The 1,077,317-nt window shown below is 39.6% G+C and overlaps 8 protein-coding genes and 1 long non-coding RNA gene across 38 annotated transcripts; 5 read left to right on the forward strand and 4 right to left on the reverse strand.

Annotated features, from left to right (window-relative positions):
- Nucleotides 1-744: 744 nt before the first annotated feature.
- On the reverse strand, nt 745-37,555 carry CUNH10orf67 (chromosome unknown C10orf67 homolog). Its single transcript, XM_042802173.1, is given in 18 exon segments — nt 745-784; nt 1,071-1,129; nt 2,046-2,133; nt 6,908-6,967; nt 7,067-7,159; nt 8,109-8,129; nt 20,052-20,104; nt 23,709-23,767; nt 24,907-25,009; nt 25,012-25,044; nt 31,160-31,183; nt 31,186-31,229; nt 31,232-31,310; nt 34,430-34,504; nt 34,951-34,987; nt 34,989-35,092; nt 37,387-37,501; nt 37,545-37,555. Coding segments are annotated over 18 exon segments (1,098 nt in total).
- Nucleotides 37,556-51,013: 13,458 nt separating this feature from the next.
- Nucleotides 51,014-56,387, forward strand: OTUD1 (OTU deubiquitinase 1). The gene has a single exon (XM_042802188.1). It carries the CDS (start codon nt 51,260-51,262, stop codon nt 52,592-52,594), a length of 1,335 nt encoding a protein of 444 aa, XP_042658122.1. The 5' UTR covers nt 51,014-51,259; the 3' UTR covers nt 52,595-56,387.
- A 77,625-nt stretch (nt 56,388-134,012) lies between these two features.
- Nucleotides 134,013-506,138, forward strand: KIAA1217 (KIAA1217 ortholog). 12 transcript variants are annotated; one of them, XM_042801978.1, is made up of 20 exons: nt 134,013-134,153; nt 327,773-328,059; nt 408,451-408,646; nt 424,568-424,766; nt 430,198-430,291; nt 454,316-455,148; nt 463,193-463,297; nt 463,729-463,781; nt 471,176-471,336; nt 477,859-478,034; nt 485,984-486,114; nt 486,360-486,507; nt 488,189-488,690; nt 489,409-489,589; nt 493,573-493,724; nt 494,344-494,490; nt 497,837-497,956; nt 501,461-503,176; nt 503,637-503,759; nt 504,522-506,138. In XM_042801978.1, the coding sequence occupies exons 2-20, from the start codon at nt 327,946-327,948 to the stop codon at nt 505,014-505,016; spliced, it is 5,646 nt and encodes a 1,881-aa protein (XP_042657912.1). In that variant the 5' UTR covers nt 134,013-134,153; nt 327,773-327,945; the 3' UTR covers nt 505,017-506,138. The 12 variants fall into 12 exon arrangements, with proteins under 12 accessions (XP_042657912.1, XP_032847033.2, XP_032847026.2 ...); XM_032991142.2 differs by lacking the exon at nt 134,013-134,153 and adding an exon at nt 265,570-265,775; XM_032991135.2 differs by lacking the exon at nt 134,013-134,153 and adding an exon at nt 322,502-322,702 and having other exon boundaries at nt 504,831-506,138.
- A 3,768-nt stretch (nt 506,139-509,906) lies between these two features.
- ARHGAP21 (Rho GTPase activating protein 21) lies at nt 509,907-625,365 on the reverse strand. Of its 5 annotated transcripts, XM_042801865.1 has the most exons (26): nt 624,938-625,365; nt 623,393-623,704; nt 574,711-574,893; nt 570,000-570,024; nt 558,263-558,355; nt 554,290-554,368; nt 549,088-549,142; nt 541,805-541,834; nt 538,346-540,296; nt 526,225-526,383; nt 525,968-526,070; nt 525,835-525,874; nt 525,165-525,290; nt 524,123-524,407; nt 522,990-523,054; nt 522,762-522,910; nt 521,092-521,234; nt 520,840-520,995; nt 520,654-520,732; nt 520,220-520,293; nt 520,045-520,134; nt 518,010-518,135; nt 517,768-517,809; nt 517,330-517,435; nt 515,523-515,554; nt 509,907-512,469 (listed from the first exon to the last, which is right to left on the reverse strand). In XM_042801865.1, exons 2-26 carry the CDS (start codon nt 623,477-623,479, stop codon nt 510,736-510,738), a joined length of 6,012 nt encoding a protein of 2,003 aa, XP_042657799.1. In that variant the 5' UTR covers nt 623,480-623,704; nt 624,938-625,365; the 3' UTR covers nt 509,907-510,735. The 5 variants fall into 5 exon arrangements, with proteins under 5 accessions (XP_042657799.1, XP_032846901.1, XP_032846910.1 ...); XM_032991010.2 differs by lacking the exon at nt 624,938-625,365 and having other exon boundaries at nt 525,835-525,871; nt 623,393-624,293; XM_032991019.2 differs by lacking the exons at nt 623,393-623,704; nt 624,938-625,365 and adding an exon at nt 590,736-590,996.
- Nucleotides 625,366-653,598: 28,233 nt separating this feature from the next.
- Nucleotides 653,599-702,241, reverse strand: PRTFDC1 (phosphoribosyl transferase domain containing 1). 9 transcript variants are annotated; one of them, XM_042802065.1, is made up of 11 exons: nt 702,177-702,241; nt 697,973-698,079; nt 694,833-695,016; nt 674,484-674,549; nt 673,125-673,280; nt 659,580-659,597; nt 658,080-658,162; nt 657,616-657,662; nt 655,545-655,621; nt 655,210-655,330; nt 654,917-655,118 (listed from the first exon to the last, which is right to left on the reverse strand). In XM_042802065.1, exons 1-10 carry the CDS (start codon nt 702,234-702,236, stop codon nt 655,232-655,234), a joined length of 897 nt encoding a protein of 298 aa, XP_042657999.1. In that variant the 5' UTR covers nt 702,237-702,241; the 3' UTR covers nt 654,917-655,118; nt 655,210-655,231. The 9 variants fall into 9 exon arrangements, 7 of the variants coding, with proteins under 7 accessions (XP_042658000.1, XP_042658002.1, XP_042657999.1 ...); XM_042802066.1 differs by lacking the exons at nt 654,917-655,118; nt 655,210-655,330 and adding an exon at nt 653,599-654,910; XM_042802064.1 differs by having other exon boundaries at nt 654,917-655,330.
- Nucleotides 702,242-702,384: 143 nt separating this feature from the next.
- Nucleotides 702,385-704,597, forward strand: LOC116961137. 2 transcript variants are annotated; one of them, XR_004406818.2, is made up of 2 exons: nt 702,385-702,569; nt 702,833-704,597. It is a non-coding gene; the product is annotated as an uncharacterized LOC116961137 (long non-coding RNA). The 2 variants fall into 2 exon arrangements; XR_004406819.2 differs by having other exon boundaries at nt 702,385-702,550.
- A 7,059-nt stretch (nt 704,598-711,656) lies between these two features.
- On the reverse strand, nt 711,657-726,155 carry ENKUR (enkurin, TRPC channel interacting protein). 2 transcript variants are annotated; one of them, XM_042801936.1, is made up of 5 exons: nt 726,068-726,155; nt 722,022-722,167; nt 718,645-718,871; nt 716,637-716,783; nt 711,657-712,499 (listed from the first exon to the last, which is right to left on the reverse strand). In XM_042801936.1, exons 2-5 carry the CDS (start codon nt 722,098-722,100, stop codon nt 712,326-712,328), a joined length of 627 nt encoding a protein of 208 aa, XP_042657870.1. In that variant the 5' UTR covers nt 722,101-722,167; nt 726,068-726,155; the 3' UTR covers nt 711,657-712,325. The 2 variants fall into 2 exon arrangements, with proteins under 2 accessions (XP_042657870.1, XP_009968619.2); XM_009970317.3 differs by lacking the exon at nt 726,068-726,155 and adding an exon at nt 725,558-725,756.
- Nucleotides 725,905-733,447, forward strand: THNSL1 (threonine synthase like 1). 4 transcript variants are annotated; one of them, XM_032991069.2, is made up of 3 exons: nt 725,905-725,978; nt 728,895-728,982; nt 729,499-733,447. In XM_032991069.2, the coding sequence occupies exon 3, from the start codon at nt 729,577-729,579 to the stop codon at nt 731,797-731,799; it is 2,223 nt and encodes a 740-aa protein (XP_032846960.2). In that variant the 5' UTR covers nt 725,905-725,978; nt 728,895-728,982; nt 729,499-729,576; the 3' UTR covers nt 731,800-733,447. The 4 variants fall into 4 exon arrangements, with proteins under 4 accessions (XP_032846960.2, XP_032846951.2, XP_032846944.2 ...); XM_032991060.2 differs by having other exon boundaries at nt 729,502-733,447; XM_032991053.2 differs by lacking the exon at nt 725,905-725,978 and adding an exon at nt 726,182-726,292.
- A 58,699-nt stretch (nt 733,448-792,146) lies between these two features.
- Nucleotides 792,147-989,093, forward strand: GPR158 (G protein-coupled receptor 158). Of its 2 annotated transcripts, XM_032991221.2 has the most exons (12): nt 792,148-793,839; nt 808,737-808,842; nt 874,908-875,010; nt 881,651-881,868; nt 903,609-903,677; nt 934,033-934,142; nt 963,997-964,235; nt 976,054-976,192; nt 980,408-980,513; nt 982,483-982,629; nt 983,401-984,223; nt 984,350-989,093. In XM_032991221.2, exons 1-12 carry the CDS (start codon nt 792,968-792,970, stop codon nt 984,853-984,855), a joined length of 3,438 nt encoding a protein of 1,145 aa, XP_032847112.1. In that variant the 5' UTR covers nt 792,148-792,967; the 3' UTR covers nt 984,856-989,093. The 2 variants fall into 2 exon arrangements, with proteins under 2 accessions (XP_032847104.1, XP_032847112.1); XM_032991213.2 differs by having other exon boundaries at nt 792,147-793,839; nt 983,401-989,093.
- The last annotated feature ends 88,224 nt before the right edge of the window (nt 989,094-1,077,317 follow it).

A 1,077,317-nucleotide genomic window follows, 5' to 3' on the forward strand; every position in this document is an offset into this window, starting at 1 on the left:
ATGGAAATTGCTGTAGTAATGGTGGTAGAAAGAAGGTAGCAACCAGCCAAGAAACTCTCCAGATCAGTTTCAAAAGACTAGCAGAGACTGAAGAAAGCAGAAAAGGATGAACTGCTTGTGTTTTTTTTTTTTTTTTTTTTTTTAGAAAAAAATAATACAACATTTGGCTCAAATTCCCAGAAACATTGGCAGTTACCAAGAAATGTTAATAACAGTGCCTAGTTGGACAAATTCCTGCTTGGTAGGTATTCTCAAGGCCTATGTATTTGTGAGACAGTCTTTGTAAAGGAAACTAGTGTGAAACCTCCAGTCCCTGAAACAATCAGACATTTATCTGCATATCAAGAACGGAAACGACTGCATTTGCAATGAGTCATAAACACTTAAGCATCCCAAACATCCCTACTTACCTAGTCAAAATAAAATGCTCTCTTAGAAGCTGCCTCCACGCCTTCTGATCCCATGTACTGAACAGCAGAACTGCATCTCTGAGACAACCATACTTTAGCTTCAATTCTGGAAACTAAAAACTCTTTTCCCTGCTCCCCAAAGACTCCTTTCCTTGAATTCTGGGCCAGATAAAATAGTGACTGACAGCACAAATGCCACCAAATGTAATAGATTCAAGTCCTTTTGAATGTATCCATCACTGTTCTCTTTAATTTAATTTATTTCTTGGCCTTCTGCATGGGGAAAAATTTTACAGAGACTGCCACTGAAATCATGCTCCCAAACCATTCAGAGCTAACTTAGCTCTTTGTTCATAGCCTCAGCAAACCCCTGACTACAAGAAGGAAAAAGAAGATGGTTAATCAGAAACGTAAAGTACTGTGACATACAATATATTATCCCTAGTCGTGGTTGCCCTTATCACTATTATTTATCAATCACAGCACTGCCAGTGCTAGCTGAAAACCAGCAAAGATGACTAAACGTTTCTGGGATCATGACTGTCCCAGGGACTGAGCCTGTCAGAACACCACCATACCCATGCTCTCTCTACCTCATTCCAATATAAAAGTAGATTTTACATACATGTCAGAACAACACCATACCCATGTTCTCTCTACCTCATTCCAATATAAAAGTAGATTTTACATACAGAATCAGAAAAAGGACTGGAGAAGAGCTACAGAAACAGAACACAAGGAGTAGAGCAATGCCCAAGGTAAAGGCTTATACTGGTTAAAGTATATAACAAAACCAAAATAAAATGTTTAAATTATATTAGCATATTTAGAGCTACAAATGCAGAAAAGATAGCAATTATCTTCATTTTTAAAGTCACTGAGAAATACATGTATGAAGAATTACTTTTACCAAAACATTTAAGAGTGTATACTTGGCTTTAGCCATAAGAATAGACACTGGACTAGAGGTCTGCTACCAGCATTTAAATCAAATCTAATATGGCCTTAATTCTTGAGAGACTATCTGAGGGCCTGACTAAATTTTAATTAAAATAACCATACATATTTCCACTAAGTTTTGAGAACTGGAATTGTTTCATACATGACCTTTTTGCAGGATGGAACACGAGGAATTTAATATTTGTATGCATATTTACAGAAATGCATATTTATACATTTTAGACAAGTAGATGGGTTTTGAGAGGCAGCTAGGACATAGATGTGAGTAGCCCACAGGGCGAGTAGTACATCAAACCTCATAGTTCCTGATCTCTCTACCTTCTATCAGGTGGCTGCAAGGGGCAACCTACAGTCTGGTTGTGAATTCACAAACTGGCTGAAAAAGTTATCATTATGGTTCATTCATATACTGCAGATGGATGTTATATTTACCTAGTGATGTGTGCCAGCGAAGGCACAGTTTATGTGCTATTTGCACGGACAAATTATGTACACAAGACCACATTGCATATGGCTGAGCACATCCAACTTTGACAATCTGCTTCTGTTGGACTTACCATTTCATAATTTTCACTGTCATATGGTATGAGCTGGCTTCTTGTTGCATTAGAAAGGTTTCTTTTGATAGAAATGAGTAATTAAACAAAATAGACCAGCTGCCTTGTCTTTACTTACTGTCTCACTGAGAGATGTACATTTAAGGGCTAGTAACTGGCATTGCAGGTTTTTTCTAATAAACCTCTCATCCTTAATCACATGCAGACTGAAAAGATTTTCACATTAAATTAACCTACATTAGCCTGTTGTCATTCTTAAGCATTCTAATACATAATTAAAAACATACTGAAATTGAATTTCCATAATATCAGAATAACTATAATGAAGCAGACATTTGATAGCTACTCACTTAGGAGTTATAAATATAAGAGACCCTTAAATATAGATGGAGTGTATTAGTTCTGGGTAGACTCAACCTATCTTGCATGATCGTTAATCAGTAGAATTCAAGTTCAGAGCACTTTCACCATCAGTGACTAATCTTAGGAGATGCTTCCATCTAAAATAACATTGAAGGCTGGTCATAAACCACTGCAGCTGAATTCCTCTTATTTAAAGAAATCAATCAATCTATGAATTATTACCCGTTACCCTGCCCAGTTAATATTTGCATTCATCCTAACTTTGAAAATGAGGAATTTACCTGATTTCACCAGTAATGAATGTGAGGTTTGGCTTTTCTCTTCTCACTGAATTCACTGATCTTTGCCTCTTCTCTCACATATTTTCTACAAACTCCTGTATGTTTCCTCTGCATATAATTCCTATAGGGTATTAGGTACTACAGGTCTTAAATTTGGTTTGTTCTACAGTGGCTCTTTGCAAATTGCTCCTGAAGAGTTTATATTAAAGATGCAATGATAAAATGCATTTTAACAATGAACATCAAGCATGTTTGTGAATATGGCATCTCTTTGATGTATGAATGTATGTTACATTTTTTAGGAAAAAAATAGATATGGTGTAACAGAGCAAGAATGAACAAATACACTCCAGTTTTAATCTGCTCCCATACTAATGAAAAGATTGTGATAAACACAAATAAAAATAGCAGAAAACAAAAATAAAAGACCAGATTAAATCAGAAAAATATAGATATGTTAATAGTTTGCATTTCTTTAACAAATATATATATAAAGCTGTGTCATAAATAATTTTACAGAAGAACCATGAACACTGTGATACAGAAAAAGGTTAAGATATTGAAACCAATGCTCTCCAGCATATCTTTAAAATAGCCAGTTGGAAAAAAAATGTATTTTTTGGTATATTTTTCAGGCCTCAGGAGAAATAATAAAGCAAACACTATCAATCAGCAAAATTAGAACAAATAGCCAGTAAGTGTTCAGCAGTCCATGGGACATACATACATTAAAACACCATTACTATATTACATTAAATGTGTAAGTAAAGTAACAGACCTTATGCAGTGGAAAAATCTGTGAGGAGTAGAATACACACTTTGAATTTAAAATACCATTCTTTTCCTGTCTGTAAATTTACTATAACTTTAACCACAGACTGCTGATATTTTATCTAATCAATGAAAATTGCTACCTAATTTCTCAAGGTCCAGCTCATGAGGTAATTTGAACAGCTGTAAATTTTTTTCTCTTTCTTTACAAAGAATGGTATTACACTGCAGAAACAGACCTTTTTAATGAAGAGAAGCAAAAAACCTCAAAACCCATGAAAATTATTATATCAGGTGACAAGATTTTTTCTTTAGTAAGAATATGTAGTTTGGACTGTTTGGATTATTTTCCCTTGAATTTATGAGGAAAGAGTGATAAGTGGCAATGAAATATAGACTCTTCTGCCTCAAAATTGCCAGAGTTCAGATCCAGTTCAGCAATAACTAAAAGATAACTCTGACTGATAATCATGTTTGGTCCTATATGACTCAAATCATTGATATATATGAAGATATTAAAGTAAAAAGCCCTGTATCATAAAAAAGATCCTCACAAACCCCATTTTACATTAAATAGCACCTTTAATGGCAATTGTAGCCAAATGGACAAAGTTATTAGAAATCTTGGAGTTCTTTGTCCTGTTTGTATCTGGTTACAAAACCAGAACATCATGGGCATTTTATCTACATACAGTAAATTACAAAAAATGTAAAAGAAAACTTAAATGGATTTAATTGTTATGAAAAAATGAAAGAAAGCTGACATTAGAAGTACTAGCTAAACAAATTTACATTCAATATTCTCTAGATATTTTTCAGGCACTTCATTCAGCAGGACACACAGTCTTTGATGATTTCATATGACACATGGAAGATACTTCGGCCACAAGAGGGCTCACATATTTTATTGTTATTTTTTTAAAAATATGAGTATAATAAAAATATAAAAATATACAGGCTAAATTCAAGGCAAATATCTGCTGCCCAGATAATCACATTGTCATGAAAAAATAATTTGTGTGGCTCTTTAATAAACTATCAGAAAAAAATGAAGCAAAACCAAGGATGTTTCTATAGTCTATATATATATCAGTGTTAATCAGGTTTTAATGGAAATTAATCTGTTTCTATGATGTTACAACGATTAGCTATCTCTGAAATGACAAATTAATCTCTTATTTAAGCAGGTAATTCTAATGGTCTCTGTTAAAAAAGTCCTCTAGTACCTACCTATTCAGGTAACACAGTGTATACTCATTAAAGTAGGCCTGGTAAAAATAATAGAGCTTTATTTTTCTACAGAGACTTGCATTATTACTAAAGCACTGATAACACTGTCATTATATTATTGACAGAGTATATTCTCACCATTTTCAGATGAGAAGATAACTTGGGGCTTATTTCAATGAATACTGAACTTAATGAGAAACTATCCATTGACCTTAGAGATACTGTATCGAACTAAGCAAGCAAAGTACAATACAGAGAGTTTGCTGTGCCATGGATGTACCTTCATTGCAGTTCACCATTTGCAGGACAGGAGTTACTACGTTTCCACACCTTTGATTGGTGTTGTGGAGATAAAAAAAGACAGGAAAAAAACCTGTCTGAAATACAGTAGAATGTGCAGTTGGTTGGAAATTTTGTTCTTTAAAATTTGGTATCAGTCCAGATGGATTTGTAATAAACTTGAAATTCTGAAAAAAAAAATCTTGGGAAGGATGAAATATGATGTTTACATGGTTAAATAGATTCCTTCAGGACTCCATAAATTTGAAGTTAAAGTTTGTCTGATTCATCTCTACAGCAGTAGCAAGGATATCACCAAGAATGTATTAAAGCCATTTGGTATCTGCTATGGCCCTCCTATTCTGCAATTCCAGGCAACACTCACATGCAAACTACCTCTGGCTGTAAATCACAGAGTTTCCACATCCTGTTTCAGAGCTTTCAGACTCCAGTTTCTACGTTCATAGTAGAGACTCTGGAAGCTCTGACAACCCTTGTTATAATGGAGGCTACTCAGGTTTTCCACCCTATTGGTGTGCTGTAGTGTTCAGTCTTGGTAAATCCCGTGTGTTTCTTCGGACAATAAAGGTGCTGAGTGCACTGCATAAGATACACAGTACTAAAATATTTTGCTGCAGAGCAGAGAGAAAATTGTAGACCTAAGACATGCTGCACAACCTGTCCACACTGATCAGTACCAGTGACCTCCAGAGTGGACTGGTTGCATTCATACTGGGCCAGGTTGTGTCCCATGGAGTACATGTGCATTTTAGATATTCTTAGTCTGTAGTTTTCTACCTAAAATAGCACTGGGCTGCATCGTGGCCTGTGAGAGAGGTGTTTTTATAGCATGGTGCCAAACACATATGTTACATGGTCTGAGATGTGGCCTGATTTTATGTGGGTGTGCCATCTCATCTATACTGCCTATAGGGAATAAACCAGCACCAGAACTGCTCTAGGGTTTTGTCTTGAGGAATAGGTTTTTCTATTCCCCCCAAAATATGAGTGAAGCAATAGAGACACACTGAGGCTAATGGAGAACCAAGACCCAAGGACAAATGTGAGTATCTACACCATTAAAAATGATTTGTCAGTATAGATGTAGTCCTAGCACACCTGGCTCTCCAAGTACTACTTGCCTAAGAAACAGCATAAGGCTTTTCCAACAGGCAAGATTTATACTCGGACCAGCTTTAGACCAAAGGGATTCATTGCTTTACAAGGTGCTCACTCTCAGTCACGGCTTCATGGCAAATCAGAAAGCTCTGTCCCTAGTAGCTGTGCTGGAGCTGTGATCAAGAAGCACCACAATTCTCAGCCAGTCTCTAGGACTCTGAGCAGAGCTCTGCGGGAGCCTCCCTGATCTCTTGCTAGATGTTCATTACATCTGATGATTCGAGGGAATTTGTGGGTTTCAACAATCAGCATTTTTCAGCCAAAATACTTCACAATGTAGGGAAGGAAGATGAAGATTTTATAGAGGATAGATGGACCAGAGGAGAAAACTGTCTGAGTAAAAAATGTATGCATAAAGGACAATTGTCATCACATGAAAAACAGAAGAAAGTGCTGTGACTCTGGGATAGAGAAAGTGTAGTGGCTGAAAATGGTGAAGTATGAAACAAGAGAGGTGAAAAATTATTCTGGGAAAGAGGGGCATTAGGAAAGAAGACAAAGAGAAACAAATAGGCTAAAAATAGAGTATTAACACCTTAAAATCTTATCAAAAAATGTAATGAGAACACAGTAAAGAAAATGTAGTCTAACAGCATGCAAAACAAGTTTTGCTTTTAAGAACTCTGAGTACTATTAACAAAATTGTACAAATTTACCTGTCTGAGGTGTTTATCATTATTACAAGCAAGTTAACAGTATAATATTTAGTCCACTAATATTTAATTCTAATCTTTTAAACCTAGATATTACATCCTCAGATGCTAATAACTAAATAACTGAATAATGTATGGAACTACCTTAATTTTCACAAATGGAATTTGCAAAATCTGTAGGCCTGAATTATCTTACCAATGCAACCAATGCAATAAAATTTAACCTGTTCTGTAGAACCTGGAATTTCTTTTTCCATATTGCATCACTTTGCTCAGCTTCCTTTCTAAGACAGAAAAAAAAAATGGGTAAAGAGAAGAAGTTAAATCAACACAGAGGTTTCTTAAATGTCTTCAAAGCACATCTTTAAAACTTTGGCCACTACCTTTCTGTGGTTTGCATTTCCTGACCTTCATGTTTCTTCAGTTTCTCAGTTTCAGCAGTCAGGCTTCTTTCAGCAGCTTGCTGCTCAGGTACTCTATATGTTATATGAAAGTAAGTAAAACACTGCTTATTTTCTTTGCCAACTATGCAAAAACAAATACAAAGTTTTGCTCATACACAGTGCTGTTATTGGGACAAGTTTTTCATGTTTGGGGCTGTTAGATATTTCCAGTATCCTGTTAAAAATTTAAAGGTTTTGGAACCTAAGCCAGTAGATCAAAGTTGGCTCATTTTTTTTCTTTGTTTGTAAGGATTGCAGCAGGCAACGTTTTGGCAACTCTAGCAAAAACAGCACTGTGGATAATTAAATACGACCTTGTTCTATGTATACATGTCTGGCCCTCATCTTAACTGCTATCAGTGGTAAAATTGCCATTGCCTTAAATGGATGAGGACTCAAGATCTATTATTACAAATTCCCCATGGCAAAAGCAGTAGTTTGTGGAAAGTATACGGTCAAGCAATTAGTACAAAGAATTGAACTGCTGATTCAGATTTAACTCCGATTTTCATGATTATGTCTATGCTTGGGGTCCAGGAATTCTTCCTAATCTACGCTTTTGTGTGGATGCCCTGACTCAAATCAGTCCCACGTCAAGAGTAAGAGCTAGGAAAACCCAGATACACAGACTAGAAGGGGGCTGTGGCACATTTTCAGTCTGAGTGATTGGATGGAAGTACCTACATAGGTGCCCATGGAGCATCCATACCATACAACTTAGACACAGCCTGTGTGACTTCATATCTTCACTTTCCTTTATGGGAAACCAATTCATATTTATCTCAGAGAAATGTAATGAGAAATTCTGTAAGGTTCTGGGATAAAGCTGATACATAAATGTCTACTACTACCCTTAGTTTAGCAACTAAAATGTTCAAGACGCAGTTGTTCTGTGAGATCCATAGGGTCTAAAAAGGTCTGTATATAAATATATATAAAATATGTACCTAAGTGTATTAGCTTGTAATGATTAAAAGATCACCTTGTCAGTAAATTCTTTCTTCTGTTTTGTAAGATATCACTGTTTCAAAAGATGTTTCTTTTTGAACTCTCATTTCTCCTTGGGCATTATCATTTCCATTTCACTTTGCATTGGCAGACTGGTCATTATAGCTTCTTCTACTTGCAATGCTGAAAACTGACAATTAAAATCTAATGAGCACACAAACCTGTTTTAGTTTCTTGTAATACTATTATTATTCAGGAAAAGAGAGCACCATTGACCAGGCATGTCATATTAGAAATCTGAAAGAAACTAAGCAACCTCAAGTCTTCCATTCTCTCTCAGCAGGGTGTCATATATCTTACTTTCCCAACTGTAAATTACATTTTCCACAGGACAGAGTGAATCTGAAAAACACAAAGATGAGACACTTGTTCAGTCCTCTCCCCAGCCATCTCCTTCCATGCCTTCACACCTCACACAAATACTTATTCCCTCCTGCAAGAGATATTTAATCCCTGTTATATTTCCACAGATCTCCAAACAAGCACACTGGACACGAACCAGGTAAATAAAATACATTATCCACCCATCTGTTTGAACAGAATTTCCAAGATTTTGGTAGTGTTATGTATCCTGTCCAGATCAAGTACTCATTTTGTTTTTTCAGCTGCAGATACATTACACTTTCTTTCACAATGCACATGCTGGTAGCTATGTGGTTAGTTCAGAGGGGTAAACACCAGAGTTAAAGAACAGATAGCATTGCAGATACATTGCAGTATCTTGCTTTTTTAAATAAAAAAAAAGTAACTTTATCTACTTAACTATGAAAGCTGCAAATGAAATTCACTGTAAATATCATTACTAAATGAATGCAAAACCAATTGCATGGCAAATTCTCCTTACACACATGGATTTTATACTAGCGTAACACCCTAGATTTCAGTGGCAATATAGCTGGGTAAATGTATCGTTTGTAAAAGCAGAATCAGGCCCATTGCAGCTATACACAAAATGGGCTAGATCTCAAGCCATAGAATAATGGTCCAAAACAGCTCTAAAGGCACAGGATTTGATTGCCACATGCTTGAAATATCAGCATAATAGAGCTTCTGTAACCCTTACTGATACCCTCACTGTCTGCTGGGGCATGGCAGGGTAGAGAAGACCATGTCTAAAGACTTTCCACAATCTGTAGATCCCCGGCTCTTGGGATGGTCCTGTGAAGAATCAGTGGCACTTCCCAACTCCAGTTCAGTATGACAGTCAAAAAGAAATGAATGACAGTTGCACTTGTGCCTCCTGTAACTTTTATTGTGAAAAGATAGTAAAAAAACCCCCACTTTAAAATGAATGTTAAGGGCAGTTACTTTCTAGGCTTCAAACTGTTCAATTTTAAACATATATTCCCTCCATTATATTTTCCAGCTCACTCCTTTTCCTCATTGCAAACCAATATTATGTTTTTATTAGGTCACTTTAGTCCCTTCTGTGTTTTGATATTCTTTCTACTGTGTTTTTATTTACTCCTCTGAAATCTCTGTCATCACATATATCTCTCAAAACTATACTCTTCCTGGATGAAAAGAGCAAATCTCTTTGCAAATGTGGAAAGCAACCATAAACTGGATTAAAATTCAACTTTTGAAGATGAGATTCCTGTTCCTTATCAAGAGCAATTCCAGCTGATTGAAGCACATTCTTAATACAGAAGGAGTCTTGATTAAGATTTTATTAATATATATAGATAAAAGTTATAAGAAACACTAATATAACAACCATTAGTGTATTTAAATTTTTGCTTTAAAAAATTGGAAATGTATCATTTTAAGTATTTGTTACTGTCACTCATTCAACTCACTGCAGAATGATGGACTAAATTTTATAGTCTCTTTAGTCTGACTGAAGCTATTGAAACAAGTTTCTGTACCTTATTGACCTATCCAGTGATAACTGGGTGAAGGGCTAAGAAACTATTGCTTTCTTCCTTCAATTCAATTTAAGTTCTCATGTGCCCTTGCTTTTTTACATTAATGTTGTTCAGACTAGGACACCAGGACACCCGATAGCCATGAGCCTCCTGAATATTCTCCACTGTGAGCTTCAGACCTCAACATCCACCCTCGGTACATATGCACGGTCTTTGGGCTGCCTCAACACATGACCATCTGTCGCGATTGCATGGTGCCTCTCCACAACTGGGTCGGATCCTTGCCTGAGGGCATTAGGTTCCAGACAATGCTGGTTTAGATGAACAGTTTGGTTAACACTACAAGGGCCATCTGTTCTACAGGAAATCCTTTCTCTGTGTCATTAATGAAGTGTTCCCAGCACATAACTATATATTTGTCTACTTATGTAAGCTTTTATGTAATAGGAACTATAAGGGCATGTTATTTGTAAATGAATAGTTTGCAAAAATACCAAATTTCATTACATAAGTTTGTACATGTTAGCAAAGATGAAAACTAACCATATATTTGGCAGAGAAAGGAATTGCTTAGCTAGTGTGTCAGCATGGTTACAACACCTCAGTATCTCAGGCAAAGTAAAAGAACTGAATCTCAGTCTAAACATTGCAAATAAAGTCTATTGCCTGGAAATCAAAATATGAATCCTATTGAACAGGATTCCAAAATTTAATTTTGCTAAGTTGAGATCTTTGGTAGCATGTTAGGATGTTGCATATTAGCATGGTGATTATAAGAATTATATTTCAGGGAAGACCTTTTATATATTTCCCATACGTAATCAAATACATAATTAATTTTTAGCAAATTAAACATGGCCAGAATCAAATAACTAAAGTTTTTCAGGTTCGCTAAGCGTTTCATCCACTGTTCAAATAGACTTAGCTTTCAGACACTGGATCTGTAACTTAATAAGTAGGAAAGAGCATTCTGCAACTTGTCTTCTGGTAACATCTCCCCCTCCCAATCTCATTTTCATCTTAAAAGGTGAAAGTTTGAAATACAACATAACCTACTTATCTCAGTACAAGAAGGTACTTATAGCTATATTACTAAAAAAAGTATTACTATTGCATTTCAAAACGTGATTAGATTTCACTCTCAACAAGACCCCTAATTGCCTAAAAGGTTCTAAAATTAAATGCTGTTGGCTGAACAGCCATGTAGGCCTGGAGAGGGATGAAGATACAATGGGTTTATAGACTTGCCCAGAGGGCTTGATAGGTTTTTGCTTTATGCCCAATGTAGAAGGGTGTCTTAAATATCAAACACAGTGACCTGACATTCCATTTTGGGGAATTTCAGGAATACTCTTTCCTCTTTCCTAAGTGTGGAAATTACAGTTACTTAAGCCATTTGGAAAAAAAAAAAATCTAGAACCTTAAGATTTATATGTTAGTCAAAGGTTCCTGTCCTTGTTTTTGGATATAGTTATATCTTCTACTGCTTGCAATACAAGTGGCATCAAAATGTTTTTATAAATGTCTGCTAAGATCACATAGCAAATTCACTCCTTTTAGTCTATTTAAGTTCAGAAAGATTTGTTAAACTTGAATGAGCCTCCACATTATCAATAGGACAGATTCCAACCCTAACAAATATTTTTTCCCATTAATTATGACATTATTATAAGGTTTTAGGATAACGAGGAGTAAACCTTGAAGAATATAGATACTAAGGAATGAAAACCAAACAGAATGGAACCAAGGAATTGAACTATAAATAAGAGGCATGAGGCTATGAAACATATTTCAGGGGAACTGTGGCAATCCTATTACCCATGACACTCTTTCTGCTCTACCCTTACCATTATGATATTACTTGGATATGAATTATTTGCCATAAATGAAGAAAAGAATGAAAAACATTGAATAAGAAAAACCTCCCCGTTGACAGGACTAGCTAGAATGATCTAATATATTTTTCCATCTCTAGTCTCCTGTTTCTGTAATAAACACTAATTCCTATTGTGTGTATCTCCTATTTTATCAACAGTGCAGTATGCAGTCATCAGCTACCCCTGAAATGGAGTATAAACAGATTTATTTTCAAAATCTTAATCGATAACAAAATGCATTTTCCAGTGTAAATATAATCCCTATCTAGATACATAAAAATTTTTAGAGGTGAATGCAGGTGTCTCCTGCTCTATCTACAAAACAAAATTACACAACCAAATCTGCTACAGTACAAACACCGAGCAAAATATCAGCTAACACCGTATGTGTACTTAATAGTAATTGAATAGTATTTGAAAAATAATTGAACTTTATTGAATGTGCTATTGTGTGTTCCTTCAAACCCACATTCAAAAATTAAAAAGCTATACAGCAGAACCTTACCAATATCATTTAATATCTTACTCATTAACAGCAGATTATATCTGGAAAGCACTTCAGGCTGTGCCAAAGTCTACTCGGTTTCTGAGAGGCCCCATCCTCCCAGGGCTGTAGAGCTACGGGCACGATGTCAGGTGTGGCCTGGGCAGCCCCACATCCCCCATGTGATGGCCAGTGAGGAGTGGCCAGGTCTGGGCATTTATTCACTTGTTTAAGAGACTGAAGGGAATAAATGTGCTTTGGTCCTTTTAGAAAGGTGCGTGGAGGAGGAGGATTCATGTAGTCTCTTGCAGGATCAATACAGTATTGATCAATATCAATTCAAAACCATACAGCTCTGATAAATGAATTTTGAATTTGCCAGGTTAAAATCCAATTATCTCTGACGTGTTTTAAAGCATAATGGTAATTATGAAAGTGGTAGGTCCTAGAAAGAACAAAAGTATGAGCTACGGTTATGGGATATTCTTAGAAATTCAGCTAACAGGAAAAAAGATTGTGAATAGCAGCACTAAACTGGTCAAAACATATTACACAGCCAAGAATAATGACAGATAGAACAGAAGAATCAGGTATTAAAGGAACACAGAAAAATGTTAGCAGTATTTCAAACTCCACAAAACATTTCTACCAAGAGAACTAGGCGAGGTCATTTTAAAGGTGAAATTATAATCAAGTGCTCCTTCATTTCCTCAGGTATATTCAAACAGGTACAGACTTGGTCCATGGATAGTGGATTTCTGACACATTTATAACAGGAAAATTCACAAAATACTAAAAGATGTAAGAAGAGAAAAACATCTGCAACCACAAAAGTTATACCTGATAGACTATTGGAAAAACTGAAATTCTTATTTGATCAAATTGTACTAGAATAAAAGATGAGATCTAAAGAAGGATTAACGCACAAATATTAATTGCTGTTTTTTTAAATATGAGATGGAATTTTCTTTTAACTTTTCAGCTTCATATCTTTCCTTCCCAGGAGCCGGCCGCATTACCCTTAGCCTAAAGCTCCACTTTTTTCAAACAGACCAGCCCAACAGGGCTGGGAAAGGTCTGCTGGAAAACAGCTTTCAGTAAGAGTCTAGGCATGCAGAAACACTTGAGTGTAGGCTGAATTAGAATGACATAACTGTTGCCTACAGCTTTTATCCCCTATGCCCCTCGACATTATAGCTATATGAGCCAAGTTTCTGGTGCAGACCTAGTTTTGAACCCCAACATAGTCTTTAGGGGGGGAGGATGCGCACCTGTGCAAGACCAGGGAGAATTATGTAGCAAGAGAGTTCTCATAGTATCTAAGCATTTTTTTTTTGTCTTTGAACAAAAATCTCCTCCTACTCAAGGAAGATATTCTCCTTAAAAGGACAGAAAAAGATCTTGCAGGTGGTGTGGAGGCTGATTTTATGTCAAAATTTTACATTGTTGTTACTGAGATTGAAATTTTATGTTATTGCTGCTGAGATTTTATGATATGATTAAAGCAACAGTGCAAGTAGACATCTGGGTAAGTATCAAAGTAGTACTTAAATGATACTGAATACATTAAACATGAATATAATTTAAATTATTCAATAAAGGATATTCCTCTATGCCTATGACATCCATAAATCTAAGTAACAAATAGATAATTACCAACAGCATACCAATTTTTTTGTTTTAATATAATCAAATACCACTTTCAAACATAACACATATTTCAACTAACCTAGATGTGCTCCAGTTCAGTTTATCTCAGCATATGGCTTGTTCTCACCACATGCCATAGATTTCCAAATCTAACTATGATTAATAGGATATGGCAAATAACTGTTGAAGGAAATCCAGCTTCAAAAAGTGAGGCTGATTAATACATTGATTTAGATATTAACTTCCAAGCATTGACTTGGTTCTGTTTTTTTTTTTTTTTTGTTTGTTTGTTTGTTTGTTTGTTTGTTTGTTTTTCCTGTATTATTTGAAGTTTCAGGAAGATCAGTGATATCAACAACTCTTTACACAAATAAAGGTATTATGAAACCCAAATTAAATCTAACTTTAAGGATAATAAAACAATTAAAAAATCCTTTGTTCTTATAATGGTTCACTACATTTATTCTGATATTATAAAAATATTCTGCAAAAGTTAAAGAATATCCACAAATATATATATGTATATACATATTTTGCAGGCAAATATTTTCTAAAATGGTTAAAATATAATTCATAACAAATGAAAAATCCAAACAGTTTGACTGCCCCTCATACCTTTGGTAAATGACAGGATGCAGTAGTAGGTACAGATGACAAATTACATTTTTATTTGATAATGGCCACATTCAGAAGCCTCAGAGTATAGAAAGTTTTTAAATAGTTCAAATACCTAATGGAAATTGGTTATAGGTTCCTAAGTGCTAAACATTCATACACAGGAAGAAAGAACAATTTTTAAAGGAAAACCTTCAAATGTTATTAAACTGTTATTTTTTTTTTTTTTTTATTACTCTCACATGTTCTTCACTTAAAGGATTCCAAAGTTGACAAGTGTACAGAAGGACTTACAAGAGTAAGTCTTTGGAAAGGGAAGATGACTTATGTAAAGTAGACCACACTTTCTCCACGTTTTTGATCATTCAGGATGAAAAAAAGGAAAGCATAAATGGAGAGTTGCTTCCTAAACATCAAGATAACACAAAGATACATAATTTTCTTATAAAAATCAGTTAGGCCACTGTCACTGGAATCCCCTCCCATGCCATTTTAAATGAAACCAGAGTTTCATGAAGAACAAATGAATTCCATGAGTGAACTGCTTTGTGGACTTACAACGTTTACTTGACCATGGGCATATTTTAAAGTGTTTGGGTGACAGATTACTAGAGGCTTTTGACAATTACACTAAGCATTAAAACCACTTTAAAATTTAGCTATGTAGTCATGCATACTTTATTTGCAGACTCTTCTATATTCCAATAACATTTCTTGTTCTGCAATAATATTTACTTTCAAGACAATTCAGTGATTCCTTAATATCCTGAGTACTGACAGATACAATTCAGTAAGATCACTTTATATATTTATCTGTTTGTCAGATCTCCTTCAGCTTATTTATAATGCATATATTATTGTTCCTTGAAGGATGGGACAAATTAAGTACATACATTTGCAAGAATAAGCAACCATACCTCATATCAGGTATAAAAACACAGAGAACCTCCACGACAGGTATCAAGAGCCTCCAAGCACGACTTTGGACCCACACAGGATTTTTCTGCTAGTTACTAAGTCAGCTGCCAGCTTTACCCAAATGCCCTAGCAGCATTTTAAATTCTCCTTCTATTTCCACAGTCCCTTCAGGATCACATCCTACTTAGCTAATATTGAAGTACTTTTCATATGTGGATAGACATGATTCTCAGCTTAAGCTTCAGAAATAAAAGTTTATTCAATACCCGGACAGCCTTTTTTAAGCTTGCTGTTTGAAGATACTGTTGTAGCACAGTAAGATGTTGGTCTTCTGCAATACTATGGCATGTACTTAAGGCAGAATTTGTGCTGCTTTTGGTCTTGAAATATGCAGGTATTATGTCAAACAGCAAGCAGCCCAGTTTCCTGTCCCTCTGCTTCATGGCATTGTCAGTTTTGGCACAGCATTGTTGCCTGTGGATAAAGCTAGGATTTGGGCTCTAGTTTTTAAATGTTTTTCAGTATTTTTTGCTATCTATAAGGTACAATGCTAATGAAGGGATTTCTTGTGCCGAACTCCTACCTTGTCAGTTGAGCTGATTTCAGCTGGACAAACCCTGAGCTGTGCTTACCCACTAATTATAGCTGTCAAACATCATGCCCTGTGATCTGCCATGATCAATCTCTCTAGATTAAAGGGCAAGGAACAGCGAGTACATGTTTCAATTTAAAGCGGTAGTGAGTAGAAGATAAGGACCTAGTCTAGTAGTGATGTTACATAACTCCATTTAGATTAAATGGAAAAAAAGACTATTTTTTTAAAAGAGTATAGTTGTAATGAAAGTTGGCTCTTACTAGTGCAGAGTAAGGAAAGTATTTCATTATTTAGTTAAAACACAAATGTATGCTTAAGAGAAACCAGTGGAAAAAGGAAAACTAGACAAAGACAAATAAAATAGAGATATAGCACAAGCTGAGGAGTTTGCAATATTAGCTAATAAAATACATATTTTACTTAGGAAATAAAATTAATTGCATACTTTTTTCTGTGCCACACCAGGATACTTTGCACTTTTGTGTCTTCTCTCTTCTCCTTCTGCTGCTCAAAGGAATCACCAAGAAATATGAACAAAACTATAGAGTAAACTTTTGGAAAGAGTCTAATACTAACCAGCATTTTATATTATTGAAAAATTATCTTAAAATGAGAAACAAAGAAGTCATCTATAAATAGTATATTGAAAAGGCATATGACTTTTTGCAGATTTAAAGCTAATTGTATTAGCACCTTTATCTATGAGAGTGAAAAACTCTCATTTCACCATCTGGGGACATAATAACTATAGAGAAAAAGACACTTTTTAGTTGAACACTGTTGAATATAAGCTGGGACTGTCAACATTAGAAAGTGACAGCAACTCATTGGCTTGTACTGAGTTGTCACAAAGCCAGTCCTTTCTGTGTTATTGCTCAGCATTGCTCATAAATTTGTACTTCTCAAATGATAGGAAAGCAACAATATTGTTTATAGACAATGAAATTAATATAAATATTAATTAAAGATGAAGATAAATATTCATTAAAGATGAAGATAATAATCATTAAAGATGGCAAAGGGGGCATGTTTAATCAATTTGCATTTTTCTCCCTAAGATTTATTCCAGGATTTTACTACTGATTCAATTCTGAGTACTTTGCTACTGATTCTGTCTTGTAATTTATTATTTTCATCTAACATTGTTGCATTTTCCAGGATTTAAACCATTAGGAAATGTGATTTTTTATCACTAACATTTTTATTTATTGTAAGAAGTCAAAATATGCAGAATTGTATGGCAATACATAAAATATTATATTTATGTAATAATCTTCATGAAATTGTTTTAAAAATTTGATAAAACTTAGACATCTTTTGAGAGCGTAAATGCTTTATACCAATCATATGTCATAGGATTTATATTTTCAGATTCAACCTTACTTACAGATCACTTTTTACATCCAGCATTCATCCTCTTTCTCTTTCTCTTTTTCTCTTTCTCTTTCTCTTTCTTTTTCTCTTTCTCTTTTTCTCTTTCTCTTTTTCTCTTTCTCTTTCTCTTTTCTCTTCTCTTTCTCTCTTCTCTTTCTCTTTTCTCTTTCTCTTCTCTTTCTCTTTTCTCTTTCTCTTTCTCTTCTTTCTCTTTCTTCTTTCTCTTTCTCTTCTTTCTCTTTCTCTTTCTCTTTCTCTTTCTCTTCTCTTTCTCTTTCTCTTTCTCTTTCTCTTTCTCTTTCTCTTTCTCTTCTCTTTCTCTTTCTCTTTCTCTTTCTCTTTCCTCTTTCTTTTTCTTTTTTTTTTCTCTTTTTTTTTTTCTTTCTTTTTTTTTTTTCTTTTTTCTTTTTTTCCACATTTGTATGCACTCGGAATACCAACAAGAAGTCTCAATGAGCAAACCATGTAATTTCTCACTGAGTCTACTCCTTGCGGTTTCCCAGAGGATAAGTGTTCCACTTTCAGTGTTATTTCCCATTCACTGTGAACATTACTGTTCTGACTTACCTGACTTAACCACATTACTGCTGTGTTTCTTCTGTGTTTAATACTGATTTGTTTGTTAATTTGTTTGCAGTGAAAAGATAAGGCCACAAAAAGTTGCATGGTAAATAGTATTAGGTATTGCAGATTAGTCAAGGCATCCTCATCACATTTCATAATTAGTTGTGATGCATACTCACTGTGTTTTGGGACACTTATTAGAACCAGCCTCCCAAACATGTTCTAGATATTTGACAACTGTGTGTTTGATTTTAGAATTAGGAGGAGAGGGAAGAGTGAGGCCAATTCTCACTCAACATCCTTTGCCAAGGTTGGACTCATGTACTCGTTTGTTTTGAACTCAGACTACTACATCTGCACAAAGAAAAGTTTGTCTAACTCATCCAAGAAGATCCCCTTAGATGAAGCATTTCTAGGTAAGAATTGGAACTAAATCTGGAATAATAATAATGAAGTAAACACATCTAATAATATTTATTTTTTAAAAAAAAATTATCTTGAAAACTTATTTTTCTCCTGAACTAATAAAAGCTTTCTAACGTCTAGATTTTAAAATATTCATTAAGGATATATTGAACATGACTACTTAGGCTTTGATGTTAAAGGTCCCATTGGGATTCCTAGAATTATCACAACTCAATTTGTGACTCAAAATTATTTTTCTAGGTGCCTCAGCTATGATCCAGACACCTGTCTGAGCTGTCTTCATGTTATATATTTGTTCACAGACTATGAAGCTGAATCAACCCTCAGTTATATCATCTTACAATAATGCCTTCAAATGCTTTTGGTAAATATACAAATCAGACTGTAGTTTTTAGCATTATCTAGCATTCCTACCCCAAAAGATTCTCCTTGAAAGAGAAAAGTCAATATCCTGGCCTAAATTTAGACAACCGAATTTTTAAATATTTCATTTGTAATTTCCTAATTGCAATACAGTCCAGCTTACATTTTCAGTTTAAAGAAATTTTCTTAAAATGTGATGAGAAATATAAACTATTTTCATTATGAAGCTGCTTATTAAAATTTATTTAATAGGCAACTTATTTTGTAGGTTTTTTTAAACCTTCACAAACTGATTTAAAGACCTACTCTATATATATTATATATATATATATTTTTTTTTTTACCCTCTAATTTTCAAAAAATGCAGTCTTACAGTACTTACCCAGACTCACTGAAACTGAAAACTGAGTAAGTACTGCAGGATTGGCCCCCTATTAAAAAAGCCCAAGACACATGGTGCTGAGATTAACAAAACAAAGTAAAGCAGCTATGACTTGGCACAAAGTTTGACAAGCTGCAGAAAAGCAAATGTTTAAATAACTGAAGTGGTACTGATTTTCTATTCACAACCTTTTCTCTTCTAAACAGTATCATATTCTTTTCCAGCACATTTAGATTGCAAGTCAAGCTGTGTTTTATTTTTTATTATAATAAACCCAGTCAGTTTACTGTAACAAAGACATACTAGTGGTGATCAGTGTGAAAGCCAGTACGAAATCAGGCTAGGAAAAAAAAAAAGTCAAATGGTAAAATAAAGGACCAGCCGTCTGGAAAGTTCCTGGATCATGTAAAAAGAAAATAAAAGGCAGTGTTCTTATGAGACTAATGCAGAATACAAAAATATTTTAAGACAAAACTCTGTATCATTGCCTATGACATTTGTAAACAACAGCAGTAAATCCTTTCAAATAATGTTGCATTTATTAGATATTTTCCAAGTTCTCCTAAAAAAAAATAATAGAATTTTTAAAAAAATATTCTTAGTAGCATTGTTTATATCTTTTCCTCTCAAAATACAGTAGGAGCAAAATAAAACTGTAAAGTATTTTTGCTACCTTTTTTCACAACTAAACCAACTTTCCTACTTAAAAAATAAGTTCATTCAATCTATGGGATATTAAAAGTTTTTTGCATATTTTATTAGATTTGCAGTTAATGAAGGTTTACAAAAAATAATGTATACAATGGCATTTCGTTTTCAAGTTCTGCTTTCATTTCCTCTTGAATTTCAATCAACTAAAATATAAACATGTGAGAATCAGTGTTGAATTTCATACTACAAACAGGCATAATTTTCTAAAAATCCTTTCTAAGTACAGCGTCCCTGAGCAAGATACTACATGTGGACATACACATATTTTTGTGCTATGAGTGGTAACAGATAGACATATTCACTTAGAGCTAGATACTTTTATGTGAGGTTTAATAATGTCACAGGAGTCACACATATAAAGTTCTTTTGACGTAAGTAGAGTGTGATGTCACGGGAGGTAGGAAGGTAATGAAAACACTAGAAACAGACTTCAAGGACTTAAACTCTCAGGAAAGTGGATATTTGTGGAAACCTGTTACAGATGAACAACAGTTGCAGTTTGGAACTGCAGGGGCAATTCCACTGTTCTGTTATAAGTTCGTAGAAAGATCAGCAGACGTTTATATCATCTGCAGCGAGTTCTAATGTATTCTCGTGAGACAAAAATTGTCAGGCAAATTACACATCTAGTCTCACCGAGGACAAAGGATTGTGCCTAAAGAGTAATTTAAGCAGAATTCTTTAAGAATTTTTCAGAAGTTCCAGAATCAAACTGCCTTAAACAGTTACACTGTATGGCAAACTTCCCTGGTTCTGCTGGGTTTGAGCTCTCTGGGACTTCTGTCACAGCTATTGTCACTTGGAACTTCTAAGTTAAACATCTATATTTCTCAGTGTCACCAGAAGCAGAGTTTGTTTCTTACTGAATTTGCATTTTGAACATATTTAAAGCCATGTTGAGTACAACACTGACATTAATTTTCTTTTATAAAAATGGTGAAATGCTCTCCTTCAGCATAATAACCTAGAAGCTAGAATGCTCAGCCACAAATCAGGGCAGACGACATTGTATGCCGCTGGGAGTTTTATGGGGCTTGATTACAATATCCCAAGTCATGGAAAAGTAGCCTAACTACCCCTCTATGATGAGAATAAGCCACCAGTTCTGTTCAAGCTGTGCCATTGGACACAAAGAATATGAAATTCATGAGACTAGATACAGAATACTCATGCAGAATACTCATGCACGAGCTTGACGACATACCAAAGCCGTGACTGCATGAGAAAGGGACAACCTTGTGTTTTGACTTGCTATGTCATTTATGCATTTTACATTAGACTATGAATTACAAAAAACCAATATACAAAACACCCCTTCCCCCCAAGCCCAAGCAAAAATACTCAGGAAAAATCTGAAGAAAGCAGGAACAAACCTATAGAAAATTCCTTTCCTCTATGCTGAGTATCCTAACATGCAGCCTATAGATTATGGCTCTTCCATGCTTGCTCTCTCAATATCCAGCTTTAAGGAGAATGTTTTCCCACCAGAACACAGTGTAAACTAGCAGTTAAGTCATTGGTATATGGAGCTATGGGTTCAGAGGCCCACAAGTTCAATGATCAGAACCCTGTGCAAGTGCTCCAGTCATGAAAAACTCAGTACTGACCATCTCTTACAATGCTTTGAGAGAAATTAGAGTAAATTGCCCACAGCCAGTGCACAGCTTGGCTGCCTGGGCACAGGAGGAAGATCCAGACTCCAAGTCCCATCCACAGAAATCAATCAATAATTTATAGTTAGCCCAGGTAAGAGACAGCGCTTTCTCCATGTTTCATTGTCACATGAATCTCATTTTTAAGTATTAACTCTTCCTTGTAAAGTGTATATTGGATACTAGTGTCTGTATCAACTTTGTGAACTTCATTTCTGGACTGAAATGTCCAACTACAGCAGTGTGTGCCTTCATGCCCAGCTCCTGTTTTTCAAGATCAAAGCTTTTTAACCGAAGAAGAGTTTATACACATTTTGGCTATTGAGAGAACATCTTTCAGTGGTATATGCAAAGGAGGGGGGAAAAAACGTCAGAAACTTCAGTCAATGTAGTTAATCTTTTAGAATTGTAGTTTTTCTTTTGGTTATGGGAATAATATTAGATTCATTATCAGAATTATAATGAGAAGTGAAGGACTGCTCCAAAGATTTCTCACAGCACTTCCGTCCCACAATTTATCTCCCTTGACAGGCTGCACAGTGGCTGTGAAGGGCTACCTGTATAGATGGCTATACCGGAGGCGGCTTGGGAGGAAGGCATGTGATCCAAATTTACACAAATGTAGCACTTCCAAATCATGTGAGAGGCATACAGAAAAGAGTTCCTATACTGCTGCCCAAATCCACAGACTGAGGTCATGTATATGGGAAGATACTAGATGTAAGACAATGTCCTCTATCATATGGAGATGAAGGAAAGGAAAATATAGAGTAAGTTACAGGAAAGATTTTCTGTGAGTGAAAGGATGAAAAAAGTGTACTATTAAAAATATTCTTTGGACTTTGCAAATGAACTAAGAAGAAACATTCAGTATAGGAACAGATGACTGGCCATTTCTCTCCAGCATAATGAGACTTCAAACGTAAGCGGGATTCCTGAGCATTGTCAGACCTAAATAGGAAAAAACCTAACAGAGGACACATCCCTTCTTTGATAGACTAGTGTATTAGACAAACTGATTAATACTCCACTTGAGATTTTGGATTTCATGTACAGAATCCTAATGAACTTACCCTTTCAATGTTCCTGTAAAGGTAAGTAGGTATTACTATTTCCAGAGCGGGAAACTTGGACATAGAAGAGAGATACATTTAAGGACACAAGGAAAGGAAATGAAAGGGATGATTTTAGAAATCCAGTGCCTCAGTCCCCACAAAAATATATATATTTTTCTAAAAAATATGAATTTGCATGAGAATTCAGTAATCATGGAATTAGCATATAGAAGTATCTTACATTTCACCAGAAAGAAGTGAGTTATCTACAAAACATTTTGGAAATGTTTCACAGAATAAATGTTTGTTATAGGAAGAAGATCTGTGTCTATTTCTTAATTTTCAGAATGAGAACTATACACTATAGAAAAAAGTAATTTGAGAACTATCACAAGATAGGAAGCCCACTGGAAAGATATCTAGCTGTTATACTGGGAAAACATGGAGAACTGTCAACTGTTTATTGAGATCACTTATTAATTAATAAACATTGGCACTGGAGAATTTTTTAAAAAGTTGACTTTTATACTGTGTTCAGCTATTGTTTTATTCAGACAGCATATACATAGTAATTCACATATACCAACAGTTCTATCCAGGAATAGTGGAATATTTAACAAATCACAGGTTACAAAAAATAACCATTTTCTTTTTTGAAGTTACTAGCCTTTCATCTACACAAATCTTCTTTCCCTGCCCTCAAAAGCTTACTGAATGTGTTACTCTTTTTATTAAAGTATCCAGTAATTTCACTAGTTTATTGAGGTTCAGAATTTTCACTGTGCTTTATCAACACTATGAAATATGACAGGATGAGAAAATCAAAATCACAATATTCATTAATGGAATACCAATTTACCATTACTCTAAAGTGAGTTATACTACCATAACCCCAAATGTAACATAATTTAAGTTAAAGTCAGCTTTCTAACATTATTTGGACTATACACTGCCAACAGTCCAAGCTTGTTACTGCAGTAACAAACAAGAGTGCAATTCTTGCCAAGGAGTGTAGCTTAGAAAAGTAAAAATTACAGTACCTTTTGAACAGTTTGCTTATCAGCTTCCATTTTTGACCGCATTCTTTGAACCTGCTTATCTGAAAACAAGAGCGGAAAGAGAAAAGCGATGAAATTACATGCCTACATTAATGTATTCAAAATGTTTGCTTCAGGTCAGTCTCTAAATGCAGTGGAATGCACCGGGGATGAGAGTCCTGGCAGAACTGTGACCTTCACCACCGCCCTTGACATTCACAGCCTCTTCCTGCTGTTCAGCCGGCTGGTCAGATAGAGATGAAGAAGTAAGTTCAAGAGCCAAGTGTGACTGAGAGCCCATGGCTTTTCATTAATACTAATTCTGGACATCTTTGCTGTTAGTCACAGCCAATACAAAGTGTTTTAGCAGGTGGTTCTTTATTGCTCATACAAAACTACCTAAAGATAAGAAGAACCAATGAATCACATGATAAACAGAAATCAGGAATACTGTCTGTATCACATTCATCTTGTCACTATTAAAGGTGATACTGGTTGTAATCTATACAGACAAAACAAAGCTAAACAGCCAGATTCTACTCCATTGCTGTAGTTTCTAGTCCTCCAGTAAATATTTCACTCTGGCAATGTATGAGAAGTAACCTGCAGGTAAAGACTGAACATATCAGGGAAAAAAAACTTCCTAAGAGGGGAACTGTAATAAAGCTCAGGTATCAAAAGTAGTGATGGCTTATTTGAGATAAACTGATTCTGTTAGAAACTTCCACAGGAACACAAAATTAATTATATGAAGAAATGCACATTCAGATATTTTGCAGAAGCTCAAAAACTACTCTGGAGAGAGAGTAGGTTTTAATACAGTTCCCATAAGACAAAATAGTTGACCATCATTAAAAAATATAACTATCTACATAACAACACTTTTCTTTACAGCATGTATCTGTCACAAAATATGAGCTCTAACCACATTGCTAGGCAATATTAGAAGTCTCAAAAGCCACAGCAAATATTCCTTTGTCATAATTTAAAATTATGTAAATATATGCATTAAAATTAGAATAAATATGTATGAATTTCTGTACAAATACATACAAAATTAGCGTTCAAAACCGGAAAAAGACAACAGTCCAGAAATAAGTCGCCATCCTTCTGAAGTGTGTTATTAATTAATGCCAACTTTAGTGACATTTCTTACACACTGTGTTTAAACTAATCATCTAAAATCAGTTTAAAGTTTCACCTAATAAATATTTTTTCTTTTTCAGAGCATTTTTGAGATGAGAAACCTCATTGTGCAGCTTAAAAACCTCTTCTTTGAAATCCTCACTCTGTTTTTCGAGCAATATTTTTTTTCATGGTCATCATCTTCAAAGACAACCTGAAAGATTATGATGCCTTGAATTTATAAGTAAGGAATTGGGCATTTAAGTATGCTGCGCTGGTGTAATACTATACAACACAGTATCATATAATTTCTGAATTCTATTACAGTGTCATAATATGAATAGAAAAAAGTCGAGCCTCTAAATAGGTCTCCGCTAGAAGAAAGGCTGCAGTACATTATATACAAAGACCATAACACATGGGGACATTTTATTGACAGGAATAATGCATATCATACTGTTTGTGTGCCCTCATCATTCAGGTCAATTTATTATGGAGGCTGTGTCCAGGAAGGCAGCTGGGGCCTATCCACCCACACTTCCCCCCGTGTTTATGAAGTGCTGTCCGTAACTAGGCAGGCAGGAGAGACTGTGGACAGGCAACACCAGGGGGTTGCAAAGTGCATGGCTAAGGAGGGGGGCTTGTTGCCTTTGTGCCATTTCTCAGTGACAGTGCTGCCAGTGTCATGAGGAGCACATCACATGTCAAAGCGGTGAAGTTTTCAGGCTGGGAGCCGCATGGAGTCCATCAGGCCTTCTGATATCAACACAGTTGGTTTTCTACTTGGTGTCGGAGCCACCCAGAGGCAATTCATATTCTGAACATTAACATGGCTTTGCATGCCTGTCACACATAGACCGTGCAGGGGTTTAATGCTATTGAAGACTACGGTTTAAATCTCTATGCAAACAGTGATTACCTTGTAAGAAGGTTCCAGGATAACATGCAACAAAAGACTTTAAAGTTATAGTTTTAGTAAAGCAAACTCATTTACATTTTTATTATGCGTGTCCTTTGTTTAAATCTTGCCACGTCCATTATGGAAAAGACTTCTTATGCAACTGAAGCTTATTGGGACAGCTACTCTTTTTTTCTTGTTGGTTTCAAAGCTATTGAAAACATTTGAATATATTGTCTTATGGCTGTCTAGATTTTACTGCCACATATTTCTTTTAAAATTATAGAAAAGCTTTCAGAGCTGGCACAGATCTTTATAGTAATAGCAGAATATTAACTAACTCCTGAAGCCATTTAAAATATTAACACAAAAGAGAAGACTCAGACAGCAGTTTCTTTGCTTAATAAAGATAATTTAGGATATTATTTACTTTGCTTGGTAAAAATATGAACTATTTTAAAAAAAATATTTAAAAATAAAAATGTTAAAGACCTTAAAAAATAAATTTCCAAGGTTTTCAAATGGCGTATAAACTTAAACTATAGTGTAATGATGTGCAAAATTTAGTCCATAACTATTTGGTTTTCCTCAAAAAAGACATTTTTGATCTCAAATTTATGAGAACAAATTATCAATGTATGTCAAGTTTTGGCACAGAATTTTCACTGATTTTATAAGAAATCATGTAAAAAAAATGCCAAGTGCCATGGAAAGTAATTCATATTAGTTTGTGGTTCCCTTTCTTTTACTGAAGAAACAGTAGCAGTTTACATAAAGACCAAGTATGATTAACAAAAATGTTACATTTAATAATGTAATTTTTTAATAAATTCTAATGAAATTCTTCAACAGTATTTAATTTTAAACAGTCTTTATGCAGTAATAGATTTAAAATTAAGCCTCTGAGGTAATTATTAGAGTGACTGTTTTGACTGAAAACTTTTACCAAATCCTGTAGACAGATGAGCACACTCTAGAGAAAGCAGTAACGTTAAGAAAATGGCACATACAGTATTTAAGCAGCTACCACTCTGCTCTGGCAGTGGTCAACTCTAAACCACTGCAACACAAACTCAGAATTTCAAAAGATCTTTAAGTAACTGTTACAGTTCTTAATAGACTTAAGCATTTGCTCCCTTGCTCTGGTTGTATTTGAGCATCAACAGCTGATGCTCAAAGAACCTTTCTATAAAACAAACAAAAAGATTTTCATTAATCCTGTGACTGAGTTTTAAATAGTATCTCAAATGATAGTGTAATCATTATCTTTTATTGTTTTAATATAAAATCCACAAAAGACATTTTCTGCACAAACTTGTACTTTGCACATTACTCAGACACCCTTTAGCTCTAGCTCCACCATCTGATAAAACCAAGAATTGTAAGTAATTAACTATTCAGTCTCCTGCTGCAATGAGGACACTCATTAGCAAAATGAACAAAGGGACAATTTTCTGTAGCTACAGTCATCTGTTACACTTTGAGTGGCAGGTTTTGTAGCAATGTTCTCTCTACCATCTGCCCACAGCGGTAGCGTTTGGCTTGCTTAAACTAGGGAACTTTTAAGTTCTAAGAAAAAAGGGCTAGAGGTTGGAAGGCAGTTATAACACAGCTTATATAGGAGGCTTCAATATTTCTCACCTTTTTTGTTTTATTGCCTTAACTCTTAAAGTTTTATTATTTTAAGTAAAAATTATGCATATTTTAGTCTTAATAAATTCTACTATATATTTACTAAGGTTAGGTATTGTAGACTCTTACAATTGCTTTTCTAATAATACTAGCCAGATATGCATACCTAATTTTCGAATATAACAAACTTCAACTGGATTAATCCACTTATAGTATTCTAGCCAAATAGGTAAAGGTGAGAGAATATAGCTATATATTGTGCCGTTGAGAAATATGCATTTCTATTTGGTACCCTGCAGTATTTAAGATACACTCGAAATAATCAATTGGCCTAGTGAATAACAGCTATGATTTTTGCACTCTTATTGCAAAGAAATACGATGCAAATTACTGATGCTTTCCTACAACAGTAAAGAAGAAAATATTTGGGCATATTCTAATTAAAATTATAAACTGAAGTTGTTAATGTTGTTGATTTATTGTGAATTTGACTAGAAAACAAATCCATTCTCGAAAATTTGTCATCCAAGTTATTACATACCTTTCCATTTCTCAGCTCTCCATTAGGTGCTTTTAGTCCGCATTACAGACACCACAAGAGGGTGCAATTGTACAAGCTGTCATGAAAAACACTCATTTACAAATATAACAGTTTGGTTACAAGAGAAAGGATAATTTCTGTATATATTTATTTATTATTATCCCTAGTATGTAACCTTCATATGTTTAGAATTTTGATTATTTCACAGTTTATATCTGTACATTTCAAACAAATGCAGTTTACGGTTGAACAGGGGACCTCAGTACGGCCACTGGTTGAACACAAGCCTTTACTTTTCAGCCAGTCACCCTGTTATTACACTCGTATTTTCAATTCAGCTAATGCATATATCCTATAAAAGCTTTCAGTCTTGAAGATTTTGGGACATCAAGATGCCATCATTCCTTTAACAATATGCTCTTATCATCATTCATTCTCACAGCAATTTCATCTTGTAGCTGCTGTATTTGTCATCTACGGAGGTCTTTTCAATGTAACAAAATGCAGACACTATCCAGGAAGGGACTAACAAGTTTCTACTGGCCCAAATAGCTCCATTTACCTTTTCAAGGCATGTCAGAACTGGAAAAAGGATTAAAGACAGCATAGCTTCAGAGGGAAAATAGGCATTTCATTGCAAACTCTTTGACACAACAAAACAGCAAATGTTTTTTTGTTTCTGCTTTGTATAAATGCAGAACTCTTGGAGAAGAAGCTGCTCATGACAAAGTTTTGCTGTATGGATCAGTTAAAGACTGCTGAGGTACTGAAGTAGTCCTTGAAGTGCAGCCTAAGGATTTAGCCAGCCAATTTGACACTAATTGTTTATGCCAAGCAGACTTCTCTACTTTCCCTTTTTTCATCCATTCAGATACATGCCTGGGACAAAGATCAACTAGAGAATTTTTGTGAACTGTTGTTAGAATACTTCTTGTGACCTGGAGATAGAATAAAGTTTTCATGTACAGTACTTCTTAAGAGAATGCTGTATAGATCCCAAACCCTAGGCAAATATCCCTCAGTCATCTCCTTGGCAAGGTATTCAGATTCTGTAATCAAGTAAACTATTTAATAATTCTTTAAGTAAATCTATTTAATAAGCAGTCTCTGGGGGACCCTGGATCTAAGTTATCTGGGTTTCCTCATCTAGAAATATGTACTCCGTGTAAATGTAAAATCCTTTCTGCAGGTTAATAAAGCAGAAAGTACTTGTTAACCTGGGATACAAGCACCTTGTTCTGCCTCCTCCTATATATAGGACATCTTTTTTTAAATTGCCTCCAGGATTTTCACGTTATTAATAATTCCACAATTTTAACCTAGTAGTAGGCTCCTACAATTGCAGCCACGTCCTTTGCTCCCAATACATAATTTTGTCTTTAATGGTGCCATTAATAGTTCTTTTCTTGATACACTGTCCATTTTATACCCTTCAAAAACTTCTAATTATATTAATTGCTATATTTTATCCCTATTCCCACATTTGTTATATGTTGTTTTAATTTCTATCTTTCCAGGGAACTAAAACAGGCCTTTAGTAAAAGCTGTTAGCTTCCTTGATTATGAGACTATCACTTTTTGGTCAAATAATACATTTTTTCTGAGAGATTTCAGCTTTTTTGTTCATATTATTGTGTTCAGATTTTAAGCCTCAGTCAGTTTCTCTCACCAATGCAAATCAAGCTTTTGAAATATTGCGTGTATATGCATAGAAACCCACTTGCATACATAGATGTGTTCATATCCTTATGACCCTTGTTCACAACCAGGGTCCTCCTGTTTCGGAGAAGAAAACTGAACGATAAAGAATGCAATGACAGCTTCTTAGTATATTCACATGGGAGCCTGGAATGCAGCCCCTGTCACAGGGAACATTTAAATACACATATTTTCATAAAGTAAAACAGCCTCACTGAGACTTACTCAGATGAAGCAAAAGGGAAATAAATTGTTGACTGTTGTAGTTTAGAGTCTGTTGCAAGAAGGAATTACTATCACTTCCTTCTGTACACAGGAATGACTGACCTGGCTTAACAACCCAGTTCTAGAAGAGGTTGGGTTACAACCTATGAATTCCAACTAGGGAGAGATACCTAGTTTCCTCAGGGGGTACATTGTGGATCCCATATTTCTCCTTTAAAGGCTATACTGTCTGCCTTAGGTGGCTGCCCGCACAGTCAGATGGCATTTTCAGGTCTTACTAGTACTACACATCTCAATGATACATAGAGAGCAGAGATGAAAAAGCAATTCAGTGTCAGGCTTAGCTAGAACATCTTTAGCACCTGAGACTGGTTTTTATCAGCCTAAAGCTTACGTAAGGTTTTGAAAAAGTGTTACAGATTTCTCACAGTTCAGTGAACTGCAGAGGACTATCGTTAACTTGGGTAGGAGAAGGACAGGTTTATGTTACAGAAAGGGTACAAAGATTATGTATGGATATATGAGACTGAATTATGTTTCCTATTTGAAGGCGATGTATTGAATAAGTAGGACAGTTCTTAGTCATTATAATGAGCTCCTTATGTCTGCAATTGGGTGGGGAAAATGAGTCACAATTGAAAAGGGCTTCTCATACCTATTAATGGTTGTACCCAAGTAGCTGTCACACTCCATGAACTTCTATTGCAGGAGTTAAGAAAAATCAAACCTGAGGGATTTTGTATTTTATTTTTATATTTTAAATGAATATTTATCTTCAGTGAATATTCAAAATACTGATTTAAATGATTAACAACACAATTCTAAAGAAAAAAAATATTTATTTTAGAAGTTATTTAGAGACAGTAGGAACAAAGAGAAACATGACAAGATGTAATGTAAGTACTTCTGTAAGTAACAGTAGGACAGAGGTGGATTCTTCTGTAACTAAGATATTCATGCATAGAGCAAAAACAGAAATACGAGCAATATTTTATAAAAGTTTTATAAAACTTTTTGAGTTGATTTTTCAGGATATTTTTCGTTAAGTTTTTACAAAAACATTTTATAAAATATTAAAAAACAGATCAAAAAAGGTAGATCAACTACCAACTCTTGATCAGACTACCACTGATATAAATTTGTGTGACATTAATAAAGTGCTATAAATTAGTCAAAATACTTACAATAGCACAGGCTAATATCAAATAGCATTCTAGTATCTTCCCAACCTAATGTTTCCTATAAAAATAATGGCGCTAGAAATACAATTTGCTGAATATGTTTAAAGATTTCCACATTTGGATAATGAGTTTATGATCTTTTACAAAAACATACCACTTCAGTCCTTTCTTTTTTTTTTTGTATTCCTGCAGTTTTCTCTTCAGATCTTCAGTTATGGACTCTCCTTGTGTAGCTTGTTACATAAAAGCTTCACAAGTTTTCCTGCTGAACACGCTGTGTCTTCTCCATTTATGTTGTAATACTTCTATCACAAGAAAATATTCTGTGAGAGTCTTCCATAAACCCCATAACCCTCTTCAAAAGCTACAGAATATCTTTTGTGATTTGAACACAGCATAATGCATATTTTACATTCAAGAGTTCTAATAATGAAAATAAAATTTTACTGTATCTGACATTTCAAATGCTTAAACAAAAAGTGTTATATCTAATAAATAATCTGTAATATTAGAGGATTCAAATTCACAGCAAGGAAAAAGGAAATTTGGAAACAATTGCATATCCTATATTTTAAAACTTTCAAAGAATATAGTTAAAACATGTAAGACATAAAATAAGGACAAAAGACAGTATAAATACAGAATAAACAAAATAAACTATTAAAATGTTAACTTTGCATTACTGGCATTTATTAGTGCATCTTCTTGACTGCACAAGCAAAGTGTTTAAATTGCCTTAAAGGACCTCTTAAAAGAGCACCTACAGTGGATGATTTACTTCTTATGTAGTAAAAAATAAAAATAAGACTTTCTCAAAAAAACCCATGTACAGCCTCCCATTATACAGAAATGTCTCTCTAACGTGGCGTACTGCCAACAGCTGGCCATTAGGAAACATTATGGTCAAAAGTGTGTTTGAGCTCTTCTTTCAGGAGTACCTAGGTACCTAGTTTAAGTTTTTTTCCAAGGTTAGGTGATTAAATATTCGTCAAATTATTTAAAATATTAATATTAGCACAAATTACTATCTCTTGTGTAATACATTAACATTTGTAGCACTTGCTGAGGAAGTGAAAAAAGGAGGGTTCAATTATTTCCAAAGCCACATTTTCCTCAGTTTAACTGAGTTACACTCAGTTCTCCTTTCTCAGAGCACCCTACAAAGCTATACACATGCTATACCTACATATATACAAACTATACCTACACAGCTATACACATGCTTGGGGCAAGGCAAATCTCTACCTGGTTGCTGAAGCTGGACCAGAAGAATCTAAGAGTAATGCAAGTGCTTCCAAAGAGAAAGCAAACCAAAGTGAACACGACCCTGCAATTCCCTGAGAACACTGCTACCATATACTCCATGGAATTAATATGTGTTTTTTACCATGGAATGATTACTTGAGCTGGATTTGGCCAAGAAAACTTTTCACACAGAAAATGAAGTTTGCATTATTCTAGATGGTCTGTGCAGCAGTACTTGATCACATGTAGACACTCACATTTTAGCTAGTCACACTTTGCTTTTTCAGTAATCTGTGGAGATTTAGTTCAATGTCAGATGAGTACAGAGGACAACTCAATTCACCCTTAAGTAGGTATTTAAAATTGATGAGATGAACTGTGTCCTAAAAAATACCTATTTCTCTGCCTTGACTATCAAGAAAGCAAAGTCAGCACAGCTCCATCATAAATATGTCTACATTACTGATAAAGTGCTAAAGGAGACAAATGCCACTCTTTTAGTTTTTCTCAGAAGTGACTGCAGTGTTTTACTATCTAATTTTAAAAGGGAATATAGTTTTTCTTCAAATAATCTATATAGTCTACAGTGCTCTTTCAAACCAACTCTGCTTAAAATGTTAAAGTCATTGCCAGGAAGGTTCCACAAATTCTCACAAAACCCCCCTATTTTACACTTGGTTTTGGAGCAGAATTTCTTTCTCCAAGTGATGGTGCTACATATCATTATTCACAAATGAAGATGAACAAAAGTAAAAAATGAACATCTTTCTGCTCTGTGAAGTCTTAATAAATCTTGTAATTTCTTTCTTGAGAGAAGCTACCCTTTCCTTCACTGTTAAAGCCTAGCTTTTGCCTTCTAATCACCCACTTTAAGCTATGCAACATCCCTGAAATGCATATCATCTTCTGTCACTTGCTCAGTGTTTTCAGCACTCTGATTTCCTCTTGCATCTTTTTCAAATTCCTCAGCCTCACAGTTCCTTACATCTTTTCTGTGAACTTCTCTCCTTTGCTTTACGTTTCTCTATCCTGTTGTCTGAAACATCCACATGACTAATGCTGGCTTTAACTCATTCACAAGTGCATCTGTTCTCCTGTCCCTTCACATGTCTAGGAGATTATTCATTCTGTAGAAATACATTATTTTCTCCTTCCATGATTCTCTATGATTTCCTATATACTGTATTATATAACAGATGCTGCTAATATACTGTGCACGCTTCCCACTATAATGTTTACTTGATAGTGCTATGTATAAACAACAGTAGGATAATTATAGCTAAATATTTTTACCCACTACCTTTCTCAACTATCCACGTAGGTGGGTGATTTATTTTTTTTTCTTTTTTTTTTTTTTTAATACCTACTTTGTTTTGTTAAGAAGTACAAACTTGCATGCTTCATTTGCATTTTGGGGAAGAAACATGAAATTTAAATTCCATACTTTCTAATTTGGATTATTTTTACTGTTCTGATTACATCCTGAAACTTGTTAATAAGAACGTTTATGGCACAGTCTCTAGAGGGCAGCAGAAAGCCACCTGGAGTGCCCATGAGTGGTCCTCACTATTCAGTTGCTGAGTTCAACTCCCAAATTTATCAAGACATTTTCATTTTTATTGAGCCAAAGAGCATTTTATGTGATTACTATGTTTCTGCCTCCTAACAGACCCAATCACAGACTGTCAATTAAAGCAAGTTCCCTTCATTTGCTGCGAATTAAAGCATGCTCATCCCCTCATTTGATTTCACCACCCTCAGTAACATGGAAAAGCAAGCAATGACTGCATACTGGGGTCTAATCCTAAACTGCTTGACTGTTTTATGGTCAATTGTTTTTCACTAGGCAAGAAATTAAAAACTGCAATTTTTGCTTTCTTTCACTGCTATCTTCTAACATACCTCATTCATGTTGTAGTTACTATGATGTTATTCTAAACTGTACTTGAGTATGCTAAGCTGCATAAGGGGGGGAAATGCAAAACTTGCAAAACCAATTATATTTTTGTGTTAATTATTTTGTTTCTATTCAATATAGTTTAAATGCTCACTCTTTACAAAAAAATTCAAATACACCCTTCTCCACGTTTTGAAGTACAAAGCTATTCTCTGTAATTAGTTTCTGACATATTAATACTCAGACCAGCAGTCTACTACCACATTAGTGATTAAAACCCACCTCAGTATTTGCTCTGAGAACAGACAGTGCATCACATAACTGTTGTTGGTAGCTGTGTCAAATTTGGACATCTTTCTGCATTTCAATTTGTAACAAATTACTAAGAACTTTGATGTACAATAAAAGGGCACAAGCAATTACATAACTGAACCAACCAACTTTTATATGTTGTTCTTTTTTATTTAAGAAAACTAAACGCTATCCAAGCTCTTAAACCTAAAAAAAAACAAAACAAAACAAAAAACCAGTAAGCTCATGTTCCTTATCTATCCCTTTTTTGTTGCTGCATCGATCTTTTTAATATTTGCTTTTTTAATGTTCATATCAGAAGCTTGAAACTGAGGCTTAGGCAGTCACTTCTAAATTTCTATTAGCACTTTATTTCCTTATTTTCAATACTTCTGTGAGTTACTTTCCATTAAGTAAAATATTGTATCAATCTGCACAAAGGGTATATGAACGAGAACTGGCATCTAGTGAAGAAGATTAACATGTAAGTGAACAAGAATATTTCTCTTGACCTGTTTAGGTAAAAATTCAATGTCTGACAGTTGATCTTATGTATTTACAAAGATTTGAAGCCTGCTCTTTGATTTTTAATTCATGCTGTGCTTGAATGATGCTTTTGTAGATGAACAAATGTTGCTGAAGGGAGTGAATGAGCTAAAAATCAGTCTTAGTCTTCCTTATTTTTATACACAAAGTGAGCTAGACAAAAGAAAAGCATGACCATTCCATTACTCTATTCAACATGCTCATGGCTAGATTAATTCACCTAAACACAAACATCTAATGCATTTCTATGGCCTACAGTATCTTCTTTGATCTACAACAGTCACTTGGGCATGGGTCTCTACCTGTCAGAGCTCACAGCTTCATACCCATGCTTTGGACATCTTAGCCTGGCAGCAGGAGTTTCCATCTGCAGAGTAAAACACCTAAATTTAGGTGCCTATGTAAGAACCAGGTAAGTTTCTGTTACAGGCAATGAAGTCAAGGGAACTTGATTCAGTTGCTCATGCACACATGGTTTAATGTTAGAAGAAATAAGGTATGAAAGACATCTTATGCAGGGCTCACAGACATGACACAGGGCTAGAGGAAACCCATCCCTTTCTGAAACCAGAGACAGAGGCCAAGCGGCGTATCTTTACACATCTCCACTGACTACAAAGACAGATCTGCACTGACTACATGGGAAGTTTAGATGCCTGGCTCAGACAAAGATACCTGCCATGAGACACTTAAATGTAGGTTTCTTAATCTGTGAGCTGATTCTCACCCCAAATAGCTAATTTGACTGTTAAATAAAGTCTTGGGGAGCCTTCTATAATGAGAATAAGAAATATTGCACCATAATGTTCTCTAATGAAATTAAAAATTATATGAAGAAAACTGTAATTACTTTTGAAGAACAAAACATAAATTATAAAAATGTGCCCAAATTGAACATATATTGCTGTGTCAGAAGTATCAATGACATATTTGTAATGCTTACTGTAAGCACCACTCCACTGTGTCACTCCTGTGGTTGATAAAAATTTAAACCTGACATTAAGAAGACTGTAATTTATGAAATGGAAGATCTGAATATACAATATTAAGCATATATTTCAGTAGTCCCAGGCAAGGAAAGCATAATGAGAACTGACCCACAATATAAATATACTTTGTATCTGTATGTACCAAGTGCTCTCTATTAAACTAAAAACTCCCCTTCCAAACCTTCAGTACTGCATATTTAAAGATATTTGGATTCAATATTTGACAGGCGGAGAATATTTATGCAGGAAAGATACTTAGCTTTCTCAAAAAATAACTAATTTAGGAACACTCAAGTATCTGCTAGATGGTAACTAGCCAGCTTCTGCAAAGACTCACACATATGTATCATATAGATATCAAAATATAAGCCAAAATATAATCCTAATTCGACACTCTGAAAAAGTGATTATGGTATAAAGAATAAAAATATCTGCATTTTATCATGAAGTAACAGAGAAAGTGTTAAAGGAAATGCATTCTGCTTGCCACTGACTCAGATGAGCAAAATACTCTAAGTCTTTCAAGGATGTGAGGTAGAATGAGACACTGCCTCTAAAAATAATACCAGAAGCATTTAATTTTAGTTCATATCTCTATATATACCATCTAAGAACTAAAAAAGAAAAGATTTTTTTTCTAGGAAATTGACCTTTTGTGCACATAATTATTTTATGTCCTGAAGCATCTTCCTTTGCAATTTCTTACCCAGTAAAGGGACAGATAGAAACTTCATTTTGATGGAACAGATCTCCCTCTTCACGTCTCTAGAAGCACCCGTCTTCCACCACAAATTGCTAAGGCAGTTATGTTAAGCAGACTGCACTGTGCCTCTTTATGGACTGCACCCTCCCTCCCAAGTCTAAGCATTACATTTCAGCCACTGATTAAGATACACTTGTAATTGTGCAAGATTAGACAAGAGTAGATTTGGATCTTCATGCTAATTTGCTTTTGTATGTAATTTGCAGAAGCACTGCACTATCATATTTAATCTCTTTAATAAGATCTGTGAGGTCTCTTTAGTCATATCCAGAACTGATATCAGGCAAGTATCAATGGAACTGACAGGCCCACGTTGATTTCCAGACTCTTAGCAAATATTAGATAGGTTTAAACCTTCAGAAATTTCACTTACATTTATCTTTTTTTGTAGATTAAACAATGTTAATCCCTCCATAATTTTCTCTGATTCAGATAGCCAAGTAATACAGTCTCTAATCCATCTATCCATACTTGCATATTATTCTATTTTGAAAATAGAAATCTATAAAACTTAGCTGAAATAGGTATACAAAGATAGAAAACCAGCCAAAACAGATTCCTGAAGAATTACACAAAACAGAGATGACAGTGACAAAAGTACACGTTCTATAGCATGAGGAGGACTCAGTTATGATACTTTCTTAATCTACCTTGCTTAAATCTTGTGTAGCAATAGCTAGCTCCTTTAATTCTGGTATTTCTTTGATATCTGTTTATATAGCATGATCTGTGCTGTAATATTCTAAGTCATGTGAAATACAAGGCCTGCAAAACCAGACAGAATTGAAAAAAACACTCACAATATTACAGTACTTGCATTAATCAAGTCAAGCAATCATCTATTAATAATGGAAATTCAGAGGCAAAATGCCTACTTTTTTTTAATCGTTTCACTTGTATGGCTGTTAAGATAGTGGGGAATTTAAAAGAGTGTAATAAGCACATTAGCAGTTTGTTTCTATGTTTGTTTCATGAAGACAAATCTTTTTACTAAAATATCAAATAACAAAAAGTTAAACAACACTAAATATTATGCTAAAGAACATAAAAGAAAATGCTAAAGAAGAGCCTGTGTTCTATCAGTAAATAGACCGTTTTCAGTGTTCTGAAGAGAAATGTATCAGTCCAGAAATCCTGGACTGTAGATTTGGTTAGGAGCTGGATTTCCTGTCTCACTGATAAATTTGATAATATTAAGATAGTCTAAAAGACACTTAACATTGTTACATTTTTAATAAAATTAGAACACTGGATTGTTAAAAACATAATATTTTGACTCTGTCAAAATTCCTTTATTAGAAATGGATGGTGTCAGAAAATTCTTGCCCAGGTCCACCTAGTTAATAAGTCATTCCAGCTGGGCAAATAAATTTAAAAATTTAAAGCATTCAATAGGAGGTGTTCTGCAGACCTCTTTATTTGGTGAACATTCAGATATATTTCAAGTACTTGCAGCCCAGAAAGCCAACTGTATCCTGGGCTGCATCGAGTGTGGCCAGCAGGTCGAGGGAGGTGATTCTCTCCCTCTACTCCACTCTTGTGAGATCTCACCTGGAGTCCTGTGTCCAGCTCTGGGGCCCCCAGCATAAGGACATGGACCTGCTTGATCAGGTCCCGAGGAGGCCACAAAGATGATCAGGGGGCTGGAGCACCTCCCCTGTGAGGACAGGCTGAGAGAGTTGGGGTTGTTCAGCCTGGAGAAGAGAAGGCCCCAGGTTGATCTTGTAGTGGCCTGCCAGTACTTAAACGGGGCTACAGGAAACATGGGGAGGGACTCTTTGTCAGGGTGTGTTATGATAGGATGAGGGACAATGATTTTAAACTGAAAGAGGGTAGGTTTAGATTAGATGTAAGGATGAAGTTATTCCCTGTGAGGGTGCTGAGGCGCTGGCACAGGTTGCCCAGAGAAGCTGTGGCTGCCCCCTCCCTGGAAGGGTTCAAGGCCAGGTTGGACGGGGCTTTGGGCAACCTGATTGATTCCAGTGGAAGGTGTCCCTGGCCGTGGCAGGGGGGAGGCTGGAACTAGGTGATCTTTAAGGTCCCTTCCAACCCAAACCATTCTATGATTCTGTGTGAAACTCCTCACTGAAGCAGTTGGGATCTCAGCTGTGACGCTGCCCTGTAAGATGCACAGTGCAGCCAAAAAGTCTGAATTACCATGGGCTACATTAACTTTAATTTAGTGCACAAATAGATCACTTTCAAACAAAGTACAAGTAGATTCTTCCAAAACAGAAGAGAGAAGTGTATACAAGACAAGAGTCTTATCCCTGCCAGTTCCTGGAACAGCAACAAAATACACGCAATGCTGTTAAACAAGTAAGGCAGGCATTTAGGTTAAAGTTCAGCGTATAAGCGCGCCACAAGCATTACCAAGAGCAAAATTTAGGACGCGTCCGGTTTCATGGTCGAAAGCACCGCGAATCGGAGTCCCGTTAACAACGCCTGGTGCCACTCGAGAACGATCGGGAACCGCCCTCGGCCCCTGCGGCTGTGGATCAGGCGGGATCTCCACGGGGAGTGACTCTACCCATACAGGCCGGGGCTCAGGCAGCGACCCGCCATCGCCGAGGGGTGAGCCCGGGCCCCGCCGCGCCTCAGCGCCCCGCCGCCGCCCCTCACCGGCGCTCCCGGTCCGGTCCGGGTCCGCGTCCGCGTCCGGGTCCAGTTCCGGGTCCAGTTCCGGGTCCGGTCATGGCCCCCCGGGCCCGCCCCCCCGCACCATGGCAACCAGGCCCCGCCCGCAAGCCTTGCAGGCGGTGCCGGCCGGAGCGGCGAGGAGACGTCACTTCCGCCCGCCGGCGGCAGGAAGTGATGCATGCTGGTAGGAAGTGGCGTCTGGTGCTGGGGAGGCGGGGCAGAGGGGGGGTCCGCTCCTGCCTGTGCTTGTCCCGCAGGGGCAGCGCCTCACTCACCGGCATCCCGTCCGGGAGCGACCAACCACGTCTGGTTCACCCTCGAAAACCTCCCGAGGGCGACGAATTTGTCCTGCGCGAGCGTCCTAGCTCCCGAGAGGCAGAACGCTTTTCGGCTGTTTCTCCTGTTTGCTCCCATCCGACTGTTGTTCCACAAATAATATCGCGCTCCTCTAGATGTCTTTCTCATCCAAAACACATTCAGTAACCTTTACCCAGCCTTCAGCCAACCTCCTCACCGGTACGAGCATCTGGCTAACCCAATACTTCCTATCTAATTGAAAGTGCTGGTAAATTAAAAAAATAAATAGATCCTCACTGGAGAGTAGTTACCCGAGGAGAGTTCATGTGCTCCAGGTAAATTATTGTCAGGACAAGAAACGTTTTCCCCAAATGATGTTATCTTTTAGAGAATATTGCATATAATGTGGCATGCGAATGCAGCGATTCCCAACGTGCATTGAGCATCCTGAACTTCATCCACCTCTCCCTCCACCAGTCTGTTTGAAAACAGGTGAGAAGTTCAGATGGGCTTTTTAAGCTACATAAGAATGAGAAGAAAATGTGGAGGAAATACAGAACAGCAGGAAGAAGACGAAGACGAATAAGAGGAAGAAGAAAGAAAAAAGGCAGTTTATGACTGCAGGCTAGAAGAAGGTGCTAACAAAGATGAGTAGAAGACATAATGAGCAGCCTGTTTGCTTTCATAGTAATAACAAACTCACACTTTGGCATTTTAGTTTTCACATGGTTAGGAGACAACTGAGTGATGACCAAAAGCTGTGCATATTTTTCTCATAACTCTCCCTTGATAGAAGTCCATCAGAAAAATATGGACTAGCTGGAAAAACTATAGTTACTAATTGATGTTTGAATACACTATTTGTTCTGTACTGCTCTTTGTCCTCAATAGTCATCAGCAGTTACACTAAAAATCATTTCAACTTTGCTTGAACTCAAGTTATATCTAGAGAGATGGCAACCAGGTAATATTAAACATCACATGGATATGGCACAACTCTATAAGCAAAATAATGACTTAACTAATAGAAACTGTACGGATTTTTAGACAGTGTGATTACTTCTAGTGGCACTGGATTTTGCTAGGATTAACACTGATGTCTGTTCAATGTCATGCATAATGTTCATGAACCAGGTTACAGACTCGGTTTCCTTTATCCAGAAGAACAGATCACCATTTGCAATATTTGAAGTGATTAGCATGGATAAAACCATTTTAACCTCTGAATCCACACAAGTGTCAGGGATTCATATGGTTTATAGAAAAAATTGCCTTTATTTTAAATAATTAAATATTATTTATTAAATGTTAATAAAATATTATTTATTACAAATTTTATTTAAAAATAAAATTTTATTAATTGCACCTTTTCTGAAAGCTCTGGGTGCTATCTCATTTCATCCACAGAAGAAATATGAAAAGCAATACAAACTGCCAAACTAAAATTACATGCTAGATTTATTCTCTTCCTTGAGCTCAAGCTGAAAATGGGATAAAACAGGGATCTCTTTATATTAGTGAAACTTAATTGGTAAGAAATTTAAGAAGTTAGATATATTACAGGAGATAAGTCATCAATACATTCACAAAAGTTACTTAATATAAAAAGGGAGGTTTCATTATTAAGTCATATGTGCTGACTAAGTTTAAACTGATACTTGTAACTCAGCTATTCTTCTCAGATGTTTTTTTCAGTTAGAAAAATGTTAAGCATAATTGAGTGAAAGGCAAAATTATTATTTGGCTTAAAAAGATCATTTGTAAAACCTGTCTTAGGTCATTTTACAACAATAATAATGTAGAGAAGAGTGCATTTTGGGTTGGGAAAAAAGTCTAATTTTCCATTGGAAACAGTGAAAAGGTTTATTAACATAGGCTTTAGCATGAAATGGCAAAAACTTCCAAAAAAATATATCAAAGTTTTTATGACATGTAGGAATCATATTACAGGTTAAGAAAACTAATTTTCTTAATTGCATATATTTCTTCCACACATATGGAAGAAGCAGATTGTGTCCCTTATGGGATCTGATCAGAAGATTCACTTTTATGAACACTGAGAAACACTGAAAAACCCACGTTGTTTATGATATATTTCATCCTGTGTTGGTTGTTTTCTTATTTTTGATTACAGTCTGGTCTTAACTATTCTAACTACTACCTTTATGTTAAGTAGCTGGATGCTTCACACCCTATTTATCACTGCAGTCATAATAATCTTGTTTATTTAGAAATGTCTTTGCTGTCTAGCCTGGGCAAGACCAGCTATTGATTCTTTTGAGATAATAATCAGAAGTTATTTGTTTATGGTCTTCATTCACCAAATTGCCTGAAATTGATTTTTTATTTTAACCCAGTTAGGAGCTGTTGAAAATCGATTTGGAATGTTACTGGTGTCAAATCTTACAGAGTAGTATTTATGGCATAATAAAATACTGGTTTTAACTCTGCCAAATGAGTTTAGTTGTAGTATTTGAAAACAAGACCCTACGTGCCTCTGATTTGTGTCCCATGTCTCCAGGAGTGTTGCTGTTTCGCTGTCTGGGGCTTCTGCTTTCTGTGCAGAGGACACTCTGGCACCACAAGCGGGAGACTGCGCTTCTGCATCAGCATTGCTCCTTCTCACCATGGCTTCCCACTCAGCTTAGGTGAACTTGACCCTAAGAAACTGATGTTTTCAGTTGCACATAACATATTTTTAAAACAAAATACTCTTTTCTTGCTTAACTAAACCACAATAGTTAGGGTGTGTTATGTTAGAATGGTACAACAAAGCTTCTGTGTCTGTGATGTGTCTGTTCATCTCTTTAGCCTGGGAATGTTTAGTTTCAGTGACAGGGTGGAACTGGCAATGCACAATAAAGCTGCCTTCCCCTTCCAGCTAACTCGGGTTTTTGCTTCAGATTCTAATTATGTTCATTTTACACATTCAATCTCCTTTGACTGAAGTCATCGAGACTTAATGCCGGCTCATTAATTTCTGACCAAGTCTCCAAGGTAACCAGGTTCATGTCCTAACGGCTCTTGATTTTTTTCTGACAACCCAAAATATCTTAGTCCTGTATTTCAGAGAAGCAATTTTCTAAGTTAGAGTGGCTCACAATACAAGTATGACAATTAAAACCATACACATTTCCTATTTTTCCTCATTATCTGAGCCATGTTTGTTGACCTAAGAGAAATACGATATATCTATTTTATTCTCACTGGTGTTGTTGGAAAAAGTGAGCAGATCTTCAGACATATAGATCGTTCTGCAAGTCTGATAAAGCAGCAGCAAACTTCATGTGAGAAAGTTGCTCTTCGTTTAATTACACTAATTGTTAGGTCAATTTGGAAAAAAAAAAGTGTAGCAGCATTTTCAGGAGAGAGCTGTATTTGCAGGGAGAATGAATGACAGATCATAAACCCCCAGGAAACAGAGATAAATGGAAGAAAGAAGTGGAATGAGATTTGATTGCATATTAATATCAAAGTCTTTACCAAGCTATTTCCCTATTGTTATCATTAAACCATAATGGTCCTCAAATTCATAGGCCATCCTGATTTCACCATGCTGCTGCTAGTATTTTGTTACAAGGATCCTTTCATAAAATTATTTGCGATTATGTCATATTGGAAAGCCAAGGCCGTGAGTCAAGACTAAATTTATTCATTGGCAGTTTGTATCCATTTCTTTTTGGCCAACACTCTCCTTTAACTTAATGAGTTCTTCTCACTCCCTAGTATTTCATCTGTGATGTATTTATAGAAATCCCTTCTCAACCTTCATTAGACAACGCAAGCCAAGAACAGTTAGTCTCTTCTTGTTAGACAGTCACCAGTGCACTGATCATTTTTATTCCCCTTTGCTCATGTTCCAGTCAAAATTCAACATCCCTAAGCAATGTTGGCCAAAAATGCACATGGTATTCCAGATGAAGTCTCACAAGTCCTACTTACTTCTTTTGGATACATTCTCACCTGATGTATTCTAGGATCCTATTTGTCTCACAGTAATGCTGCAGTTGAATAGCATCTGTGGGTCTTTCTCCTGTCCTGATGTTTTCTCACAGATGAGATTCTGCTAATAACAAATACTGACCTGGCACCAGGTGGATGATCTTTTATTTTGCATGTTGAATTTCATCTAGTTACATAAGCAATTCCATCCTAGTCTTCAAATGTTTCCCATATGATGTTTCAAAAACTTTTTTTTTATTGTAAAAATGCTGCTTAGCTCTGAGTCATTAGTGAAAGTCAGTAGCACACTAAGTGCCAGCGTAATTAATGAAAATATGAAAGTCAGTTCCAAGATGGATCTTTGAAGAACTTCAATAGCAAGTTTCTTTCAGTGTAACAATTCCTTTAAATTATCTTCAGCTGTCTCTCCCCTAGCCAGGTCCATCGCCACCTTTTATTTCTTGTTCTAATCCCTATCTTCATCGGCTTGGTAATGACTCATACTATGCAGTATCAGAAACTTTATTTAGCTACAATGAGATTAGATATACTAAATTTCCTGTAGTAACTTTATATCAAATTCAGATAGACATGCACAAAAACTTCTGTTCAGTTGAAGGGCTCAGGACTGATACAGTAACCTGATAATATTTGGGAATTTTACTCTAAATTACTAACTGATTAATGCATAATTTTCATAAAATTGTGCTTGCATATATACCACTACTTGAAGAATGTTTATATTTTCATGTATGGATAACGTAACTCTTACAACTAATGCTTCTTTATAACAATTTTAATGTTTCAATTACACTTGAATAAGTACTAAAACTCTCAAATTGCTAAAATATTATTAAAAATTTTCTATAGATACTCACTCAAAGCAGCAAGAACACTACTCTGTATTCCAAACTACCTAAACTGAGTTAAGATTCTGTTCTGATTGGAGTTATCAATATAAATCCACTAACTGGAATGTAGCTATTCCTGACTTCTTCCAGTGAAAATTGCCTCAGATTTGGGTTCATTGTTACAAATGCTCTTTTAAATTATCTTTTGCCATATTAGAACTTTGAAAATGTCAAATCAGAAAAATAATTCAATATCGTACATTTAGGTATGGTAAACTAGGTTAGGAAAGGTTTAATTATTTACAAGGAGTAGGATGTCAGTCAGGATGAACTGATATCATCCCTTCTTTTTAATGGCTCTACATGCGTTCTTTTTTCTCATTAGACAGTGGAGTTAAATAGCTGTGATCTGACCTTTCCGTAACAGTTAGCTCTGTGCTACACAGATGGAAACAGAGCAGGTTTTTAATTGCGATGAGGTAAATTCCCTCCCTACATTTCATCAGGGCTAGGACATGACTTGCTGAGCTGGTTGTGTAGGACGTAACCACAGCCTTTTCCCACAGGAAGGACTCGGCAGTGGAACAACAAAGCTGGATTAAGTAATTATGTGCTATTCCATGACTCTCAAAACATGAACGATGAAATGTGGTTTTCTGCGACACTCACCTGTGTGAAGTGATGAGTCCTCCTTTTGCTGCTTACTGCTGGCAGAAAGGTGGGGAAAGGTGTGCATTGCGAGGTTGTGGAGGGTAGAGGGGACGCCACTTCCCACTGAATCAGTCTGTTTCCAAAGCCTTTCCGTTGCGAGGCCACACATGGAAGTGCTGGCTACCTGCTACCTCACTGGAATATTTTTTCAATTCAAGAGTAGGCAGTATTGCACCTTCTTTTCTACCACAGTTATTTTATGCGTACAGTTTTTATCAAGATTAATCTAGTAATAATATTTCCTGTAATTGTGAATGACGATTTCCTGCTTTTGGTATTTCTGTATTGCCGACTTCCCCTATCTTCTTCACAGTCTGTCCTTGTCAGAACTCTATTCTGCTCCTGGTATTAGCCAAAATACCTCCTTTCCTGAACCCTAAATTTGCCATTAACCAACATGAAAGGGAGAGAAGGTGACTATTTAATTTCCTATAACTGATAAGAAAATATATAGACATTGCAATCACATTTATATCTTCTGAAGTTTATTAAAATAGAAAAGATAACCCTTTCTAAATGTCATACACTTTATAAAGCTGGTTTACATCACTTTATTACCACTAGTTTTTTTTTTTTTTAAATGGAAACAGCATTGTAGGTCCCTTTTTTTCTGGTAGCATCTTAAGGCTTTAAGCACAATGACACCACAAATGCTGTCTACACTTCTGAGTAGAAATGAGAGACTTGATCTGCGTCATCACTCACATTTAGAGCCTCACTTATCAAGTGGGATACCACCGAGACCTTGAGATATGAGCAAATGTCTATATTTACCACCAACAGCCCTTTTTCCACAAACCGTTGCCACATGATGTCATAGCGTGGGTTACATCTCTAATGACTAGTGTGCCCATACAGTTAGTAAGATTTTAATATGATTTTAACACGACAGTATAGCAGAATCTGAACAACAAATTGTGAGGCAAAGCTCTCTGAGACACAGCCGTTGTTTTATGCAGCATATTCACGCCCCAGAAGTAAGTGGATACACTTTCTCTCCTTTTTGTTAGTGGCACTTTTAGGACTGATCGAAGTAGGTGGTCTAGTTAATACCAACACTTAAGCTATCACAAAGCAGCTGACATCAGGAGAAGAAAAAAGTGACTGGGAGTGGGAAAGAGCAGAGTTTGTTCTTTTGGCAGTGCTGTTGGCTCATGAGATCTTTACAGGTTCATTAACTATACCCTGAATAAATTACCTGTAACTTGATAATTTTATAAAAGGAATGATATGATACAATATTATACAATATGATAGGATCACCTGCAGGCAACAGAGTATAAAACTGATGATTCAGGACGTTCCTTCTAGTTCCAGCTTATGTGTATTTCTTGCCTGTATTGGAAGAATCTTGATATATATTTCTATTTTCTATTATTTTTTAAATTTTGTCCTTGATATACCACTTCAAATTACTAACAGGAATTGGAACATTTCATTTTCCAGTTATGTACAAAGAGCTATTATTTCATTAAATACTTCAGCCAGAAATACCTTTGGCTGAAGGGCTGTTATGTTAGCATAAAAAAAAAAAAAAAAGCAGTGGAAATGCTTACTCAAGTGTCATTCAATACATCATTTAAGTTAACTTCTCCCTTCTTCACTAACAAATGTTCCTGGTGATGTAATTAATTTGTTCCTTCTATGTCAATCATGTATCTAATACACATTAAAGTTAAAAGTAGTTCCACTCTCGGGCATCTAGCTTTACGTCAGCGAATACCACTGTTGTTCCACAGCTGTTTTTGTGATCGTGGTTTGCCTTCTAAACAATCTAAACAATTCATGGAATCTGCAGTGTAACCAGTGATAATAGTCACGTCAGGAGAAACTTTAACCAAGGAGATGTTTACGCGTTATTACTACAGCAATTGTTTCGAGATCTATTCTGTATTAGCAAGGGACTGCACATTACCCTATAATGAGTGAACCAGAAACCCAGGAACATTAATCTATGGAAGACAGTGAAAGGCATCTCCATACTGTGTTTTCACTTTCCAAACCCCTCTAGTGCCTGTGAGGCTACAACATGCAGGCAGAAGTGACAGAAGTGGCAAGTGCAGGAATATTCTGGAAGCAATCAATCTGTGTGTTGCACCTTATCCAGGCCACACTAAAGGAAAGTTTAGTTTTTCCCTGGAATCAAGAGCAGCTCTATATGTAGATCAGAGAAACAGCAAAAGCCCATCTTCTGGTAGTGAAAGGTACTAAAGGCACAACCATGTGCTCCTGGCTTTTACAGATACCCTTACACTGAGGACATTCAAATTCTTCCTTGAAATTTTTCACAAGAACTGTATTCATAGCACTTGAACATTCCTCTCAGGAGCAAACCACGGTTTAGAATATTATTGTTAAAACCAGATGTCAGACATTAAGAAACTGGCTTTTTAGGTAAGTGCTGATTCCTGGTAACTGCTAGTATAAAAGCTGAAAACCAGCCATGAGATGCTTGTGCTGCAGCGGTTCAATGGGGTTTTTGTCACTGATCATCCAGAGAGACTAGATTCCACCCAGGCCAAGCACCTGTGACTAACTGGGTGCTCAGTTATGGAAAATGTTGGTTACATTACATTGTCAGCATTTAACAACAGCACAGGTAAAATACACCAAGGTGAGCTTCTCTTTCCTCTTACTTCACATGGGAGGTAATAAGTATGTTAGAGTAGCATACTATTAACACTAAGACAGTGGCATAAATGTTTGTTATGTTTGTTGTGTCTCTCAGTTACCTAGTAACAGATGATTGTATTTTAACCTTATTAGGAAGGTTACTATGTGCATTTTAACAGAAAATATAGGAATAACATTGTATCTGTTTATGAATGAAAAGAGAATAAAATAACAATCTACCTGCTACTGTTACCAAAAACTGCTGGCATATTTAGTATGTATTTCAGGATGCTCCTTGTATTTTTGTTCAGAGACAAACAAGCTTTTTGTCCAGATTATGCTATGGTAGAGCATCAGAATACTAACATGATGGTAATCTGGGCATACATAATAAATCTGTTTTTTTTTCCTCAAATGAAGCACCACAAGCATTGTACCTCATTGTAACTAACAATCAGAATTAGACAGCTGCCCATGCCTTAATGTACCGGTGTTCCAAATAACCTATGGTTTTGGAGAGGCAGAACAGTCATTAGCAGGAGTTTCTGTAATATCCTAGAAGAAAGAAAATTGCCGTACTGAGTATTCAAAATGCAGCACTCACTTATGACAGAAGTGCTCTTACTCTGCTGGATCCAATTATTATTCTCTAACAGAAGGAGCTGCCTCTCTCTCTCTCTCCCTACCAGACTATTTAAGACTTTCAATCCACCATCCTGTAGTCAGCTCTGGCTGAACAATTCACTAAGCAAAGCCACAGAGATGCCATTTTTAAACTAAAGAAAGTAGGCAGAAGGGCTGGTGAGCATGAAGTAAAGTACATCTTTATTATATTAACAATGAACAAACCCACAATAAACAGCTACTGGCACATTTAAAAACCCCTAGGAAGAGGCAACTTCCGGTGATTTTATATTAAATCACATTTTCACTTGGAAATATACCTAAGTATAAGGTATAGGACTAAGAAGTAACACTACACAGGAATCTTTCCTTTGTTCCAAGCCTTCAAAGAGGGAAGATTTCAATTTACCACTATTTGATCAATATATATATTCCTCTCTCAGCAATGATTAGTCCATAAATAGAGACTCGCTGACTGATCTCACAAGCTATATTTAAAACAAAGTTCTGAACATTCTGAAATACAAAAGTCACTCTGTAATTTCAGAGCAGCTGTAATATCTTATCCGCCTGTAACAGGCTGCCAGAAATGCTCCTGGCTAATGCACATCACCATTTGTTCTAAAGATATCAACTTTCTGACTGTAGCAGGTAAGTCAGGACATTTGGGCTTTGATTCATATCTGGTACACCTCTTACATTTCAACTTTGGAGGCAAAAATTTTTGATACATACTGCCTCTGTAAATTTTTATTGAGGTTCCCAATAATGCATGGAATTAGCTGCCCTATTTTATCCAGAATAAAAAAGTAAGGTGGATGTGAAAACTGTTCCCATAAATATCCGCAGTTTTTAGCATGAAGAATTTCAGCGTTTTTCCTTCAACATGCAACTTAGCTGAGGAAATCAGAACGTTTTCCGTGTAAAGAGAATGAAATTCCATATTGTGTTGCTGGTAGCCCTGGAATCAGCTGCAGAGACTGAAGATAGGAATTAGATCCCCAGACATGGATTCAAAAGACAACCAAGGCTCCAAAGAAACAATTATATTTGACACTGCAGCCTGCTGCAAGTGATCCTCTTAGTTATGTCTTTTTAAATTAGCGTAAATAGAACAAGAAATTTTTCAGAATATCCAAATGGAGTTGTTTTTTTTTTTTTTTTTTTTTTTTTAAATTCTGCAATCTGCTTAGATTACTAAAGCTTTCCTGAAGATACTTGGGACTGTGGGATAGAATTCAGAAAATTTTCTAAATGTCACTTTGAAATTACATATATCAATATATATATATTTTTTTTCCATTTTGGTAGGAATAAATGTCTGTGTTAACATTTGATCATAGTGCAAACTGGTGTTTTGTGGTCAGCATGCCTGTCACAACATAATCAAATCCAACGTGTACAGATAACGTCATCAGTCCTGCTCAAAGGCTTAGATATGACTTTATTTATACCACAGCTAACACTAAAAGACATGGCTTAATTTTAAGATGCTACAGGCATTAATAAACTAATTATCAATGATCTTTATGAGACCTATATTTTAAATCTGGTCTCTCCTGTTATAATGTGATGATTTATATCCTACTTTTTATATATGCATGCACTACATTTTCCAAAGTAGGACTGCAGGTGGACAAATAGCAGCTTGTGCCAGTGACTGTCAGAAAACTAATGAATGAATATTATTCCTGCCCCAGCTGCAAATTATGAATCATGACACCAATTATACATGGGCAGAAGCATCATTCCTTTTCAACAATAACACGGATACAACATAGCATCAGTCAACTGTAAACAGAACATTTCCACTACTTTATACACGATGGTCAAGTCTAAAAATCAAACTACTTGGCTGACAGATTGTCCCACGAGGAATTGCTTTCGCTGCCTGCAGTGGCATTCCCCGAGAACCCCCAATGCGGGGGGTGCTCCCCTCTCCGAAGCTCCCTCAACGCCCCCCGTTATCAAACGATGCCACAGCCAGCACCCTGCCCAGCGCAGCAGAAGCTCCGTGCCGCCAGCCCGACATGGGAGGGCAGGCGTTTCTCCCGAGACACTCCCTCACACAGGGGCTCCCTTTCCCACCGGCCTCCCCGCGGCAGCGGCCGCCACGCACGACCCCGCCACAGCCTCGGACAACGCGGCGCGGCTTCCCCGGCACCGGCTGGCAGGCGGCGGGGCTGAAGCAGACCGGGGAAGCCGGCCCCACACGCGAGAGCCCAGGCCCACCCCACAGCCCACAGCCCACAGCCCCTCCACGGAACCCGCCGAGGACACGGTACCGAGGACACGGTACCGAGGACACGGTACCGAGGACACGGTACCGAGGACACGGTACCGAGGACACGGTACCGAACGCGCAGCTCCGCGCAGGCTCCGCGGCCCCTTCCGCCAGGGGGCGGAGCGGTGCTCGGTGAGGCAACGCGCCCTGACCCCGCCCCCCCACATTCCAACGTGCCACGGCCCTGAGGTAAACACGGGCGCTGCCCCGCCCCCCCGCCTCGACCCCGCCCCCCTACGCCGGACCGGCCCCGCCCTCCCCGGTCCGGCCTCCAGCAGCTTCCAGAAGGGCCCGAGCGCCGCAGCCGCGCGCGCCCGCGGAGGGGCGGGGCCGGGCCGCGCCGCGCGGCGCTGGTGGCGCAGTCGGAATTGGCGCCGCCGCGGGGCCCAGCCGGCAGCGGGCGCGCAGGGGCGGGGCAGCGGCGGCGGGTGTGTGTGGGGGGTGATGCCCTTGTTTATTTTTACCCGGGCGGCTCATCCTCTCCGGCAGCCCCAGCGCGGCCCCCGCCGCCGCTCCCCGCCCCGGCGCCGCCTATAAAGCGCCGCCCGCGGGGTGCCGAGGATGCAGCTCTACAGCTCCGTGATCACCCACTACCCGGCGGGCGGGACAGCCGCAGCAGCCGCCGCGGCGGCCTCGCCCAGCGCCGCCGGTGTCTTCAAGGTCTCCTTGTCTCCGGGACCCCCCTCCGCGGAGGCACCGAGCGCCGCCGACGCCGCGGGACCGAACCCGGCCGCCGAGAGCCCCGCCAAGGACGGCTTCGTTCCCGGGGGGGGAAACAGTAGCAGCAGCGCCGCCGCCATGCCCGCCTTCTCCTCCTGCCTGGAGGTGATGCCGAGCGGCCCCGCGGCGGGCCCCGGCAGCCGGCCGGCGGGCGGCCCGCAGTACAGCTCCTGCGCGCAGGTCACCGTCAGCCGTCGGCGGCCGCTGGAGCGGGTCGTGCCCATCCGCATCGTGCAGCGAGCCGAGGCCCCCGGCGAGCTGGTACCGGCCTCGCCGCGCAGCCGCGCCTGGCTGGAGGGCATCCTGGAGAGCATGCGGCAGGCCGGGGGGGACGGCGAGGCCGCCGCCCTGCCGCCGCCCGCCGAGGAGCCCAGCAACCGCAGCCTGCGCCTCAGCGAGCACTGCCAGGCGCTGCAGGCGGCGGCCGCCGGCGCCCAGCCCGGGCCGGTCCCAGGCTGTCGCCCCGCGGAGCGGAGCGGCAGCCAGGCGCTGCCCGCCGCCGGCCCCTCGCCCGGGGAGGAGGCGGACGAGGAGGAGCGGGGCGGGGGGCCCGGTGTGCGCGGGGGGCCGGGCGGCAGGCCGGAGCGCAGCGAGAAGCTGGCGCTGTACCTGGCCGAGGTGGAGAAGCAGGACAAGTACCTGCGGCAGAAGGGCAGGTTCCGCTTCCACATCATCCCCGACGGGAACTGCCTCTACCGCGCCGTCTGCAAGGCGGTGTATGGGGACCAGCGCCTGCACAGCGAGCTCCGCGAGCAGACTGTGCACTACATCGCCGACCACCTGGACCACTTCAACCCTATCATCGAGGGCGACGTGGGAGAGTTCCTCATCGGCGCTGCCCAGGACGGGGCCTGGGCCGGCTACCCGGAGCTGCTGGCCATGGGGCAAATGCTGAATGTGAACATCCACCTCACCACGGGCGGCCGGCCCGAGAGCCCCACCGTTTCCACTATGGTTCACTACCTGGGGCCTGAGGACCCGACACGGCCCAGTATCTGGCTGAGCTGGCTTAGCAATGGGCACTACGATGCTGTGCTGGACCGCGTGTGCCCCAACCCAGAGTATGAGGCGTGGTGCAGACAGACTCAGGTACAGCGCAGGCGGGATGAGGAGCTGGCCAAGTCCATGGCAGTGTCCTTGTCCAAGATGTACATCGAGCAGAATGCCTGCTCTTGAGACTGCCAGGGCTGCAGGCTGGGAGCTTTGCTGCGGGGACTGAGACAGACAGAAGGTGTGCTGGCTGTGATAGTGATGCCTTAATCCTTAATGAAGCAGCAGCACCCCAGACTGAGAAGGACTGTAGATTGTGGGGGATAAATACAGATGTGTTTGTAATATTATGTTGTAAAAACTTAGCCTCGGATTATTTGCAAGCAGATTCTTTGCCTATCTTTGTGTCTCCCCTTCCCACTGTCTATTTTCTATAAGAATGTATTTTTTGCACAATATTTTTAAAATGTTACCTCCATCTTCTACATCTTACATTAGTATCTGGCTTTCAGCTGTACAGCCAAAAATGTTTGTAAACAGTTTTTGTAAATAAGGCTTACGATGTAACAGCTATTTTTTTGCTGTGTTTTTTACCCATAAACCTTATATTTTTACCAAATGAAGTTGATGTCAAACTGACCCTTCCTAATTGGTGAAATCATTGTGGGTATTTTTCTTGCAAAACTAAAACAATGGTTTTTGTAAAAATGCAGCAAAGTATGAACAGACGGCTTTTCAGAACAGTTGCTTTCTCTGCCTGGAGCACAGAACAGGTCCTTTGAGCCAGTTGGAATGCAGCTACACATGAACAGTACAGGGAGCAATTGACTCTTCTGTATTTAATTACTGTTTTGAGTAAACTGGCCTCTTGTTGCCTGGTTGGCTTGCCCTCTGCTCCATTTATATTATTTATCTGTAATAACAGAACATTAACTTGCAATAGAATGTTGTGACTAGATAATAGTCTCCCGCTTTGGCAATAATTGCCTTGGCTGCACCTCGGTGTTTGTGTTCTTGTTTCTGGGGTTATGGTGTCTTTTGTACAAGCCCTGCTTCTTGGCACTAGTGTTGCACCAACAAATCATTATCTGATCACAACATTTTATTCACTTGATGTTGTTTTCTAATCAAGAAATTGGGAATGGCGTTCTACATTATGGTTTAAAAGAAGAGTATTTAAATGGAAGTTTGTATGGTTTGCTGGGTCAAACATTTGAATGTTTCCAATCTGAATTCTGTCTCTACTTTCTGATTAACTTGTTAGATATATTTATTAAGTAATGCAGTTTGTACTTTTTTATTTTGTAATATATTGTGATTTTGGAATTTATACTGTATTTGTATAATAGGAATATTCACAGTTAAAATGGAATGAATAAAGAATATAATTTTACTTGGGTTCTTTTTTTCCAACTTTTGCATTCCTGTTGTGGTGAAGAACTGCAAGGGGGTTCTCAAGGCCCTCTGTTTAGCTCCTCTACCTTAGTTTCCCCCAATTAAGGGGTGGGAAGAAGGGGCATGATACTTTATAAATGCGAACCACTCGTAATTCTGGTGTCTGTGGATATGTGAAAGAAAAGCATTTAAAGACAATTGAAGAATTATTTTGTAACTGTAAGAGGTCTTTGTATATCTCTTTGCCAGTGAGAAATATTTTGTATCTTAATATGCCTTAGAAGAGTTCTCAAGCGTAGAATGTGGGCTGGTTGTGATGAACCAGGTCTCTGCTGGGCTGTGCACACTTGGGCTTGGACTCCGATAGTTGGGAATGTCCATTCTGCAGCCAGTCCCAAATGTTTTAGTTTTGCCTTGTCACCAGTGATACCTCGGCAACCCTCCTCCTCCTCTTACTTGAATAGAAGTAATGTTACAAGGAACTACAGTTTTTTGCACTCCTTGCAAGAGGGGACTGTCTTGCAAGTTGTTAAACAGTACTGTGTGTACATGCGTTTACAAACCTACCCCTGATCTCTAAAAATACTAGAAGTCCATCCTTAAATGACAGAAGGGTACTGGGTTAAAATTGGGATTAAAAATTAACAATAACTGAAATGCAGAAATCTTAATTGAGCACACTTGTAATAAAGAGCTGCAGGATTGATTGTGTATATATTTAGTACTGTTTTATGTGATGCAAGGAATATATATAAATGAATTTATTGTTATTTCCAAAATAATGGTAAATGCAGACTCGGGTTTTCTCCTTTTTTTCTACTAGGAATCATGTTTTTTCTTTAAAGGTAAAATAATGGGTGGAAAAAACCAGTCTTGCTAGTCATCCACTATTGCTTAACTTTACTGAATCTCTGGAAAGCTGAGTTCTGAGGCGAGAGCAAGGAAAAGATGCAAATATGGATGTGTTGATGAGGAACAGAGATAGTTGGTGATGAAAATAGCTACTCGGGTGGCTGTAAGCACAAAAATACTAATACAGCATCACTAAACACCAGTGATATGCTTGACTGATTAAAAACTTTGTATCCAGACTGTTTAGGTTTTGGGTTGGATATGATGAATTCACTCAAAGTGGTCAATATCCCAAACTTGTAAAAAAGCCATTTGTTTCAGATCTTTTAAAATTACCATTTTCAGCTATAACAATAATTGTGATTACAATTTTTTTTGTTGTTTTGTTTGTTCATTTTTTTTTTTGACACAAACCTTAGAAACATGCATAGAATAAGCCAAGAAAAGAAGGATTGATATTCACTCTGTGAGATATAATTTATATTAAAGTGTCAACAAAAAAATAGTGTTAAACAGCACAGAACCCTGGGATAAGTTCCCACAGGGTTCCTGAGAAATTTTGATGCTGCTGCATGAATCACGGGGGCATGCAGATAACTTTAAGGGATTTGAAAAAACTAGGTTACTTGTTGAACTAGTTTGCAAAGACATGAAAGATGTATTGCTGAAGCATGTAACAAGGCACTTGTTTTTGCAGCTTGCATTACATTCTGTGTCTATTGACAGCTTGCATTACATTCTCTGTCTGACAAAAATGGCATGTCAGACGCTCCAGGCACATGGAAGGTGAAAACGTTTTTATTGCTTGGTGCTTAAAGTGCAACGGAGACACGGAGTTCGGATGCAAGCTGATGGTGTTTTGCCTGTGTAGTGGTAGCAGCAGTTTTATGGAGTACTTTTATAGTGGTAGTGACCCTTAGTGTGGACAAACCTTTACAAAACAGCTTGCAACGTTGTCACTTGCTCCCAGCAAAAGCACAAGTAGATGCAAGTTTTCCCTTACTGTTCCTTGTTCAACAATTCAGTAACAAGGGAAGGACAAATGTTGTCCTTGCTCATAATTTCAGTACTCGATTATTTTAACCTTGGCTAATCACTTACATAACCCAGCTAATCCTTAGACCTGTCTGGGGACATTGGTCAACAGACTATTATTGACGATAAGCGAGGAGGAGAGCTTGATTTTCAATATTTGGCTCTAAGGTCAGGTAGAAAATGCTTTAATTCTGAACTGGGAAAATGTGAACTGGAGTCTGTGGGAGCTGAAAATTTATGATGCCATCTTTGGTTGTATTTAATAATACAATTGTGAATTAGTTGACATGTTGGATGCTTCATTTCAGTTTCTCAGGTTGCCAAAGACTATGGCATTCTGTCACTAAATGTGCAATGGATATGTTAGAATTTTCCTGTGTCTTGAACAGACTCTGTTATACAAAGCAAGTTTTGCAAGAACTGAATTGGTTTGGATGTACAGTGAATGCATCCCAAAGTAGGAGTGGTGGGCAAGTGGGAAAAGGAAGATTTGTGTGTTATTATTTTTCATTTTAGTCAATGGTTTTCAGAAATTTCAGTGGATGACTGTGCTTAGTAACTTATTTAGGATGCATAAAACTTGCCTAATACCAGCTACTGGGTTTATCTGTCCTGTTGTACATGGCTGGTACCTTACATGTGTACAAGATAAATCTGTTACATTAATGCCGCTTGTAAATAAAGGCATATTTTGGTTCTCCTTGTGCATGTACTAAACCATGTGCATCCAAATATTTCTTCTGTCTGCATTTGCTTTTATTGTGTCAGAATGAGTTGATAGGATTTTTGAAGATAAAATTCTAATTTCGGTTTAGTGGTTTGTCAGTGTGCACATACATGGCTTCTGAATCCAAGCAGATGGTGATGACAGGTATCTCACAACAGGGACAAGTAGCTGGCATTAATAGTTTTTTGCTTATCTTTTGCTTATACTCTTTCATACATATTTAACAGTTTATTGACATGCATTGTTAAGTGTTCCAAGGATGTTGATGCAAAGTGGTGCAAAATGAAAAAGCCTCAGCTTTGATGTTAAAAAGAATGTCCCATTTCTGAATGGTTATATGAAAGTAAGCAGCGCGCAGAAAAGTTGTGAGTAACTGTTTGGAAGGACATCAGCTCTGCCAAATGCAATTCTCTAGTCATCAGGATTTTTTTAAAGAAGCAGAAAAGGTTAAACTGAACTTTCTAGTAATATATAGGCTGATTTATAACATGTATGTGTACATTTTAGTTGAAAAAAGTGACTTTCGTATTTCCTGTTCAGTTTTAATTTATAATCTGTCTTATTTTTAAAAAACAAGTTTATAGTATTAATGGATAGAAAGATACTGCAATTCAGTAATATATTGTACTTCGGTAATTTTTTTCTGGAGTTAGTATTTAAAATCTTTTTTATACAAGAAAACCCATTCATGGTATTCAGATTGCAAATTGATAGAAATAAAACACTGGCAAGGTCCAGGTTTATGTTGCATGAGTGGTTATTATTCCATCTCCTCATACATTTGTCCTAATTACTGAATAAGATCAGGCTACTCTGGATAAAATGTGAGCATGCAGTTGTGGTAGCATGATGCATGTACACACACAGAACTAATCTTTCCTGTGTGATCTATAATTTGGAATTTCCTGCTGTTTTAGTGTGTGCTTTAAACCATGATGCTTTTAATGCATGTTTTATTTCCTGCAGTTTTTACTGGAAGTTATAGAAAATAAACTGTTGTGTCCTTCCTAGGAGGCATGGTTAAGTGTTTGAACCTTCAGCACTGTAGCACAGTTAAGCTGTGCAAAGAGTGGCATTTGCGGTGAAGAGGACTACTGTAGGAGGGAAAGCTGGAGCTGGGAGATAGTTGTGAAGGAGTCCACGTTGTCTTCTGTCCTTTTGTCTCCCACATCCACCCATGTCCCAAGCTTGGGGAGATCCTGATCCGCTGTGAGGGTCAGGGGGCTGGGGCAGGGGGCCTGTGCCGCTGCTCTGGTGACAGCATGCACCTGGCTTGCTGCTGTTGCTCGTTGGTGCTTCACTATAATGTTCTTATCCTGCCAAGCTTTTGGGGGGCTGCAACTGAAAGAAGGGTTGCAACACTCCATCTCAGAAAAAACTGAACCGAATTTCACAGACAAAGACGCAGCCTTTTTCTTGCCCATGAACTTTTGTTGCTAAATGTCAATGAGGTAATGCTGGTTGAATATCAAAATGATTTGCAAGGACCAACATAATTTTAAAAATCACATAAAGCATGTTAGCTTCTTACTGAGAATCCAATAATGCTTGAAATCCTTTTTTTTTTTTTTTTTTTTAAATTAATCCATAATTTGATTATCTAGACCATAATACTTTTACACGTACAAGGATCTAGTATTTTTTCTGCACAAAACTTCTATTTTTGGCTGAGTGTAAAACTTCATTTTTCAGCTATTCAACTAACCAACGTTTCTGGGCAAGAAAACCCATGGTTTCAGATCTTTGGGTGGGATTTGGAATTTAGTAAGCTCTGTCAATTTAACCTAGTATGGCTAAGAGCAATACTTCTTCCCGTCGCTGATGCTGTACTCTGGTTTAGATGGTTGGAACTTCAACTGAGCTTCTTTTGATATTTTTTTAGAGAGAACCTGTGGTCAAGATATACTCCTTTTGCAAATAAATAATACAGTACATTTTATATCTAAATTGCCTGTCTTCCATATGACTTAAAGACTGAGCTTTGACTAAGCAATTAAGCAATTAAACAATTAACTAACATGTTTATATGACTTGTTTGCTTTCCTACCAAACTTCAGCTCCACTGATTTAGGTTATTCACCTTGCCTTTTGTGGCTTAAGGTAGGAGTGATGGCAAAATTATTGTCTTGTTAATTACTGGCACAATTCCTATTACTCCTACAATCTTTTAATTAATTTTAATTTTTGTTGATTGTTGATTGTTTGCCTGCTCAGGTTTAGCCTTGGAAACTAGTTATGCTGTAAACCAAAATCTAATTAAATAAGACATTTGAGTGAGTTTAGGAGTTGACAGCTGTTTTGCTGCTTATGTATAATTGAGGGAAAGGTGGTGCCCAAAATGAAGCAGTTGTGAAAGGACTTGTTTTGCTCTGAAAGATGATTATGTCAGCTTGTAGATCAACATTGTGACTGCTGGTTAAAAGCTTTAATGCACTTGTGTTTTTTATTTCTTAATAAAGAAATAATGTTATATCATAACTTTTTATGCTTTCACTAAACTGAGAATGGAGACACAAGAGACTAATACTGGTAAATTAGAAAAGAAAATAATGTTCTGCTACTAGGAGCCAGGAGGTAATAGCTTCTTAATTTTTTTTCCTAGCATGTCTAGTATCCAGTGAAAGAAATCTTTGGCTTTAGGTGTAAGGAATGTTTGTTCATGTGGTCTGCATCCTTCCTGAACTGTTAAATTGAATACATGTAGAATAAGATCTTTTACTTCATATTTATACCCATAAAAGTGATGAATAAGAAGTTTCCTTGGTTAAATGACTATCTCTTATGCTGTAGAACATTTAGCACAACAAAGCTGCAATCCCACTGGGACTGTGATGAGAAACAGTGTTACTAACAGCACATGCTTTGCAGGTATCTGTAAACTTAATCTTTTTTTTTTTTTTTTTTTTTTTTCCCTTTTGTTGGCATGCAGTTTATCTTCCTTATCAGGAAGTAAATATTTATGAATGTTTTCTCAGTTAGGTAACTGTCCTTTTGTCTATACTCACAATAATTAATGTAAAACATTCACGTGAATGTGACTCCTAGTAGATTTCCATTTTTCAGCTAGTATTTTATAGCAATTGCCCTGAAGAGACTCTGCAACGTGGAATTTCTAGAAATTATATCAAACAGTAAAAAATTCAGGTATTTGATTATGTATTTGATAGCATTTGTATAGTCAGTTTCCTCTCTTTGTAGAAGAGTTTTATATAGCTCTGGCCAGAGACAAACATGTTGCAAAATGGACAAATAGGACAAATCTGAGTTCTGTTAGGTAAATTAAAGAAGCTTTTAATGAGAAATAGTTATTGTGGAAAGCTTCACCAAATAAGATATTGCAAAGGGGGCTGTTGGAATACCTAACTATATGTGTTTTTCAAAACACTTTATTGTTACACTGGAATTGTTTCAACAAAAACCCCAAAGAAAGTAATCTTTTACAAAATGTTGCCTAAAATGACTGGACAGGATTGCAGTGTTTCTCTAACTGTTCTATTCTGTATGGAATTGCCACAACAAATTTCCTGCTATATTTGCTTCCAGGAGTCCTTCAAATTATCAGTTAAGTGACGGTTAACACATAGGATAACATTTTTCTTTAAACTTGTCAGGCTCGGTGTGTGGAAGTGAGGGGGGCAATATGATCCCTGAACTGACTAGTGCTTGTTTGCCCATACGTTATCCTCTGGCTAACACCACCAACACATTCTGCACTTACCAGTGTCCAAAGCTCAGTGACAAGTAGGTTTATATCTCTACCACAAAAGTCTCTGTAATTTCAATTAAGAAACTTGACAGAGATGTGCGATGAGACCAGAACACCACATAACTGATGCAGGTTATATACTACACTGGTTATTGCATGCTCACACTTGAAGTTCCAATATGTACCTGAAATACACTTTGATTGCATGTAAGAATCACGGGGCATTTATCAGTGCATTTATCTGTGCAGCTGTGTGTCCTGGGTGACCTCAGATTTCTTTGGGCTCGTTTGACCCGGGTTCTCTCTGGCCAAGCTGTCCGTCCCTGGGAGCAGTCAGGCACGAGCCCCCCAAGAGCTGGTGTCCCAGCCTGGCATCTGCTGGCTCAGCGGCGGGGATGGGACAGCTCAGAGAAGCAGCTGGGTCAGCGAGCCCTGGGCTCGGTGGGTCAACACCTCTCCTTGAATTCCCCTTTGAAACTACTAATTACTTGGTGAAGTAAATAGCAATAGAGTAAATAGGAGAGGAAATCTGACCTTTTTGTGTTGTTATCTGGGACCACACGTGGTGTATTGCACTAAAACCATCCTCAGATGACAGAAGACAAATTGCTCTGGTATTGTATTTGAAAGGAACCATGACTTCTATCATCCCAGAGACAGATTATACAACATGAACATTGGCAGTGGCCTCAGCCTTAACATCTCCAGGAAATCATTCTGCCAACTAGGCTTCTAGCCTGTGAGACCAAGTAGGTAATAGTAGATGCTCTACTTCAGTCAAGGGATTGAGTTAATCTCTGCTAGGACTTTTGGTGTTTCCTCAAGCCTTTGAGCTTTATCTCAGTGCTCTCTGGATTGAGCTCTAGCCAGCCAGCAGCTATATCAAATCTCATTTGGTCATTTGATATTGATAGAGGAGGTAGACAAGAAGCAGGTACTATCACTGTGTAGGGAAACTTGTGCTCTAGCATATCTCATTGGTTCTCCTAACAGTGTCTTATATCACTCCTGTCTAGTATGAAGTGCGAGGAAAAGGAATTATACACCACTGGAACACAGAATCAGTTCTCTCTCGCTTAAAATCTGTCAGATAAAAATCTTCAGATCTGTGCCAAGCCAGATACACTTAACTTTTTTTTTTCTCTTCGAACTATAAATAATCACTAGGGGTTTATAGCTAGCCATGGAGGCATTCTGCAGCTCTGAAAATGCTACAGACATTTGGTCACATGGAGATCTTCACTGGGATGCAGTCAGGTTTTCTTCCAAATTCAACCCTGAATCCAGATTTATCTGCTGCTCAGATACTTGTTTCAGTCCATTTACTACCACCATTATATATTTAATCCCATCATACGCTTTGAATGTTTATTCCCATAGCACTGGCAGGAAATGTTGGGGATTGTTTCCAATGACAGTGAATACTATCAAAGGTAGAAAGGAGGGGAGAGTAGCACCTTATGGTAGGGAATGTTCAATGCTTAAAATCAAGAAACAACACTGCCCTTCCCCCCCCCCCCCCCCCCATTAATTATCGACATGGACATTTTGGACATTTTAACTTCCAGCTGTTTTTTTTTTTTTAAGTGAAGTTGTAATATGAGGCCAGATCTTATTTATAGATCCTTTTTCCACGCAGAGTTCTGTAGTGATTGTGGATGAGAAAGGAAAAATGCAATAAAATAAAAAGACAAAAATGTTTGTATACACACAAAAAAGATTAAGAATGAATTTCTATCCTATCACTACTAAGACAACACACTTGGAAAGAATAATTTCAGACTGAAAGCCTTCTTTAGAGATCCTTATTATTTCTAAATATTCCTTATATTGAATGCATGCTTCTACATTCGCTAAACGCTCTGAAGAGAGGATCAGGACTGTGTCAACAAAAATGAAAGTGATGTGTCTGTCTCTGAGATTAAAGCACAACATGTAAGGAAGCCTTGCTTTTCAGTGGCCTTGACCTGTGGGTTTCAGATCTCCCTTATAACTTTGCCTTAATTTCCTTGGCATAAAAAATGCTTTTCACATTTTTTGCAAAACATTACCTTTTCTCACCCAGAGATTAAATATGAATAGAGATCTTGGCTCTTGGGGGTCAAGTCCAAAATATATTTTAGAAATTTTACACCTGATAAGATTTGATTTGATTTATGTGTTGTTTTCACAAACTTTATGGTGTAATTCAAGCACACATCTGTGAAAAGTAAGTTTGTAAAGAAATATTAATTCCACCTTTATAGAGTTTTTAAATAAGTGCTTACAGCTGTGTTAATTTTGATAAATAGTAAGGGAATTCTGAATGGGAAATAGTAAGTGAATAGGATGTTATAAAAATCTGACACTTACTGTTCTTACGTACTTTATTGTAAATTTCCAGATTTAATTTCTTAGGGGAAAAAAAGAATTGAGAATGGAGCTTATTTGGTCTCTTTGCTGTTGTGCTGATGGGCCAGTTCATCCCAACAAAACCCTGAACGTTGTCGCCTTCCTGAAAGAACAGCCTTTTCCTCTAGTTATTGCAGATGGGGAATTAAATGCAGAGTCTGTTTACACAGAGTCTTGAAAGAAAATCGTTGAAGGGGAGAATACAATAGCCATGGCTGTACGGAAGGTCAGCATCATCACCTGTACAGTATTTGAAATGCCATTTCTTGACTTTTCTTCCTTCTATGCTGCCCAGTGGGATGAAGGAAGAAAATTACTCTGCTAGTCTTTTGCAGTATATCTGTGCTGCAAAACATGGTGCTGGGCAGAGACAGCCTGTCGAGCTCAGCAGGGGCAGCACCATCTCAATGGCAGCACAGTGCTCCTTAGGTAGAGGGAAAAAGCAGGCTTCTGAAGGAGGTCAGGAGGATCCTGACCCACAGGATTGTTTTGCTGTCTCTCCCAGTGCGCACGCCGGGTCCGGGGCACTGTGGTGAGGTTCAGTGTCAACACTTGGGAGCACAGGTCAGCCTTCAGGGATTTAACTGTGGACTAGATTTCAAGGTATTGTTTTATGCAGAGCAACTGTGCAACAATCTTCCAGTACCAGGCTGCAATAATTGTATGAGGACTATGTAGTCCTAGGAGAGAGCTGAAGGTACTATAACACAAACATATAAGTCTTCCATATATAACCAAATTGACATTTAATAGGAAGCTGTGGTGACTACAATTGGGAAAATGATATAGCATTTATAGATAACATAAACCACTTTTCAACAATTCTGGTGGAGAGGAGAGGGAATTACATGACAACACCTCATTTCCAACCCCAAGCTATTATGACTTAGCTGCTTTGCCAGTCCTTGGGACTCAAAGGTCTGAATTGCTGCCTCCCACCCCTTCTTGGATGCCACTTACAATGGGCTACACTACAGCTGCAGAGCTCAGAAGGGTGGCTTAGATAACAAGATGTTCTACAGTCATATTTCTGTGAAGCATTTAAACTTAGTGCTGTTTTTTTTTCTGAAGGTTTAGAAGTAAGTTACCTGTTCTTAAATCATATGCAATCTTTAAAGGTCAAAACCCAGGCCCTTGATGCACATGCAAAGAAAAGTTTCTTTGCTCTGGCTACTTGAAAAATATGGCTTTCACTCTCCATCATCCCAGGCAGGGCTGTCACTGTCCCACCAGCTTGTATTCCCCTCTCTGTCTCCTGCATTACCTCCACCTTTGCCCTTACTCTCTCAGCCCCTTCTCCCTATACTTCTGCTAACCTCTAGCTGTCCTCTGGTCCCCAGTGACTCTTCCCTCTCCCTTGCAGCATGCATCACTTGAAGTGGTGATGACCACTTTTCACAGCATCTATCCTAGTAATGTTGGATCTAACTCCTGCAACCCCCAGAATGGCAGCTATTTTCCAAGGGGGCATACTAACAGCAAGCCTTTTTTTTACTGGTAATATCCTGGTAGGTACTAGATCCCTTATTAATTATGGGATCTAGTGGCCATTTGGAACAAGGCAGTCTTCCTCTTGTTCTCATGAGCAAGTTAAGCAAATTACAAGTTTGAATGCAACCACAAGCCTTCACAGCACTGCAAATCCTGGAGCTGTCGGGAGAGACGCTGCTGTGGAGGGCAGGAGCGGGGCAGAGCAAAGGATCCACTGGGGCCAGGGCCGGTCCTGCACAGGCCCTGGCAAATCTCAGCTCTGTCCTGATCCAGGGATGAGGAGGCTTAGGGAGCAGAAGGAAGATCTGAAGACCTTGTTATTATTTTAAGACCCGCTTTTTCTAAAACTCCTTAGTTCTAAGTAACTTCAGTTCACAGCATAGTCACTGATAGCTGCCAAGAGCTGTAAGAAAGGCTATTTTACCATAGCGCTCTGCTTCGCTTGCATTACCAGAGAGATCAGAGCTGTAGGCACTGCAGACAAATAGGTGTGTGGAGAGGGCCACCAGCCTGCACATTGGTCTGAAAGCAGGCAGGGGAGGCACCCGAGTAAGCAGAACAGTTAGTTAGCCTGCCAGTGTCTTGCAAACACGAGGTCTGACAGGTCATACCTCTCCACCCTTTGAAAACATGGCGTTTGGTGAGTTCTGTATTATTTTATGGTTTTGAAAAGCTGTGTTAGACTGCAAATTCTTCTGTGTTTGGGACATCCTGTATTCTGCATGACACCCTATAAAACTGTCATCCTGACTGGGAATTGTAAGTTGGAATCTGTGCAACAGCACAGCTTTACCTACAGCTTCATCGGTGGCCTGTGGCTGTGACAGTCATGCAATGGCTCTTGCTCAATTTCTGCTTATCAGTTACAAGAAGAAACTTTCCCACAGCATTAGTGTGCCATGAGCTACAACTAACAGGCTTTATAAACAGCAGAAAGTATAATAGAACTGTTATGAATCATGATAGATTTGATACCTGCACTTTATTTTACTTTATTTTTCTGTGCTTATAAATTGCTAATTCATGATAGATGCAATTGAAATATTTGACATTTCTAGTTTTCCATTCTGTTAGGCTCCTTTCACTGTTTCGCTTTAGGCTGTAACCCATTTCTTGCAAATTTGCTTTGTGTTTGTTTTTGAATAGGTACATGTGCACATGTCTATTTATATACTAAAATATAGCATTTATTCTCAACATTTTAGTAGGAGAGAAATATAACATTTACTCATGCATCTGTAAGTATTTGCAGATTAAACAGAAAACTCATACAGTAGATCCAGTTATTAACTGTTCTGCTAAAAACAGTCTTCATAAAAGCCAAAAGAAGTATGTTATGTTTAAATACCTAACAGTTAAAATCCCTTAATGAGCATGACATTGTAACACTAGTCTTGCATTCGAACAGAATGATATATCCGACGCAATTTCCATTAAAAAAATATGTCATATAGTTAGACATACATTTGTTTCAGTGAAGTTCACAACTTTAAAAAAGACAGAGACTTGCTATCTGTTTCTTTGTATGTACAGCCCTAGTAGGACCAGTGATGCTGTTTGTTCTTTGGCCAAGGCGGAACATTGTGCCAGCTCTTTGATTAATAATAGTTTACAAAATAAGTTCCCTCATCTCAGTCTATTTCATATCACTAATTTGTTTTAATTTGCTCTATGAAAGATTTTATCTCTATCCAAAACATGATTAGGGATAGAAAAACATTCACAAAGCTTTTTGTCCCTAAACTTCTGTGTTGTTTATTGTAGCATTTCTTCAATGCCTTTAAAACACATAAGAAGATTGAAAACCTTGGTATATTATATTCCACTGAGAGATGAAATTGGTTCTTTTTTGTCTTATATAATGGGATAAAAAGTTTCGTAGAAAAGCATCATTACCATCATATGTTCTTCTCTCAAGCAGGAGGTGCATACATAATCCTCAATATAAATGCCTTTAAAAATAGAAAGGGAAAAGTGAGTTATACTGTGTACCTTTGGCTTTCAGCTCTACCAGTACAAATATATATTGAAATATTGTGATACTGTGCTATTTCAACCCTGCAGAAAAATTGGTCCTCTGTAAATAAGTGTTATGCTTATGGCTGTGTATCATTTTAATAATAATTTGTGCTTACTTCTTCAATGTTCAGAATTGTTGTTCCTTGCAGTGCTGAACCTTTAAGTAAGTGAATCAGACACCTAAATAGTGGGAATGGGTATAACAGTCATGTTTGTTCTGTGTCTTGTGTTTCATTACTCTTTGCAATTTCTCACAGAGTTTAGTCAAGCAGAAATCTAGTTCAATTGTAAAAGCCAGTGTGAGCTGAACGTGCTTTTGGCCAAACTTCATTATCTTCCTTTTTCATTGCTTTCAGTTAGTATGCCAGAAAAGTTAATCAATCTTGAAAAGAGACACCATCTTAATTTGTTACATATACCACTACAAACAGATGTTTATGATGGAGGAATTCAGTAGCTTCTTAAAGAGATTAACAGATTACATTACAGTTTGAAGAGAGCATTATTAGAGGATTATAGACCTCTCTTAATGACTAAGGTTAAAAGCACTAACAATCTAAGGTGTTACATTGCTTGATTTGAAAAGATATAGATATGTGGGCGTGCACTTTCTAACCTTAGGAGTAGCTGTGGTTTTGGCTGATGTGGGAAGCTTCATCGGTGCCAGAATTCCTAAACACACCCAGAACACCTATTATAAACACGCTGAGAGCACCTACTGTTGCTGTTAGAGAAGGTGAGAATCAAAGTTTAGCTTTACAACACACTGAAAAAAAGTCACTGATGTGGTGAATTATTTTTAAGTACAGTGTTTGTTTCAACAAAAATTGGAATCTACATGGAAAACTTTTTTGAAGTTATTTTCAATTGTATGTTAATTAAATAATGCAATAGACTTACTGAACAGTGTGCTTTTAATGTCATATATATGATGTGGTTCTTAAACATCATGAATTTGTTAAAAGCTATTTGAAAGTGTGCTTCTTGTAATGTTTGTAATATAAAAATTACTTTGTAATATAAAACCTGTAATGTTTTTAAACTTTTCATTTATATAGTTAAGACCAAGCAACTCCATTCCTCTCATGATGGATAAATGTGTATGGATCATGGCAGTCACTGTGGCATTGCATGCAAAATAGTTATTGCAAAAGTAATCACTTTGAAGAAACCTAATTGGTTTGCAGTACACAGCTGGGCTATTGGACCCAAGTGAGTGGTATCTGAGCTCAACATATTCAATATTCAGTTCTACAATGTAAAGAAGTTTTTACCCTGTAACAACACTCCTCTGAAATGGTTGCATTTTTCAGAGCTATGGTTTCAATACAAAAATATACCCCTCACAATTGTATACTCTTGGTAGCTTGGAACCCATTCAGAAAATAATTTAAGGTTTATAACCTCTAGTTCTAAACCAGAGTTGTATCTCCAGTCTTTCCAAGAATTGCTCCTTCAGCTTTGAACACCACTGTGTCACTTGCCATTAGGAAAAATAAATATCTGCAGTGGATGAATCCAGACTGTGACTCAGCAAAAAAAAAAAAAAAAAAAAAAAAAAAAGTAGCTTATCTCCACAGCTGTGACAGTCGGGATCCTACATGAGGGATCAGCAGCACCTGGTATTCTCTCTCCTGTAGTAGCTATAGGCAGACACCTGGAGGAAGAACTAAGAACAGCCTAAGCATAAGTGATATTTCCCCCCCAAATTTTCCCCACACCTGACTACTCACACCTAAGGGTATTGTCTGTTGGGGTTGGTCTACTTGGTAACCCCTTTTCTTGCAAGCATGCCCCAATAAATGGGTGGTCTCCCTTGATTTCTCTTGCACCTTTAACTTCCTTTGGCCATGCATGGCATCCTTTGAATGTCTTTCGTCTCACCCCAGGAACCACATGTCCTCAGGGAAAGTGCCTGGGTGAAGCTGAGCAACTCCCGCCCTCAGGACGGGCAGTGCTGGCAGGGGCTGCCCCTTACCAGCATTTCACACCATCAGTCACTGCTGTCTTGGATCTCTCAGGCCTATGCAAGAAAACCTGATAAAAAGATAAAGCTGAACCTTCAGAAGATGAATGACAACTGTCAAGGTAAATAGAGAAAAAGGCTTTCCTTCAAGTTCCACAGGCAATAAATGACCTGTCACTCCTGTTTTCCTGCAAGAGATAAACACTCTGTCCTGGAGACTCTAGATACCTTTTCTCTCAGATGATTAGCATACCTAACTAAATTTGGAGAACTTTCTTCAACTTGTATTTGGCTTTGAGTATCACTGTCCTGTTTGAAGAAAGGCCTGCACATCCACAAGCTTTTTTTCCCTCTGCATCAGCTGGTATATGGAAGATTTTCCTCTTCCCATAAACTTCCTTTCTCATGCCCTTGGACATTCATGGTGGTAACAACTACTGCCAAGGAAATGGCTATCAAAGGAATGGTATTTGAATTACTGCTCACTCTTTGTGCCATTTTTAGGTTGTATTTAGTGTCAGTAACAAAGACTTAAGCTTTACTAGGACTAAATCCTGAGCAGAGCGGAAGTCAAGGCTGTGAGGTTAGGATAACTGGCTAAGTAGGCCAATAAGTAATTATGATAAGAAGGTTAGGATAATTAGTAGCAGCAATAAATGGCCAAAGTTATCCTACTTGAGTTCTCTGTTTTGCGTTTCGTCCGTGATTGTTTTCTTAGGACTAGTTATGAGAAGTAACAATAACTTGATAAATGCTGTTGCAGTCATAAAAGTCAAAATTAAATGACCACATCAGGGAGGGATAACTTGTTTGATGTAAGAAGGATAATGTAACTGTAGTTAGTAAAGTGGAATATTTTACATTGACTGTTACAGTAGATGGGCATTAACGATCACTGAAAGTCCAAACCTGAAGGTAATGCAAATGGAAAGATAAGAAAGGTTTAACCAGCACCACATTCAAAGTGAAACAACCTGCAGCTGACATGACTAAAAAGGGATATTAAAGAAAACTACATGGTACACAGTTTGGTATATCTATGATTAATATTTGCACACAGACTGTGCTCAGCACTGGAGATATGGAATTCCAGGTGAAATGCAGTTCTTGGCTTTCTTTCAATGTCTTCTACTATTTTTAGGGTTTATGTCTATTGTGCCTCAACTTTTCACTCCTGCTTCTCTTCATATTGAAGTCTGGGCGACTTTGGGTCTAGGCCAGCATATGTGGAACAGACTGTATGCTTCCAGATAGGATGAAAGTCAAATTTTTCATGGGCTAATAATTCTCCTGGATCTTTTCTGTAGTTTATCTCAAAGTGAAAGGTATCCTTCCATAAGTGTCACTGTTGCCTGGTGGAGCATGTAAGTGCAAAAAACCACAGGCAGACATGGGTTGAAAGAGAAATGGCAATTACACAAAGGATGCAGTTTTGCTATGAAGTTGCCCAGTTGAAATTGGGAGGACATATCACAGCTGCATGTCCTGCTTTCTTGCTGTTGCTGATGTTTTCTTTTTCTGTCCACATTATGCTAGAAATTAAAGTCAGAAGTAAATGCTATATCCTATATGTTGAATAACAGTCTTGTAGTCTGGTGAACACACACTGGCTTTTGTTTCCACCTACGTTAGTAGAAGTCACTAGGAAAGAATTATACTGTAACATTTTCTGAGAAGATAAGGAAAACAGTGATCACTGAGTGTGTTACTACATACATGTCTTTCTGAATATGCTCTAACAACAGTTCACTTGCAGCAGGGAGGAGAGGACCAGAGGACAGAATATTATTGTAACATGTCCCACAGCATCTCTTGAGTTTGCAGAAGTGTACAGTATTTTTTTTTTTTTTCCAAAACAAAACAAAACAATCAGCAAGGTCTAAATTTAAAGTTTGCTCTTTGTCTGCAGTCTGGAGGAGGAACTGAGAAATTCCCCTTGTTAAAAGGGAAAGCATCGGTGACAAAATGGTGACACGGTGCTTGAATTCTTCATGCTTCACTCTTTGGTCGTGTGTAATACAGTCATTGTCGAGACTTGGAAAGTCCAATTTCTTCCTAGCATACTCTTAATCCCATTCATTTAAAAGACTTCCTTCTTTCTGTTCCTTATTGCACAGGAATATATCACTTTATAGATGCACAGGGTGTGTTGAAGCTTTCAGGAATCAAACAGTGCAATTTCTGCAGTTCTTTGTAGATCTCCTGACGGGACAGAGTAACCCCCCAATCTTCCTGCTGCATTACTTGGATTGTGGGGGGCCCCTCTGATTTTTAACTTCCCCTCTCCAAAACCACCTAGTTATGGAAATCTTAATTTCTACATCTGCTCTCATTAACACACACTGGAGTTTCCTTGAACTGTAAAAGTTGTTGGGCTTCAACCTGAAAATCAAAACTGCATATGCTAGTTTGATTTCAGTGAAAGTTTTTTTTTCCTTTTCATAAAACAGAAACTGCAGGATTCATCGAGTTCTCAGAGGGTTAATATTTCTGAGAAAAAATTATTCAAATCACCGGTCTTCCTGAATATATTTTATTTTGCAAGTGTATCTTTCTCTTTGAGAAGACAAATGCAAACTCCTCAGGGATTTTGGACCTACCAGAGTAGGTGTAAGCCTGATCTGAATGGCGGATGGCTACATGGGAACAGTTTTCCATAATTTCAGTTTAGCCATGGTCAGAATTCATCAAGACCTACGGGGAAGTGTAGATGTATGCCTAATGATGACCTCAAATAAATTGGTGGTTTACATGCCTATACATACCATATACAGTAATAACACATAGGAGCTCCTGACAAAGATTGTGTTAAGCACTGTATACACAGATAACAAAGCCAGTCTATGCCTCAGAGAGCTTGCACAAATGCAAAATATGTTGCTGCAGATGAATGAAGTAAGCCAGATGATTTTTCTGTGTTCTGAGAAGATCAGAAAAATGAAATTAATAGTTTAGTCAAAGTACTGGCTTGCTGCTTGTAAGATACGCTTTGTAGCTGATGTTGTGGCATCCACCCTTTTGAAAACAAACCCTGTAAGTAATATGTATCACAAGACATTTATCCAGGCTAATACTACAAATGTATCCATGCATGCACACACACACACATACATATATATGCATGCACAAACACTCAGGGGCTTATCATAGGTCAAAGTATGTTGCTGATAGTAATTACAGGTTCAGAAATAACACTACATTTCTTTAACTTAATAGAGCCATAAACAAAATGAAATACAAGGCTTATATGATCTTTCCTTTTGATAGATCTGACATTTTTCTAAAGTTTCATCTTAAAAATTCTCATGTCTGCTGCTTTGTCATGAATCAAAAATTATCCTGCATGACTAGTAAGGAGTGATTTACCTGAATGTTTCATACCCTATGGAGTACAAAGAGTTCAGCAGTGAAACGCATTTTACCCAGCTAACCGTTGCCTCAGGTTCAGCAAGAGTCTGTGGGGTTTCCAGCAAGGCTTGTAAGTTTGCAGCATGAACTTGAATTGTGCATCCATAAGGTGTCTTGGGGCTTCAGTCTCCTTTGTGCTGTCCTTGCTTCAAAAATTGGGGTTAGGGCCTTTGGCTTCTCTGCTGAAAGCTTCTCTTATGCTCCCATTTAAAAATTCTGGAGAAACCCCCATTTTTTTAAGGAAAGTGTTGAGAAAAAAACCTACATTTTTTTTTTAAAGGAAGGTAAAGAATATTTAATGAAATTACATGTGTTAAATGCTGCAACTCCTTTATGTAAAAAATAAGCATGGTGGTCATCCTGAACAGGCTAGATGAGGATTCCAAAATGATTTAAGGCTGCTAGGGAAGTAGGGTAATTAATAAACCTAATACTGCTATTGCTTGGACAGATTGGTTGTTACTAGGTGGCTCTGCATATCACTATAGAAATAAACTGTTATAGTGGGAGTCTTGTTTACTCTTCAGATGACTCTTCTCCCAAAGACTTGTAATCTCTAAGTAATGGGAGACTAACTAGCACAGGAAAGGGCAAAACAGTCAGTGATGGAAGACAGACTCATTTAGTTTGTCATACTTCTGTCTTACAAAAGGCATTTTTAAAAACTTCGACTCTCTGAATGGAGAAATGACACCCAGCAGCTGTAATTCTTCCCTAATGTAGTGTCAGCTTCACATTTTACATGATGTCTTCCTTTAAACTTGAGCATGCCCATGCCCACTCTCCCAGTGCAGTTGAGACTTTGTACCATGTACACACTACACGTTTTTGGGGTTCAAAGTCATTCTTGTGTGACTTTGAAAACTTCAGACAGTGGCTGTACATATTTTAAGCTGCCCTTCCGTGGCTGATTCTTCCTGCATATGCAGAAGAAGTTCCTGTATTTCACTGAAGGAAGATATATTTGAGTATTTGATGGGTAGTTGTTAGAGAATTAAATAGCAGGCTGCACTGAAAATAAAAATTCCTCAGAGAAAGAGAGTAAAATGGCTGTTACATAAAGCGTGAAACCCTGTCACCTAGAGAAATCCAGAGCAAGCGACCAAGTGGAGGCAGTTAAATGGTGGCTGGAGATCAGGGTGTATATGCATCTGCAGAAGGCCGTGCTGGCTCCTACTCCATGCAGATTGCAAGTGTTTAGTTGGGACCATTTGCTGAACAGAAGCAAGATACTGGCATCAAGTATAGCTGGGGATCCATGCATATGATAAATCTGATTCTTTTTTTTTTTTTTTTTTCCTTTGGATCTTAGAAACTCTTCTCTAAAACAAAGATCATGGCATTTTGCATTCAGTAGAAGTGAACTGGTGCAGCACAGCCATGCCTATCTTCCACTAACTCAGATGAACAGCAGAGCAGTATTGTTGTCTAGCTATCTGCTTTTCTGTCCATCTATTCATTGCTTCTAGATAGCAGCCCACCATTGTGCCTGTATAACCTATTTAACTACTCTACTTTCCTCATGGGTTCCCCTCATCCCCGTGTGCACTGCCCTGTACACTCTTGCTGCCACTCCATTTAAACCTTCATGGCCTTCTCCATCCCTTTTTAGCAAGCCTGAGATGCTGCCTGTAGGGCTTGGTCTGGAAAGCGCTGGTACATGGCTGGTTGTTTTCAGTGTGATAGCTGAGAATTCACAAGATGATATGGTTGTGTTGTGTAAAACATCTTATAAGAATGACTGAAAAATAATTATTTTAATCTTTGGTCAAGATAACAAAACAGGATAAAATTGGATAGATTCTGTAGGTCTTTCATCCTACAGCTACACTAGTAATCTAATTAATAACAGAATCTAAACCCAGGCTAATATCCAGACTGTTAGTTTGGTTCCTGGTACAGTTTTGGCCTGTGCACACTAGCACTTTCCCCCAAAATTCTTGGATCCAGTCCAGAGCTCAGCCTCTGCTGTCAGCTATTCCTGAAAAGCAGGACCACTCTCCTTTCCTGGAAGCGTGAGTAATTTTACCTGCAGAGATGCAAGCTGGGCCATGTCCCTTTATCTCAAAGTCAGGGGATAAGCCTTGACCTCTTATATTTACTAGTGTAGTAGTGATCTAATAGTCCTAGTGTGGTTTCCAATGGAAAATGCCAATGTCTGTCTGACAAAAGAGAATAGCTCAGGATTGCCAACATAGACTACATCAATGTGGTGAGATCCATCTTTGTGAGGGGCAGTCTGAGGATACTTTCCATACAGTTATAAAAAATAACTTGCGTCAAGATCTCTCTTCATGCAACTAAAGCTTAATGCGGAATTATGTGAAGAATTAATGACGGAGAAAATAGTCAGTGTAAAGGAAGTCTCATACAAGAGTTGGCAGAGAAGAGAAAGAAGGGAAGGAAACATTCCTGAAGGTAAAGTGGTACCGTGGTGGCAGCGGTACCATGGCAGTGGTGGGACAGCAGGAGTGGTGGTACAATAGATTGAACAGAAGGGTAATGTAGGCTGAAACACAAACGGTAGGAAAAGATATAGACAAACCTGCATCCAGACAAATCTTCTGTGTACAGTACTCTGTTACAAGCAGTGCTCATTTCTGTGAAGGCTTTTTCTCCTCTTCTTTGCTATTTTCTTTTCTGTGTCCAGGTTTGCCTTTCATGCTGCATCCCAGCCCAGCATGGCCCATCCCATTGCTGGCCAGACTGCCCGTGCCCATGGTGAGGCCGCTTGGAGAGCGGCTCCGTCTGCTGCGCTGGAGGTGACGCTCCCTGTGTGGCAGCTCCCGGCTGTACCATAGCTGGATGCTGCTCGGGGCAGTGAGGCTCCCGGGATCCATGGGGCAAACGGTGACCTGGAAGCAAAACCTGGGGATGGATGAGCTGTCAGGGCCCTTTGGGACCTGCCCTGTGACAACCCAGATGCCCAGCTTGGGGAGGTGGCTTGTATTGGGGCTGGCAAAAAGCTGAGGGCTGCAAACACTGCATGTGTGGTGCCTGGAATGGCTGCAGAAGCACAACCACGGTGGGTACAGGACAGGCAGTGGGAACGAGAAACAGGATTCTCCAGGTCCAGTGCCCAGTGTAGTCATCCGAATCCGGTCATACATTGACCTGGTGGTGGCTGTGGAAAGTGTGGAGCTGTTGAGAGCTGTAGCTGGGGGTGGTATTCCCCTTCCTGGCTGCCCCTTGTCACAGCAGACAGTCAATCTGAGCACTGTAACTGAGGTGAATGAGAGAAAAGAAAGAAGAGTAGCAGCAAAACCAGGGGAAATGACACAGCCTCTTCTCTCCTTTTGCTGCTCACCGCTGACTCTGTGGTTGATGTCACTGCTGGGAAACCCATGACTGACCGAAGCCATGTGTTGGACTGAGCAGATCAACTGCATTCAGCAACCGGACACTGGGCAATGAAAGTGTAGTAGTAACTACTTTGTGAATTAAACCTGCTTCTTAGCAAGTTTTTTCTTAATGTTGCCAGGAGTGGTCTAATTAATCATATTTACCACCAAAAAAACAGTTGGACCTAAGCTAACCATAAAAAAATAGTAATTTCTTTATTTTCTTTATTGTGTTTACATATCAAGGGAGGCTAATTCTGATCAAATAAGTGAGTTTTTGACATGTCTGTTCAATTTAGAGGACTCTGAATTGAAGCCTGTGCATATCTGCAGATTGAATGAGGAGGAAATACTAATCTGATAGTAAAGCCTCTTATTCTAATGTGTACACAAGCGTCTTAATAAAGGTCTGATTACAGAAATAAGTGTTAAGGTAACATATAATTTAAAATAAAGAAATAGGTTGTTGTATTTACTGAATTTTGAACAGGAAACAGAAAATACACAAAGCATGTTTTGTACGAATCTTAATTTGATGGAAAATGGTTTGGGGCTGTTCTCTTCAATGTGGCCAAGTGTATTTCAACATTTGTGGCATTGTTAACTGCAAAGGTTATGATTTAGGGTTTAAAGTTGAGAAGTATATGAAGGAATTTAAAAAGTGTATCATAAAAGATTGCATCCATGTGAAGTATTTTAATAATCATAAATACTGTGAGAGGAAAATAATGTGCATGACAATTTAATGTAGTTTTTGATAACCCAATTACATTTTCAAAGTTTGCTTAATGCAGTGAGAGCTCTGCAGCCTGCCTCTGCTCAAAAGGTTGCTCAACTCATTATCATCACCATTTTTTGAGTAATAGCAATAAAACATTTGTCTTCTATGTACAAAGTGCTAGTGAAAATTATTGTTGCTACCAAGTGTACATGGAAATGGGATTCATTTGTTTTTATGTGGTTATGTGCAAATATAAACAAAAATTTTGAACTATAAATGTCAGCATTAACCTTTAGCTTGAAGGTCTCTCTCAGCCTGGAGGAAATGTTGGATAAAAGAGAAACAAAATAGAAATAGAAAGAAATTCTTCATAAAATGTCATTTTAAATGTAGTGGTATTATAATTTAAGACACTACTAAACCCATACAAATAAATTCATATTAACTTTAAAGGTCTCTCTAACTAAGCTGTTTAAACAAAAGGCCACCACAGACACATGGAAGTGCTGCATAATGAATTAATGTGAAGAAAACTAAGGTTAGTCTCTGAAAGTCAGCCAGTCACTTCCCCCTTAAAAACATACAACAAGAACAGCAAGAATCAAAATAAATCAGTAAACAGAGAACTCAAATTAAGGAAGATATAAGAGGAAACATTTTTTTTTCCACAAAACATTCTATCTGAAAAAGAAGGTAAATTGTTACATTGCCAGCCTTATTAGCTGCTTATCATTGTATTATCATCATGCTTAAGAATCCTGCTCCTAGGATCACTCAGATACCACAAAGGCTTTATTTCTGGACATTCTTAAACTTAATAAATCATTAAACATAGTATATAAAATCCACAGAGTAAAAAAATTACTATTTGAGTTAATTTTTTAATGGAATAACTTAGAAGTTATGATCTTTTAGGGTAATGTAAAATGCTCTTTAATAAGTTATAGCACACTGTGACTCCCTGTTTCATCTGTGTTACTTAATGGTCTTAGAGCTTGCTACCATTAGGCAAGATTGAACAAATGATTGGAATCTTTGTTAATTGGGAAGAAAGAGAAAAATGTCAATCATTAGTCATTAATCATTTTACTTTTCATACCTGCCTTTACAAAAGCACTAGCAGAACATAGTGGACACTAAGTATGCTTTAATTAGAACACAGAGATAAAGCCATGGCATCATGTTGAAAAAGAGGTGTTTTACCTGGACTTTTGTGAACTTAAGAGTAACAGGGCGTTAGGGCAATTTGTGTTAGGAGGACCATTCTAAATCTAATATTCTTAAGGCTTTCAGCTGATCAGCAGTTATAATGTGTGAACTACTTGTGCAACATTTAATGGCAGCTTGCTTGAAACAAAGAAGTTAGCATTAAAAGCAAAAATACAGCAATGTTTGTCAAAATTAATCATAGAATGGTTTGGGTTGGAAGGGATCTTAAAGATCACCTAGTTCCAACCCCCCTGCCATGGGCAGGGACACCTTCCCCTAGACCAGGTTGCTCCAAGCCCCATCCAACCTGGCCTTGAACCCTTCCAGGGAGGGGGCAGCCACAGCTTCTCTGGGCACCCTGTGCCAGTGCCTCAGCACCCTCACAGTGAAGAACTTCATCCTTACATCTAATCTAAATCTACCCTCTTTCAGTTTAAAACCATTACTCTTTGTCCTATCATTACACTCCTGGATAAAGAGTCCCTCCCCATCTTTCCTGTAGCCCCCTTTAAGTACTGGCAGGCCACTATAAGGTCTCCCCAGAACCTTCTCTTCTCCACGCTGAACAACCCCAACTCTCTCAGCCTGTCCTCACAGGGGAGGTGCTCCAGCCCCCTGATCATCTTCGTGGCCTCCTCTGGACCTGTGTGAGCAGGTCTGTGTCCTTCTTACGCTGGAGGCCCCAGAGCTGGATGCAGTACTCCTGGTGAGGTGTCACCAGAGCAGAGTAGAAGGGGACAACCCCCCCCCACCTCGACCTGCTGGCCACACTTCTCTTGATGCAGCCCAGGATACAGTTGGCTTTCTGGGCTGCGAGTGTGCATTGCTGGCTCATAGTGTTTTCCATCCACTACTACCACCAAGTTCTTCTCTGCAGGGCTGCTTTCAGTTACTCTCTCTTAATCAGTTTACCCTCCTTGCAAATAAAGCAGCTTCATTGTGTTTCCTCAAGTTCTGTAATATTTGAGGCTTCCCAGGCTCCTGTGGTGTCTTTAGCTCATTGCAGATTGTATTAAAAATGTAGGTTGTAACACAGGCAGGCTCAAGAAGATGAGATTTTTTTCAACACAACTCCTGATACTGCAAGCACCACTGTGCATAGTGCTGAATGCACAATGAAGTATTATCAGGATCTGGTTACAGTGATAAAAACCCCACCCCCAGTTAACGTCCTGTCTTTCGTTGCCTCTCCAAGCAGTGGAGTTGTGCTCTGCCAATCTGTTTGCCGAGAATGACTAATGTAGAAAGCAGAGCAAAGTGTTAGGTAGCAAATGAATAATGGAAAATAAATCTCTTATTGTTCTTAATAATTATTTGTTCTCTAGAATGACTTAACTTGGCAGCCTGCCTACTTTCTGGTAATCCCTGAGAATGCCTGCCCTGGTGTGCTGTGCTCTGTGGAATGGGATAGGGCAGGACGGGATGAGGTGGGATGGGATATGATGGGGCCAGTGTTGGAGTGGCCTTTCTCATCCAGGAGTGCTGGATGCTGTTTGTCTTTTTCCCTCTATTGGCAGCTGCTTTCTACTGCCTACCACTCTGAGAGGGTGACTTGGTACGTCCAACTAGATGTCCTGTGGTAGGCTGTCATGTTACTTATTAGAGCGGTCATTTATTTTGGCTTATTTCATGTTTCAGTAATAAGACAATACTTGAAAAATTGTACAATAATTACCACCTGAGTATTTAGGCATTAAGACTGTGTTTTGAACACCTTTCTGCTCCAGAAGCTGGATCCTCAAATGACAAATGTTAAAATACATGTTTTTATTCATGGACACTTCCCTGAGAAATGTGCAGTTTGCATTTTTTTCTCAAGCAGTACTGAGCCTGAGAATCAAGTTTAATGTTGTTTTTAATAGAAAGGTCAGTGATGGCTGGCTGTATTTCAGAAATTCCTATGTGAAAGGACTCAGCTCGACAGAGCTGCAGATGAGCAGTGATGCAAGCACAAGAGAGGTTAGTTCAGCTGCCCAGGGGATCAAGAGAGCTCAGATTGTAACAGGGATTTCTGAAAAAATGAGCTGTGGCTTTCTACAGATCAGTCAGCCAGGCCTGCTGTCTGTAGGGAAAAAAGAGCACTATTTGGAGTCTGAGATTCAGCACTGGATCTTCTCTGATGCTCGTTATTCTTAAGCTATTCTTGAGCACCAGCCACTGCACTGTCTATTCCCCCACACCTCTAACTTGATGCAAGCACTGTTTCAGTTCAGCTCTGCTTCACCTGTTGGCCACCAACAAACCAAGTGCCCTCGGATTTGATTTGGCTATAATTCACTGAATTCACTGTGATGGTGTTTATAAATTTTCTCTTCCGAACAAACACGCTCAGCTTGATCCATCTTTCAACTTTTGGGGACTTTGTTTCATTGGAACCTGGAAATCTCTATGCAGTGATCTTTAACACTGAAGCTCATGGTACCAGTCATAAAGACTGCTGCAACTCTTTGCAGCAATCCCTGCTGACACTGACTTTTTTCACCAACTGAAATCACAATCTCACTCAAGAGATGTCTCCTGTTGAGGAGTACTTTTATTGCATTTTTTGACTGCCTTCACTTAGTAGAGGTCTTTTCCCAGCATTTACTAGTATTTCATCTAGGGAGCAGGTATTGTATTGTCTCACCCCAGAGGGTATGTATCAGACAGGTGGGAATTTCCGCCTGGGAGAAGATCTTTGATATATTATGTTTAGATTAATTCTGCCAACCTCCCACCTTCCCTGCTGTTGCAATATTCTGTTTTGGATTCTAGGCAATAAAGGGACAACATCAGTTTCAAATGTTTTATTCCCAGGAAGGTTTAGATGAATACAAGGGCATGCAAGGTTATGAACTTGCATGTGGTCCTGACAGAAACTGCTAGCTAAAGATGTCAAACTTGCATGAGGACAGCAGAAATCCAGTGAGTGTTTAGAGAAAAATCTTTCCAGGGGAAAACTGGTTCTTGGAGGGTAATAAAGTGTTGAATAAACTCATCTTTTTGTGGATTATTTTCTTTTTCCCCTTTACATTTCCCCACTTTTGAAGAGATATTCTTTCTCTGATTCAGTGGTCATGGAAAGCTATAGGGCAGTGGAAGATAAATATATTGTGCATTGAAAAGTAGCTAATACTGTATGCCAGAGATGTTTTGTAGCATTGGTTTGTCCTATTTGATTTGACCCAGAGACTCTTCAGTCAATCAAGCAGTGCATTATCATTTCAAGCTCAGGGAGAGATACACTATTAATCTGAGCTGCAGTCAGACTTGACAGGCAGGGGACAAATCCCTAATCAATCTTTTAATCACCCACCTGGGATGATCTGAATGAAGTCAATTAAGGATCTTTCATCATCAGAAAAAGCTGTACTCAGCTAGTTGAGGAAACATATGTAAGATCTCCTTTGTGAAGATGTCTTTAGAATAAAACTGTGGGTATTTTTGTCTTCTCTCATTCACTTAGTGGGGAGTAAGCTAGACAAGAAAGGAAAGATGAGCGTAGGATAAATGTGTGAAGTTTCAAAATAATATAATCGCAAATATGTATTTGGAATAAACTTCCTCATTCTGCAGAAGTGCTGCAAAAATTCCAGAAAATGCCAAACTGTAAAGAAACAAAAATACTGAATATTTATTTTCATAGACAAACTCTACACAACATCATGATCCAATAATCAGATGAGGTGTTAAAGGAGTACTTTTGTTATCTTAGATAGTGAAGAAATACATTGTATAGAGACTGGTTTTTATAATTTCCTTTTTCTCTGTTGGCTTTTCTGATATAATTACTAACATTTTGTATTCAAAACTCCTGTCAGAGCTAGTGAAGCACAGGCTGTCCATGGAAGGCAAAACTTGGTTGTAATTTCTAAACAGAGATATTATATTTGAACTCATTGGGATATGCCTTTAAGTTTTGAGCACAAAGTGATTCTTTTTCATTGAATCTTGAATTGTGTGATTTGCTTACTGAGACTTAATATTTACAGATCTTTGAACATGTGACCTGTTGTGCAATTGATTTGCTTCTGGAAAAGGTAGGGCCACAGTGTTGTAATATGTAGTGTTTGTCATTCCTGTAGTCACATAGATTTGAAGTTCAAAAGCAGCTTAATCTTAAAACCACCTGGCAGTCTACCTGCAGCATGACCATGGAAAAGTGATTAAAACTAAAAAATATCTTCTTATGGCATCCCTAATGGAGCCCCTGTTAGTGGGGGAATAAAATCACTGCAGAAATTTTCAGGATAAACATGTTAAAACAAGTCATCTATTGTGGTTGTTAGATTTCTTACTCAGCCTTATTTTAAGAGCTTTGTTGGGCAATTTGTGCTCTTCATTCTTGTTTGAAATACATCCAGGATTAAACTTCTGTCACTTGTACATCAGGAGAAATCAAACCTCTTCAGTTCTGTGATAGTGTTTTTTTTCCTTACCCAGTAAAGTAATTTTAGCGCTGCATTAGGGACTTAGCATTAAAGGTTGAGCTGACACTTAAATCATAAAGTTTAATTTTCCTATCTACTTAGATCTTAAACTGAACAAAGTCACCAGCTCCTGGTAATATTGTCTTCCATTCTTATCTCTGCAGAAGTCTGAGATAAATTTCAAAAGAAACAAACAAAACCTACTTGAGAGGGACCTGAGGGAGGTGCAGGATTGCAGTGACATTTTGTGTAATCCACTTTGGCATGCTTTTGATGCTGCCTTGTGTGAGCAGCTAAAACCACTTCCTTTTTGAATTGCAGGTGTCATTGCAAACTGAAGCCCAGAGTCATGGGGACACTTGGGATCCTGACTCGGACACCTGAAAATCAATCACATTATAGCTGGTGGTAGTCATGCACATGGTTAATGTGAGCCACCTTTATGCATCTGGGAAAAAAAAAGCAGACTTATTCTATACAGTTGGACCTACATCCTTGCTTTTGTAGTAGTTCTGGTTTGGATGTGCTAATTTTTAAATAAGAGGTGGAATTTGCTGGCTGCTGCACATGGTCAGTGGGGCATTAGCTGCTACTTCAGATTTTGTTTTCCAAAGGAAGGCAGGAGCCAGCATACAGGATTTGACCGCTTCTGTTGAAACTGTAGAAGTTGGACCATAAGGTGCATAAGGACATAAAGAACAGGTCACAAAAACCTCACAACCAGCAACAGATCATAAAGCCCATGGGAGCCATTAGCTGCATGGAGGAAAGGTCGATTAAGGCTTATAAAGGCAAGTCACTTTTCAGTTCTTCTGACTTATCTATTTCTGCTTTCACTGCTTTTGGACAAATTATTTCATAGTTACCGCAAAGTAAGAAGGAAACCAGAAGTTTGCACAGGGGATCGTATATGCAGGATGTATGGACCTGGAGGAGCCATGAATCCAGTGTGTCTTCTCACTCAGGACCAGTTTCAACACAAAGGTTCCCTGGGTGTCCTCAAGCTGCTGGTGTGGCCTCTGCTCTCCCTGCAGGGACATGTACCCCGTACCTGGGGGCAGGGTGGTGGACCAAAGGGTTGGGCTCCTTTTGCTGTGCACTGGGTGGGTGATGTTCCCGGGCTGTGCTGCAGCAGCATGACACGAAGCAGAGCAACCCCAACCTACCTTTGATTTGGGGCTCGGGTTAGGTCAAAAACGCAGTACCTGAGAGTGTCTTGCAGCACCTGGGTCTACCTATATGCCCCAGCACATCCCAGCATCCCGCTGAACGGAGATCCAAGTGTGCGCTGTCCCTCTGCAAGGTCTGGATTTCCACGGGAAGGCAGTGGAGCCCATGGACCACAGGGGACCTGAGCCACATCTCAGCCCGTTCCCACTACAGTCACCTGGGACACCCGGGCATTGGAGTACTGATATAGCCTCAGCTTCTCACTCCCTCTGGACTCAGGAGATAAGAATTGTACTTTACTTTTCACAGGCATGGGTCTTATAGTCAGAACCCCAACAGGCAAAACCAAACACCTCTACGATTCGTATTCTTCTGTAGGATGTTGCTACCCTCTATTTGTGCAACAGCTCAGATGGCAGCTGCCTTCATACAGGTTAGGAAGAGAGTCACAGGAGTGAAAGTGGCCTGATTAAACCTTTCTTCTCTTCCAGCCCACAGCAAGTTTTTGAATCCTGAGGAGATGATAATTAATGCAGCTCTTTAAACAGCTATTTGAGAGAAGCAATTCAAGATGCATGTAGTAGACACAACTTTCGTAAGTATACAGAAAACAGATTTACTCTTTAGAAGGAGGTTAAATTTAATTCTTAATTACAAATGCCTGTATTTTATATAACAACTTTTAAATTACAATTTTTTGAAGAATGAATATTCCATAAGGTTGGATAACAAGGCTCTGTCTAATTTATTCCATTTAGATGCAAATGATTATTCCAGTGTGTAAATACCCCAAATTAAGCAGAAGGTAGGCAGACAATGAGGGCACAAAAGAGCATTATGAAAAAAATCTCATTTTTTGATTAGGGTAAAGGTTTACAGGGTTCTGCTCCTCAAAGCCCTTTCTCATGCTAGCCCATTGACTTCAGTAGGATCCTCTTATAAGAGCCCATGTTGCTGGGGTCATTCCCATGAGAAGATGGTGTTTCAAATTAGTGAAGCTTTTCTATTCTTAAACAACAAATAACTGAGATGATATGTGCAGCTGACTTCTGGGAATTTTGGAAAGTAGAACTGCAATAAATCAGTGAGATAGTATATAGGAAACCAGAAGATTAAATAAACCAGGGAAATGTGTACTGGCAGCATGGAGACTGCTTCAGAACACTGTTTTAGAAGCGCGAAGTAAATGTATACCACCTACCAGAGAAGATCTTTTAAAGGACTGAAAGGAAAACAGAATGTTGTCATGGTCAAACATCAAGACAGTGGAAACTACTAAATGACATCAAAGACATATTTTATAAAGTGGAAGTCTTATCTGAACAAGGAAAATAGAAAAGATCATGAACTGTAACAATTTGAGTGTCATATGGCAATAAAGTAGGCCAGTGAGGATTTAGAGGGGCAACCTAGTAAAGGTGTAAAAGCTGCTATAAAACCTTTTTCAAAAACATCAAAGGAGGAAGCTGACCAGAAAGTCAACCTGGCCAATACATGATGAAAGTGTAGAAAAGGCACTCTGTGAAGGCAGGACCTTGCAGTGGAGCTAAATGGTATGTTTCTATTAGTGCTGGTTACAGGAGAGGTCAGTGAGGCTCCCACTGGAGTCATTCTTTGCAGGAGATGAGTGTAAGAAACTGATTGGAATAAACCAGTAAACTGAACTTAACCAGTTCGCAAGACCAGAACAAAATCATGTAGGAGTTTTAGGTGTATTCTGGTGCGAAAGTATGGAACCACAACTGTCCTATTTGAGTTACTGCTTAAAGCACTTAATGACAAAAAAATGAAAGGCTGCAAATGGGACATCAGTCTTTAAAAAAGGGATCGAGGAATAATCTGAAAAACTATGGACTAAGTCTGACATCCATACCAAGGGCATCAGCAGAAGTTATTGAAAAGATAGTGGGAGATCAAAGGAGTAACTTTCCCGCTCATAGGGAGGCTCTTTCCATGGATCCTTGTCTTCATCAATGGCCAAAGACAACAAAACAAGGACCTGATACCCAAGATATCCCTATGCACAGAGACAGAGGGACAGCCAAATTTGGTTTTACATTTACATCTATTGGCTCTTGTATCAAATACTGGATATGTGGCTGATTTCTAATGTTGTTAAAATTTGTGGAACTGATATGTCTGAGGCTCTGTCCCAGGAGAAATACTGTATGCAGAGTCCTGTGGCCAGTTTAACTGTAGGTGCTGTTATAGGAGGGAATACAGAGATAGTTCCTCCTTCTACATTCACAGCTCAGTTTACATACTCAAATGGTCGTCAAGCCTTTTACATGCAATTGCTGCTGAGACTCGAGAAAGTGGCTTTTTGGGGAAACCTCTCCTCAGTAAGTGTCTTCTGACCTCATCATGGGATAAGACTTTTTTTTGACGTTTCTCTTACCTTGGAGGGAGAGAGAGAGATGGAGGACAGTGCAATCTTTCCAGAATGTACCAATTTCCTTCTCCGATCAGGGTTAGAGTCCTGAGCCATTTGACCTCTGTCAAGAGGGATGAGCTGGGCTACCAAATCCAAGTTAGCAAAGACATTCAAGTGTTTCTCTCACAGACCTCCTGCAGCAAAAACGTATGTTCATTTTATTCTGCTGCTCAGTACATATATCTCTCTATATTTCTCTTTATATAAATATGATGGGTTTTGCAGGGAACATTCCTCTAGTTGCTATTGCACAGAATACAGACAAATTTAAGTAAGTCTGTGCTGTATGGTCAATATAATGTAAGAGTTTTTAAGTTTTATTTTGGCTAGATGATTTTCCTTAATCTAGAGAGTTGAGTGAGTGTAATTAATTTTTATATTAGTGTCATTGGAAACCTCTTGCAAAGGAATGATAAATAGAGAAATATTAGCTTGCTAATAGTTCAAATGTGTTAGCTAAGTATATGTAATGTAAAATTGCAGTAATAAGGTAAATCTCTGTGGTATCTTATGCTGTGCTGTTTTACCATTAGTGGTCTGTTGTCTGATGCTGTGATTTGTATAAAAATAGAATGTTAAGATATGTTCTGCTGGACAAACTTGTACATTTTAAAAATGAAAACCAAAAAATCTATTGCAAGTAAAGGTATGGCCTATTTTTATAACCAGTAGTAGATGTTTCATCACTAAGTTTGTTCTTTGTCAGAACTTTAAAGTAGTTGCTCATGTTATGTTGCAGCAGGTTCAAATTTTGCAAGCCAAGGACTTTTGTTGAGGTCTTCATCTTCAATAAGTGTCCTTGAACTGAGCTTTCAGCTAATCTCTGTTGAAATCCGTCTTCAATTACATTTTGAGACATTAGGAACTGTTTGTGATGTCTTTGGGAATGACAACATCAGGCTGTAGCAAGGGTCTAAGTGTGCTATTCTTGAGCTTGCTCCTGTCTCTCCTCACTGAGGTAGTTGTGTTCTGTGGGCTTTGAATTTGTATAAAAGCTGAAGGGACACAGACCTTTGCTATCCCACCAAAGTGAGCAGACCTGCTCACAGGAGTAAGGACTGCACAGAGTGACTTAGCAGCCTTGCACAAACGAGATTTAGTGATGAGACACTTTCATCCATTAGATCTTTATTTACCAATATCACCTTGCTGCTAAATTATAGGCAAGAACGTATTTATTCTGCATAAAAATGCTAATAAATTCCTCTTGCACTCATTTAAGCACCAGCCAGATAACTTTATGTTACACTGTGGCACTTAGCATACCAAGGTGATTGTTTTACTGTGGTGTGTTTGCTACAGTTTGAGCAATCTGTTTTGCCCTGTACTTGTCACTTGCCCAGCATTTTGCTACGCTGAATGAACAGCATGTCACTGAGAAACTTGGGAACATTTAGAGTGTTTTAAAGACTAGGTGGAGGAGCTTAAACTCACCTTTGTATCTTCTGGTATCTGCTTGTTCTTGTTTTTTGCCCTGAAGCATCAGCATTCATACTTTATTTACAGATCTCAACAGGCTTTGCCATGTCAAATATTTTGAATTCCATAATGAGGTGTGTAATGTCTCTTATACAAGCTCTGGTTCTTGTTCTTCTAGGATGCTTTGCTGTTTTATGCTTAAATGGTTTTGCCTGTGTTCGCTTTACTAATTTTGCTTTTTACTAAGGAATTAAGAAAATAACATTTGTCTTCTCTTCTCCCACCATGTTATAACTCCCCCCTTATCAAAATAAAAAATAATCCCAAGCAATCGCCCTGCTTTAGGTCATCAGTTTTGTTGTTTGGAACTAATAACAGAGATTCCTTTTTTTGATAGCAAATATTGTAATGGAGACTGGAACTGTACATCCAAAAATGAACTGTGAGCAGATCACTTCATCGAAGTTGTCAGTCAGGCACTATATAATAATAGCTCTGTTACTCTGTTCAGAATAGTTTGAGGTCAGAAAGGACCTTTTTAAACAGCAGGTCTGAACTGCTGTAGGGTTGTGCCAGAAGCCACAGAATTTTTCCCAGTAGCAGCAGGCCTGTAACCTCCTCACTGACTCAGAGCCTTTCCCGAAGGCTTCCAACATGAATGGAAGATCTCTGAGTGGTGGCAGATGCCCTTGCAGGCAGCTGCCATGTGCGAGGTGTCCTAGCCCTGTAGCTGTATCTACACCTACATGTGCATGGGCCGGGGCTGCCTGTTGGCAGCGTGTGTGTGGAGCAGGGGAACAGGCACGTACGAGGTTCATGGCGTGTGTCCGGGCCATCTGTGCAGCACGTGTGCTGCAGCTGGCAGATCGTGTCTACTGCATGAGTCTGATATCTTTTTGAACCCACAGATAGGGCACTTCATTTTTTCCAAAGTACTTTAGGTAGATTTTCCCTTCTAGCCTAGTCAACATGAGATGGTATTGAAATATATAATCTCAGAAGATGTTAAAATCACAGAAAATGTGCAAACCTGTAAGGTATTACTAAGAGAAAGAGTCACAGTTCCAAGATGGAAGAGGGCTGAGTTGAAGGTGGATGAATGTCTCCAGCAGCAAATAGGAGCAGTCATTTGTCCTGGATGAAATCTTCATTAATACTGTGATGGACTAGATAAACAATCTGAGCAATTTCTCTTTATGGACTGGCTCTCCAGTTCATATTTTATGAGTTTCCTCCTGGGCAAAGCTGCTCTGATTGGTTCATTAGCATCTTGTCAGAAAAACAATAGGGAGGATATTAATCTGAAGCTCAAATACCATGTCATTTAGCAGGCAGGGGTTTTGTACTGCAGAGTTCAGAATGTACTTGGCAGAAGAAATGCAAAGAAACCTTTTATCAATGAGAGAGCCTTAAAGCAGTAGATACAGACACTTCAGGCCCTCTTCTAAATATGGTCTTAAAATAGTTTGCACCAGATGCCATCTATGAATTACACTTTGTTAATCTCATGTTTTAGATAAAAATATTAGAACACAACTTCACTTTCATAGCAAATATGTGGATATTTTGATGTCATACTTTGGAGATAGAAACAAACAAAAAGTCTGTTCTACTTTATGATATAGAGACACAAACAAAGAGAAAGGTCACTCCTCTGGAAGCTCAAGATAGATGCAGTTTTTAGGAGCCCCACCCTGTGTGTGGAACATATTGGTAGCAGTATACTGCGGGAGAGTCTTGTTTTACTGTCAGGCAAAAAATCATAACTTTTTCATGTGGTCATTAGTAGAATCTGCATGAAGTCATTTCCTTTCAGCACAATGGGATAAAACAGTGCACTTTGGAAACCGTGATGAGGATTGAAATCCAGGGATTACGGATGTGCCTGTCGGCTCTCTCACCTGGTGCCTTGGCTCTGGCTGCTGGGAGGAAACGACTGAGCCTTGGCAGCTCTTCTGGCAATATGTGCTGCATCTGGGGGAAGTGCTTCCACTTCTAGGCTCAGTTTCTAAATGTTTCAAATTAAAAGAAATCCTTCAGTGTTTCAGTCCTTTAGAAGAAGCTGGTTTTGATGCTGTTGCATCAAGGTCTGAACTAGCAGCGCCAGAAACCTTTTTCAACCACTTATGCTGGGTATTGTAGGCATAAAATGCTAGTAAATAGAAATTGCAGTGTGTCACATTCATTTTGTACATGCACATAGCTATGCTAGCATCAAGGCAGGAGGCAACTAAGACATTAATTTATTAGCTAGAAAAAACCCACCTGTATGAAGTTTGAAATCCTGGTCTCACTGGCCGTGTGTGTACTGTTATCAGATTACTCCCAGGGACCAATCCAGGAAAGCATGCTACACTGGAGTTCACATGCACATTTCAGGCCCTTACCATCCTTCCCAAATCCTCCAGATGTGTCCACACAAAGCAGCACGGAGTGTCTTTGGGATCTCATATCCTACAGTGCTTTCGGCACTCTCAGCAAGAGAAATGCTTTCTATGTGACCTACCATATAGCTCTACCTAAGTGGCCCTGCTTGCCTCCGTTCATGATTGCCAGGAGAAAAAGCAAGGAAAGAACCTTTCTTTCACTTGCCTGAATCTTTGTATTCCCAGCTGATCCCACTGCTTCCTCAGAGCTTGCCTAAGTTGAAGACAGCAAAGCCCCACTGGCTGAGCCTCCACTGTGTTCCTTGGGGCCAGGACTGGTGCCTTTCCCTCTTGCTGTGCTCATCTCAGGCTCAGTCTCTCCCTGAACCTTAGCTGTAGCAGAGGTCCCCAGCACCCACACTTGGCAGCACAGATCCCTTAGGAGACAGCAAAGGTGACAGTCTTTTCATGTATGTGCTGCAACTGGATTTTTACAGCTTCCTCATGGAATTGAGTCATGAGAGAGAACGTGCGTTGCCAAGTGATAAACACTTTGGGCAGGACTCAGCCCGGAACACTGGAATTAGTCATCTAATATATGTGTAGATGAGATTTCTAAGATCCCATTATAGATGGTGAAGATCCAGCACAGAAATCTGATGAGGAGGTGTTCTCAAGGGAGGTGGGGTCTGGAGACAGTCTGGCCACAAGTGAGGAAGACACTGAGAGGGTCCATTCAGTTGCCTTCTTACTAATAATGATAGCTGGTAACTCTGAGATATCTGAATCTATGCTAGGCATCCATAAGGGGCTTGCAGATGTGACACAGGATCTACAGGAGACCTTATGTCCTCTGGAGGACCAGCCAGCTGGAGGCCAGCCAGAAAATACCAGAGCATTTTAATGGCACCGGACACCAATGCTTTGTCAGCTCAATAAAGGCTTGGATCTCTACTGACTGCAGTAGTGATTGAGATGTCCAACTCACAAAAAAAGTTTTGCAATTAGGTGCTTAAATTTAGATACCTCAATCTCAGGCTGAATCCCACCCGTGTTTCTGGCAAGAGTCAAAAACTATTTTTACACTCTGTATAAATTTACATCCTCAACCCCCACAAAACATAGACCAAAGACAGTTCCTCACAGCCACCTCCCAAACCACCATCCCCTTGGTTTCTCTCACCCCGGGCCTTACGACTGCCCAAGGCATGGGGATGCAGCCCTCTTCCTTCCCAACCTCCTTGGAAACTTCTGCAACTGCAGTCTGAAGCAAAGACTGAATGAGAGATGGGCAGCCTCAAGAGAAATCACTCTAGATGTGGCCCTTCACAAAGCATTTGGAAATAGCTTTGCCCCCACAAAGCAGCATTTGGGCATTGGGCAGCAAATCAAGAAAAGGCACCCCACACCACCCTTCCTTCAAAGCAAGGCAGGTGAGAGCCTGGCCGAGGTCAGTGCTTATTCAGTTGACTCACATGGAGCAAGTAACCACTGCCACATCCTTTCCTCACAGATGGGTGAGCAACAGATCCTTTCCACCCTTGCCCTTGGTGTTTGGGTGGGGGCATCTGACAGCCCTGGCCTCAGCCCCCCATGTCAGCACAGGGCTGTGTGAGGGCATTTGCACTGCCTCTGAGGGCTTAGGGTGTTGAAGAGGCAGCTCCTCTCATCACTCCAGGGAAGACACAAGCTCCAACAATGGTCAGCACCAGGTACAAAACCTCCCAGTGAGGTGCTGCCATGAGATTTACATGCTAGGCAGAAACTTCTGCTTCCCATATGTTGTGGCCTTTTGAAGGCCACATGGTCACTGTCAGCCATGGTCTTTGATGTTGTCAGTGGTTGTACCAGTGACCACGCACCATCACCTTCAATGCCTGGGGACAAGACCCTTGAGCACAGCACAGGCACTGATGTGAATGTGTCTGTGGTACTTAATGAACTTCAAAAAACTGTCTTCTAGAGAAGATACTGCAGATACTCTTGGCAGCAAGTGATGTGGAGAAAAGTGTGACACCAGTTTTATTACTTGGAAAAGTTAATGTGGTACTTCTTTGACCTCAAAATAGCTATCAATTAGCTATATCCCCCTATAAAAAATATCTCTGATTATAGAAATGAATAACAATGTGTTTCATATTCTTGTAGATTCAATTTACGCATTTGTTAACAAAATAATTACTATAGTTGCACTGAATTATTTGGGTATAAAATTTATTAGTACAGAGAATAAGCTCATTCAGTGAACTGTCAAGCTGCTCATGACCTTGCCACTGTAACCAACTTAATTTTGTGTTTGTCATCATTGTCTGATAACTCCATTGTTTGATCCTCTGACAGAAGATTGTGTATTTTTTAAGCTTATGTTCATTCTTATTATCACAATAGACACTGATATACATATCTTATATACAGCATACATTGTACCTACCAGGTTTGTTTGGGAAAAACCCCACCTTCTTAGCAATATAACAGCTCAATATACCCCTCCCTACTCCTACTACTTACCCATTACCTTCTCAGCAAACAACTGATTGCTTTGTCAGTCCAGAATGTGTTCAGATGCAAGAGAGATGATTAACACTGTTGAGAAATGTTCAAGTATTACCTGCTGGATCTGAAGAGCATTGTGTTTTAGCAATACAAGTTACTATCAAAGAGAAATGCACAGAAATGCTTTTGTTCGGGCCTTCACTAACAGAAATAGTTCTGAAAATAGAACAGATTAGGTAAAATTGAGAGAAGCAAGAAAGAACTGAAGGTGGCACTGTAGGAACAGACATTTCCCTTTTTAGAAAATAAAGATGGTAAATGCCTGCTTGCTCTTTGAAACAAGGAAGAAAAAAGAAGATTGTCAGACATGAACGGTATTTTCCCATAACTTTTTCTCACTTTTTGCTGCTGAATATATATTCAAGCCCCTTCTCCAGAGTGGGAGGGCTTTGAGGAGAGTGTCAGGGTGCTGGATGTCCTTTCCCGCAGAACAGATGCATGTCTGTACACCCCGGAGTGGCACTGCAGGCACGGGGGCCAGCTGGAGGTGGGAAACTGCAACCAGTTTGATGCCAGGCTGAGGACCCATCAGCCACAGCACTTTTCTTTCCCAGATGAGTCAGGCCTATGGCAGGATACTTTCTACAGATCTACCCCTAACGCTGACTAGAAGGGCACAAAGAGAGACTTACCAGAAGCACATCTAAACCAACCAGTCTTTACACAAAATGTTGAGGGTTATGACTCACCCTTACAACTCTTAATTCCAGTAAAGCCTTCAAACTATCTTTGCTTAAACTAATCCTCCATCCTGTTCTTTGCCCCTTTGTTCCCACTGTGCTGGGCTGCAGGCAGGAGGGCTTTCCAAGAGCAAACTCTTTGTCCTGTGAGAAATCGTGACTGTGTTGCAGAGAGGTTATGGCTTCAGAAACTACGGTCTAGAGCTCCAGAAGTGTCCAGGACCCACTCTGGAGACACGCGGCAAAGACAAAGTTCTGAATGGCTTCACAACCTATATAACTGACTTGACTACAGTAAATGCTTAATTTTGGAAATATTACAAACCAGATGCACACATCTCAGAAGAGAACTTGTGGATCATAGCCAGCTTCTACATCTACCATAGTGACGTTTCATAGTACTCAAAAGCTTTTCAAAGAGATCTGCCTTCCTGCTCAGCCACAAGAATCATACTCCTGTGTTAGGAAGAGGCAGTGAGTGTGACCTGGTCCAGGTGTCTGAAGGTTCAGCCTTTTCTGGTCACAACTTTGCTCCTATTGATCAACAAAATAATGTTTTTTTTTTTTTTTTTTTTTTTTTTTTTTTTTTTTGTTGTTGTTTGTTTGTTTGTTTGTTTTTGTTTTTCACAAGGACAAATAATTTGTCACTGTAGGCAGCAGTAGACATGGAGAGCTTTGAAAATCAAGAAAGAGAGCAGAAGCAGGGTGCAGAGTAGTGCACTAGTGCGCAGTGCGTCGAAACGAGACAGACCTTCAAGCAATGGCAGCTCCAACACCGGTTAGCCAGTGGACAACTAAAAAGTGTAGTAAACCTCTGTGTGTGCACACATGCATATAACACAATGCACAATGGAAGCTCAAGACAACAATATCATACAAAACAAGAGCAGCATACATTATTTATTATCAAGATACTACTGAAGAGATGAGACTTTTCAGATATATATGCTGGAAACCAAAAAATATAGCCATTGTGTGGAGGACATATGATTCTCCTGCATGCTCCTTTTGTGTTCAGCCCAAGATGCCCCATGCCTCTCTCTGTGGACCTGGGGACAGCCCCTGATATCCCCACTCTTGCAAAGGTTTCACAACTGCATGACCAGTGAAAGACATTTAAACACTAGTAAATACAAATATCTAGGGAAACTTGTTACTTGTTGTAGCAAGTTGCTACATTTTGGAGCTTATACCTGTTGTAACAGGTTTGCATATGGTCTGCACTTGCCTTCTGTCAGGTTGCTGCAAGGTTTGTACCACTGAGGTTAACCTCTGTTGCATTTTGCCAGTGCTAAATTTTGCTCTTAAGGAAAAAATGCCAATGGCAGATTTTGGTGATGTTAATAAAGCTCTGGGGACAGCCCAGTGTCCCCAAAGTAAGAGTCATTCCTACTTTCTTGCTTGTAACCTCTGCTGCTGAGCAAGGTGGTGTATTCAGAGACATTTGGAGTGTCTTCGGGCAGGAGCTTTGTCCCAGGACCCAGAGTATGTGAGTGTGCTGTGCCACTGAGCCTGGAGGGGGGAAGCTGGTGTCCACTGTGGTAACAACTCAGGTAGAAAGTGGGATATTGTTCCCAAAGGGCAACTTGCAAGGCACTTGTGAAGATTTTGAAGATTTAACAGACTGATGCCTCCAACTAAGGGGCTTGTTGTAAGGGAGGGGTGCTTCTGGGTGTTTCGTTCATGTTGGCATCACTGCTTTTTGAAGGTCTTTCTCTGTAGGAGGGAAAAGGCAAAGCTCTTTCCATCACTTTGGTAGGAGAACCAGCAGCTTTCTCCTTCCAAGGCCCAAGGTGCGATGGTGTGTGCTCCAGGGAGCTATCCTTGTCCAAGGAAGTGTCCTGCTGAGGTCCTGCAGCCTGACACAGACTTTACAGCTCTTGGCTTCATTTCTGCTTCTGACACCACAACGGCCTAGGTCTGAGCATGCCTGGTCAAACAGGAAAAACAAGCAAAGCAAGCACATGCTGTATTTTTCTAGAGATGCCAAGGAAGACTATATAGGTGGGAATCTGGTATCAGCCTGGATATTGTCTCCTGGGAGACTTTTCTCTATCAGTAATTCTCAGTTATGGCCGTGATGAGCACATGCGGATATCAAAATCTTCATCAGTGAGCCACCACATGAAACCTTGCTTATTGTCCAGGTGTATTTTAACTGCTCAGATTACAGTTCCTGTGAAAGTGCCTTATTCACATGGGAAATGCAAGGACCACTGTGAGGAAGTACTCATTGTGGCTCATACCCCATCTCGCTTCATGTAAGAAATGGGAAATTTGCACTCAACACTTATGGGATTTGAATTATGAGAAAACAGAAATCCTTTCTATGTCTCTCTCTTGCTCTCTCTGACACCCTCCTGTTTAACAAGTCCCATCATCCTCAATAGGAGACAATTCATATGACAGTGGTAGGACAATGGCTGGCTGTAAGAGAGCAGATAACATAACCTGCCTCTTGAAGTTCTACAGAAACTGTCCTTTCTATTTATGTTACTTGACCTGTAAAGAGCAAAGTGCTGTTAAGCCAGCAGGTTTGATTGATTGCAGATATATATCTATACCCAGGAGTCTTGCCTATCAGTAAGTTACTTTCAAGTAAGGATGGGTTTGATTTGCAAGCTTTCTCCTTAATCTAAAGCAATGTGTAATAGAAAGTTAGTCCTCAAGTCATAAGCTGCTAACAGTTATAAATAAAGGTAATCACTATGAAACAAAACAAGTTACTTGTTCAGATGATTTGTTAAAATAAATTAAAATATAATGTGGTGCTAAGGCTGCTCTTTAGATGCTTTTGAACATCCTCCATTACTCTCTGTCAGCTGGTAATTTCACTCAGTAACAGTTGATTTTAAGAAGGAGAAAAATGCAAATTATTCATTTGGATGTTGCTCTCCCAAACATTTGCAAGCAATGTCTGTCTTTAAGAGCTATAATGTGTCTAAGGCTATGACAGCTCTGCTTTCTTAAGGGAGCATTTACCACTAACCTGGTGAGCCTGACGATTTATAGAAAAATTTGAAATATGACAATTATGAGACAGCATGTAATAGACTTTAAATCGTGGTGTTTATTCTGATCATAGATTGAGTGATGGTGTATTTTGCTCTTTGATTTTGAGCCACCTAGCGGTAATATAAATGACATAAGATTTCTGTGCTTAAGAGTTGTAAATCTTTCTCAGCAACTATGTGCAATTTAATAGGATTAAGCTCAGCAAAATGTTTTGAGACCTCAACATTTTGTCTCTTTTACTAAAGAACACCATTTTTGTTAGAAATACAGTAAAAATGTCAATGTTACCTAATAACAAGGAGTTAAATAATTACCTCAGATTGATCCTGTCAATGGGCTACTCCAGGACTCTGCTGAGGCTGTCTCAAGCCACTTTTCCCTCTGGGAGCCTTTCTGGGGGCTGTGTTTGGCAGATGTGGCAGCAGAATGCACCTAGTTCCTCCCTTACCTCAGCCCATGGCCCCTTTTCCACTGGTGATGCAAGTCAGTGCAGAGAGTCAGGCAACTTTGGGCCATATCACTTTGTGGCCCTTAGTCAGAGATCGTTTGAGAAGATTCCCCAAAATACTCTTGTTTTGGCGTCAGGAGTGTGAATGGAAACCCCTGGCTCTGATCCTGGGCTTTGCCATGTGTCTTCAGTGCTTGCTGCTAGCTTTCGTTCCCTGAAACATTTTTATCCAATGTATTCTAATACCAACATCTGATCTTAAAAATAGTATTTTCCAAAATTGAGCAATATATCCAAATATTACACCACATAACTGAACTAGAAATAGCAAGGAGCATTATATACCCATATATCCATAACAAAGCTGCATTTTCCAGGCCTGTTGTCTGGATGATAATCAATCACATGTCCTTTTGCACTCAAAGAATGAAAGTTAATTACAGACCTGCTCAGTGGTCTATGAGATACGCTCAGTACCTCAGACATACTGTAGCTAATTTTAGGGTTTTCTAAATGGGAACTGTAGATCAAAGTATCTTTCATTTTGTCCGTGTTCTCATATAATGGTCTCAAGAGCATCCAGACCACTAAATCCTTATTGCTAATCTTGCAGGTTAGAAACCACAGTCACCTTTCTTTGCTGTGCTGAATTCTCAGAGCCTTTCTAGTCACTGGTCATTCCCTGATGCCATGTTGCATACATTTTCTTTTATGCTCATATATCTCTCAGTTCCCTAAATATAATGTCCAGATGCTAAGACTATGCAGCATTCCCCAAACCCCCTGAATTTTACATCCTATATTCTCACCTGGATTACCAAAATATGCTTTCAGAGCAATCTTAAATAATAAAGAAAATAGTCGATCCTCTGTTTTTAACATACAGTCTAGAAAAGCAGGGCTCTTCTTTAGAGAGGAGAAAAAAAATAATTAATATTATCTCTTCAGTGCTTCCTGAAGGTTAAGATTTTAAAATAATCCCCAGAGAGTTAGCAAAGAGAAAATGCCTTGCCTTCAGTTACAGACTTCACTACCCATTTAGTATTTGTAATTTCTGTGTGATACCTCAAGCTTCTGGTATGTCATGTTTCTATGTCATTGTTTCCTAAATTGGGTAGTTGAAGCGCTGGGCCTATTAAGCTGAAAGATAGTTACAGGCAGAGTATGGAGCCAGGTGCTCGTTAATTCTTGTTAATTCCGAAAAACATGTAGAAAGGATTATAAGAGTTCCTTGTAAAGTAGGAGAGGAAGGAAATGTCAGCTGGGATAGGGAAACCACAGGAATGGCCCAGATGGGAAGAGAAATTTGGCCAGATGTTTGTTATCATGTCGAGTGCAATAAAGCCAAACACCAGGTTGAGGATGAGCCTGGCCGAGCAGAGGGATTTTCTCTTTTCTGCTGAAGGGCGGGATCCAGAAAAAGATGTGTCATTTCCAGAGTACTGCTTGTGTGGTCCGAAATGAAGCTGGGCGCTTACTGTGCCGCCTGTTTTCAAGGTGGGAGCGGGACAGCTGGGCTCCAGCTGCCCCACAGCCTGCAGGCAGTGACGGGGGGAGTGCTGGAGACCACCCCCAGGATAGGTCTGGGGGTGCCACCCTCTCTGCTGTGGTGTGCCCTCCAAGGACACTGCTCCGGACATCAGAGGGGGAGAAGCTGGGAAGCTGCCATGGCTCTCAGCCGAGCAGCTTGGTGCCTGGGGGCTGCGGGCCCGCAGCGTACTCCTCCAGGCCGGAGTGTTTCTCCTGACCTCCGCTGTGCCCGGGAGCTTTCTGATTTTGCAAGGAGGATGAGGGAAAGGGGGAGAGGTGGGCATGGGAATTGACATCCTGGCTGCTTCCCTGAAGGGATGGTGGAGACCAGCCCCTCCTCCAGTCCATGTGGAAGTACTGAGTGTGAAATAGCAAACCCCAAATTACCAGCAGTTAGATCCAGAGATGGATTTAGGAGTATCATTCAGACAAACATCCCAAGAATAAGCAGGCTATCTAAGTGACTGAGGAGGAGAAAGTCCATTGACTTTTCTGTGCTTGTAAGACAAGGCAGCAGTTCTTTAAAACTTGACTTTATCTCTTGCCAGGGTTTGTTTGCTCAGAGGAGATGGGAATTCCTTAATATGTCTCAGGGGCAGGCAGTGGGATGGAAACACCATTGCCTCCCTGGCAGGGAGGTTTTGGAGCTGCAGCAATCCCAGGCCTCACAGCAGAGCAATGGCAGTGGTTGTTCTACTTGGCACAACTTCGGGGTAAACTCTGCTTTTTTCTGACCAGAGAACATGAGAGTGTCTGTGCAGATGCATGCAGTGACCTTGGGCAGGTGGTTATTGATGCAGAGGGGGAAAATAGATTTGGGAGTTTGCCACCTGGTCCCTTTACACACCATGGAGGTCCATGTAGGAGACCCTGAACAAGGACATTTACTGGGGACCTCCTGTTTTCTCTTTTAGGGCATTTCACCAGAGAAGGACTGGCAGTGGTTTTAGGTAAGCCCTGCCCGACGCAGGTGTACCAAAACCACTGAGGCTTTACACCCCTCCTCCAGCCACTTCCTCCCTGCTGTCCAGGTGTCCCCCGCTGTTCTGCACTGGAGGCAGCAGTGCAGCCTGGTGCACAGACTGGCATGGGTGCTGGGTGAGGCCTGGGGTGACAGTGGGGAGAGGAGATCCATGTGGGACCCACGCTGCTACTGCCACCAGGTCCTGAGAAAACTGCCCAAGCTGCTCTCCCTGCCTCTCCACGGCCACAGGGAGAGCTGTATCCACAGTTTTGTGTGGCACCTTGCTGCAAGAAATGTCTTTGGCTCACATTAGGCACTGGAGTGGCACCAAAATTAACAGGCAAAGCTAGAAAGGAGCAATAGCTGGAATATCAGAGAAGAAAGTGCCAGACTGGATCTGCCTGCTCAAGAAAACTGTATGCTGATATGAAACAGTGTAGCAGAAGATGGACTGTTTGAGGCAAAGCCATTGAATTGCCCTATTCACAGGTCCACGCAGATCTGGATGTACTTTAGCCGTGTTAGTCCATGACCAAGCCCGATTTAGGCAGAGGTGTTACTGCTGTGCCAGCCTGGTGCAGGTGAGTGGTTCCTGGACTCGTGCTGGTAGCTGTGCAGGGCACTACCCCCGCCTTTGTCAACTTTGCCATTTCAGGTGTCCTTCAGCCTCATATGCATTTTCAGGACACAGGAAGGTCATTTCCAACTTGGTGGCTCATGAAGTTTGTCACGCAGGATGTATGCTCAAACCTTTTAGATGCAGCACAACTGCTGGACCGTAGCCACCAAGTAACTTCTATCTGGTCATGTGTATAAACAAGGAATAAGGTTTATATTCCTATCAGAGACTTACACAGCCTTATAGTTATGTATGTATGTATGTATTTATCAGTCCAAAAATCACAGTGACACTTCAGATGACAGTATATCACTAGGAGCTCATGTTCAATCAGTTATACACAATGTCCCCTGCAGGGCAATTATTTTCCAGAGAATATTAATGCATAATGTAAGACAACTTTTTTATTTCTGGATGAATAATTTTACTTCAGTCATTTTCAGAATGTGTGTTGCCTGACACCACTTGTTTTATAAATTGATCCACCTCACTCACTCTGCATTACCGACCTGTCCCCATTCTTTATTGCTCACCGATTTCTCTCAGTTGCAGGATAAACTACATTTTCTTCCCAGTCACTGATGATAGTGTACAGAAGCTTCTCAAGCAGAGAGAAGGAGCAGTCATGCCAGCCTGTCAGACCCCTGTTTATTAACTGCAGCAGCCAAAAGCCCACGTAGCTGTAGAGAGTCTGCCTGGCCTCCCCAGCACTATTTCAGCAGCAACACCCACTTTACTTTCCCTGCAAAACATTGATAACGATGCTCTGATTCACAGTCACATTCCTAGCAAAATGATTAAGCTTAAAAAAAAAAAAAAGAATACCAATTGTTTAAAGGGAGATTGATTTCATAAAGGGAGTCCACACTTTTTTGAACTTCATTTGAAGAACAAAAAGAAAGAAATATAATAATGTGCAGCTAGTTAAGAAATAGCTTTCAGACTTTATTTGCTTGGGAAATGTTTTAATGTTGGTAGTCATCGTTAGACAATAGGGGCATGACCTGAACACCCTAGGAAAATACCAGCTGCTCTGAAAGAAAAAAATTACAACCATATGGTGGTACCAGTAACACTGAGGCCTTTAACTTGACAGATTTCACATAAGTTAATTCTAGTGGTAATGCAGTTTCTTCCTGGAACATTTATTTATTTGCACACTCTTTTTCTAAGTGAGTTACATCCAGGCTTTTTCACTGAGGCTCATTGTCTCTGGGGAATGTCATTCAATTTAATGTTGCTGAGTGGTCTCCAAACATACTGCTCCAACTGTCTCAAACAGCACAGTTGTGTCTCTCTTCAACCAAGCCATCCCTCTGTTCTGCACTGCCTCACTTTCCAGCCTACACCCAAACCTTACTCAATTTCTGAAGGATCTTTCTCCTACCTTAAACATTTTTTTTCACTGTTTATTTCTCAATGATATGCTTATTTCCTTTAAATCAGACTTCTACTTCATTCTCCAGTTAGTTATCTTGAGTCAGCTTTGACACTGTCTGCCTTTCTCTCAGCTCTGTTTGACAGGTTGTGAGTTGCTCTACCCAGACCTGCACTCGCTGCTACTCTAGTGAAATATTTATTCACATCCAAATCACCATGTGACTTGACTACTGCAATTTTTATTTCTGGTTCTCCTAAATCTTTGGTGTCTAAGGTCTGAGGTTTCTGGGATGATGCATTCAGGCTCCTCTTGGTCCTCGAACAATGATACTTCCAGCATTGTCAGTGCACTATTTTGCTTAATATATAATATTAGGTAACTCTGTGTGGCCTTCATATTTTCTACCATAGATTAGTAGCTCTGTCTGTTGTTGTAGACAGGCCCTGCTACAGAGCACTGTGGTGCAGCCTGTGCAAAGTTACCCACCAAGTGTTTATTGTATGGGGAAATAAAAGCTGGATTTATGCTGCACTGTTAGAGGTAATACTGTTCCTTCCTGGTTTGGAGGACTTTATATTGCTCTGCTTCTTGTAATCTGTCCTAGCTGAAGTTGCGCTCAGCCAAGCTGCTCCATGAGCACAGGTAATTCCTTTCTTCTGGGAACAAAACCTGCTTCACAAACCTCTTTGCTACCATCCCTGACTGTAAATTACATGCGGTCACCTGCATAAGAAACTGCATATCTTTATAAGTTTGTTACACAGTTGTCTACATATCTGCCCAGCATACGAATGCATTTGTCCTCCTCTGTATAAGGACGTGTTGACTGCCTTTTGATTTTCTGAAGTCAATCATTGAGATACTGAGTCCATATATAATTACTATTTTGTTTGACTTGTTTCCTTTCAAAATTTCACAGATAATCTATATTCTTTTACTGCCAAACACATTATTAAGTCACAGAAAAATGAGATGGAAATTAGAGGTCTCTGGGTAAGAAAAATGGCATAGGTCCATATTTGTGTGTAATATATATAAAAAAGATACTGGTATGAGGGGAAGAGCAGAAGTATCAGAGCAGAAGTTTCTTTATTACAGGTTTTTTATATTAAATAGTCCAAAACTGAGGCCAGCAGAGAAAGTAATACAAGAAACATATGACAAGGGTGGGAAAGCAGACAGAAGAGGAAAAGACGTGAGAAGCAGTGGTCCAGATCTTCATCTCTTTTGGCCTGCACAACCCCTGAGATCTGCATGTGATGGAGAAAAGAGATGGCAGCCAGCCCCAGAAGCTGGGGTGTGACGCTAACACCGGGCTGTTACAGGCCTCTGGGGTTTCTGAATGAAAACAAGAAGTTTAGCAACCGTCTACCATAAACCTCCCTTAATCTCAAAATATTTCTTTCAGCATATGGAGTGCATTAAAAGAGTATAAAACCATTCTCAATGGAGGTTTACTGTGTATTATACAAAAATTGAATTGTTGCAATAGCAACTGCAGCTGACTACCACCTCTAAAGATGTGGCATAAATCTGAGTTTTAGTGCCCCGGATAGTAAACACTTAGTGGGTAACATTGCACAGCCTGCACAAACAATGCTATGGAGCTGAGCTGCTCTGCTAAAACAAACACATTGTCACTAATCTACATCAGAAAATAGGAAGGCCACACAAAATTACCAAAAATATATATTAAACAAAACAGACCATTATTAGGTATATAAATCTGAGTTGTGAGATGTTGTCTCAGCTATAGTAGCATCGTAAAATGATTCTAATAGCCTATACAGCCATTTGGCTTGATATAAAAATACACATTCTTTTGACATATATAGGAGTAGTGGACTGCTACAGTAATTACCCTGATCTGGCAATTGCCATAAATAATTCTCCTTTTCAAGGATTTGAAGATGCTCTGAGTAGTTACTCTACTTTGTTCTTACTCTAGCATTTTGGTAGTTGTACAATGCAATTATTTAGAATTTAACTGTGCCTAATGAATCTGCTATATAAATGTATTTAATAGTATATAAATTATTAACTGTGGATAGAAAGAGGAGAAATAGAAAAAATAAGGACCCAACATACAATTGTGGCCATGTTTTACATAATATCTAAGCATAGATTTTTCTGATTTTCCAAATTTTATGTCATTTTCCCACATTAAAAGAAGCAAAAAATAACCTGAATCTTCTTGTATTTGGCAGTATGTTTTTAACTTGTAATTTCTGATGCAAATATATGTAAAATCAAACATTCAGGCTTCTTTAATTTGACAAGTAAAGATAAATAGCAAAAAAGGTTTTTCTTAAAAGTCTGATGATTGAAAAGAGAAAATATCACTGAATGGTAACAAAAAATGTTGACATACATACTCAATCTTTTTAATCCAGCAACAACTAAAAATTTAATGAATAGAATAGTGAAATAAAATAAATAAAAAATGTCACAGGGAGGAAATGTTTTAATATCAGGAAGAATCTTGCCATTCCATATCTGCAATACTAGAAACTCTCCACTGTGTATATGTGTGATGATTCTGCAGACTATGAAAACAGTGTCTCCTCTGGCATTTATAATCCATAAACTGTAAAACGAAGTCTTTCTCTTTTCCCAGGTGAGAAGCAATATTTAATATTTCAGTATTTCAATACCTGAAGTTGTGGCCATTGAAAAAATGTGGAGGAACACTACAAGGGCTGAGCTTATGAGGAGGTGCCTGAATGAATGACTGAATTTAGAGTTCTCACAAACAAATGAATGAGGATCTTTTGACTCTGGACCTGAGTCATGGGTAGGAGGATCCAACCTACAAAGATAAAAAGTGAGTGTCACAATTATTTACAATTATTACAATGATTTGAACCAATATTAGAAATAATAGAAGACATTATACTGAATAATCCACTTACTCCTCTGAGGATGACACCATTGTGGAGCTGTATGATACACCACTAACATAGTACATTCTTGCATGTTAGTATCTGTAAGAAGTTTCTGAGGATGCTCAATCTGAACTAGCTTCTAGGAGCTTAAGTAGAGCTGGGCAAATCTGAGAAAAATTAACCAGTGGAATTGTTCTTCTTCTAAACCTTACAATACTTTAAAAATAAACCATAATAATAAAATCCTCACTAAACATGAGGAATGGGAAATAGGAAGTTGACTGTAGTGTCATATAAAATCTATGTCTGAACTCATTAAACAAATGTGCCCAGGGCTGTTCTTGGGCACAGAGTGCAGCTACCATGAAATGGCCCATGTCCCTGCTAAATTCCCTCAAGCCTTGGGGTAAGGTGTCACATCTGGACTGTCTTATGGGAAGGAACCCAGGCTGTGCTAATGCCCAAAATGTGTCTAGGGATTGCTTGAGAGAACAGGAGCTGGCACAGGCCAGCCTTGAGCTGAAGGCACCTCTGACAGCTCCAGTGCCTGGAAATGCTCCCTTGAACTGTTTAATTTACTAGTACTCACATAATGAGAGAGAAACAGTCCTAAAATAATAGCTGAGTATGTGTGTGATTGAGAATTGTAACTAAGTCTTGAAGTCTAACAATTTTATTGTCTAAGTATGTATGTTTAAATCCTTCAGTCATTCTCTTGAACCACAGTCACCAAGAACCTGGTCCTCCAGATGGGGAGAGTGAGTCTCTCAAAGCAATTAAGAGAGCAGGTATTTGTGGTGAACAAATAAACAGGTGTCAGCAGGATTAATATCCAGGCACCTCTGCTCACCATGCCAGCACACTGGCATTGATTAAAGTCCACTCTTAATCATACTAGTACCTATTGTCCCAGGGGACAGGACTCCAATAGTGAATCCATGAAACATAGACAGCTCGGAGCTGCCGTGTGTCTCTCCTGCTGAAGCTGACTGGGGTCCCAGTGCTGTCTGTAGCTTGCCTGCCCAGCCCTGCTCCCGCCTGCCTGCCCCTTGGCTTACCCCACTGTTACTGCTGCCACCTTCCCCATGCTCCCAGGGCCCCTCTGAACAGTGAGTTGCATTTCCCATCACCCAAGTTCTGCCTCTCCAGCTGGCTCCTGCTGTCCTAAACTCGCAGTTACCCCCTCCCTCACCAATTAGTCACATCCTTCCTCCACAGTGCTTTTTGCCACAGACCAGTTTTCCCTCTGACTCAGTCCCAATCCATTTGGGCAGCCAGTATCATTTTCCTCTCCAGCGTTGAGCTTCAGCCTTCCCAGGATCCTTGTTCCTCTCTTCCTCCTTCCTCTGGCCTTTGAGTCATCTCTGCTCCAACAACGAGAAGCAGCTGAGCTCAGAACACCCATGAAAGACAGATCTGACTTGGCTGGCTGTCCTGGAGGCCGTGAGTCATGCCGAGGGGACAGTGCCCTCCCAGTTGCCAGAGCAGCTTGAGCAAGATGAGAGAAAAAGAAATTATTGGAAACTATGCTGAAAAAATAGAAGTCTCCACCCAACTGGAACAAACTGCATTTTTTTTTTTTTACCCAGAAGTTTAATGACTGGCAAAATCTGGGCAGATTTATCACAGGACAGAAAAAGTGCAACTCAGAAGCAGGAATCAGCTGTTGTGTCAAAACACGGTAGTGCCAGGTTTGTTTTTTCTGCCATCAGAATTTTTAACACTGGTAAAACAACAGATTTCTCCAAGTCTTGATCCCTGAAATGATAGAAACATTTAGGCAGCAACACTCAAAACAGACAGCCCCAGTAACAAATACAGCCCGAAGTAAAAACCCAGCATAGAAATGTCTCTTAACTGTATGGACACACTTCTAGAAGACACTGAAAAATAGGATCTATCTGACTGCCAACCCAACCTTCCATATAAAGGAGAATTTCATGCTCATAATATAGGTACTATGGATTACCAGACCCAATCCAGTTTGATATCGAGTGTGTTAGCTGGCCCAATACATTTGAAATGTTTATACCAATGTTGGATACTCACATAATAAAGTTCTGGGGTTTTTTTAGCCGATTCTTCCATACCAGTGCTGTAACAAGGGATTGAAATGATTGACTAGCAAAATGTGCTAATAACTTTGATTAGGTTCATTTATTTGCATATAATTATTTGCTAATTTCTCTGCAGTAATTAGGACTGTGGAACATTGCTGACATGACTTTTTAAAACAAGAATGCTTTTAGTAATACTCAAACCTGTTTTGTAATTTCCAACTGATGTTTTCCATAAACACAAATCACCTTCAGAAAATATATTTCTGAAACAAATACGTACTTCTAGATTTTAAGCAGTCATTGGAGAGAGGTTTTACTATGAAAGTAGATGTTCAAAATCCAGAACACATTTCTCTTGAGGTTACAGCTCAGTCAAGATAGATAACTGTTGCCAGTCAGGTAGGAGTTTTTGCCCAGGAACTATGGAAATGTCCCAAAGTTCTGCACTCAAAACCTCAGATAGGTTGGAATACTGGCAGAAAGTAACACAATCATGTAGTACCCCAATAAATGTTCCTCAATTTCCCACTCCACCTGTGGCATTTAAGTAAATTTACTGAAGTTAGTAAATTACTTACTAAATATGCATATAACATTTTGGTCAGCAATTCCCCCTACCAAATCTTTGGTCTTTTTGGGGGGCTACTTATGATCATGCTACTTTTGCAGAAGTACTTAAATACTTTTTTTTTTTTTTTCTTTCACCATTTAAAATTGCGTCTATACTGTGCATTACTGGGTACTAGACACTGAAAACTTTTTTATAGAGCTAGCCTGGGTACTAGGGTCTTACCTCTCATTAACATCAGGTTAGCATACAATTAAGAACCTACTTTTGTGCCTATGTCACAGCAAGACAGAAGAATAAAAGCCAAGGACAAAAAACTGTGTTCTGGAAATCATGATTTGACAAATGTAAACTTTCCTGAGTGCTTTGCCAGCCACTTGACAATTTTAAATAGAAGACAGTGAGCAGGTGAAGAAAGCAATCCAAGTCAGCATTAATGCTGCTGCCTAAACAGTTTATCTGTCTTTTCTCCATTTCTTCCATAGCTATTGCTGACTGGAACTACAGATAAGTTGAACAAGGATGGAGGTCACCAAAACAAGAAATGCTTTAATAATTAAGGGCTCAATATGTTTCACAAATGCACCTTCTTCTGTGTCTGCTGCCAAACAGCTGTGGATCTGTGATATCTTGTAAAAATAAATTAAGAAACCTGAAAGGCTCTGCTCATAATCTAAATGTGGAACTGGAGATGCAGAATGAGGATGAAACTACTAATTACTCTCCCCAACCTCATACTTGCCACATAATCAAATCTGTCTACCGGGGCGATTTACACTTAATCAATTGAAGTGTGATATAACCTTGCATTTCATGATAACATGAAGCTAGAACTAAAAAAAGCCCTGTCATTGTTATGAGCATATTTTCAAGGCACAGAATTAGCAGGCTTTGCTCTCCAAAATGAGCCCTCAACATTTAATTGCCCATACTATGCTGCAAACATTTGTTAAGGTCTGTGCATAGCTAACAGCTGAACCTGCTGATGCCAGCAAGTCCTTCCTCTGCTGTCCTCAGAATGGTTTGCTATTGGGATACCTTGTTCCAGCAGCTTCTCTGTTGGTAAAATGTTAACTACTCTGCCTGTTTTAGTGCAAATGATGACTTGTTAAGTAGGAAAGTGAAGCATTTTACATTCTCCACATTGACATATCTAAAAGCCTGAAGACAAGGCTAATCCTGGGAGAGAAAATTTTTTTTTTCCTTTTGTAACTGAGACTATTCTGATAGCTGAAAACCTATGTGTAATATCAACAGCCACTTAAATGCTGTGTTTGGACAGATAGCAAAATGTTGTTGGATATGTATTTAAATCTCAGGGGAGCTTCTCTGCCTGACACATCAGTAGCTGGCAGTTTGAGAGGCAGGCTTTTCCTCAAAGATTCACTTGTCCTTTAATTGTGGAGAAGTGAAATGGCATCTGTCTGGGGGTTTTTATGACTTCTACTTCCAGAAGAAACAGGGAAATACAAGGACCTGAAAAAGAGAGAAGGATCTCAGCTTTCTGAATCTGTAACACTTTGGTTAGGAAATTGAGTGAAGACTCTGTGTCAGCTCTTGTTTATTCAGATGTGTTAATGCTGCCCTCACAACTGGTATTCCTACTGCATGCCCATTTCCATGTTCCTTTACAATGAGCATTTGAAATAGTCAAAATATTGGCAGAAAACACTTTGCTATTGTTTGCCATTTAATTTTTAAAATTGTTTAACTCCCAAACTTTGATTTGGAAATGCTAAAACAACATTTTTTTTTCATAACAGTGCTCTATATTGAAATTTCCAAAATGAAGTTTAAGGATCATTCTTTCCCTAAAGAGACTGTTAACATCACTGTTTGTTCAAAGACTGAAAGAGGAATCAGACTGGGGCTGCAGGAAGTTACTGGTGTACAAAGGTCTCCTTTCCTGATGCTCACAAGCCCCCATCACTCAAGACAGCTGTGGTGTCACCAACTTTCTTCCCTCTGCTGGTTGCCTGATTTTTCTCCATTTTGGCTCTGGAGGCCATCTGCTGTAGACATGGATGTTGTCTTGATAAACCCTGGAGAATAACTTACTTGCAGGTTTTGCATTTCATCACTCTTGGGGATTCCTTTATACATATTTGTGTTTATTTGTAATATTGTATCTTTGATTATATACCTTGGGGTCCAGAGAGAGGAGTTAATCATGGTGGAGAAGTGAGGGGTCTGGCACGAGGAGCAGCTCAGATCGAACCAGCTATGATGCGTGGAAGGTAACGTGTGCTGGATGAGTCCTCATCCACTGTTTGTGGTGGGTAATCACTTGCACCAGGGCACAACCCCCTTTCTCCTGCTGTACCATGTCCTGCTCCACACGAATGTGCATGACTGCATAAAATGCAAGAGGGAGCATTTGGCCTAATGACTGTGTTTCTGCTGAAAACAAAATCTGTCAAGTGATAAAGACAAAACACTGTACTGAAGAACCTGCACATTCTCTGCGTCTGTTTATTGTGAAGTCTGTCTCATAAAGAAAGGAAGGCCAACTTTATGCCACTGCAGAAATGAGCAAACTACATGTTTCTGCTTTCTAAGTCCAACACAGCCTGTGCTGTCAGAAAAATATTCTACCAGTAAGCAAAATGTGAACACAAAAACGTGATAACTTTTCTCACTCCTATTTTGTCCTACCACCTTCTGTCAGTCTCCAGACAAGTGAAACCAGCAGCACACAGTGGATACCACAGAAGGAGGCAATGTGTGCTCATAGTGGGTGACCGTTGAGGGGCACTGAGGTGCCCATCTGCTGGTCTGACAGGGAGTCATGAGAGGTATGCTCCTTTCTGGGAGCTAAGGTCTGAGATGTTGCCGAGAGGGTGCCACAACTTGTCAAGAGCACAGACTACTGACCATTGCTACCCTTTCATGTGGGCATGAATGACACCACAAGCTGGAACCTGGGCAGAATCAAGGAGGACTACAAAGCCACGGGGATGCAAGTGAAAAGTATTGGTGCACAAGTTAGATTTTCTTCCATTTTGCCAGTCAGAGGAAAGGGTGCAGCCAGAAGTAGATGTATAATGCAAATAAACTTCTGGCTTCATGGCTGGTGCTGTAGTGAGGGTTTTGACTTTTATGACAATAGGACATTTTTTGATGACAATAGGACAATGCCTGTTAGGGAGGGATGGGATACACCTGCCTAGAAGAGGCAAGGGAATCTTTGGCAGCAGGCTGCACAACTTGGGTGGGCAGGATCCAAAATGGCAACGCTCATGCCATTGCAAGCAACTGGGGAATAAGCCAGGGCAGCCAGAGAAGCGACAAATGTTCCTTAGCTGCCTCCCAAGATGAGAACTAGAAGATCAGCCACCTCAAATATATGTATACCAGTGGACACAGCCTGGGGAACAAACAGGAGGAACTGAGTTCCACACCCAGTCAGAAAGTTATGATATTATACGAATCATTGAGGATTGTGATGGATAGCTATAGGCTATTTCAGAAACACAGGCAGGGATGAAGAGGTGGAGGAGTTGTGCTCTATGTTAAATCGAATCTTGAATGTATAGAAGTCAACTACAACAATTGTAGAAGCCCTGTTGAATGCCTATGTGTCAAGATCAGGGGGGGTCATCTCCAAGGGGGTTATTACAGTAGGCATTTTCTACCAACCTCCAAACCAAGATGAAAAGGCCAACAAAGCAATATTTGGGTCACAACAAAGCAAGCTTCAGGTCAACAGAACCTTGTTCTCATAGGTGACTTCAACTACTCAGACATCTGTTGGAAGAGCAATACAGCAGCTCACACGTCATCCATCAAGTTCCTGGAATGTGTAGAGGACTGCTTCCTCGTACAAATGCTAGATGTGCCAACCAGGAATGAGACACTGCTGTACTTGCTACTCACAAACCAAGAGCACCTGCTTTGTAATCTCTCAGTAAGTGACAGCCTTGGCTGTAGTGATCACAGTATTGTGGAATTTGGGATCCTGTTGAGCATGCTGAAGGTTAGTACCAAGACACAGATTTTAGATTTTAGAATAGCAAACTTCAGTTCACTCAGAGCTCGGCTTGGAGGGATACCATAGAGGATAAAGGAGCTAGTGAGTGCTGGAAGTTTTTCAAGAATGCTCTCCTGGAAGCACAAAAACAGTTCATCCCTTTTAAAGGTAAGGGAAACAGGCAGCTCAAGAGACTCCCCCCCCCCGGCTTAACTGTGAGCTTCTGAGTCTGAAGCTGTCAGGATCTACCTGGCTGGGGAGCAGCTCTGTGGAAAGGGACCTGGTGGTCCTGGTGGACAACAAGCTCAATATGAGTGAACAATGTGCTGCTGTGGCAAAGCAAGCCAACAGGATGCTGGGTTGCATCAACAAGTGCATCACTAGCAGAGATAAAGAAGTTGTTATCCCACTCTGATGAGTGCTTGTCAGGCCACACCTGGAATACTGTGTTCAGTTTTGGTCCCCACTATACAAAAAAGATGTGGACAGTCTGGAGCAGATCCAGAGAAGGGCCACAAATATGATCAAGGGACTGGGAAGCCTGTTGTACGAGGAAAGGCTGAGAGAACTGGGTTGGTTCAGCACTGAGAAGAGGAAGCTTAGGGAAGACCTTATCACCGTGTTCCAGTTTCTGAAGGGTGACCACAAAGAGGATGGAGACTTCCTTTTTACAAAGAGTCACATGGAAACAAAAAGGGGTAATAGATACAAGTTATTCCTGGGGAGATTCTGATTGGACACAAGAGGAAAAATTTTCACAAGAACAATCAGCCACTGAAATAATCTCCCCAGGGAAGTGGTAGATTCCCCAACATTGGACACTTTCAAGATTCAGCTGGACAGGGTGCTGGGCCAACTTGTATAGACCATGATTTTGCCAAGAAAGGTTGGACCAGGTGATTCTGTAGTCCCTTCCAACCTGGTATTCTATGATTCTATGTAACAATTTCTAATTTTAAGGAAAGTGTACAATTCCTTGTGTGCTTCTTTCCATTGAACAGGAGGATATAAGAGGAGGTCATCTGTCTCCTTGACTTTTTGTCAGCAAAGTAAGAACATCAGAATTATGAAAATGTCCAAACTCAATCAAGTGTTCATTAGCATTCTGGGGAGTCACTTCAATTAAAGAAAACTCTTATTTTGTCTGCCTCACTAGAGAAATGCAGACTAAAATTGGAATGTAAATGTGGCTATATTTTATAATGATTTAATGTGACAATCTTTCTATTTGCAAATGGCCCATCAAAGGGTCACAGTTTAACATCAATTCATAGAGTAAAATGCAAATTCAAAAACATGTCAGAACAATTTGCAGGATGTTTTTCAATTATCTGGCAAAGGACACATGGAGATTTCTTATATTATTTCATTTTTCTGTAAGACTTTATATGCTGGCAGTTCTGAACCACAAGTTGTTTGAATCCTTAAATTCCTGTTTGGGAAGCTTGGTAAAATGCTAGCAAGAAGCTCTAGCAAAGTTTCCCTTCATTTCCAAACCACTCTAGTGTCTTTTCCCAGTGATGGGATAAATGGGCTGAGCGTTTTCAGCTGCATCTCAGATAAAACTGTCTAAAAACCAAGCCCTTAAGGTTCTGATTTTCAGAGTGCTTAACACTGATAGCTGTAGCTGAAGGTAATTGGAGCTGCTGGGGCACTGTATCCCTGAAAACTTGAAACAATGCTGACTTGGTGATGAGGATGGTCCTTGGGTTGTCAAACCTGCCCAGAGAAGTGGGGTAGGATGACTTAGCACATATTGCTTTGAGCAGGTCTATGTTTTAAATTCTGCCTGGAATCTGGGTGATCACAATTTAATGGGCTGTACTCCTCCCCTGTGCAGTTAGGGTTAAGAAGGTGCTCTAGATACAGAGGTTCTGTCCACCTTGAGGAGTTCCCCAGTAGTGATGTCAGGGAGTGGGGATGTGCCATCTGCCCCTGTAGGAACAAACGGGGTAGCAGTGGGGCTGCTGGTTCCCTCCTTGGTCGAGGATGGGGGTGTGTGCACACATGTGCGTGTGCCAGGCTCCTGTCTGTGCAGCGGTCCTGATGTTGTGACACTGGCCACCTCCCAGCCAGTCCCCACATGCCCACTTGCACAGAGAACAGTGCCTGTTCCATCACACACCATGCAGGAAGAAACAGAAGCAAAGCAAAGTCAGGGACATTTTGTAACTCTTAATTTCCAATGTGGGAAGACATTGAGAAATAAGTGGTAGTAGTATTCCTGAGGTCTTTGTGTTCTTTTTTTTTTTCTTTTTTTTTTTTTTTTTAAAAAAACCCTTCTAGATTACCCTGTCTTTATCAACCTCCAGGATGATATGTATGGAATTTTTTGCCAAGTTCCAGTGTAGCCTGGTCTATTTAACAGCAAGATCTTGAAACTCTATTTTTCAAAGGTCTGAGAACTTCTTTCTGCAGCTGAATATGACAGAGACTGGCAGCCAAATGTGCCTCTCAGTGATGCCTGTTATGAGAACACTACAGAATCTGAGGCTTGTCCTCAGGCTTCCTCTACCTCTGCCATTGATATGCACATTCACAAACACCTAAATTGTTTCTCCCAGATGGGGCTCCAGAAAAGGACCAGGACTCACTGGCATCAATACCACCAAATAGTGCCACCCAATATTACTAAAGTCAGTGGAAGCAAAGCATTGTTCAAACTCTGAGCTCTATATTGGCTGTCTGTGGTTACTGCAAAGTGACAAAGCAAGATTTAAACTACCATCTAGGTATTTGATGTAGTTAAAACTGAGGAGTATTGTGACTGAGATGAACTTCATTTGCACCTAAATCAGTATGACAGGGTCAACACAACTAGCCATCTTCAGCTGCCATAAAAACTTGAAGATATGCTATTGTTAGACCTCCTGCTGAAGCACTGCTCTTGTGTCAATTTGTTCACTTATTTATTTCACAGCAGCTTTCAAGTGTGAAACTTTGAACTGCCACTGAAAAAATATAATAATTTTCATAGTCCAGTGGGGCTCAGTACTCATTGTCTGACAGTGTGTCCCATACCAAGTAAGTTTACTTTATTGGAACAAAAAATTAAAAGTATTTTATTAGATGTCAATCTTAGAAGTTGGAGTGTATTGATTAAGCATATGAGAAAGTCTATGCCTGTGCAGCCAAAGTATTCATTCAATCCATTATCTTCTCTGATAACAACCAAATGTTGATGCAGTGGGATGAGTACAAAACCAGGGAAGCCATAAAACCCTTTCCCAGCATAATGTCTCAGCTTCTGGTGACCTGGGTTACACGTTTTGTCTTCATATTTAATAGAGCTGGATGGATTTTTTTTCTTACTCTGATTTGACTAATCACTTTCTGAAGCCAGGGAAACTCTGGTGAAAACCTATGGAAAGACTTTTCACAACTGACTGTATTTTATTTCTTTTGTTTGTTTTGAATTTACCATCTTCCAGATTCCTTTATGGTTCTTGCATTAGAAAACACAACAAACACAAGGTCCCTGTTTATGTTCCTTATACACTTGTGGTTTTGTAGACCTTTCTTATAGCCTTGTTCAGTCATCTATTTTCAGACTGAAAAAGCCTAATCTATTTAATCACTTCTGATGCAGAAGCCATTTGATTCCTTTGTCATCCTGATACTCCAACTCTGAACCCTTTTTTCAGCCCTGCTGTATGCTTTGGAGATGAGTGGACCAGAACTGCCCACAGTATTCAAGGTGTGGGTGCCCCACATCTATGCAGTGTGGGATGATGTTCTCTCTTGTCTTCTCTTTTACTTTCCTAATAATTCATGATATTCAGCTCACTGTTTTTTTCACTCCTAAGCATTGAGTGACACTTTCATAGACTGTCTATTATATTTCCAAGATCTTATTCTTGAATGATAATGCTAATTCAAATACTGTCACTGTGTATGTAAAGTTAGGATAGTTTTTTTCATGCAAGCTACTTTACATTTATCTACTTTGAATTTCATCTGCCACTTAATCACCCAGTCAGTCTGCTTCCTGCAGTTCTCTCTCTCTTTTTCTTCTTTTTTTTTTTTTTAATGATTACACTGAATAAATTCTTATCAACAGAAAACATTGCCATCTTACTATTCACCTTCTTTTCCAGGTAATTTAGAAGTGTATTGAACAGGGCAGACCTACCACATAGCCCAGGAAGACTCTACTGGCACCTTCCACATATTGAGAAAATTGGTTGTTTATTCCTATTCTTCATTTCTTAAACATTAACTCTTTATTTATCCTTGAAAGGAGTTCTTTTCTTATCCTTGGTGGCACGTGTTTTTGAAGAGTTTTTAGTGAAGGATGTTGTTAAATGATTTTCAGGACTCCTAGGAGATTAAATCCCAGTTATGCGCAGGATGGGGTGGGAATTGCTGGTTCACAGTCTCTTCTTGTACATCAACTAGGGGGAATTAAAGGATGCTACTAGAAGGCATATATAGAACAAAAAAAGCAAGATGATTCTTCATGAAATGTGTAGTTAAGTTTCAGAATTCATTGCCAGATATAACATGGATAGTATTTGTGGATTCAAGGGACAGACTGGACTAGTTCATAGATAACAAATCCATTGAAGGTTACTAAATGCATAGAAATAAAGGCTGACTAAGGGGTTTGTAGAAGTCAAAATGATTGGAAGCCCTAGGAGTACTCATCAGGAGCATCATGTACATCTGCCCTATTCGTCTCCTCTTTCCCAGGCATCCACTTTTGGAGACAGAATTCTTAGCAAACCCAGCACAGCCATTCTTTCAATTTTGTGTGCCCATGCTCTTAACTGGGTGTTTTCCTGGATGCTTTCAAAGAACTCTGCCTGGTTTGCAAGGCATGACTCTCCTTTTTGAACACTGCTTCTCCAGGGTTCTATGCTTTCCCAATATCTGCTGATTTAGTTTCTACCAGTTCTCTTAATAGGTGCTACAGCTCCTAGACCGTAGCTCTCCAGATACACCTTGCAACTGTCAAAAATTTGTCATCACATTTGCTATCCTCCATTCCTGCAGTGCAATGGCAGGTCTAAATGCCTTGCAGTTTCCTTTAGTAGGTCAAGTTTTAAATCCTATGGGCCTGTCAATTTGTTACCTTAATTTTGACAATTTCTTCTATAGATTCTTCTAATGAATTCACTCTGAAATAGTTCCTCTGACATATCCCCTCTGATGTATGAAGAAGGGTTTCAGCCCAGAAATTTCCCTAAACTCCTTCAAGGCTGCAAAAAATAATTTAATTTTTCTCCTCTGTTTTATCTTCTCCAAGAGCTCCTTTTGTACTTTGATCAATTAATGGGCCTACAAACTCCATAGCTTCCTGCTCCTGATGTGTTTGAAGAAATGACTAATTATGAGGTTTTTACACCTTCTGAAAACTGTTCTTCAAACTCTTTTTTACTGGCCTGGAACCAGGAACAAGGGAACTTTGCTGAAGGCATTTATTTTGATCTTTTTTTGCATTTGTACTTCAGTGAAGAAATGAAAATTCTTATTGATTTTCATAATCATGCACATATATGGATTTGCAACTGAATATACTTTTATGACAAATTTTTTACTCTTTTGGCCCTACATACATATTTATTACAGCAGTTACATACTATAACCTGCTTTTTCTGTAACAATATTTCTATATTTTCTCTAACACATTAGAATATGCTAAATAACTAGATACCTTTCTCCCTGTGATTGTGCCAAGCTGCTGCTGGATGCAAAGTGGATTTCAATTTAAAATGCACAAAAGTAGTATTTTAGTGTTCTCTTTCTTTAGCTAAATAAAACTATTTGGATGCCTTTCTGTTCATCTGCTTATACCCGACTGATTTGCATCTCACTTTATCCTTACACTAGTTGGTTGCCCTGTTATTCTTCCACCAACCCTTTTTCAACCCTGTATTACCTTCTGGCTGATATTTGCTGTTGAACCTTACGTGCTTCTGGGTTGGTACTTGCCCAGTCCCTGGTCAATATGATTATTTCTGGTCATTAGTATCTCCTTTGTTTGTGTATTTCTGTGTTTGCAACTTTACCACTCTGCTCAAATTTTGATAGAGGACATTGTGCATGCAAATAATTTCCTGGATTTTGTTCTGCTTTAGGACCATATTGTGATTTGGTACACTTCTGTTCTGCCTGCTAATGACAATAATCCTTTGTTATTGTATAGCTTTGTCTTTGTACATGTTCACAGAAGTTTTCTATGTTGCTTTCTACCTCACCTGAAATGTTCATATTCCCAGAAACTTTTCTTGTTCATACCTTTATTTCTGCTTCTTTCTTCTTGTTCACAATGTAAGCAAATTTCCCAGAATTTCCTATTTGCTTTTGGTTATTCACAACCATTCAAATTTTGCCAAAGTTGGCCTTCTTGTTGAAACATTGTCTTCCCTGTTACTCCTGGCATTGGAGGTTTATCCATACGTGTACAGAAGATGGGATGAGGGTTAAGTCACTGACAAAATACAGGTCTTCATGTTTCAGTGAAGGAACTTCACATTTCAGTCCCAGGAACTTCACAGTGTCCTTTGCCCAGTGCTGTTTCATGGGCCTGTCCATGTCCAGCCCCAAAAGCTGTGACAGTAACACATAAACTTGTTACTTTTCACTCATGTTACGCTCCTTTTTCACTCCTGATTTTTTTCTAGCTGACAGCATCTGCCTCCTCATTAGAGGATTATTATTCCTGTCTAATTAGAACTATCTTCTGAGGTCACTATATTACATGAAGTGTCTCTTATGTAACTATTATTAGAGATATTATGCACTTCTAGGATTCTTATTGACATATTTTTTTCTCAATAAACGATTATCCTTTTCTGTAACCTGCTTGCTCTTAGATTCTTGCCTGTGTCTGATTTCATTCGCCATAATATCACCTGCATTAACATTTTCTGGTACTGACACTAATAATACTCTATTTCTTATCTTTCAGATGACCATTCTTTTGGCAGTTTGACAGTAAACCCATCTTTGACATTAGCAGAGTTAAGGTATCTAGCCTATTGGGCACTTCTGAAAATTTCACTAATTCTTCAGTTTTAGTAGCCTAAATGTATCTAAGACTTTGGCCCCTACATTTCTATGATTAGTAAAATCCATCTCCTCCCATCTGGTTTTATTTACTTCATTAGAAGAAGAAAACAAGAAACCTTTTTTTTTAAAAAAAACCCCAAATACATCTAATGTAAATAATGAAGCACAATTTAAATACTTACCCATATTTGCAGTTAAACAATTGTCTATTTACAATTAAGAAACCCAAAAGAACTGTGTTAGAAACTAAGCATGGATCTGAGTGTCAGAATGAAATTTCTAATTTTTTCATAGCCACTGGCCATTGGGATTCTGCTGAAATTCAAGGTTCTTCAGTCAAGATGTTTCTAAAAATAAATTTGGAAAAGTTTAAGAGTGTGCTTTGAAATGTGGCACAACAGAACATACTGAAGAAGGATTAAATACTTTACTCCTTTCCTTCTACTGCCCTCAGATGTGCTAAGCAGAGCTCAGGAGACCTGTGCTTCTATAAAATGATGTGGGGGGAGATACAGCCCGTACAACATTTCAAACATTGTTCTGCATGTTCTGTGAATCTCTGCTAATTGATTCTTAAGGGTGAGCATGTTTGCTCCTTTGCCTTTGTAACTCTGGCTATGAGGAGTATTTTTACCTTGCTCAATTGGTAAACCTAACAATGCCTATGCCTAACAGTAAAAAAATAAACCCACGACAAACAAAATCTGTTTGAAGGTACTAGCTTTAATGCTTACTCCTTGGATGTTGATTCAAAAGCAAACCAAACTGGTATAAAACACAATCACCACCTCTGCAAAGCAGATAGAGTTTCAAGGTCAGCTGCTTATATGGAGCATGAGAAGCACTGCTGATCTCTGTCTCTCAGAAGAGATGCAGCCTACTTTCATCTTGGCTTGTTTTCCAGCCCCTCTCTTAGTGCCCCTCTCCCCTTTGGAAATCTTCGACTGGCTCCTAGAGCCTGACTGTTGGAGTGGCTCAGTCTCAGCTGGGAGACATCTCCTCCTGCTGAACCCCTGCTTATTGTAATGTTTTCTGACAGTGGGAAGCTGGTTGCTGCTCCCTCCAGGCTTAGCTGTGCCCCTCTGCTTGTACGCAAAGAGCATCCCATGCGGTCATTTTCAAATGATTAAAGTTAGCTAATTCCTACAGAATGATCGTTCTTGCACTGCAGATGAGCTTTCTTTTACTGCTTTGCTCTGATCCAGAAGGAGCAGGGTCCTGTTAACCTGGGATCTGTACAAATCTTTAATGAGACGCAGTTCCCTGCCACAGAGTTTACAATCTACAAATGTCTTATGACATACAATGAAAACCAAGCTACAGTATATAAGCAAAGGGATTTAATTGAATGTCATGTCTGCAAAAGCCAAAGGGCAAAATCCTGGCCTCACGGAGGTCACTGGCCAAGCTCCCATTGGCTTCAGCAGTATCAGGCTTTCATCAAGAGTCTTTGCGACACAAGCATTTGTATTCTGTTCATATTGACCTATTTCAGGTTGAAATTCCCTTTAGTAGTGCTCACTAAGCCACAAGGCTTGCTGGTAAACCTTAACATGTTTAGCCAATGCAAGCTGACAAGGGCATGACATCATTATCCAAGTTTCACATCCCGCTGACCTCGCCATCATGACTTAATCCGCTGGGGTCTGTCATCCCTAATGGTTTGGTTTGACAGTGCCTTACTGCACTCATGTATTCACCTGCTACAGTCTGTTGAGAAAATGTGGATATGCAGAAGCTGCTGTATGTCTCCTACGACACGTGAATTATAAAAAAGTTTAGTGATATTTTAGGTAGTTTGCTGGACTAACATATTGGCAGCCCTGCTTTGTGTTGTTTTCTGATATCTGAGTTATGGATTTTTAAAACCTGATATGTGGATTGTGGCACACTGAAATGACCAGGTTTTGAGAAAACTTGGTATTTCTACTGTGAGGGTGATTTATTATATTTTCACATCTATCATGTTTGTCTTTTAAAATTTCACACCATCTTATAGGCATCGTTCCCCTGATACTTCATTTAGAGAGAGAGAATCAACATTTCACACTGACTGGTCTGACCAGAAACCATCATCTTCACCATTTCAGCCCTTCTATTCCAGGAGAAGGAAGAGTGAGTGCCACATCTCCAGCACAGAGCTGAAGTATTGCAGGAGTGTTCTGCAGACAGAGCACCCAAGCAGCTCACCTTCCACTAGAAAAACAGGAGCAAGTACCATAAATTCCAGAGCATTATGTGTACTCTTGTTTACATCTCATGAAAAAAAATCTTAAAAACCAACCAACCAACCAACCAACCAAAAAAACAAGAAAAAAGTAGTATCAACACCATTTAAGCTAAATAATTTGGGCATCTGGGAGAAAAGAGGGAGCATGTGGACCTGTCCTTCAGGTACTCCTATTTGAAACAGCTTTCTATGTTCTAAGGTATCTCCTCTAGTCCTACCCAACAAGCTGCATCATGGGAAGAAGAGCGAGCATTTTACTGCATAAAAGAACTAAGCTTTACAGCTATTTTGCTGAACTCCTTTAATTGCTTTCATTAAGAATTTGTCTATGTGGAGGGAGTTATTGCAGGATAAATTTAGGGGATGAATTTAAAGTGCAACGTCCAGTCTGTACTCATTCCCAGTGTGGACTAAATTAAATACACAGAGACACTTTCACTGTGGATTAAGAATGTTCACCTGAAGAGTTAGTATGCAATAACTATTCCAGGCTATTTCCCCAGGTAGACAAGCCTAAACATCTGATAAATAAGCCTATTACTTTTTCTCTTAACCAATTAAGTACTTATTTTAGAAGGATAAAATGAATTATCATGTAACTATTTCACAGCAATATGTCTTACTTAGTACATTAATATCAGAAAAGGCAAAGTACTGTCCACAGATTGGAAAGAAAGGTATTAGTGTTTTGCATATACAAGCTTAGAGATGTCTCTTGACCTTATTATATTTTGGGTGAAGATTATGATGTATTGTTGTTTTTGCAACACTTCACATTTATTTCACAAAATAAATCACATAATGGATTGTCATAATAGCCCCAGTAGCATGACAGGAAAAAAGAATTGGTAGAGCTACACTTCAGTGCACAGTGAAATAGCTAACAATTTGTTAAATATCCCATGAGTAGATTAAATAGGCATATGATCAGTTGTGTGGCTGCCAAGCCACAGCAGGAACCAATTAGAATTCACCAAAAATAATTTAGATTAAATCTGATGAATCTATCAAAACCTAATTAAATTTATGGAAAAAAGCAAACATCTTGATAGATTATATAACCAACAAGTTTCTCTGAAAACAGTCTACATGGGATGGCCATTGAAAGTAGAGCTACATTACTTGATCTTGTTTGGAGAGCATTGTGTTTTTTAACATTTAATATACTTCGTCTATTGGTTTCAGGTAAGTCAGTCCACAGAAGGGAGTTAGTTTTACATGAAATAGCATGAAGTCATCCAGCAAATTGTAACTATGGTTAATTATTTCATGGCTTGTCTTACATGAAACATATAAGAGTCTGAAAAGGGGTGATTTGAATGGAAAAGAAAGATGCTGCAGACCGGGAGCTCTTTTAGGGATCTGATTTTATATCATGAACTAGAAAAGCTGGCAAATATGATTGTTAGAGCTAGAGCTCTTTAATCTTGAAGCATATTCTATGGTATAATTTTGTGTCAGGGAATCATTTTATTGAAATGCTGGGTATTAAGCCAGCAAATGGTGAAGCAATCCTATGTGAGAATCAGCACTGAGATATCAGTAGCAAAACCCAGGAGGCAGAAAGGCAAGATGCCTCTAAGTCAGAGTTTTCAGCTGCAGTAAATATATATGCTGTCTTCAGAACAAGAAGACATGGACTTGCATGGTTATTCTCATTGAAACTCTGCAAAGAATTTAAGAATTTGCCAGGAACAGGGCTGCTGATCATCTTACTCCAACAATGTCAGGACAGATATTTATAAAATGTACCTTACACTCTGGTTGTTTCCCAGATTCCTGCACTATTCATTCTCCCATGAAACTGTTGTACATCATGTACTATAACCCTATTTTTCTTTTAACAGAAATTCAGTCTTCCCAGCACACCAATGTTTTTGTGTTGTATGTGTTTTGTATGACTAATCAATACAACAAAGATACAGCTGAGTATTTCTTAAGACATGGATTTTACCCCACCATGCTATTCAGAAATGAAGCCTCCAGCTGCCAACAGAAGAAAGATCATATGTGTTTCTCCTCTATGCCTATGCTTCTTTGTGGTGACCACCTGGGAAAGTGCTAGGAAAATGTCTGACTCATCTTCCTTGAAACTGGGAAGGTAGCAATGACTTTCCTTTTCTCTTTTCCCCAAATTAAGACAAGTGAAAGAAAAAATCCTTTAAATACCAGTAATAACATTCTTCCAACCTGAAGAGCCTGAATATTTACAAACTAGGTGTCTGAAAATATCAAAATACAGAAGAGTACATGTTCTATCATCACTGCATGAATGTTAACATTAACCAGATACTTGCATTACATAAAGATGCCTGAATTACCTTGTATAAAATATTCTTACAGTCTAAGGAGACATTTTAAAATCAGCATGTCTTAATGCATAGATCCATAATAAGAAGATATGTTTACATTCTCTGTGAAAAGGAGACACATGCCTCATTTTCTGATTTTTCTCTCTCCTAAAATTAAAGTTATTCTTTGAAATGAGGCAAAACTAGAATTGAACTGTAAGATCTGAAGTAATGTAAATTCTTGAATCAACCTTAATTAAACTAAAGATAACCTAAAACAATTAAAAAAAAAGGAAGTGGTGAAAACAAAAAACAACAAAACAAACAAATGCAAACGAGAATGAGGATGGCTTATTCAATCAACTGTTCTGTCTTCTCTAAAGGATACCTTCCCCATAAGATCACTGGGCTCTAAGATGAAGTCTCAGCATTAACCAGAGGAGTTTCCTTGAGACCAGTGGCTGTAGATGAGGGTGAGAGGGTGCATTTACTGCTACTGCATATATCTGTTTTGTGCTTTTGGGATTTTTCTGAGGGGAGGTATTTCAAAAAATGAGGCTTCATTATCTACAAATTCAGTCAAATTAATAATCCACATTGGAAATAATGGGCTAAGATAACAGAATCTGTAAATAAATTGGAAACTCTGAATTAGTACGTCTCCTGATGGTTGTGGAGAGTTGCCTTATCTAACCAGTCCGATCCATTTTTTCACCCTCTCTGACGACAGGCTGCCAGGCGTAGGCTGCTCTGCACAGCAGCAGCCTTCTGCTAAGGCACTTTATGTCACCCAGAAATATATTCAGTGCTTGAAACTAGCCTATTATTAATAAACACTGGCGCATCTCGGGGGTGGTATTAATTTTAGCACTATGGTCATATAAATATTTTTACTTTTTGTGTGATACAGTCTCAAGATATTAGCATTTTTATGTGGCTGGAAAGAGAAGAAAATCCCTGAATTTCACTCTGTGAACTCAAATCCAAAAGTGGCCAGTGCAGAAACTGTATAAAATTGGATAATCTGATTACAGAAAGAGCTGGATGGGTAACGGAGTTGGCAAAGACATTCAGCTTTTACATAATTGGCTCAAATACATTCCAAGTCAGTAGGGTCAGTGAGGCTTTACTGTCTGAAAGTTGTTTTGCAAAACCTGTGAAATAAACTGTTTATCTGTCATGTTAGGGATGTCGCCTACCACAGGAAAAATACCAACACGCGTAATGTTGGCTGGTATTATGGAAAAAATATCACAATTTAAACCAGAGGCAGTCAAATAACAAATGGGGTTTCAGGTACTTACAGGAGCCTAGAAGATCTGGTGTCAAATGATGATTAGCCTCACTACCCTAAATGAACAACCAATACTCGGACACCTGTGTAGACAGCAACAATTATATGTTTTTGTTGATTTATACCAAAATAAAATTATATTTCAACAAAGACATGCATTTTTAATAAAATCTAGGTTGGAATAATATTCCTTATTTTTAATATCAGAGACTCAAGTTCAATTTTCAACATCTCCAAATATTGCTGAATATTCTCCTAAAATGAACTCGGGCTAAACAATTTCTATAAGAGTTTGAAATTATGTATTTTAAAATGTGTATGAATCTATTGCTATAACAAATGGAGAAACTAGATGGAGGCTTAATAAGGAAAGCTGAAAAGACATGAAGTGTAGAGTAAAACCATATTTATTTTCCTTGATTGTTCTGGTATATTAAGCCACAGAACAGAAAAAAACTAAGCCCATGCTATATTGATAAAAGTTAAATGGGGATAAGTTACCAGGTAAGGATGGAGAATAAGTGAATAAAAGGGACAGAAATTGGGAAAATATAGCAACTTGTGTCCTCAAGTTAAAATGGAGGCAAAGCTTTCATATGTGTATAATTTCCCCAAATATTCCATAAGTGTAAAGAATTGGTTGTTTTCCGTGCTTAATGTTGGAACAAAGGTGACTTAAAAATAGGAGTTGATTTTCAGAGGTGAGTGCAGTAGAGATGTACAATTTCTCAATTTCTTATTGTTCTTTTGATCCTATTGTGCAGAGAAAGGAAGCAAAATCCTTTGAATATTGAATATTCAGTTATAGGTCCTCCTGCAGGCATTTGGCACCCTTGCAGCTGCCCTGGAATCGCACGCCAGACCCAGGTAAGCCTGGCTGAAACAGGCTGCTCTGTAGAGAGGGCTCAGGCATGGGGACTTCTCCTCCATTGGAGCACTTGGAAGCTACATGATCTTTTTTGCTCTTGCTTGTGCTGTTTCTGTCCCATACATGGGGATGGAGAAAGTTCAGACTGGATTTCTCTTTGTTGTGTGTCCCATAGAGTATGTAATAATTTTCCTGGACCTGCTGCTCCCCAACGGTACAAGGATGGCCAGGGCTTTAGTTTCCACCAAAATCTGTGATGATGATGATGAAAAACTGAAGGTATCCTATCAGCTGTATCAATTACAGCTTTGTCATTGAAGCTTTTACACCAGTGACATCTACTAGGTGCAGATTGTTTTAATAGCAGTTATCAACTATATGTACCCACTGCTTTCCTATATCTTATCTGCCTTATACGTTTAACAAAAGCTGTCTGTGTTTATAAAAGTTCCTGCTGAGAAAGTCTTGCTTAGCCATGACATGAGTAATGATCTAGGGACCTGAGTCTGGAGGGACCAGATCTGTGCTTGGAACAAAAGTTTTCCCCACTGGCACTTCTCCTCAGACTAGGTAGCAGCTAAGCAATGGGATTTGGACAGATTGTTTTTTTGGATTTTCTGTAAGAACAGCACCCCCTGTTGTGTTATGTTTTTTCTTCCTTTTGAGGGTAGAATAAAGAGTTTCAGGGGAAAAGTCACTGTGATAGCATCCAAGCAATTTAACAAGTTCCAAAATTCTGAAGAAATACAGTATTTGTATGATTTTTAGTTGTCTCATTGAATGTTTGACTGAATTTGCAATGCATGGTATAGCAATGAATATCAGTCTGTGTCTGGAGAGGATTTTAAGTAGCAGAGTGCCACCATAGACAACAACAAGGTGAGTTTGTAATCAAAACAGTGGGACAGAGCAGTGAATTTTATCCTTTGCAAGACACTCCATAAGCCAACAGAACATAAACAAGTAGACAAATAGTTATGTCTCTCTCCTTTGTATTAAGCTATGTAGTACCCCTCAGAAGGCCCTGCAGCAAAGGATGATTGATGCACGTAACAGTGAATTTCATCCTGCACCCGGAGGACACGAGCAATTGCTGTGCCTTTGCTCTTCATTTATGCAGCACACCATACTCTTTGCTTCATGCTTTTCAAGTCCTTGAGCGTAATCAAAATAGTGCAGGCTGTCTGTAATCTTGAAGTAAAGCAGACAGTTTAGGAAACATGTTCGCATATCCTTTCTTCCCTGATTTTTTATTTGATTATTTTGTTTTCTTCTTTAGGCAGCCAACATGTTGACATCTAAACCCAAAGATTACAGAGCTAAAGTCAGCCCCCTCAACAGCTATATGAAAGACAACAGCACATTCTCAGGCTGAGAAGGGTGCTTGACTGGATGGCAAATGTCTCATTTGCCTGCAATAAAATATTAATTCAATATTTTGCATTAGCTGTTCATATTTTGTTGTGTGCAGCACTCTTTCACACAATTCTGGTATATTCTAATAACTCTACAGGCCTAAGAGGAAAAACATGCCTCTAAAAACTTCTTGCTAATGGAATATTGAAATTACAAGTCAGTTATCTTAAAACCACTGAGTTACAGCACTTTCCTGTTTACTAACAACACTGTTTACTTTTTTCAAATGGCTCTATCTTCCTCTTAGATTTTCCATCTTAGCCTGCTCTCCTGAAAAAGTAAACAAATAAATAAATACAATGATGCGGTGTGGCCAAAAACTGGGTCTGCATTAGCTACCTTGGGGAAGACTGCACAGCAGTTCGATATTATCAGCATTTAGGTACACCATCATGACTTCAGTAGGGTTGAGATTATTGGTGCTTAAAGGATACCTGTCTAGGTCACAGTATTACTTCTTTATCCATTGCAATTGCTGTATGGCAAAACAAACAAGCTGAGGCTTAAAAGATGGAAAAAAGCAGCTTGTGTGTCAACAAAGTTTGCCTTGAGAAACCTCATAACTTCTACAGTTTAAACAGAGCACAACACATATGTGTTTATACAAAACCATGTGTGCACAGGGGGTTATCCCAGATGACAAAAACTTTTCCAGTCAGCAAAATGATTTGGTTTGCCAGGTGATGTGGGAGCCGTGGCAAGGTATCCAGGCATATGAAACTGCTGGAGTTTCTGGTAGCAGGAAAGGTTTCTTTCTGTTCCCTCTGTCACAGTGTGCTACTGCAGATTTCAGGTGGAGAAAGTGTTTTATCTGGGTCCTGATAAAATTTTTACCAGTTTTAGTGTGAATATTCTAAATGATGGAAAACATGGCCTTTGTTGGAAGCTTACAACTGATTTGTTGGCTGCCTTCTGATTTCAAATGGTGGGTTGTTGTGCAGGGATGGTAACCAAATATGTCTGTGCAGTTCTCCAGGCATCACTAAGTGATGCATTTACTGATTTCTGTGCATCAAAGAATCTAAGAACCAGTATAAACTGCATAACCAATACAAAATACAGTATAGTTATTAGAGTACAAGCCCTGTCTATGCAGTGTTTTCCTTTAGCTCCAAGTGTGAATACAATTTAAGAAACATTTTCTGCTCAGAAGCTTCTGAGCTACTTCAACATGTTACTATTTGTTATGGATGTCTAATCTACATTTTTTTAGCTTGAATCATGTCATCACTGTCACCATCCAAAAGACAGCATGTCATCTTGGCTTTGTGCATGAATTATGTAGAGACATAGTTTTAGTACTCTATTTCCTATAGTAATCACAAATGCAGTCTTGACATACTTCATGTTCTCTTTAGCCTTTTGGAAATAACGATCCCTATAAACCAAGCAGGTATTGCCAGTATTCATAAACTACTCTGAATGATGATCAGTAGTTCATCATTGAATATATACAATGAAGTTCATACCATTAGCCAGTTTTACAGGAGTTTATTTTTTGGAGGCTCCAAGTGTTAATTTCATGTTTTCATGATGGTTCTCCATCTTCAGATGTTTGCTGCACAGAGCGCTAGCTCGGTTACTTGAAATATAAAAGAGAATACTCTATAAATCTATAAATGAATGTATAAGCTCATCATTTTATGCCTGATGTGTCTGCCATAGTTTTCCACAAGTCAAAAAGGACAACACCAGTTTTATCGTTTTATCACAGGTGCTTCTATTTTAATGGGAACTGTATAACGTAAGAGCAATCACACTGGATGAGAGCAAAGGCCCACCTTAATATACTATCTCTAATGGTTACCAGTGGCAGATCACTATGAAGAAAGTGCATAAGAGAAAATGCAACCAGTTTCTGTCAGTTTAGGTACTTCTGTGCCAAACATTGCATCTACAGCACTGTATTCAACAGATCTCCTTGGATGTTGATTGCAAATAACTAATTGATTTTTGAAAACGTTTGTATTTCAGGCTGTCAGACATTGTTTTACTGAGTGCTCCCATTTCTGTATTGTAAACTTGAAGTTGGATAATTTCAGCTAGTGAACTATAGACCCTGAATTATGAGGGAGAGCAAATAATGATATCTTATTTTCCATCTCCATATTATACACAATTTTAATACCTTGGTTATATCCTCCCAGTTATCTCTTTTCCAAACTGGAGACTTCTGGTCATCTTAGTCTCTCTTTGCAAGGAAATTGTTCTATCTGCAGTCAGTCAGAAGTTTCCCTACCAGAGGCATAGTTCCCTGTAATATCCCTGTGGGGTCCCTATAGGGTCATTATTACAACTCAGGCTCTAATAGGTTTCAAAATGTGTTAAGAACTATCTACAGCTTTACTCAGCACTTCTAAAATCAAACCATTAAAAATAAAATAGTTAAAAGTGATTTTAGCTTCTTACCAAAAGTCACCCATGGTTGAAAATCCATGGCTAAAAGTCATGGCTCTTCTTCCAGGAGGGAATCTGACAGCATACATATTGATTCACATGCTAGGTAGTTCTGGAACTTTTCTTAATCCTTATTGTAGAGGTGAGGAGAGAGTGAGCTTCCTTTTTTGAATTGTTCTTCACAACCCTGTTTTATATTGAGTGTTTAGCTGCCCTTCCTACCTCGGCAACAAGCATATAAACGACACACATGTAAGCCAAACATACCATCACTTTCCTCTCACTTTGGCATCTTGCCTACACTGCAGAACAGTTCCTGGTCCATTGTTGCTGCAAAGCCATGGCTGGCAATGCTTCAGCAGCATCTAACAAGTCTATGTGCCAACAGTTGCTAGTGAAGACAAGGATACAGCATTTGTCTCTGTCCTGGGTTGAGTGAATGGTGGAGTTTTTTGGTGGCAGGGGAGGGGGCTATAGGGGCGGCCCCCTGTGAGAAGCTTCTCGAAGCTCCCCCAGCTCCAAGTCAGCTCCACCTCTGCTCAAAAACTGAGCCAATCAGCTGCGCCTCTGCAATAACGTATTTAAGAAGGGACGTGGTGACGGGCAGTGGGACTTGTGAGGAGGAGTTGCTGCAGCTGCATGAGCACCAAGGTTAGTGAAGGAACAGAGTAAGAAAGGAGGGGGGGGAGGTGTGCTGGAGCAGAGACCCCCCTGTATTCTGTGGTGAGACAGCAGGGCGGCCCCCCCCCTGCCACCCATGGAGATCCATGGTGGAGCAGACATTGATTTATGGCCTGTGTTTTTCCACCCGGATGATCAAGGTGCTGTGCCCGAAGAAGGCTGGGGTCTTGTTGGAAAAGGTAGAGGATTGCAGCATGCGGGGGAGTCCCACGCTGGAGCAGCTCGGGAAGGGCTGCAGCTGTGGGAGGGAATCCAGTCAGGAAAAGTTAGTGACCCATGACGGAGCAGTGTGGGGAACACTGTGGCCTGTAGGAGGGACTCATGTCGGAGAAAGTTTGTGGAAGACTGTCTCCTGTGAGAGGGGGACCACGATGGAGCAGGGGGAAGAAGTTCCAGAAGCTTCCCCGACCGAAGATGGAAAAAGTGGCAGCAATGACCACACCCCCCATTCCCTGCCCCTGCGCCACTGGTGGGAGGAGGTAGAGATATTGGGAGCAGAACTGAGCCTGGGAAGAAGGGAGGGGTGGGGGTAAGGTGTTCTCAAGATGTGGCAATGCTTCTCACTGTCCTACTCTGTTACGTGTTGTTAGTGTCTGTAATAAATGTACGTTCTTTTTTTCTTCCCCTAACGAGTCTGCCTTTTGCTCGTGACCATAAAGGGTGATTTTTCCCCATCCCAGTCCTATCTTGAACCCCAAGCCTGGCTCTCTGTCCCTTCTCATTGCTGGAAGAGAAGGGAGAGAGAGGCTACGTGGTGGTTGGCTGCCGATAAGGCTCAAACCACGACAGTGTCCATCCTCTGAATTTTCCCAGGAAGACTGACAACTGAGATCTTTCAATGTCCTACAAAAAATTTTGGTTGATTGTCCAACATATTTCTCTTATTACTCTTTTCCTCTCAGTTACACACGAACTTCTGTTGAAGCCAGCAGCAAAATGCCTGACCTAGCTGGGAAGAGAATTGAGGATATTTGGATTGCCTTCCCATTAATGGTGATGTGTCATTGTTCATTTCCATTTTATTGTAATATTATGACTTTCGGCATTTTAATGTAGTTCCAGTGAGCATAGTCCAGTACAGAGCTCAAACATAAAACTTCTTTTTTTATGTTAGCTTTTATTTTCTAATATATTCTTCAATATATTTTGTTCAGAACTAGATGATTCTGAGGTCAGGTAGCATCACAAACCTAGTCTTCTTCAGCAATGCATAGAAAATATGCAAGCAAATTAAACTGTAAAGTGAGTGAAACTGAATTGCTAGGAAGGGCAGAATATTATCTTGCCCCACTGCAGTGCCGAAATGGGCAGAGGAGTCAGTCAGTTTTCTTTTGGCTCAAATAAAACCAAGGGAATACTTGGGGTGGGGAAAAGCAAAAAGAAGTTTCAGTTCTTTGAGGGATCCAAAAAGTCCATTTGGTATTGAAACGAAGTATTTAGTTAGAGTGTTTTTTCCAGTAGAAGCAGAGAAAAATGCAGCTTTAGAATTAGGTTCACAGGAGAGAACCAGGAGTCTGTGGCAAACACTCACATCAGAGATACTGATGATAAAGGCACTAGAGCTGGAGCTGGAGATGCTTCCTTGACCCCCCAGCCTGGACTCTACCTGTGCCCACTCAGCTGACATATAGGACCCTTCATTTACAAACCCAGATCTGGGCACTTGCCACAGACTTGACAATGCATTTTCCAGTAATTCACAGAGCTGCCCTGGAAAATGCTCGTGCTCTGGAATACCTTGTAGCTCAGGGAAAAGCTACCATGGGAAAAGATGCTGCACTGGAGATGAATTAGCTGGATCCACTCTGGGTGTGGACATTCAAGCAGTTGGTTTTCATAGGAATTGAATTATTTTTGAGACCTCTCTCTTGTTTTAAAACATTGTTGAAATTGGCTGAGTGCTCTGCTACATACTATTACAAAACCCTGTGATACTCTTTGATAAACATAAATGTTTTGTGTATATTTTCTTAATTTTTCTAAAAAACTCTTCCCCCCCTGCTGCTTGTAGTTTCAAGGGGGATTGTGTGTTCCAAAACAGGGGAGAATGTTACCAGAATGAGACTCTGTCTTGCAGTATTCTTTTTTTTTTTTTTTTAAATGCAGAAACTTCTGAAGGACAGGTTTTCTGCAGAGCTTCCTGCTTGGAGATCTGAATTAAAACAAGGAAAATAAAAATAAAGTCTGAAGATCATTCCAAAAGAAATTAAAAAAAAATGCATGCTATAACCACAGAAAATGTAAAAGACTAAATTAATTCCTCACTGATGTGGATGCCAGGTTGTGTTGCAAGGGGGATGAATTTGGCTCAGAAGCTGAACTGCAAGTTTGCAGCTTCCCCAGGGGTTTGGTTCTGTTGCAGTGGCTCTGTGTTGCTGTGAACGGTGATTTCTGGGAACTGTGCCTTCCCTAAGTAATTATGCAGCGGCGCAATCCTATATTTAATCCATTCAGATATCTTGAAATACTTCATTGCCCAGTGCGAACATCACTGCACAGACCCAGAGATCAAGCAAATGTGCTTGGTTCCCATTCACAGAAGTTGGATATTCCTTTGTAGAGAACAGAGGGTGGGGCACAGATGAAAGAAAGAATGAAAATACTGTGTCAGACTTTTCTTCCTTTTTGTAAGGTGATAAAACTTTAGGAAGGATTATTATTATTATTTTTTAATACTCCCCATCTCTACTTGACTCTTGGAAAACAAAAGGGATATTTAAGCATGTTTTAGGTGTAATGGTAACTTAATCAACCTCATATTTGTCTCAGGAAGACAGTAGAGGAATAAAGTCAGTGAATGCAGAAATTTTATGGATATCACATCCAGAAAAATTCCCTTAATTTCTCATGGTAAGATTGGGAATGAGAACTTTCTTGTAAATCGGATACTTAGTGAAGCACAACACACCCTCACAAGAACTCTATCACAATACCAAATATTTTTTAAAAAGTAAATCTTCATCTTAGAATGGAATATCTCCATGTGACTCAACATTTTGCTTACTGCTTTCCACTTGTAAATAGCTGCATATCAGTACCTTGTTTGTAACTGTTATGGAAGCTGTATATAACATCTAACAGATATAAAATAATTAACTTTACATGAATACGATGTTGAAAAGGGATTCCTTTTGAAAAATCTCACTGAATGGGGAAGATGGTACTTTTAGCATCTGTAAGATCTTTATTCTGCCAGCAGGAAAAATTATTGTTTACTTCAACAGGAGTACATGAAAAATTAGTACTTGTCTGCACATGGAAACGGAGTATTTTAATGTAAGGTATTAATTCACAAGAATTAAGTGAAGACTGGGCATATATTTTCTTAAGGTCACCTTAGATTGATTAACAATGAGTTTGAATTAGACCCAGACAAGAATTTCTTCAGTGTGGTTTCCACTGGTGTAAATAAGTTGTTGCCATGTACATGTTTACACAGCTTTGGTAACCTGTTTGTTAGGCCAACAGACAGGGGATTTTGGTTCTGTACTAAATCTGATGGACATCACTGAGATTTTTGTATAAGATGAAGTAATCTTCCCTGTACAGGTCCCTGCGTAGTACTGGGACCTTCAGTCCCCCCGTTTGGCCACGCTAGAGGAGCGTCCTGTGACACAGCAGGAGATTTTGACTCTTCTGGTGTCGGTGAGAGCAGAAATCATCCAGAAACTCTGCGGGTGCTGCAAAGCTCAGCACAGCAGGACCTCTTCGTGCAGCACATGGCAGGGCATAGATGGATGCTTGCAGGGCAGCATCTTCCTTTCAGTCCTTCACAGCTTCTTTCTTCCCTTTCTGGAATGAAATGATACAGATTTCATCTCAGCTGGACTAAATAGCTTCCTTTGAAAACGCTGAGGTAGATAATTTCAGCTGGTTTTGAATGAAACCATATGAAACATTGCTAAATGCAAAGGCTTTTTTTCTTCTTTTTTTTTTTTTTTTTTTTTTCAGTTTATTATAATGATACCCTTAATATTATGGTTGTATCTATTACAGAAGTTTCCTTTAAGGCTTGGAGTAATCACCATCTCGTTAGCTCTATAAAAGCACACTCTACTGTAGGAACTTATGGCCCAAAAGGCATTACAAGTAAAGATCATAGAATCACAGAATGGTTTGGGTTGGAATGGACCTTAAAGATCATCTATTCCCAACCCCACTGCCATGGGCAGGGACACCTTCTACTAGACCAGGTTGCTCCAAGCCCCGTCCAACCTGGCCTTGAACCCTTCCAGGGAGGGGGCAGACACAGCTTCTCTGGGCAACCTGTGCCAGTGCCTCAGCACCCTCATAATAATGTTAATAAACAAATTTTTAGGATTAATTTAAGTGAAAAGTTCAAATATGAAAAAATGTAGTTAACATTATGATCCTGAACTAAGCTACCATTATTGTAGGTATTGTAATTTATATAAGAGCATATAAAGGTACTTACTTTTATTTCTGGTGTGTAAAGTCAAATGTAATTAAAAAGTTATTCTTTTCACAACTATCTTTAGTGGAGGGGCAATAATTTGCACTAATGTTTGGGAAATCCAAACTGAATTCACTAATTTTGCAATTTAGCAAGAAATGGGCAGATATAGCAAGAAAGAGCAAAACGCCATTGAAATAGCCTGGCTTCAGGACACCAGCATGAATTCGTATTGAACACGTTTTGCTGCTAGTGCTTAGTGCTTTTGAGAAGAACAAAACCTCAGTAAACTAATGCACCATAACAACAAACAGTCTTATTAAAAACATAGTTTGTACATTTGATTTTCAGGACTGTGCTCAGTACATCATACAAGGCAACGCGTGGCATCGCTGGAGCTGTTGTATGGGCTGCTGAATCAGAGACACCAGCTCTGCAGCCAGTGCTGCTACAGACCTGCAGGGTCTTGGGTAAGTTATTCCACCTTTCTGTGATTCTGTTTCCCCTGCCATCTCTTGCCTGTCTTATCTGCTTAGTCTGGACTGTAAATCTATGTGTGTGTGTATGGTCAGTGGAAAGCCCAACTGAGTCTCAGTTTAGCTGCAGCCCCTGTGAATTGCTATAATACAAAAACAAACACTATCTCTTATCATAGGCATAAATGCAGTGTAATGTACTTAGCAAAACCAAAGTCCTCGTAATAGGATCTTCCTTTAAAGCATCTACTCTAAAATCTCAGAGAGATGGGCAAACTGCCAATTAGTTATTTACTTATATTAGCAAGCATGAAGTTTGGAAGAATATACATTAATGTTGTGTTGCAGCTCTAGCTCATGTTTAATTGGGATCGTTCAACTTCATAGCTGCTGCTTTTTCCTCAGCATGATATGCAGACAAAGCTACATGCTTCATGATAGAAAGGTCAAACTTAGACTGCCCACTTTCCAGGCAGAAGTGTCAGCTGGTTGGGAACAGGAGGTGCAGAAAAACAGAAACCAAAATTCTATTACTAGCTGATTCCATTGTAAAGATCCCCTGCAAAATAAAACCACTGCCCTCCATCAAAATAAACCAAGGCAAGCTTGTGCCTTTGTAATCAGGGTTTTTAAATGCTGCCTGTCTTGATCTTTCTTGCTCTTACCACTACAGTTTCTCAGACAAGCAAAATTTACTAAGATGTCAAGTGTTGCAGGAGGTCTTGAAAGCTTGGGGAGCTCCTATCAGTGTGGTTGTATGCCACCCAGCATGAAGAGTCATTTTTGTAAGGGGGAAAAACAAATACATGAATTTAGGATATTTCATTCATACACGTCTTGAAAGACCCTGTTTGGTTTTTGTCTTTTTTTTTTTTTTTTTTTTTTTTAAACCATGTATGCCGTTGTAGAAAGTTTCTATTATTTCTTACCCTCATTTTCTAGAGGGATTACAAAATTAACTGCATCAAAGATTAGTTGCTTATTTCAGGACTCCCTGTGCATTCAGCTTCTTGCTTAAGATATTTTTTCACAACTCGATTAGAACATAAAAGCCCAGTTTGTCCAAATCGGTCTACTAATGCTCCCACAGAAGACGTTCCCCTCCGTTAGTGTATATATTCTGATGGAAACCACTCAAGCCAGCAAACATCTGGCTGCCCTTAAAAAGGAGGAAGGAGGGTTTCTGGTGCTGGGGCACACGCTGATGTGCTGCTTAGCAAACTTCCCCACCTGGCTGGAGCAGGAGACCCCTTCCCTGGTGCGGAGGCAGCCGGGGCAGTGGATGAGTGAGTTAAAATTAAGCACGTGTAGGACTGGTTTCGGAGGTCTGAGTCACAGGAGAGACACGAATGAAGTGCTCCGCTTAGCTTGATGCAGCTATTTGGTTGCCTAATAAATATTTATAGCCCCTCACCGGGGAGGTGACTGACAGCACGGGGGCAATCCTTTCCCATCAGCAAGCAGCCGCCTCGGGGAAAGGACCCGGGTGTGTGTGTGGGGGGAGTGGGGGGGGGCGTGCGCGCAGCGGGGCCGCGCCGACTCTGCACCTGCGGAGGGGCTTGGCACCCCAGAGGTCCTTCTTTCTCCGCCCGCGGGGCTGCAGGTACCCCCCAGGGCAGGGCCCGCCCCGCTCCGCGGCGGGACGAGCCGCCGGTGGGCTGCGCGGAGCTGCGCGGCTCGGCTCCCCCTCGTGGGGCGGGGAGGGCGCTGCCGCAGTGACTGCAGTCCCGCGGAGAGCTGCGGAGCCGCCCGCCCCGCCGCAGCCGGGCTGCCTGCAGGTGAAGTGAAAGTCGTCGGGAAGCGGGAGGAGGCGGAGAAGGAGGAGGAAGAAGCGCGCAGCCCGTCCTGCGCGCTGCAGCCGGCAGAGGCTCCGCGCCGCCCCCCGCCTCTCCGCGGCGGCTGCAGCCCGACGCTCCGCTCTGCTCCGCCGAAGTGAGCGGTACCCAAAGTTTGCTTTCCCGGGGAAGAGGGTGACCTTGGGGCGGCTGCGCCGGGGGCAGGGGGGGCCGAGCGGGGCGGGGGGGTGGGCGCTGTGGGGCTGCGCCCCGCTCCCGACGGCTCTGCCCTCGCTGCCGCCCCCCGGGACCGGCAGCGAACTTGGGGTGTGGGGGTGAAGGGCAAGGCGGGGAGCCCCGGCCCCGCGGGGAGCGGTGCGGGTGTCCGGGCGGCGGGGGAGGCTCCGGCAGCCTCCGTGGGGAGCGGGGCGAGCAGCTTAGCGCTGGCCGCACACGGGTGGGCTCTGGCGGGCGGCCCCTGAGGGCTGGGGGGCGCAGCATCCTTCGGTGGGTCCGGCTGCCCCTGGGCGTGCGTACCTCTGCGCTTCTTCGGCTCGTGAGTAAACTTACGAATATGTCAAACTTAGAAGTTACTTACTGGTAAGCGTGGAGTACCACAAAAATTATTTTCCCCAAAAAATATGAAAGAGAGGGGGGGGGGGCGCCGGGGAAGTGTGTGTATTGCATGTGTTGACTGTAGTCAGAACATTTCCATAACAGAATTACTGTATTCTTTGGAGGAAAAAAAACCCAGTCTTTTAAGAATGTGCAGTTTGAGGGGGAAGCTTTTCCTATTGAGCCCTAAGGACAAAAGCATGGCTCTCCGGACACCTGAAGTGTGGGGTCCCCAAGCCTCGACTTGCTACCCCGCTCGCAGGGACTGCGTAAGGGTGGGAGATGCTCAGTGGGGTGTTTGCGGCCCATGTGTGTGCCCTGAGGTATGATCTGCTGTCAGTTGAGGGCTGACTTCGCTGCTGCTTCTGGAGTTAAAGCAAAACTATTGTTAACTTAAAGAATAGCAGAATTTAGCTTGTCCGTGTTTGGCAAAGTTCAGCCCCTGCATGCAGTATTGGTGAGGATGGTGATGTAAGTTTCTCAGAATATTTACATGTCACTTCTAGTGCTTTGTTTTTGTGCTGCTGTTTAAAATCAGTAATTCTTAATTTGCTTTCATTTCTTGTTCTATCTCTGTCCTGATATCTTCAAAATATTCGTTTGGAGCTCTGCAGATGAGCATTGCATATTGCCCAGGGAAATCACCAACTGATCGTTTGTCTGCCTTGGATTCCTCAGAAAGGCTGCGTGGACAGGAGCTTTTTCTTATCGTGAAAGCATAGTTAGACTATTAGACAAAGTGTTGCATAATAGCAAACAGTAAGATGTAATGTTGTAGACTTTTACTGAACTGACTTTCTGGAAGTTAGAGATGAAAATAAAACCCATATTTATTTATTTTTTTTTTCCTTCTGACCTCATGAACTGTGTGAAGCAAAGTGCAGTGAGTATGCAGTGTGTAGAAGTCTGTGTCATCTCACTCTCTAAGAATGAAGTTTTTATACAATAACCAGGCTAGAAGATCTCTGAGTAAATATAACAACTTTTTTTTTTTTTTTTCCTTACCTGTATGTTTACCAAGAAATATAAACTAATCTCAGATTCCTTTGATAACACCCAAACTAATGCACGCAGGATGTTCTGTGCACATGGCTGGTTGTCTTGAATGTACAGTGTCCAGGGTGCAGTGTTAATAGTGCACAACCCTTTCTGCAGGCAGATACTCTCTCTGACTTCATCCTGTGTGTACCTGGAGCTCTGACTGATGTGCACAGGCCCAGAGATTTTATATAATGTCATAGTTTAGGCTTCTGGGTTTTAGAGAACCTTTATCCACAGATCACTGCAAAATTAGAGGAGGAGGTTTAGTACTGAGTATTTTTAATGTTTCTGTGCCTTGAACTATATAGTGTTTTTTTCCCATACGGCAGATGAATTATTCTAAAACTGTTTTGACAATTTGATATAGTTTAAACCACCTATATTTTCTAAAGCATTCAATGTACAACAATAAAACTGCCATTGAAGAAAACTACTGCATTTAGTTACTTTTTTCTTCTGCAATATGCTCCTTCTTCCTCCATAAAGGCATTGCCTTTGTATTCCTGTTCATCATGGGTTTTGTGGTTTTTTTTTTTTTTTTTTTGTTGGTTGGTTGGTTTTGTTGTTTGTTGGTTTCTTGTTGTGTGGTTTTGTTTTGTTTTTGGCTTTTTTTTTTTTTAAGATAGATGTTCTGAATAGCTAACTTGCTGTCTACCTACTTTCGCTGTTTGAAATAGCAATATTCAATAAACTCTTGTTTATTGCATTGTGATAAATTACTGTGCTGTTATTCCTTATGTGTAGATTTTCGGTTTAGGCTACAGGAAGAGGTGGGAAAAGTTAGCTTGCATTTTTTTTCTCTGACATATTCTTAAGGAAGTCAATGCTCTGGTATGGCAGAATTGTTTCTTGAGAGAATAAATTCATTTCCCTTCATTGAAGGTTAAAGCTTGGCAGCTCTCTAGTGAGGAGGCTTGTGTAATAGCTGCTGTCTGGGTAGTGGTTTTGTTGGGGCGAGGATGACGTCTAGGCTGCTGTTAGTAATACTTTGAATTTTGTAAGGTTATCCTTAATTGAACGGCTCTCTTGTGTTTGACATTTGCTGTGACCTCTTGCTGTAAGCAAAGGGAGACAGTTAATGATTTTGAAGCTTGTCTTTCACTCAGTGTTGAAAATGAAGATGCTTAGTTCTAGTTCCTGTTCTAACTCTCACCCATGGTTGACTTTTCACTTTTTTTGATGTTCCATTGCATCCCTATTACTCTTGGGATTTTTACATGTATAAGGAAAAATTTATGCATGTACTGAGAACCTAGGTATTTAAAGGTTGTTTTATAGATACAGAAGTCTTAAGATTTGCTTACTTTTGTAATTGTCATCATCTTGATTAATCACTTTTTGCAGAGGACTATTAGAAGTTAAGTTAGAAGCAGTGAAGAAGGCAATGAGGAGAAGGTAGACTACAGGTGGCAAATATGGGACTAAGAAAAAGGACAGTGCACTGAAGCTAGAAGCAGGGGTACACAAAGCAAGCTGAGGTGGAGGGGACTGATGAAATAACTGGGAAAGTGGGGTGGAACTGATGTTGACTGGCAGGGAAAGAGGGAAAACGTGGACTTGCTTTTTCTGTTTGACCCATCACTTACATCAAACTGTAATGTGTTAACAATCTTATGGAGGACAAAAGGTTATTTTTACTTGCCATTCTTTATGCTGATTCTGTATTTGTCACTGTTGTGGTGGGCAGGAGCTCAAGCCTGTAGAGAGAAATTGTGTTGCAGACCCATCTTAGTTATCTTAGCCCACTTCTGGTAACTGAGTAATTAAATTTGTGCACTAGCTCAGTCCTGGGCTCTCCTGCTGAAGTTGTCCATGTGACTGGTTTGTCATTGTATGTGTATGTGTTTGTGCCCCGGCAATGGTACCAAAACTGGCAACTTGAGCATTCAAAGGGAGGTTGGTGGTAACTACTTTCCCTCATAAATAGCCTGGCTGGAATGTAAATTGCTGGCCTGGGGGTGAAGGCCTTTACAGTCCATTGCAATTACTTGGGCCTTTGGGCTTCTTCCAAAACAGTGTTTCCTAGCTAGGCATCATTGATTCTTTAATTCTGAAATAATAATTAAAAAAAATTACTTTTCCTTGAATGTGTTGTGCTGTGGTGCAAAGGGATATTATTCTGTCATATCAAAAATCTAAATCCTTTTGACTGAAGAAGATGAGGTCCTTGGTTTTGATCCAGTGAAGACTTGCAGAATGTTTGACATTAAGTTTATCTGTAAGTCTCTCTAGATGTGTATTTGTAGACTTGGATTCACTAAAGATGCCTGGGAACATGTATACATGGTTTGTATATGCAAGACTGATTCTATTTTTCTTTTTTTTTATCTTGACACAGTTGAATAATAAGTTTCTTCCATTTTTTCATCTAATATAAGCTGGAATTGGCTACATTCTTGAATGCCTCAGAATTCATTAAATAATGGAACAGTAGTTTTCCAAGCCAGTGTGAAATGAAATAACTCTAAATATGTCTCCAAAATCAAGGAAAACACCAAGATATTTGTTGCTAACACTGAGGTATACTGCCAGATCTTGGGGTAGTAACATTATTTATGCCAGTGGTGGGTCATACCAGGAGAGAAACAGGTTCTGTGGCAGGGACAGAATCGATTGGGACAATTTGGTGGTCCCTTGAGAAATATCCCTTGATGGTAAAGGTTATCTTTTTTTGATTAAGGGCATATTAAAATGATTAGTTGTTATACCTTTTGCTCCAGTCTTATTTGTTGGGGGAATGGGAACAAATCCTGCTTCAGCTCCCCATTGAAAACCCCTCAGGAAACCCTTCAGTGGCTCATTGGAGTATCTCCAAATCACTTGATACAGTGTTTGAGTTTGTGCAATTTAATGGTAAGCCTACAAAATCTTGTGGAACATGGGTGTTTGTTGTTTTTAAATACAGTGTAGCTTTTGTATTTGTTACGATATAGTTCCTTTCCTTGTGTCTCTTCCTCCTGTATTATTCTGCATCTTTTAACTGTAGATCCTAAAACAGCCCCTTTCTAAAGTACAATTTATATGTATGTATTTCTCTCTCTCTTTTTTTTTTTTTTTTTTTTTTTTTAATGCAGTATAGACTAAAATAAGTTTGTAGATCTTGCGCGATGGAGAGGAAGCTGTTACTTCTCTATGTCCCTTCTTTGAACATGGTGACATGTGAAATGGTGCCTCTGTGGAAATCAGTAGGAGTTTGAGAAGATCATAGGATGGTTGAGGCAGGAAGGGATCTCTGGAGGTTGTCTTCTTCAAGCAGGCTCACCATGAGCTGGTTCCAGGTGGCTTTTGAGCATCGCAAAGGATGAATACTCAAGAGCATCTCTGAGCACCCTGTGCCAGGGCTCAGTCAGTATTGCTAAAAATAAATGTGGGTTTCTTTGTGGTGTAATTTTAGAGGAGTCATTACAAGCTCTGTGATTGGGGATGAGTATTTAATGAAGGATGCAACTTAAAAAAAAACAAACAAAAAAACACCACAACAAAAAATGCCTGGGGTCTGCTTATTGCTAAGATGCTATATACATCTCTGTGCTGCTCAAATTCACAATAGTTGGCGTTTTACTCTTCAGCTTGCCTGCCTGGTTCTTCTCTTTCATTCAGTTTTCTTGTGATCTGTATCCCAAAAGAGGGTTTCAATGTTTCTTGTGCTCATGCTCATTTCCTTTACAAGTATGGAGCAGGAAGCCCTGCTTGCACTGCTGGCTAAAGGACCTCTTAACTCTGGAAGAATACAATTTAGTCTTGTCAAATTTAGGAGTTCTGGACTACATGCATCCCTGCTGCTCCTTTTCTCTCCAGGGGTGATGTTAGGGCTGACACAGCTGATGCTGGTGTGTGCTCCCACATGTGGAGATGCAGCACAGGCAGGCTTCTCTCTAGCTGGAGTCACAAGTCACAGGGGCGATTTTCTGGGGAACAAATAAAATATGCATGTATTTATTATTTTGCAGATTGTGATGTGTTCTTAGACTTTAAAAAATGTTACAGGCTGTGAAATGTGTTACTGCATGACTGATGTTGCTACCTTGTTCTGTACTTTCCTTAGAATTCATTGAAACTATATTGCATAAAGCCAATCTTGCTGCATAACTTGGGTATAATGTACAGCATAATACGCAAGACTACTTATAATTAGGCATTTACTAATTGTGTATAGCTCTTTGACTCTTTGACCTAGGAGGGTTCTTAAAAGTGAAATGTAGCAGTATTAACTTTTTCTCATCATTGGCTTACTATTCCTGTTTAAACCAACTTTTTCATGCACTATTGCCTAAAATAGAATAATAGAAGACCCTCTGCAAGCATGTCAGAGCTCAACATGATGTTGTTGTTGGATATTGGGATGACCATGGGGAAAAGCCACAGGGTTCTCTTGGGGTCACATAAAACAGAACACGGACTGTCAAGATAGATAAGACTAAGTATTTCTTTAGTAATGATGAGTCCTACCTTGGAAACTGCATTCTGTCTGGCAAGAGTCTAAGTTCTGTGATTAGGAAACATTTTCTATCCTCTATTGCTAAGACTTTCTTTGGAGGTTACTTGGAAATGGTGGTTGGAAAAAAATTTGTAAAATTATTTATCTTAATTTTGAAATCCATAAGGATGGATTATACGTATTTGTTAGTTAGTCATGGAGTACGCAATTCATACCTTGGCTGAACATATATTATGCATTTAGTGAAGAAATGCTTTCTGTTGTAACATTTATTCTAGTAAACCCTATTTCAGTATGGGTAATCCTCTTTCAACATAATTAGAACATGGAGCTAATACTTAAACATCCTCAGTTTAAAGACTGATGGGATAGTTGTAGTATGCTACTGCAATATCACAAACAAAATTGAAGAGAAGTGCGAAGGGGTCCTGTATTATAAGCATGACTATAAGATTTCTGTACTTTGAGTCCCATTTCTAGCAGTCTCATATGTGGTGGTATAGTCGTTATAAAGACTTTAATTGGCTAAGAGCTTGCCAGCTTGCATTTGCCAACTATGCTGAAATCCTGGCCAAACTTTTCAATAGTGTGCAGTAATCTGCAGTTGGCTGAGAACAGCGGATATAAATAGATGATATGGTGCTGAATTACAATTGATTGTTGAAATTCAGCTAGTATGTAATAGATAGCCATAAAAGAGCAACATTGTTTCCCTAATATGGGACTTTAAATGAATGCAGTCTTTTTTTTTAGCAAAGTTAATGTTTATCACAAAATCATAAAATCCAACTCATAGTTTCATGAGTCTTTGCAAACAAAAATCTTTTTCTGTTCGTAAAAGAAAAGAGTTGTGGTCTACTATCTGGTTGGTTTCCAGTAGGAACAGTTCATTATTTTATTTTGGGGTTAGGCAAGTTGGATGAAGACATTGTATTTTATACATAAATTACTTTTCAAGCATCTTGTTTCAGAAATCATGTTGGAGAACAGCAATATCTAGCTGGTAGTCTTTTCAAAATTATTTTAATTACCTCCTCCCAGTAATAAAGAATATTTTGGCCCATGTTGGGTCTTTAAAAATGGTAAAATACAGATTCTTATTCATGGAATCAGGTTTTACTAATCTGTTTTTAACTCCATAATAGTACCTTCCAGAGGCTAGAATAACATCAAGGTCCAATTGCATGACCTGTTGTGTCATGTATTGTAAGGACTCATGGAACACATCAGTCTGGAAGGGACCTCGGAAGATCTCCAGAGCAGTCTCCTGCTCACAGCAGGGTCAGCTGTGGTATCAGACCAGGTTGCTCAGGGCTTGATCCAGTCATGTCCTGAAAAACTCCAAGGATGGAGTCTGCACAACCTCTCAGGGCAACCTGTGCTTCTGCTTGACTCTTCTCACACTGAAAATAACATTACGGGTTTCTCCAATGTGTATGGTTGGTATGTGCTTCTGTATTAGATCTTGCCTTCATTATTTGTGTTGCCTAACAGGAGGTTTGCAATTTGATTTTAGAAGAGGGTCAGTTCCTTGACTTAGGTATTTCAATTGTGTGCTTGGGCTGTTTCTTTTGCATGCAGAGAAGTTGGGTGCCTCAGAATCCGAGCTAAAACCCACTTCCTGGGGCAGGAGGTGCAGAGAGTGAGGAAATGCTGCACATGGGTTGTTTGATATCCTGTCTCCATGGAGCTTAGGCATCTGAGGCAATGCCAAGTATTGGGTGTGCAAGAAGTCCAAAGTCTAGCATTTGCAAATCAGTATATGAGGCTGAGACCAGGACCTAGTTGCTGAAGCTTTGTTGCTTTGTGTGGTGTAGCTAGAAAAGCCAATGTTCAGTTGTTGAGTTATCTCTGCTCCTCTGAAACTTGGGACCTGATTATGAATAGTTTGGGTCATTTTAGGTCAAAGTCAAGCAGGTTAGTTGGAAACACTTTCAGTAGTGTTTCAAGTTACTTTGTGCATGGTTGCCTTCAAACTAGCAGCTATTCTGTTGTAGGTGTCATGTGAGTGATGATTTAAGGAATTACTACTCTTCAGCCCCTAGTTAGCACTTCCAGCATCACTTGGCATGAAAATGGGAAAGACATTCAGCAATTCCTGAGCCTAGGTAGGTTTAAACCCACATCTCCTGTACTCTAGTATCTTAAGTTGCTGAGGGCTGTTTTTGCGTCTTCTGTTGAAATTCTGCAGCCAGATGAACAAACTTAAACATTCACGGGGGCAGGAAAGCATATAGCTATTTCCTTTTTTTTTAGTGTGATGGCAATGATGAGAAAATGGACCAATGAGTGCTAATGCCACTGAACTAGAGTTCATGGTCTGCAGATGCAGTCTCTCAGGCTTTATCTGTGTTACTGTGAAGTTTCTAACTGCTGCTGCATTCACTAATGGTATTAAAGATGGATACATCAGCTGTCAGCATGCTAATAAGCATCATTAACTATCTGCAAAGCAGCTAAATGACACAGCTGTTGAAAAGGAAGGGGCAGCCTTGTGTCTAAGCTTCTCTGGGCTCTAATGGATGGAGCTCAATGAGGGAAAACTTGAGGGCAAAAACTTGGAGGCAGATGAGTCTAAGTGTGCAAGATTCTTCCTTTTGATGTTAGCTTTAGTGTTAACAGAGCTCCAGTGTACACTGGAATTGTTTGACTGGAGTTGCATTGTTTTGGTGTCTAACAACCCATGACTGTTTATTAGTTTCTGAAGTTATTATCAAAATTGCAATATGACATCTAAAAGTTTCCAAATGATACAGTGAGCATGTTAATTCTGTTTTAACTTTGTTTTAACTTAAAAAACATATCCCTAACATATGAGAAATATTTATTCTGTGTCTACCTGACAAAGGTCACTGTGCTTTCCTTAGTTACTTGTAGGTACAGATTTACTGGTAAGTTAACTTTTTCATTTTTTACTGGTTTCAAGGTGCTGTCTTGTTTATGCTAAATGTTACGAATTTTATTTTTAAACCAAGTGTCTCCATGGGTAGATATTAAGATCCTATTACTGTACTTTTGTAGTTTCATAATGCAAGTTTTCTAACCAATTCTTTTATGGGATTCTCTTTATGGTCTCTGGCGCAGAGCTTGGTCTCTGGATCGCTCAATAAAGACCAGACCTCTGAATGCTTTTTATCATTCACAATAAATTAGACCATTTGCTTGTATCTGGCACAGCAATTAACTGTTTTAAACTCTTTTTGCCTATGAAAGTTGCAAATCCTGCACGTGTTTGAGAAGAGAAACTGCATGCTTCTGCTGGGAGGGTGAGGTTAAATGGAAGTTGGGGCTTGAGATCTGTGGCACAGGGAGTTCAGCATCGCTGCCTCTACTTAAATTTGGGATTTATGTGCTAAGGTGAAGGAGGGATGGGAGCGGGCAGGGCTGAGTCTGAAGACTTCCCCAGCCACGGGAGGGAGTGCGGCAGCTCGGTGCTGGGTCGCGGCGTCTGATCTGCCCGGGGGCACCTCCTGGGCCTGGCTGCACCCCTCGCCCGCTGCCTTCGGCTGAGTGCACAAGGCAGGATTTGTCCTTGAGAGGACATCTGTGGCTTAGCTCTCTTATTTGCTGGGCCTTGTTTCTCGGGGCTCTGGGATCAATGCTATTTTATGTATCCACCAGAGTTTTAAAGGTTATGTGGAGCGTTGTGTGCAGGGCAAGAACAAGAGTCTCTTTCTTACACAGGCTGCCGGCATGTAGCAGACTTCTAGAGTTGCTGGCAACTTTTAAAGAATGATAAAATTTTACTTTTTCTTGCTAGCTTTATTTTTGTGGCTGACATTTAAAAAATTCTGAGCAAATACCTCTAAAGGGCACCAAGTAAGCTGAAAATTATTAAGATTCAAAGATATGAAGTACAGTGATGTAAATATTTAAAACACAAATCTCATTTATCCTTTCCCTCCTGGTGGATTATGATAGTCAGAGACAATCCTGAATGGGGTTCTGTTGCCCCGCCTCTGCCACCCTCAATAAAGGGAACCCCCATTTTTGCACATGCTTAACTTCTAGTCTTGCTCTTTTATGTAAGAGGAACTCAGTAAAGGTATTCTTTATCCTGAAAAATTTTAAAGAATAGCAGAGACCTAAACCATATGAATTTATAATAGCTTTATAGCTTATCTGTTTTCAGCAAACAGTTCTCTTGACGAGATTTCTGATGTCAAGGCACCATAGCTAAATGCAGGTGATCTTGTGCACAGCAGCTAATGTACCACTTCTGGGTGTGTGTATGTGACTTGTCCATCTTCCTGGGGTGTTAGACCCCTCGGCTTACACCTGAAATGATGTCAAGGGCACAGAGGTGTGTAAGGAACAGCATTTAGATGCTTTCGTATCCAAAACTTAAGCTGTTCTGCTTTATTCTTCCATTTAGAGGAATTAATTTCAAGCAGAAAATATGTTATGAGCTACATTTGTTTACAAAAGCACCTATCATTGCTGAAGAGACGTGGAAGGATTTCAGATCTGCTTACGCTTTTGCATTAAATGGATGATTTCTGGTGTTTTTATTCCTCTGCCTTTGCTCCATTGCTACTGTGTCTGTTTCTGCCTTTCCCCACCATATTGCCCCTGTTTTTCCCAGGAAGAGTCACTGAGCTGTTGCCTTCCTGCACAGGGAGCTTAAGGCATGCTCTGCAGTTTGTTCTGTGGCTGCAGGCACTGTCTCTGCTTTGCCCATGGAGGGAAGGGGAAACGGGCTCTTCCAACTTATATTGTGCTATGTAGTTCAATTACATTTTATATAGCTTAATGCGGCATAATTCTCCGCTCAGCAGAGTCCCCTACTCTCAGGGCAGCTCTTGGAATTGCCTCTTGCATGTGCAGTGGCAGATTTTTCATTGTTTGCCCCTTGCGTGATTTCTTGCGCTTCAGTGAAGGGGAAGCAAAGAGGGGAAAATATACTTTTTTGAAATATTTTTTTAATTTCTCCTGCTTGTTGTGGTGATGGTGAGGAATCTTTTCTAGGTCCCAAATGTTAAAACAAAAGCCTGCAGCAGGCCCAGACCAAAATCCTGTTCCAGTGCTGGGAAGAGCAGGGTGGGAGTTGATGTGTGGGACATGTGGGGGCTTGGAGAGCACCCTGACCTTGCACCTTCGTGGGGACCTGCCGGCCTCTCTGCCTGGCCACCACAGTCAAACCCTTGTGCCTTCCAGGGCGTTGTGTGGAGGATGTCGTGTTCCCTTCTGGGAGCCTTAATCAGAGTCATAGAAATGCATGTGAACTAAGGGGGCAAGAGTGAAAAGCAAAATGTATGAAAGCATTGCTGAGCCATGAAGGAATGGGGTGGCTCATGTTTTCTGAGGTGCACAAAGAAGCTTTAATATTTATAATTTGATTTAATTTGATAATCTATTCACTGTTAAATTAGTCTTCATTATTCTAACTTGTGTTGTTCATCTCCTTTCTTTGCTTTCTACATTATGTCATTTAGGAAGACACACTGGTCACAGGGAAAGAAGTATCTTTAAAAGAAGCTGGTTTCTGCCTTTTCTTAAAAACAAAATTCTAAAATATGTTAGTGTTTTTAATGCAAAACTCCATAATAATTTTAAAATAGCTGGATTTTTATTTTTCTTTTGCCTTTTTTTTTTTTGATATACTAAAATCCCAACATCTTAAGCACATGTTAGTTTCCCAATTGTCTTATTTGAAATGAATTTTCTGTTTTCTGTCCATCTATTTGTTGCCTATATCAGGAAGTTCTATGATCTAAACAACTACTAAGTTAAGATCTCTGTCTTCTATGAAAAGACTGGTGTGTCAGGTGGGAAAGATGTAGTGTTGAAAAAAACAACTTGATAAATTTTTGAGGGGAAAAAGCTGCTAGACCTTTTTGAAGGTGAGTGTCTTAGAGGGGAATTGGGTATGGTTTGAGAGAGTGATAGAAATTATATATTATAAATTGAAAAATGTGGCCACATTCTTTTTTCTAAATGAAGAGTTTAATTATAAAAATTACACTGGGCATTCAGAATACAGAATTTAACTCAGTTTCAATATGAAATATATAATTTGTAGTCTTGAAGCTCCAGCACAAGGATCCATGCCATATGAAAGTTTAAATTGTTAAGAAATATTTTTGTCCAGTGGAGAAATCTTCAAAATATGAATCATGTATTCAGTGAATGTCACAAACCGTTAGAACACGAAAAGGTTCTAAGATGATATTTTAAAAAAAAGTAGTCTTCCAGATCAAACTTCTTTTTCTGTAGGTAAAGAGATAATTTATGACTTTTTAATACTTGGGATTTGTGGTAATCAGTGTTCCTCACATAAAAGGATGTACGAGAAGCATCAACTAATAATGCAGGTCTTTGATTGTCACCTGTAGTTTTACTTTAAATGTTATGAGCATTACCATTTAGCTAATCTGGGATTAAATTAAATCTATGAGCTAATTTAAAAAACAAACAAACAAAACCCAACAAACGAACAGAAAAACCCCACAAAACTGAAAGAATTGCAGACTGAAGAGAAGTTTGGCAATGTGACATTTTCTTCTGATGGGGTATTCAGGAAAGCTGAGCTTTCCCAAAGTTGAAACTTTGCATAGTATTGAGTTTCTCTGAAAATTTTTTAGGGATGTAAATGAAGTGCATTGCTCAGAGTTTTGCACAAGGGGTTCACCAGAAGAGTAATTCTCAAACATAACAGTTAGTCTGAACTATTGGGGAGGGGTGGTGGGGTGGTGGTGGTGCTTTGTTGGTGTACATGTAGGTGGCTTTTTTTTTTTTCCTTTTATTATTTAGGATCCCGTATTTAAACTCACTCCTCAAATCAGCCCATAAGTGTTGGTGGCCAGGCTTGTGATCCTTCACTCCAATATTTCATTATTACACTTATCTTTTTTTTTTTCCTTTAATCTCAAAAGCACTATCTCTGCAAAGAAAGGAGTCCATGATAGTTTATAAACAGAATATATATATGTATGTTTGTAAATGTGTGTTTACATATAAAAAAATAATTGAAATATGTACCTATATAGCTCATTTTGTGTTGTAATACAACTATATTGACACTTTATCTACAAATTTCAATAAACAGTATTATTCATTCAGGCAGTGTAGCTATCAAACATAATGAATAAATATTTTGAAGGTGCAGAAGCTTTTTTTTTATTATTTTAGGAACTAGTTAAGTTTAGTGAGGCTCTAAGAAAGACTTAAACAGCACCCCCTTCTTGGTTTGATCTACATTACTTCCCTCCGATAACCTTCCTTAAGAGCCTGCTGCCTGCAACACCTTCCCAGCCCCAAATTAACTATTTCTTCCTTGTTATGGGTAAAGAGAGATCTTGGTGAGGTCATTTGGGGAGCAAGTTAAGATCCTTAAAGTCAGTCTGAGGAAGGCTGCTTGAGCTCCTGCCATTAGAGACTGAAGGGTACCACGTCAATCCCACTTCCTGAGAGTAAATAGGTGGTTCAGTTCATGTAATGCATCACTTCTCTGCTTTAAAGTTGAAACTGAGTTCATGTTTATTCCTTTGAATGTTTCATATTTAAAAATGAAGAGTAATTATCTGTAGTGACACACTAAAACTGCTTTTTTCCTCTTCAGAAACACTTTTCCCATGGAGTATTCAGCAGCAGCAGCAGAAGGCAGTTGCTGTGTTCAGAGAATATGATTTCTTTCCTGGCCCTGCTTTTTCACTGAACTTTTATCTTTGTAAAACGAATATTTTATGATTAAGAACACTTGGTCACATCTGGTACTTCTCGAAAATGGTTGCTTTTCCAAGAATAGCATGCAAACACAAAATCAGAATCGCAAGCAGATGTTTGCTAATATGGCCATAGATAACCTTTCAGCTTCATGCTTAATTTTCATAAATAACCATCTGTAAAGAATGCACATTAATAGAGAACAGAGATAATGTCTGTCAGTGTTAATATGTTAACATTACTGTGTTTCTGATGTTGTTCTTGTTACTATAAGATAGCATTATTTATTGTACAAAATTGTCAGCCGCTGTTTCAGAAAACTGACATTTTGTCATTGCTTTTTTTACAACCTGGAAATGCTCACTTTTTTTTTAAAGAACACAAGATGACTACCTGTGTCAACAAGATTGCTAATTATGGCTTAATTTTTATACCATCTATATATTATTTGTCAGAGTGCTGGAGAATGGAGGGAATTTCTGGCTCTTTCTCCTTGCTTGCCTTTGCATTTTCAGTGAGCTTGGCGTGGCTCGTGCAGCAGGGCTGGTAAAAGTGGGGTGTTGGCTCACTTGACTGCTGGCTTTGAAGAAGCTCATTTAAAATATAAATAAATCCATTTATAAGGCAGATTCTTATATTATTCCCCCTTTAAATTATATTTAGTTTTGGATAGTCCAGCTTATAGATGCAGCTGATAATAGTTTTCCTTCACTGAAAGGTCTGATGTTGCTGCCGGGGCGGGACACAAAGGAGGATGCTATGCTGTGCACTGACTATGCCCTTCTGGTGAGGTCCTTGCCACAGGGGGACCTTAACTGGTGGCAAAACGTAGTCAGATGCCATCATAGGGAAGGCATGACATGGGACAATGTCAGAAGTGTCCCTTAAGTAGTAAGAGCTGTGGTGTCTGGATGCTTTAAGCATGAGGTGACTGCCATCTGCTTCCTGCTGAGATATCCAGTACGTCGTGTCTCTAGTGCAGCTCTGGGTGTTTTGGGAGTTCAGGATGAGGGTAACTGCATGTGAATCTGAAAAATAAGAGTTAGCAGAGGAAAGTTTGGAGAGGAATGTGAATTTCCACATCTGTCTGCTGAAAGGATGAGCCTTGTAAAGGAGAGGTGTGAAGTAGATTGGTGTTGAGTGGGCTGTGCCACTGGCTGGACCCTGCAAATACTCTCCTCTGGCTCTAGAGAGCTGTGCTCACTGGTAGAGCTGCATGGCTTAACAGGACTGGTCAGGATCCAGGCAGGTGGAGATGGGAGAGATGGAGTAAGTGCTAAAATGGGCTCATGTGAGAAAAAAACCAAACCTGTAGAAGGTGTATGTTTCAGTATTTATTTATTTATTTTTATTTAAGTTTAGAAACTTTTAAACATCTCACAAGGAGAATATCGATATTCCTCAGAAAGAGTGTTGTGGTTTCAGCTCGGAGGGCAACTGAGCACCATGCAGCTGCTCACTCACTCCTTCCCCTTCAGGGATGGGGAGGAGAAAATAAAACAAAAGGCTTGGAGATTGACACAAGGACAGGGAAGGGTGACTCAGCATTTATGGTCACAGGCAAAAGACAGATTTGACTGGGGACGAAAAAGAACATCAATTTAATTTGAACACCACCATCACCACCATTAATTTACCAATCAGAGTAGGATAGTGAAAAATACAACCACATCTTAAAAACACCTTCCCCACACCCCTCCTTTCTTCCTGGGCTCAGCTTTCCTCCCGATTTCTCTACCTCCTTCACCCCCCAGCAGCACAGCGGGGCAGGGGATGGGGGTTGTGGTCAGTTCATCACACGTTGTCTCTGCTGCTCCTTCCTCCTCAGGGGCAGGACTCCTCACACCCCTCCCCTGCTCCAGTGTGGGGTCCCTCTCACAGGAGAGAGTCCTCCACGAACTTCTCTGACGTGGGTGCTTCCCACGGGCTGCAGCTCTTTACAAACTGCTCCAGTGTGGGCCCCTTCTGCGAGCTGCAGTCCTTCAGTAACAGGCTGCTCCAGCACGGGCTTCCCTCAGAGTCACGGTCTTCTTCAGGCTCAGTCACCTGCTCTGACGTGGGGTCCTCTGTGGGCTTCGGGTGGTCATCTCCTTCACCGTGGCCCTGCAGGGGTCGGCCCTGCCCTCTCACCACAGGATACAGGGGATCTCTGCTCTGGCACATCTCCCCCCCCTCCTCTTCCTTCCTTCTACTGACCTCGGTGTTCACATAGGTATCCTCCTCACAACTCCAACTCTTGTCGGGTTCCCCTTCTTAAATACATTATTGCAGAGGCACAGCCACTGTCCCTAATTGTCTTGGCCCTGGCCAGAGGTGGGTCTGACTTGGAGCCAGGGGAGCTTCAAGAAGCGATTCACAGGGTGGCACTGCTGTAGCCCCCTCCCTCTCTATCAAAACTCTGTCAGACACAAACCCAACACACAGAGATGTACGCGAGCATAGAAACTACATCTCAGCGTCCAAATCTGTAGATGGGGTAAAAGAACTGTTTGGTGAAAGAGCACAGAACTGAGAATTCAATAGAGCATTGCTTGCATTATGGCTGAAATACCTTCAAAGGGAAGCTAACAAAATAAGTTCAAAAGCAGGAGAGCCTTGCAGGTATTAGGGAAGGGGTGGGTAGAGGCTTATGTGTTAACAAAATATCTCCAGCTAGAATATTATTTTACATCCCCTGTTCTCTAGTTAGCTCCCTTGGTAATTTACAAATGGAAAATAAAATTTACAATTATAGCTGATTAGATATTATGAGTTCTCCACAAAGCATGTTTGTGTTCTGTATGCAATTATTACAGAGTTGCTGGGCACAACTTGGTAGTTGAATTTGAGTTATCTTTTGTGTTCAAGCAATTTAGCTTATTCTGTTTTGTATGAGGAATGAACTATGTTCTCTTCAAACTGTAGCAATCTTTGGATAAAGGATACTTTATATGATATTTTAACAGTAATTATTTTCCAATTTTATAGTGAAAATTAACCTAATTTAATCAAGTATATTCTATACAAAATATTTTGATTATACGAGTTGTGATTGTGTAGGCTGTATTCAGGTTTAAATAAACCATTTTGCTGTTCTCAATTTGGAAGCCATAAACCCAGCAGCCCTCTCTGTCTCCTCTGCCTTCCCCTGGCTCACTTACCTGTACGTGCTCAAGTATGTCAGCCCTTTTCATCCTAAATGTGAATTTGTTCTTGTTAATGGATTGTCTGGTCTTGTTCTGAAAAATGCCACTTGTGCATCTTGATGTGGATATTGGAGGGAATACAGAAGCATCATCCCAGTGCTGTGCTCTTTTGCTGGGAAACTGAAGCAAGGGGAGGCAGAGGCACTTGGATTCCGCCTTTTGCTTTGTCTTTGCATTGTTTGAGACTCACTAATGCAGCCAGTGGTTTTCAGATGTGACCGATGATTCCCTACTGTTAAGCAGCATTCTTAAAAGTACTTTTGTTTTGAAGTTTTGAGAGAGCATAGGCAGTGATTATCAACCTACAAGACTGTGAATATGGACTATTGGCCTTAAGTTTGGGAAATGTCACTTAAACCACTATCAGATGCAAGTTAAAGGACAAATTTTATAATTATATCTCAGCCTTCCATTAAATTCACATTAATTGTTTGGTGTACTTGTGGTAGTGCTCATTATTTCAAGGTACTATCACCTTGAACGTAAATTACATTAATTGCATAGTTAATCTTTAAACACATACTGTTATTCTTCAATGATTGGAAATAACATTCTTTTTAACTTTCTTGCTTCTAGATATAATGTTTTATTTGAAATGACTAAAAGTAACTTACAAATGGATGAAGCTTGGAAATTGGGTAGTGATGAAATAAAGCTGAAAGATAGTGTTACAAATGCTGGGAGCTCACAGTTTCTTCAGGCATATGTCAACTCTGCCTTGTGATGGAACACCGAAGGGCAGCTGATGCTTTAAAAGTCGAATCGTCTGTTTGCTAACAACTGCTGCAGGATGTCCTTACTGGGTTAAAAATGTTTGGTTTTGAGATCATTGCAATATTTTCTGGTGTCTATATCTGCTAAATTTCTCATACTTCCAGCTCTAATTGCATTTTTAGAACAATGTTTTGGTTAGTCAACCTTGATGTGTTGTTTGCAAGGTTTTCAGCTGTGGCAATGCCGCAGCTGTCTGTGGGAGGCTGTTAGTGCCAGTTTCAAAAGGGGCTTTGGCACATTCACTCTTGACTCACTTCTTTCCTGTTTTAGGTTTCCTGAAGCCACAGCTCGCTGGCAGCTGCCGTGCTGTGATGCCCTGGCATGCCTCATGGCAGAGCTACCCGGCCGCCCCGCTGGAGCGTGGCGCTCCCTTGTAGGGAGCTGGGTAAGTGTGAAACCTTGGCCCTGGTGTGGAAAACGCTGCCTGCCCATATCTCTGTTGTGTTCGGACACAGTGGTAGCTGTGACAAACCTGGTGACGTGGGCTGCTTTCATTGGCCCCTTCTTGCATGTCTTATGCTTTTGGAAGAAAGTCTACTGGGTAGTGATGGATGCATGTGTGTTTTCTTCTATTTCTGATGTGCTGGGAGAGAGTTTCCTCTGGAGAGTTCGTTATGTGTTGGATGAATGGGGAGGGTATAGAGGCAGAGTTAATAAGTGTTGGAGATGTTCACTAAGATGTGAGTTGTCCCTACATCATCACCATTTTTTTTTATATACAAAAGGTAAGCATTGGGGTGGGGAAGGTAGATTAGAGGAGGTGTGTCTGAAACATCCTCTTGTTACCCTCTTTTAAAAAGAACAAGTTTCTGGAAAACTGATGTTTTTTTTTTCTGCCATGAACAGTGTTGATTTCCTTCACACACTGTGAGCCCCACTACATCTTCCATATGTCACTAAAATTTGTTAGGTGATGCTACCTGTTATGGAATAATTACTCTTTATACAGTATTCCAGTTGAATCATTTCTCTTTTCCAAAACAAAGGTGTGGTAGGTAGCTGGGACCTCCTATATGGCCCTCTAAGAAAGGCATTTGGTTGTTTTCAGTGTGTGAACTGGAATTGAGCCATTACGATTTTATCAGTGTATAGATCAGTATGTCTGCTAAGGAGTCTTGCTGAGCCACAGCAAACTCTGCTTATGGTTCTTGTTTTGTGGAATAAATTTAGATATTTGTGTCAGTCGTTGTAGGTTTATGGATAGTTATCAGCTGTTAAACAGAATTGTGGACTTCTGGACCTGGATCCTTATCCTAATAGCCCTGGCAAGAAGTCCCATGGGTCTAAGGGGAATCTCTAGGAATTAATCCATCTGGGCTGTATGTCCAAGCAGGAGGACAATTAAATTACTGACTGATAGTTTATTTTAACTGTATGTATGGGCAGGAAGGAAAGATGTATCTGAAACAAAGAAATATTTTCTCTTGATTTTGTACAACAAAAAACAGTCCAGCTGAATCCTCTTGGACATTCTGGAGCCTGAATACGCCAGGCCGAGCTAAGAAGAAATTATCTTGTTTTATATAGATAATGCAGGCTGATGCTGGGATGGTTCCTCAGACCTGACCTTTGTTTTAGGAAAGTTGTAGATTACTGATGGACTGATGACCTTCAGATTTAATTTAAACTCTTGACAAGAATGCATTTTGATTCTCTGAATTCCCTGTGGCCAAATACTTGTATTTTTGGTCTATTACTGTAGTTTAGCAAGTGCCAGCTCATTTGTGCAGTGGTTGACATCCATTTTCAGTGTCTGAATTAGTGGGGGAAGATGCTGCTGATTTTGAAAAAGAATTTGGTTCTCAGGAAATGATTCTATGAAAGTCATGCTGTTAACCAGTTATTTCTCATCTTGTCCCAACATGTTGTTCAGGAGAAGATGATTGAGAGGGAAAGGCTTTTCTGTGCAGAGGCCCATGATTTCAGAGGACAGTCTGTTGTCCTGTCTTTCCCTGGAACGGAGACTACCTGGACGAGGGGTCTGTCTGCACGATAAGGGCTAATAAGTTTTTTTTTGTTAAACTGGATCACTTTGGTAGATCTTGATAGCACCGACCGTGGCCTGTTGTTCTGGTGCCTGCGGGGTGGTGTGTTGGGGCAGCTCCTTTATATTATTAGTTGCCTATACATAGACTGAGTTTAAATTCACCTTTCTGCTGTGTTTGTAGTTCTGAGGGCCAGGCTCTGAGTCAGTGCAAGACACCTTCTTTGAATCTGAAGTACTAGTTTTTTGTTTTGTTTTGTTTTGCCTTTTTAAAGTAGATTTACTACTTGCAAGTGACCGCTCACTTTGGGATTTTGCTACTAACTCAGGCTGGGAGACAGCAAAGCTTTGAAGCTGGGTCCAGGAAGGTGGTGTCTCAATCTTTCCCTGTAAATCAGTTGTTTTTTGTTTTTTTTTTTTTTTTAAACTCTTTCCACAGTTGATTGTTCACTTAATTTTTTTTTTTTTTTTTATTTAGAATGAGGTGGCTTTAATTCAGGGGAAATTTGCTTTATGGTTGTTTTTAATGGTGTTTTATGCGTGAGCACTTCCTAGCAGTAGATTTTTAGATCAATTTCAGTTGATTCACATCCAGCCATGACTGGCATTCACTGTGGGTTGATTCTTGTTTATGCAAATAACTGTTTTTAACCAGTTTGGCTATACCAAATGAAAAAGGTCCATTTTAGGCAAACTAATCTCAAAATGGAAATGGTTATGTGGTGCGGTGGAGTTGCAGCTCAGCTGCTCCCTGGTCACAGCCAGACCTGTGTGGATTCCTAGCACTGAGCTGGAGTTTTGCCCCAGCTCAGTACTGTGATTTTTAGGAGCTGAAAAGAAGCCACTGCAGTAGGTGGGTAGCTAAGGGTGAAGGCTGTTGAGCAGCTCGAGCTTCATCAACCTGGCACTATTACACCTCTCCCTCAACTGCACTGCTCCCAGGCTTGTACTTGGAGAATCCTGTAAAAATGAGGGGCTAAAGGGAATCTTGTGCTTGTTTACTGCTATTTGTTGCTGTTACCCTTGCTGCTATGGATATTCACTACGTGTATTTGGCTAGTTGCATTAAATGCTCATCACTTACTAAACTTGCATGTTCAGAAGGGGTTTTGTGTTCATTGCTGTTTTTCGCATCTGTTGTTTTTCCTGGGGGTGGTGGGGGAGTGTGTGTGCGTGTGTTCCTGGGTCGCATGGTATTTTTCACTTCAGGTTTTCCTTCAGAGTATCTGCATATGTATTCACTTTGTGTGTGTGTGTCGCAAGTGCCCAACTTGGAAATGTACTTTCCTTGACAGTGTGCATAAGGCACTTGCACCCTTCCTTTCCTGTACCTGTGTGAATAAGAAAAACAGATGTAGCTGATATATGATTTTCACTTTCAGTCATTTGAATGAGTCAGAATTCTTTCACCTTACAGGTTTTGCCTTTGCCAGTGTGTTGCTCTCAGTACAGTTTTCTCTCCCTGTTCTTTTGTGCGTGTCTGAGTGATGTGTGGTTTCTGCATCTCTTTTCTGCTTTCACCTTTTCTTTGGATGTTAAGCAAGAGGGAACATCCTAGTTGTATGGCACTTCTCTTATCAGCCCTTCTCTACTTTTTATTAATTTCTTTCCTTCCTTCCTGGGATGTCTGTAAACTTCACCCATTCTGTGATCGGATAACCGTATTGCAGATATTCTCATGAGGTGGTTGTATTATATGGGAGGAAATTGTGTCCTGAGAAAATGCTTGATTTGCTGATCTTTTAAACTCTACTTTTATTTATTTATTTATTTATTTATTTATTTTTAATTAATAAGTATGTTTGCATATATATACTTTTTAACTTGGTCAGTCTGGATTCTTTCTCAGATCTGTCACGTCAAGAGACTTGGCACTGAGAATATTTCCATATCTCTGCAGCCATTAAAAAATATTTATTTATTTTTAATATAAAATCTGAAAAGTTATTCTTCTGAAGACTGCAAGGTCCTGAGAGAGGCAGATGGTCTGTAAAAACAAGTACTGCAAGACCCTTTTTATTTCTTATGTGCTCCAAGATGTAGTTCTTAGGGGCTCCTGGATCCTGACATGCTGAACACAGCTGTGACGAAGAGGCCCCATGTTCCTCCTTATCTTTTCCATGGTGGAGCAGATTCATTTACCACTTATTGTAGCCTCAGTTCTGTAGCCCTCAGCACTGCCCTAGTACGTTTTGGTGAGAACATAAAGATGTCTCTTTTAATTGGAGACTTAAATTTATCTGCTTTCTGAGATGGTAGTTCCACCCCCTCCTCCCCAAGCTGTGGAAATGCTGTGTATTCCACTGAAATCCCAATAAGGAAGCTATCTACCATCATGTTGTCCTGAAAGGCTGGGCTCAGAACTTGTCATGGGCATGACTTGGGCAACATTAGCACAGTAAGTGCATGATGCCTTATGGTGAGGCTCAGAGCATTATGCTACTCCACAGGCAATGAGCTTATACCCATTTTCAAGGCAGGTGGATCTTAAGACAAAAACTGCCCACAGCACATAGCCTGAGAAGCAGGGGTCTCACCCAGCTGAGTGTTGATTCTTATCACCTTGCCAAGAGGTAGCACCAAGAGGTGTTATCTTCTTTTTCTCCTTGTTTTATTCAGGAGGACTTACAGGACCCTCTATGAAAGAGAGCAATGTTGTCTTTTAACACTTCCAGTTGTCCGCTGGGGCAGTATCTTGAGGAACTGCTTGATTTCTTCATCTTTATTCCTCATTAGTTGCAAAGCTATCTTGGACTCTGACTATCTGGTTGCTCTTTCCAACAGGGATGCCTGCTATCTTCAGGAACGGGAGAGGGTGAATTTTGGCCCCTCATGAACTTGAGGAGAATGAATAATTCTTCCAGTGAGAACTGCAGAACACATTTATTAGCAGTGGGGAGCATGATGAGGGAAACATATGGGACTTTTCCAAAATCTGAAGCTTAAGTCCATCCCATTAACGTAAGGACATGGGAGGCTGAACCCTGTATTAGGATAGAGAGATTTCTTATTTCTTCTGTGGGGAAGTTTTATTTGTTCAACATCTGCCAGTTGATGATCAGCTGGTGTTTGCTATCCCTGCAGGGTTGAAATTTGTGAGTCTGTTGTCATGTATGGGTCCTCCTGCCCAAATCAGACTGAGGTCTGGTATTTGGCGACGTTGTGTGTCAGTTGCTTGAACCTGGGGCCAATTTTTCACTTCTGCATTTTTCAGCTGAGGTGTTTTGTTCCCCTTTATCTATCACCATTTTCAGGGATATGGGAAACATTCTGTCCTTCATGGCTGACCCTCCTCTTCAGAGTGTTTATTCCTAGTGAAGTCTTGCAAAGCTCCTTACCAGTTTTGTGTCAGTAGTGTCTCTCTGGGATTTCTGTGGTGTTTTTTTTTGTTTTGTTTTGTTTGTTTTGTTTTTTTTTTTTAAAAAAAACAAAACACCTGAGCTTTTCACTTGCCTCTGGGGCTAAAATACTCCTACAGATTCTTGATTTTCAGGAGGGCCCAGGTGAAGCTGCTAATGGGTTTCCCGTTGATGGCCACAGCTTGGGAGAGGTCAGTAGCATCACTTAACCTCTGCTGATGATCACTGTGAGTCTTAGCTTCAGCTCCCTTCCAGTTTCTGCCATGAACTGGGCTGTTGTTGAGGTATCTAGAGGTTATTTGGCCTTTAAAGTGTTGGGGGGGAAATTATTTATCAACTTTTTCCTTTAAAATGCCTGGTGAGGTACAATGACTGGAATGCAGGCCTGTTGGTGCTGCTCAGGTACAGGAGAGCGTGTGGTGGAGCAGAGTGATGCACAGGCAGATAATGTTGTAAAGTGGAGCATGTATCAGTCAGTAACCTCTGTGGGTGTCCTCTTTTAAAATTAACCTTTGGTACATCCTAGCATTCAAACATTAAAAAATATTCAGTTCTGGAATTTTGATGATGAGATTTATAACATGGGGAAAATATTACAGCAGTGAAGTTTGTCAGTGTTGTTCAAATATTTTTCTCTATACCACTTTTATTTCTATCTTAATTTTAAATGCATTGCTTCTGTGATATATAATCATGGCTACTTTGAATCTCATATGAGTTTAGGAGAAATGTCTTCAATACAGAGATTCCTTCTGCCCTTCTCTTCCTGTTAAATTAATCAAGGTTTAAAAAGAATGTGTGAAATTTGGTCCTAGCCCCAGAGTTCAATGAAATGGATGTGAATGTTGAACAAACATCATGACTGTGCTTTTTTGACTTTGGGTTTTTTTTAAAGTCTTATTAAAGAAAAAATGACAACCCAAACAAGGTAGTTTTAGAAGGCTTTGCAGCATCTAGACTCTACTGATTTTGAGGAGTAGATTATTATATTTACTCTGAGGAGAACATGGTTAGAAAGAACTTTGTCTTGAAAATTACTTTTAACACGATGAAAAATGCCTTGACTGTCTGCCACTTCTCCTTGTCTATATTATTTGTGATCTTTCATTCCTTTTCTTAGTAAATGAGAGGGAAAATCAGAATAACATCAGGAAATAGATGAAGACACATTAAACACTACTATGGGAACAGTAAATTAAAGCATCTGCTTCTCTTTTTTCTGTGAAATTAAGAAGCATTTGGAGCAAAAAAACATTAGATATTTTTTTCTTGAATTACACTTCTATATCTGCTCTCAGGCTTCACCCTATTCCTTAGAGTTTCTTCTTTCCTCTGTCCCTTTTTCTCCTTTTCTTGAAACAGATGCTTCATTGAGACCAAGACTGAAACCTACAAAGGCTCCATAGTGAACGAATAATAAAGGACAGAGATTCCAAATGTTGTTGATCTGGGTTTGGTTTTTCTGTAGCGTTTGTGCCTGGTTTGAGAGACAGCCGTGACCCTTCCCAGCAGCGCATTTGCGAGGCTGGCACGGCGGCTGCAGGGCCACAGGAGGCGTGTGGGGAGGCTGGTGCCTGCAGCTGTACAGGCAGCACTTATTTACTGTTAAGAAATTAATATAAACATGACATGCAGTTCACTGTGAAATATTTTTGCAGATGGAATGAGTCTGTAGTATAACCGAGGGATGTAGAGAATTGTTTAGCATTTAGCTCAGTTATTTGTTCTTTGGCTTCCCTTCTCTCCATTCCCCATTTTCCCAGACCTTAGGCTTCCTGACACAGTGGAGTAGGCGATGTGGGGCTCTTCAGCTGCCCGAAGCTTTCCCTAATCCCAGCACGCGTCCTGTTTTTGGGGCTACGTACATGACTGACAGGGGAGCTGTGGTGGGGCAGGGGCTGGGGGTTAATCCCAGTCCCTGACAATGAGGCAATAAGTAAAGTGGCGCTGAGGCTGAGGGCAATATAGTGATGTTGGTTTGGAGCCAGGGTGTGAACCTGATGTAGTTGTGGTCAGCCATGGGGCCCTCAAATCCTGCTATTCTCAGTGACGCACTTCCCAATGCCTCCCTCCCCCTAAGGTATGTAGTGAGGCACTTGTGGCTAGTGGATGTATAATTTATGGCTTGCAGATCGAGGCTTGGCAGCACGGTTATTAGTGGGGACTCTTTTACTATATTTTAGGGGTATCATGGAGGTTTATTTGCTGTTCCAAGCTTGTCACTCCAAAAAAGGTATTAAATATGAAATAAAAAGGTTAGGTTTTTAAAATATGAAAGAATTTAAGAAAAAAACATAAATCTGTCTACCAACTTTTACAGTTTTTATTCCTTAAATATTAGGGGCTAGGAGTCTCTTGTTTTTCTGTGAGCTTTTTAAAAGTAAGTGTGGCTCTTCTGCAAACACCAGACTTAAAGAACTAAGACTTTGAAAGAGTCAGATGATATTGTGAGACTCTTGAGGGAAGAACATGACGCTTATAACACTATAGATAGCCCCTTAAAGTACTCCCTCTGATTCCACATCCTTTTATTCTGGGACATGAAAGAGAAACCTGAGCCAACACAGGATTACACAACTAGGTTACAAACCTGGAGCTAGACTATTTGTAGTTAAAGCACCAGAAATTTATTTTATATGCTTATTTTGGTTTAAAAATGTTATGCATTTGGAAAACTCCTTCCCCCGTGAGAGTTCTTCCTTTCAAGTAATTAAAGCAAGACAGTAAGCAGCAGAGACAATGAGTTGTAAAAATTCATTGCTGGTTACAACAAGAATTTGAACCTCATCCATCTGTCATCCAAGAAAAAAAAAAAAGCCTTTCAAAAAGCAGATGGTCTTGTAACTAAAACAAATCTGGATTCTGGCAGACAGGGTGAGAAATGTGCATTGTGAGAACAGGGGAAACACTGCGCTGGGAACTGTTCGTCTTAGTGGAGTGCTCTATCTGTGAATACCTCTGCTAATGGTATCATGCATGACAGTGATCATCAGAGGTCAAAACCAGTAACTTTGATTCCACCTGCAGACTCACAAGAAATTAGTATTATCTCTGGAGCACAGCTTTTATGTGCTTTTTCTGAAAGGTGCCATCTCCTAATAGGTATTTATGGGCGTCTTAGGTGCAGTTTGTGAGTGTTAATAACAAGGGGTCCTGCAGAGGAAGGATTTAATTTTAGAGTGGAAATCACAGATTAACATTGTAAGAACCTCATTCAAAATATAACTATATTTACAGTGCTATGTTTATGCACATATGTTTGCTCTTACCTGTGCAGTCTAGCAAGAATCTTAAATTAACAACCCAATTAATAAATAATGGCAGCTCTCCATTATTTAATGGTACTTTAGATAGCAGAAAAAACCACCAAAACCTGCTAGAAGCTTATTTCTGCCTATTACTCTTCTGTGTGTTCTACCTAGGTGAAGTTGTAGCTGTATGACTTTATTCAGGACTCGTTCTCTCTAGGTATCCTGGAGTCATTGAATCAGCTTCATCAGATTCATTGGCTGCAATGAATAAGTAAAACTTGGCACTGCTTGCATGCTTGCCACAGATATGGTAATCCCTGGTTGATAATTGAAATTCCTAAGGGCTGTGTGTGCCTCTTGCATGTGGTTTGGACCTGAGTGGCCCAGCACACTTTTAAAAACATTTTTTAAGTGACTGACAGTTCACTCAAGATCGCTTTGAGCCTTCTCTCAGACAGCAGAAATGCTCTCTGGAGTTATTCTAGACTCTTCATCTAGAGCTAGCCCCCTTTTCAATAGTACATAGTGGGAAACTCTCTCAAATAGAGTTGAAAAATATAGTAGCTAGCTCAGACACATCCTCATTTATAGTAGGAAAATCATTAAGTAATTCAGGCCCAGTTTTAGGTCAGTCCTATGTTTAAAACCAGATTAGAAACCTGAAGACAAACATTTTGATAACTACACAGTTGCTACCTCCTTATGTCCAAAAAGCAGGAAGAGGATCATGAACAGGAAAGTCATTAGCATCATGTGGAGTCTCCTGGATGGGAGCATCCTTTCTGCTGTGCAGTTCTGGTTTGTGCTGCTGGCTGAGGCAGAAAGCTTGGGGATGTTGTGTATAGTCCCCTGGGATGAGTTTTATGCCCAAAGAGGCAGCACTTGCCATGCAAATCCAAGAAAAGCTGAACAGTTTTTTGCATAATTGGTGAATATGTAGTTTGGTTTAAGTGAGCCATCCTCCTTCTCCATCACTGTTATGTTAGTACATTTTTTAGTGTTGTTCTGTCTCCTGCAACCTGAATTAAAAGACTAAAAATACTTTAATAGTCACAGCAAACACCTTTAAAACTGTCCTCAAGGAGAGGAATACAACTGTTCAACCTGGTAACACGCTCTTCTGTCTCTTTAGCCAGATAATCTAGACCAGAAGATTTGAAAAACCTTGAAATAGTGCTGCATGCATAGGGATGCTTCTTCCAGAGCCCATCAATCTTTTTCATGATATCCAGGAACCTGAGAACAGTAAGAACTCTTGCAGTCTTTATCCTCATGCATATCCAATATTTTATCTTATGTGAATCTTAAAGTATGAGAGCTTTCAGTCTCACTAAAATATATGAATAAAAGATGTGAATATTGGTGTGGGCTTTTCTGAAGCATTGGTGATACCATTCCACGGCTATTGTATTGACATGCTTTAAAAATAATTTCTTTTAATGCATGTCATTATATTTCACTGACCCACAGACTGGAAGTCAGAGAATGTCCTTAGCTTGATAAGTAAAATATTAGAGGGAAGAGATCCAATTTCAAAGCCATTTTCTGCCCTGCTCACAGCAGAATTTGAACCGCAGTTTTTCACCTTGGGAAAGTTTGTGTAGAGCTGGGCTAGAGGATTTCCCTTGATGCTGTACTGAAGGTACATCCTTCAGCGTCAGTAACTGCTCTGTTCCAGGAGCTGGGTTGTGACCACTGGGGCACTGCCCGGGACAAAAGGCCTCCCTGTCCCATCCCTTGTCCTAGTGGGATATGTACATCCTAATGCAGAGCCCCAAATGCAAGGGGGAAAGGGGAGTCCCTGTCCCAGCACACTTGGTACCCTATAACACACTCCATGAGGATGGGTGATACAAGCTCAGGATCCTCTAATGATGGGAGGGAATTGCATGCATGCAAATCCTTCACACTCTGCACAGCTTTTACATTTGGCGGCTAAAAGTTGATGCCTCCTGTTCTTCCTGCTCTGGTTATCTATGGGCTTGCACACGAGTGAAATGTCATGGCATGTTCGGTGGTCCGCAGCTCAGCCCTCCTGTGCTGGCTGGAGCGGGGCTCAGCTGCTTGCTCCCCTCCACCTATGTTGGGACCTGGGTACATAGACTTGAATCTCAGTACCTTCATGTTCCAGCTGAACTCTGTGCCATTTTCTGCTGTGGCCTGTCCCAGAGCAACACACCTTGTTTTGTGTCAAAGGGAACACTTTAGGCTTAATGTTTTCTTTTTATTTAGATGAAATGCCACCTTGGAGGGTTCCTGAGTTTGTGTGTGTTGCTTTCTATGTGACATAGCTACCAAATAAAACCAGTAAAAATTGAAGAGCTCTGCGTGCAGTGTTGAGGCATAGTGTGGCATGACTTTATGCATGTATATGTTAGCATATATTCAGTTTTGCTTATTGTATGTTTTATTGTTTCAATATTACATTTGTTTAAATATTTAGTCTTATTTAAAATTAATCTTGCTCCTCTGGGATGCTTGTACAATAGTGAGCTGCTGTGATGTTTCTCATAGCAGTTCTTTGGTTCTTTATAGTAAGCAGAAGAGTTACAGCTATACAGGTTGGTCACCACTGCTGCAGCGCTGTCCTCAGTCAGTTGTGTAACAAATGCATGTTGGGTTTTGTTGAGGACAAGATAATTGGAAAAGCTTGGCTTCTGCTGGGATAGAACAGCTTCCTCCATCTCCTTTGGCTTCACTACTAACAAATCAAAGCAAACCACTGTCGGCTGTGGGAGGACTATGGGGTGTGAGGGTAGCTGAACGCCCTAACGCTGCTGCGGGATGCAAAGATCAGCCCTGGACAGGAGCTGTAATAGTAGCACAGCCCCACTTCCCAGACATGGACTCTCATCCTTCAGTCATGTCCCTGGCACGCTGTGACAGTGCTTATGCTGAGCAGGGAAGCTACTGAATTCAGAGTGTGTGGGTGCCGTGGTTTGAAAATTTAGTTCTAGCTTTCTGTCAAATCAGTGTGCCGGTGTAAACATTGCTTTGGGAGTGCCTTTAAATCACATTTCAGTGTTCTATTTTTTGTGGTCAGTGAGAATGTGCTGTGTTTGTTAAAACTAATTTATTCAGATCTGCTAATGGATTCAAGAAGAAAATGAATTTTTGCAATTCTGTGCATCTCTTAGAGTCTTTTTGCTCAGACTGATTTATCAAAGAATTTGAACCCAGCTCCCTGTCTGTAGTCATTCACACCTCTCAAGGGTGCCTTTGTCAGGTTGTTGATGCAGTAATTTCTTGAAAATATTAGGGGAAAAATGGGGTTTGAAGGGAAGATCAGGCTCATAGCCCTGAGATGGGAGTAGTGAAGGAAGGAAAAATGTAGAAATTCACAGGTATTTTTGCTACCATATATTTCTGTGAAGTTCTTGAAGGAAAACAAGTTTTAGGTCATGTTTAGAGGTGTTTGCTTTTTTTTTTTTTTTTTTGCCCATTTTTTATAAGGAGCAAATTGAAACATTTGAAAGTCTGTAAAAAGGCATCGGTAAAAGCAGCATGCCTGAAGACCACAGCCCCTGAAGGACAGCCTCTCTTATTTTAATTTCTCTATAACACACATTATATTTAAGATCTTTCTGTGCTAAGGGGTCTTTGATGCATCCAAGAGCAATTATTACCTAGGTAAATAGTATGGTGAATATTTTTCAGAGCATGGTAGTGCTTATAAATTTTACATCTCTAGTATGTTTTATAAGGACACCCTTGTAGTAAGTATTCAGTGTAAGTTAAGTTATGGATTGGGGAATCAGATCCTGCATTAACAAGACAATATTCTGCAAGCTCATTCTTGGCTAAGCCCCAGCCTTTCATGCAAAAAGCAACTGAAATGGGAGAAAAGAAAAACTGTGGTTGTTTTACAGCAATGGATTAAAATTATCCCACACTGGTCTGGGGAACAGTGTGGCCATGAGGGAAAGGGTGATAACTGTAGCTGACTTTAATTTGCCAGAATCATCCTGCCGTCTCCTTAAATATTAGCTTTTGGAGAGCTGTGATTAAGTGTCTTCATCCCGTTAACAGCTCACCGAAAAGTGGTTGACGGGTAGAAACAGCAGCCAAACTGCTGTATGTTTTAGAATGTGTTTGCTGATGCACCGGCATCCCTTGTCAGCACTGCTGATAAGCTCTAATGCAAACTGCCACCCAGAATTTCTTTGGCAGCCCAGCAAATGACCGGATGAATTGTGCTATGCACAATGTGCTAATTGCCACAAATTGGCTACACTTGGTTGGGAATGACAAGGTGACTGTGTATGGTGTTTTTTTTTTTTTTTTTTTTTTTTTTAATAATCTAGTTCTTACATACTTAGCTTGTACCCTTTATGTTCTGAGAATAGACATTTAGACTTTTTTGTACATTGGCAGCAAAGGGAATTTTTGTTAACCTCAGAAATAGTGTTGATTAACTATAATACAAAATTCAAAGTGATTTTATTTAAAACTAATTGAAAAGTGCAAGAAATAGTTTTGGATTACAATATGAAAACCCTTTATATTGTTGAAGTGTTTTAAAAAAGTTATAGCAAATATTTAATTTTCCTTTCAAAGACCTTGTAAAGTCAGAAGTACCTTCTACCCAAAAAAGTGCTGGCCTCCAAAAGCTCACAATAGAGTGTTCCTGTGCATCCCTTCAGAGATGGGTAGGATATCTTCTGTTCCGTCTTCTCAACAGGCATGTGTGTTGGTTGTTCTTTCATTTTCTTATCCTTTCCCATCTGCATTAACATATTTCTTTAACTGTTAGAGCAGTTCAAGCCCACAAGATGGGGGTATAAGGTATTTGTATATAGAAATGGTGAGGAGAGTGAGTGTGTGTGTCCCCTATGTGAAGGTATTTAGGAGAATGAAGCACTTCTGTTTAAGGCAGGAGCTGGTTGAGCTATCTTCGGTGGTGGATGGAGATGCTGGGGTTTCCCTGACGTGGAGGTTACTCCTGTGGCACCTGCTGCACGGTGGTGGCATCAGCATTGTGCCATCCAGCAGCTGCTACCAGGAGTGGTGGTAGTGACCCATCAGACTTCAACAACACTCAGCTTTAGGCTGGAGGGTAGACATGGCAGATGATTCTGAACCTCTTGTCTTTTCATGGTCAGGAGCCACAAGACACTTGTAACCGTCCAGAGAGGCAGGAATGGAAAAGGGAGACTTGCTCATGGCTCCTGTCACAGCATATAAGCATCCTGGCACAAAAGAGCCTGCTTCTGCCTGCCCACAATTAAGGACAGGTAAGAAATGCAGGTTCATGCTAGTATCTGCCTGTGCTTTCCCAGCCAATTTATGATGTTGATCCTAGGAGCGTTCTGGGTACCGTCATTTCTCTTTGAAATACAAAGCTGTTACCTTTCTGCCTTCCTCCAGCTGCAATTTGGAAAGAAGAATGAGGGAGGTGCACAGGCACGGGAGTTGTGAATATGGTTGTGATGGCAAGAATGTTCCACGGTATTATTCTTTGCTATAACGTAGCAAATAATAAAGTGTTCTGCAGACATAACACCACATGTTCACTAAACTGGGAGAATTGGCAAAGACTGAGAAGGAACAGTATTAAGAGAAAACAGTATGTTGACATGTTTGGTTTCTGTCCAAGAGCCCCAGTAAATGAGGGGAGTGAACAAATAGAGTTGTTTTGCTGAGGGCTTGACTTTGAGGACTGATTTAATGCCATGCCCCACAGAAGGATATGGCACACTTTGGAGGCATTTTCCAGGCTAACCAGAAAGATGGAATAATTACCAGTTGCACAGATCATTAGAGGCCTTCTGTGGTATTCAGAGAATGCTAAAATAGATGGAATAAAATGGGCCTTGTCCTTTTGTAGCTGCTGAAAGATTGCCAGGAGGCTTCCTGAAACAAAACGTAATCCTCCCATCTGTCTCTTCTGCAGTTTTAACTTGTAGATTTATGTTGTCAGAGCTGTCAATCACTTTTCATTTTTTGATGAGATTATTTGCTTCTGTTACTATATATTTTAAAAGATTTTGGAGGGTTCCAAGTTGTTGTACTCTGATCGGATGCCAGGAGTTATTAACAATAGCTTGCTGCTATTTTACTGTAAAACTAACAAATGCAGGAAGTAATAAATTTTATGTCTGAAATTTCACATTAGCTGACTAAATTTCACATTAGCAATGAAGTGCACATTCATTGCCATGTCCTTCAAAGTGCAGTACAGAGTAACTTGCTTCAAAGCAAAACCAGTATGAAGTGAGGCTGAATGTAAGGGGGGATCGGACCCTTCTCCCCTCCTTCTAATGCACTGGGTGATGCTGTATTCTGTGTCCTGGGTGCCTGGTGGGAACTCCAAACTCTTCTCCTAATAGTTCCCACGTGAAACCAGCACTGCTTCCTCAGTTGAAGAGCAGGTACAAAAATTCATGTTTATGTTATGTTGCTTACTGTCACACAGTACTTAAGTTTGGTAATTAACAGTGGTTTAGAACACTTTCTCTCAATGATGTTTCAGACAGACACAATTCTGCAATGTCATTCCCATTTTTTGCTGGTTTTCTTTCAAAAGATTATGTTTGTGTTTTTTTAATAAAACCTTCTGAATGGAGCCCTCTGTGCAATAAATGTTACATCTTAAACTGTACAAAATTTCCTACTTCCACATTAAAGAAAAAAAAAAAGAAGAAAGTGCAGATCACTAGAGAGAAGCACTGAATCTTCTAGGCTCACTTTATCCTGACAAATGTCTGCTGAAATTGAACAGCTGCATCAGCCAAAACCAGTTTTTAGTAGAATTCAAGACTCAGACTCAGTCTGCAGGAGTTTTTTGTTTGTTTGTTTGTTTTTTGTTTTTGTTTTTGTTTTTTTTTTTACCTCCTAATGCTCTGCATCTTGCATTGTTCAAATGAAGTCAACAACAAATTTTGCAGGCCTACTCTTCCTGGCTTTGTTCTTTCTGCTTTTTTTCACTTTTCCTCCTGATCTCCTCTGCTGTTTCCAGATGCAACAGAAAGGACACGTGTCTTCCTGCTTTTCTGCTGGTTACTGTAAGCTTGAAACACGAGCTGGCCCACTGCATGGGACCCATGGAGGGAGAAGTGGCAGTGAACCCACTTGCTGCTGTGTGAAACGCAAAGCAGTGCGGTTATCACCTGCAGGTGGCTGCTGGGAATGGCTGTGACTGGGATCTTGAAATGATTTGATTGATTTTTGGTAGCTCTTGAGATTTTATCCAATTGCCTTGCATTGCTGTCTACAGATTTGTCTCCAAGTCTTGAGATTGTGGGAGATGCAGCCTTAGTTATCCAAATGCCAGTAATCTCTTGCCTTTGTCGTTATTGCAGAAAAACATGAAGATGTGAAATGTGAAGGGTGAAATCTCTAAGATAAAACAAAAAACCCTCTGAATTTCCTTCTCTAATAACCATGAATCTTATTCTTCTTGGGTCATGATTTTTTCCCTATGCTTATGGTTGGGAGCACTGTTTGAAATCAGTGAACAGCATAAACATGCTGTTGTGTGTGCTTATTTTGCAACTTGGCAATCTGATGCACTTAATTTTCAATGAATAAAGAGCTTTATATAATGAAACTGCATAACAGGAGCTGGTTTACCCACTGGATTGGAAATTATTTTTGTTCCATCTCATTGTAGTCATGAGTCTAGGAGAAGCTTTGTCAGAAAGCAGTTGAGATGTGCAAGGAAAATGTCCATTTTGTATGAGATTCATAACTCTGCTTTTAAATGATCTAGTTCAGGTACTATAATGTAAATAGAAAATAGAACTTATATCAAGTGTATTATTATGCAAAGGATAACATAATCTTCTGTGCCATATGTCAGTTTTGTACTCTTGCACACTACATGTGCCAAATCTCAAAGTAAATATTTTAAGGTCTGGTCATAATTTTTCTCACATTACCAGAATCTATCTACGGTTTTAACTTTAAGTATGTATTCTGAAATTATGTTTTCCCAAAGACAGTTTCACTTACAAGCTTTCTCATGTGACAAAGAAAGACTTAGTGTGAGTTTGGAGAGAAACAAGGTGAACCGATTTGCTGAAAATTACTCTGGAAATTACTGTAAATGTTATGCAATTATTAGAACTTTCAGTGATCCTGGTCAGCAGATTATCTGTTTATCAAAAGAATCTACTACACTAAAACTGTTTAAAAAAAAAGAAAAAGAAAGTGTACTTTATGTGAAACTGTATCAGTGTTATAATTACTTCTTGATGACTAATCTCTTCTTAATTTAGGTACTATGAAACCCAAGTATTAAGAAGCATGGCTGTATGTCACAGTGTAAAGGACTCTGTTGGTGTGTGTACCCAAGTGAAATGGGAGAGCATTTACCAGTGTTATCCCTTTCCTCCCTCTTTTAAAATGCATTGGTGGGAAGCACACGTAACACATGCTCTGTCTTGCTGGAGCACGGACAACTTCTGGTTAGCCAAATTCCACACTGACGTGCAGTGACAGGAGTTCACTGTTAGATCTATTGGTCTTCTTACCCAGAGCTGATCTTGACCTGGTTTCTCTGTACAATCAATCCATACAAAACCAGATGCCAACAATCTGTATTAACTGTGAATTAAATTCTTATCAAAATGAATTGGCCCAGTTTGTGGTGAAACAAGCAGCCCATGTCTCTTGTTCCAAAAAATGTACCATCTGGCTGATAAAGCTGATTATCCAGAAGTGTTACTAAAAATGTCTGCATGTCTACAGAGGAGCAAATAATTGGCCTTAGGAAGAAAAAAACCTCCTGCTGTTACTTCTGAAAGTTATGCTGATTGATATGGTGATTTGTTGTCCCAGAATGCCTCAAGATGTGGTGGGGGGGAGGAGGTTGTTTATGGGGTGGAATTCCTTCTCCTGCGGGTATGAGAAGGGTTGCCTTATGAACCTTGTGTGTGCACTGTACTTTTAGTCCTCTTACATTCCAGCAATGCTAACTTTTAGAACCATAAAACATAATTATCCCTAAGACATGCCTGATACTGCTGTGGGAGCAAATCTGAAACAATATGACTATAATATAGCTGGATGAAGAACTCAGATGGTTTCTCTTAAAATTTCAGGGCAGGTCATGTTCAAAAAAAGAACTAAATATTAAATGAGGGGGGGAAATACATTGGAGCAGAGCCCAGATTCTAAAAGTAAATTGTTGAAGACTATAACCTGGTTTCCTCAATGAGTATTAATCCAAATTGTGTATAGCAGACATGGTGGTGAGTAATAGTAGTTAAGCTAAGGATCAAAAGTCCAATTTCCTTCACATCTTTCTAGGAAATAAAAGACCTAGTGTTGCATAGCAACAGTTGAAGGTATAGCAATATTTGCACTTGAAAATGTTTAGTGCTTTGGGAAGCATTAGATAGCTGATGAGATAGGTAGTGAGGAAATGATACTATTCTCTCTTAGGGTACTGGTTTCAATTCAGTCTTGACTGTAGTGGCTGAAGACCATTAACATCTGAATAACCAGCTAGAGGTCTGCAATATGAGTTATTGCTCTCAGTCTAGTTTTCAGAGCATCCATACTCACATTTCAAAAACTATTCCTGTAATTGGCAATGTTGTTGGTGTGCTCTGAAGGCAAAGCATATACAAATAACTGTGGAGGAGGCCACAGAGCTCCCTGCTTCAGAGTGCTCCTGCCCCATCACAGAGGGCTCCCTGTTCTGGTCCTAGTGCCAAATAGAGGAGTTTCTACTCTTTCTAGCTTATGAATTTTCTCTACAGCTGTATGGTAAGCTTGAAAGTACATTATTTAAATTTCATAGGATCCTGTTATTTTCTTTGAATTTTGCATTAACTGTGTTTTGAATTAAAGATGCTGCCTAGAACTTTTTTAATCTTCTGCGATCCTCCTGAATTATTTTACATTTAAATTTTTCAGAATCAAATGTGAGTTCCAGTTGATGGTAAGAATTTTCCAGAAATCTGCAGTCTCTGATGCAAGGTTTCAGAAGGTCTGTGTTGTTCCCACATGGCACACCTGGAAATAGTTGGTCTGAAAACCAGGAGAGCATGAGAAGAAGCAGAGGCGTAAAGCTGCTGGAACCACATGACAAGAATTTGGAGTGCCTTAAGTGCAATTTGGTGGTGCTGTTCCTACATTAGCTGTTTATTGCTCAAAATTTAGCAACCTCTTGTCAGAACAACTTATCAGATGCTCAGTATTACCTGAGTGCATGCTGTAGCTGGATGAAGGATATCCATATCCGTGGTAGAGTAACTATGAGCAAAAGGCATAAAAACTGCCAGCTAACAGCATATGACAGTCAGGACTAGTTGCTAGATTTTTTGTAAACATATAGTTTTACCTTATTTTACTAGTATTTATTATGCTTTAAAGGAAGTGTGTGTAGTAGATCTCTAGGGTAAATCCTATACAGTTGAGAGTGTGGAAGGGCTCAAGGATGGTCCTTTACCACATGCAACTTTCACTCTGCCACTGTTGACTCTTTGTTTTCTTGACTGCCTAAAGTAAACTTGGTAATGAGTTCCATAAGAACTTTTACAATGAGAGGGAAGTCCAGATTTAAGATTTACTGATCTTTAAATAATCATCTAAGAAAGTATTCTGTGACCAATTCCAGTTCATTGCTTTAATATAGGAGACTTCAGGACATACCTAAATAAAATGAATGACAGGACATCTTAAACTATTTTTTTTTCTGTAAAAATGCATCTTTGAATCTTAAGTAATTTTTAAAAGTTGTAGCCATTTCTGGATAAGAAAGATCTATAACTATTCTACTTCTGTTGCTTTTCCTAAAAGTGAGAAATTATGCCTAGATCACTTGACTGTTAAGATAAGGGTGAGGAAAGTTGTTTATTAGTGAGCTCACTCACATTAGAAAAGTAGAGGAAAAGAAAACCCACTGGACACAAGTAATGAGGCTATTTCTTGTTTACTTTGGAGTTTTGAAGGTCTTTGGTAGAAAACTATTCACCATTCTTGAGCTTACCTTTATTATCTGAACACTATGCCAGCACATTTAGAAATTCACAGGTTTCTGCCTGCTTATATGCTAAGGTGAAGAGTAACATTCCTTACTCAAATCTGGGAACATAGCAGATCCAAAATAGTTTAGAGACTGTGTCACCTTGAACATTGTCTCATAATTTTTCTTATTTCCTCTAGGTACTGCACAAACAATGGGCTTCTGCATATGTGTTATCTGTTAATTTTAAAATTGGTGGATTTTAAATTACATCTAGCAGAAAAATTATTTTTTTGATCAATAAACTACTGTTATTTTAAAAGATAGTTCCTTTATTTTTTCATCTCAGAGTCCAATGACACTTTTTAAAATCTTTTCTCCTCAGAATATTTTATTTTTTCTCACATTTTAAAATCATACAGGCAAACATGAAATGTTTTTATTTCTGGCAGTGCATGAGAGATAATGGGGCTAGGGGGAGATGGACTGTGCATGGAAGCAGGTGGTGTCCTTAGTTTTTCTTCTTTCCTAAGGAATTCTGCATCAGTCTGTTTTAAAATACATGAATGGCTGTGAACTTACTCATATTTTATGGTCCTTGGAACCTAAACAACTTACCATGTATTCTTAAATAGCTTATTTTCCCAGAGCTTCTAATGTGTTTGGTTTTTTTTGGTGTTTTTTTTTTTTTCTTTTTTTACTGGAAAACTTTTTATAGTGCATGGTTTTAAGTACACTTTTGTCTGTCTATTGAATGTGAGATAAGGCAGATTTCAGCTGTGATTTTTGCTTAAGAGGGTAGTGATGCCTAAGAGGGAATTTCATAAAATGTTGGAAATTATTTCCCATCCAAAGCACATGTGCTTTTTCTTGTGGGGGAAATCTGAGTTTAACCCAAGAGATTGTAGAATTTCTATTACCTTAGTGACAGTTGTAACCACCACAAAACAGTTAATTGTAATCTGCTTTTACATCTTAGGACCTGGTTCAGTTTTTCTTTTTATTTCAGGACCGTTCATATGAAAATTGCAAATGGAAAGGAGTATACCTCATACATAAGTTAGGGCCAGCACCAGCAAGTAAATACTGAAAGGAGTACCCCTTATTATAAGTCTGTGTTTTTTGTTTAAAACTTTTTAAGCTCTGCAACTTCTTTGGCTTTAGTGGGGATTCTACATGCCCCATATATCTGGAAAACTAGTCACATTCACCTAAATTCCTAAATACAGTTTTGATTTAAGTACTTATTTTAGGCACCTTTGGGCCTGGCTTCTAAGTGAACTAGATCCAAAAAGAAATTGAATATTCTGTATGCAAATACAGTATCTTTTATACAAAGAAGGTAAGTCAGTGCACAAATTACTTTTTTTTGTTTTTAACCTTGGCTGAAGAGATTTGCTAGTGATTCTTGACATTTACAATAAAAATTGTTAGAAATGTATGCAAAAACTTGGAGAGATCCATAAAATACTTTGTTTCTTGTCTGCTACTCTCCCTTGGTTGTGTTTTCATAAAGTGCCCTAAAGTTGAATTAATTTTTGAATGAACCTATTTTAAGGTAACATTTTTAGGTTTCATGTATTTCCACTTTTTTCAGTCAATTTTGTGACAGCACAAAATTTTGTTTGCCCAGTGTATACCAAGTCTGATCTTTGCCTTTATATATATATTTATAAAAACTTAACTCAACTTACCTTTTATATATAACTCAACTTTATATATATAAAACTTAATTCATTCTATTATTTGCAAGGAGAATTTGGTTTTGCATCAATATATCTATCTGTAGGTGGCTTTCTCATATGGGACTTGTACTTAAGTATGTAACCCTACGTCTTCTGGCTTTAGAGTGAAAGGAAGATGATATTTTCACTGGAATGAGCTACTTCTAAAAAACAAGCAAACCACCCCTTCCACTCCGCCCCCTTTTTAGTGCATTAAGCCTATTTGTGAGCTTTAGCATAGAAAAAATGTTTTTCTTTAATTCATAAATTCTAAAAAAATAGGTAAAAAGTGACGATAAACTCTCCTTTTTAAATTTTGATATTATTTGATCACAGAAAAGAAAAAAAGGCTATTTCTTTTGCTTTGAAATATGTGCTCTTGTTGTTTTTGAAAGATTCTACATTAAATACACATATATTAGATGAAAAATACATTTAATATGTTTATGTAGAAGATTCATTTATATGAAGCCTGACTTTCAGAAAGCTCACAAGATAAAATATGATTTTCTTGGTGTACCATTTCTGTTAGTAATCAGCTTAAGGAAACCCCCAGTCCCCCCCATTGAAAAAAACCAAACACAAACAGCAGAAAACACCAGGAATTTGTATGTAATTTTGTTGATCTTCAGCTCATTATACAGATTATCTTTCATTAAGGTCTTATTAACAAGAGACATAAAGACCTTGCTAAACTATGGCCAATTTTTTAGGGCCCAGCATTGCAAAAGCAGAAGGATGCTTTGGTATACCGTATTTCCATTGTGAATAAAGAGTATGTGGGACAGAGGGAAGTGTTTTTGATTACATGTATATGAAGTAGTCTGTACAAAACACACTAATGAAGGCATTGCAACATATTCTGAAATATTCTTGACTTGGTACATCTCTTGATGCTCCATATCATTAGATATTGTCTTGAACTATTGAAATGAGTGATGTGCAGAGTATGGAAAGACTTTGCACGAGAGAGATTTAGGACCCAAAATACACACTCATGAGCTCACAGTTGTGTTTCTCAGCATAGGTCTACCTGCCTTCTTGAGGAATTGCCTGTGACCAATTTGGCAACTGCAGCTGTGGGATTTGTGTGTACATTCATATGTACACATGAGGCTGTTACTTTGAAGGTTTATCTAGGACTGTGCTTCTAAGAACATCTTAGAAGCTCAAAATGAGCTGGATGTTTTCAGCACTATGATGTCTTCATCACAATGCTGTGTGTAGTTTTTGGTCTTCCCATTATTTAGAGGACTACGGAAATAGGGAAGACTGAGAAAAGAAACATCACTGAAGTCTACAGGATTTTACAGTTTGTTCTGCCAGTTCCCTGGGGGTGCAAAAGCAGGTAAAGTAGCACATGAGGCTACTACATAGTGATCTGGATCTACACTGCCCTCCGACAGCTGGGTCGTGCTCTTTCTCCAGTGCTGTGGAGATCAGAGATCTCATTTTGAATCCGCATGAGAGAAAAATTTCTCTGTGAACCAAACCCATTTCCAAAGTTATGCTCGGATCTGTGCTCATCAAAGCACAGTGCCACCTGCAGTCTGTGCTTCTGTGTCCAATTCTGCTTTCATGATAGGTTTCTACGAATGCAGATGGGAGGATGTTGTTGATATTTTGGGGTCTTTGAGCATTATAGGGAGCTTACAGAAACATGCAAAGTCTGAGGACCTTCCAGGTCCCAGTCGTGTTGTGAAATCCAAGGGAAGATCTCCATGTGAACTGGTGGGACAATATACTGGCAGCAGCATTATTACCAGGGCCTGATGCTATGTGAGACTTGGCAGATAACTGACAATGCACACCAGAGAGCTGAAAAATCCTCAGCATAAAATCCTGAGGCAAATGGTAGGCAGGGTGTCTGACTGACTGATGAAAGGAAGTGAGTAGGTGCCTGTTTCCAAACAGCAGTGCTGTATAAATGGCAGCACAGAGGGGAGTCAGTCAGTGGGAAGATAAATGGCTGTGAGTGGAAAAATTGGTGGATAGAGAGAAATAGATATGTATTAAAAATATGTAGAGGAAGGAGCTTCCTGCTTTTGGGGAGATCCTGGGAAGGGTTGACACCAACAGAAGATGGAGGTGAGGATGGGCACTCAAGGATCCAGGTGTGCTGTAGTTCTTTGGTCTGAATATGCTGACATTTACAGGCTACACACCTGATCTTGTAATGTTTATAGTTTCTCTAATCCTGCCCTTCATCATGATGTTCTTCATCCCTTGGCTCTGGGTTGTGCCTTTATGGCTTCTTGCTATAGCTTTCTTTCTGGTTGCAGTTGGCTACAAAGCAGTGCTTCAGCTGGATTGCCCTGGCTGGCATGCTCTGCTTAACTTGATCTAACTTCCTCTACTTGGCTGTTTTCTGCTTGGCATAGTGCTTGCTCTCCTCCCGAGTGTGACTGCACAGATGCTGATTTTGGAAAGATATTCTGCCTCACCGTCTGGGTTTTCAAACCAGAAAAGAAAACCAAATAAATTAAAAATGGGGAAAAAAAATTGTTGGTAAGATGATGTCACGGTTTTAAATCACAGAATCATAGAGTGGTTTGGGTTGGAAGGGACCTTGAAGATCGTCTACTTCCAACCCCCCTGCCATGGGCAGGGACACCTTCCCCTAGACCAGGTTGCTCCAAGCCCCGTCCAACCTGGCCTTGAACACTTCCAGGGAGGGGGCAGCCACAACATCTCTGGGCAACCTGCTGTTCCGCTGTCTCACTACCCTCACAGGGAAGAATTTATTTTTTAAATCTAATCTAAATCTACCCTCTTTCAGTTTAAAGCCATTATCCCTTGTCCTATCACTACATACCTCTGTAAAAAGTCCCTCTTCATCTTTCCTGTAGACACCCTTAAAGTACTGGAAGGCTGCTTATCAGGTCTCCCTGGAGCCTTATCTTCTCCAGGATGAAAAATACCAACTCTCTCATCTTATCTTCACAGGACAGGTGCTCCAACTCCCTGATCATCTTTGTGGCCCTCCTCTGGACATCGTCCAACAAATTCATGTCCTTCTTACATTGGGGGAACCAGAGCTGAACACAGTACTCCAGCTGGGGTCTCACAAGAGCAGAGTAGAGGGGAAGAATAACCTCCCTTTCTCTACTGGTCACGCTTCTTTTGATGCAGTTTAGGATACAGTTGGCTTTCTGGGCTGCAAGTGCACACTGATGGCTCATTGTCAGTTTTCTATCTACTAATAGCCCCAAGTCCTTCTCTGCAGGGCTGCTCTCAATCTACTTATTTCCCAGCCTGTATTTGTGCTTGGGATTGCCCTGATGCATGTGCAGGACCTTGCACTTGGCCTTGTTGAACTCCATGAGGTTTGCACGGGTCCATGTCCGCCTCTGAAGCCTGTCAAGGTCCCTCTGGATGGCATCCCTTCCCTCCAGCATGTTGACTGTACCACACACCTTGGTGTCATCAGCAAACTTGCTGAGGGTGCGCTCGATCCCACTGTCCATGTTGCTGACAAAGATGTTAAACAACATTGGTCCCAATACCAACCCCCGAGGAATGCCACTCATCACTGCTCTCTACGTGGACATGGAGCCATTGACCGCAACTCTTTGAGTGTGAATAAACAGCCAATTCCCTATTCACCAAGTGGTCCATCCCTCAAATCCATGTCTCTCCGATTTAGAGACAAGGATGTCATGCGGGACAGTGTCAAATGCTTTGCTCAAGTCCAGGTAGATGATGTCTTCCCATATCCACCAGTGCTGTAACCCTGTCATAGAAGTCCACCAAATTTGTCAGGCATGATTTGCCCTTAGTGAAGCAATGTTGGCTGTCTCTAATCACCTCCTAATTTTCCATGTGTCTTAGTATAGTCTCGAGGAGGATCCACTCCATGATTTTGCTGGACACAGAGATGAGATTGGTTGACCTGTAGTTCCCCAGTAAATTCTTGTCTCTGTAGGCAACATCAGAAAAAAGCTGTTGTGTGAGCACAGGCAGGAGTCGTCTGACCCACTTAAGAAGCAGGGCTGAAGCAGCTTACATGGTGCAGAGGCCAATGACTTTGTCATTGCTCTCACCTCCATTGTCAGTGTCTGACTTCAAATGAGTATTGTGTTACCAGATGTTGCAAATAATTAACTGTATATAACAAACTTCTTGTGGGATTCATAGAAGCATCTGTTTTATTTAAGAGCGCTGCAAGTGCAAGAGGGGGTATGGGAATGGCAGAGGGAGACAGCATGATCCAGGATGCTGTTAATGAGTCGAACAAAACTGCTCACTGCTTCCTTACATTGATCAAAAACTTCCATCATTGCATACCTCTGGAGTGCTCTGTGAGGCTGCTTTTTTTACACTACAATTTGCATTTTGGTGACTAAGAAAACATATCACAAATGGTGAGAAAATTATAAACTTTTAGCACCCGCTTCAAATGCTGTAAGAAGAAGTCAGTAAAGCTCATGAAGATGGATCTTGTGGAAACATAGTTAGGCCAAGTGTGAGGTGGCCAAGGGTGGAGAAACTTTTCTATCCTGAACAAAGAATTTAATTTTCCAGGGATAAAAAGAACAAGCTTGAATTTGGAAAGACACTGATCAGTTGGCATTGTTATGCTTAGTTTTCTGATATGAATACTCTAATTCAAAGCCAGTGGAATGGTGTATATTGATACGTGTCTGCAATGTTTGGTTCCATTTAAAGATGGGTTGAAAAGACTCTGGGCTAAGAAACAACTTGTATTCTCTAAAATAGAGGTGCTTGAACAGCTTGTGGGGGAAAGGAGATTCTGTGTGTAGATTTTTTAATTTTTGTTTTGCTTTTACAATGGGAGATCTATGCTAGAGGTGGAGGTTAGGGCTGTGTTTGGAGGCACCACTGACAGTCATGGATACAGGAGGCAGAATACCAGAGTGGTCTCTGCTGGCAGCTCTGGAGCTACTGTTCATGTTGGCTGTGCCAGGTAAATGGAGCTGGTTATATACACACCCAGCAATGTCCTGAGAAACATTGAACTGTGCCTTAAATTGGATAGTATTTCCATGGAGAAAGGCAAAGGATGAACCATTTCAAACAAGATTTGGCATTAAGTATTGTCTGTCAGATGTGGCAGCACAATACCGCTTAATTTACAGGATGAAGGTCTAGCTACTCTTTCCTGTCTGAAAGTGAGTTTCTGCTGACACTGACTGCAGTTGTGATCACAAACAATTTGCTTAATTTACTAACTCAGAAATGCCTGCCTGATGCTGGGGTTTTGTTTTTTCCTGATTCTTTAATACTTTGAGTAGCTGAGTCGTCTGCTGTGAACAAGAGTGGAGCACATCCTACGCCTTCCAGCACCTACATCCTACAGCTGGAAGGCCAAGGCACCACCGATAATTGTTTCCATCACTTCACATGCAGAACAATTGCTTTCCTTCAGGATGTTTTTTGCCTGTGACTTGAAAATCATGAAAACTCTCATTTAGAAACTTATGTGTTTTCAGTTCATCCTAATATACATGCTGTCTTTTTTAATGGACTGCATTATATACACCGAGTGGTTTTTATTTTTTATTTTTTCCCTGAGTTTTTGAGTACTGTTTCCCGCTTACTTCAGAGCTATTGGTATGCAGATGCACTTGATCTTTTCCTGACATTCAATAATTTCTACTGTGGTTGTAGTTTTACTGAGTACTAAGTACTCAGTTATTGTGTTTTCTTATTTCAGTCAAACTAGGAGCACTTCCATCACTGTTGCAAATATGTGTGTGTGCGCTCGCCTTTTTTTTTTTTTTAAGGTGAATACATTATTTTCATTAACTTTGCTTTCCTTAGTAGTAGCTTAATAGATAAAATGTGTTTTAACTCATTCAGGGTCATATTTTATCTTACTTGAAACTTATAATAGCCATAGAATTGTATGAATAGTTACTGAAAACTTTAATATCTATTTGTGTTTATGCTGCTGAAAAGGCTTTTTACCTAATGTTTAACTTCGGTTTCTTTCTGTAAATGGGGAAACACATTTGTGACACTGGTTTTCCATGCTGCTGTTGAAAATAGATATAAAACTGATTACTGATCTGTCTTTCCATAGATCTAAACCATGATTTCATTTTAGTTGTTATTCTAGGAGGGAATATCATAAATTTCAAATTACTTGGAACATTTCTATGAAGTTTTTTGTTCCCTTTCCCTTTTGTAAGGTTTCTGGAGAACTTTAAAATGTTGTGGCAAACACCCTGTCACAGTATTTTTCCAGTAAAATGTCTGGACTTTATTGAAAAAAAAAAAAAAAAAAAAGGAATTGTGACAGTTTGGTTAACGAGAGACAATAAATAACTTTTTCTTTTTAAAAATCATAGGAGAGTTGATTGGTTCATTCTTTTTTTAATAGATACTTGTCATTGTCTGCTCTGTACTATAGGCTCGTATTTATGAAGTTACATCACCAGGAAACAGCAGACATTTGTACACACTGATGATAATGTCTGAAGAAGTGTAAATTGGAAACCACTGAACTGTTACCAGCATAAGTCTGTCTGGCATGTCCCTCGTGGAGTTTCAGAAATACAAGCACTAGGAGGGTACAGATTAGTTTGGATCTTAATTTGAAAATAAATATTTTGTGTCAACTGAAGTGTTTGCCTTTTAGCCCAATGTAAAAGGGAGAATTTGATTACAGGGAATTATTGATATTGGCACTTGAATATGTTCACTATTTAAATTAAGAATTTCTGGGGCAGTATTGTTTGTTCAGTATCCTTGCACAGATCCCTTGCAAGAGCTAAGTAAAAGCAATGTTGACTAGGATTCACTTCTGCATATAATACCCTTCTGTATTTACTAATGGAAATCCAGTGGGGACAGCCAGTCTGTTTTTATGATAAAATTTAATTTGCATATTAATTTTTGTAAATTTATTCACATACTCATTTTTGTAAATCACAGATTTTTAAAAGTGTCTTTACAGGGAAATTGCTGTCCATTAAATGGTGATTTTATTTTTTTTCCATACCATTTCCCATGCATTATATGCTTTTCTGTGTAGACTGAAAACACCCTTGTTGCAGATGGCATGTTTCACTCTAGATTACAGCAAAATAACTTCTTTCAAGCACAGGTTGTAACCTTGTGCCTGCTCCCCTCCATAGCTGGATCTCCCCAAGGAAAGTTATTTTAGAAGTGCAGCTCTGTGACTGGTGCATGTTGTTGGGACAGCGAGGGAAATGTAGGCTGCTAGTACTATGAAAAAAGCTTCTAAAAGGTACTCCAGGATGCATAGGTGAGTGGAGTATCATCTGTGATACTCCTTTCTCTATTAGGAAAACAATAATCAAACTGAGTAATGTCCTGCCATGGAGTAATCCAGTCTGACTCTTCACAAAAATTACTGACGTACTTACTAGCAGTTCAGGTTTGGGTCTAAGTATGTGTTGGTGAGTCAGTGTAGGCCTATTAACAACAATTAATTACTTACAGTATTTTCTGCAACTTTACAAGATCTGTGTACTGCTGTGTAATTTAGTTGTCATAACTGTGTTAAATTTCTTGACATTATCTGTCATAAGACTTTTTAACGAGCAGAGTTAAGTAGCATTTTGCTAATGAACTTTTGAATCTTTTCTAAGACAAGATGTGTGAAAAATACCAAAAAGGTAGAGACAAACTTATGAGTTGGTAGACAGCATCAGTGTAATATAGGAGCATGGTAGGAAAATACCTCACAAGTAAGAGCAGTAAATTCAAAGTTTGAATTCTAGTCAAATGTCCGAAGGCACCCTGAGAATGAAAAGTGTAAATATTGCTAACTTTTTAAAAAAATGTTAACATTACTTGGAACGTGAATAGCTGCTAAATATGTAAGAGACCCATGGCATAGTTGGTGAGATGCCTGTGTAATGAGTCATAAAAACTGAGCTGGAAACTGCTGGGAACTTGAGAATATTGTTGGGGTATTATCTTTAGCTGTTGATCTCTGTTAAGAAGGATGAATTTGATTTTATCTGTAATAAAGACTGGACTAGTAAATCCTGGGCAGCCTTTCTCTGTTTGGTAAGGAGGGAGAGGTGGGGTGGGGGGAGCCACCTGCAACACGTACCAGTGGAAAAGAGACCTCTGGTAGAATTGCAGCTCTTCAGATAGTTGTCTCTGCACAGAGATTTCATTTCTCCTCTCTTTCCTTAATGCTTTAAACTCTGTTTGTATTTACTTTCATAGCATGTCTGGTTGCATGCACATGAGTGCCTGAACTCCAGAGGTGCTGCTTCTGCTCTCAGCTGGCTCTGCGTGATCTGGATGTGTCGTAGTGATCCAGTGATTTCCATGCTTTTGAGAAGTAACTGTGAAGAGACCTCTTTCACTTGTAGCCAGCAGCAAGACTTCCAGGATGACTTGCTGGTGTGTAATAGGAAATCATGAAGGAAATAGTGTATTTTTCATTTCACTTGGGCTTGTCCCTGCTGGGAGCCCGTTGCTGGTGCCTGGGCTGGTGGTGGAGAGCTGGGGCTCCCCTCAATGTGCAGTCACTGCTGTGCAGAGCCGTGTTTCTTTGTTATGGTGAGTACAACTTGGAGTAAGGGAAACTCTAAATCATATCATGCATGAGAGATTTTGTAGAGCATTTAATTGTTTTAGTGTTTAACAGAATCTCTTTCTTGGTCTATTGGACATAAGCAACTCACAGCATAGTAGTGTTGTAGAAGATAGGATGTCAGAAATGTCATTTTTCTTGGGCTACAGGAAAAGCTTGAAGTGTCAAGCAGTTTAAAAAATGTCATCTGAAATACTACTCAGAGGTGAAGGAGAAATTCAGTTGTAGAACTCCTCTCAGGGGAATCATTAGCCTGTGTGTCTTGGATGTGTTTTGTAATAGTTACGTGCACTTTTGCAGTAGCAGCAGTTCTGCACAGGAGAGTTTTTTATTCTCCTGATCTTTCAGCTACCCCCTACCTTATGCATGGCTTTTTCAATGACTCTGGTTGTTCTCTCCCATCCCACATTGTGTTTTGCTTATTACTACTGCAGTGCTTTGTTAACTAACACAACAGAAGTGATTGAAATGCAATGAAAGGTCCAGCAAACAGAAGGTTGCAGGGGGGCATGCAGTGCAGATCGTGCTTTCTTTTAGACAAGGCCCAGAATAAAGCTTTTAGGCCAAACTTATACATTGGACTCTTTTTTAGTACAATTAAGTGGAGATTAATATATTCGAAAAGCAGAACTGGAGCAAATTGATACTGTCAAACAACTCAAACTTCCTTAATCTAATATGTAATTTTCCTTCTATCTCCTACAATGTTAATTTTAGGCCTTGAATAAATAGTTAAGACAAAGGGCAATCATTCTGTCTCAGTGGAAGGCCAGGGTGGGGTTCATTATTTGCTGAAATACAGTAGCAGTCACTGCAAAACAACTGGCTGCATGAAAGTAGGAACCAATGAAGTTATTCTACCACAGAAGCAGACCAACTTGGGGTTTCCTGGAGAACTTAGGCTGTTGCCATTTGTCTGCTGAAAATCCCGAGTTTTTGCAGTCTTCTCTGGAAGTAAACCAGTTTCCTTCAGATGTCAGGAAAATGAGCTTGAACTCTGAGGGAGCTCAGTTTGGAGGTCTCTGTGGTCTTTATTGCCACTCTTCTGTTCTGTGATGAGCTGGACTGAGTGTCTCCACTTAGCTGCAGTGGTGGCAAGCCACCAGTGTCCAAACTCATTTCAAAGTTCATAGGCTGGAGCTTTTTTTTCAGGAAGGTAACAGGCAGCAAGTCCTCTGATGTTTGAACATACTCCAGGGGTTTTGCTTGATTTACTGTGAATTCCAGGGTTTGAACCTGGAGGTGACAGAGTACATATTGTAGCAGTAATGCCTGCATGTCCAAGCAGTCACAATGTTCTTGTTAACAATGGGTGGAAAGCAGAAATTTGCTGCTGTTCTTTAATCATCCACAACTGGAGAATCCAACCAGACCTTCATATCAATGAGTTAGATAATAAAATGATAGTTACCATTTGTCAGGGGGCTTTGTAAGACATTCAGCCAAATCCTTTGGCAGCTTTCCCAAGCTTATTGAGATGTGGGTTTGGGTAAGTAATGAGGCCATTAAAACAGCTGGCTCTAGTAAATAGCCTTGGATTGAGTTCTTTCAAGTTAAAATAAATGGAAAGATAAGTACAAACATGCATGTAAGTAAGGTTTTGGGTTTGGAAAGGACAGACTACATTAATCTGATTCCTTAGTTTATCTAAGTCTGCTAGGCTGTGCTGCTCAATTATTGAAGTGGCTCGAATATAGAAATCTTCCCTCTCCCCTTCCCCCCCCCAAATTAGAAAGAGTACATATCTGGAATGCATATCTGAAGCCAAGGGAGACATTTTGGAGAGAAAAGCATTATATTTGAATGACATTTTAAGATAAGAATGAAAAAGAACATCTATAAAAAAATATTGGGGGGTAGCTTTGTAATGAGAGTGTCAAGGGCAAAAAAATATAAGTGCTTGTAATATGGAACTCGGCAAATAATTTAAAAGGAGCTAAATATGGTGCTGGAAATAAACAGGGTCCTGGGCTTGCTTAGTGAGTTGTTCTTTATCCAGTTGCCATAATTGCCTTGGTGCTGTGGCTTGCCCAGGCATCAGCAAAGCAAATCACATAGTGAGATACAGCTTTGTGTTAGCTGAAACTGGAAACTGGTCCCATAGTCTAAGCTTGGAGTAGTAAGCAGGACCAGGGCATAGGTATGAATAACAGCATCTGGTTAGGGCTCAACAGCCCCGAACAACCAACACTGGTCCCCAGGGCTGACCAGTTGTTCCCAGTCACTCTCAGTCAGCAAGAGGCCAACCTGTTTGGGAGATAAAAGGGCCAGATCTGTGGGTGCAAGGCTCCACCAGCTTCAGAGATAGCAAATGGGCCCTGCCCCAAACTGCTGCTGGGAGAAGGGGCTTAGTGTGGAGCTGTTGCCTGGTCCACAGGCTGGGACAGGTCCTCTGGCATGATGCACTTACATACTCCAGGCTGGTGCTGCACAAGTCTGGTGATATTTCCTTTCTGTGTCAGCCGTATTCGTGTGGGTATGGTTTTCTCCTGATGTATACAGGAATTAATTGAGTCAATGATTTTATTAGCATGAATTGATTTTAAGTGTCTAGATCTTCTCATAACGTATTGTGAGTAGTCTGATGGTATATGAAGAAGGAAATGTTGTAGCATAATATTTTGAAGTAATTAAATACTTTATAGAGTAACATACATAATATTTTTAAAACTTCAGATTTTTAATAATTCTGTCTACAGCTCTATTTAGTTTGCTCCCTGCATAATAGTCCTTTATGCTTCTTCTCCCCATGTTGCACCAAGCTGTCTTACATCTTTCTTGGCTTTCTCTTCCCTCCCAGTCACCAAATCTCTTATGTATCATGCAATAATTGTAATAACCTCTTCTTCTCAGAGTGTCTTTTAACTCTTATCTGAAAATTTATTCACCCAGGAGTCCCATGCTCTCTAATGCTGCTCACATGACAGTTCAGTGTTTGTTCTTGGTGGGAGGTTGTCCTTTGCTTTTGCTCCAGCCCTGGTGCCAGGGTCTGGCCCTAGAAGATGCAGTTCTCACTGTATTGGATGTTTAAAAGCAGATTGATCATAGGTTACCCTATGAGGTCAAATTACTGCTCCTTTTTTTTTTTTTTTTTTTTTGAATACATGATTTTTTTAAAAATAGAAATGTATCTGCTGTTTTTCACAGGCAAATCACTGTCTATTCTTTTACGGATAATTGTGATTAACTGAAGCTAAAGGACCAGTGGTCACACAGGCAGAGTTCATTCTGGAAACATTTGTGGAGGTAGAATAGTAAGAAGTTTGCTGCAGTTGATGTCCCTTTGAAGGACAGCAAGAGTCATGGACACAGGGACAGAGGCGAAGCCCTTTAGAGGGCTGTATATTGGCTTTGATAGAAGCAAAGGACAAGCTATACTTGATGTATGGTGTAGAGTAGCACAGTGGAGGGTAAAAATAGTGGTTGCTGTTCCTGAATATCCCTGTTAGCACACTTTATAGCTGGAGTTGCAGCTCCCTTTCTGCTGTAACTGACTTGTGGGTGGCCTTTTAGGATGCTCCTCTCGTAGCCTGTGCCACAACCCAACACAGCAGGAGAGAGGTGGAAAGTTACTTGTAATAATGATTTATGAGAGTACAGAGCAAACTCTTCCCACAGAGCTTCTTTTGAAGTGCAATAAGCAAGTAACTTGTGTTTTCCTCTCAGCTACCTGTTTTACAATAGTTAATTCTAAAAATGTATAAAATCACAAGCTCCAGACAGTTGTTGATAAGAACTCCTGAGAAAGTAATTCTGTGCATCTGTTGCCAGATAGCCTGGCTCCATAAATATCAATGCCCTGTACGCAGACTTTTAAAAAACAGAGCTGAATTACCTCCTAATTTGAGTATCCAACAGACTTGCTTGGCATTGATTTATAAAGTAATAATGAAATACCCTCAAATGTAGATCCCAAGTAATTTCAACATATAAAGCCATTATCAGATTCCCAAGGAACTGCTTGCTAAGGCTGGGCACTTCACTGGGGAAGGTGCAAGGGAAGGCATAACCATCTGAACACGGAAAAAGCAGAACTCAAAGGCACTCAAGAAGGCCGGCAAGAGAGTCAGGAAACTATGGGAAATAAGAAAGGGAAAAGGAAGAGCTACAGCCAAAAAGCCCCCAACAAAGAACAGGAGCAGTAACAGGAGAGGGATACTGTGTAAATGACTTCCTTAACCAGTCTTCCATAGAAAGAAGATGTGAATTAGTTTAATTGTGGGGAATTATTTCCTAATGATCATAAAAAATTTGGAAAGGCCATTCGATCAGCGTCATAAATATACAGTAATGATATTTTCTTGTGTTTTTATAATAAAAATTATATAAACGGTTATGTAATTCACTCTTACACTGAATTCAGTATTATCTCTGCACTTTCAAGTTTGGAAGGAATAACTGTTGTTTGTTATTGTTCAGAGGTAATATAATGCATTATCAGTCTGATGTAATAGTCTATCAATCACCCTAATTTTGTTTCACATTTTTAATGTGGTGAAACAGGAATATTCAGTCTTTGATTTTTAAAATTTTATTTTCTTTTGTCACCTTTAAGCTTTATTTAATCAAACTTGAGACTTTTTTACCTTACATTACTATAATTTTTATTTGTGGTATGGGGAAGACAATAAGTTTTTTAATAAGTGTACTTGTTTCAACATTAATTTTGTATTGTTACTTGTATTACACAAGTCACATGGATCTACCAGTTTTTGTTTAAACTTTGATGCAGTCTTTATGAGATTTTTTTTTTTTCTGTCTTAAATAGTAATTAATATCCCAGTTGTCAAGGATTAGAAAGAAGTTTAAAAATATGTGTGTCCTTCTCACAGCACACTCTGTCCTATTTTTCTGTTTGCTTTCAGTGATTTTTCTTGTTGGGTACAGTTCTCTTCCCTTTCATTTTCTTCCCTTCTTTCCTGATCCTCTTATGTGGTGATTGCTGTCTACCTTCTGAGCAATGCTATCTTCATCCCCAGGTGGTTACTTCTTCCTTTTCAGTTTCCTCATGAATTTAATTTTATTTCTGGAATGTAGGAGAGATTAAATTATTTTCTTTTGGTAGAACTGAGAAATTGGGGGGTTTTGAATGGTGAGATGTTCGTGAGGCTGTGGGCTATTCTTTTATGAGAGAATGGAAGCTTGATATCTCCATACACTTTATTGGAAAAAACATTGTTTGTCAGCCATCTATGGGCAGGAGGGGAATCTGGTGGCAGCAAGTCAGTCTAGCTGAACGGGAGCTTCCTGCAGCAACATCTTTCAGTCGTGTTGAGGTTTGAGCCTGGTCAGCAGCCAAACACCATGCAGCTGCTCACCCCCCCTCCCTGAGAATGGGGAAGGGAATTGGAGTGGTAAAGGGAGACTTGCAGGTTGAGATAGAAACAGTTTAATAATGGTAACAAAATGAAAACAATGACAGTAATAGAAAATATAAACGGACAATGCACAATGCAATTGCTCACCACCTGCTGACCAATACCCAGCCCGTTCCTGGCTAGCGATCCCGAAATACCAAGATCCCGCAATCGCAATCCTGGAAGTGAGAGAGAGTCCCTTCCCGATCACCCCTCCTCTATACAGTGAGCATGATGTTACATGATATGGAATATTTCATTGACCAATTTGGGTCTGGTGCTCTGGCCGTGCTCCCTCCCTGCTCCCTGTGCCCTTGTGCATGGGCAGGACATGGGGAGTTGGAGAGTCCTTGAAATCTCAGCAGCAGCCGAAAGCATCAGTGTGCTATCAGCATTCTTCTCATACCAAACCCAATGCTGAAACCAAAACACAGCACTATTCTAGTTACCAAAAAGAAACATTAACTCTATTCCAGCCAAACCAGGACAAGTGGACTATCCTTGTTAATACCCGTAGTTCAGAAATTGGCTGTAAAAGGTGAAGCTAAATTAAAAAAAAAAAAAAATAAAAATCTTCCTCTGCTCATTCAAAGCTCTAACTGTTTTACTTTGTTTGCCTGGTTGTGGGGGGAGCATCAAAATCTCTTGGAAAGAAATATAACTGCTCCATGTGTGGGGCTCTCGCCAGTGAAAGAGCCTGGCTTGGATTTGTTGGGCTTTCCCTGCCTCCTGGGAATGCTTTCTGCTGGTCACCCCCAGAAGGTCTCCAAGCTCTCTCTGCTTCACTGGTCCTGACCATTCCCTTCCCTCTTGCATCAGATTTTGTGTTTCGGTTGGCCCATGTGGACTTTTCAGTTTCTCTCTGTGCTGTAGAACATGCTCAGTAGTATTCTGTGGTGTAGTATTTTGTGCCACTTTTAATTTATTCATTTGTTTCTGATTATTAGTCACTGGGGAATGGGTCTGTTTCTGCTTTAGATCATGTGTACTTGCTTCAAATTTTTTCAACAGCGTATAGTCTTAGCATGCTATTCAGCATGAAAATTGCCTAAAAATGTCAGTAGGATTTAATGGTTGTTGTGTCTTAATGGTTTCTATTTTAATATGTGCCTAGGTTAAAAATAAGTGTGTATTATGATTTTTCTCTTTTTAATTATTATTATTTATTCCACACTCCGCAAATTTATTCAATGATCCAAGAGTCAAGCTGAGTTCATTCCTTCTCACTCAATAATGCAAACTTTTCTGAAGAAATTATGTCTTAATTAACAATTGTATCATACCTGAGTCTTATCAAGTCCTCAGTGACAATTGTGTAGATCATCTGTAACTAATTCTTACAAAAGAATAAGTATTGAAATTTAAATAGCAGTTCTGATAATTAATTTCCTCCCCCTTTCCCCAGCTCATGCCATCATGGCTCTGGGGAGAGGGATGGAGCGCTGTGCCATGCTGTGCCAACATGACCGAGGGCCAAAGAAAGTTGAATTTGTCACGATGGGTCCCTGGTAGAAGACTCCTGAGTAAGAAACTGTCTTTTCATAGTCATAGCCTCAAAACAGAATAGAACTTCAGGTGTGGGCTGAAACAGGGTTGAGCAAACCCCAGGGGATTTTGCATTCTCTTGGACTTACTAGTTGCTTGAGTTTGGAGGTTTTGTTTGTTTGTTTGTTTTCAAGGGAGTTAAAAAAAAGAAAATAAAAGCAAGACTTCTCACTTTTTTTTTTTTTTTCCCCCTGGGATGACTTTGATTTTTTTCTAGTTGAAGTAATAAACTGGCATGCTTAATTTTTAAGGCAATTCATCGGATAATAGGATTTCAGGATTACTGCTTTTGTCCTCCTGGAGAACCACTGTCCACACACCCTGGGTTGAATTAATGCTTTGTAAGTTATGCGATATGGTTTTCCTATAAACTAATTCTCTCTGTTGGAAAGGAAGAGAATTGCAACTAAAACTCAGGGAAATACTATTTACTGAATATATATTTACTAAGAACTTAGACAGTTACATGTCCTACATATCCCGCACCATCTAGTGGAAATTTTTTGCATCGGCAGTGTGAGGCCAAGGATCTGAAGGAATCCAGAAATTTGAGAGTTTGAGAGATTGTGGAGACTGTGAATCTGCTTTCCCTTAGCTACTATATAAAAAGTGCCATATGGATTAATGATGGATTTTTACTCCACCTCCTTGAAAAACAGTTATGATGGCTCATAGCTCCAGAAGAGGGAACCTGCTGACGAATATTTACTGTTAACACTAAACAGATCCTTGTTGAAGCCCTCATGGAGAAATGTAAACTGGAAAAGATGGGGGTTAGGAGAGAGGCCAGGCAAAAGGTTAGAGCCTGTGGTCTTTAAAATCGTGTGAATTTTAGGTGGGGACTGGCCACGCTGTATCTTCTGATATCCCATGATAATTCTTATGAAATATTCAAACAGTTTTTATTGCACAAGAGGGATGCTGGCATGTGTATGCTGCAGTAATCATGTAGATTGGCTTGCTGCTCCATGCAATCTGTGGCTAGTGCTGGGTGTCCTAGCTCAGGACAGCTGGCAGCATGTGGTATGTTGCTTTCTCACAGAAATACTTAGGTGAATATTATTTCATCAGGAATAATAAACCAGGTGTATTTTATGAAACTATCGCTGGGTTTCTGGCTCAAAGCAATAGCTAAGTACTCTTCAGTATGTAGGCTTCTTAATTAAAAGTGGATTTTACTCAAGCAGTCATATCATTTACTCTGCAGGCAGTGCAGAGAGCACAAGTTGAAGGTTGTTTCATTACATCAGATTTAGTAGAGTATCCTACCATAGGGATGGCTATAGTGATATATGTTAGAAAGGAATTCACATTTTCTTATATAATAATGGATATATATTTTTTTAAATTCTTAAAAAATGTAAAAGAATTAGCATTCTGAATTTTGTGATGCATTTCTGATATGCTTTCCACCTGTAAAGGTGTTTTTTTCAGTCTGCAGTGGGCTGTTTACTGTAAAGCCTGCAAGAACTTTACTCCTTCCCATCCTCCTAAAATTTGGGGCAAAAGTGAAAGTATTGTTTGACTTCAAATGATATGCTGAAATTTTTGTTTTTCTATAAGCAGTATATGGAGGCAAATATATGATGTACCCAATTTGTGAAAAAAAGGGGAGTGACTGGATCTGGACTGTCTTACTTGTGTAATACAGGAGATGCAGGATAGGCACTTGATGGTTGTAGATCAGTGATAACTTGATTCATGCTGTTGTCATAGCATTATAGTTTCTCTTCATGTATCTTCAGCTTTTCCACTCGTGTACAATTTCTTCCTCCAAAGCTATGAAAATAAGTGTTCAGAGTTGCTAGTGGTCTGAAAAGTACCGTATGTATCTGTAGTTGCTTTGACAAACATCTTTATTTCTTTTGATGACAGTATATGTGAATTTTACTAGCTAAGAGTTAGGCAAGAGTGTTTTGGAACCGCAAGTGGATTTTGGCCAAATAAGGAGGATATAGATCACTATTGCCACTCCTTGGCAGCTGCCAGAAATAGGAAAAGAGCTGACAGCTGAAATGAAGGAATTGTCTTGCCTGTGTGCACCACACAGCTGCAGCATTTTCTCTCTTGCTCCACGTCAAAGCAGGACCCCACTGGAAATGTGCAATGCAATGACCTCAGTCTTCTGGCTTGAGAAGACACGTAGCCCCTTGAGGCATTTGGGGGGTTACTGTGTCAAATCACTCTCCTGTCCTGTCATCAGACATATGCCCCCTATCACAACAGGTGTGTTAAGTCCTACCATCGGATCCATCATTCATGTGCAATCCTGTCTTCTGGCTGGATGTGCAAGTGCAAAGGAATACCTGTGTGTTTGTGCATATATGATGGAAATGATCGATTGCATGGGGGCGATGTGTTTTTTGGATAGGATTTTTGGGCTGGGTCAATTGTTGTAGGGACTGTATCATGCCTGGGTACTGTAATGGTGCAGGAGGGATGTAGTGATCAATTCTGACCTGCACTTCTTCCCAGGACAGGAGACAGAAATGCTTTTGCTTTGCTGTGTGTAGCCAACTGGTGTGGCATTGGTTATGAAAGGGCAGCTCCTGAGAAAGCTTTTTGGCTAGTCTCTGATTCAAGCATAGATCCTAGGTCAAGCAGCAATGGTGACCCTTCATATCTGACTTTAGGAGGTCACTTCTCTCTTGAATAATCACTTTGTCATCTTCTTGGATGTAATGGTTGCAAACTTATACAGACAGTGGGACTTAGTTGCAATTGCAAAGATAGTAATGATAACTCATAGTGGGCTTTATGTGAGGAAAAAAGGAGTAACAGTGAAACAGACTGAGTTTAAGACTGAATGTTATAATCTAGGAATTACTTGCTCATTTTTTCAAGTTTACTTTTACTTCATTGTGCTTTGGAACATGAATTATGGTTTATCATTTAACATCACCTGAGCATTTTAACTTAAACAATTCCCATTACTGGTAACGTTCTTTATTACTGGTACCTTTGGTTCTTCTTCCGGACTATTGTAGCTCAGACTTGTAGCATTTTGTATTGTAGGTTCTGGGTTTGGCATAGAGTGTTTGGAGTTGTATATGTGCTTTGAGTTAGGTGTGGGAGCAGATGGTTAGGGATCTCCTCTTGGCTGGATGCGTGAGCTGCCTGCAATAGACGCAGTAGCTCAAACTGTCTCTTCTGATGCTAGGATATGGTCATATTGGACCCCATGCCACAGAGTGGCTTTTTTGTTAAGTCTGAACTTTATCTACCTTGTGTGTGTAGCTCAGTGAAAGATGAACCTACCTTTATATAGCTCTATATATGAAAGCCTGTTTTCTTACGTGGCTAGCATGAAGGTGAATCATGTGGAGAAAAACAAGAAAAGAAAACTATTAATTCAACAGTAAAACAGATAGCTATTTCCAAACTATGAAATATAATCTATTGAGCATGGTTTTTATACCAACTTTGGGTTAAACAGGCTCAGTTTTAATAAACTCTAAGCCAAGAATGAGTCTGATGGCAGGTACTGACTTTTGGGGTCTGCAGGTTGGTGTCTGCCAGCACTTATTTGAAGGTGCAACTTTCTGATGTTGAGGGAGAAAACACTGGCTTGCAGGAAAGGCAGTCACTGGAAAGTAATTGCTAAAATGGAGACCTAGGTGAAGTGGTGGAGGCTGCAATAAGTACAATCTACTGGATGGACCCAGATACGTCTTTCCACATGCTGTGTACTACTGGTAGAGAACTAATCGTGAAGACTCCCACACATGTAGACATTACAGTAATTTGCATTCATTCTCAAATTTGTTTTGAAGAAGAGTCCTTTCTGCTCTGAACTGCTTGAGTTGAGAATGGAAGGAGAAATTAAAAGAATAAAGTGATAGTTGCAACTTGGTCGTTATCCAGACAACTCTTGTCTCTTCCCTTAGCAATAGCAGAATTCATTTGTAGAAAACAAGCCCAGCTGCAACCCAGAGTCTGTGTATAGAGAATAGCTTGAAGAAAAGGAAGAGTTTTAGGTTAGGATGGAATCTCGCGCAGACTGACTGCAGCAGAAAATTTCCGGGACACTGCCATGAAAACAGTCATGTTAAGACTGAGGGATGTGAGGGATGTAGGGACAAGGGGAATAGAAACTTGCACTTATACTATGACATCTTTTTGGTTTCTGAGATGGAAAAATCATTTTACTCTTTTTTTTTTTTTTTTTTTTTTTTTTTTTTCTCTCTAAAGGATTTTGAGTCCTGTAAGGAGGAGAAAGAAAAACCCTGAATGTAGGTGTCAAATATATTAGCTTTAAAATGTATATATATGCAAACAAAATTAAAAAAAAATATATAAATTTACCTGTCAGTATGTCTGTGGACTACATTTTCTTTCTTCAAATAAGAAGTGTACTTCCAAGAGAATTTTTTGTTTTACTATGTATTTTCTGCACAGAAGTTTCTGAAAAAAATCAGTGTTGGGAAAAAATGTGCTAACCACAGACCTCAAAATGCAACAGCTTGGTAGAAATGAAGCTGCCTGTACTTTGATTTCCATACCTGAACTTGTGCTCTGATGTGGAATTCTCACCTTCTGGAGAGGGAGGGATTTAGTGGGGTGAGAACATGGGGGAGGGGGTTTCCTTTTGGTGTTTCTTCCTTTTGAAGACATAGACCCTCGAGGCTACATGTGTTAATAATCTCATTCCTTACAAAAAAAGAATAGATTTTATCCCATGGATTTTCTAAGCATGGCTTATTTTTAACTCTGATAACATTGGCAACAGACCTGCAATTTAATATTTGTAATTGTGAGCTAATCTGTGTTTTGCTGTGCTTTATCTATTTCTTCTATTGTAAAACAGAGATGAAGATCTGTTTCTTTTTTGAAGAAGTTGACAGTATCACTATATGGAGCTTTTTCTTTCTGACTTGCATCAAAATCTCAGCAAACTGTTTTTCAGGAGATATTGTTTTGTTTGTTCCCGTCTCTCTCAAATCAGTCACATGAACCCAAGTGTAAACATTTTTACATTCACAAACATTTTGTAGCATTCATAAAACCAGGGCTTTTTCTGCCTCATGCAACCACCTGCCATTCCCCATTGAAAGCAAAATTAATCGCTGCTTTGTATACTGTGATGTCTTGGAGTCTATCGTGAGCATCTGCAGGATGGAAAAGGTCTGTCAAAACAAAGAGCAAATTGGTCTCAAAAGGCTCAGAGCTTCTCACCTCCAACACGTTCTCCTGGAAATGTGTTCGTCAAAGGTGACCATGGCTGTGTGTCCCAGACCGCAGGCAGCGAGCTGGGCTGTGCTCTGGGTTTTTTAATCCGGTGTTAGAAAGTTCCTGTTTAAAACAGTCACATTCTTCAGCATTTATTAGTCCCTTCTGAACATGTAAGAATAAACTCATGCTTATTTTTTATTGGACACCTCTTGATATAAATTTTAAATTACTTAATTTCTAAAATTGCCCCTTGAATTTGGAACTGAGAGTGGTGCTTTCATGTGGTGATCCTAATTTCTAGCAGAGGTCTGGCTGCTCTAGCCTGTGACACTGCTGGCTGCAGTGTCTGTTCATGTAATTCTGAAACATCCAAGTGGGGGTTTCCCAGTGCCTCAGGGGCCGCTACTGGACTAGGGAACTTTGAAACGTTCAGTTTGACTGTCTCCAAACTGGCAAAGCCTTCTAAGACCTGCATGTTTTAACAGTCCCAATTAGTGGGATTTGTTAAAATGGACATTCATGGAAGAGTTGTTTCGTTCAATAGCTGCTTTTGTTTCATAATGAATCGCAGTTAAAAAGTCAGTGTTTAATGATGAAAGAGGGGAGAGTTGGAGGAAGAAATTCAGACTATGAAGTCCTTCTGAAGGTGAATGTCTGGATGTCCCTGTTAAGAGCCACAATTTAGACTGATTTCCAAATTCAGTATCTATTACCTCAAAACATATCATGCCTTTCTGCAACTTCAGGGAATACACAAACTGTGAATCTGTAGATACTGATTTATAGGTAATGAATGCTGTGCATTTGTTATACAACCTTGGTGTCTCTCACATTCATCTACCATGAGAAAAGCAATTGACTTCTCATTTCCTGTGTTTCACATTCTTTTATGAAGCAGAAAGAAGCCTGTGATGAACTGTTATAATGTCTTATTTAGTGCATATATGAAATCATTATGCTGAAATTTTAGCCCAGTAAATGTTTCAAGGATGGTTAGCTACAAGTTGTGTCGGCATCAGTCAGTAGTTCTGTGACACACAGAAATATTTTTGACCTCAATGATGGGCATAAGAAACTTTACCATTAATTTAACTTCCTGGGCTTTTTTACCAGGTTCAGCAGTTGTTTGGGAGCTGATCGGTCTGCACAGGACTACTAATGAGCAAAAGTAAAAGTTAGATTGCTTTTCTGGAGAGAGCTGTTTATACATGCAGGTATGGCTATTCCTTGGCTTGCTCAGATTAGATTACTTGCTGGATAACTCTGGCTTTGCAAAACAAATTTGTGCGAGGTCAAGATGGGTGAGAGTGATTTACTGTAAGTAGGGAGTGAAGGTGATTTATGCTGTCTGTTCTCTCCACGTGGCAGCTTGGGTCATGCCTGGTGACTCCACTGCCTGTAATAGCTGGGGCTGTATTTGTATTCTTTGCAGGATCATTTCTCATAGTTTTATTATCACATGCTTTCTCTGAAGGAGAGGCACAGAAGAAAAGGTTCCTAAGTGAGTTAATATATTGCATGGATAGATGAAATTAAATCCTTTGCTGCAAAGCCTATTTTACCGTGCTCTTCCTCTCACCCTGCCTTTGATATATCTAACACATCTCCACCTTGTTTATTTCTGAGCAAATATATATTTAATTTATGTTGTGGATCTAGCTATGTTCACATATCTTTTTGGTGCCAGTAAGGCCAGGTGTACTACCTCCTTGGTATGAATTGAACCACTCAGCTGCAGGACCTCCCATAGTGAACTCAGTGAGGAACATATATTTTATACGAGAAGCTGTCTGTTGAATATTTTAAATAATTAATGTGCAAGAAGAGAGCTGAGGAAGGCTGTGTATGCTGGTGATTAGGACAGGCATAGGAGACCCAGGGATCCTCGCTCATTGGGTTCAGGAAGGGAAATGAGTTGGAGTGTCCTGCAGAGCCTAAGAGTGCTGTAGCCACTGACCAGCCATCTGCAGGGGATGGAGATGGGGCAGGAGTCATGAGTGCTGCTGCTTTGGGACCAGGAGTCCCACAGATGAGCTTGATAATGCCTCCTGCACTGGACTCTGCAGGAAAGGTTATGGAGTAAGTCTTCATTTAGGAATTTCTCCAGTACTTAGGAGAGAGGGCTCTGAGCAGCTCTGCAGCCAGGAGGCTGTCCTGGTGGTTGAGATAAATGCCAAGGGGGCTTCGCTTATTTCTCTGCTTGTCTGTGATTATTGACTTATGGCTTTCATTGCTGGCCAGCGTTAATTGTTTTTGTGCTGGAGCTCCATGTCAGTGGTTGTCAATGCTTTCCTCACTGGGTACTTTCCAGCAACTTCTTTAACAGTTATAGTTTGTTTTCTTCTTCTTCTTTCCATTCATTTAGGAGTTCAAGCTAAAATATAAATAAATACATATATCTAATTAATTAACTGCTAGATCGTTATTAACATTTAAGAATATTTACATGGAAGATAGAAATATATATCCCTCTACCAACAGGGCAGAAATTGATTGAGCTCCTGCTGTGAAACAAATAAATAACTGGGGAGAAAAATGTTAAAGCTTACTAGTCGTAGTTAGGTCAAAGAATCTTCCTGTTGTGCATTAAGCTATCGGTTACCTTCTAAGTAGAATTTAATATGAAAAAGCTCAAGAATGGGAAACATTAAAATTTTCTGCCAAAATCCCATTCAAATGGTTATGAAAGCCAATCGAATATAAAAAAAAAATAGTTTGGACAAATTTAATTTAGTCTGTAATCTTATGAAAAGAAACAACACTATCCTTGTAGTTATAATGCAAATGGTTGTGGATTTCTGTCTCAAGAGAATATTTTACTCTCTTTAAAATATTTTGTGAGCATTAATGTTTTGTTTCTAGGTTTGTGATCTTTTAATTGCATTACACAACCACATTAATATTTAATCAATGTCCACTTTGAATCAACTATGTGTTTTAATGGAGAAATTATTCTACTATGTAAATGAAAATAAAACTAAATATCATAATTTAATTTTCAGAATTAAACAGTTAACTTTTGAATGATGTTAGCAATAGCTAGTTTTGATGTATAGTCAAGAACAGTAGCCTGACTTAAGGAAAATAAAAAGTCAAAGTATGAAGTGTAGGAATACCTGATTTGTCTTATTACCAAGTGCCTCCATGACTAAACCTATCTTCTACTAAATATGATACATTATCACTTAATTCATAAGAATAGTATTTCTTTTATTCCTACACTTTACCTCTGTTTTATTAACTTGAATCTGCTAAAAGTAATCTTACATGAGATAAAAATGTGGCTGTCTAGGGCTAGAATCCATATTTCATTTTCCATTTTAATCACTGTTTTGTTATTTATGTTTCCTAATATCAGAAAAGGGAATTTAAAGTGTGATTCTGTGCTGTACCCAAAGAAGTAATGTTCATTCTCACTTAGTGATTTTACTGACCTCAATAGGTTTAAAAATATGGTGAAGAATGTGTTTTGTCTTTGCAAATCAAAGATAGCTATGGAATTCTATTCATTACTATAGTATAAATCTGGAATTTATAGATTGAAATTACACTGATGCTCTTTGGAGCTAGATGGGATCTTGGATGTTAATTTGGTTTGTGACTGACAGGAATCCATCCCAGTCTTCTGTTTTGACATGTTACAAATTTATAGAAACATCTTCTTCATCAACGTTAGTGGATAAACACAAGAAACCAATTTCTTGATTGGGAGGTTGTCATGTGCTTGCTGCAAGGTTTCGGAGAAGAACAGATATTATTACTCAGGCAGGATTTCTGTGTTTGTGGACTTCACAGCAGCACTACATAGAAACCCCTTGGGTCTTCTGCTCAACTCCAACTCTGAGCAGTTTTTCCAGGACATCACCAGCCCCTGCTTGCTGCGAAGGGGACCTCGGTGGCAGTCCCACCAAGGCATGCTGGGAGTTGGCTTCACACGAAGTTAGAACTCCTCAGCAAAATCAGTGCTAACCCTTGCCTGAAGAGACTGCTCTTGTGGCAGCTAGAGCAAGTCTTTCAAATCCGGCACCACACAAGATGCAATATGCCCTTGAATGTATTTCTTCTGTTACCTTGAGTGATCTCCCTCGGCATGGTCATCTTATGACATCTTCAGGCTTTACATCAATAGGGAAAGTTGAAGGATTCGGTGGTCATGCACAGCCTTAAAAGCATAAAGAGCCAAAAGCAGGGCCCTGGGTGAGAGTGGGTGCTGCATAATCCCAGTGATGTAGCCAACAGAGACAAGAGCACCTGTAATTGTAGATGTCTTTCAAAGCAGTATTTTAGTTTCTGCCAGAATTCTAACACCAAATTATCCCTTAATTGTAATTTTCAATAATTTTACAGATCTTAACATTAAATGGCCAGACTGTCTCCCAGATACAGTGAGCAGTGAGTCTGGCCAACAGTTCCGGTTCATACTGTTATTTTCAAATAAATATGCAAATTCAGTCAAAAGCAGAAGCTGGAGCCAGCTTTCTTTTTTTTTTTTTTTTTTAGTATTCATGTTCTATATATTAAAGAAGTAATTCCATTTTTATCAGTTTGTAAAGAAGATAAAAATGAAGGCAAAATAACCTTGCTGAACTACTTGCACTACATAAAAACATCCAGTTCCCTTTGACGCCCAGATGTTGAGAGTAATTCTGCAGTGCATTTTCAGGGAGGGAAAGAAAAAAAAGTGTATTTTTTTTTTGTGATTGCAGATTTCTTCCTCTTACTGAAACAGTGAGGCATGTAATGGCTGTAATTTTTAATAACATGATGCTGAATAAGAGTAAAATAAATTGAAAAAAATTATTCCTGTAAAACTTGATATAATTTTATAATTAATGCAACAAAATGTCATTTAAAAAAAATTCTGAAATGTTTTACAATAATCTTGTAAAATTCAGTGGAAGTAGAGTTTTAGAAAGGTTAAACATATAATGGAGAAGAACCTTCCTGATAGCAATTTAGGAAGAGCTTAGGGAGAAAATGTTCAGTGGAAGAAGGTGTTACAAAATTAATGATAGAACATCTTGAGAAGATACAAAAGAGCCAATTAAAAAAATACTGATTTTCTAAAAAAGAAAACTGGCCATGATTTTGTTAGTTGTGGAAAATATATAGTAGAAAGATAATTCCAAATAAAAAAAAATACAAAAGCACTTTCTTCCATTGATATTAAGCACCAAAAAAAATAGGAAAACTCCTTTTAAGAGCCCCGAAGGACCACTGTAGATAACATTTTAAACCTTGTTTAGCCGTATCCCCTGAAGACTTGTCGGGATAATGACACAGTTTAGGAAACTGCCAGAGGACATCTTAGGAAATTACAGGCATTCAGTTGCAAACTAAGCTGTTAAAAACGATTTTAACATGTCAAGTGGGAGAACACTTAGGCACCCACAGCTTTGTTAAGTGTGGGTAGTGTAGGTTAGGGAAAAGAAATGGTGTTTTAACCAGAGGCAGGGAGGTGGAAGAGGAGGTGCTAATTGATTAGGGCTTGAGTTTAAAAAAAAAAGATCTGTAGGAAATATGAATGGCAGCCTCAGAATTATTGGGAAGTTTTCAAAATAGCAGAACAGCCCTATGATTTCTTTTAAGATATTCCAGTTGACTTTTGTTTTTCGTAGGAAATTATGCCTGCCAAAATTGTCAGGTAGCTGAACTGGTTACAGTATATTTCTGGGCAGAGGAAAACTGTTCACTTCCCTGAAGCAGAAACCTGGAGTAGGTGTATACAAAAAGTCCATTTTTATGTGCTTGTCAACCAGTACAGCTTTTACTGCTCTGAAAAAAAAGAGTTGTTTTCTTTATAATTGACAAAAATCACTCACAAATGGATGAATGAGAGTTTAATAAATATTTAATGTAGGGATATTTGTTAACAGGAATATAATTATAAATTAGAATCCAAATCAAAAGATCCTGAGTGCGTTTTTCACTCTCATAGTTCATGGCCAACTGCTAGATGAAGAGGGGGGAAGCACCACTGATAGCTGTTTTTGAGGATAGAGAAATTATATTTAAAGAATGGCAGTGAAGTTGAAATTATTTTTATGAAAGCAGCTAAAAGTAAAGATTAACCTTCTTCCTGTATCTGAGTCTTGTTATCTATTTTGAGTTTGTAATGATGTTTTATTGATTATATATATATATGTATGTGTGTGTATATTTTTTTCTGTGTCAAAATATCTCATCATTAGTAAAGGCGAGTATGCATAAAGTCCAGTTTACAGCGTAAAAGAGCCAAACCCATTAAAAAAAAAAAAAACAAAGCAACAAAAAAAGAGAAAAACTACATCAATTCCAGTGATCCCTGAAGTCTAACTTTTGAATATTCAAGCAGATTTGGGTATTATGAAGAGCTGTCAGTACCTCATAGCTATGGATGCCAAAGCAATTATGTTTGCAGACCCTGAGATGCATCAGCCTGGTTTTCTACCCTCTCACTTGGGAGCAGGGAAGCAATTTGGCTGAATATTTAGGCAATTAATGTTGAAATTAGCTCCAACTTTTGATTTTTAAGGAGTTTATGAAACTATAACTAGATATAAATGAACTTTCTGGCACTTTTGAAAGAATCCCATTTTCTGAATCAGGCATTAGCTTCCAATCAGCAAAAGTTGGACATTAAAATGTGGGTGGAGGTAAGAGCAGGGCTCTGACAGTCTTGTCCCTGCTGAAGCTGGGAGCAGTTGTGAGGCATGAAGTGCTGGAACTTCAGCCTGAGCATCTTGCTGGCAGCACCTGGGACCATTCAGCTTAGGGACAAAGTGAACGGTGGGTCCAAGGAAGATGACTTGGGGGATGGAAATTTTCAGACCTATATTCTCTCTGCTTCTTACTCTGCCCTCCCTTTGGAAAGAAGCTGCTCTCTCCTATGTGGCTTCTTCAATGTTGACATGGACTGTTTGAGGTAGTTTTGTAGGAGCATCCCATCTTTTGGCCTCCTTTATCCTCCAGAAAGTGGGATCAACTGCCCGTGTGGATTTGGACTGGCAGCTCTCACTGGAGAGAGGAGGTGGCAAGGCATGACTGTGGGAAAGGGCTTGTGTTCAGTTATGTCAAATTGCCTCTAGTATTTTATTTTGAGAAGGCAAGTGAATGTTTGTAAAGGTTTACGTCTCCCAGAACCAAGAAGGAAATGTCACAACGTAACAGATGGCGTACATCTAATGTCAAGGCTTTGTTATTGCTGAATTTTGAAGCCCAACTGCAGGCAGGAGGGAGGCAAGGCCTTAGGGAAAGGTTAAAATATTTGTGTAGGCAGAATTTTAGGGACACAAACAATATGTGAGTTGCTACTCATTCTGGCTTTACTGATAAGTGATGTGAATGGTGAGGTGTCTTCATCAATTCTCTAGTTATAAATGGCATTCTGAGTTTTTTCAGTATGATGGTGAATTGATGTCCAGGAACAATGAAAAAATAAGTACTGTGACATTAAAAATTGAATTCATTTGATGGCTAACTTCCAGCTGGTTACAGCAAGGAGCTATTGCATCATTACAGAAGATAAAGATATTGTCTGAATGGTTATTACTCTCTTTATAGATTTTTTTAAGATTATGTGTTATTAAAAAGATGCTCCCCATCCATGCAGGTTTTTAAGCTGGAAACACTTGAAGGCTCCACTCAACACCTGTTCACCTACCATTTGTCTTACGAATGATTGTATGGCAAGAGAAACCTTTACTAAGCCTGGTCAGGAGTTTGTTGTCAATACAGGCTGCCTTAGATGCTACATAACAGATTGGGTGTGAGTAGGTTAATTAGAGGTTGATGGAAAGCAGTTTAAGTCAAGTGTTGTCTCTGATTTCCACTGAAATGGGAAGGCTGTGATTGGGAGAAATTTGCACATATAGGAGTTGGGGATAGTAGAAGGGAGAACATTTACTGAGCTCAGATGAATCCTCACACTCACATTTTCCTCCTCTTTGAGTATCCCATGACATAACTAGCACCAGCTGAGGTGAAGTGTTTAAGATAGTCACACACAGCAATTCATGTCTGCCTTGAGACATGTAGCCAAGATGGTGAGCATGTGCCAGGAGGAACTGTGGGGCAGGTCATGCTCCTGCAGCAGCACCCGGCAGTGCTGGCAGGCAAAGCCTGTGATCTGCCTTAGGGCACCCTCTGGGGTGCTCTAAGCCACCCAAGGTTTGGGAATGTGCTAGCTCAAAACTAGAAAGGGGTGTTTGTCTTGAGTAGCATTCCTAGAGTATAATCTTGATATGTAGGTTAAAGTTATAACATTCTGTAAATAGGAATTCGCATTTCCTTTTTCAGCTTGTGAGATTGTAAATTAGATTTTAATGTATTAGTGCTAAAGGCTTGGTATGTGGGTAAGTAGGTCTATGTCTAAGGAATTAAGGGTCATTTGATTGCAGAGTTTACTACTATTAAATACATGCGTTATTGTTTAGCTATTGTGGAGTTTAAATATAGATGTTCTTAGCAATCATTTCAAGTCCTTTTATTTCTAATAATAATTTCTCTTTTTATTGTTTAAACAGATCTGAGTGACTGTAACATTTCCACAGCAAAGACTAATCACATTGCTTTTAGGTATATGTAGTCCTTGGGACAAGTGTGGTGTTTTTTGTTTTGTTTCATGGTTGTTTGTTTGTTTGTTTGTTTTAATAGAACTAAACCACTGCAGCACAAGTCTTATTTGCCTGCTGGTTCTTTCAGTTCAGGAGCTCATGAAATATGGCATGAATTTTTTGCAGTTATATGGAGGTCTTTTGACATTGATCATCAAGGAAGGGACTAATATCATGACATTTATTATCATCGGTGACACCAAGAAAGATCTCAATCTGATCATTTGGGCTCAGATAGGCCTTGCAGGAACCACTGTCCATTCTGGTCCTCTCTCATAGCTGGTTCCTAAAGTAACTCAGAAAGGTGATGATCTTCACATGAGAAACAGAGAAGTTATTTCTGCTTTTCTACTCAACTTTGCAAATCACTTAGCAGGAATTGGTGAAACATTCCAACACAGAGAAGCCATTCATAATTTTTGAAGGATGAAGGTTTACACAGTTCAGGCGTACATTGTTTTAACATACTATACAGCACTGGTGAAAGTGGAGACAAATGACCATTTATTTATTGTTCTGCATTTTTCATTATCTCATGGCTAAAGTAAACCACAGGCTCTTGTGGCCAATATGTTACTTCCTCAGTATTAGAGCTGTAAGTCCCAGACAAACTTTTTACATGGACATGAAATGATCTTCTAAGATGCCCAAGTGAGTTGTTCTATTTAGTTGATTTCTTTAGTTCTTTTAATCGCATTAGAGACTTTTTGTTTGAAAGAAGAGCACACAGAGCTAAAATAAACCAGGCATTGATACTAGATTTGGACTTTATAGAGCTAGAGGCTGGTATGTTTGAATTTTTGAAGGGATAGAGAGAATTTCAGACAAATTTTTATTACAGGTTTTGAAAGAAGTAGTTTAAAAAATGTAAAAGAATTTGGACCAGTTTTAGAGAAGGGTGTTAATATATGACAACTCTGAACAAAATTATTATGTACAATGATTAAAATACAGAACAAGCTGTTAATATTAGTAAAATAGACATATGGCTGCAAGAAAATTAGGCATTATTTATGCAGTATACAATTATACTTCTCTGGTGGATTGTGACAGCAGTTTGATTTAAATTTTTCTTTCCAAGTTCAGGAGAGTTTGACTTTTGTGCTAAAGTGGGCTCTGGTGATTTAAGGTTTGATTCCCATTTCTGCCATGCACTTCCTGCATAACCTTGGTAAAGTCATTTCATCATTGTGTGATTTTAGTTCTTCACTGAATTTTTAAGGATACTCATGTAAAACCTGTAGGTGATACCATATTCTATTCTGATTAGATACAGGTTTTGCCTGTAAACATCTATATCTAAACATAAATTAATTATGTAAGCTTATGTTAATTGTCAAACAATACTTGGTGAAGAACAACAGTCTGTATGTGTCTCATAGTTTTATATGGTGATATATAATGTTATAAGTAACCTGACCGCATTTATGAGAAATACTGTGAATGGTGTCTGAGCTTTTTTTATTTGATTAGAAGATTTTTGATTAATCTTTACCACTGATGATAGAAATTGTATGTAGAATTTGCCAGTGCTGCATGCAAAATGTAGCCTATAATGATTTTTTTAAACATTTCAGTTTATTCCAAAATACCTGTGATTCACCAGACTGTAAGCTTATAAAATCATAATTAATTTCAGTCAAGGAATGAGCAGATTTTCCTTTTGTGATATTTGGCTTTCTCAGTGAGTGGGCAAATATTTCTCTGAAATCTAAGAGACTGTGATTGATGTGAAGCAACAAAGAGTAACATGTTGAATACTATTACATTGAGAGGTATTAATAATGCATGTAAATCACTTGCTGTTTTCCAAAGGCTTAGTTCTTTTCCTATCTAGAAGGAGGGAAGGAACAGAGACATACAGTGTTGGCAGGAATAAGTGGTGGATGATGCTTTCAGGATCCTGCTCCAAGTGGAATTGCATAGATCATGGATTTTACCAGTTCTGGATTTTGAGCTGATTCTGTTGCATGCTAGGAACCAGTCTTAAAGAAGGAAAGGAGGCTGATCTCTGAGTAGAGCTGTAAGGAGCTTCAGGAGCACAGACACATATAGAAGCACAGATTGGTGCATGTGGCTCTATCACTTGGAACCTTTCCTGCTACCCTTCAGAAGTTCCCTTTGAACATCAGAAGTGAGGTGATGTATTATATGGCAGAGACACAGTAAGAAGTCACAGACCAGGGGAGGGAGGGCTTTTAGGGCTGTCTGGGGGTGCCAATATAATCTGCATAGGTTTTGAGTATTATCTGAATACTGTTAGTCTCCCTACACACAGCAGCACACTTGGAAATTGCTGCTGATGATTTCCAAGGGATCTGTGACTTGTCTCTGACCACAGCAAACTTCTGTCATCTCCATCACTCACTGTAGCCTGGTCCTGCAAAGTGCAGTATCACAGGGATCCCTGCAGACATCCTTCCTGGGGGGTGGCATTTTCAATTTCTCTATGTTTTCAGTCCATTTTGTGTGGAGAAAAGAGCAAGGATGAGGATTTTGGTCAGTGCAGCTGTGGTGCAGGAGATCAGGGTGGCACCCTGGCCTGGCAGAGGTCAGGAGAAGAGTTCCCATACCTCCCTGTATGCAGTAAGGTAGGAACTAAGTTTATCTCCTTAGTTTCTGGAACTGAATTAGTGATCCAAAAAGCTGTCTTCACAGTTGTCTTATACTGACTTATACTAATTAAAATCTGTATATTAACCAAACCTAGGTATAAACAATTTGTGAAGAGCAAGAGATGGGATTACTTTTTTTTTTTTTGGAGTTGTGTGTATGGATTCCTTGCAAATAATTTTCTATTACTCCATCTAAACTGCTTTTTTATTTTTCTACCCCTAATTTAAGCTTAAATTTTCTTTTTGTGAGTGATTTGAATATGTATAATTCTAATGATTGTTTCAGGAAAAAACATTGTTGTGGAACAGCCATGACATAACAGTGCATATTTACAGCCTACAGAAGGTTGAGTGCCTGGATTGAAAGGTTTCTCACTTCTGTATTCATGATGTTTTATTTACATCTGTGTAACAAACCCCCATGCAGTGTATATTTTCTGATCATATGTATTATTTAAAAATATATGTAAGCATGCTGCTGCAACAGAAGCGTATGATGTGTCTTTTATTTCATGACAAACTCTTCAAGGCACAAACCAGTTTGGTAAAGGGCCTGGGCTGCAATCACTGGAAGTTGCTACATCCTGGTGAGGCACAAAGGCACGTCTCCACTTCTTCCTCCCCTGATGTGCCTGTGCACGCTTCATCCTGTTGTTCTCTCTCTCCCTTGAATTCTAGCTGATAAGAGCTGTGGAGTTTCTCCTGGGGTTTCTCCTAGGATATCTCTGAGGGTAACATTTGAAAAACTATGGTAAGTGCGTGGCACATTTGAGCATATTTATAGTTAAGGTTAGTTTTATCTTCTGAAATGCCAGTGGTGGTTGGTGGCATTCTGGGACAGATGGGTACTCTTCTTGATAAACGTAGGCAAAGGTGGTGGAGTGAAGTTGTTTACTACATGCTTTAAATTATTGATAGTCAACAAAACTACCCAGAACTCTTCTTATTTCCTATAAGTCTCTGTGTAATAGCATTGTACAGGGTGGGAGGCTTATATTGCCAGTGGAAGTGCAGCTTTGTACCAGCCTCCCACCAGTCTGGGAACAGATTTCTCCTGGCTTACTTAAAATACAGAAGGAGCTGTATGGAGAAATCCATTTGACTGTAATTTTTAAATCAGAAAAGATATAGAGATTTATCTGCACTAGATAAGCTGCTGCTGCTACAGTAAAAAAAAAACGAATAATAATGGCTTCGAGGTTGAGAACAAACTGTAGTATTGGGATTATTTCTTCTGCAGTAGCTGGTAATTTCTGACGTTTCAAGCCATCTCAGGGTTTTGAGCTAGCAGAGCTCAGGGTTTTGAGCAACAGAAGTTGGGTTACCCCTGGGCCTGTCGCAGCGGTTTTGGATGGCAATACCCAAGGCTAACTTGGGATGGACCCTGCACCAGTCCTGGTGGGTGGTAAATGTTTTTCAGTCTGTGGATGTTACTTTTGGCAGGTCTTCTGTTTGGAGTGGTTCTGACTTTGTCTTAATGTAGTCTAAAAAACCATTTGGAATCCTTGAACAGAGAAACAATAATGGTTCATATACTATTTTGAAGGAGTTAGTTGGAAAGAACAACCAGACTTCCCTCTGCAAATCGATAATCATAAGGTTTCCAGATGGCTTAGGTAATTTTGTCCCACTTGGAAGCAGAAAGCTGGGAATGAACTAAACAAAATGTAGGCAGCATGTCTTTTTTTGCTCTAACAGGGGATTTGTTGCACAGGAGACAGGGAGAGGAAGGTTCTAATAGAGCTGTCTGACAAACAACATGGCATATTTCTTGGCATTGCCACTAGGAATAACTGTGGAGAAAGTGATGTTAGGTGTTTTTTGTGCTGCTATTTTTCTCTGGGAAAATGCCATTTGGTCAAAATTATGTTTCACTGCTGGTAAAAATCAGATTTCAGTGATGCTTTGGATTTTTTTGGTGGGTGGGGGAGCAGTGAGAAGGGCGATGGCAGCAGTGTCCTGTTACACTGGAAACAGCAGTTACAAGGTGGTATGTGTCTATACTTCTATTGGGGTTTTTTTGAGTGTTTGCACCTTGAAGCTAAAATCACCTGAAATAAAAGCTTCAGTTTTACCACACACAATATTTTAATTTACCTGAAATCCCTTTTAATTTTTCTATTTTTTTTTTTTTGCCTCAGAAAATCCCACTTTTGTTAATTCTGATTTAGAATGTTGTTTCTTTTTTTCTTAAAAAAAAAAAAAGTGGCATTTTCCACTGAGATGAACCTCAGTTCTAGGATATCTTTTACCTTCTCTGTATTGTTCAAGTGTTGAAATAATTAAGTGGATGGTTCTTTTGTGTCTTTAGTATTATCAGGCTAAGTGTCGACTACAATATCATAACACTATATTCTAATAAGTTAGTTATTATCCTCTTGTTTTTGTTCTGATCCCCACCTGGGATGGGCATGTCAAAATGTTCCATATGACTATAATGTCATATCTAAGCCACACCCTTCTTGATTTTTGTCTTTTGTACATGTGCTAATTGAATAAACTAATTAATTTAAAATTTCTTAACCTCTAATGAAGACCTTGGAATTGTGCATCACCCCAGTATCAGCTGTACATCACCAGTTATTGTAAGGATTTTCACTCGGTAGGCTTATTTTGTAGGTATTGCCCCTGTCACAGTGGCAGTATTTGGTGGATACCTTTAATGGGTCCATATTAGTAATGCTGAGAGAGGTGCACTGTATTTGTGACAGCAAGCCCAAACAGTAGTTACTTTGGATAACTTAACTCTTTTGGAGTTAATTGTCTTGTATACAGAATTCTTGCAGTTTGATTTTTTTGGTCTTTGGGAGGTTTCTGTGTACTGCCTTAGACCCCAGCACAACAGTGGGCCTTCTGTCTGAATACTGCCATGTTAACTGTGGGGCGATGATTATGGATGGGAGCTTGCTGAAACAGAGTTGTAGTCTGGAATTGAGAAAAACAGATCCCTGGACTCTTAGCCATCCCTTTCATGCTGCTGCATGTAGTTTTCTGCTGAAGAACAGCATGAGGCCGATCGCCACAAGGCACAGATCAGATGTAGAAACACAAAGGACTGGAAAAAAGCTGTGGAAACAAATGGTTGGTATTACAAAAGAGGCCAGAAATACCCTTGTTTTTTGGTGGTGTTTTTTTTTTTTTTTTTTTCCTAACTGGGGGCTAACAATTGCAAATTCTGCTTAGAATGCATCTTGCTCCTGAAGTGTGGAATTTGTCCAATGTGGAATTAAGAAATGCATTGTTGCCTTGAGAACAGCACTTTAAAAACTGAAGCACTTTGCCAGTGGATCATATGGGAATTCTGAAACTTAGACAACTAAGGTCAAAGCTTTTGCATTGCTAAGCACCTATGACAAAAATACCATTCCTTGAAACCAAGGGTCTTCAACATCTTGTGGAAAGAGATCTGAAATTAGCCTCCCCTCTTCAGAGTCAGAGTAACTCTCTCTATGGCTTTATTTTAAAAAAACAGAGTTCTTAAATTCATGCTAGTAACTCAGTAGACCTAAGGCGAACCATTATGCTTTCAAATCAGTGGTCAAGTATAATAGATTAATGATAGTCTTGCCAAATAAAACTGGGGCAAAACCCATCAGATTACTACTGAAGTGGTAATCTCATTGATGGGTGGGCAGGAGTTACGTTCATAAATTGTGTTGCTGTCCATGTTGGAATTTTTGCCAAAGAAATTTTCTAAATAAGTTTGGCTCTGAAAACTGGTCATAGGCTGTATTTGCATCTGGATGAATCTGGATAAAGGAGTTGTTTGTAGCATATCCTTGGTGCATTTGAAATGTTAAACCTTGAAAATTACTGGGTCTAGCTAGACTTCAAGCTTTATTCTTGTTGACTTGTGCAACCAGTAGTTTTTGTGCACCTCCAGATTCTTCCCTCTCTCTACCAATTTCCATTCTCTATTGGTTTTCTCTTCTTTCTTGCTTCTTCTTTTTCTCCATCACTGCTGCTTGCACACTCATTTTCTTTTTACTCTTTGCTTCCTTTTCCATTAGCTCCAAGTTATGTGGACACCTAAACCAACAAAAATCTAATGTTGATGCCCTGCTCATTTCAGTTCAGTGATAACCTTGTCTGTCTCCTGCTGGTTGCCTTTCTTCTTTCAAACCTTAGTAGCAATTTAGACCAATCCTAAGTCTGGGATGGTTGAAATGCCATACCTGTGAACCACAGCTGCTGCATGGGGCAGCACCTGGCTGTAGAGCCGCCGCTGCTTGTGCTGCTGAAGCATCCTCCTCCGTGGCAGGTTTCAGTCAGCTGGTTTTGCTGTCTTTCCCCTAGGATTTGGCCTAACAGTTTCATGCTCTTAACTACTTGCTCTAATTATATTACAATGCTCATAGGTAACATATTAGTGAACATTAGTAGACTTTGCCCTCCTCTGATTGTTTCCCATTTTCATTTGAAGGTGATGATTCACAAATACCTGAGGGGGAGACGGTAATGCATCCTGAATTAGTGTGATACGCAGTGCTGGTGTTCTTGACTTCCACTTGACTGTTGATGAATCCCATTTGCAGTCTGACCTGTGTGTATTTTTATTTGTCATTATGTTTTTCTGTCTGTTATCCTGTTGTGACACTGTTGATTCTGAGCAGTAATTTTCTGATCTTAAATAACCCAAGTTTTGAACTTTCTGACCGGTATTATTAAATGGTGACAGGATTAGTCAAGGAGAAAAAAACCTGTTCTTGACAAACTGCCCTAATGCTATTGAATAGACTAAAATTAGCCCGGTCATTCTTCTTCTTGCTTTTAGTCATCTCAGGGTAATTATAATTGGCAAATCCAGCCAAGCCATACCTCAAATAAGCTGAAGATTTAATGCATTTGCCTTTCTTTCTTAAGTAAAACAAAGATAATAAAAATTAAGTTAACAGTTACTTTTTCTTACAGAGTGCGTCTCAGGTAAATGATGAAGCTGTGGTAAATTAAAGGCAAATACTCAAGCAGAATAAAATAATAGTAATCAAAAAGTGGACTAAACAGCAAAGGCAGCTGATGCTAAGGAGGGTTGGGTCTAGTCCCACTTCTGATGTTTTGGTTAGTTAAAGCTGTGATTATGTTCCACATGAACTGCAACTTCGTATATGCACTTTGCATTTATTAACTATGTTATGAAGATGATACAGACGGAGACGAAACTGTTATGGAGGATTTGGGATGGAACAAGCATGCTAATGAGCCTGTGCAAAAATGCATCTATTAGCCAGATGGTGAGTTACACTGGCATTAACTTCTGTTTACCATCTGTTTAATCTTGAGAAAGAGTCAGGAAAGGAGCAAGAAGTGGTGTAGAGGAACAGCAAACAGTAATAGTGTAGTAACCTTCACATTATGTCCTGAATGTTGCTTTTCTTAAGTAGTTAGAGTGAAATACCCATTTCTTGTATCTGGCAATGGATACCAAAATACTGCAAATTCTGTAAGTTTCTCCAGTGCTCAGTTCTCATCCCAGCGTTCCCTGTAAAAGGAAGACAAGTAGTCCCTTGTTGTGAGCAAAACACTTACTATGGTTCAAAGGAAGGTACAATTAAAAAAAAAAAAAAGCTTTAAACCTCTAAACAATGTGTATCACTGGGAGGAAAAAGAAAAAGTTTCTGAATTTGGAGAGAGTAAGACCTTGTGCTCAACTAGTCTAATAACCCCTTCAATAAAAATGTTTTTTTAAATGCAGTTTGCAATCATAAACTTCTCAGATTATGGACTGACAAGTTCAGGAAAAATAGTTGCCAAAAGTAGTTTTGACAGAGGTCTGTATTTTCGGCTGAAACTGGAAAACTGAATTGATTAACATTGTCCTTATGCAAAGGCACTTGAATTTTGCATTTTATTTCTGCTTGTTCACTAGAGGGTAGCAGAGAGAGCAAGCGAGAGAATTTCATCACAGCTTGTGCTCAGTAGAAACGAGTTCACTTGGTAGCTTCTATATTCTTAGACAAATCTGGTGCCCTTCAGGCTCCTTGGCAGAGCAGAAAGGGCACATTTCATGCTGTAAGTGTAAACCAACAGTATAAAGCTTAAGCGTATTCTTAATGTGATTTGATACAATTTTAAATAATTCCTGGTTTTAACATTGTTAATAATTGTTTGTTTTGTAGTTTTTGGTTGTTGTTTGTTTTCATTTGTTTGTTTGTTTGCTTTTTTTAGCTTAGAAATACAAGCATTTTCAAGATGCACTTTTTCCAGGAAGCACATTTTCAGGAGGACTCTATTGTGCATAGGGGACACAGTCAAATTTACATGGGCAGATAAATTTAAAATAATATCTTGACCTTAGAAGGTTACTGCTCTTCTAGGCTGTATTTGTATACATTCCACTGAAATAAACACCTGCAGTCCAAAATTTCCTTCTGCTACCACATTAAATACCTGACAAAACAACCTGTTATGTTCTATACCAATAATAGAGACCTTGTGGCATGTCTACTATTACTGCCTGAAAATTCAACAGATTTCAGTGTGAGTTACAGGCACCCTTTCCAAGGTACAGATCTCCAAAGAAGTATCATGAAAAGAGTTTCAGAAAGCTGGGTTGAAGTGTGACCATATACTCTTATGGTATTAATAGACAAGGCAAAAATGCTGCCCTATAGGAACACACCCCTGCCATCAATATTTATTGCAGTGTCTGCTCCCTGGCATTTAAGAAAGATTTTAAAGTTATGCAGTTTTATGAGGTGTTGTTAAAGGTAATACTTAACTGGTGAAGCTGATGTCATTACTATGTTAAAAATAATTCTTTATTTTTTTCCAAAATATTTCATACTGTGGTTTGTCTCTGCCTGTGATGTAGAAAATTGGATCAGAAAAAACCTGTTTAATTTTTTTTGCCCATCTTTGTGGTATGTAATCTGTTGGGCATACGGTAATAAAAATGGATATTTCATTAAGTGTTGGGACTATTTGCCAACAACAGAAACTATGTGAAGTATTGCTCATTTCCCAACTAGCACTTAAGGTCCAAAGAAAACACCTTTTTGTGATCTGTTTACATTGTGTTTGTAAAAGAAGAGCATGGACTGAAAAACTGTGTTGCCATTCTCCCTTCACCCTTCCTGTCCCCATACACATGCAAAGATGAGATGTCTCCTAATGTGCCCACTGCCCCTTGCAACCTTTGAAGCTTTTGTATGTGCCTTTGTGCCAGCCCTGCATTGCAGATGGAGAGGCAGGGGGGTCTTAGGTGTTCCCCAGCTTGATGTTCCGCTCATCCAGTGGTTTCTATAGGGAAAAAAATATTTGGGAATCCTTTGTCTGGTTCATCCCTTTGCATTAAAACCTTCCTCAATTTCTACTTCACTTCTGGTCTGAATTCCCCAGAGACTGAAATCCACAGAGAGGATTCATAAATGTGCTCCTTATTAAATATTATGGGAATCAAAACAGAAAATGTTGATGTAGAGAACCATCCTCCTTGTTTTGCTGATTCAGATGTTTCATGATTAAACATTTAGAAACCAAACCTGAAATATAAACTCACTTTGTACACTGTCTAAGAAATTAAATATGGTCCTTTTCATCAAATTTAATTACCACATCAGTCTTCAAAGACTTTGGAGGCTGTGGAAGCTTCATGTTGCAGCACAGCAGACAGATGTCCTGCCTAGGCTTGGAGTTTTATTGTGTTTCACTCGTCTGATGGATCGTGTCTGTGCTCTGTTTTTTTATCTCTGTTATAGAAGACATTTTGGACTTTGATTCATACTGGGGAGTGTAAATAATGCAATTGGTTCTGATGTGCTCCAGTGAGAGGGAGCCATCAGACAAGCAAAGGCCAGATAATATTTCATCTACCTGAAATCTAAATTGGAATTAGCTGCCAAACCAGTTATATTGCCCATTTTCAGTGAGTTTCTTATGCATTTTTAATGAATTCTTTTAAAAACAAATTTCTACAAAATTGTGACATTCATTTTTGTAGATATACCACTAGATATTTATCTTTACAGTAAAGATGCTCAGGGAACTGAAATTTGAATAGCAGTTCTGAGACTGCTACTTCACCACAGCAGTAATTAGTGCAGTTTCAAGCAACTTCTTACCACTCTTTTCTTCATCACAAGAGGCTCACATCTGCTTTTTTCCCCATTGCTTTAAGTCTGTGGTTTTCAGCTCCTCCTCCTTCCCCCCTTCAGTCTGCAGATTCCTGTAAACCAAATGTACAGGAGCCTGCTGACAATGTGGTTGCTTGTCTTCACTGACGGTGAGATGAGCCTAATCCTTTCTATTACTCTACTTGTTCAAAGATGTATGGCAGGAAGTGTGGGGAATATATGCAGCTGTGATGTATCGGTAACACGCACTCACCTAGTGGTTACTCACCTTGAATTGGGTAGGTCTGAGACTTTCTTAGTCCCTATCTCTGCAGTTATGCATAGTATTCCAGTTAAAAATAAATGGTTTGAAGTTCATATTTGTCCAGGATCCTGTTAGTGGTTGTACAATGTGTATATGTATAAAACCCCTCTACCCCATGCCCCAAAACAACATGAGTACCAGTCTCTCCCAGTCACAGAACATTGATATCTCAACCACTTTGGTGTTTGGGGCTATAGTAATTTGGTGAATCTGTGTTTGAAATATTACCTCCTGTCTCTGTTTTTGTTTTATGGCTTTTCCTTCCACCCCTTCGCCCTGCGTGTTTCACCCAGAATTTACTAAAAGTTAAGCAACAAGCTGCTGTGTTTTGAGTCCTGTCATCTGGGTTCTTAAACCCTTGAAGTAAGCTGAAGCAATCTCAATTTCTCAAGCAGAAGTATGTATCTATTGTTTAAGGACAACTTTTCACCAAAAAAGGCTGAAGAATACTTTGCCAGTGCCATGCATGCCATGATAATATCACATAGATGACGTTAGTACCATTGGATGCTGATGCTTTAAACCACACTGCTCCTGTGGTTTGGGATTGCATTTTCCATAGTGTTAGTCCTGTGGTGAGTCTGACAGTTTTTCTCCAGATGTTTCCAACAGATGTTGTATCATTATGGGGGGAAAAGGGACCTCACCTTCATAATCAAATGGCAGCTAATGTAGATACATGGACTAGAATACTGTATGTATTAAATGGTATTTATGCAATAGCAAAATATCTAATAGTGATGAAGTAGAAATGTAATGATTTCTCATCATACCTGCTTATTTCTCATATGCTTTCTCCTTCTGCTGTTTCCTTTTTATTGGTCAATGTGCATATGCTTTTTATGAGGGTGAGCTTGTCTGTTTGTGTTTAGAAAATGCCAATCATTGATACTATCAAATCATAAGTAATAGTAGTGTGATTCGATGTGCATAGCATATGCCTACCAATATTTAAGAATTTTATGAATTTTCTTGCACTGTATTTATGAGTCCCTAGAGTGTTTTACATGCATTCAGGCCACTTCAGTTCCTGTACTTGATGTAATTAAACTGGACTGTTGATTATTTTTTTTTTAACTAATCAGCCTTGATGACCTCTCATTAATAAGCAACTTGTTAAATTATAAATTTCTGCAAGCATGGACTTATTATTCAAGAACCTAGTGAAAATAATAGTTTGGAAGGCACAAAGCCATCTGCAAATTTACAGTTTATGTAAGGATAGCCTAGAACATTGAAAAGTTTCAGTAAAGACTGAAATGTTTTGAAAGTAGGATGATCATGCCAAACCATGCAGGGATACAATGACAAGTGTGTACGTATGTACGTTATTTCCATGAGCCATGCAACTAATTTTTGCTCAGTGCCAGACCTTCTACATGATAACCACTGTTATTTCCACCTTCCAGTTTGTGATGCTGCACATGTAAGTTAACCAGTTGTTGCTGGCTTGTTCTTTAGAAGTATCTTTGCCTTCCCCTCTCCCCAATGCATTGGTGACATGTGAATGTCATGTTTTCTCCCTGTGTATCAGTTCATCTGAGATGCAAGAAGGGTGACAAACTTGCATGGTGGATTTCAGCCTCCTCTGTGATAGTGATAGAATTGATGCCATTTGTTAAATATTTTCATGTCGACTCCCATGTTTATCCTCTGTGCATGGCCATGCACTTCAGATGGAGGAGTACAGCCATGATTAATTCTGTTATGAGGGTGCCCAGCTCCTGCTGCTGAATTCATGCCAGTGTGAGGCACTAGCTGGATAATGGTGCCCCTTCTCTCACTCCGTCTTCTTGTTCCCCTTTGAAATTGTCTTCTGTAAACTTCCTCCAAGTTACGCTGGTTTGTAAGGAAGAGGAAAAGAGAGCCTTACGTGAACAAACCTCTACCTTTCTCAGCCTTAACTGCTGGAAACTACAGCAGGGTATTTTAAAATGATTTTTTATGTTTATTTTGCATGAGTAGGATCTTGTGTAAATTAGGTTTCATACAAAAACACATGTCTGTGGCCTCCTGCCTGAAGTGCACACCCTAGCTCCAGCTTGACTTAAGTTCCCTTTATTTTGATTCCTTGTTACAGTGTGACTGAGTAATCTTATTAAAAACTGTCCAAAACCTTGCACTTTAAAATAGTCCCATTGCATTGCTTTAGGTGAATATAGATATCATCTGAATATAGGCATCCTAGGGAAACTAGAATAGTGTACTCAGTGTGTGTTTGCTTCCATGTAGCATCTAGAAACTGAATTTGGACACTTAACTGATGTTGACAGTGTAACAGGTTATTTCAATTCTTAATCTTTGAGCATTTTAATAACAAAAACTGCATATATTGTGATCTATGAGTGCCTATATAATTTTCTATTAAGACCTTTTTCTGTCTCTCCACCACTTATGGTTTTGGTTAAGAAGAAATGTGGGTTTTAAATCTAGTAAGCAGTGATTTCATATAGTCCACATAAATGAGAGTTATGAAAGCACAAGTGTGTTTAGGGAGGGAAGGCCTGTGCTGACCTTGCCTCCCTGAGGACAAGGAGTATTCTGGATGCCATTCCACAATCTTTCATTTTTATTGGATATTTGGAATATCTTCATTGAGAAGTTACTGGCCTTTGTTATGGATTTTAAGGGTATGACCTATGAGGTATGGAGGCAGCATGGATTGTCTGCAGGGTGCCTAGAGGTTTTAATAATTTAAAATGTTTAATATATCCTAGCTGTCGGGAATGTCCAGGGAAGGGAGTGCAGAGGAAGTCATCTTCACCAGCAGTGCTTTCTGTGCAGCAGTGGAAGCCCCTATCCAATGGGGATGAGAGAATATTTTGACCATTTCAGTTTTTTTTTTAATCTCCTTTGTACTTATGCATGGGGGAAGTGTATTTGGCACATTGTAAGCACTGATTTTCTCAGTAGGAAAAACAAGACAGTGTCAAATGAAGCTGCACAACGGACTCCAATCCCTGGGGTTAGATCAGGAAAGTCCCCTTTATATCTAAAGGGAAAGGGGGTATTTAGGTGCAGCCTTGCCTGCTTTGTCTCAGTCGGGCATGCAAAACCATGGGATTATCAGATGCAGTTTAAGTGGCCTCATGCTGGAAATGGCACAATAGTTTGTTGGTGCATAACTTGTGTCTATTGACCTGGTCACTGGTGCCTCAGTGCTAATGCCCAGACAGAGGAGTCAGCAGTCACTTTCACTGTGTCTGCTTTGTAAGAACAGTCAGGGAATAAAGCAAATGCCCAGTGGAGATTAAATCTATACACACTGAGTCTTCATTTGCAAAGTCCTAACAGTGGTGGTAGAAACAGGAGGGGGAACGACAGGTTTTTACAGTTATTCATCCTCTTTTGCTGAGGAAAAAGATAAAATGCAGCCTCAGGAACTTTGCCTCTCGCTGGATGGTTTCTCATTCTCATACGAATCTGGTTGATTAATAGGTGATGTGGGCAGTGACAGCTTTCTGGTGCACCTTCTGCCTGCCAAAGCCCTGACATGTGAGTACACTCTGTGCAGAGCTTCCACATCAGCTCTGAATTTCAACAGTAATTTGGTTTGAGTATCTCAAGATAGAGCTAAATATGTTAATGATTTTATTTGTTCATGAGTACTTCTGAATCCGGCCCTCATTTATCTTAATGATTTGTCTAACCTTCAGTAAGTTTTTGAATAACTGTGTAGTTTAGAGAAGCCTCAAGAGAAGTAAGGCAGTTAACTTCATTGAAACTTTGTGGAGTTTGGACACGAGTTATTTATGGTCTTTTGAAAGTCTAACTGGTAGCACTACTTGTTATTTTTCTGTTTTCAAAATAAGCACAAAGTAGCACTGGTAAGTTTTATGTGTTTGGTTTTTGTGCAAGATACTGTATTGGATGCATCTCCCGGGGTCTGTTTGTGTTGATGCTCTGACTGCTCGTCTGCAACAAAGACACTGCTTAATAATGTTAATTCAGTGTTTTGATCAGAAATTTTTTTGTTGTTGTTGTTGTTTCCAAACAAGAATGAACTCCTTCCCGTGTTTCCTTGTCATCCTCTTGTAGCATTACAGGCTCCTTTGTTCTTTTCTGTTCTCTCTAGGGAACTACCCCAGTTTCAGCAGCAAGGCAGACTGCTTGCCAAGCCACCTCCTTTTGAGCTGAGCTTCAGTACCATAGACCAGTTTTGTGTGTGAGATTAGGGAGCTGCTGTACAACAGCAGGCAAAGGCACAGCAAGCAGCTGGAGCAAAAATGAACTTTCAAAGGCTATGTTTAAAAATCTGCTATTTGAATGTACCAACAGATAGGATGCATCCAGAGAAGTAAAAAAAACTTTAAAAAAAATTATTATTTACACCGTCTTTGGCTTTAGCAGAAGATCATGCTCTATAGACCATTTTCAGGGATTACCTGGCGACAGTATTGTTGACTTTTATGAATAAGTACAATGAGGTTAAGGGAAAAACAGTAGTGGTATCTAAAACATGCATTATTTTTCAGCATTTTTTTATAATAGTGGGTCCTCTCTTCTCTCCTCAACTTCCCTGCTGCCTTCTCAGTGCTACAGTCATCCCTAGACATTGCTGGCAGCAGCAGCAGAGAGGAGCAATGACTCCTGCCTACAAAGGGGATACAGCGGGGCCTTTGATCACAGTCTGGAGGGCATAAGGAAAACATTGAGGAGAAGTATCCAAACAAGGACTTGAAAGAGGTTGCTGGCAATAAAAAGAAGGTGGGGAGAGGATTTGGAAGAGAATTTCCTCAGAAAAAGAAACTCAGCCAAGTCTGAGCCCCTCTGCTTAACCTGGCTGCAGTGAGCTTCCCATCTGCAGGTTTTCCTTCTGGTTATGAGGAGAAGATTAGAAAGTAATCAGTGAGCTGAGTATGCACGTGCTTTTTGGGAGAGAGAGAATTAGAGAGGGATTCAACCTGTTGTGCTCTTCCTTGCATGAGATTTTCTTTGCTCAGACATTTAGGGAACCAATAAAATACTATAGACGCTGTTTAGTGTCATTAGTGCTCTGTGCCTTCAGTAAACACTTGGGTCATTCAGCAGGTCGAATCCACCCTTTTTAGGCTTTAGGCATTCTCACATTTTTGTTCTTAGGACCTGACCATTCACATTGAACAAATATTGTTTATCATTATTTACATGCATATTGGTTTATTTCTAATGCAAAGAATTAAAACTTGGATGTAAATAAATTAGTAACTCTTTCTTTTAAGTGCAGTTCAGTATTTCCTATAATTTGTGCTAGGCTTATAGGAAGCAAATATTTGTATCTGTTACATATGTGAGTACGAGAAGAAGTTTAAAAAGTTCAGACAGTGGTGGACAGCAGCTATTTTAATTTTTGAAGAGGAAAGCCTCTGATTAGTTGATATTTCAGAATAAGTCTTTCAAGAAAGCATGACATTTAAGTTAAAGCAGACTGCTTTGTACTTCTTTGGATTTGGTGATCTCAGGTGATGACTGCTAAGAAGGCTGGGGCTATATATCTATGTTTATGCCTATATCTATATCTGGGGCTATATTATTTATATATATTTTTAGAAATATGATTAATTTATTTAAAATATACCTAATATCACTACAGCAGCAGAATTCAGTACAAATTCCTGATGCAGCTGTTAAAGATAAGTATATAGAGACATACCCCACAAAGATTAATGGTCTTTCTCTCATCTACTCTTAAAGTGCTCTTAAGTTTCAGAAAGTTCTTCATGACTTGGTTGATATCTAGTTCATATTATTAATGACCTAATTGGAATATAGATACCAGCTATTCATGCTTGCATCTTGCTGATTTGGTGTTTCAAACAGTTTCAGAAATATGTTCCTTAAAAAAAAGGGGGGGGGAAAATATCAGTATCGGTTCAATTGTGCATTAATTGTATCAGCCTCTTGTGGTCTATGCCAACAGCCGCTCCCACACAGGCTCTGCTTATCTCATCTCCAGGAAAGGGAAAAATGGCTTCAGATAATGGATGAAGAAAGATGTCATGAGGTTTCATGATTCCCATAAATCTTCATGTAAAAAGTTTCCCTAGCAGTGGCACAGCTTTTTTAGATGCACTTCTGAAATATTCTAAATGACTCATCAGTTGTCTAGATTTTGTCACAGTTAATTGAAGGCAATACTTTGAGATCTCAGTTGTGCTTTTACTGATGACAGTAACAGTTCTTATAGTAAAGATAGTAAATTTTATCAGATAAGCCCGATTTAGCAAATGTTTAACAATATAAATTTTAGTTCCTCCACCACTTTTCTTTAAAGCTAAGAAAAGAATTTTAAACAACTCACTGAATCAGGATTTTGGATATGTTTTACTTTCAAAGTTAGGCATCTAGTGTTTAGTGCTCATCTCATATACCAAATGTTATCTATTTCTATGAACCACAAGGACTAGCAATTATTCTGTTATTTTCTGAGAAAAATAAAGTAGTGTGAAAATATTTTAAACAATGCAATATTAATAATTAAAAAATCATTTACATTTTATTGTGTCTTATATGATGCTAGCCTGCCAGCATGCTAAATTCATGTAGCAGAAATTGAGGTTGCATGAAGTGTTCACCTATGTGAAATAAAAACATACATAAATTAAAAACATTAAATAATTTTGTGCTTGAGAGACTGAATGGTTGAAACATCTCCAAATTTCAGTTCTTAAGACTTCTCTGAATTAAGTTCTCATCATGAAAGCCTGGGGCTGGTGAGAGTTTTATCAGTGATTTTTAGGGATTTTTGGTACCCTTGGTGTCTTGTGTTGAAGCTGCTTGATGCTGAGCATTTTGGGAGAGCAGAGTAGCAACAACATGGGTGGTTCCTTGGAAGAGACGCCAACATCATCTGTGTTAATAAACAGGAGACACTCTGCTGTCACAAGAAAGGAGAATTTTTTACCCTCTTAACTTTGTATTGTAGCAAAAAAATGCATGATTTGATTGAGAACAGTAGGAGGTGTATGCTATGTACTGGATAAAATTATACCTTGCATCTGCCTGTTCAAGTATTATACAAATTTTAATTTCCTGAGTCAAATTGCCTGGGCCAGACTCTTGAGTCTGACAGGTGACATAAATGGAGCTGAGCCATCCAGTATCTTTTGAGGATTAGTCCTGTATATTTATCTGTCTTTTAACATAGAAAACAGAGCTGTGGCTCACTGAAGTGCGTAAATTGTATTTTCCATTGTTGCTAAAGGTGTACTTTAATTACTGTAACTGATTGTGTCTGCATTTTCCAGTGCTAGGGTTCTTGTTTGTTGTGTTTAAGTATGTATTTAATATAAGTATACAAATATTTGTAATTTATTAAGCTTTAGATTTGAAAAACATTTGTAAATTAATGTAAGTAGACATAAAAGTTTGCAGTATAAAATAAATAAAAAAGGAATAAAATATATTAACATCTTGCAATGAGTTTATGCCTCATCAGTGCAGTTCCTGAGGCTCAGTGGACCTGCAGTGTTCAGTGCAGTCCACACCTTCATTAGGGATATAGAAAGTCTACCAGCAGAGTAGAGAAGATTAAAAAGGAGATGAGACTAGAACTAATTTTACTTTGTAACAACATTTTTTAGCAAAAGCCTGGCTTTATCTGTACTTTGGACAAAACTTCTTTATCTCTCCTCTATGAGTTGCTCCCAATAAACTGCAGATAGAGTTGTGGCAAATAATACATACCATTATAAGGGAGAAATGCTTCCGCTAGGTACTTTTTATTTTGTCCTTCAGCCATCCATCACATTCCCAATTTATGCAAATTTAGCAGGTTTATTCACTTATAATTTTGTGAGATGAGGGTTTTTAAAGGTGTTTTATAAAACAGAAATTATTAGCAGAAATTGAAGGCAAGGCCTATTTCTTTGTGGGTAGGTGTTGGAAACCGCTAGGTTTGCAGCATCACTTCTCTCTCCCTCTCTCAAGAAATATTTAATTATTTGGTGCAGACTGTAATTAGTACACCAAGCAACTTTGTGTCAGCATTTCCCACATTATGTTGAGGTAACCTTGGTCTGGTTGATTTGGGATGTGGGTTCAGGCTGAACCTGGCAGAGGAGGATATTTGAACCTGCCTCTCCTGCCTCGTGCACCGCTCATGGTCTCTGGCTGTGCGGTAGCAGAAGGGCATCATCGCAGGTGAAATAGCTGGTGTACATGGAGAAAAGGCAGGTGTAAGCTCCTCCTCTCTCCTCTTGTTTCCCATTTGCTGGTTAGACTCATTGCCACTGAACATGCTGGTGTCTGTGGGTTCTGAGCTTCACGCATTGAGTTTCCTCACTTGCTGTAAAGTGACTTTAGGTGTCTTCACTAGGTGCTGAGTGGCCAGGTGCAATAATGCCCAGCAGTAGGATCTCATCCTTCTTTGAAGTTAAATGTAGGCCTAATAGGCACGATGTGGTTGTGGTTTTCCCAGAAAAAGAAGGAACAGATCTGGGCTTTACCTAAAGTCTTGTATGTATTGAGTTGAATGGTGAGATTTAAAAAAAGAACAACCAACTAGCCTACTATTTACTGTTAATAGACTAGCTTTTATAATAGCTAATACTTTTGTAAGTTGTTTTGGTGTGTTGGAGTTTCATGTTAGTTCCTTATTTTAAAAAGCTATTATTCAGCAGCTGAGTTGCATATGATGAAGGGTTTGTGGTTGGCTGCCACGAGGAAGGGGTTGTTAATAAGCCATTTTCTCTACCACGTGTAAATTAGGTATGTGAACTAGTTTGGGTAGTGATTACAACTGAGTTACTTACCTAGGCATGTGAACACAAGGTGAAAAAATGAGAATATTGGAAAGTCTTTTCTTGCTTTTTTTCTTCTTATTTAGTTGGGGTTTTTTGTTTGTTTGATTTTTAGATCAATGCCTATAAATTATATATTCAACACAAAATTGAAATTCCGATATGAAGGCAAAAGTTGTTATTTTGATGTGACTGTATTGTTTCACTAGTCCTCTTACAGATTATATCCACTAGTAAAACCAAGAGTTGTTTTTTCGGGGGGTGGGGAGGGGGGGAGGGGAACAAAAAGCTAAACAATTTTACTTTCTTCTTTTCACAGAATTTTGTCATTATATATATAATTTTCAGTAGAAATTAAAAAATCTTGGTTCAAATAACTAACTGTATGTTTTTGCTCTGAAAACAGTCCAAAATCTGCAGTAAAAAAAAAATCAATGTTTTATGTTTATAGTATTTTTAATTAATATTCTTAGTGACTTAGAAAAGAATGCAAGCGGTCCTTTTCTGTGGCTAAAGTAGTTCACAGGTCCTCAGCTTTATTCTACTCTATGTTTAATTATATATATTTAAAAAACAATTATTTCCCCACAAGAGTTATGATATAGCACATTAATTTTGTGTGAGCAGAGATAAATAACACTAACATCTGTTCCAGATGTTAAAATAGCTAAAGCTTAGCATATGAGTGAGGCACAGCTGTTGTGACTTGGGTCTCCTGGGGCTGCATGGGCATCCTGCAGGATGATGGGATCTAGTCTCTTATTTAGGTGTCTCATCTTGTCACTGCCTCACCAGAATTTTAGATGCCTTTCCCAGGGGAGTGATCCGTTCCCAGCTAGCCCAGCATAAATACCTGCATTGCCTGGGCAGTTGTTGGAGACCTGCATCTCTGGAGACATGCAACAGGCAATCCTGCTTGCTTGCCTTAGGTGTTTGCCTTGATATGTCAACTGTATGAGGAGCATAAATACCTCAGGGGAGCAATCCATACATTTTAACTTACATGAATGCCTGCCTGCCACATCTTGTGTGAGCATCTCAGCTGAGGGAGAGTAAAGTTGTAAGCACTGTCCACTCTTTTGAGTGGGCCGCCTCTGCAGTGAAGAACTCAACAGTCATGGATCAAAAGAAGGTGGAGCCAGGCTCCAAGGTAGGGATTAGAGTATTTACCTGTCTGGTCCCTGTTTCCAAGACAGTTTTTGCTTTTAAAATGCTTATCCAGTGACTGAAAGTATAAAGTGCTTACATGTGCTTCCATCATTGCTACCACTACTGCAGTATTGGCCACATCTCATTTTTCAGCATTTTTAAATTACTTAAGCTGTTTGCTGGAGCCTGTGTGTCTTGGAGCACAGCTGATCAGCAGATGCCTATCTATCATAAGCATATGTGTGGGTAATTAAGGTTAATGCACAGGGAACTTTTTCTAGAAACATAAGTAAGAAGTTACCTATTGAGTTTTAGTGCCTAGAAGATTAGGTAGTTCTGGATAATGAGTGAATTATGTTGGTCCTACAACTTAAGTAGGTTTTAAGTTTTACCTTCATATTTTATTTCCCTGTCCCTTTGTCTTTCTGCTACCTCCCAACTCCTGGGGAACCTCTTAGCATGTGTTGACTTTGTGGCTTCCTGTTGCTCATCAGCAAGTTATTGGTCATCACTCACTCACTCATACCTCTTCTCATTGAAAGCTGAAATAACTGTATACTTCAACTAGTGCTCTCTTGAGTTTTCTTAAATAGGATCTTTCCCTTTTTTTTTTTTTTTTTTAATGCAGGGGCTAGTCAAGTGAAGCACATCTTGGAGACATTTCTGAGCTGATATTCCTGGCTTCTCTGATGTCTATCAAGGAAGGGGCTGTTTATGTCTTTTATCCTGGCGTTGGGGGTGTTATCATACGTATGTGTGGGAAGGAAGGGAAGGGGGAAAATGGCAGGATGGGAAAAAGAGACTTCATCCAGTGAATACCAGCACTGGCAAGTGGACATAGCTTGAATTGCACACTGTGTTTTGTCTCGTCTTCTGTTCTCATCAATGTACACTGAGAGTGTCCAGTAAAATTGATTACATTTTCTCATTTTTAACTACTTTGTTGTCATATGAAAGCAGTCCTACTATGTCTTCATTGCCCAGGTCATGACAAAAAAAGTAGTGAGTGGAGCTGGCACATTTCTTTTAAATTGGAAGAAGTCAAGAAGAGAAGCAGCAGCAGAGAGTGGGTATTCCTGCTCTGCAGATGCTTCTCATTTTCCTGCACTGGTGCCCACAGACTAAAACCAGTATCAAAGAGAGAAACAAATGAAGTGTGTGTGCCTCCATTCTTGTTCAACAGCCAAGGGTGAGTGTAGTACAGTCATGGAAAGTTACTTATTTTGTGATTCACAGAAATAAGAACTAATTTGTTAGTTGAGGGTAACATTACTTGCTGAAAAATTACTGTTTCAATTGTGAAACTTTTATAATGTACTGAAATATATATATATATTAGCAAAAGTAAGATTCCGAGGCATCAGATTTTAAAATGATACTTAGATATTGTGCCCAAAGAGTCACCTAAATCAATAATGTATTAATTGAAATAGTGGACCCTGATGTGTGGATCACTCTTAGGATGTGTATTTTTGCATTAGAGTCTGTGAACAATATGATGTTTTCACTTATTTCCTGAAGTCTCAGCAATAAAATTTTATCATCGTTAACCAAGAATTGTAAAAATTACTTCCACATTAAGGTTTATGTTTTATCAGTTGTATGCACTTACTTTTTATAAATATTATTAACTTTAAAAAAGTACAATGTAAATATAGTTTATTTGGAAATGATGTATCATCAAAACTAGAATCTGGTTATCAAATAGTTTTTTAGCTACATAATATGACAGAATATTGTTCTGACAAAAAACTAAGTAAAAGAAATGAGTTTTTGTTTGTAGAGATGTGGTTTGCAAGATTTTGTCCGTCTCCAAACAGAGATCAGATCAGACATCAGGTCTGTGGTGATACAGTTTTGTTCAATTCATTTGCAATTGTTTTCCCTTTATAGTAGCCTGGGACTAAAAGTCTTAGGAGAGGAAAGTATTTTGAAAGAAAAATTTAATTTCAGCCAAAGCGAGAAACTAGCACATAGGAATTGTGATAGACAGGGAGGGAAGGAATCAAAGTGGCAGAGGAAGAAAAGGAGAGTGATTTAAAATAATAATAAAAAAAATAATTGAGGCCCACAAAAGTAATGTCATTTAAAGCACAATACTAACTAAATTATTATAGAGGGAGATTGGGAAGAAAGAGTAAATTTGCCACAGGTTTTTTATGCCTTAGTTAAGGAAAATAAAAACTGGAAATATCCCCAGTAGCATTATTGCCTCTTTAAAACCCACTTCATATGTGCAGTAAAAAACCAATGCATAGATGGATTTCCCCGCATTAGCCCTCCAGGTGAAATTTATGGTGTAAACACAATTGTGTGTTACAGAAAACTAGTTTTGTCTTATGAGCGAGTGTACAGAGATTGCAGTGATGTTAAAGTCATAATTTCTTTGGTGTTACCCTATCTTCCTTTGGACATTGTTGGACTAGTGGTCGGAAATTTATGTCATAAGAACCTTTCAAGGATTATGTAGGTAGGACTGATTACTGGTAGAACAACATACAAATGAATTGTGTTTAACAAATATTCCTAGTATTTCAAAATATAAAAAATTAGTAAATCAGAGCATAAAAAAATCTGTTTCACAAACCCTACACCAGAGTTCAGTAAACGAGGTTATTTAGCTAATATTCTGAATTTCTGTCTTGATGCTTTCAAGAATAGCATCTAGTGAGTTACTCTCTTGGTATGGAAGATTGCTTGTTAAGATCAAACCTCCTGCTTCTGCATTTTAATAAACCAAAGAATTAAGTAATTTGTTTCAGTACAGGGATATTTTTAACCTCACAGGCCAGGAACTGCTAGCTTTGTTGACAGGCTACAAAAGATGTCCTGGCAGTATTGGAGCACTGTATCTGCAAGATGGTTCCCGTCTGAGCAGCGCAGCAGTGGCTCGGGCGGCTTCCCACGTCTGCTTTAGCTCCATTCCCTTGGCTGTTTACTAACATCCTGCTTTGCTGGTCCTGCAGCAGACTTTTTTCTTTAGGTGTCTTAAATGATATCCACCATTATTTATTCTTCAGATCTATTAGAGTATTTGAATTCAAATTATGAAGGGAGTTCCTCAGCAAAATACGGCCTCCACTTCTGAACTAAATTGAAAATAATAAAATGCCCGTGTAAAAACAACCTTGGAAAAAACTGCCAGCTGTATTGGAATAGAGAATCAGTTGAATTAATTTCGCCAAACACAGTAAACTTTGTGGATATTTGCTCCAACCCCAACCAACTTGAAAGGAAGAGAAACTTTATTCATGGGAATGTAGGTCAGTCAGCAGTACAAAACCCTTTTTTATCCACAAAGGCACAATATTTGGCAGTCTATATATAATAAATAAATAATGATTGCATGTGGACAAAACAAGCTAAACAAGTTACAAAACTTGGAGGAAAACCAGTTAGTCTAGATCCAGTCAATGGCTCTGATTCACTTTGAGGTGGTCTTCAGATCCTCTGCTGCAAAAGAAGAGCTATTGTTGGGCACGCCTGCAGCATCTTCCCTTGCCTCCCAGGCCTGTAGCTGGCCATCTCACATGTCCCAGCTGTGTTTGGTCTCCGCACAGGGCAGGAACATTCCGCCACCAAGCCAGCAGCTGAGGTGAGAGCCCAGAGACAACCAGCTCATGGGGCTGGGAGATGGGGAGATGGGACGGGGGAGTGAGTGGCTGTGTGGTGCTCAGTTGCCCTCTGAGCTCAAACCACAACAAAGGATTACAGAGTCCTGGGAGTGGCAGTAAGTGACTCTGGGACACAGGTGTTTTTTTCATAAATTCTTCTGGTCAAAGGGAAGGGGATTGAAAGGGCCAGTCAAATCTGGCAAATCAATAAATGGTTATGGGACTGGTGCCACAGCCAGGGGTTTGGCTACTTAGACCATGGGACTTGGTTTGAGAAACCTGGCCTACTGGGGGCTGGTGGGGTCCATCTGTCAGAGAAAGAGAAAAGCATCTTTGGTCATAGACTTGCCAAGCTGGTGAAGAGGGCTTTAAACTAAAATTGCCAGGAGAGAGGAACCTCAATCCATCCCACTCCTACCAGCTTGATGCCAGTGCCAGCAATAGATGCCCAGAGCCTGGACAGGGATCAGCAGGAGAGCACCTGAAGGGCAGCACAAAGGAATGCCAGCCAGTAAGTCAGCTTCATTGGGGGCCCAAGTTAAATGCCTCTATGGAAACACACGCAGCATGGGGAATAAACAAGAGGAGCTAGAGACATGTGCACGCCTGCAGGGCTATGATCTTATTGGCATCATGGGGATGTGGTGGGATGGCTCCTATGACTGGAGTGTTGGAATGGAAGGATACAGACTCTTTAGGAAACGGGCAGGAGGAGAAGAGGAGGGGGTGTCATCCTCTATATCAATGACTATCTGGAGTTCATAGAGCTCTGCCTGGGGATGGATGAGGAGCCAACTGAGAGCTTATGGGTTAGTATTAAAGGGGCAGCAGGGACAGATGACATAGTGGAGGTCTGCTACAGGCCACCCAACCAAGAAGACCAAGCGGATGAGGCCCTCTATAGGCAGATAGGAGCAGCCTCACATTAACAAGCCCTGGTCCTGATGGGGGACTTCAACCACCTCAATATCTGTTGGAGGGACAACACAGCAGGGCGTAAGCAATCCAGGAGGTTTCTGGAGTGCATTGGTGATAACTTCCTTCTCCAAATGGTAAAGGATCCAACAAGGAGACGTGCTATGCTGGCCCTTGTTCTCACCAAGGAGGGGCTGGTAGGGAATGTGAAGCTCAAGGGCATTCTTGGCTGCAGTGACCATGAAATGGTGGAGTTCATGATCCTTATGGCCGAGAGGAGAGTGCACATCAAGGTCACTACGCTGGACTTCAGGAGAGCAGACTTTGGTCTCTTCTGGGTTATGCTTGGCAGAGTATCATGGGATAAAGCCCTGGAGGGAAGAGGGGCCCAAGAAAGCTGGTTAATATTCAAGGATCTCCTCCTCCAAGCTCAGGAGCAATGCATCCCAGCAAAGAGGAAATCAGGTAAGAACGCCAGGACGCCTGCATGGATGAACAAGGAGCTCCTGGACAAGCTCAAACAGAAAAAAAAAATCCTACAGAGGGTGGAAGCAAGGACAGACAGGCTGGGAGGAATACAGAGAAACTGTCCAAGCAGCCAGGGATTGGGTTAGGAAGGCCAATGCCCTGGTAGAATTAAATCTGGCCAGGGGCGTCAAGAGCAACAAGAAAAGTTTCTATAGGTATGTCAGTGATAAAAGAAAGACTAGGGAAAATGTGGGTCCTCTCTGGAAGGAAATGGGAGACTTGGTTTTGTGGGACATGGAGAAGGCTGAGGTACTCAATGACTTTTCTGTCTCAGTCTTCACCAGCAAGTACTCCAGCCACACCACCTGTCACAGAAGGCAAAGACAGGGACTGGGAGAGTGAAGAACTGCTCACTGTAGGAGAAGATCAGGTTTGAGTCCATCTAAGGAACCTGAAGGTGCACAAGTCCTCTGGACCTGATGAGATGCATCCATAGATCCTGAGGGAACTGGTAGGTGAAGTGGCTAAGCCACTATCCATCGTATTTGAGAAGTCATGACAGTCCAGTGAAGTTCCCACTGACTGGAAAAAGGTAAACATAACCCCCATTTTTGAAAAGGGAAGAAAGAAAGACCTGGGGAACTACAGGCCAGTCAGTCTCACCTCTGTGTCCAGCAAGATCATGTAGAAGATCCTCCTGGAATCTGTGCTAGGGCACATGGAAAATAAGGTGATTAGTGATAGTCAACATGGCTTCACTAAGGACAAATCATGCCTGACAAATTTGGTGGCCTTCTGTGATAGAGTTACAGCGTTGATGGATATGGGAAGAGCAACTGATGTCATCTACCTGGTCTTGGGCAAAGCATTTGACACTGTCCTGCACAACATCCTTGTCTCTAAACTGAAGAGACATGGATTTGAGGGATGGACCACCTGGTGGATAGGGAATTGGCTGGATGGTCACACTAAAAGAGTTGAGGTCAATGGCTTGATGTCCAAGTGGAGAGCAGTGACAAGTGTCATTCCTCAGGGGCTAGTACTGGGACCGGTGTTGTTTAACATCTTTGTCAGCAACATGGACAGTGGGATCGAGCGTACCCTCAGCAAGTTTGCCGATGACACCAAGGTGTGTGGTGCAGTTGACGTGCTGAGGGAAGGGATGCCATCCAGAGGGACCTTGATAAGCTTGAGAGGTGGACCCATGTGTACTTCATGAAGTTCAACAAGGGCAAGTGCAAGGTCCTGCACATGGATTGGGACAATCCCAAGCACAAATAGAGACTGGGAAATGAGTGGACTGAGAGCAGCCCTACGGAGAAGGACTTGGGGTTGTTGGTTTATGAGAAGCTCAGCATGACCTAGCAATGTGTGCTTGCAGCTCAGAAAGCCAACTGTATCCTGGGCTGCATCAAAAGAAGTGTGACCAGCTGGTTGAGGGAGGTGATTCTCACCCTCTGTCCTCATGAGTACCTGGAGTACTGCCCCTAACATTAGAAGGACATGGACCTGTTGGACAGAGTCCAGAGGAGGGCCACAAAGATGATCAGAGCACTGGAGAACCTCTCCTATGAAGACAGGCTGAGAGAGTTGGGGGTGTTCAGCCTGGAGAAGAGACGGCTCTGGTGAGACCTTATAGTTGCCTTCCAGTACTTAAAGGGAGCTTACAGGAAAGATGGGGAGGGATTATTTACAAGGGCATGTAGTGACAGGACAAGGGGTAATGGCTTTAAACTGAAAGAGGGTAGATTTAGATTAGATATAAGGAAGAAGTTCTTTACTGTGAGGGTGGTGAGACAGTGGAACAGGTTGCCCAGAGAAGCTGTGGCTGCCCCCTCCCTGGGCAGTGTTCAAGGCCAGGTTGGACGGGGCTTTGAGCAACCTGGTGTAGTGGAAGGTGTCCCTGCCCATGGCAGGGGGGTTGGAAGTAGGTGATCTTTAACGTCCCTTCCAACCCAAATTGTTCAATGATTCTAAGATATGCATATATACACACACACACACAAACATACACATACTGTACAGTAAACTTGAACTCACTCTGGAGTAACTGCTGGACTTAATCTAACTAGACAAGAGCTACTGTTAATGGTTTTGCAGAGCATGCTGTGCCTTTTGTGACAGAATATGTATGTAATGAACTGAGATACACCTCTAGGTCTGCTGTGCTTTTCCTTAGCAGGCCATGGCAATATCCTGTGAGCTGATGGACAGAAAACAGATGAGAAAATGTATGAAACTCCTATGGATCTGTGAAGTGACAACTCTATCCTTGGTACCCTATCTCATTCATAATTCCATACTACTCTTGATGAATCATGCCAATTTAAACAGCAGTTTTATGGTACTAGGAGGATGTCAGCATAATGATATATTCCACCAAAAGCTTTGGTGACAAAATTCTGACATATCTTTACCCAGTACTCTCCCAATCCCAGGTGTGTTACGGATGGGTTATTCCTTGCTCTTTCATTCTTTCTTTTTTTCCCCCTCAAACTGTGTATAAACATTAAAAAAAAACCCTCATAAACATCATGTGTTATAGCCCCTGTCTGCAGTCGTGTATTTCAGTGGGTTTGTTCTACTCAAGATGAGAAATGTAAGTTTCAAAAAGGTGAGAAAAATGAGATGATGAAGAGAAAGAAAACTTTTATTTATTTACCCTTCGGTTAAGCTTCATCTTCTGAAAAACCTTTAAGTACATTTGTAAATTCAAGTTTGTGATGACCTTGTGTTATTGTTGGTGATATGTAACATGTTAAGAAACAACCATTAGAAATTCAGTTTTTTATCATGTGCAACTATAATCATAGATTATAATATATGATCATAAGTATGATACAACCCTTCTAAATTTATGACATTAATTATAGCAACTCTAGTGTTAGCACAACATTTTAAATGCTTGATGCAAATTGTAGATAACAACTAAAGAAGTGAAAGAAATGAGTTCTCTTTTCCTCCTTGAACTTATGGGAAAAAATTGCTATGTTCTCTTGCATACCAGGCTAGGCTTTACAGGTTCTTGTAGATCATAAGTAAATGGATATGTGGCTGCGATACTGCCCTGGGGCTAAATGCTCATATAATGATAAATCTGAACAAGGAACAAAGCAACCTGTTGAAAACAGCACTCATTGTTAGATGTTGATGCTTGAAGGCTGGGAGGGATAGGTTGCCTGAGGAATGATAAAAATGATTATGTTTACAAGAAGGCATGTTAAATTGTGTAAAATGACTACGTATTTCAATGCAGGAAATTGCACTAATGCAACTTCAAGGTTACACAGTTAAAAATCATAACAATTCAAGGAATAATGAGGTGTCCCACAGCAAAATTGGTTCAGATACCATGTGTGCCTTTTTTCTGGCCTTGTATGTGTCCAGTAGTACAAATGCTAGCCTAACATACCCTACATCAGGTTACGGGTAAGAGACAAAGCAGGAGTGTAAAATTATACAAGAGCACAGCAGAGATAACGTTGCTTTAGGAACCTTCTTTAATGTTTTTGGGGTTAGCAATTAAGCAATAAATGTTCTGTTACTACATTAACATAGTTTCAGCTTTTCTAACATTCTGGTTCTTCTAAAGCAAAAGAAAGCAATTGCAGATTTCCAGGAGGAAGATAATTATTTTTTGTAAATAACAACTAGTTATCTCTGGGCAGTGTTAAGCCATTATTGCTCCACAGTTACTGATGGTGCTGCAGCCTGCTCCATCTGAGAGGTTATGCTCTAAATTAATGAAATGATAGATTCCCTCAACATGTGCATTCTGAGGGGCTTTTCATCCTTTTAGGGGTCTAGACTTGTATCCTTTGTGATTGCCTCCCTTTTTGTGATGACAAAAGTGGAAGCAGGACCTGTTTCTGCCTCTGGCTTTGCTTTCCAGGCTGGGAAGAGCAGTGCAGGCTGAGCCCTTGGCTTCCCTCACAGCTTGCTGGCCCTGCGGCATGGCAAGGTTCAGCCTCTGTTGCTGAAGTCTTTAATGGAGCAGGAGCCAGGCTTTTACTGGATCATGCATTCAAGAGCTTCCAAACTGGAGGACAATCTGTTCTGGTCTTTGAAATGTCTGGAAAAAATCTCTCTCCTACTGACTCTGCGTAGACTTCTCTGCCATAGCTTGTACTTGGATCTGCCTCCATCTCTTGTGTACACCTGCCAGCTGTTTGCCTTCATTTATTTTGTGTGCCGAGGCCAACTTTTCCCCCCCTGAAATGTTTCTGTCTATTCATTATTTATTTGAAAGTATTTGACTGTTTAAAGCAGGTATTTCATGTCCTGCAAGGACTTCTGGAGAACTTCATTTTTGGTTTTGCATTTTGAATGATGGAGTAAAGAGCCTCTGTGAGTGCTCCATGGATGAAGTGCAGGCTGCAGGTGATATGCAAGTAATTTTCTCTCTACTTTCTAGGTCAACAAACACTTCCAGCTTCTATGAAGCTTCCCTCAAAATTCTTTGTATTACTAAGATGTGTATCTCCCTTGAGTTGTATAAACTGTATGAACTATGTATATAAAAAAAGTTTGGTTCTAATTCTTGGAGCAGGTTTTGGTGGTTGTTTACTGTGCTGAGAGGTAAGGGTTTTTTTGCTTCCATCTGAAGTTTTTAAGAAGTAATCTATAAATGTTTCTTTTTCTACTCGGGTGTTGCACCTCCAGTGTAAATCATGTGTGTCTAAATGTAATTGTTTGGGGGGGATTGCTTTTGGTGAGACTAGGAATGAGAGGCTCAAAGTTATATGTCAGAAAGATGTCTACTGAGATAAAACATTGGGTACTTAGGTACGTTAAAACTGGTTATGCATCTTTGATAAAGAAACTGTTGTGCTGTTTTGGACTAGAGAGCTCTCAGCAAACACTTTTGGATGTGGAAAGAGGCAATCCTGCTCCAATCCTTTTCTTAGTACTTTCAAGGTTACTTTGAACCTGGACACTAATCACGTGTGTGTCCCCCTCAGCCACACAGGGGAGAACAACAACATGGGGGCATGTGGCTGGCAGCTGGGGAAGATTGGGTGGCTTCTCTCTTGGGACAAACATGTTGTGTCCTTATTTCTTTTAGATGATCACTTTTACCTGCATGGTGCAAAATCATAGATACACAAACTCAGATACCTGGGTAAAATTGCAAGTTTAATTTTCATTTAGTGGAGAAATAGGGAGGTAAAGTTTAACTTCTCTAGAGACTCAATTTTTAGAATATTGCATACAATATTACTCAGCGAAAAGCAACTTCTACAGTATGCTCATTTTCTGATAATGTGAAGAGGTTTATAGCATAGCTTGAAATTAAGTGCTAATTTAAACATTCATTCTTTGTGGCCTATAGCTGAAATGTAGTTTAATTTCAATGACAAACTTCAAAATTCTATTTTATCCAACGCATCTTCAATTAAAGTAGAGCATTCAGTGAACAGGAAGAAAAGAAGTACGGGTGCTTGTGTTCATCTTGTTGGTTAATAGATTATTCTGGAAGGTTGACAGAAGCAGACTTTTCCCTGGGTTCTGTTTGGAAAGTGACAGTGCTGCGGTTGGTGATAGAAGCTTCTACACATTGTCATATCTCTCATGTCTTTATGCAGGTTTTTATGCCTGATTGCTTAGGAGATAAACCCTATGTCTCCCATGAATAGATACATTTTACCACTTATGTCAGTTCTGGCCTTTAATGTCCCTTCCTTTTCCCTGGTCTTTGTGTTGTGAATCTGGGTTCTGCTTAATCATGTACCTAACAGAGTGTTACGAAAAATAGCTGGGTAACATTTGGAATTTTCTTTGAGTCCTTATCCTTAGACATAATGCACAGATTTCATTTTTGCTCACCAAAATGCAGCAAGCCCAAACATAATACTTTGCCAGAATCAGTGGGTATTTTTGACCTACTGCTTGGGATTGCTGCGGAAAAACCCTTCCCTGGAGTTTTTCACTCTGTTACCAAGTGATACAAAGTTGTGATTCCAAGCCAAACACGGAGTTTTCCTCCTGAGGAGCAGTGGGTGATGAGGGCTCCCAGGTTTACTTGAAGACTGAAGTTTTCCTCCCTTTGGTGGTGCTGGTGATGCCACGAGGACGGCAGGAAAGCTGCTGCCTTCACTGCATAGCACATTACCCTTCATCTGATGAATTCACTGCTCCCTGGTGCTGGATCCTCTTGGAAGAAGTGTTAAGTGGCTCTAATTATAGCAGCAGCCACTGGTAACTGCTTTCTTGTTATGCTTGACTTCATGAAGCTCTGGAGCATGCTGATGTTTAGTGCCACACAATGACCACAGACCCTCGGCAGGTCTGGCAAGAAGTAGCTGGTAGTGGTGGGGCTGTCCTTCTTAATGAGAGGCTGCTTCTCAGCCTTGGAGGATCTCCTGCATTCAAAATTAGACCTCATGAGTTGAAGAGATGCAGGGGAAGCTCATTAATATAGTTGCTGAGTTACAAGGTGAGGGCCAGGTTTCTGGAAGCCCTCAATCAGTGTGGTTGTCTTCCTAGTTGACACCCCCACACACCCCCCTCCCCTCCCAAAATATCCAGAAAGATGAATTGTCACAGCAGCAGGAGCCACCACAAATTGGTATCCTGATGTTCTGGGTGCAGAGGGGTGCTGCAGCTGTTGAAATGTGGGGAAGACTGTTGGGGGAGCCAGAAATTAGTTTAGCTGATGGTGAGATGATCCTCTGGCATTTACAGGTTTTACTATCTAATAGGGGGAATGCAGAGGTGGGTGGTTTATCTTAAATGTCACTTCATGAATGCAGCGATTAAAGTGCTTATGCTGGAAGTGAGAATTTGGTGAAACGCTTTTCCTGAGAGAATTTCAACCCACCTCCTCTAAATGAAGTGCTTTAGGAATTAAGTGATTAGGGTACTTAGAAATCAGCGGAAGAGTCCTTCCATGCCATTCTCTGCTGCCAGGGCTGCTTCTGTATTTTACATTTAATAATTATCAGAGTACAAGTCCATTCCTTTATCTTACTTCAGGTTCATGAAACTTAGAATCCAGACAAGCCACAACGTGAGAGGTTTTTAAAATAAGCTAGAAATGTTCATGTATACTATCCATCTAGACATTAGTGCTATTCATATTCCTATTGTATTGGAAGTTCTGACATATATGACCGTTTCTCACAGCTGTGCTTCTCCATTTCATTTTGGCTGAGAAATAATGAAGGTAAGCATGAAAGCAATGCTGTCCTTAGTGGGCAGGTTTGAAGCCCTTAGTAATGATGAGTTGTCCTTGGGGCTGGTGCAAGCACTTTTGATTGCTGTTGCGGTTTAATCCCAGCTGGCAGCTAGGCCCCACACAGATGCTCACTCATTCCCCCCTGGTGGGATGGGGGAGAGAAGTGGAAGAGTAGAAGTGAGAAAACTCATGGGTTGAGATAAAACCAGTTTAATAGGTAAAGCAAAAGCTGTACGCGCAAGCAAAGCAAAACAATGAATTAATTCACTGCTTCCCATGTGCAGGCAGGTGCTCAGCCACCACCAGGACAGCTGGGCTCTATCATGCATAACAGTGACTTGGGAAGACAAACGTCATCACTCTGAATGTCCTCCACTTCCTTCTTCTTCCCCCAGCTTTATACGCTGAGCATGACGTCATATAGTCTGGGATATCCCTTTGGGCAGCTGAGGTCAGTTGTCCCAGCCGTGTCCTCTCCCAGCTTCTTGTGCACCCCCAGCCTCCTCGCTGGCAGGCTGGCATGAGAAGCAGAAAAGACCTTGACTGCTCAGCAATAACAAAAATATCTCTGTATTATCAACCCTGTTTTCAGGACAAATTCAAAACAGCCCCATACTAGTTACTATGAAGGAAATTAACTCTGTTCCTGCCCAAACCAGCACAATTGCTTGTGTGGGTAGGGCCTCCCCGGCCTGGGCAGCAGTTCCAGGATTTACCCCTGAAAGGCAGATGAGCTCGACTAGGAGAAGCAGTAGGTTCAGAGGAACGTTACAGAGAAGTATAAAACGATTTTGATATTTTATGTGCCTAGGTTAACAGATGGCAGATGCAATGCAGTACACATTAATGTAGAATAAATAATGAATCTTAGAGAAAAGAATAAGAGGAAACATCTGCTGAATTCAAACATGATGTACCATATTGACCGAGAGGAGAAGAGCAAGTTACCATGGAGAAATTCTCAAAACATGCAATACGAAGAGCAAAAAAACCCTGTCACTGCTTTTTTTTTTTTTTAAAAAAAAAAACAACAAACTTTTTTCTTGTTGTTTTTATAACACAAGGTGATCATCCAGGGCTGTAGCATTGTTGGGTGGGAACATATATATTAGTTTATTGGTTTAAAGAGCTTCCCCCCACTTGGACACTGAGTTGCAGAGCACATACATCCATACCCCCATTGACCCATCAAGTGTGCATTTCTGAGAAATGTGCCAGTGGTTCAACAGAGAGTGAAGCAACTCTTCCCGTCTGAATTAACATAGCAAAAGTGGGATGGTGCAAGGGCTTAAGATCTTCAGCTTCATTCTTTGGGGCAGGATCTAGTAGCTCATTCTGTTGAATCCTTTTGCACAAACCCATAAATGAGCCAGTTTCTGGCAATGCTGCTTCACTGTAACCAGGGAGGGACTGATTTTGTTATAAGCAAGCAAATTTTTTGAGTCTATGGTTTGGTGAAAATGTTACTTCCTAGGGAAACAATCTTCTAGTTCCTTTCAGCAATGATTATTGTTGTATACATGTTGGTGAATTTTAATTATTTCTTAGTGTTTCTATTTTTATATTGTGAAATGAAAGGTGGCATTGATATTGTTGACAGGTTCAATCCCTCTTTCCTTCCTAGTACTGTATTTAAATACTAGTGCTCTAACTGGCTTTATGTAAGGTAGATGAAAAAGGGTCAATTTCCATCTTGCGAACACTATGAACTATTAACAGAAATGCTAGTAAAAAGCTTTCTTATTTTGGAGCCTTAATTTGTTTTGGTTTTGTTTTATGAGTGTTAAACAAATTTAATACAATTCCAGTTAACATTAAACTTGCATGTTATTCTGGAGAAGATACATATAAACTCATAAATGCTGTACTGCTGTATATTACTATACAAATTTAAATGGTGATGTTAATATTTAAGGAATGTTGTTGTGGTTTTTCAGTTTTAATATTTATCAGAAAAACACAGTCAATACTTTTAACCTTTTTATCCAGAAACTGTGCTTATTCATATTTGCAGAAGAAATGATCCAGAAATCAGTGAGACTGTGATATACTTATTGTGTATATTTTACAAAGATACACTGACGGGGATTCTGAGATTCCTATTTCAGTTTTTCCATTTAAAAAATAAATTGAATAATGTGACATTTGCATTAGTATAGCACTAGTTATTGCAGTTCCAATTCTTGGGTGCTGTTGGACAAGTACCATAGGATGGAAGGGAGATTACCTGGATTATTAGGTTCAGTGTGTTGCAGTGCAGGACAGCAGCACAGTGGAAGGACCCACATAATGTTCACTTTGTGATATGCCTTCCCTTGATGACAGGATAAAGTACCTACAAAACTGAATGGTGTTAAGACGACCTCAGTAAGTCAAATGAAAATGTGAAGTTGTCTGAAGAGCTAAAGGTGCCAAATTCTTCTAGGACAGAGCTGCTGTTGACAGCAGCATCTAAAAGTGCTTGTTTTAGTGGTTCTTTCCTGCCTGCGCCTTAAAATAAAAACAGGATTTTTTTTAAAGAAATAAAAAAATATCACGACACTACTACAATAGTGAGAGAAATTTGTGTCTCGCTGCGTAAGTCCTCTCTGGTCTGCCCCCATGGACCAGATCAGTGAGGAAATACAATCGTTCAACGAGTATATTCTTTCATGTCCTTTGCACCTGTTGTGTTTTTTTTTTTTCTCACCTACTATCAGGTTTCTTTCTGACTGGTTCCCTTGTGTTGAGGCAGAATCTGGATGTTGTAATACCTATCTCTCTTCTTTCTTGAAAGCTTAATGTGAATTAATTTCTTTATGTGGTCTTCTAATGAAAGTACCACTAGCTGCAAAGTTATTCACTGTTATTTCTGTAATTTTATGGGCCACTTGCAACTGTGGTATCTAATTCAACACATTTCAAAAAACAAGAACCTGGTAAAAAAAAAAAAAAGGAGGAATATGATAAAAAAAAAAGAGTGAAAATGACTGGAAAACTTGCTGAATCAGTATGTCATGTTTACTTATCTGCAAAGTGACCACTTAAAAAAAGACCAGCAAGCAGGCAAACAAATGTATGTGATGTCATTCATAATAAACATACATGAGCATTGGATTTAACATTTAAGGAAAGCAGGCATGTTATGGTGTTGGGACAAGAAAAAATCAAATAAAACTAGAGAAACAGAATCATTAGAGAAAGCCAAACTAAATGCAGTGGAATACTGAAAGTTAAAAATAGTAGGCTTCTGTGCAGTATGAGTGTTATCTTGGTTAATAAATATTCTGACAGAAATACTAGAAGGCAATATATGTTCTGCTGGGAGTTGTGAAGTTTTCCTTGGAAAGAAGGATTTGAAACTCTTTGCATATGGTAAAAGTAAGAATATTCATGGGTCACTATAGACCCCATAAAATGGGTTTCCACCAAATGTTATTCTATTTTGAACTGTTAATGTCTGTGAATTATTGGCAGCTGTGACCTAACAATTATGCCATATTTCCTTATTTATATTTCCTGCCTGATGTAAAATCTCAGCAGTTATTGTATATCATTTGGCCTTTTTCAGTGCTTTATATTTTTCATCCAAATCAACAAGAAAAATACTTAAATTGGTATTACAGAATGTTCCTGTAACACATAAAAATGTTTGTTGATTGAATGTAGAGAAGAGGGACTAAGACAAAGCAGTTGTTTTAAAATATCTCTCCTAATGTGAAAGACATGCATTTACATTTTTTAAACATCATGTTACTTGGGTAATTCAGTTTGACGTGTGACTGTATATAAGTTAGTTGAAAACTGAGTTGCTTTTGACATGGTCTCTGTGTGTGTGTGTGTGTGTATAAAGTGTATTTCATATATGTATATGTGCATGGCAGCAAATGTGATAAATAGCAGAAGGTATATATGTACTTGTATGGTTTTGGCAACTTCAGTTGCAGTGTTTAGGCCATCAGGCTTATTTTTCACATTCCAGATCTCAGAAAAGCTTCAAAGAGCTGCTAATTATAAACCAAGCCAAACCCCTGCTTGCTTTGATAGGTATTTGAGAAATGGCTAAGTATTCCTTTTCCAGAGGAGGAACCCTATAATTTAAAGTGCCTGAGCTGACGCGGTGGGTTAGCAGCAGACCCAGGAATGGGGGTTTGGGCTGCCCCAGTCTCCGGTGCCCAAGGCTGGTCTCCCACGCTGAACACGGGCTGCCAGAGCAGCCCCCAGCTCCCAGTGTAGCCCTCTGCCCTGGCCTCTGTGGGCATGAAACACACTGCAGCCAGGGTCATTTATTCTGGCAGCAGCCATCCATTCCTGGTCACCATCTTGTTCCAGGGATTCTCCTTTGCCCCATCATCTGCAGTAAATTTGAAAATTTCATTCACGCAATGGGAAGCAGGCTGTGGCTACCTGAATAAGCTGTGTTGCCTGTGTAACAGAAAAGAGAAACAGGTTTGAATTCAATAAAACATCACAAAATTTCCATGTAGACATTTTTATCTGCTTTATTTAGAGGCTCAAAACCATTTCCTAAAATGCAGGTGGTCTAATTATATCTGAAGGAGCTGGAGAGTTGTTATCAAATGAAGTGCCTCAGTCATAAGGTAGCTACTTTATTTTATTGGTACTTTGCTTAAGTCTACTCAATTATGGTTTGCTTAAAATTAGTAAAGCTGAATATTTGGCTATAAGTGAAAAAGGTGTGGGGATCCTTAGTTCCCCTAGTGCCTCCATTTCCATGATCAACTTAAACAAGGGTTACACTGGTGGGTTTTATTTTATACTGTGAAGCTCAGTGTCTCACAAGATCAGGTTTGTTATTACACAAATTTATACTTGTTTTGCTCCCTGGATTTTGAAAGGGAGAAAAATTGTAGGAACATTAGTTAGAGCCAGGGAAGAATATTTTTATAGCAGCTGAAAAACCTTACACATAAATAATTTTATTATTCTTATGCCCACTGTGACATCTTACCTACTCAATCATTGAAAGGCATACTAAATGAAAACTCTCTGTGTGCAAAAATATTTGCAGATATAAGGTACTCATAATATTCGCATATTTAAATAGTTGGTGTTTTAAATGGGTCAAGCTTTGGTCAGGGGTTAAAGATACAAGATCTGCTTTTGGTACCACTACTGACCTTCTGTAAGATCTTGACAGTCCCTTGCTCCTGTTCCTTTCCCCATAATTTTCGGTTTAATACAAAGGATAACGTCTCCAGGGTAAATGGTTGACCTTCAATATTCAAAGCTTGTCCAATATAAAACCATCCCAGTCTTGACTGGAACTACACTGCCATGTGAAAACACACATTGTTATTAACCTAGAGTACTTCCTGAAGCTGATTTCAGGTTTAAGAGAGGAAATGCCTGCATAAAGCTTGCTCTTGGGAGTTACAGGATTGTTGTAGGTAAGCTTTAAAGCCTGCAGTGTTTGGCAGCACAATCCCTCATGTTTCAAATAATTAATTAACATTCCTCTTTACTGCATTCTGTGCCCATATACAGAAGCAGCCCATACCACAGCCCAGGGGGTTTAATGACGTTACAGTAAACATGTCCTTGACTTGATTTGGTGGCCTTACTCGGGCGTCCCTTCTAGGAGCTTGCCAGGGCTGGCAGCCTCCTGCCACCCTCTTTGCAGGAGCTCTTCCCAATGCTCTTCAGTGCAAGGCCACATGCAGCTCCAAAAAGGCCACAAGAGCCCCTTGGGAAATGGGGTGCAGCTGACTTGAGAACCTCCCTTCTTCCTGTGCTTGTCCCCCACCTTCATTTTTCTAGCACTGAGCATAAGCCAAACCTTACCGCACAAGTCTATGTTGTGCTGGAGCCTTGTGTGATGGCATTAACCTGGGAGCTGGGCACTCCCTGTGCAGACATGCAGTGAGTGACAGTCCCACCTTCCAGATCTCGTGATCTAAAAATATTTGGTGCCTATTTAGGATTTTGCTATCTTTGGTCTGGTGACAAAAATTCCCCAGCATAAGGCAAAATTAAACGGAATAGTATTAAACACTGCATTGATATGCTGCTGTTGGTGCAGCAGTCTGTGTGCTGTTGAATATGATAGCACCTGGACAGGCATTACATAGTTGTGTGGATGAAACCTGTATCTCAGATTTTAATGGGGTTGCAGTAAAGGAAGTCCATAATTTAAAAGCTGCTGCTTAAAGTATGTTTGAAAGGGATAAACTGTGGTTTGTGCACATTTTTGATGAGGTGTTTTGGCTGCCAGAACCTGCTTCTAGTTGGCCTTAGTTGCTTCAGGCTTTGCCCTGCGGACAGCTGTCAGTGCTTCAGAAAAGTGCATGCTGTGTAGTGAGTCAAATAAGAAAGAGCCCTTGAATTAGCTAGGTCACATGTTTTTTTTTGCAGCGTGGATAATCAAAATGTTGGATATTCATCCTACCAACAAGCTAGTAGTACAATGTGTTTCCATCCACCACTCCTGTACTATAGTGGCGTTCTGGGGGGATCATCTCCTGTGTTTTGTTGTGCATCCTCTGCAGGGCAGCAGCTCCTGTATCTGTAGGCACCCAGCTCAGTGGAGTCAGTTCCCGTCCTCTTCTGCTGAAACCATGGAATTGAATCCCTGTGATTGTGTTTTCCCAGAAAAAAACCCCAAACAACACAGTAGATAACTTTAAACCATCACTTCATCATCATCTATGCAGGAAAATTGCAAGACTGTTTTCTGTTAGAGTAGCAGTAATTTTCAATGGCTTCGAAGGATTGTTTATTTTTGTAGCACCAAATATTTACTGCTTATTTCAGTATCCATTTTGAAGGTGTTAATCTTCATTTTTGATTGCAGAAGATGGTGAGAAGTAGTTATTTCCCTGTATTACCTATCTAATTTCAGAATCTCCAGTGGTTTTCTGTCCCACAGGATGTCAGGCTATTTCTTCCTTCAGTTGCCCTCTAAACTTCCTCTCTGATGTTGCTGGAACGGCTTTGGGTTCGTATCCATCAGGAGTTTAGGTAACACACATTCAGTGGCTGTTCCTTTCAAGTGCTGCTGTCAGAAACCTTCACCTGGTAGAGGTTAGAAACTTATTTTCAGAGACGCAGTCCTGACCTAAAGGCAAAATATAGAAATCAGTAGAGCTCAAAATTGGCTTTGCTGCTTTTGTGAGCTGTCTGCCTGTGCCACAATCCCCTTGTTACGCTGGTCTGTGGGGGCTCGGGGCGGACTCATTGTTACCCTGCGAGAGGCTGCTTGCGAGGACAGAACGGTGTCACTGGGGAGAGGCACAGAAGGGGACAGCATGAGGTACGAGCAAAGAGCTTGCACCTTGAATTTGTGGGTTGCCTGCTTGCCTAGCTGATAACTTAGGCCAAGATGACCTAACCTTTGGAGGTATGTGGACTGCATTCACGTTTTGGGGGTACCTGCTTTGCTTTGCCAGCTGACACCTCCCCAGCACCGGCAGCTGCTCCCATTTGCTAGGTGACCCTGGAGATTGATCCTGGGACAGACTGACATGTGCTCCATGCTGCCCATTGCCTGATGCTGATGTAAGCTTTTAGCAGCTCTGTGGCTTGAAGGTGATTGCATTTTTGGCAGAAACAGGGTATTTAAGATTGATTTGGAACCTAAACCATTATTAGCAATGTTGCAGTGAGATAGTGTTTGTGGAGAAAGCAGTACCTTTCAAAGTTATCACAGCACTAAATGGAGGGGAGATCTCTGACTTTACTGAGCAGGTCCTAGACTTAAGGCATTTTTTTTTTTTTTTTAATTGGTTGGGTACATCCTGTTCAGTGCATATTTCAAACATTTCACAAAATACTAGAGCTCTTAAAGCCTGATTAGTAGAGGTTACTAAATGCTTGCTTTTAATGTTTCCTCCTTCGTTCAATGCATCATTTTTTAGGTCGTGTTTTTGTATCTTAATATTGCTTTGTTGCTTGTGGAACAGACTGCAAATTATATTTGTTAATGTTTTCTAAAAATCTACTTAGCTTGGGATTTTTCTGTTTGCTTTTTTTTTTTTTTATGCAATGGCTTTTAAAACTCGGCATCATTTTATTACAGAATGAAGGTATCTATTGTTTCCTCATTTCTGTTTCATAATACTTTACGTCTTTTAAAAATGTCCATTAAATATAATGACTTTGCTTTACTTACTCCCTATATTGGACTGTTGAGACTCATATAATCTTTTCCTTTCCTGATTATGCATTCTGATTTCCTTTTTGGACATCATCTGTCTTTAGAAGAATATTTTTCATGTCTGATAGCCTTCTTTGCTCTCTTCCTCATGTTGTTGTTTGGAGATGGAGGACCAGGGAGACCTTTTAGACTTCTTGTTTAAGTTTCTTTTTTTTTTTTTTTACTCTCATGCTGTGCTTTTAACCATGCCTTTCTTATATGGTATCTTCATAGAGCATCCTGGCACATGCAATTATTTTAGTCATTTAATCACTCTCAGGTTTTCTTTTAGCTAACTTGTTTTTATGTATTTCCTCTCATTAACAAGTAAAACAGGGACAAGCTCTGCACATGGGGACAAGTATTTTCTTCATTGCCATGTTGAATAGCAACTACTGTGGTGGAGAGGAAGACCTGGGCTTGTCGAGGGAAGTGGGAATGTGCTGTGCAAAGGGGAGTGGAATTGGAGAGAGGAGCAAGTGGCAGGAAAGGGACAGTAGAAAATCCTGGGTTCAAATTATTTAGAAAAATACAGGGTATATCAGTCCTTGTGGGAAAGGAGAGAAAGATGGAAAGGAAAGAAATCAAAAAGGGATTTGGAGAAGCGAAAAGTTGATAAAGACAGTGTTTATTACAGTGTGGATGGACACCATATGGGAGCAATAGGAATATGTTCAGTCATCCCTGATGATACAGAACTGATAAGACTTTGATGCAAACCATAGGGCTCCCCCACAGTGGTTTTCCCAAATCTAAGCTTTACACAGTATATCTGCACATAACCTTATTTATATTTGTCATGAAGGGAGGAGTAAGAAGTATTTGCATGGCCCAGGTTAGTAAAGGAATCCTTAAACTTGAATTCTCATTCCTGCATAATATGCTGTTGGTCTGACTCTAGAGTTGTAGAAACTCAGAATCTGGTGGTCTGAAAGTCTATGTGAGAAAAAATAAATGTGTATGAGTAACATATATACTCTCATAATATTTATACAGCTGTAAGAGTTTTACTTTACTTAAAAATTTCAGTAACTGCATGTAATCCAGAAATATTTCCATCAGCCTTTTGAACAACAAACTTAAGGTGTTGTAAGTGGAAGTTCAACGATCTTACCCCAAAGCCCATGCACGTAACACATGTTGTATTGTGAGTTGATAAATCTGAACACCTGTTCCTTATTACTACCTTTATTTTTCCTTTTTGAAGAGTATTTACTTTGCTGCCTTAAAACCGGTATGATAAGAAGCTCAATAGCATCAATCTGTATTCCTGAAAGAAAGGATAGACATATATTGTAGCTGCAGATGTTATGAAAGTTTGACAAAAAATATCTGATAACTTCTGTAGTGTTCAAGGTCATAGAGCAAAAATTTCTCACATGCTGTACGATCTTGGTTTTAACCCGTGAGTCATAAAATAGAAGCTGTAAAACAGGTCTATGAAATATAGTAGAAGAATATTAGTTGTTTTCAACTGACAATTCATTTTGTAGGTACTGAAGTAGACTTAGCTGTGGACCAGTTCATTCCTGGGGAGAGAGAAAGTGTATGGTCAGCATAGACTAATGTCTTTTTATAAGAAAAGGTTTTTATTCTATTAGTACAGTAGGTCGTTGAAATAATAAAATATGTACTCTTCACCTCTTATTTTCATTTGCTGATGTATGATAGCTTGAACTGCTGTTGAGTAAAATTTGCAGCAAATGTTCTTCCTTGTGCTCATTTGATATAGTTCACACTCCATTAACGTCCTGATAGAGAAAAGGACATTACTGCGTAACTTTATTTGCCTGTGCCTCTGAGATGACTGTGGGACACCATACTGTGACTGCAGATGACTGCAGAACATCACAGGTGTTTTAGGTAGTGTCAGTGCAGGGGGATGGATTCTGCACTGCTACTCACACACTCTTAATAAATTTAATCCTCATATTCTGAATTAATTGTTTTGTTTAATTTTTTAATCATTAGTTTATAGCTGAATTTATCCCAATGTGTACACACTTATTGGTGCACTCACACTGTGCACACTGGCAATTACTTTAGCTAAGCATATCTGCAGCCCCCCCATTTAAAGCAAATTATTTCACTTTGCTAAAAAGACACCAACAAAATTCACCTGTCCATAACATTGCAATTGAAAGTTGTTTTCTGTAAAACCAGATTTTGTCTATTTCAGGTCATTTCATGCAGTTAAATATTCTTTATTTTTCAGCTTAAGCAGTTGGTTTTGGTTTGTTTTGTTTTCATGTTTGTCTTTAGACATTTCTTCAGCAGCAGGTTATATAAAGGCAGTGTTTGTATTTGAATAATTGTCTCTTGTACAGGTAGGACAAAACTAGACTCAGTGAATCACCTGATGGAGAGGAGATACTGAATACAAAATTAGTTTGAATACAAACAATTGTTAAAGAGGTAAAGATCTAAAGACAGATACTAAAGGAGCTGTCTGGGTGGAAAAGATAAGGTGACATAGATCACTTTAATGAGTGTTTCAGTTGAAATTTAAAATTAAAGCACCTAAACTTGGCACCAAGAAATGCTGACTGCTTTTCATTCTTTTTAACTGAAATGAAAATAGAAACTCCTTTTTTCATCTGACAGAGTTGTGTTTATCAATCCAAATACATGGTCTGTCAGAAACAATAAGTATTTGCAGATTCCTTTGAGGTCACTGGGAGTTGAGTGTTAAGCAACCTTTTAAACCTACCCTGAGTGTCTGTGACAGAGTGCATGAGCCTTGGGGCTGGTGGCATAAGGAAAGGGTTAATTAACCAAATCTCTATGGAGAGGCCCCAGCAGCTTATTCTTATCGGAGGATCTGTGGGTGTCTGTGACTCTCTCCAGTCTCTGTCAAGTGAAACAGAGGAAAAGGGAGTAAAATGAGGCTGGAAAGAGACTGGCTGTTACTTGGCAGAATGAGATCCAGCAAACTCAGGAACAGGGGTGCCCACATTTGGAAGATCTCATTATTTAACTTAGCCTTTAAATGGGCATCACTCTGTTACAATAAGAAGGGGCCTAATATCTGCTGCATCTGTTCCACCACATCACATTGACCGTCAGGCTATATTTTATTCCTTTGATTCTTTTGTGATTTGGGTGCTGTAAGATCATCTACATGTGCTCAGATGAGACTTGAACCAATGCTATGACTCTCTGCTGTTTTGCCCTGGGTTTTTTAACTGGCTTTAAGTCACAGAGGATGCAGACCAGTGCCAAACTGGGCTCCTCATTATCTCTTTAATCCCCAAACTATATGTAGAAAGTGTTTATCTGTAAAACAAACCATAGAAGCAGGCAAACCCCTTTGTGAGGTACCTGTGTTATTGTAATGTTTGAGTGCGGGTAATATAAGCAGATTTCATCGCCAAGGTGTGACTTCTGGCAATAACTCAACAGTAACATTTTTGGTAAGAGCTGCTGGTTTCCAAGAAGAATAAGGAGAGAGAAAACAAAAACAAGGAGGCTGTAAGTTATTCTTTGTTTTGACAATGAATGTTTTAATTTCAACTGTTCTTAAAATTATTTTCTAGAATTTGTATTTTGGATTCCTAATGACATTTTACAACAAGGTACTCTTAATCAGATTTGATTCCTGAAAATCAGACACCAGTCTTTGCAGTAGACAAAACATGAGGTGTTTTTTGCTTATGATTTAAATTGGATTTCAAATTGATTGTATTTGAAGACTGATCTGAGTCAACCCCAGTGGGGATAAGTCAGAAGATTCTGATGTGGGCGTTGGATCAGTTTGTGCTCAAGATCTTCTAATTGTGCAAATCAGGGGCCTGTGAAGCCTCAGTTCATGCTAGCAGCCATCTGAAGAAGAGCCGAGACTGTCTCAACACCTCACAGAGCACTGTAACTTTTGACTAACTTTTTTCTTGGCATCTTTGTAAATCTGCTCAGTGTGAAGCACTGTGCAGGGGGAGAACATTTCCATCTGTTTTCCTGATTGTGTTTCAGCTCCTGTTCAGTTAGTTCAGCAAATGTCAAGATTTTACAAACTCGTGGTATCTTGACTTGTATGAGTTTTTTATCCATATTCCTTAAAAACTAGTCAACCAAACTGAGGAGGTATCCCAGTCTCTTACTCATGTTATATGAAAGCAAAGATGTCTCAATGTACAATGCATGCCTGAACCACTGTTGAGGAGGGTGTCCTAAGCAGTGTGTCATGAGCATACTTATGAGACCCAGGATAACAATTTAGAATGTACTCAGAAGAAGTCATTTTAAAGGTTGTGGGGGATGGGAAGAAAGCCTTTATTCGACTTCAGGGTTGTGACTGAGCTCTTAGATAAGAATTTAGTTTCATCTTGGACTAAAGGTGAGCTGCAATTTTTGTTAATAACCAGAACATTGTGTGAAAATTCTGAAGATAATGGACCATGCAGACACCTTTAACTGATTTATGGCTTCTTTGTCATTATCTTAGATTTCTGTGCACTTCATAGGGATAGGTAAGAAATAGCAGATGATGTCCTGATTTTTTGAAAGAAACTTCCTGAGCGATCAGGATTTGTGGCAGACCACCAATTTGAGCTGATTGCATCAAGTAAAAACTTGGAACTTCTTATGGTCAATTTCATTCTATATATACAATGATACATTTTATTTTTTTGTTATTTACCCATGAGGAAAATTAACTGAATTGGTGCTCCTTGACAGCCTCCTGGAGTTCTAACACTTGCATCTAACTTGCAGTTCATGCTTTTTTCATGATTTGAAATGTTTCACATTGCTTCTGTTTCCTTGCTCTCCTTTTTGCTCTGCCTGTCTGCTGTAGGAAAAATTCTTCCAGTTTTATCTGATGTGCTCTTTTAGGAAGCTTCAGACTGTCGCCTTTTAAAAAATTGTTTAGTAAACAAAAAACATTGAATTGTATTTGGATGAAAATTCCTTTTCCTCTTATTTTTCTATAATACATTAATTGCATTTTGACTCCTGGAATTTATGAAATATAACAAATATGGTACCATCTAGGAATTACAGGTATCTAGCAAGCAGCCTCAAAGTAAACAGTGCATTTGCTGAGACTGCAGGTTTTGAGTCCATGCTAACAAAATAAGTGCTGTCCTCGGGAGGCTTTCCTCTCCTTTCCATGACAGTCTTTACTTCTCCTTTCTTTTGGAACAGATCAAAAAATTTAGCTCTTTCTTCTTGCTGTACCAGCTCAAGAAACTTTCACTTGCTTGGAAATTCTTGCCTATTCTGGCAGTTGACAGGCCCTTACTTGGATGTATCTGGCTACATATTTTTAGTAGTGGTGCTGTGTTGTGACTCATCCATCCTCCACTGCAGTACCACAGACCAGACCCCTTGTGTGAGCAAGGTAGTCGGTGGGAATGACAAGCTGGTAGCATGCGTTCAGTCCCATTTTCATGGAGTCAAAGTAGCACTACTTTGGCTCAGACAGAACATCGCCTGTTTCTCCAACCTTCCCATATGGTATTTATTGTGAAAAAGTGTTTAAATGACCATCTATGTAAGATGTTGCTGAGCAGCCACGTGGAATACGTCAAACCACTAGGAAAATGACCGTTTTTCATAAGATTAATAATGCCGGCAAAGGAAGTGCAGACTTTGTGATTGAAGACAGCTGTTTAGAGGGGAAACCTAATCCTGGGGACAGCTCGCAGGAGCTGATTTTTGCTCCAGCTTGTTAGCGTGGCTTCTACAGCGGTTCATTATGGAGCAGTGGTGATGTTCTTGACAAAAGTCATGATGCTAAACTTGAAGAGTGTTTTTATTGTCGATGTTATTCCTAGTGACCTGGTAAAAAAAGGAAATGGTGCACATGAAGTAACAAGAAATGGTTGAACACATCAGTTGTTGCTCGTCTGCTGCTGCCCTGATGGCACAGAAAGCAGCCTACAAACTTGTGGCAGGAGCCTCCTGCCCTTCTGTCTGTCGCGGACTTGTGAGGAGCCTTTTTTGCAGGGGAAATAAAAAATGTGAAGAATTTTGAAGGTGCTTGATGTCAGAGGAAAACATGTACTTCAGCTTCATACCCCAAAGTACTTGATCTGATTCATAGTTTTACTTGCAGTTACAGCACTGTAAATTTTATTGATCTGACTGGTAAATATGCATTTCAGGCAAAGATCCAGCAGTTCACTTCTGTCTGTCTATTTGCTGACATCTGAAGAACAGAATAAAAATCCCACAGGCGTGTAGGTTTTGTGCAAAGTTCTGGGTATAATGCCAGAAACTATACCCAGATTGTGTGGCACTGTATACTTGTGCAAATGTACATGTTATGTAGGAATAAATGGGACAAAGAATTAATACAGTGTTCATAATATTTTTATGTTACCTTTATTGTATGTCTTTCTTAGAGTCTTGGATGATCTTCAACTTGCTGCAAAGCTTAACAGTCTGGAGAAAGACTGGTGTCTGTGTGGAATGGAATGGAATAGAATAGGATAGGATAGGATAGGAGTAGAATAGAATACTTACAGTTGTAAGGGTCCTACAATGATCATCTAGTCCAACTGCCTGACTACTTCAGGGCTGACCAAAAGTTAAAGCATGTTGCTAAGGTCATTGTCCAAATGCCTCTTAAACACTGACAGGTTTGGGGCATCAGCCACCTCTCTAGGAAGCCTGTTCCAGTGTTTGACCATCCTCTCAGTAGAGAAATGTTCCCTAACGTCCAGCCTAAAGCTCCTCTGGTGCAGCTTTGAACCATTTCCACTCATCCTGTCACTGGATACCAGGAAGAAGAGCTCATCACCTCCCTCTCCACTTCCTCTCCTCAAGAAGCTGTAGGGAGCAATGAGGTCACCCCTCAGGCTTCTTTTCTCCAAACTAGACAGACCCAAAGTCCTTAGCCATTCCTCACAGGTCATTCCTATGTAGAGAAAACATGTATGGTTTCACTGAGAAGTTTAAAATCATGGTGTAAAGGACTTAATGATTGTTTAAGGTTAACTTACCAAAGTTATATCTAATGTGATGAAACTACAGGCTATGGAGAAAACAGGGTTCCTATTGCACTTAGCTGAGTAATCCTTCAGCTTCCCTTGTGCTGGATCTAGTTCTCATGTGGATTCAGGGTAAATCATTTAAACCAGCCAGGCTGGCGGGAACGTGGCCACCAAGAGAGGGATCTAATGTTTTGTGGCTTGCTCTGAAGGACAAATGCAAGGTCTGGGTCTGGCTTGGAGGAAGGAGAAAAACAGATCTTGCCGCATCTTGTGGTTGTGCTTGTTTCTAAGGTAGTGAATTTGACAATATATGTCATGCTTGTAGTTTAATTTGAGGAATAAGTAAATAAGCTCCATTTCATCTTGATTATTTTTCTTCTTTTTTTGATAAAGTTTTAATGGTAATCGTATCTTGCCACATTTTTACTAGTGTCATATATATACTTATATAGATATGTATGCTTTGAAACCTTCTCATGCTACATAGTTCAACAAGGTATTTGTAAAACTTGTACAGTCTAACCACTGAACATACAAAGGTTCAAAGCACTTGTGCTTCTATGTTGCTGTCAAAATAAGAATAGCACTTGAATAAATTCTATAGAGAATTACTGTTTTAAAAGGGATTCTTGTGGCTCTGTGGAAAAAATATTCTGCATAGTACAGAAACTGTAGCTAATTTACAATGCTTGAGTTCCATTTTAAGCAAAATATTAACATTTTTAAAAAATCTACACACTTTATGAGTTCTGGATGATAGCTGTTTCCTTCTCAATAGCAATTTTTTTCTCACACTCATGCATAAAACAAGGAAGTTGGAACAGTCCAGATCACACCATCAGCTTAAAAACCTAGTTCATCCACTGATAATGTCAAAGCCACAAATACCCAAAGCTGCTTGTCATCTGGTATCTGATTCTGGTGTAGAAGTTTTGTAATAGGAGTCTTCCCTCTAATAGTAAAGGTCTCATTCTTAAATCTGTTTAAAATTACTTTAATATGAAGTGAATTTCAGAAAAAATACTCTGATTTCAGAAAAATAAAAATACTCTCATGTAAGATTAAGTACAGCCTTATTTTATATATGGTTTATATTTTTGTGTGTGTGTGTGTTTTTAAGCTGTGATTCACTCAGTTGAAGTATGCACAACTCATTTAACACAGACAGGAGTTATATCAGGTGCTGGACCAAAGAAGGAAAAAAACAATCTCAAATTAATATAGTTAAAATGGATACCAAATAGTTTGTTCTCTTAATAAGAGCGTTTATGTTTTTTTTTTTCTTAATGCTTAAAATTCACTTCCTCTTTGTCTGCTGACATGTTTAAGTTTATACTCTAGCCTTGAAATGTCTCTGAAAATACATAACACTGTGTAAAAAACTGCTTCTGGGCAGTGATCACTCATTCATCCTCTCTCTCCATCTCTCCTACAGCTCTCTGCTTATTTTTGTGATAGCTCCATTAAAGACTGATTTTTTGTGTCACCTTTAGTTAAAAAGAAAAAGTTTCATAACCATAACTGAGTCAGGTGTCCAAATGAAAAAGTAGTTTGTCTGTACGCTTCTGTTTGCCCATCTCAGAATTTTTCGTTCAGGTGAAATTTTTGTCCTACCAAAATCAATAGTAAAAATGTGCACATGCTTTTTGGGGGAAAAAAAAAAGAAAAAAAATCTTTGCCTGGACTGCCTTTTCATTGTTTCCCCCATTTTTCTTGTCTGTCTGTCATTACCGTAGGAGATGGGTTTTTGCTTTTTTTGTTGATGTTTGTAGCCAGTACAAAGGCAGGTGTTTATGCCTGACTGACCTGACTGTCTTCTGTGGCGGAATGACTGGATTTGGGGATGAGGGCATATCTGTGAATGCCATTTATCTTGACATTATCCAGACTTTCTTACACTGTCTCCCACAGTATTTTTGTGTTCAAGCTGGGCTACAGTCTGGGTGGGCAAAACAATGGTGGGTGGTTGTTAGCGATATGCTCTGCCTGGAGGCTGGTGGCAGGGTGGTCCTGCTGGGGCCCGTGTGGGACCTGTTGTGTTTAACCTGTCCATCAGGTACCTAGATGAGGTGACAGACAGCACCCTTATTGACACCCAGCTGGGGGAACCTCAGGGACAGGGCTGCCATCCAGACGGACCGAAACAGGACAGAGGGATGGGCCCAAGAGGAACCCCATGAGTTTCAGTGACATCAAACACCAAGTCCTGCCCCTGGGAGGGATGAGCCCCTTGCAGAGCCCCAGGTCCTGGTGGAAGTAAGGGACAGCAGCACTGTAAGCCCCATGGACAGGGACATGGCCAGGAGATTGGGAGGAGTCAGTTCCCTCTAATTAGCACTCATTAAACCTCATCTAGACCTCATGTGGACAGTTTTGGGCCTTCCAGCACAGGAAACACCCATAAACCAGAGGCCAACCGAGGTGGCGGGGGCCAGAGCAGTTGCCCCATGTGGAGGGGCTGCAGGAATGGGGCTGGCTCAGCCAAGATCAGAGGCAACCTGGGGGAACCCTGCATCAGCCTTTCAGGTCACAGTGAGGGGATGACTGCTGCTTGCAACTGTACATGGTGAGTGGCCAAGAGACGACAGACAGAAATTGAAACGAGGGAGGTTCAGAGTGGGTATAAGGAAAACCTTTTTCACCCTGAGGAGGGTGACGCAGCATCACAGGTTGCTCTGGGATTTTGTGCATGCTCCATCTGTGGAAGTTTTCAAGGCCTGAGCAACCTGGTCTGACCTGCTACCAGCAGAAGGTTTTTCTAGGTGAAGGATTTCCCATAATTCTAGTCTTGGTGCTCTGCTCCTTGGTGTGGGTTCAACTTCATCTCTTGTCCTCTGTGCCTTTAGCACCCCAGGTTCTTGCAAGGTCCCCTTCACCACTGACACTTGGGCCCCAAATCCTTTTGCAGCTGAGATGGGAAGAGGTTGGCTGCACATTTGCAGTGCCGGCATTCCTGCATAATCTCTGCATATCTTTCACAGTTCACTGTCCCTCTTTTAAGAATCTGAGTGGTGTTAAGTGTTATCTTAAATGTTACTTCAAAGCTTTAATTGTATGTAGAGGCAATTTAAATGAAGAGACATGGGGTATTTTCTTATCATTGATTGATGTGTTGCTGTGATATAGCAATGGCTAAACACAACTTCCGCAAAACAAAGAATGTATCTATCATCTAATATGGGATGCTGCCAACCCTGGTACCATCAAAGACTTGCTGTTGCTTTTTACTAACCTTGAAGTTAATAAAAAGTTTATTAGTTGTAATTAAGGACTGAAGGAATTGAAGATTCTTTATCAAAGTTCCGATTTCTTCTTGGTGAATTAACTATAATTGATAAATGAAAATGTATTGATTTATCCTTTATCCTAGTTGCTATTTTGTGAATGCAATGGGTATTTCCTCCCTAAATTAATAGCAGATCTCTTCTGAGGATTTAATTAACTGTTCTCTGAATTCTTCATTTGTCTAAAATTAAACTTCTGTGATAATTATGCAACTTAAAAAAAAGTCCTTCTATGTAACATAAACTATAGGGGAATATACTGACTTGGCAACCTACTATTAACTTGAAAATGGAAAGACTTATGGCTGGAAAAAGCCAGCTACACCTGTTGTTTTTGCTGAACGAATCACTCTGAAGTAAACCATTGCTCCAGCTTGACACACTGTCATTTGTGTTGCTAGGAAAGTTTTTTCTCATCAGTAGCGTACATTTATTAGAAGTGAGTAAAACCACACAGTTCCCTGAAGTGTAACTAGTATATTTATGATTTTAATAGGGTTTTAGGGACTATTGGTAAAATATCACACTTCAATTCATGAATAATATTAGCTATAAAGTGTCTTAAATAAGGTTTCAGGGTGTTTTTTCTTTTTTTTACCTCTCACAGAGCCAAGCTGAGATTTGTGCTTTGCAGATTGCATGTGTCCATTAGCACCATGTTAAAATTTGACCTTGTTTTTTCATAGAATAGTTTGGGTTGGAAGGGATCTTTAAAGGTCTAGTCCAATCCTCTTTCAGTGAGCAGGGACATCTTCAACTAGATCAGGTTCCTCAGAGCCTTGTCCAACCTAGCTTTGAATATTTCCAGGGATGGGGCATCTACTACCTCTCTGGGCAACCTGTTCTATTGTTTCACCACCCTCACTGTAAAAAATTTCTTCCTTATATTTAGTTTAAATTTACTGCTCTAGTTCAGAAGCATTACCCCTTGTTCTATCGCAACAGGATCTGCTAAAAAGTTTGTCCCCATCTTTCTTATAAGCCCCCTTTAAGTATTGAAAACTCCAATCCAGGCTTCTCTTCTCCAGGCTGAACAATCCCAGCTCTCTCAGCCTGTCCTCATAGGAGAGATGTTTCATCCCTCTGATCACTTTTGTGGCTTCCTCTAAACCCGCTCCAAAAGGTCTACATCTTTCCTGTGCTGGGGGTCCCAGGGCTGGATACAATACTGCAGGTGGGCTCTCACCATAGCAGAGTAGAGGGGGAGAATAGCTTCCCTTGACCTGCTGGCCACAACCTTGCTGAGGGTACACTTGATCCTCTTGTCTATGTCATTGGTGAAGGTATTTTTCATAGTAACCAAAATAAAAATATTATCCAATTATAAACCTTCTGGATGTAATGGATGTTAATCACAACTGTGTTCAAGGATGCTTCAGAGGATCACATTTGTATGTCACCTGAGCATAGTTTTAAGAGAATTTTGTGCTAACCTGGACTGGTCCTGAGGATTGTTCAGGGCTGTGCTCCACTGGGGATGGAGGGGTGAAGGGGGCCTCTTCCCTAACACTCTGTCAGGCATTTGGAAAGGGGAGAGGGTTGAAGCCAGCTCCTTGCATTCATGTGAGTGGGCTGAGAGACATCTCTCTTGCATATATCCTCTCCTACTTGAAAATATGCCTAATGTAGTATAGCCATAATTGGCAGAATTTTCCCCTCTTTTTTTTTTTTTTTTTTTTTTTTTTTATATCCTAATTTCTGACCCCTGATTGCTGAATCTTTGCTTATTTCGCCTCATCTCGACCTCAAACTGCCTCTTTGTCACCAGCAGCTTGCCCAGGCTGTCCCAGAGGACTGCTCTGCATGGGTGCCTGCCAGGCTTCCTCACCATCACATCTCAAGTGCACTTGGTGGGTGATATCACCCTGCAAATGGCAAGCTTTCCTTTTTGACAGCCTTTGTAGCGCATTTAGTGCAGTAAAACTTGATGCACAGTCAAATAAATAGAAAGAATAACCAAAGGAGAAATTCTAATTGCAGAGTCTGGTGGCTGAGAGAGAGATGGGACCAAGGCTGATGTACAGTATAACAGCTACTGTAAGGTAATTTAAATATGCCACAGTGCACTTGGAAAGTATGGGATTAAATTCTGAATCTAGAGAAGGTTCTTGTTATGTTGTTAGGTTTTTCCAAATTAAATTTACCTGTGCAATTATGTTTTAGTGTAGAATCCTAAATGGGTGGATTTAATCACTAGAACGAATTTGGTGTTACTAAGGAGTAAGTGGCTGTGATCTTATTAGCTGCAAAATAGAGCAGCAGAGGTAGTCGCTGCTAGTGGAAGATGGCTAATTTTTTTGTGCTGTAGAAAATTTTGTGGAAGCTTGGGAGGAAAAGTTTAGGCAGAAAATGTTCTAAACCACTGTTAATTAAAGAAATATTTTTATTTTTTTCTGTTGTTGTATAACATTACCATTCAAAAGTATTAAGATGTATGTCGTACTACTTGTCAAGTGGCTAAGAATGGGATTATTTTATTCAGTTGAAGACACTGGCATATGTGAAAGATACATTAATTAAGGTCTCATCTTTAGACCTGGAGGGTTTACTTGCTTGAAGTTAGCTTTGTGGTCACTGCCTCCATTTTTACTATGTTTTATGGCTGTTAGCACTGCAGAGTTGTTATATGTAAAGGAGAAGGCAGTAGTTTTCTTTAGGTTCATGCATTGTCTGGGAGCTATTTGAATTCCCAGTTGCAAAACTTAACGTTGACATGGGAGTAAATGATTTGCAAACTGGTCTTTAAAGGCCAGCAGAGAAGGAAAATATCCATTTATTTCTAATGTTAAATATGGAAGTTACTCAGATCCTATTCTTCTCCCTGGAAGGAGTCTTTATTGAGGTGAGAAGCCAGATTTTCATGACCCAAGTTATTCCAAACTTCCACACACATCGACCTTTACACTGAGAGGTGTTTTAAGGACTATTAAAATGAGGGACATCATGAAGGGTTGCTCTCACAATTTATAACATTAATTTTTAATAGCTTCTGAATTAAGTTTCTGAATTATTCTGTTTCTTTTATTGTTCATATAACAACATGGTAGATTTGGTGGTTGTATTTCAGTGCAGTGAATTCAGGTCAAACTTGCTGAAACCTCCCTGGTAACAGACTGGTGCCTGTTAGTAGCACAGGAGGGCTTACTGGAGGGGAGTTATTGTCCTCCTTCCTGTTCTTCTTTTCACCTATTTTCTTTTTGTCTCTCTTGGTTTGTATGTGTTTTTAAGTGCACATGTCTGTCTGCTCTTTATTTAGCAGTCCTTATAGCATCATTTTTATTTTAACCCTTTAAGATCAATCAAGAATGTGTTGAAGTTAGATTTTTATTTTATTTAATGCATCAGTACAAATTAAACATACTTGAACTAAGACTGTATATTTTTAGCTCCTTTAGCCATTACAGCCAACCAATATAGCATCAAGAACAGCCAGATCACAGAACACTGGTAGAGTGTAGTTTGGGAAATAGCGTATGCATTCAAAACATCATTTTACTGATTTCCTTCATGGTTATAGGTGGAAATGCTAGTCATGCAGTGTCCTCTTTATTTTAACTTGTGTTAACCTGGCTTCACAAATGGTCATTGAGCTTTTTTTTCAAAGGAGATTTTATGTTTATATATTGCATTTGGCATGGTCATCAGTTTAGTTTTCCATGAAGAAAATAGTTTGGGGTTGTTAATAACGTACTCCATAGGCCCTCATGTTTTAATAAATAGGATTATTGATTCTTTTCAAGGTTTTTCTTGGCTGGAAAGACTACTATTTCAGCTTTCTTTGCTTCATTGCCACCTACTATTTTTTGCTGTTTGATCACTGTACTGGATTTTCCCTTTATGCTCCTGACAAGCAATACCTAATGATGGAGCCTGGAAGAGCCATGAGGGTAACCTGGACAGCACCCCAAATATATGCCAGAAATAAAGAAAGCAGCAGTTGCTGCATTACTAAAGCATGCTCTGTGCTGCAGCCTTTTCAGGCTTAAATGCTAGTAATTTGGACCATTTGTTGTCATTTATGTAAATAAGGTTATGAATCATCAAATATGCAAAGCAGGATATTAAGTCATCTGCATAAAATCTCCAGATTTCAGAACATTTAGTTTCTACAAGTATGGGTAGATTGAAACCAAGAAATATCTTTCCAGATGGCTTGAGAATGTGAGGATGCACTGCCTGGGCTTTTTAGTGGCATAGCGGTGAACTCAGATTACCTGAACTATTGTATATAGCTATATAAACACAAATAAATTGAGTTGCAGATTTCCGTACTGTTATTTCAACAAACATGTTCATCTCTCCAGAGTTGCTCAGACAGCCAGGGAATGAGCAGGTGACTGTAGACAATTTACTCAAACCCATGCAGTTAGCATCACGGGGCACTTGTTATGGTGTTGTAAGGACAGTAACAGAAGGGATCAAATTTAACACCAGTCACTTGCAATTTTGACACACAAGAGAACCTTGTGCATCATATATGTATTGAGTTAAGTAACACTGCAAAAAGTAAAGCTTGATGTAATATGATGATGCACATCTTAAATGGGATTTACAGGAAATAAACTTTTTTTCTTTTCTGTGGTAGTCAAAAACACACACTCAAAAATGTAACTCTCACATTTTCTTCCCTTATCCCTCCCCAAACACTGAAAAAGTACAAAATTCACAGAAAACTGATCCAATTAGTTTCTTGAAATATTCATTAATGGGTCTCTCAGAAAAATTACATCACACAAATAGACAAATACATTTTTGCTCTGCTGTTGGCTAAGTCATCACTCCCAGGGATGTTCCCAAGAAAAGGACACTGGATTGGTATAACTCTTTCTGTGCCTGTTTGCAGTTCAGATAGTGACTCTGGCTAATTATTTTTGGTTTTAAAAAAAGCCCCAAAATGAATTCTGGTCTGAGTTGTTATTGTAATAACAGATTATAAAGAATTCTGTATCTGCTTATTTGGCTTCGCATTTCCATAGACTTATGGAGATTTTTCTTTGCATCCAAGGTCTGTTGGCAGAAAAATACTGTGATAGTCCAGCCAAGAGTGCCAAAGGTATGGCTGCCCCAGTCAGCTATTCCTTCTCACCATCATCTTCAGAGGACAACCATTATCTTCCCATTGTTCTCTTTTCTTTATAGTTTGGCTCCTCATGAGAGCATCCACTGCAGCACCCATTCGGGGGTGTTATTGATGTGACTTCACTGGATGAGGAATAGTTAAAATTCTTCATATGGGATATGAGTGGATTACCATCACACCTGAAGTTTGTCCTCCTTTCAGTCCCTTCTTTTACTTACTTTTCCTATGTTTTTTTTTTTTTTTGCCCATGTGAATGATGTAGAACTTCAGGATAAAAGAGAAATATTGAAACAATGAAATGGTTTATCTGTACATTGCCTATTTGGGATGGATTCTGTCAGTCAAGGGTTGCCTTTCCTAAGATATCCAGTTGGTTCCTGCTTCATAACCATTTCCTCTTCAAACCATCACATGTGCTGATTTTCCGTAAGGCATACTTTATATTCCATAAAACTTTAAGCTCTCCGTGTTGTATTTTTGATGTGTTAGATCTCTTTAAAAGGTTCTTTTATTAAGAGGTGATCACTTGAAAATGATGGTGCAAAAAGCTAGAGAAGGCTGCAGGTATGCTAAAATGAATTAATAGCAACTAACATTTGAAACTAACATTTTCTCCAGAGTAAAATGTCAGTGTAGTGTTTCATGTTGTTCCTCTCCCTCCCCTTTTTATAGTGACTAAAGACTAAGCCAGCCATAGTTTCACTTATATAATTTCAGAAGAGATTTTGAAACTTGGACACTTTTCTCTTTTATTAAAAAACTACTAATGCTTTAAATCTGAGATATTTTTGTGCACATCTCTAAAATGAATCTTCTAAAAGAATCTAATGTGAAATAACTGCAGATGTAGTTGCAGTATTCATATGTTATTTAATGATGTAATATTTGTAATGATCTGCTGTGATGTATAGCTAAGGGGTATTTCTTTAAGAATGTATTGAGCCTAAGTTCTTATTTGATTTGATTAAAACATCAGAACAAGTGAAACAACTTTGAACCAAGACTGTATAAATTTTAGCTCTTTTAGTCATTAAAACCAACCAGTATCGCAAGAAGAACAGTCAAATCATAGAACACTGGTAGAGTTTAGTAATAATTTACATACGGAATAAATATTTGAATTTAGTATTCTTCTGTAAGTGGTTGATATATAGAAAAAGGTGACATACTGCAAAAAAAAAAAAAGCATTTGTTTTGAGTTTCACGGGCAGCCACTCGCAGCTGATTGCTCCTTCTGGAATTGCTTGGTGATTAACATCATCTCATCTGGATAATGCACCCAAGCCTGCCATCACAGTTGGCACCAATTGAATATCTTAGCAACAATCTTGTCAAACAGTTCTATCATTACTGGCTGTGTTTGTATGCAAATATCCCATTGCTTTGTTCTTCTGCACCATCCATCCATGGGTGGATGCTGTTATGCGTGCGCAAATGTGCTTAGGCTTGTATAACGCTTCAGATGGGGAAGGGAACCAAGTGCAATCATGAAGAGGCACCCTGAGGACAGAACACCACCAGATAAGGGACAGTAGTGATGTCTGTACTATGCTGGTTTAGAAAAATTGTAACCATGATATAGTTCAATATCTGTAAACACTTTATTAGTAGTCCATAGACCTGTGTACTCAGGCAAACCCAGGACTTCAAAGGTCTTGAACTAAAGCCAAATGTAAGATGCAGAAGTGATAGAATAATAAAGCAAATTCATTCTGCCCTTACTGATGGTATTTCTGGTTTTGGGGCAGAATTGTTCAGATTCCACAGTTGTAAAGTCTTCTGTCTTGAAGAAAGATTTTGCTATCATTTGATTTTCTAAAACTTGAGGAAAAGGAATTAAACTAGACCTGAAGGATTTTTTTTTTTTTTTTGAAGTCTTAGAGCTGAGATTAAATTTTTATGGCTGAGTAGTAAATCTCTGGAACAGGGTTTCCTGATAGAGATGACAACTCTGCTTTAATTATAGCATCTTCTAGGTAGCTATTATATTACAACAGGACCCTTAACAGACTTTTCTTTTTTAAGACCATATTAAAGAGTAACAGGATTTGCCATAATTACATCTTGTTTTCTGTTGGAGGTTCACCTGTCATTGAATGACTGACTAGCTTCATTTTGCATGGTTTATTTTTCCAGGAAGAATGTTTTTAGATTTGTGTGAAATGTTTTAAAATGGGTCTCAATATATTGAACATGAAGCACTTTCTGTATTATGCAACTATTTTAGAAATCATATATGGAAAAATAAAGCTGTGGCACATAGTTCCAAGAAAGCTTTAACATCTGCAAGATTAACTTGTCACTAATTTTGCATGCTTCAGTTACTAGAAAATGTACCTCTCTAAAACAGTAAACTTTTTTTATCACATTACATACCTATCTGTGACTTGCATCTGAAATTGTTTTCATCACTGATCTTGTTCTTTTGGTGCCTATACATTTATTTCTCATTTTGCATGGAATATCTTATGCCATCTGGTTACTTGCTCAATTTTGTGAAGAGAAGACTTCATTAATTTACAGTTTTAACTTCTGCACCTGCAACTTCCATTTATTTGTGTAGCAGTTGTTGCCTCTCAATTGTTTAGAAACAGTCTGCTGAATTTGAAATATTTGTATATGCATGCTTCTCTTTTCTTTAGATTGTCAGAGGCCAAAATACAGGAGAGGATTTGGTGAGGATGAGAAAACGCCACATCCTAAACCATATGGCATCAGATACCAATTTTTCCTGGTTCACATGCAAGGGATCCTCTCCCCTCTCCACGTCTTTATGTGCAAATGTAAACTAGAACTTCATGGGTGCCCAAAAAAGGAAATTTCAAGCTTTGGAAATGCTTTGTTTGGATTAATAACATCTCTAGTCGTGCTTCTTTTATCCCAGGGGGCACAAATATTACTTAAGTTAATAGCAGTATAATAACCTATTTAATATGCTCTGGTAAAAATGCCTTCTGTTAGCTAACTCTTAACAAATTCTTTTTGTTATATTTCAGCAGTTACTTATTTCCTTGGCAAAAAAAGAGGAGAATTGTATTTAGAAACTAACAGGACATTGTTTTAGACAGGGTATGGAAAGTGTATGGTATTCTAAAAATATGACTTGTTTACATAGATGTGATTATTCAAAAGCATGGACTGCATTGTTGGTCCCTTAATATTAATTTCCTCTGTGTGAGGCAGTGACAGAGTTTATTTGTTGACCCAAAGCACTAGGAAAGTTCCCACAGCACTTTACGAAAACCTGACAAACTGAACTGCTTTTTGCTTAATGATATGTTACATCAATATGATGTCTCTACCTAACTGAAGTTGGCTACCTGAAATCTAAGGGGAAAGGGGCTGGGTTTGTTTTGGTCTTTTTTAGTTCATTGGTTTTTGGTTTGGGGTAGGGTTTTTTTAAGTAGTTCAAAAGAATACCTTGGGGCTTCAGAAAGCCTGAGAGCTGATGAAAGGCTTGCTGCCTGGGAAGCTTCATTAGGAACCTGTGGAGGAGGGGTGGGATGGCAGGGAGGGCCTGGGAGGGTCCTGCCTTCTCCCTGCCCTGCTGCCGCAGGGACCCCAGGGCTTCAGGGGAGCTGGGGCGGGGAGAGGACCTGTGCAGACTGGATGCAGGTGATGGAGAGCTGGCAGCAACCCTGGGCTGCATGCTCTCGTGCTGTTTCATCCCATGAGTGAAGTGATTTACTGTGTTTACATCCAGCCTGAAACATCAGAAGATAAGCAATCTGGGCTTATGTTTTGGGGTGGTTTATTTGTTTTTTTTTTTTGAAAGATTTGATGCTCATGGCTGGAATCACCAGCTTCACATCTCAGAGCCCTTAAAATAAACAAACGAGATGTGTTTTGGGAACACGGTGCCAGAGACTGCAAGAGGCCAAAAAGGAATAATGACCGAAAAGGAAGCAAATCCTCCCAGAAATGGCAATAAGGCATGGGGCAGTTTAATTGCTGGGACTTCAGAGAAAGAACCATCCACTGTTGGGCAGATTTAAAGACATTTATACTTCCAGATTATAAATAGGCTCTGAATAGATTTGATAATACTGAATCACACAACTGTTGAGGTGGGAAGGCACTTCTGGAGATCACCTAGTCCAACCGTCAGCTCAGGCAGGCTCAGCTACAGTGGGCTAGTCAGGGCCATGCCTGGTTAGCTGTTGATTATCTCCAAAGATGGAGACTTCATGACCTCTCTGGTCAACCTGTGCCAGTGTCTGACCACCTTCACTGTATAAAAAGCTTTCCCTGATGTTCTTTGTGCTCCCCATATTTCAGTTTGTGCTCATTGCCTCTTGTCCTGTCACTGGGCACCACTGAGGAGAACCTGGCTCCATCACCTTTCATCACCACATCAGATATTTATGCACATGGATAAGATGCCCCTGAGTCTGTTCTCCTCCAGGCTGAGCATTCCCAGTTCTCTCAGCCTCTCTTCACATGACATAATGCCATTAGGCACTTCATTGTTATTCAGGCACTGAGTTATTACTGAAAATGGTTTTCTTTGACTGGAGTATTCTGGGAATTGCTCGTGTTTGAGCAACATGTTTGACTCACTCCATATCTGCATGGTTATGTCTCTGCTGTGAGACAGAGAGCTTCTTCCTTATCAAAAATGAATGTCCATCAGGGTGTTGCCTCTGTCTCACAGTGTGAAGAAGTGTCACCTTGATATCCAAATGGACAAGACTTAGGGCCTGCACTTTTCTTGTCAGAAGCAGATGGATAATGTCTCCCTTTTCCCATTTCTTGTTGCTAAGTTGCTACAGAGAGAGCCTGAGGAAAAACTTGAATTCATGATGTCCTTGCTTTGCTTAGAAATTAAATTATTTTGAATTTATGGGTAACATGACCGTCTGGTTAGACTCCTGCTTCACAGATGAGGCTGCTTTTTCCTGTGCTAAGGGTGCTCAGTTTGAGTGATTGTGCAATGTGCAGTAATCTCAGTAGGATTTTGCTTTAGCTGTATTGATTCGAAAACTGAAACACCATTCGTTATGTTGTCAGTCATAGCTGGATTTTATATGACAACTGACCCGTGTTTGGGAGAATTAAAATATGGCTATGTAGTATCAGAGGCATTATTGTCACTTCTTAAAAACTCTTAAGTACAGAGTATTTGCATTTGTTATAGTGGAAGATCTTAAAAATAACTACAAAACAGTCCGAGATCTTTAGAGGGAAAGACAGTACCTCTTAGGCTCAGTACATCAGAGCTCTCACGTACTGACTGGCTTTTGCTTTTTCTCTTCCTCACTCCAGTTACGTGATTAACTCTCCATTCATCTTCTTGTTTCACTTCTGTGTCTGTTCTCCACCTTCTTCTGCACGACCTGCTGTGCCTGAGCACTGTTAATCAGCCCAGAGTTACTCTCCTGTCCATCAAGTCCCTCCTTAAGAGTTGAAGTCTTCCCACTCACTTAGAGCTCATACTCTGTTGATAATATAATATGAAGAATATTATCAATATCATGGCAAGGCTTGCTGTATTGCACTTAATCTGTCCCATTCTTGATGGGGCAACTAAGCAATAGACAATATGTTCTACAGAGGAAGCATAAACAATTACCTTTTTAATGTGAGACTCTTGGAAAATATGGAAATAGCATGCAAAAATATTTTACTGCATTGCACAATTGCCATCTCAGAAAATGAAGAATGTCTGTAATAATTTAGTCATGTTTACCTGTCTTGTTGCTTGTTAAGCATTTCTCCTAAATACCTATTAGTGCTTTAGCTCTGGTAGTATTGATTTGCTTATGTTCTAGCATTGAAATAAAATGGTCCCTCATACTCTGTTATTCATATAGCATTCTAGTTGCCTGGGATATTGAGGAATACATTTTAAAATTCAGCATGAAGATTTTACTGTAACTGTAGCTGTGATGGTTTCTCTGGTGGTGTTTTTTTTTTTTTTTTTTTTTTCTTTAGAAGTTGTGTGCAAAATTATGGTGAAAGGAATTTTCTTTTCATGTGACCAAATACTCTGCATCTTGGCAGCATTCACAAGCACAGGGCTGGCAGAGAGTTAGGCAGGCTTTGCCTAGGCATTTTCAAAGAAAAGCACCCAGGAACTGACGTTTGAAATAATGTAGCCTGAGGTCAGGAATTTTTTATTTGGAGAGTCGGTAAAGAACATGGTTATCTGTAGTGTGCAAGAAGCCAGGGGGTTTTTTTGGTGTACATGTACCAGTGAAAGAGGAAACTATAGTGGGCAATACTCTGCGCAGTGTTATTTCCTAAGCAATGCTGTCAGTGATAAGGGATTTGGGCCATTTTTCAAAAAGATACGATAATCACTGTCAATCCCTCATTTATTTTGGTGGGTTAGAAAATACAACGGTAGGAGAATATGCATCGTTTAATCCAATTTAAGCTTGTACCATGCTTAACTCAGACAAACGGATTCTTGACATCAGGCATTTACCATGTAGCACTGACACGGTGTGGTTTTGGCACACAGTGAAGAAATCTGCTAAAACAAGAAAGCATTTGTTTGAGAGAGAGGGTTGGGAGAGGAATGCAAGACAGTCCCACAGGCAGAGGTAACCCAGTGCCTGGGTGGTTTTTCACATACCTGCGTAGGTGGGGCATTCCCCTTCTGCTCCAGTGTTGCCCGGTGCCTCGTTGGTGCACGCCGGGAGCTTGAGACAGTTCTTGGAGAGCATCTGCTCCCCACGGCACAGCTGGGACTTAGCGCCGGAACAGAGTCATCTGTTTTACCCCAGTACACATTTACATTCCACAGGTCCGGAAAACTGTCTGTGTGACCACCCAATGCCTGGTGTTTAAAACTGATCGGACTGGCAGCACGGCACTTCACATCCAGCTGCGCTGCACACACGAACTCCCCAGCCTCGGTGCTGGAAAGTGAGCTGGGAAGGATTTTTTTAGAAATTGCTTTCGGAGCAGGTACTGCACAGGCAGAATGTCCAAACCCTCTCGTTTGGCTCGACCTTTGTCAGCTAATACAGCTTCTAAATCGCCTTTGTCTAGGAAAGAAGATTTTAACAGCCGATCACGAAAAATTAGGCTAGGTGAAAAGATTTTGAGAGCTGGCAGCGAAGGAAACCTGGTTAAACAGCATCAGCAAGAGCAGGTGGAAATCACAGAAGGGCTTGTGCCACGGAGGGCTCCTTTCCTGAAAGGTAACCGGTTATTTCATGCTGCAAAAGAAATAATCAAATGCATTTGCAATTCTTGCCTTTTTAATAAACCCCAAACATCAATTACTGTAGAGTAGGGGGTGTGTATGTATGTATATATGTGCGTGTGTGTGTAGCGTATCTAAATGACAGATTCTGGTACATAAAACATTTGTTTTGAAAATAAAAGGACTCAGAACATTTTGTTGTTCATTTGTGGCTGGGTGCTGTATACAAGCTAAAAATGTTGGGCTGTCAAAGTGATAAATCACAATCTTTTACAGTCTAAATATGACCCTGTATCATGAAGCTTTATTTGAAATGGTAATTTGAAATTATTAGCAAGCATGAAAAAGATTAAATAATGTGAGAAAATAGACATCAGTGCAGGCACAGAATCTCATTCAACCTTGCAAGTAAAACTCCTGTTCGTGGGTCCTAACAAGGCAGCTGTGAGTTGATTTCTTGTCGAAAACTAAACAGATCAAGTGTATTTGGAAAGGCTTATATACTTTCAGAATGCAAACAAATGTGGAGGATAATATAAGATTATGATCTACTTTCACTGATCTGTTGAGCAATGGGCTACAGGAACATTACCACTGCCTCTTTTTAACTTAGTTTTTGTGACAGTACGCCTTAGAACTGCATTTAAATGTAGCCATTTAATCTGCATGGTGAAAAATGAGGGTAAATTGCCATTCTATTAGGAAATAAAGGTAGTAGTATTCTAATTGGATTTTTAATAGGTTTTATATTTAAATATGAATAAAAAGCAGAATCCTTTCAATACCAAATACAAATTGCTGCCCCTGCATCCTAAATCCATAGGAAAAAGATGTGTAAATCATAGATGTTTGTAACCTGAAATTGTGTATTTTCATTTCACATACATGGCATCCAAAGTTGCAGTTTTTATTCATGGCTGAATAAGGTTTAAAAGAATACTTTTTTTCCTGCAATATGACTTTTATTACTTCACAAAGAAGGGAGAAGTGATGACACCTAATGTTACTCAGGTAGATGGATGATCTGTTTCTACAAAGAAAACTGGTTCTGAAGCACTTCATTAAAGGCAGAAGGGAGCAAATAGAAAAACAGGAGGTGGGAGGGCTTAAACTTCTGGTCTCACAGAACTTCTTGCTTATTTAGCAGTGTAATATGGAAACTCATTTTTGATCTTGAAAGAAATTAAAAACTTTATTTAGAAAAAAAGCAGATACACAATTTTTTAAGTCCTGGTAACCAAATATTTATTGATGCCATAGTAAATGATGTTTCCCAGTCAAGTTTTTAAAATTTAGAAACTTTCATAGAAAACCTTGTAGTAGTATATTTTTCACCACATTAAAGGTTTTTAAAGAGTAGTTTTCCTCCTTTGTGTTTTCTCATTTATTTGGTGCCTTGAGAAAAGGAAGTTACATGTGAATAGCAAGTGTATCCTTTTAAGGGACATGATTTCTATGGAGCTCTTGATACCTGCTTTTACTTATTTTATTCAAATGTTTTGGGGCTATATAATGCTTTGCAACTAAAAGCGAGGATTGCACTTAGTGTTTTAGGTGAGATTTTTGTAAAAGAAAAGCCTAGTGGCTATTATTAGTGCTGCAACCCGGCACATGATTTTAGTATTTATAGCATTACACTTATTGTTTTCTGGAGCATGAATTAATCCCTGCTATGTACTGGCTTTCTGCATTGGCATGATTTGTGTACAGTAGGCAAGATGTTACTGTGAGCTGGTTTTGCAAGAGATGCTGAATAACAAATACAGGTATTTCTGAATGGAGCGTATTATAAGCATGATGGAAATGCAGTGTATGGCTTCTCTCTGAAAATGGGACTGGATGAATGGCCTCCAATGGAGTTCAAAGTGATTTGGCAGATATTTTGTGAGCAGCAGTTGCAGAGTTGGATCATGGAGGGTGGCAGATATGGGAGAAGCCAAAAGAAACAGTGAAGGGTATAGGAGTTGCAGGGCAGTGCCCTGGGGATGAGGCTAAGTAACACAAGAGTGTGAGCAGCAGCGGAAGGGTGTTCATGTGGTCTTGAAGAGGAAAAGAGGAAAGTGTCAGAGGTACCAGGGAGCAGGTACAGGCTGAATGTGATGGCTGAAATAGGGAGCATGGTGAGGGGAGAATGAGAGCTCCCATGGGAAGAGGATTGGGGCTTGAAGAAGAAAAAATGGCAAAGGAGGATTGGATTTTAGGAACAGATGGGTTGGAGGGGCTGGGATGGGGATGTGGGAGCAGGAAGCTCTCACTGGTGGGGAGCAGGGTCCTGAACAACCTGACATGGAAGAGGGGGATTGCGGAGCCGCGGACGAACGACACGCTGAGACGGGTTCAGTGTGGATGATAGAGCATCAATCAATGTGTGTTTATTGGTCCAGGGTACATATATTTATACAGACAATGATAATTATTATGCCTACTAGTCACTAGCTGATTGGCTTAAGCTCTAAAGGTCGTATTCGCACGGTCCACCTACTTGCAGTTAGCTTACAGCACAAGCTTCTCATAACACTAAGTTTCTCATGCTACTATTTCTGATTCCTATTGACTTGTTTTCGATACACGACAGTACCATAACACAATGTTTCTCAGACCACCGTTACCATAACAGTAGGTTTCTCAGACCACTATTCCTAATTCCCCTTAACCTGTTTTCGACACACCACGGTACACAGGGCTGAAGCGTCCTTGACATTCTTCATGTATCAGCAGCTGCGAGCAGCTGCAGGCAAACCCTAGTGAGGCCCAGCATCAGCAGCTAGAGCAGGCTCTGATCATACAATTGCTCAGTGGGCTCAGGACCCTTGTCTCTGAGCCATTCTCCAACAATTCGCCCTTTTTCTTTTTGTATGAGCAGAGCCTGCGCTAACGTTCTTTCAAAGATTTTCTTAATACATGACAAGGCACAACTTAGGCACGCAGGCTTACAATCTACTGGCTAAAGGCACAGGATCCTTGTCTCTGAGCCATTCTCCAACAGGGGATCTGTTTGACCAACCTTCATCTGTTGTCATGTAATGTCAGTAAAACCCCATGGCCCTGTGTGTGTGTTAACCCCTAAAATCCTGCTCCGTGTAGAAGAGATCAACCTGCGACCACTGGACTAGTTCCTGTTAGTGAGTTTTGCATGTCTTCATGAACAACATGACATCATTTCTGGTTTCTTTGAAATTCTTTTAAATTAAAACCAAAGAGATAACATGCATGAATAGTGTCAACAGGCAGCAACCCAGCAAAGCTCAGTGCTTAACAGATTGGAAATCCAAAATTATGGTTACAATTTTAATGGGACTGTAAAACATGATGACTCATTTTAATTACAATTTTTTTTTCTACAGGATTCCTGCCCTGTGTTATGCATGGGATGAGTTGTGCTTAACTGATAAGTTGGATTGTATAGGCAGGGGGGCAGCTTGTGGCAGAGAGAAAGGTAGTCCTTATAGGTAAACCCACTAAAGCCTGGAGTGGATCTCTCTCTGCCTCTGCCACAGAGGTCTGTGTGGTATCAGACATACTGCCTCAACTTTCACAGGGGAATGCTGGAAGTGTAGATATGCTTTTCATTTCAGTTTTCAGATGTGAAAGTCTGAGACCATGATTTCTGATTTGCAGTGCTGAACACATAACAGTAACTGAAGTCAGTGTCAGCTGTGATTTTATTGCATGAAGTACTGTCTAATACAGAGGACTCAAGAAGGTCATCTTGCACTTATCTGTTACTCTTCACCTGAATTTAATGAACGTCTTTGACCATAATTTCTCTGGATGCCGGCTTCTCATCTTGCTAAAAAAGGGAGGAAGGGGTAGAATAAGATTCTTGCTTCATAGGGACACTTGTGAGAATAGCATTTCACAAATATTCACCTACCTTAATACAATAAGGAGGAATACTGAAGCCCCGGCTACAAAATTCGTTGCTTGGTCTTCAGACCAAGGTCTGACAAGCATGGGGTGCCTGAAGCCCAAGTCCCCATCCATAACAGTTAAGGTGAAACCTTTGACTCTGTGCATGTGAAAGGAGCCCTGTTCATTTTGTGCGGAGAACAAGGCAATGGCCCATATCAAGGGCAGGGGTGGTGTGGGTAAGGAAAGACTGTACCACAGCACGTGCACGTGGGTAGCAAACAGGGTGCCAAAGACAGTCTGAGTTTTGGCATTTTCCACCTGGCAAGAGACTATCTTTGTAACCTCAACTTCATTTTAGGATTTGCTGGTTGGAAGGAAAAATAGAGATAGCTAAACCTTTCATTTTTCATTCTCTCTTTCAAGACTGAATCAATTAAAATATGATTTTTTTCACCTCTGGGATGTGTTACTGATAGGAGAGATTTATGAATTTCTGCCACCCATACTTTCCTCCAAGAAAAGCAGAAAATATACTAATGACTGTTGTTTCAATTTCCTTTCTCTATCCCTTTTTATTGAGTTTTGGTATTTGCTTTATTATTTGTCTTCACATCATTTCACTTTCCTTTATTTTTCACTCTGTTTTTTTCCATTATATTTTCCTCCCTGGTTTCTCCTCTGCACTTTACTTTGCAGATTGTGGTAATTGGCATGCAAGGCCAATACTTTTAGACTAAAATTCCTGGTATCTCATATTCAGTTGAATTCGAAACTAGGCAAAACCTGTTTGTCCCATCTCTAGTTATTAGATAGGGGCCAAAGGACTTTAGGGATATAGTGGGATTCATATCTATGGGCTCTTCATGCAAAACAAGCAATAACAGCACCATAAAAAGTAGAATTAATTATATTTTCCCTGGTTTATTTTTGTGACAAACTCCAACATAACAATGACTGTATAATCCATATGTGTATTACTAATTATCTCTGAGCTTTTTATGGTTTTTAATTAAAGAGATATTGAATCATGGGAAAAGTTTGAAAGTTGTTTTCTGACATTCAAGTAATATCTATGGAATGTATAAGGTGGAGAACTTTATCTGTCAGGAATTTCCATTTCACAGCATTTCCTGACAGAGATGTACCTACAAATAGAGAACACATGTAAGATTAGGGGTTAGCCTTCCAAGGTAGATCATTATTAAAAGAACTACAGAGCAAAGAATGTTTGTATTTAGCCTACAGTATTTTGTTTCCTGTGCAACCGTTTAATATTAATCAAGACAGAGAGAACAGATCTTATAAATACTTGTGTATACAAATGTTCATTATCTCACAAATTTAATGCTAGCTGTTGTCTTTACTGCCAGTACATATTTTTTTGCTTTTAAAATGCAGATTTTTTTACTGCGATCTTAAAATAGATAAAAAATAATAAATTTTACTGTCTTGTATGGTAACCTGAAAAACTATAATGAAACTAATGTTGGTATCAGATGTGTGCATCCTAATATGATTAATTGTTCAAAATTTTGAGCTTGAGACACATAGATTTGCAGATAGGTAAGGAATGTATTATTTAATTTTCGTATATTAGTATCAGAAACAAAGAAATAACATGGACCATTGGATATCAAAATACAGAAGAAATCTAGATAAAAACTGTACGAGCTGTAAAAGAACATTATTAAAATAACTCTTGTAATTTATAGTTGTATTGTAGAAACAGGGATCAGTTGTGAGACAGTAGACATTCTTTCATCACCTGTGAAAATTTATTTCTACAGCTGTTGATGTATGACTTCACCTGGAGGATGAATAGGGCAACCAAACATGCTTCCTTCCAATTAAGATTATGCAGTATATAAACTGGAGTTATGGTTATTGAAATCTGAATGTCTGGACATTTGTTTATGTAAGGAATGATAGGCCAACCTCTGTTCTTATTTACTATGAGATCATGACTCAGACCCAAGTATAAAGTATACTTCAGCTTTTTTTTAAGCATGTTTTCCTGTAAAAATTGGTCATGTCAAAACACCCTGGCAGGTTTTCCTTCATCAGTAACCTTTTTACCCATTATCTGAATTTGTGCAATTATGATGGAGAGGTAAGTGTCTCAAAAATACCGCTTTTCTATGATATACTGTATACACTGTATGCTGTATAGGATACTCTGTTCTGTACCTATCAAATAGTACATGTCAATATTCCTATAATTTTGTGGGAAATTGCTGGCTGGGTAGAGAAGGAAGACCTGATTAATATCATGTTCAGGGAAAAGCTGCAGTGCATGCTCAACTCTTCTTACATATCAGAGAGTTCATGTGTGGGTAAGACTTTATGAAAGACATACCCCAGGGACAAGCTTGGGTTGTAGCTCACAGATCAGACAATTCACCAGAGACGCAAATTCAGACTGTGGTGGAGGTTTCATGAATTCCGATGGAAACTTTTTGGAGCTGAATGCATGCTGTGACCTAAGTATAATTCAGTTTACAAGTCAGTAGTCAATCACAGAAAAAAAAAAAGATTAATTGAAAACCAAGTTACAGTAGTTTCACTGCTTACAGAACTATTTTTCAATTGCAAAAGTATATCCATTTTGAAATCTCCTCCTTTGGGACTTGTCACGATTGGAAGGGAAGCACTATACAACCTCTTGGGAAGTTCAGAATCTTCCATTTCCTATACTATAAGGGCTAATAATATGGAATGGGAAAAAACTCCACCAATTTCCCCTCATCACCACTCAAGAAAAGCTTAAACTATCTAGATGGGGTAATTTTGGAGAGGCTACAGTTGTGGGGGAAATTAGATATAATGTTTTTGAAGACTGATTTTTCTTTAACTTGTGTCTCTGAAATCATTCAAAGGTTTTGAAGTTTAGAATAAATTAAGGAAATGAATAGGTGGCACAGATTGTAGGTACTTAATGAATTTTGCAAAATTTGGATGAGAAGGCTCAGAAATATTGGTCCCACTATCAAAATCCCCTTAATTCTGGTTGTTTCTGCGAAACAGGTTTTTCTTCTGTCCAGAATTGACCCTATAAATATAATGTATATAATTTTTTAGTGTGTCCTGTTATCAAAACAAGAGATAGAGTTTTGAATTGAAACCATGATTTTCCAATTTATGCCTTTATTTGACAGTGTGGATATTCTAGTAGATTAAAATGTTACTTGTGAGTTCAGTTTTAGTAAGTTTATTAGCATAATATCGAGACAAGAATTGTTCTACGGTTGAGAGGGTCTTGTTTGAAAGTGGAAAGAACATCATACAAATGTGCTAAAAAGAAATAGCAACGTCCATGTATTTAATATCCCTTGTACTTGATATATTTGTGTATCTTTTCTATTTTTGGTGGTTGGACTGTAGTATTCTTCTAGCCTGAAAGTCAGCTCCTATCTTTTGTTTCAATTCTTGCCTGCTAATCAAGCGATGAGATTGATAGAGCTTTCTGTAATCCAAATTACTGGCATTGTTTGAAGCCCTATTGCATGGGTTTGAAAACCAATGTGAAAACTGTAGAAGAGATTTCTGATATGGTGGGAATACCCAAGCAGCACCACAGCTGTGGATGGCCATTAGAAATTGGTATCAGGCTGGGTCAGAACTTTCCAAATCAGTTTGTCTGGGAGATTCCCTTTCAGTCAAAGCATTAAATTTGATTTTTCTTTGTATGATCTTTCCCAGAATTTGGATTCTGAGGAATCTCAGAGGACTTGGAAGTCTCTTGGTGAAAACAAGCCTTGGTATCCATACACAAACAGTGATGCTGATGGAAACATTAGTATCACTGAGTTCCTGGAGAGTCCCATTGCTACTCTCAGGAGTCTCTCAAGTTACCTCACGTCTCCTCTGAAGCAGGATTTTCAAAGCTAGACGTGGTACTCCATCACTGAGTGCAGTGGAATGATTATGCTACATTTCTTGCAGACAAATATTTGTAAATCCTAGTGCAAGTAAAGTTTTTGCACAGTGGCCTGGTAATGTTTTAAGCTTCTGATTAACTCCTACAGCCATTTTTGCTATTAATCTTCTAGGCATTTAGGGGCTTTCTCGCTGCCCCAGAAAGATGATCATCCTATTTGATCTTAATTTCTAAATACTTCCTTGTATTTTAAGGGTAGACACAAGATTGGCCTTTTTAAAATCTTCTGGTATTTCATCCACCCTGAGTGAATTCAGATAAATATTAAGGGCACAGAAATTTTCATCAGTTAGTTCTTGAAATGCTCTAGGATAAGATTCATGAGACCCAGCACACTGTCTGGTTTAATTCCTTCTCTATTTAGATTTTGTCTCTGATATTAATTACAAGGGATGTATGGTCACAGCTGACCCTCTTAGTGAAGTGTAATATGAGAAAGGCATTCGAAATTCTGTTTACCCATGCCATTTGTTAAAAACTGTCTTTTCCCATTGAGTAATGGATCCCTCTTTTATTTGCTCTTCCTCTGACTACTAAGGCATTTATGCAGTACACAGTCACCCAGGCCTGCAGCTCATTTTATGTAAAGGGAGAAGACTCAGGGCCCAGTCATGAATTCACCTTATTTTCCCTCTGTGAAAAAAATGCAGCAGGAATTTTTAGAAAATGACAAAGCTGCAAACACATGAAAAATCAAAACATCTGGAATGCACAGCTAGCTGGCTGGACATATCCAGGGTATTAACATCTGGATATTTAAGAACAGACAAAGTTGTACTATTCCTGAGGAATGTGTGTTTTATGATAGCCATCTCCTGCTGACATAGGCTGCGGTTGTGTCCTGGTTTAGATAACATTTATCTTGAGCCTGATACTTTGAGTTTGTGAACAGGCTAATGTCTTTGCTGCCACTTAGACATACAGAAAACTTCCTGGGCAGTGAAAACTTTGGAGAGAAACCTCCTCAACCTTCTGCCTTTGAAAACTCAGATCCATCTGTGGCATCTAAATGTGAGATAGATAGACTTAATTCAATTGACTGAAATAAAACTTTGTAAGTAGTCCTTGTTGGAAGACACTGTAAAGGAGGTTTAGCCAGAAAATGTGAAACTGCTGTGTGAGGTGCAGGCACTGCCAGGCTAACACGCAAGCTTCAGAGAGAACTGTTTTGCCTGGCTGCATCTTGGCCTTAACATTGCAGAGCCTGAGCTGGTAGTTAGGACCTGGAACATGCATTGCCTCCTTTTGAGGCTGCAGATTTATTTTTTGGTGATGATGTTCTGCCTGGCTTGAGATGCTCCCTCTGCTCCATTACATGTAGTTGCCAATGCCTGGTGATTAGGACCTGTTAAGCCTTGCACAAAAACTGTAATTTTTCAAGAAGTCAAAATGGACTTTTTTTTTTTTTTTTTTAGTCAGCTAATCACTGAAAATGCAGAAAATCGTCTTTTGTAAAAAGCAGGAAGTTTCCACCAGTGTAGAGCCAAAAGCTTTAGGGAAGAAAATGTGGGAAGCTCCGAGCTGCTTCCCTGATGCGTGGTACAGAACATTGCTCCATCACAGCTGGCCCACAAAGATCTACAGAGGTGAAGTACAGTAGTCGTTTAATAATGATTTCTGTATTTTCCTCTCAGTAACAACACAGGAGTTAAATTTCAAATGGTCAGTTACAACTAAAAGCATCAATTTGAATTTCTTTAGTCTCCTCTCTTTTCTGTCCATAAGCACAAGTTTTATTGCAGATGACAGGGTAGAGATTTTTCCAAGCCCTCTGTGAAATATTGGTAGTATGTAGCAGGTACAGCCTTAATTTTCACTTTTGATCGCTACATGTTTAAGCATGCAGACCTAACACCAGTTGGTCTTTTATCTTCCTCAGAAAGATGTGCAATGCTTATCAGTACATTGATGTAAGCCATATCCATGACAGTTGGAGCCGTTCTGTGCAGCTCTGTGGCACGTAACAGCTCATATCTTTATATCCTACATAATCTATATATTTATTACATATAATCATTCTGATAAAGTGTCATCTCTCAAGAAGAAACCTTGTCACACTACATATTTGAAAGCCAAACCCAACATTTACTGATCATTTTTAAATGGTGTTGATAGGATGTGTGGCCAATGAACTTAAGCATTCAGTAGTTTCTCAGAGAGTGTTCTGGAGAGATACGAGAGGAAGTTTGCCCAAGTGTCCTTATCTCTTCAGGAGGCACATCATATCTCATAGCAGTAAGGAAATGCAACCAGCTGATGGGACCAGATATTCTTGCATCATTAAAGAAGCTAATATATGAGATGAAAGATCCCATAGATTGTGACAGGACTATTTAAAGTGAGTTTCTTAACCCTTGAAAAAGGTTTTGGGTAAATTTGTTTCTGGTTTTCATCTATATGCTTGCTTAGAGGACATTAAAAGCAGGTACATATCCACTTACAGTTTGAATCATCTTCCATGCATATGTTTGCTGTAGCTGCCATGAAGATATGTGGTGAAGGTAGAAGGAGCTGACCTGCAGGCAGTCAATATGGAATTGCAATTTCCTTATTGCCACGTCTGAGGATCCCTGGTCAAAAGATGTGTTTGAAATATGTGTGCTTCGGTATGTGAAAATAGACACAAACTATGTGGGCAGAACACTGAGGACTCCTCACCTTAGCCATGCACCGGGGTGCCTTTGGCAGGGAACAGGACTCCAGCAGGAGCAAGGGTTGGGTGGTAAGTGAAAGGCGCTGTAAAGGAAGGGGATGAGGTATGTGTTAGGAAACTCTTTAGAAGCTGAATTCTGACTGAATCAGAATTGGTGTCAAAATCTGTGTCGTCTTTTCACCATGCTGATATAAGGTTAAAAATACTTGAAGCCTTTGAAAAGGATTCTGAATTTTTTAAATGAAAGCTGATATACATGCAGGCACCATTACTGTTACTTCCACTGGAAAAACTGAATAAATGTCTGTCCTGGGTTGAGTGAATGGTGGAGTTTTTTGGTGTCAGGGGAGGGGGGCTATCGGGGCGGCCCCTTGTGAGAAGCTTCTCGAAGCTCCCCCAGCTCCAAGTCAGCTCCACTTCTGTTTGGAAAATTGAGCCAATCGGCTGCGCCTCTGCGATAACATATTTAAGAAGGGACGTGGTGACGTGCAGTCGGACTTGTGAGGAGGAGTCGCTGCAGCTGCATGAACACCAAGGTCAGTGGAGGAACGGAGGAAGAAAGGAGGGGGGAGGTGTGCCGGAGCAGAGACCCCCCTGTATCCTGTGGTGAGACGGCAGGGCGGCCCCCCCTGCCATCCATGAAGATCTACGGTAGAGCAGACATTGATTTATGGCCTGTGGCTCCATGATCAAGGTTCTGTGCCTGAAGAAGGCCGGGATCTCATGGGAAAAGGTAGCCCTGCTGCTGTAATTCAGTGCTGGGAGGATTGCAGCATGCGGGGGAGTCCCACGCCGGAGCAGCTCGGGAAGGGCTGCAGCCGTGGGAGAGAATCCAGTCGGAGGAAGTTAGTGACCCATGACGGAGCAGTGTGGGGAATGCTGCGGCCCATGGGAGGACCTCATGTCGGAGGAAGTTTGTGGAGGACTGTCTCCTGTGAGAGGGGGACCACGATGGAGCAGGAGGAACAAGTTTTGGACACTCCCCTCACCGAAGATGAAGGAAGTGGCAGCGCTGACTGCACCCCCCATTCCCTGCCCCTGCACCACTGGGGGAGGAGGTAGAGATATCGGGAGCAGAGCTGAGCCCAGGAAGAAGGGAGGGGTGGGGGGAAGGTGTTCTCAAGATGTGGCAATGCTTCTCACTGTCCTACTCTGTTATATGTTGTTAGTGTCTGTAATAAATATATGTTCTTTTTTTCTTCCCCTAACAAGTCTGCCTTCTGCTCGTGACCATAAAGGGGAATTTTCTCCCCATCCCAGTCCTATCTCAAACCCCAAGCCTGGCTCTCTGTCCCTTCTCATTGCCGGAGGAGAAGGGAGAGAGAGCTGCCGCATTGTGGTTGGCTGCCAACCAGGCCCAAACCACGACAATGTCTGATAACATTCGTGTTGAAGATAGTAAAAATACTGTATAAGATTGCTTTTACATTACCACAAATTTACAGAAATTGACACAAACTCCTTCTTAGTCTTTGGTGATCTTCTAAATAACACATTCAATAACATCAAAGCTGGTTCTAACTACTTCAGATCTAATTTTCTGAATTATGATAAAAATTAAATCTTAGCTTTTTCCAAGGATTAAAAGAAGTATGTCTGAGCCCTGGGCTTTTCTCTTTTACTTTCTCAGCTCACTGCAACTGAACTTAAAATATACCTGAAGTAAACAAAGCAAGCACACTCACCAATTATTATATCAGGTGATCTTAGCACAGGCAAGCCTTGTAAAATCAGCAGTGTGTTTAAGCCCTTTAGGAGCCTGGTATCTAGGGGAAGGTAAGGAAGATATTTATACTTTTTTTTTTTTTTTTTTTTTTTTTTCCAGAAGGGGAGTGCTATGAAACTGTCAGATCTCTTCTCAGTTTCAAAAAGAGCAAAAAACCCCAAAGAACTGAAGAAAATATTGGTTTTGAATGATGCAATATGAATTGCATCCTGACTGCATTGGTACTAAACATTCTCATAAACATTGTTAATTATCAGAGAATTTTACTAAACTAAAATGATGTGTATTCAGCAGTACTGTTAAGTGATCATAGTCTATATTCATAGATAACTGGATATCAGTTTTTTGGATTTGTCTTGATGTGTGGGACAACCAGTTGTAAGGAGGGGAAGAAGAGTGACTTGCCCTAGCTAATTTAAATGGTTACTCAGCTATTCACTAGCCAGGAAAATTTTTGGACTTGGTATACAGGCAACATGAGGTCCTTGGTCTTTGCTTGATAGCAAACAAGAATTATGGTTTCTCCTAGACTTAAAAAAAAATCTTCTACAGCAGGAATAATGGAATTCCTTGTTCATTGGTCTGTTTTTGCTCTCACCTTCATCTGTCCATAAGAGTTGGGGTACCCTTCATTTGTCATTAGCAGACAGCCTGGGTGCCCAGTTGTTGTGCATAACTAGCACCGTTTCAGCCCTCCTGAGAGGTTAGGAGCTGGGGGGCATGTCTCCTCAGCCAGGTACCTTCTGATGGCTGCACATACCCATTTCACCAGCCGAGGGATGCAAGGGCTCATTTCTGCGTTGTGTCCTGCAGGCAGCAGTGAGTTATGTTTGCAGACTGTCCACCTTGCCACAGTCTCATCTGGGCAATTGATGAGCTGCAAGGTTGAGCTACGATGAGGACACCGATACTTTATTGAATGTGGCTGTCTAGCAGGTGTGTACATAATGATAGTAAATAACATTGACCAGCAGCATATCAGCATGCTCAAAGTGTCACAATAATATAACACACTCTGGCTGAGGGTGTATTTACTGTCTCTAACATTAGTTTTTTAAATTGCAGCTCAGTTAATCTAATGGTATGGCTGTATATTATGAAAGATTTCCTCTTAATATAGTAATGTGAGTATTACCTTTAAAAGGTTCTGTTATTTCTTTCACCCTCTTTCCAATACGTTTGACTGCAAAGAAAACATTTTTAACTGTTTCTGCAGTTTATAAAGAAATGTGTCTACTTATTAAAGCCAGACATGCCATTTGTTAAAGGAATTGCATCCTGTGAGGCATCCTGGAGAATGTTCCTTTCATCTTTTAAAAATTCCTTCAGCTAAATAACATAGGTATTCAGTCTCCCTGACTTCACTTAACGAATGTTGTAATGCTGACTTTAAAATAGATACTTGGAAGGAAGCATGTTCTTCCCTGCTATGCTGAAGTTCTGGTATTTTCAGTGTGGTGCAAGATGCCTTATAAATGTTGTATCCAGACAATTCAGAATAATTCCTCTAAAGACAAGTCTTCTGGTTTCTTGAAAGTTTTCTCATTGTAAATCTCTACTCCCTGAGATGTCATTATGAAGGGCACGTCCCTGCCCCCCTCTAGTCTGATAATAGCAAGGTAGCAAAGCAAAAGTTGTAACTCATTACATTAAATTCAACTTCTGTTTAATGCCTGTCACTGTAAATATAGCACTTTATGATGAGCAACTTGAGAATAGAGTTTTGCCTTGGAAGGTGATGGGCAGCTTTAATTATAAGCAAAAATACAGTTTCACTTCAGTGAGAAAGTAATGTAGGCCACATTGAACACATTGACTGTGTGTTGTATATCTTGTGGGCTCTCTGTGTCACTTTCATTAGAAGATAAAATGGTGTTCCCGGGGAAGGCAAGGAAAGCAATATGTTTCCTTTCAGAGCTGTTCCTTGGATTGGAGCAGAGCGCTAGAGAAACATGTGCTCTGAAGACTGCTTCCTTGTTGGATGTGTTGGTTTTATCCTGTCTCCCTCAAAGCTCAAATGAAAATGAGGAGCGAGAGCTATGGGGATTTGCTGAAGGAATATCTGTGGTTGGTCTTAGTATGTATATGGAGCAGGCTGCCATGAAGCTGGGATGTGAGGTGTCAGGGTGTTCAGAAGAGGAGCTGATGAGCTGGACTGTTTTCATGAAAGTGGTGAATGCTCTGAAACTATACGAGTACCTGTGGTACTGCTGCAGACACTCATGGCACTTCAGTGGTTTTTAGATCCAGATGCAGCATTAAACCTCCCAAGAATCAAACCAATATTAAACATTGTCTGTGGGCTTGTGTTTAGAAGAATACAGAAAAAAAGATGTTTAAAGGAATAGGGAAACATTTTTAAAAGGTCAGTTGAGTTGTGGCCCTCATTGTGCATCCCAGGTGAGCAGTTTGTGATACATCCAAACTTAATTCCTCATCTGTGTGATTGTAGCTGTTTTTCTTCTCACTCTTGCAGTAATCTAAAGGTCTGCCCCAAGCCTGGCATTCAGTGCAGAATGAATCATCTTTAGTAAGGTATAAATGCCTGGGAATTGAATCAAGGCGGGGTTAAGTTCAGCTTAAACTCACATTAGCAAAATGTATGAAACAGTGAACTGTTAAGACATATTTCACAGGAAAATTCAATGGTTCTAGCAGTACAGCAGTGAAAGCTTCCAACATAAAATGTTCAAAAGCTATTCATTAGAGACACCAAAATTATTAAACTGCTTAAGAATTATAATATTTTTAAAATGTGTACACATGGGATTCTTCATCATTTTGCTCTCTGATTGTCAACATATTTAAATAGAGAACATATCTGAGCATAGTTGAGTTTATGCTGATGGCATTGATCTTAGGACATACCAGCCCAGATAGATACAAGATTTAGTATTTTTAGTTCAGTTGATCAAAATGTCTTCGAAATCTGAAAGGAGTTTTACTTTGGATATTAAACAGTAGAAACTGTGGCTGTTTCAGAAAAGGAAAAATGATGCCTAGAATCAGGCAGTATGTATTTTATTTCTTAGCCTCAGTTTGAGGAACCTGGAGGGCAAGGTACTAGCATACATTTGCAAGTGCAACTTGGGCTGGATGGTTGTTTTGGGTGATGGCTGGATACTTGTTTTGGGTGATGGAGTAATAGATAATTTTGCTGGTAAATTTTACAGGAATATTGAAGAGAGTTGTTAAGTAGCTAAGGAGGGAGAATCTAGGACTCCTAAGAGAATAACCATGGAAAGAAGCCAAAGAATTCTAAAGATTTTGGGGAAAAAAAGAGATGAGAGAAAGCTTTGGGATCATACAGTTAATTACATCTAATAAAGTCTAGACTATATTGAAGGGATGGTTTGAGATCTTGGTTACTTTATGACAGTACTGGTAAATGACAGTAATTGGACTTGGAGACACTATGATGAACAAGAGAAGTAAAGAGGATAGGAATTCTTGACTGGGCTGTGAATCTGTTGTGATGGTATTGTTGGTGCATTAAAATGTTAATACTTACTGTATATTAATAGACAAATTGTTTTAAAATTATTCAGTATTGTTCTCTCCTGTTGCCAGCATTTTAGGTGCATTAAATTACATAAGGAAATAAAATAAAAATGTAAGCACAGGCATCCAGCTGAGTTCTTGCATGTCAGATGGATGTCTAATACAAATGAAAGCATGTTTGGTTTAGGTCGCAATCGTTATAGATTACCTGCAAAGTACAGATGGGAACACCAAAGGGGATCTGGAGAGCAAAAAGCTTGCTGCTTGCAAGGGTATGACATACCTGAATCTGAAAAGAAAGCAGAGAGGAATGGAAAGAGTTCTTATGAATGCTATTTTGAGTGATGAAAGACTGACTTTGTGAGACTCTTGTTGGAACAGATCAAGAATGACAGTAAAAAGACAGGGAGTGGCAGAGGTGAGAGCTGAGATGATCTCCAGTAGATATGTTGGTCTCTACAGAGGGATCATGAAGACATGAGAAGGTTGTGAAATGAACTGTACAATATAGAAAGTTTGGGGCTGTTTCATTATTACATGTCAATAACAAAGTAAGGTTATTGTCAGTGGGTAGACAGTGTGCAGCTTCCTCATTTTGTGGGATTGATGAAAATAGTTTTAAACTGATGAAATGGGCTACATGAGAAAGTGCATGAGAGACCCATGTGATGCCTGCACAAGCCTTGAGGGCACAGTGAAATTAAAATTGGATAAATGAGACTACAGAAGTGGATAAAGGAATGATATTATTAGGTGATAGCTGACAAGAACAAACAAGTCTCACTGTTGGTAAAAACTGTGATGTGAAGATATAGTTAGTGAAAGGATCTCATCTCATCTTTCTGGGGTTTGGGTGAGGTCAGTGTGAATCGTGGAGACGTTGGTTCATCAATGTAACAATCAATGCAGGTGGATGGAAGCCTGAAGGCTATCTGTGCCAAAGGGAAAAGAGGTGTTATCCAGAAAATGGCAATGTGTCCAGGAAGGCTTGTATTAGCAAATGGATTCGGTTGGGTGTTTGTTCACGTTAAAGGCATAAAGTTTTGAGAAAGGGAAGATGGGATAAAATAGAACCTCCTGGAATACAGAACATTTGGAAGAAAAACTAAGATAAAAGCTCTGCTAAAGTAGTGTTACAGTAAGGCAAAAGTAGATGGGAATAAGGACAGGGAGAGAACCACTCAGAAACTGCCATAAATTTCCAAAGGACAAATATTTGAGAAGTTGCGGACAGCAGTTAATTAGTCTGGAATAAAAAGAGCAGGGACTACTATGTAAAGCAGCCATGAATGTCATCTTTAGTCAAAGGTTCAAAAAACTGCTGGAATTAATATAGATATATGATTGATACACACTGTATGAAAGTTCCCTATATTTCACTGGATAAATAATCATCCCAAAAATAGTATTAAGCATAAGCAAGGAGTTTGCAAGGAATGGAAAGAGGATTGACCAATACAGAGAACTGTACCTTAAAAATATGAAAACATGGGAATGAATTGTAAATTTCCAAGGATCCGCATAACTATTTTTTAAAAAATAAAACCTATAAAAATTAAAGAAGAATGGAAGTGCAGTCAGTGTAAAAAGATTAAAGTTTTGACATTAGCAGTGATAGAGACGGATATTTTAATGATGCTATCAAATCTGGGACAAATACAGGGCAGCTAATAGGAATGATGATGCAGAAATGGAAATTCTCACCTCCAGGGGGAAGCAAAACTTAAATTATGTAATTGTTTAAATCAGAAGAGACCATATAATCCAAATCCAAGAACTTGCATAATATAATTGCAATTCCAAGAGCAAGAACTTTTAATAAGTATATCACATCAGGATTACCTAGGGGAATAAGTTAAAAATAGTACGTAAATTGGAAAAAAATGACTCATGTAAAGAGCCTTAGTATGATCTCAAGAGTATGCAAAATCTTTTACAAAAAAGTTTTGATGAGAGAATAAGCAAATGACACAAAACATGATAAATGAGTTAAAGTACAATGTAGGATCTCCACAAGAAAGACATGCTTGTCTAAGCTGATACCTTTAATTGAAAAGATAGCTAAACTAATTCTCTAAACAAATAAACAAACAAAAGTAATCATATAGAAAATCTATATGGACTTCAACAAAATACTGTATTTGTCATCTGCTGTGTAGAGATTTGTTAACACAGAAATTAAGAATGAGGTGTAGGAGAGGAAAGGGGATGAAAAAATTAACTAAAGGCAAAATTGGAGCTGGAGGGCAGGTAGGAGGTCACCAAATGAGTTCCCAAGGATTGACTATGGGATCAGTCTAGCATGAAGTTTCTATTACTGACTGTATCACAAAAGCAACAATATTGGAAAGAAAAAAAATCTTGATGACACAAGTTATCAGAAGGATTATGCTGAATACTGGAATTTCATGTAGAAGGAATGGGATGAACGCATGAATCGGAAAAATAGTACAAGTGGGACGAGAGGCTGCAGTCGCAAGGAGAGGGTCATGCACTTGGGGGTTTGCATCAGGGTTGTGGAGGGAGACTGGTCAGACACTGGAGTGCTAATCACAAGATAATTGAGGTATCAAAGTGATATGTCTGTGGAAAATGGACAGATTTGATTGTAGTGTGGATCATCTAACATCTGGCAGTGTTAGGAAGTATGTTTCCAATGCAAAGAAGACTTAATGCTGTTTTGTATAAGGTATGTGTAAAGTGTAATGCAGAAAAATCTGTGCCCATGTGATCATATGTACTTAAGAAAAATAAATACAAACTGGATTAGGTGCCAAGACAGGTTTTTGAAATGCCTCAGGGAATGGAGAGACTGTTTTATGAGGGGAGATTAAAATCCTTGCTTTGTTTATCTCTCTAAAAAAGAAAATGGAGAGGAAATAAAATTGCTCTCACACATAGGAGGATTTTTACATAGAAAATAATATTAGCACAAAACCAAATAATTATACACTGATCTTGAGAACTCATGGGGTGGAAATTTAGGCAGCTTCCAAATATGAAGCACGGTGGGACAAGGCACCTGACTAATTTTCAGATGAAGCTGTGTTGATTCCTGAAAAAATTGTATATGGTGTCGTGCCTACAGGGAATGGATTTGGTAATAAAAAGAATTTCTCTTCTCAATAAAAAGAGACACTGTGAAGATGGGGAGGGAAGACTGTTTAATACTGATAAAGGTAACAGGGTGATATTCTTGTAAATTAAGAATTCATGTGTTTTGGATTCAGAAGGGAGGAAACCCCCATATATTTATGATGTCTCAAAAAAATACATATCAAAATTGCTTTTTAAACAGAATTTTGCTTGTCTGGGGAGGCTTGTCATAACTCAGCCCTTTTTTACTATGTGGATAGTTTTGTTAAAAGCAAACCTATTTGTATTTCTAAACTTTTTTTATTTTGAACATTTTTTTCAACTTTATTTTGGTAAAAGTGATTTTTACACTGTACATCTGAAAAAAGCAAAACTATACTGCAGCTGGCATTGTGCTAAATTTTTCACATAAAACCTTGGTACGTGCCAAGTGTGACTGTATTTTGTTGTATGTTTATAACAGTAATTATTTTTGATGTTAGCTTTCTGCAGTAAAACACAGTTTCTTGCAACTTATGGGAAGCATAAACTTTATGGCTCTCATATTTAGCATAGAGAAGAAAATCTCACAGCAAAAGAGTAGTTAGTGTTTTGTATTAATATTTCTATGACTAGTATGAGTAGTTGAGCTGATTATTTTTATAGCCTGATTAAAAAAAATAGAATGGAATAAATGGGCTTAGTGCAGTGCTGTGTAATGTAATCCTCCTCATGGCAGCAAAGAAGGAAAGGTTCCTGCTGGAAATGGCGTTTGGTCTAGCTCAGTAATGCAGCCTTTCCTTCAATGCACAGAAAAATATTGGCAGCCTTAGGCTATGTTTCGTATAATGTCACTTTAGTTATTCAGGTTTTTTTGGGCTTCCTTTTTCAGCTTGAAGGAATTAAGTCCCATTGAGATGGAAAAGATCCATATCTGAAATAGCGTAAATTGTTTGTTGATTTTGTGAAATGTGTAAGTCATAACTATGTGAGCAAAAACAAATCTTCAACTTTGATGGCATGCTGTGTGCTTTCTCCTTCTGCCAAAATGTTTGTCCTTGGAGGTAATACATAGGGGAAGCCTTCTGAGGGTAAAGATAATGACACAGCAATATGTTCTTAGGACTAGAGTATTGGGTTAAGTGTTTTTCTTGTTTGTTTTTTTCCAATTCATTTAAAGTAAATTATGATAATTTACACAGACTTTGGTGAATAAATGAATCCCGGGAAAATGCTAGGCTTTTGCCCATAGTCTTGTTTAGAAAAGTGAGCATTTTCAGAAAAGCAGGATGATTCCTGCTGGGGGGTGGCATTTGTGATGGGGCAGGAGCCAGGCGGGAGCTCCTCACCCCGCTCTGCTACTTTTAGCCTGGCATTTTCTCTGCAAACGTGTAGTCCTGCTTCACACATAGTTGCCTTTGGGATTTTGGCTACATCAATGCAACTGCATTGCTTTCAGCTCAGTTATGATGGCGTAGCTGAGACTGGAATCTGGTGGAGATCCCAGCGGGGGAAGGATGTTTCTGCGCATGCCAGTTTGGCCCCGCTACCCGTCAGCAGCTGCACCTCTGCCCTGTCAGGCAGGGGAGCAGCGAACAGCGTGCAGGGCAAGTGCTCGACCCCTGGGGAGATGCAGAACTTGATCCCTCGTTGTCCTTCATTCTCGCTGTTCTCAGTCTTTCTACAAGGTCACCAGTGGATGTGGGCATGGGGAGGATTTTCTCTGGTAGGCAATGATGAGTCACCAGTGGAAACCGCTGCAGGTGGGAGAGACTGCCTATTTCAGGAGTTACAAATGATGAACAAGTTAAGAAATGTAGGTGGAATAAAAATGGGCCCAATATGAAGCTAGACTATTTGCAAGTTTGTGATTTCTCAGTGAATCTTTTCCCTCAATATTTTTGTTTTGAATGTTCAGATGTCTCTGCATTTCATAAATATGTTGGTGGTTTTGTGTTATTTCCTGCTTAGACATAAGTAGGGCATGTGGAGGATCTTGGAGGAGATCTAAGATAGCTATCATCTGAGATTTCTATCCTCAATTTGCAGACCATGCTGCAGAAAAAGATCTGAATATTCATTTTGAACTTTTGGGGGCTGCTTATCCAAACTATTTGAAATTCGCCAGTCATTATCAAAGCTTAAATCATCTCTCTACTTCAATTAGAGAGAGATTGCCAATTCTTACTTGGGAGAGTAGTCAGTATGGGGAGATGTACTACATAGCTCCAACTTTGAAAGTGGGACAGTTCAAGTTGCATGTTCTATTTTTTGTTTAAAAAAACCCCTAAAGCAATGGAGAAAGGACATCTAAAGATTTACATTTCCTTTTTGGAATTTATAAATAGAGGCAATCCTGCCTTAGCAAACTGTAATAGCCGGCTTCGTTATTTGCTTTTTTATTTTAGCAATGATGAAGTTACATAACTTTTCTTTAAGTAATACACTTATCGACGTAAGCAAAGTCAGTTCCTGTCTTTTATATCTGGATTTATAGCTTTCCTTTTTTGCCTGCTACCTACATATGAATTACATAGGCTTCCTATATATGAATTACATAGTCTGAGCCCATGAACAATCGAGCCTCCAAAGTAGAATACGGTATCAGTGGAGTATCCAGTTCAGCATCACCCTGTGAAAATAGGTTTGTATAATAAAATTTGTGATTGCACATGTCACAGACTGTCAAAGTTTTTCTTGTATTCAAGATTAAAAAGCCTTATTTCTATTCACTGTTGTCTGGTTTTTCTTTCCCTCAGCTTTATTTCATCCTATTCTTTCATCTTGCCTCGGCCCTCCCTCAGCTTTCTCAGCTCTTATTCTCCCCATTGTAAAAGGTTTTTATTTCCCCTGGCTGCAGTACTGCATCTGGCTTCAGTTTTTGCTGTTTCTCCTGTCCTCTATGTATTTTTTTCTTTCTACAATTAATGTCTTCCTTGTATTTATTTGCGGTATGGACCACTCTCGTGTTTGGATGCACTAAGAATGAGTGAACAAGGCACTGGGAGTGAAAAGTTAAAGCTTCCTTGATGAAGAAGTCTGTAGCTATAATAATAATGCAGTCAGGTTGAGTGTTGTGGAGTCCAGAAGACCACATCTTTCTTAAAATAAGGGGTGGGGAGGTTTGCCCAGTTTTCCCCTGCCATCACATGATATAAAGTTGGTTGCTTCTGAGAGCAATCAAAATGGTTGGATGCATTTTGTCTGGGGCCCTGGTCTGGACAATCAAGACGCAGAGAAGCACATGCATAACACAGGAGGCTGGTGGTAGGGAAGAAGCCTTTGAAAAAATTAGAGGGGAGAGGATTTATCTGATTCCTCAAGAGGAAAATTACTGATTCTTGCACACATAGGATGCTGGTACAGGCTAACAGAATGAGCCCCTTCAGGGCAGAAGTGTGGAGCTCTCTTTGGAAGGGTTTCCATTGCACTGCACCATGAATTGAAAGGCAGGCAAGGAGAGGTTTTCCCCCTGCTTTGTATAACTACATTTGAAGGACAGGCCTTTGCATGTAATTTTAACTCTTTGCAAAAACGTAAGGGAAAAGCATTTAAAAATGAGTCAAATGAGTGGTAGAAATTTCCTTTATTTTCAAATGGTCAGGCTGATATTGCAAAGATTCGAGAATAGAAAAAAAAACCTCTCTAGAAGTATGACAATGCCTGCAGAAGGCTTTGGTTTTTTCCTTTTTATTTATTTTTTTCTCTTAAGAGGAATTTTTTTGTTTACTTTTCGAGATTTCAGCTGCATTGATATGACAGACCATGTTACTTTGGCAATTAGAATTATTCCTGTGCTGGGATGTGTGCAGCTTTCCTTTTGTGTGGAAGAGAAATGCTCCCTTATGCCAGAGCAGGCAGTGCCCCTTCTGTTTGCAAAGTGAAACATGTCATCTCCATAAGCAGAAACATATTTGTGATGGGAGGGGAAAAAAATATTAATCCTTTCAAGAATTAATTTTCCAGACCATGGTTTTGCAAGGTACCGCATATGTAAAGTGAAGCTGCTTATCTTAGATAAGGACAGAGAGGAAGGGCAGATGTCCGTGGACAGGAAAGAAGAGAAACAAACAGCTGAACACAGACTCTAGGTACAATACAAATTTATTTATGTGTTTCTATAAACTGAAATGTGATTTGAAAAATGACAAAGTTCCAAATGTGAAAAATGTTAGAAGGTAGAAAATGCCCCTTTGGCCTTAGGGATGAGCGTCGCATAAGACTGGGGGACGGCGTGGCAAGGCAGCAGGCATGTCCCTCCGTTGCTGGACTCATGCTCTGGATGCCTGTGAATGGACGTCCTGAGCAAGTCAGCTCCTCACCCCTCTGGTCTGTGCCTCGGTGGGGAGCCCGCAGCAGGAAATCCTTTCGCACACCCAACTTCAGAGTTCGTTTCATTTTCCTTCAGATGTCCTCACGCTGCTGTAGCATAATGTGAGCTAGGTGTTGATAAATGTCACTTAGAGTACAACGGACCTGCTCAAAGGCTTGGTGATTCTGTTAGGTTACATTTTTATCCATTAGAAAGATATATGTTTTTAATAAAAGCTTTTTTAAATTTTTTTTTTAAAGCTATAATGGGTTATGATGAGAAATGTAATGTGGAGAAGTTCAGAAGATTTCACTACTCCCTAAGGAAAAAAACCCACAAAATAACTCTCAGGTGCTTTATATTTGTTTACTAACTGGAAACTCTGGATTATTTTACCAAGAAAATTGCAAGTAAGTACTTTTTCTTTGGAATTCTGCTACAGTAAATAAAATGTAAAATACTATCCCTGTACAGGAAATAGGTGTTTTACTGATTCATTAGTTTACTTGTGTTTTGTGTACTGAAACTTATTTTCACCTTTCTGATGATGAAAATGGGTAAGTTACTTCAACCTGTCTATATACATGTATTCTTATTTTTTTATTAGCACTTTTTTTTTTTTTTGTATGGGCTGTAAGCAGGTATCTGAACCAAAATATTTTATCATGAAGTTCTGTTCCACTCATTTGTGAGTAATTATTTTCCACTTTTTTATTAAGTAGGTGATTAGAGGGATAGGCACATACTGGTAGTTTTTGAATTACTTTGGCTTACACTAAAATCAAATTTCATTTAAAATGAAAATATGTTTAAAGTGTCATTGAATGACACTATAGCTATCTCAAGATAATGGTCTAACTTTTACTTGCAGCTGTATCCATCGAACAAGTAGAAAGGCAGCATGAAAAATTAGAGTAATAAAAGAGCAGATATTTTGCTTTAGTGAGAGACTGTGTGACCTGCCCTGGTGAACATTAAGAGAAAATTGCCTTCCTGCAACTACTTAACATTTGTGTGGTGTGTTAGCAGCCATCATCCTGATCCAAAATAACAGATGTTTGAGCAAGGAAATTTTTTTATTACTTTCTTATTAATCTATTTTAGTATGACTGTGAACCCATAAATATATTGTTTTAAGTAAGCCATCTCTGATGTTGATAGAAAAAAAAATCTCATGTCTTTTTCCAGCTTTTGATTTTCTTGGAGTTCCAGCTCCTGGAAGCATAAAAGTGGATTTAAACCTCTGATTTCAGAAAAAGAAAAAAGAATCTTGACATTAGAGTTACTAAATAAAAATTATGGGAATATTATCTTCCTGTAACTTAAATGCTCAAAATCCAAGAAGCAAATGGAGTCCAAGATTTATTTTGGATTTCATGGGGATGGGGTTGGGGACAGGGGTGTGCTAAACTTGAGAACTTCTTAGCTCTTCAGGTAAAAAATACCACAGAGTATTTTCAAGAGCTTCAATTCTCTCTCCTGCTCACACCTCCCAAAGAGGATATGGATTTGTAATAAAAGCTCTGTGAAAACGGCCAGAAAAAATACGGGTTTGAGCAGCTTTAAACCTGTTCTTTGCATTCATACAAAGCAGCTAGCTATTTGTCATTTAATTTTTCCTGTTGTATTTCTACCTTCACTAAATAAACCATTGAGTAGCTTCACATCAGACGTCGATGTGAGGAAAATCACAGCCTTACTTAGAGGAAGTGTCACCTGTGGCTGGGAGGGGCTGGGGGTGATGAAGGACCCATTCTGTTAACTTACTTTACCTTGCTTAGCTTCCCTTTGAATTGTCATCTGCCGTTCCTCTGACAGCTGGGGAGGAAGGAGATGCCATCCTCTTCACAAGTTGTCATGAGATCCTCCCTGGTGCCAGTCATGTGTAACACAGCAAAGTCACGCAGAGCCTGCGGTGCGGTGGGGCTGGGGTCTGCACTGATGGACGTGGTTTCAGCCCGGCCCCGAGCCCAGCAGAGCCCGATCCTTCAGCGAGGCACCGCAGTGCCACTGCTCCTGACACTGGAGATTCATAAACTACGGGGAGTTTTTGCCCAAGTGGACATTTTCTTCCTACAATACAAGCAACTTATTTAGCTTAAGTGCTCCCAAATTCAGCCACAATTACTTGTAGGTACAAAGAAAGGAGACTGAGTTCAGATTTCTGTAAGAGGGAGCTTTTAAGAGAAAAGTTTGGCTTCTTCCTATGCTTGGTAGGACTAACACCCATAGCCAACAATTTTCGGTGATGTTCAGTTTAGGAAGCACAAGACCACTTCTTCCCTCCTTCCCCCCAGCTGCCTCCTGGCACTGTGCTGGGGTGAGATGGGGCAGGGACTGTCCCTGTCCCTCACCAGGGCCCAGCTCGCTGGGCAGAGCAGGGGCTGCAGAGGTGCTGGGGACACGGCCACCACGTCAGCTCACAGCCCCATTATGTGGGATGCTGCCACTGAGGGTAAAGGATGTAGGGGTGTGCTGGTGAGAACAAGGTCAGGAAGAGTGACACTTCCACTGTGTTGGAGGAGAAATAAACTTTACTCAGTTTTCGGCCAGACCCTATGTAGGGAAGAGAGTTGTGGTCCTCACCGGGGCATGGGAATTGCCATAGCTGTGTGTGCAGATGGGATCCCAGTGCAGACGTGTTGCTGTTGGAGCTGGTTACACGGGGACTGTTACCATGCAGCCTGTGACTTGGCGTTAGTAAGGTCCAGCTGTGAGCTAGTCACCCAAGGATTTATTTCTGTTTTTTATTAGTAGGTCAGTTTTTCACTGGATGGGTTCCTTAAGTCAGTTGCCTGAGCAACCACAGAGGTGGGTGGGAGTGGGGAGGTGCCAGACAGGGGCAGGCGGTGGGCTCAGTGACTGCATGGGCTTCACTGGGACATGAGGGGATGCAGGGATGGTGGAGGTAAAAAGGTCTGCTGTCCTCAACAAGGACTTTGCTCCAGCATGTCCCAAATCCCTTCCCAAAGGTCCTTTCAAGTGGCTATAAGATCCTCTTATCCTTCAAAAATGTCTTCTCTATGATGCATCGCTCACTCTGCAGTTTTCATAATGTGATCATCCCTGCCACAGCTGGAATATTTTACAAAGTGTTCTGTCTATAATATAAGAAATATGCTAAACATCAGCATTATGCTGCATCTGAAATGTAGAAATGAAAATTTAAGTTGAAAGGTAGAGCTATTGCTTCTGCTGGGTTTATAGCATGCTGTCAATGGGAGTTGTTAACCCTAAAACTCCCTGGAAGCAGCTCATTCACTGTGGGGAAAATGCTGTAATAGAATTAAGGGTTAATAAAATGTAACAAATTGAATGTTTTACAGCTATAACTGGTCATTATTTTTCAAGTTCTGTAACAAATGTTTTAACATAGAATAGCAACACAAACTGTTGCAAATATAAATGTGCACATTAAATCCCACTTTTGTTTTGATTGAGGTGGAGTCAGTTATTAACTGCATGATCAGAGCGCAGACGCCAAGTCCTGTTCTCTCCTTAATTGAGAATTGCTGTTACAGATACTTGACAGTGGTTCATAGTGGCAATAAGCCCTTTTGAAAATGGTTGTTACTCTAGTTCATAAGTAGCTTGCCAGGACAGTAACTCCAGCTTCACCTCCGATGGTTAGGAAAAGAATCTGGTTGGTAGGTGGTGATGTTTAGTGATTTCCTAGTTGACGATTACCAAAGTAACAGTGCAAGAAAACATAACTTTTACAATTTTTTACGTTAGCTTTGGTTAGAAGGAAGATGTAGGCTGTGAAAAATACTGTAACTCTCATTGTTCAAAATGAAAATCCGTTGCTTACTGAGAGTGCTGACTTAAAAATTCTTGCACGTCTTTTGTTGATCTTGCATGCTGATGCACACGACCTGCTAATGCGATGCTTGGTTTTCCATACAGAGCCATTCATCCATGTTATATGTGAATGAAGCTTCCTGGTTTGTACATGTGCTGTGCCACATTCCTCTGGTTTTCTAACAAAGCTTTTAATTGGTATGCTGTGACTAATGAGCATGAAGTCCCAGAGGAAATGGAGCAGAATTTTCTATTATCCACCAAGATGAGCTTCAAGCACATAGATTATCAGGGCTTGAACTCCAGGATAAATCAGGGTCAAAGGCTCCAAGTATAATGGAACCTCATAGCTGAATATTTTGCTTCTGTAACATTAAATTAATAGTTTCTCAGCAAAACTGCATTGTCTGTCCGATGGCATCACACAAAATATACCTGGCATTTTGCTTGGACATCAGATCAAATCCCTGACTCTTCACTGTTAAAGTTCCCATAACACTGGAGTGCTGATGTCCTGCCTTTGGTCTGGGTAATGATGTGTTGCATACTTTTGTGGGATAAATCTCTCTTCGGTTTCAAGTGGAGAACTTGCTCTTCATTCTTCTTCTGAAAAACTATTGTACAGTGTTGCTGACACAGGATTGCTGCCATATGGTGCACCAGAAGTGGTTGCATTTTTGTGGGGAGTAAGAGCTCCGATTCAGACTTGAGAGTGTTCAAGACCACTTTGCTTTTGAAATTAGATGAGATTGGATGTAGTAAGACCAGCATACCTATAGGCTACATCTGCCAAGTAGAGCAAAGTAATTATCTTCTGTGCCTTACATTCAGCACAGCTCCTAAGTGTCCCCAAAAGGCACAATATAAAAGAAAATTGTAATTCACTTAAAAGCATAAAAAGATACTCATATTGCTACTGGAATTGGTAGGAAAAATGGCGGTTAGCTTTCCAATAAAGTATATAGAATAATATTTTTACAATTCATTATATTAGTATTTAGCGCAATGTACAATTAGTTGTTTCCTCCTTTCTAATAGAGTCTTAGTGTGAGTTATGTTTTGCAGTGAAACCACCAACCTAGAAAAAGAAAAAAGATACTGTTGTTTGTTTGTTTGTTTTAAAAAAATGTTAGTTTCAGCAGGGTCAGTTCCCTGACCTGTCACAGTTCAGTGTGCAGCTGTGCAGAAATTTGTGGGGATAGGGACTGGAAATGAGCAGCTGAGGGAAGAAGGGATGTCTTCTTGCAGTGACGTTACCACCTCATGCTAAGTTAAAGTTCATGAAACTATGCCTTATGTCTTGGGCGCCCAGAATTAAAAAAAAAAAAAAAAAAAACCAAAAACCAAAATCTAATTTCTCTTCCTTGTTGAAGCTCCTCCATTGCAGAAAGCCACCATGGCACTGGGTGGGGACAAGCTGTGTGGTGTAGGTTGGTCCTTCTCACATAGGTGGCTCCTCACCTCCCTGGCAGCTGCAGCTGCGCAAAAGCAGCCTTTGATTTGCTCCTTGCCTACATGTCTGGTTTGCTTCATCTCCTACCTCTGAAAAGGTGGTTGCCTTTTGGTGGGCTCTTTGTAGACCCTCTCCATTCTGATTCTGTGAGGGAGCTACCAGGGGTGCCATCAGCATGTGCTGTCACCTCCCGTGTCTGGTGCACGAGCGCCCAGTTTCTCTGGGCAGTGGAGGTGTGCGCTGCACAGCGTGAAATGCAGTGAGACAGTATGCAAGGAGTTCTGTGCACCTTCTCGAGAAACAATAAGGGATTTGATGCTCCAGCAGTATCTTGGCCAGTTGTTTCACAATACAGAATTGTTTTACTTTCTTTATATATTAAAGAAAAAGAAAGGAAATTCTATATAAGCACTGTATTAATAGAATATTAATGTTGTATTATTAGATTCAAAGGACAGCAAATGCAAATACCAAGAACAATAAGTACATTGTGTATTCAGATTGTGATATATTGCCTTTTTATCCTGTGAGGATGGGTTTTATGCTTCCTCTGTAATCGGGAGTTCTGTGTGCACTATTAACTGTGGATAGCTGTAAATAATTGCCTGTCCTTTTCTTACTGTCGCATTTACCAAGGGGACAACCTGACTGTGCACCAAAGCATGGTACCTATTATTGCTTTAAAGCCTAATGAGAAGGGAAGGGGGAGGGGAGTTTAAAGATTTTGGGTACATTTGCAGTGCAGGTCAGAGAGCAGAGCTCATGTACTCGGGTGTGGAATGGAGTCCATCCATTTCCTCATCCAGGTCACTGTACTTAAAGTACGTAAAACCAAGGAGTTGCTGTGAAGGTTAGTCCTGCCTTTCATTTTCATTTGACAGATTCTGTGAAACTCAGAGCATGGATGTCTGCTAACAGCTATTACACTGTAGGTTGTGTTCAGTGACCCTAGTGGTATTGCAAAACATGCCATAGCTTTCACCTGCAGAACACCCTCTGACTTGCAGCAGTGCAGAATGCCTTGCAGCCCTGGGGCTGGTCGTGCAGCTGGAGCCCTTCTGGGCTGGGAGGGAGGGATGGTGCCAGGGGCTGCTGGAGCTCCCCAGCCCGTGTATCTGGCCTTAGGGCTGCTCTGAAGTTCTGGCATCTTGCTTTTGTTTAGGAGTCCACAGCTGGAGGGAGGACTCCTGTGTCCACTTCAACCCCCTTGTCCCAGACAGCAGCAGTGTGGAATCACACTTACTGATTTGCCTGTTTCCAACTGAAAAACCAGCTCAGTTTTCATACTTACGGTGCATACTGGAAAACCGTTTGGTCCACCACTCGTTTCCTTAGCCAGAATTGTAGCATTCTTGCTGTGCAAAGAGTGTTTACCTTTACCACTTGAAGCATCTCCTGTACTGCAAGGGTTGAAACGGTTATGGTCAGCCTGTTTCTCTGCACAGGGAAACACTTGGGAATATCGTCCCCATTCCCCTCTGGATTTTGACCCCATGTGCTGTCATGACAATCTGAAAAAGTCACTTGTGTGTTTTTATTCTCATGAGGGTGAGAGGGAAGTGACTGAAAGTGTGTTTTGGGACCCATCCTTTGATGTCCCACATGAAAAGTATTACCCAGCAAAAGCTTGTGCTTTTAAAAAACAAACAGGTTTTCCCACCAACTTCAACAGGTACCCAAACACACAAAAGCCTTAAAGAATTGTCAGGCAACGGCAAATATCTCAAAAATTGCTCTTCACACATCCCACAGCTGTATTTCCCATAAAATTTAAAACAAGTCTTACACTTTTTTTGCAAATGGGACTTTGACAGCTGTACAGAAATGACCTTTTCCCAGTCAGTCGTTCAGATGTTCACAGAGGTGTGTATGGAGTAATATTGGTTCTTAAAGAAAATAAATGCTAATATATGCTAGATTTCTAACATTTTCACATTTGTATTGCTGGCTTTATTCTTTTCATTAAAAGCCTTAAAACATTCTTCTGGATTTTAAACTTACATTTCAGGGAACCATAAAGCCATAACCTTTAAGATTCTTACCTGCTTTGCAAAATGAGAGTAACAGTGTTTGCTTTTTTAGTACTTTGAGAGATATTGCTATCCTAGTAAAACATACCACACTAGTTAATCTGGAGCTTCACTAAGCAAATGTAAAAGTCAAACTTTATAAAAGAGTGAGAAATACTTGAATTTTTAACATCTCCCTGAAATGAGATGCCATCTACTACTTTTTAGTGCTTGGTTTGTCGGAAAGACCAGAACTACGACCCTTATTGACTTAGTCCTGTGCTGAGTGTAAATTCACACAAAGAAGAGCAATTTAACATGTGACTGACCTTTTACAGTGTGAAATGAAGAAACTCACCATTAAGGTTACCGGAGTGTGGCAGGATGTTTAATCAGCTTCTTTGCTTTAAAGAACAGTAGGAAGGAGATGATGTATTAAAGATGATAGCTTCTTGTAGATTTTAACTCATAATGCCAGGATCTGAGTACAATAGCAGATTAAATCTCTGTAGGGGAACTTCCTACTGGACTTTCTATTTTTAGATGTTTGTGGCTGCTTCTTCCTTCACTTCTTACTCATTGGCTTTTTCTCTCTTGAGGACTTGAGTTCGTTTCTCTGAGATCTGCTTCCAAACTCTGATAATGTATTTCTGTTTAGAGCAATATTTTTTTTTCCCTCAGTTTTGTAGTAAAAGGCAAAAGAAGGCAGCATAAATGGAGCCATGCATTTTCTGATTGTATTTTAGTGCACACATGAGGTAAATTCATTGCTTTGAGCACTACTATTTGCAACACTTAGCATGTGTATAACAGCACTGCAAACTTCCATGTAATAACGATAATAATAAATCAACCCAGATTTGCTTTTGCAACTGGGTAGCTAGAATATTCTGGGGTCCTGTGCATTCAGTTTGTCCCTCACATTTGAAACTCCCCGTAGCTGTGAGTGCCTCCTCCAAGGCATGCACACATCCATAAATCAGATGGCTTCCCCAGCTGTCTTTCCTGAGCAACACTGACTGGTTCCAGAAAAGCTCTGTATTTGGAGGAACTGCATCCTTTTCTCTACCATGCTCTGTGCCATCTCTTTAGAGATGAATTTACAATAGGAATTCTGATTCAAATCCATCTCAGACCTGGTGCATCTGGAGTTATGATATTAGTTTTAATTACAATTAGACATTCTTCCTCTTCTCTACTCTTCATCCTTCGGATGTTGCAGTTCTATGCATGAAGTTCCTCCCCTCTTCCCCTTCTATTATGTTTTCAGAGATCACATCTCTTGCATTTCACTGTCTTTCAGAGGTCCATTTTTGTGTTCCTTCTGCCTTTCTATTCTAATTCAGTTAATGTGTATGCATTTTTCAGAAGTTTCAGTAACCACTTCTTTGTCTGTAATTTGTATTTTTGGATCATACATTTACTACTGAGCTTCATCCTTATGCCAGCCAATGTTCTTTATTTTTAATAAGATATATTAACACAGTAGCACAATTAGGTTACAGAAATATCGTCCTAATAGTCTTGTACCTTTAGAAGGATGCTCTGCTTTTTCACTGTAATTATTTTATTGTTTTTTAATGAATCAGCTTCCCAGTCTCCTATCTCTCCGATGGTTTGGTCTACTTTAGCTGTCACCAGTCTAAAGCAGTGTTTGGCTTTTGCTTGCTTTTGAACCCACTGGTGGAGTTCTCTTCATTCTATTCTGTTCTACTGGGCTCTTAAGATACAAGTTTACTTCCTTCCTTTCTCAAAAGTACTCCAAGTACTGTGCAGCTCCTGTGTCGTTTAAAAGCGGCTGTATTTTGTCCTTGTCTGTTGTGGGGATGCAGCCAGATCAGAGCAAGAATTTAAGTCAAATGACTCTAAGAAGCTTGTAATCTTAGAAACCTCCTTTTGAGGACACAGGAGTGAATGTTGTCACTGACATTCAGCAGTCTTTGTTACGCTGAGTCTCTAGGTCCGAGTAATGCCCCTGTCTTCAGTATCAGATCTGTTATCTGCTTCTTGCAAAGCCAAACAGTCCAGTGCAGGCAATGAGACAGTGATAGCTGATAGCACCCACCCATGGTGCGTTTTAAATCCTTTAAATCCAAGAGAACAACATGAGCACCTGCTTCTTGTCCTGTGGTCCAGATAACATGCTGTCACCACAGAACTAACATAAGCACACGTGGTTTTGTCACCAGGCTTTCCTTTTGAGCGTGTTGTTTTGTCCATGGCTTCCCCTTACTGGGGTGGTGCCCCGGCTGCTGGGTTGCAGGCTAATAGAGGGGGGATAACTCCTGCTGCTCCTGCTGACATTGGGCCACTGCAGCTGGCAGCACAGGGGACAGTGGTCCAAGAAGCGAGGAAGAGTGAGGAAGAGAGGTGGGATCGTTGCATGCTGGATATGGGAAACCTTCTTCCCTCTAGATTCTAGGCATCTCTTGGGTCCCTCTTAGATCTGGCTCAGGTTGTCTGGAAGATGGAATTGAATGTGCATAAAAATTTGCTCTCCATGTCATAAGGATTGTCAAAACCAGAAATATAAGCATTAATTACTTTTAAGAATGGTGTAACTGAAGTAAAAGCATTAGCTGCATCACTGAAACAAGCCTCCCCAATGATACCAGCATGTTACCTCTGCAGAGGACCCTTATAAAATGCATTACAGTGGGCTATTTAAGGGACTATTCTTGAGAAGTGCAAGGTTACATCTGCTAAGGATATTTCTGTAGCAGCTGTGGCAAAACATGCGTGTGCAGCCATACCAGGTTGTAGAGGTAGAGGCACAGAGGTTACACCAATACTTTCAGAAAGGGAATTAAGGTAAAACAGGGACACACCAAGTTTTTTTAAGAACTGGGATGAAACTTCGGAGTCTCCATTTCAGCTGGGATGTATGAGCCTTGCAGCAGCTGCTTCTCCCCACCTACATCCAGGGTGACTCTGCTGGGTGAGGTTATAGTCAGTAATGGTTTTCATTAAAGAAAATAACATATTAGCAGCAGCAAACAGACCTTCTTTAACTTCATAATCAAAGATAACATGATGAGTAAAATGAGGGTATGGTAAAAAGCATTATGGAAAGTTCATTCACTGCTAAATAGCAATTTCATGCAAACTGGATGCCGCCCATTATTGGGTCCTGCCACTACCCTCCTTCCATCTCTTTTCCAAGTGGGGGCAAAGTCTGTGGGTGTAGGAAGGGTAACTGCACTCTCTTTACTCCCCAAGGATGTTTTCTGGTCATTGTAAAATGAGATTTCAATTTTGCAGAACCCTGAGTAACCTGCAACCCTATGGAGCTTGCGACCCTACTTTGGGAAATGCTGTCTTGGATTTTAAATGTGAAATTAAGATAGCATCTGTTAGCATTTAGTCTGGTATTTAGATGAACCTGGATTTTGGTATGGAAACCTAATTAGTCTGACACGGCACTCCTTTTTCTCATACGAAATAAAAATCATCATCAACTGAACAGATCTGTAACAAATTTTATTGACGTTTTGGGAGGTGCAAGCATTGCCAGTCTTAATTAAAGTATTGTCACATGCTTTCCCAGGACAGGATTTCAGTATATTGGTGTGTTTTCATACCTTCTGCCTATATGGCAGGAGCACTCACTGCTAATCAGATGGCCGGTAGCCATGAGCCATTGAACGCCTCTCTCTGCATTTCTCCCAGAAGCACTCTCAGTTTTATTTCCCTGCTTCCTAATGGAGGATTTCTTTGCCAGCTAACTTGTGGAAATACTTTTCCTGTATTTCTTCATACTTTTCCCAATAGAGAGTATCTTTCAGTTTCAGCTCTTTTCCTTTGTCACATTGACCCCAACACTGCTCTTTCTGGATTTCCTGCACGCTTTGTTTTTCCAAGTTTCTGTTTTCAGTTTGTGATAGGTTTTTTTTTGCACTGGTGGAGAATCTGCCCATAATTTGCATTTCTCTATTGTGAAGAGCCATTTTGTTATATTGAGGCTTTGAGTCAGGGATGAATTCCAGTTTAGTCTGTTATTCTCAAAGATAACTTTTGGTCATCTAACTTCAGTGCTTGAATGAGCAGTCTGAACTCCTGATACAGCAAATAAAACCTCCACAGAGAAGTCCAGAGCACTTTGGTCTTCCTCATCATGGATCAGATTGTCCTAAATTGATCGGGGGCAGGGGAAAGTATGTCCTCAGGAATGACTTTTTTTGTCTATTGCTTTCTGTGGAAGGTGATGAATCTGTAGTGCTGTTCCAATTTTATGTCTCACCTACAAATATTAAAAGGCTAAATCATGGTTTCTCTGTTTCTGGAGTCTATGGCAAGGTTGGAAAAAGGTAAGAGTAAGGGACTGGTAAATCTAGGAGTGGCATGATGTAGTGGGGATGCTTGTGATTACCCATCCAGTGCTACTGAAAATATTGTGGAGAACTTTTTTTTGTCAACATAGTCTTTACAGAAGAGTTCTGGGAAGGTTGTGACAAGTCTTAAGTGCTCACAGCTCAGGGGATCATTCAGGCTTCATTATCAGGTCCCAGGGCAAAAGCATGGGCTACACAGGGATGATTCTGGCCTTCCACCCTTCTTAAGATTATAAGTGATGATGGGCCTGCTTTAGTTGGGGCTGCGGCACCAGTCTCTCTTTGCCAAAATCCCTTAATGATACAAAGGGATCTCTAAGAGGGAGTTTCATGAGCTGTTGTAGAAAGCCCCCTTCCTCAGCCTCTAAAGGAGGAGGGGATCTGGTCCAGGCTGTGGAAATGAAGAAGAGACAGAGAACATTGTGTCTTTAAAAAACAAACAAACAAACAAATCAAAACCCAAACCAGCCCCAAAACAAAGGACACCTCTATTTTCTCAGTTACTGAACTCAGCAGTCTGACAAGTGGGCTAATACCCACCTTTCATCATTACTGTAGACAATGCTGATCTCAGGGTCTAGCATATGGTTTACCTATTGGTTTGGCTTCCATTTAATTGAGATCTTCCAAACTGGATTGTTCCATGCTGTGCAGTGCACATTTATGCAGCCACTTGGTAAATATGTTGTCTTTTCCTTGCCTATTAATGATAGTTGTTTGGAGTAAAGTTGTCAGGTGGCCGTTACCACCTGATCCTTCTTTTTGGTTGGTTTCTGACTGTTGGCCCTATAATATGGGGTGAATTCCCAGATCCTGCAGTCTCTGTGGGGCTGATGTAGAAGTTTTCATTTAATGTTCATGGCAAAGGCAATCTTTCCACTATTGCATTCCATAAAGTGTCACTGGTTTATTTACAAGATCGGCTTATAGAAATACACATACAGAGTAAGTGAAAACTTGTTTTCTTACTATAAGTGATCTTAACAAAGGGCTTTCCAGAATTGAAAGGCAAGGCAAGTAAGCATTATACTATGATTTAGGTTTCTGCAGTGGAAAGTCTTTTAAAACAGTTCATAGAGATCTTCTTTTTCACACGGCCGTGTTGACCTTTAATAGAGTGGTAGCCAGAATTTGGGGAGGGGGGTTGGTTGTTTGCTCTTTTTTAATTTGGGAGGTTGTTCCTGCCTGTAGATTGAGAGTTGCTTCCTTTTACTGTTGAAAGCTGAGGTGGCAAAGGAAGACTTACTGCAATCTATTTCAAGAATAGACTGAGGAGGAGGAAATTCCCTTCTTGTTGCTAATAGCTGGTACAGAACGCTCTGCTGGAGGAGGAGAATAGTTCAGTAAGTTAAAAATTTATATGAAGTTTTAATTACATGCATCTTGTTATTATCTAGAAATTTCATTGTCTGTATTGCAAAAATAGTATGTTTTCTCTTCTTTGTTAAGGGGTGGGGGAACTGTGGGTATTGTGTATAGCTGTGAACAATAATTGTAATTTTGTGATATAGCAAGGGTGAAATGTTCAGTTAGAAAAGAAAACAATATCAGATCAGCTACTGCTTGTATGACAAAGCATCAACCTAAACTGTTGAGGTACCACTGAGAGACATCAGCTGTGCGTTTTATTATCCAGGAGCTTGGATTAAGAGAGGGAGATAATTTTCCCCATCCATTCATCTGTAATGTTCTTATCTGTTCAGATGTTTCAGGTTGCTTTCAGATACTTCCATCAACAATTTAGAATTAAGGGCTCTGTTTAAATATCAATAGGAGGCCAATCCAAACCTCCCTCAAGGCAGAGCTAGATGTCCTAGGTGAGCATATTGGAATGAGAGTGTTTGTCTAGATGCATTTCTCTTTCACTTTAATAAAAAGTAGAGAGGTGTTCAAGGAATGCCCAGTTCTGTACATTATCCAGAAGTGTGTGCTGTCACGCTGGAAGCAGATGGCACTGCAGTCTGTGGGCAGCGGACCCGGGCATGGAGGCGAGACAAAAGCCCTTGTGCTCCTCCGTTACAGGATGAAGGTTCTCCTGGTGCTGCAGGGGTGTGTACTGAAGCAGAGTGGGACCCCCTGAAGCCCCTTGCTCCGTGCTCATCCCCCACAGGTCTGGCTCAGAAAGGAGGCAGCTTGGGTGAAGTGAGGCAAAGGCCAGGATCTCAGCCAGGTCTGGCACCATCTGTGCCTCCCTGCCTGCTCCTCGGCTCTCGGTAGGAAAACTGTCTTCATCCCAGTGGCTGGGAATCCTCTGCTGCTTATGGCCCCATCATAGGAGCTGTTACACAAATACCAAAGAGGTTCTGTACCCCAGAAGTCTTAAACTGTTGAAAATTCACATTTGTTCTCCTTTTGCTGCCCCTGGGAACTGAGGTTTGGCAAGCAAATGAGGGAGTTTCTTAAAATTTCACACAGCAGAACTAAAAAAGAAAATAAATAATTTAAAAAACGAAGCAGCAGCTGAAGGTGGAAGAAACATAATCCACTAGATAATTTATCAAGGTAGTCTCTGCAACTCCTTTCAAGCCAAAAGGTATTGCTGCAGGTGTGAAGTTAGTTTGCTCGTGAAGCTGCTTGTATACGCTGCTTGTATACCCAGGTGTGCCACCATCACACACTGTCCCTGTCACGTATGTACTAGCCTTTGAGAAGAGACACATTCCGGCATTGAGCGTCTCATCCCATCCCATGTTCTGCTCTGGGACTTGGCCAGGTGGGACTTGTTTTCACTTTTATCTTCCACAGACGGTATCACCTGCTTTAGATTTCTTAAAGATTTTTGTCAGAAGTGCGTGCCAAAATGTGAAACTATCAATGTTCGTTTCATTCATGCATCTGTTTAAGAACATTACTACTACTTTTAAATGAAAATTAAATATTTAACTGAAAGGGGATTTCTACAATCCAGTTTAAAATACCATTTATTATATTATGAGTAGTAGCCTAAAACTCATACCAGAATTCAGTGGACCATTATACTACATACTGTACAGAATATTCTTGCACCTCTTGATACAATTTATGATTTAATTGCTGATGAGCATTATAGAGAGGGACAGATATGCTGTGGAACATATAAGCGTAGCCTTATGTGTTTGTGCATACAGGTATATATATGAGATTAGTTCAAAGTTTAATAATGAATAAATTGAGAATGTCAGATTGTCTTCCAGCCTATCTATATGAATTTATAAAATTTTTTAGAAGTATCAAATAACTAAAGGTTGCAGCAATTTCTTTATTTCACTTTTCTCACACTACTTTACTTTCCTGTAACTTTGGGCCTTTGTAGTTCTCGCAAGTGAAAGCCCAGATTTCAACTTTTAAACTATATCTTTGAGATATTTCAGGATCTCACATTCCTTACTTTCATTTTTATCCTGCCATTGGAAATCCTGAAAGAAAATTTGTATTTTGTCTGTAAAACACATTGGGTGCTTTTAGTGTGTTTCAGGTATTCAGAAATTTTACAATTATCTCTTCCTTTAAATAAAACGGCATCCGTCGTCATTCCAAGTGCTGAGAAGTGACATTGTAAGAGAATTCTTTCTGTACTTGTAAACAAGCTTCCATATGACAGTACTTTGAAAGGGTTTTTTAAATTGTGGTACATCTGTGTCTGATGTTAAAAGCATTACAAAACAGCCAGAAGACAAGCCCTTCTAATGGCCTCAAAATGCAGAGTATGTATACACCATATATATTCAAAACTGCCTATCTTTAATTTAAATAGCAAACATAAAACATAAATGCCCCCCTAAGCTTCCTCTACAAGCTTTACTGCTTTATAGACTTTCTCTGCCAAACTTCTTTAGTTCTTGCTTACAGTTTCCACATCCGGACAGACACAGTTGTTCCCTTCAACACTCTGACTGGAGCTAGTTGGATGTCACCTTGTCTGCAGGGTTACCTGGCAAAATACCTGTGCTACTTGCTGCAAAGTCCTGAGCACCCAGTGCCCCACACTTTTGCACCTTCTTTAACCAACCCTTGCCACCCTGCGCCGGGGCTGGCACAGACAGGGCTGCAGAGGTACTGTGGCACTGCAAAAAGACCCACAGCAGCGAAAACCCACCCGTCTGTGGGTGCGAAAACGTTGGGTTATTTTAGTGTTGGAGAAGCAGCGCAAATGGGGGTGAACTGCTGCAGCAGTCTGTAAGCAGGGTGGGCAAAACACCTTTGGAGAGCAGGCTGGTCACATCGCTGCGTGGCGGCGAAGCAGCAGAAATCATGACCTGGCACCGAGGTTGAGTGGTGGTGGGTTTGTGTGAGGCATGTGATATTGTGGATGGACTTGTACTGAATTTGTGTAAGGGTAGCAGAAGCTGTTAAGGCCCAGCAGCTGAGTATTAGTAAATTAAGCCAGCAGCAGGCTGAGCGACTAGGTCAGCAGAGCAATACTGCTTTAAAACTTAAATAAGTGCATGAGGTTCATTAAGAAATAAGCTTTAGTTACATTTTAATTTTTTATTTGTGTTTAGAAGTATTATATTGTAATTGTTATATTGCTGTCTTTTTAGGAGACAGTAAGGCCTCGTGTATAAAACAGACTTTAAAACACATTAGTGAAGTTATGTATCTGTGGGAACCACCTTGTGCAGGTATTACCAAGCTACATTAAATTTTGCCTTGATAGTTTAGCTTTGCCCAAAAAAACTAAAGTATTGGGTTTTCAGGGGCTTTAAGTCAAAGTCAACAGAATTTTTAGGTTGTAGTTTTGCAGCAAATTGTGGTTTTTATACAGACTGCCGAGGTTCAGGATGGTAAGAGGAAATTGATCCATCATTGAAAACTGTGTGAAAATTATCTTTACTTATTATTTGTATTTAAATAGATTTTCCTTTTATTTCTGTGCTTATTGATTTTGATTAATTTAAAGTATTGGAATAAAAATTACTAGGTTGTATTAAAATGTCTAAATCTTGACAATAGTTCTGTAGGAAACAAACCATGTAAATGCAAAATCAGAATGGTGTGTTTTCCTAAAGTGGTACCATATGTTAGTTGATTAACAAGTTGTAGGGATATTAGAAGATCTTGGCTGCTGGTAAGAAGGAGCATCTGTTTTCCAAGTCTTTTATCTAATATGTGTAAAGTCTTTGCCAAGTCAAGTTTAAGCTTTTTTTTTTTTTTTTTTTTTTTTTTTTTTTGATATATCAGCTATAAATTCCTTGGGTATTTTTCTTTCCATGGGCAACATTAATGCTCTAACCCCATCCCTGTGAATAAAATGCAGTAATGTTAAGAAGTAATGCAGAATGTCCCATGTGTGGGTATTTTATATGAGCAGTTCAAAATTCTTCCAGAATCACAGCTTGTATTTGGTGTGAGGCTTTATGTTTTGTTTTGTTTTTATCTTCAACCAGACATCAACTCCAGTAACTAAAGAGCAATTATAACAGTTGAATTTTCCTTCAGAACATAGCAGTTCCCATTGATGGTGTTGCAGTGAGCGTGCAAAGTGCTAAGTGTGCATGTCTGCATGCATCATCAGTGTAACTACAAAAAAAAAAAAGTGTCATGAGTTTTTACAGAATAAAATGTACCTATTTTGAGATCTTAAGTAGAGTTTAAGTGGTTAATCAGTCTTATTATACTGGCTCACAGCAGATTCTCTTGTGGTCTAGCCAGCTTTGGGGCTGTGGTGAGAGCCAACAGTCTGAGGCTTTACCTTGAAAACAAACAAGGTCTTAGAGAAAGACTGGAGATTTTGTTTCATGCATGCCTTATAGAGAACATCTACTCCTCTGTGTTCAAGAAGATCACAGTTTTGGGGTTTCCCAAACACAGCATCTAAGAATAACTTTCTTATCCAGCCCTGATAAAATTTTGGAGTTTTGTCTCCAACAGGGACTTTACCTTCGCAATCTGCTTTGATGTGACTTCAGGCTTCGGTTTGTGCACAGCACTTTGCTCAGAGTTACCTGGGAGAAGAAAGCCAAAGCAGGAGCCGGGTGGCCATTAGATGCTGTGACCAGCAAGGACAGTTCCTATCAGCTCTCGAGCTGCGCTGGCTCCCTGTTTGCTGAGTCCTGCAGCATCTCTGATTTATGCAGCGCTGCAGGTCATCCTGTGTGGCTGGGTTTGTTCCACTGGACGAAAGAAGTAGTTGAGGTTAGATGAGGTTTCACAAGCCTTGGATTTAACTATCGAGACTTTTTTCCTGGTCTGAGGGAACCTGAGCACATTGGCCCTTCAGCGTGGCTGCGAGCCTTTGGTACAAGGAGTAATTACATCAAAGAAATAATTTCTCTCAACACGTTTTCAGTGGGATATTCAGGTTTATGAAGAATAATTTTGTTTTGGATCCAGATGTAAACTGGCTGGGAACGTTTCTGGTTTGTTTGTCTGTTTCTAATCGGATTGCGTATGCTCTGCCATGGGAGATATGTCTTACAAACGCAGCCAGAGAGACCTCTCCAGCAGCCGCCTGTCTGTACGGAGCACCCCGCCCCCTCCCCCGGCCCTCCCGCAGCGGGCCGGGCACCGCACCTCCGGGAAACCCGACAGGTCCCCGCGTGGCGCTCACCCCGCCGGGCGCTGCCCAGGAGAGGGCAGCACCGCACCGGCTGCCGGCCCCGCCCGCTGCCCCCCGCCCGCTGCCCCCCCCGGCCCCGCTCCCGCCGGTGGCCCCCGCCCGCTGTCCGCTGACGCCCACCTGCTGCCCGCTGACGCCCACCTGCTGCCCGCTGCCCCCCGCCCGCTGCCCCCCCGGCCCCGCTCCCGCCGGTGGCCCCCGCCCGCTGCCCGCTGACGCCCACCCGCTGCCCGCTGCCCCCCGCCCGCTGACCCCCCGGCCCCGCTCCCGCCGCCGCCCGCCGCCCCCCGGCCCCGCTCCCGCCCCCGCGCTGCCCGGGCCGCGGCTCCCGCCGTTACCAGCCCCAGGAAGCACGGAGGTCGCGCTTCTGCATGCTCGTCTCTTTGGGGCTCATTTCGTTTCGTGGAGGACGAGAGGCAAATGAAAATTTAAAAAGATGGTCTTTAAAAAAAAAAAAAAAAGTTTGTATGTTGTTAATATCTATGTGAGCAAAGTCTGATTTCTCTGTTCATCGGATTTCCCCTTACTTTCATTGGAAGGCTGTAATTCGAGGCTGTGAAGGAAGTTTCGAAACAGACAATGGGTGGAGATCACCCTATTTTCCCAGTGCTTTGGGACTTTCCATGGTAGGAAACTGTTTAGTTTTGCAAAATTTGCATGTATTTCATTGGCAGGACATCGAGCATAGCCGTCTGATGACCACAAAGTGAAAAGCTAGGACAAGTCTTAAGTTGCAAGACAGGAAGTGATTTCCCTCTCCTTCTGTCGGGCTGTGAGCTTTAAGGGACAGCAGCTTCAATGCCTGCAGGAGGTGGGTGCTCACTTTCCTTGTAGGTAGTCGCGCTGATGCCGAACAGCCTTCAGCTGTTGTAAACCCCTGGCCCAGCTCTCTGCCTCTCACCAGTCCAGCTATCCAGTCTGTCCACCTACCAGCAGCTTTGAAATCTCAACCTTTTAACTATGCCTTCATCGCTACATACTTCCATAGCTTTGCGGCATGTGTTTTCCAGGGGGTGGAGGGTTTCTATGGGGCAAAGTAAGATACGTTGTCAGCAAACTATGTTGAAGATGGTGAGCCAAGAGATGAGAGAAGAAGCAGCTAAGCAGGCAGTCGCAGCGTGCGTGTGTGTGTTTGCGTGAGAGGAAGAAGTGTTACCTTCTCTGCGTGGTGCCATATGCTGCACAGAGCTGAGATCCCGGCACTGCTTGGCAGAGCCCGGTGCGGATGCTGCGATGTGTCTACATGGATCGGGGTCAAAGTGTAGAAGGAAGGGCTGTTTGCAGCTCTTCTGGCACAGCCACAGCAACCACTCATGAAGTGTTACGGACAGAAGTTTAAGAGCAGGCTTCATGCTTTGGTTTTCAAAGCCTGGCCAGGGATCATGCAACAGCTCCATCTGGTATGGGATTGCAAACAGAAATGTAGTGCAAGGGAAAGACAGACAGTCCTCAGCCTTATAAAACGGCATTTTATGATGGTGAGAGTCTCCTCATAGTGTGCTCTGGGTTGGATTGTTTTGATTCAAGAGAGAAGTGCTTCAGAAACTGATTGTCTACTCTGCTGGCAGCAAAACAGTATGACAGAAAGTGTTGGGCAAAAATAGAAATAGGAAAGTCTTCATACAGAGAATCTGGAACATGAGTCTGAAATTTAGTATTAAATATATGTTTGGCTCTTGAGGAAAACAGTCTACATGGGAATCACCCACTGTCTAAAACATTGTGGAAATGTTAAAAAGAGTACTAGAAGATATTTCCATGTGTAGACAGTACGTGTTTTTCCAAATAAAAAATTAATTTTATTTTATTTTCAGAACTATTAAAGGAAGTGTGAAACCATCCAAAGAACCATATGTGCAGATGTTTTTAAAAGACCACCACTACCTCCAGTGGAGAGCTGCCCACTGAACCATCAATGCTTTGCTTTGCCTGTGTGTGTGAGTCACCTCCTGTAACATTGGCCCTATGTGCATTGGGCATTTAATCTAATGTGTATGCTGCTGTACAGTCATGGAGAGACGACTCGAGAGGCTAATTTGCCCCATCCTAAAATAGGTGTCTGGAATGAGCAGGATGAGCAACCTTCTGCAGGTTCCTGTTTCACCCCTGTGGTTTACTAGGTGAATAACTTACACTAGTTGCTTGTATTTTTGATGGCTGAGACTAGGTGAGGTGCAGCATGTTGTCTTCCCTTCAGAAGAAGGAAGCTCTGTGATTCTTTGGTGGCATCTAAGGAGAAGTCCTGTCAGTTAGAAAATAGCACTCTGTTTTTCTTTTATTTGCAGCGTCAGTATTGCAGGTGAGTGTAAAACAGCCTTAGAACAACCAGCGCTTCTGCCAGCCTGCAGCCACCTTTGCAGGTCCATATGCAGGGGTCCTGGTTGCCAAGGGAGGACAGATTTGACTGCTCCATCCAAACAGCAGTATGGAAAGGTTGCTTATGCAAGGTGTTGTGGACTGTGTGTGCTCCACACCCATGACACTTTCGAGTTTGTTTTTTTTTCTAAACCTCTTCAGATTTTCTGGGTCAAGAGTTGATGAGATACATCACTGTATATTGTGTCATATATGCATCACTTTGAAAAACAGTATTTAATCATGCAAATAGAATGTTTATGAAGAGTCTTCTCCAACACATCCGTGCAGCTCCCTGTTAATGCAGTAGCTCCATGGGCATGACACTCCTTACTAGTCTGATGTTTCTGCAGTTAACACAGAAGTCCATAATCTCAGGTATGAAACTGCCATTGCTTTCCTGCAAGTTTGATAATTCAGTAAGAATTGCTTTCTAAAGTACTTGAAAATCTAATGAGATTCTGGATAGGCCTCTTTCAAGTCAGCCAGTCATAACATTCCTTGAGAAATTGCTAGTAAAAAGTTTCTTAGTGTGCATAGCTGCTTAATAAAAGGTGTATTATTCTTTGCCCTTGAAAAAGCTCCTGACTAACAAAAAAAAAAAAAAAAAAAAAAAAAAAAAGAAAATAGCTCTCCCGTTTTCTTGGAACAGGAAAGCAGGGAGTTGGTTACACATCCCAATAAGGTAAGGAAATAGTAAAAGCAAATTTCCAAAGAACTACAGGGACAAAACATCTGATGCCTTCATGGAGAGGTTGCATGTGGTAGGGTGGGCAGATATTCAGATTTCATGCTTCTAAATGAGGAAATTGCCAACGATCCTGCTGCTACCAGATCCCAGTACTATGCCATGGAGTACTGTCTGCTGATCTGCACAGCCTTGCCTGCCCTTACCCTTGGTCCCATATCCTAGAAAGATGGGGGTGGGCAGGGCAGGCTTGGTGCCACCCTGTGCGCCAGCCTGAGTCATGGCACCTAAAGTCCTCCGGAGTGGCCTCTCTGTACCAGGGAGTTAATGAGGGAGAAAAAAGTGATCTCAGCCCCCCAAAGCTGTACAGATCCCTTGTTCAAAAGGGTTTAATAACTTTATAACACTTGGTGGTAGCCAGACCTTTGGATGCTGATGCCATGTAAGATTTGCCCTGCATTGTTCACCACCTCTGTGGAATAGCTGAAGCACTGCAAATTCATTCTCTAGCTTCCACTACACTAACTTTCCTGTGTAGACAAATGTTGAAGGCCATTTTTACAAAAGATGAGGTGATATGACTTAACGTATTGTATGCCATTCATTCTCTCCTATATCCTCGCTCCAGGAGGAGATTTCCATACAATTCTCACTACACAGCAGTGTTTTGATTAGGTCTGGGGTTGTTATTTTTATGTTGCAATGTAAATGCTTCTATTTCTTTATGTTTAGCACATATGACAAAGTGTTACTATCAGCATTATGGCTTCTTGTCAAGTATAAGAGCAGTTGTAGGAGGTCAGACCAAAGGTCCAGCCTGACAACCTGTCTTGAATGGTGATGATTACCTGGGGAAGAATACAGGATCAGGGAGAGTACAGAGTGATACTTCTGGATAATATGCTCCCAGCTCCCAGCAATATATGATGAAGAGATTACTTGAAAGAAACCAAGGATTATGTCCTTTTTTCGAACAGTGCTTAATGGTATTTTCTTCCATTAACTTGCTTTTTATTTTTTTAAACTCTTGTAAACTCAGCAAATTCAGTGTCCTACAGCAAAATGTTCCCTAGCTTACCAGCACTTCCACAGTGCTTTGTGAAATTAATATTCACATCTAGGTAGTTTTGAATAATTCACCTGCTTGTTTCATGTGATGACCCTACAGCTTGTATTGAGAGAGACAATGAGCAGTCTTCCCCTATTCAGCTTCTGTCACTCATGTTTATAGACCTCAAGCAGATGTTTGAGTCATCTGTTTTCAGAATCGAGAGTCCTACATAATTTAGTTGTTCCTTGTATAGAAACTGTTCCATAACTTTGATCATCCATGCTGCCTTTTTCTTAACATTTCAATTTCTGCTCTATCTTTTTTGGCCCGGAGTGAATTAAAACTGCATGCAATATTCAAAATGTGGGTAGGCTGTGGATTTGTACAGTAGCATAATGATACTATCTGTCTTGTTCGCTATTCTTTTCCTAGCATTTTCTAACATCTATTTGGCTTTTTAATCGCTAATGAGCACTGAGCTGAAATTTTCATAAAATGGTTATAACCTCAAACTCTCTTTTTGAGTGGTAATAGTCTGTTCAAAGTCAATGTGCATCACTTTACATTTATCTACATGGGATTCATCTGTCAGTTTACTGCCTAGTCAGTGAATCTTGTGAAGGCTCTTCTTTGTAATCAACCCCTTGTATTTATTTCACTGAAAATTGTAATGTTCTCAGCAAGCTCTGCCACCTCACTTATACACTCTTTTCCAGCTCACTAATGTTGAGAGCTGCCTGGACCAGTGTATTCTCTGTAATGCCACTGATAATCTCCATCCTCTGGAAAATTTGTCCTTTGTTCCTACAGGGTCTTTCCTATATTTATTCAGTTTTTTATCGATGGGAGGATCTCCTCTGTTTCTTTACCATGTAGCAACATGACCTTTGGAAATCCAAGGGAACCATATCTACTGACTGTCATGTGTCTGTTCTCTTACTGAGTTGGGAAATGGAAATGTAGTTCTTGCTTCTGCTTTCCTTGACCCATATGACCTTGAGTTTAAGGTTCTCTCTGCAATATTAAATTATTAATTTCATAGTACCACATTTGGGTTTTGCTACTTGATTAACACGTTGTCCACATGGAATGTGTCAAGATTCTTATTGGGGAGTGACATATGCCGCTTTATGAAGTCGGGGGGAAGTGTTTATGGTTCTTATTTTAGCTCCATCAGCAAAAGAAAATTATGAGCGATAGTGCCTCTGTGGCTGAATTTGTGGTTTATTGAAAACTGTGGCAGAGCCCACAAGATGAGGAGAGAAAATAATGTCTGATTTTAAATTTCAGCTGTTGGCTGCAGCTGCAGCTTTCAGAGAGCTTTTCAGCCTGGTTCCTGCCCCATTTTCTCCTAGCTTTCTTTTACTGCAAAAGGAAGCTGAATTGCAACACTGAACACTCCATGACTTAGGTTTTCTAGTATGCAAACAACTTAGACTTTAAATGGCATGGCTTTGAGCATAGGTATTATCAGATGTACACTATTTAAGAAGGGGCTGAAGATGCAAAAATCTTTAATTCACTTTTAAAAGTCTGAATGTGTAGCAATGTATTCAATGTTTTTTAAAAAATAGAAAGTGAATTATTTAAGCTGTCTGCAAGGGGCTGAGTTTTTATGTTTATGTTTTATTGAGATGTCACTTCCTCAATGAACTAATAGCCTCAGAATTCAGTTACTTATCATGTATTGAATAAAGCTGCTATATTCTTACAACTGGTGACAACTGCAAGATGAAGGGGAATTAGTCTTTAACCAAATAAAGAATCCCAGCAGTCCCATGCTGATGAGGACAGCTGAGGAACTAAAAACATGCTACCTTTCAACAACCAAGGCTTTATTCGTGTCTTGGAAACACTCCTGAGATTTGCATGGAGCTGTGAAGAAAAGGTATTTAGTGATGATTTGCAAAGCACCGCCACAGTCTTAATGTCTGTGACTAAAATCAAGTACAGTGTAAGACAGTGTTGAAAAAGGACCTCATGCTGCCCAGGAGGCCCAGTGTGGCCTTGTCCTCGAGAGTAATATTTCTCAGACTCTTGAAGTCATAAGACCACCCCGTCTTTTCCTTTCAGGGTGAGGAAAACAAACAAATTACCTTCACTGATTGTTGGGAAAAGGAAGTGATTGATAATTACTGCCTGTGGCATTCTACCCCTAATTGTGGTATTAAGCCTGTATTTTCTGGCCACATTTAGGCAATTCTTCAGAAGACTATTCAGATTTTATTTAGGTGTTTAAAGTGATGTCAGACCTGTAAAACCCTCTGCCCTATCTTCTGCACTTAGTTTTACTCCCATAATCCTGGACAGAGGATAACTCTGGATACAGCTTCTCTACTGGGATCCAGCTATTCTTGATTTGAGCTCTTACAGCAAGACTCCTTGCAAAAAAGCAGGCTAAAAGCATTGAATGAATACTACTCATGGGTTACAAACTCATTCTTCACTTACCCAATGCCCTCTTCCAAGGGCATTCCTGCATTACTCTCTGCTGTGAGAGAGGATTTATAGGAGCTTATAAAACTGAAATGGGGGCATGTAAGTAATGTTGTCATCTTGTCTCAAAGAGATTTTGATACTTCTTTCCTTCCAGCGCTTTGCCCAGAATTTCTTCCAACTGGTAAAAGGATTTAGTTATCCTGCTGCAGTCTTGAAGTACTATCTTTTAATCGCAGTTGTAGAGCAAAAAAGCAAAAAAGTGAATTTATCACTAGACCTTGTTATGTTAATTATGAAAGATTAAGGCAATAGTATGAAAATCATAAATAAAATTGAATAAATCACAAAGCTATACTTTTGCAGATGAGTCTTGGAAACAGAGTATTGGAGTATATGCGTATGCGGTAAAAGCTGTGTTACCAATTAGTATTTAATAACCTTTTGCTTTGGAGTGAAGAAAACCTGTCACTTGTCACCACTTACTGCCTGTTTCCTATCCTCAGCTCTGCCGTATGTAAAGGCATGTGCTATATTATGAGAGATATTTCTATATCCCAGTGCAGACTTGCAGTTTGTTAAGGGAGATAACTAATACAATGTAATTTTCTGTTGTCAGTGGAGAGCTCACCTGTGAGTCATCACATTGTTTGAAAAGTCTTTGTAAGAAATACAAAACAGTTGGAATTAAATTGTCTTGGGTCATGTATTTATTCAAGAGAGGGACAGAGGCTCTCTGAATAAGCTTAAACCTTGTATGACACCTTTCTATGCTGACGTTGCTTATTCTTGCCTTCACCCCAAGCAACTCTGTGTGCTTCTTGGAGCCTGATAAGACAGATTGTTGTTACTTTTTCTCCCTTTTTATCTTCTGCAAAAGTGTAGCAAAGAATGAGCAGATTTCCCCTTGTAGGAGGAATAGGATATGACACTAGAGTCATGTCACTGTGGCTCGCTCGGTGCTTGGACATTTTGCCTTTGCCAAACCCGAAGCATGCTCTCACTTTTTGGAAGGAGGTAGCCGTGGCTGCAGGGTCCCTGTCCCAGCTGGGGAGAGTGCTCCAGCCTCACCCCCCTTTCCCTGGGGGCTCTGTGCTGTCGTGCAGCATCCAGCTGCACCAGTGTTTTCAGAGGTCAACTTAGGTCATGTACCCCTTTATTACTGTTAGTATATTAAGTTCAGAAGAATGGGCACTAATAATCATGCTATCTGTACTGCAAGGAGAAGATGGGAATACAAGAAAGAAAGTGAAGCGAGGCAAAGACTTGTTTTCCAAAATGAAAACCGAGACTGAGGTACAATGCAAGTCTCCAGGAGCTCAGCTGATGCGAGTGATTGAGGAGGCAGCTGTGAGGTGGCTTTCTTGCTGAGAGCAGGTCCTATAGCACTGTTGGGTCTGGCTGACAAAGGGGGGATAAATCAGATTGTTGAAAACTGAAGTTAAGTCAACTTTACTCTGAAGAACTAGGAAGCAATTTCATAGCAGAGGGTAACTAACATCAGTCAATTAACTATAACATAGCCCGTGAAATGAGAATGGGTATATTTGCAAAGCCATGTTAGCTCAGGTGTAGCAAGAAAGCCTGGATTTACAGGGGTGGTTGCTGCAGGGTGGAGGGTCATGGCAGTCCTACTGCTGCTGGATGTGGTGTGCCTGAGCCATCAGCTCCATCAGCCGCCTTCGCAGGCCTGCGTGCTGATATGCACCCAAGTAACGTACTTGTAGCACTGGCAGCTCTGTATTAAAGGCAGTGATTATAATCAACTGTCATGCTTCAGCCTTGCAGCTGGTAATGCACAACATTCAGGAGGATTTGCCCCCCTCCACGTACATTGGGCCAGGTATGTTATGAGGTGCTTTTCTTTTTCCCTTCAGTTTTTTTTTATGCATAAGAGACTGATTGTGCTCAAGACAGTGATCAGATGTGTGCATCATAGCTTTGAGGTTAGGATAGTTTTGGGGATTTTATAAGGTGGATCTAGGAAATTAAAGGCAGAGGATAGAACTTTTCTCAGGGCTAAGTCAGTTGGGAGCTTGATGACCTTCACTTTCTTATGCTGATCGTCTGGGCAGATCTCATCGCATGTGTGGTGGGGTTTGAAACAAACACTAGTGCAGATGCAGCACTGGTGTCCTGACAACAGGGATGTTTTCTTAATCTCATTTAAATGTTTGGCCTTCATGTGAGGACCCCACGTCAAATTTAATGGCTTGAGATAGATGGGAAGTCAGACAAGATAATCAAATGGTCCCTGTTGTCCTAAAGCTATGAAATCCTAAATACTGAAGAGTGCATTAATAAGTGTGCATCCTGGCAGAACAGATTGGGCAGGCCTGAGAAAGACGAGGAGTGCCACTGCCGTCAGCTCTGATTGCTTACTTACTACTAATCAGCTGACTTAATGATAGCATCAGCATGGTCTGGGAAGGTCAGAGAAGCCCTTCTGAAGGAAGGGGATATATGTATTGTTGGAGAGATCATTGATATTTTTACAAGTTGGAACTAGCCCTCTGCTCTTACATCTGCCATCAGGAGCTGGTGCTCTACAAGGAATAGAAACTAAAGCTTTAAAAACTGCAACCTGTGACCATCCACACTGTGTTAGAAATCAGCTCTGCATGAAAACAAAGCTATAAGAATTTATTCTGCTTGTCTTTATGTCCTTTTAGAAATTCAGATTGTCATTTTCTGTGTAGTACTGCCTTTGTGATAGGAGACAGGGAGAAACTCTAGTAAGAACAACTAAAAATGCCCAACTCATTAAGTCATAGTGCTGCTGACCTCTCCCATGATTTTAGCCTGAGTCTCACAAAAAAATCTAGTTCGTGCCAGTGACATTGGAGAAAAGTCAAATACATGATTTGGTACGGCCCAGAGATGAACAAAATGAATAGTGTTCCCAAAAAAGTGACTTTTCAAGAAAGACCATAATCATGAATTATGTGAATGCTGTGGGTTGGCAATACTGGTTCTGTTGTGTTAATTTATTATCATTATTTACTAATTATTTTATTTAATCCATTCTTTTGTGGCAGAATATTTATCAAAATTTCCTGTTGATAAGTAAGCAGTTATGGTAATCACAACGTAACTTGAACTATTATATTATTTCTAGACCCAGGCTCCATCAAAGTACACTTTGTATTTCCTATCAATTCAAGCAGTCACCTGACAATCCTATAAACTCCATGTATACTTGATAAGAGCTGAACTAAAGGATCTCTCATGATTCTTTTAAAGTATAATTGTACTTTTCAGAGAGTAGCTCTCAATACCTGTGATCACTAAAGCATGCCGCCTCGTACATTTACAACTAGATCCTGCAGACTTCCATGAAACCAGCAATAGTCAGTGTTTCAGGTATTAAGTCTGTTCTTCTGGCACTGCTAAGAAGTTGGACGAATCTGAATCCAAACTCTTACCAGAGCTCTGTTTGAATTAATTCATCCAAAAGGGAACTTACCAAAACCAAAATGCTTTACACTGGGGAGAAATAGAATTTGAATGTAGAGCAGATGAACTTAAAAGTGACCTTCTCCTCTCCCCTTCTTCCATCTCCCTCAGAAACAATTTGCTACACTGTTCCTTCCCACCCACATATTGCTTTTTATTTGATTAAACTCTAGTGATTGAAATTTCCACGATGTAAGGCACATTTTCCTTTCACAGAGTTATTTGTTTGGTACCTTACAAAAACAGATGTTCAGATTTTCTATTTCTGTGTTTGCAGGCTGATCTCATTCCTTACCATAGGTGATCTGGTATGGGAAGCATGATGTGTGAAGGGCTGCCCAGGCTGGTGGGTGCGAGGAGGAGCTGTAGCCTGCCAGGGTCCTCAGTTCAAAGTTGGATGTGCTGGTGACAGTGTACTAATACTGATGTTAGCCTGGTACAGTGGGATGACAACAACAGGGGGTAAAAGGTCTGAAAGAAATTTTCTCATTATAGGAGTCAGAAACATGCATCCTGTAACTATGCTCATGTAGCTCTGTTCCATCTTACCTTGGGCAGAGGGAAGTCATGCTAAAGTGTATCTAGAGTTAGCTTTGTTGGGATTGTCACAAATTAGAGAGGGAGATAAAGTTATGAATGAAAGAGAAGAACCAAATTTTTTTTTTTTTCTCCTCACTTGACTGTTAGAGCTTCTCTGTGATGACCACAGTACTTTCAGTTTGATTTAGCACATACACATGTTTACTGCTTTCAGACCTTTTCATTTATTTGAAAAAAAAAAAAAAAATGGAGGTGGAAGAAGGAAACAGGAATAAAACTTGGAAAATAAAACCTGACCCATTTAATATGATGTACGTGTCCAAGTGTGAGAGTTGTAAGCTTGAGCAAAATATCTTTTGGAGTGAATGAAGGAAGTGCTCTGTTACTTGGAGATGCATAAGGCACTTACCACCACAGTGCTTGTCGGAGGGAGGTGGGCTGCGACACTACATCCTTCTTCCTACCTGAGAGCTCAGCAATGCCAAGAGGAAGGTGATTATAGCTGCTCCCTAGAGCTCCATTTGAAATGGAATTGGGAAGATGAATGTATCTTCTGTCTGAATGTCTCATGTCCAACCTCTTAGTGACTCTTTTTAATGATTGTTTTAGTGATTAAGGCTGGTGGTGGCTCTTGGCACCACTGTCAGTCTGAACTTCTCTGAAGAGCTGAAACCTGTAGGTCTGACAAGACACGATGAAATTCTGTTGTTGAGATGTGTAGAGAAGCTCATACTTAGTTTGCTTTTTTGCTTCAGGTGGAGTGTTACCATTTCACTCCTTAGGCTAATTTTTTTTCACAAGTATGAGAGTTCTTAACTGAAACAGAATGTACAGGATATAAATATTGAAACTCTGCACAGATTTTTTAACATCAAAGGTAATTTAATGATAAATAATCCCAGAGGTTGTACTAGATTGTTTGTCATTGTAAATTTAAAATCAAGTTCAGATGTTTTCCTTTAATTTAACCACTGAATAGTTTAACCACTATCCTTGTGTTAGAAATAGGACCTGGTTCACTTGAAATCCCTTACTAAGCAGATGAGACCAAATGATCATAAAGACCCTCTCTACATCTTAAAAATCTGTGATTCCTTGTTGTACAATACCAGATCAGTAGGTAATTAATTTTAAAATAGTGTAAACCTCTTTCCCCCCAGATCTACTTGCATGGATTTGTATTGATAGACCTCAGAGATTTTTTCATTTTACTTGTACAAGCTAGTGGCTAGTATTATATCATCTGTGATAATATACTGTCTGAACAAAGTCCTTTTCTTTTAGGAGTGAGCCTATTTTAGTTTTAAGCATTGAGAGACCACACTGAAGACCACAGTGAACTTGCTGAGCACAAATGAGAATAGAGATGCGCTCAGATGAGTTGCATCACTGAAGCTGCTCTCTGCTGGCCCAGGTGGAAATCAAAAGTTTCACCACCCTCAGTGCTCCTTTTCCACAATTACTTGAAGCTACTTTCTCCATTTGAAATCTGACTGTTTGGTAGCGAACGACCACCTGCAACTTCCTGGTGTGAGGGGATGTTTCCTGACCTGCTGGTGCATCTTCTTGCTGCTCCCCTCCTCCGGGGCAGGCCCAAGTGATCCCTGGCTGCATAATGGCTTGGAAAGGTGCTGCAGTGTGACTTGCTTGAGTGCTCCTAATTCCTCCCAGACTTCTGCCTCACCACTCCAGGTCTAATATTTATTTTGTTTCTGGACTTTAGTAGGCTAGACAGTGTCAGGCTGTTTCCTGTGGAGAGCATTCATGTTGTTTTCCTCAGTGGCTATGTGATTTCACATGGACATTGAGACAGGTCTTTAATTATGGGATACTTCTTCTGATTTAGCTATTAATAATTAACTTCCCAGGTTTTCAGTTGAGAATAATTTCTAGAGCCATGGAGTCATTGTTGTATATTATAAGTTTGACTAATTGAGCGAAGCCAGTATTTGTTAATTGTTCCTTTTATGCACATGCTAAACCCAGAAGTGTTTAAGTCGCTCTGGGACATTAATTTTAAACACAATTAAAACAGCATAACCTGTTAGCTATTATTCTCCATGCATTGTTTTGATATTGAGGGGTCCAGATCTGAGCACAGTAATTAAAAGGAACCACTGTTATTGTTGATCCTGCAGATAAACAAATGCTGATGGCATGCTGTGAACTGGTTAATCAAGTTTATTTAACTTGTCGTTAGTGATTCATCCCAGTGACTGTGCTGGGGAGCTCTTTATTTGAGCCTAACACTGTAATGGTTCTGGCTGTCTCCTGTTTCTCATCTGCTAAAGGAGTTTCACTAATTCTTTTAAACAGACTTAGGTAATATCTTAAAGAATGGCATTGTTACATATATTAATTAAATCCAGTTTGGGACCAAGGACTTTTCCCTTAAAGTGAGGACACGCTTTGAGACCTTGCTGTCCCAACTGTTCCTTGGCTTGAGCAGCAGCAGAAGTGATTATGTTTCCTCTGAAGCTGGGCCAGTTCTTTTGTTTGATTTCAACAAAGGTGCCATGTTTAGTCTCACCTTTTGCCAAAGCTCTTTAATCCTGTTCGAGAGACTACTTCTGCAGCTGCAGAAGTTCTTCCAAGGTGACACCCAGTTTTCAAGTCCCATGTCCACAACTAAATAAGTGATCTCTCTTAGATCATCTCTGCATTTTGGGGGTCCATGTTGCTCAGACCGTTTAGCAACATCAGCAATACCATTTACTGTCAGTCTCAGAGTGGGAGCATCTTGCTGTGGCCACGAAAGCAACGGTTTCAGACCTGGTTGGCACTGTCCCAGAGGGCACCTGCCTGCTCACAAGGACGTGGCAGTGCGGGAGTCAAGAGAAGAACTCTCTGCCTTGTACTGTTGGCTGTGGGAATTAATGATGCTGGCTGAAAGTAGATATTTTAATGACTTTTTTTTTGTCTTAAACTAACTTTCTAGGGTTTTTTTCCCCACCATAGTTGGAGGTAACACTTTCTAAGGGGCTAGAGTGCATTGATTTTGATCTTATTAAGACTCTTGGTACAAGCTGTACTGATCTCCAGAGCTAACCCTGTTTTTGTACAAGGCTGCAAAAGCACCTTCCTTTTAGGCATTTGTAGGTAAGTATGCTTTGTGCTTTCTATTGTGCTATTTCAGGATAAGGTCTTTTTAAATGCCCCTAGTTTCCTAACTCTCAGTTTCTGAGCTCTGTGTACAGGTGATGTCTTGGTATAGCTTTCGTTTTGCTGCTCCAGGCAACTGCGCTGGCTTTCTCTTCCCATCAGGGGTTTTTAAGTTATTTTATATTTCTTGAAGTTGATTGTGTTCAGTGATCACTATTCCTGTAAGAGCCCTCTTCTCCTTCCAGCTGGCTGTGAATTTAAGTTGCAAGAGGCTCATCACGCTTGTCCAGACTCTGGAAAACCTCAGTGTTAAAGGCACATTCCTCCATGTCACAAAAGGCAACATCAGCTAAGTGGGATGGCTGGCCATCACTTCTCCTCCTAAAATAGTCCACAGTCAGAATGAGCAAGAATAACCCAAGGCCAGCAAAAACACTACTCTAAATACAATATGTATCACACTGTTTTCTTTCTATTGCAGGGCAACTATAGGAGTATTCTGCTGGGAGCACTGTACTGCAGACCTTAAATAGCAGTGCTAATGTTTAGATTGTATTTTCATCTTTTCTGTGTTTTCTGTGCCAGATTTCTGGGACCTTTGCCAGGTTCCAAGACCATATAGAATTAATTGTTAAAAGGAAAATAGATATTTCTTAAGTGCTAGAGAATATGTATGTCTGATCTAATGAACAATAGTTTTGTTCATTTATCAGTTGTTAATTGTAATTTACTCAAATGGTTTTTCTGTCTGGAAGGGGGAGAATTGGGGCGTGAGGAGAGTGATTCTTCTTGAGCTTCTGTATTGAATTTATATATATACAAAACATTTCTGCATTCAATAAACTAAGTAGACAGGATGACATTTCTGCCAGATAGAGATGTAGAAGAAAACGCAGGGGAATTTTCCCAGCCTGTCTGGACTGGGTGGTTGAGAGGTCACCGCAAGCAATTTAGTTGATGTTATATTGAAGTCAGAGTTGAAGAAAGCTTGGAAGACCAGATTATGCTAGGTCTGTTTAAAAAGACACCCACAATACTGTTGTCTGTTGTTGCAGTATGGGGTTGATTTAAATGAGAAATCGCATGTTTTTATTAATATCTCAGTTATGCTTTGTTCTTAACTTAATTCAGAAGTTGTCTGTGGATAAACTTACTGGTCTTGATGCTGTAACTCAACACTCAGTTTGTTCCACCATCTCTGGCTCTGCGTTATGATTTTGGTAGACTAATTCGGTCTGATATTCTCCACTAAATCAACACACGTGGCATCTGCTGGAATCTGTGGGATTTGATCTCATCCTTCTCAGCCATATTATTTTTTGCCTCACAGCCCAGTGGATCTATTGATTCTCACGCAGGCTTCTGGCCTCTGATCCGCCAAAAGAGAATTAGTTATATGTTTCTATGTGCTCTGCTACTGAGGCTTCAAAATCCCTCTTAGCCGAAGTCCCTGCATACATATTGCTACCATTCATTTTTATTGGCTTCACTAAAGTTGAATTCCTGTATCTTGATTTTTCCCTAATTCATTCTCTGAGCGGCTTGAAAGAATTCAACAGAAAACAAAACCTCAAAGCGCTTATATAATGAATTACTTTTAAACTAGACGCTAAAAAAGACAGAGGAGCATTTATCAGGAATGTTTGTGGGCTTGGTGGTTACGAGCTTAAAAAAATATTCTGTGGAAAGGCTTTTGTCCCATGACAGAGATTTAAAAGGCTACGGATTCGGATTCCAGCAGCGACTCCGGCCTGTAATCATGTTTGAAATGTTCCCTTTCATAAAGCTCCCCGGCTGCAGCGGGAAGCGAGCCGGCTAGGGGCTTGTCGGCAGAAAAGCCCATCACCTGTTGGGGCCCAGGGCTTGGGGGAGCGGCCGGACCCCCGCTCCCGGCGGGGCGGGCATGCGGGGCGCTGAGTGGGGACTCCGCACCGGCCAGGGGCCAGTTCCCTCCCTCCTCCCCGAGCCTGGCGCTGACAGCCCGGGCGGTGCGGCTTCGCAGTTGGAGAGGGGAGCCTGTGCCGTAGGCAGGGACAATGGAGGAAAAGGAAAGCCAGAAACTTGAGCTGTGCCTGGCTTGCTCAGCAGACAGCAGACAGATGAAGGGTAAGTAAGAGAATCGGGCAAAGATGGAGTTACATTTAAACATGCCCCTCGCTGCTGCTTTTTATAACTGGAGACTGCATGGGGAAAAAAGTGTGCCTTTCTTGTGCTAACGGCTCTGCAGATTTCCCTCATGCTCAGACACCGTGAGTTTAACTTTCTCTTTAGAGAGATTTCTGTCTCACCTTTAAAGCGGGGAGCGTGCTGTATTGCTGTCACAGTTCGCAGGACACCGCCTGGTGTGGAGGGTGCTGCTCCCGCGAGGGGGAGGGGGGAGAAATAATGTCACGTTCCCTTTAAATGCTCTTCATGCTTCACTTATGGCAGAGAAATAGCTCTTCTTTCATAAAAGTAGGTTCGAGCTCATCTTTTCCTTGGGGTGTCTCTTAAAAGAGGGAGATTCACAGCAGATTGTCACAGGGTTAGTTTACTTTGTGTGGAACTAGTTGGATTTGTTCTGGAGCGAAGCCAAGATATTATAAGTGTGGTTTTCACGGTGGGTCAGCTGTGGTGCATTTGTACAGTTACTGTTGCACTATATATTTTGTCTAAAAGCGAATGAAAACTATTTCCTGGTGAATTCTACGTGAGCTATTCCACGTGGAGCATAACATCCAGGTAGCATGACAAATACCTAATCTTATCCAGATCTATTATAGTATTTGTGGACCACCTGCAAACATTCCCAGTTCATGTGTATTGTATTCTGCAGAAGCACTTCAGAAAAAGTTGTGTTACTGGGCTTCTGTGAAACAAATAGTGCATGGTGGGGTACATGTGGTTTTGAAAAGAATCACACAAGTTTACAAGTATGTAGTACCAGAAAATAGTGATAGAGAATTTAGGAGAAAAAAATACTCTTCTTTTTTACTTAGGGCTTCATTAATTGCTTGATGCACTTTTGAATATTTTTTAAGTTAAAATACTGGGCAGTGAAAGTCATATGCATCTCTGTCTGTATATGTTTATGTTTAGTGGGACGGAAATCTTCACTTAAAGGATGTGTCTGAACAGGCAAAAAAAAAAAAACCAAACCTTCAGTAAAATATTTCTTCTGTATGGGTTTAATGAAACTGCCTGAGATATATGTGGAGCTACAAAAACAGAGCCCTGACTAGATTGATCCTGTGATTCCCCAAAACGATGAAAGCTTGTAACCAAATGTAGTAGTTTTGGCTCATATCCAAAATTTACATTTGGAAGTTCCTTGGAAAGGGAGCTAATTATAAAGACAGTGAAATAAATTAGACAGATTCCAAATAATCTCAAATTTACTGCTAGCATAAATATAATGGAGGTGGGTTTGACTCATGCTGTTAAAAATGCATTCTTTTTTAAACTTGAAGTATTGAATGTGGTTTGCTTCAAGGCTCAGTTTCATAGTATCAGTATGGGTCAGGTCCATACTTGTTTCTTTCTGAAATTATTCTGAAAATGTTCTTCTCTCATGTCACCTAGGTTGCAAAACAGGACTACTAAAATCTTCACAGCATTTAAAGTAATGAAGCAGAGTGACTTTACTGACCTTTGTAGACTTCATGGAGGGTGTGACTTAGAAGAACTGCATACTGGGATGTGTTGAAGGACCTTTTTTTTAAAAAAAAAAAAAAATTTCTAGCTCACAGCAATTAATGCTTCATTACAATCTTCCTGATAATCCTAGGTGTACTTCTTCTACACTGCAGACCTGGGCCTTTCCTGTAGTTATATCCACTGTATTCATGGGTGATGTTAAGAAATCCTGAAATTTGCTTTCAGATCAGAGAAGCAACTCAAGCATAAGGGTTACTCAAGCCTTTGGATAACCAAAGCCCTCCCTTGTCAATTAGCAAATCTTGCTTTTTGTTGCCCTCTAGACTTGCTACTTTATTGAACAGAAAGACCTTCAGCTTTTAGCTTCTGAATATGAGGGAGGGAGAGAGAGAGACAAGCTTATCTCACACCTCTGTGTTTTCCATCAGCTTCTCTTTATTCCTTTTCCAAGGAGGGTACTTGCATAATTTATCCTTTTGCTACTCGTAGCTGTCTTCTGGGAACCATCACATGATCCTTCACACATTTCACAGTTATCTGTGGGGATTGATTTTCTAGGCCTATTATCTTCACTTGGAAGATAGGGAAAGTTTGCCCACACTGTTATTGGGCAACTCCAGGATCCAGAAAACCTCTCTCAGTTTCTCCTCCTTCTAGCACTGTGGTCCACACAGCAGCTGTAGGGTTTATGTGCCCCAAGGTACACAACGGGGGTTTCACCATGCCAGCTTTCAACTTCACCATCAAAGCCACTTGCCCCTATCTAGGAAGTGGCCAAGGAAGATTTTTTCAGCAATTACTAGGGGAAAGACCCATATTCAAACATGACAGAGAGTTTGGTTTGCAAGGAAAGTCACGTGCTGCTGTGTGCTGTAATGCCGCCAGATCATGCTGAATGCCCAGGTCAGCTCGCTGGCAAGACTAGCAATTAGTTTGCATAGTTTACATTCCTTTCTTTTCACTGGTATTTATACAGTATTTTCAAAATATATGAAAGAAAAATAGGAGAATTTGTTGATCTTTCTAATATAGTGTAAGAAAACTATGTTATTTTTGATTCATTCTCAAGGTTTCACCCAATAACAAATAGTGGTAAAACACTACACTTGATATGTCTCTTTATGTTTCAAATAATTGGCTTTCTCTTAAACTATTGAAATGACTAAAGTGCAGAGCCGGGAAAGGCTTTTCATGAGGGAGATTTAGGACCTGAAATACACATTCATGAGCTCTCTGTTGTGTTTGTCAGTGTAGGTTTACCTGACTTCTTGAGGAAGTGCCTGCCACCAATTCAGTGACTGAAACTGCTGCTGTGACCATACTTTAAGGGTTTATACCAAATTGCTGTACTCAGTCACCCACGCTCAAGCTGATTCCCTTGAGCTCCAAGGAAATCCCTTATTTATGCCTGTTGCCTTTGTTCCAACAGTCTCAGGGATATAACCTCCGCATTCTTGGTGCAGCAAATTAGAAGATGGTAAATTCCAGTCAGCCCCATCCCACCTCTTTTTTTATCCCGTATAAAATCCACAGAAATGACTGTATAGCTTTCAGAAACCATTTTGACTGAGTGTATCTGGAGTAGCCATGCTTAGTTCTTGCAAGCAAAATTCTCCTTTTTGCCACTTTTCTCAAATGAGCTGAGTGTACCTGGCAGTCAGTGCTCTGAATTTTCAGTAATCAGTGAGGCTGGGTGTTTTTTAATTGAGTTGTGCTTGGAAAAGATGAGCGTATGAGTGTGTGTACAGTCACATGAAACTGCTACTCTGAAGGTTTAACTAGGACTGTGCTTCTGCAAAGGTCTTAGAAGTTGCTACAGAGATCAGAGATGACATTCTGAATCCGTGTGACAGTAAAACTTCCGCATGAACCAAATCTGTTTCCAAAGTCATGCCTGGATCTGTGCTCATCAAAGCATGGTGCCACCTGCCATCTGGGCTCTTGTGTCCGGTTTTGCTTTCGGGATAGATTTCCATGAATGTAAATGAGAGGATGTTTTTGAATATTTTGGAGCCCTTGAGCATTATAGGGAGCTTACAGAAACATGCAGAGTCTTTGAGGTCCTTCCAGGGCCCAGTCCTGTGAAACCCAAGGGAGTTGGTTCCCCATGTGAATTGGTGGGACATCACACCAGCAGCAGCTCACTGATAGAGGATTTATTTTATTGACAGGGCTTGATGTTATGTCGGACTTGGCAGGCAATTGATAACACAAACCAGAAAGCTGAAAAATCCTCAGCATAAAAATCTGAGGCAAGTGGTAGGCAGGGTGTCAAACTGACTGACTGAACCATTAAAAAAAGCGAGTGGGTGCCTGTTTCCAAAGAGCAGTGTCGTATAAATGGCAGCACATGGGGGAGACAGTTGCTGAGAGGATAAAGGGCTCTGAGGCAAAAAGTGTCAGATGGAGAGAAATAGAGATGTATTAAAAACACACAGAGGAAGGAGATTCCTGCTCTTGGGGAAAGGGTGTGAAGGGTTAACACTCACAGTCTGAGGCTGCCGGGTAAGATGGGGAAGGCCACATCAGAGAGGCCTTTTCAATGCTTCTGGTTTGGTTTGTTGGTTTTTTAGGTGTTTTTATTATTTTTTTTTTTTCCCTTTGCTGACAAAGGAGTGAGGGATTTTTCAAAGGTATTAGGTAACAAGGCTCCAGACTACACTTTTTCATGCACCAGAGGGTTCATGTTACACAGTTACCTGAAGATAAGCCAGCACTTACATACCCTCAGTGTCTGCCTATCTCTTTACAAATGTCATCATGGTCTTTGGTCTTCAAGTAGATTTTAAAGTTGTAAAATTTATTAGAGTGTTTTTTTTTTCTTTTTATATAATAAAAAACTTGATTTTATTCTGTTTCTTAAGAACTGGTTTATTGAAAAATTGATGTAGTATTTTCCAGCTCGCTGTCCTGAGGCATATAAAATCCAAGGGAGATCCATGAAATTTAAAACTAGACCACAGTCAGAAATCGAGGAAAGAAGCCTCCAAAAACCTCTTATTATTTCATAGGTGTTTCAGAGCATGTTGAAAACAAACTGAAAAAAGATTAAGGATTTCAAGTCTCTTTGTTGAAGGAATTTTATCAGTAGCTATCCTTAAGGATGCTAGTTACAGGGCCATTAAGTGTACTGGAGCCTATTGAAGAAAACTGTTTCTTCTCATGGAAAGCATCATGTAGATTTTAAAGGTCAGGGAATAAGGGTCATGTAAGATCTTCTTTTCAAGTGACAGAGTGGTAAAGATGATGTAAAAGGAACATCTACTTTAATGATGCTCACTTTTCTGTGAGGCAATACTGTGGTCATGTGTTAAAAGTATGTAAGTACTGTTCATAGCTTATATAAGGGATTATTTCCAGGCCACTTCTAACAGCGTGTATATGCCTAATGATGCAGAACATGCCATTGAACACTACCAGACTTTTAAAAGAACCTAGTTTTTATATACATTATTTTATTTTTCTTATTAATGTAAAAGTTGGAATTAAGTTCTTATAATGTACTGTTTGGATTTCTTGTTTTTGTATTTTTTTTTTCAGACCAGGCAAAAACCAGTTTGCATGTAACATCTCTAGACGATGCAGAATGTCTCCGATCTAAAGAGCTCCTTTCGACCCCAAACAGTCACACTTCTTCTAATTCAAAGTCCACCCGCAACATCCCTCGAAGACATACAGTAGGTGGCCCTCGCAGTTCTAAAGAAATACTGGGAATGCAAACCTCAGAAATGGACAGGAAGAGAGAGGCTTTTCTTGAGCATCTGAAACAGAAATATCCCCACCATGCTACAGCAATAATGGGACACCAGGAGAGACTGAGAGATCAGGTATGAAAGTTGAATTCATATCTTGCTTTTTGTTAAACAGTCCTTATAGCTCCTACAAAATTGAGTGTGACCTCATTACAATAGGTGAGACTATTAAAAAGAATTAAACAGATTTCTTTGATGTAGCCTGGGATTCAGTTGCTCCCTTGAAATTCAAAGAAACAATGATAAAAATGAAACTATTCAATATTACCTTGGAATTGTTTGTTGAAACTGACATTTTTTAAGAGCTTTTCATTATTTTTTTAGAGTATACACGGAGAAAGGGATGAAGGTGAGACTCTTGATCTTAGTATATGGGTCTCCATCTACGTTTCACAGCTGAAGGGAAAATATGGAACAGCTGTTAACTTCTGTTACGCTTTCAGTATTGGCACCACTGCTTGAGAGAAAACAAAATATCTGTAGTGTGTCTGTATGCTTCAGCTGGCTCTGTTACCCTTTCATTTGCTATCCTTTCTATTTTTGAGTCTTTTAATACAAACACGGCAGACTTATCCACAGGTATCTGCCTCCTCCAAGCTGTTTTGACATCCACATCAGTCTGTCAGCAGTGTGTCTTAAGGTGGTTTGCTTCTCGCCTACCAGCAATTGCTTTTCAGCAGCAAAAAGTAGATGTAGGGTCAGAGGAGATGTGACACGCTGATGTATTTCTCAAAGCAGGTGGAGGCTGCCATCATGCCGACCTTCTGAATTCAGGGAATGCCCTATAAGAGTCTCTTCACAGCCTAACTCTGGGCTCTGGTTTTGGGTGCAATGTTAGAGTTTAATCTGTTCATCCTTACAGACAACCTACCTTCTATTCCATAATTCATTTTTTTCAATCAACCAGCAGAATTTAGAGTTCAGGCTCAAAAATCTTGTGCCTGTTAGTTTAATAAATTATTGACAACAAACCTTTTATAAAGGTTTTTTTTTCTTAGTGTTTTATATGTATTTCATCACTAACAGCAAATTAATTGTAAGTAAGGAACAAAAAGAAGTTGGAAAAATATTGTGCTGTGTTACGGGAGTTCTTACTGAATTCCCAGCTTCTTTTGAAGCCTTCCAAACTTTTGGAGATCAGACCGTTGTTACAGGTTTGATGTTGGAAAAGATTGTCATTTGGTGACTACCCCCCTACAACTTCTCTTTGACAGGGTCTCTAGAGATCCCAGGTGCTATCACTGCCTCAGAACACAACTGCTAGAATTCATATGTATCCAACTAAAATTGCTGCAATACCTCAGCTCTAACAAGGATGATCTATTCCTTATTTTTAAACAGCTTTTCTCCTTTCCTTTGAAAGTCTTGATTCTTCTTTTTCCTGCTCACTTATCTCTTCCATGAACTTTAGTGACTGTGTGGAATGTGCTGGGTGGTGGATAAAGATAGCATACAAATTAAATAAAGGGGGTAGGAGGGGGGTGAAATCCAGAGATTAGATCTTTTGGAGTCATGTAAATATTTAGTTCCAGTGTTGCAGACACTGCAAACCCAGTTTGAACAGCCTACAGCATTACACCCTACACATTTTGTAATTTGAGCCTTTTCTGAAGGCAATAAATTACAGAAGGAATGCAGTAACTCTTCATGCTATTTGTTTAAAATGTGTCATCTTTGCTAATTTATTGAGGGTAAAATTCATACGAATGTCTCCTGCTTCTATTTTTTTTTATTATTATTGGACATATGTATTGTATGTAATGAGGTTTTTAATAAGTTTGAAACAAAATAACTTTAAAATTACTATTAGAGCATCAAACTATCTTATTGGGAATGGGAAAGACTAAAGACTTCATCCATTTGGAATAACTTTAAAAAAGAAAAAGATAAATTAAACAGAAGCAACATTAAAAACATGCAGAAATAAGTTATACCAGCTGACTGTAAGATATTTGCTTAGTTGAAATATCAACAATCTGGCTCATCAGATGCATGAAGACTATTATGGTCATGGCATTACAGTTCAGAGATATTTTTTTCTTACTAATTGTGTCTATGCCTGCACACACATGTATCTGTATTTTGTGTGTCTGTGTGTTTGTATGTGTGTATATACATGTATCTCTGTGTATAGCTACACATAGGTATGTGTATATATATACATAGTTATATGTGTGTGTGTACGTGTGTATGTATAACGCACGCTTACTTATCTGCTCCATGAATAAGACCATAATATGATTTTGCTGTGGAGGGTGTATATGTGTGTTTAGTATACATACGTCCTTTCCCCACCCCCCCATATATGTATGGGTGTAGCAGTGGCATAGAATACAAACTACATACACTTGCAGTAGGTATGCGTATATATCACATACAAAATCTGTAAAATGTATGGGAAGACATGAATTAAAATGTCATGATTAATTTTCCAGGTTTCTTTCCTCCCTTCTTGCTTCTCCAGCTGCTCCAGTATCTGGAAAGTGGCAACATTATCCATGTTGGGAATTTCCCCACTGTGGGAGATCTATCAAGGATAGTAGCTAATGCAACACCATTTTCTAATCTCTGTGTCAAATGATGCAGATGGAACATAAAACATCCCAATATTTACAGTCAGGAGATAGTCCCTTGGTTATCATATAATTTGTCTTCCAGGTTGCTCTAAATCCTGTCAGGTCCATAACCAACAAAAATGGAAAATCAAGATTGGTAATTGTCTCTTTATTTTGTGGACTTCCTTCTCTTGTCTGTTTTAACCATCAGTATCTGAGTATCACAAACTGGCCCCTGGTTTGCAGAAAATAAACATCGTGAAAAAATGTTTGATGTCAGATCATTCTGTATCACCTTCACCAGCAAGGTCTGCTCTGAATGTTGTCCATATCTTCCACTACGTGTTAATGGTTTCCTCCAGGATTCGCTTATTCAGATAAATCCCTCCCTGGATGTGCCTCCTGAGGACCCATTTCTACTCTTGATAACCTGCCACAAATCAGAAATACAGTCATGGCCAGGTAGAATTCCAGCGGGATTACTGGTGGTTAACTAACGTGGTGACCTGAAACCTCCCAGCTGTGCACACAGATCATCCCTCCACACCCCAGATTTGTTGCCCTGTTTGTGATATTCTGGAAAGGAAAGCTCACAGGGACAGGGGCCATCTTTATTTGCACAAGGGCTTTGGGATACTGCCGCAAGGCAAATAACCTGCAGCTGAGCTGGTCTGCGTGGTAAACTGGGGTGTGAGTTTGCAGCAGCTGGGGTGGGTGCAGGTGTGCCATGCCTTGTGCACCCCAAAATGCCTGCAGGGGCATGCAGCACCCCACAGGCGCAGTTCTGTGACCCACAGCTGGGCAGCTCACCCTCATGCTGCTGGTTTTCCCCCTTGCAAGACAAACCCATGGCCGGACACCAGAGCTCCCTCCACCTAGAAGCCTGGAAAGCCAAGGAACAAAACCTTTTTTTATAGGTATTGCAAGTTTCTGCAGGAACTTTGGATACCTTGCCTCTGCCAAGGCTGTCTAGTCTGTGTTAATGAAAGCAAGGTGCTAATGTAATCCAATCCTCAGGATTGTTTTCCTCCTTCCTTTCTCTTTTTTCTAACTCTCTCAGTTGTCTGAATTTTGAAGTGGTGTGAATCATCTGCTGCTGAGCTCATGGCAGGACATGGTCACCTGCTTAGGTGGGGTTGACTTCGGTCAGCAGAGAAGAGCAGGAACGAGCGTAAAAGCTGGGTCAGTGGCTGCAAGGATGAAAAAGAGTTAGCAATTAAGAGGTTAAAATGCTAACCTGGCCATGGGAGGGGGGTAATACCTGCCATGAACCAGTTTTACAAGTTGCCTCGCTAAAAAAAAACCTTTTGGAGGTGCAGAGAGCAAAAATGAGTGTGTAGAAGTTTTTCAGAGCTGGAGCTTACGAGTGTGCCTTATGAAAATGAGCTGGAAGATGTTTACCACAGCTTTCTTTTGTTGTTGTTTGACTAGGAAATACACTGGGAGGTGTGGAAGGGTCGGGAACAGCTCTAGTGTTTCAGCCAGTGCTCTGTGAAGAACAAATTTATTGGCAAATGAAATAAGATTTCTATCAGTTTTTTTTTAAAATACACCCTTACTGTGTCTGTGCAAGACTGAGTGACTAGAAAATGGTGGTTGAGGGTTTTTTTTTTATGTTCAGTTAGGTCTGAACATGACAGGTAACTCTGGCATCTGGGCAGGTGTGGTTAAGGTTACCATGGAGATCCATGATGTCATGCTTGATAGAGCATGTCAAGACAGCTAATCTAACATGTAGATGTTCAAAAAGTCCCATAGGCCAGAACCAAGCTTTATGCAAATAAGAAAGTTACACTGCAAAAGGGCAAAAGAAAATACGGCTGAGATATGGCGTGCATTTTACCTGGCAGCTTGAAAGGATTATTACAGGCTTCATCATAAATTAAAACTTTTGGAACTAAAGGAAGAGGATTTCAGACCGTCTCTGGCCTCACCTGTGGAATCTCACATTTCGGTAAATAAGCCTCTTTCTCTCTCTGCCTTCGATGTAAAAAAATGCTTTTGAAACTGTGGAGTTTGCTTCACCACATTGTTCCTCTTGGCAGCAGGACTGAGTCAATAAAGCAAGTTTTCTGGCATGGCATGTTCCCTTTTCTCTTTCGAAAATGAGTTCTTTATTGAATGAACTGAGAATTCAGAATTATTTGAAAGGCATTGTAATGTATTATGTTGATTATATGAATCATACTGCAAAAATGTCCTAGGTAGTGTTTTGGAGGAGAAACTAAGAATGGAGACACTGTATTTATTTGTAGATTATTGCCAGATGTCTCTCCTTTAACTGTTAAAATAGAACCCTAAAATGACAACGGCATTTATTCCCAGATTTGATATCTGCAAAAATACTGAAGCTTTTTTTTTTTAACAGATCATAGTATCAGTTGGCTAAACTGACTTTGAGTATGTGCTTTGATATCATAAGGTAATGCTGGGACATTTCTTAATAGATTTTTTTTCGTGGGTAAAAGTACATTAGTAAAGGGTAAACACATTTGGAGGTAAAAGTCCAGCAGCAGAAAGGCTACTGGAACTTTTGGGTTTTAGGTATAAACAAAAGGGGATGTTTTCAGTCCCTCCGGAGAGAGAGTAAAATCACTGGGTTCTTAGTTGCAACCACTTTTGTGCTTGTATCAGTCACGACAGATCAAGTAAACATCAGTAGGTAAGAGATAGCCCCCCCACCGGCACTGTTGTGATTCAGTAACGGTAAGCAGGTTTAGGGCTACAAAGTTTAGTTGGTTCAAATTGCTCAGTGTGAAAAGGGTTAGATCTAGGTGGGAAAGGGTGGGGGCTTGCAGTAGTTAATGTCTGAGGTTAAAAATGTGAAAAGAGAATAATCTTAGGTTCTGCCTAGAGACACCTGAGAAATGTAAACTTGAGAGAAACTTCAGTTTGATGTAAATCCTCAGTAGGATTTAGGGAATGAGGAAGCTGCAGAATATGGTAAGCACATTATCTAATTCCAGGTGAAAAAACAGGGTATAAAGGTTTTCTGATGTTCTGCATTGCTTGATCAGGCAAGGTTAAATAAACTTTTTTTGGATCATGTATTCATTATTAAAGTGAGTGGATTGAAAGGAGTACGAAGTGAATAAATCACTAATTTTATTTTGGTCACAGCTTTTTTGCTTCTACTTCTAGTTATATCTTGAAACGAAGCCAGCATTGGGAATATTTGAGAATTAATTTCAATTTAACCTTTCTCCCAAAGTCTGAGTGTTAATTATTTAGTCCTAGAATATGTACAAATGACAATGTGTCAAATGAACTAGCATATTTTGCATTTATTACACTGTTTCTAGTTGATGCCATGAAACTGGGTAGGGAGAAATTGATTTAGTGTTCATATTGTGTGAATAATTTTCTAGTCCGTACCAGTTAAAAAACAGAGTTAAAAAATTACATTTTATTTTTAAATGTACACAGTGTCTGTGAAGAATGTGATTTTAATCTGGATATATGTAGCTGCATATTTTTCTAGTTGAGAAAATCCATTTTGTTGAATTACTACTTGGTTCACATACTGCTGTATATAATGTGTCATCAAAAAATTCCTATTTTTATCTGAGAGGTCAGTGTCATACAGCTAAAACTTGCAGTTGTGTCAGCATAGGCTGTAGGTATTTGCTCAGGGAAAAAAAAAAAAAAAGAGTTTCAGAAGTTGTATCAGGAGATTTCTGTGAGTTCTTGCATCCTCCCCGTCAGTGGGTACTACCTCCCTGCCCAAATGAGATGACAATTCCCCCTCCTCCCTGGATAGTCTTTGTGAGCCTAACAGGGCACGTTGCACATTCGGGAAGTGGGGACCCTCTGCAGCATCCACACGTGTCCCCTGTCTCATGTACCTTTGGATACAACAATTTATTGCTTTCCAGTGCTGCTCTATGTTAAAGGCAACTACTCTTATTTTACATTGTTAAAAGCACCTAAGAAAAGCTATGAAAATGAACGTATGAAACATGATTACAAGCTTAAGTCTCTGCTGGATTCCAAGCCCTTAGCTTTTGTTTATGGAAGGACATGAGATGACATGTCCATTTGTTTTGAGTTGAAACATGCTCTTTAGCCCTCAGATAATGCTGTGATTGCGAGATATTTAGAAATAGCTCGTTAGATAAATGAACAAAAAGCTAGTTCACTAGCAAAGTAAAGTGGATTTACTTTGTATTCACTATTAGTGAAAATGTTGAGGAAGAAGAATATTCCTAGTAGAATGTCGCAATGGAAAGTCTTTCAATTCTGCTCTTTAGTTTAAAAAAGTAAGGTAACATAGTAAGGTATATATTGAACTACTATCCCTGAGGTATCTCTGGGAGTAAGTGGAGTTTATAGTGGTAATATTTGCTTTGATAAATGTAAGTTTCTTCATTTATATCTATCAGTTAAAAGTAATAAATAAATAAAAAAAAATCTGTTCTTTTGAAAAAGCAAACAAAACAAAGCTGCAAAAAGGCTAATAAAGCAATCCCTTTTCTTTTTCCATCCCTCCCCCGTGCAAACCACACACCAGTGCAGTTACTTTGCCCCAACAGGATTAGTAACTTTTCTTCTGTGCCAACGCCTCTGCATTTTAAATAGCATGTATTGTTTGTAACTCAGAAGTCCCAGGTAGTTGTTACATACTTACCTTTGTTCATGTGAATTTTGTACGTGTATTTTTCTAATCTAATTTTATAACAAAGAAAAGTATTTTTAGAATCCTTTGTATTCAACTGACTGAATAAATGCTCAGTAATCTTGTTTCAGTACTTATGGTTAGATCCAATAAATAATCTAGGCTTTGGTATCCCTTAAAGCACAACTTGGGCAGCTGCATTCAAGAGAGTTGCCTGTGGAAACCTTTCCCAGTTATTGTAGCCACCTGAGATTCCTTAGGTTTCAGAAACTGAAGCTTTTCTGGCCAAAAATATCCTGAGGCATTTATAGATGTGTTTTTGCACGTACTCAGTTTAGTCCTGGTGCTTTCTGGGTTGCCACTGTAGATGACTACCAAAAACTGCATTGAAGCAGTCAGCAGGGCCTCGTTTGGTGGCTGGGTTCAGTTGAGGACTAACTCCTTCAGCGGTGGTGGAGAGGAGAGCCCGTGTCCTGCCCAGTGGCCTGGCAGTGACCACCCCTGTGGCATAGGCACCTCTTGCCTCCTCTAAACCTGTGCCTGATGCCCTCCTTCCTCTGAGGACCCCTAGAGATAGGCAAACCCGACATTTTCCCTTTTGAAGGCAAGCTGATGGGGAATGATGTGTTACAGGGTTTGGTCTCTGTGGCCTTGTGGTTAGCCTGTCAGGTCAGCCGCTGAATGAACCTCATCACAGGACTGCAGAATTGAGCTCCTCTCTTCATGATCTCCCTGGCCATGGGGACCTTGCACTCCTTTCTTCTTGGCAGCAAAGTTTCAGAAGTCAGTGATGGAAAGAGCCCTGGCCCCATGTTGCTTCAGCCTGGTTATCAAGGTCCTCTGCCCAGAGGTGGAGACATGCCTGTAGAACTTCCTTCTGGTTTACGCAACCAGAAAGCTGAATCTTCCCCTCCTTCTCTACGTATCTTGCAGAAGTAGATTGATGTATGAAAGATGCTTTGCCACTTCTTCCTCTTCCAACCAGAATGTTGGAACCTTCTTAAACCAGAGCACCTCAGGTTGCTGTGCTCCATGCCTAGCTCAGGGGTGAACAGCATAGGAGGCATCCTCAGAGCAACCATTCTAAATGGGGCTTGTCAGTGACCCCAAAGTTCATTTTAAGCCCCATATTCACTTATGAGAGCACAAGAAGTTTGTGACAGAAGTGAAAATGAAGCCCTGGTCTACAGACATCTTTTGCCATGATGTTTTTGAGAAGACATTCTCTACTATCCATAGTTCTGGAGGTGAGTTACAGAAGGTGTGAGGATTACTTGTTTGGCAGATGAGGAGCAGCACAGACGGGCAGAGGTCTTGGGTGAGAGCAACAGATCATGTCGGTGTTAAAGCTGAGGTTACAGCATAGCTTCCCTGGTCACTGGTCAGGAGTTCCTTCTGCAGTCTGTGATTAGCCTCAATATTTATGAATATTTGCAGTGTCTCAAGATTATTTCCCTGCAAATGGTTGTGAATGTGCTTGGGTTGTTCTCTTTTCAGCTGAATAGTCTGTTAGCTTCCCACTGGGAACATTTTTGTGCTCTTTGCACATTGTCACTTGGGAGGGGAGCACATATTTATGTCAGTCATTAGCAAAGTAAATGCACCTCTGGACCACTGCTGCTGTATTACAGCATTTTTCAGTTGATTTTCTACAAAAACGGATTGCACTGAAGTCACCTGATTAACTGGCTTGATTTAACCATAATCCCTGGGATTTAAATCTCCTTTCTGGGCTCCAATGAGAAAACAAGAATAAATAACATGAGCAAATTGCTAGTGAACATATATTCCAGTTTACTTTCTCTTCTAATGAGTTGGGTACACCAGGAGAAACAGTGCTATTGTTAAAATTGCAGCCAACACCTGTGACTCTTGATGGTAGCAGCTGGAATGTGTGTTTTTACATTCATCCAATCAGCATAATTGTGACAGTTCAGTAAATTCAGAATCTGGTGGTATTAAGTTTTACATTTTGACACATCAAGCCAATGCAGGGACTTTTCGTTGGTTGAGATTGTTTTAAAGGGTCCTTTTTTGGTTTTGTGAGGTTTTTGTCATTAATTAGTACCTTTTGTACTACTGCATTTTGTGTGGTCACTTGTGTTGTGGATTGTAGTGATTCCATTCATTCACTAGGAGATTTTTGGCTTAGTAAACACTGACCCTTTTCATTTGTTTATGAAACGTTTTCACTGGCTGCTTAGTACACTGCCATAGGTGCACTTCACTTAAAAAAAAAAAAAACAAAAAACCCTAGAAGTCAAAATTGGTTGTTAAACAAAGGAATAGAGAAGCTATTCTTTAAGGTTATATCTGAAATCCAGAAAGACCAATAGTATGTTTTCACTGTGACTTTTGCCATGGGTTCTTGAGGGTTGTTGGATAATTGGCCATGCACATCATGTACATTTTGATCTTTAGTAGATACAGATTATTTTGTCCACATCTTGAGATTTATTTTATCTTCCAAAATTATGTTCTTGTTAGTTGCAAGACTGGATCTTCTTGATACCTGCAGGAATGTCCAGTTCTGTTTTGTATTGCTAAATTCTTGTCTATGTTAATGTCTCATGACTGTAAATTCCAGAGCTCAACTAAGTTTTAAGAATATTTCAGCCTCTAAGTGGTTTAGAGCTCTTACATACACATTTATTAGACTGTCTTCATGGTCCTGCGTTGATTTAATTTGAAATAGAAAAACTAATTGTAATTCTGTTTCAATCTAAGCTAAGTATTTTTTTAGTCTGGAGGGAGACATCTGTCTTCCAAGGAAGGAGGAAGACAGCAAGAGGAAGAAGTAAACAGGGAAAAACCAAAGAGTTAAAACATTTTTTGTATTTGAAAGAAATGGAGTCTGATTTTAAGTTTTGCATGATATATTCACTTCCAGATACACTTACTACCAGATGAATAAGCAGAGGCTTTTCCAATTTGCACCTATTTTGTGGGTATGTGGGTGTCTAAAGTCTGGAAACAGACCTGCTGTCAATGTCTATGTATGAGCTTTGGGCTTTCTTCCATTGTGCTTTGAAAGCATAATTCTATCTGCATTTATTCAGTTGTAGCCTTGTTTTTAGTAGCACAAAATACCATACATCAGACTGTTGTAATTAGTAATAAATTACTCGCAGAAGGAACAAATATTTGACTTTGATTAGAATAAGTAAGAAGAAATTTAACTTACTTCCCATTGGCTGAATAAATAAATAATTGTATGACACGGGCTGTTTGATTTAAATAACAGTAAATATTGTTCAGAAGGAAGAATTATTATTTAGCATAATATAAAAAAAAATAAATATACATGTAATGTAAACATTTCCATTAAAAATATGTACCTGAAAAGCTAGGACATTTATAAAATTTCCTATGGATCTTTAAAAATTATTTTATTTCCTTTTTTTTTACAGAGAAATTATAATTTCAGTATATTCATGATCTAGGTTATATTTTTCCCTAAACGTCTTTAAAAAACAACTCCACTCCTAAACCTCACAGCTGTTGTGTGCCAATTTCACTCATTATGCATATCATGCATTCTTTATTCTTAAAAAAAGCAATTGCATATTAAAATTGCTTAATAGCTTTGCATTAAAAAGACAACATTATGTCAATGTCTACTACTCAGGGATATGGGAGAACCTCGATATTGCTCTGTTCTTAGACTGGATTCACCATGATATTGCAGGTACCATGATTTTTTAGTAACTACTGGCTGTATTTTTTTTTTTTTTGGTGTGTTTGTTTTTCTGAGGATCAGTATTGTTTCAACCGGTTTTCAGCTGCCAATCCAAGCTGCCATCTTTTTGGCTAGTATTAAATCCAGGGCTGGTGGTACAGGCAGGATGGTGCCTTCTGCCAGCCCCCGGCATGCTCCTGTGTGGGCGAGCAAGGCCAACAAGGGGTCCTGTGCTACACAGCCTGAGGACTTTCTCTGTGTTACCACAGGCAATTAGTATGGTGTCTGTCACTGAAGAATTTAAATGAAAACATGTGATAGAAACAGCATCAAAAGCTTTCTGGATATCAGTGAAGAACTTCTCCCTTCCGAACATCTCAGAAGGGTGGGGTGGGGTGGGATGGAGCGAGGAGGCGCAGATCACAAAATGTTTTTCTTGGCTTTCACGGTGCTGGTACTGATGTCAATGAAAGCGTTCCAGCTGACTGGAGTACAGTTGGCTCAAACCCCTAGCAGGTTGTCTGACCGACACACTCTTCCTCTTATATCAGATGCAAGAATTTAATTTCTGGCTCATGTGTACTTCCCTTCTATTTTATTTTTAAGAAGTGTTTTCCTCACCGGACGCTGTGGCAGGCACCTTCCCGCAAGGGCAGGGCCTAGAGGCACCTGCTGGTGGTGCTGGTGGTGCTGGTGGTGCTGGTGGTGCTCCCCCCGGAATGCCGGGCTCCCACAGCTCCCTCGCACCCGGCAGCTGACGAGCACTGCTGCGGAGGCAGGACTCCTGGCCACGGTTTTCTAATCCGGTCCTGAACAACTGGGTTAATCCCATACTGAGCCTGGGACCCTACTGCAAATAGGAGTCAGGTTTCTTCCTGAGGCAAATGAATAGCTTTCAGTAATGCAGGAATGTTGCGGAGGTCGGATATGACACTTGGTTGTTGCTGCAGCTTAATTCCACAAGAGATTTCACCATAGCATTAACTATTTGTATTACTTTGATCACAATTTTGAATATATCCTTTTACTGTGCATGTTTTATCCTCTTTCTTCGTTGCTAAATCATGACCTCCTTGGTATTGGATATTACTACTGTCACAAATGGGTAGTTCTAGCCCATGTGCAAATGTGTATTTGTTCAATCCCCACCCATATGCAAGCATGCAACCATGAGAAACCAGTATTTTTTTTATATATGAGTCATTCATAGTCCCGGATGTGTAATGAAATTTCACATCAGATGAGGCTCTGCTGCATATGCACACCTATAGAAAACCTGCACCAGGAGGAAGAGGGACTCGTGCTGCTCGTGGTTCTGTCACTCTATGCTTGCACCAGTCTGCTGCTGAGAGGATGGATTTTGAGGAGGAGGTAACCACTCGTGCTCCTGTAGTACAACCAAGAAGAAAAAGGAGCCTCTCAGCTCTTTGCTGCTCCTCTGGTGCTTCTTCTGCAAGCCAGGTACAGCTCTGATGAAGAGCCAGGGCATTCCTCTGTGGGGCTTGTGAAAGAGTTAGTGGAAGCTTTTGGACAGATCATTTTTTTCAAAAGACTGCTCCCTGTAAGAAGGAATATCCTTGGGTGTTCATTATTATTATTCTGTTGTCTATATATGTTTCTAAGTTGACTTTGAAAGGCACAGAAAACTTCAGGCTATAGTAGTTACCAGATGTTTTTGAGAGGGAGACTGGCAGCCTACAGAAGGCTTCCCTTGAACCGTCTTAAAACACAATTTGATTTCATCTCATGATTTCAAAATTTGTCATATGCTGTCCAAAACCCAAGATGCTTTCTTCTCTAATTACAGAGAGTGTTTATATGTAAGGTTCAATCTATTTACTGTAAGTCTTCCAGGACTCTGGAGTAACTGCTACTTTGTGGGCCTCTTCTGAATTGAAGGCTTAGAAAACAGTAGACTTCTACTCTGAAGATACTTGGACAGTGAAGAAGAGTGAGCTACTTTTTTTCCCATGTCTGCTCTTGTTTCTGCTGTAATATTTTGGGTTTGAGATATCATTTTTCCTCATGCTGTGACAGCAGGTATTGCTTTGTTTTAAAGAAACTGAACTCACAAGTTCAGTCTTGTTTCTGCATGACTTAAACCTGTCTCACAGACTTTATTTTGCCAATAATAGTTCCACTTACAATATGTTAGACAGATTTCTTTGTAACTGTTATATAGGCAAAGCCAGCTTGGAATTTAGGGAAACTTTTCATAGTTTATAAAAGGGAAACCGAGGAAATAAAAATAAAAAAGTTTTCAAGTACTTAAACAGGTACTTGTGAGATGTTTCTCATGTTGGACTGGGACTTTTTAAATGTACTTTTATGGATTTCTCACAGTACCTACTAGGAATGTATTACTAGGGGGAGAAGGGGTTGGGCTTTTTGTGACACAACACAGCTATGTGATTTTAGTTGTAGAAACTGAGGCGAATCCTTCTGAATTGATACCAAAAAGATTTTCTGTTTAAGGTGATCACTCTCTGTGAAGACTGTTTTTCCTAAGGAGACGTATAACCTCTTAGATTAGATGTACTTGCTTTGTAACATTTTAAACACACCAGACTAATGCAGGGTAAAACCTACAAATGTATTGAGTCGACTGGCAAAACAAGGGCAGCTTAGATAACCATTCAGTAGCTTATTGTGGTAAGATAAACATGGAATTCTAGGTATTTTCTACAATAAAAGAACTTATGTGTTCTTTTGATCTGTGCTTTCTGCTGCCACTTGTCAGACTTCCTTGGATACTGCCAAAATGGCTATGCTTTTGTCATTGTCTTTTTTTTTTTCTTTTTTTTAGGATCACGCTATTAGATTTTGAGGGCGGAATAGCTTTTCTAACTTCAAACTTCCTCTGAAAAAGCAGTCAGACGAAAGTTATCAAGCCTTTCAAGTAAGGTTTGTCTAGCCACTGCTGCTTTGTTTTTGGCTTATCTTCCCTGTGGTTTGAAAACTTTCTTGAATGTCTGGGCTCTGTGATCTTTCAGAGGTCTTTTAAAATGCAGTCATCATTTCAAAATGTTCACTCTTCCTTCAGATAGTTTCAGTGGAGATGAAGGTGATGATCTGGTTTTACTTACCTCAATATATGGCAAGGACCTATGTTTGGAGACATAAGCTTACATACTGTTTGACTGCTCATTTAACTAAAACAGCCAGGCTGGTTTCATATTGATATCTCTGCCAACCCACAAAAGCACCTGCATTTGTTCACCCAAATTCAGCAAAGTAGCTGACTCTTGACAGCACCCTGTTGCAATAGGCAGATTTAAGTTATTTTATCTGAAATCTAAGAGGGAGGGAGCGAAAGTTGAGTAAGAGTTATGTGGGGAAGAAAAACTGTGATTAGCCATGGAAAATGTTTTGCCTTGAGTCAGTTCTAGGTGTGTTGGGTGTTGCGCTTAAGAGCAGAACCATTAAAATCCTTTTGAAAACTAATGACTGGTACAGACTGCAGGGCTAACAGTATCTTGTGATACTGTGCTCAGAAAAACCACACAGTTCATCTTTTACACAACTAGACTGCCTTGATTCACAAATAAAGGGAGAATTTCCAATTTTCTTGTTAATAACAGACAGGTAAGTAGTCATAACCATAGCTCTGCTTTTTGATGATTTAAAAGTTCAGGCACCAAGAAGCATTGCAAAGAACAAATCTGCCCAGCCCCACAGCCAGTGCAATATCTCTTCTCTCTCCTGTCACTTTGTTCTCATCAAAGAGAGAGATCAACCAGTTGTTTCTCATCTAAGCCCCTGCTTCAGACACACATTAGGCAAGATGCTCGAATATCCCCCATGGAAGTGAAGTTGGTTATCAGCAGTGTAATAAAGGCACTATTTCTCCCCACTGCCTTTCCTAAAATCTCTGTGTAGATATATGACAAGGCAAATGGTGTGTAATAACCAAGCTGTTCCTATTGGAAGGTCTCAATGAGTAGCAATATACAAACATCAGACTGACTTCACCATCCTAGGTGGGTGTTTGGGTTAACTGCTGCTCATTGTAGATGATTTCAAAAGTATCTGATTAAATTGTTAATACAAGTACTGTTTTTCAGCAGTATTTTTTGACTAATATGATTTCAGTTTGCTTCTGTGAGTCCAAAGTGCACTGATCAAAAGAACAGTGATGCTGAGATCTGGAGAAATTGTGGGAGTTGTACTTCTTTTCCTCAGCCTAATCCAAAAAGACACAATCTAATTCATCATATTGGAACATTTCTTAAATAAATACTGTATTACGAGCTGTGTTTGACTTGAAGGAGAGCAGCTACTATACCTTGACTTAAAAGAGAGGGAGATATTTCTTATTATCAGTAAAGCTGTTTCTTTTCTGCCAGACTACGCCGGTCAGAAAGGATAAGGGGCTTGATCATAGGCCCTTTTTTGTAACTAGCAGTCTGAGAGTCAACAGGACAAAACCTGTATTTGTTTCTCTGACACATGGCTGTGCTACTTCACAGGAGAGCAATGCAGTCTTAATCTAAGCAGTTTTATACAATTTGACCTAATCCAACCATTAAGAACAAGCTCATTGTTTAAAGATTTACAGATACTTTTTCATAGGCCAAGAAACTTCTCAGAGTTTTGTTCAGCCACAGTATTAGATGAAACAAAATGATGCAGTTGTTTTGATGTGTCTTTCTTTTGCAGGGTATTTTTTTGTCTTCCCTCCTGTATTACAGGTTGACACAAATAATTTGTAGAATTCAGTGACCTTTACAGAAAGTCTAGTAGTAGCAAGTGCTTAGCAATCACTGTCTTGATAACTGGAGAGAGAAGATTATTGTAACATCCAGGAAATTACCTAAAAAATGAAATATCAGAAAGATACAGATTCCTCCTAACGTCAACCCTTTGTAGAGAAGCCTCCAGTGTATTAGCCTTCATCATAGCTGGACCATTGGAACAGGTCATCTGGTTTTAGTCCCGGGAAATAGCTGGTCAGTGATACCAGCATGGTTTCTACTCTTCCTCCCAGAAAGCTGAAATCAAGAATGTGATTTACCTGCAGACACAGGCAGGGAAAGGCCATCATATGGATGTTTCCCAAGGGAGGTTTTAAGAAGAATGATCAGGGTGCCACAAGACTTGCTGCTCCTTGGAACTAGCAGAGGGAGAAGTAGGTGACGTTTAACATTCGAATAAATCTGTGGATTGCTCCAAAGGTTGGTAATAAAGTTCTCTCATCCTGATTTGCCAACCTGAGTTTAGCACAGCATTATTGAGTTTGGTTGCTTAAACTTATTTTGTAGTTTTTGTAAATTTGTGGTGAAATGTGAGTTTATTTGGGAGGAGGTAAATATAGATAGAAGTTTTTTTTTTTTTTTTTTATATTAAAAAGTATTATATGTGGTTACTTCTTGACACAGTTGTTTAGAATATGTTAAAAGCCAACTTTTATAGAAATGTAGCTTGTTACTGGGATCTTGGCTTTGGTAAAGAAATTCACTCTGCTTAGACTGCCAAACAACTGCATTACAATCTTTTGCCATAGGAATTTGACATATCATCCTGTCAGGTACACAGTATCTTGTTACAAAATCAGAGTGTATCCCAACCTCAGAGAACATATTTCAATATGAGATTATATTTTGTTTCCTGAATGCTTCATCATTAAAATACACAAAAACAGTTGGCAAGCAATTCTTTAAAGATGTGAAGAGAGACAAGTGTTAGAGTGGTGATTTTACAAAGAAAATTACAAATAAAACGGGTGAGGAAGTATTTTAGTCAACTGTGTAAACATATCCTTTGGGCTAAAAGATAAAGCCAGAGGTAATGAACTGTTAGACCAAAGTAACCATCTTAGGGAACGTGCAGAAAAGTATATGCTCAGCACTCAGTTCCTGTGCAGCCGAATCTGCTGCTGGTGGTGTAGAAGAATGCAGCTGCCTGCAGAGACACTTTCTGGAGGCAGAGTAGAGCCAGTTAATGATTATGAGCATGGTGTAAATACCTGATGTATTTAAGATAATGGTTCAGTAAACTTCAATGCTACATGGATCAAACTTTTCACACTTAAGAGCTTAAAAGAATATACCGAGTTAGTATTGAGAGAACTAGCAGTGGCATTACAAACCTACAAGACCAAATGATTTTGTAAACTTCTGCCCTATCTTTTGAAAAATTTAATGGAGAATGAATTAACTACATTTGAGCAAGTGTGTGATCATGAGTTGGAAAGGACCTCTGGACACATTCTGAACTGCTGTATAAAGCAAGGACTTAGATTAGGTTATCCATGGCCCCATCAAGCTGAGTCTTGAATATTCCCAGTGAAGGACATTCCATCACTTCTCTATTAAATGTAATGCAATTTTTGATTGCTGTCATGGTGAAGCTTTTTTTTTTTTTTCTTATAGACAGGCAGAATTTCCAACAACAGGGTAAGCTGTACCCTGGAAAATGGTAAGTCTGGAAGGGATTTAAGGATCTTTTGAACTGCAAGTTCACAAGAGTTCCTAGTGTGGCTCTTTCATATAAAGAGAAGGAATTATTTTCCAGGAAGACAGTGACTAAGACTCAAGAGTTGTCTTATCTCTGATGCATGCTGTGACAAGAATGCGTGCTATAGTTTCAGGGTCAGTATTCTTGAAGGGATGTTGAATCATGGGAGTGTTGCAGAAGTAAGTCAGCCAAAATGGTCTGAGATCTGGTGAAGCTATTTCTTTCTGAGATCTGTGAATTTTTTAATCTGTTGACCCTATCAAAATAGAAAGCCTCCTTGATTAAGAAATGTTAAGTCGCTTGAAGCAGGAGAAAATACACTGGTTTTATATTGGCTCTTTAGAGCAGCAATGAAATTCATAACACAAACTGAAGGTTATAACTGGAGAGTTGGGCAGATTCAAATCAGAAGTAATGCACAACATTTTTCACAGTAGAAATGATTCATTATTCTGACAAATTATCAAGGGAAACAAGAGGTTCTTCATCTCTCTAAATCTTCCAGCTATGACAGGTTGCTTTTCTAGCTGATATGCTTTAGTCAAACAAAAGTTACTGATGCATAGGGCTAACTGGCAGAGATTTATTGGTTCCTCCTTGGCCTCGGTTATGCAACTGAGGCTCTTGGCTATTAATTCAATTTTAATGTTTCAAGGACTGTTCATAAGGAACTGAGTTTGACCCAGCTGCTTTTGAATATAGCACTGTAACCGGAATGAGATATTTCAGAAATAAAAAATTGCTTTAGTTTTTAGAAATTTAGGTTACTTGAACATTTAAGATACAAATAGGAGTTGTAAGTGAAATATTACAATAAAATAATTAGGGTGAATATAATTAAGGTAGAGTTAGGGTAAATAGAATTTACCATTTATAATTAGGATAATAATATATATTTTCTTATTAACCCAGTCAGAGTACCCATATATAGCTATCATAAACAAGCACAAGAAAGGCCCGAGTGATCACTGCCTCAAAAACTTTCCAGTCTTAAGATGACCTTAATTCAGAGGAATTTTCTACATTTACCGAAACTTTGAATTTCTCCTTAGGTATTCCTTGGGAAAATTCTTGCTTATATCAATAGAAGTTTTGACAATATTAGAGATCTCAGGATTGGTCCATCCTGAAATTGTTTCTTCATAAGGTACCTCCAAAGTCCCCCACTGCTTCATGTACTGTTGCTTGCAAGTAATGGATCTGGTTACAAGTGATTTTTTCTGAACATGGACAAAACTACAATACCCCTTAAAGCAATCAAGAAATAACCTGCACCAAATTATTTTGGGGCATTATGGGATAAGGAAGAGGTAAAAAAAACCCTTTCACTGGAGCAGTGTTCAACAATTCATAAAAGTGTACCTGAAAATGGGACATTGCACCATGTTGACAGTTATTTGCTGGCACGGCAGAATGAGAAATGGGAGTCTGTCTGGAGGAAGCAGGTGACAGAAATCAGAATGAGTTTTGCAAGGTAGAATGAGAACAAAGTGACATAGTCTGAGAATGAGGAACTTCTGTTAGGACTTGGGCCAGAAACAAGAAAGGGGCAAATGTTACATTTGCTAAAGTAATATGGGAAATCTCTAGGCAGAAAGTAATTCTTGATATGCTCTTATAATCATAGCAATATGTAAAAAAAGGGAGGCAAGCAATTCATTGCATATGTAGTGTTATAGGCTGGAGGCATAGCATGGATTTTGCTGAAAGGCAGACACAATTTTAGAAGGGGTTAAGTAAACTCCTGCTGTGCTACAGAGCTGATTGCAGCAGAAGAGTTATGAACCCAATGACTGAGGAGAGTGCTGCACAAAGTGCTGGTGCTGAGGATCCTAATACCAGGGGCTGGGAAGGATGCCCTGACTGATGTACAGGAGGTCTGTATGTGTCTGTGCCTGGGGAAATTAGACTTTGATTTGATTGTGTGTAGCCCAGCTGGAGGTAGTTGTGGGGATTTTCACGCCACCAAGATGGATAGTTGAGGTTTGGACTAATGGTTCCAGAGATCATCTGAACCATATCTACTTTAAAATACGTTTACATGTGAATATATAATTTTCTTGTAAAACTTTCTATATTAAAAGTGTCAGCAAAAGCAAAAGTTTTTATGATTTGTAGTTTCTAATCATGTGAAGGATAAATTGGTAGTACTGTCAGTTGTAAAGTTGTTTTCTAACTCTGCTTTGTTTCTGTAATGCCTGTCTTTCCTTCTTTCTTCTTAGACCTTAATTCTGTTTTGAGCAAAACCAAATTTGTAACAAGAGCTGATAATAGCCTAAGTTTTTGGATTTATTTAAAAAAAAAAAAAAAAAAAAAGAAAATAAGTTGTCTTTATCCAGTTTATACTTTGTCTAACTTAGTCTGCATTCATAAATACCCCATTATTGCATTCAACAGTAGTAAGCATAAGAACTAAATTTTCCCATGCCCCAGTGGTAAACTTTCCAAGTTTGTGTGGGTACCCCCATGGGTACCCCCACAGAGGTTTGCAGTCTCACTGTCGGCTGCATTGACTCTGCAAAATAACTAGAGAAGTTCATCTCCAGGGTCTTTTGCTGGTGCTTAATTTCAGGGGACATGAATTTTCAAAAAACAAATGCTCTTACCAAGAATTTAGAAAGACATTTTCCTGCTTTTTTTCCTGAAATTTCAAGCTGAATGAATCAATTCCATTAAGAATAAAAATTGATCTCAACTTTGTCCCAGCCTCAGCATGTACCTTTTTTCACTTTAATTTGCCTTTTTTTTTTTTTTTTTTTTAATTTAAAAGGTCACTGTTTCAATTGCACTTCGTGGTTTTGGAAGCAGAATTTCTGAAATGCTGTGAGGGAGTTCTCATACAAAAGCAGGAGTACTGAAATGCTTTGAAAGTGCATATTTTCATGAGGAGAACTTAAGTAATATATAGACTGTGCAAATTTGGATCAGTTTCAGATGAAAAATCAGCCACATTTAAAAAGAGAAGTTCAGAACTAAGGCTGTGAATATGGGGGTTCATTCACTGACATCGTGTATACTTTGTCAAGCTAAGGATCTTCTACTCTACTACCAAAACATCATTCCTTAGACCCTCATAAAAAGAAGCACCTTTGAATGGAAATTTCCTGAAGAATAAAAGTTATTTCCTGTTTTCCAGCTAATTGTTATGTAAAACATTTCTTCTTACCCAGAGTATGTCCAATTCCCTGTAACGTTCATTTCAACCAGCAGTTCCTCCCTTTCAATAGGAATGAATGCTTTGTTTAATAAAACAGAAGACTAATGCACATTTTAGTTTTTTATTAGGAGTGTTTTAATTCTCCATCTGACATGAAATAAATAATTTAAAGAAAAACAAAGTATCCAGAGAATGTGCTAATGAGGCAAGTGTATAGTCAGTCTTTATTAGAGTTCTTGGTGGGGCTGACTGTTACTTGGCACAGGCTTTTTGAGCTTTGCTAACAACTACAACACACCTGTAGGATGTGGGTGATGGAGTTAACCAATTAATTACTGAAAAAAAACCCAAACCCAACACTAAAATGAACTCTGCTGTGTGTTATGCCGTCCTGGGTTTCTCTCTCTGTATTATTCCTGAGTTTGGGCCTGGTTCTCTATGACATCTCTAGGCTGTGTGCAGAGCTTTGCGTCTAATGAGAAATGTGCTTCTGGTCTTCTATGCGGTTCTCAGGCTGTGGGTTGCTAGTGCCATGTAAGTACTGTAAATAACACTAAGCTTATGGAAGACCTTTAAGATTACGTGTTAAAAAGTATGAGACAGAGGGACTGAGGTTGTAAAGCTCCTTGAAAAACATGCTGGAGTGCAAAACTGGTTTTATCCTCCATCTCCTTGACTTTTGCTGTTACAGACTCATCACAATCTCACTAATCATCCTCTCTGCAAATACCCACCCTGTGCTTTGTTCTTTCACTTGCTGAAGCCTCAATTTCATCATCTCTGGAGGCTTCTGACTATTTTTTCATGGTCTGAAGGGATCAGCATTGAGTGTGGTGCACCCTTGCTTTCCAGGACCTATGCTTGGTTTGCATGACTCTCTCCTGCCATGGAGCACTGAATTGAGGCCACCATTTGGATGCATGCTACCAAATTTTTCTCTCAAATGCAAGCATATTTTACGCTTGAATTAACAGAATCTTATTTCCACATAGAAATAAAAAATTGAAAGATTTCTGCCTCCCCTTGCTGTGGCGAGGCTGGAGAGCCCAGGGAGGGGAGGGATGGCAGTGAGAGCATGGATGAGCCTGGCAAAGTGGCAGGGACAGCCTGTGGACCCATGCCATCATCTGAGTGCGGCCAGGCAGCAGTGACCTATGGTGTCCCTTGGCCATCCTATGCCAGCATCAGTGGTGTCACTGTGTGGACTTTCCCCTGGGAAAGCTTTCTCCCACAGCATATTTGTGGAAGTCTCTTGTATTTAAGCTTGGAGAGGAGGGGAATTTTGCCTTCTGTTTATGCTAAGGGAGTATATTTATGGTTGCTGCCAGTGAAGCATTTTGCACAGCATAGTACTATTTGGATAATAAGACACTAAGATGAGGACATCAGACTTCTTTTAAAGTTCATGGAATTATTTTAAATAATGGAAATGTTATTTGAAGGAATGTCTGTCTGCTGTTGTGTTGTGAAACAATAGCACATTTCACTTGAGACCTTGAAAATATTTTCCTCTTTTTAATAAGATTGAAATAACTTTCCAGCCACTTGCCTGAAAAGTTGGCAAGAGTCTGAAGAACAGTTACAGAGTTTTACTATTTAACTTATGTGATTGTGTTTGTATCTGGATGGAGAGACATTATTTACTCAACTGTGAAGAAGGAAATCTCAATTGTGGGAAACAAATCTCAAGCCATTACACATTCCACCACACTTACAAGTGGTGGAGAATTTTACAGAGATCTATATTATAATATGTGGTGTTTGTTTATAATGAAGATAGCCAACATTTTAGAAAAATAAAAACAAATATTAAAATCCATTTTCTGCCTTGGTTTGCAGTCCATGAATATCCAAAATTTAGGGCTTTAAGTTGTATGAGTCACAGAGATTTTGACATTGTCACACAAGTATTTTAACAGCATTTTTATGTTCCTTAAAAGTGGTGACAAGCTTTAGATTCAGTTTTAAATATGTAGGAACAGTAGCATCTATTACAGATACTATTTTAAGCTTTGTCACATGAGCTAGTACTTGTTCAGCTGATGATCCGTGGCATGGAGGCTTCCTCTGCAAAATGAAAGGAAAAATAGAACAAAATCTTATCCAGATAGAACTGAGCCAAAGGTGGATATTCAGGGCTCTGAGCACAGCAGGGGTGCATTTAGATAGAAAGAAGGTTGTTCACCTGCCAGCTTCATACACTTCTTGTCCCTAAGTAAGACAATTTTTGTCTTAGCTCTTCATCCAAGATCACTAGGTAACCATAGAAGGTGTGTACAGCAGTGTTTGTGCAGTGTGGGTTAAGGGCACTGGCCAAGGAACCTTTGCAAAACACCCACATGAATGAAGCATCACAGGTGGGATTTTGACTCATTCCTCTGATGGTGCAGATAAGCCATAAGCTCTGACTAGACAGCAGGAATTTCTCCAGTGAGAGGAAATTTCCAGGTGGTTTAAAGCCAATATGTCCAACTCTACCCAATTTCCTTGTGTCGGTACCGCAGGATGAGGCGGAGGGGTCATGGCCGGTGCTGTCACTGTCCGGTGGTCCATGGCTGCCAGCAGCTTCCTGGGGCAGCAGGAGCTTAGAAGGCCCGTGGGCTACTCACAGTTGTACCAGGGAGGCAAGAGCTTATTACAGGAGTACAAAGGTAGTGACCTCCCCACTCAGCTCCCTAAACTCAGACAGATCTGTGGTTCATGTTAAGTTTGGTCATAATTTTAATAATATCTGAAAAGCTCAGCTACTGGTTCACCGAGGCAGAGTAGTTAAATTTGACAGGCACCTGAATACAATGGGATGAGTACAGTATAAAAACCTTGGAACTAACAGATCTGAAAATATCCGTCAGGATTTCTACTGAAAACAGAAAAAAAGGACAGGGTAATTTTGCTTTTTTATTAAAAAACAGCAAACAAAACAGATGGGAGACATCTCAGATTTGTGTCTTCCTAATGTGAAGCACCAAAGGGTATTTTTTCTGTTTTTAATTTTGAACATGGGGGTGGAGATAGATTAATGGGTTTTGTTTTAGCCTCCAGTTCTTACATGTCTTGCACTTGAAAAAGCTGTTTTTTCTCCTCCTTTGTACCAGATGTTACACTCTGGAGAATAATTTCTTAGTATTTTCCAAGTTCAGTGAACTGCCTTGTATTTTAATGATGTTGGTTAGGAAATGTACCAGTTCATAACCAGTGATGTACCTAAGGCTGTTTATAGACTGTAGTACGGGATCCATCACAACTGGAATGGCTTAGGAATATGAAACTTGATCCTTTTTGGAGAGATGTGTACTTGCACTAAAGAAGGACAACCAGAAAAAGGAGGATGACACTGATTTTTTTATATGATTAGAAGTTTGGGAGTTTGCAGTTATTTAAACCATTCTTCAGGATTTACAGGATCTGAATGACCCCCAGGTAGCAGGGCAACACACATTAAGATCAGATGGTTGATGGCTTGATTAATCCGTGTATGTTAAGGTAATTTGGATAATATTTGTGAGCAATTTTTTTTTATTTTGCAGGGAAGGCTTGTTAAAATATGAATAATTTCCTGATGGATTTATTTTGGCTTCTCGTGGATAGGGTGTAGCACTAGACACTTCTCTGAAATTCTCAGTTCCATTTCCAAGTATTATTTCCCTCAAACTAATTGCGAGAGATCGTTTACTATCACTCACTCCATTACACTTATTCCTTTGTTTTGCAACATGTTTCTCTGCTTGGTTCTTTCACTTTCTTTTATGTACCCGTTAAGCCCTAAACAAGCAGCTTAAATGAGTTTGTCCCTTAAGATTTTCTGCCTTTAAACCCCTCTTGATGACTGGCACATTCCTCTGTGAGATCTGTGCGTACCATGGCATCTTGGTGGACTAACATGTTGCAGCTGCGTAGCTAGTTAGCACAAGCAATCTCACTAATTAATAGAGGCTCCCCTTAGGGAGTGGAATCTACAATTCAGTACTCACCCTGAGGGAGTTATGGATCAGATGACATGTGTCTTAAAAATGCCCACTGATGTTTAAGGGAAGCCAGAGTGACGAGCTCAGCTGTGAGAATCTACAATGTAGGTTTCATGGGATAGCGTTAGGGAAGAGCAGCGTTTGAATAGTTTTGTCTTCTGAAAAAATTTAGTTAGTAGAGTTAGTGCATTGCTGTCCTTTGCTTATTTTTTTTTAAAGTTTGAGCTGTGTGGGGAAGGAGCCATCTAACTTATTGTTTGACCAGTGCTGAGAATCTTTTAGATAAATTACAATTCTTAAACAGGTGCATCATCAGGTTAAAAATGGAAATCACAAAGCACTGTGGGAGGGTACATTTCCTTTATATATCGACAGCATGGTGGCAGTATGAAAACCAGTAGAAGGAAGAAACAGAGTATGGTTGGGTAGTTTAAATACAAGGATATATAAAATGTCACACAGGGCATAGAATCAAATAGTAGCTGGGAAGGATGCCAGAAGGACTTATGGTTTCAGTTCAGAAGTGCTTTTAGTTACATGTCTTTTGTTTTTTTTTGAATTAAAGTACCATTTTTTTTCTCCTATGGCCTTTCCTTTAAGGGTTTCTCTTGTAGTTGTTTATTAGTAAACAGCTGCTTGCAATGAAAGACGATTACTTTATAGCCATTGTGGTTTCTGCTAGATGTGTTTGTTGATTGGGGACTGGTTGCACTTCTGTTTGTTCTAATATAATCCAGATAAGAATATGTAAGTATTCTTAAACGGGGCAGATAACTCGCAAGAAAACTACATAAAGACCAGATCACAACCATGATTATACACAGAACTTTTAACCTTTAGAAATCCTTAAAGTAAAATAACCCATTAAAGTGTACTAACAATATATGCTCATATGAAAGCTTTTATATATATATAATTACTATGTATATATTATCTGCCTATATATGATATGTGTGTGTATTGATATATATATTTAAAAAGTAAAGATTATTACAAACATGGTCACTGAGCTGTTCCTGTGAGGTAGGTGCTTGAGAACACTGTAAGATACTTGTTTGATATTTAGGCGCAGCGGTATCAGAATTGCTGCTGTTGTCAGTTGGTGTCCTGTTTTTTCAAACTGCTTAAAATATGTGATTTATTGGAGATTGAAATCTATAAGACTCAAATAATTAAAAAATCTCTATATAAAAATATAGTTCAAATCAATAAGATACAAATTCATTAAATTGCAGTTACATAGTAACCACTCTCTTGTCAAAATTTTGAGGCTAGGTAACTGTAGTTGAGTACCTGATACAAGTTGATCTTTAAATTGAGGTGGTTTTGTCCAGTGCAGAGTTGAAAGAGGGTTGAAATCTGGGAGTTTAACATTTTGTGTAGACTTGAAGCTTGCTAAACAGATGAAAGATGCCAGGCCACAACATTACTCATATTGGTCAGGTGAGTGTATTCTCACAGCTTTGAATAATCAGGAAAATACTGTCTCTAGGATGTGGGAAATATAATTTAATGGAAATAGGTCACCATAACTTCACTTGATTTGCTTTGTTGAGGTACAAGGGATAGTGGATATAGTAACCTAAAAGGCCAAGCTTCTATGAACTTCATAGTTAGACTATTATGTCCTAGTCTGTAGATGTTGGGGTTTTTAAATGTTTTGGTATTTTGAAATTAAAATTATGTTTTTTTCCTTATGTTTGCATATTATGAGCTACATAATGACTCTTTAGAGATGTCTCAAAATGATTGACAATTGGTAATTGCTGAAGGCCAACAGTGAAGAACATGCCAGATGACCTTCAGACTTGACATAAAATGCACCACATAAGGAAGACTACTCCTAAATTCATGTATAAAATGGTAAGCACTGAGCTGAGCATTGCCACTCAGGAATAAGATCTGGAGGCTATTATGGATCCATGGAAATGTCAAGGCAATATTCAATAAGAATAAAAAAAATAGATCTAATATTTGTAGTTATTAGAAAAAGAGAACAGAGAACAAGAGAGTATCACCTCCCACTGTATATTCATGGGGCATCTGTGGTGTGTGCAGTTCATATGTCTCCAGCACCAAAAAAGTGTAATAGAACAGGGGACAAGGTTTGGAGAAGGACATAAATGATCCAAGTTAGGGAATGGTTCCAGGGACAAGTCAGCATTGTAAGAGATGAGATGACTGAGTGAGATATGATGGAGAGGAGGAGGAATAGGTAAATTACAGAGCTGCAAAGTTCTAGGGACTAGAAGAGAGTTTTGGTGTAGCATCACTATTTGCATCCCTGTTCTCAACCTCTTCCCCAGGTATCTACTTCAAGCTGGTGGTGGAAACAGGCTACTGGAGTAGATGTGTCTGTGGTCTGGTCCTGAAATAATATCTAGGCCACAGTAATCCCTGGGTAGCTAGGATGAAGTATAACATAACAACAGGAGAAGCACTGGGTTTGGGTGAAGACTTTGCCGTAAGCATTGAGTCTAGAACGTCTTCAGCTCTCTAAATCTCACTGGGCTTCCTCCAACTGCTCTCAAATATGCTGCTTCAAACAGTTTTTCTTCTTTCCAGAAGACTGGGGGTTTTTGTCAGTAATTTCTCCTCTGGCCTGCTATTGTTTGAGTTGTTTATTGAGGGTGCTTTGACCAGCTGCTTCCATGACTTGGACAAGCAAGCAGTTTTTCCTTTTTTTTGGTAGCTGGTCTGGGATACAAATGAAAGCTTGTTTGTGTGCAGTCAGCTTGCTATATTCCAAGAATGGAAGTCAAAGGAATGAGAGGCAGGAGTGTATTGCTGAAAATTTTCCAGCCCCATCCATCCTTGTGTCTCACTAATTTAAACTCTCACCTACTTAGTGATGTGCAGCTTATATCATCTTACATATGACCTTTGACTTTGTCCTGCTAAATTGAGTTTGAGCTTGTGAAACTTAAATGTCAGAACGCTAGAGCAGGTCAGAGCAGCAGAAGACAGTAAGCTAAATAGAGTAAGTTAAAATACTATTAAACCTGTGATTTACTATACATAGCTGCTGTTGTCTTTAAAGAAACACTATTGAATAAGAATTTGCACTTTGTCTTGAAAAAATTGTGCAAATGATAAATGAAATCATTAGACAGAAGGCTTAGAGAAAAATTTCCTTTTTATTTCAGCTTATTTATCCTCTTGCCGATATTTGTTGTACATTTGGTCAATAATTCATCTCTTGTTTGGTTTGTTGGTTTTTTTTTCAGTAGAAAACACAACTGTAAATCCCCAGCAGTAATAGGTAACTGAATAGACATAAACTACTTGTCCTTTGTTGACATCTTTTGAAAGAGGTGTCTTAGTACTGATTTAGAAAGGGGACTGTATTTGCATAAGTAATTACAAACTCAATTTAGAGTAAGTTAACGTTACTTAATTTACATTTTTAATGCTAATAGGATTCAATGGTCTGACTTCTGTTTCTACCCTCTGAGTGCATACATATACAATATAAAACTTATTCTGTAATGTACTTTTCTACTGAACAGTCAGAGTATTTAGATTTGTTATCCACACGCAAGCTGTGTATACATGTGGATACTTGTTTATGGCAGTAAAGACCTTTCTTCCTACCATATATTCTTAGTGCCTCTCTACTTTGTCATTGTATGTTGTTTTGGTTGCAGAAGGTCATTGAAACTCAAATGAACTGGGCAAAGAATTTAGTTGTGACCTACGATCTCTTTCTTTCTATGGACTTACTCGTGAACTAAATCTTTCTTCAGTAGTGGTTGATAAGACTAGCATGTGGTCTTTAAATCCTTAGAAATTATTCTAGCTAAAGAGCAGAAAAAAATAAATTCATGTTTCATGGCCTGCTTACTCATGAATAACTTTGCCTGAGATATCTGATTTGTAAGCCTGGAGAACAAGGAAGAGGAGTGTGTCTGAGCTGCTTTTGATGTTTTGTGGCCAAGTGCCTTTCTGGTTCCCTTTCCTGGAGTTTTTGTGGCCAGGAGGGAGTAGGTAGGGGTTTTGGCTCTTAGTGATCAAGAACATTGTGTCAAACCTTAAAAAAGATTAAAATATGTAAAACTGACATTAGTCTGGTATATAGCTTATTTTAGTTAGATCTTAATTATGCCTTTTTTTCTTTTTTTTTTTTTTTCCTTCATGTAATTACATCCAGAAGTGGACAGTTTTCAGCTGTGTTTAAATTGTTCCTTGCTACTTGAACATAATAAGCTACATGCAAAATTAATTCTTGGTGTAAGCCTCACATGGTTTCTTCTCATTTCAACTTGAAAACAGAGTCTGTTGTTGAGCACACTTTGCTGTACCTTTCTTACCTCCATGAGGCTCTTGAACTGATGTTTTCTAACTCTAGAGCTTCTTTTTCCTGAGATTGCTTCAGAAGAAATCTCAACCGAAGAAGGTTTTGGTGAGATTTATAGAAGCAATGCAGTATGGTGTGGGGGAGAAACAAAATAATTCATTAGTTTTCAAAAATAAAAAGAATCCATTCCTATTCCAGGTCTTGGAAGTCTTGTCCAAGCTCTTGTGAATGTTGCTATCTAAGTGTACTGTTCCTGCATGCATGCATCATCTTATTTTCAGCACTGTTTAATTAACAACACTAAAACTCCAATCTCACCCCTGGGACAAGCAACATCCTTCTGGCTAGCTTTTATTAGATTAACAGACAGAAGGAAGTCTTACTACTCGCACCTCCAGTGAGGCAGAGATATTTCCCATTTCTAGATGAACACGACAAAGGAAGCACATTCCTCTACTTGTCTTTTTGCAAGACCTCTTGGGGCCTTGTAGACTTGCAGTTTCCCTTCCTTCAGCAGTGGCTGATGCCTTTAACTGCGTGGCCTGGCTGGCTATCACGTACATTAGCACACCTCTCCCGTTATATAAATCATAAAGACTATCATAGAAGCAAGAGCTAAACTAGATAAAGTTTAAAAAATTCAGTGGCATGGAGTGAGGAGTGTTTTGGACAGAAAGGTAGGCTCAGAGGACAGGAATGGAAAGATACGAAGGTTTAAAACTGCTTTCTTCCTTCTGTCCTGAGAATAAAGGTGCCCTGTGACCTGCTGTTTGTGTCTCAGTCATTCTGAATAGTTCCTCTGGGAGAAAGAGAGGAGCAGACAACAGGGACCTGTTGCTTGGTTCCTGGCTCCTCAGTAAGAGAATATGGCTCAAACCAGTCCCTCAGCCACATAACGTTGCTGGAGGAGCAGGTGTCTAGGAAACAAGTCTTAGGAAAAATAGAAGAAAGAAATGTAGTAATTGATACATTAAACTGTATAGAGAGGTGGTTATAGAAGTTTTTGACCCTTTTTTTTCTAACAGACTTTATTCATGGAAAAGTCTTTGTAATAAAGAAAATAGGCAGAGGATGCAGCTTAGACTGGAATAGTTTACTGCACAAAGGGAAATTCCTCCTCTGTGCAGTAGGAAATGCCATAAATGCATTCCCTGTGAGGTAAAAGCATTGTACACACCAAATACAAACCCGAACTTTTCAGGAAAAACATGAGCCTTCAAATAGATTCTGTGGTTAAAACAAGTTAAATTTAATCCTTTTCCAAGCAGCAGAAAAAAACACAGCCTGGCTGCACTGTGTGGGTCATTGATGAGTTCCCCAGTCAGCTCCCGAAGGCATTTTGTCTTTGTCCTTGTGCCTCTGAGCATTTGTGAGGTGAAATCACACCATGTCCTGTGGCTTTGCTAGCTTTGCAGTTTGCAAGGTGTAAATATGAAGTCAGATAATTTGATCAAAGAAGAGAGGTTTGGACATACTTCTGCGAATTTCTGTGGTCCAGGGTGAAGCGAGTAAACCTCTTTGTTATCCTCTAATGTTGGAAACAGAAAGGCAGTAACTGCAGGGTGGAAATAAAAGGCTAGTCGGAAACTGAGTTATGCATCTGTATTGTCATGCTGGCTGCCTTTGGTGTGGTGCCTAGCAGTGGTTATGAAACTGTGCCCTGCATTTACTCATGTCACATCTGATTTGCAAACCTGCATGCCGGAGTGGCAGGTCAGTGCCTCCCTGCCACAGCGTGAACATCCCATTCCCTCTCTTCTGCAGCTGCCGCCAGCAGCCTTTCCAGAGCGTGCCTTCGTCTGAGGAAGGATGCAGACACTGAAGTGATACGTGCAGCAGAAGCACAAATGGGCATGATTTAATACAGCAGGCAAGCAAGCTCTGTCACTCAGGCCTGTGACAGGGAACTTGGCATTTCCCTCTCTTCAAGAAACTTAGGTCTGGTAGAAGTGGCTGTACATGACACTGCTGCGTTTGCTGGTCTTGTCCTCCTGTTTGTCTGACTATCTCATCCTGGCATAGATATTACTTAGTTTGGGGAAAGTATTGGGATTTTAAAGAGGAAATTTGGTGCCTTGTCTCTTCCTAAGTGTTTCTAAAGAAGGACATTATTGCTGAATAAGAATCAAGCATCTTGGTTTCCAGTTTCACAGAGATGCTCCAATGCTGATGCAGATCTGAGGGAAGGTGCTTTCACTTGCTACAAAAGTGTCTGGAAGGATTTGGAAGTTGATCTCTCTTTCTCACAGATAGAGTATTCCAGATGTGCTGTCCTGCCCCATGTGTTTAGAATTTAAGATTTATTCTTCTTTTGCAGCCATGCTTGAGATAGCTGATCTGCATAGCAGTTAAGTGCACTATGTCCCTGAGACAGTGACATGAGGTTTGGGAGAATAATAGGCAGAGAACACAAGAAGGTTGCTTGCTCCTCTTTTGGGGTTCTAGTTCACTAAAAGATCACAGGATTGGCTTAAATGTGCTTTAGCCTGTCATGGACCATGTGGAAATGAAGAGGAATACCAGAACACTGACAGCATTAGGTGGAAAGAAGTAGAAGGTTCTTATTCATAGTGTTCTTCAGAAATTAAAGTGCAACTTTAAATTCAAGATTTTAGCTTAACTCTAACAAGTAAATCTGTGTTAAGAGAATAAAAATAGGCCATTGCTTACCAGTGATCTTGGAAGCAGGTAGAATGAAGGAGGAGGTTCTTGCCTTCAAACTAGGCAAATCCTCAAACATATTAGCATCTGATGGCCACTGAGAAGCTTGCCCACTGTGTCTTAGACTGCTCCACACTAGTTAAAAATACATCTCACATATTTCCCCCAGCCCATTTCATTCAGATCTCCCCAGCGTGTCCTCTTTAACCAAATATAAGAAGCTAACTCACCTTGAGAGGATCCCAGGAGGAAGACAGGTGGCCTGTGATGCCCTCTTAAAAAAAAAAAACGCATAAAAAAAGACTAGGCAGTTTGTGGACTTGCCCAAGGACTCCAAGGGAGTGGCAGCGATGCAGGAGCTGGGACTGCTCCACAACCCAGGGGAGCACCACGACGTGAGCAGGGTTGTCTCTGTGGGACTGTCACCTCCAGAGCATGGAGAGTCCTTGCCGTGTCCTTCTGCTGTGTCTGTCTCACTGGAGGGACCACGCTGTCTGGGAGCGAGACCCAGAATAAATCTGGGGTTTCTGACTAGGGCCAGTGCCATGGCAAGGAAGAGGTCAGCTGGTCAGCTTTGTCATGGCCCTTTTAGATCTTACACAAAGGCTTGTAATTACAGTTGTGTTCGATTTAAATAGTACATGAAAAGCCAAGTCTATCATTGTGCATTTAAATACAGCAACTACTCTGTTTTTCTGGTTTAGTGAGGATTGTGTGAATCAAAAATACCTTACTCATCTGCAAAACGGCTTAGTCCCAGCAAATCATGGCTTTAATTACAGGAAATAATCATAAACTACTTTATATGCAATTAAAGACACTTTCTTTTGGAGATATTTTTGTAATTTGTATTTTTTCCTAAGACCATTTATCCAAAATATTATAGTCTTTCATGCCTGCGGTGCAACTTTGACTTGCATATAAATTGATTTTTTGGAAATGAAAATTTATGTACAACTGAAACTTAAGACTATGTTACCTTTATCTAGGTAATTGATTAATAGTTCAGATTACAGCTGCTGGTTAGTAGAAAGTGAACAGTTTTATACTACAGTTTGCTAGTTTAGATAATTGTATTAATTTAGAATGTAAATTGACACAATTACAATGACTTTTTAAAAATGTCAACATCTTTTATGTTAATGTCTAATCAGCCTTTAATCAAATCCTGAAACTGTTTGAAACAGAAAATACCTTTCATACTAAAATTTGTTATAGTGTTGATCCAGAACGCATTAGTTTCATGGGAAGACCAATGTTGGATTTGGACCATGCTCATAATTTTATTGATCTGTTGAAATAGAATAACAACATTCAAATTCAGACTGAACAGTGGTGTGTCCCAGGCATTTCCCAAGCAGCTCCAAATAATTAATGGGGTATTTAGTGGCAGTAGTGGAATTAAAGGCTGGGGAAAATGTGTACCAAAGTATATGTGCCCCTGTGGTAGCTATAACCCATGATGTGTGAAGAAGAGAAGGGAAGAAATTTTGTTTTCTTGTCCTCAAAGTGACAGTTCAGGGAAGATCCTTAACCTGTAATGAATAGCTCTGAGTCAGGAACATAAACTAAGCAAACATCCAGGAAAACATCCGCACGATCCTTTCTGCTTAGTGGCCAGGATGAGGGAGCTGTGCTGCTTTCAGTCCAGGTTCAGGCTGGGGCCCTGCCAACATCTGCACTCCTGCCCGCCTTTGGCAGGGGACTTGTGTCCCTCATGGGCGATAGGTCACGTTTCCTAACTTAGCTGTCTGCATTAATGAGAGACATCACCCCAAAGAGAGAAGGGCACTGAGCCCGTCTTGAAAACTCATGGGCTGAGAGGGAGCAAGCAACACATCTATCCCTTCCCAGAGGTCTTTGATATTGGAGGTATTTGATTGTTCTCTGTAAATTTAAGTGGATGAAAAACTGGGGCACAAAGAGCCTAGTTAAAGTAGAGTGCTGGCATAAGGTCAACTGGTATGTGTTGGCTTGGGTGAATTTAGGCAAGAGGCTCTTGCTGCCAGGGTAGCTGGAATGCCATTCTGGAGCAGTGCGAACAAAGAGGTTGCTTCCAAAAATCAATCACCTCCTATACCTGATTGCCTGCAAGGAATGGATGTGATAATCCAGCAAAAGTCATTATGCCTGTGTGCTCTCATGACTGTTACAACTGAGCCATCCCAGTGCAATCCTCCTTAGTAAATATATGACTGCTTTATTAAGAGGACATGGCTGGATGATATAAGAGTCATCACAGTTTTCTAGGGGCTGCCTTGGGAAACCTTCTGCCTCAAAAAGCAGTCTTCCTGTAAAGAGAATTTCATGGAGCCACATTGCCCTGCCAGCTGGTGCCACCACCAAATTGCTGGCATCATCACGGGGTTCGATTGCCTGAGCAGGGCAAAAGTTCACACACCTCTATGAGTACTGATCACACTTTCAATCTGTCCTAATCTGAAACATTGTCTGGTGAATTTACAGACAATGTTTTAATTATAGACAATCTTTTAATTCAGCTGTCAAAACTATGCAAACTTAATTGTAGTCTGGATTTGGAATAAAAGTTTAGACAGTGTTTTTCCTCAGTATTTGTATTTGCTGTTGGAAACGCTTCAGCCCATGAATCTGTGCAGATAATGCCAATAGGGAAAATTACTAGCAAAATATAGTTTTACAGGTGATTTTAGGTGAATTTTCCATCAACTTTATGTGCCTGTACCATATCATTATATTATTTTCTCAGCCATTAACTTCTGCTGCGAAGCATGAGATATTGGATTGCTTTTGGCTTTTGCATCTGTCGCCCTTGCGCACGTGCCTAGTTAACACACCGGGGTTTGCGCGATGCCGTGCGGCCCCCAGATGGGGCACAGAGGTGGAGGTCCCCACGGCAAGGAGTGGAGGTCCCTGTGGAGGCCAGGGTAGAGGCAGGCACTGGGACAACAGGGCAAACTGGGGACAGCAGCTGGAAGACCCAAGAGATGGGATGTGGCTCTGTCTGTACTTGATGTGAGGAATAACGTGAATGCTGGTGGTTAAGGAAATGAGAGCTCTCTGGATTTTACTTTCTTAAAGGCAAATGGATATGAAAATTTATCTGTTGAAGGAGACAAGCACAGGCTTCACTGAAGCATGTAAGTACCAGTTGGGAAGTGAGGGTATCCAGGGCCACTGGATTCCTCTTTTGTGACCTTGGGCAAACCATTTATCCAATAAGTATAAATCAGCTGTTTCCATTAATTTTTACTGCAGCAAGGTTAGCTTAGGGTAAAATTGAATGTTATGGCTGTACTGATCTAACAACCCACTATCCTTCTTGTTCTCTTTTCCCACACACTGGTTAAGGACTCACTGAAACAGGAGAAAATTAATCTTGGTGTTGGGTGATGAGAGGAGAAGGCAAATTGTTTCATCTTATGAATAGGGAGAGAGATGGGGGTGTATAGTTGGGATGGAAGTAGGAGAACTGAGGAGGTGGTCCCCCTGCTTCCAGCTGCACTGAGCTATTAGATCAGCTGAGCCATAAATATGTGTCTTCAGCCTTAGATTAGTTCAGGATGTAATTCTTCATCTTTGCTCTTCCCAAGGAGTCACTGCTGAAGTTCTTTTACTAATAGCAAAAATATTTATTCAGACACAAGTATAACCATTTGCTTCACTTGTCCCTCCAGAGACACACAAGTAGATCCCATTTAAGTAAATGAGAGTGCTGCACACCTAATCAGAGACAGAGTCAAGTCTGCAGTCCTGTGCCAAAATACTACATCATGAACTAAAATTCATGGAAACTTAATACAGAGTCACAATTTATCTGCTATATTTAAATCAGACTTTAAAAATTAAATGAAAGCCAATACACCTGATAAAACACTGTAATCCAGGCTGTAATAATAAATCACATACTGGGATCCCAGTGCAGATGAGGATGAAACTGTAAGTGCATTGTTATTAATGTCACAGCACCTCTTGACTTCAATAGATCCAGGATTTCTTCGCTAATGTGCTTAGAGTCTTAATTTACTAGCAAAATAAGTCGATTGGGATTTCCTCTTTCCCCCACAGCCACTGATGATGTGATCCGCTCCTGGGACAATACTAGAATATACTCATCTGGATTTTTCTGTCAGCATGACCTGCCTCCTTTTTTTAATCTGCCTTCCAAAGCCACTTCTCTGTTTCTTGGTGACCTGTCTACAGTATACAACCTCGTCAGGTGCACTGGCTTATTTAACTTTTAGACTTATTTCCTAAGAGAACTGGTCTTATATGATTAATTATGTGTCTTTTTGTTTGCAAGACTGTCTTGGAAAATTGTATTAAAGTTTGAAAGGAGAATAGCTATACTAAAGGTCACTGGATGGAGGAAGGTAACCCCAGGTGAGTGTCCTACGCTGCCCCAAACCCACCGTGGAAGGGAAGCAGAGGCAGCACTGCAGGCAGATGACTTCAAGCAGCATATACATTACTCCAGACTAACGGCACCAGGGGTCTTTCCTTCCTCAGTAAGAATGGTGGAGGGAGCGTGGGTGGGTTTCTCACTGTTGTGGTGGGTAGGTGAGGAGGGGTTAAGGGACAAAGGGCACGAATGAAAGGCAAAACAAGCTTCAGAGTTGTGTGCTTTGCAGAATTCCTTCCCCCTCACCCGGACAGTTTTGTTTCATGTGACTTCAACTCCTTCCATTGAATGGTGGCGACACGATGATCTTTGCTGAAGTGTCTGATTACATTTATTTAAGAGGTGTCTGGTGGTAGCAAATCAATAACAATTGATTTGCAGCTTTTTCTGTGCTTTGCAAAAGGCATGCAAGTTTCATTTGCGCTAGCTGAGGGAAGTAAATAAAGAGAAAATAGTTCATAAGTTAAGTAGTAATTATTAGTATACAGTAATAAAACTTGTAAGACTTATTTCTTAAAGAAAATTAATTTCTATTGTTACATATTACATTACTCTACATAAATGATAATTCATTTAATGTCATTGTAGATATAAGTTAACACAGAAATCTGCATAAGTACTCCAAATATATAATTTTAGCAGCTTTGTGGTCAATCATTGCTATTGGATTGATATGGAATATCTAGGTTTAACTGTAGCTTAAAGATGGGGCTTATGAGCTGGGAAAAAGGTAAGATGTATGTTCTGTCTGTACTTTCTTTTATTCCTGTGTCCCCATATTCTCATTGTTTTCAAAAGTATTTACAGATGTGCAAGAGGCACAAGACTGACTACTGGTGTCCTCCCTCTTATTGTTTTGGAGGGTTTAGCAACTCCTTTATAGAGACTTTTAATTCATTCTACATATTTTCCTGGTCTTACCTAAAGATCTTATTTTGCAGGCTCCTGTACATGTGTTTATCTTTAAAGACACCAGTATTAATAATACTATGGATGTTAGGCAGGTTTCTTGAAGTTAACCATATGCATGTTTCTGCAAAGTTTAAGGAGAGACAGGGAGAAATTGAGATGACATCTGAATAACAAATACCTTCACTTTCAGTAGAGGTGAGAAGTGAAATGTTCCTCAGAAGGTTGCAGACAGGTTTCATGGACAGCAAATGCACTGGGGACTGATCTATGAGCACCTTTTGTCTGCTAGATGAGAGCATAAATATGTTTATTCTTATATATCACTGTAATGAGGGCAGTGCAGGGGCAAGCAGATACCTGGCTGATCAGCAGATTGAAAGAGAGAGGAGAAAATTCATAGTTCTTCTTTGATCTTGTAAACTTGTGCCTAAAATTAGGGTAGGAAAAAAAGATGTACTGGGAGCAATTGGAAATTAGATTATAGTGGTATGTTACTGATGAAAAGGAGAATTCAGTTACAATGTTTACTCCCTTATTGTTTATTTTCTTTTCTATAAGGGAGTCTTTCTTTTCTGTTTGGTGTGTAGGATTCATCTGTAGCCCAGTTTGCTTTCACTGCTCCACTTCTCCAATTTGCATGTGTCAGGAGAAGAGTCCTATATGCAGTTGTTCCCAAGCAAAGTCTTCACTGCCTGCAAACATCAGTGGAGAGAGTCATTTATTGCTTATATGGTGCCACCTCTAGAGACAAGCTCCTGCCTCTAAGGTCTTCCTTCCTGTTCGTTATTTAATACATGTTTTATTTTGGGCACAAAAAAAAAAAATGCAAAGAGAAATAAGCACTGTTCTCCACATCAGCTGTTTCTGCCCTGCAGACATGAGGAGCATAGTTTATTTTCCACAGGAAAAGTAGCCAGGAGCCTTTTAGCCAATTACTGCAGTGGTGTGTAGACCACGGCAAAAGAGGGATTACTTCTGCCTTCCGTAGTGAACATTAACCACTGCTGTGCTATACAAATGAGCCTTTTATATTTTATCTACTTTGATAATCTAAGGAAATGAGAAGTCTTGCAATGACAAAGCCCTGGTAATAATGAGGTGAGTTATCACCACATGGTTATTATCAAAAACATTTTCTTTTTATAATAATGTGTGTTAGAGAAGGGCCATGTCCCTTGTTTGCCTTGGAAGGAAAACCATTCAAGTTTACTCTTGTCAAATTTCTGTGAATAATAAAACATTGTTATTGCTTGTGAAAGAAAGATGACCTAGTCAAACCTGGCCCACTAGTTGCCTTCCTGGAAGCCACACGTCATCGTGGCTCTTGTTGTTTCTGAGGTTTGTCGGCTCCTTGTTGGGTTCAGCTGCTGGTGCTGGCAGTCAATTCTGCATTCGTTATCTCCAGTAAAGTTACCTTATTTGCAAATAATCAAACTGTGTAAAAAAAAAAAAGTTGGACTTGGGTGTTTTGTGACCAGCATTACCTGTAAGGCAGGAATTCTTTTGACAATGAACCCCAGCAGTTCTCCTGCAGAAGCTGGTAAACCTAGAAGTGAAAGACACTATTTAGCACCCACTATGTCCCTGAGGTAAGGTTGTTTTAAAGTATATCACTGTTCATGGCCTGATGTCCTTCTTGCTGTATTTGGAGTAGACTGATGATAGATGGAAGGTTATGTAGATACAATTAATTGCAAGTAGACCATATACTTAAATTTTATATGATAACAGCTGCAGAGGGAATTTGTAAATCACTATTCATTGTGACTTCTGCATCAATCTTGTTTTCATGCAAAACTCTGTAATCATGTTTTGTGCATCAGTCAGTGAGTTTTTGCTGTAAACAGCCAGATGTGTTAAGGACCTTTGCAGTATTGCTGTGCTCGAGTCACTAGCACAGGCATGGAGCCATCTCTTTGAAGACTCTTGCAATCTCTTTGAGTTTCAAGCATGAAACTACATTTCTGTCTAGTGAAACTGTGAAGCAAACCAACAGGAGCCTTTTCAGTGTTACACTGTAATGTACGCATACAGTGTAGTGTTACACTAAAAAGTAGTGTTACACTACTACTCTGTAGCATCAGCATACTGCATAAATAATCACAATGTATAAATTAACATATGGCTTCAGAATTGCATATGTGAGTTTTTGTTTAAACTTAGCTAACAACATGGTTAAGGTGGCATAACCTATTTAAATATTTATGTAACTTTGTCCCTGTCTGCTTTTAATGTAGATGCTGTCAGATGCTTGTGGATGCATGTATAAAGCTTTTACGTACTATAGGACTTTTATTAAGCATCTCAAGATGCCCAGCAGCCTTTACAACAAGAAAGAACCAAACTGAAAATAGGAAACTTCTTCATCTCTGATAAGGGATTGTTTGAAAATTTTTTCAGAGAAAAAAATTAAATTCATGGGAAGTTTGTGCCACTTTTAAGCCAGGCAAAGTAACATATTTGGATTTTAAAATCTGCTTTCCAATTAGGTTTAGTAATTGTTCGAGTGTCAAGAACAAAGGCACTTAATAATAGACAAAAAAGTAGTGCAAATAACTTTGTAAAGCTTTACAAAAGTTTTATAAAAGTAGACCAGATACTGCAAAGCTGGATATGCTGCCATAAAGGATATGAAAGAACTACAGAAGCAGAAGCTCTGGGATTCTTCCAGACGTGTGAAGTAATGCTTTGCATTGTTGTGTGGGCAAGACTGTTTTTCTTGGCCATAATTTAGGAAGGATTTTGTATGTTATCATCAATGAATTAGAACTTGAATAACAAATCTTGGATATAATCATCATAATCTGTTCCTGTTGGGGAGGGACAGAAGCAAAAAAAGCTTATTGTAAAATAGTTTAAACCTATTTGATGAAAAAATACATATCGCTTATTTGCTTAGAATAGCTCATCATTTAGGTGGATTTTTTGCTGTTGAGTGATTCACAATCATATAGACTGCTTTGAGAGTTCCTAACTCAATTGTAATGCAGCAGTGAGCTCTTTGTGCTGTACTATTTGGTATCTCATGTCTGCTTGGAATTTCTTAACTGAAATGGAGTAATTGAACATGTCAGACTATCCCATAAAACAAAAAATTAATAAAGTAAAATTGATTGCAATGTGTTTTCCATATTGTGTACCTGCCTTAAGAAATTACTCTTTGTAGGGCTTTGGAACACAGTATAACTGCAGCTCATAGACATTCATATATATCCTTATGTCCATTTATATATTATTTTTTACATGTGTCAATATGTATCAGAACTTACCTTCCTCTTGCCCTGTGATTGTGAGCGTTCTTTGAATATGTGAGTGTATCAAGTACTAACACCTTATCAAACCCTCAGGCAGTCATGCTAGGTGTGTTTGTTAGTTCTTAATTTAGGAATTTGAAAGGTAGAGCATCTTTCAAACAATGAAGTAGATAAACTGGAGATTTTGCATAAAAACAACTTTTGCCTTGTCTGGATAAAAAATGAGAAGAAGGTAAATTTTTAATGTGTGGGGATGAGAGAAATGAAAATTTGTGAACGAGGGATGAGAGGTGTATTCATTCTCATTTGCAATATACTGGAATATAAAACATAATAGGATTTACTTGTTTCTTTACTTGATTTTTTTTCTTCCTTTTTTTTTTTTTTTTTTTTTTTAAGGAAATCCCATCATGTAAGTGAAAATAATTACATGAACTAACCTTTTTATTTATTTTATCACCCAGATATCTCTCTGCCAAAACAAACTCAGATTCCTCAGTTTCCCAGCAATTTCCAATTTCTGATTGATGACCCCTATTGCATCCATTTTTCCCAGTTGCACTTAAACATAAAATCTGCATTGTGATTTGATAGCCTTTTTGGCAACTTAAAAAATGTTATTACATTGATTTGGAGGAACGACATGGCTTGTTGAAACGTCTTTTAAGTTGCTGACTTAATATAGCACAGACATTAGAAAGACATCCAGTGAATTTGTTGGTTGTTGGATGAGTTTCTTAGTGCATGACGGTTTTGTGGGGCACAGTGCTGTGGGGTCGTTCCATAATTGTTTTCATTTAGATGGGTTTGGTCAATGGCATTTCAGTTTCAGAAGCATTTACATTGTCCTGCTGTGAATCAGTGCTTCATTGTGACGTTTGCCTTGGCAGTTTTCGGAGAGATATGCTGAAAGTCCATAGGTTACATTAACATTTTCAAACAACTCCCACATACTTCTTCGCATTTTTATTAGGATGTCCTCAAAGTTGGTTACACACCCTCTTTCAAAAAGTTCTTTAAAACTCTGATCTATCGTTGCCAGTACAGCGCTCACAAATGACTGGGCAGCAGGTATGCTAATTGTTACCTTACTGAACTGACCATAATGGTATGTGCTTTTTTGATCTTGCAACCTTTTTTTATATTTAAATTTCTTCTTTGACCATTTTGATTATTGTGGCTTTTGAGTGGATTTTGTTGTCTTCTTCAAGCTTTGCAGTGTCTGTGTATAGCACCTTGCACTGTGAGACCTAATACCCAAGTGGGGACTGTTCCTAACAGTGCAGTACAAATACCTTATACTTCAATATTTTTTGTTTTATTTTGTCTTCATTCAAAAGAAATTTTGTTGCTATTTCTCAATTCCTATTTGACATACTAATTTCACAGCGTTTTTCTGGCAATTTTAAGTAGTTTATTTGGGGGAAACACAATTTGATGTTTTACAAATAATCCGCTATGTAGCATAGAAAACAAAACCCTGTATATATGGATTAGGGGGTTGATTTGAGGCATGTCTGTATATGTAGTACACACTAATCTACTTGAAAAGTTAGATGTGTGAATTGCTGCGTGTGAATTGCTGCGCACCTTAATAGCTTTGCAAAACATGGAATTGAAGAGCTGGGTAAGTCTGCATGTTTGCTTACCCATGTTGGAGTGGTAACTATATACCATTACTATGTCTTCTTTTGTTTAGAAAAAAAGGAATGTGAACATTTTTGCTACTCTGTATGCCTTGTGGAGTAGGAAAAGTAAGACATCATTTAAAGGGGCTATTTTGCTAGAGGTTTCTGGAATGTTTGGCATTGCATGTTCAACTTTGGCATTTTGTCATCATAAACTGGAGCAGAACACAGGCTCTCAAATATGCAGTCAGGCCTCTTGAGCTCCTGTAAAAATAAGCTGGCAAACAAACCCCTTTAATAAAATGCTGATGCTGGAAAAGATACACAGTCATCACTCCGTTATGCTACTTTTCTCAGCATGTCTCACTTGTTTCCAAAAGTAAGGAGAATTATGATGATTACCAGATAAGCAAGAGTTGTGATAAGGTGAAATCCAGGCGTCAACTGAGACAGAGGATGGCTCAACCTCTGGGTCAACCTTTGAGCCATGAAATGTCCCAGTGACCTGGCCAGGTCACTAGTTTCAGTGGCCATTAACTTGCCTTTCAGCCAGGGCAGTTGTTTCTTCTCTTTATGCTCTTATGATGTCCATTGTTTAACAGTGTATATAGGGCTTATGACTTTTAGTTTGGGCTTTGAATTACTCTTTAGCTTGTCAAAATGACACCCCCACCCTAGAGCCTCCCAGGGCTTGAGTGCACTGGGAAGGCAGGAGGGGGTTTCTGGTGTTAGGAGTGTTTGGACATTGCACTGCTGTTGATAACCTGGGCAGTGACTGTACTGACAGTGCTGCAGGAAGAGCCTGGGGATTTTCTGCTTACTGGTACTGTTATTTTTCCTAGTAATTTTTCTCAAGATGGTTCACTTATAATTTTTGACTCAATGTATTTCTTGATTCCAGACCTGTATAGCTACTAGCCATACTTACAACACTTTCTTAATTATCCTCTGATCTTGCCTTCAAAAAAACTATGTGTTTTTAGTATGTACAGTGTGAGATGCCTGTGTAATATAGTTGAAGGAAGAAACAGGAATAATGACAGTGTAGAAAAATGAAGTAACAGAATTCGTAGTTATTTAATTCATACATTACAGTTCTAGTTAAAAAAAATGGATTCTTCTCTTTAGAGTCTATGTGTCACAGTTTGCTAACAGTGACGGTAGTACTTTCTTGGATACAAATAAAAGGTGAAGGTAGAGAAACTTATTTTAAAACAAACATTTTGGTACTGCTGAAAATGGTAACTCCAGTGGTGTTACAGAAATTGCAGTATCTTTCCCATTATACCACACTGGCACATAGGAGGCTGAAATAAGAAAAATACTGACTTGAGAATCAAAATAATTTAGTAGAGGGGTAGTCCATGGAGAGACCACGTGTGGCAGACTGGGTGCACTAACAATGCTATCTTTCAAAACACTCTTGTGTGTGATGGTGATCAATGAGGTTCAGAATAAAATAAATTTTTATGAAACTACTTATTCTGGAAGCTACTTATCCTGTTTTCTGTTTCCAAATGAAATGCTCTTGTACTGCCCTCCTGATTCTCTGACCAGCTCTGCTGGGCACCTATTAATGCCTTGGAAGGAGCCCACGTGCACCTGGCAGACTAAGCATGTTGAATGAAGGCAGGACCTATTAATAGTCTTCTTTCCTCATTCAGAGAGTAGTAGTTGTTAATCTGCAAAGCTTTAAATAAGGAGGGAACAGTATTTCTGATCATCTGTAGTGACCATCAACCTTATGATTTTGTTTGTGCTGTTCAATTATTGGGGAAATACTTAACCATAAGCAACTTACAGATTTTTGAAGAAACTCTCTTTGATCACATATTCCTGCTCCTGATTTCTGGAAGAGCCTGTAGCATTGGAGTGAACCAGGACTCAATCTACAAAGCTCTACTAAATGAAGTTTCCAATGAGCATCCAAAGACTGTGACACTGTATTTGTGATCATGGTTAGATGTTACCCTTAATCCTCTGTGGACAAGATTCCTTGTATCCCAGCTGTGTTTTCAGAGTTGGAGGAACCACGGACCTCACTCCTTTGGGTCCTGAAGCTCTGTGAGAAGGAAGAAGGCTCTTGTGAAGCTTCCATTTGCTGTACATGAACTGCCATTGGAACATTTTTAGGGGACTGTAAAAAGAAATTCCTCAAGTTAGACAGTTTCAAAACTTAAATAGAGTGGTTTTGGCTTGTTAGCAATGGGTGAGATGAAACAGAAATTTCTAACATTTTCACTCCTTTTATCCTCTCAGTAGGAGCCCAGCAGGCAGGATGTACAGTGATTCAGAAATTTCTGTGTTCAGTTCCTAGAACAGCTGAGTCAGCTCCAACGTTTCTCAAGGCTCTGTTTTCAGCTGTTACATAGATGGTGATAGGACTGTGGACTGCCAGTGATGAAAAAAACAAATATATATTTGTGGCAATTAGACATTGACGTATCTGGATCTAAGTGGTACTGTTGGCAGGATTACAAGAGCTGGGTTTCTTGGAGATTTAATGTTCTCATTGCAGCTGTTGTAGAGCAAGACTGAAAGCTCATAAAACTGAAAGCAAGGTATATCAACAGACCAGTTAAAAACAGTGTGTATCATGGATACAAATGTTTGTGAGCTATACTGCTTACACAGTAATCATTAATTTTGACCTTTCAGCATGAACTGTGATTTTCCCTATCACTTTTTCATGCAGGATAGTCTGCTAGAGAAAACACCGTCAGACATGACTTCATATAGTCCTTGACTTTAGTGAGACTTCTGCAGTCCTGCTGGTTTAAACCAACTCAGTTTTACTGGAGTGATGTAGGGGACAGAACAAGCCAAATCTTCCTTTCTGTGGTTTTCACTATGTAGGTCTTCTAAAAAGATGAAAACGTGGTTTTCCCAACAAGCGTCATTTTTTCCTTCAGTTTGATTACAAAAATGGAGTTTGGGTGGAAGATTATTGTGTCCAGTTGAGTGGCATTTGCTTTAATTACATATTTGCAGGTGGCACTGTCTTTTTTTGCCAGTAGATAGGAGAAGGTCTAAAGATTTTTTCTATTAATGATGCAGCCATGGGAACAGCATCAAGATAAGTCAATTTGCAACCATAATGCTGTTAAAGCAGAGATAACTTTAGACATCCACATTCCAACCAAATTTCTCTCTGTCTTAGGTGATGTGAATTGAAGATAAATGCACGGATTTTGAGCTTTTGTTGAATATTTTTTTCATGTGTCACTAGTTCTCACTGAAACCAGCCAGAAAGATGGTGCCCTGATACCAGTTGAGAAGGTTGATACAGTCCTGCATGTCAAGTCATAATCATGACAAAACCCAAATACTGGCCAACAGGAAGGTGACCTAGCATCCTTCTTTATTATGTATTTTCTCTCTTACTATGTTCAGTGGAATACGCCATTTTTATATTACCTAAAGCTGTTAATCACGTACATTTAAATGGCATTAAACAGTGTTCCTGAGAAACACAAATAATTTGTTGGACTTCCATCCATTTCTTGCTAAACGCCTTAGTTAAACTGTTGCAAGTCACTGTATCCTGTACCTTTTCCATTAGAACTTTCATTTTTTTTAATATGATGTTAACCAGACCTAGAAATAAGTAACTAAGAAAAGTATGATGAGCAAATTTTGGTTCTTAAAGTTCTCTTTAATAATATGAATGAAAGTTAATCTTGTCCCTCTGATTTTTGTCCTGCTGAAGTCCCAACTCTTTAAATCAACTAAAATTGGAGTTTCACCTCCAGAAACATAATCTAGTATTTAAAAATGTACATCTGTACATTTTAGAACCAAACTGATTGCAATAATAGCTATTTTTCCCTGTCTTGTGCTTTTTTCTTCTGAATTAAAGTGTACTCTTTTATCTGAAATTTCTCTTAGATATCCATATTACATTACCCATATTATGTTTTCATATTACTTTTTCATATTCTTTTGGATAAAGCCTGCAGGGAGAACTTCTCTGGCATCTTCCATCATTCTGAATTTTATAACTCTTTTCTGAATGGGCTGAAGTTTTTCAACATTACTTTTGAAATACGCACACCAGAACTAAATTTACATTATTTTATGGTCCTGTCAGAGCCATACAGAGGAGTAATGCTGCTTCCCTACTATTAATTTAAATTCCCTTCATATATTGTATTAACTGGTTGCAGCATAACATTGGGAGTTCATGGTCTGTTCTTGCTTTGTTTTTTTTTAAACCATTACCTTAAAGATTGTCATTTGCCAGTGGCAGAGCTGGCAAAGCTTTCCCAAATTTCCTGAACTTAATTATGCAAGGTGGGAAAAAATTCAACTTCTTTAGTCTTTATTTAGCTTTTTAATTAGCTCTTTACATTGCTAAAGCTGTTTATGTTACTAAGCAAAACTCTTTAACTGATGACAAGGCATATAAATAATGATATAATCAGTAATGTAATTTATTATTTCCTTAAGGTTTTTGACAGTTGTCACAGCCAATAAAGAATTGCAGAATATCCCTATAGAATGTGGAGGTACTGTTTAATTTTGAAGTGGGGAAACTGAAGCACATATTTGTCAATGGTCAGAGTGTTGGTATACCTGTACTGAACCCAGTGTTACTGAGTCCACAACCTATTAGTTCATGGACTGCTTAGAAGAATAAATGTTTTATACTTATGTCAGTCCATCATGATATTATTCTGAAAGTGCTTCCTTATGTGTGGGGGTCATACATGTTTTTAGGACAGTCCTATGCGGGTTAGTGATCTCTTACCAGTGCATGAAATACACCACTGCAACATGAATTGCGTCGTGCACTAGATCTTCATTCCTTGGCACATGGAGCAGGATAACACTCCTGGTCTCCAGACCTGCTGTTTTCATAGTCCTGTGTTTCCTCACGAATAGCTTATGAGGCAAGTGTTTAAGTGCTTATTGTTACATATTCTCCTGTTACCTCATTACTTATAGATCAACTATTAGGATTGTGAAACTATAATTTTTTTCCTTTTTGAAAAATGTGATCAAGCAGCAGAAGATCATTTTCAAGTATGCACTTAGTTTGTTCCCAACGACTCTTCCACCTCCTGTGGTTCCCTCCTGGCACTCCTTCGATTTAGCATGCCCCGATCAGTAGAGCCTGCTGTGCTCCAGCACCTGACCTCCTACAGCACCTCCAAGTCCTCACTGGGAATGGAATTGAGAATTGTCAGACCCTGGTAGATAGATGCTCTCTCCAAACCTTAGAAGTCCTGCCAAGTCTACTAAAGCATCTTTTATGGTGGACAACAGGCACCAAGTGCTTCACAGGATTTGCTCAGTCTTGCAGCTTCTTTTTCTCTCTGCTATAAAGATATGGGGCTCAGGTCAAGTTTCAGCATGGGACGTGCATCATGAAAACTTTTGTACTAGAAGGAAAGTCTCACCTAGTAGTTATATTACAGGAACTATTTTAGGAACTTTGGGTACTTTTGTTGGGCCAGATGCTGATCATCTCCTGGGGATTAGGTTGTCCTCTTTGCAGTATGTGTGTTTTGTTCCCTTCTGTACCTGCAGAGGGGTTTTGCTGAAGTGTACGTGATGCTTTTACCTTTTACAGTCACCCAATATTGTTGAAGCAGAGGATTCTTTGGGATGTTCCTTGTTCTGCTCAGGAGACCAGTTGTTCTCTGACCACAGCTGATTCCTTGGAGTTCACTTTGGACTGCAAGCCCTCATCTTTTCTGGAAGGGGATTGCCCTTTTATCCCCTTCCTGGTCCCCTGTGGACAGCCAAATTTACCTCACAGCCTGGATCCATCCTCTGTAACTGCCCTGTCTGGAAGAAAAGGCAGGAGATGGCAGGAGCTGTTCAGGCAGCTAGAGCTGGGAAGATGCTGGTGCTGACTCTGGAGAAGATGAAGGGATCCTGGTCTAAGAGTTCTTCCTCTGAGCTGCAGTTTCAGGCCTTCTGCTTTCCCCATTGCTGCTTCGCTGGTGTAAGCCAGAATGAGGGAGTGCCCTGCTGCCTGCGTGCCCCCCCACATGGCAAGGCTTACTGCTGCCAAGGCACAGAGCCAAGGATTTTCTGTGGCTCAACGAAGTATGGGGGAACCCAACACGTCCTCCCCAAGCCTAGCTGCCTGCCTTCCTTTTGCTGGTCATGCCACCTGCTGCTCCAGGGCAAGCTTTGTGACTTTGTGCATCCCCCAGGATGCATTTTCCAAAGTCCCATTTGCTAAGACAACGGAAGAGGCTTTTTTAATTATTATTTTGTGCTTGGATTTTTTTTTTTTTTTCTGAACATGCATCGATCTCTAGAGGTCTAGAAACCAGAGTCCCATCCAAAATCTTAAATTACTGTCCTGACTGAGCCTGCGTCCTTGCCCCGTGGCCCGTCCCTTGGCTCGGCAGGTCTGGCGTTAGATTCAGCCCCTGGGTCAGGTGCTGGGTTAGGATCCTGCCTCTGCCATCCGGAAAGCCAGTGATCCACTGCTACAAGAGACTATTGCAGAAGATAGCAATATATATATTTTGACTAGGAAGGGTTTATTTATCCTGCTCTCATGCTCTACACCCATGATCATAAGGTTCCTAAATATTTTTAATTTTTAAGTGCAATTAACAGAGTTGTTCTAAGGCATCTTCTCCTCAGACAGTGCCCGAGCAATTGCAGAGGGGAATGCTGCTTGCTGTGTGGCCCTTGTAGTCACTGCCATGCTATGGTGTCATTACCCAGTGTTTATTTTAAATGTCTGAAATCCAGAGCTATGCTGGTATGTTAACCCACCACCTTTGTGTAGTCTGGAAATGTTAAAACTATAAATTATTATAAACAAAGTGCCTTTGGGGGAGCTAATATATTGTGGTTAAGTAGTCCTTTAGATTTCTGCCCTAGTGCAGTGCTCATAGAATGTATACATGATCAGAGAAATACTCCACAATTCACTGAAGAACAAGGGTATATTTAACAGAAGATGTATTTCTACTGAATATATGCTTTTTTAATTAGGATTTTAACTTAAAAAAATAATTTCAGCCTGCTTCATCTGCTCTCCATATGTAGCTATTTCAGCCAAAACACATTGCTAAAGGTTTAATTGAGTCAATGCCATAGTATAAATACATAATTTATGTATATGTGTATTTCTCACTCTGATAGCTTCCAAAAGATAGCTAAGTGACCATTAGAATAATTTAACGAGAAAAGGATTTTTAAGTGTTTTATAAGACGTAATTTCTCCTACATAAAATACAACATGCTGGAACTAATTTTCATTGCATGTCCATGGTTAATGGTCAAAAATTTTCAGTCTGTGCAGAACCACTTCCATACCACTGACCCATAAGTTTTAAAAAGGCTTTTTCTTGAATAATACATGATATTTAGTCATTGAGGAGGAACTCCCACGGTCCAATGTATACTCGATGCATCCTTGAAATATTTAGTTCTAGGGTTTGAAAGGTTCAGTGTTGCAGTCTCTGGGCATCTTTAGCCCTCAATGAATATTTTGCCAGAATAGATAAAGTTAATGCCAAGTAAACTGCTATAGTTGCCAACAACAGCCATGAGAAACAAAGTGAATGAGGGCTGGAGCCTAAAATTTCTAGGCAGAAGTAATAAAGCTTCTCTTTGTTGAGGTTTTAGATGCTGTTTTGTTCTCATATTCCCTGGTGACAAAAATGTGTGTCTTTTAAAAATATATTTTACAGACACTTAATCTTGGTTGCGTCTAATGCCTTTCAATATTTTGAAAAGAAATTCCAAGTGGTTGAGTTATTTATGTGTTTAGCTTTTATTTTCCATTATGTTTTTTAATAGATTCCAGATCTGATCCATATTGTAATGGCTTCTGTGTTACGAAGCAACACAATTTACTGGGCTAAATATCCATTTTTCTTGCCTCTCTGACATGAAAGTGTGGTAGACCTATACAATAAATTGTTAACACATTTGTGAGCTTGAAAGTCCATACTGTCACCCTCAGTGTCTGCATGCAGGCTCCACCAGACATGAGGAGACCCTAGTGCACTTCAGCACACCTGGAAGAACCATGTTATTCCTAGGATTCAGGTTAACGTGCTTAGAAGACATTATGATTAAAGGCTGCAAATGGAGAAGTGTTCAGACTTGAATTCTTTGAAAACTCGTTTCCCTCAACCAACATGTTGAAGCACATGTAGAGCGTAATTTTATAGATTTGTCTGAGACCTGGGGTATGGAGATGGAATATGTGAGGTGATGGAAAAAAGAAGAGATAACCCAAACTGCTGTGTTTGCCTCTCCCCTCCCCATCCTCTCTTCCCCAGGCATTGTTTTTGGGTTTTTTTGTAACTTATGCTGAGGTTTTTTTGAGTGTCTGGGGAAAGCAGATGTTAGGGGACAGAACAGCACAGGGAGTGGGTCTGAGCTTTTAGCATCTTAGAATTGCCACCACAGATTCCTGATTTTTTTATTTTTTTATTTTTTTTTTAAATTTTTTCCTGTTCTCTGAGAGTATAAGGTCCAGGAATTGAAGTACAGCGTTCTGCACTCAAGAATTATTCCATAGAAAATGTGAGGGAGCCTATAATTATACACTTGTGCACAGATAGCAGTATTGGAAGAATAAATTCGGTGCCTGTCTCTCCAAAAATGGTTGAAAACCATAAATCTTGTATAGAACAGATAATCACAGATATAACAAACTGTAGCTGAATCTGCTGATTATTTTCTCCTCAACCTCTTGTGTACAATTAAGACTTCAGATTTAACAGCTGGGAATAATTTTCAAATGTTGATCTGAAGCAGAAAGTTCTATTCAGAAACTTTCAGCAGTTCTTTTATCTTCCCTGTTCATTATTTTTTCTGGAAAAGGTTAAAAAAGATAGTACTTGACCTGCTCTGCATTGAGATAGAAAAGCCATCGTTCTAAACTCAGATATGGATTTATGCTTAATGATCCATCTTCTTATGTGGCTGAGTTCAACAGCAGACAGAGTATCTGTCAACAGGCTAAACTTTCTTTGGTCAAGAAACTTTGTCTGTTAGTATTTTATTTTCCTAGTTCAGTAGGGAGACATTTTTCAAAGGTTTCTTGTTGATAGTTGTGGCAAAGAAACTAAGGTATAAAGCTCAAAATGAGTGCTTGTCAAATTAAAGTTAGAGACAATACACAAGTTAAAACTATTAAAAAACGGAGGGTAGGTATTAATGCGATCACACATCATTATATACACTGATTAGTACAGAGTTCTATGTATAAACATACAAGCTGAATGGATAGATCTGTGTGGACCATGTCTACATACAACATTTCCACAGAAAGCTCTCATGTCTGTCACCGTGCTCCTCAGGCATGTGAATTCAAAGCATTTGGCATTTAGGATGTCAAAAGCAGCTGTTCCAGCTTTAGGACTGTGGATTTATATGTTTATGTTCTGTCAGTGTTTTTGTAGTCTGCCAGTAAAACCTCTGTCTTTAATGGGTGTTGTGGTTTGAATGCCAAAACCAGGACAATGGGCCAACAAGCAGGTATCGGATCTATTATCTGAATTTGTATGTACATGTACTTACACACTTTCTTTACAGCAATATATACTCAGAGATCTTTGCTTAGTCTAGTAAAGTGAATTGTGCATCTTGGTTGATGTGGTAGGGGATTATTGTAATGACCCTAGTTAATTGATTAGTCCCTATAGAAATAGGAAAAAAAAAAGAATTGCATTTTTGGTAGAGGTATGTCCTAATAGGGAGCGCTTAGAACATGGGTACTGCAGGAGTAAATACTGATAAATTTATTCTCATTAGACACCTACCATGCTGGTCTACGTTTTACCTCCAAATATTTTCTCCTCTGTTATCTGTTCTTTCAGACTGGACATTTCCAGTTTCTTTGCAGTGAAACAGATTTTTACCTTCTGACAAACTTTCAAGCCTTGTTTGCAGATCAAGTCCAGGAAATATGTCTGAAGTTTGATCACCCTACACAGTCTGAGATTGGGATTAGGATTATAAAATGTGTCATGTTTTGCATTTTTGAAATATAACCTGTTTTATCAGCCAAAGATCCATTATTATTTAGAGCCAATATTCTATTATTTCTCTTTCTCTTTGTCTTTTTTTTTTTTTTGGTTGGTTGGCTTGTTGAGATTTTTTTAAATTTTATTTTATTACAGCAGTATGGCCAGACCTAAAATGGTTTTCTTTGTTTGTTTGTTTGTTTGTTTCTTTCTCTCTCTCTCTCTCTCTCTCTCTCTCTCTCTCTCTCTCTCTTTCTTTCTCTCTCTCTCTCTCTCTCTCTCTCTCTCTTTCTCTCTCTTTCTCTCTCTCTTTCTCTCTCTCTTTCTCTCTCTCTTTCTCTCTCTCTTTCTCTCTCTCTTTCTTTCTTTCTTTCCCTCTCTCTTTCTTTCTTTCTTTCCCTCTCTCTTTCTTTCTTTCTTTTCTTTCTTTTTTTTCTTTTTAATTTTCTTCTACTTTTAAGGGACAGAATTGTGCCCCCTCCTCTAAGTTGATCTTGTACTCGTGGTATGTACTCTGAGACATTTAATTATACAGTCTGCTGTTCAGGTTAAGGAGTTTTCTTCCCACAGCCTTTGTGGTTTGGGTTTTTTTAATGATAGATAGGTAATAATTTTTTTTCATAATTTTACTGACTGAACACTGAGAAAAAAAAAGGACTGTTTCAACATTAGTTGAAACACACAGTATTCCATAAAATTTGCACAGAATGGAGATATGAATAACTCCACTTAGTTTTTCCAGGCTGGTCACACTAATTTTCAATGCGTCCAGTTATTATAAGAAGTTTTGCTCATGATAGCCCATGATATTTACTGGGGTTTCAGATGGAAGAAAATAGTAAAATCAGCTAGTGAGGAACGTTTGTAGATGGCACAAGATGAGGAAATAGTCAACAACGAGAAGGTTTTTAGTACAAAATGATCTGCATCAACTGATGAACTCAAAGTGATAACACAATTTTCAGTGCAGCCAGATGTCAAGACATACATCCGGGAGCAAAGAACATGAGCCATGCAAGATGCTGAGGACTCAGGCTTGCAAAGCATTGAGTTCGGAAGAAATTGAGAGCTGTCATTAGATATTCAACCAGTCATGACATCCCAGTATGACTTGGAGTGGGAGATCCTGCATGGCCTTGGGGTTTGTAGGAGCAGGGGACTCTTGGGTAGTGCTAGAAAGACTACACTGCTTACCCAGCTAAAATTGAAGGAATTACTCCTGAAAGATTTCTTCAAGTTGTGCTTTTCCCAAATCAAAAAGAGTGTTGAAAAATGGTGAAGACCCAGAAAAGCCTTCTAGTGAGTAGCCTGAGGAGATTATTCATCAGAGTAAGGAGGAGTTCCTAACTTTAGTCAAGATCCAAACAGCTGGAAGTCAAGACCAGATGCATGCTGTTCAGAGTCTGTGTTTTTACATGAGGAAAACTATCCACTGGAATAGCTAGCTAGAGGGTGTGAGGAATTCTCCAGCACTGATGTCTTTCTTTTTTTTTTCTTTTTAAATCAAAGTGATTTTTTTTTTTTTTTTTTTTTTTGTAAAATGTGCTTTATTCTAACAGAAACAGGATTAGCCCCATTGCCTGGGTTTAGACTAGTGGGTTCCTCTTAACTTAATCTTGGTTTGCATGTTTTAATTTTCAGGAGGAATGTGACCATTTCTAATTTTCACATATTTGAATAATTAGAAAATTTATAATAACAGTTTGTGTGATACTAGATTTTCTGCTTTTCTGTCATACTTGGAGATTAAAACTTTCCAATAATAGGGTAGCAGACTGGAGAAATAGTGTTATGTATAAAGAACTGTTGAATTCTTTGAATTAAAATAAAAGCACTGTTACTGTCCACCGTAATCAATAGAAGGGGCTGTTTGGGCCATAGGGTTTTTATATTTATTTTTTGTTTACAGATTTACAAAGAAAATTTTCATAAGCTGTCTTCAGGTCTTCCATCAGAGTGCAGTTACAATGTAATTGTCAGATATATATTGGAGAAGAGGGAGCATGGCAAAAAAGATAGCAGTAATGATGATTTTCAAATGATGTATTTTTATACAGCAGGAAGAAAGCGATTACTGAAAGGTTAGCCCAGATTATTATTCATGAGTTTTCTGAGCTTTTAAACAAATTGTTCTGCAAACGTTCTAACCTCATAATTTTCTCTCTCTCTCAGAAGGTGTTCAGATCCCCACATTTGTGATAGATCAAGTGTGCCTCCAAAAATAGGCACGTTGGTTTTGCTTGCAATTCCAGATGATCTTGTTATGGCAACCGAGTCCCTGCAAGGAGTTATCTGTGGGCTGTGTGGATCCTTTTCCACACAGTTCCTCTTACATGGGAGCTGCTACTGTACTGCAGAACAACCTTCTTCTTTTTGGGTGTAGTGCTTTGGTTTCAAAGCCAAATGCAATTAAGTCATCCTGATTAGATCATTAGAGGCTTTGGTGAAATCTGCTCAGTAACATGCCTGAACTTTTGCTGTGGTTCCAAATGAATAATTTTTTGGTATTTGACTTTGCTTTGAAATGTGGAGCGCTCTTTGCCCAAAGGGGTATCTGGTTTTGTATAAACATAGAAGGTTTCAGACCATTTGAGGGACACAGTGCAGAATAATTCAGCTGTGTTAAAGATCTGAAGTATTTCAGCAATAATATTAACAGAGTGTTCTGTATCTGCTTAATCTTTTGAAAATTTTACAAGTCAGTGGGCCTCCTCATGAACACATCTGGCAGAGCTTGCCAGGCAGAACTAGCTGAGATTGCTCCTTCCTATAGAACTGCTATAGGTGACACCATGTATGTTCAGCACCAGGCATAAAGATTTTAAGGGCATTTCCCTCACCAGGTGCCTTGTTCCTATGGTACGCCATATGCCATCAGAGTGCTAACTGAGTGTTATAAAGCATTGAACATTGGGTATTGAATATTCTCAGTACAAAAGCTGTCATGGAGGCATCATTTGCCACAGAAGGTGAATCCTTAGAGAAAATAGCAATTTGCTTTGTAAATTAGGGTCACTTTCACATGCCAGATGCCATTGAACTACTTTATATGGCAAGCCTCTCCCCTTATTGCAGTGGTCTATTGGGAATGGACAGCCACCAGATGCATGTGACATTTTTACTTTGCATGTCTTCACAGTATCGTAGGGGTAAGATATGGCCCTAAGAATCCGGTTGAAGAAATTACAGGGAGGAGTATGAAGGTATTAATGAATGATGAAAACACAGATATAAAACTGTAAAGACAAAATATACTGAAGAAATCCCCTAAACATCTGACACCACCAGCTGTGCCTCCACCTACTTGAAAGTAGTTGGATTGTTTCTTGTGAGCACTCTGACTTTGTTTTTGTTTGTTTGTTTTTAATGCTAGAAATTCAGAGAGATTTATTGTGGAATTAATCACTGCTCAACATGAGATTGCCTAGCACAATTTGACTGCTTGACAATATTTGAGAACCAAAACCTGTCTCTGCTTGAGTTAATGTACATCGTTGTCACTACCTAGTCTCTGGTTTAGTAAATAGTAAGCAGTTGTTTTTTTTCTTCTCTAAGATCTGAGTATTTACTGGGAGATTGGGCCTGTCTTGTTTGGTCCTGGATAGGCAAGCAGTTACAGCTGAAGGGTAAATAGTATGATGTGATCTACATGCTTTATTTAGCAAGTAAATTAAGGTATATTATGGTAAGACCTCTTTGTGGGAAACAGAACAGTGACTGAAATTTCAAAGTAAAGACTGGTAATAGTCCACAATATTTATTTTATTCCCAATGGCATCAAACTAATAATTGATAGTTAACATCATTTTGGTGACTCTTGTTTTAGAAGCCAGACTGCTAAAGCTGCTTATTTTCAGAGTTCCAAGCTTTTGTTTGCAGTTTATAGAAATACAGCATTAGTGCTTTAGATTTTGTACCAGCTCTGTGCCGCTGAACTCAACTATATGGATAGCTGACTTCTTCCTTCCACAGCAAATGTGTACTTCACAGCAAGCATTTTTGTGTGATTTTCTGAACCACTGAAGTTAACATAAAAAAATCAAGAGGAATGATAGCCTGAAATATAGTTGGCAAACATTTTATACTTTAATACTGAAATGTGTATCTTTGGCCAGTAAGTTTATGTCCTGTGTTGAGTGAGTGGTGGAGTTTTTTGGTGGCAGGGGAGGGAGCTATAGGGGCGGCCCCCTGTGAGAAGCTTCTTGAAGCTCCCCCAGCTCCAAGTCAGCTCCACTTTGGAAAATTGAGCCAATCAGCTGCGCCTCTGCGATAACGTATTTAAGAAGGGACGTGGTGACAGGCAGTCGGACTTGTGAGGAGGAGTTGCTGCAGCTGCCTGAACACCAAGGTCAGTGGGGGAACGGAGGAAGAAAGGAGGGGGGAGGTGTGCCGGAGCAGAGACCCCCCTGTATCCTGTGGTGAAACGGCAGGGCGGCCCCCCCTGCCACCCATGAAGATCTACGGTAGAGCAGACATTGATTTATGGCCTGTGGTTTCTGCTTGAATGATCAAGGTTCTGTGCCCGAAGAAGGCTGGGGTCTTGTTGGAAAAGGTAGCCCCACTGCTGTAATTCAGTGCTGGGAGGATTGCAGCGTGCGGGGGTGTCCCATGCCGGAGCAGCTTGGGAAGGGCTGCAGCCGTGGGAGGGAATCCAGTCGGAGGAAGTTAGTGACCCACGACAGAGCAGTGTGGGGAACGCTGCGGCCCATGGGAGGAACTCGTGTCGGAGAAAGTTTGTGGAGGACTGTCTCCTGTGAGAGGGGGACCACGATGGAGCAGGAGGAACAAGTTCCGGACACTCCCCTCACCGAAGATAAGGAAAGTGGCAGCACTGACTGCACCCCCCATTCCCTGCCCCTGCGGTGCTGGGGGAGGAGGTAGAGATATCGGGAGCAGAGCTGAGCCCGGGAAGAAGGGAGGGGTGGGGGGAAGGTGTTCTCAAGATGTGGCAATGCTTCTCACTGCTACTCTGTTATGTGTTGTTAGTCTCTGTAATAAAGGTACTGGTTTTTTTCTTCCCCTAACGAGTCTGCCTTTTGCTCGTGATCATAAAGGGGAATTTTTCCCCATCCCAGTCCTATCTCGAACCCCAAGCCTGGCTCTCTGTCCCTTCTCATTGCCGGAGGAGAAGGGAGAGAGAGCTGCTGCATTGTGGTTGGTTGCCAACCAGGCCTAAACTATGACAGTTTACTAAAATTCCATTTTTTTTGAAACTACAGTGCCTTAAGAATGCTGTAGTACTTGGTAGGAGGTTGTATTTATTAACCAGAAAATAGTAATTGGAAAAGAGATGAACCATGGTCTGTTGCTTTAGAAATTATTCTTTGAATTGGCCAATTTTCAACTGTAAGGAGGTCTAGAAGGTTTTTATCCCATTTCTGCCTCCTAGCTCTTTTTTCCCAGTAGCACATTGATAAAAGGTTTCTTGTGAGGCTTCTATTTTTCCAATAGACAGAGGAAATCTAAATTGCCTCTGGGAGTTTTCTTAGTTCTAATGAGTTAAGCCTGGTCTGGAAAGAATACACACAAACTAGAGAGATACAGTTTGGAAATATGTTTTGCTGTTAATACAGGATGTTGTGAAATAGCAGATTGAGGCATTAGGAATGCAGCACTTCGAGGTGGTAGGTTGTGACTGTACTTGCAGCAATTTGCATAGCATTTTCTGCAGGTCTTTATCGGTTTATTTTTATTGCTATTTCATTTCCCATGATAAGGAAGTGGAAGACCCCTTCTGGCAAAGAAAATAGTCTTTGCAAATTACGCTGCCTGAAGGAAGAGTTTCCCTCCCTCATCCCACTATTCCATACCCACCATAAAGACTTTTTAAGTTTACACAGTTACTGTTTTTCCCTTCTTTGTGCTGCCATCTGTTTTGACTGTGAAAGAGATGCACTTTATCTTACCCAAAAAGAGCAGATACTTAGAATTTCTCAAGTGCTATAACATGTTGTGACTGCACTTTTAAAATACTACTTTATTATTCCTTTTAGTCAAACAGGTAAACATTAAAAACAGCCAGGAAATAACAGATAATTCATAAGGCATATGTGAAGGCTAGGTATGGTTTGTCAGATGTTCTAAGTTATGGCCCATGGCTGGTTAGTGGCGGTTGAGAGAGACCTGGCTCTTCATATGTGACTAACTTTTCTTCTTCTTGCACATGAATGAAATGAAGCAAAATCTATTCCATATATTGCCATATAGTATTTTCCCCTATAAGCAATTGCAACATTTGATGCAAGCAATGCATGCAAGTGCAGTTATGGAGATGCCATCACAGGGGCTATGACTGGAAGAGCTCCTGTGCTGTGGGTCAATGGTCCTTGTTTCTCTTGATTGTCTACCCTGTTCCAACATGAATCATGTAAGAGATTTGCCTATGAATTTGAACATATGCAGCTCTATAGGAGACACCTGGCAGGTGAAGGATGTATGGCTGCAGCTATGTTCCCCCACTGTTCATAGCCTCCTTCAAACTGCCCAGTGTGGGGCAATTTAGGAGACCTATGTAGCCACCTTATCTGATCCATTATATGGCTTTTATGGCCTTGACTTCAAGGAGCTGAGGAAGTTCAAAGTGGCTGATAGCTACTTGCCTTCGTCATCCCTTCAGCTGAAATCAGGCGTATCCCATCTAACGTGGTCTGGAGTTTAAGAGCTCATCTGAAAAGCAGTTTGTTCATTTTGTGAAGGTTAACGTTTGGTAAGGAGTTTTTGTTTGTTTGCTTGCTTGGGGTATACATTTGACAAAGTAACAGGAGTCTGCAAATTGTTTTGCCTGTTACTTGGACCTCATTGTTAACACATTAACTTTCTCAGTCCTCACACAATAAATACTGTAGCTGGTGTTGCAGACTTTAATAAGCTGGTGTCTTTTGTAGATCCTCAGATGAAAGTGTTCAAAGGGTAAGTACTGTTTTGTTCCCTCTGCATTTTAAATGCTGTCTAATAAGGATTCATTCTAGACCATACATTATCATTATTTGTCTAGTATTTACTAAGGCATAAAGAGAGAGTTGACCACTTTCAGAATAACTATTGTTCCAAGTTTCCATTAAGGATTTTGTGTAAACCGAATGTGTAGGATCTGTTAACTAGAGTGAAAGGGTTCATGATGGGAGAGTGTCTTTTCAAATTAACATTGTCTATGAAATTCTTCTAAAGACATCTGTGTTTTTTTGTACTCTTAGGCCAAGCTATTTTTTTTCCTTTTAGTTTGCTTTTCAGGCAAGGAAAAAATAAAACTCACTAGCTAATTATAAACATACTTTTCTGGACGTTCTTCTCTTTTTTTTTTTTTTTTTCTTTCCCCCTCCATATTTTTCAGCTGGTAGAACAATTTCAGTTTTCCTTCTACACAGGAAGGAAATCTTCATCTTCAATGTTTGTAATCTTCAGTGTAAGCAATACTGCTGGGGAGCTCTAACTTCTCCTATCAGTCAAACATTCCTAAAGAAGGATCTATCTTTTTAATGAAAAAACAATTTTTGTAGAAATGTAAACCATTCATTTATAAATCATATAATCTGATACTGAGTTACCTCTGTGTCCTACAAACAAGTGTCCACGTGCATTTAAACTTTACTCTTCTGAGTCCTGAAATTCAGCAAATGGTGTCCTAACAATTCTTACCATTTAGAACCTAAAATTCCTCCATGAGAATTTCTCCATGAGAAAGCTTTCCATTTTCCCGACAGGAAGATTTAAATGAAATTTCTGAAAAAGTAATGGATATTAGGAAGGAATATAAACCATTATTTATAAAATCAACAAACAGTCCCTCAGTTCATATCCCAGAGAGGTCTGTGGAATCATAAATTTGTTGAATTACACTAGTGAATCAGAAGACACAACTAGGTATTGCTGCCACTGGGTCCTTTTGCTATGCCCTACTTTCTTCTGTTAGAGCTCTGGCAGAAAGATATATGACATGAAATTATTTATGAATAGCTTCTGAAATAATCAAATGATTATTTCTTTTTAGAGTTCAGTGTTCCTTCAGAAAAATGAAACATAAATTTATTTCTTTCAGCAGTGTTGTACAACATATGTTCTTGCCTTATTGGATGCTATCAAAATTGCTAGCCATTTATTCAGGTCCTGAAATAAGTAGATCTGAAAGCATAGTCAATGCATGTCAGAGCCGATATGATCATCTGGTAGACTTTTTTTCCCACTTGGCTTTCTTACACTTCCTAACCTTCAGTGAACTCCCTTTAGCATCTGCTTTCACAGAATTCTTCTTAATCCACCTTCATTGTCAGATTGGATTTTCTATTTGATTTTTAGAAATAGAGAAATAATGATGCTTCTGGGAATTTCAATAACCAGAGAAAATGACTGATGATGCGAACTCATTTAAAAGGGTTAAAGGACTATTAGGGTAACACAGTCAATGCGAATAGAAGTCTGGAATATTTTCCTGTCTTCATAAGAACTTAATATTCCCTCTTGAGGCACTCCAATCAGAGTATCTCTTCAGTTTTGAATTACTTTTGCCCAGAACCTTCAGGATTAAAAAATATATATATATATATATATTCTTCAGTCTCTCTTTCACAGCAATGGGGAATATTTGTCATACGCCTATTAGCTCCAACATAAACATAAATCATCTCTGCATCTCCTTTCTGTGTGGATGGGAATAAGGGCTATGTTTTCTAGTTAGACAACCTGGAGATTATTACTGAGACCAACTATGCCTGTGTCATCAGTTCATGTTGTGAACAGCATGCTGAATAGTATAGCACTGCTGAATATATCTCAGGGTCACCATCTCTCTCAGTCAGAATTCATGCAGGCTGCAAGCAAGAAGATAATCTTTTGAGGACACTGAAGGGAAAAAATGGGCACTTAGATGCTGTAACCTAACATGCACAGAATTTTCCTTACTAACAGTTACATCAGAGAATAGGTCTTGATGTTTGGAAATAGAGAATATGAGTTTCACTGCTGTTTGGAGAATAAAGATGTATTTCTATCCAACGAAAACAGACAAGTGAATGATGAGGAATAAAGATCAAGCAGAAGAATGTAAGTATTGCTCCGTGGCCAAAATAGGAATTATTTTCTAGTTTTCAAGATAACACCAAGACAAAGCAGGAAAAAACTCATAGAATGTCTGCAGAGTCCATTAACGCATTTATTTTCACAAGGTTAGGCACCTTCACCTGCATTCAGATACATATAAAAGGACCATTGCCAGTATTTTTTGCTTTGTAAGTAATTTCCTACAAAATCACCTGTTGGAAAGTGAATTATTCTCAGAAAATTCCTGAAAGAACAATACATGAGAACCTATTCTTTCTTGACTTTGAATCTTGCAAACCCATTCTTAGGGCTTAGAGATGCTAAAAGAGGTTAACAGTGTAGGGGTGAAATCCTGGCTCTCTTTTAATGCCTGTAGCAAAACACATTCCCTGAGCTTCTGCAGAGGCAGGATTCCTTTTGTGTGCATACCTGTAAATCATGAGACACGTGCTTACAATAGTTTCAGTAGATAGGCAAATGGATAATGCTCAAGTACAAACATACATTATGTTCTGGCTACAGTATTTATTGGCTAGTGAAGACTGTGCCATGTAGTCAGAAGAGACTGAGACACAGCTTTTTCAAATATTTATGTGTATCTTTTTTGTTTGAACAGATAACATTGTCTTTTGCTGAATTTAGGGGGCACTGAGGAGTATGAGGTCATTGAATGTTCATGAAAGAGCAGAAGAAATTATTTATTGCTCATCTGGTTTTGTCTAGCAAAGGTTACTTAATTTCAAAGTTTTAACCTTTGATTTGGTAAATTTTCAGCAGTTCTAATACTCATGCATATGTGCTAAAAGTAAAGTAAATTATCAAAGAGCAAATTCAAATGTGCATACACTTTTCGTTGCATCTCCCTCTGATATCAAGAAAATACATCTGTTGGCTCATATTAGGATTGCTTTCTCTTAATTTTTGTTACTTTGTCATTTATGAGTGGTGCTAACACTGTAACTATATAAAGAAAGCTTTTTGATGAGCAAAGATGTTAAAAAGTAAAGATCCCGACTTGGGAAATGTTTAAGCATTTGAAGAGAGGGCATATACAATACAAGAAAGCAAAATATTAGAAAGACATCTCTCTTTGTAACATATAAGAATATGGAATTGCACATTCCTTTCTGCATGAATGTGTATATCCCCTCCCCCAGTTTCTCCTCTGAAAAACCTTAAACTGTATTGCAAATTATTATCCGCTGGCATGGGCCCTTACAAGTTGGAAACCATTTTACATGCTGTAGATTCTTTTCAGTTTTAAAGCCCTGTGTTGGCTTGTGAACAATGATGACATCAACTCTTGAAATCCAACTCTAGCTCTATTCCCTGCTCTGTAAGACTTATAAAGTCAGTAGCATCCATCTATTATTTCCAAATGGGATATATTTGAACTGACATTTCTGATTAGTGAGCTGACATTATGGTTTGTTTATTATTGGTTTTACATTGTATCCCTTAAATGTGAAGGGATAACTTTAAGTAGGTTTTGCAATATGTAATAAAACTTATTGCAATAAGAAAATTTGAATATATAGTATTTTAATATCTCTCTATATATGTAAATCTGAAATTGAAAATAGTATTTAAATTTCCTTATCAATGAAAACTTAGTGTTGTTTTGGAACAGCAATGTCAAGATAATTTTCCATAACCTAATGTTGGCTAGTGTTAATAAGCCCCTAGTAGCATAGCAGTGATATCTGATTGTATCAAAACCAGGATTCACTCAGGATCTTGCAGGATCTCACTGTTTGTGTATAGCATTATATGTACTTAATATTTACCTATGTCATTAATATGAGATAACTGATGTTATGAGATAATAAGACTGACTTATTCAGCTGGATTCCACTCTAATTACTCTGTAAATATTCAAGTGTAAGCTGGTATATGCTGCAGAAAGGCATTTCTGAGCTCATATCTCTCTTATAATTGTGTAGATGACAGGTATGTGTTTAAGAAAGGGTGGAAGGTAATAAATTCAGTTAATAATAACATAGGTAGGCTTTTTTATGTTTGATATTGTAGCTCAAAGTTTTAGGTGTTCTAAGAGAAAAATCTATGAGACTGTGGTTAACAAAACCTCGCTGCTATGCTAAGACTGTGATCCTTACATGAGGTTAAGAGCAAACTTAATGTGGTGTAAAAATGTGATACTTTTCTGTAGCAGTTTTCCCTACAGTGTGTGGGAAACTGTTCATGCGTTAATTGCGAAAGCCTTGTAAGGTTGACAGGTACTGTGGATTCTGTTGTGTATGGTGGGGCAAGGGCAGGACAAGTGGCTTTGTAAGGACTGAAATGGAAACCAAAGCTTGATAACTCTCAAACCATAGAAAGCTACGACTGAATATCTTCGTGGGCCTACTTAAACAAGAATTTTGGATTTTTTTTTTTTTTTTTTTTTTTTTTTTTTTTTTAAGATATTGGATTGAGTCAGGGGAGAATATTAGAGCACCTTTGGAAGATTACTGCTGTACGCTGTTTAAAGTGAACATTACCAAATTTATTCACCCCTTTCTCTGTGGTCAAGGGAATTCTCATTAACGAATGTTTTCTAAGAACACTTTAGTATATCAGGAAGTAATTAGTAAGAACACTCACCAGGAAATAGGGTTGCCACTACAGTTCTGCATTGATATGTCTTACCCAGATTACCCTTAATGGGTGTTCTCTAAATTCTTTCTGCTCTGCAATGTATTTTCTTAATTTTATGTGATTCAATGGGCCCGATTTCTTTTAATTAGTTTATGGCTTTCCATAACAGCTGCACAAAAGCAGGCTACTGGGTACAGTCTCCTAGCATCTCAATGTAGACAGGTACTATACTGCACAAGGTCTTTCCTAAAGACTGTGTGGGGCAGTATTTAAAATGGTTCTTGACAGAGACCTACAGTTCCCATCATTTGGAGTTGTGGGATTTAAGTTGTTAGAAAACCTGTCCATTAATGTTTTTTTTGTCTTACAGAGGAACACAGAAGAAAGGTAGAACAAAATGTGTGTACAGTCACATTTTTGTCTAGGCTGTCTTCTGAGTAATTACCTTTTTTTTTTTTTTTCCTATGGGGGAGGGAGCAACTCCTGTAACCTTAGCATTTTGAATTGGAAATAATCCAGATTTTGATCACTTTGAGTAGTTTTTATAAGGTTTAATTGGATGAGCTGATCACAGCCTAGAAAATAAGGTACATTTAATCAATAGTGAAGGCCAAAATGAAGTCTAAAAGAAGGAACTTATAAAAGAAACATTACAATTAAATCTGAGCGATGAAAGATGACAAGGCCATGCAGTTTTCTGCATTTCAGAGGATGTTGTTCTCAGTAGACCATCAGTTGTCATTGCATACACCATACTGTGCTTTTCAGTGATGGTTATTGTATGAATAACCAGGTCAGCCAGTTGTTTAAATAAAGTTGAGAGAAAAATGCCACATAAAAATGAGATAGAGGAACAGTTATATACTTCAAACATTGTATTTTCTCTATTATTCTTTCTTACTTTCCAAAATACTGGAGACAGCTCATGAAAATCTTTTCCTTCTTGGGTCATCATTGTTGCATAATTTCTTTATAAAAATTCATAATAGTTTTTTGTTGTTTCTCTTCAGCAATATATTGTGATTCCAAGAAGAGATGATAACCATAGGAGGAAGGGAATGAATAATAGGAGAGACAGACGATTGGAAACAAAGATACTGTGTTTGTCTAAGTGTCCCCATTTCTAACTATGGGACAGATACAGAAAAATGGTAGACAATATTCTTGCTACTTAACTTAGTAATGTTTAGTGTCTGAATCCATATTTAAACTGCCAGATATCTCAGATATTACATGTCAATGGCTGAAAACCCCTGACCGAACCACTAGTTCAAAATTTCTCTGTTCCCTGCAAATCTTACCAGAATTAGTAGGAGGCATGGTGAGGTACTCCTTGTAAACTCACATGCCTCATTAGACAACCAACTTTGAGATCTTCAGCTGATGTTTTTTCAGTTTTCCATGTCTGTACAATGTGGGCTTTTTGCATACAGAATTTTGCATCACAGGAGGCTGATGCAGGTTCAGATTCACATATTCAAATAATGTTCAGATTACCTTAGAGAATCTAGAACCAATCATCGTTTTTTCTCCAGCCTGCACCAACCAGTCTGGGTTTGCATGTTTCATTGCACAGTGATACTTAAATACTGTAACAGGGGACAGACAAATCATAAATACAGGAATAATTTATTTTATTTATTTTATTGGTTACTTTTATGTGAAATGTGGAAAGCAAAGAGTCTGATGAGCAGTCACCACTGTAGGTGTTGGGGCCCAAGAACAACCAAATGATCCGTTCATGACTAACTTTGTTAATGAAAATAGTCTCATGGGCTTCTTACATGATTAATCTTAATTATGTGCTTAATAATATATTTTTAAGCATAAATCCATGACAGAGCCAAGACTGAAATATACAATAACCTGCAGGATCTCGCTTAAAAAACTCTAAAATTATAAGTCCTCTAAGGTGAACAAGAAGTTACGCTTTTCCTTGATAGTCCACGTGAACCATAGTATTGATACAACGTTGCATTTCTGCTGAGAGTCCAAAAATACAGAGTTTCAATGTAGCATCTCCACATGGGTGGAGACACAGCAAAAGGGGGAAGGTTGTGTGACCCTGAAGAACTTCTGAACCTCTTGAATACCAGAATATTTTTTACTTTAAAGATGTAATTATTTTCTCTCTAAATAAGGATGATTTGGAATATGATCAGATTCCCTTGAGATGCATTAAAATTTGTCTAGTTCTAATTGCTTGATTTTAATGCTTATTAAATATTATATGAAATTACATAAAATATTATCTTAGCTTTGCTCCTCGCTAAAATTAAATTAAGCACAAGTTTTTATGGATTTTTTTGATAAAAACTGAGAAAAAGATGAAAACAACAATGAAGAGGAGACCCTTCTTCACTTTTTTTGTTGTTTGGAAATTAAAAAAAAAAAAAAAAAAGTTTGCCAAATTAACACGTGTCATTTTCAGCTGTAATTTTCAGTAAGTTGCAACCAAAAAAACATACAGTTTGAAAGGTGCTGTAGATGTAGAGTATGCGGGAAAACGTAAATCCTGAAATGTAAGAAGTCCTAATGTTTTGTGCAGACCTCTTCCTTTCTTACTGCATTCCTGGTTTGCATTTCACTGGTCTTTTTGTTTCTGTGCTTCCTTTTGAACTGTTAGTCATTGGCCATCTCCTTTTTTCCCCCTGCAGTTGCTTAAATGCTGTCTTGCAGATTGATTGCAGTTGATTCTGTACATTTTATTTTCATGTGATAAAAGACTTCACCCTTTCCCTTGTTTGGCAGGTACTTACGCACTTAAAATCTCTGTTGAAAGAACCTCTTTGGCCTGAACCCAGCTGAGCTACCATCCTGCCTTTTTCCCATCCCGGTATTGTTGAGAAACATCACTTTCTTGCATCCTCCCCACAAAACCATTGTGCACAGGAAATAGGCAGTTGATCCTCATTTCCTTCCTTCAGTTTTAAGCTATTTAAGAGGACTTATGAGTCAGCATCTTGCTTAGTTGTATATCATCATCTACATACTCATCTCTGGCCCTTTGTGTTTTCATTATCATTTCCCTCCAGCATCAGCTGGTTGCATGTCTCTGCAGGATCTCTCCCAGAGCCTGTAAACCTAAGGAACACTAATTTGCATCGTAATGTCCTGGCTAACCTGACTTTGCATCATACTGTACCATGCATTTCTCTGATTTTAGCTACTTCTTGTCCCAGCAGCTGTGTCATCTTCCTGGGTGACCCACAATAAATGTAACGTGTTTAATATATTCTGGCTTTGTAAGGACTTCCCTTTTGAAATCCTTCAGAAGCATAAATCAAGGATGTATTACACGGACTGAAAAAAGGGGAAAACTTAACGTGCTTCTTCATGTCTCCACTTTGCAGCACTGTCAGTCCCTCAGTACCTTTGGCTTGCATCATCACTGCCAGCAAGAACAGCAGTGCTGCATTCCCACAGTGGCAGCACACTGAGCTCTTAACACCCTTCTGTGACATTATTTCAGACTGACTCAGGGGGAAAGATGTCTCCTACTAAATCATCAACACAAATGTCTCAAGCATCTGTGTTTTCCTTTGGAGACTTAGAATTTCAGTGTTTATCAGGCCTGATGCTGCTTAAAATGGTGAATACTTTCCTTTGATCTGCTTAGCAAGCAGATCCCACAAGGCAGACTTACAGCTCATTCACACTTGTTTTGAAGGCCCTGGGATAATGACTAATGGAGTCAGTCAGCCCCAAGATATTAATCCTTGTACTCCCTGTTACTGCAGGCTAATCCTTTGGGTACTACCTTACAAGTGGTATTCACCAGACTTTTCTTATGACTTTGATGACATTCAGCACATTCCTGGCAACTTTGCTTTCCTCCTATGACTCTTAGCTTTCTACACCTTTTTCCAGGGCAACCAATCACTCCATTTAGGTTTAAAGTTCAAAAGCAACATGTTTGGCAGCTGTTTCCTTTCTATCTGGTACCTTTCTCATTACAAGAAAGACTGACTCCTGAAATTAGATTTTCACCATCTAACACCCCATCCTGCTGATTTGCCACAAGCAAGCCTCAGCAACTCTCCCGTTATCTGTGCACAGTGTCCCAGCCCTGGTTTCCACTCTTCTCCTTGGCCTCTAACATTCTCTACTTTTTTCTGCATTAAATTACTTATGCTCTTTTGTTGCTTTTCTCCATATTACCTTTATATGTCTGTCTGCCTGTATTAATCTGTTTCTTTGTATGTCAATCCAACATGGACAAGAGTTGGTACCTCTTGTATTCTGGCTACTTGCTTTCACAGCTCATGAAGACTTAACACTAGTTTCAACAGGGGCCTCTCTGCTCTGAGGGTATTTGGTAACAGACAGTGGAAATCCGTGTCATTCTTCCAGCTCATTGGAACAGTCCCAACTTTTATGGGTTGCCCTTGTGCTGTTGAAGCCGGTCAAGTAATATTTGTTCAAGCAAGCTAAGGATCTGCACTCTCATGTATGGGAATGAAAACACAGACTCTGTACAAATCAGTTTAGGAGGAGGCATGGGATCCTATCTGCTGGCCAGCAGAGGTTGCTCAGAGCATATTAGTTGAGTGTTCTGTGCTCTACAGCTCTTTAGTTCTTAGTAAGACAAGTCCAGTGTTTTTTAATCTTCTGTGGGATTTGCTTCAATATCCTGTTTTCCCCTCATGCTGGGTATTTGCTGTGATGCTTCACCTCTCTGGAACAATGACAGTGTTGGCGAGGGAAGCAGGAGATGGGGGATTGTCCTAGGAACCTGTCCCTGGGGTGGGCGAGATTGCAGCCCTTGCTGCATTTGGAAATTGCAAAGCTCTCCTTGAATTCATTTCCCATCACTGTGGACTATATATATCCACATGCATGCCCACAGATGGAAAAAAAATATTCCCCTGCAATTTAGGAGGAAAGGAAGAAATAGATCATTATTGTTTTCCCTCTTTAAATACCCTTGGGGTCATCAGAGTGCTGATGAAGGCATCAGTGTGGTGTTGAGTTTGGAAAGGGATATAGAAAGTTAACAAATATTTTGGAAAGTTCCAAAGGAAGCCATGTTTCAGATTTGGATTCAGACCCAAATGTCTTCAAATTTCATTCATAATAATGTCTTTACGTGGGCTGCAGTAATGGTCTTTATTATATTTCTCCCGTATTGGCATGTCTTGATCTTCTTTAGGTGATATGAAATTTGCTACATAACACTGTGGAAACCTGGTTTGCCTCCTTGTGCTATCTTATGCAGGAATTGGTGAAGCCTACTGTTGTACTGTTGTTGTGGTTCTGTATTTGTGTGTGGTTCATTTTTCTCCTGCAAGACTGTGTTTATTCAGAGAACGCTAACTCTTAATCCTGCATCACATCCATATGATTTCTGATCAACTCTCATAAAAGGAAGGAGTTCTGGATCTGGGTGGACTAGTTTTATATATTTTTAACTGCAAATCCTCATCTATCTACTTGCTTTAAAATTAAATACATACCATGTAAGAGGAGAGAGAGAGGTAAGGATAGAGACAACATTTTCCTTGGATTAAGGCTGGGAAGTATTGCTGGTTTTGTCAAGCATCCTCATTTCCTTACCTGTCCTTAGGTCAGAATTGATGTTTCACTTCCTTTTAGAGTAGGAAAATCCAGAGGAAAGAAACACAGTTGTGATTTCCTATGAGGTGACAGGGTTTGAGGAAACTAAGTAGCTCAAATTGATCCTATGTAATGGCTTTAGGGAGGGTGACTGTTGCATACTCTTAATGCTGCTGTCATGCAGAGTAAGGTCCCTTCCAAAGTGTGGTCTTGTTGTAATGATGTTTGAATGTCAAGCAAACATACAGCATGAATTTTCCCTTTGGAAGTCCCAGTGTGGCATTGAGATGGGATTTTGGCCTTAGAGAATCCATAACTTTTTTTCTTTTTAATCAGGAGAATAGTTTAATTAAAGGGCAAGTAGAACTTCTCAGGTTTGCATGTGTAAGGTGGTGACATTATAAGACTATGAAAAACCCTAATACAGTTTCATTATTACTGAGACATTAGCAACAGACTGTTTTGTCTTTGTGGTTTGGAATTGGAATTTATCCAGTTGTTGCCGGAAGGCTACATTTAATTTGTACTGTGTTTGTATAAATAGCTTATTTGTAAAAATCGCATTTTACTTGAACAATTCTAAATGATACATTTATCATAGGGAGAAAAATGATCTATTGTTCGCTTTAAATAAAATGATACTGCCCTTCCAAAGTATCCAATCGAGAAAAACAAGAAAAATCACAGCATACTTATATGTTCCTTATCTCGTCTCCAGAATCAGCTGTCATATGCTCATATCCTCTGGGTTTGTAAAATTCAAAAGATTCTTTGAATTACTTTCTTAATTATGATGTTGGCATTATAATTACTTGCTAAATAAGATTCTTTAACAATGTTGTCCTTGTTATCAAAGTAGTTGCATTTCTTTGCCTGATATGAATAGCTGCATGCTCTGAACCCAGCAGCAGCCGTTGTTGTGGGAGCCTGAGTCCGGCTGAAGGAGGAATTGATTGCTCATAGAAGATTGTTTAGAGTACTATACAAGATCACTTTTAAATCCATCTCCACCCTGAAGGCAAATGGAGATTAAGGAAAATACAGGACCTTCACCTATAAGGACTCAAACAGCAGTAGGCATTTTCCCTTCCACTTTGCATCACATTCATGTGTTGGAGGGAAAAAATGTCTGGGTTTTTATGTCCCTTAAACCCCTTTTCACATTCCGTGTGCTTTAAGATCAGATGTGGAATAGTAAAGAGAGATGTGACTGGAGAATACTTTTTACTCATACCATAGTTTATCTTTTAATCTTTTAAAAGTTGTGGTTAATCAAGAGTAATACAGTATTTCTAAATTCTGCTTGAAGGATTCCATGTCTCCATAGTAAGTGTGAAACCAATACAGAAGTGTAATGATTGATGCTAACTCCAGCCAAGAGTTGTATCATTTCTTAGGAAGAATGCATATTTTGTAATTTCTTGTCAGATATGGTTGCTAGATATGTATTTGAGTGTGTGTGGCTCAACTCTGCCATTAACTCATATTGGAAGAACGTTCTCCATTTCTTTGACACACCACCACACGTAGTGCATAAAAACTGAGTCCAGCAAGGGTCCCGAGAATGTTGCATATTAAATACTGATAGAGCATATTGTTCCCTGGCGCATGTGCCATTTTCTTAATTATTTTTCAGTCTTTTCTCTTCTCTTCTCTTCTCTTCTCTTCTCTTCTCTTCTCTTCTCTTCTCTTCTCTTCTCTTCTCTTCTCTTCTCTTCTCTTCTCTTCTCTTCTCTTCTCTTCTCTTCTCTTCTCTTCTCTTCTCTTCTCTTCTCTTCTCTTCTCTTCTCTTCTCTTCTCTTCTCTTCTCTTCTCTTCTCTTCTCTTCTCTTCTCTTCACCTTCAGTATGTATGGTTATTCTCTTTTAACTTCTATTGTTCTCCTTTTTCTTTTCCTGTTAACAATTATCTCTCCCCCTCCCCTTCTTTTCTCTCTTTGATCCACAGGTTTTGCAGTGCATGTTGGTCTCCCTTCATTCAGAACTTGACATTCAAAGGTACTTGATGAAACTTGAATCCTCTTGGAGAGTTAGTACTGTACTTTCTTTTTTCTGCACTCTGCTGTGGATTGAGTTTGTTACCCTTTAATTGTGTGTGTCTTGTTTCATAACTAGCGTTCTCAAGTAAATATGGATCTGCATGCTTTTTCCCCTCTGTTTCACAGCAGTGAAGTATCATTCATACAGATTAATTGCACATGGGAGTGTGATGCATGTGCATCCTTTGACAATTTTTTAATTCTGACTTTTCCTTTAATGGCATGATAGACGTGAAGTCCACACTCTTGACTTAGATGCTTTTAAATCCACCAAAATTCAGTAGGAGGTTCTAGATAAATAAGCGATCTGTATCAGCTGCCCAATTCTAACTTTATATATGTATTTATACGTACTTGGAACTGGTTTAAGGGGTAAATGTCTTGCTGCAAAGTTAAGGACAGCTCTGTGGTCACAGGAGTAAATACTTTTGTACTTGACATGCAAAAAAGCTTAGTTCTGCAACTTTCAAACTGATCTTCTATGTACACTGTGCACCTGTGAAGTCACCCACATCTCACTATTTTTCCTATTGAGTACCTTTTCCATTTCTATATGGCTTGTAATGTCTGCTACAGTTTTGGGGTTTTGGTTTTTTTTTTTTTCCCCACCCAGGCAGTGCATGTTCACATGCCTTTTAGATAAGTGGGTAAAAGGTATATCTGCGTGGTTTCTACTGCAGTCAAAAGTACAATCACAAAAGCACAGAGGTAACACGTGTTGCAAGCAAGGAATGAGGCCTTGGAGCATGCAGAGTCCGCAGCACCTTATTTGCACCTGATTTGTCACTTCCCAACTCGTTTTGTTTCTACTTACAGGATTTAAGTAGGCCAATAAACATGCCAACCACAGGGAAGTGTGGGAGACACAGAGGTGCGGAGTGCAGTAAGGCTTCTCCCTCCTTTGCCAAGGAGATGGCCTCGAGGGAGGGAAAAAGAAGTGAAAGGGCATGGTGACAAGTTGGAAGACAGGAGCAGAAGTTCCTCTCTTCTGCAGTACCTCTCTTGCAGCAGCTCCCTAATTCTCCCCAGGTGCCAGAGCAACAAGCTCTGATAAGCACTACATCACACATTTACTTCCATGAGTAGAGGCTAAAAATAAGTCACTGGCGTGGGTGTGCTGCTGCTTTTCCAGGGCATTTGTTCTTGCTGGGGTCTGGCAGCACCCACTGGCTGCTGGGGGCAGCCCACACAGAGGGCACCTCACACCCTGCCCCAAAGACCTCACTCCCACTCACCAGCCTTCATGTTGATGGCTCTTTTTTTTTTTTTTTGTTATTTTTAAAATAACATGTTAATTAAAGAACTCCTTCTTAGCTTCTAGAACACAGAAAAACAGGCTTTTCCAGAACCACTGCATTGTGTTGCTTTGCTTTGGGAAACAGACACCACAAAAACAGACCCTCCTCTTACTTTCCTTAGAGACATGTGTGGGAGAACAGGGATGGGTAGATAATAATTTTCTTGAATCAGAACACACTATCCCCTAGGTACATTTAGGCATCTGGTATATATTCTTCTTTTCTTTTCCCCCTCATTTTTGCATGTGGTTTTAAGCATGTAAAGATCTTTCCCCTTTAATCAGCATAATGACAGTTTTTGTTTAAATCATCCCTTTTAATCTTCAGAGTTCTCATGATGGTTTTGAGGATTGTGTAGGTAGGAGTTACCTCACCCACTGCTGATGAAATGCAGCCATCTCCCGGATGGAACAAGGGGTCATGCTGGCTCGTGAATACTTCACAGTGGGGTTTTTAGGAGGGAAAAGAGAAACAGCTTCCAACTGAAACTGCCATATGATTTTAATTAAGACAAATGTTGATGTCCAGGCTGGAATTTATGGATAACTTATTTAAACACAGTAATAATAAACTGAAGCTATGATGCAAGAGTATGACAGAGACTGTGAAAGAACAAATTTTGCTGTGAGCAAAATTGATGGAGCCAAGGAAGCCTTTGAGGAGAAAAATAGTGAGGTGATCAGTCACTTTTTAAATTTGGCTATCATGTATAAATAAATGCTTCTTGTCACAAAGCATTAGAATAAAGCACAGAGTTATATGATTTTATTTTAAAGTGAAAGATTTCTTTCATTTGGTGTGATTTTTCCTTACTACCAATGGGTGACTATTAGTTTTGTCTATTGTTATATTTCAGTTTCTACTCTAAAATCTCAGGCTGGCATTTGTAGAAAGAGGAAACCTTGGATTTGGACAGAAACATACTGGGAAATATTTTTACACTTTAACATGGATGGCTTGGGTTTTTCTGATATTTCATGTATTCCAAAGAGATGCCACAGCATATTGCATATTTCAGTCTGGACTTGTCTGGACCAATTAAGCTGCTCTTAGACAGGCTGCTGAGTTCCTTAGGGCAACATTTTCAAATGCAAGTTCCTCCAATTAAACATCTGAATAAGAGGTCTGGCAGCATAAGTGCTGAGCACCTACAGCTTTTATTGCTTCTAATGAATATCTTTACTGTAAACACACAGCTTTCCTGAAAAACAGGCTTCAATTTATCTAGGTGCTTACAGTTAGAAACCAAAGTTTGAAAATGTTGCTTCATGTCAGTCATTTATAACAGAGTTTCATGAAAACCTTTTTCTGATAACTCTGGGGATCACCCTGCTGAAGAGTGAGCCATGGTCCTGTGAAGGGCGAACAGGAGTCAGCAGCCTGTGGATGTCCTGCTTGGTGATTCACAGCAATCAAGATTAAAAGAAATGGGTTTTGGCAGTTTGCCACAGCAGGGAGCATGCAGCTGGCCACCAACAGGAGCTAGCAAAGCTCCTGGGAAAGTGTGCAGATTTTTAGGATGATTTGAATATCATTCCAACCTAAAAATATACCAGATAAATTCTGACATGTCATTAAACATGTTTTTTCCACTAGATGAAGGAAACTGGGGTCAGCATCAGTGAATACAAAGAGTGGTGATAAAGATCCTGTCATAAACAGAAGTTTTGCCTTCATATAAATTCACAGAATTTAGTAAAATAACCAGTTGGCGTGTTATCCTGACCCTGCTGTAGTGATGGGCTCTAGTAACGTGTGGCTGTGACTGAGCATTACCAGGTTTTAATGCAGCACCTTCCTGTGGCAGCTGGTGCCTTTGGCTGAGTTATCCTCCCCTCCTTCTCATTCACGCTGGGAGTGAAGGAGAGCACTTTCCTTTACCTTACCTGGGAAGATTCATCTGGGTCTGTTTCCTCCTTTCTTCAGAGCATGAAAAGATCTGCACTGGGGCTGTACCTCAGGTTCATGTACACGGAATTCATTGCTTTGCTTGATAATCTGCACAGCAGGCAGCCCAGAGAGGGCTCTGTGATTTGTGCTCTGCTTCTGTTACTCCCGTGGTGAGTATGGTGAGCTCAGGCTTTCCTCAGGACCACTGGCAGCAGGAGGAGGCCGGTAGTATCACAACCAAGGGGGAACTGGGGCAGCACCCAATGCAGAACATGCCCCCCAGTCAGGGAGGCTGCAGGCTAGTGGGGTACTGTCGTTCAGTGCTGGGGATGGAGGGATGGTGGGTAACCACAGCTCAGGCACCATGTCTCTCCTTATCAAGGAGGATTGACTTCTGGACATTCATACCATAGAAATTAATATTGCCACCAAACTGAGAGTGCTTGTGAGCAAGGACTGGCTTTGTAACTTGTCATTGATTCAACAGTAAACAGCGAAACGTTTGTGTTTGGAATACAGAAATAAAAGTCAGAGACATCTGCTAGCCCATGAGCAAGAATTGGGGAACAGTATAACTAACTCCTATAGAGTTTGCACAGGGTCGAGTGGGCAGTGGCTCTCCTGCTCTCTTCAGCAGTTAAGAGCATGGATGCTGGTGTGTGCCTGCTCCTGGCATGGTACCATTTCCAACTGATGGTGTCTGAGAGGAAGATGCCATAGATTTTTGCATTTAATTATAGTGAAATAATACACAGAGAAAAATGAGCTTGTCATGAAAGATGGTTTTATGTTGCATTTAGCTGCTGAATCATCTGCCCGCCCTTAGTTCCCCCAGTGAGAGAGAGTATACAAATGCATTCATTGCACAGATGTAATATGAACTTCAGTTTATATAGACATGTATAAGCATTCAACTTTTCTGAGAAAGTGCTATGGAAAACATTGTTATAATAAATGCCTAAAAATAAGAACATGTGGGTAGTATTCACTTTCTCTCCAACAGCAATATGTCACTAATAGCATGTCCAGACAAGTAAAACCCTGTAGTTGTGATAATATGGGACCCTAAAGACTTTGTATCTTTGAAAAAAGCAGATCCTTTCTTCAGACAACCATATTTTGGACTTGACACAAATGTGAGGAAAAAATATTATCATTGCAGTAATAAGAGCTCATGTGCTGTGGCAATATTTCAGAATTAATAAACTCAATATACATTAAACTCATCCTCTTTATATGCATATGTGCAGTCTGTCACATATCCTGTATCCATCTTCAGCACAAGTCACAGGACGAATAGTTTACCTGAAGGTCAGGAAAAGCGGGTTTCCATTTTTCTTTTAATTTTTCTTCTTTATTTGAAATGTCTACAAGACTCTCAAATGGTTGGGTACTTTTGCCTATGCTAAGTGTGTTCTCTAGAGCACATGATTGGAAGGAGTTATTTTACTAGCACTGTATTACTTTTTGACATCTTCGTTTACCATTTGTACACTGCCAGGAATGCTAGCAACTTCTGAGATGTGTATGATAAGATTCTGCTCCTGAAGAGATAAGTTTCAGTCAAGATAAACAATAAGGAAGTTCCTGGAAACAGGAAATAAAAAGTGTAAATTGATCGAGAGATGAAATTAAATCCTTCTTCAGGTCATGGGATTTTTTTTTTAGCTCTTTTTTGTCTATGAAATGTGTGAAACAAATTTGCAGGAGAGATTTTTAAAAAGGAAAAGAAGGAAAAAAGGTTTCAGTTATATAGGTTAGCGTGGAAAATAGCTGGAATTGAGCATACAAGGATGTTATGAAGAGCAGAGCTGTAAAACTGTGTAGAGCAAAAGGGTGAGAGAATTATTGTGGGGCAAATGTGAGTGGAGGACTAGAGGCAGAAGCATGCATGGAACTCGAAGAACATCTCTGATGCCCCATGACTGCTCATTACATTGGCATCTCTGCAGTATTTCACTTTTCCTTATTCAGGGACTTTCTGATTTCACTCGTAATTATTTGAAATTTAACTGCTTTCAAAAGCCTTGCACATTTTTGCATTTTTTTTTTTTTTCCTGAGTCAGTGAAAGAACTAAACCAGATATATTAAAAGTGCATACTTTGGACAAGCTGTAACAAACAGACATCAGTTGTCAGGTATGATTAACCACAGTTTTCATTCTTCATCAAATCCCAAGAGTAGTTGGAAGATACTGGATTTTCTGTAACCGCTACCACCATGTATTATACTTTAATATTTACCTTGAAAAGGTTACAAGGATCTATATCCTTGTAATTAAAATATTATATCCTAAATGAAATAGTAATCTTAAGGCACTATGTAATGATATGTAAGTTTTCACCAGAATTGTTCATCCTTAATTTGTCCTTTCCTTTTTGCTGCGTTTCTTACCCAGAACTAGCATCTTTACCAGAGAAATCCTCAAGGAGGTTCAGCTCTACTCAGCTGGCTGAAAAATCAAGCCTATTGCACAAAGAAACATGCAGTGTGGTGTCTCCTTTCTTCTATTTTCTGGCATTTATCACACAGGTGTGACTTGGAAAGTGATGGTGTTTCCTTGGTTTTGTGTATTTTTGTGGAGCATCTGTTTACAGTTGTTTTAATTTTGGATAGTTCTGCTCCTTAATGGGCATGTCTTCAGTTTTCTTCTCTGTTAGGTATTATGGTTTTTGCCCTTTCCTAGCATTATTAAGAAGGCAGCCACCCAGGCGCAGTGGTGTCCTGTTTATTGCTTTCACTACGTTTATGCAACGTGTAGCTACAGCACCATCCTGATGTGTGTAGTAACAGTCTACACTGTGACTCTAGCTGACTTTTGATGTGTCCTGAAACATGGGCTATATGGTTAATATTTATTTTGTAAATGCTTATACTACGTGCTAGTTCCTGGAAAGTACTTAAAAGGACACTTCCTGAAATATTATTTTAAGTTTTTGAATATTTTAAAAATACGTTAGTGAACATTCTATGGAAAAAAATATATATGGTATGACTTATTAAGTATTTCTTTGCCATCTGTCTTATTTATCTTAGCTGATGTTGGAATCAACACACTGAATAATTATTACAAGGGTTGGATAATGCTGAAGGTTTCTGCCCTGCTTCCTTCAACTGTCCTTACAAGTAATTGTAGGTTATGGCTTCATAAATGTTGTTTGTCCTCTCCCCACTTCATGGGCTGGTTTTCCTAAGAAGCACTGCCTAGGAATCCACTTGATATAAAGTAGCATTGAGCCTAATGCTCATTGCCAATAATAAAAATACTTTCTTATCACATATGCACTTATAACTTTCAGTTACTTGAATAACCACTGTTGTTGTTGTGTTTGAGGATTTTTTTTATAATCTCTTTAAAATTCAGAATTACTCCTGAAATGCAATGTTGAGCATGACAAATAGCTTGAAGCCTTTCATAAACAGTATGTGTATATATGGTAGATCTCATTAATGGCTTCTATTGACTTTGTTTGTGTTACTCCTATTACTAGAGTGGAACTGCTATGGATTTGCACTGGTGTATGTTAAGAAGACAGGGATTCATGTCTGAGCAGAATCCGTGATGTACCTCTGCCTTGCTTTGGAAGGCTCTGGTATGCCTCTTGGGGCTACAGCATTTGGGGTGAGGAATGTGAGCTGAAGAAAGAGGTCTTTTTTAGTGTGGTGGGTTGACCTTGGCAGGATGCCAGGTGCCCACCAAGCAGTCCTATCACTCCCCTCCTCATCAGGACAGTGGGGGGAGAAAATAAGATGGAAAAAACCTTGTGGGTCAATATAAAGGCAGTTTAATAAAACAAAAGCAAAAGCAAAAGCTGTGTGCAGAAGCAAAGGAAAACAAAAGATTTATTCTTTACTTCCCATCAGTAGGTGATGTCTAGCCACTTCCGAGGAAGTCGGGCTTCAGTACATATAGCGGTTGCTCTGGAAGACAAATGTCATAATAACAAATGCCCCTCCTTCCTCCCCCCTCCTTTCTCTTAGCTTTTATTACTGAGCAGATGTTATATGGTATGGAAAATCCTTTTGGTCAGTTTGGGTCAGCTGTTCTGGCTATGTCCCCTCCCTAGATCTTGCCCACTTGTAAAATACTGTGTGAGGGGGGCATGTTGGAGAGGCAGCCTCGACGCTATGGGAGCACTGCTCAGCAGCAGGCAGAACACTGGGGTGTTATCATCACCGTTCTAGCTACCAGTGCAAAGCACAGCACTATGGGGGCTGCGACGGGGAAAGTGAACTCCATCTCAGCCAGACCTGATGCACTGAATCACAGTAACGATGGCATTATTATCCAGAGGGATCTGAGATGCTCTATGCCAGGTCCTAACGAGTTGCCCCAGGGACAATCAAAGAAGCACAGCATTGCTGAGGTTGGCCCCATCTGTGCGTTGACAGGACATGCTGGGCAACTGCACAGCTAAAGCTGTGTCTATTACTTCTGGTAATGGAGTATCCCCTTACTGCTTAAATACGCAGCTGTTCATATCTGTCGATAAACTATGTACATGCAACTGCATGTCTCAAATGGCATCTGGGGATTCAAATGAAAGAGAAATAAAAATAAGCAAAAGAAAAGAAAAATAAGCTTGATTCATATTATCAGAATATTTTTTTCTTAAAGAAACAAAAGCAATCCCCTTTCCAACAAACTCTGAAGTTAAAGACCTTTTGCAGGTTCATTTTGTTGCTTTTTTTTACGTCTTGCTTTATTTTTAGTTACGGTTTTCTAGAAAGTGAGAATTATGTGCCTTCTGGCTCCCTATTAATGGATACATATAACTAAGTTATTAATCAGTACAATGAACTACGAAGCCGTAACAACTTAGCTTGGTAGTATTTCTGTAATATGCATGTGTAAATAAAATACTTCAGCAGTGATGTTTCCCAAGACGTTTTGGAAAGTTGAATGAAGAAATACTGACGAGTCAAAGTCTTTCTCTATGTTTACAGGCCACTTGTCACCTCTGTAGGTTTTCAGGCACAAGTCCCTGTATTTACAACCTGAAGACTTGTACTGAGCATGTCAGAGGCACTTCAAAGCATACTTTAGTTTGCTGAGAACAAATGTTGTTAGCTTTAAGTCCTGCAAAAATTCAATGCTCCTGAACAATTCCACTGCGGGGCATTAGATAATACCTAATATTTTAATTACCATTTCAAAAGTGAAAAGTTCTGGAGGATTTAGCTTTCTTGTGAGGTATTTCTGATTTATTATAGTTTGTGAGCAACTGCACAACTTGGCAACAACAGGCCTCTATAGCCAGCTAATGAAAATCTAATAAAATTTAAAGTTCTTCATACATTCAAGGTCACATAGGGAATATTACGTGATGCATGCTATTGCTGAAACAAGCTCACCTCATTTCACTTGAAAAACCACTGAAGGAACCAGATGTCAGCAAGATAAGTCATCTTGGCTTTCCAGAAAGAAGCAAAATATTTTCTGGATCTTGACAGCATCTTCAAGCCTAGAGTTGAAGTTGATTTTAATAGAAGGGATTTTTAACGTACTAGCATCTGACCTTAAATGATAGGGAAGAGGAAAATGTATCTGTTTTATGACATCTTGTGTCTGGTGCTGATTATAGGTTTTTATAAAGTTCATATTTACATACTGGGTTTGGGACAGATTAAGCTTGCTTTGCTTTGAATTTCTGTTTGTACAGTGTCTATTCCAGTTTGTTATGATGTAGAGTTTGCTTGAGAGACTGGAAAACTATTCTTCCAAAGTAATAGTAACATGTGGTTGAGAGAGTTTCACTAAACAATGTTGAGTATACTTAGAGAAAACCCTGTTTGTAAAAAGCACTTACAATGCCATTTAGTTGGCAAAAAAATGTTCAGGACGTTGTATCTCCTATTGAGTGTGTTTTTATTAGGCAGATCTTACAATTCAGAGTCAGTAGAAGTGCGTAAATTAAACCATTTCTCTTCCCTCCTGCGAGAGTTGTCTTTTTCCAGATACTGTGTTTAGCAATTTACCAGTATGATTGCCAGTAAAAATCATAGTTAATATGGTCAGTTAGTGAAGACATTTCTGATTTATGTTGATGCAACAAAAGTTAAAATAATTGTGATTTCAGCTAGAAATGTTGGATGGCTATTTTGGCTTTGTGCATGACCTGTGCCTTTCATGGGTGGCACAGCAGAATATACTGAGATGGATAGCTTACAACTAACTACATCACAGTATTTCTTTTCAGAGGATTTTTCTTAGTAGACTTTCAACATAAGATTATGTGTGTGTGTGGACATGCCTATGCTATAGTAGTTGTTTGAGCAGCAAGGAATGGCTTTACCATACATCTCCGCAGCACATATCATATCCTCAGGGCCTTGTTAGCAACAAAATTTGCAATGTGGATGTGCAACCATAAAAACCATAGCAGAATACCCAAGGACACTGCTTTCCTAAATAACCTACAGAGAAGTGACCTTCAGCACAGCAGTATTTGAAAAAGTTTAGACTTCTTCTCTTCATTCTTTTTCCCTCATATTCCAGTTTCAGTAGACCAATAATGAAATACTCTGTTTTGCAGACACGAAGCCCAAAGCCGTGCCAGAGCCCGCAGCCCAATTTGGGTGACCAGACAGAACACCTCTCTGAAGCATCTGCCGATTCCTTAGAGGCCATGTCGGAGGGTGATTCTCCAACCCCCTTTTCAAGGGGCAGCCGCACACGGGCAAGTCTTCCCGTGGTGCGGTCAGCAAATCAAACCAAGGAAAGATCACTGGGTAAGAACCTGCTTCAGTCCTCCTTTCTGCTCTTAGCCTGTGTTTTCCATTTGTGCATTTAAAGTAGTTTTTAAATAGTTTGAGGTCAAAAAAGTAAAGACTTTGATAGCACATTATTTTTAATGTCAGCTTGTTCTTTGGAAATGAGCTCAGTATGGGATACTGGGTAACTTGGGGGAATGGTGAAATTATTTTCATGAGATCTGAAAGTGTTCTGGGAACATGGTAGACAAGGAGAAAGATGCAGACCCTGACATGAAATGCTGTCTAATGATTAGAACCCATATTGCAAATACTTTTTACCAAGCCTGTATACTATGTGGTGGTGAACTTAATACAAGATTGCACTACCATTTTCAGACAGGAAACACAGACTTTTTCACTTTATCATCTCTTCAAAGCCAGACCTAGTTGGAAGAAACCTAGAGATATTACTGCCTGACAGATCCAGCTCTTAGTGCAAAGGCTTGGTATTTGCGTGGCGGTAGCTTTCCAGGCAGAGGATTTGAACGGATACACTGACGGAGATGCCCTTTACTTCAGGGCAGTGCCCTTCCATCTGTGCGGTGACACAGATGGTATGTCAGTGCAGGTGGATGGATCTGCTTCCTGCATTCTTCCCATACCTCCGGGTTGAATTAAGCCCAGCTGTGAACCAGTGCTCCTTTTATGATGGTGGATTTTGTTATGGAAACTGCTCTGAGCTGATGGATGGTACAAGTAAAGGCTGCTTTTTTGAAGAAAGACACCAGAGGGCAGTTAAACTTCTGTGAGAAGGTGATGTAACTCACATGTGGATTCCTGAGAAAGGCAGGTTTTTGCTCAGAGGTAATAAACTGAAATGCTGCTTTCCTGTAGACTCATCTCCCAACATATAGAGTGACATAAACCAAAGACTGAGCTGTAAATCATACCATGTTTGTGAGCTTGTCATGGTTGTTTACTCATTTCTCAACAATCTAAGACAATTTCTGTCAAGAGTATTATGATATCTGACGAACACAACAAATGAGAAGAAAACAGGGCTGGAAGCAGTCTCTGCTGCACTCAGAGCTGGCAAGTGCAGAGCAGTAGGGCTTGGGACAAGGGGCTGATCCCTGCTCACATCAGCTCACGAGCAGCACTGCTGACCTCTCAAAGCCTGTTGGGTCACCAATATGTTGGTCTCTTTGGGGAGAAATTTTGAAGACTCCAACCTGGACAAGACTGTTTGCTTTAGAAGCGTTTCTAAGAGTGAGCGTGTAGCACCTATATGTTTACTATACATGCAGAGGGTTAATCTCTGACTATATTCACTGCTGGCTTGGGCATCCGCAGAATGTCTTACTTCACCCTGAGATTTTCTGGAAGACATGTATTTGCTTCAATGTGATGTCAAGTGGATTGGGCCTTTGCAGGTCCCTGTTCACCTCACAGTCCAGCCTCACTGCGTGGGTTTTGGCTGGCATTCAGCGATTGCCTCAGGCCACGTAGGGCATCTCATCTCTGAACTGCTTCGGATGTGAACTGAGAATGGATAAACAGCTTTCAGGAAGCTTTTTGATGGCATCAAAGGGGGTGGCCTGCTATGCACCAGTGCTTTGTGCAATGTTTTCTCTCCCAAAGCTGAGCCAGAAACAGCTTGCTTACTGTCAGTGTGTACATCTGAAAAGAGTACAACAGCTCTGTTTCTGGAAAAGACTTAAGTGCTTATTGCTACCAGTAAACCTGGTAACAGAAACATAGGAAGGGCCATACTGGATTAGACCAAGAGTCTGTCTTGTCCTGTATTTTGTCTCCAAGAGGGACCATAGGCAACGAGTGTAGGCAAGAGTAATAGTAAATACATGTACGTATGATCCTTCCCCTGAGTACTCTCCCAGCCTCAGGCTACCTTCAGTTTAGGGATTTCCTGGTTATGGTTTCTGCCTGTATAATAACCCTCAAGAGATGTCTCCTCCAGGTATTTGTTCAGTCTCCCTTTGAACCCATGTAAATTTTTTGCATCCACATCAGCATAGCTGTGACTTTGGCAGCAACTTTCTTTTGGTTTACTGCCCAACCATCACTCCTCTCTTGCTTTGCTTTGGATTTGCTTATCTGCTCCGAGTTATGCCCCCTTGTCCTTGTGCTGAAAGTGACAGCAAACATTAGATTGCTATCTGCTTCCCCTGGGCCATATCTGATTTTGTAGGCCTGTCATTTCTCTCAGGTCATTTTTTTTCCCCAGGCTGAGAAGTGCTGCTGTAATCACTTGGTCCTTATCCAGAAACCATCCTGGACGTTTGATTATCATCGTTGCCATTCTTTGCACTTTTTCCAGTTCAACAATATCTTTGCTGAGATGAGAGGACCAGAAGCTCACTGTTAAGTAGTCCATTCTTAAGCCTGTTTTTTTATCATCTGTTGCATATACTGAAATGTGTTGTCCAGGTCCTAATGGAGGACAGTCACATGAAGATGTACCATTTTATCTAATGGCCAGGATTTCAGACCCTGCAAGACTCCCTATCTCAGCCTGTCTTTCATATACTAGAGACAAGACCCTGGCTTACCCCAGTGTGAACTGGCAAAATGCAGTGGGGCAGGAGAAATTAAAAAAAAAAAAAAAAAAAAAAAAAAAAAAAGGAAGTAATGGTTATATGAAGCATTTCAGTTGAGAGTTTTTAGATTTGAAGCTGGAGCAAAATAAACCTTTTCTCTCCTGTATTGCTGGAGGGGTCACAGCTATGTGTTTTGTTTAAGGGATCATCATACTAGCCAAATAGGAGGTAATATATTGTCACCACCCCACAATCTGTCCTTTTTAAGTTGTTCCAGGAACTATTAATAGCAAATAGTCTGTTTTTAAAGATAGTATAAAAATTATTCTAAAATAGTTCAGTCTTAGATTACAATTCTTCAATGTATTTCTTTTACAATAATGGCCTTTTCAGTCTTTTCTGCCAGTCTGTTTTAACACCACCATGAACAATGTTCTGAAATTTTACTTTTGAGACTCTTCGCAGACTGTGTCCCTATTAGGATTGTTTCAACTTGCAGCAGAACAAGGGGAGTGTTTATTTTTTAAAAATAGCAAACTGTTTATAACTTCAATTTTAAAAGCATCATGAAAATATTTCTGTTCACATGATTTAAAACAAGCTATGTATAATCGTCACCATTTCCATCTCTATTAATTTTTTAATTTAATCTAATTTAAATACAAACTATGTTTTGATCCTCAGCCCACATAACTTCAGTGAGGAAAATGACCAACTGTTGTGAATTTTTATTAATTTTACATTTAATATCTCAATGACTTTGTTTTAAAAAACTGATGTTTTCTTTTTGCAATTCTAATTCTTCTGTAGGTTCCTATTTTACTAACTACATATGAGTCAGTTGTTTTTAAATTGTGGTCTGAATTAACATGGAGCCCGAGAAGAAATAGTGGTAATGCATTTTGGCTACCCCAACATCATGGGTTTGTCAGTCAGGACTAATCTAATAGGACATGGTATTCACGTGGAATCGACCCAGGAAACAGTGTTCCAGTCGTGGGCCTATTTAAAATTTCAGCCACAGCTATTGAAATTAAGGCCTTTCTTGGCTAAGAGGTCCATCAGAAATCAGCACTTGTCTCATCAATCTGCAGCCTGGAGACAAAGCAAGATATTAAAATAAATTAATTCACTGTGCAAGAGGAAAATTAAATGTATTTTTAAATATCTATTTGAAAGCTGGGAGTTTTTCCAGGGTGATAACTGTGGGAAAAAAAATATCTAGCAAAACTGTCAGAGCGAGAATCTGCTGAAATCTGGAAAGTGCTCAAAAGCTTTCAACAAACTTCACTTGCAATTTGCCTGGAGGAAGCAGAACCTGACAAGCACCCAGCGAGGTTACACCAGCAGCCAGCCTGTGCCCATGCTGCAGCTCGCTGCTGTCGCTGCTCTGGTACCTCCGCAACAAAATGAAGACTGACGGATATTTTCATTTGTAGTCTCTCATGTGGCACATCTGTACAAACGATGGGCCTGATCCTTTGTAAGGGCAGGTGCCAGCATCCTCTGTGGTGATGGGGCGGTCAGTGCAATCTGTTGCAGCCCCGAAGGGCAGAGCGTGATTACAACCTCCAACTGTGGTTACAGCAGTAGGTGCTCCTGCAGGATCCGGCTATACATGCAGGGTTGGATTAAGGAAGGAGATGGTACAAGGAGGGATTTCCATAAATGCACAAGGATTTGGGTTTGAGAAAACAATGAGGAAGATGGAGCTTTATGGCTCAAGGGTTGCAAGTGCCTTCTCTGCGTGACCCAGCCAGGGCACCTGGTCACTCCAGTCCAGACGAATAAGGAGCAGAGGATGTCCAGGCTCCTTGCTGATAAATCTGTGCCTAAAATTAGGTGGCGTGGAAAGTCCTCTGCAGAAATGTCTGATCTTGCCAACATTTGCATTTTATTTGCCTTTTGAGGGATTATTTACAGGAGTAAAATTGCACAAATGCTTAATGATTGGCTGGATGGTCTTAAACTATCATGGAGTATTCTCAGTATTATTTGCTAGCCCCCCAACCCCAAATTTTATTAGGCACAGATTTTGGTTTCTGATTGCTGTCACCTTCTATGGAAGTGCTGTTACTGATTGTAATAGTAACACCTGGATTTTTTTTTTTTAATAGAATTTCTTGCAGGTGTTTCTCAAAACCTGATAAAAAGAAAGCGATAGTTGTAGTTACAATTTTACACATAGGAAAACTTTTGCAGAGAGAGGGGTAGTGATATGGCTGCTGTCACCTGGAGATAGAAATAACTCTCTATACATGCTTATGCAATGTACTATAAGACTTACACAGAAAAATATAAATACTAAAGGTAGACTTATATATTATATTTGTAGTAATTAATTGTTATTTACTACTTATGACGTAGAAATTAAAATAGGCATGTTAAATCAGGCAGAAGTTGTGTGAACAGTCATAGACTTTATAAGAGAAGCCTTTGACTTGTTAACAGTGGCACTGCCCTCTCTGATTCCTTAGGGCATGATTCAAGCCTAATGAAGCCAGCAGGATCTTCAGTTTAATTCATGGGAGAGGAACTCCCTGGGAACTGCATTTCAAGTTAAGGCTGAGTATAGCTTTAATGTATTCAGTCATCTTAAAGAAATTTTCCCTATCTTGCCTTTTTACAGTGTGTGCAAAGCAGCCAACATGCAAAAAGGTCATGTAAATATTTGCTGTCATGGTCAGATACGTTAATGTGGGCTGGCAGGTCTGTAGGAAAAACAGCCCGAAACAACTAGTTTCAATTATTGAATTGAAACACAGACCCTAGGAAATGATAATATTCTAAGGTAACAGCAGTTTTCCTGTCCAGCTTTTCTAGACTTTATCTTCTTTCACATTTCTTCAAATTAGAGCTGAAATTTTTGGACTTAGAAAGAAAAAACCCCACACCTCTTACCTGAAATATTCTGCATCAAAAGACCAAAATCAGGTAAATGATCATTTCAATATAGCATAGTGCTGAGAGTTTTTCCTATTTCATTTATTGACCCTACATGATTTTTGAAAGACAGCTACATAGAAGAGTGAAATATGGGCCTTCCCAGGCTAGCACTTGTGCACTCTATTTTCTTAACAGATTCTTCCTCCTATAAGAGAATTTCTGGTGTGCACCTGAAAAAAAAAATGCTTCCAGGAGCCAAGATCTTTTTTAGTACATACTGTCTCAACAGAAGCACATTCTGTCTGCCACTAAAAAGCTGATAAGCAGTATGTTTTAGATGCTGTGTCACACTGGAGCTGAATTTGACTCCATTGCAACAGACTGTATCAGCATGGGTCCAGTGCGTTCATTGCAGTGATACTAGAGTAGATGATGTGCAGTGTGCTAAATAAAGCCATTAGCTATGCAAGTCTGTATCTGCCACTGCTATATGCTAAATGGTTTTAGAATGCAATCTTTATTATTTATGTGCACTGCAGTAATACTAAAGGACCTTCACTAAAAATGGGACCTTACCATGTTGAGTAATATACATAGTGAGAAAACACTCCAATTGCAGGACCTTGCAACATGAATAAACCAAAATGAAAAGTGGTGAAGATAAAGGGAGAGGTAGAGTAATTAGGGTCCAAACTGATAAACTGAATAAAGCTATGTCAAGGTGGCAGTGGCTTTCCTCTTTACCCCAAATCATGCCTGCACAGTAGGTGCAATGTCTTTGTCCTGCTCTTCCAGCGCTTCTAATTCTGATTTAGCATCACCAATTTGGGCTTTCATCATTTTGTGTCTGCTAGAAGAGGAATCTGGCAGCTGGAATCGCTTGCACAGGCCAAACTACCCTTCAGAGGAAAGGTAAGAGGCCAGATGAAGCTGTCCCATGGGTCATATCTGGCACAGGAGTTATCACTTGAACAAATCTGATCTAATTTTCACATTAGGTAAAATTTATAAGTCTGCCTCTAATCCAGTAAGTCACACAAACACCAGACCCTTCCATTTGTACGTGGGCACGCAAAGAAAAAAGTGTATTGCAATTCCATGCACTGGAAGAAGTGCAACATTTTGGCCAAGCAAAGAAGTGTAGTACTAGCCTGTCCCTCGGCACAGTGTATTTAGGATTTGTTGCCGGTGCTGACAGCAAGTCTCTGAATGAGGACAGCTCTTGGCATTAGTCATTGAGCCCAATACTGTTTATATATTTAGATAGTGATTCTAATGCGTAGTTACTATGCTGGGCCTGAGTTCAGGTTTCTGTTCTCAAAGTGAGATACTGTCATCTCTGTGGTATAATATAAGGCTGTCTCTTGTTTTTGTTCTCATTTACTCTATACCTTTTGCATTTCTGGCTACAGAGTAGCCCAGTTTAAACAGGATGAGAAGATAATCAATGCAGCAAAGGCTTGTTGGTAGCCTGCTGATTAGGGTACTCTCTTGGCACAGTAGGGGCAATAGTCTGAGCAACTGTCAAGATGGGAGCCTTTCTGGATACATGTTTAACTACTCAACAGTTTCATAAAGGACGGGCACTTGGTACCATTGCTTCTACCCAGTTACCTTCTGTGATGAAAGGACCATCTGAGGGTATGAGGACAAAGCAGTGGATGTTGTTTATATTGGCTTTAACAGGGCCTTTCACATGTCCCTCATAGCCTCTGTGTAGCCACATGGGGTAGTTACGGGTGTCCTTCAAGGTAAGTAGGGCTTATGCTTTAAAGTCTGACTGGTTAACATCAGCAATGTTGGGATGGAATGAACCATCAGCAGGGACAAGTCTGACATTAAGTTTGGGAGAGCTTTTAACATGCTGGAGGATCAGTTGGCCGCTCACTGAGATCCTGGCGAGCCAGAGAAATGGGCTCACAGGAACTTCATGAAGCTTCACAGAGGCAAATGCAGTCTTTCAGCAGGGACAGATTAGCCCTGTGTGACAACATAGGTAGGGACAGGCTGGCTTGGCAGCAGCTCTGCAGAAAGGACTTAGGGTCTGACAACAAGGTGACTATGTGTTAGTGAAAACTGCATAGCTGTCCATAGGAAAAATTTAGTCAGCAGGTCAAGGGAAGTGATTATTTCCCTCTTCTCAGCATTTGTGACGTTGCACATGGAGTTTTATGTCCAGTTTTGGCTCCCCAGTACAAAAGAGATAATGGCAAACTGGACTGGACCCAGCAAATGGCCCTTTGGCATTCTTCTCCTTAACCACACTAAGGTCACAGGTCCAAGATCCTGTTTAATGTAGGCCTTAACAACATAACAAAAAGCCAAGCTGCTTGTTAGAACACACATAAGTGGATTTCAGGTGTGATGCTGTAACCAGTTGTTCTCTTACATGCTGATGGCTCAACCCCTAAACTTGCTACTAACAGTAGCGAGCTGTTTAGAAATTAAATAACTTCCAAAGTATTGAAGAGAATTCCTACAGTAAATACAGAAAATTTGGTAGGTGGAGCAAAGCTACAAAGTCATGGATGGCCTATGTGGCTTTAATGCTCCATGGCTATGGAGTATTAAAATGGTCACGTTCTGCCCTTGAACACATCATTTCTACATGATTTCATAGTAAAAACCAGTTACCACTCAGGTAATGTGTGTCTGATATATCTGGTTTATATAGGAAGGAAATACAATTGGGTAGGATCTCTCTGTTTATTCAAAAGGAAGAACATGTATTCCAAGAAATTTAATTGAGGTTTTCTTGTCTTTTTTTGCTATTGCACCTTTAAAAGTTACTAGCAAAAATGCCATTATGTAAAATACTTGCTTACAGTGTCCAGAAATGCTTACATGACTGCGTAGTCTTTGGCAGACACATCCTCTGAAATTGTACTAGCCAGCTTGGTACCTCTGGCTGGTAGCCGGTGGGCCTTGGCTTACTGGCTTTTTCAGAGGTCAGGGGCTCAGCTTCTGGTGGGCAAAAGCAGCGCGGCTGCAAGAGCGTGCGCAGGCATGTCCTGTGCCTACTCGTACGTAGTTCTCTGATTTTACTACACTAAATTGGTGAATGTGAACTGGAGTAAATGCAGCATGGCAGAGTCTACAGGCCCTCTGAAAAAATAGCTCTAGTACACGTGAAATTTCCAGGTCATCTCACCAAGTTGTTCAGTTGCCAATTTTATATTCTGTCATTAAGTATCATAGGATTTTTGTGGTCTTCCAAGTTTACTGGCATTGTTTTATTTGTTAGGGATATGAAAAAGTCATCTTGCTGGTCAGTTGGGCTATTCTGGCAATAGCAGCGGTATAGATGCAATTATTGTCCAAAAGCCATCCTGCCAGAACACTGTTTTCCACCTAGGGAACACTGTTAAACTGAAATGTTCCCTCAGACTCTCTAGATGATAGAAGTAACTGTCTACACTTGATGGACTAGTTGACATAGGTATATGTATGAAGTTGTCTTCTGGCAATAAGCTATTTCACAGGTTTTGTCTGCAATCAGATAGGACAAATAGGAGTTTTTCTTTAGGTAAAAAAATTTCTCCATTTTCTTTCTAGTTTTTGCCTTTTCTTCTTAGTGAGCTAAATGTATCCATTTGTAGAAAAGTGCTAGTATGTGAGTGACAGAAATCTTTATTTCTCATAACACTTTGGTAGAAATTTTATGTGACTACTGAATTTTCCATGTGTTTTTTCATTAGCTAACAAATTTATTGCAGAATTACAAGTTACTGTAAACAGCAGAAAAGGATGAAATAGCAATAAGAAGTAGTACTGGAGTAAATTAAACACTTCCTTTTTTTAATTGGAATTGTTATCAAACAATACCTTGAGCAAAACTCTTCAGCCTATTCAGGAAGAAAATAATATAAAATAAGTAATTGTTTTTATTTAATTAAAAGTTCTACTTTTTTATTCTCTGACTATTTCAAGACAGCTAAGGATATTTATAGACATTTTCTGAATGTGGAACACAGATTATCAGCAGGGAGTAGCTAATGGATGCTAGTATGAGAGCTTCAGGCTAGAAATACCACAAGGATCATGGCAATGACCTCAGACTAGTTGAAAATGTGTGTGGTGAAATAGGAGAGTCAAGTCTTGAGCGTGTGGAAAGTAAGAACTGCATATTTAGGAATTTCGTCCACAGTGCAAAGGTTGTTACTGTAATAGACTTGTGTCTGCATAAATTCTGCAAAATTTGGTGATAGGGACACCAACTATGTGCTATCTCTATTTATGGCGATAGCTGGGGAGAGAGGAGGGTAAAGAACAATATGGGCCTATGCCACCCTTACAGTCTTATATATTACAATTTTGTCAAATAAAAGTCACAGAAAAATTGGACAGATCTTGGCATTTTGGTTAAAAAAAAAAATGTAAACTGGATTTTGATGAAGTGCTTAGCAGTTTTTTATTGTGATCCCTCTGGATTGTCTTAAAGTGTCCCAACAAATCATTAAGATTTTAAAAGTTATCCTTAGTTTTTAAAACTGATGCAAGTCTCAACTAATGACTCAACATAAACATGAGGAAGAAACAAGGGTGCATTTTCTCATTTTTGCATGTTGGCATTGTTGCTGATTTCAGTGTGAGGGAAAATTCAGGCAGAGCCACTGACTCAATGGATGTATGGTGGAAGATCAAGCTAAACCATCATGAAAAGACAAAGATTGTCCATCATCTCAAAAAGATCTGGTTAGCTGACAGGTAGTTAGACAGTGAAACAAATCTGACAACTTTACCAACTTTTAACTCAACATTGTGTTACTTATTTCACTTTACAAAACATAGCTCAGCTTTATTTCTGGAAATTCTCACTGCTTTTCCTCACCCTGTAGTCCATATTTCTTCACTTTAAGATACAGCTGCCTTTGCTAGTTTATCTAATTTTCCATTCCTTATGTATCCTACAGTAAATCTTAATATACTTTTTGATGTTATTATTTATCCAGCAAGATCTGAAGGCCTGTGTGTATTTTCTCCTTGTTTTAGTTATACCTAGCTTTGCAGATTTGGTTTAAAGAAAGTCCAGAGCTCCTGATGCATCCAGGTTTCAATTGCTGTAGTCCAGCAAGCTTTACTAGTTACCTGAAATTTTCAAATTGGACATGAAATTTCCAGAGGATACGTGGAGTGGCTGGGTCAGAAAAGAGTGGCAGTGCATTGTTCATACCAGTGATTTCTGGTTCTGTGGGAAGGTTTCACTACTCTAGCACCCAAGCATCCGACATCAGCCAAATACAGATATTATCATTATCATCAGTTAATACTTCTCTTCAGATGGGACCCCATGAATTAAGGTGTTGCCAAATCTCAGTAAGATTTTTCAGTGCAGAAATTTGCAAGATATCTTGCCTACACAGAGTGTCTTGTAGCTTCCCATGAAACTCATGAACTCCAAGTTAAGATTGTATTTTATTTCCTAACACTGAGGAGTTATTTAACTCCTCTGCCTCAGCTTTCTCTTCTTCATTATGAGAAGAGAAATATGAGATTATGTGAGTACCAGTATTTTTCCATATAAAAATTCACTGTATGAGAGAATTAACTGGTATTTGTAAAGGTCACAGAAGATGACTCAATTGTGTTTGTTAACTTACTCTTGATTTATCAGGTATTTAACTTCTCTTTGCTGTTGTGTGCTTCATGTTTTTCTCTCTTAAATAACCAGTTCATAAGGATAATTCCTGTTCTATCGTGTTTAATCAAGTTGTGATTAAAGCTCTTCTAATCATCCAAGCTGCCCATCACTGAGATCATTGTTAGCAATACAACCATGATAATGTGGTGCTTAGTCAAGGTTAGATCAGCACCATGTATTAGATGGAGGTGCTGAGAGATGTGAGCTGGGTGGTGTCATGCTGCCTGCATAACCTTAGCTTTTGCCATAAGGAATAAACCTCTACCGTTTGTAACTAAGGAGTTATGATCTTACTGGTATGGATATAGTGCTGATGAGGCCTTTTGTTTATGCAGCTCCTGCCTCTAAAGGCAGCCCAGACCCCGTGAGGTCAGGTATGGTTCACCGTTATGCTGTATGGGCACGTCCTCAGCTGCTAAGTGGGTTTTACAGCCCCATTGCTGCATCCGAGCTGAGCACCTTGCCATGCGTCTGGTGCATCTGCCTGGGCTGCAGCCACAGCATGGACAGTCCTCAGGGCTGTGCTAGCTGGAGTAGAGGTAAGGGTGGCTGCTCTGGTCACCCTCTAAACCCAATGCTGATGGGTTCGGCTTGTGCAGGAGGCACTGCCTATGTAAATCAGGTTAACAGCGCATCTTTTGTTGCACTGTGTGGTGTTTCATGTAAGTCATCCCCGAAAGAAATTATGACATATTTTGCAAGTCCTTCTGTCAGTGACCTTTGGCAAATGGGGAGCAGAAAGTCTTTTGTTTTGGAAAGAGCTCTGTATGAAGGGAAGGAAAGGGTGGTCACATGGTCATCATCAGATCTGGATTTTATGCTTGTAAACCTTTCTTTGAACATGTCCTTTCACCTCTTGGGTGTTTAATTTCCCCTACTATAAAACATACCTGTCTGTTGACAGGAATGTTGTGAAGCAATTTGTAAAGAGGTTTAAGTTTCTAAGGCCTGGCTTACATGTAGATGTTTTCTGCTATGGCCTGTGTTTAATGCCGTGGCCTGTTGCCCATAGGGTGAAGAATGATCTGAAATTCCACAGGTATTTCTGAAACTAAGTTATACCCACATGACGAGGGGGAAAGCTTAACATTGCAGTTTGCCTTGTAGCTGTAGGAAACCCCAGGGCTGGCAGGATCCTAGGGGTGGTAGCCACAGTGTTGTCTGACTTGCACTTTCAAAACAGTTGGGTGGTGTAATTTCCTCATTCACACTGCTCTTCATACCTGTCTTACTGGAGTAGCAGGGCATTTCACAGTCCTCTTTGTGCCAAGTTTTATAAAACACAAAACAATCTTCAAGGTTCAGGTAAATCCATTGTAACAGAAACTTAAGTGTAAGAGGGTCTTCAGGGCATATGGAGACATTAACTTCCATTGTGTTTAACATACTTTCCAGCAGCTTTGCTGGCATATGTGCTGTGCCCTAACAAAAGCCATGCCTGAGTTATATTCTACTTCATCTTGCTTTAATTCTCCATGGAATTAATCTTTTAGCTGAAGGTAAAACAAACCTCAGAGCTCCAGCAGCTTCCATGAAGTTGGGCCTGTGGGTACTGCCGGTATTCAGAGTCTCAGCTGGGCAATGTGTGGGAAAAAAATAACGTCAATGACTTAAAGTAATGGATTTTCAGTCTCTTTATTCTGTCATGCTGAAACGGGATTTTTAGAAGTGAGCAGTTAGTTTTGTCAAATAGGAAATGCCCTAAAGCATTGCTATATCATGATACGGATCAGACAACTCAAGAGGAGAGACAGTAGTTCTTTTAAGGGCATGTGATTTAAGGAGAGAGTAAGAAAAAAAGATGTTATTATGCCTTTGAAATCTCTTTTCCCCCTACAGTGAGACTGTGGCCAAAACATTTCTCTGAGTTATACGTTAAAGCTGTCTATTCTAAGGCATGATCTTTTTGGATAACATGCATATTTGCTTTGAAAATCCAAGACCCAAAGACAACTGTAACTTTGTTTTGGATCAATATTTTGTGGGAGTGTTGGAGGACACAGTCAAGACTGTTCTGAAATTATTTAGACTTGTGTATAAGGAAGATTTTTTAACTCTACCATTTATTTTGTGTTAATGGTTTCAGTAGCTCAATATTGAGCATATTTTTATTGGCCTGAAATGCAAAACCAGCTTTTTCTGCATTCTATTCTGCACTAACTTTTAAACTGGGTAGAAAACAGTGGCACACAACTGCAAAGCTGATATGCAAAGTCTGTATTTTTAGCCCCCCCTAAAATTTTTTTGCCATTTAATTCAATAAAGTTTCAAATGCCAAAATATAGAAGCTTCCTTATGTTCTTCCTAAGAACTGAAAGCTATCATCAAAAATGAATATGTTTTTGCACATCTTGGAGCAGTAAAGTAAATACAATCATTACAAACGTGTACCTAACTTTTTTTAACAAATATAGTTAATGAATTCTAAAGAATTTTTAGCTGCATGGAATACTTGAATGAGAACTAAAAGGCAATTTTACCTAGAACATAAAGAAATAAATGCTGTCTCAAATAAAATGAAAAAAAAAAAAAAGGAAAAATAGTTTAATAACTCGTTAAATATTGGCAATAAAAATAAAATTCTTAGGAAAATTCTCCTCAGTCATTGAAAGAAAATGAGTTACATTTCAGTCTGAAACAATTTTTCCAGCCAAAGGAAAATGGAAGTTAGTATTAGGATTCATAAAGGGTCTGATTGCAATCTTAAAGAAAATGTATCAGCTCTTGGTAATAGGAGGAAAATTATGTTAGCATCTCCATTTTATAAAAGAAGCTTAATACTAAATAATGGTTAGGTAAGGCTGAGTAGTCTGTTTAGTATTCAGAGAAATTAACATCTTCCTTCCCTAAGTGCAAGCACAATTATCTACCCACAGATTGTAGGAACAACTGACTATGTGTGTGTTTATTCCTCTGTAGTAATTATGGACATCATAAGGACAAAAATACTAAAGACTAAGGGAAAAGAGGACTCATCTTAGATTAAAATGCTTTCTCTTCTTTTCATTAAATGCCTCTACATTCTAGGACCTTAGTTTTTCCCATTGCTTTTGCTCAGTGTATCTCAGTACCATGAAGTGCCCGTCCCATTGCTGATGACTTTCAAGTGAAAATCACTGAGTTACCATCTAAGTTCTGTGATTTGCTGAGATTTGATGATGACTGATGGTAGCTGCATTGAGGACCTTGTGTTCCCAACCCTCCTGTTTGTATTAGCTATGGGAGAACAACATATGGTGCATCTACACTGCAGTTACTGTGGTGAATTCAGTTTGTGTAAAATACTCTGCCTATTTTTAGTCTACCTGTGTTGGTTATTGGTAGATGCAAAGGCACGGCAGCACAGAAGCAGCTCAAGCAGAATCTACTGCAGAAGCTATACCTTCTCCATCTCTTACAGAAAGCAACAGAGTAAAGGTGTTTCTTCCCAGCACAATGCAGTGTTGTACAGAGACACCTGAAACGTCTCAGAAAGAGCACAATGTGCTTTCAGAGATCCATGTTCAGGCAGGACATCCATGCCTTGAGTATGGATTGGATACGTGCACTCATCTGGGCTTACCAGTTCCCATTTTCTCTGTATCCAAAGTAGTTTGGCTGAACATTTCCCTCTGCATCTACTCCCTAATGCTGTGGATCCCAGGAAGTTTCTTAATTTGGTTGCAGTCCTGTAGCAGCCTCTTTCCTGCTCTGCAAGTCGTAAAAAGCCATCCAACATTGGAGATACTTATGAGAAGACCTTTTGGTGGTCTTTAGGAACATGATCAGAGGTAATCAACCCCATCAAGTCCAGTCTGATTTCCGCTGTTGATTGAGATGGCTCTTCTCAGTGCTTCAGTCCTTGGAGGGCTTTGTAGCTGGGGATGGCATGGGAATGGGCTGTAGTAAAGCTAATGAGTCACACTCACTGTGCAGTACAGGCAGTCACTGGTTAAGCAGAAGTCAGCATAGCCTTGGCAGGGCCAACACAGTCACCGTGGAAGAGGTACTTCACTGAGTCCCTGGTCTGTATTATCCATATTTTTTCCATTATTGAGCATCTCACAGCCTCCCATTCCCTGAAAATAGAGACTCAGCTATATCAAAATGGTGTTCTTTTTGTCTTGAGTAAATAAGAATGCCCATATCTTGCAGTTCAGCATCAAAGATTACTCATGTTTCTCCCTGAGTGCTAAGGATGACTATTAACAGCACTGTGAAACTGAAAGGATCCAAAATTGCTCGTTTTTGTGTGAGATCTCAGTTTTACTCCTACTAGGAGTTTCACCTGGGGCTTTACACTGTATAAGGCCAGCAAATTGAATTGTGAATACAAAATTCCTAGTGCTAAAATGGAAATGTGTTTGATTTCTTTTTTTTTTTTTTTTTTGGGGGGGGGGGGGTGAGGGGCAGGGATGTGTTGTTGAGTAGATGTGAGGCTAAAATGCAAAATTTATGTTTAAGAAAAAACAGGTGCTATAAGAGGATAAAGTTCTTCCTCAATTGCTTTAGGAAAAAAAAAAAAAAAAAAAAGTACTTTGTGATTTACCAACGTCTTCCACTGTAGAGTAGACTTGGTGTGTTTGGGATTTTCCATTAGCCTTCTTAAGGTAAACTTCTGGTTTACCTAATTGAAGAGCAGTGAAAGGCTTCTCAGCAAAGTGCAGTACTGTGGCAAGCATATTTATCAAGGCACAACCATATCACTGTTCTATGCTCTATTCCAATAGTGTGTTGAAAAGGGAAATGTTGTATGTGCTTTATGAATAAGAAGTGTGAGTTGATTTTTTTCTTCTCATTATGGTCTTGGTCTGTGTTCCACATGGACTTTGAAGCCCAGATCATTACTGTGCACTTAAGAATATGTAACTTACTATTATATTTTACTTGTAGGTGTTTTATATCTTCAGTATGGAGATGAAACAAAGCAGTTGAGGATGCCGAATGAAATCACAAGCACAGACACAATTCGTGCCCTTTTTGTAAGTGCCTTCCCCCAGCAGCTAACGATGAAAATGCTGGAATCGCCCAGTGTGGCCATTTACATCAAGGATGAGAGCAGAAACATATACTATGAATTGTGTGATGTGAGGTAAGTAAACATGGAATGACAGCTGTTGGGTTTGGTTTGGTTTTTTGTTGTTGTTGATTTTTGGGTTGGTTTTTTTTTTTTGTACTGCACTTACAGAATAAAAAGGAGTGGAGTTGATAAGTATCTGACAGATAGTGGCCTGACACATAAAGGCATGTTCAGTAGTATCTGAGTAATATGGGAGGTCTGATCTGACACTGCCTTCAGCTGTAGGTACAATATCTGTTGCACAAGCCATTGATAAATGGCATACCTTGTTCAAAGATTCATACAATACACGCAGACTCACATATTTAATATTTTATTGAATTTTAACAGAGACATAAATATTTAAAATACGGGACACAGAATAAGCATTTACAGAAAAACTGTTTTTTTCTTTGCTGGTAGCACAAAGCCTGATCCTTGTGAGCCTGCAGTTACAAACATGAATCTTACCGATGTCCTCACAACAGTGCCAATTATGCATCATCTAACACTGCCAAAGATCTGTGGCACTGGTGACCACTGCTGCAGCAGTCCCACCACCTTCCTTTTTTATGTCAGGATGCAGCAACTAATGCAGCCACTTCCCTTCACTAAATCAGAGCTTGGTAAATAAATATGATCTAGTTAACATCCGGGTGCATCTTCCTATCCTTTATTTTGTGGGAGTGCAGCTGCTTAATTAACCACGTTCCTTAAGTCCTGATGTCTGTACTCTTCCAGCAGAAGGACCAGACTCTCAGGACCCTTGTAAAGTCCCAAATCAAGCATCAACAAAGCTCTCAGGCACACCTTGGACATGTTACACTCTGTAAAACTGTGCAAGGAAATATGGTGGGCCTTTGTGCCATCCGTTTCATAAGAAGTTATAAGATGAAAAGAATGGGCAGAGGAGCATAAGAAGATGAAGGAGAAAGCAGAAAAGATGCTTCTTCTCTGCCAGTCTGCCACTAGTGCAGGAAAAATATGTGAAAGTAAGAGAAGTGTATTGTCCTTTGCCTTGTTTCTTCTAGAGACCCTCTGGCTCAGGTGCTTCTCCATGTCATGTTGTAGTTAAAAGAGCAAGTTGGAACTGGCAAGGCTAGAGAAGGTCAAATTCCCCCATTCTTCTTCTTAGTCTTTGATCAGTACCACACTCCATTTTCTCACCTCTGTCTTGCTCTCCTCAGGCTGTCTATCCAGTGTCTTGTCATTAGCCAACCTCTTGGATTTCAGTTTCTGGGTTTTTATCTTCCTTGCTTTGCAGACTCCCACACCCCTGTGTGGCCACTGTAATGCCTATGTTAAGACCCACCTGATTTTTTGCATCATCATCATTCATCATGTGCTCAGGTTTCTTATACATCAAACAGTCTATTCACAAGATCAGATCAACTGATTAAATCAAGATAGGGTTTACTATGTCTCTGCTGTCAGGTGTGTTTTTGCCAACCATCATCTGGCCCATCGGCTCCTTCTCTCTCACTCTATCCCTCCATCTTCCCTTAAGTTTCAGACTAACAGTTTATGACTTCATCTCCTCCCTGCCCCCAAGAATGTAATTGTTGATTAACTTAATACCGCTCCACCTTTTTTTTCCCTTGCTCCCATTGCAGGCGTCACTCTGCCAACCTCAGGCCTGGCTCAGTCCCAACATCTGCTTCCTCTGTTCCTAAGCCTGTATTGTAGAGCATTTCTAGAGGAAATCCCATGACCCAGCTGACTTCCTCCATAACAAAATTCCCTCCTTCAGTTCTGCCACCCTTCTCACTAAGGAAAACTCAGGTATTCCAGCTTAATGGTGTCCAAAGCATGCAGACAGCTGTATTTTCACCACTTTTTAATAATGTCCACAACAATTTCTCCATTTCTGTTCCTTCCTCTTCACAAGATCTTGCCAGTGTCTCCCCTCAGAGAACAGATGAAGTACCATTTTTCTCTCCTTTGCTTGCTGTGTCTTCCTTCAATTCTCTTCTTTCTTCCTTGTCTTAAATACAGGTGTTTCAGTCAACTCTAAGTTCTCCACCTCCCTCAGAGGCTGTCTCATGTTACTCTGTGCCTCGCATTCCCTGCTTTGTCTTTTTATTAATTTACTACTCTATTAAAGTGCCTACTCTTACATTGCAAACATGTTCCTGTGCCTCCCAACAAAACTGTCCCTGAACACAATGTACATTGCCATTTCCCACCCCATCACCTTTCTCTCTTGCACAGAGCAGTCACTGCAGCTGTTGACTGGAGTTTTACTCTTCCAATTCTGTCCCAGACCAATTTCCAACCTGTCTGGGGTTTTATCTTTCTAATTCCAACTTGTCTTTTGTTCCCTACTGTTCCATTGCAATTGTCAAAGTCACCAAATGGCCAGCTTTTGTGAATACTTTTTTTTCTCTCAGATCTCTGATGTACTTTTAATGTTTTCTTCTTGAAACTTTGATCTCCATTTGTTTCAATTGCTGTTCTTTCCTGATTTCTTCCCATCTCTCTTCTCTCCTTTCAGGTATTGTTTGAGAGGTCCTCTTCTCAAACATTGATTTTCTGTTGTGTTTTTTCAGGGATTTGTCCTCCTTCTTTTTCCTTGTCTGTTCCTATCTCCATCATCTTGTCTATGTGGATAAATTGAATTATCTACAACCTGGGTGACTCTCCCATTTATTTTTCTGTCTCTCCTTTAGAATGGGTTTCATCTGACCAAATGGAGATTTTTGCATCCACATTTTGAGCTGGTTGTGATTAATCCTATAAAATTGTCTGATACATGCCAGAGAACCTAGCTGTTGATGTCTTCCTTGTGAATGTCTGTAGTTGGATGGCATGAATCCTACCTCTTCTGTCCAAACTAAAATCTTGATCTCTTTTAATATAGTCTCATGGACCATTGGTTTCAGCCTAGCTTACGTTCTCCTTTATTAGGCCATCACACTCTTTCCCCTTTTCTTTTATTTTTCTCTTTTTTGAATCACTGGGGACAAAGCACTATCTTTCTACTTAAGCCCATATCCTGGTCCTTTTCTTAAAGTGCTTCATCACTCTGCATCCAGTATACATTTTAGATTTTTTCTGCATAACATTCCTGTGATGAAGCCTTTCCTTTCCACCATGTAGTGAAAAAACACTGCTAATTCATCAGCTTTTTAATAGCAACTGCTGTAATGGTCTTTTCTCAGCAGTTGACACAGGTAATCTTGTTTGCTCTTACCCATTCAAATGAGGCAACAAAGATCATTGTCATAGTTTGACAAGCAGATTGTTTCCCATCCATTTTTTTTCATTTGTCTTCTGGCTGTATCTTCTCCATCTCATTAAATATAAACTATTTGTCTTCATTATGAGGACTCCTCCAAGCCCACTTCACTGCTACTTTTTCATTTCTTGTTCAGTACAAAGTGCCATCTGCTTCCACTACATGTTTTTAATTTTCAAACAAGTGCCTTCACGCTCTCTCTTGGGTAGCCCTCTAATGCACTTGGAAGGCATCTTCCGCAGAGATCTGCAAAGCCACTGTGTTGGTCTCCTTCCCGCTCCCTCTTGCACTGCCTGCTCAGAGCATGCCCGTGGTTCCAAGATCTGTTTATTCCTCCTCTGGCTGGAGAGACTATGGTCTTCTCCTTTCTTTTTGTTTCCTTACCTTTCTGCAGCTATCCTGTTGTCTTTTATGTCTTCTGTTCACCTTGTAAGCTGGTGAAGAGTTTGTATTCCTGGGGTGTTTATACAGCACACACAGATCAATGAGGCCTTTGAACATGCCAAGGGCATCTGGGAGCTACAGTAATGCAAATAATAGTAATAATAAAAGTACAGTAATATATACCTGTTATCAGTAATGTTTATCTTAGAATAGCAACATGAGGTGAAATAGAATTCACTTCAGAGATCAAATGCCTAGTATTTTGGTGCTTTGCCTTGCAGCAATGTTTTACTTTAAAGTGTCATGTTTCTACAAGAAATATTTATGGAGAATGCTTTTAAAACAAACTCCAGTTAGTTGAGGTACCATCTCATAGCCATCAGACAGAAACGACAGCAGATAAAATTTATTTAAATGAATAGCATACTATTTCTTGAACTGAAGATGAGAGAGCTTACTTTGTATCAAAAAGAACATATTTCCAAGTCTGAGGCAGAAAATGGTAACTGAGACTCCCAGTGCAAGTCTCAAAGCGAAAGGGTCACGTTTGCAAGATGGAAAACGGTTTATGTTACCATAAATAATTGAAGAACTTGAACTTGCTGCAAGGTAGCTATTTTCCTATGTAGTCTACAAGTAAACACTCATAAATACTAAACTCCTCATCAGCCCTAGAGTTCTTAAACAGAAGGCACTGATCTGTCTCTTAAACTGTGGGGTTTCTTTAATAACTACTTGACATCTACAACAGCAGCACAAGTTCTGACTAGCTACCCATTCAAAGTAATCACTGATTGTAATATGACATTGTAAGAAAGAAATTGGACCTGCCCAATAATCCCTTCCTTCATTTTTAAATGATAATCCCAGTGATTAAGATCAGTTCACTAGACTTGTAGCTGCACCTGGAGGAAAGGAATTCAGTCATATGTGTAAGTAAATTCTCTAGAGATCGCTACTGGGAAATGAAAGGAATCACAGCTTTGAAAGAATGTAAGTGATCGTAGATTGGAGGCTTTGCTACTTATTAAATGTGAACCAGAAAGCAGCAGAACTCAGTGCAAGTGTCTAAGCCATAAACTTATTTGAAGGTAGGTTTTGAAACAAAATAGAAAACTGCTGTCATCTAACTCTTTCCTAAATGTAGTAGCCGAAAATTGAACTAATCAGTGACAAAGTGTTGGGTCCTAAATAAAAAACAAATATTCTTTTAGGGATTTCTATCTAAACCATTTCTGTGGTAGCTTTCATCAAAATTTTGGCTTGTTTATTTGTTTTTGTAATTCCTAGTTTTTCCCTTAAAAAACTGTCTTCATTATAGATAAAATTTAGAGGAAGGATTTATTTGCTACTGAATTTTTAGCTTTTGTGGATTTTTTCAGGTTTGTGAACAAGCTGGTGACTAGAATTGACTCAAGAATAATTACAGTTAGAACGACTGCTTTTCTTTTGATATTCTTGCTTCTTAGAATAGCAAAAATTCACGTGGGCTGAGTACACAATAAAACATGTAAATATTAACTAAATCCTTTTGAGTGCCGTGTAAATGTTGAAGCTCTATTGTCATCAAAGTGTTTTCACTCTATGGCAGGATCTTGAAAGAAACTTAACACTATCTAATTTTTATGGGTGTGGAGTTGTAGCGAAAGAATGATACTTCCCATGGGAAAGAGAATCAAAGTGGGCTTTTGTTTGTTTGTGTGTGCCTGAGTTATGGCATTTAGGTTTTTCTTATAGGTTGGCTGCAGACCTATTATGTTTGTCTGTTACCTGAAACTTTTGGGCAACAAAGTAAATAAAACTACTTTCATCTGTTACCATTGCTGATTCTTTTGATTCCAGGAATATTCAAGACCGATCTTTCCTTAAAGTTTACAACAAAGATCCTGCACACGCATTTAATCACACTTCCAGAGCTGTAAATGGAGATGTAAGGGTAAGTACTAGTGCTGCATTTGTACTCATCTTTCCTCCAGCTTTTATGTTAAACTTTTAAATTCTTAACTGTAATATATACACAACAATTCATAAAATTGAGAGTATATGTACGACAAGTATACAAAAGAGGGAATTGATAATGCTTACTGTAATGTTTCTTAACTGCTTTGCTTTTTCCAATTATTTGCCCTGAGCATTAACTGTTTTTTTTTTTTGTTCTTGTTTACTAGCATTAAAGCTAGTAAAAAATGTGAATCAAAACATAGCCTTTAATTACTTATTTCAGGACACAGACAGTGCTCAGAGTTTCTACAACTTCTTATTTTGTGTTTCCGAACCCTTTACAGTGAAGTATGACAAGGTATTAGTTCACTCCAGCAAGGCTTCAACATGGACTGGTTTGCAGTGGCTGAGCAGATGTATCTAGCCTGAAGTCTATTGAAACACTTTTTAAACAACCATTTAAAATAGGAAATTCTGATAAATACCTGTTGTGGTGTAAATAGTTTTGTCTTTTTCTAAAATGTTCTGCCAGTACTGAACAAGGACTAGTATATTTGCATTTTCAAGTGAACATTTTGTATTGGGAAACTGTAGAGAAGGCATTTGAAACATACTCGATTTCTCTCTGTCACTGTCTCTTTCTTTTGCTGGGTGATTATCCTTGTTATATGTTGATATACATCATATACCTTGACATACCTTGATGCCAAGAGGGCAGGAGATGAAGCTGTGTGGCATCTCTTCCACCATGTTACCCATAGATAATGTTGCAGCAGGGGGTGATGGTGGTGAGATTACACAACCTCATCTCCTCCCCATCCATCCTAAGTCTGTCCCCAGGAAATGGTATAACCAAATGAGCTTGATGGGGCCAGAAGGGAATACCACTACTGTCCTACCTGCTTTGTGGCTTTTATGTGTGCTCCAAAGCTGATTCAACTGCAAGGAAAATTTCCTGCAAAGTGATTTACTTAGTTGTACATTTGCCTCTTGGTTTCATTATCAATCCTGAGCATGTCTCACTGCTTTATTATTAATATTCATGTAAGCACTTCTGCTGTTTCAACAGTTTAGGGCCTCATTATTTTAGAAAGATTGCAATAGTTTATTTACAGGCACTATTCTCAACCACCTCTCATTTATGTTCTTCAATTATAAAATGGTCCTTTTGATAGGGTCTTTTTGGTAGGTCAGAAATCTAATTACTTGATTATTCACACTGCTGAACACACAGCATGAGAGAACAAATAGGTGTGCTTCAAAGTGTTGATGTGATAGCTTTTAGTGTCTTCTTTAAGGTTCCAAAGTTCTTAAATTCTTTTTATATTCCTGTAGCAGTAACTGGATATATCTGATACATCTCATTCATATTCAAAGGTGTGATATACTCTCATTGTGTATTATGGCATTAACTCATGTAACAATTTCACTGTGGCTTTATACAGTTATGCTGTATTGTTCTTGTTCCATATGCAGTGGATGCTGAATGTATCTACTGTGGCTTTGTGTGCTCTAGACCTGTTTCCAGATACAGTTAACTACTGTGTTAGCTACATATATTCAAAAGTAAAGATTACTTCTTTGGCCCTCTTGCAGGCATTTTCTGCCTAACAGAGTTGTTCTGAAGACAGGTGCTGCTTCTGTGAAAAAATGGTAGTAATTTGTATTGCTTATTTTAAAATACTGTGTTGTACAATAGATACACACACTTGACATGTCCTGATTATGGCTGAGTTACTTCCCTTTGGCCATAACTCAAAAATAATGGTGACACAGTGATGACCTTTTCAGAAGTGGTGGTTGCATGGTAGAATATTGTTTGCTCTGCTGAAAGGCCAAAGATGCCATTTCGAAATTCTCTGCATCCAACAAAACAGCTATTTTCTCATTTGGCTTTTCATTTGCATTGGCAAATTTCTCGCCTTTCTGGTCTGAGAGGTGAAGTCAGAGCCAGGATGTTCACAGGGGCTTTGTGGAGAAACATGCAAAAAGTCTTCCCTTTGATCTATGTGAACTTCTGCACTTCAAAGTTATAGGCATGGAAACAAGCGATTTCTTGAGCTCTGGAAATAATAAAACCTGTTTGTCTAAGGATGTGTGTCTTCTGGTTGGGTTCTTCCTTGTGCAGCAACACTCAGATCCTAACTGAGGCTTTTACCAAAGTAGAGGGCTGTAATAACGCTCTCTCTGATGCTCATCCTCCATAGTCTAAAAAGCTGGAGCACACACTGCAATTCTTCCTTTATTCAGCAGAAATACTGTAGGCTCTCCTCACAAATTTGTCAAAATTCATAGGGACATAGTAGTCTCATTCTTTCTACCCTTCAGTTAATTCTGGTTGAAATTTGCCTGCAGATTCACATGGTATTAGGTCAGGGAAGATAAGAACCAATAAGCAGATGGATTATCTATCCCTCTTCCCTTAGCAAACCAGATTAAAGGGACTGGAAACATGGGGGGACTTGTACATTTTATGTACTGGTATTGCATGGTACCCAAAAGATTGTGGAAAAACCTTTGCTTCTCATTCCTCCTTTTATGTTTGTACATCTTTGCACTGGGTAAATTGATGTTCTTCAATTTAATCTGGTATGAGTGCTAAATTCACTACAGTGGGAAACAGGGAGTAATTCTTGTAATCACTGTACTCTGCATCATGGTTAACTGTTCCAAAAAACCTACAGAAAAGTAGCTTATTATCAGACTGGTTGAAAGAACAGTATTTAGAATATCATGAATTAGCTAGCCATTTTATGTACATTTTTCCATGGTGATACTGTGAGTGTTGTTGTATCTCCTGCCGTATGTGAGTTAAAGCTTTGGTTTTTTGAGGTTTGGGAAAGTTTTGCCTTTACAGATTTTTATACTGTTTGCCTTCTTGTCCCTTTGGAACCTTTATCCCTGGTTTTGATGATGTTCAGGCTTCTATTCATGTGATTTATAATCATTTCCATGTAACAGACCCAAAATAATCTCAGAAAATAATGTTAGCTGCCAGCTTGGACACCTGTTTTAACTACCAAACAGATGTGAGACCTGTATAAGAATTGGCAGTAACACTTGAGGTATTAAGTATTATCCATATGGACAAGAAGACTCAGAATGTGCGATTGGAATGTGGGAACTGTGAGTTTCAGATCTCCTATCAAACTGCTCAGCTTTCATGTCCATTAATTCTAATTTTCCTGGTCTTCTTTCTGTTTCATGCATTTTTTTGAGTGGGTTGTGTTTAAGAAAAATGATTTTGCATGCGGTCTAAGCAAGCTCTAAAGGACAGTTTCTCTTGATCTCCTTCAGAGTGCCTTATTTGCTTGCTTACACTGTGCCATGGCTGATTTACATCTTGAGCATAGCTTGTTTGACAGGTCTGCCATGTTGAATGGTGTTCAAGCAAGAGGTAGGCACATAATGCCGTCTCACTGAATATTTCTGTTTGTGCTCTTCCTTTTTTTATTATTCCTTCCCCAAAATGTATGCTGAAAATCTGTATCAGCTGTTTTGTTTGAAAAAATGTATCTTCACATTGCTGCATTTCATTCATTTATTCCTTCACCTGAGCTTGTGATGTTTATCAGCACTTTCTAGCTGTCTGTGCAACAATACTTTCTTTTGACAAAATACTGTCTCGTGCCCAAATGTTTAGATTGTGTTTTTATTCTCTCTGGCATTGTTTTGAATTCTAGTGCAAATGCATATACGCAGCCATGCTGGTCTGTGCCATTAGAATTAACATTTGTGACTTGCATAAATTCAAAGGAGAAAAAGCTTTCTCAGACTTACTGGGTGTAGGGTCCAGGTTGCCTCTCTTCTCACATTCAACAGTGGTGTATAGATGAACATCAGTAGGTGACACTAAAGAACTGATGGCAGATTCTCTTCTGTTGCTGAATGAATTGGTTTTCTTTGGAAGTGTCACAGCTCCTTTTATCCTGGGCTGTGTCCGTGAGCCCCTGGTGACTCTAAGTGGAAGTGATTCCCTCTCTGAATGTGCACAGCGTATTTTCTGTCCTCATTCCCTACACCCTCCTTTTATGGAGTGACTAAACAGGGAAGAATCCTAAATTATAATCTCCCCCTTCTGTCACTGCAACTTGTCTGTGTTTCTGGTGTCACAGCTGGATACTAATAATGTTGGTTTATGCTGTCGTTTGTTTTGGGCTTCATCTGTCTGCCAATTTTGAGAATCAGGAGGGAATTTTTACTTCATAACAAACTGGTGGCTATTTTGCTTGGCAATCTTTCTCTTCCCAACCACCTGCCCTAAAGTCTGTGGGTTACACTTTGTTTAAAAATGTCCCAGACCCACCATGGTTTTGCTTAATTCCCTGACTTGCATAAGACCATAGAAGGTCAGAGCTTTATCCCAGACCTCTCCTGGGTGGGTGAGGCCAGAATATCCAAAGAATGCTTGTTGTGTCTGCTGTTGTATCAAGGTACACTTTGAGGTCTTTTGGATTTTTTTTAGAGACTTTCTCCAAGAAAGAACAGTTAGGGCAAGTTGAGTCAGGGCTGAGTTGCGGGAGCGGGAGGTTCCTGGAAACTCCACGTTTTCTGGGAGCTAGAATGGCAAAAAGGTGATGACGTTCCTGGCAGCAATGGGGGTTTGGGCTGCCAAGTTGAGAGGGGTAAGTTAAAATGAGTTGTACAGTAAAACGAGACAAACATTTGATAAGTTGGATAAACTGTTGTGCTGAATAGCTTTTATTATTAATGGAATTGTGCAACAGCAACTTTTAATTTTTTCCCTGAAAGTGCCTGGCTAGCAGGTTGCTAACATTTTAACTTGGTAGAGTAAGATGCAACTTGTGAACTTAAAAAAGCCCCTATAAGTGCTAAAAACCCTCAAGCAGCTCCCCAAGAACTTAAAGCATTCAGGGAGCCTGAAATTCGGTGCTGGTTTGCAGGGAAAATAGAGAGACAATAAAAGCAGGATCATCCTTCTCTGTTCTTAAGGTACCTGTAAACATACATCCAGCTTCTTTGAGATGTTTAACTTGTTTTCATTGGACTGTTTGTGATCTTAACATCAATAAACATAAAAGCTGCAAATTCTGCCAAAATTACATTTGTTCATTGCATACTATAGCTTAAAAAAAAAAAAAAAGTAACAGCTCCTTGAACTACGTAGAGGTATTTAGAACAAAAGTATTTATTGGAAGAGAATTCAAGCAATAAATTGGGTGAATGCATTTTAGTGCTAGAATGCCTATAGGACAGCATTTATATAAGTTGCCATGTGTTTGCCTTACTGATCCTATTACTGTAAAACTTTGTTTTCTTTTGGAAAGAAAAAGAAAAAAGAAAAAGCAAGCGCTAATACCTCCTATTATCTGATAGAGACCTTCCAAATGATACAAATCTCATCTTTCCTGCTGTTTTGCTGTCTGCTTTTCCTAATGCTCTTTTTGTCATTGAGAGGTTATGACAACATGAGCCATATTGTATTTATAAACATCACGTGTTTCCTTGATATGACTTGCAGTGTCTGCCAAACAGAACACATGGAAGAAACATTTCTCATTAGCTCAGCATTGGTTTTGGTTATACTGATTTCCGGGACAGGAAAAATGCCTTCCTTACTCAGATTTAACTTTCATACAGTAGAGAGCAACCCTCTGAGTGTCCATGAAATCTCTTGAACAGAGACGCTGCAGCTCTTTTATCCCACATACTTGGTCTGAGGAAAAGAGAAAAAGTGGTTTATTTTAAAGAAAAGATGTAATGGCATGTATTGCTGAAACTAATTCTGAATTAAAATACCTGCCAAAGTCATCTAGAAACGGAACTCACCAAGAGATGTAAGGTAAGATGGTGCTTATAAATAATGAAAGATATATAATTACTTTTTTTCTTCTTTTTTTTTTTTTTTTTTTCCAAACTGAAAGATATTTTCAGATTAACTGGGAATTTAAATCAGAACAGTGAAACCTGTTTATTCTTCTATAAGGCATATGAGAAAATAAATGCTTAATTGCTCTCTAAATCACCAAGCTCTACTCTCAGATTTTATGTCTAGTTTCAAATCTACATATTAAACAGTTATTTTCCAGCTTGCCATTACAAGTCTTGCTGAGATTTGAACAAAATATATAAAAGAAGTCTCTGATATTCTCGGTATTTTTTTACTCATATGGATTTTACTACTTTTGCTGTGAATGGGTTGTCAGTAGTTGCCAATTATTTACGCAGCTACAGAGCTGCAGACACTGAGAAGTACCTGCATCAAATCAGACTGTGATGAAAGACTGTAAATGTACCTGTTCTTTTTCATGCATATGTCCTTTGATATACAATATCTACCGCTGTATAAAGCCTAAGTTAGTGAGAAAGTGGATAGAATTTTGAGGAATTTTTTTTTTTTATTTTAGCTACACATAATCAATATATAAATCTCAAATGTTATCTGGCAAAAAGTCAGTCCATTTAAAGATATAGATGCTGCATTACAGTTGGATGGATACTGCATTATGGCTTTTTTAATACAATGGCTATGTGCTTTGGTATATTATATTTATTTCACAAACATCATGTGTAAGGGATATAAACATGTAGATACTATTACTATACCAGCATTTTAAAAGATATCTTATTTTTAAATTTTCAAATAATAGGGATGTATTTTAAGTTTCTATCAAGCTGGCCATTGAAAGAAAGTGTCATGTTCTTGATATTAAACCGTTCAAGGAACATGAGCCTGCTGCACCCATATGGTAATCTTCTGGTTAGTCTAAGAGGAGTGTCATATGGTAGATATCACAAACCAGTTACCTGGAAACTCCCAGAGAGTTTCATCTGTGGAGACAGATCAACTTTCAACCACAGTACAGTTGTTTCAGTGGCATTTTTAGGGGGAGAGTTCTTTATTTCACACTAACAGGCCTGTATTCCAGCTAGCATGCCTGTCATGTTGAGATTTGCTTAGAGCTTGCCCTGGAGCTGATGAAGTGATTTAATGACAACATATGATCTGTCTTGTATAAAGGTCTCTTCAGCCCTTCATTAAACTTATAAGTCTTATCTCTCACGTAAGTCTGGGGTTCTCGGGCAAAGCTTTCTCTGCCTTCAGTGGGAGCTTGCCCTGAATAAAAACATAAGGATTGGATTTGAGTCCATTTTTATTGTCTACCAGTTTCTGGTTTTATTCTTACTCCACCACTTTTTACATGATGGTTCCTTGTTCCAAATCTTTAGAAGTTTTACTCTTTTTTTTTTTTTTTTCTTCGCCTCCTCCTTCCCCACCACTTCCCTTGCTTTTAGTAGAACAATTTGCACTGGTTTGGCTGTTTACTTGAAATTTCTAAGTAGTTAGCAGAGTCAGATGTTGCCAGAGCTCCCTAAACACATTGACAGTTGATAAAAAGCCTCGTGGCTGTGACCTCCCTTATTAGGAGGAGAGGTCCTCCTTTGTAAACCAGGTAGTTTATCTGAATTTCTGGAGTCCTGTAAGCCAAAGCTTTATGACTTCCAGTTAGCTTTCTGAATGAGCTGTTACTCAAACAGGAGTTAAAAATCACTCTGTGGAGGTGGATGTTTTGGTACCATGCTTCCTAGAACCTAAGTAAAGTTAGAAGCAATGTTTTTTCTTCTTCCAGCCTGCCATTTGCTTGTTGTTCATGACCTTAGCTTTCCCAATAAGTTTTACACAAGTCCAAAAGTTTATGACCCAAATGATCATGACGCAAATTCTCTGCTTTCCACTGTGTTTTTGCTTCAGTATATCACTCGTTACCTGCCTCTAGATAAGCCTAAAGAATACTAAAGTGAATTAATTCTGTTCCTGTCTTCCTTTTAACAAAGAGGAGTTAACCAGTACCTGGTTTCTAGGAGAACACAGCTACATATCTGAGGACCTTGATTCTTCTCCATGTTGGATTGTACTTTTTCTAATAAGGGCTCTGGGAAACTAATCAGACTTCTGAAAATATGAGCAGTAAAAATATATTTTCTTGGATACATGTTAAGATCTGGGGTTAAAAAAAGCCTCAGCTGGCAAGAGGAAGACAGTTGCAAATATCAGCAGGCAACAGGACTCCATGAGAAATGATGTGATGCTCAAATTATTTTTTTTGTGTGACTATATGCCTTTCTTACAACATCGCAAATTAGAACTCCATGTGACTAAGTGAAAAGATCAAAGAGTGTGTTGGGTAAAGGGCTAGTCCCTCAATCACTTAATATTTACTATAAATATCTTGATCTTAGGATAAACTAGGTTGTTTGTTTCAGCCATGCTGACAAACTTGTATTTTTTTTTTTTGGATAGAAGGAAGTAAAATGGAAAGAAAACGTAGGGTTCAAACAGTATAGGAAAAAGTTTGTGGTCTAAGAAGACTCTTAATCGAGGCTCTGATAGCACCTCTAATGTTGCAAAAGATGTACTTACAACTGCAAATACTGCTGGGCCTTATAGCTATGAGATGCAGTGTAGCCTGGACACTTATATTGCAAAATCCAATTGTATATAAGGCTTCCGTGAACGTTTCTCCTGCCGATTGTGCTGTCTCCAAAAGTCAGCACAGCAGCTTACTTCTTCTGATTTGCAGTGTCCTTATATTGTAAGAAACAACTGGCTACAGGTGTAAACATGCTGTCTAGGTCTTTTAACTATCAGCTCTGTTTTATAATGTTTTTATATTTACATCCTAACTTATTCCATATATCTGTAATAGAAATGGTATTTTGACTCAGTTGTTTGGTAATGCCAGATGAAACCAAGGGTTATGCTTTCCTTTATGTTCATTTAACCATATCAAACTTGTTCAGTTTTACTTGGCTTCAGTGCAGTGAGAAGAGATACAAATATGGTACAAAAATAAGAGCTGAGTCGTTAGTACAGCAAGTCAGGAAGCCATGCATTTATTTTGATTTATGAGTGCAGTTACTAACAGTATTTCTTTTTTTAAAGAGCTGAAATCTGATATACAGCATATTTAAACCAAATAAAAATGCTGATCTGTACCAGAACTGTACGTGTTTGAAACTATTCCTTTTTTGGAAAAAAAAGGGATGACCCCATCAGTTCAGTGGTGCCCTAAGGAAGTGCTGAAATTGAGACACATCTGAAGACTTTGGCTCCCTGCATTGGTGGTGGCTGTCTATGTTATGTACATGATGTGCTTGATCTCTTCAAGGAGAATTGGAGAGGGGAGAGGAAATGCTTGCTGCATCTTCATGAATTACATGACTCCTGTTTATTATCAGAAAATTCTACCTAAAAAGCAGCCATGGGAAAGCAAAAGAAACAAACAGTTGGTCTGAAAACAAAACAAACAGTTGGATTGAATGCAGCACTAGTTAAGAGTGGTGTCATAATGCTAACTTTAAAAAAAAAAATTCAGTAACAGCTTTTATATGTTCAGTCCAAACAGTCTAATGGCTTATGGGATGGGTGGGCCATGCTATACTGATGAGATAGATGTGGATATTGGCAAACCAATGATGTAATTATGTAAATCCGACCTTCTTAGGATTGAAATGTGTTATGTTTCAGTGTGTTTATATTTTTGTCATTTGTGATAACACCCTGAAAAATCTTGGCTGAAATGCCAAGAGGTTTCTTCGTGTACTCACCACACTGTTTAGAGAGTACACTAAGGAAGCATAGGAAAATCAAGCATGGGAGATTTATTAACTTCTCTCTGTTTAATTGGATAATTTAAACTATTTTTTTTTTCAACTCTTACATTCCATTTGTTTGTCGGAAATGAAATACACTCATAAATATGCAGAAATGAGTGCCAGTTCACTGATTTGGATGTTTGTCTTGCCAATCGGGAATGAAGTAACGCAGCCTGGTAGCAGGGATATAGCTCAAGCAATGAAATATTGCTGGGGAAATAAACCTCCACACAGAGGCACTGTGATTTCAGTCAGGCCAATGTGAAATATGCTGCATCTCATGCATCATTTTGCTCAGATTGACTAAAGCGTGGCTAGACTGGAAGCCCTCATGGGACTGCTCTGGGTCAGGCTCTACATCACTTTGTGCTCCCTTCGGTTCCAAGCAGAGTTCACCCAGCATGTCATCAAAGTTGTCTCAGATAATCTGTGACAATGTCAACCAGGGTGTGTCAACAGGTTCAGTACAGGTGTAGCCAGGCTAGCCCAAATATAGATCCTGCTCCTCTAGCTAGATTTAAGCTGATGTACATTGTAAGCTCAGCGTTTTATGGCAAGAAGTGTAATATTGCTTCCCCTTTATCTTTTTGTTGTATTCTTGTTTTACACCTGAAAAAAGGTGGTCTTAGTCTAGGAATGGAAAGGACTGTTGAACATTATGGTGACCAAAGAGTTCTTGATGCGCAGGTGTGCTTAGGGTCATAAGTCCGTGTGGTCAGAGGGTTGACAACACGGTGGAATTGATATGGGAAAAAGTTTTCTGATAAGTAAGGCCTACAAGCACATGTGCATGCACACACATATGACATGTCTCACTGCTTGTCAGATCTTGGTGGTGGTTTCATCAAACCAGAAATTCTGTTGTTCTCCCCTAATGACCGGAGCAATAGCCACCTCAGCATTATTTCTCAGCACTCAGTCCCACTGCATGTCGAGTCTCGGAGATGCTGCACTAAGGCCTGACTTGTAGAGAGCTGTTATTTTCTGCAGTGTCTGAAGGAGATGAAGCTGATTTGAACCTTAACTACACCTTCAGTGGGAATTGTTGAAGTAAGCGCTAGGTTTCAAAAGCCATTTGTAGCTTTAAACTGCATCTGAAATATCTTTGCTTTGAATATAAGGTTAGATTGCAAAGGCAAGTGATGCTCATAGCTTCTTTGCCCACGTCCTCAAGCATTCATGGGTCACTCCAGCTGGCATTTACCTGAAGTGTGCTGCTCACTTCCACCCTCATGTTCCGACCACCCTGCCAAAAAATCCACAAAACCCCAGAATATTAACCCAAATTAAAGAAGTTTGGATGTGTTTTCTTCTTTCTCTTTCCTCTTATCTTTCCTTTCTTCCTCTCTCCCTCCCATGCCTGCTATGCTAGCACTGTAATAACAAGAACTAATGCCAAATCATCTATCCTTGAAGAAAATTTGCATTAGTTCATGCTTTTCCAGTCTTATTCTGTTTTCTCATTCTTTAATTTAAGTTTTTGCTGCATTTCCATTCATATGCTATAGTCTCTTTAACTCCTCTTTTTATCATCAGTTCCTCACCTCCTAGCTTAAGTCTCCTGTTTTTGTTTCTTTGATATTTATTATTCCTTTCTTGTTCCTCTATTTAGTTCTCAGCACTTCATCTCCAGTATTAACCCTCTTTCATCTCTGGCCTCTTTCACAAACTCCTATTACTGTCCTTCACCCTGTCACATTCCCTTTTTGTTTTATCTTTTTATCCTCTTTCTTCTGTAGTTTTACACTCAGAATTCCTGACTACCTTCCCATAGAATTCTTTACCTACTCCATCTCCTCTCAGTGTCATAGAATCATGTGGGTTGTAAGAGACCTTTAAGATCATCAAGTCCAAGTCACGAGTTATGTATTAGTTAAATGTTTGCAGCATATGACCCTTGCTATATTTTATTAATATTTCCTCATTACGTATGGTCTAAGCAGGAAAAATTTCATGCTACAAACTCAGTCCTCTACATTTAGGCTTTAAAAGGTTTAGGCATAAGTAAATGTGCTAATAGTAGGACAGAGGAAGAGGAGAATAATAATTGGAGGTGCTCCTATATTGGTCTGTTAATGAATAAATAATGTTTATTACCAGCTTCAGGCTTGAGACCCTAAATTCTTAGCTCGGTCAAACAGGAACCACAGGCCAGGTTGGATCCACTAAGATGGATCACAACAAAGTCCATTGCACGGACTAGCAAGCAGCAACTGGAATCAAGCTGCCGTTATCCCTTCTAGTCATAGTATCTCAGCCTGACTTGTAAAGAAGAAAAAAATAGAATAAAAAACAGAGCAGAGGGTGAGCAAAATGAAAAGACATATCGGCAGGTTCACTGTAGAGAACTGGGAAAAAAAGTCTAATCCTTATAAGTTTAGGGTAGAAATTGCCTCCCACTGCAGTCAGTGGTGAGAGATTGGGAATGCCAAAGGGCAGCTTGTCCCACCCAGATGTAGAGGGAGTGAGCTGACTCTGGAGGGTGCCTGGCTGACTGTCTTTTAATGCAACATTAGGTGAGACAGATCCTCAATACAGTGCAACTAATAGTGCCATCTTAACTTCTGAGAGGTGCTTAATGCATGTATGTCTGCGATACATACTGTGATACTTTCCTGTAGCTAGGAAAATGTCTTTGTTTAAATCAGCACAGAAATGTGGGAGAAGCATGAGGTTTAAATTACAGGGTAGAGAGACAGACTGCAGACCTGACGTAATAGTTCAGTTTTGCAGAACCTTCTTCATGCGACTCCAGTGAGAGTTGGCTAGATTTGCTCTAGTAAACTTAAAATAAATTTTGAGTGGCTTATAGAGTTTCCAGCACAGGATTTCCCACTTGTACTTGTTTGCCTTTAATTTTTTTAAACCCTAAAAATCTAAAATTCCTGATTATGTTGATCTGCCAGCACCAAAGGATAGGCCAAAAAAATACTGCTGGTATGCAAAACATATATGTATGTATATGTTATATTAATATACATGTTACAAAGAAGCACTGTTCTCTTGGAGTGCAGATGCTCACTTGTGTTCTGGTTCAAAGTCTTCCTATGCAGGTTGCTCCACACTGCAAGCTTCAGCTGTTCTGTCGAATGTGCTTCTTTGCCTGCAGTGAAGCTGTAGAGCTGCCTGTCCCCTTTATAGTGGTTCGTTCTAGCTAGCAGCTATGGACTCTGTGGTGTGGGAGGGCTTTTTGTTTGTTTGCTTGCATTTTTTTTAAGAACTAGGGAGTTTGGAATAAGTATAAGAGAACTTCATGGTATTTGTGTCTACCCTGAGGCATATCTGTTTCACTGCATGCCTTCAGAATCAGTAAACAGAGGGAATAACAAACAATATGTATGTTTAGGAGAAGATAGCGTAGTCTGTACATAATATCAAATCCAGTATGTGTCAGGCAGCCAGAACTGTTCTGTTCCCTCCCTGTTTGTTTAGCTTGGCCTCCCAAATCCAAAAAGCTTCTGTAGGATTTTCAGTCTTCAGGGAAACACCACATGCTTCCTTGTAGGTGTAACTATGGGCAGTGGGCTGGAAAGCTGATGCCAATTTGAGTTACTCAGGGTCATGGAGTGCAGGGTGACACCAGAACAGTATGCCTGGGTGCCAGGGTGCGTGTCACCTTGTCATCTTTGTGAAGGACACCAACTTGGGGGTCTACATTCTGCTCCCCCATTTTTGCCATGGAGAAGCAGCTGAGACTGAGATCAGGATTGGGTATGACCACTTTTTTCTTCCTCTGCTGAACATTTGGAGGCAAAGCCAGGGAGTGATCTCTGTCCTTTTATTGCAGAAAGTGGATAACCACACTGAGTTTCTGTCATGGTGCTTGCCTAAGCAGAGGGAAGAAAGATGCTGATGGTGGTTCTCTGGATGCCTTCAAGAGTCTTGTGTATTAGAGACTGCAAATTTAGGAGATCCTGCAGACAACTCCATACATAGGTCTTTGTCCTCCTACACTGCTGGTTTCTTGGATCAGAATTAGAAGCTGGGTGAGCTATAGGACTGGTGAGGTGGCATGAGACCTTCCTGTGCAAAAAAAACACCACCAAAAAACCCAAATCTAACCCCCCAAAAAACAAGGAGAAAATAATACTTCTTTTGTAATACAGCTATAAAAGCCATCATCAGAAAACTGTCTTCCCGTTTGGATTCTGCTGGACTGAACTAACGTTTTGCATTTAAGCAAAACTCCATTGAGCCCATCAAAATCTTTGCTTCAAAGTGCTGAGAATAAAACAAAGTCCTGAGTTATTGACAAGCAATCCAGCCTGTAAGTGCTTTCCTGTTTTCTGTCAAGGAAATGGTTGTTTACAGCAGTACAAGGCATTAACTGCTTAATTATTTCCATCTATGAAAGTATTATTAAGGGAATAGGAACCAAAAGAGCTGTTATCAGAAACAGAAAGAACTTTGATCATCAGTCAAGCAATAAGTTACATTTATGCCATATGTGTATACCCCATAGTAGACTTAAAAATATTCTCTGGCTATATAATTGTGTGTTTTACTGATGTGTCTCTAACATTTTTTCCACTTAAAAATGATGGAAGCAAACAGAAAATAAATTAGCGTGATGGGCAAATTGATGGAAAGGTCCAATGGACCAACACTGTTAATAATGTAGAAGAAAGTATGGTCACTGGTGATTTAGCTCAATGATAACTTGGGCCTGTCATTAATGTAGACATTGATTTTAAAGTAATAAGCTAACCTAAACTTCCAGGCTTGACCTTAGCATAGGGTGTTGCGCCCTTTAGGGGCATGCCCTTTGTTTATGCAGGGAGTTAAACTGAAAAGGAACTTGTTCTGTACAGTACATTATAAACAAATATATGGCACGTAATTAAACACAGGATAATACATGGCAAGTTAGACAAGGCTTGAGGGCTCTGATAAAATAATTGAAATGGAAAGTGATGCTTGAATGGTTTGTATGCATTGTTAGAACCTTCAAATGAAATTACAGCCTTGGTAATGATATATCTGTGCAATATTTATGGTGTTGTGCCTGAAGTATTTTAAAATTAAAAGAAGATTCATTCGTCTCATGAAAAACTTCTCGTATGCATCAGATATACTTGAAGACTCTTTCATATAGTGCCAGATGTATGGAGAACTAGTTATAGTATGTCTGATGTTCTGGGATATACTTTATCATGCTAGAGTCCAATTATTGAAAATGTGCATCCTACCAGCTTGCAATTCATTGCAGAGAAACTGCAGTGAAATATACTGGTCTTTTTTATTCTGCTTATTAGCATAATAATGTCATTTCTCACTGCAGGTTTGTTAGCCTGTAAGGAAGAACATGGATGGAAGAATACACTCTGCAACTGTTGGAAGCCATGTGTGGTATAAAAGTGTACTAGGATAATTTGCTTGTATTTTTTACACTTGATGTTTTTGAGTCGGGTTGGTCAGCAGACATAAGCAGCTTTTTAACTAGGTCAAGTATACACATCCATTCATTAAAAGGGAATGCCTGGCTGGTTAGTTAAACCTGCCAAATATAAACCAGATGCTTCAATGGTAAATACTGCTTTACTCCTATACTGCAAGAAACAAGCCTTGACTGATTAAATTTGAAATAAAAATAAATAGGTTTAACATTGTTTCTGTGCCATAATAATACTTTATTGTAGTTCTAGTGCAAATATTCAGTAAAAATAATATTTTTAAATATTTTACATTGAAACTGAAAATCAAGCATTTAAGACAAAATTAATACTTTTTACATTTCTGAAAAGACTGTTCATATTACACTACATTGTAAATTTTGTGAAGTTCTGGTCAAGACCAGTAATGGTATACAAATTTACAAACATACATTACAAATCAGAATACACAGCAGCTGTCTGCAAAGCTGGAGGACTTCTCTGCTGTTGTGCTTGGTGTAGTAAGGGGTGGAACACCTGGAATTTTAGTTTTGGCTACCAGATCTGCTCTGATCTTTGTCCTGTTACTTAAATGCTTTGTGTCATATTGCCCTTCTGTAGCGGAAATGAATGGTGCCTCCCTCACAAATGGCCAAGATACTGAGAGCAGTACTATGAAACAGAAATGTTACTTCAGTAAGGTCCCGTTATAACTGGTTCTTTACAGTTTATTAGCTCATGGTTATGTGCTTAAATTGTATTCTGATTCTCCTGAATGCCAGTCATGATGATACAGGCAATTTTTTATTTGCGTAAAACCAAAAACAAGCAAAAAAAACCCAAAACCAACAGCAAAAAAACCCAACACACACACACACACACACACACACACCAAACCAGAAGATAACTGCAGGACTAGGAATTACTTGTGTCATGAGATTTTCCCCTATGATATTTAAATGCCATCACTTTTAGAGTGTAAACACTGTATTTTTAAGAAGACATTTTCTATATTATATAGTCTTTTGGAGTTAGAGGAGGGAAGAGAAGGAAACACCCTTTCTGGTCCTTTTTTTTTTTTTTTTTAAAAAAAAAAAAAAAAAGCTAATCATGATGGCTAGTGTGGTGTGCTGCAGCGATAACAATGAGATTGATTTATGGGGGCCCCAAAGTTCAGGTTAGCCAGGCGGCTCAGGTGCCTGGTTAATGAGTAGACAGCCTTCTCCACGGGAGGGGCTTGCGCTTCCTTTTACCAAATGTGACTACCAATCTGAGTATGTGCAAAGCTTCTAAGGTTTATAAATGCTGTATTTTTTCTTAGAATTGTATGTACTGGGCTTGCTAAATAATTGGAGGTCTTCACCTGTTGGGGAATTAATATGTATGTGTTTCATATTGTTGCCTTTGAAACTCACTCTCTTACCTAAATGAAGGTTACTCACTATTTTATTTATGAATTTCCCCTTTGTGAGTCTCTCTTGTGCTTCATTCCATAATGTTAGTCTCTTTCTATACATCTTATAGGCACACATTAAAAAATGGTTGAGCAATTGAATCACATAGGGTTGCACAGTTTGTGACTGGGTGACATGCCAAGGAGGTTATTTAGTGACTAATTTCGAAGGGGAGGAGAAATTGCAGGCTTGTCATGTGGAAAAGTACTTCAGTCTATTGAAGCAGCATTACGTACATGACCGAGTAAAGCAAGATGGCCTGCCCCTGTTGTGAGCAGGGAGAAAAAGGAACATTTTTACTGTTTCAAAACCTTTTCCCAGAAGGCATGGATATACAAAATATTATACTGTAGACTGAGGCTGAAAACAAAAAGTGCTTTATTTGAAGAAGTGGAACCAAATGTTCATCTCACTGCTGTAGCCATACAAGTGATTTCCTTAAGTAACAGTAAGTGGCTTTAATTATTTCAGAGCAAAAATCTTATCAAAGATTGTTTTATTTGTCCATAGGTAACAATGTTGTCTAAGAGTGTAATAAGAGTGCTATTGGTTTTAATTGTAGAAACAAATACTCGGAGTAGCATCAGGATAGCTGAAAAAATTATGCCTGAAAGAGCAGATTGTGTAGGATTCGGTCTGAAACTCTCCTCTCTGCTTGTTTGCATGATCCATCTTCAGTATGCACATTGACTTAAAGGCAAGGTGAAGCAATCAAACATTATTTTTGATATTACCATTAAATTTGTTTTGTGGTTAGCTTAGAATTTTATGGATCTGTTTTACATTCAGTAAAAAGTGAACTAGGTATTCTTTGTTTTCCTCATGGGAACTTTAGGATATGGTATGAATTAAGTTTATATGTAGTCAGGGATATAAAAGGACATTCTGAGACATGTAAAATACCTTGAGGTAAAACATTTGGATTGCTATCGGGATTGGGTTCATGCACAAGTGTGCATTAAAGATATAAGTATAAAATAAGGGACAGTAATGTTAAGAATGTGTTTTGACGCTCTAGGCATCTAAAGGGAAGTGGTGCTGTGTCTCAGCTTCAAGCCAGTTTATGGGCAGTTACAATATGGTATCCTAAAAATTCTGCTCTTGAGGATGAAATAGTGCTTATGCCATAACCTTTGTGTACACCTGCACAACTGGCAGAAAAGTATGGAGACTGGATGTCGCAGTGATATTGAGTAATATGGTGACAACACATGATTAAGGTTCACTCAGGATGCCTCCATTCCAGAGGGCCATCTTTATATGCTCTAAATTCCATCTCCTAGGATATTGAACATCATCTTCTGGTTCTTCTATTTTCTTCATGTCAGCTTCTAGCCAGCTGAGCCTGGGGGAAAAAAAAAAAAAAAAAAGTCTCTGAACATAGAAACTGGAGGACTGGGTGGATTCAACATCACTTACCATCACAGACTCATCCTAAGAAACATCTTATATTGGCTGATAGCAACATTGTTGATCAAGGGAAAGGAAAACCATAGAATTAAGAGCGTAAGTGGAAGAAGAAAAACCGGTGATTCATTCTCTTGCCATATCCATATATATCCAATAAAATATTATGTTCTCGTGTAATTAGTCACTAGAACTGGAAAGTTACAGTTTCATATATGTTCTGAGTTCTTAGCTCAACTTCTTTCACCATAATCCAGAGATTTTACAACTGGTAATATACAAAAACTGTGCAAAGGGGGCTAAAGAATTGATACCTAGATGCATGCTAAGAATGGGAAATTAATTATAATAAATGCTGAGATTTCTTGGGGATTCTGTAACTCCTTGTATGGAAAATTATCCAGGAAAAAACAATGGAAATATGTGGGACATGTTAAGAACAGCTAGCTGTGTCTTGGAGTTCCCCATTCATGGGAAGTTTGAACACTTGAAATCAGTTTTATTTTACCAGCATGTGGTTCACATAATGAAAAACAATTGTGAACCCTGGCAGCTCCTAGAGCCTTGCACTGTGGGGCCAGACTCAGCTGAGGCCAGGTCTCCAACTTAGCCTAGGTCAGCTGTTTCATGGTCTGAACTCTCTCTTCTGGTCATCAGGGGGCCCATTCTTAGCCAAAACTGCGAAATAAACTTCTAGTCTGGAAACTCTGCTGAGGAGCAATGGACATTGAAACTCCTGGCATGTGTTACTGCTTGGTCTAGAAGATCACCACAGAACTACCAAGTACTCACTCTGATGAAGAGCCCATGGAAGAACTAGGGTCCCTATCCCAGGGCAGACTCTGACTGAGTTGCCTCAGGTCTATGAATCTGGAAAGTCAAAGCTCTAGACCACTCCAGGGATATCTGATAAGAAATAATGTCAGTGTTTGACTGAAATCTGCTGGGTGTTTTTTTCCAAGTTTTGTCTTTACTGATGTTTTTACCAAATGTTTCATCTCTTTTGGATTAGTACTGTCTGCTGAAAATATTTTTCATTGCAAAGTTCCTGACCAGAAAAAGCTAAAAATTATGCTAATGTGTTTGTAGTTTACAAGTATGGCGTTGGGCAGCTGGAGGAACCCACAGCTGCAACCAGCCTGCTTTTCTTCTGTAATGACCCAATAGAATGTGGAAATTTATAGGAATTAAAAGGCGTACTATGAGAAGGCAAGAACAGACAAGTGAGACAACCTCTCAGTGATGTCCGATAGCATAAGGATTTGGCTTCATACAGATAGTCATGCTACAGAAATGTTAAAAAATTCATTTTCAGATTGTTTATCAATTCTGTAATTTTCAAGTGCACTATTTCTTATTATAAATTATATTATTTTAGAAATATTAAAATTGTATATGGCAAGTTTTTTGCAAAAGTGGATTCATGCTTTCAGCTGTCCAAACCCAACCTGAATGAAAGATCAGTCATGACAGAAGTGGTATCATACAGTGCAACTATTCATTAAACTGAGGTTTTTGGACAACTAGTACAGTAAAGCAATTTATTTTTATGAGGAAAGAACAAACTAATGGACTGTATTGTTGTTGGATTTGGGGTTATTTAATTAAGTCTTTCCTGATTAGAAAAGTGAAGGATTGCATCAATTTTTAGAGGATTTTCTTCTAGTCAGCAATTTCCATAAAAGGTCTCTTTACAGACGATGAATTTATCAATATTGTATCAGTACTTACTGTTTTCATAGCCCTTTCATCAAAGACTCTTCAAGCTCTTGATAACATTTTTTTGAGGTGTCCTCTTTTTACTGTTGGGTGAGCCAATGTCCTGGGTTTGAGTGAGTGGTGGGGTTTTTTGATAGCAGGGGAGGGGGCTATAGCGGTGGCCCCCTGTGAGCCTTGGGAAGCATAGGTGCAGTTTCTTCAGGGAAACGCAGGGTGTCAATGGGAGAGTAAGAAAAGTAATAGCTTCACGTGCCTGAGAGATGATTAATGGAGTCTGCTGGGAACTTGGGGGTGTCTCCGAGAAGGTGCATGGATAAGGTCCCTCTAGGGAACATGCTCCATGTAGGTATTTTGGCAGACTGAAATACTTGGGGCAAAGCCAGTTGCTGTGTTTGCTAGTGGTGCAGATGAGGCCTGGGAGAGCAATGGGAAGGGCTGCCAGGTCAGAAACTCTGGCCTACTTTTTGCTTTGCCTGTGTTTTGCTACGAGATGTTAGCAGATATTGGCATGAGTCAGGCTGTACCTCTGGTATCCAGCTGTGTGGTGAGGTGAAGGTTGGTGTGGTGCCGATGAATCAGTGGTAGGCTTAGTGCTTAGCAGTAGCTGGCATTGTCTCGGTGTGTGTGCAGGCATGGCTCCACGTGCCCTGTCTGGTGGGTGCCATGAGTGTGAATGATGTGTTGAGGCAGCTGGAGAGACAGAAGTAAGAATAGCTTCTTCACTGTGAGATACCCATGTTGGGACAGACCACAAGAGTGACCTATGAGACAGGACAGCCCTAACAAATTTAGAATAAAGATCAGCCTAGTGTTGTATTGGTCCTGATGGACAACAACACTCACTGGATTGTACTGCAGAAATCACCAGCTGTTGACCCACTGAATAGCAGCTTGCTCTTTGCTGTACATGAGGCTTAAAATACCATGACTCTGTCCTTCTTTCAGCTTTGTATTCTGCTGTATGCAGAGATGCTGGGTCTGCCCGCCCCTTATGGGAGCTATCAGGAGCAAGACTCTTTATAAGGTCATTCATTTGGGTGGATAGACAGCTGGTTTGCTACCTGTCTGCATATAGTCATATTCAAATGCACCAAGTTATTATGTCAACTAGTTCTGAAAAAAAGAACATAACTGGTTTTATATTATGTTCACTCTTCAGTATATAGAGACACTCTTCAGTGTCTTTATTGCTCTGTTTTGAAAAAAACCCAAATCAGTATCTTACAGTCTTGAGTGCTGTTAGACTGATCAAAAGCCTCCACAGACGTTTAAACGTGGTGTGATCTTTTTTATTACAGAAACAAAGATTTTTAGTGATGCCTTTTCCCCTCAAATGTATTATACAGAAATTGTTACTAGCCGTTTGCCATATTTTAACCTATGGATTGACAAAACAAGTTTCTGTTTCAAGGATGTAAAGTCTACAGGCAGTAAGAACAAGGAAGAGCTATGTGCTAAAGAAAACCACACCCTCAGGCAAACATATCAGATGGCTGCAGTCGAAAAGCATATGATCCTATGCTTGCACTAAAAAAAATCTTCCTTTTGCTTTCAAAGCAATTGGCTGTGATATTACCTAGTATTTAGAGGCTCTGGTAAGCTCAATATCCTCTTTCTCTGTCCCTGAGTCAAGCAGTTGAAGTCCAAGAACATGTGGCTCAAGACAGCCTGCATGTTCGAGTACGTGTTTTCATTGAGCAACATAGGGGTTTTGTGGTGGAGGACAAAAGAAGAAATACAGCACAGAAAGTGGGGTAGATATGAGAGAGTAGTGTGCCTTGCTTATCACATGAAAGATGTATAGATGAGAAGCAAGAAGAGATCATCATTTATATTTTTTAAGTTGCCATTAGCAAAGAATCTGGAGATTTTGGAGAAGAGAGAAACATGGAAAGAGAAAATATTGACCAGGTGACAGAAGACACTGTAATGCAGCCGGTAAAGCTGCCTGGCTCCTGGTCACCAGCTCATGTCCCTGCCCAGCCCACACGCCCTGGTGTACCTGCCCTGGTCACCCTGGCCTCTGTGGCTCTGACTGCTCTCCCCTTCTGCACGCTCCACCCAGGGGCTGAGTCATGGCTTAAAATAGAAAGTGAACTTTTCAGGAAAGGGTTGTCTGCCCAGGCATTTATGCTCTGGCCAGCCCAATGGGGTCTTGATTCAGACTGTGTACTGCAAGTGCTATTTTAAAGCAAAAGTAAATAGAATTTTATATGTCAATACTCAGACACGGGGGGTTGAGCAATATCTCAGTTCTGTATTTGAACTCCTCATTTCCATCTTAAAGTATGGCAATACATTAAGGTGGAAAATAGGAATTTTTCTTTGTCAGATTTCTTTGACTTATGAAAAATGAATGAGCATATATAGGAACATGAAGTCTAGAACTTAAGGGAAATTAAACTTGTTGCTTTCAAAGCCTCCCATGGAAATTTTCTTCTCTCTACAAGGTAACATTGGAATTTTCCTCTCACTTCAATCCAGCATATCCCAGTGTCTATGGTTTCTGTGCCAGATACTATTGCATCTGTTGTAGCTTTAGCTGAAGCAACTAAACAGGGCATGGTATAGCTTGTACAGTAGAAACCAAGGAGGATTTTCTTCATCTGGGTTCTTCTCTCAGGGCAAAACATCTGCAGCTGCCTGTCCCTGGAGGCATGATCCCAGAGCTGCTCAAGTCAGTAGGAGTCTTTTTGTTCTGCTTGCCCAGGTCCAGAGTCTGAATGTACAATACAGATCAATATGTTGCAGTGTTTCTTCAAGCTGACAGAAAACTATGTTGAATGCCCAGTCATAATTTTATTAGTACTGTTTAGTTATATTTTATTTTAAATTCCAGACTACGATAATTCTCTATGCAAATGAACAAATTATCCCATGTTCCTCTTTGGCTTGATGACTTTTGCTCATTTATGACCCATCCTAGTGAGCTCCTTTGTTCTGTTTCACTTATTTATTATTGCTGCTGCCACAGTCAGGTTATCTCCTTTGTTCTTGCTGTTACCTGATACTCCAGACTTTTGATCTCTGGCCCTGGGGAGCGTCATTTGTAATTCCCAAGTGTGGAGCCTGCCGTGATGAGAGCAGCTATTGTTTATATACCGCCATTGCAATTCTCTTACCAGTGGAAAAACCTGTGGTGGGGCAGGAATAGAATATAATTTCTTGCTTCATCAGCTGTGGATCACTGTAACTGCAATGAATCCAGTCACATTGTCAAAGCAAGGAGTGAGAGGGGAGAAAACTGGTGAAGATTTCAGACCAGCAACTTCCACTGCACATCAGTATGTGCTCTGTAACTTCACGAACATGTAGTTGGACTTGGTGATGCTCATTTTTCTACAATCCCTTGGAAGTGATGGAGAGGGAAGCTGAAGTTGCCAACACAAAGTTTAGAAGCTGTCATTTTTTTTCTTATGTAGTTGGTAGAACCCAGCTGACTTTTTCATCTCCCTTACCCTAACAGCACCAGAGCAGGCACGTGATGCTTGCTAGGCAGATAATTTCTCCTGTGTCTGTCATTGACAGTGTTCAGCCATCAAGACAGGTGATTGCTGGGCAAAGTGAGATGTTACAGTCTCAGAAGCACATGTATCCATTGCAAATTTTGCCAAGACCTCTGTTAACAAAGCACTAATATGTTGGTATGGAAGCTTTCCCTTTCTTTTCCATGCTTGCTCATTCCTTACTGCTACCAGTTATGGCTGCTGCTTACAAAGCAATGATAAAATATTTGGTGACTTTCTGAGTACATGCTCCACAAACTGAAGCACTGTTATCTTTGCGATGAAGGAAACCAGTGGCACATGTTTTATAGGGTCAAACTGTATTCATGCAACTTGACTGTGTTAACAGCCAATAAATGTTTGTGTGTGGTGTTCTCCTATGCTTTGTGTATCTTCTATGTTATAAAGACCACATCAAGTTGTTAGCAAAAGGCTAAATCCTGCACTGAAGCAAGTGGCCAATTAGTTGTAATATTTATTTTTCTTGTCTAAGAACTTTGGGTCTATTTGTGATGCCAGAGCATCAGCATTTTCTTCCTGGTTTGGAATCAGTGATCTCTAGCCCATGTGTATTATCAATAAACTGTTTAAGTCTGTCCCTGGACACATGTACTTAGAACAGCTGGCACTGAAACCCCTGATTTCAGCTTCAGTAGCTGTGAATATCAGATTAGGGTAAAATGGTATTTGTGTAAGTAAAAGCATTTTTTAAACTCTCGTATTTCTTTAACATGCAGCCCGTTTTATTACTGTTTATAGTTGTTATTTTCTTTAGGCACTGACGTCCCAAAGTTTTTTATTTATGCAGATGGCAAGTTGTTTGGTCTTGAGGGTTTGGCTTTTTCCACTTTTTTTTCTGTAGATGTCAAGATTGTCACAACCCACATCATGTTTTGCTCATTCAGTAGTTTTGTATCTTAGATGTTTTTTCTTCTCTTGCCAGATGCAGAGGGAAATTGCTTATGTGGGCCGAGATGGTCCAAGTGCTTCCCGCCCCGGACCTGCCACGCATCCTTCACACGTGATGCCCAGCTCTCCGCCCTCCACCCCGGTGCCCCACTCCATGCCTCCCTCCCCGTCCAGGATTCCCTACGGCGGGGGCCGGCCCATGGGTGTGCCAGGCAACGCCACCATCCCCAGGGACCGGCTCTCCAGCGTGCCAGCCTCGCGCTCGATATCACCCAGCCCAAGCGCCATTTTGGAGAGACGGGACGTGAAGCCAGATGAGGACATGAGTAACAAAAACCTTGCCCTGATCCGAAATGAAGGTCTGTACGGTGACCCCTACTTGTTTCATGAGGGGAGGATGAGTGTGGCTGCACCCCACTCTGGACACCCCCTCGACGTCCCCGATCACATTGTAGCCTACCATCGCAGTGCCATGAGGTCATCAAGCACTTACTGCAACCCCTCTATGCAGCCTGAAATGCTGGAGCAGTCCTTGTACAGACAAAAGTCACGGAAGTACCCGGAGAGCCATTTGCCCACTCTCGGCTCTAAAACACCTCCCGCCTCACCCCACAGGGTGGTTGACATGCGAATGATCGATATTCATCCTCACCATAGCGCTCACATTCCCCCACACACCATCCAGCCTGACAGGTCTTCCCCCAGCCGCCAGTCCTTCAAAAAGGAGCCAGGACCGCCTGTGTTTGTGGACGCGAAAGCACGGAGTGGCCTCGGCCTCCCAGGCATGGCCGAGGCAGTGCCCTCTCCAGCTGACAAGCAGGCTTTTGGCTATGGGTCACCTACCATGCCCAAGGACAAGGAGACAAGGTAAGGCAGAGCCAGGTCTTAATTTGTGCAAATGAGAAATGTTCCTAATGTGCACATCTTGTGTCATTTAGCACCCAGGGGACAGTGTAATGTGTAGGAGGCTGCTGCACTGGGCTGCAGTGTTTATTAGCTGTCTGTCAAGGTAGTTAGTAATTTAGGGGAGATGCGACACCACCCGTTATTAATCTGAAAGTATTGTCAACCCGTGATGAATCCCTAGTTATTTTCATTTGTGTAAATTTCAGTCATTGGAAAAAATATAATAAAATAAAATGATTAACTAGGATTTTTCTTTCCAGACAACCAGATCATGTTACAAAAACAAATGATGTTCTGTTCCTGCTAATAAGGGAATATATTTCACCCCTGTTAAGAATGACACTCTGATATTACAATTTTGGTTCTTTATGGAGTGGAGTTTTTCTCATCTGGTGTTAGGAAATGGGAAGAATTTATCATTACTGTCTTATCTCCTGTAAAACATGAATTTGCATAAAAATAGGACAGTTGTTTATAATAATGTTCCTCCAGGGGAAACTGCTGAGAAGAGCAAGTCTGTCTCAGGGAAGAAATTGAAACACGAGTGCTGTTCCCAATAATTTTTCCAGCATTGCAAATAGCTGGTGACCTGACTGTTGTTAACTTTTGTGTGCTGACAGTGATGACAATGATCTCTCCTATCTTTTTAAGGACCAGATTTACACAAAGGTCTGTGAAGGCCTCTCCTGCCATAGACCCTGCCCTAGGAGAGAAAAATCGTTACACTGCCAGTCAGTTGCTATGTATTTGTGTGAGTTGCGCTAATCTCTAGCGTATTATTTGTGCTGTTAATTTTTATAGAGCTCTTTAGGGAAGTGAAGATGAATAGCTGGAAAATGCTGAGCTCACAGAGGCTAAAGGCTGACTGCCTTAACCACTGGGGAGACACAGAGATTCATATAGCCCTCAAACTTCCCTTCAACTTGAGCAACTTGCTCAACAATTAGTTGCTTCTGGTGACACTTGGCCAGAAAAAAGGATGTGTTGTGAGATCCACTGGTGGGGAGAAAATGGAGGATGGAAGAAAATCAGTCATCCACAAAAGTTACAGGTTATGGCTTGGTATGTTGACACAAGGGTATGAGTTAGGGCATATTACAGTCTATAGTCAGTGAAACCTGATTTGTATCTATTTATTTCCAAGAAAGAGATGCACATACCTGAAATTTCATTTCAAGCTTCCATTATTACAACTAGAAACTAATTTTAACTATATTTTCCAATTATAATCCAAGAGATAGCTTTCAGATCAAAACTTTTACAAGGTTCATGTTAGGGGGTTGAAAAAAAGAGAGGACACCAACAACTTTCCAATCTGTGTGACTTTCTCCTCTCTAGGCATCTCATCTGTTCACTCAGCTACACGGATATACACAAGGCTGTGTATTTGTGAATATATAAAGAGCAACTATACAGATAGTTCTGCAGCTCCTTAAGGGCAACTTTGCAGCAGGAGTTTTAGTCCAGAATATATTTACAGGGATGAAAATAACATTCGCATACTTACACTTCCAAATAAATATATAACCTTAAAAATCAGCATAGTGTGTATTAGCCACACGGAACTGAAAAAAATATTATGAAATCTGCCCTTATGAGTTGTGGGGTTTTCTTAACCTTGAGAAAGTGTGACTCTTGAAAAAATAATTGTAAATACCAAAAGCAGTTCATGAAAATTGGTATGTTTCTTATCTACTGCAATATTAAGAAATGCGTTTGAGTTCTGCAGACACAAAATGCTCTAAGTCTTATTTTAGCTTTGTAATAATTCCATAAACTTTGAAAACAAACACTGTTGAGATTGTACTAAACTAAACAAGGAATTCTAACGATATCCAGACTGAGGTGCTCTTTTCCTGCTTCAGCAGGGGCTGAGTTGTTACGAGGTTGTTACAGACACCTGAAAGGTGACATATATAATGACAGAAAGGGATCCCGTACATTGTTGTGTAAGACTTACGGTTTACACCCATAAGCAGCACAGCTGGGCTTGCTTCTGTGAGTAAGAATATTTGGGGATTGAAGAGTTGGAGGTGAATTCATCCTCTTCCAGTTATGGTAAAATGAGGCATATGCTGCTCTGTCATGCACATTATCCACTTCGTGACTGTGCAAAGAGCCTAAAACCCTGGCCACAGAAAGCAAACTGTGGTGTATTCAGTCAGCCTGCGTGCAGACAGTGTCAGGTGTAAGATAGCAGTAAGAGGGCAGACTAAGTATCTGTTAGCCTTGGGGATACCGAGGAGGGAGGTCTTTTGCATTTGTGTGCTGTGACAAGAGAGATTCCCCATCCTGACTCATTTAGGAGTGGGTTGAGGACTCTGCAAACATCAAACCCATCGTCTCAGCGCTGTTGTTCCTTCAGTTTCTAGTGGAGTATGCTGAGAACAAAGAAAACATTTCTTGTGCCATCTTTGTGGATATTACCTTGAAGTAGCACTGTCGCAACCCCAGGACACTGCACGGTTTAAGTCAGAGAAAAGATTAAAATGGATAGTGACAGTTCCAGAAGTTAAACCAAGTCTCTCTTCTCATGTTAATTCTCCTTCAGTTTTTCCAGTAAAGGGCTGAAGTGGGATATATATGTACTTTATCAGAATATGTTGAGTACTTATAGCAGATCAGACCTTGCATTGACCTATCCTGGTTTTGTTGAAGAAAATGGGTCCAATACCTTTGGAACGTTAACTGCAGCAGATTTGGGTCTACAAAAGATGAAAACTGGTATTTCTGATCTCTTCTTTTGGGGTTTCCCATTTTAGTTTTGCATTGTGGAAGCCAGTCTCATCAAGCCTGTTATTTAAGCCAGAGTCAAGGGGGATTTAATTGCTTCATGTAATTCTTTCTTGTATCTGTTTTACCTTGGGTATTTTCAAGGTAGCTGTTTCTGCAGTATAAAGCATTGAATAAAGTCTCACAGTAATTAATTTACCAGAAGAGTTCCATATAAAACTCTTACAACAGTGAGAAAAAACACATTCATGGAGATTTAAAAAATAAAATATGTTAGTATTCATATGGACAAAAATATTAGAAGTTGGAACTGGTTGCAGCAGTTCATCTTCGAGGGGTCATCATCTCTTAACTCTGAGGTTTACAGGGAGAATGAGTAAATTTTTGTGAGTGAGGATGAGTTGTTATCATATTTTTGGATGGTCCATTTATGTAGCTTATGGTGGACAGTTCTGGAAGTTACTACAGGCAAAGCAGATGTTAAAATGTTGATAAATTGGAAAAGAAGCTGCTTATCCAAAAGTGCATTAAATGCCATTTAACTTACATTCTTTGCATTTAAAACACACGTTGTTTTGCAAAATTCTAGGTTATTTGATAATGCTCAATATGTATATTATAAATGCTTCTACTTAGTAAAATATAATCCTTAGAATAGCAAGATAACTCTATAGAACAGTTTTCCTCCAAAAGCATTTCAGGAGTGTACTGTGGTTCTCTTCTGCCTGAACACAACTTTTGTCCTCTTTTTATGCCACATTAGTGAGAAAAGATGATGGTAGAACTGAGCAAGAAATCTGATCACACTCACAGCTTGTGGCTCGCAGTTCAAGACTAAATTGTAATGGCCACATGTAGGTTACTGGATATTGTTCCCATCACAAATCCACTTTATTGCTTGATAGTTAAAGTATGGATGGACTGTCTATGCATTAGAAAAAAATTGTAATACTCTGTAAAGCCATGGACAGTGGGAGATTCCATCAGCAATGGCCTGAGAATTGTATAAGAAAGGTGAAATTTGTAGATATACCCTCTCAGAAACTTACTTTGTGAAAGATGTTGAATAACCAGGTGGAAAAAGATGAATGCAGATGACCAATACAGCATGGAGGAAAGGTAAAGTGTACTTCGGCTTCCTTCTGTTGGAGGAACTGTTTGCAGGAAGATGAGATGCAGGCTCTTGGATAAGAGCTGTCAAATAGTATCACAGCTGGCAGTGCTTTAGAGTTTCCCTTTTCCCTTTAGCTTCCAGCTATAGAAATTTTGAGTTTAGCTTTATTCTTACAAGATTGAAATATTCACCTGTGTCTATCTTTCCCCTGGGATGAGAGCAGAGTATATCTGCTGCTCTTTGCTTCAGGATATCCACTCTGCTGTTTTGGGGGGACTTTGGGGTGAAGTCTGAGTGTGCCACTTTCAGTTGGTTCTAGGGAAGCTATTCGAAAAGACAACCTACTCTTGTTTTCTCTCTTTTCCCAGTGAGATAAAAAAAATCTAATTAAGTGTTTCTTTCATAGTGTAATATAGAAAGAAATATATTTTTCCCTGTCTCTGACCTTCTTTTTGATTACTATACAGACTTCATTCGGGTTTTAACTATAAAATATGAAGTCACTGAAAATCTTCCTCCAGGATAGTGTGCCAATTAGTTCATGATGCCAGACTTGGTATTTGGGTACATCTGTTATGGATGATGTGCTGCATAGCCTAGGGTTGGACAGGAACATGAATGAACAGTTACACAGCCCAGTTCTAGCTTGTGTCTATATGAAGTATCTTCTCAGTGATGTGAATATTAAAGATGTCCCCAGGACAGGGAAGGAACATGCAAGTCACGCTTAAATAGCATCGCTGCGAGAAATGAGTACCGGTTCAGCAATATGCTGTACCCTGCTTGAGATTACTTCCAGTTAATTGCAGTAGAGGAAATGGCATGAAACCTCAGTGAAGCTGTAAGGAAGAAATCCAGTGGTGAAATCTGATGTCTCAGTGCATAGTCTCTGGGGAATCAAGGGCTTGTTTTGCTTCTGCTGAATTTGGGGAGCAAGATGCTAAGGCAGGGCCTGAGTGTCTGGCCATACCCAGGGCCGGGGCTGTGGATCAGGCTGCCAGAGAGAAGAGGGCTGGCGAGCGGCCCGTGCCTGCTTTGCTGGCCAAGATCTGTGACAAGCCAAAGCCAAGGCTGACAGAGAGGCCTGCTAGAGCTGGGAGTTGCTTCTGACCTTGCCCCCTCTTTTCCTCCCCCACCATGCTACCACCTCTGACCCTCCCAGCATTCAGAGGAAAACAATGTGAAACAATGCCTTTCCGTGCTCAGGCTGATAAAATAGCCATTTCTTTTCCAACTGCTGTAGAAGGGACCCTCCCTGCTCTTCCTGGGTGGTGAAGAGATGCAGATTTATCTGGGAAATTAATCTGGGAACAGAAACAGGGTTCAGCCTTCTCATGCTACCACTGCCAGTGAGGAGGCATCCTTGCGTTAGTTCTGCCTGACCCCCTCTTCTAGCGTTCCACATCCCAACCTGCCCCATCCATGGGGCCCCAGCCTGCCCAGTGCAGGAAGGGGTAGCAGGGCAGGCTGTTGCCCCTCATCTTCCCTCTCCACTGCAGGGAGCATAGAGAGAGATAGAGAACACAGTGCTGAGAACGAAAAATGTACAACTGTCGTGACAGTGCTGGGATCTCTGGTAGACCCCAGCCTGGTGCAGGCTGAAGAGGGTGTTCGTTTTCTCCCTCCAGTGCCGAGGTTGCTTCAGCCCTTTGCAGGGCACATGGAGGGGAAGGAGGTAACTGGGGATCCTGTCCCTGCTCTTCCAGGTCCATGCAGCGGGCATCAGGACTGGGCCCCCAGCCCTCCAGCCCCATCAGCCCAGGGTATGGCCATGCTGGCTGCATCCCTCCCTGCCTGCGCTGGAGCACGCTGCCTCCCACTGCCTTCAGTCAGGCCGCCAGGTCTCCGAAAATCAGGTCATTTTATTTAATGCCTAAAAGGCGCCTCCTTTCAGACACCTGTTTTTGAAATGTTTGGTGCTGATGGCCGTAGCAAGTCTGAGTATTACAGTGAAATGATTATAGGAAAAATCCTGCCTTGTCTTTAACAGAGTAACTCCAGAGCACATGTAGATTCTTCACATTCTTAATGCTTTTACCATATGAAAAACAATGTGCTCTGTGCAATTGATTCCAGTATTTAATTCATTTTTCATCATCTCCTATCTCTGGAACATCCCTCTCCCTCTTAACAACATATTTTCCTAGATTTCATGGCAAAGGACAAGATCAGCTTCGTGTTGCCATAACTTCTTTTGAAGCAGAAAATTGTTTCCAGATTATTGAATGTGGGATGGAAAAAACATCATATTTATGAATTGGTAAAACAGATAGACTTCCAGTTGAGTTTAGTTCCAGGAAGGTTTTGTGATGATTATCTGGGAAAAAAAATGTTTTCATTATTAAGTGTCAAAAATGCTGCATTAAAATTTGTTAGAATATATTTATCCCAGGCTTTTAGTACTTGTTTTTGTTCCAAAGGTTACTGTAGCCTGAACCAGTTTCTTATTTTAAAACTTATAATAGTGGAAATTCTGTAACGTATTTCTTGGTTTGAAATTAATTAGGTCAGATTCACTAGTCTTCTCATCACCGTTCAAAATACCTTTCAACGTGAAGACAGAAAAGTAAGATGCGCACGCTGTATTAAATCGCAGTAAGAGCACGTCTGCTGGCTGGGGACTGACTGAGCACTCTCTTCTTCCCTCCTTGTGTCTGTTAGCATCTCATTATTTGTTTTGCTGCCTTGTTTTCTCAGTGTCTCAGTGTCTCAGAGTGTCTCCTGGCTGTGGTATCTGCGAGCTATCCCAACAAACCTCCATTTCATTCCCTGAATGTGAATGAAATAATTAGCCTGGATAATCTGGCTGGCTACAGGCTGGGCTGGTTAATCGCTTTGTGTCGTGTCAGCTTGCTTTTGCCTTGTTTTGGTACTTACATTTGAGTTTATATGGTCCTTATCAATTGGCATTATTGCTTTGGCCCCCAAATGGTAACTGGAGCTGGGGGTGGCCGGAGCTTGGCTGCTCCCATGTGCCCAGGAAGCCGCAGAGGTGATGGATGGCCCCTGCAGCAGGATGAGTCTGGGGCTGCACGTGTCTGCCCCATCTTCTTTCATCAGTCATCGCTGCTGGTCTTAGTCACTTGCTTTTTGAGAAGTTTTGTTCCCAATCATCTTCCAAAATCACAGCCTGCTGTTAGCATTTGCTTTTGTGTGTCTCCCCAGTCACTTAACTGCTGGCATATAGGGACGCGTTTTCAGAAGGTTCTGTATGAGATCCCATATTGATATGTGTATGTGTTGTGGTGTATCATCGACATACTGGCATGTGAAAGTAGGCAACTGTGTGAGCAAAATGCTGTTTGGGAACCCATCAAGGACCTGACTAACATATGCATTTCTGTAAACAGATAAATACACAAATGTTAGCCTTCCTATCAAAAAAGTCATTGTTGTTCAGTGGCCTGCAGTGCCTATGGTATCTATGAAAAACACTGAGCATACCCTATTACAGTTCTTCTTCATCTCTTTTCTTCTGCTTTTTAGGAATTTCTGAGGATATGTGTGTGAAAACAAATTGTTTTATGATAATATTGCTGTACAGTCTGAATTTGGTGTCCTGTGCCTGTTTGTCTCATTGCTGTCACTTCCAAAGCAGACAGTTGCAATATCAGGTGCAAAGGATTTGGACTAGGAAGTGGTCAGATTGGGCAGATTACATGCTTCACAGACAAAAATCCTGGATTTGGAGAAAGTAAAAACAGTAACAAGGAGAAGTGTAAAGTCTTTAATCCTGAAACCTTATACAGAGGCAAAACTATTGGCCCAGTGTAGGTAAAAGAGAAAATATATGTAATGCTGAAAAAAAGATTTTCACTAGTTCTAAGAGGCATTAACTGATTGGTTTAGATGCCTGTCTCGTGAGATCATTGCAAGTTTACTACCTGGGTGGCTGTTTGTTCTGTTGGGTTTTTTTGTTTTGTTTTGGTTTGGTTTTTTTAACCAAGCAGATGTCTTTTTTATTGTCTGTTACCATGCAAAAGCTGTCCAAACCAAGATGCGGTAAGCTGCTGCAACAAGTTATATGCAAACTGGTACCCATGGGCCTTTGCGCAAACTCTGTAGTGTCTTTACAATCCTGTGGTAATCATTCACCTAGAAAAACAAGTCTGAAAGCAAATATATCTGGCTTTAACAAACGGTTCTCTTGTCTTACAGAGAGAGGATACAAGCCATGGAGAAACAGATTGCCAGTTTAACTGGTCTTGTTCAGTCTGCGCTTTTTAAAGGGCCAAATACAAGTAATAGCAAAGATGCTTCTAGGTAACAAAAGAATTCATTAAATCTGTTTCTCTGTAATGATTTTAGTAATCAATCAATGAAAATAATATTTTAATGTAATAGTAGAAAAACCCTGAATGCTCAATCATTTTTAAATACCTTTATCATCCCCATGAGAATACTAGGCAGAGAGGAAGAATATGCCAAATGATAGATGGAGATTAACTGCATTACTCTTCTTTGTGTTAAAAAGAATTAATGTAGCTACATCTCTGTGCTTTCTACTGCTTATACTCCATTCCTTGCTTAACTTGTATTAAAAGCTGATTCCAAAAAAGACAACTGACCACTCACTGGTGATTTAAATTAAAAATATATATTCTAGACAAGGCCATTTGATTTGCTGATTATAAACATCACTACAGTTTTATTGTTAGTAAGTTAAAATTACGATTTTTCTTTTTATTACTTAGTGAGAAGATGATGTTGAAAATTGTGTCCAGCAAGAGCAGCACTGACACTGCAGGTAAGATAATTCACTTTTAATTTACAAATTATTCAGGTATATGAATAGCTCTAATGTTACTACCATCCCAGCTTATGGAAATGTCAAATTTACTTAAAGTCCTTTAGCTTTACTGTCAGAACTGAAGTTTAAGTTCAGGATATGGGACCCAATCACGTCTTTGTTAAGAGAAGAATTTCCGACAGGTTGAGGTGGTCTTTGAAATGAATTCACACTTGCAATTACTGGTTTAAATGAGATACAGAGTCTCTGCATATGGTGAATTTTCCAGTAACTCATCTCATCTATAGTATATATCTGTCATTAACCCCAGATGTATCCAGATTGCTGTAGAAAGCTAAATATTTAATTCCCATTCTGGTCACCTGAACTTTTCTCTAAAGTTCTTCTGTCAGTAGGATTCTATGGATGTAATGACACTAAGGAATTTAGCATCAGCAAGATAGCACTTTCTCTAATTAAGCCATATTGATCTGTTAGTAATTACTAGCATGCACCTAAACTGCTCTGAGCAAGTATCAATTATGAAGCCAATGAGAGCTGGTCTTATTTTAGCTTCTCACTTGGAGAGCTGTTAAGTGTTTAAAAGATGGAGTTACAACTGTTGTGAAAGATCTCCATGTGATTAGAGCTCTTTGTGTATGGGCTGCTGCTGGAGATGCCTGCAGGGTGTGTGTTCGTTTATATGCCTCCTCTTCACCCTTTGCCACGCACTGAATGCAAATAAAGGCAGTTCCCTACTTCCTGGTAATGATGTTCCCACAGGGAGGTCTGTGCTCTGGCAGGTAGTAAACCACACATTTATTAGCAAATCTATTATGCTCTTAACTAGCCTTTCTGTTGGAGCTGTTAGTTCATGTTCAAGATTCCTGTTTATCTGGAATTGCAGTATGTCCCTCTAACTGACAGAAATCAAACCAGACCTGGAAACTATCAAGCATATGCAAGAGAAAAAGAACTTTAGTCCTGGTACTGGAGCTTTGCTCCCAAGTCACTTTCTGGTCCAGTTCCAACTCTTCCCTTCCAGCTGGCCCCTGGATGAGGAGTGCAATACTTAAGGCTGTGAAGAAATAAGTTGTAATTGATCAGTTTTAGACAACTTACTGAAAAGTCCATCATTTTTCAAAACAGCTTCAAAATGCTCTTAGACTTTTCCCTATTTCAATGTCATTATACACTGAGAATTTGTGGTATTTCCCACTTGCACAGACCTCATCTCATACAAAGCACCTGTGAAGTCATCAAAACCTGAACACTCATTGCCTTGTATTCCTCTTGGTATTGTATTGCTGTTAAGTCTTTCTGCTTTCCCTGTGTTTGTACTAATTCAGATAAGTACTTTGTGACATGGGCCATGCTTTGAGTGGGACTTTGGACCAGATGACATCAACCTAAATTATTCAGTGATTTGTCTGTGTGTGTGTGTGAATGTGCTCTCAATGAAATGAGAAATGGAATAATATTAATTGGGAAAATGACCCTACACAAAGTGAAGGTGGGAATTCCTCAGTGTGGAAGTCATGCCTAGCCCACCAGAATAGCGCGGTTTATCTGACCAGCCACCGTTTCCTAATGCTGTTGTTCCCAAAGACTCCTCACTCGTTACCTTATTGTATGACTGAACATATGTCCCTGAAATAGCAAAATTACATCTAGCAGCTGCATGTCCAAGCGCGGAGGAGGTCGAGGGTGGGGCGTGTAATTTACTGTCAAAAGAGCAGATCAACAATGTACTGACAGAGACAGACTTTGTCACACAGCCTTGCCTGTATCCAGCATGTGAGTAAGGACACCAGAATTCAGGTTGTGCAAAAGATGCTTTTCTGATCACTTAGGAGACAAGGATAGGGCAGTGGGCTGAGCCACGAAGCCAGCCATCTGCAAGGGTCCCTATCAGTGCTATAAAGTATAGTTGTAACTCCAGCATCTGCATCCCTAAATCCCATCCTTCCAGCATGACTGAGCCACAAAATTAAATTGTAGCAGTTAAGGGAAACAAGGTGTGATGCTGACCCCAATATACTACAGTATTGTAACCCACATCAGTTATTATTGAAGACTGCTGTATAATAGAATATCCTGTATAATAGAATATTTTCCTTTTGTGCCTGCTTTTGAAATTGCATGTGACAGGGTCTAATAAGTCAATGTAGACCCTGCTTACTTGAAAATCAGGCAATCTGCCAGAATATACTACAGAATGTTCCTCCGTTTTGTAAATATGCTTGGGTTTAAGTGTGCCGGCAGCAACTAGAAGCACTTCTGCTGACCGCTGTTTTGTTCTTCAGTTCACCCCTATCCTTATTAAGTATAGCCATTTAGAGAGTCGATTCTCTTAGTATACAATTCCACTTGACAACTGTGCACTGAGATGCCAGTTTTAGCAATTTCAAAGTCTATTTGAAAGAAAAAGTGTTATAAAATGTTGATTGAGCAGTCCTTTCTAGAGCACTGGTAAGCAGAAACGTGAATTGCTTCCCATCCTGAACAATAAAACATCTGTGCAGGATAAAATTGGCTCATCAATGTTGAACCAACACTGTACTTTATAGTATGTTTTCCAATGATAGGAGACTTTCATGCAAAAAATAGAGATCCAGCTCACTTGGGAAGGGAAAGAAACCAAAATTTCTAAATCCTACATAACTCTATATAGCTAGATTGTGAACACTCTGTTTGGTATTTCATATAAACCGAACTGTTGTATTTAACATGGTTTTGCTTTGTCAGTCTGTAGCAGACTCTTTAGCCTCAGAGAGCCTAAATAAAAATGCTTTTTCACTGAGGAAGATAAGCTTGTAACGATCGTGCTTGTCTGTATTTCTTGTGTTTTATTGCTTTAGGCTCAGTGGGGTGGGTTCAAAGAGCAGTAACCTTCCACAGACTGGCCATGTCTCTTCTACTAATGTTAGGAGAAATGCCATGACTGAATCCTTATAACCTTCAGTTCATCAAAAGTGAATGACATCAAGGGACTCTTCACTTAGATACAGCATGTAACTCTAAAAACCATACTAGGAAGAATCTCATTGAGATTACTAACAAATATGCTGAAGAAATGCTCACCTACTCTCTTTTTTGTCATATTTTCATGGTGAGATTGATAGATTAAATCCTGGATTCATTGATTAAATTGAGATCAATTGTATCATGGATTATCAAAAAAAAACAATAGTTCTTTTCTGGTTGCTGCCTCATTGGAAGAGGGAGAAGGACATTTCAGTATTTCTAGGAGTACATCTTTCTGCACTAACATCAACAATACAAACCAAGAGAGGGAGATGACAGCAGGGAGAAGTATTACACATGTAGGGCTCAGATTTGATTCCTTGTTCTTTGTGAACTATCCTGTCATCTGTGCATGCCCGTGTGCCTTTTTCACATGTATGACTTGCTGTGATGGTCTGTGAATTAAAATCATTGTCCATTGTCCATATCTGCTTGCTTATCTCAGATTCAAAGACAGATCACATCAGTCTTTGAACTCTGTCAGCATTTGCAGGTAAAGCATGATCCTGAGTTCATTCTAGATCAGTGAGGTGAAGTTGCACACTAATATATACAGATTATTTTATTTATTTAAGAGTGCTTTAGTACCTGGTCATAACAGGTTGTTAATGATGGAACTGCAGCCTTAACATTGCATTTGCCTGTTTGTTTAGTGGGTTCTAACTGGATGGAAGAGAACTAAGTAATTGTCACATGTCTCCCCAAATGATGCTTGAAAATGTTGTGGCTCTTTAATAAGGAGATGAGTAATTTATGAAGAAACATTGATGGGCGTTTCTGTTGGCCTTTTTTTCTAGCCTGCTTCAAAATAAAATCTTAGCATTTTAGAAAGGAAAATAAAATCTGTAAAATGGAAGGGGAGCGGTGTTTTTGCAACCATAGCAAAGATCATGCGTCAGGGATTGGAAGTTGTGTTCCTTACCTTCCAGAGCCTGGGCAAATAGCAAGCCTTTCCCCTTTCTGCACATGAGTTCTCTTTGTACTTTAAAAATGGCAGCTTAGTTCATTAATCTGTAAAAAAAAAATTAACATTTTGGTTTTGTCCAGAGCATTAGGGAATGATGGAGGGGTTTTGCATTCAGGTCCCCTTACCTAGGTCCAGCAAGGGTTTATTTAAAAACCTGAGAGACAATGGTGTTTCATTCCCTTCAATCCATCTGGCCACACATCTAATCGCAAAGCTATAGCCTGGGACTATTTCCAAAAGTGAGCTATACTCCTTAGATGAGGCAGCCCCTCATTCAGCTGCCCTTTTGTTCCTAATTGTTGAAAATAATGTATCTCTGAGAAATCAGCTGCTGATCCTTACTGCACCCCCGTGCTTGATCGGTGTCTGTGGTTGCGTTGCACACCCTCGGGAGTCCCACGTCATGCTTCACCGTCTCTGAGCACACCGTGCAACAGGGACACAGTGGCAGCTGGGAGTGTCTAACAGTGAGAAGAGGTGGCTGAGGCAGTAGAGGAGGAGGAGAGCTGCTTTGCAGGGAGTCAGAGACATTTATTGTTTACAGGAGCAGATCACAGTCCATCTACACTAAAAGGAAAGCAGGCACCCCTTCCTGAGAAAATATGTGAATTGACTGGGGTCCAGCACGGGGGAAGAAACTGGTGGGGACTGATTCATGCCTTGGCTGCATCATTGCAGGGTCGAGGGCTGAGGTTTTGGAGCTCTGGCTTGAGGCAAATAATAGCAGAAAGGTAGATGTGCTTTCAAAAATAGTCCAGATTTGTGGCTAGGGATCAGAACTCTTGGAGGCTTATCCACATTTTTCAGACTCTCTGGTGGTTTCTGTCTGTAGGGTTTATGAACTAAATACCCTTGTCTTTAAAAAAAATTGGAAAAAATAGTGCATGTGGGAGGGAAATAGTTGCTTGACTGTAGGAAAAACTTCAGTGTACATGTAGACAGATAAGTATTAACATATATTAGACGGAAGCATGGAGTGGGTGCAGAATGGCAGTGAACAAGGACTGTTTATTTCTTAAGTGTTGCTTTCTGTTAAGCAGCTCTTTGAAAGTCAAGAGAGCAAGGAATCATAATGTAGTATAGCAAAAATGTGCAGCAGCTTGCTCGGCAGTGAAATGAAAAGCGCTGTTGTTGAAGCACTGAGCAGATCTAGCTGGAGCAGGTTTAGGTAAGGTATAGCATTACAACAGCCAGCACCGGGCTAGAACAGCTTTTTGTTTGAGCATCTCTCTGGAAACCTATGGCATGGCACACTGTATATAGTGTGGGTGCAGCCAGAGGGGCCTGTGCTTTTACTGACAGGAATTGCAAATGGAGGTAAAGCAAGAAACATGATTCTTCAGAAACCTTTTGGCCTATTTTAAAATAAAAATAGTCTGGTGTAATTTCCATCCTTTAAAAATGCTTCCCCCAGATGAGTTTTGAAAGGGCTACGTTTGAGGTATCCACACCTGTTGGCAAAGGAATAACAATCTGTTGTTCTGCTGAGCTGTACTCACTTGGGCACATTTGAAGACTTTACTGGTTAAAAAGACTACTAGGGATGAGAGGACCAGAGTAAAACTTACCACTCTTGAGTTCATACTCATTCCAGACAGAAGAATGTGTTATGCCTTTTGGTGCACTGAAAATTTGCCTTCATCAGGCAAAGAAAAGCTTGCAACACTAGTTTCTGTTTGATTTCATTGAACTTAATAGAATGTGTGCTTTTGAGAGCAAATTAAGGCCAAAATCCCTGTGCAGACCCATTGATGAGTTATTTCCTGTTTCCTCAGATTTTTTGTTTTATTTTAAAGAGAAGGAAGAAAATGGAGTGAGGAGTGACATAATCATAGAATAGAATCACGGAATCATTTAGATTGAAAAAGACCTTTAGGATCATTGAGTCCAACTGTAAATCTAACACTGCCAAGTTCACCACCAAACCGTGTCCCTAAGCACCACCTCTGCACGTCTTATAAATACCTCCGGGGATGGTGACTCCACCACTTTCCTGGGCAGCCTGTTCCAACGCTTGACAACTCTTTCAGTGAAGAAATTTTTCCTACTGTCCAATCTAAAATCTCCCCTGGTGCAACTTGAGGCCATTTCCTCTCATCCCATCACTTGTTACCTGGGAAAAGAGATCAACACCCGCCTCACGACAACCTCCTTTCAGGGAGTTGTAGAGAGCGATAAAGTCTCCCCTGAGTCTTCTCTACTCCAGACTAAACAATCTCAGTGTTCTCAGCCACTCCTCATAAGACTTGTCCTCTAGACACTTCACCAGCTTTGTAGCCCTTTCGACATGCTCCAGCACCTCATTGTCTTTGTTGTAGTGGGGGGCTGATAGTGCAATAGTCCAGGGAGCGGCAGCCATCTGAGCCTGAGGGACAAGGTGGATGTGACCCTGTGATCAGAAGAGTATGCTGGGCTACTTAGTGCTGGACTTAGGAAATTAAGTGTGTCCTACTGACTGTCATTTTGCATGTTGGAGGTGGGGAGGGGGAGGGACACATAAGAAAAAAAAATTTAAGAATATGGGTTGTCAGTGCAAATTGCTAGAAGAAGCTGTAACATGACTGTTAGCTGATGAGCTGGAATTTGCTTGTACCCTGTAAATAAAGCTTCTTCCCAGGTACTTGAGACTGAAAAGAATAAGCTTGACATTGATGCTGTGTAAAGGAACAACAATATTTAACAAAGAAAGACTTGTGAGGACACTGACAGTTATTCTCAGAGTGTGCCTCAGCTCACTTCCTGGTGTTATGCTGTATTCCTTTGTAAACACAGTCCTGAATAAATGACAGGCTAAAGGGGCATGGGTGGATGCCACATGGCTGGAGAGCAGTTCTCTGCCACACCATCGTTTCATTTCTCTTCTCCTGGTTTTATATAGTAGCTGTTGGAGACACCTGATAGATACAATACAATTGTACTTTAAGCAGCAAAGCAAGATTCTCTATACAATCCTTTTCCTCATACTTGACAGTTTGACTGAATCTCTCTCCAGTGTTAATTAATCAACAAATATGCAGTCCAGGAGTCCTGAGAATTTGCATCAACTTGGCCTCAGATGGCTCCTGGGAGGACAATCTCAAAACTACTTTCAGCACCAATTTGTTTTGCTGCTGTTTTGTGTAATCTGCACTTAGAGCTTATTATCCCATCTTCACTATATGTGGTAGGAAAAAGTATTGTGGTAATGCAGTGCTCTGTTATGGCTGAGGTTCCAGCATAGATACACTCTGATCTTGTACAGTCTTCCCTCAAAATGGATTGGATAAGGAGGTGCCAGTCCCCTGTTAAGACTGAGCATGGGCAAGTGTAATTTTCTTGTCCATCTGTGTGAAATACGTGTGGATTCACTGGGCAGAGAAAGGATTGCGTTTGCACCTTCTCTGCTGGTGAGCTCAACCTGTGCTGTTGCTTATTGCAGGCGCTGCTAACATATCTGGGGGGAAGAACGTGTTGGCGACTGTGGAGTCATCTGTGACCCATCACCCTGCTGGAGCCCCATCAATGCAAGTCAGCCTGCATGGTATGAAACGCAATGTGTCGGATCTGCGGCTGCAGCTGCATCAGATGAAGCAGCTACAGGTATGCTTATCTGGGTAACAACAGGAAAGTGGGCTGTCAGCAAATGCCTTTTTCCTTTCTTTCTTTCGTTCTTTCTCTCCTTCTCTCTCTTTTACCTTTTGTACATGAGTGATTCTCAGGAGTAGAGATCTAGTGAAGAGAAGACCCAAGTATTACAGACCCAAAAGCATACTCTGGTCTAACATATGTCACTTGCATAGTCCTAGAGGTATGAGAATTAGCTCACTTTAACTACTGCTGCTTAGATACTGAGAAAAAACTTCATTTCTAGTTTTGCTTGATGGCTCTAGACATTACAGAAGTATTTATATTACAATAATATTAAGTCTGTGATTACAGTTTGGACCCTGCTATGCTATGTGCTGTATAAACATGTCGGAAGAGCCATGTTCCTGCTCCACACTGTTTACAGTTGAGACAGTTTTTAAGTTTCTGAATAAACAGCTTTGATGTCAGGAAACCCAAATGTAGCTGAGGACCAGTAGACATGCCTTAAGCCAGGGTTTGAGTCCTGTATTTACAGAATCCAGAAGAATAGCCAACTTGAGCAGCAAGGAAAAAAGATTTTTCAAAAGTTGCTGCAGAGGTTTGTTGTGCTCTACTTACATTCACAATTTATCAGTACCTTCCCAACACACATCAACACCTCAAAACCAGCGAGAAACAATAAGAACAATGAAAAGCTAACCAAAATATTCTGTTGAGACATACTATCATGCCGCAAATGTAAATATCTGCTGTTCAATTCAGGCACTGTGAAAATAAGCTTATGCAGCTGTACAGGTCTTCAGCCCTTCACTTAATTGGAAACTGAAGAGCACTGTGTATTGTCTCAAAAGATGTAAAAGGAGATAAAGCAATTTCTTGTAAGACAAAGTGGACAGCAGGGGAACTACTACTCTGTCAGTCCTTCTTGCCTGGAAAGTGACATCACATATTTGGTATTTCAGGGCTGCAGCTACTGCTATTAAGACCAGCGTGGGTTTGAATGTGGGAATGGTACTATGTCAATCTCCTTTGATTTGCTGACTAAATTTGCGACAGAATAATGATAATACAAATCAGAATTCAGACCATGTTTTTCCTTCATTTCCTTAACTACAGGAAATTGAATTGTGAACCAATTGTAGGGCAAGGGAACAGAGGGGTGAGGTAAACATCAGGGTAAAGATAATGTGGCCAAGACTGAAGATGCTGTGACAGCAAGGTCCTGTGATCAGTTTGCTGGTAATGAATAGGTGGCAGGAGGTATTTGGAGCAAACAGTTGTGTCAGCCAGGTGACCTTTGCCTGTGATACAGCACCCAACTAGTTACATTTTCAGTTTAGGATGAGTATGTTCCTGTAGCAAATGTATCTTTCAAAAGCTGTTCGCAGCAGTGCTGCCTACATGCCAGCCATTATGGTCCCCATCTAATTTCAAAGCTCTCGCTTAGGATCTCTGCCCTGGCACATTGCGCTTAAGTGCGTATTCTTCCACATTTGTGCTGCAAACCACTGCAGCCCCTCTGTCCTTCTGTAACCCCATGTGCCAAATGCAGCTCTTGGCAAATGCCTGCAGTCTGGCCACCAGCTGTGCTTAGCATGTGGCTTCATCAAGTGGGATGGAAGTTGCAGTGCTGTGCTGGAGGCAGTGAGTGCATTGTTCTCACAGGGCCTGCTCGCTGAGGAGGTGGCATTTCCCAGCTGTACCTTGTCTCCATGGCTCTGCCCAGGGCAGTAACCTTGCTTTTGATCAGATATAGCATTATGGCGCACAGGAGTGAAGAAACTTGTACCATCTGCACAAATCAATGCTGCCAAGGAAGTCTTGAGAAGGAAAAAAGGACATATCCCAAGTGTGCTCATTTACGCTGGCTGGCTTCCCTTATTTCAGAAATTATAGAAAATTTGGTGCATTGTGCCACTAGGAAGTGGACAAATTTGTGATAGTTGGATGGAAGTCTCAAGGGAAACTTTGTCATATTACATATAAATTGCATTCATGAGAGTGAGTTTTTGTCATGGCTTTCCTGAACGGGTGGAATTATTCTGAGAAAGAGCTCACAGTCTGTAGGGCAGCAAGTGAAACAGATAGTGTTTTAAACTGAAAAATGTTGAAATATCACACTTCTAATTAAAAAAATTTGCGCTATGTTTTGTGGAAAATAATTCTAAGTAAAAAAAGAAAATTATTTTTCTGTTTTTCCAGGTTGTTTGCATAATATGACAGTGCTTCATTTTTTTCACATTCTCTGTTTCTCCTAGGTTGGCAGTCAGCTTGTTCCTGTTTGTGTGAATTTTTCATACAGTGACAGACTAAAAGAAACACTTCCAAAGAACTGAAAACATGATTGCACAGGCACAAAAGTTGGCAGGTTAACTAAGATACAGGAACAGGACATAACACTATATTTGATACTCTCTGTGGTTTAATTTTCAATTGATGCTGTCACTGTAATTTCTTAGTTATTTGCCTAGTAGAATTAGAGGAACACATAATGGAAAAGACCTATTCATTCACATAGCCTTTGTCTGTGCTGGCAAAATCCTCTTTTTAAAACATATCCAGCAGCAATTGATCCAGATGTATTAATTCACACACCAGTTAAATGTACATGTTACCAGACGCAACCAAAAAGTTAAGACTGTTTCTGTTTGTGGTTGGATTATAACCAGAGATTCTTGATATAAAGACATTCGCATCATGGCTGTTGCTAGAAGTTAGATACAGTTCTTGCTACTCCTTTAGCATCTTCCTTAAGCTCTTCGGTTTTCAGAGATACTCAAGAAAGACTAGTTTCGTGGTGCTGTCTCATTGACAGAGATAGGCTATAACCCAGCCTGTGTCCTGGATGCATTTTTTGTTGGTAAGACTGGTGCCCATGATGAGTTCAGTGGGGTTGTTAATTCTGCACTCACAGATGATGCGAACTCTTAGTGGTAGGTTTGAACCAAGCCTTAGAGTACATGTTCATGGTATATATCATTAGCTTATATGTACATTGGATTTTTTTGTCTATTCCTTCCTTTCTTTAACTGAACGCATTTCAGGGGAAAGCAGTTCGATATGATGTTAGGAATGTCTATGCATGTATGCTTTTCCTTCACTCAGTGTATTATTTGCAGGGAAATGAGTGCTGCAGAGAGGATAGAAAATATAATACTGTCATTAATGGTATATGATGCTCAGTTTTACAAGTGTAACTTTGAATTATAAATTCAAGTATGTTTTGAGCTGCCTATGTATGGTAAACAAACTTCAGGAGTTAGATAATTAGATTCTACAGAAATCCCTAGTTGCAGGCAGTCAGTCCCTGTTTGTGGCTGTGCACTGTAGTGTGTGGGGAGGTGGGTGGCCCAGAAGCCTCTCCCAGCAGGGCCTGGGAAGCTTCCACTGGACAGGTCATGCTTGTTTCCTAATGAGAAGCAGGGCTGTGAACTAATACCTGGTTTTCCAGTTACCTGTCTCATAGTAAATAATTGGTTCAAAGTGAACAAAACTGATTATCAGATTATTCTTGAAGTAGGTGCCAGAGGCAGTGCAGGGGTACTTGTGAGAGCAGTGATAGATAATGGCTGGGGCAGGAACCGAAGAAGAGGGACAAGGTAGGTAACTGGAGAGATTTGTGAGGCTACGAGTGAGAATCAGTGATAATGAATGTAAGAGAGGATGCTAGAATTCTAAAAAAGCATGTTAAATTTCTTTCTCTTTGATTGCTCTTTGCAGTTATAAGTCAATTTAACTCATTAGCAATAAATTGCCATTCGGTGGTGACAAGAAAGCCGGCATTGCTTTTCCTTACCTTTGGGCATTTGACTTTGGAACTTGAACACTGTTTTAACAAAGTTTCTTTTCAAGTGTGAATGTCTAAGTTTGTTTATTTGGCTTGTTTTCAAGCAAACTTAAAGTACAAAAAGTTCTGTTCTGTGGAACCCAAATAAAGCTGTCAGATCCATAAAACTTCTACCACTTGAAGTGGTGGAGTAACTGGCAGAAGTGGTCTGAGGGACAAATGGGGTGTGCAGTTAGCCAGGGAGCCACAGATCTGATACCCTCTGACAGAAGAAAGGTGAGAATCAAGTTCAGTTCCAGAATGTGCAGGTAAATGTGCTATAGCAGCCAGAGATGGCCGCCTCTTCCTTAGCCACAGCTCTTCTCCTCTGGTTCTGTTCACCCTGCCTCATGTTGTCCTCTGGCTAGTGACTCTGCCCTGCTTAAACCCACAATTACTCCTCTCTCCTAGTTCCTTTTCTCTCTCTGCACTGATCTGTACCTCTCCCTTCTCATCTTCTGTCCCTGTTCCCCAAGCATGAACAAAATCAGGTTTTTCAGAACTAGCCAAGTGTTGCATGTATTTTCATAGAAATGGCCAAAAACATCTCTTTGATAGCAAGATGAGCCATTTCCTAGATGTCAAGAGGTCACTCCAAACATTGAGGTTTGTTTGAGAGTCCTCAGCATACAAATTTTTTGAAATATTGCTGAGTTATATTTTTATTCCCTAATCTTGTTAACAGAAATTAATGAATTTTTATGACTGAAAATTTCTAATATTGTTCAAGCACTGCATAAGTGGAAGGGGCAAGCACCTTACCTGTAGTTGTCACTACAATAAATATAGTTCCCCCGTATACCTCCATAATAGGGAAAAACGTGTACCTGCCATTGCACAACCCCACACACTCACACATACTTGATTTTGGTATTACTGGGAGTCACTGTTACCAGCTCAGGAACATAGAGGACTTAAATTCTGGACACCTGAGACTTAAGTCTGACTGTGTTACTGACCTTCTCACTGACCTCCGATCAGTTGTTTCACATATCCCAAGTCACTTCCCTGTGTCAAATTTCCCCACTTTTTAAAGAGCTGTGAATAAACTGTATGACTGAAGTGTTACATTCTCATTCACTCATTTGTTCATTCATTTATGTTTTCCTTCTTGAAAATATGGCATAATGAAAGAGATGTGTGTCTCAGATAGCTGTGCTGGCCTCACTGTAAGAGGTTTTAATTTATCAAATCCAAACATTAATCCCATAGTGGGGAAAAATACACATATGCACTGTCTTCAAAAGAATTCGGTCTGGTATAAAGCAGCTGACAATGTTTATAAATCTGTGCTGTTTCAAATGTTTTCCAGCTTCATTTTTTTCCCTAACTGCTAACACTTATCTTCAGCTGAGTTTTGAGCTAACACCTCCCGCTTGTCACAGCTCAGACCCCCCCCGCACACTTTCCATGAAGTGTTACCCTCCCTCTCATCACAGTTGTGTTGCTGGAGAAGGCAGTCAGGCACAAGGACTGAAGAGTCAGGAGGGGAGAGTTGAGTTTGTTCCTCTAATTCCCATACTGATTGGAAAAAATGACCTGGCAAAGGTTTTTTTTTTACCTTCTGATTCCCGTGAATTCTCTTAAATTAACTTAAAAAGAAGTCTTGTTGCATTATTCTGTCTTGTAGGTAACCCATTTTTGTGATTCTTCCTATTAGGCAGTGGTTTTGCTTCGTATGTTAAATGTGGTTTGGCTGTTAAGCCTGGATGTTTAGAAGACAGCTGACAGTTCGATTGCTAGTTTTAAAACTGGAACTTAATCTCCCAATTGACATAGGTGTTCTTTGAAATCTCACAGTATGAGATGGCTGCTGGGCTAGCCGAGTTGTGTTCATGTTGCCTCTGTCCTAAAGCTGTGACTAGGTAGAGTCCTGTTTATCACTTTGAGTGTTGTGATTTGCATAAGAGACTTCAACAGGTTTGGTTTGTGTGAGCTGCTCTAGGGCTACCTGCAAGTGTAAGTTTGTTTTCTTAGCTGTGTTTTGCTCTGCAAACAGTATCAGTAAGAAAATGAATGCTTTAGGTACTTAACATAAAGCTAGGACAAGAAAGAAGGTGTGACTTTTATGGTTCTCAGAAAATTACTGTACTATAAAGGGGGGGTTTTTTGTGTGTAAGGGAGATTTTATGTATTGCAGATGAGCTGTATGTCTGTACCAAATTACACCAGATGGCACAATCCTTCCTCTGCCACTTGAGAGACTGAAAAATTCCATTCTGAGAACAGCAGTGCATTCCAGCCTTGACATTAATGTGTGGGATTAGCCACTAGGCACGTATGGGCAGTGCAGTGCATAAGCTTACGAGATATGTGCGAAGTGGAAGTCAAGCTTCCGGCTTTCTAGTGAGGTGTGATTAATTCTTGATTCATGCTGGACTGAGCAGAATAAAGGGGCCACAATCCTTGCAGAAGTTATGCACTGAATGTGGTGTACTGATCCCAACATCTTTTGTTTGTCAGCTTGAAACCAGAAGTTAGATTATATATATTAGAAACTAATCAGATTTAGTCTTTTCTCACCCCTAACACTTCCTCATGGAATAATGTTTATAGGTAAAGTTAAGGATGGAAAGAAGAAGGTAAAAACTCTCTCTTGATGTAGGTCTGTGTTTATCCCAACCTTTTTCTGTGCTCTGCAATGTGTTCTGTTGCCAGGGTTGTCAGTCAAGCAGGAATAATTGAAGTTGATTTCTTTTGTGCAACAGCTGCAGAACCAAGAGATGCTGAGGGCAATGGTGAAGAAAGCAGAGCTGGAAATCAATGGCAAAATGATTGAGACAGTGAAGAGGCTTGAAGATCCTGTGCAGCGACAGCGCAACCTGGTGGAACAAGAAAGACAGAAATACCTCAATGAGGAAGAAAAGATTGTGAAGAAGTTATGGTGGGTTGAGAAACCTCTTAGAATGCGTTGCTTTTTCCTGGCTTTTTCTTCCATAAAGTAGTAGTTTTCACCACTGTCTTCAGTGAAACGGCACCCATGTATGCTCTTTTAGCTGTGTTTTCTTGCACTCATATTGGCTGTAAAACTGTGTCTGTGTTGTACAAATCACTGGTCCTGACTGGGAGACCTTCTGGCAGCCCACTGGGTAAGTCTCACCAGTATATAGAGTTTCAACCTCTTCAGAAGTCCCCTGTAAAGGGACAGATGACTATAAGGACCATGACTACCTCCATCTTCTGAAAGCCTCCCCCTACCCTAGCTCTCCCCTTCAGCTTTATGTATTATGATGTAGGGAATGAGGAAGGAATTTCCTCAAGAACAAATGGATGCAAAGGAAGGTAATGAGTTTGGCTTTAAGTATGACAATCAGATTTCAATAGTAAGTGCTTTGGCTATTGCATGGGAAAAGGAGAAGAAGCTCATAGAGGACTGAGGTTTAATTGCAGCCAGCAATGCCAGTCTTCATCTAAAATTTACATACAGGATTTCTATACATTTAACTGCAGATAAAAATACTTCTCTTTTTTTATTGTTGCTGCATAAAGGGTGTTTGTAAGAATTTTTTTTCTCTTTTTTTTTTTTTTTCCCAAAAAATTTCAGCCTACCAAGACTGGTGGGATCCAGTTCTTTATTTTAGTCCATGTTCAGTCAGCAGGAAACAAGATGAAGCTGAAATCAATAAACAGTTTAACTAGTTCTAACACTCACATTTGTAAGATGTTTTATATCTAATTATTTCTCATTACTGCATTTCGTTCACACATGAAGAGTTGCTCCATAAGAGAGAAACTTTCTAGTCAGCTTGTCATGGGAAATGATGTTTGAAGAGCCCTAGGAGTACAGTTATTGACAGCTAAGGAGAGTAAATCTTTCCTGTTGATCAGTGTGTCAGATGAGTAAGATTTATAATAAAAATGGTGCATCTGTAGAGACAAAGTAGAGTGCTATGAAGGGAGTGTATGTTTTCTGTGAAGAAAAGTTGAATGTGTAGTAACAGTCTATGCTAGTGTATATAATCCTCTCAGCTGGTTTGTAGTCTTAAATAACATTGTGTTATAGTCTTAAGTAATTACCCTCATGTTCGTCACTTCATTCCTGTGTACCTCATTGCCTAGTTTCTATCTTGTTTGTTCTCTGTGGAAGGAACAATTTGTGTGATGGCTGTTTATTGCATTGCCTCATAAAATGGATACTAAGTGAGGTCAAGTGCAAATGGCATTAGTTGTTACAGCTGTTCATTTAGGATGCAACTTTTACTGCAATATGGTTTTGTTTTATCAGTGTCTGGAATTTTTTCTGTTCACAGAGTTTCTGCTGCTTCTGTGCTACTTCATTACTTAATGTTACAGGAAAATGCCTTACTTGGATCATTCATAGGCTGTAAATATTAGATTAACCCTTTTAGAGACATCCTAGAAACAAATACTATATCACACACAATTATTTTTCATCAGTTGTGTCCAATAAGATTTCTTTATCATGTATTTGCATGTTTGCAGGATCAGAGCCCAAAAGAAAAAGCACATCTGACAACAATGCTTTAAGTTCAACAGCTGATGGCTGTTAATAATGAAGTGCATACATCACAAAATTATACATCAAATGTCACTGGCAGTATTCAGGAAAGGGTTGACATTCTAGGTAGGAACTTTTAATTAAGCTAATCCCAGTGCAGATATATAAACAAATGCAAAGCAACAGGGCAAAAAAAAAAATACTGTTTCTCTAGTATTTCAACTGTTGCCCTGTTGACCTTACCTAAATCATAGGACTAACTCAGTAGACAGACTTCATGCAAGACAAGGGATATTAAGGATTTCTGCAATACTTATGAAAGTGTATTTAGTGCTCTGAAGTGGTAAATCTCAGCTTAAAAACCTCTCCTGCAATTCTGAAGATTATCGCTGGGAAATAAAGAAATAAAAATACTGAGAGTTTCATGTTGTAAACAGCAGAAATGTTGGTGTACATTTCAGAGCAAGTTTTCTGTTGAGCAGCTATTCATGATGGTGCCTACAGAAGTGTGCCCGTGTGTGTCACACCTGTAACAGGGTTACAGTTCAGAGATATCTGATGAAATCTGAGGAATGTGGTTAAATGTAGTATTAATGCACACTTGTAACATTGAAATATACTCTCAGAATTAACTGGGTAGGTTTTTTTCTGTCTAGTCTTTTGATTCAGCAGATGTTATATATGACAATTCCAGGGTTGTAGATGCTAGCCTTAAAATTTACCAGACCAAGGACAATCTATGATGAAACATTGACTAATGAAGTATTTATGTTGTGAGAAGCATGTTACAGGTATGACTACTATATGTTGTAGATTCTTGTAGGCACTTAGAGAGGGCTTTATAAGCACAGTATTTAAATTATAGCTACATCCAATCTGTCTGATCCATGGTAAATTACAGTTTATATTTTTGTTAGGAAAGGCATCAGACTGTATTATAAGAACCTTGCTCGGTAAAAGCAAAACTTCACTTAGCAGTCTTGGAGAGACACTAGTAGCAGATACTTGGGAAAGGATATAAGAACATGGCAAAATCCTCAGAGCACATCTCCTTGCTTTTAATTACTTGTAGCGCAGGGATTTTCCAAGACAGAGATGGTATCTTCATATGTAAAAGCTCTGAATGGATTGTTTACTTTTAATGAACTTATGCATTTTTTTAAATTTATATGAACTTTGTTGTATACAATGTATAGGCACAATGAATTCTATAGAGTAATTCTTTTTTGGGTAGTGTCATGGTTTAACCCTAGCAAGCAACTAAGCACCATGCAGCTGCTTTCTCACTCCTCTCCCCTCCCAGTGGGATGGGGAGGAGAATTGAAAAGAAAAAAAGGTAAAACTTGGGGACTGAGATAAGAACAGTTTAATAACTAAGCTAAACTATAATAATAACAGTAATAATAGTAATGAAAAGGAGTATCATAAAAAGAGAGAGAAATAAAACCCCAAAAAAACACAAGTGATGCACAATGCAATTGCTCAGCACCCACTGACTGATGCCTGAGCAGCGATCTGCCCCTCCTGCACAACTCCCCCCAGTTTATATACTGATCCTGACATTCTGTGGTATAGAATATCCCTGTGGCTAGTTCGGGTGAACTGTCCTGGCCATTCTCCCACCCAGCTTCTTGTACACCTGCTCATTGGCAGAGCATGGGAAACTGAAAAATCCTTAATTTATGATAGCACTGCTAAGCAACAATAAAAGTTCAGTGTGTTATCAACATTATTCTCACACTAAATCTAAAACACAGCACTGTACCAGCTGCAAGGAAGAAAATTAACTCTATCCCAGCCAAAACCAGGACAAGTATAATCTTCCATGTTTTTGAATCTATCATCTGTCACTCAATCCCTAAACTTTTAAATCATGCACAGCAAAATATTCAACCTCACCATGCTAGTCATGGTTATAGATGCTGTCCCACTTCCTTTTCTCCTACTCATGCCTTTTCCAACCTGAAGATTTCTAGTCTGCTTTGTTACTCCTCTTGTAGAAGCCTTTCTATACATTTCATCATCCTGTTGCCTTTCTCTATGCCCTTTCTAACTCTAGTGTGCATCTGTGAGATGAGGTTGGGAAGAGACAGCTGTATCGCATGTGGGCACACCATGACTTCATGCAGTGGCCTGGTGATGGCTTCTCTGTCTTCATGTTCCATATGAGCTTTCCATTACAAATCCAACATCTCGCTCACAATGGATGATTATCAATTCAAAGTTCATTACTGTGTATAAAAACTTAGGGGTTTGAGAAGTTGTTGGTTTTAGGTGGGGTTGGTTTTGTTTTTATTTCTCCTCATGAGCATTACTTTACATTTACTAGGAGTTAATTTAATCTTTGTTTTTCTTCTGGTCAGTTAATATCAAATCATCCATCTGCAGCCCTCTGCAGTCACCTTTCATTTTCACTCTTCTGAATATTTTAATATACTTTTGAGATTTTTTTAACTATACTATTCATCCTCTTTTCTAAATAATTTATAATATGTTGAAAAGCACCATCCCTAGCACCAATCCCTGTGGAACCCACGAGCAAACTACATACATTGAGTAAGCTGCTCATTGATCCCTTCCCTTTACTTCCATACTTTAACATGAGAGGATTTCCTCTCTTGTCCCATGGCAACTTTGTTTTCCTGAAAGCTTTTGCTCAAGTACCTTGCTGAAAGCCTTTTGGACTATAGCTTGTCCCCATGTTTTTGTTGTTGTGGATTTTTAAGACTTACCTTCTCTTTACACAAATCACATTAATTTCTCCTTAACACAGCATATTTATTCATTGGTCCACTAATTCTTTATTGTTTATTCTTTATTTTGGTATCTATCAATTACACCAGTCTGGGTGTCAGTCTCACCAGAGTACAGTTCCCTGTATAGCCCCATCCCCTTTTGAAAAATTTATTTGTATCATCTATGACACTTTCCACTACTCTGGTGCCAAAGCAATTTTAATCAAGAAGTTAGATGCTTAGCATTAATACTTCGACTGTTTTATTCTCCAGTTGCTGTTGAACTCCAGGGCAAATACCATCTGGTCTGGGTGATTTGTTACTATTAATTTTGTCAGTTTGGTTTGTAACCTGTTCTACTGATACTGCAGTCTGAGACAGATCCTCTGATGCTTTTTTGCCTAAAGAAAGATCTCAGCATAAGAGTTTGCTTCAGTTCCCCTGTGTAAAACATAGATGCAGAAAAATCATTTATCTTGTATTAGCCTTTTGAAACTGCATTAATGTGAGTGTCTTGTTAATTGTGTTTGCTCAGTATAATCTATAAAGCTAAGTTGTTTCCCCAGATACAGAAGAGAAATTCTGGAGACCGCTGGATCTGTTTCAGGCTTTGGCTCCTGAGGGCTGAAGTTTCTTTTCCCTTGTAGTTAGCAACATGAGGCAGTATAGTATAGTATCCCCTGAGTAATTTCAGGATCAGTTGTCTTGTTTGATAGTATCACTGTATGGAATCAAAGGGGTTTATGATGACCCTTTGTCGTGATTTAAACCCGGCTGGCAGCCAAACACCATGCAGCCACTTACTCACCCTCAGCTAGCCCTGAGGAATAGAGGAGAGAGATGGAGGGATAAGGAGACTTGTAGGTCGAGATAAAAACAATTTAATAATTGAAATGAAATAAAATTATTTTTATTTAAATTGAAATTGAAATAAAATAAATTATTATTATCATTAATATTATTATTGATAATAATAACAATAGTGATAATAGAAAATACAAATGAGTAATGCACAATGTGAGTGCTCAGCACCCATTGACCCGTGTGCAGCCTGTTCCCAGCTAGTGATCCTAGAGAAAAGAGAATCCTGAAACCACCATCCTGAAAACCTGAGTGGAGTTTCCTGATCAACCCTTATCTATATACTGAGCATCGGCCAGTTTTTGTCCATTACTCTGTCTGTGCTCCCCCTCAGCTTCTTGTGTACCTGCATACTAGCAGGACATGAGAAGTTGAAAAGTCCTTGATTTCTTAGCAACTACTGAAACCATCGGTACATTATCAACATTCTTCTCATGCCAAATCCCGTACTGAATCCGAAACACAGCACTATTCTAGCTACTAAGAAAGAATGAAAAAGAAACCAATTAGCTCTATCCCAGTTGAAACCAGGACACCCTTCCATTTCTACTGCTCAAAGAACAAAGGGGAAAGAAAGCCATTGTCAGCTACCTGGAAGTCTCCTTTATCCCTACATTTCCAACAATCATAAACCTACCAAAACACGGTAACATTGTTGTGTTTGTTCCTTTCTCTTCTTCCCACCCATGAACAAATTTAAGCTTCTTCTCTTATCTTTTTTGTTCCCTGGTGGATGTGAGTATCTGAGAAGCTGCTTTTCCAGTGCTGAGCTGCAAAAAGGAGGGAGGATGCCCTGTGCTTCCCAAAGTGGCACTGCCTACCCTGAGTGCTGGTATCAGGGCATTAGGAGTAGGGAGGATGCATGACTGTAGGGCACCGTTCTGGAGGGCAGGAGCCTTAGTGTTGAAGGGAGTGACAGGAAGCTGAATTACTTTTCCAGCTCCTTCCCAGCCTGTAGCTGTGCCTTTTATTGCAAAGGCAGGCAAACACAGAGACAGCAGATATCTGCATTGTTGCAGCCTCTGCCGCTGAAAAAGTACCCTGAGAAACGTGCCCTTGCTGCCATCGTGTGGTCCAGCGGATTGTTTCCTGCAGATATGCTTGTGCTAGTGGAAGTCGTGACTCCCCCAGCTTTCTCAAGGCAGAGTCTTTGGGAGAAGTGGACTTAAAATGGGAACAGGATCATTTACCTCCACTTGTTTGTGATCTGTTCAGGAGCAACTTAAAAATCTTAATTCAAAATTGGTTTACAGTTTCACAAGTTCTTAATCTTTGGATTGAAATTAATTCTTTGCTGTGTGCACTTGATGTTTGGTTCCTGGTACTATTTCTGTTTTTCTATCAGAAGTACTATTGTATTGCCATTTATTGTTCTGTGTGACTCTGCTTCCACTTTAAATTGACCTAAATGCGGGGTGGTGCTGCAAGGATTTTTCTCCTTTTTTTTTATGCCATTACTGGCAATGTACTCCTCTCTTTTCATCCCCATGTCACCTGTTCACTGAGAGGGATCTAGGAAGTCACCTGGCTGAAGATAAGTAAATTTCTGCTGGATTTTCATGGCAGTGCTAGTTCAAGGTGAATATGTAGAAATGCAAGACCTGCAGTTGGTGCAGAAGGCAGACTTCCCCTACACTTTTTCAGACAATCAGCCCGTACCTTGGTTCTCTTACAGAAACTGCAAAACTGCTGCCTGAGTAGATGTGAGAAATGAGGCCCAAAATTAGATTAAACTGAGTAACTAATCTATCACTTCAGAGTTTTCTTTTCATTGTTTTATACAATTAAGCTGATTCTCAGAATATTCCTGTTAGTAAATTTGGTATCTTAATAGACGTTGGTTCCTCTTAGAATAAATATTCAAGAGATGATCCGTTTAAGGTAATCACATTGGTGTTTGTATAGTTGTGCAAAATGCATTTCAGGGTTTTTGAGAAATGTTTAAGCTTCTGTGTGGAAACTCCAGATAAAGCAATGTGGTCTCAACCTTAAATGGAGAAAAAAAAAAAGTGGCTCCCTCCAAAACAAAAATAAAGTTTATGTGTCTGAAGGATTGACAAAATTTATGTGAAGTATGGAAGCACTGGAAAGAATATTGGGAAAAGTGATGAGGAAGCACCAGATGGAGCCAGAGGAAGCATCGGACAGCACTGGTTGGAAGAAACATCTAAAGTGATTCACTCTTGAATCCAGATGCTGAGCGAGAACTGCACACAATGTACACTTGCTGTTTCAGTCGGGCTATTTGTGGAAATAGGACCCTGTATCCTGTCTAGCAGGACCTGGTAGGTAAACAAGGTTGCAGCAAGGGACCATTAGTGCCAGGTTTCAGGTTGTTACTTCACTGTTGGATATTCCTTTGCATGGAATCAGCAGTGAAAAAGCAAGGTGCAAGCCAGCACTGGATGCAGTGGTACTGTGTGTCTGTACCCTTCTGGGATCTGTGTCCCCAGAGGGCTGGCTGTTAGGTGTTTCACCACCCCACCCGCCCTTTGTAGCACAGTTGCCCTGAGGTCAGTGTGTTCTGCACATCTTCAACCTGTCAGAGAAATCAATGACTTGAGATAGTTACAAGCCTGTTCCTACTCTGTGAGCGTGAGTGTGCAACATCCTCACCTCCCCTCGTGGTACCCTGCTTTTTTTTCATCCTGCGGTGTCAGATTTAAAGATGGCACAGTTGAGGTTTCTGCTTTAGTTTAGTCCATTCATTTACATATATTTGACTGTAATGTGAAAGTCCTGCTTACATTTTTTTGTCCACTTTTTTTGTTTTGCTAGTGAGCTGGAGACGTTTGTGGAAGACCTGAAGAGGGACTCTACTGCTTCCAGCAAGACAGTTACACTGAAGGATGTTGAAGATGGAGCCTTTCTTTTGCGTCAAGTGGGAGAAGCTGTTGCCACCCTGAAAGGTATGTACTCTTCCTTTTTACTTTTGGTTCTTTTCTTTTAAGCGCAGCAGCTGAGAACAGTTTTGCCTTTGATCTGAAGGCATTAATTTTCACTTCCAAAAAGACTTAAAATTAGGCTAAAGGAGCTTGTTGCATGGCCCCTGGAGAGAGGCAGATGCTCAGCTATTTAACATTCACCCCATCATCCGTTTCTCCCCAGGGCTTTTATTGTTTCCTCTTGAGCTTCATAGTTGTTGTCCTTGCAGGAGAGTTCCCGACACTGCAGAATAAAATGCGTGCGATCCTCCGTATTGAGGTAGAAGCCGTGAGGTTCCTAAAGGAAGAACCACACAAGCTAGACAGCTTGTTGAAACGTGTGCGCAGCATGACCGATATCCTTACCATGCTCAGGAGGTGATATTTTTTTTTTTCTCTTTTCTTCAAAGCTAAAAAATTTCCTCAAGCAGGGCTGGAACAGGTTTTGGGTTTGGGTTCTTCCCTCCTCCCCAGGCAATTTTGAGAAATGCAAATTGCAGTATTTTATAGACTCTTCCTGGAGCCTTCTCAAGGGAAACCAAATTAGCCTTCCCTGTGCTCTGTGCAGTGGTTCTGTTGTAACCAACAGCCCCAGTCGTTGAGATCTTATGATTGAAACTAGCTCCCTCTGAACTCAACACTTTCAGATTTGGGAAGTACCTGGATGAGAAAGTTTACAGAGTGGTATCAGTCACATATCTGAGCTAATTAATTGTAGGCATTTAAAGGAATCTAAGCTAATAGAAATATTCTCTGACACTGAAATGTACATGCCCAAAACTGTAACAGTAAGAAACAAAACAGGAAAAGATTCTAAGTGGATACAGATATCCTAAACCTTCTGAAAGTAATAAGTACTTTTCAGTATGCTTGTGAATTCATGCAAATTATTTATTCTGTTCTTTGCAAGGAAAATGTTACAGAAAGTTGAAATATTAGATAAAATTTGTGTCCACTAAGTGCCAGTGTTTAGCTATGTTTGTCAGAATATATGAGCAGCAAATGACTGCTGATTTATATGAGGCAATAGTCACTGGATTTAATTTCTACTCGAAACCGGTGAATCAGGCCAAACTGACCGTGGTGGTGGTCTAAATTTTACTTCAATTACAAGAAAATGTAAGTCAAAAGCCTGTTGTTGCTACCATGATGTTGGGAATGTAGGGCTGTCAGTGTTTCCATATATCCTGAAGCATATGTAAAATGGATTTGCCAGTACTGGCAGATGAATAAAATGGTTTATGTAACAGGTCTTCTAAGAGCCATCACTTATTTTTCCATGTAGATAAACATCTTTATCCTTTCGTATTAGTTTAATTTTCTTAAAAAATTACAAGTTATTTCCTGTCTTGCCCTGTTTGGGGGGAAAAAAAAAAAAACCCACCACGCTATGCCTGCCAAAGTTTTACCAAAAGTAACGTTTTGCAGTGAAGTTATGTATTAAGCCTCATAAAGTCTGTTTCAGTAATGGAAAAAGTGATGATATCTGATGGCTAGCTACACTCCAAAGCTCAGCCATTTTACAGCTGGGTGCCAGAAATAGTTGACTGTTTACACCCTCAGCTCCTCCTGGCGCACACTCTTAAGAGACAAGACCTTCATGAAGCGTTGCTTGAGGGTTTTATTTTGGCAATTTGCCAAACTGTTGCTACCTCACACTCTACGTACCTCACACTTCCTGTGCTAGTAGTCCAGGAATGTCTTGTTTATCTAGATACAGTATATAAAATTTAAGTCAATGGGTTTGCATTCCCCCTCCAAAATCAGCTCACTATTAACTCATGGTTTGGTTAAAAAGTGCCGGTATGTCCATGAGGGTTTACAAACATTTAAAAGGCAAAAACATCCTAATTAAAGTGGCCTGTTTAGAACTCTGAGTACCTGACTCTGAGAGAAAGCTGTAAGATCGTGTGATCTGAGCATCAGGAAGAAAAAACACCATTTTGATGTTTTTGATATAGGTACACTTCCCTTGCAAAAGTTTATCATTAAGTATTTCTCATGACTTACCTGTATGTTAACCATGTGCCATGCTGTTGTGTTCAATTTGGCTGGGCAGACATGTTACAGAAGGACTGCTGAGGGGTGTGGATCCATCCCAAGCCGTGCAATACTCTGCTATGGAAAAGGCCACTGCAGCTGACACTCTGAAAAACCAGGAGGAGCTCAAGCATGCCCAGGGACACGCACAGCAAAACCTCACGGCAATCACGTCAGAGTCCCAGATGTCATCAGTCAAGTCAGAAGTCATCCCCTTCTCAACAATGACAGTCCATCATGTGCAGAGCTCGCCTGTTGTCATCCATCAGTCTCAGCACTCGTCAGCTCTGGTCAACCATGCCCAGGGTTCACCCACCACAGCCAGCCACAGCGACGGTGTGCCGGCGGGTGGCCACCTCTCAGCCACCCCACCAGCCCCCCTGCAAGAGCCTGCAACAGCATCCCAGCCCACACAAGCCACGCCAGCACCACAGGTCTCTGTCAATGGCACCACCATGCAAAGTCTTTTCATTGAGGAAATCCACAGTGCAAGTACCAGAAACCGAGCTGTATCAATTGAGGTACAGTGTATTCTACTCAACTAGTTGTCCTCTCTTTGGGTCTGAGCTCAGTCTCACTCTTGAGACTGCAGGTGGGATTCTTCAAATGCATTCTGGGGATTTATATGCTTAACTCCTAACTACACCGTGCACTTCTGAAGATACCCTCTGATTTAAAACGCAACAGGATAATAACATGTAATTAAAAGGAATAACTGTGTTTTTTTAAATAACCTTTATTTAAAAAAAAATAGAATCCTTTTTTAGAACACCTTAGTTTTGAACAATAATGTGAGTCTCTGGCAACACTTGCATCAGTGGATTTCATTCACCCTTTAGATCTCCATATCCCTCATTATGGAGAGGTAAAAGTGAAAGAGTGTTAAGTTCCAGTGGTTTCACACAGAGATACTGAGAAAACGAACAAGTGTCTTATTACAGGCATGCACTTTAATCACAAGTGTAATATAGTAAGGCAGTGACCCAGAATTAAATTTTGCCTTTGTTCCTTTGGTTAGCAGTGGCCACTGTCAGTCTGTCATGTGTTTGTGTCATACCTAGCACAATGGAAGTCAGAACCAGTGTACAGTTAGTGTTAATATATTTCCACTAGTTGCTGACTAGAACTGGAAGAATCTTTACATATTGACCTATAATGATTACATACGGATTTTTTTAAAACTAAGTGATCACAACAGAAATCAGAAAAATAAATAGATGCTTTATTGCTTTTGTCTAGAAAGCTGAAAAGAAATGGGAAGAGAAAAGACAAAACCTTGATCACTATAATGGAAAGGAATTTGAAAAGCTCTTGGAAGAGGCCCAGGCCAATATTATGAAGTCAATTCCTAACCTGGAGATGCCTCCCCAGCCAGCAGCCTTGACTAAAGGGGATGTGGTGGAAAAACTAGAAGTCTCAGGTAAGGTTTGCTGGAGTAAATGGTGCTAACGAACTGTATTCTAAAGAATTGGAAAGAGAGGTTATTTTTCCTACTTTCTAGAATGGTTTTAGTTTACAGATATCTGTGTTCTTGATCATACCTATGAGTATGTCCCCAGGATGCAGTGATTTTGCAGGTGCCAGTGTGGATAACCAGCTGAACACGAATTTCCCCATATTGCAACTGAGAGAGTGAGTTTGTCTTCTGGAGATACAGACTCCTCATGAGCAAGAGAGTAAGAGTACACCTTGCTTTTGACAGAAATGAGAGTATCTGTATACTATATCTATATCTAGTATAGTGTGTTCAGTTTTGCACTTAAAAATTTAGCATTGCAGAGAGCTCTGGAAGAACCACAAAGTTTGTCCTTCCGGTCCTATTTTTTTCACAACTGAACATAAAAATCCAGGTCTGAATTTCTTCAGAGTTCAAGGAGCAAAGAAGATGCCTCAGCCAAACCCTGGATTTATCTCATTAGCCAAACATGAGTCAGCTGCAAAATTCTTACCCATCTACTTAAGCAATAGTCCACCTGGCTCAGTAGTGTGTCCCTGAGAGAGGCAATGGGAGGTACTGTCTGTGGGCAGCACAGAACCTGGCCGCCTTCTGCAGTCGGCTAGTACTCCCCCAGCACTCCCAGTTGATATTAGAGGGAATATCCCAACCTCCTCCTTTTCATATCCATTATAGACATTTTATCCAGTAATTCCTGCATACCTGCTTATATCATTTGCATCCCTACTGCTGTGTCAGTGAAGGAGCTTTCCTTCACCTCTTTTAAGCTAATATACTGGATTCTCTGAGTTCCCCATAGTTCTAATATTCTGTAATTCGGCGAACAACAGCTTTGCATTCCCTTTTCATGAAGGCAGTGGCTGAACCTTGATCATACCCTGGAGGTCTCAGCCTGCCCCACAGGCTCCAAACTGCAAACTTGCAGTCTTTCTGGTCCCTCCATCTAGGCCAGCTGCTCCCTCCAGTGTGTCCTCCTGGAGCTGTGGAGACCCAGAGCTGTCTGCTGCACTCAAGGTGTTAGCATGCCAGGGTTGTAAATAGCTGCAAAGCAATGCCCTGGTGCTTGTGTAGACAGATTGATAGAGAATTTGGGAGGAGTGTTTTCACATCCAGCATTTTGTTCTGGGCGCACCTTTGACAAGTTGTGGCTCCATAGATGTTTCACAACATATGTGTTTAAAATAAATTCTGTTGAACCTTGTAAAATACTTTTAGAATTCTGGCACCATTCAGTGAGGTTACTGGCTATCAACACAATTATCTTGTATAATGTGTAGCATAAATAGAAAAAGTCAGTGAAAATAAATACCATATGGGTGCAGCGATCTGTGACATCTTAAAAAGTGCAGAGCACAATAACAGAGAAGTTTTGTAACTCGCATAGTTAACTAATCCACTTCTAGAACACAATTTTGCACACTGTGTAGCCAGCAGATTTAAGGAAGCATTTGATGAGATTGAGACATTTGCCTTCTGCTGTGCATAATGAATCCTGTAATAGTAACATAAATAAGGGAACAGCAAAACTTTTCCTCAATATCTGATTAACTATCTTGCATGCCACCCAACTCTTTTATGATTCAAGATGAAAATTTCAATATCAGTCTGCATCAGGCTAGAAAACTGAGAAACATACGGAAAGAGAGACCACCTACCTACTAATATAGTGCATAAGACATTTTGGCCGTAAATTAGCAGTCCTCTGTTTGCTTCACTGCAGAACCCAGATGGATCACGTTACCAGAATATGTTGTCTCAGCCATTCTCCGCACAGAACCCAATTAAGAAACTTTTTTTTTCCCCCTGCAAAGCACAAACCAAAGTAAAATTACACACTTTACACAATTTTGCAGATGACTGTAAATACTTCTATAATGTCTTGACGCTAACTCTTCCTTGTTATCAAGTTTGTTCAGTGAAAAATATGGGGAACACGTCTAGCATGTACATTAGAAATTGGGGTCCTTCAGCTCTCTTTGTGCCTTCATATGTGAGAATGCCCTGATTATTGCAAGTGCTGAGTGATCAGTAGCTTCTATTAAAAACAGTTTGCTTATCTGGCTACAAAGGCTGCCTCAAGGATGGCGTTATTACTTTGAGATCTTTTTAAGACATGTTGGATTTTTTTGATGCAAGTGGAAATTTGTATGGTGTGAGAAATGAATTGCAGTCAGTATGTGCCTGTTGCAAGAATGCTTCAGTTCAGTGAAACAGCTGGCAATGAACAACTCCCATTTTGTCCACATAAGTGCTGAGCCCTTTGTCACCAAAGAAGGTTCCATGAAGTAACTGTGGTGTTCTTGCAGTTAGAGCCACTAGCAGTTTGTGGGTAATGGGTTGAGCCCATTAAAAAGAGTAGGGGTTTGCACAGGCCCTACATCATAGTCTGCTAAACACCATCTTAGAGATTTACTCTCATTTTACAGCAGCAGATTTTACCTTGGGCTGGTAGAAGTACATCTGATGTCACTAAAAACTGTGGTGTGTATTGACCAAAGAAGTGGTCTAATGTAAAGTGCATCTGGAAATTCACACTTCTTACAATCCTGCAAGTAAATGCCAGATAGCCAGGCAGGATGATAATGCAACAGAGCATTTCTTTAAGCTTAAACAGCTGCAAAGAACTTTTGAGCTGAGTGATGAGGCTGGGTGAGACAAGGGCTCCGTCCAACCCCAGGGGCCAACCAGCATGTTGGAGGAGCCTGACACAGCTCCAAGAATGGGCAGTTATTCAGTAACTTGCTCAGAGGGAACACTTAGCCTGCAATATCTGGGTAATCCCAAAAGCAGGATGTTTTATATTTCTGGGCTATATTTATTCCAGCTATTTATATAACGCTGAGTAGCTGCAGTAAGGTCCTTCTCTCACTCTTGAAAACAAACATTGTAAACAGCAGTGTGAAAATGCTGGCTCCTGCCATGTATGATGCTTAGCCTGTGACCAGAAGCACCGAGGGACAGGTCATGAGCAGGGTAATGCTGCTTCTGCAAAAAAATGCTGTCTGGTGACAGTGGGGAAGAGGAAGTAGCAGCTGGGTGAGGAAGAATCATGAGGGGGAAATGCCACTTTGTGAAACTGGTCTTCTCTTGGAAGACTCTCCTTGGAAAGCAAGGGCTGGCTCTGCTCAGCCGTTATATTTGGTATTTGAATCTTCATGGGTTAGCAAAATATATATAGGGCCCTCATATGATAATGCAAAAGCAAAACTGTGCATTCCTGGAATAGTTAGTAGTAAATAAACTGAAAAAAAATTGCTGTCTTAGAAGAAAAGCCCTTGGTGCTCCCCTGCCCTGCTCAGAGGTGAGAGGACTCAATGAACTGCAGAGGTGGCATCTCTGTAGCAGTGTTTACACTTTACCTCTCAGCCTCTGTCTGAACTTAGCTAGTTTTGTCCAACTATAAAATGGACGAAACTCTTCAGCTCCTCTCCTAGCACCTTGCCAGCAGCACCTCCCAGGCAGAGAAGAAATGTGTGCTGGTTGCTCTAGAACTGCTGAGAACAGTGAAAAGCCTCCAGGTTTGGTGTCTTGCTAGTATCCACATCAGTGGCCATGCTTTCAAAGGAGACTATGGGGCACTATCTGTAACCAGGTACCCAGCTGAACCTGAACTTTACATGCTTCTTTACAAGTGATTGATTTACAAATGTGTGCTCTGCTATCACACTTGTACAGTAAGGGCTGAAACACAGCCGCAATGGCATGGAGGACAGGAGTTTTGCTGAAAATTTCTGGGTGAAGTGACCTAGCTTCTCTGTGCAAGTGTAGCATTATTTACTTTCATTCAAGGCAGTTCCACTTGAATCCCAAATGTGTTTCTATTCATATATATTCATCAACAGGACCTTTGAAGACATTTTTTTCCTTTCCAATTGAGTCAGAGATACAAATGTTTCTTCCCCCCTCCTTCACCTGTGCTCACTTTGTGCTGCTCTGTTTACTTGCAGAAGTTCCTGATGGAGAACAGGATAATGACAAGCTGACCAAGTCTCCACCTCCTCCACCTCCACGGCGCAGTTACCTGCCAGGGTCAGGACTAACCACAACGAGATCAGGAGATGTCGTCTATGCAGCCAGAAAGGAGGCTGCTGCTGTCAAGGTTTGATGACTCATACTCTAGACAACCAGACTGTTGATTAGTCACTGGCACAGAGAAACATTCTCAGGCTTGGGCTGTGTCTATAAACCACAAAATAAGTTGAGACAGAGCTGTGTCCTGGAGAGCTACTGAAACTGCTCACTAGGAAACACTACTGTTAGGCCAAATGAACAAGTAAGGTCTGATCAGTTCTGTTTACAGGAGTCTTGCCATTCTTATCTCCTAGCAATGTAGAAGGCAAGCCACAGGCTGCTTTCATTTAGAATGGTAAAAAGATTAAAAATAAAAAAAGCATGCCTTACACAGATGGGGGAGATCAGCTCAGATTTGAGAGTATTTTTACAGAAATGTTGCAAAGTAGTTTCTTTGGGCTTCCTTTCCCCATCTGTTCTGTTCTCTGAAGGAAGTGGAGGGAAGTCCAAGTTAGCAAGCTTTTTACTCTGTGAAAATGATATCACATCAGCAATATTGGTTGGTGTTGAACTGATGAAGTAGCAGTATCCTTAAAAAGGAAGAGGGACCTCACAACACGGGAATTGCAGTAGTGTTGAATCTTTTGTTTGCTTTGCATCAGGAGGGCTCAACTGTATTGTCTGTCTGCTTTCTCATCCCCTTGTAGGAAAGCAGTGAAGATGCTGGGCAAATACAACAATCCAAAGCCCCTAAAGAGGATCAGGCCTTGTCTCGGAGCACAGGGAATACTGTAGCATCAGCTGCAAAAGATGAAGAGGAAGAGGAGGGAGATAAAATAATGGCAGAATTACAGGTATGCCTTTTGAGTTGCACATGAGGATACCTGTGCCTGATATCACTTCTAGGGCCTCGGCACAATTTCTAGCTCAGAACTTGAAGGAAAGTAGCTCTGACAGTCTCACCCAGTCCCACTTTATTGCACTGGGAGGTACACGTTTTGTGAGCACTACCTAAATTTTGTTCAAGATGTCTGGAGCTGAGAGAGTGGTCAAGAATGTAGTGGTTGCCACTGGAGAGTCTTACACATGTAGATGGGACAAGTAAAATATTGGTGTGCATTTGGTGTGGTTCTCCTTGGCCTAGCATTTCTCAGTACTGGACCAGCAAGATGCTGAGAGCCTGTCATTCGTGCTAACTTTAGTGGGAGCAGAAAATACAGGGTCTGCTCCTGGTGAGCTGTGCTCACTTGTTCTTTGCTATGGTCCAACATTTCCCGAAGTGTTTGAACATTGAAACATTTGCTGCTCCCTGTTGTGTAACTGGTACATTATTCTGCCAGTGGCATAGAAGTAGTGCTCTCTTGCTGGTCCTTCACTTGATGGCACATAGGCCGGTTTAGTTCAGTGATGGTGATGCTGCAATAAAAGGCAACTCTTCCAGCCACCATCAGTGAGCTCCAGCTTCCCAGCAGCACGCCCTGCATCCTCTTCCATGACCACATGAGGAAAGGAGGTGTGGATCAGCTTAACTGGCTATCACTTTCTGATGTTGGGGTGTTTCAGAGCACGGTCATGACATGAGATGATCCCTGCTGTCCACGTGCCAACAGGTGGGTTTGGTGCTGCCCAGGGAGCACTCGCAGCACAGGAGATGTGTATGGGTGCACCCTGCCTCTTTGCTCCGCTCTCACCCACCAGTGCTTCAGACAGCTGATCTGCAGGAAGGAAGAGCAGTAGTTTACCTTTGTCCCCAGTTTGTGTGTTAGTGACTAGTTTGGCAGGAGAGCTGGAGGCAGTGAAACTGTCACATTGTCTCCTGTCTCTGGGAGAGCAACCCGACTGCCTTGCAACCGGTGACAATGAAGTGGAAGTCAAAGTCTGGAAACGGGGGCTGAGGGAAGCTAGGGAGGAGAAATAGGCATGGTAGCTCCACAGGGAATGAGTGTTTAAATGCTAGATTTGGGGACAAGCAATATTCATTTTAAACTGATACAAAAATACCAGATATATTTCAGAAGACTGACAGAATACCATGTCTTAGAAAGGGCAAACTACTTGATCCAGGAGCTACAGGGTCATCGGTCTGATATCAGTCACAGGCAGAATAGTGGAAAATCAGGTATGGGATTCAACCAGTGAAGAACTAGAGGACAGACATAAGCAGTTACACTAGGAAACACAATGTAATGGAACACAAATCTGTCAAAGGAACCAACACTCTTTGATCAGGTAACAGGTCTGACTGCTTAAGTGGAATTGTATACCTATAAACATTTTTGTCAGTCATTTGATCAAACATCATACAACATTCTGATAAAAATATGGCACCACAGAGTATACAAAAAGCCCCCACCCTATCGAATGACAGTTGAGAGCTGTCTGGCTCTGAAAGTGCAGCCCCTGATGCAGGTGTTTATGGTCAGGTCCCGTAGGGATCAGCTACAGGCCCAGTGTCACACTGTACTTTCAACAACAGCCTGGAAATACATTTAAAACCCATCCTGCTTAGATCACCTTAATTCAAACTAGTGAAGTATGAGAGCAGGGAGGTGATAACAATCACTTAATGGCTGTAATACATTCACTGAAAAATAAAGTCCACATGAAGAACAACAAAATACAGGCTAGACCACAACTGTATGTCTTTGAAAGACACAGGAGATGCAGTAACAAGATGATGGGAGCTCCCAGGTCAGTGCTGGTGCCAAAAAGTTAGTGTCTGCTTTGGGTGTAGATGTGAGAACAGGGAGTGTTTTCATCTCTGTGTACAGGACCAGTGAGATCAACACTGGGCTGCTGCATCCATAATTAAGTATCCACACATCCCCCATTTGAAAAGAATATGAAGATTCAGAAGAGACTTGAGTACAGTGTGGAGGTACTTTTGTGGGAAGCATGTTTTTAATGTAGCAGAAAAAGGCATACTAATAATCAGCTGCTGTAGCACAAACTGTATTTGGACACTGTTACAGATATTTTGGAACAAAGGTGATAAATGAATTACCAAGGGAAATAATAGTGGATTTTTCATAACTTAAAGTCTGAAGGACTGTGAGGATGCTTCTGTAGATTGTATGCCTAACTCAAAAACACATTACTGGTCTCGCGAATGGGTAAGCTGGGGAAAGTCCATATCCTATATTATGAGGAGCGAGACTACTGTTTCTAATAGTGCCATGTTGTCTTAGGTACTCTGGTCTACAAACACATACAAATAGGATGTAATGGAAAATCAGAAGAACTTTTACACCTTGATTTTTGCACTGAATTTTTTCATTATTGTTACTTTTCTGATTTTGCATAAACATGCAATACATACAAGGAGTACAATATTCAAAGAACAGGCCTGATTCTAGTCTGTAATCAGGGATATTAGTTTCATGAGAGTTGCCAGGAATGAAATAATTTCCCTAATACATAGTATATAATGTTCTTTTATATCACGGTGTGCTTGACTCCCGTAAGCCCTCATTCCTCTGCCTGGCAGAGATGTCCTGCCTGTACATCTCACTGAAGGCAGACCATGCCAGTCAAGGCCTGCAGAAATCCCAGTGATGCACACTTGCAGCCGGCACTGTGCAGTGGTGGCAGGGATAATTCTATTTCTCTGGATCTGGGAGCCAGTTGGATAGAGAAACCCAAAGGAAATGGAGAGACGATAACAAGCTAAAGGGCGAAAAGTCCGGGCCATGCCCTGGGGTACACATGGTGGGAGGCCAGTGGTCCACAAGCCCCTATGTTAGGACTGTCACCATCTGGAGCATTAGTCAGGAGTGTGGCAAAGACACGTCTCCAAGTCTAAAGTTTTAATAAGAGTTTGTGGGGGGAAAGTCAGCCGCTAGGAAGTAGGCACTGTCACAAACCTAGTTTGTCATGGGCTTCTTACTTAAGTTTGGATAGTTTGCAGCACCTCTGTGTGCCTTCATCTGCCCATTTGTAAAACCAGAAACCATGTTTATCTCCCTGCAGGGAATGTTGAGGTCAGCATGATGAGTTAGAATTCAATCTTGGCGGACTGGAGGGGATGCCCTATTTCTCTTAGTCTGATAGTCTAAAATCTCTATTATCTCATGAGCTTGTAGATAATATTATTGAGCTGTGAATGCTAAAAACAAATGCTCCCTTTGTAGTTGGTCATGTCCAGACATTTCTGTTTTAAAGCTCTTGGTCTCCTGATAACCTGCAGCATTTATTTCCTAGGCTTTCCAGAAGTGCTCTTTTATGGATGTAAACTCAAACAGTCATGCTGAACAGTCCAGAAATGATACACATGTTAAAGACATAAGGCCTGGGACTTTAATGCATCACAAGGAAAAGAAGGTAACAAGTGGCGTTTGTAAACATGCCACCCGGTCTTGGCATAACCTTCTTTCCTTCAAAACTAATCTTATATCTTCTGTTCTGTTCTCTCTAACCCCCACCCACCACTGCCCGGTGGTTTCTTTCCTTTTATCTCAGTATGGCTCAGAAACACTCATATGGAACATTATATCAGTGTACATTATGTGTCTCATTAGCAATTATACAATGGTTTCATGAAGTTTTATGATTCTGTGAAATCAAAATTAAAAGAGGATCCATCAGTTTCTGCCAAAGAGATGCTCATACTACTTAGAACATCCTTCCAGCGATATTCTGGCAATGGATAGTGAAGCATCTCTCCTAAGCCTTATTCTTGTCTCAAGGAGAATTAGTGGTTCCTCTCAGTCTCAAGAGCCACTTTAGAGAATTTCTGCTTTATTTTGTTTCATTTGTTGGTCCCAGAAACAGTAATTAGATATTCAGAAATCCCATTCAGTTTATTGGATGACAGAGTCAAGGTGGATGGGCCAAATTTGCCTGTGCTCTGAAAGTTAATGGCCAATATTCACTCATGGGTCATGGGACTTAGAAGAGGTGCCACGTGTCTGGGGCTACAGCCAAGTTGGGGTGAATTTCACAGCTGTGTCTGGACTGGCATTGCCAATTGAGTTGATTGGTCTTCGTGGGCAGCCAATATGCAGGATGAAGAAGAGAACAAGTATTTCTACTTTTGCAGACCTCTTTTTTAAGTTTAAGAGTAATGAATTGAATCATGGCTGGGTTTAGGAGGTCATGCAGGCACGATGTGTCAACCAAAGGCTGGTTTGCAATAAAGGGGGCTATGGTGGGGAAAAACCCCACAGCTCTCCAGCACAGCATTTCAACTTTGTCATGTATTTTGTGTGTGTATGCAAACTGGAAATGGCAGTAATACCTCCTCTGATGTAGCATCATGAATAGCTCCCCACGGATTTTATAGGAGACTTTGCACTTCAACTTCATTTAACAGAAACTGAGGCAGGGAAAGAGAAAATTACTTTGCCAGGTCCCCAAGGCAGAGAAGAACCCAGCTGCTCTAACCACAGTGAGCTACATCTGCACAGGGTACTGCAGCTGTAAAGCACAAGATGACACCTTGATGGTGGTGTCTGATATACTATTAGCATCAAAATCCATAACCCTCCTGCCAAAAAGGTACTGCTGCCAGGTCAGGGATTGCACACAAAGACTTGGCTGGGAGCGGCCCAGACAGCGGTTCTGGTCTAAAGCTGCAAATGCCTCTCTGGGTGAGGGTACAAGTACACAGCTATGAGTAAAAGGGGAAAATTGCTTTCTTGTGGAGTGTATGACAGCATTACGGTGGGCAAAAAAAAAGTGTAAATGTATCTGTATTCATCCTTATTATTACTGGTGTCAGAATAAGAAGATCATATTGTTACATGAAAACCTGGGTCACCACTTACCCAAGACACTGCACATCCTGTAGCACAAATGTTTCTTTGAAAGATGCTGCCAAGTAATTGCCATAAACTGCTATTTATTGGAATAAGACAGAGTCCAGGAAATTAAGGTTAATTAGATCTGGTTTTGTCATCTGACATGACAGAGTGTTTATTGGCTTTAAATATGGAGCCTTATGGTCATGATAAACTCACAGAGGAAATGGATTTTCTTGTGGTTTTATTTGTTAGTAGAAAGACAGCAGTTCCTAAAATGAGATATATTGTACAATGACACCACAAGATGTTGCACTGCTTGGAACAAGAAGTGGAACTTGCTAAAAAAGATATAGAGAAATGGGAACTCGGTCACTGAGACAGCATATCCACAGGCACCAAGTGCCAGTAAATGGCCTGGCCTAATTCTGGGAGCTGTGACACGTAATGGGACTGGGAAGCACTTACCACTTCATAAGCCTGGGCCGGAGGTGATCACAGGCCCTGGTGTTTTGTCCTGATGCCGGCACTCAGCACGAAGTGCAGGCAGTGTCAGCCTGCCCACTGACGCCTCGCTGGCTGGGGCCGATTTGTGTGATGCTTCTCCTTATTTAGAAGTATGAGGGATGTCAGGGTATCCGTGGAGTAGCTGCACAGCCTTGTTACGGGTAATAAGCCTTTGTAGAGATGAACTGTGACTCTGGTCTATCGCTGACTTTCTCGCTGCTGCATTTTGATTGTGTGTAGAGTTTTTCTGTGTAAAATCCTCATACAGTATATAAGAAATGTAGAAACATGAGATGTAGAATCTATACCTTGTGAACCTCTGTATGCATGGGGAGCTCATGCACTAGCCAACCTGTAGATTGCTGTACCATCACTCATTCATCTCAGCTGGGAGAGAGACTCTCCTGACTGACCTTCTGCATCTCTTGATGCTCATAAACGTATAATCATCTGTCCTTCTGGTATGGTAGGAGTCAGCTTCTAGTCTCAAACAATGTCAGCAGTAATGCTTTTGGCTCACTGCCTTCAGGCACTTGAGGCCAGATTCATTTCCTTCTTGGCGAGCTGACTTTTGACTGTAGATTTCTCTTTTGGTCATTCATAGGCATGGTGTCTCTTCAGGCCATTCCCTCACCCTGATGATTGGTGTTTATCCTAAGCTGTCACTAGCACTTAACAAACCAAACCCCAAAGAAAAGCCTGGTATTATGAAACAGCATCTCCAGGCAGCCTCATTTGAAAATAAAGTCCCCTTAAATTTGCATTGCTGAGAATATACTACTTACGAGCTAGTAGATGACTTCTGTGTGTGATGTTTGGAGGTGCTTCTATAAATGAATATCGCTCAGTGTTTCATTCTGCACTTTCCCAGGCACTGCAGGGTGCCGCTGGTAATTTTGAAGGGGTACTTCTAAGCTGCAGGAAGGGTTTAGAAATGCTCAGACTGTGATCATATTAACTGTGATGGAGCACTGCTGCTCGGATGTGGGCAACATTAGAAGCAGCAAAATGTTTGCAATCTGAAAATCAGCTTTTACTCGTACAAAACTTCAAGATTAGCCTGGCTCTCGCATTTGGCTCTCCGGTCAGCTAGCAAGCTGTAGGGGCCTGCTGTCAGCCCTTCCACGTCAGGTTCCTTTTGATGTGTCCCAGCAGAACTTAATCAGATACTGTGAATCTTTTCAACTTCAAGCTTATACAAACTAGTGATTATTTTTTTAGCTGGAAAGTAAACAGGTCAAGATAGGACTGTGTTGAAAATAAGGGAATTAGTGTGCTTTTGCATATTCTGGAGGCCTTGTTAAAACATGAGCCCCAGGTAACAACCCATGCTGGCCACATGCATAGCGCAGAGCAGTAACATCATGCACTGTTCTGACAGAATTTGGAATTTTGCCCTGAAGACAGACAGGAATCAGATGGCAATTTCAGACATGCCTCTGCAGCAGTAGAGCGGTGAGTTCACGAGGTCTGCACTTCCCCTGAGAAAATGATGATTAACTTGGGGGAAAAAAAAAAAAAAAAAGTCCTGTAAAGGTAACAGCCCTGAATAACTAAGTAATCCGACTTTCCCCCTTAGGTGTATGGGGCTACAACAGGATCTCCCACAGATAGTGACCATCCTAAAGAGAAGAGGGAAGGGAAAACTGAAGAAGAATTGGGTTCTGATTCATCCAGCACAGCTGACAGTAAAATTGGCTTTTCAATGAATGACAGTCCTACATTTAGCAAGGGTTTAAATATGGAGCCTTATGGTCATGATAAACTCATAGAGGGTAGAGACTATTCTAAGAAAAACCTTCAGGATATGAGCACAAACCTGTCTGGTATCACTTTGCCAGAGGATGACAAACGAAGAGGGGCTCAAGATATTTTAGGATCCCATTTTCCAGCTGTTGAAACTGGAAAACAAAAGCCAAACTACAGACTCTCACGAGATGCTCACCAGGGCCTGCCGCAGGGTGAAGCCTTGCAGAGCACAGGCAAGCAAATCCCCATCAGCAGCGTTGCCCCTCTCATGAGGCACACGCAGGAGGCTACAGGGCCTCAACCTTCTGCGCAGGAGCAAGAAGCTTCTGCCGTCAACTACAGTCAGGTTGTGCTAAGACCCAAAGTGTCCAGAAGTAACAGTGCGAACAGCGTTGAAGAGATGGACTCTCCAGCTAGCTCTCCAAGTGAAGACAACTCACCCACAGAAAACATCGCCTTCATGATTACTAAAACAGCTGTGCAGGTCCTCTCGAGTGGGGAAGTTCACGATATAGTTAGCCGGAAAGGTGGAGATGTGCAAACAGTGAACATCGATGTGAGGAAGGACATGGCATCGGAGAAGGGTGTCGCAGAAAATGCAGACAGCGAAGAGCCAGTGGTATGTCTGGACAAAAAACCTGTCATCATCATTTTTGATGAACCGATGGATATTAGGTCAGCGTATAAGCGTCTTTCTACAATTTTTGAGGAATGTGATGAGGAGTTGGAGAAAATGATGACAGATGAAAAGATAGAAGAGGAAGAGGAGGAGGAAGAAAATGAAGCACATGAAATCTCTGAGACCCAGAAGGAAGAGCCACCAGTAGTTAATGACAGAAAAGCAATCACCGAGTATTCAGCAGCTCACAGTCTCAACGAGCAGTACATATTTAACCTTCAGTCTTCCTCTGACTCTGCAGAAACCAGACCTCCTGCAGAGGAGGAAAACACAAAGACAAATTTTAACAAATACCGACAGATCTACGGGCTAAATGCAGAAGCAAACTTGGACTCTGCTGATCAGTTTGGAAGCAGGCAGGATTCTAAGAAAAAATTTAAATTCAAATTCCCTAAAAAGCAGCTGGCTGCTCTGACGCAGGCAATACGGACAGGAACCAAGACTGGGAAAAAGACCTTGCAGGTTGTTGTCTATGAAGAAGAGGAGGAAGATGGGACCCTGAAGCAGCACAAGGAAGCAAAGAGATTTGAAATCACCAGGTCTCAGCCCGAGGACAGTGACAAAAGTCCTTCTGGGAAGCAAGAGGGACCCCCTGGAGCTGCAGTGTCCCTGTCTAGGACTGATGAAATTCGACAGAGTACATACCGAACGCTAGACAGCCTTGAGCAGACTATAAAGCAGCTGGAAAACACCATCAGTGAAATGAGTCCAAAATCTATCCCTGAAAACACATTCAGCTCTGAGGGAAGCACTGTCCCCTTCTCTGCCCAGATAGTACCAGAGACCCCACCCCGAGAGGTTGTAGTGCTGGATGAGAGCCTTGCTGGCGTAGAGCCCCCTCCGTCAATCCCAGCCACTTCACGTAAGGTACCTTAGTCCGAGAAAACAAACCTCCAGCTGCTTTCTAAAATCTGCAATAATCATCATTAAACAAGAGGGTCTTGTGATTTGTTTGCTTCCTTTCAGGTGGCTTGTTTGGGCTCCCCACAAGGTGTCTAACAGCTAATAGACCGTTGGGTTTTTTTATTTTAATCTTTGCTGCTGATTGGTGATGGGCAAATGCAGGGGAGCTGGGTCGAATAATCCGCTGTGTGAAATGACAAGTGTCACTGACATAAAATCCAGGCTGATCAGTAGCTGAGCAGTTTTCTCCATTTGATTCTGGAAATTAACACCTGCGGTGTGAAGCTCCCGAACTTTCCCTGCATGTAGTACTGTGGCTTTTTTTTTATGGTGCATGGTGTGCAGTCTCCTCTTCAAGCACCCCGGTACTGATCACACCTTCTCCTTGTCTCCCCCTCCCCTGCCTCTCCCCTCGTTTCCGCAGGGCCCCAGCGCTGCCTCCCAGACAAGCCGGATGCCAGTCCCCATGGCTTCAAAAACTAGACAAGGAAGCATGGAGAAAGCAGGCAAACAGCACAAGCTGCAGGATCCACGCCAATACAGACAGGTAGTTTTACCCTAAACCCAGTGTTTGGATGGACAGTCCATGTTGTTTGTTTATTTAAAAACTCCAGTAACTGACTGAGATTATACCAAATAATGGATGCCTGACTTTCGAGTGAGGTCTAACTGGACAACCTGGATCCTGGGGGCATGACAGTATCTACTGATATTTTCACCATGCTTGTGCATGCATGTCTGCAATAAAACACCTGCTGCTTTTTTTTTTTCTTTATTTTCTGTTGTTTTTTGTTTGTTTTGTTTTGTTTTGTTTTGTTTTTGTTTTTTGTTTTTTTGTTTTTTTTTAACTGTGGTATTCAGCTGTAATTTTAAGATGTCAACTACCTGTTTACTTTCCCTTTGGTAAATGTGGCGGTTCTTTATGACAGCTGGGAATGCTTCTGTTCAGAGAGTCTTTACAGGAAGCCTTGGACACTAACCTCTCGGTGTAATAGATGGCAGTAGATGCATATTAACGCTCCAGCCAAACATGTCTATTCACACGTTAATAACCCAGAAGCATGGCCAATGTAGTGACTGGTCTGTAACCCATAGATAGCACCTTCTCACAGAAGCTTTGTTGGCTCTTTCTATGCACTCTTCATTGGGCACTTCGGGTTTTCTACCAGGTCCAGTCCATGGCTGCAAGACTTAGTTCAGGCCTCGAACTGTTAATTCTTATTCTCTGTAGGGCTATTTTCCCAGGTCCTGTTGGTTTATCATGTTACTGGCTTTCTGACAAACTGTCTCCTGCCGTCTTTATTTGCAGGCTAATGGAAGTGCTAAGAAAGCTGGTGGGGACTATAAGGCTACTTCCCCTACCCTACCTGCTTCTAAGATCCCAGCCTTTTCTCCCACTTCTGGGAAAAGCAGCTCAGCACCTGCTTCTAGCGGTGACAGCTCTAACCCTCTTAATCCACCTACTAAAACCTCCATTCCTTCCTCTAACCTTCTCGGTCCTCAGACAGGTCGCATAACTTACTCTACCTCCCTCATCCCCTCTGTCTCTAACGGCTCCTCCAAGTTTCAGAGCCCCACTTACCCAGGGAAAGGTCACCATCTCTCATTCTCACTACAGACTCAAAACGGCCGGCCACCCCCTCCTTCCTCCTCTACCTCCCCCCCCTCCTCTACCTCTCCCACTTCACTGAACCAAGGTATGAAGAGCATCAGGACAATCCACACACCTAGCTTCACCAGCTACAAGGCACAGAACGGAAATGCCGGCAAGTCCGCCCCATCCACAGCCAAGGAGCCATCCTAAAGGCTAAGCACAGCGTGCGTGCAAGTTCACCAAGGCTTTTTGTTCATTTTCAAAGCACCCGCCGCCAATATTTTAACCAGGGAATGTAACCATTTTGCTGTATTGCTGGAGGCTTAATACTAATCACGTGCTAAATACTGAATTACTAGACTAGATTAGAGTGAAGCTTTTTTGTAAAACTCTGTTGCTGTTGTAATGATAAAAGAGTGTTTTCTTCCTCTAGGCAGCACCTCTTACAAAAAAGTGTGAAGGTGTGTGAGTGAACTTGACTGCGTGTGCACAGCGGTGTACTGAGCATGGGAAAGTGTATGGTTAAAAATTTAGTAAGTTGTTTTGTATAAAGCTATTTTTCATTATGGGGACTAGAAATGAACAGAGATATACTAAAGTGTGATTATACACAACTGTAAAACTGAAACTAAAATATTTTTCTTTTATTTTGGTGTTATTTAGCTTTGTTACAGATTTCTATTTTTGTCAACAAATGTCATGGTTCCTTTCAAGATCTTTTTGCCAAAACATTTTGATACTATTGTAATATACATTTGAAAGTAGTATGCTGGACAGTAAACCTCTACACAAGAAACAGAACAAGACTGGTCTTAGTGTGTATGAGGCAACTCAACCTATTGCACTGCCATTCAGAGTATATTTAAGAACTTGCCAGCCAAGAAAAGAAATAAATTCTTTTACACATATAGGTAGTTGCTGATTACTTTTTTTCTTAGCTAAATCCACCCTTTTTCCTTGAGTTTTATTTTACTGAGACCTGGTAGCCCATTAACGTATTGCATTGTGGATTTTAAAATGTACACTCCTGTACTGTTCTGTATACTGGCAAACTTTTGTACATATCTATAAATATATATAAATAAATAAATACTGTATGTGGCTGGGCACATAGAGTAGTTTTACCACACCAAAGTTAATTTTTATGCATGCTTAAAAATATATATGGGGAAGGGTTGAAAGAGATGGATATCAGTCAAATAGGAAAAAAAAGCAAGAAGCTTGCATAGCTCATGGTTTTGTAAATAAATTTATTTGTATAACACCATAATGTAATATACAGAACTATGATAAGCAAAGATCTTTACAAAAATAAAGGGCTGCATGCTTATATATTTGTATTTTGTCACTAATAACTTTTCTAATGGTCTCAATTAGCTGTTAAGCTGTTTGCCTGAGAGTATTAAACCATCAGAAAAAAAAATTGACTTTATTGTCCCCAGATTAAGGCCATATGTAAGTATTCATTCTAAAATGGGGTCTGTCAAATTTACCTGGACAAAAGCTAATTGCCAGAACTCTAGGTTAGAAAACTAGAGAGAAAAAAAAAAAAAAAAAAAAAAAGCATACTAACATTTGACCAAACCTTTGACTGATTGAATGAGGTATCTCTTCTACCTTCAAGTATTCCTTGTTTTGTTCCTCCTTGTGAAACAGAAAGTGTCACTTATTTCAAGGCAGAGCCCTCAAATACAGCGGGAGTAATTATAGAACGTAAGCATTAACTCGTACCTCGTGAACACGTCACGCAGTGTAGCTCCCGCAGGGTCATGCCAGGCGCCCTCCCCGCCGCTGCCAGGGCAGCCCGGGCCCCAGGCACGTGCGGGACACAGGAGCTTCAGCGTCGGGCTGCGAGCTGAGCCCAGGCCAAGCTGGGTGGTTCCAAAGCCAAAGCGAAGCGCGGGGCGCAGCTCGGAGCGCTCACACTGACCTGCCGGAGCGGAGCTGGTTCACTTCCAGCTGCTACAGCAAAGCTCCGGAGGCTGGTCTGGGAGCAGCTGATTTAGGTAGGAAGAACCTCTCAGTAACTTCTGTCACACTACACCCACCTGATCCATGCACTTTCCAAGGGTGTTTCCCACTTTCTCCGGTGTTATGTTACTCCCTTGCTCTGAAGGGTCCAGTGCTGTAGCTTGTAACCGAGTAGGGCAACTGCACGTCCCCACACAACAGATAGCAAATACAGAGAGCACCAGGAGGCTGGGTGCTACGCTTCTCCTTCACAGCACACAGCCAAGATGCCGGTTTAAGCTAAATGAGGGACACGCTAGGTTTTGTTCTTAAACCATTAGTCTGGCGTCCCCCAGGGAGCCAACACTTACTGAAAAATAGTAACTTGCTAACACCTGATCCTTTGTAACTCGAGAGCCATCCCTGCCACGAGCCATCTCCCCGATGGCAAACCTTGGCCCTGGCCCTCTGCTCGCCACAGCACGCCCATCCCACAGAATCCACCTTCCAGAGGAAATACAGGCACTAACAGGATTCAGCGCAGGGCAGGCTATCACACACATGAATTTCCTTTCTTGCATTAATCAGACTGGCATCCTCTTCCAGGGGGGTGGGTGGGAAGGAGGTGTGTGTGCGTGGGTGGGTGTTGGCAGGGGTAGAAAAGAAAAAAGCATCACAGCTACTCTTCAGGTAGCTGCTGTTAAGATCAGAGCATAGCAATGGCTCCTAAAAATGTCATCTCAATTGCCACGCTGGCCAGAATTTAAGGTAGCCCCAAACCTTGGCAGTCTCCGAAGAGCACAAAAAGCATCCACGTTTTCCCAGCCTCACACACACTGCCACATGCTCCTGTCTGCCAGCGGAGCTCAGCCACCTCCTCTCCCTGATGCATCTGACCGGTTACTCCCTGCCTCTCTCCTTCAAGCCAAGTGCTTCCCCAGAGCCTCCCCACCTCCACTCTGCCTGCCAGGTTATCTCCCCCAAGACTTGATGTACATGGTGGTCCAAACAGCCATAATCCTCTTATTACACCACCCATCGATATCCTGACTTTTGTCTAAACTCCTCCTGCAACTGCTCTGCAGCTTCCATGGAGCCAGAGCAGAAGCAGAAGATGGAGGCTGCTGAGGCCTTAAATTTGTACCTGGAGCACTGTCAGCCGATACTATTTGTGTTTGGCTTGGGTATTTTCAAGTTTCTAATTTTTCAAAAGATCTTATCCCCTATTCCAGTCAATACAATATACAAAACACAAGTTCCATGTTCTCAAACAAGAGTTGGCAGCCATACATCTAGACTCAGGAGTTAAAATAATTAGTTATCTATAAACACAGAATGCAAATTAACTTGATCCATCAGAATGGCTGTCAAATCAGAATAAGAGACTGACCCCCAGGATGACTCATGTACCTCCGTAAATTTATTGCTTCATAGAGAAGACCGCTGTGACTTACTGTAGATGCTCTGAACAAGCTTCTGAGGGCAGTGATGGGACAAAACGTGCCCCCCAGTAAAAGACAATGGGTATTTGCTGGTGAACAGCATTACAGAGGCACCACAACACGTATTCTGAAATCCCTTGTTCAAATACACTTTACTATTAGGACTGAAACAAAAATCATCAATTACTCTGTGTTTCACAAAACACATCCAACCTTTCCTCACATTGCACATGGAAACACTGCTATCGCACCAGCTTCCTGTTTGCTCTGGGGGGGGAAAAACATTTTAGTTTGCAGACCACAAGAACGTGATTCATTTTTATGTGAACTGGTACTAGATGCACACAATTATGTCGCGAGAACTTTCACAGACCTCAATTGTTGTATCCAATGCTTTTCTTCACAGCCAATTTTTATAATGATTTCTCACAAGGATCAAAAGCACTGTAGATCAAAGCATGGAAAATTAAGTCTGCTTAAAACCATGTCAGCCTACACATCCTTGTCGTTACAACTCCTTCTCTTCTCAGTAACAGGACACATAGAATCATAGAATGGTTTGGGTTGGAAGGGACCTTGAAGATCACCTAGTTCCAGCCTCCCCCCTGCCACGGGCAGGGACACCTTCCACTGGAATCAATCAGGTTGCCCAAAGCCCCGTCCAACCTGGCCTTGAACCCTTCCAGGGAGGGGGCAGCCACAGCTTCTCTGGGCAACCTGTGCCAGGGCCTCAGCACCCTCACAGGGAATAACTTCATCCTTACATCTAATCTAAACCTACCCTCCTTCAGTTTAAAACCATTACCCCTCATGCTATCCCTACACTCCCTGATAAAGAGTCCCTCCCCATCTTTCCTGTAGCCCCCTCTAGGTACTGGCAGGCCTCTATAAGGTCTCCCCAGAGCCTTCTCTTCTCCAGGCTGAACAACCCCAACTCTCTCAGTCTGTCCTCACAGGGGAGGTGCTCCAGCCCCCTGATCATCTTCGTGGCCTCAAGCAGGTCCATCTTCTTATGTTGGGGTACGAGGAGCTGAGCACAGCACTGCAGGTGGGGTCTCATGAGAGCAGAGTAGAGGTGGAGAATCACCTCCCTCACCCTGCTGGCCACCTGCATAAATTCTTCTGTGCTCATGACATTCATTGTTTATTTATCATTAACACAGCTTTAATCCTCTGCCAAGCAAGTGACAGTGTTAGGATAGGGGAATACCCAAAGTGATGAACAGCTGCTTTGTTTTCAAGTAGATATGCAAGAAGATAGAAGAAAAAAATGTAACTGGTAGACCGTTCACACACAGAGGGTTTTTAGGGTAGAAACTCAACTTCGCAGTTAAAAGGACAGAAGTCCAAGACCCATAGTACAGTATTGTTCTCATTGGCAGACACTGGGATTCACTCTTTATGACTTGGGGGCTACTACGGACATGTTTTTTTCAGTGCTACAAAACCAGTATATTAAAAATCAACCAACTTGCTACATACCTTAGAATCAGATTATCTATCAAGATGAAAATATTTAACCAACTGACCCCCTTTCTCATATGGTAGCCTCCACAGTCTCATCCCACAAACAAAAGACATTAAAGGGAAGCACCCCTCACCCAGGAGCAACTCCAAGTTTTTGAACCCGAGGGCAGCTGCCACCTGCAACCTGTAAACATGACATTTTAAAACTGTTCATTAGAATGAATTCACATCACACAAAGAGTCACCAAAACAATTTTATTTCCAGTGTTTAAGTGGGTATGCACACAGGCATGATACAGGTTTGGATTCATTAGGTCTTCATGCAGAATTATATTCTCAATAAAAGAAACCAGTTCCATCCAGTATCCACTATCTACACGCCTATGTTACAACATTTATATCAAATCTGGTATCTGAAGAAAAGATACACATGTAATATGTACATTTAAGTTACTTATTTTACAGAAAGATTAAAAATTCAAGTCACATAAAACTCAAAATCTGTATTAAAATTGGAAATATAAAACTCCAATATTTACTGGAATGCCTAAGGAATGGAAGCTCTGTAGCCACCTGTGTTAACATTTGTAAAATGTAATGAAACTCGTTAACAGTAAAATGCATCCATTTGTTTGTAATAAGTTTCTCTAATTTAACAATATGGCACCCTAACAAACCAAATGAATTTATGATGAGGCACTTGTTAGTGACTAAACCAAAAGAACAATTTTTCTGCATACTAATGCCAGGCCAACTCTCAGTCAGAAAACCATGTATATACTACACACCATGTTGCATCAGATGCTTTGTTCAACATTTGTATGCAGCCATCAAATATACTTTTTCTTAAAATATATATATATACTTTAACTTTAGTGTTCTTCTGGCTGTGGTAATGCACTGTGAAGACGTTCCACAGAGCATATTGATGAAACCAGCCCAAATGAAGGCTGCATAACAACAACAGTACAGGAAAATATATATATATATGTACACACACACATACACGCAGTTACTGGGAAGTGTAACAGTAAGTTAATGAATTGCTGTAGTGGACATATCTCCCCATTTCAAAGATACTGGTAGAATCGAGATCTAACCACTTGGGTCCCAGACAGTTTATGAGGATGGGCATCAACTGCTGGGCTAAAGTTGTTTTTGTTCATATTCTGGTAATTTTCACCATTTACCTGGTCTGGTGGCTGAAATGGTCCCGAAGGTGGTGTTCTATTAACTAAAGTCAAGCTGCTGGAAGAACTGCCTTCATCTGCCTGTATCTCTGCAGATGAAGGCAGATCTACCTTTGATACATCTGCTAAGCTAGTGTTCTCAAGTCTGGGCTTTCCAGTTTCACCCGTATTAAGGTCAGTTGTGCTAGTGCGTAAACGTTCTCGTGCAAGCCAGTCTGAGATAGAGAGGTCCTGTGCTGGACATTTTGGCTTCAACCGATTCACAGCTGAAAGCTCAGATTCTCTCTCTCTACTTTGACTTGGCTCTTGAGCTTTCCAAGCATTCAGGACGCTTATTTCAGCAAAATCCCTCTGTCCTCCAAGTGTATGCCTTCGCCTGATATTTTTTCTCTTTGCAGTCTCTGCAGAGTTAGCTTTTTGATTCCCAACTCCAAACATGTCATCTGCAGATGATTTGAGTCGCAACTTTAACCTATCTGTAATTTTAAGTCTCCAGGTAGGTTCTTGTTTGTCAGCCTCACTTTTGGCTGGTGTAGCTAAACTGCTTGTCGATCTTCCTTTTTTCATTATGTCAAACATTTTGGTCACAGCAGGCAAGTCCTTCTCACTCTTTGCATCCCCTGAACCCTCACTGTCTGTTTTGTGCCGCGTGGACTTTCTCCTAGACAGTGTATCACATTCAATAAGTTTGTGTGAGCTAAAAAGTCTCCGACTCTCTAACTTTGGTGTCAAACTTCCCTCGGTACAACTTACTTCGCTTTCTTCGGAGTTCCTCCGACTGGTCTTTACCACTTCTGACACCTTCCCCTTGGACAGCCTTTCAGCAGCAGCACTGGTGGCAAAGACAGGGAAGTCACTTTCACTGTCCGTCTCCATAGGACGCCCTTCGCTGATCAATTCACTTCTTTCATCATCAGCGTCTTCTCCCTTGCTTTCTGTCACTGACTGCACTTCAGGGCTCAGCATACTGGCATCTAAACCAGTTAGATATATAGTAGATGAAGTAGTTGAATAATCTGAGGTGATGGAACTGACATCAGCTGCTAAGAACTCATTGTGTTTCATTTCAGGGCTAGCTACTTTTTTGCATGAGTATCTGTGCTGGGAAGCCTGGGAGGAAGTGCTTAGCATAGTGCCGGAGTCAGACACTGTCTCCTCAACCTGGGAAGAAGATTGAGAAATAGGCATTTTTGGGTTATTTTTCTGCGTGGCCTGCAGACAGCTGAGATTCAGTGATTTTGTACATTTTTCATGGTAAGGCAGTGAAGGCTCCTCTAACAGGACACTTTCTTTCTTTAATAACTTCTTTTCATCCTTCACAACATTCACATCTTTTTTACTGCTGTTCTCTTTTTCCTTCAGGACAAACATCCTCTGTTTTCTCCCTACGTCTCTCTCTCTTTCACATTCCCCTTTAGCTATGTCTTCTTTTGTTGTGTCACCACGAGACTGTTCTGCAAGCTCCTTCTTGAAAAACACATTATCCAACTCATCCTCTGAGCTGCTTGGTTGTGGTTTCTCTTTTGTTTTTTTCCGCTTGCGACTAGCTGCCGCAAAAATGGAAGACACAAGCAGTTCCTTGCTATACTGATCCTTTCCAGAACCCCAAGAACCCTGTTAAAAAAAGAGGGAGGGGGCATGGTTAGAAATCACAAGAAAACATTTGTTACCCTGAGACTTTTAAAGAACACATTCTGAGCTTCACAGCAGGAAGTCTGTCTGTTCAGGAAATATTTCCATGCTCTTTCTGTGTTCTACATGACATTGTCTAAGAAGTCAATTTTCATCCTGAGAATTCCACTTTTTATCTGAATCCCTTCAACTTAACAAAGACTAGTTTGTATAGACAGCTATTTAGTTTTTGATTGACTACTAAAGCATGCCTCCATTACAGCAAGATAACCTTTTCAAGACTGGTTTGCCACAGAAACTACTTCACAGATGAGGTCCCAAGAATGTGGTTTCAACCCCTCCGTTCAAGGTCTATATGAAAAGGCTAATTTCTCAAACCGTTTTTCAGTTCTCTTTCATCTTTCAGGCTGAGTTTTTAAATTGTATCAATCTCACTTCCAATAAAGTAAAAAGCTATAAAAAACTCTAATTTAGACTCAAGTATAGAAATTTAACACAAAATAACTTCTACCTGATTTTTGAGGATTCTACTTTTAGAACTGAACAGAAGCAATAAGGGGACAAGACCAATTATTCCATTTTATGAAATCAATTTAAAACTATTTTCACTACACTGACAATATTACCACCTGGCTACTTCAAAGCCACATACGTTTCCTACTTACTGCCCCACTGCTACCTTCAAAAGAAGCGGGAGGGTTCAGGGCAGGTACCACCCTGTCTTGGACTGCTGACCAGTGCACTTTGCACACATTGGAGGCCTTTAACATAGTGGGACTGAAATTTGACATCTGTCTAGGCTTCAACAAGAGCAGCTTAGGTGTCAGCTACCTGAACCTAAGCCCATGTTCAGATGTCTAGTCCCTCTCTCTGACCCGAGGGAAGGAAGACTCAGATCAGCAGTGATGAGCTATGCTCAAAAAGTTTTCAAAATCCCAACCACTTGTTACTATACAGCACTGTGGAGAGGCAGAAGAAAAGTGGAGGGAAGAGCTATCCTTATGGCAACAGTTTTAACAAAAAAACTAGGACATCATTACTGAAAGGACCATTTAGTGATTCCATATATCTAGTTAAGAGAATAAGCTTAAATACAAAGGGAAAGCTAATGCACACTTATCATCTAACTACTGAGCAGTCATCCAACAAGGTACTTCTCTGCTCCATAAGCATAGAATCATGGCCCCCATGTGACAGTGAACTGTCACAGGATGTCCAGCATAAATGCACAGACCATAAAAAGCAAAGTACAATGCATTCAATTTTTGCTCAAACAATTTCTTCTTGGTGCAAATTTCATTCCTATTCACAATCTACTCAGAAATAAAAGAGGTGCTGGCAATGGTGAAAACAGCCATTATATGACTTCACAAACCAAACAGCCATACAGTAATATAGTGGCTATATTGACCATGACAGCCACAGTAAAAGTGCACTAATTTGTTTACATGAACACGGACAGGGAAGAGTTGGGAGAAACTTCTACTCAATCAACAGTAACAGTTATCCAGAACCTCTTGCTCCATGACAGAGAATATCCCACGCTCTTGATGCAGAGCTCAGAGATCAGGACAGGGTGGGCGGAAGACACGCATCAGGTCTTCCTGAAAGCTCCCAGGGAAACAAGCATCTGAGAAGCCTACACAATGACTATCTACAGAGACTGCCTGGCCGCCTGCACAATGACTGCCTACAAGCAGCACGGACAAAGAACCTTCTGGACAGCAGGCGACACCTCTGAATCGCTGTGCCAGCAGAGAAGGGCCAACCCAAAGTGACTGACAAGGGACCACTGGGTGTTGGGGCCTACCATTTTCCAAATGACCACAGCAATTCTTCTCACTACTCAAATGGCACTCTTGCACTAGCTACAGTCCTCATAAAGGATGGGTGAGCTCGGCGCAGTTTTTTTCCATGGGTTGGGAACAGGTACATGTCCTTCTCACCAAGGAGATGAAGCAATGCAGCCAGCTGGAGCTCCACTTGGAACGTGGCTGGCTGAGCAGTAAGCAGGCTCCTGGCCCAGGCAATCTGCATGCATCCGCACTGCTGCTCACAGGCCCGTGTCCGCGGTCTGACTGACGCTGTCGCTCTGTGCTGCTTGCAGGTGGTGGTCAGAGAGAGGAAGCCTGCAAACAGCGCAGGGTCCTGGCACAGGCAGTGTGACACGGTGTCCTGGAAGTTGGGCTGTTTTGAGGCAGTGGCTGAGCCACCAAGCAGCTGGGCTGGCATCTCGACACTGAACCAGAAGGATGCATTAAGTCCGGTTCTCAGCTCAAAGAGGGGCATCAGTGACACACCTAGAACGCACGCCAGCATAAAGTGGTCTCACACACTCACAGCTGACTGAGGTCAGCCGCATGCTGCCCTATCACCCAAGGCTGCAGACATCCAGTGTTAGCAACTACTAGGCAGCAGCCTAAAAGACTGAAAGATTTGTCCATGGGTCAGAAAAGAACTCAGTCAAACCGAGGACTGAACTACTGCCCATGTTTCAGTCTTATTCCCCCGTCACCTGCGAGGCTGTCCTCCCAAGCACAGCAATACCTCCCAGGGGGGTTTTGCACAGCAACCTTTAACCACAACTTTTGGCTTCCTGTAAGAGGAGAAGCTATCACCTTCTGAGGAAGAAAAGGCTAAATTCTACATGTACTTTTCTCAGTGTATTAGGGAAACACAAATACTGTCTGGGAGTAGGTAGTACGCCAACAATGACAAGGAGCACAATATATACATTTACCTCTACTAAATGAGATGCAAAAAGGACGTAAGTGCTCACGATTGCAAGAGTTTGGAACAAAGCTGTTTATGTGTGCAGATGACTGCTTTGGCAGATGCAGCTAACTGCCACCAAGCGATACTCTTCCAATGCAACACTTTAAAATTATTTGCTGAGAAAACAGTATTACCACTTATTCCAAAAATTCTACATAAGCCTCGTAGTACATCTCTGCATACAAGTGATTTAATAAAGCAAGCAAATATCTAACAGATTTCAGAAGCTTATAACTACATCATTGCACAAAATGGTTTACCTTAGATTTTGCTGAGTCACTAGTAGCTGAATCTGTGGAAAAATTAAAAAAAAAAAAATTCTGCTCAGTCCTGTGCAATTTTTTTGTTGTTGCTACAGACAATACTGGACTTATGGAAAAAGACAAGCACAGAACAAAATGTGAAGCAAATAAAAACCAGAACAGAGTGAATAGTCAGAGCTCACAAAGATGCAAGCTGCACCACAGAAAGCCACCGCCATGAAAAGATGCTGTGAATTGTAGCCAGAACCAGCTCAATGATAGGAATGGCAAAGGAGCCCTGTTCTTCTAAGTAAAAAACAGAAATACTAATGTTTATTTGATGTTTTAAGTATACAGCCCCTGCAAAACCGCAGCTGAGAGACCTTTTCAGGATTGTACTGTGTACCCGTCTGAGATTCAGGATACACAAAGCAAAATTGAATGTCTTAGCACTGTTGGCTGCCTAGGTACAAATCATGGTTCATGTAGTCATATACTTTTTGTGAGTTTTTAAAGGAATTAAGTCATATTTTGTGTGTAAAACCCCAATTATACATCTCTCCACCTCTGACTACGTATAGGTAAAATTTTATTTTTAAATCAGCTAGATTTCAGCAGCTACCAGTTTTGTACTTTTCTATAACAAGCGCTATTATGGAATGAAAAATGGACACCATAGTTTTACTCTCTCGCAAAACCCAAGATTATACAATTACAAAGGGGGTAGGAAGGGGCTAGCACAATGACTAAAAACCATGAACTTGGATGTGTTCCAGCTTTAGGGACTTTCTCCCTAGGAAGAGCGAGCTGAGCCCCCTGCCACACCCCTTTTTGACACATGGCTAATGCTTTATGACTAGAAAGACTGGTAGACCATACCATGCTATTTCTCCTCAGGGTCTGCTTCAGAGATAACAAGAAACAGCAGAAAAACTTTTAAAAAGTAGCATTGATCTGTTTAAAATACTCTTAAAAGAAAATTTACAGCACAGATCAACTTTTTTTTTTTTCCATTTACAAGAAACGGGGGTTTCTGCAGACAAGGCAGCTACAGTGTGGGCAACAGTCCTCCTTCTTCCTACAGTTCCAGCTGTCCATCAGTGACATCACAGAATCCACTAATGACATCACCGTGTGATAGACTCCTCCCACTTCGCCTGTTACAACATCAGTATAAAGTGACTGTTTTAGTAAGTGCTGAACAACCCTTTGAAAACTGAAACAAAAGCTACAGATGAAGGGATAACATTCCTGGGATACAACATGCTGGGTTAGTGCAATAGTATAGTGAAGGGAGGGGGGAAAAAAGTCACCAAAAAAGAGCCTGCAATGCTTGTCCTTAGCCACAAAAGAGGATGGCATTTATAAACAGAAGGAAATCAGCTTTAGTATAGACATTCTGCAACATACTTAAAGTGTCCATCACTTGACAAGAAAACATAACTCAATTTTTTTGCATTCCTAATGTTGGGAAGGAGCAATATTAGAACACCACTGAAGATCAGTCTTTCTGCCATCACAACAAACCACTTTACAGCAGCTTATCTGCTTCACCTCACGATGATGACTGCATGGGTTACTGTGAATAAATAAAATAGTATGTGCAAGCCCCATCTTTTAATGATTATATTCCTGTTAGACAACAAAGTTTTCCAAATTATATCATGCATGATTATCATCAATTCAAGTCTTTAAAAAATGTTAATGATCTTTTGAAAAAGAGAAAACCAGTTTATTAGTAAAAGAAAATAGGAAGAGAGAGTTACAGTGAGTTAACAGAGTAGGTTATTCTAGCCTATGGACTAACATTGTCCAGGCAAGTTACCTGATACGTCTCCAGGAGATACTCCCGTTCTTCCAATGTTGGTGAGTAAATGATCTATGTTTGGCACTGGCTGAGATTCTACAGTGTTTTCCTCCTGAACTGTTGTCTACAGTTAATAAACAAAGATCTCTTCATCATCGTTTCACAAATAATTCATTATGATTCAACAGCATTTAGAAAATTGCATTCTTGACCTGAGGACATATTTTCCTCACATGTTCTTATTTTCCCATTTTGCTTTATGCTTTTAAAACAAATGCATATCTTGCTTTTTATAAAAAAAAAAATATCACTGCAAGGACTGGAGAGCTAAAAAGGTGCTTCTGAAGAGCAAACCATACAGTGATGTAATAAGAAATATATAGATATTCTAGAGGCAGTAGAAGCAGATTCTAAACTAAATAATTAGAACACAAATATTTATGATACAATACTTACAAGAGGCTCTTCAGCATCATCTTCTGTGAAAAACCAGTCATGCTACAATTTAAAATAAAAAAGGTGAAAACCCCACAGGAAACACAAAACCCAAATGTGGAACAATCAAACACAGACATTACTAAAAATGATATCCTGGAGTTCAAAGGATAAATACCAGACCCAAACTGGTCCAATGAGAGAAAAGCTGGTCAATCCTGTGTACGATCTTATTTTTTAAGTAGTGAAATGCATTCACTTACTTTTTGGATGAGTGTTTCTACAATTTTGTATTGGTCTGGCATGTGCGTAACCATGTGTGTCATGTTATCATCAGATGTTCTCACAAGTGTTGGACCAAATACTATTGCCAGGTTTCTTGGTTCCATCTAGAAAATGAAATATTTCCACATCATACATTTATAATGAGAGAATACAATAATATGGCTAAGTACATTAATATAATACTATTAATATATCTGAGAACTATTTTAAGCAAGGACAGAGAAAACACATTATTCACTCAGGTAGGATCTTACTCTACACTAAAACTCTCCTATATGCAGCTGCAATAAATGCAGCCAATATTTCTGCAATTCAGAACTCAACCTTACTTAACCCACTGCAAGTAAACAGGCCCACAAGCATGGACAACTCAAGAACTCAGATATATCCTTTACACTTTTGGGGGGGTGTGTGTGTGCACGCGTTGGGTTTTTTTCTTCCCATAAAGACTATTTGTTTTGATTAGGAACACTGATGTTTTAAGATTTATTTTTTTTTTTTTTTAATAAAAAGACATTGGTATTTCCCTGTTTTCCTGAAAATGTCTACATGACATGCAAAAAAAATTAAGCTTGTAATCAAATACTGTATTATATTACTGACAAAGAGCTCATTTCAATTTGCATCTGCTTTGGAGAAGGCAGCAGCAAACAGTATCACAGACCAAACACACCTATTCATGAGACAGAGTCAGAGTTAGGCAGTCATGTCACAACATTAATCATCCACTTAATTTACTTTTAATATTGCATCTCTGACAAATAACTCCAAGAAAGCAGCAGCAGGATACTTACCTTCTATTTTTGCTTACTTCTCTGATTTATAGTTTACTGTTGACATAGAATACACCAATAACATATAGGAGGCAAGGTCCTCGTGCTTATCAGAAGAAAGTTGCAAACAGTGCACAAGCCCCTAATGCTCACTTTGACTTGAACTGTTGCCTTTGCCAAGTCATACAATTACAATATCACCTCACTCATGTAGCTTTACATATCCTATAATATTAACATTATTTAAACAACATTTATACAGCACACCAAAACCATAAAGTGATAAATAAAGGTTTGCTTTAGGCATTGCACTTAAAAATGACATTTATTATCATTTCCTTATAATGTCAGGTATAATCCCACTAAAGGTTATAATTTGTTAAATATTTTTTCATATACACACACACATGTATTCTTCATTCATATTTAACTAAAAGGTATCATTTGCAGAACTGATGTTGGAACCTACCATATTCACTTGAACTGTGGCATTTTCTGATCTATTAAATAATTTAAGATTGATCATAGGTTTCTCTATATAGAATCAAATCACATCGATTTTTTTCCTGTAACCTGCACGTTGGTAGCCAAGTGCCACCATGTTACCTGCCCTGAGGTAAGCATCCATAAGCACACCCGAATTGTGCAAAGTTTTGCATTCAGTTACCACTCCCTGCGAGCTAAAAGAAGTATTTACTGTAGGATTATAGCATGCACAGAAGCACTTAACGCAAACTAAGTCTTCCCCACCCCACAGAAATGGCAAAAAAGCTAATCTTAGTGGTGAACTACCACCCTCTACATCATGAATTTTCTTTTTTAAAACCAGGATCTTTCCAGGTAATCAAACATTCGAGTAATTACAGCAAGTCCTAAGTCTTAGAAATTTTTCAAGTGTCCCGGAAGCCAGGCTTCACACAAAGCTGGTGCGACAACCCCTGTCAACAGGTTCATTCAGGTCACAGACATTCCTCTGTGTCCTGCCCAGGCACACTCCTTTGGTGTCCAGATGGGATTATATGAAAAATTTACAGACTTGGGATAAATTTAGGATGTAGGCAGTTATTCCCACATGAATTAATACCAACTTGAATAAATGTAATTCACGCTAAATAGGTGCATATTCTTCAGGAGTCCTTAGTCTAATTCAAGTAGCTTCTCAACAAGTAATAATCCTGCACAAAAACTGTACTTACTGAATGAAACAAATGAAAATACATTATAATTTTGTTTCTGATACCTTGTTCTTTTCTGAATTCTCCGCTACTGTCTTCAGATGTGCAGAAAGAAACTTGAGAGTCTCAAAATGATGTTCAGGTAAATCATGAATCTGCAACAAACAATCACTATTCAGAATATTAAACATTTAAAGCTGATCTTGTAGTGTACCTACAACACACCCAACTTCAGCTTACCAGTCTCTTCAGTGTTTTCAGACGCTCAACAGGATCTTCTTTTCTATTGGCATCTATAAAATCTGCATATTTGTCTGTTAAAGAAAGTGGAAATTAATCATATATATATATATATATATATATATATATATATATATATCTGTATGTACATACACTCCCACCCCTCAGCCTCATCCTCCATGAATACAGGTAACATATATATGAATGACCTTTGAAGTCATAAATTAGCCCATTATGTTGGATATAATATAGTAAGATGGCAGATGGGAAATAAAACAGCTGTCATAGCACACTGCAACAGTAAAACTGCAAACTTTGCTTTTTCACAAAATCATAACTCATTCACTATCAGAAAAAGCCTATTTACAGCTCTCATTCTTAAGATCTATGATCACCAGGGCTCCTTTGATCCTATGATCACCAGGGCAACTTACCATTGGTAAAAAGGGGTTCTGGAAGCTTTCTGAAGAAGGATTTCAGCAAACTGCTTATCACATTCAAGTCTCGCCATTTCTACACATTTAGAAGAAAAGGACAGACATGCTTTATATTTCTATCATCACAACACAACCAGAAGCTTTTGGGAGTTCAATCTGAAAATAGTGTGATCGAAGACTTACATCATCATGAACATCGATGTCAGTCATTCCTTTGTTGAGCTCTTCCTGCATACTTGAGATGGCAGCATTATTTCCAGGAACTCTGTAAATACCTGTATACTCAAGACCTCTTTCTTCAACCAGTTTGCAGCATATATCAACAATCAGTGGGATATACTGAAGAAAAAGAAAAGTTTTACATATAAATTTTAAAGTAGTTCATACAAAAAGGATATTAAAATCACAATGGGAAGAAAAATAGTCCTTCCATACTTTGTTGGTATGAGCTGGGGGGCAGTCATCTAGTCTAACACCAAATGTTCCAACAGCAGATGGCTTCTTTTCAAATGTCTTCCTCATAATGCTTGGAATGCCTTTTCTCCACGTTCCCTTGTCTTTTGGTGGGCTCGTCTCATCTTTTTGTTGTTAGTATAATGCCAACAAGGAAATAAACAAGAAAAATATGAACATTTAAGTCAAAAACTATTGTGCATATATGTAACGGATTTGCAAAGATCAAGTGACACCTACTGCATTTTTACTTCTTTTACTGGCCCAGCTTCCCACAACAACTCACTGAACATTAGTCTGCCTTAAACATACCTTCTTTTAGTCTTCCTTGACGCAAAACATACGTTTGAACATACTCACACCCCAGATTCAGAAAAGAAATTAGCTGGATGGTACTGGGGAACTTCAGCATTCTAAGACTAAAGGTACATCAATTACATTTTAAAAAATTAAAATCTAATGTAGGAAAGCAAGATTAAGTCTCTACTGAATCACAGCGCTGCACAATACACCTATAAAACTATACATCCATGCTCACAGTTGTGCAGACCTACTCATTCTTTCAAAAATTGCCAGATTTTAGTCCATCCTGAATCATTCCAAACAGGACTCAAACACTTATAACTATTATCTATCCAAAAATCATATGAAAAATTTCTGCTGCCCTGTTTAACTCTCCTATATAATTTATGTAGTATATTACAATTCCCATTTATCCTGTACTGCAAGTGGCCTGATACAGTAGTACTTCCTTCTTATTCAAGTATTTCTGGAAATAGTCTTTCAGCAGATTTGACATTTACTTAACATCTGCAATTTAGTTAAATAATCTATAGCATAGCAGGAGCAAAGGAACATTTGTTGGTAACATAAACCAGAATTCAATCACAGCTTAAAATCAAGACTGAATTGTTCAAAAGTGGTTGATCAAAAGTGACTGCTCAGCCAGTTGTCTGAATTTGTATGCAACATCCTTGCAAGCACAGTCTGACCAAAAATACCATACATTTACACATTCTTTGAAAAAAAAAGTAGCTTGTGACATTATTTGATGGAGATCAGTAACTGATTTAAGTCTGCAGTGCCAGCTCATTGGACTTTTTTAGAACTCAGCAGGCATTAATTTTGTTCTGGAAAAAATATAGTTTGACTTCTGTGTTTTAAAGATTAAGACAAGAAAATATGTTCTTCTCTACTTCAGAAACACTTCAGTGGAAAGCTTCAATTTCTTAACAGCTTATTTAAAATATCCATTTACCTTGTCACTTTCAAGTCAGCTGGAGAAAAACGTATGAGTTACACAAAAAATTATTTCCAAAGCTTGCCAAAATTTTGGTAACAAGAAGCCTAACACCTGTATTTTACTACTGTTAACACTACATGGAGCTGTAGGGAAAAAAAAACCAAAACCCTCTTGAGAAAGGACTGGAATAAAAAGCTTCAGGGATCTGAGAAGACCTGAAATGTATTTAAGATAACATCTAAATGAAGTAGTTAATAGAAATGAGTGGTTATAGATGAAGCTTAAAAAAACCTGGTTAAGACTTGGTTCGCATCTGTACATTCATGAATTCAAAAAACCTGAGAAGGGCACCTCCATGGCCTCACAATGGGACTGTAAGGAACTAAAGAAATACACAAAACACACAGACCTTTAGTGAGAAGCTTCCTTTCAGATTCATCCTTAGGGGAATGTGGACTCTGGGTCCTCTGTTCTGCTTTAGTTCCAAGCAGAGTCTGTCTGATACTTAGACTCTGGCGAGGTGTTTTGGGAGATGGCTCTGTTTTGCTGCTTGAAGAACTGAAATAAGATACATAATTTCAGTAAAAAGAAGCTAGATAAATCTGCAAAAACTTCTGGCAGCATATAATTCACCCACCTCATCATTGTACTGTATTCTTTAATCCTTCGACTAATTAGATCTCTGCTAGTGACACCAGTATCCTATAGAACAAATTGAGATCTATTTTACAATCTTATAAAATGCAACAAGTACTTTTTACTTTCAGAATACGATTAACTCTTCCTGTCAACAGACCACATATGAACACTGAACAATTCAGTACAGTTTAAGAGAAATAAATCTAACAGGCAGTCCTTGAGAACAATAAGGATAGAACATTTAAAAACCACGAGGAAAACTAAAATTAATAATTACAAATTAAATGCTGCTATTTAGACTTTTTTTCAAAGCAATATAATCTGATTAAATCTTGTTAAATTAAAGGAAGTTTAAATAGAAAACTTGCAAGTCAACACAACCTACTAGTCTGAAAAATCCAATCCTACGTACACACAGTACTTTCATAACTAATTACTACTACACATACAGCTGAAACAGCTGTGAATTCTCAAATGTGCTTTTATCCATCTGTCTATTAATGTATATTAATCAATTTTCCTTTGGATAATTATTTCAAATCTGAGCAGATGTGCATGACCAGACACATTCCTCTGTTGCTCATCACTGAAATGAAAATGCACTGAGGACAATATTGTTACAGATATTGATATGTTATGTACAGTAGTACGTTTGCCTTTTGTAACTAGCATTAACATTTAATTAACAGAAACATTAACATTTAATCAGAGAAAAAGACATCATTCAAAGTTTCACTTTTTAACTACTGAAAACTCATCCCACTACGCCACTGAGCCCACCACTTTACAATGTATGTCTGAAAACAGAACACACTGGCTCTAATACTGCAAGTTAACTTATAAAAAAAGATTAGGGATTTTTGACAGATCAGATGTACCTTCAGTCAAATAAGCAACGATAATTCTTGTATTTTAGAACTCTGTTCTACGAGTATGTCAGGCTTTTTTTAACTCAATTTATTTACTCAGTTACCTTGCCCTTCATCTCATTTTCTTGTACGTTCCTGTACATATTTTGGCCTATTGTTTAATTGCAAATGCTATATTTTGTTGAAGTATTAATTACAAGAAAATATAATTAATTTTTGATTAAAAGAACTATGGCTTCTGCATTATATATTGTACGATTACCTCATCATTTAAGTTGCTGTTGTCTTGTATTGCTTTAATCCATGCTAACATATTATCTCTGTCCTCGGCTTGAAACAGATACTCGCAGTCTGATGTGGTGAGTCTAAACACATTTTTCCTCTTGGTTTCACAGTATGAGATGTCTATCAAACAAGCATTGATGCTTATAGGTTGTTCTTCTTCAGATGGGGTCATTTGTTCCTTTTTATCCTTGTACAAATAAATTGAATGACCTCGAAGAACAACATACAATTGCTTCCACGGCCGAATACTCCCACCAACTCGCTGAAAAAAAAATCAAGTGATATGTTAGCTTGCTTATTTGTTACAATGAATGTTTCTGGATTACAAAAACTACCTCCAGAACTTTAAAAAAGAAAGACTAACCACCTACCTATATCATTCTTAGGAATGACCTGTGGAAAGACTACACAAAAGTGGGCTTCACTAATTGCTCTCCATTTAGAGAAATTAACTGCACAATAGCCTGTCCTCCCTGATCACCCATTAAGTCTGTGTTCACATATGACAGAAAGGAGAAACAGAATGTGACTAGAATTTCAGAGAGTCATTAAGACAAATGTAGTAAAAAATATTTAGTGGACTCTTGCCCATGCCTTTTAAGCTCCATTCAAGTCAGACTGAAGTGTTTGTATACACTTGTGCAGAAGGTTAATTTGAACTCAACTCCACAATCTACGTGAAAACTACAACTTTTTTCAGTATTAGCAAAGGAAAAAGACCACAAACTACAATTATCAAGGGATTGATTCTTACTACTTAATTAGTCATTAGAAATGAGTTTACTTCACAGATGCTTTCAAATGTAAAACTAAAAGTTTAGAAAGCAGTCTGTAAGAACAGATGAGGAATTTGCTAACGTCAGTGTTCTAACAGGTCTAAAATTTTGTCGGGTCTTATTGATGGCTCATATCCCCAAAAAATTAATTAAAAAAGCAAAACAGGAAGGCTTAAATTTTCTTTTCAGTTTCTCACCAGGTTAATGTTTGTGCTAGGTCAGAAACTCAAACATGACCACTACCTTTCCTTTGTCTGTAACAAGCTGACGAAAATGGAGCCATCCTTCCTTGGAGGCATCACCAAAGACCTCTGAAGAAGAATCTTTTCGGGAACCAGAGTCTTCTGAAGATTTCTGGCTGTCTGAGACCTAAAGAAAACATTACAGAATGAACCCCACAGTGTACTTCTAAACAGTGTACTTCTACAATCCCTACATTCCAGATGTTTCTCACTTTAAAAATGCCCCTAGGAATACCCTCCTGGGAAAATATAATTTCTGAAGTTTCAACACAACAATAGTGACCTTATATATCGCAAGAATACTTTGAGAAACTGCAGGCATCTTAGACTCTCATTAGTAAGTTTTTACAAAAGCATGCCATAGATATGCTTTGTTTACAGAGGCTGAGGAAAATGAAAATCAAGGACCATGTGTTAAGCCTAAAAAAAAAAAAAAAAAAGAGACCATGCTTACTTACGCTATTGCATACAGCACCAACTGGGGAAAAACATTAGAATCAATTTAAATATCAAAATCAATCAAAGCTACAAACAATTTGATGAGTAGCAATTCCAGTAAACTTCATGTCTGTGTTTAAACACATCACTTCATATAATGGATCTGTATCACTCATATAACTTGTCACAGTAGTATGTGTAATTCTTAGGAACTGTTACATATATTTACCTACCTTAATCCCCTTTAAACTGGATACATGCTTAATGGATCTGCTGGGAGAAAAACAAATGTTAAAATGAGATTTTACACCCTTAAACCCCAAAAACAGGGATCTCCAAATTAGCTGATATTTTTCATGAACTCACGATTTTCCCTCCTCTCTGTAGTCATCCAGTCCCTCATCATACGACTTTGATCTCTCAGTTTTTGCAGCTGGCTGGCTATCCAGAACACTAGGCCTGATGGATTCTACAAACAAATAGAAATTTTTGAGTACGTAGGAACCTGAATCACATTGTTTTGCAGTTTGTCTCAAGCAATAAAGTTTACAGTTTTCAATCCTGTTCTCCAGCATGTAAAAGGAGAAAGTTGCATGAAAAAAAAAAATTAAATCAACACTCACCATGATCATGTGAAAGCTGTCGCCGAATTAAAGGGATTGGAGATGTGGGACTGGGAGGAACAGTTGTTATAGCTGGTGCTTGAGAAGCAGATGCAGAAATAACAGCAGAAGCAGGAATGTGTGCAATATCATGGTCAATACTAGGACTAGTCGGTTCATCTACAAAGGTAGTATGTCATATATTAACATATTAAATGCATTAATCAAATGGTGAAACTAAATAGCTGTCTGAACTTATTACTGGGATATCAGATACCTTAAATATGAAATCTTTCAAACAAGCATAAGGGTCCAATTAATTCACACTATCAAATGTTTTTTTTTGTTTATTTGTTTGGTTTTTTAAGAAAGAGAAGCCTGTTTCATTTTGTAGGGATGTTAGTTGCCCATTGGAGATAAAGGCAAAGAACAGCATACCCAATTATAGATTTTGCTGTCTGTGAATGAATCAGGAATTACTTACTAAACTTTTGTAATATTATTTTCAAGTAGACTATTTTTGGTTATGTGTGTAAGTGAAGAACACACTTATTACATCAGTAAGTCTAAATTCAAGAGACAGATAACTACAATTTCCTACAATAAAATACGGACAGACTACCAAAAACCATTTAGTTTAAATGAGTGTTCAAATAATAAAGCCGAGTTACAAGCAAACAAAAAAGCATTTTAAACAGATGTCCAGCATCCAAAAACTAATCCCCCCCCATTCTCTATACATTCAAATAAAGAAGCAAGTATTCATATTTTTAAAAGATGGCACTACTACATACCAATTAGTTCTTCCACTAATTGTTCATACAAACGATTGCATGCCATACACGCCCAGCACCTCACAGTCTCAACAGCCACAAGGGTCATCATGAAAGATTCCAAAAAGCTTTAAGTATTTCTAGTATTTAACATGTTTCTTACAAGATGGAAAAAGCCGAAAGATGCATTTTCAATCATTCTGAGAAAAGAGCGGTAGCATCTTCTAGAACACATCACTACTACTAGAAAAATAATTCTACTTCATGCTCTGGTAGAAGAGTGGATGGGAAGGAAGGAAAAAAAAAAAAAAAAACAAGTCACGAGCAGGGGCTGAACTGTACTGCTGTAATGAATATGAATGTATTCTAGGTGCTAAGAATTGTAATATGCAGAGCTACTGAAAAGCCTATTGAAATCAATGAACACTCACAGACAGAGGTTTATTCTTTGCTTTGTGTGAACACAACTGCGTGTGCTGCATTGTGCTTTTCCAACAGTCACTAACAGTTCTGTTAAAGCAGCACTTGTACCATCAAAATTTGGCAATGCAAATTTAAAAGAAGGCAATAAACAATTAAAGTACAGGAAGGTTTAACAGTAGCAGCCCTCTAAATTGTCTGGAGTGGCAAATACAATAAGTTTTGAATTGTATGTTAAAAAAAGCATACCCCCAAAAAAACTAGCTGCAAACTAGCAACATTAATAAAAAGGGAAAGCAAAATAATTCACAGAAAACCTGTGATACTACAATTTAAAAAAAAAAAATTAAGTATTACTTGCATCCACAGTGATAAGTTAGAAGCATTTACAGACCTCTTCTCTATAGCAAGTAGGAGATGAAAAACCTCAGTTACACTTCCATTTCAAAACTACAACAGCTCACTGTCCTACTGCTTTTTTTCGTTTGCTCAGCTTCCAAGTAGCAAACCCTGAGAAAAGCACAGTAATGTTGACTAAGGAATATAACCACTCACTGTACAATTAATTAGTTTATACCACGCAAACTGAAAGTACTCAGCTTTAAGTTATTTATGTTACAGACTTATCTCAAAATGTCACAGTCTCTACTCCCAAAAGTTACAAAAACGCTAGCGCTTGAAACAAATCTGTGCAAGCTGTGAATACAAACTGTTACACAACACTATACAATTTCCCACAACACTTAAATCCATGAATTCAGCTGAGGAAAAACAGTTCCTCAATCCTTAAAAGCAACAATAATTATTCAAATTATTATTAACTCACAGAGCATCTAATCCCCAGATGAATCAAAATTAAAGTGGTTTTACAAATACGCAGGCTTTGAAGAAATTGCATATGACATTGGTATAGAAGGGAAATAACTGTTCAATTCCCAAAGAGGCTGAAGGTCAGGCAATGGCAAACTTTTACATAATATAAAGTGATTATAGAGCAAACCATGACATATACCATATGAATTACTGCCTACTAATTTAATGCACTAGCAAACTCCACTGCTGTTGCCCAATAATAAACATAACCTAGACCACTACATACATCCCTTGTATTTTGACTTTTCTCTTTAGTGCTTGCAATATTTGTCTTTCTTTTCAGTTTCCTTGATTAATCGGTGTATTTATACCCCAAAACTCCTTGCACAGCACATGAAAGAATGTGTTCAGGTCACCAATCAATGAAAACAACTGTTTCTGAAATGCAGTGAATCATACAGAAAATCAAGCCAGAGGAGAAGCCACATAAAATATTTCTCTTTCAGTTTGTTATCTCACAATTACCAATGTCCCTTTAAATATTTGTAACAAAAAGGTCAAAGACTCCAGGACTACTTAAAGTTTTACTTTTCATTTGAGAAAGGATACAAATACAATTTGTTCTGTATTATTGACTATGAAGTGATCCAAGAGACAGGCCATTCACAAATGAGCCAGCATGGTGACAGAGCATCTCTGACAAAGGGAAAGATGCCACTTGTCACCTCTGTCTGAACATAAGCATGCAACTGGTCACCAGTTGCAACTAGTTATTTTCAGGAAGAGCTTTTCAATGCAAAAACATTTATAGGGGCAAGACACTGAAAAGTTGTAATAAACAGGCAACACAGCTCCAACTACAGTTAGCTTGCATTAACTGATTTGCTAGCTAAAGCAGAGAGAAATTCATGTGTCAAAGTACATTTGTACTGCTGCTAGAGATCAGGGACCTACAAAGAGAGGCAGCATCTGCACACAGTGTAAGTGATCTGGAAAAATACTAACTTCCTGACATAAAGGAAAGACATAAATTTACACCGAATGGGTTCAGAGGCAGAACTAGATGTTTCAAAACTGAGAATCATATGGGTGAGAAAGCATGACAAAGAGGACATACTATCCCCACTGTGGACGAGGAACTAAGGAACGAGTATTAACCAATTTTTCAAAGATTCAAAGGAACAAACACCAAAAAAAAAAAAAAAAAAAAAAAATCACTGAGAAAAAAGCACAGATCTGTATCATACCCTACTATGCTCCTACAATACAATTTTATCATGATTAATCTAGTATTTAATGTCTTTGCTTATACCTGGATCTCCTGGAACAGTCCTTCAGGATTACACTTGAAGTTTTGAAAGTAATAACCTGAACACTTGAACACAAAAGGGGGTGCATTTTGAGAACCTTCAATATAATTTAAATGAATCACGGAATTATTCAGATGGGAGCGAACTTTAGAAGGTCTCCTAGCCCCTCCTCCTCTGCTGAGCAGGGTTAGCACTGAATTCTGACCCTGTTGCTCAGGGCTTCTGTCCAACAAGTTCCAGACAAAGGGAAAGGATCTCTTCCTTCAATATCCGGGCTGTGCACTTACTGATGCAGGCCAGCATGGTGCCAGTCTTCATCACCACCAAGGTGCTGGTACCACTGCAGAAGGTTAACATATTCCAGGAACAGGACTTAAGACTAGAGGGATGATCTAATAGGAACCTCTTGAAATTCAAGGACAGATGTTAAGTCCTTCTGAATATGCCTTTGTGTGTACTGACTGCACCCCCCAGCTCGGTGTTGTCTGCAAACTTAATGAGCGTATTCCACCTCCTCTCTAGGTCACTGACAAAGATATTAAACAAGATGGACCCTGAAGAACACCACTTATAACCAGTCTCCAAGTAGAATATGAACCCTTAGCCACTACCATTTATACCTGATGGTCCAGTTTCCCTACGTATCCAGTAGTACACCCATTTACACTATGGCAGAAGGATGGTGTCAAAGAAAAGGTCAAAAGCCTTGCTGAAGTCAAGGCTGGTGCCCCACCCTAGTGTCCTCCTCATTCACACATCTAGTCATCTCATTATAAAAGGTAATCATGGTGATCAAGCACTACTTATCCTCAGTAAATCAATGTTAGCTATCCCCAAACACCTTCTCCTTCATGTGTCCAGAAATAAATTCTAAGAGGACCAATTTCATTATTTTCCTAAGGATTGAGATAAGGCCAACTGACTGCCTTCCCTGGATTGCCCTTCTCATCCTTTTTCAAGATGGGTGCACAGTTTGCTTTTTTTCCAGTTAATAGGGACCTCCCCTGGTCCTCATGATCTTTCAAAGACGATAGACAGTGTCCCCGCAATGACATCAACCACCTCTCTCAGCATCTTCAGATACATTTCATTGGGTCAGATGGAAATGTATGTTTTAGACTGTTTTGCTTTTGGTTTTTGTTGATTTTTTTTTGTTGTTTGGGGTTTTTTGTGGGTTGTTTGTTTGTGGGTTTTTTTTGGGGGGGGAAGAGTTTGTTGGGTTGTGGTGGTTTTGTTTCGTTGTTTTTTGTTTGTTTGTGTTTAATTTTGGATTGTTTAGAAAATTTTTTAATCAATCATAACATATAATGATGGAAAGCAAATTCACAGACTAACTTTAGTTCAGAGAGGCTAACCATTAGGGACACTTGAGCTATCATTAACAGCAAAAGGTGATTTCTCCCACCAGCTTCTGGGGATTCAGATTTCTTTCTTCACTGGTAATAGAAAGTGACTGGAAAAAAATAGCTTCCCAAGGCTAAATCCATCTTTCATATTTATTCCCCTTTGGACATGGCAGTTTTCCAAGCAGTATTCAACACCCCAAAAGACTGTAAGAAGGAATTGTATTATTTAGTAAGTGTATTGCAGACCACATTACTGTTTAAAACACCAATCAAGCATTTCAATTTAGACAGACAATCTGAACATGTGGCTATAATCCTTAATTCAACAAGTATGAATTTTATCAAAGACTATTTATTATCTGATTTAAAGATTCAAATAATAAAAATGTAATAGCTGTTCAGCAACACGCACTGAAAACAACTTTAAATTACACCACCTCACACACACAAAAAATAAAAATCACTCAACATACAATTTCCCAAACCGCATACACTGAAGAAGACAACTGTACTTTAATATTATTCAACTGAAAACCATATCCAATTCTTGGATTTTTTATATGTTTAAAGATGTCCCTGTAGTACTTCATGAAATTTTGATTACTCATATATCTTGTGGAATTCTAACACCAATTGCTCTTTGTGAAAAGTTCAGCCTTCTGCAGAAGAAATAAAAAGACCACATATACAATTTCACCTGCATAGTGAGGATGACAGAAATAACCAAAAAAAATGAATGTTCAATCAAAAATAAACTATAGGAAACTAACCCTGCTATCACACAAGATAACAGAAAGGACTAATAAATATCCCACAGCAGTGACTTTTTCTTACAGATCTTGAAGTACACGCTATTGCACCTTATACTTCAACCTGCAAGGGTAAAAGCTTCAATAATTAAAGACTTCCAAGCCCAAAACACATTATTTAGAAAGAAGATACACTGTTGCCTGGATCCACCTTTAGAAAGTTTTTGTTTGTTTGTTAGTTTTTAAGTACTTCCAGCACTTCCAGCACTGACTGTCTTTACAAAGAACTTCTTCTTGTATCTACTTTACGTAATTATCTTCTTGTAGCCAAAAGAATATAATGGAAACATGTCGGCATGCTGAGCACATTCATTTCTGTAAGCCACAGAAACACACGACTGGAACAAGCCTCCTGAATCATCAAATCCAGCCCTCTGCTAATGCACTCATGTAAATAATATATTTAATATACTGAGTTTCACATAAGCAGAAAAAGCCTTCACAAGGTTATTCTTCATGTAAGACTATTCCGAAAATCTTATCTATTACAGTCAGTTGCTTATTCCAGTGTTAAACAAATGTATAACTATCTTTTTATACAAAGTAATTCTAAAGGTTCCTGTTGACAGTATTACTCCATCACATCAAAAAAATACAATTCCCAATACACTTCTTTTTGGGCCAAGAACCTTGATAGTATTCCTTTATTACCTGTAATAATTATTTTAAGTTATAATGATTTACTAAGGATGATTTATGCTTTGAAAATATGACACACTGCCAAACAAATCCAATGCTTCTACTCAATTAAAACTCTTCTCGATGTTAAGAACTACTGACTTAAGATTTTAAGTTTTAATTAAAAAATATTTTTTGAGTTACAGAAGAATTTAAAGGGTACTTAAAGTGCTAATTTATAATTTTGTGCTTTGGCTGCTATACTTCAGAATACCACAATGACTTAAAAATTGTTCTTTGCATAAGAAACACTGAAATTTTCAGACTGGAGAAATAGTGATTTGTCAGTCCGCACAGTAAAACCCTGAAAAAAAAATAGAAGACTGATGCTTATCTTTGAAACACTGATGACATGTTAAAAGCTGTGTCAATGCTATCGCTAAAATAATGGAAGCAATAGTCCCTCACAAACTAACCTCTGTCATCTCTAATTTCTACTACAGTTACATTTATATTTTCATAGTTTGGAATAGCTAAGCAATAACTTGTAGGAAAAAAAAAATCACAATGGCTAAAGATTTTCACATTCATCTTGACTGCTAACAGCTTTTACTAATATTAATGTCTCCTTAAAATATGCTGTATCAACCATCTGTATTCAGCCACCACTTGCCCTTAAAGTATCGACACATTTTGGGTTGACAGGCCACAATCTCTGCTGCAGAAGTTTGAGGTTGTGAATTTCTCTCTGCCTGATGCTTATCTCTTCTCACAGGGAGAAAACAGAATGAGTATAGGTGTTCATTTCTTATTTCTGTTTTTTCCCCTAACCTTTCTCTGTTGCTACCATCATAACCCTTTTCATAGTGTGTTGGGCAAGTTTATCAATTTATTTTTTTGTTTCAAGAATATAACTGCATTCAGTATGTGTATATTCACATTGTTGCCTTCTGTACCAGAGCCTAAGCAGCCCGCAGAGACAAGTATAAAGATGTAGAGGGAGGAGAAATACGGCACATATTTTACTAAAAAAAAAAGCAGTAAACACATTACACTTTCAAAAAAAGTACTTGGAGTTACATATATGACTTTCATTTACTGATACGGTAAACCCTACACACCTCTACTTCCAGCATTAGAGAAGAAAAATGCCATCACATGTACAGCAAAGATGCCTGAAAAGTTTAACTAATGATGGGTGTTCTAGAATGTTTCACCTCCCAATTCCTTAGTTAATTTACTTTAAAAAAGGTAGTAGTATTTGGTAAGAAAAAAATTAAAAAGAAGGTTGAGCAGAATTCACTAGAAGCCAGATAAATTTATCCTATCTATTAATCAACAAGTACCCAAATACTTCTACTATGACAGAAGTTTCTAGATAAATTGATATTGGAACACAATAAAAAAATCAATCTTTTTGCTTTTGAAAACTAGCATGAAGATCAGCTCTTAAAGCGAAAAGCAGAGTCTGCCTCATTACTACCACAGAAATCACTACGGCTGGTTGCCTGCACTAAGGGTAGAAGCAATAGAGAGATAAAACCATGAGTGGCATGGAAAGTGAATCAAGATTAACAGTCTGCTGGTCACTGTTAACAACATTTGTATCAGGAACTCAGCCAGCAGGAGAAGGGTTTTAAAAAAACAGACACACACAGACACAGACACAAATATCATGTAGTTAAAGATGTGAAACTCTTGGCAAATCTTTACTTAAATCAATACAGGGTATTGGATAGCAAAATTTTACTGTAGCACAAAAGAGAATGGAGAAATTTATGGAGTACTTAAAATCACATTTGGCTCAGGGGTGTTGTAAAGTGCAGATGATTGGAGAATAGTAGGTACCACCATTAAGTATCATATATCCTTGTCCTGTTCTTACACCTTTCCTTCAGGTATCAATTTCAGTCAGAGAGAGGACACTCATTTAATTTTTACAACACTTTGGTGTTATCAAAGTCTGGTCAAATATTTTTATCCGGCTAATTTTCTCTCAGTTATTCACAAATTAAGAGTAGAATGAAGTGACCTACAATTTTTCTAGGGTAAGGATGTCATTTCAAAAATGGGATCAACACCTCTGAGGAAAAGTCTTCATGCTTACCTGATGCTACTGCATGCCTAAAAGAAAAGCTCTGTAATAGGATGACTATAAATCTGTTTGATTTGAAAAGAATTTTAAACTTCAATATGATGTTTAGTTAGGCTAAGTATTTTTAAAAATATCCATTTAAAATTAATTTTCATGTGACAACCCACTACAGAGTTGGAAAGAACATTCACCCAGTAGTAGTGGCCAAAGTACTAAACCACACTGGCAGCTAGACACTGCAATCAGGATAAATACTGAAACAGTTATTTCATTTCACTTATATGGGTAGATCATTCAACTTAATAAGGGAATCAGATCATCCTTTTTTTTTTTTTTTAATTGCTTTCTACTCTACAATAAATGGTGTAGGAAGGAAAAAAATAGTTTCAAGTTAGCTGCAAATCTCAGACATGTACACTAGACAACTAAGTCTAAGAAATGTATTAAAATAACTATATTCTGAATCAACATTCTTGGCAGTTACAAAAACGTTAACTAGCATTCTAATTTCCATCCTAGTGCAGGTTAACACATCCAAAATTACCCCGTAGGTCAGAAATTTATGATTTGCTATTCTCTAACAGAGAAAACGTATACAAGTCTTAAAAAATGTACATTAAGCACCACAATTGCTAATATAATCACTGATAGAGATAATGGTATTTTTATTAGTCTGGAGAATAGGTGGGACCATTTCTGGGTTAAAGGAATAACCTTTCATTAGACTAATGGGCACAGTTTGAAACAACAAAGAGCATTTCAAAAACAGAGCCTTTCTTTGGACCTGAAACAGAAAGAGCAGCTTTCCAAGCTAACCACGATACCCTGCATTAGTAGCACGTGGAAAGTACTGAAGCCTGCAGAACCAGGGTATGTTTTTCTGTGAAACTAGTAACCTCCTCATCCACCAAGAACACCTGCTTATCTGAAGAGTTTAAGCACACAAGATCTTGCCTAATTTTTTTCAAACAAATCAATTTATCCTATAAAGATATTACATCTACCTACTAAATTTGCTCTGAACAGATCTCTCATTTCTATTAGAAAGTGAAAATCAAAATTTAATCTCCCTCCTTCAGACCAGCCTTTGTGAAAAGGCAAGTGCTTCAGCAACCCCCCACAATCCCTGCAAGAATTTGCCATAAGCAAGCCTGACAGAAACTCTGCTTGGATTTCTGTTTGTGGTGCAGACTATCATGCTACTTACAAGGAGCTAAAAATCATTCTGATGATGCGCTATTCTCAAGAGCAGGTTAGTCCCAAAACACTGCTGCAGAAGCCAACTGTTCCTGGCTGAATTTCTACCAAAATATGGTCTCGCCATATCTACTACTCTTAATGAGCAGAAAGTGATAGCAAAAATAAACACACCACTAAGTATTTAAAATGGCAATAATACGTAACATTGGAAGATATCTATTCTCTCCATATTTGCATTTTTACACTAGTCCAAAGAGCTACTGTGCAAATAACTTCAGTAAATGCATTTATGAAATTAATCATATCTAATAAAACCTAGTATTTCAAAAAACAACTATGTTGATGTAAACATAAAGGAAGCAGAGAGGTTGCCAACACCAAGGTACGTCTTTATTCAAAGCAACATCCATCTCAATCATCAGACAGAAGGGGGGGGGGGGGGGGGGAAGAAAAAAGCCAAACCAAAACACAAACCAGAAAATTTCAGGTGATTTTCCTCCAGAAGAGGTAAATAGTCTTCAACTGAGTTTCAAAGTAGATCTAGGGTTTTATCGGCCTGATTAACTACGGCTTTTAACAAGTAAAGCTGTAATTAAGCATAATGACAGTGGAACAAGCAAAGTTAGAATCATGCATATTCATTCTAACTTTGGAAGATGTCCACTCTTAATGGTATTTGATGCTTTTGCTATTCAGAGAGGGCTATTTCATTCCAAGGTGCGGGAGCTGTGGTGGAAATTTTCCACAGCACCTGCACCTGCACAAGAATTTCTTGCTAGAAAGACAGCCACAAGTACTGTGCTGGCTCAGACCATGCCCATACTCTAGCAGCACCACTTTTTAGTATTTCTGGAGCATTCAGGAGGTTTTAGTCCAAGAGGACTCATAAGAATTCACACAATCCCATGGGGTGTTTATGCCAAGAGGCTTCAACGGAGAGTTACAACTTTGTTTATCCTGAACTGCTCAGATGCTACCAGGATGCAGTACAATTGCCATGTTTAAGGCTTCTTTGAACTTAAATCATCACATTTCTCTAAAATCTGGAAGCAAGCCACATGAATAAGAGTTCATGGCAAATCTTTGTCAAAATCAAGACAGAAGATTGTCAAAATCAAGCCCCCCCTTTTCTACACGATCTGAATTTTACATGACATTTGAATTGTCTGGGATTAGAAAACTCCCAGCAAGCACTCCAAAGTAAGTACAAATACTGCACATAACTTAAATCAAGTGCTCAACATCGTTTCTAGGTGTAGTATTAAAAAGCTCTGCACAAAGAATGGTTACATACCTTACAAACTTGTACTAATCCTTAAAGAAAGACTAACAGGGTCTAAAGAAGATTCCAACATTACACTGGATACTGACGCATCCAACAATTAAAATAAATAAATAAATAACTTTATTCAACACCCATTCAAAAAGGAAAACCCAATATAAAAACCATCGGCTAGCTAAGAAAGCATTTTTTTTTATGTCTTAACAAAATTCTGTCCAAAGAACAGAAGTATTGTATCTTTTGTATGATTTCCGCACACAAAGCTTCTTCACTGTTTTTGGTTATTTACTTTAAAGTAGTAGCATATATTGTAGATAATTCTAGGGGTAAAAAATATCACTGCTGCAGGTCCACAATAGAAGACAACTGTGCTAAGGCAATATATCTAACTCCCCTAACCTAATCTGTAAAAAACCTGAGGAGTATTAAGAAGAGTTGTTTTTTCACATGCATGAGTTTGAGAGTAAAAATTCTGTAGTTTAGTATAAGAAGTATTTAGAAAATAAAGAAGACAGAGACAGGTATAAATCAAGACATGTGGAAAATGATCTGCAAGCATCTAGACTCCAAAGGATTAAACCAGCCACAGCAAAGGAAAATACAACTCAACAACAACAGTGGGGCAGATATGACACACGCATTGACTACTTGAGTAGAACAGAAATGCTCTGTCACTGAAACTCTCTCCTCAGCAGATTACTCCAATTCCTCATGTATCCAAAACTGGATTCTTATTTATTTTTTTTTTTTTGCTACTACTTACAATCTTTCATGAGTTCCTCTTCTCTTACAATTTACCCCAAAAGTGCTCAGTCCCCTTCCTATAAGCTCCCTATAATTCCAACTGTGTCACAGCCCACAGGTAAATCTTTGTGCCTTCTCACATTCTGCTTCCACACACCCTTAAATTCATATCCACATTAGCACCTTTACTTGCAAATTCACTTCATTTTTTATTGCTATCCTTTTACCTGAAGCAACTTTCTTCTAGTCCGTATCTGTCTCAGAAAGCTTTCACCTTACTTATTCAGCTGATAAACTTTTTCTTCCACAAATCACCCTTATATGGATTTACATTCATATTTGGAATCCAGTAAAGAGAGAATGTATTTTATACTAGAGAAGTAAAAATATTTTGAAAGGTGCTGCAAATGCTAGTTGTCCATATACATAATACATGGAGTGATAACCAGATGCAGTTATATAAGGTATACTTCTCCAATAGGTTAAGAAAAACTCTAGAAAAATACGTAGACATTTTTACACTGATCCTCCAGGACTCCAAACAGAACATTTTTTTCCTCCTGAAGAATATTTTTAGTTTTATCAACCTAATATTACTCTGGACAAGAAAAGAGCCCCTGTACTCCTCAACCTCAGGGTTTACAGGAACAGCAGTCAGATACCTGGCATGGTGCTCTCCATCATCTTTAGCAGAGAAGGGCATTTGATGTACACTGGAATAGTTTAACTCACCAATAAATGGAATAGAAGCCAAGGAGTCACCAGGTGGGCTGGAACCTGATGCTTTCCTTTCTTCTATTCTTTTTATGTGGACTTCTCTCCGAGCATCGTTAGGCAACCAACAGGTAGTGTCTGAGGCTGCCTCTTGGTCATTTACAGCAAGAATGTATGACTGATGCCTCAAAGGCTGTGGAGTTTGGTGGCCAGAAGGTGATTTGTCCCGCATGACCACAGTGTCTTTGTCATTTTCCTGACCATCCATTTGCAGAATTTCAGGCTCACGGACTTCTTCCCTTTCTAAATCATGAATCTTTTGTCTGATGGAACCATCTACATTGTCAGAGGTAGCTGAACTCTCACTTGTTGGCTGAACAAGTTTGGTGGAAGCCGGCGACAAAGAGGAAGGTTGGATGGTTTTGCCAGTTTCTGTTTTGTGATCTGGGGCACCCTCTGCTCGGATCCTTGACTGTTGGTTTAACAGACCACTCTGATGCAAGTGATTTACTGTTCTTTGGTCTTTGCTGGCAATAGCATCCAGGCCTTGGTTAAGGGGAACCGATGGTTTTGCTGCATAGGGAGCAGAGTTCTTCAAAGAGCTACTTTTAGAACTTCTGGCTGGTGTGAGAGACAATCTCTCTTGTGAAACAGTTACAGGTTTCGAAACTCCTCCAGGAGTTTGCAAATCTCGAGAAGGCTGTAACATTTTTATATCTGGTGGAACTTTCTGAAAATGAGAACCAGGCAGAGAAACTCTACTACCTGTTCTCCTGTTGTCTGAAATATAAGCACTAGGAGCCATAGAGAAATTTTGACCTCGAAGGGACATATGAAATGCATGCTGTCTAGATCTCTCATGAATACCTCGCCGATCATCTTGTTCGGTAAACCCTGTCCACTTGTAAGTCTTTCTCCTATCTCCATTCGTATCTGCAATCAGATTCTCAGAATGAAAATTTTCTAGCACTTCACCCTGCTTGCTGAGGTAATCCCATGACCGAGCCCTGTGATTCCTAGCATTAACTGAAGGTGAAGTTAGAGTATCTTGCGAAGCACTTCGTGGCCACTCTTTCATCAACACGGGATCTTCAAGTCTTTCCTGGGATACACTTCTCTGCCGGATCTGAACAGACTGTGGAACCCTGTCATGAGAGGTGCTCCTGCGCCGTACCTGTGAAGCAGTGCGGTTTTGTACCACTTGATTATAATCAGTTGTATTCTGAGAAGCTGCTCTTAAACTATCTAACCTTTCCTGTATTGTTCGGGAGCCATACATGTGCATGCGCCTATTATCAATGTACTCTTTGTAAGTTTTGTAGGTCTTCCAGTCTATATGCTGGTGGGAGGTTGGAGAACTGTAATGATTAGTAGAGACTGAGGGTGAGTCTGTGGCTTGAGCAGGAGGTCTAGTGCTTGGGATTCCTTCTGGACACACTACGTAATTTGAAGCTTTACTTAGAGTTCCAGTTGGATCAACTGGTCTTGTTATTGGTGTCTGGGGAAGTACAATGGCAGTGGACACTGAAGAAGGTGGTGATGTGGTCCGTGCTTTTAGACTGGTTTGATCTTTTAATCCATATCTTACTTCCTCTGTCCTGTGTGATGGACCAGCATGATTATTTCTACAAGATGGCAAATCTACAGCCTTCTCAGAAGGCACAATAACAGTCCTTACAGTTTCATTGCAAACACACACGGCTGTATTTGATTTTGCAATGTCTGTTGGTGATGGAGGCACTTGTATTTCCATTCTGTAGGCCCTCTCTGGCTGTGTCAATGCCCGTACTGGTCTACTGACTTGCTGTTTCCCCAGTGAGAAGTCAGAAGATAGCTTGTCACCAGCTTGTGCCATAACAGAAGCTGTGGATGTCAGGCGTGGGTAACATATTGGCGGTGGTTCAGGTATGTTGTGGGCATTACCACTGTAGGCTTCATTGCCTTTCAGGTAGGCATCTTGGGAATACGCCTGTAGAGAGAAGATTAAGTGAGTATTCAGTAGTGAGGGAGATGGAAAAGTTCATCATCTAGAATTTGCACTATCAAGCTTCAAGAAAGGGAACACAAGTACAAAATCCACACAATCTGTAATTTTAGATAAAATGTTAGTTAAAAACATAAAAATAGCATCCCATCCCCTTAGCGAGCAGAAACAGAACAAGCAAAAATCTTTACATACATTCCCTCCCTCAACAATTAAAAAACTGAACTGATGACTAATTCTAGGAAATACTGAAAGTAAGGCACCGAGGCAGGTTTCCCAAAATCTATGAGCACAAAACACAGTATTTTTCTCCTCCTTAATTTTGCTTTCTGTCATGATGCTTCACACATTCTTCTCGTTTAAGCTTCACATTGCTGGAAACCAGAATTTTACAGCAAACAACAGGTTAAAATGCTGCATAATAAATTCAACTAGCACTAGAAAATCCCTTATTCACTTAGTGTATAAAATAACTCTGTTCACTTAATGTAGTACATACGAAAAGTACAACAAATATACATACATATGTTCTTCTAAGATGTGTTCTACATAAAAGCTACTGTTCTTAAATATAAAATGAATAAATTGAAGCAGTAACATCTTTGTTGTGAGCTAACACCCTATAAATCATCTTACATTTCACAGGAAACAGCCAGTACATGGCACACAAATATTACTACAAAAATGTTAATATTATTTAACATTTTTAACTTGAAATTACAAACAGTATGAAAATTCATACATATTCACTACTGTCCACACACTATTAAAACACAAACTAAAATCTCAGATTAATTTCTTTGGTGCATTTATTTGCACCTTTATGTTTGAGCCTGACTCCTGAGGAAAAAATGGTTATGTTACACTTAGGTTTCTGCAGCCTTTTCAAAAAGCAGCATTTATCATTGTGAAATTGACAGAGCATTCAAAATAAATCAATGAGAAGCGTACAGCATTCTTAAACAATATCCTATTACTGAAGAACTTTAGCATTACTTTGGTCAGTTTAAACATAACGAAATAAAAAGCCAACGCAGAGCCTGCCAATGCAACAGAGGATTAAAATGATTTCTCAGGGCTTTTACACGCTTAGGCGTGGCATCATATCACAGCATTTCCTGTCCAAATAATAACATGCTCAATTCCAGAATATAAACGTGCCCTGTCTTAACACTAGACAGGTTATAAAAGCTCAAGTGCAGCCATAAATTAATACAGAGCAAAGTACAGAGGAGGGCGAGGCATTTACAATACTGCTGCAATGTTACACGGAGCATTAGTGAAGTGCAAAATCTTAAAGCGCACCGAGAGAAAACCAACCAAATAACACAGGCACAAACCACAAATTAAGAAATTAGCATTATGAAGAGAATTCAGCTCAGACTATCCAGCTCATTTCCAAACTTGATGTTTCATATTCTTGCTTCTCACAATCATTAGGAAAAACATGCCTTACAAACCCATCAGAGAAATGGCTACTGTACATTTCTTACCAGTGCTGTGACATCCTTTGTAAACTGCAGCTGGCAGAAAACAGGAAAACATAGTAAAAGCTGCTTACAGATGTAAAGACGGAGTTATCTTGTCATACTGATGTTGAATATAGCAAGCTAAAAATACAACTACACTGATTTCACTGGAAGGTACCAACAGAGGTAAAGGGCAGTAGAGCATAAAAAATAACTTCACCCTCCTTGTGAGCGTGTCCATCTCAGGCTTTTATCTGATCCTCGCATTTATCCTCTACCCTTACAGAAAGCAAAATACATGTGTGCCATTTTGCCTTGGTACATCCCTACAGCTGCCTGCAGAGAGCTCTGGCTCTATGCAACAAGACTTCCCTTCCACTACAGCAACATTACTGTCTCTCGCTTCCCCTGGGCTGCTACCAACCCTGCTTCCTGGTGACGAAACAACGGCTTTATTATGCATTTAAAACAGCACGCCCCTTCCCCACATATATCTGAACATGACCACAAGCTGTCAGCTGACTGCAGATGCTTTCATGCTGTACAGCTGAAATTAGAGGAATGATGCTGCAGAAACACTCTACTCGTGATTTGTATTTTTTTTTCCCTCCACTCATAGTAAAAATCAAGTCAGGTTTCCATTGGCACATTTAATGGAGGGGAGTAACATACAGATATAAGTATTTCTAAATCTTTAAATAAATGGGTATTTAAGATCTTGATAGGTTGTAAGAAAAAAAAAAAAAAAATGGAAAAGAAGCTGAAGACCCAGAAAACAGATAGACCAAGAAACTACTGGCATGCAAGACAAACAAAAACAACCACCCCCTCCAATCATAGAACAATTACTAATTTATACAGCTGATAAAACAGTTCAAAACCTGGGATACGCACACATTACACCAATATAAAATACACTGTGTTTATGTTTTTGTAAAACACCCCCCATGACAAACAATGCTTCGTTGACTTTGACAGCAGCAAGGCTAAATTCCAAAACTAGTGTGATCTGATTGCAGCCGAAGACTACAAATGCATATAAAAATCAGTTCTCAGCTCTTGAGAAAATTTATAACAGATATTAAAACATCTTCAGAGAACAACATTCTTACAGGGTCCAAAACGAGATCAGCTAGGCTTTCCAGCCTTCCCCCAATAAAGAGTATGTTTCCATGACTGCATGCATACCCAGGACAGACTTCTAGTTCTGAGTAAGACAGAGTTACTGGAAAACAGGTTTTGATGATGGAAAGTATAGTTCTCCTTTCAAGCTCATTCTGTCCACTTCTCAAGGACTCACTAAAAGAAAGCTAAACTTTTTTCCAAGATTTAAAAAGTTTATAAATGGGGGTTGTGACATTTCCACAAATAATACTGAATACCTTTGTTTCATAGTTCTGATTAAAGGGTCTACAGAGAAATACTGCAACTTACAGAGAAATGCACAGATCCGTTCTGAATAATGTCATGCTGAACGATCCATTATCAGCCTTTTTACTATGAAATATTTTAATTGCTTTAACCAGAAGGCGATGGTTAAATTTTCAGAAAAGGTTTAGAGACTAAAAAATGTGAAGTACACTAATGTATTTATTAGCATCCAAACACTCCTCTGACATTTAATATATTTTGCAACTATATATAAAGCACAGTTTGAATAGTACTTTCTTCTCTCTTTAGTTCCTCAAATGATACAGCATGTGGAAATAATACCTTAATCTCTAAGTGACTACAACAAAGGATATACTCATTAAAAAGCCATCTGGGTACAGCTTAAATTTAAAAAGCCTTAAAAATTAAAAAAAAGCCTTTCCATTTTTTTTTTTTTTTCCACTAGATATAAATATATCTAGATCAGTGATGCTCCTGATTCAGACACCAGCCAAGCCACTCAAATTCCTACAGGAGCTGGGTACTCAGCAGTAACTCAGAAGTTCCGACATGATTAAAAAATCAGTCTTGTTCTTTCATGAGCTCTCTCCCACCTTCTCAAAACAACAGCAGTTATGGAAAGCTTACTATACAACAATCTAGTGTGACATTAACAGCTCTGATGGATAAAAGCTCTGCAACAATTACTTGAAGAAAACTGCTGCACTTAAAGTAAGATCTCAGCATGTTTCCAGTTTTAGGGTACAATTTCTTCCCCACTTTGCAATTTGGTTTTGTTTGCATTAAGTTTGCAAACTCCTATGGCAAACAATTAATATCTTACTGTGAATCTGTATAACCATTAGCACATTAAAAATTTAACTGGTACGGTAATACATTCAAGGCGTATGATATATAAAATAAATTTAAAGCAAATAAAACATTCTACAACATATTTTATTAACCCTCAAATTCAGCTGAAGGGGTTTGCTTGCATTTTTTCCTACTCGGTTTTATGCCATTTGATGCTAGAATAATGACAGCTGACACACAAGGATTCCTCTTAGCAAGAATCATGGTGAAACCCTGTACTTTCAAGAGCCTGAGCCAATCATGTCCTATACCCCTTAGTCCAAATCCATAAAAGCAAGTAGGCAGATGCTTCACTGAGGAGGAGTATGTTTCACTATGCTTCACTAAAGGATGAATAACGACACTAATTTCAACCGAACTACTTGCAGAATCGGAGATAAGCGTTTGGATGCATCAGAAGCTAATGTGCCCAGCACCTTGTAAGACTGAACTTGGGGCATTCCACCTTCCTTCTCCAACCAGTCTGGCTTCAGATTATGTTTCTTTACTACTAAATTCTCCCCTGCCTTAGTCTTAATTTATTCTCACATTTAGCAGGAGTATGGAAACTGCACACCAGGAAATTTTCAGCTGTCTTAAAAGGAAATAATTTCCAGTTACAGTTTGCTCTGGCAAGATCACTAGTGAAACAGCTCAAGTGGTTTCATTTTACTCTGAGACACCCAGCAAACACTATGGTCAGATAACATTATTTGGGGAAAAAAAAAAAAAATGCACACCCTTTCTTCCCAATGGTAGAGAAATACTAGTATGTAAAATGTAATGCCTTAAGCCCAAGAAATTTAATTTCCAAATACAAGCTGTGTAAAAGATTTTCTTGTAAATATTAGCATAAATTGGAAGTGAGGCGAGTTGATGCAAATGGTCTTTTCTAACAAATTTTGTTACCTAACACTGCATGTAAGTCTCTTCTTCTAGGCCACTGTATCTTCACACCACAGCCCTCCTTCCATTGTACTTGCTGCCAGAGCTTTAATATTAACCTCTGTGCACATCAGTAACTGTGTCAGTACAAAATCTGAAGGTAATCTGAAAGTAAGTACAAAATCTGAAGGTAAATTCTGCAATTTAAGAATGATATTTCCAACTGCCTTTTACTTAGTAATTCAGTGGCTTGTAAGCTATATTCTTCTTTGCTTATACAAGGGATGATTGGCAAACAAGCAAATTCCAACATGAATGTAACTTGAAAAAATAGTCAAAAAATCCTGCATATTAGGGACACCCTAACACATACACATAAGACACTACAAAGTCTATTGACAAGAGTCCTAATAAGGCTGACCTGTAAGTGGGCTTAGAAGTTTCAATTTTCTCTGTCTAGGGAGCATTTTTACATGCAGTATTTTCTGTGTAGTACAAAAAGCTTTTGAACTGAAAATTGTCACAACTTGAACAATTTTTTAGTATTAAAATTCTTATCCAAAGGCTACAGCAATAGTTCATTTAAATACACTTGAAAAAAAGAACTATTTGTAGCTGACCTAAATGTGTCTTCACATTTGTATGAAGTCAGCAGTAGTAAAACGTACAAGATGCCAAAATTCTGTCAAAAAAGGTTGAGAAAGCTAGAGAAAGTGTATATAGATACATCAAATTTGAAACACTAAGGAGATTGTAATATAATAATAATCCTCCTCCTTATGGTCTCAAAATGCCTACAAATGTTTAAAAATTATCAAAAGAGATTATTTTAAGTAAATTAATCTCAAATTTGAGGAGAAGCATGAAAAAACCCCAACATATCCATAGTTGTCAAGAGTTCAGTTTTTTATGATGGAAACAGATGCTTTAAATATCCTTTCTCCCATCCCCAAAGTGACATTTCCAAGATCACACCAGTAAACAAACATGATTGACACCAGCTTCACTAACGGCAGGATTTCATGTGTAATTCCCTTCTAGGTAAGCAGTGTGCACATGCCAGAGGGTGATGACCTGTGGATTGGACCATTTAATTCTTACTATCGATGAATGGATATAAAGCCCTGTTTTCAGGAAATTCAATATACCAAGAGGTTCACAGACATATATGGACATTTCTGAAGACTAAATTCAAGGTTTATAAATAGCATAGTATAGAAACAAAGCAACTGTGTTCTTTATGTAGTTAACCTAGCAATCAGTCATCACCACATGGAATACACTGGCAAGTACTATAAAACTTACCAAAACCCACATGGTTCCTGAATATAATGAAACTATTTCATCCTCACTGCACTAGATAAACATTTCACTAGCTCCTGCTACAATATATAGTAATGCTTTGAGTTGTTCTATTTTTACAGCATACTAGTATTTAACATCAACAGTCTACAATGAGTGATACCATCTGAAGCTATTTACAGTGAAATTTATGACATATGTCAAACAAATACTTTAACATACTGTAAGAACTTACATAAGACAACTTTAGTGACAAAAGTATAAATTCTCCCACTATTAAGGGCACTGTACCTTACCATTTATTCTTCACTTTGCATTTATACTACCACTACAGAGATTATTGTTATCACTTATGTGAGCTGTACTTCATTCAGGAATAAGAATTCACTCTGGGATTTATATTTTATAGAGACATAAAATTTCAAAAAAAGCTAATACAGCATTAATCACAAAGATAAAACAGAAACACAAAAAAGTATGCAGTTTCTCAGCTGAAAATAAAGGTGCTGTCTTTTCACAGACGGTGAGAAGAATAACATTCTATGCTGATACTCTGAAAATACTTTAAATACGAGCGTTCAACTTTGAGTAGAGCAAAGTTCTTCACCAAACCTGGTAATGAGAACAGTAGATTCTAACTCCTAAAAACTGAAGATTAATAATCACCATCTTCAGAGGAACTGTACAGATTTAATTTGACTGAAGTTACAGTGGTGTACTGTGTCTCAGAAGACTGCTACTTGCTATTGTAGAAGTGGTAAGATTTTTCCTCTGTGGTGATCTAAAAGGCAGAAAACTACAGGCCATAACTGACAACTGCTGTTGTATGATATAGTTCATTTTTATCATCTGTATCTTCACATTTTGCAACTCTGCCATCAAAGACTGACACCTGAAAGCATATATACTAAAATACAAACAGTGACAGAACCGCATGAACAAACTGCAGATATCAGAAGCCTTTTCCAATAGGCCCGAGTACACACAATGCTCAGTCTTGTGGACTATAGAAAACAGTATCTGCCATATGTGGAACTGATAGTCCTCAAGACAAACCCACTTTTACGCAAATGCATCACAGCAAATAGGAGCATAAACTCCTCCATGTTGTATCAAAATCAGGTACCAGCCCAACACAACAGCAAACAACTGTCAGAAGGAACTCATACAAGCCACAGAGGCAATGCAAAGCATTTTTTGCAAAATGATGACTCTACCTCTCAAACTTAATCCTCTCTCTGTCTTCAAAAGAGGATCCTGGCACGTAAGATTCACAACTCTGTCACCTTTTAAAACTCAAAAGAAACTGTTTTTTTAATAACACCTAGAAATTATTCCCACACTTATCTCCAGTTTTCTTCTAGAACTCCCACAGGCAGATATTTTTTCTCTTTCCTTTACTGCTCAGTCTCCTCCAGGAGAATGACCTTATTTTATTTTTACTAATATCCTTCTCTAGCCCAAAGGTAATCATCTGTCTTTCCTCTTCTGTCCCCATTATCTCACTCACTGATATAACAAGTTAACTTCCCATCATTTTTCATCTATACTTTACCTGAATCTTGCACTTTGTGTTTCATAAGTAAAGGGTAGATGTGCCTAAGAGCTTCTCACCCAGCCAAAAACAAAGGTTTAACTTTAAACCTACAAATCTTGCCTTGCCCAGATCCTTAGACTGTTACAGCTACAAGACTGTTAGATGCATATGGCCATTCAGATCCTTTAAAAGTTACAACTATTCCTGAATTTCTACATATTCACAGTTCCAATTAACAAACAAACAAAAAGTAACCACAAAATCAAAACAACCAGGCAAAATAAAATCCCAGCTTTTTGCTTCCACTTATTCTTGCAATCAAAACTCACCCCCTCCCCCCAACATTTTCCGTGCTAGATTATTGAAATATTTCTTTATCAAATGTTCCCAAAATATCACTTCTATTCCAATAATCTTGGCTTGTTGGCCTAACTGGCAGAGTTCCTACACTAGCCTCTATCTTCACCTTCAGCTCAAAACCCAGTTTCTTGTATGGTGGTGTTTTGTTTTTTTTTTCCCCTCCTTTACCCATTACTTAGTCCTTTAATGCTACAAAACAGTTACTGAAACCCACAGGTTTTTCCTAACTTATTTAAAGTCTAGTCTTACTATTTCTGCATGGATTAGAAAACACAATTTTCCAACTACTAACAGGAAAGTCTACCCTGCTTATCTTCTCCTTTACTTCCAATTAAAAAACAATTAATACATTATGCCTTTTTCTAATTCTTCACAATACTCGCTTATACATCAGATTTGATTCACAGCTCTTTTGTACGTAGAGACACTAAATAGGAGATGAATTATCTCACTATATATGCAGGACCTCAGTTCAAATTGAAAACATACAGGCACCAGTGTAACAAAATATTTACAACAGTTACAATTAAAAAATTTGGTAATAACCTTCAGCACATTCATCATGTTGCTTCTTTCCTAAAAATCCACTGAAAATTAGTGAGTTATTAACGAAAGCTAATTTTAAAGCACCATATGCTACTTTTTAAATTCAAATTTAGTAATGATTCCCAACTTCTTTAGAATTAGACAATCTAGTTAAAGAAAGCAATCAAATTCATGAATTCTAACATAAAGAAACTGATCCAAAATATAATAAAAATACAAACACTAGTCTACAATTATTTTTCTTTATCAAAATGCTAGAAATATCATGGGAAGAAGGTATTCTCCCCTATATTTGCATTCCTCTGAAATTTCAGGGATGGAAGCAAGTAGGAAAATATTTTAAAAGTGGCAGAGATAAATGTTAACTAATTTGCTGGTAGCACAGTCTGTAAATAACAGCAAGACATTTTTCTTTAGTCAATATACTGTCTGAATATAAGCTTCATAAACATACCAACTGAAGGATGTCCTCGTCTTTTGGCATAACACTAAGTTCCAATATGCTGTCACTGAAACAAATAGAAAAAAAAATCATACATGAACTTTTGGAAAAGATATTCAGTTCTTATTACAAACATGATTAACTTCCATAGACCAGAACCATTCAAAAACTCCCACACTCAGCTATTCTGTCAAATTACTTTGCACAACAGACATAAACACTGATTTCCATTAGAGTCTTAGCAAATAGGAGTAGAACAGAGATCTGACTGAAGAGTACACCTGTGTTCTCAGCATAACCAGTGTATTAAGCCAAGATACTTTGTCAGTTCCCCTGCCCCCGGAATCCTAAGGTACATTATTTGTTTGGAGCTTCTCAGACAAAACAAGGTGGCAAATCTGTGACCACAAGTTAAAACTTTTATTTTTCTTCCATTTAAAACTGAAGTCTGCTAGCACTCTTTAAAATTGCTGGGGAAACGTCATAACTACCACATCATATCATGTAAAGAGTGGGGCAACAGCAAGGCAAGCATCGACTTACACCTTTCCTCCCCAATCACCTCCTAGCAGATTTAACTTAAACATATTTAGTCAGTCAGATGACATCTGAAATATGGACAAAAACCACATGCTATTTCTAAGTGCTTTGTCAGTGCTGAAACCAAAAGCAGCAGCAGCATAAAGATCCAAGAATCCAGATAGTTCAATCAATATAATTTAATACAGGCAAAATCAGGACACTGAATATACAATGTATTGGTTACTCAGAGACAAATATTGTAAAACAGTGAAACCCACAGTATCTACCAGAAAAAAAAGTATTTTCACAAGCAAGACAGAAGTATATGCTTGTAACACTGGATACAGAATAGCTGAATTCATTATCTCAGAGAGAGGAATACTCTGTTCACATTCATTCAATGTAAACTGGACTAAGCACAGAGAAGGGCTGCAGAAGAGATGGCTTGTACAGACTGTTTTAACTAGGCTAATGAAACAGAAAATGAAGAGATTACGACTGTCATTTAGAACTCTCACATTCCATGTCACAAGAAGAAAGGATATTTAAACAAACTGACCAATACAGCACAGGAAAAAAGCATACAACCTAACTGGATATATCAGACTAGAAATTAGTTTATCTATACTGGCCAGTACAATGCATTTGCTGAGAAAAGATAAAACCAGCACAGAGACTGGCCATCAACTTTAGGGCACACAGAACAGTCTATGAAAGCACTGGGAAAGACCTCAGTTTCTTATTTCTGAAGAAAGGAAAGTCATTTTCTCAAACATGCAATGTGTGATTTATTATGCTTTCTTGTATGAAAAATGTTTTTATTTTGTGGTTCTTTTTCCATTTGTTAGCAACCACAGACATAAGGCTGCATTCCAAAATAGCAGAGTAAGAGTATTTGGTTTCACAATCATCTTATACCATCATTCATTTTAGAAAAAAAGCGTTCTCCAGGCAGCATAAATTACTTTAGTGTTAAAACCAAAGATCAGCAGTGATAGATTTAAGTTTTTCTTTTTAAGTCTACGCACAGCTAGGAAAAAATAAGTCTTCAAAAGCCTTCTAAAGATTTTTCAGAATATTCAATTTTAAGAAACACAAAAGTATTGACTTTCTCATGTCCATTTAGAGTTGCATTTTCTGTTTTGACTGAATGCATAAACAGCAAAACTATGTAAAATAATTCTTGAAAATTTGTGTCATCAGGAGCTGACTTTTGCCTTAACTCCTTTGTATGGATATTAAACTATGTATCAGTTGTAAAACAGAAAGAAAATATGAAAGAGATACCATAGCTTGGGGCATTTCCAATTAAGTGTTCAGATTTCACTTCTATGTGTGGGTAGCAGGTACTTGTAAATTCTATTAGGCAGCTTATGGTTTAATAATAATTAGTGCTTACATGCAGGATGAAGACTGGAAGTAAAGAATATGATAAATAGCACTGCTACTTTTTAAGTACTTTTTATTTTTTTTTTTTTAAAAAAAGGCTATCAAATCCATTTACACAGCCTAACACTTTTTTAGCAGTCATCCAAAGAGAAAAGGGTTCTATTCTGGAACAATGTTTTATATATCATTCAAGTAACTACTTAACTGTTTAATTCCAGTTTGCTGCAGAATCTTCTGGAGATACTTTGGATCATCTTACTTTATACTTTGTGAAGTACTTCCAGAATGTTTTTCAATTCTCGTATCAGAAACAAAAAGTATTAACGAATTGGTGTATTGTACTTTATAATGTGCATGCAAATTATGAACTAGAAAATGTTAACAAGAGCCACCACACAAAGTGGCAGTTTACACTAAAATATTAGACACAGTATTGTAAATTCTGGAGATATCCATCATGCAAATGACTTTCATTACACATTTTAAGAGTTAAATTTAAATTTGACTCAGTCATCGAACTAAAGCACTAATCATAAAGACTATCCTTTGATGCAATATTTGCTATTAATTAAACAGATTCAGTAGCTAAACTCTGTATGTATCAGAGTAAACCTAACACTTTCAAGAAGAATTTGCAAGAATAAACAAGCGAATTGACTTAATCACTCAAATACCCTACAGGTTTGGGGTTTAAAAAAAAAAAAAAAGAGTTGGGCATCAGAATTTATATCTCATTTTATTTAGAACCATAAATAATTTATGGAGTTTACATTAGTAAATATGTCTCTATGTTGATTACGCAAAGAGATGAGAATAAATTCTTTATGGATCAAACTAACAGCTATTGGTAAAGAGTAGGAAACCTAGACTTAAAAGTGATCTCATGACTAATCTTACAAGACATAGTTACTTCTAGCAACTCTTTTGAGGTGTGCCGTTCACCTTCCAGAGGAAACAATCATCATAAGTTCAGCACTGCTATCTCCAACCAGAGCAAAATAGATGAACATTCTAGACGCAGCTTGGAACTTTTCTGAGAATACAAAACATGGCCAAATTATATCCCACCCATAAGTCCCAAAGGAATTTATGGGGATCATTTCACTTATGGAAGCTAAGTTCTGATGTCTGCAGCATTATATAATGAGAACAAACAGCCACAACTGAACAACATTCTAGAAAAATAATGAGCAGCTATGGAAACAGAACTGCAGGAGTAATCCAATTCAAAAATCAGTTGAACTGAGTTTCATTGCAAACCATCTGAACAGTGAGTAAGGGAAGGAACTCTTTCTTTAGTGGTAAGAGAGATGTCTTGTAACGTTAAAAACTGCTCTGAAGATGACCAGAAAAATTACAGAAGAATAAGCATTTACAGTCAGCAATGTGTTTGAAAGGGTAATTAAAACAATAATTAAAATGCAGTAATTAAAATGTCTAGAAAACCATCACACAACATACTGAGACTATAAATGAAACTGTCTTTAGTTATGAATAAAGGAGATTTCAACTGACAACTCAGCCTTTCAAAAGGCCTCGCAGCAAGTTGCTTGCACAAAGCCTGAAGAAACAAAGGTGTGCTGGATGAAAGATTAGCTAGGACACAAAACAGAGCAAAACCTGTCACTGGAATTTTAAAATATGAAGAGTTTAAGTACCTTTAAAAGTGAACATGTGTAAGACCAACCTATCAAGAACTATTAAATCAAGTGATGCAGGTAAAACCTTTGGTTCAGCAAGCTCCTAAACCAAGGACTTCTAGAAAGTGGGCCAGTATTTATCTGACCGAGTACTACTCTATAGTTTCAGTGTTTCCGTCATCCTCTCCTAAGAGCCTATTACTGGATGTTCTCAGGGAAGATACAGGTATCACAGACCATCAGCCTGACCCAAGATGGCTATGGTGATGAAAGAACAACACACCAAAGCATGAAGCACACACCGTAATGTAATATTACTTGCCATGAAATGGTAGCAACAAGAAATTAAATACTTTGTGTGCAGAAAAAAACTGCTCTAAGCTCAAAAATACTGTTTCCAAGCAAAGAATTAGAAATAATTCATTCTTTAGTCACATGAGAAGCATTGCCTGTAAACTACAGGGAAAATACACATGATCTGTAGTCTGAGCTCTCTTTATGGATCAGAATTAATATTTATCTGTTTATCTTAAGAAGTTCAGCTGAAGACTTCATGACCTTTTGTTATGATCTTCTGTGATGTACACATCTGGCTCAAGACAACTAATTGCACCTTCCCTGCACTCATGGAAATTAGGGGGACAGACACAGCAGTGCACTATACCACTCCTGGTTGCACTAGATAATCACTGATAAGGCCTTGTTCAGGTGTCCCTGGTTTTCCACAGTGGGCAGGAGTTGCATTATGCTGGGACAGTTTGCTACCTACACTCACAGAGATGAAAGTAAAACTTTATTCACAGGCAGTAGGTCTGCTGTGAAAAAAATGCACCTGTGACGTATGCATTTTGAATGAAATCTTGAATAAAGACTCCACTGAAATAGGAAGATTGGGACCTTCTTTTTTCTACCCCTAACTGTAAGTATAATTAATTCTTAATGCCTGAAGATTCACTAAAAATAGAATGTGACATTTGAGATATATTTAGAAAACATTCTTCCATACTGATCATAACACATCTTTTTTCCACATAACTTATTATATTGGAAACTTGTTGCTATGGAACAGAAATTGACACCAAGAAAACTATAAAAATAGAGGCAAATATGAGACATAAAAATGAGTATCTAAATTCATGCATGGACATGATTTAACAAGCTCTTGCGAGTTGCAGGAGCAGTAAGTATCACCATTTCTTCAACTCTGTGCAAGATTCTTAACCTACTGCAAAACAGAGGAAAGCCAAGACGGACTGCACATGTTTTGCAGGTGTGCACTAGCATTAAAGCTTTTCCTTTACCAGATAAGCTGATTTCTAGTTATCAGATCTCATAAGCAAGGTAGGGGTTTCTGATTTTCTTTTTAAATTGACACATGTGGTGTATAGATACTTAATCTGTCTATTTTAATTTCAGACAACCTTCCTCTATAACACTTAGTGTGATTTGCTAACAAGGGAAAAGTACTAACATAAAAGCACAACTCAGCATACCCATTCTCAAACCTTTCTCAGCATTCTGTGAGTACAGGAAAACAGAAATAGTAAAACCGAGTGTGTATTAAGGAAAATTTAAAAATACTATGACTTTTTCAGAACCACCATAAGTGGTTATTTCCTGCTTAGTATACAAAAAGTGTGGCACATAAATACTAGTACCTTACCTGTTCTGTATTAAAGCAATGACTTGAGAGTATGTCTTCCCAATAACACTTTCTCCATTGACTTTTATAATTCTGTCACCTGTAAAAGGAAAAAGTTATACATTAATTTGTCTAGACATTTTTTTGATCATTTTTATTCTGTACTTCACAAGAATCAAGATCACCAATATGTTAAATTCAAGGTTAGTCTTTAGAAATGAAAAAAATAAGAAAATTAAATATGCACAATACAACTACATGTAACCATATACAGGATACTAAGTTTCTACTCTTTTTCTCAGATCATTGCCAGATGTGGTACCTTTTCCTAAGCTTCCAAATGAATCACCCAGAAAGTCACAGAAAGAAAACCACAAGCAGGTGTATGCTATACCAGAGGCTCACTTAAGTACCACATTTTCAGAATAAAGCTTTTGATGTACAGTAACACATACCGACAACTTTGCCCAATTCTTAAGTGAATTATAAGTAGACATTTCATTCCAGCACTTAATCTCAAAACAAAATCAAACTTTAACTCAGAACACTGCCAGGTGTAGCTGTACACACCTCCTTTAATGGCAGCAAAGACTGCAATTTTATACTTCTTCCTTCTGAGAACTAAAGGATGACTACTTCAAATGCTCCAGCTTCCTCCTTCCTCAGAATAATCTGGGTTATTTCCAAGGCATTACTGTCTCTTCACTGCATCTTGAACAGTGTAATGGGTTACTACCTATCCATATTGATCAATCTTTAGACTTAACATCACTTCTATCAGATTTTTCCAAAGTTTGTTGCACCTTCCTCATTAAAAGCTTTATACACTCTCATATATTGAGTGGCAAATATATCGTGTAGAGCTGTCCTCAGCTTTTGATGAAAAATCCATCCTATTCCTTCACCAAAAATGGTATCTATGTCATCTCTGATCAGATGAGCAAAAAGATATCTTGAATTTACTAATGAGGAGAAAATGGTCTAAAGGATTAAAGGTAGGGAGCTTTGGAAAACTGCTGAAGAAAGAAGAACTGAAAGAAAGTACTCATGCAAAAGTGAGCCAAAGGGAATGGTTTTTTCAACATTACTTTAGAAACTGAAAGCCCTTTTTCTGTTTCTGCCGTGATCAAATCAGAGCAAGGAAAAAGCTGTTCATTCTGAATACTCAGCCTGACTTGGTGGCAAAAACACTCTAAATGCTCATGCTCTGTGAAGGTTCCTTATGCAGACCCCAGAGATTTCCAGACTTACCAAACCACATGGATCTGCTGAACTGTCTTTAATTTGGTCTGTACACAGATGTAACATCATACAAATAAACTGGTGCGGTATTTTCAACTTTGTAAAAGTTTACATATGCCCTTTCACCATCTGGTTACTGCCCTTTTCCTCACTGAGTTTTGTCTCCTGCTTCCTAAGCAATGAAAGAAAGGTTGGTGGCAACATTTTAATGGCTGTTAGCAATCCACAGGACTGACAGGCACCTGTGACGGATGGCAAACCCTATTGCACTGTTATACACAGACATCTTAATTAGGCTGAGAAACTGAACTTTCAGGAACACAAAGTTAATTTTCAAACGTTCATTGTCACACTGAAATAAATCCTCTCCAAAAGTTCCAGTAAAAATAAATGCTACAGTTTGTGCCAAAAACGCACTTTTATTTACAAGCTCTGAACCCTGTCCCATGAGGTCTTACAGCAAGACTTCCTCAAAACACAGCAAATCTTTCTCTAGAACTTAAAACTGGCTTTTTTCCAGGCTGTTTCAGAACTTGCCCACAGATGTAGGTCTTTACTCAGTATTCCCACTAAAAACTGTAATTAGGAATATCTTTAAAGTAGGTCATATAATCTTATCTACTCTTGTGCGGTTTTTATTTTTCAAAGAAACAAACTGTTACACACAGCAGTGAAACAAGTCAACTTGAAATATGCATCCAATGGACCTGCCAAAAAACTCAGGTGAGACACACTGCAGAAATGTGGCAACTCTGCCAAATACAACTTTGCTGAGTTTCAGGTACATGTAAAGGGGAAGGCCCGTGCCTGTAGTACAAAAAAGGATACAGAAGCATGAAGGCTTTTTCTAACAGCTATCAATCTAGTGGCCCACTAAATATCCTTGATCAAACTAGAAATTAATCTGAATGTGCTTAGATCATCTCCCTTTCCACACACATTTTAGTTTTTAATATTCTTGCATATACATAAATGACAGCATGAAGATCAAGACATCGGAAATGTGGATCTGTTTAGGCTGTCTGTATTTCAGTATTTCTAATATTTATGTTTGGAACTCACAGATATGTTCCTTTTTAATGAAAACGCCTTGGAGGTTAAATATGGGAAGTATGATCTTCCTAACTCTAACAAAGTAATTTTACAGGAGTATTAAAAAAGACACAGAATGAATTATCGTACAATTAAGATATGGTAACCTATTTCTCAAATTTGCAAGAGTATTCCAAGCTTTTTAGCAAGTAGCTGACAGGTAAGGTCCTAAAACAGGGCTTACTGATTCTGGGTAACAAAGCTTATGTTGAGACTTTCAGTATTACAAGGGACCCTGCAGCAGTGAAGTAAGAATTGACAAACAAACATAACTACCTACATTCATATTAGGTTTTTGGCTATTTTCTTTCCATTAGTATGACCATGAAACAAAGCCAAACTGAATTAAAAAAGAAAAATCAAAATACAATTGATTCTAAGAAACGTATATATAGTGTCTGCATCAGAGGTTAAGCAATCTACCTGGCTGATCATTCCCTGAGTGTTCTATAATGTAATTTAAAGATAGAGATATAGTAATATATTTCACCCTAAAGTTTTAAACAAGAAATAGTGGCATGACCTAATTAGATATAACAGCTATCAGCAGTGTGTTTAAGAATAATATTCTGGTAATTTAAAAATGTATCTTCTCATTTATTTTCTGTTCTTTACTCTAGGCTCCTAAAAATCTCTCCTAATCCTAAAAATAAAGTATTCTCTACAGATTTTGTCTCTTTTAATTTGGCAAACTCTGAACAGAGTAGAAATTAACACGGCTCTTCTCTACAACTTCAACATATGCTGCACTTTACCAAGCCAAAACATTTCTTTATATAATAGCATTAAAATAATGCCAAAGTAGCCCTTCCCTGAATAACTACTTAAGGGGGAGTTGAAGAAAAATGTCTTATGATGAACAACTAGGATCTAGAACTTTTTTTAAATTGCTGATCATCCTAGAATCTTTGTATTTCTTTAGGAAGAAGCATATAAAAATGATTCTATTCCAGTCAAATGCATGCATATTTGTTTTCAAACTAAAATATCAATATCCCATTATTGACAAAAACGCATCTCTTTCATGGAATGTCTGTTTTGCCATATTTTTAAGAACAGACACCTGTGTTCATAGTGGTATTCATCTACATAACATTGTTTTACCACTTATAAAACTATTTTAACACAGCTTTTTTTTGTCACACTTTTACTTAAGTGTCAAATGAAAAAAAGTACCTGGCACTTCACAAAAAAATATGTTTTCTGCTCTTCAGTTTGATTAAATCAAGCAAACAAACAAAACTTGATAAGAAGGGATAGACTTGGACTGTTCCCATTTAAAGGAGGTGGAATAATTTAAAGGACAAAAACCTGAATGTTTTGAGCTTATCAATTTGTCACAAAGCAAAAGAAATAGGAGCTTGCAGGTGTCATATTCCTCACTTTTATCTTTCTCCTCACATAGTTTACCATATACTTGTTCTTACTTTTTCAAAGATAATAAATTAAAAAGACTAAGACTTTAATGCCTTAATATATTTTATATAGCACCTCCTGAGAGAACACAATGGTGCTTTTGAGATGAAAAGCACTGGAGGACAATTTAAAAGAGAGAGATTTCAAATTTCTGAATGGAAGAACACTGTTTAAATGGAAGACAGAACTATGTGTAGAAGCTTAAATCGCATATATTTTACATCATGTTGTAGATGAACAGTACCTGTGCACAGTCCAGCTTCAAAAGCAGGTCCACCCTCTTTAACTTGTTTAACGAATATGGTATCCATTGGCTCCAGTCTATTTCTTTGTTTTCCTGAGGAAGAAAGAGTATTTCTTAGTATCATTTAAGCGTACTGCATTACAGTGTTTTTACTTTAAGTATTATTTTTAAATGTAATTCTGCCATGTTCATTGTTACATTAAATACTCAAGTTCAATTCAGGTTGAAGGATAGTAGACAGACCAGGAGTCCTAAAGACAGCATCCTAAAGACAGCATTTCATTTGGCTACACTAAAGATCTTTTAGATGTCTGGGGAAAAAAAAGAAAGGGGAGGGGGGTGGGGAGAGAGAAATTTTTCAAACATAAACTTGCAAATATGTCCTAGTAAGTGGTATTTCTCAGGTTCATTCATCATCTCATTGCTACATCATCCTCACGCTGATGCCTACCCTATTCAGTAAGAATTATCCCTTTTTCTAGATTGCTATCTGGCCCAACACAGCCAAACTGAGTAAGAATTAGTAGTGCAAACAAAAATAAAATTTTAAAATCTTTCCTTAAAAGGAAAAAAGCATAATGTTGATTTACAGTCTTCACGGAACTGTAACACTGATTTTCTAACAGTGTTTTTCAGATGCTCCAAGATGAAGTCTAAAGTTTTCTTGAAGAAGATTTATCAAAATTGAAAAAGCAATGCATAATTCAAAGTAAACTATAACATCTGCATGTGCTGTACATAACCATATATACACAATGTAGAATAGTAGTTTGTAACAACTGTATCTTATTGCCTTTTCAGTATACACTTAATTTCCATGCTTCCTGAAACACAGGTACTTTATGCTTTTACATGCCTGCCACCAAATCTAAGTAATTCTTAGATGAAGTAGCCACTGCTTCTGAATACCAGGATGGGGGTGTGTGTGCAGTATAAGAAACAAAAAACACCTCCCCCCCAAAACCTCACACACAAACAAAAGCACAACACAAAAAACTCTACACTTATACTGCAGGCTAAAATACAGTGATGCTGTCCCAAGCTACATCTGTATGTAGCTGGAATAAAGTCATTTTACAGCTTCTATACAGCTTTCCTAGTGTAATTTTTATGCCAGTGAGCTAAAAAAAAAAAAAACACCCAAAAAACACCATAGAAAAACAACACACAAAAGTAAAATTTGAAACTTTATTTCCAGTCTGCCAGAAGATTGCACTGAACTTACTTTGTTCTACACTGTTACTGGTCTCTCCTGACACCCCTGTACTACACGGTGCAAAACATGAGCACTCACAGAAGAGGTGGCAGTACCTCAAAGGTTGCTGCTGGACAAGCTTTTATGGTGCCAGTGCTGGCTTTAACAGCCTTCGTCCTTCCCAACTCCTAGCACCAGTTCCTCCCTCTGTACCACACTCTCGCCTGCGGAAATATCATCCTTTGGAGGCTACATGATGAGCCAGCCCAGAGGACTGGCATGGATTGAAAATAAGGTGGGTGTGGGTCCCAGTTTTCCAGAAAACACTGGCATAGTAGAAAAGTGTGGTATGAACCTCAGAAAAAGAAGGAACAGCAGGAGAGAATAAAGGTATTGCTTAAAACTGGCACTCCTGATAAAAGAAACAGTCCTTGAAACTGTTGTATTAGGTTCTAATCTCTTCTTCAGTGACTAATGATTTAGGAACACACAGCACTGCTTTTGGAAATACTGTTGCTACATCTTTAAATATCCCACCTGGCCATGTGTACTAAGCCACAGCATTATTTATTGAATATAAATAAGGTGGCCCCCTTGCCCCTTTTTTGGTTCCGTTTCCATGTGGGAAAAGCTCATTATTTGATGAATTTTAATAAATTGCATAAAACCAGACTTCTCTCTGACTCCAATTCACATTTTTCAAATAAGAGTTTTTAGCCTAATGTCTTCATTCTGCAGACCCTCAGTGTCCCATCATTTTACCACAAAACAGTTGAACTAAATGGCTTACTCATACGGCTCTAAATGGCCTTCTCGAAATAACCCCATACTGATAGAGAATGATCAAAAAATTGATATGATAGATCAGATAGCTACTATATACAAAGCAACTGAATTATAAATCAAGAAAATCCAACTGGCAGCTCAGTGCTGAAATACTTTAAAATTTGATTAGCAGGACACAGATACAAGACATACAAAATGTTCTTTGCGAACCAAAGCTAATATCTGTCATTTTTAATCTGCTGATTTAAATAGACACTGAACACATGATGGGTCTCATCCTTTAAAAGGCAGTAACGTTTCAGCAAGTTTATACAAGTTCCAAGAATAATTTACCCAGATGCCATGAACAGAAGGTTGCTTCAACCATTTACAAGACTGAATTTACAATATGATCTCTTTTATAGAACCACCAAATATCCTTCCCAGTGTTGCCACTTAATCTTTTACTGAAGAGATACACAATCCCAAAAGTGGCAAGAAAAGTAATGCAGTTCCCACCGCACACTGAATTCATAACACTTCGTATCTGATACTTATAACCCAACACCAAGGGTCTAACCTCAGCTTCCTTTATAAAATGTTCATCAAAAAAAAATATTAGTGGCCTACTGCTAGCTTGCTTAACACTGAAATGCTACTTTATGCCTTGTCCACACCAGAACGCATGCACAAAGCAAGAGGTCAAGCAGATGGGGTTACTCCCAATCAATATCCAACACCAAACACCTTTAATACACTTCCCACTTCTGAGTCAGAGAGGAAAACTGAACCAATTTATGGAGACCATAGAGACTGTCAGACACTGACAGCTTCCCTGAACATTTGATTTCTGACCAGTATGTCAGCTACACTGAGGGGTTCTTCAACACTACAGGTACTCACTTCAGGTTTTCACAGCTATTTTATGGACCAATTCAAGAAGTTGATTATGCATTAAACTTAGGTTCTTTGTCCTACACATGGAAGGAGGCTATATTGAACAGTTATTCTTCTTCCTAAAAAGGTGAACCACCACCCTAAAGATCAATTTAGGGGCAAAAAATAAGGATGAAAGGTTTAAAACGTTGTTTACATTTGCAGGTTCGTTTTACAGCTCCGTAATATCCAAATACAAGTAAAGACAAGAAAAAAACCTAAGACTCCCAAGCTTTGGTAGATGAATACATGCTCTTCATTTCTTCTTGGTCTTTTACATACTTGGATACAAACCAAAACTTTTTTCCATTGGTAACATAGAAATGAACTTTCATGAACACGTAGCCTCAGAGTGTATGTTCATATTTTGAGTTTGAAACTCAAGCAAAGCTAAACAATTATTTTCTGACAGTAGGAGCTAACGATAATTTCTTCAGATCAGTTGAGGGGGAATACATCTTGTAGGTGTGCACTCAGTCATTACAGACATAAATTCCAAGTGAAATGGATAATCCCATAATTTAGCTCATTTCAAAATTTAATAATCTCTACACTTCAATTTAATTGTGCCTAAATCTCCATGGGGTTCTGTCTGCACCCAATCACCAGGCTAAAGCAAGATGCTGTCCAAAACGTAAGCCTAAACTTCCCTCCTTCCAAAGTCCACCATCTAGAGCAGATTATCACAGTGAAACTATTACACTAAATTCTCTAGCTCTGCACTACACAGTGTCATAACAGATTCACAATTTTCCTTTCTAATATCGAAAGGCCTATTTTTTTTGGAGCATGCCAGCAATTCCTTACAAGGTGATACAACAAAGAACAGTAAAGCAGCTCACACTACTAATCTGTCAGACATGTAGCCTTATTTGCCAGTGCTTTGCCAGTCCTCATTACTGCCTATTACTTTGCCTCCTCCCTCTTTCTCCATACTTCTGTAAACAACTTCATAATTGAGCATTACATTGCAGGCTACCAGCACATAAGACAGTTTTTTCTCCCAAATCTTCAACTGCAAGTGAAAAAACAAAACATCACACACACACAAACACAAAGAACAGGTGAAAGTGTGAGCTGCCAGGAACACACTCCAAAATGCAAGGAAGCAGCACAGATGAAAAGCACAACTTCTGTAAAAAATAATTTTGTATTTATTTAATTGTTCCACAAATGTAGCTACAAACAGAGGCACAGTCTTGCATAATGGCAGTAAAAGAAATAGAAGCATGTAAAATTGCTGAGTACACAAGATAGTTGACCAGAAACTGAAAAATAGTCCATAAAGATAAAATTGTCCTTTCCTTTATTAGTCTTGTAAGCACACAAAAATCTCCAGCATGAGTAAATGGTCACTAGCCAGGATAAATTAAAACTCAAGTTATTGTCTAGGCAGTAATGTAGCTTTGCTAACAGAACAACCAAAATATCCCTTGCAGTGCAACCACTCTTTGAATTTGAATAGTGATACTATTCAAATGAACGTGAAACTTTAGAGAAGGCAAATTGGTGTCTAACCTTTCACTTCAGATTCAGTATCATGAGAAATAAGGAAATAAAAATAAATCACCAAATATATAAAAGGCTCAAGGCAAAAATTCATTGGCTTACACAAGGGTAGTAAGGAATCAGGAGACTCTTTATATTGAGGTCCTTAGTCTAAGCAAAGTTAAGAAAAGTAGTCTGAAGAAGCATAAGCACCTGCAAATCAAATGCAAGACAAACACAGAAAAGCAGTTTATTGCCACAAGGTTCTTCCTAGCCAATATATACTTTTTTCATAATTGTCTGCAAATCTTCTAATTAGCAATTTTCAACTAAAAAATACTAATTGCTACCTTCAATAACCAGTGAGATCTAAGTAGAATCTACAAAATTAAGAGTAGTTTCTTGTTTCAACTTTCGTTCAAATTATTGACAAATAAAATTAAAGACTTTATTTGTGATATATACTCAGTATTTGTGATATATACTCAGTAGACAGCAAAAGGGTGGCTTTCGTTTTTATACTAAAGGATCACCAGCCCTGTGAAACACCTCAAATTATTAAATTAAGACAGGCTCTCATGTACATCTTTCTCGAACTCAAGAAGGAGCAACATTCCTCTTGAACATTAAGACCTCCAAGTATGCTTTTGGATATCCAAGGCATTTGAACTCTGTTGGTTCAGCAATGCTAAGTGGCACTGATTCTTGGGACACCTTTCAGGCAAAGGGAGAAGAAATACATACAGATTTACTGGGATAAATACTTCTAAAATTATTACTGAATCAAAAAGCTGCTAATCATTTCCCAAGCTACTCAAAAAGAGATTGCTGAAAGCACAACAGAACTTACATTTATTGACAGAAATTTCATTTAATTAAATATCACAATCACAATTAAAAAAATCACAGAACTGTCAGGATTACACTTAACTGAGTCCAACTAAAGACAATACTGGATTTTATAATCTGCAAACTGAATTTTACACATAGTAAGCATTTCGCCACTAACATTCCACTGCAGAAAAGGAGCTCAAAGGTCCCAGTGCAGAAATGACAGAGTTTATTTCACCCACTGTCCAGCACAAATTAACTCAACTAAAAAACACTAAGCAAAATATAGTGCCAAGGATGAGCCTCTAAGAGAGAATGATAGCAAATAAAATAGCACTGTTGAGTCATTCAGTAGAGAAACACCTGGCATTCAACTCTGATATGGGAAAAATACACTCTGTTATTACTCAAAGCACCTCTGGCATTTTGATTAGGCAACTCAAAGATGATTCTTCTTCCTTTGCTTACTTTTCTCGTAAACCATTTGACTAATACAACCAACTCTATCTTCATAGTGTGGTGGAGGGGAGAAAGAAAGAAAATAATCTGGCACTGTTATGGAAAACTTCTAACACAGTTTCAACTTAATTGCAAACTCCAGAACTGTGTTTTCACATCTCATTATTTGCCAGTATTATGACAAATCTTTTCAGTTCTCAAATCTAAACTGAAACCTTTTCAAGTGTAAAATTTAACCTATAATTAATCAGTCTAGAGGATTTGATTTAGTTTTTGCATAAGCACAGAGCCATTCAGTTTATATCTGTTGTAGTGAACCTACAGACTCTCCCTTAAATCCATGGAAATTACACTTATGTAACAATTCATATTTTTATTAAAAGTCAAAGGTGGTTCGAACTCAATAGTAGACAGTGAGAAACATTATACATGTGACAAGTTGGAAGGCCACTCTTCTGGACATTCTGGGTGTACTTTTATGGAACAAAGAATTATCAGGCCCTGGTCTCAGTGGAAAACCAAACAAGCCTTCTTTTAGCATTCTCAACATTTAGTGTTGAAAAATTAAGTTGAATTAAAAATCCACAAAAAAGAGTAATTTACTGTGGTGCTATCCTAAAGTATTAGTGTTATATACCTTTTGTCTGTGCATGTGCTGACCCAGGCTGGCTTGCAGAGACACAATCTGGCCCTTAGTGTTCAGCTGCAAGCAAAGAATAGTTCCTGCACATCCAACAGTTGCTGTCTCACTTCCAGCCGGAAAGCAACTCTCCTGCAGCTGGGATTATATACCTTAGACCATAACATCCCAGCAATCTGTGACCCTTTCACATATTTGTTGTCACATTCATTCTCTTGTTCCTTATCTACCTTGTTCCCATCATCACAGGCGCGATTAGTTTATTTCATAACAGACTCAGCTGATAGACAATAAAGTTAAAAAATGTGGGATTAAATTAAGTCCTGGGAAAACACAAACTACCTTGCAGAAATCAATAGTCTGTTTAAAGAAATTGAAACATCAAAAATTTGGGGCATTATGTAAGCAGCAGTACGAAATGAAAAGCTTTTCATGCATATTTTCCATCCAAAGCCTCTACAACATCAAACCAAACTTGCCCAGAGCCAAAGGAGCTCAGGTAAACTGGAAATATTTAGACACTTAAACAGTAGCAACTTTAATCCTGTTAGGCACATTAAAAAAACAGCCTAGTGATCACAATTTAACTATCTAGAAATCTCAGTGAAAACACATGTATAAAGTCTCATTTGAAAATGTACACTCAGTCTCTACAGAAAAGGACACTGAGCAATATACCTGTCGCCTTTCATTTTTATGGTAAGATAAGCTACTAGTTGCTATAGATAGTTCTACATAGTAATAGGAGATAAAGTAGGAAAAGGAAGAACATCTTATTAAAAAAATATGATACTGGATTATAATGATACTATATTTCCAGGCACTGTATTAAACATAAAATAGCTTAGTTCTCATATGAAAGATTAAATTCCTTTCATATTATTTCTATATGCTTATCATTGTTCATTTTAATCATGATCCACAAGCCAAACAGTTTTGAAGAAAAACATATTTTAGGACAAGATACAGGAAACAACCAACCCATTTAATATGTACTAATCTTGTATTTTGTCAACTACAACTTCAAGGAGTCTTTGAAGGACAACAACATATTCACCATATTAAATGCACAATGGAATGGCTTGGAGACAGCATGGCAATGGAGACTCTTTTCTCCAGAATCACTTACCAGATGTTGACAATACAAGTTTTTAATATAAAATATTACTAATTTTAATAGGTATAGGTATTTTTCAGCTTGTCTCCAAATATTCCTACAGTGCTATAGTGGGAAACTTCTGCCTGCGAGATACCTCAAGTAAAATTTTGAAATAGGGCACACTCCAGAAAACAGGAAGAATTTTGATGGTATACCATCCTCAAAACACATGAAAGAAATACTCCAAGTTAATACAGGCTGATCAGTATATGAGAAATTATCAAGAAAAGAATAAAAGATAGAAGTTTCTGGTCAGTGACCAAAGAATCCGTTGAGAAAGATCTGCATCTTCAAGTATACCTGTTAGAAAAGCATTTTAATACATTAGCTTAAGGCCAACAACCTGGAACAGTCAAAGTTGGAAAGAACAGAAATCTTTCAAGTAATAATTACAAAATATTTAGGTTAAATCTGATGTGATGCCCTACCTGCAGACAACAGGGTGCTAAAGTCCCCCATATGGAACAGGACCTGCATATGTGAGGCTTCTATCACGTATCTGAAGAAAGCCTCATCTACTACTTCCCTGATCAGATGGTTTGTAGCTGACATCCACCAAAACTTGGCCCACATGGGTCTGCCTGCAAATCCTGACCATAATCTCTCAGCTGGCTCCCCATCCATCCCAAGCCAGAGCTCCATGCACCCCTGCTGCTCTCCTGCAACTTGACAAACAAGGCAACTCAGCTTCCGTGCTCTCCCAACCTGTCCTTCCCAAAGTGCCTGTACTCACCCACTGCAGCTCTCTAGCCCACTCCCGTGAGCCATCCCACCTTGTCACTGTGACCCCAACGAGATCACAGCCCTGCAACTGCATGCAGACCTCCAATTCCTCCTGCTTGTTCCCCATGCCGCATGCATGACTGCACAGGGACTTCAGAGGGGGTCTCAAAAAAGGCATGAGAGCTCTCCCCATCATACTGTCCCGCAGGCATTCCCTTACTTATATGCACACACTTGAGGTGGTCCCCTTCTGTCCCAACTGTTGACTATGAGGTGTCTCCTGTCCACAGCATCCTAACCCCTTTGCTTGACAACCCGATCCACCACTTCATCACTTGCTTCTTGGCCATCATCTCCCTCCAGTGTCACTCCTAGTTTAGAGCTCTCCTGGACAATTTTGCATTACCTTTTATTCTAAGTGCTTTGAAATCCTACTGCTTATCAAAAGCAAGATTAATGCAAGCCAGGATTTAATATATATAATAAATATATACTAAAAAAGTTGCACTAAAATTCTATACCAGAACATAAAACTATATAAAAATATTTCTTTCACTGTTAGAATACATAAAACCTGGTACATGCTTTTATCTTCTGCCCTCTAGACTAAATTAGGAACTCAGCTCCTTCGAAAAGAATATTCAAGTGCTTTCAGTAAAAGGCAATAGCAATAGAGATGCTTTTCTCCACACTTGCCCACTCCAACCTGTAACTGCTGAACCTCACTGATAAAAATCTCAACTTTTAAAGGTAAGTTTAACCTGTGAAAAGGGCAAAGCAGGAAGTGCGGGTAATTAGAAATTTTCACTCAAAATTGATACCAAAAAAAAAGACAAATTTGCACTGGCACACACCTATTCACAAAAATGAAAAGCTTGAATCCCCTTAGATTAGTCTTTCAGAGAGGAAAGCTCAAGCGAATTAAGTGAATTATCTACAAACTTCAAAAGAAAAACATTTATTATTAAGTTATTTTCATTGTTAATTAAGACAGTGCTTCACAGAGGCAAGTTTTCCAATAAAGTTTGAAAGAAAATACATGAAATTTGCCACTAGATGGCCCCTGTGTACGACACTTAGGCACTGCACCCTGCCCAGAAACCGGCGCTGTCCCAAGCTGCTGAAAGCAACCGGTGCTGCAGCAGCAAGGGACGGCACGGCCAGCAGACACACAGCTGCTTGCTCCTCCAAAGCAGCTCGGTCTAATTCTCCAATATTAATTACCTTAAGAATCTTTGTGATAATCCTTCACAGAATTTCTGCCATTTTTGCTAAATTAACATGATGTTTGTGAACGTGAAAAATGAGATATATTTTTGCTGATTTTCTCTACGCAAGCTACCTACTCACCTCATTTGGGAACAGGAACAACTCATAGCAGTGTAAATAGAAACCATTTCTTATCCCCGCCTCACTCCCCCCCAAGATCATGCTAAATGCTGCGGAAAAATGTCTTACAGACTTTGTCCCATTTTGTTATTTTAAAGGTGCAATACACAAAACTGGCAGGTTAATTTCTATTGACACCTACATTCCCTGACTCACAGTCATCTCTCCTCTTTCCAAAAGGAGCACAAGTCCGACATTCTCTCCAGCTAATGAGACTACTGTTATCTTTCCAGAGCACTTTCTGCCCTCTGATCTGTATTTCAAGGCATACAATGTACTACATTGCTATAAATAAGCAATAGTTGAGCTATGATTCATAGTTTAAGTAGATACACAAAAATTTCCAGAAAGTAATTTTGCTCCCACCTGTACAGATCTCATAGTTAACCAAATGTTTGTTTACTGCTGTTCCTCTACTACAAAATAGGTCTCGGATAACATTTTTGATAAATGGATCCACATTTGCATCTTTATTAGCTGATCCAGTTCTCCCTGTGAGAATACTGCACAACCTCTTTCTCTAGATCACAAGTGTTATCTGCCATGCTGGTTTGGCACAGAGGATTGACTCATTTTCCTTCCTAAAGGGATTTGCCTTTTCTTTTTGTATGCCAGAATGGATAAAGGAGGTCAAGTCTGGGGGGTGGATGGGAGCTGATGAAAAATAGGAAGAGATTGACTTCTCACTGTTTTAACAAGCAGGTGACGACAGATGAGTAAAACCAGGAGGATGAAATGGATGAATTCATCTGCTTCCAAGGAAGAAAGTTAAAGTAAATTCGTAATTTCCAGAATGCTTCTAATATATCACAATTGAAACAAAAGTTCAGACGTGTTCGCTGTCTTCCAACTAAATGAGATTTTTTTGAAAGTACACTGAAACCAGGTACCATTTTCTGCTGCAGGATAAAGCAAATTGTAACCCACCAGTAAAACAAGCATTGACCCTGTGCTGTCCCTGAGCAAGGGCACCCACCTTTGCACAGGCTTGCCTGCACCCAGCCACGCTGCACTGCCACACCAAGCCCAAACGGCAGCCTGGCACGTTACGCTCGCAATGCAGCTAAGCCCACCTCCTCTGCGTACCTTACCATCCTAACAGACTTGGGTAAAACAGAAAGTGGGACTGGGCTCTCAACCTGAAAACCCAATTTCTTTACCTAAATTGACACATTTTTTTAAACCTTCTATGGAAACAGTAGGATACCAGCAAAAAGGGGAGCATGGATGAGAAAATAGCTAAATACCAAAGAAAAATTTAAGTGGCGCTGAGATGTGGCACAAATTAATAAAAACAGTAAGTTAATTGGTGAATCAAAAAGAGAGCAGACACATGCAATGTGAGAGGCAGAAAGCTATGAAAGGGAACTGACAGGCATAACCTAGAAATATGTGATTTTTCCATCCTTCCTAACTAAAGTGCAAGAATTTTATTCACACGTCTTATCTGACATCACTGAAGCATATTTCATGGATCTCTTAAAAGTACATGAGAGTACCAAAACTGATGAAGTAAGTTAGGTCAGTACTATTAAATACTGAAGAAAGTTACCACAAAGCTAACAGGAATAACCTTTTCTATCTTCTGTTTTTAGAAGAGTTGTGTATCACTTTTGTGGATAATTTTTACTACCACTGCCAACACTCGGTTTATATACTTACATGTTGCTTTTATTAGAGTAAGTTGAAACAAAATTTTAATTCCATACTGGCTGCTCTTAGACACACTGTACAACAATTTTTAAAATGAATATATATAAATATATCCATGAGACCCTTTATAGCAGTACTTTGCACCGATAACTGTGGGTCTTAAATGCAGATCAAATTAAGAGAGTGTAAAGCTTTGGCACTAAAAAGTTAACACAGCTGGATTCTTGCCATATACATGACAAGGTGATATATACAACACAGAAGGGATACAGTGCATATTTTAATTAACTTAGTGGCCACGCAAACACCTACACTGAACAGGTGAAGATAAAAGACAGGTATTTTCTTTTGCTCCAATGCCATGAAATTCAGTGAGCTTGATGGTCACACTGAAGTGATTGTATATTTCAAACTCTTAGGTAGCTACTGAAGTGTATTACACAGCTGAAGAGAATTGTTCAACATATTGGATCTGTGAAAAAATAAAAACAAGACATACCTTGTCTATTCCCATTCTCTTCGTCCTATGGAAAAAGGAAGAGTACATATTAAAAATTTAATACATTAAAAAAATGCATAGGCATCTATAAGCTATGAAGACGTGAAGTGAACTTGCAAGATTAAGTCTGCATTCTGCTACCTCCTACTTTTTCATAAATATTCAAATTTACAGAACTTCATTCTGAGAATGTAGGATAATACCTGTCTCAAAAAAAACCCCACATTTAAGCACAGTTCCATGAAACACCCCAACAGAAACATGAACAGCATTATCTGAAAGCAAATGTACAAAAACCCCCAATTCACTGCCGTGAAGCCTAATAACTGCACTGTGTCATTGCGAGCATTTTTCCACCCTGAAAGCCAGACAGGAGAAGTTATACTTTAATCATCTAAGGATTCAAAGCTAAATAATATGCCAGAGATGCAAAATATTTTGTAAGCAAGCTATGAATAGGCCTCCTGAAATCTGAAATATCAAGTTTGTTTTGCCTTCAGTACTACTGCCGAGAGAAAAATATCTACCCCAAACACAATTTAGTAACAACCTCAATGATTCTCCCGCTCATTGCACTATATATACACAATCGTAACTACCAGGTATCACCAGCAGTCTTTAATAATTAAAAAAAAAAAATCAATCACAACTGGAATGTACTGAGGGAAAATGGCATGCTTAAAGTAGAAAATTATTACCTATTTAGGTTACTATCTTGTCAATATTTTTATATAAAAAAAAGGCCTTTGAAAGATCATGGCTAGTTTCTCCTACAAAATTCTACCATTATGAAAAACACAATTCTTTAAATGTGCAAATACATATTTTCTTTCTGAACTGTAACTTCATGGAGTAAAACTTTCAATCTAAATACAATTTAAACCAAACAAACAAACAAAAAAAACCCCAAACAATAAAACCCCCTAAAAATGAAAACACTGAGTTAACAGAGATCTAGTACTGATCCTACTTTAAAAAAGCCACAGTGATTATCATTACCACCCAAACTCTGAGAGCAGTAAACAGTATAACATCAAGCTGGACAGTCCTATCTGGTCTATACTTTGCTTAAAATACCATACTAGTAGACAAGTATTATTAAAATATATCATTATCTCTCTTGAAACCCTGTAACAACCAGTTAGGTTTGAACTATGATCAGCAGTGAAGAATTAGACAAGGCTAACATCTCCATGACTCCAGTTTTCACCCAGTCTGTCAAGTGAAAAAACATCTTTAGGACTTTGAATATTAGAGCTGATAGTCTGGAAAATATGGGTCACATGTAGGGGAGGCTACTTGGTTTGATGCTACAAACCAAAAAAATTACGTAAGTGAAAAGTTCGCTAATATAGAATTACCATAATTTGTGAAATACTGCAGTGGGTTTGTCAGTTTGTCACTGGGTATGCAAAGCTCTGTTACAAAAGACAGCTGCAAAACATTAGTTTTTCATGGTATCAAGCCAATGAGCTCAGGCCTTTAAAAATGGAATGCTTTATAACCCAAATATTTTGGAATTAGCTTTCCCTCCTACATTTACCTCTTACACATTGCAAGATGTTAGTATACACTGCTTCCATTCCTAAGGAGAACATTTTCTTTTATCACTCGTTTCTCAGGCTGGTTAAACAGCCTGGCTTGGAGAACAGACTTCACATGCAAAAGAAGCATGTTGCTGACTAACAAATCTGAATAAACAGCTTATGTTAAAAGCATAATATAACATCAGCTTTTTGCAATGCTAGCTTAAGAGATCTTCTACACACTCCCTACTCACTTTCTTAAAGGAAAGGAGGCATAGGAAGTATGGAGAATACATAATGGGTTACTCCTGAATGTGCAGCTATTCCCAGTTCGGTGTGTGGCCCTGCACAAGCACAGCCAAGTACGTTTGCCAAAATTAAATGTGTTAAACCACAGCCTCAGTTTCTAAGATCATCTTTCAAACCATCCTTCACACAGGGCTGTCTCTCCCAACAAACCTAACAAACAACACTTTCTTCCATAACCTCTACCAAAATGTTATTAACTAATTTATAAACAACTACAATGAGAGTCCCTTGATTTGTAGTTAATTAGCTGCTCTGTGCAGGAACAATAAAAAGATACTAGAACCTAGCACAATATCCTGAATTTGACCTAGACCTGCAGTACGATGTACATACTGAATGTTAAATTAAATAAATATAAAAATATAACTTAGATGATAAAAATAGAAATAATGTACATTAAATGTAACATACTAGTACTCACTATTAAAATATGCAGAGATACTTCCCTGAATTGATTAAAATCAATCATGTTCAATCATTTCAACAACAGCAAGTAAGGTGTTTCCAGTCAGATGTAAATGGAGAAAACAAAGCTTTATAGATGCCCCCTCATACACAGTTGAGCAGGTTGCTGTCACCTTGTCACTAAGGTATCAAGTTTTAGTCTTGAAATTCACCCTGCTTATTCAGGTGTTACACATCTAACTCAGGTGGCCCAACAGTGCCAGTTAGAGCACTGTTCTAGTTACCTGATCAGAAATTGTAGTTTCACGTTGGTAATAGTGGAAGTTTAAGAAAGGCAGATGTCAGCTTTGTACATAGAAGGCTAGAAATATCTGCAATTAGAGTTTACCCTTACCAAATCCTAAGTCTCTTGGTTAATTTGACTCTACCTATTTTATTCAGGCTTTGAACCGTTCTTTACTTTCGGAAAAAAATCAGCATTTTTTTATTAAAAATAAAATTAAAGTTTAGTACTGTTGGGTTTTTCTGATCAGCACTGAAGTAAAACAAACTGTTGTTGAAGTTCTGCAACATTTAGAGACATCATGAGATGGACCAGATAGCTACAATTTCATGCGTTTGACAATAAACTGGACTTTGCTTCTATACAAAAGTGACCCTCATTTTGTTAACATGGTGCTCGGCACTTCTGAGTAACGGGAGAAGCCTCACAGCTCTCTCCTCACGGAATAGTAAGGGTAAGGGTACCTCCAGTCTGTGAAATATTAAGGGAAGGTGTCACAAAAAAAAAAAAATCACCCCACACCTGAAGAACTGAAGATAACTCAAGGCAAGTACTATTAGGTGTTAATATATTAAATCTTAAGTGTGCTTTGGGACTCCCAATCAACCAAAGCTTTGAGGCAGATCTGCCTAGACTGCTTCCTTGTAGTGAGCTCCCCAAGACAACTAAAAAAAGGCTTTTCAATTGAACATAGGTTTTATTAGACTAATAACTAGGACACTGAACTTCTTCAAATTTAAATAAAAAGCCAACACCTCAAACACACCTAGGCAGAGAACAGATTATTAAAGATTTTTATAAAATAATGCCCAGTCTTCTCCACTCAATACATCCTTTGGGGTAGATTTCTTTGCTTCCAAGAAAATACACCCCAGTGGCTTTCCAAGTTGTAGCCTTCTCCAGCCTGCAGGAAGCTTTTCTTCCATTTCCAGCTTTTCCTCCAGCTGTGGTGTGATCTCTACCATTCCCTGCAGTCTTGGAGCATTATGCTTTCTGTCCTACAGAGACCCACTGTTCCCTCCCATGGAGGGGTCTTGTCCTCTTCTCTGCAGAGGACATCACCTGACCCGTCACAACAGCTTTTCAAAACACACACAAACTGCAAGCAACAAGAGCAGAACTTTTAATGAAGAAAATTTTCACTAGGTATTTCTGAATTGGAACCAAGAGCAGGTGTTAAAAAAACCAAACACATATATGTCCACAAAAAATGTGGAAAACTGTTTGAAGGTAAGTACTTCTAGATCCTTTTCCTTCTCTTCACTACCTCTACCAGTTTATGTTGACTTGCAGTAAGATTTAGAAATATTAGGGCACACTTACCTCAAAAGAAATCAAAGGAGCTAGAATGCAAAGCCTTCCCTGAGGTCAAAAAAGATCTCTGCACTGATCTAGAGTGAAAGTGCCAGCATCGGGTTGACCCCTGTGACAACAAAAGGACTGTGGCTCTGAGAAACTAGTAGGGGAGTAACTCTGGTTGTTATCTCAATGGCATCTTCTAAGTTCCAGCTGCAACCTCTATATTACATCAGAGGTAACCCCATACATACTCAGGTCTGAAGGAGGAACAAGGCTACTACAAGATTCAAGGCAGTCAGAAAACCAATTCATAGTTACCATCATTATACTACCCCTAAGGTGCGCAAAACAAAACATCTCCACTTTCTGAGGCCCTTACAATTTTTATTAATGAGGAAAGAAAGAGGAATACTTGAGCTTAGAATCAATGACAGACACTGCAATTAGATGGTAACCAATATGATCTCTGGTCAAATAAGAACAGCAGAGAAATAAGATTTGCCTCATATTAGGATCAGGCTGACAACAACAGCAAAGAAAAAACCCAAGCCTACCACCCTTGAAGCCTACACTTTAAAAGGCATACAGACACTGGCTGTGGGTAAAAAAATTCTATACAGAGAAATATTTCCATATTCTGCAATAACCACTGGTTTTACCTATGGTAAGAAGTATTTTTAACTTGGGTGAACTCAGTCACAGCCTATTCTGTTTTCCTGGAACAGATCAGTGCATGGCTATCAAAGGATGCAATAAGTGAGCCTGCCCACCTTACACAAGGGATCTTTCATCTCTGTGAGACACATCTATACATATGTTTATTTTCAAACAGGATGGATTTTTGAGCCTAAAAGGTATAATAAAGTGCTTCATTATTAATGTCACTTACTTTAAAAGAAAACTGAACTGCAGATTCTGGAGGATAAACTATGAAGTGTCTTAAGGTGAAGCCAAAACCCTGAGATGTCCTCCTAAGCACAACAGTTTTGGGACCAGGCCAAGAGAAAGTTTCTTCTTCCTCCAATGGTGATATAGCTTCACTCTGCTCTTTTCCATCTTTATTTTTTGATGCCTGAAATAAAAGACAGATGCAGAAGTTGTAATTTGAATAATTAAAAAAACAAACAAAACACCCAACACACTGAACATTCCTGTGCACTTGAAAATATAATTTCTTCTCCCGTAACCAAAATAATTGGATGTTCACTAATATTTTCAAAAGAAACCTCTATTGTAAAGCAGCACCCCTTACAGCATTACATCTCTGGTCATATCACATACAGAATTACTCTTAAATTTTAGATGAAGTTAAATACTAAGAAAGCCAATGTACAACAGTGAAAGGCTCAAATGAACCACAAGAAATGTGTACAGCTTGCATGTTTTATTTGCTTTCTACTCCGGTACAAATGTGTCTTCTGGGACCCCATTTCTGGGAGCACATAGCTTACACACATACATACAAAGCCAACTCCTCTCTTCCTCACTTACAATGAAGACATGCTTTTCTTGACTAGTATCTCCTTAATTAAAACGAGTAAAACAGAATAGAAGAACCTATGCAACTGGTTAGGCTTTTTCAGCAAGACACACTTTTCCTCTAGTCATGTCTTTTATTTCACCTTTGTTTTCTCCACCCTTAGTTGCTTTCTCTGAACATTTCAGTATGCAAATTCTAAACAGACAAGTAAAAAAGTCAAGTTTCCTTTTACAGTCCTACTGTAATCCCTCCTCTCATGCAGAAATAAGACATCTTGGTATTTTTTTCTTAAGGGTAATTTTATATGCCTGTGACTCAAAAAAAGTATCATAAAAATATTTATCTTCTCAACCTTGTATGAAATCTTCCATTTCAATTTTCAAAGCGAGTGCCACACCACACACAACATTTCAAAGCAAAGGCAGAAGACATACAAAGGAAGTATGCAAAACCCTATGACCCCCCTCTAAATATTCTAGTTCAACGATGCGTGAAACAAAGTTAGATACCAGAGCCTATAGCCTATTCAAAGGGTATTCAAACAGAAATAATAGTCGTCTTGTCCTCCTGTAGCTCTGCTACTGTGGCTCAGCAACTGGCTGATACGTGTCAGAATTTACTACTTGGTTTTCCTCCCTGGGCTGCTCCAAAATAATCCCTTTTGCTTCAGTCTTACAGCTGGGATCTCAAACTGCAGTGCTTATCAGCAAGGTGGGCCCAGCCAACTCCAATAAACATCGATAGAGACAACAAAGCATTTCCACTCTAACCACAATGATAGCAACACATACTACTATAAAGAAAATGTTGCAGCTCCTTGGTGAGATAGTTAACTCACCAGAACAACATTCTGCATTCAAGTATGTAAAACATGACACATTTCTATACAGATGCTATGGTTCGTCCTTGGAAACCCACATCTTAGTACATCCAACAGGAAGGACGAGGAAATAGTAGCCAATGCTGCAAAGAGCAGCCTCCCTACCTCCAACAACTGTTCCTCAGCAAGGAGAAAAAAAATAAAAACATAAATGAAGAAGGGTTTTGGTGCTACAGTCAAGCCAAGAAATGGACCCACTTCTAAAACCAGAAAACACAGAGAATCCAGAGCAGTCCAACAGGACTCTGCTCCTCTGCACAGCCTGGAAAGAATATCAGCAGATTTTGTAAAGAACAATAATAAATATCAAGGACTCAATCTCAGCCTAATCTCTCCTCATCTATCATCTTCAATCACGTTTTAAAGTATTAGTGTAAAACCAAAAAGACTCTGAAATTAGATGACTAAAGAATGAAAAAAATTAGTGAGAACTGTGGAACTGCCAAAATAAGTGGCTCTGGTTTAAAGTTCAAGCAATGCAAAGATTAAGGTAAAAGTTACATAATCCTTTGGCCTAAGGATGGGGTTTGTTATCGAGGTGTTTCCCACCAACCTGTTCAGCTTCCAAACATGACAGCATTTTGTCAGTTCTGCACAAATAAATGTCCCATCTCAGTGTTTCAATCTCTTGACATGAGCAGAAACCGGAGCCAGTAAGAACATTTTGATCCTGGTAAATTGGCAAAAGAAATAATTCCTAGTAAAAAAATATCAGTGGCCTCTAAAAAATGACAGTGATTTCCTCTATTAAGCGATGGGCAGCAACCCATCTATTTAACATTCCCTTGCAATCTTTTGTTTCGCCTCTCAAATTTTTATAGGCAACACTTGATGCAAAAGTTTTGAACAATCATAAACCACTACAGTATCACACAACATCAAAAAATGTTAATAATCAAATACCTATCATTATTGATACTTAAGCAGCAAGCTGAAATGTAGCAGTGAAAAATACAAGTCTACAACATACTACAATATTGCATTTTTTTCTGACAAAAACCTCCTTAATTAGTCAAAAAGTAATTTTAGTATGTATAACAACTAATCACTGAAGTTTACATATAGAAATGCAGTAACCTGAGTTCAAAATGCAGTCATACAGAGAACTCGAGTAGCTCTGAGAAATGGGAGTGAGAAATGTAGTGAGAAGAGAACCTCTGATTTCCTTGTAATTTCATGTAAACTGTTAGCATTCATACAAGTTGCAGAACTAACAGCTATTTGTAAACAACATACTCCACAGTCAAATCATTCTTGAAAGGGCATGCCAGAAGTGAAAAGTTATCTTCATGCCAACCTTGAACTCCCTGTGAGGTCTGCCAACAGGGCAACAGAAAAAGCCAGTATTAATAATAAATGTGAGACATGTTCAGTAACAGCAACTTTCAGCCAACGCTATGAACAAGAAACAATCTGAATTAGAAAGAAAAGAGAGTCAACATCTGTTGAGTAACCCTCTGACATGTCCAAACACAACATACCCACCAGAATATCCCTTGCCAGATAAGGCTTTAGAAAAGAACAAGGAAAGTTTTCAAAAATACTAACACAACAAGGATGCAAGACAACAAGCAAGAAACAGATGATGTTTAGCATAGCAAGAATATGTTACTGAAGGCAGAGTAACTACATGGTTTTCCTTGCGAATCAAAAATTATAGTAATCAAATTACAAATACATAAATATCTCTCATCCTTAAGGTTATTTGTCTTTTGGATAGACTCATTTGCATTTCAAGAGAATGAAAAATTAATGCTTTATTTCCATTTCATATCAAAATCTAACAAACCAAAAATTATTTTCCCATATTTGTTTACTTAAGATCTGTATGTTTGTTTCTGTATAGATTCAATGCTCAAAATCGAAGTCAGAATGCATACAACTGAGTTCAAGGACTGAAGAATCCCAGGCTACTAAAAATGATTCAAGCATCATTTCCCTCAGGAGTTCTTCATACAAGGTCTCGGCAATAAGTATCTCAAAGCATCATTTCCTACTATATGCAATTACAAGGCCATACAACAGATGATTAAGTGCACTGTAAAATGCATACTTTGTTTTTTAATTTTGTATTTAACCCTTTTTTCTAAGCAATGAAAGCATCCATTAAAAATCAGGTAGCACCCTGAAGTACTACATGAATCACTGGGAGCTTGACACACAATAACAGAATTATGTAAAATCAGCAAAAGCACTGATATTTCTGAAGTATACTATTTCCAATTAAATCCCAAATAAATAAATTTCCATTATATCAGCCAAAAAAAAAATCTTTTTAAAAAGGCAAACACGTCCAACTTGCATGCTCTCCAAAGCCATTCTGATTTTTAATCTTCTGATCAATTTACAGATATTGAGCATGCTAAAACTCCTTAAGTGACAGTCATAGGTAACTGCAATACAAGCTATCAATAAAAACTGTCGTCTTGACTATCTAAACGGATAAGTAGGTATACTCTGAGTTCTGAATACTATCTTAATAGATGAGTAACGGTGAACACAAATAGCTGATATACCACATTATCACTTGAATGACTCTTGATAAATCATTCAAGCTGTTTTAAAGTTGGTGTGAGTAATCACTTTTCATCTGTATTTTATCTCTGTGTTCAGTACACAAATTCAAAATTATTTCTAAAGACACTTAGGACTGGCATCCAGACATCCAGATTTGCTCCACATGGGTTTTTAAACTTTTTTTTTTTTTCTTTTACCATATAGAACACTTCACAAATAATTATGTAAATAAAAGTCTCATTGTAAATGTAAGGGATACCTAAACTACATTTTCTGGACCCTAAATCTGTGAAGAAAACCAAACCAACCAACCCCATCCAACAGACCAGCTAAGGGACTTACCTATCAATACCTCATAAGAAGCACGGAGGCAGGCTGTGCTAAGCAGGGCCTGCTTCAGCTGCATTTGGTAATGTTCAACTTTTAGCTAGTCTACCAAGAAATGTGACACCTGAAATTGCAGTTCAGCTAGATGGATGTATACTGAGCAGATAATGGGCCAATGTTACCTGATTTTACTAATTCAGCAGTCATTTTTTTTTTTTTTTCAGTAAATACTGACATAAACCAGAGCAAAAAAAGATCTTGAATGTATTTATTAATGGCTAAAATCATCCTGAAACACCAACAGGACCTTCCAAATGCTATAATAAATGTTGAGCTCACTTGAAAACAGTGGTATTTCTTGTATCAGGTCATTTATTTTCCCTACATTTGTAACCAAGTATCTATCACTTAGCTAACTGCCTCATTAAATTTGAAAAAAAAAAAAACAAAAAAAAAAAAAACAAAACACCAGAGCTTTTCTAGAATAATTTGATCTTATTTTAATGTGACAAAGTATAACACCCTTTAAAAAGGTAAGAGAAAGGGGAAAAAAAACAAAACAAAACAAAACCACAACAAACAACACACAGCCCCCCCTCCCCCAATGGTGTTTCTGGCTAAGGCTACAGAGAATGGGAAGAAAAAACCCTGCGTATATGGCCAAGAAAGCATTACCCACAGAACAACAGCAGGTTTCACTGCAAGTCAGCCTTTGTGTCTTTAATAACCAGGTTCTTTCACCTGATGATTTTTAAATAAAGTTATAATAAACCACTGATCCTTTTAGTCTCAACTATACAGAAAATCTCAAATCACTTTTCTAGAACCTGACAAAGTCAAATGAAGCAATCATAAATATATACCTCAAAAAAAATTTTTTTTTTGGTACACCTATCTGATCAGAAATGATGAAGCAAAGAAATGTATCATGCTTAGAGCACAACATGTCACTTCAACCTGTATCATTTTCTCTTATGGTTACAGACCTGGACTTCTGCATATAACCTAACTCAGAGTAAAAAGTTTAATCCACTGGAGAAAACATGGTTCCCTGGTCCTCCGATATGATAGAAAACCACCACAAACCCTCCAAAACACACAGCTCCTCTATGATCTTAAAATACGTGAGACTTCCTTTCAGAAACATCTGAGAAAGACAAACATTTAAAAAAGCCAAATAAAAGGTTATACAGCTTTCCTTTGAGATGCATTATCTCCATCCTCATTTGCAGTACAGGGATGTACATACAGCACCTAGAGAAAGCCAGCCAATGTTTTATCTTAGTAGCACCTCAAATTCAGTATCATTCACACAAAATGTGTCTTCCTTTCAGTTCTCTTCAAGCTTGAAAATCAAAGATTTTAGGAGAGATGGGTCACATTTATGAAGACAAATACTATGATCATGTACTGAAACTGTCTCAAGCAATGGTGAGATATTTCTAACATCTTTAAAATCAAACTGGAATGTACAAACAGCATCTTATACAGAATTCATTCCCAGTCAAAGGAAAGTAATTACTGACACAAAGGTGACACCTTAAGTAGATCCACTCTCCGGGTACCCAGGACACAGCTTTCTTCTCAAAGCAAACAAATTAGTTCCATCACTTTCAGTCTCAGCAAATATGTTCATCTCTTACTGAAAAAAAAAAAAAAAAACACCTGCAAAGAGCCAAGCAAGAAAACTAGAATGCAGAAAAGCCAAAACCTACACAACAATTTTAGGCCTCCATGTCAAATAACCACTTGTTCAAACTTCTAATTTTTATGCTTGACAAAAATCCTGTAGTCTTCCCCTAACCACATAGAAAGGATGTTGGCAAGGATAGAAATTCAGGCAGGAAGCATAACCTGGCAGTACATGTACTGACAGTGTCCTTCCCTCAAAGAAGTCTTCCATTATATTCTGTCCTTGCAATGTAGCTTGAAGGTAAAACCATTAAACCCACACCAATCATGGATCCCACTCAGACCGTGCTGGACATACTGACTGGTAGCAAGGCACTCAGAGCATGAGACAGAAGGTATCTGTCTCCGTCCTGTCCACTTCAGTGCCAAATATTTAAGAAAGCTACAAGGAAGGACTTAGTTGCCCAATGCTAGTAACTGTTGGGCCTGTTTCAGTAGTTATCAAGAGGAGGCTGCCTTGCTATTAACCACTTGAAACTGGAAATGAAGGTGTAAACAAGCCCTCAAAGCTCAAAAGATCAAAGAGCTACACAACCACTCTCACCACAAGAGAAAGTTGAGATGTGGAGATAAACGGAGCACCCATCCTCACACATACAACTATCAGTAGACAGCATTTACAGAGATAAAACTGGTCCAGTCAGGGCCCTCTCTCTGGGGCCATTGCTAACAGCAGAAAATGACAGTCTGCTCTTAGAACTGGGGGGTACAGCTCTTCTTCAGTGCAACAACTCTTCATGAGGGCAGAAAGGAAAAAAAACAAAAAAAGGGAAAGAAAAAAAAAAAAGAGAGAAAAAAATGGAAGAAAAAAAGAAAAATCAGTCTCCAGAGGAAGACTTCTCCAACTCTAAAACTAAAGGCAAGAGTCAGCTCTCAGTCATGAAGGGACCCTATTCATCTTTTACAGGGCAGGTGTTACGCATACATGAAATGCAGGATATTTGCTGAGACTCCCCAACACTAACATTTCTCCTGAGTTGCAGCTCAGAAGGATGTAGTAACTGGAAAGGGTAATAAAGGCAAACCAACAAAAGAACTCAACTATCTCTCTAGAACAAGATCCAAATCCTTCATGACTCCAGATGGACAGAAAGTTCCTACAATTAATTATTTCAGTATCAAACAACAGGAAAACAGAAATAAATTATTAGTGACTGCCATAAGATTTAACGGCAAGGACTGGCAGCGCCATTCCTCATGTTTGCTGCTCACCTTGGTTGGTCAGGTGGGCCCAGAGCAGCCCCCAGCAGCTGTGAGGTGGTCTCTGACAGCAGCTCTCCCTCACTCAGCCCCCTAATAGGTCTTGCTGAGATCCATAATGAGACAAGGCATTTCAGAGCAAGGGACAGGCAGTAAAGATGAGAACATCACTTGATGGAGTGACCACCAGTCTAGGCATCCCTCACAGTAGCTTGCTTTTTAGCATTTCAGTGCACCATTATGGCGCTAAGCCCAGGTGGCCACAGCAACAGGTCCTTTTGGGGGGACTAACCAAAGTTAATTCAGGTATTTGCTAGGAAGCAGTCCTGGAAGCAAACCTACCAATTTCTTTTAGGCGTGTGAATCCCACCCAGATGGAATACAAGCCTAGAATATTCTTTTAATTTAATAACAAAGGCAGTGGTTGTCTGCCTGCAGCAGAGATTAGTGAGGACACCAACACAGACTTTGAAATGGATCTCAGAACTGAATAACTCAAATAAAATACATAAATCATGTCCATAAAGTCATGTACATAAATCGTAAGAAGAAAGGCTCAAGAAAGCAATACATGACTACTCCAAAGGTATGAAGTAAGTGGGAAATCTGCAACCTTTCAAAAACAAAGTGTCTGTGCCAGCACGGCAGATGGCTGGGAGGCACAGGGAAGGAGACATGCATTACTGCCGTGCACCATGCAGGCTACCGAGCTGGCTTGGGGGTGGAAGGAGAAGGACAGAGGGACATGTGTTTCTGCACACTTTTATAACTACTGTTACAGTAAACAGTCATTCAAAGGCGAAACAGTATTTTCAAGATAAAGTATTTCAGTTCTCAGTAAGGTCAAGGTGCACACAGAAAACAAGCAATAAAAACCTCCACACATGCAGCTTATTACACAGCTCAAACTTTCCTTACTGTGCTCTACTGTTGATGAAAGGTTGCTCTGGAAAGCACAGCAGCTCGTGCTCATGTCAGGCCCATCAGTACTCCACAAGACCTGAAAAGCAAAGTTAAAGGCTATCTACAGCAACCTTTACTTTCTTCCCTCACCTTAAAATGCTCACACATTTATACTGCATTTCCCTCCCTGAACTCAAATACAGAAAAGCAAGAACGGTTAGAGGAAGACGGTACCTCAAAAACTCAATCTCCTTGATTTGAAATCAAGTCCATCCTTCACAACACAAGTAACTAGCTTTACGCTGGCAAACCACTCCAGGATTTAGTGACATGTGACAGTTGGAAAAAGGATGATCTCAAAAAATGTCACTTCCATCTGTCTGTTGAACTGAACTTCAGTTTACCTGTCACTCAACTAAATGCAGTGACACCAGTTGGCTGTGTAAACTGAGCCTAGCTGGACGTACTTGATTGAATGAAAGAAGCATGCAGCTTCCCAGGCCAGAGGAGATCCAGAAAGAGTTTCTCTACTTTGAAACAGAGAGAAACCCAAACTAATAAGCCTGGCTAGACTTGAAATAGCTTTTTTCCCCCCAAACAGAGCAAGCTCTGGTTTTCTTATATTGTAGTTCTGATATCTGAAATTTTTGCACTATGCTCTTAACTTCACCAAGAGCAAGATCAGGTCTGGTATGATTAGTGCTCCACCATAACTCAAACAGGACTTCACCAGACGTAGTACCCAATCCCTGAATTATCCAGATGTATATCTAAACTGAGTTATAAGATCTCCCTTTCAACACTACATATTAGCAAGGTTAGCATACTTCAACTCATTGAAATGATCCTAATCTACCATATAAATGTCTATTTTACTTGTATATACATATATACACACAAAAAAGTATACTGTAGTTTGTGTGCTCACACAACACATTTGTAGCAGCTTGTCCACATCCCAACACTGTACTACTTTACTGAGATTCATCTCAAAGTAAATTAAGTGCACTGCAGTTTACATCATGCCTTATACTTCCAAAGAGTAACAGCCAATTTCAAGAAGCAACACCAAGAAACAGAATAAAAAGTATAGGGACTACACAGGACAGAGATGCTAACTATTTTCACAATGTGTGTTTGTTTATATCTTGCACTTAGTATTTACAATAATGAACACAATAAAGTTCATAGTAATAAATTTAGTCAGAAAAACGTTAAAAACAAAGAAATTGAGAGCTTCTTTGTTTTCTTATAGGCTCATTAGCAAAAGCCTCCCCTCTTAACAGCTACATCCTTAAACTGTAAAGAAAGGAAACATCTGCAGGGCTGGTAGCATAACAGCAAAATGTCATGTGATCTTAATTTAGCTAAATTGAAGCTTTTCCTTCTCTGCTCTTTCTGTCGCTGCTTGTTAAGAATAGGAAACGCTTTGTCCTCACCTTACAGTCTAATCTGGAAATATCAGAGACAGGAGACGACGAAAGCATGCTCCTGCCCCTCAGCATTGAGGCAAAGTTTGAGGTTACTCCATACATGATAAAAGAACCTTCTCAGCAGCCTGACAGAAGCGATAAAGAGTGGTTTGCATAGTCACTGCCTGTCAGGGGCTGCCTTACACTGCTTCATGCAGCCTATGGGAACTTTTTGATAGACCCAAGAATACAAGCCGCCTCATGACCCACTCTGCTTCCTACAAAGGGGGAGAGAACAATAAGAAACACCACCCATGTCCCCAGCTGAATACACTACTGCAAAATCAGGAATGAGTTTCAACAGTTCTTACTCTTTTGCTTTCTAGAGTAACATGGGCTTTATCAAACACACAACGTACCAGATAGCTCCCACTACACTTTCATCAGACAATCACAACATACCTAATTCCATGTGAAATAGTTTTGCAGAAGCCATTAAGAAAAATAAAATCACTGCACAGTGTAAAACCTGACTTGCACAGACCCCATTTCAATAGCCAGATGCACCACAGCTTTTACAATGTTAGCTCTGAAACTAGCTATACATTTCCTTCAGTGCCTCTACCAGAGGCTATGCCTTGATTCAGAAAATTATCAACTCTACAAGGACATAGTTTAAGTTGGCCAAACCACCCAAGAGAGCCCCTGCTTTTTCACAGACTCTGTTCATATTGCAAACTTCTGTGCTTGGACTATGCTACTTCATGATGCAGCTACAATGCTGAGCAAGGGCTCAGCAGTGGGACAGAAATACAGCTTACACCGGCTCTCTATCAAATCTATGAGGTTGATCTTCTCTTACTGAAGCTATTGAACTTTTCAACATACCTGTTCTAAAAACAAGAAACTGAGATCATTTAGAAACTAGCCACACCACTTCATCTAACACATCTTCATACCTGATGCTAATTCAAGCTGTTAAAATCACTCAAAGCTGCAATATTGAAGAATTACTTAAGATTTTGTTTCATGTAAAACAAAGATGTCTCTGACCTGTCCAAAATGGAAGCCTGTGGAAAATCGGTGAATTGACCTTCAATGTCAAAATCCAAACTGTCACCCTGAAAACACGGTTATTTTGAGTTGTTATTGTATGTTTGCAAAATATTTACCGAGACACATGGGGAGAGTTTTAAGAACAACTGACTTGAGAGAAGAACTGTTCGTAACAAATCTAGTTTTCTTAGTAAGTTTAACACAGAGAACACGGCTCAAAACACCACAAAACTTGTAACACAAGTGTTTCAAGATTCTTACATCCCAACATACACAGCTTCCCTCCTCAAAAATAATTTCTAAATGTAAATCTTGAGATACTCAGTGTTAAAGCTTTCTAATACAGAGGCTATTAATAAACTCCTGCAAACAAACTCACCACTTAAATATCTTGAAACACGGGAGCAGGATTACATTTAATTTGAACATACTATATAACGTGCAAATCAACGCACTGAGTTTTAAAAGCTTTAAACTCAGAAGTGAAAAGGCTTAGGTTTGGTTCAAAAAAAAAAAAAAATTATCATATACAGCTGCAAAGCCGCATATCCAAACACCCAAGTTAAATTATTTCAACACCCTAAATTTGTAACATATTGCACACAATAACAGAGGAAGCAAAAACCCAGCTTTTCAGAGAAGAACTTAATTTACAAAAATAAAATGCACAGGAAGATACACAAAAAAGGACTATGAAGTCATTAACCAGAAAGCCATTCTTAAATCTTTATGCCCAGAGATGAGATATCACTAAGAGGATAAAGAGGAGAAAGTTGTCCACAGGATTTTCAGTTTAGCTGCAAATCCAGAAGCTTCTGAATGTTGACTTACTATGTGATCACACATGACCTGTGTATTTCCTCACAGTTTACCTGGAGTGTGTCAGTAAGAATGGTTGAAATAGATGACTAAATCTACATTTGTATCTCTGTCTGGAGGTCAGGGTGGGGAAAAATCTATTTTAACAGAAATCTATTTGCTTATTTAAGAACTACTTGTCCTTGCATGTCTACTACTATGGCTTGAATTGCTCACTGTTGCCAAGTTACTTCCCTGTACTTCTGAACATTACAAAATGTTTCTCTAGCAATGTGAATTCCCACAATGAATAAAGCCACCAGCTATTTCCTGCAATGATTTTACACCTTTTACTCAATAAAACTGACGACATCACACCCTGCACTGCTATGGGATAAGATTTTTTTATCATATCCCCCCTACCAGACAGCAGATAAACAGAAGAGGACAGTAAGATAACATAAATATCACATTTCAAAACCATTATCAGCTGCAAGTATCTCAGAAGGAATGCAGCCACCTTTGTTATGTCACCCTCCAAGTGACACATTTGAAAGACTGAAAAGCTTTTTTAATGTTATCAGAGATTCTCCAAAGGAAGACAAGTATCTGCAGTGCAGCAGCTGCTGCAGCACTGCTGCGTTCTGAGGCTTGAAGGCAAGAGGAAAGCCGGGCTCACACTGCAACATCTCATTCTCACATACTGTCTCACAGAAAATATACCCTGCAATAATGAACTCAAAAGAATAGAAATAAGAGATCTTGGCTGCTTTAATGTATGTAACACTAACATACTTTCATGTACATCAATATAGTCCTTGATGATGTTCTTCCAAGCCCAACAACCTCGATGGTCAGGCCTGCACTGTGCAATGAAATTTGACCAATTAAGTTTACAGAACTTTGCAGATTATCTGTCTCTGGCTGAGAAACCCAAGATTTAAAGTATTTACATGGCTGAAAATACATTATTGTTACTTTTAGAGGTTAGGATGCAGCAATAAGATAAAAAATAGAGCCAGATACTGTTCAGCAAAGAACCAATGAGAACAGCCCATGAGAAGATCTGCTCTCCTCAAACTAATAAAAGCCTGCTTAGAGCACAGTGATGACCCATGCTCTTTACAGATAGGAAGACAGCCTATATTCAACTTGTGGTCCCCATCTAACACTTGAAAGCAAGGTATTTGTGATGCAAGGAGAAGGAAGAACAGAACTGTTGCATCATCTACTTTACCTACCAGTAAATCTTCCAACCATCTGTCACAGTAGAATTTATTGTTTTAGGCATACTTGCTCTAATATATCCCACCATGGCCACAAGGTGAATAGATGTACCAAGCACCTCAAGAGTTTACCTGAATGCTGAAGGCTGATAAAGGACACAAGGGGTAGCTCCTTCTGCATCTTACTGAACATGAACCTAGCTGTTACATTACTGAGTAAAAATATTACTTAGCACTTCCACACATTTGTTGAAGAACTCTTACGTGGATCACAGGTAGTATGCCAGGTTATGATTCTGAGACTACAACTCCATAAACACCAGACTATCAAAGGGAAAAAAAAATGCCTTAGTTATATTAATAATAAGATTAATAATCTATGATACTGTTGGGACAGTCTGGATAAATACAGACAAATCTGCACACAAATGTATTTACAGTGGTCTCCCACAGGATACAAACTGTTTACCTGCTACTCTCCTTTACTAATCCTACATATGCAATCGCGTTGAAGTTCTAAATTGCCCGTAAGACTCTCACACTTGAATCTACCCCATGTCCCACAAGACAACTGTCACAAACAACACAAAAAAGAAGCAAGACACTTCAGTACTTTTTGCAAAAAACTCATTTTAAGAAAGATTAGAATATATGTAATGAAGCTGTCCCATGAACAAAGAGTGAAAGATGAAAAACTGCAAGGCATTTGGTTTATTGTTGTACTCTTAGATTACTGCAGAAGGCCTCTGGATCACCACGTGATAGCCAATAATCCCATCCAAAGTCTGGACTAAAAACTGTAATTCACTGATGTCCACAGAACTACACTGATTTGCATAATCTAATAATTTGATTTCAGAGGTTTCCGTTTTAAGTATGAAACACTGCATATCCTTTGAAAACATTCTAAGACACAAACCAGCTTGTTGTATCAGAGTGCAAAGAACAACTGTCTCCAGTCATAGTAACTTGCATGCTGCACTGTGGAAGCATTTGTAAAATCTAAATTATCATGGAAGAGAGAATAAAATATTCCTGACTATTTCATACTTGTTCACTTCCTGTTTTAAAAAACAAACTTTGGGAATACTATGCCGGGGGGGTGGGGGGTGAGCAGTAAAACCAAAAGAAATCCTTAGAATGTCTCTGTAACCTGATTTGAGAAATTATTATTAAGATATACAGACAATTAAGCAGGTTTGCATTTTCTTCTTGAACACACATTTCTGATGACTCTTTAGAAGAAACCTTATTTTCCTATAAGGCAAGCCTTAAACCTAGCTCTCAGATCACAAGCACCAATTCATCCCCTGATGTTTTACTGGGGTCAAGATGGACGAAAATTGCCAAAAAAAGCTGCGTAACTCCTACTAATTAAAGGATACCATGAGCCAAACCTGAGTTGTGTTTTGAGGGTACACCTGACAAAATGCTGTTAAATCTCAGACTTCATAGGTCACCCATCTGCTTTCTCATCAGCATCCTGCTTGGACACTGCTATATGGAGAACATGGAGAGCACCAGTGCTACATGAAGCAGCGTGCATCTCTTGCCAGGCCTAACAGCTTCTGCTTTTGCCATGGCCTTCCAAGGCAGTAGGAAGTGAGCAGCTGCGCTGTAATATCCCATAAAGGAATTTTCAGGTTCATTTCAATAAAAGTATCAGGAGCAACTCATTGAAATGTATAGTTTACAGGGACTTCAGGAAAAAACAAACAAAGAAAACCACAGAAAAATCACCACACCGAACACAGCAATTACATATTCTACTTAAATAATAAAATCTAGCAAGATTGAACAGTTCAGCAACATTTCTACCTCAAGCATGCAAGTCATTTGAAGTATACTGATCAAAGGCTTGGTTCTTCTTTCCAGCTTGGTAAGAAACAGTTTGTAGGTTATGTGAATAGTCTCCTGGTGTTGGTCGGGGTTTGTTGTTTTGTGGGGTTTTTTTGTTTGGGGTTTTTTTTTTGGGGGGGGGGATGTCAGGGCAGGGCTGGGTTCTTCTTTTTGCAGGGTGGTGGTGGGGTTGGGGTTGGTTTTCATTTGTTTGGGTTTTTTTGGTTTTTTGTTGGTTTGTTTTTTTTTTTTCTTTTTCAAATCTTTCACTTCAATCCACTCAAAAAACAAGTCTCCCTTTCCCTTCCCTCTAGTCACATCAAACTCATTTTAAAACTTCACAGAACTGCCCACATCATGAGCCAAGCCTTTTCTTATTTCTTCATGATTCCTCTGAAGTATGGGAAGCAACTGTCACTGCATTTGCCTTTACAGGTGAAGTCTTACATATGTGTAAGCAAACCAGATCAAATTTAGTGAAAACAGTTCAGCATCTGTGAAAATTAAGACTCTAAGAAAATACATCATTTCCTCTGTTTCTTCAAATTCAACAGAAGAGATTTCTTTAACCTATAACGTTAAGGAGATGACAAAAAAAAACAAAGAAAAGGCAAAACCAAAACACCAACAAACAAAAACTGACACCACACAGCAACCTATTTTCCTGATTGAGAAATTTCAGTAGAGACATGACATACTGGGGTTGTTTGTATTTTAATGGTATATTGTTTCAGAAGATTTCTACATGCTGTGGGAATATTTCTGAAACTGCAACTTTATAAGAAGTGCTTCCCTTACCTTTATATCACATAATAATAAAATAAATTGTCTTCAGTGACAGGCCGAATGTTATAAAAGGAATACAGGCAATACCTAGACTACCTTGAAAGTGGTATTACAACTGCATACACCATTTTAAATCCTTTACTAAGTGGATACTATTTTAAAGTATTCCCATTCAAAATCCAGGCAGCTTTGTTGGTTTTTGTTTTGGTTTGTTTTTTTTCACCCTTCCAGTACTGCAGTAAGTCAGTCAATTACTTAAATCTGTCCACATTAAGAACTGAGTAACATCCTGTGAAAATTTATTTTATCACGTATGTTGAAAAAAAAAATAAAAGAGAAAACACACACATTTACACTTACACTATTTTTTTAAATCATATTAATGATCAAGTGTTTTGAAGTAGCCAAGATGTTTGAGTCTTTTTTTAAAACATGAAAACAAATCATCTTTATATTTATTAACAATTAAGTTTATCCTGGCATATCTCCCCTTTCCTGCATGTGATGTTTGTATTTTCGTGCAATTCATGAAGTAAAACCCCTCAAAGCTTAACACTCTAAGAGAACAATCTAAAGTACTCAAAGTGTTAAAAAAACCAATTTGATAGTCAAAGCATGCTTTGTATGCTTAATAACGCTAGAGAACTCCTTAATAAATGGCAACATTTCTAATATTACGACCTCAGTAGGATTGGGGGTGGGGAGAAGAGATCGACCGGAGCCTTTTTTTTTTTTTTTTTCTCCTTACACTGAATTATATAATCATATTAAAATATGTAAGATAAGCAAACAACAAACCTGACCACTCCACGGACAGTACAGATTACATATGAAACTCCAGTTGTGATTGATCATGCAGTCCAAAATCCTGAACTGGGCCATGTCTTGCTACAGCTCAGACTGCTCCTGTGCTCTGACTCAGCTTTTGTCCTGGTGATCTCGAGGATATGAGCGCTATGCAGTAATGACATTCAGGAACAAGGACCTTCCTTCCTGTTCAGTCTCCCTTCCCACCCCAACCATGCATCAACTGAGCAAGATAAACTGACAGAACTGCGTAACATTCTTCAAAGTAATAATTCCGACTCTGCCAAGTTATGCATTCCTGGGAAAAAAAAAAAAAAAAAAAAAAGGAAATAAGAACATCCTAAGAAATCTCACTAAAACAAACACAGAAGGGAGCTCTCAAACTGTGCTTGTTCTTTTTTTTTTCCCCTCTTCATTTCTGCTGGGCTGAAACCAGTCTCAATATCAACAATTTAGTGTAATAATTCGTATCATATGAATCTTAAACTTGCTTAGGCACAGTTATGATGATGGCTTCTGTGTTTTCAAGAGATCCAAAAGCTTAGGTCTCTGGCTTTAAACCAGCACAAAACAAGCGACTTTGAAAAATCAGGAAAACTTCACAGGTTTCATAAAAATTATATGGGTTCATCCACTTCATGTTCTTAAATAGTAGACTCCCCTTTAAACCTATCACAGTACTGTCAGCATAGCACAGAAGCGCTGTCTGCCTTTTGTAATGAAGAATGACACCCCTATTGATTGGGATGTGGGAAGATATAACACCAGAGGGATCCTGAGAAACTGCAGAAATACCGGAGAAGTTTCTTTCTTCCTTTACATATTTCTTCTTCGCAATCTGCAAACACCCTACTTCAGCATGCACCTCACCTTCTGTGTCTTGACTAAGTAACTTGTATTCCCCCTTCTCCTTCAAGGATAAAGGAAATGCGTGGCCACAGAAATGTACACATTTTATCTGATGACTACACAAACTACTAGACTAGTCACAGGAACAACTTACAATGACCTGTAGCTTAAACATAATTAAGTAACAAATGCTTCAGAAACAGACAGACAAGGCTTTATCTACCAGCTGTAGCTCAAAATAATTTAAAACTACAACATGTTATTTGTTAAAAGTGTGTTTGAGATCCAAGCATCTCTCTACTGACAGGAAGGAACCCAAACCTCCTGGCCTGAGGCCAAGGAACAAGCAGAGACAGCCCCACAGAAAACGGGCCTTGGGGTCCTCCCATTCCCAGGCTCAGCTGCTCCTTCACTAGGAGCAGGATAAGGAAAACACAGCAGAGGAGATGCATATGAGAAGGATAGCCTCCTGCTTGCATAAGCACTCATGCTCTGCCTCGAGGAAGAACATCTGTGAGACACAAAAGACCTTGAGAAAGTATGGAGGAACCACTACAGGAACATGTGGCCACTTCACCCCCTCAGTTCAGTAATGGTCAAATGACTGGAAAGTACTTCACATGTGAAAGAAAATCTGTGCTAAAAAAGCAGCCTGAAAATAAAATGAACTTGTACACAAGGGTCAAACAAATGGCGTGGCGGAACAGCAGCTTGTAACTTTGGAACAGTAATACAAATAAGGCCTCAGTTGTTTTAACCAAACCAAATAATCTTGTTCTAATTTCTCATCCCAAAGGCTCTCAGAATTAATGCCAGTGTCCAAGCCAACCTCTTCCCTTCTCACCAATGTGAGTAGTCTGCAAACTTCCAAGACAGTTGTGTACAACAAATCTATTCTGGTTCGTTTTAAGATCTACATGGCAGACATTTGCTATTATCCTTCCAACACCTAATGATGAAAAAGGGAGAACAAGTATTAGTGCATCACTGCTCAATAGGAATGTGGCTTCAGAAAAAGCATTTTAAAAAGGGGATTAAAGATCTCGAGATACAAAAACAGTAAAACCTCTTCATACAAATTAAATGGTCTGCACTGAAGCAGCCTGTGCTGACAAGAGACTGGAAGAAATGTCCTGCTTAGCAACAGTTACTAGGTGGAACAGATACACTTCCTCACAACAGACACCATAACTGTCCAAGCTTAAGAAATTGTGGAGAGAAAGAATATTTGGGAAAGTCTTACAGAGCTGGGGAGTTAATGCAGAGACACCCGAGCAGAATGAGGCCACAAAGTCTCCAGGACTGAAACACTGGAATGAAGAAGGACCCGGCACCCCACAGGACTGGCAGTGGGGATGCCGGCAGGATGCGTGGGGCAGCCTGCACACTGTGGAAAGGGCGGCTGGCTGCACAGGAGTTACATCATGGAAAAACAGTCATCAACCACATAAGGTGGAGGGTAGAAGGGAAAGGAGATCTAGAAAACTGAGAAAAGATTGCTGTTCTGCACTGAAAACATCGACCAGGTTCTTCTTAAACAGTATTTTAGTATATCTCTGCAGGGATCGGCTTCATTATCAGTTATCTTCTTTAAGATCCATAAAGTATTACTCAGCATTTATTCCCTATGAAGTCTTCAAAACTAGGAATACTCGTAGTATTCAACACAATATATTAAAAGTCTCCTACTGTATTTTTATATATATATATTTATATATATATATAAAGTCTGTTAAATGGAAGAATCAAATTTGTGCAAGCCTTCCCATAAAACAACAGCCATTATTAACCTTTTACTTTCTGGCATTCATTTTCAAATTTAAGGAAATTCTAAAACAAAATTTATTTTTTTTTTCCTCTTCAATCTGGCCAGTGCTTATGTACCACTGCAATTCATGCAAGAGTGTCTAATACCGCAGATAAAAACATAAATAACAATATAGAGCAGTAGGACATTTTCAGAAACAGCCAGTACTGGCCTGACAGCTGTTACCAAAAATCGGTATTAAAATGCTTGTAAATTCCAACAGGCATAGAATGAGGTAAGGACCAAAGTTTTTGCACGCTTGAGTCTTTACTGAAGTCCCTTACATAAAAGGAGCTCAGCAACTGCTGCAAGAGCAGCACCTTCAACAGTAAGTCACAGTTACTGCTTAAAACTGAATCTTTCTCAAAATTTTTCTCCAAGTCAATCTGTATACTTGTAAATTTGATCTACCATTACTGAAAACTGTCCCTGACAGTCTTCAACTAGCCTGACAATTGCTCTCTCATTTACAAGAGACAACCTTCTTCCTGGTACAAGGTTAAATCTAGTTACACTAACTTAGCACTCCTCTGTTCTAACCTTACTTTCTTTACTGCCAACTTGTATTTTGGAAGACCTTATTTATTTCTCCTAAGCATGGTTAACTATGCTTAGGAGATTCTGCATAGAAGATTCTGTGTAAGTGCACAAGAATTGATGGAACCTCCTTCAAGTAGACATACAATAGACACAGGGCTTCCCTTTTTGCCTTCAACAACTCAATTTACTAATGCCTTCCTTTAGAAAAACAGAAAGTTTAATGCAGAAACAAAACCAAGATAATTTGTTTGTAAATATTTTAAAATTTTAAAAGTTTATAAAGTTTTGCCCAAAATTTAAAAGCAAGTCTTTCATACTTTATTGCCAATTTGGAGTATAAAAAGGCTAACAGAGCATTTAAAGATGCACTCATCACATAAATAGGGAACAACTGAGGATACACATCAACGTTAGCAGGCTTCAAAGGTCTCAATGTCCAATTGGCCAGAGTTCCTTGTCATACACTGAGGTTTGACTGAAAAAAATATTATTATGACATCCAAGTTTTGAAGTTCTACTGCTGGTCAGTCTTCCTCCCCATAAAATGATGAAGAGACCACTTAAAATTCCAAGAATACAATAAAGTTGAAGATCAGTTATGCATTTTATCAACGAAAAAAAGTAAGAGCCTGTCCAAAGCATCATGTCCTCTCAAAAACTGCATGTCAAGAAGTCTAATGTTTTTTCCTGCTGTTAAAAACTGCAGGGTTTGGATCTTATTATTTTGAGGTAATTAAGATAAAAACAGGCCAGAAACGTAACTTCCTCAAGTCATTATTTCTCAAAATATGTCAGTCTTGTATGCAAACTCTAGAAGGTTAAGAAGGAACAGTAGAGAAAGGACAAGCTTTTCCTAAAGAATATGCTCCTCAAGTACCTAAACTTCTATCTAAAAACTGCAGGGAGCTTTCTGAAACAGAAAACAGCTCATGCTCACAGAAAGGAAGGGCTTCCAGTTCCTAACAACTCCAGGTACTTTCTGTACAAGAACACACATGCAAGCTGTACACTGGGGTCAACCACATTGTCAGCACACACTGAAAGTTGTCCCAGAAAGATGCCATCCAGAACTCACAGCACCAACTTCATTGAAAGGGTAAATCCTTTAGTAAAGAAAGTATTTTTTTCTCATGAAGCTAATTCTAATCAAGCTATGATCAGAGAACATACCTGTGTAAGAAGGCACCATGAATCTTTATATATGCTAATGCATAAAAATGACTCTCTAAGGTTATCTTTTAAGAGTCAGGCATGGAATGTAAATGACAACTGGACTGAGAACACAACTGAACTGAGAAAGTCCCAATAGAAGCAAACCTAGTCATTACTTCATATAACCAGTTAAGGAATCAGCACACTTGGAGCCAGTAACAGGAATTTCAGTGGCACTACTGTCCAGTATAACAACAAAGGCTTTGCTGCACTCTGCACAGAGCAACTAATATTTTCTTCCTTGTGCTGACATTTTAATGACTTCAAAAATCAAACAAAGCATGCAGACACACAAGCAATAAAGAGCATCATCACTGGTTCCTCCCTTCTTCCACACCAGATAACATGTTTTTCAAATATGTAAATCAATTATTTTCTACCAGTTACAAGCTCCTAAAAAGGATTAGATTTTGTTCACCCGTGTTGTCCCAAATACAGAAGAGGAAGAAACCTTTTACAGTATCTCTCAATCCCCTTTGCTACCATTAACCAGAGTTGTACATAGAGATTACTTAAAAAGAATTTCAAAAGCAAATGAAATATATTTCAAAGGTTACTAAGAAGGTGTAGACTGATAATGATTATGGTGAAGGTCCTGAGGAAATCTAGCTTATTTTAGTACATGAAATAGAGAAGTGCACAATAACAAAAAGGAAAAGCAGGTTTGAAAAAAACAGAGTATTTCCATTGCTCAACTTCTAAGACTGACAATGAGAAAAGTTCCTACAAACCAAGTCAAGAGCAGGAAGAGGCTGAAATATGATTTCCGTTCTAAATTCTTTTCTATCATTAGAATTGTTACAAAAAGCTATTAAGATTTAAAAAGGGGGGAAAAAAAGAAAAAAAAACAGAACAGTAAATACAAAAAAACATCTCTCTCCATGTTAAAAAAAAAAAAAAAAATCTGGAGTGTTTCCTTACCCATATATCAACTTCTTTTTAAGACGCAATACAGTTAATTGAACTAGAAACACAACAGATATCCTTTAGGGAAAAAAGTGCAACTCCACAGCAGTTGGCACAGTACCATTTTAGGCTGTTTAACACATTCATACCAGTCTGCTGTAACTCTCTGAGTAGTCCAAGTACTGAAAAACCAAGTAAGTACACAAGACTTACCATTATTCCATCAGAAACTAAGGGCGAAAGAAAATAACTGAGATTAGCCATTTTGTTTCTGCATGAATGCAACTTATATTTTTAATCAACATATAAGCTCATTATATGAATCAAACAATATGTATTTGTGACTGATTTTGCAAACACACCCTTCACCCCCTCCCCATAAATGAATTCACAATATCTAAATCTTATGGAGAGTTGTTTTGGTAATGTTTTAAAGACTCATGCAGAGTGAGGTACTCATCAGTTTTGCTCCCCAACTCTTCAAAAATCCTCTTGCATCCACTCTCAGACAATTTCCCCATTATCCTGTTTGCTTCCAAAAAGAATACGGGATAGCAATACTGATCTGCCAAGAGTTTGAGTCATGACAGAAAGAAAACTCCTCTTAAGTTACCAGTTCACCAGTTAATTACTGCCCCCTTCCTTAGATTTTAGGCTCAGCCATTTTCAGTGGACTAGTTTGGTGTTTCCTTACTCTCTAGCCCACTTCTGTTTAGGATGTGATAGAAGATGTATTTTCTCCTCCCCCTTATCTGACTTACTCAGTTACAGATTTCTTCATTTCCAAGCACAATCAGGTATCAAAGAACTGACTTTTTACTAACTTCAGCTACAGGAAAGTATCATTCGGTATGTTATTCCACAAAAATGAACATACTGGAAAAAAAAAAAAGCATCAGAGTCCCCAAACTGAACTCTAGTAAGGCAGCTGGCAATCTTTTGAAACTGGACACAAGCTTCTACCACTGTTCTATTTAAGAAATGCACAGCCAAATTTAGTGAGGGCTGAATAAGGAATACAAGCAATATGTACTCTGATGCAAAGTATACTTCTGTGATACCATTAAGCACTTCTGTAACATTTACTGTGTTAATCAGCTCAAACTCATGAGAACGTAGAAGTTTTTACAAGTTATCATCACTATTACCTGCAGCTCAACATCTCACAAGAGCAGATCACTTCCTTTCCACCTGCAAGCTCCTGGATGACAAAAGAAAGACAGTGTGCTCCTGTGGAAATTCATTTTCGTCTAACCCCATGTTCACACAACTGTATCAGTGTATTTTGTTTCAGTGCTCACTTATTTTCACTATCAGTTTTATATGTCAACAGAGGATGAAAAAACAAAACCAAGAAAAACTAAAGACAAGTATATTTGTTAACTGTACTTAAAATCACATTAGTACTATTCACCTGGTTATTTTACATCATCTCCACTCAAAGAAGAAACACAACATGACTTAACTTACTTTCTGTGGTAATTTTTTCATGTCCAACCAAAACATGAAAAAAATACTGCAATGCTTATTACTAACATAATGTACCATGGCTATTGAATTTGTCCTCATGAAAACAACAGTAAGCTACATTACTAATTGCATCTAAATTACTTGTGCATCTCTAGAAGACATACTGTACACAGTGGTAATGATGCAGGCATGATCAGGTTAGAGCCGGGAGATTTTCTTCCCCCATTAAATCACATCAAATTTAATGCCTTTAGTACCAACAGTACACGTATTTTCCTTCAAAGAAGGTTTTCTATTTACAGTACTAGTGATCCTATCTGAACACACAAGGGTCCACAACTGGTTTGGGCCCCACCACAGGGGTAATTCTCATAGGTATTTCCTATTGTCTTCATATTCTTCACTACACTGCAGTGCCATTGGATCAGCTCTGCAATTTTCTCATCCAAGCCCAAAACCAGAACTGAGTTATTGCCTGCCTAAGATTGGGCTTCAGAATCCTAGAACTTCCATTCTGAGATATGAATATACATCAGTGTATATAGAAACACATAGGAAAATGTAGTGCTAGCTCTGGTGATTATAGAGAAAGCTTCTTTCAATGTACCAGGACATTTATTTACACAGCAAATATAATATAGTTAAGTATTCTCAATAATCTAGCAACCTCTGAATACAAGATCAGATAAAGCTAATCACCAAGTGCAACCACACTGAAGCACCTTAATTTACAGCCCAGTGTCCTCTTACTGAGACCAGAGAGTTCCCAGAAAGCTGAAACGTTTGTATATAGAGAACTGCCTGAGCTTCTTGCCAGACAATCCCAGAAAGCAACACCTATGTCACCAGGAAGACACTGCCAGTCTGATCAGAACAAAGGTATATTCCTGCTTCCTCTGAACTAAGACTGTAAGAAGAGAACCAAAATTAAAAATTACTGTTAATATGTGCAAGAACACTAAGACATTTTCAATTCAAGACTCCCCTAGATAATCTGCTTCAACATACAACTTTGGCATTCCATAAGGAATAATAGCAGACTGTCCTTCAACACAAAATACAGATTTTGAAGTTAAGAAAGCCTCACTTCATAGGCCTTTAGAGTAGCTGAGCTCCTCCTGAAGCCAGCTAAAACGAGGAAATAAAATCCTCATTAAAATAAAATTACTAGACCTGTGTGTGAAGCAACTCAAATTTCTCAGCTAGAAGAATATCACCTCTTTTGCTTCCCCTGCCTTCCTCTTCCCTCAACTGGAAGGCAGCCCACTGGTGGAACAAGAAAGGGACAGTACAGAGCTGTCAGAAAGCTGAAGTCTAATCTTAAAACTACAATTAATAATTTCCTAACATTTCTTTCACTTAACTAGCATCACTGACTGAACTGTGAAAAACCCCAAACCCAGAAAATCAGATTTGGCATGCTGGAAAACATACAACACAGTATTACTAATATTACTTTTCATGGAACATCCTTATTTTGCTATTCTAAATACACAGGTTGTTTTGTTTTTTTTTTCCCCATGACTGTGTTGGAATAATAAAAACATGTTTATGTGAAATGATACCTTACCCTTGCAGATGACATAGTCAGTCTCTATAATTCTGAGCTTTACCATCAGCACTATCAGAGCCCTATTTTTAATTATGTTACCTTAGTTCACAATGTATTTTTACACTATTTATCTAAAGTCCTAACTTTCCCCTGTATCTTTACAGTATCCCATCATTTTAACTTTCTTTGTTGCTCCAAATGTAGCCATGTAGGAGGGAAAAAAAAAAAAATCAGGAAAAACACAGAAGTGACTAGAATTTTAATACTGTAATGATTAAGCAAGCATACATCATCTTCACATTAAGAAAGAAAAGACATCACATGTCCATTCTGCTTCCATTCCAACACAGAACACCTGGCTCAGAAAGACTCAAACACAAGTGCACAAATTCATATAGCATTAGTTCTTCAAGTTGCTAAACTTAAGTTTTCATTCTGAAATCTATTTTAGAATAACTCTCTTGAAATTCGGGTAATGATCAGAGTCATGGTACACGTCCTAAAAACCCTAGAAAAACATGAGTTGTAAGTGAACATTACATGTATTCAGTGGGTACATTCCTTAATACCTTGCTGGAGGTTTTCCATAGCAGCAAGAGCTCCAAGCTCTTACAGCAAACTCCTTGAAGGCAGCTACACTCCAGACAACAAGGCCCAGGCATGCTGAATACCCTCCTCTGCCACTTCACCTCCACACCAAAAAAGATCTCAAAGGGGTCTTCACAGGAGCCTTTCCAAATACTTTTCTCCTGTTCCCACCAGTGATCTCATAAATTTAAGGTTCAAGTATAACTCGGACATTTGTAGCATTACATAAATGGTACAGAGAAAGATGCCACTTAGAAGCATTATTAGCACTGAATTGCTCACTGCTGTTTGAAGCCTAATTCTTAAATATTACAGCAGCATGCCTACTCTCAAGCACATTTTAAAAACATTGTATTTCAAAATTATCACTCTCTGTAGATATGGAAAATATAAAAAGAGGGTCCTTAAGAGAACACCACTGACTGGAAACCTCCAGCTTCCCAAGGAAGAAACAAGAGTCATTCGTTAGCACCTTTTTTCCAGTAGATGTATGGACAGGGGACACAGATTCTAAGATATTAGATTACTAATGAGCAACATTCTTCACATCTGCACTTTTACTTTTCTTTTGTAGGGTGATGAAGTGTAAATATACTAGCTAACATATGCTACCAAATAAAGTTACCAAGGGTTAGATTTTCAAACCTGTCAGACAATTTGCTGTACTGATTAAAGTCAACATAATGAAGTACAGAAAACTCCTAGCACACTCTAGCTACAGAACCCATCAGAGAAACAAGTATCACCACCTGTCACTCCTAAATGAAGAAGAGTTAAATAAAAACAGCTTGTTAACTAATACAGTTTGGCAACTGCTATATCTAGCTTTCTCTTCTGAGTGCCCCCAAATTTTAGTAAGTTGCACAGTGTTAGAGGCTAGTCTAACAAATTTTGATGGAATTTATCATAATTCCTTTCAGATGAAACTGAGGTACTTCAAACAAACAAAAAAATAATCAAATGCCCTGCCCCCTGTACATTAAGTTTACAAATAAAATTTTAGTTTAGACCCTATAACCTTGCTTCCATAAGCTGTGCTTTCAGAGGTTCAAACTCTAGTCTTTACATTTAAAAAAAGAACTCAAAGATTAAGCTCTGTAAACTCTACCTATCTAGTAATCTCTCCAGGCAATTTAGGTGGTTGGATTGGAAAAAAAAAAAAAAAAAAAAAAAAAATCCCGATTTTCCTTCAGTTCCTCTGTCATTTTTTCCATGTAGACCAAGCCCAGTTTTGCAGGAGCAGTGTTATCAGATAAGTAATCTGACACATTCTGAAACTAATTTTAATCACTTCCAGTATTTCTTGTTGTATAAAATATGTGCACTTGATCAAAGTTCTTCCCCACCATTGTGCAAGTTTCCGCCCTTTCACTAAAGTCTTCATTTATCCCAAGGTAGATTGACTTGGAATAAATACGCTTTAGAAGAAGTTTACATTTTTCAGCAAGTTTTGGAATTTTTAAAAGGCTTAAGTTTGATTTTAGAAACAAAATTAAGCATATCAAATTGCTACATGAGTAGTAGAACTGACTTTGGTCTTGTAATTCTTGTATCTCGCCCCTCATCTTCTTTTATTCCATCACATTCCCTATAAACAAAAGAAGTAGTCATGCCTGTGCTGACCCATCTCACCTTCAGTGTGAAGCATTCATTAACCTGGGCTTCTCTTCCATCTAGACACTGAGTTGCTTCAAACTTCCAGGCACTTCATTATCTCTGAGACCTTTTTACTGACTTGAACTTTGACCAAAATTGGCCAATGAGCTCAAGAGCAACTGTAGAGGAACTAACAGACAGGCAGACTGATGGCATGCACAAAAGAAATCAGATTCAATAATTTTTATTTTTTCACTTCATTACATCACTTACCTCCTACCGTATCTTTTGCCTGAAGAACGCAGGCCCTGAATTTTCAACCGTACTGCCTTTCATGCCTTCAGCATGCAGTTATTACTGCACAAGCTACAATTCCATAGTTTTGGAGGCTTTTTTTTTTTTTTTGACAATAAACTACTTCTCTATTCCATTCATACTTTTTCTATAATCCTGTATTATCATTCTCAAACTGTCCTACAGAAATGCAGAGATCATGATCGTGTCATCAGAAGTAAAAAAGAAACTTGCAGAACTGTAGGCTGGTGCTTTTAATACATTTCAATCCTATAAAGGTCATGTGAATTCTTTAAAAGAAAGATAGAAACTGAAAAATATTAAGTCAGAAAAGGCCTACAGCCCTATTCTCATTGAAAAATGAGTACAGATGGAACAATAATCAATTTTTTCCTGAACAACAATAATTTTCCAAAAGGTTGAATTCTACTTTCCCCATTTTCTATTATGTTTATAAGGACAAACAACAGAAGAGCTGAAGAAAGCATGCTTCTCTAGAGAGTGCAAGCTCAAATTTACAAAATATAGGCACAGCGAAGGTGGTGCTGCACTTCACTTTATAGGGTGTAGCTCCTGGAGTGGCATTTACAACATGAGGAGCTCAGGTTCCTATCTTGGCAATGGACAATCTAAGCATCTAGTAAGAACATTCAAAACGGCAAAGTATGGACAAAGCAGATGCTAACCACAGCAGTATATTGTGCTGAAGAAAGGAGTACATCCAAAAATCCCACTTATTTCTAGAATTCAGACAACTGAACATATTTTTAGACAGAATGTAAAAAGCACTATGTAAAATTAAGCATTACGGTAATGTGTGTCTAAATGAACAAAAGCACAGAAGCCAGGTGTCTGAATTTGTGCTTTCATAACAGGCAATTACTTGTGGCATGAAAGAGACTTGACATGATACTTAATTCTTTCATACACTGGAATTTAAAACCTTTTTATTTCTTAACCACAGGATAAAAGAAACTTTTTATAACAAAAACAAACACTACACAAAATATTACTGTAGCACTGGTAAAGACCTGTTTTTCCTCAACTAGAAGCAATGCCCCATTACACTTACAGAGGAAGTCAACGGCTTCACCCCTGGCCTCAAAATTTCAATTACACTGTGAACCCAGGGTAATTTTTAGTGGTTACGACTAAAGGGAAATACACTGATTGCAAAAAAAAACCACAGACTCAACAGATGTAGCTCCACAGGGATGGTATCTAAGTAGATCCTAGTAATAACGTGTCACTTAGAATTATACTTTTAAACCTCACTATGCCGGTGGCACAATTCATCCTTCCTAAACTCTTAAACAAAGCCAGTACATCTTCTGAAAGGTAAGACAAACAGAATAGCTGTACCTTCCCTCGATGTAGGAGGCAAAGTAGGCAGCATCTTAAAAACAGAAGTTTGCTCATATTAGCATGTTAGCATTAATCAGCACCAGAAACAAAAGAAATAAATCTAACAGTAAGTTTCACTTTCCAGATGATCTCTTAAGTCTACATGAAAAGCCTACGTGACTTAACTCTAAAAGTCATGGGCTTGGCTAACCTAAGCTTGCTGCTTGACCCTTCATTGAACCGCTTCAGCCAAAGATTGCTAAGAACACCACCAGAAACAAGAAACACAGCCAGGTCTCAGAAGAGGTGGAAGAAAAACTTCCTAGGGACTAGAGTAAACTGGTTTCTGAGTGGTAGTGATCTTTGCTCAATTCATAAAAACAGATAAATAAGAAGCCTCATCTGAAACTAATTCTAGCAGCAAGGACTTACTCCATTCTAGTCAGTAGGAACTGGAGATACATTCCTTTAACTTTTAGTTCAATCTAGTAATTTTGTTTTCCTATCAGCTTCCTGTATAGGAGAAAGTTGTTCAAGATCTAACTTCCTTTGCCTTAAAAATATTTTGGGGTACTTACCATTATGAGAGGGTGTAAGCAGAGCCATACCAAAACTCTGGCCAACAGGGTTCCGCCCCACCAAGCTGAAAGCTATTCACAAGACTATTTCCAACCCTGAACACAAATATGCATGTAGCTGTAATGTTATTTTGAAACCAGTAATAGATTCATTGAAGTAATCTCACTAATAAATGAAGGGCAAGCATGGTATCTGTGGTACAATGGCCTAAATCATAATTCCACCATAAACCACCAAGATTTCTCACTCTCAGAAGCATGTTGATCTCGGACCCATCTTTCCTACTCCTTATTCCTAAGATCTAGACAGAAGAGAATGATTTATACTAAAAAGTTAAAGCATGATGAGTAAAACACAAAGGACTTCCATGAACTATTTTTAAAAAACAGTTTCTGGAATTCCCCAACATAAGAATAAGCTAAGAAAGAAACCTCTACAAAGCAGACTTGTACCTTCATTTTACTTGAACACTGATCCTCCTGAAAGGTAGCTAATACAGGAGCCACGCAGACAAGATAGCTCCTACCTGAGTCAACCTGATTCTAATTTTCTTCTATTTTTCCTTACCAAAACTTCATCCTCTAAAGTTAAGAGATAAAGAGGAACCCTAACTGTGACCTAAATATCAGCCTAGTCAAAACTCATGATGAATGATGAAAAGCCATCTTCTCTTCCGTCATCACACTGAAGTTCTTGAGACAGACATAAGACCAAGATGAATCATCTGTTGTTTTAATTTTTTTTATCCCTGAAATACCTTCACCTCTAAAATAGATGCCACCCCCACTAGTCCAAAATAGAACAATTCTTCTGAGCTTTACATTATACTGAAAACTTAATATTCATGAAGTACTACACAGGTGGGCCTCAGAAAAAAAAATAATTCAAAATGAGAGCAACAGTCAGTGTTTTGCAGTGACTCTAAGTCCTTTTTCCCCATTTTTTAAAAGAACTCTAGAGGCTCAGATAGGTGTCCTTTTCCTGGCATAAATATATTAAGATATACCTCATGGTTTCATTATACCTGTCAATAAAGTTTTTACAGTATAACAAAACAGAAGGTTATTTAGAAAAAGAATAACACACAGCTCTAACCACTATCATAAAAGACTGTTGAGGTCTTTGACCTGTGAAGTCCTGAAAGTCTCCAAATAGGAAGGTTCCAGAGACTCCCACAACCTGTTCCAGTGCTTAACCACCCTCAAGGTGAATTTTTTCTATGTGTATTCAGCTGGAGTTTCCCTTACTGCAACTGTTCCCTGTTGTCCCTCCACTTTCAAGCAGCTGAAGACCTCAGCCAGAGGCTTCCTCAGCCCTCCCTGTTCCACGCTCCACAAAGCCAGTGCCACTAGCCTCCTCTCCAGCCCCTGAACATCTTCCCTCTCTCCAGTTTGTCCTGTCCTGCAGAGAGGGCCAAAAACTGGGCATGGTCTTCTGGGAGAAACCTCAGCAGTGCCAAACAGATGGGGTATGACACCTACGTGTTTTGAAGACGACAGTGCAAATGTTGTGAACAGTAAGATGACCAACTATATTGCTATGCTACACAGGCATACCAACAACAATTACACCACCAACATTACTCATAGTAGTAATATGTATTAGTACAAACAATTAAATGAAGAAAAAACTTATCCCCTCCAGAGCTGCAAAATCGGCATGTAATTCCATGGCCCTTCTCAAGTCTTTTACCCACTACAAGAGAAAAGTCTTTGCCACACACTAAATAATACAAAGAAACCCCAACAATGAAGGAAGTAACAGTTCAGTAGGAAGAGGACAGGATGAGTAGGGAGAGAAAGCATTAAGTGGTCCTCATTTTTAGGCTGCACAGCAGAAGTGACTGACAATGTACAAAGGCATCCAAAAACTTAACGGAACATGAATGAACATATCTTAGTATCTGTCACGTTAAAAACTCTCCCTCTGTACTGATTATAAATCACAAAGTATGTTATGAATAACAGGTTCCCTTTCTGAAAAAGCTGGATAGAGTTAAGGGTCACAAATTTTTTATTTTATTTTTTAACTGAAAAGTTCAGGGCACAATGCAAAGCAAACAAAAAAGATTAAAAAATCCCACCTTTAAAGGCTCCGAGCAAATATGAAATAAATACACCACCACTTAAAAATCTCAAAGAAACTCCCAATAATTAGAGACTGAAACAAACAACCTAAGCTAGAAATCCAGGTGCACAAACCCAGGAAACAGCACATAAAACCACCTGAACCAGTATACTTCAACAAGCTAAAAAGCTGTTCACTCACCAACAAATTTTCTGTATGTGAAGAACACACCACGCAAAATGCTACCAAAAAGTTCTAGACAGTCTGAAAACTATATTCAAAACCTGAAATTAATGTGTCAGTGAAACCTAATGAAAATACAGTTTCAAGAAAAACATACCATTTTAACAAGCAAGTCCTAAATCAGTCATGATGTATCAGGTATCAGAGTTTTGTCAGTGCTCAGGAGAATACTAATATTACACCCAAAAAATCCTACAAAACAAGCTATTGAAAGCTCCAACATCCAAAACGAAATGAAAGAAAAACAAGCATAGATGAATGTATGGAATACAGGGGAAAATACCCACCACACTAGCAGATACCAAGAAACAAGCAGGAGGTTTATTAATGGAAGACTACAGATTGACTATATAACAAACAGCAAGTCATGTGAATTACACCCAGAGTTGGTTGTATTTCAGCAGAAAGTCAGTCTGCCTTGTATCACTACAACCTTCTTTCAATCAACAGCAGGTCTTGATCAGCAACAAAAAATTCTCTTAGAGTCATACTAAGTTCACAGTATATCTTAGGAATGTCTTTTACCAGTCTTGTCCCAAGCGTGAGTTCGCACACTGTGACCTATCAATCACAAAACTACCAGGCACATGCCAAGCTCTTCATTACATAAGTGACAGCAATAGGACTGTGCAAAAATACCTGTTACTGGAGAAGTGGCTCTTTTCTGGAGGTTTTTGTTTTCATTTTTTACTATGTCTGTAAAAAGACAATGTATTTTCTAACCCTGTCTTTCAAGGGAGAAATTATTTAAAAAAAAAAAAAAAAAAAGTCACCACACTGCAACTTCAGATCAAACCACAGAAGTTCCAAGATCTAAAAACACGAGGTGTTTGCACAAAATACCGTGTCAAAGTGACATGAAACATGCACACCACTAACATGCAGTAAGACACGAAGATGGCAAAATTTACATTATTTTCAACTGGATTTTGAAAATGCAACAGACATAAAACAATAACTAAAAGCTACTTGATAGTAGGAATGCAAGCTGTTGTTTCAGTTTTATTTCATAGTCCTTTACCAAACCTCTTCACTGGTTTTCTTACCAATTTAATAACCTGGCATTTAAATTTTGTTGTATGACAAAATGGCTTAATCCTCTAATGAAATAACTTCTCTGCATTTAATTCCCCTGTATAAGTTCCTGCCCAACAGTCTGTGAGGGCAGTTCCTATTTTATCTTGTACAAAACCGGTTCAGAAAGTACACACAAAAAAACCATACGTAATAAAAATACTAGAGGATCCAAAAAGAAAGCAGCAGTCTACTGGACCTTGTGGTTATAGACACAGAAGTATTGCCACGGAGTGTGAAGTTCAGGGGCAACCTTGGCTACAATGACCACGAACAGTGGAGTTCGGGGTCCTGAGAGAAGGGAACAAAGCAGTATCATGGCCCCAGACTTCAGAAGAACAGGACTGTTCAGGGATCAGCTTGGAAGAATCCTACAGAAGACTATCCTGAAGACAAAAGGGGTTCAGGAAAGGTGAGTGATTTTCATGGATGTCCTCCATCAAACTCAGGAACAATCCATACCAGTGTGCAGAAAATCAAGCAAAGGTGGCAGGAGGCCTGCACAGATGAACAAGAAGCTTCTGACTGAACTCAGATGTAAAAAGGAAGAATAGAAGGATAGTAAGCGAGACCCAGGTGATCCCAGAGAAACAGAAGCCTTGTCTGAGCATGCAGCAATGGGGTTAGGAAAGCCAAAGTCCCTCTGGATTTCTATCTGGGAAGGGACATGAAGGGCAACAACAAAAGCTTCCAAACACACAAAAGACAAGAAGTGGATTTATGAAGAGGAAAACATGCTTAATCAACCTGATAGCCATCTGTAAGGAGTTGACTGGCTTGGTGAATGAGAAAAGCACAGCAGATGTTGTTTATCTTGACATCAGGAAGGCTTTTGACACTGTCTCCCATGATGTCCTTATGGATAATTTGATGAAGTATGGGCTAGATAAATGTACAGTGAACTCAACTGGAAACTAGTTCAATCGCCAGACTGAAAGGATTATGACCAACAGCAAGAGGTCCAGCTAAAGGCCAGATGCTGGTTGTGTGCCCCAGAGGTCAATACTAGGGCCAAGACTAACCTCTTCACTGAAGACCTTCAAGTTTGCAGATGATACAAAACTGAGAGGAATGGTTGGTATACCAGGATGGGCATGCAATCATTCAGGCAGATGTTGCCAGGCTGGAGAAGTGGGCAAACAAGGAACCTCATGAAATTCAAAAGGTAACATCAAGTCCTACACCTGAGGAAGAATAATCCCAAGCATCAGAACTGTCTGGAAAGCAGCTTTGCACAAAGGGCCCTAGGGTTCCTGTATGGTTAACAGATTGAACATGATCCACCAATGTGGCCCTGCAGTAAAGAAAGCCAACAGCCTGCTGGACTCCATTAACCAGTGTACAGCCAGCAGGCTGAGGAAGGGAACCCTTCCCTTCTACTCAGCACTGGTGAGATCACATTCGGAGTGATGTGTTCAGTTCTTGGGTCCCCAGTATAGGACCAACATGAACATACTGAAACAAGTCCAGTGAGGAGACACAAAGATGATTAAAGGACTGAAACATATGTCACATGAGGAAAGGCTAAGAGAGCTGGGACTGTTTTAGCCTGGAGAGGCTGGGGGGGAAAGGGGGGGTGCACAGAAACATGGATAAAAATACCTGATGGGGGAGGCAGGGGGAGAGGTGAAGAAAAAGGTGCCAGACTCTCTCAGTGGTGTCAAAAATGAAATGACAAGAAGCAATGGACACAAACTGAAATAGAGAAAATACCATTTAAAGATAAAAACAAAACAAAACAAAAAACAAACCTTTTACTATAAGCATGATAAACACTGGAACAGGTTGCCCAGAGAAGCTGCTGAGTCTCCATCCTTGGAGTCAAAACCAGCCTGGACAGTCTTAAGCAGCCTGCTCCAGCTGGTTGAATTAAATAATCTCCAGAAGTGCCTTCCAACCTCAATGATTCTCTGATTCTGTGAAAACCATTTTTAACTCCATCCCTTATTTTCAATAGTAAGAATGAATTATACAGCTGCTACACAAATGGTAGCTGCAGACAAATCAGGTTCAGATTGGTTTTTGGCACAGCATTACATTCTAGCTCAAATCCCTAACATTTCCTAACTGTTTATGTCCAGTACACTCTGGCAGTACTCTCTGCTAACATGTGCACAGGTGTATCCATTCCTTCAACATCCTCATCCAGTTTTACCGAAACTATGTTATTCATGCAACTGTTACCCTTTTCTCAAACTTCCAGCTTCAGCAGCCACTTACAGGATCTATAATTACAACATATAATCACATATGTTTAAGGAAGGAGGGTGGAAACAGAAGAACCAATTCACCTTGATACTGATCTCAGAGAGCCAGCAGCTCGAGTCATAGAAAGATATAATACCAAAGACTAACTGAAGCAGGTAGAGCAGCAGTTTCCAGGCTCCACATGAAATCCCATGAATACTACAGCAAAGCCTTTTCTTGGCACCACAGCTAATTGTAACATATCAGCTGATCCCTGTGTTTTGACATTGTGGGCAGTCTTCTGCCTACCTCTTACTTGAAGTTCAGGCTACACAAAAATCTACTTAATTTATAACTACGTTCTTTAATGAGGTGTATTTTCACATTAATCTACCTCATTATCCAAAGCCCAACATGAGGCAGGAAAAAAATACTTCAAATATTCATAGCTGACTACAACGAGCTGCAAAAGGATCACATAGCAAAAGGACAGATGAAATTCAACTGCAATAAAAAACACTCCAAGAGCAGTTTTCTTACATTAGTATGTTCTTACCACTTTCCTAGCTCAATGCTTAGGCAGTACATTTAACCATCCAGTCTGTTATTTCCAAGTGAGATACCTATTCCCTTCAGGAAGAAGGCTTCTATAAACTTTACTTTGCCAAGATTAGAAACTTGGTTTCATGAAGTTGCCAAAAAAACAAACAAACAAACAAACAAACAAAAAAACCACCAAAAAAAACCAACCACCATCACAGAAGAGATAATTCTCTTAAAACAGGCAAACTTTGTTAATGCTGGAAGGAGACAATAGATGAAGTATAATTACACTTCAGTCCATGACTCGCTATGGAAAGATGCTGGATGGTCACAAACTTTTTTTTTTTTTTAGATTCAATTTACAGTTTGTAATTTCACAATTTGTACTATGTTTACAGCAAGCATTCTTATTTGCCTGGTTTTGGAAAAGTATCTACAATTTTTTCAAGTTGTAGACATTCAAAAAGGCAGTCCTTATTCTTACCAGATTTCATTTAGAGAGACAAGCTTTTTTCCCTCCTAAATTTGGCTAAGAATAGAGGAGTTATAGAAAAGCCTCCACTTTTCATTCCTGAAACAGATGTATATACTTCCACTGTGTGTTTAATTAATTTAATAATATTATTTTTACAACATTCTTTGTATTTTCATGTTGTGACTTCATATATAACATCATGTCAGGTTTTATAGATAGTTTTGCATTATAGAAAGAAACAGAACCTGTATTCATAGGCTTTTTACTCTAATATTTGAAGAAAACGTTAGTTGCTTGGGGTATCTGTGCTTAAACCTGACAGTGATTCCTCCAAAAGAAGGTTTGCACAAAGCATGCAATGCAAGTTATTTACTTATATCCTAGCACGTAATACAAAAAGCAGTCAGCTTTATTTAAAGAACAGTAATAGAATAGACACAACTGGTTTTTGCAAGAACTAAAGGCTGAAAGGACTTCTACAGGTTATTTTATGAAGTAGGAACAATGTCATTTTCCCCCTATTTCCGTATTTTAAATTAGACTGTAAATACTTTTTTGCAATTATTAAAAAAACCTTTTATTAACAAAAGCCATCACAAAATGTCTTCCCACACATATATTTTGTAATTTCTAAAATCGCCTATCCTAAATCTGCATTTAAGAATGAAAAAAAAAAGGTCTGGACTGCAATCATTTCAAGCAATAAATATGATGGAACTTCTGGGAACTGGATGGAACCCAAAGTACAAAATAGCCTAATAGAACAGTAAAGTCTCTACTACCACATAATAGCAATATGTAAAATAAGGTAACAGTGAAAAAACAGGCTTGTGAAAGAAAATGCGACTATCCCAGAGAGACTTTATTAAGGGGTAAGAATTAATTGGAAGATCCTTCTGTAGCGAGACATTGTAAAATGCAACTAGTTCTATTCCTTTCACAAATGAGAAGAGCCTCCAGAAGAAAGAAACCAAGTTCCTCAAAAAAGCAACTGCACCATGAGATAAAGATTACAGAGGAAGAACAGCCACTGCTCCTCATGGGTTGAAAAGGCTATTAATACTCAATTGAGGACATATTCTTGTAATCCCTGCTTTCTCACTTAAAAAAGTAGGAAAGACTACAAGAGCCTTCCAAGCAATGAAAGCTCAACATATCTTGGGTCCTAAACAGTAAAGAGAAATCTGCCAGGCCAGATTATCTAAGTGAGGGAAGTGACCAAAGTATTAACTGAATTTAAAGTCAAGTCACTCCCACAAATCCTGTTCTTAATCTCACACATAATACCTTCCTCTCAATTCATCCAGTGGAATTAATGGCTTGAATAAAAAAAAAAAAAAACACAAACCAAAAACAAACAAACAAAAAAACAACAACATACAACTAACCCACACAACAACACACCACTGGGGGAGGGTGTGTGTGTGGGGAAAAAAAAAAAAAAAAAAAAGAAAGAAAGAAAAAAAAAAATCAAACATGCCAAAATACCCCACACTGAAACATTATGATTCACCCTTCCGGGACTATCCAAAATGAGACTGAGATGATTGCAGTGTTTGTGCTTCACCTCCCTCACAGCAGACAGAACATAACACAGATAAAATTTTGTTTCCAAACTTCAGGTTCCCATTGTGAGCTGCAAGGAAACCTACAGAAACCATTACATCACTGACTGATGTTGCATTATCCACAATTTAAGCCACTGACAACTGGCCATGAAATGGATAAAGGTTAACATGCTGAGGAAGTCGGGGGGGGGGGGGGGCAGAGAATCTTTTTCCCTAATAAACTCACACCAGATAGTGTGAAAAACAAGTATCACTGAATTCTAAGTAAGTCTTGAACTGAACAAAAGATTTTTTCCATAAATTTATACAACTCCCCAGTTTAAATGAGGAAAAGATTATTCTCTACGTACAAACTTACCCTGAACACACCTTGCTGAGTAACTGTCTGATATTACCACTGTCTCTACTCACTCACCTTAAAGAATTTAGTTTCTCAGAGTCATGAATCACTGATTACAAGAGCAGAAACCACCTTAGCCACATATGCCTTTTAACATTTTAGATCTAGCTTTAAAAATAGTTTTGGGGTGTGAGCATTGTTGGTCTGCCCAGCCACAAAAGACAAAAACCCCTACTCAGCAAAACTACTTTGTGGCGACCTCATTTCACAGTTTTCAGGTAAAAGTTTACCTTTTTTTTAAAAAAAAAAAAAAAAAAAAACAAAACCTTCTTGATAACTGATTTTCAGGATTGGTAAAGGGGAGAAGTTCTTTTTTGCCAGGTAGAGCTTCTCCCTCCAATACCTTCCCTACCTGTACACCACTCAGTTCCTCGCAGCATAAAGCTATGTAGCTTGCTGTGCAGCCCCTCAAAATGCCATTTCCTTTCCCTAAGCTGGTACCACAGAACTCAAGTGCAAGAGTATTCTACAGTAAACAAAAGACCCAGTAGCATCATTCACCACAGGAGCAAGAAGTGTTCCATGGGCTCTTAACAATTTACTGATTTTGCTGCTACAGTATTTGATAGACTTGGAATCAAGAATGAAGTCCTGCAATGTAATGCAGTCCACTAGAAGTAGTAATACAGGGAAAAAAAAAAAAATTAAAAAAAAAAAAAAAATCGACAAAAAGAAGTACTTGCCTGATTGCAAAGAAGTAGAGGAGACATGAAAACTACAACAGCATATTTAAGATCTGTGTATATGCCACACAATCACCTTGCCTTCTCCTTCAACTGGGAGGTGGGAATGGAGTAAGAGACTGGGTGAACACAAAAGTAGGTATTTGTGCATTTCATTTTAATGTATCAAAACTGGAGAACATTAGACCCATGTGATGCAACAAGAATTCAAAGCAACTTTTACAAAAGTGAGCAAAATCAAAGACTAAGTTCGAGATCCAGCCTGAGCCTTCAAGAAGCAAAAATAGGTCCAAGTCTTCAACATTTGAAAAACTGTATTTCCTGTTGCTGATCGCAAATGGATGCCTTGTTTCAGCAGGCTTAGTGCAGAACCTCCTGAAAGCAGAAGGAATTCTCATGAGCTATCGTGGAATCAGCATCGTAATATATCAGAACACCTGTAGATCACATCAACGGTTCACGTAACCCACCTCTGACAGCGACCAAATGCAGACAGGTGTAAATAAGGAAAGAACACAAGAGCAAGCATCACTAGAATAACCTTGCAGCTTCAATTATTCACAAATCCATAATTCATTCCACTGCAAGGGTAATGAGCAACTCTAAGTATTGCTCTTCCAAAATTGTATTCGGGTTATCCTTCAGCCTACATACACACTTTTAGATTCCAAAATATTATGGTGCAGAATAACAAGCTTAACTGACTTTTATGCACGGGGACATCTCCTTTTTTTTGTTCTCACTCCACCATGTTTATCTGATGCACCCAAGTTTCTGGAGTAGACAGTAAAAAGCTGATCCATAGAAAATCAAGAGAGATGGAGAAAGCTACCACATCTCAAAATCATCTCTCCATCTCCACAGTCTCCTCTTTACCAAACTGTCAAGTCCTAGCTTCCTTGTTTTTGATACAGAAACAACTCCATACATTCAATTATCATAGCCACCCTTTCTCTGAGACTCTTCTGGCTCTCCTATATTGTTTCTGACATAGGGAAAAACTAAGAGGGACACGACAGAACTAGACCTAGACCTAGCACCAGCCCCAAGTGCAGTATGGTTTTATACACTGAGGCATGACAGAGAATATTAACTGTTCAAAATTATTAGGAAATGGATGACAACTTGCTTTTTTGACTAACACCAAGCATTAAGCTGCTGTTTAATCCTTAGAAATACCTATCACAACTCTAAGACCTCACCCATGAGCTCTTAGTTAATCATTACCTCTCAGTATTTTATATGTGACATACTACTTGACTTTTATGCATACTGAGTTTTCATTTTATTTTTTATAAACTAGTGCTGAACACCAAAAGGTCCTTCTGTATTTCTTCACAGACAATTCATCTTCACTAATCTGAATAACAGCATCAGCAAGCAAAAACTCTGTACAAAAGAAGATAGAAAAATAAGTACTTTACCTCTCCATTGCCATTTAACTCATGAAAACAACAGAAAGCCATCTGACCTATTTAGATATATAGCTGAATCATATTCTCAGCCACAGTGCAAACAGAGAAGATTACTCAAAACCATCTATAAAGAAGTCATGAAAAACAACACCTAAAGGGCACAGGCTACGAAATGCTACCAGTATTGCCCTGCATCCATGTGTCATGTTTCATAACACCTGCATACAGAAAAATCCTTTGTTCCACAAGCTCTGCCACACGGACCAATTTGGTTAGACATGCAGTATTTTTAAAAAGCAGTAATACTTCTAATTTTTTAAAAAATTGAAATGCTAACAGAAGAGAGGCAACTAATGAGCTTGTAAGATTACCTCCATGACATCAGGATCAGAACACCAACTTCCCAAACTATTTATGGCTACTGAATTACTCCAGCATCTCATTCAGATGCACAGATTGCAAAAAATATTGAAAACTATTAATGTAAGCTTGTTTCACTGTTCAAACTTTCATATTAATTCTAACTTGGTAAGATGGGATACTTTAACACCCCAAGAGCAGTATGCAAGCCATTCATTCTTCATTCAGACAACAAAGCAGATCATGTTCAAATCCCACCTCATAGGCAGCTCCCAAACAACTTCTCCAACACATCTTTAAAAAATAGCTAAAGCAAACAGAAATCGAGAGACTGTATTCAGACAGACCCATATGAAAACAGTAAGTACACAGAATGGAGCAGAAGGCCTGTAAAATTGCCATGAAAATTGATTACTCCAGGCAAAGTTTACTTACTCACCTTTTACCATGGTGATTGAGGATAATAAAATTTTAAAATGCATGCAAGAAGGAACAAGTAAGATTTTACAACCATTGATGAATAAGAAATGTTTGTGGCTACACATGGGAATACTTTTCACCAGAGTCACAGGCTCCCTATTAAAGTTGCATCAAAATTGGAGAGCTGAGAAGAAAAGCACAGCAACAATAACAAAGCATGAACTGCAATCGGATGGCTTGTTACATGAAAACTGTGGCATTCCTTTCGGAGATACCCTAACCAGATATTTATCTTACAAAAACAGGTCAGAACCTACAGGTAGTTAGAGCCACCTGCTCAAGATGCACATACTAGATCTGCTGTTTCTTTTGCTGGACAAAACAACAACAAAATGTTTCAGTTCAACTCTTGCATCATAATGAAATTTTGACAGTTTTGCATACCCCTGGAAGCACCTACTAAACTCTAGCCCTTTTAAACATTATAAAACTGAGGACATATGAGTTCAAACATGTCTAAACTATAACAGACTTTAATTAAAGAATTGTATTTAAATTTCAGTCGAGTTTCTTAGGAAATCAACCACTTCCACATTCCACTACAATAGGGCAGTCCTTGGACAAGTTAAGATGTTGTATTTTCCTCAAAAATAACTGGAACTGTCTCATGGGTTTGAAATCCACATGACTACCTTCAGAAATTCGTTTCTGAACAATGTCTCTCCATGTGAAGTTATCCAATACAAAAATGCAACTGAAGTTGTAGAATGAGCTCGGTTTTAGTTGTCAAAATTGAATTCACCTCAATACCACAAAAATACCACTGGGTAGACTGTGTCTATCTGTCACAAGCCAAAGGATCTGGAAGGGATTTCTGAGAATTTAATGATTCTCTTTTAGCTCATCCAACTGTCAGAACAGGTACTACCCAAGACACCTATTCACCTCAGTTCTATTTTAGGCTTTTCTGTCCTCAGACTTGGAATTAAAAAAAAAAGTACACAGATATTTGAAGTAGAGAACATCTATATACTCAACACTAGCGTTGAGGCAATTTAAGGAAGCTTTGATTGTTTTTAGCATTATTTACTACAAGAGTGTTCATTCTCTTATGTTCTCATGAACTTTGTAACACAAAGAGCTCCATATACCTAGATGAAAAGTTAAAATACAAGAGAATAAAATACAGTCTTTTAAGGGGTGATTTGCAATTAAGCTTCAACAAGAAATAGTGCTCCATTAAAGTATACAAATAAGTATACATAGATCTAAGTAGGAGGGCACACTACCATTTCTATTGTTTAATTAAAGAAAAAAAAAAAATCACTTCAGAAACAGGCTCAGGCTTCTCTTTTCAACTGATTTGTACCAACTGCAACTGTTACTCAGACATGTTTAAAACCTCTCTCCTCAATACAATTTGTAGCTTTCTTTGATTTTTTTCTCCCTCACCCTGAAAGCAAGAGAATAAAAAAAAAAAAAGGCACAAACCTCAAAAATTAAAATAAGGAAGATTATGTCATCCAGCCAGCTCAGTGTTGCCAATGCAAGATTATTCCCTACAGTGTATTCTCTAGTGCTTAATGCAGTCCATACTGTGTGTCCTAACACATTATGCAAATGAGACACACATAAAAGAAAATGTCTATCTCAAAGTGCACCCCTCCACCAACAGCCGATCTGTAATTAGCCATGCCCTCTAAGGAGGCACCTCATTCTCTAAGCAAAGCAGCAGCTGCTAGCAAATGGAAATAAAGAAATGTAGAACAAAAATAAGCCTACTACCTATATTCCCAAAGGTGTATGCTCATGGTTGCAAGCCCAAGTCAAAAATCTAAACAGCTGTTTGTATTTTTCCAGACTGCCCACACAGAACCTCTCATGCCCAGAGCCAAATATTTACTTAACATGATTTGTATCAGTCTTTCTCAAACATCATACTGTTCAGAGCTGCAGCAACAGATCCCAATGCTTCACTCATAATACTTTCTGAACTACAATTCTACAATTCAAAAATCAAGAACAGAAAATATAAAGCAGCAACATTTCCTGCTGAACGCAATTCACTGATGACATACAGAATTACAGTAAGGCACACTAATTCAGAAAGATACAGTAGTTCTAGCCCTCCAATACAAAGAGAGATAAAGAGGCACAGAACAAAGCATATAGCTGTGCCTAGTTTTTACTCTCCTATTACCAAGTGATCCAATCTCTAACCTCTAGTATCATCTCCTCAGAAGAGTTCTTTTCAAATCCAACAGCAATGATTAAACAGTAATTTCACCATTACTAATTTTTTCACCATTACTAGTGAAAGATGCTAAATAAAATTCAAGAAGTAGATAGAGTTCCCTGAAGTAAAGGAAAAATGCATTTCACCCTGGTTTAAAAAAAAGAACAAAAAAGAAAAACACATCAGAGGAAGCCCTCCCACAAAATAATCTTCACGTATTTAAGAACTGCATACATTAAACACCTTATTCCACCTTGCAACTGTAAGTTTAGGCACTTTCGGGTCTACAAAATGTGCTAAGCCTCTGATAGGAACACAGTCAAAGCCTGTTTGATGTTGCTTTTGCCGCGCATCAGCTGCATTTATACTTCCACTGTATGTGCCTACAATTAAGTGATGGGGAAAAAATACCATGGAATTGTCTTTGCAAAAACATTAAAAATCACAAGATATAATAAGGATTTGGACAGGAGAAACACATAGTATTTATATTAATCTACATTCTGTATAAGAAACAGTCAAAGTGTGGTGTGATTATTCTCATTCACCCACCAATCTGATCAAACAGCATAACTCTCATACACTGTTTATCTACTCTGCTTGGCACAACATATTAGTTAGTACATATATATGTATACAATCTATTACAGTAGGCAGACAAACACTTCCTCTGTAGAAAGGCCCTAAGTTCAAGGATTTGACGAGATCATAGGATCTGACGCCTTCTACAACCATGGGGTTACACCTAACAGCTCACCAGACTGACTTCAGGAGTGCTGTCAATTCAGTCTGTTTCAACACCAATTTAGAAGCCTCACCATTTATAGAAGGGCTAACTCATGCTTTTTAAAAACAATGACCCCTGTTAACAACAGGAAATAAATCTGTTTTCATTTAACATCATTTCCTAATTTGTAATATCTGCTTCCTATCCTGTGCAATTCAATATACAAAGAACTGCAAGAAGGAAGAATGTACAACCTCTCAATGTTGGAAAACCTTAATTTTTCTTCCAATTGTTGTAAGAGGAAAAAAACCCACCAGCTACAAAGCATCAGTATATATTCCCAACACATTAGTCTAACACTGCTACACAGACTTCCTTAGTAATAAATACAGAAAGTTTTTCTTTTAGTAAGGCTCACAGGTTGCACATGTTTATATTACAATCATCATCTACACAGCAACATCTGTAATTAAAAAAAAAAAAAAAAAAAAAGACCAGCTTTTACTCTTTACAGAGTTCATACTGTTCTGCTGAGCTACAATCTGGTCACCCACCTGCAGGAAGACATTTTCATACATTCAAGATGGACAAGATCACAAATGTATACAGGGTGCAAGAAGAAACACCTTCTCTTCCCCAACAGTTCTCTTGATTGTTTTTTGTGTAAGGAAGTAAATATAGCAGACAAGAAATAATACCTCTGAAGTAGTAGATATGTTAATTACACATATCAATATAATAGAAATTACTAAAAATAGCTTATACATGGAAAAAAACTCAGTGCTTTGATGTTAATGAAAAAAGTTCGCTCTTTATTGCATGTGGTATATGCATTATAATGCAATTATTTTGTACTGATGTAGTTCAAGATATTCTTCAGTCCATCAGGTTTCTCTCACAAAAATGGTGGTTTTTCAAATGATTGTCAAAGTGGTATAATCCACAAAAGTGTATTTTTGAGAAGTAAAAAGTCACTTTAAAAACCATCCGATGCAACTACACTTGAAGGCAGATCCCTTCTTTGAAGGAACTATTTGCTGCTTTATATCATCACTTCTCAAATACATAACATTTCCTCATGGAAGAGGTCTATGTTCTGTCAAATTATCTCAGGCTTACTTCAACATAAATGAGAGCAGAAGTCACTGTTACGCCTGCGTGATTAAACAGGATTTGACTCAAGCTTTTTGAAAAGTTGCAACCATAGCTCCTGGTAATGCTTGTATTTATACTGAATTTATTCTCCCTTGATGCGAGGTTTGTGCAGACTCTTCTATCACCGTAAGTAGTATGCACTTCTAATTACTAGCTTTGGTATTTTGTATTATTTGACATAAAATCTTACAAATGCATTTCTCCAATTTTTAACATTACAGTTAAACCTTAAAACCTCTAAGCATCAGGCATAGAAAATGCACTGATATCCAACAATACAGAGTTCCAGAACAGTTTACATGTTTACATAATTACATAAAGATTGAAATGCAAGATCAAAATACAGCTTTTCAGTGATTGTGCACCTACAGTAGACACACACACCTGGGAATCACCACTCAAAGTTTACCAATGTCATCCCAACTGTTTCGTTAAATTAGTAAAATATCTATTAATTATTGTTAGTGAGAACACCAACCATTTTCTATTTTTAGTGTCATCATTGCCCTTCTCTGGTTCCTAACCCTTCCAGCACAGGCTTCTCTTCAGTTTAGACAGTTGTGCTCTCTCTAATAAAGTGTAGGAGTGAGAATATTGTGGGGTTTTGTCCCCCCTTCTGAAATTGAGTATTTGTGGTTACGAAGCAAGTACTAAATAACCTCTGAGTTTTCTCTTTGGAAATATATTTCCTAATTATTGCCAAATAAATACAGAAATTCTCAGGAATCTCTGAGGACAATCAACTATTCCTAACAACTCAGCTGTTAAGCCAGACCAAAAAAAAAAAAAAAAAAACCACCACACAAAACCAAAACCCCATACTCTTAATGCAAATTTGCAGTAAAGTGTTAGAAATTTGCAATAAACATCTAAATGTATGCGTGCTTTAATGAGTTCCAACAGAAGAATATCAAACAGTTAATAAAATTATTCAATAAAGTATTTTTAGTATTCATAAAGTGAGGAAACAGTATTTTTTTACAATAAAAATTTGGCTTTTAAAGCCACACATACAGTGGTTAATGTTTTTTTGTCCTACATTTAACATTTTGAATGTAATTTTAATAGGCATTAACAGCAAACTACACCACAAACAGATTTAGCAATTCTTTTAAGTAAATGCAAAATAGTGGGAAAGGCAGAAAAAGGGAGACTAAGTTTACACTAACAAGAATCTTGCTCCAGCCTCAAATCTGGACAGGCCTGTAGATGGGATGTTGTGACTAAAGTAGTACTGCCTGTACCTCAGCAGGGCTTAATCACTCCAGCAAAACACTGCTACAACCTGACGGAACAGAGATAGTATATGCCTATTAATCTAAAATCCAGAAAGAACATGCTCTCACTTATCTGTCCTTATAAACATAAGCTCAGCAATTCTTGCACCCATTTGCAAATGTGTGTCAGATTTCAAACAGAATGGCAAACAGCCCTGAGAGTCCCTGGCCCGCTCTGCCAGCTTCCCCAAGAGCCCAGAATACGTGATCTGTCCCTTTGAAAAGGCGCTGTATGTTCAGACAGAAGCGTGCAAGCATGAATGCACAATCTTTGTTCTCAACAATCACTTCAGTGAAGGGGCTCTGAAGTGAGAAAGACCACCAGGTACAGTGTCAAAGGGAAAATAAAAAAAATGAAGTGAAAATAAAAATAGAAACCATGTCAAGGTATGACCAAATTAAACACAGTATGAGTAGACAGGCATCCAAAACAAAAAGCAATTCTCAAACAGCACATACATTACCTAAAGTAGTCAAATCACATGTCCTCAATTCTCCCACCTTTGTATTCAAAAGAAGCACTAGCTTCTCAGTCAGACATTCCCTTTCTTTGACCAATGATCTTGAAGCCAGAGGACAAATTTTTCAGTTCTTGATCAAACTCTGATTATTGCTGAACATTTCCAAAACCTTTAACTGGCTGAAAATCCTAATTTCTGTTGCAACTCCCTTGGCCATGATGAACACAGGCTATGCTTGGAATCTTCCACATGTCAGTGTGCTGTGCATATAGGTCCACAGCTACACATTAAATGTAGATGAGTTAATACTGCATTACAATACAAACACCGTATGGGATACAGTGTCCAAAAACCATAAATCATTTCCCAAAATTGCTAATACCTTGCAAGTCACTATTGGCACATTATAAAACCCTGCAACTGCAGCAACTTTTTTGCAAACTTAAAATTCTTTTATAGTGTTTCATTAAAGGTATTTTCTGATTTATTTCAGCAGAAAAGCAGTTCTTACTGTTCAATGCAGGTAAGACTTCCCTTAAAGGGATTTGTTCACTCACATATAGCACATCAAGCACTATACACAGTAACTGTTCCGTCAACTGAACTGAGACAGCAGATCCCACGTCACAAATCCTCACTCTCTCTTGGTATTTTACACCAATCTATGAAAAAACTTGCAAGAAAGTAAGTTGGACTTTAAGCCACGCTGTGATATGTACACTAAAGTAACTGAGAAAGCACTGCAACCTTGATTAGGCATTCATGAGGGCTATCTACATTCAAGAAAAGATGTCAAGCCTACTGTGATTAAGGCAATCATGCATGTTTTCTAGCACTTAGTTCTATGTTGCAGTAAAAATGTATCAGGCAAAACAACAGGCAGAGCAGTCCATTTTGCAATTCCATAACTACTATGGAATAGGTACCTATTAGTAGTCCCCAATTAGACAGCTTTAACATGATGAGCTCCAAAAGCACTCCAAGCCTTGTTGGGGCTTACCACACTAAGGATAGGTGGATTATGACAAGTGTCAGTGCCAAAACACCAACAGTCTCAATATGACAGAATTAAAAAGCAGATTTTAATTTTTACACTTAGACATGTGGTCTCCTCCCACACTATTTGAACAGTATTAAAGGACAGGTTCTCCAAAAATGGCCTTGGTTTTAGTCACGTTTTTTAAAAAGGACATCAACAAGAATAATGCCTGATTAAGCCTGCATAAGAATTAAGAATCATAATTTATCACAGAGTCTTAAATCATAACATCTTCTGCTTGGTTACTTAAGACTCACATTATGTCCTCACCTAACCTACCTGCTTTTAGAGACTATGTGAATCTCTTATCTGAGGTGATGGCACTAAGCAAAACCTTACAATACCATACGTGCCACTTTTAAACCAAGGCAAAGGGGTGAATTGATGATAGCAGTGAATTAAAACCCAGGGTCCTTAAAATAAATAAAAAAAAAAAAAAAAAAAAAAAAAAAAAAACTAAACCCCACAATCAAACCAAAACCCACCCACACTTTAATTTTCCAAGTTCTTTAGGTTTAAAATCACTCCACTATACCTCAATTTCAGCAAACAAAAGGGGATCATCTATATAAAGGGCATCCATTTCACAGCCCTATAGAGATTTAAGTCAGTTTTCTGGCTTTGGCACAACATGCTCTAACTTTGAGAAATACAAAAGCAAGTTTGTCTTTGTAAATAAAGTTTAAGACAGATCTTAGAACAAGTCAACTGTAGCTGTTATATATATATATATATATATATATTTGTTGGATCTGAAGTTACAGTTGTTTCGCTGACATTTATTACTATTAATAGGGTGTACAGAAGGAAGCATCAGACACGGTTCTGCGTTAAAAACTCTGGGTTGCGAGTCCAAACATGCAATGGTGCCACCACAGGGCATGCTGTGAAGTTTTTAAGCTAAACACACAGAGGACTGTTCCAGCAACAAATGCTATAGATATAAATACGTTTAATATAAGCCGCTGTGCACAGACAAGGGGGTGGCAAGTACTGGCTACAAGGAAGCAGAGGCCAGGCCCGTATTTCCACTAAAAAGCACCACGGTTTCAGCGTGACGGGGAGGGGTGGGGACGAAGCCGTACCCCAGCGCCGCCCAGCAAAGCACTCCCGTCCCTCGGGGACGGGGCAGATAAAACGCTGGGGCGACGCGGAGAGACTGAGCGTGGGGGCGACACGCTGCGAGCTGACCGCGGGGAGGCCCGGGGGGGGACCCCACGGAAACCGCCGCCCCGAGGGCGAGGACGGCGGCCGCTCGGCGGGGCGGGAAGCGGAGCCCCCGCCTCCCCCTGCCCAGGAGCGACGCCCCGACGGCGAGGCGAGCCCTGGGCCGGGCCGGCCGCCTCCCCCTCCCGCTGCCGGGGAGCCGCACGCCCGCACGGCTCCCAGCGTCCAACTCCCAGCAACTCCGGGGCGGGCGGGCAGGAAGAGAGAGGGAGGGAGGAAGGGAGGGAGGGAGAAAGGGGGCGGCCATTAAGCCCGCTCCAGCCAAGCCGTTCCCCGCAGCGGGAGGCGGCCGCCCAGCCCTGCCCGCCGCCGCGTCCGCGCAGCCCGCGCCCCGCCCGCCCCCGCCGCTCCTACCTGGCCGCCGGCGCCGTTGCCGCCGCCCGGGGGGGGCTCGTTGTCTCCATCTCCGCCGGGTGGCCCCGCTGCCCACCGGGTCGCCATTATTTCATTCCCGGTTACAAAGGAGGAGCAAATCCTCTGGAGCCCACATCGGGGAAAGGAGGGGAGGGGGGAACCACTGCCGGAGCCGCTCGCACACACCCGCCGCGACGAGGCCAGCCCCGCCGCCGGGGGAAGGGGGCTCGGCCCCTTCACGCAGCTGCCATAGGAAAGAGCGCCGGGACGGCCCTGAGCTTCAGCGGCGCTCCCCGGCTTCTGCCTTCATGGCTGGAGGAGGGGAGAGAGAGAGAGAGAGAGAGAGAGCAGCTGTGTCAGTCCTCGGCGCGGGGCCGCTGCCGCCGCCTCCGCCACCCGTCCCTCGTTAGGCTAATTGCACTCTCTCGTCATCTTCCTCTTCCTCCGACTCCTCCTATCCAGAGCCCCAGCCGCGGGGAGGAGAGGGCAGGCGGAGAGAAGCGGGAGGCGCCCACTCCCTCCTACTTCGCTACACACGGGTTTTCGTGCCGTGGGAGGGATCTGGGATGGGGGAACGCTGCCCCGGGCCGCAGAGGGAGGGAGGGAGGAAGGGAGCCCCGGCTGGCAGGGGCAGCAGCTCGGTCGCTTCTCGTCTTGGCCCAGCCGAACTTTGATCAACTGGTGGAGGACGGGGCAGGAGCCGAGGGGCCGCTCGTTCACCGGGCTGGGCGGAAGCCGCCGCCTGTTCGCGGTCTGTTGTCCCGGCCGTAACCAGCGCCACGACCGGGCGGGAGGCGGCGGGAAACACACAAACTCCGGTTAGGAAACGGCAACAAAAGAGCCCTCCCGGCGGCAGCGAGGCCGAGCCCCTCGCTCGGCGGAGCCGGGCTTTTGTCTCTCAGGCGAGCCTACCCCGCTCTCAGGCGGCTCCCTCCCCCCCGTCTACGTAGCCGGAGCCGTTCGTGATCAGACCACCGCGCCCCACGCCCCGCCCTCGGGCCTCCCGCCTCCCTCCGCACAGATGCGCCGTTTCGCCCCGACAGCGGCAGACGGCGGCCGCTCCGGGCTGGCCCTGCCCCCCCCGCTGCCCGCTCCGCCACCGCCGCTGGGGGCCATCGCGCCGCGCCAGCTGCGCCCGCCGCGCTCCCCCGGCCACCTGGGCACCGGCCTCGCCCACCGCCGCGGGCGGGGGCCGCTTACTGCGCTCCGCGCTGGGCTCGGCGTGAGGGGGACCCGCCGGCGCGCCGAGGCGCTTCAGCCAGCGGGCCCCCTGAAGGCGCGGGGTTTTACGCGGCTTAACCGCCTGCCCCGCGCCGGTGACCGCGACCTCTTCCCCGGGCCAGCGCGGCACCTCGCTGTCTGCGGCCTCCGCTCCCGAGCGCGGTGCCCCTTTTCCCCCGTCCCGTTACAAACGGCTCCCGGCGCCCCGCGGCGGCCCCCGCCCTGACAGGAGCAGGGACCGGCAACCGCCCCCAGCCCGCCCCAGCAGCGCGACCCCGCGGCGGGTGGCGCTGCCTCGCCGGCCCTCACGCCGCCCCTTCTTACTCGGCAGCCCGCGGGGCTCCGGCCCCTCAGCCCCGCGGTGGCGACGAGGCGTTCCCGGGGTTGGCGGCTCCGGCTCCCTCCGCCGGTGGGGCGCCCGTCACCTTCCCCCGCCTCCAGGCTGGCGGTTTCTGTTCCCTCCAAAAATCCACCCACCTCCGACGACGACACCGCGAGGGCAGGAACTGGTTCCCGGCTGCCTTCCAGGGCACCCGCCCTGCGGCCGGGGAGCGCAGAGCCCCGCCGGGCCCGGCCCGCGCCCCGCCACCGGCCTCCGCCAGCACGCCCTGAGGCGGCGGGCGGCGGCGTTTTCTTCTCCCCCTTCGAGCGTTTTCAGCGCGGGGAAGGGGGGCGGGGGACGTTCACACAGGAATAATCTCCGTTTTTCCGCCCTAACTCAGGATTTAGCGCTTTTGTCGCCAGCCCCGACCTGCACCTGGCTTCGTGAGGGTTCCCCCGGCGGGACGGCGGCGGTCACGGCCGCCCTCGGGGGCCTCTGGGACCGGGCCTGGCCGGAGCCCTGCGGCCACCCCTCGGCGTCCCGGCTGGGGGGAGCTGGGTTTTGTTGTCTCCGTGAAGGTGGTAAACGTAAAATTTTCTATACTTCATGTGTCGTTATCGGAATGTGGGGTTTGTTTGTATTTGTTTTTTTTTTTTTTTTTCTTTTCTAGACTGGTTATTTTCAGTGTAGAGGCTGGACAACTAAGGTCTCTGTGAAAGGGAACGAAGAAAATGCATTTGTAAGAAATATTAAAGGTCTTGTGTGAAATGAAAGGGTGTGTCTTGTGGTCTCAAAACAATAATGATGTTTTGGGTTGTGGTGTTTTTTTTACTGTGCTACTCATAAGTGATCTCTGAAAAGAGGTGACTGGATCAGCAACTCTTATCGGCAGCAGGTATGAATATTGGTATCCAGACAGCTGAGGAAAGAGTTTACATCCAGTAGCTGGAGGAAGAGTCTCAAAGTCCAAATGTTGATTCTTGTCTACCAAGGTCACATCTGCAGAGTTTAAAAGGGTGTTGCTACAACTCAACACCTGTCACACTGATTCAGGTGCTTGCCTACAATTTTGTGTGTTGCCATGGGTTTCATTAGGCATATATACAGTTAAAAACCTGTAGTAGTTACTGAAGAATTTGAGTTTCTCATAAATTTCTGATGTTAAAGACTACTTTGTGGCTGAACCTGACCTGGAGCAGAGATTATGTATACATTCTTTAAATAAGCATACAGCTATCCAGCTGGCAATGCACAGGATGGTTTTGTCCAGCTCCCTAATCGTTTCTCACTGTCACACAGCATTTAAAGATTTATATGCCGTCCAGACTGAGCAAACTGTTATAGTCCGGTCCAGGGTTTTCAAGAAGTTGAAAAGACCAGAATTAAAATCACTTGAGATTTTTAAAGGGTGGAGAAGGTTAACAGTCAGGGCACTTTTCCTGTTTTTAGAAGCTGTTGTCAAACAGAACCAAGAAGTGTAGCTCTCTGCTCGGCTGCATGCTGCTTTCTGCACTGTAGTCATCATGTCTATCTGCAGAACATCATCAAAAATCCATGAGGTATGTAGAATGAGTTCCGCGTATTCATAATAATCACTTTTCTATAGGAGCCACAGTACTGACTCTAAATTAGCATCATAACTAATACCCATGTAGAAAGTTGTTAGATTTACAAAATGTCTCAGAGAGATTAAACCGCTCTGGGTGATCATTTAGTATCTATCAAGTCCCTATTTATATCAGCACAACTACATCAGTACAGTGACAAATCTTCCATTTTTACTTTTCTCATATTGCCAATCAATTTCTCTAGCTTTAGCTTTCAAACTACAACAGGGAGATGAAAATACCACAGAGGAAAAAGTAATCCTAGAATCACAAATTACTTCATAGCTAGGCTGAGGAAATAGAACCTTTTGAAGAGTTAATAATGAGATCTATTTGTGTAATTATCAACAGAGTATTTACACTAGCAAATCTTTATTAAACTGTGTACTTCATTTTCTTAATCACAGTGTTCTATTTTTTTGTGGCAGATGTTTTTGTTTGAGACACTGGGGTGTTTTTAGGACTTTTATGCTGCTGTAATTTTTCATTCTAAATATGATGTCATACTTACAACAGGAACACTTAAAGAAGGAGGCAGGCTTTCAGAAACATGCTCATTATCTCGGATTCATAACACACAAGCAAAACCTCAGAGTCCCTTAACCACCCTTGAAAGTGATTTCATAAAATAGATTGCAAAAGCAGAATTAGGGTAACTCAAAGTTATAATTTCACTTTCTCACCTTCCAGTCTGAAGGTGTTGACACATACTCACTTAGACAGCTGCAGCAGCCTAAAGTGTTAGCACCATCCTACTGTTTATTATCACTCCTTGCTAAAGAGTATCATCCCCACAGGAGAGCTAGTGCAGACATCTTTGAGTGCATCTCAGCCACTTCAGTGCAAAGTCTAGCAGCTGAATTTAAATTGCTGAGGTAGGCAGAGTTAAACGTGCACTGCAGCCCAGGGGCTGAGGTGTGCTCAGTCGTTCTGTTCTGCCCATTCTGCTGGGTCAGTGGTGGCACAATTATGGGACACTGTCTTCTTTTGCTGTCAGCTGCTGAATCAACATATTGATATATTGAGAAAATAGTAACTCTAGATACTGAATTGTGGACACCAAAATTCACTTGGCCAGGTAGACCAGAGGACTGAAATTCATTACATGAAATATGTTTTAGGGTACCTGCCTCTTTCCCTCATGATCCTTAACATCTGCCTCTGACAGGGCCCAAGGGCACACCTTTCTCTCATGTGTACAACATACATTTAGACATCTAACCTGCAGCCAGCCCACTGTGAAGCAGCTCACTTCCCATGCAGTTGTTGTCCCTGCCATCTTGAAGGCCCTCTCTTTTCTCACCACCTGCAGCCCGACATGTGTCAGACCTGAGGTGCCACAGGCAGTGAGGAGGCTCAGCCGTAGCCAGTCCCAAATGCCCTACCTTTGGGTTAGAGAACAATGCAAGTGGAGAAATACAGAAGTTAAAGTGAGAGCAGGTTTCTTACAGGACTTTTTAGATTAGATTAGTGTGAAGTACCTGAGTAGGGTAGATTAGATAGGCAGTAGTGGGAGATAGCAGTAAATCTTGGGTATTTGGTGCTGGGATAAGGAGAAGACTAGAAAGTCTGAGCAGTTAAGTAGGAAAAGGTCTGAGTTTAACAGGGCCTGAGCTTGGGGATGAAAGGAACAGTGAATGGGAGGAGATATACCTCTAAGCAGGTAGATGTTTGTACTGATGTTTGCTCTCAGAAATTGTCACTTGTAGGAGCTGCTGGGATAATGATCGCTCTGATAACACCTTCCACCATAGTCCCCAGCGACTTAAGTCTCACAGTCAGGGCCTGCTTTGAGAGGTTCAGGCTGAACGTAGACACCTCTGTGATCTCCTCTGTTTTGGAGGTAATGAATGCTACTAACTCCCCGAAAGTGTTTGTGAGCACCACTGTGAGCACCCAGGCTACAGACTTTTCAGCACGTAGCCAGGACAACAATTGGCATCAGTCTAACAGCTTCCCCGATCCCAAGGATGTTGACAGGTGCCCTGCATGAGAAAGATACATTAGGTTTTCCCCAGAATGGGAGGTTGAGAAGTGGATGATGCATACATTTTTCATTATTTGTTATTTCCAAGATATTGCAGCTAGTAGACAGTCCCTTCCTAGACATGTAAAAGCCATGAAGTCATGACTAGAGCTGCACAGTAATATGACCATTGTCTGCAACTGTATTTGCTTTACATATTTCTGCATTGAGATTCCTCTGTTTCAGTCATGATACAGGCATCTGTTTCCTGTCCAGCACTAGTACATTATTCATCCTAGACATCACTAGTGATGGCTGTTTTCTTGGTAACTGTACCACAATATTCCCCCTTCACTCTATAGACATTCCTATTACATATACTCTGGCAACAGAAATAAATGTCATCACTGCCATGCCTACATTTTGGCTCCTATGTATACACTGAACTCTGACCAAAGTGTCTCCCTTCTTTTATTTCAATTTTCTCTTCACAGGAGATCACATCTACCTGACTTGGCCTCAGATGCTGATGCTTTTCAAGTGCTCCAGAGCACTGCCAAAATGAATTGCAGCCAGACCTGCCACTGGATTCATAGTAAGAATTTTGGCATCCTGAAGCTTCAGTCATGCTGTTTCCACCAGTCACAGGGTGCTAGGTAATATCCCATAGAAGTAACACCATTTTAAGTGGATACAGTATTCTGCAGGACTTAGCTCTCAGGGAAATTCTCTGCCTATGTAAAATTGTAGTGAAAAGGAGGCATTTGCCTACTGAAAATCCAAGGAAGATGTTTAAGATACATGGTGGGGTGTGCATCTTGAGAGTGACAAAGTGTCACCTATAAGCTAGAACAGTTGTCAGCTTAGGACCACTGATCAGAGACATCCAAAGATACTATGAATGGAGAGGTAGCAACAGAAGGTATCAGACCTTGCAAGAGGTGACCATCAAGGCACAAGAAATGGGATAGAACATGAGGACTATACTTACTTCAGACATCCAGAGGAGTATTGGAGCAAAATTCAGATGGATAAAGTTAAAAGAAAATGGATATACTACAAAAAGTAGAATATATTGAAGGCATGGAAAAAAAGTATAGCAGGGGCTCCAGTCCAAGATACAGGGTTGCTTGCCAGCAGTACCCACAAATGATGAGATGTGCTGAGCAGATACAGGGCAAGCCTGTGGGCAAGTGTTAGATTTGAACAAAGGGGAGATAGAGTCTCCTGTGAGTGCTTGGACGCTGAAGCAGACCAGAGCCAGCATCCTCAGGCTTGCTGAATACAGGTGAAAGGGAGAGAAAGGGGTTTTCTTTAAGACCAGAAGCATGTCACTACTGACTTCTACATTGTCAGAATATCCTCCAGCACTTAGCTAGCTGGTCTGATGGGCAATGCAGCCTCTTGCCTTCCCCCATGATTCTCTTTCTTGCCACAGCTGTAAATGACTTGAGGCAATGAGACAGCTCAAGTATGACACTGCGTCAATGCAAGGCAAGTCCAAGACCATGAGGTGAAGATCACTATTGGGTGTGCTCAGTGAAGCTGTGAGGAATATTTCTGGCGATGCTCTCAGGACCTTCAGACTGTGGCCATTGAGTAGAGATGTACATGGAAAGATGAATGCCCCTTCCATGCAGGAGTTACTAGGGCTTATTTCCTATCCTGTGCCAGGACAACTCCCCCACCCACTGCTTTGAGGACACCTCAGCATCCTCCCAGTAGCAGCATGAGACCGCAGAACTTATCCCACAGGGTGTGTAATGGCCCTGGTGTCCTGACCTGAAATGTGTGTAGAAATGCTCAGGCTGTCTCCTTCCACACCAGCTGTGGGATGATGATGGTAGATGGGATGAGAGGTGGTTTGCCAGACATCATGGTTTTGGGTCAGCTTTCTCTGAGGTAGGAAGCTGCATCTTGCCTTTCAGTGCTACCTGAAAGAGATTTGATTTTTTTTTATCCAGTCTACGTGTTGCTGTTGTTTCCAGGCCCTTTTTGTTCTCCTTAGAGGCAGAGCAACTCTGTGTGTGCACGTCTGTGTGTGTATGTACCTGTGTACGTGCACTCGCGTACATATGCCTCTAACACCTTTGCAAAGAGGAGGTGTGGCATGACCACAATGACAGAGGAGTATGTCTGTGCACAGACTAAAAGCCAGGGTTTAGAAGAGGAGCCAACGAACTATACGCCCCAAAAATACTTTGTGGGTTTGAGGGTACCAACAGAGAGTAACATGATAGCTTGGGTGGACATCTGGGCATCTAGTCCTTATCCTGATGGTTTTGGGGGAGAAAGGAGCCATTTGGCTTCTGGCAGTTGTCTACTTTCAGGAACCAGCTAGCTACCCTATGAAAACTAATATCTCAGCCAATGTGTCTTTCACTCTTCAGTGTAGTCTTCTCAGATAACAGAGCTATCAGGATGCTTTTCCTCATGCAGTCAGGGCGACAAGGCCCAAGGCACAAAGAGGAGTCAGAAGTGGGCAGCGAGATGACTGTTCCTCCTGGCCAGCATCACTGATCCATCACCAAACAGAGAGGAAGCAGTGTTCGGGCAAGAGGCTTGTGGTACTTCATTTCCCCTCAGAGCAAGGATGACCAAGTAGTGAGGTAGGTTATTCTTCCATGAGAAATGTGTCCAAAACAGAGATGGTGAAAAGTTTCTGATGTTTTTTGAATTCACAGCCTGACTTGGTACTTCTTAATGCTCCCATCTGCGCCTGCATATAGTCTTTCTGAACTGGACCTGCAGGTGTTTGTGTGATGCTACTGATGTGCACCAAGGCAGGCTGATGCACAACTTTTACATCAGTAAGCCTCAGTTGTTTACACCAACCATCCCCGATATTCTGAGTCTGGCATTTGATACATTTTGGTGGGTTTGATTCGTTACTATTTCAGCTCCAACAGCAAACTTGGTACTCTATAAAAGAAATATGAAATTGTTCAAGCCTGCAGGAATTTACCATCAGCCAGCCAGAGACAGAAACAATTTCCAGTATAATTCAGTGAGCCCAGGGGAATGAGTTGCAGTATAAAATTTGAGCAAGCAAGATTATGGCTAGGAGGAGCCCAGCAGTACTCATTTTACTTTTAACTTGGGTTCCTAGCAATGAAAATCTACTGAAACACTCTTAAACCATAAGCAAAGCAAAACTCTTGTTTTTCATGTTTTGCTGTTGGAAACTGTCTCTGTGGAATAACAACTTGTTTCTGAAAATGCCATGCCTGTTTACAGCAAGATTTCCTAATTTTGTAAAAGTCTAGGGGAAAAAAAATATCACTCCCCTCTCTTCTGCATTCACTTAAACTATCTACATTCTTTCATTTGTTTTAAATTAGAGGAGCCAGAGTCTAACAGATAAAGTCATCAGCCTCAGTTCTGCTGAGGGTTTATTCACTTCAGGTCAAACAATGTTAACTTGTTTTAGAAAGCCAGCAGGGACTATTAGATGTGCAGCATTTTCTCTCAGAAACCCTCCCCTCCTACACAGGCACAGTTTAACAGAGTTCAACACAATAAATATCCAATCTATTTAAAATTGGACATGACAGAAAAGGTTTAGGTGCTTGAATGGCAGAGAAAAGTAAAATGACAATTTGGGTTACCTTAGCTTCTCTGCTGAAATAACAGCTCTCTCTTTGGTTCTGTACTGTCAACTGGGAGGTGATAAATCAGCCCTGTTTTGTAAAATGTTTAGTTTAACTACTGAACTGACAATTTAGGTGGAAGTAGCTGGTGATGAGTTGACAACAGTGTTATCACTCTCTCCAAGCTTTATCACATAATCAGCAGCTTGATCCACTGATTAGTGAAACCTTGTTTTAGTAGCACAGAGGTGCTAACAGCCATCTCCAAAATTCAGGCTACCCATCTTGCATTTCTTCTGACTATCCACAGCTTCCCTCTAGATGGACAAAGTGTGACAGCTTTCTCCCGAGCCCTGACATTTAACAGATCTTCCTCTATAGCTGGAGCTGAATCAAGATTGCTTTCAGGCATTGAGAAAAAGCTCAAGAGTAAAAATGATACATTTATATCATGAATATATTGATTTCATCAGAACCTTCCCTCCTTCCAACAATGATGTGCTCCACCCAAAGGCACGTATCAGTTGCTGCTTTCTTATTTTGCATACTCAAGAGCTCTTACTTCACTTTGAGCTCATCAGAACCTCACTACCAGATACCCCGTAGAAACCAAGTATTCGGCTCTTACTTGTTTCTAAACCTGACTCCATATGCTGCTACTTAGGCTGACCGACTGCTGCTCAGCTCTCTTTTCACTGAAAAGAGAGACACAGGAGATGCTCTCTGGGACAGCAGGAGCCATCTAAAGGCCAGAAGGTCTCTAAACCTGTAAGCTGATTACTATTTATGGGGACTAGACTCTGAAAGTGATATTACACTGTTTTGTTTTGTTTTGTTTTTTTCCCACTGCTTTCCTACCACCCATTTTCCTGGTCTGTTTTTTTTAAAAGTGAGATAAAAAATGGGGAGACGGTATCCAGGAAAGCATGACCCTCCCTAGAAAATCTGTGAGGCAAACTGGATTGTATTTATGTATGGTATTAATTTTCCAGAAGAGGCTGGATTAGGAATATGTTTGGTATTTTAACAGAACTAAACTGTCACCATAGCTTCCTGGAGGAAGTATTATAAATTCCCCAGCAAACTACATCTTACTTCCAGAGGTGGGATTGTCAATAACACTGCTTTCAAGTAGAAGAAAATATTGGATTAATTCTCTTTCAATGTTTTACAAACCCTTTGAACAAATGTCAAATGCTACAGGAAATGCTGGCTGAGCAGAGTTAGAGATGCTATCTAATGAATGATTCTGCTCTGGTTTTAGGGACAGACAACTATGGGAATTAGGGACACCTGGGGTTGGGTTCAGGTTCCAAGTAGCTCATCTGCCTGTATGAAAAAAAAAAAAAAAAACCAAACAAAAAAAAAACCATAGAAACCCAGACATGTAAATTATTGAAACTAATGAACAGAAATGCTCATTAATTTTCTGTAAACATGCTACATTGAGTGCCTATGCAAAATGTGGTATATCAAGAAAAAACATGGTTTTGAACTGACTGAAGAAAGCATTGAATATGGAATATTTCTAGTGTGACTGAATTAACTGTTAGCACCCTCCACCAGTTTGTCCCTGTTTGGCAATGGACTTAGAATTGCAAATCTAGACAAAAATCAATCCAGAAATCTGACCAACAATAGCATAATGCTGGGAGAAGTCAAAATGAAAGTAATGACCTAAGGAACAAAGCCACGTTTACAGAATATTTTCAGCCCAGTCTTCTGCTGAGACACCCTCAGATGTTCATTTCAGAACTGTTTTCCCAGAAGAAGGCAGCAGCCAAATATTTTAACTCATTAGATATGCTTGAACTCTTTGCTGCAGTATTGTGCTGTTTCACATGCACCAGACTCCAAATGGCTCCATGTGGAGGCAAAGTATGTCCACACAAAGGTCATCTGCAGGCTTAGACCAACGCGTTACAAGGGAGGCAAGGGGAAACAGTCCAAGTTAATTTAATTCTCAAGGCGGTCCTTAAGTCCTAAGAAAAATACAGAACTAACTCAAAGCACGGTAATGCAAAGCATTTTTCCCCAAAGTCTAAGGACAGGGCTTAATCGTTTTGATACAATAAGAGTAGTCTTTCCTTTTGATGAGATAGGGATGGACTATTAGATTTCAGGACTAAGTAACTGCCTGACATGAGGGCCACAAGTATTATACAACTTCTATGAAGTGAATTAACCTTAATACCTAGATTTGATTAATATAAAAAGGAAATCTAAAGGGAAAACCCTACTCCTTGATATGCCATATTCCTGTTTGCTCTTCTCATTCCCATACCTGTAGGACCAGCTGCAGGAACAACAGGTTCCATTCCATTTTCGATGTGTCAAGCTCCTCTTTTGGAGACATCCTTAAGTTTTAGACAAATCTTGATGAAAGTCAGAGAAAAAGCAAAGATTTGCACCAGTCATCATTTGACAAACTGCTCTATTCATTAAGACTTTTTTTGTGCTGTTGATAGCATTTATGTTTATTTAATCTGATTCCCCTTATTTATTGCTTTTCTTTTACAAAGAAATAGTTGTTAAAACATTGTCAGCACAATATTTTTCTTAAATTTAGTCATATTGCCTTTTGAACTGTGTGATAATTCTGAAGCACAAGAGTTAAAGAAAAATAAACAGATTACTGCAACTTTCTGCATTTCAAAACAGAGGTAAATAACAGCTGTGCAGAGCTCAAGTCCTCTTCCAATAGTTAGTTGCTTTAGCAAAGGGGATGAACTGAGTGAAAACACTGCAGCAGTCATCTTTTGGCTTTTCCTCCTGCAAGATGTTTTCTGACTCCAGCTTGGAGGATTACGCTCCTCTTGATCATGACAATGTTGTTCTTACAAGAATAAAGAGGACAGAAAGTGAGGCATGCTGCTTGGATCAGTGGGAAAGGATGGTCCATGTTAGTGTCTCCTGAAGGCAGATACATCAAACAGCTGCCTATTTGAGTTACACCTAGAGCCAAATGGTTATTTCTCAGACTGCTGGACTAATGAAAGAGTGCCCCACTTTTTATGCTACTCTACATTGAAAGGGGGTATAGAAACAACTGACCAAGCCAGAGGATGTACCAGCTGTAGGGAGACTGGCACTTCTGGGCAGGGGCATTGTGCTGGCCCACGATACTACTCCTGGCAGCATCTTCTGCAGAAGTGTTGCTGGAACCCCTTATCACTGTTAGATGCGGCACTCAGGGCAGAGCAGGCTGGCAAGCTGCTCTAAACTGTGTCAGGGCTCACTTGCCGCTCTTCAACAGTCAGCAGATCCACTTAGTAGCTGAATATTTTTGTTCTTCTCTGATAAATGCCAGAGCCTCGTTCTTGTAATCTGTGGTCTAGACTATTGTAGTCTTTGCTCATTTTACATTAGCTTCCTCCAAGCCTTTTCAGCCTCTACTCATGCAATTTCCATTGACTATGCGTAAGATACATGCAGAATCTAAATGTTCCTCAGCGTATTGGCTGAAAATGTTTTAATTAAATGGATCTCGTACTCCCTCTCCTTCTGGCTTTTAATGAAAAGACTTGCTTCTGGTTCCAATTCAGGGCAGGAGCGCTGCTGAAATATTGAAAATGTTAATGGATTAGCAGAGCATATGCTCAGTACTCTCTTTCAAAAATATGAATGTCTTATTCACCTTTAGTTTAGCTCACTGTGAAGACAAGAATGAGGGGCTCTTGTTGTGAATAAAGGTGTTCCAGCATGGCCACTGTTGCTAATTCCAGGTGCAAGCAAATCCTTACAAACCTGGCTGCAATAGGACTCTCTTTAGGGGCAAACAGGGAGCCTAATAACACAGCCCCCTAACATCCTGAGGCAAGGGAAATTTTCTGCCTGCCTTGTGCTCTCCAAGTGCACGAGACACTGAGGATGGTATTCATGACACCTGATTTTACCTATCTATAAATTATTCATTTGATCTGAGCTAATCAGCTAGGCTCTCTCAATAGTCAATGAAGAGACACAGAAGATGACCAGACATGTTCATATCACGATTTAAGATGGCTTGCATCAACTTCTTAGGGCTCTCGTTTCTCTCCACTGACTTCTGGGAGAGCCCAGACTACTGTGACTGTAATGACATATTATTAGCCCATTTCCTTTTTGCCCACCCTTGTATTGTGAGAATTACAATAAAAGTAACACTTTATTCCTCTGTATAAAACAGCATCCCTTTGATGACTAGCAGGGGACAGCTGTGCTATTCTGTTCTATATAACCGCACATATACAAGTATTAATTATTTCTATATTAAGAAATAAGTATGACATGAGTTAACAGTAAGGCTTTCATCCAAGTGTGTAGGGGGAATTTTCTCCCAGCAGAATTGCTGTTAACCAATTGTATTAGCTGAGACATTTCAATTATGTTAATTAGTTATTTCCTAATTCTTTGGTTTATCACTTTATGCTGTTTTGTGGGGTGAGAGCAACAGTGTTACTATGCTGCAGGATCTGTATTACTGGAGCTTTGCCTCCAGTAAGGAAGGATTTTTTTACTCTGAGCAAGGCACCAGGACTGGCATTTTTAAACCATCTGTAAAAGAAAATATTGATTTTCAGTTTGGTTTAATTCATCATGTTACAAAATTTAGCAGTCTGTCTGTTGCTGACTATACCAGGAATGGTTGTGACCCTGGAAACAATACGCCTAGTACATGTCATTTTTATTGACATAGAAATTGGGTTAATTTAATAGTAATAAAGAACTGAACAGTGGTATCCACTACTGTAAGAAATTATTAGATCTGTTTCACAACTGACTTGTGTATAAGTCCAGAGAAAAGTAAAATATTGAGATATGATATAATTGACCCCTCTTGAGGTGAACAGTTAAGCATCATATACTATGTGCCAAATGCATTAAAACTGAATTCAGATCTTGTCTTTTCACAGTACACACTCCCACAAGGGTTAGATTTTTTTGTTCATTGGAGATCTGCTCTGTATGTTAGCATCATAGAATGAATTTCAGTACAGATGTGACTAAATCTTTATTTTGTTCACTGCTGGACAAGATAGTCGTTGGAAATGTGTCCCTTTCATGAAACTGAGAACCAAAGCAGCTTATTTTTCAGTCATTGTGGCTGTAAAGACAGCCTTCGGTGTGTGACTTGAACTGAGACCACTGTAAGTATTCTCCTGATGCTGCCAGCAAACAGCACGAAACAATAACTTTGTTATCCACGAACTGCCACATTTATGACAGCTAGGATGCTAATTCAGAAAACAAATACAGCTCTGGGGTTTAACAGTATGTCTATCTTAAGGTTGATTGTACGGGGAGGCATGCCAGAGGTCAAAGGTGCTGTTGACTACAGTTGTGGATTAGAAAAGAAGTTTTGGAAAGGAGATGCCAGCGTGATCAAAAATAGACTTAGTTTTGTGAGCGTTAGCACTTCAGAGACTATGATTCAGGGGCCCATTTAACACATGCAAAAAATCATTTGGCAGTGAGAAAGTCCTTCAGGAGAAATCATCATATTTCAGAAGGTGGCAGAACAAGTAAGTAGCTGGGTATGGCCTCTGTGGATCACTTGGTAGCAGCTCCTGCAAAGTTCTCCAAAGCCTGTGCATCTCCCACTGTACGTTCCCATTTTCTACTTGCCTTGTGTCAAGAAACAGACTCCCACGAGTTCCTGAGTACCAAAATTACAGCAACCCACTCTCTCATTATAAAACCCTCTAGTTCTCCTGTGACAGTCTCTGGAACAGAGCAGTGCTGGGGGAGAGCCATGCAGCCCACCAACAGCCGAGAAGTATGAAGGCAGCATGAGGACTGAAAGATAATCTGTGTTGGATATTGATTGCTATTTCAACATATGCATATATGAAATAAGGAATATAGTATTGAATATACTGCGTATTTTCCTGCTTAATTGTAAGAAATATATTTTTTCAACTCTCTGTAAGGTTGACATCAAAATGCTTCTGTGTCATGGGACCTGCAAACCCCACTTTTTTTTTTTTTAAAGACACTTCATCTTGATTAGCAAGATTTCCAGTAGTATAACTACGTCAATGAAGTCAAACAAACTAAAAAGCCATCTCACACACTCTTGCATTAGCCTGTGGGCAGCTCAGGCCTCATTACTCCTTTCACAAAGCTATAGTGGTATGATCACCATTATAAAGACCTGAGGGTCTTAGGGATATTAGTAGTGTGTTAGATATCCTACCCTATCTTCGTTGTGAACTTCAGAGATTTTACATAATTTTCCTTTTCTGTGGAGAAATCCCTACAAATGTAGGAGCCAATTTCCAGTCACCTGCTTGGTCATACACGTAACACGTAATTACAGAACTTGTATTCAGTGAGAAACGCTCACAATGTTTATCTTACCCACTATATAACTGGATGGAAGTACACGGCTCCATACTTTTTTCAGGCTAAAAGCATGCAAGTGTTTAGCACTGAACCATAAGAATATCTTTTCCTGTTTTACCTCCAAAGTAGTTCTGTTATGAAGATCTATTCCTAAACTAGCACATAGATGTCACTTGGAGACAGGTTGTAATGGGAAACATTTGCTTTTTGGCTAGATTAGTGCATTTAAATGGATCAGTGATGAGATGCAGCTGTAGGGTGGAGGCTCTTTAAAAGCTGCACTTCTCAGTGCCAAATATAATGAAACACGGATGACTTCCAGCTAACTTATTGTTGATCTTTATATGAGGGGAAATTTTGCAACATGAGTATTTGATACTGTGAAGCTGTACCGTGGAAAATCAAGAAAGATAAATGGTAATTATAAAGATAAAACAGATTAAGAGAGGAAGGAAAAGCTGACAAAATAGGTAAAGTATATTTGAAATGAGCCAGAAACAAGCAAAGATTAGTAAGAAATTAGAAATGGGAAAACTCAGCCAAAAAAAGATGAAAATAACAGAAAGTATAACAGATAGAGTAATAGGGAAATGATCAGTACAGGGCTGGGTGAAAGCAAAACAACCACTACGTAAGAAGAAAATTCTTCAGGAATAAACTGTAAAGTTACACAAATTCAGAGCTAAGAAGATTAGCCTGATTCTGAACTTATGACTGACCAACACAGGTAAAATAATATATTATTTTTGCTATGCTCTACTCACAACTCTCAATTCGGATTGCATTACTTACCTAAACTTACATGCTTACATATGTAACTAAAGGAAACTCTTGAAATAATTAAGATCAATTTTCTTGCTTCCCAAATAATTTCCTTTATCCCTTTATATATCAACCACAGCCATTATCAGTTTATTTACCTTGTCTCTGACTGTAAGATAAGAAACTCTCAGGCATCTTGTGCTAATCCAACAATAATTCAAAAAAATAAAGTCTTTTGCCAGCTGAGAAATGCAACACACCACGTGGAGGAACTGCTCAGCTGAAAAAGAAATAGCACACACAAAAAAAAGCCCCCGACCTATTGTCCTCTTCTGTAAACTGCAGAAAATTAAGACAGTTCTGGAGATAACAGAAGTCAAATAATTTTTATCAGATCCTTAAAGAAAGTTATGTGTGTAATTTCAAAAGAAATCCTCAAAATGTGATCCAGTTTGGGTTCAGCTTTCTTCAGCACTTCAACCCGAAAAAAATGCACTGCAGTAGAATTCAATTAGCTGGAAAAACATCTGTGTGTGGACAGAAAGAAAACATGGGTGGACTAACACTGCTAATGGGATAACCCGTAGTTTTACGTAACAGAAGACTTGAGAAGTGTAAATGGATGAGAAGGTCACTTGTAGCTTCTCTGAACTTGTCTCATCACTTTCATTGCTTTTCCAAGCATTTGCACAACTGTATCAAAGCTGATTTTTTTCAAAAAGTTGGTGTAGCTGGACCATGGGGGTTTGCTAAAGACACAAACATAAATTAACTGTTTTCTTGGCCTGCTGTTTTTGAGAACTGGAAACTTGAATCGTTTATGGGAGACAATATCCTTTCAGCACTGAATCCTAACCGCATTAGCTGTACGTGGAGTTGGACCATCTCTCACATGCAGCAAAGAGTGAACCATGACAACAGAAGCTGTTTCTGGCAAGTAGCTCTCGAGAAATTAGTGGGCTGTCTATGGCAGTCCCTGTTACAGCAAGGCTTCATCAAGCATTTTGCATTTTAAATTGCTTCAGCTCTGCCATCTAGGGGAGCTCAGCCCAACAGGGTATGTGGTAGAGGAAAGAACGAGGAATTAGTCCAAGACAAAGAAGCATTTTGGCAGAAAAATCCTGTGGCAGTCCCCAACCAGGTCTGTGATACAGGGAGGAGGAGGGCCCATGGGGGACTCGTCTGGTTACTGGAGCAGGCTTGAACTGTAACATTACCACAACACAGAAAAATGAACAGTTAGAGTCACATTAGCATTTCAACCTGCCCATAAGGAGGAGAACACAGTGCAGCTGCAGGTTTGGCAGTTCTGCATGAACAGACCCTAAACAAGCCATGTTATTTAATTTCAGAGTAAGAGAAACCATCTCGTTCATCCCCTTCCAATTCCAACTCGGTTGTTCTCAGCCCTCTGTTTTTAATGATTTATCTGGTCTAATTTTAAATGACTCAAGAGATGGAGTTTCCACCACCTCCCATGGGAAATTAGTCCATGGTCTGATAGACACGGACAGGATATTTTCCTGATGTTCAACCTTCAGCGGTTTTCCTTTGTTCAGTGTAATCTCATTACTCCCAGTTATTCCCCATCGGTCAGCATAAAGCCCCTCTCTTTTGTGTTCACACCTTCACAGCTGGACAGAGTGGTCTTTAGAAAAAAATGGTAGGCTTGATTATGTATTATTCACCTTCTCACATATAGGGATAAAATGAAAAAAATATGAGCAAAGGATAGTACAAGTTAGTCTTAAAGAATATTTTCAAGACTTAATCTATTTCCATTCACAAAACCTAGCTCACGTTTTTTAGGATACTGTGACTGGTGACTGCATACAAGCCTACCATCTCTTTCCTACCTGTATCAGAACTATGGGAACACAAGTTATATAAGGTGGGAGTAACAGATGTGGGAAACCAAAGTCAGATTTCTATAATAAGAAGACACAGAAGCTAAAGAGTTGCAAGAAAATGTGTTTAGTGGAGTGGCATTAAAAAAGACTACCAAAAATATCTCAATGTGGGTGCTGCACTAACTCATCTTAGGAAATACCAGAGTAGCGTGGCAATTAATTCCAGAGAGACAAGTCAAAACTTTCACTTGGAAAGAATATGACAAATCTGAAGTAGAAAGGCTGGTGAATCATAAGCATGGAGAAAGCTGCTGAAGTGGTATTTATGGTGAGATCCTTCAAAGGCCAAGTGTGGAGAGGGAAGAAAAGGTGATTGAATGCAGCTGTTTCTTGAATTTGTAGGAAATGCTGAAAAGAGAATGAGGATCCCTTTGCACCTTGTAAGAAAGATTAAAGATGTAGAAGCTGAAATAGAATTGTGGAAGCCAAATGAAAGCATGAAGAGTAAGCTGAGCAAATGTCTTGAAAGTAGGAGACAGATCAGAGGAGGGAGCAGTAGTATTAGCTAGAAATAAATGAACAGAGGCTTTTGTGGGACCCTTAAGAGATAGCTGGGCTTTCTGGAAGCTTGGGCTGAAATGCAGCATCGGTGGAACAGTCTGTTCCTTGTTAGCCTTCATCGTAAGGAGGCTGCTGAGAGGTGCACTATTCCTTCTCCTTCCCCCATGAGCTCCTGTCTTTAAAATACCCGAATTTTACAAGTAACAGTTTAAAATGTTTTTAAAGTAGCAGTTTAAAATTAGAATTACAGACTCATCTTACCTCCAGTTCTGAACTTTACAGAGGTCCTGAGCTAAGTTCACTGACTGAGTGGAGCACAGGTGGCGAAAGCCAAATGAGGGAAGATTAGGTCAGAACTGAAAAAGAAACCTATGAGCAATGGTTGTAGATGTGCTGCTCGAGGAGCAGACCCACAGCAAGGAGGGGAGAGCACCACAGCAACAGGAGTCAAGGACAGGTTTCTTGAGGTGGGAGACACTAACATATCCTGGGGAAGCATTGCTCCTTGCACCTGCAAATATGCCAGTTCCTCTTTCACAGCAAATCCACTGAGGAGGCAGCAAGAGAACATTACTCTTTTATCGGGGATAATGACTGTAACTCTGTGGCACTGACATTATCAAGGGCCGCTCGGATAGCATGTGCACGAGCTCTGAGCTTTTGTCCTTTGCACACAACTGAAAACATAACATCCAGATACTAAGTAGGACAAAACCCCTAGTTGTTACGGGCTCAGGCATGGCTACTCCTGAAATAGTGTATTGCCTTTCAGCCCATCTCAACTGCAGCAAGGTGTTGAATAAGATTCTCTGGCATATCTTCATGAGCTCAGTGTAAAGTTATTTTTGTTATGTGATGGTCTAGTGATAGAAACTGGATGAACTCGTCTGGAGACAGGAGAATCTCCTTTCAACTAACTGAATTCAGGTAACACCAAATAGAGGTAGACCCTAGCCAGAGATGTTCAACCCTAGAGGTATATTTTAAAATATGCAAGACATTCAGATTTTTCATTTTAGATGCTTATATTTGATATCCCCTCATGCTGTAGATAACCTTCTGTAATGTATGTTTAAAAAATAATATTCTCTATGATCTCTTGCCTTTTTTCCTTACACATTTGTTCTCACTGGACAGATTGTAAGGTTTAAGATGGTACATTTTCAGTTCGGCTTCCTACAGCATGGAACAAGCTGAAGCGACTGGTGGCTGGCCAGGATTGCCAGCATTCTAATTCTCAGGCAGGAGTGAAGAAAGGCTGAAAAATGGCAAATAGGAGCTCAGGTTGAACTTTTTGGAAAAGAAAATAAATACAGGATTATGCTGATAGATAAAACATAGGGAGATTTTAAACACTGATTTAGGAGTTGCCAGACTATGTAATTTTTATTTAATCTGGAAAGCAATAGTACAAATATAAAAATATTCTATAGGCCAAAATCTAGTGATCTTTTTTAATTCTGCATTTTGCAGTGACTCCACCTAAGCCATTTGTCTAGATATTACTTGGCTGGGCTGTAGTGGTGTGGTATGTAATTTCACTTAGTTATCCATTTTAAGGATCAGCCTTCAACTCAGAAAGATAAGAGAAGTGTCAGGACAGAAAGCAAGAATCTGTGATTCACAAGGTGTCACATGCTTCAGTTTCTTGACTGAAATTGCTGAAATGAGAACCACCTGCTCCTGGTAGTAATGCAGCATCTCTTATTGGAAAGTCAAACAGCTATTTCAGTAGAGTCTGGGGAAAAAAAGAGCTACAAGAAAAAAAATCTGCCAGAAGCTTCAGCAGCAGTCCTGTGAGACCAGAAAGGAAGTACAGCAGATCCTTCAGAGTCTGAGAGCCCAGCAGAAGGCTGCTAGTTCCAGCGAAATTAAGACAAAGCAGAATTAAAAATACAACAAAAGATGAAGGAAGACAGTAAAAGAAATGCAGCGAGGGAAAAAGGGGCTGGTATTAGGAAGAGGCCAAGGTGCAGCAAGCAGAGTATGATCTAGCAGTTTATTTACGGGGCAAGTGGTCGAGTAGCTAAACCACAGTGCAACTGGCCGGTGCTGAGCCAAGGGCATCCCCTCAAGATGCCGCTGCTAAATAGGACACTTTGCCATGTGCAGTGCCACTGCTGGACATGAAAAAGCATTCATACCCTGGCTCCTACAGTAACTAGTTTTCATTTGTTGTGGCACACTTGAGGGTAGAGTGGCTTGAGGGTAGAGCTGATATGTATCTCTAAAATCAGAGCTGTAACTTCTTGATTTTCAAAACAGAAAATCTAAGACTGTATTCTTGCCCACATGACATATTTATGTCATGAAAGCCAGTTCAGAAATGTCTGCCAAGGTCCAGCTTGTAACACTTGTATCTAAAGTAGAACTTTGCTCTTGGATGTCGCTACACTTGGCTGTCCACTTGATTCGATGAACTTCCACATTTTTCAGGAGTGATTTGAAATTATGAATAACAGAAGGGAAGATGATATTTAGAAAGAAGGAGAGGGGTAGAGTCTGGCCTCGAGGGAAACATGATATTTGGGTGGGAGGTCCTGAAAACATACAACTGTTGCTTTTGATTTTAATTGCAATTGAATTTAAAGGAGTTGTAATTAATATGACATGAAAGCTCAGATGGAATGGCCTGGCGTAAACCTAGCCTGTGGTTAGTTTAAACATCTATCATGGTGACCTCTTGTAAATCAGGGTCAGGAAACAATGAGAGGGCAGGCGAGTGTTTGCGCTGTTGTTTGCTGACTGGCTGTTCAAAGGAATGCTGGAAGAATGTGCCAAGAATCTGGCTTTGTCAGGAAACAAAAGTTTTTGTTTTTGAAAAGACTGACAGATCTTTAGAGACAAAGAGGAGTGAGATGGCGCATAGGTGAAGAAGACCAAAACCAGAAGCAGGACTTCTAGAAGTTTCTCCAGGTGTTGCAAATAATTAAAAATAGTAGGAGGGGCATGAGGCATCAGACCGTAATCCTGAATTACGCTGTGCCTGTGTGTGAAACTAGTACTGAGGGTGGGAGCAAGGTGGGGGTTGTAGCATCTTGGCACCACGCAAGGCTTGTGCAGGAGCCTGCCCAGTTCAGAGTCAGGGAAAGCAAAGCTGGGGTTGCTGACATAACTGTCAATTGCAATGCACTGAGAAAAGCAGAGCGTGAATCTCTGGCATTGCTGCAAAAATCTGGGCCAGGAACTAAGATGAGGCCCGGTGTATATTTTATACTATTGTTATGGCCAGAAGGGCTCAAATGATGAAGGATATTCCTCTAAAGCCAGTTGTTCTCACTTTAAGGCTGCCTTATTGTGCCATAAAATATCACTGGAGCAAGAGAAAACAATTTCCGAGCTGCTGAAATAATTTAGCATTTAAATGGGAGCACTGTGATGTGCTATCAACACACACAAGATGTATCAGAAGAAGTAAGGCGAGTGGTCCTGCTGTGGAAAACACAAGGAAGGGCAAAAAGACATTTAATTTGAACACAATCAAAGGTGGCAATCTGAATGCCACCTTTGAAATAGAAGGTTGGAAGGGGGGAAAGTGAGCATTCTTAGCTAAAACCACACTTGTGAGGGTTCCCTTAACCATAATTTCTAAGATAGGTAAAGTCAGGCTAATGAAGTACACTCAACAGACAGTTGGGCAGGAACCCTGTAACTGACTTAAAACATTGGACACAGAAGTTCTTGTAGAGCTCTGGAAAATAACTGAGAATATGAGAAATAGAAAAATATCTTTTAGATGAGACTTTATTAAAAATACTGATTTTCATTTTGAGCTGTTTTTCTATGTCCACATTTCTCCTAACAAATATTATTATAGGAATATTATACATAAATAAGAACTACTTTTTATCTTTCAGAAAGCAATTAATGCAGATGGTGACACATGAATGCTTAATTGCATATTTATAAACTAACTTTTAGAGCAATTTTGGTATGATGACTTTGCATTGAATTAACTTGGAAGAGTGATGGCAACTTCCCAGGATTTTTCACCTTAGATGAACCTATAGACAAAAGATCAAATCATAAATGCTTGTTTTCCTGGAATGACTAATTAGAAGACATTTGAAAATATGCTGGCAAAGGGCTTTTGCAAAATGTGTCAAGGCAGAAGAAGATTAAAAAACAGAAAACAAAAAACACCTCTAAACCCTAAATTCTTAATAATTGTTTATAAGTTTGCAGCTCTTTATCTGTTAGCTATCAGTTATGTTATGAATAAATACAGTACTATCTACTGGAACACTATGTTTCCCTATATATCAAAACCATCTGAAGGAGTGTAGGCAGCAGCTCCTTTCAATAGCAGCAGAGGACATTAGCCAGGCCTTGCTGCCTTAGTGTATCTTGGTAGTATAATTTTGATTAAACCTAAAGATGGAAATCACCTACTTCCTTGATTTTTAAAACAACTCACCCACCCAATTATTTCAGTTGGAGAGATGGGCTGGCAAGGAAATGGTAAGTCAGGAATGGTATTTTTGGACTGTAAAATACACATTTATAGAGCAGTCTCAGGGCAAGAGTGAGATCCAGCAGATGGTGAGAAAAACTGGTTCTGGAAAGAAGCTGAATAAAGGTCGCCCTGGCAGTCAGGGAGGGCAGCACAAACCCTCTGGAGAAGGGCAGGCATGTTTAAAGAAGTTAACTTGATATTTTTTTTATTTAGAGTTTGTTCTTGGTGAAAACCTAACTCCTACATCTTTACAGTTTTAATCTGTGATCCCATCTGCTCTAACATTGAGAGCTGAGCATGGAAGATACCAGGAGGCCTTGACAGGATGCTGGAGCTGACACTGGTAGCTGCGTCACCGTCTCTTCTCTGCCACGAGAGCCTCTGCGTCCTGAGGGAGCACCGTGCTTCTGGCAGGGTGCTTGGGCTGCTGCATAAACTGGAGACTATGACAGTCCTTCTCATCCTTCCAACCCTCCCAAAAACAGCAGGGTAAAATGCCACTATCCTTGTGCTGCTTCAGCCTAAGTCTGTTACCTCATAGGCTTAGCTGATACCTAGTAGTTCATAGCCACTCCTGCAACACCTAACTTGTAATAATTTTACATAGTTTAGTGCTTCAGCTGCGAAAGGGTTTCTCTTAGCAAATTAAGGTGGGAGATGCAGAGGTTCTGCCTGCTCTGTCAGGATAATGGCTGTGTTATGATGTGGATGAAACTATGGCTTTAGGCGGGCCAGGTTTGTCCTTGAGGAACCTCAAGGAAAAAAGCTCTGGCATTTATGAACAGGTGAACTCCAGAGCAGAAAAAAGCAGCTCTGTTCCATGCTGATTGTTATGATTCATAAACAAGACTTTATATTCTACTCTTTTTTTCTTACTAGGAATGGAACATGTAAGTTTTCAGTATGAACTTTGGAAAGTCTGCTTAGTGATGACTGAGAACAGCTATGACATGCCTTTCTCTCCTCAGGTAATGAAGATTCACCTTAACAGCCATAGCTCCCAGAGGATGTTGGTGGATGAACATTTGGTGAGCCTTACCATGAACTGCATTACCGCATTTCCATACTATGTAGTAATGTATTAAATGTTGTACCAAAATTCAAATCCTTGTAGTTAACAATAGTACAAGCATCCCTATTTTGGGGCTGATGCCTTTATACTAAAGGAAGCTAAAGGACTGTTTGGAATAACATCCACATTGAAAATTATACTATTTTCATGTGTACACCTGTACTAACTAAAATCTGTGGCTCCAATACTGCTAAGACTCAGTAGGGGCTTAACTCAGGGCATGTGAGCAGTTGTGTTCAGCTGGTCTGTGTTTCTCTGTAGGAATGGGGCCTATACAGTATGGCGTTAGTGTGCTATTCAAATACAGAGAACATGCACTCCCTCTTCTTGAGTAGCTTTACATAGTTTTCACAACCTATTTTGACTTCACAAAATGCTGTTGTCCTTCTGCATAAAATAATTTACATCTCAGGGACTTCTGAAGTTGAGAAAGTCTAAACATAGTTTAAGGGATGGAAAATAACCCTGGTAAATCTGTGCCCAACCGAAGACTTCAGATCAGCCTGGGGCAGTGCCATGACGTGCCTTGACTTCCTTCTTCCTTTCTGCACAGGAAATATGTTCTTATATTTGACTCTTTTTCTATAAATAAATGAAACATAATCAGGAAAACACTTTCTAGCTTTGGATTCCAGCTTGTGACCCATGTGGGGAAAGTATCAAAATATTTTGAGGCATATTTTGGCGAGGCTGCTGCAAGATATGGCTGAGGCCTGACAGAATCAGCTGTGTGCCAGACCTGTCCTGGATAAACCCTCTTCTGTGCTTGTCTGAGTACTGGAGCTAGAAATACTGCAGCACAGCAGGACGTTTGTAGTGCTAATTTGTGTCTCAACGGACAGATTCCTCCTCCAGCCACAGATGCTGCCTAAGCTCTGGGAGCAAACGAAACCACGTTGGGTGATGGTGGTGGCACATCGAGTCCTCTCTCCATGCTTCACAAGCCAGTTCGCTGCTCCACTCTGACACTTCCAGACACAAACCAGAGATTTTTTTCACTCCTTAAATTACTTCCTACTTTCCTTAAAATCTTCCATGAAAGACAAGTAGTTGGCACCTAGTAGAGTGTCTCAACAGCTTGTGGGGTTTGTTTTCTCTAAGGATTGTGAACTCATTCATGTTTGTGCCATGTCTCCAGATCATCCTTCACCTTGATCCCAGCACCTGCTGAGCTTGTAAATTGGTTTGTGCCCAACATGGACTTCAGAGGAATTGGGAGAAATGGAAATAAAGATCTAAAGAATAGGGTAACGACTGAGATGGAAAGACCTAAAAACCTCAGAAAATAAGACAGCGAGACTGTTAGGAGCAGCACTGAGATCTATTCAGATGGAGTAACGTAGGTGTATAATGTGGTTGATTAAAATTGATACACAGAGAGATTCAGACTGACCTTACAGAACTGAGACTGCCTTGTATACAGCTTAGGCAAAATAGCACTGGAAACTTAAATTGGGTATTTGTAGTTAAAAGCCTGAATGCAGTTAATAGCATCGTGTTATTATGTGAAATGCCTTCTGGAGGAAGATAAACAATTTCAGTTTATTATGGCTTTCTTTTCCATATGGCACAAATGGGTACAGGAACAAACTGGCTCTCAGCATAAAGCCTTCCATCTCCGCACTCATTCAGCAGGTCATATTTAACTGATTTTAATTTCCTTCCTGTACACTCACTGGTGGATCCATTCCAAATCAATACTCTACATCTAAAAGTTTTTAATGGCACTTCATTTTTTACTCTCCTTGACTCTTCTGCTGCTCATGCTACTGTTGAATATTCCCTTGTATCTGGTCTACTTTTTGACTCTGTGCTAGTGTTTATGCCGAGATATTATTTCTAAAAGCTAAATTTTGAGCACTTTCACCTCATTCCAAATTTCCTAAGAAAAAGCAGAAACACTGCTACAATAATTCTTGTGAAAACCCAAACAAATAAATCAATTAAGCAACACTTGCATGATTCAGAAAGACAAAGATACATTCATGCCCACATCAAAGAATAACACAATTGTACTCGCCTCTCCTTTTTATTCTGGTACCTCCTGTTTTCATTCCAAGTTACATTATTGCATGTTTTCCCAATCTATCCAGGTTAGGCAAGAAAAGTATTTTCAAAGGTACATAATCACTGGAGGATGCAGCTACGCACCCACCCAAGCAGGTGAAATCCCATAAAATTTTCTTGGATGCTTAAGCACCTTCAAAAATCTGCCCTTGAATGTTTTCAGAACAAGGGTTTATCTTTCCTAGAAAACAACAAACATTTGTGAATGTCATTATAAACTACAGGACTGGCAAGAATTTGGTTAAAAGACTCCAGGATAGAACACAACATAAAAATAAGGTGTAACTAGAGAAAAGCAATCTGTAGAAAATAGATTAATACTTCTAATCATTTAGGAAGCTGGAAAATTATTGCTGGAAGACACATGTTACACCTCCATTGCTATTGAATTTGCATCGAAAAACATTGGAATTTAGCTAAGGTGTTTTGAAAGCAATGCCAGAAGACAGTTATCTTGAAGTGCCCTTTCTCAGTAGAGTTGTCCCTTGTATACCTCATGATCTAAGAGTGCTGACAAATGTACAAAGTTTTACTAACAGTAGGAAGAGTGGGTTTTGGAACATGTGTAGTAATGATTTAATGTAATGAAATTTTGTGTCAGAAATAAAATTTTCTTACCATTATCAGAGGCCCAATCATGCAGGTCTAACAGGCTGCTAGATCACAATACTACAAGTCATTTTTCTCTTTCTGCTACAGAAAAAAAAGGGGAATTCTTTCATGCCATTCCTGAAACAAACTAAAGGTCAGCCTTTCAATGGTAACCAAACCTTTTTCTCTTCGTATAACAAATAAATTGCTGTACTGCAATCTCCAGTAGTTTGTCAGTAGTTCATTGCTACATGCAGCAGCGGAAGGAACAAGGCATGACAGCAAGTATTTAACTAATTGAGTCAAGTGTCTGCAGATTGCAAACCCCCTTTGTGTTCCAAAACAACCACTGGCAACAGTGAAAAGCTCAGCTGCAGATACATGTGTGTTCATGTGAAGATACAAAAAAAACAAGCACTAGTTTATTGACAGAAGGAAAGTAGTGTCAGCCAGCACTTGGTAACAGCACAAGTAAGTATCCAGCTACAGCTGCCAACCTTCAAGGGGCTTGCAGAGCCTCACTCAGAACTGATGTCTCCTTTTTCCCTTCTAAAAAAAATTGGGTGTTCTCTGTGTTTTCTGCAAAATGAATGACCACCTTTCTTCAGTATGTTAGCAATCCCTTCTCTATTTTGGTTATCTTTCCCCTCTTGTCATATATGGTAAGTGCAGAATATTGCTCTCTCTTAACAAAGAATTATCCTTTTAATGCCACAAAATAATCCCACTGTATAGTTTATGGCTCACGATCAATCTTTTCTAGCTGGTCACGTGTTGTTGCGGTGTTCTCACAGCAAACACAGAAGTCACTCATTCCCTACTAGTACATGCACTGTTAATTTGGGTACTGGGATAGCTGACTTCCCAGAGGAAGGTATATAGCATTAAATTAGTAATTGTGAAAGGTGTGTGAAATTAGGGTGAAAGCTTTTATCTTCCCTCCACTTTATTTTCATTTTGTTGAGAGGATGGGTAAAGTACCTGATACTCTGCTGCTCTTGCCTACGAGGTTTCAAACAGGGACTGCTGAAATAAGCACAGAAAGAGGTCAGCTTGTCTTGTTATCTTGTGTTCTCTGGTGAGTTGTCCTGGTTGGGGCTGGCCTAGAGTTCCCGTTGGTCTGGCAGCGGGAGGAGCTGCAGCACCCTGAGACCCCAGGGGCTCCCCAGGGCCCAGTGCCCTCACCTGTGTGCGGGGGCGGGGGGAGCACAGCTGGACGGCTGGGCCCCGATTGGCTGATATTCCATGTCATGTGACATTGCGCTCACTATATAAAGGCAGGAGTGGGCCGGGAGGGGCTCTCACTTCTGGGGGTGTGGCTGTGGGGCCTTGGTGTTGGGGATTGCTGGCGGGGAGCAGGTGGGTGTCGGTCAGTGGGTGGTGAGCAGCTGTACTGTACATTACCTACTGATACTGCTGTCAGTGTATTATTCTGTTACTGTTATTAAACTGTTTCTATCTCAACCCGTGAGTCTCCCTTTGCCCCTCCGATTCCCTCCCCATTCCCAAGTGGGGGGAGGGTGGGTGAGCGGCTGCGGGGCGTATAGCTGCTGAGTAGGCTCAAACCACGACATGAGTATAGCCAGAGCTAACTTTTGGAAGACTGAACTGAGGCTACACATACCTACATTAACTTATATGTGTAAATTTCTCCCTCCAATCTAAGGAGAAAGATAAATCAAGGTACCTTTCACAGTACCCTTAGGTATTGTGTTCATCTCAGATCTTTATATGTAGACTATGAGCGTTTTTGTTAAACATTTTAAAAAGGGAAAACACTCTTGAAATATGATGGTTCTACAAAAGGACAATGATCCTTCTAGCTGTTGCTATGCCACCCTGTAATGTTTTTCTTCTGAGATTCTCCTTTTAAACTGAAACTGAAAATAAAAGTTTTCTAGGTAGCTAGAATCAATTACTGTCTGCATGTGTAACAAGTCTGATTACAACAGGGCTTTTCACTTCTACTTTATCTGAGAAAATCAAAATGCAAACATGTGCAGAGATGCTGATTTGGCCTTTATCTTCTTCAGTCTAAAGAAATATTAAAATTCAAAGCTCCAGTATTTTTATTTAAATAAATGTTATTCTCACAGTGCAATAATGATGACTCATGACATAAGTACATCGCCAAGTTAAGCATTCTACTGTGTATGAACTGTGATGATTTGACTCTTTCACAGATCAGAAAGTGTCTTGCAGCTGAAGATCACATACAGCCAATACTGTATTTTTGGAGGAAATGCTGGAATTTTATATTATAGAAATTTAATAATAAAACTTTGAGGATTAACACAGTATGGCCAGGAAATGCAACACTAATAGTAATCAGTCAAAAAACCAGACACTATTTTCTACTTTCTTCGACTATAGATACAAGAATGCAGCAGCTAATTGAATTTAAAAAAATATTTTAATTACAGACATTTTAGACTATTTAAACTCTATTTTTTTAGGCAGAAACTACTAGATATTCAGACTACATCTGTACTTTGTAATATGAAATCATAAATCATAGTCAGTTAACCAAGTTGCATGAATTATTCTTCCTACTTTGTCTTTCTTTCCAGAAAATTACTTTCAGGTATTTTGGAACTGGACCAGATTTAAGCATGAATGAACTGAATGAAGTCCAAAACGTGATGGCTGCTAAACATTTATGTAACTTTAAAACAAATGACTACCCATGTTAATTTGTATTCAACAGGTAGGGAAAGAATGCTGGTGTTAAGAGTGCATGAGAAGAAAAACAGAGATAAAAATGGATGCCTGCCAAATACATAAACACAATGTCCAGAAAAATAACCGACTGTAAGGAACATCCTCTCTTCTTCAGCAACAGATGTTGCTGAACTGATTTTAAAAAAAAAAGAAACAACATTGCTTTGTGGGTCATAGGGGGCAACTGCAACTGAAAAAAATGTTTAGTGGCCTTTTAGTTAAAGTGCATTGTGACACAGGGAATCCACACTTGAACAAGGAGACAGCTACAGAAAAAAGTATGATTTCTTTAAACTACCTGAGGACACTGAAGAAAGTAGACCAAATAATAATCAGACATATATGCATAATTACCCCTTCCCTCAGTTACACTAAAGATATTTTGGAATCAGATTATTAAAGTAACTGAAAAGTGATTTTTTCAGATGAAATTGCTTCAAGCACAGAGTAACATGGAATGGCAACTGAGACATCTGAATGTGCTCAGATACATAAGGTTACAAAATTCAAATATGACATTAGAAGAGAAAATCACCTCTTATTCACAGCATAATTGCACATGTAAATTTGCTAGTGAAATCTGTGTGGTGCTTTATCACAGTGTTAAAAATGTGATGGCAGAAGGAAATAATTTGAAGAAACTTTCCAGTTCTTACCTTCTCTATAACTCTGGTCATTTCTATTAAGTGTGTAGATTTTAATGATCTTAAAGTTGTTTTATTGGAAGATTCACACAGTCTGTGTTATATGCATCTATATTATTTCATCTTTTCACACTAATTTCACACTAACTCGTTACATTTTTTTGTTGTTGCTGAAGTCTGATCATAGTATCAAGGCAAACTAGACTGTGCCTTTTTAAGAAGAGAGTAAAGAAGAGAGGGCTAAAGCATTTCTCTAGTGACCATAATAATTCTTTGATCTTACTTCTTCATACATAATGGATTTTATCCAATTAATGATAGCTTATGAGCCACAGGATATATACATAAGGTATGTTTAGATTCCCAGTTAAATGCATATTCTTGAGAAGCTTTTACAGGATGTGTGAAATATGCTGAAGCAGGAAAATAAACAACTGCGATGTAACAAGTATTCTTACTGTTTCTTTATTAAAGGAACCCGAAGGTAGTAACAGTCTGCCTCTTACAATTCAGAGCAAAACTACTGACATACAGCTACTTACTTTGCATTGGCTTCCCATGGGAAGTTGTTGAGAATAGTTACATACAGTACAGAATTAAATTTTTCACACTTAATACAGCATGTAAGTTAACAAACTTCTTCAAACACAATGTATAAGGGAAGGAAGGAGTCTCTCAAATCTACAGTATTCACGGGCTAACTTGTTTTCTATGTTTTCCTATATTTTCTTTTCTTTTTTTATGCAAGTCTTCTCCAACATTGTCAAATCTATATTCTTAAAGATGACAAATGGTGACAAAAAGTATCAAGCTAGACATGCTATAAAAATCAAATCATAACTGAGCAATTGTCTGACTAGCATTATGCTTTTGTTCTTCATGAGGTTTAATTAAGAATATATGCACAAGAGAACACTATGTTAGGTTTTTTTACATGTTTGTGTCCTATAGAAGTAAAAGGATACCATGCAGAAGTTGAAACCTGCCTGGCATTGTTTTCTCTTAATTAAAATTCAGCACATTAAACAGGTTAGATCTATGGCTACATGACATACCAAAACCATGACATCTTCCAATTTCAGATCACCAGTGTCTTGCAAAGGTTCATTTTGTACCAGCACTCTAGTTCAGTGCTTTCTGAGAGTTAAAACTTCTGTTCAGAAGAGGCAGTAATGAACTGCTAGAAATGTCCTATCATACAACATGCAGCTTCAGCTGAAACTTTTGAGCTGTGGAATTAAATCAAAATAATGCTTTCAATTTGGTGGCAGCATATCTGATCAAGACTAAAGGGATGCTGAAGTCAATAAAATTCTGTAAAAGTATCTTCATGCACATAACGGCACTCTGAATGATCTTACACAACACAGCGAGGCACATGAATTGCAATGGGTAGAATGATGGACTGAGTAAAGAACAGATGCATTCCCAATCAGACTTGAGGCCGACAAATTATTAGTCAAAAGGCATCTTATGCAGTGATTTTAATACTTAAAAAAGGTAATAACTTTAAATGTCCTCTACTTTGCATTTTACATAAGAGGGCTCAGTTCTGTAAATATTAATCAGTATCTCTGGAGTAAAGCCCTTATTATGCTGAGTTGAAAGAAACACAAGTCAGTTGAACTTCTCTTCTGGCAGATGCTTGAGGGAGTGGAGTCAAAATTTCTGCTTCACTGAGCTTACAAATCTTCAGGTGAGGATGTTACTGCTTCAGACTCTATATTTTGCTTTGCCATGATCATTGATAACACATATGTGCTGAAAAAATATAACACTGATTGATTGCAGCAGCATCATTGATTACATTATTAATTATTAATGAATTGTTCAGAAATACTTTATCTTGACCCACCTAGTGATCTTGTAATTACCCCTTCCTTTCTAGAGACCTGGAATTGAATTCTGATTCCACTTTCTAGCCACAGTAAGTTTTTTCACTTGCAGCTCCCAGCACTGAGGTTCACCCCTGGGAGTATCACAGGAAGCAAAGGCAAGGCTTGCACCCTTCTTATCTCACTGAGAAAAGGGGCAGGCAGCATAGCAGTAGAAGTCCAAACCTGTCTGAACTGTAGCTGTGTTTCACTTTTTACTGCTGTCTCTGCACGTACTGGGGATGGTGGGCCTGTGACGTCCTAGATTCACAGGAGTTGGAAGCGTAGCAGAGGTGTGACTTCTGCTCTGAGGGGGAAGAGAGGGGAAGGAACCATTCACTGCACTGAGCAGTGACTCTCTTGGATTATTTGGGGTTTTGCAGGGGGTTCTACACTCACTGAAAGGATCCCAACCATGACATTAAGGCCCCAGAGAGGAAGCAATTTATGGGGTATTTAAGACACCCTGGAAAAGTAAACTAGAGATTTTTTTTAACTATATTTTTTTTAAAGAAACTTACGTTTAGATCTCTGAAGTGCTCGTTGTAGTCTAAGGCATAACCTACCACAAATAAATCTGGAATTTCAAATCCGTAATCTGTATTGAGACAAATAACAAACACCATCAATACAAGATCAGCGGTGATTATGTAGCCTTTAAATTCATGTGTTCATTCTCTGACAAGCAAACCATAGGTACAGGTAGTCAGTTGAGGTTATATTACTTTTGACTCCGAGCCATTAAGGACAGCAGTAGCTCCGTACCCAGTTCCCACTCAGACTGTTTGTGACAGGCATGTGAATAGTCAGCGGAGAGTAGGAGAGCTGTGTACGATTATCACTGGCACAACAGACACATTGTGGAAGGAAGCCAGAATCAGAGCTGAAAAATTCTGCCTACGTTTGGAATCTCCATTGGTATACATGTGTGATGACAACTGTCCAGTATCACACTAAGGATGAAAAAAAAATACAATTCTAATTCACAAGTAACTTTCAGAGATTTAAACATTCCGAGAATAGCAAAAACTATTTTGCATATTATGCTACCAAAACATGCCAAATGCTTCTTAAATTAAAGTCCCAACCTTATGAAGACTCATGCACGTGCTTAGCAAAGTAAATGCATGCAGTAGAGCTGAATCATACAACTCACACACTTGAAGCTAAGCATAGGCACGCATCTATCTGAGTGTGAAGGTCTGTGCAGTATCAGACTACATAAAACAAGTTAGACTCCTTCCAAATTGTTCACTAAGTAACTAGAGAAAAACACAACCTTCTGGACACAAAAATAGGTCAGCATAAAAAATTTTACAGGTATTAAAGAAAAGAATGTATTCAATTGTTATAAATTGTGGCTAATAAGCACTTTGGAATCATAAATTTGGGTAAGTGAGGAAATGACACAGCCCTGTCAGTGATTTACAAGAGAGATCTTTGATGTGTTATAAAATTCATCACAGTACGAATAAACAAGGATAAAACCTGTTTCATTTTACAAGTTATTACATAAAAATATTAAGCTACCCTTTATGAAGTAACTTTATTGTATTTTTTTATATGTTTAACATTAGTGAATACAGTCAAATATATACTTTAATTTACTGGATTAAATTCTAAATGTTAAAAATACCATTGTATAAAAAGTTGTACAACAAAAATGTTTGGGTCACAGTTGGGATTATTGGGCTAAAACCGCAGGGCCATGTCCAACATTGAGTAACTTTTGCTTCATAAAGTTTCTCTCTCCCACACCCCAAATCAAGATCCTTCATGCTGTCTCCCGGTATTGACCCACCTGCTCACCTTCTACCGTCCTCCCCACCTCAGCTGACCAGAGCCTTCTTCAGCAGCAAATACTGGTCAATCTCATCTAGATGGATCTATTCTTTTCAGTATTTAACCACATACCTGTTATATAATTTCTTCTAATAAGTCTAAAGTAACAGTAGCCTGGCATAGCTCCATTTATGGGTTCATCATAGCACAGTACAAGTACCGGTAATTCAGACAGAAGTGGTGCTGGTGTGACACAAACAGACCAGCAGGAAGAAATTTAAAAAGTCCAAATTATCTTTTGCTTTTTTGGGGGTGGGGCACAATCAAAATATTATTGTTTACCCTTTAAACAATAGTACTTTTCAAAAAATTGTAGAAAATGTTATTCTGTTATTAATATGTAAAACTTGTGGATAATTAGGTCACAATAAAACACTTTTCATGTTCACATGGGATCCTGCAGCTGCTCCAAAGAGATAGAGATGCAGTGAGGAAGGAAAAGGAGGAAATGGACTACTTGTATATAGTTGGTCAGAGATAGAAGGCAAAACACTCACCTTTCATGGATGAAATTAAACCCTTTCATAACTTCCCTATAAATTTAGTACTATGCAGAAAACATCAAACTATAAGGAGGCTAGGCTTTCCAAACCACAATTATACAAATCCTTCCATTACATCCCATAGTCCCATTGACAAACTGAAATTTTATAACATTTCTAGCAGTCCATAGAATGATATCAAAGGCAAGTGGTAGAATAGTGGTAACTTCTTGTACTGTCACATACAGATTTTGACACCACCACTTACAATCAGGTCTGTACCCATCAGGCCGAGATGTTCTTTTCACCAACAAACTGTAATTAAAAACAAAACAAAACCCATGTAAATCTAGATATTTTCCTGAATAACATGCATAAAAGCTATTCCCTTTATCAAAAAACTTCTGAGCCATATGAATCACTGTTCTCATTCTGCTTCTCTTCCCAGTAACGCCCTGATGCAGGGAAGAGATGGTATGGGTGTGTTCCCCTTCAAAGTCCACAAGTGCCAGTCTTGAAATGGCTGAAGCGTCACTGCCACTGAAGAACAATACAAATGCATTTCCTCTCCTTTCCTCTCCCCTCCTCTTAGTGACTCAAGCAGCGCCTCTGCAGGGCTCCCCATGCGATACTGCAGCAGCGAATTAAAGCAGGATCTTGGAGTGGGAAGCACCACTGGGAAATATGTTGGACTAGACTAATTAATTACTAAATTAAATACATTTTGCTCACCTTGCCACTTTAATCATTTTGGGCTTGTATTTTTCTATATTATTAAGCAGAACCTTCATAGTCCTTCCAGTTCCAACAATATCCTTACAAGACACAAAAAAAAAAAAGAATAAGTAAAAAACAAAAGCTGAAAAGAGGAAGTATGGACAATGGCTGAGCAGTTCCACCTTCTTATTTTGTGGAAATTATGTATTTTTCCCAGTGTACTTGTGAGTCACATCCCAAAAAAGGTTATAATTGAGCTCACACTCTTTGAAGCAAGTACTTTCTACTCATAAAACAATCCATTAAAGGACTGTCCAATTCCTCTTCCAAATAGCTATGTTTCTAGTACTTGGGATGTAACATGGGTCTGGAGATGACTTTTCTGGACACTGCAAGGATGCAGGGATCAGACTTTTCATATTATGCTCAAGACTACAGTATGTCAACATCTCTCCATGTCAGGGCTAAATTTGTTCTATTTCTTGTTTTATTAATCTAGTACAAATGAGTATTCTCCAGAGCCGCTGTACCCAACCCAATCTGAATGAGATCAGTAGCTACCTGGCTACAAAACTGACCATAACGTGGCCAGCTGATCCTGAACACTGTGGGTGTGGGTTTTTCATTAGCAACACTTCGTCTCTGCTCCCCAGCTAATCTGCTGCAGACGTTTTTAATTTTTGTTACAGCAGTCAGAACTAGCAAATATGGAGCTCCTAGCAGCTATTCAGGTAACCAGCCATCTCTGCAGCTGATGACTTTTTTTTCCTTTCTTTGCTAAGAAAAGACATTCCAACATTTATACATTTCCTTCATTACACCTTCCAGCTTACTTTCCAGGCAAGCAGACTGGGCCTGAAATGCCAGTCAGATCCTGACACGCTCTCTAACCATCCCAGTTGCTTTTCCAGTATTTTAAAAGAGAATCACCTACGTTAGCGAAGAGGGAATTTGCAGCATCAGTGAGGTGACACATTCTTTTCCTCTGCAGTTGAACAGTGGTGATTTACATCAGCAACGTATCTGTGATGGGCTCTCCCCAGAGGACACTGCAGGATGCAAAGCTAAGGAGCAGGAGTCATGGGGACTTGAGAGAATGACTGACATTCTCAACCAGTGTGTGAACAGCCCTGAAGTTGTAAAGCATGTGCAGGGCTGTGCCACTTCTCATGCAACTGAGAAGTGCAGGGCATCACTGCAGTTGATTCATTGTCCTCCATGGAACAGAACAACTTGCAGAACAGGAGTTGATGAAACCATAGAAAGAACAAATGACACAGAAACTCCTGGGTATCACAAGGCAGAGTACCAATTAGAGTGGCAGCAATGTAGTTTGATCCGTCATGCAATCACAAACAGACTGAGAGGTCATTAAGCAAATCAACCCCTCTTCCTCTTCACCACCTCCCAGCTAAATAAGTGTAAACACAGACAGGTTTTAGAAACTGAACACACAATCAAGACTTGACTATGTGACTTTATCAAAGTACAGTATGACGTAAGCACCCAACTTACCTCCACAATTAGAACATTCTGAAAGAAACAAACAAGAAGGGACACAATTATACAATATGCACAAACTAAAAGAAACAAATGTTTAAAAAAGTGAAATGAAGACAGAGAGGTCCATGTGCATATGTACAACAGGGTAGGACACAAGGAGTTTCCTGTTTCTTTTTTGTGCCCTGAAAAAGAGCCAGCCGTAAGAGCAAGCCCTGTAGTCAGGGGCTATGACTTTATTCAGCTCTGTCTAGATTATTCTCTCTGTGCAAGAATGGAGGTAGCTTCGGGAAATAAAATTAGATGGAAGAAATCCAAATGGGATGAGCTTCACTTCATTACAGTGTTTCTAGCTGTGTACAGCAGTGCATTAAAGTATTATTGCTAATGTTAATATGAGACTAGAGCAATAACACTCTTACTCTGAAATAAATGTTCTTCCTCCCTCCTCCTACCCTCCAGAAACCTCACAATAAAGGATTACAGGCCAGGTTGTACCACCCATTCTCACACCGTGAAACACTCTCTTTCTCTTTAGATACTGCTGCTGAAAACAGTAGTATTACTTGAAGAGGAGTGGTCCACTCAAGAGCAATGAAGTCAAGCCTTATGACAGCATGATCACACAGGCTGATCTTTTTGCTGAAATGGTTCATCAGTGTTCCAGGAATTACAGTATCTAAAGTGATTTCTGTTTTTCTATTGGAAGCAATAATAAGAAGTAATGTCCTTATCAGAAGAAATAAAAATCCATTTATTAGTGGGCATTATCACATGCATGTTCAAAAGGATGGACTCTTACAATCTTGCATTAAGATCTACTTTCTGAGGTGAAACCTGCAATAGCAAGAGGAAAGTTATCTCACAAACACCTGTATCTATCCATCTATGTATACATCTTACATGCATGTGCACATTGTATGTCCCACAAAACCTTAAGACATATAGTTTCATATCCACTTCCTTTCCATCAGGCTTGTTGGCTTTGCTACACACATAACGTAGAGACTGTCTAACTTCCTTTCCCATCACAGAATCCCAAGGTTGAGAGTTATGAGAAAGACTCAAACACCATGGAGAAGGACTGTGTGAAGGGAGGGTGCTCATAAACAGTACACCTTTGACAGTTTCACTAATAGACGTGTAAATCTGTTGTTTAATCTTAAAAACAGACATTATTAATATAGATTATCCATATTTATATTCATACTGCAGTTCCTTATGAATTAACCAGTGCTGAAGCACGTTACCACACACTGTATTATACCTGGATGCTTCTGAAATGCCAAAACACTTGGTAAAGGTGTGGAGGGAACTCACGGTAGTAGTTCAGTAGATGTCAGCAATGGAGATATCACTAAAGAAAGCCACTAATTTAGATTGAGCTCTGGTGGAATGTGTATTAATTTTGGAGGGTGGCTCCATTTTGTTTTTTTCATAACAGGTTTCACTGGTGGTTATCCTGCTTGGCACTCCTGACTTTCAACCTCTCAGCTGCTGACACAAACAACTTTGGATCTGAAAGACTTAGTCCTGCGAAAGTAAAAAGTCAAAGGCGTCTTAAAAACAAAAGTCCAAAGATACCCTACCTCTAGAAATGTCTTCATTCAAGAAAGAATGGAAGTATGCCAGTCCTCTATATAAGATGAAGAGACCAAAACCATGTTCAGAAGAAGCTTATGACAGGTGTGCAGGGATAAATTTTCTTGAAGGAAGCCATTTGGAGTCAAAAAGGGCTTGGCTCTCATCTGGCTTCCTGGATAAAGTCATAACTAGGAAAAACACTTCCAAAGACTAGCCCAGGACACCTGGGTCTGAGGCATAAACAAATCACCTGATTCAGCCAGTGGACACCTGAAGATTATGTGCAGGAGTAATGGTTTAACCATCCCGCAGGGAATTTGCACAGCTGGTGATGTATGTAAATGCTTATGTGTGTATATACATACACAAATATATATATATATGATACAGGGAGAGAGCAGAAGAGTTGGCAGGGAAAGAACCTCATCAGAACTAGACATGGAGATGAATTCTTTAAGTACCAGCAAACACTCCAGGATGACTGTGGATGGCACCTGGTAAGAGAGGCTGCCCTGACATCAGCCTGACATCCTGACCCATCCTGCTTCATGTATCTCTTGCTGCTCTTTGTACAGTTGACAAGAACTTTCCTCCCAAAGGAAAAGCACAGGTCTTCTAGTGACAAGGCCTATCCAGCAGCTACGGCAGGTGACGGAACATACCAAAACTGACATGGCAGAGGGCTTCAAAGTTCTGCATTAGCAGCAAAGGCTGGGTGCTCCCTGAGTGAAGGGCAGCCATGAGCTGAGTGCAGTAACCCAGCGGGCAGCGCAGGGGCCTCGCTGGCCTGCGCCCAGCCCCACAGTGCCTCAGCGAGGTGCGTGGGCAGACCCCAGACTTGTTCAACCGAGAGTGCGTATCGTCAGGTGAGTTCATGTGCTGAGGCAGAACTGAGGCCAAGCTGGGATGTCAGTCCACAGGTTGGGATCAGGTCCAGTGAGAGCAACCATGACCAGGCACAGCCCACTGCTCTCCAGGCAGGCCCAAGGTTAAACTGGGAGGTCAGTCTGTGAGTTAGGGTCTGGATCAATGTCTGTAGGAACGTAAAGGCATGGCTGTAGCTGAGCTGAAGATCGGTACCCATACAGCACAGCTCAGGCATGGACTAAAAGCCCTGAGTTGAGCTGAACTGAGGCTCCTGTGCCCACAGGTGTGGGTAGGGGCCCCAAGTGACACAGGACATGGCCATTAAGGCCTATTAGTACACACAGAGCTGTGGCAAACTGAGAGAAAAGCATAGTCCTTGGACATTTTGTTGATATACAAATACATTTCTTTGCTACCACAGCTGCTTCATCTATCCTATCCTAAGCAGCAACAGGGATTCTCTTGCTTACTTGCAAGTGGAAATTATGAAATCAGACAGAATGGGGGGACAGCAGACTCCCTGCCCATGGAATTGGGATTAAACTGATAGGTAGGAGCAGACCTTACTGATTAACTTGTGAGAAAAAAAATCACAGACATCAATAAAAAATGCTGCTAAGGAGACCAGGAAAGGTCATCAAGATAATTCTGTTGGCCAAAAGAATCAACTTAGAACTATCCCTCACAGATACCTGATTTACCTGTTCTTGAACATGATGAGGATTTCAGAACTTCCCCAGGCAATGTGTCTCAGTGCCTCATTATCTAAGAGTAAAAATACAGTTAGAAAACTTCTCTTGCTATTTGACCTGAACTTGTTTTGCAGTGGACATATACAAAGCTTTATTTCTTCTCTTTTTAACTTCTTCTATATTTGAAGACAGATGTATTTCCTCAGTTTCCTCTTCTTCAGATTAAACAACCCAAATTTATTCAGTATTCTCTCATAAGTTATATTTTCTAGCTTTCTGATAATTTTTTCGTTCTCCTCAGTAACCTGTCTGGTTGGTCAGAATCCTTCTCCAGTTGTGATGCTCCAAACCAGACAGAAGCCTTTTCTAGTGTCCAGAAGAATAAAAGAACCACCTGGTATGCTTTACAAATAATCCTCCTTTCTGTATGTTCCAGTACAATAGTTAGATCTTTTCTTTTATAAAGGTACGCTGTTGTCTCATGTGCAACTCGTGATCCACCTATAGTCTCCAGTTCAGAACTGTTGCTTAGTCAGTCCTTCCTCACTTGTGTTTATGTAAAAGATTACTTCTATATAAACACAGAAGTTAGTATTCATCTTTATTGTCAATACATGTCAGTCTTTGAACCAAATTCTTAAAATATTTTCTTAAGATCATAACACTATCTTGTAGTATTTTTCCAGGTAGTATCACTAGCATTAAATGCTAGTTCCATCTTTTATATCATGAATTAAATATTGTATAGTCCCTGGAGAACATGCTTTAATGCATCCAGTCTGACAGTGAAGCATAATTAACTGTTTCTGGAGAACAGCTTTCCAACCAGTTATACATCCATCTAATAGAAATTTAATCTTGTCTACATTTCCTTATCTCAAATGACTCATATGAAGGAAAGAAGATTAACGTGGATCCAGACATGCCTGAAGGGTTTGTCTGGCCACAAGAGTGATAGTCACCTGCATATGACTTCAGCTGAAATGTAGGATCTCATATTTATTGACTAACTTGAGAAGGAAGGATACTGGTGGACCCTGAAACTGTCTGACCAGCATTCTGCTATTCTTGCCTTCTTCTCCTCGGAGTCAAGGAGTCTAACAGTTGCAAATGATATGCATTAGGAGATTTGGTCCCTTTAATCAGTCAGCTGTCTAGTTCAGGAAACACAGATTCTCTTTTGTATTATCCACATTCTTATAATGTCCAAAACAATGATGAGGATTTTCTGTGATATGGAGAAATCCTGTATGCAAGGACTTTGTAGCGGAAAAAACACTATAAAATACTTAGATATGAAACCATTTTGTATAAGCAGGCATCATAATTACTGAGAGGGATACATTAATCCCTGGTTTGATTAGTCAGGGTTACTGTGACAAGTCATCATACTTAACTTTTGCTTATGACTGAAGGCATTCAAAATGGTTTGCCATCCTCTGGTACCAGAAACCACCTCCTGCAAAACAAAATTATGTGCTGGGAAACTGACTATATTGCTCCTGCTCAAGTAGGCTACTGAAAGGAGGGTTCCAGAAAAGCGATGGCATAGCAGAGTCATAGTGGCACAAACTACCAAGAAATGTTTTTATATACAGTATCCAAGAGTTGATAGTGGTGATGTGTATCTGAAACTTGTTGAAATAGATTATCTTATCCTTGAGCAGATGGAAAGAAGAAAAGAATGATGCAGTGGATACAATTAATTGGTACATTACCAGTAATGTCACCGTCTTCCCAAATGCACAGCTGGCTGCATCCAGCATATCTTGCAAAAGGTCACAGTAACGTGAAAGACCCTATTCAGCTTCACCATGAAATCCACCTGTGAGCTGGTGGGCAGGAGACTGGTGAAAGTTATCAGCTTGTGGTGCTATGGCAGTAACTGATAGCTGGACAAATGATAGGAAGCTAAAGCACACTGTAGCAAAGATATTTTTCCAAGTATATGTGTTTGAAGCTCCTGTGCCACACAGATCAAGACTGGTTTGTCCTTTCAGATGTATCTGAGGCAATTGCAGAGGAGGAAGCTACATGAAAAGAGAAGTAATTGAGCCTTCTGCCTGGACATGTTGACTAGACTTAAGATGGCTTAAGTTCTGAGTACAGCCATCTTCACCAATACAATCTGTGAAGTACATCCAGAATCTAATAATGATGCTAATATATCTTACAGTGAGCCACAGAGAACAGTCAGTTTTTTAAAAGATGTCCTGGAAAGATTTCTTATATAGTCCAAATAAAGAAGGGGTGTGGCTCAACCCTCAGAGATTGAAACACCTTTCTGTTAAGTCATGGATGGATCAGATGCTGATGGATCAGAGGGACAGTTGGGAGCTGACAAATATGGATGACCATGATTCATCCTGTGTTTACAGCTGTTCCTACCACGTAGCTGTCAGGAAGCAGGCTGGTGCAATACAGATTCAGAGAATATCTCGAGTTGGAAGGGACTCATAAAGATCATCGAGTCCAACTCCCTCCTTCTTGCAGGCCTACCTAAAACTACATCATCTGACTAAGAGGGTTGTCCAGACACTCCTTGAACTCTGACAGGCTTGGGGACCACTTCCTTCGGGAGCCTGGTCCACCACTCTCTCAGTGAAAAACCTTTTCCTGATGTCCAATCTGAACTTCCCCTGATGCAGACTCATGCCATTTCCTCATGTCCTATCGCTGGTCACCAGAGAGAGATGATCAGCATCTCCTCCTCTGCTGTCCCCCTCGAGGAAGTTGCAGACTGAGATGAGGTCACCTCTCAGCCTTCTCTTCTCCAAGCTGAACAAACCAAGTGACCTCAGCTGCTCCTTGTAAGTCTTGCCCTCAAGATCTTTGATCATCTTGGTTGCCCTCCTCTGGACACAGTCTGATAATGTGATGTCCTTCTTATATTGAGGTGCCCAAAAAGGCACACAGTATGCACCAGTGCAGTGTAGAATGGGACAGTCACCTCCTTCAACCAGCTGGCTGTGCTGTGCTTGATGCACCCAGGGGCACAGTTGGCCCTTTTGGCTGCCAGGGCACACTGTTGACTCATTCAACTTGCTGTCAACCCAAACCCCCAGATCTCTTTCTGCAGGACTGCTCTCCAGCCTGTCATCCCCCAATTTGTACATATGATCAAGATTACCCCATCCCAGGTGGAAAATCTGGCACATGCTCTTGTTAAATTCCATATGGTTTGTGACTGCCCAGCTCTCTAGCCTATCCAGATCTCTCTGTAAGGCCTCTCCACCCTTGAGGGAGTTCACAGCTCCTCCTGGTTTAGTGTCATTGGCAAACTTACTTAATGTACATTCAATTCCTGTGTCCAGATCATTTACAAAAACATTAAAGAGCACAGGCCCTAGAATCGTATTCTAATTTTGGTTTTAAATACAAAGGAGTGCTGTGACGTTTAAAATTCCCATTCTGAGCGACCAGAGCACATACAGCTTGGGACTCTGCACATGGACATTTGCACTGAGCATAAATAATATTTGTGGTGTGAACTGGATCTACACAAAAATAAAATTTCTGCTCTCATATCCTTTTTTAGACAGTAGTAGAAATGGTTCATAGCAGCATGTCTTGGGACATCTGGAAAAAGCAGGTTTTTGATATTAGTAGTACTATGTAAAATGAAAAAGAAATCATTTCTAATCCCTGCATTCCATGCGAATTTGTCTCATGTTAAAGACCCACATTTTAATTTTTATAATAAATTTAAATGTATCTGTGAATTTTAAAACTTTCAAAAATGGACTGGGTACCTGCAAAAATTGAAAATCTGTAGTTTACTGCTTTTCAAAGCCACATGAACTTATACACGGCAAGAAAGTAAATTGTTACTGTAATACCTGTAAGAAAAATCCTGACTTGTAATAAGCTGAAAAATACTCTGGCACTGAGTCAATAAATTTCTACTGTTTACCTTCCCACAGGTCAGTAATAAATGGAACAATGTCAGCTAACAAGACCAAGCCGAGTAATGAGATCATGTATGCCTCCTGCCTGACAGTAGTAAGTGCTATGGAAACTATTTTTCATCTTCCTGGAAAAGAATAACAACTTTTTCTAGATTTTGATTTTATGTTCCATCCAGAAGACTGATTTCAAAGGAAAAATTACTATGAAATAGCAATGCTTTGAAATTAGCACTGAATAAGAGTTTGAGGGAGAGGTTGTCTATGAACCCACATAAAATGTAGAATTTTAACAATGCAAACTAAGTCGTAAATTTAGAAAGGGGAGTATTTATTGGAAAACAAAAACTCTACTTAAGTAACCAAATAAACAACCATACTTAACGCAATACTACAGCTAAGAGGACAAACACAGCCCTTGCATGTATAGCAAGAAACTCAGGTAGGTACACAGAGAGGGTATTTTCTCCTTAAATGTTTCAGCATAAAATCAGTAGAATAACATGCACACATTTTTTTTTAAAAAAAAAAGCTGTTAAAAAAATCGAAAAAAACAACCAAGCAAAAAGAACTTAAGACTGAGAAAGTAATTATTTGAGACCTGGAAAAAAACACCTTACAGTGAAGGTTTGTAGCAGGAAGTAATAGCTTTTATTTAATTAACAGCCCAGTTCCCAGTGGGAGAACATTTTTCACAAAAGAACTTTGACCTTTCAGCCCACAATCTCAAAGAGACCACAAAATACCTTCAAAAGCTGAGCCTGGGAACAAAAATTCAGAACTGCAGTATGCACTAGAAATCATGGACTCAATAAAATACTGGCTTTACGGCACATTATAATCTTCCACTGCAGCTGACCTCCAACTCATTTATCAGTGTTCCACAGCTGATAATTTGGTCTCTTATTTTAGCTCAGAGGAATTCTTAACATTTTTATCTTCCCCTTCGGTCATAGGGCAGGTGATCATGTAGGGCAATCACTTTTTTCTCCCAAATTGTCTGATTAACACATTAGATTAAAATTAAGAGTTTCTCCCAATCTGTACTTAGCTTGAAGTTTGCTGAGTCTCCTCAGACCAAGAGAAGCACCTGTATGCTTGAAATTTTGTTTTCTCCAACTATATAAATTGTCTAGTATTAATTTCCTGTTATTAATTCTACCTTCTAACCTTGTCTCATTTACATCCTACAGTATGCTAGTACTTCACAGCAGGGTCCCAATGTATTAGTTTATCTAGAAGCTTAAGTAATGACTGGATGATAGGCAAATACGCAATCATATGGCAATATAAATTTGATAATGGCAAGCTGCTCAATCTAGTAGGCAAAGGTATTACAAAAGGCAAAAGCAAAAGGCAAAAAGCTATCCAAATTCAGAAGAGAAAATCCAGTTCACCATTTTAGCAGTGATGACAGTTAACTGTAGGTAAAAGATGCCTGAAGTATGGAGGCTTCTGCATCAAGTCTTTAAATCAAAATAGTTGATAACTCAGAATAGAAACTGTAGGCATGGTGAAGAAATTATCATTTGGGACCCTTCAATCTAATTACCCAGAAGTTTGGACAAGAATATAATGATGCTTTTGGACTTAGAAAACTCTAAGCAAAGCTCTGTTTGTGATCAGGCCAAGTAAATGTACTGCAAAAAAACTCAAAAACCCAAAAGCAACAAAAAAAACAAACAAGCAAAAAAAACCCTTAGTGTGGCAGGATTTGCAGAAATTTTTAAGGAAGCAGTTCAATAAGGCAGATTCAACTAAGTCTTGTAAAACTCATTGAAGGTAAACAGGTAGCAAGCTTTAAAAAAAGAATGACTTTTTCAGATGCTACTTAAATATGAAACTCCTTGCTATACAATCCTGTGGGAATTGAGGCATAACTGGAGCTACAAAGAGATGACACAGACATGGATAACAGTTCTAGCACTGGATGTATTCAAAATGATAGTCCAGATGTAACCTGGATTTTGGAAGTCTCTGCTCTTGCTGCCTTCCATATATCCTTTCCCTAATAAAATTCCAGTTGTCTGCTGTTAAAAAAAAAAAAACATACAGCACCTTTTTACCTATCTCTATTTATATTTGGGGGGAAGAAGGTGGAAAGCTACAAAATAGTGTGTTTTCATTCTAGTTCAATTGTCATTCAGAAGTCTGCATTTCCAGTTAGATTATTTATAAAGACACTTTCTTTCCATGTATACTCCGTATCATCAGAAACACATAAATTGATAATGTGATGCTTCAAACTGAATGGTTAATGGTTTATCAGCTTACTCATCACACCTGCAGTACTCGCTTTCTTAGCACTGTATTTGGTGAACCTCAGGTACCACTAATTAAACAAGCCATTTTATGACAACTTAAGTAAAGCTTGAAGAAGCAGTGCCACAGAGCTGAAGAATCAACAGCAAACAAAGGTTAAGCAATACTGCATCAGGTTTCAGTGAAGAGGTCCAAAGGAAGCTACAAGAACTGCTATTAGAAGTGAAATAATTTTATGGTATGTACAGGAATGAAATCCACAAATCCCAACACTTCACCAAAATGTTAGAAAATAATATGAAAGACTTTTGAGAAATTAGACATTTAAGTAGGAGCTTTCTACAGTATTCTAGAAAAGGTCATGGATGTCTGATTTTAATATTTTCTGTTGCACTGATCCACAACTTATGGCATTCCTGAAAGGACACATATCATATCTCAAAACTGTCATTCTTTTAGACACTCAATTTGGTCAGTGTCAGATGCTGATGGGAACAACTTGGTTGGTGCGTTAAGAGTCTACATATACAGACTCCAGCTAATTGAAATCTGTAAAACTAGTTCAGTATCTCCAAGATTTAACAGAGTGGGGGACATAATGGAGGGCAAGATGATATCCTCTAACTGATATTTTGTTCTTAGAGAACACTGTGTTGAATACTGTACATGCACACGTTCTGCTTGCAGCCATCCTTACACCATGCTTCTGCTGTGCATAAGAAGTTGAGCAAATTACCGTAATCGATCTAAAGGTAATGCAGGAATGGATCACCGTCTCCATTCTCTTACTTGAAGGAAAAAGTGTAATTTTCTGATTATCTGGAATTGGAGGAGCATGTTCTGGACACAGGAAAAAAATCAACAGAATGATGAGTATGTATGATGTCGAAGCAGGTGAGCAGAGCTAATGTGAAAAATGGGACAGGAAGGCTGGGAAGTTTTCTTTGTACTTGGCTTCCTCCAGAACAACAACAAAAAAAAGAAAATTATGAGAACAGATTACCTAAGGAAGAAGCGCAAAGAAAACTGATTGACTTTGGGGAAGAAAAAAAATCCTGTCTTTTGCTGTGGAAAAAGCAGTTAAGGATGACAACTTTCAGAAGAGTAGACAGTATAAAATCTAATTAAGAAAAAATGCAGGACAACAAAAATGACTAAAGACGGCAATTAAGTAGAGGTACTGAAGATGTGGAATGCTTCAAGACACATAAAATCAACCTTTGAAAAGATGAAAAAGGCAAGGCTGCATGTCTGATAGGAATACAGTAAGACGTATATATGAGTGGGGGTTGTGACCACAGCAGAAGTGAATAGTGGATTTTGTATACCTTTACTGCCATATAAATATTCTCTAATGTACATAATGTTCTAAAGAGAATGCCATTATTTCTTCTCCAAATTTATGGGCATTATTCCAGAACGGAATGCGTATAGCCAGAGAAAGCGTAACATTAGTCGAGGCAGTGAATACTGAAGGAGAAAAAAGTAAGTACAGAACCAACAGAATTCTGAGAAACAAACTTGGAATGGTGAAGCAGACAGTAATATGTACTTTAAATGCAGAGAATAAAACTTTGTGTTACACAGCTGCCATATGTATTGTTTATTAAATATGAAACACTAACATATTTAAGAGAATGCTAGAAAAACAGCTCTCAGAACTGCTGTTAGCGCCTATAACATGCAGAGAAATGGTTCAGTAAAATAAAAGAAGAAATGAGAGGCATAAGAAAGAAAGTGAGATTGCATTATGTTCCTGGAACATCTTCTCATATGAAAAATGGGGCAAGAAAATGGTAGACAGTGGATATATTGATTTAGATGAGACATATAAAGTACTTTTGGAGATTTTATAGCACAAATCCTGCCAGAAGGAATTGAGGAGTGCTGCTTGGTGGATATCTTCCTCTGAGTGAAACCGCTTTTTGATATGAGCTGATTAGTCATTCTAGGAAAGCATCAGAGTAGTGACAGAGTGCTCAAACTAACGCAGTAAAGTGTGGAGAGAATACAAGACATTCACTTTCTTCTTCCCTTGATTGCTACTTGTTACCTTCCGTACTTAGAAAATGCCAAGACCACTGGCTGTCGACAAGATGTACGTAGTATGAACATAGGCAATAGTCCTTCATAAAGAACATAAACATTGATCCGTATTACAGCCAGATGGAATAAAAGAAATTCACTGGCTTCATAATTGTTTCGTGCTAACTACATAACTACTTCATTTTAATTAAAGTTCTTATTAACCTAACAGATAAGAATGATTAATTTTGTTCATATTCTATGTTATGCAGAAATAGTGATAATGACAAAAATATATGGATCTAATTTTGACATAAAATATATTATACAACTGTAGTAAGTATTTAATTGCAAAATTATATAAACTCTAAGTTTCTGATTTTGTCTAACATCTCATTTGCAAGGAGACAAGTCAAATTGGTATAGGAGCTTTTTTGAAAGGTTACAGGACATATTATATATCAGGTGATATACAGAACGATTCCTGTCAGTAGAGACTTTGGGCTACGTAACCAGTTCCAAAGCTCTTGGGACAAAATACACACACATACAGGCATAAGGTAAATGGCAGTGATAAGCTGCAACTCTGGTACAGCTGAATCTACTGCACCTCCTAGATGTTTTAAAATTTACTTTAACTGTCACAAATACTTTAAAACATATTACAATTTTTTACAGTATGATTACAGTATTAATACTAAAGACGGTTATATTATTTGTTCTTTCTCCTCATCTACATAAATTTTCATTGCCATCTTGCTTTGAAACAGTTCCTCTAGTTTTCTGGACAGTTATTAATTATCTGTTTTAAAAATTTATTTTCTTCAGAGAATAATTTCAAATTGGGGATGATCTTCTTCAGGTAACAGTTTTGGTCTGTATACTAATTCTCCTTTCTCAAATATTTCTCTTTTTCATGGTTTGGGTCATTATACATTTTTCCCAGGCTTATTGTATTTTTATAAACAAAAATAAAACAAATTATATAATATAAACAAAATATAAACAAAAATAAACAAATATTGCAGAGAAGTACACAGGAGATATTGTTCCTTCTGAAGAGCTATTATCCTTAACACGCTTTTTTTAATTAGCTTTGAACATTTTTTGCTTTCTTTAAGCTTTCTCAGAAAAAAAGATTGTTATAGAACAGCACGTTCATGAATATACTCAGTAATCTTTTTTTTCCAATAATAAGTAATGCATGGAAATTATTTAGTTGTTCACTAAGATTATAGGCTAGCTGAGGTTCCAGTTATTATTACTTAATGAAGAGCACTTTCAGATCAAAATCTCAGAATCTTTTGTCTGCAGGTTTCAAAACTGTTTCCATTATTGATGCTTTTAAACTTTACAGAAACTTAATGGAACTTACATTCCGAACCCATGCTGGCACTGTTGAAAACATCTTCCATGATCATTAAGTTAATGGGACTTAACCTGGTATATTAATTTTTCAATATAAACACAATCTTTTCTTAATAAGTACTCCAAGCAGGCAGGAGAAACACCCAGCTCACTGAAAAGCAGGAAAGTTGAATTCCATCAGTAAATCTTCCACTAATTCCCTCAGTGACTTAGAATGATTACTAAAGCCAGTAGTTTTAAAAGCCAGCAGCTAAACTAAGGTACTAAAAAACACTTCAAGGAAGGATTTACATTGACTGTAGGAGGCTCTGAATCAGTCCGCAAATGGCTGATTAGTAAAATGTGCTGAATACTTGCACTAATTGCTTAAGTCAACAACAGATGGAGGAGTTGGCATCTGTGGACATAAGGCCACTCCTTCGTATATCCAACTTTAGATGTGTAAGTATGAACATGTGAGCTCAAGCTTTGTGTCCCAGCTTTTCAATCAGTAAAAAAAGTCTTAAGGAAACTCCATTCTCAGGTGTTATAGTGAAAATGCTATTTAATTATTCATACACCAGCTGTGTCACAGACAACCACACACACAAAAAATGCCAAATACACCCTTTCAGCAAGTCTGCTCCCCTGGCAGTCCCAGTCCTCCCTTCTTGCTCCACTTCAGCCTTTCCACACCCAGCTTCCAGCACAGGGCTCCCTTCCCGATCAGAACCACCCGCATTCCCAAACCAGCCCCTTCATGCCTACCCGAGATCCCAGCCTCCTTACCCAGCAATCTTAAACTATATTGCTGTTGAGTCTTCTCCATGAGTATCTCCTAGCCTTCTAACAACTAAATCTTATGTCCTGCTCCATACCTGGGAACAGGAGGGCTGTGCCAATGAGAAAACAGTCACCGGGATTTTCAGTATAAGAAAACAAATTACTTCATTTTTGGAAAGCACAGAACTACTTGGGGTGAAATTTTCCTTCTCTCTCATATACATGTGGACGCACACAAATACACAAAAGTCCTGCAAAAGAAAATAATGTTTTGCCCCAGTGAATTCAAATGATACTAGAAAGATTATGTCTGGAAAAGATACTAATAACTGAAACCATTTGTCAAGAAAATTTGGGATTGGAAGATGGAGAAGAGAAGCTGGGCCTGGAAGCTTAGAAAATGTTTGGACTACTTGTGAGGTAGAGAAACATATGCAAAATCATCATACAAAAACAGGTAGCTCCAGTGTTTGAATATTAGAAAGCAGCGAATGAATTAATATTTCCCAAGAACATGATTAATGCTTTAGTAATAATCTGGAAACAAACACCCAGGAGGAATATTTAGAAGTGCAAATTGAGGACATACATAATATTCTGAGTATAACAGCATTTTTTTCATTTAAGCTCTATTTAATATTAAATATTTAAAGTTAAGTTTTTCTCTTCTTTTTCTTGTGTGCTATAGTGCAAGAAAACAAATTCATTTGATAGTGCTACATTTGAGTGGTTTGAAAAAACTGGTATCATTTAGTGGCAGCTAATGAAAAAGTAACTGCACATGCTTAGTTACAAGGTAAGTATTATGTTGCCTCAATGCATAAGAATCCATTTGTGATAATTTTTCACATAGGCCATTTGTCTAATGAAATCAGCCTTCTTTCCCCTTCAAAGTACTGCTTAGTATTACTGTGGCTGCATGAAAATCACCTTTTCACTGACTCAAACCACTCTTTCTTTACCATAACGTTCAAGCATAATGCAAAGCAAATTCAGTCATGCAGCCAGCCTAATGCTGAAATAAAAGAAAATCCCATTTGATTATCTGAGTGAAAGGTTTCACGACTGAACTTTGTGCAGTAGGCAAAATTGTATTAAACTACTCATATGCTGAATTCAACAGATACTCAATGTGCCGATTGCCTGCTTGCACTCATCGAAGGCAGCAAAAACAAGGCTCCAACACATAACAAGCTCAGGGGAAGCATTCCAGCACAAATTTCACCCACAATCTCACCAATATTATGTGTATAAATATTAGGAAACCCCTACACCATGATGGAGGGGCTAGCATCTGCAATCTGAAAGCAATGGCATTATAGCAATTTAATAGAGACTAATAAATTTATTTGATTCCAGTATTAGTATCTGACAATCCATGTGCAAAACTACACAACGTTTCTCAACTGCTTTTAGTGGATATATTTTCTTTCTTAAATTTAAAATTAACAAACCTTCCCAGTCAGCTTTGAAAGATCATCTCCTCCCATTATCTGCATATCTTGCATAGACTGATCATTCTGAAAGAAGAAAGACCAAATTTTGAAATTGGATATAACTGTATAAAATAAAAGTATAAACACGTTAACTTTTTTTTGATCTCTGACAGTCCTGGTTAACAAAGTTTTCTAATGCTCATTAATATTGGTGTATGACAAAACCACACTCTCATTTGGTCCTGTGGCTTCTACTATCTCCTGACCATATTTAAGCTAACATCAAGCTCCATGCTTTACCGCACTAGAAAAAGTTGCATCTTTCTTTTTAGAATAATGTTCCCTTGCTTGCTATTTCTTAATATGACAAGTGTTGAGTAATGTATTTGTCCCTTTCACAACAGGACAACAGGAGCATCTTAACACTTAGCCAAACACCCATAGGCACATTCTTTTTTTGGAACAGTCTTTAGAAACACAGGTAAAATGTGCTTGTATTTGTTACTCACACAGAGGACTCTGTGATTTTTGAAGAAATTCACTCAGTATTTCTTTTTCAGGGAAAAAAGTTTTGCACAAATTATCACTTGTTATCAAGAATAGTTTCAGGATGCCATAGAATTTTGAGAGTTTTGTTTTTGCTTTTTCAACTAACTTAAAGATAAAATCCTTGAGATTAGCTTTGTAAAATAGAATACTGCCAATCAGGTCAAACCAAATGTAACAGAATAGTATGCTTTGATTTTCCTATTAAAAAAGGTATTTTTTAAAAAAAATCAGTAAAATAGTTTTTGATAAATTTGTTTTACAGACACTTCTAGTTGAAATTCATTCTGATGGAAAATTCTCAACCACCTCTAGTTCAAATTAGTTATCAGCAGCATGCAAAGTTAAGATCACATAATGAAGACATACAGAAGCCCTAATTTTAAGGGCAGACAAAAGAGGCCTTAAAGAAGGTAGCAAATGAAAAAATATACAGTCATGGCCAGGCTATATGAACTTTCCAGAGAAAGTAAGAGCAAAACTAAGTATAGTTAATGTGGGGGGTTTGCCAAATTGGTGGATGTGCTCATCTAATCTCCCTACCCAGAGGAAGAGAGCATTAGTCCAATTTTAATAATAGTTGCAGTACTATAACATGACACTGTAGTTTACTATAACATCTGGAAGCTTTATCATTACAAACAACTGACAAAAAGCAATACTTGAACACTTTGCTTTTATTTCATAAATGCACTGCTCTGAAGTAAAATGTTTTTCCATTGATAAAAACTGGGACAGCAGGACTTATGAGGAGGTGAGCATATACTGGGCTAAGTGGTTTATAGCTCTTCTTCTCCGCAGAAAGCAGCGCCAGCAGAGGTAGCAGGGACGCGCCTGCCATGCGGCACGGTTGCAGCTGCGTGCCTGCGCAGATGGAAACTGCATCTGCCCACGCTCACAGCCCAGGTGGCAGAAGTCCAGGGACTTCCACGGCACCTTTGCAGCCACTTGATCACAAGTCATATGACAACCCCAGGAACTATTCGTGGTCCCCATAGGAATGGATTGTCTAAACTAATACAGCCTCCCTGAGTAACTGTAAGTAAATGTTGCAGAATTGCCCAGATGACAATTTCTCCAGGTTTGCATACTGTAGACCCACCAAAAGGCTCCCCCTTTTACTCAGACTCCACTCCCCCAAAAACTCTCACACCACAGCTTTGTAAGAGGTCCTTAGCAGTCATTGCCTTAAAAGACAGTTTTCAGACCTGCCTTCACTTTTTCTGCACTGGGTCCAGGAGCATTAGATCCTTTTCATGCTGCTCTGATTCGTTTCCTGGGAAACAAGAGCTAGAGCAGGAATGAAGGTTACATCCCATATGTTTTCTAATGTAAGTTTCAACATTTCTCTTATTTTTTTAAAGAAAAAGAGAAAGAAAAAAAGAAACACAAACAAAAAAAAAAAAACACCAACCCCAAAGCAAGCACCTGATTTCCTCAGAAGATTATTTTAAAACTAAATACAAAGTGAAGATAGAGAAGATTTTAAGTTCAGGCTTAAAAGCATAAGCCTTCTGTTGTCTAGCAAGACAGGTCACTCTTCAAAAGTCAGGGACATATTCAGGTCAAGACTATTATAAGACTATAAAAAGCAGAAAGTTTCTAATATCTACCACAGCATGTGTAACCACGGCACTGACAAAATATTTCTTCATTTCCAAATGAGAAAGTCTGGAATTTCATTAACAACCAGCACACAAGAATTACTAAAAAGGAAGTTTGCCCTTAGTTGCTAGCTGAAAAACAGGGGAAAAAAAAAAGATAATAGTGAGGTGCAATGATAAATGAATTTATTTATTTTTACCTAAAAAAAAAAAAATCTCTTTCAGCAGTCTTCACAGCAGCACTGTTTCCTTTGCATTTGGTATCTCTGGCTCCAGCTGAAAGGAAGATGCTGAAATAGCATCTTCATTGCTGGCAAGCAGTTAAGCAAACACAAAAGCCATTGAGAGCTGGGGGATCAGAGCAGCACGTCAATCTGCATATTCACACATGGGCTGTTGTGACACAACTGCACACAATTATGAAAATCCTCGTGTTCTGACTGGAGAACAATTGCTGTCAGAGGACAGGGCTGAGTATTCACTGTGCCTAAACACCATATAGAAAAATGCAGCTCAGAATCCTTTAGGAAAGGTGCTTTCAAGAAACTTAAAGAAATTGCTTGTATCATGCAGTAAAGCAATTCTCTTGCAAAAAAAAAAAATCAGATTGCTGGTTTCAATGCCATTTATAACTATCTCTACATTCATTTATTAACTCATATTATAAAATACACACCTGCCAAACAGCAAGACTCAATACCACGATGTCACATTACCATAATCATAATGTTCATATAGATAATGTGCACACTATGGTTGCCATAGGAACCTTTCAATGCTTTTTTCTGAGTTCTCAGTTTATAATCTTAAAATAACATTGCACAAAATGTTAAGTGTAAAGTACAATAAATGTCAGGAAAGAAAAAAAAATATGTTTCATTCAGTTCCAGTTACTGTCAATTCAGAACCGTTTGTTTAATTTTCATGGTTTCAAGTCATGCAGAGCTTCTTTTTTCCTTTGGGAGTTGTCCCATACAACTGGTTGGCAAAACTGGTATGAGTGAGTTGCTAGGACTTTTTATAAGTGCAGAGACATGAATTAAAGGTTCACTTTCCATCCCAAAGTGCCTCAATACTTGCTTTCTAACATCCCTAAACCCTATCAACACAATTTTTGCTGTTTAATGCTTGACACTAAATATAATGTCCCAGATAGAGGCATTTAAAAATCACACTATGTTTTGGTTAATGCAGCACAAAATTTATTGCAGCTGTTTCTAACAATATATGATGCGTTGTGTCACATCCGTACACCTCATCCCAAGCTATATTTAATACCACATTTCTGATTTTTTTCTGTGTTTAATAAATCTGCATCTTCGAGGATAAATCTCAATTTCTTTGTTTTTACTCGCTGTGTTGTGCTTTTTCAACCGTTCATCTTCGGTTTGTAATTTTATTTCATTCAGACCTTGTCAATATTCATCTTCAGATCCTATGAAGACTTGATGAATGAAAGCAAGAATGTTGCTATTTCCACCTCCATTTTTCATGGCATGTAAGATAGAACTTTGACTTTCTATGTTGATTGGAAGTATAGATATTTAAATTCCATCTATACTAAGTCATGTCTTTTGAACTGGGTGGGGCATAGAATTATTACATCTCTCTTACATCTCCTGAGATCAACACTTGGACATAGTTCAAGTTGCAAGTGAAATGAGTTGGGTGGTCTTAGGAAAATTTATTATAAACAGCATTGCTCATCTGAAAATTGCACCAAACTGTGAACATCTGTTACTCTTCTAAGGAAACAGAATCTGGAGTACATTAATGCTGGGCTCAGTGAAACGAAGATTCTTTAATCATGGCAAAAAAGTAGCTCTAACATAACAGTTTAAATGCATAACTAAATTATGAAATATGGACACCAGGTCATTATCACACATCTAGTTACTATAGACTGCAGAGTTCATATGGAATTTCTTCGAAAAAATGTGAATACCTTTCTCTCCCAAAATTCGAGGAAACACTTAACAAAGAAGGATGTTCTACTCAGCCCTGTCCTCTGAAAGCAACCGTTCCCCAGTCAGAACACGAGGATTTTCATAATTGTGTGCAGTTGTGTCACAACAGCCCATGTGTGAATATGCAGATTGACAGGCTGCTCTGATCCCCCAGCTCTCAATGCTGTGTGGTGCTTAGCTGGTGGCTGGGATTAAACCACAGTTTTCCAGGAAGGTTTTGACAATCACAGGAAGTGATTGATAGACCATCAATTTCAGTTGTCCCTCGGGAACCACAGGACATAGAATATAGAGCATCTCTAAGGCTTCCCTAATGGCTAAATGAAATGGTTACAACAGAATTACTGCCTGTAAGGTTTCTGACTTATACCCACAATCGCCAGAGTTTGAAAAGCAACAGTCAAGCATCAATTCACCAATGTTTGGTGTGACATGTCCACTAAAGCAGAGTAGAGTTTAGTCTTCACATTCACTTTGGTCTCACCTTTTTATTTTCCATTAAGACTGTCATTAACTGCACGTGATCTATGTTGCTTCTGTTCTCCAAGGGTGGCCCATGACCTTGAAATGTCTTCATTAAAGATGGGATTCCTGTGTTCCTAATTTATGTATCTGAAAGTTAAGACAGCTAAATCTATGCATCCTGGGTTCCCTTCATAATCAATGGAGAAAACAAGATAGATCACGTAAATCATCTATTTCACCATATGGAAAGTCTACAACAAATAACTTACACCTAGACATCTATCTGTGAGAAATAATTAATCCCATCTTAAGGGGTGAGATTGGTATTTTCTTCCTAAAAACCTTACTGAGCACTCAGAAAGAAATTATTTTCAATTGCATTTACCACAGGCCCATAAGAAGCAATGATCTTGACTATTTTCCATTAGTAACATCATGAACTATCCACTCAGGCTCTGTCTCACACAAACGTTTAACACAATTCTCCTTGGTACCACTCCAGGATAATTTGCTTGTATGCTTACTCAAAGGTTTCATTTTAAACTAAGTGAAATATATTTGAGGAGAGATTTAAAAAGATTTTTCAAAAGATTTCTCAAAAGATACAGCCAATCTAATATTTTTCCATCTTGTCACAAAAAACAATTAGCAACCAGTCATTGCAGATTTTTTACAAAAAGATTACATTGGATGACTAATAGGGCTCTAAACTCTAAACTACCTGGAGCAGAAACATAAATTTACCTATAGGGCTTACCCACTTAATAATTAAAACAATTGGATTTCCTGTGTGGGGCGTTCATGATCATCAAGAACGGAGTCTCCACAAACCTCAATAAAACAGTAACTTGCACTTCATACTGGAGGAATGATAGCAACTGGGTGGGCTACACCTTTGAAGGTGATCTGAACAGCTACATTTTGAATGGCACTGAGGAAACAAGGTAGATGGCATTAAAGCCAAAGGGAAGAAGACATTTACCAAGCTAATTATGAGGATTTGAACAAAATATTGGTAGTTCATACAGTAAAGAAAAGCTGAGACTTTGAAACACCACATGGACACAATAAATTTATGAAATGGATATATATTTTCAGAGACATGGCTACAACACACTGCTGCAACAGAAATTGAAAATGACAGAAAACTCAAGCAGAACTGTATACTTTGACATACAAATTAACACATACTACAGATATATTTTTCAGTTAAAAAAAAACATAATGCTCAGATGAAAACAGAGCAGATATGACAAGAAATTACCTTCCAGTTAATATCTTTCAAAAATGAAACCATAGAAGCAATGTCTCTCACAGAACTCTGAAATAGAAAATTATTACTTCTGTGTGACTTAGCTGCAGCAAACTGATTCATAATATAGCCAACCTTTCTGCACTTAAAAAATAGCATTGCCGAAATTAATTGCAGGTGTTTGCAGAGTTTAGATAGATGTATCTTGAATTATAAAGACTTCTGCATTGAAATTATATACTGTTCAATAATTATGATACCTTTTGCTACATGACCATGCTCTACCATCTCAGTCATGAATATAATAACTAAAATGAAAATTTTGAAGTTTCATTTTGGGTGCTGACACCCTAGTATGAAACTTAATTGCTTTGCAGCCTGCCTCCTGAAAAGCACTTCAATATACGAATATGTTGGTCAGGGAAGTGTCAGTATGGCATCTACATCATCTGTTAACCTATTCTGACTACTAGGTAAAGTCAAACTCATATATAAAGTATAGGCTATGAAATTATCCTCACTCTATCAGCAGAAGTAAGAGGAACATCAGTAGAGTGGCAATACATAAGATGCTGTACTTACAAGCAACATACACTTGAACTGATACCATTTTGGGTTTCTTCTCTGAAGAACAACAGCTAAGAACAAAGAACCTCAAGACTGTAGGTCAGAACACAGACTGTCATGGTTTTCATGGCAAGCAGCCAGGACTATCCAGGCTTAAGTAGCAACATTCAGAGCACAACTAGTAAGTACTGTTAAGCTGGAGACGTGCAAATGAGTGGGAATGATATGGATCGCTTCCCAGTAAAGACTGGAAAGCATGCCGTCCCTTGCCCAGAATCAAATGTATACCAACAGGCAGACGGCAACCTCCAGGGCACACCCACATGCAAAATAATCAAGTGCCAGGTCACTGATATATTTGTAGGAGGTGCTTTGAATACCTTGTAAACAAGCCAACAATGCTGAACCAACTGGAAATTAAATACAGTAAACTGGCATACACCCACTGTCAGAACATCACCTATCTTGCAGGGACAGTAAAGGTACATTTGCACTGAAGCACTGACGGTTTTGTTTATTGCTGTCAGCTTTAAAGCTGCCTTCTTGAGCTGCTTGGTAACCACACCTCTGACTATGCTGTACTGAGATCTGCCTTACTGCTACTGTAGGATAACTTGCAATAGTAAATTTTAAACTGGTGTAGCTATGTCTATCAGAGCTCTAGTTACTACAGGGTAAGACACAATTTACTTCTCTATGGTTAGATCTACAACATAAGTAATTTGAAGATTCCACTTATTTTTTATTCTTTTTCTTCCTTGTTGTTATTCCTTAACTAAAAGCTCCATCACACAGGTTTGGAAGTGCTTCAAATTCAGGCTAGTCTATCCAGTTCCAGGGAAGGCCAGAGTTCTGCAATGAGGAAGTTGGCTTTGGACAGAGAAAGACAAACAAGGAACTTACTGACAGCAAGGTACTCCTTATCAGCTGACCTGTGGTAACACGTGTATGTTTCTTCCCTGCTGTAAAACCAAGGCAGATCATTCAGCTTAAACAACTCTCAGGGCAACAGTAAGTTATTAAATTTAATAAGCTGGATTGTTTACAATCCTCTGTTCACACATTCAGTAATTTCTTGTGTACCAGGACTCCTGCATGCCTTCTCTATATTTAATCCAAAGAAGGTAAGGTATCTTGAAATAGGTACCAGACAATTCATCCCCTACAGGAGTTGCTTCCGTGGAAAGTCTGTGGTATCTAATGAAGCGTAAACTGCCATTGAAGCTTTTCCCTTTCTGATCAAGACATTTGGAATTGATCTCTCTTGTGTGTACTCTCAGACCTCAACAAAGGTGAACTCACATGCAATGTTAATGTGATGTAAAGTTGGAGGTTGTACCTGCAACTAATAACATTACTTGCCAAGGGCAAATATTAAAAGCTGCAAATTCTTTACACTCTTTCATTTTGCTGGAAGCACGTGTTCAAAACTGTATTTCTACCTATTAAAAAGTTCTGTAGATATATATGGATATTTAAACATTTTTCAAATAAAGAAAATTTTCTAAAACGTGACTGCATACATGATCTACCCCTGTGGTTCTATTGTGGGTAAAACTTCCCTTAAAATCTCCAAACAGAGATATGATTTAAATTTTATTGGCATAAACACGGAGTAACTCTACGTGAAAAGGGCCAAACTGCTGTAAATTGCAGCAGAATTTAGACCAGTTAATTTGGCTAATAAGGATTATAGACAGTAAATTATTTCACATTTTCCTTTCTGGTTTAGCAATTAAGTTTTATATATTTGCTTGGTACTGGTCCAATGGGCTATTTTGTTTAAGAATGAGGCAGTAAGACTACAGCATCACATACAACAATACAGCACAAACAGCACCTACACAATTAAAGAGATCAGCAAGAACAGAAATCAAGAACATGTGATACCAAATGTTTTGACTCATATATAAATCAGGAACACAATATATCCTCAAAACTCCAGTTAGTTTCCACAGAGTGTAGTCTGAGATTTCCTTGTATTATAACTTATTTTTATTCTGTAAAATAATATTTAAAACATAGAAATAAAATCTGCATATGTTCCTGGATGGGAAAAGGTACTAACAATTTAATAAGGCTGTTCAGTTATGTGAGGTGAGGTTCAGACCACATACTTCATCTCCAGAGATGGGAGGCAAATAAAATTTAAAACTTACAGGCAAAAGAACAATTTAGGAAGCATACTCTCCAGAACTGCCATAATCCTACTCAGATACTCATTTTGGATTGCCAGGCAGCATTACTAAGGGTATACACCTTTTGTGATAATAAGGCAATACAAGCCCCTACTCTTGGAATAGGAGACTTGGGCTTCGCTTCTTCCTCAGCTCTCAAAAGACCACATAAGCTAAAGAGTGTAGGGAAAAATCTTCCTCCAGTTACTATGCTATGGTAATACAACAATCATAAAGGACATCAAGCATGATATGGCTAACTATACTGGACTCAGTTAAGAAAAGGTGAATTTGGGTTCAAGTCCACGTTAACTGGAAAACCTGTATTTTACCCAATTAATATTTAGCATTAAATGCATGAACATTACAGCAGTGGAACTAGAAGTCATGTTTCCCAGCATCAACAGAGGGTCTAAGCATGCCAGCTGGGACACTACTAGATTCATATGTATCATCTTACCCCATTGTTCTAATTGTGTTGTAAGGTAATGAACAAAAGTAAATGAACATTGTGGAAAAATGTATAGTGAATTTGTAGCTCCATACTAAAAATGCTGTCATTGGGGGGCTCTGCAAGTACAAGAGAAAACAGCTTTCTCTAGACTAAGCACAAAGTACTAACCTTCTGACCCTGACTATCAGCAGTTCCTAGGATTTGGTGATAAAAGGAAGGTAAGAGAAGAATCTTCACATTTGTCAAATAGCCACAGGCTGAGAAAACAGATAGATAGGTGTAAGCAAATTTACAAAAGATGAGACTGATAAAAACTTCAAATGCTTAGTCCTTTCCAGCAATCTGGAGTCTAGTATATCATTGACTCTCACAACTCAGTAGCGCTCTCTTTCATACCACTATGTTTGGTCCCTTGGCTAGTGACAACTTGGAAACTATTGACAACACACATATGTTTTGTAAGTTTTCTTGCAAGGTTATTTTATAGTATCCCTTATCTATTTAAAGATTCTAACTTCTATCTATCAAATAAGGAGGGAAAATAATATTGTATTCGTCACACAGATAAGCACTGCAATAATACAGTACTTCTTGTTATTGCTTTTAAATAACCTTTTTTGGTTTATGCCTTACAGCACCCCTGGGGTGTGGCACTGCATGAAGATCACACATGCTATGATCTGTTTTAAGAAACAGCATTTAAGAGATGCCAGTAACGCAGAGTCATAGAATTCCTCAGGAAAATTAAAACCCTCCGGCTTCTTTTAATTAATTTTGCCCCATTTCAGATCTTAATATACAAAACCACACAGTAGATGGTATTATTAGCATCCAAATAGGTAATCAAGGTGATATTTTTCCAGAGCATAAACATGTCGCGGTATTTTCAAACTTGCCAGATCTTATTTGTACAACAGGATTCGCAACCATGATGTTCTGGACCTTTCTTATATGTAAGAGTCTATATCCCTGTCACTGTAAAAATCTGTGAAGCAGACTGAAAATAGTTTCTCCTAATGATGACATATAGTATTGCTGCAAGTGTCATAATTTAGTAGTAGCTTGCTGTATTTTTGGTGGAATATGAAACAAAATCTTTTACTAAGACTAAACTTCAATTTTTTAGGCTTTCTAACAAACCACTGCTGTACAACAAATATTGTATCCAAGGGAACTTTAGAATCTAACTCTTTAAAACGATGACCTCTCAAATGCTTTTATTTAAATCCCTTGATGCTTTGAATCTGTTCTAAAACTGACCAATTTTTAAAATATCCAGTCTCAAATGTTAAGATGTTCCAGAAACCTGGATTGCTTAAAAATACCAAACATGTATGCTCACAAGAAAAACATATTAAAAACTTAAGAAAAATGAACTTTGGATCTAAAACTCCATTTATACATAGTAGCTGTACCCTCTGTAACATAGTGCAATCTAAAACATTTATTTCAAATTGGAAAACAGTTTTCAAAAACCCTGTTACAGCTCGTTAGAAAAATGTGACCCTTGGGGAGACAAATTTCTCCAAAAAGATTAGAAAATATCTCTTGTGGAGTTTGCATTAGTTCTGAAGTCCAGAAGAAGAGAATATCAACACACAATACAGGAAAAGTATAAAATTTTTTCAGTTAGAAAAAATAATTCCACAGCTAAAAAAATCACAAATCAGTATAAAGAAAGATAATACCTAAGCAGTGAACAATGAATAAAAGTGAAAAGTATCTTGACAAAGCAAGTAATTACTTGCTTTAATATGCCGCATAAACGCCTTAAAACAATATTTTGATTTTGCTGGAGAGCTGTAGCACAGCTCAGTACCACTCTGCCTTCACTGCCACATCTGCTCTCGTTCTGTCCCCATGGCAATCAGGCCTCTTCCTACTCAATTCTCCCCCGGCTGAGCTGTTTGGTTCCCCCAAACCTTTTATATGTGAGTCACTGAAACACTTACTCATACTTTAAAAAAAAAAAATCACTAAGAATTCAGATGGTGCTAACATATTTAAGTGGTGTGTAGGTGTGTTATCTGATGTATACAGTTACAGAGATCACCCCTCTATGAGTAAGTTTTACATTACAGATAAACTTGATAAACTGACTGTATGATAGGCTTATTACGACCTTTCCTGAACTATGCCCACAAATTAACGCCTACTTATATTATTAGTAACACTCCAAGCCCCTAAGCGGTGTCCAACAGGAAAATACTGTATGTTTTAATTAAAATAACTTAAATCAGAAACATTTTCTTCCTCCTTACACTCAAGAGAGCCTTGAGCAAGTGATGAATTTAAGCTCCCATATCTCACAACTCTGCCATCACGTTAAATGGGAGCTGTAGATGCCTAGAAAGGAGAGCATCTGCCTCCAGATCTGAGAAGTTTCACAACACTGTATTTTAAGGTCACATTTTATTACATATAGTACAACCTTCTTCAGTTTGCCTTAGAACACTATGAAAAGTAGGTTGGTTCACAAAAATAATTAGGGTTGAAATATCCATATCCATAATTAGTGTTGAAATATCTCTCAGATAAAGAGGGGAGCCTGAGGCTTGCACACTTAGTGGCAAGGACCCCTTGACTATGGGTAGAGTTGTTTTTCCAACAAGAGCTGTGCTAAGGAACTTACTGCCCACAAGCTGTCCCCAGCTGCTTGTAACTCTCCCTCTGGCAGGGGCTACTGGCAGGCTGAGATGCACGTATGCATCTGGGTCAGTAAAAATGAATCCAGCAAGCTGAAGAGGTTCAAATAGAAAGTCTCTTTTAACTGGTCTCACCTGGGCTGAGGCAGGTTAGGAAGTTCTCAGAGCAGCTGAGCTGGCAAGTGCGACTGGCAGGAAGGCACTGCAGTTGCTGAGGAATGAACTGGAGAACATAATTGTTCCAGCCAGTGCAGATGCAATCAGAAAAGAGACCTATTTCCAGTGTCTTGGTTTTCACACCAAACGCTAACTGTCTGTACCTGATATACAGATGAATTTGGCAGGAGAGTTTACTCTCAAAGTTGCCTGAATCATGCTGTTACTCTAATAACATCCGCCACAACTTAACCAACGAGACTGCCATTCTTCTCATTATATTTTTGTAAATTTCTTTTAAAAATCACCAGCTAGTTGCAAGAATAAGTTTTTGGGGCAACTTCCACTACTAACTCATTTTCAGCTATTTCTCAGGAAAGCTTTAGTGTCTCTGAGGCTGACGTTTTGCAGTAAGACACTGCTGCATGTAGAAGTAGTTTTTGTTTCTTTCATGAAAAATATTCTATTTTTAATCAAGTCAACACTTGGAAAATGAACATTTAGACACAGTTAGGAGGATTGTGAGTGAATTGTAGCATCTCCAAACATTCTATTCGCACAAAATATGATCTGTTTCCACTGTTCCTCACCTTTTTAACCATCTCAGGTCTTATGAAGTTTCAGGAAATAACCGAAGCATCAGCGATACAGAGATAGCATCGGTGCTTGCTTAAGACTCAAGAGTATCTTTGGCTTGGAACTGTAAAGGACATTCTACTCACTCGTTTTAGTAGGTTTGAGCATTTCACAGAGCTTTCACTCAAAAAGATACTACTACTTTAGGATGCAAATGCCATTTTATCCATTCATAAACATGGAAAAGTACACAGAGATAAAATCCCTTTGGCAATTCTAGGAATATATTTCTAGTCCCAAATCTCTCATCTTTAGCTTGCCCATAAGACATCTATTTGGCAGCACCGCCTACAACCATTAGAACACATTTCTCAGAACAGCAACAACTTTAAGGTCTATACCCATGACACTGGTAGCTTCTGTGGAGTAAATTAATGTCATTTTTTTGTTGTCCATTAGCTTCTAAAATTATATCATGTTGCAAAATTCTCTGCACAGGTGTTCCCTGTCTACAGTGATGACTGCAAGCCATGCAAAAGGTTAAAAGAGTATTATCTTAGTTTTTGAACGTCTAGTACATGCACAGACACTCTCCAAATCAAATAAATAAAGCACATTTTGCCTACACTGAAGATATTTATTTGCATGTCAAATTGATAATTCAGAGTTAATTTGGAGTTCAGTCCCGTGAAATTATTGCAGAATTTGGCCTTAAAGTTGATAGGAATTCATTCTACCAGGTAGGCTCCAATTTGTAATTCTTCCATGGCTACTGAGGATGAAGAAGATGACATTGTCATCAGCTAAACTGTGTGCGTGAAGCAAACTAAAGGGAACACACAACCTGCCCAGGAGAGATTCTTTAAGTACAAAAGCTAATGTGAATTCTCTTTCATCTCAGGACATGCATTTTTCTCAGGAGACCATAAATTGTGTTTTCATGACACACAGGCATGGAGATCATACAATCATTGTAACACTGGTGTAGAGTCTGAGTATAGATATGAATCATTAAATACAAGCAATACACTTAGTTATTTCTGTTGTGTTGTTAAATGAATAAAATCATTTTGAACTTACTTGCTTCTAAGGGTCAGGTTTCGACATACTGTTTCCTAATGTAAAAAAACAAGTTCCATAGAGTAATATTATGCTGAATAAGAATAGGCTACTATGCAAAGCAGGAATGTATATTTTACACCATACTCTACTCTGATTATAGTCTGATGCTTCATGCTGTTGTGTTTTTAAGATGTAATTATTTAGTAATAGTGTATGAGAACTAAAGCTACATGGCAGAAAAATAAATTTTACTACATTTACTAACTGGCTTTCAATTTACTCGTTATAAAATCCCTCTGCTTCCTTACTCCTACAGAAGAGAGATATAGCAAAACTATTTACTGAGATGGCTTCATATAGCAAAAACATTCAGATTTCTACTAAACAATGCTTGTTTTGTTGCTTTTTTTTAGAATTTTGCAGCACTAATAGTCCTGTTTATGCCAAGATTAATATCCAACAGTTGTAAATATATTTCAAATAACTGAAGGCTGAAGAGGAAACAGATCATATCAATGGGTTTGTTTGTGAACAGACTTCAATGCAACCATTGTCCATGGATTACATTTCAGAGGTCACGTTTTTTTTATTAGTTTTGTTCTAGAAACCATAAATAATGTATTCATTTTAAAGAATTGCACGAATTGACCCAATCTACATAATCCTCTAGAAGTTTACTTCAACTGACTAGCAAGCAACACTCCTCTGAAGTTCATTCATATTTTCCAGGATGATTTTCAACAATATCTTTTTCACATCAGAAGATGAAAAATGCACTTCTAGAATAGAATCTGCATTTCAGATACTATATGGAAAACAGATCAATATTCTGTAATAATCTCTGCTTAAAATGGAATTAGCAACTATGATGTATAAGCTGATTATCAACAATTCATCTACTATGCTCTTTCAGAAGTACACTTCATAATTTCATAGAATCATAGAATAATTGGTGTTGGAAGGGACCTTTAAAGGTCATCTAGTTTCACCCTCCCTGCCATAAATAGGGACATCTTCAACTAGATCAGGTTGCTCAGAGCCCCATCTAAGATGACCTTGAATGTTTCCAGGGATGAGTCATCTACCATCTCTCTGGGCAGCCTGTTCCAGTGCTTTACCAACCTCATTGTAAAAAATTTCTTCCTTATATCTAGTCTAAATCTATCCTCTTTTAGTTGAAAACCAAAATACCCCTTGTCCTATTGCAGCAGGCCCTACTAAAAAGTCTGTTTCCATCTTATAAGATCCCTTTAAGCATTGAAGAGCCACAAAAAGGTCTCCCTGGAGCCTTCCCTTCTCCAGGCTGAACAATCCCAACTCTCTCAGCCTGGCCTCATAGGAGAGATGCTCCATCCCTCTGATAATTTTTGTGGCCTCCTCTGGACCCGCTCCAAGAGGTTCATGTCTTTCCTGTACTGAGAACTCCAGAGCTGGATGCAGTACTCCAGGTGAGATTTCAAAGTTATTCAAAATAACAGAGATTATTATAACAGTGTTACTTTGAAGTAACAAAGATGAGTGGTCTTCTGTCACTTTAGTCCACACGGGAATAAACAAATCACAAAAGTCTTAAGGAAAAGTATCAATCTCACTCCTAACTTAGTTCTCCATGTTTTTCAATGAAAAAAAGCTATGCCACCAAGATTCACTTGCCCTTCCCCAAAATGTGAGGTTTACTACCATACTTACTTTGTAAAATATAGTCATTAAGAGAATTAAATAGACATCTATGGATAATGATATAGGAATACTAAACATTTCACAGGAATAGGCAGCAATGCACGTATAAAGCATGCTGATCTGCCTAATAAAAGTATGTGCTGTTTTTCATCTCTTCCACCAGCCCCCACCACCAATTTCAACAATGAGTCTCAGCATGATTCTTTCAGTTGTTAGCTTCCATCATCTGCCCACTAAAGAAGTCTTAGTTCACAGGTATTTACTTTTTCTTCTACTGACAGGTTGCTGAGAACTTCTTAAGAAAGTCTACAGACTGTGCATACTTCCTCTACTTCTCCACTTGATTTTTCCACTTCCATTTCAAAATTGAGCTTTGGTTTAAAGATCACATTTGGTGTACCCATGGAACAGGATTAGGTGATATTGTTACATATATTAGCAAGGTATTAGACTTGATGAGCCACAACATTCTCTTCTGCCTCAAGCTTTAACTCAACCTTTGCCTTTATCAGTCTATCCTAAATCGTCTCTTCCACACTGAACAAAGAGAAGCTCTAATTATTGTTTGTGAACATTCTATTCTTCTGCTATGGTTCTCATGCTATGGTTTTTTACTAAAATATATCCCATTCAGCCCTTCATGACATCCACATCCTTCTATTCCTTTGTTCACTCTCACTTTTGGTTCATCCCCAAATATTCTTTCTTATCGAGTTCTATCCATAGGTAAACACTCTAGTAAAACACATTCCTGCTTCCTCTGTTGTACTGCCTCTGGATTCTTCCTAGTTAGTTCTTTAATCTCCTAAAGTTATCAATATCACAAACATATTAAAGAATTTCTGTATCTGTGTTTCTTACCTCTTCTGCTGGTGATATATTCTCCTTAGATGACATTCTCAAGCCCTGCTTCCTCCTCCATTACTTTTCACCCCTTACTTCAACCTACCATGCTTCTGAAAATAATTTTGGATTCTTCTATCAATCTGAAACTCTCACCTCTTTTCAATTTCAGAGCTCTGATTCCCTGTGGAGGAGCAATTACTCTGGAAAAAAATCAGTATGGTGAAAACTGAATGTATTCCATTCTATTCATCCAGGTTTAAACTTAAAAATCTCTGCAGTCAATTGCACCGTTCTTACCTAATGTTATACTAAAATCCAGTGTCTTAGAACTTAATACCTAGGAGTTGCCAAATTCTGTCAGTTCATACATCAGTGTTGCCAGAATACATTGTTCTCCCCTAAAACTTGGCATGCAGCTCTCCCTACCTGCATCAGATTTCATGTGATGACTATTCTACTGCTTCCTTGTCTACCCATTATACTTATTGCCTCACTGCTTCTGAGTTCATTCAGAAAGGTGTGTTTTCTCTGCCTCCTAAAACTCAGAGCTGCTGCTTCTCATTCAAATTTCCATCACTGGATTTTATTTTCTTCTCCATCTACTTCCTGATTCTTACCCTTAAGCCTACATGATACCTTCATATCTGTTTATTTCCAAAATCATATTTTATAACTCTCACCTTGGTGATTTCAATCTCCTGCTGTGCTAGAAGCTTGTAAAGTCACGGTACAGCCTCTAATGAAATCCCCACTTAAACAACCTCCTTATTTTGAGCTCATTTAAATAAACATAATTAAAATGAGAACAAGTATATTATATCACCTGGAAGTCTACAAGAAATGGCATTCTCCAAAAATCTTATTTCTATGGAGGAAAACTATCCACATATCTTCCAGCCATGATTCTTCTCCGTTTCACAATTATTTTTAATATCATTCTTAATGATTAAGAAGCCTTAAAAATCTGAGTTATAACAATGTTACTGTTTCTTTGTAAATCATATATTTCTCAATTTACAGATACAAATTTGTTTATAATTAAGCACATCTAATTTTTTCTTTATTGATCTATAACTGAGCCTATAAGTTTCTGTCCACATGTGTAAACTCCTTAACTTTCTCTACTGTATCATTTTAGCATTCTAGTGAAAAAAACCTAAAGACTTGGAAAAATACAGTTCAATTTCTAGAGGAAATACAAATATGCTTTCAGACAAGGCTGCACCTCCAGTTTCAGTTGCAGGAATTCTATTAAAGGTCTAAGAACTAACACTGATGTCTGTAGAATATAAACAGTATAACCACATTATTTTTAGGCTATGGTTTCCTAAGTTGGATTCAACTTTGTTTCCTCTCAAAATAATAAACAAATGGTATTTTCTCATGTTACCTGTATATATACTAAATTCAGTAATCTGACGTGACAATTTGAGATAATGAAACAAGACACCACTTGTTAAAAACAGGAAAGTTTCTCCTGAAAATGTCCAGGCTTAGGCACATATGTCAATACTTTGCAAATCAGGTAAAAACATCATGATTATGGAAGTACGAGCATTCCCTCATCTCATTAATATCTAAAGAACCTAAATGCACTATACTTTTTTTTAACTGATTCATTTGTATGAAGAAGTCTAAAAAATAATTTACACCTTTCAGCTCCTTACTATGAAAGCAGTTATTAACGTACTAATTAAGTGTCTAAACCCTGGAATATGGTGACAGCTTTGAAAAACAAAGAGCCATGCAAAGCTGGTCATATTTGCAATCTCCTTTTCCTGTAGACATGTCCATATGCCAGATATCAAAGTACAACATTTTCCACTGATATTTTGCAGTTAAGATGTACTTTCACTGATGCCAAGATCTGACTTCACGTCACAGTTGTAGTCCATTTTTGCTACCTGATTAAACCAAGAAACCCACTTCAAATAGCAACCTCTAAAAATCAACTAACCTTTCAGCATTGATGTCGGAATGAGACAAATCAAAAATCCCATGAGTTTGAGCTGATATTAGTTGTTGGATTTAAACAGCTGGAAGGGGGAAGGAAGGCATATCTGAAGGAAGTATATTGAGAGCAGCAGGACTCCCTTTAAGGAGAGAAACAGAGAACAGTTAGTATAAAGAAGCAGGATAAATAATATGAGAAGAACAGTATCTACAAAAAGAAAAGGGGATAAAAAGAGAGAGCGGTAATAAGTCTTAATAGAAAGTGGAACAAAAAAGGCAAAGAGAATCAAAGGAGTGGAACCAGTGATGCTCCAAGACTTTATGTAGAGCCTTACCTCTAAAACTGTAATTACTTGCCTCTGATTAAAGTGTAAAACACTGTGAGAAGTATGTTATTACAGAACAAACTGATATGGGGGATTTTGGAGTCTCACGTAAGACCGGGATAAAGAGTCACTCAAACTAATAACAGTGAGTTCTTCAAGTGTTCTGACCATGGCTATGTTAACAAGGGTACCTTCTCTAAAACCTGCAACTGGACAGGGTGCAACAATAACTCAAAACGCAAAGGTTGGCAGGTAGTTGTACTGATACTTTAGCATTACATTCATGCATATCTCATGGAATAAATCTACCAATATTAATGTTATTTCAAATTTATACTGCAGTGTTGTTCAGCTTCTCAAGGCCAAGCAGATATCAAGCACTGTTCCGAGCACTAAATCAAGCACAGGTGCTTCAGGCTCTAAATACATGACAGCCTTCTGGAAGCACTTATAAGAAAAAAAGGATTTATTTTCTAAAAACTAGATGCAAGCACTAGTTCTAGGGAGGGCACTACCTTCATGCTAAAGCATGAGGCTAAGATCCAAAATATGGACAGCCACTAAATGCTAGGATCATTTAGGACTTAGTCTTGATAATAGCATCCTTGCATAACACAATTTGTTTTGCAGTTTCAGCTTTATATAACATGCTTTTATTTTATTTCCTAAGCGATGATGTGAAGATTTCCACACTTTATGGTACATTTCCTGCCACTCATTGATTATGGGTTAGTATGGCTAATAAGAGTTGAATTGTCACCAAGGAGAGAAATTTTAGAACCAGGGTATCTTCTTGCTGGATAAGAGATAACCCAAAAGGAAAAGCATGTGCATTACCTATATGCCAGGTGCAAAATAAAAACCAATGTAAGTAATTCCACTATTAGCCAAGAAGTATTCTTGAAGTGCTATCATTACTACACCAAAAAAAAAAATTTCCATGTGCCTTTATGTGAGGCAAACATTATATTTTACTTTATTAATTAGTTCTGTGATATTACTAAATAGCTAGAAATTGTATAATATTAGTATTGTACATGTCCTTCATAGACCTGACTAATTCTTGAAAGAGAAGTCCCAGGACCAAATCCTAACCAAATAGCTACAAAAGGTTCTCATTCACTCCTCTTCCATGATGGAAAATATTCAGACTGGATTTGTGAAAGTTAGGAAAAGTTTATGACCACTGGGATCAGAGCAAAATACCAACTAATGAACTTCTGTCTGTGGAAAGGGCCTGTGGAAAGTTCTTGTGGGAACTACTGGACTCAGCCAATTGCATTTATGCTCAGAGAGAAACTGTATTACAAATCCATGTATTTAGTGTGCTTCCTCAGACATTTCTAGGGCAACTTTTAGAAATGCTCCCTCACTACAGAGTGTGCACTACAAGGTGGAATATAAATGTATAGCATATCCAAATAGAAACTGTAATCAAGCATTCTAAAAAAAGAACAGTCATCTCACTATTATTGCCTCACTGAAACAAATGAATCATTATTGCACAATTTCCTCTGAAGATAAGAGGAAGTCTTGATCCTTAATTCAAGACTGGATTTGATTCAATGGCTTATTTCATTTTCTTATAAAGCACTATCATCATCTAGTGGTATATTTTGCTGCTATGTAAACTGCATGTTATGAAGATGAAAGCATTTCATTTACTTAGCATTAAACATTTAGAGTAAGATACAGACTTATCATCTTGCAGTTATCCCAAACTATGCGGAGGTGGAAAATAAAGTAACATGAAATAAACTTGACAGAACTGTTGAGGATTTTGAGAACAAACAACATGTCGACATTTTACATGACAGAAACTTGAATATTTTTCTGTCCAAAAGTGAAGACAGACTAAATAAAAAATACAGCTTGAGGATGCTTCATATCCTCATTCATACTATCCATAAAGCATAAGGGACATGAGCAATTATTTTGAAAAAAAAAACCTCACAGATTTTTCAAAGAAAAATATTTTTCATACCGTTTTTCTTATAATTTGGGGGGAGAGGAGGGAATTCTCATTTACAAAAGTCCACTATTTATTATGAACATACAGCCAGAATCTACATAAATAAGTTGTTGACTTACATGGTAACTTTTCAGTCTAACAAAATCGACTTTCATGGAGATGAACCTTTCTGAATTTCTGCTGAGATTTTTAATGTGCTCCACAAGGTCAGCACAGAACTTGTAGCCACCTTTGAGGACACAGAGAACCACAATATCATTGTCTCCAATGTCTTGCATAATATCTTTGGCCAATCGTTCAGTCCTGGGGCAAAAAAAAAAAATAAGGATAAAATAACATTAGATGCAGATTCTCTAAGTTCATGGGATGATTTCCATGTGGTTGCAAAGAAACACTATGGTGAATAGACAGCTTCACTGACAGTCTGCTTAAGTGACTTGACTTGACTGGGTTTGGATCAAGTTCACAGTAGGCAGATATAGAGTGATGGATGCAAGATGCAAAGCATGTGAATGAAACTTGCTAACCTTAAATGCATAAATTCCACAGTTATAGAAAAGGGAGTAACACATCGCAGCATATGTTGAATTCATAAGCATTTCAGAGACTTTGGAGTAAATAATGCAACTTAGCCTTCTGTTTCATCTCACAGGAAACATCAATATAAAGTATTCCTGTACGATCCTCTACCTTGCTATGTTAGTTACTATGCATGAACAATAAATTATGTGAAAGACAGGGAAGGGAATTATTAGAAATATGTCACACTGATAGGCTTTGGAAGACGCTACCTTTACACTTCTAATAAAAATATACACAAATACTATAATGAAATAAAGCATCAATCAAAATTGTATAAAGAGTGTACATTATGACTATTTCATACTGCAAAAAGGAAGAGTGTAAAGCGCTTAAGTGACTTGTTCAAGGTCACACACATGAGAATAATCAAGGATATGATCCAATGAACCTGGAATTGCAGGTTTCCTATATCTGTCTCCTCTTTGACAATTCTGAATTGCAAACACAATGTGGCAGATGATTGAAACCAAAAGATACACATTTCTCCCATACAATAGTACATAAACTTTCAAGATAAAAATAATAAACATAAATACTTATCTTAAGTAGCTTTGCTTTCTAAAGAAAAAGGTAGATGGCATTTTTAGACTTAAAATGGGGTACCAGGTCATTTCTAGATATAAAGCAGGTATCAACAGAAAACTGAACAATGTCGTCTGATGTTTTGAGGAAAAACAGCTCAGTGCATGATTTTCTGTAAACACTTTCACTGGGAATTTCTTTGATAGCTCTCTGAATAAGATTAGTAGTTTCAATGAGAGTGGACTTGTTGACAGGATGCAGTTTATTAAATAATCCTATAATTTATCCCACGTCCTTCATGACTACATTTTTCATATTTTTTTTCTCTACCCACTGTAATATGGGAATCCATTTGCCACTACATAAATACATTGAACTTTAGAGAAATCTACATGTGTGCATGTACCAGAGCAGAATAAGCTCTAAAACAGACAGACTACTTATGAGCAAATGCTGTCACTTCATTTTCACATCTTTGTATTTGTAATGCTCAAGTAAATTCCATATAGCGGTAACTAGGTTTTTTTCGATTTGAAAAATAAAAGATATCATTAGATTATCTTATTTGTCTTTAAATGTGTAATTCCTTTTACTGATGTAAGAATGAAGATTAGTAAAAGACTTTCACTTACTTTACTGAAGATTAGCAAAATAGTCTTTTATCATCTCTTCTCAAGTCTGAGAATAATGGGGGAAAACTCTGATTAAGAAGAAACATCTCTCAGGTGATTTTATTTTTTTTATATTTTTCCTCATATTGTTTGAGGAGCTGAAATTTCCAAATTTCCAAAGACTACTTTGTATTTTAAAAGAGTATGAACTCCAGCAGAGACAAAAATGTACTAATTTCAACTTCTAAATAAAAACATACCAGTTTTTTCACCTATAATTGCTACCAACTGACAAGATAATTTTCTCAACTGCTGAGCCCTTTTCCTACACGAAAATTTTGCATGATCACAATATATTCAGTTCTGCATCCTTTTCCATTAGAACAGAATCAGCCTTCTCTGCTGGAATAAGAAAAAACAGTGGAGTTCATTCTTCTGGAGTACAAAAACAACACTGGAGTTCAATGCTTACTTCAAACAAATTTATATTGAATTCTATGGGAACTGAAGTTGTAATAATTTGTTTAGAAAAGAGGAATTAAAAGTCACTTTAACCAAAAGAGATGAAAAATTTAACAGAATACTAACTGAAAAAGCAATGAAAGAAAGCTTGTATTTAAAAACAAATACAGGAGTCATAACTCTTCCTTATGATGAACACTTACAGCCTCCTTTCAAGGAGTTCCAACAATTTAATACTTGCAACCAGCTGTTTAAATGTGGTAGGTAGAAAATGTCCCATGAAATTCCATTCAGATATTCCTAATAAATACACTGTTTCCATTTAGTAACTTTTTCATAAGATTTTTAACAGCATGTCAAAATAGTAACTGATCATGAACACTGAGCTGGACTACCACCCATGCCAAAGCACCATCAGATGCCTACACTGAGAGCACATGGGAACTACTACAAGGTAAGGAATGAGGGGTGATGAAGCTTTCCTATTGCCACTCTCCAAACCTAGAATCCAGACCCAAACTGTGCACGACACCGTTTTTGGTTTTGCTGAATAGTAAAAATCGATGGTGCAGTCAGGAACCATTAGGTTAACTGGCATTAATGATTTGTACTAGGGAGTTGCCAAAGTTGTTCATAATTGAATATAGTTTTTTCTCCTTTTTATATTAAAAATACAGGATGGTTAGAGTGCAAGTGGGACATTTGAGTATAACTATATACAAATCTTTGTACTTGCTCTTTCATCTTCAGTTCAGCTCTCTGTAATTTACATTCCAGTGCCAATTTCACTATATATCACACCCAACTTCTTGTGGGACCCCATCTCATTCAATGCCCAAATCAGAAATTAGGTGAAATAAATTAGACAGGGAGTTGCAAAGGCAACTACAGGTCTAGCATTTCCTAACATTCAAGCATTTATTTACTTCCCAAATTAAGTAAGTAGAAGTATTTTTATAGTTGCTAATCTAATATTTTAGGACAAATGTTATATACACACTGTCTGTGGATTACAGGCTTTAGAAGAAAGAATAATACTACTGACCAAAGAATTTATTTACTAACATTCAAACTACACATACCTGTCAACAATAATGCCGTGAGGTATAAGCACATACTCCAGATCTCCATAGTAGTGCTGTGGATAAGTGAACAAATCCAGACTGTATCCAGGCCAATTATCTGAAATCTGCATATCAAATAGTACTGTTAAGAATACTTCATGGTGTTTGGCAATATGTAACTGATACAAAATCTGTGTTCTAGTGCATTCCATTGGTTGAATTAATCATATGACATAATCTCTTCCAGTTATAATTTCCTATTTCACTTTTCCTATTAATTATTTTGCTCCTCGGTGTATCTCAGAAATCAAATGCTACAGTTTTTTCCCCACAGAATGTGGGAAATTTCACCTGAAATTACAAACAACAAGATAGGAGGAAATATTTAATAACAAACAAGTGGCGAGTCTAAGTTTCTTACTACTTTCAAACTCAAAATGCAAATGTAGGATTACCAGTAAGAAGGGATTCTCCAATAGGAGATTCAGATAGTGGGATTAAAGGTCATATACTAAAATTGTACATTGCTGGTTTAGAGGTATTTTAAATTGTCACATAAATAAATAAAAAAATATTGTAGAGATGAAACAGCACATAGAGAGGATAAATTATGTGGTTCATGGGCGGTATCTGTACAAATCAGTGGAAGACTGTACTTCTTGCCACAGGTGAGGTTCTTAATTTAGATAAGTCATCAAAGGTAAGTCATTACAAAATGTTCGCATCTCACCTCATTATTAGCTAGTCTGTAAATCCATGCATTTACAGAAAAAATATTTTACAGATTTAATATACGTTAGTTTCATAAGTATCGGAACACAGCAATTAGGATATCCCACAGCACACAGTGCCAGTAAAGATTTAGTAGGGAAAAAATCAGCCAACAAGCAAAGGCTTCAGAAGACGTGAAGACATGAAGTCATCAGCACAAGAACTAAACAAATTCCAAGCCAACAATTTTCATAATGTCTTATGAAAGACAAGACCTGTACAAAGCTTTGCTTCAGTATTGGTTCAGGATAAAAAGCAACACCTAATAGGTTTTCTTTACAATCACGTTCCTCAAGTTATGTCTTTCTTCTTTCTACAGCTTGGCAACATGAACCTTGGGTAGAAAGATAAATGGTGAGAAACTTGCCTCTGTGAAGCACATGTCTTAATGGCATTTCTGCTGAATATAGCCTTTAAAGGACCATCACTGAAACTAACCTCTGCAAAGGACCATCACTGAAACTAACCCCTGCTTATGATTTCATATAATAGAGCAATAAGCCATGTCTCAAAAATATCTAGACTAACACAATATATTTGATGTAGAGCTGTTCCTCCACACCTAGTCTTCTTGAACTTAGGCATAGCTCTGCCTCACGCTGTACCAAAACAGTGTTCTGCCTCACGGATTTTTGTTTGATTAGGGGTTTTTTGCATATTCATTGACAGCTACACACACCTCGACTGTTATGTTTTCTTAACTCTGCCCAACAGTTTCTTTATCAAAAAAATGTATTTGTTGATAACTACTACTGAACATTTGCCCATAAGGAGCATGACTCCAAGATCACTGGAATCAATGGAAGCTTTTCCCCTGATTTACACAAGCCTTGAAACTACACAAAATAAAAAAGGTACTTAGTTATGTTCCTCATTTCCATAGAAACGGGAGATTATAAATATCCTCCTTGGCAAGGTTTTTAATTAGAGGCAAATCTTGCTCCAAAAACACTCCTGCAGAAGGCCTGGGAAGCCTATTTTCCCATCTTCATTTTCAGTACATAGGGCTGGCTGACACTTTTTAAACATTTTGTAGCGATGAACTGTCTGGCATGGTTTTGTTCAAAAGTATTTTAACATAAAATGAAACAATTTCAGATAGTGCTTTAAATTGCTAAGTACCATAAACACCTACTAAGAACCCTTGTCAGTATTGCTTACTTATGCATTCTTGTCAAATTGCATGTTTTTAGTATGATGCAGAAGATCAAACTAAATGGATGGAATCTGCCTTAGAATTCATACAAACCAATAGCTTTTACTTAGGTTACAATAAGTCCTTTACAAAACAGGATCAGAATGAAATTTTGATTATCTATCCTTCTGCTTCTCTTGAATAAAAGAACATAAACTGCACCACTTTGCAATAACACAGAAGTTCTCATTTACAAGTGCTCACTGGCATTTGACAAATAAAATTAAATTCACCTGTACTTTCTAATTAACTATTCTTCTAATATAGTAAGCCTATTTAATGTTCTTCTCTCTTTTGAACAGGCACTTCCCAACAATAAGGCTTAGAAATTCTCATTTACCCTAAAGCTATTCACAGCATTATGCTATAGGATAATTTTCAAGTAACTGCAATTTTTTACGAGTATTCTGCTTGTAAATTAAAAAAAAAAAAAAAAAAGTGCAATTATCCTCAGTTTAATAGCTAATCATCAAAAAATATCCACCCCAAATTAAACTCAATTTCTGTTTACTTCTGACTTTAGCCCTTGAAAATATGAAGGAAATATCTGTGATTGTTTCAATAAAAAGACAATATTCAACTGGATAAATAAATGTATATACTAAATATACTGGTATACAAGTGTGTCAAAAAAAGTCCTACAGTGAAAGAAAAAGCTATTTTTAAAATTCAGGCTTGGCATGTTCAAGCAGCCCAGCAGAAATTCTTTAGTAGGTCTTTAAAAAGTTGATGTGAATGTGCATAAAAAGGAAGACATATAAATGGCAATAAATGCCCTTAAGGCATACAAGAGAAGCTGGAGACATTCAACTTTACCACCTTTGGAAGAACATTGTTAGTTTTGTTGTCTGGCAAAATGGGTACATGTGAGGCCTGAGCACAGTACTCGCTTCAAAGCAACAACGATCTGGATTCCGCTTTGGTATAAAACAAGGGATCAAGCATCAAGCAAAGTCCAGCTTTTGTAAACTTAAATCGTACTGCACAGGCCTTAGTTTTGGTTGCCTTTTGGGGACTGGGGAACACATGCACTCGTTTGGATGCAGCAAGCAGAAGAAATTAAAACAGTACAACAGAATGTGGTTGTGAGCATTCATCCCCTCCTTTGCAGTATCCTCACGTTGCTTTGGCAGTCACCCACTCTAAAAATGTCTTTAATTACGCAGGTGTCATGAGAGGTCGTTGATGCACAGGGATTTCAGACAGCTCAAACACACAATGATGGGTTTCTATGGAAGGGGGATGGAGGGGACACTGGCGTGGACGGGGTGTAACCGCTGCATGCACAGAGCCCCCAGCTCTGGGCCACGACCTGGGTGGCTGTTCTGCAACTCAGTTAAAATCCCAGTGCCACAATAAAATAACAACATACCTATGGTGGTGCCAGTGATGGTATTTACTTCACAGGACAATCCGGTTTGTCCCTCAGAATAAGGAGCATATTTGTTCATTTTTGGATAATGTATTCACCCTCACGGGTACTCAAAACGCACTGCCAAAGTTCAGGCTTCTCCCCACCACAGCAGGGTAAGGGGCAGCCTAACAGCGTGCGTTCACCGCACTCCCAGATCCTCAGAGGCCTCTAAGCATTTTGGAGGGAGCCAGACACGTCGGGATCCCTGCGGATCCTGATCTCAAGTACTCAAGCAACCCTGTCAAACGCACAGCCACAGCCGCTGCTCGGGACCATTCAGGACCGTATTTTTACGGTGGAAACCAAAAGCCCAGTGAAGCCTGGGGAGCCGGCCGGCCTGCCCGCCTCTAGCCCGGCGAGCCCCACACGCACCTTCCCGCCGCAGCCCGCGGGCCGGGCCAGGCACCGTCCCCCTCCGGCTGCCCCCGCGGGGCTGGGGACGGCGGGCTGCGGCGTGAGGCAACGCAAGCGCGGGGACGCGGCCCAGGTGCCGGCCGGGGGAGCCCCGAGCAGGAGGGGACCCCGGCGGGGCGGCTCCGCGGCGGGAGGGACGTGAGGGGACAGGCGGGGGGCTGGCGGCGGCCCCGGGGTGCGGGCCGGGGAGCGGAGCGGTGCGGGGCCCGGCAGGCGCGGGCGGGGCGGTCAAGCACAAAGCGCAGGGGGACCGACAGCCGTGGGGGAGCGGCGCTGAGGGGCGGGCGGCGCGGGGTCCGCGGCAGCTCACGGCGGCGGAGGGCGGGAAGGAGCGGCGGGGAAGCGGAGCGGGGGTACCGTGCGCCGCGGGGGAGGGGGGTGCGGGGGTGCGAGCGGCCGGGGCGGGCCGGGCGACGCTTCGCATTTACCACAACGCCGCGGCCTCCGCCGCTCCGCGCCGCCGCGCCGCTCTCGCCTTGCCCGGCCATCTTCCTGCGCGCCCGCCCGAGGGGCTGCAGCGGGGCGGGGCCGGGCCGGGCCGGGCCGGGCCGGGCCGGGGGAGCGGGGCTGGGGCCGCGCCGGAGGTGGGTGGCGGGGAGTGGGGTACCACGAGGGGGTCGGCCCCGGAGCGGGGGGGGGGGCTGCACCCCTGTGTTTGGGGTCGGTCCCGCCGCCTCCTTGGGAAACAGACCGCGCGGCGCGGTGCGTCCGCCTCCAGGCCGGCACTCATCAGCTTCTCTTATGCTGTGACAAGACAGGCTTAATTGCTGAAGGTCTCTAAAGAGGAGAGGAAATCCGGACCGTAAGGCGTAAACTAAACTGTATGTAAAGTCATGGGGTGGGTGTTCCAAGACCACTGCGACGGGCACGGCGGTGTCCGCGGGTGGGTTCGCCGTTCTGTGAAGTGGGATACGAGGTAGAAGCAGCTACGGGCTTAGGGGCGGCTCGAAGAAGCCAGCGCTAGCGACAGCCTGGCAGGGTGGTGGGAAGGTTTGGACAGAGCTAGGTGCAAGGCCTGGGCTGAATAAATGGGTAAGATTAAGCTGGTGTGGTTTAAACTGACAGGTTTTTGCTTATACTCTAGGGACAACAAAAGGATGCCAGGAAGCAAACTTGTAAGAGTTCATGAATCTTGCTTTCCATCCTTGCTGACTTCTGAACTGGTGCTCCTTCTTCCCCGCCACTGTGCACATGCTGGAGCAAGCTATGTCTTCCCAGTGCCTTCAGCCCACTGCCATGTAGCTCATGCTGTCTGTCCAGTAGAAAGAAAACAGATCAGGAACCACACAGCCTTCTGCTATCTCCTTCCAAGTCTATTAAAATTATTAATAATGTTTTGATTTCATAGCCTCACAGATGAGGAGGAGATTGTTTCTTCTCTTGCGTTGCTCTGAAGACATTTAAATCTGGACTTGGATCTATCGTTTTCGTATCCTATCTTTTGGGGAAAATGCTGGCAGCCTTTCAGTCCACTGTGGGTAAAATTACAGGTTTTCACTTTCTTAAAAGTGAAAGTTGGTTATGATTTCTGGTATTTATCTGTTAGATGTACAACTGGTAGAATTCTGCCATTCCTATGATAGAAATTATTAAAGGAAGAAAAAGTTGAAGAAATTATTAAAGGAAGAAAAAGGGGAGACCTGGGCATAATGAAATATGCTTAATGATACCTGGGGGCCGTTTACTAGGAAGTTGTTTCAATTTGGTACACTACTTTTCTAGAATGTAGTCATTAAGGCTTGTAGGTCACAAGTTATAACCGATCAATCCAGATAATGCTGTGGGTGTGTCTACACTAGGAGTTTGGTGTCCATCATGGGTTGGTTTTTAGGTGCATCCTGTCCGTGCACTTACATTAGAACTGATAGAACAATTAATAGCTTAGGAGTCTGGTGTTAAGAAGGCTTCTATGAATGAATCACCAATTAAAGTCTGGCTAAGTACTAAAGCAATTGAAAATTATCTTGTGATTGATGCTTTGTTTCTTGTGTGAAGTCAGATCTGTTTGCTTTCTGGTGGATATAAGGAACTACTCTTAGAAGAACTATCATTACAATTGACAACATGTCTGAAGGAACAGAAGACCAGGTTTACAAAGTGACAGAGGCCGACTCCAGAATATGTCTGCCTTGGAAGTGATGCCTGTATATAAAGACAGAGGTATGCTGGAAAAGAATAGCTCCTGTTCACACTGCTTTAAAATAAACTTAACAATAATTATTGAATTTGATAACATATACAGACATACAAACTTACATAAAGTCAATAAAAATAGTTGTGTAAAATACATAGATTTTCATAAGGGGCAAAATCCCTAAGTACTTTTGCATTTCAATTGCATGTCAACATTTCATACAGCTATTGGGAAAGAAAGTCTAAAGTTTTGTCTAAACTTTGGGATTAAATGCTACTGATTTGAACCCACAATCACTTTTCAAGATTTGAAGATTCCTCTTGCTTGGACGTGGGCAAGAACCCCTTCTAAAGCCCACATTTGCCCTAAAGCTAATGCAATCTGATACAGTTACCACCATGTTACAGATAAAGCTGCTGTTGCATAAACATCATAGAACTGGGCTCCGCTCTATAGTTCTGAAGCTATTAGTATTACAGCTGGAACCTCAGATTAATTTTGCCATTGCTGTATGAGTACTGGTTTCTTCTACCTTTTGGACTACTTGGGTTACTATCACAGAGTTTTCTGTCTTTTTTTAACCACATTCTTTATCAGACCACTGTAATACAAGAGGTTGTTCTATCTACCCCACAGACAGAAGCTTAACTATTTGAAAAAGATTAACATGAGCAAGATAATAAAAAATAAATTCCTCTGGCACTGTGCTGAAAAACTTAAGCAGGGAATGTTTGTTCTTCCTGTCAAGGTTGACGACTGCATTTTGTCAAGTCTTCTGTTTGGTATTCTTCTCTTCCAGAAATTTTACAGGGCTCAGTTAAGAAGTGTAAAGAAGTGTCATGTCTTGATAATAACAATAAATAGGAGTATGGAAGTTAAAAACTAGATAAAGTTATCTGGGGTACAGTTTGAAGGGTAGTGCTGCTTTCAGCAGCCAACGGTCCAATCCACAAAGTTGTTCTTCTCCGTGTAAGATTTATTCATTGCCATAAAATGTAAAAATTTTTTTTTAAGCTTTGTTGCAAAGGAGATGAATTCATGGTTCTGTAAACTCATGGAATTAATAGAATTAATTAGGTTCTTTGTCTATGGTGAAAATTAAGCTGCTAAGGATTTTGCTATGGACGATATGTTCTTACTGAATGTTTACATTGTTTTATTACAGCATGGACTGGTATAGAATGAATGAATTTACAGTAGATTTTCAAAACCTTCTTTAATTAGGGGTAAAATATTATTATTTAAGACATGATGTTAGGGCCTTTACTGTGAAAAAAGACAGTAGGCATTCTGAAGAACATTCCTATTATCTTTGTTTAGCTGTTTGTTTATAAACTAAAAATAGAAGGAAAATAATAAACACTTTTAGATGTGCAATCACAGGAAATGATCAAAGGGGGAGAGAACAAAGAAGATAGGATAAATCATACTAACAAGTAGGTCTGGACACATAGCCAAAAGACATAAAGGAGCAGATGGAAGAAGCAACACACAGAGAAACAAAGCAGAGTTAAGACTTACATGCAAATCCTTGTGAATGTATTTATATCTTGGGCCTTTACAGAGTGAGCTTTATCATTTCAGTTACACATCTTTTCCTTGCTTGCCCTGTTACTGATAAAGGCAGGACATGTAGTCTGTATACTTTCACAACTCTAATGTAAAGAAATATTGAAAGTAGAAGGTTGGGAGCAGGGATATATCAAGAATGCAGTCCAAGACAAATACTATCATGGAGTTACCTGTTAGCCTTTGCAACTCCATTATGTATTCTCCTCCCAAGAAGTTAAACATTTGACAACTTTGTTTAATATGTAGGCACCAAAAATAGACAGGAAAAGCATGAAAATCCAGAATATTTCAAGAGGTATGCCTTATCTAGGTAGAAGCTTGCCAATTAGAGGATGAAGTAAGAGCTCTTATTCTGGTTCTGCCTGTTGCTGCAGCTGTTACGTGAACAGCAGAACAACTGTAAACAATCTTATCAAACATGAACCTGCATTTCTTGGTGGTTACAAGGTAAGCAACCCCCCTAGTTGTTGCAGAGAAAGACATTTTTGGGTAAAATCATCACTGAAGAGAATATTAGAAACAAAAGTCTAGCACGTACAATACTCGTAAGGCATGTTGAAAGCAATGCTAAATTTCTTTCATATCCAGTTTTAATATATCGCAGAATTTTGCGTTCTTTTGCATTACCTGAGGCAGTTACCCCATCCATAAGGTGGCTGCCGAAGACCCTGAGTGCAGCAGACCATATCTGCCAGACAGCGTTACAGACATCTGGCAGAACATGAAGCAGTATTTCAAACAGTTCCCCTACATTCAAGAATCTAGGGAGAGAGTAGGAAAAGCTGTCCATTTAGGTAGGCTAGGGAGCATCTTACAATGTACAGGAGTATAGATGCTATACTTCCCCTTTGTGGTGTGATCACAGCAGGTGATGGAGTAGCACTGCAAGCTGGAATCTAGCTCCTGTCCACCTTCAATTTCAGCAGAATTGGCACCTTGAGGAATTGGGAAGTTCAGCTGTAAACGAATTGCAGCATCTAAGATGCACAAGGGAAGCTCAGAGCATTTAGCTATCACAGTTATCCTGTACTGAGTCTACAAGACTGACTTAGGCTTTAAAAATTAACTACAATAACTTTGATATCAAGAAAATGGCTAAAAGCTGCCATTCAAAATATTAATCTGTTTATTTTTTTATGACCTTTTTTATTTATCAGTGTTAGGCACTGCTTGACAGAATTCTGGGCTTTGACTTATTTGGTCTGTGATAAACATCTTTAATACAAAACTACATTTTTATTTTTTATTAATCTCACTGTGCCAGCCTAGAGCAGCGAGAGCTTCACTTTGCAATTTCCTGGCTCCTGAAGATACTCTTCCTGCTTTTCAGGTTCACGTTATTAATATAGAGTTCTTTATAGCTAAAATAAATGCAAACAAAAATTTCCTCTTGTCTTTTAATACTAGAATATACTTTATTTCCCTCATAATATTATGCAAATATTTTCCCTAACCAGCTATTGAGAAGTACTGAAGTTTGAATGATAAAGCATTATTTTCAAAAAATGCTGCTCACATTATATTGTATGACAAATTCACCATGCACAGCCATGAAAACTAGTCAGGGAATTGTAAATATATAGTGGGTCACCCAGTGTCATGAATTTAGCTGTTAAGTTTGTTTTCTTTTTAAAGGAGGTAGTTTACTTGGCTTCATCCTTTTTTTTTTTTTTTTTTTTTTTTCTTTTTAACAAACTACAGCAAATTTGGGAAAGTCTGAAAACCAAAAGAATTCTGAGTGTTTTAAACAAGTAAATGAATAACAGTTTAAGGACTTTTTTTTTTTTTTTTTCCCTAAAATAGCTCAGTCATCTTTGATGTAATTTTGTATACTTCACAGTTTGCCTAGAATAAACAGTGCAGTAACAAAAGTGTATTGAAAAGCACAATCTGGTCCAGCAAGTTCTCCTGTAGCATAGGCATAGGCACGCTAAATGTTTATGGCCGGCCAACCCAAGCTCTGTTGCTGCACAAAATGACATGCCCCCTAAGGGTACTGGAATGCTGGATTTAGACCAGCAAAATTTTACTGTTTGTGTAAAAGACGGACCATTCCTCCTGAGCAAATAGCAAAATGTCATTGTTTCTCCATTGTGCAGTGCTTGGGGCCACATGTTGAACACTACTGAATTTTTTTCCTCTGAAGAGAGAATTATTACACTGCTTCCTAAGATTTAATATGACCCTGAAAGCAATATGGGAACAGTTCTAGAGGTACTTGTTTATCTTTACAGCAGCTCTGGGAATTAGAGGATTGAATCACCTGATTTTTCTATATGGGGGCTCTCATCTAGCAAGAGTAAATTAAACGTTAATTTCATTAATGTTGATTGACCAGTTTGAGACAATAGCTTTCAAACTATTATATACTGCTGTCTAGGTTCAAAGAATAGTTCCTAACTTCAAGCATACATATCCTGTATTTAAAACATATGGGCTCAAATTGCCAAAGTCAGGAACCCCCAAAATGAGAAATGCAGTATTAATGGCTACCAGTGGAAAAGCCAGGTATAAGTCATTTATCATTGCATTTCAAAAACATTCTCTGACAAAGACATGAATAAATCATATTGCTCCAGGGAATAAGTTAAGTGCTTTAAATCTCATTTCTCTTCCTTCAGCTCCTACTTTCCAGTTGCCGAAACAAATGAGATGAAGGTTCTTAGGAAACAGATCCTTTTAGTAAACAACTTAAATCCATTCCCTTTATTGCATGGTCTTAATTCATTCCCAGATGATCATATTTATTATAAGCACGCAGGAGCTCTACTTACAGACAAAAATGTTATTGTCAGACACTAAGCAAAGAGAGAAAAAGATGACCCACATGACATAACTTACAAGCTAAGCCTAAGACAAGTAACAACTGGCAACAGTGCCAGGGGAGTTCAAGGAAACTGCACAGGTCAGAGAGATAAGCCCTAATCTCACCTCACCAGCAGCTCAGCTGTTGTTAAACTTCTGGTGGGCACCATTGCAAAGAACATTTGAGGAAGGATTTGAAGACAAAGTTATTCCAGTCTTTGCGTGTTTATGTGAATATCTGCATGCTGTGGAGTCAATGTGGGGCGGGTGGGCATAGAATAACAAATTAACAACACAGGCCAGTACTGTGACAGAAGTTCATCCTCATAACAGCATCAATAAGACCAGCTGACATGAATGTAGTCTATTTGCCTATGCCTGCTCATCTACAACCATTTGTTGGAGGTACAGTCTAGAAAAAAAAATGAGGTATGTTTTTTATAACTTGGTGAAATGGAAGTCACATGTACTTCAGAACCCTTTAAACAGTAGAGAAAAACACACAAACAAGAAACTCGGCTCACCTTGGATTCCTACCATAATGCCACTGCTTAGCCTGGAAGATAAGCACCCTGAATTTACTCATATTTTATTTACAAAATGTTACATAATGAAAAGGAGCTGGAGCAAGATTGAGACAGAATGAACAAAAAAAAAAAAAAAACCAAACAAAAAAAAAAAACCCAAAACAAAAAAAAAACACAAACAAACAAAAAAAAAAACCAAAAAACCAATCTGGGCATTTAGCAGTCAAGTATACATCACTACTTCGGATCCCCACTCCTGGGGAGAAACGGCAGGTCCTCCTTAGCTGGGTCAGGCTCAGTACGTCCCTGGTTGGTGGACGATCCCAATCAGCTGCAAGGCTCAGCACCTGGCTTCCTTGACTATGGGAAATGTCAGGCAACCTTAATAATAGGTTTTACCACCTGTCTCTCCTGTAATTGTATTATTAATATTATAAGCATCATAAAACCATGGATGAAAGTGTTGACTAGGACTAGCATTTATCTAGGACTCCCATTAATCTGCATGTATGTGAAATTTTCTTATCTGAGATATTTCTGCCCTCATTAGGGTGAAATTGTTAGATATGTTGTTTTTCCTGATACATATATGCCAGTGAAAGGACTAGATTTTAGCTTTGTGGCAGTGATCACAGCGGCAGTTTATGATGCCAGTTTTTCACAAAAACATACAAAGGGCCAGAACATGCCCTCCTGCAATAAAACCCGCCTCCAGAGACTAAGGAAAATTAAATCAGTGAGGAATTTCTCCCATATTTTTTATCCCACAGAATTTTGCCCTTACTGTTTTGTGAGGGGAATGGGGCTGCCCCTCTGCAAGGAAGATTTTGAGGAACTGTCCCAGACTTAGTTCCCAGGAATGCATGCAGAGCCCAAGAAACCACCGTGCTTTGAGACCAGCCACACGGAGCCCATATGCTCCTGTCAGATCTGGTGCTTGCTCGAGGCAGCTCTATCGGAGCCATACAATCAGGAACTCCCTGGGTTTGTGGTGATGCCATATCTGATCCCTTCCTTCCTGGATATAAATAGTTTCATTCTGAAGAACAGCCAGTGAGATATTTATCATAATTTCACGTTGCTATTTTTAAAAAATAGATACACAGTTTTGTCATGCACAACTTCCAACAGGAAATATTTTCAGTTTGTGGCAACATAACTTACTGACCAGTAAAGCATTCCTACCACATTTAGCCCATGTTTTGTGATGGTTATCCAATTTAGTATCGACCATTTAAAAATACCAGTTTGATAGTTATGAAGTACTAGAAGCATTTTGATGATTTTCTGTCTCATTATTTCATTGATTATCAGTAATTGACTAGTGAATCTAGAGAATGTTTCAACTGGTAATGCTACTTTTTAGCCTGTGGACAGACTTGTTTCTTTGAATATTTAGTATCTTTTAGGAAGGAACAATTCTGTCAGAACAGTTGAGTTTACTCACCTTTTTCCTTTAGTTATACTAATGGTACGTATTAGTTGATTCATAAACATTACACCTTCAATTATTGGCATTTCCTGAACATATAAAGAATTACGTTCTTTGGATTCTGTAAATTTATTTTGTCTAACTTCCCAGAGAGAGTTAAAGGATAAGAATGTTAGCCTTCCATGTGTATTTTCAATGGTTTTCATTCTATTTTTTCCATAATCAGAAGTGTTGTTAGGCCACATGGAATACACATCAAAATAGATTATAATCTCCCAATAGGGTGACAGAAGCTGTTCACATGTATCAAGAGAGGAACATCCTGTGTGGCAGCAGAGCTACCTGCAAGTGCTATATGAGGTTTATGCAAAAAACCCCCGCCATACTGTTGAAAGACACTAGTGACAGCCCACTCAGCTACAGGAGTGCACTGCTTTAGTCTCTCCCTCTCCTGTTAAGCAGGAATGCTTTTTGCATCCTCTCCTGTTCACTTCCTAACTTCCCAATAATATACTGATATCCTTCTGACAGTTTTAAAAAGCAGTCATTATTACTGGTGACTGATGAATGTTTCCAAGTATGTCCTAGTTGCTTGTCCCAAATTTTGGGATAGGCTATCACCTACTTTGCATTCCCGTAAAGTCAGCATTGATGATAAAGGGAAGAACCAAATCCAGAACCTCAGCCTAATCAGCCAAATGGTTTACAAGTAACTAAAAGCTGAGAGTGCATGTTGTTTTGGAGCCAAATCTAGATTTTTTGTTTCAGGCTACAAAAAAGAGCCATGCTTGATTATATTGCACTTCTTAAGAAAGGGATCTCGTACTTCCCTAGGAGATAATGTGACAGGTTATTAAGTGCTTTTAACTAGTGTGGTTTTGTTCAAATATACAGTATAAGTCATTCTTTAGAGTAAACAGTAAATGAAATTCATATTTTAGAAAACCACAGCTTTCTTCCAGCTTGTATCTTTCAAAAATAAACATGATTGCTTAACAAGAAGTAACAAAGAACAAATACACTTTCCTGCTCACCCACGCTTTCCTAGTGCATGTCATAGACAAGTTTAAGATGCACAAGAAATATAGCCTAGAATCACTGTGAAGTCTTCAAAGACATTCCCTGACAAATCTATGAAAGGAACATAATGGACTTGAAAATTTGGCTTTTAATAGTTCATTTCAAATTTTTTACTTCATCCCCTGCTGATGGCAGATACTATGATGTCACAACAGCTGCTGGTGGTAATGATTGATACCATACAGAAAAACCTGTGTTCTGAAGCAAAGGTTAAGGAGTAGGAAAGAAAAACATTTCTTCTTTTTATGCTAATAATTGCAGTATACAGTGTTGATATAATTTCTGCCTAGGTCTTGACTCACATGCTAGTATACTGCTTTCATTCTAACATTACATACATAACAGCAATCAAAACACATTTTTCTACTTTAGTTGTGGATTTACTATAGTATTACAGAATTATTTATACATAAACACACAGCGCAAGCTAGATGTGGTATCTGGATTGCGTGAAGTCTGTATTATTATGCACTTCTACTATAAAAATCGGTTTTGGTAACAAAAAATGAGTCCACAAAATGTTATGCAGAAGTCAAGCTGTTTAGAAATACAATCATTCAAGTTTTTAAGTAAAGCACAACAGCTCGTTAATAACTTGTCCAGAAGCCTTCCCACCTTGAAGTTATATTTACCAAGCCATCTTCAGCAGCCAATTATTTCACTTTGTTTTGGCTATTCAAGGAAAGAAGTGCTCCAAACATATGAAACAGTATTTTCAAATGCTTTTTGTATGATGTTTATAGAAATCTTAAAGTTAACAAAAATTACAAAGAATAATAGATTATATTCATATTTTTCTACTCAAAGTTTAATTAAGAAGTTTATTTCAAAATGTGTTGTGAATTATACAGATGAGACCTATATGTAACAACTTTTCTAAGAAGCTACATACTTATGTTAGTTGAATATTTCCTTCTGAATAGTTGGCAGCATCAGTTTCTTCTGAGAATTTGGAGGAGTGCTTCTTGGAGATGTAGGGATAGAGAAAAAGAAAAGGAGGAAAGACGCAAGATCTGAAAAACAGTCCTTACTCATTTGCAATGTAGATAACTTTGTGCTTCTCAATTACTTCTATGTCATGCTCCAGTTGTTTCATCTGTAATTCCAGCTTTTCTTTATGTATCTTCTTGGGTATGGTGTCTATTTCTACTGAAAGACCCTGAAATTCACGATACACTTCCTCCCAGTTATTTTTCAGCCCCTGGCGCCATTCCATGAAAAAGAAACATATGAGAAAAACTTACTTTATTAAGAATAATATGCACATAAACTACTTAGTGGTTTTTGTTCATATTGCATTTGATAAGTGTCACTGCAATATTAAAATAATAGATAATTATATTCATAATATTTAATCATCTTAATTGGACCAAATTAACTACATGCTTAAGAGTCAAAGTAGTTGCAACAGAAATAATTTTGACACATTCTGATGCAATATAAGAAATGGTCTTTAAAAAAATCAGTGCCTTGGAGAGAAAAAATTACAGTCTTTAAGAGGCAACAAAACACTAATTAAATTAGCCAATGAAGGATGAGCTACAAAATGCTAAACTGAAAAAACATATGTCAGTGTGACTAACACTCAACTCTGTAGTCTACCAGGAACACACGGAAGCCTGTACGCTTCATTTATAGTCCTCCTGTATCTTCAAGAAAAACTGCACAAGGTTAGTGAAGACTGACTCTCCCTCGTTCTATATAAGAGACTTTCTGTGCTTTCAATGACCTACAAGTAGGCAACTCTGACTGCTCCATTGTACCTAATGCTAATAATGCTCACTAAGGAACTACCAGGATTCATAAAAGCTGCCTCAAAACTCCTATCATTTCTTTTATCCAAAATGCAACAGGAATGATCTTACAAACTGCACTAAAGAAACCACATTCCCATAAACAGCAAACTGGCTACTACAATCACCATGTTACACACAGTGATATAACCTACCTTAAGTAATTACAAGAGTACCAATACTTGGAACTCCAGCCAAACTTCAGCAGCAGTTTCTGTTCCCCTAACCATGAGCTTCATTTTCCATAACTGAGACTGCTCTGACCATGGACACCAAACTGATCTCACAATATTTTAACTTCTATGAACTACTTCGAAAAAATTCTAAATATTTGCATTCCTTTCCTAATCTACATTTACAGTAACATCTGTAGGCAACTTATTTATCATTTGGACTAAAAAACCTAGCTGTCACTGACCCTATCAACAATAATTTCTATAACTGTTACCTCCTGAATGCTGCTATGCAAAGAATTACCTTACCAGATACAGTGAACTGTATCTTCCATATATAAAAGCCCAAGACTAAAACCCTGCCTAAAAAACCCATGCAGTCATCTGAAACATACTCACAAACCTGTTAATTCAACATCAGAGACAAATTTTTATCCACCAATATATGCTGTATGGAACGAAACTGTGGTAGAAAAATTAAATTTAAAACTTTTATTTACATCCTCACAATTACTGCAACAATTGCTCTTATTTTCTCTCCTCAGGAAGATAAACAAAATCTACACATCCTATACATGCATATATGAGGAGTTAGTAGAGTTTATTCAGTGCATCTAATGTCCTCATGAATACTATATGGGTGAACTTAATAATCACAACTACTACAAGGAACTCATAGAGCAATCAGTAAATAATACAATATTGCTATCAGTGAGAAAATACATCCCCAAAACTTTTTGGCTCTCAGTTCTGTTTCCTTAGCGGAGGTCACAAAGTATCTTAAAAAATTAAGAGCTGAAGTTACTCTCCTAGGAATTAAAAGTTTTCAACTCTCTTTTATAATTAAAGCCTGATTCAATTGACACACTGATTCTATGGGATGTTGTGATTTCTAACATGTCCTTCTTCTCCACTATTATTAAGCACATTTTCTCCCAGATTGGCTAACCAATTAACATCCTGAAGTTAAATTTAGAGGAATTATTCTTAATAAATATTTAGTTTTAAAGATTATTGCTGCTATTTCAGAACTCAAGGACTCTTGTGCTTAAAAACTTGTCTGATTTTTGTCCACTATATGAATTGATTTAACAGAAAATTGACCTCTTCCTGCCAGTACTGTCAAAGAAAAACATACTTTTTAATATGAACTAATCTTTTACTGGTTCAAAGCAGTGTATTTATTGCATAGCAATTTGTGCTTTTTGCATATTTGTAGTATGCATGTAAGTGTTGTCCGTAAAGGTTATTCCGTCAATCTTCATATACAAGTATCTACAGAAATTTAAAAATGCTTCCTCAACATGTGAAATTTAGAGCAACAAAGCTACTGATTTACTGTCTTGTAATGCTACTGGTCTTTACAACCCACGGCTGTAAAGTACTTAAATAAAGCTCCTAGTCTACCAGTCATCAGGTATAGCTCACGAATATATAGTCATGAAAATAAATACCGTATTTCCAAAACTTTCATAGAGTCATTCATAGCTTCTTTTAACTAATTCTCCTTTGTGTACATTAGTAAAAACTAGTTTGGAAATCAGTGAAAACAATGATTTTTAAAACACATTAGAGGATGTACCCATCACCATTTACTCTACAGAGTAGAGAGATGAAAAGCATATCATGACTCCCTCAATAAAAATCTCCCTCGTGACTCCTCCAACAGCAATATAATACACTAACCACTATTGCTATGGGCTAGATCACAAACTGAATATCTAACTCTCTATAAGGAATTCTAATACATGCTGGGTCAGTGAGAAATATGTACTGTGTTTATCAACATTCTTTTATTCTCATAAAGTCCCAACCAAAGTAAGCATAATGGAGAGTTCAAAAAACATTGGCACAAATTAGTTTCCTTTATTTCTGTAAGTTCACAAGGCTCGCTTTTGTACTCAAACATCTATTGCCACTCACTCTTTCAAATCAGATAGTGTACATGTGTTCACTAGCAATGTCAATTATTTTAAAAGACAGGAATTCCCATATGTCTACAGCTGAGTACGGGGTAAAAGACATACCCTGGGGACACTAATTCCTCCTGACAATATAACTGTATAAGTAATCTGGCCCAAGAAAGAGCAAACTTTTTTGAAAACTTTAAAAGAAAATACTGAGTTAATAGAAACAATCTAAAGACTTCTTAATTAAAAAATATTTCAATGCACTCTTGTATTTAAAAATATAGAACATAATTTTAATCAAACTAAATGAAGTACTGTGAGCAGCTGAACTCACATGCCTTTTTGCACATATATTTTTGCTGCATAGTTAACTTGCCAGACCAGCAGCTTGTCTCATGCTTTTCTCACCATATAAATATCTTAATCTTCACCCTTGCTGTTATGTTCTTTGTATTGCTGTCAATGCAGTACCCTTACCTCTCTCCCATACTCCTTCCCAGCTTCTACTGCTTGCTGCACAAGCAAGAGACACCATTGTGCTAGCCATTTTGGATTTTGCTGATTAACCAGTTAATCTTTGTAAGTGAACTAGACACTGTGTTTTCTCTCCAGATATTCTGCTGGCTTTTTTGTGGGAATTTAGTATCTTGGAGATGTCCATCCAGCTGCTAATTTGTTTCAGGTGGCTGCTAAGATCAAGATATTAAAGGACAGACTGATAAATAGATATCACGGTAATGGTAGACTCATTTTAATATGAAATTTGGCTAAAAAGTGGTCATGAGAAATTCCAGTTCAAGGATGGGAAATAGTTTTAAAATGTCTCTTTTCCACTCTACTTCTTTCATGGTATTATTTCTCTTTAGAAAATCTTGTGCAACAAAAACTGTATGAAAGACAGTATTCAAAACAGCTTGACAAAATACAATTTTTCCAGTCATAGTTCTACACAAATATTGAAGTTTAATTCTGTTTTCTGGTTTTGCCACATTTTATAGCATGATCTTATGCTTTAGTCAGTGAGGTCACAATGTGGAGATAGAAGCTGCCAATAAAAGTGGCAGTTATGCATCAGGGAAAACAAAACAAATGAACAAAAAACAACAAAAAACCCACCCAATTTGTATTTTTCTGTGATTCACAAGCAGAGAGTCAGAACTGTCACTAAATCCATATAGGTGATTTTCTGCATACTTTTTAAGTTTTACTTAAATTCCAAATCATTAATGGCGGTAGGAATCTAACAGAATTGAAGTACTTGTAAAACTGGATTAAAACTGTAGCTAGATCAGCTCCCTGCAGTTCAGTTTACAACTGTTCTACAGCTCCATCTAGTGAAAAAGTAGCTAACTCATTTGCCTCGCTTAAAAAATCTAGTATACTTTTATTATTCATATGGACTTACATTACCTTATTTAATGTTTTGTACATGTTACTAATTACACTAAATCAAAATACGCACCTGAAGAAGACTTCTCCTTTCTTCATCAGATAGCTGTTTCATGGCTCTTTTCTTGAGATGCTCCAAGATACTAGCCTCGTATTCTTTCTCAGCTCTCTTTGCTTCTTCATTTTTCCTGATTACATATTTTGGTGTAACACCATAATCCTATAAGGGTAAGGAAGAAGTTTCTTATATGTGCTTTTAAGAAAGAAACAAAGACATACCTGTCATCTGTAGTGTATTACATTTGGAAAGACAGCTTGAAGTGGAATTTTGTGCCACTGAGCAATACAATATTAAATCATTGTGTTCTTAGAAGTATCAAATGTTATTGTCTTTGTAGCTTGAGCAAATCGTATAAACAATTCCCTTCAATTTCTTTTTGCCACCTTGGAAGACAACAGAATCCAGAAAGCAAAACATCTATTTAGAAGAACTGATGATTGAGTGAAGAGTTTGAAACCTGTTAATGACAGCAAGCTATTTTACATTTTCATATGGTGTCAGATTCTACACTCTGAAGCACATTCCTTAGATACTTCATTTGAAAGGTCTTCCTATATGCTCATTTTTGCTGAACACTGCACACCACAGAAGACAGTGAATAGTGTTAACACATACATGAAAATTGGAGTAGTTAGGAATGATAATCTGTCCCATACTGGATGTGGCATGATTGTGTTTCTGAGAGGAAAAATAATTTCTGAATATTCCAGACATAGATGGAGGAATGCATCTATTTTGCCTTGTCCTTTGTAAAATGAAGCCTATCTAGCTGTGCCAGAAGGTACCAGAAACTACCTTCCTTCTTCTAAATTCTAAATGATTCACAAATCTTTTAGTGTTGGGTAGCACTATGACTAGCATTGTTTATATATATGTTTAGCCATGCAAAGGTACTGCAAGAGCTACAGGTTCACTTTTTTGCATCTTCTCTGTCATGAGTTATGTCATATGTCATGTCTCTTTTTGCATAATATTCTGTCATGAGTTACCTGTTTAGATAAGCCAGACTCCTGATACTTCTTGTTTACTTGAGTAGTGGAATGGACTGTTCTTGTGCTTGGAGAAGGTTGTCCTTAAAGGCATGTCAGCTCTCTCATGATCCTTTGCTTTTCAGAGCTGTCTTCCACAGGGTCCTACCTATTAGTTCCCTGAATAAGGTGACGTTTGCCCTCGTGAAGTACAGAGTCTGTACACTACCACCTCCCTCCCTGAGGAGGAGGGGATCTTGAACTACTTCATGGCCTGTGCAACCAAGACCACTGTTGATCATCACACCTTTGACTCGTTCTTTCTCATTTGTAAGTAGTAGAACCAGAATAGCTTGACCACGGGTTGGCTCATCCATCATCTGTGTTAAGAACCTGTTGCTGACATGCTCCAGGAACCTTTTTGGATTGTTTTCATCCCATTGTGTTGTCCTTTCAGCAGATATTAAGGAGGGTGAAGTCTTCCATAAGAAGCTGCACTGTGATCTGGAAATTTCCTCGAGTTGCTTAAAGAGATTTCATCCAGTTCCTCACCTGATTGGCCGATCCATAACAAACACACTTTTGACACTTACTGGCCTTTTCTCTGATCCTGCTCCACAAGCTCAACCAGCCTGTTGCCAATTCCATAGAAGAGCTCCATATATTTGAACAGCTCCTTCATCCAAAGAGCAACCCCTCTTCTTCTTCCCTGCCTGTCTTTCCTAAAGATTCAGCATTCATTCATAACAGAACTCCATTTGTCTCCCCATCAGATACTTCGTGAGCTCCCGGTGCAACAGATATACTATTGCTTTAGCAGCATCATTCTGCCATTTTTTTCCTGACAGCATAAGCAAGTGAAACCAGAGCAAAGGCAAGGCACAACTCCAGTGCCAGTGATTTCTCCTTGATGAATTTTAAAGGTCTACCACAAACAGCAGTGGTATCTAAACAGCTCAGAAAGAATCATAAACATATCACAGGAGAATGCAATACAGAACCTAGAATAGCCATTTCTACTAGTATTTCCACTATAATTTAATAAAACTTACCTTTTTTTTAATATATTTTGGAACAAGTCCTGAAGTTTCAAGCAGATATTTATCTCCCTGTCTTCTATCAACATAAACAGGTTGAGGCTTTTTAGGCAATCCCGTGATAGCTGCAACTGCATTTGCATTTATAAAATTCTTTTTACTCTGAATTCCCATAACTGGGTGATCTGTCCTTCGTGGCACTGATAGGGCAGGCAATTTCTTACTATCCTTTTCTTTTTTTCCTGTGAATTGAGCATGTAAACATTCTCAGCAATAACCATGAAGAGCTTTGCAATTTAATGTTATAACATTTTTCAAAAGGGAAAAATTATGTACAAAATTACATTAAAATAGAAACCAACTGTATCTACAATGAAAGAATTGACTAGGAATGTACTATGATGAAAATGAGTATGCTTGTTTGGCATAACAGAAGTTTCATAACCTAGGAAATACTATGCTGTTTTAGATGGGGTTTCATTATAACATGCCACTCATTTCCTTTTAATTGCAGTAGCACGAGACTTTTTTCAAATGTATTTAAAACTAATTTTACTAGAGAAGATCATTGTCAGGGCCCTTCAGCATTAATGGCCCTGCCCAGTCTCACCTGGGGCATCTACCCCACACCCTTGGGCTCAGGAACCCCATTTCAGTCTGGCTGAGCTGGCTCAGCCATGCCTGCCCCAGTCCTGTTCCTAAAGAGCTATGTGGAATCAGTGGATGGATCTGGCCTGTCACCCCATCTTGCCTGATGGTCACTAGGCCACTGATAGGACACATCTTCATCACCATCCCACTCTGCTTGCCTGCCGCTGGTGTAGTGGGACTGCACCCCGTTGGTGAGGTTATTGCCCAGTCTGCATCGTGATTGCTCTCAATTTCTGGCTCACCTCTCCCTAGGGAAAAGCCCTGCTCTTACTGCTCCCTAACACTTGTAAACAACTTTGCACAATCCTTTCTCCAGAGAATATAGAAACTCTTCCTTTTTAGTGTAATCTTTTCTCCAAGGCACCAACAGAAAGTCTTCTGAGTAGTCTCACTTCAGGTGAGTGATGAAAGATGATTCATTTCCCACTAAATAGAACTCTAACTCACGGTCATTATCAGAGATAATTATTTGATTCAGGTTGTCTGAGTTCATGTTCTTTGGCAGAAAATAAGCATAAGGCCACAAGTGACAGAGCTCATTCCTACAACAGCTGGTTTCCTGATACTGACCCCACAAACCAGTGCTTTCCGGGGTTTTGTTTTTATAACCTGATAGCTCGCCATAACTTAGTACTGTAGAGAAATAGACTTAAATCTCTATTTCTCTTAAAATGCCTTTTTGGAAACAAGATCTCTGAAGTTTCTCAGTGAGCAGTGGCCCACCCTTATCTACAGTACACTGATGCATGATTTTTGAGAGCCCCCGCTACTTCTGGAGCCAGCAACAAAGATTGGTTAAAAAGAATGCCCAAGTCCAGTAATACAACAAGATTCAGCTGAAGGTTAGGAAACACACCTTTTGTAAGGAAGTGGTGAGTAATCAGAGTCTAAAAGAATTACACTATCCCAGACTTTAGGGAAAAAGAATTAAATCTTTCTGCTCTGTCCTTGCAATCTATTGTTTAACTAGTTGGATCAAATCCAGTTTTGAAAGCAGCACAGGTACCACAAACACAAAGCTATAATCCCATTCAGACAACTGATAACTGGTTAAATTCCAAGTGATGAAAATGCCATGCTTTACAAGAGTGTAACTTCTCTGAGGTAGGTATCAAATTCCATCCAATAAAGGTACAAGAGTTAATGACACAGTTCCTTCTCCAGATCTGTTAGGATCTAATCACGGCAATGACATTACTAGTCTGGATTGAAGCTGTGATGTGTCATAGTAATTTTGAGGCTCTGGTACATTGACTCCAAATGCAAACACCAAAGCACATATTGCTATTATGAAGCCCTGAATCAACAAGTTCAAATATAAATATTGTGTGCTGCTTGCCTGAAAAAAATGAGTCAGAGCTATATATCTCCTATCTATATGAGCTATATATCTCAATATATAGCCAATCTGAAGTAGATAACACTCATTTTATAATACAAGTACTTAAAAGGGATCTTATGGACTGCTCCAAATTTTTGGTGAATCAACCTTCTTTCCTACACCCATCTAAAATGCTAATGTGGTAATTTAACAAGGTCTTGAGCTTGGAAGCATTCATGCTCAGATGTCATGAAGTATTACATTCCATTATACTGAACGCTGGTTAGATTTCTTGAAAAAGTGAAGGCTTTATTAAAAAATGACCCAGGATGCCTACAGGACCTCTGGGACCAAAGCTTACCTTAAGGTTCTAATAATCCATATTCCCTGAGGCATTAAGCCTCAGAGCCTCCTGGGACAGCCTGTATTTTCAGTGCTAAAGCCATTTGCGTGTGCTACACAAATTTGGGTGCTGGACTCCTACATTATTTTAGACAGTTTTTTTTTTTTTTTTTTTAATACTGTAGGTTAAACTCTTCTATTTTTCCAACAATTTCAAGCTGAAACATTATAGCTCAATTAAAAATTCTGACAGCAGCATACTTAGAACTCCCGCAGCACTAAGAAGGTCACTCCACCCTTGCAGAACATGCCATGGGGCTGAATGTTAGAACCATCAGCTCCTTTTACTCAGAATTATGGTTTGTGCCCAAAGATAGGATGAATTTTGCAACAGATGTTCCAGTTTTCTTATTTCTGTGACATGCAGCTCTCAGAAAAATTCTATGCTTTGAATGCTGCCAGACATTTGAATGCTATAAGGTTAGGAGCCGACAATGAGTGCTGAAGAGTAAAACCTGTATGTTGCTTATAACATCAAGAAAGGCACATATACTTTTCTCACATCTCTTCAAGCATTAAAAACAATTAGTTCACTTTTAATACCCCCATTCATATTATTTACTTTAATATTAATGATCAGTCGCAGAAAACAATGATGTACAAATCTAAACTATATCATTACAAATTGAAATATCAGCCAGATAGAACATACCATCAACACATCTTCAACATCTGAATAGCTCCAGCCAAGAGAGATATAATTTTTCTTTATATTTCAGCTGGGTTTGTACCACCTGACATTAAATACTTACTGTATCACATATGTAATCCCCTTGTTGCCTGTTTCAGTATTTTACACAATAAGTAAGGAACGTTTTTGTAAAATAGAGAAATAATTTTGGTATCATAGATACTATAAAAGGAACAATGGAAACTGCCCCAGCATACGAAAATTATTTAAAATTTTTTAAAAATTTGATTTTCCATAACTGTCACTTTCAACATTAATATTATCAATTTTAAAATTAAAAAAAAAAGAAAAAGCATTAGATTTCATATATTTCATGTGTACACTTACTTGCTGGTAGCTTGGATTCCTTTGAATGTTTCTGCAGGAAATTTTTTGGACATGGCTCTGCAACTTTTGCTGGTCCCATAGTTTTCCACTGAGCTTTATTTTGCTCTGCTTCACGTTTCACAGATGGTCTAAATGTGGATATATACCTTAGACATTAAAAAATAGCCATAAAGAAGTTAAAAGTCAGAAAATTGTTAAAAATACTTCTTCAGATAATATACATTTTTGCAGTAGTTCACGCCAAAAGCCTAGCTATTTTGTTTTGTATTCTCTCCCAAATAATGGCTATCATTCATACAAGCTCCATACTAAGGCTAAGCCCAGCACTACACTGATAAGTGTTTTTTCTGAAACTGAAGTTAGCTTGCTTCTTCCTTCTTCTCTTGTGTCTCCAAGGTCAGTATTATTACACTTTGGGAAATGGTTCCTATATGCACTGTTCATATAAATACTGAACACAGACATTTTGAAACTCAACAAAAACTATATTTTGGAAATAAACTTCTTGGAGTACTGCTTGCATTAATTTATTATTTTTATGAGGTTGTATGTTACACACATTAGTCTTTATTTTTTAATTAACTCAATTTTGAAAAGTTTTTTTAATGTGGCATTTATTTTGTTCAATAAATGCATCCAAAATAAGCAGCTGTTGTGCATTTATGGGAAAATAGTAATCATGAACCTATTCTGTTAGATTTTATATATTTGAAAGTTTGTGGTATGAGAAAGATGTAAATATCAGTGTACCTCGGCCGTTTCAGAAGCTGCAGTTGCAGTACATTGTAGGGCTGTACACAACAATCAAACACATCTAAGGAAAAGCCCAGTGGCCTTCAAAAAAGATGAGATCTGTACTGGTAATAAGTACATTCACTGCTTTATTCTATGGGATGAAATGTGTTTTAGAGGTATGAAAAACCTCATCCTTCAGAAAAAATGTCAAATGTAGTTGAGAGCTGGACAGAATGTCTTTGATCATCAGTTTATCTTATTACTGTCCACTTTACCATTGTCTCGATGTTCCTGTCAAACCGTCTATTACAGACTATTATAAGAGACTAGATGAGATGGATAGCTGTTGTGAAATAGCACAGCAAACTGTCTATTTCTTATATTACACAGATCTGAACGATGATACTGAGCTATTGTACTCAGTGGTGGGTTTGGGCCTAACTGAAACAGCTAATGTGAAAATCAGCAAGGGCTCAGATATGAAAAGCTGTATGCAGACGGCATGCACACACTGCTGTTTCGGTGTAATGTTGCATATGGCACTGTAACTTCTGCTTTAATCAAAAGTATGCAAACATGTTCTCTAAAAGAAGCCAAATCCTGATGATTAGCTGATTAGCAGCATCTTGCCTCTATCTGAAGGACTGAGCTGTCACAGATGTTTTCCAGAGGGAGCAAAACTCCCTGCTCCTGAAGCTAAGGCTACCTCATTGTACCTTTTAAAACCTGTCCATCTTTAGAAAACATGTCATATTAATTTATGGTAGAGAAAAGCTGATGATAGTTGTGCTTTTCCTCCACAGGAAAAATGTGTTTATGAAAAAACTATACCATGTTTTCAGGTAAGGAAAAAAAAACAAAACCAATTGTATATAATGCAACATATTTTATGAAAATACTGAAACTGTGTGAAAGAAACCATGTCATGCTGGGCAAGTGAATAGGAATGATAGTAGCAACACTGATAAAAACTTTTGTGTGTGAGCTGCAAATGTTCAATATACGTATTTGTACTTGATCATAACATTAGAACATGTAACAGGACTCCATTAAAAACGTAGAGTTATTTTGTCTTCTGGAGATTTGGTCTCCAAAATCAGGAATAGGATTATGTACATAAGATCATATGTAATTCCAGAAATACCTCTAATTATAAGCAATGAGGTTTTATTTATTTTTTCTGTTAAATTCATGGCAAACAGCTATAAACATAGCACAAACTCACCACACGCATAAATAATTGCATTCCTCACCATTTGCTAGGAGTGGCATTGTAGCCACACAATAGAAAAAGTTAGTGACTTTATGAGAAGTTTGACTTGGTAGGGTTCACACTGTCTTCGAATGAGAAAGTGAATGAGAAGGTATTGAGTTTATTACATATGGGTATAAGGTAAAGGTGTCTTTTGTCGACAGCTACAGACATTCATTTGGACAAAGAGATGTGGCAGTTGTATATTTTCAGTGACTTTTCAGGCCAAGACAGTGGCTAAATGCTTTCATACACCAATATCATAGAGTTAGAGAGGGTTGCAAGGAAGAAAACACGGTTGTGAGGGACTTCGGAACCAATCCATTCATCATTTGGCAAGGGGAAAGAAGACAATACATTTGTAAGACGACAGTTACTGTTCCTTAGGTGTCATCTTGGGACATCAAAGTTGGGGAAAATAAGGATGCTTGCCATGGTTTCATGAGGTCAGTTGAGCGTGAAATATGTATGATTTCATTTGAAAAAAAAGATCCTGGTTTTTGTATGCATTAGTTAATACTGGTCAGATCATGCTATTAACCAGGTTCAACAGTGTTGTTACCAGCTGGATACTTGGCACATTGCGAACCAAATCAGGAAGTGGGGTGACAACAGAAATCGGTGAGATCAGAAGGGGATTTAGTCAGGTTGCATCCAACCTAAGGAATCCCTTGCCTAAACTGAACCTCAAGGGTTATGGAGTATCCAAATCCCTGAATGGTATTAGAGCAGGAATTGATTTAGCGTGCTACGTGCCTTGCCATACTGTCATTTTGCTTTCCTCTGTCTCCCAAAAGTATCTTTCATTCACATTGGAAACAAAAAAAATATGTATGGTCTATTTTTACATGGAAAAGTTTCAGAACTAGGAATCTCACAAGTCTGAACTCTTTTACCTGGAAAGGGATAACTATTTCTGTTCTAATGAGTGTCACTGATGTTTCTACTCATTTTAAAGCCACTCAGTTACGATGTACATTAACCTTTCACTGAAAATGCTAATTATAACAGCTTTCTTTCATATAAAGTAATACGGACTTGAAAAAGCAACATATGTTTGCATAATTATCAAATAAGAATTTTACAAAAACTCTCAAAGGAATTAATACTAGGAAGGGCAAAAGGCCTTTTTTATGTTCTTAAGGCAAGGGGTGAGAAAAAAAGCAAAAGAATGTCAGAAAACACACCTGACACATGAAAAGAATGGAAATGTGGCACTGAGAAATTTTTTTTTTAAACTTCAGCTTTTCAGCTGCTCACTGAAAAAGTGCTGTAAGTGCAAATAACAAAGATGTAATGCAATTCCTCTGCCTGGAAGGAATGCTCTGTAAATTTTTTGTCAATGAACAAGATGGCATTGAAGGCACCAAACTGAATCACCAGCTCATGGAGCAGGCTGTAAACCCTTAGATATTAGCTAGTGCCTCATTAGGAGTAATAACTATGCAAAAACTAGGTTGTGTTGCTGTTGGGGTTTTTTTATACCTGTCTTGCCTTGACAGCACCAGTCAGCACCATGTCTGCCAGTGGTACTGTCACACTCACGTACCTGGGAGGTTTGACAGGCTTCTCCTCCAGGCGGGGCAGGAGGTTATAGATGCTCTCCTGGGCACACTGCGTCGCCATCCTCCGGCCGGCGGGCCCCGGACACGGGGAAGCGCCCACCTCGCTGAGGGGCACCGCGTTCCCGCCCGCCCGTCCCCTCAGGCCGCCGCCACCGCCGAGGCAAAGCGCGGGCCGACGCTCTGTTGTCTCCGCGGTTACTATGGAAACCCGTTGCTAAGTAACAGGGTAACCTGGGGCGGAGCCTATACCATCACGCGTCCACCTCCTTCCGGCGGCAGGCGCTAGGGCCCGGGGCAGCTGCGCAGACGCAGTCGCGCCGAGCTAGGTCCCGGAGCTGCGCAGGCGCACTTCGCGGAGGTGAAGCCGGCGAGGCCGACTCAGGGCGCGCCGGGGGAGTCTTGACTGTGCGTGCGCGGCGGAGTCGCGAGGCATGCGCGGGGAGGGGGGGGGGCGGTGTGGGTGATGTCAGGGGGGCGCGGGGCGCGCGCGTTACCTGTGGCAGCCGCTCCCGCCTCCGCCGGTACGTGCGCGCGCGCCGCGCTGAGGGCTCCGGGGAGCCGCCGCTCCCGCTCCGGAGGGGAGCCCGGAGAACCGGGGCCCGGGGCTGCGCCGGCGCAGCTAACCCCGGCTCTGTGGCGCCGCGTTTCCCCGGTGCAGGGTAGCCCGGCCGGTCCCTGTCACCTACCCGCCGCTTTGACACCTTCGGGCCGTCGAAACGGTGAGGCGGGAATCTTTGCAGGATCTTGGTCTACGGGATGATCACGAGGAGGTTGAGGTTGAATGGTTTATTTCGGGATTTGCAGGGTTTTTTCCCATTGCATAAAAGCTCTGAGAGAAGTCAAACGGAAGTTGCCCTGTGTTAGCAATTTTTAAATATAATTACCAGTCTTGATCTACCTTGAAATCTTTGACAGCTTCAAACTGCCAGTGTCTCGTTTGGCTACTGAATTTTAACCGTATGTTATGTTGTTGCAAACTTTGTGTCTATGCAAGTAACAAAGCCGAGTTTTCGGCAATGGTTGTTAAAACTGTGGATAATTGCCAGTGCTATGTAGGTGCTGTCAACATCCAAGTGAAGGGTCATGGTGTATTCTTAAAGCTTAAAATTTCATTGAAGGTATGGGTGGAAGCCCTGCTTCAAAAAAAATCCCACTTTTGGCATGAGTGTTTGTATCTAAAGTTAGATGGCTTGGTGTTCTAGCTAGACTGGTAAACTCTACCAGCAATAAAGTCTAATTCAAGCTGTTTTTACAGTAAAGTTTTGCCAATTGAACAAAAAAACTATTTCAAAGAAACACAGTGCATTCAATGGTCGCAAGCTTTTGCGTACATTTACTTTGTCAGTGCAAAATTGGATTGCACTAGAATAGGTTGAACTGAGTAGCTGAATAAAGCAATTCCCTGCCATTTTTTTTCACCAGATTAACCAAGTTGGTTTCAAACAATACCTATGGCCTAGATTTGTAAAGTGGTCCAGATGTTGCATCTAGCAGCTGTATAGTGCATACCAAGTGACTGCACCTCCAAGTGAATCTGTAGTGCAACTAGACATGGCAGGCAGGTGACTGTGCTTGGCATGCTTTGTGCTCCCTAGTTTCCACATAATGCTTGAAGTGATTCTTGTGTTCAAGAAATAAAATCACTAAAATATTACCTGAATTTTTTAAATCCTGAGTATAATGTATTTATATCTGGAAGTTTAACACAAAGATCTTTTTCTGGCCCTATAGTCAATATATGCATACAGAGCTAGAGTGCACTACTATTGCAGTACAGCTTTACAATGATACTGAATATTACAACTACTCTTTGCAGATTTTTTTTTGTAATAACTATTGCAAAAAACTTATATTTCATCTACACAAGATGACTCCCTTATGCTTTATAAAGATTGAGAAAAAATTATACAGTATTAATATGCCCATCCCTACTGTGATTTATGCCTTGTAATTACAGTATCTTCATCATGTCACAGCACTGGGTACAAACAGAGACTTAGTGTTTGCAAGTTCTCCATGCAGAAGTGAGAAAATGCAAAGATTTAAATTATTAGAAGTACTTTGAATTTATAATGTATGTTAATAGTTTGGTAAAGAAAGTAGAGTGTAAAAGACAGATTGAGGACCTCAGAGTGCTGTCTGGTGAAAGGAGCATCTGGAAGCAAAGTCTTTGCTTCTGTGGTTTGCTCTTACAAAGTTTGAGCTTCTGTGTCATTTCTGAAGCTTGTGAGCTGTGTCTCTGGAGCCATTTGATATTATGCGCTCTGGTGGGGAACAAAAAGGTCTTTAAAGGGCTAGTGCGACAAGTGTGAACATGGATTAATCATGAATAAGCCTTTGGAAGATATGATGCCTTCCCATTGGGTGCTCACCTGCCTTTGACTGCAATTCCACACCATTTTCAGCTCTTCACAGGGATAATAGGCTGTTGGACTGGAGAGCCTCTGGAGAACAGGCACTGAACAATTGAAGGATTTGGAAACCTAGACTGTAGTGAATTCCTTTAATTGTTCTTTATAGTCTGCCTTGATTATGTGGGGAAACACTTTCTCATTATTTTTTTTTTTTCACTGGTAAAGGTAGCTGGTATATAAACTAAAACATTTTAATAAACATTGCAAAACAAATGCTGGAGTGCTAGCAGCTAGATTGAGTCTTTAAAATGTAATTATTAAAGTTTCTGATTGCTGTTTTGGTTACATGGTGCAGTGCCAGGAGGAAAACAAAGTACAACTTGCAGCTTAGTCAATCATCTCTTTGTATTGCTTACTATAGCAACAAAAAGTATTCCTTTTTTAAAATGCTGGTTTTATATATATTATAATAGATATTTTTATTTTATAGATACTATTTTTTTATAGAACTGGTGAGCAAGCACCAAATTGGATTTTTCCATCTAAAATTTCATTAATTTCCTAAAGGAAGTTCAGTGTTGCTTCTCCTTAAGCGTTTTCAGTCATGAAGAATGAAAAATTAACAGTAACAAAGTGATACTTGTTTGCCTACCTAAAATTAAAAATTATAGGGATTTTCTGTGCAAATTTGTGCTTATTTCTCTCCCACTCCACCCCCAACTTTATGGAGATTTTGAGAGTCCTTCCCCCTTTGCCCTAAACATCATGCACAAATCATGTGCTGGTACTGTTTGTGTTGATTTCTCTAAGCATACAGAATACGATGTTGAGAGCTTCTTTCTTAGTCTTTGTTGAAGATACAACTTCCCTAGTGACTTTTTCTGAGGGTAGAATGTCTTCATGATGTGTTCTTTCTTTCTCTTTCTGTCACTTTACACAAGCTATACTCAATACAATTCCATTATAGGAGTTCTTCACAAATCACTTGCTTGGTTTGCCATCCCTTCAGAAGAGTATTGGATGCAGCTCTTCCAGCCTTGCTGTTGCACAAGTCTGTGAGTTTTCTGTGTACTTAAGTGGGTCTTGCATTTTTTTTTTAGAAATAAACTACAAGAAATCAAAGTTATCTTGGGAGGTGGGACAAATGCGTATTTTGTTGGCATTTTGATTACAATAAGGTAGTTTGGTTAATCTTCATTATTTGTAAATGTGTGCTTAAGTATATTAGAGGAAAAACTACTTGGTTTTGAATTCCTATGAACAATATTGTTTGAAACTAGTATTGCAGTGTTAGGTTTGGAGGTCTTTGTTTACCCTGAGGACATGGACTATTTGAGGTTGGATTTGTCAGTGGAATTGAGCTGGAACTACTCAGGAGAGGGGAAGTGAGCCTTCTTCTGAAAAATACCTCCTTGGCACTAATGAAGTTGTAACTGGATTTATGTGTGAATTCTTGTTGTTCTGAATTTCATATCCTTTAGGTTTTTTTCCTGGATGGTTGCTGAAGGACTAATTACTGTTTTTTTTTTTTGTTTTTGTTTTTTTTTTGTTTTTTTTTTTTCTTTTTGAAGCAGTTAAGTGGATTGTCACGTTGACTTGAAAAAAAAAAAAAAAAAAAACCAAAACAGCCCAAAACAACCCAGCAGAAGATGTTTCACGTTGTTCGGTATCAGCCTTTAAGACTAATAGCCCAAAACAGTCTTTCTAACATGGGTTTAAAACTGATGCTTTCAAGACCTATTGCATTTGCACAGATATGGAAGGACTGGTTCTCAAGCCATTCTCTTGTTGGACACAAAAATATTATCCTGATGGGACCTCCGGGTGCTGGGAAAACAACGGTTGGGAGGATAGTAGGTAAGAAACTAGATTGCCCTGTCATAGACATAGATGATGATGTCCTTGAAACAACCTGGAATATGAGCGTGTCAGAAAAACTGCAGGATGTTGGTAATGAGCAATTTTTAGAGGAGGAAGGAAAAGCCCTGTTGAAGTTTTCAGCATCTGGAAGTGTCATTTCCCTTACTGGGTCCAATCCAATGCATGCTGCCAGCATGCAGCATATGAAGAAAAACGGAATAGTTGTATATCTGGATGTGCCCACAACAGTCATTATGAGCAGGCTGAAATCAATGAAAGTGGATCGCATCGTGGGCCAGTCTCTTGGTATTTCTCTCAAGGACATACTTGAGTTTAGGAAGCAGTTCTACAAAAGGTGGTACGACATCCGTGTTCTTTGTGGAGGGGATATTGCAGCAGAGGTTGTAGCAGAAAAGGTGCTTGATGCTGTGAAGAGATACCAAAACTCAGAACTGGAAACTTTCATTTCAACTAGGTTTAGTAGGTCTGGAAGGAGTATGGAAAAGGACTCTCATAAATATTTCAGTGACGTTGTTACTGAGGGCTTAGCCCCTGATGGAGGACTCTTTGTTCCTGAGAGAGGGCTTCCAAAATTCACTGCTGGAGAATGGCAAAGCCTAATAGAAGCAACTTACATTGAAAGAGCCCAGGTGATACTAGAAAGGTGCATACATCCTGCTGATATTCCTGCTCCTAAGCTGGCAGAAATGATCGGAACTGCTTATGGAGAAAATTTTACTTGTTCTAAAATTGCCCCAGTTAGGCATCTGGCAGGCAATCAGTTTCTCCTTGAGTTATTTCATGGACCAACAGCATCATTTAAAGATTTTGCATTACAGATGGTGCCACATATATTTGCATACTGCATTCCCAGAAGCTGCAATTACTTGGTTCTGGTAGCTACTTCTGGTGACACAGGGAGTGCTGTCCTAGATGGCTTCAGTCGTCTACATGACACTGACAAACAGAGAATTGCTGTGATGAATTTTTTTCCTGAGGATGGAGTAAGCCCAATTCAAAAATCACAGATGATTGGCTGTCAGAAAGAAAATGCCTGGTCAGTAGGTGTCAAATCTGATTTTGATTTTTGCCAGACAGCTATAAAGCAAATCTTTACTAACTCTAATTATACTGGCTTTCTTACTGTAGAATATGGAACAGCTTTGGCTGCAGCAAACTCCATAAACTGGGCACGACTGCTTCCTCAGATAGTTTATCATGTCTCTGCATACCTTGATCTTGTTCATCAAGATATTATTCCTTTTGGAAGTCCTGTAGATGTTTGCATTCCTACAGGAAACTTTGGCAATATATTAGCTGCTTTGTACGCTAAAATGATGGGAATTCCTATTAGAAAATGTATTTGTGCTTCCAATGAAAACAATGTTTTGACTGACTTCATAAGAACAGGTGTTTATGATTTGAGGGGAAGAAAACTAATTCCCACATTTTCACCAGCAGTAGATATTTTGAAGTCCTCCAATCTTGAGAGATACTTGCACCTGATTGCTAATGAGGATGGACAACTGGTGACACAATTGTATAACCAGCTGGAAAATCAGGGCCACTTCCAGCTACGGAAAGATCTACTTGAAAAGCTTCAACAGGACTTGGTGGCTGGATGGTGCTCTGAGGAGGACTGTCTAGCTGCCATTCACTCTGTATACAGTACTACAGGATATATTTTGGATACACACACAGCTGTTGCTAAAGTAGTTGCAGATCGATTACAAGATAGAACTTGCCCAATTATTATTTCATCTACAGCTCATTATTCTAAGTTTGCACCTGCTATCTTGAGAGCCTTGAGGATTGCAGAAATAAACCAGAATCCATTAAGTCAGCTTCACTTGCTGAGTTCTTACAGCCCTCTGCCTCCAGTCCACTGGGGCCTATTAGAGACCCTGAAAAAGAAGGGGAATGAGGATCACCAGGTCTGTGCTGCTGATATGAGTATGCTGATGTTCCATATAGAAACCTTAATTCAGAGTCATTTTATGAAAGTTTTCTGAGCAACTGATCAGATTTCCACTGTGTCAATTGCTATACCTTCTTAACAAGCTGCATGTTTTAATAAACTCATGATTCATCTGGCCTGTGCCCGGTCCACAGCATAACGTCCATGGTTTTATACTCAATTGTCAAGTTTTCAACAGTATTTGTGAGTATCACATGTGAGAGTTCTAGAATTGAAAGTATAAAAGACTGGAGTACTTTTTTGCAGGATATACGTAGTAGAGATGGCAGTACTGCTGGCTTTCCTTGGCGGTGCTGTCTCCTTCACAAGCCTGAAGTGTTCTTCATGGAAGGAGGAAGATAATGAAGTGTGACCTTTCTGAAACTAATAGCTCTTGTTTTGATGCAAGAATGATGTGATCATTTGATCAGTGGGTGATTAGTTAAACTTCAACTCACTAAATGTAGGGCACTGAAACATAGTAAGATATTGCAGTGATGTTCGGATGTTACTAATGAGGGTTGATTTCACTACAAAGATTGAAATATACTTGTATTGTTGAGCCATTCAATTTGGTGGTGTGTTGTCTTCTTTTGTAATGGTTTTTATGTATTGTGAGGCCAGTGTTTATGTAAAAAAATCTGGTTGTTTTGGTTTTCATGCTTTTTTTCCTTTCAGACATTTTCCTGTGTAAAATAGAGTCTTTCAATCAATATTTTTAATATTCTTTCAGATGTGGCTCTTCCTCTAATGTGTTGTAGTCTCTTTCCTAGATCTTTTCTATTTGAACTTTCAACTTTAGAATCCTTTTTTAATGCTATAGAAGAATTTGCTAGTAGTAGCAGCAGTCTCCTTAATTAAGAACCAGACTTCACCATTTACATTTATTTCTTGTATTCTAAGTTTTTAGAACACAAGTTTTATCTTTGAGGTCATATAGCTTTCTTGTTCTAATTACTTCCATTTTCATATTTTTCTTAAGTTAATTTCCTTGACATTCTATTCTATTCATGCTTCGCATGAATTAGTATAAGAAGGAAGCTTCCCAAAGTGCTTGGCATCTCATCAAGGAAAGTGAAGGCTGAATTTTGGTGTCTGGAAGGTATGATAGCATCGGAAGTATTCACTGTGTAACCTAAAATAGATCTATGTTAGCAAGCTGGTTTTGCTAATGAGAGGCTCTTTATTGTTTTTTTTTTTTTTTTTCATCAGATAAAAAATACAGCAGGTTGCCTGAGGAGATCATGTGGTTATGGACAAATGTATTCTGCTAACTGTAGATTATATTTGGCAAGGACATAAAATATAACTGCATTTCACAGTAAGAGAAATGGTAAAATAATGTACTGGCAAGTTTTGAATGGCATGCGGTTACAGATTAAGAGCTAGTAGTAATCAGATATGAGGACATAAAGCTATGGGAGGTTGTGTTTCCTACCAAGAGAGATGGTAATTGATAGTATTTTTTGCCTCTTACAGAGGGAACTTCTAGATGTCAGGGCTCATTTGGGGCTTTGAAATGTTGCCATAACCACCAGCTTCCTCTGTGTGTACTTTCTGCTACATTAGAGGTGAAAAAGATACCATCTAGGAAACTGTTTTAAAGAACTGCTGTTTCTTACTATGTAAAGTAAAAGACCCAAGCATGATGTGCATTTGCCACGGTGAATACATTACTCAATAAAATTAAATGTAGCTGATAACAGTGGTGTGACACAAGAGGTTTCTAGGTTCGGTCATTCTTGGATGCCTTTTTAGGACCTTTGTAGTTCTTTTCTCTGCTCAATCCTTATCCACTATTTCTACTGTAACGTTGGAAAATATTTTTTTATTTTCACAGAATCATAGAACAGCCCTGGTTGGAAGGGACCTCAAAACATCATCTGGCCCAACATTCTGTGGGAAAGGGAGCCTAGATGAGATTATCTAGCATCTTGCCCAGTCATGTCTTAAAAACCTCTGGCAATGGGGACTCTACCATGTCCCTGGGGAGGTTGTTTGAGTGTTACCATTGTGAAAAATTTCTTATATCAAGGTGAAACTTCTCCTGTGCAACTCTTGCCCATTTTCCCTTGTCTTCACCAGGTGGCTCCTTGTGAAGAGAGAGCCTCTGTCCTGTTTCTAGCTGCCATTTAAGTACTAGAAGACTGTGATGAGGTGCCCCTCAAGCTTCCTCTTTTCCAGCGTGAAGGGACCTAACTAATTAAGTCTCTCCTCATAGGGCAGATGTTTTTTCATCAATTTCCAGACACAACATGAGACCAGAAATATGTAGTTAAAAATAATAACCTGAGTTCTGCAAGAAGTTGCATAAGTATATTGTCAAAAAAGAAACATTGCTGTTTAGGTGATAAGTGCGCTTGCATTTCTGTATGTTTCAATCTGATTCTCACAGTAGTTCCAAGTGGAAAAAATATAATGCTTTTTCTGGATGTGCTCAGTACAAAACCAGAATTATAAATTAAAAAAAAAAAAAGCCAAACAAACTAACAAACAAAACCCCAAAACAAACAAACAAAAAAAAAGCCAACAAAGCCAAAACAAACAAAAAAAACCCACCACCACCACCAAAAAACAAACAAACAAAACCAAAAAAACAACAAAAGAAAAAACACACAAAAAAAAACCCTCTGAAGAAGCCCAACTGCCTGGATTGAATTACTGGAATGGGAATTGGTTCCAGCATGAGGACTCTCTGGAAATTCTGTAGCAACTGATTCTGTGGGGCTTAATGCTATTTGACACCACGGGGCAATTTGTCACATGCTGTTATAATAATTTATAGAAATGTCCACAAATAACTTGTTTTTGTAGTAAGTGCCTAAAAGAGAAAAACTGAGATTCTAAACCAGATTAGTCTAGAAGCCAGTGTCCTAGCTTGAGTTCACTCATTAGATAAAACAGTCGGAACTAAACTAGCAGAGGATTTATTTTGTCATGACTCAGTATTTCAAAGTTGACAGCAGTAACTCAAGCTTGGTTTGAAGGAGAATGTATTAGTAAAATTTCTAGTTGCTACTTTCATATCACATGAGCTGTTATAACAGTTGGTATGAACTGAATAAGTACAAAAATGAGCAGTTGTACTTAGTTATGGGCTTTTGGTGTGGGCTTAAGGTGTATAAAAGGCAGTGGTTAAAGAGCATGTAGGTTATTAGTACATTTCTTAGAATGTTTAAAGACTTTTACAATACAGTATTTACTCATTTTAAAAATTAATTATTTTTTGGACTTTTTTTATAGCTTCAGTGAACTCTTTCTGTGCGCCACATCTGCTTGTGGATTCTAGTAATGGGCACTGTAAAATGCTGCAGCAGTGTCATGATCCTGGATGTGCACAGTATTTGTGACCAGGTGCTGATGCTGCATTGTGATAGCTGTAAGATACAATCTTCTAGCTTGCCGTGTCCTGCTGGGCCTGGAAGAGAAAAAATTTGCAGCGTACTTGGTATAGCTGGCTGCGGCGATATAGGATAGTGAGGGAGGCAATCCTTCTACCTTCCCAGCCCAGCTTTTCTGAATGTCAGTCAGCAAAATGTATGTGCTACTGTTATTTTTCCCACTATTAGTATTATGAAAGATTCAAAGGGCATTAATGATTAAGCGTGGACACAAGTGCCATTTTTTTGTCTTTTGCAGACATTGTGCACACTGAATGTTATCATGCAATATTTTCTAAAGGCAAAAATTGTGTGCAAAAAATGATACACAAAAGCAAATCTACATTGTGATGGTTAACAGGATTCTTTAAGCCATTTAGTCTCGGTGTATACACAGTTTGCTCCTATTTGTCTAAAGATAGGATATTGCAGTCTAAATCAATATAAGCCAGGTTTACAGGGAGTGTGAGCATGCATATATATACATTTCCACTAGCTTTGTTGACCTGGAGTAATAGCATAGCTTTACTTAAGCTATTATTCTTCCATATAGATAAATCTTTGCTGAACAGTAATACTACATGAAAAACCTTAAGAACAAATTAATTACTATATTTACACTTTTTATTATAAGAATATTTATATGGAAAATACTTTGTTTTGCTTGCAGATTTACCAGCTCATTACTTGCCTTTAGTCACAGTCCTGCTTCTCAGGGTGACAGAGTGATTTGAGGTAAAGGGTGAATAGAGCGGATGGGGATGACTTCAGAAGATAATTCTGTTTTCTCAGTATGTTACGATTTAGAGAGAATTGCTATTTATGTTTTTGAGGTGATGGAATATTTTAGCAGATGGAACTCTTAAAGGGAAGATTCTTGCTTTTCAGGAGGTCAATTTTGCTCTTCGAGGACATCAAGAACACACATTGTTGTTAAGTATATCATGTTTGGCATGCCTGAAATATGCATTAATCATTTGTATCCAGTATATTTTTTCTAAATAAATACTGTGGGATCCACTCTGTAGCACTTTCTTTGCAAATATGTTTGTAAATCGTTATTGATGTGATATAAAGAAAACCCCCTAGAAGAAGTGGTTTTGGAATTTCGTATTCTTAAATCTTGAAAGATGTGTTCCATCCTGTGCTTACTTGAAAGTTAGGTGTATAGTAAATGATCTAGTACTTCACTTTGCTGAGATTGACAGATGTTAGTGAGATAACTTATATCGTCCTGGAAGGAAAGTATGTATAAAAAAATATAAACCCACATCAAAAATAGTGAATGTCTAAGCACTCTATTTACATTGCACCACAGACTTTTGTGGTACTGCATGGTAAGTCTGTATTCTGAGGAATTAATATGGAAAAGGAAATCTCTGACAGTTTAATCTTTCTTATTCACACTTAGTTCAGTAGAGGGATGAGCTGGTTGTTAACAGTTGCGGAGCAACTTTGGTTTGCTTGGAATATGATTTCAGGATCACAGGCTTAAAAATTACTTGAATGGTTGAAACAGCAATAAGAAATGAGTAGTTAATTTCAGTGAATTATCATGAACCAGCAGTTAATTCTGAACATATATTAGCATCTTGAGGAGGATTTAAATGTTACTGTGTTTTTTCACAGTAGTCATAAATGTGTTCAGCACGCTTATCAGAACTGGGAAGCTGTTGCTTCAAAGATTTTTCAGAATGAAGCAATCTCAAAGACATCAACCTTGGTCTAGCTTTCCAACTTAGGTAGGACTTTTGAAGGTCTCACCGTGTGGAGGTGGATCTAGGCTGTTTGTGCCTTTTGCTCAAGATTATTCCCTGGTAACTGTTTAAGAAGGCCTCTGGCTACTTTCTTGACAGCATGGGAAATAAAATGTTTAATAGGAAAATTGTTCAGCAGAATTAAGGAAACACCTGATTTACTTATGTGCAATAATTTACAAAATCTAATCAAGTAGAGAAACCACAGTGTTTTCCCTGCGCAACATTGGAACACATTTTTCATAAAAAGTGTATCTCAGACTTTACAAAATGAGTTACATAGCACAGGAATTGTTGCTTTAGTATTTTATTTAGACATTTCATCACTGGTGTTTGGAATACCCTTAGATTTTGAAATAGTTTATTTTAAATGACTTATTGCTATAGAAACATGCAACGTATCACCCTCAAATTTAAAATTCATCATGACACAGTCCAAACTTGAAAGATCTCACAATGTAAATCTGAAAGGACAGCTGTGACTGAACAGATTTGTTACGTGAGTTCACACAGGATTTGGCTCTTAACCATGAGTTGAAGTACAGAGAAGGAAATAAGATAATGACTGCTCAAATCTATGGGTGCAACAGAAATCTAAGGAGCTACTTAGAGTAAGATTAATTACTTGGTTGAGAGCTGTAAGCAATCTGTGTTTCACTGTGGCCTAAAGTAGACCTGTGTTTTGAGGAGGAGGGATTTGAGAACATACTTACCAAGTAGAACAATTTTCTGTAGGAAATGCTGACTTTGAACAGTGTCTGGAGATAATGTGCATGCTCAGCTGAACATGCATTTTCAGCAAGCCTTGTGGTGAAAAGTACCAGTGAACTCCTCAGGTTTAGAAATCAGAATACTGTCAGGGAGGTAATACTGGTGTCTGTATTTGACTGTGGTGTAACCTTCTGGTGGAATGCTATGCACAACTCCAATAGTCACAATTTTCACTAATGCTGGAAAGTTGGACAGAAAAGAATCATGAGAGTAATACAAGGGTTAAAAAGAAGCGCTGGCATGAGAGTCTCAATAAGCAGAATCTACTTAGTTTAGTGAAATGAGAGCCTAGAAGAACCATCTTTGGAGCAAAAATTTGATAAAGGTCTGTTCCATCTAGCAGAAGTGATCCAGCAATTGTAAGTTAGAAGTTGGACACATTATGAGAAGAGATAAAGGCACATAAGAGAATGGTAAAGATTTCTCTAGCCTGGACGTGTTAGATGATTTCCTGAAAAGGTGTGATTTGATAGGAAGAGGACTCAGGCAAGTCAGATCCATGTTATGCAAGAGGTCAAACTAAATAATCATGGCAGTCCTATTTGGCTGTCCCAGGAGTAACTTGCACGCTAACAGAAGTAGGAGCAGTATTTCACAGAGGTTTGAGTGCTGGGGACTGTGAACTCATTTCACTTCTGCTATAGTATTATCAGTACACAGAACAAGTTGTGCACTAATAGGCTACTGGGTATGTTTAGCCTTGTTCTTTCTGTCTCTAGAGACTTGCAAATGGACTACTAATGCACACCCTGACTTGACTCATGGCTATTAGGATATGGCTCATTAGTTTTAAATTTCATTATACAATATGTGTTGTGATGGTTTGGGCAATATATACTTTCATTATGAAAATTAGGTGAACACACACAGAAGGAAAGTGCCTATGCAAATGTCAGCTGTATTGAATGTAGCTAATTATTATTTATTTTTCCAAGCTTTTAAAAGTTAGAGATCTTCTAAAGTTTATTAAATGCTTTTGGACCCCTTTTCTCCATCATGTTTACTTGGCATTTCTCTCAGCTTTCACAAGCAAGTTGCAATCCAGGGGCCATTTTCAATTAATTTTCAGCTCTTGATAAGATCTATAGAAGACAAATTGAAAAATCCAGTGTTCCCTTTTTATAGTTAAGCTCGACCATTTATGTACCAACCAAAAATGCTCCATAAAGCTTAGAGAGGGTAAAGTGTGCTCACAGGGTTCTGCTCTAGAAACGTATTTTGAGAAAAATGTATTTTGTATATGTTTTAGAGTAATTCACTAAATTATATCTAAATAGAGTAGGCACTTAGTGGACTTTTTTACTAAGTACACGTGGCAATCTGTCTCTCTCTTAAAATGCTAATACATGCGTCCCATCTAATGAAACTAGTACTCCCTGCATAATTAATTAGCAGCGTAAACAGATGAGGATGGGAAAGCCATATTCCCAGACATTTCCATCCAGAATGGTTAATAAAAGAATACTCTACAGTTCTGTAAGTTCATACATGAACAGCTCATTTCTGCCGAACCAGTATTTTGCAAGTAAAAACTTAGTTAAAATTACCTCAAATCGTTCTTGTATGCAGCTTTTAACCACAAGATGGCATTCCTAACAGAAGTTTGCTAGACATGAAATTTCGTGCAGTATTTGAAGGGCTCTAAATGAAAGGCTATCATAAGCACTTGTAATGTTACGTGAGCTTTTTATATTTTAATTTTTATAAAATGTAATTAACAGAAATTTAAGGAAGAAATCTTAATGATAATTAGGTTAATAGTCATTGATATGTGGAATACCCAGAAATGTGTGATGGTTCCAGGTCAGCAAAACACATTAATACATGGCACTATATGCTGCTAGAGGATTTTCAGCTGTAAATCTTGAATCAATTTTGCTTTATTATAATAATCTAAAATTTTAAACCCCTCTATTCTTTAATATTTAAATCAAAAGCACAAACAATACCATGAGGCTTGTAGTGAGTTTTGGGATAAAGAAGAGCAGATAACAGTATTCACAGGAAAAAGCAGTATAAATAAGATGTCTTGCTGTGCAGGGGAGGATTTTTCATAGCTTAATGTTAAAATGACCGAGCAGCATATTTTCAAAAGCCTGTCATCCAGATTGATAACAGAGCCCACAGGCAACCCTGCTTTCTTTCAGGCTTTATATCCTTTTCGGTTTCTTGTAATCTCTGCATGCTAAATTCAAATACCTTGTTATTATTTTCCCTTAAATACAAGCATGAAGGGAGCATAATGCAACCTAGTAAACCAATACAAGTGTGCTAGATTTTATAAAACAGTTATGGTTAAGGTTCTGATCTTACTTGGCTTGGTTTTGCTGACTCTCTAAGATCAGACCTGAGATAAGTAATCATTTATATTTCCATTCTAGCTAGTGCCCTAATTACAGTTTCATTTGGGAAAAAACATTACCTTAAGTTTGTGCTTAAACTGGAATCCAGTGTAAACTGTGGAATTTTTTTCAAGTCTATTTCAAGTCATCAGGAAAAATTATAATAGACTAATTTTCTTTTTTTTTTTTTTTAATTGTTTTGTGGTAGCAAAACTTCCATGACATCTTTTCTAATGCATGTGTACATTTCCTGCTAATCCTTCTGCTCCATGTGTCACCTCCAGCTGATGCCTCAGCCCTCTGGTTTTAGTTCCTATCATTTAGCACAGCTGAGAGGACAGAGTAGTGGCTGCATCCGCTGCTGACACTAATGACAGTCTTTGCCCAGTGAACGGGTGCTACTTTGACATTAAGCAGATGTTCTTTTTCCTAACATGCTGTTATACCTCTGTTATATATACTCAAAAGTAGCTATGCAAAACAGAATATGAATTTTTGTTCACTGAAAACAGTAGTTACTCAAATAAACATGCTCAGAATGATCAGGTTGGTAGAACTAACCTGCTGGTTGAATCTGGCACAAAGACTGCAAAGGCAAACCTTCTGAGTTAATAGTATCTTGTGTTGACTACCAATCAAATTTGAGGGCCTGAACATCTTCCACTTGCTGCAAATTTTAAAGAGATGAGGTGAATTGAAAATTACTATTTCAAGGATGTAGAAATGCCAGTACAAAGAAAGTTATACATAATAATTATAAAATGTAGATGAGGAACTAAATGATTTGTTGCTGTTACAAGTTAAGTTACACACTGAATTTTCTTTGCAGTAGTTGGGCATAGTACTAGGTGAGTAGATGGGGACAGGATTCCACTGAGAAGAGTAAGAAGCCTGTCCCACAGAGGAGGTTTAAAAAAGGAAAAACATACGTACTGAGGAAAGAAACATTTTCTGCTCTCAAGAGCTGATGGCTAGCATGCGTAAAGGGCTTATCCTGAAGGATAGTCTGTAAATAGAAATATGTGCAGCTAAAGAGGTGAAACAGGTTAGTCAAGGCAACAGCAGGGTTCAGGGTCCCCCAAAATGGCATAATGATTAGGGTGCGATGGACACTGGACACCACCAGTAGAAATCAGTGGTCTCAGCCATTGCTCATGTTGCTTCTGGGACATCTCATGATGTCAAATCAAATGGATACGTACTCCAACTCCCAGAAATGAGGGATATAAATGACACTGAATTTGTCCTTTTGCCTGAGGGTCTCTCAGTTACATGACAGCCACTGTAAATTCATATAACCAACCACTTGCAGGTGACACTGTCAGAAAAAATGGCCATACTGACTGCTGATAAATAATAGTACTGATACTTCATGATGCATCTGCAAATTGCTTTGCTAGTACAAAGCACGTCAGGGGCTAATTTGGTGCGGTTTATTGTTTGCCAGAGGTGGATTATAAATGTTTGGAATTGCATTTTATGTAACTGCTGCTGGATAAGCATAGCTATGAGTAAGTGTGAACTGGGAAAGGAAAATGTGATACAGGGAACTGTAACCACAAGTATTAGCACTTCCCATATGTAACAAACATGCCTAGGGCAAGCAGGCACAATTGCTGACAGAAGCTGTGTTTGTTCATGCAAAGTGATGTTATTGTTCTAAATGATATATCACTCTGGATTACATTTTTTGATGAAAGATTTTTCTGGAATAGTTGTACTCCAAATGAAATTAGTTGTTTACCTTCAATAGATGACCAGGTTTGCCTATTGAAGTCAGATTTATAAACACTTCCATGAGGTTTTTAAATCGACGGGAGGCAAAGGGTCATTATGCAGAATGGGGATTTGCTTCCCCAAGTTAGTAGCACAATCTCTTTCACTTCCTTAGTATCAGGAATCTAGAAACATACATTTTTAGAGAATTATCAGATACTTAAATATTTAATGTACTTCCACATTGTATCATTTTACTTTATCTGTGCTCAAAACAATATTCTGGATTCTCTGAATTTATATCAGATGCTGAAGATACACTGATGATTTCTGAAAACAGAAAAATAGTCCTCACCTCCTTTACAAAAAGCAAAAAGATGTTACACTTTCAAACTGTTAAAACTAACTTTTAAGTCCATATTCCAGGAGGTGTGCAGCACCTGAATTGCCAACATCTCTGTTCCTTGTGCTTCTGGGTCAATGATGGTAAAGCTCTTACTTATTTGTTTATATTATTGTGAAAAGAGAGTTATAAGTACAGGTCCCTTCCTTCTTAAAGGCATCTGAATATAGAACAGACACAATTATCCACTGTGTTACTTTTGCCTGACACTAGAATTACTTTACTAAAGACAAATCAAACCCAATACACAGTCAACCCCTTTTCAAAATGCAGAGTAGCGAAGCTGAGCTAGAAGGTGCTGAGTACAAAGTGAACTTTCTGATGCTGTATAAAGCTGGTATAAAAGCTAGCTGAAAACTACTTCACAAACTACTAAGATCTCTGTAGTGCCCAATATCACAAATCGTTACTCATTTCCGCAAGGCACAGCTGACAGCTGACAGAGGAAAATGAAGAAATATAAACCACATTTCTTTTCTTTTTTTTTTTTTTTTTAATCCAACCAAAATAAAATTTGCCTCCTGTGAGCACTTAGCTTGTGCTAAGCTTACAGGGTGAAAGAGTGGGTCTCCGACCTCCCACTGTGGTGGCTGTTCAGTCAGTTCAGGGGCAGCAGAAGCATCATCTTCTTTAGTGATGAGTTTTTGTTCCTCGTATTAATTGCATGATCTGCTTCATAAATCAAATTACATATAAATGGAACAGCTTAAAAGTAATTGTGCAGCTGAGAAGCTGATGAGTTATTGTGCCTTATGGCTACTGTGGGCAAGGACCAAAAAGACAAAAATTGGTCTCTTTAACCTCCAATGTCCCTTAACTTTCCCCTGATGAGATTTCTGTCACTTTAATTTAAGATTTTTTTGATCATTTTATGAAAGCAATTTTATTATGTGCTTGTCTCCAATTCCCCAGAAACAATTGCCCAGTCCCACATTCCTAAATTCCCTTCTATAGGCACCATATTTCCTTTGCCTTTCCTTTTTTTTCCTTTTTTGACAACTACAATAGATGTAGTTAGGGGGGATGCCATTTGTAGATCTGTTTTTACAGGGTACACAGAAAAAATAAGCCACATTTGGAGTGTCATTGAGACCACCTTGGTTGTTTTTTTTGGTTTGCAAAGCAGAAGTCTGTGTAATGCATGAAATTCTTCACCATCACCCATTATCATAAAGTCATTTTAGCATACCTATTTTTTAATTTTCTAATCCTTTTAGCAGGAGAACTTAAAATCAATCTTTTTAAAGTAAATTTAGTTCTATATTAAAACTCAAAATATCAGAATTGTAAAATTAAATAATACTCTTGTAATAAGCATTTAATAGTTAATGTAGTTAAGTTCCTTTCAGGCTGCTGCTTGGACTGCAAATCAAGAGTTTTATTTCCCTTCTGGAAGCAGGTATCTTCTGAAATGTTCATATTTAAGTTCTGTGAACTGTGTTGTCATTAACTCTATTTCTGACAGCTAGCAGAATTTTACAAATTATCATGTGTTCTGAATGGAAGGAAAAGTGTATGTATGCAACAGTTTTCAGTGGAGAGGAAATCCAGGAGACATTAATTTGTTATTGTAACTTGATCTAGAGAAGAGGCGTACATGCATGAGTTTGCTGATAATTGATAAGCTGGTATCTTTCTCAGAAAGCTTGAAAGTGGTGATTTTTGCAACATTTCTTTTTGTTCAAATTCATTAGGGGATTTTGTTGTGTGTTTGTTTTTTTTTTTCCTGCCTTCCTGCTCCCCAAATTCATAAATGAATGACACAAAAATGATGAACTATTTTTAAAATTAGACTTCAGTATGTAGAAAGTAAAAAGGGAACATCAGCAGCAAAAGTCAGATCCAGAGAATAGTGAGAAGGTAGACACAATTCTACCAAGGTGTGAATTAATGCCCAAGGTTGAAAATCTGAACCCTTAAACAATTCCTTTAAACATGGCCATGAATAAACCAAGCCATCTCCAGACTTAAAATCTTACTATAAAAGTGGAGCTGTGGTTTTCTTGACACATATGTATAAATCCCTGCAGTGCTGAGGCTAGATACCAGGGAAACAGCTTTTTTGGGGCTGGGAGGGTGGTTGCACTTTTTGTCTAGCAATATTCCTCAGGTAAAGGAAGAAAAAAGCATTGAAAATTTTTTTAAAACCTCAAAAATTGTGTTTAACGTGGGATGAGCATTTATACTTTACTCATCTGCTTAACTGAAGCTGTATGACTTCTTCCTGATTATGAAGGTTCCCACGGTATCTTGTTCAGTTTACTGTATGTTTTGTGACAGAGAACATGAGTGAATTTATGTATATGCACATGTATACATAAAGCCTATGCATATAGATTGTATATGTATTTCAGTTTATTGTGTGCACAGAATATCATGATCATAGGATCACTGTGAAAGTCATCATGACTGATGCATCTCAGATCATGTGTAGAAAGACCTATGTGTCCTCGTGGGTACCAGTCTGCCGCATCCGCAGGTCCAGGTGGGATCTGGCCCGTGCAGTTGTCCCTCCTACACGATGGCGTGGAGGGACCACGCGACCTTCCTGAGATGTGCAGGCAGGCTCAGGAACGCAGCGTGGTCTGCAGCCCAGGGCTCTGACTGGCCTTGACCTTTGGCTGGTTTTGTGCAGCACCATTGCCTGACCTTGGTTCGCTGTTGCTGAGCTGTGAGAGTATGTAAACTGAAACGGTGCAAGATAAGAAAGGTGAAAACAGGCAGAACTGAAAGTGCTGAGCTGGTAAGAGTGTCTTAGGGACTAGGGACAAAATATTGGCATGGAATCTGTAAAACCTGAGGGAGAAAACAGAGACTTAGAAGATGACATCTGCAGCTGTGAGGGCTTGTACTGATTTGATGGGGTATTTTGACATGACTGAAATACTTTTCTTATAAAATATGAAGTCTGCAACACCAATAAAAAGTGACAGAAACTACCTCATGCTTTTATCTACTTTCCCCCTCTCCCTTTTCCACATTTTTTCTGCACTGATCCTCATCTCCTCTTGTCTGCTCCCTCTTGACCTGTCTGAGCGATGCTTCTCTGATCAGCTTCTGGTCAAAAGTGCCTCTTGTTACCCTTTACCACTTTGCTCTCATTTCACTTGGTGAAATCACTTAAATTTACAACCCCCAAGGCACACTTGGCATGTGGTACCTTGCTCTCACTGCAGCGCGGTGTGGTGACCCTGGAGCGCTGCAGTGACCAGCCGGCCCCCTGGCCACCCAGGCAGGTGTCCAGCTTGACATTAGGGCTGGAGGAGCAAGGACTACATTCCCAGCCCTCATGTAGATATCCAGGGTTGGGGTAGGGACTAAGGGCAAAAGAGATTCTGTACTATTGCATATGCAAGCACCCAGATGAAAATAACTGTTTTCCAATCACACCAGTCACCTGGGCTGCTGGGACCTGGCATAAGCCCTCGCCTTGCTGCCACAGCTGAAGCCAGCAGCTGTCTCCAGAAGCACACCACCTTTCATATATGGCAGAAGTAGACTCTCAGCTGTCTTCAGATCCCTCTAATTAAAGAAATAATTTCATTTTGGGAGTGTCTAGTAGCCACTATAGGCTTAATGCTTGGATGTACTATATGTATAAATAGATGGCATTCAGATGCAGCAAAGCGTTATTGAACTTGTGTTGGTTTTCACTTGGTTCGGACATGGAAAGAATGTGTGTGCCATCTGGTACGTGCTCTGCAGTTCTTCCAACCTAACTCGAGATGCTGTGTCTCCTTGTCTCTGCATGTCTTTCATAGCAGGCTCATTCCTGCCAGCACCATCTTTCTTGTTGCCAATCTATTCATCTAATTTCTCAAACTAGGTGATTAAGCAAGCAGAAGGTCACTGGACTAAAAGGGACTAACTGAATAATTCATGCTGGACTGCAAGTATACGTTGGTTCCATCCATTTTTTTTTTTTTCTATCTGGTTGGTTGTTTTTGTTTTGTTTTGTTTTTAATGAAGATGCAGACACAAAATGGTTGGCAATTTAGCTGCCCCTGAAATGTCAGTTCTGAGGACCAGGTTTGAAATGGGATTTATCTCTGATTTTGCTCAGAGTATCCATTTTGGCATATAGTGAAAGTTACATTTGATGCACTGGTTTCAGTCAGACCAATCAATACATTTTTATTATTGTATAAAATGACATTGTGTGGATTTCAGCTGTAACTTCAAATACATGAGTGATGCTTGCTACTTGCCAACTGATATTTAAAGAAAAACCTTAAAGGTTGGAAAATAGAAACATTCAGTGAAAATTAGACATGTGAATTGGTACTTGAAGTGGTTAAGAAATTCCCCCAGTGTATTCTTAACTAAAGAGAGGAGTAAACAAATGATGGAAAACCAACCAAAAGGCAGGGGAAGAAGATGGGAAGGTGATTTTAGTGTTAGGAAGAAGGGTCATAACTCATTAATGCAGTGGAACTGTTTGAAGATATTAATGTTATGGTGTAGGAGGGGAGTGCAATAGATTTTTAGAACATTTGGCTAAATTTCAGATCAGAGTACAATGTCTATGATGCAGAGTAATGGAATAAGTGGAAAGTTGGCTCATTAGGTTGATAATTGGGCAAAAAGCAGGAAACAAAAGGTAGCTGTAAAAAAGCTTTTTTTATCTGGGAAGAAATCAGGCAGTCACGTTGGAAGGCTGTTTATTACAGAGAAAGATATGACCTCAATTTGGCCTATAAACTTTGTTCTCGGATGATTTTCCCTTTTCAGCCATACAACAAAAACCCCATGAACGTTAACTGCAAAGTAGCAGTGAGACATAACATTGGTGAGAGGTCTCCAAAGCTTCGAAGTGTTAACTAGATATAGACAAAAGGTGGGAAAATGTATCCTGTGAACTAACCTGCTGTGGTTGATTAAATCACTCACCCTGGAGAAGTGGGACTTCATACAGAAGAGAGAGATGAAGGTGCTCAGGAAGAAAGGCTTCCTAGTCACACTGAGCTCCTGCTCTGTAGCAGCTGCTGCTGCCCAAGCTCCTCTGAGCAAATCTGTCTGTGTTTGGTGTAAGCTGAAGCCAGAAAGGTTGTTGCAATGTACAATAGCATTTACTTTTGGGCATTTGCTAAACAGACAAAAGGTACATTCTGGAGGAAGACTCACAGCAGTCTTGTGTCTGGAAAATAAATGATCCTCTTCTGCAGCCTACACCATTAAACCCCACTGTCCTTAGGTGCCTCCTCTGAACTTGGATTCACTAAATTTCCAGCCGTCTGGGCTTGGAGAACATATTATGTAGCACAAGGGAGAGCAGGTGGTCCTGTGCAGCCCTGTTTGTGTTCAACCTAGTCTGAGAGATTGGCTTTTGGAGGAGGGGCAGAGATCTGGGGGCGTATATGCAATTCATTGTCAGTATTTTCACCTGACTGTGGGAAACTACTACACCTGCTGCTCTGCTTCAGATGGGCTTTGAAATATAGGCAGCCTGAAGGACATATGAATTTTTCTTTCATGATAACAAAAATAAGCACTTTATTCTGGTATCTGTAAAGTTAAGGCAGCTTCCTACAAGCAATGATAATTCAAGAGCAGCTTCTGTCTTGTGTTTGATACATAAATGAGAAGAGTATTTTTGGAAATGCTAGTTGCTTTTATTATTAAAAAAAAAAAAAAAAAAAAAAAAAAGAAAATCACTGCTAATTTTTGGTTTGCTGAGTCTTTTAATACATAAATTCCAAAAGAAACACTTTGAATTATCAGACAAAGGGGAAATAATTGCTGTGAGACAAAGTCAGTGATCCCTACTACAGAGTAAGTACCAGAAATGTGCATCCTGGTCTCAGAAGGAGTCTGGGTGCCTTTATGCCACAAGAAGTGCGAACAGTGTTCAGCTGGGAGCCAGGTCCCAGAATAATGACATAAAGCAAATGCCCATTGCTTTATACGGCCTGTCCAAGAGGAATAAGAGTGTATTCGAGGGCTGGCAAGATGCCTAAACCCAAACTGCTGGTATGGGTATCCTGATGGGAAAAAGACCCAAGGAGGAGTAGCTTGAAGGCTGTGTTAGAAGATGCAGCTGTGAATGCACTTGCTGTGTTTGCCAGTCACTTTTAGAGAAAACTGGGAAGACTCCTGCCTCATGGAAGGTTTTTGCAAATCTACAGGTGCCAAGCCTGTCTTTGAGGCTTAGGAGAGGCCATGTGCTGCCTGTAGGGACTGTTGCTGCAGCAGAACTCATGTGGCCTCCCCAGAGCGTCACCGATGCAGGAGTTGGGGAACTTCACTGCCCTGCCATGGGGAGCAGGCAAGTATCACACCCGGGGCGAGCGTGGGGCTGGGTCCTGGTTCCCAGCACTGCCAGTGCCAGCTGCCCCATCCCATCCTGGCCCCCTTCGCCCTCTCCCCTTGCTGCAGTAGCACAGCTGCCAGGCGCCACTCCTTCCCCGCAGTGAGTGGTTTTACCTGCACTGCTGAGAGCCTTTGGGCTTATCTGGGTATTTAGGGAAGATGGTAACAGTTAATAGACAAGGTAATTTTTTATTTTGGAATAAATATTTGGAATACAGTTTCCAAATACCATTTAAAAATTGATTGCAAGAGGAAGCTGAATTTCCCTTGTAAATAATAAAAATGGTAAGTTATCCATTGGAAATACAATCTGTAGCTTCACTGAAGCTCATTTGTTTAAGCAGGCTGTGAATTACTCTTTTCTTGTCCATCACCTGACTTCTGGGTGACTCTGTGTAACATCAGCATCTACATCTGTATGATGGGAGTAACAGTACTATGCATCTTTGAAGAAGACCCTGGGATTTCAGAATAAAGGGTTTATTTAAGTGCTGTATTTTACTTTATGATAGCTCTGGAACCTGATTCATTTAATGTGAATCACAAAACTACCATAGAATTCAGCAGGAGCAAGACTGGATTATTCCAAAATGCAGACTGAAAGTTAATTATATATTTATTAACTTTAAAATAATTATCCATTACATTCCCTCTTAACCCTTTCATTGTTTTACACCAGCTAAAAGCCCACTACCCCAACAAGTGGCTCCATGTAGATTTGAACATGAATAGAACGTCGTTGTTTCCAAAGCAATTAAAATTCTCATTCACTCTTTCCATCTCCCTCATGCTTGCCCATGTGTAATGAAGCTGAAAGACAACAAGGGATGTGGTCACTGGAGATACTTGTCAAGTCCTTGACTGAAGCTACTGAAGTTTCCTATTAATATGACATGTGAGAAGTTGGATACAAAAATGCTACAGTTCCAATGTCAAACATTCAGCTGGTAGGAAATAACCAAGTCATAACTTCCCAGGCAGCCTTAGCTCAGTTTCCCTGTATATAGCCTTTGTAATATAGTATTTAATTGCATCGTCACAGATAATTTCCTCCTGAAATTTCCTCCTAATACCTACTCTGAGCATACGTGTATTTATGTAGCCCTATAATCTGGGTCTTCATGTCTCACAGAGAGTATTGGGTTAGAACCCAGCAGACAAAGATTTGATTTAAACTCTTGATTTCCTAGTTTCAAAGGTGAAGTCAAACTGGCATGACAGCCCTGGCTGAGGATAGCTTGGGGGGGCCACAGAGGAGAGAGTGGAGCCACGTGTCTGCTTGTCCCATCTGCTTCTCCCTTATATTTCACTGGAAATACAGTGGCCAAAATGTTGGCCCTGTGCTCCCCCAGCAGTGCTGCCCAGCTGCCTCCTGATTAACCAGAAAGCCCCTTGCCTGGTTGGAAGAGCTCATCCCTGCTAGCTGAGGGTTGAAGATTTTAGTTTGCTCCAGACACGGGAAAAACGTAGTGTGATTTGAAATCCTATCACAGAGGAAGAGCACAGAGCAGGCGGCCAAACATGCTAAGGAGGGTTTTGGAGTCAGGCCATGGCTGATCTGAGACTGAGAGGTGTAAGGAAACGCCTTGCAAATCACTGGGAACGAGAGTGGCCAAGCAGCGCTATAAGTCTGCTTTTTCCTTTTGGCAGTAGCTAATTAGTCTCTGTGAGGGGAATAGGTTCATGGTGAAAAGCAAAGCCCTGCACTGACTGTTACCAAGCAATTATGCATGTCTGCCTCTGGGACAGCAGCTACTTTTTTATTTGAGAAAGAGGAGATGACTTTCCATTAAGCAGTCAGTCTTGTTTACAGGAACATGCACAAATAAATAATAGAAATAATATACCGAGGCAAAATTGTACCTTTTTTATTTTTAAGTGAACAACCTGAGGGAAGCCACTGATGTAGAAAGCACTGAGGGTTTTTGGCTCTACCTAGGGAAAAAGAAAAGGAAAACCCTCAACAGTTTAGAGCCTTTTTTTGTAAAAGATTTGCCTTATATTTTCAAAAATAATTATAACCTCTCCAAGTAGGTAGAAAGATGTCACCATTCACAAGTTTGTGGAGGAAAAAAGAGTTTGCATATCTTTTCTTTCAAACATTTAGTTGCTTTTAAGTGTCCTGGTTCCCGATTATTTTGATAGGAAAGTTTGAAAGATTAATATGTCTGTCTGATATCCCGGGGATGCTCAGGTTGGTCCTGGCTTTGTGTGCTGGCTCAGGGTTGCTGAAGACCTATGTTTGAAGCCATGTGAATGACAGCAAGGTTGCATATTCAGTGTTACACAGAGCCATCCACAGTTTCATATATATTTCTTTATCCAGTTATAAGCACCGTATGTGCCTAGGTCTCCATTATGCTCAATTTTGGGGTTTCTTGCAGAACACCAATTTATAAAAAGCTGTTTAGAAATAATGAACAGGACCAAATGGAAATGAACGGCACAGTGGTGTCCTTTTAACAAGCCATGGCAATAACAGATGAAGTAAACTGGCCTTCCCTGGCTCCACAGCTTGGCTGGGGAATTGCTCTCACGAGGGGGCTGAGCCCGCAATAGCGTGGCAGCACAGACGCTCGAAAAAAAAACGCTGCTTTCCTGGAGGGCTTACATGACACATTGTGGTGCAGAGATGGGGAAATAACATGCACGTTTCTCTTTCAGCCTTACAATGGTATTAATAGGCTTTTTCAGGAGTTTTGCTGACTTCTCATATCATACTTTTGTAGCCTAAAGCAGGATCAAGGGCACGAAGACACCGCGGCAGCCTGTGTTCTGCTCCAGAGAGCAAAGACAGCCCTGGCGCTGGCTCCGCCTGGGGTGGGTGAGCTCCCGCAGCACTTTGGGTTGGGGACTGGATGGAGCTGGGATGAGTCTGTCATTAAGAGATCAGCTGTGCTCAGGGCCACACTCTTTTCATTCCCTGTTTTCTGGATGGAAAGGCATCCCCAGCAGCCATCTGCCAGCCCCCTGCCCTCAGCCCCGCCGGGCTGTAATAGCTCCTCGGGGAAGCATCTGACTCATTTACCCTGGGCTAATAACATATTGCAGATATTTTGCAGAAGGCAGCTGAGCTTTTTGATGCCCCCTGATGCCTGAAGAGCGTTTTGTTCCTTTTTCCTTCACTGTACACACTGGTTCCTCCGTGGTGTTTTTGAGGGCAGAACCTGTCATCCCACAAGATTGCTTGCTTTTGTACATCTGTCTTGTCTGAGAGAATTGGGATGTTGGTCCTTCTGAAGACATCAGAAAATAGTCTTTTAAAGGAGCCTGGTTGGTTAAATAAGATACTGTTTACCTAAGAGTGCATGACCTGCTATAGATGTTCATAAAACTTCAGATTAATGCCTTAAAATCAGTTAACATTATTTTACTGTGATTTTAGTCTGTTCAATTATTTGATTTTATTTTTTATTCTTCAGCTCGCTCTTTTTGCTCCAACATAGCTCTTAGGCACACGTTACTATTAGTATATAAGGATCAAAAAAAGAAAGAAAGAAAATATTGCTATCTCTTTTCACCCTCCCTTGAGGATGCTGTGACTTAGTCTCTGATCTGAAGGGCACTGTCATTGGGAATGATGCCAAGGCCTTTTTTCATAGTATGTATGAGATTGAAATTGCTCATTAAAATTCTTTCCCACCTTAGTGGGCAGTGTTTGCTGTGGGCTGCACTGTTATTTTACTGTCTGTGTCAATATTGTCTGGCCACTCAGCAGCTCTGGCCTGGGAGGGCCCCATTATCCCTTTCTGACCCTGCCTTGGAATACTTGCAGGATTGTATTCAGGTGCTTTCCAAGTTTCAGCATCTTCCCTGTACAGATTTAATGGCCTTACCAGTTTTATCTGCGGGTGTTTTTTTTTCCCCAGCTCATTTATCTTAGTTACATTTAGTTAATTGAGACTAATGTTTTGTTGAAAAATCTCTCAGTCCCCAAGCTGAGCTTTTGAAGGGAATAGACTTGGGTAAAAATTTGCAAATGAGCTATTAATATCACCACAGCAAAGACACTCTTTCTTCCCCCATCATTTCCACATTGGCCTGGAGGGGATTCCTTTTCCTGAACTGATAGTCAAATAGTTGCCAGCATCACTTTCTCCTTTTGGTACAGCTGGGGCTTTATGTCTGTAAGCCTGATCTACTTCTGACTGCTGTACTAGAGTAATCTTATTTCTGAAGATGAGTCTGTTTTATATTAAATTTTATCCCCAAAGAAGGGGCAATATATCTTTTATCTACAACTCCTTAATATCTTTCTATAAATGAATGTGCATCCTTATGTGGCTCTTATGTTTGGGTATCACCAGCTACAGTGAGGGAGCAGGAAGCAGAAGTAGTAATATATGTTAAACCAAAACCACTGTCGTTTGCATTACTTAGGAATGTATGAAACTGTGGTGAGCTACTTGACAGACCCCATGACTGCAGCCAAAGGTCACCTCCTGAGTAATGCAGTTTAGCAACAGCCAAGCACCTTAGTAGTCTCTCCTCTCGCTTATAAAGAACCTGCAGTTTTCTTGTGTTTATGGGCCTAATGTTGTGAAGTGCATTAAGGTGCACCCATTCTTCAGTGCTAGGAGTAGTTCTTGGCATTCCTTCAAAGCAGGGTGAGCCTGGGTTTGTCTTGAGTCTGGATTCCCGTGGCTGAGGATGCCTCCACTGCCTCCCACTCCAGCCTGGGCGCTGTGATACACACCGTGCCAGGTCCCTGTGGTCCAGGCACCGTGAGGGTTGGCTGCTCAGCTGCTCTACAGCTGCAGGACTCCACTGTCCAGCTGGAGAAATGCCATTTGTACCAGCTGAAGGTCTTCCTCAAATCTTTAGGGACCACATCTTTCACAGCTCCTGCCCATTTTTGTTTCCTGAATAACATATGAGTGAATTATTATATAAAAGTAGCAAGATGATTGGAAAAAGTTGGATCTACACCATATAGAAGGAAGAAAAATGGCATAATGTTTGATCTTGCATTTGACTGAGTAACTGGTCAGACTGTCAGAGTTATGGATCAAGTTGAAAACCCAATCCTCTAATTTCCTAAAATTGGAAGACAACTTGAAACACATCTTCATCTTAAACCAACAAGTCATTTTATTAGGGGAGAATCACAAGACAGAGCCAGTCCTGAAGAACAAGCTCCTCCACATGCCAGTCCATGACCATGCAGCAGTGCCAGGGCAAGTGGGAGTGGAGACCTCAGGGAGGCACAAATCTCTCCTTGGCCAGTAAGCAAGAGTGACGGCAGCATCCTAAGCAGGGGAGGCAGAGGATATTTTTTCAGCAAAGTGGGGATGGGACTGTCCCACCTCTGAGCTCCCAGGCTGCGTTTCAATGGACTGCCGAGGTTAGTACCATGTCCAGGGACAGGGAGCCAAATTATCGTGAGACCTAATTGCACCTTCAGTCACCTCCTGTCAATGCAAGAAAGTTATATGAGAGTGACCAGACTGGAGGTGAGATTTCTGCTCCTAGTGCTTTTTTGCTCTGCAAAAATACATTCACTGACAAACTGTGAGGCATTTCTAATACATTTATCATGAGTTATTATCACGGCTGCTTTCCACAGGATAATCTCAACCTCACAGTCCACTTAACATTTATAGCAGCTATCACCAAAAGGAGCACAATACATCTTCAGTCTCATAGTCTGCTCCAGGATGGATGGGATGCAGAGGTCTCTGGCAGCAAAGCGGGGGGTGTTTCTCCTGGAGACACTTGTCTGCTTCAGCACGTGCTGAAACTAATCACACAGGTTGTATCATTTAAAAGGAGTACTCCCAGGTGGAAAGAGTATGGAAAGAGTAGAAGACACATGCTTCAGAGTAAGGCTAGGTTAGGGGCTAAATAAACATTCCTGATATTAAGGGCCATTTAATGTGAAATGTTAATTGTGTTACAGAGGTGTCAGATTTGGCAGGATAAAAAAGACTAGCCAGAGTTTCTAGATCCCAGAGGCAAGATGATAACCGATATTTTACTGTGTTGTAACCCATGGATCACCATCTAATGACATCAAATTACTCCTAATAATGCTAACCAGTGGCATGGAGTTCCAGAATGCTGCATGCATGTTCAGCAGAAGCATGCCCCAGCGACTACTGCAAGACTTGGGCTGAATGGTGCAGTTAACACAACACACGCTGGCACAAGTGAAAAGTCTTCAGGAAGGCAAAACATTTTTATTTCCCTTTGGGAAGTACTTTCTGCAAAAGTATTGCTTTTTCTTAAAACCAGAACATTGACTTCACGTTGCTATGAGGAGGTGCTGAATTAACAGGATGGGATAATCAGGTTATTATTGACATGTATTGGTATGATATTTATAAAGTAATATTACATGATATTAATACTTAGAAAGCTCAGGTTGCCGCTCCCTGGTCTTGCCTTCACAGTCATGGAACAAATTAATCTCCTGAATAACACAAGAAAGAAAATAAATCTCAATATTTCCATAGGTAACTTGTGTTCTGAAATAGATTTGCTTTTTGGTACCCAAAATTAGACATCACAGATAATTTTTTAGAAATCGTTGGTCATGTTCCAGGACTGAACATAAAGGCTCCTGGCAATTCAGCCATGGTGGGTATGCTCAGCTCTATATTTAGGTATCTGAATGTGAAAACCCTGGCCATGATCTCCAAGCCAACTTCATGAAAGTACACAGAGAGAGCTGCTGCAGCTCAGCTCATCCTTGTTATTTTCACAACCTTTTGTGCTCTGTAGGTATATTTGTGATGACTGAAGGAAAACAGCCCTGTTTTATGGGAATCTCAGGAATGAGAGCATTTCTTGAATATGTTTGTTTGTTTTTTTTTTTTTTTATTATGATTTAAAGCTGAACAGAGCACTGAAGCTTTTGGCTTCTGAAAATATAACAAAGTGCTTAAATACTGAAGTATTTTCACTCTTGGCTCATTACTTGGGTCTTTCAGCATTGTGTTTTAAGAGGAGCTATTTATGGGCTATCAAACAACTGGCTGGGAGAAAGGAATTTAAAGAATGTCCTTGAGCCTTTGGGGAGCTTTGCAGAACAGGAACAACAAAAACTTGTGCCAACCCCTGGTGCCTCTCTGGCAAGGCTACCCCATTTGCACCTGCCTGCTGCCACAGCCCGATCGTCCTCCTGGGTGCAATTACACAGGGACACGTTACAGGGATGGAGTCACTGCATCCCTTTGAAGATGGCTTAGGTGCTGTTCTCGAAGGGGAGGAATAGTCACAAAGCTCTACAGTGTGGTTTTAATTGGGATGGATTCTACGTAGGACCCAAATGAACAGTAGAAGCTGTCCCAGAAGGAAGAAGCCTGATCAAAACAGAGCCCTGACATTATTTCTTCATACTGGGACAATATGCAGTGTTTCTTAAAGCATGTTAACTAAATATTTGTATGAACCTCTTTTAAACGCAGCACATTTTGTAGATGACATTGACAACAAGAAGAAATCATAATAGAAAACTCACTCATTTCTCACCATTAAGTTTAGTGATGGGCAGAAGGAAAGGCTGCTTCAGCCACCGAGCAGGCTCACATGCCCCGTCCTGACCCTCTTCTGGCTCCTGCTCTCTTCCCTTTTATATCAGGGCAATTTCATCAGGGAGACCCAGGAGACTTTGTCCCATCAGCATGGACTGGAGAGCAAGGATGCTCTGCCATTTGCGGGATGACTGCATGGGCTCCTTGCAGAGCTCTGTCAGTGACCTCAGGGATGTGTCCAGCCTGCCTAGGGCTTGTCAGCATCCTGCGTGGCTGCTGGATGAGTCCAGGAAACCACTGTCCCTGCCTGCTGATACACCAAAGGGGAAACATTGGGAAAGAAGAGACGCATCTATTGAAAGGGCGGTATCAGTCCACAAACCAGCATGCAGAGAGGACAGACTACATTTAAGTCAGAAAGTTCCTGCCCCCCTAGACACTGAGGTTTTGCAACAAGCCCTCCAAGCTATTCACAGAGCAAATGCTTTGTTATTTTGCCAGAGAAAACTGGCCAGCATCTGGACAGGATGGCACAATCTGGGCTGTGTGACAGCAGGGAACAGGTCTTAGTGACCTGACTGTCGGCTCTAGGTCTCTGTTCTTCTCTGCCTTCAAGGAAAGCTTTCCTTTCTGCTGCCCCAGTAATGCATTCTCAAATACTCAGCATTTCTAAACTTGCTTATCATCAAGTGAATGTAAATCCTACACTACCTGTATAACAAGCAAAAGCGTTATTCTAACCAAAACCAATTAGTATATCACTGCAGCAGGGCAGCCTAAACTCGTAACTTAGACAGTTGGTATTTGTGTTATCTTGGTGTTTTGTAACTCAGTGGGAAATGGCTACTGTATTAAGCTGCTTCTATTGAACCCAGGATCTCATGCTTTGAAGATGCTTGGCGGTGCTTCAGGGACACACTTCCCACCTCAAGCTCTCCATGCCCTGGATGATTACTTCTGGGCAGCTAGAAAAAGTGGTAGCTGAGGACAGAAATCAACTCTCCAAAGCCCAAAGTCCTGTTGTAGACCTGAGGAGATAAAAGAGGGCTATGTCAAGAGCACTGCTTATGGCATAAGTCATTTCCTAAGGAATAACAGCAGAAGACACTTCCCTCTCTCCTGCTCGGCCAAAGACTGACCACAAGGAAGGGCTGTAAATCCAGGAACTGAATTTTGAGTTTGTTTTACCAGTGATGGCACTCTTTCCTTTCTGAGTAGGAAGTGACGAACTAGAAAAAGGGTTTGAACTCCAGCTGTCTTCTCATGAACCAGGGAGAAATGCACTGGAGAATTCCACCAGACTGAGGAGACAGGCAGGCTGGTTCTTTAAGGGCACAAAAAGGTTCAGTGGATGAAAGAACAGATCTCCTGACACTATAGGGATGACATTTGCTGTATGACATTATGTGAACTTTAAGATAATTAAGTGTGAGGTCTTTGCTTAGCTTTTACACTTCTACAGTGAAGCTGATTGCTCAGGTCATTCCTTTTGGACAGGAGGGGCATTGCCAGTGTCCCCACCATGCACTTACAGCTGACAACATTAATAAGCAGTTTCCAGATTTCCTGCCTTAAACTGACCTGAATTTATCACCTGACAAACTCAGCAGTGAAATCTAGTTTTTATCTGTCACAGAGCACATGGCAGTGGAAACAAAGGTTCATTACTTTCTCCCTGGGACCAGGGTGCTCTCCCTTTCACCCGCCGATCACTGACTGACGGACCGATCGCTCTGTCTTCATAGCTGACAAGGGCTGTTGCAGATGCCATCTCATCACTGATTCGATCATGTTGAGATGAGGGAGGATGTGGTTTTGAAACCTTGAACGCCCTTCACTCTGAGACTGCTCTGCAGTTCGGTGGCTGCTCTGCAGCGTGGGCTCTTCAGTTGTCTCCTGGATGAAATGATCTCATTAGGTGATTTCAAAGAGCTGGATGGAGCAGAGCCACCTGCTTTCTCAGAAAGAGAGCCTCATCAGCTTTCCCGGAATTGATAAAGCACATGTGAAAGGGATGTCTACATCCCCTGAAAAACCTTACTTTAAAGACATAGCTCCAAGATTTCTTAGTTTGGAGAGCAGTTAAACAGAGCAGCCCTCTGCCTCCTCTCCTTCTCTCTCCTTCCCTTTGTCTTCCCTTTCCCCAGAATTTTTTATCTCCATTATACTTCCAAACAGCTTAGGGATATTTACCAGTTACCAATATGTTTATTCTAGTACATCTAAGTCAATAAGGATGCATGGGTATAAATCCCCCTGGGTTAACCCCAGCTCTGGAATAACAAAGGATTTTTGATTTCTTGTCCACAGTGGTAAAGTTAAGAAAAAAGACCTTGATCCTGAAATAAGACTATGTCTAGAGGAGTTTTACTGACATGGTTGTAACAGTTGGCAGTGCTGGGTTAGCATGTTCTGGTGCATCTCTTCCACCTACAAGAGTTGCTGCCTGGGTAGAAGTGCTGCCTCGAGACCCAGGAAGGCAAATGCCTGAGCCTGCCTGCTGAGCAGCACAGGGACAGCACCCAAGGAGCACAGCCTGGGCATCCGCATCCCTGCCTGGTTGTACGCTGTGCAAAAAGACCATTTCTGGGAATGGACGGAGGTCCAGGACTGAATTGTCTGCTTCCAGTAAGAAAGACAATAGCTTTGATGATGGTTTTTCTAATGGGAGTATCTACTGTCTCCAAAAGTGGGATGATATTACCAGCTCATTTCATACAGATCATTATGCAGCTACCCAATCTGCCTTGAAATGGTGGCCTGCCTGGTTTTGTGTTTCAGGACCATTCTCCAGTCCTCCTTCTGTCCTGTAAAACAAGCAGTATTAGAATCATAACCACAGCTATCAATCGTGGGGTGGACTATTATCTTTTTAATAAACATCATGGACTATTTGCTTGGCTTACAATTTACATTTTTTCATCCCGGTCCTTTTAAACGTAACCTGTATGCTGGAAAGCCAGGCTGGTTTTCTGCAGTGCGTGCATGTCGGTAGCTGAAAGGTAGAAGGCAGCAGTCGGGTTTCCTGACAATGCAATGGGCAGACAGAGTCTGCTGCACTCCTCTTGTGCTATTGCCTTTGTGGGGCTGGCAGGTCAATTTTTTTGGTTGGGAAATGTGACTGGGTAAAGCAGGAGAGAGCATGTACTTGCACAATGAAAGTGCCATTTCATGAGGTTTTCATCTTAATTGAATTTTAAAAATTATAGTTGATCTAATCCTTTATATTGCTTTCACTCAAAAGCTGAAGAGTTGCTAGATAGATTATGGAAAACACACAGTCTCACAAGATGTTTTTTTAAGACATTCTCAAAGTTATTATAGGAAAATATCCTTTTCTCACAGCATCATAAGTTCAGTCTGTTGTCTCCTCCTGTGATCTTCAGAATGATTATTATTTAATTATTGATATTTACAACATGGCAGGAGTTAAATGTGGCTGCAGTTCTGCAGGTAATCTTTATATGCCTACATTCAGTGAGGAAAATATTTGTATTATGATGAGTCACAGGAATTGATTTTAAATGCTATATGTAAACATCTACATGACCTCTATCTGCAGCCCAAAATTCTTGGTGTAAGCAGCAGTTGCTGACTGAAGTCTGCAGTGTTTAATCCGACTGTTGTTTCCCTTTGCTGACACACGGGGAACAGTGTGGTTGCTCCTATCTCTTCTTGCTTGGCAGTGGCTGTGCCTGATCAGTGCAGCGTGAGAGCTGAGGCCCTCCAGTAGCACGCCTGCAGCCATACCACCCTGCTTGCTTTTTTAGACTCATCTGATGCTGTGTTATGGTTGTACAAACCCTCTTTGCTTTTATGCCTTTGGATTTTGGTATCACTTCACTGAGGAATTTGATTGCAGCAAGAGCTCTCTGCAGCGGTAGGAAAAACACTGCTTTCCTCCTGACAGGCATCCCCCCACCCCTGCCTTTGCTGCTGAGATTTCTCCGGGTGCTTAAACCTCCTCTATTATGTGCATTAGCAGCGGCACTGGGGAACAGCAGCTGAAGGCACCAAGGAGTTAAAAAGCGTGGCTGTGTTGCTGTATGGGGCATACATTTGGGGAAACATCAATGACAGCAGCTGAGAAGCTGCTTCTTTTTAGTACCCCTGACTGTGAAGGTGCAGGCAGCGGGCCCTGGGGTGGAAGTACTTTTGCCCTCCCTCCTGCCAGAGCGTGCTGGCTCCAGCTGGCGACCGCTGGCCTTCCTCCGGTTGACCCCTGTGAGTGGCAAGCTTAGCTTTTAGTAAAAATGTGACTAAAGCAAATCTCACATTTGACCTGACAAAACAATCTCACATTAGAGCTCAGCAAGCTCGGTGGTCTGTCTTGCAGGCAGGTTAGTCATGCCAGGATTTTATGCTGGTGAATGGATGGCGACCCATCCTCTGAAAATGCCCAGGGTACCAGTGCACGCTGGCTCATGCCTCAGTAAAAGTGGGCTTTCATGCAGAGCCCCAGTGACCTCAACTGATCTACTGCTCTGGGGACTGGCTGACGAGGATTAATTGATTCATCTTGGGCCACCAGCTTTCTCAGCTGGTTACCACTCCCCAGGAAACAGTTACTTTCTTCAGTCAGACTTGACTAATTGTAAGCCTTTAAGAATGGCACTTTCAAATAAGAGGGGCCTGCTGAGTGAGTTATTAGTCATCCTTATCTGGGAGGGAAGCGACGGCTGCTCTAACAGCTTCTTTATCTCTGCAGTGCCACGTTCTCCAGAGAGGGGGCTGTGGGGAGGCTGCGCGGCGGGGAGCTGCCATCCACCTTCCTTCAAGGAGAGCAAAGGGCAGAATGGTTTGTTTCTAAAGCACTAGCTCTGTGCTCTCCAAATCATGGCTTTTGTGTTTAAAGCTATTTATTTTTAACAAGTTGTGACTAATAAATCCCCCTGTATTTTTCTAATGATGTCTGACACAGATTTTTTTTTTTTTTTTGGCAAATAGATGGAACTCAGTGTTTCCTGACAGATGATCTGGCTCTCTGTTTGGGAGAGCTTTGCAGCAGACTCTGAGTGTCTGGCAGCAGTTATCCTCGCTCTGCAAAAGCGTAGTCCTCTCTGTGAGCATGGCAGAGCCCAGAACACATTTTGAAGAAAGTCATGGTTGAATTTGCATTGGTAGTTGCAGTTTTCCCTCTGAAGCATTTCTTCTCAGGTTTCAATATGGTTTTTCACATTCTTTCCAAACTTGACTGTGTTGTGGCTCCTTTTCTGTGGTGATGAGGAAGTCTCTGGGGTGCATATTGAACACGTTATGTGTTACACAAATGTACAATCTGGTGTTGGGCTATACCAAACCGGTCTTGTCAGAAGAGGTGTCCTAAATGGGAAAGTGAGAGCGTCACTATGTGTCTGCTCTTTAATCCTCATATATCTGCAGAAAGAAGAAACCAGTCTTGCTCCAGACCTCTCCTAGCAAAAAGTATACAGTCATCTTGTATTTCGGTGTGAGTGGTAGATCTCTTTAATCAAACAAAGTTTTGAGTTTGGTCTGTGGTTCATAGGTTCCTTCACTGGCACTTCCTATCAATTAGCAAAATACTTGTCCTCCAGAAAAACTGGCAGTGATCTGCCTGTCCAAAGTAACTGAATGGCTGCCAAACTGTCGATCTTGCACCTCCTTTGCATAATGCACTCTGTTACACTGCCTGTTTAATACAGCAGCATTATCTAGGAAATGACATTTGGCTTTTGCCTTGACAGGTGTTTGACAGTATCTCACCACCTTTCCCATTATTTCCCCATCACAAGTCTTATCTGTAATGAGGCTCAGAAGAGGGGCTGTTTTGCACTTATCACAGAGATTGTCACAAATATACTCATCCCCGGCTTCTTGGAAGGACCCATCAGCACCCAGTTTTGTGGCTGTCACTGATTAGTCTTTCCAGGACCGCAGGACTTGAATCATCAGCAGAGTCCTCCAGTACAGCAGAAAGATGGGTCTCTGCAAAGCCCTGTCTTCTGCAGGTTAAAGAACTGCTCTGGTATCTTCATTAGCTGTATTATCGACACAGACATTAATGGCTCAGGTTTTGCTCCTTATCTGTGATCTTTGGTACTGTTTGTTAGGACACTTGCAAGATAAAAGAATGCACCTCACAGGTTGATAATGTGTTTTTTTTTCATGACACATGTATTTGCATACCAAATACATAGTGCTACTTGCAAAAATAAAACTAATTTTAAATTTAATATCTATCTTGTTTATAAAACATTCCAGGCAAATTCTGTATGGAAAAGTAATTACAATTTCTGTTTCAGAATTTTTCTATTTCTTCTTCCATCAACAAAATTGACTTCATATGGGCACACAGAGAGGATGATGTCATTGTCAGGGGCTGAGATTCATATCAGGTTCTTAAGAGTGTCATCTTGTATGTTCATTTTCCAGTGAAAGAAAAACAGAAAAAATTGCATTAAAATCTTTTGGAAATCAGAGTGTTTACACCAATCCCATCAAGCCCTTCACTACAACAAAGACAATGAGGTGCTGGAGCACGTCCAGAGAAGGGCAACAAAGCTGGTGCAGGGTCTACAACATAAGTCTTATGTGGAGCTGCTGAGGGAAATGGGGTTGTTTAGTCTGGAGAAAAGGAGACTCAGAGGAGACCTTATCACTCTCTACAGCTACATGAAAGGAGGTTGTAGCAACGTGGGTGTTGGTCTCTTCTCTCAAGTAACAAAAGATAGAACAAGAGGAAAAGGCCTCAAGTTGTGCCAGGGGAGGTTTTAGATTGGATATTAGGAAAAATTTCTTCACTGAGAGAGTTATCAAACATTGGAACAGGCTCCCCAGGGAAGTGGTAGAGTCACCATTCCTGGACGCATTTAAAAGACATGTAGATGTGTTGCCTAGGGACATGGTTCAGTGGTGGACTTGGCAGTGTTAGGTTAATGGTTGGACTGGATGATCTTAAAGGTCTTCTCCAACCTAAATGATACACCAACTACTTATTGATCTTGCTACAGAGTTTATAATTTTCTATACATTAAAAAAAGTTGTGAAGAACTGATGATGTAAGAAATTTTGCTTCAGCATGTGCTTCTGGTTAAATTCATATATGAAAGGGCTCAGAGCTTCCATTACAATTTACAAAACAGGACAAAAAGTCTAATGGAACATTTATATTTGCTTTGCTCAGAATTTAGTTAGGTTAAGAGGTTGCTGAAACAATACCTTTTTAATTTACACACATATATATTTAGAGAGATTTCCCTTTTAATGGTAGACCAGATATGTGTCATCACAGTGATAGCTAAGTCTTCTGCCTGATACAATACTGTTTGTCAAGCAAATGGCATGGAGAGCGGGTTGCAGTAGTCTCTCCGCCAACAAAATGCCTCTGCCAGAGCCGTAGGTGGCTGACTGACGGCCCCTTTCAAAAGGGGACAGTTATATAATAACAACTCCACTCTGTCAGTGGTGATGCTAACATATGCAAATGCTGCTATAATGAATCCAATTAGATTTCTCTGTATACAGAAATATGCCAAACTACCTGTATCTAATCTCACAATAAAGGAGAGAAGAGGACTTCAGCCTTAGGGATGTCACCCCCATCTCTGCTGCTGGAGCTACTCTGCACAGGTGCCAGAAGGCTGCAAAACTCTCAGCTCCTGCAAAGTTCTGTCTGCTTCTGCTGCTGCCTGGGAGAGAGGGACGCTGCAGCCGAGGGTACCCCGAGGGTGCCCCTGCCCACTTTACCAGGCTGCAGTCGGTTCAGAGGTACCATTGGTCAAAGACAAAAGAAAAACACAGACCTGCAGAGCATGATCACCTGTTTTGTATTTTCAGGAGCTCACGCTCACTTTTATTACAGAATCAAAGACCAGACTAGGTTGGAATGGAACTCAAAAGATCATCTGGTCCAACACTTTGTGGGAAAGGGTGCCTATTATCTAGCATCCTGGGATTGGCCCATCTTGAAAACCTCCAGTCATGGGGACTCTACCACATACTTGGGAAGGTTGTTCTAGTGAATGGTTATTGTCACTCTAAAAAAAAATTATTTTTTTCTGTCAAGGTTAGGTTATTGATTTCTCTTGGAACAAGTAATCAGTTCATGACAATCCTTGTCGCTCTTTTTGAGTATTTTCAGCATATTTCCTGAGCATGATAGTGAAGACTCTGCTGTGCAAGGAGGCTGGAGGGGAAGCTGCTAGCCCAGTAGTCATGAATGAGACACTTCCAGTCATCATGAAAGAGGCGGTGTTTTTATTAAAGAAATTTTACTTTAGGGCCTCCTGAATATTCATGATGTGCTGGTTCCTGCTGATCAATGTTTCTGTTGTCTCGATTAATCAGCTGATCTTGTGAAGAGTTTTAATCAGCTCCAACGTTGCCAGAAACTAGCCCCACTTCAAGTGAAGGAGACGTGACTGTCAGCAGCTGATGGGACACTCAGCTGCATGTTGAGTCTGGAAGCCGGATGCTTGGGGTGGTATGTAGGCAGACTCTAGGAGAAAGAAAGAAGACCTATCTGTCATGGCTCTACTTTGTATAACACCCTTTATGTAACCTAACCAAACTGGTTTCTAATCAAGTGAGATGGTAAGACATCATGCCAGTCTGACAGAGCTGTTGACAAGGATGAGCAAGAGAGGGAATGTTGGGAAAGACAAAAAAAAAAAAAAAAAAAAAAAAGAAATGGGTAAAAGTTGCGGGAAGCTGTTGCCTTGAGAAATGACTGTGGAAAAGGCAGTGGCACCGTGAGCATGGTAACATGCAGTTGGCCAGAAATGGCCAGTGCTCATGGCTGGGGAAAACCTCCTGCTTGGATTTTTAGGTCATGCAGTGAAAAGTGGGTAGACAGTGCATAGACCAGAATCAGGATAGGTAAACTTCATTTATCTGTATATCTGTATACTGGCCCTCATCCTCAGGAAACAGACTGACTGACAATCACAAGATTTTTTATGCAATATGTTAGTGTTCATTTTTGTTTGTCTCACAAGCTGTGGATTCACCCAAATTGTATGCTTTAGCAACAAGGACCACGGCTACAAGGACCATGGCTGGCTGAGTTTGTCCAGCTGTTCAAAGTTCAGTGACCCTGTTGGCACTGCTGCAGAGAGGCAGGACATGCAGCCACATCCGTCTTGTCAGGGCAGCCAGCTCAGCTGTGGCAGTTGGTGAGCTGTGGCCGTGCTGTGCCATGCAACTGCAGACAAGCCAAAGCAGTTATGGGGGAAACAGCTTAATGCAGTGACCACACCTTTAGATGGGTGCTACAGCAGTGTTCCATGACAAACTCCCGCTCCTCATCCCCCCCAACACAAGCATTAGCCTTAATCTGAGCTAATAAATTCCACTAAGAGGCCTAGTAGTTTCCTTGCTCAAATGGAGCACAACATAAGTGGGATCAAGCCACTCAGGCCCAAGCTGCACCGTGTAAACTGCATTGAGCTGCTGGAAATGCTTGTGCAGATCTCCATGGGTGCAGGGGTTTCTGCAGTGCTTCTCAGGGCATGCTAGAGCAGCATCCCTGCAACTCCAGCACCCATCAGAGGTTTGCACACCATCAAGTGGTCCTCTCTAAGCGCCTTGTGCAGATGCTGACCAGGTGGCTGTGTTTCATAACGAGATTTGTCTTCCTTGCACCAGCAGGTTGGCTCCATCCAGATGTCTACTTCGCTGGGCAGCAGGTTTGCAGGGGACAAACTCTCCACCTCACACATTTCATGGCATGTCTCTTCCCAGAGCTCCAACTTCTAGGTGATTTAGTTTGTATTCACTGGGTCAATGGAAAAGCAAACCTGGCTGCCAGGTACCAGGTGAAGAGGTGAAGGAGCCTCCTTTCATCCTTTTGAGTGTGGAATGCCCCTTCCAGGGCTGACTCCTCTATCAGCTGCTGGTGACAGTGAGCACTGGCCACCATTAGCGCTGCTCACCCATGGGCATGGGCAGCTCTCCCGGAGCCGGCTCTAAAGCCACCGCTTCCTAGGACCAAACTCCCTCTGCCTTCCTCACTCCAGCCTGACACTGGATTTGTTATGCAGATTTCGGTACCTGGGGTGGACAGAAAGCAGATCAGCCACGATGTGCAGCAGGTGATCATCCTTTATACAATTCAGTTGCTTCCCTATACATTGCTGCATATATTCTATTAGCTTTCCTATTCCCATGATGCATTTTTCTAATGGCTTAATTATATTATCCATATGCAAAGCATGTGCTAAATGTGATCCTGTCATTAGCAGCTGTTGATCTGTAAACCTGAGCTGAAAGGAAGAAAGTTCAAGGAACGCACTCCACAGAAACAATGCGCTCACTGTTGTGGCTGGAAAAGAGCTTTACTTTTACTTTCAAACACATAATAAAAGGAGAAGAAAAAGGACAATGCAATATTACTAAGGTAAAAGAGTTTCTATAAGGCTTTAGTACTAAATTTCTGATAACAGGTACAGGAGTGGGAATTATAGCTGAAAGCTCTGAGACCTGCCTTAAAGATCACTCACTGATAAGGGGGCCACTTCTCTGTCAGGGTAGAAATCTTACATATACTTACCTGAGCGCTAAGGAAGCTCACAAGCCATCTGCAGATAGGAATCTTTCCTTGAACATGAGCTCAGATATGGGTTGAGTTCTTCCTTTAATAGCTTATCTCTAATATGAAATTATCTCTGTCTTTTTAAGGCCAGCAGATATACTTCCTTCCTGCTTGTAGTCCAGTTTCTTTCTGTTAATCCAGCAGATAGGACATCACAGTTTATCACTCACATCTGACACTCTTTGCCTCTAATGCTCTCCTGTTACTTTATTTCCTATTAACCTAATTTAGCATGATTGAAGTCAGACTGAGGTAACAGTTAAGTTCTACCTCTCCTGCTTTAAACTTCTTCCAGATTATTTTACGCTATTTGACGTACCAATGCCCACAATAATATTGAATATTGAAATATATTGAATAATTAAGATTATTCAAGAAGTTTATACAACACTGTGTGCAGTTCACGCTGCATGTCTTTTATTGCCACACTTAGCCATTCCCTGGTTTGCATGTCCTGCTCAAGGTAATACCACAGCTGTCTTGCCTCCACCTTTGTCAGCTCTTGAAGGGATCACAGGCTGGCATACTGTCTAATGGCCTACCTGTCACACATTCAAACACACCACTACTTCATTTGTACAGACACAACAAGAAAGCTTAACGGTTTTAGGGCTTCGGGTATCACTTTTACCTATCATGTGACCATCAACATCACCAGAAGTTTAAAGTCTTCACAGTGGGGGATCTGTTGAGTAGACACTAGCCAGTTTTCTTCACTTGGCCACCTTCTCTGTTGAAGAAGGTTTCCATTTGAGTAGGAGGCACATAAGCTTTAGCAAATCTTGAAATCTATCTTTAATCATCAGCATTGGCATCTACTCCCCAGAAGAACTGTAAAGACAGTGACAAGAAAGGCAGATTAACCTCACAAAATGAAGTCTGCAATTTAATATGTAGTTGCTGTTGCATACTGAGGGTTTATTGTAGAAGTCTTTAACTGGAATATATAAATTGCTGATATGACAGATTATCAGGCTTGGCTACACAATTCTGTCAATTTTCCACAGAAAATCAATAGCAATAATAACTGTCTCTCTAGTGACTGTCACAGTGTCATTAATATGACTTCTTTGTAGGGCCAAAACATTGGCTGGCCTATTTTCTTTCTTTCACATGGACTGTCCAGGGATCTAGAAATATGAGAGATGAGATAATTGTTCAAAATACATTTGGAAGATTTCTTCAAAAGAAGTACCAGCCTGCTTTACGAAGACCTGGGCTAATCTTCCAAGGCCCAGTTTTGCAGCTCAGCATCTGTTTTCTTGCAGAAATAATTTTCTGTCTACAGTCTGGCATTGCAATTCTCTTGAGCTTTTTCAAGGAAGTTGATGATAAAATTAAGTAAATTAATTTTCCTATTTCATCTATTAAATATCCACTCAGCCCCATTAGCGAAGGCTTCTTATAAACTCAAAAAGACCAAACCAAGCCTTTCTTCTCTCTACCCAGCTGGGTCAGGCAGGGAAGTGTTCAGGCAGGACTGTGCACCCTGAAGCTTTCTATCATTCCGGTTCCTCGAAGGGGGATTTCCTCCCTCTGGGCCCCAGTGCTGCGGGAGTACTGTGTCCTGCCACCGACCTCCCTCAGTACCTCTTTTGCCCTGGTCCACAGTGTCGGTCCTTGAAGAACCTTGTTATGCGGAGGTAGTTTAACCATGAAGTACCAGCACCACCTCAGTATCCAGTATTGCCTGCTCTCACTGTCAGCAACTGCCTTAAGGCAGGAATAGGCTTAATTTCAGTGGTGTGCCTGGAGGGATCAGCGCTGGGGCCCACTGTCGGCAGGACTGATCTGCCATGGCTTTATTTGCCATTGCTTCATGGACCTGACCTGGACCCGAAAGCTGATCTGACTCAGAGAGATGAGAGGTTTTGTTTGGAGACAAGGAGATAACAAAGCCAAATAGGTGAGTAAGAAACTAGTCCCAGGGAGGAACAGTTATCAATTGAATTATGAGTTAAGAAAAAAAAAAGAAACAAACAGAAATTAAAATTGTTTTGAAAAAGCTCCTTTTCACAATGAAACTTCAGTTTTTAACTTGGGTGATTTAAAGGCTCTCCAGAAGGTTGCACTGTAGCTACTAAAGGGTGCCCCAATGAGTGGCTCTTCTGTGAGAGCAGCTTTTCTTCTGAAAAAGCTGGTCTTGAACACCAGGTTAGGAAGGTCAGTGTTGAAAGAGCTACAACAAAAAATCACGGACTATTGTCAGGTTTTTAAAATGTTCCTGTATTTCTTAGAGAGCAGGCATCAGGCAGAGGGTGCAGCAGGCCCTTGGCCAAGGTCATCCAGTAAAGCATCCCGAGAGGGGACTGGAGCAGGGGAATCATGCCTCACCACCTTGGGCTGATCCCTGAAAGTGCCCTCCACCTTCACAGGGCTGGAGACCTCAGACTACATCAACTGAATTTCACTGACACAATGAACCTCCCCACCACCAATGCATCTTAACTCCAAGTGCTCAAAACTTTTTTCCTTTTCCTGTTCCTTTATGTGTAGGCATCACTGCACCAAAGGATGGGTTTGGTTGTGTTTATGTGACATCATCTGATCCTTGGAAGTCTGTTTTATATCCCTCAAGCAAATACTTCTCTGCTCCAAGGGAAGAGCAGCTTTTTGCCATTTGTCACCTTGCTCTTTTATAAACAGACTCTGTGTTAGTGCTGAATAGAATAGTATCAGTGCAGAAGAAACATCTATTCTTATGAGAGGTAAGCCTAAGACCTCTCTATACATGGTCGTTGGAAACCCCAGGAGGCTGCCCCAGTGCAGAGGTGTGCTGTGAGCACATTTCATCTCCAAACACTTCCACCATGTGCTGCCGCTCAGTGCTGCTGCTGCTTCTGACCTCACCAGGTGTGTGCAGACTGTTGGAGCTGTTAAGTAACTGCCGCGTTATCACCCCATATTGGTGCATATCTACAGTGACCAAAATATTTCCTAGGACTATAAGGCTATGTTATATTTTCCCAACTGTGAGTCAAGGGCAGAAGTTTCAAGCTGACTCTGGCTACCGATATAGAAGGGCTCCCTGGAACGCTGTCTCCTCCTTTTCCCTGGCAGTTTATAAGCAGAAATGACATAAACCAAAGAGATTTGCTGGGAGAATGATCGCAGGAACACCCCACTTCCCTGTTTGCCTCTCCAGCTCCTGCCTGTAACTATTTTTTTAAGGCATTTGGCCTCTGCAGAGGAGTCTTGGTGTGCATGACTTCTGCAAGGGCAACAGATCTGAGGAAGACTGGAATTCCTCAGGGAGGGGTGCAGAGAAGCAGGACCTCTGTGTGGCCATACTGTGGCTGCATTGTCTCCATATTTCTGTGCAGATGCTGTGGAATACCTGTGGCGCTTGATTTTCCTGCTTTGTCCTTGGGAAGAAAAGAAATAAGCCCAGTTTAACTGGAGACGGAAGAAGAGATGGGGTGTTGTGAAGGGAAATTCACTGACTGCAATGTACTGAACAGGAGTAAGCAGGGAAGGGAAGTCATTATGGTTTACAGTTTACAGACCAGGCAGTAATTTGTAAAACATTTGTCTATTGTTCAGTGCCAAGGTGCCAGGCAAATGTGACACCCAGTCAAGAGTACAGATGGTGAAAATAATTAGGAAGGCAAGACACGTAGCTTTGGTAATCTTATTTAATAACAATAACAACCTCCATTTCATCCTAAGAGCTCTGAGGATAATCCTGCTATTTTATTTCTGAACATTCTTGAGTGCGACTTTTAAAATCTCTTTGACTAATTCACTGCCTTCTATTTTAGGAAAGCCTTGAGAGGTGCTGCTAATGAAGACAAATGAAGGAAAAGGAACTTGACCCCAGAGTATGAAAATTTGCTTATTAACTTGTGCTTCCAATTGGCTGATTGATACTATTTGGATATAGATGGGGTAATTAATGACAGGAAGTGATGCAGCAGGATATGAGTTGTGCAGAATGCACTTCAGTAAATCTACCTTTTATTATGTCTCAGTTTATTTATGTGCACTATATTTGTTATGCCACTGACTGATGTCGTTACCACTTTAATTCTGAATTTCCTTAACTTAATTGTTTTCTTCATTCTTTTATGATATTTTTGGATTTTTTTGTTTCCATTTCTGTATGCAGTAATGTCCTAGTCTGTTTTTAGTAGCATGAGGATGCATTTTCATGGCCATACGGCCATTCAGCATGTGAACCATTTCTTACAATAGTAATTGCCATTGAAATGAACTATACTTCCTTCCTACTTCATTGGACAGGCTATTGGTATTGCCAGTAAATTAGTGGTCACAAATCTCCTATGTACTCTCACTTACATTATTTCTCAGTCCCAGAAGGAAATGAGCTAAATATGAAATTTTTTACATTTTTGGGGTGGGTGGAGGGTGAAAGGCTATGTCAGAACTTTTTTAAAAATGACACATTCTCCTTGGAAGGAAATTGTCCTATGGTTTGAGCCAAAGGATTTTAAACCAGTAAAATATCACTGTGCTTTTGATTTAGCTTCTTGATGTGTGAACAATATATATAACCAAAGAAAAATATGAGCTTAAAATACTGAGTGATGTGAAATGACCCCTGAAAAGATTCTGTAAATGTTTATGCATGTGAATAATTTTACACAAACTTACTGAGGTGATAAGAGAACATGCCTAAGAAAAGTTATTGACCTGAATGTTTGTTTGAAGGATCAGGCTGTTGCTATGAGTATTTTTACCCAGGTCTCTCAAAGAACACTGTGTTTTGTATGTTTGCCTGCCCACCTGTCTTTTGCCACCCAAAAAGCTTTGAATCCTGTGACATAAAACTCGTACGTATACTTGAGGTTGAACAATGAAGCCTCTTATATAGTGCATGGCTCATAAAATAAAAACATTTGAACAAAAACTTATGTACTTTTATGCAAGATGCAAAGCAGCAGATGGAAGAAAGTGCCAGGACAGGTTAAGAATTTGAAATTAAGAATTAATGCCTGTGTAAATGGTATGGTCATAGGCACAGATTCCTAGGAGGCAGACAAAAATGGGAGTTACAGCTCAAGGGCTAGTGGCAATTGTCTGTGTGTACCTCTCCAGCTCAAGGGCACCGAGACTGCTTATCTGTGAGTGAAAGAAGGGAAAATGACCTCACCTGTCCTGCAAGGAAGAGCATTCAGATGAGCAATTATCAGACAATAGCTGATGCTCTGGAATTTCCTCTAGTAACAATAACTCGGTTGCTTGTATATTCTCACTGGCATTACAAAAGAGAGGAGGGGAGAATCAGGTACTCCAACAACTTCGATACTCCTTATGATTTCATTTAGAAAATGTTGAGATACAAGTTGAAAGTGGCATTAGTGTTGCATTCCTGCTGAGGGTGACAGTGTGGTTCAGGTGTGCATTGCTTTTAGATGACAAAAGTATCTTTCTCTATGCCAGACTGCCCCATCCTGCTCACTTCAAACATGGACACCTAGATGCCCATGGAGGATGAGCATCCTCCAAGACATAAAACCGAGTTCTTAACTCCTGAAGACACCCAGTGTTGGCTGCAGGGTCTTTGCTAAATATGGAGTGATTGAGTCACGTACCTACCAATGCCCTGTACCTAGACGTGGCATTGGCTTTTTATCTTGGATCACTGTGCAGTGAAAGGAGCACAGTGTCTGTATTCCTCTCTTTATAAATGAAACACCTTACGAAGAAAAATGTCTCTTAAAAATTACTTTCTTTATTGGAACATCCCTGGAGTAGTTCAGGTATAGGCTCTGTAAGGGATCTTTATGTGATCTTATTCTTTAGCATCCTTCAAAGAGCTAATAACCCCTTTAAAATTCATAATATAATACCCTAATAATACTGATACTCCATGTGGGCTATTTTTATGAGATAATAACAATCTGAAGCGAAAGTTCATCTTGCTGGAAATATATAATATAGCCAAGAGAGAAAAAAGCTCTCACCGTCTCCAGTGAGAACTACAGAAAGGAAAAAGCAGACTTTTATCATTCAAAATTTACTGAAAACATGTTGAATGTTTCCAGCCAGCTGGCAGCCTTCTGAAAATCTGTGTGTCTCCTCTCAGCAGATGGTGCACACGGAACCTGAACACAAAGCTTCCTCCTTTTGTCTTAGGTGCTTAGAAATGTGCTTCATGGCATAACGGTGGACTGCTGTGCGACCTCTGCCACTGCTTTCTGGGGACTAGTTAGGGTAGGAAGCATTTTAAGATGGGTAAGAGGCCATTTAGTACAAAGCATTATTTTTTCCCATTGAAATAAACCTAGAGTTTATCTATCTGTCCCACCACTTAAATAAAAAAAAATAATAATCCCTCTGGTAGTATTACATAGACTTTGTTGTCTCTTCCAGTCTTTCCTGATCTCCTCCAGCCTCCTAGACTACCCATCTTGGCCCTTCCCCACAACTGTTCTGCCGTGATCTGCCCACATTTATTCTCTGTAACTCAAATTCATCCCATCTCCTTTGAATCAGAATTTTATTTTACTTTTTCTCCATTTCTTCTCTAATGATTATTTATGAATTAAATTATGCACATTACAACTTAGATGAAAATAATAAATGTTCTGGGATAAATACTGTAGTAAACTGTCCTGGTCATAAGCCCTAAAAATTGCAAGAAAACTGCCAAAACGTGTCATTGTATAGGCACTGCAACCTGGGTGCATGAAGTTCCCCTGACTAATTATTGTTCTCATTATCTAATCAGTCTGTGGATGTAAAGGCTATAGTTAAAAGTAAATCTGGCATTTCTGACTTTTTGTCAGAAATTATAAAATCATTGTTGATAATTGGCCACTTTTAATGGTAGGATTAGCTGGCTGCCAGTTTTTCTAATAAGAAAATACCTGTGATCAACCTGACCTTATTTCTCACCAGCACTCGTTATCCTGGCGCAGCAGCCTGAGACTGAACTGGACAGACAGTGATTTCCAGAGAACCGAAGCGACTGCTCTGCCACTGACACACAGGTTCACTCTTTTGAAAACTGGACTAGGTAATGGAGCTCCCCCTAATGTTGTTTCCACATTATACATCCTCGGGGTTGCCAGCTCCTGCAGCCCCTGACTGGGGAGCCCAGGACAGGGTGGGTGGCCGGGTGGGTGCTGCTATGGGTGCCCCGTGTACATACCCACACACAGGCAGGCTCTGCCCACAGAGCGTCTCTAGGGATGGATGCTCAGGGTACTGCACCTGATTAAGGAGCCTTTGTTAGCCCACCCCAAGGGTGTTAACCGGTTCCATTACTCAGACTGGGCCATTTAAGAGTTTAATGACTCTTCCTGCTGTTAAGCCTCCTAGGAAAAACTCTTCATAGATATCCAGGTTGCTAACTCTAAAGTAGGAACAAAATGAAAACTAAATTTCTATCCTACCTTTAAGGATTAAAGGCAAATTCCACTTACTGACATGTCAGAGGATTGCCTTTTGCCACTGCAGGTCCCAGGGTACTGGCTCAGGTAGAATTATTCAGCTGCTCTTTAAGTCATTGAATACAGCTTTATGTAATGTTTCTTTAATCAGCCTTGAGGATCTCAGGCATGATGGCTGCTTTTATTATAGCAACAGATCCCTATGGCAGAGCTTTTTCTTTTTTTTCTTTTTAAACCTGCTTCCATGAGAAGATATTAAAAGGTTGTTGTTTATGGAGAATAAAATCCACCCTATTTTACACATACTCTAACATCTCATCTCTAAGGCCCAGTGAAGAGCTTTGAAGTGTGCAAGCCTTTCACAGATAAAGATTATCTCATGAAACATCAACAGGTAAGGGTTATTGTATGGAATATTCGTGTTTCCATTCAGAGGTCCAGAAGCCTGCAGAAGTTCAGTAAGCTGTACATGGCACAGATGCATTTAAGAAATCAGTGTGACTTGGAGGGGGTGGCATTCTGGGTGAGCTTTGTGGTGGGTTTAGGTAAATGATCTGAGTTATGCTGCCTGCTGGCAGAGCTTGATCTGAAATATTGTCAGGTGGTGAGCAATACTGCAGAGACTTTAAGAAAAGCTCCAAAGAAATGGCTCAGGACAGGAGTGCTATACACCAGACTAGCATCACTACTGCATCAAAGCCCCATGTAGGTAAAGGTAGCTGGAATAGTCACAAGGATAAAAAAATCTCCTTCAGAGTTCTGACCTTGGCAACACACCTGAATGCCCTCAGAAAAGATGTACACAGGACAAGTACAGCATGTAAAGACTGGGGTATTATCTATAGCCCTTCATCCAGGAGCAGTGCACTGACAGATACCATGAGGCAAAATAAAGCTGCTGGGGGAACTGCAGGTTAACGTGTCAGCTTTGGCTGGCCATCGGCAGGACGATACGCATTTGAGAAGGGATGCTGTCAGGCTCATTTACTGCAATCCACCTGCCAGGACAAAGCCTTCACAGCTGTATAAAGAGCACAACAACTTCTGGATGCTAATCTTAGCATTAATGGCTTGACTAAATATAGAATCACAGATTTATTCAGCTTGGAAAATACTTTTAAGATCATCCAGTCCAACCATTAACCTAACACTGCCAAGTCCACCACTGAACCATGTCCCTAGGCAACACATCTACATGTCTTTTAAATGCGTCCAGGAATGGTGACTCTACCACTTCCCTGGGGAGCCTGTTCCAATGTTTGATAACTCTCTCAGTGAAGAAATTTTTCCTAATATCCAATCTAAAACCTCCCCTGGCACAACTTGAGGCCTTTTCCTCTTGTTCTATCTCGTTACTTGAGAGAAGAGACCAACACCCACGTTGCTACAGCCTCCTTTCATGTAGTTGTAGAGAGTGATAAGGTCTCCTCTGAGCCTCCATTTCTCCAGACGAAACAACCCTAGCTCCTTCAGCCTCTCCTCATAACACTTGTTCTCTAGATACTTCACCAGCTTCGTTTACTTTTTCTGGACACACTCCAGCACCTTGATGTCTTTGTTGTAGCAAGGGGCTCAAAACTGAACACAGTATTCAAGGTGTGGCCTCACCAATGCTGAGTACAGGGGGACGATCACTGGATTGCCCAGTCCTGCTGGCCACACTAGTTCTGATAAAAGCCAGGATGCCATTGGCCTTCTTGGCCACCTGGGCACACTGCCAGCTCATATTCAGCTGGCTGTCCACCAACACCCCCAGGTCCTTTTCCACAGGGCAGCTTTCCAGCCACTCTTCCCCAAGCCTGTAGTGTTTTGTGGGGTTGTTGTGACCCAAGAGCAGGACCTGGCACTCAGCCTTGTTGAATCTCATGCAACTGGCCCTGGCTCATTGATCCAGCTTGGCCAGATCCCTCTGTAGAGTCCTCCCAGCCTCAAGCAGATCAACACTCCTGCCCAACTTGGTGTTGTCTGCAAACATACTGAGGGTCCACTCGATCCTCTTGTCCAGATCATTGATAAAGATACTAAATAGAAATGGCCCTAGTACTGAACCCTGGGGAACACCACTTGTGAGCAGCCACCAGCTAGCTTTAACTCTGCTCACCACCACTCTTTGGGCCTGGTTGTCCAGCCAGTTTTTTACCCAGTGAAGAGTATACCTGTCCAAGGCATGAGCTGCCAGTTTCTCCAGAAGAATGCTGTGGGAAATGGTGTCAAAAACTTTATTAAAGTCCAGACAGACAATATCCACAGCCTATAAGGCTGTTTGAACTACTGAAAGAAGGGAACCAGACAAGGTTTAGAAAGATTTACTCGACTTTGTGTGACTTGAGAGCAAAACTTGAACCAAAGTTAGAGATCAAGGAATCTTGGGTGAAAGAACTGGTGTTGCTTAGTCTCTTGGATTTATATATCATAAAAGGTGGTATGTCAGCATTTGTAGTTCTTTCAGATTAATGTCTAAACTAGTTTTTAAAAGTAGAAAAGACTTTCTGCTGAGATTTGTAATAAACATCAGTATAAAAATTCACATTGTGACCTTAACACACTGCATGTATTTGTTCGTGTCTGTGGATGGACATCCACCTCTGATAGGTCTTACCTATCACTCAGAGCAAATTTTCACCATTCATTTTACTTTATTGCCCTTTGGGGCATCCTCATTTCCTACAGTATTGACAGAAGCCATGAAGTTATTGTAAGGAAGTTACAGGCTTAACATTAGCTGCAACCTTTGTGACAGGAAAAACTTAGACAGGACTCTCAGAAAAAAATACCACAGGCAGCCAGCATCTCATTAGAGGAAAAATCTGGCCAAATGTGAGTTTTTATGGAGAAGTTTAAGCACTTTGGCCTGAGGGTAGAGGCAGAAGGTGTGAATAAATCAAAGTGTAAAATAACTGTTATAAAATCTTTTCTTGCAAACATTACACCAGGGATCCCAGATATTACTTTTCCCTAATGCTTATATTTTTCATTCGTCAGAGTTTTTTCAATGTGATCTAATGCTGCAAATCCTGAAAGGTCACTGGTTGTAGGTGGATTTATATCCTCCTGTTATTTCAAACAGAAATACAGCAGTGAACTTTGTGTGTTTGGCCCTTTATAAGTCTTCAGGAAATTCTAGAAATGAAATACTGATGGATAACACAAATCCTGTAATTAACACCTGCTATTTTAGGAAGAAAGAAAACTGCTAGCGAAAATTAAATGAGCTACTTAGAAGTAAAATCTTGTAGACTACAGGAATTGACAGTGAAAGGGTACCCTCAGCCCAAAGACACTACTAAGGGAATTAAGAGAAGAATTAGGAAAAAAGCGACATATACTGTGGTGCAAGGATGACAGAGGAGTGAAGCAAGTGTGTGCTATATGATATCAGAATTATTTGAAATGTTCCTATATGTATTAACAAGCATTCATGCTTAATGTTTAGATCATATATAAATCACAGACCTGAGCACTGAGACTTCCTCTCCAATACAGAAGAATGTAAGCATAAACTTTACTGGTGGATGAGCAGATGAATGGAGAGGCAAATGCTTCTCTTCAGTAAAGCAGGGTTAGTGTGTTAGTATGAGTAATCTGGCAGGGAGGGAGATCCTGAGGGACCTGAGGAGAGAACACAAGAATGGTCAGAGCTCTAGAAAATATGACCCAAGAAAAAAAAAATAGAAATACCAAAGCTCAACCAGAGAAGGTGAGGCTGAAAGCAGATATGTGCAAAATCTAAATGGTACCTGCAAAGAGTAAGAACTGAGTAGTTCACCATGTCCACGGTGTTGGCAAAAGAAAAACAGGCTGACATTGCAACAGGGATAAGCAAAGACAGGGAGCAAGGTTAGTGGGGTAGGAGTCAGGCTACTTGGGAAGGCTGTGGGAGCTCCACCACTAAGGAATTCTGAGAAATTATTTAATCCTAAAACAAGAAGTATAGTTTCAGTGTGCATTTTAGTAACAAAAGTGAGTGACTGAGAACAGTAGGGCAAGGTTTTAGGGAAATGATGATTTTCAAAACTGACACAGAGGTACAGACATAGAAAAAGACATGAACTGAGTGCTGAAACCTCTGTGCTAGACAAAATTGATTGGCACTAAAACCAAGGATGAGTGAGAAATCTTGGGGCATAAATCTTTTTCAAATGCTATAACTCACCAGGATCTAGAGAGTTCTGCACTAATTTTAACAGAGTTTGCAATCTGGTATTCTTTGATGTTCAGAGAAATTTTCCTATGAAATGAGAACTAGCTAACAGGGCCCTTCTGCCTCTGGGATAAAAAGGAAGGGAGAAGCAGTGCAGAAAATATTAAAAATGATGTGGGGAAAGATATGAAAGGCACTAGGAAACCCAGCTGAAGACTAGACTATGCAAATGCAGACCAGATGTAAAATGAGAAGCTGGGGCACGGAAGATGACAGGTGTTGCACAGAGATTAATAGTTCCTGCAAAGATTAAGAGTGTCCACTGCCTATAAAAAAGAAAAAGGAAAAAAAGAGAATAAAAAAAAAAAAAGTTTGCAAAGCTGCAGAGGGAATAGCAGGGTGCTGGTGAATTCTAAAGATGTAGAAAATGAATATGAAATGACATGGAAAGAAAGTCAATGGAGAAGATAACCAAAAGAAAAATAAATGAGAGAGAAAAGCAAGAACTATGAGATTTAAAACATTTACTACCATATGTTACTGCTTCCCAATAAAAAGTGCTATTACCAGGGTGCTGACATCAGAAACAACAGAAGAAAGGAGAAGAAAGGAGATAGCAAAGATGGAAGAGCACCAGGAATTTACAGAAGATTTGAAGGAGAGAGTGTTCAGATGACAAGAAATGGAAGATGGTAAGAGGTGGTAGACCAAAAGGTATCAAAGAGGAAAGATCCAAGAGGTGGCTGCAAATGAGAATGCAGAGAGGCAGAGAGAGGGTGAGCATGTCTGCTTAGGGAGGTGCAGCTGATCTTAAAATAGCTGAATGTATGGGGTGAAAATAGGAAAGACAGGAGCAAAGTCAAATGAGAGTTGTAGGCTATGTCTGCAAAATGGCCCAGGGACCACTCAAAAGCTGTCTGGCCCTGGTGCAGCTTGAACCTACAGGGCTGAATGCTTTCAGACCACTGGACAGGGTGGCTGTGTTCAGAAAGCCTGTTGGGAATGGTCCCAGGTTGGCGTTAATGCCCGAACAAAGCCATGGCAGTGGTGCTGGGCAAGGCCAGTAATCTCCCAGGGTCCACACTATCTGTACAGGCTGGGTGCTGCTGCTCAGGGCTGTGCCCTTGCTCCCCCTGTCCCAGATGATCCCCATAGGGACCAAAATTCCAAGAGATGGGGAAGATTAAAGGACTATGGGGGAGTGCTCTACCATTGCTACTGATAGGACCACACTAACTTCTGCACCCTCTTTCAAAATAGGGTGGCTCGGAGCAAAATACATTAATGTGCTGAGTGGAGTCATGAGTTAAAATCCTGTTCAGGTAAATACGGCATCATCATGCCACTGCCAAAACCAAAGGTAATCATTTCAGCTAACAGGAAGATGCAGAACTGAATCCAACTGGCATAAATGTAAAATATATGCGTAATGCATATTCCTGGGGTAGCAGAAATGAAAATAGACTTGGTATCATTCCACTTTGTTAAGCATGGAGCTTATCTTCTGTTTGCAATAGGAACTTATCAAGTCTGAAGGCCTAGAGTGAAGTGACAGGTGAACATCTGCAGTGTAGTGAACAGTGGTGGAAAGCACAGCAGAGCTGGCTAGCCACTACACACCTTTATGGAGCTCACAGTGTGCAATAAAAATAAAAGTACCGCAAGGTTCAGTCAGAATACGTGCTCTGGACCTCAGCTGACTTAACTCTTACTTCTCAGCGCTGAAGCCTTTGTTATAGCCAGCAGAAACTAGTCCTGGGCATATGGGAATGATGAAATAACTCTTCCACCTGCCTTGTCCCCTGCTCTTTCCCAGCTGTGTGAGCCAGCTGCACCTTCCTCTTCTTGTCCTCGCAGATGGTTGCTGTGATATTGCCTTAGCTGAGTGATGGAGTCTTTCAGGATTAAAAGTGTAGGTGGGCTAAAAGGGTTGGAGTAGAAGAGGAACATGATTAGGACAGTGCCATAGGGTTCAAAGCATGACAGTGTATGTGTGTAAGTGCACACACAGATGAATACATAGGAGTGCAAGGGAAGAGACGAAAGCAGAGAATTTAATTAGTATCGGATATCAGAGCTATTAAACAGAGTATGAAAACAAGGGAAGGAAGGGGATTTCTTTTTCAGTGTTGGATTATTTTTGCAGCATATGATAGTTTAATGGAGGTACCTTGTGTGTTTGGTATGTGGCATTTCATTGGTACAAAAGCACTGTCATTCAGAGCAAAGAAAAAGGCAGTAGGAGACACGTCTGCAGCACTGCACCCAGACACAGGTCGTGTGGTGTTCCCCCCTCCTTTCACAGTGCCTGGGTCTCAGGCAGACCTTGGTGAACCCCAGGCAACAGGACGCAATCTTGTGCTTGGGCCAGGGTGGGGCTGCTGGGATTTATGGTCCTAAAAGACAGGTCTCTCCTGGCTGAGCCTGTGGGAGGTTGAAAGGGAACCCTGGTACTGGGACACTGGGATCCTGCAGAGAGCAGGCATGATGGGGTTTGAGCAGATGATGTGAATTTTACCCAACAGGTACGTCAAAATGACAAGTGAAAATTTTTCATTTGAACAGAGGTAGAGAAGGGAGTCTCCTACTGCCTTAAATCGCAGAGCCAATGGGATGTGAGCCAGCTGCAGGCAGCTGAGTTTTTCATTTTTGTGTAGCGTAAGCTGCAGTACTTTGCAGGCTCTGAAGACATACTTCCTTTCTCTTCCCATTTTTAGCGTAATGGAGCCCTAAAGCCAGCTTGCCTTCATTCTTCAGTCTTCATTTGTTGTGATTGTTTCCATACGGCCTTTGTGGAGATAAAGTGCCAAAGTTACAGAATGTTTTTTTCTAGAGTTAGGAGGAAAGCTATTACAGCTGATTTTAGCTTTAGGGAAAGAATGAACTCACCAAGTATCGCAGCTCATTTTTACAGAGAAACGTTTCTTCACAAACTAATTGAGCATAGTTAATTAAAAAAAAGCATTAAAACCCCCAAAGTACAATATTTCTGCCTTAAATAAAACTAGAGAAATTCAGATGGAATGACTGGAAGTGGAAAAAATTATCAAGTCTCATATTTGATTTCCCTTACCGCTTCTTGTTGGCTCACTGAGCACATTCACTTTTTCATCAAAATGGTCACCAGAATTTTGTTCTGCTCAGTTTGTTACAGAGCATCACAGCCACTGCAGATCTTAGGAAAGATCTATTCTCCCTCCTTCTCCCGATGTGTTAAACTGCCATCTTGTAAAATGAACTAACCTTGCAATTTGGTATTAAAATAAACTGCTATACAAGTCATTTTTACAGCAGGAACAAAATTTAAGAAATGAATGCTGATACGCCCACACAAATACACATACATGCACACACTCCCACACACAGCCATCCAAAGTGAAGACTGAGTTCCAGCTTCTGTATAAATTTGATCTGGGTTGTGCTCATTTCGGATGTGGAAATCTGTAGGTTTTGTGGAAAATGCCTTAGAACAGCGTACAGGGCAGTGATAACACATTTGCAGAAGGGCAGTATAAATAGCAGATCTGAGATAAGATGGCTGATAAGTTCTGGCTTATCAAACAGAAGATGTCTGTCCTGTTTGTGGAAGAGAATGGATGCTTTACATATCTTTTAATGTAAATCTTAGAGATATGTGAGGAAAAAAAGTAAAATGTTGTGAATTGCCCAAGTCTAAACATTCCAAGTCCCACTTTCCAAAATGTTTTTTAACTAAAACATCATGATTCAAAAGAATCAGTGGTGCATAGGCTGCTTACACTTGCTGAAAATATTAGCTGCAAGTGATGGATGCTGAGAGCAAAGCTGAAGGTTATGTATCTTCTAGTCACAGCAGGGTAAAACCAGAAGACATTCTCTTGCAAGTAAGTAAAAAAAGACATTGACCTTAATTGTCCTCAGTATAGTTATATGTGCAGGGTGCATGTTTTCAACAAATCCTGTCCAGAAGCAGGCGATGGATGTACTTGAACTGTCTTTGCAGTATTATCCAGCTGTTGTTTCAGTCTACGTAACATGAACCAAGGGTGGACAGGGTGAGGGACTTAAGATTTACACTGTCAAGAGCTATATTATCCATACCTTCCATTTTCTTTCATTAAATGTTTGCAAGGGACAACATCAGTCCAGTGCAGAACTTGATGGTGTGTCTCTTTTGCCAATGTATGCTAAAATACCTTCTCTGGAGAAATCTGTGGGTGGTTTACTATTGATTGCAGTGTAGAGTTTAGCCTTTGCATCTACTTGAAAATGGAGTTCAGACAGACCAACTAAAAAAAATAGATTTTTAATAGGGAAGCAGCACTTCCAACAGAGAACTTGCAAAAATAGGTCCCTGGATTATCTTACTACCACCAGTCATTTTACTTTCACCTCTCTGAAAGCTGTCATCAACGTTTGAATGAATTACCTGGAGCTGGCTGCTTTCTCTTGTAGCTACTGAAAGTCTATTTCATATGAAGAACTGTATGTTCTCATGTAGGTTGCCCAGAATCAGTAAATTTACTGTATTTCAGTAAAGGAAGAGGAAACCTATGCTTGGCAAAAATATTGTATGTCTCTGAAAGCTGGTGGACTGCCTTTCATACTAGGTAAAGCTTCAAAGGGAACATGAGCATTTTCCAAATCCTCTTGCAAGTCCTGTGACTTATGTTTCCTACAGTCAGTGGCCCATTACTTACTCTTGGAAAAGGGCACACTTCCTTGCATTTAGTCATTTGATGCACCTGAGTCAGGAGAGATGCCAGTTTAACAAGTGACCTAGCTCATAATTCTTCTGGAGCACAGTGAGGATAGAGAAGCAAATTGATTCTCGGGGGGTTCTGCCTTGCTGTCTTGGCTACCTGAGCTCCTGCTCTGTGTTTTAGTTTGTTGACTCACAACTGAGTTTGCAGAAGACAATCTGTGAACACTGCACACACAGAACCTGCATGCATGGGCTTTCACCTAAAATAATGATTTGTATTTAGCAAATATCAACAGACTATGAGCTGAAAACTGTATAAGAGCAAAATGTCCTTGAAGCTATAACTTAACATGTAACTCACATACCTTTGTTTTGACTTTATTATTTGAATTGCCTTAGAAAAGGAATTGAGATAATCAATTTAAAAACTGAACCACTGACAATATTATGTCTTAGGGAGGGGAACTGCAGAATGAGGTTATGTCCTTTTTTTCTTTCTGTGAAGTAGTTCTCTTTTTTTTTTTTTCCCCTCACAGGAAATCATCACTCATTCTAGAGAAGGTAAATTGAAATGTTGCTCTGAAATAGCTTTCCTCTTGACAATAATTCTTGAATCCTCCCTCTACCTCATCTGCAGTAGCTTCCAATCTGTAGAATCAGTGGTCAACAAGCACTTTCTCCTGCGTGTCATCCTTGCTCAGTTGAACAATGTACTTGAGTGTTTCCAATTTTACAGAAATGTACAGAAATTCTCTTTTGCTCTTGTGCTGACATTCATTTTGAAGAGGATTCTAGGGGAATGCTGGATTGCCTGAAGATATTTCTTCACCTATAGGGATATTTTTCTGAGTTCAAAGACCAAAAGCTCTTATTCCCACAAGACCTCTTTACCATCTGTATGAAGGATGTAGCTCTGTGCATCATTATTCACTACAGGTCCTAGTGACCAGTGATCCACATCAGGAAATATGAATGCCACAGCTGCAACTAAAGGGCATTAGTGATAACAGTCTCAGTGGAGACCTGAAAGATTATTTGCCAGTCTGCTCTTATCCATTGTCTGACTTAGTTCTTCATTTCATGCCTCCCTCTTCAATGCCAGAGGACTCCTGAGTCTGGATCAACCCTACAGAGTTCCTACCCCAACATTGCTGTGGCAAACAGCTGTGTAATCTTGCTTGTCTGCTGTTCTTGATTTTGTATGACTATTGAAGACTTTGCCTTAGGGTTTTCCAGCCATATGCCTTCTTGTCCATTAAAACTGCTTTCATAAATCAAAAAGACAGGTGTTTGGGTGGTCTGGAGCCTTGTATGTATGGCAAGAGGCTGTATTATTATTATTATTATTATTATTATTATTATTATTATTATTATCATCATCATCATCATCATCATCATCATCATCATCATCATCATCATCATCATCATCATCATCATCATTAGCATTTCACTGTACTGCCTTCCAGCACATTACCTTTCTCCTCCAGAGTGTACTCTGGCTGACATATAGTCAAGCAGAGCCTCTCTTTTTACAAATTATTAAAAAGAGACTGAGAAAATTAAAGTTCCTTTGTTCCTCTTTCTCCTTCCCTCCCTGATATCATCAGTATTTCCCTCTCACTCAGTGGTCAGGGTCAAAGTATCTGCCATATCTCACCTCTGGCTTCACTGTTGAATGTGGCATGGGGCAGAAGGACAGGAGTAGAGAGAGGGTAATATGGTTTTCTTGGGGAAATCTTGATTTTTCCAGGAAGAAAAATAAAAATCAACATCCTAACTGAGAGTTTATTTTGAATACTTCATCAGCATGGAAGCAAGGGCTGCCTCAGACCTCAAGGTCCATGATCAGTAGCTTCTGCTATTTACTTCTTATTTCAAGCGGGCAGCTCTGCATCAAACAGCAGAGCTGTTAAAAGGCTAATACCCACTTAACAAAACAGTTAAAACAACCATTTCCAAACAGAACTTATTTTGAGATTGTGATTTAGCTCCCAATTAATTCAAATGATTCCTCCCTTTGAAGTTTATTTTCATTAGCTGACATCTGCAGATTCTTAGAACAAAATGTAACAGGAAGTAGGTTTTTGAAACATTTTAATAGGAATTCTGGATTTGCCTTCTGTGTGTAAGGCAAGTGGGCAAATACTTATCTCTATAAATTCATATAATTTCATTGGCTTCAGTGAAGATATGCTAATCTATATCACATGACAATTAGTTCTATTTTACGTAACTGAAAGCAAATACAAGATGATTTCAGTTATGAAATGTATTTGAAAAGAAGTCATTGGTAGAATAATTGGGAGGAAGAATATTGAATCCAGACATATTGTTAAATCCCAAGTAGCTAACATGACATCATACTGTGGGTCACAACTTTGAAAGCTCAAAAAAGTTTACAATGCCCTAAATCCCAAGCAGAGAGAAAGCAAGGAAGAAAACAACAGATAGCATTTTATTGCTGTACAGACTGGAGCAGGATAAGAGGGTAAGACTTTGGCAGGATAGTGTGCATTCATGATTTATTGCATGATAAAAGGAAGAGTTTTGTTGAGATATTGTTGGAAATACTATGAATGTTATTCTTGTTATAAGAGAACAAAGAAACCCACCCTGCCTGTGCTCTTATCCAGCAGATTATTCTCCCCTGATAGTTCTGAAGGATGTATATTAAGCTGTTAAAAAGCACTTTATTGCTTAGGATGCTCATTGTAATCAACTGTTTCATTACTGAAGGCAAAGTTCTCATAGGCAACTTAGCTACTCAATATAACATGTCCTAGTTGATATTTAATTTTCCTGATGCTTATCATTTTTTTAAAACTCACTTTTCATGTGATTCCTCCTTTATCTTCTCTTAGTGTATTTACCTTTTTTTCATTTCTTACCTGCTCCATTCTGGCTTTGGGCAGATGCCAGTCTGCTGTTGGGCTGCCTTCTCAAAGCTATAGTATCAAAGCTCTTGTTGAGAAGGGCCTCCATCATCTCTCACTTGCCACAGAAATGTTCTAGGTGATCGCTATTAATCTGAAGGTGAGCAATACCACCACCTTTGGCTGGGCTTTAGCAGACATCTATTAATCTGTACCCAAGTGGTTTGTGGCTAAGCACAAGAACTATTTTTACTCTGTGAATGAGAGGCTGCAGTTAAACGCTGTTCTTGCTGCAGCTAAAACAGACTAACAAGGGAGCAAGCACTCCTCCTCCACGTGTGCTGCTGCTCTCCCAGGGATGGCTGAGGGGCTGAGCTCAGCTGTTCATTCTGCTGCAGAGACCAGGGATTTAGGCTAGCTTTTAGGCTTCATAACGGGGCCTGAAACACTAATATCTCCTTTTGGATACAGCACTGAGTCTTCTTATGAGGGGTGTTGTCCACTTAATGTCCTTATTTATTACAACATTTTTACTGGAAATTATGGAGGATTGGGATTCACTCTGTGAAGGCAGCACAGGTACTATACTAGTAATTTATTCCATCTGTTGTACGCTGCCTTTATTGCCACAGACATTTCTGGTTTAACTTTGCTTTAATTTAAAATAAATAAATGAATGGAAACTAGCTCTGGCTGCTATTGGTATGTGTTCTGAGTTGCAGTTTTTGCTCTCCTTAGTGTAAGTGCATTACACCATGTGTCCTTGCAACAGGGTCGGAAGGCACCAACAGCTCTCAGTATATGTGGACAATGTCTCCCAGCATTCAAATAATTTCTGTAAAGTACAAGCAGAATGGACTGTGTTTGCAACCTTAACTTCAGCATCCTCTTAGCTTTTCCCAACTGTAAATAAGCTTACAAAGCTTTTGAACAGTGTTTATTTAAAATGCAGTCTGAATCTGTGTATTAGATACATCTGCATATCAGGTGCAAATTCTCCATAAACAATTAGGAGTCAAAGCCATCAATATGTTGTCTGACAGAAAATTTTCTACTAATCTACAATAACATTTTCTGTTAGAGATAAGATGTGATCTTTCAAACATGCACTACCACTTGCCATTTCAAGTGTTTGGGAGGAAGATTCTAAAGTTGGAAAAAAAATCGTACTATGTATTTTCAGAAAAAGAAAAGAGAGAGATTATAAAGAAGCTCATGAAATAAATATCACCAGGAAGATTCAGAAAAGGGCTACTAAACTACTTTTTAATAATCACCTATAAAATAATAAATTGGTTACAATTAGCCAGTGTGGGTTTGTAAAGAAAACTCTATATGAAACAAACAGAATTTTCTTCTTTGACTCCTAACTGACCTCGTGGATAGTGATGAAGCCATGCTATATGTCTGCATCAGCAACATTCATTACATACTTAGTATGAGGTTCTCATCAGTAAGCTAAGGAAGTATTGTGTAGGTGGGTCATGAGTGGGTAAGCAATTGCCTCTGAAGTTATTCTCAAAAGCTAAGCATCAGTTATGTGCTATCAAACCAGGAGGGTGTTTCAAGTAGGTTTCTGAAGGGTTCTGATCTCAGCTACATTTTATTAAATATGTTAATGAACAAATTGGATAAGGAAATAAAAGGTCATAAAATTATCAAATGACTTCAAGAAACAAGGAGATAGTTAAAAGAATTTTGAAGAACAGAATAGGAATTAAGGATAATCTTGAAAAATCAGGGAGATGGCCTAAAATCAGTAAGGTAAACTTCAACAAAGACAAATGCAAAGTACTACCCAGAGGAAGCAAAGCTCAAATCCTCAAATAAAAATAGATAATGGATAACTAGGAAGCAATATGTTTTGAAAGGTTATGAGGATTACATAGCATCACAGACTCAAGTAGCAGTCAATACTGTGGTAAAGGTGAAAAAGCAGGCAGACCTCAACGTGGGGTGTATTAAAAGAGAATTTTAAATAGCCTGCAGAGGATGCACAGCAGAAGGCCTTGTCTGGGACACCTAGAGAAACAGGCTAACAAAATGGACAGTCAAGGAGAGAACAGCAGGACCAACAATAGTAGAGAAAGCATAGCCTGTTAAGAAATCTGATTAATTTAGCCCAGAGAAAAGAAAAAAAGGGGTAAGTCAGAGTGGTCTTTTGCAGACAGATACTAGCTTGTGGTGATTATGCTCTGAGAAGAAGAAAGCAGAGGACTAAAGAAAGTTAAGAAGACTTTGGCATTTTAGGCGCTAAGGTGATGAAACCTTAGGTAGGTACACCTGGTGCTAAGGTGATGAAACCTGGAGCAAGGTAGTTAGGGTGGCTGTGGAGCCTACCTGACTGGAAGTTCTCTGAGAGAAAGGTAGATAAACTCCTGCTAGAGCCAGCTGTATATAATCCTGGCGCAGTGCAGGAGTGCTGTACTGGGTAACTTCTGTGACATTCCTTCTGTCTCAATGTTTCTAAGAAAATATCCAGTGGGTTTGAACTTCTCACTATAAGTGAACATTAATTGACAGGTAAGGTCTTGCTGCTTCTTCCATCAGCTTCTAAGAACTTCTGTACTCTGCATTTTGGCTATTTTTTTTTTTTTCTCTGAAATTATGGTTTTAATTAATTTGTGAGAGGAAACAAGAGAACTAATGAAGCCTGGTTTCCAATGGATTTGTGTTCATTATCTCTCTCAGCCTTTGCTGCAATAAACCCAGCATCTCTGCCAGCTCCTGGGTACTCTAGGCATTGTATAGGATAGCCTTGGGAACTGTGCCCACCATCAGCAGTGCCACCACCTCCTCCGGGACTTTCTGAGTTCCCCACCACTAGCCCCCTCCACTGTTCCCTGTCTGTTGGGCAGGGAGGCAGCAGCCCATGCTCCAGCTATTTTGGGGTACATTTACACTGATTGGCCAATATGAGCAAACAAAAAGACCATTTAAGAGACCATGTAATTCTTGAACTCACTCTGCAGCTCTTCCCCCCAGCACGAAAAAGAACTTGGGTTGCTTTCTTTGATCCAGCTGTGAGTTTCACAATATTTGTAGAAGCTTGCAGAAACTTTGAGACCTTCACACTGCTGTCAAACTTCGCTGAAAGGAACTAATGGGATCAGAAGTTATTGGCAGATGGAAGGGACTTATCAGACAGACAAAAAATATGACTGCAAGAACACTATTTCTTCAGGTAATCAGGCTAAAAGTAAGAGTACTTTTATTTTAAAATGCTTTATTTTTAATATGTTTTTGAATACCATAAACAATGATTTTGAAAAACATTTTATTTCTGTCTTGTGAGAGAAATACCACACATCATTCTCAAAGTTTTATCACTTAGTGAGTATACTCTGTATATCACTTAATTAGCTTAGGACAAAGATTAATAAATGAGTTTTTAAATACATTTCAAAACTGCCAGTCTTTTCTTCATTCAAATTGGTTTTAACAATGCAATAATTTTAATGCTTCTAGCATTTCATATAGTTCAGATAAACCAGGATCCTTATGTATAGGTCACACTTGGAGAAAGTAGGTTACACTTACTCTAGTCTGTTAAAATCTGCTAACATTTTGCACTGCTATTTTTTCTACACTGTAATTAGACTCATGTAGAGTTCACGTGACATCTAAATGCAGGCTTGTAGCCTGAGAGGTGATACAATCAATCGAGACGCTTCGTGTACAGGTACTTCGCACGCAGCAATTGTGGTAGTTGTAACAACTCAGAAATAGGCAGGACAGCAGTCTGATGCCTCCCGATTCCTTGCTGGTGGATGACTTAAAGCAGCACCTCTGGCAGAGCTGAGGCAGAAGCAGAGGAAGCATCATTCAGTCACAGTAATCTTGTGCCTCAGGGATTCCCAGTCCATTTTCACATTGTACTGGTCACAGCTGAACAGATTTCTGACAGAGCCAACTGATTACAAATGACAGGCCAGAATCATCAGTGCATTTTAATATTAAAATACAATGATCAAAGGTTCCTGTATCTCTTCCAATCCTTAGTAATATAATGTAAATTAAATATTTGGTGGATTTCTGTAATCTGAGAGGATACTATCTTTCCATATTGACAGTTCCCTGATCTGGGCAATGAATGGTAGGGTTTGAGTCCCACAGCATAGTTTTTACAAAGCTGTAAGGAGATGCACATTTGCCAAGGCTTAAAATCCATTTGTGTCTCATTTTGGACCTGGCTGTACACACTAGCTGCTTGAGAGCAGGTCTGAAGCCCTAGAGAATAAAGAAAGGCTCTTTGAACCCTCTGTGATGCAGCTGTACAAGACTGAACAACAAACCTGGCACTCTTAATGAGAAAGTCCTCCAGCTAACCTCTCATCTTCTCCTTCTGACATGGTAGCAGAGAGCACAAACACAGAGCCAACTGATGAGACGGGAAACAGAGATCCTTCTGGCGCTGAGCTATGGGAGAGGCTTCCAGCAGCTGGAGTTGTGCCCTAACCCATTTGGGTCTTTGCTCCTGGTAAACTTTTGGGTTAAGAACAACAGCTTCTGCGGGTGTTAGTGAAGGACAAGGGGGTGGGGGAGTTGTGGGTGCTACTGGAGAAGGATATTTGGAAGGACTACGAGGAGATCAGGAACTAGAACTTATTATGCAAGTACATTAAAAGGTTATTTGATTATCCTGAGAACATGTGAACGTGGCCATTTAACAGGCCTCGTGCAGTTTAGACAGGTATTAATAGTCAGGCTACAGAAGGGGAAGCAACTTCCCTTCAAGGAACTGACCTTTCCTTTAAAGCAGTCTGTGACAGTAAAGAGAATCAGCACAGGCACACCGTTCAAAAAAAGCTTGTTTATTTATGTTACCTCTGATATCTCCCCATGTAACTGATTCCATGTTAGCTTAGCTCAGTCCTGACAGCTGCCCCGGTTCTCACTTATCCACAGCAAATGATGCATCTTTAGATATTTGTTCAGTGCGGACTTGGAAGCACAGACTCCCGGTGCTGTGCTAGACCATAAATACCAGCTTCTGAGTTGCTTAGTATATGCAGTTTCTAAGTAATCTCATAGGCTATTCACTTGAAGGAAAGTTCAGTACAAATAAATTATTCTTATGCATCCTTTTCAACTGCACGCAACGAGGGGAAAAAAAAAAGTATTTATAACTTTCTTTCTTAGCCACATGTGATATTATTAAAGGTTACCATAGGCAAAGATAAAGTGCATTACATCACTTGGATATATGGACTGCAAATATAATTTACACTTAGCTATATTAGAATGACTATTCCTTTAAGTATAGTTTCAAATAATTCTAAAATAAAAGTATGCTTTAAGGAGCAGATATATCTTGGTGGTGGTTTAAAATTAGATCATATATTCTGCATGATTGAAATCTGCTCCTTATGGGATATGCATGCACATGTATGTGTAGGAGAAAGAAGGAAAGAAAAAAAAAAGGATCCTCTTTCTACTACTCTTTTCATCTGCACTTCTGAATTCCAAAATGGAGTTTTATATTAAACCAGAATGGAATTAATTATAATTAGGAGATTTTGCTGTGGACCACCACCCTTTGCTAACTGCCTCCTGTCACGAACCCCTTATCCAACAGGAAGATGCTGAGCAAGTGAATATTTCTGCCAAATAAAATGCATGAAGTGAAACATATGTTTAAATGCTTTGTTAAATTAGATTCATATTACTGATCATCATGGCCCTATAACTGATGGCTATCTGGAAAATCCTAACTACATCTTCGATGCATTTGTGTATTTCCAAGGGCGGTTTCAGCAGAGCAGGAGGAAAGCCAGGTGATCAGTCAGTGCTGCTTTGGCTCCACGCAGGTGCTCTGCAGGTCAGCATTGAAAGCCACTGGATTAAGGGCTTAGTTCTGAAGACAGCAGTAGGAATTAGCCTCTTGGAGCTAAAACACCAAGGGAAAAAAATACCAGGAAAGATTATGGTTACAGAATACAATCAGCCAGCCACTGTAGTTGAAGGGAGAGGGAAGTAGTTCAGTTCCCATTACGGCTGTATGTGCTCTGTGCCTGGGCTGTTCTGGGGCGTGAGGCGAGGGAGACACGGGCAGCCCACAGAAGGAGCTGGGGCAATGCGGCAGCACCTGCAGACGATGGGGGGCATCTTGGCTGTGGGCTGAGAGGCCCCAGAAGACAAAGTCGCCCTGTCCGACCCAAACGTCGTTCCCTACATCAATCGCCTCCCTCCCGGGGCAGCCTGCCTGGCCCCGCGTCCAGGAGGAAGCCGAGGAGCAGGCCTGTGCCACTCATCCCCACAAACGCTTGAGGCAAGAGTGCTTTCCTCACAGCGGCACGCAGCCCTGACAGGCATCAGCCCACACGCTGCGGATCTAGCTGCAGCTGCCCTCCCCCAGACCGCCGGGCTTCTCCCGCTCCTCCGCACGACGCGGTGGGAGCCGGAGGTATTTTTAACGCCCGAGCTCCCCCCCCCCCCCCGCCTCCTCCCCTCAGCGCCAACGGCCGCTGCCCGGCGCTTCCCGCCGGATCGCCCCCGGCGCGTGGGCGCAGCAGCGGCGCAGCTCCTCGCCCGGCCGGCAGGCGTCGCTGCCACACTCCCCGGGCCAGCCCCGCACCGGCCCGGGCGCGGCGGGGGCGGCGCGGCGGAGCCCCCCGCGGGCCGCTTCCCCGCCTGTGACCCCCGTCCCCCGGCCGAGGGGAACGCGGAGCGGCTGTCGGCCGCCCCGAGCTGCGCCGCCGGCAGGTGAAGCGAGGCGCGCCTCGACGCCTCTCCACGGCGGCGGCAGCGGCACCGCCTCCCTCAGCACTGCACGGCGCCGTCCTTCTGCCCCGTGAATGGCTGCCGGCTGACTGACAGGCGAGGCGGCCACACGGGGCGGCAGCTGCCTGGCGTACACCTATAAGGGCCGGCGGGGAAGGGGCGCCGGGCGGTGAGGGGGCGCCCGTGGCGGAGCCGCCCGGCGAGCAGCCGGGGTAGAGGGGTCCCCGCTCGGAGAGCCGTAGCGCTCGCGGAGGCGGGCGCCCGCCCGCCGGCTTCCCGGCAGCAGCGCCGCTGATCCCCGGCAGCAAGTAGCAGTCCCGCGCCGCGGGCGCCCGAAGGATGCGGAGCGGCGGAGCGCGGGCGGCGGCGGGGCGCCGCGGGGGGACCCGCCGCTGCGCCGGGCGCGGACGCCGCCGCCCCTGCGCGCTGCGCTGGGCAGCCGCTCAGTGAGCGCGGTGGCCGCGGCGGGAGGAGGCGCGGGCGGGCTCCTGCATAGCCGCTGCCGTCGCCGGAGGGGCTGCCCGCCGCTCCGCGCCGGCGGTGGGGCTGCGCGGCGCCCCGCGCTGGGGAAGGCGCGGGCGGCGCCGCCGCCACAGGTGACTCGCGGGCCGGGGGCCGCTTTCCGTCCCGCTGCCGCTCAGCCGCCCCTGCGCGTTCGTGCCCCTGCGCCGCGGCCGCCTGCGCGAAGCCCGTCTTCAGCCGCTTCGCCGTGCCTGCGCGGCCGGGAGCGCCGGGGGACATGGCTTTGCTCCGGCTCCTTCTCCTCTTGCTACTCGCCCAGCGGGGGCTCGGGGCCGCCGCCGGCCAAGGGCAGGCGGTGCGCGGCCGGGAGCGGGCGCTCAGGGGGAGGCAGCCTATTTACAACCACATCAAGAGCCGGGAGCCTCCGCCGGCACCTCGGAGCCGCTCTACGGAGAGCACCATCTTGGCGCAGCGGCTCGCCGAGGAGGTGCCCCAGGACGTGGCCTCGTTCCTCTACACGGGCGACTCCCGGGAGCTGCGGCGTGCCAACTGCTCCGGGCGGTACGAGCTGGCCAGCCTCGCCGGCAAGTCGCGTTTCACCTCGCACCCCTCCCTGCACGGGGCCCTGGACACCCTCACCCACGCCACCAACTTGCTCAACGTGATCCTCCAGAGCAATAAGTCGCGGGAGCAGAACTTCCAGGAGGACCTGGAGTGGTACCGCGCCTTGATCAGGAGCCTCCTGGAGGGGGACCCCAACATCTCCAGGGCAGCCATCACTTTCAGCACGGAGCCTTTCTCCTCCACCCCCCAAGTTTTTCTCCAGGCCAGCAGGCACGAGAGCCAGGTCCTCCTGCAGGACTTGTCCTCCTCAGCTCACCGCCTGGCCAACGCCTCTGTGGAAACAGAGTGGTTCCACAGCTTGAAGCGCAAGTGGAGGCCACATCTGCACAGGAAGGTCTTAAACACGGGCCCCAAAACTTTGGAGAACAGCTGGAAGAGGCGGGAGAGCTTCACTGCTGATAAAAACCACATCAGGTGGTCCTCGCCTTACCTGGAGTGTGAGAATGGGAATTACAAACCCGGCTGGCTAGTGACTCTCTCAGCAGCTTTCTATGGGCTACGGCCAAACCTCCTCCCCGATTTCAGGTAGGAGGAAGGTTCCTCTGCTTGCTTTCTATTGACAAGAGGGTAGGATGGGGTTTTGGTTCTGCCCCCCTCCTGGGTAAGGGCATGCTGTGTCTCTGGAGTGACCTGATCAACCCTTGCCAGATGGGCTGCTCCGTGACACTGCAGGGCAACCTCGGGCCTTCCTGTTGAGCTCTGCCTTCCTATGTCTTTGGGAGCTGTTGCTCAGTAAAAGAATTGCTTTCATCTCTGTAAGACAGCGTTTGCTTTACCTGCCCCCATTGAAATAGATGTGCCTGTGGTTTATGTTCCTGGTGTGCTTCTGTTTGGGAGAGGAGAGCAGCAGTTACCAGTTTTAGTTTATTTCTGAGTGCTAGAGGAAAATATTTACCGGAGTGTTATTTGTTACTACACTGTGTAACTAAACCTAACTTGACTCCAGCTATGATATTAACCAGCTGGGAAACAACAGTGTTATGCTGATAAACTGCAATTTATGGTCCCAAGTTCATATCCACAGTGGGGTGCTTGAGCCTGGTCAGTGATCAGTACATTTGTAGGTAAATAAGTGTTTGTGACTGCAGTTCTGTCATAGTGCATGTGGCTACAGCCTGAGCTGGCAGTAGGAAAGCTTTCCTTAGGACATCCCCTGGTTACATAGCTGTGTAGCTGATACCTGGCATACATAAATAATTGCTTATTTTTCATTGCTATTATCCCCAGAATTTAGCCTCTGGGCTGTGACTAGCAGAGAGGAGGATATAAAAAGGCCCATTCTTGTGTCTTTGTATTTCGATAGCAAAGAGGTATTTGTCCAAAGAATGAGAGCAACCTGTGGGGTATGAGATGCCAGATTTTGGCACTGGCACTGCTGTGGTGGGGCTCATGAGTAACTCTATCCCTTGGAGAATGCCCGTTGCCCAAAAGCAGCTGGCATTTGTCAGGGGATGAGAGAGGAGCACAGAATTTGCTTTGTGCTGCAAATCAGTTGTAGGTAAAGATAGACAACAACACAGCAGACACCAAAGAGATTTTGCCACACCTAGGTGGTGAAGCAATAGTGTTTGTGAACACTGGTTTTCTTGGCTTAGTTTGAAATCCAGTGGGATTAAACGTGTATGAATGCAGTCATGCATCCTTGAAAACAAACAAAAATGGACTAGAATGGCTGCTTACTTCTCTACTGAGTTACCTTTTTTTTTTGCTCGGAAATTTTCATACTCATGGGGCTGGTAGGGTCAAGGTAGAATGAGTTTATCTGCAGGCTGTTTGTTGCTGAATTCCTTTCAAGACCAAAACCCAAGAACGGCTCTACTGCAGAGCATTTCTGGACCCTAGCAGGGATTCCAGAAAAGTTCAGGAACTTCTCATAGACCATTGAAATACAGTGTTTTGCACATGATGAACTTCAGGAATCAGATGAAAGCTAGTGTAGGTTGTTATTCTCTTGTTGGGGATAGAGGTTCACACGGCCTGAAGAATCACCAGGCTGGGAGTGGGGTGGCAGCCAGTGACCAGCTATCTAAGAATTTAGATCTTGATTTAAAGCTTAAGTCAAAGAAGCTTCAGCCTTGACCTCAGTGAAGAGGAAAAAAAACCCGTGTTTTAAGCAAAAGAGCCAAAAGCTTCAGTCTCAGCTCTGTGGCAAGATCCTGTGATGTCAGGAAGCATCCTGGTGGTGTAGGTTTCTGCTGTGGTAGCTCTGGTATACAGAACCCACCAGGTCCGTTGCAGGTCCAGTAACCCTGGCCAGCCAAGGCAACCAGTAGAGGTCCTCCTGGGTGCAGTGCAAAGCCCTTCCTCATCTTCCCAGCCTCTCTCTGTCAAGTGGGAGTGACTTCAGTTGAAGAAATAGAATAACCTGTTGTAACCCTGATACTTCAGAGGGCATCCATTTAAGCACATCTAAGATTGGAGAACCACTTCTTATTTAGAAAATCTTGTGATGGGGCATGTTGTGCAAGTTGGTGTATTGCTGTTATACTCAACAGTTAGGACAAAACTAACAAAGTTTTGTTGTATCAAAAGGAGAGATGAGTTGGTAAACATTTCTAAGAAAATGGATCAGTATGTTTTTGGTAACTATATAGTGATGCAGGTGGAAGTAGTACATTTATATATTTATACATGTGCATATTCTGAGAAGACTAAATGATAATTTCTGTGTTTCTAGTTTGAGATGTTACATGAAAGATGGGATTCTAATGAAAGATGCTTATTTGGGATATTGAAAAAGTAATTCTGCAGCTACATATGAAATACTATAAGCAAAATACACTTCTCCCAAGTCTTGAGATGTCTTAGTATTTTCACAATATTTTCTATACTTGATAGGCAGACAGCCTCAGTGTGAGTTATTAAGATAAGAAATGGTTTGAAGTATAAGCATGAAATAAAAAAATGTAAAATTAATGTAGTTATTAGAACATTAGTATTAATTATTATAAAGTGGCTCTTGAAATAAGCTTTATTTCTCCTCACCATCTGTCTGAGTGACACAATGGTTTAACTTTAAATTCCTGTATAAGGCCCATATGGTAAAAAAGCAGTATGTATTAACCTCCATCTTTTGGGAAAGCTGGATTGGTTCTCCCAACAAAATATCTGAACCATCTGTTAGGAACATGTTAATGGATCAATTTACATGCTCTTTCTATTTAACAGTGGCATGAGGTCATTGATGGTAATATAATGCGTAGCCCTTTCATATTCTTCTAGCAGTTTATGTACTTTCTTCTTCGCTGACATTAGGTTTGTGGCATGGTATGTTAAGATAAGAGACATTCAGGAACGCGTTATCTCCGTGGAAGAGAGTTCTTTCAGATTAGAAGGAAAGCTGTTGCTCCTACTTTTTGGTATCTCTTCTGTTGTAGTAACAAATGGGTATGTCATGTGGTACAGCAATGGAAAGAGTTTAATGAAGGCAGTACTAGTAATTACTTCTGGTTATGATCAATATATGCTACTACTGCAGTGCTGTTGTCAATGACACTCTGAAAGTGCAGGAAAATAAAAAAGCTTTGTTTTTCATGTCATGCAGGGTTATAGTGTGTTGTGCCAGAGGAAGCGAGTGTTACAGGTGAGGGGTCTCGCAAACAGTTTGCTATCTGTCTTTAATTTCACCTTCTGCTCTTTGCTCCCCCTTCCCAAGAGATGACAGCTAAACTGTCCAAAGTGAAGGCCAACGAAGTTGTCTTGCCAAGGCTAGTGCTGTGGGCCAATGCCAAGATGAAGTGGAGAAACCAAAGACGAGTTGATTGTGCTGATAAATATCCCAGAAGCTGTTTGGGCCCAGTGGGACCACATGAGCCCAGTGCAGTGCTAAGCAAGTGGCGTTGACTGTATGCAGGTTTTTAGCAGTGCTTGATGGTGTTTTCTTGTCTGCATTCACTGGTCTTTGGTCTGCCCAGAGTGCAGGGAGAGAACATTACAACCTGCTTACAAAATACAGTGTAGGCTCTCATTCAGAAATGAGGATCCACAGAGACTGTAAGTAATCACTTGGTGATATTAACAATTCCTTTCTCCTTTCTTAAAATGTCCAGAGTGATAGTTTGCAGCTGGAATTGACCATCTAATGTGCCTAATCACTCTACAGTTCTAGTGCTGTAGAGGATAGAGCACAATAGCACTTGTCACTGATTTGTGACCCTCCTCTGCTACTTTCTATTGCATGATGAGAATTTAACCATATTCCATGGCACATGGTGATCCAGCTGGTCTCTCTGCAGCCCTACTGTCAAAGTGGAAAAGTGTGAGAAACTGCATATTGTGAGTACGTTTCCTTCTTTAAAAGCACTTGCCTGAGCCCTGTAGATGAACTGGGAGTTTTCCATTGCTTCAGCAGTCTAGGAGGCCAGTGGGGAGGATCACTCCTTGGTCTGGAAGAAAGATGTGTAAGTAGTGAGCGACTAGGAACATACAAGTTTTTTAAAAAAAAAAAAGTCCCACCGGGTTACTGAGTCAATCTCCTGCTGTCACAAGCCCACTTAGTGTCATCAGCTGACCAACCTGCATCTTAAAGTAGGTGGGTTTCCCTCTTGACTCCAGTCCAGTGGCATGCCAGGCCTCATGATTGGATAGCTGCTTCTGATTTCTGACAAATTTATTCACAGCCAGTTCTCATCCATTTATTCCTGTTCCAGAACTGCCTTCTATCTAAAATAGCACTCTTTGCTGATGTTTACAGCCCTGACCTATTTATAGGCAGCAGTCCAGTCTCCACCTTTGTTTACTAGACTACACGAAGCAGCTTTCTTTAGTCTCCTGTTATAAGCTCTCTGTTGCCATGGTCCCTCTTCTCAAGTCTTGTTCCAGTATTTCTTGAACACAGTCAGATTCATGTGCAATGTTTCAGCCTTATGCAATGACATCAATTATCCCCAAAGTCTGATGAATGAATTGCTGCTTTTGCAGTTCAAAATGTTCTCTTGTGTGCTGTTCTCATTTTCTTTAATGTTGTGTTGTAGTATGTCAACATTTTGGGAACTGGTCATCGCTCTTACGGTATTTTTCATCTAACAAGTTAGAATATCTTTAGGACACAGGGAAATTTTTCTCTTCCACTACGTTCCAGCAAGGCCAGGTAGTTTTTATACTGAATCCAGGGCAGTATTTGCAATCTTTTTTTAAGGATTGTTGGGAAAATGTAATGGAACAATGGCTGTTTTGGCAGAAAGGTATATAATCAGCAAGCTAAGTAAGTGGTTTTTTTGTTTGTTTGTTTTTAGGTTGTTTTTTTGTGTTTTTTTTTTTGTGCTGTGTTTTTTTTTTATTGTTTGTTTTTTTAATTTTGAATTATGGTGTGTTCTAGATCACTTGCAGATAACTTCAATATGAAGTTTGGCTGGATCAGGTGTTACCTGTTAATATTTTTTGTCTTCCTGACATTTGCTACTTCTCTGTTTATTATTGGAAAGGTATTCCTTGGTGGAAAGATTAAACTTTATTGCACACTTAAATATATCTGTTTCTTCCATAAAGGCAGTGTAATGTCGTGATTTTGCTGTACTATTAAGAATGACTCAGACCACTCCAGTGTTAGGCCATAATGGGGCTCTTAGTTAAGGAAACATTACTGAAGGCAAATTAAACCACAGAGGTAGAAGTATATATGACAAATAAGTAATTTCTTAGGGAAGATAGGTGATTTCATCTTCTGCTAAATATTTCATAGCTATTATGGTTATTTTACCAAAGATTTAAATGTAGACATAAAAAAAGAGAGATTGTAAATTAGCATTTTTTTTTCTTTTAAATATGGTTTAATTTCTTCCTTTAGACCTCTTTTTTGGTTTCTCCTCTAACCTCTTTTTAGTCTCAGTACTGAATATGAAAGAAAATTAATTTTAACTGCTTAAGGAGGCTTTCTAATTTTTTGTGACAAGATACATTAGTTGTATTATCTTGAAAATATTTTAAAATGGTGAGGCTGATGTGTTTTTCTATAAAAAACCCTGGCCCATATAACATGATTGAAGGTGTGGATGGATTTAGAACAGGTTTTAAAAATGAAAAGGCATAATTTATTTCCTAGAACTTCTGAAAGTCTTGGATTTATACTCTTGAAGAGAGGTGAGAACAATGAAACATCTTCCTATGATTTATTGTCTGCTTATAGAAACCCCCAGTATGTTTTAAGTATTCTCTAGACAATCAATTATGCCTCTGTCTTTTTCATATGAGGTCATGAATAAGGATAGAAAACTGGATGGTGATGAACCAAAGGAACAATAAATAGGGATTTTTTTTTTTTAGAAACATGATTCAGCTTTCTTTACTATTGGAGAAACAGAAGTGGGTCTTTGAAGAAAGAAGTTAAATACGGCCAGGAGAGGATTGAAGCACATAATGCATTTGTGTCCACAATTATGTAGCACATGGTAAGTTGCAATAAAAAGAACTAGCTTTTTGGGACAACCTGCTGTTTCTACTCCTCTATTCTCTACCCCATCCCCCTTGGGCAAGGCTTCTAGCACTGCAGGTTATCAAACCTCTTTTGAAGGGAATGGACATGTGACAGTCCTTACTATCTTGAGATTCAGCTCCAGGACTGTCACCTCCTATTCTGTCTATTCATGAATCTGGGCTGAGATAGATATGTTCTTAAAGGTAAGAACAAAAGCATTGCTGTGTTAGGTCAAATGAAAGGCTTACCTAGCCCTCTCTCCAAAAGCAGCTTCTGGCAGTTACTTAGGGAAAAATGGAAGAGCAGTGGAAGCGTGGCGTTCTGTCTTGGTTATATCTCATTTACAAATAATAAGCAATTAAAAAAAAAAAATGTTTTTCAGACTCTGTCTGAATGAGTGTTGATAGTAAGTGTGGATTAAACTGACCTCCATGATTCTGATTCACTTTTTAACCCATTTTTGTCTCTGCAATGTAGTTTGCCATTGGGTTACATAATATAATTATGAACCATTTGGAGAAAAAAAAAAACCTTTCTGTTTTTAAATTTGCTTCATGAATTTAAGCTCATTGGGAGATCCCAGATTCTAATGATTAAAAAAAAACCCAATCCACTTTGGAGTGTGTTCATTCATCTTCTCTGTGTCAGATATAGTTGTGGGTTATACGGAGTATTTTATCACCTGTGAACTTTATCACTGGTAAACCATTTGTGGTCATCTGGGAATATGTTGACCAAAGAAGGGATAGTTGTGGTGCCCAGTTTGTTAATCTTCCTGTTTGTGAAAGCCAACTTTTGTTACACTGATGCTCTCGAGTGGCTCAAAGTTTGGAGCCTTCCTGGCTCTAAAGCGTGCAATGATGAAAATAACTCATTTTCTACAAAGTCTGTCTCTACTCTGAGCAATTTTTATATCTTGGTTGTCTGTTGATCTTACGGATTGTTCTTCAGGCTTTCTTTTTCAGGAATTTGAAAAGTTTTTAATTATTAGAGCCTATGCTTTTAACATGCTGCTTCTAAAAATGTATTTTGGTTTTGTCTTATGTTCTTGTAGTTTTGCATATTCCTTGCCTAGGTTTATGCCTTTCCATTTTTTTTTTTTTTTTTTTTATTGTTGGCTTCCACTTTTCAGTTTTAAAACTACATTATTATCTTCAAATAAATCGTTAGTGTCAGAAAATTGGGTATAGTTAGGCTGAGGCCATCTCTCCCAGGTAGGATCCTTCTAAATCAAAAGCTTTTCTTGTTTCTGACCTCTTGAATCACTTTCTAGACTGTTCCTTGAGGCCCTTTCTTCCCACCTGTCTCTTTGACTCCATGGATAGTAATGGGAACATTAAAAAAAATGCTGGTTTCTTACTAAATAGCTTGAATTTGTCTCCAAGACCTTTTTTCATAGGGAGTCTTTAATGTAAGTGGTACCCCACCATCACTAACACCTTATGTTCCTATACAAGGTGATGCTCTGTGACAGAGTTAACATGCTAGCAGTGACTTGAACATCTTCAAGCAAAAATATATCACTGCCCCTTAAAGTATCTAGGAAGGGATCTGACTAAACTGCAGGGAAGTCCTTAGAGAGGCAGCACTGCATGCCATAAATCTGAAGTTGAATTTAAATCTGAAATAATTATTCAGATGACAGAGGATTCAGCTTTAAGTATTCTGCCCTTGTACTGTTCCAAATGGCCTAGAGGGATTTTCTTTGCAGGTGAATCCTAATTCATGTGTCCATACTGCTAAACCTTACTCTTCAGTTAAATTTATTTTTAGTGAAAGCTGATTCTCTTGTGAAATATGTGCTGAAAAGCAGCAGTCATGCTATAGCTTAGGAATTAGGTTAGTCTGCCTCTGTCCTATTAGTAAGAAATTAGTGGTATCTGTGTGGCCAGATCAAAATCATGTGGTATGTAATGTCCCAGTAGCCTTTTGTGAATCTGGCTGGATATGCAGAGGTAATAGTTTTTAAAATGTTTAAGTGATGCAGAATCATAAATCTTAACTTTCAAAAGCAACTTGAACCTGTAGATGCTTCTGATTGCCAGTAAGACTTATGGCTGAAAGTTTATTGTGAATTCGACATCAGGATTATTTTTGGATGCTCAGTTGATGGTGCATTGAAGGACCCTCTGGTGTCAGGTAGTATGCACTGTTTGAAAATTAACACTCTTGAAAGTGTCAGCCTCCAAAATGAGAATGGTCAGAAAAGGTATCTGCCCTGAAAACATTTGCTATACTAATTACAGTATGCATTTATCTAGAGGTGTGGACATTTGCAGACTTGGTATGGCTGTAGAGGATGTATTTTTCTTATCTCCTTGTTTTGTGGTAAGAAGGACTTTTGAAGGACAGAGTGTAGGGGTGAATTAATGTGTCAGCAAGAATCTAAGCGGGCATTTAGATTTGGGGCATGATGTCTGCTTCAGCATGTGGAAACCATGTCTTAAAGCTTAATTATAGCTGCTTGCAGTGCTTAAAGGTACAAAAATAAGTGTACAAACTTAAAAGACCAACTTTGAATGCCTGTTTAGCAGAGTTGTGATGACTTCTGTGTCAAAAAGCTTCTGAAGAGGACAAAGATATTGTTTATCACCATTTAAATGTTGGCAGGCTATTATTCCGTTCAGTTCTGGCTTAAGTTGGCTGGGAGAAAGAGAACATGCTCCTTCCGCTGTATGATGTAAAACCTATATCTACAGAAGAATTTTTTTTTGCCTGTGCTGTTACAACATGTTGTTACAATGAAATATTATAACTACCGAAACTATCAGGGTAGCTAGTAGGTTGGGAAAATAAGCTTAAATCAATTTCTGGCACGGCTTTCAAGGCAAACAGCATGCCAACAAACAGTGGTACTGGAAATTAAGACAGACATGAAAACCTCTTAAATGAAACCTCTGACCTGACAAAATCCTTGATGACCTCATTCTTCAATGATTATCTATTATATACAATTCAACTAATTCTTTCTTAAATACATGTTAAACATGAATGTGCAATCCTTAAGTATCTGTTTTGTGTAGGGACTGTAAAGTTGTGGTAGAAGACAAATATTTATTGTTAGGAGGATATTAACAAAATATACTTTCTTGCCAGATGGTCCACAATTACCAGTAATATTGTTGTTAACTTATGTTGCTTGGGTTCAGCCAGGCAGAATTGCCCATGTGGATGGATGTGTTATGCTGACAAACTGAGTCTACTCATACACCACTGATACTTGTCTTGATCACTTATGTCAAGGTAGCAGAGCTGCAATTATTCCCAGCTAGTTCAATAAATATAACACTTGCTGGTAGTTGGTCCATATACATTCTAGGAGGATGTGTTCTTCCATATGTTCCATTTTCCGAATGCTGAATCAAAAATAACTCAAAATGTAGGTGGCTAAACAGGCTGTGCCAGATACTGTATTAATCGCAGATGAATTTCAGAAATATATCATGTACATATCAGCGTACTCTATGTATAATAATGGTGGGCTACAAGTCTGAGATAGTGTTTTAAAATGGCAAAGCATCCCAAACGAATGCAGTAAGTCTTGTACCGTCATGATGCTTTCTGTAAATGCCACATGTATGCTTAAAGAAACTTTTCTTTTGAAAGCATTTTATCCTCAAGGAGTTGCAAACCCTGTTACTACCTCAGCAGAATTGTGGTGTTAGTGTGAAACATGAACATACATTGCAGAGGTCTAGTGAAAAAAAATCATGTGCACCATGGAAAAAATTGGAAAGCTTATGGTAACTGCCAGGAGAGATTGTTTTCATGTGCCTGCTCGTGGACTGTACTGGTTTTCTTTCCTGTAAATTTTCACCCCAGAAATTCATAAAGCTCTGAGCGAAGGAAAAAGCAGAACAACTTAATCATATCAGAACTTCAGGTTGTGCAACAGAAGAGCTGCAGACAGCAGACTAGTGTAGGTAGGAATGTTTGTACTGAGTTCGTGAAGACTGGATTTTGTGAAAGGCAAATGTTCTTGCAAGAAAAATTTTAACAAAAGAGAAGCAAAGGGAAAACACATTGTTTCAATTGGAATAATTTTGTAGTGTTTCTGGAAGAAGTATTGTGAAATTATTTTGAAATTAGATAATTTTCAGGATTGCATGGCTTAACAGGGAGCTTCTGACAAAATTCAAGCATGAAATGGAAGTGTACAGAGGTGGAAGTAGGATCAGGTAACCTGGGAGGAATATGGAGACCTGGTCTGAGCATGACTGTGAACATGAGCGTCTTACATCAGAAGTGGTATGGCCAGCAGGACTAGGGAAGTGATCACCCCCCTAAGCTGAGCACTAGTGAGGCCGCACCTTGAATACTGTGTTCAGTTTTGGGCCCCTCACTACAGGGCAGACATTGAGGTGCTTACGCACGTCCAAACAAGGGCAGTGAAGCCGGTGAAGAGTCTGGAGCCCAAGTCTTATGAGAAGTGGCTGAAGGAACTGAGGTTGTTTAGTTTGGAGAAAAGGAGACTCAGGGGAGGCCTTGCTCTTCTCTACAGCTACCTGAAAGGAGATTGTCATGAGGTGGGTGTTGGTCTCTTTTTTCCAAGAAACAAGTGATAGGATGAGAGGAAATGGCCTCAAGTTGTGCCAGGGGAGGTTTTGGAGTGGATATTAAGAATTTTTTTTTCACCAAAGAGTTATCAACCATTGGAATAGGCTGCCCAGGGAAGTGGTAGAGTCACCATCCCTGGAGGTGCTTAAAAGATGTGTGGATGTGGTGCTTAGGGATATGGTGTAGTGGCAGACTTGGTAGTGTTAGGTTAAATGGTTGGACTTGATGATCTGAAAGATCTTTTCCAACCAAAATGATTCTGTGTTTCTATGATAGAAACATACCCATGTGGTGTTGAGGAAACCAAAGCCCATGTTGGGCTGAATCTGGTGAGGGACATGAAGGGCAACAAGAAGTGCGTGCAACGGCAGCAAAGCTGGGACTAGGGGGAATGTGGGGCTGCTGCTGAATGGGGCAGTGGACTTTGTGACATGAAAAAGGCTATGGTACCTGATGTCTTCCAAGAAGTACAGGCTGATCAGCCGCACCTCAATCCCTGGGAAGGTGATAGAGAAATTTTCCTGAAAATCATTTCTGAAACACATGAAAGAGAAGAATGTGATTTGGAGTAGTCAGCATGGGTTTATGAAGGGGTAACAGTGTTTAACCAACCCAGTAGCCTTCTGTGTATAGATGACTGGAGTCCAGCTGGAGACCAGTCACTACTGATATACCCCAGGGATTGATACTGGAGCCAGTTCTGTTTAACATTTACATTTGGTGGTCTGGATGTGCTTTTAGCAAGTTTGCAGATGATAAAAATTGGGAGGAGTAGCTGAGAGACTAGGTGGTTGTGGTTCAGGGGGACTAAAACAGACTGGAGAATTGAGCAACCAAGAACCTTGTGAAGTTCAGCAAAGGAAAATGCCAAGTGCTGCACCTGTGGAGGAGTCGGGGCTTAATGACTGGAAAGCAGCTTTGCAGAAAAGGCCTGGGGGATCCTGGTGGATGCCAATTTGAGATGAACCATCACCGTGTGCTTGTGGCAAAGAATACCAACAGCATCCTGGGCTGTGGGAGGAAAAGCATTGCCAATGAGTCGAGGGAGGCAATCCTTCCTCTCTAACCAACCTGGTGGGGCACCATCAGGAGTGCTGTGTACACTTCTGGGATCCTCAGTACAAGAGCCATGGATGTCCTGGAGTGAGCCTGGTGAGGGCCCACAGAGATGATTAAAGATTTGGAGCATCTGACAGACAAGAAAGGATGAGTAAGCTGGGACTGTTCAGCTTGGAGAAGAAAAGGCTCCAGGGGCATCTCACACCTATGTGATGATGGAAAAGTGTAAAGGAGACAGAGCCAGACTCTTCTCAGGGGTAGTTTGTGAAAAACAGAAAGTACAAGGCACAAATTGAAATACAAGAAATTCCATTTAAACATCAGAAAACTTTTTTTTTTTTTTTTGACACTGTGAGGGTGGTCAGACACTAGATCAGGTTTCCCAGAGGCTGTGAAGTTTCTGTTGTGGGAGGTATAAAAAAACTCAACTGAGACTGATTTGAGCAGGTGGTTGGACTGGATGATCAGAAGTTTCTTCCAATGACAGCTGCTATATAAATCTATGATTTTCACATCTATTTTTAATAAAATGAATATATCAAGGCTCTTCAAAGGATACAAATTATTTAATCAATTATGATGTGAAAAATCTGGAAGTACATTTCCTTTCTTTCTAGTACCTGGATCTGAGCTTTAGGATGCTATCATGCTTTCTGCCTCTTGGCCCACTAGAACATGCCACTAATTTGTCAAATTGCGTTGTGTCTGGTACAAGGTGATACTCAAATGCTTGCTCAGTGTGCTTACTGTCCTTAATTCCTCTGCCTTGTACATGTTGTCTTTCTCACAAGTAATCTCTAGGTAAGTTTTCTTTTGAAAATTTTTATATCCCTTTGTATTGACACTGTGCTTCTACAGGACCTGCTTGTGATACTATACAGCAAACTCTTAAGGTGTGTCTCCTCTCCTAGCAGTGATTAGTTTACATTTAATTTGCAATCTGTACCCCTCTCTTTGCGGTTGTGTTTGTAGAGGGAAAGGGGAATTTCCTCTCCTACTAGTTAAAAACAAAATGTACCCAAGGGAAAAGCTTTCCATTTTAAGGAACTAAAGACCTACTTACCTAAGGTGCTTGAGAGTCTCCCAGGTGAAACTGCTGCAGTCCTAATAAGTATGAATCATCACTGTTTTTCCTACTGTATCAACTGATTTCTTTAGAGTAGCGATAATGATGCTAATACTCAAGACACCCTTGCCAAGGTGCCTGGTGTATAACATGAGGTAGGAGAGCAAGGAGTAGTGTTGGTTCTGGTCCAGCTGCCTGCTTTGTTCCTGTATGCAGCCACGGTGAGATTATTCACTTTCAGAACAGGTCATGTCCATAGCCTACACTAATATTTATGCTCAGAAAGGTCCAGAAAATATTAGAAAACTACCTGGTGAGAACTGCGCATGACCAGATGAGGAATTAGTTACCTCTACTTCTGTGAGCATCTGAGACATACCTTGTTATCAGGTTAAGATAGGCTTATGATCCAGTGACATCAACATCTTATAAAGAGTTAGTCTGTACAGTATGACAGTTTTTCCCTTGAGGTCACTGGTCACCTGGAACATGGAAAAAAAACAGTTAATTGGGGTGGAAGTATAGTTTTAGCACTCCCTGGGAAAGCTGCTGTTCAAAACAAGAGTGAAAAGGCACAAAGCTGTAAACTAAAAATATTTCTGAATATTCTCGAAGTGTGGTGTGTGCTATTTCAAATTGAACTTGCTAGAGCCAGCACTTAAATATTTGAGGTAATTTCTCAGTGTGCCCATCATCACATTATCTAGATTCTAGGTAGGAGATGGAGGGGGATGAGGTGCATCTGTACTGTCTAACTTCCTAGTGGCTATCCTACATAGTTTCCTAATGCATTCTTATACAGATCACTTAAACGATGTGCTTGTGTTTCTCCAATTACTGTGTAGCATGTCTGAAGATGACTGTCCAAATGTAGCTGTTGTGGATGCTTTGCGCTTTGTTGTACTGGGGCCAGGTATGAGGGAGCAGTATTGTCCTGGTTTTGATCAAGCTCATTCTCTTACGCCTGTTTTGATTTTGTTCATAAGTGGCCTCTCAAATATATGACTCTGTAGCTCTTTTATTTTTATTAGAGCTTTTATATATACTGAGCTTTAAATAAGAGGCAACATGCTTTGAGGCGAGCGAGGTGTTCTTGATATAGAGATTGGACCATGCCCTTGGCAGTCCGCAGCCTGATGGGAGGGATGATGGTGTTTGTAGTTGTAGGAGTTCAGACTGTGGAAATCAACACTTTTGTATAGAACGGCTGAAACAGTTGTCTTAAAAGGAATGGCACCCTAGATCGAAGAAATCAGTACAGAGTATTAATCAGTTAAGAGTGAGTCCATGTAATGATCTAACTACCGAAAGTTGCATACTGACATTTTTGCTAAGTCCAGGCAGCAGTGAAGCAGTCACAGATATGTGCTCTCACAAGATGATGCTATAAATGTTCTATGTTTAAAGTAATTCTGGATGTTATTTTAGAGAGAATAAGGACATTTTTGAAGGCTTTTTTTCAGACATGCAACTACAGTCTTACAGCATTTTTTTCTTGTGATTTCCGAGTTGTTTATAAAATAGAGCATTGGCTTTGAAATTGGATTGTTAGCTTTTCATTCAAAAAAATTTGAGGGAAGCTGTTGGTGATGAAAACTTGGGTTTTCTTGGCATAGAACTAACACAGTTCAGACAGTCCTTGAGGACATGTGTGTGCAGGAAACTTTTTTTGATTTTGTGGACATCAGTGGTCTACTCTTGGCTTGTGCTGCCCTTCTGATGCTGTATCAAGTATTATACCAGTGCCGGCTGGCAGAGGTGGAGAGGAGGATCTGTGTGCCTGCTGGAGGAGGGCACTGAGCCGCCGAGGAGTGGCCTGAAGTTGCTGGAGGCCAGGGGTTCTCTGTGGAGAGTACAGAAAAAGGCATTTGTCAGTTGTTTTGGCAGATAGCATTCCCTGGAGCAAAGGGGAGGATGTTGTCATGGGCCACGGCGACGAGGTGCAGCACCTGGTGCTGTGCTGGAGGTCAGCTGGCAGGTTGCTGGCCTCAGAAAAAGTAGTACAGGTCATTCATTGTATTTCAGTTCTTTGCTGTACTGTAAAATGTGAAGGGCATGAAACTGAGTGTATAACTTATTCTTACCTGCCCCATTACACTTAGTGCATTAGATTTACTGAGCTCTTGTAATACATCTCAATAAGGCCTAACATAAGAATGAGTCTCTGCAATTGTGGCTTCAGGAACACAAAACTTCTCTGGTTTTAGATATTTCACCAAATTCTCTATTTAGAAAAAAGATAGAGTTCCGCTCTGCAGACTACAGCATTGTAAAGTTTAGCCTATTTCTTTAGTCACAGTGTTCAAGGCTGTTTTTCTTTCTTTTCAGAGGTGTTGTCAAAGTTGACATCAATCTGCAGAAGGTGGACATTGACCAGTGTTCAAGTGAGGGCTGGTTCTCGGGGACGCACAGGTGTCATCTCAACAATTCAGAGGTATGTCTGTCCCTAAGGGGTTGAGCTACACTTCAATAACAAGCCTTTCCACTATGAATAATTTTCTGTAGTATAAATGCTATATATTTTATAGAATTTAAATGTGGTTTGTAGGCTGAAAAAAATCTTTCTGTGCTGGGTGTTACAGTGTGCATGAGTTTCAGGAGTGCCTGCATTTCAGGAATAATGGCGTTAAATAAAACAGAAGCTAAGTTATTGTGAAGAAATAACAGCTATAGGGAAAAAGAATATTACTACTGAAGTGATTTGTCAAGTTCTGCTTGCAAATGAAACAATTAATTTACTCTCAAAATCAAAATAGGATCTTAATGTCAGTGTCACTTTTGACTGGACAGCCTTGCAAAATACTGTAAAAGTAGCTCAAATGCTAATAATTATTCAGAAAAACATGGGCTTTTGGTAAAATGATACAGGATAACAGGCAGAATTGCACACTGTAATTCTTTCTTAATAGAAGTGCCAACATTTTGACAAAGCTGACTAAATGTTTCTGTTCAGCTCCTTCCTGCTTCCCCTTTCTTCTGAAGGTCTGTGTTTGGCTCAGTCTGTCAGCATACCATAGAACATTCAGCCTGGCCATCATGTGTTCAATGGAACTTTAAAACAAAATATATTCCATGATTTTTCTATTTATTATGGCATATGATGTTGTTTTCAAAGGCACCCATTTGTTTTCTGTGGGAGTAGGCACCTCATGCACTTCTGTGCTTTCAGAAAGGACAGTTAAAATGTAGGGAAAGTTGATGGTTGCCTACCAGAAGTCAGGAGATGTTTGCCTAATTTTTTATAAAATGCCAGCTTATCAAAGCCAAATCTAAATTTAGTAAAAGAGTTGGTTTTGAATTCATCTGTTAACATTTTTGAGCAAGAAAAAAATCAAAATTTTTATAAATATCCTTCTGGTATTTTTCACTCTAGGTTGTTGTTTTTTTTTTTTGTTTTTTTTTTTCCTTAAAATTAACTTGAAGTGAGAAATCAAGTAGTCTTTGGTAAAGACTAATTTTAAATAAAATATTTCTGCATATGGAGAAAAAAAAATATTTTCTTTGTCAAGTACTTTTTGAATTCTGAATTTGAGAGAACACTTTTTTAATATCTCATGTTGCTTCCTAGAAGAAAAATATTGTTTCTCATGAGATCTTGTAAACCTTGTGTTTTAATACATGCTAGTTATCCTGAATGTGATTATATATTTTGGCACATGTTCCTTCTTATCCTAATGTCTTATGAACAAAATTGTCAGCAGAGGGGTGGGATGGTAATTTGCATCTCTTTCTGCAACCAAGAAGAAAAAGAAGAAAAACTCCTATGAGGAGACTAAGAAAAAACAATGCAGAATTAAAATGGAGAAAATGAAAAAATATGAATGGTAGGATTTAATGTGCCTCTGGTCAGGTTCAAAACCCATTGTTTGCTGTAATGGCCTCTGAATCATGCTCTGTATTCTTCATGTATAGGAAAACAGAATCTGAGTCAAACCAAACTGGATATAATTCCACAATTACACTTCCCTTCCAAATCAGAGTCCTTAAGAGTGTGTCCTGGAGAGAACAATGCAAAAAGCTACTTTCTCTGGAAGAATTTATTGGAGAACGGGGGGAAATAAGGACTTTTTCACTCTTCAGAATTAATTTTCATGGGAGTAAAAAGTAGTTTTTATTTCTCAGTAGAATTCACTCTGATTATGAAAAGGGGTTTTTTCTTCATGAATATGACATTCAGTAAAATCTACCTTCCTCTTCGTTGCTGTACATGAGGCAAGTGTCATTCAGGAAATTGAGTGCAGGATTCTATTCTGCATGAAAGGCAACTTTAAGGGTTACAGAAAGTTTTCTATGACTTGCAAAAAACATTTTAATTCCACAGTCGTTAGTGTCTCAATGGACAAGCTGGAAAATCTTGCCTCTGATTTGGTCTCTTAATGTGCGTGAGGAACTGAGTGGCTGTCATGGGCCACTGATGTGGAGATAGTGGCTCCGCCACCTTTGAGCCAGGACTGTGTTCCTGGCGTTCTGGCCTTTCCTCTCCTGCTGAGAGGGTGGTGGGTGCTTCTTATCTGCTGAAGGAGAGAATAACATTTCTTTTACTTAAAATGTACATTACAGATCAGTTCTTCATGTTGGGATTCTGGGGTATGTTGTTGTAAAGCTGGCTGTGCCCAAGTCAGTTTGTCTGCAGAGCTTTTATCTACCCAACTCGCACTGTTTTTACTACGTTGTTTTTTTTTTTTTTTCTGTCCCTGTTTATTCTGCATAGTTTTTTTCCATGTCCTTTAGAGCTAACAAAGACTGCTCCACATAGTTTAATATTTATTTTTATACAGCACTTCTGCTACTCTTGGGTCCAATCTGATATATCAGTATAAAACCAGAGCTACATTGTGCTGTTTTGACAATAGGAAGCACTATGTTTGCTGATGTTACAAAGTATGTTTTGTTTTTCATACTGGACAGTGGCATGTTTTTGTTTTAGTAAGCCAACTGCCATGCTGTAGTCCGTAAGTGAGTTCCTGTGATGCAGAAAGGAATTAAGATATACATTCTAGGGCAAAAGCTCTTTAATGAGTGATGCTGTACATGAGAGGGGTTCATGTTCACACCTTAAGGTGTTAACAACGTGGCTAAGCCGATGAATGCCACTTCATGAGTGGCTTTTCAACTTGTAGAGGAAAACTATGTAGAGGAAAACCCTGCCAGCTGTTCTTCCTTCTTCGTGGCATTTATTAGAGCATTAAATCAACAAGGCTGTCATGGCTACGAGAAGGAAATATTGAAGATACAAACCTCCCCCAAAAAGAAAGTTGCGATCAGGGAGTGCCTCTGCTTACTGTGCCTGAAAAGGATGAGACTCCTTGATTAATAACAGTGACCCTGAGGATAAGGAGTTGCTGGGAACGGTCTATAGGAAGGTTTCTCTCCTTTCACCCTAGGGTCACCACTTTAGGAGAGTTCAGACTGGGAACTTTTCTTCCTTTACAAACAGGTCCCATATGCTGCTTTTCACACTTTTGTTTCATTGGAATTTACCCTGTGGAATAAGGGTGAATTACACAGTTGTGAAACAGTGCTTTCCACACAGTTTGCCTTATTAATGCTAATGATGATATATTCCCCATCCTCTTTTATCTTCCTAGATATACAGAAATACCTGCTGATGCTAGAATGCTCTGCCCCAGATTACAAAGTCTACCTCCAGCAGAGTAAGGAAGAGAACGGAGATCTCTGGATTTCCAATTCTGCTTAAACTGGACCTTCCTTCCTCTCCTTTGTTTTGTTAGGTGACTTGAGTACTTAGTGCAGCATAGCCTTTCTGCAGACTGTTTGGTAAGCCTTTAACATAGTGAATTTCTGATTTGGCTCTGAAAGTCTTTTCACTGCATAGCCCATACTTCATGTCTGGGCTACCAGTGCCATTAAATTTAAGGCATAAAGCTCAGTATTTCAGAGACACAACTCCCTTCTTCCCTAACACTGTGGAAATATAGCAAGTTGACAGAGAAGGGGAAGGGAGCGACTTAAAGAATGGACAAGTGGAGAAAAAAAAAAAAACAATGTATGGATTACTAAAATGCTTCTTTACTTTGTCCTGTCTTTCACTTAATTTTATACTGGCTATAATCTACCAAACACTTCACAGACAAATTTTCTTATTGTCTGGGCTGTCATGAAGTATTTATCTTCTAAAATCAAAAAAAAAGAAATCAATTGAAAGGAGGGAGAGGGAGGTGCCTTACAGTGAATGTAAGCATATGGTAAACCAGTGGTCTATATGTGCTAGGCAGAGAAAAGGAAGGAATGGATGAGACCCAACTCCTACCAGAAAACAGAGATTGTTCAAAGTACTGTATTGCCTTCATGTGCTCTGGCACAGAATCATTAGGGGATGATGCTAACTGTGACGTTGGAATTTGGCTTTGGAAGGTCATAAAGAGTAACCGGATTATGTGATGGAATAGTTGTAGTGCAAGTCCTTGCTTGAAAGAAAAATAGTGTGTGGTTGGGTGATTAAAGAATATTACGTCTCAAATACACAAAATGCTTAGGCGTACTGTTCCTCCTTTAACTGTCATCTGTACTTAGATTTAGGTGTTCCTCAGGAGGTGGATTGATGATTTATGAATATCTTCATAAAGCTTTATGTGTGGTGCCCTCAGATTGAATACAAAACAAAAGCAAGCGCTGGGCGTTTTAGATCACCCCTTTTTAAATTGACTAGCTAAATTCCTAATATATAGTAATGTTTTTTCCTGATTGTTCTCTTTTGTGCACAGGACCCATATGTCCTTCATTTCATAGCAGCCTTGATGAACTGGGAGGACAAGGGTGCCCTCCTTCAACCTCAGAATGACTGGAAACTGCCCAGTTTAATTAAGCAGGAAGTTAGATGAGACTTTACACAGGCAAGCCAAACTGCAGCAATGACTAAAATCTATTTGAGTTGTGATTTTTTTCTTTTTTTTTTTTTTTTTTTTCCAATTGTATCAACCAAAAAGAGGCTGATGACCAGCTGTTCTTTTCTAGAGCTAGGGAAAGAAGGGACAACTCATGGTAAAGCACGGGATGCTACATTCTCCTTCCTGCCCTCTACCTTGTTCCCCAAATAGGGAACAGTTTCCCTGAAAAAATACATGGGTAAGAGGTTTGGATTCTGTGGGGCTGCAATAGATGAGGTGGGTAATCCTTATGAGTCCCTTCCAACCCAAGATATTCTGTGACTATCTGCAGGGCTAGAAAACATTAAAATGCAGTGGGTAGAGAACAAAAATACGCAGAAAATTCTGCAATTAAAAAACATAACAGAAATAGTTACCCAATAACAAATACACAGTAATTTTATTGTACAGGCAAGACTGGTTTTGGGGGTAAGAAAACACGCATTTTTACCCTGCTTGAAACTTTGACGATTTTTCTTTTAATGTATTAGATTCCTTCTCCATACATGCTGGCATCAGCTGCTGACACTTTTAGTAACACCTTTAGAGTCCTTGTGGAGACACCAACAATAAAATCGAGGCTGAGGAGTGTCTGAAGAAATCATCTAGCATAGCCTGTCTAGATTGGCCGAACGCTTTTAAGCAGTAGCATCAGTCTGTGAAAAATGGCAGTGGACTCCACGCTGTTCCCCCTTCCTTAATAAGACTGCCAACAGCTTGCAATGCGAAGCAAGCTCAGCTGACATCCCTTTGGGTTTCAGCATGTTCCACAAATGACAGTGTGCAAAAATATCTAGAGGGAATAAGAGAGGCAGAGTAAACAAAAAAGCTGCATTGCTGTCTGTATGTAGTGTGTGTGTATATCTGTGTTTGTGGAAAGAAAGATGTATAGGCCTACACTGTGTGTATTTATTCTGCACAAACACAAAAACTGGTTGAGAAAGGAAAACAAATGAGCTGTACAGCCAAATTTTTTTCTATTTTTTAGCAAAACATTTGGGACCATCATATTTTATTATACTGTATGTAGGGTTACAGACAACCAACAAAAAAGGGAGGGGTAGGGGCTGAATAAAAATAAAATTGTAATGAGGGCTGAGTTGGGAGAGAGGAAAAACAGTGCTTTCCATTTTTTTTCAAACAGATGCTTTCCAATGCCCTTGTCAAACTGGGAAAAGACTGTTAATGCACATACTCTGTGGGAGGGGAAGTATGATGAGAGATGAGCATCCAAAGTCATAATCCAGTGGGTCGTATTCAGTATCATTGGTTTTGCTTATTACTTGCATGTATTTTCTGTCCTGTCCATTAGGAAAAAATACAGTCAGAAAAAAAATAGGAAGAGGAAGCTGTTGGTGATTCAGTCAGAGTGAACAGGGTTTAGGGAATAGAGTTAACTTCTAATTTGGAAATAACCATCCTTGGAGCTACAGATTGCATCCAACATAGGGCAAGAGAAGTACCCAAACCAGGGTAGAGAGTTTGTCAGGATATGTTTCTTCTCAGAGGAAAATAAGATCTTTAGGAATAGAGTACAAATACTAAATGTTATATCAAATCCTGGGGTAAAAGGGTAATCTAAGACAGCAGGGGGAGCAGCTCGGTTCAGTACACAAAGAAAACATAACCAGTGCTTTTTGGATCCAAAAGCAGAAAGGCTTATCTCATCTCTGAGACTGATGGCTGCTCGCACAAGCAGTGTATTTGAAGAGCATGCAGTAGACACAAAGAACATTTCAGATGCTATTTTAAAAATAACTTTGCATCATCTGCATTCATGGGGAAAGTCCCTTTACAGCAGTGTACTAGATCTAATCTGGCACTCGCCCAGACGCAATTACATAAAATAAGGTGGAGGTTTGTCAGAGCCTTCAGTGATAAACAAGGTGCTATGAAAACCAACTTTCAGTTTAAAGAAGAGCCAGGTTGCTTAGCTACAGCATCTTTGCCTTTTTAGAAAAAAAAATCTAGATGACTGTGTGTTGTAGGAGCTAATCTTGGTTATCAGTGTTTTCTCCAAAAGAAGAAAACCTTTGCAACAATTCGTTTCATCCTAGTTAGCAGTGTTAACTTGAGCATTTAAACTCATCTGAGTCAGTTTTATTTCCTGCTGTTCTCCTTCCCCCAGAGTTGAAAAGTGAAAAGCATCAGTTGATTGGTTGAATGATGCTGTCTGACAAAAATTAAAATAACAGGGAGGTATTTGGTTCCTCTTGCAGTTGACAGGCGATGATAGCATTACATCAATTACCAGTTCTTTCAGATCCATCGATACAGCTTTCAGATCTTTCTCTGATGAACAGAGCATCCTATTAGGCAATGCCAATTATCTGAACTGGTGATTCTCCCCATTGTGTATGGGAAGGAAAGAGGTGAGGCTCAGAAGTTTAGTTAGCTGGGGGGACATGGACAAAATATACCTGGTGGGAGCAAAGGGGAAGTTGCAGAGAGGGGGACAGTGCAGGGAAGGGATTTTCCCTCGACAGAGGCTGAAAACCTTGTGTCAAGAAGCCTGGGAACTGGAGCCAGGCTGGACCATTCTCCCTGGGCAGGCTGGCTGTGAGTTACCTTCTCCAGATGTGAAGTAGCAGTAAGTGTATCTGATCTAGGCATAGACAGAGCACAGCTTCATTCAGGGCTCTCATTTGTTGTCACTACATTCAGAGGACTGTACAATATATGAAAAATGTCTCTAGTTGCATTAAGCACAATTTGATATATGCAATTAGATAAATACACAGCATTTCAGTAACAAAGCATCTGGTCCATCCTATGTGAGATTTGATATGCTTATCTTGGAACATATGCAAGCATTCCTCTATCTCATGAGATAATATAAAGACTAGTGCAGCATCTTACAGCTGGGCCAGAGAGGCAAAATGATTATCTCTAAACTGATAGACACCCCAACTCAAATTGAGGTGTGATCTCCAGGCGTGCAAATTATCCTTTCTGCAGAAAGGTACGCTGAGCATGTGAGCTGAGAGGGAGTCTTGATGTGCTTCAGCCAGGGCCCACGCCGGATCATCTTCAGAGTGGGATTTTGGAGTGCATTACAGCATGCATCCACCCCGCCCTTCAGAGACTTGCAGGAAGAATTAAACATCCTGATATATTTTTGAAACCTGTGTTTGACCAGCTTTGTAGTGTTCTTAGTGATCTTGATTTGTGATAGCATTCTGGTCAAAAACGAAGCCACCCAACATCCTCTTAGCTAAACACACTGTTGCTGCACTTGCTGTCATTGCAAAGGACACCGGCTTCCTACAAACCATGCAGACTCTGTTCCTGACTTGCATACTTAGCTATTTGCTTACTCAGGCAATATACTGCAGAAGGTTTTTTGGTGGTTAAAATATGAAAATTCTGCCTGTGCATATACTCTACAGTTAATTATTTTTGTTGAAAAAATCTGGAGTTGAAAAACAGTAAATCAATGGAAAAAACTTGTTGTCTGCCTTATTTTAAATAAGCTTTTATTAAATGTATTAGCTGTTTCTCCTGCCTTTTTTTTTTTTATACTTCATGATACCTGCACAAGAGACATGTTTATTTTAGCTTTGAGAAGAAAGTTCATTCCTCTTTTTCTATAACAAATTAAAATTAGATTGAAAACATATTAAAGATCCCAAGATGAAAAGCTAGACAGAAGAGCTGCTGAATCTTCATATTCAAAGCAATGTACTGAGCCACATTAATAGCCTTACTGGAAACAAACTCATTTAGTTTTATTTTTGGAGCACAATTTAATAGCACTAGACATTCACATACCATCATTTTTTTTTGATAACTTCTGGTAGGAGGTGAATGGTTTTTTGCAAGTGAAAAAACTGCTTTGGGTTTACCTATGCTTTTGTTTAGATCCCAGTAATTCATATGATTTGTTCTTATAGTTTGTATTTGCTAGTACTCTAAACTGATGGCTATCTGGTCATCCATTCACTGAACTTTTACAAGACATGATAAAAATCCCTTACATTCCAATATGTACAAGACATGGCACAAATTGGTTTTAAGTATGTGAGAGCAAACATTTGCCCTGTAGAGCTTAAACTCCTGAATTTCTATTGTTCTAGCGCCCTTCAAAGTGAATACTGCATTAAACCAGCTGAAGATGGCATCTCTTATTAGTTCAATTATGCAGAATTTTGATATGGATAACTAATACAATGCTTGTTTGAAATAAATGGCTAAATAAAATGCTTTAGTCATCCTGATACGAATCTTCTGGATATTTTTGTGAAAAACTCTAAGACTGTTTTTTTTTTTTGTTTTTTTTTTTCCTTGGTAATGGAATGAAGTTTAATTTTGAAGTTTGAGCTTTCTTGCAGGATAGGACTCCATAATAATGATTTCTTTCTAAGGGACTGCTTTATTGCTGCAGTCTGTGTAATTATAAAAAGCAATTTTTATGAAGTATTACCCAGTAAGCCACTTAAAGAAGAATTATTTTTACAGGTTTAATGCGTATTTCAGTTGTTTCATTTCCATAGGTGATTGAGAGTTGCTTTTAATTATGCATGAGTGGATTTTTGCTAGCTGCTTTCTAACATTGCTTAACAAAAATAATACGTTATAGCAGTAATTTTTGTTACAAGTGTAACCTAAAAATATTTTCTTCAGTGATCACATGATTATAAGGAGTCACATTTTGCATCTTTATCATTGTATTGTACTGCACCAAATTGAGAAGTATTTTCCCTATCTGTCTGTCTTTGTTATTACTTTGCTAAATAGTGAAAATGTTGGAACACCTGGAATAACTAAGAGATGCATCAGTTTTGAAGTCTTCACTTACGGAATTATCCATAGCCCTTGAGTTAATTCTGTGTTTAAATGTATATGTATGTTACACGAGAAATGACTGGCATGTCTCACAGATGTATGAAAGAATTAAGAGTTGGTGTGTATGTGAAGTACCACGTACATCAATGGGATCCTACAGCCACAGAAGGCTCCCCTTGAGCTAAAGCTACAACCTTCAAAGTCCCATCAAGAAAAGAGTGATGGGAGAAGGGCTTGAAAAGGATACATTCTATACAACAGCTGAATACCTACCTTCTTAGTAAGAGTTCTATGACAAGAATAACACCGTTAACATTGTTAACATAAGCTCTTGTTTACAATGAAGTATCGTCTCACTTGTTGGTTGCAAACATCATTTGACTTTGTGCTCTTATTCCACTCCATTTGTTTTCTCCGAAGTTATAAACACTGTTACAAAGAACAGTCCATGTTTTTTTCCCCCTATTATTTCTTGCCTTGATTAAGTCTTAAATGATTTTGGGTTGCAAGTGTGAGTATGTTGATAGTTACCCATTCAGATGTTCCATAGCTGTATGATTTCATAGCAATTGCTTTACATTAGGAATTGGTGTTTCAGTCTGGAGTACAGTTCTTACTAATATGATTTTAATCCTTGTTTGATCCTGAAGAACAGAGGCAGTAACCTGTGATCTCCGCAAAGATGAGCGGAGCTGCTGACCTGTTGCCCTGGCCCTCAGAGCCCCTGTTGTGCTTTGTTCTATGACCAGCTTTTTTGAGTATCCTCTGTAGTGAGGCATTTAGATCTTGGAGGGAGAATGAAAGCAAATGAGATCTGTTCTTCCCTCTTGCAACAAAGGCCAATCAGCTCACCATTTGGTGGATCATTCTGCCTTTATCACCTTCCCGGGTACTATTGATCTCCTTGTTCAATTTAGCCATCAGTACAAGGAACATACTCTTAGTAAGTATAGCTCTGTGGACATGGTCCAAATCTCTGAGGTCACACTGGTTTCTGGCAGACATTCATTCTGACTTCTGGAACACCTTTGTGCAGGTTAAAGTCTTGTTTCTGCTTCCTCTTTTGGAAAGGAGAACCCTTTTATTTTCTGAAGTAAAATAACCACTTACCTTGCTAGCGGCATTTCCCTTCATTTTTGTAATGACTGCAGACATCACAGTGGTCACATTTTACCTTTCAAGAAGCAGCTTTGTATTGATAGCCACCACTGTAGTGATGTGTTTTTAATGTTTTCTTTCACCGGGCAATTTATTTGAGTGGAGGTGAAATCTGACTTTGTCTAGCGCCTGGTGCAGTGGGGCTCTTTGGCCATCTTGGACATTACCAATAATTATTTTTGTCTTTTGATACAGTTTAATAATTGGGACAATCAGACCCTTTCCCTTTTATCTCTCCCCCCCCCCCAAATCTCACACCACAGTTTGCCTTTTTGGAAAACAAACAAACAAACAAAAAACAAACAACCAAACAACTGTATAAATTTGTGCTCTTGAGGCTGCAGTCTTACTTTAAATGGGAATCTCTAGTTTAGCCTAGACTTAGTTTTAGATCATGTTCCTGGTTTAGGGAAGTATGCAGATGTAAATGAAGCTATTTGTGTCCAGCTCTTTGTCCTAAATCTATTATTGCTTTTCTCCTCTCTGGTTTGACTGTGCAGTGAAATGCTTTGGAGTTTCAGCTTTTCTTTCTAACTATATATTTCTCTTCCTATTAATTTTGCTTTCTTATCAGCTTATGTAGTGCCTCTGGTAAATATGCTGGAATGCATTGGGTTGAAGTGAGTTTTGAAACTGGCAGAAACTTGTGTATTGTACAAGTGTGTGAGTGTTCAGGTGTGTGGGGAGCAGCAGACTGCTGCACCCTCCCTTGGATCTGGGCCTTCCTCTTCCCCAGTCTGCGTGAAATCCCGGGCCACTGAGGGGAGGGGGGCAAAGGTATAATTCTGCATTTGTTTGTGTTGTTTATTTTGCCCTGATGACTGTGAGCGCAAATGCATTGTAGGCTTGTGATATTTGCACTGTTAACTAGGAAAATCAAATCCAAATATGGTCCAACATCTTCTCTCTCTGGTTTTCAAATGCAGACTAGATATCCTTTTGGAAGACCCTTATTAGCCATTCACATGCTGTTGGGGTCCAGGCAGAGGTGTTTTGTTTGAAGTGTGGTCTGTGTAATATAGTTGGTCAGATTATATTATCTAATACTCCCCTTTGACTTAAAATATAGTCAATAAGTCACAGAAGAGCTGTATTATTTCATCATATGTACTTTGGTCCTGTTACTCTTTCAACTGCTGAGGGTTTTTGAAGTATAGTAAATGTCTCCTCCTCTTTGATGTCTTTTCTAAACTAAATTGGCTGAGAGTTTTCCAAACCAGACAATTATAGAACTGTCTGGTACAATTTTATTTAGTCTAACTCCATTAAGAGCTTTCTACGTTAGAGCTGGTTTCCTTTTAGCTTCAGCCACTCACAGTTGTGAAGTTTTTGCCATTAACAGCATAATGCACGTGAAAAAACCTCAAAACTTCTTCAAAACTTTAAAATGTTACTACTGTAATGAATTTCAAGAAGACACAAGTTAATGTGGTTGCTGTAAAACTCCTGGTTGCTGGATGGTGGAGCAAAGGCCGGTGTGTTCCCTGGGCTGTGCAGGATGAGTGGCTGCAGCTGGGTACAGTGAAGGTCTCTGCCTCTCCTGTGAGAGGTGATTTGCTGAATCAGCAGCTTATCTCTATTTTGAACTAATTCTTCTCATATATGTGAAAACTCTCCTTACCACAGCCGAACAAAACTAGAGCAATAGTAGAAGAAACATTTTTTTTTTTCCCTCATGCATCTTCCTCTTGTTAACTCGGTGGACAGTTAAGAGCCTAATTCCCATTAAGCTTGTCTCTATAATGAAAATCAAGGAAAGATGTCCAGTGTTCTCCTAGAACTTAAAAATTGGAACAAAATTCTATTAATAAAATAAAAGGTGCTTTCAGATATGAAAAGTAATGAGGAAAAGAGATCAGCAGGCTTCTTAGCTAAAAAAAAAGTTCAGTGTAATTAAAGATAAATAAACAGGAGCCTCTTATGTGAGGATGTAATTATATGAGAGAGGATAGTGAGGATATTAACTAAACAAATCAGATGGGGAAAAACTGTTTTATTACATTTCCAATATGTAAACACTGAAAAAAGTGCAGTCCCATTAATTTTTTTCATTAAGGTAAGCGAACCATTTTTATTCAGTAGAACACTGTGTAGGAAGCTGTTATAATGTAAGTTAGAATTAACTTATTCTTTGGAATCTAAATTTAGACTTCTCTTGTATATAGATTTCTATCAGGCATTTTTTTTATTGGAAAATCCCTGGTTTTAATGTTAATTTTAGATTATCCAGAACAAAATTAATGCCAAAGCTGGTCTGTAATAAGACATTTTTTACCCAGTAGGAGTATAGTTTTGCTATTACAGGAGATGAGGATTCCTAAGAAATTTTCAGAAAAAGCAGAGCAAGAAGCTGTTCCCATATTGATTATGATGGGAGTTAGTTTGTCCACAGGTGACCTAAGGGTTTTCAAGTACATCATATCTACCTGCACCCTAAATTCCTACAAGAGCCATGGTAACAGTTTGGGCAGGCCAGTCAGTGCTCTTCAGCTGCTGGACCAGACCTTCTGAGGGATCTGGTACTGACTTTAAGCACGATTTGAAGAACCACAGAAATTTGACAACTGTTAACTTACATTTTGGGATGAAATGAGGGCAAAAAAATCTATTCTGGTTGAAGAGTTATGTTGTGGTTTAGTCCTTTCTCACATTTGGCTGTAAGAGTTCATACTACTAAGTCATTTATAAATCTTAGGATTCATGGCTGAAGGTGCTGTGGGCAAGGAATTAACTACGTAAGTCTAAAAGAATGCAAAAAACTGATTCTTAGTGCCTAAACCTGGCATTGTTGATCAGAGTATGAGATGTTTTTTCTTAAGGGCATCTTGATGTGGAAAACATTGAAAACTTTTTTACTTCTGTGCACTGATTTTAACAATAATCTTAAAAAAAAAAAAAGTTAGGCAAATAGTTCCCACAACAAATACTGTGTAGGGAGTTCCAGAAAGTGATATTGAACTGAGTGTGGGTAGAAAAACTGGTTGCAATTTCAGACGAAATCCTCTTACCAAAAAGGCTCTTTCTGTATTCAGAAGTACGTTTTGTGTTCCTGACAGATTTCTGCATAAATACTGTGTTGCTTTGTATGAAAGTGGAGTAACTTTAGTTGAGAGTGCTGAAAATCCCTTCCCATCCGCAGAATGTCCTAGCAGAATATTACTGCAGAAGAGCCAGAGACAAAGTGGGCCTTTTGGTTTTGAGGTGAATGCCACCCTTTCAAAAGTAGTTCAAAAAATTTAAAAAACCCCACAAACCTTAACCAAACAAAAAATCCCAGACATAACAATCTTCCTGATTGTTTCTGTGGATAGTGCTTTGGTTTCATTTCTGGCATTTCAAACAAAAGTAACACATTTTATTTATCTTGGGGTGGTGGTGAAAACTGAGAATGCCTTTTTTTTTTTTTTTCTTTTTCAACAAGAAAAATCAGTTTTCCCTATCCTCCTTTAGCCCTCTGCAGGCCAAAGATTTCAAACCAATCCAAGCAAAATACGTTGGTTCGGACCCTGGAGTGAAAAAGTGTTTGCAGAGATCTAATTGCTGGAGGTCCAAGACCTGTAGTTTTAAAACCATTGTAATTGTGTAAAAGTTGCACTAAGACCATAGGAGTTGGCAGTGCCATGTGTACCTGCACAAGTATGACTACTACATGTAAAGTCAACAAAAGTTGGTCTTATGTACGTCTTTGAGATGTTCAGTTTTGCTGCTCATTGAACAGTGCTCATGTTGCCTTCGGTTTAGAACCCAACTTCTTACTGCAGAACTTTGCCCTACAAATGATTGAACGTTATCAGATGGCCTTTGAATTCAGAAAATAATGATTAAGGCTTTTAAAAACATTTAGCAGCTTCCAGAGCTTTCTAAAATGCTTATTTGGGGAGAAAATACTGTATTAGAAGTTCACAAGAGTATGGGTTGTTTATGGGCAGAAGGACCCTAAATCTATTAAAATAATCTCTCTGAAATACCTTGGGTCTTCACTCCCCTGTGAAATTCTTCCTTCTTGCCATCTGAGCACAAATGGACTTTGTCTGCCACCTTATGCATGAGTGCTTGAGCTTCACTTATTAAATCAGGCAGATGCCCACTGGTTGGTATCTTCCCAATGCAAGTGGTAAAAGTCTGCTATACTGTTTTACAGGTGTCTCCAAAACAGCTAGAAGTTTGTTAGTGTTCTATAGCATCCTGTGGCCTTTAGGAGGACATGAGTTGTTGAGGACTTTCTTGGAAGAAGGTGGGAAAACCATTACTTTTTGCTTTTGCTCTGACTGAGAAGTCAAAGTAGAAGTAATTCCATTATGCAAACAAGTAACAGATACATTGTTCATCTCTGTCGCTCTCAGTTCATGCATTTTGTATAGGATCTATTTCCTTCCATTTAATCAAGAAGCTAAAAACCCCTTGATCCTGCACTAAGTAGCTTGCATTTTTTTATTTTTAAATTTTTTTTAAACAGTGCTCGTGCCGGTGCTGGCTTGTAAGAAACCCGATGAGGGTCGGGGTGTCCAGTTTACCCAAAGTGAAAAGACTGGATCTAGTTTTAAAATTGGAAACTCCAGCAGTGGACATAATTTTCAAGAATTGTTTTACTGCTGCAGTTGGTAACTGAGTTTGCTTTTATATAATTGCATGCCTAGATGGGATGAGAAAAATTTCTGATTTAAGAACTAGGTATTTTAAGAAACGGCCCAACTGAAATATTGCGTGGTAGGGAGCACATCTTGCTGTTTGTTTCACATCTCACTCTTACCCTGGCAGGTGGAAATCAATTACTTGAAGGTTACTGAAGATTAGTACTGACAGGTTAATAAAGGGTTACTTTTTCATCTTTCTTACACAGGGTTTACTTGAATGTGATTGCATAGGCTGCAAGGAACTACTTCTGAGTTAGGCTGTCAAATCATCACTGAGCTTTGTGTTTCTGAGCAATTCCAACCTTGAGGGCATTGCTCTAGTAACTGCCATGTGTAAGGTGTGTAGCTCTCCCAGAAGTCCAAAAACATGACTCAGAGGGTTTTTTTTTAATTATTATTCCTTCCCTTTCTTTCTGTTTTATATTAGTGGCTACTACCTAATTTCTGTATTCACCATTTTTTACAGATGTTTTCACTTTAGCTTCTACCCATACAAATTCATCTTGAAATGTCAAAATTAATAGGTTCCCTTGCTTCTTTATATGAGACAAAATCAGGTTCATGTTTGTTCGACCATATTAGTGTATCATATAGATACCAATGATTGAATTCAGAAATAAGAATGAAGTTCGTTTATCTATTTGAAACTAAGTTACTTTGTCTATAAGGTACTTGAGGAGCACCTTTCTTCAAAGTTGTGTGTGTTACTGCTAAAATTAGGGGAGAAGATTTCCTGGGTAAGAAAGTACCTTTCTTCTTCCCATACAGGTCTATATCAGGATCGAATTTATGAATAGTTGGGCAATTCAGTTTTGTGTCCAACACTGAGTGTTAAGTGCAAGAATGTATCTAAACATTTTACAGGTCAGTGTTTTAATGTTTTTGGTTTGAATGTTGTTTTGACCATGCTTTTCCCTAGTGTTTCTGTGCACTTTGTCTACAATATTTGCCAGTTAATCAGGTAGCAATGACAATAATGAAAGATAAACAAACTAGCATGCACATGTAGTCTGTGAAAAGACTTCCAGGACTTACCCTATATGGTTGACTACACCAAAATGGAATTTTTATTTATGAACCATTACTATGATTAATTTCCCATTTTTTTTTAGGTTATGTATTCCCACTGGCAAATAAGAAAAGTAGGTCAAAAAGGATAACTGTAAATTTTTTTGGAAGCCTGAGCTCTTGTAGACTTTGAAAGTTCAGTTCTCTCGTGACTGATAGGTGCTGAGCACTGTAAAGGCTCTGTAAAAGGCGCTGTAAAGAATGTAGTGGTGTCTTTAGTGGCTATAGACCATATTTAAAAAAAAACAAAACAAAACAATGCTAGAAAGAAAGGCTTGAGAGCCTTGTTTCTCTATAACATGGCAAACAACAATAAGATAACCAGCAATAAAGGAGTCATCAATAAGGTGGGCTGTCTAAAGTCATTTGTACTCAAATGAAGACTCTGACCTTGAATCTATTCACATATTGATTCAAGGTCCTAGATCAGGAGAACAAGAATGGGGTAGAAGGACTTAAACTGCAATGGTACTGAAATGCCACCTTAGTTTTCAGGACAAACTTAAGTGCATTCCTGATGTGAAGTCTGGCTTGGAAATGACTGAAGATATGAGGTCAATACATTGTATAACTTGCCTTTGATCAGAAAAGGACACAAAACCGTTCCCTTTGGATGTGTGGGCTACACATCTTTGTAGTGAATTTTTTTACATGCATCTGGGAGGAGACTTGTAATACTGAAAAGGATTGTTTGGTAGATCCATCTTGTGTCACTCATTTCTGGCAAAGGTATTTTCATGCTTAAATAGGATAAAAGTGACAGAAGTTGGTCCATAAGACAACTTTCATCTACCTAGCCCAAGTAGCAGCAGTAGCAAAGAAAAATAGGTAACACAGTTTGGGACAGATTACACCAATTTACGTGTCTGTGTGTTTCCTGGTTAAGTACAGGTAGCTAAGTTGTGTCCTCTTCATGCTGAAGACATGATTTCCCAAGTGTTGCATAAATCCTTACGGGACACCATATCTCATAAGTAACGTCAAAAAAGTATGAACTACTGGAGTAGAAAAAAAGCTGAGGAAAATGCCATGACGGATGGCATAATCTTGCCTGTGGTAATCAAAAGGATGTGTCAGCATTTGTCCAAATAATTGAACACTAGAAACCTGTCTGGTCTGACAGACACAAAGCAAGACATTTTTATTTGAAGACTGATAAAAGCATACAAAGAATGCTAAAAGTGCTTATGTATCATCTAGTGAGCTTGGTGAGACTCTCCAGGCAAAGAAAACAGTGTGTGTTTGGGGTTCATTTCACGGTGGGGAGGGACAACAACAGAGGTTTGGGGAAATTAATCAGATGAGTTGGGCCTTCTGGATCTCATTTGTTATCTACTGAGGATGTCTTCAGTCTCAGTTCTCTTGCAAAAATGATAATTTCCCAACTGAGTAAAATTCACATTTTTTTTACTGCTGTGACAATGCTGACAAGTTGAAGTGATTATTATTTTTAATAGACCAGAAAGAAAGAGTGGAATTTTCTTGCTGATGTGGACCACTGTATAGGTCCCTACCAGTGCTTAGTAGAAAGAGGGAAACCTTTTTATGTCAGTAGAGAGATGAAATGAGGTGCAACTTGTGTCACAACTCTTTTGTTAGAGGCATGATGAATAAAAATTTAATGAAATACAGGACCATTCCCATTGCATTCCCTGAGAAGTATGCTTATTACCCCTCTCAACTTCAGTTATACCTCAATTCACAGGTAGCTCTACTGGGTATAGTGAGGTGATGTTAGAAAAAAAAGTGCTATTTAATGAAAGAGTCTTAGTATCTAGGAGTCCTCATTTCTTTGTGACCCACTATAAAGTATATTTTAAAACAACTTTTTATTTAATCAGAAATTATTAAAAGCTGTTTTCAAGCATTTTTTTATTTTGTCCTTCTACCTGCATTCCCCATCTCAACAGTCTCCAGGTTTCTTACAATATAGAAATATTTCAGTCTGGACTCTCCTTTTTGCAGTGTCTGGTATTCACTGATTCAAAGGGATTCCTTGCTTAAAAGGGGAAGAATATTTACTGGGTGGTTAACACAGATAAGAGCCATCACCCTCTGCATCCACAGCTTGTTCTGATTAAGATCAGTTGGCTTGCCATTGGATAAAGATGTATTTTTCATTAAGGCTTCATAAGAGCAAGAAAAAGACATAGTTTTATGCTGTCTTTTTGACATCTACGATAAATTATTTCCTCTTTTTTTTTTTTTTTTTTTTTAAAAAAAAAAAATGGTGTGATACAGAATAATTCTTTCTTTCTTAGGAGAAATGATTCTTGCTGTCACCCTAGTCCCAACTAGCTCTACCTACCATGCACATTAAAAGCAGAGTCATGTTTTTAACTTAAAACAAGCTAAGGGATTCTGTCATCCATTTTTGCAGAAGGAACAGCCATATTCCATCAGTCTGCTCTTACTTTTATTTCAGATCGTTTTCCTCTTGCTTTCAGGAAAGTCTTTGTGGTTGTGTTCACTGTATTATCATTGTAATAGACTGCAGCTGCTCTTTCACAGTCTTCTACCTTTGCAGAATGCCAAGACTGTAAGTATTTCAAGGTGAAGCAAACAAAAGTCAAAGGCACCAACTGAATTACTAACAGATAGAGTTAAAAATGTTGCAGTGGTAGCAGGCGTAGGGATGGAACAAGAATCTGCCTAGTCTAATGTTATTATTCAGAGAGTACCCCAGGCTTTCTGTGTTATAACCTTTGTGAAACAATTCTGTGCAGTAATTTACTGAGAGAAGAAATCAAAAGACCAAGCCCTTGTGCAGTACAGGTTACCTAGGGTTACCTATGAATTCCTGCATGAAATTGGTAGACTACAAGGTGATGACTTAGAGAGAGAAATCCCCTCTTGTTTTTACATTTCAAATGGTAAATAACATGTTTGGTGGCATGATAGATTTTCCAGTGATAATAAGTCTCTTATTCCATATTTGTGTTCGTCTAGCTTCAGTTTGTTTTTCTTCATAAATGTTATATGCAGATTCCAAGATAATAGCTTCATCATGCCACATATCTAAAGATCTCCTTTGCTATTGATTGACTTATTTCACTGTAGATACTTGGTTGGTAATCAAATAAAATTTGCCTCATTTGTGAAAATGTGTTTCAATCTGAATAACTAAGTCCTTTTTATCATGAAAAAGTCTTTCTGTAAAGCCCATTTTTTGGTGTTCAGCTCATTTTTTATGGATCTCTTTCTGAATTTACTCCAATGTACTACTGATCCTTCATAAAATGTATACACCAGGAATGGCACACCTCCCAGAATGTGCTTCATCATTGCTGAATTCAGAGATGATATAATCTCCCTACTTCACTATTTGCTACTTTTCCTGGTATTATATTCAAAGATTTAATCTTACAGGTGACTAGAATGTTTACTTTAGTTCTTTTAACATGTTTAGACTTCTGAGTGGATAAAAAGTTTTTTTGGGGAAAAAAAAAAAAATTAGTTGGTATCTTTACCCAAATTGTGAACTAACTGAATGTAGCCTTTAGCGAAATAGAAAGTGATTTTCATAAATTTTGTATGCATTGTTATTTTTACTCAGATTTTTTGCTGCTGTAAAGAATTTGAAATGTAAAATACATGAAAGTAGTGTGTTTGAATATTTGTAGCTGATACGAAAAAGAATTGGAAAATTGAAGTGAACTGTGCTTGCAGATCTGTGATGCTTTGGTATTTACCTAGGATGCTCCATGAAGCGGGGTGGCTTGCTTGAACCAACCATGATTATAATTGTTTTTTGGTTGGCCTATCACTGGTATATCCATTACATCTTGCAGCACTTAAAACATGCTATTGCAAATAACAGATGGCATAATACCAAATGGTTTCAATTAACACCCTTTGGAGGCAATATTCAACAGTATAACATGCTTAGGTATCGGTTTTCCTTAAACCTTTCCAGATATATTTACTTCATTTTGAACTGGATGTTGTAATCTTTGGTGCGTTATCCAGTCACTGTGCCAGTGCTTAATGTCAGCTGTATGGAAGTGAGTCTTGGATAAATTATCTGAAATCAATGGAGTTGCCCTGATGCACTGAAATCTGAAACTTTTAAAATAGCTTTGTCAACAAGGGGTGGGAGGAACCACTGTCTTTGTATTATTTCAGCTAAACAATCTCATTTGTCTCTACAGCACGTTCATAATTATTCATTCAGTTTCAGCAAGGTTTCTATAAAGGTATTTGATCTTGGCTGAATTTCTTCTAGTGATCTATAATCAACCACATGAGACAACAGGCTGTTCCAAAAGTTTGTGACTTTAATTGGCAAAAATAATAAACTTATTTCCATTTTGAGATTATGTAACTTCAGTTTTTAATAATTGGAATGAGTCAGGCCATTTTGTTGGATGAAGAGGCAACCAGTGCTAGAAGACTGTGTGACAGAGAAGTCTTTATGAAACTAATTGATGATTATTTTATTTTTTAATAAATTAGACTACCACTGTGCATATTTCCCAACCTTTAATTCATTCCTATAGCTGGTTTTGACTTCTTATTTTTATTTATCCATACCTTTTCTCAAATTTGAATGGTAAGACAAGACACTGCCTTTTAATCATGGCTTCATAAATGCCATAGTATGATATTAACATAGTTTCTTCACTCTTGCAATATTCACCTCCTGATATATGCCAGGATCAACTCTGCTGTCTTAGCAGTCAAGAGTAATTGGTGATCAATTTTGGTCACTAATTTCTAATCCTTCAGAAGTCCTTGAGTTTCCTTTCCCTGATTTAAAGTTCAGCGGTTATCAGACTCTTCAGTATTTTCTGAAGATCTGAACTTCAGTCATGTTCTGCATAACATTTTTCCCTAACACTGTCCTTCATTTACCTTAGCTCCCTGCTCCTTTAGGTTTAAGATTTCAGGTAGAACTATGTTAAACTGCATGTTCTGTGAACCTCCTTAACTGGCTGTGAAATTCCTATTTTTCCTGTGTAATAGTAGTAGCACTTGTTCTTGATTATACCTTCCTTTTAAACAGTAGTTTTTCGAGTTTGGCTTTCCATTTCCTAGGACATGTCTCTTCTCTTCTTTCAAAGTGAATGCTTCTTTACATTATGTACTTAGGCATTTGATATTAGCTGAAGTGGGTGTCTGAATTTATTCATTCAAATTAGGTATCTTTGACATATTATCTGAGTTACCTGCCCAAGCCTGTTTTTAGTTTTGGTGTCAGAAGACACAAACAACCCTACCCAGATTGTTGGCCCTGGATTTCTTGCTACTTTAGAGGTAATTCTTTTTGTTATCCAGAACTGAAGCATTTTGCATCATCATATGGGTAAAATTTTGTTCTGCTCATATAAATGAGGAATTTTTGCAGATGTTTCTGTAGCAGAAGGACAGTGTAGCCTATTGGATATACACTCTTTCCTTTGTGGTTTTGGCAGTAGCTTGGCAGCATGAGTAACTGGAGTACAGATGAAGCTGCAGGTTTATAGTAGCTACTTAATGTGTCTAGATATCCCTGGCTGGCTGGGATAGTTTTGAAAACAGAGTGTCCTGGCATGCTAATGGAAATGGTCAGGATGTTTTTGTCCTGATGTTTTCTCATGGAGTGAGATTTTTTTTTCTACAAACTCTTCCCCCTACAGCTGCAGATGTAGGAATTAAACTGTTTCTGAGCCGAGGATGTGGAATATGATCATGATATTGGGTTATGGAACCTGACACAGAGCAAGTCCCTGTCACATGCACTTAAGTGACCACACAGAATATATAAAAAAAAAAATTTTACAAAAATCACAAATAGAAAAAAAAAGCTCATTTATTTAGAAACAGAAGAAATTACTTTGTATTCCTATTGCAATTTTCTGAGGTTATTCATTGAAGGCTTGAATTGCCCCTAAATATTAGCTATAACTGTACATTATACATCTTTCTTGATAAAACTGGATATCACATGCTCTGTGGCCTTTTAAAATTGACAGCACTTAGTTTTTGAAGACCTACAAACTAGTAAGGTCCATCCAAAGGAATGACCGATTCAAGAGATGCAGCATCACAGCAAGGCTGAGCTGTCATGTTCCTCTGTCTGCTTTGTCGCCTGTATCACAGCCCTTTGCTTCCGTGCTGGACACCCCCATAGGCACTGCTATGCAGTGCGTTTTTCTGCAGCCAGCGTTTTGGTGTGTAGAGATCACAATCAGTGATCCCATCAGTTTGAACCGTTCATGGTCAGCAGTGGGACCGATTCACAGTGTGGTTAGGGCTACATCCTTTCCAGAGACTTCTCTAGATGTCGTGGCCCACTACACTCCAAATAGAGTAGCCAGATCTCTGTTACCATGAGGAGGCTGATCTGCTTTTGCCCTGAGTTACTGTTGTCAGCCAAATAAAAAGTAAAATGCTTCCCTCTCTTCTTTGTGATACAGTTAGATATTACCAAAGGGTTAACTTGGTGGGTAAAAATAAATCCTGGAATAAACTTAAGGCGAAGACTTTATGAAAAATGGTGAATCCTTTTCAGTCTGTACAGTTAGGACAGTTCTTTGTGCTGATGTGACTGTTGGCCTGGGAGAAGCAGATCTTCCTCTACTAGCAAAAAAGTAGATCTATGATCTTCAGAAGTATTCTTAGCTTTTAAAACCAAGTTCTGAGAGTTTACTTTGTTGTATATAGTATAATATTTTGCTTCAGGTTAGTGACTGTTGCCCATGTAGAGCAAGCATCAGCATTTGTTGGGAGCTGGATGTGTTTCCTATGACTGTATTTCAGTTATATCTGGAAACTTGCTCACTGGTATTTTTAGCCTGTTCTTGTCTTAGCACATTTCTAATTTTTGCTCTTTTTTCTTGCTTCTGTCTGAACAGTTTTGTTATTTCCTGCTGGCTAATGGCTTCTAGTAGGAATGGCTGCTGCTGTGGTAATAGATTTTGATAGACACATTTCAAAGCTTCAGGAAAGCAAAATATGATCTACTTAGGCTGTCACAAACCTAACGGAATACCTACAGATAATCCTGTAGAACAAATGAAGGCCCTTTAGCCTTGTGAAGTTTTCTTTGTGCTCTTCTGGAAAAGTCTTCCTAGAATTGATAGTCTGCTATCTTGAAAACAACAAAACCAGTAACTTTACTTATTAAGTCACATCTGTGATTTCTTTGTGAGAGCCAATGCACACAAAATCCTACAAGGCTGATCGGACTTAAGTGCTGACTCAACTGGAGTCTCAGCTACCCACCCCTGCTTAAGATAGCATATTTTGCAGGGAAAAAGTAGTTTTCTTCTGCCTCTAGCTGTGCTATAAGAAATTGTGAATTGTCCCTCCCTGTTCACATTCTCCATGGCTGTCATTTTATAAACTTCAATCATGTCTCTAGTGAAGCATGGCTTTTCCAAGCTGGAGAGTCCCACTCTGTTCAGTTCCTCACACTCATATACACGTTCTCCTTAATTTCTTTTTTGCTTCGTCTACATTACTTACGGTGCAAGGGAGCTGTCAGCTGAAGGTCCCATGAGAAGCACTGGTCAGAAGCACTCTCAGCTTTCTCCATCAGGAGCAGTGCTTAGAGGCAGCAGGGCCACAGGGGCCAAACTGTTTCCATTCCTTTCTTCTTTGAACTTGGATGCACAGTTGTGCCTCACCCAAGAAGATACCAGGACCCTGTGCTGACCACTTGGCTTCCATGAGGTGTTGGCTCTGTGCTTGTCGAGGCCAGGAACTGTAGAGGTTCGGCTGGAATTGGCAGCACTTTCCTTGATGACTGATATTATTCAGGGTATACATCAATATGCTGTATTCTACTGTGGGAATATAGACTACAGCGCAGAGAGGCAATGCCTATCCCTATGGCAGCTGTTTTTCTTCTAAATTAAAGTAGCTATCGCATAGTTCATTTTGATCTCGAACATACAATCTGAGCTACTAAGTGTTTCTAATTTTAGGACAGATGTTAGCATCCTTACCCAAGTAGCAGACCATGGACGTACATGAGAACTAAGATTAAAAGGATTGTAGCCCTCTTCCCCTTGCCTCCTCAAAAGCATTGCCTGGAGTGGTAGGTGGTAGCATCAGGGGGTGTGACGATGGCTGTCTGGTGTTGAAGTTGACTTTGACCCTTACACCCTAGTCCACTGTGCCAGTATAGAGCACTGAATATATAGAATGGAATCATAGAAGCATTGAATGGTTTGGGTAGGAAGGGACCTTAAAGATCCCTTCCAACCCCTGTGCCCATTTGTCTTTAATATTTAAAAGGACTTACTTTATAGAGGTCGGTACTTTAACACTGTTTTTCAAATACAATTTTCAGATAACAGTCTTTCTAGTTTAAAAAGAAGGCAATGAAAACACTGCTTGAAACACACGTCTGGTATGGTAAACACCAGCAGAACCCACTGGATAATGTTTGAAAATCAGAATGTACTATTTGTCAGCAAGCGTCATTCCCAAATTCAATCAACTACTAAAAAAATAAACAGTTAAAAATTGGAACTAAATCAAATGAAAAAAAAAATTCAGAATGAAAAATCTGAAGTTGTTCTAGTTATGAATGTCTGTTTATTTCTTATTTAAGCATTAAATTGAATTTCTTGTTGGTGAAGCACATAGTATGATGTGCTCAATAAATTAATAGTCAAGTGAGATGGTGTGTAAGAGGAAAAGGAAGCAATATTGGATTCCTTAGTAAATACATCTATGTTCTTGTTTGTATTAGTGAAAACAGCCTGATTTTTCATTAAATGGATAGTGTTGAAAATCAGCTTGGGAATGTGGCTAATTTTGAGGGCTGTCTTTAAAACAGCAGATGTGAAAAAGCATGGCTTTGTGTGTGTATATATGTATACATAACATAGCTGTTGAAGATTTGCATTTTATTTTGGAGAAACAGTTGGTCAAAGAAAGGTTAACAGAAAAGGACCTTTACTCCTTTCCCCAAATAATGAAACAAAAATGCAAAAACATTAAAACCTAAAATATGATTTGTAGTAAAATCAGAGTGGAGCTTTGTGTTTAAAACAGGTAAATATTTCTTAAATTCAGAGTTTTTTTTAAATAGTTCTCTATAGTATGGAATAGATGTCTATTGGGGATTATGCGTACAAGTGTGTAAGAAGTGCAGCCTGGCTGCACTCCCTGTTGACATGGGGGAGAAGCATGTGTGATGGCTCGCATCTGCCTCCAAGCCAGAAGTGTGTTATCTGTGACCAGTGCCATCAGACAAGACTGTGCCTTTCCTAGGCTCTCTGGTGCAGATCAGCTCTGCTTACTGTGTATTCATAGCAGGGGCTAATTTAAAGCAGGGTCTACTGTCTGTCTCTCAGGATTGTATGCCATTATATGGCCATATTAGAAGCCTGTGGTGATAAAACCTCTGCGATTTTGCAGGGTGGTTATTTCCTCATTACTTTCAGCTTGCTGCCTTAGGACTAGCTCTATATTAGTTAACTTTTCTAAGTCTGTGCTTACTGACCCTCGCATATTTGTTTAATTGCCTAACATGTTCACATGAGAAATGCGGTCGTAAGGAGTTTTTTGTGAAAATATGTTGTATATTTCTGTTTCACTCAGGAGTATTCTTTCAACATTTATATAAAAATCTTGTTAAATGACTGGATCTAAATACACACTGGAGCATTCACATAAGTCCTTTGAATATGAGTAGTCTGTTAAGTGCATTCAGTGTTGCCTCCTATCCCTCCCAAACAGGCTGGCAGACCCAGAAACAGTTCAGGTTCCTCACTGTCTACAATACTTGTGGCAATGACCTGCCGTCCTCACAAGAGCCTGGGGAGGCAGAGCCCTGCAATCTCTGTTACCAACTACAGTTACATCCACCAGCTTTAATGGTCTGCTCCAGCCTTTGAGATACAGCTTTCTCCTGGATAAGGGGGCTGCGGCTTCTCAGGTTGCTAGGAGAACGCCACCCTGTATCAACCTTCTCTTCCAGCACTGGTTTGTTATTATGTACAAGGAGGTCAAGATCTATGTGGTACTATTCTATTTTTCTTCTTTCCCCTGAAAGTGGTGACTAGGTACCAGAGATACTTTCTCTTTCTGTAATAATAACATTCTGGAAAGGAAGATACCAAGTGCCTCAGGCAGGTGACAGAAAGAAGAAAGGATTCCTTTGTGCACTGAATAGTTCAACACTGAGATTCCTTGACAGAGAGCACCGTGGAAGCTAACAGTTCACATATGTTCAAAAAATGTCTGGACACATGAAGGGAAGCAAACCCAAATGGGGATTATCAAATCCAATGATAGCACCTCTTACCCCCTTGTCGGAAGTTGGGAATGTGTTGTGGAGAAGTATCACTGTATGTTATTCCAGTCCTTATGGGCTTCCCTACCTTTGCTATTAGGCACAGTACCAGATCAGATTCTAGGTGCACTTGTGCCTTTGGTCTGATTTAATATGGCTCTCCTGTGCTCTTGAGGGCTTTCTTCAAAGGATATTCGTAATAGGAGAATCAGCTGAGGTCTCTAGTTTTACGGGAACAGAAAGTGGGAGTGGTTGCTGGCACCGTGTTGCTGCAGCTTTCTAGCTTTATGGGAAATTGGGAAGGGTTAAAAACAGTAGTGAATTTCTCTCTTTTGCTTAGCTGTCTGAAGTCTCCCCTTGCTCTCTGCCTAATGCCATACATTACTGAGTCCTAAACCTATGCATTTTTTTTCCTCAAGAGATTCTCTTAGAAGCATCATTTTGGATAGGACACACACAACTTTACAATGATCTCCTAGAAGCTGAAAAATTATAAAGATCTGTGTTAAAATTGGAAATCTACACTACAGCTCCCAGAAAAATATACAGGCAGACTAAGAAATTTTGTCCTGTTGCTGAGTGTGGTTACATTTTTTTTCTGCTAAGTCTGCTTTATATGTGATTATCTTTTGATTGTGGAAGGCTAATAGCTTTTTGAGTTCTGCTACAGACAATTTGTGCTGTCCCTCAAGCAGGGAGTGGTTCCTAATGCACGCCTGGGCTGCTCCGTCCAGGGCTGTGCTGCAGGTGATGCAGGCTCTTTTGTACCACCCTGGTTTTCCAGGGTGAACAAGTGAGAAGATGACAGTTTCTCTTTGCATTTTTGTTAAGCTGGCTGTCCTGAGTTAGTAACTCCTGCCAAGGGGCTTTACTAACTTGTCTACAGTACTCGCTACATGCAGATACTCTCTTTCTGGAGCTGAGCAGTAACTGCACAATACAGTTTTCTACAGCAAGGTGTGAGCTTGCTCTTGTCTTCTTACCTCTACAATTTCAGGACGATTAAGCCATGAGCACGATTCAATAGCAGAATTACTGCTCACACACACAGCACCACAAGCAGCCCACACAGGTTCAGTTTATAGCTATCCATCATCTTGATTTATAGCTCCCCTTTTACCCCCAGTACACATCCCAGTATATCATATTATGCATTTTCTACTTTTTTTTAACTAATGTTTTTATGCATTATATGCATATCTGTGCACAGTGCAAAAAGGTGCCAAATTTGCTCCTTTTATTCCTTCATGTTTTGCGTACTCCTGAAGTACAAAAGTCTGTAGCTGTTTCAAATTATTGTGGTGTGCAAATAATGCATATCCTGATTTCAGATACAGTTATTTTCAGTAAAAAAAAACCACAAATAAAACAATTTAATTGAAAGTGGACAATTCTTTCTTAGCTTTGTTAGTTCTACATGCTTACTCAACCCTGTCAGCACTACTGGGATCGTCGTTACTAGCATTTAACTTGTCTACAGGTTTGTGCAATTAACACAGTCCCTTTTCAGCATAAAACAATTCTGCCTGTTGACAGATGTACTATATGTTATTGTAATGCATGTTATATCAATGTGTCTTGAGACCTTGCTGAGCTGTCGTTATAACACAGCCAAAAATCTCACTGCTTGATATCCATATTCTCATCTGGCAACACTCCACTGTCATTTTGAGTAGTTTCTTTTGATGAAAATGGTCAAGAGATCATAAGACCGTCGATGGTCCTTGCAATAATACAAAAGTGGTGACAAATCCTTTCTCTGCTATGGAGAGATGCTCTGGGTTCTCCTATGGTGTTAGGCTTGCCTTGTGATTGAAAGGAGACTTGAAAATGGGTTCTTACAGTAGCTTGGATGGGATAGTTGCACTACAAAATTCAGAATATTGATTTAGACCACTGGTGGAAAAAAATAGACTGTTAAAATCGAGGTGTTAAATGAAAAATTGTCCTTTTTTTTAAAAAAAAAAATCTCTGTGTAGGTACTGAAAACACCAGAGACTTCAAATTTTATGTGTGGTGGTATCACAGGAAGATTGCTACAACTTCTCTATTATTTCTATGACATTTTTTTAAATCTTCTAATTTTTTGGTGAATTTTGAGAATCATTTATGAGTGAGACAGAAAGTAGGAAAATTTTGTTTAACTCCACTGTCTTCAATTTCCTCTAGATCAGGCCCAAATTGAGCCTCATATTTATCCCCTTTTTCTGCCACTGGCATGTGATACTCACAGAAGGACTGAGTTTGGTCCCTGTTTACTTCCCCTGGTCAAATTTAGCCTTAGTGATGTTTTTTTCATTACACTGGTTACTGCAGTGTAAAAAGCAATGAGACAAGGAACACATTGCAGTCGGTTGCAGGGTGCTTTATGGTGCTGATACTGAAAGAGGTTATAGAGTACAAATAATGCTTGGAAATTCTTATGTAACCTTGTATTACTTATGCCTGTGCCAGAGTATTTATTTACTGTGAATTGTGAGATGTGACCCTTTGATATCTGTTTCTAATCTTGCCTCCTTCCATTTCAGATATGACTTAAGAATCCAGTATATAATACTTTTTTAAAAAGTTAAAGGAGAATGTTAATGCTTCATAGCCTTTGAAACGTTTTTTAATCTATTCTTGGATAGTATAAGGATCTGATTTCTATTTCTGGCTGTTCTTGAATTATTGGTCACTAATATCCCATCCAAATTGAAGTGAGGGGGAAGGAAAGTAAAAATGTTATAAAAATGAAATTATGTGATTTTAATGTCTGATATTGTGCCACTTGCCAGGAATAGAATAAAATGCTTTCTACCATCTGGTAATTGAGAATTGCTGTGTTCCATTAGTGCAAGGGATGTTCTGCTGGTGGTGGCCTGTGAAATGCTAACTTCCCCAGCCCTGAACAATTTTATGTGGGAAGCTGTGGAAATTTGAATTCACTGAAGTATTCCATTAGAGTAATTTTAATTCTTTGAGTTCTTCAAAGACAAAAAAAGAATACAGTAAAATTACAGAATCACTTAGTAGTATTCTTCTGTCTCAAAATTAGTGCAAGTTAGCAGTGATAAGAATTAATGTATTAATGTTACTGAAAGAAAATATTGGTGGGTTTTGTTTTTTTTCCCCCATACAATCTAAAACTGATTGTTACGTTACTTAAGGGGTGTGGCTTGTGCATACATGAAATGTTTCCTAAATTTGGACTTAGATTAAACTAAAGTTGAGAAACATGTTCCTACCCAAGAATATTAATAGTTGGAATCAGCCAGGACCTGGTAACTTGATGAACTGTGCCACCTTACAAATGTTTTAGGCAGAGACTAGTCTGTAAAGTGAAATATTCTTTTGGAAGGGCTAAGCTACATCAAATCAGATATCATAGCCTCAGCTGTGACTCACCAATTTCAAGGTCACATAGAGAAGATATGGTCTGGTCACCTCCATAATTCAAAGCACAAAATGTCACTCAGTAATTCCTGCTGTGGAAGAAATTAATCTTTGTAGAATGTAAGTAAAAGCTGTCAAGTCTGATAAATTGTAGCTGAACTCAGGTATATCTTTGAGAGAAACCTACAATCTGAAATTAAAGACTCTAATCAATGAGAAATTCCTTAGTTCCTTTGGTAATCTATCCCACTGTGTTACTCATGGCTGTGACTAGCTCACACTGCTGTTGGACTGAACAGAGGTGTGATTTGAGTGGATTAAACATATAGTAATGCTAGCCTTTCTCCATTTCTGCCTTTCTCCTTGTGCACTTTTTTCAAACTGTAATTCTCAGCTTGATGAAAAATGTGCAAAGTGAAATGAAATGTCTAAATTATAGTAGACTGAAGACTAGTAGCAAATAAAATTACCAGTGACAAGACAATGAAAGGAGAGAATTTCAAGTACCTCATCCTGTAATATAGTGAATATTGCAGCTTCTTTGCCCATGGGCAGAAGTGATGCATATCAGCTGAGATAATTAGGGTAGTAGTTTTGAAATCATTAAAGTTGTTTAAGTTTGATTGAGAACAGAATTTGGCCACTTACGATCCATTTTTAGCATATTATTCATAAAACCACAAAGATTGGTTTAGTTTTCAGAACAGATGTCTTTAATGTTTATTTGAGCAGTCCTGTCCAAATGTTCTGGAACTTCTGCTCATTGTGCAGGGTATTTCTTGAAGCTTGATTTGCAAAACTCTTGAATAGGGAGGAAGATATTAGTTCTTACAGAATAAGTGTGAATTTAAGACTGCACAATCAACCTATATTTTGAACTAGGAATTGTGAAAAAGGTGATAGGAAGGTATGTAGCTTGCCTCTTTATTAATTGAGGAAGGTTTAAGCAAGGCTGGATTTTGAAATGCACGTCTCTGATTTCTGGGTCTAGCAGGATTCTTCCTTGTCTGCTGTGCTCTGTAATTTGTGCTTTCTCCCTAATTCTTACCTGCCTGTTTGGCAACTCTTTGTAACAAGCGGTTACAATTTCTGGATACTGAACTCAGGAATGCTTTGCAATAGAAAATACTTTAGGGGGGGTTGTTTTTCCTAATGTCACCCATTTCACACCTTTCTCTCTATATATCAAAATCCGTTTACAAATTAATATCATGCTGTAATTCCAGCCTGAAGTATGGTGGCACCATTTTTTGTACAGCCAACTACTCTTGTCAGAATTAATAAACTGTACAAGAGGTTTTGTAGAGATAATTTCTGAATTTGATGTACTGCTGTTTTCCATGGGTCCTTCTAGTTGCAGTGCAGCCCTATGTCTAGGACGTTGAGGGGTAAATTCAAATATGTTGCTCCTTTATCCACATAACTTTGCATTATGTTTCAACTGGCTGTGTATACTAGAGAAAACATAATATAAGCTACTTCTGCACCTTTATTCTTGTAGTATACAGCATTTTATTAAAAGTATTACTTTTAATTTTCTTTAGATCAGAACAAATATTTACAATTATGTATATGTTATGTATACAGCTGTTGTACTAACTGTTGTATTCTGAGCTGTGTTCTCAATCAGTGAAAATTGAACAATTCACTTTTATTTCCAGTTCAACATTTTACTCTTCTAGTACCTTAAGATGGAGGCAGTTGTTTCTGCTGGTATTTATTTATTTATTTATATTCGAACATGATGACAAGCACAAAGTCAACACTTGTAAACTTAGATTTGAGAGTAGTGTTATTCTGGAGAAGCAAGATGGGTCGTCCTGATCTCTGAATGCAGGGGAGAATCTTTTAACATCCATGTGCTCAGCTAACCAGGGATAGGCAGAAGGGACTTAGTTTTATCCTCTTATCAAAGCTATAAATAACTTTAAAATTAAAATATATAGCCTTTGTGAGTTGGAAGTTCTGAAGTGATTTCAATGTCAAATAGTATCAATACTTATCATTAGACATACAGTCTGCTATGTATGTCTGATTTGGGCTATGTCTGGTGTCTTCTGTAAGTGATGACTGAATTTTGGCCTTGTTTTCATGGAGATTGTGAATTAATAGATGTATTAACACTGCTGTGCAGCAATGCCCATTTCTGTTGTTGATGTAATTGAGGATCTTATCAATTGCCTGCAGAAGCAGCTTGTAAAGGTGGGATGTGGTGCAGGGGATAATAAGTGTCCTCACTGTTCACTCAGCATCTCTGAGTGATTTTTCCTGGAGGGAGTGACAAGAGCTAAGGAAAGAGCCGAGGTGCCTGGGCACTGGGAGACAGGGGGGCTCAGACTGAGCCAAGAGTATGGACAAGCCTGAGCCTAACCCACATTTTAGCTCCTGAAACTGCTGAAGTTCCCTTAAGTACTCCCTAAGAATATCAGTGTACTTGTCTAAGGTGTAAATGTGTTTTTTAAGCTACAGTCACTACATTGTCCTACTTTGTGTCAGCTCCTGAAGGCTCACGTAAACCATTCTGGGTGAGTAGGAGAAATAAGAGCAGCAAGACATGCAGTGGCACTGGAGATGCTTAAATATAAGGGCACCTGATTTAGGGGAAGGGTCACTCTGCCTCGGGAAACTTTTGTGCTATCTTGGAGCAGCCTGGACATCAGTCCTGAGCGTGCTGCCTGGCTGCTCTGTAGAGAGCCTGGTCAGGCAGCTCCCTGCCTCTGCCACCGCTCAAACCCACTCCCAGCCGCTCCACAGGGCCTGCACGCTGGCTGAGAACCACTGCAACCTGCTTCAGCCTGCTCCCATCACAGTTTCTTTGACTTTTAACACTACGCTCAAGGAGCCAGGGACCAAAGAAAAAAGTTTTTGGAAGTGTTAAGTAGTTAACGTGCAAACCTGCGTGGATGTGCTTGCCCAAACCAGAGTTTTGCGCTGCTGCGGCAGCGCGGTTTCCCAGTGTACAAGACAGCCTGCTTAAAGATAGTATCTCTATGCTGCACTGCGTCCTGCAGCATCAACACACCCACTGTCTCCTGCTGTTTGATTCTTCCTGTGCTCAGGGAATATGACTTTTATAAATATAAGCACAGTTGTATCAGAGGAATTTGTCGATCTCTAATCAATTGCTTCTTTCTGAGGCAGTCCCCAAACCACTGACTCTAATAGTGTATGTCAGACAAAGTAGCAATACCACATGTACACAGATTAGCAAGTCACTTTGGCTTGGTTTGTACTTCTGTTTTATGCTTTTTCTTCTAAGCTGTCTTTACTTGGTGCTTCAAGATAAGTACGCTGTGGTGTGACCTCCAATTTGTTTTTAAGAGGTAACAAAAAATATGGAAAAACTGAGAGAAGGCTGAAGGGCAATATGTCTGTGACAACTGAAGTAGAAAACTGGTAAGAAGATGATATTAAAATTTCTACTAGCCAGCAGGAATTTTGCTGATTCATGTCTGCCATGGATCTAGCCTGACAAAGAAACAGTCAGGGAAAGGGATCAAGTGTTTTGGCTGTGTGGAGGGATCAAGGAGCTCATCCTTCTCAACATGACCTACTACTGGAGAGAGCTGGCACTTGGCATGTTTGGTAACTGGGCCTTTTGAAGTGAATCAAGCTGAGGCGTCCTGAAATCAGAATACGTACAAGAGCTGGCCACCGTGGAAAATGTTGCTAAGATCTATAAATACCTTTGAGGTAGTATTAGAAATGTGGGAGGGGAGCACTGCCCTGCCTGCATCCATAGAAAGACAAACAATTATCTGAAATTAATTCCAGGGAAATTCCAGGCTCTGGCAGATGTTTGCTGACAAACCTGCATGTGGTAGATTGAAACACTGCTGTCCCCAGCCCTCTGTGTGTCCCTGCTGTCGGAGACCTGCACCCCTGCTACAGGCTGCCGACAAGGGATTATGGGCAGGTACATTACCTGCATCAGTTTTCCATCCTGAGCTTTAATGCAAACCCACCTTTACCAGCTGGTGATGGTAAGGCCAGAGTGTGAGCTGAATAACTGAGCTGTGGCTGGGGTGGAATAAACACCTAGAGCAGCAATGTCAGTAGCTGCAGCTAGAGCCAGCCCTGCTGGCTGTCAGGTTAAATATTCAAAATAATTAACAACAGGTGGGTTTTCCAAGGAACATCTGTGCAACCTGTCTGTTTTGAATGTTTACGTTCTTCCTCTCCTTACGAAGTATCTGAGCACTGACAGCCTTTTAAAGCAGCTCTTTTTGTGACTGCCTGTGTGGTAGATGTGCTGTAAGCTGTGTCTTCAAATGGCGAGGAGGTCTCAGACAAATAGCTAAGTTATGGTGAGGTAGCAAACCGCTGCTTTTTATTTAAGGCACTGTAACTATGAATCTGATAGACTCACAGAGCAATTCAGATTGGAGGGGACCTCAGGAGTTCATTTACATGTTCCTAGTCTTCCTGAATAAAATGTATTAGCTTAAACCTTTTTGCTGAGGTTTTAAGTGATGCTGCATTACTTTTTAACTCTTACGACCAATATGGGGAATTAAAATATAAAAAGAAAATCAAGGGAATGGGAAGCAGGTTGAAGAGAAGGTATTTAGAGACAGCCACTGATTAGTCTAGTCCATGTGACAGTGTATTTAAAGGACATGGCCAGAACAGCCACGGATAGGATGGTCAATTTGAAGAAAGAAAAATCAGATTTCTAAAGCCAAATCTGCCAGCAAGTGCTGAAACTTGAAGAATAGAGTGATTCTAACACTGGAAACACTTGAAGGACAGTTTACTCAACAGTAGTGCAGATCCTATTGACAGCAGTAAAAAAAAATGAACAAGACTGTCTTCACAGAGTTTAGAAAAGGAAATTAAAAACTTTGAAGATGAGATCACAAAAGAGACTACCTGGAGAGTTGTTTAAGGACATATAGAAGGAGGAAAAGACAGACAAAAAAAGGCAGATAAAGATGATGAGGGAGGGTAGCATGTTAATCAGGCAACAGAATGAACTCTGAACGGCTGTGATGTAGTTTGGCGTACCCTCAGCCTTGGCAGAGCTATCCGTCTTAGCAGTGAGGTCCTGGGTACTAGACACCATTTTGAGGCGCCTGCTTCAGCACCAGGTGGATGGGTTAGCTGAAGTTTGATGGAACAAGCCAGATAACTAGATGGAATTTTCTAATTTACACGTGTTTGTAGTCACTGAATTTTTCTGTTTAATGATTTTTTTTCCCTTCTGTAGCTATGTGAAAGACCCTAAAGGAAAAGCCTCATAACCTCTGTAGTCAGAGACTGTTGTGCCTTGTGGTTCACATAGCCTGGTCTGCATGTAGTTCATAGATGAAAATTTGCATGACTTCTGCCATCACATTTGGGTGCTTGTTAATTTAGATCTTTGCCCAATTTCTGATAAGAAGAGTTAGAATTTATAGTTTATATAACAATTATGATAAGCAGACCTATAAGTTCATGCTGTTTATTTCATATGATCCAATCTGATATTTCTGCTACCATGAAGTGAAGCATAATAGATAAATGCATTATCATGTTATCTAGAAACATTACAATTTCTTATTCAACACGTCATATTTATCCACTTCTGCTGACAGCTTTAATAAACTAAGTCTTCTAAATTTTATTTTTCCCATGGTCACTCATGAAATCATTATTGAATGGCCAATGAAGTCAGACAATCAAGCACTTCAACCAAAAAACCTAACACAATTTAATTTGCCGTAGCAAGAAAAGAAGGATGTTATTTATTAAATAGGAGGTCTAATGATGAAAATATGGCAAATGACAATGTAACTGGTGGTTTTCTTTTGTGCTATTAATATACATGTTTTCCCTTTACTTTTTGATTACGTAATTTCCCCTCACTCCTTGCCCCTCAAATCTACCCCTATGGGAAGCTCCTCTTTCAGTTATATATTTGGAAAAGTAGGACAAATTCAATTCTTCCTCCCAGAAAGGTGCCTTTTCCTCAGGCTTCTGAGTCATCATGGCTGTGACTCACATGGCTTGCTTTCATCAAGATGAGTCACTCCAAATTTTCTGGCATTAAGACTATCCTACTGTCTATTAGTGTCTTATCTGCTGTACATTGAGAAATGTTCTGAGCCACACAGTTGTAAGTAGACATTAAAGAGGGAGTAACAAAAGAGAGGGAAAATCTTTAAGCAAGTGATGCTTAGTTTGATTTATCATTTTGGGGGAGAGGGGAAGGTGGAAGAAGGTCATGGTGATAAAGTATAGATTATTCTGGTGATATTAGCAGATGTTATTCCTCTGAGAGCCAAGTTCCATGGACACCAATTTGGGAGACGGTGTTAAAGAGGCATTGTTTGCCGATTAACTGCAGGAAAGAGAGAAGTTTTCATGAGGCTGATGTCTGAAAATAAGAAGCCTTTCACCCCTCCAGTAGCTGTAGGAAGCGTGTCAGCAGCTGTATCAAAAGTCAAAGTAGCTGGATAGCGGTCACATGCTATGTAAACTGTAAGAGTAAGTATTCATATTTTTGTGAGCTGTTACTTCTTTTCATCAGAGGACCTAGAGAAGAGTGGTAGCAGCAAAAATCATTTAGCTGTTATCATTTGACTGTAGATGTCCCCCGAGAAGGCTCCCCAGAGGCTGGGCAGGTTGTCTATGAATCTTCCCCCGTTTGGCTTTTTCTCTGCTTCATCCTTTTCATCAAAGCAGGGGAATGGCACACAGACAAAACCAACAGGGGAGGATAGTGTGTGCATGTCTTCTTGGATTTGTCCAAGAGGAAATACGCTGAAGGGCTTTAGCACCCTGCAAGGCAAACTCATGTAAAGCTGGAGAATCTTGGGCAGCTGAGCTCTACTTCAACTCTGGAAGCTGGTATCTGAGAAGATGCAGCAGAAAGGGCATTGGATTAGGAGGCAGATTTAGATTCAGTTCCCTGCTTCTGCTGCTGACCCCTTGTATGACTTCTGGCAAGTCACTGGAGGAAACAGAGTTTTACATGCTGCTGAGACCCTGCCCGCCACCCCCTCCCCATCCCCCCCCTTTCATTACAGGCAGCCTTCTTTATTTTTTCCCATGGAACTCACCATGCCTCACTCTTTTAATTTAAAACACAGCTGGAGGAAGAGCTGCTGCTGGTATCCTCGTTCTGCAATGGCTTAGTAATTAAAGCTTTCACCCAGGATGAAGGAGACCAGATTCCAATGTTATTCTTTCTGAGTGAATATAAAACCACTCAGATCAGAGGAGTAACGTGCCACCAGGATAACGCTATTCCTAGCTGGGACACTCACCTCTCTTCTTGTTGACCTGATGCCACTGTAACCAGGGATTCAAGATGAATTGGATGGGAGAAAAGGGTTGGGGAAAGCACTGTTCTGTAGCCAACTGGTCAGGGACCTCACTAGATATGGAGGAGACTTGCCTTCTTCCTACTTTATACATAATTTCTTTGTCTTGTGTAATGAATTCTGTCTGATAATGCTTCAGCTACATGGCTGAGGAGCACTCCCCACCTCCTCCTGCCCTTTGTCTCCTTTCTCATGCAGAGAGTCCAGAGTCTGGTGGTTAATACTCGCTCTTGGGATTTACAAGGTTTGGGTTTGAACCTTGTTCAGATAAGAGGGACCTAAATCTGTGTCTTCCCACATCCTGTGCAACTGCTATACCCAAAAACTATTACAAAAATGGGGGAGAGGGGTAGCTTCTTAATGAGGCAACAGCAGTGGCTGCCTTCTGCAGGGAGCGTGCTTCTGTCAGTACTCACGTGCCTGCCAGCCTGCACACCAGGTATGAGAGGAGTAAGGTCAGGAGTAGTTAGTTTCTGCACCTTTCTAAGATGTCAGCATCTGTTTAAAGAGTGTAAAAGCCTGGTTAGATCTTGTTAAGAAGCACTGTCAACAGGCTTAGGGCCTTCAGTATTGTATGACCCAAGTTCTGCAGTTTTTTTGCCAAGGGATGGGCAGGTGGGTCATCAGGGATAGTAATAGAAGAAGTGTTAAGGCTGAAGTCCACTTGCCATTGTTGGATGCATTTCTGAGTGGACTGAGGTAATTGATACTTGGAGCTGGAGGCTGGGGTTACCTTCACTGAAGGTTTTGTCACAAAGACTGAAAAGTTTCCAGACTTAACAAAGATGATTGAACTTCCCTGTGGTATTATCTTTACTTTAGAGCCATCTTTTCAGAAGATAGCAACAGTGGAATAGGGAAGGATCTTTGCTTGGGGTAATTTATGCAAAAACAGAGAAATATTTAAAGTAATTTTTAAAAAAAAATACGTAATTTTGATTATGTTACAGAGTTTGTGAGTTCTTTCTCATATATTGGCACAGTCATGTTTTGGAAGGGGTTTCACAACTTTACGGATGATAATTTGAAAGAATTGAAATTATTCTGATTTAAAGTTTTAAGGTATTTGTTGCAACATGCATTTCTGTAGTTATTAGACTTGTTTAACATCCAGCACCTCCAAACACACATGCTGAATTTCATTCAAACCATTATTAAGGCCTCAAACCAGTTGGTGGTGCCCCTTTAAATGTGCTATTGCGCTGCTTTCATCAAGCTAACTAGCACAATAGTGCCACAAAGAAGCTTAAAACATGCATATTTTATGAGTATTTCAGAGAACTGCCACACAAAAAGAGAAGTAGGCTATGTCTACAGTATTATCACTTCACCTATTGTAACCTTCTCAAGGATTTTTTTAGATAAAAGAAAATCTGCAGTGTATGATCACTGCAGAGCAGGGTCAGAGATCATAGGAAGGGGGAGGAAAACGACTCACAGTGTCTGAGGACACTTCTTGTCACCTTGATGCATGCCATCTGATCATCAAACTGTTCAGAGCTTGATTCTAGGGGTATTGTTGGAGTCATTCAGAGCATATTAAACCCCAACACTTGTTTCTGATTTTTTGGGCTATGGAAGGTTGGCTCGATGTTTCCTATTTTTTGTTAGCTCTGAAGGTTTGTGAAAGCTGGGAATTACGTAGGATTCATAAGACATATAGCATCTTTTACTCAGTTTCTATCAACCCCTGTGAAAACAGCTTTTTCCTTTAATGAGAATGAAGATAAATGTTTGCTAAAATGAAATGCAGTAGTTGCCTGTTTAAAAATAAACCAGCACAGTCTGCATCCTTTTAGTGTTTTGACTCCTAGAATATTTACAGGTTAATTCAACTATAAAACACGGTTGGGAATACTAGTTTAGATGTAGCATTACGCAAGTAAAGCTAAGTGTGCAACACACCCTGTGTTTGCTAGGCCATGCAGAAATATGTAGAGTAGTATTACTGCATACAAATATATATAGGAAGAACTGCAGCAGTTATTATCCATTGATAAAGGCGGCAGCCAGGGACAGAGGTGACCTCCAGGCAAGACATAGATGATGTGTGCCAGGGTGCTTTGGGACCGGGTGGGTGTGCAGTGAAGCCAGCAGAGCTTGCTCCTGCTGCCGGGGCCAAGCTGTGTCAGGATCTGTGCTCCTATCTGGGAGGGTGAACAAGCACCCTGTGACTCTGTAAGCCCCGGTGCTCGGCATGCAGGATGCTTCCAACCTGCGGATAGCTGCAGGCTACTGAGCACTCAGACTCTAGCATTTATTCCAGATTTCTTGTGAGGTGGTCTTTGGAGGACTATTTACACAGAAGTTTTAGAGGCAAGGTTAAGGCAGCTCTTATTGGAATTATTTTCCATTATTTGCTCATGGACTTTGTTTCTACGCCATCATTTCTTCTTCCTGCTCCCATCTGGCTAACCCTTGAAGTTGATGTTCATACCACATGTGGTTATCAGACTGCTTCATCAGGGTTCCCTGCCCTGAAGCAAAAACATGTCCAATGTCATCTGCTGGGCACTTGTTTGTTTCTTCTGATCTTCGCCACTTTGCTTCTTGTGATTTTTGTTTAATCAGAGTCCAGTGTGCTCAGGCTTAAGGAGGTCTCTGCCTCTTGGAAAACTCTTCTTTTGCTTCTTGTCTTGATAGGAGAGCTGCCAGGAAAACTACCCTGAGCAGCATATCATCCTCGCAGCTGTTGAGACAGGACACGAGCTGTCTCTGGGTATGATGGGGTTCAACCAGCAGACTTCAGCAGAAAATCATTCTTAGTAAATACTTCACTTTGCTGATTTTGGGCACCATACGTGCAGCCAGATGCCTGACTACCTGCATAGTGCATATGAGCCTGGGCTTTGTGCTGTGGGTGTCTTGGATCATCTCACTGTCAGGGTAAGCTCATGTTGACTTGGGGAAAGGGCAGGGTGAGCTCAAGTCTGCCACATCAACTACACATACCCTTTGCAGCCCGGGCCTGGACAGAAACAGGTTCTTCAGGGAAGTATGTAGTTGTCTGAATCATGAAATTGTCTTGTAGATCCTCTAATGCTTTGCCTCATTTTCAGTGCAGTGCTCAACTACTGCAACAAATGAAGCAAGGGTTACTCAGGCAGCAGGCACTCTCAGTGAGCACCGGGATTTGTCCCAAGTCCAGACCTAGTCTGTGTCCTGAACGAAGAAGGGGTGACAGCCTTGGATTGTACAATTACAGATAGTATCCTGTAATTCTCTTCTTTGTCTCAGTGTTTGCTGGGCCATCCTAAGTTCCTCTCCTTGCCTCTGGTGTTAGATAAAGCAGTGCTATAAGGGTCACAGAAATATGAATTCCAGGACCATGGGGTAGAGGTGTAGAAGACAAGGTCAGACAAATCATCCCAGAAAGTCTATTACTACATTCAGAAAGAAAGGGAAAGAAGGCCAGGTGGTTTAGCTGTAAATGGCAGTAGGATAAATCTGGATGTGATTTGTAAAATGGAACAGTTGGTCACATCAATTCAGAGGCAAGTAGATGTGTAATATTTGTGGTACATGATGTGAGAAAATGGTAGAGAAGGGAACCAGTGCAAGGCATTCAGAAATGCAGCTAATGACGTGGCCATGAAAGGACAGTCCGGGGACTCTGCAGTGGAGAGGTACATGTGGCTCACCAAGGCTGGAGTGTCACCAGGGGTGTCACAGGGTGGTGGTCAGGAATGTCCCCTCATACCCTGGTACGGTTTCAGTCTTGGTGAGCTGTGTTGGAAAAGTCAGAATTATGTGCATTATGTCTATGAGAGAGATGACTTCATTTGCACCATCTGTTGAACGAGCAGAGGAGCTGCCTCTGCAAAGTTTCTAAGAGTGGTGGTCGTCTTGTTGCTGCCACATTCTGCTCAAATGGCAGGAGGCAAACCCCAGCATCACTGTGATGCAGGGCTTAGATAATATATGATTTCATTTTTACATTGACTAACAGGATGGGTAATACTGTCTAATGGGAATGAATAGCCAGTAATGACAGAAATGATCCTGAAATTATTCCCATATGATCTGGGGAAGATTTGTGGCAATATATGAATATGCAATTAATCTTGGGAGGGGAGGGAAAAAGAAAAATGGAAGGAAACTAGCACTACTCAAGTAACCTTAGCCTAGTTGTGTAAGGGAGTGGCAAACAGCAAAGGTGCTGTGCAACGTGAGTTATCTACTAAAGCAAAAAGAGAGCACAAATGGAATGCTATGGACTGTATTTTTTCAGAAATCTATGTAGCATATTTATGTTTATAAGTATTTAAAGCTTGGTTCAAACACCATAATAAGGCAAGAGGAATTTTTCCACTATTTTTGACCGTATTTGACTTAAATTCTTTATTGCAGAACTTGGTATATTTGCTTTTTTTCTTTTATTTCATGTATTCTAGTTAGAATTGAGAAAACTGAAAAATGCACGGGTTGGTTTTAGAAATTGACTACTTAGGTATGTTTTTTTCAGAGACATTCACAGAACATTTTGGTGGCTAATTACTGATTTATCTTATCTCTACAATTTAATATTCCAAATTCAAGCCCTCTCGGTTTTCTTAGAACATGTTTGTCACATATGTTCTGTACCCTTTCTTATATTACAAATGTCTAGCTATTAGGCAATTGCCATTTGGTTTTCATTGTTTGCACCATTATTTCTGTTGGTAAACTGCTTATCTGATTATATGTGGGAGTTTGGATAAGGGAAGAGTCATTGTAACTTTTAATCATTCCAGAATACTATGTGGGAAAGACAACAAAAAGATATCAAAATGTGCATTTAATGGTTTAAAATCATTGTTATGAATGATAAAGATAATGCATATTTGGAATGACAGATATTTATATTGCTAGATAGATAAAGATAGCATGGTTTCTGATTTATGAAAGCAATACAGTGGTCTTAATATAAACCCTTAATTAGTTTCTAGATAAGTACAGTTTTGAACTAAACAGCTGCAAATGAAGGAGGTATATACAATTTAAATCCTTTTCAGGAAAGTCACTTTGAGAGAAGTATCAGCATTGCGTGCTTTCAGTCCACAGTCACTGAGAAATGAAGTGAAAAATCATGTAATTCCTAGACAAAAAACCCCATCCTTAATTTAGCTGAAAGTGTTAATACATATCTGCTAATTAAAAATCTTAGAGTGTTATTAGAATTTCCCAATACACCAGAAAGCAAATCTTAAATTCAAACAGAAGGCTAAGCACAAATGCAAATGTCTACCCATATCTTCACTGGAAAGACTAGGAGCACACAAATCAAAGACATTTTTATCTGTCAGTAATTATAATGGAAAAACTCCATAGTGTTTTATTCAGCCTTGAACTTGATTTTATTTTTTTTTTTTAAGGAAAAAATGACCTTAGTGAATTGACACTTCGATTCCTGCATTTTCTTGTTATTTATACGTTTCTGTTCTGACACTGAAACTCCTTAATGAAGGCAACTAATAATTATTAAAACTTTCGAGACTTACTAAGAAGAAAAAGAAGACAGGTGTTGTCTGTGTCCTAGACTCTGACTTCTATTCCTCCTAGAAATCTTTTCACAGTATTGTTGCACTGCTTAGGGTACAGCAGAAATGTTCCTGGTACGTGGAAAAAGAACACAGATTTCTTGCTGTGTGCTTGCTTCTAAACAGAGAAAATCAGACTGTCTCAAATGGAATCCATTGGGAAAACAAGATTAGAAAGTACATTTTTTTTTTCCATAAGTACTCCTCTCTACTCCATCCTCGTATTATATCCATAAAGTTGCAACTGCAGCCTTGGTTGAGATTGAGGACAGTCTGATTAACAATGTCTGTCACAACAAGGAGCAGTGGCCCCCCAGCTGTGAGGAGATTTCCAGTGATTCTCAAATTGAATTATGCAGGTCAAGGCTGCTGAGTTTACCAAGGCTACAAACATGGCCAATCATGTATCAAATGCTACTGCATTTTCTGGCTGGCTGTAGGTCAGTGGTGCTTACCAAATTGTTTAGGCAACTTTGTATTATCTTTGAACCTCTGGATTTTTGGGGCAGGTAATCTTTTAGGCTGCAGACAAGTGACCTCCCTGGGTTGGGAAAGGTCGGGTTGGGAAAGGTCCACGAAGAAACCATTATACTCTTGCTTATGATGATTATTAATACTTTTTTTTTTTTTTTTAGGAGGGAAGGATAGAGTATTTGATAGTGAGGTCAGTTGGTAAATTTTGCTCAGGAAGCTGGTTTCTGCTAATGATAATCAAGTTAATTATTGATCAATAAGTATTTAGGATTATATTGTTATCCTTGCTTAGTTACTGCTTTGAGCAGGACAATAGCCATACTGGGAAGGCCAAGTCATGGCAGTGGTGGTGGGCACAACTGCCTCGGAGTGCTGTCAAATGAAGGAGCTGATGGTTGGCTGCTTGGGGTCAGTGGCTGGCTGGGGCTGTTGACTTCCATGTGGCTGAGAAGTGGATGTGACTTGTTGGAAATGACATTATACTCCCCTTGCTCAGAAAGCATGAAGTGTTGCACAGTTCTCTCCCTTCTCAAGACACCATCAATCACTAGGAGCTCATCTTCTTTCTGGTGTTGGATGGTTACAGAGGCTATTAGCATGCTAATATCATGACTTTTTCTGTTGTACTTGACTCAGATAGTGGCACTGGTCACAAGAGACATGCTTTTGTTTAGCTCCAGGGAGATTAACCTATTTGCAGCTGTGGCAGGGCTTGTAGAAACGTGGAAGCTATGGTGGGGATAAGCAATTATAAGACAAAGAATAATTTTTCTGATGATTTCTATTTTTAATCAGTAAAGTCTCAAATATATTGGAAACTCCTGTATTTCTACAGTTACCTCTCTATCTAGGTCATATAGTTCTGATTGTAGAGATGTGCAAGCTCAACAACAGAAAAGTGCTGAAATTGAGCACTCTCTAATGGTGTTCAGTCCTGCCTTGGAATAAAGAGAGTCAGAAGTCAGACCTTGGCAAATTTGTGGGCACGCTCCCAAGACCCTAGTGTTGCTAACAGGGAATCTGCTGGACGTATTTTGGAGGCCAGCCATCCAGGTTAAGTAGGGGGACAATCTTGCAGCTCAGTGGGTGATGAGCACAGAATCTAGGTTCTGTGAGTGACAGGAGCGGCAGGAAGCCGTGTTACTCGCATATATCGCTATTGTAATTTTAGGTTGGTTTCCCATGGAAAAGATACATTTGTGACTATGTTGTGTGACTGTTGGGTTGTCTCTCACACAGAAAATTTTGAGCCAGTTGGCCAACTGACAGTGGGATGGAGGTCCCAAATGAGTTACAGTACTGCATATTTTGTGAAGAGCGTGAAAGCTCTCCATGGGGAGAAGGGTGTGGAGTGACATCACCTGTTTCAGACAGAAGTCACACAAGTTCAGGAGATGTTGTAAGTGTCCCAACCATGTGAGATGATTTTAGTGGAGCTCTTAGTGAAATATGAGGTCCATGTGTTAAGAAACCAGACTTCCTTCATTGTACTCACTATAGAATTTTTTTTTAGATGGTAACAAAAGCATCGAGAGTAGCAAGAGATGTTAAATCCTATCCTATCCTGTTAAATCACCCACCCTTTATATAGTCTAAGGTCTAAAAGCAAGGACTTTATATTCTGTCAATACTATATAGTACTGCACAGGCATTTTTGAGAAAAGTAATTTCTAACAAAGTTCAAGGGACAAAGCCTTGCACCAACCTGTGAGCTTTCTGAATTCTTGCCTGTTAACCACAAAGGGTACCTCAGCAGGTTGCTTTGATGGGGCTCTGTTCCTCTGCAGCCTTTTAACTATTTGCTATTCCAATAGCACACAAATGGGTAGTAAAGTGTTATACAAAGCAGCATTTCACTTGTCAGCTGCACCCCTACTGTTGAAGCTTCCCACTGGGGAGCCATTGAGTTAAATGGTGCATAGTCAGCTGGCTGTATTTTCCTCTCTTCCGTGCAATGACTTCACCTCATTACCTCCCAGGTGAAACTGGAGCTGTCTGTATCAGCAACCTGCTTCTGATTTCAAAGAATGAGTTAGGATTTATGACTTGACTGTGGAAGGCAGAGGCGCTGGAGCACTAGCCTATTTTAAATCTATTATACCAACTTTTTATTGCAACCACTGCTTCTAGAATTAATTGTTGGGCTTTCTTGGTCAGTTTTGTTTTCAAATACTGCAGTAGAAAGTTGAAAAACATTGGAAAGGAAAGGAGAGCAACACTACAGAAGAAAATATGTATTAAAAATCTTCCCTGTGACTCCTGAGAAATGGCACAGTAATTTTAGAGGTAATGTTCAAATAGTGCTTATGGCTCTCCATTTATCAATTTAAAAGGGGTATAGCTAAATATTGAAGTATGCAGAACATAAAAATGCATTAGTAAAAGAACGGGGAGTAATATTGGTTTGTTTGCTTCTGTGCTCTGCGAGCTTTTTAGATAAAGTAGACTGAATGCTTTTAATTGTCTTTGTAAGATATGTTTGAAAAGTCATTAAACTCTTACCTATTCTAAACCAGTTATTTAAAAAGATGTAAATCCTCTAATTTCTATGGAGATGAGCAGTGACAAATAATTACAAGTGTAAGCTAGGATCAAGTGTATCTGCAAATAAAAGCCTGTGCTCTCCCAGGGTGTCTGTAGCTCGAGAGTGCCTGAATCCAGACTGCCCAGTGAGAGGTTCTTTGGCATTCATCTCCTAGTAGGCTAATCCTACACTGACAACACTTAAGAAGCAGCAATCTTTTTTTCTTCATTCTCCCTCAGCATTCAGCATACCCTATTTAAAGCAGAGGCAACAACTAAAGCAAAAAATCACAAGCTCAGCTTGTTCTGTTACTGTAAAACCGAATGTAGAAACTGAGTAAGTTGGATCACGTGGAGCAATTTCACGTGTATTTAAGGCAGCTGCAGGCAAAGAATGAGTGGAGTGAAAAAAAGTTCTCAAATTCTGTCACCGAGCCTTGTTTCATATTTCTGCACGTGGTGCTATTTGCAGTGCTGTTTCTTACAGGCCCCAGCTGGAAGAAGCACTTCCCACAGGGCCCTTGGGAGCTCTTAATGGGATGGTGCTCTACCAGGCTGCATACCTCATTTCTAATCCTCTTGGAGGTTACCAGCTTTTCATTACCAATTGCTCTGAAGACACCAAAAGTACTGAAAATGTGGTAATACAGATTGCTTGTGAGGAGTTGCCTTGGGAAGCTGTCAGAAGTCATATCGGATTGTAGCTAGCTGATTCCTCCTGACTGAGGATGCCCAGCTTCTCCAGCCAACCTAAAGGTGCTTCCAAGTTTGCGTCCTTTTTTGATTCCCTGAAAAAATAGCTAACACACGCAGATCTGCTTGATGACTTCTTAATTCGTAAGCATTTCATGTGTCCTGTGTTGCAGGGATAAATAGTGTGGTTGGGTTTGTCCTTCATATCAGAAGTGATAATAGGTTTTATTTTAGTCATATCAAACTGAGCTAACAATGGAATGGAAAAGGAGAGAAAAGCAAGAAGTAGAAAAAAACACTGAAAGAAATTAAAAAAAAAAAAAAAAAAGGGGGAAAATCCCCTCACAGAACATCAGAGCAATTCCTGCAGGCAGTGCTCAGGGATGTAAAGATGCCTCCTGGAAGGTGAGGGCTGTGGAGGGCAGACAGGAGAAGAGCCAGCACTAAGTGGGAAAGCCCAGGAAGAGCATCTCTCAGAGCTCAATAATTGTGACACCAAACTGCCCCACCCTTGCCTGCTTCTCTGTGTGCTGAGTTCTGTGGGCCAGGATCATGTGTCTCTGCCATCTGGTGCTCTTGCAAGTGCTATAAAATATTTCAGTGCTCTAGTGAAACATGTGAAAACCTAGAGGGCACCTTGAACAGGAGAGAGGTGTATAAAAAAAAATGTAAGGGTTGGGTGTTCCAGTGTGAGGAAATGGGAAGTAGGTTTTACACGTCAACTCTACCTCACTAGTGTCACTTAATAAATCACTTAAATGAAGGGCTGCTGTGAGACATGGAAGCACTGAGAAGGTGTGAATGGATCAGTAGCCTGGTAGTTAGAGGGTGCATCTGAGAGGTGAGATGCTTTTTCTAAGGCATGAAACCACTCCCAGAACAATTTTGGGGGTGCAGACATCCCCAGAACAACTCTGAGGATGTGAGATGCAAGTTTGGGTCCTTCAACACAAGGGAAGGACCTGGACCTGTGATGCCAACTGCCCCATGGTAGGTGTAGGTACGGCTGGGTTTTTGAGTGCCCTGTGGGAGACTATCATTTATGCAACCATTATTGAACCCATATCTTAATCATACAGGATTTAAGATCTTCCTCTTCTCACCAGTATTTTTCACTGGAGTGATGGTTAAGTAGTTTAAATATGACCCAAGCAATTCTTACTTTGCGAATAATAGTCAAAAAGTATTTGCTCAGCCCTGCCCATGGTAATGCTAGAGCTTTCCTTTAGCCCCTATCTCTTTGCAGTAAGTTAGCAAAATAGAAACAACCCCAGTTTTTCAACGGAGGTATTAGTTCTGCTCTCCTCAGTTGGTAGAATTCAAGCCTTTGTGATATATCCATCCCACGACGTGAGTGTGTCAGGGCAGAAAGTGGTGTCACAGCTGCAGCGCTCGCAGGCAGAGCTGGTGCGCTTCCCCAGCGGCAGCTGCGCGAGGCGAGGGCCATGCAGAGGGCCCTCTGTTCGATCTGCTGGTTAAGATGACTGCAAAAATTAGATGTTGACAGCCGGAGATGGTCCTTCCCTCTTGGAGAAGGATGGCTGTGGTCCATGTGTGGTCGGCAGGGATCCCTGCCTGGCTAGCAGATGGGGTGTGAGGGCAGGCACCCGAAACCTCCATCAGGCGGGAGGGGAGGGAGCACAGGAAGGTAGAGAGCAGTGTTGGCTCCCCACATACAGGCTTGTCTTGTGTTTGAAACTGAACATTTACCTCTTGCTCCTGTTGAAGCAAATAGTGCTCACGTCTTCCAGGGATGCTTTTTAGCCAGGATTTTGTCTGGTTAAAAGTGGGGAGGGCAGTGGACCGCAGCCTTTGCCACTGTGTGGGCCTGATGTTTTCAGGTCACTTACTACTTCCTTGTGATCCATATTAAATAGGGCAGAAAGTAACATTGTGCTGTGCTAAGTATTTTTTGGCAGAAAAATTGCTATTCGCTAATGGCCTTTCCCCTGTTAAATGCTGTACAACTACATTCTTACAATTAATATTTAATCGGACACTAATAACACTCTATGCAGAATTCAGAAGTGCTGGTGAGGCCTTGCTGCATCTTGGAGCTTCAGGCTGTTGTGCTGCTTAAAGAACAGTTGTGTGTGTATTTTAAAATGATACATTGACAGATAGCTCTGCTTACATCTCTTCAGTCAATGTAGAGGAAATATATTATAACGTAGGTAAGCACGACTGCAAGTTGTTTCACTCTATGAAATTTTACAAGACTGACAGCAAAATAAGGCCTTTTGAGGCAACAGTTCCTTCAGAAGACCGGACAGTACATTTCAGAAAATATAATGATTGGAGTGGAACTAGCACTTACTGTTTTTTTTTTAAATTTTACCTACAAAATTTGAGATTCATAAAAATTACAGTAAGTTTTTATCTTTCTTTACTCTCCTTTCTGACCATCAGATCTCTTAACTATGCCATCAAGAGGCATGGCTTAATCTCTTGTGTTCCTGAGAATAAAGCTTTGGACTGCACTGTTAAACTGAAAACCTTAGAGTGAAGCCATGATTAAAATACTCTGAAATTAAAATGAAAGCTACATGTGTACAATTAAGAATAATAATGGGGAAAATCAATCTTCATGGTGAAATGAGTGTTGACATACTAGATACTGCCTTTCAGGTTTGAATAAAAATGCTTATAATGTTTTTCTTCAGTTGTCATTCAACCCAATGTTAATTACACTGTAGGGTTTCCCCAATGACATGTTTGTTGAGTTGTATGTAAGTGACAAGATGATTATGTCTAAATGATTGGTAAATGTGTTGGCTTTGATGGCTTAAATATTTGTATAAATGATTCTTCCGAAAGCTGAGGAATGCTTGACATCTCCACAGATAACAGGATAACAGCTTTGTTATGCACCTTACTTTAGGGCTATATTTTGATTGTCTTGCTCATTTTGGTTGTTTCTTACTCCAGCAAAGCAACCATGAAAATCCAAGGGGCTGTTTCAGAGTAAGAAGCAAACCAATATAGAGATGATGACAGAATCTCCCATGCAAAGAAGGAATTTCTTCTGTAGCTATAAGACATACACAGCTGTGATGCTTACTTCTCTGAGAGCAAACAAGGAGAAAATACATCTGAAGTTAGTATCTTCAAGTGGGAAGTGCCTCTTACCTCTGTGACAGAGATAATTAGTTTGGACAATAAGCTTAATAGAATTCTGCAAAGTTATTTTAAAGGATGAAATTTCATAATAAACAGCCTGATTGAAGTCTGTGTGATCTTAATAGGAATAATATTCTGAGGATTTTAATTTCTAAGGAGCTGCTGACACATTCAGTTAAGGAGATGTGTGTAATGAATGTGAATGCCAGGATGACAGCCTAAAAACATCTAGCAACTTTCCCCCAGCTTTTCTATAAATTAAGAAACGTGTCTTAAACCAGAAAGAAAAGTGGAATAAAGGAATATGTGAAACAGGGCAGAGAAGAGAGAGCTTTAATTGGCACCATTTCAGGTTGTACATGTAGAGGAACCTCCCAGGGAAGCAAGCAGGGCTGCAGGCAGAAGCGGGGAAGGGCAAACCCAACCTGGTAGCTGCAGCAGATGGCCTTTCCAATCCAGCAAGCAGTTTGCATGAAAGATAAGTTAGGACATGAGAAGTATGATGGGTTTACACAATAAAGAGAGAGGATGCCGTCTACTGAGAGATCTGGGTGATTATTGAAACAGTGAAGTTCTCATAGCTCAGCTATGAGATACTGCTGCGTAAAGATTAGCTTATTTGCTGAAAGTGAGAAGGTGTCTCTTGGATCTCAGAAGTTCTGCTAGTGGAACTGCTTTTTTGAGATGGGCTTTCTGCAACCTAATAGCTATTTTGGTTGTCTAACAAAGATGTGAAACAGTTAGGCCATGGCACAGCATTATGTTCCAAGCCAGCTTTTTCTGTAGTCTCAAGTGATGCTACAAATAGATACTCTGTTGGAGAATGGCTCAGAGACAAGGGTCCTGTGCCTTTAGCCAATAGATTGTAAGCCTGCATGCCTAAGTTGTGCCTTGTCATGTATTAAGAAAATCTTTGAACGAACGTTAGCGCAGGCTCTGCTCATACAAAAAGAAAAAGGGGGAATTGTTGGAGAATGGCTCAGAGACAAGGGTCCTGAGCCCACCGAGCAATTGTATGATCAGAGCCTGTTCTAAGGGCTGATGCTGCCTTGCTGATGCTGGGCCCCACTAGTGTTTGCCTGCAGCTGCTCGCAGCTGTTGATACATGAAGAATGTCAAGGATGCTTCAGCCCTGTGTACCGTGGTGTGTCGAAAACAGGTTAAGGGGAATTAGGAATAGTGGTCTGAGAAACCTAGTGTTATGGTAACGGTGGTCTGAGAAACATTGTGTTACGGTACTGTCGTGTATCGAAAACAAGTCAAGAGGAATTAGAAATAGTAGCATGAGAAACTTAGTGTTATGAGAAGCTTGTGCTGTTAGCTAACTGCAAGTAGGTGGACTGTGCAAATACGACCTTTAGAGCTTAAGCCAATCAGCTAGTGACTAGTAGGCATAATAATTATCATTGTCTGTATAAATATATGTACCCTGGACCAATAAAGTCACACGTTGATTGATGCTCTATCTTCCACATTGAACCCGTCTCGGCGTGTCGTTCGTCCGCGGCTCCACAATACTCCAAAGAATCTTCAGGTTTCTTGGAAAGAGCCTATCTTCGTTAGTCCTACCAGTGAAGTTCAGGCTGTGTCCATAATCTCTCTGGCATTGATTATGGAGAATGTTCAGCACAAATAATTCAAGTTCTTTCAACAATCATACAATCATATAACTCTCTCCCTCAGAGATCCCACAGTCCACTTTATTGCCTTCAGGAATAGCTCAGGGATTTTTTCCACCTTCTAACACTGAAATCCAGCTGTTCCAGTGGTAAAACTTGGCAGTTGGTTGCCATCTCAAGGCAAGTTTACTCCACGCTTTACAACAAGGATAGGGGCTTGCTGAAACTGTGGATTGAAAAACAGGATTTGAGGGTTAAACAGTTTTAGGAAAGTATTCACCAATAAAGCTGGAACTTGATGAGAACCTGGGAAATCTTGTGGCTTAATGAGTGCTATTTGCTAACTGTCAATAGCAGCAAGGCTGCCCTACCTTCTGGTCCTTCTGGGATCTGCTGGAAACCAGTGTTGTGGGTGGCACTTGAGGCTATGGTGGTCTTTGTTCTTTACGTTTTATAAGTTCTCAGTAGTCTCAAAAAATTAATTCACATTAAAGAAATTGAGTATAGATTAAAAAATGAGGGAAAGTACATTTGAATCTAACATCACTAGCTAGTAATTTCATTGGGGAGACTGGAAGCACTGGAGTCACTGGTATTTTATTTAAAATAAAGGCCAATAAGAACAGAATTGGATCCTTCTTGTTTTGTCTTTCAGGTGTCTGTTACAATAAACTTCATGTGACAGAGACTGTATGCGTCTTTTGTTCTGTGCAACTCTGAGCTCATTATTGTGATTCTGAAAATAACCACTAATCATTTCCCAACGAATTGTCCTTTTTGATGAATTGCTGTGTATTTTCAGCTGCTTTTGACATTATGCCACTAAAAGATGGTTTGTCTTTCAAATGTGTTTCTTCAGCTGTAGTTTGAGGATCAGCAGCACAATTGCCTGTGAGGGTAAATGGCTTTGTCTGGAAGATGTAGAGATTACAAGGTTGGGGAAGGAGTATGAGGGAGGAAGATATTGGATGGGGTCCTTGGGACAATATGATTTTTCCCCCCTTCCTCTATATTGTTAATAGTGATGTGAGAGAAGCTAAAATAAGAGGAGCTTAGCTGCAGTTTTCTGATGGGAAGAGGTTTTCATAAAAATTCTAGTTCAATTGACGTGATCTTTTTGAGGGGACATATCAGCTCTGTTCAACTTGGTGCAGAAAGCCAAGGAGACTACCCTGGTACACGGCTGGGCTGCAGCCCCTGTCTGTTCCCTCCAGCGGGCTGCCTTCTGGCTGCAGGCTTGTTCCCATCTTCTCCTCCCCAGACTACATGTTTATATTAGATTGTATCTACATTTTGTTGGAATTGTGCTTGATATTGTTCTATATTACACTCTTACAGTTAGAAATTTCTCATTGACAAACCATCCTTTAATCCAAAATCTGACTTGAGTATAAGAAATAACCCATGAGGGTACTGAGTAAGTCAGCAGTTACCAATTAGAACAACTATTTTGAAATTTGCTGATTTGTAATCTAGAGATATTAAATGAAAAATATATGGACTATGTACACTAAGGTGTGATTCAGTGCAGACCTACGTTGCAAAGTGATTGCTGTAGTACATTGCAGTAGAGAGTTGTTACTAAAATCAAAATGAAATTTGGTAAAAAATGTCATTAATAGATCTGATAACTTCTACTAGAAAGTATTTTAAATTCCTTGTAGTTAGAGCAGGCAAATTGTTGCTTTAGCTATAGGTAACTGATGGTGATCTTAAATATCAGTTCTTGTTGTTATTTCTGTTATTTTCAATGCAGGTTTGCATGTAAACATGTTTATTTGGTGGCTAAGTGTGAGTTATGTATTCTTTTTTTTATATTAGCTTTATACAGTTGGTATTTATGTAAATTTAATTAATATCCGTTATTCTAAATTAACAGTAGTATTTACTTTTATTACTAAGAGATAAGTGAAAGATGAGATGTCTTTTTTTTTTTTTTTTTTTTCCCACTCTATCTGTGTTTATTTCAGAGTCTTAAAATGGAGTTAATTAGGAGATGTGGCTGAGGAGCCTGTAAGGTATGTCTGGGGAGGGAGATAGTTTTCAGGATACTGATAGTTCTTGTGAATACCTGGATAAAATTTTGTAAGGTGCTAAAATTTGCCACTGAAAGTACTGTTTCTGTGTTAAATCATCTGTCATGAAGCTGTGGGAACTGTAATGAGAAAAAGCATGATGGGTGCAGTATATAAATGCCTCTCCTTCCCCTCTCTCACGTGTGAGAGCTGGAGGCGGGTGCAGAGGCACTGGCGCTTACCTGGCTGCTGGTGGAAGGATGCGCTCTGTAGGTGGAGGTGGTTAATTGCCCACTCATATCTTTACATTTGGTCCTTACCCAGGGAACCTTTCTTTCACAAAACTGCTAATTGTTCTAACAGAAGCCTATAAAAGTTCACTGGGGAAATCAAACTGTGCATTTACAGTAGATTGCAGTTTGAAAAGTAGCCAAATGCTGAGTGCATCTCAATATGTTTCCCAAATTTACTTTAGTTTGAATATAATTAACTTCAGTGTCTATAACTTGCTCTGCCAGTACCAGCATCACTGCCAATAGTAAGAGTTTGTTCACAGGTCCGAATAATTATAAGCAGCATACCAGTCTCAAATAAGCTAATGAAGATAGCAAAGAATTATAGCAAAATCTGAGTACAATTTAGCTTGTGAGGTAACCTTCTCTGTGTCATGGGAATACTTTAATAATATTTACATTACAGTGAGCAAGTGACTACTTTTTAGAGCAAGGATCTTTTACTTTCTTTTTTCTCTGTATTTCCTTATGGGTACAATACTGACTAAATATCCTGGTATTTATACCAGTTCACCAAAACACTTCTCATGGTACAAAGCTGTATGAAATGCCTAATCTTGAGATGCCTTGAGGATTTGCCGGTGGGATCAAAAAAAGAAAGTCCCCCTGAGAAGTCCATAGATAAGGAAAAGATGTATCGTTTGCAAGATAAGCAAATAAGAAGCCTATAGATAAGCAAAGGAAGCATATTCCTGATGACAGATAGCTAAGGATCGTTAGCGTGTAAGTCACATTGACAGTCTGCTGAAGTATTTGTCCTGGAGTGACCATGCAGATGTCTGTGAACTTCTGAACGTTTTGAACCTTATCAAGTACCTCCTAACCTGCTCTGGAAGCATGCAGGCTCTGCAGGTTGTCAGGGCTCTCATCCTGCTAATAGAGATTGCTTTGCTTTTTCACCTGATGTTTCTGACTTTTTTGAGCTCTCAAAACATTGCTTCAGAGTTTTAGGGTTTTCATTACATTTTCTGCAGATGACTCTCTGCAAGGTTGATGTGAGAGTAAGATTTCACCTTAAGCTTTTGCCATGGTCCATTCATGCAGCTTTATAATTCTGTAATATAGTGAACACAATTTCTGTAATACGATAACTAAGTTTTAAACTTTTGGATATAGATATCATACTGTAGAATTGTATTCACTGTATTACAGGATTATGACTTTTGTATATGGATTCAAGAAACTTCCAGGAATCTATGAAGCAATGACAGTACTTGGGAGAGTTTGCCTCAGACTCAAGAAAATTCAGTAGCAACTCTTGTCTTCAAACTTGGCTGGTTTATAATTCACTTACCATACCGAAACATGTTAATACAATTTATCTTTATGAGGGTTTCTTTTGTTTTAATGAAGTCAACAGTCAAGATGGAATTTCAGAAGTCTCAGAGTAGAAATTCGGAAGACCCGATCTTTGTCCTATTTGTGCTATTAGAAAATTTGAAAAAGTACTGGTCAATGTGTTTGAACTGGGAACGCTCTTCAGACAACTCAATAGGCTGGTTTCACCTCTTGCTTCATAAGCATTGGGAATAAGAGTCTTGCTGGAGTGAGGCAACTGGAGAGCCCATGTGGTTCCTGGGGGTAAGGTGGGAGACTGTTCTGTGGAGGTACGTCACAGGTCTCATGTCCTTGGTGATGTGTTGTGTTTTGCAGCAGAGTAAGAGTAGAAAGGACAGAAAGGGGAGAGTAGTAACACAAAGTATAACAGTAAGTTAATTTTACAAGCCTGTGTGCTACAATGTTGTCATTCTTGTGGAATTATTAAACCAGGAAGTCAGGTGAGCAATATTTATTTATAAATATGAAGCAAAATCTAATGCCACTAACTGCAAGTTAATGAAGTTACTAACCAAACATTTTCTGTCTTAACCTGGAAGTTGTTTCCTTTTCCATTGTCACCTTTATAGTATCTACATGTTACCAACTAAAATCTGCATGTGTGACAGGATTTGGCTCTGCCTTCATTTGTCCTGGCTTCAGCTTCACTGGTTTTTGGGATTTTGCCGTTCAATAGAAGTGATAACTGTGTTCAACATCTTCAAGTGATTTCAAAGTGACAGTTAAAAAGTGAGATGATATGGAGTGAGGGTGGGCTTTTGTGTGTGCATGTGTGTGTTACATTAAGGGTGACAGGTCTTCGGTGCAATTTCTGTAGTGTCTTCCAATAAAATGGGTTTGCTCTGTCAGACGGAAAGTAAACTTGACATTTTGTTAAGTTTGAGGCAAACTCTTCCAAACATCTTACCGTCTGCTGAGGTTTTTATGTCTACAGTGTCCTGCTACCAGATGTTGTTTCACCATTTCTGAGAGTGCTGAGAACAAGAGGTACCTTTCTATAATAAATAACAGAAAACAATTTCCTCTTTAATTCTAACGATGTCAGAAAAGATCCAGTTCATCATGCTTTGTGAACCAGATTCAGGCAGCTGCTGTATAATAGAGAGAAAACTCCAGCTTACTTTCTGTCCAGTGGATGTGCAATGTTACTTGTTATTCATTAGGCCCTGTTTTCATGCAAGTTCATTAAATAGAATTGGTGGATGGTAGTTACCTTACTGCCTGAAGGCCACTTTGATTTCTGTGTTTTAGTATTACCCTTCTGCCACTGTATACTTGCAAATACTTGAGGAAGAAATAACTACAGTGCGGGTAAACTTGCTGAATTTTCTGACATTCTTAATGATCCCTAGGAAACTGCCTTCCAAATTTGCAGTTGCATGCTTTTCCAAAAGTATTATCAGAAGTTACTCTGCCAAGAGAAGAAATACAAAGTTCTGGAGTTTATGGTTCCAGAGATTGTTTGATGTTTTGCTTTGGCTTCCTGCTGCAAGCTGCAACAACATCATCTTTCTCGTATCTCTGTGGTGTTGTCATCTGCCATTGGGGTTAGCAGGGAACTGGCTAAGCTGTTTGCTGGTTTGGGATGTTGGCTCAAAAATGGTGTGTTGCTGAACCGAGGGGAAGCAGAGTAATGAACAAATTAAAACTAGAAGTGTGTTTCATCTTTCCAGCTTAGACTTGAACTTAACCTTCGTTTTGGTGTGTGTATTGTTATGTATCTTGGAGGATTAATTAAATGTGGCTATACTTCTATAGTAAAGATTAATTATACTTTGGATTTATACAAGAATAAAGCTGTCCTGCTTGGAGCTCTCACAATGGAGGAGGGCTGCTACCAAGATTTTAAGCCACCGTGGCACACTTGTGAGTCTGGGCTGCTCCGTGGAGGTGTCCCTGGCATAACACTGACCTGAAGCCCAGTCAGGATTCTGGGACCTGTTAAACTATGGTCAATGTGCTCCAGCAGACACCCACCTAAAATTTCTGTGGATACAAGAGGATTCTGTAACACAGGGATTCCTTGTTGGAGACAGGTCAAGGGAATAGTTGCTTTTGTATACGTGTCTATACACAATAATTTATTCTCAGTCTGTTAAAATAAGAATGCTTCTTACAGGTCTGTATCAAAGCTAGTGTTATACCATGAGCTTCCAAGAACATCTTTATAATGGGTGGCTTTTGTAATGTTAAATGGAGACTGGCTATTGCCTTATATAAAGGAGGAGTTCAACTTGGACAGGAAATGGCAGTCCACCAGAACAAGGAAAAATGGCTTTTAATCACTGGGGCACAGGAATAGCCTTGTTGGATGAAGCGCAAACCTGAGGGAAGAATAATGATAGGCAGAGAGAAACATCATTAAATATCAGAAAGTGGTCATTTGTAGAGAGCCTTCCAAGGGATTTACATTCATGGCCAAGCCCTCCAACTCCAGAAGGCAATGGAGGAGTGAGATTTGAGTCATCAAGGCTACATTGGCTTTGGATAAAAAAATAAGACTCTGGATTTGAGATAAGGGAGGCAGAAGAACAGAGGAAAGATTTTCAAGGTGTCTGTCTAGAATATGGTGGATCCATATAGGGAGATGGATCACCAGCCCTCTGGCTAGCTGTAGACCTTGAAGTGAAGGTTTACCTATAGGACAGTTAGTACTCAAAATTAGAGCATTTTTCCTCAAAGTTGATAAAGGTTTCAAGAAGAAAGTAAGCGTTCAGAGCAAAAACCAGGATTTCATGGTGTACTCTTACAGCTGATCTCTTTGGTGTCCTGGATGAGAAGCAGTAAGCAGCTAGACAGGTATTAATTTATTAAGTATGTTGCTGTTTTATATTAGTTTTAGTTGTAACCTTTTGTTTCTGATTTGTTACTCAAAAGTGTAACTATATGTCTTGCGCAAATGAATTTTTTAAAATCCTTGTGCTTGCCTAGTGCTAAAGAAGAGACTGAATGAGATGGCAAATAGCAAGTGCTGTATTGTTGTGGTGCTAGTGGGACATGCAGCTGTGGAGTGAATATACAGCTTCAGGGTGTGAAAATCAATGTGAAGGTGGTACTGTCAAGTAATGGGAGTTTGGGAGGAATTTTTTCTGATAGCAGTAATATGGTGGTGCTTCTGACTGGGATATGACCCTTATGATGGTACTTGAACAGCAGTCTGACAGACCATGGTCTGCAGTGTTCTTGGGCAAGAGGAAGAATAATGGCTTTGTCACAAAATCATTGTTTCCTTTGGTAGATGAAATTGTGAAAGAAGGCAGTGATGGGATTGAAAGCAATCAAGAAGAATCTGTAGTTTAACAGAGCTTAGATCATAGGTTAAACCTAGAAACTGCGCTCTGAACTTTAGTTCTGAGGGACATCCGAACCTTGAGGATGGAAGACTTGTAGCTGGAACATGGAGATACGTTTGCTAAGTAGAAAAAACTCAAATACTGATACTGTCTTGTAAGCAAGATTAGCTTTTTTGATGAGTCAACACATTGTCAAACTGTAGAGGCTGCAATCCAGAATAAAGCAAAATTAATAAAAGGATATTGATCAGGTTGTGGACAGAGCAGTCATTCTGCTGCAGGACTTGACTGTCATCTTGAATGAAATAAACGTGCTTTTAAAATGTATGCTGCTGATGGACAAAACCTAGCTGGGAGGTTTGTTTTAACAATCACCACCAAATAAACAGAAAGACTCATTTAATTGACCACATCAGACTGTTTTGTGATAAAAGATGCTGTGTCTTCATTCAAATACCAGTGAGGTGGGTATTTTCCTTCAATTACTGTCTAATGTTACACTAATATAAAAGGAAAGAATACTGCAAAATTGAGCAAAGATATTAAAATTCTGATCCTTTATGCAGACATCTTCTCAATCATGTTTCACATAAAGTAAGAAATGATTTTGTGACTATAAGCATCATTTATTCAGCTTCGGATAGTTGGACTCAACTCTTTTGGCAGTCCTGAGTAGTAAAAACCTCTGGAAAAATGGGCCAAAGATGGATTGAATGCCAAGTAACAGAAACATCAGATTATTGTAACCTGGTTTCCTAATGCATTTTCTTATGCTGTTAGCTGATGTCTAAGAAGTCACCAGTGCCAGCTAAATCTTTTCTTGTGACTGTGGCATTTCAAAGAGCATTCTCTAGTGTCTAATAAAAGGTATGTCCTCATGATGTAGTCTCTCCCTCAGCAGGGATGCTGATCAGGTATCTCTTTTCTACCACAATGTTATTTTCATGAAGCTTGTGGGAATTTAGCAAGTTTCTCACCCCTACTGCACTGTCTGGAACCAGCCAGTAGATCCAGAAAGTTACCGTGGGTTGGGAAAACAGATGCAAACTGTTACACACCTTTTCCAATGTGATCACGTAGTCTTGCCAGTGTGTGGAATCAGCCTAAATATAATGTTTAAGAGTCAAGAAGTAATTACATTAATGGTTGCTGGGAAGTGCAATAGTAATGACAGATGTAACAGCTGGCTAGAAAATGTTGGTTTAGCAATGTTGTCTATGTTAACTTATTAAAATATTGTATGCTATTTTCCACCATTTTATTCCCCTCTTTAACTTATGCATCTAAATTACCCGTTGATTATAGAAGCTATTTGTTAGCTTTTGGATGAACTATGGGTAATTTTTTCCCTTTTTAAATATCAGGGCCAGTAGGCTATCCATGCTGGTGATACTTCAAATAGTCAGGCTCTTTCTAAGGAACAGTGCAGTCAACAAGATATTTGGCCATGCCCTTCTGTGAGATGAGCTGTGCAATTCCCATACAACCTCTATTCTGAATGAGTTTTCTTTGCTTAAACTCCAGAATTCTCTTGATGTTACTGGCTTGGACTGGCTATTCTTGTATTTCCTGTCAGCCTTTAGAAGAAAACATGAATGACTGTTCTTAGTATTGTAAAGACATATTTTTAATAAAGTTTAAATACATGCAAAATGGATTTCAGAATGAAATTAATTTGTGTTGTCACTGTGCAGATAATCTCATAGGTAGGCCAACTGTGTAAATTTGTTTAAAAAAATTAACATCAATATGTAATACAAAATCGAGAGATTTTGCATTTTTTAAAACATTTCAGACTTCTGCTAGTTTGTTAATAATTCAAGGAAACGTGAATCAGTGAGAAAGGGCACTGTACTACTGAAAACTGCACCCTTTGTAGGGATAGGGAATAGATCCAGTTTCCTCCTCTCCCCTCAAAAAAGTTTTTGGAAATACCTCACATTCTTGCAATTTTTGTCAAGCTTTCTTAATCCCCTGTTTTCCCGTGTGGTTCATCTTCTATGAAAACTTTTGTAACTCTTGCTGCCAATTCACAGATGATTGCAGAAGTAATTGGCAGAACCAGACATCCAGAGTTAAAGGACCTCTGTGTATTTTGGCATATTCCTTGACAGCTTCTGGAAGGTCTTCTGCAGATCATGTTTGGTTATCTCCAGTATTGCCCATGTGTAAAGCACAAAATTATCCTAGTGATAGGAAGAAAGGGGTAGAGATTCACTATGAAGAGAGTTCTCTCTAATGTAGATAAGATACTAATGAAGTGAATTAGACTTTGCTCTAGATGCAGTCTAGCCAGTGCTAATGGTGAAAAATGTCTTAATTTATCCCCAAAGCAAAGGAAATCTGGTCCTGGGAAAGTGCCTTCAAATTAATCACACTGCATTATTTAATGGCTATAAAATTATCAGTCCCTTTGGTGTCTGTTAACAGGTTCCCCTGTAATTGCTGTGTGGTTTTCTAGAAGAGGAGAAAATGTAATTTTGTTGTTTAGCATGTTAATCAGAAGTGGTTTGATGTGTTTTAAAATGATATTCAGGTTACCAATGACAATTGCAATCTGTCATATAAAGAGATTAAAAAAAATTTTTTTTTAAAAGTAGCAAGATTGTAGCCTGCACAGGTATTTTCAGCAGTAATGAAAAATCTCTCTTAAACACTGTCATTGCTGAGAACCTTTGAGTGTTCCTCATTCTCTGAAAATTGCTGTAATTGTTGTGCTTTCATCCTTCTGTAAAGGATCTCAACAGTGGGAAACATGGTTTGTAAGCTGACCTTGGGTTCTCCATATGCATGACTACAGCAGATGATGATTTTTCTGCTGCTTATTCCCCCCTGCCAGGCAACCTCCTTTCAAACACTACTAAATTCACCTTTTTTTCCCTCTCTCTGTCTTCTAAGCAGGTACCATGATTTGTATCTATTTCTGGTCCCTTCTCTTCCATTTCTTTGCAAAATGTTCCATTTCCACCATTTCTTCTTTTTTCTTTTTTTTTTTTTTTTTCTTACTAGCACTTTATTTTTTGTCACATTTGTCCAGTGATGGGCTGATAACATTGGCATCTTGGGAGTGATAAAGAATCAGAAGGGAATCCTTTAGGGTTCCTCAGATATACAGGTGTGTAACTAAACTGATTCACATTACAAAAGGGGTTAATCAGAAGTTAAAGACCTTGCAGTCTCTTACATTTAGTGAATGGCTTCCTGCTTGAAGTGGGGGTGATTTGACATTAACTTTTCTGTTCGTGGTTTGTCAGTAGTGACGAAAGTATCCTAACGTAAAACCATAACTGGAATAACTTGTTTCATTTTCTGAGTATTTTCACTGAGATTAATAAAAAAATCAGACATTTTAACTTTAGCTATCACATGTATCTTATAATTATCTGTGTGAATGAGCTAAGACTCCTTACCATTAGTATTTACTCTGATCCCATGGTTTAAGACGACCAGAATAATGAAAAATCGCTTTAAAAAGCAGTGGGGAGTTTTTAGCAAAGCTTCAAACTATTGAGACAAATATTGTCCTGACAGCTAACTCTGCTCTAAAGTGCATCAGATCAGCTATTGTTGTGCTTTGTCTGACTCAAAATGTAAACAATTTGATGTCATTTTAAGTATGTTGTTGTTGGAAAACACATTTTAAAACTCTAATTTAAAAAGAATTAACTCCACTGATGCACTCAGAAGTGAGGAGAAAAGCTATGAGGGCTGACCAAGTAACCCTATGGTGTAAACTACGGAGTGGCCAGCCCCGTCCTGTCCTTTTGAAACCAGATGTTGTATTTGAAGAGAAAAAACTTTGTGTAGCATTGTTGGCAGTCTGGCTGCCTCCAGAGCTGTCTGGAAGCCAGCAGGGAGCTCCCAGGTGATGCACCAAGCCCTTGGATGTGTGGATGTGCTCACTGTTCACTTCTGATCAGGCTACAAACACACCTGAACGCAAAACTCTGCTATTGAAGGGTAAATGAAGTGAGAAAATAGAACAGGTAAAGCCTTTCCAATGACAGAGATGTCATTGACTTCAGCAGGCAGAATTTTACTCTTTTAATCAGCTTTCATTTATTTTTATGAGTGAGTGTGCTTGACAACATGGTAAAAAGGATCAGAAAGGAGCTCATACAGTCTCGCAGGACACCAGCCTGCTCCAGCTGCCATCATGTGCCAGGCACAAAATGACCTTTACATGTGTTGCATTTTCTAGAAATTCCCGGTGTGCTGCACCTAACCAGAGCGGAGGAATGTGGACTTATTTGTATTATTTCCGTCAAGCTTTTTCTGTCATGACTTTGCTCTTCCATCCTTTGAACAAGGAGTTGACATTAGAGAAGGAAAACATCCTCATCCTTGTATGCATGTGGAAATACACATTCTGAAAGCTGCTCTTTACAAAACTTGAAATATCGAAGTCAAGGCTGGCTGCATTTTCAGTCTTTTTTTTTTTTTTTTTTTTTTTTTTTTAATTCTAAAATTACTGTTTTAACCCCTCTGCTCCAGAATGCCACAGGATGGATGTATTTAGTGGTTTATCTAAGTTTCTGAATTACCTGTAGAACATGATGTCACACGCTTTCTCTTAAACTACTAGTTTCTTTTTGCCCTGTTCTCCTATTTTCTGGTGTGGCTGTAAGACTCGCTCTGTGTATCTGCAAAAGATATTCAAAGGATTTATTTTCTTTCCAACATACATATTCTTTATCGCATTAGATTTTTCCAGCTTTGTGCCTTACAGCAAGCAGCATAAAATTAAACCAGTGCAGACTTTTAAAAACTGGTTTAGATATTGTGTCTGTCTTGATTCAGGAGCTATTTAGTTATAAATAATTTCAAGATAAATGTTCACTGAATACCTTATTTTTTGCACTGACTGTATAATTTAAAGCATACTATGTTCAACCTGGGAGTTGTTAGAATATACAAACACTGTAAAGCTTAAAATAGAAACTTCCAAACCAGGGAATGGACAGCAGGAATAAATGTGCTGCGTGAATTGTACAGATGCCTATTATTCTTCTTTTAGAAAATACTATGATAAAGCTTATCTGAATTGTAACGAAGCCATCTGTAAGATCTAATGACTAGAAGTTAAAGCAATGCAAATTCCATGTAGGAGTGCGATGTCCTGAGGGACATATCAGAGGAAGGCTCATTCGATAGCCATCCTGCATCTTTTACCGCTTGCCTTGACACTTGCTGCTGGGAACATAATATGTGATACAAGCCTAAATGGAGCTTCTGGTCTAACCTAAGGTAGCTGCTCTTATGAATTAAATGCAGCATGTTTTTTAAAAAGCTGATGACCACTGATGAAGAAAAAAATACTGAGGAATATGGTGGTTTTACTCCCACAGCTTTGCTTTCATATTTATAATGAAATCTGAAACAAGGTCAGTTTTATGCTTCCTTTTTTTGCTTATGTGGAGGTGGGTATTTTTCACATGTCTTCTTTTTTTGGTGCTAAGTTCTACATGGATCAAATCTCAAGTAACTTAGCAGCAGATTCATATTTTACTGGCTATGTCTATGCAGCCTGGGGTGGATTGCTCAGTCTCCATGCTCCTGGTGGTCTGAAGCCCCTGGCTGATGCCATAGGCTGCTGTGGCTGAGCCAGTCCAGCTTTGCTGGCCTTGGGCTCTGGGTCTGCCCCTGGGGTCCCTGGAACCAGGGTGCCACTTGCCAGAGGAAGGACAAGAGTTGTTTGCGTGTGCCTGCTTTGTAGTGTGTGGATTCACCCACAGAGCTCCAGGAAAAGCCTCTGTGTCTGACAAAAGAACCCTAATAAAACAAATCTGGACTTTGTTTGCTAGACTTTCTGTACACCAGGAAATTCTTACTCAATTTGTTTATTACCTTTTTCACCATAATATTTGCCACCATTGATTAATATAATATTAACTGTTAAATTGTTTGTAAAAAGAGGGGAATTTTTTCTTTCCAGTAAAAGTATTCTCCCCATTTTTGGCCACATGATACTTAGTGTTCTTCCCTGCTCAGCTGCTGCGATTTCTTTAAAAAAGTCAGGCTGTAAATAGTCCTGTTTCCATGCAATGTTGAGCACAGCAGAATTTCAGAGTTTGAAACTGCATCTAGAGGGATCTAGGCTGCTTTCTCTCCTTCTCTCCATCCCTCCTTTCAAGAGACTGATGTCTTGATCACTATTACACCTTTCATGGGATCATGTGGACTGCAAGAAACAGAATTTGACTGATGGTTTTTAAGGTGTGCATTACAGCTGCAAAAGACTAGAAACAAAGATAATATCCTAGACTAAGGACAGATAATAGTGTTTGAAATATTTTGTTAATACTTTTATTTGGTGTGAATATTGGATATGTGAGAAAGGATCATCAGTAAAGCATTTATGTTAATGCAGAACAAATTCATGAGCGTGTGACATTTTATATGAAGAATTTGTTCAGTGGGAATGGATTATGAATATGGTACTAGGGGTGCTGCAGTGTTTGCAGAATACAGTAGAAACTACTTTTCTTCCTTGCCTTCAAAAAGAAAATGCAGTCTTTATAGCAGCATGTACCTTCCCATTACAAAGGAGAGAAAGAACAGAATTTTCCTCTGAAAAATTCTTTTTACTATTTTAACTACCTTTTTATGTTTGGTTAAAGAGGTTTTACTGTCATTAGACTTGCACACACACTCATCCCACTTTGATTTCTCCCATCCTCCACCTTGTCAACAGTCTCATTTTTGTAGGGTGAAGATGAAGTGAGAAGAAAAATGACTTGTGCTTTCTCTTTCCATTTTTTCTTGCTCTAATGTATATACAAAGGCTGAATGAATTTTCAGTGTTCTTGCATGCTAGTTTCCTGCTTATTACTTATTTTCCAATAGCACTCACAGGCCCGCACTGTGTGGATGGACATGAGATTGGCAGAGCGTGTGAGAAAAGGTGATGCCATCTGGGGAACCGAGGCAAAGAAAACCAAAGTTGCTTTCCCAATATCAGGCAGAATTATGTCACAAAGCTGAATTTTGAGATTAAAAAAATTGAGTTTTTCTTAAGTGCAGACTGTCCTCTCTTGGTGTGCATTTGATTTTTGAAACAATATTTTTTACTAAACCCAGTCCTCTGCATCTTCCTCACATCTCAGGCAGTTAGTTATTGAAATATATTCTAAAGTTGCAGACAGTCACAAACAAGTGAAATGTAAAGAAGTGAGAGGACAGAGGGTATTTCAGTTAAATCATTCTATTGCTCACTGAGGAACTACTAGTGTCTAGTTCCTGTTCATGGAGGCATGTTGGTATAGGTAGGCCTATACTGATGGGAGAGGCATCTATTACAGTAGCCTACTTTGATCTGATAAAGTAAAATAATCTATACTGCGGGAAAATAATTTTACCAGTGTTTCTACTTTTATGTTGCTGAACTGTTTCTTCCCTCTGTATCAGGCAGAGTTTACTTGTTGTATAGAAATGGTCTGACATTAGATGTTCTGTCACTGTAATAAATTTACTGTGGTTGTCCTGATGTCAAAATTAAGCAAAAGTGAAGTTGTGTTAAAACAAAACTTGTTTCACATATTGGTTCCTCAAAAAGGGACAAGAGAGCTTAAAAGTATGGGGCTCCCACTGGCATAGGTTTGCTCTCTTTCACCTGGGCTAGATGGAGGAGGTCTGCAGTCATTTTCTCTAACCAGTTGTTGGCTTTGCTTTGACTGGGTCAGTCTCCACTCTGGTATGGTTGCCATTGTGGCGGGGGCACCAGCACGTGCTGCCTGCCGAAGGTTGGTGGCTTGGCTGTGGATGTCCACAGTCTTCTGCAGGTAGTGTGAGCTCCAGCTGTCTGAAACCCATCTGCTCTGCTGGGGAAAAGTGCTGGAAAGTCTCCAGAAAAAACCCACAACTGTCTGATGTCCCACCTAGAGCCAAAGTATGAGAGTCAAGTTTGGCACTTGGTCGGTTTATCAGCAGGACAGGCTTGATTATAGCTGTCTGATGTTTGTTGGTGATGAACTACAAGAAAAAAAGAAAGGAGTGATATATGACTATGGGAGAAGTCTCTGAGAAAATGCCGTCAGACTGGAAGGGGTGCCTATTTATTCCTAGAAGTCTGCTCACAGTATCTTGTAATGTTTTTATGCATGAATGTGCATCTGAGTATACAGTTGTATGATCATCTGCATGACTTTTCTTTTTTTCTTTCTCACAGTGCATGCCAATTAAAGGCCTTGGATTTGTGCTTGGAGCCTACAAATGTATTTGCAAGGAGGGATTCTATCATCCCAACGTCTTCTCAGTGAACAGCTTTCAGAGTAAGTGCCTTTGCTTAAGTTTAAAAAAAAAAAAAAAAAAAAAAAAAGAAAACAGAGCTAGCATTAATAATGCAGGGCTCCTTTTTATCCTCGTCAGGGTTATACAGTAAAATCCCAGTGGTTTGCCGCTCTTGGATTATATAATCACTTAAGGAGTTCTAGCCCTTTTGGTTTGTCATTCACAATACTCTTGAGGATCCTGTAAAACATACCCGCTTGAAGAATATTTGGTTTGTAAATAAATTTAAAAACATGAAAAGAAGTCTTGCTATGGGGAAATAGAGATTTCTGGCATCTGTGCTCAAGCACAAGGATTGAGGAAATTAATCTAGTAATTTTCTCTTTGGTCAGGAAAAACTAGAATGCCCTAGCCTCTGGCTTTGTGTGGGCTTTAATTGTTTTCATTTAACTTCATTTGCAAAGGAGAATCCAAAGGAACATCCAAACTCTAATACTTGTGATGGGGTATTAGAGATGGGTTCAGCCTGAGAGTATGGTTGGCTGTATGGATATGGATGACTTAGCCTACAGTTGCCTAGGACACGCATCATATGGTACTTAGACTGAGTTGTCCACAGTAAGGGAAACGGAACTTTGTTGATGCTCAGCGGGGAAAATATATAAACTGCTGCCCAAAGCTAATGTCTATTACTTTCATCATATGACCAAAAATCTCTGCACAGATTTTGCACTGCAATTGTTGCAGTTGTATTAGTAGAGCTCATACTGCAGTCACAGGTGTAAAGCTGTTGCTTGAAGGTGTAACAAGGCATCCTTCTCTGCCTCCTGCTTTTGAGTGAATACCATCCCCAGCTTCTTTGCACCATCCTTTAGCCGAAGGTTCATGTTGTCAGCTCTCTGCCGCAGGAGCAGTTTGTATGAGATGCCCGGGGAATGGTGATGAGTGGCTTTCACCAAGCTTGGTCCAGGACTGTGTGTATTATCTCCTGCCTTGTGTGAACATAGCTGTTCCTGTTCCACTATAGAAATACCTCTAGTACTATTCAACACTTAACATGCACCTCTGTGATACAACTTAGGTACAACTCAGGTGTTCTGTACTTGTAAATCACATGCAGGATTATACGACACAGTACTTGTATAAGCATGCCCCTGTGCTACAGAGCTGCAAATAAAGCTTCCAACTTCCTTCTTATATTAGTTACTCCTGAGCTCAGCTTGTTTACATAAAAAGTGTTGGGGAGTATAGGTGAAAGGTGAGTAACTTTTAGTATTAGGAAAGCTTTAGAATTCCCTATTTGTTTGCAGCACTGAGTTCCAGATATTAAATCCTTTGACATGTGTCATGGGTTGGCCCATTTTTTATTGATTTGATCTGGTTTGCATATAGATTGGCCAAGATATCTTACCCTTAACTCAGTATGTCTCATATATATATATATATGAGATATACATATCATGTCTCCTGTAGATATATATAGCATGAATAGCACAGTGTGTTTGTTCAACAGTTTACCTCGTGAGTGTTTGTTTCCCTTCTCCATATTGTAGAGTGTTGCAGAAGGCAGCTTTGTGATAGTGCTTTTTCTTGGGGCTCTGTGAATCTTTTGACAGAATAAGGATGATGTTTGTTTGTTCCTGCAGTGCAGTGAATTACAGTGGAGTTGGGATTTAACTCCTTGAATGAACACGTAAAAAAATCATCCTTAGATTTTTGTCATACCAAATGCCACAGAACACACAAAAATAATGTGGCTAGAGATTGTAACAGCATTGATCATTAGCGATGAGATTAATTGTATCTAATATCAGCTGTCTAAAATGTATATGCTAGGTATGTATTAGTCACCTAGGTTTTAACTGCAGTCGGCACCAAGAGCATGACTCCCCTGGAAGGTAATTCTGCTGCTTTAGAAGGCAGAATTTGTTGTTGGATGGAAAAGTAACTCTTCAGGCAAATAACCTTTTTTCTCCATTTACTATGGAAGGAGGAGCCTATGATACCTTAGATTGGATGTTTAGCTTCTAAATAGCTAACATAGAGTGAAATTTGTCTCATGAAAGTTTTTGCATATGCTGATATTTTAGGGTGTGTAATTATATGATCTGGGGCCACTTTGATTTGAGCATGTGTTACTGTGAGCTAACAAAAACATCAGTTTGAAAACAGTCAGTAATAAAGAACTGCTTTAATTCACACAGATGCAGCTCAATCTGCCAAGCTCTATAGGTGATTTCAAAAAGTGAACAGTGAGACAGCTAGTGTGAGATTGGAAACGGCTGTGTAGTAATGGGAGAAAAAACAGTGGTTCAAGGGAACTTAGCCCTGTCACTCAGCTGCATTTAATAAAAAGAAAAAGGAAAACGACGACATAGTTAAAATGGCTGTAGTATGTATTTGGAGGTTCAAAATTATGCTAATGCAGGAATTCTAGACATGAATCCTGCAAGCAGTTTTTGACAGGAACTATCTGACCTGAAGATCTTTTTGTGGAGACAGATTGGTGAAGTCTGATGATGAGAGGTGAAACTGAGTAGAAATGTTAATCGTTTAGAAAGTATTCCTAGTGGAAGGAAATAAAGAGGCAGGAAAGATTTGCAGGTCTCGAGATGTAAGCAAGCAGGTAGATAGAAAAAATAACCAGTTTTGTAGTTCTGTGGACTGAAAAATTGGATCAAGTGTGTCATGTTTTGAAATGGGAGCATTTCTCAATGATACTGGGATTCTGCACCCACAGCAAGATGTGGTTAAATACAGTTGCACATTGTGCCTGAAGTGTCAGACTTTTAAGTGGGGGCAAGGTTCTGCTTTAGGTCCAGATGAATGTTATGGATTGAGTCTGAAAGATAGTTATATAAAATAGCTTTGCAGGGATGTTGGGCACTCTGCACGGTTTGCTGTTGAGAAGGCTTAAAAGATTGCTTATCTGCCTCCTCTGCAAACTCAAGTGGGGACCTGAACACCAAGATGCAATATTGTATAAACAGTGTTTTCCATATGAAAGATTCTGAAAATTGATTGCTTTTCTGACTTAAAGCAGCACAGTGTTACTGCTCCCAGGGAGGTCACACGTTGCAGGTTCCATAGTGTATGTGGGACAGGGGCACAGCGGAAATTTAGGCTGTTCTCTTACTGAATAGGAAGCCAGGTAGGAGAGTGTTTCCCTCCCAAGTCTGAGTTTCTTCTTCAGAACTGACGATGCTGAAATACGTAAAACCCTTCTGGTTTTAGTGCATTAGTTAATGAGGACCCTGGGTACTAGTGGGGCACAGAGTTACTGACGTATTCCCAGGACAGAATTTTGAGGACAGAAATTGATTTTAGAAAAAAATGTATTTCGTGTATGCAAGTTGCATTAACCTGTAAGTGCTTGAGTATGTGATTTTGCACTTTTCCCTAAAGGCTTATTTTAGGTAGCACTATTAGTATAGGTAGAATAGACTGACTGTTGACTATATACATTTTAACATTCTTGTAACATCCTTCTCAAAGTACTTAGGTTCTCTGCCTCAGCTGGTAATCAGGTTTGCATTGGAAAATCCTTAGTAGAACAGCAGTGCTTTGTTCATTCTTTAGCAATGCATCATCCATATATTACAGAGATTCTGCTCAGCTCTTGCTGTTCAGATGTGGAACCTGCCCTGTGCAAAAAGGTGCTTACACCAGAGGTGGCTCTTTTGTCTGGATGTGGGACTTTACTGTCTCTAATGGTGCTATGATCACATAAAAAGTCCCAAGAGGGGTTTCCAGTTCAACGGGAATTCCTACTTTTTACATCTGCCCTTTGGCTTTGATTCTTCAACACAACTCACACGTGCAGATCTTTGCATGTATGAAGGCTGTCACTGACTTCAGTGATCCTTTTCTGGGGTGAGGATTATGACCATGGCTGATTACCAGGTTTTAATGCGAGCAAGTCCACTTACATTCACACATGCTGAGTTACTGCGGTATCGCTGATGCTACTGGTGGTGTTCCTAATTTACTCCATTATAGAACAGGAGCCCAATCAGTCTTTTGTTCTGCTCAGTGCTCAGCGTGCGCTGTACTTTCTGTGTTCATCTGCTGAGTTTTGACTGGGGTCTGGGATGATTTTGTTTGGAATGGTAGCAGTCCCTGCCCTGGCACTTAGCAGCCTGTTGTGCCATTCTCTGCAGGAACATCTCAGCTGGCAATGTCTCAGCTGCTGAGGCAGCCCTTGAATAGCAGAGTGTGCTTAGGAGAACCCAAGCTGATGAAGAGTTACCCTCAGGAGACCATTTCAAAAACAGATGGGCTGATCAGACTGCAAAGTAAGAGTGGGATAGAAGAGGGAAGAAGTAGGAATAAAACATGGTAGAAGGGACATAGCTGAAGCACTTAAGCTTTTTGTTTTATTTTTCCAATACCCAAGCATTTTCCTTATTGTATTATACTTCATATTAGGTTGTGTCCATGTTTCTACTTTCCACCAATTCTTTGTTTTTTTCTCCTTCCATTTTATCATTCTTTTTTGTTACTGCTTTTTTTTTTTTTTTTCCTCCTTTTCTTTTTTCCTTGAGGACGGTACTTTTTTACACCTTCCTCATCCTCGGTTTGAACTCTTGCAGCACAGTCTTTCAGTGTTTGCTTCCAACTCATCTGTGTTAGCGCTAAAACTGCTGCTGCATTATATGCAAAAGAATTGACTTCTTGTCCATTTACCTTACCAGTGTCTAAAATCTTTTTGCCATCTTTTGGGGAGAAAAAAATGATTTTTTTTTTTCACTGGAAGAGTCATATATAATCCCAAAGAGCTGCTGAGATAGGAAAAGGCATGGCACAGTGAAATCTCTAACAGTGCTGTAAGAGGCAGTAACTTCATGCTTGGCTTGGACTGTCTATGGTTTGAATTGGACATTACATTGACTTTGGTGAGGGGACAGAGACAGACATAAAGGGCAGAAATGTTCAATATTTCAGGGCAGCAGTGCCCTGAGACATATAATCAGAGCAAGGGTGTGGGTATACAAGCAAGCTCCTAGTCAGTGGAAAATACAGTGATCACTTCTTTCGCAAGAACTTCTTTAGAAGGTCTTTTTGTCAAGGAGACAAAACAAACAAAAAAAAAAGGTGTGAATTGTTAATAATTCCTTATCTCATAATGTAAAATCTCAAGTAGATCCAATTTTTTGGATCTTTCTTACATTAGCTATAATGAAGAATCATTTCAAAGTCAAAAGATATTCACCAGATAATCAGTCATAGGTGGTAGTGCAGGAGATGCATATCAGTGATCTTCCTTTGTATACAGCAGACAGCGTGACACTAGACACATCTAAGCTTGTTGTTGCATTATGAAGTCATACCCTTCAGAGATTCACTGCAACACACAATTGCGTATTGGCTGTTATCCCTGTAGTATGTGACGAGCATACACATGAAGAAACTTCCATGCATGACTCAGATAAGAAAATGCTTGATAAAATGGATTATAATGTGTTTGAAACAACTTTCAAGGATGAACATTTCAGAAATAAAGTAAGAACATCAAGTTTAGGACTATGCAAAATTATCAAGCCATATTCATGTAATACTTGTGATTTAAGTAATCTCATAACTTTAGGTTTTAAATTATATTTTTTCAGTGGTTAAGTTTTACACTGGAAATAATTCATTTAGTTACCACAGTAAAAACTTATTAAAAATGGCTCAGGTGTGACTCAGAAACATGAGGTTTAAAAGAGATTAAATAATCTTTTTGGAGATGGGCTAATGGAAGGGCAACTCTGTATGGAAATGATAAAGCAGTGGGTGTGCGGCGGAAAAGCAGCTTGACATGAGTGCAGATATTGAGGAAAAAAGTGAAAAACTCAGGCAGTAGGTAGTGCAGTCTTCATTTGGATATGCAATATGGAGGCTGTGACTTCTGTCTGTGACAGAGGGCAAGTGTGGGTCCATTGCTCTAGCTCTAAGTTAGAAAACAGAGATATAATGTTAGATATGGAAGAAGGTGGTTTCTGGCAAAGTTCTTAGAAGGATAATGGCAGAGTTCCATGGCTGTTTGCTCAGAAAAGAAGTTTCAGTCCTAGGATATCTTCAGGGTTCATGTTCCTTAGAGGTTCTCCACTTTCTTGGGATGCCCAAGCATGGTTATTTTCCAACATTTCCCTTCAAGCCTCCCACAGTCTGGGTCAAAAAGACACAAGATCTCTTACTCCTGTCTGCTTGTAGCTAAGAAAATCTGGCTACCAGACATTTGCTATTAATTCACTACATAGCATCTTTATGAAATTGAGGAACAATCTGAAATAGGATCAGAGATTGTACTGTGAACATTAAGTAGTTAATGGGTCTGCTCTTCGTGTGTCTGTGTAAAATTGTTTCCTTATTCCCAAATCTTTGATGTAATTTTTTCCCCATTCAGAAGTCTCCTTCAAAGAATTTCCCGTGCAGTTTTAGCCCACTTTAAATACAATGGGAAAGTGTTTGGTGCGTAATAAGAAGACTTTCCCTCATGTCTAAATTGGTCTGTGTTTTTTTGAACATGACAAAGGAGAGTGAAATGAGAAAAGCAGCCCTGGCAAGCCATTTTGTAACTTGGGAGAGGCCAACGGGGAGGGAAGGGGAGTCGGCAGAGGACTGGTTTGCTCCTGTATGGATGAACTGACCATCCTGTACAGCTAAAGGTGTCTCCCCTTACCCTTCTGATACTTTCAGGAAAGGATGCAGAAACTCGCTTTTCTGGCAGTGAATTGTCAGAGGAAGTGTACACTTGCCTACCCTGCCGGGAAGGATGTTCTTACTGTACAGATGATACTCCCTGCTATGCACAGGAGGACAAGTATTTACGGCTGGCTATCATCTCATTCCAAACGCTCTGTATGCTGCTGGACTTCATAAGCATGCTGGTAGTCTACCATTTTCGCAAGGCAAAGGTAAGCAGACATGTTTTACTTGATATTCCTGCTGCTTGTGCGGTATAGACTCATTTATGTTAGGTGTACAGCTTCTCATTTTGACAGTCAGTTTCTCAGGTAAGGAGCTCAACTCAAGGAGAGGATGGGATTTCCAAACAGGAATGCTTTGCTTTAGGCATGGAGGTACCTAAATTGTATATGTAGTTTTTGAAAAAAAAAAAAAAAAAAAAATGCTGAGCAATTAGTGTCTCCCAGTGAAATCAGCTTACATTTATAGATGGTCATCAAAAATCAAGGAAACCTATTATTTTTGAAGTAATATTGGAAAATCAATCCAATTATGCAGGTATGTAAGGAGGCGTGTGGATAGTTATTGTCTTGGTATCTTGAAAGTCTCTGTTTTACCACTGCTGGGAATGATGTTTGGTTTCTATATATTTGAGAGACTAGCTGGAAAATAATTATATCAAAGAGAAATCTTTCCAAATAATTCTAGTTCCTAGAGAGTTTAAACATGATTCGTATGGTTAAAGATTTTTTTTTTCTCTAAAATATGAATATATTTTATTCTGTAAATATATTTTAGTCTGTAAATTGCTCATATAGGCTACAGTTGTGTTTTATGTACTAACCTAATGAACTTTCTGCTTTACCTCAGAATCTTTTAGCATATAAGATCTTGTGGAATCTCACTGTTGCCTCAGTAAATGCAGAATATTCTCTGAAACTTCCAATTTACTAAAAAAAAAAAAAAAAAGAATTGAAGCTGGCACATATTCACTACCTACATTTGAGAGATGTAGGTGTGCACACAATATGCTACATTGTTGAAATTAATAGCTTCATCCACTTTCCATAACTAGATAAGCATTTCCATTTTGGTTTTTGGAACACTTGATCCCACGGTCTTCTAGTCCTACAGTGTCTGTCTTACAAATGTGTGGCTCATTTTGAAAGACTTTAATATCCTGGCAGGAAATCACAAAACAAGCAGTAACATTATTTTTTTTTTTTCCTCCTCTTCTGTTTCTGACAGCCTTTGTATTTAATGATATCGCATAAAATGATACAAATTACAGACTTAATTGTATTTATAAAGATTTTCATTATGAAAAGTCTGTTGTAGGCATCTGTTTAGTTGCTTAACATTAACTTAGCAGAAGAACTTAATTCCAGTTTTGTGAGGTTTTAGTCCACATGGTAATGTTACTCGCTTTTAATGTCATAGGCAACATCATGAAAGAAGCATTCCTTGTGAGTAAAATCTTTACTCTCTAGACCTACAAAGTGAACAGAGTAGATTACTTCATATGCAGATATTGCAAGTTTGGCCTGACTTTTTTTTCCACACTGAAATACTGATTCTTTTATAAGAAATTTCTATACTTTCTCAGAAATAGTTTGAGATCAGAGATGAGTAAAATTCTGTACACTTTTGCACTTGTACACTTACATATGTTCTGATACATGTATCCTATACAGTAAAAAAAGGATATATCTTAATAAATATATTACAGAAATCATGTCTTTCACAAAACTTGCTAATAAGGAAAGGTGCTTTTTTACTTTTATTATGATTAGTCATTTCTCCAAAATTGGGCTATGAGTAAAGAACCAGATGGGATCTGAATATTTAATACCAAAGCAATACCAAAGAGGCATATACACGCCTTTCCTTGTTTCTAAAGAACTTTTCAGTCTTTATGAAAAGATTTGAACTTATTTTGTTCCAAGTTACCTCTTATCATTAGGCATCATGACATCTAAGTGAGAACCAGACATAAAACAAAACATTATTTTTTCCAGAAAGAAAAGCAATGCCTTTGAGACATTGCATTTCATTTAGTTGAATTCAGTTATAATTTTGTTACCTTAGAGGAGAGTTGACTTTGCTCTAAATGTATACTTTGCAAGGAGGAGGGGAGGAAAAATGAGACAAAAAAATAATATGGTGATTAACAAACCTTTTCTGTATGATCGATGTTTTCAAGGAATATGAACTGATAAATAGATGTTCCATTGCTTTTCATTTCATTCAGCTGAGTTTTTTCTTGGATTCCTTTCATGTTTTTTATCTTGTTGGTACAGCATGATTTTAAAAAGAAAAAGATCATGTGTGATTACCATGAAATGAGAAGCTGTATGAAGGGCAAACATACTGAGAACAATGAGTATTTGCATAAGAAAACTGCTGGTTACATTGGATAATGACAGAAATCTGGAGTGAAGGAAGAAAACCAGTAACTGACTGTGTACTGTCCACCAAGGGGGAAAAATAATGAAAATGAAAGAACAGATATTTAAACACATTCAAAGTATCTGCATTTTGAGAACTTCCAACTGTTAGTGAAACAAACATCAATTAGATTAGTATATCTATCTCTGATTAAAGTTACTGTATTAAACTGCTCATTTCTGTTGTGCTGATGGGTGACAGAGAAGAGCATTGTTTGGATTCTCTCCCATGTATGGCACTACAATATTTAAATAGTTGCACAAAGCAATTTTTAATACAGCTTTTTAACAGAAATAATGGTGTACTGCAACCATATCAAGAAGCAATCTTTAAAGTCTTTAAAAGAGAAAAAGATGGGGGCTAGGAATCAAAAATGCTAAATTCTGAAAAGAATGAAGATTAGTTATGTGGCATTTTGGTACAGTGGTTGATCAATAAAATGGGAAGGCAAATGGGAGCAGGTTACCACTCTAGTAAAAGTGACTGTGCAAAACAGTACTTAATGATTGTACTTTACAAAGGCTCCTGGTAAATATTAACTTCAAAAAGCTAAGGTCTTGAAAAGTTATGGTCTGACAATAGAAAGCACCTTGGCAAGAGACACACGTGGCACCTTAACTGTGACACTGTGATTATAATAATTCAGACAAAGAATGATAAAGACCAAAAAGGCCTTCTAGATCATGATGGAGGTTACAACCTTGGTCTCAGAAAAAAGAGCAGATGCAGCTTATAAGTATTTTAGAGAAGAGAAGAAATACTTACTCAGATCATAATGGTTACATATACTGTGACCAATCTGTACTTATAATGGAAACTGCTGTGGAAGAGTCGCTCGTTGGCTTAGTTTCATCAACAGTGTGGAATATATGCTAGATCCAAGCCAGTTACTAAAAGATTAACCATTCGTAAAAGATCTATTGCTCCACTTTCAAAGAACAGAGCAATGAGAACAGAGGTGTTTTGAACAATTACAGCTAAAGTGTCATTGACAGAATGTGACGATATGACTTTCATTTTGACATGATCTTTATTACTGACCTAGGATGTAATAATAATGATCTACAGGGAAACCTGGTAAATACCAACCAAAGTGGTTCCACAAGTGAAAGATCTTGACAAAATGAATGGTAGAAAGTAGGCAACGCCTATAGCAAGCCAGATGACTGGCTTCTAAAAGCCAGGCTTCTCTTTAGAGGAACCTTTAGATGTCTCTGCTTTTAGAACTTCTAAACAGTCCTCTTCAGACTTCTGAAAAAAATCCTCTACAAAACTGCTATATTATTTACTGTGGAGTAAGCTACTGCTTACATTAACAACAGTAGAGGAGGAATGGAAGATAGGAAAAGTGATATCTGTGTTTATAAGGACTTCCCATAATGGTAACAAGAACTAAAGATCAGTAGGTCTAACTTACACGCTTGCAAATTCATAGAAATGGTAATAAAAATAGAACTACTGGGTCCATGGATAAGTGTGGGAAGTCAGCTTTTGTGAGAATGTGATGCCCTACAAATGTATTTATAGCTCTGTGAAGGTGGATTATGAGCATGTGGATGTGAGAGTACCTTTTCCAAGATCCACCACAAAAAGCTCTTAAAAATTTTGATCTTGAGGGGCTAGGTGAGCTACACTTCTTGTAGGTAATCAAGAGATGACAAAGGAAAGACCATGTGGGAAATATGACATAAAATTATGTCAGACAGGGAGATGTTGACATGTGAACAAATGTTCATGGTTCTTCTAAAGATATCACTTAAAGGGATCTCTCAGGTGGTTAAAAAAAATCAAGTGTTTTATACAACTTCTAGTTGCTTTATGTCACTCATTGGCAAAGAATATTATGGATCCCAAAGTAAAAATTAATTCAAATAGAGTTTAGAAGTAATCATGAAAGATATTGTGATTATTGTCTGTTTAAACACAGTGGTTTTGGTGAAACATCTGGTGCAGGAAACACATAATTTTTGTTGTTGAAAACTGGGAGGATAGACCAGGAAGGATCTCTGCTGTTCTGCTTCTTTAATAGTGCAGCACAGACTGTGACCTGAGGTAGGACACTTGAGTCTGAATCAGAAAACCATTCTTATGTTCTCTTGGCAAAGAGTAATTACATTAGATTTCATGCCTCTTCTTGAAAACATTGTAGTTACTCATATAGACTTGCATGTTTGATAGGTGGCAAAACAAAATTCAACTCATTTGTCCAAGACACAATTAGTCCAAACTATCACCGGTAACACTGACCAAAATCTTGGCATTACCAACCTGTAAATGAAACTGCAAATTAGTGACTTCAAGCAGTAGTCAGCATTGGCAAACAGTACAAAATGGAACTGCAGAAAGATACTGTGAGAAAGCTCAGATCAATGCTGAGAAATTCATTTGAGGCTTTGTCAAACACAGGTGAAAGTGACTCAGCAGCCCCAAGATTAGCTCAGCAGCAATGATATTAAACTGCAAGAGTCATAACTGAAGAAAATCACAGGCAGAAAATGTGGCTTTTTGCCGAGAGAAGGGAAAAATCCAAAATGATAAGAATAAAAAATTTGGAAGAAAACACAGAAAGAGTAGCAGAAGCTAAACCACTAGTGGAAAGCACTGTAGGTAGGGAAAGACAGAAAAAGATGAAAAATGTAACAGATAAAGCAGATGCCACTGCTTTAATGGGAAAAGACAAAGCATTCCAGTAGGAGAGTAAATTCAGGAAATGTGCCAAAGGAAAAAGGGAAAAAATATTCACAGCTAATACAGAAGGGAAAGCAGATGTGTGGGTCACTTCAGAGAAATCTTTACTCTCTACAACCCTGAAACTGAGCTCAGCATTAACATAAGCTGCAAGAGGCTGAAAAACTTGTGGGAGATGGAAATGGATGAACTCCCATCAGAAAAGCAGACAGCACCTGACAGCACCAGTTTGATGACACTGAGGGAGTTGTACAATGAAGCCTGAGAAAAAGAGATTTCTCTCTAATAGTAGAAACATTGGAGTTTTATTAGGCTGCCCTGGCAGTGTGATCTTGCTAAATACTGCAGCTGGGGAGATGTTGAGGCTTCTGCAGTGTAAGAGGTGAAGGGACACTGGATGCAAAAGAAAGAACAGGCTCAAGTGAGGCTCTCAGAACTTTGGATGGACTAGATAGGTGCCCTATCAGTTGTAGAGGAGTGTGTAAAGGAATAGGCTCCTCTCATTTCCTTGGTTTTCAAAAGGCTTTGGCAGACTGTGAGAGGATCTTGAGAACAGCTTTCAGGCCTACAGAATCAGGTCTTCATGGCTGTATACAAAGGTGCAAAACATTTTCTAAGTTGAACTACGAAGCAAATCAGCTCAAGGTGAACACTAGCAAACATTCTTGTCTGCTGTGGCATTATTATTGATTGGATAATGCAAACATTACTACTGAAAACACATCCCAAAAGTATGAGGCTAAGCTAACAAAAGTAGCTGGCCAGGCAAGGACAGAAATCACTGATGCTAAAACAAACATTTTCAAAATGAGAAGCTGAACAGTGATTTTGTAAGAAAAATCCTCAACAAAATAGGAAAATTCATCTATTTGAGTAGTGTTATATGAACCAGTGGAGAGCTCAAACAGGGAGTAACCAACTGCAGTATTGATTACATACAGTGAAAGGGTAGCAAAGCTATACAACACCAGAAAGAAACAGAATGTTCAAATAAATATAAATGAAAACCAGATTTTAAAAATTTTATTTCTAGGTTAACATAGGATTTCAAGGGCTAAAGATCTACCAGAGCCTTAGAAAGGAAACCAGCTGCATTGTAAACATATTCTTATAAAAGTACCAGACCGTGGAAGGACATTACCTGCAAAGAACCTAAAGAGCTCATCGGTTATTAGGCTGCCTTTCAAATGAATCAGAAAGAAGAGCTGAAAATAACTGACGTTTACTTATTGGCATACCGACTCAAACATGGAGCTATCAGGTAGAATACAACTGCTGTGAGGAATTTTAAGTGTCGTAGAGAAATGCTAAGAACCACTACTGGCAAAGAGGCCAGAGAAGTTGATCCCAGCCATAGCATGGAAGAAGCTATTTGCTACTTCAGTGATGAAGGAGAGATGAGAATGTGATGCCAGCCTTGGCTCACACTAGACCTATTCAGAAGGGTCTTGTTTGTTGTGAATTCTCATTCAGATCAATGTTAAAGGCATCGGAGTAGTTGCACTAAAGCCAGGCTACTTTGCTATCACCTTTCCTTGTCATGTGCTGCAGTGCTGCCAGGTTCTGAGTGGGTAGGGGAACCACGGGCGTGTGGGAGGAAACTGGGGGATCTGGCCTTTCCATCTTTCTAATGTATCTGTGGCCAGCATCTCGGGATGTAAGTCCAGCACATCAAGGTAAAATTGACAGCAACCAACACACTTGGAAAAGGTTGTTTTCAGCTCTGAAAAATAATGGAAAAAATGCTTAAAGGAGAGTCTTCAGAACAGCAGTTTAGAATGGTTTTGTCATATGGCATTACCAGTGCTGAAGAACTGTGATAGAGCCCACTGAAATGAGGGGCTTTCTCCCACTCAAAACCATTTCCAATCCCAAATATTAGAAATCTATAACTAAATGACCTTTTATTGTACTCATCTTTTCCCCCACAATTTATGAACACTCAAGAACTGTTAGAAATACAGAAATACAAATACTTTTAATGAAAAGAGAGAAATATATACCTGGAACACTGATCAAGGAAAAAACTCACATTTAACAAGACCACATGGGTAATCATCAAGACTAAATCATTTTACATCTCTTGAGGGAATTGTGGCAAATAACAGCAACTGACTGGTTTTATATGGCTTTTACTCTTTTGAATACAGATTTTTGGTGTCTGGAGTTCAGGGTGGCTAGATATTCTGTTCCACCACTTTCCTATTTTTCCATTTAGTATAAATACGTATAAGTGTTCTGCTAAATATTATTTGAAAACTGAGAAGGTAGTCTCTAAACCATGCAATTTTAAACACTGCACAAAACTGCACATGGATGGAAAGGCAACATGCAAATTAATGCTGTAGCTCCCCTTTCTAATACTGAGAAATCAAGAATGTTTTTTCTCCCTTACTGCAGCCATGATAGGATGCAGTAATTCAGAGTGGGATAATCACAGGCTATTGATGTGTGATACATCTTTAAATATTAAAGCATGCTGGCTTTGCAAACATACCTTTTTTGCTAATGTAAATCTGCCAATCCTTTTTTTTTTTTAACTCTACAGTAGCGTCTTGATGTGCTTATGCCTGGATGCCTTTCATCTTTGGTGCACATTCTGCTTTTTCCTCCCTAGACACCAATTTCTGACATTTCAGTTGAAGTGGAAACTTGATAGAGGGAAGAGATCTCTTGCAGATGGAGCAGCTGCCTTTACATGCTGTGCTGGTGGGCATACCTGACAGTTCACTCAGCACATACACATTTTATGCAGTGCTTTTATACACCCTTTCTTCATCATATCCTAGAGTGAGAACATAGTTTCTTGTAATTTCTCGGGGAAGTTTATTGTAGTCTTGAGGTGTGCAGCTTTAAAGACATTGGCAATATTGTTTTCAAAACTGTTGTTGTTTTTAGTGGAATTATCATTTCCCTTATTCATAGAACAGAACTCATAAAATGTCCTTTCCCATTTTTCTGTGTCATTAAGATATGCCTTTAGGGATACTGTACATTTTCAAGTCTCACATAAATAATTGCATGGTGCCATACTGAAAAGATAAGTGCAGGGGCTGTTAGCCTCCGGCAGCAGTTGAGAATCAGAGATGATGTACTGGCTGCTGGAGTTCCCAAAGGCAGCAGGCATTAGTCAGCATGGCTGCAGCGGTGGTATTGCCCTGGGTTTGCAGGGTGTTGTGGCATTCACTGCATAAGCCTGAAGGTTTCACAGCGGTATATATTTGTATTCTAATACGTGGTTTAGAGGAATTACATACTTGTGAATAGAAAAGTAAACCTAGTCCCACTATAGACACTTCAGGCCTAAGAAAGAACTAAAGTGTGAAGAAAATAAAGATCTAGATATAAAATATGTTGACTGATTTCAGTTCAGTCTCATGAAGAAGAGACAATGAGAAGAGCAGGGCAGTAGGAAGCACAAAAAGACTGTACAGTGTTTGCTAGACGGAGTCTACCCCGATGGACAAGGTAGGTCTTAAAACCAACTTTTCTTCATTACTCAACAGAAGCTCTAAGGATTCAAAAGCTGCAATCTTCTCTATATATCTTAATATAAAGCCAACATTTGTCTCCACAAAGTTGAATTACACAGCACCTTAGGGGCTATCTGGAGAACACATGGTTTATTGGGGTGTGCACTGCCTTCAAAGTGATGTGAATCAGCTGTAGACTATGACACATTTGCTCCACATTGGCATTGAGACTGATTCCTGGCCTTTACTTTCTTAACCTTAATGTCTTGCTGTTTAAGACATTGCAGTCTATGAATCATTGTCATCTTCTGTTCTGCCAATACTCCACAAAACTGTACAACGTAGAGCCCTAAAGTTCAAATTAATGAAGCTGATAGTAGTGCACTTTCAGTGTAGGGTGCTGGCCAGGAAGATAGCTGTCACCAGAGGCAAGGCTGTAGTAGCCTTGAAGGTGTATATAAATTTAATTGTATTACACTATGTTTTCACATTTAAAATAAACTATGTTGTAGAATAAAAGTAATCAAATCCTTGAATTTCAGCATATATTTTCCAATTAGTACTGTTACAGTGTAGAATAACTTTTCCAAAGCTGTTTCAGAGCTAGAAATTAAACTGAGCAAACTGCTAAGGTTTTTGTTGTCTCTTACTCTCTGATTCTTGATGAATCTTGTATTTATGGCCCTTGTAGGAAAGCTGAGTAGACCAAGTGGTCTGTCACACGATAATAAGCTTTCCCCACTGATTCTTTGGTGCAGTAACTTTAGGACAGTTGCTTTTACCTGAATTTTTATTTGGATTTGTGAATGAGCATTTACAGATTTGCTGGGAAAAGACTTCCTATCATGTCAGCAGAATAACAGCAACATTATTTATTTATCCTGCTATTTGTCTTGGAATTGTATGCTGCTGTGAACCTTCCTTGTACAATCAATAGCAATAGCAAAGTCCCTGGTGGCTTGCACAAGGTCTTTGGCATGCCTCCCTTTCCAAGAGCAGACTTCTGTCTGAAGTAGGCCTATCTTTTTCTTTTAAGGGTCTAAATGTAGGCTCAGAAGAACTATTCCAAGTGTGAGCCCGATTTGTAGTGGAGGGACTTTTCAACCAGGAAGGCTTGCAGAATCACATAGTGACAGTAATTTGATTGATGAGCCCTTTGTCTCTGGGAAATGCATTTGGCCAGTAGACAGGACCAAGGTTTGGAGACTGAAATGTGTTTTTTGATGCAGCTGGGATTTGCGTTCCAGTGTCTGGACCCCATTTTGATGCTGAAAGCCAATATAACTCATTTGCATATAGCACATTTGAAGATGGGAAAATACTTGTTTAAAAAAGTTTCACTCAAAGAGAAGGAAGAAATACCTTAAGTGAAGAAAGTGGGAAAACAAACAACATCAGAAAAAATGTAGCATAAGAACTTTCAGATAGCATAAATAAAAGTGTACTGGAAACCTTATCCTAGTAAAAGTCTTGCAATTTTTATTAAAATTTTTTTATTGTAAAACTTCTATTTAATCGTAGCATCCTTAGAGAAAATTTATGTTCAGCTTTTTATGTGGTTTTTTGGCTGTATCATATGGTGGAAGATGAACACAGATCGTTCAGACTAAAACATATGCCCATTCTTCATTTTTTTCTTCATTTCTTTGGGCTGAAGTTGAAGGTTTATCACTCACAAGAAGCAGCCTTATGCTGTCAGCTTCTCTTTAGGACTTCATGCTGTGAACACAGTCAGATTGTTTTCTGTCTTCCCTGTCCCAGCCATGCCTCCCTCTGTCTGGAATAAAACCTTGACATTTTTCTCTAACGTCTTCTCATCAATATCAATATAGCTGAAAAGAAACCTTGATCTCCTTCTGCTTCCCTCTAAGACATCCCAGTTACTGCTTTCTTAGTTACTGTAGCAACCTGTTTGTTATCTAACATCATTTTGGACTCTGGAGCTCACTTTGCCTCCAGCTATGTCTAAGCCATACCGAACTCTTGAGTTCCCTTTTAGTACATGTTTTCTGCCAGTCCACAGACCTAAAATTCTTGTCTCAGCTTGTTATCTTGTGTCTTGACTACTTCAATGTCCTTTCAGCGGGCCTTGGCAAATGCAGTCCTGGCCTGCTCCTATCTATTCAAAATGGTGCTGCAAATGATTTTCTGTCTTGCTGCTTTGTTGTCCTCATTGCATCTCCATGTTGATATTGTACGTGAGCTATACCTCTTGATTTGACCTCATGTGGGGTTTTTGAACTCCCACATGAGCTTTTCTCTCTCCCCTGATACCATTTCTTTGATGCAGAAGTATCAACACCAGCCTCCATCGTCAATATCTTAATGTATTTTTAAAAAAAAACAAAAACACCCCTTGATCCCTTCATACTTTCCTCATGATTGGTAGAGGCTTTTTGAGAGCATCCCGTGTTCTCCATATCATGTCTTCAGATTTAAGTGCTGACAAAGTATGTGACTACGTGTGGGAATACTAATAGCCTGGGACTACTGATTGCTTGTTACAATATGTGATACTGTCTTGTTGTTCCATTGTTCTTCTCATCTGTCATTATCCATCTGCTGTCCCTTATCTTAAACTCTTAACTTTGTGGAGGAAGGACAGTCTTTTTTACTTTGTCCTTGTGGAGGGTCCATGATAACTTGAGGCTGACCTGGGGCTTTCAGCAATACAGTGGTAGGAAGAATAATTAAGTTACACGTAGCAATATTTCCTTCAAAGGTAAATGCACTTTTATTTCCAGTGAAACATACAATCCATGATCTAAACTTAATGAGAGATTATATAGTGTAATAAATTCTGAAGAGCTGAAAAATCTTACCATCTTTGGGGTCAGCATTTCTCAGATCTCATCATAAGCTATTAGTTTGGAGCAGTTCAGTCAGTTGGCTCTTGTAAAGTAAAAGTAACTAAAATAAACTGGAGTTGGATTTAAAATCTTCAGAATTATGAGTTTTTCTTTGATTTGAAATTAGTATAATGATCTTCATCTATAGTTCATTTGCCTTCTCAGTCATGTGAATAATGAGATTTCAAATCTTTATCAGATTTATTCTAACCCTTCTCATACATCATTCTCAGTTTGTTTCCTCTGAGATATTGCAAATCTTGAGCTTTGCAGTCAGGTTGTTTTATTCTTCTGTAATTTACCATAAAGTTTCTTTCTACATGACTGAACTACAATTTATATAGACTGTTTTAGTGAGCTGTGGTATTATCTTCTGTAATAGGTGATTCCATGTTGAATAAGAAAGCTGAAATTCAGTTCAGGTGTTCTGAAACTATTTGTAAACTAAATCAGGGGAACATGCTAACTGAATCCCACTTCCTGCTCTTGAAATTTGGTTTTGTATTCCATCAGATTTTTTGTGTAGTCTGTTTGATCTATTGCTGATTAAACAACTATTAATATGACAGTGCATTTTATTCTTGAAGACCATAATGCTTTTGCATCTTCCTTTCATTTCTGCATTAAATGAATGCATAACCTAGTGAAACAGGTACTTTAAGTGATCCAGGATTTTGATGATCATCATTTTACACATTCAGCTTTTAAATTAACCCTAAGGATGTGAATAGACTGAAACTGAACTTAGGCATTATTCACTTCATTACTGATTTTCCTGCATCTACATATTCATCACTATTTGGTGAGAACCAGGTATCTTGTTCTAAGCAGTATGTCCCCAAGGAAAGAATTTCTGCCTTTATAAGAAAAGATATCCCTGGGACATTAACCCATTCACTTTTTTCTAATAATTTCTTATAGGCCTTGTTTATTTGTAAGACAAGATCACATTCTGGTGGTAAGCCACCTTTGCAAAAGGAAATTTTCTTTAAATCACAGCCCAACTCAGTGATTCTTTACATTGCGAAAGTGGCAGAACTGTTTAATGAAAGTGAAAAAAAATCTAAATATGCCAACCTTTTCCCCTCACTAGGTTTCCATGGCACCATGCTCAGATAATGCAGTGACATGTGGCCCTGGAGAAATCTGCAGTATTCCTGGACTGACACCAAAAGTCTACAGTTCTGTTAATTCAGTAGCATACGATGTAGCAGATATAGAATGACTTTAATTTTATTTTGGCTTTTAATTCCTTCTTTTTTCTCCTTTCTGAAAATACTTTGACACTCAAATCACTGACTTTGTGTGATGACATTCAGAAATTCAGTGCTAATTAATGGTGCTGTATTTCCTGGATTGCAGGAAGAATTGCACAGGGAATTGAAATGCAGTATCTTCTATGCTTGTTTAACCATTGTTTTAGCTTTTTGTTTTGTTACACTTGGTGCAACTCGGCCAGCTACATTTTTTTTTTTTTATTTCCCTCATGCAAATAATTGCTAAGCATTTATTTAGGGCCTTTAAGCAGTGCCCAAGAGGCACGTATGACTTTCCTTTCCTAATGTGATTTGCCACAGAAATGGTGTTACTTTCTGAGATCCAGGGATAAGGAATGACTTTTTCTCAAGGGCTACTAATGTGATATAGATAATATGGATAGACTAAAGACTGAACAAATCCCAAGCCATAAAGCAGCCCTTCACAAACACTATTTTTTGCAGGCCTAGTAAAATAAATGCATTCTACTAATGTAATTGGGCGAGGAAAACAGAAGGTAGAATGGGGGATGCTTGACAAGTGCTACCTAGGAACTCCCCATCCCCTCATTAGTTTCACAGGCAATCTACAGTAAAGTTCTAGGTCGAGAAGGGGACTGGCAATAGCATGCATAGAGCTGATGAATAGTTCCTTCCTACAATGGAGAAAGCCTCAGGAGCAAACCAAACAGTGCAGTGGCACTTAAATCCCACTTTTGAAGTGTTGTGACATGAATGTGATCTGGCTTTACCTGTTCTTCTCCAGTGACATCTGAGAGTTAGACTACCTGTGCTCGCTGCTCAGCTCTTGTAGTCACCATTGTAGTTTTTCTTCAGGAGCCCCCTTGTTTTGGTCAGTTTCTTTATGAAGTAGCTGAAGGTAATACCAAGAATAGAGAATGAAATTCCATTTTTAGGCTCCAGACACATGCAGTTCCAGCTCCCTCAGATCCAAAACTGGAACCAGTAGTCCAATAGATAAAAAAACTGGCTAAAATGCAGTTTTGGAATGAGTTGGATGAGGAAGCTCTGAAAACCCCTTGCCTTGATACTATCATCTTAACGAAGGCATCCGTTCATACATTGTATGTCTAAGTCTTTATTTTATCCTGATTTTTTCATGCTTCAAATGTCCTGAGTAGCATTCTGGCTGAAGAAGACCCAGGAGCTCCATTGGAATCAGGCTGAATATGAGCCAACAGTGAGCTCTCAAAACAGTGTGGGAAAACTGTATACTGGGCAAGAGGAAGGTGGCGAGGAGACAAAGGAAAACTTAATCCTCTCTACTCAGTGCTAGTGAGCATATGAGCTGCTGGTAGATCTTGAGGGAGCTAAGCTTGGCTGGGGTGGCAAAGAGAAAGCTAAGGGTCAATCTGGTAGCAGCCTACCTGAAGGGTGATTATGAACACAGATCCAAACTCTCCTTAGTAATGGCAAGTGATGGAAGTAGCAGGGGACAACAGTCACAAAGTATGGCTTGGGAGGTTTAAGCTGGTCATTAGGAAAAACCTTCTTGCTAGGAGAGAAGTGCCAGACCACAGTCAGCTGGGTAACACATCAGTTACCCACCTCCATTCTTGGAGGTTTTTAAGACCTGGATAGACAAAGCCATGGCTGACCTGATCTAGTGTTGGCAGTACTCCTACTTGGACCAGGTGGTAGGACTAGATGACCTGTAGAGGTCCCTTCCAACAAATGTTTCTATGAGTCAGTGATTCTATGAGACTGGTTAGATTTTTATTACGCACATTGTGGCATATTAGTGTGTTTATTGATTACATACAAAGCATGCATGATAATAGGAACTGTGAAAAGAAAATAGCATTTCTATCTTCTTTCAGCTGATGATTAGTTGTTTGTACGGTTCATATTCCCTTTATGAGGGTAACCTGGAGAATATCACGATTTGAAACTTTCCTTATTTACTTTCCTTTGGGTAAAGTAGATTAGAACAAGAAATCTTTATTTAGAAACATTTTTCTGGTAATTTTCCTTTACATAATTTTAACCCATTGTAGTGAATAATACTGCTTTACATCTGCTAACTGATGTTTTACCTTTTCAGTAGTTACACCTTTAAACTATCTGTGTGATGTTACTTCATTTTCCTTCAGTTTCTCAAAACTCATTCTGTAGATCAGTAAGTATTTTTGCTCTGCCACCCAGACATCTCCTTTTCTAATATATTCCAGAGAATAAAGGGTGGTGATCTTACTATAAAAAGTAGTGTACGTCTCAAGTTTCACTGGTCATTTTTCTTGTCACAAGACTTTGCAAATGAATGTTTGTTTGCAGATGTGACACTTAGGACCCATATTATTTCTAGCTTTACCTGCTCATTGCATTTTACTTTTTTTTTTCTTTTCAGATTAATAAATTTGTTTTCTCTCTGTATATTTCTAACATGCTAGCTCTTTGCGTAGGAAAGGTATAGACATCAAACCCATAATGGAATCAGGATGATCTACATGTTAAACACCTGCATGGTATTGCAGCAACTTTACCTCAGTCATGTTGGTTTCGTTCAAGCACTGATGCGTGGTCCCACAGTCTTCTCTACCTTGTGTAGTATGTTAGGGGTTTTATCCCTTTCCTGGTAAGGGTATATAAAAAAATCTAACATATTCCACTTGGGCACACACACTCTCTTTCCTTGTTCCTTTTTCTGTTCAAGTCTTCAGTTTTCAAAGGAGACATTAGCCCCAGTCCTGCTAGATTGGATGAGTCCCATGGGTTTCTCTGTGTTAAAGGGGTGCTTCTGTCTCAGCTGGACTGCAGTTCACAGAACAGCACAGACCTATGGTGAATGGCTTCCCTCCTGTAATAGTGTTTATGGTTTGTTTTTATTAATAAGAAAAGATATATGAGAAAGTTAGAAAATAGCTATATTTCTCTAATAAACAGTGAATGAGGCTTTTCATAAAGGAATTGCTCTGGAGAGACCACTATGTTTGCCTCACAGGAGAGCAGAAGTAATGAACCAGTTTCTACTTTCTTGTCTTCCTAATTCAGAATATTTATACACACTGAACTGAGATTTCAGTATTGAAAATACAGTTAATAAGGAAAATGCCTCTGACTATCTTTGTATCTAGACCACACCAGGGTCTGGCAAGGTCTTGTTTCTCACAGTGCTGCCTCAGCCCCCAGCACCCTGATTTTGCTTTCCCCTTGCCCTTACCCCAAGGCTCTGTCTCTTGTCCATCAGTGCATCTTGCTTGACTGACCAAAAGGATCTGCCATGGGGTTACTGTGACCTACTATTGCGTCATGTCTTCCAAGGGGAAGCCTACAAAGGCAATTTCTGTGTAGCTGCTCCTTAATTTGTTTATGGACTGAACATGCCACATCATGTAGCATGATGTGATATGCCATGACTCTGACCCTAAACCTGGATGCAGAGTTGCAATCAAATCCTGAATCTCACGCGGAGATGATACCTAACCTCTGAGCTGGTAAGAACTGTATTTCCTGAACTTCGTGAATAGTTCTAACAGCTGTGTTCTAACATCACCAACACTCTTATTTTACCCTACAACTTTGAGTAGTCAATGAAATGCAAAATGGTCAGTAGCATCTCATAATTGTTAGTAGCTACATCCCAGTTGAGAGGAGTTGCTGTGAATATTTATAGTGTCTTCCTCCTTGAGTTGCAGTGCCGGTCCAGTCTGTAGTGGCTGTATAGCATGAGGGTGTGTGCTCAGCTAGGAGTCCTGTGCCACTGCCTACGTTGCACTAGTTTACTTGAACTCACTTTTTCCATAAATACCTCTTGAAGTACGTCACATACAGGTGCAAGACATTTTACTGTTCTAGTACGCTGATTTTTCTGTGTAGGTGTAGCGTTACATAACCACTGATTCAGAAGTTACTGAGCCCACCAAACAGGGGCCTTTATGTCCTGTGTCCTCATGCTACTTCATCATTTGCATTTGCTACAGTGTACATAAACCTATCTTGCATTTTGCTAGCTCACCCCTTTGATAGCTTCCTATGAAACACCTGATTGCAGTTCACTTTAATTTCTCTCATGGTTGACAACTTGTATCAGATCTGTTGGAATTGTCTTAGTGGACTTTATGGTTCACTGCAGAACTGAAGGATGGTAGCTACTCTCTGAAAAAACTAGCTTAGGGTGAAGATGGTAGATACCAGTACATGGCAGGTCTTGACCTTTAGTGTAATTCATGCCATGTTATTTTAATTGCTTCCTTTTCATTTGATTCCAGTGTTTCTGCTTGGAGGCTAGATTGAAGCTAATGCCTAGTTCAATCATTATTTTTCCTCCTTTGACTTATCAATAATAATAATAATAACAACAACTATTAATATCTTTTTACCTAAGATCTCAGTTAACTAAAAAACAAACAAACCTAGAGAATGTGGAAAATACATGGTAGAGGTAACTAAGCTAAGTATGGAAGTTAGTATGAAGCTAGAAGCAAAATAAATTGCAGTATCACTTAGGTGTCAGCAATGTATAACCATTAAGTGAGACAGGGAAAACCAGAAAGGACAGTTTTACTGGCACAAATAAGTAAATATAGAAATAAAACCCCGAAAGGGAAATGAGCACACAGACTAAGCGACAATAAACAAACTGTACACAAGATGAACAGCCAGAGAAATAAATAAGCAAAAACCAAAATAAATGCCAACAAGCAAGGCAGATGCAAAATATCAAGCAGCTGTTAAGGAAGAGGAAAATAAATTGAGCAAATGTTCTATGCAAGTGAAAGAAAATCCCACTGTGTGGAATTTCAGGGCTATGTCCTAAAATGCCCTGATTTCTGTGGATTCCATTGGAGAATTTTAATTGTGCAGAGGATAGGTGGACACTATTTGGTGGAGGCTTTAGGTTATCATTTGTTACCATTCTTTCATTTGTTTTCTTAAAAGAACAAAAGCTTTTTTCCCTGAGGTATGTGGGCATATTCACTGCTGTGTATTTTGCAGATTCCCATAGTCAAGCATTTGTGATGCTGTCCACAGCCATGCCTTAGGGGCCTGTATTTGCAAAGTCTGTGATGGAAAAACTGGTACTCAGAGACTGGTGGAAATACCATCTAACAAACATAGAATATCTTTATCTGGTAAATTAATTTTAAAAATGCTGCTTTAGCTATTCCATGTTATTAAAGCTTCAGTGCTGGATGAAGACTTTACTTCCTGGACCATACCTCTTTGGCTATAATAGGGGTTATTGGAAGAAAAAAGTCTCATATATTTTTTAAAATCAGTGTATGTGTTTTTTCTAAACCAGAAGCTTTCATGTTTGCTTGTTTTTTTTTGTTTGTTTTTTTTTTTGTTTGTGTTATAAAAATACCTTTTTTTTTTTTGTTATTAAAATATCTTCTTTTCTTTGCAGCAGAGAAAATCAACAATTAGAGTTTCAAAAATGTAGTTCAGGAGAATTCTGATGCTTCTATTTCCATCCCATTCTTTTATTTACTCGACATGCAAAAATAGTTCTTCGGTTGTACTATTTCTTATTTGAAGTTCTGTGCCTTTTTTCATCACTCTGGACGGCATTCATCTCTGCCAGAATGTCTACTTCGTTTGCTGAAGAATCCTGTTAAGAAGAGCTGTGGTATCTGGGTTGAAGAAGAGCTGTATAAACGTTGGGTTAAAACCCCCATTTTCCAAGTATCAAAGACTGAGATAAAAGTACAGTCAAAACCTGGATTCAAGCTCATTTTGAATTCCAGTGGTGCTCTGTAAGCCACACTTCTTTTAGGGCAGGAAACAGAAGTGCTTAGACAGGATTCACCGAGAGTGATTCATACATGAACACAGATGAGAAGAAAATTGTGGGTTAATTCATTGTTTTGGAATAAGAGCTGGAAATGCTGAAGTTCTTTGCCCCTGCAGGTCGTTCTGCCCAGAAAAAAGCTCAATAAGAAAAGACTGATCAGGATGTGAAACACTTGTTTAGAAAAGGATGTTCACAGAGAAGCTGTTTGAAGACCAGCATTTTTAGATAATTTCCATATTCTCTGTATGATACCCATTTCAGCTACTTTCTTGGCCATTCTGTCATATACAGATGCATTGTACAAAATAAGAAAAAAATGGTTCTTCAGTGGTTTGAGTATTGATCAATTGTGAGATGTGAATTCACTGACCTCTGCCAGTCTCTTGTAGTGTGTTGGGGAGACCCCTCTGCATTAATTCCCAATGAGTAAAGTACTATTGTCTTGCAAAGATGTTGTGAAGAAAAACTACCAAAATGTGTGGAGCTCCCAGGTACAGCAGAATCAGGGCCACAAAAGGAATCTTGTGGACATGGTTCTACAATACTTTTTAAAAATTTATGATACAGTGCTGGGAACTTGACATCACAAAGTGTGAAACCTGTGTTATCAGAGGCAGATTTTAACTTTTTTCTAAGCTTCTTTCTTTTCATCTGCTGCACACAAAATTTACATCTCACTCAGGCTAAATTTATGTGTTCGTCAGAAGTGTGAAATAACTCAAACTGCCACTTATAGTTTACAAAAATATTTATGTTTTCTCCTATACATGTGAAAGCAGTGTGCATGATCCATATCTTCAAATGTTTAAGCTATAAAATAATTGGGAGTTCAGTCACTTCTTAGTTAAAATAACCTGGAAGTATTCCATTTAATGACTCCATAACTGGCATCTAAACATTTACTTCTAGCTTTTTGGTGTTATATTAGATCAGAAGTGTCTGCAGAAAGCAGTTTTGAAAAGTTGTCTATATGTGTTGATTTTTATAGAGCCATTTGAAAAAGTTGAACGCATCTGAATACAGAAATAGGGTACATAAACAATTTTATTACAGCAGCCATAAAAGATAGTGTCATCCCTTCAGGTCTTTGTTAATTGTTTAGGGATGCTTATTGAGTGTCTCACAAATACTGAATCACTATATTTGTCTTTTGATATATATGCTTTGTGAGTGTCTCTCTGGAACATCCTTCTAGATGAAGTGAGGCAGTGCTGTTACATGGGGAAATGCATTATGGGAGTGCTGGACCGTCTTCACATTATTAGACTAGTCAGTAAAGCTGCCCATCTATTCAAGTGACATAAATAAATTATATAATGTACTGACTCAGTTGAATTTGATCTGTTATTGAAGAATGGGATCACTTGACCCTAAAAATCCTGACGCTATCACTTCAGTTACCAGTTTCCTAGCTTTTTACATTTGGGATTCTGTTTATGCTTTACCCAACATCATCATCAGAAAAAAAAAAAAATCAAAAGACAAAAACCAACAAAAAAAAAACCCAACCAAAACCCAAAATTTGGATTTTGAAAGCAAGTGCTTTGCATTGCGGGAACCCAGTGTAAATATAAGCTGAACTTGTGGGTTGATATTCAGATTTCAGCAACTGTTAAGGCAGGCACTGCGTTCTATTCAGAGAGGTAGTTACAGTATTTTAGCTATTTGTTGGTATTTTGTTTTGGTTTGTTTTAAGAAACATTCAATGGGAGTGTGTAAGTTCCATTAAAATTTTGCTGGATATATATACGTCTCAGTTTCAGGGTGCAATTTTAGAGAGGTAACAGAACAGTTTTGCAATCCTTAATATGAAACTTAATATAAAAGTCTAAGGTTAAGATCTATAAGAAAAAGTGAAAGAATTGGGGAAGCCTAGAGAAGAGGAGACATAGTAATGATTCTTGAATACATGAAAAATTCTGGGAAAAAAATAAGGAAATAAGGTGTGCTCCCAGTATTTTCCTGGGAAAATTTTGCAGTGCTTGTACCAAATAGCCAACCATTATCATCTTAAGACCAGTGGAAAACCATTCATAATCCTCACTCCAGGCTTTAACTGTGACTAAAATACCATCAGTAGCACCAAGATGCCCCTGGAGCTGTTACGTTAGTGTTTTCTTTAAAATTGAAGCTTTGATGTGAATACCCATTGGAAGTAACTTCTCATGATCATTTTTGAGGTAGACCCTTGTATCTATTGATGTATCTGCTGATATACCTGCTTTAGACAACCTTTGCTGACAATTTTCACCATTGCTAGAAATTTCATGGCTCCATAATTGTCTCATACTAAAAAGGCTTCCTGAGAATTTTCTCCATGTCTTTCAACCTATGTTCAGTACATTAAATGTTGTAAAAATGACCAGCTGAAAAAATGAATGATGAAATAGGAAATCAGAGTAAGATTATAGATTCACTGAAAAGCTGAATTTTTATCTAGAAAATGTCACCAGTCTTTTGCAAGCAGAAACTGGACCCGAGGGCACCAAAAATTTTCATTCAGATAGAAATTTTTTTTTTTTTTTTAATGATTGCCTTATTTCTGAACGATAAACTTCTCTCATCTAAAGCCATTAGAGAGATTACCACGTACCATTGATTCCAGCCCACAAGAGGATTTTGTAGTGCAAAAGAAGGGGATTTTTCAAAAGATTTTTGGCAAAGCCTCTTCTGCTGTCCTATCTGCCTGCATTGCTTGCAGTTGGGAAAGCACTGCTTTCTTCCAGAAATGTGTATGAAACAGTATCTCAGGAGAAGGAGATGGTTAAAGAAGTGGGAAGCAGTGTTGATGTTTTGTCTCTAAGAAAAGGCACAGATGCACTATACATAAATCATCAAACATTGGAATACAGTTTGTATTAGGAAAAATATTTTTTTTTATTTTTTTATTTTAAAGTATAAGAAAACTATGATGGAGAGACTGCATTAAAATTAGTGAAGAAATGACACGATATTTTACAATCCTGACAAGTTAATGTCTGAATCAACATATTTGTACAAAATTTCGGGAAAAATAAAGGCGCTTTCAATCTAAGAGCACACTCTGTATTCAGTAAAATTGGAGATTATTCATCCATATTATAGAAGCCAAGTCATTAATATTAAATAAGTCAAAATGTTCGAAGGACTTATTGAAATTTAAATAGTACAGAACAAATTCTACAGCTATATCTGTAATTCCCATGATCCATAATTTTTCACACTTGAGAGTAATTTTAGCAGTTTAAAAACGTATCCAGGTAATGTGTGTTGAATAGTATTTAACATAGGAAAGTGATTTTTTAAATTGGATTTTGTAAAACACAACCATTGTAATGGGCCTGTGAATTAAAGAATGTTGAGCATGCCAATGTGACAGACAACTTAATACTATGTTTTCATAAGCATTACTGTGGAAGCATTATACTGACAAAAGTGAAAGTGTCTTCTACAAAGAACTCAGTATCTAAATGGCACACAGAGAGAATTTCCTTATATTTTGTATTGTTTTTTGTCTTCTAGAGTATCAGGGCTTCAGGGCTGGTGCTGCTGGAAACCATTCTTTTTGGATCACTTCTCCTGTACTTCCCAGTAAGTTAAACTATAACTTTTTGGGGAAATTATATCTTTGTCGACATTTAAAAACATTGTATGAATCACCTTGGTGAAAATATAAATGTCAAAACTATGTTTATGTAATGATTAGTTTAATCTGACTATAAAATGTGCTGTGTTCTGTAAATATTCTTAGAACACTTAAATGTTTTACTATATTTGTAATAATTCTCCATTTTCAGTTTAGGGAACTTTCCAGTGTTTTTTACTTCGAAGTTTTTAGGTGTTCTGGGTTAAGCTGAATTTTTGCTTTGAAAGATGATACCTCTCTAAACTATGCCATGGGAAAAAATATACAAGGTGTATAAAAGGAAGACGCTGATTATACCAAGTATTTCTCTGCAATGTGGTATAAAGGAGAGTTAGTATTTCAGTGTATTACTGGCATATATCTTGATGTTACATGACATCTGCTATACCATGTATTTGGGAAAATTAGGTATTAATATCCCTCTGCTATATAAGTGGTGAAAAAAAAAAATTCACAGTTGCCTGAGGAGTATATCACAAAACTCATAGAAATATAGACCCTTTCTCTTTTAAAAAATCCCAGACAACCTGAGCTTGGTAATTGCCACATAAACCCAATATAATGACTAGATAAAGCAAGACGTAGAACTGTAAGCTGAATGAAGTTGATAAAAAGTATGTAGATCAAGAGACAGAAACAAAGACGGAGTTGTGGATTATTTTAATACATGTTTACATTCTATTTTCCTCAGTAGTCAGAATCTTCTGTGCTTTTACAGACCATCATGCAGTTACTATCCTTTGCAGTTGCAGAACAAGTAGCAAATAAATGGTACTGGAATGAGGCGTGAAGAATACTCTAATAAGCATATATCCCAACGGAATTTTTATACATTATTTTTTCAATCATGTGGAACTTTGAATCATTTAGAACTTTCAAGTTCTAAAGAAAAAGTGTGTGCATTTCTAGGATAGTTTCGTGTGTTTTTTCATCTTACACTTTGCAGATGTCAGGAAGAAAGAAGTTTTGTTTTTTTTCCATGTTGTACAAATGCTTTTTACAACTTGCAATACCTCTCCCCAGGTTTTTCAGAACTTCTTTCATATTCTTTCCCAGTGAGCAGAACAGAAAGCCCATGCGCTGCTTCCTCCGCTAGTGTGGAAACGCTGTGAAGCATTTGTAGAAATTCATAGCATAAAGTGTGATGCGAGCAGTTTTCTTTCCATGTCTGTCTCTTCCTTGTTTTCCCAGAGAATCCAAGAGCCATGTAGTGGCTTCTCCAGGCCGAGGCTCTGTAAGAACCAGGCAGTGTTTGTACAACCTCAACTCCCAAGTATGCCAGAAGCCTCATCGTAGCTCTTGCTGTCTCTGCAGCCTACTCACCTGTCACTGATACTTCAGTTTCTTTCCCAGTTCTTGTCTTGATCCTCTTAATTGTTCTATTTCACAAAGGATGGACATCCTTTGGTGGTTCTCTATGTTCAGTCTTCAGTTGCTCAGTGTCCGGGATACCGAGATACTGTTGGTGGAAAAAAGACCTCTCTCAGCAGTTGACTTAAAGAAGGACCATGCTGTTAGATGCAAGAGATGGCTATCCACAACCTTTAAACTCAGAGGGAGAAGAGAGGACAGGAAATCAGCATTTTGCTGATGTTTCAACATTTCCCATTTTTTTTGTTTGTTTGTTTATTTTTCACTGATTTTAATGGTGTTAAATGTACATCAAGTACAAAATGACGATTTGGTGTATTCTGAAGAAAAATCTTCCTGAAAATTCCTGATTAGCCTGTCTCCCAGTTGGGATGTAGATACTTGACTGGTGCATGTCTTTTTCTGCACATCTCGTTCTCATACTGCATAAAACTGTTCACTGAGAACACGTTCTGTTAGAAACTAATATGCAAAGTGTATGACCTGACTTCTCTCTTGTAGCAGTTTTATGCTCCCACACTCTTTGCTGAGTCTCTCTTTCTTCTTACACAGGTAATTACTAATCAGGCTGTTACTCCTACAGGCTGAAACAAAAAGGAGAGAAATTTTATCATTTCTATTTTCAAGGTCTTAGGGTAGGGATGTAGAGAGTGTGGTAGTGGGAGGTCATATTAAAGTTCAGACAGAGAAATTAATCCCGCTTTCACCAACTGCAAGAATATGGTTTTGTAAAAAAAAAAAAAAAAAAAAAAAAGAGAAGATTGGGACTGATACAGAAATATCAGGATTTCAATATCCCTGTCCCTCGATTCACTGCAAGGAAGATTTCATCAATTTCTGATTCAGGGCAAGAGAGTGGAACAACAAATGTGTGAAGGCTATAAAGCATAGCCAGAGAGGACCATTATATAATCTTTAAGAATGAAAAGCCTGTGTTTCTGCAAGGTGTGAATTATGGGGTGTGAGTTCTTGGAATGTGAACTCTTGACATTTTGCTGTACATGGACAGTATCTAAATGTGCCTACCTGCTTATTGTTTGGAAAAGCAGAGCAGATTGGTGTAAGAAAGAAAGAAAACCTGAACTGTAAACAGAGAGTCTCGTTCGCACCAACTGACATTCATAGCAACTGTTCATTCATAGCAAGGTGTAGAGCATAGGTTATCAATTATCACATTAGTTATAAGTCACATATCTGCAAGAAGATTTGAGATCTTCTTTTTCCTGGGTCATATCCATAGTTTGTTTATTTCTTCCTGTTATTTGATGTTTTTATGCGTTTCTGAGAAGAATTTGGAATATTCTGTAACTCAGTGATGTGGTTAAAGACTTAGTAACACGCACACAGAGGTAGAGTTGTTTCAAGTATTTGATTTGATCCTCATTTTTCAGTAGAGGAGTACATTAGAGCTTTAAGACTAATTAATATAGATCTCACCTCTTATACACCTCAATTAGGCTATGTTTTCCACAGCTAGCATGAAAGGCAAGTTATAATACGGAATGGAGCTCACCAGTTTAGGCCAGACAAGCATCACTGCAGTAAGGTGTTCTCCTTTAACATGAGGCTATTTTCAGATCATCTCTTCTTCTATTGTGATTTGGAAGGTAAAACCAAAAAGCTTTACTTTCACCCTCAACAACATGCAAAAATACACATGCACAGCCTTAGTGCATGTCCAGTGTAAAGAGAGAAAATGACAGCATATCAGTTCTAAATAACTCAAATCACTGTTCATTTAAGGATTCAGTGCAAAATTAGATTTTTATTTAAAAATAAAAATCCTCATAGATTTTATCCATACTGCTTTAACTCTTTTGCATTTTTACTCTCCACTCCTCTATACTTTCCTAATTCTTGCTTTTTCTAGATCCATTCACCGAATCTGTCTTGGACTGTTTTGAGAGCCTTCAGCATACAAATTTTGCTATGTCCAGAAGGGCTTTATTGCATCTTTGACTTTCTCTACCCTCCAATTAAATAGAAACCAAAACCTACTTTGTTACATCGCTTAATTTTTTTCACAAATTGTCATTGTTTTCATGTCTACATGCAGTAATCTATTCATAGTGTAGCATCATTAATTGAAAAATAATATCACCAGCCAGCTGCTTTTGGTGAGAAAAACAGCTGTTACAATGCCCTTCTAACCAAACGGGAAGTGCAAATGATGGTCTCCACCAAAATTTATTATTGAAATTCTGCTATACTGATAACAACACACTGATCTTTCCTGAATTATAAGCAGGCAGATGAGCTTTGTCTATTACAAATGCACAGATTTTACCCAGCAGTTGCTGAGCAGCTCTCATTTCTGAGGCTTTAATTTCTTTTATTTTTTTTAGTTCCAAGTAGCATCTCCGATTTCACTTTACCTAGCTTTTCCAATTATTGATAGACCTCCTCCAAATGAATGCTAGGCTTTCTAATTGATTTTGCTTATATTTCTCTTTCTTAGATTTTGAATAGAGAGCCAAAACCTGACTGTCTTATGGAGGAGTCTCTTAACTTCTATACTTGGCATCTGCTGGGAGGATTCTTTTTACTTTCCTTTTCCAGAAATACTGACTTTGGTGGAGCTTTTAGACCTTTCCTAACTCCCTGTCTTGCTAATGCTTGGAACACATCTTGCATTAACACAGGTTTGAAAACTCTGCATGCTGCAAAGACCTTCAAATAAAGTGACCACATGCACAATATTGTAAACAAGTAGCCTGTTAATTACATTAAGGGTCAAATCTTAGCTGATTTTAGACATCTGTAATGGACACAAGTTGGAAAATAGGAAATTTTTATTAGATTCCAGGAAACATATTTTTACCCTGAAGGTGGTCAAATACTGGAACAGTCTGCCCAGAGTTTGTGGAATATCCATCCCTGGAGGTATCAGGTCTTGTCGGGACACAGCTCTGAGTGACCAGACCTGATTAAACCTGCTTTAAGTAGGGAGCTAGACTAGATGACCTCTGGAGCTCCCTTGTAAATGACATTTTTCTGTGAGTCTGTGTTTCTTATATGTGTATGTGTATCCATAGCCAGATCAGTCATCCTACACTCGGCAAACAGTGAAGAGAAACTGGGCCTTTTATGACTCGTTTTAGACTTGGAACTTGAAGATGAGGTGGATTGTGGCCAAGGCTTCATTGACTGTCAAGGAAGCCTGGGGTACTTGCCTCAAATGATGATGAATTCCACCGTAGGCAACTGTGGATTATCTGCTATATTAAACATTCTCCATACTACTAGTCTACTTTAACTGAAACTCCAAAATGCACTCCAAAATCCATACAATATAATATAATATATTTTCTATAGCCAGTGATAAAAGTTAGTGAGTACCATGATGCAAAGAGGAAGGGAATAATTTCTTCTCCATGTTCTTGATATAGCAGATAAGAAGTACTGGGGTTTAAATTCCAGCAAATGAAAGTTATGTTAGACAATGGAAGGGAACATTTATAACAGTGAGGTCAGTTAGACCATAAGATGAATTAGCTCAGGAGGCTGCGGAGTATCTTTTTAAAGACTGTTAGGATTTTTCCATTCAGTCTTCTTTTGGCTAAAGAATCCAAATTCTTCATCTTTACTGCCATCTCTTGTTTTCCCAAACCTCTAATTATAGCAAGGCAATATTGCTATCAGTTTAGAGAAATGGAGCTGCTGGGTGGCAGTCCCTTGACTTCCTGATGCTCATGAAGCAGCTCAGGAGTGATGCCTGGAATAAACTTTTCAGTCAGACATCTTATTGCATGTAGTAGGTTTCACATTCAAGCTAGAATAACCTACCCTTTTGTGTTCTGAGAAGGAATAGCAAGTGGGGAGTAGTGAAGCTTAGATGTGGTTGGAGGCTTTTTTCACTCAAATGGTCTGTATGTACATTAGCGTGGAAGAATTGGGCCATGAGTGTTGAGAGGATTAGGCTGTAGTAGCTCCATTAGTCACTGCCCTGAGCAGAGCAAGAAGGTTACTGGAAAGCTCTGGCTTTGGCATTAATTAATGTAAAAATGGAATAGTGCATAATACCTTTATGCATTTGTCTCTCAAGTGAGCCTATAAGGGATGCATTGCAAGAGCTCATTCCCTGTTTATTCCTTACATGTTAATATTCACTGAGGCCAACACATTTAGCACTGCAAGTCCTCTCTGATACCCCAGATGTTTTAGCTTGCTTTTTTTCAGTATATAACTACATCTTGTTTACTCTTGAAATAGTATTTAAAGCTTTTAAAATTAACTCCTGTCATTTTATTGTTCTTGTTTCACAGCAGCTAAAGAACATGGCTGTCTTTAGTATACTAAAGTTCATGTCACTGAAGTCTAAGGACATGGTGTAACTATCTGCTCTGAGATAACCAATACAGATTTCCCTACTACTCTAGAAAAGGGTCTTTCCATTTTATTTGGATCATAGTGGATTAGATGTCCAGTCAATGGAAATGGCACATTTTAAATACCATGTTGCCAGGATTTTGTATGTACATTTTCTTGCTTGAGCAGAAAAGTGAGGGAACTGGGCAGAAGATTATGCAATAGTTTGTCTCTCAGTTGATGTTGTTGTCAGACAAACACACTTTTTGAAGTTAATGTGCACCCAGTAAATCAATAGCTTTTTTTGAGAGCTATACTTGTGACACTACTTGTGATACCAAGACAAAACCCAGTGTCCTCCTTGCATGAATCCAGAGGGGCAGTACAGAATTGTAGGAGGGCTGTGTTACTTTTGCTCTTTTGAAAGTTTTTTTGAGAACTGAATTTGAAGGACACATTTGTCAGAATCTGTGTTCACTGAATAACCAAATACATGTGTGCGTGCAGAGCTTGAGAGCTGGGGAGGAAAGGACAGCAGTTTGTGACCTGAACCAGCTGACACATTGGGTTTTCATTGACCTTTTTATTTCAAATGACTGTCTTGCACTGCTGGTTTGCAGGGACTTATGTGGTACAGTCCTGTCAGCCCTTCATTCAGTGAAATTAATCTTGTGGTGAGCAGAGTGGGGCAAGATTTTGTGGTCTTTCTTCTTTACTCATAATTCATCTGAAATAGCATGCATGAATATGCTTGCTTGCTTATATAAGAATCTGTAGATAAATACCCTACATTAATGTCTTCCTTTTAAAGTAGTACAAAAATGCCGTTATTTGGAACATGCACCCTTCCTTCTTCAATATTATAAAACCAGACCACAATTGTGAAAAGCATGCTATGCTCCTCACTAACACTAATAATAATTCTAAATAATAATAATTATTAATATTATTAAGAATAATAATGAAGAAAGATTTCATCATTTTAGTTCAAAATATAAATGTGATGGAACTTCTACAGGAAAGATAATGAAATATATACCATGTTTTTATTAAACTGTAAAACTAAATGCAAGAGTTTTTGATAGTATAGCTAGGCCAGGATTGAACTGTGCAAGAAAAGAAAATATTAAAAATTGTAGTCAGCATTTGGCATATTCTCAGTAGGGCATAGCCCTGATGTCAATGATTTACCTGCGCTAATTATCTTAGCACCTGAGAGACTGCATGTTGGTGGGAGATAAATTTCAGTCATTCTTTTTAGCTTACCCAGTGTCTTTCAGTGAAAGCTAGGGGCACATTCATTTTTTTCCACAAAATGTCTTTTCTCATAGTATATTCATGCTTTCATACCTGAGACCTAAGGAGCAACAACTGTAGTCAAGTGAAAGGCCTGTAACTTGTCATTAAATCTTGCTGAACTTGCTGGACTCAGCTGTTTCCTAGTTCCTCAGTTCAGGGTTGTTGAGATCTGCATCAACAAGAATCTGAAGCAAAATGAAAGCAGAAGCAGTTCATGCCTAAGGAGCACTTGGCTTAGATAATCTAATACTACGAAGCAATTGAGTGCAGTTGTAAACCAATGTTGTTGGAGTGAAATGGGTGGTATGATAACTCACCGTGCCTTGGAATGCAAGGTTGAGATACTAAAGGTAAGATACAGACTAGTATAATATGTACAGCTGAGTGATAAAACATGGTATCTTACATATCAACTTCCACATCACTTGACATAGTACTCTGCATCAACACAGAGGAATAGAGAAAGGCAGAATGTCTATCTCAAAGCCTGTTCACTGAGAATAATACAGGAGCTGAAATAGGCTTTATTTTCTCGCTCATTTTCTCTTCTCAGTTCCTCTTCTTTTATGTATGAATGCATCAGATATTTCCTAACCATCTACTTTAAGTGTCACACCATGGAGGATGATTAATGGTTAATAATTAGGAGAGATGAGAAATTCAATGTATTACAATGGAGAAAGAGAAAAGTTGATGTTTTTAGAAGAGATCCTTAAGAAAGGAGATGTCATCCATCAGAGATGAGACTGCCCTTATTCAGTCATTCTACATGCTGAGAACCAAGAAGATGCAGGCAATGATATCTATATGGTTTTTAATGCCAGCTGCTAGATATTTTTAAGCAGTTTTCAGTTTATGGGCAAAATTATATGATACCTAGTGTAATCTTTGCACTGGAAAAATCTTACAGAATTATAATAGTGGTAGTGGAAAGTTTTAATTACTGTGTAGCACTTTTAATCTTCTCATTTCTGAACTCTGGGATAGATGATTAGTGGGATTTAAAACAACACTTTCACCCCAAAACCACTTATCACTTGATGCAAATAAGAAATTAGATTTTTATTTGTAGAGAGGAACTGGAAAAAGTAATATAAATATTTATTAGAGCAGAGACAAGTTTACAACATAAAATATAAGTTGCAATATAAAATTATCCAAACACATCAACAAGTGTTACTGTATAAGATATGTTGTATTTCCTCTATTATTCTTAATAATAAGGTCATCTGGCAGACATATTCAAAATTTTAGTTTGCTAGGGTTAAAAAAATGAAGAGTTAGGGGCCAGCAGGTAAAAAGTTCACCATGAAACTAGCTAGATTGATTTCTGAAAATGAGACATTCAAAAGAGTAGCATCTGGGTCTAAATCTATACCACAAGTAAGGATAGATGAAATTTCTGTTCTTAGAAGTAATAGGGGTACTGGGATTGGAATAGAAGTTGTTAACTAGAGCAAGGAATTAGTCTTTACAAAACCCAGCTTTTTCTTATGTGATATAAACCTTCTGATTTATTGCCACATAGAAAAAGCATTAGTATTTTCAGCAAACAGTGTTTTATACAAACTATTTGCTTTCTAGATCCTCTGCCTTTGTGGGACTAAGCATGGATCTGCAAATATATACAAGTTTTGAGGAAGTTATTAAGGAATATTGTGTCCTTCATAGCCAATATATACCATACATGTGTTGATCTCTCTTTGAAATCTGCATCCAAAGTAGATTTCTTGTAGTGGCATGATACAGTTCATTAAGTTCTGCACATTCTTGGGGAAAAAAAAAAAAAGGAGCAAAGAAATATGTCATTTCAATCAAAACTCTTGTCAGAAATAGATGGGAGGATTTCAAAGCTAAAATAAAAAATTAAGCAATTCTGAGGTAATATATATGGACAAAAACTACAGAAAATAAAAGGGTGAAATGAGACTTTCTTTCATCACACAGAAAGTTGCAGGTGGAAGAAAGTAACATTTTTATACAGTTCTCTTACAGTGTATAATTTATCAGTCAAATTATTTAGGTCGTCCACAATTTTCATTATTCTGTGATGTTAATCTTTTAAATAAGCCAGGTGCTAAAGCTTTATTGCAGATGGTTTAGTTAGTAAAAGCAACGTAAAGAGAAAAAGGAAAAGATGATAGTGATAAAAAAGAATAGAGAACTTTTCCTCTGAGAATTAAAACACAGCAAAAAGTCTAATATAGCAAGAGGAAAATTAATCAAAAATTGAGCAACCACAGTATAGAAATGAAAACAAGACAGAAGTGACATCTTATACCTTGATATAGTGCTAACTTTCCTCTCATTGTCACAATTACATGTTATAGGAAGTATCTGTAAAGCCAAAGATTGTATATTCGGTGCTTGTTCTTTGCTTGCATAGTTATTTCTCACTACTCCTTGCAAGCTTTCTTCTTCTTTCCTAAACCACCAGTTACATAATTGTAGATGATGAATCTTTTATTCTTTCCTTGTGCTTCCTCTGTATTGACATGTGGTTTCTCATCTCATATTTAAATTATGAACTCTTCAGTACAGGGATGTTTGGCATAACTGTGCCATGCACAGCAGGGTCCTGATCAATGAGTAAGAATCACATTGCAAATGGCTGTTACTAATAATAACAATGAAAGTGTTTAAAAATATTTTATTAAAGGTGCGAGCAAGGCCACATTTGATGGTGAATTTTTCATCCTCTCAAAGGTCTGGTAGCATGCAACTGTTTTTATACTGCTAGAGATGATATGTACCTTATGAGAATTACCTGAGAATATTTGATTTAGGCTTGAAAAGATTAAGCCATAAAAACACTAACACTAAAAAGCCTGATTCCAATCCCATGTGGACTGTATTTCAGAACTACTCTACTGATTTCTACGGAGATGCACCCAACTTGCATGACAAGACATTAGATGATAAACAAAGCAGCAGGGAATAGTAAGAAGAACATCCATCACTCCCACTAGAAAGCCTCGGTCTGCAGGATTTAAGATAACAGGGAGAACAGTGGGAATGCTTGCAATGTCAGGGAGAAAGAGCAAGAAGAGGTCACAATTTTGCTCAAATTAATGTTTTATTCTTGTACTGATTAGTCACAGAACCATGAATTTATAACTCAGATTTGCCCATTTTTAGGGGAATGACCTGAGCTCCTAAGGTACAGACTGTCCTGATGAATGTGTTCAAGCATTCCATGTTAGCTGCTGCAGCTCTGCTAGTGTGGGTTTGAGGACAGGCCAGCTTCAGATCACCAAGCTGCCTCACAGTTGGCATGTTATTACAGATAAGGGTCTATGAACTCTCTCAAACTCATCAGGGATTTAAAACTGCTTTTCCATGGCCTGAGTGAGGTTAGTCAGTCCCCTGATCTGGCCCTGCAAGCAAGACTGGCTCCTACAGGCTAACAGCTGAAGAGGGCTCAGAAGGGAGTTAGATGTTGCACAGTTCAGCTCTGGCATGGGTTAGGTGGGTTTGTTTGTGCAGAGTGGTAGTGCTGGAGGAGGTTCAGATGCATGCTAGATTAGGCAAGGTTTTTGTGAATAACACTAATGCATAGGTCTTGAAGTTAATGTAATCTTTTAGATGCCTTAGACCCCTTGGCAAGTAAGGACTACCGGTTGCTTATCTTGTCTTCTCCTCTTACATGTTGCAGACAATAGAAAGTCCTTGCTTTGTATGTCCGGTGTGAGATTGACTCGGGGTAGTGAGAAAGACAGTAAGGCATAAAAGTAGGCACAAGTAAACCTAAGCAGTCATTTGAAATACCTGGAAACTTTACCAGTGTCAGGGTCATTGTATTCTGAAGGGCCACATCCACTGGAAAATGCAAAACATAGTCATAGGGTACACACACATTCATTCTGACATATTCTGAATGTGTCGGACTGGTGTACATGCCCAGATCTGCCACAACAGCAGAATGTGTTCCTTGGGCGTGCTGAAATCTTGGTGCTTTGTGATAGAGTAAATTGTGTTATGAATTTCTCACAGGAAGGCGTGTCCTCTGCTGCCGCCGCCATGGCTGGCTACCATTCAGGCAACAGTGCATCACCACTGTGGGCATTTGCTGTCTGAGGGCATATTATACATAGGTTTGGTTCTACTTCGTGGTATGTGTATAAAGTTTGGTGAGGAAAGACTTTTGGATAAAGGGAAATCTTAATAGTTCTTCATTTAACTTTTTTTCTACTAAATGCATATTGGTACCGTTTTTCATGTTTGAGCAAAACTTTTTTGGTTATTTTCACTGAAAGAAATCTTTAAACCTGTATATCCAACAGATACATTTTGTATAACATATGTTGGTACTTACACAGTGTTCTGGGTTGAGTGAGTGGTGGAGTTTTCTGGTGGCAGGGGAGGGGGCTATCGGGGCGGCCCCTGTGAGAAGCTTCTCGAAGCTCCCCCAGCTCCAAGCCAGATCCACTTCTGTTTGGGAAATTGAGCCAATCGGCTGCACCTCTGCGATAACGTATTTAAGAAGGGACGTGGTGACGGGCAGTTGGACTTGTGAGGAGGAGTTGTGGCAGCTGCATGAACACCAAGGTCAGTGGAGGAACGGAGGAAGAAAGGAGGGGGGAGGTGTGCCGGAGCAGAGATCCCCCTGTATCCTGTGGTAAGACGGCAGGGCGGCCCCCCCTGCCACCCATGAAGATCTACGGTGGAGCAGACATTGATTTGTGGCCTGTTGCTCCTACTCGGTTAATCAAGGTTCTGTGCCTGAAGAAGGCCGGGGTCTCATGGGAAAAGGTAGCCCCGCTGCTGTAATTCAGTGCTGGGAGGATTGCAGCATGCGGGGGAGTCTCACGCCGGAGCAGCTCGGGAAGGGCTGCAGCCGTGGGAGGGAATCCAGTCGGAGGAAGTTAGTGACCCACAACAGAGCAGTGTGGGGAATGCTGCGGCCCATGGGAGGAATTCATATCGGAGGAAGTTTGTGGAAGACTGTCTCCTGTGAGAGGGGGACCACGATGGAGCAGGAGGAACAAGTTCCAGACACTCCCCTCACCGAAGATGAAGGAAGTGGCAGCGCTGACTGCACCCCCCATTCCCTGCCCCTGCGCCACTGGGAGAGGAGGTAGAGATATTGGGAGCAGAGCTGAGCCCGGGAAGAAGGGAGGGGTGGGGGGAAGGTGTTCTCAAGCTGTGGCAATGCTTCTCACTGTCCTACTCTGTTACTTGTTGTTAGTGTCTGTAATAAATGTATGGTTTTTTTCTTCCCCTAACGAGTCTGCCTTTTGCTCGTGATCATAAAGGGGAATTCTTCCCCATCCCAGTCCTATCTCGAACCCCAAGCCTGGCTCTCTGTCCCTTCTCATTGCCGGAGGGGAAGGAAGAGAGAGCTGCTGCATTGTGGTTGGCTGCCAACCAGGCCCAAACCACGACACACAGACAGACTATAATGACATTCAGGAAGAAAAGTAAAGCAAGTTTTGTTGGTATATGGATGTTCTTTCCACTTTTCCTTCAAGTATTGTATCTTGTTCAAAATCTTATCTTCCTTTTATGTTTGGAAATTTTCTATAGGAAGTAGTTAAAATAACAGTTGTTTTTAAACCTTGGAGCTGTGATTTAATCTTCAAACCTCTTCTTCCCTGTCAATCCAAGTGTGCAACTTGTCACATTAGTCAGAGTCCAGAATAATTTTATATCTTCCAGTAGTATGTTGTTAAATCTAGTCATCTTTCTTACTTCCTTAACTAGCCTAATCCTCTCAAATATAGCATGTATCGGGGTACAGAGCAAGTGTTCTCAGTGTTCAGTTTGCTCTCTTAAACTCCTAATCCGAAATCACCAGCACGCTGAACCACTGAAATGTTGTTTTGAAACTGTAGCAGAGCTTCCTGGCCCATGGTGTCAGTTCATCCTTTTTTCTGTCTCTATTGATGACATTGCCTTGAAATCTGTAACGAACTAATCCGTAAAAGTCTGTGTGCTGGGTTATTTAGTCAGCTATTTATATCCATAACTATTAAACTTGCATCTGCTTTCCAGGCCTCGAGGCACATCTACATCTTTGAAATCGTAATCCAAATAAGTTACTGCCATAGTAGCAGGCACTCTATGTTCAAGTAAACACCAGTCATTGCTACAAGAAGAAAAGGCAAAACGCTGTCATAACAAGTCTTCTAAAATCCTAACAAACATCTTTATTAACCAATAATTCAACATAAGTTTCTCTTCGTCAATCATGTGCTCTATTTTATGAAAACACAGGAATTTAGGAAGATAGCTGTATCAGAATATACCCTAAATACTAAGAGTGTAAGTCTTAAGCAAGATTAATAAATTTAATATTGGTAACAATAAGGTATCTGCCAATCTCAGATGACACCAAGAATATTTTTTTAAAAATATAAATTTAATTTTTAGCTGCTCTTTATGTAACTTTTCTGGATCCAAAAGACATGTCACACTACTAGGTTTACAGGAAAGGAAACTTGATCTATTTTGACGCTGAGCTGAGATGACTTTCTATGAGCAACAGTTACTACTCTTGGTTGTGGGAGTTAACAAATAGGGAGACTTCTTCTCTCAGGCAGGACGTTTTCTCTGTTTAGGGTAAGTGCCATCAGTGCTTACTACATTTGGAAAAAAAGCCTCTAGTATATTAGTCTTTCCTCAAGTGTCTGTAAACTGGACTAACCAAAAGCCTCTCATATCAAATGATGTAGTTGTGAAAGGCACTCATTTCTGTTTTGACTCTCCAGTGTGTATAGCAGACGTCAGGGGTGATCAAGAAGTTGTAGACATGAAATTAATTTCATAATAGATAATTAATCATATTTTATACCATAGTGTTATTGTTTATATTAATGACAAGGTGCCGGATATGGATCAGATGAAACAAACAAACAAGTTGACAGAGAATGAATTACTGAGAAGATGGGAAAAATCATTCTCTGTCATTTTCAACAAATGGGAGAAAGAAGTGTGGAACGTTGATCTAACTTCAAGTAATATTTAGTCTTAACTGATTAAGAAATAGGTTAGAGAACAGGAAAAATATAAAGTTGAAACCACTCAGAGTGAAAGAGAGGAATAGAAATAAAGGACAGGTAAGTTCCTGTTGCTAAACGCTATCTGAGTAATTTTGATCTAGAGAGCATGGCAGACATTCTTGAGGTTTTGTAGTTACCTGAGCAAGTTCAAAGAAATTTTTTTTTCCCCTCCAGGTGTGTCTTTCATAAAGTAGATGAAATTTTGTAGCATGGGACATTGAATCTGCTAGGTTAATTTCCTTAGACCGTCTAAAGTAATGTATTTTTCTCAGACATGTCAAAAGCAATCCTGTCAAAATTTGCCTGAATGGGTTTGTTTTAAATCCTAAATAGTTGTGATATACATAGTAAGTGTTCAAGAACCTTGAAGAAAAAGAAGGTCATGGCCTTCTGAGTACACTCAGATTCTCATCTAAATGTTGGTCTTGAAATGTTTGTTTTGGACAGTCTCAGATATTGGGTCTCACTGCTTGGGTGTTTTATGTCACTGCTATCTGTCTTTCCGTCTATCTTACAAGCCTCACTTTGCTTTTAAAAAAATTGCTGTGTTTCTCCTTGGCCCCCTGGAGTTTGGTTATTTTGGTTTCTGTTTACCATCTCATTCTGAGTTCTGGTGACAACTGTTCTTCATTTTTCTCTTAAATATTTTGTCCTTCTGCTTTTATGCTGTTTTTATTGTACAGTTGTTTATCCAACACCCCAAGCAGCTTGATAGGGAGGATGGAGAAGGAAGTTCATATGAATAAATAGTTGTTTTTAAATGCAGAGGACTGCCTAGCAACAAATTGCAGTAGAATATTTCTCTCCTGGTAGAGGGAGGGCCTTTCCTTTGATAAATCAGTGAAATGTGTGGAGGACTCCCCCTGTGCTCAGAAAGGAGTGGAACATTTGAAGAAAGCCTCCTTCAGCTGTTTTGTTGTTCTGTTAATGAATGCATTTTGTGGACCATGCAAGTGAGATGTGTCAAGAATATAAATGAGTGATCTTGCCGTGGAAGACTGGTATTTCTAACGCTTTATTTTTACAGCTGCAGCAACAGGATGGAACCAGCAGGTACTGGTTATAGATATTTTGGTCAGTGTCTCTGAAAGGAGGAGACCAAAGATGGTTGAATAGTCAAGCCATTAACAGGGAACATGTTTCCTAACATAGCTTCAATTTTTATCATGGTGAGTCTTTCAAGGACTCAACTTACCATGGGGCTAAGCATTCCAACTCTAGATTGCAGTGCCTAATTGTGGTGCCTTGAGGTCAAGTGAGGTACTCTTTACATTAGAGAGCTGTGCACTCACAGTCAGAGACACAGAAGCCAGCACGCCTGCTTTGCTAGTTCAGGGAGCTGGACATGCTGAAGAGAGAGGGATTTGTAGTTTATGATCTTCCAATTTTTTGTGTGTGAAAATGCATTCCTTCACAAAGAGCTGCAGATTTGAACCCTCTCTTCAGGTGTACAATGCCAGCCTTACTTTCTGACCAAGTGTAGGTGGTAAAAAAAAAACAACCTATAGATAGCTTTTTTATCCAATATCCCACTTGTTAATGTTTTCATTCTGGATATGACACTCAGGTTCAGTTACTGTCTCTGTCTCGGAAAATACAGACTTGTACCACCATAAAGAAAGTTTCAGCCCTCTGGTTCTAAGGTGCTGTAGCATGAGAAGTGTTCAGTTTCTTCTGCTGTTGTTTTATTTCACATTCCTTCATTAAGCAGTAGTAAATAGGTATAAGCACAAATATTAATCTAACTCTACAGTGCAGTAGGGAAGGTATCTTACCTATTGGTTAGGTTATCTATTGGTTAGAAGGGGGAGACCTGGCTTCTAACACCTGCTCCAATGAATACTTAAGTTAGTTTTAGGGTAAGAGCAGTGAGTGGCATATGGAACTCAACTGTTACCGCTGAAAAAACATAGCTTGAAGTTCGTTGTTTTCCAGGTTAAAGTGTTAACCGTCAAGAACTCTCCTCAAAAACTTGCTAATTGTTGCACTGAGGAAAGGTGTGTTGTTTTGTCTAGTCCCACTATATTTTAAAAATAATAAAAAATTGGCTCCTCTGAATTTCTTTTCCTTATCCACAATTTATTTCTCTACAGTTATTTTACATGTTTGAAATAAAAGGCAATTTTAGTCACAAAATCCCAAACCCTAAGTTACAGAGAAAGCATAGTTCAGCAAAACAAACTGCAAGTTCTAATGCATTGTGGGTGTTTGAGTTCAAATCTCTAGGACCTGAAAAGACTTCATATCATGTGAGAGAGAGGACTGAAGTTTTTAATGAAAGCTGAAAAAGACGTTAAAGATCAAAGATATGGTCATCAAATACAACTTTACATCTCAAATGCTTTTGTGGTTTGTCTGTTTCTTTTTGGAAAAGAAATTGCCCATGTCAGACAATTAAGAATTCATCAATATGTTTACTTGTGTATTTGCCAGTTTTATGGAAAACCAGAATGTATGCAAAGGTTAGCAAATGGGATATTTGGAAGATGAAATGTGCCTATTATCCCTTAATGATTTTACTGTTGCTGATTTTTCAGGTGATGTGTAGCAATACAGATCATTGAGGTGTCATGAAACTTTGTTTTCCAGAGGAGAATCTATTACCTTTAGTTTTCCCTGGTCAGTGATTTCACATTATGCAACTCCCCTTTCACCTGACTCCTTTCTTTCCTGCACCATTGTACTTCAAACTTCTCACCAACTGCTCAATAACCTCCACAGACTCTTTAAAGTTTTTCAAGTTCATATTCAGTTTCCTGAAGATCTGCTCTGAGATCCATCCCTCCTACTTTCCACTTCTGTGAAGCGTTTCCAAGGGGAGATTTCTGTTCTGTTTGTTATTCTGTTTAGTTGCTTGCCACCTACACGTGTTGAAGCTTTTGAAGACTGCTCTTTCAGAGTTGTGTATGTTGTTCTTGTATTATTAAAGAAATATTCCTCCTGAGGTCTGTGAAGAAGAATAATTTTCAGGCTTCTCTGAGTTCATCCATCTATGTTGCTGATACATTGCTAAAGATTGCTTCTTGACAGCTTATATTCAATATGGCTAGTCTGAGATCATTGCTTCCCATTTTAAGACGTCTGCATTTTTCTTCTGTAATGGCACTGACACCTGCCCATTCAGAACATAGCCCACAATGAGCTAATGTTTCTGTTACTTTCATTGCCATCTTATTTCTGTGTGCCTTCCCTGATAATTACCTTAAAACCCACAAAACATACCTTATGTTCTAGGCCCATTTCTTTCCAGATCAGTTGAATTGTCCTAAAGCTCTTTGCTTCCTTTTACACCCCTAGTTTAAAATAGTAGTAAATATTAAATTAGGCTAAATAGTTCTGAATCCTTTTCCAGCTTGTTCTCCGCTGTAATATTTCAGAGTTAAGGGATGGGCTTTACATGGTCTGCCAGGTTGCTAGCTTCATGTGAACTCATTTGAGAAGGAGAGTGCGCTGAGAGTAGTGTGAACTGTGAGTAAAACATTGGAATAGCTATTTGCAGTGCGGGGGGGGAGTTTTATTGATTTTAACTCTGAACATCACATTTTACCCATGGCCTCCCTTTATAGCCTGTGGAGAAAAGTAGTCACCTCTGGAGGACAGTGCTTGTAACCCACCTTAGGTGCCTGTAGAAGGACATTGTGAGTGGCCCTCTGCCTATGATACACCTACATGCAGAAGGAGCTTAGGCTGTCTGTCTTGGATTTAGGCATTTCATTTGTTTTTCCTAGCTCAGGTGTGGAGAAGCTCCACTCCAGATTTCTATTCCCTATAGAAATATAGGGATCATAGTATTAAATCATCCTAGTTGAATGTGGTGAAGGAGGGTGAATATAAAGAATACGTCTTTCTCACATACCACGTGAAGGAGAGTTTTGTGGCTCATGGAGATGCCCTGTGAACACTTCTGCACTAAAAGTGTATTTCAGGGTTGCTTAGGATTGCAGGAGACTGATACTGATGCAGTTCTGCATTGCTTTTCATAAAGAAAAAAACATCAGCACAGATATATTTAAGTTGAATTATGCTGCTATTTTGGAACCAATGTGCTGTAGAATCAGTACGAAAAGTAGCTAACTTTTGAAAGAGGATCATAATTTTGCAAGCAAAAAAGAAATCACAAGGAAAGCACCAAATCTATTTCTGTATATAAATGTATAGAGATATAAATATTCATACAAGCATGAGATTAATTTTATATGTATGGTCAAACACATATAGGCATGTCAGCTGGAGAAAGGATTAGGAAATGTCTGTGTATGTAGAACTTACACTTAAAAAAAAAGGTTGGATGCTTTATTTGTAACTATTCCCTCATATGCACACATATATCTATAAACACAGAATCAAATTCTGCAGCACCGTAGTGTCAATATCTGTCTATAGTCTATAAAATTTCAGAGTTTTGGAACACATTCATTTTTGCATCATCCGAGTATCTATTCTGTACTGCTTTTATTTATTTAAGAGTATTTTCCTCCTCTGAAGCTCTATGACAGTAGAAGTCATGTGTCTCCTGAGACCTAATTGTTCACCTTAATGCGAGGACTTGAAAGGCTGGTGAATCAGACTTCTCCAGTTAAGGGTTAGGTGAGCTGATTAAATTCCATGAGAGGTAGGAAATCCTGTGTCTTAGAGAGTGAAACTGTTAGTGATTAATTGATCTGGCACGTGTATGGCAAGGAATGTGAGGGCCCAGCTACCTCTGAATTCAAATACAAATGCCAAGAGCTGGGAGCACTTACCTGAAAGAGATGCTTTTCTAGAGTTTTCAACTTCCAGCACTTCTTAGGTAGCAAAAGAAGTTGTCAGAAATGTGGTGGATGCTTTATAAGCCTAGACAAATGGCAGCCCTTGTGATAACAAATGTGCGGTATCAGAATTTAATTTCTAGTATGTTTTAAATGGCCAACTGACATTGAAACAGGAAGACAGGAATTGTGCTGTAGTCTTCATTCTCCTACACTTTGGTGCCTAAATGTGGTGAGGAAATAGGAAGCATGTTTCTTTATCTATAGTCCTTCCAGTAATCTCAGCTGTTCTGTAATTATAGAGATGATCAAGGTGGTGTTGTTTTTTTTTTTTTTTCTGTCCATACTTAAGAATCAGAATGGCAGAAATACATCACGAAGTAAAAGTTCTATGAAGAAAAAGTTGCTAATGGAAACCTGGAGGAGAAGAGTTGTCTTAAGAACATATAAGGAACATACAAGGTCTCCTTCTTTACTGACATCAGTCCCCCACTCTTCCAGGCAACCATGGTAGTAATCCCACTCATATATTTATCACAGTCATTAGGCCATTATTGAACTACTGCTTTGCAGCACCCCTGAGCCATAAGTAGTGACATATCTATGGATATGTCTGTGTTTCCAGAGAAAAGAGCCCATAATCCATGTGCCTACTCTCTGCACAGAGGAAGGCTGGTTCTGCAGACTGCTCTGCTCCATTGCTGCAGGGAGGGGTAGAGCTGATTTATGCTGTTCTGTAAAAATCACCTAGAAATCATATGTGACTGAGAGAAAATCTTCAAAGATCCTGATCATTTTGAATATAGTAATTTATTTTGCTAAATTTGTTTTAATTTCTCATAGTAATTTATCAATATCTGCTCAACACTGCATAATTTTTTTTCTTGCCTGCATCTACATAAAACAATTTTTTCTCCTTTTAACTAGAACCAAAGAGCATGAGCCCTCTGGCCCTCTTAGCCAAGCAAACAGTCCAGAATTTTTTTGGAAGGCACTAATGTCCATATCTGTGTGATATGAAGACTGTAAGATTGTCAATAGGAAGGAAAATAGTATTACTTTCCTATTTGTATAGTTTCTACTATGGAGTGAGTTTTGAGTTTGCAGCTGTGGCTGGTTTTGTGTGGACTTTGTTAATTACCCATAATTAATTTTGTTAATTAAGTAATTTGCATAATACCATTAATATAGATTTACGATTAGTGGGATCATAGAGTATGTCACCCGAGTATGTCACTCATTTTCACAATTCACCCAATTACCTCTCTACTGAGGCTGATAGCTTCACTTTACCTAAAGCAGGCTGCCCAGACGGGCATCTGTTCTTGGTTTGGGAACATGAAGAGGTGGAGTGTTCCCACCACTTCCTCTGGAGGTTTGTCACCGTGGCCTTTGGTTTGTCCCCAGTGCTGTTGTTGCTACAGGTACATAAGCTGAAAATGAAAAGTCAATAGTTCCAGCAGTGATGTCTGCAGTAAACTAATCAGCACTGACTGGATTCAGATGCCTGGCTGGTATTTTGTGGAGAGAGGTTTTCTAAATTACTGGTTGTCAGAATAAATACTGACAAAAACTTTCCTGTGGAGGGTAACAGCCCATTCTGTTCTACTCTTTGCTGTGGTTTAAGAGGATATTTCAAAGACCTGGTCTGTCCCTACTGTCTTTTCCAAGTAACCATCTTAAAAGTTGTTGTCGATAAAATTCCTACCTTGGCTCATGGACCTGCCCAACATGTAGTTCAGAGAGAGGATGCAGCTAGGAAGGAGATATTTCTGAAGAACCTAAACCATCATGTAGTTTTTTTCTCACAAACTTGGTGTTAAATATTTCACTGGATTTGTTACATTTAGACCAGGAGATAAGGTATTTTTGGAACTCTACATACCTGCATGTTTTCTTTTTCCAGGGTAGAAGTCACTATTTTAAAATACTCACATAAAACTCCCTCTCAGTACTGTATATTTGTAGGGATTTCAGCCATATTGTAATGAAATGCAAAAGTCTCTGTGAGTCCGATGACCTGTGTTTTGCATTAAGTATACTTGATAAGTTGGTCTAAATAATTTAGTCTATTATATCTTGATTTAACTGCAGCTCTTGCAAGTTTTATTTTAATATAGACTGCTTTACCATTATGTTTTTAAAAGGTTCCTTTTTCTTAAAATCACAGATGTGGTCTTAAAATGAATTGTTGGATTTTCCTTGTTTATAATAAAATATTGTACTGTGTAGTGCACTTCTTTATTCATAAAATAAAACTAGCATATTCTTAACCCTCTTGTTAAAATGTGACAAGTATTTGACAAATGACTGGGATAAATAGACATTGCCTTTTTCACTAAAGATGTTTCAGCTCCTTCAAATGTTTATCTTTCTGGTTCTTGGGTAACCACATCTTTGTTAAGAAAAGGTGATAGCAGTACACCCAATAAGAAAGTGGGAGTTTTTTCACATATGAAGTAGGTAAACTAGGACGTTCAGTTGACTGTTGTCATCTGCCCAAGTGGCATGTCACACTTAAGAAAACACATATGAACAGATGAAAGAACTAGTTGGATTATAAAAGTTAACTGCTGGAAGAAGCAAATATTTTAGAAGATATTTTGACTTTACAACTTCCTTTGATTTTCCACTTTCATAATTTTGCACTGGTGTGAACACTTTTTGAAGTATGTGTATGCATACATACCTGTTGTCTAGATAAAACATTCTGATGAAATTACTTCTATAAATTTTGAATTACATTTTTTTTAATGTAACACAAACCGTGAAAATAAAAGCATTGAATGAATAAGGAGCTCAGCTTCTCCTCTATGCTTCACTTGTGCTTCTCGTCTCATCCTTAGCATGAATGTGGCTGGAGCCCTGAATGTCCCGCCTGCTCATCTTTGCTTTTAGTATTGCTGCTGACAGAGCATATCTAATAATCTCCACTCAAAACCTGACCATTTGCTTGATCAGGAAACCCACATTTTGGCACATATTTCATTATTTAACTGGAAAGTAATCCAAGGCCTTTTTTATAAATTTAGGAAGAAGAAACATCAAACGAAAGAGTGCAGAGCGTCAGTGTGATCTACACTGCTCTTAACACTTGCATCTCTTTTTGAAGACAGGGAGACAGATATTTTTAAAATATTTGGGTAGTTGCCTTTCAGTGAAGTCAAAGACTCCTAACTCCCTGGCTAGCTCCTAAGTATCTTTAAAATCAGATCAATGATTATGCATTAATTTTGTGCTTCAAGGCTGTGGCTGGTGACTTACATGAGTCGGGAAAAACATTTTTCCCCTGTGCACAGTTTAGCTACATGGATTCTGGTGGGCTTTAAATTTTCAAACACAACAGTTGTTTCTGGTTTTAAAAATCTTGTTTGAACAGATTTTAAACCTTCTGTGGTAATATGGAAACTTCTGACATCCAGCCAAGTCCACATCTGGCCAGCTTGAAGTCTCTGAACTGCTGAGATCAGCCAACTCTCAAGTCCTCAGGGACTGACTTCTGAGGCTGTTCAGGCTGCTGTTAGGTTCACTGTATTAAAGAATGTGAGGCTGTCAGAAGTGAGACAATATATATATGAGGGATACATACATACCAAAGAGGGAGAAATAACTGGCACATCAAAGCAGATGGATAAGAAGATCCACTGGGCCAACCAAGCCCATTCATGTTTAGATTTCCTCAGAAGTATTTATTTGCCACTTTTGCTTTATGGTGGTGGTGCAGCAGAAATACATTTGAATGAGAGTAAAGAAAGAGTAGTGTACAATCCAGACTTTATTTTCTCTTCTGTCTTATGGGAGGATGTGACTAGAGCTATTGTACAGATATTTTTTTTTTTCCAGTCTTTCGTTTTCCAGTATTAGGTATTTTGCTCATTGTGCTACACCTTGTTATGGTTTCTAAAGAACTTCTGAGCTTCATACCTTCTCCCTGTCTTGTACTGAATGCTGCAGAAGCATCCAATAACTCACAGTGGTCAGGAAGACACCTTTCCCAGGCAAACATCTGCCCCCAAGAAATTGGATTTGCTACCTCCAGCAGCTCAGTGCCTATAGGCCCTTAGACTGGGAGACCTAATACTTCCTGAATGACCATGTTTTACTGTTTTAGGATCACCGCTCCCTGGGCCAGTGCCATTGAAATCTCTCTTTGTATTTGAGAAGTTTACAGTTAAAGATAGTTTATTCTATTACAGTGAAAAGCTGTGCTTTAGTTTCTGTGTTTAGAGATAGATACAGAGAACATATGTGATAACTCATCTCTTGATTTAGCTTGGTTTCAAGGAAATTTCTGTTCTCCTCAATTCCTCAGAAGGTTCCCACAGCTGTCTGGGGCGGGAGTCTAGTCCTTTTGGTAATATTAGTTCTTACACTTTTCTTTCCCCAAAGAGGATACAGACTTAGGGTGTTGTCTTTCTTTTGTTTCCTTTTTCTGGTTGGTTGTGAATTAACCCTTGGGGAACCCTACAACCCTTAGCACTTATAACTTATTCAGCCAGGGCATCAATTGATGTCTCTCATAAGCTAAGGAAGAGTTTTCTGACAAAGTTTTAACTATTATTAGGAAAAAAAATCCTTCTTTACTACATGGGCCTTTTGGGGCATAACACTTCATTTGTTGTAAACAAACCTGTTTACAGAGTGCAAGCATGTCTCTTTTTAAAGATATTGTGGATTATGTGTTAACTTTTATTACTTGATTTTAGACTACTGTTCAGTAGGCCAATGTAAATAGGAACAGTGAGGCTGGATCATTAGTAACTCTAAATGGAGGCTAGAATTTATAGAAAATAAATGCATTTTCAGGCCATGCGTTCAGGTCACTTATAAATGAGTATTTCCAGAGCTGGTAGGATGTGTGACATATCACTTTTCATCTTCCAGTTGGGGGAGAGAAATGACAGCATCTTGGAAGTCACATGGACATTTATTTTCCTCAAAATAACCTATTGAACAGTGTCTTGTTAAGTATTAGATGAAATCTGCCTTATGAACCAGAAGAAGAAAAAAAAAAAAAAAAAAAAAAAGAGGGAAAATAATTGAAGATATATCAATAAAAAGGCATTCTAGGTATGCAGTCTTATGTCAAACCAGAATGATCTTGAAGGTTCTGTTTGCTTAATCACCAGATAAATCTCTCAGGAGGCTAAATGAGCTCCACTGTAAAAATATGTTCCATAAAGAGCTTTAGAGATCTGCCGTTACTGCCTGATGGGGATGAATCCAAAGTACAATAAAACTTAGTGATAGCAAAGCATTCCGATGAATCGAGTTCTAGAAGTCTGTCGTTGTATTTTACACTGGTGCTCGTGGTTATGCGCTTATACTGCGTCGTGGACTTCCAAAAGACTTTATAGGCAAGACATGCCTATGCTGAAACACAACCAGAGGTTTAAAATATGTTTTAAGACAGTCAATGGAGAAAACCTATCTACAGTTGAAAGTGTAGTAGGAGGGAAAAGAAGATTTCAGTAGGCAGAATTTCAAGCTGGACTTTGTGTGGGCAGCTAGGAAAAACCTGTCTTCTTTTGTGAAGAAGCCCAAAAGATCTTAAAAGGCTGTAAGTATTTTGACTTTGACATACATCTTATCTGAAATGTATTGCCCCCAGGAGCATAGTGCCTCCAACGCTGTGTACTGGGGACTTGAGTCAGTTCCAATTCAGATGCAAGAATAAAACCTACTAAGTAGTTACTATGGTTTCCTGCAGCAACTGTGTGCTTTACAGAGGCATTGAGCTAATGATCCAGCACAACTCTACTTTAAAATTTGCGAATTTTAAAGGGTTTGATGGTGCTGTGTGTCCATAAGCCTATTAGAATAAAAAGTTATGGCTTAAAAAGCAAATGTGGTTTAAAAAAATGTGATGGAGATGGAAGTGTTCTTATGTATTTAACCCAAGTATATATTCAGTTGTTATCCTACCTCTAAAATATTTTGTGTAGTTGCACCGGAAATATTTGTTGGTAGTACAAGATTGGATAATGAGTTGTGCATTCACTAATATTTAGGCAGATGCTCTGAGCTGTGAATCATGTTTTGAACAGTGGTATGTGGTGCCCATAGTGTACACAGGCTCATGAATGCCTTCATTCATGCCCATCTGTTACGATGGCAGTGTGCCCACATACAAGTGGATTGGTCCCTTTTCTAGAAAGCATAGTGCCAGACTGTTAGGAGTTTGGATGGCAAGCTTATCTAACATTGGAAACAGCATCTCTGTTGCAGGAAATCCCTTCTCAGTATTAGGACTGAAGCATTCATAGGTGACTTGATGGACTAGGCTACCCTGAAGGATATTTTTATGTGTTGAAAGAAACTACCGAAACATGGCAGAATAAGACTGCCCACCTCAAAGCACAGCAGGATATTGAGAGGAAGCTTCTAATGGCTTGTTCCATATCAGAATTGACTAGAGACAGCCCAAGACAGCTATTGCAGTCAGGCAAGGGCAGATGGTGTTGGGCAGTGGAACAGATCGGATGGATCTCTTCACAGTATCTCCTAGATGCTTGTTAATGGAATTAGCCCAAAAGGCATTATCTTAAATGGCTGCGTCATGTCCTGCATTGAACTGTGCAGACTACTTGCAGTAAATTCTGAAGTTAAATTAAAAAAAGCAGGTAGTTTTCCTGTACGGCTTTTTGGGTTAACTGTGCACAATATTAAGAGAAATTTAGTTATTGGAAATGCAAAATGAGAAAAAAAAATAATATTCTTGCATTGCTTTTATCTAAAGTAGATGACTTTCACCCTGGATCCATAACCAGATGATGCTGATGCTCAGATTCTAAGCTCTGTATCTAATTTCCATGTATCTAACACGGATAACTTCTCTGCCCATGGCACTAGGAACTAGACGATCTTTAAAGGTCCAACCCAAAGCCTTCTGTGATTCTACAACTGAGGGCAAAAATAAGAAGAGTTCCAAAGTGAACACTTTGGGGCTTTTTGACTTAAGGTCCTGCTCAAAATTTTTCATGTTTAGGTTTAGGATTTGTACCACTGAGAATCCAACATATTTTTAAAAATATTTGTTCTTTGACTTATGATCTTTTGAGACATTATAGCATTGCCCACTCCCTCTCAATGTGGAGTATAGAAATGTGATGATTGAAAAGGAAGGTGAGTTTTTGATCTGTTCGTGTGACTTTTATGGCTTAAGAATCAAAAAGCATCTTGCCTTGAATACATTACAAAATTGTTACAGCTAGCTACAGAGTGTTTGGCTTAGTCCTCCCAGTGCAGATTATTAATTGATATATAGTGAAGCAACCTTCCTAAAATAAATACTGAAGTACTTTTCTAGTCTGTGGAGATGTGTATTTGAAGCCTTTAGGCCAAGATTCTGTCCAAGTAGCTGAAGTCCTGAACTTCTTCAAGCTTCTTCAAGGTACCTGCCTTTATCCGTGTGTTATCAATGGAACTCGCATTGGTAGGGCTGATTTACTAGACTCCTACAATGTAGATAGAAATCATATGTCTGATTTAGGCAGACTGAATCCCAGTCAGTGCACCTTGGGGAACTGCACTGTATTAAAATATTTTTGCCTGGATCTGGTACCCAAGGTGAAAGGCAAAATTAATCATCTTATATATAGTAAAGTTAACCTGAAAAGCACAAGACTATTTTGTGTTTCACAGAAGTACTGCTCACTATTAACATTACAGAGCTCTGATAAGGAATTTTGGGTTTTGTTTTGTTTTGTTTTTTTTTTCTTTTAAGGAATCTTTGTAAATCCTGTATCTGTTTTAAGAAGCAACGACACTGAGACTATAAAACTCATTATTTGCTTATTTTTTGTGAGGACAATGTCTCTGATGCTTTTGAACATTAAATTGTTCAATGTTAGTTCTCTTTGCACTTTCACTATCCTACCTATCCTGGTAACAAAAATTTGCTGTAGTGGGCGGGGTGCCTGTACTGGCTTTACCCATTGTCTTTAGAGAGTGTGTGTGTTTGTTCATCCTGGCAGCTGAATAACTGAGCTGGCTGATAGCTGTGTCAGCAAGCTAAGTTTCTCTTCCATGTCTGTAATTCTCCAGCTCTAAACATATTTGACAGTTAGCTGGTGACCTTAAAAAGTCTTTTCATCTCTGACTCCACAAGTAGTAGCGTGACTATTGAGACAGTGTTTTGGCATGAGTAATAATAGCTTAAAACATGTTGAGGTTAAAAGCAAACATCGAAATGCATTTGTCCAAATGCCAAAGATGAGCCACAGTTTATGAAGTCTCACGCACAGCTGCAGTAACTGGTGCATGAAGAAGCAGTGTTTGATTTCTCTTCTTCTGGTTTCCAAATATTTTTTCCCCAGTTCTTTGTTGTCTAAGGAACTGAAACTGATGTCAGGTATTTAAATGGATTTCATGAGCTGGCAAAACAAAGGGTATCACATTTCCTTATATACAGAAAACAGGCTTTATGACATCCATCAGCAAAACCTCTAAGCATTGTTAACGAGATTTATGCTGCTGTCATGGTCTAATGCATTATAAAAGTGAAAAGTAAAAATGAATTATTGTCAGATTTTTGGTGGGCAGAGTAGTCTTTTAGAACTGCAGAGGGATTCCCTTGCTCTGCTGAGAGCAGCCTGGGTACGTGGGTGAATCCTGTGCTCATCCTACACTCCTAGCCTGGAGCTCAGCAACCCTTTGCTGCATGTTGTTTGTCACTTTAAGGAAGGCTTATCTCTGGGAATAACAGTAGGGAACGGGACTTTTGGTAACCAGAAGGTAGAAGAGGCTGATATGAAACAAGACCAAGACTTCTCTGTGTTATGTTTCTTTTTTTGTTTGGTTTTATTTTTTCTTTTTTCACTAGGGGGAGTGAGGGATGGAGTGCAGCAGCAGTACTTTTCACCAGATACATATTTTTGCAAGAATGTGATTCCACTGAGATGAAAAACTTGAGCATGGGTTTTGGTGTACTGAGCTTCCAGTGCAGTGTTTCTGTAGCCCGTTGGCTCCAATCCATTAAAGATTATTCAGTTTAAAATTGTGCCACTAAAATTCACTTATGAGAGTGAATTCACTTATGGGAGACAATGCTGAGAAGAGCTTGGAGAGGGCGGTTGCTTGAACATCCGGGTGAGCCCTGATGGGAATGGGAATGACATATTCTTAGAATAACATTCTGGTAAGCCTAAAAAGCAAGCAAAACATAAGTATAGCAATTCTTGCTATTCAAAGCCTTGGTCTGTGCCAGATCACATGCAAGTTACAGAATAATAGGTAGAAATGGATGTTGGCCCCTGAGAGGGCCTTGTAACTATTCTCCATCATATAAACACAGGATGACCCAAAAGGAAATCAAACTTAGATCTGCTCTTACTTCTGCAATATACTCGGCCACTGGATGAAGTTGTACTTAAAATGTGTCTACATTCAAATGGGAAAATGAGAACAGTTCTCGCCAACAGAGCCTTGCCTCTGCAGCATTCACAGTGAGCTGCTACATGCCAGCTCACACCATGCTGCGTTTGAAGTGGTGTTTTCTTGGTTGATAGCTAGCCAAATGCCTCAGCTGCTCATACAAATGGTTCAATGCAAATCAATGAGATTTTCTAGATACAAGCAGTTAATATTTCAACAAGCAACTGCAGATAAAATTGCTGTGTCAGATTGCATGGCAAAGAGAGCTGTTGCCCTTGTTCAGAAAATTCTATGCCTGGAAAGTTTTCAGGTCTTCCCATTTCAATCATCTGAAAAAATCTGCTTTCAGATCAACTTTGAAATGTTCAGAGTCTCTGTATGCCAGTCTTTTTGACATTGTTTTTCTAATTTGGAATAATCAAAGATGAAACAGGGTGTTTTCTACCCTCTGGCAAATCTCAGGAGGCAGGATACTGCTACAGACTTTGCACTGGTTCTGCAGCTGTCCTAATGTGTATAGCTGTGCATTCGGGTAAGAGGCCATTACTATCAGTCAGGTCTTTCTGAGAAAATCCTTTCTGGATGCTCATTTTACATAAACATGCTTATGCGTGTGTGGATGAATTTTTGGTTTCCAGCTGATTTTCCAAGGAGAAGTGGGCCTTTTGTTCCATGCTGTTCCCTTCCCTACATGCAGAATTTGTCAGATTCTCAGAAAATGTCTACCATGAAACATATCAGCCCAATAACAGTGAAAAAAGCAGATTAAATTTTGCACCGTGGTTTGATTCAACAAACTATATTTTTAAAGGAATAGCTTGATTCTGCTGTAAAGAAACATGCCAGCAAAGCACAGCAGCTTCTTCTATCTCTCTCAGCCCACATGTCTGCCATTTTTGCCCCCACTTCCCTAAATATGTCTATGTCACCCAAAGGACATAGTCCTGGGCTTTTGGCCAATATCCTGGGCTTGAATTCCCACACAGAAAAGCATTTACTTAGGAAAATAATATCATGTGGCAGCCGGTAGGCACAATACTACCTCTACTGCCAGAATGTACTGACTCTAAATGAAGCTGTGGCAGATGGCCTGAAATGTTTCAGTGCTTTCTTTCTCTAGACCAGGATTACCCAAATAATTTGTACTACAGTGCATTGGGTCGTTCTACCAAGTTCTGGTCAGATGGGTGGGATGCACTGGATCTAGCTTTGCTGGACCAAGCAGGGTCTGCAGGTGGGGTAAGGGCAGTGTACAGCCAAATCCCTGGGACAGCAGGCTCCTGGTGGGGCTGGACGAGTGGGAAGGAATATGGGATCATCCCTTAGGACACCAGAGACAACGTCTGTTGGAATGAGAGGAGATGGACTCCTGGTTTAGTTCATGACTGAGTCCACCATTTGAGCAGCCTTGTTGTAGACAAGGGTGGCATTTTACATGGTAATGATGCTTTTGTATGCACTATACCTGCAGAATTAGCTTTATGTTACTGTTTAAAGTGCTGTCGTCATTCATGGTACTTGGTAAATAGAGCAAAAGACAAGTAGGACCTTTCTGTTATTGTGATTAGAGAAATCCATAAGTGACAAAAAGGTTATTTTCATTAAGAAAGTGGTGATGCATAGGGGAATTAGGTATAACTTAGGGAAAGTGTATGGTGAAGAATAAGAAAGAGACATGACATCGCGATTTTGGAGTTTTGGACAGAGTGAGGCTAGTGTAATCATTTTTTAGTGTGGCAGAATAGTTGACAGAGAAAAATGAGCAGCTATCGTTTTGCTAGCTTTATTAGGAGTGACTTTGAAGTGTAACCTAGTAAATACAGTCCATCAAACCAGAATTAGGCCAGCTGCATATTACTGGCATAGCTCAAGGAAAATGTCCTTGTCTGTTCTATCCTCTTCTTTGGGTACATGTTTTCACTTGGTTAAGAAAAGTCAGTGGAATTGCATTTAAAAGTATTGTCACTTCACCGTCTGTCACGGGGCTTTTGCCAGCTCCCTTCAAAAGGAGTTGGTGCCTAGAACTGTGCCAGCTGGTCGATCTGATCATCCCGTCACTTTACTAGAAAATCTAAATATACAGCAGTACAAGCTGAAATATGTCTGCTGTCCTGTTTTGCAACTATTCTGCATTTGAATGAAGAACTACTTTCTCATTAAAGCAGTACTGAAGCTCTCTCTATCTTTCTGTTCTATAGGTTGTCATTTTGTATTTTGAGCCAAGTGTATTTCGCTGTGTTCTCCTAAGATGGGTTCGTCTTCTGGGCTTTGCTACTGTTTATGGAACTGTGACGCTCAAACTGCACAGGTATTTCACATATTATTAATTTCCATCTCTGTGGGAGTATGTGCAATCTGTGTGGGTACTTAGATAGAAGAGCTGCAAATATTATAACAAACAAGCGCCGTTTCTGATTTTTAAAAGCACTGTGTGTTTCTCCTCATTATTCCTGATCAAATTACATGCTACTAAACCCAGTAGAGAACTACGAATGCAGACAGGAATTGAAGAAAAAATATATACATTAGCTGTAAAATTGTACAAGAACCCCTTTTCACAGAATGTGAATTTATTTTCCTTGAATATAGGAAAAGACAGAAGTGTTCACAGTGTTCAAAAGCGTTCAAAAGTTTCCCTGTAAAGTGTTCATAGAGATACGCTTTCTAAGCATTTAGGTACAACAATGGTAGGCAAAACAATACACTGTGGCATATATACTTACTATGTTTTCTTATGGCTTATAAATCAAGGGCTGCTTTCTTCAGGCAGTCTCAGCACAGGCCACACACTCACAGCATCAGTGCCTGCCAGCAAAAATGTGTGTGTAATTCTGGGTTCTATGGGGTTGGCAGTGCATTCACATGTGATTCAGAGATTAAGTTTCAGAGACCCAACTTCAAGTCCCACTTCTACAGTTCCCTTAAAATTTGAAGCCTTTTCTGGATATCCTGGATAAAATCCTAATGATTTTTGCTCTTTAAACATTAGTGAAAAAAAAAAACCTACTGATACATTCTATATGTATTTGTGTTGAAGCAAAGAGATATGCCGTATGTGTATATTGGTACCTAGACACCTTGGATGAAGGAGGCTTGCTCATCTTTTTAGTTTAGTTTCATTACTGTGTTGGCATGTTAGATGGAGGAGATTGATGCCATGCTCATAAACTGAATGAGGACTGAGAATATCTTGTGTTTCATGTTGCACTTTTGGCTTGCCACATTTTAGGTGGAAAACCCTGCTTTCCCATTGAAATAGAGCCTCTTCTTGCAGCTCCCATTTATTTGTGTCCCCGGTTACAAGTATACTCTTTGGCTGATAAGCTCTGACTGTATAATGCTGTCTGGCTACATCTTTGCATTGAAAGTCATCCAGAAAATCCCACACTGTCATGGTATTTTCTGGGATGAGCAATTTCTGATGCAAAAAGAATAACAACTAGAGCAATATAAAAAAGATCTAACAGAGCTGGTGACTTTGCTTGGATGGTTTGTTATCTGTATCTCAGTTATATATAGAAATAGCCTAAAACTATGGAAGACTCACATTGTCATTGCAGTTCTGCTATCCTAACAGGTTGTTTATATGATTCTACATGATGCAAGGGAGCAATATCCTGACAGGGCAGTTCATCTTCCATTTATTTGAAGTGAGAACAGGCTGCAAAGTTGGGCAGAAAACCTTGCACTTCTGCTTTGCTCATTCATCTGTTTGGTGTTACTTGGCACCTGTGCTGACAGGGTCAGCAAATGGGACAGGGATTGAATAAGAAATCAAGAATGAATTATGTCCTCATCCTTGATCAGCACAGAATGATGAAGGCTAGCATCAGACTGGATTTTATGAAGAGAACAGCAGCCAGAAGGTTGAGGGAAGTGGTTATTCTCTTTTACACAGCATGCCTTAGACCGTATCTACAATGCTGTGTCCAGTTTTGGACTCTCCCAAGACATGAGTGAACCTGACTGAGTTCAGTAAAAGGCCATCAAAATGGTCACGGCTTGGAGCACTTGCCCTACAAGGAGATGTTGAGGGAACAGGGCTTGTCTCAGCCTGGAGAAGAGATGGCATTAGAGGGACTTAACAACAGCTATCCAACACCTACAAGGAGGTTACTGAGAAGTTGCAGCCATGCTTTTTACAGTGAAGTATATTGGGAGAACAAAAGACAATGACAAATTGAAATGGGAGATTTCAACTTTATACAATATAAATTAGCATCAGGGTTAATGTTATACAGGGAAATATTTTCACTATTGGGGTAATTAAGTAGTGGAGCTGGTTGCCCATGAGGTTGTGAATTTCCATACTTCGAGGTTTTCAAGACCCAAATGGATAAAGACTTGAGCAACCTGGTCTGGATTCAGTGTTAAGCCTGCTGTGAGCACTAGATGACCTTCTGATGTAATTCCAACATGAATAATTCTATATTTCTTTGTGAAACATGAAGAGAAAGAACTGTCCTGTTTAGTATATTAATCTAGAATTACTTTCTCTAGGATTCTATCTTTGTTTTCTACCCAGGTATCCCGACCATTCATTTCCTACATTCATGATAATGTGGTCTTTTTTTAGTACAGAATATTTGGTCAGGAAGTGTGCCTTGCAAAAGACTGAGTCAAGATAGATATAGGTTTTATTATATACATTTGCAACAGTTTTGCTAATTAGGAATCATATGATGCTAATAGAAATTTGGTAGAAATTTTTGGCAGATCTAATTTAATCTACAGTCATTACAAGGTTGAATAACGGCTTACTTCAGACACCACAAATAGTTACGACAAGCACTGCTTCCTTCCTGCAGGTAGCCTGTGTCTTGCCTGGGGGAAGAACTGATTGCTAGCAAGGAACTTGTGATTTTTCTAAGTTTAACGGGAAAACCAATATTGTGTAAAACCAACTATTAATGATAACCAGGAAGTCTAAAGCTGTATTTCTCAACAAATGAGGTGCTTTGAGTAGCACTGGAGCATGAAGGTTGTCTAAAGCCAGGTAGGAGGCACGGGAAGCACTTGTTTTCTTTGTGGCTTTTTTTCCCTGTAGGAGGTCTTTGAGGTTTCATTAAGGTCAAGCACCAAGGAGAAATAAGAGGAGTAGCCAAAAGCAGATGCTTAAGGAAGAGTAAAAGAACAGGGAAGTCATGTACTGATGCACTCTTTGAACACTTGTCACAGTCAATTTCTACAGTGCCTCATCTTAAATTGCCTCTTTCTTATTCATTGTGCATTTTTAAAATAATGAGCTGATGTTTATGGGGGTGGAAGGATGGGGGTAAGGAAATGAGCTTAATTTAAGAAATCTAGCTTAAGAAGAGCCACGAGCATAAAACTCAACACTTTCCTCAACAATGAATTCATCTGTATTGGGTTTGCATGGCAAGGTTTTGGTAGCAGTGGGACTGCAGGGTGGCTTCTGTCAGAAGCTGCCAGAAGCTTCCCCTGTGTCTGAAAGAGCCAATGCCAGCTGGCTCCGAGATGGACCTGCTGCTGGCCAGGGCTGAGCCCATCAGTGACAGTGGTAGCACCTCTGGGATAACATAATTAAGAAGGGGGCAAAAAGCCTGCACAACTGCAGCCAGAGAGGAGTGAGAATATGTGCAGCCCATGGAGGTTAATAGTGGAGCAGATACCCACCTGCAGCCTGGGGAGGACACTACATCAGAGCAGGTGGATGCCCAAAGGAGGCTGTGAGCCTGTGGGAAGCCTGTGCTGGAGCAGGCTCCTGGCAGGATCTCTGGGCCCACGGGGAGAGAAGAGCCCACGCTGGGGCAGGATTGATGGCAGAACTTGTGACCCCTTGGGGGATCCACACTGGAGCAGTCTGTTCCTGAAGGACTGAACCCTATGGAAGGGAGCCGCACTGGAGCAGTTCGTGAAGAACTGCAGCCAATGGGAAGGACTCACATTGGAGAAGTTTGTGGAAATCTGTCTCCCATGGGAGGGACCCCACACTGAAGCAGGGGAAGAGTGTGAGGAGTCCTCCTCCTAGGGAGGAAGGAGTGGCAGAGACAACGTGATGATCTGACTGCAACCCCCAATCCCTATCCCCCTGCATCACTGAGGGGGGGAGAAGGTAGAGAATTTGGGGGTAAAGTTGAGCCTGGGGAGAAGGGAGGGGTGGGGGGAAGGGATTTTTTTTAAGATTTGGTTTTATTTCTTATTACCCTACTCTGATTTGATTGGTAATAAATTAAACTAATTTTCTCTAAGTGGAATCCGTTTTGCCCATGATGGTAATTGGTGAGTGATCTCCCTGTCCTTATCTAGACGCATGAACCTTTTGTTATATTTTCTCTCCCTTGTCCAGCTGAGAAGGGGAATGATAAAGCAGCTTTGGTGGGCACCTGGCATCAAGCCAGGGCCAGCCCACCACAACTGCAAAATAATTCCCTCAAGAAATAATGATGTTTCAGATTTAACCTCTTGGATTTAAAAGAGCTGCTCATGTTGCATCTTTCAGTATCTTTTTCTGTGACTGAAGACCCTGTGTCCTTTTTCAAGCCCTGTATTTTATGAACAGGTTATCTCATTATTTTTAATATTTTTTGAACTTCTACCACCTTGGTGTCAGGATTAATACAGGATCCTTAATTCTGGATTAAAGCATAAGAATGGAAGAAAGCTATAGGTATATACATACAGACTTATGTATATGTGTGTGTGCATGTATATACATACGATAACTAACAGATGTTTTAGGAGAATGAAACCCAAGAATGGGTCTCTAGTTTGTGGGAGTCTTCATTTCTTATATTACTAAGAGAAAAAGAGGAGAGTGGGGAAGTGAGGAGAATGAGAAGGTATGGAGAAGGTAATGTTCCAGGTATGGAACACAAGACAATGACACACAGTGGCTTTTTTGTAAGTAGTGATGGTGACATTGGCACGTTAGTGGGGGGACAAGAAGATGTTAACACTATGAGGCAATTCTGCACTTCATCTAAATGCTGTGCTAAGATTATGTTGCTGTGCCTTGCCATCTGGTACAGTTGGAGCAAGTAGTGGCCCTTCCTACAGATCTTTGTAGGTGGTAAAGAAAGGAGAGAGAAGAGCAGTGTGGGTAGTGTGCAGTGCAGTGTGGCGTGTCGTGGTTCAGTATCTTACAGAAGACTCGTACTAGCAGAGAAACTAAAGATTATGTCAGTTTGGTTCTTGAAGCACTTGGGTGCATTGGTGTTGATAACATGAAAGAGGAGGATGTGGCATAACCTCTTCTTGTAAATAGGGGAGGGAAAGAACATACAGATGATCCTGACTAGAAGTGGCTGGTGGGAACATGATGCAGAAAGGGGCAGCAGCTGGAGCCTGTATAGCTGGGTGGTCCCTAGGCCAGTATTTTGCAGTTCATATTGCCAATAGATGATAGTGCCATAGTGCCAGTACACCACTGCCCGATGTTTCCATGAAAAGGGGCATTGGTGAAGAAGCACCACAGAGAGAAGTTTTGTCTTGGAGTAGTGGTTGCTGTATAACCTCGGCCTAGGTGGGCAAGGAAAGTGAGATGAGCATCAGCTGTAGCAGTGAGCTACCCTTTGGTTTTGAAATGAGTCAGTCTCTCGTGGTCATTTTGGTTGAACACTACAGAAAAGTGGGAGATTTAATTTCTATCAAATTATTTGTTTTATTTCTTATGGCACACTTAAGGCAAGTGTGAAGTGGCTTCAGGCAAATGCATTCACTGTTGGATTTTGCTGCTGGATGTGGTCTGTAGTGGTTGTCTTCCCATGTGAAACAAAAGGGGGAAAACTTATTTTGGAGGCAGATGTTGCTATTGCAGAAATGCAGTGTCCTGAGCTCTGGTCTGATACTGCCTTGTGGAATTGTTTGAGGTTTTTCTGTTTTGACTGGTAGGATTAGCTGTTTGAGTCTGTGTGCAAGGCAGGAAAAGGGGTGGTTCAGCCAAGCAGTTACATCGTAGAGACTTACTATAACCATCCAGACCATTTGTCTTTCTCTTCCCTGGAAGTAGCATATTTTAGCACCTGAAAAGTTTAATCTTTGTTATATTTATGAAGCTCTGTTCATTTGTAAATCTAGTTCCTGGGATCTTATGGTAAATGCTCAGAGGCAGCTATTCCTGTTCATTATATTCCCACAAAATAAATCTCAGCATCAGCTGCAAGAAAGCCAAGTGATCTGTCACTGTGAATTCCCCTCTAAAGGCCAAACATCCTGAGACAAACTTGCTGTGAACACTATGGGTATATGTTATAGGATCTATTCCGTGTTTCTTTGTGCTGAAACCTGCTATAAATCTCACCTAGGCTCTGGAAGGAGAATTTGTATGCCTCTCCTTCTGAGGGATTTGTGGAACTGTCTACAAATGAGTGATTTTCCCTCTCCTTCTGAAAACAGGCAGGCTGCAACTTGAGTTAGAATTGACTCCAAGACTCATAAACTTTAAAGTACTCCTCTCTTGTGTGAGATAGCTTTTTGTAGGAATTGGGTTTGAATTAACAGATAAAACTGATAAAAACTTATGTTAGTTTTGTACAGTTATGTAACAAAGACGTAATCTCAAATTTCCTTATTAACTTTAATTCCTGATAATGCAAACAAAGCTCAATGGCACCGTGTTTCTGTATCTTCCATGCAACCTCATGGAAGGAGGGTCAGTGTGCAGTTTCCCTGGTCTCTCTCTGCATTGTCTTAAGCAGGAGAAGAGAAGGGGTATGTGGTCAGACATGAAACTGCCATCAGAGAAGCATTAAGTGCAGTGTCTGGCACACAAGTCTGTGCAGATCCCCGGAGAAAGGGAAATGAAGACATGAAGACTTTTTTTTCTGGAGGGGGGAGAGACACTTAGTCTGAAGCCTTGGCTGAACATTGTTGCCTGAGCACTGCTTTTTTTGATCTGACTTCAGGAAGAAGGGAAGCTGGACTTTTGAAGATAAACATCCTGCTCTGAGAAGATACTTGTTTTGTACTGCCAGTTTCTCTTCTACAAGGAAAATTAACTCAAGAAGGTTCCAAAATTTGCCAGTGCTTGTCCCAGAAGGGCTCACAGCAATCTACATTATGTTGTGGGCTGCTGGAGCTCCATGCCTCTGATGCTCTTGCAGCTGTAGCTCCCTGTTCTCCCTGTTCAGTTTGTGTTCATGCAAGAGCTCCATGATGCTGCTTTGAGTATCAGAGCCAGCAGCAGTGCAGAAACTGTAAGGTTTTAAAAAGAGCCTTCCTGCATTGCTGTCACCTCACTATAATCAGCTTCATTTTCTTGTAGTGATGACTCAGATGAGACGGAGGTACCTAGTTTCAGCTAAGAGAGACATGAGGTAAAAAGATAGGCATTGGGTACTTTTTGTACTTATTATGAACTTAATTTAATTAAGAAAAAAGTAAATCTTCTATGAGAGGAGGGCATCCCTGTCCTTTTCCACCTGTAGCCCACATACCCATCTTTGTTTAAACAAGAAGGAAAACAGTGCATAGAAAATGTACATGGATTCTTATGTCATTTATGTATTTGAAGTTCACATCACCGATGCTTCTTTTTCATGAAAGAGATAGTTCAAGGATAGCAGTGAAGAGAAGGTGGTACATACCGAGTCCTACAAAACTTTGTGAAAAACAGTGTCGGGGCAGAAAACAGACCTTATGAATGTTCCCAAAGAGCAAAGGCTGAAACCCCCAACATGAACAGGTCCCTCTCTGCCTGATGTGCCCTGGGTGGTTGGCAGCCACATGCTGCTGGCTGCTCCCACGCTGTGCCCTGTGCCTGGCTGCTGAAGGAAATGACAGAGGAACAGGGGCTTTAAGGGCTGTAGTCAGAGTGCAAGGCTGGGAGATACAATTTAGGGAGGAAGGGACCTGGTCTTGCAGCAAAAGTGTATGCACACACAGTGGGAGTTCAGAAGGAACAAAATTTCACTAATTAGACTGGTCATGGAAAAATCTGTTTCCTTGTTAGCATGTCTTAACCTAATTAATTAATTTTCTGAGTGTAATTCATTTCTCTTGCCTGTTGCAAACCTTTGCTAGTTTGTTTATTTTTATGGTATACAAAAAAATAGGGCTTTAGACAACAACTTTAAGTAACAAAATTAGTGAATAACATACAGCATTCCTGCATGATGCACATTCAAGATGAAATTCTCATTTTCGAGGTTCTTCTAGATTAAATAAGAGTCACGTTCTGGTTTATTGTGTCTTTTTTTCCCAATAAAATCTACATTATTAAAATCCTATTTAGCTCTCCTGTATTCTTGTCATTCTCAAGCAATAACTAGCCTTAACTAGACAGCATAATGGTTCTGTTTCGTATTTCTGAGTAAAATATCTACTTTCATATGTATAAATTAATAAGATGTAGCACAACTGTTTATAAAGACACTCAGTGCAGAATTAATCTTGATGGAGCACAGTGTAGAAGTGGGACTAATAAACATCTTTAAGCAAAAAAATCAGAGGCATATAAAGTACATAAGATTGTTAGAGCACTGTGATCCTGAAAATACTCTCATCCATATTCCTATTAATATTTAATTCGTATAAAATATTGTAGATACAGCTGTACAGTTCCATAGGCTGCTTTTTAAAATCACCTTAATATAGCACACGTTCTGCTTTATCATAGTAGAATGAGTTTGTCTAGGCCTTTCAGATGTCTTTTGATGGTGCAAGTGCACCATGGCAGGTAATGGGAGAAAGGACTGGTTTTTCACATCAGATTATACGATAGCAGAAGGGCTTCAGAACTGGAGCTGCAACCCATCTTCTCAGAGACTTTATCCATGTCCAGGACCCCCTCAGGTGGCAAAACTTCGTGTTGTGGTGAATACAGCAACATTTTCCTTCCAGGTAGGTAGGCACTTGCGATACAAGTAATGTAGCTCTTCAGAGTGGTTTTATTTCTTGTTACATGGGAAGGACAAAATCAGTTGGTGGAACAGTATCTGCTGCCCAGCTGTCTGCTGGGTGGGATTATGGCATGAAAGAGAAACAAGGCATTGCACTGCAATACATGAGGTATAGGCTATTTGTGGAGGAGTGTGAACAGGGAGTTAAGAATGTGACTCACACTCCACGCACTCCAGGGGCTGATCACAGGGAAGTGGAAGCAGAGATTTGCAGATCACATACGCTGATTGTCAGTGAAAAATCATGAGTGGAGGGGAGGCTTCTGGTGGGCTACTGTGAAGGATCAGGAGTAAGCCTGATACTGTTTAGCATTTTCAGTTGCAATGAAGAACCAAGCACAAAGTGATTACTCATAAATTTTGTGGATAACACAAAGCTTGGTCAAATGGTAAATTTTATTTCAGAAAGGATAGTAATTAAAAGTAATCTTTATTGCTTGAGAACTTGGTCTTAGTCAAAAGGATATACTTGAATACTGCCAAAAGGCAAATTATAGTTAGGGACTAGTTAAAGACACAAAATTGAAGGGGAATCGGAGTTTTAAAGGTTATCAGTAGAGAATTGATTTTGCAGCAGGAGGTGACATCTTTGAGACTAATGCAAATGCATTATGTGCTGTTCTGAGATACATTTTTAAAGGAGGTGTGCAATAGGTGGATGTGGTTCAGAAAGTATTTGATGACTGGAAAAAGTGCTTGATACTGTGAAATCTAATATGTTTTTTAGATCAGCAAGAAGACTGAGAGATGACTTCTTGTGTGGTGTATAAACAAACAGGGAGAGAAAAAGTAGTCACAAAAGACTCTTTAATCTATTGGACTGAAGTTTAATAAGATCTGGTAGCTGGAAGCCAAAGCCAGAGAAATTCAGATGAGCAATCTGGCACAAATTCTTCTCAGAAGGGTGCTTAGCTATTGAAAAACCTAACAAGAGAAATGAGGAATTTTTTTGTGCTGCTTTCAGAAGACTGAATCCCTTATTGGAAGATATTCTATAGTTAAATACTTGTACAAATTACAGGAGTTTCTATAGAAAAATGTAATGGTCTGTGTTATACAACTAATTGAGCTATATAATTTAGTGGTTAGTCCTATATTTGGCCTCTATTTTATGAACATGCAATAGAAATGATAGCATTCATGTCAATATGGTTCTATTGAGAAAATAAGCATATTTATAAACTGAAATGACATATTTATAGTTGTACTGTTTAATGGGATACACCAGCTGCTTTGAAATGAGTCCTGATCACTTACCCTAATGCAGATCTTTAATACTGGGAAAACTGGTGCCTGGACCAAATATTCTCAGATATTAGTTGCTCTTTTCTGGATTATTGTGAAGGCCAAAAATTGACATTAACATAAGCCAGCTCTGGATTTTACTCCTCTGTACTTTTTCAAATGCTTTGGAGACTGTGGCTGCAATGACCAAATCTCTTACACATTTTTATTCAATTCGCAAATCATACTTTGCTAGTTGAGAAAATAGCCTCTGTATTGCTCTGGGAACGTTGTAGGTGGTGACTGTCAAACTCTTTTTAGAAGTAGCAATTGATGGCGTCTGGTGAGTATCAGCTAGCATTGGCTTCTGATGAATAAAAACTTATTATACCTGTAAAAAGATACATTGACCATTTTTCCATTTGAATATATTAAAATGTAGGGGGTTGCAAGGACATATATTATGTAATGTTCAGTTTTGTCTGTGGCTCAGTCTCTTGTAAGGAAATTTTGTCAGTGTCGCTCCTCAGAAATATTGGCTGGCGCTTAGTTCAATTTGTTTGCTTCCAACAGTGGTACCTCAGGGCTGGAAGTCCAATGAACAAAATGCTACTCTTTTTCACATTCTTTATTGGAATTTGCACTTGCATCTGCTGCACAGCTTCACCATCAGGATCACTGACATGGGCAAGACACAAAATCGTTGTTGACCATTCTGTGTGTTTTCATATCCTTTCCTTGTGTGGGCAGGAAACATGATGGTGACGGCTACTGTTTATTTATACTCCTCTTTGAACTTTGTTCCTGTGCTTTCTGTTTCCTTCATGTGGCACTTTGGTATGCATTTATCTTTGCCCAGAACCCCTAGCTCTCATCAAAGATACTTAGACCCTTGAACAATTGTTCTAGAGTTCTTCCTGTACCAAAATGACACTTACATATATTAAAGTTTTTTGTGCTAACAAATGGCTTTTGTGTTTCTGACTGAAAATTTAGTCATGCCCAAGATAACCCATATCTCACCCAGAGGAGAGAGTGGGCATGTGCCATGCATTGAAGCGTGGTGCAGGAATTCCAAACAAGTGGTGACACTTGATTTTCCCACAAGGTACAATGTCATGGAGATACCCGAAAGTAATAGAGCACTGCAACAGCATGCCAAACATAGAATCATAGAATCATTTAGGTTGGAAAAGACCTGTAAGATCATCAAGACCAACCGTAAACCTAACACTGCCAGGTTCACCACTAAGCCATGTCCTTGAGTGCCATGTCTGCATGTCTTTTAAATACTTCCAGGGATGGTGACTCAGCCACTTCCCTGGGCAGCTTGTTCCAGTGCTTGATAACCCTTTTAGTGAAGAAGTTTTTTCTAATACCCAATTTAAGCCTCCTCTGGCACAACTTGAGGCCAGCTTGAGCAAAAATACTAACTTTTAACAAATAGCCAAGATGTGTACCTCACTAACATAGTCATGCTGCTTCCAGTCCTGATACTGGTGTGTTTTTGTACTAATGCAGCATCTCTGTGCCATGTCCCATAATGTCTCCTGAAGATCAGAGTATTGCACAGTAGCCTCATTTGGCCTAGTCCATGTCCTCCAGGTTTTCACTGGTTAGGGTATCCAAATGTTTCTTTCAGTCTTACTTATATTGTAGCCTTACAGGGGCAGGGTTGCACCTTTAGCTACTCAGCATTTCCATTCTGGAGAACCAGAACTACCTACTCCCTTGATTGTTTGTGAGAGCAGCAAGTGACTCTTGCTTCATTTAGGCTGTTGCCATGTGGTAAGCAGAATAAATCACTGATGTCATAAAACTTTAGGTCATTTGGACTCTTATGACACTGCTAAGTTTTGCCAGGATGTTTCTCAGTTGTCTGTTCCTTGCCTCTCCAAAGAAAACTATAGCTGAGTGAGACCAAGAGTGAGGCATGCTTTTATCCTCTTAATTCATATGCATTTTTGCTGGTGATAGCTATAAACTGAGTCTATTCCAATTATTTATTTATCCATATGTATATTTAACTTACTAGCTTACAGGATATTTGCTCACCACTCAACTCTAAAACTACACTTACTTTTCATTAGCTGTGCATTTACTTTGAGCACTAGGCATTATTCCAGGTGCCATTTTGGCTTGTCTGTCTTGGACCACCTTAAGGTCAATGGTATGATACTTAGTTGCTTCATTCATCACTCTTGTGAAGCCAGCAGTGTTGCTGGTTTAGTCCTGTGCAGGATGTGAGTGCTCAGCTGGAGCAGGCAGATTTGTGTCATTCTTCAGCCTTTCTTCAAACACTGGGCATGGTACTAGACAAGGCATCACATGTGCAATGCAGTGTTTATGGTAGATTCTTCCACATGCCTTTTTGTCCCACAGGTCTTCTGATACCAAGTTCTGTTTAGGTATTTTATTTGCTAGACAAATCCTAGTGGCTTTTTAAAGGGCTAATTCTGGGATCCCAGTAATTCCCTCCTGAGTTTATTTCAATCAGGTGTCAGCCACAATCAGTCTGTTACTCAGCTGCTGCACCTCAAATAACAAGACCAGTTCTTCACCATAGATATGCTATAAACTCTCTTGTTCCCACCTTCTTTTGGGTGTCTATTTAAAATACTTTTGTGAAGAAAGCCCTGCACTTTCAAATTCCAGTGTAGCGGTTTCATAGCCAGCTGTCACTGTCTCTGCCTGCTGCTCGCTCCTCAGTGCTCCAGGCTGCACCTGCACAGCTTGCCTGTTTGAAGGGTTTACCAGTCATACTCCAGGCACCATGAAACTCCTAAGCTGCCTCTTGAGCTGAGAAAGAAAGGTTGAGCACAAAGAACTGAGAGTTGTCTGCATTTTGTAGTGTGCAGAAATCATGCAGAGCCAAAGTTTGCTTTATCCAGTGGGCACAAGCCAGTCAGCGTTGCACGACTGGAGGGGCACAGCCACCACCTGCAGCCGCCTTTGCCAGACTTTCCCGAAGGCGCTGGGCCCCACAGCTGCCGTGCACATTCTTGTATGGGTCACATAGTGGCCAGCATGGGATGTGTCTGTTAAACCTGCTGTCCAGCCAGAGTGCACAGGCTTTCTGGAAAAAATAAACAAACAAACCAACCAACCCAAAACTCGTTAGACTTCAGCTGTGACTCTTTTTGTAAGAAAAAAGGTAGAATTTTTAAATGAAATCGGTGAACTTTTTAGTTGTTTTCTGCTCCTCATTACTAGAAGCATAGTGACTGTATTAAGGCCACTGACAGATCATCCTGAAAACCCAAACAATACTATTTATCCCCAAAGTGTTTCCTGGGTGGGCACCCTGACTTCTGGAATGAACACAAGACTGTTGAGAATAACAAAACTGCGTAACCTGAAAGATACTGGAAATCAAAATTAGTAAGACAGGTTTTGTAGCTACCTTCTCAGAAAGCAATGAGCGTTTAAGCTTAGCTGTTTCCTAGCTTGTTGCAGCCTGGATGCAGCCCTAGCAGGCGGGGATGTAAGAAGAGCTGGCAGCATGCTCTGCTCTGCTCTGGAAACCCTCAGGTCTGTCATCATGCATCTGCATTAGCATGCAAAGTCAGAGCCATCAGTGCCATTTGCAAGACTTGTCAGGTACAATACAGAAACTAAATGATGTATCTAAAGACAATTTTCAATAAAAACAAACCATATTTTCTGTTCCCTTTTGTCTCCATGTTCAGTTAGACTGGGCTAATTTGTTTTATTTTTGTCTTCATGAAGTACAAAACATCACATTTGAGCTGCTTGCTATATTCAAGAGTCCAAATCTGTTTCTTTTGTGATTAGCTGTTCTTGCATGGATGTCACCAAGTCTGAATTTGGGTCAATGTCTGACCATTAATAAGAAAGGAGTCTTATGAATTCCCCCCTTTTTTTTCCTGTTGTTTCTTTGGGTTATTTGGTTGTGAAGCAAGGCCACTACATTTCTTAGCACTATTTGATGTCTCTCTGATTGGAATATTTCTGTTTAAACAGCTACTCTTTAAAAAAACCTCAAGGCTATCAACACTTTTCTTCTGTGTATGGGAACTCAAAGTGGAGCTGGGACGACTCCTACTTCATCTTCTAAGATTTTATGGAGCTTTGAGCTTACTGCTTTTCCTCTCATTCTGTTTAGTCCATTTTGTTGTCAGTAGGGTCTCATTGCTGTACGTGGATAGATTGCCTTGGTCTGCATCTTTTACATCTTTTACATTTTATTTCAGTGAGAATCTCTGAATGCTTAATCTATCTCAGCAATAAACCTTTTCTCTTTCTTCCTGAAAATTGAGGCATTTAGATTAGCCTGTGTGCTTGCTTAATGCTCCTTCAGAACAGCAGAATAATTTTAATTCAGTTTATCAGAATGCAGTTTATGAGGTCATGCTATTTCTTCCTGTGCATATGAGAGGAAACACGGAAGATGAGAGTTAGTGTTTCTTGCAGTTGACTTTTAAACTTGAATATTTTATTGCAGAATGACAAATGAACAGAATGTTTCATTTATTTATTGAAGTTGTATGTTGCATTGATATATGTGACCTTGCATGGGACTATGAGTATTGCATTACCCTCTTCATTAGAATAGGTGACATTGTTGACTAGTAATAAATCTGGAAAACAAAAGTGAAAAGGTATACTTTAGTGGGCCCCTGAAAGCAGCATTTGTGATATTTTGTGGAATATTCAGTCAAAGCTCTGAAGTTCGTATACCAAGTTATACAAAAGAGCTTCTAATGCTAACTATACTTCTAATGTTAATACACTTCTAAAGCATATTAAATCTTAAGATTTAAGGTCTGAATAAAAAGCTTGTTGCAGAAAGCATAATAAGAAAATATTAGTGACGTCTGAGTTTCTTCCAGCTACCTATACATCTGTATGCTGACTACACAAAGATTACAGAATCACAGAAGAGTTGAGGTTGGCAAGGAACTCTGGAGATCATATAGTCCAACCCAGCTGCTCAGAGCAGCCTCAGCCAGAGCAGGATGCTCAGAGATGTGTACAGCCAGGTTCTGAATTTCTCCAAGGATGGAGATCCACAACCTTTCAGGGCAACCTATTTTAGTGTCTGACATCATTCGCAGAAAAAAAGTTTTTTCTGTTACACTTGTGAAAGCCTTTCTTGTTGCGAGTTGAATCTGCCCTCACCAGATTGAACTCCAGGTGGATTTTGGCTTCCCTAAATCAATTGCTGTATGCTCAGACAGTGTCTCTATATCCTTCCTGGGTCACCTGGGTCCTCTTTCCACTTCTTGTACACTTCCTTTTTATGTCTGAGTTTAGTCAGGAGCTCCCTGTTCACCCATGCACACCTCCTGCCACCTTTGCTTGATTTCCCACACATTGGTATGGTCCATTCCTGAGCCTGGAGGATCTTGAAGCTTTTTTCCCTTCTCTCAGGATCCTGAACTCCACCATTCATGGTCACTGTAGCCAAGACTGTCCCTGACCTTCACCGCACCAGCAGTTCTTTATTCTCTGTATGCATGAGGTCCAGCAGAGTGTCTCCCATCCTTGGCTCCTCAGACATTCGCATCAAGAAGTTACCAGCGTGTTCCAGAAACCTCATGGACTGCCTGTGCCTGCTACGTTGTACTTCCAGCAGATCTTGGTATGTCTGAAAACTCTCATGAGGACCAGGACCTGCGTGCATGAGGCTTCCACTAGTTGTCTGAAGGTCTACTTCAGGACCTACTGTCTTTGTATTCCTATCAGGCGATCTGTAGCAGACACTCACCACAGGGTCACCATAAGCTCTCAGCTGGCTCAGCCAGTGTCCCAAGGCAGAGCTCCATACATCCCAGTTGCCCACTCACAAACAGAGCAACTTGCCCTTCCAGTCTGTCCTTCTCAAAGTGCCTGTACCCATACGGTCTTGTGATCAGCAGTTATTTTTAAGGACACCATTAGAGCTGTCGCTTCAGGGGGTAGTCCAAGCTATTGAGGCAGATTCCTAGCAGTGTGGTATTATGCAGTGCAGGGGAGGGAACAGCAAGTATTTGTCAAGACATGCAACTTTAATTATTTTCACAAAATTTAAATTCAGACAGACATTCAGTAACTAGTTCCCAGAAAACTCCGGCTTCCTCAGAAGTGCTCATGATTAACCCAATTAGTATTTATTTCTGGTTGCTACACATGCTTACACATATTGAGAGTAAGCATAGTTGAATGAGCATTTACCTGGCAATAGAACATGGAAGCTTATGAAAGGATTCATTTTATTCAGGTATTACTGACACTATACAATGATTCTTGACTATGATTCTTTACATTTCCTTTAATTGTATGTTGTATTTTACATGAAACATTGGAAGAAGAACATACAGAATGCAATTTACCTCCTCTAGAGCACAAATGTAACTGATCTGTTTCAATAACAATAGTCAGTAGCATACCAGATCCATGCAGAAATAGCATACACAGGGTTGGTCTGCACTGCTGTGTACCATGCTGCTTGCACAAGCCAGGCTGGGGCTAATCAGAGCAGAAGAATCTATCGCTCTTCAACAGTTTATCAGATGTTAGTTTTATACAGCTGGGGATTTTTGGCTGCTGGGTTTTTTAGTTATTTGTTTCTTTACTACAGTATTATAAACAGAGGAGGTGCATTCTTCTGTATTTGACTTTGCTCTGACCCAAATTTGTTTCCTGCTCTAGCTGAGAAACTGCTGTGCACCTACTGATGTTCATTTTCTTACATGATCACTACTCTACTTGTTCTTCCATCAGGAGAGGTGTTTTATATACTGGAGTATGAGTGAGATTGGACCTAAAAAAATCTAGTTTTTGGTCTGTTTGCCTTTAATGTAGAATTTCCTTTTTTCCAAAGTTCTTAGTAAATGCTAAGAAGGAATTGTAAGTTGGGCAGTATGCTAAGGAATTTATGTGACTAGCAGCTTGCGTACCAACTAATGTCTGTTTGTCCTCTGCATTCAGAAGTAAAGAAAGGGCTCTGAAATAATGAAAGCTTGGAACCTTTTGTTGTTGCTGCTTTTGAGAATGGAGAATTAAAAAATGTGAGATAAGACTAACAAAGCAAGGGGAGGTCTGCAGGTAGTCCTGCAACTTTAATAGCCATATCTGCACCTCTATATTGATGGAGTAGAGGCATATTTATATGTGATGTTGTTCCTGCAACACAGTATCTCCTGTGAGCCTGGAAGTTGCACTGAAAGACATGAATCTTCTGTGGAAGCCTTTGGTATTTAACTTGCACGTTGGACTCTCTGTTCTGCTGGAGGTTCACTGCTCCTCCATGCCAGCAACTGGCCTCTTCCTTTTCCCGCTGTAGGAGATGCTTAACATAGACCAATAACTCAAAACCCAACTGTACAAGGCTCTGAGTAACCTGCTCTCGTTGATCCAGCTTTGATCGGGAGGGTTGGATTAGGTGTTTTCTTAATCACTCCCTTCCAGCCTTGGCTATTCTGGCATTCTGTGAATTAATCAACCAGAGACACAATAACTCTCCAGATGCCTGATGAGCTTTAATACCCTTGCCAGGAATTTCATTCCCTTCAGTGTCATCTACTCCAGGTGCACATTTGCAGAGGAATATTGTTAGTAATAATAACATTTTATCACATGGAAATTTTATGCAAAGAAGTTAGCATTGTTTATGGTCTCAGTTTCTATTGGTGGTAACACTGTTATATCTCGTGACAGGTGGAGATGTTCCTGATTTTATCTGTTGTAAGAGTGGTTTGAATCTTATCTTTTGCAGACAAGACGAAGAATAAACTTTCCTTTCAAATACACCTGAAGGTTTTAGCCGTGATATCTGCCTGCTCAACCACAAGATAAAGTTAATATTTATTCCACAAGTGGAAGAAGAACACACTGCTGATAAAGACCTTCTTTTTCAGTAGAGTTGATATAAAACACTGCTGTCTGTCAATCATGTTATAAAGTGGTTAACATTTATTTTATTAAAATGGGCACAAAACTCTCAACAAATATTATAGATAGGTATTACAGTTATGTGTCTTTCTGCAGCTTTCTGTACCACGCTTCATTAACTAACCCCTGTCAGCTTTGCATCGTATAATAAGGGTGTTGGGAACCCAGCACCTCTCACAGAGCTCTGCTGAAGTACAGGAATCTGCATTGTGGATCTGAGAGTAGGATTGTGTCCAATGATTGTGTTTACTCTTTCTTACACCTAAAGGAGGTAAAATAGTAGGACAAGTTCTTTCTGTTACATGGTAAAGAATGCATGTAAATGAGAGCAGAACACATCAAAGACCGGACCTTTCATCTATCCTCCTCCTCAGTGTCACCTGGTTGAAAAGAAGTGCAGATTTGGATTTTTCTCAGTCATGATGACTTAACTCTTTATTTTGTTAGAAAAAGGTAGATAACTTTAAGGGCTGATATGTAAGAACTCTGCATGGTTAATTTATATGGACTAGTAGAAGAAATTTTTCCACATATTAACTGTATTAATTTGAAGGAAATGCCCGAATTTTGGAAATTTCACTATGTAAATTTCATCAATATTAGCTGAAATTGATGAATTTTTTATTTTTTAAATAAGGTTTCCATAATTAGCAATGAAGTGATAAGATTGGGAGGATGATGTAATAAAAAATTGTGAACATTTATATGGCTTGCTTTGAATATGTAAAGGTGTGTGTGCTTCTGGTCATCCAGTATGGAAGCAGCTGTATGAACCTCTCTTAACCGGTTCACAGTAACCTTCAGCACTGAAACATTCTGATAGAAGGAAAGTGAAAGGAAAAAAACACACCTCAAAAGGTATGGAAGAAATAAAAGGGTATAAAAATGTTGATGTGTTACAGTTTATAAAGATGGGAGAGGTTCCTGTCCCTTCACTTGCGGATGTTTGCTTCCTGCATCTTTAATAATGGATTGCCATTTTAAAGTAGTGTGTAGGAACATCAGTTCACAGCAGAAAAGGAAACAAGCACTTGCAAGTAAATTTGTGAGGAGACACTTTTGTGCCAAAAGATTTTGTGCGTAGTCCTTTAGTGAGTGCTTCACAGATACAGTACTTCTCCTGGTCTCTTCACTGGAATTTTTTCAAGGCAATATACTTAAACCAGTTTATTTTGAAAAATACTTCTCTTGAGTGTCCTCTGACAATGCGTCTAGACCCACAGTCAGCTACAGCTTTGAGCTGTATGCACCTTCTCCTGCAGGAACTTCCTACAAAAAGGCAAAGAGAAAACTGAGGAAATTGGTCATCTGTCTGAACAGTCAAGGTGACTGATTATTTTAGTGGAAAAAACTCAAGACAACTAGATATATCAGACCAAAACCAGCAGTGTTTGTGCCTAATTCTTCGCTTGTGTACCGTGCCTTTGCAGGGCAAGTTTTGATTTGATGCAGCTTAGTGAATTTTTAAGTTACATCAAGCTTTTCACAGATTTCTCTGGTTCTTGGGGATTTTGTTTCCAGGCTCCTGGATCTGCTCTGGGTCTCCTACTGTCACCCACTGCTGTCTCCCAGATCTCTTCCTGAGCTTGCTTAGCATTCTGTTGTCAGACAGAGCAATATAATTTCTGTCAGAGAAGTCTAGTGACCCCATCATTTCTTAAAGAATTGTGTCTTTAGTTTTCTACAAATATAGCTAATACCAGATGTCACATGGAGTTTGAAGGTCCTCAAGAAAATCTCATCAGCATGAGAAACTGTGTAAGGAAAACACAATTTGACTCCTAAGAAGAAATTAATTCTGCTCTGCCTTTCATTTCCTACAAGTGGAGTATTCAGAGAAATAATTTGGTCACTGAAGCTCCTGTGATGACAAATCCAACCTCAAACTCAGTGATTAGATCTTGTAAATGAACGAGTTTGTTCCTTTAGAGCAGGGATGGGGAACCTTCTCATTGCTGGGGCTATGGAGACCGTGCAAACACCTGTACTGGTGATATTATTATAAGAGCACCATTAATAGTTTTTAATGTTGTTAAAGCAGCTAGTAAGACAAAAGAGATCACATAACTCACATTTCATTTTATGCTGGTTTAATTGCTATGTAATTAGAGATAAAAAATAAGTAAATTAATGAGATCTTCTTATTGAAATCATTTTATTTTGTTTAATCCACAATGTAGCACAAATGAACTAACAGTTACAATATCATATTAACCATGTAATGGGATACAAAGGGGAAAACAATGAAGCACACATCTATGAACATTAAGACATCGGTGAAATTATGGTTATGTTGTCTTCCTTCAGTTCCTGACTACTGTTTACTGCATTTCTCAAAAAGCAAAGTACAGTGATCTGTAAATTTGCTATGGATATATAGTTCAGTCCACACAATAAACAACTGCTAACAGAGTGAATTGTAATTCACTCAAGTCCACTGAATTTTTGTTCACTGCTTTTTGATCCAGAGAAAAGCCTTGCATTCTTCTTATATAATCCCTTAGTACATTAATAACTGAAAATTATATAAGTGGTAAAACATGTAGTGTAGCTGCTATGGATTACTAAATCATAGAATCATAGTATGTTTTGGGTTGGAAGGGACCTTAAAGACCATCTAGTTCCAACCCCACTGCCATGGGCAGGGACATCTTCCACTAGACCAGGTTGCTCAAATCCCCGTCCAACCTGGCCGTGAACACTGGAATTCTCTGGGCAACCTGTGCCAGTGTCTCACCACCCTCACAGGAAAGAATTTCTTCCTTATTTCTACTCTAAATCTACCCTCTTTCTGTTTAATACCATTACCCCTCATCCTATCACTACAATCCCTGATAGAGTCCCTCCCCACCCTTTCCTGTAGACCCCCTTTAAATCTTATGGTCCTGTTGAAAATTTCCTGTGTATTGTTTTTCTTAAAGCTGCAACTTTTCACATCATGCAAATGGATCAGAATATCTACAGTCTTTAGCTTAAAAGGAAGGAGGTATTTATTTTGGTATTCTGGTTACATTTAAAATGCTGAAAAGGTACTGTCTTTTTAAAGTGGGCTTATTCTCTGATCAGAAGTACAATGCTTGCCAGTGAGCTAAGGAGGAGAAGAAAGGAAAGAAAATCTTTCTGTATCAAGATATGTAGCCACCCCAAAATTTACTTGGGCCTGTATTAGGGCTCTATCTGTGGCAAGACTTTCCCTATCTGTAGTGTGACTATTCTGAGAACAAAAATACAAGCTTTGGCATAAGGTTTTGACCAGATACTTTATTTCTGTTCACTAGAAAATGCCTCTGACATTTGAAAAGGTTGTTGAAATTGTCAGTGGATGTTTTTATTGGGAGAGGGTGCCTATATGGAACTGTTGTGGTTTAGGCCTGATTGGGAGCCAACCACAATGCAGCAGCTCTCTCTCCCTTCCCCTCCGGCAATGAGAAGGGACAGAGAGCCAGGCTTGGGGTTCGAGATAGGACTGGGATGGGGAAAAATTTCCCCTTTATGATCACGAGCAAAAGGCAGACTCGTTAGGGGAAGAAAAAAAGAACATACATTTGTTACAGACACTAACAACACATAACAGAGTAGGACAGTGAGAAGCATTGCCACATCTTGAGAACACCTTCCCCCCACCCCTCCCTTCTTCCCGGGCTCAGTTCTGCTCCCAATATCTCTACCTCCTCCCCCAGTGGTGCAGGGGCAGGGAATGGGGGGTGCAGTCAGCGCTGCCACTTCCTTCATGTTCGGTGAGGGGAGTGTCCGAAACTTGTTCCTCCTGCTCCATCGTGGTCCTCCTCTCACAGGAGACAGTCCTCCACAAACTTTCTCCGACTTGAATTCCTCCCACGGGCCGCAGCGTTCCCCACACTGCTCTGTTGTGGGTCACTAACTTCCTCCGACTGGATTCCCTCCCACGGCTGCAGCCCTTCCCGAGCTGCTCCGGCGTGAGACTCCCCCGCATGCTGCAATCCTCCCAGCACTGAATTACAGCAGCGGGGCTACCTTTTCCCATGAGACCCCGGCCTTCTTCGGTCACAGAACCTTGATTAACCGAGTAGGAGCCACAGCCCATAAATCAATGTCTGCTCCACCGTAGATCTCCATGGGTGGCAGGGGGGGCCGCCCTGCCGTCTCACCACAGGATACAGGGGGATCTCTTCTCCGGCACACCTCCCCCCTCCTTTCTTCCTCCGTTCCTCCACTGACCTTGGTGTTCACGCAGCTGCAGCAACTCCTCCTCACAAGTCCGACTGCCCGTCACCACGTCCCTTCTTAAATACGTTATCGCAGAGGCGCAGCTGATTGGCTCAATTTCCCAAACAGAAGTGGAGCTGACGTGGAGCTGGGGGAGCTTCGAGAAGCTTCTCACAGGGGCCGCCCCGATAGCCCCCTCCCCTGCCACCAAAAAACTCCACCACTGACTCAACCCAGGACATTCCACCCCTCGCCTCTGCGGATCACTAACAAGGATGGGAATTTGTGTCATCCTGTCTGGTTTTACTCGTCAGCCTTTGTTAAATGAAACGTTGTGAGCTGGGATCATGAGAGGAGTTGGCTTTTGTACATTCAACTCCACAGCACTCTGTGAAGCAAATTTTGTAATGAAGGACTTGAAAATGTTCTTGACCTGTTGTAGGAAAGGATTACCAGGAGGCAGTTCTTGCATCTATTTTCACAGTGTAAGCTTCCTGATAAGTAGTGACCTTGAGATCTTTTGTACTGCCTGTTCTGAAAGTCTTTGATAAGGGTAAAGAACTGAATGGCTTTAGATTTACAAAAAGATAATAACCACCTGATGATTTTCAAGAAGCAAATAATTAGCTTTGAAAAAGCTTGTGTAGGCTGAAGGATATATAATCTTCAGTCTAAACTACTAGTGACATGAGGTTTAAGGATCTATGAATTAAGGTTTCTGCCACAAAACCACCTCAAATTTGAATGAAGAAAAGAGCTTAACAGGATGGGTTTGCTTATGAAGAAAAATATTTGAGGAGCTGACCTCATATTTACTGAGTGAGAGATGTAGTTATTTAAACATATCTATCAGGAAGAAATTATTTAAATGGTTATGTTAACCATTCAGTATCAGACCCAGAAAGACACGGCTATGTGCCTATCCCAAGGACCCAGAATTTTCAGTATTTTAGGAATCCTCACGTAGGATTCTGTGGTCATGAGCTCTCGATTTAGGTGTCACCAAAGCAACTGTGGTGTAACCATAAACCCAAATAGTTGACAGACAGGAGACATGTCACTGCCAGTTGTCTGGGGACAGAATGATGGGCTTTTTATTTAATGGTTTACATAGTCACAGCGTGCTCTGTAAGAGCTCTGCCTGGTCAGAGTTTGACAGCAGATGGTCAGATGTTTCACTGACACTGTAGTTCTGCTAATCTCAGCAGGATTCGTGGGGGTATTAGTGCAGTAAGTGGTTTTTTAGAAGAGGTAATTAGCACAGAGCAGATGAGGATTTCATAAATAATGAGGCTTGGTCTGCATCACTGAAATCTAGTTACATGAAATGGCAAGTCCACTTGTTGAGCCTTCTTACCTCTCAGCTCCTCAGTGCTTGGGTACATCCACCAGCACACACCTAGGATGGGCAAATCTAGCTGAGGAACAGCCGATTCTGATGAGACCTACCTGGATGGTACAGTGATATGAAGAAAAGCATTCAAAAAGCAACACACAGAGACAGTTTCCAGTGTCTCCTGCAATGGGAACTTGCAGGAAGCTGGAACAGATGTGGGCAGCAGGGCAGTGAGCTGAGGAGCGAGGAGGCACTGGGGAAAAGCAAACCTCAGCTGGTCTGTCAAAAGACTCACAGTCTTTGGAACTGGCTGCAGGCAGAGGAAGCTTTTTGATCTATAGTCCACCAGGAAATTGAGCTTTTCTCAAGTGGGAATTTTGACTTGCAGGTGAAAGGAGAAAATGAAGCACATGTATAGCATGAAAAAGTCAGAATCTAGTTTACATTTAAAGAAATACAATAATTTTGTTTGCTTGTTACAGGCTTACTACAGATTGACAAACAAAGGCTGCTTCAAATCAATACTTTTTCATCAAAGCATGTCATATTTTTAGACTCTTTCAGTTTTATTAAATATGTATGAGACTGAGAGTCTAGTGCTGCTCACATGGGAATGAGTGAGTGGTTATGATTGTGGTGGGAAACCTGTTGGATTCCTGTTGCCTCCGAATACCTGGAGCCTCCCCTTGAACAGCATGTGATTTCCCTCCCACCTTCCTCAGTCTGCTCAAACTCTTGAAAATTATGGCAGCACAGTTTATCGCCTATACAATGATCTAGAAGGGGAACATTCATTTAAGCACTGTAGAATTACCTTTATACATGTAGTACTAAAATTAATCTAGGAAACTGCTGTACGGATTAGGTTAGAATTAAGTCACGATCCATGTGTCTTTGCTTACTAATGGTAGTTTTTGCCAGGCACTGAGGTAAAATGAAATTTTTAACTCCTTTTCACAGCTTGCTTTTCTAGGCGTATATCTAATACATTTGTATTATATTAGTTTTCCACAATAGGAAATCACTGTAAAACTCTAGGGAAGATATCAAGAAAACTGTACTTTCAAACTAACATTTTTGACAGTAAATACAATTTGTTAAGGAGAAAGGACACCACTGTTTCCCTGATCATTCAGTACACAAGATTATCTGATCGGTAATTTGTTAATGTACTGTCAGGATATCCTCAGATATGAATATTGCCATTTATTAACCACAGATCCCCAGGTGAGGATTTGAAGCCAGGCATGCTTCCAATACAGAGCAAACAATCCTGCAGCACAATCTCTCTCATGGTGTTTCCAGTACCATTGGTTCCTAGGATTTACCTTGTAACTATCTAGCAAGCTTATGATACCATTGGTGGTCTCACTGTGCAGACTAGCCTTCAGCCAGCTTGCGTTTTGCTACCAATAACAAAATCCAGTGCATTTGGAAGGGTTAGTTCATTCTTCTAAGAATTTGTTGCCTTACTTGGCAATGGTCTTCCTGGCAGTGTGTTTGCTATTGCAAAATTTTTCCTGAAATGGAAAATGTGGGAGATAGCCTTTTGTCTACACTTGGATTTATTGCAATTGTGGTGCTAAGGAGTTGAGATGTTTTGATGGCTATCAGTGATATGTGGCCAAGTTTGCTGACTACACACAGAATGAGGACTCTCAGAAGTATTCATACACCCAAATAATTGCCAAAACTTCTTCTTCTAGTTGTACCTTTTCACTGGACAGGGCATGATATATACGGTGCAGGTCTTGCCATGCTGTTGTCATGCTGTTGACATCGTACAGGTATCAGTCCAGGTTTGCTAAGGTTTGAGATGATCAGACTCAATAAAGCAAAAGATCATCCCGATTTCAGTGAGTATCCAGTGCTGGGCTTCATGTCTGTTCTATGCTGAGGTCTTGAGAAATTACGTTGAAAGTAGACAGTGACTAACTTGGAGACTTTCAGCTGAGTTATGGTTTAGAAAGCTGTTTATTTCTCTCTCTCGGTTTTTATCCTTTCCAAGCAAGAGCCAGTAACTAGTGGTATGAGTGCATCTAAATATGATTTGTGAGGTCTTGGGCCTTAAGTGTTGGATGTTCTTTCTTCAGTCATCTTTCCTGATGTGGAAATAAAACCTGCATGCAGTATTTGTATATGTGCATGTGCCTATGTGTCAAGTGTGAAGTGTAGACTCTCTTTTGTATTGACATGGTGCCATATGTGCCATCAGTAACTTTTCACTTTTAGTAGAATCACATCAGTTTACAAACTTGAAGTAACTAATGACGTGTTCACTGTTACTCCAGAAAAAACAGATAAGACATAATCCCTGCACCATAGAAGGGCAATATACTTCATAAGAGCTTGGCGGTTATCTTCCTGATGTAGCTTTTGTAACACAATAAAAATCATCAGTCTGGAACAGAATGGTTTGACAGGATGACTCAGTAGATCCACAAAATGACAGATGCTAGAAATAAAAAAATGAACTATGCCAGGTCATTGCTGTCAAAGCAGGATCCTTTACCTGTTGTTCCTAACGCTTATGCAGTCAGCTGATAGTTTGGGGGCCATGTTTTCTGTTCACAGGACAGATTATTGATAAGACATGAAAATTTTTATTTTCTAAGATTACACATTACATCTCAGATGTAACTTCTACAGCAGTAGCCATGTGCTTTGCTTGCGGTTTCCAAGGTGGTGATCCCAGCTAGTCCTGTGAATCAGCATGGTCTTTTCCTCTGCTTCAGATCCACTTGCAGCATTGCTTCACTTTCCAGCTGCTGGGCTTCTCTTGGCTCTCAGTGTTTGCAAGAAAGCCGCCCCCTCCCTTAATATATATGGAGCCAGGTGCCCCCCAAAAAACCCTCAGACCATATAGCTTAATCCTTCCCAGACTTGGCACTGCAGCCAGCAGAGTTGGGAGTTACCTGCAGTGGTCTCCAGGCAGTTCATTCAGCCTGAACTGTGCTGTCTGTTTACTCTATAAAAAGGATGGCTATTGCAGATCTGTTTTAATACTGCCTGTAGCTGTCTGTAGGTCAAAGCTTTGCTTGAAGGCACCTGTGTCTTGCAGCAAAGTAGGTAGAGCACATTGCAGTGTTCTGTCTAATCTGCCTGAAGACAGAGCTGATAACATGCCACTGAAAATGATTGTTTGATTATCCAACAACAGCACATAAAAATGGATTACATATGCTGAATGGTTTTATCTGGGAGAAGAGCTAGAAGATGCTGAAGATGGTTAAGTTTCCTCTTCTGCTTTAGATCGGAGGCCATACGTCTCAAACAGTGCCCTAAGCTTCTAGCAGGGCACTGCCTGACTCTACCAGGCATTTTGGGGGTAGGAGGAGTCAGGAGGAGGAGTCTTTCCAGTTGACATTGCCTTACTTGATACTCATAGTTAAGCATTAATTTGATCAAGAATTTGAATCCAGGGCTACATCTATATTCATAAATTAAGTAGCATCAGAGAACATTCCTGGGTTCTGGAACTCTGTCCTCTGTCCTGCTGAATTGTTTTAGTGGTCCCTGGCCTGCCTTTGGCCCATGCTAACCTGAATGCTCCCAAGCCATTTCCCAGCCTGGTTCAGGAGCTGGCATGGGCCATTGCAGTGGGCAGTTTGCATGCAGCTGCCCTGTGTTGGAGAGCAATAGTATAGATGCCGGCTGTTCTGTGCCAGTTGGCATCAGTGCCATGGATGACCCTGGGCATATTTAATTTACCAGTATAGATGCAGCCCACCAGCTCTACTTCTTACTCCCTCTCCCCACTTCCCCCCCTCCATGAGAAATCTCTCATTGGTTCAACAGCTAGTTCAACCCAATATATAGATATAGAACAGTGTGGAAAAGGGGGACTGAGCATTGTCTACCAGAAGTCAGGGCAGGGCTTTGAACCAAGAACTCCCCAGTTTTCTGATGGAGGGCACCGGTCATCAGACAATGCATGTTTGTGGAGGCAATTTAGTTACATATTGCGGTGATTCAACTTTTCTATGGTGAACTTTGACAGTGTATGAGTCAATGGCACAGGAAGGAGAATGACCCTCCAGCCTGGTGAGTAGGCATGTTTTTGGGAGGGGAAACTCCTGGGCATTTGTCTCTGCTCTGATACACATGCAGTGTTAGATGGAGCACGTTGGCCAGTGTTGAGGTGGTAAGCAACGCAGGTTTGGATTCACACTGTGGCAGGAATGTGAGGGAATTGCAACTCTGGAGCTCATGTTTTGGTTGAGTACTTTATGCAACAGCCTCTGGAAAGGGGATTTTCAACACTACAAATACAACTCAACTTTCCTTACAGCTTCTCAGAAAAATAATTTTTGGAAGAAAAAATGTAAAGGTTGGGTTACATGTAGGCCTACGTGTCCAAGGTAGAGATGGCGGTGGTGCTGAACACTTACTTTTGTGAAAAAGATGATAAAAAAATTAAATGTGGTTTGATCCAGATTGGAGGGGCTTTGACTGCTGTACTGCAAATTGTTATTTCTTTCACTGTGCTTAGATCAATAACGGAACAGGTGCCCACCCCTTTCCCTTAGGGAGCTCTCTCACAGTCAGCAGTTAATGAGGTAGTACGGGAAAAAATGTAATGAGACCTGCCTTGTTACATCCAGAAAAGCTCACATGTTGGCTTTTAGTAGAATCACCAAGAATTGACTTTGGAGAACCAAAATACAACGAAGAGTTTCTAGTAGTTCTCAGCTGTTTTGTATGATTTCTCTAAATCTTAAACCTTCATAAGCATGTATGATGAGAGTTTTCACAAATGGCTAAGTGTATCTGTGAAAAGATGGTGTTTTCCAGTTCACTATAAGAAGAATACCTTTTTCTTTCCTTCAGAGAAGCTAAATATTGCTCGGCATTCAAAACAGGGGGGAGAAAAGCCTTTGCTTACTGATTTTTAGTGTTCTAAAAATGAGGATTTACCAGTGCTGCCCTGTAACAGTAGTGCCATGCCTGAGTAGTGCAGAGGGAAGTCGCCTGCCTTGCCTGTGTGTTTTCTGTCTACCCTGACTGGAGTCTTTGGGAAGCTGCTTCCAACATAAAACACTTAACATCTGTAAAGGGAGAGCAGAACATCTATCAAACATGGAAAGATCAAAAACTGTGACTCCCTGTAGAGTAACTGTTGGGAGAGAAACAGCTGAATAATGTTGAACATATTCAGATCTCTGGCTTCACCTAATGCACACTGTGAAGGCTGTGTTTGTAGTCAAGCGATGATTCATTTTTATGGATGTGGAAAAGCTTTTGTGTTTCTGCCTTAAAAGACACTGTTCTGTTATTTGTTTGAGAGGCAACACCAGTTGCTTCTGCCTTCTCTTAGACAAATATAAGCATAAATATTAATCTAGAGTGTGATTTTTATTTTGCTGAAAAGGTGGGCCTGGCCACGGAATGGCTTGGGAGGTGTCTTGGTGCTTGGTACACTGAAAAGACTTAGGAGCTGACAAGGGCATTTAAAAACTCAACTTTCTTTAAAAATTCAAGTTCCCTAAACCTCAGTGATACTTTGTCCCTTTGTGGATATCAGGAGTATTCACTGGACATGCTCATGATCAGGAATCAGGAAACACTGTGGTTCTGAGGACAAAATCACTGCAACAGCTCAGCTCTAAACTGTGAAAGGCTCCTCACCCCAATCTCTAAAGCAGCGTTTAAACTTTGGCCCATGCTCTTCTAAAGGTTTAGGTACATGAAAACTTCCGTGGTAGCCTTTTCTCACTGCCTAGTCTTGGTAGCTTGTATGGGACAAGACAGGAGCAAGGGAAACACTAGGAGAAGGTTAGATGCTTCTGTCAGATCCCATGCTACAGGCAACACAAAGAGATACTCTGTGTTACATGAAGAGTGAAACTCCCTCTTCCTGAGGCAATTTCCTAAAATTTTAGATGCTCTCATGCTCCCAGCAGGACCGTTATCTGCTTTAGCAGGTGGTGATGGGTAGAAAATGCAGGTGATATTTCCTTGAACAGTTCTTGGCAGGAGTAAACCTATTCTAATAGCACGTGCAAATATTTTTAAAGTGAGTGTTACATGTTCAGGGGCTGTTACATGGTATATGTGCCTGACATATGACGTGGCTTTTCTTATGACAGTTCTGTCCCAGCTCGAAAAACATGTTGTTGCTATTAAACAAATCAGAAACCACCTAATTAGCAAAGTGCCTTCCACAGTTATTTCTACAAGTAGGTTATTGTCTCAGAAGCATCAAACCCAACAGGAGAAATATCCAAGAAGTGCTAATTTTTTCTCTGGAAATATCATGTTTGAGGATGAGCAGACAGATATCATCAAAATGAAATCTCACATATGTGGTTGCTATTTTATGGAAATGACCTTCCCTTTTCCAAAGACAGAAGTCTTCTATTGGGAGCTAGAAGGTACAAAACAGCTTGACAACACAGCATATGAATGCATGTCTCTAACATAAGCATAGCTAATATTTTCTATTATTGTTGTGTATCACTCTCTGGGCAGCAATCAGTTCCATTTAAATCCGATGAATATGAAAATAATCATGTTTCAAATTTCCCTCTTGTACATATTGTCAGGGGAAAGAATGTTGATAATTTTTTTTAATAACGTGATAGTGAAATAAAATGAAAATCTAATTCCTGTGACACTGCTAGTGCTCTTCTTAATTCTACACTATCTGAATTTTTCAGAGTTTTGAAGGTATTCCTGTCCCGAACTGCTCAGCGTATTCCATACATGACAGGTGGGCGAGTGATGAGAATGTTGGCTGTTATTCTCCTGGTAGTCTTTTGGTTTCTCGTTGGCTGGACTTCTGCAATAACCCAAAATTTGGAGAGAAACATTCCACTCATTGGCCAAGGGCAAACATCTGACCACCTGATCTTCAATATGTGCCTCATAGACCGCTGGGATTACATGATGGCTGTTGGTATGTTAATTTTCTAGTTTATCTTTAATTTCTGAAATAAAGCTTGGTTGCCTTTTTATTTTTCTTCTTTTAGAATATCTTAAAATGTCGTCAAACTGCCTAATATCATGTGGGAAGCTTCTATGGAAATCAAATATTGGCATGTATGTTTTTTAAATGGGTTGAGAAGTAAAACACAACTAAATATACCAAGACTTTTATGACTTTCAAAGGTTTGTAACTTGGATTGTGGTAACAAAGTGATGGGTGCTCAAGAAATTTCATCTTTGAAGTCGGAAGGTATCTAGCTCTTCTACACTATTGAAGTGATACATTGTGGGTAGATTAATGCAGGCTTTTTGCTTCTTCACCACAGAACTGATGGAGCTCTTGTGTGAGGAGGGAAAGAACTTGCAAAACGGCTCGTTGACAAGCTTACAGAGATTAGTATCAAAGTGATGGGCATAGGAGATACACATCAAACATCCCAACTTAATGTATTTGTTAGATGTGCTCTCACTGCTTGGGATAGGCAGGAGCTAAAATATGACATGCTGCAGAATTCATATTAAGGAGAAAAATGACTCATTTTTGTTTCCTTAGTTTTATAACAAACAGTGGATTCCACATGCCAGGGTTCAGTTATACAGTATAATGTCCTTCCTCCCGGTGGCCAGGCAGCTTCTGTGCTTCTGCACCCAGAGCTGTTGTTTCTAGTGCAGCCCAGTGTTTTGCAGTCTGAAATAATTTCTTACCTTTCTTCCCTTTCCCTGCTTCCACCATGGACATCCCACTGACAGAGCCCTTCTGCTGAGGATTAGGGAGAGGTAATGGTGCACATGAGAGTGCAGATAAGATGGACAGAAGCAGCCTGGGGATATGAGTGTTTTCTCTGTAAGTGGTGTACAGAAAGCCAGTGTGTGGTAATACACAGCAGTTTTAAAGGGCAAAACACTGCTGCCAGCTTCACCAAGGGCTTTCCGTTGCTCTAAGGTGTCCCTGTGCTTTGTTTGTCTCTCCTTAGTGTAGGATCTCAGAGTCAGTCAGGCACACTGATACTCCACATGTCAGTATGCTCACTAGTAAACCACACAGAAGGGAGTATAAAGGAGTACGTTTTGCAATGCATCTCAATTTGGGCCCTTTTGGAGGGGTGTACTGGTAAAATATAATTATACTTTGCAGTAATGGAATAGAACTATCGCCAGAGATGTTGTAAAATTAATAACAAAAGAGAATTAAATGTGGAACACTTGATGATGTTGTCTGCACTAACCCATTTTGCATTAATATTTTACTGTATTTCACAACCAGTAATACAGTGTAGTTTTATAAAAACTTTGATGGTGGTGGTTGTTGCATTAGGGCAAACAAATGTTTCCATTCTCTGAATTTTGTAGCTATGGTAGTGTAGTGATTAACAATTCAGATCTTAATACCTAATTATGATCAATTATTATTATTATTATTATGATCCCTTTTTAGCAAATTGCTGTCTGCTGAGTGTTGGAAAAAGCAAGAATCATTTTTTAAGGCATATTTACATTTAGAGGGGTTTTAAATGTTTTTCAAAATACATTCAAGGGCAGTAGAGGCAAAGCTAGCTCTCAAGCCTGAATGAAATTGGGCAGAATTTCTTATGTTCTGTCATTTTGCCTTCTTACCCAAACTATCATGTAGGAAGAGTTTGTGCAAGTCTTCAGTAAACTATGCAGCCACATTAGTAGTACCAGGAGATGTATGCCTACAAGTCTATACTAACAAGTGTGTGTCAGTATATATATATGTATATATTTATTTATATATGTGTGTGTCTATGTATGGGTGTGTATATGCACTTCAAGATCTTTATTGTTAATTACAGTCTGAAAACCTTACAGCCAGTAGGAACTAGTTCCAAAATCAGATAATTCATCTCAGAGATGTGTAAGGAGAAACACTCATAATGTAGGACCTCTTTTATTCCTATAATTGACTGAGAGCAGCCTTGCAAAAGATTCTATGTGATAAATTAATTGATAGGTTATGATATTTGATTTAAAATGATAAAAGAAAAATGCTGGATGATAATTTATGAAAGGCTTGTTATTTCACTTAATTTAGTCAGGCCCAGTATTTTATATAAAACTAGAGTGTGTTTTGGAATATATTCTGTCACCTGTAGCCTTGCTGAAACACCTCCCTGTTTCACTTATCTGTCAATGGTTTACTGAAGTGCAGAGAGGGAATTTTCAAGGTCACAGATTAGTGAAGTGAGAATTAACAAGGCTCTGTTAGAAAGTCGTAATGAGATGAATCCTTTATGCTACCAGAGATTATTGGAGTTTGGATTTATGAAGCATTTTCCATACTAATCATGCTACTTAGGCTCTATCTCTGGAGACTTTTATTGCAGTGAATGTTTTATATTTACATTTCCATTAAGTTTAAGAGGATGCTCTCTGTGAGAGAAGTAGGGACTTAGAAACAAAAATTGTCACCATTTCTAGCATTGCCTCTGTACTCTGATATGCTGATGAGAAAAATTAGCATTCAGTAAATCTTATTTTATCTACATAATGTAATGTAAGTTAGTATGCATTTTCCTTGAGGTTGGATACTTGTGGGTAGCTTATTTGTTACTTGCCTAGTTTCTTTTATTTCCTTTGTGTTCATTTCTACATCACTTTCAAGGTTGGGGCATCTATCTCATTGACAAGCTGTGGCATGCTTGACAATATGAAATTTTAGAGAAAGACCTGAGGGCTTGAAAACACTCACCCACAAAGACTTTTTCCTATGGCCTGAATATATTCTATACCTGTCACAGCCAGGTTCCAAATTAGAAAAAAAAGCAAGCGATAAACTTTTGGTACCTAAGGCCTTGCAGTGTCACAGATCAAACTATTATTCTTTATCATGAGGGAAAGATCCTATAAGTGAATCAGATATCAGCACAGGATTTAAAAGAACTTCCCAGAAACCAGGAAAAAAGCGCAAAATAGTAAGTTTAATGAACTGAGCCCCAGGCAGGAGAGAAAGGCAGGCAGAGAGATAAACATGCATGCACAAACACAAATAAAACACAGATGTGAAATCTTGGCAGGTGGATGATCCTGACTTCAGCTGGGCTGGGGTTTCACCCAGCACAGGTAGGATTTGAACTGTAGTTTTTTAAAATCCCCCCCTGCATTCTGTGTGTGGTTCTCAATGTTTTATTTAAACTAGAAATGAATAACAGGTATTAACTAAGCGCAGGGAGGTATTTTTCCTGTTTGATTCCCGGCTGGCAGGAGTTGTGCTGCTCCCACGCAGCTGGCCTGAGCTGCTGCCATAGCCTGTTAACCAGTGGGTCATGCTTTGGGTCTTGGGCATCAAGAGGATTTTGAACACGAGACTGCATCATGATTACAGGATGCCCTCAGCCAGGAAAAGGAACAAAGGTAGTATTTCAGACTGTTCCCAAAAGAACTCCCTCCCACTGTTCATTTGTTGATATTGAACGTATATAATCTTTGCATCTAAAGAGGGCGTGAGGTGCCAGGACAGGCTCTGACAGACTGGGCATTAAGACTGCCTGTACAGTTTTGAGCTAGGGCATTGTAATACAGCCTTACGAGGCCCTTTATTAAATTTTCTACAGGCCCTCTACCGCATTCAGTGAATGAGTGATTATTATTTCTTTTTGTTATCCCCATTTGATGTGGCCCTATGCCATATTCGGGGTGTGTTGTTAAGAGCATGCAATGAATAAAGAACTGTTCATTTCTAAATGGTCATTTTTAAGCCATGTTCTCCTTAGCATCAATGTACAAAGATTAAAGCCAAAATCATCAACAGTAGCTACCCATTTTGAGTGTCTGTCTTAAGACATCTAGGGACTATTTTTTCGGAGTACTATTTATAGCCTCCTCTGTGTGTAAAGCACAACCAGGAGGCACTTGTTAGAATCTGGCACTGATGAGGATCTGGCTTCAGTTCTCACATTAGATACTCAGAAAATGTATCATGTAAAAATAGTGATCACTTGTGAAAAGCTTACTCTTAAGTTATAAGACCAGGGCTGCATAAAATGTTTGCAGCAAAAAGGAAAAGAATGCTGTTTTACAAAGGAGCCTTCATCTCTGTCCCTTTCCTGCTTGTAACCCACTCCTCCCGCCACCGTGGACACCTGTGTGCAGTTTATGTCCCTCATCTCTAGAATATTGTAAATCTGGAACAGGTATGGTGAAGAGCAACAAAGATGATGAGTGGTGCTGGAACCCCCAGGTTGAGCAGTTTGGGTTGCATTACTCTCTGCAGTAATGTTGCTTTTTCTTGATATCTGTTACATCACAGCTGAAATTCCGTGGCCCTTATTTAGGCACCATTTCTACAAAGTATTTCTGCAATGGAAACCATATTTGAGTTGCCTTAGGTGCATGTTTATGTATTGGTAAATGGCATATTAAGTGGCTTCTGCAAGCCATCCATGGGAAGAGATGGCTTTGGGACAGGCTGGAAGACACTGATTTCCTCTTGTCTTTTTATCACCCTCTTTGGAATCCACTTCTTGTACTGCTCCAAGTCTTTTCAGCCCTTCAGGTACTTTGGATACCATTGACATTTGCTTGCATCCTCTTTAAAATGTGAGAGAAGAGGTCCCACATCAGCTTGCTTTCAGCTGCTGGTGGTAAATCTTTCTGATGCTGTTCTCCCTCTTTCCTCCACACACAAGTGGAGAGGATGATGGGGCGCATGGAGACAGAAGAGTGGCCAGCTGACTTCAATAACAACAGTGGGCTGTGAAAGGAATGAGTCAAGACAGCACATCTGTGTAGAGGAAGGAATAAAATGCATGAGTATAAGGGCTAAGAAAAGTGCAGAAATTAGGGGAGTTCCTAGAGATTATAGACTTGAGTGCTGGTATATGTTCCATACAGCGAGACTCCTAGGCATGTTGCTCACACTCACGTCAGTGGATATGTCTCCATTGCCAGCAAAAGCCATCTCTAGGTCACCCTCAAGCCATGGGGCCCACAGACTGTGGGTCAGTATGTCCCTTGTATTACTTCAGGTGGACCTTCAAGGCAATCCTGTGGCTGTGTGGAGGACAGAGTGTGCTGTGCTCCCCACCAGCCCATTGATCCTTGCTCTTTTCTCTCAGCCTTGCACAGACACAGGACATGGAAGTTCTGGTAGAAAAAAAAGTCAGGATTTGGCACCATTAATTCTTTCTCCACACATAGGTGTCTGTGTTGCTCTGCCTAACTAATTAAAATGATGCTGAGATATGGTGAGAGGGACAGATAAACCTCCGGTAATTTATAATTTGCTAGGAATAACTCAGCGCTAAAGACTTATACATGTAATTGTATAATAAAACAGCGCTAAAGACTTATACGTTCATATATTTCAGTTCACTGAAATATATGAAAAACCTTTCAGTTGCAGAAAAAAACTTCTCTTACGACATGGTGCAACTCTCCAGGTGGGAGATTGGACGCAGTGAGGCAGAAAGGCTGTGCTGGCTGGAAACACAGGAGCAACTGAGGATACAATTTTTTTTCCTATTTTAAAATGGTGCGTGCTTGGCTCCAGCTGGCACCCTGAGCTAATGAACGGATGGAAGAGCCGTGCTTCCAGATCCATAGCTCACTTCATTTCAGTGAAGGGGATTTAAAATGTAGACATTAGTTGGATGAAATGAAGTGTGATGGAGAAGTAGATGAGTTGTTGCAGTTGTGGTATGGATGTAAGTAGAGTAGAGTTGTACTCAGTAATTTGTGTCCAAAACCTGAGGAAAAAATAGTGTAACTGTTGGAACAGTACTGTTTTGACACCAGAATACCAAATTTAGTCACATTGCAGCTGTAATGGTCTTTCCCTTATTAGTGTAAGGAAAGGACATAGAACATATCATCATCTCTGGAGAGCAGTGACCTGTTCTTTGGCCTACAATGGTGCTGTTTAAGCAGATGAGTGTGGTCAGATGTGGAACATCATACAGAATGATGAAAATGGGCTTTAATCCTTCAGGGATGTCTTCTTTTTGCAGGTAGATTTTGGACAGCAGAGTGCAAGCAAGCATGGGGATGGGTATCCTGGCCCCAGGGAGCTCACTTCAGCATCTCTTGCCCACAGCCATCTCCAACAAGAGGCCAGCCTGAAGAAGCCCAAGAGAAAGGCATTTCTGGCAGGGTAGGAGGGCTGAGAAACATTCAAGGCAGCCTGAAATAGCTCACTTTCCTTTCCCAACCATGGCGGGAAGGAAACTCACAGTTTAGGATTTAAGCTCTTCACAAACATGGGTAAATTTATTTCCACTGTCATCTTTCAGTGACAGGGTGGCGTTATCCCCATTTTACACAGTCACAGCTGAGGCACAATAAGATTAGGGTTATATGGTCCGTTTAATCTGGGTGCCTATTTTGCAATGCCTTTGGCTCAGTTACAGAGCTTAGTCAAATCTATATATAACGTTTTGTATAGTCTCACTGGCTACAAATACAGCCCTGTATGCTTAGTTTTGCTGCAAATTGCAGCAAAATGATGAGGCTGGCACCCAAATAGCAAGAGAAATGCTCTCTGTGATCATCTCTGCAAAGTTTGGCTTGAATGGGGACTTTTTTCATATTCACAGGAGCTTGAGGTACAGACAAAGTTAGAATTCAGTTGTACATGTGCACAAGAGTGGTTTTTTTCCCTGCATTTTTTTTTCTCTCATTCACTAGACATCTAAATGTCATTTGCAACAAATTACAGAGCTTTCTTCATTAGCCAATCTTGATTTATCTCTGGAATTGCTCTGTCACATGCATTAAATGAGTTTGGTCTGTTAAGAAATTATATAGTTAACTGAATATTATATATGTAAAAGAGAGTAAGTTAATGCTGCATATGTGGTATTTTTATTTTAGTGCTGTACAAGCTTTGCTGTAGAAGTAAGGATGAAGTACTTTCCTTAGACCTCAAGTTGGTGTGTAAGCCATGTTCAAAAATCCAGCTTTCCATTTCTTGATTTTTCATGTTTCCTTATATGATCTTTGCTTTTCTGAATCCATTTTTTTAACCTCTCCTGAAATCATCCCCTCACTGCCTTTACTCCATTTGCTGTGGGTGTTCTCTATCCACTCAAGTGTAAGGAGGCTCTCAATGACTTTTCTAGATCTTGAAAGAGAGGAAAGTGACTTTGATCACTGATTTCAGTTCATCATATATTGCTCTGCAGTACTGTGCAGTCAGGCGAAGTACAGACTTCTGCAGAGCAGGCAACAAGAGAGGATATGGATTAACATGTGAATTTACTTGTGCTGGGGGCTGGACCGGTGGGAGTGGGTCAGTCTGCACTCACCATGCTGTGCAAGTCATGACACAACTCAGCTAATGGACACTGAAAGCAAATGTCTCAGAGATTGTCTCTGGACACAGCTTTGCCTTGTACTGGCTTTAAATTTTCAACACAGACAACTGCATGCTTAGCAAAACTTAGTAAATATATTAACCTAGATCTTCTGAGGAAGTTTAAGTCAGTAATACCAACCCTGAGTCTGTCCTTTTCTATAGAGCACATACATATCACCAACTATGAATATGTATCATTGTTCTTCATTATCAGAAGATGCAGAATATGAGCAATGGCCTAAACACATCCCAGTTGAGCAGACATGGTGCACTCTTAGTTGTAACAGGCCAGTGGCATTGGGCAAGAGTCTGGTCCAGTGTATTGGATGACCAAGCTAAGTGTTCTGAAATCCTTAATTTTCTGAAAAAATGATGAGCATTGCAAACAAAATGAACAATCATGGTTTATTAAACACCGAAGAATATAACTAAGCAGGTTGATTAGGTAGTGCAAAGACCAGATGAAAGGTTATGTGGGTAAGAAGTAGGTAGTGACTAGGAAGAGAGATATTTAAAGATGAATTAATTTGTGCATATAACATACTGAAGTCACATTACATTTTCATTTCTTACCTTTCATTCATATCTACATCCATTTATGCCTTTAAAGCAATTGTGTTTTTTCTTACTCTCTTATCTGTCAAAGATTTGCGCCCAAAATCTGAATGCCTGGTTTGGACAGTTACAGAGTAGCTACTGCAAGTTTTTTTTCAGAGGTCTTTTATTCTTTATTTTTTTACTTCACATCTTCTGTCCAGATAGCTGTTGACAGCTCTCTCCCCTTGGAATTTCAATCGTTTTTCAGAAGGGGAAAAGAAGGTATTTCTTGTTCTTGTGCTTAATATGTAAAATGGGCTGATTCATAAGCCTTACGACAAATCATACTTAAAGGAACAAGATCATGAGCTTTGAGTTTGGCATTGGTAGGTTTGCAATATGCTTTAGTGGTCAGGAAATCACTCTTCTACACCAGGCTTTTAGTGGAAAATTATTCAGCAAGCCAAAAAGAAATTTCATATAGCATCTCACAGATTTTAATCATTAAAGATATTTGGTGCAAAACAGTCACTAGTGTGCCATAGACAGAACTAATAAGACCTGAGGGTTGACTGGTACATAAGAACTTCGCTGCATGGGGGCCAGATGTGCTTCATTATCTATCTATCTAGTCTGTTTGAACTTATACCTGTGTTTTTCATCAGTGTAATAAATACATTAATATGTCCCCTAATTTTACACTGAGAAATCAAGAAGGCCATATAGAAAAACCATACAGCAAAATTTTATAACACCTTCAGATTTTTGTTACAAATTGCACCATCTGTAGCTAATTATATGAACTTGATTTCCCCCCTCAAGCACAGCTTCTACATACATTTAAGCTGTGTAATTAGTGGTTTAGATAATAAATTGCTTTTCTATCAGTCTGATTTGTTTGTTATTGCTGATGAAATTATTGTAATGGTGGGCTTAGCAAGTAGAACAAATCTGTTATTTTACCTTGTATTTTAAAAGCTATTTCCTATTTGTGTTGCATACCAGATGTCACACTAATTATTATCTGCAGACAGGAATGCCAACTCTGCTCTAAATGTAAAGCTTTCATAAATGCTTTATGCATTAAATGGTGCAAGCTACTGTTATGTTCCAGTATATTAATACTTTGAAATCTTTGTTATATTAGGAAATCCTTGTAACTATGACTGTGAAACTAAAAACTGAAATTTCCAGAATTAATCAGACCTGTTGATCAAATTCTACCTTCATTCCTATTTAGCCCAGCTCATTGAAATTGTTTTTTATTATAGAGGTATGGCTTTTTCACTTTCATTTGTTCTCTGAGATACATGTACACGAAAAATAATAATTCTTGTAAATGTTCAAACTTGGAGCAGTTTTTGGTTTTGGGGTTTTTATCTTCTTAAAAAAAAGCAAAATCTGGCCCACAATCTTTAGTTTAAGTAGGAATACCTTTAGCACATGGAGTTTTATACATGTATTTTCATCCCTTTAAAAGCCAAACTTTTTTAACCTCAGACTCTGTTATCACCTGTAACTGATCTTTTCAGTCATTAAGAGACTTGGCTGGTCTCTCTTCATTTGAGGAAGTGAAAGAGGAATGGACTGTGAGTAGTTTTGTGGAGTATGCCTGTTATTTCACAGTTAGCTCATCTATTCAATTCTGCTGCTAATGTTGGATTTTTTACTGCAGGGGGACTTTGGATGAAAGGCAAAATGAGAGTAAATAGGCTCTCTGGCATGTTCTGGGAAATACCTGCTGAATCGTATTAATAATAAGAGTTTCCATAGAACATAGGACAGTAAGATACAGTGATTTGGCTTTAGCAACCTAATTCTAACCATTTTCTCCTTTTCAATTTCTTCTAAATCAGTATGGATCAATTAAAGCAGTAAATTACAGTGCTTTGAAGAGCGATACATTTCAGTGCCATGATTCTGCATATGCAAGGCAAGTGTACTTAAAGAGAAAAACTAAAACTGCTAACATTTGTAAAGGAGCCTTTAATCATATTTCATCAAAGCAAAATTTCTATTCCATTTGCTCACAGAAGACTTCAGGAGCAAGATGGGTTGGTAGGTCATTCCTGTGTTGGTGTTTTTAGGAAACCAGAGTAATAGACTTCACTGGTAGCATAGCTAGTTATCTAGGAATGAAATTAAAGTAGCAGCCAGTTTGCCCAAGTCGTGAGTGTATGGAGGATGTGGGGAAGACATACCTGCATACGTGCTTTTGTAGAGTTCAAAAGCAGGCTGGAACACATAGTCTCAGAAGATTCATACCATGCTTTCTTAATGTTGACACTCAATAAGATCCCAAGTCAAACTATTACTTAGTCAAAAGATATATTATTGTTGGGATTTTGGTGAGGAGAAACACAAAAATAGCAGCTTGCGTGGATTATGACTTTTCAGATGTTTGTTTCTATGTAACTGGTAAAACTGCAGGGTTTGTGCAGTATATGTTCTAGTAAAAATGATGGTCTTAAAGCTAGGGTATCTATTTTTGATAAAAGTAAGAAACATGCAAAGTGTTGTTCAGAGTTCAGACTGAACCCTTATCAGAGCACAAAGTGATCTATGTAACTGAATTAATTTTCGTTTTATCCAGACTTGTCTTTTATTGATTTTAGCTGAGATTCATAGCAAAATTAGAAGTTTTGAAATGCTATAACAACATAATACAGGTAATCTACAGCAGTTATGGACTATTAAAAGTGAAGGAACCGGAGGTCCAGTTCTCATGAGATACCCAGTGCAGATGTTTTATTTCAATCTGTTGCTGATGGCAGGGTTCACAAGCATTTCTGTCCTTATCCAAACTAGACCAGTAATGATTTGCTGATCACTATCATAGAGTGATGTCACTGGTCACCAGTTCTAGTTACAGCATAATAACATACATTGGCAAAAATAGGTATGAAGAAGAACTCATTTTTTATTATACTACATTTAACTGTAGTTTTTACTGCAAAAATTCAACAAGCAGTGTATGAATAATGATGGGATCACACTCAATTTCTGAAGTTGGTCCAGAGCAATGCCAGCACTGCAGGCGTCTAACATGGAACTGCACATTACTGAATAACACTCAAACACTTCCAGCCATCATCAACGTAGACTGCGAGGCAAGAGGGAGAGAGGCAACAGCTCTACTCATAGCTAGATGGCAGAGCTTTGTTTTTTTTCCAGAAGGCAAATTTTTTCAAGATGTGTGTGAGATAATTTCATTTGTATCAAAATCAAAATTATGTCACAGCAGACAATCCACTGGAAACTGAAGTCAGAGTACTGCTGAGTGCAGATGAGTTAACTCTTAACAGGGTAGTTTAAGCTGATCCTGACACTTTACTCCTCCTTGCTTCCTTTACTCATTTTTCTCCTAACAGGAAGAAACATTATTTTAGAACCTCAGAAATGACTCATCATACTACGGGTACCAGCAGAATTAACTATCATGAACAGAGGAATTTTTTTTAACCCAGAATATATTGTTATACCCAAGTTATAAACCTTTGAAATTAAACTGTTGTCTTCGAAAGCTTGTAGTCTAGTAGTAGCACTGGTATCTGCCTCTATAACAAGAACTAGAGCTACAAATAAAAATAATTGTTATTTTAAGTGAAGTCAGACTTCTGTAGTACCAATTTGAAAAGCAAGCAAGACATTACTAGACATTGTCTTAAAGTTTGTCAACTGAAAAACTGAAACACCATGAATGCAAAGGTTGCTGATCTGGAAAAAAAGAAATGTGTAAAATTAAAGCCAAATGTATCATGTATAGTGACAGTATCTGAAAGAATTTGAATGCCTGTGTGTGTACCTGTGTACATGTATGAGCATATATTGTCTTTGCATAGATATTCACACATACAGAAGATACTACAGTACTTCAGATTTCCTTCCTTTTTCATCTATAAAACTAATTGCAAATTATTTCTTTTTGTTCTTCTCACAGCTGAATTTTTATTCCTCTTGTGGGGTGTTTATCTCTGCTATGCAGTGCGGACAGTCCCATCAGCATTTCATGAGCCACGTTATATGGCTGTTGCAGTTCACAATGAGCTCATTATCTCTGCTATATTCCATACAATTAGGCAAGTGATCTGTAGATCTAGTAATTAACTATTTATCTTTCAGGTCTCATATGGTGCAACTTAAAATGGGTGAATGGCATAGGATGCATAATGGAAGGTCTCATAAATATTTAATTCTGTAAATTAAATGATTACTAAACTTAAAACTGTTCCCATAGGATTCAAGAATATGTGCAATCAACTTGTTAATTGTATAATTAGGGTTTTTTTTCAGTATAGCTAGCTGATATGTTCTTAGATCAAAGTTCAGAATATATGATAAATTAGATATAGCAAAACTACCGTCTGTCTTCAGTCATCTACATACTGCTCACTGGTTTGTATCCCTAGAAACACAGCAGGTAAGAATGTTGGTTTACATGAACTTTTCCTGATGTACAATAGATTGGCAAGGTACAGCTGTATGTTAATTCTACAGGTTATGCATGAAATATAGTGTTTTATATGCTGACATAAAAAATTGTTATGCATATGATGCTGTAACAGTAGTATAAAGCACATGTTTCTTATAAAATCTATAATGAGTTCTACACTTCATACTTGTAAATTATTAGGGTAGTAACAAAAAAAATAAGGGTCTTTGCCAGAGCTACATGAAAATTCCTATATATGCCTTTCCTACAGAGTAACCTGTAAAAATTAATTTGCCCTAGAAAATTCAAAATAGCAAGGTAACATGAATTTCATCTCATCCTGTAAGAGATTCTTATGATTTCCTTATGACATTCTCATGCCTTCCTTTGCCTCCTGACAGACCTTATCTACTAAGATTTTTTTTTTTTTTTTTAATCGCTCCACTGACAGTCTTCAAATACTCTTTTCTGTTCCTTGGCCAGTCTTGGAGCTCACATTTCTCTCTGCCTTCCTGATGTTTGCTTCCAGGAGACATGATTTTTTCTGAGTAAACATCAGCAAAGCAAATCTTTAATCTATATTCCTTCCAGGTGCTCTTTCCCCTTATCATTGTTATAAAGTTTGCTGCACTTTACAGGCTTGCAACTTTCTGTTTGCTTCACCTTCTCCTAACCCCATATCTCAACACCTGCATACTCTCAAAACCTTCTGCTTTATTCCCTAACACAAACATCTGCAGAAATAATGTTTAAAATCTGTATTTGATGGAAGCATTTTTCTTTTCATTCCTGATAGATACAAAATTCAGTTATAATACTTTTGAATTTATTTTAAATAAAATGACAGCTTTTCAGTAAAAATTTCCCCCCATTAATTAATTTTCCTGAACCATATTTTGGGCCATGTTAGAAAATACAGTTCAGTGTATTAGGAGAGCTACTATGTGGGCTGCAATTTTCTTTTAACAATAGGACAGAATGAAAGTAATCTTGGATTAAAGAGGTGGGAAAAAGGGAAAATGTGGCATTTTAATACATGCCTTATGAAGGAGACACAAAAGGATTAGGTCTTTCAGTTTATCCTATTGAGGATCCTGTTCCTTCATCTTAAGGTCTGCTAATTTTGTTCTTCTTTAAAAAAAAAATAAATAAATTTTGCATTGATTCTTTGTCCTCTGTCTGATGCATGCTGGTTTGTTAGAGAACTATCACGCTCTGTTTATGGATAGGAATGCCTAAAATGCACTAGAAGTACATGACCCCTCCTGAGATTATGTCCATTTCTGTATACACAAGTCTTAATCTAGTCTCTTTGAAGTTCACATTTCCTTACTTTTTTTTTTTTTTTTTTTTGCTTCTGTCTTCCCCACCAAATTCTGGATGTAACTGAAAGAGTGGAAATGTAAGACTCAGATTTATATGACGTATCTGAGTTGTCATGAAGTTGAAAGCACTGGGGCTTTGAAGGACACCTACTATTACAAGGCAGTCATCCAGTCTGAAAATTCCCAAAGCTCATATAAGATTGATGTGAGCACTAAATAAAAACTTGAACTGTTTGCATTTTGTTTTCCTTTAAAACTATTGTTCTCATTTCAGAAGCAGAAGTTTCTTGATTATCTTCAGATCAGCATAGCATTAAATTCCTGCACTGCTTTTTCTTTTGTATTACTGAGAAAGAAAAAAAAATGTATGGAAAAAATCTAATTCAAATAGAAACCCCACCTCTGCTTGGTCTGAATGGCTGCTAAAAATGCTAATTTTCTTTCAGTGCTATGGTGTGGATACAACAATCAGTCAAGGTTTCATACATAAAACAAGCAAAAAGCCTTCAGAGAATTTGTTGATTGGAGCTCTTAAGGGTTAACCAAATCCAGTTGGGCATCAGGACCTGGGAGCTTTCTCCCATCTCTGTCTGATGGATGTGGCTGCTGCTGTTTGCATTTTCAGGCATAGCGAGGCTGAGGACATCCACCATGGCACAGTCACACGCAACACATGGCTGGCCACATGGACCAGTGCAGGTCCAACATGTACAGCCCGGTCCTGTTCCTCCTCTGCATCTGATCACGTTCACTAATGAAACATGCATCCTGTGTATGTTCACAAGCACACTACATTCACAGGTCCTTCAAATACGAGCACAGTCCTTAAGCCAATCTAATATCCATCTTAGGGTTTGGGTCCCTGTACCCAATCATGGGATGAGACCTTGGGTCATCCCAGACGTGGGTCTCCCACATGCTGGCTAGTCCAGCCTGTAGTTTGCTCATGAATTGCACATGCACACATGCACTGCGTAAAGAATGAGATCACACAGACTTTAGGATAAGGATTTAATGAGAAATAGGAGATATTGCAGTGATCAGGTACAGGGCTCAGTCAGTGACAACTTGCTTACATGTCACTAGCCCCTTTTATCCTCGCTTCTTTCCATGCTTGTTCTTCCCCCATCTACTTTAGCCCCTCTCTGTCCTTGTCTTCTCCCAAATAAACAACCCACCTCTCATTCCTTTTTTCCTATTGCTCCCCATTTTGCTATGTCTGTTCTCAAATTTGGTATTTCTGATATCATTAGCTGGGTAATCACGGCCTTATATGCTGTTACTGATGTTACATCGGTATCACTGATCTTGGAGGTTCTACTCCTCCCAAAGGCCCCCAGTGCTCCCTTCAATTACCTGTGAGGTTTTTCCATCTTTCAAATTACTTTCTGTTAACCACCTGTGAAATTGTGCCATCCCTCACAGCACTGTATGTAACTTTTGTTCACCTTTCCCTCTGTTATTTGTTATATCCAGCAGTTTCTCATCTCATCTTCAATAGTTTTCATGTTGTGTTTGGTTATCTAAACCTCAGGCCTGAACCTTCTCATATCCCTGCACACCTCAACAGCACCATCCCTGTAAAAAATATTTACAATACTTTATTGTGTTCATGAAACATTTAATGTACAAAGTAGTAAACAAAAAATGATGACTGTATTATTATGGAATATAAGCCAGTGTTTCATGCCAGAATATTTCTGTTAACAAAAGCTTCTGCAAAATGTGCATCTGTGAACTTGGATAAGTTGCAAATGTCATTTCTATTTGAATTATTTGTGTAAACCTGAAAATTAAAAGCCAGTGGTACATCCATTCATCCATTGCACTGCTTTCCATTTCTATCTTTGGGAGCTCACTAAAGCAGATAAACCACGGATGCTCCTGCTAGCTTTAACTGCACCGCTTGTTCTACCACTCTTTTAGAAAACTCAGCGAGGAGTTGCTTCATTTGGGAGGTTCAGCCACTCCTTTCTGAGAATTCGCAAGGCTCTTGGGCCCTGCAGCATTGAGCTGGGCAGTCCTGCAATCAAGGCCATTTCTCTGTTCCCCACTAAAATGCATTTCAGTTCAGTTCAGATTTCTCTTCAACAGCTTATCAGCCGCACTCTGTAGCTGTGATACAATTTATCATAGTACATGTGCTTACTTAACCTAAATTCATCTGTTTGGATCATTAATGTATATAAACTGCCATGACTCCATTCCAGCCAAAGAAACTGTGACAATATAAACCATCCCAAAAAACACCTATATAGAGTGAGAATGGTGGAGTAAGCAATATCTTTTAAAGTCTATTGTTTCTTTTTATATTTTGCTTTGGCTTGTTTTATTGGTTGTTTTTTTCTGAGTTGTTCTGAAATTGTGTTATGTAAGTAAAGCATGTGGATATCATTTTTAGTCTGTGTAAAGCAGTACAGAACAAAACCAGTTTTGTTTGGCCTTCTAATTAAAAGAATCCTAAGGATTGTTAAAAATGTTAAATCTAATGCACTGGAGAAAAGGCAGTGAATTGCAACCCTGAATTCTATTTTCAGATTCATTCTTGCTTCAAGACTTCAGTCTGACTGGATGCTGATGTTGTTCTTTGCACACACGCACTTGACTGTGACAGTCACTGTTGGGCTACTTCTGATCCCTAAGGTAGAGTCTGCTGTCTCTTTTCTTTTGCCAAGACTGAGGAAGATAAGCTTTCTCATGCAGAAGTAATGCTGTATAAAATTAGCAAGCAACTGATACAAAAGGAAGATATAAAATCTGGCTGTTACCTGAAAAGCTGTATATTTTTTTATTTTAAAGACTCTTATACATTTTTAAAGATGCTTTCTTTCAGCTTTCAAAATTCCAAGGGTTTAAAATACTTAAAATATTGATGTGATTAATACAAGAAGGAAAGAATCATGCCTAACAGTGCTTATTTCAGGTATTTGGGTGACCATGCTGCTACCAGAGTTATCAGAGATCAGACAAAGAGTTTAGGCAAAGGGATAGAAAGACTAGGGTATGATGCTAAATAAAACTGGAATGAAGAGCTTGGACTAATTTGGATAGAGAGGTTGGGATTTAAACCAGGCAGTTGTTACAGGCTGAAAAAGGAGAGCCCTTTGTGAGTCCGAGACGGTGCCGGGCAGATGCCGCATACCGGGAGGAGAGGTGGCCCGTGGTAGGGCGCCAGGAGCGGTGCAGGGTAAGAAGATGAGTGTGTGTGGGACACAAGAAGATGGAGGAGGATAGGAGGCAGGGAAGAGAAGAGACAGAGCTCTGAGCACTGCGGCTCGCCTCCCACCAGGCACTGGGAGCCAAGCGACAATATGCCGGTCTCACCAGGGGCAGGAGAACCACAGGCAGCTCCACCTGCCTCTAGCACCGGTCCACGGGGTTTGAATGGAGCTTTCTTCTTACACAGTACCCCAGCAAAGAAAATGATTTCGTAATGGCTTTTGAAATGACCGATAATATTAATCAAAAGGTCAAGATTCAAAGAAAACAGTAAAAGTGAAAGCTACTTATGAAGGAAGAACATTAAGCAGTTCAAGTTAATACAATTTTCAGGTTAATGAAGCTGCTGTTCCTATCGTTTGCCTATGTGTCAGAACAGGGTATGCTGATAACTGTCAGGTATGCATACATTAAACAGTCATAACAAGGGGACACATTGATGCAGCCTTAGTACTGAGTATTTTATTTTAAATTACTTTTCTGGTCTTTAGCAGTAGCCTTATTGTTTTCTATTGTATATTCATATACTTTATTACCTATCTTCCAAGATGCCTTTCTAGACTAACTTAGAAAATCTGTTGACCTTTTTGAAGCTGACTTATAACTACTGATCAACGCTTCCATTTTTAGCTTCTTATCTGTGTAACACTGCACAGACTTTTCTTCCAGCACACCAAAGAATTCGGGGAATTAAGAGAAGATTCACAAGGTTTAGTTCCATTCATAAAGTCCTGAGGTCAGATGACTGTGTGGACAATAATAACTATAGATGAGTGAGTCAATATGAATAAAAAAATAGCTGACAACCTCTCTCCAACTCTTGATCCAAGGATTTGCTAAAACTTAGAAGAGAGAAATTAACTTGTCTTCTTTTTTATTTGTTTCCTTCTTTTCCCCACCTCCCTTTTTTTTTTTTTTTTTTTTTTTTTTTTTCACCTTATCTCTTGCCTTTCAGGGTCAGGATCTAAAATTGGAGAATTGCTTTCTGCAGGATTATTAAACTGTATGGAATATAAAATACAGTCTTATGGTTTTAGCAGCCTAATTGGAAATACTGGCTGAAAGTCTACATCCATACTAGCTTAATGTAAATGCAATATAAAGAGGTTCAGTTAAGCATCAAAATAAGTGTGTGTTTTTTCCTTTACGCAAATCTCTTAAGATTTATGAAGTTAAGCAACCATTAATGAGAGTTCCTTCCATACAATTCTGATATTCTACAGGACACTACTTATGCCAACGATGCCTATAGCTAGTGTTTTGAGTTCAGAAAATCACATAAAATCCATAGAAGGTCATTGTGCCATAAAAACTGTTGATGAAACTCTTATGGTGATGTTGAAGTAAACTTTTGCACTGATGGCGACATCTTTTTTATGAATACTTATTGCAGTTTTCACATTCAAGCAATAACCCAAGAGATGATATAGCTACAGAAGCTTATGAGGATGAGCTTGATATGGGTCGATCTGGATCCTATCTGAACAGCAGTATCAATTCAGCATGGAGTGAACATAGTTTGGATCCTGAAGATATTCGGGTATATATAACATTTAAATAGCATTTATTTTCAAGAACAACACTTTTTCCTATGAGTAAACTCTGAATTTGACTTTTTTTTGCAGATACCAGCTGAGACAGGCCAGCTTAAGTCTCTCAATGATTGCGGTATTAGGTTATATAAAATCTTATGAAAAATATTCACTAGTGTGAAGGGATGCTGCATTACTAGTTGTAATAAAAGTCATATTGGAGGCTAAAGAGGAGGAATCGTCCACAGCAAGAGCTGTTTATCAGTTTACATAAGCACTTTGAATTATCTTGAAGAGCAAACAGCATTTGGTGTCAGTGTGATTACTCATTTGTACGTAACATATGCATAACTATACATAACTGTATAGATAAAATTTTAAAAACACGTGATTAACAGAAAGAAATACCTCATTCTTGTCTTAGATGATAAAAAGAGCTTATGTTCCCAGAATAAAGAATAACTTAGAGTTCATCAGGAAGGCATAAACCACAGCATTCTGAAACCTGAAACATACAGCATGAATGTGTATGAATTGTTCATGCTGTGTGATGCACAGCTGTGGAAGTTAACATGTTTGTGCCTGAGGGTTGAACTTATTTTTAAAGTGGAAAAAAATGGGGTTCAAGTTGATGGAGAAATGGCATATTCAAGAATTATAAAAGACAGTGAAATAAGTTTGATGCCATTTTTAGAGCAATGGGTAATGCATTCATAGGCTGCCTGTTTGTCTGTACTCTCTCTGTACATACTAGTTTCGCCATTCACTTTGCTTTGCAGGATGAGTTGAAGAAACTATATGCCCAGCTTGAAATCTATAAAAGGAAAAAGATGATTGCTAATAACCCACATCTCCAGAAAAAAAGGTGCTCTAAAAAGGGCTTGGGGCGCTCAATAATGCGACGTATTACAGAAATTCCCGAGACGGTCACCAGGCAGTGCTCCAGAGACGAGAAGGACCTGATGGAGCACAGTGCTGTGAAGAACATGGCCACACTGAGGAAAAACCCACAGGATTCTGTAAGTTCTGTAAAGCCAAAAGAAGAGACTTTGAAAAACAGAGTCTTTTCCTTAAAAAAGTCCCACAGCACTTACGATCATGTTAGGGATCAAACAGAAGAATCTAATAGCTTAACTACAGAAAGCGCAGAAGTTATAGCTGCTGAGAATTCACTTCTGGACTCCTTGAATGGTAACAAACTAACCAAAAATGCTCCTGAAAAAGTTGAAGCTGTCTCCACTGAATCAGTCCCTTTGGTGTGCAAATCAGTAAGTGCACATAACTTAAGCGCCGATAAGAAGCCTCTGCATCCAAGAACATCTGTGTTGCAAAAATCCCTCAGTGTTATTGCTAGTGCCAAGGAAAAGACTCTGGGACTAACGGGTAAAACACAAAGTCTAGAAGAAAGCACTAAATCTCATAAATCCCAGCAGAAGGGTAAGGAGGCCAGCAAAAAGCACTCAGCCTCCGATAAAGCGGAGCATAAGGATTCCCACCGGAAGAACTCTACCCAGTCTGAGGAAACAAAGAAAACCCATAAATCTGGAATTATGAAACAGCAAAGGGTTAGTCAGACACCTGCAAATCCAGACACAGGCCCAGGTAAGTCTCTACACAAGGACAATTTCGACATAGGACAAGTTTGTCCTTGGGAGATATATGACCAAATTCCTGGTCCTGTGCCTTCTGACTCTAAAGTTCAAAAACATGTGTCTATTGCTTCCTCAGAGCCAGAGAAAAACCACCCTTTCCAGCCAAAGGTGAAGACTCATCATAAGCTGAAGACACCTGAGGGGTATCAACAGTCAAATCAAAAGAGCTCAGAGAAGGTGGAGGCAGCCACTCAGGAGGCACAAGAGCAGCAGGTCTTTGAAAATGAGAAAAAACAGTCAAATTCCAAGTCTCAGGTCTCCCCTGGGCTGAAGTGTGAGAATGTTAATAGCTATACACCTAATACCTGTACTGGGGAGCAGGAGGAGCTACCCCAGAAAGCAGCAGAAAAGGAAAACCTCAATAAATTGGCAGAACAGAAAAAAAATGCCTCTTCTGAGGGAAATGTGCTTTCATCTGACTCCCACAAGCCAAGTAGTTACTTACAGCAATCTTTAGCATCTCGAGCTGAAATCTGCCCTTGGGAGTATGATACACCAGATTTACCAAATGCAGAAAGAAGTGTAGCTTTATTGAACACCTCTGCTATATGTGCAAATAAAACAGCAACACCTCGAAAATAAGAGGCTTTTGGACTGAGGAGAGTAGCAACATTGAGAAGAAAGACAACAGGAAAGACAGAGGGGACTTAGGCCAAAAGGATCTGAAAATTCCTAAGGAGCATCACATAAATCAAGGGAATCAGCACTACAAATAAGTAGAAGTTAAGCAAAGTAATTTATTGTTATTATTTATTTGTTGAGTGCCAACAATGTGGTTAGCAGTGCCCAGAATATGGTGCCTGCTCCAAGGATTTTACTGTGTCAATGAAAGAAACCTGCCTTTGTGAAATCACTTCTCTTTTAAAGAAACAAATACATGGTGGTAACAAACGCACAGTGTAGATCTTAACTGAATTATTTCTGAATGCCACAACTGGCTTTAACTTGCCCTTGGGACTTAAAGATCCAGCAGAAGTAGGGCACAGAAAATGTCCTGATGGCAAAAAGGGGTATCAATGAGCAGCTTATTAAAATGACGACTTTTCACCTTATGTATTTAATCTAGATAGCACTGCTAACTCAATGCATCCCAAAAATACATTTTATATGATTGCTCTCATTTTCTTATTACTGTGTGTTTCAGTACATTGTTGTGTCTCATATTAAAGCATTCCAGATTGTATAATTTTTGCAAATAACTTTGATATTATGTGACACAACAACACATTTATGCAATCTGCAGATACTTTCTTCTAATTGCAAGTTAAAATACCTGCTGTAGACTTTTTTGTTTATATATAGAATTGCAGTAATCTTTCACTGGCTATGGAAGCTGTAATTCATATTGGAAAATTCCTTTGGGCTTTGGAGATTATTTTTTTTCCTTTCCTGTGATTTATATAGTGATTTTTTTTGTTTACTCTCTGTTATTTAAATTTATAGTTTGATACTGTATTATTCAGGGGTTTTATACACAGTAAGTTACTTGTTATGCACTTCCCTGTTAATGCTCATAGACTTTGTTAATAGTGGAAATTCAGTCGTCTTAGCTGCATATTCTGGTAAGTCTTAGGACAACTTATCTGCTGTTTGTTACTAATTGGAAAATATCATCTAACAAACCAGAATTCTTACTTTAAACATTGATGGTGATGATCTTGTTCACTATTTCAAACTGAGCATATCCTGCTAAATAAGACAAACAAAAATCACAACAAACATACCCCAGAAATTATCACCTGTTTTACTAAAACCAGACAACTCTGAGAAATATATTAGCTAGCTCATATGGAACAACAGTGTACTGTTTATCACTCTTGGCAAACCTTCAGAAATTGTCATTTTGAGTGGGGAGGGAAGTCCAAAATGTTACTTTTCCCCCATATATGCAATTGTAAGAGATAGTAGAAATGGAAATGGTGGCATCTCTCTCCCACTCTCCAAAATGCTTTGCTTAATTTTTTTTTTATTTATACATACATCTGCAGTAAAAGTGTTTAATACAGTGCTAATTTTCAGTAATAGCCACAGTCCTCATCATGCATATAAGCTTAATACATAGATTGCCCATTCACAACTATGAGTCTTATTGATGGTTTACCATCAGGGCCTGAGGATGTATTGTAAAGATTCTGAGGAGTATCACTAATAATAAAAACCCCTCATCCATCTAAATGCTGTACCAGGAAAGTGCTATTCACGAGAATTGGCTATACATATAGTACTACAAAACAAAGACAGCTCAGTCCTAAAGAACTTGTGCAATTTGAGAGAAGTGATGGGATTCAGTGGAAGAACATGAAATGAGGATGACTGAATAGAATGTGTTGTTTAATATATATAATATATATATTATAGATATTTATATATGTTTAATATATATATAAAATGTCATATCTAATATACACATGCACATACACGTATGTAGTATAAACTGATTTTTGTGGCATCATAGAAAAAGTGTCTTAAGATAAAAATGCAACGAGCAGAGGGACTTAGACAAGCTGGGCATGAGGAGGACTTTTTTTGTCCTTTAAAAAGGACAGGAGTCTATGGGCATGTCTGTACTGACAGATCAAGATGGATCTGATCTTCCTACTGCCTCTGCTAAGCCCAAACCTGGAACATGCCAACACGTGAGCCAGCTGGGGACAAGTTGGCTCAGATCTCAGTGCTGTGTAAACACATTGGCCTCTCATAAATTCTGCTCATTAGCTCTAGATTAAAGTGGCCAAACTGCCCCAACCAACCTGGTTAGCCTCGATGATACTCAGTTCCTCCATGGGGACGTGCTGATTTAGGTCTTTGCTACCTTGGGCTTGTCTGACTCTTCCACCCCTGGTCTTTGCCTTCAACATACATCTTCTGGCCGGGACCCTTGCAACCCAGAATCCCTGTTCACCTGTGGAAGGGAGTCAGGCATCTGAGGCTGGGTGCTTTAGACATCTTCGCACCCACTTTGCACACACAATGCCAGTGGCATCCTACATACAGCCCAAATCCAAAGAGCTGAGATTAGACCTGGTGTGCCCAGATTCTCCCTTCCCAGTCCCAGACACTCATGGGATTTGTCAGTAACTTTTCCATCAACTTCAGTGGGACTTTATCAGCTCTTCAGAGAGAAAGTAATCCTAAATTTCCCTGCATGGGAAGAAGTCCATCCTGGGAACACAGCTTTCTGGAAGTCCTCCAGACATTGACCCTGTGTGCAGAGAGATGCACAACTTTAAACCTGCTGAGTATGGTGATGACTGCACGCCTCTCCCACCACTGAAGGGAGGTTCTGCAGCCCATCTCAGCAGTGGCTTGTGTGAACGGGGCACGGGGACAGCTTATGGCAGGCCGCCCTGACTCACTGACAGGAGCCAGCAGTGTCAGAGCCAGCCACTGAGGTTAGAAGTGGGCATCCATGGAGGAGTCATGAAAGATGTTTGTACGTGCTCAATGCCTCTTGGAGACAGATGGTCACAAAAAGCAGGCGCCAGCCCTGGTGCCTTCACCCATCTTGCCATCCCTCTTGTACCTCAGGGCCGAGCAAGGACATGCTGCCCCTGCCCTGCTCTGCAGCAGCTGTGTCAGGGTGCAACGTGCACCAAGGGCAAGGGGATCCATGTCAGGAAAGTGTCTGCACAGTACCACTGCCCCTTGCATCACTGGCAGGATCAAGCCCTTTATACATGACTGTATCTGTGCCACCACTATCTATCTACGATTCCTTCCCTGTTTTCCCTTTCTTTCTTTTTTAATATATAACTTCATTTGAAACGTGGAAACAAAGCCCATTCCTTGACTGGTATAAAACAGCCCAGCTACACAGCAAGCAAAAGAACGATGGCTGATTTACCAGGGAAGGCAGTGGCTTGTATATTCTTCTTTGGTTTTGTTTTCTTTCATCCTGACCCTTTTCCTCACTTCTTAACAAATGTCTGTTATGGTTCTTTAGGCTTGTTGTAGTAGACTAATTGTAGACTGATACAGTTGGAGAACCTTCCCTTTGAAAGCAACAAAACCTTCCCCAGTTTATTTAGCAACTGATATTTGGGCTACCGATTCAATTGGGACTTCAAATTATTTTGCACTTAAGAAAATCAGGGTCCAAACTTCACTCAACTATTCTATTTCACTATGATGCTGCTAGAAACATGGCTTAATGAAGACATACTAAGTTAGACATAAGTAATGTTCTGTATTTCATAGATTTTTCTCCACCAGCATATATTGACTAGATTGCTTAGTTGTCTTTTTCTGGAGTTTCATTGTCATTATTCAGCCAAGAGAAGTACAACTCTAGCATTAAGATGTTTTCTAGCAGATCTGTTAAGAGAAAAGATAATGAACACTGAGGTCACAAACATTTGCTAGGTTGTCCTTTTAAATGCATGTGCAAGCTGCATTTCTCCTTTATTTATAAGCCATGGTTTATAAATAATAGATTTATACCAATCTTATTAGACTTGTATAATTTATGCAAGATTATACGCTTTAAAATATAAATCAGTACACACCTATCATCAGCTTTGGTGGCATCATAGACCTGAAACCGGACAATACTTTTATATTTGCTCTCCTTAGGCTTTTGCATGCATATGACAACAGGCAGGCCTGAGAAAACACTGCCTTTTGACTTTTAACATTTTAGCTACTCCAAGTTGTAGAGTATATAAAGCTGTAAGTCTCTTCACTTTATAATGTGGTTCTTATAACAATGTTATCTGGCAACCAACAGCATCCACCATGAAATACTTGATAGATTTATGTTGTAATGTGTTGCAGCATGTAAATAATGTAACTTCTCTGCAATAAAGCACATTTATATGAAATCTGTCTGCAGGCTTCTGAGTTGTGATTTTCTGAAATCATTACTGATCCAAGCTAAAGACATTTCTCATCAAACCTGTAAAATAACTAGCAATGAGTTTTACAGCATATAGGATCTGATCACACCATTAGCATTTTCCAGATTTTCCTTGTATTTTCTTGACAACCTTTAGACTAGCTGTGGTCTGTGTTCAGGATTTCAGGTTAAGGAAATAGCATAACTGGCCGCTCTCTTTTCTCAGTGGCTGCAATTTTGAGATCAAAATTGTAGGGTGCATACTATGTTTTCCTGAATTTAATGGCAAATACAATGTTAGAAAATATTAGGAAATAAATAGATATCATTTTATGATGTCATTTTAATATCCTATAGCTCATCTGTACGATATGTATGCATGCCTGGATTCCTCATCTAAAATGTATGATTAAGATATAGAAAAAGTAAAAAATGGTAACAAAGATGATCAGAGATAGAAAATGGCTGCTGTGTGAGGGCTGACTAAATCAACTGCAAATTGTTTAGCTTAGGAAAGAGGTAACTGAGAGAGGAATGAGACCTATATAAAATTACAAATAGTCTGAAGGTGATTAGGAAACTGATATTTGCTAGTTTCCATTACACAGGAACTACAGAACACCCAGGGCAGCCATCATGCAGCAGTTTAAAACAAATGAAGTTTTCTTCTACATATGGCATAATTAAATTGTGGAGCTCATTTTCACAAATTGCTGTGGGTATCATGAGTTCAAAAAGCATTGGAGGGGTCATGGAAGAGAAATCCATCAAGATCCCTGAACATGGTGCATACAAACTCTTCAAACCCTAATCTGTAGATGGCTAAAAAGTAGAATTGTCTGCATAATCACTCTGTTTCCTTTCCGTAATCACCCACTGCTGGATATGATTCTAGATGAGCATTTCATCCCACACAACCTCAGTATGTTCTTATGTCTGCATAAATACAGATACCTAGACTTAATTAGTTAATTTTCTTTTGTCATTCCTGTTTTTTTAATGACCCATTATTGATGTAGAAGTTCTGGTAGGTTCTTGCACAGGCATATATATATATCCACTTGTAACTTTCTCAGTGCCTCCTGCACTGAAATGCTGCCATTTGGGTAACCAGACTGAGTCATGGTATCAGGAGTGATGGGGACATGAGGAGAGGAGGAAGGGAATTACTTATGATTCAATAAATGAACTGCATACAAGTCCTTTGCAAGAAGTCCAGATATCAGAAAAATAAGGCCTGCAGATTTTCCTCTGATCAAGGGGCTCAACTCAAACCTCAGGCAGATTTGCTCTCTGACGTGCAGGTTGTCAAAACTCATAGTGGCCTTCTGAGCTTCACTTCTGACATTTTCACAGCTTTTAAGAAGTAAGGGAATGATTTCCAAAGTTTCGTGGCTTTGGAAATCATCCACACCTTTATTTTCTATGAACCTCTTCCTTCTGCTATTAAAAGTGTATTTAATTTGAGAGGAAACAGTGGCTGCACCTGCCCAGCCATGAGAAGCTGAGGGGTCCCATGGGGAGGGTATTGAGAAGACAGTCAGGCTATTCACAGTGGTGCATTATGGGAGGAAGAGAGACAACAGGCATAAATTTGAAGAAGAGAGGCTCAGATTGAATACTAAGAAAAGTTTTTCACCACGAGAAGTCAAGCAGTGGAGGTTTACCCAGAGGTTGTGCAGTTCCCATCCATGGAGCTTCTCGTGCACCGACTGGATAAAGCCCTGATCTTGTAGCTGGGCTTGCTTTGAGCAGCAGGTTGGACTGGAGACCTCCCAAGGTCCTGCCTGAATGATCCTATCATCCTATGAGCAGTGTTTACTACTAGAACATGTTCGTCACACCATCCTCTTGAAAGCCTGCAGATGGATGCCCCAGGCAGCTTTGACTCCTGCCTAAGAGTAGAAAACATAGTGATTTACATAAAACAGAACTGTGGGCAAGTCCTCTTAACAAACACCTGGGTTTGTTAAAGGCATTCTGCTTTTCTTCTGATCCCCACAGCACAGAGTGATCATGGTGACAAAGTGAAGAAGGAAATTATTTTGTTTAGAGCTGGTTGGGAAGAATAGTTTTAGCTGCCTATGTTGAGTGAGGGCTTAAGCTGGTGCACAGTTGAGAGAATGTCTTCCACAAAAAACCCCAAACCCTAAAAAAAGGATAACATTTTTCTCTTAACACTTTCAGGATTTTTTTAAACCAGTACTATATTCTGAAGGAACCATTAAAGAAATTCTAAATTGGGAGTGGTGGTGTGTGAGTGCAGTTCTTCAAAATGGCACGCCTGTCTGCAGAAAAGTTATTTCAAGCTGAACACTTTTTTTTTTTCGTAATAGTATTAGTAAAATAGTATATCTGACAGGTTGGAACAAACTTTTTCCAATCCTAAAGGAGCTTTTTTCATCAACTCAGAAATTATCTTTAGGAATGCTAGAAATTTAGAAAAAGAGATTGATTGTTTCACTGGTTTGGCAGGCTGCCATGATGTTGCAATATTCAATCTTATGGTTCTTTAATACTTGAAAAATTGAACATTATCTCTCCATTTATGCAGGTGATTTTTCTTCATTTATTTATAAGCTAGCTCTTTTAGTCACTGAAAGCATACAAACAATTTGAATATTGCACATTTTACCATCAAATCACTGGATTTTAGATTTCTGGATATATGAGTTGGGTCCAATTTTTCATTGTGTCAAAGCATGGAAAAATACTACATTATACCTAAAATAACCATGTATCTTTGAAATGTGCATTTATGATCTTCTGTATAATATAGATGTACATATCTTATATACAAGTGTACAGAATCATTATTACATGTTTGTAGCTGCTGAAGGCAAGGTTTTCCAGGAGATGGGTAACAGCCTCTAGAAGCAACTAAAAGAGAAGATTGCTAAGCCTGCTCAATGGACATCTTCTAATGAAATTCAAACCAATGGGTGTCTTTCAGGTCTACCAGCATAAAATGTGTGCTAAATTAGGGCTTCTCTGCGTGTTTGCTTCTTGGCTGTTGGGGAGGTGTTCTGAGACAGCACATGCAAACACCTCTCTCCCACCATGGCATGTGCTGTCACGCCCGTGTGTGTGACCTCTTGCTTTCCTGCTTGCTGTTGGCCTGCAGTGCCCTTACTTCATGATGGGGAATCATGGAGTAAACTTAAAAACCTGTATTTGGCTGATCTGCTTGGCAAACAGCCATAATGGTGACCTGTCATACCTTTTCCCCTGTTGCTGCACAAAAGTTGACAAGATCAGATGGGTTTGGATGTTGCAGGGTTGCCGGAGCAGGGTAGAGTAAGTCTTTTGGAGGCTGCGTGGATCCATTTGGAGGCAAACGCTATTAGCTGTACTGCTTGACAGATGATGTTGACAGGGAGTTTAGACTGACTGCAGTACTACTGATGAAAAACAGCTTGCTTTGACACACTTCAGTCCTAAAAATAGTATCATATAATGATTTCTTTGTTCCACGAAGATTTTTTGAAGCTGCAGGTTGATAAGAACCGTGTGGTACCAAGCAGTCATCCTGGAGACTTCACCAAGGGAAACTCCCAACAGCGCTGGAGAAGACACCTGTCCAGCTCTCTTCCCACATCACATTTTATGAGGTACTTGGCAAATGCACATGATTTGTGTAAGCTAGCCAAACTGGCTAGAGATTCTCTGTAGGCACTGTATTTTAAGAGTTATGTCTCTACTCATTTTAATGCTTTTGATTTATAATATTTCCATTTCCCTTTCTTGACAGCAGTTTTGTTATCTCTGTGATGATGATTTTTGATTATTTTACAGGAACTTGCTACAAAACTTTGATTTGCATCTTAGGTGCTCCATTGCAAGGCCAGCATTATCCTCACAGATTTCTTTGTGTTTGAAGTCAGAAGGCAAAAGTTTCACAGTTTATGGAATTTTTCTTCAGAAATAGTTAAATATTTTAAAATACCACTTCAACAATTTTTATTCTGATTAATTATAAATTCTGTTTTAATAACTAAAAAACCTGCAATAAGTAAGAACTGCTACCCAAATGCTACATTTGTTACTTTCTAAGTGTTATTTAGATGTATTTTATGCTTCTGGGATTTATGATTAATTGTGGATTGCAGTTGTGCACTGTGTGACATTTCCATTCAACTGTTTGTTGTCTGCATTACAACTGGAATTGCAAAGTCATATGGCAAAAATACCGTGCCTAGGTAGGGTTTGGATTTTTTGGATTCACCATCTCATCAGTGTATGACAAGCATTTTTACACACAAGCTAAACTACTTGCTAAACCACTTGCTTTGATGTTTTATGCACTACCTTGTAAATTCTGATATTATTCTTAATTCCTTGGGAACAACATTATAATTCAATATAATGGACTAGCAGATAATAATAGAGAATCAATGAGATAAAACTACATATTCTTTTTCTTTACTAAACGCATGATAATGAAAATGTGAAAACCCTGGCATTTCTGGGGAAGAAAACAAAACAAAACAATTGGGATTTTATTTATTACTTTCCCATTCAGAACCAATTATTCTTAGTATTAAGGAGCTTAGAGAAAACTTGACTACATTTCTGACTGATCAAATACTGCCCTGTACATTCTGTCTATTTAAAATACTTGTGATTTCAGCTGAAACAAGTATGTATCTTGTAGTTCTTGCTCCAAACTAAATCTTTACTAGCGGTGCATTTGACACAGTGGGGATGGATTTCAACAGAAGGTGCAGAAACTAAATCTGCATATATTAAAGGTCTATGCCTGCATATGATTGTGTTTATATTAAGGCACCATTTTATGCGGTTCCTGCTTTTAGCTCAGAGTAAATTGCCTTTCTGTGGAAGTAAATTATTTGGATATTGTTACTTCAAAAGTGTGTGCATGTTTAGAGTATCAAACGGGTAGGTTATAGAAAGAAAATACATTTACACAAAACAAACAATACACCTTTTAGCGGCTATTTACACAGAGTTCCTACTTTCCTTTGCTTGTTTCTTGTCTCCTCACATAGAAAACACATTTCCTAGTGTAATTTAATAAGACCCAAAAGAAGACTTAGAGGACAGGAGGTATAAAGTTACTGAATGAGAGTCAAACTGTTAGTTGGTTAATTCTTAGCATCGAAATTACTGATTTTCAAAGCCACCAGAAAAGGAATTTTGTCTCTAGTCCTCTTTGAATTCAATTACTTCTTTGAAAACGCCAGTCTGAAAGACTAGATTATCATTTTTGATGGTGTGACAAATCTCTACAAATGGCAAGAGCAAACCTGCAAATTCAGCAAAAGCATCCATGCCCTCATACAACCACTTGGAGAAACAGGCTGATGCTAAAAGCCGGGTGGACTTTTGGCATGGGAAACTGTTTTGAACAGCACACAGGACCACACATTGGCTATATCCAGAATTAATGCATTCTGGACTACCAAGAATAAGTTGTTAGAGCCAAACAGGAGAGAGAAAATGTTTGACAGCATAGACACCTTCTCACCAAGACTGGGATGGAGAGACCACAAGCTCTTTTTAACTAGGCCACCGAGTGAGCTGGCCCGTGTTAAGTCAGGATCTGGTTCACATTCATCCCAGGGAAACAGAAACCTGCTGTCAGCAATCCGCCTGATACAAAACCCTTAAGGAACAAAAAAGCATTCATCATCCCAAGAGCTGCCACTGCCTGTTCACATCCCTGCTTTCCAGCTGGTGGTCCCACCAGGTGCTTACTGCCCTTTGCCACCCTGCAGGTAGTACAAAAGATTTGCCTTTTCATTGGAAATGTCGCAGTGGCTTATGCTTGGTTTTGCTCTCTTTTCAGCCAAAGGCCAGAAGCATTCTGCTGCAAACTAAAGCTCTTTTCAGCTTTTTTTCTCCTGGCTGTTCAGCTCCCTTTGATCACCCGAGTTACTTTCCCCAGCTCAAGTCCTGGGCAGATGGCAGCATTATTATCCTCATCTTCTCCAAACGTCCCACTTTATTTTTAAATCACATGCTACCATACAGACTAGAGCTGTCTTTTTAAAATACCTCCCCCTGCCCCACACCAGGGATAGCTAGGATAAAGCCACACTCAATCATTTTTCTGCCTAGCTGTAAACTTCCAGTGTGGTATTTGGTTAATCATTTAGGGGCAGATTTTTTACATAGGCCTGGCTGCCAGGCTGCCTCTGCCTTAATTTTCCATCACTGTGGAGGGATGACCTGACTGCTTCCAAAAGATGGTAGGAAGAAGAATGTGGTCAAAATCTTACTGTCTTCAGATATTCCTGATCTCACTAAGAAACACAGGCATGATACTGCTCCTCAGCTTTTATATGACAATGGATTTTATAGTGTTGAATGGCAGTAAAATGTATATTGATTCACAAAGTAGGTGATAATCAGCTTGCAAGTTAGAGAAACTTGGTTAATGTAAGCAATTTTGTACTATGTGAAATTTCCTCTTGGCTGTTTTATAATTTGCAGATTTTCTTAGCAAAACAGATAAAACCCAGACAAACCCAAAGTTGCAATGACCTGACCTTTTCCTACATTAAGTTCTTGTCATCTTCTGGGCTGTTCAAACATAGAAATGAGTACTTGCTGGCTTTTAGCAATAGCATCAGGAGTTCTCCAAAATTTCCCTTGCCCACCTGCACAGCTTGCTGGTGCTATCACGGCATTCCTGTGTACACATGAAGAGCAAATCAGAAATTCTCCTAGCTTTGCCAAATACTATCCAAATGTTACAGGGATGGTCTTGGGTATTTTCATCTTGGTACATCTGGTGCAGTTTTGTACATCTGTTTAATTTCAGCAGCTCTTCGTCTTGTTCAATTCCATGGAGCCAGGTAAACACAAATAAGTAATATTGAAGTCTGTTCCTCTTTACATCCTTAACTGAAATAGCCAGGTTCTGTAAAGAGACTCAGAGGAAATGTAAGTTGTGGCACAGTGTGGAGATCAAATATGTCATGAACATCCAGTTTATTTGTATTTGATGTCACTATCACAACCTTCATGCAAAGTAAAACCAGATCTTGAAGAAAGCTTTAAATGTATTTCCTGATCCTCCTTTCTAGTGTTCTCCACCGATCTCCTGCAAGGACTGCATTTTCTCCTCCTCTCTTCTCTTACAAAGACTGATCAAAATGAGCTCATTTACTAACATAGGCTCAGATGCACAAATGTTTCCTAGACTTGCTGCTTTATGTGTGTAATCCACAACTGCAGATTTCTTTTATAACCCCTTTTGCATGCCTGATGTCCAGCTCTTCTCAGCCTGATTAGAGCTCCTCTCCTTTAGAGGGATTTTTCAGATCTATCTGTTGCCTCTGAGTAGGACACTGAAAATGAGAGACTTAGAAGCACTGAGAGTTTAGGCATTTTCAAAAATCCTATTTACGCTGTCTCTCCTGCATGTTTCATTGGCTTTGATTCTTAGCTTCTCCATCTTTGTATCAGACACAAAAACTTTGTATTACAGTTTTCCTCTGCCTTTTCCATTAGGCCTGAGCTTGTGCCTTTGCTAAACCATGCTGTTTTTCCTGTTGTTGCAGCTTCAAAATAATTTCAGTTGGCAAAGACCACACGCTCCATCCTCACATCCCAAATATTTATCACCCCTCACTTTGACTTCTGCTCTGAATTGTCTTCTCTCCACAGATATATGCATTTTGCTTCAGACCCTGCTGCCCACTTGACTGAACAACCCCCTCTGCCTCATCCCCTCCAGCCTTTCTGGATTGTCTCAAGAACAAGGCAGGAATGGCAGTATCATTGCATCAGTTTGGGTTGTACCAGGCACTGTACAAAAATGCACATACAAAAATAAGTACTGATTTTATTTTTTTTTTTTAGTTGTTACAGCATAGAAGTATGGAAAGATGAAGACAAAAGCAAAAGAGGGAGAGGTGACTATCATGTGAGTATAATGAACACATCACTGACAGTAAAATAGTGTATTCACCACTTTTCCATCTATATTTGCCTATTAAGATATTGTTCAAGATTTGTTAAGAGTATCTTCAGGCAAAAATTAAAAGAGATCCAAAAAAAATTTAAGAGATTAAAATAATTCTGTTGGCAAAACTAAAGTCTGCGTGTATGTATCCATACTGTTTCACAAACCACATACTTTACAGTAATCTGGGAAGACTCCTTACTTGTTTACATGAACCACAAATTCTTGAGTGAGTTTTTTACCTCCATTTTCTAGCTGCTTTTCTGACAGCAATCTAATGATGTGAATGGACTGCTGCTTCTTTCTGGTCTCCCATAAACTTGATTTTACTTTGTTAGGACTATGCTGGATTAGGATTTGCCATGTTTAGAAAAAGCTGTTTCAGTGGCAGCTGGCTTAATAAATGAATTGCACAAAAGGACAAAAGTCCTTGCCGCTGTTCTGTTGTACCTTTTGGATACATCTTCCAAGTGTCATGAATTTGAATTAAATGCTCCTTTGTTATTATTACTAACAGGAGGAGGAGTCCTTCCACCTTGCTGCTGTTGTCCCTCTGCTGTGTGACACCGAAGATACTGTTCACACACTCTGTTATTTTCCAGCTCCATCTAATGACAAAGTCTTCACTGTCTTGCTGATCCTGACCAGATCAGCTTTCTGGCTGAGGTGCTACCTGTCCCCCACTACTTTCCTGTGTATTTATTGCCTCACTCTGGAGTCTATCAACACCTTATATACACATCATGTAAGTATGTTTTTGTTTAGCAATTTGTCCATTTAACTGGACATTTTCTCTTGTACGCAGTTCCTTGCTTCTACATGGGACTGCAGTGGACAGTCTCCTCATAGAGGATTTCCGTGCTCCCTTAGTCTCTGTGGCAGACTCTGCTTCCTAAGGGGTGTATTGTAGTGGTTCGGCATTGCCATGGAGGGATTCTGCCCATCTTGGTGGCAACGTGTACTGGCAACTTGGTCTTTCTGTTGCCTTGTGGTTCCCAGCCACAGATGCTTTTGGGTAGGACTGTCTTGAATGAATCTTACCATGTGGAAACTTCCATATAAGTGAGTCTTCTTTGGACCTTTGTGTGGTCAATGAAGATTTATTCAGTATGCTCACTGGAGTTGATGTCATAATTCACCTCACACTGAAGACAGTGCCTACAGGAGGTCATTTAAATGGCACCCTAAAGTTGCCATCTTTCCATTTTCCAAGGGAGATTAGGATGACTAGCTCAGATTTAAAAGTATCCAAGATGTCTCATACTAGGTGAGATGTGGGATCCCACATAAGACATGATTCATCCTATATTGTACATATTGACACTGGCAATGCCTTAGTCTTCTTTCCAGCCTCTCAACTTTTAATCTGGCAAGGATCATTCAAATACCTAATCTTACAGCATGGTGACTGAGTAAGGCAGAGCAGACACAGGCCAGACAAAATCCTTCACTTTTAAACAGAGTATGTAGTGCTCATTGGTATTCAGTATAGAGTGGTAATGTATACAGAAGTAATGTACTCCTTATCACTAAAAGGGAGCTGATATGTTCTGATCTCTCCCAGGAGCTGAGTGGGGATTTCATTAAATTGAAGTGTTTCCATTTGGTTATTGATCACTCTGTTTATTGCACACTTTGTATGGTTGTATGTTGCATGTATTCTCTCATTTGGTTCTTTGCACCCAGCAAATAAACAACAGATTAGTGGATCAACAAACCCTCATCAAGTCCAAACAATAATTATTCCATGCTTTCTGCAGCAGAGAAATTCTGTGCTTTCTGCAGTAAGAGATGTCTGAAGAAAAGAAAATGTAATTACAGTTCCACCTAGAGCTTGGTCAAGCTCCATCTGTTTTGTTGAGATGAACGTTACAGCTACGAACTGTGCCAGGAGCTGATATGTAGGAGTCTGCCTGAGTTACCAACCTGTTGTCTGCTCCTTTCATGAGTGTGATTCTTTAGAGTGGTTATTTAGTGGCAGTCTGATACAAAGCCCAGTGAAGTCACAGGGAATTTTTCCACTGACTTAAGTAGGTTTAAATCAGGCCCCAAAATTAAAATTCTCTCTTTAGAAGACAGGATGTAACAGAATGGTGAGGAGCTGTGAGTGGCTTAATCATTACATTTACTCAGCTTTATGACTAATGCCTGTGTCAGTTAACAAGTTTTATTAACAATATAGTGACCTTGAAAACTCTGTACATCTGACTAACTCGTTCTCTTTTATGAGTAAGTGCTCTATATAGTGAGCAAGGATGTAATTGAAATGATGTCATATAAAGTGACTTGAAGCTTAAAATTACTTAAATAATATATGGATTGCAATTTCACTTGAAACTGATATAGTTTTTAAACACTGAAAGAATACCTTAATTACTGAAATTAAGGGTGGCAGCATAGTATCAGTATCACATAAAATATATGTGTATAGTGAGGTGAATATTAAGGCTATTAATCATAGATATGAAGTGCTAGGTAGTACAGAATTATTCCAGCACTGGAAACTATTAAATGTGGATATGATGAATTTGGGGTCTTTAACTTGCCAAGTTTGAAAATCTATATGACAGTGAAAATGGAAATCAATGAAGTGTATGGATCATAATGCTAATGTTGTGGCAGGTCATGTTTAATATGAAGTGAGTCTTACAAGATGCTCCATACACAAGCAAGTGCAGAGAGCTGGACAATTATTGTATAGTCACAGGGAGCAGCGGAGATTCACTGTATCAATGGTGAGGGTGCAAATGGTACATCACACTCCAACCCACTCAGAAATCTAACCACCTCTTCTTTCTGCCCCCAAAATGACATTTATCACTGAGCTAAATCAGCAAATCTACTTAGCCATTTCAGTTATTTCTCTTCCTCAAAAATTTATATGCCATAGCACAGGTGTGATATATGCAGCGTGATCACACCTCCCCAGATACATAGCTGGCCTGCGTGCTGTTGAAACCAATGCTTTACACCACTCAGCTAAATATCATACCCTTTCTTTGAGAAATGAATATCCATACATTTCTCTGCACATGCATGTTGTGTTTTGCCCTGCATTATAAATCTTCAGTCCATAGCAACCATCAGTGTAGCATCAGTAATGCACCGTGGTTGAGCACCATGACTCCATATTCCCCTTGACGGCCTCATTAACTCAAGAAACAGATACCAGGACCCACATGCAGGTGAGACGTGACCTCCTTCCAAATGCTTTCTTAGTTAAACACTTCCTTTAACCCTGCTTAAATGTGCAAGGACAGTACTCCTGTGTCAGTTCCTTTGTTCAGGAGCACAGTAATGGCACAGTGTTTCCAAATGACAACATGACTTCAAAGCCTTGGGGCATACTCTTTCACCACAGTGCTCAGCTGTAGCTGCCCAGCCTCCTCTCGTCTCTTTTGGAGATCTAGCACAGGGCTGTTGGTATCATGTTCTGGTGAAAGGGCTGAGCCCAGTGTAGGCAGGTGAAACAGTCCCTGTGAGCACTGGAACCTTCTGTCAAACCTGCTGTACAGATCACAGTGTTTCACCAAGAACGTGGCCCTTCACACCACATTCCAGCCAAAACCCATACGGGGAACCCAGAGGAGCCACGATTCTCCTCTGCTGCAGGGCTTGGGGGAAAAAGGTGGGAAGAGAGAGAACTCCACTATGAAAGGTGTGTGGGAGGGTTGAGGGAGGGAACTGAGGAAACCTGGGAAGTATCAGCAACTTTCTTTACAAAGACTTCCCAAAACAGTATCCATCTGAGTAAGAACCAGTATCTCTATTTGTGACTCTCCTTAGGTTCTCTTTCAAACAGAGATGGGAACAATATAGTTGATGAAGTCAGTGGCACAATTAGTCCCCTGCTAAACTCGACATCTAAGAGATCAAATAAAACACATCCCCAAATACCTTGTAAAACACAGGAACAGGCTGCCCAGGGAAGTGGTTCAGTCACCATCCCTGGAGGCATTTAAAAGACGTGTAGAGATGGTGCTCAGGGTCATGGCTTAGTGGTAGACTTGGCAGTGTTAGATGAACAGTTGGATGCCATGACCTTAAGGGTCTTTTCCAACCTAAATAATTCTATGATTCTATGATTCTACACTAATTTCTCTCTCTTGAGCATGAAGGAAGTTAAGATTCAAGTTCAAATGTCAGTGTTGACCATGTTTAAGTATAACTGGGGTAAGAGCCACCACTGTTGTCTTTACTGAGAAAGCCACATTTCCTTCCCAGAATACTGTTAAGTAGGATTACTACTTAATTATAAGTAACAAAACTTGTTTATGTCAGGTTTGTCAATAACTATAACTGTTAACCTTTAACTTCTGTGGGTATATTGTAATTTTTTCCCCCTAATATTCCATAATTATAATAATCCATTTTAATCTTATCATCTTCAATAAGGTTGAAACACTTAATAGAAGTTTGGGGGAGTCTCACGTTTGCACAAATTCCATTAGTTTGCTGTCAGGAGCCAAGTGAAGTCCTTATCCTTAACTCTACCTGTGTGCCTACAGTTCCTGCACTGCCTACCTGCTAGCCATCCCGGGCTCTTAGCTACGATGTGCTCTCTTGCCCCCATGAAGGCTGCTTTGACTTCAGCCAGAATTCCTCTGGGAGTGTTGATGGTAAGCAGCCAGCACCATACCACAACCCTCTGCTATGAGGCTTTGAGCTCTCTCTTGTACCTTACTTGCGTGAATAACTAACCAAAGTAATTTACAATAGTTTGTGCCTGTGCATGTATATATACAATGTATATGTATATACACATATGTGTGTGTGGGGGGGGGGTATGTGTGTATATATATGTTTATAAAATGCATTTAAATACATAGGCATACATATACAACTATATCCAACTATCCCTGATTTACCTCCTAGGAGCTGCCTAAAGACCCTGAAATATAAAAGCAGTTATTTTAAAAATACAAACAAAAGCCTTAAAAGCAGGAGGCTAGTACTGTATGTTAACTTTATTGTTATGCAGATGTATTCCATCACCATTGTAGCTGCAAATGCATTAGGCTATACCTTTCTTCCAGTAATGTTTATGCAATGCACCAGATTTTAATTGCTTAGGATAACAGTCAGTCCATTTACACTGAATGGATGCTACTTCAGAGAAATATGACTCAGAATACAGTGCTGTTGGGGAGGTTTTCTGTGTTATATCTACTAAAGTGAGTCACTATGGAGTGAACTGCTGATTTTTGCAGGCAGACCTTTAGACAAGAGACTGTGAAACATCAAGAACATATGAAACATCAAGCTTGTTCTAAAAATCCTTTTATGTAAAAAGAATCCAATCTACTCCAACCTACTCTGACATGAGATGCTAATCCAAGTATTCTTCTGTCTCAGTTTATTGGGGTTTACTATCTGGCAGCGTTTTTCCCACAGTAGAGGAATGTTCTGGTGGTGTTAACATTCCCATTCAGAGGTTTACAGTGAACAAAATGCTTCTACCTTCTGTACATGAATGTTATAGATGACTGTGCTATTGCAGCTCTAGTCTTGATTGATGCTGGTGATATACTATGTTCTTAAGATCTTACTGAACACAGTTAAGGTTCATCATATAAGGCAGCAGCCTGAAGAGAACTAAAATGTTTAAGTTACAAGAAAGCCTGTAGCAAGTTATGAATTCATCCTCAATTTTAAATCTAAAATAAATATGAGTGGTTTTGAAAGTAAGGAAACGCATAGCTAAAATACCTTGGAAACCCCTGCTCTGCCCCTCTAGCAACAGCAATCCAACTTCCTTCCTTCTGGCAGAGCTTCTCCGAGACATATGATCTTTGAGCCAACACACAGTGTGTTGCCATTAGGGGAGGACTAAGGAGAGCTGGAAAAATAAAAACCCTGTTCTGTGGAGAGTGTCATTGCTTGCTAATGTGGTTCTTTTCAAGTTTAATTAAAAAATCTAGGAAGACTGGCTGTAGCTTGGAGATCATGGCAACGTTGGTGGATCATGAAAAATTATCTTCTCTTTGTTTGACCAGGTGTACTTTATGAATTAAAGAAGCTCCTACTGAAGAAAGGTACATCAGTACATTGCCATGAAAAGTTTAAATGGGCTGGCATTTCCTGACAGCAATATGAAAGGCTTCATGAAAAAAAAAATATGAACCAGCTCCAGTGAGGTTATTTGTGCTATTGTCCTGCCACGATAAACGTCCTCTGTAGCTTAGCTTTTGCCCTTTGATATGTTGCTTTCAGAAAGGCTTAGAAAAGCTTCCTGTAGCTATTGCTGCTATCTCCCAGTAAGCCAGACTGCTGCACAGCATTACTTCTTTTCCTCAAAGTTAATGCTGAGGAAGTCAACGATAACATAAAAAGTAATCTTAAACCGTGTCTAAGAACCACTGTTTGCTAGGAAGGGAGATGAAGAAGCGCCTTCACTCATGATTTGCACCTCTGTGATTGAATCGGAGAGAAATACAGTTCTTCCCTCTCCCCCTCTTCCCACACCCTTAAATAATAATGCAGGAAAAAAATTGAAATAAATAGTTTGCTCTTTGACAGAAATTTGTATCTTTAGTTTCATTACTTAAATGCAGGGACTTTATTAGGTGGAAGAAATCAGCTTTCATTTCTATGAATTGAACAGCTCCAAAGAGGATCATAAAAACGTGAATCCTAAAGGCTCAAACATCAGAAGGCAATTAAAACTTGAGGCTTTGCACATACCAAGAGAAAGAGTGGCTATACAAAAATAACTTTGAGGAGGATACTTTCATGGCAGAGGAGCAGCTAACTCCTACATGCAGAAACACATACATGCAGCCTACTTTTTGTCAGGAATGGATTCAAGGGTCCCCAGGGGTCCTGTGTGAATACTGTCACTCTGCATTCACAGCTTCAGTCACAAGAAAGCCCACTACAATGTGCACTTAATCCCTCAGAGGAGCCTGGGAAAGCCAGCCTGGACTTCGTTACACTCTTCATTTCAGAAATCTTCTCACAAATCCATACCCACCCCACTGCACATTTCACATAGAGCCCTTCACTGGGCAGGTGAGTTAATTCTCCTCATCTGATCCTCCTTTTCCAGTAGGACTGGTCTCTGGGGAGTAAGGATCCAGGTAATTATCACAATTGCTCCTTCATGTAGAGGTAGATATACCTGGGTGAGTATCTAGGCCACCTAATGATATGAAACTGCATTGTCCCAGCCCTTTCCCACACAGGCATCGCTGTGGGGCATCACTGGCATTGGCTGCTGCGTTTCCAGGTTCTCAAAAATACTCTTTTTACAACACTACTTCAGAAAAAAACACAATAAGCACTTCAAAAACCATGTCTGATATAAGTATTCCTTGAACACTATTTAAATCAGGTGCAAAACAACAACATCTCCAACACCAGTGGCCATATCAATTAGTAAAAGATGTTATTTTAAGCAGAATTCTCTGTGGGAGGCTCCATTTTCCCATTAGAAACTTCCTTCTTCTTGATTATTTCTCTGTCATCACTGGTGTTTGTAATTCTTCTCATTTGCTGAGAACATCATCAATATTATGCACCAGATAGGTAATGAAGTGACTAAAAAAGGGTAAACTAGTTCACAGTAGGAAGCCAGAAGTGTACCAGGCTGTGGCTTAGCCTGTAAAAAGTAGCTCCAAGTATGAGACTGGAACCTCACAGCTATGTATGTGGTCGTATATTTCATACAACTGCCTCATAGTAATTTATTTATTCTTTCTCTGAACCTCAAGTAATGTTATTCCACAGGGAGGCTGTGAATGCATCATGTGGGCATAGACTAGGAAAAAAAATTGGACCCAGCATGTTTCCATCCAAAGATGTGGAAATCTTTGATCATTCATTAGGCAAGAAAGAGTAATAATAAAATCCTTTTCCTTGTACTAAAATTAAATTTAAATTGCAGAAATTACTTCTGCAGCCTGCCACCAGCCTGATCCTTCTGAGAGCTACAGTTTAGGCTAACACTGTGGCAACTGTATTTACCTAATTCCAATAGAAGAGTCTCAGTCCCTCAAGGCTTGAGAAGTCAGTCTCCTCTACATGGTGTTTTCTTTATTTCTCTGTAAAATTGTTACATTCAGGTTTGGATCTGAAAGATTTTTCTGTCTCTGTGTTTGTGTATGTTTCAGGTTTGTTAAATGAATCTTCCTGGAGTACCATGGTACTTTCAGTGTTACAAAGAAGTGCTTGGTGCTGTGAGAAATTTGGGGTAAAAGCAGATCCTTCTTATCCTTGGGCTTTCCACTTAGGTGCTATTCCATTCTTCCTCCAATGTAATAGGGAGCACTGGAATCCTATGAATACCACGTTTGGGTCATTTGCTGGAGAAAGACAGCCTGGAAATGTGAAGTACATCTTTACTGTGGCAACTTCCAAAATGTGACTGGCAAAAGATGTGAGAGACCATATTTCTGACTAAAGGCAAATATAAATCTTAATAGCAGGCAGGAATAAAAATATAATGCATCTCTGATTTGCAATTTTCTCTTTAAGACCTCCTAAACTATCTGTATAGACAAAGCATATTGCACACATGAGGTCAGTGATAACATACAAAACAGGTTGGTGAAGTTTGTTCTACTTTGTGGAAGTTGACATGGATATTATCATCAGAAAATAGAACATAAGACTTACATCAGTGAAAACTATAACAGTGATTGGATTAATGTTAATCATGTGAGTGAATCTTAATATAGAAGCACAAGTATTGACATACTCTCTTCCATATATCTCTGGCTCCCATATACATCTCACCCGGTAGCCTAGCTCAGTAAAGAAGCAAGTGGAGGATCCTCAAGGAAGGATGGAAATATTGCTTTAGTAGGTCATTATAGAATAAGCAGCCTATTGGGAGGTAGCCCACTCCTCAGAATAAATGTATTCACTGAGGTTCATGATCCCGTTGTTAAATCCTGCTTCACTGTGGTGACCAGATTTTAAGTCCTTTTTCTGATCCCAGGCAGATTGCTGATCTTTGATCTGCAACAACAAACCCTCAGTGTAATCTCTTATGCCATGTCTTCTTAATCTGATTCTCCCTGCTCCTTTCCCTGCTGCCGATGCATGCTGAGAGGTGGGGCGGGTGCGGGTGGTGGTTCCACCCAAAAATGCCAAGGTTGGGGCCCTGCCGGGCCTGGAGCTCTGAGGACCACTTGGAGCACGTAGGAGAGGAGCTACCATAGGACACTGACCATCCATCTCAGGCATCTGAACTACATATCTATTTTTTAACTGGTGGTACTAATTTAGACTGCCATTAAGTCTAACTGTTCCTGCCAGCCACCACTCTGCATGCCATCTCCCATCTCAGTGCTCACCCAGCTTTGCTGTAGTAAGTCTGACTGAACTTTTCTCCATTTCTCGTGTTTTAATGCAAATTTGGGGCAGGGCAGTGTTAGCTGCAAATGATCTCATTTTACTGGACAATTCCCACAGTAATTAGTAAGCAGATTACGTATCATTCCTGTAGTGAATATTATAGGCTCGCCTTGTGCCATGCTGAAAACCTATTTATTCTGATTGTTTGCTTCATTAACTGCAATTGATTCTGGAAAAACAAAACAAAACCAACCAACCAAACAAAAAACCTTAGGTAAGAGATTAGTGAGACACAATTTTTCTTTGGTGAAGTCCTGGCAATAATCTCATGATATCATGACTACTTAACAGTTTAATCATTTCACATTTAAATTTACTGTTACAGCCAGTTATATACTACTGAAAATAATCCTGGGTGATGTATGTTTTTCCTGAGTTATCCCTATTTTTTCATAACAAGAGAACAAATACCTTTCTGTTTCTCTATCACAGTCATTGCATTTTAAGAGCTTTAAAAAAGCAGACTGTGAGAAGTAGGAAGTCCCAAGAAAATGGATGTGTTTAACCCGATAGCCCATTGCAACTGAGCAGTGTCCAAAGTGAGTTGATGAGAGCACATCTGGTGCAGAAGTTACAGGTGATGATTTGGACCTTGGTGATGTAGTGGTGGGCATAACACAAGGGTATAAAGGAACCTTCACAATACCATAGATTTACCTTACTCCTAGATACAGCATTAGTCAGACAAAATTTAATCTTAGGCTATATAAAACGAGTTGATGACACTTGATTAAAACCATGGAAGATTTACAAAATGGGACTTTTTCGTCATTCTGTTTGTTCTGCATTTATTGATAGTTGAAATAGGTGAGCCTAAGGGGATGTCCTACATGAAAAAGGCTTGTTTTCTTGAAGGTTAAGTTCATTAAATCAAATTCTGACCTTTTAGAGTTTACACTGGCTGAGCCTTTCTGCTCCTTGGACCTCCAAGCAAAACTGCCAGTCCACAGATCTCACTTTTCCACAAACACTTCCCACCTTCCCAACCACTAAATGCCCCTCCTTGTTCTTAAAGTGTTTGCTGTCCTTCATCAAAATGCAAACAACCAAAGAGCATCTATGAAGCAACTGTTAAAACAACACAGCTTCAGTTCTAGAGGAAATACTTTGCATAATAAAATCATTTCTACAATCACAGATTTCCCAAATCGGCACAAATGTATAGTTGTAAGAACAACTGCACACGTTTATACACACACATATAATATATATAAATATATATGTATACACATACACACTTAAGCGGGTAAGACACTTTTTAGCTTGCTGTGATGGCTGTATGTACTGTGGCCCTCACCTGAACACATCATGTTCCTTTAACTCCAACCCAAGATGAATAGATTGCCGGCTGAACGGAGTCTTTTTATAGCGCTAGTCCGTGGGGAAATTCTTCAACAAAAATGCTTTTCTGATCACATTTGCAATTCATAAATGCTATGAACAGGATTCTATTAATTGAACACTGAAAAAAAAATCCTAGTTATTTCATATATTATTAATGACCTTCACGCCTCTACAATAAGCAAAACAGCAACATTCAGTACCAATGCACGTTCTGTGTTTTCTCACTGCAGTTTCTGTACAACTGTTCTTCAAATGGTTATTTTTTCCTAAGGATTTCTACATTTAGATGACAAATCAAGCTTCTCTAATTGCCAAATTGTATCTGCTCCTTCACCAAGAGACACCTCACAAAGCTTCTGAGTCAGAGTAACCAGGCAACCCTAAGCCTCTAGACTAGGAGGCAAAGAAAAGCATGTACTCCTACAGTAAGAAGAAAAATGATCATTTCAATCTCTATTCAAAAATTTGTCATACTAGATATAATGTTTGCTGTGACTCAAACATTTTCAAGGGTGATATAAATCCTCAGGTCCCCAAGATATGCCAGCCAGAAGCTGAGGGGGTTTATGCCAGTTCTCCCAGTGCTGCTGGGCAAATCAGAGCCCTGTCAAGAGCTCGTTGGTCAGCACGGGGCCTCTGAGCTCTACCATAGTAATGGCTTTTGATTCCTATTAACTGTGTAAAGTCATACCAGGGAGATACCAACAGCCAATCCGTTGTTTTTCCTGGAGAGAAATCTCCTGATGGTCTGGTCAAAGCCAAGCCTTTATAGTGCAAATTCCTGCAAATCCCAGTGATGACCTTACACCAAGGGCAGCTGCATAATCCCAGCTGTGCTTTTAGTCTCTGAGGTTTATCCAATGACCTGACAAAGACCACAAAATCATATTTATTACAAAAAACCACAACCTTACAATTAACTATTTATACATGTCTTGGACTTCCAAGTGCTCTGCTTGCCCTCTGTCATCTGAAAAAGCAAATCTCCTCATAGGTCTCATGTTTGTCACATCTTCTGGGACTATACTCTCAGCTTACTATCAAATGCATTTGTGCAGAAACCCTTTGCTGTACCAGGCCAGACCAGACTGGGTTTCCTCTGCAGAGGATTTGGGAGCACATCTGCTGCCAGGTCTGTAAGGATGTATCCTGGGGACTCTGAGAAAGCTACCTTTCCATAGCATTGTATCTGTCCCCTTATTCTCCAAAAGCATGGTTCCTGTGGTAAAACCTGGCATCTAAAAAAAGGAGAGGTCAGAGGAAAGGGCTAGCAGCACTGGTCATGATTCAGGAGGTGGCTAAAACGGGGGCTCAGGGCATGTCTTGAGAGCTGCCCTGCGTTGTGAACAGTGCTGAGGAATGCTGACATGGCTTCAGCAAGAAAAGCAGCAGGCTGGAGGACCAAATATTCAGTGGTGATTATGTGCTTGTCCCTCCCTCAGAGGTAGGCATCTCCTACAGCTAGGCAGTCAGGAAGCACAGATGAAATCCAATTTCCACAGAAATTCCCTTCCCTTTCCTGGGACTCTGGGCCCTCTGCCACAGAATTCAACAGCCTCACAAAGAAAAAGGTGAGGAGGAAGAGGAAAAGGAGAAGGAGGAGGTGGAAGGAGAAAGGGCAATGTGCACTGGCCCCAGTCCTGGACAGCAACCAGCTTCATGCTGAACCTCAGCTGTGGACCTTAGCTCCATTGGTTCCACTGGAACATACGTGGATGTTTCTATGATTTACCACAGGTAAAAGAATTTAGATATTTGTTCAAATGCATAAATTAAGGCCTTAGTAGTCCATTTGTTTTAAGTAAAGTTGCTCCTGTTAGTTAGTTAGTTAGATGTAGTTTGAGGCATTGAGGGATGTGACAGTGTCCCTCACTGGGTAATTTTTCATTTCTGCTGTTCTTAGAATTGTATTGGATTACCATATTGGTGTTTTGTGAAAAATCACACCATGAGAAATGCTGTAATCCTGGTATCTGAAGTGCTGTGAACAGCCTGACTGGAGAAGACTGCACACCCCAGCAGGGTGGAGAGCACCCAAGGAGAAAACCTGATTAATGGGCAAAAGGCGTCAGGGCAGCACTGAGTCCCTGGCAGCTGGGCTGGAAATAGCTTCAGCAGTGAAACTGGGAGCAGCCAGCAGTCACAGGGCTGGAAGTGAGAGAGCCACAGGGCCTTTCCCTGAGGCCTCATCACCTCTCTTGGAGCTGTCTGGATGTGGTGCTGTGTCTCCAAGACTCCAGGAAACCCCCATGGCTGGGGCTGCCCTGTGCCGTCACTGGGACAGGACAGCTTGGATCAGCCCGCTGAAAACATCCACTGCAGATAATTAATGAGGTCTACAGCCCCTCCAGGGAAAGGGAGACCCATCTGCAAAACACCCAATGCCCATTGCAGATGTCCCCATGCCTTCCACCTGCGAGGCTTCCCCAAGGCCCCTTCCCAAAAGCCTCCCTGCAAACTTTCCCTCTTGCGGGCCCGTACCCCTCACCATGCATCACAATGTTATTTAGCATTGAAAACTGAATTCAAAGGCCATTCTTCAGAAACTATGTTTTGTAAAATCTATGGCCTTACACATGGAAGAGGTATGGACTTACATTTAGGGCGTCTTTTCAAGGCGAACAGAGGGGCAGAGCTCCACCTGGTGATGCTGCTGCGACTCTGCCACACCTGGGTGGGACCAGGATACACTGTTTTGCAGCTCTGTGCTGTTGATGAAGGCTTTTGATGCTCGTTCCAGCTTCTGCTCGTAGCTTCTGCTTATGAGGGCCCGAACAGTATTTTAAATGAAGGAGTTTTAAGGGGGAAAAGCCCTACGAGATTTATACTGGTGTGTGTTGAACCATTCCTAGCATGACATCAATCTAACAGCTCACGATAGTTACCTTACAGCACTACAAAATCCTATCTAGCAACTAAATAACATTTCCCCATGTTTGTAGGTCAGGATACAGTTCAAGACTTTAAAAAAGGTCTTTCGGTGCCAGTTCAAAGCTTAATTAGGCATTCACACAAATCCAAACGTTCCCAAATGATATGATCAGAGTAGGGAATCTAAAGAGTGCTTTATTTGCAAGTGTCCTAAGCATTTGACATTTCTTAGTGAAATCTGCTGGATTTCTATGATATTCCGTGCTCATAAAAGCACCTGAGTCAGATCAGTAGGTATTTTTTCCAACACAATTTCTTTATCTATACTTAACTGCAATGGAAAAAGTTCCCCCAAGTGGTTTCTAAGTCCATTGCAACATAAAGTAAAAGATGTGGATGGCTGTGGAAGGAAAAATGCCTTTATTTATATGATGGTTACAAAATAATAGAAAAGAGAGGTGCAAGATGAGTGAATATATAAAGATATTACACAGTATTTATGCCTCTCCTCTTTACTATAATGCCCAGTTTCTTATTTCCAGGTAGCATTTTGGTAATCAGAATAAAAGGAACTGCCTGTACCTCCAGCAATGTGTCTACACCTCAGTTTTAGGAGATGAGCATGCAAGGGAAATGCACTGCTCTGGGTGTGTGTGGGGGGGGTGTTGCCCTTGGCCCAAGTTGCTGTGGATGGGCATGGGCACCAAGAGCTGAACACTCAGCCCCTCTGCAGAGCACTGCGTGGACAGGCACTTCATCACACCCATGTGGCAGCATCCTCCAAGCAGCATATGAGGGGAAGAGCAAATTACCACTGCGTACTTCTGGATTTGTAAGCTCTGAAGAGCAAAAGATAAAGAACAAGGCAAAAAATGAAGATGGGGGCTTAAAGGACTCTTACTAACTTCAGCATGTTTTGCCACAGGTACTGCCTGATGCTTCTTTTGCTCGTGTGAACACCTCCATGGACTTTCCAGGCTCTGCTTGAGTGTGAGACACATGAGGCTCGAGGGAGATCATCACATGGAACAAAATAAGAGCATCTACAACTCATGTCCTGGTGTTTTTTTAGCCCCTGCAAGTACGGAATGTTAGCAAAGTTTGACATCCATGTCTGCAAACAGACACAAAGTCGCACTGGCTGCAGAAAGTGGGAGGAAGGGACAATTTAGCCACATCTGTCTAAGGTACAGGCTAAAAAGCACCACATTTCCCACCCCCGTTAGTTCATCTTCCCAAGCAAGGGTGGATGCAGAAAGAAAAGGAAGAGCATTTATCTGAGCATTGGATACAGCTCTGGGGGTCTCATCATAAAAGCAAAAGCTGGTCTTTGACAAAACACACAGGACAAAGCAATGAAAAGTAGAGCAGAGGCAGCAGGGATGTCACACCTGGAACACATTAGCTCCTCATGACTTCAGTACCACGTTATCCTCTTACACCCAGAGGGCATTTAGCCTACAAGTTAGGGAGGACAAATGTGGGATTGAAAAATGGAGGATTTAATTTTCAACAAATAGCTAAACTTGTGATGTCAAGTTGCTGATAGCAGTAAGGTGTCAGACCTTGCAGGGGCCCACATAATCTTCTCAGATGGTGTAGGTGCTCAAGTGCTACTCATGCAGCAGAAATGGAAGATGAGCAGAAGACAAAATACAAGTTGCAAATGTAAAATGGCCCCTGAATAACTGAGAAAAAGGTCCCAGAGTCCTAGAAAAAACTCAGCCTTTTTCTTGATGGCAGCCAAAGAGGAAAACTGAATATTCAAGCATTAACAGTGCGAGAGGAGTGACTAACGCAGGCGATGCTACATGCCACAGTGCAAGTACTGCAGTGTTATTATTTAGACCCACCTTCTTTCCCCACACCATAAAAGTATAAAATAGGCCTAAAAAAAGTAGTGTTTAAGATGATCAGTATATCTAACAGTGTATCTAGACAGAGAGAGAGTAAACAGCTTGAAAAAGTGGTGACCAAAGGGAGCAATGCTAGGCATTTTTTTAAATTACAGTTTCTACAAGGCAAGCAGTTACTCAGCATGGGTCCCCCTACAAGAGCTGGGAGTCACCCTGCAAAATTTGTGCACAAAGGACTTAAAATTAAATGAAGGCTTTAAAAAAGTTTATTTATTCCCTCACTGAAAGAATGGCAGTGCAAGTGAGCAGAGGAGCAGCACTTGTTCCTTCCCATGGCTGAAGACCTCAGAGCCACCCACATTTTCTTCGTATTTGAAATTCAGCCCATGGAATCACTGACGTGTCTTCCACAGTGGCTGCTGTTTCTCTCATAGCTATTACATATTTCCATATTAGTTTTAAAAACTGCACATTATATGAAATTAGCAAAATGAGAATTTTTTTAATGCTATATAAGATGCAGATGGGCAGGTTTGGGTGGCAGAACTGCACAGATGCTGGCCGCTCAACCATGCACAAGGAACAACTGGAAACTGCAGTGAATGGGGATGGCATGGGAGGTGATGGGAAAGCCCACAGCCCTGACAGTGTGGGTTTCAGTCACCATGGGGAAGTGAAGGGAGCCAGAGATGTCAGTGAGTTTCCGACGACTTGGGGAGGATATTGATGTGGACTTCAAGGTTTTGTCTTTGAGCAAAGGGTGTGAGCTCATGTGCAGTTCGCTCATATTTTGAGAAAGAGACATGGGCTCAGGACAAACACATCCAGACACCTCTGAAGTTTGGTCTCCACAGAAAATTAATGGGGAATATTCATTTTCCTTCAGTCTGCCTCTTAAAGTCATACTCCAAATCTGCTTTGTTGCAAAGCAAAATGTTCTCAGTAGATCAATTCTCCTTTCTCAGTGGGATCACTGAAAAAAGACTATTATTTAATGCTGACACAGTGCAAATTGCCTTCTTCTGTGAAGTAAAAATATTTATTCCTAAACAAATTCTTGCAAAAAGCTAGTTGCTCTGTGACACTGTCCAAATTTTTAATTTCTTCAACTCTCTAGAGTAGATCCAGTTCATTTGATTTACTTCAGTGTCTGTGGTTTATGAATAGCATTCGCAGTATGGTTTGTTTTGTTAATTATCCTTAAGTATGTAAAGTATTATGACTTGCAATTAATTGTGCATTACTTTCTATTCCTTTCTGAGAACAGGCTTAAAAAACGTGTTCTCTTTTTCTAAAACTGGTTTATTAACCAGTGAAGCCCACACAGTATGGAGAGTTTTAGCAATTCATGGCTATGCAAAGGCTGATATTAACTCTGGGAACTTTTCCATCACTGTGTGATAGTGGGATGGAGACGTGGGGTCAGCTTCGTTCTCTCTCCCACCAGTCAGAGGAGGAAGAAGGAAGGCATAGGTATGTGAAGAGGGGATGGAGCATATTTTGTACAGTCCCTATATCCAAGGGAAATTTGCACCTTTGGGAGATGCCTGGGACAGAGAGACCCATCAGGTTCTCTTCTCTGCTCCAAGATGCCATGGAGTCCACCAGGATTCCAATCCAGCATGCAGGTAGTAGTTCTTCATGGTGATCACTGCTGTTCTTCATTGAAATAAATACTATTCCCTGAAGGACTAATACTTGGAAAATGGTCTTTAGAAGGGAGAAAAATTTGGAACAGTTTTCCCACAAGAACAAGTTTTTGAACAGATTTTTTCAGCATATATGTTGAATAACCTTCATGTCATCATTTGCTACTGAAATCAAACTCCTGAATGAAAACTTTTTTATTTGCTGAAATGACCCAAAAGTGTGTGGCGTCAGCCCATTGCCTCCTGGGATGTGTAGTTCTGGTGCACTATGGGGCTGGCTGCTTGGCAGGGCAGGGGCTGCCATGGGGCACCCACACCCACATAACTCCCACCAGGTACTCTGGTGGCTGAGGCCATCAAATTAGTCATGACTAATTTCCAGTTTATCTACAAATGTGTGAACATTTCTTTTAGGAAATGGGGATTTGCGGGAGCCTGCTTCCTCCAGTGGAAGTGCCTGCCTATGGAAAATTCCCTCCCAGTGTTGTTGTAAACCAGATAATGAAAAAGAGGCACAAAAAATGTAGTTAAAATTACATTAGTTATTTTCTTATATTGGGAGAAGAGCAATGGAAATACCCAAGAAATATTCATTTCTAGGAAGAAAGGAAAGAAGACACTGAGGAGGGCAAAGGAGTTCTCTGAATTTTCCATACACATGTAATTTAAAAGGTAACATGGTGATAAATTAAATATTAAATGCTTTTCAGATTTAATTTCGATATACATAAGAGGAAACATATTAAGCGGTGCTCCCCCCTTTTCCCATACAGAATGCCTCTCTTCGCTTATCTCAGAAAAAGGCAGGCATAAATCTTTTATGTGACTAGAATAAAGGTTGTGGGATATTTTATTCAAGGAAACATCTATGAAAAGAAATCTAAAAGCATCAACATACCTCAAAAGGACATGTTGTTTAACAAATGCTCTCATTACGTGTAACTCAGTTCAAGCTGCAGAACCATGTATAAAAGCCTGTGCTTGAGCATCCATAAAATCAGAGCCTCACTTAGGCTGGAAGGGGCCTCCAGAGGTCTAACATGTGGTGGCAGAGGGGCTGGAGCAAGCAAATGTCATATGCTTGCAGCACAGAAATGAAAATCACAGCACAGATGTTGATCTTAATTCTTTCTGTCTTGTTCCCAGCATTCTAATAAGATGTTGCCAAGGCAGATCACAGCATCTTTAAATAAGTTTAAATAAAGATTGTGCTAAGAGATATTCAGCTGAGAAGTTCAGTGAGAGGCCAGAGTGAGAATAACCCAAAATCCAATTTCTCGTCTTTGTCTTTCACCGTTTTAAATTCTGATGCCAAACAAGAATACATGGAAGAAATCAGTTTTAAAAGACCACTAAACCTCCAGGTCATAACAGTCACAGAGGCAATCAGTTACTTGGCAGGGCAAGCGCTGGAAATGTGTGTGACTGCCCAGAAGGGTGCGAGGTGTTTCCCTAAAGCCGTTCTCTTTCGGTCCATGGGGCAAAAGGTAAGCAAAATACATCGTGCTCTGTAGCACATGCCAGACAGCAAATGCTGTCTGGGGTGCCTGGTGCAGGTTTCCTCTCTCCTCTGGCACAGGAGAGCATGGCTGGGTGTCCCCCAGGGGAAGGAGCATGGATGCCAGGGCTGGCTCTGCTTTGGCAGCTGCTGCCTCTCCCTGTTCCCCCTTTAGTTTATGTTTGACATTTGAATTGTCTCTGATCTGGATCTGAGGAAAATTATGCCGACCACAGTTACGTGCCCATCTTCTGCCCCTTCCTAGTTCAGTAGTGGAGAAAAGACAGAAGTCAAATAGCAACAAATTCTACTTTAGAAGGTGAAGTCTGGCCAAACCTGAACTGGTTTTGCTATAATAACACGTGAACTTGCCTCATTCACTCTTGTCATCACAGGTGGACGTCACCCTCATCAGGTGATGGCAATGAGCTGTGGTAGCACATCTGACACTTTCTCCTCAGGAGAACACTGCCTTTGTCTCCTGCTGTTATGAACGAAGCACTTTAAACGACAGAGTGACTGTCCAGGCCCCCAGACACGCAGCGGCTCTGGGATCACCACCCCAAAGCGGCACGCAGCCACGGGCCTCCCAGCAGCCGAGGGAGACTGGCAGGCAGCAGGCCCCTGCTTCCCCCCTTCACTCCCCACAGCCCTCCTAGGGAACTAAAATTCAGGTGCAATTGCACTTCTGGTTTCTTCTTTCTACAGGGGGAGGATATTTTCCTCGTGGGTGGGTTAGCAGAAAAAGTCATGGAGGAGTGGGTGAACCTCATTTGGGCAAAGAGTGCCATCTCAGCTGGTGCTAGCCCTCAAAACCTGAAACCTCTGTAGTGAGGGTTTAGCTACCTGTCCTCTGCAAATGCCTACGTCGGGTGGGACTGAACTACTTTAAGACCTATCTTGATGTACCGGTTTTCACATAGGTGATTATTTCTGATGAAATCTTTGCATTTTGATTTTCCTAAGTTAGACAAGAGAAATCTCAGGAACATGGCACAGACACGAACACAACAGAAATACTGAGGATGACTAGACAGATACAGACAATATCTTAAAGTACACATAAGTCTAGATCATTTCCTGCCTTTCTTTAAGTAATGTAAGGTTACAATATTACTGTAACTGTAGCAGTGCAGAAATACTCCTCTCTGACACTGACTTGATTCTATTTTATTTTTTTTTTTTAATAATTCCTGAAAAGATTAACACTGGGCTCATCAGAAACAAGACTGTCTCAAAAGGATGCAATCATTCACATTTTGATCTATTCAAAGAAAGACCCATCCTAAGATTTGACAAAACATGAATAATCTTTTATCCAAGAGGCAGGGGCAGATAGCTTACACTTTAATTAAAGTCAAAGTTCCAGAAGATTTAAGCTGCAATGTCTGACACTTCTAAGAAACACTGGAAGGGATACTTTGAAGACTTACACTGGGCCTGCCATTTGCTTACAGCCATATCTCTGCAAGGAAATCTGTCTGCCACTAAATTTTTCCTAGGGGGTGTTTACAATAAGTAAATTGTAAGTGAATACCAGAGGCTGGACACACAGAGGCAGATTTCCTTGCAGAGCTACGGCTGTTTATGAGTAGAGAGGCCACCCATGTGGTCTGTGGTGCAGATGAAACCCAAACTTCCCAAGGCTGGCTCTCCCACCAGGGGTGGTTCCTGGAGGCCATTCAGGCAAATGAGGTGATGGAGAAAACTTGAGCTGGGATGTGACTTTGGTGTCAGGGTGAGCACTGCCTGGCCACCCACCTGTTCATGATCCCCTGTCCCACATCACGTGTGGTGGCCTGAGTGAGTAAATAGTGAAGCTCAGAGCACCCTCCCACCCCAAACCTATCACTCACAACAGCTGAGCTGATTTTGACTGAACGGGGTTGCGTGCAATGTTTTCATTTTCTGCTAATACTATTCAGCACCCCCTGACATGAGTTTGAAGGGAACTGTATCTTTCAATCATCTCATTGAAATGTCTGGGAGAGGTGTGATCTATTCAGCACTGCTTCCTTAGGACTACATGCAATGGTGTGAACATTCCTATAGCTCTGTGAGATACCTTTACCATGAGCCCTGTGGTATGTGGTGTGCTTCTTCCAGCTCTTTGAGCTGTAGAACATACAAACATCTCAGCTTTCACCTTTTAAAAATTACTACAGTTGTGAAGACAGACATAAAAACATGAGGCAAGAGCAGTCCATGGGTACGAAATTTAAAATACCCAGTGTGCTTCTGTTGTAAAGGGAATAAGTTGGTTCATTTTCATTTTTGTCTGTTAATGATATGGTTTGGGAGCAGCCTTATCTCCAGGCTTGGAATGGCTGGGAGGGGACTGTGTTCCAGGAAAGCCTGGACTGCTGGAGTGATGCTAGTGAACACGGAAAGTTCCGTGAAGGAAAATGTTTGAAAATCAAAATTTTAAAATGCATATAATGAAAACAAGTGGGATATGACATCTCTTCAGGGTCTCTCTAAGTGGTTGCCTTTCATGTGAGGAATCTCATCTATCCTGAAATGTGTTTTCTTTGTATGAGAAACAACTGCTTTTTAACTCTTGCCTTTGCCCTGCTGGCATCTGATCATACAGCTTTTTTTTTACAGATCAGCACCTCTGCTGTAGGTAAATAGCATTTACTGTACCTCATGTAGTTTCTGAGCCAGACAAAGAGAATAATTAAAGGAAATACAGAGCGTGAAGCCTATTTCTCTAGGCACTGCTATAAAAATTGAGTGACTTTATTTTATTTCACCTTAGTTGCATTGATTGAAATGTGAAATTGTGTCGGTAAGTGGCTCTCTCCTGCCTATTTATTAGGGTTCATTTGTTCATTCATGCAGGTAGTGGCCTACATCTAATGCTGAATTCTCTATTGGTTCATACCAGCTCCTCCTTTGACAAAAGGATGATTTTTACCCTTAGAAATAATTTTGAGAGCTGAAGTATATCAGAGCAGTACAATGAAAAATCTCATTAAGATAATTAAATACGACAATTAGTTTAATATGTTCACCTGAATGCAGGACTATGACATCTTGACTCTTGCACAGCTTCTGGGCCACGTTTTTCAAATTGCCAAGTTAATTTTGTGCTGCGCAAAAGGTGCAAAATTCATCTGACACCAGCTGACACGTGGACGTGAGAACTTGCCTGTGTGCATTAGGTTCACTACAGAAGGGGAACGAGTTTATGCCAAGGGACAGAGAGCTGTATCAGAGGTATGGATGGGAAAGAAGGAGAGAGTGTGCCACTAAAGACATTTCAATGGAGTGTCTGCTAGATAAGCCTCTACGAGGTCCAGGGTGCCCTGAAGGTACAGACCCGGGTGGCAGGCGGCAGTGTCAGCTTGATGCTGCAGCCTGTGCTGCTGCCTGAAATGAGGACCTCCACTGATGCTGTTGTGTCAGCAGCTAACAGCAAAACCTACACAGAGCTGCTTTCATGTCCCACATCTGGACCTTTGAAGTAAAAGCCATTTCAAGTGTTTTCAGCTACAGTTGAGAAAGAGCTGTGGTGGAGCTCTGGTGGCTTCCACAGCCAAGGAGGCAAAGCACTAGAAGTCCAAGCACCCAAAAGGGTTTTACCAATTTCTGTGTGTGGTGGACTTCAGGGATGTGTGGCTGCAAGGAGGCAGTGATGCCAGTGTAAGCAACTGCTTGTGTCCACCAAGACTCCAAATCCAGCTTCTGAGAAACTTCAGCTGTGTGAAATAGTGGTATGTGTTTTGGGACCCCAGCCTGTCCCGGGACTGCACATCACAACTTCCACCCCAGCATTGCTGTTCTCTGGTTGAGCGCAGAAATGGAGTTTCTAGGTACCGTAACTTTTTGGCACCAAATGTCACCTTGACTACATTAACATGAAGATTACAGATTACTTCTAATAACGGCTGCACATACAGGCACTTGTGATGCAGAGCAGCAGGCACATGTCTGCACCAGGAGTGCCCACCCCAGCGTTGCCCACCCGCATGCCCAGAGTCCAGATCCCCACCTGCCCATTGGAGCTGATGCAGTTGCAACTTTGGCTCACCCATTACTAATAGCTCTTACTTTTAGAAAGTTATTTTGATTTTTTAGCAACTTGTTTCAAGGTGAGTTGCCTGCATTTCCTTGATAATAACTACTATCTATTGTTTGTGTACTGCTGTATCCCGTTTCTAACACAGGACCCAATTATATTTATGAAAACAAGTGTGTCAGAAAGTACCAGCAAATTATACCAAAGAAATCTCAAGATGGTTTTGCAAGTCGTTATTATCATTGTATGAGGTCAGGAGGAAACTGATTTGTTTAGTGACACATTGTTTGATTTAGCAGCTGAGTGACTCACACTAAATTGATGATTTGTTGCTACACTGAATGCCTAATTGCATAGATAAGCCATGCTGTTAGTTCAAAGATAGTGTGTAGGCTGGGATGAGCAGATGCCAAAATCGTGAAGACAATTACTGAAGTTTAAATTATAAAGTCTGAATTAGAAGCTGTGATTAAATATGGACTGTTCTTCATTAATCACTATTTAGGTTTTTCCCTCTTTGTTTCATTCTTCACTTTGACAGAAGCAACCCTACAGAGAGGGCCTGAAGCAGAGCTAAATACCAGTGTCTGATCTGAATCTTGCTTACAGGGATCCTCCATTTCCACCAGTTAATTAACACCAGGTGCAAAAGTAATCTGAATTTTGGCCTTATCCAGTCTGTTTGAGACGGGACAACAGCATGCAGACCTCTCCCGTCATCTCTGTGCCCTGTGTTTGTCCCAAAAGGCAGGTATGTGAACCATACGTAAATTGCTCTGTGTGATTACTGATGCTCACTCCTTCATCACTTGCTGCCTCCAGTGCAAGCAGGAGCGCCTCAGCTGAGTGCCCGGTGCAAGCGCAGGCTCGGTGGTAGCAGAGGGTCTGTGTGGGCCTGGAAAAATGGGGGGCTGAGGTGGGTGTAGCAGAAGCCCGTCTCCTTGGAGCTATGCAAGGAAGAGCCACTTTTCATCTCCAAACTGTCAGTTTTAAAAGTGCTGGCAGAGGCACTACCTGTTTCTTAACTGGGAGCTGGAAGTCTTGTCTCAGTACCCAGATGTCCTTGGGCGATTTAGAGGGGAGGCACCAGAGACAGAGCTCTCTCTGAGTGGAGAACAAACTATGTGTATTTAATCTGTTCATCTTGAATTTTCATCTGGTAAATCCATGAATGCCATAAACTATAGGGGCAGGAAAAGTGTATTTGGTTAAAACTGAAGTTCCTGGCCTCATCCCCTCCACAGCTGAGAGGTGAGCACCAGCTGTAGCCCAGCATTGCTGCTACGACACCCCATAACGACAGCCTCATCTCCCCCTCCACATCCCATGCAAGGGCTACCTCTCCCCTGTTACCTGCCCACCTTCCTCCTGTGGTGTTTTCCCTGACTCTTCACTTTGGGATCTCATAGTAAGCCCACCCCCTTGGCATCATGATGCCTTCATTGCATGGGACAGTGGTAGTCCCCCCAGCATGTTCTGGGGTGCATTTGGGTTTGGCCCCTCTCCAGTGCAGCAGGTTGAGGTACAAGGATCCCCTGCAGTGGGCTGGCAGGGTGAGGGGCTCTCAGTGCCCCTGGGCAGCCCCGGGCACCAGAAACATCTGAGGCACCCCTGCAACACCTATCTCCCATGGGAGGGGATATGATGGCAGAAATCCTGCCTCGCTGCTGTGAGCTCTTTTGCTTAGCTCACCAGCAGATGGTGTAGTCTCTGTAGCAGCTGCTCAAGGTATAAAAGAGGAAAAGCTTAATTATTTCTGCAAGAGAATAATGCAAGAACTGCTGCAGGCTGCTGTCCTCTAGGGCATGGGCGAGAGTATTCGCTGTGCACACATGTAGCAGAAATGACTGTGGCTGAGAGAAGCAAAGGTAGAAAGCCTGATGCCATGACGCAGCAAACTGTCGCTGCAAGCAGTGCTGTATTTGCCAGGGACGCTGCTTGTACTCATTACTGTTAGAGCCCAGAGTCCAGCGTGGGGTGGCAGCTCTGCAGCCAGGTACCTCCATCACATCGCTGCCCTTGTGTGATGGCAGTGGGATAACCTCATCCTGCACATGGGGAAACGTGTCTGCCAGAGCACTGCCCACTTGTTTTTCTAGGTGGAGACCAGCTTAAAAATGCCCTCACCTCTTTCCCCAGCCCAGGGGAGAGGGTACAGGCTGTTAATTCCTGTGGCTCCCTAAGGAGCTACAGTAGGGCCATCTGCCTGCGTGCCTTCGGCAGGGCAGCTCGCCCGCTGAATCCACAGCACGTGTTGGTGTGTTCTGCTAGGGGGGGGAAGCTCAGGATGTATTTGAACAGGGTAAGCACACAAGGAAAGTTAAGAACAGAAATAATCAATAAAATAAACCCCAAAGCTCTTGGCTGAAATCCCACAAAGTGGGCACTGTGAAAGGCGCAGGTGTGGGTTTGCAATGCGCTTGGCACGGCACTTGGTGGCTCACAACACGAGCCAGGACAACGCATTGAGGGGAGGCAAGATGGTGCTCAGCATGTCTGCACAGCTCTCCTGGCTGTGACCACAGACCCAAACCTGCATGCAGGAGATGACAAAGCCCTTCATCCGCAGAGAGTGCACTCTCATTGCTCTCATCACACCCTACATTCAGAACCCAACAGCTGCAATAGTTTTATGGAAGTTACAGGAAATGAAATATTTATTATCAACACAAAGCCAACAGTCATCTTTTCCCATTGCTTTGGGGAAGATTAAAAAAGGACCCAAGGTTTTATGGAGGTAAAGAAGCAAAGCAGTAATTGGTTTGATTCAGAAATAATTGGGGGGGGGGGGGGGGGGGCTGGGGAAAGCAAGTTACTCACAAAACAAAGCCTTTCCTTCTTCTGGGAGGGGGTACAACTGCACTGGGTGAATCATAACTCCTAGGGGAAAAATAGCTGGGTGAAAGCCTCCCCACCGTGCCTATGAAAGTGCTGTCTGTGCCCAGTTGTTCCCATGAAATAACAATGTTGGCTGCAGGGCTTGTTCTCTCTTGCAAATAGATTAGGCTGCTGCCTCTTAAGCTTATTGGAGATATTGCCCCTCAACCCATAGGATTACCTTATCAGCAGCAACCAGATGGAGCATATCGAAGCTATACCAGTCATTCTACACCTGTTGAGCCTATGTGGGATCCAAAAAAATTAATTGCTTAGGAATATAAAAACTAAAGCCTAAAATCATGGGGAAAAAAAAAATATTAAAGGGAAAAAGCAGGGAGGGCTGGGAACTTCTTGCCTGATATTGGTATCAGCATCAGCACATACTGGAGAATGACTTATGTGGCATCTGATGCAGTTTGCAAATGCAAGAGAGGTGGAGACCCTAGAAAGCAGATATTTTTGGCAAGAAATATCTATTTAGCGGCTACCAGTCAGGTTCAATTTGCATACATTTAACTCATGGAGATAAGAGCAAATGCAAAAAGCTTTCTGAAAGGATGTTGCACAGTGATGCTGTTAGCTTCTCACTGCTGCTTGGGGTGTCACTATGCCCCGAAATGCTGCCAGCAGGGCTGGGGCTCCCTGGCTGGCACGTGGCTCTCAGCGTGCTTGGAGCCGTGAAGAGGAGCTCCCGTGTCAGTGTGAGTCCCCTCATCGGGGCAGGCTGAGTCTGTCTCCAAGCCTTCCTATGCTGTGGAGCATGAAGGAACAACATTCCATACGTATGACAATCTCCAAGTGCCCAAGCCATGAGCATGAAGCAGATCAAATCTCCATGGCCACCACGGGGATATATACCATGAAACAGCTCTGGAAGCAAACACATTACAAGCTCTCCCTAGCAGGATCATGTTTGCTCCATCTTCTAGTAAATCACTAGTCACATTTTGGGTTATAGGAATAATGACAACAAATTAGGGAAAGATGCCTATGGAAAATCTGATCTTTTTAGTCTTGCCTTCTGCCCTGAGGAGCCCCACACCTGGGAAGAGGTGAGGGTGCAGGGATGTTACTCAGCTCCTTACACCCATGGGATCTCATGCAACCGCTGGGGCACTGGAGGAGGCAGAGGGCTGTAATCTCACTGTGCCCCACGCCTCGCAGCATCTCTCTGAGCGCTCTGCATGCTGCTTAATTTTATACACATGATTGATATGCAGTTCTGCCTGTCAGGCACATGGGCTGTGGCTGGGCAGGCAGCATAACAGTCTCAGCTTGATGGCAGCCACCACTCGGCTGCCTGGCCTGCCTGTGGCTACGGGGAACACGGGCCGGAGCCCCGGAGCACCACGCACCTGCAGAGAGTGGCCTAGGCCACCTAGCAGATATAAACCTACTGATGGCAATCAGAATAAGACCCAGAATATGCAACTAGGGTGTCTGTGCACACACTGGGGAGACAAGTTTCCTTCCTCTGTCTCTGTAGGTAGCAGTACCCCAAAGACGTAGGTGATGGCTGAGGTTTGTGCTGTGGAGAAATGGAGGAATCTCCTGTCACACCTCAGAGGAGCCTCACTCCAAGCAGTTACTCCTGGAAGCCTCATTTTTGGAGATGTCTTATTGTTTCAATTCCCTGAAACTAACTTTGCATGATTCACATATTATGCTGTGCCCTATTAAATGATGGCAGTCATTCCACAATCATTTATTTACAGACACAGAATAAAAATAGTACTGCTAAAAACAGCAGGGAGTGAGGAGTGCTCCTATTCAATTTGCACAGCATGCACTCGTCCATCTAGTGGTTTTGGCATAATTTTTACTCAAAATTGGCAAGTTTCTTAGGCCAGCCTGTATTCATGACCTTTAGCCCCAAATTTGTTAACTCCTTGCTGCAATAATTAGGCTCTAATGCTCAAGATTTGCCTCTTCTTTTAGCTCTCTCCCATGCAGTGATGCAGGCAACCATCAAAATTTTCTTATTCTTCTTGTTTATGCTAGTCAGGCTTGCATGACCTCTTAAAAGGAGCTGGTCTCTGATACTCTGCTTCTATACAGAAGTTCACGGCTGCTGTCTCATTGCATGGTCCATTCGTGCTGGGTGAGGTCACTGAAGTTTTAAAGAAGTCTATAAGAGTGTTGCTTGAAATTCATATGGGTGTGGGATGGAGAACAGCTAACAGAGCCAGTCTATTTTCATGCAAATAGAGGGCTGCTTCCTTAGCATTGTATTTCATGTCCGGTTGTAGGTAACAATAATTTTGTCATCCTCAATATACTGGATAAGTCTTTGGGAGCTGGGGATGGTGCTGAAACTGGGTTCTATGTACTTGCTACCAACAGGAAATACTGTTGTACATCTAGGTTGCAGCACTGATAATGAAATGGCACTGGAAGCCTTGCTGGGCATGGGAATGCCACTGTCCATACTGCCAAATCATCAGATCAGCTCCTGGTGTGTTTTTAATGGGGGCTAACAAGGGCTCTCTTGAACCACTGTCAGTCCCGGGGGGATAGCACAGACCAGGGCGGTTCCTGGTGGGCAGTTTGGGGGGGGCACTCAGCAGCGTGTACTTTTTCTGGCATGTTTATCATTAGGGAAATATGTAGAAAGCTGAGTCAGAGATCATTAACGGTGGAATGAAGCTTATGTAGGAAAGATCTATGTACTGTTTAAAAAAGAAAACAATCCTGCTGTTTAAAAAAACCCAAACCTATACCAGGTAAAACAGGTAGGATTCTATCTTGTCTGACTGGTCTACCCTCTGGCTGGTCACTGAAGGCTCCTGCAGTGTCAGTCAGCAGAAAAAGGTGCTGGTAAGCCTTTACCTACCTGAACTATCTGCTAGAAATGTTCTTTCAGATGGAATGAATCACTTTCCTAGAATTGCCTGTTCCTCTCCACTGACTTTAAAGAGAGTTATATGTCTTCATTTGGCTGGCTGAATACCACCTCAGGCAACCATCAGGGAAAAAAGCTTTTCCGTTTGTAAGAAATGGGGTCTGAGTTTCCCACTGCCTCTTAGTACAGGAGGTGACTGGTTTAGGGGCAGAGTCTCTGCACACTCCTCTGTAATGGTGTGGAGAAGCAGACACCTTTAGAGTAATTCTGATTTATAAGCAGCACTGCCCCTGGCAATGCTGGGATCTCCAGGGCTGCAGACAAACACCAGCTCCAGCAGGCAGCTCACTCCTCCACCCAAACACAGCTGCAACCAGTCCAGGTGAGGTGAGCTAAAATATTTCCCAGGAAATAATACAAATGGAAGCAAAGAATCAAAAATACAATTAAAATGCATTATGGCAGCTCTGCCACGTTCTACATCTGCCACAGCAGTAAGCAATCCTTTATGGAAAAGATGGCTCTTACGAGTGCCATAAAAGGACCCATAAACACAATCACTGTACAATCATCATCAAAAATGTGAGTGAGAGCCAGGAGGTTGCACAGTCATTCTGTCATTTCCATCCTTGTGCAGAGCAGTTACAGGGAAGGGACTACAAATGCATACATGTTTATTTACTAAACATTATCTGTCAGAAAGCTGTCAGTCAGATTTTGCGTTTCATGAAACAACAGTGACATCCAGTGGTACTGTAGGCATAGCTGAGGAAAGGTAAAGCCTTCCCTGGGACAGATTCCTTCATGGTGGGAGAGGCTCCTGCGCCCTGGCCCGTTGGAGGAGACTGGCAGGACACAGGTAGCTCCAGCTGCCCACAGCCTGGGGCAGCACCTCTGCAATGGATGAATCTGTAAAAGAGGAGAGGAAAAAAAAAAAAAAAAAAAAGAAAAAAAGGAAAAATAAAAAGGCATTTTTGAGAGCTTAGAGTGTGAATGCATGCATTTCAGAGGCTTTGTAACTGCACATACAGGGCAAAAAAAAATCAGCCTGTTTTCTGAAAAACAACGTCTTCATGTCAATCAAAGTCTAATTCTATGTAAACAAGTACACAGTATAAAAAATTATTCCCAGGCAGGTACTTAATTTCACTTCTCTAAGGCATAATTAAAATTGCCTCTTTCTTTTACCTTTCTTCCCCATTTTCTGTTTTGCATACTGATTTATAACCTTCTCAGAAATATTTTCCTTGGACTTTCTCCCTAGTCTCTTACAATTTCCCCTTATTCCTCTACCATTTGGATTTGATTTGACTCAGTTAAATTGCCTGCCTCTGACCAGTTCTCTTGAATGAGCTCTCAGAGAGCATCTGTCTCACACCGCTGTCATTTTGACTTACTTCCTTAACGCTGCCCATCGATTTTCTTGTAGGACTTAATTTTAATCCAATTTACAGTGTTGGTAATCTGGGTAGCTTCTTTTAGTTAGATTTAGATTCCAACTCATTTCCTTTCCATTGACAACTGTCCAACTTTCTCCATTTAAATCATCGTACTCACTGTCTCAGCCAGGCTGTTGCCTTTCCAGCTGGGTCTTGCTGGCTCTCACCTGCTGCTGGCTGGAAAGTGGAGTGAGGGACTGAAGAGCTGGGAAATCAGGTGGCAGGAGGCAGAGCGTCGGAGACAGACACCCTCCCCACCGTGGGTTTCAGTTATTTAGTTGTGACAAGAGCAAGCAGAGGGGGTGCAAACCTTTCCTCTGTGCCAGCTTGCCCAGCAATCACGGCACAGAGTCCCGCTGGATACGGGAGCGTGGTGCCAGGGGTGATCAGCTCTGCAAGGTCCCGGGGATGTCAGGTCCAGCTTCCCAAGGACATCAGTGGGATCCACAGACATTGGTAGGAGTCAGGCTCCGTCTGGCATGAGTCTACTGCTCCCTGGGCTTGGTGAGGAAGAGTTGCTTGCCAGGGGCACACGTGTGAAGACAACACTCAGTAATTAAAGCATTTGAAACCCTCCCCATTGTCCTCTGAACACACGATGCATGCTCTTGTTCCTGCAGTAAAATGGTCAAAATTTGTTGCATTTTAATTGCCTTTCGTCAAATATGAAGCTACACTGAGCTGTGAACACTCTTCTTTCCAGGGTAACTCTTGGAGGTATTTGTAGCTGTATGATCCTCCTCTTTCTTTGGTTTCTTTCTTTTTATTTTGTCTTATTTTATTTTATTCTATGATTCACACATCCAATTCCTTCTTTGAAAAGTAAATGTAAAGACTATTCCATCAGATCTATATAGAAAATTATCAATGCTCTTATCTCTAATAGCCTAACCACACATCGGGGAAAAAAACCTCCACACTATAACATGAGCATGTTTTTCCCTCAGAAATCTACTACTTTATAATATTTAATTAAAGATAGAAAAATAATACTTCCAGTTATTTTCTGATAGACCTGTCTTTCATTTCTCCTGCAGGAATAGTGGACAAACTCATAAAAAGGAATTAAAAAGTAGCTGTGCTTGACAGGAAAGTATTTTCGGTATTTTGCAATATTTTCTGTTGCTTACATTGAACACCACCACCACAAACTCTGTTGCAGCTGTTAGGGAACATTATGCACTCTTTCCCTGCCATACACCCATTTTTTGTCCAGTTGCCAACTGGCTTAATCTTTCATCAGCAAATAATTTTCACTTAATGAGAATTTATTTTTAAGTGTCTTCTCCCTCAGGAGCACAGGTTTCCTCTTTGTCCAGCATAAGTCCTTATATGCAGATTGCAGCAGTTACTGGAGCATGATGAGCCTTATTACAGGTATTGATTTGTCTTAGGCTGCTGTCTAGACAACTACTTGCATTGAACCATCACACACACACACACAAAGATCTGCCTTCATTTTTCAGTGGCTACTTCTCTTACTTGTTGGGGCATAGGCAGGCTTACTCTGACCAGCTCAGGTGATCCTCTGAAGCTGTGCTGCTCCGTAACTCGTGAGGATACAGTGAGCAAAAGCAAGGTGGAGGCTGTAATGGACTGTCACATCTCACAGACTGCATGGGTTTATTTTTAGATCAGTACATCAGACACATATTTGAGTGATGGGAACATGCTCTCAGCTGCTCCTTCTCTAAGTGACTTTTTGAAGTAGCTCGGTGCGTCTCCCCACAAGGCCTGCTCTAGGCTTCTCACACCTGAGAGGCAGGAGAGGGATGGCTGCCCGAGCACTGTAGGAGGAAACGAGGGAGGTACAAGAGGGGAACTGAAGACTGCAAGGGTAGCACCTAGCCGTAAACATAGACAAGGCTGAAAGTCATTACAAATATCTTCAAGATGCCCTATAATATCCTTACCTCAACATAGCCCACTTCTTGCTACACTCCTTGCACTTACTTAACTTTTAGCAAATGAAAAGTCCCACCAGGGTCTTGGAGCCCAAAATTTGTTCTCTAATAACATGTGAAAACACTTGAAGGAAGTTGCACAAATAACATCTTATTATTGTCTTGCATCTCTTCATTGATGCTTGTGTTGCGTATTTAATGTGTAAACACTTGCTTTCAAACTATGTTTCACTTCCAAGGAAAATGCTGCCATGATACCCCGGGTGCTAGTGCTGCACACAGGCCTAGTTAAAACTTTCCAGGATCAATCTGCAAACAAAAAGAGATTAATTTCCTTCAAAGAACTCTGAAAAAGATTAACCCCATTTCTTTACTGTCTCTAATATTGTGCTGGGGCTGGTTTTCAGGTACTTGGAGATCTTTACTGAAGTGCTGTTAAATCTGTTCAATAATTATGTCTTCATTGTTTTAAGGGCTACAGTGTTATTTGCACAGTCTCCATATGGCTGCTTCTTTTAAATGGAAAAAATGAGCACCATAATCATTATCTTGACTGGCAAAAGATGAAAGAAGGCCCACTCTAAAGCAATTTAAAATTCATTAGGATGTAAAGTTCTCTTTAACAAGGCATATTAAAGCAATGATTAAGTTAGGCTTTATCCTCTGCTCACCTCTGCTGCAGTTCTGGTCCCAGTTTCCCACACTGCGTGGGACCATCAATGGATGAAAAGCAAACCAGTCTGGAAACAGGGCCCCAGCCAGCTGCCTCAGGCAACAGACGTCCTCAGTCAGGTGTCCTCCTCTGCAGGCTTCATCGGGCTACTTGGCTAATGGGTTCCTTTGCAGAGGATCACACTCACAAGAAAAGTCATTTCATCAGCACATCTCTTGTTCTGGTGGGTTCAATGCTCTCCTAAAATGTGGGAGACAGAGTTCAGTCTTGGCCAAATTGAGCAGGTCCTGCAGCCCTGGAGAAGTGCCCTAACTAGCACATAGCCCTCAGAAGAGGTCTGGGCAGACCAAACCCATGGGGGGTTATGGCACCTACCACACCCCTCTGGCTATTTGTGCTGGTGGAAGGAGCAATCAACCCACTGCAATGGCCTGGAGGACACTGTGGTCCCTCAGAGGTCCCCAAACAGTCAGTGCAGGAAGTGAGGCTCCCACATAGTGTGGGCTGGGTCTCTACCTACACCACCTTTCCCCATGGGTATACAGAAGTTAGGAAGAGTAAGTAATGCCTCCCCCAAAATTGTGGGGATACAGCATTGGAATTAAATTCCTAAAGGCTAAGTCTACCTCACAATCACCCTAAAAACACTGAGATGCCAGATGCGCTTCCCCTTCTCTACCATGACCCATTTATTGAGTTATGACATTAGGCATAATTGGCCATACTGCTGCACCTGTAATCAATTTCAAATTAGCAACATCAGTTTGTTTGTTACTTCGTTTGTTTTCAGTAAAACTATTTCAGGGTCTGAAAGTACATGCAGATTGAAAAAATAATTGAAGAGATTTACAGTTCAAGTCAGACAATCTCCTTAAGGAGATATCAGAAGATGTCTGTTGTCAGTCACCACTGGACCCGGATCCCACTAGCACATCCACATGTGAAGTCAGTAGCTTACGTTTTCAGAAATGACTAGTGATCATTGAAGCTTCATATTAAGCAATTTCTATCTGCCTGTACATGCCTATTATGGTGCCTGAAATCAGACCTCAAAAATGCAGACTCAGGATGCTACTGGTCACTTGGTAAATACAAGGCAAAGTGTGTACAGCTTTTTCAGATCTTTGGCATATATATTTACATGGACTTACATTTCATGGACTATTTGCAAAACAAGGTTATAGGAGCATGAGTAAACCTAAGGTGCAACTGAAGCTAAAGTAGGTGTCCGGGTGCTCATTGCTGAATAAGCGAGGTCTTTTCAAATAAGTCAATTTAACATATATCATTTGTATGCATGCTCCCTTAAAAATTTTACCTTGAAGGGAAATTATTTGGAGAAAGACTATACTGCATTGATGTAGAAACAAAAGGAGTGATTTCATGACACTTGAAATCACAGAGGCTCTTTCCTCTGAACTCGATGGGAGCAATGCCGGTGTTTCACGGCTCTTGCATCAGCACGGCTCACGCAGGCGTGCAGCTCTGTTACCATAGCATCAGGACTCCTCTTGCAGCACATTTCCCATTAAATGCTCGTTAAGTTTTTCTTCCTTAAATCCACAAATCCAAATCAAGTACTATGTTAATGAAATATCTTTAAAAGAAAATATATGCTCTGCTATTATTATATTGTAATAAGGATGCTGAATCTGCAAGTTTCCCTTTGATTTTTTTGTGTCCTCTATCATAAGATGTTGAACTATCATCTTCCATCAATATACTACAATTTCCATTAGCTAGAGTGGAAATTTGCCATGAACTATGGAACATGGATGGGTGAATAAATGCAGGTACTCCATTTTAGCACAGCACTCTGGATTATGTTTGTTATCATTATGTGTATTATAGGTACTGCACAAACAGATAGATAGTAAGGGAAAATCTCTGTCCAGTCTTGGTTCAAAACCCAAATGAACAGATAAAATAATGAAGGAATGTCAGGATGGCAGTAATGCCTCCTCGTATTTTCAGCCTATGGCCTGGATTTAGGAATTTCAGGTACTTTTCTGGGTTGTAAAAATTAGAAGCCTCATCATCCAGCATCCCTCAGTCCTGCCTAAAGAAACAGTAACTTTCAGAGCACTTTTTATCCCACTGCTCCAATAGAAAGCCCAGGCCAACAATGGTCAGCTATTGTCATAATTAAATAGGATAACTTCAGCCCCATGTTCACAGTATGTAAGTATGGAGAGATTTTTAAAAGTACTCAATTTGTGTTTCTAAGTCCAGGATGTAGTTCATCATTTACAAATATTTAGAATAATATTTTTCAGCTCCATCAAAGTACTTTTGACCCAACCTATACATTTTTATTGGCTTCTCTGCTCTCATAAAACAGTGTGCTCTCATTAAGTGATGGGAATGCCTACCACTGCTGTCTTCCTATAAATCTAGTACCTTTTAATCAAAGAAGGAAGATTTGTATTGCATCAGGCAGCTTATAAAGTGGCTTTTACCAAGATGAGCCACTTATTTGTAAGCCTCTCTATTAGGGAGCTACAGATAAGCCATTCATGAACTGAGCAAGGTCTGAGGACTGGGGACCAGGGTCTGCTCTCAGTGATACCAATACAGATTTGGAGCAACCCCCAAAGTCAGCAGCTGGATGCTTAAAGGTTGAAAACCCTCTACCACACTCTTGTCCAACCTGGTGTGCAGGCATTTCTTCTCTATAGTTTCCTGCTGTTATTGAATTAAATATTTAATTCAGAGGGAGACAGGACACCACTTTGTTTTTCAGCACCCTTTTAATCCTGCAGCAGGATTAAAATGTTTTTCAGTTTAATGCTAATCATATGGCCCCTGATTTTAGAGTGGCCTGGAGTTCCTCTAAATTGTCCATGTGGCATAACAAGGGTGCTTCTGAGCAGATTAGAGAATTGTGTATGTCGCTTAAGGTCAAAAAAGCCTCCTGTTCATTTTAAAAATGCCAAAACTTCCTTCCCTAAAAATTCCATTTCCCTGCAAATACAACCCTATGTGTAATGATGAAAATTAAGATATCTTTTGTCCACTTCAGAGGCCAGTCTGGTAAGGGAAGCACCCACTATGTGATCAGCGGTGACTACTCTGTGCTGTCACTTCCAGAGGGGATGTCCTGAGATACTCCCCAGCCTTTGGCCTGTCAGTGAAAATCCTCTTTGGCACCCTGATCTCACACCAGCAGACCATATCCCAGGCATGTAGCTGGTTTCTTACGAGACTTTGCCTTTTGCCAAGCTGGAATAGAGGTGTTTCTTTGTAGTATTACTATTTCCTTTATGTAATTTTTACCCTCAGGCAAGGCCACTAGGAAGCTTGGGTTAAGGATTGCATAAACATGGATTAAACTCTCCTTAAGGGTCAAAACATCTGCCTGCAGATCTACTGTGTATTTTGAAAAGAGCTACTGCGCTTATGTAGCTTGCTAAATTCTTAGACACAGTGATAAAAGACAGAGAGATTAAATCAACTTGGAGAATTATTTTCTTATAAATTAGCCGTTGCCACTTTTCTCATCAATAAACTTAGCAATGTTTTACAAAATCTCTTCTTAAGCTTTTCTTAAATTAAACTGCAGATTTTTAGTTTGTGTAAGAGCATGATACAAGACATTTGAAGGTTTGGGGTCTTTGTTGGCAAAATTGATTAGCAGCCTGAGGCAAAAAGAACTCATTATAGTGGGAAATTTATAGAATAGATTAATTTCTTATTGCATTCAAATTATTTTGGGGAGGGAATTTTCTATGCTAGCTTAAACTCCTTCTTCCTTTTCTCCTGCTCCTCTCACTTCTCCCACACATACTTAGGTGGTTCCTGCTGATATTTTTATTGCTTCTTTATTTCAGTATATGTATTTTCAAATCTTTGAGTGTTTGAATTTGTTCCAAGAGCAGAGGACTAAACAGTGAAAATAATCTTACCCATCTCAGCACTATCTGAACCGATCTCCATCTTCAAATAGTTATTCCTCTTAGGCATATTAGCTTTATTTAAAAACATTTCATTAAGTTACTTGATTTGCAAATCAGTCATTTAACATTCAAATCTTGTCTATGGGAATGCATTCCATATAAGATCATCTTAAAAAAATTTACCTGGGAGAGAGAAGATGGAGAAGTATAGAGAAGTTGAAACATTAGTGACGGTTTCTCACATGCAGCAACTAAAGGGCATTAAATGATATTTCCAGCAAGTCTTTAAAAATGAAGAAATTTGACACAAAATACATAATTAAATTGTGGAACTTAGCTGCTGCCACAAATTGCCAAATGTGGATACCCACACAATGCTGGGCACCAGAGATATGATAATGAGCTAACCTTGGCTTTTGTCCAGCTCAGCCTGTAGGGTCTTACACTCTCAAGTTCTTGTTGTGTTTCTTACCTTGCATCTAGAAAATTTAGAAATTCGTCTAGTTTCAGAATATTTGATAACAAGTAAATCCATGCTAATCCATGGATGTAGTGGGAATTCTACTGTATACACAAAAGGCATAACTCCCTTGCCCCAGGGGCTAGGACTCATATGGTTTAGGATGACTTCCCAGCCCTCCTCACAGCCCATTCAGCATGTGGAACAGATGCACTGTTTTGTTTCTTAGCCCTCAAGGAGACTGATCACATTCAGATGGTAGATGGTTTTTTGAAAATAAGAAAGCAGAATCTGAATTGACATGACAAGCCATGATGCACCGACACTTTGGCAGGGAATAATGTTTCCTTTCTGTGCCAATCCTTCATTGTCCTCTCAGGTAAATTCACTACCTGCCAGGGAGATCTACTGTTTGCATAATACACAGAAATATGCAAATCTTCAACACTGTGTTTCAGGGAATGCAATAGGAATGAGGCAGCCTGGACTCAAAAGGTCTAATCATGGTCAGACTTCAGCTCCATGTCTTTTTCTCTCCCTTTAAAAGAGAAAGAATATGTCTGTATTGCTTGGGAAATTGTCCCTGAAAGCTGCTGGCAACAAGCTTCTTGTATCACCCACTGCCACAAGCAAGCCAAAATCTTGGTGAGGCGAGTGTTGTGCAGCCCTGGGACATGGCTCAGTGCAGAAGTCCAGCATGGGGCTGCTCCTCCCCAGGCTCTCTCCTCCGGTGCTTCAGGGGTAGGGGAGTTCCTGATGCTGCCTGACGGCACTTTTTGGAAGAACTTGAATGCATTTAAATAACTGCTGCCTATTCTTGGAGGTCAGCTATGAAAGGCACCTCACAAATCTCTGCACTCTTTTACATAATTTATGCCTTGCTTTTTGTTTGTAAACTGAGCACCTCTGAATTAGCCAAACTGAGGATCTGACCTGAACTCCATGTCATGAACTCCATGGTCCTGATGTGAACTCCATGGTCAAGTTGACCTGAACTCCTACATGGTCCTAACCTGAACTCTGTAGTCAAGCTAGTGTAGTAAAGATACATGGAATTTTCTGTAAAACAAGGGAAATTAGGTGTCTTGGTGGTCTGTTCCAAGAGAAAGAGAAATTTGATCTAACTCTTTAAATCCTTGTGTCCTAATGATTTAGAAATCTCAGCCTTTCCAGGTGAGACCCTCTTTCTTCAGTCAGAGTGCTGTGACCCTCTCCTCCTTCCTAACCACAACAGAGGTTAAAAACAAACAAACAAACAAACAAAACAAAACACAAAGTATTGATAGCTGTTTGTATATATAGCTTATCTGTTCTTGTGGTTTTTGCAAGGTTGGAACACCATTTGACAACTCACAGGATGAAGCACCTCTGTCACTCTATGGCTGCCCGTGTTGTCAATGCCCATTTGAACAGCTAACAGGCAGGATCCCCTCCTGTAGAAAAGAAGGTCAGACAATGTAGTGTAGAGGCTCCACAGCCTTTCTCCAACCCTTCAGCCTTTAGGACTATCTGAAGGATCAGTATGCATCTGTTTGGTGTGACACTAGGGAAGATATGATCCTCCTTTATGGTTACCCTAACGCTGTTTTTCTAGGTTGATGCAGTATTTCAAAATCATGCAGCTTTACATGGCAGCACTTTGGCTCCTGGTACTACTTCTGCTTGAGTTTTTTGTTTCCTCCATCTTTGCAGCTCAACAGATCAGCTCCATTTAATTTGAAATAAAGACAGTGGATCTCAGCACTGAAAATTTCCACTCTTCAAGAGGAGAAGAAGGAGTCAGTAAGCAGCTGTCATGTGCACAAGCCTTCTGTGAGGGCTTTTCTCAGACTCAGCAGGGGAAATGAGATTCAGACAGACTTTGTAATCAGTGATTCTCTCCAGCTCCTGAAAAAAGGGCAAATAGACTTAAACTTCCAAATTAAAAAATGCAGCTGAATGGGCCATGAAATACAGTATCTACAAAACTACCCTTTGAACAGTGCTCTTCACTTTGCAGAGAATGCAGCTCCTGTGTATGAGTAGCTGTGGGGAGAAAAGGAAGAAAATAGAAGGCAGCTGTGCAAAATAAATATTACTTTACTGCTGGTTTAAGCACAAAATATCTCTAAGTTCATCAGGGTTTGTAATAAAAGAGTATTATTTTTTGTAAATGAAAATGTCAGAAGTCCAACATACAGGTTCGTGATTTTAATAGAAATAGTCTCTGTTGTAACGGTACGCTTTATATTCTAGTCACGATGCATCAGCAGTTTATTCTGGAGTTCATTCTGAGGAGGTAATGACTAGGAAAATGACAAAGAAAACTGTTACTGACCATTAGTGAGCAATCACTCTGTCATATTACCAAGATAATTTAGATAAATGTGGGGTTTAGCTGTCTCCAAGGGAGACAGGATGCTGATATCTTAGATAGTGCTGCTTTTTAAAGCTTTTCCATTTGATGAATATATATTTTCGCCTCAAAGACACAGACTAGTTCCTCATATCTTTCTGATGGAAACAGTAATAGCTCATTTCAGTGCTGTCATCTTTGCTCCGTTGTGTAGAGCATGAAGCTACACAGTTTTGCAGTAAATATGGAAAGCTCTGTTTGGAAACATAAGGTATTTATTAAATGAATGTAGAGCATACCATGTTTTTCTTCAATTGGCTTCCATTCTTTTAGCAGCTGCTAATTATGCAGTGTTGATATTTAGAGAAAGAGTAACAGATTTATCTGTTCCATCTGGATAATCAGGGTTTTAGAGCATGTCCCTCTACCAGCATTGGACTTAACTCTTTCTTTTTATCTCCTGAGGCCATATCAGGTTAAATTAAAAGGTGCAGAATTTCAGTTGAGATAACTAGACAACTTTGTTCTAGTTTTTAAAAGTAGTTTCACTGCAGTCGTCACTGGCATGAGACAGCTTACAAGGAGCTGCTTTGGATCAGCTTGGTGTGAAGGCACGGATTCATAGCACACAGGCCAAAAACTTTCAGGATCCATATTCCAACACTAGGTTTAGGCATCCTGTATAATATGGGCTTTTCCATGTTGTACATCAAATACCACATTCTTCTTCAAAAGTATAGATTTTTGCAGGAAGGTTTTGCAGCAGTCAGATGATTGCCCAGACCTAAAACTAGATACTCAGGTACAGAGTATTTCTAGATGAAAAGCAACGTTTGCACACTGTACATACAGTTAAGCTATATGCGCACAAGGCAATCCTGAATAGTATGTGGAACTGCTGTAAAGTCCCCAGTTATTGTTGTACCCACAATCTCCATCTGTCCATGAATAGCCCTAAAATGGATGTGCATCTACTCATCTTGCTTGAATTGAGCCACTTGGCTCTTGTTCCACAACCTGAGCTTTCAGCTTTAAATTCACTCCACATTCTTGAGCATTGCCAAAGTGGTGAGATCTACCTGGAACAGAAAACATCCCAAGTCAAGACCAGAGAGAGGTGCAAATCACCCTGATTCACCTCCAAGACCATTAACACTCCAGGCAAAATAATGATTTATATCTTCAACTTCGGTAACCTTTTAACTAGGGATCAAACTAAACAAAAGGAGGGCTATTATAGTCTCAAGAATTGATGTGATAGATTTAGGATTAGACTGGGTTATGCCTGAACTTGTGGTCAATTTTTGCAGTGCAGCATGATGCTTTTGCCTCAATTTAAGTGGCATAGCAGTTGAATATTAGAAGGACAAAATTAAGTGAGCTTTTCAAAATTAAGGGCTTGTCAGATGGGTGGGCTGGAGATGCAGGCTACTCTGTCTTGGCCTTTGACAGGATAGAAATGATACCTGGACAGTACATCCAGATTAATTTGGCATGTAGAATAAACTGCCATAGTCTTTCTGTGGGGCTGAGATTCTGTGGGACCCTGCCATTTCATGAGATTAATCTGCAGCCTTGACTGCAGCCCACATGCACACACTCCCCTGGAATCTTTGATTGCCAAACGCTGCTTAATTTTTGCAGTTAAGTCATGATTTTTCAACCCTTGGTGTCAGCACTGCTGAGTGAGAACAGATACAACCACCCCAATTAAACATATACTCAACAAAATAGCAAGCTCATTTTGGGTGCTTTGGTGTAAGTAATTCCTCTCTGTTGCAATCCCCCTGCCTGGGGATGAGGCAGTCCCCCTGCCTGCAGGTTAAAAGAGCCAATAGAAGCATAATTAATAAAGGCTAAATTTTAACCATTAATGTATCGTTGATATAATTCACTTGATTGGTTTTCTGTTGATTTATTCTACTAGGACAGAGTTTTCAGGTTTTTTCAGCCTGCTTTTAACACAGCAGAAGTCGTATTGAACACACGATGCCATGGCTATTTCCATAGCAACAGGCTCTTCTAAATCTTGATTAGGATTTCTTGGCAGTGCAGTTTTCTCAATGCCTGGTTTTTGAAGGAGAAAGCTTTAGTCAAACACAAACCTATAAAGAAGACGTATATAAAGAAAAGAAAACAGCTGGGAAAGGAAGATAATTATCTTATGGAATTTAGTAGGATATGTTTCTATAGGGTTTTTGAACCCACAGCAATTGTGAGATCAGATATATGCTAAATATATCACATGTTATGTGGTGCCAAAAGAAGAGTGAAATATCAGCCTCGGGAGAACACTTGTTTCTTCATACCTAAAACACACACTTTTTTTTTCCAGCAAAAGGCACTTGCAATACTTCCTTTCATTCTTTACAACAGATTTTTCTCAGTGTGCAGGTTCTTCTTTCAAGTCAGATGTCTTTTCACCAAGGCTGCCTGGTCTTTAACCTGGGACCAAAGGGAGGTTATATGCTTCTGAAGTCACTTAGCAGGTCTCATTTTTGTTTGTTTTCTTTTTTTCCCCTAATATATCTCTACTTTTCTGAACTTTTCATTCTCCATGTGTTTAATTCACTCAAAGTGCAGTTCCCGGAGGGGAAAGGGAAAGGATATATACTTATTATGCAGTCAGAAAATTCACACTAGAGATGCTGATGAACTGGCATAATCTCTCTAATACTATGTAAAGGTTTCAGGAGCTTTCTGATTAATCTGAATCAATCCTAAGAAATAACAGAAGAATAACAGAGCCCTAGCGTTCTCTCCGCAAACAGTAGCATAAAGGCCAGCAATTATTTAATTTGGTAATCTTATATAAGCAAAAATTTGTATTTATCCTAGCTGGTAAATTAATATAAGCACAATGATTTTCCGGTCTCTTATCAGTACTGTACTGGCAGAGCATAGTCGTGGAGCTGGGTCAGTTATAAAATACCTTTTTTGACTCTTTTGCCAGGCTGAAAAGTGCAGGCTTATTTCACAGAAAGTCCCTGGTTTTTCAGTCCGATCATTGGTGAAAATATTAAAGCCTACCATAAATGGACAGAGCATATATAAATGTATAGAAATGTATCTCCCCGATAGACTCTAGCAGGACAGCAACTACCATGGCATCCATTACTGTACTGCAAGACATTTGTCAGTTTGCCATCATTCCAATTATTTTCTTTTATTTGTATTTAAATAATTATTGTAAAATGTGGAAAAGTGTATTTATTGCTTGATACTTTTTCTCACAAGAGTGGTAATAGTGGCCAGAACACAACCATAGGCAGCCCAGGACTTTGCCCTGAGCAGTGCCCAGCAGTTAGAGAGCAGTGAAACCATAGGGCAAGCTTGAAATGGGGCATCCTGGACCTACCATTCCAGACTCTGAAAATTTGCGCCTCAGATACTTCTTGAGACAGAAATAACTTTATATTTAATATCTGACAGTGGATTTTTATTCCTGGAATTTGTCTCTTTGGTCCTATGGAAACAACACTTAGAAGCCACAATTCTGTAGCAAGGAGTAACACAGTTTTACTATACATGACAGGAAAAACAACCGCATTTGATTTGCTTTAAGTGTATGATTTTTTTCATCAGAAGTCAATCTACTCTTTCCTCACTGTTGCATTCACCCTGTCCAGGTCACTCATGCTTTTATAGTTTACCCTTTTCATTTATTGCTAACCCAAGCAAAAGCATCCTAGTTTACTTAATCAGTGGTTAAATGGAACCTGCACTATACCAGTAACCATCCTACTCCCTTTCTCTGAACTTCTTCCAGTTCCAGCATGTCCCCTGTGGGCTGGACTCTGAGGACCAGAACTACAAAAATAAGTCAAGATGCAAACACATCATGCATTTATACAAAGGCACAACCGCGTTCTCTGATTTGATTTCTGTTCTTTTCCTATAACTCCTTGTGTTTGGTGCATTTCTCTGACTGCTATTGAACTTCGAGCTGACAGTTTTTAATGGGATACTTATAGCCCAAGTTTTTGCTCAAGTCAGTTCAAACTTTTTTCAAATGCTTTACATTTATCTACATCCAATGTAATTTCTGATTTTTTTGCCCAGTTCCTCAGCATTTGAAGGTTCTTCTGCTGCTCTTAACAAACAGTGCTTGTTTTTTTTCTCCTTGAATAACTTTGTGTCATCAGCAGGCCATGTCACCCCGCTGCTCACCCCTTTTCCAGATCATCTATGACTACGCTGCACCACTCAGGCCCCATTGTAACCACCTCTACTGTTAAAACTTACTGTTTATTCTCATTCCCTTTTCCCTATCTTTTAATCATTTATTCAGGCCAGGGCCACCTCTCTTCCTCCCTGACAGCTTAGCTATTTGACAAGCCCCTTGATAAGTGACCTTTTCAAATAACTTTTGGATATTTAAATACATGATGTCATGTATGTTGATGTCTAGATCTATTGATGCTGGCTGGAAATCATCTGGTCTCAGCAAGTTGTTGCAGTTCTTTTGCATAACTTTTCCCACTGACCCTTCAAGATGTTTTATCCACATGTATTTAGTACCAGATGTCTCTAGTACAGTCTGAAGGTTCATAACCAGTAGCCAGAGCCACAGGCTGTACAGAGCACATGCTGTACAGGAGGACTGAAGGTAAAACAACCTGAGCATTACCAGGGCTCTTGTTTCACATCTCGCTTCTGAAAGCAATTCTAACATTTGCCTTTTCATGCACAATATGAATACACTCTCTAATGTGCACTTCTTCTTTGTTAAGAATTTAGTATGTTGTTTAATGAATACAGTAACTGTCATGTTGGAAAAAAGTAAGAAAGAATAGTGTGAAGAAAATGGTACAAATCCTCCTTCCCTACTTTGGACAGGTTAGAAAAAGGTCCAACAATGTGTTGTGTCTGCTGATAGCCCACACAAATAAATCATTTTGGCAGAACATTGGTGGGATGGAAAACCCATTCAAAGGCTGTGAGGTGCCAAAGTGTAGGTTGGCAGTGCCTTGCTGAGGACATGTCAGTGGTGGTCTCCTGGCTCCTGCTGAGACCCACCACAAGGAACCCCAGCAGCTGCTGGGACATTGTCACATATGTCCCAGGGACTCCGGGTGGGGCACAGACTGCATGTCTTCCTCCTGGTTTATAGACCTCTTCCACAGTCTTGTTACCCATCGTGCCTCTGACACCCCCAGGTATCTGCCCCTCTGCCCACTCTTCAACAGCATTACAAGGGTGCCTGCCCTTCATCTTTATTGTTCACTGCTCTTCTTCAGTGCTGTGCATCAGAGCAGGAGCTCTGTGATAACAACAGCCTCAGCGAAGGCAAACCACAGGATCCTCTGTCTGTCCTGTGCTGGAAATGGGCTCCTCTGACTTCCCTGGTGCCACCCCTACAGCCCTTGCACGCTCCTGCCTCCCCCACAGCCCCGCACAGCTCAACAGCCGGTATGTTTTAATAAGGGAGGAGGGAAAACACAGACTGAAATGCCGAAGCTGCCAGTCAAATTGCCTTCCAAGATGTTATGTTTCCCTGAAATCGTGACGCTTTTATACAGCCTAGGGATATTTTTAAATTGCTGTTTCTCAAAATACCATCATTTGGGTTATGGATACTTGTTAGTGCATGGGGGGGTTGTGCTGTTGATGGAGGAACATGAGCTGTCCACCTGCAGCTGGGGACACACATGAGCCAGTGTTGCAAGACAAAAACTAGTCTTTATTTTCTTTCTAATTTTAATGATGAAAACAATTCTATGTTACATGTAGTAAGTGACACTACAATATTATTTTGGTTTTCTGTCAACACACCTCCCCCCCACAAAATCTTAGTTTTCCAAAAACAGGAGGAAAAAAATCAGCTTTCTGTCACAATTCTTTAATGTTTTGAAGTCAGGTGCTTGAGGACACCATTATGTGCCAAACATTTCTTAAGCAGGGATTTCAGTATATCACAGCAAGTGCTTATATGCTTGGGTTAGTCTATTTGGGGATAGAAAATCTACACAAGATATATGAAGTAAAAGGATCTGCGGGAAGTAAATGAGTTCCCATTCTTGCTGGATCATGCATAAGATAAGGTCACAGCAAGACAAAATAGGGTGACTTTCAGATAAAATGTATGTAATAATATCAGCAAAGAGTTTCTTTGATTAAAGATAACTTCTAGAGGAATTAAGTGATATTATGAAAGTGATTTCCAGATATAGTTGCAAGATGACCTTTACTGCACTGCCTTTATGGTTATCAATTAAAACACATATCCCCATGAAATTTAATCTGTCAGTTATAATAGCTTTGTAAATCTTAATGTTCTTCCATGTGTAGTTCAAGAGGTAAATTCTTAGCACAAAAAGAGGACATATTCTTCCCTTCAAGGAAGTATCTGGTACTCCCCAGGCATAGCAGGTATAAATAAATACAAGCTCTTAAACATACGACACAAACATAAATACTTTCATTTACTTCATATAAATGAAATTATTAAAAACATTTTATTTCTTTTAAATATGCTATTTCCATGGTGCTCTGTGTTGAACTAGGTGACCAACTCCTTTATTAAGGGTAATATGGCTTCAACATTGATCACATTTTCCTTCGGTCACCAATAAATATGAAATAATTCAGCATTAACTAGACAGACACGGATTCCTGATGTCTAGTCTGCTGGAAACAAGACAGAGAAACTATTAAAGAAATAGATGTCATTATTTGCTTAGGTTTATTCTCAGGCGGCAGAGTTCCGAGTGAGCCAAGTGGTCATTTTTGCAGTACTGCTCAGGGTCCAACAAGGTTTTGACAGTTTCAGTCTCTAATTTCCTCTTGCCTACCTAAGGCATTTCAGCCTTTAGGGGCTAAGCATGGCTGCCTAGCCCCACGTGTTTCGGATCAGGCTAGCCTACATGTACCTCATCTGAGCTGCTTTTTTCCACTGTGTTCACTAATAGGAGGGTAGGGTGACATGGTGGTATGTTCCTGCACTGTCTTCATAAGTCTCTCTGTCTCACACTTTCCCAGCGAATTACCATCAGTTTTCCCAAGCTAACAAAAGGTAATCCTAAAAAGGACCTCACCGGCAAAACTTCAGGAAAATTCAGCGTACTACAGAAAATAGGCTTTGTGAGACAGACGCAATGTAGCATGCCTAGTTGCACTGCTTTGATCTCCAATAGACTCCCTTTATTATTGTATAATGGTAATCTGAATAGGACTACACATCCTCTTTATGCTTAACAATCCCATGCATTTAACTAATTTTGCCTTCCAAATACTGGTGGGGACATTTGTTCTCCAAGAATTTTGTTGTGGACATGCCTTGATTAAAGCAATATATATTGTTCAAGCATAATCAAACTCATTTTAGGTTTGGTGAGTTGCTGAATATCACAATCATAAATTGTATGTGAACGTTTCTCCAAAATAATGCAGATACCCAGGTAAATGCTGCCACTGTTAGTACAGAACCTTTTATACTCAAACAACCTTAGCAGATTTATTATTAAATTTTCTTGCCTCAAATCTCCTCAGTCTGCTGTAGGTGACAGGTATAAACCTAGACAACTGACCCTCCACAAATGCCAAGCAAATATAGAACAGTCACAGTGCCTTTTACAAACACATCAGTCACTCATCTCTCAGCACATCAGTCACTCAACTCCCAAGGCTGCAAGTTTTTGATCTGAGTCATTGCAGCCTTTCTTACTTCTTGTTCTCTGTGTCCTTTGTTGGGTTCAGGATTCTGTCAAGCCCTGAGTGGGCATGCTGCTGCTTGTCCTCCTCCTCCAGAAATCAGCTGGTTCACTTACAAAGGGAAAAGATTATTTGACTTTAGTACTGTTACCCTGCTTCCCTCAGAAGGTGTCCTTCCCGGAGCAGCCCACCATACCTTCATTACACAGTAGTGAACTAAGAGGGTGCATTTTTTATTACATTTTGCTCACTGACCTCAAACTGAAGGTACGATCCTTGGGTATCTTGGGTATTCTGTCCCATTGTAAGAACGTACTTTCTACTAAAACAAAATCTCAGCAAATTATGTCTGGCATCTGCTTTTATAGGATACCCCAATTCAGCAAAATGTTCACACTAAAGTATCTTTTTAGTCCTAAAGCTGGTCCCCTTCAGTCTGGTGGAAATGTAAAGAATTGATGGCACATGTTTCAGAATAAAACAGGGCACAGAACCATCTATTCAGTGTCATGTTTGATTCTTGGATCCTGATCTCTCTGATGACATTGATTACTCTGCATCCAGCAATTTAGTATCAATCTTTCTGACATTCTGGAGACTTCATAGATAAAGATCTCAATGTTTCAATTTATTAGACTGACATTTTGTTCTGCTATTAAACAAAAAGAAAAGGAAGAGTTGAATGCCAGGGTTCATCAGAATAGTTATTTCTGATTCGGTCACTGACTATCTGAAACATAAATATGGTTGCTTTATGTAGGAGCAAGATGTATTGCTTTTAGCTTTGCATTTAGGGAACAGATCATTCCCCTCCTATTGCATTTAATTTTACCATAGGGAAAAACTTAATGTGACTTATGAATAAAATCATTATAATCATGATTATTGAGCAAGATGAGAAGGAAGTTTGCCAGGAACACAGCAATTTCTGTTCCTCGGCTTCATATTCTGTTTACTGAATAATAATGACATTTGGAAAACAAATGAAGGCTAAGATTAGCCTTACTAAAGAGGAGACAAGAACTGCTATTAGGCAACATTTTCTCTCAGGTTCTTAGAAATAATGTTCCATATGTTTCAGCATTTCTAGTTTTGCTGATGTATTTCACTTTTTACATAACTGACTTAAACCATATGTCCTAGAGATCCAAAAAGACGCATGTCCCTCATTCATATAGCCAGATCCTGCTATCACGTCAAGGCTGATTAAGTCCAAGTCCGTATTAGAGTGTTACACTATTGGCCATGGGATTCATAAGATGTGATTTTTCCTACTTCTTGAGGACCCAGAGCTGATTATTGTCATAGGCAGGGCTTCTCCTTGACTGGGTCATTTCTGTGTCACATTAGTAGGTGTGTGTCCACATCACTATTGAGAGACCTGTTTAAGCAAGCCATCACTGCTATCATGCAGTGTAATCCAAGACCCTGCAAAGCGTCTCTCTTTTGGATGAATCCAAGCAGAAGCTGGGCTTTGCAGGCACACTTCAGATGCTTTGGCCAGCCCTGCGTGTTTGGAGGTGGCCCAAAGCGGTCCCCAGCTGTGGGCAGCATGGACATCTGACCCTCAGCACCAACTGCTTTGCTGATCAGCTCTGCTGCTGCCATGCTGACCTTTCTGCCGACATAGACAGCAGTTATCCACTCGTTCCTCATGTCAGGAAAAATTATGTTAGATGGGCAACTGACAGGTCTGTTTGAGATGTGGCTGGTAACTGATGGGTGTCGTGGGACTGACAGATCAGTCTATCGTAAGGGCAGAAAGCGTCTGCTGTGCTCGCTGTTGTATGACTGTGGATATTGCAAAGGAGAAAGACCCCCCCCTATCATTAGTATCTGCACTACTGTTGTGGTTTGAGTCTGGTTGGCAACCAAGCACCGCAGCTGGTCACCCTCCCTTCCCCCTCCCCACCTGGGAATGGGGGAGCGAATTAGAGGGGTGAAGGGAGACTCACAGGGTGAGATAGGAACAGTTTAATAATGGCAATAAAACGAGAACAGTGATGATAATAGGGAAAAAAAAAAAGGAAATATATAAACAGGCAATGCACAACATAATTGCTCACCACCCGCTGACCAATACCCAGCCCGTTCCCGGCCAGCGACCCCGAAATACCAAGATCCTGCAATCACAATCCTGGAAGCGAGAGAGAGCTCTTTCCCAACCACCCCTCCTCTATACAGTGAGCATGACATTCCATGATATGGAATATTTCATTGGCCAGTTAGGGTCTGGTGCTCTGTCCGTGCTCCCTCCCTGTTCCCTGTGCCCTTGCGCATGGGCAGGACATGGGGAGTTGGAGAGTCCTTGAAGTCTCAGTAGCAGCTGAAAACATCAGTGTGCTATCAGCATTCTTCTCACACCAAACCCAAAGCTAAATCAAAAACACAGCACTCATCTGGTCCCTGAAAAGGAATATTAACTCTATTTCAGCCCAAACCAGGACAACTACCCAGTCAGAACACCTGCAATAGCTGGAAGAAGCAGAGCAAATATTTAAAAAAGAAACCGAATATTTGTTTATATTTTCCAGTAGTGGCAGCAAAGACACTTCATCTGTAATGATTTGTTCCTATGGCTTATTACTCTTGCTATTTAAAAAAGGCCTCATTTCAAATCTGTTCAGTTTTCTGAGCTTCATCTGCTCATCTTTGCATCCCTGTAGCAGCCATCTAGCACTGGATTGCTGCAGGGCCACGTTGGTGAGGGTATCTCATCCATGTTCCACCACTGCCCCATCCAGCTCCTCTCCATGGCCTCCAGCCATTGTGCAGCTCACACACGGGCTGTTGCTGAAGCGTTGGCCTTCACCATCCCTGCCACATGCGACACATGAAGTTATTGAGGAGGAAGTAGTCTGAGGAGTAAGGTCCTTTACCTGAGCACCACAGCAAGAGCAAAGGCAGTGCGTTATCTCCACAGATGACTAGACGGTTTCCCAGCTGGTTCGCCAGCGGGGCATCCTTGTGACATTGTCTGGCTAGATGCCAGAGCAAGGCAATGTGTGTAGTTAAGAAAGTGTTTTTTCCAGGTGCTACCACCACGCGCTGAGACATGGGTGTAGACGCAGACCCATCTCCCATCCTTGGAGCCAGGGACTGATTGTGTGAGGAACTGATACCTAATGTGAATAACCCCTCTGGACTTCAGCATCAGTGCCCACACATATTTCTAATGTAGAGCAGATGTTAGCTGTGTATTTAAGAAGTAAAGAAAAAGAAAACACAAGAAGTTAGAAAATTGTGTGTTGTACTGGTTTTTAAAAAGTGTATCTTATTTGGTATTTTCTCCCATAAAGTAGCCTTTGGACAAGACAGGTGTGTGTGGAGGGAGGAGAGTGTCTTTCTTACACTCTCTCTTTCAAAAAACTTGTATCCAGGTAAGGTAAAATTTAATAATCTCACCCAAGACAATTACTTGGATTGTAATGAAACATGTAAATATAGTAAAGATTAAGTCCTCCTGTCAGTTAAGACCCTGAATCTTTAAAAGTTCACACTAAACCATAGGGAATGTCTCCTGACAAGAGCCCTTCAGTTCAGCAGGATGCTGTGACTGTGCCTTTGGAGAGGAAGTCTAGCCAAGAAACAAACTCCTGTTCTGCTGTTCCTCCTCCATCCTCCTGGACACACAACAGTGTCAATTAGCTGAAGGGCTTGCAAGGCTTTCACTGCCTGTGTGCCCTTGTTTCAGTTCTGCAGACACATCTGGCAGTGTCATGCTTCACTAACACTAAGTGGTAGCATATAAATGGGTGAGAAACAAATGGAGGAATATTATTAGCCAATATGAAACTGCATCAGTCATGTTAAGATAGCTTTAAAGTAATAGCTATTGTCATTTTAATTAGAAGAAAATGCATATCATTATTAGTATCTAGCAGGAAATTGTAAATAGTTCATCACCAGGAATATGCTATGCCTATTGATTTTGTATATCACTGAATGAAGTCACAACTCTGAACTGTTTTAACAAGACATAACCCCATTTTTGTAAGAAAAATATTTATTTTCAAGAGGTGGTTTTAATCCTGTTTGTGTGTTTGTGAGAATGTGCAAAATTTTACTTTCATTAGTGCATTTGTATGTTACAAAAGACCAAACATTTGTCTTTTTACAAACAGGATGATGCCAACTGCTGGACAAAGGCTCTGTGAAACCACCTGATATATAGCATCTACTTTAGCTCTTTTATTGACCTAGCACATTCAAAGCAAAAGCTTTATAAAATACCAAGCTCATAGGGTTTCACATCCAGTAGCTGCTGCTTGATTTCCACAGCCTACAGAATATAGCTGAGCAACAAGGTTCTTCCATGCAAATAAGCTGCTTCCTAAATTCAGTATAACATTAGTGCCACTTAGCTGCTAGCAAGGCTGAAGCTGCACAGTGTCACTGGGATGGATGAACTGACTCTTTATAAATTTATTTTAGTAAGTGGTAAAGAAGTTATTTAAGGAGAAGCTTGTCAGGGAAATGCACTGGAATTTTATTGTGATGAAGTCTGGCTTTGGGGGAGTCACATATTTAGACCACTGAACAGATGAGAAAATTAATTGCAGCTGACTGTAAATGCAAAGTGGTGGGGTGCAATCAATAGCAATCCATCCATTGGTGCTTATTTCCCTTCTCTTTCTCAGCTTTAACTAAAGTACCTGCTTCGCTACTAAAGATCACAACACAGAAGTACAACTACTGCTACTAGTAACATATAATTGGCACTTTTTATCTTTAAAGTGGTTCCAAAGATTAACTAAATAATCTTCAGAACTTCCATCATGCATAACCAAAGTAATTTAAAGTGTTTTCTAGACCTTAAAGGCAGAATTTTCATGTATTTTGGCAAGATCTTGGGGTCTCTGCAAGCAGCTCAGATGGATTTTTAGAAAAAAAAAAAAAAAAATAAGACAAGGATTTTCTCTGTACACACAAGTTCCAGTTTGATCCTGGGAACTGTCTGTGTCCTTAGGAGTGACTTTCAAGACGCCCAAAGACAAGGTAAGTAATTGTTTGGGTCACTCTGAGGCTGTCAACCAGCCATGGCCCTGCTGCTCTGCCTGTTCCAAGCTTTAGGACCCAGCCTGGTAACTGCAGGCATTGAGGAAGGAAAATGTGAAGACTGGCAGAGAATCAATTACTTTCAAAAAAGTTCTGATACTTTTTCCCAAAAGCACTTACTACCTTCTTTCACATACCACCACAGCAGAGCAACTGCACTAATGAACTTTCACTGGTTCTCTTTCCTCAGTCCCAAACCCATCCATACCTTCATCCTAGTTCAGCTGCTTCTCCAACAACTTCATTAGCCACTCTCCCTTAGAGGGGGATTAAATAATTATATTTGCCTGTACTGGGATTGTCAACTATGCTGTATTTCATTCTATACATCCCCTGTGCTTGTGTTAACAAGAAATTTCATACCACAAATAGACCTTGTTTAGGAAGAAAAGGGACACCGACAGGGCAGCAGCATGAATGGAGCACATTAAAAGTTCAGAGGAGAATTTGCATTTTTGTGTAGGACACTAGGTATAGAGTCCCCTGGTCATATACTTGAGCAACGAGGGCAGTGAGACATGGATCACACATTTGTGTCTTACCTCTTTGGTAGAACTGTGCAATTTTAATGTAATCCAAAGTGAAATAAATGCATCTTGCAAAGGATGGAGCCATTCAGTTCCCAAAGTGCTCCTAAGCTGCTCATCTGTATCTCACAGCAGCTCTGAGTTTGGAGGCTTGAGGGGGACTACACATGAGCAACTCACATTTAGGGATGGTACCTACACTGGGCTGGAGCATCCCATTTTCCAAGAAATGAGAGAGGGCAGCCAGTACATTACCCAGGAGGGATGCCAGAGAAGCTGAAACATGAGATAATTCTGGAAAATTTCCCACAAATCTGGAGATATTTCAAAGTAAACCGAGGCAGTTGCCTTGTGTAACGGCTGTGATATCTTGACTTGCAAGCAGCTATCAGTCTTGCACAGCTAGCTGTGAAACCAAGGGAAGAACCTTTTCACTCAAGGGTGTATCCGTTTAACATCAAAATTCAAGAGATTAAATTTCTGCAGTGTGAAGCCAATTCAAACATGCAGAGAAGGGGACCAGCCTCTACTAGTGCTACTGAACTGAAGGTCAGCCAGCCAGTGCCCTGGACCAGTACACCTCCACTAAGTGTTTGGCCTCATATCGTTATAACTAGAGAGTCCTGAAAGCCTTGCACCTGCCTTGCTGCAAAATGTTCCCTTTGGTTCAGAGTGAAACCATCTTGTTTGGTTAAATAAAAATGAGAAAAAAGGAGGCTTGTAAAGGGGCAGCAACACAGAGCAGCTGAAGGAACATTTGTGACATTTGGTCGTTAGAAGAATGGACATACAGTGGTGGTGAGCAAGATTTGGTGGTCTCCTCTATGTATTCAAGACCAGGACTTCTCTCAGGAGACTGCTCTCTAAAGTATTTATCACTAGGGAAGGAATGATAGGAGGAAGCCCATTTCTTACAGATTAAAAAAAAAACAAAACCAAAAAACCCACGACATTTCCTCCCACCCACACAGAAAAAAAGTGGAAATGATGCTCTCACTTACTGAGCCATAAACCATTTTCAGTCTTTTTTTTTTTTTTTTGTCTCAGTGAATCTTCAATTATTTTAAAGAACAAGGAGGACAAAAGCACCTTTCACAAGGATAATTACCTAATGCACCTGCATCAGAAGAGGGACTTGTGTTTGATTGCTTTAAAGAAGAAAAAGAATCCAATGGCAAACAATGGAATTATAAATCTATTATTTGGGATCACTCTATGAGAATAAATCAATGACTATGTCCCATAGTTCCATTTTCAGCCCCTGTAAAATTCTTAGTACCCCTTAATTGGTTTGATTCTCTTATTGATTTTTACAGCTTCCAGGGGTCAGTAAGGTTACAGAGAAGCTGTCTCTCTCCTTAGCCCACTCTATGTTGCCACACAATGTATAATAAGCCTCCTGCTACCTTTTAAAATGCTAACCTACTTTCTTTCAATATTTGAAAGTACCAAAAATCAGCATTAAGCATATAAGTAATGCATTATCTGTAAAATTCTAGATTTTTAAATACCTTGAATATAGTAAAATACTGCAGAATCTTATAGGGGTTTTAGCATGACTGAGTTTACTTACATATTTCAATATTTACATCTGGAAGAGAGACAAAGAAAAGGGGAAACAGACATACGCACACAAAAGGAGTAATTATTCAGAATTCAGTTGCCTGAATTTCCACTCACAGTAGGTATATGATGGTGTCCCTCCCCTCCATCATTGCCATCACCTGCAAGGGTTGCTAATAGACATTATGAGGGTCTCTCAACTATAGAAGTGCTAATAGATGCCATTCTAATGCTGTCCATCATAACAAATTATAATAATTTAGAGCATGTCCATAGAGAGGTAGGAACAAAGCAGAGATTAGTAATTGAAATGGTGCAGTGGCAATTAAAACACTTGTGGTTAGCAGCTGCTTCTAAATTGCTAGAAATGGGTATTTACATAAACAAGGGCTTTCCTTTACTGAAAAGGGTTTGTGTGTCACATAGGGTTTGTTGGTCTCTTTTCTAGTTTCTGGGCATCCAGCAGTAAACGGGGAAGTTCAGCTGCATGATCATATTTACTCCTTCCTCCTGTAAAAAGCTGCTTTAGGGCATTTGTATGACTGGGTGTCCCCTAGTAACAAAGCAATTAAACTGCATTCTTGACTTGTAATCCAAATGCAGACATTTATTTTCTCATATACTTTTTGAAAGGTCTTCCTTAGGTATTTTGAGATTCAATATGAGATTATCTTCTAAGGAAATCTGTTTGATCTTTAGACCTTCAAGGTAATTCCTAGGATTTGTCTGAACTCCCGCTCTCTGGTATTGCTTTCTATCCCTGAGGATACACAGAGGGGTAGCCTTGCCACCTAAGGATATATCACTGGCAGGTTTTCTTTTCTGATTATTCTACATATTTTCCAAACTTAAATAAGACAAAATTAATAGGGAGAAGATATTCTTTTAACCCACTTAGTTATGTCTGTACCTATTATTAATCAACCAAATCGCTCTTTGTTTGCAGAACCAGTACTTTCAAGAGAGATTTCAGTAGCAAGTGGCCCAGGAGCAGCCTGTGCTGAGGTGTGGCAGGGGCTGGTGCCAGGGTTGTCTGTTGGTGCAGGGCACGGGGAGGTGGGCCAGAAAGTGGGAAGAAGGGTGATACTGGCTGTGAAGGAAGGGATGTTTCAGCACTCAGGTACCGGTGGGAGGGTGTGATGGCAGGGCAGTGTATTTGAGAGGCATGGTAGGAGCAGACCTGTGCCCCGTGAGAGACAGGGTAGGCAGGGGAGGTTGGTATAGGGTCTTCCTATATAACATAATTAAATAAGTTTCTATGGTTGATGCTTCTATGGAGACAGCTTAAAGCAGAGAATCTATTTCAAAGATGGTTGAAGAACAAGGTAGTCAGTTAGCAAGGATGCTTGCTGGCTTGAATGTTTGTGTCTCTAATGGATGCAACAAACTGGGGAGAAAGGAATGTCTCTAAGAAAAGCAAAAAGAATAGTATTAGAGAATTTATTAGTTCACTTTATAAAGACAACCTCCCTTTACATTCTGCATAGAAACTGTTCTCATAACATGCATCCTAGCTAGGAAGGCTTTGCTAGTGCACTGCTGCAGACTGAGAGAGAAGTATTACCCAGAAACATCCTGACAAAAGGCAATTTTCAATGTCTGCTGACAAGATGATGCATTAATTATCAGGCTTTACCTTTTTTTCTATAGGAAGATTCTGTATAGGAGGCAAAAAGAGAACTTTTATAAGAGAGAAAGAAGAAATAAGAGAGAAAAGCTATTTTATCTCAGGGAATTGAACACTGTTGATTAAGTTATGAAATACAACAATGTGGAACAGTAACATATTAGAAATGTTTTTTGTTACCTTTTATAGACCCCTGACTGTGACTTGACTGTCTGCATCTGGAGGAGATGAAGACTTCTGACAGCACAAGGTTCATTTTTTTCAGGAAATAAAGATATTTAGTTAGAATCTCATATTACAGACAGGCAATGCAATCTAATAGTGAGAATTTAAAACTGGACAGTATCAGCTTGATGAGGTATGTATCCTTAATGGCATGTGGCAGTTAATGATTCAAATTAATGCATTAGAAAGATAACGTTATTTGAAGTCTTAAGACTGCATGATTTTCTAAAAGAAAATTCTCTTGGATGAAAGTTTGCAGCTGTATTATGCAGGAAGTCATAACCAAAGAAAGATAATGGTCCCTTTCTGCCTTTAAAACACATAATTCTATTAGCAATCTGCCATCTAGGTGGAAATATCAATTTGTTGGAAACTTCTTCACAGGCATCCAGGGATTCTGATACACACCGTTTCTTCATTTTATTTCCCTTGCACAACTTTACAAAGCCTTGACTAATATTTTTTCTTGAAACACTAATCTTTTGAGCCACATATCATTTCAGTTTGATCTCTAGGCTGGAAATGATTACACTATGGAAAATATATAATAATAGTTACTATTATGGATTTCTATATCATCATCTGTCATGGGTATTATATCACTGATGAAATCTGAACGTGCTCAGAACTTTCCACTGTTGCCCACCCAAACAGCTGTAACAGCCACATTTTCCTGTTGCAGGAACAGTTCTTGTTCACTCCTCACGGTTCATGACAGAGGGACTAAACTGTGTTAGTATGATCCTTTTATTTGGTTTTGGTTTTTTTTTTTTTTTTCATTTTTTCTATTAAGTGATATACCAGTTTTATCTGACAGAGTGACTGTCATTGTTCTGTGCTTTTTGACTTGCCTTATATCCTTCTGTTCCTTATCACTGATTAATGATTCTCATAGACTTTTGCCTTTGACTTCTTTTTTCACCATTTTTCATATTTTATGATGCATGCAGATGTGTGTGATAAAGACTCATCAATGTCAGCATCGTTCTACATCTGATCCTTTCCCAAAGATCACTCTATTTGGCTGTATCTCTTGTTTGCCCCTTTCAGAGATGGGGTACTTAGCCTATTTCTCACTGATGCCCTGCTTCATGATAGCTGTAATTTGTGTAACCAAAAAAAAATCTAAAATCTAGCATTTGGGTTGGGGGTTCTGCTTATAGGTTGCTTTGTTGGTAGGTTGTTTAAATTGAAGGTGAAGCGATGTCCCATTACAGCTGACACAGCATTTAGGTTTGGAAAATTTCAGTGGAAAAAAGTTCTAAATAACTGCCTTTGTTTATTACTGAGGGCATAAATCCTCGCTGTATTATATCCTGCTGACCTACTGGTGTTTATGGCTTCCTCAGACCATGTCGGAGAGGCTGACTAGTCATCTCTCAAATCTTATATTTGGCTATATGGGACTATGTGGTACCTGTACCTCAGTCACTGGTAACTGATGTCAGCTGCTTTTCTAACTGCCTCTACATGCTGCATCTTCTAACCCTACAGTTTTCTCTGTCTATTTTCTTCCTTTTCTGGGCGGTAGCTAGAATTTTCTTCTTCTCAGTGATGGTTTCCTGTGTTGTGTGACTTGCCCATTACTAGTTTTGCTCATTCAGACCTAATTTGTATCTTCACCGTAATATTAGTTTTTACTGTGCCTGCTGTGCTAGTGTTACCTGCCACTTGACAAGACCTACATCACCAGGTGCCACAAACTTGCTTGACAAACCAGCCACACCAGGGCACAGGCTTCTGCCTATCAGTCCCAGTGCCTTGACAGTTTGTATTGCCTGGGTTTCTCCCCAAAAATTTTAAATAAGTTAAATTTCCATAACATTGGAGTAAAGGTCCTTTTACAGGTTGAAAGCTGAATAAAAGGAGCAAGAAGCAAGTGGTAGTATTTAACAATCACTTCTCAGGATGGGGAGAAGTCAGCAGTGTGGACCAGTCCTGGGACAATTTTTGCTTAACTTCTCCAGCAATCACAGTGAAATCCCCAGGTTTGCATATGGACGAAGCTTTACTGGGTAGTGGTACACAATCTAAACCATGCCAGATGCTGGTGAATGGAACTGTCAGGTCCAACGGAGGAAGGAGATCTTTGATCTTCAGGTGCTCTGAAGTCACTGGCTCAATGTGCAGCAGCAAGCAAGAAAGCCAACACAATGTTGCACATCAAGAACAATACTGAGAAGATGATGGAGTTTTGGTGCTACATGTTTTGCAAGTTGGCATACCTGCAGCTCAGGAGAAAGATGTGGAAGGGGCAGGGGCAGCCCAGGGGTTACAGGGGTGGGACAGCTGCCCTACAAGGAGAGGTGAGAACACCACCACTTTTAGAATGGGGCACTGGAGGAGAGCCCAGACTTTTAGTCTGTCCTCGTAAGACAACTGTAATTCCCCCACTGAAGATGTGATCAACATTTACAGGATTGTGAAGGTCATGAGAAAAATTAATGCAGACCTGTTACTCACAAAATCCCTCATTCCAAGAACTGTGAGGCTTCATGAAATGACTAGGAGATGAGTTTAAATCAGACGAAAGCAAGCACTTCCTTACACAGCAGGTAGCGACCAGCTGCAGGAACCTGCTGCCATGGGAAGTTTCAGAGGCAAACAGTGTCAGTAGGTTCAAAAGTTCTTACAGCAATTTTTGGGCAAGTCCATAAGGTGTTCTTAAAATTCTTAAGCTGGGATAGTTCTTCTAACATCCCTGATCCAACAGTTATGGATGCTGGGGAGGTTTGAGAGGATGGACTGCAGAATGTGGCCAGGCTTGTGTGCTCACCAGACAGCAGATCCAGATAGGGCTGGCAGAGACAGAGAGCTGGTTGTCTGGCTGTGACCCAGCAGGACATCTCTTCTGTCCCAGTACATGCATGTCTCTGACACGGTAGGGCAGCCTCGGCCAATACAGCAGTCAGGCCCTTCCCCTCCCACCCACCAGCAATTTGGATCCCCTCATATCACCCTGTGCCTGACATGGTGGGGCAGTCCCGCTTGTAGAACAAGAGAAAACAAGGTGTATCTTCCATGCAATCTGCATGCACTAATATAGCTTGGTAAACTGAAGATGGATGCTCAGATGGGTCTGTCCTGAATTTCCGTTACCTGGAGAGTTACAACAGCAATTTTTTTTTTTAACACAGCCACATCCTATCTGGCACAGACAGAGCATGGTCATATCTCACAGACCTTCTGGATACAACATAATTCTTACTGTGCAACTTTAGTATCTCTCCACCGTACTCTCCTGAGCCCCAAGCTGTTGATTAATAACTCATATAATGAAGAGTTAACAGTAAAATAATTTCCCATGAAGCTGATGTTCCAGTTTCTGTGAGGTTGAGATGTGGCTGATTCAATTTTTTTAAAAAAGGAACAAATAAAATAGTGAGATTTTGCATGGTCTTTGTCACTTTAAAGGAGTAGGAACATTAAAGGATACGAAAGTAAATCTCAAGGTCAAAAGCACTATTGTCATCATACAGTCAATGCTATTTTCATTCACAATATTTCTGGTAAGAATGCATTTCACACGATGCTGCAGGAGTGATGTAGATGTTCCTCATACCCTTGAAAATCCTGCCCTTCACTGCTCAGAAGAGGGTCATGTACATTACTGGATGGATGGAGTCAGGGACCACATCAGAGTCAGGACGCGTCTCAAGAAGCAGAGACAGATTTGACCCAGGAGCAATGTGTCAAAGCCTTTCAGAGGCTTGGAAGACTAATAAAAGATTTCTTCCTCTTTTTTCAAGAGTCTTGGGAAGGTACTCTGAGCCCAGATGGCTAAAGGAAAATAAATGAACTCCCATAATAAAGCCCACAGTTCTAATTTTCAAACACCTGTGGCTTCAGGAAGGAAGATCTCAATGCTGATTTAACTTTCAGATGTTCCAGATTTTCTCTTATGCTGTGAAACGTACCTTTTTAAACCTGCTGGCAAAAACTTATGCAGTAATGTGGAGCAAGAACCTAAAGGACAGAAAGCCCAAATGTGAGTTGAACATATCTGATCTCGAAGTAAATTGACACAGTCAGGAAGACTGCTGTGTCTGCTATGTCTATGCAGAAGAAAGCAGAGAGCAAGATCTAATCAGAGGACAGTTACCTTGAATATTCTATACAGTGTCCCCAGGGATCAGCTGTGGTACTTGGAAATACCTGTTCTTTTATGTGCTACAGTAGGCCATTGTGATATATAGCTGTCACTGTTGTTTTTCCTAAATGCCAGTTGAGGAAATACTGAGATTCATAGGACTCGGAGGAACAGCTGCTTTCCATGGTGTGAGACAGACTAGATTGGTTGTAATTCGTTTTCTTCTCTGTTTCTGTCATTGCAGCTGAATATCAGATAGGGAGATCTGAAATCTACGATTGAGCAGTGCCCTAAAAATTAAAAAAAAAAAAAAAAAAAAAAAATCACAAACCAAAACAAACAAAAAAAAACAATAAACAAACAAAAAGCCCCGCAAAACTGAAAAGCAAACCCAAAAGCCAAAAATGCAAAATCATTGGCATTGCTTCTGCTTGAAACCAGGCAGGCTGCCAGTTCCTACAGAAAAGGAGATTAAGTGATGAGCTAATTACCAAGTTCAAATGTAGAACGCAACCACAAAACACTGAGCCTGATTCACTGCCTGTGGGTAGGTCCTGTGTGAAAACTAGGCAGTTAACCAGCTTCTAGAAGAGACTTTAAGTATTTGGCTGTATAAAACTAATGCAAATTCCTGCTTAAGCGTTGCTTGGTCCAGTGTGCTGCAGTTACTGTTCCCAGGCTTAGCAGCAGTATGAAATACCCTGTGTGTTTCCTTCCAATGAAAAGAGACATTCATAAAAAAAGTGACATCATCACCTGATTCAAAGTATTGAACTGTTTACTCTGCCCAAAGTTGTCCCCCCAAATTAGGCAGAGCTAGCCCATGTAGAGGAGGCGTTTGCACTCCCCTTTGGATGTGATCCCAGCTGAGCTGGGGTGGAAGATCTGATCTGCCTGGATTTTGAGGACATGTGAACCTACAAGAGGAAGTCGTACTTGGAAATGAAGTGTAATGATCACTCCCTCAGCACCAGTAAGTACCCCAGTAGACACCATATGAAAAGAGGCAAGGCTTTAAGATGGACCACAAGAAGACCACAGAGGAGGATGGAAGTGCTGGGACTGACATGTTCTGCCCTAGATATAAGGGGCTGAGTCCTCTGGAGGGACTTTTGAGAGAAGCATCAAAGATGTTTCTTTGTTTAAAGGCAATTTGTCACTCCAGAGGAAGAAGACAAAATAGAGGGTAATGATCAAAGGAGAAGGCACTCGAGCGTAAGGAGAAAGGCTCTCAGAAGCCAGGGTATCTTTAAATTCAAATGCCATGAGAAGACATTCTCAGAGAACCAAGCAGATTGCTACCCCAGTCCGTCAACTAACTTTGTCCTTGGTGATCTGCCACATTTTACACACTTTGTCAACAGTGTGGCCTATCGCTTCAGGCCATATTTGCTGCGGCGCCAATCTGTCTATCCATGTTGAACGGGCCACAGGCCTGTCCTGGCTGGTCTGGCAAAAGGAAGCACAAAGTGTCGAGCTGAGAAACCAAGGGCAGGCACAAATGCAGATTCAATCATTTTTTTCTTCTAAAGAATATTTTGTTCAGTAACATGAGGCATTTCAGGGCCAACCCCTCAACCCCAGATGTCCATCTGTTTTAAAGCAGCTGACTTCTCCACAGACACAGCACCAAACACAGCTCTTGTCCAAGAGTCAGCACATCCACCAGACCTGTGTATCACACAAGACATACATGACTTGATAGCAAGGAGTTTCTTCTGGCCTGGCATGACAAGAACCACTGTCACATGCCCCAGTGTGATTAATAAGAAGGAGCTGAGAACACGTAAGAAACGAAGAGTACTATGAATACACTGGCCTGTGGACAGGGCAATTCCACATGAGGAGGGGGCACGCAAGTCCCAGTTTTCAATTCTGTGAGTATATAACTGCTGGATGCAACCCAGTACATTTATACATTTTTTTGAAAACAAGCATTCCTCAAAAAAACACTCCAGATTGACCCAAAACTTTTTTCAGTTCTTCAATTTTGCAGTGATATCAGAACAGTAACAATTATTTATACAGTTGTAATTTTAATACCTGATTTGTAGAAATAATCCACCTCTGCAGTTCTCCCTGAGTTTTCCCATCATGGCATTTCCAATAATCTGTCTGCTTTTGATCTGTTCTTTCCATTACTTTCTTTCCAATGAGAAAATGACAGTATTTTCCTTCCTTATTTTTTCAGTAGAGCATGATAGAAAGTACCAAAATACTGGTGTATATTTTCACGACTATATATGTGGCCAAAGTATTTTCTTGCTACGGTCCAAAGCTCTCAACAAAAGTCATACAATGGCATAAATGGCATAAAGAAAATGTAAAATGGCATACACAGTGCATAACTACAAATGGTTTGAAACAACATATTTGTATTATATTTGCATTTCAAAATGATGCAGTCATTTCATTGTATCATTGACATTAGACTTTTCTTTGTGTCTGTTTTCCTAACTAACAGAAAGCCAACTAATGACACACTGTGACATGAAGCAAAAATATTTGTTTCATTAGTTTAACCAAATGTTGTCAAATCCTCAAATGTTTAATAATTACTTCTTGGAATAAAAATTATACTGCAAGAGTTTATAAAACTAAGCTTCCTATATATGATTAATGTATTAGTGGTATTATTGATTTCTGTTATTTCTAGTAGAAATTTCGTATTCATTTTTCTTGTTCTACTAATTAATTCAATAGCCAACTTATATCAAATAGGTTCTCTAGTGATGATTTCCTTCTCTGTAGTGTTTATGAAATGGGTTTGATGATTTGATATGATTCTCTAACTTATATTAGGCTGACTGTAAAATGAAGGAGTATTGCTGAATGAGACAGCAAAGAACCTAATCATGGACTCAGTTTTAAACTATTCTTAAATCTCATTAACTTTTGAATTGGCTGTGCATTGATGAACATAGATATGACACAGTGCATCACAATGCTTAGGAAAATGGTATCAAATACATACATTTAAATCTCATATATATATTTTTATACACATACATACATATTTGTATGAGGGTTAGGGTGAATCATTACTTGAAGATTTGCATTTTAGTAGATTTGCTCTTAAAATGGGGTGGAGAGAAGAGTTCAGCAGTTGCCCTCCTTTGTTGAGGGCTCTTGTGGATCCTACCTTGGCACTGTAGGTCAGAGATAAAATATCAGAAGATGTACCTCAAAGAACATTGAATATTCCCTCCTGAACCCACTGGTGCTGTGGGATAAGTGATGGCCTGTGTGACAATCACAAGGCATCACAGACAATCACCTCCTTCTCACATGGAACAAGGAGAGGTGTTATTAGAAGAGAGCCCCATCCTAATGTTATACATCTCCACTCAGTGGCACTTCCTGGAATCATCTCTGCCCTGTCCAGCCTGCTTTTCTGCAGCAGCTCTTAAGGAACTGTACACAAGTCTGTGTTGCTGTTAATCACCTTTGGCTGGCCAAGAGTCTGCAGACCTTATAGCATTCATCCATGACTCTGTCTCTGCCAGGTTGCCTACTGTAGTGCAACTATTTTAAGTCATTCACTGAGCAGTGTTGTTGATGGAGGGAACGTCAAATGCCTTCTTGCAAGATTACCTCAAATAGGTATGTTTTTTTCAGTGATTTGTCGTGTGTATATATATACTGCTAAGAACAATTAATTTCCCTTCTATATAGAAAAGTGGTATAGTGAGATTTGGTATTGCATGATTTCTGTGCTATCTCTGTCTTTCAGTGCTAATCAACTGCCTAGAATAACAAGCAAACACCTATGTAGATGAGGAGGGGTTTGCACACATTCCATTAAATTATAGACAAAAAAGCTTATGACTAGCTAATATGCTTTATGGTAAAAATGTTTGCTGATACCAGAGTGTGTAGGAAGTGTACACTCAGTGTACTTAAAAGTGAGACACTTCATATAGTAGAGGAAATCAGCACCCAGAAATTGTATGACTACTAAGCTGTTCTGATTTTATTTTACTTGCAAAGATTCTTCCAGGCAGGCCTAGAAAAGATTTGAAGCTGTACAAGTGAGGTATGTAAAGAAGAGAGGCATTAACAAAGTTGAATTTACGGTCCTCCCAGGATGAGTGTTTCCATATTCCCATGTCTGCAGAATCTGGCTGCTTTACAGGACTCTTCTTTCCAGCAGGGTTTGATCCCATCAAGCCTTTGAACCCCTACAAACCTTTGAAAGGGGCAGAGTTCCTGAGGTCACAAGCTGACTCAAAATAGGTAGAAAGAGGGCCATTCTCTCATGTTCCTTGCTCCCAGTTCCCACCCCACACTCACCCATAGGGTTGGTGCAGGCAGCTGGGGTCACAGGAAGGTGCGAGCAGCTGGGTGACTGTGGCTCTATTACTTTTTCAACCTTTCACTTTTACAGGGGAATTGAACCCCAGAGCCAGCACTGATTTCCTGAGCTGTTTGCTGGGATTGCCCTCTGCTGGGCCAGGGTGAGCTGGGCACCCAGCAAAATCACTGCTCCCTACTCACCGCTGGCCATTACCTCCCTCATGTCTTAATGGCCCCAGTCTGAAAATTCCTAATGGCACCAGTGATTTCTAAAGCAGGGCTGCCATTTTCTGTAGGAAAGACTCTTCAGGTCTTGGCTCTCCTCTCTCTCAGGCACTGGGAAAAGAGCAGAGAGAGGGTTTGGTGTAGAGGAAGCCCAGTCACTTTGCAGTCTGCCATGACCCCTGCAAAGTTTTGTTCTCTTCATTTAGAGGCTGCAGATCGAAACTGCATCCATGTCCCACAGGTCTGGAAATCCTACTGATTCAGTGGATAATGTCTTCTAGTAGTCATCTGTCACTACAGCCCTTTCAGTGTACCTCACACCAGCTGGGGCAGACCCCCTCTAGAAACTCTAGCTTGAATGGTTAGCACAGCTGTTTAAAATGCTTCCTTAGTTACTGTGTGTTAGTATGTTCCTGTGAAATGGCATGGGAGAGAAGGCAGCAGGGTGGAAGGCTGCTCTTCATCCTGAGGGCTACCCTCCTGGTCTGAGAAAACCTGCTAGAGGAGAGGAGACCGTACCATCCCTTGGAGCCACACAGCCAGCTCAGGGGATGGAGGTGTCCGACAGGCAGAACATGGGGGCATAAAGGCTGAGGAGAATGCAAGAGCTCTGCAAGGAAGTAGAATATTGAGAAAAGTAAGATTCAAACACAAAAGGGTTTGTGTAGCATTTTCTGTACCTCAGGAAGCCACTGAAAAGACATTAGATGGAGAGCAAGCCTCTATGTGTCAGACTTAGCACTTCTATGCTGCACTGCCCACATGTTTGGGGTTAAGAGTTTCCTTCAGAGTGGAGAACTAAGTCAAGTGCTGTTTGATGCTTTCAGTTTCAGGGCTTGTGTTTGGGCTGATAACTCTTGTCCTGGATACATAAAGGTCTTCCTTTCTTTTACTGTGGGTGAACATAATGGGGCATAACTTGCAGGAAACAGAAAGTGAAAAGTGTCCTGAGGCCAACATGTAAGAAATAGGTTTCCAGAAATTATGCTATATATATTGTGTGATCAGTAAATACCTCACAGTTCTGGAGAATAATACAACTACACAGAAAATTATATGACCCCGGTGACCATAAAACCTAAATGGTCATAGCCACTTTTTACTAGTGTACACAAGAAAAAAGGTGCTTTCAGAAACTTTTTATAAATAATAATGCTATTAGTGATGAACTGTGGCACCAACTGTGCTGCGCATGCTGGAGCTCCAGACCTGCCTGCACAGGCTGTGATTGTATCAGTTCTAACACAAATATGGCCAGGCTGATTTAGTGATTGAGTGAAGGAGATCTGGATCCAGCAGAGAGGCAGCAGGTAGCATTCTTCCTTCCCTGATATGGCATCTCAGAATGGTTTAGGAACATTATGTTACTGTCCCTTTAGTTTTATAAAACAATGAGAGATACTCTGAAGAATTCCAACTTTGCCTGTCTGTGATTTCCTACCACATATACATTTGGCATAAGATAGGCTCATAAGGCTCAACTTTCCATTTTCTCTTTGCATAATTATGGCCTACTGTAGTGAAATGCCCCCTGAAATTTCATCCGGCCGTGATAATCCTCTGTGTATCTCAGTGTGAACTGTATGATGTGGGGTGCATTACTAATCAGCTGCCAGGAATGACACTAGCAAACTCTATTTCAGATGTGGCTAAAGTGATTTCTCTTGTGCATATGTGCATTGTAACTTACTATTACCCTTGCCTCATCTGGAACATTTAGACTGTTTTTCATATAGGTCTAAGTATTTCATATAGGTCTATTGAACTATGCGCTCATTTAGTACTTCACTTAAAAAAATATTGTGGGTGGCTGGAAGTAATTTCTTGAAATACAAGACCCATGCTAGCCTATGATCATTACACTTTCCCAGCCTGTTTCACATAATTTGCCAAGTGTTAGCTGTAACCTGCCCCTAATGCACAGCATTTCATTGGAGCAGTTTACTGCACAGAGCTTCACAGTTAAGTCCCTTAGGATACTCTTCACAAATATTTGTGCAGTGGTAATCTGATAGAGCTGATCAGAGCATTTGAAGTTCTGCTTTATTTTATTATTAATCAGAATTTCAAGTTGAGTCTTAATAGGGGAAAATGAATCACTGAACAAGTGTGTACGCTGTCCCAGGTATGAACCACAAAACTCCAGGTAGCCAAGTAATATCCTAACCAACCCAGTGACTGTTCTGAAGGACAACCTGTGTACACATCAGAAAACATCTATATTTGTATATGCAGATATCATTAGGAAAACTGCATCTCTTACTCATAGGTGAATTATTATTTCATTTATAAGCAGTAGTTAAAAAGAAGTTTTGATGAGCTGACAAAGTTTCTTAGAATTGTAGACTTTTGATTCCAGAATGGGGTTTGAGCAGGCTGAAGTTTATGTGGGCACCTAGAGAAAGGGCAGAGCTAATAGACCCCCTGGACTTCTTTCTTTTGTATCCTAACACTTAGAAAAGTGATTACAGGCTAAGTATGACAGGAATTAAGAGAACTGTTGGTCCCTTAAATGTGATCTTTCATCCTTATTCCAAATTATTATATCCTTTCATATAGCCTCTCTTCATTAATTACTTTCTGCAAGACTTGCAGGACAAGGTCCATTGGAATTTAATACCATAGTGGAGGCAGTGATAGGAGATGCTGTGTGTGATGTATGCAGGCTTCTTACTGATATACTTAGCTTGATTCTTCAAGCCTGGAAACCTGAATAAGTGCTTTAAGAGTGTGTTAACAACTCCCATCTATCTTGGTTCATAAAAATGTAGCCAGCACTAGTAGAGAAAAACCCTTTCTTTTAAGGAAAAGAGACATTTATAAGAGGTTTAGATTAGTTAGGTGGATAGCTAATGTAGGCAGAAAAGATGATTCAGCAAGACGGGAGTGAAATAAAAGCTACTGTGGTTCCTCTTGGATACAAACACGTTAGCAGTGGTCAGACCTTTGACAACTTATTAATTCACTGTTGAATAGCTGATACTTGGCTTTTCTGTCCTTTGGTGTCCCGGAGAGCCTTGGCTTGCTCAAAGCACCCTATGTTATTCTGTGGCTCTGCAATATTTCTTCTTATGGTTCACTATGTATGATTTTTCCTGAACAGAAGGTAGTGCTTTGCTTTGTGCCATTCAGAGTTATAAACCACTTCCTAGCCACCTGGAGTATATGTACACTTGTACATTTAGACACAAAATTTGTTTTAAAAAACCCTGTATTGTTATGCTTGGGATGTTAAATAAATAAAATTTGGAATCCTGCCTGCAGAGATGGCACAATATACACACAAGTGATGGTAAACCCTCAAGGTTTTTTTGCTAGCTAGTTAGCTGGAGGGATGTGGGAATGAAGACCATGGTTAGGTGGCTCTATTCTTGATAGGTGGGAGTTTGTTCTGTATTTTTATTGAACATCCATTAGTAGCTCAGCCACTCATTGACTCGTGACTCACTAACACAGCTCATCAAAATTATAAAACTTTGGTAGAAGTCAATTATCTGAAAATCAGTTATTCAATTGTTGAGGAATCCAACAGCACAGAGTAAAGAGGGGACACTACGCATATTAGGCCCTGTAAAGGGAGGGACACTGAGCATATTGGGTACTAACACTGGGTCTCAAGTTCAATTTTAAATGTTTGTTTTTATTCATAAAACAGAAAGACCAAAGAACTCATTCTGCCACACAGAGCCTGTTACTCCAGTGGCAATTTTCCAGGCATAGATTGGCTGGGTGAGCGTGCACTACTCCTGTTAGCATACATGCATTGACAGGTAAGAACAAGCAGCTGTTTTCTCTTTCTTCTGCAGTCCCAGCCTCTCTCGTTTGTAGCTTTTGTGCAGCTCTCCATATTGTCTCCACAGCCCAATTTTCTTTCCCATTTGCAGCAGGATGTCTATTAAGCAGTCTCACAGTGGTCCCTGCTATCTTAGTTGCCTGACAGGGCCTGTTGTCTCAACCCAAAAAGCAGGTGAAAGTTTGGCCCTTTGCCTGTGACAATTTCAATTAAAAAATGCTATGTGTATTTCTGACATTGCTCAATATATGGATCTCTGATATGTTGGTCTGCCTTGGTTGTCAAATACACATTACCGCTTTGGTCTGGACTTTCTGCAGTCCTGTATGACTGCACATGGGCAGGTTTAGATATATGTTTTCAGCTGATGTAGCAAAGGACATTGTAGTAATGAGGAGTTACAGCCATTATGTGGTTTTCATTGATCTGGAAAGCCATGCTGAGTGAGCACACTGTGGTTCAAGCTCCATCACAGCACTGCTGATTTGCGGTGTACAACTGTCCAAACCTATGTTTAGTTAGTTTCTACTCAGGAGAAGTTTCTGGTAATTCCAACAGAAGTGTTTGTCCAATGCTTGGACAATTCCTATCCACTGTGCCTTCTGTATTTCCTCTGGATTTCATTCATGGATATCTCCATCTCCAGCAGCTATGTTTCTTAGCTAGTGACACACACACCATGAATGTTCCATCTTCATCTCCTGAGCCAGGTCCCTGGCTGCAATGCTATACTGCCTTGGGACTCCCAAATACAACATTTTTCACCTATAATATTATCTTTTCCGTTCATTTCATTTTGGTATTCTTAAGAGGATAAGTTAATATTTCATTTTAGTTCAGTTTTAATAGAGCTCTCCACAGGACATTGTTGAAGATGATTACTGCCATGGCACCTGTCATGGCAGGGGTTGAGCTTCAGCCAAGTGTATTGTCTCATGCTCTGCTGTTTCTTAACTTACTTGGCTCACTTCATACTCAAGACAGAGTGTCAAAATTGGGACAGCAGGATAAATTGGGAGGGTGGTCTCACGTGGAAGTTTAAGCCCAAGGCTAATGCAACAAAACAGATCTGAGATGATTACAAAGTCCTCTTCCCATTTCTGCAGTTTGAAACAAATTATCTTAGCAGCTCATACTGACAGAGTGCAGCTCCGAGGTGGAAGTGGAAAAGTGAAGTTTCTTACCTAGATTGTGCTTAAATTCTAGACCTTCTATAGGACATAGATTAAAGGGGAAGAGAATAGATTACTGAACTTCAAGCCTGAGTGACAGATGAAGCACCCAGTGGCAGCCTCCTTCCTCCATCCAAAAGCAAAGGCCCTGATCCTGCTATCAGTCTGTGAGGTGCTGGCAAGGAAATCTAAAGCAACAGACGAAGCACCTAGCTGCAGCCTCTAGCTAGCTGCATATGTCTGTATTTTCTGTACACATGAAATTAACTTAGACTGTTATAAGGAGAGTTAGTAAGGCAAACCAGACTAATGCAGCTAACCCATGGACATGGTATTGAATGTTGTCATTTTTTATAGTGAAAAAACTCACTGTGGGGCATCAGATAAGCTTCAAAAAGACAGGTGGTAGTTCATGGGTAGTTTTATGTAGCCAAAGCCTAGAGATCCCATTTTGGATCTTTCAAACCAAGAAGGTCAGTCTATGAATTTAGCCCCAGAAGCTTCCCTGTTCTTGGCCCTAGAATGGGCAAGCACAGCAGGATTATGGTAAATCAAAAAACTCCCGGAGTCCTGAGATTTTATCTTGCCAGAAGGAGAAAGATGGAGGTCTAGCAAAAGAAGTGCATGATGGATGCTGCTTGAATTGCCAGCCAGAAGACAAATTGGGGGAGTCAAACTGGAGCCAAACAAAAAGTTCAGTACAAATCACGAGAAAAATATATTTTACAGGTTTGAAAACTATAGCAAATGAATTTGATGTAGGTAAGCTGACAGATGAACTGTTATTTTGAAACTATTTTTTTAAAAGATTTCACAAGCTTTTCTAGTTCCTTTAATGGGGGCAGACTGGACTATTTGGGCTATGTTAAAATTTTTAAACAGAAATAATTTTCATGCAGCTGTAGCAGTAACAAGAAATAGATGATTGCTAGCTTATTCTAGTGCCTGAAGAGCTTCTTCAAGTGTGGTTGGCCAGCTCTTCCTTTCTGAGCTGTATCTGCTTTCATTTCCTAAAGAAATGCCTTGATTTTGCTGTCTGGGATCCTCAGCATTTTTAAAGACCTCCAAGGCATCCATAGGCTGCATGAGGTAGGTCCTCAAACACCGAGGAGCCACGCTGAGCTTCAACCCCCCATTGGTGTTGTTCACAATTCAGACAGCAGAACAGAACTCTTCAGAGGTGCTTCACGACTCAACATGATGACAGCATCAAAGCAGACCACCAAAGCACCCATTGATTTCCACAGGGGTGACTTTTATTTCAGTGCACCACAGGAAGCTTTTTCTTAGCTGGTGTCTTTTGTAATGTCTTTTTGACTGGCTTTGAATTAGACTAAAGCAGTAAGTCGTAATTTATATATTTAGCAAATGCTGTTGCATCAGCACTATTTTTGACATTTAAATCTATGCAGCAGATTTAGCTGAGCTGGTTAACTCCCTATTTCACATGAGAAGTGCTGCCAGTATGCCAATCAGTCAAGGCTGCATGTCTACTGGGAGGCCACCTGTGGCTTCAGGGAGGCTGCCCTGACAGTGATCCAGACAGGGCCCTTGAAGGACATTCCCAAATCCTGCTGTCTAATCAGTAGGGCTGCCTCTGCGATGGCTTATAAGCGCTCACACTGCACTGGTAGGGAGAAACCTGAGGAGCAGCTGGTCCTCGCAGTGCCCTCAGCCAGTCTGGCCCCTCTGGGAGCCCGTTCAACCCTCCCGTAAACAGCAAGGCATTGCCAGGGGCACTCCTGGCAGGACATCCTGCTCCCCTTCAATGGGCAGGTATGTCCAGGAGAGGATGGCCCTCCTGAATGCATCCAGCACCACTGCACATGCAGCGTCTCAGAGAGGTTTGTGTTGGCTCACATCATGCACCAGACACATTCTCAGAATATGGTAATTTACTCATGAATATACAAGTAGCAGAACAGGACAATAAACCTTTTGACTTTTAAAGGCAGATATGAAATATTTAAGCATCCATCAGAATCTCATCTATCCTTGCAGCATGTTCAGATGTCTCCCAATATTTGATTTTACTGTCTTTTTCCCGGTTTAGATACCTATGTGGCCTGTACTAACCCGTTAGCAGATTTGAATCTTTCTCACAGTTGTCCCTATGATGTTGTCTTTTAGTGTTACCATTTTTAAACAGTGGAACAAGAAATTTGAAAGACATACTGGTAGGACTGGTTCCCAAATAACAGTAAATATGCAGAATTTCAGAAGAACCTTTGCTTTATTTGGACTGAAGGAGTACAACTGTAAACACTTAATATTTATTGGGAAGAAGCTATGAAATCACACTATAAAAACAGAAAATAGATGAAGAATAACTCACTGAGTACTACAAATTGGCATGCATGCATTTATGATGGAAATATCTGCTTATACTTTAAATAAAGTGTAAACAAGTGAATATAAAATTTACTCATTTTACCAAAGCAAATGTAACCAAAGCTTTTATGTTTTGACTTGAATTTTTGTTTTGTTTTGTTTTTATATTGTCTTCTTTTCAATTCTGCCCTTACATTGTGGATTTCAGGCCAAATATTTATGTTACCCATTCCCAGGTTTTCTTAGACGCTGGAATAATGCTATTGCAATTTACCAATATGATACAACAAAGAAAAATCCCAGCAGAGGTGGAAGAGTGAAGGGATACACTGCATTATCTTTGTACCTCTACTGATTTTAGACTGCATGGTACTAACAAGCCAAAAGTATTATTCTGTTGGTTGTTGCTGCAGTTGTTACATGGTTCAGGTTTCTGTAGTTCCTCAAACATTGACAGTACTTTTATTCTGCAGCTGAATGGATTTGATGTCTCATCTGTACATGAGATAATAATTTGTCACATTCCCATTAGCATTAATAGGAGCTACTTGCAAAAATCGCTTGACGACTCTGAGCCAGGTCATTCAACAGCATTGCAGGCCGAATTCTGATCCAGAGGCAGCTGTACACTGTCTACAGACCTGTGTGAAATGAATAAAAATGGTGTTGTGGACTCAGTGTGCTGTGTTGCATTCTCTGCAAGTCACCCTCTTGAAGAACTGAGAGTGAAGTTGCCTTGGCATTGAGGAGCATTCTCTGAAATAGTGAGCCTCGAATTTTGTCTTACACATTTTTGTCTTCATTCTACCAGTTCTAAAACAAAACAAAAAAAACCACACCCAATCCAGAGATATGGAAAAATAGCAAATACAGAGAATAGTAAATAGTAAACATGGAGAAAATAATAAATAGAAAACTACCACTTTACTGAAACTTTCTCGTGAGAAAGATTTCATGGAACATAACAAGACAGTAAAACAAAAAAAACCATCTCAGTTCTACATATAACTGGACAAAGTTTTCTGCTGCCTATCTAATGTAACTTCCTTGTTTCTCTCTTGAATAAGAAACTGCTCAAGGTAAGTTGTAGAAGCAAAGTTATAAACTATAATCCATGTCATTGATCATCCCAATTTACCTAGTTGAATTTAGAAACTGCAGAACATATGATACATGAGAAGAAAAAGTATTTTGAGCTGTCTAGAGAACAAAAGCACAGGCCCTGATCCTGCTAGCAGTCTGTAAGGCTCTGATGAGGAAATCCAAAACAACCAACCTGGACTGCAACAAACATAAGACTCTGACCCATGGTGACAAACTTGAAGGAGACTTGGAGAAGACTGATAGAAGCTGGAGTGAATTTTTTGTGCAGTTCCATCCAGAATCTTAAGAAAGCTACCGCTGGCGAGGTTGGCCTGAAAGCCACATGAATCTTGTTGACTTCCCAGAAGCTGTTTGAAGGCTGGAGGTGAAACATAATTCTAATTTATCACTGCGTCTTTGTAAGCACTTCAGTCTGTATTAGGGGACTTCACCACCAGGTGTTTCAGCAGCAGAGGTTCTTACAGACTGCCACATCATCCACTTTGCAAACTAAACAGGTCTTGTTTAGTTCTCACTTTTCTGTAGGATGAATTACTCATCTCTCATCTCAGTGGATACAGCCTCCTCTCTGTGGAAGAAACCATGACTACTTCCACTAGAAAACAGACAACATGCCTGCAGTTTGGTTTGAAGCTTTCAGTAATGAGTCTCATGATAAAACTGAGATTGAACCTCAGCACATTGTGAAACAATATTTACAGACTGGGAATGTGTCCCTAAACTAGTGAAGACAGATCTGCCTATTTTGAAAAGAGAGTAAAAGAGATAATGCATCTACTAAGGACAGGACAGTGCTTTATTGTCCTAACTGATCATAACTCCACTGGTTCCTTGATAAATGTATCTTAGCATACCTGCACAAGAAGACTACAAATCAGGAGATGCATAATCATCCAAGCTTAGGTACAGGCTTTCCAATTGACAGGCTTGATAAATATGGTATAAACTAGAACTAGTTTAAAAAACAGTTCTCTGAAGAATATTAACTCAGCGTTGATTCATTTTTAAATTCCCTTTTGCAGAAAAACATTATAACTTTTAGAGCAGCTGGTACCTCAATAAGCCCTCTGCCTCTAAGTGAAAAGAAAATAAGACCCTCTGTCTTAGTTAAACTGCAGCTGGCATCACAGAAAGCATTGTAAGATAGTACTGCCATCTTCATGAATAAGGATCACTTGATTTATTTATTAGTTTGAAAGTGAGAAGATTCTGGGAATTTGCTGTCAAGCCAAAAGACATTCTATTGTATTACCCGTTCTTCCAATTTGTATTAATGAAGCTGCAGAGAGAAAGAAACTGAGTTAGTCTTTTGTGAGTTATTTCCTCAGTTATTTTATAAGTAAACACACAAACTAATGGAGTCCTCTATATTCATATTCCCTCAGTAGTAGTTTAGTACCTAAATTACTTCAGGTTGTTACCTAGATCCTATGACACAATCCCATGTAAGAAATGCCTAGGAAATGAAAGTCTCTTGTTGCCTATGTGCCGGAAGAAAGTGATGGAAAGTTTATTTCCTACCTTGTTTTCTCATGGCTGATCACTGAAAGAAACAAAGGGGTAAGAAATGAGTACTCACCCCATGTACCTTGTTGTCTATCATTTTGCCCATCAAGGAATACAGTTTAAAGGTAAGGTAGAACATCTATTTGAATAGTCCATCAGAGATGATCTTTACGCAAGGTCTGCATCAGTTAACAATACTTTGCCATTCTGAAAGATGGTATTTTTCTATTATATTAGAAACTGTAGAGCTCCTGCAGGCTGGTGAAATACTTTTTATTAGTCCCAAGGGCCTAGCTGTTCAATAAATGAAGAGCAGGAAATCCAAGACATGTTATCTCTTCTCTCTAACACTACCTGAATTAATTGGGAAATTGTTCTCTGTTGCATAACAGGTGCAAAACACACCATATCCTGTGCCTTGCTCCTTCTGAGACAGCCATCTGAAGTGCCCTGTTGCTTTCTGTGCAGCGAGTCTTCTGCATCAGATTTGAAAACTGAAATCTTGTCTGCTGTCTGTGAGCTTGAAGATCTCTACTGCTGACTGCAACACATTTGGCAAAGGGGTGATGATGTTCATGTAGACTGTGGCATATTCAGAAATCCTAGGAATAAAAATTGCCAGAAAATGTAGAGTAATGCTCCTCATTGTTGTCAAGTATCTAAACAGGCAGTGAGAGAAATAACTGAATTTAATTTAAAAATATTATTTGTCAAGGGTCAGTCCCTAGCTCACTCCAAACCAATACAAGTTTTACTGTTACCTTGAATGAGATTGGGGTTAGGAATGTAAATCTTAATGGGTGCATTTGATAATCAGAACCCTCATCTGCTCCCCATCTAGAAAATAGTGCTATATTGAACTCCCTCATATATATAGTAATTAGCTGTTTGTTACTTGCATGTAGTAGCGTTCAGAACATTAAGCCAGATGAGGTAGCTTTCACACAATGAGTTTAGGAGTTCCTTCTTGAGTAATACAAGTACTGGTAGCTGAGAATCAGGCCCACAGTCCCTTAAGCACTTACAAACGGAGCAGTCAGGAGGTTTGCATTGCGTGGCAAGAGGCAGAGATAAGATTTTGAATCTTTCCTAAGTTACAGTTCCTTTTTTTAAAAAAAAAAAAAAAAAATGTTTGTATTTGTGGAAAGTTTGTAGGCAATTTTCTGCTTGCTACACACAGCTCCATTCTTTGGATTCAAGCAGAACTGGAGGTAGAAATCCGAGCTCAATTGTCAGATGCAGGCAGGGGAGGCAGTGGGTGGTCTTGCTCTTTGCTGTGCCTCTGCGGTGAGCGCTGGCTTCCCCCCACTGTTCTGATTTCTCTTTCCCTCTGTGTCCTGTGGTGCCTGCTAAGTAAGGCAGTTGCCACAATCAGAGCTAGAACCTCAGGACACAAAACCATCTCTCGGAAAAAAACAACCTCTTCAGTGCTAGACAGTCTGATTGAGGATGGCAGCGCACACAGGATAGCAGCAGCAGCCCTGACCTCTGCATGGCTTAGCAAAACAATCAAAAATTGCATTGTTGTCTCAGTTGTGTGTGAAAGCAATGATTAACTAGTGTGTTTTAGCAAAAAGGGAAAAAGGAGACTGTCTGGGCTTGTGCTGAGGATGTTCTCCACAGGAGATCGTGGAAGACAACAACAGGGTAGGAAAACAGCCTAATCCTGAGACAGCTGGATGCAGTGGGAACACTGAATTTCCCTAACTGTGAACCAAACCTATGGGCTACCCAGTTCAGCATCAGGTCTCCAGCAGTGAGCAATTTCAGCTCCATTAAAGAAAGGTACAGGAGGCACTGTAACAGGCAAAGGAGGGATAAACCAACCCCACATAAAATGCCTCATTCTAATTCTTAATTTGGGACTGGTTTGACATCTGAAATGAGAATTCATCTGGTCTTTCCAAATAGTATGTTTGTGGGTTCGCGACTGTGTAAGGAAAGGTGAGGGAGGTGGAAATACTATTAGTTATAATAAGTTATTTTATATAGTACATACAGATTAAATGAAGAGATTATTATGGTTGCAAAGTCAAGAACAATCATTAGGATAGGCTGTGCTTAAGACTGCCTGGGAGTGAGGTCAGATCACATCCTGGGAAAAGCTGTTCTTCCTGACGGCTAGCTTTGTAGTAGTGGGTGAAACAGCTCTACCTCTACTTCGAGCAACATGTTTCCATCCCCATTATCCCTTGAGATACTTTCCTCTGGTGTGAAAAGTAGTTCAAAGTCCAGTTCACACAGGACTCTGTAAGGGAAAACCTGTCACTTACATGACACTCATAATTTAGTGAGGTTTGAAATTAAATTGAAAAAAATTTCACTTTGCATGGTCCATTCCTCAGAGACAGTTCAGCATTAGCAGCTGCAAAGGCTGCTGAGTTTGAGAAGCAAAGTTTATGCCATTCAACCTGTACCTTAGAGCACCTTCTTAAAGACCATTTTGATCTTCAGGACTGAAAACTACCACATGGTTACATCCATTATCCTCCTCTGCAGGATTGCTTAGCAATCCTTTTTAAAAAGCAATTTTAAAAGGCAAACTGCAGATCTAATTCTGGCACTGAAGAGCAGCTAGACACAGTAACTGCTGGACCATTACACTAATTGCAACTTAAATGTTTTAAAGAACAGCCAGATAAGTTTACCTCAGCTTTGCAAAGGTATATTATTTAACAAACACACAGAGTATAGTCTTCTTTGCTATCGAGATAATGTAAAGGAGAAAACAACCATTTTTGTCTGTTGGCTTTGGGATTTTGAATGTTGGCCCTTTGATTTAATTTAAATCTTGTTTATTGAAACCTTCAGAGCTTATTCAATAATTTTCTTTACTCCAGACAACTTATATTGCCATGTTGTTGTGATTTACAGATCATATTGAACCATGTCAGATACCATCTGAGGCATAAGTGTATATGAGCAACAAAACCAGTACTACCTGATGTAGAATTTATATATAAACTTATTAAATGCATTATGTGACATTTGTTTTAATTTTTTATAATGCCAACCATAACATAGCACAGATAAGACACATTTGAGAACTAGGACTCTAGACAGAAAAACATGGAGGGGTTATTATCTTCATTGTCTTATGAGTATTTTTGACAGAATATATTATCAGATATCTTCTTAAATGTGGACCCTTGCTAATTACAGCAGCTTATATGAAATACCAAAGCATGTAATTCTAGACATCTTATATTAGTCCTATGAATCTATAAAATCAGTCTGTCATCATTGTACAGGTAGGAAACTGGCTACTTGCAGGTCTCAAAATCTAACACAAAATTTAAAGCTGTTCTAAACCAGGTATGTTTCTAATGGAAGTCTATATTGATCGGTCTTGGTCCTAAAGAATTTTTTCCTGACAATAGCTGTGAAGTAAAAGTATTTCCTGATAAAATCTGCAGCTAATGGGATAAACTGGAGGAGTTATAAATAACAGAGAAAGATGGTCATGGATAGAGCAATCAGGACCATTTAGCACACCAGCTGCCATAATCAATATGCTATTAATATTTCCAGGAACACAGAATTCTTGATGTTGTCACTGTTTTAAATTCTTTTCCTTGATTTAAAGCTATTCTGAGATGGATAATATACTGGTGACTTTCATGCTTCACTTCAGTGTTTAAACTACCCTCAATGTTTAAAAATTAGTGGTTTTATTTTAAAAAGTGCTTGTTACCTGGAAAAGTCCTAATGACAATTTGGGTCTAAAGAAACCATCACCACAGAAATGCTGGACGTACTTTGTGGGAGCGGAGAATTGCCTCTGTTCCTGCTAGCAGCTGAGACGACAAGGCTGTCCTGTCATTCAGGGGAATGAAGTGTTGGAAATGCTACATACAGTTAACTTGTCGAGCACTGGGACACCGGTATGGTAATAAAGACAGACAAGAGGCTAAAAATCAGGCTGGCACACAGCTTCCCTCATTCTTCTTTTTTTAATCTGTAATTTTTCCAAAATAAATGTTTTTTCAAATGTGTTTACAATCAACCAGAAAAGAGGAGGAGGAGCAGTCAGAGAGAGAGGAAACTGCAGAGCAGGAAACTGGAGCTCAGCATGTCTGTGTGCTGCTCGCACAACCACACATGGGCCCCTTCAAAATGTAATCCTGTTTGTGTCACTGTTTGCTATACTCCCTAACTGGATTAAAAAGAAAAAGAAGACAACAAATCCAAATCCTCCGAGGGCTATCTTTGGAACATCCTCAGAGATTAATGACAGATTTACGAACGGGAAACTGTTTATAAAACTAATTTGTGGTGTGCCTCTGGATTAGGAGACTGAGGAATTCGTAATAGTGCCAACAGAATAATGGAGAAAAACTTCCAAGCAAACTTTTCAGGTTATTCTCAGATTACGCTGTCATTCTTCACTCTGGGCTAGTGTGATACAAACAAATTGTCTCTTTTGCCTGAAAGAAAAAGAGAATTTTATAGGGTTTATTTATTTGTTTATTTTGCAACTGTTTGGGATTAATGAAGTGTGGATTTGTGAAATGTGTGAAGTCTGGCAATATGCTTGTTACCTCTGCCTCCAAGGCAAGGACAATCTAGACTGACCGCAAGCTCATGGTATGTCTGAAAGTGTAAAATAGGAAAAAAATGAGCAGAACAAAGAATGCTGGAGACATTCTTTGTATCTACTGGAAGTATCCTGCATATTATGCAATATTCCAAACTTGAAATTGTCCAAGAATAGTAATTTGAGTACTTCTAGCCTCAAATTTGCAAACCTCACAAGTCATATCCCTTCAAAATCATGGTATGGGCTTTAAAAAAATATGGTATTAAAAAAGAAGTCATAGCAAAATAAAACTCATTAAATTTCTTACGTTATCATTCTTTTCTATCTTGTTCCTGAATATTTAGACTAAATTTTACAGTTTCTTACATTCTATGAGGATAGAAACTTAATTTTTTCAAATGGCAACCTTGACATCCAGTTAATCCACAGATTAAGGAGTTTGTGCCCTGTGACTTCTGCCAAGGCTACTGGAACTGATTCAGTCTTGAGAGAAGTTGGTCATATATAAACCATGATGTCTTTAGTGCCTGAAATTTAAGTTTGAAGAACTGTGATGAGTGTTTGTGGAAACTGTGAATATGGAAAATCTTCTGCACTGGCCAAGGCTGATTGAAAAATCATGTTGGGTAGAGGAAAAATGAGGAAGTGATTTGGAGACTTACCAGTCAGGCAGATCCCATGTGCAACTTTAAAGAGAGAAATACATGTGTTCTGCCTACTGATCAAGACTGATTCCCTCTCCTTTTCACTCACAGAAAATTCCATCTCTCATTCCTGGCTGACACTTCAATTTGTGCATTGTGACTCCTTCAGAGGCAGAAGAAAAGACACATTTGCTCAACACTGAGCCTTCTTTTATCACCTGATATGAAAAGAACTGTATTTTCCTGTTAAATGGCAGCACCTGGAACACAACGAACTCAGAGACCAGACACTAGATGCTGTACAGGTATATATTATGTAGGAGCCTCCACACTGAACAGCTTCTGCGCTTTAGGTCTTATTTTAATTCAGGGTAGAGAAAAATTATAAATAATGTTATAGAAAGAGTCTGCTGGGGTTTTTTTTTTTAGTTAAAGGTCTCTTCAACTCTCCTGTAAGTACATACCAGAACAGCACAGATGATAGCTAGATGTTTATACCAAACATCAATTTAACTGCTTGAATTATCAATACACTGATGATACTTATACTTCATTAGTTCACAGTCCTATTTATATAACAAAATATATTTGTGTTTAGTAATGTTAATGATAATATTTGTTTAATGGGTATTTTTCTTAATGACAGACTGTTGATTACCTAAACCTTCAGGGGCTATGGAGAAATACACCTGTAAAGAAATACACAGTTTATATATTGTTTATTTTTATTCACTTGGATTGTGCTGCTACTCCAGGATATAAATGAGACCCTCCATACAACTGATTCAAAAATATTTTGTAAAAAAATATGAAGTGCCAAACCTGAAATCTCTAAGCAGTTAGTAGAGGAACTGCTGTATTAACAAGATGACCCACATGACCAATATTACCA

This window comes from Tyto alba, unplaced genomic scaffold (genome assembly GCF_018691265.1).
Source record: "Tyto alba isolate M040663 unplaced genomic scaffold, T.alba_DEE_v4.0 Super-Scaffold_38, whole genome shotgun sequence".
In the NCBI taxonomy this organism is placed as follows: domain Eukaryota; kingdom Metazoa; phylum Chordata; class Aves; order Strigiformes; family Tytonidae; genus Tyto; species Tyto alba.

Bases quoted from the DNA above. Each gene is read 5' to 3' on its own strand.
- OTUD1 (XM_042802188.1), top strand. From the start codon at position 51,260: ATGCAGCTCTACAGCTCCGTGATCACCCACTACCCGGCGGGCGGGACA.
- THNSL1 (XM_032991069.2), top strand. From the start codon at position 729,577: ATGTTTCACGTTGTTCGGTATCAGCCTTTAAGACTAATAGCCCAAAAC.
- ARHGAP21 (XM_042801865.1), bottom strand. From the start codon at position 623,479: ATGGCGACCCGGTGGGCAGCGGGGCCACCCGGCGGAGATGGAGACAAC. The intron at 522,911-522,989 runs GTGGGTGAATTA...ATCTTATTTCAG, and splicing joins GAATACAGTACAATGATGAG to TTCTTCAAGCAGCAAAACAG. The intron at 520,733-520,839 runs GTAAGTCTTCGA...CTAAATGTGTAG, and splicing joins ACATCGATGTTCATGATGAT to AAATGGCGAGACTTGAATGT.
- GPR158 (XM_032991213.2), top strand. From the start codon at position 792,968: ATGGCTTTGCTCCGGCTCCTTCTCCTCTTGCTACTCGCCCAGCGGGGG. The intron at 793,840-808,736 runs GTAGGAGGAAGG...CTTTCTTTTCAG, and splicing joins AACCTCCTCCCCGATTTCAG to AGGTGTTGTCAAAGTTGACA. The intron at 982,630-983,400 runs GTATATATAACA...TTTGCTTTGCAG, and splicing joins TGGATCCTGAAGATATTCGG to GATGAGTTGAAGAAACTATA.
- KIAA1217 (XM_032991115.2), top strand. From the start codon at position 322,633: ATGGAGGAAAAGGAAAGCCAGAAACTTGAGCTGTGCCTGGCTTGCTCA. The intron at 478,035-485,983 runs GTGGGTTGAGAA...TTGTTTTGCTAG, and splicing joins AAGATTGTGAAGAAGTTATG to TGAGCTGGAGACGTTTGTGG. The intron at 486,508-488,188 runs GTGATATTTTTT...TTGGCTGGGCAG, and splicing joins ATCCTTACCATGCTCAGGAG to ACATGTTACAGAAGGACTGC.
- ENKUR (XM_009970317.3), bottom strand. From the start codon at position 725,634: ATGGCGACGCAGTGTGCCCAGGAGAGCATCTATAACCTCCTGCCCCGC. The intron at 718,872-722,021 runs GTAAGTGTACAC...CTCAATTCACAG, and splicing joins GGAATCCAAGCTACCAGCAA to GAAAAAAAGAAAAGGATAGT. The intron at 712,500-716,636 runs GTGCGTATTTTG...GAATGGCGCCAG, and splicing joins AAAGGAGAAGTCTTCTTCAG to GGGCTGAAAAATAACTGGGA.
- PRTFDC1 (XM_042802065.1), bottom strand. From the start codon at position 702,236: ATGGCCGGGCAAGGCGAGAGCGGCGCGGCGGCGCGGAGCGGCGGAGGC. The intron at 657,663-658,079 runs GTGAGCAAAATG...TTTTAATTACAG, and splicing joins AAAATGATTAAAGTGGCAAG to TTTGTTGGTGAAAAGAACAT. The intron at 655,331-655,544 runs GTAAGTTTCTTT...CTTCCCCCTCAG, and splicing joins AGCACTTCAGAGATCTAAAC to AGCAGAAGTCACACCTCTGC.